We start from the raw sequence: 1,153,433 nt of genomic DNA, 5'->3' as shown, positions 1-1,153,433 counted from the left end.
CGGCTGTTGTAGCCTCGTATGACGACGATGTTCCATACACCTGTCATGCACTGTGCGAATAGAAAGGCCGACGTAAGCTTTCCCACATTGACACGGAATTTTGTACACCCCGGGTTTCCTAAACCCCAAATCATCCTTCACAGAGCCGAGCAGAGCCCTAATCTTAGAAGGTGGACGGAACACACTCTTAATGTTAAAGTTCCTTAAAATTCGCCCAATTTTAAACGATAAGCCTCCAGCATAAGGAAGAAACGCCACAGATCCTCTTCGTACACCTCCGGAGATGGTCGAAACTCCATAGCCCGACGAATCTGCTTCTCGGTGTATCCATTTTCCTTAAAAACAGTCATCAAATGCTCAAGTTCTTGGGTTAAGCTGTCTGCGTCGGAAATGGCATATGTTCTCCGTATCAAAGTCCTAAGGACGCCATTGCGTTGGTGTGGTGGATGACAACTCTTAGGATGCAGATACCAATCTGTATGTGTCGGCTTTCGGTGAACACTGTGTCCCGAAGTTCCATCTGGTTTTTTATAAACCATTACGTCTAAAAATGGAAGCATCCCATCATTTTCAACCTCCATAGTAAATTTGATACGGGGATGAAGACAGTTGAAGTGGTCCAAAAATCTGTTAAGAACATCACGTCCATGCGGCCAGACGAAGAAGGTATCGTCCACGTATCTCCAGAAGCACGTCGGTTGCAAAGCGGGACTCATCAGCAGAAGCAGCATTTTCCTGAAGATGGCGACCAGTTGGATCGCCGAAATATCGAGTCCAGTTGATTTTAGGATCCGGCAGCAAACCCGAAGAGACTTGCAAGACTTATTACGCCGGGAAAGCATACATAATCACAAGGTGGCACTATGCTTCCTCATTTTAATTGTACGAACACCGAAATGACAGATATCGAGATCAATAACAGCAGGTTAATAAATTAACTAAAATCGTTAAACAGAGATCGGAAGGCGTCCGATACAGTTCCACGTTGTAGCTTTATCACCTAAACGTTAGCGTCCAGAATATCATATTAGCTTAGTAACTAGATTGCGGGCAACGACCTTGCCAGTGGATTCACCGGTTCCCGTCAGATCGCCAAAGTTAAGCGCTGTCGGGCGTGGCCAGCACTTGGATGGGTGACCATCCGGGCCGCCATGCGCTGTTGCCATTTTTCGGGGTGCACTCAGCCTCAAGATGCCAGTTGAGGAGCTACTCGACCAAATAGCAGCAGCTCCGGACAAAGAAAACCATCATAACGACCGGGAGAGCGGTGTCCTGGCCACACGCCCCTCCTATCCTCATCTGAGGGTGACCCGGCGATCGGACGGTCCTTGTGGGTCACTTGTGGCCTGAAGACGGTGTGCTTTACTAACTAGATTAAAGAGCTTCTATGAAACAGAACACAGTACATCGTTTTTAACGGAGGAGAATTTTCAGACGATAAGATAATTTCGAACATAATCATATGACGAGTTATAGGACCATTACTGTTCACAATATGTACAACATACTTAGAGAATAACTTCAGAAACTGCATGAGGCTGTTCATGGACAAGATTCTTTTATAAAGAGAAGTCGCAACGCTAGAAAATTATGTCGACATGCAGGAAATCCTGTAGAGGATCGACGTTTGGTGCAGGGATTGGCATTTGACGCTGATAGAAACAAAAAAATGGTGCATCGCTCATAAAATGGAAGCATTCCATCATTTTCAACCTCCATAGTAAATTTGATACGGGGATGAAGACAGTTGAAGTGGTCCAAAAATCTGTTAAGAGCATCACGTCCATGCGGCCAGACGAAGAAGGTATCGTCCACGTATCTCCAGAAGCACGTTGGTTGCAAAGCGGGACTCATCAGCAGAAGTAGCATTTTCCTGAAGATGGCTTATTGTTTGATAGCACTGTTTCAAAACAATCACTGGAAGCAAACACGGCCGTTAAACATCTTAAAGTAACCGTACATAACTATTTAAATTGGAACGACCACATAAAACCAATCGCACGAACGGCATGTGCCAGACAGAGATTCATTAGAGAATCGCCGGGAAACGTGGCCCACCCACGAAGCAGAGTAATGACAGAACCCTGGATCAATCGATACGAGTATTGTTCCTCAGTCCGGAGCCCCTACCGGGTAGGAATACTAGACGAAACAGAGAATATCCGATGAAGAAAAGCGCGTTTCGTCACGAGCTCTTCTAGCAAGGGCAAAAGCATCACAGTAATGGTCGTGCAACTGCAGTGGAAGACGCTACAAACTAGGCATTGTGTTTACCATTTAAATTTTGATAGTGTACATTCCTATAAGAACCGATGACCTACATTTATTTCGCAGAGAGACCACGAAGGTAAAATTAGAGAAATTGGAGCTCATATGGAAGTTTACAAACAGTCGTTCTTTTAGCGTGCTAGTCGCGGCTGGAACAGGGAAGGGGGAAGAAACAGGAGTGAACGAAATACCCTCCGCTCAACACACACCGCAAAGCTTACTGAGTACAGATGCAAATGTAGAAGAAAAAAGTTGACGGAACACTTTGGGTATCGACCAAGTAAGCATAGTGACAGCAACTCGTGATCCGAATTCAGGAGTTCCTCGTCAGACTTTTCAGCTGTGCCGGCTCGTTCTATGCTTTACATCTTTGCCTACTGGCGCGATCCATCTCTATCTAGTCGCCTGTTAGTTGAGTCTTTGGTTGTGGTTCCTAGGAGCGGCGTGTTGACCACATGGGCAGGCAGTCGGTCGCAGTCAGGGAGACAGCGCTAAGAGACAAGTGTGACGTGTGATCTGTTCACGGAGATTACGAACACACGATTGAGAAAGCGGCCGGTGGTCGGTGGAGTTGTGTTAGTCGGCAATACTTGGACCTAATGTCGACACAGCCGATTTACCCTAGATTCAGGAAACATATTGCTGATGTGAGTGTTGGAGTGCTGTTCATTTTCTGGTGCTGTCTGTTCTGCCCTTTGATTGACACATGTGCTTCCGTGTTAAGTTTCTACCGTTACGCAGGATTGTCTGTGGTTCTCCATCATTCTGTCTCAAGTGTTAAAATAACCTTTTGATGCCTGTGTCTGAAATCATCTGAATGCCATAGCTGTGTATCTTAAAATTTCTTTTAATTGCAACTTGTGCATTGTCTGCTTATCTTGTCATTCTGGCCTGAAATTTTGTCATATGCTCTAGGCCGTCACGTGTATTAGTGACCACCGAGGCCAACATTGAGTCTTACTTGTATTGGAAGTTGTCGCTTCCCAAACTAAAACAATAATAAATCTCGTGTGACTAGGGCCTCCCGTCGGGTAGACCGTTCGCCGGGTGCAAGTCTTTCGATTTGACGCCACTTCGGCGACTTGCGCGTCGATGGGGATGAAATGATGATGATTAGGACAACACAACACCCAGTCCCTCAGCGGAGAAAATCTCCGACCCAGTCGGGAATGGAACCCGGGCCCTTAGGATTGACACTCAGCTACCGGAGGCGGATGCTTCCCTAACTGATGCAACGATTATAAAATAGCCTACGGCAGTGGTAAACAAACGCTAGCGGCTCTGTGAATCTTGGCTAATTTGGGTAATTAAGTTCCATAACTCTGGTGAGATTTTGCGCCTCTTAAGAAGTTTAATATTTATTGTTTTAAGCATACTTACTATTGTAGTTTGAGTGTTAGCCCTCAAGATATGTCTGTTTCCTTTTAAGTCACTAATGTGTTGAGTACCCTGTGATTTCTTGATTATTACATTAACTTGATGTTATATTTTATTGTAAGATTAATAGATTAATTGGGGCTTGGGACCACGATCACATTGAGTTCCTTGTCTTGATCCGAGCACTTTCATATGTTCTATGATTTTTATGCATGAATTATATGTTTGCATGTTTGTTCTCGGCTTCCCGAGCTGTTCGTAGTGTTTGCCCCGGGTTGTTGCTTGTTACCCGCCGGTCCACCGGGCGTAGCCTGTCCGCGTCGGCTATGTATGCGCGCGTGGAAAGCGCGCCGCTTCCTGTCTCACCGTAACCTCTGAGACGTTACAGCCTCCTGGCTTGTTACGGCATCCCTCAAAAATTGAGTTTCTATCTCGTAGCAACCGGACGTTAATTTAACCGTACGTATGTTTTTGGATAGGGTCCGCCTTTAGCAAAACAAAATTTTGTTTTCTAATCCAAACATGTTTCACTGCAGTTGCATCATCTTCAGTGGGCTTTTATTTTATGGCTGTTAAAGATAAAGAATGTTCTTTACTGTTTGTATACATGTAACTATTAGTTTTTAAATGGTAGTTACAGATATTTGAAAAGACACATAAAATTATGAATTCATACCTTTTTACCACATGGTGTGGTTTTTCTGATGTGTTGTGTTTCGACATTGACTGTTTTGTTCCACAGTTTGTCACCTGCAACCACTTACACCTTAAAGTAGATGAATTGTTTAAGCCAAAATTACAGTTTGACAATTGTTATTTCTATGCCTGAAATTAATTAATTCTATGTGTGTGTGTGTGTGTGTGTGTGTGTGTGTGTGTGTGTGTGTGTGCGTGTGTGTATTTACATTACGTTTCACTTATGCTTTCTTTTTCCTCATCTTCATCACTGTCAAGCACTATATATTGAGAAATGATAATTAATCGAAACCCTCAGCTACCAACAGGTGTTGTTGGCAGCTGAGGGTTTCTTTCTAGAGAAGCTGCATGTTCATCATTAGTGTCTATTCTTTCGGAACAGTTATTGTCTTCATATACTAATACTGAGTTGCCACTGTCACTGTCATTGTCACTGTTTCACTGTTTGCCAGTCGCAAAAACAAACATGGCGAGCAGAGGAACAGTTGAAGGTGTTGAAACAAGATGGCTGACAATGGAACAGTTGAAGGTGTTCCTGGCGGTTGTTCTGAATCTTTCAGAGGTGTCTGTGAATTTTATTTTATTTTATTTATTTATTTGTTAATTTAACCAGTAGTGTACGTTACTGTAAACCATCTCATTCAGACCTGGCTTGTCGTACCTGCCTGTTTCATGTTTTTCCTGTTTGAAGTTCGTTTTAATGTAATAGTTTTAATATTAGTGGAATGCTCATTTGTTAAATGGTACTGTATTCTTTTTCCATGTCAATATCCTGATCATGTCCAACGGGCTTATCTGATTGATCAAATGGTTCAAATGGGTCTAAGCACTATGGTACTTAACATCTGAAGTCATCAGTCCCCTAGACTTAAACTACTTAAACCTAACTAACCTAAGGACATCACACACATCCATGCTCGAGGCAGGATTCGAACCTGCGACCGTATCAGCCGGGCACTTCCGGACTGAAGCGCCTAGAACCGCTCGACCACAGCGGCCGGCATTGATCAAATATTGGATATATGAGTTGATACCAGGCTTGTGTAATTTTGTGTTACTAAACTTCTGGGAAGTTATATTCATTAATATCTTGCACCGCCTTCGGGCAGCCAAATGTTGGAATTGTAATCTGTGCTGTCATTGTTTTCCCAGCGCTAAGGGCGTGTTTGAGTTATAATTGATTGCACTACTTGCTTTTTAGTCCTTCCCAAATCAGTGCGTTTTATTTGTTTAAATTAACTAATTAATCATCAATTGGTTCAACTGAAGAAATTTTGCAGTAACTGCCGGAATCACATATTTTATTAGTGTTTTTCGTATATGTGCAATTAAGATTGTTGGACTTTTGTGAAGTAACAGATGACATGTTGGCAAATGAGCTGCACCTTTCCCATGCCCATTTAGTTGTTCCTCATCGCTGGGCGTCCAGTGACATTTCAGCTTTCCTGATTTAGGTTTACCACGGTAACCCCAAATTACTTCAGGTGTATAGTGACGTGCCGACTTCCTCTTACATCAACGCCCAACAGAGTAACAGCTCCGTCTCTGAACACCTAGACATTCACTGGAAGTAAACGTCATTTTAAAATAATTGTTAACTGAGACACAGAGAAAGCTAAGAATTACACCTTGCGAATTTTATTTGCAGTCTAAAACCGTATTTTGTTTTCATTCATAGTATACTCTTGGCCGCAGTTTAATAAAGAATTGACAGTTTCATTCGTCTCGCCGTACCTTTGGAATGCTTATTTACAGACTTAACACAGAGATAAAAGTGGTTAGAGATCTAATAGCAGTTGCTGAAAAGGTCTCAGCTGAAATTCCGAAGCAGGACTTGCGTAGCTCCACCTCGATGCGTGCGAGCATTGCTGTTGTGAACAAAGACGGCGTTGGCTAATATATGTGCCCTTTGTCGAGCGACCTATGCAGGAGCCCATTGTAGCGCATGACAGGGTGCCATCGAATTTACTGCCTGTCCTCTTAAGCACGAAATCATCACACAGAAAGCTCATTAATTCTAAATTACAACAATCATCACTCTTCATTAGCTAATGGCTCGTCGACAGTTTTCTAACTCTACCAGAATGATCTTCTGCCAGCTACTAATATTTTGTGACATTACACTTGACGCATTAAACATTTATCCTTGTTTTGATGGCCTTGAATTGGAAATCGAAAGCAGCTCCCGTTATCTTCCTGTTGTGGATGAAGACAGCCGCCATCCTTTTCCTTTGATACTTCTTCAAGGGTGTATTACATTTGTCACTCGACAAAATTTCTGAAGTTTCATTCATCAGTTATTATCATAGACGTCCTTTATTTGTCTAAGGTTAGAACTTCACATTGCACCAGAAGTCAGTGAACGTAAGACAACGTAAGAAGGAAACATGATGAAAATGAACGGAGCCTTGTACTTTGTGACGATTTAAACAATGGAACACCTCTTAGCAAAGAAGTGTCCTTGTAGCTTGGAAGAGTATAAGATAGTATAAACTGTAGTGTGAACGTGTGAATCAGAAACCGTAGTGACTAGTAAAGATTTATTGGCAGGACGTAGGATAGAGAAGCGAGAACCCGACCCAAGTGTGATTATAATCTCTCGCAAAAAATAATTTGGAATCTGTATATTTGTCGGCTTTCTCAATACATTCTGTCTATAGGCTCTTCGGGTTCTTTTTTTTTTTTTTTTTCAATATTAGGTGTTTCCAAGAGCCTGTGTCAAAATTTCATACGTAACATAGAAGCAAAGTAGCAACAAAATAAGGTAACGAATGTAGGTTGGTAAAGGTACCAGTCAAAATTCGTAAGTGCAATTAGCAGCCAGTTATAATTACACTAGCTGACAGGAAAGGTGAAGCACCCTGTAGACATGGTCGCATGTCAATGTGACTTCGTAGACTTACACACTATCTGCTGGTATTAGTGCTTCAATTTTCCATGACAGGTAACACATTAGTGTCTTGTCGGATGTAAGGGGCGTAAACAGTGTCAGACATCGACTGCTCACTGTAAAGGACACGGAGATGGGCGTACTCGTGTGAGACAGCGTTATCATTACTTGACAGAATTAGAAAGGAGCCTCATTGTGGATTTCCATTTGGCTGGCTGGTCGAATCGTTCAGTATCAAAATGCTGAACTGCATGGGGGGGGGGGGGGGGGGGGGGTGGACGTGAGGACAGTCCCCGTGTGCCACCTCTCATGCGACAGTCCCATAGTGCCATACGTCAACAGGACAGTGCCTGACCACACACTGCAAGTGTCTCTATAACTGTCTGCATAATGTTGAGATCCTCCATTGGGCAGCAAGATCCCCAGATATGTCACCTATAGAATATGTATGAGACATCCTCACACGTCTACTATATTTCACTGCAAATTGGAGAATATAAAGGACCATTTACAACAGCTGTGGGCTAAGTCACCTCAAAGGAAAATACAATGGCTTTATGATTCCCTTCCCAACCGAATCATTGCATCCATCCAGACCAGAGGGCGTGCAATGTCATACTGATAAGTGGACTCACACTGGCAAGTTGTTTGTAAATCTACCTCGATTTTGTAAACACTGAAATAATACCACATACCCTCTCAACCCTCGAATATTTATTTCGTATCCTCCTCCCCCTCTGGGTACTTCACTTTTTTGTCAGGCAATTGGTCACTGACATTGCCATCGGTGATTTACGCTATCACTGAGGTATGCTTTTATATGAAATGAAGTAAACTCAGTGAAATGATATGAATGGATCAATGAAGATCTAGATGCAATTATGCGAAATGATGTCAATGCAGACCGTTCCAATATGCGATGTAATCATTACATACTTTATATAATTTTAACATATTAGAAATTGCATTTGAGATGGATAACTGATATGTAGGTATCGATACTCAAGTCCCTATCGATACTCGCGGAAGTTCCTACTTCCGGGGGGGGGGGGGGACTTAGCGCTCGAAAGGCGTTAAGATATGAGCTTAAAGCCTGCGTGGCTCCGGATACCAGGAGATGTAAAAATTATATGTACGTGTCAAGCAGCGCATTTCGAGTAAGCTGAGCATGACGTTGACACCACATTGCCCTGTGGGTGAGTGGTCCTTCGGAAATCGTTGAAACAGCTGAATATTTCACTCGCAGTAATTTGGTCCAATTGGGGACGTAAGAAGGGCGATAAATTTCATGCAGGGTGGGCCACGTAAGACGTAACACTCCTTTTATTTCTCTGGACGGTTACAGTTACCTGACCAAGGCCCTCAGCAATTGTTAGAGGGCACGTAATTTTTTGAATGGATAATGCTCTGAACTCGGACATCAATCGAAACAAGTATGGTTTTTTTTAATGGAATCGTATACTTTTCGTAACTGCATTCAATATTTCTTGGAAAGACAATTACTGTGATTTAGCTCTTGTTGGTACTGAGGTTCAAACATTTCGCAAAGATTCCGATGAATGCACTAAAATGAGAAAGCAGTGTGGCCAGAGTCGGCTGCTACGGTGTAAACACTGTCACGGACAGCTCTCATGCCATGCTTCGTCGTTATATGCAGCAAGACAGGCCTACGCTACTAGAATAAAACCTAATTTCCTATGCGACATAGATACAGGGTCAGCTATGATTTTCGTATATGGAAATACAGCACGTGCTAACTTCTGGAGCATCAGATTGGGCCTAGGAAAACTGTTTCAAATGGGCGTATGTTTCCAGGTTTTTGTAGAAACAACTGTAATTCGTCAGGCAGTTTCCCATTACCATTACGACAGCATATGGTTGACGTTCGCCTTATAAAAGTAGCATGTCTAACTTTTCTTCTAAAGCAGAAATGACCTCCCGATAGACAACACAGTTCCCGCTAGTTCTGCAATTCGACAAGTAAACATTGAACGGTTTGATATAACGAAGTAGTCTGGCATGACTGTGTTTACAACACGACTGCCGATTTCAGCCAACTTGCGTTTCATCTTTTTAATATTTCTCGGATTCTTTTGAAAATTAACATGCATTATAGCACTGCACTCGTCTTTTCAAGCACTTTCGGATGCAGTTCAAAAAGTATATCACTCTATTTAAAAAATTGATTCTTGCTTCAATATCTCGATCGATACAAGACTTAATGTTCTTCATTATATACCAAAGTACGTGCCCCTTAGTTTAGTATAATTTGCCGAAGACTTCGTTTCGATATCTGGAAAAGTTCACGAAGCAAAAGGGGTGTTACATCTTACGTGTCTCACTCTGTATACCAGAGTTTATCAAGTAACGTAAGTGACAAGTCTAACATCTACTTCACTTTTCATTAATTATATTCTTTTAAATTTCCTCCGCAGTTGTAATGAGAAGCCAGCAGAAAGTGCCAACTCATATATGTTTAATGCAAACTCTAACTTCAATTCAACGTACAGTGTACCATCTCCTCCCATTTCGCAATCACATACATTTCCCGACACTTTAGCAGAACAAACCGTACCAAAAACTGACGCGTTCTGAAGAAATCCTTAATGCGGCGTATAATTAAAATTACGTATTTTCGTAATACGTATGTGTAAATACGAAAATCACCAATATGGCACGCTAGCTTCGCACAAAGACGAATGCAATGTCATTCTTGGTCCCAGAATCTGTTAAAAAAATCGGAGATCAAAAAGAAAAAAATTACTGGCATACACCTGGACGCAAACCTGTTTTCCTTAGCACCGTACTACGACGTCTTTATCCACACGGCCAAGCTGCACAGGGCACATAAACAGCATTATTGTTGACCTTACGATGTCCTGGAGGCTTTTATTACCAATGCGTCATTGACATTTCATTACAAGAAATCGTACCAAGAATGACGCGTGTTTTTGATAAATCTTCATTGCCCCATTCCCTTGAAACGGCTTATTGCAAGATATAATACAAGAAAGTAAAACGCCACGAAACCAGTTTGGCGGATGTCGCATCGAGTATCACGTCGGTTTGACGTCATTTCCCAAAGCGGCTGCTGGAAGTGTGGTGGAGTGCGAGGAGCCGCATAGGATTTAACATTTATTGGCGTTAAGTGCGCGCCGTTAGGGCGTTGCTGGGACCGACGAGGGAACGGTTGGGCGGTCGGTCACGAAAGCACTGGCGGAAAGCAGTGGATTGTGATGAAGAGTCGGTCGCCAGTCTGTACACGAGCAACATGTGACAGATGTTCACATGAGGGGCGTCGCATATGGTGGTTCCTCCTCCCTGCCAACAAGCAGTGATAATGAGACTGAACTAAGGAGGGAAACTTCCGAAAGCTCCTCCTCAACACAGTAACATAACCTCCGCAGAAAGGGCTGCACTACGAAATCTCCAAGAAGATCCGGACGTTGTAGTACTGAAGGCCGATAAAGGCAATTTAACTGTACTGTTACCTCGCAGTTTGTATGTGGATAAGATGTATGGTCTACTAAATGATTCTGCCTACAGGAAGATTGATAACGATCCTACAGGACGTGTGCAACGGAAGGCATCTACACTCCTGAATTATTCCTCGTTGCCTCCAGAGACGATCAAGCGCATAAGGAGTCATGGCAGCGTACCTCCAAGACTGTATGGCCTTCCGAAGGTACATAAAGACGGACTACCCTTACGGCCAATAGTGAGCAATATTGGGGCCCCCACTTACGATTTAGCCAAACATCTTGCATCCTTGCTGAGGCCATTTGTGGGCAAATGTCCACATCACATACGTAACTCGGCCTAAGTACTTCTCATCTTTTAGTTAGTTTTGACGTGGTGTCTCTTTTTACAAAGGTACCTCTCGCAGACTCCTTTGCACTGTTTGGCAACAAGTTTCAGGTGGGAATCACTGCTTTGTTTCGCCACGCTCTCTCCTCAATATATTTTGTGTTCAACCAAGAATATTTTGAACATATTGACGGCGTCGCCATGGGTAGCTCCTTTTCTCCCTTGGTGGCCAACGTTTTTATGGAGGATTTTGAGGAGAGAGCACTTGAATCAGCAGCCTCCAAACCAACTGTTTTTTGGAGGTACGTAGATGACACTTTCGTCGTGTGGCCTCATGGAGAAGACAAATTAACTGAGTTTTTAGATCACCTCAACTCCATTCATCAGAACATTCGGTTTACCATGGAATTAGAGAAAAATGGTTGCCTCCCTTTCTTGGATGTGCTAGTTAGACGGAAGTGATGGCTCTCTGGGGCATTCGGTTTATCGAAAGCCCACACATCCTGATTTGTATTTAAATTCGTCCAGCTGCCATCACCCATCGCAAACAATGAGTGTACTTAAAACACTTGTACACAGAGCTCATGTAGTGTCAGATGCAGATAGTTTGCCTGAAGAGCTTGCCCATCTGAAGAGGGTTTCAAAGAGAATGGATATTCTACCCGGTAAATTAGCAAGGCACTTGCAATTAAGCCAAAGAAGCAGGGAGTGGAGAAAGAAGAGAGCATACCTACTAAATCTTTAGCTTTTCTTCCCTTTGTTGCCAACATTTCCTTCAAAACCGCAAATATCGTCCACGGTTTCGAAGTGAAAGTGATTTTCCGTCCACCATCGAAGATTTCCGACCTGCCGGGATCAGTGAAAGACGATCTGGTATTGCGGAAGGCGGGACTTTATAAAATACCTTGTCAGTGTGGCATGTCATATATCTGACAAACATTGCGAACAGTAGAAGAACGTTGCACTGAACATCAACGCTGTACTCGCCTTTTGCAACCTAGCAAGTCTGCAATTGCTGAGCATTGCATTTCCACTGGACACTCAATGGAGTATGACAAGACAACAATTTTGGCCACAGTAACATCCTTTTGGGACTCCGTCATAAAAGAATCAGTGGAAATTCGCATGACAGACAATCTTATCAACCGTGACAATGGCTACCAGCTAGATAATGCGTGGAACCGCGTCATCTCTAAGATCTGCTCCAGACGAAGACGTCAGAGTACTCCGATGGCCGCGGCAATTGATATCACCGAAGACAGCTGGGTTCTGCAGTTCCACCAGCGAGGGCGCTGCTGGCGGGCGGTGTGGTTCGTCTGTCCATATGATTTTGACGCATGCGCGGAATACTCGCTGCACGCTATATATTGCGGAACGGAGGGCGTCTTCGTCAGTCTTCGATGGCTTACCTGAGGATGGCTGGCAGTTGTCCAGTCGAAATATCGTGGATGGAAGATAACGACGACCGGCTGCAAGCCCGAAATGTTTTTGAATATTTAGTTCGCCGGGAAAATTTTAAATTTAACTTGGGCAACATTTTCTGTGGAGTGCAGCGATCTGGTGCTAACTTTGATTAAAGCAACAGACGAGATATCGATTGTTATTTTAATCTAAGTAAATTGTGATTACCTACTTTTGTTTAAAGTTAAAAAGAAGACTGTGTCAGAAATTATTAAATCTAGGTTTACAAAGCAACAGTGCTCGCTCATTCATTTAAAGTGTTTCTTTATCAGATCTACTTATTACTTGCATGTGCATATCGGGTGTTGTGAATATAATAAAGACTGTTAACTGTTTTTGCACGTGTGGGCTCAGTGGCGACCATTCCCATATCCCCATGTCCTGTTATCACATTTCAGTAATCAAAGGTGAAAGAAAGCTAAGCCGATCTTTTCCCGGAAAAATATTTAAACTTTTCGTTAAGGAGAAAAATTTTAATTTTCATAATCCACTAAAATTATATGGTGAAATAATGCAAGAGAGTTTCATAGTCTAGCTCCTCCAAGTTTTTTTCTGCTAATGTATCATGCTATAACTTTTCTAAATTGTTCCGTTCATACCCAGATTTCGGTTTATTATGTAAATACGTAAGAATAAAGAGTACTAAAAAGAACAATCAAAGACTGAGAACTGCAAAAAAATATGACTAGGCGACTGCTATCGGTAAAGGTGAAATCCATTTTCTAGCCCCGGTGTGGCATGGATTTTCAATTTTTACTACATAATCTTTACACTGTAAGTAACCCATCGGTTTCCCGTGCACTTGACAGAGTGCGTTTAGATGGTTGATCGGGAAAAAAAGGAAAGAAGAAAACTCTGAGTTTATCGTCCTGTCGACGGCGAGACAGAATACGTTTCGGGACTTGAGAAAGATGTGGAAGGCAATCGACTGTGTTCTTTTCGTTGCATCCATTCCGGCATTCGTCTTAAACTAGTTGTGGGAAAGACGAGGAAGCTAAATCTTCATGGCCGGACAGGAAACTGGAACTCAGTCATTCAGAATATGGATCCTCTGCCTGAATCACTTCCCCATCTCGCTCGGTATGACTGGTCGACCAGCTGCTCGAACTCTATTAATAAAGCTAGAAATTTCCTCGCTTCGTATCGGAAATACTCGCAACTGCTCAGTTATCAGTAAACGTCGACCAAGTCCCCTAAATGGCACGCTCCGGGCGTCTCGTATGTACGTATATCTTCGCCTTGATACAATTATTATTCTTTTCTGAAGCATCTGTCAGATTGATCTTAAGGAAGTACTTTACTAGCCAGTTCAATGGTGGTACCTTACCGTAGCCATAACTCTTTTAAATTGTGCACACAGACTGCTGACATCTCGTTATTTAACTTGGCAGTGCATCGAAACACGTATAGTCCAATGAAACTAGGTTTATGCCTGAAAAATATTGCTGCAGTTTCGAATATGAGTCCACAGTCTTAATCACTTCTCCATATCGAATTGCACACAGGCTTTTTTTTTACGCAAACAATTTGCGCCTTTCTCATTGTTGTACAGATTTACAACAATGTTACAACAATAATGTACAATAATTAAATCTGAAAAAGGGTGCAACTTGAAAATAAACAAAAATACACTAGACGTAAAAAGAAAACATAAATACAACAAATTGCAAAACATGGTTCAAATGGCTCTGAGCGCTATGGGACTTAGCATCTGAGGTCATCAGTCCCCTAGAACTTAGAACTACTTAAACCTAACTAACCTAAGGACATCACACACATCCATGACCGAGACAGGATTCGAACCTGCGACCGTAGCGGTCGCGCGGTTCCAGACAGAAGCGCCTAGAACCGCTCGGTCACATCAGTCGGCAACATGTTCCAGCTCTTCCAAGTATATATATATATATATATATATATATATATATATATATATATATATATATATATATACACATTGAGAATAAATTTATCTGGGAAAGACTTATTAAAGAACCCAACATGACCACATGACAATAGTCACTGAAGCGGACATATCGGATGCACATACAGCAATACAGAGATTTTCTTTCTTGCTTATTTCTGACAAATTCATCTTTGGAATACCACTTCAACCTATATAACTGAATTAGGTACTATCAGTGCTATACGTTTTGCTATTAGTCAAATGTCGAATAGAAAAAGAAAATAATCGAGGAGAGGAGATTTCGAAAAAATTACGTTTTCGACAAATCTGGATGCATCATTGTAACATATAATAAAAAGCACAGAACTTTTACTTGAAGTCTTTTTTCATGTGTGTTACCGTTTCAACGGTATTCTTTCAGGAATATTAAACTCAGTTTTTTTCTGGATAGTGTTTCACCACCTTAACGGCTGTATGGGCAAGTACAAAAAATTTGTCTCTCGTATTTTGCTCTCCTTACAATATACTCAAAGCCGATCAAACTCAAAGCGCATCCCTTGGATAGGTTTTCTTGTTAGAATAACGGAGATAGTTGAAGTCTGTACTTCATTCCTCATTTGTCTTGGATACACGAACAGTGAACAGCTTCATCATCTTCTTCTAAAGCACAGCACAGCACAGTAACGTACTTATCACCAGGCAGGCACATCGTTAAGTTTAGGTATTCTCTGGTGTTCACAACTCAGTTCCCCTACAATTAAGCCGTCGGCGTACGGGACGAGTTCTTTAACGTTGACGTGGCGTTCGACGAGTTTTGTTACGTCACTCCCTGCTATTTCTCGTTGGCAAACCATTTCGTCACGTGAAACACAATGAAAGTTCTACAATATTTCGGCAATGTGCCACGCAAAGTGAACCAATAGGAAGCAAGAAAACTCCCCACATCACAAGCAGAAAGAAAGACGCCATTCTGTATTTATCGTGTTCAGTTGGATTTTATGTCGTACGTTACACTCTAAGAATATACAGGAGACAGGCAAAATAATGTGAACAGTGGTAGTAACGGGATGGTTGTGTCTGACGTTCAACAACGCTGGTAAAGCAAGTGTCGCTCTGGACTGTGCGCTTTCAGTACGGACTAGGTATCAGTGCAGGTTGTTAACGAGTAGTGCACACTTCGTATCTACTTTCAGAGGACGTGGCTGAAGTGCAATGAAAGACCTAACAGAGTTCCAAAGAGGGCAGATTGTGGGGGCCCGATTAGCTGGAGCATCAGTAACTAAGACAGCCAACTTATTGAATGTTTAAAGAGCAACTGTTTCAACGTCGGCCGGTGTGGTCGTGCGGTTCTAGGCGCTTCAGTGTGGAACCGCGTGACCGCTACGGTCGCAGGTTCGAATCCTGCCTCGGGCATGGATGTGTGTGATGTCCTTAGGTTAGTTAGGTTTGAGTAGTTCTAAGTTCTAGGGGACTGATGACCACAGATGTTAAGTCCCATAGTGCTCAGAGCCATTTGAGCCAACTGTTTCAACAGTTATGACAGCCTACACAAAACATGGAAAGACATCATCGTGTAAACGTAATAGTGGGTGCAAATCAAAAGTAAATGACAGATATCGCCATACGCTAACACGAATTGCGTCAAAACAATACAAAACTACGGCAGCTAAAGTGACTAGAGAGCTCAATAGCCATCTTTGAGACCCGTATCTATCGACACTGTCCATCGAGAACTCCATAAAGCGAATATCCATGGACGAGCTGTTATACTGAAACCATTAGTGTCGACAACCAACGCAAAGAAGCATAAAACATGGTGACAGGAACATAAATCCTGGACGGCTGATCAGTGGAAACATATCATATGGTCCGACGAGTCAAAATTTTCGTCATTTCCAAATTTTTGTTATAGAAGCCCACAGTCCTGACTGCTTGAATCCAACGGTTAAGCATGGAGGTGGAAGTGTTATGGTGTGGACAGCCATATCATAGTATTCTGCTGGTCCCATCATTACTCTCAATGGCTGAGTTACAGCCAACGATAATGGGAACATTTTAGGTGATCAGGTGCACCCCGTGATTCAAATGTTGTTCCCCAACAATGATGCCACGTTTCAGGACGATAATGCATCCATTCACACAGCCAGGACAGTACAGTCGTGGTATGAGGAGCATGCAACTGAACTGCAGCGTCTTCCCTGGCCAGCACAGTCCCCATACTTGAACGTTATCGAACCCTCGTGGGCGGCACTGGAGCACAGACTACAGAGCAGATTTGCGCCTCCCTCATCACTCCATGCGTTAGAAAAGGTTCTGATCGAAGAGTGACATAACATTCCACTGGAGACTATACAATCATTATACGCCAGTATTCTGAGAAGAGCCGCAGCTGTATTATGGGCAAATGGGGGTCCAACCCCTTATTGATAAACCATTCCCAAGTAAGTATAGTTGTTCACATTATCTTGACTGTCCCCAGTATGCTATTTCTAAACACCAGCACATCGAATGTCTCGAAAAAGAATCGTTATTGGTACGATTTTTTTGAATAAAATGACAGGAAACATCATATTGATGGTTGAGGAATTTTCGTATTTAGTTATTTTCGCGTTATAGCTCACGTATTATGAGAGAAAACCGTTTTAAGGTAACAACCCACTGAAGATTCATGAAATGTGTCGTACTTGTTGTTATTTGTTACAATTAAATGTCTATAACATTTCGGCGGTTAATGCCTTTAGAAGACTGTAACATAAAATACGAGGCCGGTAGCAGGTAAATTACAGCATAACGTAGTTGGTTGAGGCGCCATGACCCTGAACCAAGGTTGGATCGGAAGGCGGTTCGCGTTCCACTCTATGCCTTTTTTCCTCTTTCGCGTTTTCTAAAAGGTTGTGGGAGTTCCCTATGAAATTAACAGAAATAATTTCTGTAATGTTTGATGTTATGTCATGAGTGAGTTTGTTTATTTAGGTGACTTTTAAAAGCTGGTGGCCTTCCTAAGTGGATATGTATCTACCATTTTGGTCGTATTACACGTTCACGGGTATTGATGTTTATGTATACAACAGACGCAAAAATATGACTAGCATATGATCAGAGAGCTAACGTAAGAATTCTACACATATGCATTTTCGCGAACAGACTGTATGGTTTGCGAGCCGAATAAAGCCGATAGCTGCCCCTGGAGAGCGCTGAAAGCGCAATATCACGTTAAGCAGCTTGTGTCATGTGCCGACAGTGCTGTGTCTTCTGACGGATTTCCCGTCTGTGTCAGCGTTAGCTGCCTCATCCCGTCTGACAATGGCTTCAGGCGTACAGATCTCAAGAGTTAAGCACGTAGTGATATTCATCGTTGCCAGATTTTATATATGTAGGTTTGGAATATCTTTGGTCTCTAAGATCGACGTTATTGTTTTTTTAGCCAAATGTTGTCCAGCGAAGTGCTTCCGCAATCCATTACTTCATACGTTTTTAATTCACATGAACTGGAATACTGAATTCCCAGGTACCCACCCGTGCCGGTAGGGTCTCTGACAAACCGGTTTATGGTACACTAACTTGCCAGAGCCTGAAAAGTTTGGTGAGACGCAGAAAAAGTGCGAAATACTCGAAACCACTACGCTCATGGCAATCTCTATCCGGGTCTGACTGTATCTAAATCTGAGTGTGAAATCAATGAACATGTCATGTTCATGCACCAGCAGGGAGCTCAAACCACCAGTGTACATTGTATTTAACAGTCAGTCAGTCATTAAGTAAGTCACAATATATTACGTCCTAAGGACAGCAGACTCGACACATCACCCTGTCTACAGTGCATGTTGGTGAGCAGTCTGAGCGATATATCGAGATTTTTACCTGATTGTTACTAAGAGCTGCAATGCATAAAATTCCGGATCGGGCAGTGGAATCTACTCTGACTGGTTTCCTTAATCCTAACTAAGACGCCGGCCGGTGTGGCCGTGCGGTTCTAGGCGCTTCAGTCTGGAACCGCGTGACCGCTACGGTCGCAGGTTCGAATCCTGCCTCGGGCATAGATGTGTGTGATGTCCTTAGGTTAGCTAGGTTTAGGTAGTTCTAAGTTATAGGGGACTGATGACCATAGATGCTAAGTCCCATAGTGCTCAGAGCCATTTGAACCAGCCTAACTAAGATATGAAGAAGGTTCAAACAGCTCTCCTCCCTGTTCTTAGTAGATTCATCTTTTGCAGGCCTTACATGAGAAGTCACGGATAAATCAGAACAAAACTTTCTCAAAATCTAAGAACAGTGTTGTTCCACATCCTCCTATTTCTGCAAACGTATTGTCTCGAAGTCTGGAATCGCCAGTTATTATTATTCTCACTGCACTGTCTTGATGGACTTCCTTGCTCTTTTAAAGTTTTTACGTCTGGAACATCTCCAAACGCTGTTCAGTGCTGGTACAAAACCCACTTTTCCCGTTATTTTGTCGTTGCAATTATTTTGTGTAGCTAAGATGAAACCACTGTTGAATCCTAGGGGGGACTATGATTGACGACACAAGCTTTAAGAGATAACGACGCTCCAGGAGGCAGCGAATTTCGACCTGGTGAGGATGTTAAACGGTAACTGTCGTGTGACTAGGTTCCATTGCGCCATTCTTTGAGTGTCACTTTAGTAACAGATTGCAAAACATCGCAAGTAACTGATATTGTCAGCCATTCTGTAGTAAATAATTCAGTCGCCCAGGTTGGACTTTTTTTAAGTACGTGACCAACTACCATTCAGTATGGTTATATCTCGAAATTCTACTACACACGTCCAGCGTACACCACCTTATTGCGTTAATCTCGAAGCTTCTACATCTTCTTGTAATACTTGAACGCTTCTAATGAATGTTTCGAACTAAACCAGCTGTCTGGATTTCACATTTGTGATAGAGCTTCATGCTCATATATAGCTCTCCCACGAGATTTTTAACTGGAAACTTTGAAGTCTTCTTGAACTTTTTAATAGGCCCATCTCATATCTAACTTTCTGTTATTATTCTCAATCCTATACACAAATGGTTTGCGCTAAGATAGATATCAGAAACAAGGAGCTTGTTTGTAGTGAGCTAATTTTGTGTGCATCCACCTACACCATCACTAAACGCCTGTACATGGGCTCAGTTTTTTGCAAATTACCTTCTACTTATCATCCAGTACATTCCAACACTTCTTCTTCTTTCTTTACATACGAGGTATATTGCTTATTGCAATAGATCTAGTAATGCTGCAGGCAATGTGGTATCATTTGCTCATCTCTCACCTCATTATTGTTGTTCTTTCCTGGCAGCACACCATGTTGACAAAGTTTGCTATGCTCGTTTTTCTTTTATGTGTAAAATCACTCTCACTTAATAGAGGTACACAGGAAACTCATTTATCTGGATGAGGTGGGACTGGATGTAATCTGGACTACCGAAAATCCTGATAATCTGGAAATCCGTTTCATATATAAACCAGAATGTATGAATGTATATCCAGATTCTCCTCCAGAACTACCAGATCTATTTCAACCAAATCTGGCACAGAAACACCAGGCCTCAAACGTATCAGCATTGTGGGATTTGTAACCTCCTAGCCCCAATACGAGCAGAGATACAGTCCACAAAGTGTTTTCCAGCCCCTTGCATGTAGACTGCCCTGTATGACAGGAATTTTGTCTGGGAACAGTACTGGCCTGCAGGGCAACCCCAATGTCAGGGTCAAGAAATGGTTTTCTGGGCCCGAACACGTAAGTTGCCCTGCATGACAGGCTTGTTGTGAGAAAAGTATCAGCCTGCTTTATTGAATTGTGTTGCAGGGACTATGCATGCCAATGAGCATGGCTGGGGACCAGCTGAGATGGATAGAAGAGAGGAGGACAGGGCAAGGGGGGAGGGAAGAAAATGGACAAAAAAAATGTTTCAAATGGCTCTGAGCACTATGGGACTCAACTGCTGTAGTTATCAGTCCCCTAGAACTTAGAACTACTTAAACCTAACTAACCTAAGGACATCACACACATCCATGCCCGAGGCAGGGTTCGAACCTGCGACCGTAGCAGTCGCACGGTTCCGGACTGCGCGCCTAGAACCGCGAGACCACCGCGGCCGGCTAGAAAATGGACAGAGAGAGGGGAAGAGGGGGAGATGCATGACGCAGGTGGAAGATGTAGACAGGTAGTAGGCAGATAGATAAGGAAGAAAGGTGGCAGAGATGGAAAGAGAGAGGAGGGGGAGGAGGATATGGTCAGACAGAACTGTGGATGAAGATATGGTCAGAAGAGGGGATGGAGGAAATGGATAAAGAGAGGGGGAGGAGGACATGAAGAGACGGAGACTGTGGTGAGGAGGAGATTGACTGGTAGAGGTGGAAAGACGAGGTGGATAGACAAAGGGATGAAGAGGTGTACATAGAGAGTAGGAAGAGGAGGAGTTGTGCTCAGTACACATATCGAACGCATATGCATGTGAAGCCATGGGAAAAAGGCTAGTATTCTACTAAATGCAAAAACTCTAATACCTACTACAGTATACAAACCTTTCATTTTGGTAATAACAAGAAACACTATTTTTGGACTTAAACTCTGTAGTTACTATAGTCTACTCACTTCTGTGGCATTTGAGAGTAGCACGATCCAATGTAGACTTTTCACTAATATCAGTTCGGCTGTAGTTGTTTCTGGCTAATGTTCTAGGTAAATGATTAGATTTTCTAGCTGTACCTTTGTCTACGAATGCCGCATTATTTCTTCCCCTGAAATGCCACTTTCGTTGTCCGCTTCACCATCACTGCCGTTCTCTGTACAACAGGCGACAATACAAATTTCGTCATTGGTTATCATCACATAACCAGCATCACTGTCGTTCCGCAACCAACTTTTGTCCATCGAAACACACACTTCTTTCGCTTTGAAGCTGTTTGACTCAAGCACACTCGAAACAGGGGAACATAAGAACAATATTGGTACTACTTCCTAACTCTGTAAGGAACAGTTATACACTGACCGTAGTAACGGTAGCTGGAAAAATAGGACTGACGATCTCAGCTGTATATATACCGTACAGTACCAACTGTACTCCACACATTTTACGTTAAAAAAGAGAAAAGGAAACAAAAAATGAACCCGGATAAATAGGAAATGCGGATTAATGAGGGCCAAATAAACGAGGTTCTTCTGTAAGATGAAGCCAAACAACATTTGGCAGAAAGAGGTTGGAAGAGGTTCTTGGTGTTACGGTAGTGAAGGGTTTCGGTAGATAACACAGAGTAAAGGATTAGAAAAAAACCTGTAACACAGGTATATAATAATAATAAAAACATCCGTCATTTCATATCACACTTTCGCACTATATTTATTTTTCTTTTCTCGAAAACCGAATTCCAAAGCTCTTAAATGGTCAACACTGACATACTTTTCTCTTTCTGAGCTCAGTGCCTCACTCACTATGGCCAGATAGTGGGTCATTTCTTCAGGCAATCAGATGGGAAGTCGCAGTACACAAAACGAAAACCAATTATCGTCACTATGATCCTGATATGAGCCCATAGTGAGTGCAGTGTTACATTATGAAATAATGTGTGTATATTGTGTTTGATGGTAGGTACTGAGAAATGAATTAACAATGTGGCACTAGCTTCCTCCATTACTAAATACCGGTAATTTATTTGCAACAGAGAATTGCACACAAAGGATACACGGAACGAGATTGCGCGGTTACCGACAGAATAGCCCTGTGTTGGGTGGTGGGGAGGGGGGGGGGGGGGGGATGGAGGCTCCAGTCTCCATCCAACCATCCTGATTTAGGTTTTCCGTGGTTTCCTTAAATTACTTCAGCCAGATGCAAGGATGATTCCTACTATACGGCCACAGTCAACATCCTAACACAGTCTTGTAAAACTAGACCTGTAAGTATATAAATAGCTGTATATTTGAATTACGTTTGTTGTTCTTATACTGTAATACCATGACTTGTCCAGAATACTTGTGAGAGTGATTCACAGATGAACAAAACTGCTGTAATTACTATGACTACTACTACTAATACTTTGAACGGTCGTTGCAAACTGGCGTCATAGCCTCGCAGAGTGGATGTGATTCCTTTTAAGCTCAAGAAGAATATGTTTTAAGCCTTATAAATACCATCTAAGAAATGTTCCTGTCGGAGCACAAAAAAGGCGAATATGCTCCTCTTTAAAAGACCGATAGGGAATTGGGGCAATCAGTTGCCTCATTCCGTCTTCCGCACCAAAAATTTTGGCCTCCAGACATATCTCGGTCTTTTAACACAAAACATTCTAAATCCTTATACTCATTCTCTCTCTCTAGTGAAGCCTTCATACTCAGTATCTCTCTCTCACTATCATGACTGTGTATGTCTCTCTCTTAGTGCTTTCTTTTTCTCCCATTGGCACTTTGTCGCGCCTGTCTCTCCCTCTGCCAATGTTTCATCTCTTTATCTCGTTCTTCCTGACCACTGTGTCTTTCTATGCCGCTTTCACTGTGTTTCTGTCCCACTGACATTGTCTTTGTCCCATTTTTTTGTCTCACATATCCACTGACTCTGTCTTTCTCGCTTACAGTCTGCTGTCTTACTTTTCAGTCAGCATTCTCTCTTCTCCCCACATGTCCTTTGGGCTGGTTTTTGTCCTCTATACTGGTATACTTTAACACCTACTTATAGGGGACGGGGCAAAACGGGCAAATTTTTTCGTGTTGAACTTCGCCGTATTAGAGGAAGGAGGCAGGGACGGGGGTGGCCGGGGGCTGCAGATCCCCCAGACCTATGTATGGTCTCCACTCGCGTGATTCATTTCCACTGTCTCCTCTCTCTCTTGTTCCCACTGCCATTATCTTCAGCCCTTCCTCTTTCTTTTCTACTCCCACTATCTCTCACTGACCAACATTATATCCTCTCTCTTTGGCTTGCACTGCTTTTGTCTTCACCCATCTCCTTTTCTCTTTCGCTGCCACTTTTTCTCTCCCACCATCAATATCTCCTCTCTCCCACTGCCACTGTCTCTCCTTTTTTCCACCCCCACTCTCTGTTACTCTCTTTCAGCACAAAAGTGTGAATATGTTCTCATATCAAAATAAGAAAGGCGGAATGAGGACTGAGGCACTTCTCCCACTTTCCTGCCAGTCTTTTACAGCGGAGCGCATTCGCCTGTTTTGTGCTCTGACAGGAAGATTCTTCCACTAGTTCCCTTCCTTCCCTGTTACAGTTGCGTGTGCAGCTTACATAAAACGAATTCTGCAGGCCAGTAAAATTTTGATACGTTATTTACATACTTCGACACATTTACATACTTTGACACTCTTAAACAACAAATAAGTATGTATAATATAAGTTTAATACGAAATCGTCTAAAATCCAACGCAAGTTCACTTTATACTCCTTTACAAAGGAATGTACAACATTTTTAGACTACACTTACAATATACCAAAAAATGCGGTGTTTGATTTTCAGATACAAATATTTTCATATGACAAGATAATTTTTGTAAGGTTCTTACGCCACCAGGTCGCATCATTGAATAATTTCCAGGTCAAGACAGCCTGTGCATGTGTGAAGTACCAATTAGACAGAGGTAGCAGCGACATAAAGTTTTATTGGTGAAAAAAGGCGATTAAAACATAGTTTGGTGTCCTCACACCTCCTGGGATGACCCCAGAACCCTTGCCAATTGTTCACTACGTCAGTTAAAACTGCAGTTACGACTCAGGATGTGACATGTAAATAAGTGCGGTAACTTTTAACCTCCGGATCTCGATAACGGATGCTGATATCGAGTTGTCAGACCCTACTGACCGACCAAAAAATAAACTGTGTCCGTCGGTTACTCAACAAACTTACACACGTAAAGTTTGTTGGTCGGTCCTTCGATAAATCGGAGCGTTTGTAAGGGCCTTTTACAGGTCTATGGAGTAAAGGTTCCGCAAACATTGCTTCGGAATAGTAGTTACACATTATAATCAAATTCCTCGCTGATGTATATAAAGTACATAGAATCAGTTTTTACGTTAGCGGCTCACTAAGTTCTTTTGTTTTTTCTTCTTATTCTTCTTCATATTTCCGCGTTTGTCACGTTATCAGTTACGCCAAGAAAATTAGTATTTGTATACATCTCGTCTAACATTCCCGAAGCTCCTTCTTTAGTGTTGGATCTACAGAAAACAGTGAATGAATATTGATTCGAAGCCACTTACTTTTTGCTTTTTCGGGGGTGTATCGCGGGAATATGTTGTTTTCTTGTTGATCATTGATTTGTTGTAAATTACTTCGACATCTATTACGTAAGTTTTTTACGTTAATATGATTGAATACCATAAAAATTTAATTGGTAAATAGACCATGATCTGGAAACCTGTCTTCGCTGATAATTACTCTCTGTGAAACAAAGAAGCAACGGAATCTAGTAATTCTTGTTTTTCCCCTCACATCCTAGTTTTGGTAGGGCAATGGAGCCGCTAAATTTGCAAGTTACGTGACAGTAGAAATGAAACCAAGTTCGAAAGCCATATTGGATCCCTGAACCTTTAAGAATCGTAAGTTCAACTTTTATTCGCACCTCTGTGTTCTTCTCTCAAGCTGCATCGTAGAGAAATACGGTACAGATGTTTGTTTTTCGTAGTTATAAGACAACTACCGCCACTCCTTTCGTCAATGCCAGTATATGTTACTCTTAATTTAAGAAAGAGTAATTCGAGAATATTGAATGTCATAGTCACCGGTACGTTAAAGTTTAGAATTTTCCGATCAGGTGCACGTGAATTAGCTATTCTGGCACGAGACGAGTATACTTTTGTTGTCAGCTACATGGAAACATTATTTCCCGTCAACATTAACTGGTACTTCTTGCTGTCTCCTAACACAGGGATTTTTTTTTTCCGTCGTTTCCAAGATGACTCCACTTTTATATACATTGTTTGTTCTCTTGGAGTACATGCAATTCTTTTTACATCAAGCGTTTTTCACGATTTGGAGCTTCATGTTTTACATCTAGAATTTGTGTCTGTCGTTCTGTTTCTTAGCGTTTGGGCTTCTTGCGTTGGTTCCGAATCGGTAACAAATTCGGCAGAACGTTTCTACAGGCTGATCAAAAAGTCAGTATAAATTTGACAACTGAATAAATCACGGAATAATGTAGATAGAGAGGTACAAATTGACACACATGCTTGGAATGACATGGGGTTTTATTAGAACCAAAAAAATACAAAAGTTCAAAAAATGTCCGACAGATGGCGCTTCATCTGATCAGAATAGCAATAATTAGCATAATAAAGTAAGACAAAGCGAAGACGATGTTCTTTACAGTAAATGCTCAATATGTCCACCATCATTCCTCAACAATAGCTGTAGTAGAGGAATAATGTTGTGAACAGCACTGTAAAGCATGTCCGGAGTTATGGTGAGGCATTGGCGTCTGATGTCTTTCAGCATCCCTAGAGATGTCAGTCGATCACCATACACTTACGACTTCAGCTAACACCAAAGCCAATAATGGCACGGACTGAGGTCTGGGGACCTGGGAGGCCAAGCATAACGATTGTCATGGGCAGTCACTGACGTTTTGCTGTCCGGCGCCATCTGTCGGACATTTTGTGAACTTTGTTTTTCTTTAGTTCTAATAAAACCCCATGTCATTCCAAGCATGTGTGTCAATTTTTACCTCTCTATCTACATTATTTCGTGGTTTATTAAGTTTTCAAATTTATACTGACTGTTTGATCACCCAGTATATACCGGTACAGATAAAGTATTATAACCGGTCGTTATGAACCTTAACAACAAAACGATGCTGTGCGTGTTCAGTGTCATTGTTTGTGAGGCAAAATGGATAATGATTCAGTTCATAATCTGCCGTGAGTGTTTCATACTATACCCTACTGACTGCCATCCTTTGACAGTCGTATAACACCAAGCAGAAAACGCAAAGCTGGTAGAGTGTGAAAGTTAAATATCAACAAGTCATATATGGTGTGCCTCAAGTGTCAGCATAGTACCCGCTGCTTTTCATTGTTTTTGTTCACATAAATGACAGGAAAACACCAGGGAGCGCAAATGCTGCTATGTATGCTGACAGTACATCTCTTATGGCTAGTGTTAGCACAGAGAATGAACTGGAGAATAGACACGCACTGGATGTAGAAAATACAACCCAATATTGCAGTGGTCCTACTATAAATTTGACCATAAGCGCAAATTTATACACAACAGAAACGATCACGAAACTTCCTGGCAGGTTAAAACGATATGCCAGACCGAGACACAAGCTCGTAATTTTTGCGTTTCGCAGGTAAGTGCTCAACCAGCTGAGCTACTCAACGACTCACAGTTTTACTTCCGCCGGAACCTCGTCTCCTACTTATGTCCTTTCTTCCAGGAGGGTGAGTCCTGCAAATTTCGCAAGAGAACATCTATGAAGTCTGGAAGGTAGGAGACGAGCTACTGGTGGAAGTAAAGCTGTGAGGCAGGTCGTGAGTCGTGCTTGGATAGCTCAGTTAGTAGAGCACTCGCACCGAGAGGCAAAGCTCCCGAATTGCAGTCTCGGTACGGCAAACAGTTTTCATCTGCCACAAGTTTCGTATCAGCGTACACTCCACTGCAAAGTGAAAATTTCATTCTAGAAATATTCACACTGAAAGTATCAGCCTTCAACTTCGGAACACAAACCTGCGTGAGACAAGCAATTAAACGTTCTGGGGCGTAGTGCAGTGCACAAGTACTGGTTTCGGGAAAATCACATAGATAATTTATGTCCACAAATTCGCTCAAACGTATTCCTAATGGGAAAGATGCCTTACACAGTAAATGGAGACACATTACTAAAGTTGTACAATGATGTTGGGATACTTTGCTCCCAAAAGGGGAAACTTCGCTCCAACTTTGAAAAAGCATTTAATCTTGGCTAACACCTAATACATTTCGGAACAGTTCCGACTCCGGCCAATACTAGGCAGTACAAACTACCTCGTACGTGTGAGTTACTCTGCTACTCTTCATCACGATGATTTTATGCTAAGCAAATCAGTACTTCTGTATTTTTGAAGTAATTTTTGTCAAGAAAAAGTGATACTCCGCTACCGGAAAACTACCTACACAAAAATCAGATGGCACTAATTTGTGTGTAGTGTTAACATTGAAAAGAAAAATACGAAGCTTACTGTCGCAACTGTGTAATGTGAGCTTTTATATCTTTTTTATGATAGTGCAATGGAATCTTTGGAATGGTAAAACTGAAACTGTTTGGTGCTCTCTAGAGTTCAAGACAACGAATCAGGGAACTCCCACCGTTCTTCTGTATCTTCGCTACTGCAGTGCCGCCAAGCGACTGACATGCAAGAACACGCCGCGAAATGTATTTCAGAGCTTAGTTGGGTGCTATAAATATGAAAAGTCACTGTATGACGTGGGATCAAATAAAATGTTTTTTTTTTTTCGTTTTTGGAATCGTGTGGTATCGCGAATATCAAAGCGAATTTGAATAGTCTGTGCTGTCAGATTTGTATTAGAAATCAAAACAATGATAGGTCTAAGGCAAGTTAATTGTCACGTGCTGACATTTATTTGTTCATTGGAAAGGGAATTAGGAATTAAAGGCCTGTTGTTCTCTGTCAAGGACAGTAAATTAGCACAATACTATTTATTGATGATGAAGGAGTGGTAGCCGAAAGTGAACAGGATTTAGGTAACTTGGCAAATACAATGCAACACGTGTTTCCTGTGGGTTAATGTATGCTCAGAGATAAGAAGAGGACGTGAAGGAGGACGAAGAGAATGTGGAAGGGATGCGCTATATATAGCCTACACTTTTGACACCTCGGAAGCAGAACAGACCAGCATTATAGGTACATGCAGGGCATAGAAGCAAAGACAAGGCGGAGAGGTCTTCTATAAGAATAAATAGCTGAAAATGTCCAAGAATATAAAAATCATGCCTCGTTTTGAATGTGTTAAAATGAGCCTGAAATCCTGAAAGAAACTCGCGGAACGAACTACAATCAGCGCAAAGCACCAGGTAGTACATGGCAAGCACGCGTACTGTACTGGTAAGCAGTTCACTTTCAACTTAAACACATCAGGTCACAATTCATTTCTCTTGTTAAAACATTTTCGCTGCTACGGTTACTACTCGACTCAACAGTATTAAATTACACTCAGAGTTTATTATTATATCTTAATATTAACAAGAGGTGAGTTATTGGTTTAATTAGCTACATTTTTCTATTCGTATTGAGAAACATCACCTCCCCGTTTAATGACTGGAAAATATGGAGGTAACTGCATTAAAAATAGCAATTTCTCTGTCGATATCAATATCACAGTGTAATACATGCAGTCTCTCAGTTTTGTTAAACACTATGATAGCAGCACACCGAGAGGACAGAAAGCTACACTTCTAAATATATCGGATGAGTGCGGATAGTACAGTTTATATAGATCTGTAACATCGTTTTTATAATAGGGAGCATATGGAGTGGTATAAAAATAAAGGCTAACTAAAAAGCGACAGCACAGAGGTTTTTCCAAAGGATTCTGGGAGATATTACACGGTACATTACAGGACCGCTTATTTGTGATTTTCTTGTAACATATAGATATTTAATCAAGCATATCGTTTTAAGAGTAAAAAGATGGCTAGTAAGCAGTAGCAGACCTGATCGTTTGCAGAAGTGCGCTATATATCTACTTAATAGCGTGAAGTTTTCGTCACTACACTTACAGTCACATCTGTGAATAGGGAACGTAGGAAACTTGTATGGAATGCAATACCCTCGTTATTTAACGTAAAAAATAAGCCACCATAACTGTAACTGAAGGGAAAACCACACTGACGTGATAATAAGACATCTAAAACAATAACACTTCCCCCCCCCCTCACCACACACACACACACACACACAGACACAAGAATCCAGGACGAGAATTGCTGCTATATCTGAGCTAAAAACGCCAAGAATCTTAAAAACGATCGCTTTTGAAGCTAAAGTAATTGCATTTACGAAATATTCGTGTATTAGAAAGTGGAGTGAAGCGTAAGAATCTATGAATCCTTGGACTCCGCACAAAGTTGTTTTACGTATCTCACAAAATGCCTAGTATAATAAGAATAGATAACAACATAAATACTTGGTGATCAAAAAGTCAGTATAAATTTGAAAACTGAATAAATCACGGAATAATGTAGATAGAGAGGTACAAATTGACACACATGCTTGGAATGACATGGGGTTTTATTATAACCAAAAAAATATATAAGTTCAAAAAATGTCCGACGACGCGTGGAAGGTGCTTTCGTTGCAGGTTTACCACATGGGTTCAAACGTCCGACAGGAGAAGGGAAAACGCTAATTATAGTGTATATATAGTAGCAAGTCATTAGTATATGTTGGGAACAATAAGTAACCCTCATTGATCCTTGTGGGGCCCTTTTTTTTAATGTGCACTGAGATTTGAAATAAGAAATAAATGGCGTAAGCACCGCAGTCTAACATAACAGTCGCGACACTTTGCCTCGATTTTGTTGCCTTCAGCGCCAGCAGCGCTCCAAGCGGCCGGTAGGTTGAACTGTGAGTTTAGCGCCATCGTGAAAGCGAATAGTGATTGTTTATTTTGATTTATACAATGGTTTTTACCATCGGGAGCGTTTGTAGCGCAATAAATTGCAGCAGCAATAGGAAGAAGACACCACAGCTGTCTTTTTTCGGTTTCCTAAGGATCCTGACAGCTATATACCAACATGTTACTAAACTGTATCGTCAGGATTCACTTGCAAATGTATGTGTATAAATGATGAATGTTTAGTTTTAGGAGCAAAAAATGGCTAGTTAATAGCAGACGAGAAGACCTTATGAAGAAAGACCCGGTTTACCTGTATAATAATATTAGGTTTTGTTCGCTACATTTCGAACAAAACCAGTTCACGAACGCAGACAATAACAAACTCGTGTGGAATGCAGTACCCACACTGTTTGACATTCCAAATAAGCCATCTCATCTGACGATGAAGAGGAAACTGCCACAAAGATTCGACAGTCAATCTAAAGCTGTAAAACAGTCCAATGACACAGAAGCAACCAGTTCAACTCTCCATGTATTAGTGCCAGATTCGTGAGAATCGTCAACACAGACCTGCTTTGACGATGAAGTGTTTAGATTAGTGATGGGGAGCTCGTGAATGAGTCGTTTAAATGAACGCTTCACTCCAGTGAAGTGTGAACTAACCACTCAATTTTAATGAACTGGTACTTCAAACTCTCCACAGATAGTACACTCCACACTTTTTTTCTCGTTCGTTCACTCACTCTCTTCCCCTCTCCCTCTCCCACTACATTGGCGCTACGTCACTCATTCTCCCTTCACTTCAATCCTCCCTGTACTGCCTGTCGACGAATCGCACGGTGAAATACACTTAGAACAACAGTTGCACTTTGCTTTCACATAACCTAAATCGGCGAAGAAACCCCAAATTTCACTACTTTTACGCGATCGCGTGTTGCTAGCCATTGTATAAGCGTGAACAGACACAAAAACTGCTTTCGAATAAAATAAAGAGTGATTTTACCTGAAATCGTACCAATGACTACAGGTGACAGTTTACGTTTTGAATTTAGAGGGTTATTATTCTCAATAAAAATAAAATCCCGGAAAACTTCTGAATAATTACTTAACGTAGGTATATAGACTTTGTGACAGTGGTAAACATACTCATTCTATTTTGGATTAAATTTTAAAAGGAACATAAACTTGGACTGCATTTCGTTTGTAGCCCAAGTTTTCAGTCCATAAATACAACAAATAAGGTTTCACTTGGCAGATGAAGACTTTTTGGCGCTTCATGAGAAAATGTCGAGCAAGATTAAACGTAATACCTTCTTTATATGTGACAGGCTTCTCTGTTTATCTTTCCTTTGTCCCCTTCGACCATCCTGTATTTAACTCAGACGCTGGAAGACGCAAAACGTTGCGTGCACGTTACCGCATAGTTCGGCCATCTGTTGGTAAAAATATGAAGTATTACGAAGCTTTATTGTACGAGCGAGGCGAAGCGAGCGTAGCCGCGGCTGAACGGCAAACTGGGCAACTTCGCCAGGCTTCCGTACTTCATGAATGAACTACTTCATTTGAACGCTTCACGGCAAAGAGTGAAATGAATGAAGTACTTCGCGGGAATGAACGAGTTCGACCCATCTCTAGTTTAGATTAAGTGCAGCTGTTCGTGTCTTACAAAAAAGTGTGAAGTGTCAGAATGTGCAGATCGCTAGACTTCGAGCGAAACTATTATGAGACAAGGAAAGTGCCTACAGACAGATTCTTTGAAAATTATTCAAATATTTGGTTTTTCGTGAAGTGTAATGTAATCAGCTCCTTATAATGTTTTCAGCATATTTCTCCCACTATTTGTCAGTTGCTTGTCCCACTTAGAACAATATAAAGATGAAGGTCGTACTTGTGGCAACAGGCGACAATGACAAACACAGTAGGCCTACAGCACGATAAACGAGCTAACTGTCCATCGCTTTTGCATGTAGAGGTACATGTCTGTGCTTCTTACATGTGAATCTGTGTGTTTACATTCTTTTGATATCAACCTGGTAAGCTGCAATTCTGTCCAATGTCACAATTGTTTCTTTACGAATGTGTTGTAGCTTGCCACTCTATTAACGGTTTTTGTCCATACTTGCGCTTATTTTAGAATCATTTTTAGAAACATATATGCCTTCTGATACTACACAAACTCTTGGAGGCAAGAAACTAACTCGAATAATTCGGAAATTACGTAGGAAATGGATGCAAAACAAACATTATGCTTACGACGCGTCTGACGTTCACCTTACCTGCCGCTTGGAGCGCCAGTGTCGCTCCAACTGTCAAACGGCAACAACTTTTACAGCAGTGAGTGTCGCGACTGTTAGACTGTGATAAGCACTTATCATACTGATCAAGAAAGCCATTGCTGTCTGTTAATGCCTTAGAACGCGTTAAAGCTGCATTTTTAGCAGTACAACACGAAATATCTAATACACAACTAGGGTCTGTTTCCAGGCAAGAAAACATTGCAACAACGACAGATGCATGTATCAAATCGGAACAAACGAATAGGCCTATCAATAAAGAGCTTATAGTCCATGGAGCGACAGAAGATCGATGTGTTAGCAATACTTCTTTCAACAATTCGAAAATTGGAGCCAGCATAAATGAAACCAGTCCCTACATCTTAGCCAGACCTTCAGATGAGAAACCTTCACCCACTACAGATACAAATTGGCGTGATGTACAGTGTAGGAAAAGAACTTTTCGATCTACAGATCAGCAAGTATCGTTCACAACACGAAAACAACAAACCAACAACATACACAAAACGAAGCAGAATGTATTTGTACAACCAAAAATGCTGTATGCAACTGCACTAAAGAAAAGTGTAGAGGAAGAAAGAGCCTTTAAGCATCTCCCATAACATCAGTCAGAAATTCAAGTACTAGAGAACATCAGATAACAGGCACTGGTGAAGAACAAGGAATGCTATATGGCGAGAAAAGAGCATGGTTTCATTTAGGAAAAGTGAAAAACAGCACAACAGCTGAAAATGTAACCAAATTCCTTGAGAAAATCTTTCCAGGATATAGCAACTTTCATGTAGAAAAACTGGAAACAAATGGTGTGAACACCAGCTTCAAGATTGGTGTGGACTTCCATCTAAAGGGAAAGGTGATGAACACAACACTATGGCCAAAGAATATTGTTGTCAGGCGTTTTTCATTCCGGAGATCGACCAGTGCCCCAGTAAAATAGTGCCTGAAATAAAAACCCAAGGCCCCATAATATCTCACAGAAGTATACAGTGTTTAAGAACCAAGGTGGACCTTCTATCATTCTTTGTAGGACAAGTCAAACCAGATGTTTTATGTATCTGTGAACACTGGTTAGATGTTAGATGAAGCAGAAGGTGACTATTACAGGTAAATTCATGGTATGAAACTACTACAATTCATGGTGGTGTATCTGTATATGCAAGCAAGACTCTTAGTGTAAAGGAAATAGACTTAAAAAAACTTTTCCACAGACCTAGATCTAGAATTAGCTTCACTAGTGTTAACGGATATTGACCTTATTATTGTCTCTGTGTACCACTCACCAGATGGTAATTTTGAAAACTTTATTGCACAAATGGAAACCTGTTTGTCCTAACTAACACGTCTTAAATCTAAAATTGCAGTGTGTGGAGATTTCAACATACATATAGGTGATGGAAGCACTAAAGAGAGAGCCTTCATGACTTTGATAAATAGGTATGGGCTGTTTGTTGCAAACCGACTGCCAACAAGAGCTGATGCCTGCCTAAACACAGTTATCACTAACGTCAATATCTGGGACTATAATATCAGCAATGATTGCTGACCATAGTGCATTAGTAATGGAAATAGGTATGAAATGCTCGAGTCAACTGCAACCAAGCTCATGGCACTCCAGTTACACATTTAGTAAAAGGATCATAAAAGAAGAAAGACTAAATGACCTTAAAATAGCCCTGTCAAGTGTAAATTGGCAACAAAAAATTGCAGGAATGGGGGCCAGTGCCTCATTCGAATGTCTGTTCCAATCATTAAAAGCTAAATTTGATGATTTATTTCCAGAAATCCACAAGAAGTATCCTACAGTCAAAGCTAAAGGAAGGGACAAACCTACTACAGGGAAGATGTGGTATACCTCTGAGCTAAACAAATTAAATTGCCTTGTGCTAATTTTCAGCGACTGTATGAAAGCAGCTAGAGATCTCCCATCTAGAGACCTGCTTCATTGTAACTATGTAAGAGCCAAACGAATTTACAGAAAGCAAGTGGAGGAGGCAAAAAAGAGATACAATGACAGGTTCATTAAAGAGGCTTACAATCCATGCAAAGCAGCTTGGAATCTGGTAAACGAGTGCAGAAAAAAGCCCACCTCAGCCTTAAATTCCGGTAGCCCTGACGCCTTCAATCAGTACTTTGTTAGGATAGTGAAAGATACTATTAATGAAATACCTGACTCAGGCTTAGTCCCCACAAGTCACATGAGAAACATAACCAGTAGCACTTTTGAAAACTGGAAGGAAGTGCACCCTAAGGATATCGTAAAAATAGTTAAGTCACACAAGAACTCAGAGAGTGAAGATATCTATGGTATGTGTTGCACAATGCTGAAGAAAATTATTCTAGAGCTTGCTCAACCATTATCTATAGCAATTAACAAATGCTTATCCTCTAGTGTCTTCCCAAAATTTCTTAAATTTACACGTACAGTACCAATCTACAAAAAAGGTGACCCGTGTGAAGTGTCCAGCTACAGACCAATTTCTATCATTCCTATTCTAGCTAAAGTTATGGAGTTTGTTATGAAACTCGAGTTACAGAATTATTTTGAAGTAAATAAGCTCTTCCAGGACATACAACATGGTTTTCGCAAGGGAAAGTCAACGTTTACGGCAGCACTGGACTTAATCAGAAAAATGAGACAAGAATTCGAAGACAGAGAAAGTGTGGCACTGACATTCTGTGATCTTAGCAAGGCATTTGACTGCATTTCCCACAAGATACTGCACAATAAATTGAAGTGTTACGGTGTCGGAGGTGTTGTTCTGGCAACTTTCCAGTCTTATCTGGAAAACCGGAGACAAGTGGTATCAATTCATGGAGCAACATCACAAGAACAAAAGCTGGAATATGGAGTACCCCAAGGGTCTGTCATAGGGCCTCTCCTGTTACTTATTTATGTCAATGAAATGGGCTATAACAACAATATGTTACAGTTTGCTAATGACACCACCCTTTTTGCCAAAGGAAGAACTGCTGCAGAATCACTTCAAGAAACAGATGTACTCTTCCAAAACATTAAATAATGGTTCATCAAAAATAAAATGAAAATGAATGAAAAAAAACACAACATCTGATATACACCCTCAACAACATCAGATGCCATGATAATATGGAGGCTGTCAAACTGTAGGGCTTCATGATAGAGAGGAAACTAACAATGAACGAACACACAGTGTACGTGTGCTCCAAGCTCTCCCTTGTAATATACCTTCTGAGGAGGTTAAAAGGTGTATTGAGTGACCAATATCTCATAACAGTATATTATGCCCTATTCCATAGCCACATCAATTATGGCCCACTGTTATGGGGACATTCTGCAGGTTGTAAGGTTGTGCTAATTCTACAGAAAAAAGCTCTCACAATAATCACATCAAACAAAAGACAGGAGCACTGCAGGCCTATGTTCAAGCAGTTAGGAATTATGACAGTCTTCAGCCAGTATGTGTTTTTATGTCTCATCAGCGTGAAAGAAAACCAAGGAGTCTTCAGCATGAGGCAAGATATACACAATCACAATACCCGTAACAAGAGGAGCATCGAAATACCCAGGTGTCGACTGACGGGAACGCAAGACAGCTTTCCAGTGGTTGCCGTAAAGATGTTCAACTCACTGCCTCAAGAAGTGCAATCCCTGCCGCTAGGAACATTCAGAAGGAGAGTAGCACAGAACCTGAAAGAACGCCCATTGTACTCCATTGGTGAATTCTTTAATAGTGACCAAAGTGTATGGACAAACAAATATTGTTTCTATTAAGTATAAATGTCTTAATTTTGTGAATTTTTTTTAAATGTATGTATGTAATTAAGCTTGACGCAGTCTACATCTACATCTACATTCATACTCCGCAAGCCACCCAACAGTGTGTGGCGGAGGGCACTTTACGTGCCACTGTCATTACCTCCCTTTCCTGTTCCAGTCGCGTATGGTTCGCGGGAAGAACGACTGTCTGAAAGCCTCCGTGCGCGCTCTAATCTCTCTAATTTTACATTCGTGATCTCCTCGGGAGGTATAAGTAGGGGGAAGCAATATACTCGATACCTCATCCAGAAACGCACCCTCTCGAAACCTGGCGAGCAAGCTACACCGCGATGCAGAGCGCCTCTCTTGCAGAGTCTGCCACTTGAGTTTATTAAACATCTCCGTAACGCTATCACGGTTACCAAATAACCCTGTGACGAAACGCGCCGCTCTTCTTTGGATCTTCTCTATCTCCTCCGTCAACCCGATCTGGTCAAGTCATGATTGGTAAACGACACAGATCTAGTAAGAAAGTAATGGCGTAACAACACCCGTGAACGTGTGGAAAGACTGCTCACCAATCGCTGCGGCACGTGTTTTTCTTTACATGAGGTACACATGATTCTTTATTTCTCCAGGGATAATTTCTTACAACGATATTGGACATGTCACGTTTACATAAGGCTTACGTATAAGTAGCGAAAATACGGTGATATATATCAATTTATTTATGACTGAATTTATAGTCTGACTGTTACATATATTTGCTAGTTACAAAAATATAGTAAACATACGCATATTTTATATTATTTTCACAAAAATGGCATTAAAAGCACATTATAAAAGGCACCAATGATAATACAGTTCATTTTTCTGCTTGTCCTTGGTCTTCACTCAGCACTGCCAAGAAAAACAGAGAAAAAGTAGAGGACAGCAGTCGGTGTTTGGACACGGAACATTATTTCGTACGTCTTATATACTTGAAGTGATTCTGTACACCGTTTTACATTTTTTAGAGTTTCCCTTTGCAGTGTATACTGACACACTACTTTTTATTTCAATATATTCTTGAACACTGTAAGGGCAAACATTGATCAGATCTCTTTTTAATTTTCTTTTAAAAAGAGACGTACTTTCTATCATCTTTATACATTGCCGTAACCCCTGTACAGCATTCGTCCAGCATTTACAGATTCTTTGTCGGTTAATTTTAGCCTACTTCCTTCTATATTATAGTCATTACAATGAACAGAGTTTAGAAGATATTGTTAACGTATGTGCAAGAGTGCTGAATTTGCCGAAGACGCAACCATGGAAAAAAGTAGTGGCACATCGGCAAGGATTGAGAAACAATGCAAAAGCAACAATTTATTAACAAGTGGACCAGGAAAATCTGTGGCCGAGCAGTACGCAACGCCTAAACATGTTGCTTCAAGTTTTTTGTCTGTGTTTAAAGGACGAAGGTAACATTACTGCATTTTGCGAAGTTGCATAATCTTTTCTTGTATTTGAATAATTAAATGCAGAAGCACAAGGAAAATGTTTTGTCTGAAAGAATTTTTAACGTCGAATTTTATCCACGCCAGGCAAAGCACAAGACATTATTAAAGACCTGAGGGACATGATCACAACTAAAAACCATAGTATGAGCCTTTGGTTGAAAAAGTGTGTGCAATGGGACTGTATGATCAAAGTACGGTTAAATCAGCAGCATTTGTTGCACACAGTGGTTATAAGAAGAAAATTCAGTGAAATAAAACTGATTACACTGTTAGTAAAAAAAATTGAAGAATCTTGAATGTGCAAAACGAAACTTTCCTTGTCGTAAATATAGGCATGAGTGTTTGATCAAAAGACATAATAATGATGTTCACATAAAGGAGTCTGGAAAGTATTCTGTATTTCCGTCACATGTTTTCAGTGCCTTAATCGATAATTATCACTAGGAATAAACAATTTGTGTCATACCGGTAGGTTATACAAAACTCGATGTTCCTAAGAAGATTTCAATTGGGAAAAGTGGTGTGAGCGTGTTGTCTCATAAACAGGAAGCTATGAAAATACAAATGCAGTTGAATAATGTCAGAAAAAATGCCGAATTGAAAGATGTGCTTATGTTTGGGTTTCAGTTGTTCTCTGTAAAAGCAGCTGCACGAAAGTTTCTGCCTGAGACCTTGTAACAAAAGTATCAAAATTAAAGACAAACTCAAGAGGGAGAAGATTTGTGTATAGTGCCGAGTTCTGAAGAAAGTCAAACATTAAGTGAAAAATGAAGTAGTAAATGTGAAAAGAAGAAACCAAAATGGATAAACAGTGTAGATCATGAGTACATGGTTGGAACCATTGTCATCAGGGACAAGCATCCAAGTTTATATACTGAAGCTTTGCAGTCTAGCAATAAAATTTAGTGGCTGGTAGTCATTCATGAAGATTTAAAGTCCCTGAAGGGAAATAATAGATCAGTATTATCTGAGTACCCAAGAGGTGGACAGAATTTGCAGATTGGTGGACCTTGCACAAGAAAATTGCAGAAAATGGAAAAGTTTGCTTCAAGGGTTAACTTGTGACCAAAGAACATGTACAAATGCAGGAAGCTAACTATGAAGAAACATTCAACCCTCCTGCACACTGGTAGTGGCTGCTGCAGAGGAAATGAAGCTTTACCAGTTTGACCTCAAAATAGCTTTTCTAAATGGTGTGCTCAAAGGAGACATATACGTGGAACAACCTAAAGGTTTTGAAGATGGTAATGTAGGCTACATGTATGTTTACTGAAGAGAAGTGTGTAATGTCACAAACAAGCACCAGGTTGTTGATATCTACAAAAGCTGTAGATATCTCAAAAATTAGATCGACAGGAAGTGCAAAATGGCTAAGCAGGGATGGCTAGAGGACAAATGTAAGGATGTAGAGGCTTATCTCACCAGAGGTAAGATAGATACTGCCTACAAGAAAATTAAAAGAGACCTTTGGAGAAAAGGAACCACTTGTATGATTATCAAGAGCTCAGATGGAAACCCAGTTCTAAGCAAAGAAGGGAAATAGGAAGGTGGAAGGGGTATATAGAGGGTCTATACAAGGGCGATGTACTTGAGGACAATATTATGAAAACGGAAGGATGTAGATGAAGATGAAATGGGAGATATGATACTATGTGAAGACCTAAGTCGAAACAAGGCCCCGGGAGTAGACAACATTCCATTAGAACTACTGACAGCCTTGGGAGAGCCAGTCCTGACAAAACTCTACCATCAGGTGAGCAAGATTAATGAGACAGGCGAAATACCCTCAGACTTCAAGAATAATATAATAATTCCAATCCCAAAGAAAGCAGGTGTTGACAGATGTGAAAATTACCAAACAATCAGTTTGATAAGCCACAGCCGCAAAATACTAATGCGAATTGTTTACAGACTAATGGAAAAACTAGTAGAAGCCGACCTCGGAGAAGATCAGTTTGGATTCCGTAGAAATATTGGAACACGTGAGGCAATACTGACCCTACGACTTATCTTAGAAGCTAGATTAAGGAAAGGCAAACCTACGTTTCTAGCATTTGAATACTTAGAGAAAGCTTTTGACAATGTTCACTGGAATACTCTCTTTCAAACTCTGAAGGTGGCAGGGGAAAAATACAGGGAGCGAAAGGCTATTTACAATTTGTACAGCAACCAGATGGCAGTTATAAGATTCGAGGGACATGAAAGGGAAGCAGTGGTTGGGAAGGGAGTGAGACAGGGTTGTAGCCTTTCCCCGATGTTATTCAATCTGTATACTGAGCAAGAAGTGAAGGAAACAAAAGAAAAATTCGGAGTAGGTATTAAAATCCATGGAGAAGAAATAAAAAATTTGAGGTTTGCCGATGACATTGTAATTCTGTCAGAGACAGCAAAGGACTTGGAAGAGCAGTTGAACGGAATGGACAGTGTCTTGAAAGGAGGATATAAGATGAACATCAACAAAAGCAAAACGAGGATAATGGAATGTAGTCTAATTAAGTTGGGTGATACTGAGGGAATTAGATTAGGAAATGAGACACTTAAAGTAGTAAAGGAGTTTTGCTATTTGGGGAGCAAAATAACTGATGATGGTCAAAGTAGAGAGGATATAAAATGTAGACTGGCAATGGCAAGGAAAGCGTTTCTGAAGAAGAGAAATTTGTTAACATCGAGTATAGATTTAAGTGTCAGGAAGTCATTTCTGAAAGTATTTGTATGGAGTGTAGCCATGTATGGGAGTGAGACATGGACAATAAATAGTATGGACAAGAACAGAATAGAAGCTTTCGAAATGTGGTGCTACAGAATAATGCTGAAGATTAGATGGGTAGATCACGTAACTAATGAGGAGGTATTGAATAGGATTGGGGAGAAGTTTGTGATACAACTTGACTAGAAGAAGGGATCGGTTGGTAGGACATGTTCTGAGGCATCAAGGGATCACCAATTTAATATTGGAGGGCAGCATGGAGGGTAAAAATCGTAGAGGGAGACCAAGAGATGAATACACTAAGCAGATTCAGAAGGATGTAGGTTGCAGTAGGTACTGGGAGATGAAGAAGCTTGCACAGGATAGAGTAGCATGGAGAGCTGCATCAAACCAGTCTCAGGACAGAAGACCACAACAACAACAATCATGACAGAAACTGGATGTGATGCTGCTCCATTTCTCTTGTGTCATCAGAGCTACAAGAACGGTTTATATGTCACAGTGTGTGTTGGTGGTAGTTTAGTTGTGAGCAGCACAGCAGCAAAAATGGAAGAGTCCATAAAAATGTTGAAGATGGAGTTACATACAACTGAATGTTCTCTCAACAGTTTTTTGGGTATAAAGATATAGCAAAATGATATTGGGTCGATAGCAGTGAGCCAAGAGGACTAGACAAAGGAAGTTCTGGAAGGATTTGGAATGTGTGAATCTAATGCAGTTTTTACTTCAGTTGGTCACAAAGCAAGACTTACATCCATGGAGAAGGATGTAGGTTGCAGTAGGTACTGGGAGATGAAGAAGCTTGCACAGGATAGAGTAGCATGGAGAGCTGCATCAAACCAGTCTCAGGACAGAAGACCACAACAACAACAATCATGACAGAAACTGGATGTGATGCTGCTCCATTTCTCTTGTGTCATCAGAGCTACAAGAACGGTTTATATGTCACAGTGTGTGTTGGTGGTAGTTTAGTTGTGAGCAGCACAGCAGCAAAAATGGAAGAGTCCATAAAAATGTTGAAGATGGAGTTACATACAACTGAATGTTCTCTCAACAGTTTTTTGGGTATAAAGATATAGCAAAATGATATTGGGTCGATAGCAGTGAGCCAAGAGGACTAGACAAAGGAAGTTCTGGAAGGATTTGGAATGTGTGAATCTAATGCAGTTTTTACTTCAGTTGGTCACAAAGCAAGACTTACATCCACACATGCTTTCACAGTGAACAAAGGAGCTAGAGCTATGGAGATTCCACAGTTCAAGATTCGAATCAAGTGAAATTAATTTTTAGATACTTGGAGAATACAATGGATTGTGGAATTATCTGCAAGAAGTAATTAAGGTTTAAAGGTCTACATTGCTACCGATCATGCTGGTGCCAAGGTCATGAGATGTTCAACAGCTGGTGTTGTTGCAACACTGATTCATGTGTCTGCATCGTGGATCAGTAAATTCCAAAAGACAGTGGTAATATCTACTATGGGAACAGAAATAATATCAGCAAGTGAAGGAGCAAAGATGTTTGTCTGGCTGAAAAGGTTGCTCTATGAACTGATTGGAATTTCCAAACAATTGAAAGCTCCTACAGGCTATGTTGGCAATGCAAGTGCAGTGAAGTCTAAAAATGCAATACGTCATTGAAAACTTAAACTCGTTAGAAGTCCTTCACTGCTACACCGGGGAAAAATTCTTGAATGGAGATGTTGGATTAGAACACATTGATGGGGCGAGCCTGATAGTTGATTTACTAATGAAGCCATTAGAGGGCATAACATTAAATCCTTGTGAAGTACAGTAGTCTCCTTTATATGTTTATTTGGAGGAAGTGTTAACACCAAAATGAAAATATGATGTGTTTGTCATATCTGTGTAATGCGCAGACAATATATGTAGTGTAATGCAAGTTTCGATGTCTTTGTTATGCTAGTACTTAACAATATTTGAATTGGTAAAACTGAAATTAGGACACAGAGGAACTACAGACATTAGAAGCTGCCTAGTAAGCGAGAGACCTAGGTTTGAATCCCAGACTGGCACAAATTTACAACTTTCTCCATTGATTTAAATCAATGCCCACTCGCAGCCAATGTCTGTAATTCCTTTGTGTCTTAATTCATAGTGGCTGCTGGATCAAAATGGTGTCTTGTTTCAGATATGCCTAAAAGTACAGATATAACACATATAAAAGTGGAAGTGTTTGGTACTATGTGTTGTGTGCGTATCTTGAGGTGCCAAACTTTGTAAATCTTTTCTAGTTTGTTTTAAGTAAATAATCTGAAAATGTAGGAATTGTCTAGTGTTTAACTCTTTGATGAGCAGGAAACACAACAAAATCATCCCAGAGGGGCATGAACAATAATTTACATGTTTCCCATTTGAACTACTTGCATCACTTTGGTTTTATTGTTGGATGCGTTTTCTACAGTGGATTTGTAAAAATTCACCTTAACAACAACAAAATATTAGCATTAAATGTGGCCACTGCAGTTAACCATCACCTCATTATGGTATACAATATCAATAGTTGATGCAGACTGTTCCTCTTCTAGATGATGAGTGAATGGGCTGATGTTTACTGCTTTCATGGTGAATACTTTCATCTACGTATGGCTTGTGTGCTTTGATCTGAGCTGATAGCTGGTTTACTAATGAAGAATATTAGTGCAGAATATTAAATCCTTGTCAAATTCAGTACTCTCTTTTATATTTTTTTTTTAGGTAGCGTTAACATTGAAAAGAAAATATGATGTGTATGTCATATCTGTGTAATGAATGAACAATGTCTGCGGTGTAATGTCAGTTTTCATATCTTTCTTGTGCTAGTACTATAGAATATATGGATTGGTAAAACTGAAATTAGGACACAAAGGAATTATAGTAAATAGGAGACCAGGTATGAATCCTGGTATGGCACAAATTTTCAACGTGCCCCATTGATTTAAATCTGTGCCCTCTCACAGCCTATGTCTGTAATTCCTTTGTATCTTATTAATAGTAGCTGCTGGATCAAAATGGTGTCTGCTCTTTCAGATATGTCCGAACATACAGACACCACATATATAACAGTGAAAGTATTTGGTACTATGTGTTGTGAGCCACTGAAACTGTTTTTGGAGCCAACAAACTTTTGTATGCCTCTCAACCGAAGTCTTTATTGAAGAACTGCTCCATTTCAATCTCCTTGTGCATAATTAATGGATTTGTTAACACAGTGGTCTATGATATGAAAGAAAAATCTCATCCACCATTTCTTGCTTTTTGTCTGTAGCACAGTCTGACTTCAGTCAGTCAAAATTATCCCAATAGTTTATAACTGAATTGTAATCTTCCAACAAGAGAGGGCAAGTGATATTGATTACTGTTCTGTCTTTCATCCTGTAATTTACTGTGGATGCATCTGATGGTGCATGACATGCAGAAATCATGTTGACAGCCCTGTTATCCTTCCATCTATAAATAACTGCTCCATCATTACTTATTCTGTTATTAAATTCTCCTCTCTCACGTTCCTTTTCCTCTTTGAGTTTTGGAATGTTTTTCCTTCTGCTATTTACTGTTCCACAAGTGTGTAGACTATTGGACTTTAAGTTCTTGTACAGATCATATGATGTAAAATAATTTTCCATAAACATAGTATGATACTTTCCATGAAGGTCAATGGTTAAATTTAGAACCACTTTTGATCCTACCCTACTACTGGAGACTGTGAAACCTTTGCTGTTTAAAGGTCAAATTTCGAGATGTATGACAATTCATCATGTAACATTCACACTTTTATCCTCTCTTTGTAGGTTTTTCTCTCATGTAATATTAGAGAGATGATCAGCCTTTGAATTTAACAATTGCTCCATCAATACCAAAATTCTGATGTGGTGTATAGCAGTCCTGGAATTGCCTGTTCAGATGATCTGGCAATGGATGTATTCATAATTCCTACTGTTTCTGTCAGGAGCCACACAATTATCCCACAGTTTCAGGTCACTCAGTAACTAACTGAACCTTTTTACTGGCATTAGCTTTGATATATATGTTTCAGCAAGGTCTGGATCAGTACTCCAGAAATCTCTGTAGCTAGGTTTTCAAGTAATTCTCTTGTAAAGATTTATTCTGATAAAAGTTTTTATTTCATGGTTGCTGATGGGTGCAAAAGATTTGCTTGTCTGTTTTGCATACAAATTGTTTTGAAACATTATGTGGTTTATGAGTGTTTGATCCAAAAACTCATAAAATAAGTCATTTTGCTTTACGTTTAGTTTGTTCTTTCTTTCTGCAACCACACCATTTTGCCCAGTAAATGATGTCACATGATCAAACATGTTTCTTGGCTCCAATTTATTGTGATTGTTGGTGGAACACTGAGTGGAACCACATTGTTTTCACTTCTCGTCACTTTCACAATTACCCTCAGAATCTATACTGCTCAACACATGGCTGTAAAGAAAGCTGGAACTTGCACAATCTGTAGTGGATGTTGGGTCATTGTCAACACCTTAATCACCATCAACACTGTTGTCACTGGAAGGGATTTCATCAAATAGTACTCGATAACATTCTTCCTCTGTTCATTTTTGATGGGACGTACTGGATGGAGAAGAAAATACACTGGACAGAGAATAAGGGTAGCGATTAGCTCCACTAATCACACATAAATCCATCTGTGAAGAGAAAATTCTGTTACAATAAAAAGTGAAATTACTTGTATATTTATGGAAGTCAACATACAAATATAAACATTATTTACCAAAAATAGCCATATAAAGAAAAGCTACAGAGAGAAATCCATGACACTTCTATGAACAATACATGAAATATCAGCTTGTATTGTAAATACGTGGTAAAAGTACTCCATTGTGATATTCCTGTCATCTAGTGAAACTCAACACTTAATTGGTTAATTGAGAGCTGTAAACTGAGAAAAATGTGTGGTTAGCCACAGCAGCCCTCGACCTTTCAAAGCATCCACACATGTGGTAAGTTAAAAATGATGTCCACCCTTCAAAGATTTAAACCATACCCACAAAATCATAATCAAAATGTAATTCATCACTGCATGATCAAAAGCAACCATAAAATTTATTTTTAGGGAAAATTGGGCAACTTTGTACCACTGACAAGGTAAATCAAAGTAACCCTGCAGCATTTTCATTACTTTGATTTAGTTTGTGATGAATCTCATTACACTGAAAATGAGTATTGCTAAGAGATTAATGTTGTTATATTATGGGAAGAGTGTGAACAGAAGCCAGTAGCTTGGTGATGTCCAGATTACAGGATTTCAAGATAGATAAATCAATTTGCTTTGGTGAAACCACAACATTATGCGTCTTCATGTAATACAACATCATATCTCAAACAATAATCCTTAATGCAAGATCATTACTATCAGCTTCATTATCATAATGATGATAATCAACATTAGATCTATTCATAAATAACCCTAGCACAGCTCCATCATCCCCTCAATACACAAAAATCTTCATTGCTTCCTAACCATAATAAACACCTCTCAATTGACTACAATTACATGAAAGTAGTATGCACATTTCATTATCTCACCATTTCATTGAAAATCTTACAATATTGCATTTCATTATTTAATTAGCTCTCAATGTTTCTGTACTCCACCACTGCATGTTCTTTCTTTACACAAACTTACTGTATTCCCTCATATACACTAACCTTTCCAGAGACAAAGAGGAATAATAGATACAAGATGTTTCCCATAGTTGAAAAGGACATCATGGCCAATAACATATCTGCTTTGGTGAAAGCACATTAAATGTAATGTTGCAGTTAAATACATGACTGCACAAACAATTAAATTCAACCCCTTGTTCACCTTTACATTTTCCATTAACATCACAGCTTTGTTGCTTTTAAGAAAATAAATTCTTAAAGTATCTGAACTGAAAATTCGTTAATTTATTCATTTAACTGACAATAAAATCTGACACAGACACAGACAATGTATAACAGATTCTGGACAATATTTTAGTAATATTAGACAATCATTCTTGTCTGTTACACATATAATCAGACACACTGTAAAAATGTTATTTAACAAATACATGATCTGACAGGTTTTGAATGCATTTATTTGATTAGTAGTCTTTATAATTTCTGGCAACGTATTGTACAGGGTGACACACGGCAGACAGACGGTTTTGAACTGCATAGTACTGAGGGCGCGGTTGTGGGAGGTGGTCCTGGTGGGGATAGTTCTGATCCACACAAAACGCCATTTCATTTACTCAGTCACTATGGAGCAGTGGGACTTGCAACTTTGAGTGTTTGTCTATGACATTTTCGTGAAAAGTAGTGAGTCTATTATTGCTACGCAGCGATTGTTTCGTGCGTGGTTTAATGTCGGTCGACATGGAGCTGTTCTGAGCTGCAATACAATCCTCAGATGGGTGGAAAACTTCAGATCAACTGGAAACATACTGGATAAGAAGCATCCTGGCCCGAGACACAAAGTAACGACACCAGAAAATGTTGAAACGGTAAGGCAAGCAGCAGTCAGAAGCCCAGGACAGTGAGCTAGATGTCATGCTAGTGAGTTACGAATCAATTGTGAATCGATTAGACGAATTTTGCATAAAGAATTAAAATTCCATCCCTACAAAATGTTCATTGTCCAACAACTTTAAGGAAACTGATTTTGCTGTACGAGAAGACTTCGCTTACAGAATGCAACTGATTTTGCGATTGAATGTTACTGGGCTCCAAAGCAACCACACCTTACCCACCAGCATCCTCTACACTCAGAAAAAGTAACAGTTTGGTGTGCTGTTGGCATTATTGGACCTTATTTTTTTTTAAGAGAACGGGCCCACAGTTACTGTTAATTTGGTTCGCTACAGTCGTTTGCTTGAAACATTCTTGAAACCTAAACTAAGAAGACAACAAATCCCTTTGAAACGCATTTGGTTCCAGCAGGATGGGGCTACATCGCACACTGCAAACACTTCAATGGCAGTTCTTAGACGCATGTTTCCTGGCCAGATTATCTCACGTTTTGGCAGTGTTCCTTGGCCTCCAAGGTCTCCCAACTTGTCAGTATGTGATTTTTTTCTGTGGGGCTACCTTAAGAACTGTCTATAACCACAAAATTTGGACGAGTTGAAGAATGCAATCATTCAAGAAATTGCTGCCATCCCTGCAGAGATTTTAGCCCGTGTGATGGAGGATTTTGAGAAGAGACTTGAGTCCTGCATTTGAAATGATGGACATCACCTTGACAACATTATTTTTCACAAATAACTTTGTTAACTAAAATGGTAAATAATGAGCTTTAATTTTGTGTAAATAAACATGCATTAATTTTAAAGCTGACTGAGTATTATTCCATTAAAAACTGTCCATCTCCCGTGTATCACCCTGTATAATGCTAAACCTAAATGATAAGCACTCTTTTGACACAGAATCATGCTGGAACAGTTTGCATGAATGTTTCTCCTTAACCTAGTTTGATGTTCATGCACCATAGTGTTTGCAGTAAAGACATTCTCCTCTTCTGTTTAGTTTGAGTTTTTTCCATAATCTGAATGGTATTATTTAACAGTCCAGTTTTCAAATCACACTTGACTTGTGAAAGCCTCCTGTTAATTTTGACTTTGTTTTCTACAGTTTATTACCTAGTTCAGTTTTTAAATCTTTGATTTTATTACTTAAATGACGTTTCTGATCACTGTTCAAGTTTTTGAGTTTATTATTTGTTTCTGTCACTGCTAGATTATTTATCATTTTCATAATCTGTTCAAGCTGTGCATTTCCCCCTGTAGACAAACTACCAAAACTTTGTTGATAAGATTGTGGGAACCATAATATGGTTCCAAAGAAATACTCTGATCTTTCTAAATGTGGGATGGGAATGGACGGGACAGAACGGGCCAGGACATATACAGTGCACAACTCCTGAAGAAGCATCACAAATAACATTTTTACTCAGTGAAAGAAGAGAAAACAATAAGCGAATTACAATTATCAAACAGGCTTGAGCATCTAACTCTGCACTAAACAAAAAAGAAACAAAAAGTTGACACCATGTAGGAGGAGAACACCACTGCACTGATATGAAATTTTTGAATTTTACAAGTTCTGATTCCATTGCTAGTGTGGTTCAACCAATTCTAATGCTAATAAACACATAAATTGCTAATAATAATCTGGACCACTTGTGTGGGGTCACAGTTTCTAACAATGTGTGGTAACATTAGATGACTTTGATCATGCTACTGATGTAGCTAATTTTACATTAAATTTAAGATAGTCTTGCACAGAATCCTCCTATTGTTGTCACCCCAACTGCTCTACAAATTTTCACATGCAACATCACTGTTCAGTGGATTTTGTCCACAATAACAGCCAACAATTACACTGTGTCTGCATACATACAGATTCATAACATCGACACTAGCAAGCTGAGTTTAGCGAGGGGTTAGACTTCAAATGGTCAGTCTCCATGTGACTGGTAAAAGAATTAGAACATATTAATACCATTGCAGCAGTTTAGTGGTATTCATTAACTGAATTCTCCGTGTGTGCCAATCATCTCGTTCCCAGCAGGCCTCAACAGCTCATTCCAATTACATTGCACCTTTTCTTTGTCTGCCACCCTAACTAAAGTCTCCATGGGAAGTGCCATGTTTCCAGCTGTGTGGCTGTACCGGTAAAACACCAGCTTGGCAAAGAGGTGTGCACGAGACAAAACATTGTTTGTTGCCTCACAAGATCTGCAATGCTGTCCACGCTGGCTGACACTGAGGTGTTTTTCTTGTTTTGGGTTGACTTTAAGTGATCGCTATATTGCGAGATGCCAAGCCTTTACTTGTCCCCATGTAATAATGTAATAACAGTTATCTTCTTTTCCAAATTTACCAGTGGCCATCTTGTTTTCTCTTGGTGCAGTGGTCCTGCAATGAAGTGCCACATATTTAACTCCATGGACTTTCTTTCTGACTGCAGAGGGGTGGGGGCTGTAAGGGAGTGTCAACATTTTAATAGATCACTACAAAATCACAACACTATTTCCATAATTCTTCTATATTCAAATAAGTTATCAACTCACAACAACTGATAATTAACAAAGCTTTTCAAACAACATGTTCATATATGATGCTTCAATGCTTCACCAAAACCAAAGTTCGTGCCTAACTCCAGATAGAACGGTATAGATTCTGTACAAAAACATTCACTTTTCTTTAGTGTTTCACCAATTTCAACAGGTCCCTTTCTTCTTTGGAGTCCAAAGCATGACTGCAAGGTGCAAGCAACCCCTCACTGGCCAGTCCAAATTGCACATTTATTGTCACTTTCTGCACTGTGTCCCATTTTTCTTTCTCATATCCGCACATAAATCCCGACAAACCCAGGCACAGTAGATGCTCTTTCTTTACACTTTTACTGATTACAGACATGTTCTTCACACACACATCTTTCATTGGTCTAGTAAAAGAAAAGTGAGGAATGTTGCTATGCTTTATAGCAACATGTACCACTACAGATTCCCCCGCTAAGATGAAAGATGTCGTGTGGGTAATTTACACAACTAGAGAAAGTGTGTTTATCTTATCTTATTTTTTCATGTTTACCAATCTCAGAATTGTTCTTGTTCAACATGTATTCAAGAAGGAAAAGTCTAAGGAATCAATTCAGTCCTGGTGAGTCCACGTCCTTTAACTTTGGAAAAATCTGACCTCAGATATAGGTTTCCTTTCTCCTAAGTAAACATACTCTCTCATTCTCCTACTCTCTACAAATCTAGATACATCCATCTTCATGCTTACAATCATGTGCCTAGCCTCTGACCACAAAGGTTTTACGCTTTGTAATATTGAAGATTTCTCCTCAGCTCCTTTTAAGTAAAATAGAATTCTATGGTGTCATGGGCAGTGCTGCAAAATGGTTCAAGTCATACCTCATTAACAGGAAACAAAGGGTGTCAGTGCAAGGGACTAGTGAATTAAGTCATCAGTCATCATCAGAATGGGAAGAAATTACATGTGGTGTTCCACAAGGATCCATCTTAGGGCCATTGCTTTTTCTTGTGTACATTAATGATCTCTCATCAGTTACACTGCCAGAAGCAGAGTTCGTTTTGTTTGCAGATGACACAAGTATTGCAATAAATAGTATGTCAAGTGTAGTTCTAGAAAGATCTGCTAATGATATTTTCATGGATATTAATAAATGGTTTAAAGCCAACTCACTGACATTAAACTTCGAAAAGACTCACTATATGCAATTCAGAACCTGTAAGAGGTTTCCACCCAGCATATGCATAAAATACGAAGAAGAGCAGATAGAAGAGGTTGACAGTCTTAAATTCCTGGGATTACAACTTGATAATAAATTCAGTTGGGAAGAGCACACCACAGAACTGTAGAAACGCCTTAACAAATCTGTATTTGCAATTCGAGTGTTAGCAGACATAGGCGACATAAAAATGAAAAAGCTTGCATACTTTGCCTACTTTCATTCCATAATGTCATATGGTATAATATTTTGGGGTAACTCTTCAAGTCAAACAAAAGTTTTCAGAGTCCAAAAGCGTGTAATACGTATTATTTGTGGAGTAAATTCACGGACGTCTTGTAGAAACCTCTTCAAAGAACTGGGTATACTAACTACTGCCTCTCAGTATATTTACTCATTAATGAAATTTGTCTTAAATAATATATCTCTTTTTCCAACAAACAGCTCAGTTCATACATACAATACCAGGAACAAAAATGATCTGCACAAGGACTTAAAAGCACTTACTTTAGTTCAAAAAGGGGTCCACTACTCAGGAACACACATCTTCAATAATTTGCCAGTAAACATAAAAAATTTAGTTACAAATAAAGATCAGTTTAAAAGGAGCCTGAAAGACTTACTAGTGGCCAACTCCTCCTACTCCATTGACGAATTTTTTAATAGAAACAAATGATGTATTGTATATATTCATACTATTAGTATTATTATTTCAGCCTAAAAAAAAATAAATTGACATGTTCCACATCCACGAGGATCTCCTCAGCACGGATCTATGGAACGAAAAACTAATCTAATCTAATCTAATCTTATCCAAAATCTATGTAAAATATTAATTTCTTACTTTTTCCTTTTCTATTATTGCTCCTATTTCTCAACCTGTTATTATTTATGTGTTATGTAAGTGCTTCTGAGCAACTTAGCACATATTAGTACATCACTTAGTAATTTCTTCATCACTTATACCTCCTTCTGTACTATCTACACCCCCCACCCCCCCCCCCCCCCAAAAAAAAAAAAAAAATTTCAGATGACATCACTAATATAAGCTCCAACCATTCAACTTACTGGAGGAAATTGAATGTTTTAATGAAAAAAAAGCTTTAGTCTGTGTCACTATGTCATTTTTGTCATGTTCTCTCAGGTATACCTGTGGAAACAGGGTGTCATTACCACTATATGGTCCTGATAAGAGAAGAGCTGGAAAGATGGAGCATATGAGTGGTACTCTTAGTGGAGAAGGAAGAAAAGACAGCATAAGAATAAGTGCATTGGGATAGAGAAGAAAAAGATGATAGATCCCAAAGACAGAGTACCTTTCACTAAGGTTCTCAACTGTGAAACTGGAGGGAGACGATGGTTGGCATTCTGTACAGAACTGACTTTCATAGCTTCACCATTACAGACCCCAAAAATCGATCCTAACCCACCCCTACGGACAGCCAGTAGAGATCTCGTGGTCATACATTATTCATCAGTTAGTTGTTATATTTGTCCTAACATCTTTGTCAGTCACATTTATGGATCTTAAGAACAATGTGAGCACTTGGTCATACTATATATATACCCACCATGTGATGGGTACTACTGTATTTAGAAAAATACATTACTCATTCCAGTAGTTAACCTCCTGTATAAAACAATGGAAAATCCAGGATGGAATGTAACAATATTATGAAAAGGACAGTTGCTACTCACCATATAGCAGAGATGCTGAGGCACACATAGGGACAACAAAAAGATTATCACAAAATAAGCTTTCTGCCAACACACACACACACACACACACACACACACACACACACACACACATATGCAAACATAACTCACACACACGTGATCACAGTCTCTGGCTGCTGAAGCCAGACTACGAGCAGCAGCAGCAATGTATGATAGAGGCAAATGGCAGGGGGGTAAGGAGGAGGCTGGAGTGGGGAGGGTGAGGGATACTAGGGTAGGGGTGGAGGAGAGTGAAGTGCTGCTGGGGAGCATGTAGGGATGAGGTGGAGAGAGGGTAGGGTAGCTAGGTGCAGTCAGGAAGAGTGAGGGGGGGGGGGGGGGTAGTGGAAAAGGAGAGTAGTAAAAAGACTGGATGCATTTGTGGATGGAAAGAGAGCTGTGTAGTGCTGGAATGGGAACAGGGAAGAGGCTAGGTAGGTGACGACAATGACTAACGAAGGTTGAGGCCAGCAGGGTTATGGGTACATAGGATATATTGCAGGGGGATTCCCACCTGTGCAATTCCAAAGAGCTGGTGTTGTTGGGAAGGATCCATATGGCACAGGCTGCAGAGCAGTCATTGAAATGAAGAAATTCACGTTGAGTGGCACGCTGAGCAACAGGGTGGTCCAGTTGTGTCTGACCACAGTTTGTCAGTGGCCATTCATAAGGACAGACAGCTTGTTGGTTATCATGCCCACATTGAATGCAGCTTAGGTTGTAGATTACATGACTGGTTCAACAGGTAGCCCTGCCTTTGATGAGATAGGTGATGTTTGTGACCAAACTGTAGTAGATGGTGGTGCGAGGGTGTATGGGACAGGTCTTGCATCCAGGTCTATTACAGGAATATGAACCATGAGGTAAGGCATTGTGAGCAGGTGTTGTATAGGGATGGACAAGTGTATTGTGTAGGTTCGGTGGACAGTGGAATACCTCTGTGGGAGTGGTGGGAAGAATAGTGGGCAGGACATTTCTCATTTCAGCGCACTATGATAGGTAGCCAAAACCCTGGTGGAGAATGTAATTCAGTTGCTCCAATCCTGGATAGTACTGAGTTTCAAGGGGACTGCTCCTCTGTGGCTGGTCTGTGGTGGTGGTTGACTGGAAAGATAAGGCACGGGAGATTTGTTTTTGTATGAAGTTGGAAGTTTGTAAAGGTCTCCATGAGATCCTCAGCATATTTCGAGAGGAGCTCTCGTCACTGCAGATGCGATGGCCATGGGTGGCTAGGCTGTACGGAAAGGATTTCTTGCTATGGAGCTGATGGCAGCTGTCAAAGTGGAGGTATTGCTGTTGGTCAGTAGGTTTCTGATATGGACAGAGGTACTGATGTAGCCATCTTTGAGGTTGAGGTCAAGAGCTAGGAAGGTGGCTTGTTGGGTTGAATAGGACCAGGTAAAGCTAGTGGGGGAGAAGCAGTTGAGGTTCTGGTGAAATGTGGATAGGGTGTCCTAACCTCGATCCAGATCACAAAGATATCATCAGTGAATCTGAACCAGGGATCATAGTGTAAAGGGAGGGGCATCAAGAATGATGAGCAGGTCACTGTGTGGTAAAGGGGCAGGAACTGAGGAGAGTCAGTGGAGGAAATGATTAGTATCTTTTATATAGGAGGGTAGGTACCGGGTAATAGGCTGAAGGTGTTAGTCTACGAGAGCAGAGTTCTCTCAGTGGGGGCACAGTAACCAGCCACAATGGGGTGTCCTGGTGGGTTGGGTTTATGGACTTAGAAAGTATATAGAAGGTAGGATTATGGGTAGTGGTAGGGGTGGTGATAGGGATGGACTTCCGGGAGAGGTTCTGGGATAGGCCTAAGGATTTGAGGAGAGAATGGAGATCCTGCTGGATTTCTGGAAGGGGTCATTGTGGCAAGGTTTGTAGATGGATGTATCTGACAGCTGGCAGAGTCCTTCTGTCAGGTAATCATTGCATCCACCTCATGTGCTTCTCCCCCATTTCCTTTACCTGTTCTTATTCAACCCAACAAGCCACCCTGGTAGGTGTTGACCTCAACCTCAAAGATGGCTACATCAGTTTGTCTGTCCATATCAAATCTACTAACCGCCAGCAATACGGTCAATTCAACAGCTGCCTCCTGTTCCATACGAAGAAGTCCCTTCCATACAGCATAGCCACCTGTGCCCGTCTCATCTGCAGTAACAAGCAGCCCCTCTCAAAATATATTGAGAGTCTCACTGAGGCCCTTACGGACCATAATTATCCTCCCAACCTTACACAAAAACAAATATCCTGCGCCTTATCTTTCCAGTCACCCACCACCTCCCAAAGTCTCACTGTCCAGCAACAGAGGAGTATTTCCCTCGAAACTCCTTACCTCATGGCTCATATTCCTGAAGAGACCTAGATGCAAGATGGCCGAGTGGTTCTAGGTGCTACAGTCTGGAACCGCGTGACCGCTACGGTCACAGGTTCAAATCCTGCCTCGGGCATGGATGTGTGTGATGTCCTTAGGTTAGTTAGGTTTAAGTAGTTCTAAGTTCTAGGGGACTGATGACCTCAGCAGTTAAGTCCCATAGTGCTCAGAGCCATTTTTGAACCTAGATGCAAGAGCTGTCCCATACATCCTCCCACTGCCACCTACTCCAGTCCAGTCACAAACATCACCTATCCCAACAAAGGCAAGGCTAACTGTGAAACAAATTATGTGATCTACAAGCTAAGCTGCAACCACTGTGCTGCATTCTGTATGGGCATGGCAACCAACAAGATGTCTGTCCGCATGAATGGCCACCGACAAACTGTGGTCAAGAAACAACTGGACCAACTTGTTGCTAAGCACGCCGCCAACATGAATTTCTTCACTTCAGTGACTGCATCAGAGGTTGTGCCATGTGAATTCTTCCCACCAACATCAGGTTTTCAGAATTGCACAGATGGGAATTCTCCCTGCAGTATATCCTATGTTTCCATAACCCTGATGGCCTCAACCTTCTTTAGTCATTGTCCTCACCTGTCTAGCCTCTTCCCTGTTTCCATTCCAGCCCTCTACAGTGCTCTGTTCCACCAGTACACCCAGTCTTTTTACTTCAGTCCTTTTCCGCTACCTCCTCCCCCTCTCTCCCCCACCCTCCGACTAACTTTCTGACTGCACCTAGCTACCCTACCCTCTCTCCACCTCGCTCCTGCATGCTCCCCAGCAGCACATCAGCGTCTCCCAACCCTACCCTGCTATCCCTCACGCTGCAGCCTCCTCTTGCCTCTCATTTGCCTCTCATCATACACTGCTGCTGCTGCTGCTCATAATCTGGCTTCAGCTGCCAGAGACTGTGGTCACATGTGTGTGAGTTGCATTTGCCTGTGTGTGTGTGTGTGTGTGTGTGTGTGTTTGTGTGTGTTTTGGCAGAAAGCTTATTTTGTGACAGTCTTTTTGTTGTCCCTATCTGCAACTCAGCATCTCCTCTATATGGTGAGTAGCAAGTATCCTTTTCATAATATTGTTACCTCACATATAAGACATACTTAAAACCCAGCCTTTTGTTTATATGGAAGGAAAAAATATATGAAATCCCACATGCAAAATATATAGAAGTATTTGGATCATTTTTGATGAAAATTGTAGAAACAAATACGTAATTGTATTGTACTCTAGCATTCTCTTCAATTTTTATAGTAAGTCTTCACCTCCTTGCAATGAATTATGAAGATTATGCTAAACTTATGTATTTGACATACAGGCATATCTGTATCATTTTAATAGATACCCTTCTTGTTGGCAAAACCTCTCTAAGGTAGTAGAAGAAACTTGAAAGACAATAGAATAGTTCAAGAGGAAGAAATTGCCTCACAGAAAACTAAAGTGATAAAAATAAATCAATTAACTCAAAACCTGGCAGTTGTCACTGCACCTAACCTGCAAAGAGGGCAGATTATCCTGAGGACTCAAACACTGTTATTGTATCAATGTTATAAAGTTTTACATATAGTGGATTACTTAAATACTTAGACCTAGACAGATGCCATTCAGAATACTTCTTATATGTACCTCATGAAATATTATAGTATTTATGATCTAGTAACTCTAGTGTCGATTCTTCTTGCGAACAAGTGGACCAATATTTTCTCTTAAATTTTTCTTGAAAATCCTCTCATTACCTAAATTCCTCTGAATGAGCTGTTTCCCATTCCTCTGCATCAGCTAGTAAATGTCCTACTGCAAAATTTATTTATTTTTGCTATCCAGTTTCTGAGGCATTGATCAAGAAAATAGTCTTAAGAAATACATCAGATGTACTTCTCCTTCCAGCTTAAACTTTGTAAACTGCTTAGCACAACTAATTCTACTTCCTATTTGTGATTCTAATAATTCTGGTGATAATCCTGTGTTAGATGTAACTATTTTGCCTCTAAGTTCTTACCTGATGCCTTGTAATTCCTCCCATAATCTCTGTAATTCACTATTATTATTAATAGTATCATCCACAGAATTAGAGACAACACTGTTGGTATCTACTTTTTGCTTACTTTTTGCTCTACCATTTCGTCTAGATGAAGTATTTGGATCACTAGAAATGTCACTGAATTTTTTATTTAGTTCTAATATTTCTACCCTGTCTTGAGTCTCTGAGATTTTATTGCATATAGTTTTGTAATTGCTTGAAGATGTTTTCTGTAACTGTATCATTTTATCATTTACATCTTTAACCCTTTAACGGGTGCATTTTTTGTGGCGACTCAGCGAAGCAAATTTTTTTTGCATCAAATTGGAATTGTGATCAATTTATTATATTTTATTTTTTGATAATTTTATTTTTGTGATTTAGGTCTGAAAATTATGGTGGTAAATATATCACCACAGCACTTTTTTAAACCTTACATTTTTGGTGGTAAACTGATTTTCCACTTGTGAGCTTTATACTTTGGTGGGAAGAAGATATGTCATTTCCATTTTATAAGCTGTAACATGTTGGCATTACACGTAAAAAATTTTTAAGAAGATGGTGATTTCTTTTTATTTTACTTTATTTCAAAAACATTTACATTACAAATTTACAAGTAATAATTCTTTATCAACAAAATGTTCAAATAATTGTTACATTTTCTTTTTATTTTCCATGAAACTGATGGAAGCATGGTTCGATACACAGGGGTACGTTGCAGTAGCAGCATACATATTTTGTTCTCTTGTCACGATCTTTTGTTGAACACTTTCAGCACCGTCTGTAGGTTGTTTCTAAAACAGGCATATGAGCGCCTACTTTTGCCAGTCAAACATGATCTGGTATGGTGTTCTTCTTGGTTAGAATGGATACTGGACGCCCTTTTTTTTTTTTTTTTTTGGGGATGTAAAGCCATCTAAAGCCATCTATCAATTGTTTTGCGAGTCGTAATCAAAAGTTCAATTGATCATCATATCCCTCTTGTCCTTTATTAGTTTTGTACGATGTAAAGGCATTTACGACTGCCATGTCTAATAGGAAATAGGGAATCTGATGCCACCACTTATGAGAACATCGACCTATTGCATAATATTCTCTAAGTTGATCAAAGTGATCTACACCTCCCATTATGGTATTGTATGTTGCCACAGCTGTGGGACATGTAACCATGCTGGATGTGCCATCCTTATTCTTTCTTGAGGCAAGTGTGGTATCTCTAGGATTGTCTGAAGTTGTCAAAATAGTGATAGGTGTGTTGTCCATCCATTTTATAGCTGCAATGCCACGTTTGCATTGAAACTGAAATTCTCCCCTTTTCAAGGTACATTTATCTTTCATCATTGAAGGAAGCTGTTTCTGATTTGCTCTGACAGTCCCTATAGAGTAGATTCCATTGTTCAAAAGCATTTGCATTAGATTCACTGTGGTGAAGAAGTTGTCAAACACTACTAAACTGTTACTATATTTCAGGTCTTGGGTGACGCTAATGACTACACGCTCTCCCAGATAATTTTCTGTACATCCGTCATTTAATTTTCCTGTGTAAATATCAAATTTTATAACATAGCCAGTCTTTGAATCTGCTAAACACCATACCTTGTATCCTTGTTTTACTGGCTTGAGAGGCATATACTGCTTGAGCGAAGACCGTCCCTTGAAAGGTATCATGCTTTCATCCACAGCCAATACCTTACTAGTTTATGGCTTACGAATTGTGTTGTTCAGAAAGGTTATAAGAGGTCTGACCTTGTGAAGTTTATCTTGGAGGATTCAGCCTGTTGTCATTTATGTGAATAGTTTCACATATCTTTTTGAAACGTTTGCATGTCATAGTTTTCGATATGTAAGGCTGACCTTAGGCAGGTTCTGAACTCCAGTAGTGCACTACACTTGGCAACACAACCACACCCATCAAGATATTCATTCCAATCCAGGCCTGTAACTCCTCTACAGATAAATTTGTCCAGTTATTTGTTGACTCACTTACAGTCTGACCAGATTGCCGTTTTTGTTTCTGTTGCTCTGCATACAGATTTGTCTGCTGAACCACATACTCCAGCATCTCATTGGTAAATAAAGAAAGGAAGTAGTCTCTCTCTGTGTTGTGTTTTGTCAATGGGTGGTAGACAACTGGTTCTCCTTTTGTATCAATGCAAAGAAAGTCGAAAACAGCAGTGTCATCAGACCATTCCTCTTCTGCCAATGGCTCTTCTGCACTTACGGTACTGTCACTAGAAATATCTATGTCCATGGAGCAAGAATCATTTGCACTGTTATTGATATTAGGTTGTGGAACCAAACACAGATCAACGTCTGAAACAAATTCATCTTCTGATGCTTCACCACATTCTATTTCAGAATCCTCAGGATCGCTAGGTAGTGAAAATAGCAACTACAATGCTTCTTCTGGTGTGTATTTCGTAGTATAGGCATGCTACAAAAGGCAAAGAAAGATTGTGAGGCGAACAATAAGTAATAATATGATATTCCAATTATATTTGCCACCAATATTAAAATTTACTTACCACAATGTGAAAACAGTAAAGCTAGGAGCTGATAATAGTGACACAGACGTATACTTCAGAAGTGAAGCAAACTCTTCCGACAACAATAGTACCCCGCGATACACACAAACTGATTGTTGTAGCAGTTTTCATACACCTGGTACAGTGTACTACCACAAAATGTCAGGCAAATACAGCGGTGGTAAGACGTATTCCCAGAAGCATAGCGGTACCTCGACATTTGTGGTAAGTGTGCTTCCCAAGGACCACAAAAGACATTGTGGTAGTATATATATTTCCCGAGCCCCTTTCAGAAACAACTTTTGGTGGTAAGCATACTTCCCAAGAACCCTGGGAACACCGTTATTTGGTGGGATATATACTTCCCACAGCCCTAAAAGCTATGTTTAGCAACAAACAGAAACCAGAGCTAGTGCAGTGGACTACCACTAGGGGCCATGAGCATATGGAAGTGGAAACATGTATTTCCATGAATGCAGTAAAGGAATACCATTAGTGGGAAGTATAACTCCCACAGCCCATGAAAGGGTTAAATTGTGTTTTCACTTCTTGTCTAACTATATCACAATATTTGACGATTTTTGTTTTGAATTCCTTAGGTAAATTAGCTAAGGTTTCCTCTAATTTGGAAATCTTACCTATTTTTGTTGCTAAATTGCCTATTTTTAATTATTTGGAAATATTTTATGTAGTTTATCTGCTTGATTTTTGCTGTTTTAAGGTAGTTCATCTAATTGCTCCATTTTGTTAGACTTATTCTCTAGTTTATCTGCTTGGGTTTTGATGCCAACCTGGCGCCTGCTTTTCCCACTATTTGTTTTATGTGATCATTCCACTTCAGATCGCTCCGGATAGTAACTCCTAAGTATTTTACGGTCGTTACCGCTTCCAATGATTTACCACCTATGGCATAATCGTACTGGAATGGATTTCTGCCCCTATGTATGCGCATTATATTACATTTATCTACATTTAGGGAAAGCTGCCAGCTGTCGCACCATTCATTAATCCTCTGCAGGTCTTCCTGGAGTACGTACGAGTCTTCTGATGTTGCTACTTTCTTGTAGACAACCGTGTCATCTGCAAATAGCCTCACGGAGCTACCGATGTTGTCAACTAAGTCATTTATGTATATTGTAAACAATAAAGGTCCTATCACGCTTCCTTGCGGTACTCCCGAAATTACCTCTACATCTGCAGATTTTGAACCGTTAAGAATGACATGTTGTGTTCTTTCTTCTAGGAAATCCTGAATCCAATCACAAACCTGGTCCGATATTCCGTAAGCACGTATTTTTTTCACTAAACGTAAGTGCGGAACCGTATCAAATGCCTTCCTGAAGTCCAGGAATACGGCATCAATCTGCTCGCCAGTGTCTACGGCACTGTGAATTTCTTGGGCAAATAGGGCGAGCTGGGTTTCACATGATCTCTGTTTGCGGAATCCATGTTGGTTATGATGAAGGAGATTTGTATTATCTAAGAACGTCATAATACGAGAACACAAAACATGTTCCATTATTCTACAACAGATTGACGTAAGTGAAATAGGCCTATAATTATTCGCATCTGATTTATGACCCTTCTTGAAAATGGGAACGACCTGTGCTTTCTTCCAGTCGCTAGGTACTTTACGTTCTTCCAGAGATCTACGATAAATTGCTGATAGAAAGGGGGCAAGTTCTTTAGCATAATCACTGTAGAATCTTAAGGGTATCTCGTCTGGTCCGGATGCTTTTCCGCTACTAAGTGATAGCAGTTGTTTTTCAATTCCGATATCGTTTATTTCAATATTTTCCATTTTGGCGTCCGTGCGACGGCTGAAGTCAGGGACCGTGTTACGATTTTCCGCAGTGAAACAGTTTCGGAACACTGAATTCAGTATTTCTGCCTTTCTTCGGTCGTCCTCTGTTTCGGTGCCATCGTGGTCAACGAGTGACTGAATAGGGGATTTAGATCCGCTTACCGATTTTACATATGACCAAAACTTTTTAGGGTTCTTGTTTAGATTGTTTGCCAATGTTTTATGTTCGAATTCGTTGAATGCTTCTCTCATTGCTCTCTTTACGCTCTTTTTCGCTTCGTTCAGCTTTTCCTTATCAGCTATGATTCGACTACTCTTAAACCTATGGTGAAGCTTTCTTTGTTTCCGTAGTACCTTTCGTACATGATTGTTATACCACGGTGGATCTTTCCCCTCGCTTTGGACCTTAGTCGGTACGAACTTATCTAAGGCGTACTGGACGATGTTTCTGAATTTTTTCCATTTTTGTTCCACATCCTCTTCCTCAGAAATGAACGTTTGATGGTGGTCACTCAGATATTCTGCGATTTGTGCCCTATCACTCTTGTTAAGCAAATAGATTTTCCTTCCTTTCTTGGCATTTCTTATTACACTTGTAGTCATTGATGCAACCACTGACTTATGATCACTGATACCCTCTTCTACATTCACGGAGTCGAAAAGTTCCGGTCTATTTGTTGCTATGAGGTCTAAAACGTTAGCTTCACGAGTTGGTTCTCTAACTATCTGCTCGAAGTAATTCTCGGACAAGGCAGTCAGGATAATGTCACAAGAGTCTCTGTCCCTGGCTCCAGTTCTGATTGTGTGACTATCCCATTCTATACCTGGTAGATTGAAGTCTCCCCCTATTACAATAGTATGATCACGAAACTTCTTCACGACGTTCTGCAGGTTCTCTCTGAGGCGCTCAACTACTACGGTTGCTGATGCAGGTGGCCTATAGAAGCATCCGACTATCATATCTGACCCACCTTTGATACTTAACTTAACCCAGATTATTTCACATTCGCATTCGCTAATAACTTCACTGGATATTATTGAATTCTTTACTGCTATAAATACTCCTCCACCATTGGCGTTTATCCTATCCTTGCGGTATATATTCCATTCTGTGTCTAGGATTTCGTTACTGTTCACTTCCGGTTTTAACCAACTTTCCGTTCCTAATACTATATGCGCACTATTTCCTTCAATAAGAGATACTAATTCAGGAACCTTGCCCTGGATACTCCTGCAGTTTACCAATATTACGTTAACTTTTCCTGTTTTTGGTCTCTGAGGACGGACGTTCTTTATCAACGATGATAATGTTCTCTCTGGTAAGCCGTCAGGTATTTTATCGTTTCGCCCAAGGGGGGGTCCCTCTAACCTAAAAAACCCCCGTGTGCACGCCACACGTACTCTGCTACCCTAGTAGCTGCTTCCGGTGTGTAGTGCACGCCTGACCTGTCTAGGGGGGCCCTACAGTTCTCCACCCAATAACGGAGGTCGATGAATTTGCAACCATTATAGTCGCAGAGTCGTCTGAGCCTCTGGTTTAGACCCTCCACACGGCTCCAAACCAGAGGACCGCGATCGACTCTGGGCACTATGCTGCAGATATTAAGCTCAGCTTGCACTCCGCGTGCGATGCTGGTTGTCTTCACCAAATCAGCCAGCCGCCGGAAGGAACCAAGGATGGCCTCAGAACCCAAGCGGCAGGCGTCATTCGTTCCGACATGTGCTACTATCTGCAGCCGGTCACACCCAGTGCGTTCAATAGCTGCCGGAAGGGCCTCCTCCACATTACGGACGAGACCCCCCGGCAAGCACACCGAGTGCACACTGACATTCTTCCCCGACCTACCCGCTATTTTCCTGAGGGGCTCCATAACCCGCCTAACGTTGGAGCTCCCTATAACTAATAGGCCCGCCCTCTGTGACTGTCGGGACCTTGCCGGAGAATCGGCCACTGGCCCAACAGGCGAGGCATCCTGTGGTGACTCGGAAACGATGTCATCACCACTAGGAAGCACCCCGTACCTGTTGGAAAGGGGTAAGGCAGCCGCCACGCGGCCAGATCCCACCTTCGCCTTTCGGCCAGGCACGCGCGAGCCCACCACTGTCCGCCATTCACCCTGGAGTGATGGCTGACCGGTAAGATGCTCACTGCCGGAAGACGCAGCGACATCAGGGGTTCCATGTGATTCCAAGGCCACCGAAGTAGGCATAGGTCTCACCACAGTTGCCCCAACGCCACTACGAGCCGACGCCTGCGCCTCGAGCTCGATGAGCCTAACAGACAAAGCCTCCACCTGTCCCCGAAGAGTGGCCAATTCTCCTTGCGTCCGCTCACAACAACCACAGTCCCTACACATGACTATGTTTACCCTACTCTATACGGTGACAAATTCCCAAGATAATCTTCTGATGAGCTACTCTGATAATCAAGAAACACTCACTGAAATACGAGACGCGAAAACTACGCTAGGTTTTCCCAGAAAAACTATTTAAAAGCTAAGCGCAGCAAATAAGTACAAAAACACTGTTATTGAAATAAAAGGTTCTACCTAGTAAGCACTCGAACACGCAAGAAATTACAAAAATAAACTAGTAATTACACAGATAACTGAAAATAAGTCGCTGCTGTTTGTAAAATATGTAAGAAGCAAACGGTGTACTCGCCTTAGTAGTAGCAGGAGCTAGCGATGCGCTCTCGCTGACGGTCTAACTGACACTGACTGAGCTGCTCTAACCAAACATACAAGCCTGCACGATACGAGAGTCGATACAACGGTCGATAGCAATGGCGGTACTGTACACTACACTGTTATTGAAATAAAAGGTTCTACCTAGTAAGCACTCGAACACGCAAGAAATTACAAAAATAAACTAGTAATTACACAGATAACTGAAAATAAGGTAGTTTGTCTTGTTATGGGTTGACTTTAAGTGATGATACATTGCAAGATGCCAAGTCCTTACTCATTCCCAGATAAAAACAGTCACCTTCTTCTCCTAGTTTACTGGTCACCATCATGTTTCCTCTTGATGTGGTCCTGCCATGCAGTACCACATATTTATCTGTACAGACTTTGTATCCGATTGCAGAGGGGTGAGGACTATAAGAGAGCTTCTACATTTAAATAACTCACAACAAAATCACAAAACAATGTTTCCAGTATCTTCTATATTCAGATAAGTTATCAACTCACAAAACTGATAATCAACAAAATTTTGCAGACAACATGATCGTACTTGGTGCTTCAATGCTTCACCAAAACAATAAGTTCATACTTAATTCAAGATAGCATGACATATACTCAAGATAGCAACATTCATTTTTATTTAGTTCTTGACCATTGTTGTCAGGTCCCTTTCTTCTTTGGAATCCACAGCACAGCCAAAGCATGACTGCCAAGTGCAAGTGATCCTCTGAATTACACATCCATCATCACTTTCTGCACTGTGCCTGCATTTTTCTTTCTCTTAACCTCATGTAAATTCCAGCAAACCAGGGCACAGTAGATTCTCTTTACATTACTGCTTATTAAAGTGATGTTTTCCATATGCACAGCTTTCATCGGGCTGGTGAAAGGAAAGTGAGATGTGTTGCTATGCTTTGTAGCAACATATACCTCTACAACACATCTGTCATGGTGCTAGTCCACCTGCTACAGCAGCTTCCTGCCAGAAGTGTGAGTCATGCATTGTCATGTGGGCATGGACTGGCATTTTGGTGTCAGTGGCCAACTCCTCAGTGTCAGTTGGCAACACATGACCCACGTGTAAGGATCCTGTGACGAGAGCATGGCAGTAGCAGGCATTGTGGGCAGCTCTGCTGACACAGATGCTGGTGGGAGCAACAGTGCAGCGACTGCAGAAGGCATAATGGGTAGTTCTGCTGAGGTATATGATGATGGGAATGGCAGCATGGCCTCCTGCAGCAGGTGTCATGGGCAGCTCTACCAAGGTAGGTGGTGGTGGTGGGAGTGACAGCATGACTCCCAGCCTTGGGTCCCATGCATACCCTGCTGGATCATCACTGGCAGCAGCAGGAGTTTCACTTAAAGCACCCAATAGCAGCTTGATCTCAGTGTTAGGTGGCAAGCACAGGCTGGGAAGGTCAAGCATGTACACCAGCTTTAGACAGTCGCTGGAGACTGTGGTAGGTTACTGTGGAGGTGCACGGAAAAGCCTTCAATCCTCTCTTGTGCACCAAGTGTGGATTGTAGTGTTGCAGGTGAGGTGGCAGGTGGTTGGTATCAACTCAAAGCATAACATGCAACATATGCAAAGGTCCTTGTGCATGAAGGACCCACACTTGCCATGGCACCATAGGATGCCGGGCATCCAAAGTGAGAGGTCCAAGTGTCCATGAAAGTCTCAGCCATTATATCCATCGTGATGTCGCAGTTGTACAGCCTCCAACCTGTTTATGAAGTGAGTATGTACCTGTGGTCATTTGATGATGGGAGGGGTCCGACGAGGTCAATACATTCATGGAAAAAATGGTGGTCAACTGGAGGGAAAGGAGCAATAGGAGCGCAGGCATGACAACCTACTTTGGCATGCTGGTAAGGCAAACTTAAGTGCACCCAGATGGTGCAGTCATGTTGTATGCTGGACCATGCGAAGCTTTCTTGTACAAGGGCCTTAGATGTCCAAACACTGGGGTGAGACAGGCTTTGGACATCATCAAAAGGCAACCGGTATAAATTGGTAGATAATTAAGGGCATGTGCATTCTCCAGGCAGTCAGAACTCACACAGAAGTTGCACTAAATGTTCGACACCACACCAGAAACTGTATATGGTTGAAAACAGATGTCTGTGTTTCAGTCGCTGTGTGGCCTTTTTTGTTCAGGAGTTGCTGTGTGGGTCAGAAGTACCATCCACAATATGGCAGTTTGCCAGAATGAGGAGGAGGCCATAGTGGGTGAAGAAGTCAGTGTCACGGATGAGGTCAATAATGTCGGCTATGGTAAAGGCCCTTGCTAGTTATCTGCCAAGGCTGAGAACTGGGCATGGGGAACAGTAGGTGGTGATGTGGAGTCATTTGCAGTAGTGAGAAGAAGGCGTGAGGAGGGCTAGAGAAAGGTAGCAGCCAGCTAGGTTTATAGAGGGGTCAGAGCTAGTATCAAGCTGGTAAACTGTTGGAGGAATAGGAGTTGTCATTGTCATGTTCGTACTTGCACTCAGACACATTAGAGTAGGTGGGCATGCATACTGACAGCTGTTGTCAGGGTCTGCATGCTATGCACAAGGTGCCCAGCAGTTGGCGGCCTCATCACCATGCATTCATGGTAGCAGCACAAGCCACTTGTGCCCAGTTCACTCTGGTTCTCCAGTCATTACTATTTGGTCAGGGGAGAAGAGAGCAAGCTGAGTGTTTGCAAGTGTGGGTGTGCTGGTGGTTGCAGGCCTGGAGAGGGGCTGTTTGTGTGTCATGCCAGGCGAGCATGTTCCAGTCACGAGTGTCATCACGTTATGTTAGACATGGTGTGAGGGTGAGTGGGTGTGCACACATGAGGGCGGTGGTGAGTCTGCTCATTTCCACGATCATGCTGTTCATGAATTTCACCAAGTCTGCAGGGGTGCTGAGGGCCATGGGGGGTTGGGGAACCAACATGGTTTGGTCACGATTGTGTGTTGTTGTGACTGTATAATGGATATCAAGTGATTTGAACACCCTATCAGCTATGACAACTAGCACATCAATGTTCATATAGTCATGTGTGGCCAGGGCCATATGGGCTAAGGCAGGTAGGCACAGAAGCCAATTTGTGAGTAATAGATTATTCAGAATTTTTGTGGGTTCAGCCAGAGCGTGGCGATGTTGGAGGAACTGCAAGGGCCACATGCCTTATCTTTCCAGTCACCCACCACCTCCCACAGTCTGACCACAGAGGAGCATTCCCCTCGTAACTCAGTACCACCCAGGACTGTAGCAACTGAACTACATTCTCCAACAGGGTTTCAATTACCTCTCATCATGCCCACTACCCTTACCACCCCTCCCACAACGGTATTCTACCGTCCACCGAACCTACACAATATACTCGTCTATCCTTACACAACCCCTGCTCCCAGTCCCTTACCTCACGGCTCATACCCCTGTAATAGACCTAGATGCAAGACTTGTCCCATATATCCTCCCACCACCACCTACTCCAGTCTGGTCACTAACATCACCTATCCAGTCATAGGCAGGGCTAACTGTGAAACCAGTCATGTGGTCTTCAAACTGAGCTGCAACCATAGTGCTGCATCCTATGTAGGCATGACAACCAATGAACTGTCTGCCCACATGAATGGCCACTGACAAACTGTGGCCAAGAAACAAGTGGACCACCATGTTGCTGAACACGCTTCCAAACATGATATCATTAATGGCCAAAAGCTATAATTGTGAGAGTCTTTTTGTCGTGCCTATCTGCGACTCAAGATCTCTATTATATGGTGAGTAGTTAATTTCTATTTTGATTACATTACAATTATTGATGCTTTTATGTTCAGAGAACCCTCTGTTGATAACTGATATTCTTCAATTGTCGTTTCTGAAATGAATGTGCCATATGGATCCTTCCCAGTAACACCAGCTTTTCTGAATTGTGCAGGTGGGAAATTTCCCTGCAATATATCCTATGTTCCCGTAACCCTGCTGGCCCCAACCTTCGTTAATCACTGCCCTCACCCATCCAGCCCCTTCCCAGTTCCCACTCCAGCACTACACAGCCTTCATTCCACCATCACAACCAATCTTTTTATTTCTCTCCTTTTCCGCTACTTCCCCCCCTCCCCCCCCCACCTCTTCCCTGCCCACAGTCTAACCTGCAGCACTTCACTGTCCGCTACCCCCACCATACTATCCTTCTGCCTCCAAGCTCCAGCCACCTCCTTACCCCTACCCAGTCACCACTCCCACCATGCTCTGGTGCTGCTGCTCACAGCTTGGTTTCAGTTGCCTGAGACTGCAGTCATGTGTGTGAGTTCCATCTGTGTGAGTGTGTGTGTGTGTGTGTGTGTGTGTGTGTGTGTGTGTGTGTGTGTGTGCATATGTCTATTGTTGACGAAAGCATTAATGGCCAAAAGCTATAATTGTGAGAGTCTTTTTGTCGTGCCTATCTGCGACTCAAGATCTCTATTATATGGTGAGTAGTTAATTTCTATTTTGATTACATTACAATTATTGATGCTTTTATGTTCAGAGAACCCTCTGTTGATAACTGATATTCTTCAATTGTCGTTTCTGAAATGAATGATTTGGAGGAGCCATAAAAAGAAACTGATGTTAATACGATTTTCTAGAATATTCTAAGATATTAGTTTTATGTAAAAATAATGATGATCAGATATCCAGCACGAAGCCTTTTTTGGTGTAATGACAATTGTAAACTCATATACAGTGAAATTAAGAATGACAATAGTCGACAGTAATTTATGAAATGTTTGTTCTATTCACAATTTTTATATTGTGATGTGCATCAGTTCCAGCATCAATCACTTCACTATACTGCTTCCTGGTCTGCCTCTTTACAAACTGATGAAATCTCAAATAAGATGCTAAAAAGTTGTGGCCCTAATATTTGTTGTTTCCATTCACAAAGTTAATACACCATTGGTTCCTGGTATTTTCCCAGCCAAATTAAAATATTCATTGTTAGGCCTCTTTGTAAGGAAGGCAGTTTTACATGTGTCGATCTCACTTTCCAAACATTCTGGGAAGATAATACATATGATGGTTGGCACCCACTTGAGTAGTATTGGGAAACTTGCGCTGTCAGAGTTTTGGTTTCAAAAGAGCTGCTCTGCAGAGGAAGCTACTGTTTGTTCATGTTGTTGTTGTTGTGGTCTTCAGTCCTGAGACTGGTTTGATGCAGCTCTCCATGCTACTCTATCCTGTGCAAGCTTCTTCATCTCCCAGTACCTACTGCAACCTACATCCTTCTGAATCTGCTTAGTGTATTCATCTCTTGGTCTCCCTCTATGATTTTTACTCTCCACGCTGCCCTCCAATGCTAAATTTGTGATCCCTTGATGCCTCAAAACATGTCCTACCAAATGATCCCTTCTTCTAGTCAAGTTGTGCCACAAACTTCTCTTCTCCCCAATCCTATTCAATACCTCCTCATTAGTTACGTGATCTATCCACCTTATCTTCAGCATCCTTCTGTAGCACCACATTTCGAAAGCTTCTATTCTCTTCTTGTCCAAACTATTTATCGTCCATGTTTCACTTCCATACATGGCTACACTCCATACAAATACTTTCAGAAACGATTTCCTGACACTTAAATCTATACTCGATGTTAACAAATTTCTCTTCTTCAGAAACGATTTCCTTGCCATTGCCAGTCTACATTTTATATCCTCTCTACTTCGACCATCATCAGTTATTTTACTCCCTAAATAGCAAAACTCCTTTACTACTTTAAGTGTCTCATTTCCTAATCTAATCCCCTCAGCATCACTCAATTTAATTTGACTACATTCCATTATCCTCGTTTTGCTTTTGTTGATGTTCATCTTATATCCTCCTTTCAAGACACTGTCCATTCCGTTCAACTGCTCTTCCAAGTCCTTTGCTGTCTCTGACAGAATTACAATGTCATCGGCGAACCTCAAAGTTTTTACTTCTTCTCCATGAATTTTAATACCTAATCCGAATTTTTCTTTTGTTTCCTTTACTGCTTGCTCAATATACAGATTGAATAACATCGGGGAGAGGCTACAACCCTGTCTCACTCCTTTCCCAACCACTGCTTCCCTTTCATGCCCCTCGACTCTTATAACTGCCATCTGGTTTCTGTACAAATTGTAAATAGCCTTTCGCTCCTTGTATTTTACCCCTGCCACCTTCAGAATTTGAAAGAGAGTATTCCAGTTAACGTTGTCAAAAGCTTTCTCTAAGTCTACAAATGCTAGAAACGTAGGTTTGCCTTTTCTTAATCTTTCTTCTAAGATAAGTCGTAAGGTTAGTATTGCCTCACGTGTTCCAACATTTCTACGGAATCCAAACTGATCTTCCCTGAGGTCCGCTTCTACCAGTTTTTCCATTCGTCTGTAAAGAATTTGCGTTAGTATTTTGCAGCTGTGACTTATTAAACTGATAGTTTGGTAATTTTCACATCTGTCAACACCTGCTTTCTTTGGTATTGGAATTATTATATTCTTCTTGAAGTCTGTGGGTATTTCGCCTGTCTCATACATCTTGCTCACCAGATGATAGAGTTTTGTCATGACTGGCTCTCCCAAGGCCATCAGTAGTTCTAATGGAATGTTGTCTACTCCCAGGGCCTTGTTTCGACTCAGGTCTTTCAGTGCTCTGTCAAACTCTTCACGCAGTATCTTATCTCCCATTTCATCTTCATCTACATCCTCTTCCATTTCCATAATATTGTCCTCAAGTACATCGCCCTTGTATAAACACTCTATATACTCCTTCCACCTTTCTGCCTTCCCTTCTTTGCTTAGAACTGGGTTGCCATCTGAGCTCTTGATATTCATACAAGTGGTTCGTTTCTCTCCATAGGTCTCTTTAATTTTCCTGTAGGCAGTATCTATCTTACCCCTAGTGAGATAAGCCTCTACATCCTTACATTTGTCCTCTAGCCATCCCTGCTTAGCCATTTTGCACTTCCTGTCGATCTCATTTTGGAGACGTTTGTATTCCTTTTTGCCTGCTTCATGTACTGCATTTTTATATTTTCTCCTTTCATCAATTAAATTCAATATTTCTTCTGTTACCCAAGGATTTCTATTAGCCCTCGTCTTTTTACCTACTTGATCGTCTGCTGCCTTCACTACTTCATCCCTCAGAGCTACCCATTCTTCTTCTACTGTATTTCTTTCCCCCATTCCTGTCAATTGTTCCCTTATGCTCTCCCTGAAACTCTCTACAACCTCTCGTTCTTTCAGTTTATCCAGGTCCCATCTCCTTAAATTCCGACCTTTTTGCAGTTTCTTCAGTTCCACATCTGCCCCTGGGAATGTCTTACAATTTAAAACCTGGTTCCTAAATCTCTGTCTTACCATTATATAATCTATCTGATACCTTTTAGTATCTCCAGGATTCTTCCAGGTATACAACCTTCTTTTATGATTCTTGAACCAAGTGTTAGCTATGATTAAGTTATGCTCTGTGCAAAATTCTACAAGGCGGCTTCCTCTTTCATTTCTTCCCCCCAATCCATATTCACCTACTATGTTTCCTTCTCTCCCTTTTCCTACTGACGAACTCCAGTCACCCATGACTATTAAATTTTCGTCTCCCTTCACTACCTGAATAATTTCTTTTATCTCGTCATACATTTCATCAATTTCTTCATCATCTGCAGAGCTAGTTGGCATATAAACTTGTACTACTGTAGTAGGCATGGGCTTTGTGTCTATCTTGGCCACAATAATGCGTTCACTATGCTGTTTGTAGTAGATAACCCGCACTCCTATTTTTTATTCATTATTAAACCTACTCCTGCATTACCCCTATTTGATTTTGTATTTATAAATCTGTAATCACCTGACCAAAAGTCTTGTTCCTCCTGCCACCGAACTTCACTAATTCCCACTATATCTAACTTTAACATTGTTCATAACATTCTGAATCTGAACCAGGCCTCTCTTGCTCTAATCAGCACAAGTCAGTATAAGTTGATCAATTTTAATCTATAAATGTTTTGTGAGCAGCCACAGCCAGCCTTGGCAAACTAACAAAACCTGTGTATAGTGTCAAAGTGACTGTCATGCTGTGTCATGCCAAACCAGTATGGACATTTGTAGCACCAGCATGATGAGATGAAAGTGCAGCTTGTGTCCCCCTCAACACCGCTCCCTTACTTGGCTTGCTGGGAATTGGTGAATGGATCTTCCTTCCTCCACTCCTGGACCCACATTCCCCTCCTTAATAATACCTTCAGTACATTGGGAACAAACTATACTTATACCTTTACTGAGTGTGTAGTTAAACTTTCAAGTGATAAAATATCACCAGTTTGGATATTGCTTGACTTATGAAAGGCATTTGATTGTGCCAATCATAAATTCTCTTAGAGAAATTAAGGTTTTGTAGTTCAGTACATATCTGGTTTAGTTCTTATGTAAAATACAGGAGCCAGGAGTTCGAGTAGGATGTTTGGATCATACCAACAAGGTCACTATATCATCTTCATGGGGAGAAATTACAATGAGTAGGATTTGATCACGGGTCAATTATTATTTGCTCTGTGACAATGATTTACCACTTCATTGCAATCAAAAGGCATTATTGTAAGTCAATCAAAGAAGTACCCATAAGGAAAATAATAAATGATTTCATTATGAATCAACCAGTTTTTTACTTTCAAAATTACCCAACCTACTGGGGTCAGGGTCTTTGGATAGTGACACTGTCACCTCATTGGGCTAGTCAGCTTTGCCCACCTTTGCTCAGGGCCCTCAGGCTCACCTATTTTAATTTAGGATGTGCACCATTATCTGTGTCTTACCCTAGATATTGTTCTCTTAGGGACCATGAAAACAAAATTAGGCCAATTACAATGCACACAAACACATTTAAGTAATCATCCTTCTTGCACCCCATATGTGAACAGAACAGACAGAAGCCCTAATCAATGGGACATGCCTTCTGCTGTGCACTTCACAGTGGTTTGCAGAGTATAAACAGATGTAGATTTAGAATCTACAGATACATACCTACCCCAATAAGATGGAACTTGAAAATAAGACTATAGACAGGATCATATAAATCTTTCGATATTCCATGGTTCTACATAGAAGAGAATGATTAATATATGGTAAAGGAAAGTACGATTAATGTGTCTTTCACTGTAGTTTGCAAAATATGGAAGTAACAACCCACAATACTACACCAGCTCGTTGTTCAGACAAGACTGAGAATGTTACTAACTTTCATTCAAATCCTCCCTGAGAGCTGTAAAGTGTACAGACACCTATCTGCCTACATTGTCACATGTGATGACCCTGTTCCAGCACTGCATCTTTGTTAATAAGGAATGTTGTGTGGAATGGATGGGACGTTTGTCACATTGGTCCACATGGATTGCCTTATATCCAGTGGGATGTCTTCCAGTAACTGCAACAGCATATCTGTAAGGAAATGTATTATTATTGATTTAAGCCCACTAAGGAGTGCTTACAGCTAGTTCTTTTTCGATGCTCTCTTCTGTTCCCAATATCTCTTTGATCCCTGCTGATAATTTCTCCTTCCTCTCCTATGAAAGTAGCTTCTGACATTTAGGAACTCTAGGTGGTGGGGTCCAAAATGTGAAATGATCTTCTACTCCAAGATCAGAGATCCCAGCCAAATCCAAGTCCTTTAGTGCTTCATTAAGCCATAGGCTTACAGTCTTGTAGCTTTTAACCAATGAGAAGATCTTCATGGTAAGCCTATTGTTGTTCACTCATTGTAGGTGCCCATAGAACTTGAGCCCCTCCATCGCATACTGGTGTTGGCTGATTCTAACTGTTGATACAGTTCAGAATTAGACTTCAATCAAATTGATTCCATCAGGGAGCAATCTCGGGCCATTAATTTTTCTGAGAATACGTCTTTCGGCTTTCTCCAGGTCATCCATCATGCCTTTTCTGTTCATCAAGAGTGTCTCTGTCGCATACAGAAATTGTGGTATGACAGCAGTTTTGTAATGACATGCAAGGAAATATATATACTTCTGTAAATAAATAAAGCAGGGGCGATTGATGCAATTCTTGAAAAGCTTGCATCACACATACACAGATCAATATTATTGATTATCCACTTGTTTCTGCGAGTGTGGATTTTCATCAGACCTATGGTGCATATGCAAAGACTCATTTGATTTGTAAATGTTGCTTCATTCATAAAATATTGCGTAGAAACACCACACGGCTCAAAAATTTTCATAGAGATGATTCAGAGAACTGTAACCACTAACGAAAGTCATCACCTTGAAGCTGTTGATGGAGCAAAATGTGAACTAAATGAAATGAACTGGAATGAGGTGTTTGCAGAATATTCTGTTGGCAGATTGTACTTGCACACTCAAGCTGCCTTTTAGTGACATGTATATTGAGTGTTACTGTTACGAAAATTTTTCTTGCATTTCTCTCATCAGTTATCGTTTCCTTTCACTCTATTTTATGCTTCATAATTTCAATTTCTTGATTTTTAAAAATGTTTGCAAGTACGAATTATAAGGGGTTGGCATACAACTACAACATTGCTCCAAAATGGTGGTGAAAATTACAATAAATACATGCATACCATTTTTTTTACTATCATCTATGATATGAAAATTTGAATAGTTTTGTGATCAAACTATGTGATCACTAAAATAGCAAATTTCATTCTGATAAGCTTAAAGTGTACACATAAACACACAAACCATACCTGAGTTACAAGCATGCTTACATTTAGTACAATGGAACAACATTTGTGATACCTCTTCTCCTGACACTAGCGCAATGGTTTGTGATACTGTTATCTTTTTACTGCCTGATCAAGTTACAAGGCTCATATCAGGCTTATATCAGAAAATTCACCACATTGTCTGCTATAGCTTAGTGAAAACCAAAGCTCAATATATTTACTCATTCTGTATACAGTTGTGATGGTAAGTCTTAGTTGTGTTACTCTGTGTGCAATTTCACACATCAGCTACTGAACATTAAGAGTAGAAAATAACATTAAATGTGCTACTTTTGTAAAATAGGAGAAAATAATTTGTTTTTATAAGTATCTAGTACTTTTGTTTGTGGAACCAGTAAAGATTCTTATGTCTTCTCATTAGGATGTCTTCTCATTAGGATTAATAAAAATTAATTAGGATTACTAAAGATATTTGTTTCATTCTTTTGTCATGGCTTCCAGTCACAAACATTTTTAATATATTCCAATATTTTCAGATTACCAGAGTATGGGTATATTACAAATAAAATGACTCTTTGATTGAACAGCAAGATTCTTCATTTAAACTGCAAAAAAATCTGGTTTTCTGTATGGTTTTCTTTGCAAAAAGTAGACTCAAATATGAGTACAAACATAAACTGTTGCCTTTGGCCTAAATTAGCAGGCCAAACAGGAAACATTTCTGGGACCATTTCATTGCCTATAAATTTGGCAGCCACCTTAACACAAGGATGCGTACCAGCAAATTCAGGTAAAAATAAAAATAATTACTGTATGACTCTAGTAGTCGTTACTGAATGTTAGTGAATAATTGAGCTGTCACTCAGTCCAGAGACTGTGGAACAATAACTTGTGATACCAGAATATGAGATACCATGCATCCAGAAAGTCTCTCCACAGTTGAGAGCCTCGCATGTCTTGCCCTGTGGGAGGGAGGGAGGGAGATTAGTGTTTAACGTCCCGTCGACAATGGGGTCATTAGAGACGGAGCGCAAGCTCGGGTGAGGGAAGGATGGGGAAGGAAATCGGCCGTGCCCTTTCAAAGGAACCATCCCGGCATTTGCCTGAAGCGATTTAGGGAAATCACGGAAAACCTAAATCAGGATGGCCGGAGACGGGATTGAACCGTCATCCTCCTGAATGCGAATCCAGTGTGCTAACCACTGCGCCACCTCGCTCGGTTTTGCCCTGTGGGGCACATAGGGTTGGCAGAATGTACAAACCTCATGTTTCCATGTTCCATGGACCTGCAATGGTAGAGTGGGGGTAGTAGTAGTAGTAGTAGTAGTAGTAGTAGTAGTAGTAGCTTTATTCACATGTAGATCTCTTTTTACAAGGCTATAGGACATGTCAAAGTACTTACAAGTTTAGACCAATTTAAAAAAAGCTAATTCGTATACACATATATTTACAGACTTCTAGTTAGAGACAATCATTAGATTTTACTCCTGGTATACAATACTTTTTTTTTTTTACAAATAACTTATTAAATATTGTAATGTCACACTGTTCACTCATATCTCACTATCAGTCACTGCACACACTATACACACATTGTTTCATAACACTTCATTCACTAAACAAACAAACACACACACACACGTACACACACACACACACACACACACACACACACACATACATACACACACACAAACAAACACAAACACACATACTGATGATCTCTGGGCCATTTTCTGTACCGCAACTTCCCATTTGCTATCCTGAAAAACTGAGTCAGAGTGAGATGTAGAGCTCAGAAAGAGGAAGAGGTATTAGTATTGCGCTATGGATAGCTTGAGGGAAGAGTGTTTCTAGAAAGGAAAAGAAAAACATGAAGTGAAGATGTTATGTGGAACGTTGGATATTTTAAAATCATTATTATTATTATTATTATTATTATGTATAACATTTTTTTATCAAACCCCTACTCTGTTTTATCTAACTAATCCTTCAGCGTATAAAATGTATTGCATAACAGGTACTTTTTAGCTGCCTTTTTAAATAAGTGTATTTTTGCAGTTTCTTTAATCTTTTTTGGTAATTTATTGTACAGTTTTATTCCTTGGCATAAAATGCTGTTTTGAGTTTTATGTTTATTTTTTCTTGGTAAATGTGAGTTGAGTCTATCTCTTGTTGCATGGTCATGGACAGAGCCGTTTATGCAGTAGTTACCAACGTTATTTTTGATGTGTACAACTGACTGGTAAATGTATTCACATGGAGCAATTAAAATCACCAGTGTTTTGAACAAATCTTTGCAATGAGCTCGACTAGTATTTTTGGTTATTATTTTTATGGCTCTTTTCTGGAGTTTGAAAATTGTATTCATATTTTGTGCATTTGTTCCCCAAAAAAGAATGCCATAGCTAAGTATTGAGTTTACATATGAATAATATGCAACTAAAAGACACTGCATGTTGCACACTGATGATAAGCATCTAAGGGCGTAATGTGCTGATGACATTCTGTTTGCAAGTACCTTTGTGTGTTCACACCACTTCAACTGGGAATCAATATTCATTCCTAGAAATTTTGCATATGTTACACAGTTTATAGAGGTGCCATCTACAGTTAATTTAACATTGTCATTTTTCCTCTTCAAAATGAAATTCATGGCATTACTTTTCTTTACGTTCAATGTCAATTATTGCTTATTGAATAATCATAAACTTCCTTGAGAGTTTCATTTGCTTTATCAGCAAGGAGTTCTCTTCTTTTCTCAGTGACTATAATATTGCTGTCATCAGTGAAGAGAATTTTTTCACCAAGAGTCACACTACTGGGAAAGTCATTGATGTATCAGGAATAGTATTGGTGCTAATACACTACCTAGCGGAAACCCTGTATTAATGTATTTTGGTTCTGATAAGTGTTTTACTAAATGTTTAGATCTATTTGAAGTATATGTTATTTCTACTCTTTTTACCCTACCTGCTAGGTACGATCGAAACCAGTCTTTATCTACCCCTCTTATTCCTAATTCTTCTAATTTATTTAATAGAATCTTGTGGTAGACTGTATCAAATGCCTTAGAAAGATCCGAAAATATGCCTGTGACACATTCATCTTTATCAAGAGCATCAAGTACAACTTTTGTGAATTCTACTATGGCTAACTCCGTATTTTTACCACTTCGGAAACCAAACTGTGATTCGCTTAAAAGATTGTATTTATTTAGGTAATTCATTAATCTGTCTTTCATAATTGCTTCTATTATTTTTGAGAATGCTAACAGTAGGGAAATGGGCTGGTAATTTTCTATGTCTTCTGCATTATCTTTCTTAAGTAAATCTACAACTCTTGCCTGTTTTAGCTACTCTGGAAGTGTCCCTGATGTGAAGGATTCATTTATTATATTTGTTAAGGGGCCTTGTATGATTCCTATGCATTTTTTCAGTACACACATTGGTACTTCATCTAAGCCTAATGACGTTTTAGTTTTTAGTTTTTGAACAGTTTTATTGACTTCATTCTCTGTGGTTGGAAGTAACATCATTGTATTTAGCGCAACATTATTTACAGGTGTTACATTTGTTTTGGGGAATTTTTGCTGTAACTTATCAGCAATACTTGAAAAATGTTCGTTTACATAGTTTACTAAGTGTTGTGGATCATTTATTACCTTATCCCCCTCCCTTAGCAGTATGTTATTCTGCGTTTGTTTGCCTCTCCCCGTTTCCTTTTTGTAACATCCCAGGCTGCTTTGCTTTTATTCTCTGCATTATATATTATTTTGTCATTAAATGACTTTTTTGCAGCAATCGTCAACTTCCTATAGATCTTTTTGTATCTATGATAGAAATTGAAGAATTCTGGATCATTGCAAATATTTTTCATGGAACTGAGGTGTTTAAGTGTTTGGGAGGACTTCTTAATACCTGCTGTTATCCATCTGTTTTAGTGAGATGTTGATACAGACATGCATACTTTTGGAAATGCCCTTTCAAAGTTCAATTTAAACAATGTGGAGAATTTAGAGAATTTCATAGTCACATTGGTTTCTTTACACACTTCATCCCAACTTTGTTTTTCTAGTTCTTTTGAAAAATCTTTTATTTTTATTTCTGATAGATGTGTTTGTAGGCTTGTAGTTTTGGGAATGATTCAATGCCTGATTTTACTGTTGTTATTTGACAGAGATAGTCTGATAGTCTGAGATCTTTTACAGCTACATCACATTTTTCCCTGTCCATATTTGTGGCCACATGGTCAATTACTGATGCAGTCATTGTAGTAACTCTTGTTGCACTATTTTATTGGCGTATAGGGACATGCCAAAACTCTGAAGGATGTTTATGAAGGTGCTGGTGGATTCATTTATGATATTAGTGTTGATGTTAATGTCCCCTCACAGAATTATGTTGACCTTTATACTTGAGACTTTATCTAGAACTTCTGTCAGTTTATTGAAAAAAGTCTCCACACTACCACTAGGTGACCTGTACACACACAAAATGATTAATTTCTTGGTGATATCAAGCCCTGTTAATTCAATAGCTGATATTTCAAAGTGTTTGTCTTGATCTGAATTGTGTTCTTTTTCTGATATAAATGCATGATCCTCCACCCCTTGAAGTAGTTCTGCAGTAATAGTTTGCCCTTTCATACAATGATAATACTATATGTTTGATTTCTGTGTCTGTACACCAGTGATCAGTAATACAAACTACTGTACTTCTAATAGCTGTATTTTATTTTTTATTGATTGCATGTTTTGATGGAGGATTATTAAGTATGTGAAATGCCCCATGTTACTCTTTCCAATGGTTTGTTTTTCTTTGTGACATCTGGTCTGTGTGATATCTGAAGTGTTAAAATCTGTCTTGTGAGTGATTGTTTCAGTATTTTTTAAACTGCTGGACATACTCTTCAGGCAGGGGAACCTGTTGTCTGGATTTATCCTAAAAAGACCTACTTTTCCTACCTATGACAACAGGTACTTGACCATGTGTGGCCCGAGATCCATCCCTTATACTGTCATGAATCAGCTGTACCAATCTTCCCTTCCCAGTCCTGTTTAGGTGTAGGCCATGTCTAGTGAAACCCCATCTGTTGATAGTCCCAACGGGCACCAGAGAAACATGAGCAAAGTTGGCTGTCCTCAGAGCCATCCCTAAACCCACATTGGTTCGCCTCACAGCTGCACCAAAGTGTGATCGATCATGATGCCAGAACAGTTCAATAATGTGTACATTGGTGCCATGAGTCAGGGAAGCTATCTTGTCCAGATCACCACCTATGTCATATGCCCCATCCCTTTCCAAACTGTTTCCCACCCCACTCACTATTACTACATGGTCCTCTTTTCTAAAGTCCTTACATAAAGACCCTAGGTCCTCTATCACATGACTTAGCCCTGCATTTGGCTTGAAGATACTGGTGGCCTGGTATGCTGCCCCTAAAGTTTCCTGTAACTGAGGGCCTACACCTTGCCTACAGCTACTATCTAGCAGCAGCACTTTCTTCTTCCTAACACTTTGTACATTCCTAGGCTTCTTGGCCTCAGTAGAAGTGTGCTGCACATTTCCTACTCCTCATTCTATCTTAGAATTGTGTGTGCATTGCAGCTGTTAATTGTGTTACTGTCTGGTTCTTGTGTAGTGAGAATGCTCACCATTGCAGAGAAGGCATTTTTAGTGGAAGAGGTGTACCGTGAAGGAGGAAACTTTACAGAGCATCTGAGCTGGCAATTTAGATGGCGTTTTCCTGGCTCAGGGTACTCACATTGTGACACTGTATGTGATTTAATACACAAATTCCAGACAACAGATTCATTCATTTCATGTTGCACGATGAACACATAGAACCACAATTTTTACAGAACAGGAGCCTGACAACATTTTGAACATCATGTTGTGAAGTCTAGCAAAATCAGTGAGGAGATTATTGCAAGAGGCTAAAGTCTCTCATATGACAGCACACAAGGCCATAGCCAAAGAATTTGGGATGTATTAATATAAATTTACTGCTATTTAACAGTTACATTGTACCATGTGAAATGAATAGTGTATTGTGAATGGTTTCAGCAATTTGTTAACCAACAATGAGCTGATGTTTTAGATCAAACCTTTTTCACTGTTGAGGCTTGGTTTCACTTATCTGGCCACACTGATTTCTAAAATTCATTAATTCAGTCATGACAAAATCCAGATGACTTAAGAGAAATGTCATTACATGCAGAGAGAATCGGAGGGTGGGTTGCCTTCACACAACAGCGAATTATAGAGTTGATCTTTTTCGAAACTACTGTCACTTCCAATATCCATTATTCTCAGATAATCTATTCATTTATTGCCCTGTTGAATGAAAATGAGATCAGTCATTCATTTTTCCAACAAGGTAACACTACTGCTCATACAGCTCACCAGTTCCAATGACTTTTAGATTAAATCTTTGGAGACAGAGTAATTATGAAAGGTCTCTGGTTCCTGCACTCACTGGATCTGTCTCCACCCAACTATTTCCTTTGGGGTGCAACTAAAACATTTGTGTGTATCAAAATAACACAAAGACAGTGGGGGAACTGAAGACAGTGATAATTGATTATCTGCATTTGATGACACGTGTAACATTGATAAAGGTGTTCACAAATAAATGTGAACAGGTTGAACTAGGCCTTCAAGAAAGAGGAAAATATTTCCAGCACCTTCTGTGATATTAGTGAGTACAGTGTATTTCATTCTAATAAATGTGCAATAAATTAATTCCATTGTTTTAATTGTAATAATGTTGAATCCCATCTCTCAACATTACTGCAGCCACTAGCAATGAATCCCAGACCCTAACTATATGCTGCCAACCTTACATGCCCCACAAAGTGAGACACGCAGAGTTTTTCACTGTGGAGAGACTTGGCAGATGGACTGTATTTTGCTTAACATTTCGGCATAGTAAACATGCTGATGGTCTTACCATACCTCACAATCACATGTAGTGCAATAGCAAGAAATCAATAACTGTGTATTAATAATTGTAGAAAAACTATACAGGTATAAAACAGATGCATGTTTTCAATAACAATGGCACTTAAATAATCAAAAATAAGTATTGTGTCCCAGCATCAAGTGTACTTCCACAACTCCAGGCTTGCACATTGTGATAGAATGCTCGAGGACTGCAGTTCTTTCTTCATCATATTAAACCTCAAGCAGGTATGCCTGTCTATAAAGTGCATCAGCCATAAATAAAATTGTTTTTCATCAGTCTACTATTGTTTCAAAATTGTAAGCCCATACATATTCCTTCATTATTGCTTCAGCTAACACAGTAAGCCTGCAGGTGATCAGCAGTAATATAAAATAAACAGTGAGCTAGGTGAGAAAAAATTTAGGATTCATGCAAGAAAATTACCCCGATTATGAGCTAATGGGAAAATCACATACTGAGGCAGTTGTCCATGAGATAATTAGTAAGTGAAGAAGCAGTTGGCTGGTATCTGATGCAACTGCTCTGCTTAATGCTTCAAGGGGGTGACACTACCTGTGACAACAGAGTGATAAATGAAAGTTTATTTCATTATTGTGTAACTAAACAATGCCTTAGCTCATATTACATAAGTTTATTTTATCATTGTTTAATTCTACTAAGATTTAACTGCGATTTTGCTCATAAATGTTTACTTTGGTAACGTAAGGACAGCTCTTCTTTACATGTGTGCAAAGTACATTGTGCACCCACTCATGTTATGAAAAATGGCGTGCCCACTCGAAGATTAAGGAAACAAATTTTCTCACTGCAACTGCCAAATATATTTATTTGCATAGTAGTTTCAGAGATTTATAGCTCTGTTTTCAATAAAAACAATTATTTTCATACATTTGTAATTGTAGAAGCTTTGTTGCAATACCATGTCAAATCACTGTCCCATCACCAACCAAAACAGAGTGCATACACACAAGAAAATTGACACGTTTGCCCAAGGACATACTAGAATGAAAATAAAATATGAAATACTGATGGCTGATTGGAAGATGTTTAAGTCTTTACTAAGACAACAGCTAAATAGGAGGTAAAACTACCATTTTATCTATAATGTTTACATCCTGCACCTCAACAAAATTTGAAAGTGTCCAGCCGGCTGCTGTGAGCAAGCGGTTCTAGGCACTTAAGCCCAGAACTGCACTGCTGCTACTGTCGCAGGTTTGAATCCTGCCTTGGGCAAGGATGTATGTGATGTCTTTAGGTTTAAGTTGTTCTAAGTCTAGGGGAATGATGACCTCAGATGTTAAGTCCCATAGTGCTTAGAGCCATTTGAACTTTTTTTTTCATTCTTATATGTACTTGTGTCAACATGTGTCAGTTTGCAAAGGCAAATGTATTTCTTTTTATTTCCACTGTGACAGTTAAAAAAATGTCTGCATTGAAAACTGAGCTATAAATCTCTGAAACCAGTATGCAAATAGACATGTTTGGAAGTGAACAATTGTTACTTTATATGACACTGCTATTGTTATTTAAGTGCAAAGTATGTGAACAGTTTCCTCATCATATGTGTTTTCCAATATCAACTTAGCCCTTTCGTATATAGGCTCTTTTGGGAAGGGAGGTTTAGGGCAAGACATAGCAAGGTGGAATAGCTACATTTACTATGAATGTGATCCTTCAGCAAATAATTTTTTTCTGTTTTCTGTTGTCCAAATAATACATATATCATATGTAACTAAAAGTGCTCCATTCCTCTCTATACTGTATTTCACTATACATTATTATACATAATATTGTTTGAATTCTGCTGATAACAATAGTGTAAACAGTTCATGCAAAACTATTTAGTGTAACGAAATATTCTAAATTTATGATACCTGTAGACCATGTCCACATCAAAATTTGACCCCACTAATAACTGTTTGTTTCAAGATTGACATAGCTTATTTGAAAGCCCTTATTTTCCTCGTTTGAAAAATGTTTTTCTTTTTCCACAAACCAGATATTTCATCTACATCTACGTGATTACTCTGCTATTCACAATAAAGTGACTGGCAGAGGGTTCAATGAACCACCTTCAAGCTGTCTCTCTACCATTCCACTCTCGAACAGCGTGTGGGAAAAACGAGCACATAAATTTTTCTGTTTGAGCTCTGATTTCTCTTATTTTAACATGGTTTTTGCAATTGGGGGAGAAAACTGGTGATTGAAATTTCATGAGAAGACCCTGTCGCAACAAAAAACACCTTTTTTTTAATGATTGCCACTCCAATTCATGTATCATGTCTGTGGCACTATCTCCCCTATTTCACAATAATACAAAGCAAGCTGCCCTTCTTTGTACTTTTTCAATGTCATCCATCAGTCCCACCTGATGCGGATCCTACATCGCACAGCAATACTCCAGAATATGGCAGACAAGTGTGGTGTAAGCAGTCTCTTTAGTAGATCTGTCACACCTTCTGAGTGTTCTGCCAATGAATCACAGTCTTTGGTTTGCTCTACCCACAACATTATCTATGTGATTGTTCCAATTAAAGTTATTTGTAGTTGTAATCCCTAAGTATTTAGTTGAATTTACAGCCTTCAGATTTGTGTGACTTATCACATAATTGAAATTTAGTGGATTTCTTTTAGTACTCAAGTGAATGACTTCACACTTTTCTTTATTCAAGGTCAATTGCCACTTTTTGCACCATACAGATATCTTATCTACATCATTTTGCAAATTAATTTTGGTCATCTGATGACTTTACTAGATGGTAAATGACAGCATCATCTGCAAACAATCTACCCCGGCTGCTATGGTTGTCTCCTATATCGTTAATATAGATCAGGAACAATAGAGGGCCTATAACACTTCATTGGGGAACACCGGATATAACTTCTGTGTTACTCAATGACTTTCCATCTATTACTACAAACTCTGACATTTCTGACAGGAAATCACGAATCCAGTTGCACAATTGAGGCGATATTCCACAGGCACACAGTTTGGTTAGAAAAAGCTTGTGAGGAACAGTGTCGAAAGCCTTCTGGAAATGTAAAAATATGGAGTCAATTTGAAATCCCCTGTCGATAGCACTCATTACCTAATAAGTATAAAGATTTCTTCGAGGTACTTCATAATGTTCAAATACAGTATATGTTCCAAAACCCCATTGCAAATCGACGTTGGTGATATGGCCCTATAATTCAATGGATTACTCCTACTTCCCTTTTTGGGTACTGGTGTGACTTGAGCAATTTTCCAGTCTTTAGATATGTATCTTTCTGTGAGCAAGTGGTTGTATGTAATAGCTAAATATGGAGCTATTGTGTCAGCATACTCTGAAAGAAACCTGACTGGTGTACAATGTGGACCAGAGGTCTCGCCTTTATTAAGTGATTTAAACTGCTTTGCAACACTGATGTTATCTACTTCTATGTTTCTCATTTTGGCAGTTGTTCTCGATTGGAATTCAGGAATATTTACTTCATCTTGGTAAAGGAGTTTTAGGAAACCGTGTTTAATAACCCTTTATTTATTTTTTTATTTGTTTATTTATTTCATGTTCCATAGATCTTGTATTGTGAGCACATCACATGAGATGTGGAATGAGTCAAACATACAAAACAACAAACATATAAAAAGATACAAAACAGTCTTCATTAAATATATAAAAATGTTCTACATAACTGTATATAGTTAATACAAAGTTTAGAGGAAAAACAGATATTGTACATATAACAGCAGATTTCTTTGAGTGTTAATACAAAATTTCATGTTTTAATTTGGAGAAAAATTACAAGCACATTTCTTTGTTAACAAGATGGATAATTCTATCTAAATGCTATTTCCCTTTTTGCATCATAAAACTCTTCTAATGTATAAACAGACATATTTAACAAATATTCCTTTAGTCTTGCTTTAAAAAGGGATTCATTTTCTCCTAAACATTTTATCTGGTCAGGGAGATGGTTAAAAATTTTTGTTCCTGACCATTTGACACCTCTCTGAACAACTGTCAGGTTCTTAAGTTCACAATGCTTTAGTGACAATGTCATCAGTGACTTCACCATTGTTATCACACAGTGAAGGTATTGATTGTGTCTTGTCACTGATGTGCTTTATGTATGACCAGAATCTCTTTGGGTTTTCTGCCAGATTTCGAAGCAGAGTTTCGTTAAGGAAATTATTAAAAGCATCTCACATTGAAGTACGCACTATATTTTGAACTTCTGTAAAACTTTGCCAGTCTTGGGGATTTAGCATTCTTTTAAATTTGACATGCTTTCTTTGCTGCTTCTGCAACAGTGATGTGACCTGTTTTGTGTACCATGGGGGATCAGTACCATCACTTATAAATTTATATGGTATACATCTCTCAATTGCTGTCGATACTATCTCTTTGAAATCATTCCACAACTTTTCTATGCATACATGATCAGATCGGAAGGAGTGAAAACTGTCTCTTAAAATGGCATTAAGAGCATTTTTATCAGCTTTTTTAAATAGACATACTTTGCGTTTCTTTTTGATGGTTGTAGGTGTTACAGCATCATCCTAGCGGCAACTGCCTTGTGGTCGCTAATCCCTGTGTTCATCACAATACTCACTATTTGTCCAGGATTATTTGTTGCTAAGAGGTCAAGTATGCTTTTGCAACCATATATGCTTTGCGTGGGCTCATGAACTAATTGTTCAAAATAATTTTCTGAGAAAGCATTTAGTACAATTTCGGATGATGTTTTATGCCTGCCACCGGCTTTAAACATATAATTTTTCCAGCATATTGAGGGTAGGTTGAAGTCACCACCAGCTATAACTGTATGAGAGGGGTACCTATTTGAAATGAGACTCAAGTTTTCTTTGAACTGTTCAGCAACTATATATTCTGAGTCAGAGGGTCGGTAAAAGGTGCAATTAATAGTTTAGTACAATTGTCAAGTATAACATACCCATACTATTTCTCAGCAATTTCACTACAAGGCAAACTACTTCTGATAGCAGTAAATACTCCACCACAAACTGTATTTAATCTATGCTTTCTGATCACCATTACAGCTTTGAAAAAATTTTGGCTTAACTTATTTCTGGCTTTAGCCAGCTTTCTATTAGGGCTTCAGTGCTTTCTATTAGGGCTTGGAGCTCTGTTCTTTCCCAACACATCTACAACAATTTACAGCTACAATACCAATTGTTTCTACTACTAACTTACTGTGTTTTACCTGTCCCCTTTTAGACGGACACCGTTTCTGTGGTCCCCTGAGACCCTCTATCCTAAAAAACCGCCCAGTCCCTTCCACCCAGTCCCCGCTACCCATGTAGCCACTTCCCGTGTATGGTGGACTCCTGACCTATTAAGCGGAACCTGGAAACCCACCAGCTGATGGCGCAAGTCAAGGAACCTGCTGCCTACATGGTCACAGAACCGCCTGAGCCTCTGATTGAGGCCCTCCACGCAGCTCTGCACCCAAGGACCACAGTTGGTTCTATCGACAATGCTGCAGATGGTGAGGTCCACCTTAATCTTGCAAGCAAGACTGGCAGTTTTTACCATTTGCACTAGCCACCTGAAATCAGAGAGAATCTCCTCCAATCCAAAGTGACACACATCATTGGTACCAACATGAGCCACCACCTGCAGCTGGCTGCACCCTGTACTCTTCATGGCATCTAGAAGTACCCTTTCCACATCCAGAACGACTCCCCCAGTATGCACATAAATTACACAGGCTTCCTTCCCCTCCCTGGCCGCCATATTCCTAAGGGTCCCCATTACACACCTAACGTTGGAGCTTCCAAGTACCAGCAAACCCACCCTCTGTGAATGCCCAGACTTTGCGGGCTGAGAAGCTTCCTCTGGATCAGGGTGGACAACAGCATCCGGCTCAGAGACATCGCCAGCCACAGATAATGCCCAAAACCTGTTTGCCAAATGAACCGGGGAGGCCCTACGATCGGCCTCTCAGAAAGTTTTTCGCTGCCTGCCAGACTTTGGAATGATCTCCCACTCAACCACGGGTGAGCGGTCAACCTCAGTGCAGGCAGTACCTGTGTAGCCACAGCAGTGGACAGATTTCAAAATTTATTTGTATTCAAAGTTTTCACTTACCAGAATATTCAAATTTTAAAATGCAATACTGTCAAAATTCTACTGTTACAGTTTTGTAGCCACAATTTTTCTTTTTCCAGAAATGCATACTTTTACTAAAATAATGTGTTAGTTTACCAAATATCCAGACCATAAAATATTACTTTTGAAAAAAAGTTCTTGGCAGGCTGTTGGATTCCTGGTGTACATCAAAACTTCCAATATAGTTTTGGCAATTTCCAATGATATACCTTATAGGTAATCAGGATACTTCACTCTTACCAATCATTTCCTACGGCCAGCGTGGGCCAAGGGATATTACGTGGCCCCAGTTCTTTTAATTAGCTTCAACTCAGGCAGAAGAGCATGCTCTTCCTATTAATAAATGACTCTGTATTGGTTCCTAAGACACAGTGTAACTCATGTAACTGACAACTGTAGCTGCAGTTTACAAAATTGCTTGCTCTGTAGATGCCATCATACTGAGTTTGATTTTTTCTGTGTTGTGTAGGCAAATAAACCTTTGTTTTATTCTTTTGATAGCGCAGACAGAAAAAAAGGTTGTTGATGGTAATTTCAAGTGGTATACAAACTGAGGGTCATAAGTTAGTGCATCATGAAATATATTTTTGATGAGGTTGCATCGGTATGTATTCTTCCATTAGGTACCAATCTACTGTACTATATACTGAATCTACTTCATTTCTCAAAAATACAGTCTACCTGTATCTGGTCAGAACAATATTAAATTACAACAGAAGGAACAACATCACCATCCCAAACAACAGCAGCACCATCAGTGGCAGCAGCAGAGCCACTGTCACCATTGGCAGCCACACCAGTACTCCCAGAATCAGAACTGTTATCATCAGAAGCACAGGCAATAAGGGAAGAAGCGACAGCAACAATGGAAGGAGCAACAACAACATCTAAAGAAGCAATAGGAGTCACTCATACCTTTAAAGAGAGAATAATTTCACCACTATGCCATCTGAAGGATTTTTTAATGGACACTGGTATGGAGGAAACACTGAGGTAAGGAATTTATGAAAAGCTGTGCTTGGAAAGGCAAATAAAAGTGAAAACAATTACTTAATTACTTATAATATAAATGGTCTGAAGGCAGGTATTACCAAACTTGAAGAACTGCAAATTATTCTCAATGGAAGCAAAAATATCGAAGTTGTCTGCTTAAATAAACATTGGTTAGTTATTGACTTTATAAAAATTTTAAATAAATTGCAAAATTTCAATGTAGAAAGCTGCATTTGCAGAAGAGAGAAATAACATGGAGGCTCATGCATACTTCTAGATGCCTGCTTAACATTTTAAATAAAACCAGATTTTGATTACCTAAATGAGGAGTTGTGTTGAAATAAAAGAGATGAACACAATAGTTACATCAGTTTACAAAAGCCCAGAAAACAGAATAAGTAACTAAAACTTTCTTGTCTAAACTTCAGTGTCTTCTAAATAAACTTGTCTTCTATAAAAACTTATAAAAGAAAGGAAGAAAAGTATTATCGTAACAGCTGATTTTAATGTAATGTGATAAGTCATGAAAACAGCTCAGAAATGTTTATGACTTATTTCAGAACTCCGGTTTTAAACTAAATAGGCAATATCTTAACAAATTACATATTTGACAGTGAAAGCAAGTTCTGTTTAGATTAAGCAATTTCTGGCCAATTTTGCATTGTTTACTCAGCTGCCAGGAATAAATAAGCCAAATGGTAAGAAAGCTTAAATGAAAAGAAACTTTTGTAGTAGTAACTTGAGGTATTCAATGAATTATTCCCACCATGGATTTACCATAGAAAAGTCAAAACCAAACTAAACTGGATTACTCAAGGCTTAAAAATACCTAGTGCAAGAAAGTAAGAGATACATAAAGACCTGAAACCCTATAAAAACCTTGACTTTATTAACTATGTGAGACGTTGCAAAGTTATATTTAATAGTGTTATTAAAACTGCCAAAAAATGTCAGATGGTAAGTTCATTTCAGAACACATGAATAAGTCTAAGACAGTATGAGATGTTATTAAATCCAAGTTAGGTAACGGTTAATAACAGGAAATTTCGAAAATTAAACAAAACAGCAACATTTTGCGAACCCTGTTCAAATATCTCAATGCTTCAATAAATTTCTCAATTATCATAATTATTTCACTGACTGTGAATTCCTTGATATCATCTATATTAGGTATAGATCTACTACCCAACAGTAACATCTGAAAATTTATGCCAGGCAGAGACTCAAACCTGAGTTTCCCAGTTTTCATGAGCAGTCAGTTTAACCACTTCAGCTCTCTGTGCATACTTCCTGGACTGACCCAAACTTCTATATGTCACACTGCCTATATCCTTATATCATAGTCCACTAAATACATCACCTAACCCTCAAAAATTACTTGTATTCCTGCAACAGGGAGAGTGAGACAAGGAGAAATTGAGACCAATGTTGTTATCGCCATGTGTCGACCTATAGTCAAGATGGTATAAGAAGATTCCTGAGAGCTCGCAGCACTGTTGCCAGCTTTCAGCTACAAAGCACTAATGACTGCAAGTGGAAACAGTAGCCATCTGTTGACCTCTGACAACATTGAGGCATTGCCATAGAGATGTTTAGAAAATCGTGTTATGTTATTGGTTGAGGTAGTCTTGTGAAGCTGCCATGCCCAGCCCACTGCAACTGACAAGGCTCAGCTTACACTGACTCAACTACAGGCTTGTAATACTTACAATCAGGTCTGAAAGAAAGACACTGTTGACAATCCACAGCTGTATGAGATACTTCACAATTAATTCACTTGATATCAGCTGCATTAGGTACAAATCTGCTACCTAGTTTCTTTTCAGACATGCATTAAAAACATAGGCAGGTACATGAGGACAAAGACATTGGTCTCAGTTCCTCATTGTCTCATTCTTCCTATTGTGGAAACCAAAGTAATGTTGTGAGCATTAGAGGATGAATTTAGTGATATGATATAATAGTGTAGACAGTGTGGCATATGAAAGTTTGGGTTGGTCCGGGAAGCACGCATGGATAGCCAAATTGCTGAAGGCGATCACTCTTGATAAGTGGGAAATATATGTCACTATCGTGTAGTAGAACTATACCTAATACCACTGATGTCAAGGAATCCACAGTAAGCAAATTAATTTTGAAGTATTTCATACAGCTGTGGATTGTCAACATGTCTGTTCTTTCAGACATCCATGTAAGTAAAAATTTCTCATAAATGTAGTAAAATCTGAAGTAGATATGACTACTAATCAAAACAGTGTGAATTTCTTTGTTTGGGACCAGAATAGTGACTACCTAGTGATATTTAGTAAAGTTTCAAGTTGAGATGTAAAAAGTACTACTTTGTCCTTCTAAAACACAAAATACTGGAGGGTGGAGTCAAGTATCCACCAAAGTAATTAAATTTGTGTATGATTAAATAACACATCTCCTGTGTTTATAATCAACCAGACATTTGAACAAGCCAACTTTCCTAACGCACTTCAGTATGCAGAGGTAAAATCACTGGACAAAAAAAGAATCAAAGGAGGACAATCCTAGCTCTATTCTCCCAAATTTATCCAAAGTTTTTGAAAAAGTAGTTACAGTCCAGATAACAAATTTTATCCCAGAACATGGTGCTATTCTCAAAAACCAATATGGATCCAAAAAAGAGAAAAGCACCGCAAATGCAGTTAATGAATTCATCACTGGACAAAAGCAATAAAGTGGCAGGTAACTTCTGCAACCTTACAAAAGCATTCAGTTCAGTGAACCACTCCATGGTGCTTCATAAACTAGACAGATATGGTAGAAGTGAAAGTGATCTACAGCAGCAGAGGAAGAATAGGTCATTTAATATCATAAATTATGTACCTCACTTCAATATATTTTCACAAGGAGTACCTCAAAGTTGTTCTTAGAGACAGTCTTGTTTCTCTTTTACAAAAATGATTGACTTCTCAATATCAGTGCCCAGCTAGTCACATGTTTTGATGATACTTCAGTACTTATCAAAAGACATAAACCGAGCAAGGTGGCGCAGTGGTTAGCACACTGGACTCGCATTCGGAAGGACGACGGTTCAATCCCGCGTCCGGCCATCCTGATTTAGGTTTTCCATGATTTCCCTAAATTGCTCCAGGCAAATACCGGGATGGTTCCTTTGAAAGGGCACGGCCGACATCCTTCCCTAATCCTATGAGACCGATAACCTTGCTGTTTGGTCTCTTCCCCCCCAAAAAAGACCAACCAAACGACAAAATGTGAGACCAAATGGTATCATAAATACACTATATGGTTTCAGAGAAATTATCTTAAACCTGATATACTCAGTATACTATATGAGGTCTGTCTAAAAAGAATCCGACCTTTGATTTTACCACGCAAAATAGAGACGAAAGCATTGCACCACTGTACACAGTAAAGGAAGAGACCTTCATCCTCATGTGTGAATTTTGTCCCTGTTTTCCAGCATGTCAGTCGCTGCCTGTCAGTCGCTGAGTTAGGAGCTACACAATGTGTTCATCGGATTACCGATTCTCTCAAGATGACTGAACGTGTTGAGCAAAGATATTGCATCAAATTTTTTCAAAAGCTTGGTCATTCTCAAAGCAAAACAATTCATAAGATTCAGTAGGTATTTGGAGAAGATGCAATGGGTGTAACACAAATTAAGGCGTGGTTCAACCAATTCAAAAATGGCTGCATATCAGCAGAGAGTGACCTGCATTCTGGCAGGCCGCAAACTGCTTGGAGTGCAACTGTTGTTGAGAGGGTACAAAATTTGGTGATGGCAGATTGTCGTTTCACCATGCGGGAGATTGCCCAAGAGGTTGGAATGAGTAAAGATTCTTCACATGCAATTTTACATGATGATTTGAACATGCACTGAGTGGCTGCAAAATTCGTTCCCAAGTTGTTGTCGCCAGAACAAAAAGACCTCCATTTTGACATTGCAGAGGACCTTCTGGACACCGCCAACACTGTCCTGGGTTTCTGAACACCGTGAAAACTGGAGATGAGTCATAGGTGTATGGGTACAACCCAGAAACAAAAAGACAGTGGTCGCAATGGAAGCATCCCGAGTCTCCCAGGTCGAAGAAAGTGATGTTGACTGTCTTCTTTAATGTCAACAGAATTGCGCATCACAAATATGCACCAGAAGGACAAACAGTGACAAAGGAGTACTATCAAGATGTTCTCCAGCAACTCCGTGACACAGTTCAGCACAAAAGACCAGAAATGTGGACGGCGAAAAACTGGCAACTGCATCATGACAACGCCCCCACACATTCATACCACTTTACAGCCATTTGCCAACTCCCTACTCTCCAGACATGACTCCTTGCAATTTCTGGGTGTTTCCAAAATTGAAGACACCACTGAAAGGATCCCGTTTTGAGAGTAGAGAAGAGAAAATGCAGAACATGATGACGGAGCTGAACACCATTCCAAAAGAAGACTTCCAGAGGTGTTTCCAGCAGTGGAAGGATCGGTGGGCTAAGTGTGTGCAAGCACAAGGGGCTTACTTTGAAGGCGATTAGGGTCCAAAATCTGTCAGGTATTTGAAATATTTTTTCTGGCCAAAGGTCAGATACTTTTTAAACAGGCCTCATATACACAGTATACTCAATCTGAAATCAAGCAATCAAAACTCAGTGACATCACTATTATATATAAAAATCAAGTTATGGGAGAAACTCTGTCCATCAAATTCATGGGACTAAACTTGGACAAAAATCTAAGCTGGTAAGCACACATAGACTATTTAGCTTTTAAATTAAACAGTCTTGCTTTTATGATGGACAAACTATCTGAAGTAACAAGTATAAAAAGCAGGAAAATGGAGTACTACAGTCACTTTGAATCCTTAACTAGATATGATTCATATTCAATAAGGATAGAAGCTGAAGAAATGAATTAAAATTTTTGCTATGGCTGGGACTTGAATGCAGGTCTCGTGCTTATTAGGCAGATGTACTAACCATTATACCACTGTAGCAATGTGGCCATCACAGTTGTATGGACTACTTAACACAAAATTCAATTCAAACCTTTAGCCCATTTTCCTCTTCTCATGTCATCAGCACAAATTTTTAACTCATTTCTTCAGCATTGAAGATAATGTTGAAACTCATATGTTTCCAGAAAAATGTTATTCCATCAGATCAATAGATATGATTTAATTTTGGGGGGGGATTCAGGCCCCCGATCATAAAAAGGGATCATTAGAAAAATCTCCAAAAACATCTTGTTAACCATTATTCAAGAACCTAAAAAGTTTCTGTCCCTGAATTGTACATATTTGAATTATCATCTTTTTATAAAGTAATCCTGAGCAAACTGAAGAAACCCATTCCGAACATATGTATAGCATCAGACAAAAAGAAATTTTCATTCTTTTAAAACACTGCTTAAAATTCTACCTAGAGGCAGTATAGTATATAGGAAATGAAAATCCACAATAAACTCAAGGATAGAGATGTCAAGCATGAGACAAGTTTACTGAAGAGAAAACTATATGATCTCCTGGTGGAAAAATGTTATTACCCAATGGAGGAATTTATCAATGATGAGATGATAATTTGAACAGTATGGCTATTTAATATCATAGTGTTATAAATAAAATTGTATTAATAAAATAATGTCTGCAAAATTTAGACTCTAAGTACTGGTACAGTATAAGAAAGCAATTTAACAATATTAATGTGTTTAACACAAGACAGTGCTTGTAAAACTAGTGTTGGAGACTTAAGTAACTATGTATGTCATAAGACAAAAATTAACATGTCTCCTGTACAATATGATCAGATAACCTATAGAATAAATGTTATCAGATGAATAAAATTTAATATAATTCATTTTTCCCACCTACCGCACATTCCACAAATCTTACCATGAAGGAGAGTCTTCAAGGATGAAAAAGAAGTCAGTTTGTACATCAACAGGTAGAAGCACCACCACAGGCTATTTCTATAAAGTATACTAACAACAAGTAATGACTATTGTTAACCTGTTCATATTGATCATATTACAATGTGCTAGACACACTTGAGGATGAGTGAATGGTGGTGACAAGCTGTGGGGCCCAGGGCAACCACTGTTAACAATTATAAAGAACTTTATTGAGCTTGGAAGTGGCATAGTGAGACAGGCATGCCTCTCCCCACTGACCTAGGTTGGTGCTGATGAAAGGGCAGCAGCTTCTATCTGGTGCTGCTGGCCTGGCACCTCAAACTATTGAGGCCGGCAGCTTCTGTAGGCCACTGGTGTTGATGTCATTGACATGTCATGTTGTGCTGTCATGGTGCTCCAGTTGGGAAATGGTCTCTCTGCTCTGCATACATCTGCATTGGGAGCCTGTGGAGTCTGCTGTGTGCTATTTCCCTCAGAATCATGTAGGTCCAGAGCTCCTCGCCCCACTCGTGTCACTGCAACAGACTGTGAAGACGGCTGTGCGTGGGGTACAGCTCCCTGCCCTCAGACAGTAGTCAGCTTTCAGCTGATGTTTTGGTGCTGAGTCCCACTAGGAAATCAGCATCAGAAGTGGCAGGTGTGGATGGCAAATTGGCAGGGCTGAGACACCCATGGAAGAGGTGTGGGCCAGATTTTTCAGGAAAAATTAGGTGACAGTTACCTGGTCACAAGTATTTTCAAGCCCAGTGCATGTCTTAGCCAAGTGATAGAAGATGTAGGATCATTGTGCAAATGTTTTACAAAGCAGGATCATGTTATGGTAGTGGGTGGAGCGGGAAAAAGTATTGATAGGGATCAGGGCTACAATATTGAGTGTGACCTGGTAAAACTAGCATCCGCAATGAACCATACAAATGTTGGCTTGGTTCCTGCTTTCATGTGGTATGACCATTTCCAATTGAAGAGCTCTGTCAGGAGGGTCAACATGGAGCTAGATCAGCTGCTTCGGATGGCTACTTTGTCAAGCATTGGTTTGGTCCTTGTTGATGGTATTGGTAGGAGGGACTTCCTTCACAAGACATGGCCTGCATGGGATGATAGCAAAATCTTTAAGGGGGGCACTGAAACTCATGGGAGTACTTTTTTAGGTTAAGATCAGTGTCCAATGATTTAACATTCAATGAAATTAAGCTTAATGTGAAGCTCAGACAGGCAGGTGCTAGAGATGTGAAAATATCACAAGATTCTCATAACAGTACAGTGAAAAATAATGTTAGTATGTCACAAGATTCACATAAAAGTGTATGTCACAAGATTCACATAAAAGCACAGTAAAAAATGATGTTAATATATTGCATCAGAATATCAGGGGATTAAAAAACAAAGTAGATGAGCTTCTTGTTTGTATAGAAGATCTAGAAACTGAGGGTGGAATAGATGTACTATGCCTGTCTGAACATCATCTAGTCACAGGTATGGAAATGGTAAAGGTAGGTACATGTAAGTAGAGACACTATGAAGAGAGGAGGAGTTGCCATATATGTTAAAATCAGTCATAGTGAGAAAAATTTGGAAACTAAAAAATTTTGCATAGAGCAACACATAGAAGCATGTAGATGTGAGCTTAAACTAAATAAAGGCACTTTTATAATTGTAGCCATGTATAGGTCCCCATTGGGAATTTTTCAAGTATTTTTGAAAATCTTGGATTCTTTGTTGTGCTACCTGTCAGACAAAGGAAAGCAAATTATTGTTTGTGGGGATTTCAATGAAGATTTTCTGAAAGAGTCAGATAGAAAGCTTGACCTTGAAGTATTACTTGGTTCTTTCAGTTTGACATCAGTTATTGATTTTCCTACTCAGGTGATACAGGAAAGCAGCACACTGATAGATAACGTTTTCATAGACCAAGATAAATTTAATCAAATAAAAACTTTTCCTGTTAAGAATGGTCTGTCTGATCATGATGCACAGCTAGTTAAAGTATATGATATAGCTCCATACAGTAATGCAAAACAGTCCTCCAAAATAGTGCATTCCATTAATGATTTAAAACTTCAAAATTTTAGGGAAAGCTTGCAACAGTTATACTGGGCTGAGGTGTACAGGGAACATGATGCTAATTTAAAATTTAACCTATTTCACGAGTATATCTGAAAACAGTTTCCCTAAGAAAACAGTGAAATATAATTGTAAGAAACCGATTTCACAAGTATATTTGAAAACAGTTTCCCTAAGAAAACAGTGAAATATAATTGTAAGAAACCATGTGAAAAGCCATGGCTTACTAAAGGGATAAAAATATCTTGTAAATATAAGAGGGAAATGTATCTTATAGCTAGGAGGAGTAATTATCCCAAAACAATGAAACATTATAAAAACTACTGCACTGTATTAAGAAAAGTTATTAAAAAGTCCAGAAGTATGTGCATTATGTCTGAGATTAGTACATCTGATAGTAAAATTAAAACAGTTTGGACTATTGTGAAAAGGTAAACAAGGCAACCGAGAGCACAGGAAGACTGTATTTCTATCAAACACAATGAAAAGTTTGCTAACAAGTAGTTAGAAGTAGAAAACATTTTTAATAATCATTTTTTAAGTGTTGTAGAGAAAATAGGTTCCAGCAATTCATTAGAAAATGCAAGGCAGTATATGGAAGAGGCAGTACCTATGCAATTTGATAAAATTGAAATTCAACCCACCTCTCCTGCTGAAATTAAGAAAATAATAAATTCACTCAAAAGTAAAAGCTCACATGGAATTGATGACATTTCCAACAGAGTACTAAAAGCTTGTTCCCAGCGAAAAAGTAGGATTCTCAGCCACATATGTAGTAGCTCACTGAAACAGGGAATTTTTCCAGATAGACTGAAATATGATATTGTTAAACCATTGCATAAAAAAGGGGATAGATCTGATGCTAACAACTACAACCCAATCTCACTTCTGACAGCTTTATCCAAAATTCTTGAAAAAGTAATGTATTCATGAGTAGCATCACATATTTATAAAATTGAAGTACTAACAAAACGTCAGTTTGGTTTGCAGAAAGGCTTTTCAACAGAAAATGAAAGTTTGTTGCTGAGGTAGAATACTCAAAATTTCTGGGTGAGAAATTGAATTGGAAGAAACACATCGTTCATCTGCTGAAGCACTTAGGTTCGGCTACTTATGCTATTTGGGTTATTGCAAATTTTGGTGATAAACATATCAGTAAATTAGCTTATAATGCCTATTTTCATTCACTGCTTTTATACGGCATCTTATTTTGGGGCAATTCATCATTAAGAGAGAGAGTATTCTTTGCACAAAAGTGTGTAATTAGAATAATAGCAGGAACCCACCCAAGATCACCTTGCAGATATTTATTTAAGGAACTGAGGATATTCACAGTACCTTCACAATACATATATTCACTTATGAAATTTGTCATTAATAACCCATCCCAATTCAAAAATAACAGCAAAGTGCATAGCTATAACACTAGAAGAAAGGATGATACTCACTATTTTGTATTAAATCTCACTTTGGCACAGAAAGGGGTGAACTATGCTGCCACAAAAATCTATGGTCATTTGCCAAATAATATTAAAAGTCTGACAGATAGCCAACCAACATTTAAAAGCAAATTAAAAGAATTTCTGAATTACAACTCCTTCTTCTCAATAGATGAATTCTTAGATGTGAAGTAGTAACTGCAATTTAAAAAAATTAATTAATTATTTTGTGTAAAGAAAACTTATGTTAATGTGACACATTGCACATCATTACGAAATGTCGTATTCATGATCTATGGAACAAGGATTAATGTATGTATGTAGTACCATGGAGGACTTAGTGTGGACAGTAGGTGCATCCCAGTCTCGAACCCATGGCTGGTGGAGTCCAGTTGTCTCACTGTCTGGCATCACTCTAGTATCAGTGGTAAGCTGGCTTCCAGTGATGACAAGTGATGCTTACATTAAAATTCAGAATTATTCGTATACCTCCAGTGCCCATATGTTTCACTAAAGCCCAGTGCCTAGTCACATTGCCAAAACAAGACTTGCCCTGGAACAATGACACTGCTCCACTTGCTACATGGTTACAGCTATGCAGTGCCATTTGCCACTGAGCTTGTCTGTTCTTGTTGTGCAATCTACCAGTGTGTCTCTTATTGTAACCTACATGTCACCATACTTGCAGCTGCCAAACTGCAGCTGTTAACACAGTGCTTTATGGTGCTTCCATGCTGCTTTTCCTTACTTTTGTCAAAAACTAATAATTTTCTGACCAGAGATTTGGTCATGGCACTGCACTGTACTCCCCTATGGAGAAGACATGGTTCCTCATATTTTACACTGGCCCAGAACTCTATTGTAATTACTTCTACCCTTAATCCACTAGGACCTAACACTAAATCAGCTACTCTTAACTACTACACAAATTACTGTGTTCACCCCTGACCCTGTAAATCTGTCTTTCACCTCTCATTCATGGTATCCAGCTTACTGGAACTTGGATTAGCCCAGGGTTGGCCTTCCATACAGTTCATTGTTTAACGTACATGAGAGATAGGCAGGGCGAAATCAGAGTCATCGTGATGCTAGGAATTGCAACACTCAATGATGTGGTTACTTGACTCCTACCATCCTGCAATAATTACTGTGTAGTGATTTGCCCTTCCTGGGCAGCTATCATTCAGCATAGTGAACGCAATGCTCCAGGCTAGATTCTCAGGTGTTGTGAAGGAAGAAAAGGTTTTGCTTGGACAATATCTCTAAAGGTTCTTCTGGCCAGTACAGCTGTGGCTGTGTCACATTTAGTAGGATAACTCCCATCATAGTAGCTGGCAAATGGAACGTGGGTCACAAAATATTACCCATAGTCCCAGTGATCAACACTCCACTGCCTCAAAATTCCAAACACCTTACCCCATAAGTTTCCCCTCTCATAGCAGCCAGCAACTATCTCTACATAATTATACATCAATTATATCTAATGCAAACCTGTCTTCCAAAATTATGATTTCAGTTTGATTCCTTCTTTTCTTCAACAATGTTCCTCTCTTTTGGCTCTGAAGAGTTGCATTGACAAGTTTACTCCTACTTGACACAATTTCATGAGACAGGCACATAGTGACTACCTTGCTCTTGCTTGGCTAGAATTCACCCTTGGTCATCACCAAGTGTTGATTCCCATCTTCCATTGATGGTAGCACCCCTTCCTCTATTATTTGTGCAGATTTTCCAACTTCTGCTAACTTCATTGGATAACTGTGTACTGTGTAACACCTGAACACTCCATGCTTGCTCGCTAACGGTACCTTCATCAATATGTACAGTCACATACTATCCATTGGGACTCTCACCATTGCACTATGGTAGTAGAATGGCAAGTTCTGGCTTCTTGGCTCCACCATTGTCTGTAATTCTGGCAGCAGTTATTCTTGCAACTTCCTCAGTTCTCTCAAATACTGTGCAGGTGACAGAAACATAGGGCTTAACTGCCCATGTAGTGCCGGATGGGTGTCTTCCTACAGACTCATTAACTCCACCTGTCATCACAGATACTAATCCCCAAGGACAGCAACAGCCTTGTTAACATTATTCTTGCATCCAATATGTACATTCAGGCTAGTACTGCTTCCAGATCCTGGTTTATAGTACTAGACAAGGCCATGGCATAATCACAAATCTCTTAGTCAGTTTCTGGAATAAGCATCTGTTGTTCAGCACACTGCTCTCAAAGATCATAATCTGCATGGAATGCCACTCCACAGTTACTTTATTTGCTTCTGCTAACCCCATTGCCATCTCTGCCATTTCATTCAACTTGCTTACAACACTCACATCTGCTTCCAAAAGATGGTCTTTAATATTTTACTCCAATGTCTATCCATTCCCTTTCTGCTCTCCTGGATTCATATGGAAGCACTCTGACCACATCCTGCATCTGCTTCTTTAATCATCTATATGTCTCATGCAAATTCTTGTGCTTCCTTGAGACTTCTCTCAGCCTCCCATTACTAACTGCTAATTCCTGTATACCATTAAGCACTTCTTCCAACATCCTGATTTCATTCTGTAGCTCCTACAAATTAAACACCAAATCTAATGACCATATGTCATGCATAACACCAAGTCTGGTTGTCTGGAAAACACAACTCCTCCATCCAGGTGATAATCCTGCAGCACCCTCAGCACTGCCAAAACTAGCATCCTTCATCATATGGCAGCTTGACATGGACTAACATCATTTCCCCTTCCCCCAGTAGCCTGCTGTCTCTGAACAGCCTGTCTCAATACACCTAACAATAAAAACTGCACCACACAAACATATAACGTGATCAAAAGCAACATTAATACCCTATACCATACAAAAAGAAAAATATTCAGCAAACACTAAAGTCACTTCACATATCAATTAATTCCTTGCCTTAATTCATAATGAGCCTGAGGTTTCTGGACATCTCTCTCTTGTCTCTCATCCTTTCACTTCTTCTTTTTCATCTCTCTCTCCTTACTTTCACCAATACCACTTATGAACTGCCTCCAGTGCTTGTAGATGCTCAACATGCACAATGGTTGTCCTTGTTGTTGGCTGCAGCTTCACATTTACTGGTAATGTAGTTTCAGTTACTCGGTACAGGCCCTGGTAACATGTTACAAATTTCTTCATCTTTCCCTTCATGATATATATGGGCTTGACCTCACCTATTGACCCACTCATTTCGCCACCCCCTCCTGTTTCTCCACCAATGGGTGTGTACAGCTCCAGAGTGCAGGAAGGAATGATACATATTCCAATCCGAATAGTGTCACTTCACATAATAACTAAGCATCTTGTCAATTATTCAATGAACTCATGCCATTCTTCACATTCTTCCATTAGCTCATGGGTGAAGTGGACTAGATGTCAGTTTTTTCACATTTACTACCCGACACAACTCTTTCATCAGGCCTGACATGAAGTTTGTCCCCTAGTCCATAATTATTGTCTCCAGCACCCTGAACTTCAATATCCACCTCTTCACCAGTTCTTGTGTGACCATGACTGCCTGTTGCCCAGCAACCCCCTTGGCCCAATGAAATGGGTTCATGCATCTCATGTAACACATCTAGCTTCAGCTTGGCCAGCACCAGCACTTGTGGTCTCAGTTTCTTGTCTCTACAGAATAACATGTTGTGTACACTAAACTGCTGTTGCTTGCCAGACTGCTTACACTCTTCATTGTTCTCTTCACTGCTTGTCATTGCCCACTGTCATGATCTAGCGCCTATATTACAGATATTTTTCTGTGTAGCACATCTGCATTTCCGTGTTTCTTTCCTGGTTTATGGATCAATTTGTACTTACATTCACTGAGTTTCAATATCCCCTTGCCACCCTACTGGACAGGTCCTTCAAAACAAGTAACCACTTTAAAGCATCATAGTCCATTACTTCCTTGAACTTCCCTCCATACGGAAAACAATGGAAGTACATCACCTTGAATATCAAGTTAAGCATTTCCCTTTTTATTGTAGAGTAGTTCTTCGCTGCTGTGTGCAACTGTCTTCATGAAGAGGCAACAGGATATTCTTGCCTGTTGACCTCCTGGCTTAAAACACCCTCCAGAGTATGATTCTATGCATCACATGATAATATGACCTCCGTCTGAAAGTCTGGAAACACCACAACCAGACTCGATGTTAATACTCTCTTCGACTTGAAATGCTTCCTTGCATTCTTCTGACCAAACAAACTTAATCCCTTTCTTTAGCAACTGCATAAGCAGTTGCATCCTAACTGATGATATACACTACTAAAGACCATTGTTGAGAAGCACTGGCTTTGCCCTAGCTTATCTATTGTCTTTGTGATGGGTAGGCATCTGCCATAGTCTTATTATTCCAATGGTGATAACTGCAACAAAACTGATACTTCTTCAAGGCATCAACAGACTTTTTCAGCATGTTCACAATTCCTGTACTCTCTTCTATACTTCCATCAATCATCTCTTTATTTATAAATTCCTCCAAAACCACTGGCAGTGATTTTGGAATTCTGTACAGCCTCCGAAACACTGGTACTTGATTTCCTGTTGGAATCCTGTGCTGTGTTACTGGCTTAGCAGGCAGTAGTCCTGGTGGAAAAACAAATCCTGAAATTCTAGCAATAGATCCTCCATCTGTGTCATCTCTTTTCCCTTTAAATGCCTCAGTTTTTCATGAAATGCAATCCCAGTGGGATCCTGTGCCTCATCACAGCCAACACTCCCTCTCTGGAATCTCTAGTGCAGCCAGCAATGTTCCCCTTAATGCAGGAAGTCCAAGCCTAGGGTCATGCTGCAGCCCTCATGTACATGAGACACCACTTCTACACCATGCCTAAACCTGGTTGCCTCGAACAAAAAAAATTCATCACCACTAATCCCAATGCTCATATATCACTATCCCCTACCCCCTCCAAATTATAACATTGTTGGTTCTGACACCTGCTTTCCATGAGCTCTCTTGAGGCCACTGACACAATGACTCATGTTTCTAATAAAATTTTATATTTCCTACCATCTACCTCACCCATTATGACTCATTCCACCTCTGCATCCATTCTTACTGCATTTGTTTTTATGGGAAACTCCTGTTGGTGGCCCAGAGGTCCTCTCCTAATTTTAATGGATCATTCCTTCCACCTGGGACATCTCTATTACCACCGTTATACACTTGTTGGTGACCTACAACTCCCCTACTACCATTCCCATTAAATCGCTGCCCATCTCTATTACTCCATCGTTCCTTCATGAGCCGGCCAGAGTGGTCGTGTGGTTCTGGGCGCTACAGTCTGGAGCCGAGTGACCGCTGCGGTTTCAGGTTCGAATCCTGCCTTGGGCATGGATGTGTGTGATGTCCTTAGGTTAGTTAGCTTTAAGTAGTTCTAAGTTCTAGGCAACTGATGAACTCAGAAGTCAAGTCGCATAGTGCTCAGAGCCATTTGAACCATTCCTTCATGACTGGTAGCACTGTCTCTGCATATGACCTGTATGTCCATAACCAAAACACTTTATATTCAATGCAAATACATACAAGGTGTGATTGGAAAGTTTTAAGAATGGGCTTGTAATTGTACAATGGTGGTACTTACATGCTGCTGTGATGCATCTCCTTCAAAATAGTCCCCTTCTGACTTAACACATCAACTCCAATGGTGTTTCCACTTTTGGAAACATACCTGGAAATTTTTTTCCTGGAATGTGTTAAGGACACTCTCCATATTTACCTGCATGTCTTCAATCGAGTCAAATCCCTTCCATTTCTGTGAAAATTTCAGTTTAGGAAATAGGCAGAAGTCTGCAGAGGCCAAACCAGGGGAATATGGTGGTTGTGGAAGCCCAGATATGTTGAATTTGGTCAAAAATCCAACAATGGAGAAGGCACGATGAACCAGAGCATTGTCATGGTGTAGCACCCAACTCTGTCTTTCCACAATGCAGGCCTTTTCTTCTGCACCTTTTCACGAAAACACTTGAGGACACATTTGTAGTATTCCTAGTTAATTGTCTGTCCTCCAGGGGCAAATGCACAATACCGGTAGAATCGAAAAAAATCACCAACATTGTCTTTACCTTCGACTGACTTTGCCATGCTTTTTTCAGTTGGTGTGAACTTTGAGTGTTCCACTGCAAATTCTGCACTCTGTTTTCAGTATCATATCCATATACCCATGATTTGTCACCTGTAATTACGCTATTTAACAAATCTGGGTCATTTTTAGTCCAATTAATCAGTTCTTGGTTTACTTCAAGTTGGTATTTTCTCTGGTCACTTGACAACACTTTTGGGATAAACTTTGCTGACACTCGACACATGTTCAAATCTTCAGTTAAAATTGACTGAACTGCATAGAAACTTAAATGAAGTTCATCAGCCATTGTAAGTCTATGATCAGAGTGCACTAAGTCATGAACTTTCACAACATTTTCATTCATTTTTGATGTGGAAGGATGGCCGGACTGTGGTTCATCTTCAAATGATTTGCGGCCATTTTTAAATCTGTTGAACTAGACAGAAACATTTGGCTGGCTCATACAATTATCTCCAAAAGCTGTTTTTAATAGTTTGTAAGTCTCCAAAGCTGATTTCCCAGTTTTAATACAAAATTTCACACTAATTCATTGCTCCATTTTTATGTCCATTTTCATGCACAATGTGGCAACAAGCCATAGCTGACCCGCACTCAACCAGCTGCCACAATGTACTGAATAAAGGAAACACAGTTTCGTGTCAGAGGGCGTGCTAGGACAAGGCAATGACTCACTCCCTTCCCTCCATGTACCTGCCCACCAAACCAGTAAGCAGTAGTGGATCCATTCTTAAAACTTTCCAATCACAACTCATATCTTTGATCCCTCATCCCTGTCAGTCTATCAGCTTCCTTGTATTCCAGTGTGAACCAAACTCCAGCATGAAGATCCTTAAGTGCCCCAGTATGTACCCTGTTAGACAATCCCCGTGCCAAACCCATGAGGAAAGCATTGAGTGCTTCCTGCTCAGCCTCCTGCAGCACCACTTTGCTGACCTCAGCATTCTGCAATAACTCATAGATGTCAACATTCAACTTCCTAACAATATCCGCAAAGTCCTCCACTGCCCCATTATATCTTCTGGACACAGTACCCAACAGCTCCTAAAAAACTGCTGCACTATTCTGCTTCCTTTACCATTGTTCCAACCCCTGTCTCAGTTGATCTAAAGCCTCTGTATTTCATATAGCTCCTGTGCACCTTATGAACAACTTTTATTCCCCCATCAAATGTAACCTCACAGTGTGTTCAACAACTGCTTATCCAATCAACTCCTTTAATTACCAATGACTTCAGATCTTCCACAAATGAAATCATATCCTCAGATGTCCTGTCAGAGATGGGAGAAACAAGGTTAGCAACAGCCAGATCCACTACTAGAACCTGAGACCACAACAAATCTATTTCATTATCCTTCTTCACCAATATGTTATTTACAATAACATTATCCCCACTCAACTCAGCTACCTAATTCACTAACAGTTGAAACGTCTTCTCACTGGTGACACCTTGTGTCCCTGACTTTGATTTGCCTCTGCCTTGGCCCTACTCATTTTCACAATTCAGACAGACACTGAGAAATAACAAAACTAATATAGATAGAAAAGACAGTCATGGAGTACTCTATTGACCTACTTCTTCTGTCTAACAGTGAGCCACCAGGACTCCCTACACTAGCTGTGCACCCAAAACAATTACATGTAAAGCAATAAACTACTACTGATTCAGCACAAGGGGCAGAGTGCCCAAGCAAATTACAATGAGTGCAATGCACAGGCATCTAACCCTCATTCTAGAATTCCCCTTAAACTGTGATAAATCAACTGGTTCCTATGGTCTTGTAAAGGTAAGCCTTGTATAGTTATATCCCCTAAACTTTTACTCCATTACTATCACCACACGAGAGCAAAGAATAGTCTCACTTGCTCTAATGATGATACTGCAGGCTGTGGCTCAAATTATGTGCTGCAATGGTGGCACCCCTCCGCTATTGATTGCAGTGACATTGGCCCTCCTGACACTATTCTGTAGCATGCTTGGCATGCTGGTGGATGAGTGCGTAGTAGTGGCAGGCCATGGGGCCCAAGGCAAACACTGTTAACAGTTCAAAGAAATGTCATTGATCTTGGTACATGGCATAGTGAGGCATGCACACCTTGCCTTACTGACCCTGGCTAGGGGCGATGAATAGGCGGTAGCTTCTGCCTGGTGCTGCTGGGCTGGTACCATGTGCCGTTATGGCCAGCAACCTCTGTAGGCCACAGTTGTTGATGTCAGTGGTGCGTTGTGCCGTGCCGTGATGGAGCCACACTCAGGAGATGGCCCCTCACCTAAGCATGTGGCTTCAGTGGCAGCATGTGGAGTCTTCTGTGGAGTACTTTCCTCCATGTTGTGCAGGCCCAGTGACCTCTTGTGCTGCTCATGTCACAACAACAGAAGGTGGAGATGATTGTGATGGGGTATGACTCACTCCCTTGGACAGCAATCAGCTGGCAGCTGGTCACTGCCGTTGTGGCACTGAATCTCACAAGATGTAGATGTAGAACTCAGTATTAGAGTCAGGAGGCATGTCCGACAAACTGGCGGGGCTGAGACACTAAGTTCCATGAAGGACTTAATGTGTACAGCAGTTGCAGCCCGTTTTTGAATTTGTGGCTGCATCTGGCATAGCCCAGTCAAACAAATACTGCCCATCATGTATTTAATTGATGTCCAGTGTTCACGGAAAACACCAGTTTGTTTCTCAATACAAACAGAATATTTTTAGAGAGGAATTTTATGTGCCCATTCAGTAAAGTAGTCTCAGCTTAGTCTATTGAAATATTTGGTTTAATGATATGTGTTAACAGGGACAGTGGAATAGGAAAATTAACCAGAACTCCACAATGGTTACTGGCCTTATTATATAAATCAAAATATCTGATAACATCATCAATGAAGGTGGCGGTTTGTATATGAGTACAGCATGGAACTTGGCCACTGTGAGGTTAAAGTGGGGGCAGCAGTTGCAGGACAGAAACATTGCCTTAAATGGTGATTGACTGAGCTAATGTGATGTTACAGCCAGTACCATAGCTATATGATGGTGAGGGTAACAGCTGACAGCAGTCACTGATCTCTTGACAGTGGCCAACAAGCGCTCAACCAAAAGTTCATGGCTGTATAACCACTGACCACAGCTAGAAACCAAAGAAGATTTTATGTCACTAGGTATTCATACAGTGGCGAAAAGATGTTTACCATTTTGAAGAGGGCTACAGCAGACTGTAACTGGCTGTTGTTTAATCCTGAAGTATAGCAAAATACTGTAGATATTATAGTGTTAGGTATGTTGAAAATGAAACACTAGGCTGTTCTCCAAAAACATCTCAAAAGTGACATATTCATAGCTTTATTAGTATTGTGGCTCTGTAGTTCACTCTTCATCTGTTTCTAATGCAGTTTATGACAACAAAACACACTGAAAGTTCAGTAAAGATTTGTTCACCATGCCCTCATTGACTAACTTGCTCTGTCATGCTTTCTGGCCCATGCCATCCTGTCTCTCTGCTGCCTCAGTACTCAGTTACTGCTGGATCACAAATTATTCATTTTGCCTTGTGATCTTTTTAACGTATAACATTAAACTGAGTTTTGCTCTAGACTAATTCACCACTCTGTCAAGTGGGCAAACAAAATTCCACTTAAAAATAATTTCATTGATACTGATCATTGCATTAAACATGTTATAAAAGTTCTACTACTATTTTACAACTGACAATAAATAGCCAATTCTTGTGTTTTGGCCCTGGGCTGATTTCCCAAGCATATTACAGAAAGTTACATCTGATTGTAGTAGAATGTTACTTATCTTAATTTCCCCTCATTGATGTAGGAGTGGCCGGCCGGTGTGGCCGTGCGGTTAAAGGCGCTTCAGTCTGGAACCGCGTGACTGCTACGGTCGCAGGTTCGAATCCTGCCTCGGGCATGGATGTGTGTGATGTCCTTAGGTTAGTTAGGTTTAATTAGTTCTAAGTTCTAGGCGACTGATGACCTCAGAAGTTAAGTCGCATAGTGCTCAGAGCCATTTGAACCATTTGATGTAGGAGTGACTATTGTTGATCTTGAGTTTGCTATAATATGACCTTATAACTGGATTCATTGGTCATGTAGGAATAAATACAGTAGCATTCTAATTATGGAAATGATGCTTACATTACTTTGAAGTTAGTTTCCACTGTAGTAATGGAAATTAGTAAAATACATTCCTTCTACACAGATTAACACTCCGACGAAGCCTGACTCTGTGCCATCTTCAACAAAGACTCAAATCCAAATGCCTCAGTGTGGCCACTAACAGTTCACTTCAAAATGTAACAACAATTACATTTTCTGAACTTGATTATTGTATTACGTTCATTAAATTTAAATCAAGAATTTAAGTTTTATAAAATACTAGAAATTGAAAGAAATCTTCTGCCATAACTACTATTCAGATTAAATTACATCTTTTATATGAAAATGTATGATATAGCATGTTCTTACATAATATTTTAATTATAAATTTATTTAGCTACAGATTTTATTGGGACCACAGTTTCAATCCTGGTGTGTGTTGTAGAATCTGTTGCATATAAACATTTTAAGGTGAATAAATGTTTAAGTCTTGATTACAGAACTGTTGACAAGATGATAATACCAGAATGTACTATGAAGAACAGGTCTGCATAATAAAAATGAAAGTCAAAAGATATGTAAACATGACAAAAAAGATAAAATAAAGTTGAGGAGGAAGTTCGGGTCAGTTACACCAAACAACACTCCCATTTTGCAGTAGTTCATTTATTCACCTGAACACATCAAAGTCTTACACAGAACTGACATGGCGGAATTGCACAAAGATAATGTTTAGCTTAGTTCAAAGACGATACTCAGATCGATTCTGGTGTCAACCTCATCGGCACCACACAGCCCCCCCCCTCCCCTGCAGTACGGAGTACTCTTGCGAGGCCGAGGGGGGGGGGGGGGGGGGGGGAGCCAGACCACGGTCAGCTCGACAGCGTCGTCGGGGGGAGCTGTGTGGGTAGAATTCGTGAAGGAAGGTTAGGCCGCCAAACCTGGAAGTTGTTGAGTTGTTGAAGTGTGCCAGGCGTCGTGCTGGTCGTGTGGTGACAGGGAGGCCAGCGGTTTGCTGGTGGAATGGAGTGACAATGATGATGTCTCTGGTGGGCTTGGCGACAGGCACAAACACCTCGAGCGAGGTAGATGTCGGCGATAATAATTAACCGTCCCCAGAAAGCGCCGCAGCTCTTTGAATGACGAAGGTCTGGGTAGGTTTAGTATTGTTTGTACTTTCTCAGGGGGCGGTGAAATGCTGTTGGCAGATACCTGAAAACCAAGAAAACTGACAGCGGGTTGATGTAGCTGCAATTTGTCCTGGTTGGTCTCGATGCCTGCTGCTGCGAGAGTGTTCATAACAGTTTGCACATGTCGAATGTTATCCTCGAGGGAGAAGCTGAACACAAGAATGTCATCAAGATATGCAAAGCTGAATTTTAGTTAGAATAACACTTCATTGATGAAGTGTTGCCAGGTCTGGGTTGCGTTATTCAGACCGAAGGGCATGAATCGAAACTGAAATAACCTGATCGGGGTGGTGATTGCTGTCTTCTGGATGTCTTCAGGTGCCATGGGGATGTGATGGTAGGCCCGTTTGCAATCAATGACAGAGAACGTGGTCACACCTGCGAGGGAACTGGTAAAGTCGACAATGTTGGGAATGGGGTAGGTGTCCATAATTGTTCGTACATTTAGTTGACGGTAGTCTCCACACATGCGGCACGACCTGTCTTTCTTGAGTGTCATATGTGAGGGCATAGACCAGCTACTGGCAGAGGGTTCAATGACGCCGGAGCTTAGTAGTTCAGAAATCTGTTTTTTAAGGTCGGAGAGGCGCTCGGGACAAAGTTGACATGGTTTACTGGAGATCGGGGGATCTGGTGTGAGGTGAAGCTTGTGAACCGTGCTGTTGGTGACAAAGGAAATGTTGCCGGCGGCATGGGAGGCAGTTTGTTTACAATGTGTGGCGGGCGGGGCAAGAGAGGGGTGGTTGTGGTGTTCGGAGCCACTCGGCAGATCCGACGGGAGCCGAGGTGGCGAAGTTTCCCAGGAGTCAACACGACAAGATGGCTGCCGGCCCGAAGCAGTGGCACCGTGGTCGGGTGGGCTCAGTAGAGCTCGGGAGCCGTCAGTGAGTCCATTGTCCGAGGGTGCGGCCTGTGGCAACACGGTAGCTTGGCGCGAGTGCACTGTTTGTGTTGTCAGTGGCGGTTGCACGGCGGCGCGCATAGCCAAAGTTGCATAGTTTGAGGTGCTGTCCGTGAGGGGTGGGGTAGGAGCTGTCAGTTCGGGAACACGTGACGCTCAGCGCCCATGCGCACGTGTGACCACCCGAGTGTCAAACGCTGCCGTGTTAGGAGGGTGTGGCCCTGCGGAGCTGTCAGTACATGTTATGGTAGTCTTGATAGCACAGTTGTGAGGGGTAGTGGGAGATAAACGCATGGAGGCTCGATTGCTGGGATTGCAAGCAGATTCGGCGCACTTACTGAACTCACTTTGTCCTTGCTGTAGTGTCTGTAATTCCTTTGCTGCATCGGAGAGCTGGAGCTGTGTTTTGTGGAGCCGGAGGGAGAGCTTGAAGTTTTCTTTGCATAGGCGAGCAACGTGTTTGAGCTCAGCAAGGCACTTATGTGTGGTTTCTTGTAACGTCGTCAACAGAGACAAGCATGTATGGATGAGATGAGCCAGGACCGATGTGTCATGGGGGAGGGGGGGGCCTCGACGGAGCACAGGGGAAGTGAGTCTTGGACGGATGGTGAAACACAGTGTTTCACACTAGGTCCAGTGAAATTTTGTGGTGTCGCAAGAAGTCAATGCCTAGTATAGGTTCCTCAATTTCACACACTAAAAAAGTCCGCTTGAGTTTGCAGTTTGTGGAGAGTGAGACGACGTGTGAAGTTGAACCCGAGCATTGTAGTTTAGTTGAATTCACGGCTTGCAGTGAAGTATGATGAGGGCGGATGTTCAACGACACTAAGGACGTGGGCAGCAGTGAAACATCGGCGCCTCTGTCCACTAGGAAAAGGTATCCCTACAAAATGTCTTTAATGTAAAGTCGTCCACAATTATCCGGTCATTCCCAGACAGAATGCAGCACTGGGGGGTGCCTGTCATGTTGTGCGCAGGAGGCGGCACCCAAACCTACCTGCGATTGGCGTTTGCGAAGTAGGAGGGCGGTCTGCAGTTCTGTGCCGCCTCACCAAACCATGTGTGGAAGTAACAGTACGGGTAGTGCAGTTGCATTTCCTGCAGAAAGTTCATTGCCAGTGGCGGTGGTTGAGGTTCGGTGGCTGCAGCAGGTTCGGTTGCAGGAGGGGGTGTGACCGCGGGAAGAGCCGGTGACGTCCCAGTTGCTTGTTTACTGCTTCCCGGAGCAAGTGGAACGGTCGGCACAGTACGGCCCTGGCCACATCTGGCCACAGGGCGATGTGCCTGAACCTGAGACTTGTCAGGTAGGCAGTGGCTGGCGAAGTGGAGCAGTGATGCATCGTGTAGGTTGTCAGCAATCGTCATTCTTTGCTCAACAGGTTCAGGATGAGCAAGAGCAAAGCGGATGTGAGGAGATGGCGAGGAAAGTTGTGTCAGAGAATAGATCGGCGCTGACCAGTGCACGTAGCCGTCTCCAGAGCTGGGAATATTTGTCATTGCCTAGTTGCTTGACGTGAAGCACTCGCTGAATTGCTGCCTCAGTTGAGCGTGCAAGCCAATGTAGAACTGTCTCTTTGGCTAGAGTGTACTGGGTAGATGAGTCCGGGGCGTCGACCAGTTCAGCAATCAAGTCCTCCTGGTCGTGCAGGTGGGTGATGAGGCACAAAAACGTGGTTGACTCGTTGAGTTTGTAATGGTCGAACACTTCGTCCGCAATTTTGAACCAGGTTGTAGCTCTGTTGGGATTAAACAACGGCAGTGGTGGTAAGCATTGTGGAATGTTCGGAAGAACAGGTTGAGTTGAGTTCATCGGGGAACTGCCTGAAACGAGCTGTTGCTGTAGTATTCCAGGAGAGTGTGCCTCCAGGGGATGTGCAATGACGGCTGTTCGGGAGGCAGTGTGAGGGTGACACATTGTGGTTGAGCGCGGTCTGTCACGACTTGGAAGGCCAACGCAGGTGAGACACCATAACGTGTCGATTGCGGTTGCAGAAGCTCAACACGTTGCGGGTGTGTTCGGATTGACGCGTCGCGGAAGACCAACGTGGATGAGGCACCGAGATGTACTGAGAACGGTAGCAGAAGCTCGACTGGAGCCGGCGCATGGGCGACAGGAGAGAAAAAGTTCAAAGTTTGAGAATGCATGTTAGTCCACGGAAAGCTCGACGTATGATCAGAGCCGGGACCACCTGTGTTGCAGGAAGGTGGCAGAGGTGCGGGCTGTCCAGAAGCAGAGTGTGGAAAATGATGTTGAACGTGAGGCGGAATGTGTGAAAGTTCACTGTTCATAGTCACTCCTCTCAAAACAGTGTGAGGATAAGGTGAATGTCGTGGCACAAAACACTGAGGCATAGCAATGGGACGGAAGTGGAGGTCAGGCACAGATAACAAGTTATCGTTCCAGTTGCAGGCCAAGGTATCAAAGTAGGAAGGCAAGTGCTGATGCTGAACTGAGGCAGGCACGGGCGTGGTCGGATGCTGAGTAGGTTGACCTGTGAACGAAGCAGTTCCAGCCACATGGCCAGTATCCGTGTGGTACCAGACGGATTGCGGCATGGCAAATCATTGTCCTGGCGGTAGTAGGTTGTCCAATGAAGCATTTGCAGAAATCGGCATTGGTCCTGCACTGCACGGAGATCCGTAAGAGGCAACTGCACAGTCGATGAGGGAGGGCACATGTGGTGGGAACAAGGGCGTTTGATAGCCGGAGTCATGCACACTCCTAACCTCACTTATCGTTGCAGGCTCGAAAACGTCCGGTGATATCGGTGTAATCGTTGAGTGAGAGGCATCGTGTTGTAGTCCTGGTGGGTGTACATCGCCCGCAACATGATGCATGTTGATCACAAAATCCGGCGTTAGGCGTTGGGCCGAAGTCATTGTTCGAGTGTTGTGTTGGTGTAATACACGCGAGAATAACCAACGCGTAGGTCGCGGACACAGTAAAACGGCGAAAACGGAAGACGTTACAACTCGGGGTCACCATTGAGAAGGAAGTTCGGGTCGGTTACACCAAACAACACTCCCATTTCAGTAGTTCATTTATTGACCTGAACACACCAAAGGCTTACACAGAACTGACATGGCGGAACTGCACAAAGATAATGTTTAGCTTAGTTCAAAGATGATACTCAGATCAATTCTGGTGTCGACCTCATCGGCGCCACAAAGTCCTCAACAAATTGGAAGTAGAATAGAAAGCGTCGCTAATCCTGGTATCAGTCATTTCAATATGTGCTGCCCCTGTCTGCCATGTTACAATGTAATGAGCAATACCTGTAAGGACTGACTCTATTTTCACATAGCAAAAATTAAATTGCAAATGTATGCTAAAACACCAGAGACAATTTGTTTGAGAAGTCTTAGGGGAGCAAAAATTGGTAACCTTGGATAAAAAACATCTCTGCACTTCTTGAACTAATGAGCTACTGTCTCATCTACTATTTCATACTAAGCTCTTATGCGACTTAACTGACTTCAGTGATCACTATCACTAAAAAAGTTAAAAACTTATATAACAAGAACACCAGTAATTAACACTTTCAACACTGCCCTCTTTACACCCAGCACTTGGCTGTGAACTGGCATATTTAATGGATGTTTGAAATTAGATTGCAAAGGACAGAAAAATGATAGGAATATGGTTCTTGCATCATTTAAAAGAAAAAGTAAGAGCTTTACATGAATGTGAGTTTATTTTACAGTTTAAAATACAAATGGGTGTTATAATTAAAAAAACAAATCACAAAAATATCATGAATAAAAAAGTTTTACATGATCTCTCTCTTGAGTACTGCCATTATTACTGTGTCTAAATTTGAAACAAAATATCACTGGACTGTCTAACTGCAGGTACCTGTAAACTAGAGTATTTTAATAGTTCAGATGTAGTTAGCCTTTGTGTGAAAATCCTGGAAAGACTGTGGGACGCAAAGGCCAAAGCCACAGTCCTTGTACCACCATCTACTTTCTTCCTGATGCGCTTACCCGTCTCTTTCTTCCCCCTGTCTGAACATACATTGGAACAACTGGTAGTATTCACCTTGTTTGCAGTGGGTGGTTCCTTCTCTGGAAAGTGCCTTGCAAATGTCCTCTCAATTTTTGAGGATGAAGCAGCTTGTTGCTGAAAAACATTTCCGCCCTTCTCAGCCAATTTCTTCCCCACTCTGTGAATAAAGTCTACTAGGGATACATTCTTGCTAGAGTTCTCTTTATATAAAATAAAACTGTTGACAGTTGACAAGATGAACAAGTGGAAAAACAGCTTTTACCACCACTTCAGAGTTTTTCGGGCAAACGGATAATAGCTGGAGAACAGATCTGCTCTGTCAACCACAGCTTTATTCTTATTGTAATCAATAATAACGTCTGGCTTTACAATTTCTGCTATTCCACCTTTGGCCCTCACTTGGATACTAGTGCTGGTAGATTTATGCCTTGTGGAAAGACAAAAAAATCTCGGTTTGACTTCCTTTGAAAAACTATCTTTTTTTTAGTTTTAGTGTTCTGAATATTCGTCGCAAACCTTTCCTGTTTTTCATTACAGTTCCCTCTCCTAGAGCTTTATTTTCCCACAACATGTCCAAAAGAGATGGACTGGTGTAGTACCTATCCATATAAATGCAATGTCCTTTGCCAAAGTACTGTGAACACAACGTTTTTACAAGGCCCTGGATACTATTGTCAACACTGCCTGCAGAAACTGTATATACATCACAGTTTAGGATATAACCAGTTGATGAATCGCGGAGAGCATACAATTTTATTCCATATTTATTGGGTTTGTTTTTCATGTATACTCTGAAGCTTGTTCTACCATGAAAGAGACACATTGCCTCATCTATTGTCAGATTAATGCCTGGACGAAAACTAATTTTGCTTTTATTCACAAAGAAATCAAACAAACGTCTCACGTTCTCAAGTGGGTCATGCTTTTCTTCGCCTCTGCTAATGAACGTAGCATTGTCATTCAAGTGTAACATCGACAATGTAGCGCGAAATCGATCGTGACTCAACAATTTACTCACAAATCCTGTCTGCGGAAACGGATCTGTTGACCAATAATCACTGATTTTCGGCAATTTGATGATGCACATATGCAAAATAATACTGAGAGACCAGTAAATCTCTTGCAATTTTACTGCAGACCACTTATGCCAAACAGAGTTTATTTTCAGGCTACCTTTGCATTTCATTGTCGTACAGATTTGTTTCACTTTTGATGAGCCGAAAAGGGTCGTCATCAAAGAAATAACTAAAATATCAAAGCTCCTCAGTGGCATCTGAAAAATGCGATGCTACGCCTACTACTTCCTGGAAATCCGGCAGTGCTGGCTGGTCATCTAGTTCCGACCAATCTTGCTCTTTGTGCTCAGTGAGCCACACACGACCAGGTAGCACAGATGATGACTGATGGTCTGTACCACTCTCTGCATAGAAAAAAAATAATGCTAAGATTAGTACTAAGAGGTACTAAATGCAAGTGAAGGAATGAATATTACTCACAGTACAAAATGCGGTAATGAACTCTTTACTTTATGAACAATTGAGACATATACATACCTGAATCACCAGTTGTACTTTCATCTGGAGAGTATGAATCCTATTTGTCAGAATCGTCAATTTCAGATCCTGGATCACCATAAAGAATATCTAAGATCTCTGGCTCCGTCAACTCGCTGCACGCTATTTTCACAATCGTAAACACCTGTGAATGAACTGCAGGTAACTTCATCTTTGCAGTGCTCACAGCCGCTCCCAGGATGAGATATCCGATAAGCGCTTGCCTCTTGCGGAAGAAGAATGAAATACCTCCACATTAGTTAATGAAACTGCTTCGGAGACGCGCTAAATGCGCGTACGGAGCCAAATAAAGGCTCGCCTGTACCGTATACGGGTGCCGTCGCCAATGTCAGGGCGGCCACGCCCGTATGGCGTATGGGTACTGTGCTGTAAGTGTTAAATATGCTCATGTTATCAGCCAAATGGCAGAAGCATTCTAAAGAAATGTTTCAGGAGTTTCCTGTTCAACAGCTTCAGATGAAGTACTTGTTTCTTGTGGGATGTGACTTTTTGTAGTTGTTGGACTGCAGCAGCATCCACTAGCCTTAGTTGATCTCCTCTGGAACTCAGAACAATCACATGCCTCCAGAAGAGAATGTCCCAGCCTGATTAGTGGTGGCCATGGAAAAAAGAGGAGATGGGTTCCTGGGCATCAAGTTTTGGTTCTGACTATCGATTTTGTCTGTTGTCTGAACCACTCTCAGATGGGAGCATTCTTGATGACCCTGAACTGATGTCATGTCCTATGTGGAACTTAGTTAAAATCTCTGACCTAGTTGACAACTTGGTCATTTGCTCATATTTTCACCACCACTTTGAGAACAAAGTCTCCGAAAACATTGGAATGCTGCAGTACCTTTCTCTATCCAAAATTCCTCTGGTGCTATGCTCTGACACTTGTGTTGCTATTTGGCCAAGACAAGCACTTATGTGCACCACATAGTGCTGTGAGATTCAGCATTGCATTTGGCTAATGTACTGATGGCCACACTACCAGCCAAATATTGTAAGCACCAGGCACTTACAGACTTACCTGATTTTTTAGGAGTTCCGCATGTCCTTGTTGTTGTTGTTGTGGTATTCAGTCCTGAGACTGGTTTAATGCAGCTCTCCATGCTACTCTATCCTGTGCAAGCTTCTTCATCTCCCAGTACCTACTGCAACCTACATCCTTCTGAATCTGCTTAGTGTATTCATCTCTTGGTCTCCCTCTACAATTTTTACCCTCCACGCTGCCCTCCAATGCTAAATTTGTGATCCCTTGATGCCTCAAAACATGTCCTACCAACCGATCCCTTCTTCTAGTCAAGTTGTGCCACAAACTTCTCTTCTCCCCAATCCTATTCAATACCTCCTCATTAGTTACGTGATCTACCCACCTTATCTTCAGCATTCTTCTGTAGCACCACATTTCGAAAGCTTCTATTCTCTTCCTGTCCAAACTGGTTATCGTCCATGTTTCACTTCCATACATGGCTACACTCCATACAAATACTTTCAGAAACGACTTCCTGACACTTAAATCTATACTCGATGTTAACAAATTTCTCTTCTTCAGAAACGATTTCCTTGCCGTTGCCAGTCTACATTTTATATCTTCTCTACTTCGACCATCATCAGTTATTTTACTCCCTAAATAGCAAAACTCCTTTACTACTTTAAGTGTCTCATTTCCAAATCTAATTCCCTCAGCATCACTCAATTTAATTTGACTACATTCCATTATCTTCGTTTTGCTTTTGTTGATGTTCATCTTATATCCTCCTTTCAAGACACTGTCCATTCCGTTCAACTGCTCTTCCAAGTCCTTTACTGTCTCTGACAGAATAACAATGTCATCGGCGAACCTCAAAGTTTTTACTTCTTCTCCATGAATTTTAATACCTACTCCGAATTTTTCTTTTGTTTCCTTTACTGCTTGCTCAATATACACATTGAATAACATTGGGGAGAGGCTACAACCCTGTCTCACTCCTTTCCCAACCACTGCTTCCCTTTCATGCCCCTCGACTCTTATAACTGCCATCTGGTTTCCGTACAAATTGTAAATAGCCTTTTGCTCCCTGTATTTTACCCCTGCCACCTTCAGAATTTGAAAGAGAGTATTCCAGTCTACATTGTCAAAAGCTTTCTCTAAGTCTACAAATGCTAGAAACGTAGGTTTGCCTTTTCTTAATCTTTCTTCTAAGATAAGTCGTAAGGTTAGTATTGCCTCACGTGTTCCAACCTTTCTACGGAATACAAATTGATCTTCCCCGAGGTCCGCTTCTACCAGTTTTTCCATTCGTCTGTAAAGAATTCGCGATAGTATTTTGCAGCTGTGACTTATTAAACTGATAGTTCGGTAATTTTCACATCTGTCAACACCTGCTTTCTTTGGGATTGGAATTATTATATTCTTCTTGCAGTCTGAGGGTATTTCGCCTGTCTCATACATCTTGCTCACCAGATGGTAGAGTTTTGTCATGACTGGCTCTCCCAAGGCCATCAGTAGATCTAATGGAATGTTGTCTACTCCCGGGGCCTTGTTTCGACTCAGGTCTTTCAGTGTTCTGTCAAACTCTTCACGCAGTATCTTATCTCCCATTTCGTCTTCATCTACATCCTCTTCCATTTCCATAATATTGTTCTCAAGCACATCACCCTTGTATAAACCCTCTATATACTCCTTCCACCTTTCTGCCTTCCCTTCTTTGCTTAGAACTGGGTTGCCATCTGAGTTCTTGATATTCATACAAGTGGTTCTCTTTTCTCCAAAGGTCTCTTTAATTTTCCTGTAGGCAGTATCTATCTTACCCCTAGTCAGACAAGCCTCTACATCCTTACATTTGTCCTCTAGCCATCCCTGCTTAGCCATTTTGCACTTCCTGTCGATCTCATTTTTGAGACGTTTGTATTCCCTTTTGCCTGCTTCATTTACTGCATTTTTATATTTTCTCCTTTCATCAATTAAATTCAATATTTCTTCTGTTACCCAAGGATTTCTATTAGCCCTCATCTTTTTACCTACTTGATCGTCTGCTGCCTTCACTACTTCATCCCTCAGAGCTACCCATTCTCCTTCTACTGTATTTCTTTCGCCCATTCCTGTCAATTGTTCCCTTATGCTCTCCCTGAAACTCTCTACAACCTCTCGTTCTTTCAGTTTATCCAGGTCCCATCTCCTTAAATTCCCACCTTTTTGCAGTTTCTTCAGTTTCAATCTGCAGTTCATAACCAATAGATTGTGGTCAGAATCCACATCTGCCCCTGGAAATGTCTTACAATTTAAAACCTGGTTCCTAAATCTCTGTCTTACCATTATATAATCTATCTGATACCTCTTAGTATCTCCAGGATTCTTCCAGGTGTACAACCTTCTTTTATGATTCTTGAACCAAATGTTAGCTATGATTAAGTCATGCTTTGTGCAAAATTCTACAAGGCGGCTTCCTCTTTCATTTCTTCCCCCCAATCCATATTCACCTACTACGTTTCCTTCTCTCCCTTTTCCTACTGACGAATTCCAGTCACCCATGACTATTAAATTTTCATCTCCCTTCACTACCAGAATAATTTCTTTTATCTCGTCATACATTTCATCTATTTCTTCATCATCTGCAGAGCTAGTTGGCATATAAACTTGTACTACTGTAGTAGGCATGGGCTTTGTGTCTATCTTGGCCACAATAATGTGTTCACTATGCTGTTTGTAGTAGCTAACGCGCACTCCTATTTTCTTATTCATTATTAAACCTACTCCTGCATTACCCCTATTTGATTTTGTATTTATAACCCTGTAATCATCTGGCCAAAAGTCTTGTTCCTCCTGCCACCGAACTTCACTAATTCCCACTATATCTAACTTTAACCTATCCATTTCCCTTTTTAAATTCTAACCTACCTGCCCGATTAAGGGATCTGACATTCCACACTCCGATCCGTAGAACACCAGTTTTCTTTCTCCTGATAATGACGTCCTCTTGAGTAGTCCCCGCCCGGAGATCCGAATGGGGGACTATTTTACCTCTGGAATATTTTACCCAAGAGGACGCCATTATCATTTAATCATACAGTAAAGCTGCATGTCCTCGGGAAAAATTACGGCTGTAGTTTCCCCTTGCTTTCAGCCGTTCGCAGTACCAGCACAGCAAGGCCGTTTTGGTTAATGTTACAAGGCCAGATCAGTCAATCATCCTGACTGTTGCCCCTGCAACTACTGAAAAGGCTGCTGCCCCTCTTCAGGAACCACATGTTTGTCTGGCCTCTCAACAGATACCCCTCCGTTGTGGTTGCACCTACGGTACAGCCATCTGTATCGCTGAGGCACGCAAGCCTCCCCACCAACGGCAAGGTCCATGGTTCAAGGGGGTGCCGCATGTCCTTGACTTTGCATATTGGATGGAATATGATTCTTATCTTATGTTTCTCCAGTTTTCTGAAAATGCTGAAAGTGATTAGCCTTACATACTCTAGGAACACCAGACCTTATTTCCTTCTTTCAGCTACTTCTTCTTTTTGTTTGGAGGATACATTGAGTAGCCACTCTTGTGAAAGGGTTATTATGGGTGCTATCACCTGCAAGTCAGCTTCACTTGTTACAGATGGCTAGTATTCTGTGTTGTGCTCCAGTGGCTGATGGCAACTCTTAGCATTTAGGTTGTGGCATCGATAGGTCATATCAACCATAGACAACATTAATGTATGGGACTCAGGTTACTCATCCGAGCTGCCATGTTAATTCAGTCTGTTCTTATACCTTGTACTGTGTGCACATGTATGATAATTGTCGAAATATATGTATGTGCAGATATTAGTGGGGACAGTTTATTCTGTATACCGCTATTCGTATCCTGTTCCCTTCAGGTAAATGTCTCAGAGTGTTTTCTTCATGTAGGTACGTAAAATGTATAAAAGGTATGCGTGTTTGTTAGATAACTCATTGTTTTCCCTCTACTATTTGTTGTAGTTGATCTTTTTATTCTTTATCAATCAGAATATATTAAATTATCAAAGCCTGTTATTTATTATTTTCCATACAGATTATATTTTGAGTTAAGAGGTTTATAATTGTGTGTTTTTAGCAATCTTTGATCCTTGTAATTATCCTTCATTTTCTTTTTCAGAGATTGGTGAGGAGGGGGGGGGGGGGAGGGGGGGAGCAGAGGGAATGGGGGTAGTCAGTCTTTCAACTAGTTTGATGCAGCCTGTGCTAACCTCTTCATTTCAGACCAGCACTTGCATCTGATGTCCTCATTTACTTGTTGGATATATTCCAGTGTCTGCCCTCTTATTACAGCTCCCTATAGTGGCATGGAAGTTATTCCCTAATGTCATAACACACTTCATATTCTTCTGTCTCTTCTTCTTGGGAATATTTTCCACATATCTCCACCCTCAATTACTCTCCCAAGAACCTCCTCATTTCTTATCAGTCCACCAAATGTTCAACAGCCTTCTACAGCATTTCTCAAATGCTTCAGTTCGCTTCCAGTATGGTTGTCCCACAGTCCATGATTCACTACTGTACAACGCTGTATTCCAGATGTAAATTTTCAGAAATTTATTCCTCATACTAATGGCTACGTTTGATGCTAGTAGACTTCTTCTGTCCAGGAACACCCTCTTTGTCTGTGCTTGTCTCCTTTTTATGACCTCCTGCTTCATTCATCATGAGTTATTTTGCTTCCAAGGTAGCAGAATACTTTTGTTTTGCCTCCTTCATGGTCTCCAACTTTGATGTTAGGTCCATTGCTAATCTCATTTCTGCTACTCCTCATTACTTTCGTCTTTCTTCAGTTTATCCTTCCTTGATCCATATTAGACTGTTCATTCCTTTTAACAGATCCTGTAATTCTCCTCCACTTTCAATGAGGATAGCAATTGCTAGCAAATCTTATCAGTGATATTCTTTCACCTTGAATTTTAATCCTGCTGCTGAACTGTTCTTTTATTTCCATCATTGCTTTTTCATTGTATAGATTGAACAGGAGGGGGTGAAAGGCTATATCCCTGTCTTACAACCTTTTCTAATCCTAGCAATTTGTTCTTGATATTTTATTTATCTCTCTTATTTCTTGCTCATATTGTTTATTACCCATCTTTCCCTTAACATTAAAACTATTTTTCTGAGAGTTTCTAACATCTTGCACCATTTTACATTCTAGACTGACAAATTCTCTGAACATGTCTTGATTTTCCTTAATTCTTGCTTCCATAATCAAGCACCATATCTGATCTACCTCTGTAGTGTCTTTACCTTTCCTCAGGCCAAATTGATCTCCATCTAAAAATCCTAAACTTTCTTTTCTATTCTTCTGCATTTTAGTTTTGTAAATAACTTGGATGCATGAGCTTTTAAGCCAATTGTTCTTACTAACTTTGGGATTGTGGGGTTGATTTTTTTTCTGTAAGTCTGATGGTAGATCCCCAGTCTCATAGACTCTAGACAACAGTTGTAATTGTCACTCCCAGTGATTTTAAAAATTTTGGAGGCATCTCTATTAAACTCTGACTCTAAAACTAGCTCCCCTTTGCGTTCTTTATCAACTCCCATTTCTTTCTATAAGATGTCATCAGACAGTTCCTGACCCTTGTATAGGTCTTCAGTGTAAACCTTACTTTTCTCTTCTATCTGCTCTTTCCTCTATGTTTGGCAGTGAAACACCTCCTGCACTTTTAGTGTTGATACTCTTGCTTTTAATTTCATTGAAGGTTGTTTTGGTTTTTCTGTATGCTAAATCTGTCTTTCTGATGACTATTTCTCTTTTTATTTCTTCACATTTTTTCCTGTAATTACTTCATATTTATTGTATTAAGTGACTTATGTTAATATATTCTTATATTTTCCTAAACAGTTTTGTACATTTCTTGTGCTACTCACAGTTTCCTCAGTTTCGCCTTCCTTGTGCCTGTGTTTATCCAACTTCTGTACTTACCCTTTATACAGATTTCCATTCCTCTTCAACTGCAACACTTACTGTGGTGTTCTTCCTCATGTTATCTACAGTCTTAGAGAAATCAAACACGTCATCATTCCTCAGTAATTCAGTGTCCTGATTCTCTCCATGAATGATTTTTCCAGAAAATTCTCTTAATTTCCAGCTTGCTCCCCATAATTACTAATTTGTGATCAGAGTTCAAATCTGCTTCTGGGTATGCCTTACAATCCCATACTTTATTTAAGAATCTCTGTTTGCCTATTATGTAATACAGCTGAAATCTCCTCATGTCTCCAGCCCTTTTCCAAGTGCACCACCTCCTCTTGTGATTTTTCAACCGTGTATTTGCTATTAGTAGATGAAATTAATTGCAGAACTTAATTAGTCTTTTGAAGAGGCATGTTTGATAACATATGGAAGTTTGGGTCTGGTCACGAGTTGTGCACGGATAGCCAAATGGTAAAGCGACTGCTTGCAATAAGCAGGAAATCCGTGTTTGAGTCCCAGTCCAGCTCAAATTTTCATTGTCATCATTCCATTCTACAGCTTATGGTAGTCCTTATTCGCAATTGCGAATTCATTTGATAATTAGCTTTCTCCTCTAGCACACTGACTACCAAACCGAAATTCTCTCCAAAGTCTGTCTTCCTTCCTTTCCCTGCTACCATGTTCCAACCTGTTGTGGATTGGCAAGACAGCCAATCCACTAGGAGGAAGCCGAAAGGCAAGCGTTTAAGCTCACGTAGGCTGGCGTGAGGTCTGGAACAAGACAGGGAAATGAAAATAGCCAAAAACGTACGTAGCTGCTGGAATACTTAACTTTAATCCATAATTGGTGAACATCGCTCTTGACGGTACATGTTTTACAGCATCAACAGTGACTGGTAATGGCGCCTTGCTAGGTCGTAGCAAATGACGTAGCTGAAGGCTATGCTAACTATCGTCTCAGCAAATGAGAGTGTAATTTGTCAATGAACCATCGCTAGCAAAGTCGGCTGTACAACTGGGGCGAGTGCTAGGAAATCTCTCTAGACCTGCCGTGTGGTGGCGCTCAGTCTGCAATCACTGATAGTGGCGACACATGGGTCCGACGTATACTAACGGACCGCGGCCGATTTAAAGGCTACCACCTAGCAAGTGTGGTGTCTGGCGGTGACACCACACAACCCTCCATGATTATTAGATATTGATCTGCTTTTACCCTACTGAATGACCTGTTCATTGTCCTCATATGCTTCCTCTATCTCTTCATCTTCTGCTCACAAAGTCAGCATGTATACCTGAAGTATTGTTGTTGGCACTGGTTTGCCATGAATTCTGTGAGAACAATTCTATCACTGAACTGTTTTCAATAGCTCACTCTCTGTCTTACCTTTCTGTTCATAATGAATCCTATTGTTATATCATTTTCTACTGCTGTTGGTACTACCCCACATTTATCTGTCCATAAATCTTTATTTTCCTCCCATTTCACTTCATTGACCCCCAGTTTATCTTGATTGAGCATTTACATTTCCCCTTTCAGATTTCTGGCATCTCTACCATGTTCAGACATCTGACATACCATTTTGTGAATCACAGAATGTTACTCTTCCATTTGTCATTAATATTTTTCTTATGATCACTTCCCCCTTGGCGGCCTCCTCATGGAGATCTGTTGGGGGACTAATCTGGAATCTTTTCCCAATGGAGAGATCATCATGACACTTTATTATTTAAAGGACACATCAGTTGTGGACACACAATGTGTGTCTTTAACACAGTGGCTTTCATTGCCTTGTGCATGCCCATGCTGTTGGTTATTGCTGAGTCTTCCACCTTTTAGGGGTGGTTTCCCATCATAAGGGCAATAAGGTGTCTTGAACCTGTGTTTGCTCCTCTGCCCTTTCTGCAAGGCCGTTGGCAGTATGGCTGCAAGTCATCAGCCACCATTGTTAATGCAAAATTTAAGCAGTGGCTGGGATCAATCCAGGGACTCAGGATGTTTTGATTAGTTGTCACAGTTTCCACCCATAGACCAAAGCACTTTCTTCTTAAATAAAAGATATTACTTAATCCATTTCCCATACTTTAGGTATTTTTACATGTTTTCCAGGACAGATTGATTGTGGGTAGCAACAACAAGTGCAGCATCATTCCTGTACTTCCCTTCTGTCAGAGCAATGCACCAAGATGAGTGACATAGCAAATCTTTGATCCAACTCTGCAGTTTCTTTCAATCATTGTATTAAATTATGTTCCTCTGCTGTGTTTCTCTATATTTCTCCATCCTAGTACAGTCATCTCTTCTATGTCTTCCACTCTTTTTATATGTTTCAGAATTTTACAAGCACAATTCTGGGCAGATGTTGAGATCATTTCCAACCAGACATGAATTAGTACCAAGTTTCTTGTTACATTATTCTAGATAATTTCTTACCATAGTTTTTTTCCTTGTATTATCTTTATTTGCATTTTCCAAATTTTCTGGTAAGTGTTGTATGAATGCACTGAATTTTTACAACCTCTTCAATTTCATCATTCTAGATCCTTTTCCCTTTAATGCATCTTATTTTTCTTTTTTTCCACTCAGGTTTCTACTACTGTTTCTCCTATGTAGTAGTGAACATCATACAACCCAATATCCATAAAATTTTCTGTTGGTATTTCATGATATGTTCTCCTGCAATCTTGTTAATAAAGCTGTTTTATACTTTCTTCTTATTGTAAGTGAACTTTATACATTTCACTTGCATGTCAGTGGTTTTAGGCTTCCACATAGGTCACACTTTGCAGTTAGTATATAGTATATAGTGGTCCAAGCCACTGTCACATCATATAAAGACTTGTGCATCAATGAACTGATCTCTTAGCTTATCATTTGCTTTCAAATAATCTAAAATTATCTGAGTGATAGGTTGTATGAAGTTCATGGATATTTTTGTAACATCTGGTTACAGGTGTAAATTTTGTGTCAAAGTGGGGGAAACATTTACAGAAATATTTGAGCTTCTAGATAAAGGTTGTGGAGATGATACTCTGTGTCAAATACAGTGCTAAAATGGTTCTGTATGTTTAAATGTGATTGATAATCAATAAAGAAGGCCTTCAACCTCACCTGATGGTGCTCATATCCAAAAAGTAAAGGATACGAGTCTCACCAGCAGTTGGGTAACTTCACAGAACTTGCTGAAGAAATTGGAATCTCAATTGGTAGATGTAATGAGATTTTAGCTGAAAGACGGAACATGCCTGAAATTGCACCACAGTATGTTCCTCATTTGAGCAATAGATGATGGTGCAGTTCTCAAGCAAAAGATCATCAAAAGAGCTGAGTCTTAATTTTATATCTACAAAATCAAAATAAAAGGCTAGTAATAACCGTGAAGTGATAAATGATCTGCATGCTTAAATAAAGTGTGACAGTTTCACTTCAGTGTCAAAGATGCAACTGTGTATTTTGAATTTTTACTTCAGTGTCAAACAATGAACCACCACTACAGAGCAAGTTTCTTGAAAAAGCTGCATGAGAAAATTCACGCAGCAACAAAATATGTTGCAACACGACTCATGCCTCACTCACATGACATCGCACCTGCCCACTCTCAACACAGTTGGTTCATGGGTTTGTGCCCAAAATTAGATCACTGTCCTCCTCTAGTCACAATTCTGCCCACAACTTGCTCAATTATTTTTTGAACAGACCTAAAATGTTTGTGTAGGTTATTTTTCTTTATGAAAGTTTATATGATATTTAAGTGAGTTATGGAAACAAAGTGCTTAAGTTCATTGTTCTTATTATTGCAATGATCTACTCCAAATTATCAGACTGGTCCTCATTCTGACACATAATCCATTCTGGCATTAAAATATTCACACAAGATTATATGGCCATTTTTATTAATTTTATCAATCTGCCAGTGGAATCATTTATTAAACTTAACAGTTCCATCTCTATTTGTCTCTTTAAGGCCATTAAACTACTGCAGTCAGGAAATCTTTACTTCCTCTCTCTCTCTCATACATTTAAGCATCTAATTACTGTTGTGTGTAAGTTTCTCTCTCTCTCTCTCTCTCTCTCCTTATCACAATTCTCCATCTGGTTGTACTTTATGAAGAATCTAAGTAACATATCCTCAGAGTTGTCATATGGTAGAGCTGGAGATCTGTGGCATTTAGAATTGTTTGTTTTTGTCAAAGATTGTTTTGAGTGGTTGCCTTCTTTATGGCTCTTGAGAGCCATCCTTTTAAGGGTAACAGAATTATGTTTTGGATCGGTTTAAATTTGGACAGACAATTGCAAGACACAGTCTGGTTCCTCCATCAAGGCCTGTGTGATCTGGGTGCCACTGTTGCTAGTTACAATACCACCAGCATAGCTCCCAACTTCCCTGGAACATCCAAATCCCTCTGCCTGCACAGACAGTGCTTTGCTAAAGTGGTGTTGCTGAAAGTTGTTCCATACTGTAGGATGAAGTCACCTCCTTTTTCATGGCATAATATTTGTCATAACTACACGAGGAGGCTAGACAGTTGTGCTGGTTTTCATTCCTGCTCAGACCAATGGTAACAAATTTATGTTTTGGGTTGGTTTAGGTCTGGACAGTTCATTGCAAGACAGTCTCTGATTTCTCCATCAATGCCTGTGTGGTTGAGTGTCACTGTTGCTATTTACAGTACCACCAACACAGGTCCCAGATTTCTTGGAACATCCATACTCCTCTGCCTGCACAAACAGTGGTGTCACCTGAAATTTGTGCCATATTGTAGGATGAAATCACCTCCTTTCTTGTGACATAATATTTGTCATAATTACACAAGGAGATTAGGCAGTAGAAAGTTAATATCGACGGGAGTGGGGGGGGGTGGCAGGGGGGGGGGGTGTGGCAGGGGGGGGGGGGGTGGCAGAGGAAGCCATCTGGTACAGTTATGCACAGAGTGTTATTTAATCATTGCTGACACTTCTTTTAAGAATCATGAAAGAAGGTTATATATTATTATATATATGGAAGACACATAGAGATACCAGAAGGCTATAGATTGATTATATAATGGTAAGGCAGAGGTTCCAGAACCAGATTTTAAATTGTAAGACATTTTCAGTGGCAGATGTGGACTCTGACAACAATCACAATTTATTGGTTATCAACTGTAGATTAAAACTTCAGAAATCACAAAAAGGTAGGAAATTAAGGACATGTTGAATGAACCAGAGGTTATTGAGAGTTTCAGAGAGTGCATTAGGCAACAGTTGACTAAAACAGGGAAAAGGAATACAGTAGAAGACAAATGAGAGGCTTTAAGAGATAAAATGGTGAAGGAAGCAGAGGATCCAATAGATAAAAGTCAAGGCATAGTAGAAATCCTTGAATAACACAAGAGGTACTGAATATAAATTATGAATGGGGAAAACATAAAAATGCAGCAAATGAAATGCAAACAAGGAAACTGACAGGAAATGCAAAATGGTTAAGGAGGAATGGCTAGAGGACAAAACATATTTCACTAGGGGAAAAGTAGATATCACCTACATGAAAATGAAAGAGACTTGTACAGAAAAGAGAAGTAGTTGTATGAATATCAAGAGTGCAGATGAAAAATCAATACTAAGCAAATAGGGGAAAGCTGAAATGTAGGAGTATATAGAGGTAGAGGGGCTTTAGAAGAGAGATGAACTGGAAGGCAATAATGTAGAACTGGAAGAGGATGTAGATGAAAATGAGATAGGAGATATGATATTGCAAAAAGAATTTGACAGAGCACTGAAAGTCCTAAGATGAAGCAAGGCCCTTGGAGTAAATGTCATTCCATCAGTTCTACAGATAGCCTTGGGGGGGCCAGCCATGACAAAACTCTTCCATTTGGCATATGTGATGTATGAGACAGGCAAAATACCCTCAGACTTCAAGAATAATGTAATAATTCCAAATCCAATGAAATTGTGAAATTTACTGACCTATCAATTTAATAAGTCATTGTTGCAAAATACTAACATAATTCTATACAAAAAAATGGAAAATCTGGCAGAAGTTGACCTCAGGGAAGGTCAATTTGGATTCTGGAGAAATGTATGAACACACGAGGCAATGACACTATGACTTATCTTAGAAGATAGGTTAAGTAAAGGCAAAACTTTGTTTATTCTGGAATACTCTATTTGAAATTCTGAGGATAGCAAGGATAAAATACAGGGAGCAAAATGCTATTCACAACTTGTATAGAAACCAGATGGCAATTATAAGAGTCAAAGGGCATGAACAAGAAGTGGTGGTTGAGAAGAGCAAGGAATTAAGGAAATCAAAGACAAATTTGGAGTACAAATTAAAATTCAGAGAGAAGAAATAAAACCCTTGAGGTTTGTCAATGACATTGTAGTTCTGTCAGAGACAGAAAAAGACTTGGAAGAGCAGTTGAATGAAATGGACAGTGTCTTGAAAGAAGGATAGAAGATGAACATCAACAGAAGAAAGAAGGGATAATGGAATGCAATTGAACTTGTGGCCCGATGAGATCAACACCAGTATTGATCCTAGCATCATCTTTGAACTAAGCAAAACATTATCTTTGTGTAGTTCTGCCATCCAGTTCTCTGTAAACTTTACTTGTGTGAAGAGGTAAACAAATGAACTCCTGATTATAAGGTGTTGTTTGGTGTATCTCACCCGAGCATCCAGCTCACTGGTGACCCCGAGTTGTAACGTTTTACTGTGTCTACAGCCTCTGCGTTGGTTACTTTTGTGTGTATTACATCAACACAACATTCGAACAATGGCTTTGGCCCAACACCTAATGCCGGATTTTGTGATCGACATGCATCGTGTTGCGGGCGATGTACACCCACCAGGACTGCAACACGATGCCTCTCACTCGTCGATTACGCCAATTTTGCCAGATGTTTTCGTGCCTGCAACAATAAGTGAGGTTAGGAGTGTGCATGACTCCAGCTATCAGATGCCTTTGTTCCCGCCACATATGCCCTCCCTCATCAACGGTGCAGTTACCTCTAACGGATCTCCGTGCAGTGTGGGATCAATGCCGATTTCTGAAAATGCTCCCTTGGATATCCTACCACCACCAGGACAATGGTTTGCCATGCCACAATCCATGCAGTACCATGCGGATTCCTGCCATGTGGCCAGAACTGCTTTGTTCACAGGTCAACCTACTCAGCATCCGACCACGCCTGTGCCTGCCTCGGTTCAGCACCAGCACATGCCTTCCTGCTTCAATATCTCGGCCTGCAACAGGAACAATGGCTTGTTATCTATGCCTGACCTCCATCTCCGTCCTACTGCTACGCCTCAGTGTTTTGTGCCATGACATTCATCTTTTCCGCACACCATTTTGAGTGATGTGACTATGAACAGTGAATATTCACACATTCTGCCCAACGTTCGACATCATTTTCCTCACAGTGCTTTTGGACAGCCCACACCTCGGCAGCATCCCTGCAACACAAGCGGCTCTGACTCTGATTGCACGTCAAGTTTTCCGCGGACTGGCACGCGTTTTCAAACTTCGAACTTTTTATCACCTGTCACCCCCAGGCCGGCTCCAGTCGAACTTCCACAACCACAATTGACACATTACAGTGTCTCACTCGCGTCGGCCTTCTGCGTCGTGATGGATCACACTCAGCCACAACGCATCACCTTCACGCTGCCACCTGACCAGGTGTCATCGCCACATACCCTGGAGACACACTCTCCTGGAATACTACAGCAGCAACAGCCCATTTCAGGCAGTGCCTTGACAAATTCAACTCACCCTGTTCTTCCAAACATTCTACAATGCTTACTGATGCTGAGCCGTTCAATCCCGCCAGGGCAACAACCTGGTTCAAAATTGTGGACGAAGTGTTTGACCATTTCAAACTCGACGGATCAACCAGATTTCTGTGCCTCGTCACCCACCTGCATGACCAGGAGGACTTAATTGCTGACCTGATTGGTGCCCCGGACTCAGCTACCTGGTACACGCTACCCAAAAAGACAGTTCTAATTCGGCCTGCGCGCTCAACTGAGACAGAAATACGGCAAGTGCTCCACATCGAGCAACTAGGTAATGACAACCCTTCACAGCTTTGGAGACAGCTACGGGCCCTGGTCAGCGACTATCTACTCTCTGACACAGCTCTCCTCACCATATGGCCAGATAAACTACCTTCCCACATCTGCTTTGCTCTGGCTCAGAGGTCTCCCGAACCCGTCGAGCAACAAATGACAGTTGCTGACAAGCTACATGAGGCATCACTGCTCTATTTCGCTAGCCACTGCCTACCTGACAAGTCTCAGGTTCAGACTCCTCATCCTGCGGCCAGACACAGCCGGGGCCGCACTGTACCGACCATTCCGCTTGCTCCAGGACGCAGTATACAAACAGCTGGGATGTCACCGGCTCCGCCCTCGGTCACACCCCCTCCTGCAACCGAACTAGATGTGGCCTCCAAACCTCAGCCACCACCTCTGGCAACGAACTTTCCACAGGAAATGCAGCCGCACTACCCATATTGTTACTTCCACACACGGTTTTGTGAGGCAGCACGGAACTGCAAACCACCCTGCTGCTTCCCAAACACAGATCGCAGGTAGGTCCAGGTGCCGCATCCTGCACACAACATGACAGGCACCTCCCAGTGCTCCATTCTGTCCGGGAACAATCGGATAATTACGGACGACTTTATATTAAAGACATTTCATTGAGATACTTTTTCCTAGTGGACACAGGCACCAATGTTTCGCTGCTGCCTACGTCCTTAGTGTCGTTGAACATCTGCCCTCATCATACTTCACTGCAAGCTGTGAATTCTACTAAACTACAATGCTCAGGTTCAACCTCCCACGTCATCTCACTCCGCAAACTGCAAACTCGAGTGGACGTTTTTAGTGTGCAATATTGAGGAACCTATACTAGGCATTGACTTCTTGCAACACCACAAACTTTCACTAGACCTAGTGCGAAACACCGTGTTTCATCACCCGTCCAAAACTCACTTTCCCTGTGCTCTGTCGAGCAAACACCACCCTGACACGTTAGTCCAGGCTCATCTCATCCATACATGCTTGGCTCTGTTGATGACGTTACAAGAAACAACGCACAAGTGCCTTGTTGAGCTTGAAAACGTTGCTCGCCTACGCAAGGAAAACATCGAGCTCTCCCTCCGGCCCCATGAAACTCATCTCCACCTATCTGATGCAGCAAAGGAATTACAGACACTGCAGCAAGGACAAAGTAAGGTCAGTAAGTGCACCGAATCTGCTTGTAGTCCCAGCAATCGAGCCTCCGTGTGCTTAACTCCTTCTACCCCTCACAACTGTGCTATCAAGTCTACCATAACGTGTACTGACAGTTCCACAGGATCACACCCCCCTAACACGGCAGCATTTGACACTCGGCCAGACATGAGTGTGTATGCGCGACGACCGTCACGTGTTCCCAAACTGACAGCTCCTACCCCTCCCCTCGTGGACAGCACCTCAAACTATGCAACTTCAGCTCCTGCGCGCCGCTGTGCGACCGCCACTGACAACACAAACAGTGCACTCGTGCCTAGCGCTTCTCCCACGACCGCACTGCCACAGGCCGCGTCCTCGGACAGTGGACTCACTAACACTTCACAAGCTCTACCGAGCTCACCCGACCACGGTGCCACTGCTTAAGACTGACTTTGAGAGATGCCCTTTCTATGTTTTAACAGACCACAAAACCCTGGCTGCAGCCATTCTAAACCTGCCAGCTGACCTGCCTACTCACCGTTTGAGATACATGGACTTCATATCTCAGTTCACCACCGATGTCAGACACATAAAGGGTGCTGACAATATAGTTGCTGATTACCTTCCACTAGTCGATGCCGTTCCTTCGCTGTTAGACCTCTCTGACCTGCCTAACCTCCAACCTGCTGATGAGGACACACAAAACCTCATCTTGTCACTTTGACTCCTGCGGAACTTCGCCGCCTCAGCTCCGGTTGGATCTGCCAACTGGCTCCGAACACCACGACCTCGACTCGCCTGCCCCACCCGCCTCACATTGTAAACAAACGGCCTCCCATGCCGCCAGCAACATTTCCGTCATCACCAACGGCACGGTTCACAAGCTTCGCCTCACGCCAGGCCTCCCGATCTCCAGTAAACCATGTCGACTTTGTCCCGAGCCCCTCTCCGACCTTAAAAAGCAGATTTCTGAACTTCTCAGCTACGGCATCATCGAACCCTCTGCCAGCAGCTGGTCTACGCCCATTCATATGACACCCAAGAAAGACGGGTCCGGGCGCATGTGCGGAGACTACCGTCGACTAAACGCTCGAATGAGTATTGACACCTACCCCATCCCAACATTGCCGACTTTATGAGTTCCCTCGTAGGTGCGTCAACATTCTCTGTCATTGACTGCAAACGGGTCTACCACTAGATTCCCATGGCTCCTGAAGACATAGAGAAGACAGCAATCACCATTCCAATCGGGTTATTTAAGTTTCGGTTCATGCCCTTCAGGTTCAAAAACACAACCCAGATCTGGCAATGCTTCATCAATGAAGTGCTATTTGGCCTAAAATTCTGCTTTGCATATCTTGATGACATCAGCATCGAGACCAACCAGGACAAATTGCAGCTACATCAACCCGCTGTCACTTTTCTTGGTTTTCAGGTCTCTGCCAATGGCAATTCATCACCCCCTGACAATGTACAAACAGTATTAAACCTACCCAGACCTTCGTCATTCAAAGAGCTGTGGCACTTTCTGGGGACAGTTTATTATTATCGCCGTCATCTACCTCGGGCTGTGGAGTTTCAGGCTCCACTGACGGACGCCTTGGCAGGCACCAAGACTTCTGGATCTCGGCCCGTTCCATGGACCCCTGCTATGACTGACTCTTTCACTGCCCTCAAAAATCTTCTTGCTGAGGCCTGCACCATCGCGCATCCTCATCCCAATGCGCAGCTTTTCATCACCACAGACGCGAGCAATACTGCCATTGGCGCTGTCCTTAGCCAGACAGTCGACGGCCAAACTTCGCCTCTGCAGTTCTTCTCGCGCAAGCTCACCAATGCACAATGGAAATATTCCGCATTTGACAGGGAGTTGCTCTCGGTCTACAAAGCGATCAAGCATTTTAAGACTGACTTTGAGAGATGCCCTTTCTATGTTTTAACAGACCACAAAACCCTGGCTGCAGCCATTCTAAACCTGCCAGCTGACCTGCCTACTCACCGTTTGAGATACATGGACTTCATATATCAGTTCACCACCGATGTCAGACACATAAAGGGTGCTGACAATATAGTTGCTGATTACCTTCCACTAGCCAATGCCGTTCCTTCGCTGTTAGACCTCTCTGACCTGCCTAACCTCCAACCTGCTGATGAGGACACACAAAACCTCATTTCAGACTCTTACCTCTTCACTACTTTTCGTCCGCACCACCTCCCCTATTATTTCTGGTGAGATCTGGTGCGACGACAGTATGGGGACATTACCCCCCTCATCCCAACCACGCTCCGTCGAGCTGTCTTCAATGCACTGCATAATTTAGCCCACCCCGCATCCCAACCACGCTCCGTCGAGCTGTCTTCAACACACTGCATAATTTAGCCCACCCCGGTGTTCATGCATCCGCCTGCCTCGTAGCAGAGTGCTTTGTGTGGAGAAATGTCAACAACGACTGCCAGCAATGGGCATGCTCCTGCATCGCGTGCCAACTCTGGAAAGTACACAAGCACACTTCACCCCCCCTTGGTGCCTTTTCGATCCCTCCTGGGCGTTTCCAGCATATTCACATTGACATTGTAGGCCCTCTCGCCCCCTCTAACGGCTTTCGTTATGTTATCTCGTCTATCGACCAAACAACTCGCTGGGTCGAGACTGTCCCCCTCCCCAATATCACAGCAGGAACTGTTGCTCAAGCTTTTGTCGAGTCATGGGTATCATGTTTCGGTTGTCCATCTATCATCATGACTGACTAGGGGAGACAATTTGAGTCCACCCTGTTCAACGAGATTTGTAACATTTGCGGCATCCGGCGCATCCATACCACAGCATATCACCCGCAAAGTAACGGGCTAGTTGAGTGCTGGCATCGCACTTTCAAGGAGGCTCTTTGATGCCATGACTCTGTTTGGATGGAGGCCCTTCCCCTTGTGCTACTCGGCATTCGTGCGATCTATGACAACCTCAAAGGCACAATAGCCGAGTTCGTATATGGCTAGATCATTGTTCTCCCTGGCGAACTTGTGAGCCCTTCTGCTTCTCTCCCTCAATCTAACTTACCTTCCTTCGTGGACTGCGTCAGACGCCACTTCATCAACCTCCGCATCCCTCCACCCGCCAGCCATTCCCGCCCTAAGGTTCACGTCCTGAAATCTCTGAACAATTGAGAGTACGTCATGCTCCAAGATGACACTGTCCGTGCTCCCCTCCAACCCCCATATATACCAGCCCGTACCGAGTTCTCCAGCACTCAGCCAACACCTATGACATCCAGATAAAAGATTCAGCTGTTACAGTCTCTCTCAACAGACTTAAGCCTGCTCATGTCGAGCTCGCTTCTACCCCCTTCAGGCCACGACCACGCCACTCACTGCTGTGGCTCACGACACTCCGACCACTCCCTCCACATCGGACTTACTCTCTCAGTCGAGTGACTTCCAGATCCGATCATCGAGCTCTTCTCCGACCTCGCCTTCTACTCCGGTCTCACGCACTCCTTCGAGTGATCACATGCTCCCCACGTCGAGCTTACCTACGATCAGGCCCTCGCCGCCAGACCCTTCTCCGGTGCCTTTGACCTCTCCCCCATCGCCTGCCTCACCCTGTCGAGGTTTCTCGCACCCCCCTCCCCCATCTTGAACATGCCCTCACTCGAGGTGTTTGTGCCAGTCCCCCCAGACATAATCCTATAATACTATGCGATGACACACTATTCGTCATATGTTTCCCTTCATCTGATGCTCATGACACAACCGCCGCCATTTCCTGCCACCAGGTGAAATGTGTTCCCCTCTCGCCTGACGTCGACCTGGACATGCTTTATATGTTCGCCATGCCCACTGGAGACGTTGTCGTCGCTCCGTTCCTCCCACAAACCGCCGGCCTACCTGTCGCCGCACAACCAGCACGCCCAGTATGACGCCCGGCGCACTTCATCAACTTCCAGGTTCGATGGCCGGACCTTCCTTCACGTCATCTACCAACACAGCTCCCCGACGACGCTGTCAAGCTGACCGTGGTTCGGTTGCCATGGACCACCCCTACTGGGAGGGTGGGGGGGTGGGGGGGGAGGCCCTATGTGGCGCCGATGAGATCAACACTAGTATCGATATGAGCACCATCTTTGAACTAAGCAAAACATTATCTTTGTGTAGTTCTGCCATCCAGTTCTCTGTAAGCTTTACTTGTGTGAATAGGTAAATAAATGAACTCCTGATTATAAGGTGTTGTTTGGTGTATCTCACCCGAGCATCCACCTCAAACTAAATTGGATGATACTAATGGAATTAGATCAGGAAATGAGACACTTGGAATGGTAGATGTGTTTTACTATTTGGGCAGCAAAATAAGTGGTGATGGCTGAAGTAGAGAGGATATAAAATGTAGACTGACAGTGGCAAGAAAAGTATTTCTGAAGAAGAGAAATTTGTTAACATCAAATATAGACTAAAGTGTTCAGAAGTCTTTCCTGAAAGTATCTGTCTGGAGTGTAGCCATGAATGGAACTGAAACATGGACGATAACCAGTTTGGACAAGAAGAGAATAGAAGCTTTTGAAATGTGGTGCTACAGAAGAATGCTGAAGATAAGGTGGGTAGATCACGTAACTAATGAGGAGGTACTGAATAGGATTGGGGAGAAGAGAAGTTTGTGGCACAACTTGACTAGAAGAAGGGATCGGTTGGTAGGACATGTTTTGAGGCATCAACGGATCACAAATTTAGCATTGGAGGGCAGCGTGGAGGGTAAAAATCGTAGAGGGAGACCAAGAGATGAATACACTAAGCAGATTCAGAAGGGTGTAGGCTGCAGTAGGTACTGGGAGATGAAGAAGCTTGCACAGGATAGAGTAACATGGAGAGCTGCATCACACCAGTCTCAGGACTGAAGACCACAACAACAACAACAGTATTTTTTGTTGTCAGAGTAAGTGTCAGTTATTTGGGGTAGTAAGAGTTATTATTTTTTTTCCTGGCATTTAATTACTTTTGTATTGGTTTGAGCATGGTGTTACCAAGTATGATGACACTGAGGTGTAGGGAGTCGGGTTATTCTTGTACTTAAATGTTTTGTTTTGGGACTGACTGGGTACGAAAGCAACACAAAGACAGAGTCAGGGATGCGAGGTGTGTTGGAACCAGAAGCAGTACAATTGACAGCAGACAATATGCAGTTGAGAAATGAATTAACATCTAGAAGTAAGCGGGAAACGACATCTGATCAGTCGTTGTTGCCTAGGTTGCATGAGATTCATCCAGCTGCCGTGAGATTGATTATTCCATTTTCCGGCAAAGCATCTGATGATGTGCGTTCATTTGTGGAGGACTTGGAGACTTCAGCAGTGATGAATGGTTGGTCTGATGACCAGTTGTTACATATAGCTAAGATTAGATTAATGGGTGAAGCAAAAACATATGTAAGGTGTTCTGAGGCCTTAAGGAATGCAGGACAGTTTAAGCAGATAAAGGAAGGGCTTTTACAAAGGTACAAAAAACAGAATAGCGCTCGGTACTTTAGAGAGAGGTTAAGTACAGTGTCAAAGAGACAGGGAGAGATGATGGAGAAATTTTGCGGACAGGATAAGGGAAATTAGTGAGTATACTTACAAGTTGGGTCAGAGCGATGAAGCGAGTAGTCGTCTGTTGCAGGAGGCCGAGCAAAGGACACTTGATGTATTTTTGAGAGGGTTACCGGCCCATATGTCATGGAAAGTGCTTGAAGGGACTCTGAAAGATTTGTATTCAGCCAATCATCTAGCAATTCAATGTGAGGAAATAGATGTGGGAACAGGGGTACATGACAGGCAAACAGTGTTTCAGCAGGTGTGAAATGTTTTAAGTGTGGTCGTACAGGACATGTGCAAAGGCAATGTACCCAGTCGCCAAGGAATAAAGGAAGGGCTGGAAATCGGCTGTGGGGAGGGTGGCGAAGTGGAGATAGAAGAGGTGGACAAGTGTTAAATGGTAGAGGGGGGCCAAGACCCACCTAAGGGAGCTCCCGTTCAATTTCAATGCTACGAATACGTATGTAGAGGTGGAATGTTCAGTGGTAGGATCCATAGGAACTAAAAAGTTTAAGATTTTGTCGGACACAGGGCCACAAGTGTCAGTGGCTACTAAAAATACAATGGGATGAACGAAGCTAGACCCACCATGTTAGAGGTTGCGTGGAGTGGGGGATAAGGAGGACATGCCTTTGAGGTCGGTGACAGCTGGCTTTCGAATGGAGAAAGTCTGATTTAATGCATGCATCGAGGTAGTACCATGGGTAAGCAAGGGCTATGACATGATCCTAGGAGTAGATTTCTTGCATCAACATCATGCCAAATCAACAGGCAGCAATGGTTGCGCAGGCATTAGTAAACAACTGGATTTTGAAGTTTGGTGTACCGGAGACAATAATTACTGACCAAGGGACCAACTTCATGTCAGATTTAATGAATGAACTGTGTGAATTGTCGAACATAAAGAAGTTGAGGATAAGTGCGTTGCATCCACAGGCCAACGGAAGGACAGAGCGGGTACACAGAACAATTGGGAAGATGTGGAGTTTTTATGTAGATTCTCATCACCATCAGTGGGATGAGTATTTGAAAGCATATTGCATGCACATACAATGCAAAAGTCCATACAAATACTGGTTTATCTCCATATGAGGTAGTGTATGGGCGAAAAATGCCGTCACTGTTTGATTTGGTGAGGCTACAAAAAGGAAGGACCGGTGAATCTGTACGTCAATTCGCAAGGACAATTCGGGATGTAAACAGGTACAAAAGGTGAGTACAAAGGCTTTGGAAAGGCAGAAAGACACAGTAAAGCACAAAGGAAGTTTACTGCAGTATAGAGTGGGGCAATGGGTAACGCTGTCTAGCCCCTATACGCAAAAATGGAAAATGAATAAGTTCCTCATGAGGTATCAAGGGCCATACTAAGTTGTTGAAACCACATCTCCCATTAATGTTAAGCTTCATCTGCCAACTAGAACAACAATAGTACACATTGGGTGGTTACAGCCATTTAAGGGTTGCCCAGATGTTATTCCAGGCATGTCACAGGAAGGAAAGAGGAAGAAAGAGAGAGTGAAGAGAGGTGCTATTTCATATGTTGTATGTATTTTCGAATATAGTCTGCTGTGGACAGCAGTCCTTTTGAAGAGGGAGGAAGGGTGATGGTGATCCTTGTTCTCAGGTCACTGAAAAGGGAAGTGTAGCGTCTGACATATGTGGAGTGTTGTTGGAGGAGAAATCGAATGCAGTTCTGAAGAAATAAATGTGTCACAGTAAATTTTGCAGCAAAGCCATGATAAATAGGTGTTGAACTATGTCAGAGTCATACAATTTCCTGTTTAAATTTTTAGTTATCGACAGTGCTGGGTCAGGGAAGTGGTGTTTATTGCACCAGTTCATATAATGTAAATTTAAGGATGAAAGTAGTCACACAATCAGTGTTGAGTTTGGATCAAAAATAGTGGATGTTGGAGGAAAATCTGTGAAGCTACAAATATGGGACACATGCACGGTGCAGTTATGTTTAGCCAGGGGAAAAGGAATAGACTGTCCAAGGGACATCATTGAGCTAAAACTGAGCTTGCAATGGGTCGGGATACATTGGATCTTCTCCACCTATGAGAGTTTGGTAGTAGTAGCAAGTTGTTTTGAGCAGGGAGCATTTGCAGAATCGAAATGTATAGAGCTTGAGGGGGGCAGAATTTTAATCAATGGAACTAAGTGTAACATAATAGGACCAACCTTCCACCTGCCAGTGTCAATTTCAGGAGCCACTCAATTGAATGTTGCACAGCCACAGCCTTACTGGCCAGAAGCCCTATTAGAGTTTTTTCCAAGGCAGAATCTGACCTTGTTAAATCAAACTCTGGAGCCAGATCTGTTGAGATCCGTAAACCAGTTCGTTTTAGAGCAAGAGGTGCGCATATCAGCCGAACAGCTTGTGCAATATGTCGCTCAGTATAGGGAAAGGCAAAAGCAAATAACAATCATTTTGAGCACCTCTGTGCCAAGTGTCATCACAGCCTTAATTTTGTTATGTGTTGTTTTCTTTCTGATCAGGCAGAGAGCTAATTCCAAGAGGGAACCAAGGGTAGTCCAAGTCCCAGTGGATTGGGTACTGAGGGCGTGAGACGAGTAGGCAAGGGGTTGATCAAGCAATGGTCATCCAATATGGAATTTTTATGTTTTGTTTCATGTCATGGTTATAAGTGGCACTAGACCACGTTTAATTTTTCTTATAGTAAAGAAATATGTCACAGGTGCTGACCCAAACAAGTTGAGAGTTAGTTAAATGTCGACCCGGGGACCAGGTGTTTTGGAAGAGGGAAATAATGTAGCGGCAGAACCGTTTAGGATAGGGAAAGTTAGTTTTGTGCAATATTCTGAGCACAAGTTACAGCCAGGTGCGGGCCAGATTGCAGTGAGTTACGCATACCAACAGCTGCGATGTAGAATAGAGGCCACAGGGGCATCAAATTGCTGAAAGAGTATATGTAGCAGTTTTGCATGTCACCAGTCACAGGCAGAAGGGGCCAACTGACCAACCTAGCATGTTATGAGTATGTGACGCAAAGTGGTGTGTATGGCAAAACAGAGGTGCACAGCCACATATAAATAGGTGCAGGTTTCTAAGAAGATTCATTCAAGTGTGGCAGCTCTCCTGGATGGCAGGGCATATCACACCACCAGCTACACGCAGCAGCAGATGGGGCACCAGCATTCCAGTCCATGGCGGGTTGCTAGTTCGACCCTCTAAGGCCGACACGGGGTCCATAGCCAGCCAGCAGTACGCCACTCTATGGCTCACTACCGCGGGCAGTCATCCTGGCTTCCAACACACACCGGAGGCAATCCGAGGTGAGGGCCGCAGATTCGGACTCCGGGTTATGGGCGCTTGTTGTTACCGTGATCTCAGCCACACCAGCTGGCCGCCTGCGGCTTACACTGAGCGGCACTGTGTCGGCAGGGACACGGACCACTGAGCCAACTGCCGTCATTCTGATGACAAAAAAACTCTGCTGGCATGCAAGGTCAACACACAGTGCATGCATGGGTCACTGAGGCAGCCATTCCATGCCAAGCCGTTTTGCAGACAGCAAAGTGGTGTCCTCAGCAATGCAGGACCCAGTGATGCAGATTGAGAGGAATGGGGGCACTGTAGTTGGAAACAATAAATCATTTGGAAAGCTTGGACGAGTCTTAATACAGTGCCTTCTACCTATTCCCACTACATTTGGTCAGACACAGTGATTGGTGCATGTAGCATGCATGTTTTATAATCAGCCTTTGTTACTAAAACTGTTTAAACTTATTTCTCATGTTTGCGTATTGCCATACCTCAAGGACCCACCACTTAAAAATCCTGACAAATATTTTGTCTAATTATGATCCGGGGCAACAACACAAACAACCCTCTTATAGAAGTGGTGTCAGACGCGATGATTATGGAAAATCTACAGTCCTGAAGAGGTGCAGCACAATGTGAACTTCGAGCAGCAGTAGCAGTATGAACATCTTCCGACTACGCGGGGACATCCAGTGCTGGAATTCAGGTTGGTCTACTCCAGTATGGCTAGAATACGAAAGGCAGTGATGGATTTTTATTTTACATTTGAGTGACTCATTGGCATTAAATTAGAGTCAACCCAGTCAGAGTAACGTTGTCGATCTACAAACTGTTATTAATAAACTGCAAGAAGAAATTCAGCAGTTAAAAGCAGAAAGAAGTGAGCTTAACATTCCAAAAGACTTGTCAAATGATAGTTCATGCGGTACAGGTACAACTACAGTAAAGAATTTTTCATTATTGCCATTGGTACCAGTGTTTAGTTGGAAACCCGAAGATGATGTGAAAGTGTTTTTTTGTAAACTTGAAGGTGGTGCCCTGTTAGGATCATGGACAGATTCTGAAAAGCTAGTGGTTGCAAATTAAGAATTCAGGGAGCAACACAAGATTTCAGTAGCGCGGAGGCTACTTGCATGAAAGCAGAAGATTACAATGAGTTTAGAATGGTTGTTGTTCAGAGATTTAAACGTAGCAATGAGATCAGATTTTACAGAGAGCAGCTTTACAGTTTGCGAATGTGACAAGACAAATCTATCAAGTAGTTTGCTGACAGAATTCGAAATAGCAATGCTGAAATGTACGTGTTATTAGAAGATGACAATGAAAATCGCATTCAGTTGTTTGAAGCTGACCAGAGAGCCTTGGACACATTCGTTTATGGGTTGCATGGAGAGGAAGTAAGCAAAGCTGTTAGATTGGCATGATGTAAAATGTTTCAGGAAGCAGTAGAATCAGTTGTTGGTTTTATTGAAGCACTAAGACGACTGAATGAGATGCGGAAACAAGAATGCAGTTTTCAACACAACAGTACAAGGTTACAAATGCAATAAGCTGGGTCACAAGTGTAAGAGAATTGAATCTGCTATCCTTGCGGGATGCAGGGTCATGTTTCAAGAGATTGTTGCAACAAGAAGAAAGATAATGCAAACAACAGATAATCTGCCAGATCTTTAAATGATTATGAGGACATACAGGCCACCACTCCATCCGCCCCTTGCCAGAGACAGTGTTGTTAGTTCCAATGAAAATCAGTCCAAAAATGACTTCATGATAGGTGCTGTATATAGTGGGAGAAACATGAGACTACTTATTGACACATGAGCACAGACCTCATTAATGTGGTGTAGCATAGATAAACGGGATAAATTGAAACTGCCACTATTAAAAGTATGAGGGTTAAATGGAGGAAAGCTACGTAACTATGGAGAAGTTGATGTAGAATTAATTCTCGGCAAAGGCCAAGATGAAGGTGAAAATAAAGATAAAGATAAATACACAGCAAGGGTGCAAGTAGTTTCAAATAACAAAACGCGTTACGACAGTGTACTTGGATTTGATTTCTTGTCCGTTAATGAGGCAGAGATATTTGCCATAGAAAGAAAGATCAGACTAGGCCATAGCAACTACAACCTATGAAATCATTCTTCAGATCATACTCAAAGGAGCAGCAACACTGATGTCGTGGGAATGGACTGCCCAAAGGATGCATCAGTTCAAACCGTCCAAGTAAATGTTCAAATTGATCAGCCTCAGCAGATTCCCAAGGAGCAGGAAAGACAATCTGTGTTGAAGTTAAGTCACCCCAATGCAAAGAAGGAACTTTGTTATTAATTGAGTAATCTGCGAAAAGTGAGTGCAGATGTCGCTACAATGGTGAGACAGAATGTCGCAAAAGTCCCAGTTACAATAACGAATATGTGCAATGAGGATGTTGTTTTGCCATGAGGAACAAAAGTTGCTGAAGTGTTGAGCATAAGTAAAAGTGACATAATACAGATTCCAGATGAGGTAACAAATGCTGCAGTTACACACACAGATTTTTGTAACAGTACCACAAAATTGCAACAAGGAGACAAAGTTAATAATGACCTGAAGTGCAAGATTTGGGAGAAGACAGAACATTTGACAGCTAATGGACAAAAGATTTTAGCGCCTGTTTTGTTGGAGTATGCAGATTTATTCCGAGAATGTGCAAATTTACTTGTCACTCATTTAGTTCAGCATCATATTCATACAAGGAATGCAGCCCTAATCACACAGAAACCTTACCGAATACCATTCAGTCAAAGAGAGTTGGTAGACGACATGGTTAAAGAACAATTAGGTGCTGGAATTATAAAACCAAGAGATCCTTCAGATCAACCGTGATGTTTGTCTGTTGTAATTGTAAAGAAGAAATCAATTTCTGGAGAACCACAGTTCCATTTTTGTGTTGATTACCAATCTCTGGATGCTGTGACCACACCCGAAATTTACCCCTTACCAAATTTAGTGGAAACCTCGGATTACTTTGGCAGATGTCGAATTTTTTCAGTATGTCGTTTAACAAGTGGTTATCATCGGTTAACAGTGCATCCCAATGGTCAAGCAAAAACTTCATTTGTAACTGCAACAGGAGTATACAAGTATCTTCGTATGCTGTTTGGAGTTCGTAATGCTCCAGCTACATTTCAGCACCAGATGGATGCAGTTTTATGAGGGCTCACCCCAAACACCAGCACTTGTTTACCTTGATGATGTAATAAGTTTTGGTGTAAACATGAATCAGCATACTGAGAGACTACAAGCTGTTTTTGAGCGTACAAGAAGCACAAACCTGTCTTTATCAATAGATAAATGTCATTTTGGAAATGCGTACATCTTGGTATAACAACTGGATCACAGCCAAAATGCAGGTAGAGTCTATATTTGCTAATTACGAACAAGAGATTTACTGTTTTTTTAAAGCTTTTGCCACACAAAACTTTAATTAGGCATAAACGTGCCTGGTTTGATTTTGGAGAGAGTATCCTTCATACTGTATTTGGTACTTTAACTAGTCAAGATCTACTGGAAGTTAAAGGCAAAATATTAGCTCTTGAACAACAGTCCACTACAGATTCAACTAACCTCTCTAATGAAATTATCATATTCAAGAATATGCAAAGAACCATTACTAACCACATAGTTTTCATTGAACAGATTGTAAAGCATTTATCTCACATTTCCACGTAATTCATAACGAAACAAAACCAAATTCAAAGAATTATTCTAAGGATTAAATGCTGTGAGTGCACACTTAGATTTAAACACTCTTTTGTTAAGGATTACTGATAGTTTATCAAATGCTAGTATTGATGCCCTTAACTTAAGAACAGCCTTAGAAAGTAGTTCAAATGATTGTTTGAGCAGTGTACCACTACATCCAGAACAATTTTTAGAGATCCTACTATCAATAGACTGAAAGCTAGATGCAACCTATACTATGATTTACTATTAGCTCTTACAATTTGTACAATTACTATAAGTTAACCACCACACACTCTTTAATGATTGAAGATGAATTAACTGTTATTGTTTCTACACCCATTGCTAGATCAAAGTATAATTTTGAAATGTATAAGATTTATTCTTACCCTGTGAAATGGAGACAGGCAGGTATTCATGTAAAGTACATACTGAATGATTATCTACTGATCAGCAAGGATCGAAGATATTTTGTGTCTGTAAATGAAAATGATTTGCATATGTGTAAATGTCTTCCCCCATGAACCATGGACCTTGCCGTTGGTGGGGAGGCTTGCGTGCCTCAGCGATACAGATGGCCGTACCGTAGGTGCTACCACAACGGAGGGGTATCTGTTGAGAGGCCAGACAAACATGTGGTTCCTGAAGAGGGCAGCAGCCTTTTCAGTAGTTGCAGGGGCAACAGTCTGGATGATTGACTGATCTGGCCTTGTAACATTAACCAAAACAGCCTTGCTGTGCTGGTACTGCGAACGGCTGAAAGCAAGGGGAAACTACAGCCGTAATTTTTCCCGAGGACATGCAGCTTTACTGTATGATTAAATGATGATGGCGTCCTCTTGGGTAAAATATTCCGGAGGTAAAATAGTCCCCCATTCGGATCTCCGGGCGGGGACTACTCAGGAGGACGTCGTTATCAGGAGAAAGAAAACTGGCATTCTACGGATCGGAGCGTGGAATGTCAGATCCCTTAATCGGGCATAGTAGGTGAATATGGATTGGGGGGAAGAAATGAAAGAGGAAGCTGCCTTGTAGAATTTTGCACAGAGCATAACTTAATCATAGCTAACACTTTGTTCAAGAATCATAAAAGAAGGTTGTATACCTGGAAGAATCCTGGAGATACTAATAGGTATCAGATAGATTATATAATGGTAAGACAGAGATTTAGGAACCAGGTTTTAAATTGTAAGACATTTCCAGGGGCAGATGTAGATTCTGACCACAATCTATTGGTTATGAACTGCAGATTGAAACTGAAGAAACTTCAAAAAGGTGGGAATTTAAGGAGATGGGACCTGGATAAACTGAAAGAACCAGAGGTTGTAGAGAGTTTCAGGGAGAGCATAAGGGAACAATTCACAGGAATGGGGGAAAGAAATACAGTAGAAGAAGAATGGGTAGCTCTGAGGGATGAAGTAGTGAAGGCAGCAGAGGATCAAGTAGGTAAAAAGACGAGGGCTAATAGAAATCCTTGGGTAACAGAAGAAATATTGAATTTAATTGATGAAAGGAGAAAATATAAAAATGCAGTAAATGAAGCAGGCAAAAGGGAATACAAACGTCTCAAAAATGAGATCGAAAGAAAGTGCAAAATGGCTAAGCAGGGATGGCTAGAGGACAAATGTAAGGATGTAGAGGCTTGTCTCACTAGGGGTAAGATAGATACTGCCTACAGGAAAATTAAAGAGACCTTAGGAGAGAAGAGAACCACTTGTATGAATATCAAGAGCTCAGATGGAAACCCAGTTCTAAGCAAAGAAGGGAAGGCAGAAAGGTGGAAGGAGTATATAGAGGGTTTATACAAGGGCGAAGTACTTGAGGACAATATTATGGAAATGGAAGAGGATGTAGATGAAGATGAAATGGGAGATAAGATACTGCGTGAAGAGTTTGACAGAGCACTGAAAGACCTGAGTCGAAACAAGGCCCCGGGAGTAGACAACATTCCATTAGAACTACTGATGGCCTTGGGAGAGCCAGTCATGACAAAACTCTACAATCTGGTGAGCAAGATGTATGAGACAGGCGAAATACCCACAGACTTCAAGAAGAATATAATAATTCCAATACCAAAGAAAGCAGGTGTTGACAGATGTGAAAACTACCGAACTATCAGTTTAATAAGTCACAGCTGCAAAATACTAACGCGAATTCTTTACAGACGAATGGAAAAACTTGTAAAAGCGGACCTCGGGGAAGATCAGTTTGGATTCCGTAGAAATGTTGGAACACGTGAGGCAATACTAACCTTACGACTTATCTTAGAAGAAAGATTAAGGAAGGGCAAACCTACGTTTCTAGCATTTGTAGACTTAGAGAAAGCTTTTGACAACGTTAACTGGAATACTCTCTTTCAAATTCTGAAGGTGGCAGGGGTAAAATACAGGGAGCGAAAGGCTATTTACAATTTGTACAGAAACCAGATGGCAGTTTTAAGAGTCGAGGGACATGAAAGGGAAGCAGTGGTTGGGAAAGGAGTGAGACAGGGTTGTAGCCTCTCCCCGATGTTATTCAATCTGTATATTGAGCAAGCAGTAAAGGAAACAAAAGAAAAATTCGGAGTAGGTATTAAAATTCATGGAGAAGAAGTAAAAACTTTGAGGTTCGCCGATGACATTGTAATTCTGTCAGAGACAGCAAAGGACTTGGAAGAGCAGTTGAACGGAATGGACAGTGTCTTGAAAGGAGGATATAAGATGAACATCAACAAAAGCAAAACGAGGATAATGGAATATAGTCTAATTAAATCGGGTGACGCTGAGGGGATTAGATTAGGTAGTGAGACACTTAAAGTAGTAAAGGAGTTTTGCTATTTAGGGAGTAAAATAACTGATGATGGTCAAAGTAGAGAGGATATAAAATGTAGACTGGCAATGGCAAGGAAATCGTTTCTGAAGAAGAGAAATTTGTTAACATCGAGTATAGATTTAAGTGTCAGGAAGTCGTTTCTGAAAGTATTTGTATGGAGTGTAGCCATGTATGGAAGTGAAACATGGACGATAACCAGTTTGGACAAGAAGAGAATAGAAGCTTTCGAAATGTGGTGCTACAGAAGAATGCTGAAGATAAGGTGGGTAGATCACGTAACTAATGAGGAGGTATTGAATAGGATTGGGGAGAAGAGAAGTTTGTGGCACAACTTGACTAGAAGAAGGGATCGGTTGGTAGGACATGTTTTGAGGCATCAAGGGATCACAAATTTAGCATTGGAGGGCAGCGTGGAGGGTAAAAATCGTAGAGGGAGACCAAGAGATCAATACACTAAGCAGATTCAGAAGGATGTAGGTTGCAGTAGGTACTGGGAGATGAAGAAGCTTGCACAGGATAGAGTAGCATGGAGAGCTGCATCAAACCAGTCTCAGGACTGAAGACTACAACAACAACATGTGTAAATGTAGTCATAAGTGAATTTGTCCTGAATTGGCAGTATTCTCAGATAGTAGAGTGTACAGCTGTGAGAAAGAACTGTGTGTGACTCAACCCCCAAGTGATGATTGCCCTAGATTTTTAATGCATCTTTATCATCCACTTCTTAAACAATGTTCTGAAGGTATAATTTTCTCATTTAACTCCACCCTTGATGTCACATTTATATGTAAAAATTATGATACACCTGAGCTACCCTTTACACTCAAATTGAATAATAGTGGATTAATCTTGAATGTGAATGAATTGTGATTTATCATGTGAACTGTTTGATATGCCTAGTGTATTGTCAATTACATTTCATGCAATTGGACATTTGCCATTAATGAGAATGTTATCTGTTTATTACAATGATTCATACATATTAACATTTGGAAAGCATTCCTTATCAAGTTTTTCTGAAGACAAAAATTTAATTAAGGATATCCATGAAAATTTGATTTCTTCCAATAATGAGTTAAATTTCATTGAAGCAGCAAATAGAATTAAGTCCTTTGATTCATCCAGTAACGTTAATGCATACTTGAGTGTCAGTATTGTGTTTTTATTGCTTTTATTAATTTGTCTTTTGTCAACAGCATTTGTCATGCATGAAATTGTCATCCTGAAGGCATGCTTCTCTGTACCGAACATTACTGTGTCTGCAAATGAAATACATGTTGCAATGCCTTCTTATGCCAAAAATGGAGAAATATATTCATAATGCCCAGGAGGTCATTTTGAGCCACCTATTGTTGCTCTTTTTCTCTGGGGAGAGTGATGTAAGGGTCTACGGGTTGCATACAGCCGTATGGTACGTAACACGCACTCGCCAGCCAACCTATCTGGAATGCTGACAATTTGCTTGGTCAGTACACATGCGTCCGGCCACAGTGTGATGCAGGGAGTAAGCAATTGGCTGCCGTCCACAGTGCACCATTTTAACTAGGGTGGCCTCGGGCACGAATATGTCTTTTTTCTTAGTTCACCATGGAACCTTTCGATACGACCATAATTAGCCACTGTTAGGATGTCAGACACAGTGATGATGGGTGTGTGTAGCATGTGTGTTTTATAATCAGACTTTGTTAATAAAACTGTTTAAACTTACTTCTTGTGTTCACATATTGCTGTACCTCAAGGACTCACCGCTTACAAATCCTGACAAATATTTTGTCTAATTATCATGCGGGGCAACAACACAAACAACCCCCTTGTATTAAGTTCATTGACATTTTCCCTTTATCTATAATATGTATGTGTGTGTGTGTGTGTGTGTGTGTGTGTGTGTGTGTGTGTGTCTGAACAATTAAATATTCTAGTTCTTGAAGATGTGGGCCGAGAGAAAGAGTAGGCTGCGTTCCGACATTTGGCATGTCGGCATCACAATCAGTGATGTGAAATTGGTGTCCTGGCACAAAGTGTTTCCCTCACACCACTTTTTACCATTTTGCTGTCCATTTGTTTGGGTGATATTGGTCAGCTCAGGGAAAGAGAGGGAGAGTCATCTCTTCCTTCCTGCTCCTGTCATTAAATTACAGTTGTCCGATGTGCTTGGTGGGCAAAATCAAAATGTATTCATTGATGTAAAAAATTCTGTGCTTCCTCATTATTGTACAGGTTTACAATAATTTTACAACAATAATGTATAAACAATTTCAAATATAACATAATTAAATCTGAGAAGGTTACAACTTGAAAGCAAGAACAGTGCACCAAATGTAAAAAGAAAATACACATACAACAGAGGATATTATTTTTATATTTCTTGAAATTGAAGAAATATATGGAATACACAGTATGAATGTATTTATCTGGGAAAGACATATTAAACAGCTCAACATGACAATTGGCATTGAAACAGACGCATATCGGAGGCATGTAAAGTAATATAGAGATATTTCCAGCTTATTCCTGACAAGTACATCTTTGGAATACCACTTCACCTTATATGACTGAATTTAGTATTGACAACACAAAACATTTTGCTATTAGTCAAATGTCAAAATGAAAACTAATAAGGGATATTTCAACAAATTTGGGTGCACTGTTTAATATACACTAAGAACTATAGAACTTTCATTTGAAGTTTTCTTATATCTCTTATCATTTCAGCAGCATTTATTCAGAAATATTTAACACAGTTTTTTCAAGGGTGCAATTTGCCCCCTTAGCAGTTATATGGACACATATAAAAAAATGTGTTTCTTATTTGCTCTACATTTCAATAAATTCAAATCCAGTCAAAATCAAAGTGTATCCTTAGGGTGAGTTTACTTGTTGGTTTTCAAACCATGCCATGTGCCTAGTCAAATATGTAATATTTCCTTTAATTTTTTTCGTTATCTTTTATGTGCAGCGAAATATAACAAGTAGCAAGTGGGTTCTTGTGATGCTGTGCAGGATCAGATCAAAGCTGACCGACAATGAGCTTGAGTGGCTACTCAATGAGGATCCAGGCTTCAACACTATACCAGGCAATGAAAATGACACCAACTCTGAGGAAGAAGAGGAACTTATCACACAAAGTGACCACAATTCAGATTCTGAACAAGAACACGAGTCACATGATGACTCTGAACAGTCACTCCCCCTGACGATATTTTTACTGGGAGGGGTAAAACATGTAAATGGAACAAAATATGTGCTAATATGATCACCAAAACCAAAAGAAAGACTATTGTAAAATATTTCCTGGGCCTAAACATGTTCTCAGAGGGATCACAAGTGAAACAGAGATTTATGGACAATACATAGCTTGGAAATGACTGATGAAATAGTAAGATACATGAACTTATTTATCCAACGTAAGAAAAAAAGTGTACAATATTCCAAAGAAAGGGACGCTAAGGAAACTACAAGGTTTGAAATAATGGCATTATTTGTACAGCTGTATGTCTTCAGGGCCAAGAAAGCAAACCACACTAATGTCACTGAACTGTGGTTAACAAATGGCACATGTCTGGAGAATACAAGAGCTGTGACAAGTTCCAGAAGATTTCTGTCCCTTTTAATAAATTGTATACATTTTGATGACAAGAGCACAAGACAATAAATAAGTACAACAGAAACTTGCTGCAATTACACAAATATTAGATGACTCTGTGGTGAACTGCAAGAACAGTTACAGTGTAGGTAAAAATTTGTGACAGTAGATGAAAAGTTGCAAGCTTTCTGGGGTCACTGTTCTTTCGATCAGTAAGTCCTGAACAAACTGAGAAAATATAGGATGAAGATTTTTGTTTTATCAGATGCTAAAATATTTTTCACAAGTAATATTGATGTGTATTGTGGGAAACAACTTACAAGACCATATGATGCTTCCAGTTCTCCCTGTGATGTTGTAGGAAGGCTTGTTACTCACACTAAAGGCTCCAAGAAATTTTACAATGGATAACTGATACACCAGCTATTTCTCAGTCATCTTCTTGTTGCAGAAGTGGCTAACATGCATAGATACATTGAGAACAAACAAAAGTGAGAACCCACAAGAAATTTGGTTGAGAAAGGTAGGGTTGACCATTTCACTCTACTTTATATCTCTGACATGATGTTAGTTTTGAATTTAAAAAATAATAAATTGCTGTTTTACTACTTTCAACTATATGTACAGGTAAGCCAGAGATAGTTTTGGATTACAATGTAACAAAGGGAGGAGTCATCACAGCCAATCAGCTGGCAGGTGTGTATTCGGTCACATGGGTGATACTAAGATGGCTATTTGTTGTATTCTGTGTTCTAATAGAAACAGCAGGAATCACTGATCAACGCATTTTTCATACAAAGGTAAATTCAAAACAGATGACCATTATTTTTGTGAAAGAATCAGAATTTTCTCTTATGAAGGCTCATCTAGTGCACTGCTGACATAGCGGCTTCCTTCGCGGAATACAAAGAACCATGGATTGAAAGAACTGAGGAGCCTGCCACTGAGAAAAGAACATAGTGTGTAACATATGGTCAAGCAAAACACACATCTAGTAGCATAAGGTGTGACTCATGCCATAGCTTTGTTTGTGGAGGACATGTGAAAACAATGCACATATGGAAGTATCACACAGTCCTTGAAAAAGTGCAAGACAATCAAATATGCAGATCCAAAGAAATCTGTGATAATTTATACTGTGTCAATATAGAAATCACACATCATTTCATATTGCAGTGTTACTCTGCAGTGTGTATGCTTAAGAAAAGTGTTGAGCTAGAGTAATGTAAAGTCAGCTGCAACAACAGATTGATATAATGGAAGTTTACTTTATCATTGTTTGATTAAACAATTATTCAGTTTGTATAATGTAAGTCTATTTTATCATTGTTTAATTAATGTAAAGTTAAATTGCAATTTAGCTCATACATGTTTACTTTGGTAAAATAAAGACAGCTATTTTTTACATGTGTACAAAGTATGCCATGCACCAACTGGTGTTATGAAAAATGGTGTGCCCACTCAAGAGTTAATTTTTTGGCTCCAGGAGACCACTACAGGCATTTCTTACAACTGCATTTATTTGTCATCTAATGAGCTTCTTATGTTAACTGCTATTAGAACAGTGTGAAAATACTTCCCAATGTTGTTGTTGTGGTCTTCAGTCCTGAGACTGGTTTGATGCAGCTCTCCATGCTACTATATCCTGTGCAAGCTTCTTCATCTCCCAGTAACTACTGCAACCTACATCCTTCTGAATCTGCTTAGTGTATTCATCTTTTGGTCTCCCTCTATGATTTTTACCCTCCATGCTCAGAACATGTCCTACCAACCGATTCCTTCTTTAGTCAAGTTGTGCCACAAATTTCTCTTCTCCCCAGTCCTATTCAGTACCTCCTCATTAGTTATGTGATCAACCCATCTAATCTAAATTTCTCTTCTCACCAGTCCTATTCAGTACCTCCTCATTAGTTATGTGATCAACCCATCTAATCTTTAGCATTCTTCTGTAGCACCACATTTCAAAAGCTTCTATTCTCTTCTTGTCCAAACTATTTATCGACCATGTTTCACTTCCATACATGGCTACACTCCATACAAATACTTTCAGAAATGACTTCCTGACACTTAAATCTATACTCGATGTTAACAAATTTCTCTTCTTCAGAAATGCTTTCGTTGCCATTGCCAGTCTACATTTTATATCCTCTCTACTCCGACCATCATCAGCTATTTTGCTCCCCAAATAGCAAAATTCCTTTACTACTTTAAGTGTCTCATTTCCTAATCTAATTCCCTCAGCATCACCCGACTTAATTCGACTAAATTCCATGATCCTCATTTTGCTTTTGTTGATGTTCATCTTATATCCTCCTTTCAAGACTCTATCCATTCCGTTCAACTGCTCTTCGAAGTCCTTTGCTGTCTCTGACAGAATTACAATGTCATCGGCGAACCTTAAAGTTTTTATTTCTTCTCCATGGATTTTAATACCTACTCTGAATTTTTCTTTTGTTTCCTTCACTGCTTGCTCAATATACAGATTGAATAACACCATGGAGAGGCTACAACCCTGTCTCACTCCCTTCCCAACCACTGCTTCTCTTTCATGTCCCTCGACTATTATAACTGCCATCTAGTTTCTGTACAAATTGTAAATAGCCTTTCGCTCCCTGTATTTTACCCCTGCCACCTTCAGAATTTGAAAGAGAGTATTCCAGTCAACATTGTCAATAGCTTTCTCTAAGTCTACAAATGCTAGAAACATAGGTTTGCCCTTCTTTAATCTAGCTTCTAAGATAAGTCGTAGGGTCAGTATTGCCTCACGTGTTCCAATATTTCTACGGAATCCAAACTGATCTTCCCCGAGGTTGGCTTCTACTAGTTTTTCCATTCGTCTGTAAATAATTTGTGTTAGTATTTTGCAGCCGTGACTTATTAAACTGATAGTTCGGTAATTTTCACATCTGTCAACACCTGCTTTCTTTGGGATTGGAATTATTATATTCTTCTTGAAGTCTGAGGGTATTTCGCCTGTCTCATATATCTTTCTCACCAGATGGTAGAGTTTTGTCTGGACTGGCTCTCCCAAGGCTGTCAGTAGTTCTAATGGAATGTTGTCTACTCCCAGGGCCTGGTTTCGACTCAGGTCTTTCAGTGCTCTGTCAAACTCTTTACGCAATATCATATCTCCCATTTCATCTTCATCTACATCCTCTTCCGTTTCCATAATATTGTCCTCAAGTACATTGCCCTTGTATAGACTCTCTATATACTCCTTCCACCTTTCTGCTTTCCCTTCTTTGCTTAGAACTGGGTTTCCATCTGAGCTCTTGATATTCATACAAGTGGTTCTCTTTTCTCCAAAGGTCTCTTTAATTTTCCTGTAGGCAGTATCTATCTTACCCCTCGTGAGATAAGCCTCTACATCCTTACACTTGTCCTCTAGCCATCCCTGCTTAGCCACTGTGCACTTCCTGTCAATCTCATTTTTGAGACGTTTGTATTCTTTTTTGCCTGCTTCATTTACTAAATTTTTGTATTTTCTCCTTTCATCAGTTAAATTCATTATCTCTTCTGTTACCCAAAGATTTCTAGCAGCCCTCGTCTTTTTACCTACTTCATCCTCTGCTGCCTTCACTACTTCATCCCTCAAAGCTACTCATTCTTCTTCTACTGTATTTCTTTCCCCCATTCCTGTCAATTGTTCCCTTATGCTCTCTTTGAAACTCTGTACAACCTCTGGTTTAGTTAGTTTATCCAGGTCCCATCTCCTTAAATTCCCACCTTTTTGCAGTTTTAATCTACAGTTCAAAACCAATAGATTGTGGTCAGAGTCCACATCTGCCCTTGGAAATGTCTTACAATTTAAAACCTAAATCTCTGTCTTACCATTATATAATCTATCTGAAACCTGTCAGTATGTCCAGGCTTCTTCCATGTATACAACCTTCTTTTATGATTCTTGAACCAAGTGTTAGCTATGATTAAGTTGTGCTCTGTGTAAAATTCTACCAGACGGCTTCCTCTATCATTTCTTCCCCCCAATCCATATTCACCTACTACGTTTCCTTCTCTCCCTTTTCCTACTACCGAATTCCAGTCACCCATGACTATTAAATTTTCGTCTCCCTTCACTATCTGAATAATTTCTTTTATTTCAACATACATTTCTTCAATTTCTTTGTCATCTGCAGAGCTAGTTGGCATATAAACTTGTACTACTGTGGTAGGCATGGGCTTCGTGTCTATCTTGGGCACAATAATGCGTTCACTATGCTGTTTGTAGTAGCTTATCCGCACTCCTATTTTTTTATTCATTATTAAACCTACTCCTGCATTACCCCTATTTGATTTTGTATTTATAACCCTGTATTCGCCTGACCAAAAGTGTTGTTCCTCCTGCCACCGAACATCACTAATTCCCACTATATCTAACTTTAACCTATCCATTCCCCTTTTTAAATTTTCTAACCTACCTGCCCGATTAAGGGATCTGACATTCCATGCTCCGATCCGTAGAACGCCAGTTTTCTTTCTCCTGATAACGACGTCCTCCTGAGTAGTCCTCGTCCGGAGACCTGAATGAGGGACTATTTTACCTCCGGAATATTTTACCCAAGAGAACGCCACCATCATTAAACCATACAGTAAAGCTGCATGCCCTCGGGAAAAATTACGGCCGTAGTTTCCCCTTGCTTTCAGCCGTTCGCAGTACCAGCACAGCAAAGCTGTTTTGGTTAGTGTTACAAGGCCAGATCAGTCAATCATCCAGACTGTTGCCCCTGCAACTACTGAAAAGGCTGCTGCCCCTCTTCAGGAACCACACGTTTGTCTGGCCTCTCAACAGATACCCCTCCATTGTGGTTGCACCTATGGTACGGCTATCTGTATCACTAAGACACTTTCCAATAATAATATCTTATTAGCTGCACTCTGGGGAAATGTAGGAAAATTCAAGACAATACTGACCCTTATCTTAAAAAATAGATTAGGGAAAGGCAAAAATATGATTATAGAATTTGTAGAATTAGAGAAAGGTTTTGACAATGTTGAAGAGAATACAGTCTTTGAAGCACTGAAGGTAGCAGGGATAAAATACAGGGAGCATAACGCTATTTACAACTTGTATAGAAACCAGACAGCAGCTATGACAGCTGAGGTGCATGAAAGGGAAACAGTGGTTGATAAGGGAGTGATACAGGGCTGTAATTGATCCCTGCTGTTATTCAATCTGTGCATTAGTAAACAATAAAGGAAAGTTCTGCGGAAAGAAATAAAAGCTTTGACATATGCTGATGACATTGTAATTCTGTCAGAGACAACAAATGACTTGGAAGAGCAGTTGAATGGAATGGAAAGTGTCTTGAAAGGAGGACATAAGATGAACATCAACAAAAGAAAATCAGTGGTGATGGAATGTTGTCAAATTAAATCATGTGACACTGTGGGAATTGTATTAAGAAATGAGACATTTAAAGTAGTAGGTGAATTTTGCTATTTGGGCAATAAAATAACTGATGGTGGCTAAAGTGGAGAGAATATAAAATGTAGACTGTTGCAATGGCAAGAAAAATGCTTCTGAAGAAGAGAATACGGTAACATAAAATATAAATTTAAGTGTTAGAAAATCTTTTCAGGGGGTAATTGTCTGAAGAGGAGCTATGTATGGAAGTGAAACTTGGGGAATAAGCAGTTCAGTAGAGAAGGGAGTAGAAGCTTTTGAGCTATTGAGCTACATATGAATGTTGAAGATTAGATGAGACATCACATAACTAATGAAAATGAGCTAAATAGAATTGGGGAGAACAGTAATTTGCAGCACAACTTGACTAAAAGAAGAGATCAGTTGACGGGACACATTCTGATCCATCAAGGAATCATCAATTTAGTACTGGAGGGAAGTGTGGGCAGTCAAAGTCATTGAGGGAGACACTTAGAAATGTTCAGAATGTAAAAATACAGGGTGATTTTTCCACTGTGTACAAACTAGGAATTGATCGATGGGAGAATATGGAATAAAAAAATCTAATGAACGTATGCCCAGAAATGCATGGTTTCCACATTGGAGACTATTTATTCCATCATGCATTGTTTCAGAGACTGGAGACACTATAACATGCAGCCACAGTTGCAGTATTTGTTGAAAATGGTTTCTATGTGCCTCAGTCCAAGTGTGTACATGCCACAGTATGTTCTGTCTCACATCAGCCAGGTTGCATTTGAACAGTGTCAAACACAGCATGAATACACTGCTCCAGTGTCTCCACATCTGGAATGGTCTTTGCATACACAAAACTTTTGAGATAGCCCCATAACCAGAAATTGCATGGGTTGAGACCTGGTGAATGAGCCATGCAACTGGATCCCTTCATCTTAAACATTGACCAGGGAAGACATGATTGAGATGTGTCCAGATGTTAATGGTGAAGTGAGCTGGAGCACCATCATACAGCAGCCACATAACCCTTCAAATTGTCAATGGCACTTCCAGCAGGAGAAACAAAGTCATCCACAAGAAATGCTGATACTTCCAGCTTATTAGGTGATGTGGAAGAAAGACTGGTCCCAAAATATTGTTGCCAATTATCTTAGCCCACACATTCTGGCTGCACCAATGCTGATGATTCGCTGTCACCATACCATGGGGGTTCTGCATACTATCCCACATACGACTATTATGAAAGTTGAAGATACCACTCCATGTAAAGGTGGCCTCATCTGTGAATAGGATTGATGACATAATTCCTGGAATCATGGTTGGCTGGTGAGGAAACCAGTGACAAAACCATTCCTGATGTAGAAAGTCTGTCACTAGTAAGCCCTGCACAAGCTGTAAGTGATAAGGGTAGTAGTAATTGTCATGGAGAATGTTCCACACAGTCATCTGCCTTACCGTGTACTGACTGACAGCCAACTGCCTGGTACTGACACATTGGTCACCTTCCACAGGGTTAACCATGTTTTCCTCCAAGTCTGGTGTCCAAACATTTTGAGTACATCCTTCATGATTTTCTGCTTCGTAAAATGACCCTGTCTCAGGCAAATGGCAAAGCACTATTGCAAACACTGAATGCTATGGTTGTTGATGGCAGGGATAGGTCTCCTGATGCAACCATGCTGCCCACTGCCCGTTCTGATTTTCCTTTCCATAAGTAAACACCATATCCGCAAGCTCTCAATTCAAATACAGAACCATTGTGTACAATGCTGTGTCACATCCATTGCGAGGTGAGTAAGCAAGAGAAATGACTTGGACATAACGTTACCAATTACTGTGGCAGGAGAGGGCACTGGGACCTAATGTATGAGGAAGAGTATGCCCCTCTAGGAGGAAACTGTGCATATTGTAACTGGCTGCACAGCATAGCATATATTAGATTACAGTCTCCGTAACAATGTATGATTGAATAAATGGTCTCTAGCGTGGAAACCATGTATTTCCAGATATAAGTTCATTAGACCTCTTTTTGTTTGCAATATGAAGGTAAAATTACTTATTCCACATCATTATGATCTGTCATGCAAAATGATCCATGGAACATGTAACCAACTAACTAATGAATGAACTAACTAACAGTAAGCAGATTTGAAAGGATGTAGGTTGCAGTACTTTCCAGAGACTGATGAGGATAGCGCAAGATAGAATAACATGAAGAGCTGCATGAAGCCACTCTTTGGACTGAAGACCACAAAACCAACAACAACAACAACAACAACATTAGCTGAGTGGTTCAGCATTCATCTCCAAAAGCAAAGACTTTTACAATAGTGAGATCACATCTTATTGAAGTAGAATAATATTTAAAGTTAGGTTATTTCTCTTTCTTTAACTGGGCAAAATTAAATTCTGTGATGCAAGAAATAAGAAAACCTCTTGTAACTGCTGTTGCATTGTCTGATTGTTGGCTTTTGGTCATCACCAGCCTTCTGCTTGTCTGTGGCTAAACTCATTTGTTATCATAAAAACAATTATTATTTCTTGCAGATGTCAAGCTGTTCCATGTTGGTAGACTAATAGCAGAAGCTGCTGCCAAAGAATTTGTAGTCTTATCAGATCTGTTTCATGACGCAGCCTCTTTGTCAACTCACTGTCACATCTGGTGTATGAAATTAACTGTACTTTATGATAAGAGAGGAAATTTTTCATGTAGTATGGTGGTAGGGATTTAGACATACTGTTATTGAGCCACAGATATGTGTTTCTTGTAGAAGGGTTATGAATACCACCAATGAACATTTTAAAATTCCGTTGTTGTTGTTGTTGTTGTTGTTTTCTTCATTCCAAAGACTGGTTTGATACAGCTCATCACCCGAATCTGTCCTGTGCAAGTTTCTTCATCTCTGCATAACTACCACAACCTAAATTTATTTGATGCTGCTTACTGTGTTCAAGCCTGGTCTCTTTCTATAATATTTACCCCAACACTTTCTTCCAGTATCCCTGAATACCTCAGAATGTGACCTACTATTTTTTCCAGTACCTCCTCAACAGTTATTCTATCTTTCCAACTAATGTTCTACATTACGCTACAACACCACATTTCAAAAGCTTCTTTTCTCTTCTTGTCTGAATTATCTGTTAGAATTACCTGTTATCCATTTTCATTTCCATGCAAGGCTATGTGTCACACAAATACCTTCAGAAAAAGACTGCCTAACACTTAAATTTATATTACACTAGCCTTTAACTTGCATCTTTGCTGTGTATGTGGTCAACACATATATTGCACATGTCTTCCTCCACCCTTTATATATACATATCTTCCTCCACCCTCCCCCCCCCCCCCCCACCACCACCACCACCACCACTCTGTGCAGGAGATGTGGAGTGTTTATTTAATCCAATCTGTTAAGTGGCTGTCAAGTATTGTGAACAGTCTATGCAGTGCCACATCAAAGACATGTCAGTGCCCCATAAATGAAGCTGCAGCACAGAAATTATGAAGTAATCACAGAGATAATTTTGCAAATAGAAGAGCGCATCTGTAGATAGATCATTCACATCAAGGAAAGTAGTATGAAATATAGATAATTGACTGTAATACTTATTTAACTTAAGATATGATTGTACACAATGTTCCTCATTACACCTCCAGGCATGAGGACATAGAAATTCTGGGGGTGAATCCACCATTGAGCAAGAAACATACAGATGTCAATAGGAGAAACACAGGAATGACAGTTCCACTCCCGATTGCCCCTGTGTCTTATTTCTTGTAACCAAAATGCAAGTCACATGGGAAATGGCAGTAACCAGAAGGTAAAAGGGAGGCCCACTGCAGTTAGTAGTATTCATGGATGAACACTGTTTCATCCTTCCCTTCCCTGTTAAAATGTCAGACTCAGTCACATTGGCCAGCACCTTTGTAACACACTGACATGTTCTGTGCCAAAGTTTCAATGCGGAATGCAGCAGCAGACCAGCAGAATCAAGTGAGTTTAGGCACTCCACTGGGAACTGGATGGACTCATCAGCACCTGTCTCAGTATAAACAGTAGTCAGTAATTGCACCTTGTAACAGGACTAGTACTTTGTGGTTTATTTCATTGATGGTATCATTTATTGATGTAGGAATGCCCCTCTCTCACAACCACTCCACAGTGTGAAAGTTATCTGAAATACCTTTGGAGATGCCATCTATGAGCTTATAATGTAATGACCTTGTTGGGCCATGAATGTTGGTACTTAGCTTTTTTCCTTGATGTTGAAGATTTGGGATGTACCTGTTTGCTGCAGAATGCTCCATCTGAAAATTAGATCCTGGATTTCCAGTACAGTCAGACAGTTTATGCCATAGCTAATCTTTTTTTAAATAATGTAGCCAAAACATGTAAATCTGTTTTATAACACTGTTGTTGCATCCCAAGATTACATCACATACAACTGAGTCTTACAAAATCATGACCAACAGTGCCCTTGTTTGACTGTTGGAGTGGAAGCTCATCTAGGTTCTAACACTTGAAACATGATTATTGAAATTGTTCAACAGTTATTTTGATGAGTTCAACTAATTTGATGTGCAAAACATTACTAAGATTCCAGAATAGTAAACAATAACAAGTTGAAACAATATAGTTTACATTGCCAAAAAACAGAAAATGTAGTTTTACAAGAATAAATGTTTTACAAAACTAAATAAAGTTTTCATTACAGAATAGATTTTATTACTAAGATTTTTCCTGGGTCTTTTCATTAAACTGAATGGTAGTAACAAATAGGTTTTACCACATGAATTTTATAAGTGTGTGTTCAGTATTTGTTTGGTTCATTGACTGAATTTTTGGATAAAAATTATATCTCACAACATTTTAATTACAGGTCATCATAAATATGTTTAAAGTACACAAACAAACTTCAACTGATCTCAAAGCACTGTTAAAATACACTCCTGGAAATTGAAATAAGAACACCGTGAATTCATTGTCCCAGGAAGGGGAAACTTTATTGACACATTCCTGGGGTCAGATACATCACATGATCACACTGACAGAACCACAGGCACATAGACACAGGCTACAGAGCATGCACAATGTCGGCACTAGTACAGTGTATATCCACCTTTCGCAGCAATGCAGGCTGCTATTCTCCCATGGAGACGATCGTAGAGATGCTGGATGTAGTCCTGTGGAACGGCTTGCTATGCCATTTCCACCTGGCGCCTCAGTTGGACCAGCGTTCGTGCTGGACGTGCAGACCGCGTGAGACGACGCTTCATCCAGTCCCAAACATGCTCAATGGGAGACAGATCCGGAGATCTTGCTGGCCAGGGTAGTTGACTTACACCTTCTAGAGCACGTTGGGTGGCACGGGATACATGCGGACGTGCATTGTCCTGTTGGAACAGCAAGTTCCCTTGCCGGTCTAGGAATGGTAGAACGATGGGTTCGATGACGATTTGGATGTACCGTGCACTATTCAGTGTCCCCTCGACGATCACCAGTGGTGTACGGCCAGTGTAGGAGATCGCTCCCCACACCATGATGCCGGGTGTTGGCCCTGTGTGCCTCGGTCGTATGCAGTCCTGATTGTGGCGCTCACCTGCACGGCGCCAAACACGCATACGACCATCATTGGCACCAAGGCAGAAGCGACTCTCATCACTGAAGACGACACGTCTCCATTCGTCCCTCCATTCACACCTGTCGCGACACCACTGGAGGCGGGCTGCACGATGTTGGGGCGTGAGCGGAAGACGGCCTAACGGTGTGCGGGACCGTAGCCCAGCTTCATGGAGACGGTTGCGAATGGTCCTCGCCGATACCCCAGGAGCAACAGTGTCCCTAATTTGCTGGGAAGTGGCGGTGCGGTCCCCTACGGCACTGCGTAGGATCCTACGGTCTTGGCATGCATCCGTGCGTCGCTGCGGTCCGGTCCCAGGTCGACGGGCACGTGCACCTTCCGCCGACCACTGGCGACAACATCGATGTACTGTGGAGACCTCACGCCCCACGTATTGAGCAATTCGGCGGTACGTCCACCCGGCCTCCCGCATGCCCACTCTACGCCCTCGCTCAAAGTCCGTCAACTGCACATACGGTTCACATCCACACTGTCGCGGCATGCTACCAGTGTTAAAGACTGCGATGGAGCTCCATATGCCACGGCAAACTGGCTGACACTGACGGCGGCGGTGCACAAATGCTGCGCAGCTAGCGCCATTCGACGGCCAACACCGCGGTTCCTGGTGTGTCCGCTGTGCCGTGCATGTGATCATTGCTTGTACAGCCCTCTCGCAGTGTCCGGAGCAAGTATGGTGGGTCTGACACACCGGTGTCAATGTGTTCTTTTTTCCATTTCCAGGAGTGTATGTACTCACTACAGTTATCAACTTCATGTACACACTGCACATTAAAATTGGTTATTCTGGACCACACAGGTAGCACACATTTTGTTCAGAGACGGCCTATACTGTTACATTAAATGTTCTGCAATGGAAGATACCAAAGTGGAGAAATTGGATATCAGTTGCATACTGGTGGATGAGCTGATGGGTACTCTTCCTTCTCAAATTGCTAGTAGATTTTTGGAGAAAAACTATTTGGTGTTGTCCCTCAGATGTACTCTCATCTGTTGTTCCACCATTACTTTTCACACTTGTCTCCACAGAAACGAATTTCACACACATGTGTACACTGCATCATCAGGGGCAGACCAACAGAATTCAGTGAAAGTCTCCACATAGGAGTAGCACAGTTCCTGCCATCACGCAGTTGTTACCTCTGGCAGTTACATCCATTGTCTCACTATGGTGCACTCATCCCAAATGAGAACGCAGCATGTCATTCTCAATGGAGAGAAGTCTTCCGAAGTAAGAGTGATTTCAGGTGTGCTGCAGGGGAGTGTCATAGGACCATTGCTATTCACAATATACATAAATGACCTTGTGGATGACATTGGAAGTTCACTGAGGCTTTTTGCAGATGATGCTGTGGTGTATCGAGTGGTTGTAACAATGGAAAATTGTACTGAAATGCAGGAGGATCTGCAGCGAATTGACGCATGGTGCAGGGAATGGCAATTGAATCTCAATGTAGACAAGTGTAATGTGCTGTGAATACATAGAAAGATAGATCCCTTATCATTTAGCTACAAAATAGCAGGTCAGCAACTGGAAGCAGTTAATTCCATAAATTATCTGGGAGTAGGCATTAGGAGTGATTTAAAATGGAATGATCATATAAAGTTGATCGTCGGTAAAGCAGATGCCAGACTGAGATTCATTGGAAGAATCCTAAGGAAATGCAATCCGAAAACAAAGGAAGTAGGTTACAGTACACTTGTTTGCCCACTGCTTGAATACTGCGCAGGAGTGTGGGATCCGTACCAGATAGGGTTGATAGAAGAGATAGAGAAGATCCAACAGAGAGCAGCGCGCTTCGTTGCAGGATCATTTAGTAATCATGAAAGCGTTACGGATATGATAGATAAACTCCAGTGGAAGACTCTGCAGGAGAGATGCTCAGTAGCTTGGTATGGGCTTTTGTTAAAGTTTCGAGAACATAACTTCACATACCTTCTTCTCGCGAAGAGACCATGGGGATAAAATCAGAGAGATTAGAGCCCACACAGAAGCCTACCGACAATCCTTCTTTCCACGAACAATACGAGACTGGAATAGAAGGGAGAACCGATAGAGGTACTCAGGGTACCCTCCGCCACACACCGTCAGGTGGCTTGCGGAGTATGGATGGAGATGTAAATGATTTCACATGACTTGAGCACCAACGCATAATCATTTGTACTACTTATGTTGGAAAATTTATTTTCATGTATCACTATACCAAGTGGCAAGTCAAATGTAGAATAGTCAGGTGCCTCTCCCTTTAGTAATGCAATGATGGAGGTAGAAATGAGGAGAACAATGTCTCTCTGAGCCCTGAGTTTGGTCAGATTTAATGTACTAAATAGATTTCCCCTGTGCCTCTGGCCACATCAAGAAAAATGATTCCTTTCCGTTGTGATATAGAATCCATGATAATTTGATATACTTCTTTCTTGTTTACTACATATGCATGCAATTTGTTGACACTGTAATTCATTTTCTGTGTATAATCAGTGTGAAGTACTTGTTGTGAATCAGGTACTGGTGCAGGCAGGCCAAGACAAGGTAATGTTTTGTTGATCATGCTTCCTTCCACATTTGTCTTCAGTGACAGTCATTGATAATGACAACATCTAGACTGAACGTAATGTCCAATGCTGCATTCTCTCTCCAAAGTGTGGCAAGTGATTTCTCACTCATAGCCTCCTTATATTTCTCCCACAGGAAGTTTGGCTTACATGAACCACATGTCATCAATATTGTAAGGAAAAGGTTCGCTATGAGCTGTGGAAGGGAGGCCAATTTGTCATGTAGTATGTCATCTCAAAACTAGTCTCCTTCCAGGAATTTCAGTATTCGACAGACCTTTCTAAATGTTTGACAAACCTTCCTGTTTACAATTTTAAGCTCCATGAAGATTGGCCCTTGAAGTGCAAAAGAATCCACAGGAAGTAACATTCTGCATTACTGTGGTGAACTGTGTACACTCTACCCAACGCGTCACTCTTGAGAGCATCATGTCCAGGGACAGCATCATGTCCAGGGACAGGTTGGCCAAATTTTCTTCTTCAGAATACATTCCTGGATTTATCCCATATGGAATACTTAGGTATTGCAGGATACAACAAACTTCTTGCAAATGAATGTTGCTGGCTTAGGTGAAAAAATGTTTCAGGGTCATGTGTGGTGGATTATTGGCCACAGTGGGGGTGTTTTCTTTGCTGAAATACACTCTTCGATCATTTTACAAATGGAGGAATGGGCCAAACATAATGTTCAATGTTGCATTTTCCCTCCAGAGGGTGGCAAGTAATATCTCATTCATAGTCTCTTTACATTTCTTCCACAGGAAGTTTGTATTACATAAACCACATGCCATCAATATTGTAATAAAAAGGTTCACTATGTGCTGTGGAAGGGATACCAGTTTGTCATGTGATGTTGCTCATTGCAAACACCAAAAATTACCAAGTCACTACCTTTGCTGACGTATCTGCTTTCATATTTAATTAATTTCATGCTGCTGCAGTACTCCATATTAATGTGTGTGTGACATATTTTTGTCAGTAGTGGTGAATGTGGCACAATCTACCTCTTGTCATTTTCAATTTCTGTGCAGCCATGTATATGTATTTTTAAAGTGAACCCTCCATCATCCTGCCATCAACACTTGTACACTGGGTACTGTCAGTTACAGTTTGTGTGCTCTCGGTCATTGTTTCTTGATATTTCTTTGAACACTTTCTCTCCTTCATACACAGAGATTGTGCTCTGATGTTGCTACATAGACATTGGATCATGTGGTTTATTACCTGCTCAAAAAGTTCAGGATCTTGTGTGGGATCTGGCAACTCAGTGGATATTACAGCATTGATTTGTGTGGACTTTATTTTGTTTACAAACAACAGTAAATTATAAAAGATTGGCCATCCTCACTTCTGTTACTCAGTCATGTACATTCCACAGTGTGGCACTCCACATACATGGCCTTTTGTTATTGTGCTAAATGGTTCCAACTGCTTCTGCCAGAAAACTCTCAGAAGTAATGCTTGCCACTTGGTTGGTAATTGACCAATGGTGAGCATGCTCTTAATCTCTGACCAATTCAGATTGCATGTGAACAAATCCAGTTTCCCATATCTCCTGATGTATACCATCATTTCCTTGGTGTGTTCATGAATTCGCCTTGGACTGCCTATAAATGTAGACGATAGTATCACTTATGCACCAAGGTTTTCTACATACCCATCATTTGTCACAGCATCTCTGAGGTAGATGTACTCTTCAACCCATTGATGTTTATGGAGACAAATGTATATAAGATGCTCACTCTCAATTTCTATGTACATATCAACTTCATACTGATGCAACAGTTATCTGCAGTGTGATATGGGCTTCTAACCACTATCTCAAACCATAAGTCAGAATGCATAAAACAGCATAGCAGACACCATTTGATGGTCTCATATGTATCACTTTGAGGTGGTAGTCATCCTCACCATGAGGGAAAAGCACAGGGCATTATAGATCATTTTGTGATCAATGAGTTTCTGCAATGTGTACCAATGCATTTCTCTGACAGGGTACAATGACATGGTGATTGTAAACGTCTTTTGAGATAAGCACTGGCATCTCAGGTACATGTGGAGCACTGAAGCACCATTCTTGTTTGCATGGTGGCCATCAATCTGCCTGTAAAACTACTTTATACTCATCTTTTGGCATATATTCAAACACACTTGTAAATATCTTGATGATATTGTTGTATTGGTGAAACTTACTTTATTAGGTTAACACAATTTCACATCTTGTTCCTGAAATGTACACACCCCTCTCATCCATTTCCATTTCCTCACCTCCCATGAAGTGCAATTGAAGAAATTTTGGTGGTTGGTCTGGCGATGGCAATAAAGCTGCCTTGCGATAAATCTGTCCTGTACTGTAAATGTAGTTGCACATGTGGGCTGATCAGTAACTGAAGTGGCTCCTAAAGATGGCATTTGTAAACTGGAATTATATGTTCTAATGTTCTGAAGGAAATGCTTCGACTCGGACATATCACCTAATGTGTGGTTGAGAAGCTTTTGTGTTGTAGGTTGCAGTTGACAGATTTGCTTCACAGGTCTTGCAACAAATGCCAGGAGGCTCTGACGTAAATGTAGCAATGCAATGTTTCCATTTCTCCAATGGTTACAGAGACTTTCCTTGAGTAGTCTCTGTAGGGTTGTAGTGGAACCCTTCTAATAATAAGCATAAAAGTGAACTTCGTATCATCTGACTGTGTCTCCCATTGCTTGCAATCATACCTCACACTGTTGTAATGGCTCTGATTCTCTATATGTTGATATGTTCTATTTCACTGCTTGTAGTTGAGGGTCATGCTGTTGTAATATTTCTGACTCTCTAGACTTTGACACTCTCTTTCCCATTGCTTGTAGTTGAGCCTCACACTGCTGTAATATCTCTGAGTCTCTGCATGTTGCTGCTTGCTGTCTCATTGCATTTTTAGTTGAGCCTCATGCTATTGCAATCTTTCTCAGTCTCTACATGTTGATTCTCACTGTCTTAGTGCTTGTAGTTATGCATCATGTTATTGTAATGGCTCTGAGTTTCTAGAGGTTGATGCTCTTTGTTTCATGTCTCGTAATTTTGTCTCATGCTGATCTGCTGTCTCTGAGGCTCTTGATGCAACAGTGTACTGTTTCTTATAACGTAAGTGGGTATCATGCTGTTGGTCCATCTCTAAGACTCCACATGTGGAAGCTGTGGCATGCAATGTTGCTACTCTTGTGTTCATTTCATGGGTGCTCTCTTGTCTGCGTCCATGTTGATTGATTGATTGATTGATTTTATTGCCCAGAAACAAAACATTTACAGGGATGTAAATCTTGTATAAGCAACGTCAATAAATGTTCAAACAACAATGACAATAAATACACAAATAATTAATCTATGTTAGAAATTATGCTCACAGAAATCTTCCATTGTATAAAAACAATTTTGAATTAATAAAGTTCTTACAAATATCTTAAATTTTTTCAGCTCCAGACTCTTAACTGACTCTCGTAGTTTATTAAATAGCTTTACAGATGTGTGTTTGAAGCTGTTCAGAGTTTTGGTATATGAGTAGTAGTCTTTTCTTATATCATTACAGTGTCATGTGTTATAACTATGTACATCAGAATTCAGATCAAAACTAGACAAGTTCTTTTTAATGTACAAGAGACATTGAAATATGTATATACATGGCAAGGTCATAATACTAAGTTTAATAAATAATTCTCTACAGTGAGTTCTAGGTGGTACTTTACATATCAGTCTGACAGCTTTTTTCTGGGCTGTAAATAAGCATTTTGAGTAGCAATTATTTCCCCACAAGATTGTCCCATACGTCAAATGAGAGTGAATATAACTATAATACACAGAAAGCAAAATGTTCTCATCTACTGTTGCTTGTAATTTTCTGAGCATAAATATTCCTTTAGAAATTTTTGGTGTTAAGTAATTCACATGTGCCTGCCAGCCTAAATTATTTTGCAAAACAATGCCAAGAAACTTTGCAGGAACTGTCTCTAAGGTGATTCTATTATTATAAGAAATCTTTAATTCCTGTGTTTTATTTATGTTCATAGACAGGCTATTGGCATTGCACCAGTCAGAAAGTATATCTACCTTGAGTGAGGTAGAGTTACTTAATGTATTGTATGTAATGTTTCTTGGACTTTGGACACACTTGGCCAATTGTTGTAAATTTCTTTTATGCATTTTGGTGGCAGCAGCATCTGTATAGATGGAAGAAATGATAAGTTGCAAAAGTAAGCAGAAGGTTGCCATATGTCATTACCTGGTACATACTCCTGCAGTTGTGTTGCAGAGTAACAGATGTAATGTCAGAGAGGTGGAGTGGGTGTGGTGCAGCTTCTACTCACGCCGTCCTCCTTCAGTTACATGATGCAAAGGTGTGCATGTCCCTGTGTCAACATCTGAGTGTAACTGGAGCTATGTTGATGGCCAATGCTTTGTGTATGTTGTCCTTTGTGCATGGGAGTACAGTCATGTGTACAACGCGCACGGGTGTGAGGAATACACAACATTTGTATTGTTTCAGGAATGCTATGATAGAACACATAAGCAAAAGTTATCCATTTGTTATTACTTTACACATAATACTATTGTTGTGGGAACATGAAATGAGTATGGACCGATACAGTCCACAGGGCACTATTGCTTTGCACGCCTGGCTCGTGAGGTCAAGTAAGGGAAAGTCACAAACATCTCATGTTGCGCTTGGGTGGTATGGAAACATCCCATTGTTGATGGTGCTACATCAATTGATATCATTTTGTTACTGTAGTCATTAGCTGAAAGCTGCCTGAAGTGCACTCAACTATGAGGAGTTTATGCATGCTGTGTCAACTGTTGAGCTGTGTTGTCATTGTGTTATATGTATACATTGTCCACTTAATATGGGTCTGTTCATCTCTTCAATCCCTGTCTCACTGCCCATCTCCCCACCATCTACCTCCTACTGCCCCATCTCTGTCTTTCCATCTCCACCTGCCCCCTCTCTATCTGTTCACCTCCATCTACCCCATACTCCATGTGCATCTCCTACTCCCCTCTCTCTGTCTGTCCATCTCTTCCAATTCCAATTTAATATTATGAATTACGGATGTTGGTAAAGCTTGTTATGTTTTTACAGTAATAACTGGTAGTATTCAACTGTATTTCAGTCCTACATACAGATCAACAGTGCTTCTTTATGTACTAATTATTCACACCATCCACAGGCTTATAAAGAAACTGCCTTCAGTAGTTTAGTTCGTAGGACAGTCATTATTCCAATGATCAGGGAGGATATGGAGATGGAAGATAATGGTTAACAGTGGTTATAATCTAGATACTGTTAATAAATTTCTGCACAAATGTCATATGAATGGAAAGAATAAACTTAATGAAGAAAAAAATGAAAGGCTCACTATGCCATATTATAGGTCAGTCTTGCAAAAAATATTGAACAGTTTTAAACCTTACAGTGTTAAAATAGTATTCCAGACAAATAATCTAGTGAGATATAACCTGAAACATGATGTCGATAAAAAAAATAAACAAACTTGGAAGATCAGGAATTTGTAAAATTCAATGCGTATCTTGTGATTTAAAGTACTGAGTGATTATAATTAAACTTTCACTACTTGAGCCAGTGTAGATGGAGAACTATTTACTATATGCATATACAACTTTATAGGAATGATGTTCAGACTGTGGGCTGCAGGGTTCGTATTGTTAGCAGTTTTAGTGTTATGACTTGCCATTAGGCACCAGTACTGGTATGGCAACATACAGTTGAAACACCAGCATCAGTGTGCATTACAGCTGTAGACAGTTAATACGGGTCTGGACAAGATGAGCAGGGCTTTACTCATAAAGCTGTTTTATCAAAACAACAGCAATAGTGCTGCTACTCTTCATGAGTATCAATGCATTAAAGGAATACCGAGAGCTCCTCTTTCCACAACAGGGTTGAAGAATATGATTTGGAAGTTCCAATTAACTGGTAATTTGGTGATTGTTTCTAAGAGGAGCTGACAGCCAACTGCACTACATATTGCTGAAGGAGTTACTGTTGCCAGGGTTGAGAATGCTGGACTCAGTGTGCAATCATTAAGCAGTAGACAAGTTGTGTCAAAACAGCTGCCTGAATATTTCTGTGAACAGTTGTAAAACTGTCTCTTTAGTATGATTCCAGGCTGTCACAGATGCATCACAGTGGGCAATGTTTGTAACTTGGAACATAAACATTGTATGCAATTAACAAATGTTAACTTCTCATTTGCTCATGTGAAAATTAAATTGTGTTTCATTTCTCTTCTGCATGTCCTTAAAAATGTTTCCACAAAGTGTCATTGACATACAGTCACTCATTTTTCATGTGTCTCTCTTAAGAAGCAAAAGTTTAATTATAACCACATTGTATATTGGATATTCAGGAACAACATTTTTGGTCAGTTATGAGGAATATAAAGATGCATTCAGACTGAGTAACTATGACATATCAGCTGTTGCAAATTATGTATATAAAACAGGCCACACCCTTACACGAACAGAACAGAACTTGGAAATCTTGCTCATGCAAAACAAAGAGAGGAAACTCAACCTACTGGAAGAATTGGAGATCATCATTCACACATCATAATATTCTGAACATGCCTGTGAAAAACAACAGAATAAGATTTCTTAACAGCTTTTTAGAATTATTTTTAAGTAGAAGCATAATTACAAATTTTTAAGACTGAGGAAAAGTAGACAACCAATAAAACAGCATTATGATTGAGCCAATAGCTGAGCTTATAAAATAATATTGCAGTCATGTCAGTACACAATAACTCTCAGACATCTGTAGAATCATCAGACTGATACACTTGGAGCCCACAGTAGATCAGCAGGATGTGGCCTGGTGTTATGTGTGGTGTGAGATGGGAAGGTTACTGACAGAAGTTAGCAATTTTAAATTAGGATGAGGGCCCACAGTCCAATTATGTTTATCTATTTTATTTTATGAATTCTGTAGTTGTGTTGGTAAACTTTTCAGTGTTTTAACCTCACACGCTGTGTCTTTACAACTTGATGGTCAGAGCACCATCTCTCAAAACATGTCGTTCAGCTGTACATATGGCAGGAAAACAGTTGAATGCCACAAATTTTTGCCGTCTTCTAGCCTGGTCTTTCATCCATCTCCTCCTCCCCCTCTCTCACTGTCCACCCCCCACCCCCACCCCCACTCTCTGCACATCACATCTGATACCTCTCTCTGTCTGTCTGTCTCTTCCTCCCCTTTCCTCTGTCCACCTGATACTCCCCCTCTTTTCCACTCTCACCATACAGCTCTCCCCCCTCTCTCTGCTCAGCCATGCCCATCTGCATGTGCAGCTTCTGCAAGATATGTCTATACTAGCCACACAACATGCCTGTTGTACAACACAGCCTATACATCGGGTGATGAAAAAAAACCTTTTCTTGTCCATAAACGAGCTCCTACATGAACTAGGAGGTACTAACACCAATAGTGCTGATTTTCATATAGCAAGCAGTATCTGTACCAAATTTGGCTGAAATCAATCCAGTGATTTAGAAGGAGATGCTAGTTACACACACACACACACACACACACACACACAAATGTAGACACATACATCCTGTTTCATGTACTGGCCTCTTTCCTGTGGCTTCATCCTTGTACATATTCAGGACACATCCTGTACATCTTTCATCTTCTCCCCTAAGTCCACCACTTCCTCCCCCAATCTCTCTGCAATCTCTATGTGCAAGAGATGTGGAGTGTTTATTTACTCCAGTGTGAAATTATTAATGGTTTGTACAGTTGTCACTTGTACCTGGCAGTACAGTGATGTGTATAACATGCATAGCTGTTTTTACAGAAATGCTATCTGGAACAAATAAATGAATGTTATTGTTACTGCCCTGGATATAATCCTATTGTCACTGCCTCAGGAAATCAGGTGAGGTGAACTGTTGAGTGTCTCTGTAGAAATGCCTCAGTGTTGCTGGTGCCACATTGATGGATTTTGTAGTTGATAGTACAGGGTGGCGCAGATGGATCGGGTGGTTTTGAAGTGGACTGTACGTCTGGAGGGGGGGAGCCAGGTGTTCGGCGACTTCGTCCTGTGGTGGGGGGGGACGGGAAGTTTCAGTTGCAGGCTGGCAGTCAGTCGCGATGGCTACGTGGTCCGTTGAGCATCGTGTTTTCGCAGTGGAAGAGTTCATACGCAATAACGAGTCAATTGTTGCTGTGACGCGTGCCTTTCGCCGGCGTTTCAACATCCCACCTCGCGGTAGTGTTCCTAAGCGAGATACGATATTGAGTTGGGTGCATAATTTCCGCACTACTGGTTCATGTGCTCCAAAATGGACGCCTAGACCGCCAACAATAACAACGCCTGAGAACGTGGAGCGTGTGAGACGCGATGTCACTGCGAGCCCACGTCGATCAACGAGACGTCGTGCTCAAGCTCTTGGAATGTCACGTCGGAGCCTTCAAAGGATTCTTAACGAAGAACTGAAATTCCACCCCTATAAAATCCTGTTGGTACAGAAGATTCTCCCAACAGACCATCTTCAAAGGCTTCAGTTTAGCCAACAGATGTTGGAGTTATTGGAAGATGTAAACCTGATTATCATGATGTCTGACGAGGCTCACTTTCACATTAACGGATACGTAAACAAGCAAAATTGCCGTTACTGGGCCGACACTAACCCAAGAGATCTACACCAACGGCCTCTCCATAGTGACAAAGTGACGGTTTGGTGTGGGGTTTCTAAGGTAGGGATAATTGGTCCTTACTTTTTTGAAAATGAAAGGGAGCAGGCGGTTACTGTTAATTCGCAGCGTTATGTGAACATGATTGAAGATTTTCTTCTCGCACAACTTGAAGAGAACAATTATGACATGGGCAATATGTGGTTCCAACAAGACGGGGCAACTGCACATACCGCTAGGATATCAATGCAAGCTGTACGCGCTCTGTTCCCTGGCCGTTTGATTTCCCGTAATGGAGATGTCCATTGGCCCCCTCGCTCGCCGGACCTCACGGTATGTGACTTTTTCTTATGGGGCTATTTAAAAGCAAGGGTCTACATGAACAAACCCCGGACCATTCAGGAGTTGAAGGCAGCAATTCACACCGAAATCACATCAATTCCTGGTGATGTGCTTGAGCGGGCAATGCGGAACGTTAAGGACCGACTCCAAGAATGCGTCGCTCGAGAAGGAGGGCATTTGATGGATGTAATTTTTAAAAACTAACATTACTATTTTTTTGTTAATAAACTTCCATTGTAACTACACGTTTTGCACTTTATTTCAATCCAATACCTTTACAATTGACAGTTTGACAAGTATTTTAAAACCACCCGATCCATCTGCGCCACCCTGTACTTCCCAGTTGAAAGCTGTCTGATGCATTCCCAACTGGAAGGACTTTTCTTATGCAGTATCAACTATTGGGGTGTATTGTCACCATGGTAATAATAATAAGTTTATTGCAGCCAAATAGCCATACAAATTCAATGTACAGTGATAATAATAAGACCGAGCGAGGTGGCGCAGTGGTTAGCACACTGGACTTGCATTCGGGAGGACGATGGTTCAATCCCGTCTCCGGCCATCCTGATTTAGGTTTTCCGTGATTTCCCTAAATCGCTTCAGGCCAATGCCGAGATGGTTCCTTTAAAAGGGCACGGCCGATTTCCTTCCCCATCCTTCCCTCACCCGAGCTTGCGCTCCGTCTCTAATGACCTCGTTGTTGACAGGACGTTAAACACTAATATCCTCCTCCTCCTCCTCCTCCTGATAATAATAAGATAAATTAGAAATTTCATATATTGTGATTTGCATAGTCACTTATTGTTCATGTCCTTTTGCTACAGAGCTCTATATGGTAACGTTTGCAAATTTGGTGACAGTTTACACTCACACATTTCGTTTGGTTCATGATATGACGTGTTGTTGCAAATAAGGTGGTGGAAACCATGGACTGCCAATCTGGTGATCACGTGTCTCATTTCGAAGTTTTCCTTTGTCCATGTTCGGTCAATCATGGCACCTGTGCTGTAAAATTCTGTAGGTATGTCTTCCCTTTTTTTCTTCAATGTTTTAGGTAGACTTTCCAAGGCACAGCTATTAGGTAGCATCAGGATTGTCCGAAGTTCTTCAGCGAGGCAGGGTTCCCTCGCCAGCAGGTATACAAGTCTCAATCTTGTTGTTTTGGACACTCCTATTGCTTTCTTTATATAGGTCACCTTCACTCTTTCTAGTGTTGTTAGGTTGTTCACTGTAAGATGTGGTCCAATAATTTTTATGCCGTACGTCAGTATTGGGAAGATTTTGGCTCTGAATAGTGCCATTGCTGTCTCTAAGCTAAGGGATCTGATGTATTGTATTTCATGTATTGCCATTATTGCTTGCATTGCTTTCTCTGTTACATGTTTTGTGAAACATTTTGCAGTTGTTTGTATTGTGACCCCTAGGTACTTGTAGTTCGGTACAATCTTCAGTTTTCTCTCTCGTATGAAGATCTCAGCTGACGCAGGTGTTCTTCCTCCATTTCTGAGTACCATCATTTCTGTTTTTGCCACATTTATTTCAAAGCCGTGTTCAATAAACCAATCTTCCATATCGTTTATCACTTCTTGTAACTTTGCAATATTCTTTGCACCTATTACAATATCGTCTGCATATGCATATGAGACTACACCCTCCCTTTGGGGTATTGGTTGGTTGGTTGGTTGGTTTGGGGAAGGAGACCAGACAGCGTGGTCATCGGTCTCATCGGAGTAGGGAAGGATGGGGAAGGAAGTCGGCCGTGCCCTTTCAGAGGAACCATCCCGGCATTTGCCTGGAGTGATTTAGGGAAATCACGGAAAACCTAAATCAGGATGGCCGGACGTGGGATTGAACCGTCGTCCTCCCGAATGCGAGTCCAGTGTCTTACCACTGCGCCACCTCGCTCGGTCCCTTTGGGGTATTCTTACAATTTCTTCTGCTGCAAGGATAAATAATAGAGGACTCAGTGGGGCTCCCTGTAGTACTCCGTTTGATTGGAATATCAGCTCTGATAGGGAGAGATTGTCTGATATTCTTACTTCGTTCCATTGCAGCATTGCAGTATTGCGCTTATAATTCATGTCCAGATGTTGTTTTTTCCCAGGGTTTCCTCTAGTTTTTGGTCATTAATACTATATAGAACTTTTCTCTGTCTTGAAGGGCTTGCCGTACGCTCTTTAGCAGGAGTTCTATTGTTGTCAGAGTTGATCTTCTCTTTCTGAATCCCATTTGGCTTTCGGGGAGGTGTTCGTTGGTTATTTGCTTTATTCTTTCTGTTATTATTTTTGTGAACACTTTGAAAAGTAAGTTTTCTAGGGCTATGCCTCTGTAGGGTCCTTGGGGTCTCCTTTCCCTTTATAAAGCACTCTTACGGTTGACTGTCTCCACTGTTCCGGAATGGAGGCTGTTTCTATACACTTATTGTAAAGTTTTGTCCACATTGACGTTAGTATTTGGGCAGGGTCTTTCAGATATTTGCTATGAAGTCTGTCAGGGCCTGCAGCTTTTTTACTCTTGGTGCTGTTAATGGCATCTTTGATCTCTTCCGTGGTCAATGGGATCCAATCCACAGTTGTTTGCAGCATTGTATCCTCTCTCTTAGTCCTTCTTTATTCAGTACGTTGTCAAAGAGCATCTCCCATATTCTCGTGTCTATGTAATGTATATCCACTCGTTTTCTGGGGCGTAGCACAATATATGGGTCTTTTGAGGCTTCCTCCACTAGTTTCTTTCCTTCTTTTGCCCAGAATGATCTCTTCTTTTCCTTTAGAGTTTTCTTATAGGTGCTTCATTTTTCGGCGTAATTCCTGAGGAGTATAGGGTTCTCTACACACTGTTTTAGTTGATGTAGGCTTCCTAGTACATTTTTTCTTAGACTGTAACACTCTGTGTTGAACCATTTTTTTGCTCTTCTTTTGTATCTGGGGTTGGCAGCTTGTCTTAGGAGTTCTCCTATCGCTTCTGTTGCTTCCTATAGTCGCAAATTGTCTATTAACATTTTGATTTGTTTTATATGATCAGATTCTGCTTCCACTTTCCCGACGTCTATTGTTTTTGAGAGTGCTTCTTCCTCCTTTTCTTGCATTTTTTGCCATGCTCCTTGGATATTTATTTCCAGAGGGATATGTTTCCGAAGTGGTGTGTCCTCTGCAGTCCAGAGAGGTGATATATTACCCCTGATTGGTCCCCTTATGAATGCAATGTCTATTCTACTTTTGCCGTTGTGGAAAATATATGTAGGTATGTTGGGATTGTTTAACAGGATAAAGCCTTCTTACTGCAACTTTTCCACTGTTACTTTTGCTTTGTAATTTTGTACATCCATTCTGCAATTTAAGTCTCCAGTAATAATTAGTGGTTTATTATGTTTACTCTGAGTGGTCAGGTGGCCTATTGTAATGGGTTTTGTTTCTGTCAGGAGTGTAGGGTCTTCCTCTGTCACCTTGTTTTGCATGGAGATGAGTACAGTAAAATTCTGGGTGTTGCCAGTCTTTGGTTAAGAATGTTTCTGTCAAGACTGCTCTTCTTCTTTGTATTCTTTTGGGCTGCATTCTTGTGTCTTATGGAAGGGGCACCCCTCCGTTTCCTTGAAAAAAAAAAAAAAAAAAAAAAAAAAAAAAAAAAAAAACGGGGAAAACGAAAACGTCTGACGGTGATTCCTGCTGGCCAGAATTCATGTTTATTAGCCAACTCTAAGTTGTGAAAGGGGATGCCTACTTTAAAAGACTTCATATTATTGTTGTTTGCCAGTTCTTCACATTTCACATTTTCTTTGATTCCTTTCTTATTGAGAAATTGTTTTATTGAGTCTGGTGTTGTCTCAGGTTTAAGCCATCCTACGTAGAGCCAGGCCATCTTTTCTGCAGCTTGTAGACTTGCGTCTCATGGTCCAGCGCCAGTCAGCATCTCCTGTTGCTTAGTTGGTCTTCTCTTTCTTCTATGGGTAACTTCAGTCCAGTGTTCTTCATTCCCATTCCATTGTCACCATGGTAAATGTATCCATGGTCTATTTAACACCTGTACCACATGTCTGTCTATCGCCTCCACCCCTACCTCTCTGTCCATCTCCCCCTCCACCACCTCTCTGTCTATGTCTTCCTTCTCACCTCTCAGTGCCCATCTTCTCTCTCTCTGACCACCTCATCATCACTCTCTTTGCATTCCTTTTGCCCTCGTCTCTCTCTGTCCATTTCCTCCTCCTCCTCCTCCTCCTTCCCCTCCCCCTCTTTCTAGTCAAGTCCTCCTTTCGCCTCTCTCGGACCAGCCCATCCTACCCCCTCTCTCTTATCATCTCCTCCTCCATTTTCTCTCTGTCTCTTCATCTCCTCACCCCTTTGTCTCTCAATGTCATCCTACCCCTCTCTCACTATCCATTTCCCCCTCTCTGCACAGTCATGGCTGTTGCACATGTACCCCTGCACGGCATGCCAATATTACCTGCACAGCATGCCTGTTGTGCAGGGTAGCCTACATATCATAAACATATACATAAGGATGTTAACAAATTCCTATTTTTCAGAAGTGCTTTCCTTCCTATATGTGTGTTATATTTTTCCTACTTTGGGATCCTCCAGTTATACTCATGTTCAGAAAAAGCAGAAACTAGAGATAGGACATTGATATTGCCATGACATGTACATTAGTATGTTCTGCAGAAATGATTAGCAATTCTGTCACTTCGGTTCAGCATGTGTCCTGTTGCCTACTACACACAGGTCCACCAGGGGCCCTGATAACTTGTTCCATGTGTGATGGCATCAATGCATGTAAGGCACAAATTGTGTCCTGTCATGTAGCCATCCATACTGCATTCTACAGGTTCCAAAGTTCATCTGTGATGACTGGCACTCTGTCACAGCACTGCACCCTTTGTTTAACCATGTCCCACACATTTTCAACTGGTGACAAGTCTGGCAATCTGGTGGGCCTGTGCAAAAGGCTGGCATCTATGAAACCAAGAAGGCATGTGTTCATGCAGCAACATGTTGTTGTGCATTATCATGCTGAAAAATGGCATCTGGGGTGCTGTGTAGAAAGGGTATGGCTATGGGTCACAGCATGTCATTCACATAGGTCACACTGGCCATAGTCCCCTCGATGTGCACCAGCTGCGATTTGTTGTTGTACCCAATAGCACTCAACACCATAAGGCCTTAAGTTGGCATTGTAAGTTTTGTGTTAATGCAATGACTGTGATGCCACTTCCCCCATCTCTGGCAAACTAAAATGTGGCCATAATTTTCAAACAAACTGAACCTATATTCATCCAAAAACACTATCTACTGCCATTCCTGTCACCAGTGACATTCCACACACCATTTTCATCTAGCATATTTCTGCACATTTGTCAAAGGTAGGTGGAAAATTGGATGATGCACATGTACCTGTGCATAATAAATTGTGACAGACTGTCACCCCTGATAGAGTATGATGTGTTACACTGTTGTACCATATCCTAGTAGGATGCAGACCTGTCCTACAGTGTCATTCAGATGAGGGGTCTCAATGTGTTCCACAGTCTTCTGTGAACCATTCTGCACACACCCGTTGCACCACTGAAACACTTCATCCCACATGAGCAGCAATTTCCCAGTTGGATACATTGCATTCCTTCATGCCAATATTGTGCCCCCTTTCAAATTCACTGATTTGATGGTATGGTTTGCACATACATCTGCAAAGCATCCTATACATGTGTTTGAGTCACATTGGTCCATCCCCTTTTATTTATAGCAACAATGAAAGTCGCAGGCACATTTTACTGATAGGTGCTGTTGCACCATGATATCAATGTTGACCTCAAACCTGCAGGCCAACATGATTCAAATGCTAGTCAATTCTGCAGAACATACTAACGTACACATCCTGTGAATATGAGCATCCTATCTCTAGTTGTTCAAGGTGTTCTGTTTTTTTCTGAACATGAGTGTGAGTGACGTTTGCCTGCTTTATTTCTTTGTTGATAGTCCTCGGTGTCAACGTACTGCATTGTTATACTGGCTGAAAAATGGAGGGTGGAAGTTCAACACTGACTACTGTAAATGATGTAGCCGACAGTTGCACAGTTGCGTTTCACAGTTCTTTACTTTCACTGTTCGCAACCTCCCAATATTACACAGTTATATGGCCAGTTCAATATTGGTAAATGTTAAGCCTGATTAATAGGTTGCAGACATACATCAGCATACTGCTACAATAGTTTGCTGTTGAACATCTGTGAGCAGTAAATACCTAACCACCTTATATATCCTCACAATACTAGGCACTGAAACTATACATTGTTCAGTGTTTAAGTTACAGAAATTACAATTAAAACATAACTCACTGAATTAACTGAATACGTTGAAAAATTCCTCCTCTTTAACAGTTCCTTTTGTCACAAAGGTTAGGCTGAATTATTTGTTTAAATAATGAAATTAACAGATATAGTTATACAAACAATACTTTTGACAAACCTGGTAATTATTTTGGACTTAATTAAGGGCTGGCTTTGCTAATATGTTTTCAAATGGAGCCAAATAAATACTTTAAGAATCCTTGTAGTTCTTCTTCCAAATGTTTATGGTTAGTACACAATTTATATTTGTTTATAAGTCAACAGTAGAATCTATGTCACGAAAAAATTACTGATTTCACCCTATAACAAAAGTATTAACTAGGAATGGTCAAAATGAATTAGGAAATTAATTACATACACAAAACTAAGCACAAATTTAGATCTGGTGCTATATTTCTTAACACTGAGGGTCAATCTTCTCTCTTTTATGAAAATGCAGATTATACGCATGGATGTTAATGGTAATTAGGCAAAAATCAAAATAAAATGAATTTAAGAAGGCAGATGGCAAAACAAGAGAGGAAATAGAGAGATCCCAGCTTGTTCCATCACGTGTTTTGCTGCCCAAATAGCACAATTCATCTACTACTTTTTGTGTCTCTTTTCCTAGTTTAATTCCCACACCATGGCATGACTTAATTTGACTACATGCCATTGCCCTAGTTGTACTTTTATTGATGTTCATCTTATAATCCCTTTTAAGTTCTGTTCAATTGCTGTTCCAAGTCCTCAGTTACCTCTGACAGAATTATAAAGTCATGAACAAACTACAATGTTTTTGTTTCTACCTCTCTGAACTTTAAAGTCATTTTCTAAATTTTCCATGGTTTCATTTATTTCTTGATCTATGTACAGATTGAATAATGTGGGGAAGAGCCACAACAAAGTCTCATTCCCTTCTCAACTACAGCTTTCATGTCCTTCGCCTCTTTTAATTATGTTCTGGTTTCAATACAAGTAGTAAATAATCATTGGTCCTTAATATTTTATCCCTGCTACTTCTCTAAATCTACAATTGCTACAAATTTAGGATTGTCTTCCTTCAAACTATCATCTACAAAATGTTGTAAGGTTAATATCGCCTTGGGTGTTCCTACATTTATCTGGAACCCAGACGATCTTCCCCAAATTCAGCCTTTATCACATATTCCATTCTTCTGTAAATAAAGTGTGCCAATATTTTGCAACCATGACTAATTAAACTGATGCTTCAGTAGTATTCCCACCTGTCAGTATCTGTCCTCACTGGAAATGCAATTATTACTGTCTTCCTGAAGTCTGAGAGTATTTTGCCCATGTCATACATCCTGCATGCCAGGTGGAATAATTTTTGTCATGGTTTGCCTTCCCAAGGATCTCACTAATCCTGGAGGAGTATTACTTATCCCACGGGCCTCATTACCACTTAGGTCTGCGAGTGCTCTGTCAAATTCATCTCACAGTATCATATTTACTATCTCATTTTCATCTTTGTTCCCCTTATTCAGGATAATTATAAAGTCCATGAAAAATCAGTACAGGTAAATGACCAGGAACAACAACATATGATACAGTATGTAAAATACAAACTCTCAATTTTTTTCCAGTGTTTATAATGATTCAGCGTGTCCTCCCTCTGTTACATGGCACACATCTAATCAGTAAACCAATTCTGTTCACATACCTGACCCAACACATGAGAAGTGATGGTAATAATAGCTCCTGTGATGCAGTGTTACAAGTTTTTGAATTTATGTGATACATGTGGAACATAAATGCTGTCCTTGATTTGGCACCACAAGGAAAAAATTGAGATGTCAAATCTGGTTACTGTGATGACCACTTGAGCAGCACCAGATCAACAGCTGTAACACATGGTAGCATCTCATTTGAGTAATCTCATACATAATTGTGGAAACGTGTGTGTGTGTGTGTGTGTGTGTGTGTGGCAGGGGTGGGGGCTCCGTGTCGAAAGATGAAATGCGTGCTATCAGTTTCGAGATGCAGCATAAGCTACAATTGCAGCATGTCAAGAGGTGTGATATTATTGACAGTTCTCTCAGTAGAGAAGAAGGGTCCATAGACTATCTTGCTGTACACAGCACAGAACACATCAACTTTTTCAGAATCTCACATATATTCAGCGGTCGCATTTAGATCCTCTGTGTTTTTATTTATTTAGCCCTATCAACCTTCCACAAAAGATGAAACATGGCATCACCACTGAAGATTAATTTGCCCACAAGATATCATTTTTAAGGTGGCCCAGTTTGTCATTATGGCTCATGGCTTGCAGGAGCTCCTACTTGTATGATTTCACTCTTTATCACATACAAAATGTTTTCCACACTTTTAGCTGAGGCATATTGAATTCTGCACTAGTTCAATAGCTACACTGTGTGGGACTTTGCAACATCATATCTCTCATAGGGTCAATGCCTGTTGTCACAAACAATCTTCCTCCTCCGATTTCTTGTACCATTTAATTATGCTACATCTACATCTATATTCTGCAAATGACTTTAAGTGCATCCCATTGCACCAATTATTAGGGTTTTTTCCATTCCATTCACATATGGAGTGCGGGAAGAATGATTGTTTAATTGCCTCTATCTGTGCTGAAATTAATCTAATTTTGTCCTCAAAATTCTCACGGTAGTGGAGTGTTGTATATTCTTAGCATCATAATTTAAAGCTGATTGTTGAAACTTTGTAAGTAGGCTTTTCTGGGTAGTTTACATCTAGCTTCATGAGTATGCCAATTCAGTTTCTTCAGCATCTCTGTTACACTTTACTACAGATCAAACAAACCTGTGTCCATTCATGTTAGTCCTATTTGGCATGGGTCCTGCAAACCTGAGCAGTATTGTAGGGTGGGTCATACAAGTGATTTGTAAGCAGTCTTCTTTGTAGACTGATTGCATTTCCCCAGAATTCTACCAATAAACTGAAGTCTACCACCTTCTCCAACCACAACAGTCTATCTGCTCATTACATTTCATAACCCTACAAAGAGTTATACCCAGGTATTTGTGTAAGTTAAACAATTCCAAATGTGACTCATTGATATTATAGTCATAAGCTACTATGTTATTTCATTTTGCAAAGTGGACTGTTTTCCATTTTTGAACACTTAAAACAAATTGCGCCACTTTGAAGTCTTACCAAGATCTGACTGAATACATATGCACCTTCTTTCTGACAGTGCTTCATTATAAATAACTGCTTCATCTGCAAGAGGTCTGAGATTACGATTAATATTGTCCACATGTCATTAATAGATATGAAGAGCAAGGGTCCCAACACAGTTGCCTGGAGCACACTCAAAGTTACTTCTACATGTCTTGATGACCTTCCATCCAAGACAACTTGCTGCATCCTCCCAACCTAAAAATCTTCAATCCTGCCACAAATTTCATTTGATATCCCATACGATCATAGTTTCATTAATAAACATAGATGTGGTACTTACTGAGTCAAATGTTTTTTGGAAATCAAGGAATACTGCACCTACCTGACTATCTTTATTCTTTGGTCTTTAATTATTTGTCCACGGTTCATTTCTTACAGTTTTACTAGACACTCCATATTTACATAAAGCTCACATATACATAGCGAAAAATACTGTGGTATATATCAGTTTATGTATGATTGCATTTATAGTCTGGCTGTTAAATATATTCGCTAGTTACAGAAAGATAGTAAATATACATATATTTTATAGAATTTTCACAAAAAGATGTCATTATAAGTACTTTAAAAGGGCACCAAAGATAATACAGTTCATTTTTCTGTAAGTCATTGGTTTTCACTCAGCCAAGAAAAACAGAGAAAACGTAGAGGACAGTAGCATCGGTGTTTTGACATGAAATATTATTTTGTACATCTGGCATGCTTAAAGTGATTCTATACACTCTTTTACATTTGTTGCAGTTTCCCTTTACAATGTATACTGACACACTATTTAATTTTTTATTTCAAGATATTCTTTAACACTGTAAGGTCGAATATTGATCAGATGTCTTTTTAATTTTCTTTTAAAAAGAGACATACTTTCTATCATCTTTATACATTGTGATAAATTGTTGTACAGTATTTACAGGTTCTTTGTCTCTTAATTTCAGCCTACTTCCTTCTATATGATAGTCTTATTTATTCTTGTATTATGTTTGTGATATTCTCCATTTAGCAATGCAGTGCAGTTAGTTTTTAAGTATATAATTGTTCCACATACATACACTGATGCTACTGTTAAAATTTTTAGCTCACTGAATTTACTTCTGTGGGACTCTCTAGGTGATTCTTTTGTAAAGCATCACACAGCTCTCTTTTCTAATCTTAATACCCTTTGTGTGTGCACATTTTCAGCATTTCCCCAAACCAGGATGCCATATGAGAGGTGCAGATGGAGTAGTCCATAACACATTGTTTGTAGAGTGTGTTTGTTTACTGACTTTGACATTTTTCTCATCAGAAATATGCTTGAACCTATTTTGCTGCAAATGTTATTTATGTGATTAACCCATGCCATATACCTATCCACTGTTACCCTTAGAAATTTATAGCTATCTGTTGCCTTTAGTTGTACGTCTCCAAGGCTGACAGTGACGATGTCCAAACTGTGTTTTTTGTTTGCTGATGTGACTTACCAAATGAAAGTGCTGGCAGGTCGACAGACACACAAACAAACACAAACATACACACAGAATTCAAGCTTTTGCAACAAACTGTTGCCTCATCAGGAAAGAGGGAAGGAGAGGGAAAGACGAAAGGATGTGGGTTTTAAGGGAGAGGACCTGCCAGCACTTTCATTTGGTAAGTCACATCATCTTTGTTTTTAGATATATTTTTCCTACGTGGAATGTTTCCCTCTACTCTTTGTCTTTAAATATGTCTGCTTGTGTCTGTATATGTGTGGATGGATATGTGTGTGTGTGTGTGCGCGAGTGTATACCCGTCCTTTTTTCCCCCTAAGGTAAGTCTTTCCGCTCCCGGGATTGGAATGACTCCTTACCCTCTCCCTTAAAACCCACATCCTTTCGTCTTTCCCTCTCCTTCCCTCTTTCCTGATGAGGCAACAGTTTGTTGCGAAAGCTTGAATTTTGTGTGTATGTTTGTGTTTGTTTGTGTGTCTGTCGACCTGCCAGCACTTTCATTTGGTAAGTCACATCATCTTTGTATATATATATATATATATATATATATATATATATATATATATATATATATATATATATATATATATATATATATATATATATGTCTGCTTGTGTCTGTATGTGTGGATGGATATGTGTGTGTGTGCGAGTGTATACCTGTCCTTTTTTCCCCCTAAGGTAAGTCTTTCCGCTCCCGGGATTGGAATGACTCCTTACCCTCTCCCTTAAAACCCACATCCTTTCGTCTTTCCCTCTCCTTCTCTCTTTCCTGATGAGGCAACAGTTTGTTGCAAAAGCTTGAATTTTGTGTGTATATTTGTGTTTGTTTGTGTGTCTATCGGCCTGCCAGCGCTTTTGTTTGGTAAGTCTCATCATCTTTCTTTTTAGATATAATTTTTCCACGTGGAATGTTTCCCTCTGTTTTATATATATATATATTGTTTGGTTTCTATATATAAAGAAATTGTTTCCCTGAAATAATTGTTTCCACTTTTCATATTTAGCAAAGACTTTTCTTCCAGGTCATCTGTTGTATAACTGGTACCAACAAATGAAGTGTCATCTACATACTATCAGATACTGTTTTGGTCATATGATTGGCATACAGTATGAAAAGTAGTGGACCAAGGGCAGATCCTTGAGAAGCCCCATATTTCACAATTTAAAAATTTGAGAAGAAACTTGTAACATTATTTTTCACTTTTTGCTTTATTTCTACACACTGCTTTCTATGTTCCAAAAATGATTTAATGATGTCTACTGCTTTCTCCCTTACACCATAACAATGAAGCTTTTCTAACAGGATGTCATGACATACACAAACAAATGTTTTAGATAGGTCCAGGAACATACTGCAGACCATCTTCTGTTCATGAAGTGCATCAGTTACAAATGCTACAAATTAAGTTATTGCTGTTTTGGTAGACTTGCCCTTTCTGAATCCATGTTGTTCATCGATGAGAATATTGCATGCTGTCTTTTATTATGATTTCAATTATTTTAGAGAGTACAGATGTAATAGTTATAGATCTGTAATTTCCTGGGTCTTTTTGCTGCCTCCTTCATATACAGGGATTACTTCATTCGTTTTCAGGCACATTGGAAGTATTCCTTTTTCTATAGATCAGTTTATCAGACAGGCTAATGGCTTTACTACCCTCCGTAAACAGCATTTAATTAGTTTAGTGGATATACCATCTAGTCCCCCAGCATTTTTTGTTTTTAGACTATGTATTATTTTTACGATTTCTGATTCATTAGGTGGGGTCAGGAATAAGCACTTTGTCTCGTATGGAATGTTTATTGTGTTTACTTTGGAAGTATTATTTTGAGTTATTAATTTGTCCACAATTTCAATATAATGTTTGTTTAAAGTACTGCTGTGCATCCCCAAGTTCCCTCCCATTTACCGCAAGTGTTATGTTATCAGTGTTGTCCAAAACTACACCTTTCCTCTCTTCATTTACAAGAGACCATATGCTCTTAGTGATATTTGTTGAAGTTGCTATCTTGTTTTCATAATATGTTGATTTAGTTTCTTTTATCAGTTTGGTGTATGTTTTCTTCTTTTCCCTATATTCATCCCTATTTTCTTGGGTTGACCTTAATTGACAATTTTCATACACATGTTTCATCTCTTCCCTCTTCCTTTGTACCTATACTGTGACCCAATTTTTATTATTCTTCTTATTTATTTCTCTATGTACTAATGGACATGCAACATCTATGTAATGACATAATTTACTGCAGAATGATGATTCCCATCCTTTACCTAGGTTTTCTGTTAAGTATACTTCCTTCACTAAAGTCTTCGGTTTCCAATTGCCTTTGTAGCCTATCTATGTTCATTTACTTAGTTTGTCTAAACTCTTGAAATATTTTTTTTCTGGCCTTCCTATGTTGCCTGATAATTCAACTAGTTCCCCATAATTATTTGCAATGGTTATGTGTATGACCTGTACTGTCTGCCTGCTCTGTAGTACATTAGTGATATATTAATGTTCCTGTATTTTTACAGCATCTCTTGGGACTGTCTACTGCTAAATTAAGTCCATAAGTTTTAATCAGATCTTGAAAACTCCTTGTATAACAGTTGCCTTTTTGAGTGTTAATATTTAGGTCACCATCAATAATTATATAAGGGAGTTCCCTGCTAGCCTTATCTAACAGTACTTCAAACTCTTTCAGAAATCCATTTATGTGACTGGTGATCTGTAGAGCCCTATTATCACGTTTTTACCCATAATATGTTGTCTGTATTGCTGCAGCTTCAAAAACAGCATTTCTGTACTGGGGTCTATTGACCATGGTATGATAACCCCTATTTTACTGTGTACATAAATTGCCACCCCTCTGACCTTATGTTCAGATCTGCAGAAATTAGCCAATGTTTTCAGTATGTTGTGTGAGGAAAGTACGAATTGGGTTTCACATGATCAGTGTTTTTACAATTCATGCTGGTCTTTCTGTTTGATATATCTCATTATGTTTAAGCTCAAAATATGCTCTAAGATTCTAAAACAAATTGTTATCAAGGATACTGAATGGTAGTTTTGTGTATCACTTCTACTACTTTCCTCATACATAGATGCAACCTGTGCTTTCTTCCAATTACCGGGCATGCTTTTTTGTCAAGGGATCTACAACATATTATAGTTAAAATTTGGGCTAACTTAGCTGCAAATTCAGTTTAGAATCTGATAGAGACTGCATTGTATCCTGAAATTTTGTTCAATTTTAAGGATTTCAGCTGTTTCCCAATGCCACTAACTAACTCTAATTTCACTCAGTTTTTCAATGGTATGAGGATTAAATGCAGCAGTTCTCCTGGGTTTTCCTTTCTAAAGGAACATTTGAAAATGGAGTTAAGTATTTTTTTTTCCTACTTTCAATTTCAGTTCCAGCTCTCTCACACGAGAGACTGAACACTAACTTTGGTGCCACTAACAGTCTTTACATATGATCAGAATTTCTTTAGGTTTTGTGAAATATTATTTGACAATGTACTGCTAAGGAAGTCATTGAAGGTCTTAGGCATTGCTCTCTTGACAGTCAAAAGTGTTTCATTTAGCATCTGTCTACCTACAGCCCTATGCTTTGATCCACACCTATTATACAGTTGTCTCTGTTTCCTTAGAAGTATCTTACAGTGACTGTATACAATGCAAGGCCCTCCCATTATGAACTGTTCTACTGGGCACACATCTACCCAGGGCATGGTCAACTGTTCTTTGCTGTTGTAAACTGCTGGTGTGTTGTGAAATTTGCCAAGGAAAGCTCGCTGCACACTCTCTACCAATTATCAGTAGGCAATTTCTAACATACAAAATGCTTTCTCTGGCTGGTTCACCACCATTTTAAGCACTTACAGCCAGTTACAACACTGTTAGCAGCTTTCCAAACTAACTTCCTGGAACCACATTCAAGGCAAACTTTGAGAGTTTGCCTTTTTACATACTGTATCATTTGTTACATTAAGTTCAGCCATTTACCTATATTTCATTGGCAATATAGTAACCCTATATATATTCTTTCCACTTTTCTAGCTTTCCTTCTTTGCTTAGTGCTGGCTTGCCATCCGAGTGCTTGGTATTCACACGGTTGTTTTTCTTTTCTACAAAGGTTTCTTTAATTTTCCTATAGGCAACATCTATCTATCCCCTAGTTATCCAAGTTTCTACAGCATTGCATTTCTTCTCTAGCCATAGCCACTTGGCCATTTTATGTTCCCTGCCAGTCTCTTTTTTTTTTCAGATGTCAGCATTCCCTTTTGCTTGGTCCATTTGCAGTATCTTTATATTTTCTCCTTTCACCAATTAAACTCAACATCTTTGTTATCTATCTAATAGACCTTGTCTCTTCACGTATGTGATCATCTGCTGCCTTCCCTATTTCATCTCTCAAAGCTACCCATTCATGCTCTATTTTATTCACTTCCCCTGTTTCATTCCAGCATTGCCTAATGCCCTCTCTGAAACTCTCAGTAACTTCTGGTTCCTTCGATTTATTCTAGCTCCATCACATTAATTCCCTACCTTTTTGCAGTTTTACCAGTTTTAGTCTAAAGTTCATAATCAATAAATTATGGTCACAGTCCACCTCTGCCCCTGAAAATGTCTTACGGTTTAAAATCATATTTCAAAATCTCTGTTTTACAGCTATAGAATCTGAAGCCTTCCAGTTTCCCCTCTTCCATGTATGCAACCTTCTTTCATGTTTCTTAAACAAGGTGTCAGCAATGTTTAAATTTCACCCTGTGCAAAATTGTACCAGGCAGCTTCTCTCTCATCCATCTCTCCCAGATGATGTTCTACTATTTTTCCTTGCCTCTTTTTCCTGTTACCAAATTCCAGTCTCCCAACATAATTAGATTTTCATCTCCATTAATTACATTGCTACAAGGTGTGGTACATGCAGTGTAGCATAGTGATTAGCGTCTGTGGCTGGCATTTTGTAGGCCACCAGTTCAAATCCAGTTGCCAGCAGTTGTTGTTTAGTATCTATCATTTCTGAAAGGTAGTATGAGGGTTGACTGAAAAGTAATGCCTCCACCTTCATAACTACTCAACAGTTGGCAGCATTGGTATGCAACAGGTATTGGCTTGTTCCGTAGCGTCTTCTCTACAGCTCGTTTGCAGGAAGCCTTAGCATTGAATGGTTATGTTGTTACAGTGTAAAGCATGGAATCCTGCACAGACAGTCGGTCAATGTGATTTAAGCAACGTACAGACATTGTATTCTTGACAGCAAAAGGTTTCACCCCAAAGGAGATTCATCAAGGAATGAAAGCAGTTTATTGTGACTGTATTGATGTGACTACTGTGCATTGTTGGGCGAGTAAGTTTAAAGATGTTGAGGCAGGAACATGTGACCTGTGCAACAAACAAAGAGTTGGACATCCTGTGACAGCAATCACCTAGTTTTACAAGCAAAATGTTGACAGATTGATTCAGGGTGACCGTTGTATCACTCAGAGAGAAACTGCAAACACAATCGGCATTTCACAAGAATGTGTGGGTCATATTATTGCTTTGCTTGGCTATCGGAAGATCTGTGCACAATGGGTACCCCGGATGCTGACTCCTGAAATAAAAGTGCACAGACTTGAAATTTGCCAGGAACTCCTCTTGCATTATGAGAATGAAGGTGATGCCTTTCCCCATTCAATTGAGACAGGAGACGAAACGTGGGTACACCATTATGACCTGGAGACAAAACGTCAGTTTATGGAATATTGAGACAAAGACTCGCCCCAGAAAAAGAAATTCAAGATGCAGCCCTCAGCCGGAAAAATCATGGCCACAGTGTTCTGGGATGCAGATGGTGTTATCCATGTTGATTACCTTGATCATGTAACAACAATCAACTCAGAGGGTTACATCACAACACTGCGAACTCTGAAACAATGACTAACAAGGGTCTGAAAGGAAAAGGGAAATATTTTCCTGCAGCATGACAATGCCAAACCACACACTTCACATGCCACCACAGCGGAACTTCAGTGACTGAATCTCACCAACGTTCAGCATCCTCCATACAGTCCAGATTTAGTACCGTTTGACTTCCAACTGTTCCCAATAATGAAATACGATCTGTGGGGGCATCATTATGCTTCAAGGCAATGGAAACCACAGCATTAAAGACATGTAACGTGTATCCAAAGGACATGTGGCCTGTAATTGAAGAAGTGTCATAACGATCTCTATATTGGCAATAGAGTCCAGAATAGTCCCTCATTTGGATCTCCTAGAGGGGACTGCCAAGGGGGAGGTTACCATGAGAAAAAGATTGAATAATTAATGGAAGGATAACGTTCTACGAGTCGGGGTGTGGAATGTCAGAAGCTTGCACGTGGTAGGGAAACTAGAAAAATCTGAAAAGGGAAATGCAAAGGCTCAATCTAGATATGGTAGGGGTCAGTGAAGTGAAATTCAAAGAAGACAAGGATTTCTGGTCAGATGAGTACAGAGTAATATCAGTAGCAGCAGAAAATGGTATAACGTGAGTAGGATTCACTATGAATAGGAAGGTAGGGCAGGGAGTGTGTTACTGTGAACAGTTCAGTGACTGGGTTGTTCTAATCAGAATGGACAGCAGACCAACACCGACAACCCTAGTTCAGGTATACATGCCGACGTTTCAAGCTGAAGATGAAGAGATGGAGAAAGTGAATGAGGATATTGAAAGGGTAATACAGTATGTGAAGGGATATGAAAATCTAATAGTCATGGTAGACTGGAATGTAATTGTAGGGGAAGGAGTAGAAGAAAATGTTACAGAGAACATTGGCTTGGAAAAAGGAATGAGACAGGAGAAAGACTAAGTTAGCTCTGTAACACGTTTCAGCTAGTAATAGCGAATACTCTGTTCAAGAATCATGAGAGGAGGAGGTACACTTGGAAAAGGCCAGGTGATCAGCAAGATTTTAGTTAGATTACATCATGGTCAGACAGAGATTCTGAAATCAGATAAGGGATTGTAAGGTGTACCCAGGAGCAGATGTAGACTCAGATCACAATATAGTAGTGATGAAGAGTAGGCTGAAGTTTAAGACATTAGTCAGGAAGAATCAATACGCAAAGAAGTGGGATACAGAAGTACTAAAGAATGACGAGATATGGTCGAAGTTCTCTAAGGCTAATAGATACAGCAATAAGGAATAGCTCAGTAGGCAGTACAGTTGAATAGGAATGGACATATTTAAAAACGGCCACCACATAAGATGGGAACATAAACATAGGTACAAAGAAGGTAACTGCGAAGAAACAATGGGTAACAGAAGAAACACTTCAATTGATCGATGAAAGGAGGAAGTACAATAATGTTCCAGGAAATTCAGGAATAGAGAAATACAAATCACTGAGGAATGCAATAAATAGGAAGTGCAGGGAAGCTAAGATGTAATAGCTGCAGGAAAAATGTGAAGGAATCGAAAAAGAACTGACTGTCGGTAGGACTGGCTCAGCATACAGAAAAGTGAAAACAACCTTTGGTGACATGTCCCTCGGCATTTAACAGTGGAATTCCTGTTGCACTCTTAATGTTAAGAGTGCAACAGGAATTCCACTGTTAAATGCCGAGGGACAGCAGATAGGTGGAAAGAATACACTGAAAGCCTCTATGAGGGGGAAGATGTGTCTGATGTGATAGAAGAAGAAACAGGAGAGATAGGGGATCCAGTACTAGAATCAGAATTTAACAGAGCTTTGGAGGACTTCAGATCAAAAAAGCAGTAGGGATCAATAACATTCCATCAGAATTTCTAAAATCATTGCGGGAAGTGGCAACAAAATGACTATTCATGTTGGTGTGTAGAATATATGACTCTGGTGACAAATCTCCTGACTTTCGGAAAAGCATCATCCACACAATTCTGAAGACAGCAAGGGCCGACAAGTGCGAGAATTATCGCACAATCAGCTTAACAGCTCATGCATCCAAGTTGCTAACAAGAAAAATACACCAAAGAATGGGAAAGAAAATTGAGGATTCGCTAGATGATGATCAGTTTGGCTTTAGGAAAGGTAAAGGCATGAGAGAGGCAATTCTGACATTGCAGTTAATAATGGAAGCAAGACTAAAGAAAAATCAAGACATATTCGTAGGATTTGTTGACCTGGAAAAAGTGTTCGACAATGTAAAATGGTTCAAGATGTTCGAAATTTTGAGAAAAGTAGGGGAAAGCTATAGGGAGAGACGGGTCATATACAGTATGTACAACAGCCAAGAGGGAATAATAAGAGTGGACGACCAAGAACGGAGTGCTCGTATTAAAAATGGTGTAAGAGAAGGCTGTAGCCTTTTACCCCTACTGTTCAATCTGTACATTTAGGAAGCGATGATTGAAATAAAAGAAAGGTTCAGGAATGGAATTAAAATTCAGGGTGAAAGGATATCAATGATATGATTTGCTGATGACATTGCTATCCTGAGTGAAAGTGAGGAAGAATTACACGATCTGTTAGACTTAATGAGTACAGAGTATGGATTGAGAGTAAATCGAAGAAAGGTGTAGATAATGAGAAGTAGTAGAAATGAGAACAGTGAGAAACTTAACATCAGGATTGATGGTCATGAAGTAGATGAAGTTAAGGATTTCTCAATGACAGACAGAGCAAGGAGGACATCAAAAGCAGACTAGCAATGGCAAAAAGGGCATTCCCAGCCAAGAGAAGTCTACTAATATCAAATATCAGCCTTAATTTGAGGAAGAAATTTCTGAGAATTTATGTCTGGAGTACAGAATTGTATGCTAGTGAAACATGGACTGTGGGAAAACCAGAATAGAAGAGAATTGAAGCATTTGAGATGTGGTGTTACAGACAAATGTTGAAAATTAGGTGGACTGATAAGGTAAGGAATGAGGAGGTTCTGTGTAAAATCAGAGAGGAAAGGAATATGTGGAAAACACTGGTAAGAAGGGACAGGGTGATAGGACATCTGTTAAGACATGAGGGAATGACTTCCATGGTACTAGAGGGAGCTGTAGAGTGCAAAAACTGTAGAGGAAGACAGAGTTGGAATATATCCAGCAAATAGCTGAGGACATAGGTTGCAAGTGCGACTCTGAGATAAAGAGGTTAGCACAGGAGAGGAATTTGTGGCTTACACACACACACACACACACACACACACACACACACACGCGCGCGCGCGCGCGCGCGCGCGCAAACGCATTGAGAGAACTGATAGATTGTGGCGTCTTCCTCCAGGACGGCTTCAGAAAACTTTTTCATGTTGGCAGAAATGTATCCAACTGGCTGGTGATTTTGTGGAAAAGTGAATATTGGTAATTAAAGATCACATTCTAAGGATTATTTCTGCATTTTATTTATTAAAATATTCCCATCCAAACAAAATTAACAAAGGTGGAGGCATTACTTTTCATTCAACCCTCGTACATTATCACTATTGGTATAAAGATCCTTTGTTGGCTCCATATGATCAAAAATTTATTCATACATAAATTTCAAAAATCAATGAAATAAAGCAATTTCTACAACAGACAAATCTTCATTATTAGTCTATTAATCCCAGACAGGCCCCCACACTTGTAATCTACCCCCTCCTTCCTAATTCCAGTTATTGTCCACAATAAGCAAAGTCCTTTAAGAAAAATTTGAGAGGAGCAAAGATTACAATAAACTTTCTTGTTTACTTAGCTTTTCATGTAGTGTTGGCTCTAGATCTTCTTATCTAGGGGTCTGACTCTTGAAGCAGAAATTCTCACATTTCAGGTCCTCATGGTTGAATTGATCTAAATAAATTTGAAGATTGTTGTTGCAGAATTTTAGTTGGTACATTGATATATTTTGTCACATTTTAGTATATCATACAGTCTTCTGAATTTTCACATTAACAAAGCCAAAATTACATCGTTCAACCAAAACGCAAAAATTCGACCAATCACATCAGAGGCATGCTTACTACTACTTTTCTCTGCAGTAGTAACCATATTCCAAAGGGTTTACAATTTTTCTTGATAAATGAATTTCTATTAATTTTAATTATTATTTCATAAATGAATCCAGAAATAAATTTAGTAAATAGAACTAGATTGCGTAATTAATAACAGTAATTTCAAATGTGCCAAATTATTCATAATTTAAATTGTTTCTAAAAAAAAACAAAAAATTAACTGTACACTCAGAGCCAGTAGTTATCAATTGTAACATCAAAAATAAAGTAATTCCTTTCCATAAATTTTATCTTAAAATATAACATATTGTGTATAAAATTATATGAAAGTTTTCGGAAAAGCAGCTGAGATAATATTGACTGTCCAAAATTTGAAAAATAATACTGGTATCAATAACTACTGTTGAGGAAAAGTAATGCTAGAGGAGGATATCCTGTTGCAGCCTGCTAAGCTTGAAGATGGTCTAAGACTGAAACTACTAGCACTGAGCAAAATAAAAGACAGCTGGAGGTTTTCACCATAATTTCAACAATTAATTAACGGATGATTTTCCCTATCCATAGGGATTCACAGTACCTACTTCAATCAGACAGTATCCTGGATGACTATGTGAAACACATCATCATTAGGACTGAAGAAACAAGACAGCTGGCTCGCCAATGGACCCTGGATACTCAGGAAAAGGCTGAGAGCACTATAATGCCAAGCACTGGCCAGCAAAATACAGCCAGAACACTTGGTTTGGATTTTTATGCGTGTGCAGAAAGTGAGCTTATCAGAAATGTTACTAAAAGCAAAAAGTATTACTTTGGGTAGTATCATATCCTATGTCACTTGTTGGGCATTACATATAAAGTCAAAGATTATGGTCCTTCATCTAAAAGACACAAGTGCAAAATGTTGTCTGTGCCCTTAATATCAAGCTCTGCTACAGTCCATTTGCAGTAACAGCCCACTAATGTCATGATGGCTAATGTAACAAGGCCTATTGTCCCTGTAACTACTGAAAAGGCTGCTGCTCCTCTTCAGGAAGCATGGGTTGCACTCATCTCTCTGCAGAAACCCCTCCACTGTGGTTTCACTTACAGTACAGCTGTCTGTATCGTTAAGTCATGCAAGACACCTGACCTCATCAAGGTGCATGATTCATGAGGAGCAGCATTATTGACGACAGCAGCATTTTTTATTTGTGTAGTTTTTGTGCCTTATTGGTGTAAGTCTCAAAAATACTAATAAGGCTTCTACTGAGTGATACTGAAGATAATAATTCCTCTTCTCCAACATAGGTTGAAATTTGACATGTTACATTTAATTTGTAATGTATGAAACTTTAATTCTGGCCAAGATTTCCGCCAGCCAATTATTGTGCTCAATAGGGTCCATTTCACAGTGCATTGGTCATGCCATTAGTATATAATAGAAATTACTCCACCTTGGATATTTAATACTCCTTCTGTATTCTATCAAATGTTACATGTTTCAAGCACTACACCATTTTCAGTCACAAATTGTATTAAGCAGAGTGATGATAGTTTATTGTTAATATAATGTACAACTAAGGTTGGTGTCTTAGGTCTTTACCTATTTGACATGCCTGACGGTTGTTCTTCTTGATGGGCTCTACAGAATATGATGAATGAATTTATTAATTATACCTGTGGCTGTTGCATTTAGTAGTGACTGTTCTAATTGAATGTACAACATTATATATTCTTTAGGCAGTAAAATTATAATACTGTCAAACAGTCTCATGGGCAGTTAAGAAAGCCCAGGTATGGATACATGTTTTAATTTTTTTCATAAGAAGATGACAATGTCAAAAAAATCACATATGTATCATATCACATTCAAAGAAAAGACAAATTTAAAGAATTGTCACTTTATTGTTCACTTACTCTTCTTATTTAACAGGGACTGCTCAGGTCAGCACATTGCTACAGCAGCAGTTACAGCATCTACAACAGCTACACCAGCAAAACTTGCAGAACATGATGAATCTACTGTCAGGTTTGGCAAATAATAATGTGCCATTTCAGGCATTAGCATCTACTAGTGCAGTAAATACAAATCAGCCATCACTGCCCCAGTCCACACCAGCTAGCACTGCCAAAACTTCACCTACAAGTATGCTTGTGGATGGAAATAAATATGAGGTATACAAGTAACTTATCTACAAAACTTACTATATGTTTTATAGAATAGATCAATATACTCTCTTTCAAAAAACAGCAGTTCCACTGCACATCAGATATCATTATCTTATTTGTTTATTCATTTATTAATGTACCAGTCCTCTATCATGGAAGATACTGATGGTGAACTGTTAAAATTTAATTTATGATTGCTCACTAATAATACTGCTTTATAATTCTAACTGTGTCATATTTCTATTCCAGTTTTTATCACACTAACATTACTATGACTACTGCAGTGCTGTTCTGCATGCAATTTTCTGCCAGTACCAATACCTGTTCACAGTCAGGTATCATTTTCTATCATTCTCTGCTGCTGAAAATCAAACAGTTCACACTATTTATAATTAGTTATGTTTCACACTACATTCAACTCACTTCCCTCAACCAATTCCCATCTGCCACTACTACTACCACCACCACCACAACCAGCACCACCAGTAGTAGTAGTAGTAGTAGTAGTAGCAGCATGGTCACTGGTGGTTTGCATGTTTATGAAGTTACACTGACATCCTATCACCTTGATGTTTCACTTTTTTTGTCAGGCAGTGTATATTTCCTTTTATCAAATCTTATGACTACCAATGCCACTGGGATTATTATCAACTATCTTTCATATTCCATTTCTGGTTCCCTCATTTCATCTGTTTGACTTTCCTGCTCTCACAACAATGAGTCTACTGAGCTCAAACATAATAAGGTATCTTGAACAGAATGACCTCCCCAATGCCAACCAGCAAGGATTTTGAAAACACAGATCATATGAAAGCCAACTCGCACTTTTCTCACATGACATACTGAAAGCTTTGGATCAAGGCAACCAGATAGATGCAGTGTTTCTTGATTTCAGAAAAGCACTTAACTCAGTATCACACCTACACTTATTGTGAGAAGTATGATCAAATGGGGTATCAAGTGAAATTTGTGACTGGACTGAGGACTTTTTGGTAGGGAGAACACAGTGTGTTATTTCGGATGGAGAGTCATTGTCAGATGTAGAAGTAACTGCAGGTGTGCCCAGGGAAGTGCGTTGGGAACCTTACTGTTCCTATTGTATATTAATGACCTTGCAGGCAATATTACTAGTAAAATCAGGCTTTTTGCAGAGGCAGTTTTCTATAATTAACTACTGTCTGACAGATGCTGTCTAAATATCAGTCAGATCTTGACAAGATTTCAACATGGTGCAGAGATTGGCAACTTGCTCTAAAAGTTCAGCAATATAAAATTTCACCTTCACAGAACAAAAAAATGTAGTATCCTTTGAATATAATATCAATGAGTCACTGCCAGATTGGCCAGCTCATACAAATAACTGGGCATAACACTTTCTAGGGATATGAATACTCTGCAGAGCATGATGACATATGTTCAGTCATGGATAAAGCTGGTGGTAGACTTCAGTTTATTGGTAGAATACTGAGGAAGTCCCATCAGTCTACAAAAGAGATTGCTGACAAATCACTTGTGTGACCAGTTCTAGAATATTGCTCAAGTGTGTGGGACTCATACCAGATAGGACTAACATGGGATATTGAATATATACAGAGAAGGGCATCATGAATGGTCACAGGTTTGTTTAATCCATGGGAGAGTGCCACAGAGGTACTGAAGGAACTGAACTGGCAGACTCTTGAAGACAGGTGTAAACAACCCCAAGAAAGTCTATTACCAAAGTTTCAAAAACCAGCTTTAAATTATTGCTCATGAGATGTACTACAACCCCTACTTATCACTCACACAGGGATCGTGAGGATAAGATTAGAATAATTACTGCATGCACAGAGGTATTCAAACAATCATTCTTCCTGAGCTCCATACATGAATGGAACAGAAAGAAACCCTAATAACTGGTACAATGGGACATACCCTCTGCCATGCACCTTAGTGTGGCTTGCAGAAATAGATTTAGATGTAGAAAGAGTGTGTTACCACTTATCTGTAGTAAATATACAGGGTGAGGAAGCAAAGACAGGCCACCCGAAATGTTTCCAGAATGAGTAATGAAACTGAGGTGTGGTTTACTCTACGTTAAAGTCGACAATGAGGTGAATTCTTTGATTTATGCAAGTAATTCTTAACATTTATAGCTGGCAAATTATGACACCAACCTTGTTTTCTTCCCTGTGGTATTGTAATGAACCTTTAAAGAGCAGTTCAGTGGTATAGCATGTGTGGAACTTGATCAAATAGCAACAAAATAACAAAAATACAGCTTACTGTCCTAGGCAAGCGAACACATAACTTAGGTATTGTTCATGTGTTTCTTAATACAATTGTCACAACACAGAATGTTAATCTTGAGCATTGATGCTATAAACCACATCTGGACAGAAAATATTGCATGTTGAAGCTCATCTAGACTTTTATCATTTTATTTGTAAAACTGTATTGCACACTAAGGGTAAACTGAATGAGGTAACACTATTTTAAACAGAGTTGCCTGTAATGCCATGGATGACTACCTGCCCCATCCTTGTCATACTAAACCTGTATGTCTGCAAATGTATACATGAATTATTTTATTTTTATTGTTCTTAAATTGTAATACCAAGACATATCTAATATCCTTATAATAGAGACCTATAGACAAATACTACTACTACTGCTACTGCTACTGCTACTGCTACTACTACTACTACTACTACCACCACCACCACCACCACCACCACCACCACGACTACTATCATAGCATAGGGCCATACTATATGGCATTTCATATCTTCAAGAGTCACTGGTGTTTCCTTGTAGTTTCCTTGTTTTAATTTTCCTCACAGACAAAAGGTTCAAGCTGTAAAGTTTGTTGAGTGCACTGATCATTCCTGTTTCCAAAACAAATAGTATTTGTGTTTAGTGATAAGAGAATGTCACCTCAATATACACCTGGGTGGAGGCAATTATTTTATTTGAATAGCAATGTAATCATGTAAATATTACGCAACCAGCATGGGATAAATAGCAGCTCTTTTATATAATGGATAAAACACCAGCTTTTTGTGAAGTAGTGGCTTTCCCTATAATCTGTCAAGTTCACATTTACCTGACATAAGCACAAATAGCATTAAGCAGTATACTTATAGTTTATTATTAATACAGTGTAATATAGTACATTAATACAGATATGCTTCCATGGCATATCTGTATTTTTTAAAGCATATTTTGATTTTTTTCACATCTCTGAACATTCTCCTTCTTGGTGGTATTTACGGATTGAGAGACTGACTGACTGAATGAATGAATGAATGAATGAATGAAAGAATGTATCCATATTTCTTACCATCAAGTATAAGATGCTGTGTGAAACACTGCGACACATTTTACCTGTTCCGTAGTTTCAATATTACACAAGTTGGAAGAAATGCATAAGACGTGATTTTAATTAATAAACAACAATTCAAATACACAATAAACAGTGAAATCAGGTCTTTTCATGCTGTTTCAACAAAGTTTGCATCTTTATAAACAACATGTGCCAGACTTTCATGCACTCTTTGAAATCAGTGGGGCTCACATAATGCCCTACACAAAATGTTGCCTAAAACCATAAACTTATAATTCTGAGATATTTTGGGTTAAACCTGTTTACCAAAACGACAGGCTCTATGGTGTGGGATGTAGCAATATTTGTAGCAGTAAATAAGAATTATAAATCAACTGAAATGGGGAAATTAATTCTGTGTCCAAAATGATTTCTGCAAGATAAACTATCAAGGGCAGATTGAAACTTGGAGTTGAATTTTTCTACCAACAATGAAACATATATTCCCTTGGGACCCATTTCACAAAATTTCTCTTAAGTTAAAAAGGATTGTGCAACACCATTGCTTTTTGTATGGTAATTGTGGGGTAGAGTAATAATGGCTCATGTATCATGAGTGGACAGTGAGACAAGAAGTCATAATATACCAAGTGCAATTGTAAAAATTAGAAAATATTAGATAGTCATACACTGAAGAACTCATTTGTTAAGTGTTCCAAGTCTCCACCTACACTCCTGGAAATTGAAATAAGAACACCGTGAATTCATTGTCCCAGGAAGGGGAAACTTTATTGACACATTCCTGGGGTCAGATACATCACATGATCACACTGACAGAACCACAGGCACATAGACACAGGCAACAGAGCATGCACAATATCGGCACTAGTACAGTGTATATCCACCTTTCGCAGCAATGCAGGCTGCTATTCTCCCATGGAGACGATCGTAGAGATGCTGGATGTAGTCCTGTGGAACGGCTTGCCATGCCATTTGCACCTGGCGCCTCAGTTGGACCAGCGTTCGTGCTGGACGTGCAGACCGCGTGAGACGACGCTTCACCCAGTCCCAAACATGCTCAATGGGGGACAGATCCGGAGATCTTGCTGGCCAGGGTAGTTGACTTACACCTTCTAGAGCACGTTGGGTGGCACGGGATACATGCGGACGTGCATTGTCCTGTTGGAACAGCAAGTTCCCTTGCTGGTAGAACGGTGGGTTCGATGAGGGTTTGGATGTACCGTGCACTATTCAGTGTCCCCTCGACGATCACCAGTGGTGTACGGCCAGTGTAGGAGGTCGCTCCCCACACCATGATGCCGGGTGTTGGCTCTGTGTGCCTCGGTCGTATGCAGTCCTGATTGTGGCGCTCACCTGCACGGCGCCAAACACGCATACGACCATCATTGGCACCAAGGCAGAAGCGACTCTCATCGCTGAAGACGACACGTCTCCATTCGTCCCTCCATTCACGCCTGTCGCGACACCACTGGAGGCGGGCTGCACGATGTTGGGGCGTGAGCGGAAGACGGCCTAACGGTGTGCGGGACCGTAGCCCAGCTTCATGGAGACGGTTGCGAATGGTCCTCGCCGATACCCCAGGAGCAACAGTGTCCCTAATTTGCTGGGAAGTGGCGGTGCGGTCCCCTACGGCACTGCGTAGGATCCTACGGTCTTGGCGTGCATCCGTGCGTCGCTGCGGTCCGGTCCCAGGTCGACGGGCACGTGCACCTTCCGCCGACCACTGGCGACAACATCGATGTACTGTGGAGACCTCACGCCCCACGTGTTGAGCAATTCGGCGGTACGTCCACCCGGCCTCCCGCATGCCCACTCTACGCCCTCGCTCAAAGTCCGTCAACTGCACATACGGTTCACGTCCACGCTGTCGCGGCATGCTACCAGTGTTAAAGACTGCGATGGAGCTTCGTATGCCACGGCAAACTGGCTGACACTGACGGCGGCGGTGCACAAATGCTGCGCAGCTAGCGCCATTCGACGGCCAACACCGCGGTTCCTGGTGTGTCCGCTGTGCCGTGCGTGTGATCATTGCTTGTACAGCCCTCTCGCAGTGTCCGGAGCAAGTATGGTGGGTCTGACACACCGGTGTCAATGTGTTCTTTTTTTCCATTTCCAGGAGTGTATTTGTCTTTGTATCTGATGGTTAAAGTCTTTAGACTTTTTACACTAGTTCTCTGTAGAAAAGTTCTTTATACATCTAGAGGATGACTCCTTTCATTTCATTACTGCCTGTTGCCTACACGCATTGCTATGTAAATTATTTGCTTTTATGGAGCAACGCAACACTCATTGTCGATTAATTCCCTGATGCACAATCTGTGGAATGGAATTTTAATATGTATTTTGAAAGCAGTTTTCCCCTTAGATGTTGAATTTTGGAAAAAACTGTCCCATTAGCTACTACAATATATAATAAATGTGTCTTCCATGCTTCGTGTTTCTAGAGCCATTAGTTTAGGCTGAGTCAGAAAATCAGAAAAATGCCACAGTCATGCACAAAAACTGAAAACCTATTTCACTCCCTTAGGGATTGAATTTTTGGAAATCCTTTCTTAGTGAGTACTTAAGTTACATAATAGATATTTCTTCAAAATTTCATGTTTCTAGAAACAATTATGTAAAATGGACACTGATATGCCAACAAAACTTTAACTCTCATCTGTTCCGCGTAGGGGTTGAACTTTGAAAAATTCTTTCTTAGTAGGTGTCTATACCATACGAAGAATGTTCCACTCAAATTGCATATCTCTAGACTAAATTATTTATGCTAGGCATTGATTCTTGGATTACATCATTTCGCATTCCCCAAAATTACAATAATATCCATTTCAGTCCCTTAGGGTTAATTTTACAAAATTCCATCTCACTGTAATAAATGTTCCACCTAAATATTTTCAGACTATATATAATTATCTTTGAGGTAGCAGTGTGCACCATAATCTTTGCAATACACATGTATACATCAGATCATCAACTACTGTAAGTGAACGTACATTGAGTTGGATGAGGAAATAAAATCTAAAAGGAAAAATAAATAAATAAAATTCAAAAACAGTGAATAACATACAAGAATATAGTAAGTGCCATTGATAATACACAATATGAAAGCTAACAACAGAAGTCGAAAATGTGGAGGAGGGAGGGTGGTAAATGGATGCTGGCTGAAGAGGGATGGGAGAGATACTGTAATGTATATTGTTGAGCCAAGACTTATAAGAAAATTAAGATGGTTAACAGTGCAATTAAGTGAGATATGGATTTGAAATCAAATACTGGGAGGGGTTGGAGGGGGGGGGGGGGAGACTGAATAAAATGACAGTAGGGATATGAGTGCATATTTGATTAAATGTTGAAGTAGGAAAAATCAAAATGAGAGTGAAAAGGTGGGAGTAAGTTGGGCTAGTGTATTGGAGGGGGGAAAGGGGAGGAGGGGGGGGGGGGGCAAGAACCTTCAATGGTTCAATGGGCCTAACCATAGGCGAGTGGTTGAAGGCTCAAAGTGGGGGTAAGGAGGGGTGACAAAAGACTGTGATATCTAATGACAAACAAAGCATTGAAGAATGGGAGAGAGGGGAGAGGGTGGCTGGGTGGGGAAGGATTAGTATTCCATTAGATTAGGCTGGTATAATAATACTAGCAGGGAGGAGAGCAGGGGATGAGACAATGGGAGAGAGACACAAGGGGGGGGGGGGGGGAGAGTGAGATGAGTGGGGGGTCAAAGATGGATGGAAAACATGAGAATTCAGGCACAGTGCAATATTTATGAAACATAGTAAAAAGCAGGAAAATATAGCAGGAAGTCAGCTATCAGTCACTACTCCATCTGTACATAATTGCTGACGTAGATCTCAGCTGTAGAATAGCTATCATTAGGGCTAAAAATATAATAAATACAATGGACTCAAGACAGTGATTAGCATAAAATGAGATCAATACCACAGTTATACAAAACTGGAGATGTTATAATTTTCTTGCCAATTTTGGTTGAAAAAATGCAGAATTTGTTGTGAGACAATATGTAATATTCCCACTTGACCCCTATAGTTTCATTAAGTTCCAATGTATGACAGCACTATAGCCTTCAAAAAGGTTGTAACAAAGGTGTGTTCCAAGTAAAGAACTGTCACTGAGTTTCTTTTGGCAGAAAACCACGGCATCACAGATATTCATAGTTGCAGAATGTCTATGGAGGTGTGGCAGTGAACAAAAGCAACTAACAACATGTGTGATTATAAGCCTTTTGCGTCTACATGACTCACTTCAAATGATATGTTACAAACAAGGGACATTCAGTAAGTAGTGAACACTTTTTACTGGAAGCAGGTTGGTTTTATTCAAGATTGCTGAATCCCTGTTGTATGTAACATACCATCTGAAGTGATTCATGTAGACTCAAAGGCTTATAATTACACATTTTGTTAGATGACCTTAGCATGTACACAGCTTAATTCAGACTGAGGTTGCTGTTTACAGACCTATACAGCCAAACACACTGAATGTCACCGAGGATGAACAGTATCCTCCATCCACTGATATATGTATATAACCAGTAGTTCAAACAAATTTTGTATTGTAAAATTAAAGAAGATAAATAACAATCACAGCAAAATAACAGTTTTGCATTAGATAAATTACAAGGTAATGTAACTAGCTGTAATGACTTAATGGAATAATGCACTAATCCTGATGTGAAAAATGTGAATTTAAATTAATGTTAAAACTTTTTCAGAAAATTCTTTAACATCTACATCCACATGCATACTCTGCAAATCATGCTTAATGCCTGGCAGAGGGTTCATTGAACCACCTTCACAATAAATCTCTATTATTCCACTCTCCAACAGTGCGCCAAAAAAAGAAAGAAACTTATATATTTCCATGCAAGCTCTGATTTCCCTTATTTTATTCTGATGATCATTTTTACCTAAGTAGATCAGCTTCAATAAAATATTTCCACATTCAGAGGAGATAGTTGATGATTGAATTTTCGTGAGGAGATCTTGCCGCAACAAACACCATTGTTTTAATTATGTCCACCCCAAATCCTGTATCGTGTCCATGACACTCTGCCCTCCATTTCTCACTGAAGCAAAACATGCTGCTCTTCTTTGAACATTCTCAATGTACTCTGTTAATCCCATCCGGTAAGGATCCCACACCATGCAGCAGTACTCCAAATGAGGATGGACATGCATAGTGTAGGCAGTCTCTTTAGTAGATCTGTTCTGCCAATTAATCGCAGTCTGTAGTTCGCCTTCCCTACAACATTTTCTGTGTGTTGATTGATTTATCGTGTAACCGAAGTTTAACATATTTCTTTTAGCACTCATCTGTATGAACTCACACTTTTCATTGTTTGAGCCTAATAGGCAATTTTCGCACCATACAGGTATGGTATCTAAATCATTTTGCAGTTCTGATGACTTAACTAGACCATAAACAACAGCATCCTCTGCAGACAACCTAAGATGGCTGCTCGGATTGTCTCCTGAATTGTTTATATAGATAAAGAACAGAACAGCAGAGGGCCTATAACACTACCTTGGGAAACACCAGAAATCAGTTTTGTTTTACTCGATGACTCCATCAATTACTACAAACTGTGACCTCTCTGCCAGGAAAACACAAATCCAGTTGCATAGCTGAGACGATAATCCATAAGCAAGCAATTTGATTACAAGCCACTTACGAGGTAGGGTATCAAAAGCCTTCCAGAAATCTAGAAATACCAAATCAATTTGAAATCCCTTGTCAATAGCACTCAACAGTTCATGTGAGTAAAGAGCTAGCCATGTTTCACAAGAACAATGATTTCCAAATTTGTATTGACTGTGCGCCAATACGCCATTCTCTTGGAGGTAAATCATAATGTTTAAACACAATACATGTTCCAAAACCCTGCCTGCAAATCAATGTTAATGGTATGACCCTATAATTTAGTGGATTACCCCTGTTGCCTTTCTTGAATATTGGTGCACCTGTTCAACTTCCCAGATTTTTGGGTACAGATCCTTCATCAAACAAGTGGTTTTATATAATTGTTAAGTATGGAGCTACTGAATCAGCATGCTCTGAAATGAACCTAATTGGTATACCGTCTGGACCAGAAGAGTTACTTTCATTAAGCAATTTAAGTTGTTTCACTACTTCGAGGATATCTGTTTATAAGTTACTCATGTTGACAGCTGTTCTTGACTCAAATTCTGTAATATGTACTTCATCTTCTTTCTATTGCTATTGTGGAGAGAAGGCATTGATTGTGTCTTGCCACTAGCACACTGTACGTAAGACCAGAACCTCTTTGGATTTTCTGCCAAGTTTCAAGACAAAGTTTCACTGTAGAAACTATTACAAGCACCTAACATTGAAGTCTGCGCTAAATTTTTAAGCTTCTGTAAAAGATAGCCAGTCTAGAAGGTTTTACATTCATTAAGATTTTGCATGCCTTTCTCGTTGTTCCTGCAACTGTGTTCTGACCTGTTTTGGGTACCATGGGGGATCAGTTGCGTTGTCTGTTAATTTATTTAGTATAAATCCCTCAACTGTTCTCAGTACTATTTCTTTGATTTCAAGCCACACCCGATCTGCACTTACACTGTTAATTTGTAAGGAGTGGAGATTGTCTCTCAGGAAGGGCTCAAGAGAATTTTTGTATGGTTTTTTTGAACAGATATATTTTTCATTTATTTTTGGAGGTTTTGGGAGTTATGGTATTCAGTCTCACTACAACAGCCCTATGTCCATTGATCCCTGTATTTATTTTGATGCTCATTATTACCTCAGGATTAGTTGTTGCTAAGAGGTCGAGTTTTTTTCACAATTATTTACTATTCGAGTGGGCTCATGAACTAATTGCTCAAAATAATTTTCAGAAAATGTATTTAGCACGATTTTGGATGATGTTTTACGCATACCTCCGGATTTAAACTTTTATTTTCTTCAACATATCGAAGGTAAATTGAAGTCACCACCAACTACAATTATACGAGTTGTGTAGGTGTTTGAAATTAGACTCATGTTATCCTTGAACAATTGTATCATCTGAGATGGGAGGTTTCGTGAAAGGATCCAATTATTATTTTATCTTGGTTGCAAGGAATGATCTCTATCCATACTCACTCACAGGCACTGTCTACTTCAGTTTCACTACAAGATAAACTACTACTAACAGCAACAAACACGCCAACTCCAACTGTATTTAGCCTATCCTTTCTGAATGCTATTAGGTCTTTCGTAAAAATTTTGGCTTAACTTATCTCCAGTTTTAGCCAGCTTGCAGTGCCTATAACGATTTGGGCATCAGTGCTTTCTATTAGCGCTTGGAATGAAGGAAGAAAGATTGGGTGTAACGAACCTTCGGCATTTGAGGTCATTGGGGACGGAGCACAGGCTCAGATTGTGTCAAGGATGCACAAGGAAACCGGCTGTCCCCTTTCCAAGAAACCATCCCAGCATCTGCCCGGAGCAATGTAGGGAAATCATACTGGCACTTGGAGCTCTAGTACTTTCCCAACAAAGCTACGGCAATTCACAATTGTTATACCAATGGTTCCGAGATCTACAGTTTTCCTGTGTCTGACCTGCACCCTTTGAAACTGAAGCTCTTTTCGTGTTTCCCAGAGACCCACCAACCTAAAAATGATTATTGAAAACTTGGTGTAATCAGATTGCAATTATCTTTATTTTATTTTACAGTGTTTTGTACTAAATATCAAAATCTACATACTAGTGCTCCACGTAATAAGATCATAAGAAGTTCAGAGTCACAGCTGCCGAGTGAAAGTAACATGTAAAATATAAATGTTTATTGACAATTCTATAAAACACATAATATCCTGAATTGATGTTAATATCATTATTGTCCACGATACTGTCATTCGTTACATGAAAAATTTTGCAATCACGAATTTTGTTCTCATTTGATAAGCTACTGAGAATTACTACATACAGAGAACATATTATGCAAGATGTGTTCCTCCTGGGTCTTAACTGGACGTGCCACTAAGAAGGCAGCTTTCGGAGAGCTCCCAAAAAGTCCACTTTCAATTAGATTTTTGTACTCGTCATTCCTTTCCAATGCTACATGTTCACTAAATCTAACTTTGAGTCATCTTCCCGTTTGCCTCACATAAAAGGCATCGCAGTGCAAGGATTCTAATTTACACACATCCAATTCATGCTAAACGCTTCTTTTGTCAACACTATTAGTTGACCTACAACCAAAGTTATTCATGGTTGAAAATGTTAACCTACAACCAAAGTTATTCATGGTTGAAAATGATACTATAATTTTATGCTTTTTTTAAAAATTCATGTCACTTTTGTACTAATTGTACTGTAAAATTGTAAACTCTCATACGAGTGTAGCTTCTTGTTGACTTAACTTCAATTTTATTATAAATATTAGCTAAGCACCCACTGCCTTGCTCATGTTTGTGTAGTAATTACATCAAAAATAATTTTATAAAGATATATTAGGACTTCTGAAAAATTAATGAGCCGTTTCTTTTCCTATACAATTCAGTCAAAGTCAGTTCATCCTGGTGAGTGTTAAATAGCTTTCTTTCATTTAGTTCGCAAATTGCAACAACTTCTAAACTTTTCACACTAATTAAAGCTTCTAAGGTATGGTCTTTTCTAATTGTAGTTATGATCAAAAAGCAATTCTGGTAGCTGGAGTCCATGGTTTTTATTAAGCAGGCCTTTTGCGTTCTTGTGATGACACTTCCACAGGAACTTGCATCCCCTAATGCATATTTCTTTCTATCTAATCAAGAAGTGAGATATCAGTTTTACAGATTTATCTTTTTTTCAATATAATGAAAAATATTCATAAAAATTTTCATCCCCTGATTTCACTCCCTTGGGAGTTGAACTTCCGAAATCAATGAAACACGCGTTTATTTTGTTTCTACCAGCTATGCCAAATAGAAATTTTCACAGATTTAGCTCAGAAAAGGCTTTCATAATGAATAATTTCACAAAACTTTGCGTTCACCCTCTAGTTCATTCCGTCAGGGGGTTGAATTTGCAAAAATATTGAACAACGTATTTTTTTATTCCTAACAGAGAAGTTAAATACCAATTTTCAATGAGGTAGCTTTAAATACACTTTAGTAGTTTTCTAATCACGATTTATTTTACAAAAAATGTTCACACATCATTTTACACATTTAACGGTTGAATTTCCAAAAATGCTGAAACATTTTCTTTTTTAATTCTAACAGATACCAAGTATCAACTTTTGTAGTCCTAGATTGAAAATTGCCTTAATGGCAACATATTTTCAAGATTTTCATCCCCTTTCACCCCCTTATGAGTGGAATTTCGAGCAATACCTTCTTAAATAATGCTTACTTTGTAAAATACCCTCTCCAAATTTCAAGTTTCTATTCTTAGCAGTTAGGGCTAGCCAATAACAAGCCAGTGAATGTCTGGCCCTATCCACCTCCCCCCCCCCCCCCTTTCACTTTAAGGGTTGAAATTCCAAAAACAGTGAAATGCGTAATTTTTATTTCTAAAAGAAAAGGCAAGTACAAATTTTCATCAATGTAGCTTCAAAAATGCTTAATGAAATATTTCCCTAAATACTTTCATCCCTTATTTCACTCCCAGAGGTGCTGAATTTCCAAAACAAACCCTTTTTTTAATTTCTAACCAAATTCAAATTTTAATAGATTTAGCTTTAAAACACACTTTCATAATGAAATATTTTCATAAAACATTTCATCCCTTATTTCACCCTCTTAGAGATAGAAGTTCTAAAAACACTTAAACACATATCTTTTTTATTTCTGACTAAGAAGTCCAATACCAAAATACTTTAGTACGGGGGTTGTATGTTAATTGGGTTTGGATGGGAATATTTTAATAAATCAAATGCAGACATAATCCTTAGAATGTGATCTTTAATTACCAACATTTACTTTTCCATATAATCACCAGCAAATTGGATACAATTCTGCTAACGATGAACAAGTTTTCAGTAGCCGTCACAGAAGTCGACACAGCTTCCGCAACCACAGTCTCTCAATTCTCTCAGCATTTTCATCAGAAGCACAATGATGTCCCCGCTGATCGTCTTTCATTATCGGGAACAAGTGGAAGTCAGATGGTGCTAAATGTGGACTGTATGGAAGATGCCGTACAGTGGTGGGATTCAGTCTCTGAAGTTCTGCTGTGGTGGGCGGTTTGGCATTGTCATGCTGCGGGAAAATATTTCCCTCTTCCTTTCGGACCCTTGTTAGCCGTCGTTTCAGAGTTTGCAGCTTTGTGATTTAACCCTCTGAATTTATTGTTGTTCCACAATCAAGGAAATCAACATGGATAACACCATCTGCATCCCAGAACACTGTGGCCATGATTTTTCCAGCTGAGGGCTGCATCTTGAATTTCTTTTTCTGGGGCAAGTCTTTGTGTCAATATTCCACAGACTGACGTTTCATCTCCGCGTCGTAATGGTGTACCCACGTTTCATCTCCTGTCACGATTGAATGGGGAAAGGCATCACCTTCATTCTCATAATGCAAGAGGAGTTCCTGGCAAATTTCAAGTCTGTGCACTTTTATTTCAGGAGTCAGCATCCGGGGTACCCATTGTGCACAGATCTTCCGATAGCCAACCAAAGCAATAATATGACCCATACATTCTTGTGAAATGCCGATTGTTTGCAGTTTCTCTCTGAGTGATACAACGGTCGGCCTGAATCAATCTGTCAACATTTTGCTTGTGAAACTAGGTGGTTGCTGTCACAGGAAGTCCAACACTTTGTTGCGCAGGTCACATGTTCCTGCCTCAACATCTTTAAACTTACTCGCCCAACAATGCACAGTAGTCACATCAACACACACAATAAACTGCTTTCATTCTCTGATGAATATCCTTTGAGGTGACACCTTCTGCTGCAAGAATTCAATGACTGCACGTTGCTTAAATCACAGTGACTGACTGACTGCACAGGGTTCTATACTTTACACTGTAACAACACAACCGATCAATGCTAAGGTTTTCTGTCAACTGGAACTGCCAGTACCTGCTGCATACCAATGCTGCCAACTGTTGAAGAGTTACAAAGGTGGAAGCATTACTTTTCAGTCAAACCTCATAGTTATTTAAAAATGTTTTCTTTCTTTAATTTTCACCCATTATTTCAGCCAATAGGGGTTAAATTTCCAAAAATGCTTCAAACATGGATTTGTTTATTTCTGACCGAGAAACCACAAAACTGCTTTTTTATGCTGACTTGTGTGGTTTAAATGAATCCCACAAGCATGTTTCCAGTTGTCATTAAAACCTGAAAAGTTCACAGAGCTGTACGTTTCCAACTCACACATAAATTGATACCACCACCACTGCTTTTTTATTAACTTAAGTGAGTGATCAACATATCTAAAATAATAAAACTTTTTTCTCCCAATCTTGGATTTTCAAGAAAAAATTTTTCACTTAATTAATGAAAGTATCGGCTAGCTGATCACAAACGGAAAGTTCTCATACTCAGTCCGTCATTTTTGTGGTACATACCATTACCAAAGTTAAAGTAATTGTATTTCAAGATTAAACAGCAAATCAATAAACTCATTAATCTCAGTCCTAGACAGCCTGTCCTACTTGGTTATACTTCTCATAATAAATTCAACACTACTGTCCATCGGCATATTGGTGTAGAAGTTTACAACATCCAGTAACACAAATTTCATGACTGCAGTTACAGGTACATCATCACAAATCTTACTGGCTAACTATTCATAGCTGTTCTTGACTGGATATTGGTGTCTGTACTGGAAGTGTTTCCTTAAAAAATTAAAGTATTTTCTAGCAGCTTTGCTGACCAGCATTTCTTTCTTATAAACTTTAAGCTGTGCCCTAAGTGTAGGTGTATGTAGATTTGTAGTGAAATTGCTGTGCCACCCTTGGTGAAAATATTTCACTACATATTTTTCGGCTTTTCATTCATTTTTCTCTGTGTTCAAGGAGTCAGATCTCTATTGATGTGATGTTATGTTATGTTATTTTCTTCAAAAAAACTTGTTACCGGTACATGTTCAGCTTTCCCTCAACCACAAATGTATTGCTTTTGTCCTCCTTAGTGATTATGGCAACTATATCAGTAAGCTTGCTGTCAGTACTATCCACAATCATTGCTTCATTTGTACTAACATTAGAAGATGTATTGGATTCATTACTAGTGATTCTGTGAACTGCTATAGTAATCTTACTTTTTTTTAAGAATCTGTTGCATACTTCACATGAACGATACTATCTTCCTACTAACGTATTTTAGACCTTTGTTTAACATTCATTTTTTCTGCTCACTTAAGTTGATGTTTGTCAAAATTAGCACCCTATGATAAAAATCAAACTTCATTTCACTTTCTGCAGTAACATAAGAAGGCTGACCTACTTATCTCAAAACTTTGTTATGCCTTAGCCTTGTTTCATTAGATACTTTTTTCCACAGTGTCCCTTACAACAACAAATAAAACACAAACACTAAAGGACTTGCAAGGCTTCCCAACTCAATATACAACCTATAAAAATCATCACTAACCATTTGCTCCTTAACAAACAACTCCCTAATTTCAGTTCTCATAATGGGCACTTTAAATTTTCATCTGCAATTCAACACTTTGTTCCTGATAATGAACTGTGTTTGTACATTACTTTGGCATTACATGGGAAGGGCAGATTTTTAGATATTTGGGAGAAGTAAATTTTGTCATCCGAGGTCTTCTGGTACTGCTCTGCACAATGAGCAGGTGGCAATGAAAAGCACCTACTTTTGGGAGCTTTATGAAAGCCACCCTCTTGGCAGCAGGTCCAGTTAAGACCTAGGAGGGATGCATCTTGCCTAATATGCTCTATTTAGTAACACTCAATAGCTTTGCTGTTACAAAATTAGATCATTTTCCCTGTAGCTGCTGACGGTATGGTGGATAATAATGTTATTAACATAAGTTCATGCCATATATTTCATTGAATTCTCAAACATTTCATACGGAGTTTTATTGTACGTCAATGGCCATGACTCTAAAGTTATTACATGATGTGCAGGATGTAGGCTTTAGTATTTAGCACAAGACATTGTAAAATAAGATGAAATGAGAAATGTCGTGCCCAATACCTTGCCCACCGCTACCACAATGGTATTCCACCGAACCTACACAATATACTCTTCCATCCCTAAACAACCTCATGACTCATACCCCTGTAGTAGTAGACACAGATACAAGACCTGTCCCGTGAAACCAACCATGTGATCTACAAGCTAAGCTGCAACGACTGTGCTGCATTCTATGTGGGCATGACAACCAACAACCTGTCTGTCCAGAAGAATGGACACCAATGAACTGTGGACAATAAACAAGTGGACCACCCAGTTGCTGAGAATGTTGCCAAACATGACATCCTTCATTTCAATAAATGCTTCATACCCTTTGCAATATGGGTCCTCCCCACCAACACCAGCTTTTCTGAATTGTGCAGGTGTGAACTTTCCCTGCAATATATCCTACCTTCCCAGAACCCTCCTGCCCTCTACCTTCATTGGTCATTGTCCTCGCCCATCCAGCCTCCCTGTTCCCATTCCATCGTGTATACAGCCCACATTCCACCATTGCACTCGGTCATTTTACTTCTCTTCTTTCCCACTACCCCCTCTCCCCTGCCCACAATCTAGCCTCCTGACTGCACATACCTGCCCTACACTCTCCACCTCCTCCCTGCACACTACCCTACTATCCAGCCTCCTCCCTGTCCCAGCATGTGCACGTGCATTTTGACGAAGACCTTACAGGCCAAAAGTTTTATTTGTGAGTCTTTTGTTGTGCCTATGTGCGACTCAGCACCTCTGCTATATGATATGGTAATTGCAGTCTCATTACATGAAGTTTTCAAATATGGTTAATGACTTCTTTAAAAACAGTTTTAACAAATTTTAATTCATTGTTACATTCCATCCCGGATTTTCCATTGTTACACAGGTCAGTGGATAGAGGGCTTGTTCATCCTCTGACATGCACTGTGGCTGGTTGTATAGGTGTGGGAAAAGCAGCCTCCGAGTTAAGCTGTGTACATGCTATTCATAAAACAAGTGACGTTATAAGCCTTTTGATTCTGTGAGACTGACTTCAAGTGGTGTGTTACGTACTATGAAGTCTGCAGTTGTGATACATGTTTTAAGCAATTCAATGTCTAATTCCCTAGTATTTCTTATATTTTTAGCCATATTGATAGCTATTCTGTAACTGGAATCTATACCTGCAGTAAAGTTGCGACTCAATGCTGGCTTGCTTCCTTTTCTGGATATCATCCTGTATGCCGCAGAAATAACGCACGCTGCCAGAAAATTCATTACTTTGAGCAGTTTATCATCGGGAATTTAACAAATTTTGTTAAGATGTGTAAGTGGTCCTCCATTTTCAACAGTTAAGAAATGAATTCAAACATTTCAGTACTTCCCTTGAACAAAGTCCACTAGAAGGATGTATCAAAACTTTAATCACAAATACAAATAATTTGAAGTCCAGCATACTGTATTTGTTGATACACAGTTCAAAATGAATCAAATAGTTGATATTGTTATATCAGAAGGAAAATTATAACAAATTTTGCATGAAGAATTAACTATCCAAATGGTTCGTGTAAGACAAATGCCGTAAGTGTTCAGTTGGCCAAATACATATTTGCTTGAAATGTTTGAACTCTTCTAAAGCACCCAAATGAATGTGTGCTACTTTCTTATTGAGAAGTAGCTTTTTGCCCATGGCTTCGTTTGCATATGCATATCACACACACACACACACACACACACACACACACACACACACACACACACACTACTTTCACTCATTTGTACAGACATTTCATCCACCTCTCTAGCAGCTTTTGCCGTAGTGTCACCCGATTCTGTGGAAACCTGTAATTCTGCCAGTAACTGTCATTCCAAGAAAAAGGGCTGTAACTGGCAACTGTTTTATACCATGAGGCTTTAAGAGCAGATATTAAATGTATCTGCGATCTGGAGCTATGTGGCATGATCTTTGGCCCAGAAACACGAGGTGCATCAACTACCGACCCACACAAATCAGACGTATTGTGTTTCATACTTGTAATCTTTTCGAAGTCTACTTACATGGAATAAATATCAACAGGTCATTCTCTGACATTTCTACATGAAGCCCCCTCACATCGTCACCACACCACTAATGGTGGTAGGAGTATCTTTAAACAGAAAATGAATCACATATATTCCAAATAGGGTTGAAAATGTTCCAGGCATTCCTGTGATACACTTTTATGTGCCTCCAGAGAAATATTATGTAAGTTTAGATTTCATTCAGAGAAATGTGAGGTTTCAACTTGCCTACAAATAGCAGGTCTAGCCAATATTCTAAAGTATTTTTTCCGCCACACTTATGGTAAATGATGTTTTGCATGGAATTTGCAAGGAAATTAATGCATGGAATCATAAATCTTTGATTAAAAAGTATGAATTTTACTTAACCTAGTTTTTAAGTCCTTCAACTGTTAGCAAGTGTTAAAACATTCAAAATATAAAAATTTTCATCAATTCCCAATTTTTGGGAATCTTCACGAGCCAAACAAATATTCCTGGCAATATTCCCATTTTATAAGTTGCCTCCCACTGGGAATATATCCAGCCCACACCACTAAACATGAGAATTTTGGTTAAATATGATGTATAATGATCCACTCTCCTGTTAAGTACTTAAGTGGTCGCCCGTGCAGTTTCGTTACATTAGTTTCTCTCTTTATTATGTCTTCAGGCTAAGTATATTGTTTTGCCTTCTCGACAAAAATTCTGCCATTTTTACAAAAAAAAATTTAAAACTTGACCTCTGTAGACCACACTCAGCTTTAACTATCTTATACCGCTCACTTCAAGAAATTCCCACAGTTTTATTTCAGAGAATATTCCTCACATTGACCACCCTTTTAATCACGCTAAAAATATTCTCAGATGAAGTATATTCTCCAAAGTTTTACTCGTGGAAACGAGAATGTTCTCTGTAATTCTGGGAATTTAGTACATTCTCAGTTTCATTCATATGTCTCTCCTCTATACAAGATCAAACTGGTGTGCTCAAAATGTGTTGGGTGAAGCTGAGAGGTCAACAGATGAAACTTACTGGCAGATTAAAACTGTGTGCCAAACCGAGACTCAAACTCGGGACCTTTGCTTTTCGTGGGAAAGTGCTCTACCACTGAGCTACCCAAGCACACCTCGTGACCCGTGCTCACAGCTTAATTCCACCAGTATGCTGTGAGGACGGGTCGCGAGGTGTGCTTGGGCGCTCAGTGGTAGAGCACTTGCCCGCGAAAGGCAAAGGTCCAGAGTTCGAGTCTCGTCCGGCACACAGTTTTAATCTGCCAGTAAGTTTCATATCAGCGCACACTCCACTGCAGAGTGAAAATCTCTTTGAGGTTAACAGATATTCAAAAGGCAGTTTCCAAAATCTTATGTCAATAAAGACTGACAGCTCTATCTTTCACATATTGCTTAATGCTAATTAACCATAAACTCCACAATGGGAGTGAAATTTGATTTCTGGGAGTATTACAAATGGGCAGACATTTTTCAAACCCTGCAAACAGCAAACTTTAAAATATTCATAGTACTTACACACCTAGGTGTGAACAAATACTGACAGCTAACTTTGCATTGGTCATCACTCCTATCATTACTTATAATATTTTTTAATTACTTAATGTATTTTTCTTTATATGAATGGGGTATCCTGTCAGTGTGATGATCTAAATCATGTAAGAGGAGAGGGTGTGTCAGTCTGCACTTTACAGGCAGTTGCCACACCAACAGCCTGCCACCTTAGGTAGCTGGCCAATGAGAATACACCGCCTGAAATGACCTACATTTCCCAGTGTTTAATGTGTCACTAAGTTAACAAACACAGAAGATGCTAGTAAGTGGTTGGAAAGTAAGATCCAAATTCTGGTGTAACCTTTCTATCCTTAATTTTCGAAATTTGTCCAGTAAATTATTACCACCATGTTCAGTTGATAAATTCAGCAAGTGTTATTCAACCATGGTAGAGAGGCACCAAATGCAAATCACTAATCAAATTCAGTATATGACCACTGTTTTTACCTCATCCTGCAGACGTGTGATGTAAATAGACTCCTAAATTGTATGTGCTCCCTAAGCTACATTCTTACTTACTATAATACAATGTTCACACAGATTCACACTTCTGGAGCTCCTCAATGACACCTTACAAAATTTTAGGGTTGCAGAATTAAATTTCTGTCCATCTCTACACAGGAAGTTCTAGATGGTAGCTCAAAAAATTAATCCTTCACAGTATCCCTTAATCCAATTGATATCAGAGGGTGTAGAATTTTGTTTCATTCCTTCTCCTTGTTTTAATGTAGTATAATGCAAATAGCCAACACTCAGTCACCATAAATTTGTAAGAAAGCAATTTCAATCAAACCTAGCTTTTACAAGGGACTTTGATGGAAGATTTAAGCCAGTTCAGTTAAAATTCCAGTACCAAAGCAATATTATTCTGTTCCATCAGCAGCAGAAATAGAAAATAATTCAACAAGGTACAAGAAAATAATTCAACAATGTACAAAGAAAATATTTTAACATTAGGTATTGGTTTTCCAGAAAAATCACTGGAAGCTATTATATCTATTTTAATGTAAGTACAAACTGCTTGTTTTCAAAATACTTTTCTTACAGGCAACTATTAATTTGAAGGACTTCAAGCCTGAAAATATAAACGTAACGCTTGCCTGTGACCACATACAAGTAGAAGCTGAAAATCAAGAATACACTCCAACATCTGCATCAAAGACGAAAGTTTGTAAGAATTTTATGTTACCGCAAAACGTAATTCCCGACACTATTGAATGTCTTTTAGCACCTGATGGTACCTTGACAATTACTGCAAAACTGAATCCTTAATTTCGAATTAATTGTTAATTCAATGTGGATCTACATAATGAAAAAGTTATACAGTTGTGCATTTTTTCTTTCTTTTATTTCTTCAGCAGAGAAAAAAACTACAATTATTTCTTTGCTGGAGCGGCAGCTTTGGGTTTAACAGCCTTAGGTTTGGCAGCTACCTTGCCTACTGCCTTTTTTGCCACAGGTTTGGTATCTGCAGAACTTTTGGCCTTCTTTTCCTTCTTTGGGCGAGCCGCTTTTGCCTTTGCAATTTGTGCACGTCTCAACTCCAGCATTTTAGCACGCCTAGTTTCAGCAGGTGTTGGTGTCAATGTTATCTGTAACAAATGTGTGTCATATGTCATAAATACTAAACTTTTGTTCATAAAAACCTATTAGTAAATTTTATTTAAAACAATTGTTTCACTTTATGCAGCATTCCCTTTAGTTATCTTTTCTTAATATAGTGGGTATCTGTGCAACAGAATGTTTAACAACAAATCCGATAGTGTCAATATTGCAAATGATAGTTCATTAGAATTGTACCAGATCTTAAACATGCAATGCTGTCCACAATGCAAATGGGAATTTTATTTCTCACTTGCCTCTTGTTATGTTGCAAGCCTTTCTACACTACGCCATTCTGCCAGTTTATGCTCAAATGTAAGTATAAATATTTCAAGTACCTAATTTAACTTTTTACTGATATACAGATGAGAGGGCTGAAAACACACACACACACACACACCAGTGGCTGATGGGGAGATGGGGTGGGGTGTTATACTTCAGTTAATAGAAACTGAATATATCTGGCCAGCATGAGAGCCACCCTTCACTGCCAACATACCATAACACCTTAGTAGACATCAAGTTTAGCATGTTACTGGAAGCAGACAACATGCAGTCAATGACATGAAATAGGATGTCACTAAACTTTAATGTACTTCCAGTTTACACAAATTTTGTCTGCTACAAATGCCTCACAAAAGTGTTACAAACTGATCAGACATTTGTATTTCGTCCATTCAGACCCAGACCTTATCAACCATGACTGCTAACAAACACGCTCTCTGCATTCCCTGCTAAGCACAGCTTTCTTGTGTCTTCTGCTTGCCCAATGCTGCTAACTGTGTTGAGAGAGAGCTTCCTTGACACTTTGTAAAACTTACTGGATTTTGAGGAAACTATTCAGTGAAAAAATTGATCATTGCACACCTTACAGTATCTAGCGGACAGTTGCGCCCCTGTACATTCGGATGCATAATCAAAACAATCTTCATATTTCATGAACAGTTCAAGATATCAAAACTAGGTTTTAGCAAACTGAAACACACAGAGGCACATATGCTGTATTATCAAAACACTAAACTTTTTTATTCACCAACGTAAAGAACTATGCAGTAGCAAGAAGGTCAGCAGAAGGGACCATAAATATATCAGAAGGGATCATGGGAAATCCTGAGGCCCACTTCAAAACATCCTCAGCACCTGGCAAGCAGTATGGCACCGCACTTTAGCTTGTCCACAGCAGTCTGAAGATTAACTCACTAAGAAACAAAAAGAAAAAAATGACACCCCCCCCCCCCCAAACTTGATATCCAAAGCACACCAACAAAAAATACACTAAGTCAACAGCAGCATTTCTCCAGTTCAGCAATGTGAATAAAACCTATCTGATACTAATCGATAACATACAACGAATCTGTTGCTATACCCAGAACCCATGTCACGCAAAAAGAGCAAGAACATGTTTATGCAATCACAATTAAGCTATGCAGTATACTTTTACCTGTTTTTCTTAATATCTCTCAAAAATTTGAATTTTTGGACAAGCAAGGAGACCTAGACTGGCCCAGTTCTATTTCCAAGGTCAGTGCCCCAAAAGCAAGTACAATTCCCAACAACCTAAAAGAAAATCACCTTTGAAGAAGATATCTTAGAGTGTTTTAACAAAGCCACTGATAGCTGGCATTAAATCACTATCTTGAGATCACTTATTTTTCACATCATGCAAGAAGGCAGCCCAATTTTCAGCCATTCTGCACACCCCCCTCCACTAGCGGCCAATAATAATCGTTCTCTTTCTGAGCGGCTAGCAGTGTTACAGCTATAGAGAGAGAATCTCGCTGCTACATGCTGCACTGTTTCCACACTTCACGACAATCTAATTATTCATTCAACTATCAATTTTTTGTTACTTTTTTCTTGCAGCAGTATAGCTGTGAATGTGTATATTGTAAATGTTTTAAGTGTTATTTTAAAAAAGTCAAGTGGCAGCAATAAACGTGAAGTGCTTCACAAGCAGGCAAGGCAGATTATTTACCGCATATACAACTTTTTCAAACGTGAATTTGAAAGCAGGTCTCACTGTCTACATTGGAAAACAAGAACGGACTGCAGAACCACGTGGTGTCGGCAAGAGAACCGTAAAGAGAGTTGTAAAGGAAAGAGAGCTGTAGGAACCGTGGAAAGCATCGTATCACCTGGAAAGCATTGAAATCGCAAGGGAGCAGTAACACAAATGGATGTTTTTAACAACGTTTTACCAAGTGCTCCATGTGCGTGATGAACGCCAGACATAACAAAAACATGTCAGTTATGCAGGCTTGAAGGTAAGCACTTCGTCAAGGTAAAGCATTTTAAAAGATGACTGTTGCAGATGTTAGGAAGAGAGTTTAGTTCAGAGAAGTGACATGCGTGCAGTATGAACTATATCCTATATAAAGATTCACGATACAAGAGGAAGAGGTAGTTCAACGGTGTATTACCTTGACGAAACATGGGTCAACTAGAATCATTCCAAGAAGATCTGCAGGAAAAAGAGATGGTACTGGCAGTTTTCAAGTTCTCATAGGGACGAGTTCTTGGATAATCATTCTTCATGCTGACTCCTCTTCTGGTTTTATTTCTGAGAAACTTTTATTTACGTGCAAGAAAAACAGCAGTGATTACCATTCAGCAATGAACGCTGTCAGTTTCGTAACATGATGCACAATTCTTGTCATACCTTGCTTCGAAATATGTCACTGTCATTTATAATTCAACTTTTGAACAAAAAACATCAAGTACAGACACCAGATAATTGTGACGGTGGTTTGATAAACTCTCTGCCAAGCACTTAAATGTGATTTGAAGAGTATCCATGTAGATGTAGAATTAGAACTTCCTAGCCTTTTTCATTAGGACTTTGTAACTTTAATTATGCAAACTATTATGTTGAACATATTACCGACCATATTTTAAACCTCTCATTTTCAAGGCATGAGCTAGATAAGGCCCTAAAATGATGGTAATTGTTAACTGTTGAGATATCGGTGGTTTTCTATGTTCTTGGTCAGATTCCCTGGAGTTATTTGTAGATGATAGTTAATTGTTTGCTTGTTCAATGGAACAGATGGATATTACGGTTAAAATTAAGCAGGGAAGAATAAGACAGGTAGGACATGTACAGAGAATGCCAGAAACTGAGTGTCAAGAACATTTTCATAGGAAAACCGGACAGGAGAAGGAGAAGAGGTACATCCATGAAATGGTGGCTGGACGATATGGAAGAAGATCCAAAGGTGGTGGGAATAAGAAATTGGAGAAGGAAGGGGATGGACGAGAAGAATGGAGGTAGGTGATACAGGAGGCTAAGGTTCTTCAAGGACTGCAGAGCCAACCAAGAAAAATTGAGCAGAAGCAGTTTAAGAAAATTTAATGATTTCAGTTTGTGCTTTAAGTTTAATTTTATTGTGTGTTAAATTTTTACTTATAATGCAATTCAAATAGCAATAAATGGTGATTATAGCAAGCAGTTTCAATGTCGTGTTGTGAAAAATTGTACTTTACATCTTCACATAGCTGTCAGCTGTTCTCATCTCCCGACGTCACACACAGTAACTCTGTGGAGCAGTGGACGTGAATTAATATTTCTCATGATGATCGATCGGAATTGGTTTTAATATCTGTTATTCCTTCATAGATTTGAACATATAATACAATGCACCATAGGTAAACTAGCCTGGCTTATCCGCAGCAATGCAGTTCGGCAACATTGGCTTTTATATGGCCGCTCAAGCGCAGTGCTCATCCCCCACGCTTCCTTTCCACTCTGCCTCTATGCACGGAAGTGCCGCCCTAGGTGACTCAGACGTAAGTAGAATTTTTTTAAAACAATAAAATTCTGTGGTACTTGGAAATATTAGTTAAATATTTGATGATATTTTGACCAAACTCCTTTACTTTGCTTTTTGTTTCCAGAAATTTAATAGATTTTTACTTTCACATGACTTAATTTTCACAAATTTTCCATTTGTATAAAGAATTTTTATTTGATAATATAAAATTTTAGTAAAAGTACTACTAACAGGAATCCAACCAAGTTATTTCCAATATATGCTATGCATTCTGCTACCAGTGAGTATTAAAATGATAAAAATGTTTTCCACTTAACAGTGCTATTAACTCTTCAGATTCGAGGTTTTTAGAATTGCGTCTTACTGTTGTAAGACAGACGTTCAGAGACTCAACATCAAATCTTAGCAAATCAAGTAAGGGCAGTCCATATGGTCCTCTCTGAAAGTTCCTCAAATGTAGCTACTACCATATTCAGTTGAATACCGCAATACTGTTAAAAGATTTTCAAGATCTTAAAATTTTCACACTCCCATTTTAACATGCGCCAATAATAGATTTAAGAAAGAATGTTACATATATTTTTCCAGCACTATCAAATGTGGGAGTACAGAACATTATGCACCTGAATGACAAGGCTCTAATCACGTTTCCAAAAATATCAAAGCAAAAATTACTACCTTAGAAACCGGTAACAAAATGGTTATAGACAGAGGACTACATCATGATCCTCCCGATACCCAACTGCTTTTGACATTTCAAAGATAGAATTATCAAAAAGTAAATAGTTATATGTCATTTTGCAATGGCAACACTATTTCATGTAACAACATAACAAACAGAAGTTCTGTTTAACTTAGCAGTTACTTTTACTGAAAGTACAAACAGCATCCCCATGCAATTCCCATGTTAACACAACAAAAAGCTCACATCGCTCGGCACACAAGGACATGCTGAATGAGTTTTAAATTTTATTATTAACTAAAAACCCACATATTGTACAATTAAATCAGCAGCGTACTACCAAAGCCCACCCAACACTTAACAATCCTGACAATTCTGTTACAAACAGTAAATGCTTTCGAATGAATTTCATCTCATTTATAAATATGATGCCACGGAGAATCAGTTTCCCTCTATATAACAACACTGACTGACTTCTAGCAAGATTTAAGTAACAAATTTGTCCAAATTTAGAGGAGCTATCCATCCTCGCACACAAGAAGTTATTCAAAGTGGGAGTAGTTTAGTGTTGCCAATGCAAAAGTCAAGCATTCTTTGAGTGAAAAAACTGTCGAATTTCATCAACTTACTGTTAAACTAACCAATATTGTGTACACTCATTTTGTATGTCACGACTAACCAAGTTGATATATTTGACTATACAGCTTACAATTCAAATTTCCTTTACTTCATGGTTCTCTTATCTGAAGCTGCGAACTATAAAGATGTTTCAAAATATTACCACATCGTAACTACATTCAACCCCATCAATTTTGGTTAATTACTTTTAATAAATTGTAATGAAACTGGCAACGGCCTTGCCAACAGTGGATACACCGGTTCCCGTGAGATCACTGAAGTTAAGCGCTGTTGGGCGTGGTAGGCACTTGGATGGGTGACCATCCAGGCCGCCATGTGCTGTTGCCATTTTTCGGGGTGCACTCAGCCTCATGATGCCAACGAGGAGCTACTCGACCGAATAGGAGCGGCTTTGGTCAAGAATACCATCTTATGACCGGGAGAGCAGTGTGCTGACCCCACGCCCCTCCTATCTGCATTCGAGCCCCTCCTATCTGCATTCTCCATAGAGGATGACACGGCGGTCAGATGGTCCCGGTAGGCCACTCGTGGCCTGAAGACTGAGTGTAATGAAACTATGTCTATGGTGTGAAGTGCTATAGGAGGGAAAATAAACTAACCTATATGTTTTACTCACTGTATAAGTATCTCCACTTATGGATAAATGGAAACAACGAGATGAACTATAGAAGTATGGAGGCAAGAAAGGTTAAGACGACGAACTTAGAAGGCAGTTACATTTATATCGAATATCCATAACATAACGCTTGCTCAATCAGGGGAGCTACACTTAACTTATACACAATTTTAGGTATTTAGTCTGATTAAAATTACACGATTGTTTAAGTGTTGTGGCACTGGCTGTCAGCTACTGCGCAATTGCAGGTGTGACAATAACAGTTGTTGCCATGAATTTAAACTCGTGTACTAAGCTAACCACAACCTTTTAGTGTGCAATATATTTCAGGAAACAGTGGTGAACATCCTGCGGCCAACTAAAATCATGATTGCTTTGTTCACAGTGATTAGAGCTAACCACTACGAGCAACTCTAGACAAAATTCAGTTTCAGCACTAAAAGTTAACTAATTTCACTTTGTCAATGGTTACTTGAAACTTATCATTTTCACTCGCTAAATGTGGTGCTACAGAAGAATGCTGAAGATTAGATGGGTAGATCACGTAACTAATGAGGAGGTATTGAATAGCATAGGGGAGAAGAGGAGTTTGTGGCACAACTTGACAAGAAGTAGTGACCGGTTGGCAGGGCATGTTCTGAGGCATCAAGGGATCACAAATTTAGCATTGGAGGGCAGCGTGGAGGGTAAAAATCGTAGAGGGAGACCAAGAGATGAATACACTAAGCAGATTCAGAAGGATATAGGTTGCAGTAAGTACTGGGAGATGAGGACGCTTACACAGGGTATAGTAGCATGGAGAGCTGCATCAAACCATCCTCAGGACTGAAGACAACAACAGCTGTCACGTTAAATGATGTAAAGTCCTCATTAGCACTTGGTCACAGATTATAGGCAAAATAGGCAGATTTAGACACAAAAAAGAACGATAGGAAGACAAATAAGAGCAAATAAAAATGTCAGTAGAATGACAAACGATGTGCCAAAGTATTAGAAATAAACACATTAAACCAATTAACTGAATACAAATAGCAATCAAACTTTTATGATTAGATATAGACGAGACTAACTTATGGCTGAACTGCATCTTGTGCAGAAGTGTCCATCACTGTCTCTGTGTGTGTGTGTGTGTGTGTGTGTGTGTGTGTGTGTTTTTATCATGCACAATTGAATACTAAATAAAAGTGCCAGATCCATGATTTGGTATCCAGAAACATCAAGAAAGCCAGACATGGAACTGAATATGAACTGACAATTTGCTAACAGCCAATGAGTCACGTGATGCTGAGTGCTGTGATTGGAGGAGACTAGATCGAACGTGAAGTGTTACCTATAATGTAATTTTAATGTAAGCACTGCAGCTCAATAGTTCATGTTGCCCACTTCTGATTGGTGAGAGACCTTTAAGCAGTCACAAAACGCAAGCTGAACAAGTTGCAACCTGGATCATTCTCTAGTTTGTCGATTATTCTTTTACAGCGCTGTTACCCTAAAGATATACAGTAAAAACTGGAGAAAACATCCTAGGGAAATGGATATTTGTGTTACCAGTATTTGGCAGAATAGGCGGCCAATTTGATTGAATTCAGATGCATTGCACAAGGAAATACATTCAATACTTCTGAGAAAATATTTCTTCACAAATGCCACATCAAGGGTCGTTAATGGAGTAGCTTTTATTTTCACCGTTGCATATGAATTTATTATAGCTGTTATTTCACAAGGAGGAGGTGGCAAAAGGAGAGAATCATACATTTGCAGAAAAATAGTTCCCTAATCTGCCATTCCCAAACCCCCCCCCTTCCCCAAACACGAGGAAAAGCTAACTTCCTTTTAATTTTTCATACTTCACGAACAGTCTATGGATTTACTTAACTACAATTCTGTCTATTCAGTTGGCAGCAAAAGAATTCAAATCAAGAGCACACCAGTTCTGTTCATGCTGCACTCTTCACCTAAGAAGTCAGGTGAGACAGAAAGCAACAGCATGAATTCATATTGCACTTGCTAGAGACACCTGAACAAATTAAAATGTTCAAGTTGGGGCTCTAAGTGCATAAAATTCTTACACAAAATACCCTAAATTGAAAAATAACCAGTCAAAATGACCTCCAAAGTTTGGTATCCAAATTTTCAAAAATCCACTTTTAAGGCCCAAAAATAACAAACAAGGAGTGATTTATGAGAGTATTTTTTCCTATAGTTATATACCACACACTACTAGCCTCATATAGAGCAAGAAAACTTACATTTTTTCCATAATTTTTTGTGAATCTTTGAAATTTGAAAATTTTAATTTCAACATTAATAACTGACTGAACAAAGATATGCATTTTTGAAAATGAGGAAATAATTCACATTACTCTACAACTGACCTTATAGTTGCTGCTTATTTAAATGGTTTATTGTTTCATTGTAATAAAATTTAACTGACATATGTAGTTAACACTATCACCCAATAGTCATTTAGTTTATTTACCTTTAATAATACAATATTAAACAACAGGAGCTTTCGCTTTTGTTCTATGATAATAAAAATGCCCATTTACTTTTAGATTTACTGTCAGTAAAGAAGTACATTACAGCTGGGTGTGGCATTGTAGACCAGAATGCGCCAGACAACAGGATGTACTGCGCATGCGCAGCTACGATGACGTAGGCAGCCTGTGCTTGGTGCTTGCTCTGCTCATACGTTTTTCGTCGTATTTCTGGTGGGGCATCACGTGACCATGTGTAGCCTTGCCGCCCGTGCGGCATGTTGTTGAGAGGACATACTGAATTGTACTTAGAGCAATTGTTTTATCATATCCCACACAGATAAAGGATGCAAATAAGGAAGCAGTTCTTGGCTTTTGAGTCATTTCAAAATTAGACTCCACAGCTCGAAGTACCATAAAATTTGACAGATTTTTTTTTTAATTCGTGCTCTGCAATGTTGTTATGTAGCATTTCCAACACGTTTACATCTACACATCACTGCAAAAAGCTACTAGGATGAAATACAAATTACTTGCAACAAAAAGAGTTTCTTGTGTAGCTTACACCGGAATAAAGGACAATAAATTTCATGACTATTTCAAAATGTGAAAAAATTAACATGGTTGTCTATGAGGCAAAGAAACTGTACAACTGACAGTTTATATTCTACTCCAGGAATAAATATGAAGCCATGTGGGGAGTTAAAACGATAAAACATGGTATGCTGCCAGTCTAAAATTTAGCATAGAATGGTATTCTATAAATTTAAGACGTAAACACAAATTAAGAAATAACTTCAGGCCCAGAGGAAGTACGAGACAAGCGCCTTGTGATCGAAAAACACTTTCACAGAAGGCAGATCTATAAAATTCTGCTACAGCTGTCATATTTGAAACAAAATATTTAGTTCAAAACCACTGACCAAATTTGCCTACTTAGCTTCAAGTCAATGTTTACGTATGTTCGTACGTATATAGCATTAAGAGATCTTACAGTGTCATACAAGGAACAGGACATCAGAGACTACTCCAGCAGCATCGGAATTCTGTAAACCATACTAAATGCTTCATTCCGCTCTAATTGCACATTTTTATGTCCAGATGGACTCTGAAGTTCCTGATATTCAGCTTTTCATGTGGTTCTCGTGATACAAATTTTCTTGGAGGTCCAGTACTGTATTCTCATATTTGGTTCTTTATTATGGTATAACGTCATTCGTCCCAGAAAATGAAAATTTGCACTTTAAATTGAACGAGGTTGAAAGTAGCCAATAGCGCGGAATGAAACACTTCGTTTCGTTTCAAATAAACGAACTGCCTCAGCGGAAAAAAAAAGTTAACTCAAGCAAATTTCTCTATAAAACAGACAGAAATAGCTTCACTAAGACATTAATGGTTGATTACTAATATCCTGGAAATATAAAATCAGAAAATTGAAACTACTAACTTATTTTGGTCTTTCATGGTTATGAGAATGTATATTAATTCACTTGGTGGCTCCCAGCCACAGAAATCTGTTTTGTTTTCATTTGACGTGGGAGCTGTAAACGAAGACACGGCCACAGGTCACGTGAGGAAGGACCCCCACTATAACTCAGCTTGCTCTGCACATGCGCGAATCTGGCAGCTTGGGCGCGCCAGGAAAATTTTTCCAGGTAGCTTCTGGCTACTTGCTGCTACTGCTCGTACACCAAACAGCCACGCTCCAAGTAGCCAGAAGCGGGAGGAAGGCACTGCTCATACGCGAATTCAGCTCTGCGTATGCACACGAGCCCGCTGGCAACTGCTCATACGAACCTTATTACTTGGCAATCACATAAAAAAATTTAAAAATGGTCCAGCAACCATCACTGGACCACTTTGTATGGACTGACCCCTGTGTTATGTCATTTTAGAAGTAAGAGATTTTTCTTTTGAGAAATATATGAGTACAAAGTCTACAAACTGCCAGTGTTTGCCACAATTTTCTTCTTTTTATCATCCATACTTTCTAATATATAAACTACTTAAAATTGCCAAAATGCACTACAATAAATAAAATGTCTATAAAACACCACACAGTACAATGTACTTGTGGTAACCGTGCCAGTGATTTTGGTCCCGTCACAGAAATCCACTAGTGTGGCCAGCTATTCACATGGCACAGGCATCATGTTGACAAAATGAGACCTCGAGAATAAATCCATGCGATTTAACTTGCGCGAATACTCAGAATCAATACTAATGAGAATAGGTAGCAAGTCACTGTAAAGATGATCGCTCAGACACACTCTCAGAACTATATTTTCGGCCATAGCTTGTCAGAAAATGAGCACATACACATTCACACAATCACTCAGATAACATTGGTACACGACAGCTGTCTCTGACCACTGTGTCTACAGCCTCTAAGAATATTAGCACAAACAAATCATTCCTCACACTTCTCTGCCTCTCATCAGCAGCTGCTACACTAGTGGCAAGAAGTGGTGGCAGTGCTGATTGCAAGCTGAGGGAAATGGTAGGAAGGGGAGGGAGTAGGGAAGCAGCACACATACTAAGCCATGTCCAGCCAGCGGCCATGCACGACATCTCAGTAAAAGAACCATTTCACCTATTGAGGTGAAACGAAAAAAAGAGGTTTTCCATTTTTCAAATTTCCCTGACATTTTCCGAATTTTCCTGACACGTTTGAAATTCCCTGAACTTGTAGCAACCATGGTTGTTCTAACAATTACGCATGAGGAACATACAACTTCGTCAGAGAGCTCTGTCAGGACTGCCAGTGCAGTCCATTTCACACTCACTGGGTAATGGTAGCACATTATTAATTGAAATCATCCAACATAATTTTCCAATACTGATGAAAGGAACAAAGAAAGCTCAAGAAAACGGTTTTCAGAGCAAAATAGCAGTTTGACATTTTTGGAGGACTATGAAGAACATCACCGATTTGTTAAGTGTTATGAAGACACCACTGTAACGATTTTACATTTATTCGTAATTCATGTAACTTACCATGTTTTGAACTGCATAGCAATAACACACAAGAATCAGAAGCGATGTGGATAATATTAATGACAGACATCGTAACAGCAAGTTATAAAATATTTTTATAATTTAATTACAGAGCACCTACAGCAGTAACTAAGGGTTGGAAAGGATTAAGTGGACAGCAAGAATGTCAGAACACACAAAAAATGCACTAAACAAAGGCCACTCCCTTGACATGCAAACTGTCCATTGATTGTATGGCAACAAGGGGACACTTAGCCAATAGCACCCCAGAGAGAAAGGGAAAACTTGCACAACTAAGACATTAATGAAGCAATGGCAACCTGCAAACTCATCAATGAAGAGAGTGCATAAACTGTGTGTACCACCTTCACATGATGTGGCAATGTAACATGACCAACGAATGCAGACAATGCCAATGCTAATGTAAAAGGTAAGTGCCAAAGGTGGATAGAATGTAGTGCATAACCTAGATAAACACACAGTTTAGCACTGGAATTACAAAGAAACAACATTTCTTTTTTTTTTTCTTCAAAACTATAGAGCGCGTGTGTCCCACGAGAGTGAAGCATACTATAACAGAACGGAAAGCTGCTATTCATGTTGCACTCTTTCAGAACACTTTATTAAACCAAGTTCATTCAATTGTGGACACTTAGATGCATGGGTCTACAAATTTTATGGCAAAGCACTTGCTGAATGATTAGTTAGCTGCACTTACCCCCCTTTTCTTTGCAAGAAGTTGGTCCCTATCTTCTTTACGCTTTAGTGCAGTAAGAATTGCCTTCCTCTTCAACACAGCGGCATAAGGATTCAACTTCAACATAGCACGAGTATTTCTAAGCGGATTCAGTTTCCTCACACGACGGACCACTTTCTTCCTGCAAATAAGTTAGTACATCAGCAAAAACAACATAATTAACCAGTAAATATTTATCATAATGAAGATCAGATGTCAACAATAATCACTGCGAGTTCATAACCCAGTGCTCAAGGGTTTATCATCATTTTACCTTCTCTTGTTAATTAACTCAATTAGTAAGACTAAATCTAATTATTGGAAAGAAATGTTAGTGTTCATTACAAATAATATGAGCAGAACACATGACAACTGCCAGTTTTGAAAACATGGCAAAAATTTATGGTATTCTCAGAACCAATAACCACTTACTGTGGCGGCCTCAGAACTTTCTTGATTTCATCAGCTTTCAGAAGACGTGACAAATCAGTATTAGCCATTTTTGGCATGGGCAAGTTGTACCCCTTTTTCAGAGATGCAGCCTTACGCCATGAGCCATATAATTCATCCAGTTGATTAAATGCAGACTGAGTCCAAATAACAAACCGTCCTACATGTCCACCAGGTGCAAGCTTCAGTAGGTTCAATTTTGTAACATCAATAAGATCAACACCAGGAATGTTGCGGAAGGCTTTTGTCAGGCCCTACAAGAAACAAAATTAAGTACGAAAAACTTCCTTTGTGTGACAAGTACGAGTCAGCAAGATGAATATACTTAACAAGCACATCTTATTAGAATGACAACAACAGCAATAATAATAATAATAATAATAATAATAATAATCAGATGTCAACAATAATCACTGAGACTTCATAACCCAGTGCTCAAGGGTTTCATCATTTCATCAACACAAAATCAAAAACCATAAAAGCGTTACACATGTTAGCAAACCTGATCTTTTCCGTAGATTATCAATGGGCCTCGTCTCTGAATTCGGCGGCGGTTCCTCATTTTCCCTTTCCCTGCTCTAAATCTGCGGGATTTGTACACCTGTTTGAGAGAGGGGAAAAAATGCCGATTCATTTACATTGTAGTTGTTCTAGTACTCGAGAGGAAAAATATCAAGTGAAATATTACCTTCTGAATGTCAGTCCACGCTTTGATACGACGCAGAAAAATGACTGCCTGCTTCGTTTTGTTGTATTCCTGAATTTTATCTTCAACCACCAATGGGATTTCAGGAACTTCCTGTATCATGTGACCTAACAATAAATGGACAATTTAACACTAGGATTATATGGAAATCAAACATAATTCACAAAAACAACAAAACAGACGTTTTTTAACTGTTGAGCACCTATGCCCCGATCACAGCATGCTTACTCTGAAGGGAACGCCAAGTTGCTCATTTATATTGCACTTTTTCGGAACACTTGACTAAATTGAGTTTACTCAAGTGTGGACATTCAAGTGCACATGAAATTTCTTGTAAAGCACCTACCCTTAGACATGACTAAAGCAGGAACACCAGTAGCTGCAATGGCAGACACTACCGCGTATCTCTTTTGATTGACATTTATCTTGCGATGCCAGCGGCGCCATGGTTTAGTGGGAGCAAACATCCTCCCACCACGGCACATGTTACCAAAAGCTCCTTGTCCTGAACGGTGAGTACCACCACCACGGACACGGGGAATACGAGCAACAGCACGACCAGTTCCCCATGATTCTGCACTTGTCTGATGGCCTACAATAAAGCCCAAAATTAAGAAACATGCAAAAGTAAACACTCTTATTAGAACTGTTATACCAAATCAGATAAGTAAATTTTATCATTGATAATCAAAAACACGGACCTTGAATTTATCATCACAATGGTCATAATAACTATGTATGATGGAATAAGTAGCCACTTGCCAGTCATTCCAAACAGTAAATAGAAATATAAATGTTAGCCTCTTACAAACTCATAACCTTAGAAATGCAAGAAGTAGAACATACCTGCATCCTTGTTAACACAGTATGGTTGTCTGTGATTCTTGCTCATGCTATCATGGATAAAATTCACGACATCTGGTCTTATAGGTGCCTTGAACACCGATGGTAAGGCAACTGTTGTACCAGTGGGTTCATTTTTATCGCTGTGTATATTGATCAGAGGGCGAGCTGTCGAGAGAGACTGGAATGGAAAATCACACAAAGATCAATGAACTTGCAGCATTTCAAACTGTTTCCGTTTTAATAATTATGATCACCTTAAAATCAATTTGGAAACGTTTAACCAGGGGCACATAACTTACAAAAATAAAACTACATACATTGCCAACCTCCGTAAGAAAAACGCAATTTCCAACAGAAGGCGGTTAGACCTAAACCCGAGGAAATTTTAATAGGCTACAGTTTCTTCGGTGTTGCACTTGCGCATGAAACATAACATCCACTGACAACTTACGGCTGGATAACTGGTAGGCACATCATGCCACACATTAAAGCTAAAGTTCCAAGTGTTACACATTTCAAGATATGACTCTAAATATCAAAATTCCGCAACTCTTGCACACGTTTTCTTCACCACAGCATATAATTTAAAACAAATAAAACAGCATACGAAGAATCAGGCCCCTCTACCCACGCGTGCACACAATTTTAGCCGAACACGTGTTACAAAACTAAAACATTCTATTCCCACGGCAAGATTATCTAAAATGATTGTGAAATAATTAATAACTTAACACTTGCTAGACTTATTTCCTAATATCGTATTACCATTTTAATTCCTTCTTCTGACCATCCACCAAATACTTTCACCACTACTTCAGATCCGCCATAAAAAGAACGAACGAACACGTTGGTGGAAGTCCGGAGAGCACTGCTGCCAACGCTTGCTGTCAGAGACGGAAATTGACCAGCGATAATTTACTGCAAGCAAATTCCTAATTGTTCTCTCATTTCAGTTGTTCAGTGAAGGACGATTAATTTAAGAATCTTTTCAGGTATTGAACCATATAGCGAGACACGTGGAAATGCTCCATTTTAGTCAGAAAGTTACCCATGAAATATTTCCTTCGGAAACTCGATCCCAAGGAGATTATTCAACATCTTCACACGACGAAATAGAACGTGACACTGTGACAGAATAGGACAACTGACTGAAATGCATCAACTGCAACCGGTATTCGGCATTCGTCATTTTGGATTCGAAAATTGTTTGGCCTTAGGTTCATGTGACGTCCCTCACTTGCTGTATGGTTCAATACTTTATGCCGACGGCGAATTTACGGAAGATTTGTTAAAGATTCGATTACGGCTAAATAACTGTGACAAGCAAGAATGTATACATCATCACAGCTCGTGAAACTTTGCTCTGGTTCCTGCCTAACCAAACAATCCAAAATTGTGACATATTCGGAGAAAACAGCAAAACATTCGTAACAAGTGAAAGTATAAATGTCATTGATGCTGATTTCCCATGCAGCATTTTAAGCTGTGCCCTTTGAAATCCCTGCCCAACAACACCTTTGGCAAACGCGACTAATTCGGGGGTAAACAGTTATCAGTATAAACATCACTGCTGGTCGTTTCACTTGTAGAAGTTCCATCTTTAGTTTTTTTGTCATGTTGAAGTTACTAAATCGGAAAAACTCCTTCCCGAGAGAGCAAGATCTTTTGCATAAATAACATCGAATATTGCAGAACATACTTCTGTTATGTGAATAGGAAAGAACCATAGTCTGTTTCAAATGCAAATATGGAAAAAAATTATTAGCGTGTTGCAAGACACGAAAAAGACGAAAGACTTCGACTTCACGACCACACATCTCCAACCACAAGAGCATGCCGATCATATTCAATTCTGAGCATTATTAGAGTTTATCATAGGTTGACTTAAAGGCAATTTACCGTCCATGTGTCGTTAACCGATATTTCATTGTAACAAATCCTAATGAAAGTGACATTTGTGGTAAATTTTCAGTGGGGCATTGCCTTGAGACAGCATACTATCATAACACGGAAGTTGTAACATGGAAATACAAAATACAGTGCAATCCAATATGGTATCTGAAAAGCAGCGAGCTAGGAACGTCACATCACCCGACCCGAATGCCAATTGTAGCTTCCGAATTTTAGTGACTCGTCTTTAAAAATCCCATTGTGCCTTCCAAATGGTGGCATTCAAAAAGGCCTCCAAAAGACTGGACTACGATGAATATGTCAAGTCCTTTCCAGTAAAAAGTTATGATATTGGTGAGGAGAATGATGTCACAAAGTAAACTTCGAAATGCATTGTGGTTTGCTGACAGAAAAGGTTAATGGCACATAAATTCTGTATTTTTGTTTGTATTTTAAGCAAATATTCACAACCTCAAAAACGAGTCCACTATGGATGAGAATACTTTTTAAAAAACTATGTATTACAAGTAATTAAATAATAATAATGACTTACAAGAATTTTTATTGTCTTATTGCCACTTCATTATTACAATGTTTTCATTGGTCTTTCATTTTAACAATGTTTTTATTGATACTCAATTTTTGCACATTATTGATGCCTCATTAATACCATTGTTTTGCAAACTGTTGAAACCTCACTTCCTGAGTACTGCCCGTAAGATTTTATCTTTCGTCTGTAAATATATTGGAAAAGTAAATAAACTTGGTATTGCCTTGTAGAAAAGGCGCCTCTGATCACTCACTTGATACGAATTTTTATTTTCAAAACGTGTTTCATAGAGTTAACAGGCTGTGGTCGAAACATAGTTGACTCATTTCATATCTACAGCCCATCTTTTCGCTTCCTCGTGTCTTTTATGTATTTCTATTTTATTCATCCCATAATACACATTTCACAGATCATTGGGTTTCATTGTACAGGAGACATGTTAATTTTTGTCTTACGAATTTCAAACACTATTTTTACCAGTATAGGTTTATGCTCAAATCAAAAATATCACTAAACTGTTTTACCACTCTGCAGCCAACAGACACCAAGCCACTGAACAACACCCGTTTTTCATTTCCTGTCTCACGGAGATACAGCTCTTCCACTGCGATCTTGGGTCTGTGGAGCTGTAGCTACAAGTCAGGATATAGACACTAGTTGGTGGCACGTTATTCCCCAAACGTCTAGTCGAACAGAAATGGGATGCCCGACTACCACAGACACCAGCTAGGTTTCTCTGTTCTCATGGTATCATGACCCAAACATGCATTACTCATTCTAGCAGATAAATAAAGTAGCAGCTGATTACAAAAGGGGTGGTAAAATAGTTTCCATTTGAGGACTGCACAGTTCAGAATCTGTATGCTAATCAGCAAAAATCGCTGTGAGCATTAACGCCATCATCCCACCAGTGCACCAGACTGAGGATAAATAAATGTAAATGTCGTGTGACTAGGGCCTCCTGTCGGGTAGACCGTAAGCCAGGTGCAAATCTTTCGATTTGACACGACTTCGGCGATGGGATGAAATGATGATGATTAGGACAACACAACACCCTGTCCCTGAGAAGAGAAAATCTCTGACCCAACCAGGAATCGAACCCGGGCCCTTAGGATTGACAGTCTGTTGCGCTGACCACTCAGCTACTGGTGGCGGACAGGCTGAGGATACCCACTTGGTAAAACACCATGTCCTGCTGTGTGAAGAAATTTGTAACAGCCTGTTGCACATCCTCGTCTGACAGTCAGCCCTTCAAGGCCTTTTTCAAGGGAACAGAGGTGTGATAATGCCATGGGGAGAGACCATTTGCGATGTGGAGACATGTGTTATCATGAACTTGGCACTCTCAGCAGTGGGTTTCGACAGTCATGTTGCCCCATACACATTCTTCAATGTCCAATGGATTTCTACTGGTGTTTGTCCTTAAGCAGGAAAGAAAATAATACCAGCATGTTGGCACCGCTTCGGTGCATTTCCATAATAACATCGCCATAGTTCACGTCTCTACATTTACCACACGCACATGGGAAAGACACAAACGCCACACCAATCCCTTGCCTACAGTTCGGTACTTACACAAAAACATGGGACTCACACTACATTGCACATACACTGCAGCAGTGCCATCAAATCAAAACTTTTTGATCGTTCCTTATATTTTCAATTTGTACATTCATTAAAATTTTGGAAGCTATTGTTCAACTTTCTTTCTTGGGAAGTGGGAACCTGCCACAATCATATTTATTATTTACATATGTATTACAACTGGTGATTGTGTTACACTTTTAATCCACTGTGTTCTGTCATTGAGCAGAGGCTCTGCCACTTAAGTGCTACTTCTATCCATGTAAATATCTTGTATTTAAATATAGCATAATATTTCAATTTTCTTTTCTTTGTGCGAAAAATGCCAAGTTGCACTGTGCACAATGTTATATTCGATTAGCTAGTTCTAATACTGGAAGAATGCAAGACATTGTAATCAGTGCCAGGGTAAATTCACACTGGATGTCATGCCACATGACATCAATTCGCTAACCCCTGTACCAAACCGTGAAAGTAATTTTATGGGATACTATTTGTGATACAAATATATTATTGATTATAGTATCAGAAGATGGATTATAATATTGGAATGGTGAAGTCAGTGAATAGCCACAGCAAACTTAATAATGGGTATTCTTGATGAATTTGGAATGGTAAATTGCTGGGAATGAAAAACATTTCAAAACATCAACATTTCTTTACTAGTAAAAATACATACATAAAAATTCATGATACAATATCTATAAGAGCATACATAGACCGTATTTACATTTTTTTGCCTTTTGTTGTTGTCATCTCCAGTCTGAAAATTGGTTTGATGCTGCTCTGCATGCTACTCTATCTTATTCATATCTGAGTAAGTACTGCAACCTCCATCCTTTTGAATCTGATTACTTTATTGGTCTCCCTCTATGACTTTTATCTCCCATACATACCTCCAACACTAAATTGGTTATCCCTTGAGTCTCAGAATGTGTCCTATCAACCGATCCCTCCTTTTAGTCAAATTGTTACACAAATTTCTAGTCTCCCTAGTTGTATTCTGTACTTCCTCATTAATTACATGATCTCCTCATCTAATCTTCATCATTTAAAAAAATTATTTTCTTCTGGTATAAACAGTTTATCATCCATGCTTTACTTCCACACATGGTTACACTCCAAAGAAATATTTTCAGAAAATAATTTCTAACACATAAGTCTATATACAATGTTAACAAAACTCTCCTCTACAGAAATGCTTTCCTTGTAATTGCCAGTCTATATCTTATATCCTTTCTACTGTCCAAACAGCAAAACTCATTTAGTACTTTAAGTGTCTTATTTCCTAATCTAATTCCCTCAGCATCAACTGATTTAATTCGACTACATTCCATTTTCATCGTTTTGCTTTTATTGATGGTCATCTTAAAATCTTCTTTCAAGACACTGCCCACTTCGTTCAGTTGCTCTTCCAAGTCCTTAGTTGTCTATGATAGAATTACAATGTCATCAGCAAACCTCAGGGTTTTTGTTTCTTCTCCCTGGATTATAATCCCTACTCCAGAGTTTTCTTTTGTTTTCTTTACTGTTTGCTAAATGAACAGATTGAATAACATCATGGATAGGCTACAACCCCGTCTCACTCCCTTCCCAATCACTGATTCCCTTTCATGTCTCTCGACTTTTATAACTGTGATCTGGTTTCTGTACAAATTGTAAATAGCCTTTCGCTCCCTTTTTTTACCCCTGTCACCTTCAAAATTTAAAAGAGAGTATTCCAATCAACATTATCAAAAGATTCCTCTGAGTCCACAAATGCTATAACCTTGGGTTTGCCTTTCCTTAACCCATCTTCTAAGATAAGTCATAGGGTCAGTATTGCCTCATGTGTTCCTACTTTTCTACGGAATCCAAACTGATCTTCCCCGAGGTTGGCTTTACCAGTTTCTTCATTCATCTGTAAAGAATTCGTGTTACTATATTCCCACCATGACTTACTAAACTGATAGTTCAGTAATTTTTTATATCTGTCAATAGATGCTTTCTTGAAACTGGAATTATTACACTCTTCTTGAAATTTGAGGGTATTTCGACTTTCTCATGCGTCCTGCACCACAGAAGGAAGAATTTTGTTCGGGTAGGCTCTCCCAAGGCTATCAGAAATTCTGACAGAATGTCGTCTACTCTTTGGACCATGTATCATCTTAGGTCATTCAGTACTCTGTCAAATTCTTCTTGCAGCATCATATCTCCCATCTTATCTTCATCTACATCCTCTTCCAGTTTTATAATGTTGCCTTGAAGTTCATCTCCCTTGTATAGACCCTCTATGTACACCCTCTACCTTTCAGCATTCCTTCTTTGCTTAGTGCTGGTTTTTCATCTGAACTCTTGATATTTATATAGCTACTTCTTTTATCTCCAAGAGAATCTTTAATTTTCCTGTAGGCAGTATCTGACTTTCCCATAATGAAATATGCTTCTAAATCCTTACACTTGTCCTCTAGGCATTCCTGCTTAACCATTTTGCCCTTCCCATCAATCGCATTTGTTAGAAGTTTGTATTTCCTTTCACCTGCTTCATTTACTACATTCTTGTATTTACTCCTTCCAGCAGTTAAATTCAATATTTCCTGTGTTATCCAATGATTTCTACTAGGTTTGTCTTTTAACCCATTTGATCCTCTGCTACCTTCACTATTTCATCTCTTAAAATTACCCAATCATCTGCTACTGGATTCCTTTCCCCTGTTCTAGTCAATCATTACCAAATTCTTACTCTCAAACTCTCAACAACTTCTGGTTCTTTAAACTTATTGATGTCCCATCTAATTAATGCCTCATCTTTTTACAATTAATCCAGTTTTAATCTATATTTCATAAAGAATAAATTGTTGTCAGAGTCCATCGATGCTCTAGGAAATGTCTTACAATTTAAAACCTGGTTCTGAAATCTCTGTCTTACCATTATGTAATCAATCTGAAACCTTCTTATGTCTCCAGGTCTCTTCAATGTATATTAGCTTCTTTCTTGATTCTTAAACCAAATGCTAAGGATGTTTAATGTATGCTCTGTGCAAAATTATACTATGTAGCTTCCTACTTCGTTACTTTTCCCCAGTCCATATTCAGCTAAAATTTTTCCTTATCTTCCATTTCCTACTGTCGAAATCCATCCCGCATCACTATTAAATTTTCGTCTCCGTTAACTATACGATAAAGTTCTTTTATCTCATCATACATTTCATCAGTTTCTTCACCCTCTGTGGAGCTAATTGTATATAAACTTGTACTACTGTGGTAGGTGTGGGCTTTGTGTCTCTCTTGCTTATGATAATGTGCTCACTATTCTGTTTATCGAAGCTTACCTGCATTCTTATTTTCTTATTCATTATTAATGACACTCCTCCAGTACTCCTAACCGATTTTGTATCTACAGCCCTGTATTCGCCAGACCAGGAGTCCTGTTCCTTCTGTCACCAATCTTTACTACTGCCCACAATATCTAATTCAACCTATCCATTGCCATTTTTAAATTTTCTAACCTACCTGCCTAATAAATGGATATAACGTTGTATGCTCCTATCCCTAAAATGCCAGTTTTCGTTTATCCTGATGGCGACTGTCTCATGAGCAGCCCTCAACCAATGATCCGAATGGGAGATTATTTTACCACTAGAACATTTGACCCAAGAGGTGCAAATAATGTCAAAACAACTGGTATTTTCTATCTCAGTAGAGCTTTCTTTTTCATTCAGTACAAGGTTATCTGATGAAAATTGTTTCATCAGTTTATGATTTTATTTGCACAAATTGCAGGCACTAGACCTGTTCTGTTGTTGTCAGATCTAAATCATTTTTCAATTTCAGATATCTGGTCTTACTTATGGAAGAGCGCCCAATGGAAAAATATTCAACATTTGCAATTTGTCAAGAAGACAAGCATTATAATATAATAAGGATTAAGAAGACACAAAAGCACTACTAAACTGAGATGATAAAAATCACGAGATGTCTCTTATTACTATGTCCTAGCTCCTTTTGCCTGGAATACTGCCGTAACTCGTCTTGGTATGGGCCTCAACAAGTCGTTGGACGTTCCGTGCAGAAATATTGAGCCATGCTGACACATAGCTGTCCATAACTGCGAAAATGTTACTGGTGCAGGATTTCGTGTAGAAACTGATCTCTCGATTATGATCCATAAATGTATGGAGGGGTTCATGTCAGGCAATCTGACTGGACTTATCAGTATCTCGTATCCTCTAGAATATTCTCCAAACCAATTGTGAACAGTTGTGAGCTGGTGACATGGTACATTGTCACCCATAAAAACTCCATCGTTGTTAGGAGACATGAAGTCCATGCATGGCTGCAAATGGTCTCCAAGTAGCTGATCACAACCATTTCTAGTCAATTAATAGTTCAGTTGGACCAGAGGACCCACTCCATTCCATGTAAACACAGCCCACACCATTATGGAGCCACCACCAGCTTGCTCAGTGCCTCTTTGATAACTTGCGTTCATAATTCGTGGGGTATGCTCCACACTCGAACCCTACCACCAGCTATTACCAATTGAAATTGTCAATTATTGGTTCAATTGGACCAGAGGACTCAGTCCATTCCATGTAAGAACAGCCTACACCATTATGGAGCCACCGCCAGCTCGCTCAGTACCTCTTTGATAACTTGCGTCCGTACTTCATGGGGTCTGCTGCACACTCGAACCCTACCACCAGCTCTTACCAATTGAAATTGGGACTCATCTGACCAGGCCACAATTTTCCAGTCACCTAGGGTTACACCAATGTGTCCTAGGACAGGCGCTACACATAATTTTGTGCTGTTAACAAAGGTACTCGCGTCGGTCGTCTGCTGCCATAACACATTAAAGCCAAATTTCGCCACAGTGTCCTGATGGATATGTGTGTAGTGCGTCCTACATTGATTTTTATGTTTATTTCAAGCAGTGTTGCTTGACTGTTAACACTGACAACTCTACACAATCACTGCTGCCCTCGGTCATCAAGTGGAGGCTGTCAAGCACTGCACTGTCTGTGCTGACAGGTAATGCCTGTATTTGGATTTCTAGGCATAACCTAGACACTGTGGCTCTCTGAACATTCAATTCTCTTATGATTTCTGAAATGGTATGTCCCATACATTTAGCTCCTACCATCATTCCAGGCTCAAAGTCTGTTAATTCCAGTTGTGTGGCCATAATCATATCAGAAACCTTTTCACATAAATCACCTGAATACAAATTATAGCTCTGCCAATGCACTGCCCTTTTACACTTTGTGTAAGAGATACTGCCGCCATCTATAAATGTGCACATCGCTGTCCCATTACTTCCATCACCTCAGTGTATAACAAGAGTGAGCACATTGATAATAATAATAATAACAATAATAACTCATAATTTTAGCAGGTGATGACATGGCTCCTCCCTCCAATGTCACCGTCGAAAATTTCTTATCAAGGAACCTTGATGGTGTCATGTTGTGACATGATGCTCCAGGCCACTGACAGCCTGTGTGAATGCCACCCTCTGAAGTGAATTGCCGAATGTTTGTACGTAATGTGACATCATGCTATCTTATGTCAAGTGTAATCAGCCTTTAGTTCTCAGGAACCGATTTCTTAGGTAACTGTGAGAAACATTAAAAGTTTTTCACTTGTTTTCAGTTATGCATGTATTGAACTATCAAAGTTTTTCATTTCATAAGCAGCCATAACCTACGAACAAATTCATGACCCTAATCTGAAATACAAATAGGGTAGCAAAAATACCTTAGAACATTTCATGTAATACTTGACTGCTGTGGGCACATCACTGTGGAACATAACAATTTATAAAACAAGTAACTTTCAAGTTAACATATGCTGCTATAAAGAAAGAACTAACCTCCTGTTCATTCTATCTGAGGCGAATGACACTGTTTTAGCGTCATATTTGTCTCATGCATTGTGAACTGAAAGATCACAAAAAACAATAGACAGCTCTTGCCATCTTCAGTAGAATTTGTCGCCTCAGCCATTTGGAATTGAATGTTACTTGCTTCAGATGTGCTGAAGTCAAGATGGTGATTTCTTGACTTGCATCTGTCTGCCAAACAGAGCACAGGACATGTGATCTAGTCTACCAATCGAAATGTGATGCTATCATTTTCTGCAAAATGTCCCATAACTAATGTAAAATCCGAAATAAAAATATAAATCAAATTACAATAAATTAATCGCCACTTTTAAATTAAATAGTATTAGTATCAGCGAATGCCAGAAGTCAAGTAGCCCACTATTTCCTATAATGAGTAGTGTGTACGCTTAAATAAGAAGCACATCCAAAAACAAGCTGTTCTTAGCTGTAAGCGAGAGGATGCGCTGGACAAACTGCAGGCAATCAGGCTGGCTTGTGCTTTGAACAAACCTGCCCTGGGTGCTGGACGCACTGAAATCACAATATAGATTGCATTTCTAGGTTGTGTCACGACAGCAGAGTCCATTTTTAACGACCACAGTGCCATTTTTGGAAGCGCCCTGGAAGAGCTCTTTTGTGGACAGAATTGTAGAAAGACCACTAAGATAACATCTGAGAGTGGAATGGGGAATGGCAAATCAAAGTTTAGGATGCCTTTGAAACGTATGAGACACTGCCACTGAGCTCAGGCCCTGAAAGGCAAAATGTTTAATGAAATATGAAAACAGCTACTACTGGGTAATATAAATAATTTAGAAATGGGAGTCAGAAACACGGCTATGATTACAGAGGTCTGCCCTCATTGGTCATTGCATGAATGTAGATGGAGAGAGGAAGACAGTAGGATACAATTTTGCAGTGAGAGATGTTATGAACTTGTTTTTACTGTTTAACCACCATAAATGAAAGTAAAGGAAGGAGACTAGTGTCTTTTAACATAGGTTCTTACTGGTCAGCACTTGTAATAACTGTCATTCAGCCAATTGGAGATACATGACGCCAGGAAAGTTTAGAGACCCGAGTCTTCCTTGTCACAAGTAGATGGTAGAAAATTACTTTTCAGCCAGGAACCATCTAGAGCATCTCTACAGACAGGAGCCACCATGGGCAGACTTGATCGGCAGGCATCTTTCCTTTCAGACTTCACTTATGCTCTAATCTGGCTGAACTGAACTTAGACACAGACGAAAGCTGTTGGTACAGAGCCAGTGACCAATTTTGTAGCCTCTTCCGCTGTCACCCACAGATAAAACATCAAGTTAAGAATTTTTAACAAGATTCAGTAGTATCAGTCTTCATTCTAAAGACTTGTTTGCAGTTAAAAGTTCAATGTGTTATCAACTCCAAACACAGATGCAAACACATCCCCTTTTGTAGCACTTTCTGCCTCTAAACAACAACCTTTCAGAAATCACAGTACAACTTACGTTAATGTAATTGTTTCATTCAAATACACATCCATTTGAATCATATTCCAGATCCCCTACCAGGCTTGCCAAAGGATTAGCTTATTATTTGTCAATGATTGTTGAACCATTTCACTTTCGTTTTATGTAATACACTCCATTAATTGAGATCCTTGTTTAATTTGATAAATAATGAATTTGTTGATCTTTATTTAGGAGGGTAATTATGTCAGATATACAGGACCATTTTTACATATCCAATTAACATTGCAATTCATTACCAAGCACCTCCACTGTGCCCCCTTAGAATTTGGTGACTCTGCTCAGGATTCGTTTATGTGGGAACTTCTGATACTACGCCTAGCTCTGCGAAATTTTCCAATCTACACTTCAATTTTGAAGAAGAATTTGCGTTTGCCACCTCAAAAATGATTAAATTCATGCATTTGATCAGCAAAGCTTTCTGACTGAACAGTTAAACAAAACTACTAGCAATTCAAGAAAAGTGAAAGTTTAGTCAAGAAAAATAAGGAGATATTACAGAAAAGTGAGGAGAAGAGTGATGCACAATTCCAGCAATTAGATGAACAGTTCAAGAAAATTGGGGCAATTTTAAGGAAAAGTAAAGAGAAAAATGATGTACATTTCACAAAAGAGAGGAAAAGAGGGACACAGATTTTTGAAAAGTTCAAAGATCGACTCAAGAATAAAGAAAATGTACACAAAAATATAAGAGGACAGATTACTGCAGTACACATGTGGAAGAACATGTAAAGAAATAGGAGGAGCAGGTTAATACATTAGACAAGAAGAGTGATAGCCAAGTTACTGATATGACGAAACCGATCATTAAGAAAACAGATCATCACTTCCAATTCAATACGAAAGTAGATATGTTAATGGAGAATACAAAGGGGAGGATAGCTGGTTTAAAGAAAGATATTAATACCAACATGAAGAACATTAATAGATATGTGCAAAACACTAATATCAATGCAGAGAATTTTGATGCAGATAAAGGAAATGCCGGAACCATCAGAATGCAGATGGAGAAGTATGGAAACTCAAAGAATAACACTTTAGGAAAAGTAATAGATGAAGTCAAGGTATTAACCGCCGTCAGCGTGCAGTTGTCGATAGATAACGAAACAGCATCTGATAGATTAGTACCAGTAAGTCATGAAGAGATCAGAGATTTGGTACAGTTGAAGGATATGCAGGTCAGCATTAATCAAAGGATCAGAGAAACTCTGGAGTCACTAATGAAAAAGAAGGAGAGCAGTAGAAATTCGAGTTGTAATGGAAGAGAGACGTAATGAGCCAAAGTGAAGAAGAAAGGAATTAAGAGGAAGAAGAACTTGGAAATCTTAAAGAGAGATAATTTCGCATTGGGGACATACTATCACATTCGACTCCGCCAGTAATCACAACTGCAACAATTCAAACCTTAGTTCTGAGAGGCTTTACCTATATCATGGCCACAATTTCTGAAAATTAAATTTGTAATTACGAACTTACCAGAAGAGGCAGCAATGAGAATGGGAGTGATTGCAGGAAATGCAACACATATAAAGAATTCGTAGATGCTTGAATTCATGTGTACTGATCGAAAGCAAAACAACATCAGGATCAGGTGAAGCTGGGAATACTGAGGGTAGAAAATTATGCAAATTCTAGATGGCCGACTGGTGACCCAGCAAAACTCTTATGCATTTGTTTGACAAAGCTTTCATGTCAAATCCAGGGGCAATTATAATCATCAATAGGAACATGGACTTTGCATGTGTATTCCAGCATCTACTGCAATAGTTAGGCTATAATCGAAGAACTTACGTGATGGAAGCTGTGCACTTTACTCAGATGAACTTTCCACCTGAATAGCAGTAAGCAAATAACCAAAACTGGAGAGAGAGACACCCACTGAGAAGCAATGAAAACGTATGGGACAGAGGGAATGAAAACATGATGGGCATGTCAGTATCAGCCAGATGAGAGGAGAAAAGACTGGAGACATGACGAGTGGCAAGATAACTGTAGATGTGATGACAGACAAGATGGAAAAGGTGAAATTGCAGAAGTTTGCGGTCCAGACCAATGGCACAACCAGAGGAATGAAGAATGAGGGAACACACCAAGGAATTGACTATAGTTCAATTCTTTTATCTTGGCGACTCGCGCATGCCTGCCCATACGCGGGAGATTGCTGCGTTGCCAGTTGCACGCGCCAAGAGAAGCAGCGTCATAGTATAGTATAGTTTGCAAACTTATGTTTAGGGTGGAGTGCGCAGTTTATGAAGTGAAGCCACCACAGCCGCATTAACGCTTTCGCTGCTTCAGAGACGTGCTCCCCGAATTTGTCATCACTGCACTGCTCGCCTGTGCAGACACATGGTGTTGCGACTGCTTTGACACACTTATCATTCGATTTCACAAAAACTATTTGGCCCAAAAATTTGATTTTTACACATCTTCTTGACTTATACCTTCCCCCCATAAATGACATAATTTTGTTTCGATGTTCAACGCACTTATTGTGCAGCATTAAATGCAGTAAACCATTGCACGAAATTTTGAAGAGTTTGCAGAGGTAAAAGTCCACAGCGTATACTTTCCGTATGGTCGATTTTAGTTGCCACTAGAAATTTCAAAAAATTACAGTCAAATAAATAAAATTCATAAAGTAAGTCACTTCGATATTGTTTTTAACTAAAGAAAATATTAAGCACCGAATAAGATTTGGACTCAGAATCTTTTGCTTAGCAGCCAAACACCTTAACCGTAATGCTAACACAGCTGGTCGCTGAAAAAATTCCTGGAGTACTTTAAAGAATAAAGCAAAATACCGACAAACACTGTTGGTATGACTATGAATTACTCACGTTTCGTCGAAGTACAACAGGAAATAAACAATTACCGCCGTTCTTTATTGCGAAAAAGCGGTTAGTGAGAATGAATTTCCTTGCTATCGCCTGAATTAGGAGGCTTATTGCTTGTTTGATTTAATTAATTAATAGAATATGAAATAGTTGGTATAAAGAATGCTTTTTCCAAACTTTCTTTTATGGAAAGTCTGCTATCAATACATTGCTTTTGTTCAATTACATTATTTATGACTGAACGTTTCTAAGACACTCGTCCGTGCTCTGTACTGCAGTCGAACTTTGGCAACGTCGTTCTCTGTTCATTGGCTGACTGTGTTTTTTGACGTCAGATGCGCAGAGCGAACCTAAACTCGGCCGCCGTCGGAAATGACGCGCACTTTAGCAACGGATGCTTTGTCATCACAGTTAGTTACAGCCAGATTACCAGCAGTACTATTTATAAATTGTAATCAATTGAAGGATATGTTATCCGAAGGAATCAAGAGACTTGGGAATAGAACTGGGGATGTCTCATATCCGATCATAAGTGCGAATATGAGAGAAAATAGGTGCAAGACATATTTGATTCAGGTAGCCTAGTGTCGGTGTTGGATAAGAAACTCTATGAATTATGTGCAAAGGAGAAGAAGTGGTCTTTGTATAAGATACAGGGCATGAGAATACGAGGCACAATGAATGTAAATGTGCAGATGTTAATGAGCAAGTGAGCGCAGATTTTGAGTGGCAGTTACAGGTATTTAGTGCAAAGTTTTTGATTGTAAATAATTTTACAGTGAAAGCCATACTAGAACTCAATTTTCTAAAACATTATTTCATATCACTACTTTTTAAGACGGGATTTGCATTTGTGATCTTGAATGATGAGATGATTTAATTAAAATTCGTAGACAACACAAAAACAGAAGGAATTTATTTTCTAGGCCTAATGGTCATAGAAAAAGAAGAGGGAATGAGTGTCGAGAATGAAGAGAAAGGAGTGGAGAGAGCTGTAGGTGAAATTAGCTATGAACCAAGAAGAGACTGTGAAGAGATTCAAACAGGTGATTTGAGGGAAGATCTTACCACAGTTTTGATCACAGAAAGTAATGATTTGATGAAAGATGTGACTCATGGCTTCGATCGCAGAAGTTTTGAAGAAGACAAATGATTCAGAAAATACTGGGGATGACGAAGAGTAACATGTGGATGAAGAGACATGTGGACCAGTGGTTTAGAAAACGAAGAGGACGAGTACATAGGATGCAACATAATAGAAAAGTATTATCCAATTCTTAACATTAGAAGATTGGTTAACACTTTGTCAGATGCATCAGATTAGGAAGAGGACATGAGAGAGGATGAAGATATTTCAGACAATAGAAAATGTTCGGATGTTCTAAAGGTTGGAGGAGAGAAGAAAGGGAAGAAAAACAAAGAAATGCATGATAACAATTTTGAACATAATCTGTGGTGCAATCTGTTTGAGTGGAATAACCAGACAGAAAATATGCATTGCGAATTTCAGCAAGGTGAACAAACTTGGTGATGTGGCTGTAAACGAAAATTGTGCAATGTGATGTAAGAAAGAAAAACTGTGTACTATCAGTATCTTACGATAAGAGAGAGGGAGCTTACTGTGGACGATAAATTTCAATTAAGATCTTGGAAGCGATCATAGAAGTGTCAATATTTAAGCAGCGAATTCTTTTGCATGTTTTATGGAATTTCCCAGCTGTGGAAAATTGAACACCGCAGTATTAGAAACTCTATTAAGCCGAATCTCCACATTTCACACATCAAAGTATTTAGAGAGAAAAGTTTTGTAGAAATATGCAGAGACACGACATCCAGTCTCTGGTCTGTTGTAAGGAGATATGGTAATAACGTAAAATATTAACTCAAGAAAAAGCAGAAGAGTCACTAGGTCCTAAAAGAGATTTTATGCATGGAACAAGTGCAGGTATCATTAGAAGAAGTCAGGAGATACTGAGAAGGAAAGGGTTAAATAGATAAAAGTCTATAGTTGTCCCAATGAAGATGTGCATATTGGTTGAGGGTTATTCTTTGTATGTTCACCAGATATGATAGAATGCTAAAAAAGAAGCCATGGAACTCGATAATTTGATCTGAAGGAACACTGCACTGTGAGGATTTACAAGATGTGAGGGATAGATTAACTGTAAGGATTTAGTAGATCTGAAGGAACACTGTACTGTGAGGATTTAGCAGACATGAAGGGATGCTATAAATGTCAATAACTGATGACAATGCAATTCACAATTTATATGAGTATTTGTTAGGAGATGAGAGTATGTATCTTCCCATACTGTTGACACGACATTGATTCTGCAGCAGCTATTGGCAATGGAGACTTCAACAGTACACAAGTAGCAGTGATGGCAATGGCAGCTTGTGCCAACGGTGGTGACTTCAAGTTCATCAGCATCACCACTTCGGGCAGCAGCAGTATAGCAGAAGCAGCCAGCATAATCAATAAGTTAAGTATTTGCATTGATAACGTTAATATGTGTGAACCAGCAGAGTAATCGTCAGTGATGGAGGAGTTTCCAGTGATTAAACAACCACCGAGTGTGTGTCAGCCAGTTAGTCCAAAATCTTAATCTGGTATTGTTGTTACAGATGATATTAGTGAGGCAGATAGTCCAAAATCTGAGAAGGGACATGTAATTGTGGATGATTCAATGACATGACTAAGGCAAATGCTGACAAATTTGAACTCTAATACAGGGGTATTGGATATAGGGACAGAGACAGAGTGAGCACAGACAGGTGCAGCAGAAAATTTAAAAGCTGAGATGAAGAAATTTAATTCTGATATGGAAGGTATGATAGATCCAAAAGTAGAAGTTATAAGGGCAGGTGTAGGAAAATTTTCTGAGGAGGTTGGCCTAAATTAACACCAGTCTATACACAATGGAAAAAGATTTTGGGGACAAGCTGAAAAAGATATAGGAAAAATTGGGTGGCGAGGTGAAGAATGGTGTGCTGAGGCCAATGCATTTGAGGAAAACAGCACTAAGTCTGTTAACAATTTATCTGGTAGAACCACAGACTGTGAAAAAGAAGTGGTAACAGTTGAAGCATCGATTAAAAATGAAATGTTGTAGCAGGAACAGCAGATTAAAGATTCACAGGCAGAATTGAATTCTTTGGCAGCAACCAGGCTGCTACTGTGATAGGTGTTTGTGGGTTAATTCAGAAACAACAAAGCGTTTTGCAGGTAATAGAAAATACCCTACAGTTGATTTTCTTATTATATATTTTGTGTGAGAAATACTGGAAGGGGCAAAAAATTAATTGCCGAAAAGACATCTTAAGGGGAATGCACAGTCACAGGAAAATATCATGAGTCCTCCATTTACAACCTATTTTTAAAGACCACTGATAAACTTGAACAGGCATTGAAATTCTGGCGACATAATGCAAACAGTAGACAGGGAAATGGGTACCAGAACGATAACAGTAGTAATATTTACAACAATTATAATGATTATAACAAAAATAATTATCAATGTAATAATAATTTTTAAAGGGGAAATGAAAACTGGAATTCATAAAATCGGAAATCAAAACTGGGAATGAAGATCTGAGAGCAGGAGCTTCACCAAATGCAACACCAGCATGCGAGATCAGAAATTAGAGAGCCCTGTAGCTCTGGCCTAGAGGTATTAAAATAAACCAGTGTTGAAAAGTACATGTTATTTTAAAAATCCTGAACATTTCGAAAATTTGGTAAAGAAGCCACAAATGTCAGAGATGGAGGTTATAACAGGTAAGAATAAAATGAGGAATAATTTTAAGCAGCACATCTATGAAAAGGGCGTCAGAAATATGGTAAAATGTGTCGAGATATTTGATTATGAGGATATGGGGCTGAAAAATTTATTTTGTGAAAGGGAAGTGAATGGTGAAATGTACGTATTTTCCTTGAAAGATACTGTGATCAAAAGGAGGCAGATGTGGATCTGAATTTGATGGAGGTGGAGTGTATGACAAATAAATGATGCAGTACCAACAATTACAGTAATGTAGGTGAAAGTAATGTAAATGATTTTGTATTGGAGGAAGTAGATGAAGCTATCAGTGAACCTGGCACAGCTGTAGTCTCGCCAGCTGGAGATAAATTTTTTAGTTTATCAACGGAAATATGTGGTGATATTTTTGAAGGTGACATAGCAATAGTCTTGTCAGCTGGTAGTTCTGTTTGATTAACATGTTGTGTGGATGATTTTCCATGTTTATACAAATTTTCATTTCTTCCAGTATGTTCATGGTGAGTCCTTTTGATAGTATGTGTAAGATATGAAGTGCAATTTCGATTCTGTTGACTTTATGGTTTTGATTTATTAAATGCACGAGGAGACTCGAGTAGTTGCTATTACTATCTTTAGTGTGTTATGTAAATCTGATGTTAAAATTCCGTCCTGTTTGTCCAATGCAAAACTGTCACATGTAATTCTGTATATTCCTGGAATAGCGTATTCTGGTATTTTGGTTCTTCCAGAGTGGAGGTACATGATTAGGTTGCAGGTAGCTCTGCATGCTAGTTTTGTGGGTGTGTTTTTTAGCATATTTTTCATTTTGTTTGACTATTTTCCCATGTAGACTACTGGTACAACTGATTAGGATTTATCTTTTTATCATTGTATTACTGTCTATTGGTTAGTCTGTAGGTTCTGTTATTTCTTTATATATATATATATATATATATATATATATATATATATATATATATTATTTTCTTTATGTATATATACACTCCTGGAAATTGAAATAAGAACACCGTGAATTCATTGTCCCAGGAAGGGGAAACTTTATTGACACATTCCTGGGGTCAGATACATCACATGATCACACTGACAGAACCACAGGCACATAGACACAGGCAACAGAGCATGCACAATATCGGCACTAGTACAGTGTATATCCACCTTTCGCAGCAATGCAGGCTGCTATTCTCCCATGGAGACGATCGTAGAGATGCTGGATGTAGTCCTGTGGAACGGCTTGCCATGCCATTTGCACCTGGCGCCTCAGTTGGACCAGCGTTCGTGCTGGACGTGCAGACCGCGTGAGACGACGCTTCACCCAGTCCCAAACATGCTCAATGGGGGACAGATCCGGAGATCTTGCTGGCCAGGGTAGTTGACTTACACCTTCTAGAGCACGTTGGGTGGCACGGGATACATGCGGACGTGCATTGTCCTGTTGGAACAGCAAGTTCCCTTGCTGGTAGAACGGTGGGTTCGATGACGGTTTGGATGTACCGTGCACTATTCAGTGTCCCCTCGACGATCACCAGTGGTGTACGGCCAGTGTAGGAGATCGCTCCCCACACCATGATGCCGGGTGTTGGCCCTGTGTTCCTCGGTCGTATGCAGTCCTGATTGTGGCGCTCACCTGCACGGCGCCAAACACGCATACGACCATCATTGGCACCAAGGCAGAAGCGACTCTCATCGCTGAAGACGACACGTCTCCATTCGTCCCTCCATTCACGCCTGTCGCGACACCACTGGAGGCGGGCTGCACGATGTTGGGGCGTGAGCGGAAGACGGCCTAACGGTGTGCGGGACCGTAGCCCAGCTTCATGGAGACGGTTGCGAATGGTCCTCGCCGATACCCCAGGAGCAACAGTGTCCCTAATTTGCTGGGAAGTGGCGGTGCGGTCCCCTACGGCACTGCGTAGGATCCTACGGTCTTGGCGTGCATCCGTGCGTCGCTGCGGTCCGGTCCCAGGTCGACGGGCACGTGCACCTTCCGCCGACCACTGGCGACAACATCGATGTACTGTGGAGACCTCACGCCCCACGTGTTGAGCAATTCGGCGGTACGTCCACCCGGCCTCCCGCATGCCCACTATACGCCCTCGCTCAAAGTCCGTCAACTGCACATACGGTTCACGTCCGCGCTGTCGCGGCATGCTACCAGTGTTAAAGACTGCGATGGAGCTCCGTATGCCACGGCAAACTGGCTGACACTGACGGCGGCGGTGCACAAATGCTGCGCAGCTAGCGCCATTCGACGGCCAACACCGCGGTTCCTGGTGTGTCCGCTGTGCCGTGCGTGTGATCATTGCTTGTACAGCCCTCTCGCAGTGTCCGGAGCAAGTATGGTGGGTCTGACACACCGGTGTCAATGTGTTCTTTTTTCCAATTCCAGGAGTGTATATATATATATATATGTTGTTGTTGTTGTTGTTGTGGTCTTCAGTCCTGAGACTGGTTTGATGCAGCTCTACATGCTACTCAATCCTGTACAAGCTTCTTCATCTCCCAGTACCTATTGCAACCTACATCCTTCTGAATCTGCTTAGTTTATTCATCTCTTGGTCTCCCTCTACGATTTTTACCCTCCACGCTGCCCTACAATACTAAATTGGTGATCCCTTGATGCCTCAGAACATGTCCTACCAACCGATCCCATCTTCTAGTCAAGTTGTGCCACAAAATTTTCTTCTCCCCAATCCTATTCAATACATCCTAATTAGTTATGAAATCTACCCATCTAATCTTCAGCATTCTTCTGTAGCACCACATTTCAAAAGCTTCTATTCTCTTCTTGTCCAAACTATTTATCATCCATGTTTCACTTTCATACATAGCTACACTCCATACAAATACTTTCAGAAATGACTTCCTGACACTTAAATCTATACTCGATGTTAACAAATTTCTCTTCTTCAGAAACGCTTTCCTTGCCATTGCCAGTCTACATTTTATATCCTCTCTACTTCGACCATCATCAGTTAGTTTGCTCCCCAAATAGCAAAATTCCTTTACTACTTTAAGTGTCTCATTCCCTAATCTAATTCCCTCAGCATCACCCAACTTAATTCGACTAAATTCCATGATCCTCATTTTGCTTTTGTTGATGTTCATCTTATATCCTCCTTTCAAGACTCTATCCATTCCGTTCAACTGCTCTTCCAAATCCTTTACTGTCTCCGACAGAATTACAATGTCATCGGCGAACCTTAAAGTTTTTATTTCTTCTCCATGGATTTTAATACCTACTCCGAATTTTTCTTTTGTTTCCTTCACTGCTTGCTCAATATACAGATTGAATAACACCATGGAGAGGCTACAAACCTGTCTCACTCCCTTCCCAACCACTGCTTTCCTTTCATGTCCCACGTCTCTTATAACTGCCATCTGTTTTCTGTACAAATTGTAAATAGCCTTTCGCTTCCTGTATTTTACCCCTGCCACCTTCAGAATTTGAAAGAGAGTATTCCAGTCAACATTTTCAAAAGCTTTCTCTAAGTCTACAAATGCTAGATACGTAGTTTTGCCCTTCCTTAATCTAGCTTCTAAGATAAGTCGTAGGGTCAGTATTGCCTCACGTGTTCCAACATTTCTACGGAATCCAAACTGATCTTCCCCGAGGTCGGCTTCTACTAGTTTTTCCATTCGTCTGTAAATAATTCGCGTTAGTAATTTGCAGCTGTGACTTATTAAACTGATAGTTTGGTAATTTTCACATCTGTCAACACCTGCTTTCTTTGGGATTGGAATTATTATATTCTTCTTGCAGTCTGAGGGTATTTCACCAGTTTCATACATCTTGCTCACCAGATGGTAGTGTTTTGTCAGGACTGGCTGTCCCAAGGCTCTCAGTAGTTCTAATGGAATGTTGTCTACTCCGGGGGGCCTTGTTTCGACTCAGGTCTTTCAGTGCTCTGTCAAACTCTTCACGCAGTATCGTATCTCCCATTTCATCTTCATCTACATTCTCTTCCATTTCCATAATATTGTCCTCAAGTACATCGCCCTTATATAGACCCTCTATATACTCCTTCCACCTTTCTGCTTTCCCTTCTTTGCTTAGAACTGGGTTTCCATCTGAGCTCTTGATATTCATACAAGTGGCTCTCTTTTCTCCAAAGGTCTCTTTAATTTTCCTGTAGGCAGTATCTATCTTACCCCTAGTGAGATAAGCCTCTACATCCTTACCTTTGTCCTCTAGCCATCCCTGCTTAGCCATTTTGCACTTACTGTCGATCTCATTTTTGAGAAGTTTCTATTCCTTTTTGCCTGCTTCATTTACTGAATTTTTATATTTTCTCCTTTCATCAATTAAATTCAAAATTTCTTCTGTTACCCAAGGATTTCTACTAGCCCTCGTCTTTTTACCTACTTGATCCTCTGCTGCCTTCACTACTTCATCCCTCAAAGCTACCCATCCTTCTTCTACTGTATTTCTTTCCCCCATTCCTGTCAATTGTTCCCTTATGCTCTGCCTGAAACTCTGTACAACCTCTGGTTCTTTCAGTTTATCCACGTCCCATCTCCTTAAATTCCCACCTTTTTGCAGTTGCTTCAGTTTTAATCTACAGGTCATAACCAATAGATTGTGGTCAGAGTCCACATCTGCCCCTGGAAATGTCTTACAATTTAAAACCTGGTTCCTAAATCTCTGTCTTACCATTATATAATCTATCTGATACCTTTTAGTATCTCCTGGCTTCTTCCATGTATACAGCCTTCTTTTATGATTCTTGAACCAAGTATTAGCTATGATTAAGTTGTGCTCTGTGCAAAATTCAACCAGACGGATTCCTCTTTCATTTCTTATCCCCAATCCATATTCACCTACTAAATTTCCTTCTCTCCCTTTTCCTACTACCGAATTCCAGTCACCCATGACTATTAAATTTTCGTCACCTTTCACTATCTGAATAATTTCTTTTATTCCATCATACACACACACACACACACACACACACACACACACACACATATATATATATATATATATATATATATATATATATATATATATATATATTACTATGTATGGGTTGACATTGCTAAGGAGATGGTGACTGACATCTGAAAAATTTTTCTTCCAGTGCATTAAAGATGATTAGTGTTATTTTGCTGGCTGTGTTGTTGCCCACTGAAATTCCATAAGCCTATTATAGATTTTTTGATTAAATTCGAAATAGTTTTGGATTAGAGTTAGTTTGAACTGATCTATTATTTTATATATTTCTGTGATAGGTATTTTTTATATTTTAACTGTTGTTTTCAATTTCTTGCATAAAAATGTTAATGTATAAGTTTCTGATATCAAAACCAACGAATATGGCGTTGTGTTGAATTAGTATATCTTTTATGGTGCTTGCCAATGTTCTAAAATTTTTTATTGTAAATATTGTCTTGTAGGTATACCATGAAGGACATACCAATTTCATTTCACGCCAAATTCATTTCGTTTGATATCACAAATTTATACACTAACAAGCCCATGCAAGAAACACATTTACAAGCAACATTCCAAAATGAAACTTCCTGGCAGATTAAAACATTGTGCCAGACCAAGACTCGAACTCGGGACCTTGCATTTTGCAGGCAAGTGCTCTACCAAATGAGCTACCATCGAATGACTCACGACTGGTCCTCACAGCTTCAATGCTGCCAGTACCTCGTCTCCTACCTTCCAAACTTCACAGAAGCTCTTCTGCAAACCTTGCAGAACTAGCACTCCTGGAAGAAACGATATTGTGCAGACATGGCTCAGCCAAGCCCAGGGGATGTATCCAGAATGAGATTTTCGCTCTGCAGCGGCGTGTGCGCTGATATGAATCTTCATAGCAGATTAAAACTGTGTGCCGGACTGAGACTCAAGCTTGGGACCTTCACTTTTCGCGGGAAAGTGCTCTACCAACTGAGCAATCCAAGCACGACTCACGACCCGTCCTCTCAGCTTCAATTCTGCCAGTACGTCGTCTTCTACCTTCCAAGCTTCACAGAAGCTCTTCTGTGTACCTCGTGGTCGTGCGGTAGCGTTCTTGCTTCCTGCGCCCGGGATCCCGGGTTCGATTCCCTGCGGGTTCGAGGATTTTCTCTGCCTCGTGATGACTGGGTGTTGTGTGATGTCCTTAGGTTAGTTAGGTTTAAGTAGTTCTAAGTTCTAGGGTACTGATGACCATAGATGTTAAGTCCCATAGTGCTCAGAGCCATTTGAACCATTTTCCTTCTGCGTAACTTGCAGAACTAGCACTCACAGAAGAAAGGTAGAGCACTTGCGCACGAGAGGCAAAGGTCCCGAGTTCGAGTCTCGGTGTGGCACACAGTTTTAATCTGCGAGCAAGTTTCATATCAGCGCACACTACACTGCAGAGTGAAACTCTCATTCTGGAAACATTCCAAAATATACAAAAATACTTATTACAGGAATATATGAGATAACATATCTTTTTTATGGTATTCTTAATGTTCTACAATTTTAATTGTGTTTTTTTATTGGAGGTATGCCACAAAAGACATACCAATTTCATATAAAGCCAGGTCCGTTTCTTGTGACATTTCAAATTTTTACACTAAGTAAATGAGTTAAAAAATATTTCTGTATACATATGTAAGTCATCTTGCCAACCCATGCAATACATAAGAAAATTTGATCATAAACAACGTGAAGCTGTAGCTGTTAGAACCTGTGTTATACAGATAAAAATAACACTATCAATGTTACAATGTTCGTGGCTGGTGTCTGTGTAGAGCCTTTAGGAATTTTTGTGAAAATGCTATGTGATAAACATGTTGTATATATTGTGTATATTTTTTGTATTAACTTTACCACGTAATATGTATTTTTCTACTGATTTATCCTATTCAATTGTACACTATAATGATTTGATCTACTGTACACATAATAATAAAAAGGATGAAGAAATAACCAACCAAACAAAGACCCACATATCTACCAATGATCTACATGGGAAAACTGTCAAATAAAATGAAAACTATTCTAAAATATACAACCATTAAACTAGCATTCAGAACGACAACAACCTAAATATAAAACTCCACTCTGCAAGAGCCAAAATACCAGCATACGCCAATCCAGAGACATACATAACTGCATGTGAGAATTGTAACAAATTTTACATAAGACAAATAGGACGAAATATTAACATCATATTTAGAGAAAATAGTAGAGATGGTAACAGCATCCAATCAAGACTGAACCATGAAGTCGACAAAATCGAAACTGTACTTCAAATCTCACATATAACGTCAAAAGGCTCACCATTAACATACTAGATGAATTGTAAGTTTATGTAAACATGAATGATTATCCACACAACATATTAAACAGAAATATCACTAGAAAATTTTACTGACATTCTGGGCTGTGACAACAGATAAACAATAAACAAACAAAGATTGCACAAACAACTAAATTATCTGTAACTCAAACAATACCACTGGGTATCTATAACCACTTTGTATTTATACAGCATTATTGAGAACTTCAACTACCTGTCAAATTTCTATATGACATTATTTTAACATAAAAAACAGCAATTGTTGACAAAAGGACTCATCAACAATTCAATATGCACTCCTCGCCCAGTTAGATGTAAGTATAGGTATAGGACGAAGTCTGTATAAAATATTGCAAAAGTAAATGAAATTTACCAAATGAAATTTTCTCAGTTGTACTAAGGCCTATTGTACGAAGTATAGTAAAACTGTTAGCAGCTAGCTTGGAACATTCAATTTTAAATATAATGTAGAACTCTTCACACTGTAATGGTTATGCACACAATAGTTATGTTTTACTTTTCCTTTACAAACTAGGAATGATACGAAAAATTCTTCCTCTTTTACGAAATTATCCTTAGCTAATCACCTTTAACTGTACATTGTCTGACCCCATCAAACTCCTATTTCAGCAACCCTTTTGTCTATCTGGTGGTTGTTTAACCCATTATTTCGGTCATCATTTGGACGTTTCCTCCCATGACAGTACTTCTCCTTATGCTTTCATAGAAAATGTATTTACAAACACATCCTCACATATGAATCATGCATAGTACAACCAATTCTGAAATGTTGAGAGGTAGTCCCACTTATCTCTCGCACTGTAGTGCTAATTCCAAACTGCATTACTCTCAAAATGTCAGCTCTCTGGTATCCTTGCTCCCCTCCCGCCTCACCTCCAAAGCAACTCTACGTCGCCTAATGGCATTTTACCATATAAATTAAGAATTAGTGGTTTTGTTCGCAGTTTAGCAGATTTGTCCCTTACGGTAGACGAATCTTATGTCAGTATACCATTGGCAACATCTCCCCTTAGCGTAAATTTTGTACCCGTACGTTTTGCCATGCCCTCCTGAGGGCATAATGTTCAGACAGAAACTTCTCTCACAGGTTTGTCTTGTGCCCTTGACCTACTTTAAACATGTCACAAACATCAGACTGCAGCTGCTTCGTAATCAACTCAAAGCATGTGTCAGCAGCTTGCTCTGCACATATGTGACCTAGGGCTTGTTTTTATTACTGCCAAACCTCATGTATACTCTCCTAAAAAGATTCCGTCTTATCAGCCTGATCACTAACTTTAGGAACATGCTGCTCTTCCTTTTCCTACCCTCATCCTGCTTCTGGTGAGGCCACGCCAGTGTGGGTGGTCCCCAGTCCACAGCCCTTGGAACTATGTTCGTCTGTACCATTTCTTCCACAACATATGCAACACAACTACCACCATCAATGCCTTCCAGCACTTTCCCTGTAGTATCGAGAGTGAGATCATCATCTGCAGTTCTACTCTTCTTGACACAAAAATCGATGGCACTTGAATTTCCCTGTACGTCTGGTTCAAGTTCATGAGCCCTAAACAACATCCATTATCAGCCATTAGGTTAGATAGCACTGCACTTAAATCACAAGTGTTATATACACATGTTTATACACTCCCCTACAGCATACACTTAATTCTCATTTAAAAATGATGTTGTAGCAGATACTTCTAGGCTAATCCCCTTATTGTCAACTATTTTAATATCCCCACACAGAGTAAATTCTCGGGAATTGGTGTTGAGAATGTTATGGGGGAGTGGTAAAACTTTTGATATTTTTACCACAGCTTGTTTTGCGACTTCGTTATCCTATTATCAAACAAGGAAAGAAACCAATACACCGCAATATTACGCATACTCACAACCATGTAAATATTTATATCATCCTGCAGTATAACATGCGTTAAAACTTCTATGTCATTAGATACTGTCGAAAGTAAAATCTAGCAGCAAACATGCATTATTCCTAGAACGTCTCATACATGTGTGCTATACTCTAAGGCTCAGTTGTAAACTATAGGCAGCTGCAAATATAGTACTTTCTCGCAATGCATATGTCATAACCCCCAACGATGCTAGAGTATATCATAAAATCATTGTGAGTCAAGTTTTAGTAAATTCTAACTTTAGCTTCATTCCATTAATTCTGTGAATTCATCCAATGCAGTCTTCAAAGCAGTCATCAGTCAGAAGTGCAGACAAGAAGCTACAATTTCATTGAGCACGATCAACAGTTAGTCAGAGCCGTTGGTCTATGAGCTGTCACTAACCCTTTATGGTTTCAGGCTTTTTAGATGCCTTTTAGATGGCGACTTTCACACACGCTATCAACAGAATGAGACAGGACAGAATGAAATGGTAATGAAAGTCAAGATTACTGGGGAAGGAAGAGTCAACCTGGATTTTCGTGAGAGGGGGGGGCGATGCCGTCGTGTGCTAATATAGGATCACCACGATCCCTCAGGTTATAGCAGTGGATTTTGTTCTTTTATTTCTTCTAACCTTTTATTTTATTATTTTGCTTTGCTGTTCGAGAGACAACGCAAATTCTCCCTAACGACTTGGACATTTTCCCACCTAATTGTATGAACATTGCTGACTGGAGTTAAATTTTGACGTTGGTTCAAAAACTGAACTATGTTCAGGCCTCCACATGATTGTATAACACTACACCACCAAAGGAATTTCAGCATCGGTCTAAGTTAGCACAAATCTTGCATAGCAACATCGCTAAACACGGCTGTCGACACAGTTTTGCACTTTCAACCCAGATAATAATTGTGCATTGTATACACAATATTTATGATCAAAGGCGTCATATTATAGAGATGGAGGAAAGCAAAGCAGTAAAAGAATCGACCTTCAAACTTCTTCCCATACAAAAAGGATCTGTTACTGGAACTCATACTGGCCCAATGTAAAGACACAACACAGTGTGAAGAAACTGGTAACTTATCATGTAAATTCATTTTTAATAAATTCCGAACTCATTGTATTGTGACTCCTGTTACCTTCATTTTCTGTTGATACTTAAATTTTCCTCCTAAATTTATATATGTTAACTTGTACCTGTTATCATACACTCTGATTAAATGTAGAATCATTTCTTGGTTGAAAGTTTAATGAAAACAATCCACGACGATTTCTAAATATCTCTGCACTTTCGAAACCAAGAGATTTAATGGGAATAAGGATACAGTCGATAGCGCCTAAATCATCAGGTAAATATGCTACCTGTATCTGATAAAAATCACTTTAGGTTTTCTCACGTTATTTTCTCCCACTGACATTTTGATAGATTCCCCCTTCAGTGAAACTAAGAAGGCCGATTGTCCACATCTCTGCAACTTGTTGTTACATCTATTTCAAAGAAATCAGCAACACTATCTGAAAGATTCCTGTGGAATACGATGTTAATGTTAAAAGTACCACACACATTGAAGTCAGTGGCCGATTTGTTTTGCTTGGTTTCAATAGATACTCTCTCAATGTTCTGTGCTCTTAATCTTAGTGATAATTGCTGCAAAGTATTTTTGCCCAAGCGAAATCTCGGCTTAAATGATTTATCACTTAATTCCGAAGAAGGGTTTCTTCTTTGTCTTCATCAGTAGCTACATTGTAATACTCAGATTTGTGTAAAATAAATGAAAGTAAACGATATAATTCGCATTGCATAAGCACTTGGAATGCTGCTGCCCGACACAGTAGCCCAGAACGTTCAGAAAACGGAAAGTTTTTACAGTTTCAAAACAGAGCGTTGTTATAATTACCTTTATGACCAGTACATAGAGAAAGTAGCATCAATCGAAAAAAAACCAGGTTCGAACTTGTTTGTCCTCTGCACTATAAGCTAGACTATAACTAGTTTTTTTCTGGGGGAGGGGGGGGGGGGGTTTCGCGGGTTCATTATTGATCGTTGCTTTTGGTCTGGGCAGATGTTATATGACACTTATTCAAGTTGAGTGTTAATTCCTTTACTTAGTTTTTTAATTAGAGGAGGTTGCCATCCCTCTGAACACGCTAAGCTACAGTGCCGGCGTTGAGCTACTGAAACAATAACAGATTTAAGCTTTGAAACACATTGCTATAGATAGTACATGTACTGCCTTAAGGTCACTTGTTAGTGAATCTGCTTCAAAAATTCGAATTTTTTCCGTCTTAAATCAACATTTAGTGTTTTGTGAACAAAATGGTGGTTAAATGAATCGATTCGGACATCGGGAACATCTTTAAAAACAAAGTTAAATATATGTCGGTATGCGGCAACGACCGTGTTTCCACTGCGGTCGGATGTCAAATGCTGTCATTATTATTTTGCCACTTCGAAAAAATACACTGCGTAATCGTTTCTTGAATTGGCAGCCCTGTTAGCACCCACATTTTCCAATTCTCCTTTGTTTTCCTTTGTATATCTATGGTTTTCGAGAGTTGTTTGTGTTCAGACTTGAGTTGCTGGTGCTGTGTCTTTCTCGGAAGTAGTTATGCCTCCAAAAATGTGTTTTGGAAAGGGAAAACGTAAATTTAAGGTAATCGGTTTATTTCGTCAGAAAGGAGAGAATGTAATTGCATCCACAAACAAACTGGATGTAATGTCGACTCTACCAAGTGCCTCAAGACAAAAGCTAAAATATTTGTGTACCCAGAGTGACATTTCTATAAAACATGATCAAAACACTAAAATGGAATGTGTTTCCATAATTGCTGAATTGAGTGCTTTATGTTCGCTTCTAAAGAATGCTGCTGCATGTGCGCTTTGTGGAGAAGGTGGTAGTAAAATGATTTGGAAGACAGTAAAGGTGGCTACTGAGTTACAAGTGTTTTGTGATTTCTGTGAGGTAACTAAAACTGGGTATTCTTCAGGATTGTGCAAAGGAAGAGTTTATAACACAAATATCAGACTGTCATATGGAATGAGATGTATTGGGAAGGGTAGAAAGGCAGCCCAAACATTTAGTGGTATCATGAATTTGCCCCCACAAGATTTGAGAAGTACACACAGTTACTTCTTGAAAGTCTTGGTGAAGTGAGTGCTGTGTCAATGATGAAAACAGTAGAAGAAACTGTGTTATGCAATGAAGGTGACACTGATATAGCTGCAGCATTTGATGAGACGTGGCAGTAGTGTGGTCACATATCATTGAATGGTGTTGTCACCGCTCCATCCCTAGAAAATGGATAGGTGATTGACAAGGAATGTATGACAAAGTACTGCCATGGTTGCAAAGGAAATAACCAGGATCATGCATGTGTTTAGTATTTTTCTGGGTACAGTGGTGGAATGGAATCAGAGGGCATTCTCAGAATATTTCAAAGATCAGAAGAGAATTATGGTGTACGGTATGTGAAGTACCTTGGAGACGGAGACTCCAAATGGGTTTGCAAATGTGTTGGAAAATATGCCTTATGGAAGAACTGTAAAAATTGGAAAGTTAGAGTGCATTGGTCATGTCCAAAAGAGGGTGGGCACACGTTTACGTAAGCTAATAAAAGATATGAAGGGGAAAAAACTCTTACTAAGCAAGAGGTGGACAAACTCCAGCTCTATTATGGTCTAGCCATAAGAAGGAATCGAGACAATAATGAGCCCATGAAGAAAGCAGTATGGGCTACCTTTTTCCATAAAGCTTCTACGGTAGCCATCCGCGGCATACTCTCTGCGACAGTGGTGTAGACACATGGTATGGATACAAAAGCAATACAAAATGGTGAGACTTATGCACGCTCCCTGCCATTTGAGGTATTGGAAGCAATTAAGTCCATATTCAGGGACCTAAGAGACGCTAAACTATTGTCATGGTGCTTATATGGAAAGACACTAAATATTAATGAATGTTTCAACCATGTGATATGGGAACGCCTGCCTAAAACTGTTTGTTTGTTACAGTAGCATGAGATTAGGTGTATTAGATGCAATTATTTGCTTTAATGATGGGGCAGTTAGCATATGTCATGTTTTAGAGTTGTTGGGACTAACTCCTGGTTTCAATCTGAGACAAGCACTGATGGCAATTGATTCCTTGAGAGTGGCCGAAGGTGAAAAATGGGTTCTTGATGCAACTAAAGAGGCCAGAATAGCAAAGAGGAGCAAGAAAAGGAAGAGAGAAGATGAGGAACACGCAAACCAAGAACATTATGCAACTGGAGGGTTTTAAGAACAACAGAGGTGACTGACAGATTATAAGCTCCCTTCTCCTTTGACATTATATGGGTTAATTAACGATTATTATGTTACAATCCTCTTAATGTAGTTGACCGTGTATATCGAGACTTCGTTCATTGTTAAATGCAATGGTGTGGTACTAACTGATGGACACGCATTAAGAACTGGTAAAATTTAATTTGTTTCCTTTATCACACTGCACAAACATAAACACACTATTATTCAGTCTGTGTGCCACTACTATTAAATATAGAGATAAATCCTTTGCTACACAACCGCCTTTGGCTCACACAGCCTACACCTTCCACAGTCTCTCAACAACCGCCTCTGCTTGCGACTCCCTGCGCCACTGGACATTGTCGGCCTCGAAAGAACAACCACTTACAGATACTACACACCAGTACCCTCACATCCCCACCGAAACAAAACTAGAGATAGGTTACCTTTTGAGGGGATTCAGAAGTCCTAGCGAAAGTTATACAATAAAAAATCAAAATATGAAAATTACACTAATTAGTATTTCATGTCAAAGTAGTTGCAATAAGTATCTGACCCTGAGAATAAAGGACTTTCAAAATATAACTAATGTTCAAAAATGGTTCTGAGCTCTATGGGACTTAACATGTGTGGTCATCAGTCCCCTAGAACTTAGAACTACTTAAACCTAACTAACCGAAGGACATCACACACATCCATGCCCGAGGCAGGATTCGAACCTGCGACTGTAGCGGTCACGCGGTTCCAGACTGAAGCGCCCAGAACCGCATGGCCACACTGGCCGGCCTAAATAATGTTGATTAACCTTATCTCCACGCACGTAAAACATGATCAATGAATGTAGCAAATTGAAAATTATTTAATGACAGCAAGAACTTTACACATAATTTACTAACTGTCTGTTAATCAGCAAGAAAAATGTAAAAAAGATAAGATAATGTGACTGACAGCTTCCGTTTTGTTGGAGATATCAAGCATATTAGTAAAGGTTACTCTTAATTAGACACATGAATCACAGTAAAGAACATAATTGGCACTAAGGAATGGAATCTGAATAAATGATCTTAATTTTAAATAACCTAACACAAATGTAAAACCTATATACACAAAAGCATTGACACTATGCATCTGTCAAAACTACGGTTACAGGCATAAAACATTTTATCAATTAACTATTGAAATTTGTAAATTCACATACAGCACACAGACTACTTATACCAAAATCAGTACATACCTTTAAAGAAATATTTTCCATTTACAACCAAGTTACATTGAGTGAATCATTTATTAACAAAAGACATTTTGTTGGCTTGAGCACTTTTCACGCCATGAGGAAATATTAGGTACTCTGCTTTGGGGCCCTACCTATAAGCTGAGCAGAACTTCACACGATTTCACTAGGGGGAGTGGCCGCTGGGGGCTCACAAACACTATACGTAACACAGCACTTGTTACTCTGCTTTTATCACTGTCCTATGTGTTGAGCTGGTCGTCACACGCAGTTACGACATTTGATGCAAGGGAAGAGTGACATCGACGCAGCCGGAGACAGGAAGATCCAGGAACTGTTGTTACGCCCACGGAGAATCGCCGCATTCCGCTGTAAGGTTCGTCGGCGGCACGTTCCCGTTATGTTGACAAGTGCTGGATGCCAGTCAGCTGTTCATGACGTCAGCCACCTCCTCCTCCCCCAAACCGTAGCGCGTCGGGTGTCGAAATTCATTGGCAGGCAGGCATGAAAACAATAAAATAACATTACGGCAGCGTGAGGTAACAAAAGACTAATGCTATGCACGCTTAGTTGTGCACTGTTGCCTGCTTCCTGAAAACCAAAACACACGCTACAAGCGTCACTCCGTTGTCCACTGCTGAGCCTGTTATAGGACATAAGAGAAAGTCACACGATATCAAACACAGAGAATAAAATGCACTCACTGCAGCTACCGACTACAGTCTTCAACATCTCACAATAGCTACCGACTATTGTCTAAAGATTTGTCCAACAGTAACATAGCATATTTATAACTGAACACGGTTCACTAATTTACACTTCTTTGTGATAGTTCAGGACACTTATACAACTTAATGTTCTCAACATGTTGTAGGCTATGATATTTGCCAGATTTAATCACTTCTACCTCCACTGAATTTGGGTGAACCATCTTTCTAATCTTGAATGGTCGTTTGTAATAATGATTGAACTTTTTTATTTCCTCATTCACACTAGATGACTTCATGTGTGTCTGAATTAGGATCAGATCTCCAACCTCGTACATGATAGGTTTCACTATTTTATCGTGGACTTGCTTCCTTTCTTCTGCTACTCTCTTCACTAAAGGTATTGCATAAGATTTCTGCGAAATGGTTAATGTTCCTTGACTTTAATTTTGCCAACGCAGCCTTTAACTAATCCAGGTAATTTTGAAAACAGGTCAACTTCGCGTCTCAGCACTTCCATTAATTCCTCCCTTTTTGCTTCTGTCAAGTTCACTGACGTCTGAATCTTGATTCGAATACCAGTCAGAGCATCTTCATCACTATTCTTCTCTCTCAGATCAGGGTCTTCCTCAGGATCATCATAAGTCACCAGTTCCTCTTCTCCTTGGAAACGCATAAGCCTCATCTTCATGCAAGCACTGCCCTTATTTTCTTCATTAATAAATCCTTTAAACATTATCTTCTTCTCGACATTATTTATTCTTGTCCGCAGACAACCCTTGTCAAATTCAATACTGCACCTCATTTCAGTCAACCACTCGATTCCAAGAACTAATCCGACATTAAGAGATCCAACAACTAATACACTCTGCTCATACTCGTCTTCATTGATTCTAAACTTCAATAGAGCTTGACCTTTAATGGGTTTGCTTCTATTACCTACAGCACTGACAATACGTACGCCGTTCATGGGGAATGTTGGAAATGCCACCAGATTATTTAATTATGAAAACAGATTTTCTGAAATTGCATTCGCTTCGCTCAATGATTCTAGTAGTGCATCCCCAATAATTCCGCATACCTCCACCTCTACAAAAGGCATTAAGATTTCTTGATCATTATTTTCATACTCTCGATTCAAATCGTCTTTAATATCATCTACTCATTCACACTTTATTGCGTTAATCGCTACATCTGACCCATTTCTTATAACTTGAGTTTCGGAGCGGGTCGTCTTCGAAACTTGACTTAGTTTACCGGTTCATGTTCCTGTGGATTACGCTCTGGGCTCCTTTCTTGCTCCGGCGATCGTTGTTGTCTTCTGTTTTCTTCACACTGTGATCAATCTGAGTACTGATTGTAATTAAATCTGTTCTGTGCGTCATACTCACTTCTTCTTTGTTTCCCGTCCCCTCTTCTATCAAATCTGCTAGGTCTTCCATTAGTCATAAATACTTGTCGCAGTGGGACGTTACCACGAGAATGACGATCGTCATTATTTCTTCCGCGCTGTTCGTGTTCATGGTTAAGTACATCAATTCTATCGATCATTAGGCAGGTCTGCTCCATGTTCAATTTTGGAGTGAGTGCTAAATTTTCACGTACCGCGAAAGGTAGCTTCTGTATCAAAATTAACATCAATTCCTCTTCCTTGACTGGATCATCAAGATAGGCATTGTCGTTCCAAAATTTCTGCATATATTCACACATTGTTCCATTATGTCTTGAGTAGTTCAGTGGTGTAAAATCTTTGATTTTACATCCCATTGTTTTTCTCATGACCACAATTTACTAAAGAATGCAGATTCAAATTCTTTGTGCTGTGAATAATTTTCTGAAACACTGATGCCCCAGATATGTGCTTCGCCTTTCGTGTGGCTAATTCAAGTATCAATTTTTACGTTCCGTATAATGTCTTGAAAACGCGTGTTTAAATTGCTTAATAAAGACAACTGCATGGATAACTTGTTTCGGATCGTAATCTTGAAAGTTGCATACACTCAATCCATTATCTACAATATCTTGAGGTACGTTAACTACACTGTTATCAACTTCGAATAATGCTGCATTGATTTCCTGATGTATAATGTTTTATTGACATTGTTCAATCCATTTTCGGGTAACATTAACTTTTGGCGAATTTCGCCTTATCGGTACTCAGTTCAGTACATTGTGTCTGTACACCTTGAACTAGCTTAACAATTGTTTCTTTGTTGCCTTTACATGAACTTTTAATTTTAAATATTTCATCGTTTTGAGCCTTAACTCTTTCTTGAACTATGTTAACTAACGTGCTCGATTGTTTACCTTGTTAATTAACTTTTGTGTTAAGATCTTGCATAATATTTTCAAGTTCTTCATGTTTGGTATCACATTCCTTTTGGAGCTCCTTATGTTTCTGATTAAGCTAAGTTCACAAGTAAACCATTGCATTTGATAAATTCTTTATTTCTTCATTGGCGTTCCTATTTTCTTGTTTGGTTTTCTCAACATCTGCACTATCAAATCGTTAGTGCTAACACTCGTTCCCGTTCGTTGACTACTCATTGGTGTTGAACTAGGCGTCGTTGAATCGAAACTAACTACACCACTATCTTCCATTACGTTAAGTGTCCTATTCTCAAGTCCAAACTCGCATTCTTCATTGACTGAAGCATTAACTTGTCCCTCCTCATTAATAACTACACTGTTGTTTTGAGTTGTGTCCGACATGTTAACAATGTTCACAAAAATCACTGTCCACTAATAATTAGTTCTAACACTTAATTTAAAAGATCATATTATAAATATTACAGTTTCTAACATAGTTCAGAGGTCCTTTCCTAATTTCTCCTGTGCAACGTGGAAAACAATTAGAAACGAAGCGCCGCGGTCGCAATTAGCTGCTTCACTCACCGTTTGTTGTGCCGTCTTCTCCGACGATCCGAAGATTGCGAATGAATCGACGTCTGACACACTTGTCGCCAAATATAAGGTCCCTACTCCTTGGAGATTATATGGGTTAATTAACGATTATTATGTTACAATCCTCTTGTTGTAGTTGACCGTGTATATCGAGACTTCATCCACTGTTAAATGCAATGGTGTGGTACTAACTGATGGAGATGCATTAAGAACTGGTAAAATTTAATTTGTTTCCTTTATCACACTGCACAAACATAAACACACTATTATTGAAACTGTGTGCCACTACTATTAATCATAGAGATATATCCTTTGCGACGCAACCGCCTTTGGCTCACGCAGCCTACACCATCCACAGCCTCTCAACAACTGCCTATGCTTGCGACTCCCTGCGCCACTGGGCATTGTCGCCCTCCAAAGAACAACCACTTAAAGGTACTACACACCAGCACCCTCACAAGATGAAATGTACCTTTCAACTGAATCTCTCGAGAATCAAATTTTCTGACATGTTTATTTTATGTAAAAAAAACTATTTGAGGTAGAGGTCAGAATTTTTTGTGATATTTCAGGCTAGCATTTGGAGAAAAGTATACCACAGACACCAGCTCAATGTCACCAGGAGGAAAACTATACCCTTAAAATTATAAAAAATTACATTAATATTTGATTGTCTAATTTGTGTATTCATAGTATAAAAATTATTGATTCAAATCGTTTTATTGTAATCTACATTTTTGATAACAATGTCATAAAAAGAAAAGTAGTTAATAAGTCTATAGACTTCAAACTTAGACTGGCAAGAAAAATTTTAAATTACTGACTGACATAAATGTTTGTATAATAAAGTTTATATCAAAGCTGTTCTGATTATTCTTATACCAAAATCTTCAATCTCAAAACATTTTCATTCTGATAAAATTTCTTTGTATTCAGAGGTCACATTATTAGTTATACCCTCATAAACTTTATGAAAATTCTTACTGTTTTTCCAGCCATTCACTGACAAGTTATCTTAATATGCTTCATTCAACAATGTGCGTGTAGTTGTCATAACAGTTTATGCATATGTTTGGTAGTAATTAATACACATTGTATAATTACTGCAACTCAAGCTGAGAGAGCACATTTAAGAGACGTTTAATCATTGTAATGTGCTGTCGAAATCACCATACTTAACAAAAACTTAACACAAATATTTCGAATTTTACTTTCTTACAAGCGTAGCGCTCAGTTCACAACAATTCCCACAAACGTGATGTTGTTTTCACGTAACACAATAACGACGACACCATGAGCGGCTATCGACTTTTGTTAGTATTCGATACAGGCCTTTCAGAAGATTTTATGCTCGTGTACTGGAGATTTATAAAAACACGTCTTTCTTGGAATGATTTATTACAGTTATTGCTATAATAAAATGTCACATATTGATTTACTGACGGTTAATGCCTTCATATAAGAGTGAGTTATTGTCGTCAATGAAATACAAATTAAGACTGAAACACACTTGTTTGATAGTTTGCAGTATACTGTTTCAATATAACAGAAAACTGACAATTTTTCACAAACACATCTTAATTATCTTTAAATGTCACTTATGGGCGCATCAGCAAGCCTTCAAGGTAGAATATGATAACCAAGACGGCATTTAAACATAACATGGTTAAGTGACAGTGTAATGAGTAACGTCATGGTTTCTGGAGTCGAAAGTTGTTGGCTCGTATCCTGTTGCATACATTTTTCATGTTAGCGTTATTAACATGTTCTGTTACTTTCTTAAGAATGTTATACAATGCCACTTGGATGGCATTTAAATTCAATCTGATATGAGGACGAAAGATGAAATAAATGTTTCCGAGCACAAGGTTAGGCAAGAAACTGGACAGAGGACAGCTTAAATTGCTGGAACTGAAACGAGCAACAGTAAAATTTATATTCTTACCTGTCCAAATATTTGACTTTATTTCCGAATATGTGCCGTGTTTTGAATGTGTAGTTAGGCAGGAACAAAAGATGAGAGTTTAAATGGCTGCGAGCGAACAGAGGAGCATTAACAGTCACATTTTTCCTTGTCACAAGTATTTTGCTGTTTATTTACGAATGTTTGGCGTTTTCCGAGGGTGTGGTTACGCAGGAACCTAAGATACTGCTTTGATTGCTGCGACAGAAACGAATAGCAATAAAATTTCACCAATATTTGGCTCATTACTTCTAAACATATGGCGATTTCCGAGTGTGTGGTTAGGCTAGAACCTAAGGGTACAGTGTTAAATGCTGCTACTAAAACGAGCTGCAATGAAATTTGTATTTTTTTCTCACAAATACTTCTCTTTTTATTTCCGTATATAGAGCGACTTCCGAGTAAGTGATTAGGCAGGTACCTGTGAGGAGACCTTAAATTGCTGCGGTTGAATCTAAGATAAATAATATTCATATTCTTCCTTGTCACAAAGTTGACAGCCGATCACGCGGTCGTCGATACTGCTCGTGACGTCAGAATGAGGTCACTTTTGCGGGAATTGTTGTGGATCGAGCATTACTCTTCTTACAATGCCACTGGGTGTCTATAAAGTTACTTCAGGTTTCTAAAGGCCCCCACACACGTTACTGCATGCATGACAATCAAGCTTGCCCTAGCGTGCTTGCCCTAGCGTGCACAAATTCCTCGCGCCTCCACACGACTCAAGCATGCACGTGCAAGCATCAGTTTGTTTACATTGGAAAATGTCGAGCACAGACGACGATGCACTTGCTGTTGCAGCTTTTTGCTTTTTTACGGATAAAAAAAAGAGGAAACGCGATATGTAGAGTAAAGAGTGGCTTTAAAAACGAAACTCGTATTCTCATACAAATTTACAGAGCGAATTGAAGATATATCCTCGTGATTGACATAATTACCTCAGGATGAATGAGGAAACGTATTTGAATCTTTTGTCCCTCGTGACGTCTTATGGTTTAACAACAGAGGATTCTAATATGCTACCATTGCAAAGGTCTACTGCAGGAAACATTCCACTTGATGCTAAACATGTGAGAGAGGAATTTGTGAATGAAGGACAATTCCTTGGAAACATAATTTTGTACGTTAGCACTAAAGAAAAATGTGAAAGAAAACAATGTGTTTTGCCTAATAGTATAAACAAATAAAAGCATAGGCATGTATCTTAATTGTAACATTGCTACTGTAACTAAATACCAACACCAACCTATCTCACTTACTGTATTCCTTGTAAATTACTCGAAAGCATCTTGGTGTCTCCTGTTCATTTAAAAAGCTGAAAAGATCAAAGTACCACAGAACAGGTCTGCAAACTTCGCCTGCTGCAGCCCCTGATTTGTAAGTGCTGTAACGTTTCCTTTTTTCTCGTCTGTAATTCGTTTGTAATGTATTAATTTTCTTAATAACAGCATCTTTAGTTGCTGATGGCTCTATTTCTTTGTACTTTGTGAGAAGCACCTCATATGCCGCGTCTCTTTTCATTTTATCGTGATATTCTTTACTTTTAATATTCCATGAACATGGGTGTCTTTCGTAGCACCTAATAAATTCCTCCAGCAATTCCCAGTCCGACATCAGAATGAAACGACACAAAACCTAAATAAACGAGTCCTCTCCACAGTCTGTGACCGAATGACAGATGTGTGCTTGTTCAAACCTCACTATTTTAGGCACACACGAACACGCATGGATACGCTTGGAGACTTGCACAAGCACGCGTAATCGAAATTCGGTCAAGTGTCAAGTTGTTTGTGCAAGCCTGTTGCTTGCGCTAATTTACCCTACACACGGTTAAGCAATCATGCACAAGCACTCATGCACAAGCGTGGCTGTCAAGCATGCAGCAGCGTGTATGGGTGCCTTAGGTATTGTTAGAGGAGATCAGTTATTACCTGCATTCATTACGTACAAAGCGGATAATTTGCTTAACCTAATCTTACAGATTGAGAATATATTTCGATCTTCAGCACTGTAGGAGTGGCGTAGTCACATAATTACTTGTTAGTAAAAACTTTTTTTATTATTTTGCTTTGTATTTGCACAAAACAGAAGCAGTGTTTTGTAATGTCACTACATTGTAAACTAAGATTACATTTGATCATGATTTCGATCTGCGAATTTTCGCCAGAGTTGATGCTACTTCATGGCGATATAATCTAGGATGAACGTTTATACAACGCAGATTTCCGAATTAAGGTTGATCTGAGGTCATTTTCAGTGTTAAATTTAGATCAAATACTTTATACAATCTGCCCTTGGATAAGATGAAAACAGAAACTGTGTACTATTACCTTATAAATTTTGTCTGATATGTCAAAAATGGTTCAAATGGCTCTGAGCACTATGGGACTCAACTGCTGAGGTCATTAGTCCCCTAGAACTAGTTAAACCTAACTAACCTAAGGACATCACACACATCCATGCCCGAGGCAGGATTCGAACCTGCGACCGTAGCGGTCTCGCGGCTCCAGACTGCAGCGCCAGAACCGCACGGCCACTTCGGCCGGCCTGTTAGTGTGATATGTCCCTATGGATTGTATTTTCGCTAGCAAATAAAATGTTGATATTTTTGGAAGACAAATGTTCTGTTGTTCCTCTTCTTTGCAGTTGACAATACAATCTTTTCAGAATCAGGAACATCTGCTACGTTGCCCATTAATAAATTTTATCATTGCAGATACTTTAATTATGATGCTATATTTCGACGTTTTGTACCGCGAAAGGGATCTCAAAACCTCTCTTTCACAGTGTCTAGTTGACGTTCAATCTCGCGTCAAAACTCTACCAATATTTGACGTTGACAACACCTTTAGTTCCACTGACGTCTAGTGTGAGTCAGCCTAAGGGAGGATCAGGCCCCCACAACCGCACGAGTGGTCGACTGTGAAGAACGGACAAATTGAATAGCTGGGCGGCGGCCATTAGAGTGGTAAACTGACGCGCGGAGTTCGAATGTTTATACATCGCTTTTGGTTATAAAATGCCTTCCCTTAAGTTAGCTCACAAACATAATGCCTCATTTAAATACGTTACTACAATATACTTTTTAATTTATGAACAAACAGCAACTAGTCACTGTTTATGAATTTATCTTACATAGTACATGGAATCTGCCGTTGCTCAAAGTTATGTACTGGACCCCTAGCATTTTTCGTAGTTCATTTACGATAGATGTACGCAAAATGCATCAAAATACTCGAAGACTTGTCCACTATATTAATAGATATTTTCTGACTCTACCTTGCTTTAGATTTTATGACGAGAAGTGCGTTATATATGGCATAGTGCTTTGGCAACTCACGACCAAATTATCAAGTTTCAACCTAACCTAGACCATGAAAACACTACCGATCAGCCAACTTTCTTCAAAATGATCAGAACAAAAAAAAACTTATTCTGTCGGTCGGAAATCTTGCCTCCTGACAGCGTGTAACCACTTTTGTAACAGCTGTGGTTTTGAGAAAGGAAACCTGCAAATAGTTGCACAGACATTATGCTAATACCGTATTACAAAAACATTTATTAAGCAAGTGCACTGACATACAAAACAACTTAAAATATCCACGTACCTGTGAAATGTAATATTCGTTCCTTTCTCGAATTTATTTGTACAATTAATCGCTGCACAACTGTTCACCATTGTACTTCTTTTGATTGGAACGTACACACAGAAGAATTACGAGTAACAAATACTGTATGTACGCCTCAACAAATATACAACGTTGAATAAGGGTCTTCATAAACAACAATACTACACAACACATCAGAGATCAGACTACAACCACTATAATGGCGGCCAGCCGAAGTTTCAAATTATCCCGCGACTGCAGCGCCATAAGTGAGTCTAGTTATTTTTTACAAGGTCTTTGGGGAGGATCAACAACAAGAAATCCGCTACAAAACGTGACTGTGCGTGACGTAAAGGGTTGGATTTCCACGTTAGTGGGTGACGACCCTGTACTCCTTCTCCATCCCTCTCAAAACATTGACCATCGTCAAAGTCGAAACTCCCTCTCCTCCTAACAGACTCCCCCCCCCCCCCCTCCCACCACCACACGACCAACGAGACAATTTACGTTACCGTCCGGTTGTGTTCCGTAGGCGGCCTATATGAAAATCGCCACTTGAAATCTGGAGGCAACTCTCCATGCTTGAAATGCATTTGTAGAACGTTTTGACCTTCCGTTCCGTGAATCGACCTGTATAAAGCCTGAGCATAGTGTAGTAACTTCGTGCTTTGTTTTTTGTCTTTGCTGAGTTGCTAAAGAACAAATGGGATTGTGGGGATCTAGGGAAGTTCAATCAATGGTTTGTAAGTGAAACGAAGTATTTGCGTCTCTGAGTGGTTTTCGATATTGCACTGTGTATGACGTTGCGAATTGAAAACGATGGCTGGTGAAGTTGTTGTGGATGCATTACCATACATTGACCAAGGTTACGATGAACCTGGGGTGCGAGAAGCTGTAAGTGTATTTTGAATATCAGGTTAATGTGTAATTAGGCTATAGTATTTTAGTTTCAGTAGTAATGCCCTGCGATTTCGTTTTCTAAACAGGCTCTGGCCATGGTTGAAGAAGAAACAAGGCGTTATAGGCCTACGAAAAATTATTTAGAACATCTACCGCCGTTGAATTTGACAGCTTTTGAGGTAAGCGGTAGATGATATGTTTTCTTCGTTGGTTTAACAGGCTGGTGGAAAGATTCTTAAGTAATTATAAACTGTGATGTGCATGTTACCTTCTGATGACATTTCGGTCGTAGAAAGCCTTTCATCCATATAAATCACTCGTCATTTGACGTTGTTAGTAATTAATATCGAAAACTACTGGACTGATGTACTTCAAATTTTTAAACGATACTCAGTCATTCAGGTCGACTATATATTTTTCTAAACAGTAGTTTATAAGTTTTCTGTTACTACCGGCTGTGTTGTAAAAATGCGCGGTTACGTTCTCGCAGACAGTTTTAACTGCGATAGCAGTGTATGTAAATAATTAGACAATTGTTTCTCCCATATATATACATTTTTTCCTCTTGTGTAACGTTAAACAAACACTGCATACTCATCACTGTGCTGTTTTGTTTTCTTACTCGCCGTTGGATTACCAGAAAACAGGAAAGTTGTATTTATGGGTTATTGACATAGAAGTAGAATACTGCTTCAGAACCTAAATGGTGTAAAAGTTAATGACGACTCATTCTCAGATTAAAACTATGTGATATACTATCATGGAACTTACTATCTTCACAAATGTAGCAGCAGGAGGGGTCGTCTGGACAGTGTGGGTGATTTTGGGGAGGGGGGGGGGGGGGAGATGAACAGAGGGATGTGGGAGAAAGTGAAAATTGTTGCATAGTATGGGATGGAGGAGGATTTTATGATGTATATCCAGTTTCCATACATATTTATCAATTACAAAGGATTGCCATGTTTGCTAGTTCATATAAAATTGCAAGACAGTGGCGGATTCCGCCCAGTCAGGGTCCTGCACACAACAAAAACTAGGCCCCCTTGATAAATAAGGAATACAGAAGTATATGCCCAACTGCCCTGATTTAGAGCCGTTTGCACATTACTTTTATGTTGTGCGAGCTTGGCATGTGAATCTTGAGTAGAATCTGCCACTGTGGATTGTCATTCTGTATTGTTTCAAGCCAGTGCTTCCTTAATTTATGTATTAATGATTGTATAGTAATGATCAGAGGCTCCTGGTTGCACTGCTTTCAAAAATCCATTAAATGCATTTTACGCAAAATGTGATTTCTTAACATTTATATACCATACAGTTCACGTGGTATAGCATGATTTTTACCAAAAATGTATTTCAAACCCATTTATCTCTGTGCAGAAACATCACAAAATGAAATGAAGTTTCAAAGGCCTTCCTGTTTCTGAAGTACAGGGTCAGCCTGAATGATCGGGATTCAAAGCACTGTTTATTGACAAATATGATGTACAAAGATGGATGATGCATGAAAATATACTCACAAAAAAAAAAAAAAAAAAAAAAAAAAAAACCTGCCTCATGGTTTGCATGAGCACTAGAAGACAGATCTGTGATGGAGCTCTGTGAGACGGTAGAAATGCAGGAAGAAGAATTTTTATGATTAGACTATGTTTGTCGGTTAAGTGTGTTCATTGTTCATTGTGCATTTGTAAACAAATATGACAAAGCTGCATCTAGTCACCAGTGCATTTTACGTTGGGTTTCCCAGCTTCATGATACAGGTTGTGTATGTAAAGGCAAAAGCATAAGGTGGCTGCATGTCTTGGAGGAAATTGTGGAATGCGTGAGATGGAGCTTATGTGAAGCCCATTAAAAATCAACCATTTTAGCAAGCCAGGGACTGGGCAGTCTGCAGAAAACAGTGTGAAATGTTTTGCAGTGACATTTACATTTCAAACACTACTGCTTGCAACTGTCACACCTGATCCCAGATGATTATGCCAGCCAATTGTAGTTTTGTACCTGGATGCAGCAAGCTATGGAAAATGATAGTGACTTTGTAGGGACATTGATATTCAGTGATGAGTTGACTTTCCAACATTCAGGAAATGTGAATTGTCACAATATGAAAGTGTGGGGTACCAAATTGAGTCTGTGTGGGTCAGAAAGGGATTCGCCAAAAGTGAACACCTCTGTGCCACTATGGTGATAGTTTCTGTGTATCTGGATATGTTGCGGTTGTAATTGTTGCCACGACCGACTGCTGACTCCTCGACTTTCACATTTCATTAAGAGCTGGCTCCAGCTCACTGGAGCACACTCATCTGCACCTATGTCAACAGAAAACTGACAGATCGCTGGAAAGGATGTGTTGGCCTGAGTGATGTTCCTCTCTTGCCACAGCTCTCCCCCCCCCCCCTTCCAAATGTCATCGGATATCACACCATATGATTTTTCCTGTGGGGTTATGTTAAGAACAAAATTTGTTTGCAATGTCCACAACACTGCAGCAATGAATCACTGCTGCTGTGATGGAAACTGACAAAAATGTGTCAGTGAATGTTACGGATGGGACTGTATTACCCTTTGGATGTGCTCAGGGTCACCAGGGACGCACATATTGAACATTTGTAGAATACAATCATATTGAGTGTTTGAGTGTCCGCACCTTTTTCATGTATCACTCATCTTTGTACATCTACGTGACCATTTCCGTTATCTATTGTTGCAAATCTTCATCCTTTCAATGGGGTTTTCAACTTTGGAAATGAAAAAAATCTGCAGAGGCCAAGTCTGGAGAGTACAGGGAACGAGGCATCACAGGTATTCCTCTTTTAGTGCAATAATTGTGCAGCAACAGGGAGAAATGTGTAGGTGCGTTATCGCGATGCAAGAGCCTTAAATTTTCTCACTACATTTCAGTCTGTTTCCTTCTCACATTATCTCGCAGGCATTGCAATGCATCCTGATAGTAGCATCGATTAACAGTTTATCCCTGTGGCACGAATTCATGATCAACTAAGCCTTCAAAGTCAAAGAAAACTATCAGCCTGGCTATGACATTTGACCTGACGAGGTTTTGTCTGTCTTGGAGAACCACTCCTGACCCATTGTGAAGAATGAACCTTGGTCTCGACATCATAACCATAGACCCACATCTCACCACCAGTTATGATTCTCTTAAGGAACATCTTGTTCTCATTTGTGTGATAAAAAAGATGTTCACACATTGTGAGGCAGAGGTCTTTGTGGTCTTGGCTCATGAGCTGTGGGATGGACTTGACAGCAACACAATGCATTCTGAGGTGGTGTATCAGCATTTCATGACCTGATCCAACTGAAATGTTATATTCTTCTGCAATCTTTCAGCAGACAGTGTTTGATTGGTACCGCAATTTTGTTGACATTCCTGACATGAGCATCCTTGGTAGATGTCCGAAGGGCATCCTGGTGGAGATTCATCTTTAACTTCTGTCCAGCTATTTTTAAATCATGTGATGCATTTGTAACATCAAGTACGGCTTAAGCACTCATCACTCTGGGCTTCCTGCATCATTTGGTTTGTCTCTCTCAAGGTTTTCGTGACTTTCGTCCAAAATTTAATGCAGACGTGTTGCTCCTGTAACTCTTGCTATCTCGAAATTCGCGAACTGTAAAAACACAGTGTTCTATTCTATACAGCACTGAACAATAACTAATGGACATATAATGATGAAACTTCCGGCAGTTACACATGAAATACAGGCATGTGCAGGGATGCAAGCCGAGTTTCACTCCAACACACCATTGGTGCAAAATTATGAATGTTTTGGAATTTTTTGAATAGACCTCATAAATAAACAGTTTTTTGAAATCCAGTGACTCATTTAGGCTGACCCTGTATAGTTTCCAAGCTCAGATTTATCCAAGCTGTTTTGTACATTTGTATTAAGTTATTAATGCATGTATTCTTTTCTCCTAAACACAATTTAATCGTGTAAAAAGAACTTCAAAATGTTTTTTTGAGATCAGTGGCTTGTTACCTTCCTGCCACCATCAGTCTCTCTGTGCACCCATTGAGGATGACAGGAGGACTCGTAGCTGTGGTCAGTTGTGGTATTAAGTATCTAATGGCGCATCTTAGGGAAACAAATCAAATGTGAACACTGAGTATCATGTAGTAACTGAAGAATGTTTTAGTTAAAAGTCTGAGTACATGTGGAACAGTTTCCTCCAAAACTTCTTGGCGAGTGTGTGTGTGTGTGTGTGTGTGTGTGTGTGTGTGTGTGTGTGTGTGTGTGGGAGGGAGGGAGGGAGGGGGGGGCGGCGAGCGAGAGAGAGAGAGAGAGAGAGAGAGAGAGAGAGAGAGAGAGAGGAGCCACCCAAACAGCCAGGATGTTTACAACAGATAACACTCTGGACAAAGCTGGAAGCAGGTTGGCAGTGGTGCAGGCATGTGACTACCACTTGTCAAAACACAAAGTAAGGCAAAGATTGAGGCCATGCTCATGATAGGAAGCATCGAACTGAGATTCTTGCCTATTAGATGGAAATTAAGGCATTCACATGTCACTGGACTCGCATTCGGGAGGACGACGGTTCAATCCCGTCTCCGGCCATCCTGATTTAGGTTTTCCGTGATTTCCCTAAATCGCTTCAGGCAAATGCCGGGATGGTTCCTTTGAAAGGGCACGGCCGATTTCCTTCCCTCACCCGAGCTTGCGCTCCATCTCCAATGACATCGTTGTTGACGGGACGTTAAACACTAATCTCCTCCTCATTCACATGTAGGTGGAACATTCCAGAGAGATAATGAAGCAAGTCGTGTGCAACCAGATCTGAGGTGAAAAAGGCTCTTAACACTACTATAAAGAGGCAGCGAGTAATTAATAGAGTTTTGAGCAATGGAATGACAGAGTATGATAGAAGTATCCAGGAGGAACCGGCAACATCGGTTGACAGCAGCTACTTCATCCATGAGAAAACAGTATCACTCTGGTGACATAACTACTGCTGAGATATGAGTAGCAATTTTACAGGTGTATTTTATTTGTTTCATTGACTGAATAGTTGAGGCAGCCTGTCTTTGTCTCACTTAGTGGATTTCACTTGCTTTCTAGCAACAAGTAGCTCCATTGAGTTAGATGAAGGAGCCATTGATTCAGTACAGGGCAAAACAAGTGGCAGTAATTATTTTTTTTCATTTTTTCTTAGATCTAGGCACCCAAATTAGTCCATTTAATAGTGACTAGAACAAGAGGCTAGGTGGCTCTTGTCTCTTGATAGCGGGAAGCCTATTTGGAATAGGTGAAAGCGGTTTCGACACTAAAAATTTAGTATCAAGTGTGGCTCCTGTATATATGTTAAGGGACTCCTGGGTAAGATACCTTGCATGTAAATATGTGTAATGGTAAATAAACTGATTTAAAAAATTCTTATCATTTTGTAGTTACAGCAGATTACAATTCCTGTCAAAGACCTGTCTGTTCCAACCCAGTGTTAAGCAACCAAGGTTCTATACCCACTCAACTCCTTTATAAAGGTTAATTAGGGGAAATGCAACTAACCAGTGTTCTTGTTGACATAAGCCTCACCAACCATATGCTGGTAGTTTGGACCTGTGCCACGGTGTGACAGTTCTGGGAAGAGGTGTCCTCCAGGTGGAAGAAGTCATGCAAAGAGCAATTAAGACCACATATTCCAGTCGTCAGCTGATTGTTTCTCCCATTGTCACCTAAGTGTGGTTCCTGGGTTCTGATTGTATTCCCAATTCTTTCAAGAGACTGGCAGGAGTGGTGATGAAAACTTAAGGAAGGAAGTCCACCCATATCATCATACGAACTGTGAGTAAGTTGAAGTCTGAAGTAGAAATTAGGGGAAGTTTGACAACACCATGGAACATGTGCCTGAAACATAGGCTCCCCAGGAGGATTTTGTATCATGACACGCATAAACATTAGGACTAGTAGTTTCCAAAATCACTAAGGCTACAAAGTACTGAGAGAAATCTTTTCATTTTGGTGAAATCGACCAATAAAAACAAATTTGAATCTTTATTTAAATTTTTTAAGTTGGTCATTTTATTCTACCTATCAGAATAAGGTAAAATACAGAATTAAATTTTTGGGACATTTGTTTTTGAGTTATTAATTTTTAGGGTTTACAAAATTGTGCAATTTTTGTCATATTTTGAAACCTTAAAATGGCTGTATCTCAAAGTATTTGATGTACAGGCCTGAAATTTATAGTATTTCATTCAGTTTCTGAAAACTTGAAAAATATGTGCTGCTTCACCTTATTCATAAAAATACTGAATTTTCCTCATACCAAAACATTTTTGGGTTCCGAAAATTACAAAATCAGACTTTGAAATAAATTTTATTTTACTGCCATTTGCATTGCAAATTCAATCCCAACTGCATGTGATACGGAGGCAGAGTCATAAAACTGTAGTTAAAATTAAATTGTTGTTGTTGCGGTCTTCAGTCCAGAGACTCGTTTGACGCAGCTCTCCATGCTACTCTATCCTGTGCAAGCTTCACCATCTCCCAGTACCTACTGCAACCTACATCCTTCTGAATCTGTTTAGTGTATTAATCTCTTGGCCTCCCTCTACGATTTTTACCCTCCACGCTGCCCTCCAGTACTGAATTGGTGAGCCCTTGATGCCTCTGAACATGTCCTACCAACCGATCCCTTCTTCTAGTCAAGTTGAGCCACAAATTTATCTTCTCCCCAATTCTATTCAATACCTCCTCATTAGTTATGTGATCTACCCACCTAATCTTCAACATTCTTAGCACCACATTTCGAAAGCTTCTATTCTCTTCTTGTCCAAACTATTTATCGTCCATGTTTCACTTCCATACGTAGCTAGACTCCATACAAATACTTTCAGAAATGACTTCCTGACACTTAAATCTATACTCGCCTGACACTTCAATCTATACTCGATATTAACAAATTTCTCTTCTTTAGAAACTCTTTTCTTGCCATTGCCAGTCTACATTTAATATTCTCTCTACTTCGACCATCATCAGTTATTTTGCTCCCCAAATAGCAAAACTCATTTACTACTTCAAGCGTCTCATTTCCTAATCTAATTCCCACAGCATTACCCGTTTTAATTCGACTACATTCCATTATCCTCGTTTTGCTTTTGTTGATGTTCATCTTATATCCTCCTTTCAGGACACTATCCATTCCGTTCAACTGCTCTTCCAGGTCCTCTGCTGTGTCTGACAGAATTACAATGTCATCAACGAACCTCGAAGTTTCCATTTCTTCTCCATGGATTTTAATTCCTACTCCAAATTTTTCTTTTGATTCTTTTACTGCTTGTTCCATATACAGATTGAATAACATCGGGGAGAGGCTACAACCCTGTCTCACTCCCTTCCCAACCACTGTTTCACTTTCATGCTCCTCGACTCTTATAACTGCCATCTGCTTTCTGTACAAATTGTAAATAGCCTTTCGCTCCCTGTATTTTACCCCTGCCACCTTTAGAATTTGAAAGAGAGTATTCCAGTCAACATTGTCAAAAGCTTTCTGTAAGTCTACAAATGCTAGAAACGTAGGTTTGCTTTTCCTTAATCTATTTTCTAAGATAAGTCGTAGGGTCAGTATTGCCTCACGTGTTCAAACATTTCTACGGAATCCAAACTGATCTTCCCCGAGGTCGGCTTCTACCAGTTTTTCCATTCGTCTGTAAAGAATTCGTGTTAGTATTTTGCAGCCGTGGCTTATTAAACTGATAGTTCGGTAATTTTCACATCTGTCAACACCTGCTTTCTTTGGGATTGGAATTATTATATTCTTCTTGAAGTCTGAGGATATTTCGCCTGTCTCGTACGTCTTGCTCACTAGATAGTAGAGTTTTGTTAGGCCTGGCTCTCCCAAGGCTATCAGTAGTTCTAATGGAATGTTGTCTACTCCGGGGCCTTGTTTCGACTTGGGTCTTTCAGTGCTCTGCCATTCTCTTCACGCAATATCATATCTCCCATTTCATCTTCATCTACATTCTCTTCCATTTCCATAATATTGTCCTCAAGAACATCGCCCTTGTATAGACCCTGTCGATCTCATTTTTGAGACGTTTGTATTCCATTGATTTTTAATTCAGCACACATAAGTTTGTTTTAAAACTGCACTAAATCATGCCATATAACAATTAACATAATTAATGTGCTGTAAGGAGCATCGTGTCTTTTTTTGTTTAACTTTTTGTTTATTCGTGTTTATAGAACAATAGAACATATGTATTGTTTATATATAGTAAAACCATTCGTTTCTGTTGATAGTATTTCGCTTCAGTAGAGATGAATTGTTGAGATAAAATTAGCAAAGTGCTGGAATGGCAGAGAGAGTGGGTTACTGCATAGACTATCTGATTAAGCACATGTACTCAGGTGATAGGAGCAGAGAAGTGCCAGTGTCATGATTTAAAATGCTTAATATCAGGTCATAGAAGTGTAAACCTCTTCATACTCAGAGATCCTAACATCAACACTCTACACGATTGCCAGGAAAGCAATTTTTTTACAGATTGGATTCTGTCTTACAAGGCTGAAGATCTACATGGACTAGTGCCCACTAGAATAGGTTATTCACACAACAGTTAAATAGAGCGTGTTATAACAAATTATAACCATATTGTCACGGCAGACATCGTGAACGGTCACCTCTACCTCCATTTAGGTCACACACTAGTGCTGAAATGTAACTCCAAATTCAAACCAAGGAAAACATATGAAAACAAGACAATACTGTCTGCAAACAACATTGCTAAGCTAAGACATAGTTTAAGTCATGAATCTTGGAATCAAACGATGGAAAATCCAGGATGGAATGTAACAATATTAGAGAAGGAAACTTGCCACTCACCATATAGTGCAGTGTGGTTTCAGATGTCTGAGACTGCAGACGCGTGCGTGCATGCGCTCTTTTCTTTTTGTGTTTGATTCCACAACCCCCCCCCCTCCCTCCCCCCCGAAGAAGGCTTTGGCTTAAAACTCTGTGTGTAACCGTCTTTTTGTTGTGTTTGTCTGCATCTCAATGTGTCATCTTTATGGTGAGTAGCAACCTATCCTTTCATGACATTGTTGATATTCCAACCTGGATTTCCTTTCCAGTTAGGAATGGTTTTTAATTATCACTTTTAGATGCTATTGAAAAGATATGGCATACATATGAGTCTGCTAATGAACGGAACTGCAGTAAACTACCTGCAGTAAGCACGGATGATGTTCTGCAGCTTCTTGACAACCATGAAACAAAAAATCCACAGGATTACATGAAAATTTTCCATATCCATTGAAGAAATGCAAACATGAGCTAGTGGAACCATTAGTTCACCTAATAAACTTTGCTCTCAAAGACAATGTATTATCTGACAAGTTGAAACTGGCGGTAGTCAAATCCTACACAAAACGGGGAAAGAAAGCATATTCAAAACTACAAACCCAAAGCCTTAATCTGAAAATTTAGTAAACTGTTTGAATAAAGTTAAAACTCTTGGAACATATTATTAGATGTTTTCCAGCATTGTTTCAGAAGAGGTAAAAGCACCTTGTCAGAATCAGTAAAACATTTTGTTCTGCAGTATGCTCAAGCCATAGCGTCTGAGAATCATCAACCTGCGTTGTGTGTTCTAAAATGGGGTGGAGCGAAAGAAATTATCTTTTACCATACACCACTGAGCCATATAATGCTCCATTCAGTGAGTGGAAATTTGTCATTGTCCTAGCCCATTGCCCTGATACAACCACAGAGGCAGACCTTATCTACAACAAAATGATAAAGCACCTACCATTAGATTGTCAGTGTCATACCCTTGCCATCTTTAACCGCATCTGGAGCGAGGGCGAATTCACATCACAGTTGTAGTGGACTGACAAGGCAGCCAGTCCACAGTGAAGTAGCCGAAAGGGCACGCGTCCACTCACGCCGTCTGGCGTTAAGTCTGGAACAGGATTCGTAATGAATGTGATAAAGAAAAGAACGTAGCTACTAGAACACTTAACTTTTATATCGTCCTTTGGTATACAGCATTCTTGATGATACAAGTGAGACTATCTTGAGATACATGCAATGGTACAAATGGCGCCTTGCTAGGTCGTAGCCATGGACTTAGCTGAAGGCTATTCTAACTGTCTCTCGGCAAATGAGAGAAAGGCTTCGTCAGTGTAGTCGCTAGCAACGTCATCGTACAACTGGGGCGAGTGCTAGTACGTCTCTCGAGACCTGCCGGGTGGTGGCGCTCGATCTGCGATCCTGACAGTGGCGACACGCGGGTCCGACATGTACTAATGGACCGCGGCCGATTTAAGCTACCACCTAGCAAGTGTGGTGTCTGGCGGTGACACCACAACAGTGATGAGAAAACATCATTGTCCCAGTACTGAAACCAAGTAAGAATCCGCTAGAGGTGGACACTTATCAGCCAGTGAGCCTCACAAATTTTCTTTGTAAGTCGGTTCAACGTATGGTGAGACGGCAGCTGTGTTGGCTTGGGGTGGTATCATACATTCTGGGTTTGAGTTGGTGCTTCCCAGAGAACGAGGTCTCTCAAGACTCTGTACTGAGTGTCTCTCTTTCTAGCAGCCACCAGTGGTCTAGCAGCAGCTGTGGGGCATTGGTATCCTCCTCCTTGTATGTTGATGATGTGCCTCTACTATTGCTCCTATGGTGTAGGTGTCACTGAACCTAGACTGCAAGGTGTCATAGGAATGGTGCAGTCATGGGCCCTCACCCATGGCTTTCGATTTTCAGCTACCAAGACTCGCGTCGTGCACTTCTATCGACGTTGTACCATTTACCCACAACTGGAACTTATCAATGACCAACTACTCAATGTGGTAAAGACTTACCATATTTTAGGTCTGATCTTCGATTCCCCATCTTTGCCAGCTTAAGCAAAACTGCTAGCGGCACATTAATAACCTTCACTGCCTGAGTAACACCAGCTGGGGTGCAGATTACACTACCCTCTTTCCTGACACAATCCAGTCTTCATTATGGGAGTCTGGAATACGGTTTGGCATCACCCTCAGCATTGTGGATACTGGATGTGATACACCACTGCGGTTTGACTTGCGACAGGAACCTTAGAAACTAGGTTCCTGGTCATGTAGGCTTTGCTTATACTCACATGGGACGTACTGAACTGCACTCGTTATCAGATAGCTATAGTATTTTCACTGTGGAATTGATGGCCATCTCGTGGGCATATCCATTCCTGCGCTGGTGGGTCCTTTCTCATCTGCAATGACTGCTTGAGCAGTTTGCAAGCTCTTGACCAGTGCTACCCTCGCCATCCCATGGTCATTGCTGTACAGGATTCCATGTATGCCCTTGAACAGTGTGTACACTCGGTGACCTTCGTCTGGACCTCAGGCCACGTTTAGATCACAGGGAATGAACTTGCTGATAGCCTGGCCAAACTACCAGTAAACAGACTCTAGAGATCAGCATTCCGGAAAGAGACCTCTGATCGGTATTGTGCCTCAAGTTTTAGGTACCTGGAATATAGAATTGCTTACTCTGCCTTCACCAAACTGGCTACGGGTGATAAAGGAGACTATGAATCTGTAGGGGTTCTCCATGCAGGTGTGTCATAAGGACTTCACCATTCTTTGCTGGCTCCGTGTTGGCCGTATTTGGCTGACTTCTGGTCATCTCCTCTGTAGTGAGGACGCACCCTATTGCCATTGTGGCTCCAGTTTGACGCTGGTCCACATTCTGTTAGTGTGACCCTGCCTAGCCACTCTGTGGCGGACTCTTAGTCTCGTGACTCACTACTCCTACTGTTAAAGAGATGATACCTCAGGGGCTGATTCAGTTTTACATTTTGTTCATGAAGTGGGGTTTTACCACTCTTTAAGGGAGGACCACTTAAACTTATTGGCCCATTGAGGAATTGGCAGAACGCTATGTTTCTTCCTATGCCCAGACCAGGATGCAGCTGTCTGGTTTTTGTAGTCCACCCCACTTCTCATTGTAATATATTAAAAAATAAAAGGAATTAATAAGTAACTGATTGAACATTAGTAACTGAAAATGAATCGAATTTGTTTAAAAATGTCTGCTTGTGCATCGGGCGTCCTTACAATTTTGGTGAAGATGCAGGCAGCTAAAGGACTCGGTGGGCACTGGCACTTCTCATAATTACAAAACAATTCACTTCACATACTTCAATAAATAAAAATCCTTTATATTGGTCTTCTATATTGTATCATTCATGCACATTTAAATACACTTCGATTGCAGTACTTTTGTTCTACAAATGCACATGCTTCTCTTATGAGGAAAAAACCTTGACTATGTTCTGCTACTAAAAACAAAAAACAGTATATCAAAAGATGAATGTGAAAAAATTAATTCGTTGGTTTTCGCATAATGTCTCTTCCAACTTTTTACTTTGTCAGTATTTTATCCTTGCTTGTTCTTAAAATACTAACTTAGCGGCATCCTGGGCGTCTACATTATGTTCCTGTACATCACCCTGCCTGCTCTCTTACTTTCCTTCCCCCCTTTCGCATAGTCTGTTGTGCTTGTTCTTCATCTTTTGTCTCTGTGCGCTTCTCTTGCCCTGTCTGTGTTTTGACCTCCAAGGCAATCTCCGAGTGGAGTACCCCTCTTAGTGGTGGGGCCTGGGCTGTGTGTGTGTGTGTGTGTGTGTCTCCTTATTTCACTCTGCTGCTTTCAGGGGCTTCCGGTTGCTCCCTAGATGGGGTGCCTTGCCTGCATTTTTCTCTTTCTCCCTTTCTTATTTTTGTCCCTTAACTCAGCTTCGCTAACCTTTGGTAGGCCTTGGGGTTTTCTTCCCCTGGGTTTTGTGCAGTAGGCTCTCTCTGATCTACAGTCATATAGACCTGTCTGTTTTAGGAAAAAGGTGCTGGTGAGCTAGTAGTCAGGCCCAGCCAACCAACCAACACCTGTGGTTACATTACAACCTCTACATGAAGGATGATATTACTGGATAATGGGCTAAGGTTGGGTGGCTGTTTCCGTTAGTGACATATACTGTATCTCTCCAGTCTCACTTGCCATTGACATTCACGCAGTTGCAGTGGAACTTCTCACAACTGTTAATATCATGATGTGTCCTTACCTTCCACCATACTGCTTGCTGGATGAAGATTCACCAAAAGAGATTTCCAAGGAACAATGGTCAAGTCACCAAGACCCTCAATCTTAGAGGATGTATGCCTGTTGAATTTTGGTCAGATGATGAATTTTTCTACAGCTACAGGCCGTCTTCAGCAATTGTCCTTTCCTTTTGCTGCTCTCCACTTATCACAGACTGTTCAGTGGTTACAGATATGTATTCTAGTGACAACTTTGTAGTATGGATCCACCCGATTAGTAGGTAGCAGTGATAGGAAGGGAACCACAAGAGTGGATGCTTAAAATGGCAAACTGGACACTATACAGCCAGAAGGCTTACTTGAATAAAAGGAAAGTGTCCAGGATCTGATGGACCATATTACCTCAAATGGCCAAAGGCTCTGTAGCAAAATCTATCAACTGTTTCAGAAGACTACCTTCCCTGGGTAGAATGGAGAATGCCACTAGGCAGTTTGTGCAAATGCAGAGCTCTACAGAAATTGAAATATTATCTAATAAGAGAAAAGCTCAGCACTTTCAAGATTTTGAAAGCAAAAGCACAGCAAATGATTAAAGAAAGGGAGAGAAACTTATGGAAGGAAATTGTGAATTTCATTAACCAGTCCTCACTGACTACACAAATTTGGGAGTCAATAAGGAGAATGTAGGATAAGGGCATTACACCTCCCTTTACACTTACATTGAGGAATGAGATCTTGGTGTACTTGCCTAGAGATGTGGCTCATATAATGGCTGTTCTCCATATGGGAGGTGGAATTGACTCTGTCCATAGCAAGAGAAACTGCCAAAGACCAGATAAGATTCCTTATGCCGTGCTTCATCATCTGTGCCCAGGAACTGAAGAGACATTCCTATCTTCTAGCAATAAAATCTGGTATGATAGGCAGTACCTAAACACATGGAGGAAGATAATATTAATACATTTGTGGAAACCATGCAACGATTGTACTAGCCCTAACAGTTACTGGGGTATAGTTATTAACAGATCTAAGGAAAAGATTCTTGAGCAAATGGTGAACAGCCACCCAGTGTGGCTCCTCAAATTCCAAAATCTCATGTGGAACTCCCAGTACCACCTTGATAATTTAATTCAACTGGATAAGGTGATAAAAGGGTATTTGTTACATCAAAATCATTGATTTGGTGTGTTTTTTGACCTTAAAAAAGTGGATGACACCATATGGAGGTATAAAATCCTTCACCATATTTATGAATTGGGACAACAGGGACATCTGCCAATTTTTATTTAGTCCTTCCTTAGCAAACAGTGCTTCTACTATCACGTTGATGATGTCCTGCCAGGTTGCATTATTCAAGAGAATGGAGTGTGCTTTCTGTGCCTTATATTTGACATGGTATTAATGTGGCTACCATACCTAAAAGACCTACAAACATCGACCATTAAATCAGTCAAGATTTTTATACATCTCAGCAGAAGGGCATGAGGTGAGGTGCTGACAGGTTCCATCTCCCGCAGTTTTGTAGAGCATTTGTTAGAGCCTAAATAGGCTAGGGCCACATGGTTTATGGATGAGCTTGTGCCTCCTGCTTGAAGGTGTTAGAACTATCCATCATGAAAGTGTTAAACTATCAGCTGGAGCCTATTGGACCAGCCTAGTTTAGAATCTGTGTGCAGAGATTGGTGAACTACCACTCCAAAGTTAGTGATGCCACTTTATGGCAAGACAGGTTCTGAAAATGTTAGCTTTGCACCATGGTTATTGGGTCATGAGTGTTTTTTACTGTTGTTCACAATACCTCTGAGCTGTGGTTGTCCTCCCCAGAAAGCTTTCTGTACCATTGCATCAGTCGTTTGCATTTACTGCAGTGCAACATATGAACTTTGAGCAGATGTTCAAGATTTGGCCACATGTGACAAAGCCATTCGGAATACATGCTAAACAATGTCTGCTGGATCTGAACGTGTCCAACATCAGAATAAGCAGCCAAGGATTGAAAAACTGCTCTGGCTCACTTACTGCCGTACAAGCAGCTCAACAAGTGACTTACAGAAAAAATGATTCAGACCATCCACAATGTTTTACAGCAGATCCAAGCCAAGGCAAGGTGGCGATCTTCTGTTGGGCACCAGGACATGTTGGGATATGGGAAAGTGACTGAGCAGTCTAAGAAGGGTTTAGAGGTGGTGGTGTAATCTGGTGTGCCATCCCCCAGCACACTATCACCTCATTGTCTGACAGAAGAATCATGTGTCAGTGGGAAAACGAATGGTTGGACGTGGCAAACAAACTGTTGCCAATCAAATTGACTACTGAGGCATGGCAGACTTTAAGCCATCCACACCAGTGGAAGTACGTGATGCACACCCCGCTAAGAAAAGTCACTGTCCATTAACACACAGTTTCTACATCCAGCAGGAAAATCGACAAATATGTGAAGTTCTTAGTACACCACTTTCAGCACAGGTTGTTTAACTAGATGTGTTTTATATGCTGACATACAGGCAACTCTGTTTGTCTGGCAACCTGTCCTCCTCATTCACCACCACCAACAACAACAACAACGCTAGTGTAACACGTGTTTACAATTCTGTGAAAAGTTGGTCATCATCTCTAAAGTGTTGGGCAGAGGAGGTCAGTGAGCTCTGAGTGGATATTTCGACCAGGTAATCTAATACTTTTTATTAATTGATTTTAACTGTCATAATTCAGTATATTGTAAGAGTAGCTTTTGCAATTGATAGGTGGATTAATACATTATGAGTAACTTAGTTTGTGAAGACAGACATCCTAACACCTCCACTACCACCACTAGAGTCATGTGCTAACGCCAAGTAAGTGTGCTGGTGACTGTGCTATTGAGCACCTCAAATCCATTATAATCATCAATAGGGAACTGTTCTTTGACACTCGGGGGGACCTTCTCCAGCGGGATGACAGACCAGTCCACAGTGCTTGTGGCATACCATTGTCAGTAACTACACGTTACAGGAGCACAGCAGTTTTTCTTATAATTAGTTGTCGTTGTTTTAAATGACAATGAGGTGAGTTTAGGAATGGTTTTAAATTTTTGTGTAGTGCCTGGACTCCTGCCAAAATTACTCAATAGATAATTTTAATCCATTTGAGTTGCTTGCTCGTTCCTTCTCAGTTGGTGATCAAATCAGCCACAACTATCTGAATCATAGTTTTACAGCTCGCTCTCTCTCTCTCTCTCTCTCTCTCTCTCTCTCTCTCTCTCTCTCTCTCTCTCTCTCTGTCTCTTTCCTGCATGTCCATTTAATTTTTGATAAGATGCACTGTGAAGGAATTATCCAAGTGGTACGGAAATCCATGGATGTGATGTGCACGTACAGATAAACAAATTATTACCATTTCAGAAAAATCGGATGATCTATTTAAGAAAGATATTCACAAATTGAGCAAGCCAGTAATGTGTTAGTCCACCAACAGCCTTTATTCAGGCGTTGACTGATGATAGTTGATGGATGTCCACCTGATGGACATCGTGCCACGTTAGATTGGCACGTTAGATCGTCAAAATCCCAAGATGGTTGGAGGACCCTGCTCATAATGCTCCAGACTTTCTCTATCGGGCAGAGATCTGGCAACCTTGCTGGACAAAGTAGGCTTTGGCAACATCTGCGTCTACATGGTTACTCTGCAATTCACACTTAAGTGCCTGGCAGAGGGTTCATCAAACCATTTTCGTACTACTTCTCTACCGTTCCACTCTCGAATGGCGCATGGGGAAAAGGAACAACTAAATCTTTCCGTTCGAGCTCTGATTTCTCTTATTTTATTATTATGATCATTTCTCCCTTCATAGGTGGGTGTCAACAAAATATTTACGCATTCAGAAGAGAAAGTTGGTGATTGAAATTTCGTAAACAGATCTCGCCGCAAAGAAAACCGCCTTTGTTTCAGTGACTGCTAGCCCAGCTCGTGTATCATATCAGTGACACTCTCACCCCTATTGCGTGATAACATGAAACAAGATGCCCTTCTTTGCACTTTTTTTGATGTCCTCTGTCAATCCTCCCTGGTAAGGATCCCATACTGCACAGCAATATTCAAGCAGAGGACAAACAAGTGTAATGCAGGCTGTCTCTTTAGTGGGTTTGTCGCATCTTCAAAGTGTTCTGCCAAAAAAGCGCAGTCTTTGTTTTGCCTTCCCCACAATATTATCTATGTGGTCTTCCCAATCTAAGTTGCTCGTAATTGTAATTCCTAGGTATTTAGTCGAACTGACAGCCCTTAGATTTGTGCGATTTATCGTATACCCAAAATTTATCGCATTTCTTTTAGTACCCATGTGGATGACCTCACACTTTCCTTTGTTTAGTGCTAATTCCAACTTTTTGCACCATACAGAAATTCTCTCTAGATCATTTTGTAATTGGAATTGATCGTCTGATTTTACTAGACGGTAAATTACAAAGTCATCTGCAAACATTCTAAGGGGGCTGCTCAGATTATCACCTAGATCATTTTATGTAAATCAGGAACAGCAGAGGGCCTATGACACTACCTTGCGAAACGCCAGATATCACTTCTGTTCTACTCGATGATTTACCGTCTGTCACTACAAACTGTGACCCCTCTGAGAGGAAATCACAAATCCAGTCACACAACTAAGATGATACTCCATATGCACGGAATTTGATTAATAGTCTCTTATGAGGAATGGTATCAAAAGCCTTCTGGAAATCTAGGAATATGGAATTGATCCGAGATCCGTTGTCGACAGCACTCATTACTTCATGGGAATAAAGAGCTAGCTGTATTACACAAGAACGATATTTTCTGAACCCGTGTTGGTTATGTATCAATAAGTCACTTTCTTCAAGGTGATTTATAATGTTAGAGTACAGTATATGCTCCAAAATCCTACTGCAAATTGAGGTCACTGATATGGGTGTGTAATTCAATGGGTTACTCCTATTTCCTTTTTTGAATATTGGTGTGACCTGTGCTACTTTCCAGTCTTTAGGAACAGACCTTTCATCAAATGAGCGGTTGCTAAGAAAGGCGCTATTTTTTCTGCATACTCTGAAAGGAACCTGATAGGTATACCATCTGGACCGGAGGACTTGCCTTTCTTAAGTGATTTGAGTTGTATCGCAACCCCTACTTTAATGTCACTCATGCTAATAGCTGTTCTGATTTTGAATTCTGGAATATTTTCTTCGTCTTCTTTCGTGAAGGAATTACAGAAAACTGTATTTAGCAACTGCACTTTAGTGGCACTATCATCGGTAACATTTCCATTGCTGTGACGCAGTGATGGTATTGACTGTTTTTTGCCACTGGTGTGCTTTACAGATGACAAGAATCTCTTTGGGTTTTCTACTATATTTTGAGACAATATTTCATTGTGGAAACTATTAAAAGCATCTCGCATTGGCGTCCGCACTAAATTTCAAGCTTCCGTGAAACTTAGCCAGTCTTGGGGAGTTTGCGTTCTTCTGAATTTGGCATTCTTTTTTTCGTTGCTTCGAGAAGACAAGGAATAGAAACTCTCGCTTTGTGTGGGCGGGCTTTATCTTGCTGAAATGTAAACCCAAGATGGTTCACAATGAAGGGTAACGAAATGGGGCTTGGAATATCGTTGATGAACCACTGTGCTGTAAGGCTGCTGCAGGTGACAACTAGAGTGCGGAATAAAATGGCATCCAGACCATTGCGCCTGGTTGTCAAGCTGAATGCTGGGCGATAGTCAGGTTGTTACCCCACTCCAGTTTGGAGTCTCCAGACACGCCTTCAATCTGGAATCTCATTGACTGGAGTTTAATGGTCTTCAGTGCTTAGCCCAGCTTCCATTTGAGCCCTGATGACCAGTGACGATCTGTCAGTCAATGCCAAGCCGAATAACTGCTTGCATAAGGGCAAGAGGTGCATTTTTGACTTGCACATGTTATGCTCTTTCTCATGCATAAATCATCAGACTTTTTCTGAAATTGTGAACATTTATTTATCTGTACATGTACATCACATCTACTAATTCATGTCCCATTTCAGTAATTCTTTCGTTTTTCATCTTAGTGTATTTTTTGCAACTGATACTAGTATTTTATTTAATCAGTTATAGCTGCAAACCAACTTCAACTTGTTCTTGTTCTCTCAGTAACTAACTTCATTGTTGTTTAAATTAGGGGTCAGCCAGGTATGAAGCATTAACACTTTTATTCAGTTTTCTCATTTCATTTCATTTCTTACTTTGTCATGATTATATTAAAATGCGATGGAAGTACATGAAATTGTATGTGTATACACACACACACACACACACACACACACACACACACACACACACACACACACACGCACGCGCGCGCGCGCGCAACTTGCACACACACCTGCAGTTTCAGAGAGCTGAAACTACACTGCGAGCAGCAGCACCAGTGCATGATGGGAGTGGCGACTGGGTGGGGGGATGGGGAAGGATAGTATGGTGGGAGTGGAGGACAGTGAAGTGTTGAACTTTAGATGGAGGGTAGGAGAGAAGGTGGGGAGGGGGTAAGTAGTGGAAAGGAGAGAAATAAAAATAAAAGAAATTAAAAGACTGGGTGTGGCGGTGAAATGATGGCTGTTTAGTGCTGGAATGGGAACAGGGAGGGGCTGGATGGCTGAGGACAGCGACTAACGAAGGTTGAGGCCAGGAGGATTACGGGAACGTAGGATGTATTGCAGGGAAAGTTCCCACCTGTGCAATTCAGAAAAGTTGGTGTTGGTGGGAAGGATCCATATGGCACAGGCTGTGAAGCAGCCATTGAGATGAGGGGTATCATGTTTGGCAGCGTGTTCAATTACAGGGTGGTCCACTTGTTGTTTGGCCACAGTTTGTCGGTGGCTGTTCATGCAGACAGACAGCTTGTTGGTTATCATACCTACATAGAATGCAGTACAGTGGTTGCAGCTTAGCTTATAAATCACATGACTGGTTTCACAGGTAGCCTTGCCTTTGATGGGATAGGTGATGTTAGTGACTGGACTGGAGTAGGTGGTAGTAAGAGGATGTATGGGACAGGTCTTGCATCTAGGTCTATTACAGGGGTATGAGCCATGAGGTAAGGGATTGAGAGCAGGGGTTGTGTAAGAGTGGATGAGTATATTGTGTAGGATTGGTGGACCGCAGAATACCATGGTAGGAGGGGTGGGAAGGATAGTGGGTAAGACATTTCTCATTTCAGAGCACGACGAGAGGTAATCTAAACCCTGGCGGAGAACGTAATTCAGTTGCTCCAGTCCTGGATGGTACTGAGTTAAGAGAGGAATGCTCCTCTGTGGCCGGACTTTGGGAGGTGGTGGGAGACTGGAAAGATAAGGCACGGGACATTTTTTTTTTGTACAAGGATGGGAGGATAATTACGGTCAATGAAGGCTTCAGTGAGACCCTCGATATATTTAGAGGGGGACTGCTTGTCACTGCAGATGTGACGACCGCGGGTGTGTGGGTGTGTGGGCGTGTACTGCTGACAAAGGCCTTAGTGGCCGAAAGCTATGATTGTGTGAATCTTTTTATTGTGCCTATCGCAGCTCAGCATCTCCGCTATATGGTGAGTAGCAACCTCTCGTGTTGTTACATTCCATCCTGAATTTTCCATTGTTTGACGTTATTGTCCATAATCACACAATGTGCTCAGGACTGCCATACTGTGCCCTGGCCTCTCTACTTTTGTAACAGTGATGTCACATTGTGAGGCACAGGTGATGAATAAGAGTTGCTGGACTCAGAGTGAGGTGGTTCAGTTATCCATTATTGTTGTTGAATTGTGTACTATCATTGGCTATTATAGAACAAATAGTGAAGTTCCTTGCATACTGTCAGTTGGAACATCGAACAGCACAATAAAAAAAAATTTATTTGCTTTAGTCAATAGCCAAGCATTCATTTTGTCTAATGACTACCAAATTCAGTACTAAGTGCCACCATCAGGCCATCTCATCTCCAAAAAGTCACAGTATATGGTTAAAATATTCTTTAGGAAACATTTATGAAATATTTTTCTTTGTTGTGGCTAATTTATGGTATATGAAGATAAATAATGAAACAAATGAATGAAACAATGCCCTAAAGGCAGAATAAGACATCTTAGTTGCTAAGTTTTCATCTGCCTTTTGTACAGGGTGCATTCCACTATAAAACATCGATCTAACTCTGAATGTATTCCTATTCAAGTATATATTGTGCATCCTATTCAAGTGTATATTGTGCATAATAACAGCATTATTTACTGGAAACCAAAATTATTGATATTGAAAGGACATCCAGCATACAGGGTGTTGCTGTGTATGACTCTTCAACTGTCAGTTGATTATTTGGCCACATTTCCAGTTTTCTGTTTATGCTAGCAGCTGTAGTTTTCAGCAGCCCCACAGCACACTTCCTCCTCACTGTGTTGCAGGTCATCAAGCTGCCACAGCTGTGATAATAGTGAGCATGAAGGCATAACTTAAGTGACTTCTGTAGACTCTGTGTGTGTGTGTGTGTGTGTGTGTGTGTGTGTGTGTGTGTGTGTGTGTGAGTGTTGATATTGCAAATCTGGAGACATTGGGAGCTTACTTTCTTAAGAGTGTAATTCTTCAACTGCTATTAGTGCTGTCCGTTCTCAAAGTTTATCTGCACTAGAAGCAAACATCAAAATATTGGTTGTCAACATTTGTCCTATTAAACTGCATTCCTATTTAATTTTCCTAGTTTAAAATTCTGAAAATTTCCATAGGGTTGCTGACAATATTTTTGGTGTTGTGGGATCTCCATGCATTATTTCTCTTAGAGTTCTCAATCTGTCACTATCTTGATGAAGTATGATGGAGTCTGTGATGTTAATGTCGGTTCTTCACTATAATAAGTAGACTGAATTGCTGCCTTGTGTCTGTATTAGCATAGACATCTCAAAAATTTTGAAACCTATACAAAATGGTAATTCATAGTCAATGTTCAGATTTATAATTTCATTATGACTTGCAAATCCTGTCTGTTATGCTGTATGAAAGTTTAAAGCCAGTTGTACATGTGCCTGATTACTTATGTCATATTCTTTCCATGCAGTAAGTGATAATTTTAGTGTGTATGTAGAACATTACTGGGAGTGCAGTATAGGGCTCTATTGAAACTAGATGACGCGTTTGTGACGTGTCAACGGAATAAAATTTTCTTGGGTTATTACTGCATCAATTTACCCTGTGTCATTGACATTTTGAAAGCTGTACTCTCCTCCATCGTCTGACAAAGTGCCACTGTCTTGCAGTCTCTCTCTGTATATAGTCACCAATGACAACAGACATATAAATCCCTGCAATGCCTACTCCATAAGCACTTAACGGCAATCTGGTCTCACGTTTACATGGCTGGCAGTTTGCCCTTGCTGTCCAGTACTGAGGTAGCAGTGGACAGAGCACACGCACATGGCAGCCATGTAAACACAGGGCTGGGCTGCAGTTAAATGGGTACGGAGTGACTGTTACAAGGATTTACATGTTTTATGCCACTCACTACTATATTATTATAAGAAGTTTCACTGCAAGACACTGGAGCTTTGCCAGAACAAGGCCTTCCATTTGTTTGTAATTTATTTTGAGTTTTAGGTCATAAATCAAATTTTTTAAAGTTGTGTAAATCGTGTTTCATGAAGTAAAATATAATTATTTTTAAATTTATTTTTTAAGTGTTACACTGCCCAGTCACTTTGATGTGACTACTTGCCAAAGCCTGTATAACCACCTTTTGCAGTGCAAACTACTGAGAGGTGTGCAGGAAGAAAGTCACTGAGATTCTGGAATATACAGACAGGAAAGTGGAGTCGTGCTGACTCTAGTGCCATGGCCAGCTGTGGTAGGTTTCTCGATTGAGGATCCATGGCATGAAGAGCCTGATTTAGGTGGTCCCACAGATTCTCGATTGGATTTAAATCTGGGGAGTACAGTAATTTCACCCTGGTGCTCTTCGAACCATGCACATACACTGCGATCTGTGTGACACAATGCATTATCCTGTGATAGATGCTGTTGTGCTGAGGGTGAACATGGATCCCAAGGATAGATGCATGCTTCTGTTGTTTCACTGTGCCTTCCAGAATGACACCATGCAGGGAATGCCATGAAAACGTTCCCTGGATCATAACGCTCCTTCCTCTGCCTGGACCTATCCAACACCCAGGGTGTTTAGTTCCAGATGTTAGATGCCAATGACCATCTGTCCAGTGGAGTATAAAATGTGATTCATCTGAAACGATTACATGTTGCTACTCAATGGACATGTAGTTGTAGTATTGGTGTGCAAATTCCAGCCTTCGTTGCCAATGAACAGCAGTCAGCATGGTGCATGAACCAAGCACCTGCTCAGAAGGCCCATAGGTAGCAACGTTCACTGAGCACTCGGTGAGGAGACACTGTTGGTTGCCCCTTGGGTTATCTGGGCAGTCAGTGGTTCAGTAGATTCACATCTATTTGTCCGTTCACATCTCTGTAGCCATTGTTCACCCACATCATCCGTGACCCATGGTGCACCACAGTGTGTCACTTTGCCGTGCACAGCATACCTCGACCATAGCGACACGCAGACAGTTTACAAACTTAGCCGTTCTGGAAATTCTTCCATCCTTGGTATGGAAGACTTTGATCATGTGCATGGAACCTCAGATAAATTGCTCCATTTCTGCATTATGACAGACCCCTCCAGGCATACTTTATGTGCCCTCCACTGTTAATGCTGCCACGCGAGTGGGTATTGCATATTGACGTTGAACATAGGTGGTGGTCACGTCAGTGATACTGGACTGTGTATTTGGCTGATATTTTGAAATAGTGTGCTAATTAAAATATATTTTTGTCACCCATTGCCTGAAACTCCTTTGGAGGCAATTCATTGCTATTACAGTGAGGTTCTTTTAAAAATTATTGAAGTTATGTATGGTAGGTGTTACTTGGAAAGTAGCAACTGGTATTTTAAATAATTTGCCAGTGTACTGTTTCTGTTCAGGCCACACAATGTTTACATTTAGGAGCAATCGTGATAAAATTGACAATCATGATAAAATTGAATTACATATGAGAGAATTGTTATTTCTGACTTACTGTGTGCAGATGCATGATGTGGAATGAATTTTACCACCCAGTTTTATTTTGTCACTCGTGCTTTCAGACAGAAATAATGCGAAATGAATTTGAGAGGATGCAGCAACGCCTTCCAATGGATGTTTTGAGTATGAAGCGTTACGAACTTCCACCACCTCCTGCTGGTAAGATGACTGATATAGCTGCATGGACAGAGTGTGTTGAAAATTCCATGGCACAGTTAGAGCACCAAGCAACAAGGTATGCTGGTGAATATGTGAATCACCTTGTGGGGGGTAACTTAAGTTAGTTGATTGTGTTGCTCCATTGCCAGGAGACCACTATCCAACTGGTACTGATTGGTGCAAACTAAATGTTGGAAATTATAATCATTTCATAATTTATGGCTTGCAGTACACTATAACTGTAATACTAGTTTGCTCAGTATTACAATATTCCACACAGAAAAATTTAATTTTTTTGTTTCAGAATTTGTAATTTGGAACTGATGGTGGAATATGGTTGTGAAGCTTGGAAGGCGTATTTGGAGACATTGGTTCAGTTAGTTACACAGGCGCAGAAACAATTGCAGAGCATGAGGTAATGTAAAGGCTGTTGTGTGTTTGTGTGTGTTTTACAACCATATGATTTTCTTGTGAAGGGAAGAGAGGAGGTAGCAGTTGTTTCATGAAGAAAGCAAATTGTGCAAACTAGGCCGAAATATAGCTACAAAAAGTAAACTTTATTCCATTATCTGTGCAATTTGTCAAAGCAACTCGGACAAATTGTTGGGAAAAGAGGAAAAGGGAAGGAAAAATACAGAATTTTAATATTAAAAAAATTATTGTCTCGGGGCAATTACAGACAGAATATATTAAATGATATACAGGTGTGAGATAGTGGATAAAATGTGTTCGATTCTGTACTCTTAAGAAAAGTGCTGCATACAAAGAATTCAACATGATAGTATAATGTAACTGCTGAAATTCAAATTTCTGTGGTTGCTGAAGGACACAGGGTGAAGATTAGAATGACAAGTAAAGACACAGGAAGAGGAAATTGGGTAGGGGACGAAAGGGGAAGGTGTTTCAATAAAGGGAAACATAAGAATAGCAAAGAGACACAGAAGGACATAGAATAGTTTGAGGAAATGAAAGCTTGGCTTAAGATGATTTGGGAGAATTGGAGGCTGAAAGACAAGTATGTGTTAGATGGGTACTTGCCATTGTAGTAAGTTAGAAGCACTCAGTTGGAAAGAGAAGAGTGTATACTGAATGTCCCAGAAGGAATGGTCAATATTCAGAGATAAACCAAGAATGATCATTTGAAGAAAAAAGTGAGTAAACATGGGCTCTGAAATACCTACTGTAAGAACTAAGGGTGCATCATCTTCGATACTGTGAAACAAATCCTTTCTACTGCAATGTCTTTGCTTTCCATATTTTGGGAGGAGATAGTATTGACCAAAACAAGAAAAACTTTTCTCGTAAACATGGGCAGTAAAATGCATACGCTAATAGCTGTGAGCACTTCTTCGCTAGAAGATATGTTTCATAGTATTGAAAGTGAACAGCTGCTCATAAGGTATGCTTTTTAGAGTTCACGTTAACTAGAACATTTGGTTTGAATGATTGTACCCTGTCATGTTCCTGAGTATTGACATGTACAGCTACATATATACTCCTAAAAACAAAGATGATGTGACTTACCAAACGAAAGTGCTGGCAGGTCGATACACACACACAAACATACACACGAAATTCTAGCTTTCGCAACCAACGGTTGCTTCGTCAGGAAAGAGGGGGAAGGAGAGGGAAAGATGAAAGGATGTGGGTTTTAAGGGAGAGGGTAAGGAGTCATCCGAATCCCGGGAGCGGAAAGACTTACCTTGGGGGGAAAAAAGGACAGGTATACACTCGCGCGCGCGCGCACACACACATATCCATCCGCACATACACAGACACAAGCAGCAAAACCCACATCCTTTCATCTTTCCCTCTCCTTCACTCTTTCCTGACGAAGCAACCGTTGGTTGCGAAAGCTAGAATTTCGTGTGTATGTTTGTGTGTGTATCGACCTGCCAGCACTTTTGTTTGGTAAGTCACATCATCTTTGTTTTTAGATATATTTTTCCCACGTGGAATGTTTCCCTCTATTATATACATATATACTCCGCTAGCCACCAAGCGATGTGTGGCAGAGGGCACAATTTGCACCAGAGTCATATCGCCCCCCCCCCCTCCCCCTGTAACACTCATGGATCACGCGAGGGGAAAAAAGACTGTCTGAACGCCTCAGTACAAGCTCTAATTTCCCTTATCTTTGAATGGTGATCATTGCGCGATCTGAAAGTTGGTGGTAATAATATATGCTCTACATCCTCGGCGAAGATCGGATTTCAGAATTTAATGAGGAGCCCCTTCTGATTAGCGCGCCTTCTTTCTGCAAGTGTGTCCCACTTCAAACTTTCTATGAGATTTGTAATGCTCTCGCGATGGCTAAATGTACCAGTCACGAATCTTGCCGCTCTTCTTTGGACCTTCTCAATCTCTTGAATCAGACCCAACTGGTAAGGGTCCCATACAGACGAACAGTACTCTAAGATGGACAATCTAACATATTGTAAGCTATTTCCTTTGTTAAAGGACTGCATCGCTTCAGGATTCTACCAATAAACCGCAATCTACAGTTTGCCTTTTCATTCCATTTGAGATCATTTCGAATAGTCACACCCAGATACTTGACGGATGTTACTGCTTCCAAAGACTGGGAATTTATTTTGTACTTGTACATTAATGGGGATTTTCACCTCGTTATATGCAGTAGGTTATACTTACTAATGTTGAGAGATAACTGCCAGTCATTACACCAAGCATATATTTTCTGCAAATCCTCATTGATTTGTTCACAACTTTCATGTGATACTACTTTCCTGTAGACTACAGAATCATTGGCAAACAGTCTAATGCCGCTGTCAATACCATCAACCAGATCGTTTATGTAAATCGTAAAAAGCAGCGGACCTATTACACTGCCCTGGGGCACACCTGAAGTTACGCTTGTTTCTGTTGAAGTCACCCTGTCCAGGACGACATACTGCTCCCTGTCTGTTAGAAAACTATCTATCCAACCGCATATGTCATCTGATAGGCCGTAAGCGTGGACTTTTTGGAGCAAGTGACAGTGCGGAACTTAGTTGAACGCCTTTCAAAAGTCGAGAAATATGGCATCAAGTCGAGAAATATGGCATCAACCTGGGAGCCAGTATCTAGAGCCTGTTGTATATATCATGCACAAAGAGGGACAGCTGTGTCTTGCTTGACTACTACTTCCTAAAACCGTGCTGGTTTCTGCAGATGAGCTTCTCAGAGTCTAGAAAGGTCATTATGTCTGAATACACAATATGTTCCACGATTCTACATCAAATCAGTGTCAGTGAAATTGGCCGGTAATTATGTGCATCTGATTCTCTACCCTTTTTATATATTGCTATGATCTGGGTCTTCTTCCAGTCCCATGGAACTTTCCACTGTAGCACAGTCAACATAAAATCTTATGGGGATACTGTCTGGGCCAGATGCCTTCCTGGCGTCTAACAGTCTTAACTGTTTAACAATCCCAGATACACTAAACACTATGTCAGCCATCCTTGCCTTTGTTCAATAATTGAAAGGTGGAATGGTGCTGCAGTCCTCTACCATGAACGAATTTTTGACAGCAAAGTTTATAATTTCGGTCTTCTGTTTATCACCACCTGTTACATTATCTATACTGTCAGCAAGAGAAGGTATTGAATTATTCGGAGCGTTCATATATTTTACGTACAACCAAAATTTTGACAATTCATCCTGGGACACCCTGTATGATATAAAAGTTCCAGAAGCTCTGTACTCATCTTTTCATACATCAGTTGTTTCCAATTTTGTTACTGTTTCAGCTATTAGCAGGCAGATACTTCTAATAATTTTTTAACTAAGAATTAAACATGGCATGGAAAAAATTGTTTTTGTACTATAAAACAAATTATAAAGTAACTAACCATCTTTGTCATTACCTCTTCTTCCTTTTATTGACAGATGGAGGGTAATATGTCAAGTCAACCAATGAATTTGCTTCAAATTGTATTTTCTGATTTGTAATTTTGTTGCTTTATTAAAATATTCAATTTTTCCCTTGAACAGCTCAGTATACAGCAAGAATTGAATGGGCTCATTACCTGTGTGTACACGTGCAGTCTCTAAAGTGTTTTGTATCTATCAGCTGTTTGCTGAATATTAGCAACAAGCTGTAAAGCTTAGTTTTCCTTGACTTTACTTTAATATAAAAATTGTCATATTGAAAGTGTTCTGTGTTGTTTCTGCAGTTAAGAGTGAAGTGTCCAACCAGGATCCTTATAAGGATTGCTTATTGCAAATACTCAGTTCAAATTCTTGCTGCATATTAGTGCAGTATTGGGTAGTTAAACATGTGATACCCTAGTTTGGAGTAATTATTGTGTTCATGAAGTAACTGTTCCCCCTTTCCTCCCTTCTTATTAAAATTATATTATGAGTTACGTTAAACATCTTGATAGGTAAGAAGCTTATTAATGTTGCAGCCCCTAAATTTAACAACATTAATAAGCAGTTCTTGATTCGCAACGTAAGTGTACAATAGAATAAGTTAGGAAATGTGCATTGATACATTGTCATGCATGCATCAGTTATTATTTAGTGTTTATACCTTTATTAATTTTCCCTAATTATCTCTGGAAATGCAAATAAATATATATGTGGTTTTGTACCAGGTAATTCTTTTTTATGCTGGTGGTTCTCATATTCTTCTGTTGGCAGTCATAAATTAACCTTCAATGTAAATTTGCTTACCAGCCTGAGAGCTAGTAGTAAATTTGTAGTACAGTGACTGAGGAATCTGTAACAATCAGTACAAGTAATACTCTTAACCTTTAACTAGTACAGGACCTTGCTTATTGTTCCTCCCCATTCTTCTCTTAGAGTCAGAGAAAATGTTACGCCAATTAAAAAAAATCTTTATCTTTTGCTATGGAAACAGCATGCTAATCAGTTAGAAATTTAGTACGAGGGTCACTTCCAAAGAAATGCACACTGTATTTTTATAAAAATAGTTTTCATTCTGCATGTGTGAAAGTTTTATAGTGTATAGATACAGCCTTCCCACTTGTTTTCAAACTTAGTTCAACCTGTTCCCGTGAGTGGCGCTGTCACAGCATGTCATAAAGATGGCTGCTACTCTTAAAGTTCGTCAGAAGCAACGTGCTGTGAAAATGAGACAGTGGGGAAACATACACAAGAGGCTGAAAAAGGTGTATGGAGATGCTGCTGTCGATCGCAGTAAAGTTAGTTGGTGGGCAAGCAGGTTACGTGATGAAAGCGGGCATGGCAATATTGAGGATTGTCATCACAGTGGCAGGCCTTGTACTGCACACACTCCAGACAATGTGCAGAGAGTTAACGAATTGGTGACTGCTAACAGACGCATCACAGTGAACGAATTGTCACACTACGTTGGGATAGGGGAAGGAAGTGTTTGCAGAATACTGAAAGTGTTGGCATTAAAAAAGGTTTGTGCCAGGTGGGTTCCCAGGATGTTGACAGTGGCTCATAAGGAAACAAGAAAAACAGTACGCAGCGAACTTTTAGAACAGTACGAGAATGGTGGAGAGGAATTTCTTGGAAGAATTGTGACAGGTGATGAAACATGGCTCCATCCTTTTTCACCAGAGATGAAGAGGCAATCAATGGAGTGCCATCATGCAAATTCACCAAGGAAAAAAAAAAAAAAAAGCAAAGCCACACCTTCTGCTGGAAAATTTATGGCTACGGTGATTTTAGATTCCGAAGGACTCTTGCTTGTGGACATCATGCCAAGTGGAACCACCATAAATTCTGATGAATATGTGACGACACTGAAGAAACTTCAAGCTCGACTGAGTCGTGTTAGACCACATCGGCAAAAGCAGGATGTTTTGCTGTTGCATGTCAATGCACCGGCCACCTGTCAATCAAAAAACCATGGAAGTGTTCACAAAACACGGATGGACAACACTGAAACACCCTCCTTACAGTCCTGACCTGGCTCCATGTGACTATCATCTTTTTGGGAAACTGAAAGACACTCTTCGTGGAACAAGGTTTGAAGATGATGACTCCCTTGTGCACAGTGGCTCCAACAGGGTGGTCCAGAATTTCACCATGCGAGTATACAGGTGCTGGTTCCAAGATATGGCGTAAAGCAGTTGAGAGGGATGGAAATTATGTGGAGAAATGAAAATATTGTTCCTAAAGGGTGTATACACACACTGTAAAACTTTCAAACATATGGAATAAAAGATGTATTAAAAAAAAATAGTGTGCATTTTGAGTGACCTTGTATAAGCACTATTTTTCTTTTTCATTTAGTAGTTTCACATTTTCACACTTCTGTTTAAATTTCTCATCTTGCCTGTAGTTAATCAAGTGTCATCTCTGGTGCTGCAATTTATCTTCTGATCTCTCTTTACTCGAGGAAGTTGTTTTCAGTTTTGTGCCACACCTCTTTGTGGATGACCTCCCTTGGTCTTTTTATGATTGAAAATAAAGTTATCATGCCTTTCTCTTTCTCCTCTTTCATTCTCTGGACACACAGTTCCCTGGTCTTAAGGGTTACATTAATTTATGCTTGTGTGATTGGATCTATTTTGTCTTTCACACTAGCAATATAATTATCTTCCTTATTTGGTTGAAACAGTATGAATGGCTGACAGGCAATGAGTCAAGGTTTTGAGTTTGAGAGTTAATTGCTAAAATGAATGGTGCCAACCTGCTAACCTCATTTTGTTTAGTAATATGTACATTTTCTTCTTTATATTCATTGAATAATCGTTTATTGTGATTTGAATGAAATGTTAACTTTTGTTTTTGCTTCTCACTTTGTTAAATATCAGTAATGTGGTATGTATGTCATAACTGATAGAATTGGTGTTAATGTTTGCTTCTTAAAAATGTTTGTTTTGACTGTGTATTCAGAATATCTTTGATGAAACATACTGACTGGTGCCAAAATTTGATTTTCTAATTTCAGAACTTATCACCATTTCCTAAAATTAACTAGTAATTTATGTACTTTGAGGGATGTCACTTGAGCTTACTATCAGTAAACTCAAGTGCTGATGCAGGAACCTTTAAATAAGTAAATAGTGATTAATATTTTTGTCCTTCTTCAGGAAGCAAATTCAAGAGATTAACTGGCAGCGAAAAAACATGCAAACTCAAGGTGGTGACAAACTGAGGCAGCTTGAAGCACAGTGGGTAGGCCTTGTGAGTAAAAACTATGAAATAGAACAAGCGTGTGCACAATTAGAAAAGGAAGTGGAAAAAGTGAGGCCAAAGAAAACAGAAACTAACAATGAATGAATGAAGTTTTGCTACAACTTTGTATTAAAAAGAATCTGATTTACTGTAACAATATATTTATTGCATACATGGTATGTTCTGTATATTACATATGTACAGCAGTAAAATCATGTGAAACATATTTAGTCTTGTCTTTCATTTCTCCTTTATACATATGTACTAAATTATCTATTAAAGCAGACTAAAAAGGCAAGACTGGCCACTAAAAATAAATTTTGCCATCAATATTTCTCTCAATAAATAGTCAGTCACATACATTGTCCTACAAATAATTACAAGTAAATTAACCGTCTTTATTAGTAGACAATCAAGTGAATTATTTCCCTGATGAACGTCTTCAGCAAAATTCAGGCACTCATTTCTCTTCTTTCGGGGGCCTGTCACAATGAAGTCTCGCTAGCTCCAGAACTCTGAGAATGGCTTCCCGAAGGTGGTATCTGTGGAACTTGGTAATTGTTTACTTTGTGGGCACAAGTCTCCTCTTCTAAAATACATATTCTTTGCTTCAGTGTCCTGACCTGTAAAAAGATTTAAGAATTTTATAAATGTGCTGTATGATCAAAATATAAGGGACAGTCCTATGAAAAGAAGAAACTAAGTTTCCCCATTCATCAAAAAACCAAATTCAATGTATATGTTTATTAGTTTCAGAAATATGTGTGCCAAATCGGATGATTCTTTTTGTTACACACTGTACTAAGGTGTTCAAACAGATGCTGCTGCTTTCTTCACTATCATGCAGCTTAATGTAAATTCAGTTGTAACATGTACTCTGCACATTAGCCTACCTTAATATTGAACATATGGTCCCCAATTCACATTTTGCTGTTGCAATTTTTTACTATTCCGGTTGCTTTTATGATGTGTTACTACCACAGTAATTAAGTTCTTAACTTTCAAGTGCAAAGTAAAATATTTTCTATTTGTAACTACCCAACACTGTTCATTCACTATTCTTTATTCTGTCTGGTCATGCTGATAATTGCATGTCTGTCTCCTGTACACATGTTTATTTCCTACTGCATACTACAAATATCTCACGGTGCCAGTAAATCGTATTTTCCTTAATGAATGATACATTCGATATACTGTAATTTCTAAGTATACAAGAGGGGGAAAAAGAAAACCAAGAGAGCAGTAACAGAAAAGTAAACCTGTAGTGCAAAAAGGCCATGTACTATATTAAAAGTACAATTCTTTAATGCAACTGGATGTGGTACAACAAAACAAAGTAAGGCCTAATGGTGCCTTTCAAACAATCCACTTTTGTAGTGAAGTTATAGTAATAAAGCAATATTTTAGTTCTCTGTGGTCCATCAAACCACATATTGTTTTTTACCATATGATTCCCTCCCCCTTTTCGTCATACACTGTCACACGAGTAAGTCTTTGCTTGAGAACCCCCTGGTACACCTCTCGCCTTGGCACCACAAGTGTCGGTTTGTGTCACTTGAGCCATAAACTGGCCCTGATATTAGTGTGACTACCTAATGATAAAATTAAGCAACCAAGCCTCAGCTCACTGTAACTTAAATGTTCCTCATTCCACATACTTTAACTCATTAGGTTATAGCATTTTTTAATGATTGCTATAAATAGGGACAAAAAAAATCCGTGTTATTTTATGGCCAAAATCAGTGTTATTTTTTGCACTTTTCGGTGTTATTTTCTGGCAAGCTTTTTATATCATCAGTTATCTGATCCGTTTTTCTCATATTTGACCATTTTTCAATGCTATATTGAAAATGGAACTATTTCTAAGATAGGGTGGGCCAAACGTGAAACAAGTGTAGAGAAAAATTATTTTATCAAAAATTTGACACAAATAATTATTTAAAAAACAAACACCAAAGGTAAAAATAAAAATAACAGTATGATGCAGATATTTTATTGATGACGTTTCCTGCTTCTTCATATCATTCTTGAGCCGTGGAGACCACAGAAGCCGGTCTCCGCTGCTCAAGAATGATCTGAAGATACACTAGGAGCATGAAAATGTGTCATCAGTAAGGTATCTGCAACAGACTATTATTTACATTTTTAACATTTGTATACTGTTGCTGCACTTGGCCAGAATGGTGTGGTGTGATACATATATTTTAAATACTGGGAAAAAACTATTTATCAATAACGTATCCAGCAGATAAAAAAATATACATTACTTCCCTTTTTTTCAGGTCCACAATCAATTTTTGACACTCGACAATTTTTCTCATAGACTTAAAATATTTATACTAAATGGCTGAAATTTCTTATGGAATAAGAATAATGAAACTTAGAAGAAAATCTTTTAATGTAAAGAAAAATGTCTGCTTTTGCAATGCTATTCTTAATAAATAAAATGTCTTGGCTGCATCACCAAGAAGGCTTAAGGTTATTTTTTAAGTATTCCTAAGTTACAAAATACTTATAAACATTTACAAAAGGTATTTAACTTGGGTTAAAAATAAGAAAATTTAATTTTCTTAATCTTTTTTTTTTATGGTCGCTCAGACATATACAACTGGTAGTAAGACTCATTTATGTACTGCATTTTCAGCTGTTTTTACCAAGATCTGCACAAAGAGGGTGAAAACAGTATGCTTACCTTACTATTAACAATGAAGTGTAAACGTGAAATATCCAAACGCGGGAACTGCAATAGCTTCGAAACAATTGAAAAATGCGCCACAAACAAAACATGAGTCAAGTGAAGTGTATCCCCACTCTAACTCAGACAGCTGTGCGCATCTGCGAATCTGGCAGCTTGGCAGTGTCAGAAAATTTTTTCCGGGTAGATGCTGGCTGCTTCCTCTCATTGTTTATACACCAAACAGCCACACTCCAAGTAGCCAGAAGTAGGAGTAGGTGCTGCTTATACGCGATTTCAACTCTGTGAATGGGCGGCAAGCTGTCTGGTAACTGCTTAAACGAACCTTATTTCAATGAAATCGATAACACATGCAGAAAAATACGCACTCATCCACAAGGGTTGGCAACGAGCATACGCAAAACAGTTGTCCTGCCAATGAATGGTCTCTGTAAAATTGACTAATGGCTTAAACACAATCGTGTACAATATTAACGTGGTTTGCGTACTATTACAGAGTACACCTTTTTCTTTGTTTGGATGATTTGAGAAAGGGTTCTGATATATGAAACTGATTATCAATTAAACAAAAGTAACTGAATTTTGCAACTTTGGCTGTTTTCTACATAGAACTGATTAACTCAAGTTGCTGTCCTGTTATTAATCCAGCGTGCTGGAAATCCAAAAAGGTTACTTTTATAGCTGTTCGTTTCCGTCATAGAAATTAACGCTGTCCTGTAAAACACCTGCCTCACCAACCATTCGGAACTCATCACATATTAGGAAATAAACACCCAAATATTTATTTCATTCTTCAATCTCTAATCAGACGGAAATGCGCCATTTATTGCAGAACATACTTGTATTACACTTTCGGATTTTTTCCTTTACTTTTACTTTGAAAAGTGGAAGAGTTGTAAGCTCAATGATTGACGACGGTGTTAGCAGTGTTTGCGCTCACCCTCCTTCCAAATACTTGCATTACATTCATAACAAAAGACTGAGACAGTGTTAACTATGATACGATGGGAAAAAAAAAATATATATTAGCACGCAGTGGAACACAAACTTCCATTCGTATCGTAAACCACGGAACTATCCATTACGTCATGGCTTACTCATTCGGCTACTGTCTCGTCTCAATGATCATATTTCTTCAAGCCTTCTATCATTTCTGTGTTATTAACTGCATTTAATAAACATTGGTGCTGTGTTTGTGATAGATTTTCATTACGGCATTGCTTCAAAATGGCATACTGCGGCACATACACTGCAAAAGAAATAAATAATCTAAATTCACACAGTGGTTGTTTGTACGCGCTCGCAAAAGTTGATAGTCCACTAGTTACATCGTGACTGCATATCGTAGTGCGACAGTTGAACATAGAACATTTCAACATTAAATGTCATTAGATTTACGACACTTCTTATGTTGAAAAACTCCGATTTTACGTTACTTCCTTAAAAACCACCAAATTCGCATTATTCCGCATTATCATTTAAACAAATTTTTCCTGTCCCTAGCTATAAAGCATTAGTTACCAAACTTACAAAGCTTCTGAGTTGCCGCACTGAGCTGTAAAACTCTGAATAGCCAATGAACTTCTATATGAAGCAGTAGATCACAATACAGCCAATTCAGTTCATCAGTCAGTGCTGTGAACAAACCTCTCAGAGTTTCTTGTATTCTAACTTAGTTTATTGTTCATGCTCGAAAATTTTTCCATGCAGTGACTGCTTTCAGTGGTAATGCAGAAATTTTGGAAAGCTTCTGTGATTATAACACAAGGTTATGAATACCTTCTCTCCACCTACTGTCACAGTAGCTGCATCAGTTGCTAAGCCCATGAACTACTTTACAGGAATAGTTTCAGAATTGGTAAGATCTATGTCGTGTAGTGCGCCCTGTCAGTGGTACAATCTTAAACAATTCCTCTCTTATTTTAAAATTATCAAATGCAATTGATGCAAAAATGGCCAACTGAGCTGTGCTCAACTATATCAGTTATTTCAGCAAGCTGCAGGAAAAAATAGCTGCAGCAATCAAAGTCGGTTGTAAATTGTGTAGTAATGTCAAATCTCTTAAACCCCCCCCCCCCCCCCATTACTGTACTTGCAGAAAGCCATACAGACTTAATAGCAGGCATTATCTTAATTTTATTTTTGAAACGTCAAATAATGATTTCAGAGTGTAACTGGATAGATAAAAAGTCTTGCGCCAGCAAGATGACACGTATACAAAAAAAAAAAAAAAACTTGTATGCAAGCCTTCAGAGTCGGTGGCTCCTTCTTTCTGCAGAATGGTCGAAGAGAAAGGAAGAGGAGTGAAGGAAAAAGACTTGGAGAGGTTCAGGAGAAGAGGTAGAGCTTCGGAGAGTCACCCAGAACCCTGGGTCACAGACTTACTGGACCAGACAAGGGTTTTTTTTTTTTTGTGCGTGTTCTCCTGCCACTGCTTGGTGAGTGAATTTTTTATCCATCCAATTACATTATATTGTCAAATAATGAATCTGCTGCCTCTAAAATGCAGTTGTTAGACTGTGCAATAATTTTTTAAACTTGGAATGTCACCTCATTTGCTGCTTTATTCATGTCTAATGGTTTCTTAAAAAAAAAAAAAAATGATTGCTGAGCATTAAGTTTGATTTTGGATGCCTTATCTTTTCTTTCCTTAGAATGGAATCCAGTGAGAGAGCCTTTTCAACCCTTGAGTGAATGGTTCTGAAGTGATATTTGATGTTCAATTTCATTCCAGCTGATACACTTGCACAGCATGGTAAACTCGTTAGCAGTTGTCAGACACACACACACACACACACACACACACACACACACACACACACACACACACACACAATGCCAATATTTGAATGCTAAAGCCTGTTCATCCTGATCATGAAAGTAGTAGTAGTAGTAGTAGTAGTAGTAAATCAGTCACTTTACCTGTGAAGCGTGTCTGTCAACCATTGCCAGCATTTGCTGTTCAAGCTTTTTCAGTCGAGTTTGATATTTCTTTTTTGAGCGTTCCAGTGTTTGGACAAGTGCACTGAAACAAAATAGTATGATATATTCAGTTCACTGCGAAGTCTATGACAGCAAACTTATTATCATAGTAACTACCTGTTGGCTTTTTTGAGGTCATTAACGAGATCAGCAGACTGTTGATGCCTCATTTCAGAGTTCTTGCTGACTTTTTCCAGTGTAGAAACTAGTTCCTGTAACCTCTCCTTCAATCGAGCTTCCCTCCTTAATGCTTCTGACAGTTCAGATGTCATTTCCTCCACACATTCATTATCATCCATAGTGATTACTTTTCTCTTCTCCTGTAAAATAATAAATGCACTGGCAGTGTGTCCTTTTATGAGTGACATAAAGAATGAATAATGCTGTTTATTCTACCGTGAGTCCCAATAATAATAATAATATTTTTTATTTATTTATTTATTTTTTTTTTTTTGCAAAATTGACCTTTATCATCATAGTAAGCAATGAATACAAGAAATAGGGAAAAAAGGTAAACAATTAATTATTTTATAGAGGTGATTTCACTTTGGAAGCACTGGGACATATAGAATGAATTTTTCACTCTGCAGCGGAGTGTGCGCTGATTTCCTGCAGACTAAAACTGTGTGCAACCGATAGTTGAACTCAGGACCTTTGCCTTTTGTGGGCAGGTGCTGTACCACACAAGTTTTAATCTGCCAGGAAGTTTCAGATCTGCTGCAAAGTGAAAATTTCATTCTGGAAACATCCCCCAGGCTGTGGCAAAGCCATGTCTCTGCAATATTCTTTCTTCCAGGAGTGCTAGTTCTGAAAGTTTTGCAGGAGAGCTTCTGTGAAGTTTGGAAGGTAGGAGACTAGCTACTGGCAGAATTAAAGTTGTGAGGGCAGGTCATGAATCGTACTTGGGCAGCTCAGATGGTATACTTGCCCGTGAAAGTCAAAGGTCCCAAGTTCGAGTCTCGGTCTTGCACACAATTTTAATCTACAAGGAAGTTGCACTGAGACATATAATTTTTGACCACTCATCATTTCATGAGTTATATATGAAAGAAATTTCACAATTTTTTTTTCTAGGCACACTCACACATCTCTAAACTTTCATGACGTCATAATGCCTCAAACAAAATATAGTCCTCAAAATGGGCATAAAATTTAATAAATTTATATTGAAAGTACATACTGCTCCAGTGGCATTATTTTAAAACCAGTCATAGAAGCAGTAGTTCAAAATCAAATTTGTCACAGAGAACCTTAAGCAACATTAAGAAAAGGATAGATTGATACTCACCATAAGGATGATACGTAGAGATGTTGCCGTAGCCAGGCACAACCAAAAGACTTTACACACAGACAGACAGACAGACAGAGAGAGAGAGAGAGAGAGAGAGAGAGAGAGAGAGCTCGCATGATGTACATGTGACTGCTACCAACAGCAGCCCCAACCAGAATGTGACAGTCATGTGAATAGCACTCTGGAGTTGGATGGGATGGGATGGGATGGGATGGTGGGGTACAGGTTGGAGGAGAGAAGAGTGCTGTCTGGCATGGCATGTGGGTACTATAGTTCAATTCTTTTATCTTGGCGGCTCGCGCATGCCCACCCAGACGCGGGAGATTGCTGCCTTGCCAAGTTGCAAACAATGCACGCGCCAAGAGAAACAGCGCCATAGTATAGTACAGTTCGCAAACTCACATTTAGGGGGGAGCGTGCAGTTTATGAAGTAAAGCCACCACAGCCCCATTAACCCTTTCGCTGCTACAGAGACGTACTCCCCGCATTCCACGCTGCGCGCTATTTTGTCATCACTGCACTGCTCGCCTGTGCTGACACATGGTGTTCCGACTGCTTTGACACTTATCATTCGATTTTTCAAAAACTATTTGGCCCAAAAATTTGATTTTTACACATCTTCTTGACTGATACCTTCCCCCCATAAATGACTTAATTTTGTTTCAATGTTTAACGCAGTTATTGTGCAACATTAAATGTAGTAAACCATTGCACGAAATTTTGAAGAGTTTGCAGAAGTAAAAGTCCATAGCGTATATTTTCCGTATGGTCGATTTTAGTTGCCACAATATTGACAATGAAATGTGGACAAGATACCTAAATTTCATATAAAATTTACTGTATAACAATATCTCATTTAATTTAAGTACCAGATAGGTGTCGTATCTAATATTGAGAAATATTCCGTCTTTCACGACTGTAATAAAAGTTTTATTTATGCCAGAGTCATTTCGATTTTTTCTAAAAAGTTATAATTAAAACAAAGTTGGCGAAGTACACAAAACTGAATTGTGGACGTAATAAAACATAGAAAAAACTAAAATATATTGTCAGTGAGGCACAGTGCGCAAACAACTTGTGTTTGTCACAACGGACAGCAAATACTTGCCAAAACATAGGTCAGTCAACGAAAACATTGAATATGATGATGTTGCTGAAGCAGCAAAGCAAAGAATTGTGTCCGACAATCAAGTAGCTCGGCAAACGTATGAGCCGAAATTCTGCTCTAAATAATACTTTTAATACTGTCGCAAAAGAATATATCTCAGTATGAATAGTAAAACAGCGGCTGAGGAAGAGAAGATATACAAACAAAACAGATAACATGAATATTGTATGTGTGCCTTTTCATTGTTTTCAATTGCTGTAAAAAGAAATATTGGAGGACAAAATTAGAAAAATCAAAAACTTATTATGATTATAATGAAGAGACAAAGTACTAGAAATTTCAAAAAATTACATTCAAATGAATAAAAATCATGAAGTAAGACACTTCGATATTGTTTTTAAATAAAGAAAATATTAAGCACCAAATGAGGTTTGAACTCAGATCCTCTCACTTAGCAGCTAAACACCTTAACCATTACGCTAGCGCAGGTCGTCATTCAAGAGAGCTCCTAGAGGCCTTTAAAATATCACGCAAAATACCGACAAACACTGTTGGTATGACTATGAATTACTCACATTTCGTTGAAGTACAATAGGAAATAAACAATTACCACTGTCCTTTATTGCGAAAAAGTTTGTGAGAATGATACAAACACCTTTCCTTTCTATCACCTGAATTAGGAGGCTTATTGCTTGTTCGGTTTAATTAATTAATAGAATATGAAGCAATTGGTATAAAGCATGCTTTTTCCAAACTCTCTATAAAAGAAAGTCTGCTATCAAGACATTGCTTTTGTTCAGTTACTTTATTTATGACTGAACATTTCTAAAACTGAAGACGCTTGTCTGTGCTCTGCACGGCAGTCGAGCTCTGGCAACGTCATTCTCTGTTCATTGGCTGACTGCATTTTGTGACATCAGATGCGCAGAACTAACCTAAACTCGGCCGCCGTCGTAAATGACACGCACTTTAGATGATAGCCTGGTGAGATTGCCAGGCGTAGCATCGGAAAGTGGGGTGTGGGGAACAAATGGGGAGCAGGGGAGCACAGAAGTGGTTAGGTTGGGTGGGTGGATGGGTGGTTGCATTGGCAGAGTGCAGCATGCAATGAGAGTGAGGGGACAGCTGGTTGAAGCCAGGATAATTTTGGGAGTTGAGAATTTTTTGTAGGGATAACTCCATCTGTGCATTTCAGAAAAGCTGATGGTGGAGAGGAGGATCCAGGTAGCCTGGGTTGTGAAGCAGTTACTGATATCAAGAATGTTGTGGTACAGAGTGGTCTGCTTTGCTCTTTGCCAGTCTGGCAGTGGCTGTGAGATCATTGCAACACAGCTGGTATATAACACAGCTGCTTTCTCAGGTTGCCCAGCCTTTGATAGGGTAAGATAAGCCTGTGCCAGGACTGAAGTAGCCTCCCCCTTCTCTAAAGTAGTGTTCTGGCATCCACACAACATTCTATGCCCCAGGAATCATCCCCGTGGAAGACCCAGGTGCAAGAGCTGCCCAATCGACCCACCCAGCACTTCCCATTCCCTTCTACAATCACATAGCACCATCTTCACACCAACTGTTGCTCTGAGTGCTGTAAGGGACTGCTATAATACATTACATTCATGATGTACCTCAGTGACCAGTAGATGTCTCTGTCTTGCAATAGCATTGATGGTTTCAGGTGGAAACCACTGATACTCAAAGGGTTAACTCTTTTTATTACCACAAAACACAATTTTTTTTAAACCATCACCAAATTGTATGATGTGATTTTGAGAAACCATAGTCAAATGGAACAGGAAGGGATTCATTATAGTTTTACAAGATGTACTGTCTGCCACAAAACACCTGTTGGCTTGGGAGAAGTAGGTGTAAATTTGCCTGTAGTAAATGTAAGTTTGCTTGTTTAAAAGGTAATGGAATGTTCTTCCAAGATGTTTAAAACATAAGACCATGCAGTATAAAATATGTAATATGATACTGTGTGGGTGGATGTATGCGCTAATTAAATTCACTCTTAATGGGGAAAAAAGGAAATCTGAGAGAAAGAGCATCTCAAATTGAGCAAGTCAGTAATGTGTTGGCCCACCTCTAGCCCTTGTGCAAGTAGATATTCGGCTTAGTATTGCCTGATAGAATTGTTGGATGTCGTCCCAAGCTGGTTGGATGGCTGTTCCATAATACTCCAAATGTTCACTGTCTGGGAGAGATCCGATGACCCTGCTGTTGAAAGTGGGATTTGAAAAGCAACAGAAACTCCCACAGTGTGCATTCAGGCAACATCATCCTGAAATGTATTCCCAAGATGGCTTGCCATGAAGTGCAACAAAATGTGCCATAGAATCTGGTTGATGTATTGCTGTGTTGTAAGGGTACCGTGGATTATAAAAATGGCACCCAGACCATAATACCTGGTTGTCGGGCGGTATGGCGGGTGCTGGTCAGGTGAGTATCCCATCACTGTCCTGGGGCATCTTCAGACGCATCTTCACTGGTCCTTAGGGCTCAATTCGAAGCAGGACTCATCAGTGAAGACCATTCCACTTAAGTCAGTGAGATTCAACATTGAAGATGTGTAGACGCCTCGGAAGCATTGGGATACCAACCTGACTATCAACTACCACACGGCCCTACGACCAGGAGTGAATGTTTGGGGTGCCATTTCTTTTCATAGCAGAACCCCTTTGGTTGTCATTCGCAGCATCCTTACAGTGCAGCAGTATGTCGATATTCTACATCCCATTTTGTTGCTCTTCATGGCAAGCCATTCTGGGCTTACATTCCAGCAAGATAATGCCTGCCTGCACATGGTGAGAGTTTCTGCTGCTTATCTTCCTGCTTGCCAAACTATACATCGGCCAGTAAGGTCAACAGGTCTCTCCCCAGTTGGCAACATTTGGACTATTGTGGCCAGGGCCTTCCAACCAGCTCAGGATTTTTACGATTTAATGTGCCAATTGGACACAATTTGGCACGATATCCCTCAGAAGAACATCCAACAGCTCTGTCAATCAATGCCAAGCTGAATAACTGCTAAGGACCAGAGGTGGACCAGTACATTTTGGACTTGCTCAACTTGTGAAGCTTCTTTCCTTGAGTAAATCATTCAGTTTTTTCTGAAATTTACATCGCAACTACCAGTTTCAGTCCCATTCGGGTAATTCCTTTGTGGTGCACCCTTTTCTTTTCTGTAGTTTCTGCTGCGTGTATTTGTACTTTAAGGCTAGAAAAGTGATATTTTCATTGTTAATTAATCCACCGTCAAATCGACAATTCTTTAGCAGTGCTGAGGAAACATCTGAGGGGACAACTATTGTCAATACATCAGTTAAAAACAGTTATGCACAAAATTTATCTATAAAGCAAATGATACATACCTTACTGTGAGAATTTAGAAGTTGCTCAGTTTCTTGCAGTTGGCTTTGCAAATGTTGGATAGTTGCCAGCTGAGCTGCATGATGAGCATCCATAGAACTGAGTTTGAGTTCCAAGGATGCTCTTTCCTTCTCTAGCAAATACACTCTTGCCCTGAGTTCAGCTTTGTCTTCTCTCATTGCCATCAATTCCTAATTAAAAAAAAAAGTCAGTAGATACTTAGTAACTATACTGTGCCAACCGTGTGAAAGGCAGCTGCTATGAATCCTCAGTGTTTATTTATTAATACACATTACAACAGTCTTACTGAAGTGTCTAAATCATACTTTGTATGTATTTTTAAGAAAATATGCTCATCATTTAGTGATTGTGATTTAATATCACTTAGCTAACTTTATCTCAGTTATAAAACAATGGAATGTAACAGTATTACGAGAAGGAAAGTTGCTACTCACCATACAGTGGAGATGATGAGTCATAGACACGCAAATGCAACTCTCACACAACTGCAGTCTCAGGCAGTTGCCTGTGTGTCTATTGGTGACAAAGGCCTTAATGGCCAAAAGTTTTAATTGTGAGAGTCTTTTTGTTGTGTCTATCTGTGGCTAAGCATCTCTCCTATATAGTGAGTAGCAACTTTCTTTTTAATATTTTTCTCAGTTATACTCCTTTGCCATGGTTATGCCACTTGAAAGCAATGTTTATTCATACAGATGATTATTTAATAGCAAATTGAAAAGTAAAATACAGTACTTTGTCAGTATGTCCCACTTAGATAATGTGCAGTCACTGACTGTTCTTCAAAAAATTATAGTAAATGAAAAAGATACAGACACATGCAGGGGTCATGTGGGTAACATTGAGTGTAGTGAACACTAGAGCTGTGTCTTACTTATTCCAGAAGAGGGACTGAAAGTAAATAAAATAAATTTGCTTGTACTTACTAAGTCTGTACTGAGTATAGGAAATAGGTATAGGTACTATGTGCCATCTGAGATTAAGATAAACATAATTACTGCATTTTGGTTATGATATCAACACAAGGTGAAAGCAACATTTCATATGAAACTACACAAGTACATTTGCATCTACAACAGTTAATGTGTTGTGCATACTTCTGACTGTTTTAGAAACTTGACCTAAATGAGATGAAACACATAAAGAAAAAGTATTTGTTTTTTTCACCTTCTTCTTCTTCTTCTTCTTCTTCTTCTTCTTCTTCACTGAATTAAGATCTTGTATGATATATTTTAGACACTTTGCTTTGTTTTGTGAGTGTGAATGGTAATCTCTGCTATGATTTTTAAAACTGTTTAACAATACTCATGACTGTGTTTTCGTAGATTTTCCCGGTGTCTTATGTGTTTATGCTCTTCACGGGTATGCTGCCGCGTAGTCAAGACTATCATGTCTGGCAGCATACCCTTGAAGAGCATAAACATGTAAGATGCCAGGAAAATCTATGGAATCACATCAGAAACCTCTACAGGGAGAAGATGGTTATTCTTGTAAAGAAGTTTGATAAATTTTGCAAGAAAGGGAAGTTGCTGAGTTTGCTTGTATTTTTAGTGTGTATTCAGCGAATGCACCTGAAGATGGTGGCTAGAAGGATCACTGAAATATTGTGTAGTGAAGACGATCATATTCGGCAGCGTACCCGTGAAGAGCAAAAACAATATTCATGACTCTTTACAAATTATTTAATTAACTATACTGCAATTTTAGTAGAATAAGCAAGTACTGAAAAACTACTCCAAAAATTAAATTTTAGATGTAAGACACGTAGCTTAACCTCCATAAGTGTTTTTTAGCACAAGTGAGCATATTTATTTGTGTCAACAATGGTAACTAGGGCTGCATGCCAGTGACACTTATATTCAAGCTCTTTTGAATGAACTTTCACTGACTGTTGTCTTGGCCTATAACTGGTTTAATGTTATCATCACTATCAGTAGCATTTTCTTTAAAATATTCATAGGAATGTTGATTTGCTACTAAGCAGGTGTTTAGTGGCACAATATGGAATTTTGTGATGAAAATAATAAGTCTAGTTTTATCACAGTGTCTCTCATTAATCAACTCATGAGTTTTCAAAATTCAAGTGAAAGACACTACAAATCATCTTGCTGTGGCACCCTCCAAATGTGGCCTACATATCTGGAAGGCCACCACGTTGCAACACCCTGTTCTTCAAAATACGTAGACCGAGTTCAGAGGGCGTTACAGCAAGCTGATTTGTACTTATCACTTGAATTTTGAGGACTTGTCAATTAATTAAGAACAGAAGCATCGCAACTGTCTAAGATGAAAGCAACAATCCTATGAATATTTATACTGGATATGCTACAGGGACTGATTCAGACATAAACACTTTGAAGACGAGCAATGTAGCTAAGTAGACTAAAAAAAGACAAGTGAAGTAAAACCTATGTCGGCCATTTCTCGTGTTTGTAAATATATTACAGAGTTTGCCTTATATCTGTCATCTGAGTGAAGGTACTCTATGATGCTAGTGCAACAATGAAATAATAAAGATAGCAGCACCTGTCACTTCTTTTGGTGGGAAAGACATACAGACAACAATATGTGTTACTTGCTTCACAGTGTTTATGTTTCCCTTGTTTCACACACAGTGCATAGGGCATCGACTGTCGTCTGTGACTTGCTTCATATTTATTTTCAAGGTGGCCCTATAGCACAGTACTGACAAATAGAAAAGGGCTAGCTAACAATCTCATTGCCCAGAAACTAATCATTCATTTTGCAGATGTGGATTATAGTAAAAACACGGCTGGTATAGAGAACAGCGACCAGCTAATGGGCTCCTAACCTTTTGGGAGGCAGCAAATAAAGTGATTGAAAAAAGCTTTGTATGCTTTATGTAAAAAGTAGAGACCTCCTAGCAAATGTCTTGTTGAATTGGTTATTGAATTGCCAACAGCTTTGATAAACAAATGAGCCCTGGCTGAATCAACTTCCACTCAAACTACTTAACCCGTAAACAGACTCAGTGGAAGACGTTTTCCTAAATTGACTTTGGCTACACAAATATAAAAATAGCCTCAGACTAAGTGCAGACTGAAGCAAGGCAAGGCCCGGGAAACCATGTCCTTAAACAACTGCTTAACAGCAAAGCAACTTTCCTATGGATATTTGCAAGGAGCATGCTACAGAATTGCAATTAGAGTAAAACTGAAAGTATTTTCATACTAAGTGACCTATACAGAAATGTATTTGCAGTTTTTGTTTGTGTAGGTGGAGTCATCCTGAATAGATACTGCTCATCACGTCTTTCATATGATGCCCAGTGTTGAAGGGAAGCATCAATTTGTTTCCCATAACAAATAAATTGAAATTTTACATGCCCCTTTGATAGAGTGGTCCAAAATGAGTCTAGTGCGATATTTGTTTTATCGATCTGTGTTAGCAGGGACATTAAAACAAGGAGAATAACCAGTACTGTGTGCCAGGATAGTGCTGTCACCTGGAGTACTGGTTATTCTTCATGTTTTCATAACCCGTTAATAAATATTGATAAAAGCAATATTGCACTAGATTAATTTGGGACTACTCTGTCTGAGGGGGCACATAAAATTCTGCTTTAAAAATCATTTTGTTTGTAAAGGAAAATGAACTCACTTTCTGTTGACACTTGGCATTGCATGAAAGACATTAAGAGCAGTATTTGTTTGCGGTGACCCCAGAAACAGAAACTGCAAATATCCACTACAATGTCAGAGAAAATGCAACTGACAACTCTTAGAAGAGAAACAATGTATAATACTGCATTTTCCCCCTTCAATCACTTCATTACCTGCATAAGAACAGCTGTCTCAAGATCAAGCTTTCTGGCCTCTGCAATAGACACTGGTGGACGAGGAGATGGAGGTTCTGCATGGCAGCTCTCCAGTTCAACTACTGTGGCTCTCACTGCACTGCGTTCTGCCTTCAGTTTTCCTATGTGATCACGTAGTCTTCTTTCCTCATTTTGGCCCCATTCACTGCATTCCCCTGAGCTGCTTGTACTGCATAAATAACATTACTTGTCAATCCAGACTGTAAATGTACAGCTGGCTTGCATTCACAACAAACAAAAACTTGATAGTAACTTCACAGCTTAATTTTAAATGAACAAAAATTACATTTTTTTTGTAAAGTTTTGTTAAATATTCTGATTATCACTAAACACTGACCATTGGAAAAACACTAAGTTATCTTCTTCTGACTGGAGTCTGCTCTCACTGGCAGTCAATATAGCTCTGTTAGCAGTTCAACGCCATTATCTGAATTTGGCAATTTGCTCACTAGACTTGTATACCACCTGTATATTCATTCTATAACTATCTCCCATACCCTGCATATGATCTCAGATTCCCATCATTCTCTTAATGCATTGAGGTGTGTTTGAAGTTGTTTAAGGCTGTAGATACTCTACTGAATACCACAATCAGATGAGGAGGAAGGGAAAGGGCACTCGTGGAATTTGGACGAATAATATTCTTGCACAAGGAATGGAACTGTGAAGAAACTCTGGGTAACAGAAGAAACTCTGCAGCTGATCTACAAAAGAAGAAAGTACAAAAATATGCAGGAATGAAATATAAAGAAAGTGCAGGGAAGCCAGGGTGAGAAAAAGTACAAAGAAATTGACAATACATCTATATAGTTGTGAAAAGTGACCCTAAACAAACATGTTCTGAGGCAGTGAACTAAAGACTATGCTTTATTGGCAGAACACTCAAAAGATGCAACAAATCTACTAAACCAACTGCCTACACCATGCTTATCAATTCTCTTCTGGAGTATTGCTGCACATTATGGCGGACATCAAAAAAGTTCAAAGAAGGGCAACTCATTCTGTGTTATCCTGAAATAGGGAAGAAAGTATCACAGATACAATACACAAGTTGGGGTGCCAGTCATTATAACAAAGGCATTTTTCATTGGTATTACATGAAAAAATCTCTCCACAATCACCAACTCTTCCAAATGCAAAAATAATTTGTTAACTCTCACTTACATGTTAGAAATGACCACGGTAGAAAATAAGAGAAATCAGAGCTTGTGTGTGTGTGTGTGTGTGTGTGTGTGTGTGTGTGTGTGTGTGTGTGTGCGCGCGCGCGCGCGCGCGCTTATGAGCTCACTGCGAGCACTTAATGCCGAAACAACCTTTGATGCAATTAAAAGTGAAGGTGTCAACAGTAAGAGTTCAAGGTGAATTCCACTGTTAAAAGCAGAGGAGAAAGGGGTGGATGGAAAGAGTACATTGAAGGCATTGTGAAAAAGAAAACTGTCTGGTAACATGGTAGAAGAAGAATAAAAAGAAGAAGAAATGGAAGTTGATATGGAGGATCCAGCATTAAAGAGCCAAAGTGTTAAAGATCTTTGGAAGACTTAGGAGCAAATAATGCAGATGGCACAGACATCAGTCCTTCAGCATTTCAAAAGTCATTGGAGGAAGGGGGCAACCAAATGACTACTGAAGTTCGCCTTTAGACTCTGAGCCTGGAAGGATAAGACTTTTGGAGAAATTTCTTCCATGCAATCTGTGATAGCAAGAGCAGATAAGTGGAAGAACTACCACACAATCAGCTTAACATCTCATGCTTCCAACTTGCTAATGTGATAAATGCCCAGAAGGATGGAAAACAAAATTAAGGATATGTTGGTTGGCGACCAGGCGGACTTTAGGGAAGGTAAAGGTGCTAGTGAGGCAATTATAATATTGCACTTTGCAATGAAAGCAAAGCATAATAAAAACCAAGACATGTTCATGAGATTTGTCATAAATATAAAAGGTGTAAGATGTTTGAAATTCTGAGCAAAATAGGTGTACACTATTGGGAAAAATTTATGACACAGTGTGCACAATGTGTACAAGAACCAAAAGGAAAAAATAAGTATAGAAGACAAAGAATGAGTTATTTGGATTAAAAAAGGTGCAAGATAAGGACCTACTGTTCAGTCTACATAATGACAAACCAATGACAAAAAATGAAAGAAAGGTTCAGGAGTGGGATTAAAATTCAGTGTAAAAGGATATCAAGATTTGCTGGAGACATTGCTTTCCTCAGTGCAAGTAAGGAATAACTGCAGGACCCATAGAATGGAATGAGCACACGCAACCTCAATGGACAGAGTAAACAGAAGAAAAACAAAAGTAATGAGGATTAGCAGATATGATATTAGCAATAACTGAAAATCAATAAAAGTACAGGAATGCTGCTACCTTGGAAGCAAAATAACAGATCGTGGACACAGCAAAGAGGACTCAATAAGCAGACTAGTGCAGACAAATAGAGCATTTCTGGCTAAAAGAAGACTACTACTAGCAAACATCGACCATAATTTGAAGAACAAATTTTTGAGTATATATGTCTGGAGCACAGCATTGTTTTGTAGGAAAACCAGAAAAGGAGAGAATTGAAGTATTTAACATGCAGTGCTACAGAAAGATGTTGAAAATTAGATAGACTGGATAAGAAGTGAGGAGGTTCTGTGCTCAATCAGTGAGGAGAGGAATATTAAACACTGACAAGATGGAACTGGATGATACCACATTTATCAAGACATCAAGGAATAATTTCCATGGTACGACAGGGACTGGAGGTGAGAATGTTGCATGCAAAGGCAGGGGTGGCGTTTATAAGCAGTTGAGATAATGTAAAGAATGTTATAAAATACCATGATTGTCGACTTTTGACCAGAAATCAACAGAGAAAATGAAACTTACTGGCAGATTAAAACTGTGTGCCAGACTGAGGCTTGAACTCGGGACCTTTGCCTTTCATGGGCAAGTGTTTTGCCAACTGAGTTACTCAAGCAAGACTCATGATCTCTCCTCACAGCTTTACATCCTCCACTGCTTCGTCTCTTACTTTCCAAAGTTCACGGGAGTTCTCCTGTGAAACTTGTGTGATCAACACTTCTGGAAGAAAGGATACTGTAGAGATATGGCTTAGTTACAGACTGGGAGATGTTTCCAGAATGAAATTTTCACTCTGCAGCAGAGTGTGTGCTGATATGAAACTTTCTGGTGGATTAAAACTATGTGCTGGACCAAGACTTGAACTTGGGGCCTTTGCCTGTTGTGGACAAGTGCTCTGCCATAACATAATTTATGCTGTGAGGATGGGTTGTGAGGTCCACTGAATCCTCCCATACACTCGAGTAATCTTCTGCAAATAGTTATTTTCAAATGTCATGAACTACTGACCAAAATAACTGAGATATCAACACAGAGTCTAGTTTGAATGCCACAGCACTTTTCTAAATATAATAACATTAGTGTTTGTATTCTGTACTCGTCTGCAAATTTGATAACTGACTTCTCTGGGAAAGTTTGGGGGGTTCCTAAAGTTTAATGTGAGATCTGAGCTATGGAACAACTTGTCATTGTTCGCATACATAAAGCATTGCAATTTGTTAAAAATCATATTAACAGCTTGAAAAGTACTGGAATGAAACTGAAATAATTCTGAATTTCAAATCTGACATATAGCTCCTGAGCCATTAACTTGCATTTCAGAGTTATATTTTTATTCTTTACTTTTTGAAACATTAGGAGACTTAATTGATAAATGTGAAAACTTCTGGATAATCAATCATGTATCACTTTTAGTTTGCTGACTGTAATAATGTACAGGCACCTGTGAAGAAAAATTTAAGGGGAACTGGACAAAGACAAGTATTGCAGCAAAGAAACCGTATGTTTACTGATGGAAGAAGAACAATGAAAGATCATGACACCATCTTAGTATTCATGAACTTATACAACAGTCTTCAATAATACACGGTGAAATGAAAGTAACTAAAGAGAAATATTAAGCAATGTTATATGCTTCTTAACCAATGATTAGAATGAAAGGAAATGTCTGAAAATGAGAGAGGAATAGATGTCCTTGCGGTTCAAAGTAAGAAAAGTTATAGGAACTGTGGCACGGAATGGGCAGTTAACTCAGCAAACAATACTGATTACAGATAAACAAATCAGAGATTAAATTAATGAAGAGTAATTCAGAGGGAAGTTTCTGGGGGGGGGGGGGGGTGGAAAGGAATCAAAGATGTACATTTTATTTAATTGCAATATAATAAAGAGACATACTCTTATGAAGTAATAGTGTTATACAGCTATTATTAATAATATTAAAATATAATACAATAATTTTGAGAGACATTATGTAGATAGTCTTCAATGGAATAGGATGTAATTATTGTGAAGTTATTTACTTCAATGACACTCAATTAGATAATCCAAAAGACATTGAAAACTTTCCACAAGTTGTCAAATATATGAATTTACCCAAGTAAGAATTCCTTTCTGTACTAATGTTAAGTTTCTGAAATTGTTTAGATTACGACATTAATAGACAGTTTTATGAACTTGCAGGGCAAAAACATTAATACCTTGTTGTATGGCTGTATTCTTCCCAAGGGGATGTGCTGATGTTAATAGCATTGCTGGCCAGAGTAGCTTCCAGTCTGGCTAAAAGATGTCTTGCAACTGTTTCTGTTGCTCTTCTGTTCTCACTGGCACGGCGCAACAGACTACCAATTTCTACAGCATCATTTTCACCATCTTTGGATTCATCTGGAAAAATATGTTCGTGTTAAACAAAGCTGCAGCAGAAGTTCAATAACCAGTTTCACAGCACTAAAGTTACTCATCAGGTTCATATTCAAATAATTTACAGCGGACATAGAATTTATTAGACACCCCCATGACTCTCAGTTATCTGCAAATGTAAGGAAACAGCAAATGATGAAGACTACGCGTTTGGGGAAAACTATTCTTATTATGAGGGTGTGCTGAAAAGAAATGCCTCCAAATTTTTTATGTCAAAATTCATATAGCCTTAAAATAAAACAAATACAAGTAACATTCTGCATCTTTCTTCCTCACATCTGCATTTTTATATCTCAACATAGTCATCCTAGCAATGAACACATTTCTACCAATCAGAGACCAGTTTGTTGATACCGTCACTGTAGAATAATTTTCTTGACGGAGCCTCAATCAAAGCAAAGTTCTCAAAGGTGTTTTTTAAATTCTGGAAACAACTGAGAAACAGATGGGGCCAAGTCACAACTATATGGATGATGATCGATGATAGTGCGCCATTGACAGTGAATGTGTCAAATTGCTGCAGATGTCGCAGCCTTCATGTGTGGTCTGGCATAGTCATGCTGTAGGAGGGAGTGCTCAAAGTGTGGGCAAAATCTTTGAATTTTGAAACTCGGTTACACCACACACTGAAAATTTGGAAATTTGTGGTAAGGTCTTATGGGACCAAACTGCTGAGGTCATCGGTCCCTAAGCTTACACCCACTATTTAATCTTACTTAAACTAACTTACACTAAGGATTACACACACACACACACACACACACACACACACACACACACAGGCGCGCGCGCGCGCCTGAGGGAGCACTCAAACCCCTGACGGGGGGGGGGGGGGGGGAGCCGCGCGGACCATGACAGGATGCCTCAGACCTCGCGGCTACCCTGCACAGCCCACATACTGACATAGTTATGTTAACATCACCATGTTACACGCTACAAATTGGATCCCCCTAGCAGCAGAGGGATGCAACTGTGTAGACATGGAGAATAAAGATGTAGAATGTTAATAACATTTGTTTTATTAAAAAAGAAAAAGCTTTAAGAATACTCACATAAAAGATTCACAGGCATTACTTTTCAGGACACCCTTGTAAACGTAGTAAGTTCAAGAATGTCATAATGTTTATATTCTATCAGTCAGCTGAATATGTTCTGTTTTCAATCCCCCCCCCCCCCCCCCCCCCCCAATATAAAGTTCATAATTAGCAAGTTTTACCTGGTATTACTGATAAAAGATACTTTCAGGTGTTCATGCATTTACTTCATCTGCCAAGATTATGATCTTCAGGTCCTCTTTTTACATATAACTACACATTCTTATCAAGTTAATATTACTATATGTGTAGTACATGAGCAATTAATAGAAATGATGATGATATTAGATACATTAATCAATTCTGTAATGTGATTAAGGACATCTAACAAAAGTATGGTAGCAACGGAAGCAATCAAATCTGAGGAAAAAGTTTACTGGTCCAGAGAAGAGCAAGAAATAAAAGGATAACATTAGCAGATGACAGAGAGGAAAGAAAACAGTAGTACACAGACATAAGGAGAGAGTGGATAGTGTTGAAATGTTGCCAAAATATTGGTTCAATGCTGGACAGAAGGAAGACAGCTGGGATGTGCCAAGAGGGAAGATAAATCAATGGAACAGGTAAAGCTGTGATCTACTCTTGAATGCAGAGTGGTTTTTGAATTAGATACAGGTTACTAGGTGTTTGTTCCATATCCATATGACTAAAATGAAGATGGAGATGGGGAAAGATTTAAAGTTATCCATAGGTACAGGCAAGATGCTGGATGTATAACATCATGAAATGCAGCTATAGAATGATGATAAGTGTTTGACATGCGAGGAGAGATATTCAGGACATCAGTGACTCTGGAAACAATGAAGAAAATAGTGTGAACTTCCTTGTCACCTGTCTGGTCACATTCAGCACAGGAAAGACTGATGTGATCAAACAATCAAATGTTACAAACACATATATTAGAAGCATTTATGGATATTTTAAGACATCTGGAGTTTCCATTATTTGTGCCAAGCTGAACTAAACCACAGTAGTAAGCATTCAGCTGGACTAATGACTGTTTATTTTATTTCTTCAAATTTTTGGCTTGTATTTAGGCAAGAGAAAGATTACCTGCATATTCTATAAGTTTGTTCTTACCAGTTTTAAAGGTCACCAAAATTGATTCCAAAATATTTTACTGCTTTTAGATAGTGTAATTACATACAATCAAGGAGAAATGTTTGTTGATCAACATTCAGTGTGATACAGGGGCGACCTGTCAGTTCTAAGTAATTAAAGTCCACATTTTGTGCCCATCATGCTACTGAATAGAGATTGACATTCAAGCCTGATACAGAAGCAGAAATGATGTTCTGTCTGGAATTTAGATAATAGATGTCATCAACAGGTAAGATACCACAACGCAGCACAGATGAATATCACTGAGGTGCAGTGAGGAAAGCAATAGAGCAATGAATGAATCCTGTGGGACACTCATGAGCGTATGTTTCCATGATGACTTTTCAGATGTACAAACAGCTTACTGATATCTGTTTTTAACGTAGTTGTCAGCCACAGTGTTGCCCTGTTTGAGAAATTCAGCTGCTTTGTTTTCATAAGTAGTATACCAAAATAAAACGTCTTGCTGAAATGAAACAGTGTTACAATGTTCACTTCACATCTATTCAAGGCATGTTTGACATTGTCAGTGACTTTTATTAACATATTTGCTGTGCTGTGGTGTTTACAGAAGCCTGTCCTTCAACTTATCATAAACATCATTGTCCAATGCTTTAGATATTATGGGTAATAAGCTGATCAGTCTAAAGCTGCCATGAGATTTTGGGTATCATCATTGGATATCGGCTGAATTAAGTTTTGTTTTCATTCAGTACAATATGTGTTGGTAATCAGAGAGAAATTGAAAATGTTTGTGAGACCTACAGCTGAAGGTATTGGCCAGCAAGTTTTTATCGTAATTTTGTAGTGTCCTGATAAGAATTTTCCTTTTTATAATCACGACACTTTGTGTTTGATGATGATGTTGTGTGTATCTCTGAACTATTTTGCCATTAAATATAGCTGTTCATATTCAGAGTACATGTAATCTCTACCAAAGACCCAATTTCTGTGTAACTGAAATGTAGAACATCGTAATTTCCTGCAGCATGCATCATTCCTTCTACACTGTGTTTCCAGAAGCTTTCTATGGTCTACAACATAAGTGACACAGTATATTCACATACAAGCGGAAACTTGATTCATCTGATCAGATAACACTTTTCCAGTCTACTACAATTCACGTTTGTTCTTTGTTGCATCACTGTATTTGGGCAACTTTGTTGGCAAGAATGTAACTCTTCACTTCATGTCCATTCCATGTGATTTCCTTGAAAGTGCTAGTTTTGGAATGTATTTGAAAGGATTCACATTGACATCTTCCACCAACTTCTACAGGTCACTGAAGCAAGTTTCAGTGTCAAGTTGGGCCATACAGACTGTTCCAGTCCACTGTATTTGTCTTCTGCCTCCAATCCTGATGTGACTTCTACCTGGACAGGGACATTTACCACAGCTTGTGTGTGTGTGTGTGTGTGTGTGTGTGTGTGTGTGTATATATATATATATATATATATATATATATATATATATATAACAGAGGGAAACATTCCACGTGGAAAAAATATATCTAAAAAGAAAGATGATGAGACTTACCAAACAAAAGCACTGGCAGGTCGATAGACACACAAACAAACACAAATATACACACAAAATTCAAGCTTTTGCAACAAACTGTTGCCTCATCAGGAAAGAGGGAAGGAGAGGGAAAGACGAAAGGATGTGGGTTTTAAGGGAGAGGGTAAGGAGTCATTCCAATCCCGGGAGCGGAAAGACTTACCTTAGGGGGAAAAAAGGACAGGTATACACTCGCACACACACACATATCCATCCACACATACAGACACAAGCAGACATCATCTTTCTTTTTAGATATATTTTTTCCACGTGGAATGTTTCCCTCTGTTATATTCATATATACACACAAGCTGTGGTAAATGTCCCTGTCCAGGTAGAAGTCACATCAGGATTGGAGGCAGAATATGTCTGCTTGTGTCTGTATGTGTGGATGGATATGTGTGTGTGTGCGAGTGTATACCTGTCCTTTTTTCCCCCTAAGGTAAGTCTTTCCGCTCCCGGGATTGGAATGACTCCTTACCCTCTCCCTTAAAACCCACATCCTTTCGTCTTTCCTTCTCCTTCCCTCTTTCCTGATGAGGCAACAGTTTGTTGCGAAAGCTTGAATTTTGTGTGTATATTTTGTGTGTATATTTGTGTTTGTTTGTGTGTCTATCGACCTGCCAGCGCTTTTGTTTGGTAAGTCTCATCATCTTTCTTTTTATATATATATATATATATATATATATATATATATATATATATTGATTCCAAAATATTTTACTGCTTTTAGATAGTGTAATTATATACAATCCGAAACCTCTGTCCTATCCAAAGGCCTCACCTTCAGCCCCACTCCCAGATTCAACCAAACAGCCCTCGTCAAAGATTTACTGTCCTACACTCGTACTCTCTGCTGGAAGTATCACTTTGCCACGAAGAAAAATTATCCTAATCCTACCCCTAATGATCCAACTCCCCAAGACACTATCCAAATTGAACCCTGCCTGGAACAGTTCCGTCCTCCGTCACAGCCGGACCCACCTCCTCTTCCTCAAAATCACCCTCTCCAAACATTCCGGGAATTTCTGACTTCCAGCCTTGCCTCTCAATCCTTCTTAAAAAACCTTAATCCTACTCCCAACATCACCACTGCTGAAGCCCAGGCTATCCGTGATCTGAAGGCTGACCGGTCCATCGTCATTCTTCCGGCGGACAAGGGTTCCACGACCGTGGTACTTGATCGTCGGGAGTATGTGGCTGAGGGACTGCGTCAGCTTTCAGACAACACCACATACAAAGTTTGCCAAGGTAATCCCATTCCTGATGTCCAGGCGGAGCTTCAAGGAATCCTCAGAACCTTAGGCCCCCTACAAAACCTTTCACTGACAAGCAACAGTACCTCCATTACGACAGCTGCCACCCATTCCACATCAAATGGTCCCTTCCCTACAGCCTATGTCTTCGTGGCAAACGAATCTGCTCCAGACCGGAATCCCTGAAGCATTACAACCTGACAACAGCTTTCGCATCCCGCAACTACCCTCCCGACCTGGTACAGAAGCAAATAACCAGAGCCACTTCCTCATCCTCTCAAACCCAGAACCTCCCACAGAAGAACCACAAAACTGCCCCACTTGTGACAGGATACTTTCCGGGACTGGATGAGATTCTGAATGTGGCTCTCCAGCAGGGATATGACTTCCTCAAATCCTGCCCTGAAATGAGATCCATCCTTCATGAAATCCTCCCCACTCCACCAAGAGTGTCTTTCCGCCGTCCACCTAACCTACGTAACCTCTTAGTTCATCCCTATGAAATCCCCAAACCACCTTCCCTACCCTCTGGCTCCTACCCTTGTAACCGCCCCCGGTGTAAAACCTGTCCCATGCACCCTCCCACCACCACCTACTCCAGTCCTGTAACCCGGAAGGTGTACACGATCAAAGGCAGAGCCACGTGTGAAAGCACCCACGTGATCTACCAACTGACCTGCCTACACTGTGACGCATTCTATGTGGGAATGACCAGCAACAAACTGTCCATTCGCATGAATGGACACAGGCAGACAGTGTTTGTTGGTAATGAGGATCACCCTGTGGCTAAACATGCCTTGGTGCACGGCCAGCACATCTTGGCACAGTGTTATACCGTCCGGGTTATCTGGATACTTCCCACTAACACCAACCTATCTGATCTCCGGAGATGGGAACTTGCTCTTCAATATATCCTCTCTTCCCGTTATCCACCAGGCCTCAATCTCCGCTAATTTCAAGTTGCCGCCACTCATACCTCACCTGTCACTCAACAACATCTTTGCCTCGACTGACATCTCTGCCCAAACTCTTGGTCTTTAAATATGTCTGCTTGTGTCTGTATATGTGTGGATGGATATGTGTGTGTGTGTGCGAGTGTATACCCGTCCTTTTTTCCCCCTAAGGTAAGTCTTTCCGCTACCGGGATTGGAATGACTCCTTACCCTCTCCCTTAAAACCCTCATCCTTTCGTCTTTCCCTCTCCTTCCCTCTTTCCTGATGAGGCAACAGTTTGTTGCGAAAGCTTGAATTTTGTGTGTATGTTTGTGTTTGTTTGTGTGTCTGTCGACCTGCCAGCACTTTCATTTGGTAAGTCACATCATCTTTGTTTTTAGATATATTTTTTTCCTACGTGGAATGTTTCCCTCTATTAATAGAGGGAAACATTCCACATAGGAAAAATATATCTAAAAACAAAGATGATGTGACTTACCAAATGAAAGTGCTGGCAGGTCGACAGACACACAAACAAACACAAACATACGCACAAAATCAGTCGAGGCAGAAGTGCAGAGGCAAAGATGTTGTTGAATGACAGGTGAGGTATGAGTGGCGGCAACTTGAAATTAGCGGAGATTGAGGCCTGGTGGATAACGGGAAGAGAGGATATATTGAAGAGCAAGTTCCCATCTCCGGAGTTCGGATAGGTTGGTGTTAGTGGGAAGTATCCAGATAACCCGGACGGTGTAACACTGTGCCAAGATGTGCTGGCCGTGCACCAAGGCATGTTTAGCCACTGGGTGATCCTCATTACCAACAAACACTGTCTGCCTGTGTCCATTCATGCGAATGGACAGTTTGTTGCTGGTCATTCCCACATAGAATGCGTCACAGTGTAGGCTGGTCAGTTGGTAGATCACGTGGGTGCTTTCACACGTGGCTCTGCCTTTGATCGTGTACACCTTCCGGGTTACAGGACTGGAGTAGGTGGTGGTGGGAGGGTGCATGGGACAGGTTTTACACCGGGGGCGGTTACAAGGGTAGGAGCCAGAGGGTAGGGAAGGTGGTTTGGGGATTTCATAGGGATGAACTAAGAGGTTACGAAGGTTAGCTGGACGGCGGAAAGACACTCTTGGTGGAGTGGGGAGGATTTCATGAAGGATGGATCTCATTTCAGGACAGGATTTGAGGAAGTCGTATCCCTGCTGGAGAGCCACATTCAGAATCTGATCCAGTCCCGGAAAGTATCCTGTCACAAGTGGGGCACTTTTGTGGTTCTTCTGTGGGAGGTTCTGGGTTTGAGAGGATGAGGAAGTGGCTCTGGTTATTTGCTTCTGTACCAGGTCGGAAGGGTAGTTGCGGGATGCGAAAGCTGTTGTCAGGTTGTTGGTGTAATGCTTCAGGGATTCCGGACTGGAGCAGATTCGTTTGCCACGAAGACCTAGGCTGTAGGGAAGGGACCGTTTGATGTGGAATGGGTGGCAGCTGTCGTAATGGAGGTACTGTTGCTTGTTGGTGGGTTTGATGTGGACGGACGTGTGAAGCTGGCCATTGGACAGGTGGAGGTCAACATCAAGGAAAGTGGCATGGGATTTGGAGTAGGACCAGGTGAATCTGATGGAACCAAAGGAGTTGAGGTTGGAGAGGAAATTCTGGAGTTCTTCTTCACTGTGAGTCCAGATCATGAAGATGTCATCAATAAATCTGTACCAAACTTTGGGTTGGCAGGCCTGGGTAACCAAGAAGGCTTCCTCTAAGCGACCCATGAATAGGTTGGCGTACGAAGGGGCCATCCTGGTACCCATGGCTGTTCCCTTTAATTGTTGGTATGTCTGGTCTTCAAAAGTGAAGAAGTTGTGGGTCAGGATGAAGCTTGCTAAGGTGATGAGGAAAGAGGTTTTAGGTAGGGTGGCAGGTGATCGGCGTGAAAGGAAGTGCTCCATCGCAGCGAGGCCCTCGACGTGCAGGATATTTGTGTATAAGGAAGTGGCATCAATGGTTACAAGGATGGTTTCTGGGGGTAACGGATTGGGTAAGGATTCCAGGCGTTCGAGAAAGTGGTTGGTGTCTTTGATGAAGGACGGGAGACTGCATGTAATGGGTTGAAGGTGTTGATCTACGTAGGCAGAGATACGTTCTGTGGGGGCTTGGTAACCAGCTACAATGGGGCGGCCGGGATGATTGGGCTTGTGAATTTTAGGAAGAAGGTAGAAGGTAGGGGTGCGGGGTGTCGGTGGGGTCAGGAGGTTGATGGTGTCAGGTGAAAGGTTTTGTAGGGGGCCTAAGTTTCTGAGGATTCCTTGAAGCTCCACCTGGACATCAGGAATGGAATTACCTTGGCAAACTTTGTATGTGGTGTTGTCTGAAAGCTGACGCAGTCCCTCAGCCACATACTCCCGACGATCAAGTACCACGGTCGTGGAACCCTTGTCCGCCGGTAGAATGACGATGGACCGGTCAGCCTTCAGATCACGGATAGCCTGGGCTTCAGCAGTGGTGATGTTGGGAGTAGGATTAAGGTTTTTTAAGAAGGATTGAGAGGCAAGGCTGGAAGTCAGAAATTCCTGGAAGGTTTGGAGAGGGTGATTTTGAGGAAGAAGAGGTGGGTCCCGCTGTGACGGAGGACGGAACTGTTCCAGGCAGGGTTCAATTTGGATAGTGTCTTGGGGAGTTGGATCATTAGGGGTAGGATTAGGATAATTTTTCTTCGTGGCAAAGTGATACTTCCAGCAGAGAGTACGAGTGTAGGACAGTAAATCTTTGACGAGGGCTGTTTGGTTGAATCTGGGAGTGGGGCTGAAGGTGAGGCCTTTGGATAGGACAGAGGTTTCGGATTGGGAGAGAGGTTTGGAGGAAAGGTTAACTACTGAACTAGGGTGTTGTGGTTCCAAATTGTGTTGATTGGAATTTTGAGGTTTTGGAGGGAGTGGAGCTGGAAGTGGGAGATTGAGTAGATGGGAGAGACTGGGTTTGTGTGCAATGAGAGGAGGTTGAGGTTTGCTGGAAAGGTTGTGAAGGGTGAGTGAGTTGCCTTTCCGGAGGTGGGAAACGAGGAGATTGGATAGTTTTTTGAGGTGGAGGGTGGCATGCTGTTCTAATTTACGGTTAGCCTGTAGGAGGATGCTCTGAACAGCCAGTGTGGATGTGGGAGAGGAAAGACTGAGGACTTTTATTAAGGATAGGAGTTGACGGGTGTGTTCATTGGCTGAGTTGGTGTGTAGGTGAAGGATTAGGTGGGTGCGGGCAATGGATTGTTCAGTTTGGAACTGGTATAGGGACTGATGGAAAGAACGGTTGCAGCCAGAGATGGGAACTTTAAGTGTGAGGCCTTTGGGGGTTATGCGAAATGTCAGACAAGCCTGAGAAAATAAAATATGGGAGCGTAATCTGGCTAGGGCAAAGGCATGTTTGTGGAGGGAATGTAAATAAAACTTAATGGGGTTGTTGTGGGGGTGTTGTGAGGGTGACATGGTATTAGAAGGTGGAAAGTGTAACATGAGGCTGAAATGAAAATGAAAATAAAAATATATGGGGAGAGATAAAGGTGAGCTGGAAAGTAACTGGAGATCTGGTGTGAAAAAAGGCAAAAAGGTGTTGGTTATAGCTGGGCTATGTTGGACTTGGGTTGGTAGACAACGATGTGCACAAAGGTTGGGTGGTTGTGTTGCCGCCAAAAAGCGTTAAAGGACGCAGAAATTCGGGAAAATTTCGAAAAAACTGCGTGTAATATATTAAAAGGAGTGATTTGTGGTGGCAGATTATGAAAATGAGGTTAACAATTGTCTGACGAAGAAATAATGACGTTAAAACCTGTGGGAAGCGGCTAAAAATTATCAGTGATGTGGGAAAAACGGAAATGGAAATAAAGCGAAAGTTATTAGAACTAGCCGAAATGGTTGTTTAAAAGGTGAAAGGAACTGTTTGTGAACTAGAAATGGTGGATTTTATAGCGGCAGTAGTGTTGAGAGCGGCAATTTTTTTTTTTTGTTTGTTATGGTTTGGAAGTGGGTTACGTATTATTCAGTATATATAGGTGGGCTAAAATTGTATAGCTGATTACGGTAAAGAGGAGAAGGTGAATACAAAGTGAAACTACTGGCAAAAACAGAAAGAGAAAATAAGACGACAGAAAAGATTTCGAAATGCAACAGTGACAATAACAAACGTAATTGTTGGGTTTCCCCCTAAGGTAAGTCTTTCCGCTCCCGGGATTGGAATGACTCCTTATCCTCTCCCTTAAAACCCACATCCTTTCGTCTTTCCCTCTCCTTCCCCTCTTTCCTGATGAGGCAACAGTTTGTTGCGAAAGCTTGATTTTTGTGTGTATGTTTGTGTTTGTTTGTGTGTCTATCGACGTGCCAGCGCTTTTGTTTGGTAAGTCACATCATCTTTGTTTTATATATATATATATGTCTGCTTGTGTCTGTGTATATGCGGATGGATATGTGTGTGTGTGCGAGTGTAACCCGTCCTTTTTTCCCCCTAAGGTAAGTCTTTCCGCTCCCGGGATTGGAATGACTCCTTACCCTCTCCCTTAAAACCCACTTCCTTTCATCTTTCCCTCTCCTTCCCTCTTTCCTGACGAAGCAACTGTTTGTTGCGAAAGCTAGAATTTTGTGTGTATGTTTGTGTTTGTTTGTGTGTCTATCGACCTGCCAGGACTTTTGTTTGGTAAGTCTCATCACTTTCTTTCTTTTTATATATATATATATATATATATATATATATATATATATATATATATATATATATATATATATATATATATATATATATATATATACTGAAGCCCAGGCTATCCGTGATCTGAAGGCTGACCAATCCATCGTCATTCTTCCGGCTGACAAGGGTTCCATGACTGTGGTACTTGATCGTCGGGAGTATGTGGCTGAGGGACTGCGTCAGCTTTCAGACAACACTACTTACAAAGTTTGCCAAGGTAATCCCATTCCTGATGTCCAGGCGGAGCTTCAAGGAATCCTCAGAACCTTAGGCCCCCTACAAAACCTTTCACCTGACTCCATCAACCTCCTGGCCCCACCAACACCCCGCACCCCTACCTTCTACCTTCTTCCTAAAATTCACAAACCCAATCATCCCGGCCGTCCCATTGTAGCTGGTTACCAAGCCCCCACAGAACGCATCTCTGCCTACGTAGATCAACACCTTCAACCCATCACATGCAGTCTCCCATCCTTCATCAAAGACACCAACCACTTTCTCGAACACCTGGAATCCCTACCCAGTCTGTTACCCCCGGAAACTATCCTTGTAACCATTGATGCCACTTCCTTATACACAAATATTCCGCATGTCCAGGGCCTCGCTGCGATGGAGCACTTCCTTTCACGCCGATCACCTGCCACCCTACCTAAAACCTCTTTCCTCATCACCTTAGCAAGCTTCATCCTGACCCACAACTTCTTCACTTTTGAAGGCCAGACATACCAACAATTAAAGGGAACAGCCATGGGTACCAGGATGGCCCCCTCGTACGCCAACCTATTCATGGGTCGCTTAGAGGAAGCCTTCTTGGTTACCCAGGCCTGCAAACCCAAAGTTTGGTACAGATTTATTGATGACATTTTCATGATCTGGACTCACAGTGAAGAAGAACTCCAGAATTTCCTCTTCAACCTCAACTCCTTTGGTTCCATCAGATTCACCTGGTCCTACTCTAAATCCCATGCCACTTTCCTTGACGTTGATCTCCACCTGTCCAATGGCCAGCTTCACACGTCCGTCCACATCAAACCCACCAACAAGCAACAGTACCTCCATTATGACAGCTGCCACCCATTCCACATCAAACGGTCCCTTCCCTACAGCCTAGGTCTTCGTGGCAAACGAATCTGCTCCAGTCCGGAATCCTTGAACCATTACACCAACAACCTGAAAACAGCTTTCGCATCCCGTAACTACCCTCCCGACCTGGTACAGAAGCAAATAACCAGAGCCACTTCCTCATCTCCTCAAACCCGGAACCTTCCACAGAAGAACCCCAGAAGTGCCCCACTTGTGACAGGATACTTTCCGGGACTGGATCAGATTCTGAATGTGGCTCTCCAGCAGGGATACGACTTCCTCAAATCCTGCCCTGAAATGAGATCCATCCTTCATGAAATCCTCCCCACTCCACCTAGAGTGTCTTTCCGCCGTCCACCTAACCTTCGTAACCTCTTAGTTCATCCCTATGAAATCCCCAAACCACCTTCCCTACCCTCTGGCTCCTACCCTTGTAACCACCCCCGGTGTAAAACCTGTCCCATGCACCCTCCCACCACCACCTACTCCAGTCCTGTAACCCGGAAGGTGTACACGATCAAAGGCAGAGCCACGTGTGAAAGCACCCACGTGATTTACCAACTGACCTGCCTACACTGTGAAGCCTTCTATGTGGGAATGACCAGCAACAAACTGTCCATTCGCATGAATGGACACAGGCAGACAGTGTTTGTTGGTAATGAGGATCACCCTGTGGCTAAACATGCCTTGGTGCACGGCCAGCACATCTTGGCACAGTGTTACACCGTCCGGGTTATCTGGATACTTCCCACTAACACCAACCTGTCAGAACTCCGGAGGTGGGAACTTGCCCTTCAGCATATCCTCTCTTCTCGCTATCCGCCAGGCCTCAATCTCCGCTAATCTCCAATTTCTATTTGCCGCCGCTCGTACCTCACCTGTCTTTCAACATCACCTTTGCCTCTGTACTTCCGCCTCGACTGACATCTCTGCCCAAACTCTTTGCCTTTACAAATGTCTGCTTGTGTCTGTGTATATGCAGATGGATATGTGTGTGTGTGCGAGTGTATACCCGTCCTTTTTGCCCCCTAAGGTAAGTCTTTCCGCTCCCGGGATTGGAATGACTCCTTACCCTCTCCCTTAAAACCCACTTCCTTTCATCTTTCCCTCTCCTTCCCTCTTTCCTGACGAAGCAACCGTTTGTTGCGAAAGCTAGAATTTTGTGTGTATGTTTGTGTGTCTATCGACCTGCCAGCGCTTTTGTTTGGTAAGTCTCATCACTTTCTTTCTTTTATATATATATATATATATATATATATATATATATATATATATATATATATATATGTGCTTGTGTCTGTATATGTGTGGATGGATATGTGTGTGTGCGCGCGCGCGAGTGTATACCCGTCCTTTTTTCCCCCTAAGGTAAGTCTTTCCGCTCCCGGGATTGGAATGACTCCTTACCCTCTCCCTTAAAACCCACATCCTTTCGTCTTTCCCTCTCCTTCCCTCTTTCCTGATATATATATATATATATATATATATATATATATATATATATATATATATATAGTGATAATTATTCAAAATTTGTCACTTACTATGCAGGGCAACCTTTTACACCCTCAAAAACAACTATCCACTTTTGTCCCTTTGTCACAACAGCCTTGCCTCCACCTCCAGGTTACTCATAGTTAAAGAGGCAGTCACTGCACCATACCCTCATCATAGACACTGTTAGTGATAAATGTTGCTGCTGCATATAATCAAAATAAGATCTGAAATAAAATACAGTATTTCTTGTCTCCCTGAGAAATGTGTGAAACAAACCATCAATTTTCTGCAGCAAACAGGTTATGTACATTGTTGATGTAAATAAACACACTATTTTGGATGGAGTTTTCTTCCTTCTTGCAACATGGCAAAGTTGTCATGAAGAAACTCTTGTGCCATTATTGCTATGTATGAAATTGTGCTATAACATTTGTGCAAGAGCCAGTTACCAAAAGAAAATATCTGAAGTGACCATCCAGCACAAACATAGATTCTAATTTTTACATTATTTTACACTTTAAAGGCAATCTGTATAATTACTGTATTATAGAGGTCTCCTTTGTAAGTTGGTACCAAATTGTTGCAACTACTCATAACTATGGATTAATATGCAAATTGACTGTTTCAATTAAAACAGCATGAGAATTAAAAGAATATTCAATTTACTTTGAAGAAAAAAAAATAAAAGTGACTTTTCTGTAATTCAATCAGAAGTTGGAATTTCTTACAAAAGTCTAGCACTGTAACTCAATCCAAGTGCAGCACTCAAGAGTCAATCACCATTTCTAGTTCTACAGAAAGAGAACTTGCAGAATAAAACTAAATTTATGAAAAATTTACAAATCTAGAAATTGTGCCAATGCACTTCATTGACGACAAAATTTTACTTTCAAAACAGGCAGAAATTCTGGACTTCAGCTGTGGGAACCTGACTGAAATATATGACAAGAATTTAAGTTTAGAAACAATGCTATAAGAATTGCTTCAGAACATACACCCACAATTTGCTTCCTTTATTAATGATATAAGATTATAATGCCATTTAATGCAAAACTAAATGAATAAAATCATCATTACACAATGCCATGCAGTGGAACAAAAGTAACGAAATATCTGGGCAAATAATTTGTCACATGAGGTTGTACCATTACATATATTGAGCAGAGACAAGAAATAAAGAAGAATAGGTGAAAATAACTGCACCAGGTTAAGTTAGTGAAAATTTGATATTCTGTAAAGAAGGTGATGTACTGAACCAGCTACAAGTACCTAGAATAGTAAATGATGAACATTGTAGAAGTAGCATACTAAGATAGCTAAAAGTAACTAGAACATAAATCACATAAATATGGGATTGAAACAAATGAAGTGTATGTACAGATTGGAAATCAGTATGATAATGTCCACAACATAGCAGTTGAACAAAGTCTATGAAAATATGGTGGGCAGATGATGACTTGTCTCAGTAAAAGTAGCTGATAGTCGTGCAGAAGACAGCTTAGTAGAATATATCTGGTTGACCATACAGCTGTTCCCAGTTGCTGGAGTTTCAGATAGCATCTTACAAAAAATATTTAAGTTTTTCCAGATAAAATTTGATCATGGCTAGGTGAATTTACACGTAGAGAACTGCACAGCTGATGGTGTTGCATATTAGCTAGTATGCACTGACCATCAGAGCTGCTACACAAAATGGGCACAGCAGATCAGAGAAGGGCAAATGGCTAACTGTTGCTACTGCCTTATCTGTAGTTGCAACCACCAGCACTGAGCAGTTAATGCATGCCGTTATATTATCATTGGATCTGTCTTGATCTGTGTTTGGCAAATTTTTGTGAATTTGATTGAAAGTACTTTGGCCAAAGAGTCATTACATTGTCTCAACATTAATCTACAGGCTCAGCCTATTTCCAAGCCTTCATTAATTAATTATTTTGTAGTTTCAAAAATGTTGGATAGCCGATTCTTTTGTGAAGTATCCTTATTAATAAGATTTATTGATAATTAGTGCAATTATGATCCTTTAATAATTTTCCCCTATTGTCTCATGCAATTATGAAAGTTTTAACCATTATTTTCCTTTTGTTACAACTAAGTATAACTATTTACTGGAGATATGATATTATAATATAAATCATTTTACCTTTTCCTGCAAATTTTCCAATACCAGCTGCTCTACAATTTGCAAGGAGCAACCCAAGTTCACTTTCCAACAGTGCAACCAAAACATCGTAAGCTTCAATTGCTCGGTCACTATATCCTAATGCTAACCTGAAATTAAAAAAAATAATTGTTCACAAATACAACATGAATGCCATGAATAATCATGAGAGCTGTTCTGACTGAATACAAAAACCTAGACATCATTTTAGTGAATTACAGATCTGTACCACAATTCTAGAGTTATATTTGATCTGTGATCTAAATATAAAAATTAAATGGAAAAACATCTGTGGGCTATGATAGCATTAAAAAAGCATTTAAACAAATATGAGTAAGTATAGACAAGAAGCTGCTACGTAGAGATGAGAACTGAATAAAGTGAGTGTAATTTTATACCACAATGTAAGAAATACTTTGATCATAATACTTCAACATCAAGAAGAGAAAAATAAAGATATTTTTTTAAAGTCAGAATCTTGTATTCCTTTTATAGTTCCTATCAACATATTTGCTTCCTACTTCCTTAATTCTTTTAACAGTTGCAGATATGCTCGCTAACGTTGTCTTGAGTGGTGAGTTGTTACTGGCTACCTGTATTTAATGCACTGTGTTTGCGCTGCCACCAGGTATTGAAGTACAGGAGTGACCTGCCCCAGTCTGTGCTGAATACATAAATGTGTAACATTGGCAGTGATAACTCATAGTGACCAAGTTTTGTCACTGCCAAGACTAACTAAACATGTTGTTGTTGTTGTCTTCAGTCCTGAGACTGGTTTGATGCAGCTCTCCATGCTACTCTATCCTGTGCAAGCTTCTTCATCTCCCAGTACTTACTGCAACCTACATCCTTCTGAATCTGTTTAGTGTATTCATCTCTTGGTCTCCCTCTATGATTTTTACCCTCCACACTGCCCTCCAGTAATAAATTGGTGATCCCTTGATGCCTCAGAACATGTCCTACCAACCGGTCCCTTCTTCATGTCAAGTTGTGCCACAAACTCCTCTTCTCCCCAATTCTGTTCAATACCTCCTCATTAGTTATGTGATCTACCCATCTAATCTTCAGCATTCTTCTGTAGCACCACATTTCGAAAGCTTCTATTCTCTTCTTGTCCGAACTATTTATCATCCATGTTTCACTTCCATACATGGCTACACTCCATACAAATACTTTCAGAAACGACTTCCTGATACTTAAATCTATACTTGATGTTAACAAATTTCTCTTCTTCAGAAATGCTTTCCTTGCCATTGCCAGTCTACATTTTATATCCTCTATACTTCGACCATCATCAGTTATTTTGCTCCCCAAATAGCAAAACTCCTTTACTACTTTAAGTGTGTCATTTGCTAATCTAATTCCCTCAACATCACCTGACTTAATTCGACTACATTCCATTATCCTCATTTTGCTTTTGTTGATGTTCATCTTATATCCTCCTTTCAAGACACTGTCTCTGACAGAATTACAATGTCATTGGTGAACCTCAACGTTTTTATTTCTTCTCCATGGATTTTAATACATACTCCGAATTTTTCTTTTGTTTCCTTCACTGCTTGCTCAATATACAGATTGAATAACATCGGGGATAGGCTACAGCCCTGTCTCACTCCCTTCCCAACCACTGCTTCCCTTTCATGCCCCTCGATTCTTATAACTGCCATCTGGTTTCTGTACAAATTGTAAATAGCCTTTCGCTCCCTGTATTTTACCCCTGCCAACTTCAGAATTTAAAAGAGTCAACATTGTGAAAAGCTTTCTCTAAGTCTACAAATGCTAGAAATGTAGGTTTGCCTTTCCTTAATTTATTTTCTAAGATAAATCGTAGGGTCAGTATTGCCTCACGTGTTCCAACATTTCTGCGGAATCCAAACTGATCTTCCCCGAGATCGGCTTCTACCAGTTTTTCCATTCGCCTGTAAAGAATTCGCGTTAGTATTTTGCAGCTGTGACTTATTAAACTGATAGTTCGGTAATTTTCACATCTGTCAACACCTGCTTTCTTTGGGATTGTAATTATTATATTCTTCTTGAAGTCTGAGGGTATTTTGCCTGTCTCATACATCTTGCTCACCAGATGGTAGAGTTTTGTCAGGACTGGCTCTCCCAAGGCCATCAGTAGTTCCAATGGAATGTTGTCTACTCCCGGAGCCTTGTTTTGACTCAGGTCTTTCAGTGCTCTGTCAAACTCTTCACGCAGTATCGTATCTCCCATTTCATCTTCATCTACATCCTCTTCCATTTCCATAATATTGTCCTCAAGTACATCGCCCTTGTATAGACCCTCTATATACTCCTTCCACCTTTCTGCTTTCCCTTCTTTGCTTTGAACTGGGTTTCCATCTGAGTTCTTGATATTCATGCAAATGGTTCTCTTTTCCCCAAAGGTCTCTTTAATTTTCCTGTAGGTAGTATCTATCTTACCCCTAGTGAGATAAGCCTCTACATCCTTACATTTGTCCTCTAGCCATCCCTGCTTAGTCATTTTGCACTTCCTGTCGATCTCATTTTTGAGACGTTTGTATTCCTTTTTGCCTGCTTCATTTACTGCGTTTTTATATTTTCTCCTTTCATCAATTAAATTCAATATTTCTTCTGTTACCCAAGGATTTCTACTAGCCCTCGTCTTTTTACCTACTTGATCTTCTGCTGCCTTCACTACTTCATCCCTCAGAGCTACCCATTCTTCTTCTACTGTATTTCTTTCCCCCATTCATGTCAATTGTTCCCTTATGTTCTCCCTGAAACTCTGTACAACCTCTGGTTTAGTCAGTTTATCCAACTAAACATAGTGACTGTAAATATTTATTTGTTTAATTCATTCATGTTCTGTTGATTCGTAATACAAGAGAATTGCTTGGATATGGAATGAGTCATAATTATACATGAGAACAGCCGTTACAGATGTTAAAAAGATACAAATTGTATAGGAACAAAATATGCTAATAATTACAGGCTTAAGTATTTCATGCAATGAAACAAAGGTATAAAATAATCAAATAATAAAATTATAATTATTCTACATTTCAGGCTACAAATCTGATAGAGCTAAGTACATCATTAGCCTGAGCAAAAATTTCCATGCTGACTTAGGTTATCACATTCAGTTACAAAGTGGTAATAGCAAATATTACAAGTACAATGTATCATATCTAAATCACAATGTAGAAATGTTTACATTAAATAATTCATCAAGAGACTAAAAAGAGTTTTTCAGAAGATATTCCTTCAATTTACTCTTGAACTGTGGCATTGCACTAGTAAGATTTTCTATGTCTGGGGGGAGTGCATTAAACACCTTTGTGTTTGAGCGGTGCACCCCTTTTGTACTAGATTAAAGTTTTTTCTATCAACATGCAAGTCATGTTTTGATCTTGTGTCGCCATCATGGTAGGTAATATTGGTTTTGTGCATGGGGAGGTCCTTAATTAAAAAGAATATAAGGGATAGGATATGTTGTGAGGTCACTGTAAATATTTTATGTATTTTAAAAGATTTCTGCATGAATGATTTCCGTTAACTCCTCTTACAATTTGGATTGCTCTTTTTTGAGTGACAAATACTTTATATGCCATTTGTTGCTTACTCCAAAATATTAAGCCATAGGACCACAATAAAAGAAAATAACCAAAATATGGAGGGTTAACAGCATCAGTATTAGCAGTTGCTGCTATAATACATAGAGCATAAGCTGCTGAACTAAGTCTTTTTCTCAAGTCCAGAATATGGCACGACCTTTTGTGAAGGCCTAAAATTTTTGAAGAATGAACTTTATGTATATCTGGAACATTACAGCTTAGATTTACTCGTACATCCTCCTGAACTTTCTGAGACCCACATAAATGAAAAGCCAGGCCATTGCAGCTGAACCAATTTTGGAGATCATGGAACACAAAGTTGGCAGATGCTGCAATGTCATTGTCATGTGTTTTTTCAACTAAAAGAGATGTATTGTCTGCAAAGAGAGTAAATTTGCTAGTAGCTTTTGTAAAAAGTGAAAGGTCACTAACAAAAATAAGAAAGAGCATAGAGCCACACACATAACTTTGCGGCTCTCCTGTACTCACTGTTCCCCAACCAGATGAAGGTATTGTGCCATCTTCATGATTCAGTGATACAAACATTACTCAGTTTGTTAATTTCTGACTTTGAAGCTATGACACAAACTGAATACCATAAAGGTAAGACCATAAAGATATTAAACTGTTTCTCTTTCAAGTACGAATTATGTGTTTGATGAATTTCATTACGATTTTAGAAAGCCATCGTGAAAGGGATGTGTCACTTGTGATTCATTTCAGTTCTTTGTAGTTCCTTCCTTGCTACCTTATCTGCTACCTTGCTATCTTACCTGTGCTGTTGCATAAGCATTTCTCATTGCACTAACTCAAGAAATCCTATAATACTTATGCGGTTAGATTTTGGAATGCTCCTCACACATTGCCCTTTGTTGGGCAACATTATCTAGCTCATGTGGTATGTGGACTACCCTTCCAGTAATAACACTTTTGTGGAGAGGTGAAAGAGTGAAAGGCATGGATAGTTCCAAAAACAAGTTCTGGTATCCCAGCCCAATGAACCTGAAAGCCCACCAGAACACAGGGGCATACATGACAGCTGCTAGGTGGCACTCCTAATATTTGCAAGCATTGCTGTTGCCGCCTCAGCATTTTGCATGGGCCATGTTCCCCTCCCCCATGCCAGCCTGTCAGCCCCTGCACTTTAAAGCTAGAAGCACAGGGATCTGGACCTCAGTCATGTACTAACTGCACTCTTGTATTGTTCGTTGTACTCATTGTTGTTTGGTTCCTGATACTACTACGTCTGGGCTCTTGATTTGGTTCACTCTCTGGACTTGTCATTATGCCACATTGTCTTCATCTGTCATCTTTCTGTGTTTTTCAGTGACTCACCATTGACATCCTCGGCCAGTCGTCCAGTGTCTCCTGGTTTGTCCACTTCTGAATACTAAAACAGGTGATGAGGAAAAAGGTTAACAATGTCTTATGGATGTGAGCCTTGTGCAGTTGTGGAACAGCAAAAGCTACAGCTACTCCTGCAGCAGCAATTGCTAGACCACTTCAGACAGTAGCTGCAGCAGCAAACAGACTTGTTGCATCAGGAAATTCAGCTTTTGTCATGTTTGCAGGTTCTGGGCTCACAACCTGTCTAGGCTGTGGTTGCTGCCCAGGAGGAGCCCTGCCCACCCACATTTTCAACTTTTAATGATGCCAAAGAAGACTGGGGCACTTATTTGCAGCAGCTGAAACAGCACTTCGCCACTTTTCTGGTTTCTGATGACACTCTCCAATGGCTGCTCTTCCTTTCTTGAGCTTCCCCGTAGACTCTCAGTAAAGAAGCTGGCACCATTCCCACATCTGGTTGCACTCACATCTGAGGAGATGTGTTTGTTGTTGTCAGACTATTATTTGTATCGTTTCCATGTGGTCACATCATGCCTTGAGTTCCATAAATACTACAAGCAATTGGGTCACTCATATCGCTGGTGGTTGACAGATTTGCAAGGACTGAGTCAACGTTGTGATTTCAGTTGCACAAACCCGTCTTGCAGAACCTCATATGCAGATTCCTTGATTTGAGGTGTGGTGGTACAACTGGCCTCTGATCTGAAAGTATGTACTGCAGCCCTCAAGCTGTACAATCCTTTGTTTGACAATATTTTGAAAGTCGTGCACTCTTTTGAGACTACACAGGCAGCAAATGAACTCCTTTGGCTCATTCCGGATATCGGCAGTTCAACTGCCACCAAGGGGACGGAATTCTCTTTAAGTTCTTTTCCTGCCCACAGCATTGTGATTTGTCTCTTTTGGGCATGTCAATGGCCTTTGAGCAGCTGGTCACAACACTTTGGTGTAAGCACAGGGCTGACATCCTGGCCTGACTGTTCCACAATGAACCAATAATGTGTACTGTCTACATTTATGGACACACTTCACCCATTGCAGAAAGCATGGGCATCTATGAACTGTCTGCAGTTGAGCATCACAAGAGCCAAACTCCACTCCACAATTGCATCAAGGGATGATGCATTAACTCCAGGCCTTCATTCTCCAGGGCAATCCTCCCACCACTAAGTTGTTTATTTATTTCATGAATACAAATCAGGATGTTCCTCTCCAAGTAGACATGGGAGCAACTGTCTCCCTGGTGAGCCTCCCAACAAATGATCACATGAGTTACCCAGCACTGGCCCCACCCAACCACAAATTGGTTGCATGCGATGACAGCTTAGTTCCCCTCAGAGATCAATTCACAACTACGGGAGATTGCAACAGGGTTACACAGCTGATAAAACAGTTTGTTGTCAACAGTCACTTGACTGGTAACATTTTCGGCTTGGATGGCTTCTCACTATTTGGTTTCTACATCACGGACAAAGTTCATGTTGTCTCGAACATGGTTACCTTCCAGAAACTTGACAACTTTGTGCCTCTTTTGCATCTCTGTTCAAACTTGGCACGGATTGCGCCACCAATTTTGAGAAACATATTTCTCTACATCCAGATGCAGTCGTGACTGATTTCTGTTCATCAATTCTGATTCTGGCCTTCCTATGTATGTTGTTAAGCTTGAACTAGATCACCTTCATGAAACTGAGACAATTGAACCTGTCAAAGCAAGTGCTTGGGCCACACCCCTGGTGGTGGTTAAGAACCCAAATGGCTCTGTGGAGATTTTGGGCTCACAAGCAATGCTCAACATACTTGGAAACCTACCCCATACTATGTCTGGAGGACGTCTTCACTCAAAGTATGTTGGCGGCTAGGTAAACCTCACAGATGCTAATTTTATAGGTACCACTAGATGAGGAATCACAACATGTTATGGTCATCAATAAATGCTTTGGCTAGTACAAATACAAATGTTTGTCCTTAGAGATCTCTTCCACTTCGGCAATCTTCCAAAGATGCACGGAGCAGTTAATTATGTGCATCCCAGATTGTACCAATTATCTGGCTGACTTAACTGTTACAGGTCCTATGTGCCAGAGCCACCTGTGCAACCTCTTTGCTACATTACATGATGCAGGGCTCAAGTGCTGCTTACACAAATGCCAGTTTTTTCAGGAGAAAGTGGAATACCTCAGACATCTACTAAACAAAGATGGGATTCAGGCCACTGACTGCAACATTTCAGCTGTAGACACTCTCCCACATCCACAAAACCTACAGGAAGCTGCAGGTCTGTTTTGGTAAAGTGAATTATTATTGCAAGTTCTTCCTGCAAGTAGCACACACTATGTACCTCCTAAACTAGTGGCAGAAGAAGGGCATCCAGTTCCGATGGTCAGGTTGCCTGCGAGCATGGTTTCATGCAGTTATGCTTAGCATCCTGCCTTTTGACTTGTGCTACATCACGCCCCCATGTTTTGGCTGCTGACACTTACCCCTGTGGCACTGGTGCAGTGCTGGCACTCCGCAACTATGATGGCATTGAGTAACCGATTGCCATGATGGCATTGAGTAACCGATTGCCTGTGTATCCCAGACACTGACTTAACTCAAAGAAACTGTCCATGTACCAAGAAAGAGGCTTTGGAGATCTTCTTTTCTATTAAGAAATTCCATGTGTACCTCTTTGGGACCAAGTTTACGCTCGTTACTGACCATAATGCGTTGATTGCTCTCTTTGGGCTACATGCACAGCTTCCAGGATGGACAGCTGGTAGGCTCCAATATTGGGCTCTTTACCTTAGTTCTTATAGTGACAACATTAACTACAAGCCTACTGTACAACATGCAAACATGGATGCGCTCTGATCTGCCCTCAGGACTAGACCCGGCATTTGACTAACATGAGATCTCCTGTTTCCACATTGACATAGAATGACAACATACCACGGAACGGTTTCCCTTTACTGCTACTCGCATCACAGCAGACACGTGCCTCAATCCTACCTTACAGCATATCAAACACTATGTGCTACATGGGTGGCCTATTTATTTTTCAGAATCTGTTGGTCCAGAACTCTGGGCTTGGGCCCATCTCTCTCATAATTTACTTGTTGTCTCTGATGTTCTCCTTGTTGTCTCTGATGTTCTCCTTCTGAATGCAAAGGCGGATACCCTCTGTGTTGTCATCCTGACTACCTTGCGCCTTCATGTCTTGGACTCCTCCATTGATTGTGGGCATTGGGGTATGTCATGGATGAAAGCCATTACCAGGCAACATGCTTACTGAAAGAAGACTTGAAGGCTATGGAGCAAAGATGTTCTGCATGTGCCCAACATCAGGCTGCTCCGCCTCAGTCTTTTTCCCCTCCCCATCTCCTACCCACCTATGTCATCCTGGGACAGCATTCATCTGGACTTTGTTGGTCCCTTTCTGGGCTCTATGTAGCTCACTGTTGTGGACACTTATTCCAACTAACCGTATGTGGTTAGCATGGTGTTCACCACTACAGCAGTCACACTCAATACACTTATTCAGATTCTAACCATCAAAGAGCTTCCCTGCACCCTCATGTCAGACAGTGGGCTCCAATTAATGGCAACAGCCTTTGAACAGTTCTGCACCACCAATTGCTTCAAATACCCACTTAGTCTAACTTTTCACCCCTACTCCAATGAAGAAGCAGAGAATGGTGCGAACATTCAAACAACGAATTTTGAAAGTATTGGGTGCATCCATGTCTGCAGTGGCATTCACAATGTTCCTGAACACTTACAGGACCACTCCTGTCCATGACTTCACCCCAGCAGAGCTTCTTCATGAGCGACAGCCACATACTCTCCTCCATCTCCTGGCACCTCGGAATCCCAGACCTGACCCACTGGATGACACCTGTCAGATTCAGTAGTCTTGGCACATTCATATGGAGCAAACCCTTCATGGATGCAGGCCATCCATGGGCAGTACCTTATGATGGTTGACACTCCACGGAGTTTGGAGTGTTGGACCACCAACAATAGGTCACTTGGAGTTGGTGCATCCACCCTTACAAATCTGTCAACCAAAAGGGTACAGTTTGTGCTGCGGAACATTCTTGGTGGTTCCCGTGGATGCGAGTGTTGAGGTAGGGCCCTACAGCATCCCTTGGCTCAACAACCATCTCCCACACTGCTGTTTCCCAGTGCATTGCCCGACATTCTGCATTCCTTCTCCCAGCTGGCGGGACACCAACCACACCACTGGTTCATCTTCCAAACCATTGTCCAGGATGCTTCAGGCCCTAGTGCCTCTTTCAGAGGGGGGCGGTGGGAGGGGGGGAGGGGGGGGGGATCTCGTATCCTGGCCTGATGAGCTTGAAAGCCTGCCAGAACACATGGACCTGAACAGCCACTAGGCGGCACTTCTAAATTTTTCAAGTGCTGCTATCACTACCTCAGTACTATGCATAGGTCATGCCCCATGTGCCAGGCTATCGACACCCATGGCTGGACTATACAGCTAGTGGTGCAGTGCTCAGTCCTCAATCATCTTCTGACTGTGCTCTCATATTGCTTGTAGTATTCATCGTTGTTTGGTTTCCCGTACTGCTGCGACTAGGTTCTTGATTTGGTTCCCTCTCGGGATTTGTCACTCTGCCATGTTGTCTTTGTTCTCTGTCCATCACTGTTGTTTTTTTTTGTGTGTTTTTCAGTGATTCACTGTCGATGTCCTTGGTTGGTCAGCCAGTGTCTCCTCGTTGTGTCTTATTCTGGTTACTATACAAGCTTTGCACATTCATGTATTTCGAAATCATGGGTGAAGGAGAAAATTTTACTGGTGGTAGTCCATGGGCATTAGCCTATTTTACTGTACATCATATAATAAACATGTATCCATACAACACTTGGGCAATAGAGGTTTGAAGCAAGCTACTTTTGCTGAGGGTGTACTCAACCAATGAGCTTGTATCGTGTCTGTCAAGACTGCTCCAGTAATTTTTATTTTGGTCATTGACAAGTTTCTTTTCAAAGAATATTAAAGTTTTAATAATCACTTTCTGGAATATGGGAAGTTGCAAGTTGATGTTAACTGCACCATCAGTGAGAACATGACAGTAACAGGTGAATTATTTGTTGAGAAACTGTAATGTTTCATTTCCCTTTCATCCTTATCTCTGTTGGCTCAGCAAAAATGAAAATAGTATGAAAGAATATTCAATTCATCTACTTATTTTCATCTTAAAATGCAAAATATTCATTTTTTGTGTGTTACCAATTTCAGCCCTATAATAAGACAGCATTTCTATTTCAAAATAAATATACTAACCTGAGTGCTGTGGCATTTGACTCATATTTTCCAAGCAGCAAGCTAAGGCGGTCACACTGTGACTTGCTGTCTTCCAGGGTGAGGGCTAGGACAGTATTTTGAGCTCTAAGATGTTCTACACGACTATTCAGTCTCTCCGTTTCCACTTCAAATTGCCGCCTTACAGCTGCTTCACCATGGGTCAATTCTTGCAGATCTGCCTCTTGTAATTCACTAACTAATGTTTCTGCCACCTTGGTGCTGCATACCTGTTTACAGAAGATAAAGCTATACATGCCAAATTTTTATAGAAGAGCTTTTCTGCTATATTGAAGCACTCTGAGGAGAATAAGATATACATTAATTAAATATGCTAAAAGACCATTATGAAGCCATAACATAAGAACCAATTATGAACTTTGTTAGATTAAATGTGAAATGCTTTTTCTTATTTCCATAGGTGGTTCCAGCAGAACAGCATACCTCCTTTTTCTCTCACTAACTACGGCAGTTGTGCACATTTGTGTTGACGTATTGTTTCCTGGCCTGAGCAAATATGTCTTCCATATTAGTAAATTTCTGTTTGAGCAACTTTGAGCTGTTTCAGGAGAAAGCATCAAGCTTTTGTTGTACATTTAGCAGAGTACATATTTCCTACAGTGAAGTATAGATGGCGTTATCAAAAGTTTCCAGTATACAGTGAATGCTTTTAAAGAAGTTTAGTGTTTGTCTACAGTATCAAAGGGTTCGTGATAACTTAAGAAAAATTTCTTCTACAGACTGATGATGTCAATAATTTTGTGTTGAGATATGCTGCCTGTGATAGCACGAAGTGGAGAAGTGTAATTAGTGTAAGAGGGTCCAGTGCCAACGTGAAAGTTTGTCACAGTAGTAAAAGATAATTACTCTGGAAATGGAGCATGGATTGACACAATATTCTGGAGCTTTTGTGGAGAAATGAAAAAGTAAGATATTACCCAGTTTTTTTTTTTTTGGGACTATGGAGGTGAAAAAGCTACCAAAGGTATTACACAATTGTAGATGCAATCTCTCCCTCTAACTAAAGGATAATTTTGTGAATCACACGAGAGGTGATTTCATAGAGCAAATCAACAAGCAATCTTTATTGGAGTGCAATTAATGATCCATAAAGTTACTGTAGCCATTAAAACGAATTTAATAAAGTTAGGGTTTTGTGTGCTTGTACATACAGAAAAATTCTCATATGAAAATGGCATCAGCTCCCACCAGATGTGACAAATGATATGCATCTACATGTAAACACATTGACAGTGTACAGTACTTAAATTCATTAAAAAAAAACAAAAAACATACCACCTGAATCAAAGACCAATCATTTACAGTCAATCTTCTAAGGCGTGTTCCACGATCATTTGCTTTCCAATAAGAATACAAGTAATGTTTAAAGCTTTCCCGGCGTACTGATTGTTCCATAAAAACACGGGAGAACTGCCGGATATCAGTAACTTCCTGCCACGATATTTCGGCGCAGAGTCTTCTGGCCATCTTCAGGTGAATGCCACTGTAGTAGTACTGGCGAGTATGTGCTGAGCTCCGCTATTTAAAGCCTTCTGAGGTGACATTGCGCATGCGCAGCTCAGCTTGCGCATTCATAACGGCTCCGTGCGCTGTGCCCCGCGCCCTCCACTGTGAAAGCCTGGCGTATCGGTGTCAGGTCGATTTCCATCTTTATGCAGATAACTACGTCGACTATGAAGTTTCTCTATAACAGGATTCCAAGCAGAGTTCGGCTGATAACCGCTATCTCGATTGATGAGAGTCTCGTTGTCAGACAATCTTATTTCCACAGCTTCATTGATAATCGAGCTCCAAAAGTTTGATGTATGGGCCAAAATTTTTGTGTCGTTGTAATTCATGGAATGGTCTGTGGAAATACAATGTTCGGCGATTGCGGACTTGGTGGGTTGGAGAAGGCGAGTATGCCGTTGGTGTTCCACAATGCGTTCCTGCACAGTTCGTGTTGTTTGCCCTATATATGATTTGCCGCATTCACACGGAATTTTGTAAACACCTGGTTTACGCAGGCCCAGGTCGTCTTTAACGGATCCCACCAGTGATGAAATTTTGGAAGGAGGGCGAAAGATGACTCTCACTTGATACTTTCTCAATATTCTGCCTATCTGTGAAGAAATATTCCCAATAAATGGTAGATAAACAGTCGACCTGAAGGCCTCTTCCTCTTCCTTGTTCCGTCGTTTGTAGGTCTTCATCACTCTGTTCACTTGCCTAGGTGAAAAGCCATTCTTCAAAAATACTTTTTGCAGGTGTTCCAGTTCCGCTTGAAGACTGTCGGCATCAGAGATAGTATGGGCATGGTGGACCAAGGTTTTGAGAACGCCCATTGTTTGTGCTGGATGGTGGCAACTAGTAGCTTGTAGATACAGGTCTGTATGAGTGGGCTTTCTGTACACCGAGTGACCAAGTGTGCCATCACTCTTCCGTCACACCAAGACGTCTAAAAATGGCAGAAAACCATCTCTCTCTATCTCCATGGTAAACTTCATGTTTTCATGTATGGAGTTCATGTGACGTAAAAATTCTTGGAGACAGTCCAGACCATGAGGCCACACTATAAAAGTGTCGTCAACGTACCGCCAAAATACTGTCGGTTTAAAAGTGGCAGAGTCGAGTGCTCTCTCCTCAAAATCCTCCATAAAAAGATTGGCTACCAGGGGAGACAAAGGACTCCCCATGGCGACACCATCAGATTGTTCGTAAAATTCGTTGTTAAATATAAAATATGTAGAGGAGAGAGTGTGCTCAAACAACGCTGTAATGTCTGCACCAAACATATTGCCAATGATGTGTAGTGAGTCCACCAGAGGCACCTTTGTGAACAGTGAAACCACATCAAAACTGACCAATAAATCACTACTTTGCAGTTGTAGTGACTGAAGTCGACTGATAAAATCACCAGAATTCTTTATGTGATGTGCACACTTGCCTATCATTGGTTTGAGTAAAGATGCCAAGAATTTTGCTAGGTCGTAGGTGGCTGCTCCAATGTTACTCACAATTGGACGTAATGGCACATTTTCCTTGTGGATCTTAGGCAGTCCATATAGCCTAGGTGGAACTGAACTGTTTGGTTTCAGTCTCTTGATGACCTCCTTCGGTAGAGAACTATTTGATAAAAGTTCTGCTGTTTTTCGCACTACTCGACTCGTGGGATCCTTATCGATTTTGCGATACGTTGAATCACATAATAAAACATTGATTTTATTAATATAGTCATCCCTTGGTATGAGGACAGTAGCGTTTCCTTTGTCAGATTTTAAGACTACTGTATCCACATCTGCTCGTAAGTTACGGAGGGCTATCCTCTCCGTGGGCGAGATGTTATTCTTCATTGGTGCACCCCTGGTCAATACACGGCAAGACTCTCGACGAACATCCTCCGCTTCATCTGTATCAAGACGGTGTACAGCTTCTTCCATGGCACTGATGAAATCCACTAGTGGCGGTGAAACAGGTGTGGGAGCAAAATTCAGTCCTTTTGCTAGCACAGACACAGTCGCGTCATCTAAAGTTTTCTCTGTCAAATTAACAACAGATCGTCGAGTTGGAACTTCCTGCTGCATCTGTTTAGAAAGTCTGTCAATCTTGGCAGTTTGCCTCGTCACAGCTTTATCATGGCTCCAGTTTGCTTTAGCCCATGTCACACCATCCACCCAGACCCACGACAGAGAAGATAGTCTTGCTGCCAATTCCAAATGTATGTGGAACATGTCCTTTGACACAGAATCCAATTCACGCCGAGTAAAACGAATCCTTTCTCTCACCAAAGCCATGCTTGCTTTACGTTTGATGTTGTTTGCAGCAGTGGTATTTATGAAATGCACACTTTTGGTAAACGTTGGAATAATGCCCTTGTCTCTGCAACTTAATAAGAATATCAACGAGCTCAGCAGCCTCGCTCTTCTTTCACGTAACTTGTCGACTCTTCGAATACATTCCATCACTTCCTCCCCCATTTGTCTATTACCTCTGTTACCAGGAGTATTTCTCCTCAACTATATCTCAAACAGATCTAAACCACTAAATCTATTTCTCAGAAACCATTTGGTTGTGGACATAATATATATCAACAAAATTCACTAATTTCTGAGTGTTCTAACGACCTTGTCTGAAACTGATCCCGAGTCATGGCTTCGACCTTAACTTTTTGAAACACAAGTCCAGTGAGCTGAATCCTTTAACAAAATTCGATTCTGACTGGCAGACAACTTGTATGCCATTCATCAAAGTATACTGATTGTAGCGTCATTCTCTCCTCATGGGAGCACTGTGCGATAGTGTCATGTACTTGGAGAAACTATCAGCATCATCTGTCATAATTTAAATGAGTGGTATTTTTCTAAAGTACAGAATTCTGACTAGTGAACTTCTCATCCTCAGGCACAGTTCCAAACAATAACATGGTTCTTTTTCCTTGTGAGGTGTTCAGCAGAAAATTAAAAAAAAAAAGGGCAGTACATGGATAATGCCCAAGTTGTCTGGGATGCCTTATGAAATGGAAATAAGTGAAATACAGAAAAAAAAAACAATATGTCTGTAATGAGTATCAAAGCCGAAGCCTACTTTATCTCGTACGATCAGTGACCAATAAAGATTCTTGATTATCTTTGATTTTCCATATTGTCAATTGCACTTGTTATACCATGGGAAAAGCATCCCACAATTATAAAGAAACGAAACAAATCATACCAAAACGTTTACATCTTTACTTCTGAAACCACTGTTAAGAGTGTCATAGAAAGTAATCATTACAGTAGCACCATTACTGGATTCCATTTGTGAAGAGTCAGAGACTGATTATACATGTTCATTCTGTTTGATAATATTTTATCTGCATTATCACTACACAAATGTAATGCACATCTTCAAATTATTTTCAGATATTACTTAGTAGACTGACTCAGATTTTCACAGAAAGTAAATAATGATTTCTGCATCACAAACAGGTAACTATTTGCAACAGAAAATCTATATCATAACTGAATAACTTGTCAGGGTTGGGGTTCATAGTCATGTAAAATTCTGTAAATGGCGCCTCAGTCACCTTCACCTGTAAAAGTTATTTAATCGTACTATTCTAAGTTTGGCCATGTGCCAACTATCGGCAACTATCGAGTAGTATGGATGTGCTTTTGCATATTATAAAAACACTTTTCACATGTTTCTCCTTGATAAGGAGGAATTTTAAATGTCTTGTTATGACACTGTGTTTGTTGTTTCTCAACTTTCCAATATTGGTGCTATCAAAGAGTCAGTGATGGTAAGCACTATTGGATGACATTTAGCTTGGCCTTAAGGTCAGCTCTTCTCTTGGTCAGGACAAGTTCTGCAACATAAGGAACTATTGTCATGTATGTGACTGCCGGTGTACACAGCTGATTAAAGCTCTCGAGTTTCCAGCCAGGTGGCAGTATTATACAACTGCAATGTTTCAACGAGTGGCATACTCATCATCTTCTAGCGAACTATCGTTTTGTCTGTCACAACTTAAACCCTTATTGGATTAAGATGGTAAATATAAAGCAATACACATGGATGAAGTTAGATATGAATGTAAGCCAAAAGAAACAAAAGAGAAACAAAGTGGACTCTATACCAAATGGTTAAAAAAGCCCCTATTCTTCTGCATAAATACTATGTTTTCAGTGAAAGTACACATTTAACACAGCATTATGCAACATAAATGACAAAGCACTGCTAAAGTTAGTATAAAATGTGTAGTCACAAATTAACATACCCCAAGTGAAGCCAACTGAGAACCAGTGATGTGATGGTCCATCTTGCGAAGAACCACACGCTCAGCTACCTTGCAGACAGGGGTATCATCTTGTGGGACAACTGACAGGTTATTTGGTGTACATGCTGTTGGGGAGGATGATAAACACCTGTGCTCAGGTGATCCTTTGGATTCCATCTCTCGCACCTGCAGGATTTCATGTAAATAAAAATAATAATAATGATCACTGATAAAGCTTGCAATCAATAACGAACATTCTCTCTCTCCCTCTCTCGCTCTCTCTCGGCCAGCTTAATATTTAAGAATGGAAAATGTCAAAGTACCTTTACTACTAAAAATAATGTAATTTTCCAAGCTTAAAAGATTTCATTTGCTAATGGGATGTGGTGCTATCACTCTAAAATCTCAAAATTATGGAACCTAAAATATTATTTCTTAAATTGATTTTGCAGCAACTATTTAAAGATGAAGAGGCTTGCATAGGATACAGCACCATGGAGATTTGCATGAAACCAGTCTTTGAGCTGAAGACAACAAAAACAACTACAACAACATCAACAAAAACAAATGGACTTCACGAGAAGAGGAGCTCATTATACACTATTTGCTCTAAAAACATTTGATTATGTTCTTTTAATGATTGTGTATGCTTAATGCCTATCAACAGGTACTGTACACTCTAATTCCATTTTTATTAATTTATAACAGCTTGCATGTAATAGGCACCTACAAAGCGACGGTTATTATGAAGAGCAACAGGTACAACTGCTTTTCTAGAAAACAGTTATTATAAAAGATATTTCTTTGCGTCAAACAATGGAAAATCCAGGATGGAATGTAACAATATTATGACGAAAAAAGACTCTCACAATTATAGCTTTCGACCATTAAGGCCTCCATCAATAGACACACACACAGATATATATATATATATATATATATATATATATATATATATATATATATATAGGTGTACTTCCTCATTCCCTCAAACCCAGAACCTCCCACAGAAGAACCACAAAAGTGCTCCACTTGTGACAGGATACTTTCCGGGACTGGACCAGACTCTGAATGTGGCTCCCCAGCAGGGATACAACTTCCTCAAATCCTGCCCTGCAATGAGATCCATCCTTCATGAAATCCTCCCCACTTCACCAAGAGTGTCTTTCGGCCGTCCACCTAACCTTTGTAACCTCTTAGTTCATCCCTATGAAATCCCCAAACCACCTTCCCTACCCTCTGGCTCCTACCCTTGTAACCGCCCCCGGTGTAAAACCTGTCCCATGCACCCTCCCACCACCACCTACTCCAGTCCTGCAACCCGGAAGGTGTACACGATCCAAGGCAGAGCCATGTGTGAAAGCACCCACGTGATTTACCAACTGACCTGCCTACACTGTGATCCATTCTATGTGGGAATGACCAGCAACAAACTGTCCATTTGCATGAATGGACACAGGCAGATAGTGTTTGTTGGTAATGAGGATCACCCTGTGGCTAAACATGCCTTGGTGCACGGCCAGCACATATTGGCATACACCGTCCGGGTTATCTGGATACTTCCCACTAACACCAACCTATCCGAACTCCGGAGATGGGAACTTGCTCTTCAATATATCCTCTCTTCCCGTTACCCACCAGGCCTCAATCTCCGCTAATTTCAAGTTGCCGCCACTCATACCTCACCTGTCATTCAACAACATCTTTGCCTCTGCACTTCCACCTCGACTGACATCACTGCCCAAACTCTTTGTCTTTGAATATGTCTGCTTGTGTCTGTATATGTGTGGATGAATATGTGTGTGTGTGCGAGTGTATACCCGTCCTTTTTTCCCCCTAAGGTAAGTCTTCCCGCTCCCGGGATTGGAATGACTCCTTACCCTCTCCCTTAAAACCCACATCCTATTGTCTTTCCCTCTCCTTCCCTCTTTCCTGACGAAGCAACCGTTGGTTGCGAAAGCTAGAATTTTGTGTGTATGTTTGTGTTTGTTTGTGTGTCTGTCGGCCTGCCAGCGCTTTCGTTTGGTGAGTTGCATCATCTTTGTTTAAATATATGGTCTTTAAATATGTCTGCTTGTGTCTGTATGTGTGGATGGATATGTGTGTGTGTGTGTGTGTGTGTGTGCGAGTGTATACCTGTCCTTTTTTCCCCCTAAGGTAAGTCTTTCCACTCCCGGGATTGGAATGACTCCTTACCCTCTCCCTTAAAACCCACATCCTTTCGTCTTTCCCTCTCCTTCCCCTCTTTGCTGATGAGGCAACAGTTTGTTGCGAAAGCTTGAATTTTGTGTGTATGTTTGTGTGTCTGTCAACCTGCCAGCACTTTCATTTGGTAAGTCACATCATCTTTGTTTTTATATATATATATATATATATATATATATATATATATATATAACACAGGGAAACATTCCACGTGGAAAAAATATATCTAAAAAGAAAGAAAGTGATGAGACTTACCAAACAAAAGCGCTGGCAGGTCGATAGACACACAAACAAACACAAACATACACACAAAATTCTAGCTTTCGCAACTAACGGTTGCTTCGTCAGGAAAGACGTCCGTCCACATCAAACCCACCAACAAGCAACAGTACCTCCATTATGACAGCTGCCACCCATTCCACATCAAACGGTCCCTTCCCTACAGCCTAGGTCTTCGTGGCAAACGAATCTGCTCCAGTCCGGAATCCTTGAACCATTACACCAACAACCTGAAAACAGCTTTCGCATCCCGTAACTACCCTCCCGACCTGGTACAGAAGCAAATAACCAGAGCCACTTCCTCATCTCCTCAAACCCGGAACCTTCCACAGAAGAACCCCAGAAGTGCCCCACTTGTGACAGGATACTTTCCGGGACTGGATCAGATTCTGAATGTGGCTCTCCAGCAGGGATACGACTTCCTCAAATCCTGCCCTGAAATGAGATCCATCCTTCATGAAATCCTCCCCACTCCACCTAGAGTGTCTTTCCGCCGTCCACCTAACCTTCGTAACCTCTTAGTTCATCCCTATGAAATCCCCAAACCACCTTCCCTACCCTCTGGCTCCTACCCTTGTAACCGCCCCCGGTGTAAAACCTGTCCCATGCACCCTCCCACCACCACCTACTCCAGTCCTGTAACCCGGAAGGTGTACACGATCAAAGGCAGAGCCACGTGTGAAAGCACCCACGTGATTTACCAACTGACCTGCCTACACTGTGAAGCCTTCTATGTGGGAATGACCAGCAACAAACTGTCCATTCGCATGAATGGACACAGGCAGACAGTGTTTGTTGGTAATGAGGATCACCCTGTGGCTAAACATGCCTTGGTGCACGGCCAGCACATCTTGGCACAGTGTTACACCGTCCGGGTTATCTGGATACTTCCCACTAACACCAACCTGTCAGAACTCCGGAGGTGGGAACTTGCCCTTCAGCATATCCTCTCTTCTCGCTATCTGCCAGGCCTCAATCTCCGCTAATCTCCAATTTCTATTTGCCGCCGCTCGTACCTCACCTGTCTTTCAACATCACCTTTGCCTCTGTACTTCCGCCTCGACTGACATCTCTGCCCAAACTCTTTGCCTTTACAAATGTCTGCTTGTGTCTGTGTATATGCGGATGGATATGTGTGTGTGTGCGAGTGTATACTCGTCCTTTTTTTCCCCCTAAGGTAAGTCTTTCCGCTCCCAGGATTGGAATGACTCCTTACCCTCTCCCTTAAAACCCTCTTTCCTGACGAAGCAACCGTTTGTTGTGAAAGCTAGAATTTTGTGTGTATGTTTGTGTGTCTATTGACCTGCCAGCGCTTTTGTTTGGTAAGTCTCATCACTTTCTTTCTTTATATATATATATATATATATATATATATATATATAAAGATGATGCAACTCACCAAACGAAAGCGCTGGCAGGCCGACAGACACACAAACAAACACAAACATACACACAAAATTCCAGCCCTCGCAACCAACGGTCGCCTCGTCAGGAAAGAGGGAAGGAGAGGGAAAGATCAAAGGATGTGGGCTCCAAGGGAGAGGGCAAGGAGTCACTCCAATCCCGGGAGCGGAAAGACCCACCTTGGGGGAAAAAAGGACAGGTATACACTCGCACGCACGCGCGCACACACACACACACACACACACACACACACACACACACACACACACACACACACACACACACACACACATCCATCCGCATTGGTGAGTCGCATCATCTTTGTTTTTATATATATATTTTTTTATCCTCACACACGACTGCAGTCTCAGGCAACTGAAACCACACTGCCGAAAGCTATAATTGTGAGGGTCTTTTTGTTGTGCCTATCTGCGACTCAGCTTCTCCGCTATATGCTCATTAGCAACTTTCCTTCTCATAATATTGTTACATTTATTTGTGTAAATTTTACACTGGCAGAAATATTCAAAGAATGTATCATTCACAAAAATAAGCTGCTGATTCATCTTACTTGTTTTCCTACCAGCTTCATTTCCAAAGAAAGCATGTCAGTTCTATAAATTAAAAGAGAATCAGCAAACTTGTCTAACATCCTCTTTTTACTGTTCTGTAAGATACTGCACCAGCCCCAATGTGCATTCTGTTCTTAGGCATGCAATGAGTTAATTGACATTCATAAGCAGCTGAAAATTGCCCTGACTACTGTCAAGCAATTGGAAGCATCTGTGAAAGATGTTGGGAGGGCTGCCAAAGAGTCATGTGCCAGTGATACCAAAGGTACCTCAAGTGCTATCCTCTACTGTGGATACTGTATCTCCTGCAGGAAATACAGGATCTATCACTACTCGCTAATTTGACTGTGTGTGGCATGTCAATGGCAGGTCCATGCACCCTGTGTGTGGGAGACATGAACCACGGAAAACTCTAGGTGTTCCACCCATCCCCCTAACCAGCAAGAATCAGGGACTGTCTTCCAATGAAACCAAAACCGAGCAATGAGACTCACTTCACCTTTGTGAAATGTGCTGTGTCCTTTGTCAAGAGGAGGCAAAATGCAAAAGGGTCAGGGGTTTATAATCATCAGTAATTCAAACAGATGGTGGACAATAGTACCCCTTATGAGGGCCTCATTCAACATGTTGAAGAGGCAATTCCAGCAGCCATTAAGGGAACAGGGTGTAACAAATTGCAGTATGTGATGTGTATTAGGACAAACAATGTTATCTGAGCTCCAATTTGGATCACTCCAGTGACTGTCAGAGAACGTTGATAATACTGGTGTCCCTCAAGTAGTTTTAATGAAGCTCACAATCTGTAGCTTTGCTCCAAGAACAGATTGTTGGCCCTCATTCAGAGTCAAGTGAAAGGCTTGATTCAGAGAACGTGAAGAGTATGTGACAAACTAGGCTGTGGCTTCCTAGACTTGTGCCATAGAGTTGTGAACTGGGAGGTCCCTCTAAATGGGTCAGGTGTGCACTACACATTAGAGGTGGCTACCGAGGTAGCTGACTGTGTATGGTGCGCACACAAGGATTTTCTAGCTTAGTCAAGTCTCCATCCAGTCCAGATAATGATAGAAGTAGGAGACCTGGAAGTACCAGTATAAGACCCAAAGAAATGCCACTCCCCTCCCTCTCCTACAGGTGTGAGTGCTAAAATCCTGATGGTTAACTGTTGAAGCATTTGCAACAAAGTATTAGAGTTTAAAGTATTCCTAAAAAACAGTGAAGCTAACAGCAATGAGATTGTTGGGGAAAACTTAAGCATATATTAGAAGAGTAGGAGAATGGGAAATTGACATGGCGTATTTGTTGCGGCAGGCAAAAACTCAGATCCAGTCAGATAGAAACTGAATCTGCATGCAAAATGCAAGACTCAGTATCAGAGTGGGCATAGAACTGTAACTGAATCTTCTCCTGACCATCAGACTCAGCTTATGATGTAATCAGAAACTTTAGAGAAAAGCTCAGTTTACTTGTCCATCACCTGGCAAACAACAGGGATAGCAACAGTTTGTTAGAGGTGGATGTGGCAAGATATTACTAAATGCCTTCTCCGAACACAACCTAGAACAGACAATAAATATGTTAGATCCAATTGCAACTAACAGACAAGACCTCTTAGAGGATGTTCACATTGAAATTGGTATTAACAGTTGTATGGCATTTGTAGCAACAATGATTACAAAATTTCCAAGGGCAATCAAAACACATAGAAAGATTTATATAGTCAGTAAACTACATAAAGATGCAATAGTGTCGTATCTCAATGAGAAATCTGAAACTTTTATCTCAGGATAGGAGCTTGTAGAGGAACTTCAAGTCAAGTTTAAAAGAACAGTTGACCATGCACTGGATACATATGCAACCAGTAGAACAATACATAATAAGAACTCTACATGGTATATGCTCACTGTAAAGAAACTTCTAAGGAAACAGAGATCACTGCATAACAGATGTAAGACACAACCATTGGGTTAAAGTCAGAGAGATGCTGAATGAAATGTGTTTGACAGTAAAGAGAGCAATGCATGAAGCCTTCAGTGATTACATAGCAAATATTACTGTATGATCTTTTCACAAACTTAAAAAAATTCTAGTCAGTGTAAAGGCTGTTAGTGGTACCGAAGTTAGTGTCCATTCACTGACGGATGAAACAGGGACTGAAATTGAGGTTAGCAGAGCAAAAGGAGAAATGCTTAACTCCATTTTCAAATGTTCATTGTGCCTTTACAAAGGATAACCCAGGACAAATGGTCCAATTTAATCCTTGTACCACTGAAAAGATGAATGAAACAGGTAAGTGGTATTGAGAAACAGTTGGAAACTACACGGTCCAATGGAATCCCTGTTAAAAAAAAAAAAAAAAAAAAAAATCCAGTCGTTGGAAGAAGCCGTAAGTCATATCCATCTACAAGTAGGGTAGCAGATTATCCCTGCCATTGATTTGCTGTAGAATCTTAGAACACATACTGAGCTCAAGCTTAATGAGGTACCTCAAACAGAATAGTCTCTTCCATGCCAATCAACATGGATTCTGAAAACATCGCTCACGTGAAACCCAAATTGCACTTTTCACACATGACATGGTGAAAGCATCAGATCACAGCAGTCAGGTAGATAAAGTATTTTTTGTTTGCAAACACCTTCTATTTTTCATGTTCATAACATAACATGAAAAAAGTTATGAACATCAAATAAATAAACACCACCTTTATATCGATTTTAAACAAGCCTATGATAGCATCTCAAGAGTGGCACTGTAGAATCTAGTGGACGAGGCTGGAATACCTTATAAGCTCATTAAACTTACTATGATGTAAGTGAGACCAACTGTAAAGTAAAAATACAGGGCAAAATCATCAGAGAAGTGGAAGGGAAGGAAGGACTGAGACAGGGTGACAATATCTCCTCACTTGCTATTCAAAAAGTCATAGGCAGGCAATGTGGCATTCCTTGCACAAAACACTGCTGTGCTGGCCGATGCCTATCAACAACTGGAGAGAGGTACAAGGGAACATGGCCTGGTAGTCATTGCCAAAAAGACCAAATATATGGCAATGACCAACCAATGAAACCCACCAAACCTCAGGATAGTCGACAAGGAGTTTGAGAGGGTGAGAGATTTCAAGTACCTCAGATAGACTATCACAGAGAGGAATGACATCAGCAGCAAGGTGAAAGCTAGAATAGCAGCAAGCAACAGATGCGGCTTTGCCACACTGCCCATGCTTAGGAACTCGCTTCTATCAATAAAATCTAAAATCCTCATTTACAAAACAATTATAAGACTGGTTATTATGTATGGTGCTGAGACACAGACCACGACTGCAAATGAGGAAAGAATCCTTAGTATTTGGGAGAGAAAGGTTCTGCATAAAATATATGGCCCCATATATGGTCAAGAAGGTTGGCGCATCCTTGCGAATGCACAACCAAAACAACTTTTTGAACAACCTGACATTGTCACTACCATTACAATAAGTAAACTGTGGTGGGTCCAACACATGGTCAGAATGGAAGAAGACAGAACCTGTAAGAAGATTTTTGATGGCAAGGCTGAAGACACATGATGGAAGGGCATCCCAGAAAGAAATGGGTGCACAGAACTGAAGAAGACACGAAAAAGCTGGGTATCAGAGGTTGGACACAGAAAGCAGAATGGCAGGATATTGTGATGCAGGCCAAGGCCCTTCAAGGGCTGTAGAGCTGAGGAGTAAGTAAATAAGTAAATGACATCTATGATTTTTATCAAAACTACAGTCGTATGGGGTACCAAGAGAAATTTGTAATGGAATTGAAGATTTAAAAAAAAATTTTTTTTGTTTTATTTTAATTTTTTATTTTATTTATTTATTTATTTTTTTTAAAGGGAAGACACAGCAAATTATCTTGGATGAAGTGTCATCAACAGATGTAGAAGTACCTTCAGATGTGCCACAGGGATGTGTGTTGCGACCTTTGCTATTCATGTTGTATATTAATGACCTTGAAGAGAATATTAATAGTAACCTCAAACTTTTGACAGATGACAGTTGTCTATAATGAAGTACTGTCTGAAAAAAGATGCACAAATATTCAGTCAGACCTTAATAAGATTTCAAAGTGGTGCAAAGATTGGCTACTTGCTTTAAATGCTCAAAAATGTAAAATTGTGCACTTCACAAAATGAAAAGAGGTAGTATGCTGTGACTACAAAATCAATGAGTCACACATGGAATTGATCAACTCATACAAATACCAGGGTGTAAGACGAATCTGAAGGGACCGAAAAATCAGGAGTTCGTGTTAAAAAAATTTGTGTTAAGTGAAAAACAGATTTTAATAAGTATGCATGTACAGCAGTACAGGAATGTGTAATGCACTACACTATCAATCACATTATTGTAGACTTATAACACTATAAAGTGATTGTAAAATTACAAGTACTCACAAATTATGTACATTACTTTCTTGGAAAAAATTCGATCATGGTTCGCTGATGTTCATGGGAACGATAATATTTTGTAATTTCACAACCAATTGTAATGATAGCGTCCGTAAACCCAGCAGTGACGTTGGATGTTGAAGTGAACCATTCTAAACAGTCCAAGGCTGTAAACATCTCCTGATGAGTAGGAGGAATGGTATCTGTATTCTCTTCCTCTTCTCTTTCTTCTGATGGCCCTTCTTGCACCTCGTTCACAGCTTTTGGCATCTCCGATTCACAGAAGCACATATGGCAACATCATCGTCTACACTAATGAATTCTTCGAAACTAATCCTGGGGTTTGCAACGTCCTGCAGAACTGTCCATTCATCAGGTGAAGTGGCATCTTCTAACTTGTGGACATCTTCAGTGTTGCTATGTCTCCAAGCTCTGTTAAAGCACTTCCCTATATGATGTGGCAATACTGAGTTCCAGGCTGCTGCGATGGCTTTTATTGTGTCAAGCAGATTCCAATTTGGGGTTGCACTGTTGTTTTCAGCAGCATGAATTGCAGCTCTTACGAGTCGCTTATGATAAGCTCTCTTTATGAGAGAGATTATGCCTTGGTCCAAAGGGTGAAGGCGGCTTGTGGCGTTGGGTGGAAAAAACTGAACCTTTATGTTGGATAGGTTCAGATCATGAACGTTATGGGCAGTACATCTGTCCAATGTAAGAAGAACATCTCTATTTTGAGCAACCATTTGACTGTTGAAACGAAGAAGCCACTTTCGAAATGATGTGCCATCGATCCAAGCTTTCTTGTTATGAGAGTAGATGCAAGGTAAAGTGTCCATATTTATGTTTTTAAAACAATGTGGTTTCTCGGATTTACCGATAACCCAGGGACGAAACTTCTCACTGCCATCAGCATTACAGCACAGTACAACAGTCACACGTTGTTTGCTTCGTGCTCCACCATGTCACTTATCACCTTTTATCCCCAGGGTGTGATTTGGAAAAAGATTGTAGAAAAATCCAGTTTCATCCATGTTAAACACATCACATGAGGCATACTTTTCCCTCACTCAGTTGAATTCATGCAACCAGTTGTTCGCACTTTCTTCATCAACTTTATTTGCTTCACCGCAAATTTGTACAGATGAAACTGAATGTCTCTTTTGGAACCAATACAACCAACCAAGCAATATCATTTGCTTTTGACTGAATAACAGGGCCAGTTAAAGGTATGTTAGATGCACGAATATGATTGAACCATTCTAGCAGTAAGGTCTCGATGTCTTCTTACTTGGCAGTACGAAGTCGTTTAGATTTGTTTCCAGAAACAGATGCCTCAGCATTAATAATTTTTTCTTGATTCTTAATAATTGTAGATAAAGTTGATTTAGGTATTCCAAACTGCTCTGCAATTGCTGTTTTCCTGGTACCACGGTCCACTTCATCTAGAACTTAAGCTTTAACTGTACATTTAGAGCTGTCTGTTTCCTCTTTGCCATTTTCGCGTGCTGCGGTACCGGTTGTAACTGTAGTTTTTATTCAGTATTCCAACTCGATATTGCTACGACTAACAGAACACCTGTCAAATCTGGCACTGAGTACGTTCCTAAATGCTGCTGCACACATTATTGAATGTCTTACAATGTACAGCATACACTGATTGTTGAGGTGATAATCGCGGCTACCGATCTACAATACGTTAAAATCTGGCCAACAATAAGTATAATTAGCTTTGTAGCTGCATTTTCTACATTCATTTTGGAAAAAAAATTACGCTTTAGAATACTCTAAGGTCGGAAGTTTGTGTTACAGTGAAATTTAATTACGCTAGGAGCTGAAACAGAGTTCGTAATTCGCCTTAACCGAAATTCGTGTTGACTGATAAAACATATCATAAGAACCAATGTATTCCTGGTGCGACCAATATTTTTTTCGCGTTAATCGCGAGTTCATCGTATGCGAGTTTGCTCTAACGAGGTTATACTGTATATGAAATGGAATGATTACATAGGCTCAGTCATAGGTAAAGCAGGTGGTAGACTTCAGTTTATTGGTAAAATATTAGGGAAATACAATCAGAAGGGGATTACTTACATTCATGTAACCCATCCAAAGAATATTACTGCTCAAGTGATTGGATTCCGTGTCAAATATGACTAACAAGGGATGTGGACATTCACAGAGAAGGGCTGCACAAATGGTCACAGATTTGTTGACCAATGGGGAAGCTTCACACAGATGCTGAAGAAACTGAATTGGCAGACTCTTTAAGACAGACATATACTATCCTGCATTCATTCTGATGCTCACCCATCCTGCTCCATGTCCTGTACAGAACTGTCACATTAGCAATATGCAACACCACACATTTTCATCCTGTACAGCAACTAAAATTTCATTTTTTTCATCTGCCTCAAAATAAAATGGTTTAAGTATTTACTAATACTGGTTTTTAGTGACTCATACCTCTAAAAGAAAACCTTTTTTGTGTCTGCATAGGGAGGGATGCTTTCATTTCATGGTAGAATACACTTTCATGTTATTTACATGATATGCAATAACTGGGGACCACAGCTGCAATAATAATGTAATGTGATCAAATGTGCGCCATTTTGCCTTTTTACCTCAGGAGGAGAAGGACTTACTACTGCCACTCGACACATACGGAAGTACCGGTACATGACCTGTCCTAGATTTCAGAATTGATGGTTCCTTTCTTAAGGAGGAGAGAGCTTAAATTCATGTGATTAACTGCAAAGGATTGACTTGAAAACATGAGCTGGAATTTCACGAAAATTATGGCAGTGGGCTAAAACCAGCTTATGGGTCACACCAATTTGCTTATGCTGCACAGTCAAATGTAAAACATGAAATAATTGCACACATTTTTATGTTAAGCTGGGACCGACATTTGGACCCACACCTCTCACAAGAACACTATGGCAGTGAGCTATTTATGTATGCCTCAACTTACAGTTTCAGTCTGTGAGTACCTCTCTCCTGAAACTTCCAAGTCACTCTGTGAGGATCATATCAGCAAGGTTCTGGATAAAGTACCAGTCTGACAGAGGAAGCTTCATCACAGTATACAATCTGTTAAATAGCAAGAACCATTTGTGAATGGAAAAGTACACTTATTTCTGCAAATCAAAGACAAATAATAAAAATGACAATTCTGAAGAGCTCCTGTGTCAAATGTAATCCAATAGCTTAAAATGGATGTTTCAGTTTGGTATATCAAATTTAATACCAATAGAAAGTGATGAAGATTAGATGGGTAGATCACGTAACTAATGAGGAGGTATTGAATAGGATTGGGGAGAGGAGAAGTTTGTGACACAACTTGACTAGAAGAAGGGATCATTTGGTAGGACATGTTCTGAGGCATCAAGGGATCACCAATTTAGCATTGGAGGGCAGCGTGGAGGGTAAAAATTGTAGAGGGAGACCAAGAGATGAATACACCAACCAGATTCAGAAGGATGTAGGTTGCAATAGGTACTGGGAGATGAAGAAGCTTGCACAGGATAGAGTAGCATGGAGAGCTGCATCAAACCAGTCTCAGGACCGAAGACCACAACAACAACAGAAAGTATGTTTATCTCAAGCAGCATCACATAGATTACAGGGTATATGCTGCTGTTAATGATGAGAGTATATGAACTCCACAAGAAGGAAATAAAACTATCACCTGCAGTCTGCACAGTCAGATGCAATGAGTACTCATCTATGGAAGTGGGTGATGATCAGGAGTTTGAGACAATAAAAGAACTTGCAAATGCCAGAAAACTGCATATCACTATAAATTTCACACCCATGTGTTGGTATATGGTGGCAGTACATGTGAGGTCACAAGAAAGCTGATACCCAGTATTCCCATGGTCAGTGATTACTGGACATAGGGAGTGGAAGGCTGCATGTGTGCTACAAAAGAGTGCCGAACTAGACAAGTGCACAGCTTTGTGGTTTTTGGGAATAAAGAATGTGTCCAAAGATGATATTCATCACAAAATATGCACTGTATAAGCTGCGGACTATATTTCATAGAAAGGTGTGTTCAACTAGATACTGAAGTCCAACAAATGACGAGAATGAACCACAAACAAGATGGGCCCTGGTCACCCTGTGGAGTTTTTCCACTGATGCCACAGTGCAGTGTGTGGAGGAAATGATCCATGGACATCCTTGTGTACAACTGTCAACATGGAACATGCCTACGTTGGTTGTCATGAGACTATACACAACCTTCTTAATAAGCACTTGAATTTTCATAAAATTGTGCATGTTGGGTGCCCCACTGTTGACTGCAGAGCACAAATGGAACAGAATAGCTTATCTATTCAGAATGTCATGTGTGGGTGTCATACTGCTGGAATTGAAGCCTCATGGTGAGACTGCTCATGCAGCATCCTACTGTACCATTCTGTTGGAACTGTGTAAGGCCTTACACCGCAAATGATCTGACTCCTGACAGCCGACGTTATTTTTCTAGATGTCAATTTACACCCTAACACAGCATGACAAGTGCAGGAACTATTGCAAATATTTCATTGGGAACACATAGAACATCCCTCATACATCTCCGACTTAGCCCCCCATAATTTTCATCTTTTGGGTCCCTTATACTATCAATGTGGGCAGCACTTTGAAGAAAATGAGGCACTTGTGTGTTGGATGTGACAGCTGCCACAAGAATGTTTTGCTGCAGGCTTTCAGGCTACCATCAGTGACTGAGTGAGTGAGTGTTAAAATTAAAAGGGAGAATAAGTTGAAAAGTGAAATAAATTTCTGGTCCTTCCTCACAGACTCCTGTCACTACCCATTTTTGGGACTCATTTATTGGTTTACAACTTCATAGTCCTAAAACAATTTGCTCTTTTACATAAACTGCAGACTGGCAATAGCAAGAATAGTGGTCCCAAATTAGCATACTGCACTATTTTGTTTAGGGACATTTTTAACAGTGACAGTAAAACACAAAGATTAACCAGTACAGCAGTTACTGAGTAGACTGCTGCATGGTGGTAGCAGACAGCATGTGCAGTTGCGGCACATGAGATGGTGTAAATCAAGCAACAAATACGTGGCAAACATAGGCTCTAGTAAAATATTTGTTGGGGGGAGAGGGGGGGGGAGGTAGGGGCATGGCCCCTTATTGGACCGACACCTGCCTCAAATAGACCCTACATGCTAGAAGAGGCTGCTGTGCAGGGCACACCCACTCACCTTCTTGCGCAGGCGGTCGCGGTCAGCGCGTAGCGTGGCAATGCTGGCACGTGCCTGTTGCAGCTCGTGACCTTGCTGTTCGAGACGCTCCCGAAGCGCAGCAGCTTCTGCACGCTGCTGCGCCAGCTCCTCAGCCAGCCCGGCCAGCTGCAGGCTGCGACATGACGTGCCCGCCTCACGGCTCAGCAGGCATTCCCCCTCCATCTCTGTTTGCTGCTGCTGCTGCTGTTGCTGCTGCAGCTGCTGGACTGCTGAATGCTCAGGCTCTGCCAGAGGTGTTGTGTCTGGTTCACCAGAGGTACAGTCCTCTTCATCCGGTGGATCTGGTACGATGCACGCTTCTTCGTCGGGCTCCTCTTCCTGCACAAAATACATTAAAACCATTTGCAGAAGGACTCACTGACAACAATCTGAATTAGAAGAAACATCAGCTCACAGACCACACTGGTCACTCTGTAGTGCTGTAGATGAAGTAAGATTGGTACCAGGCAGTCATGTGATCTTCCACTCCTGATATAAATCAATGTAGTGAAGTGGTGTATGTGTGTCAGTCAGTTGTAAGGAATCAGTGCAGTAAGATGATTTGATATTGAGAAGTGACAATGGCAGGAAGGAGCTATCACACCCATGGCCTTAGCATGAATGAAGTTGACTGATTTGATGGTGTACCAGCATGAACTGTCCAATAAATATACAAGGAATGGTACAGCACTTGCAGCTATTTTACATGGCATAAGAACAATGGTTGTAAAGGTATTCTAACTAACAGGGAATCTAACCCCAACAGGAATTTCTGTCAGTTAATGCAGATCCATGTCAACTAGTTTCTGAGTGAAAACTGCAAAGGGAGCTACATGCAATGGAGATATGGAATTGTGTACCCTGCAAAAGGCCACTGCTCATTGGGGGCGCATAGTGCTGCACATCTTCAATGGGCCAAAAAATACAGAAATTAGAGAGTAGGTAAATGGAGATGTGTAGTGTGGTCCAAGTCACAATTGTCTTTTCCAAATAATGTGAGGTATTTAGTGAACTGATGGCACAATGAGATGTTTGATCTGTAGTGTGTGAAGGGTGCAGTTCAGGCTGGAGGTTATTCAGTTACGTCTTTCTTACCATGATTTTGTGCACAGTGACTCACATTATGGTGAACATGAAATAGGATGTTTATTTCAGCATTATCATTTTTTATGATCTTTTTATCATTCTTTATGATGAGTACACAGTGAACACTCCCAGGATGACTACACAGCCATGTAGACAAGGCCTGCATGCATATGTTTGTAGTTTCAAGAGAATTCATGCACCTTTAGCCCCTCAACTTGGCTGCTAGACCGCCCTGTCTTAATCCCAAAGAAAATGTCTGGGACTATTTGGGACAGAGGGTAAAATGTAACAATCAACATCAATGCATAAAATGTCTGAGGGTAGAAACCGCTATTTTTTTCCAAAATAACTCTCAGTTTAATTTCTTACAGCTCTTTACAGAAATTCTCTAAAATGTAAGTGACATGAACAAGAAATAAATCTGAAGTATAATGAACATGAGATTATTAACTTTACTACTGGTCTCAGATGCCAAAAATTCACAATAAGCTTCATCATAAAATACAATCTCCACGTGAAGCAATTTATTTTTCTTCCAATGACACATTTTACTGCTGGACAAGAAGGAGCAGTGGGTTATTTGAGATTGTGGCCCAATGTAGTACTCTTTCTTTCAACCTAATCTCAAGGAGATGGAAACATAATAATCTGTTTCCAATTGGGAATATCTGGGAAAGTATTTTCAGTATCAGCTTTGCATCCAAGGAAAACATTCCAAAAATATTTATGTGCAAAATTCAGATCATGTTTGTTTGCCACTGTGCAGCAAATCTGCCTTGGAGCAAAAGTGGAAAATACACAAATGTAGCGATGTTCAGTCCAATATTCCAATGTAAGTTTCTGAATGTATGTAGATTGAGGCTATAGCTGAAATCACAACCAATGGTAGTCAAGTTTAGGTTTGTTCTGTGCATCTATGACATGCATTCTCCTAGCCAATGAGAGTTCAGTAGTGTTCTCAGTGCTCTGACATGAGTGTCACAGACAATGCTAGCATTAAATATGATCACAGCAAGTCATTTAGTAAAGTTTTCTTCCATTTGTTGCCAGTTGTTATTAGAGGTAAATGGCAAATTTTACGTTTTTCCCTCCTCTGCTCCTCTCCTTTCCACCCCCCCCCCCCCCACCTGTCTCCCCAAAAGTCTCCTGATCAGTGCCTGGCAACCTCATCCTGATGCCATCTAGGCCCTGCACGCACCGCCAGACTGCGCTCCTGTCTCCCCACACCCGTATCCTGCTATTCCTCCCCCTCCCTGCCCCATTCAGGATTCCTGCTTTCGTTCATTGTGACAGATGCATTCCGGCTGCAGCTTCCAGAGATAGTGCTCATGTGTTTGTGAGGTGCATATATATATATATGTGTGTGTTCATTCTGAAGAAGGCTTTGCCAAAACTCAGTGTGTAATAATCTTTTCAATGTGGTGAGCAGCAATCTATCCTTTTCATAATATAGTTGATTTCCAATCAGGAACTTCTATAGTTACATTGAAATGTGTATTACTTACAGCACATGGAAACATGGCAAAAGCATTAACACATTTTACGATGAAGGGCATGACCTACTGAAAGCTATAATTTCTGTAGCACTGGATGTAATAAGGGCATTAGCTCTACATCAAATTGCTTTCTATGGCCATAGGAAATTTGAAAAAGGGGAACACATGCACAGTTTCTTAAATATAATAGACCTCCTCACCAGATATTATCCTCTTATATGGGAACATCTTTCAAATGAAATGATTAAAACACAATAAACACAATATTTGAGCACACAAATTTAAAATAAGATGATGCAACTATTAAATAGTAGGCATTTAGTTTCAAGCAAACCAGATAGAAATGACTTTGAAATAAAGGAATCGTCTGTAGGATTTTTAGGAGCCATGATGCTGAGAGTATTGAAAAAGGAATATTAACTGATTTAGAGAAGATGAACACACAACTGGGTAGGTGCAGAGGTCAAGGATACACTGATGCTACATACGGTATGTATATGAATGGCAAACACTTAGGTCTGCAATCAAGAATTAAGTCACCAGCCCCAAATGCTGAGTTTATACATCATTCAACACATAGTTTAAATTTGGTACTAAATGATTTTGTCATGAAAACAGTTTTCTGAGAAACAGTTTTATGAGAAAATGGTGGTTCAGCGGTAACAAATAAATGAAACTGTTGCAGCTGACAGATGTGTTACAATGACTCTGAAGAAACTGTGCCCAATTAGATGGCCTTTCAGATTTTATTCGTTGTTATTAATCAAACTGTATTTCTTTGGAAAATATTAACCTAGTTTCCAAACTACTGCAGCCCATAATGCTGATACTGCAAGAAAAATCTACACTCCTGGAAATTGAAATAAGAACACCGTGAATTCATTGTCCCAGGAAGGGGAAACTTTATTGACACATTCCTGGGGTCAGATACATCACATGAGCACACTGACAGAACCACAGGCACATAGACACAGGCAACAGAGCATGCACAATGTCGGCACTAGTACAGTGTATATCCACCTTTCGCAGCAATGCAGGCTGCTATTCTCCCATGGAGACGATCGTAGAGATGCTGGATGTAGTCCTGTGGAACGGCTTGCCATGCCATTTCCACCTGGCGCCTCAGTTGGACCAGCGTTCGTACTGGACGTGCAGACCGCGTGAGACGACACTTCATCCAGTCCCAAACATGCTCAATGGGGGACAGATCCGGAGATCTTGCTGGCCAGGGTAGTGGACTTACACCTTCTAGAGCACGTTGGGTGGCACGGGATACATGCGGACGTGCATTGTCCTGTTGGAACAGCAAGTTCCCTTGCCGGTCTAGGAATGGTAGAACGATGGGTTCGATGACGGTTTGGGTGTACCGTGCACTATTCAGTGTCCCCTCGATGATCACCAGTGGTGTACGGCCAGTGTAGGAGATCGCTCCACACACCATGATGCCGGGTGTTGGCCCTGTGTGCATCGGTCGTATGCAGTCCTGATTGTGGCGCTCACCTGCACGGCGCCAAACACGCATACGACCATCACTGGCACCAAGGCAGAAGCGACTCTCATCGCTGAAGACGACACGTCTCCATTCGTCCCTCCATTCACGCCTGTCGCGACACCACTGGAGGCGGGCTGCACGATGTTGGGGCGTGAGCGGAAGACGGCCTAACGGTGTGCGGGACCGTAGCCCAGCTTCATGGAGACGGTTGCGAATGGTCCTCGCCGATACCCCAGGAGCAACAGTGTCCCTAATTTGCTGGGAAGTGGCGGTGCGGTCCCCTACGGCACTGCGTAGGATCCTACGGTCTTGGCGTGCATCCGTGCGTCGCTGCGGTCCGGTCCCAGGTCGACGGGCACGTGCACCTTCCGCCGACCACTGGCGACAACATCGATGTACTGTGTAGACCTCACGCCCCACGTGTTGAGCAATTCGGCGGTACGTCCACCCGGCCTCCCGCATGACCACTATACGCCCTCGCTCAAAGTCCGTCAACTGCACATACGGTTCACGTCCACGCTGTCGCGGCATGCTACCAGTGTTAAAGACTGCGATGGAGCTCCTTATGCCACGGCAAACTGGCTGACACTGACGGCGGCGGTGCACAAATGCTGCGCAGCTAGCGCCATTCGACGGCCAACACCGAGGTTCCTGGTGTGTCCGCTGTGCCGTGCGTGTGATCATTGCTTGTACAGCCCTCTGGCAGTGTCCGGAGCAAGTATGGTGGGTCTGACACACCGGTGTCAATGTGTTCTTTTTTCCATTTCCAGGAGTGTAGTTATCTTTACAAACAATTTCGAGGTTGTTGTTAAGAAGTGGAAGTACTAGTGAAAGTTTGGAGCATTGATCCTAAGTTGACCAAAAAAAGTACCCATAAAGAGGAGAAATATTTTTATGAACTTTCTGAAGATCATAGAACTGTGGATAAAGTAAAGTATTTACAAGTCACAGATTTCAGTGCTTCCATTGATATTATAATTCATCATTTTACCAGCCTACAGAATGTTAATGATTGAACGTCTTTCTTACATCCAGTTCATCTTTTTAAGGTAGGAAATAAAGATATTCAGAAAATAGCAGAAAACCTAGTTAGAAAGTATGAATCATATTTTACCACAAATCTTTCACATGAAAATATTGGTCTAATAACACATATGTTGAAAGAATTTGGAAAGGAAGGGAACTTTTTGTCAATTAAAAATTTTACATAATTTTTTTTTGTTGAAAATACATTTCTTGTGAGTAGTCTCCCTGATCTGTGCACAGCTCTTCAGCTATATTTGACTCAACCATTTAACTTCTGCTAGAGCAGAAACAACATTTTTCTAAATTGAAATTAATCAAAACGTATCTTAGAAAATCAGTCTCTGAGTCCAGATTACATCTTTAGCAGTTCTAAGCACTAAACATGAAATGTCATTCTCTTAACATGGAAGTCAATGTCTAAAAATTTTTGAGTGCTAACTGTACGAGAACTGGAAAGTTGTCTTTGCTTTAGCATATAGATACACTTCACAAAACTGTGGGTAGTGCAGCAGTAGGTTAGGTTAGTTTACTTTACTTTTGACATGTTTTGTGGTGTGTGAATGTCTAATATCTTTACACTTATTCTTTGAGATCTATCAGTAAATATGATTCCAAAAATTTATTTGCAGTGGGGGGTCTCAAAACTTTAGTTACACCACTGGGTCATGCATGCTTAAAAACCGCAGCAGCAGCCACCATTGTTGTATTGTCACTATTGTTGTTACTATTAGTACTGAAGTAAAATCATGACAAAAACCAAAAGCATTAAGGAAAACAGAAATGTTAGGGTGAAGAAATAGATAAAAAGGCTTACATATTTAATCTATAAAAGGACTATTTAGTAAACTAAAATCATAGAACTTTGCTCAGAGTAAAAATTTTCTGAAAATGTCTATTGCACAAATATTCAAAAACAGGATACAGAAATGTGGAAAGCTGTATCACAAAGAGATCAACTTTTAATTATTACTCAAATTTTGCAAACCGTACATATTACTTTTATTACAAATTAGCTGAGTATCTGATGTTGTCCAGGTATGTATTTATTCCAGCCTTCTATCAGTTCATCTTCTCCTTCCCCCTCTTTCTATCAATTTCCTCCTCCTCCTCTCCCCTCTCCCTGTTCATCTGCTCATCCCTCTCCTGTCCGTGTCCTCGTCACCTATCTTTGTCCAACTCCCCTTCCCACCTCTTTATCCGTCTCCTCCTCCTCCTCTCTCTTTCATCTCACCCGCCTCTCTATCTATCTCTTCTTGCCCCCCCCCCCCCTTCCCTCTGTCCATTTCCTTCTCTTTCCTTTCTCTGTCCATGTCTTTCCCTCTGCTCTCTCTGCCTATCTCCTCATCTTCCTTTCTGTCGATTTACTCCTTCTCTCTCTCTCTCTGTCCAGTTCCTCCCCTCCTAAAGCTGACATTGCACACAGAGATGTATAAATGTAACCGCATGACAGACTGACAATAAGGGGCAGACAGGTTTCGCCATGCCCATGGACATATGGTTTGTGAAGTTTCTGGTTTTGTTGGTGTTTTGTGACAGACTATTCGACATGTCTATAAGCAGTGGTGTAACACACGTAACAATGAAACATGATGTCAGAATTGTGACCAGGAAAAGATCCTGCCTGACAGGGACTGGATAGGCATTTCATGGCTTGTGAATCAAACTCACTTCCACCCCAAAAGGAATTGCTATAGGCAATATATGAAGGTTATCCAGACCTATTAGCAAGAGAATATTGTGGCAGTAACTGCATGTAATGATCATCTAGGGTTGGTCACCTTGCAAGAAGCCACTACTCACACAGGCAAATAAAAGTGACAACAGCAATGTTGACTGGGCTGGAAGAATGCATGACTGGTTTTCTGAACACTCCCCCAACCCTACTGCAACTCATTTTTTTTATTTCTTTGCAACATGATCAACTACATGTGTGGTGTGTGTGTGTGTGTGTGTGTGTGTGTGTGTGTGTGTGTGTGTGAGAGTGAGTGAGAGAGAGAGAGAGAGAGAGAGAGAGAGAGAGAGAGAGAGAGAGAGAGAGATTTAGTGTAATGTTTGTGTTGTTTGATGATGACAAGTGAAAGGAGAGGATGAAACTCTATGCCAGCACATAGCACCAAGGGTGGGCTGCCACACTTTATATCCCCATCCAATGGATGGATCAACATCAACGGTGTCACATGCCCTCACTTCATGAGATACTACAGAGGGGTTAAGTACTGAAACCAGGACACTGGCGTAAAGTCTGGTGATCAGGAACTTAACGCTACCACCTCTCCTCTCCTATCCTTGCCGGCCAAATACGGGCAGTGAATTTTTATTTATTTATTTTTTTCCCCACCACTTGGATTCAAACCAGGTTACTTCAGCATCGAGTGCAACTGCACTAGTGTGTGTCAGCAACCTCGTCCATGGAGGCAGGTATTACATTTCAACTGGCATGACTTGAGCCCCCACAAAAAATCTGAGGGTCATTTGAAACAGCATGAAAAATGCTGAAATCAGAAACCCACATTTTGGTGGAATTATACAAGCAGATTCTCAGTGAGTGGCTTAACCTGGATGTGATGTATCTGTACAACCTTGTGGACTCACTTCCTAACTGAATCCAGACAGTTATCAGGCCCAGGAGCGAAATTACATGGCATTAAACAATGCTTGTAATGATTTCACTAGGGATGAGGAATTTTTTGTCCGGTGAGCTATGACATCATTTCTTCTGAACAATGAGCCATAAAATGATATAATTTTGCAAATACATCCAGTGTTATATAAGTGAATACTCTCTAAAAAATGTGTTGCAAATAGAGTTAGTAGTAAAGACATAATAAATGCAGTTTTACTGCATGAACAGTGAAAATGTAAAAAATTATATATATATTTTTTTCTTTCATTATTATTATGTGCTCGGTGCTCCCGAGAAAAACTCTCGCAAATGTCTTAAATGCATAAAGTTTGGTGCAAGTCACTAGTGTCCTCATTCTCAAACACTGGATGAATATACTCTGGCTATTTGCACATCGTGAGCTACACTTATTTTTCAAGCTCACCCCCATGCCTTTGAGAGGTAGGTGGTTTTCATACCCACAGTGGTTCTTTCCAGATAGGTTAGTGCAACATTTCCCAAGTTTGGTTGAATTTGATATAGTGTTTTAGGCAGAAATATGGAAACGACATACCACTTTTATGATACTATGTATCACTTTTATGATATGGATATGGATGTATGGGTCTAGTGCATTTATATTTGCGTTAACATTACAAATGTAGCTCAAATTTAAAGTCGTCTGTACTGCCATTCCACTTCCTGTTCTGGTGAAACAAAGTAACCGGTAAATTCATTTTGCATTTCCTTGATTGGCAGTGGTCAATTATATACGTTTAAGGGGTTCCAATGGTACATTTGTTTTGGCTTACCTGTCTTTGCATCATTCTGTTTTTTGTTACTGACATTTTTGGCAGATATTTGCAGCTAGAATGCAACAAACTGTTCCCACTAACTTGCGAAACCTACTCCTGCAAGTCGACAAAACTTGCGGAGGTCGACTGGCTGGGGGTGTCTCCATGTCATAGAATTTGGAAAAATAGCTTCTAAGCAACTTGCGGAAGATTACTGTCCAGTGGACACACGCTATAAGACAAGAAGCAGGCCTGCGGGAGACAACTCACATTATCTGCTTGGTGCTCGTTGTCCGAGTTGCTGGAGTCAGGGTCTCCAATCGTGCGGTCAGGATCTTGCAGCTCCGAGTCGTCCACCAGGTTCGTGGTCGAGCCCTCCGCGTCGCGAGACAGGTCTTGGTCCTCATTCTCGTTTTCTGTTCCAATGGAAATATCATTAGATACAAGACAGAAACCTACGACCTGTTCTAATACGATCACTCTTGTCCTTACCCGAGATGACATCTTCTTCTTCCCGTATCACTAGTGATCTCTGCCTCTCGATCTTCCGCGTCAGCTCTGCGATGACCGAATGGAGCTCTGTCAGCCTTTCTTCGTACCTCTGGGCCTGCAGTTCAGCTCTCTCCTCTGTCTCTGCTACCAAACGCAGCTTCTCCAGCTGTCAAAAGAAACAAACAAAACCATTATCAGAAAAGTCTACACCCTTTAACGGGCGCATTTTTTGTGGAACTCAGCGAAGCAAATTTTTTTGCATTGAATTAGATTTGTGATCAATTTATTATATTTTATTTTTTGATAATTTTATTTTTGTGATTTACGTCTAAAAATTATGGTGGTAAATATATCACCACAGCACTTTTTTAAACCTTACATTTTCGGTGGTAAACCGATTTCCCACTTGTGAGCTTTACACTTGGGTGGGAAGAAGATATCGCATTTCCATTTTATAAGCTGTAACATGTTGGCATTGCATGTAAAAAATTTTTAAGAAGACGGTGATTTCTTTTTATTTTACTTTATTTCAAAAACATTTACATTACAAATTTACAAGTAATAATTCTTTTTCAACAAAACATTCAAATGATTTATTTACAAGTAATAATTCTTTTTCAACAAAATGTTCAAATGATTGTTACATTTTCTTTTTATTTTCCTTGAAACTGATGGAAGCATGGTTCGATACACAGGGGTACGTTGCAGGAGCAGCATACATATTTTGCTCTATTGTCACGAGCTTTTGTTGAACACTTTCGGCACCGTCTGTAGGTTGTTTCTAAAACAGGCATATGATCGCCTACTTTTGCCAGTCGAACATGATCTGGTACGGTATTCTTCTTGGTTAGAATGGTTACTGGACGTCCTTTTTTTTTTTGCGGGATGTAAAGCCATCTATCAATTGTTTTGCGAGTCGTAATCGAAAGTTCAATTGATCATCATATCATATCCCTCTTGTCCTTTATTAGTCTTGTACAATATAAAGGCATTTACAACTGCCATGTCTAATAGGAAATAGAGAATCCAATGCCACCACTTACGAGAACGTCGACCTATTGCATAACGTTCTCTAAGTTGATCAAAGTGATCTACACCTTCCATTATGGTATTGTATGTTGCCACAGCTGTGGGACACATAACCATGCTAGTTGTGCCATCCTTATTCTTTCTTGAGCCAAGTGTGGTATCTCTAGGATTGTCTGAAGTTGTCAAAATAGTGACAGGTTTGTTGTCCATCCATTTTATAGCTGCAATGCCACGTTTGCACTGAAACTGAAATTCTCCTCTTTTCAAGGTAAATTTATCTTTCATCATTGAAGGAAGCCATTTCCGGTTTGCTCTGACAGTCCCTATAGAGTAGATTCCATTGTTCAAAAGCATTTGCATTAGATTCACTGTGGTGAAGAAGTTGTCAAACGCTACTAAACTGTTATTATATTTCAGGTCTTGGGTGAGGCTAATGACTACACGCTCTCCCAGAGCATTTTCTGTACATCCGTCATTTGATTTTCCTGTGTAAATATCAAATTTTATGACATAGCCAGTCTTTGAATCTGCTAAACACCATACCTTGTATCCTCGTTTTACTGGCTTGAGAGGCATATACTTGAAAGGTATCATGCTTTCATCCACAGCCAATACCTTATTCGCAGTGTATGGCTTACGAATTGTGTTGTTCAGAAAAGTTATAAGAGGTCTGACATTGTGATGTTTATCGTGGTTTGGATGCCCTCTTGGAGGATTCAGCCTGTTGTCTTTTATGTGAATAGTTTCACATATCTTTTTGAAACGTTTGCATGTCATAGGTTTCGATATGTAAGGCTGACCTAAGGCAGGTTCTGAACTCCAGTAGTGCACTACACTTGGCAACACAACCACACCCATCAAGATATTCATTCCAATCCAGGCCTGTAACTCCTCTACATATAAATTTGTCCAGTTATTTGTTGACTCACTTACAGTCTGACCAGATTGCCGTTTTTGTTTCTGTTGCTGTTGCTATGCATACAGATTTGTCTGCTGAACCACATACTCCAGCTTCTCATTGGTAAATAAAGAAAGGAAGTAGTCTCTCTCTGTGCTGTGTTTTGTCAATGGGTGGTTGATAACTGGTTCCCTTTTGTATAAACGCGAAGAAAGTCGAAAACAGCAGTGTCATCAGACCATTCCTCTTCTGCCAATGGCTCTTCTGCACTTACGGTACTGTCACTAGAAATATCTATGTCCATGGAGCAAGAATCGTTTGCACTGTTCAACAGTTCTGTCTGTAACAAAATTAGAATATATTCTTCTCCCACAATTTTAATTCCCTTTTCAAATTTTTCATTGGTTTTGCGTTACTATTCACTATACATATATAATTTACATAGAGGATATCGTCTGAAGCTATTGCCTATTCGCCAATGATGCTATTGCATACAGAGAGACGCCATCGCTATAAAATTTGAGCGAAATGCAAGAAGACTTTCAGGTCTACGTTTGGTGCAGGGACTGTCAGTTGATCCTCAGCATAAACAAATGTAACATACTGCGCATAAGTAAGCGGAAAGACCCATTACTGTATGTTTACACAAGTACCAAACGCTCACTCGAAGCAGTCACATCTCGAGAGTGCGTATGGAGTGATACAAGGTGGAACTATCACTTAAAACTGATCTCAAGGAAGGTAGATATCAGATTGAGATTCATTGGAAGAACCCTCACAGAGTGGATGTAACTTTCTGTACCATCTTTCAACCGATACATGAAGATTGCTAGTATGCCTGGAACCCGTGCCAGACATACACTGCCGGAAAAAAGTAAGAGAGAGAGATGGAATGCAACTCCCTGAAGAACTGTGTTTGAAGGCAACAATGTATGATGTGTATCTTTTTTTGTTACGGTCATCGGCAATCAGAGGACACTCAGTAGGGCTGTCTGTCCGCCCTCTGTTTTGACTCTGCAGGCAGTAACTGTGCTAAATTTACAGGTGAACAGTGTTTGCAGATTCATTTAAAGATACAACCGTGTTCCACGGATGAGTACGTACGTACACCTGTTAAATAACCTTAGCCATTTGAACGGGTTCGTACTGTGGGCCCCAGGGAAGCTGGATGGACCTGTGGACTGGTTGCTACACGTGTGGGCACAGTGTGTCAGTGGTGTGTCGCTGCTTTCATCAGTGATCTGTGGGACATTCCCACACCCATAGATCAGGTTCTGGACGTCCGCGTAATTCTGGTTAAAATTGATAACATTGTGCGAGCAGTGGTTTCCGACCGAACATCATGCAGGGAAGAAATCCCAGCATGTGTTGCAGCTTCTGTATCACCTAGGACCATTGGGAATCGTCTGCTTGCATCAAGACTAAGACCACGTGTGTCTCTGGCCAGGCTGCCACTGACACTACGAAAGCAGCCCAGCGCGGCTACTCTGATATCGAGAAATAGTCGACTGTAGGTTGGGATGGCGCTCTGTCATCTTCAGTGGGGAGAGGAGGTTCTGTCTGTGTGTGAGTGATGGGCGTACACGTGTACGGTGTAGAACTGGGGAGCGGCCTACGATGGAGTGCTTTCGGCCACAACACATAGCTCGCACCGTGGTGTGGGGCGTCATTAGTTACAACTCAGGGTCACACTTGGTGTTTCTGCAGGGCTAAGTAACCAGCGTCGGCTACATTTCACAGGTTGTTATCCCCAGGCTACTGCCATTTCTTCGACAGGAAAGTAATGTGATTCTTCAGTGAAGAATGCACGTCCACATACGGCTGCAGCGTCGCGAAGTGCTCTTCGTGGCTTGCAACAACTGGCCTGGCCAGCAAGATCAGCAGATCTCTCGCCAATCCGACATGTATGGGACATGGTGAAGCAGGAACTTCTCCAGAACCTGCAAGAACCACTGCCGAATCGCAACAAAATGTGCAAGATTCTTGGGACAGTGTATCGCAGCTTGTCATTCGGCACATTTGTGATAGTTTGCATGCGAGAATAAACACCTGCTTTGCCAACAGAGAGCGATACACTGTGTGTTTATGTGAATGTTTGGGGTACTCTTTACAGTGACACGTGTTTCTCATTTGGTCTGAATTTATTATCGTATACTGACATGCAGCGATGACCTACCTGTCAATAAAATTACATTGTCCTTGAGAATTGAGCCCCGACGACCAGTTTAGACGTGTCTGGAGACGCCATAGACGGCGGTGGGATACCAACCTCTCGTCCGCCATATGCCCGAAAACCAGGAGTGATGGTCTGGGGTGCCATTTCTTTTCATAGCATGACGCCTTTGTTGTCATCTGCAGCACCCTTGCAGCACAGCGATACTTCGACTATATTCTACGCCCCGTTTTCTTTCCAGTCATGGCAAACCATCCTGGGCTTACATTTCAGCAAGGTAATGCCCCTACGCACTAGGCGAGAGGTCGAACTGCTTGTCTTTATGCTTGCCGAACCCTACCTTGGCCAGTAAGTTTGCCAGATCTCCCCCCAATCGAGAACGTTTGGAGCATTACCGGTAGGACCCTCCAACCATCTCGGGATTTTGACGATCTGGCGCCCCAATTGGAAATCAACAACTCTCTCAATCCATGTTAAGCCGAATAACTGCTTGCATCAGGGTCAGAAGTGGACAGATCATGTAACTAATGAGGAGATACTGAATAGAATTGAGAAAGAAAGAAATTTATGACACACATTGACTAAAAGAAGGGATCGGTTGATATGACATACTCCGAGGTATCAAGGAAACGTGAATTTGGTAACAAAAAAATGTTCAAATGTGTGTGAAATCTTATGGGACTTAACTGCAAAGGTCATCAGTCCCTAAGCTTACACACTACTTAACCTAAATTATCCTAAGGACAAACACACACACCCATGACCGAGGGAGGACTCGAACCTCCGCCGGGACCAGCCGCACAGTCCCCGACTGTAGCGCCTAGATAGCTCGGCTAATCCCGCGCGGCGAATTTGGTAACAGATCACATCATGAGACATCAAGGAATCGTCAATTTGATAATGGAGAGAAGTGTGAGAGGGTAAAAATTATAGAGAGAGACCAAGGCATGAATATACTACGCAGGTTCAAGTGAATGTAGGTTGTAGTAGTAATCCAGAGATGAAGCGGCCTGTACAGGTTAGAGTAAGGTGGTGAACTGCATCAAACGGGTCTTCGAAATGAAGCCCACCACCACAACGACGACAATAGTCCTGCAGCACTCCCTGGGGGTACGGTCGAAGTTATTTTTTTGTCTGAGGATTTTTTTTCCGTTGAGAGTGGCATCGGTGCTCTATTTGCTATAGCAAATCTTCAATCATAAATTTGGTCTGATATTCTGTACACTTATATTTTATTAGGCGATAGTATGGAACTGTAACGATTATCTTCCGGAAGTCAAAAACACGGAATCAACGTGAGAGCCGTTGTTCACTGCCTTCTGGGTCTCGAGGGCGAGAGTCAACGATTACATAACTTCCTACATCGGAATAGGACAGATAGCAAAATTCAAACGCTAATCGCAAACTCATTAGCCTTATGAAACTGATTCTATAGAACATATTAAAACTGTTTGCCGAAGCCGACCTGTGTGGCCGAGCGGTTCTAGGCGCTTCAGTCTGGAACCGCGCGACCGCTACGGTCGCAGGTTCGAATCCTGCTTCGGGCATGGATGTATGCGATGTCCTTAGGTTAGTTAGGTTTAAGTAGTTCTACGTTCTAGGGGACCGATGACCTCAGATGTTAGGTCCCATAGTGCTCAGAGCCATTTGAATCATTTTTGAATTTGTTTGCCGAACGGGAACTCGAATCCAGGTGCACGCCTTTCGAGGAAGTTCGTTACCAGCTACGCTTTCCTGTAGCCGTCCCCACGGTCGGAGTCGTAGCATCAACTTGCCACAGCCTTTCATACGCTGCACTGTATTCCACGAGCTCTCGAACCATATACTCGTAGTTGAAGGTGGATATTACTATTCTCTCCTTCAGTACTGGCGCTGTATTACGACGCTATCTCATTAAACATGTATTGGTGGACATTAATGAGGGATGTGTCCAACCTCCGCCTTTATGAAGGCCAGAACTCTTCTAGGGACACTTTCAATTACGTGTCTGACTGTCCCTGGAAGAATGGCAGCCCATTCTTCCTCAAGAACCGAAACCAGAGAAGGTAGTGATGTTGGACGCTCGGGTCTGGAGCGAAGTCGACATTCTGACTCATCCCAAAGGTGTTCTATTGGGTTCAAGTCGTGGCTTTGGGGAAGACAGCCTATTTTAGGAATACTGTTGCCTATAAACCATTGCCTCATAGACGCTGCTTTAAGACAGGATACATAGTCACGCTGATGCAAACAGTCATGGTCTCCGAACTACTCCTCTACCTTACGCAGTACACACTGCTGTAAAATTTGCTCTCGCTCTTCCGCATTTAGCGTTTTCTTACGTGCAACACGGGGACCACACCCAAACCACGAATAACAACACCATACCGTAAAACAACATCCTCTGTGTTTCACTGTTCACACTACACATGATGGCAGGTAACGTTCTTCAGTATTAGCCAAACCAAAATCCTTCCATGGGATTGTCGTAGGGTACAGCGTAATTCATCACACCAAATCACTTGTTTCCGGTCATCCACTGCACAGTGGCGTCGCTCTTTGCACCATCTCAAGCGTCACTAAGCACCGACTACAGAAATGTGTGGCTCTGCTCGATGATCGACCATTGTACGCCGTTCTTTTCACTCCCTACGCACCTTTCCTTTATTGTATGATTATGTGATAGCGGAACAAACACTGGTAGCAGTTACTTCTGTAAAATATCTGGGAGTATGCGTGCGGAACGATTTGAAGTGGAATGATCATATAAAATTAATTGTTGGTAAGGCGGGTGCCAGGTTGAGATTCATTGGGAGAGTCCTTAGAAAATGTAGGTGGTGGCTTACAAAACACTCGTTCGACCTATACTTGAGTATTGCTCATCAGTGTGGGCACCGTACCAGGTCGGGTTGACAGAGGAGATAGAGAAGATCCAAAGAAGAGCGGCGCGTTTCGTCACAGAGTTATTTGGTAAGCGTGATAGCGTTACGGAGATGTCAGGGACATTTCAATCCTTCTAACTCTTCCAAGTGACTGTTTGTGATGGTATCATGAAGCGGAAACACGAAGGAACAACCATAGCTAAACGGAGACCATGCAAATCTCATTTTCTCACGGACAGGGACCGCCGAGTATGGCCGAGGGTGGTTGTAAAAAATCGCATGAAATCAGCGGAAGGAATCCCTGTTGAGGTCCAAAATGCTACCAGGAGTCCAGCTAGCACCAAGTGACTGTCTACATCTACATTTATACTCCGCAAGCCACCCAACGGTATGTGGCGGGGGGGGGGGCACTTGACGTGCCACTGTCATTACCTCCCTTTCCTGTTCCAGTCGCGTATGGTTCGCAGGAACAACGACTGCCGGAAAGCCTCCGTGCGCGCTCGAATCTCTCTAATTTTACATTCGTGATCTCCTCGGGAGGTATAAGTAGGGAAAGCAATATATTCGATACCTCTCGAAACCTGGGCAACAAGCTACACCGCGATGCAGAGCGCCTCTCTTGCAGAGTCTGCCACTTGAGTTTGCTAAACATCTCCGTAACGCTATCACGCTTAGCAAATAACCCTGTGACGAAACGCGCCGCTCTTCTTTGGATCTTCTCTATTTCCTCCGTCAACCCGATCTGGTACGGATCCCACACTGATGAGTAATACTCAAGTATAGGTCGAACGAGTGTTTTGTAAGCCACCTCCTTTGTTGATGGACTACATCCTCTAAGGACTCTCCCAATGAATCTCAACCTGGCACACGCCTACCAACAATTAATTTTATATGATCATTCCACTTCAAATCTTTCCGTACGCATACTCCCAGATATTTTACAGAAGTAACTGCTAGCAGTGTTTGTTCCGCTATCACATAATCATACAATAAAGGATCCTTCTTTCTATGTATTCGCAATACTTTACATTTGTCTATGTTAAGGGTCAGTTGCCACTCCCTGCACCTGCCTATACGCGGCAGATCTTCCTGCATTTCGCTGCAATTTTCTAATGCTGCAACTTCTCTGTATACTACAGCATCATCCGCGAAAAGCCGCATGGAACTTCCGACACTATCTACTAGGTCATTTATATATATTGTGAAAAGCAATGGTCCCATAACACTCCCCTGTGGCACGCCAGAGGTTACTTTAACGTCTGTAGACGTCTCTCCATTGAGAACAACATGCTGTGTACTGTTTGCTAAAAACTCTTCAGTCCAGCCACACAGCTGGTCGATGTTAAGAAGAGTCGTTAAAACATATCGTTGTCCCCTGCAGTGACTTCTGGCGGCGGCGGTTTCCACTTAATCGAGCTACTCGTAATACGTGGAAAATCCCGTCGCCGCACGACCTCGGAGATTGAATTAATCCATGCATCGAACACCCTCGATCTGACCAAGATCAAATGCGATATCGCGCGTTTTGTACGGCGACGAGCCGTAAAATGTCTGACGACATTAATCTCTCGCTGTTTCTTTCTCTCTGTCTCTCAATAGTAACTACCTCTAATTTAATTCCCTCTTTAGTGTGGCACTGTCATACTCGACAACACACTAATAACAGAACAGCTTAACAGCTTGAGACATCATCTCTTAAATGAACCTGAGCAAGTGTCTTGCGCTTTCGTCAGCGTATTCTGTTTCCTTTATCTAGTGAACGCTGCAACGGGAGATTCTGCAGTTAAAAACAAATCATCGCAGACCATGTGGCAAAACATATATAAACTAATCAAGAAGCGCTCAGTTGGGCGTGTTTTGCTCTTACATGAATTTCTCACTGCGTTGATCTGAAGACAAGTGTTGATTTATTTTGCATATTTTCGGTCTTCGTTGTGTTGCGGGACTATCTTCGCAGGTAATGTACCTTAAATAAATGAAGTGTTTATTCAGTAGAAGCGAGCAGTAGGAATATTGTATAAAGCAGATAGTTGGACATCTTATACAAGTCTTTTTAAGAACATTTGTTCCTTAATGGTTTTTGTTGCTTACTATAAAATCACTTTCATCTGAACTGTGTATACCAAAACCGCAATGCAAGACACAAAAATAATTTTCAAGCAGACTTTGTTTCCTTGTATACGGTTGGGAATGGACTTATACGTACTCTAGAGGGAAGACTTTCAACTAGCCTCCATCTAATATAAAGAAGGAAATCGGGAATCCGCACTAACTCGAAAGAAATTATCTGAATATCTGGATTCAGAAAGCATAGCGAGTAGCAGCTGTAGGACAAGTAGTTATCATCGGTAAACAGGACTCATTAGTTACAGAAGTTGGTAAATATTTTCTCAGAGCAATGACACTCCAATGAAGTAAAAATTGCGCTACCAGTAGCAGATAAACAACAGCTATATACAGTAACCGAGGAGATAGCAACTATTTTCAAAACGGCACCTCCCTTTCTAATTTACTAAATTGGTTCAAATGACTGTGAGCACTATGGGGCTTAACATCTGTGGTCATCAGTCCCCTAGAACTTAGAACTACTTAAACCTAACTAACGTAAGGACATCACACACATCCGAGGCAGGATTCGAACCTGCGACCGTAGCGGTCACGTGGTTCCAGACTGAAGCGCCTAGAACCGCACGGCCACACCGGCCGGCTACTAAATTAAATGTAGGTGCCATAAGCACGAATAACCTTACGTAGTATAGTTATAGTTTATCGTTAATGTATCTTTTCACTCGTTCCTAACCACGGAAGGTTCTAGTTCTTGTTCGAGTTTACGGAACACTATGAATGAATGTATAAATGAATGAATGAAAAGTAAGTTTTTCCAATATTTTACATGTCAAGGAAGAGAATGACGACGGGTTCCCACTCCATCTCGTCAGCAAACTTTTGCATTTTATCAAGGGGTAACAGTACGATAATACTACCTATAGGCATCATATACAAAGCCGCGCGGTGTGGCCGTGCGGTTAGAGGCGCCATGTCACGGACTGCGCGGCCCCTCCCACCGGAGGTTCGAGTCCTCCCTCGGGCATGGGTCTGTGTGCTGTTCTTAGCATAAGTTAGTTTCTATAGTTTGTAAGTCTAGGGACCGGTGACTTCAGCAGAGTTGGGTCCCTTAGGAATATTCTCTCTCTCTCTCTCTCTCTCTCTCTCTCTCTCTCTCTCTCCAAGGTTTTGTTACCTCGGGATAATATCACGTAGCAATTTAATTCAAGGCACTAATTGATGAAAACTCTGGTTGCAGTTTCCTCTGACGTAACAACGATGTACATTGTTTAAATGTGTCCAATATGTGCTAATCTTTTTAAAAGAGTCCAGATAGTCGTGCATGTGAAAGTGTCGCTTCCGAGATGGGGAGGCGCGCCTGCCCCGGATCGAATCTGCCCGGCGTATTAACAACGAGGGTCGATGTGCCGACCGGTTTGGGTGTGGTTGCTAGGCGGTTTCCGGCATCCCATTACGTGAATATCACGCTGGTACCGAGATTCCGCTTCAGATACACGATTCGCAAACATTTGGAAAACTTTGGCTCACTTTATATAAAAAATATTACAAGCGGACATTTGTGGTAGATATATTCCACCCCGCGGGAGAGGGGGGGCGACAGCAGAAACTCGCTACCCCACAAATTAACCATATGGAATGCGTTAATAACCATGCCAACTCTGAGCCAATGCGGGATAAAGGCACAAGAAAAAGAAAAAAAGGCGTCCTTGAAAAAAAAAAGTCGCACATTATCCATCTACATCTGACAATTACGCTCACCGAAGGTATGGCCACATACGACTCGTGGAGTATCTCATCCTCAAAATGAGGAGGCTATCTGATTCTACGTATAATTTAAGATGGTTAAAATTGTCAATGGTATCAAGATAGTTCGTAACGACCTTCCATAAAAGCACGTTTTCACTACGGTTACAAGGGGTTTTTTCTCCTAACAATTATTTGTAACTAATACACGACATTGTAACAATGACGAATTAAATACGAAAACAATTATGCGGCTGAAGCTTCTGACGCAGTGACGGTTGCCTGGCGACGTCAATGTTTCAGGAGTTCAGTTGTTTTGTGTCTTAGGTGTGGACGATCGCAGTATCCACGCAGTAACCTGTTGTAGTATTGCAACGTAACGGCTGACAGCAAAAAGACGGAAGATCATGGACAGAATCGAGAAGAATCTCAAGAGGTATTTTAACAAAAAACATCCTGGATAGCGGAGTGAATTTTCCGAAAATGCACGGATGCAAAAGTCATGCTAATTGATACTTTTGCAGAAGCGACAAAATGATTTTACCAAACACAGAAAAAACGAACGAGTGACGACAAAACTAGATTTGTTGAGGCACGTAAAATGGCAAAACAGCGCTAGGCATTTCCGGATAGTGAGTTCTTCAAGAAATGTAAGCTTGAAATCCTCTATCCAGATTTTTAAAGCATCACCTTATCCAGGAGAACAATGACACGCCAAATACGGAGCGTAGACTATTCTTTGTTTGAACAGTTGGCGTCCAAGTGTTGGAGTTTGACTGGTTTAAAGTTGCACTGGTTTAAGATACTGCGCAGATGTTTATTTTTATCCGAAGTGTTAATAATGACGTTGGTGTAACTAAAGAACATCTTCCGGTGGAGTCAATGAAAGACGCCACAATAAGAGCGGAGTTGTTTATAAATGTTAAACAGTGCATCGAGAAGCGTAGCCTACCAAAGGAAAACTGAGTAACAGTCAGTCATTCAACTGCAGCTCTTCAAACCATCGCACCGATAATGCACTCAGATTTTGATGAGCTTGTGAGAGAACTCAAACAGCTCCACCTTCCGCATAAAAATCGGTAAGTTATTATTTTTACTCGGACTTGCTATTAATTTTATTTTCCTCCCCTCAAAGGGAAAATTTTGTGCTTTTCTCAACTTTATTTGCAAGAAACATGTAGTCAACCCCAGCTTCACCCCCCCACCCCTTTCTTATACTCCACTTTTTCCCCTTTCTGGCATGAGCTTCCCTCCGTAGTTCTCATCCTGGGTATCTTTCGGCTGCTGGCCAACCACGGAGCCAAGAACTTTTAAATCAGCTCAAAATTAAAAAAACTTGCCTTCTCTTTTACTAATCCTCATCGACCACATACCTGTCTGAAGAATGTTTCTTCCCTCTCGTTGTTTGAAGAAAACATCGTCGTGAATAAATCTCAAAAATGAAAACTAATACTTATGTCGTATACCTGATGTCCTGTGTTCATGTACAGGGGTGTTTTCTCGGGTGAAAATGCTATTTGTTTATTTTTTAAGTCTAATTTTTGTGTAGCATACTCACTTTTTGTAACAAAGCGTAGAAGGTTCTACGTTTAACACAGAGATTAGCATATCGACCCTCATCCTATTTATAATTTTAGAATTCTCATGAAACATTTCAGGTAAAGGCTCGTACTTTCTTTGTACCAGAAAAGGCAACAACGCCTAATCAGCGATGGACGATCATGTACAACAATATTATAGGGTTGAAAACGATGGTTACTAATCTTAATGGTTGCTTAAATTAATTTGAAAGTGAAGAACTAGATGTTGCTCTTTCCCACTCTTCTCATGTGAATGCTGTAATGAAAAGTTTGGTCATTTTTTAAATTATTAAATTGTTTTGTTGCTTGATAGAGTTCACAGATTCATGCTACATGATACTTTAGTACCTCTCTATAATCCGCGTTTTCTTTGATACTCTTGTACCATTTTTAACAATTTTCATTGGGAAATGTTTGTTAGATTTTTGAGAGAGATGTATTCAGAAATGAATGAAATGTAGGGTTCGCATCACCTGCTTTATGTACTTCGGTTGATAATCGGTAAGTCCCTTCTGAAGCTTTCTATAGTGGAATCATTAACTCTTGTGTTTCTGAAGCTAACAGTGGATGTAACTGTAGACTTTGAATTTCACTGTTCTCTGATGCTGTTCGTTGACCATCGTGGTCCGAGAGTCTATTTAAAACTGTATTGAAAGTAACTTAGGTGACTATGTCTTCACACACAAAAATGTTATAGATCTTTAGTGCGTAACACGTATGGAAAAGTAAGTGTTAAGCAATATTTCTGGGCCTTTCTGTTAATATCGGAAGATTGACACAACAGTGATTTAACTAAAAAAATTCAAAATATTTGCCTGCAGAAACTTTGAAGTGTATTTATTACAACTGTACACGTGGGAGTATCACTTCAGATCACATGCTTTCGTATGTTGTTGTGTGCAAAAAGTATTTGATTTGGTGTTAAGAAATTAAATTTATTTTCACATGACAACCTGTGCTTTTTGGTAGCATTGTTCATACAACTGATACCAATTAAATTAAAATTAAAATAGAAAAAAACCTCATTTGCCGGTATTGTTTGTAAGATAGAAATATCCTAACCTCTAGTCTTTTACCTTTCCCTGCTATGAATGTATTCCGAGTGGGAATGAGCAGCAGCTAGTTTCTCACTTTCAAATTAATTTAAGCAACCATTAATATGAGTAACTATCGTTTTCAACCCTATAATATTGTTGTACATAATGATGATGGTGATTGTCCATCGGAGCACTTTCTAAAAGTAACAGTGAAACTTATTACAATCAGCTCAAAAGAAAAATTATTGCAGTATTTGCGATGATATACACCACAAGTATTGAGTCAATATGAAGTCACTTCAATGGCTTCCAGGAAATCTGGAAAGTAATTAGTCCTGACAAAAGTAAAATTTCCCACACGTTTGGTAATATTTCATGCAAAATGTTCTAGGTCATACATGTAAACCATCAATATGGCACTGTTAGACCGCTATTTAAGAAAGGTCTTAGGACAGATATTATAGCTGCAGACTCGTTTCATTATTCATGTTTTCCTGAGAAGTTTAGAAAGTTCGGTTTTCTTAGAAGTGGTTTAGCTAATCTACGAACAAAAGATTTTGACACAGTCCGTTTCCAAGAGTGCCTCTCTGCTGGGAATCTCTTTCTTTGTGACCTGTCTAAGGCACTAGACTGAAAAATCACAATATCCTGTCAGGCAAACTTAAAGTTAACGATTTTCAACGCGAAACGAGTAATTGGTTCATTTCATATTTCAGCAATGGAAAGCAGAGAATGATGTTAGACAGCGCAGATTATTTTCTGACGGAACAAAAAGAAATCACTAATATTGTTTCACAGAATAGATATTGGCTCCACTCCTACTCTTGTTATTTACAAATCACTTCCCTTCTTACTATGATGTAGCAGAAACAATTGTCTTTGGTGATGATGCAAGCATCTTAATCAAGCCCAATAGAGGAGCTTCAACGGAAATAGTGGTCAACAAAATTTTCACAAATACTTTTTCTTGTTGTAAATCATATATCACTTAACTTACGGGATAAGAGCGCACAAGGAAGATAGCAACATAATTTTGAACAGAATCCATATACGTAGTTACTAAATGTTAATATGAATAGTAAATTAAATATTATAGATATACGAGTACTCTAATGTTTTAATTCAGCAGCATTTTATTTGTGTGTGGTTGCTGATTTTGGCGAAGACAGCAAAAAAAAAAAAAAAAAAAAAAAAAAAAAAAAAAAAAAAAAGTTGCTAACGTTGCATGCTTCCACTCGTTGTCAACTATGAACAATGTACAGTAAGACTATCGCTAGTCTGCAGCAATTTGAAAACAATAGTAGTATTGATAAATATAAAACTACAAATAAAAGTGACCTCCACTGTTTGAAACTTTATCTTATCCCCTTCCACGGTGGGAGTAAAGCGTGCACACGTGTTTGCCAACCAACCATCCTTGTGAATTAAGGGTACTGACTGAAAATGAAAATACTTACAGTAACAACCTGAAATCATTTTTACTGCACAGGAAAGACTCAGTTAATTTAAAGGTAGGTTGCGATTAATGTAAAAAGAGAATAGCATGTTGCGATATTTTTACTGAGAATATATAAAGCCACTGACACGTTCCGATACACAAGGAGCTACTGCAAATGTGACCCTTGAAACTCTAATATATCTTACCTAAATCAAACTGAAGAGCTGTGTTTACAAGTTGATCACAACTGATCACTGCGTATGATTCTTACTTCACACTTTTGTGTAGTGAAAATGTTCTATCTTGCATATGCATTATGCCAGAATCCGGTAGCAAGAAGATGGATCTAATTGCAGATTTTTCCGATGTGAAGCTTCCTGTTCACCTAAGAGCAAAATACCGCAATAAAAAACATCGAAATTTCTTTACAGGTGCTAGGTCTCTCAAACGAATGCCATACACAGAGCTGAGACTATGTTGGGAATATATACGACTGTTCATAATGCCGTGATGTATCGAAACGAAACGACTAAAATGTAAGCGTCTACGTTTTAGAAACGTAATGATTTAAAAAAAAACCTTTTTCATAACACCTTAAGAACGTAGTATACCAATCACAGCGGTTTTGGTAGGGTAAAACACAAATATACGTTTTTCGAGAACGACATGAATCATAAATTCGTGCATGGAAAGTATCGCCTCCTCCCCCTCCCACATTTACTTGCGATGACAAAGTTCTTCTCAAAAAGAAAAATCCTCTGATTTTGTCGCGAAATACATTTGTGCAAACTAGACCGGACAGCATTTTGTATAACACACTTAATACTCAAAGTACACCCTAAGACAAGAAAAGGGCACCGCGAAGGTATTATCAAGATGGGGGGGGGGGGGGGGATCGATAGATGAGATGTACACGTATGAACAAACAAATAGTTACAATTAAAGAAAAAACGGACGATTTATTCAAGAGAAAGAGCTTCACAAATTGAGCAAGTCAGTACCACCTCTGGCTCTTGTGCAAGCAGTTATTCGGCTTGGCATTGACTAACAAGAGTTGTTGCATGTCCTTCTGAGGGATATTGTGCCAAATTTGCTCCAAACTTTTTCTCAACTGAGGAGAGGTAAGGCGAGCCAGCAGGCCAATACAGGGTTTTAAAAGCATAAAAAAAACAAGCAGTAGAGACTCTCGTCTATCTTGCTGAAATGTAAGCCCAGGACTGCTTGAAATGAAGGGAAACAAAATGGGGCGTAGATAACCGTTCACGTCCCGCTGAGCTGTAAGGATGTTGAGTATGACAACCAAAGGGGACCTGCTATGAAAAGATACGGTATCGCAGACCATCACTCCTGAGTTTCAGGCCGCTTGGTGAGTGACAGGTTGCTATTCCACCGCTGTCCGGGGCGTCTCCATACATGTCTTCGGCCTGGAGACTCATTGACTGGAGTAGAACTGTCTCCAATGACGAGTCCCGCTACGGACTGAGCCTCGATGAACAGCGAAGACAGAAGTGTGATACCAACGTGACTATCGCGGCCATACAGTTGGACAATCAGGAGTGATGGTCTGGGGTACCAATTCTTTTCATACCAGGACCTCTTTAGTTGTCATCCGCGGTGCTCTTACAGCACAGCGGTACGTCGAAGATATTCTAAGCCTTGTCTTATGAGCCTTCACGGCTGGCCATCGTGGGCTTCCATTTCAGCAAGATAACACCTCGTCCGCACAAGGCGAGAGTTTCTACCGCTTGTATTCGTGCTTGCCAGACCTTACCTTGGCCAGCAAGGTCGTTGGATCCCTCCCGAGCCGGCCGGAGTGGCCGAGCGGTTCTAGGTGCTACAGTCTGGAACCGCGCGACCGCTACGATCGCAGGTTCTAATCCTGCAACGGGCATGGATGTGTGTGATGTCCTTAGGTTAGTTAGGTTTAAGTAGTTCTAAGTTCTAGGGGACTGATGACCTCCGCAGTTAAGTCCCATAGTGCTCAGAGCCATTTGAACCATTTTTTTTATCTCTCCCGAATAGAAAACTTTTGGAGCACTGGGGGCACGGCCCTCCAACCAGCTGGGGGTCCTGACCATCTAACGCGCCAGTTGGACAGAATTTAGCACGATATCGCTCAGGAGGACATCCCATAACTATATCAATTAATGGGAAGCCGAATAACTGGTTGCATAAAGGACAGCGGTGGACCGACGTGTTAATGACTTGCTCAATTTGTGAAGTTCTTTCCATTGAATAAATCATCCAATTTTTCTGAAACTGTAATCGTTTGTTTGTACAAGTGTATCACATCTACCTACTTCCGTTCCCTTTCGGATAATTCCATCGTGGTGTGTGTGTGTGTGTGTGTGTGTGTGTGTGTACATATTTCTGTGTTTGTGTGGTCTTTTTTCTTTTTTTTGTCTTTGAGTGTATCATAATACGCAAATGAAGAAAGACTGAATACACTTCAAATTGCTCAAAATGACTTAACTGTATATGTTGGCTTTATTTGCTATATGTGATAAATGTTTGTGTAAAATAAAAAAAGTTCTGTGCTCCTTGTTAAATAAATAGCGAAACATTCTTCTTCTATTATATTGCTTACTCTGAAATGTGTGCCGGTCGCTGTGGCGAGCGGTTCTAGGCGCTTCAGTCCGGAACCGCGCTGCTGCTGCGGTCGCAGGTTCGAATCCTGCATCGGGCATGGATGTGTGTGATGTCTGTAGGTTAGTTAGGTTTAAGTAGTTCTAAGTCTAGGGGACTGATGACCTCAGATGTTAAGTCCCATAGTGCTTGCAGCCATCTGAATTTTTAGAAATATGTGGTCCTGAAAGAGTAATTTGGGACCAAGACGTAGCTGTCCTTCGCCCTTCTCTGTTTATTTTCTTTTTACAACTAATATTTTTAACATGCTGATGTCACAAAGTAAAGTCAAACTCTGATATGTGCTTAGTTGGACAGCTTTGAAGTAGCTGCAGACTGGCACGTTTTTATCTCCGATGCAGAGGATCAATCAGGCAATGAAGAATCAGTTGATTTCCCTTCCTGCTACAACATTTCGGCGCTGCTATTACTTCCTTACTGATGGATGTGGAAAGTGATACCGGGCGTGTGGCTTGTGACGGAAGTGACGAAAATTGATATTCAGCATCTCCGAAAAAAACATGTGTTTTGTCACTCGGGAGTGAGCGGCCATTTTAATACAGATAATAAACACTTGAAAATAAATACAAAAACAAAAATAATTGCGGTAATGAAGAAGATTCATTGCTGCTATAGTCTAACCAAACCCACAGTATTCTCTAAACCTAACAAACTTCGCGTAATACAGAAAACACACTGATTTCAGGATACGCAGAGGGGATACAGATAGCATTTACTATCAGATTCTGAATAATATCAAAAAGATAATGCCTGGCCATAATGGGTTACGTCAACATCGCAGCGGTTAGAAAAAACAAATGTCTTGTAAAAGTGTGGCTTTGGAGACATAACTATCACGGGATTAGGCTAAGAAGTTTGTTTCAGAACATGAGTATCGCTACAATATACAGGGTGTATACAAAGTCCGAGAACACTTTCAATTATTTATTGCACAAGAATCAAACATTTTACAGATATCATACATACGTCATTTTGAAAAGAAACCCTGAAAGTTTGGTAATTTGCCGATCGTCAGCGCTAGTCGCAAACATGGCGAGTTCAGGTGCGGAGCGAGCTTTCTGTGCGCTGGAGTTCGACAAAAACAAGTGTGCTACAGTTGTTCAAAGAATGTTTAGGCCTAAGTACGGTAAGAAGCCACCAACAAGGAAGGCCATTTACCATTGGCACAACAAATTCCTTACGACGTCTCAGTGTGAGTGAAGTGAATGTGGAGCGCGTGCAAGAGACATTCATGAGTCCAAAGAAATCGCTGCGTGGTGCATCCTGTGAACTCGAAATGGCTCCAATGACAGTGTAGTAAGTCCTGCGGCAGAAGCTGTCTATGAAACCATTCAAATTGGAGCTAGTGCAGAAGCTCAATGACGACGACAAAGACGAGCGTTTTAAGTTTTGTTCGCAGTTGCAACAACTAAACGAGCATGGGGATGTATTGTTGGTAGCTTAATTTATAGCGACGAAGCCACTTTTCACACTAATGGGAAAGTGAACAGGCATAATTGTCGAACCTGGGGTACAAAGGTGACTTGTCACGTCCAGAACTATACGGACCATTCTTCTTCGCCGAGAGCACTGTCACTGGATATTCCTACTTGGACATGTTGCAGCAATGTCTGATGCCTCAAATGCAATCGGACTACTCGTTCATCTTTCAGCAGGATGGGGCTCCACCCCTTTTTCATCATGAAGTTCGTGGGTACCTGAACACGGAGCTGACTCTTACAGAAGATCCAGATGAATCAAGGAACAAAATAAAGTAGTCGATAACAGGTGGAATGAAACTACTCATGGTCAAAACAAGCAACAGAAGAAGAAACGCTGCACAACATACAACTGATTCCGATAAATGAATAAAGAAAAAGTCACCATCCGCAACTAAGGCCAGAGAGAATTTGAAGTGACAGTTAAATAGACAGCTACAAAGCAGCAGGCAGGACAGACAAAACTGACCACATCAGCTAGATTTGTAGCGAGACATAACATTATACAAAGACTGATCAACCTCGTGAATTCAAAAATATAATTAATTAGCTGACCAGAGAATTCAAAGTGCACACAGATGCGAATGCACGCGCGAGTGCACTCATGCATACGCACACGCGCACGCACACACGTTATAGTGAACGTAAGAAACAAAGTAACACTGTGGCTTACGACGACTGACGTTCTTAAAACACATATGTCTTTAATTGATCTCTGATGTTTTCATCTGTTTATCGCTATCATATCCCAATCTTTTAGTCTGTGCTTAACTAGTAACATCACTGTCTTAAATCATGATAGCACGATAATCTTTGTCTGCATCTAAAATGTGTTAATTTAGTTGTCGCTTCAGCGTCAATACAAGATGACCTGCGTTATGCCAGGCAAACACTTTTTTGTTCGTCTGTTCCTCCAATGCCTCTTCGATCTGTACTTCATCTGTCCACTTAAACTTTAACAGCTTTCTGTGGCACCATATTTCAAATACTTAAAATTTTTGTTTCATTAGACACACCCGTAGATGACTGCACTCTAAACGTACTGTTTCAGAGATCTTTTTATTTCATTTTTGGGTCAGTGTTCAATAGCAGTAGATCTCCACTGTAAATATAACTGCTTTGGACTGCACGAATCTGATGTTGATTCTTTGGCCATCGTGTCACTACTCGATACTGCCTCCCGAACGTCACACTGTTCCGCTTCCTCCACTGCGTCTTTGTAGGCACTCTCTCCTGACACTACTCGTCAATTTTGTCCTTATTTTACTCTTAGGTACAAATCTGCTGTAACCTGCTTCTAAGCTCTGTTTCACTCTTGCAGTTTTCATTACTGTCAGCCGCACGGGCTACCACAACGGTTTTAACTTCGCCATCTGCTTCTATTACATTTTAATATCTGTTCTAACTTTATCTTCTAGTCTCTTCTTACTGTGTTCAGTATTAAATTTAAGTAAGAACTGGCCAAGTGCGAGAAGCACTCACGCAATGAGGGTTCCGCACGAATTTAATTATGTATGTAGACAGTTCATCCATTGCGAGAACCGAGGATCTCGACGATTTCTGCCGCGCGGGATTGGCCGAGCGGTCTTAGGCGCTGCAGTCATGGACTGTGCGGCTGGTCCCGGCAGAGGTTCGAGTCCTCCCTCGGGCATGGGTGTGTGTGTGTTTGTCTTTAGGATAATTTAGGTTAAGTAGTGTGTAAGCTTAGGGACTGATGACCTCAGCAGTTAAGTCCCATAAGATTTCACACATTTCGACGATTTCTGCCTGTTTTCGACATTGATACTGGCAAGATATCGGTCCAAAGGATCTCAAGACTTTCGAGAATGTTTTAATTTCAAGCATGAGGTCAGATAATAAACGACAAAATAAATTTACAATTTTCTAATTTTTTTTCCTTTACTTGTACCGTGAAACATTTTTTCCAGCCAAATCTCATAATTCTACATCAAGGAGAAGTACTAAGTTTCAAAGAGTGACTTTGCGAGTATCAGAATATGTGACGTAAATGGCCGTAACTCTTCATTGCCTTGACTTAGAATCTTAAATTTTTTCACACCGCCAAGGGACCGTAGAGCTTAGCATAATGATCAGCCAAAGCATTACGACTGCACGATTGGATGCCTACTGGTGGCGTCGCGGACACGTGGCGCAGAACGAGAAGTATGTAAGCCGTGCAGAGACTGATGGGGGATTACGCTTGCGAAGATACGCACTGCAAATGGAGACATCCACTAAGATAACGACTTTGACAAAGGACAGATTATTATCACCCAGTGCCTGGGAAAGATTATCTTGAAGACGGTGAAGCTGGTCGAATGTGCACGTGCTACTGTCGAGAGCATCTATGGAAAAGTGCTGGAAGGGCAGTGAAGCTACCACTAGGCGGTAAGTGGCTGGACGTCCACGACTCTTCACAGAACGTGGGGTTTAGGCTTGTCTGCTGTGTAAAGTGGGATAACTGGCGATCTGTGGCACCTGTGGCGAAAGAGCACAATGCCGGTGGTCACACATGTGTTTCGGAGCACACCGTTCAGTGCACATTGTTGAACAAGGGGCTCTGCAGTAGGCGACCCCTGCGTGTTCACACGTTGTCCCTACGTCGTCGTCAATTACGGAATCATTGAGATTAGACCGTGTATCACTGGAAACGTGTCGGTTCGTCAGATGAATCACGCTTTTGCTACATCACGTCGACGGTCGTCGCCTCAAACGCTGTCATCTAGGCGAAGGGCTGCTCGAAACGCGCACCGCGCCATGGACGCAGTCTTATTCTATGGGGGACGTTCTCCTACGCTTGCATCGAACCTGTGGCAGTAATCGAAGACACCATGTCAGCTGCGGACCATCTGCAACCCTTCATGCTTCATGTCTTCTCTGACGACGATGTCATCTTTCAGCAGCGTAACTGTCAGTGTCTACAAGCTACGAGGGTCACTCCAAACGAAATGCACACTATTTTTGTTAAAATACAGTTTTCATTCTGCATGTGTGGAAGTTTTACAGTGTGTAGATACATCCTTCCCCCTTGCTTTCAAACTTAGTTCAACCTGTTCCCGTGAGTGGCGCGTCATAGCATGTCTTCAAGATGGCTGCTACACTTGACGTTCTTCAGAAGCAACGTGCCGTCATAGAATTCTTGAGACAGTGGGAAACATCCACATAAAGGTGTATGGAGATGCTGCTGTCGATCGCAGTACAGTTAGTCGGTGGGCAAGCAGGTTACGCGATGAAAGCGGGCACGACAATATTGAGGATTGTCCTCGCAGCAGCAGGCCTCGTACTACATACACTCCAGACAATGTGCAGAGAACTAACGAATTGGTGAGTGCTGACAGACACATCACAGTGAACAAATTGTCACGCTACGTTGGGATAGGGGAAGGAAGTGTTTGCAGAATACTGGAAGTGTTGGCGTTAAAAAAGGTTTGTGCCAGGTGGGTTCCCAGGATGTTGACAGTGGCTCACAAAGAAACAAGAAAAACGGTATGTAGCGAACATTTGGAACAGTACGAGAATGGTGGAGATGAATTTCTTGGAAGAATTGTGACAGGTGATGAAACATGACTCCATCATTTTTCACCAGAGACGAAGAGGCAATCAATGGAGTGGCGCATCATGCAAATTCACCCAAGAAAAAAAAAAATTCAAAACCACACCATCTGCTGGAAAAGTTATGGCTACGGTGTTTTTCGATTCCGAACGACTCTTGCCTGTAGACATCATGCCAAGTGGAACCACCATAAATTGTGATGCATATGTGACGACACTGAAGAAACTTCAAGCTCGACTGAGTCGTGTTCGACCGCATCGGCAAAAGCAGGATGTTTTGCTGTCTCACGACAATGCACGGCCACATGTCAGTCAAAAAACCATGAAAGCGATCACAAAACTCGGATGGACAACAATGAAACACCCGCCTTACAGTCCTGACCTGGCTCCATGTGATTATCATCTCTTTGGGAAACTGAAAGACTCTCTTCGTGGAACAAGGTTTGAAGATGATGACTCCCTTGTGCACGCTGCCAAACAGTGGCTCCAACAGGTTGGTCCAGAATGTTTACCGTGCGGGAATACAGGCGCTGGTTCCAAGATGGCGTAAGGCAGTTGAGAGGGATGAAAACTATGTGGAGAAACGAAAATATTGTTCCTAAAGGATGTATCCACACACTGTAAAACTTTCAAACATGTAGAATGAAAGATGGATTAAAAAAAAAAAATGTGCATGTCTTTTGGAGTGACCCTTGTAGAAAATGGCTCTGAGCACTATGGGACTTATTATCTATGGTCATCAGTCCCCTAGAACTTAGAGCTACTTACACCTAACTAACCTAAGGACATCACACACATCCATGCCCGAGGCAGGATTCGAACCTGCGACCGTAGCAGTCACGCGGTTCCGGACTGAGCGCCTAGAACCGCGAGACCACCGCGGCCGGCTGACCCTCGTAGAATCGTGCTACAGTGGCTCGAGCAGCATGATAGCGAAATCACGTTAATGTGTTGGCCACCAAGTTCGCCTGATGTGAATTCGCTGCTTTCCATCTACGTCGCCACCGAGCGCCACTACCGCGAACACATATCAGTGGCCAGTTATTTACGGGGATTACATGACTTGTGCGTAGACACCTAATGCCACACAGCTCCACAAATCTACTGACGAACTGTAGAATCTATGATACGCAAAATCGCCGATATATTACGTTACAAAGATGGTTCAACAAGCTATTAAGCAAGTGGTCACAGTGTTTTGGCTCGCCAGTGAATTTGATAGAAATATCAACTTGCTACGTCTACACGTCCCCGAAAACAAGTGTTTTGAATGGTCGGACAGGCAGGCAAAAAAATTAAATGATCGTGTTCCACTGATGGCCGCGAAGCCACAACCGGGGCCGGGTGCAAGTCTTACTTCGGCTGACGCCGCATTGGGCGACTTGCGCGTCGGTGATGGTGAAATGATGATGACAGGACAACACCCAGTCCACGAGCGGAGAAAATCTCCAACCCGGCCGGTAAAAGCACCCGAGCCCCCATGCATGGTAGGCAAACACGTTACCAGTAAGCTAAGCATGCGGACACAGACAGACAGACAACAATGTTAACCTATAAGCGTTTCGTTTACACGGACTGAGGTGCAGAACCCTAAAAACGGTGGTGCTACATAGCTACCATAAACATTAATAAACTTGGGGTAGTCTTTTCTAATTTTTGTTCTCTTATTGTCCCCAACGTATTTCTTCCAATACCATAAAACACTCGCCTCTTCCCACAGTACACTGACCTGACGATGATCATGGGATAGCGAATGCTCATATACAAATGACGGAAGAATAATCGGAGTACACAAGGTATAAAAGAGCTGTGCACTGGCAGAACTGTCATTCGCACTCAGGTGATTCATTTCAAAATTCGCCGACGAGACTATGGTTTCATTTGAAAAGGTTTCCGACGAGATTATGGCCTAACGATGGACAGACTTTGTACGTGGAATGGTAATTGGAGCTAGACGCGTGGGGCATTCCGTTTGGGAAATCGTTAGGGAATTCAATATTCCGAGATTCACAATTCCAAGAGTGTGTCGAGAACCAAATTTCAGGCATCACCTCTCACCACGGGCAACGCATTGTCCGACGGCCTTCACTTAACGACAGAGGACAGCGGCGTTTGCGTAGAGTTGCCAGTGGTAACAGACAAGCAACAGTGCGTGAAATGTGGGACGTACGACGACCGTATCCGTTAGGACAGGGCGTCGAAGTTTGGCGTTAATGGGCAGGAGACGACCGATGCTAGTGCCTTTGTTAACAGCACGAGATCGCCTGCAGTGCTCTCATGGGATCGTGACCCTATCGGTTGGACCCTAGACGTCTGGAACATCATGGCATGATCAGATGAGTTCCGATTTCAGTTGGTGAGAATTGATGGTAGGGTCGGAATCTGGCACAGGCTCCATGGAGCATGAACCCATAATGGTATACGCTATATTTACATGGAACGAATTGGGCTCTCTAGTCCAACGGAACAGATCATTTACTGGAAATGCTTATGTTCAGCTACTTGAGGACAATTTGCAACCAAACAACAACCAGATTTCGTTGGATGATAATGCGTCGAGTCACGGGGCCACAATTGTTCACGATTGGTTTGAGGAAGATTCTGGACAGTTCTAGAAAATGATTTGGCCACCCATATCGCCCAGCATGAATCCCATAGAACATTTATGCGACATAATCGAGATGTCCCCCCATGAACTATGGACCTTGCGTTGGTAGGGGGGGTTTGCGTGCCTCGGTGATACAGATAGCCGTACCGTAGGTACAACCACAACGGAGGGTGTCTGTTGAGAGGCCAGACAAACCTGTGGTTCCTCAAGAGGGGCACCAGCCTGTAGATTAAAAGTGAAGAAACTGCAAAAAGGTAGGAATATGAGAAGATGGGACCTGCATAAACTGTAAGATCCAGAGGTTGTAGAGAGTTTCAGAGCGAGCATTAAGGAACGATTGACAAGAACAGGGAGAAATACAGTACAATAGAAGAACAATGGGCAGCTTTGAGACATGAAATCGTGAAGGCAGCAGAGGGTCAATTAGGTAAAAAGACGAGGACTAGTAGAAATCCTTAGGTAACACAGGACATACTGAATTTAATTGATGAAAGGAGAAAATATAAAAATGCAATAAATGAAGCAGGCGAAAAGGAATACAAACGTCTCACAAATGAGACCGACAGGAAGTGCAAAATGGCTAAGCAGGGATGGCTAGATGACAACTGTAGGGTGTACAAGCATATATCACTAGGAGTGAGATAGATACTACCTACAGAAAAATTAAAGAGGCCTTTGGAGAAAAGAGAACCACCCATATGAATGTCAAGAGCTCAGACGGAAAAGCAGTCTTAAGCAAAGAAGGGAAAGCAGAAAGGTAGAAGGAGTATATAGAGAGTCTATGCAAGGGCGATGTACTTGAGGGTAATATTATGGAAATGGAGGAGGATGGTTCAAATGGCTCTGAGCACATGGGACGTAACATCTGAGGTCATCAGTCCCCTACAACTTAGAACTACTTAAGCCTAACTAACCTAAGGACATCACACACATCCATGCCCGAGACAGGATTCGAACCTGCGACCGTAGCGGTCGCGCAGTTCCAGACTGAAGCGCCTAGAACCGCTCGGTCACACAGGCCGGCGATGAGGATGAAACTGGAGAAATGATACTGCGTGAAGAATTTGACAGAGCACTGAAAGACCTGAGTCGAAACAAGGCCCCGGGAGTAGACAACATTCCATTAGAACTACTGATAGCTTTGGGTGAGCCAGCTATAACAAAACTCTTCCATTTGGTGAGCACGATGTATGAGATGGAGGAAATATCCTCATACTTCAAAAAGAATACAATAATTCCAATACAAAATAAAGCAGGTGTTGACAGGTGTGAAAACTACCGAACTTTCAGTTTAATAAGTCACGGCTGTAAAATACTATAACGAATTCTTTACAGACGAATGGAAAAACTGGTAGAAGCCGACCTCGGGGAAGATCAGTTTGGATTCCTTGGAAATGTCGGAACACGCGAGGCAATACTGACCCTACGACTCATCTTACAAGACAGGTTAAGGAAAGGCAAAGCTACGTTTATAGCACTTGTAGACTTAGAGAAAGCTTTTGACAATGTTCACTGGAATACTCTCTTTCTAATTCTAAAGGTGGTAGGGGTAAAATACAGGGAGCGAAACGCTATTTACAATTTGTACAGAAACCAGATGGCAGTTATAAGTGTCGAGGGACATGAAAGGGAAGTAGTGGTTGGGAAGGGAGTGAGACAGGGTTGTAGCCAATCCCCGATGTGATTCAATGTATACATTGAGCAAACAGTAAAGGAAACAAAAGAAAAATTTGGAGTAGGAATTAAAATCCATGGAGAAGAAACGAAAACTTCGAGCTTTGCCGACGACACTGTATTTCTGGCAGAGACAGCAAAGGACCTGGAAGAGCAGGTGATCGGAACGGACAGTGTCTTGAAAGGAAGATTAACATCAACGAAAACGAGGATAGTGGAATGCAGTCGAATTAAATCAGGTGATGTGAGGAAATTAGATTAGGAAATGAGACACACAAACTAACAGATGGGTTTTGCTATCTCGGAAGCAAGATAACTGATGATGGTCGAAATAGAGAGGATATAAAATGTAAACTGGCTATGGCAATGAAAGCCTTTCTGAATTAGAGAAAGCGAGTATAGATTTGAGTCTCAGGAAGTCCTTTCTGAAAGTATTTGTATGGAGTGTAGCCATATATGGAAGTGAAACATGGACGATAACTAGTTTAGACAAGAGAATAGAAGCATTTGAAACGTGGTGCTACAAAAGAATGCTGAAGATTAGATGGGCAGATCACGTAACTAATGAGGAGGTACTGAAAAGAACTGGGGAGAAGAAGGGGACTCTGCGGCACAACTTGACAAGAGGAAGGGATCGGTTGTTAGAACATGTTCTGAGGCATCAAGGGATCACCAATTTAGTACTGGAGGGAAACGTGGAGGGTAAAAATGGTATAGGGAGACCAAGAGATGAATACACTAAGCAGAATCAGAAGGATGTAGGTTGCAGTAGGTACTGGGAGATTAAGAGGCTTGCACAGGATAGAGCAGCATAGAGAGCTACATGAAACCAGTCTCTGGACTGAAGACCACAACAACAACAACAACAATCGAGAGATCAGTTCCTTGCCTACAGTGCGGCAATAATTAGCAGAAGGGCTTACCTGCGTCTTGTTTAGGGTCTTCTCGAGCAAGTCTCGCTCCTGGGTGACGGTGTGCAGGCGATTAGACAGGTCCAGGATCTCGCCTTTCAGAGAGGCCAACGCCGCCAGGTGCAGCTGAAACAAAGGCAGGCCGCATTTTAGCAGGCTGCAGGTGGCAGGTGGACAAATCTATTAAAACATAAAGTCTCTATGAAAATTAGGATCACTCACATTGTTAGTGTACTGGTATTCACATATGAAGTATGACAGCTTTTAAAGAAACACACAGTTCCACTTCTTTGTTCACAGCCATTTAGGAGCTGGCTAAGATAATCTTCGCAACTGGAAATCAAATCCTTACTCTCTCTGTGATGTACGACTACTCATTGCCAGTTCACGGACTGGTCTGTTTGTATATACTTGAGTGCTGCGTCTTGTATATTCTCACAGTTTTTCACGGTTGGTTCTCTTAGAGTCCGTTGTCCCTTAGAGTCTCAGACTTAGACACTGCGCCTCAAGAATTCCTCTCTTCAGCTCGTTTATCCTGAGTCAAAAGTTGTAACTTTGGAATTTAGAATACGAATTTTGTCTGAGGCAGACATACACGAATCCCAACGCAATTAATATTCCACAGCTACTGTCAAGAAGCTGTTGGAGACAGGGAGGAGTGGAAGAGGGAGAAGAAGAAGAAAACAGAAAACAATACGGGAAGATATATGGTAGTGCCTTTACTGCACCTTTGAAAAATTGATACTGCGTGCGATATGTATATAAAAAGAGGAGGATCTTACAAAGTTATTTTTCCCTTGCAAATGTGATGTAAAGACGATCCAGAACCTGGATAACGAATAATTCATTTCTTGATTGCAATTAGGGAAGTTTTATCATCTCAAGACTGTCGCTGGATTAATAAACACTCTTCAGACCAAATAATTTTTGTTACTATATGGTCTGCAGGCTATTTCCGTCAATTCGGTTACTGTACAACGTACGCTGCAGTGTCCTGAAGCTCCGGAATATAAACACTCAAGTAAATAATCGGAATGAACAAATAAATTATATATCTATTTAATTTCTAAATACGCAATTATATTACAAAATTATAACATTAACTAAAAAGGGGAAACCGTGATAGGAAGTACCGATAAATTCTTCCCTGGAGTTATTTGATTTCAGCAAGTTATGGAAATGTCCGTCGTCAACCAACATACTCGTTTTCAGACCCTATTACCAGGGCCTCATCTGAAGTCGTGTTGTTGCCACACACTGGTACTTCATCTAGCAGAGACGGTAGCATTGTATCTGACAGGGTTTCTCTATGCAGCTAGGGCCTATGACACCATAACAAACGTTTACGCATCATTTCTTAATCGCTGCTGATTATCAGTAGTCGAATAAAAACGTTTCTTGGATTGACGTGTCTGATTGGCGAACGTTGATTCGCTGATAAAAAGAACTTTGAAGGAAAAACTGCAAATTTTCAGACGTGTTGTGTAACAGGTCGAGCTGCTACTAGCATAGCGGGTGATAGGAAGAGAATTCATTTGTGTAATAATTGCGAGTAACGATGGTCTTGTTGGAGAGGCCCCAATATGTGGATTTTGAAAAACGGCAACCAAAACAGAAACTTCCCTCGCTCCACTCCTTGCAGATATACCCCTTACCCTCTGCATAGCATTCCACTGGCATTGTAACTACGGTGCTTTTGTTCATTCTGAAAATTAACAAACCGACGGACGCTATCAGTCAGCATATCTTTATGTGTATGACCCAACTGTTCTCCTCCCCCTGTGTTCTCCGTAAAGAAATGACCCGCTACAGACATTTGATCACATGGAAAAGCATTCGAAGAATTAGCGCTGTCTAGAGAGAATAAGTAAGTCTCTTCGACACTGGTATTTGCGTCGCGCACTACTCTGTTTTCACATAATATAATGCGACATACATCCTTACTTTGTACACTGTCATGAGCTAGCTCATAAGATGACTGATGTACGGAATTCAATTTCAACAAAACTACTCGGTTAACGATACGGCGTTGAATTCATATCAACGATGCTACCATAATTTAAGGAGAGCCTACTAACACTAGAAAAACAAAGTTGATATCCTTGTCTCTACTGGCACAGCTTAAACCGACATTTAAAAAATTATAAGCGTTTAGTGAGGACTCTCTTAGAAGCAATTTGAATGATAACATAATACCGATGTCTTCAACGGCCGCCGGCCGCGGTGGTCTCGCGGTTCTAGGCGCGCAGTCCGGAACCGTGCGACTGCTACGGTCGCAGGTTCGAATCCTGCCTCGGGCATGGATGTGTGTGATGTCCTTAGGTTAGTTAGGTTTAAGTAGTTCTAAGTTCTAGGGGACTGATGACCACAGCAGTTGAGTCCCATAGTGCTCAGAGCCATTTGAACCATTTTCTTCAACGGCCCCGGAAATATTTGAGATCAGCGGGTTAGGTGATACATCCCGTATGAAGCAAAGCTCCAATTACCTCTTTACTTTTCTCTCATTGCAAAATTTTTTCACTCTATCTTATTTTGATGTTACGTCTTAGTAACTCACAGACAATGACATTGTATTGGGGGTGGTCACGGGAAATTTTGTTGGATCGGATATTTGCTTTGTGACAGTGTGTATTGGTAAATGAAGATGGTTCAGATGGGTCTGAGCACTATGGGACTTAACTTCTAAGGTCATCAGTCCCCTAGAACTTAGAACTACTTAAACCTAACTACCCTAAGAACATCACACACATCCATGCCCGAGGCAGGATTCGAACCTGCGACCGTAGCGGTCGCGCGGTTCCAGACTGTAGTGCCTAGAACCGCTCGGCCACCCCGGCCGGCGGTAAATGAAGAGAAACCATTAGTAAATATAGGGGAATACTAAACTACAAAAAACGACTGAGAGGCTCCTACTTCGGGCTTGTCTGTCACGAAACATTAGGTGAGAACGATTCTCTTTCTTCATGGTAAAAAGCTTGTCTCTTATACTTACCCAACAGACTACGGACTAACATAAGAAATAGGAAAAACACGTATAAGAACTCTTTCGATGGAATATTGCTGCTGACCTGCGATCCTCGGCATAGTTCTTTGCTGCACGACCGACAATGTATTATAGTAATTTAAACTTGTACGGATAGTATAACAGGAGCTAGTAAACAATGAAGCTTCTGACGTTTATCAGAATACTGAATTTGATCCGTGTCCTTCGTGAATATATGCGATGATAGGCCCACACAACGAACAAAAGGTTTCTGTAAAAGCGAGGGGATCGCCCGAGTGTCAGTAAATGAAGCACGGCGCCGATGCGTATCTCGGAAGCACGCGTACGTCACGGCCCGTCAAGGCGGCGTTATGGGTGCTCGGCACGAACTCTCGGCGGGCGGCAACGCGTGCTCATTCCCGCACACAGCATGCCCGAGACAGAGCAGCTGGCAGTGTGTGATGTCCCTCAGTAAAGCCACAGCACGAGAACTTGGCGGTAGCGCAGGGCAGAGCCAATAAAATGTCCCGCATTTAACAAAAAATGGTTCAAATGGCTCTGAGCACTATGGGACTCAACTTCTGAGGTCATTAGTCCCCTAGAACTTAGAACTAGTTAAACCTAACTAACCTAAGGACATCACAAACATCCATGCCCGAGGCAGGATTCGAACCTGCGACCGTAGCGGTCCTGCGGTTCCAGACTGCAGCGCCTTTAACCGCACGGCCACTTCGGCCGACGCATTTAACAAGCAGTGTGGTGACAGACGATGGTATAAACGGATAGCGGCAGCTACTGTTGACATTGCACCCAGCGCACTGTCGAATAACATGGCACGGTTCAGCCCAGTGAAGGTCTGCACACGATATCCCACGATAACGAGGACTCTGAAATGGATCTCACGTACAGACACATTAATTGTACAGAATATGACACAAAACCATACGAAGGTTGCTTCCTTGACTAATTTGCTTTAAGCTACTAACTACCGGTGCTACTGCTAGTAACAGAGTTTGCCCTCGGCACACTCTGACTTGACGCCACTTACCCTTCAGCTTTAAGTCAACTATGAAACTGTAGAAAAGCCGCGATCAAATACCATCATGAAAAATCAAGAATTACGTTTCATGAGCGCATATTGCACCTTCCTGGGGCGTAAAATGCAGGGCAGCGTACCAAGATACAGCTCCCGAAGAATTATGACAAATAAATAAAAACAAAAAATGAAAAAAATATCAATACACGTATCCGACAGTGATCATTTGAAGCGGGGTGCGGAAGCCCGACACGTTAATCATTCCATATTTCCATACACTATTTTGGATTACAGACTATATACGTAGATTGTAATTTTCTGCGATGTAATTAGCCAGCGACAAGATCTTTCTAGATCCTTGCTGTGTTTTTACCAGTAGCTACATCGAAATATTCAGATCTACAACAAATAATCCGTTCTTAGTCAGTTAATCATATACAGGGTGTTCAACCAGGAATGGTCAATATTCAGGCATATAACAGGAATGATGATCATTCGAAACAAAAAAAGTCAAGTAAACATGGGCTCTGAGCTATGAGCACTTCTCGATCATCGACACTGTGAAACAAAACTCTTCTACTTGAAGCTCTGTGCTTTCAATATTTTGAGAAATGCTAGTATGGATCAAAACAAGAAAAAAATGTCCAGTAAAGAAGGACTCTAAAATGCATACCTCAAATGTTATGAGCGCTTGTTCATTAGAAGAGTAGTGTTTCAAAGTAGCGAAGATGAACAAGTGCTCATAGCTCTTAAGGTACGCATTTTAGAGCCTTTGTTTACTGGACACTTAGTTTCTTGTTTTAGTCCATACAGCCACATCTCAAAATATGGAAAGCAAATCGCTCCCAGGAGACGAGTTTTGTTTCACAATATCGAAGATCAAGAATTGCTCACAGCTCTTAAAATACCCGTTTTAGAGCCCATGTTTACTTCACGTTTTTGTTTCGAATGATCATTCCTGTCATGTCTCCGAATATTGACCGTTCTTCCTGCAACACACTGTATAGTTTAATTCTTCGGTATTAATTTCAGGGCAATTTCTGACCATTGCTAGGTATATTTCTTAGGTATTTACTACTTAAGACTAACGCAAATTCAGTGCAAAACTGTATGTCACCTAATGTGTTGCTGAGCCACGCTTCCTGTGGCATGTTGTTGTTGTTGTTGTGGTCTTCAGTCCTGACACTGGTTTGATGCAGCTCTCCATGCTACTCTATCCTGTGCAAGCTTCTTCATCTATCAGTACCTACTGCAACCTACATCCTTCTGAATCTGCTTGGTGTATTGATCTCTTGGTCTCCCTCTACGATTTTTACCCTCCATGCTGCCCTCCAATACTAAATTGGTGATCCCTTGATGCCTCAGAACATGTCCTACCAATCGATCCCTTCTTCTAGTCAAGTAGTGTCACAAACTTCTCTTCTCCCCAATCCTATTCAGCACCTCCTCATTAGTTATGTGATCTACCCATCTAATCTTCAGCATTCTTCTGTAGCACCGCATTTCGAAAGCTTCTATTCTCTTCTTGTCCAAACTATTTATCGTCCACGTTTCACTTCCATACATATCTACACTCCATACAAATACTTTCAGAAACGACTTCCTGACACTTAAATCTATACTTGATGTTAACAAATTTGTCTTCTTCAGAAACGCTTTCCTTCCCATTGCCAGTCTACATTTTATATCCTCTCTACTTCGACCATCATCAGTTATTTTGCTCCCCAAATAGCAATACTCCTTTACTACTTTAAGTATCTCATTTCCTAATCTAATACCCTCAACATCACCCGACTTAATTCGACTACATTACATTATCCTCGTTTTGCTTTTGTTGATGTTCAACTTATATCCTCCCTGTGGCATCATCAAAGTAAAGACTATTTTTTGCTACATAGTTTAAACATACCGGTACTGGGGAAAAAATCAGTTAGGAAAACCAATAACCTGCCTGATGATTACTACTTTTATTTGTTTAGGAAGCAGCTTATCGCTTTCCAAAAACGAATTTCTTTCAACTGACAGGCGTATACTATATTTATTATTTAACAAATTCTTACGACAAATCAGCCAATTCTTGTATTCGTTATTCTATTCACATATTAATTATTAATTCTTAGAACCTGCGACTGACACAAGCATCTAGTGAGCTACATTGAAATAAAATTTACAAACAACATTAGCTTCTACAGAAAGCGCAGTACTAATAACATCGTCAGACACAATACAACTTTTGATAGAAAGATTTTAGCTTAAAGTACGGATGTCTTTAGTTAGTCTCAAGTTGTCGTGTAGTAAGAACTGTACATAATGACAGGTGCAAATATGTAACGCATAATTAGTTACTTTTATTACAAAATGGCATGTAGCAGTTAATTTATTTGGTAATTAGATCAAGAAGATCTACGAGGATCGCTGACTATATTAAGAAAATTTTCAGTGCTCTGTATAAGGTTTCATGAAATGGGAGCGTCACCTATCAACTGAACACAAGACTCGCTGCATGGGATATTGCCAATCACTTTCTTTCAGGACTCACACAACAGACATAAAGCTACAATTGAAAGCATTATCTACGCATTTTTAGTTCTCTTTTATTAAAGACACGAATAAAATCATCATTTAACATGATGCTGTAGTTCAAGCGATGTGTTTTGACATCTTTCCTAGATATCGTAAGCGATAACATTTTGCACAAAAGATTATTTTTGCCCAAAAACGTGCCATTTGGGTTGTGCGTGTTGCTGATTCAGGTAACTCAAGCAGAGAACTTGTAAAAAAGATACGAACGTCTCAGTGAATCAGTCCTCACTATAGATGCTGTTGGCACCTGCACTTGTTGACACGAACAAATGCAACCATCCAGTGAACACACAGGACAGGGATGGAACTTACCTGCATATGAGAAGCAGGTGCTTATCATCTGCTTAGAAAACTGTGCATCATTCGGCGTCATGTATTTTCACCTAACTTTCACAATGACTGAAGGTGATCAGTGAGAAAGCATACACTGACCCTAGCTGAATGCTATTCTCTTGATGAAAATCTACGATTCTTTGCAAGAATACCCAACTTTCAACTGTTATAGCAATTAAAATGTGAAGAAAGTTGGACATGTTGCTTTGTAATAAGGATTCCGGATCCAAATGAACTGATTTATCGCAATGGTAAGACGCTACACTTGCATTTAGAAGGAGAGAAGTTCAAATTCCTCCCCCCCCCCCCCCCCAACCATCCAGATTAAGGTCTCCCGTGTTTCTCCTAAGTCACTCAAGACAAATGCCGCGATGGTTCCTTTTGAAGGGACACGGCTGATTTTCTTTACCATCGTTACTTGACCTGCCCTCGTGCTGCGTCTCCAATGGCCTCGTTGTCGACGGAACATCAAATCCCTAACGTTCCTTCAGTCTGCATCGACTATTCTACGGCTTCACACTGACAGCAGCGTGTAAGTTTTACGGTATACAATGATTAAAGGCTGTAACTACAGACCTCATTATTTAATATTTAACTATGACGAATTGTGTTAAATCATCATATAACTGAAACTTTATACTTTCATAACACGCAAGTTACAACACAAAAAGCATTAAATACGTAAAGTCTTTAATTACCGATGTGTAGTTTGCTGTCATTATGGTTATAACAAATCCTACCTTAAACGATACGTTTTAGAGAAATTCTTCATGTGCTGGTGCTTTGAAACAGCTTATACCACTTAGTTCATAACATAAAAACCGCCAAATATTAAGTTCAGCAATGTATTACTTTGTACAATATGGCGCTCCTAAGTTCAGTCTGTGACGTAAAACCGATGCTCCATCTCATTGGCCACGTTCTTCTCCACGATTCAAGGAACCTGACATCGCATATTTTTTTCTTTGACGCTTCGGAATTGTGGCAGACCTGAGACCAGACCTTACTGACAGTGGCTAATCAGGGAAAAGGTTCCAACAAGCTGTTTTTAGAAAACGGTGAAATTTCCATTTGTTCTTTTGAAATACCATTATCCCTGCAACATAGAAAGACACTATTACAAATTTACCAGAACTTACTTTTTTAAAAAGATAAAAAACTTTCTTGAAATTTCACTAATGAGATCTTTCCAGTCAACAGTTTGCCAGAATTTTCCTTTTTTATGGGACAAAGCAAGTCAGCCATATATAAGATTCCGGGTGGGATAGACACCACGCATATATTTGTGTGTATATCTTCTTAAATACTTCGAGGGCGATTCAAATGATTGGTCTACAGACGTCCACAACACAGTTTCGCTGCCAGTACTCCAGTACAACTGCTCGCCACTGTGAGAAAAAAAGCCAGAAAGATAGTCCTGAAACAATTGCATGTAACTAGTAATTATTCCAGTTTTTGCACATAAATAGGTGGTGCAAACTACTTTGAATAATTCATATACAATTGAGCTTCATACATAAGATTATTGGGTCATGATTGCTGCCCTATTAAAAAAAGAAAATTAACACAATGAATCACTCAATTTCATTAACATGTTATTCAGGTTCTGCGTTGTAGAAACGTAGGTATAAAGTTATAATTATCACATAAAAATAAAGGTACGTAATTAATATATTAAGGTAAATGTCTGCAGTCCTGGTACACACTGAAATCCGCGTTCCATGATACCATAGCACACCAGTAGAGGAGCCAGGACAATATGGTGGAGCCCATTCATAAAGACTCGAATTCGGGCGTACAGAGGTTCAAAGCCCCGTCGACCACCCTTACTTATGTTTTCCGTGGTTTCCTGGCGTCACTTTTGGCACAGGCCGGTATGATTCCTTTGAAAAGGACTATAGGAAACATATCAGCCTGAAAAGGACATGGCTGATTTCCTCCCACAATGGGAGCTTGTTTTCCATCTCGAACGGTGTCGCTGTTGACGGAACGTCAAACCCTAATCGTCCTCCCTTTTTTCTGTCTACATCCTATGTGGATGTCGCCTTGTTGGGACTAGATACAGTTAGTGTCCGCTGTTCTCATGGCGTAGATGATAGCGCACGACACTGCTCAGCCTTTTGCTCAGGTTCGGTCCTTGCTATCGTTCCATGTCCAATTTTAGTATCGCTCGCTTGTTCGGTTTTAGAAAACCAAGCGAAGAACACGTTTGGCGACACCGTCTCTGGCGGGCGGTTTGAATCTGCGCTGGCAATGGCTGGACTGGCTAACTTCATTGCTAATTAACTCGGAAACGGCGAAACTTATCGATTTTTTTCCCTTAAGAATATTTCCCAGCACTATCTGCCCTGCAACACCTTTACTAGCCTTTCAGACTTCTTCTGACGATGCTGTATAAAGAAAGGTAGCAGGTTCTGGTCTAGTTATTTCCAGTTCCTTCTTCATTTTCGTTTTCTAAAAGATTCTAAAGCTTGCTTGTTAATTTAATAGAAGTTTTACCTGCATTAGTAGATGTTATTTATTGTTATAAATAATGTATGTGCTGCAATTCTTGTTGCATAGGCCAATGACTGGAATGTTTCCTCAGTGGCCATAAATCTTAACGTGACTGCCAATCTATGTCAGAAAGCAAATGCAAGTTACACACTGCAAGTTTTCGCTATAATGAAACTTTGTGTTAAACATATACACCTATATCATGGTTTTGTAGATCGTCTCATGTTTGTATCCTATCGGAAAAATTTCTCTCTCGATCTTGAAACGTATGCGATGAAGTATGTTACTACAACACCAAGTATATGAATTACCCTTGCACAAACTGACATTGAACAACTATATTCAATTTAAAACTGAAAATATGATGGAGATTCAGTTGAGTTAACGAGTAACGTCAGCTAGTATGTATCTCAGATCGTTGTGTTCCTCCACCCGGAATTCGATGTTCCAGCCATCGACGAGTCCACAATCTTCTCCGTGATTTTCTCCGCCCTTCTTCGACAACCGCTAACAGACAGAGTTGACACAAATATTTCACGAGCGTCTCTTTCCGTGAACACGCTGTGTGATTGGAACGCCAGATGCAGCCGACAACTGCCGCGGAGAGCGCCGCGGTCGCAAATCACGATGAGGAACACGTTCCGTGAGATTCAGCAGGCCGTTTCAGAACATACAGCAGCCACGACGGATACAACGTCTGGCTTACTACGCGATGTTAAACACGTCTCATAAAAGCACAGCTTTAAGACATCGGCACACGGACCGTGCATTCGAACGTTGAGCGTGCGGAGTTTCTGATGTCATTGCGTGGAAAAAGCACGTTGGGAAGTCTTTCCGAACGTGCAGAGCAATATTTACCACAACAGATATTCTGAACGTGCCTTTGGACGTTGAGCAATGAGATGGAAGAACGCCACCTACGTCACAAGCATGCCATCTCTCTTCAGCACAGAGCCGCGGGACGCAGTATTGACTTTCAGTTGAAGCTCATATGTATATATTCCGTTTCTAAGCATCAGAAAATTGAGGATCTCTCGAAAACCCGTCGTTGTACTATTTCTTGTAATAAAATGAGGGGAAATGTCATGTTGAGGCTAAATAATTATGAAAGTATGCCGTTTCAAGGCGACGTCACACTGAGGATTCATAAGAAATGGAATGTTCTTGGTACAACTTGTTATAATTAAAATTCAGTTAATAACATATCGCCGACTAAATCGTTAAGGATACAGGAGGATGCAAAGCATGGTCATACGTCGCTCATGGTCAGTGTAGTTCAATGAATAGCGTCGCAGAAATGTAATATGTGAGGTGATGTGATGCTGGTTTGCGACTCACTAAAAAAAATAAGCCTTCACGTTTAGTAAAAGTTCTGATACTTTCTTATTAGTTAAATAAAAACATATTTTATAATAATCGATGTTATGTACGTACAAATGCAGTCTTTCTGAGGACTGTGTTTGTTCGTTTGGCTTGGTGTACAAGACAGCTTGCAGCTTGCACTACTTGCAGTGACATATTTTGCACTTGTTTTATGTTTTTATATTTCACATGTTACAAAGATTCTGCTGCTAAATGGGAACGGTGATCAAGTAATAATGACGTTACCGTTTTACCAAAAAATGAGATAGACGAAATAATTTTTATCTCATGAGAAGAGTTATTGTGAAGTTGCATAGCACTATTTGTAACGGAAATATTATAGGGCTATGTTTTCATGGACTGGACATGGTACTTTCAATTTTGCTTTACACGATGTTCATGGATTTTGAAGTTTTTCTTTAACCATACTACAGACATAACACGACTAGTACATGGACACTGGAGGCAATGTGCGTTTTAGGAGGTAGGAATTTTACGTCCGCCTATTTCGTAAACAGTGTGATTTGTGGGCCAGGCATAGCTGAGAATTGCCGCAACAGAGCGCTGCGATCGTGTATACCACGCCAAGGCACACGTACCATACGCACAAATCGCATCGTTTCTGAGCGTTCACCAGAACGTTGAACTCGGCACGCTCGACGTCGGCATTCGACAGCACTGTCCGTGTGCCGATGGGTAGTGAGGCTGGGGCACGATCCGCGGGCCTGCCGCGGGGTCAGCAGTGGCGGCCGAGACAAAGGCGGAGGAGCGGTGACACCTGACTGGCGCCATTACGTTCGGCAACGCAGCTGATCGATGCCCGCCTTGGACTGCCGCACTCAAAATACTGCCTGCCGCCCCGCCCCGCTAGGCCACGCTCCTATCTGGTTCGCTCTGTCGTCTCGTCGTCCGAGCCGCGACTCCTACCACATCTCCATCTCCACTGAACGTGGTCCATACGTTATCATACTGAGCAATACGCTGTACTACCCATGAGATCGCGTCGTTAACTCTTACGTCCTAACGGTACTCTTTCAATTTATCTGTCTCCACAAAACCGAGGAAACTATAAACATAGCAATAACGCGAAAATGTGTGGCTTCAGTGAGGTGGATCCTGGTGAGTTTATATTCTAATTTGTTTCAGTTTGGTATGGAGTTCGCACAGTATGTCGTGTTATCTTAGCAGCATCAGTAGAGGACATTGATGAGGGATGAGGTTCTCTACTGTGACGACTGCCGTGTGAAGCTCATGCCACTCTTCTTCCGAAACTGAACCGAAAACAGCAAGGATCTGGGTGACAGGACTGCGACCAGCGACACGCTTCCCGAAAGCATTTCAATCGCGGTTTATATCGCGAGATCGAACTGTATAACCTGCGATCTGTACTGTTTGCTGTTGGAAGTACACCGTCAGTCCAAAAAGTTGTGAAAGTGGTTTAACTAAAAAAACTGAAAAGTTAAGGTGGAAAAAACTGTCAGAAAAGTCCTTCTTTGAGACGTTGTTCAAGTCGCGCGTCACATTCGCACTTTCCTCAGTCTTGGAATCGTCAGAGACGCATTCTGCACTTTATCGTTAAGTGTATGTTGTTACTGATAACACGAACTTTCGCCACCCGTGATGGGTTTTTCATGAAAATAACCGTCCATGTTCACGCCGTGATGGACGTCCACGAGTCGTCGTTTCATTCAAATGGTTCAAATGGCTCTGAGCACTATGGGACGTAACTGCTGAGGTCATCAGTCCCCTAGAACTTAGAACTACTTAAACCTAACTAACCTAAGGACATCACACACATCCATTCCCGAGGCAGGATTCGAACCTGCGGCCATAGCGGTCGCGCGGTTCCAGACTGTAGCGCCTAGAACCTCTCGGTCACATCGGCCGGCGTCGTTTCATTCTCAAGAATGTCTCGAATAGTTGATTTAGAGATTTTGTTCCATTGCGATTTTTGACACAACAATTTTTACTAATTAGGCGACACGTACACTACATAACTTTGTCTGCTCCCAACTGACCAATCAAGCGCACGTCTGTTGTTAGCTTAAGCTGCCACCGTAGTTGGTGCGCTGGCGGCGTTCGCGCATCAGGAGCAGAACCAGTCTCGGCACTTTTTGGACGGACGATGTATTCATCCACGAACAAGAGGCATGTGTCGTTGAGAGTTGTCTTGTAGGATAAAATCATCACTGGAATGAAGACAAGCTCTAAAGGCTTCAGTAACTTCAATTCTGAAACTTCCCAACAGGTTAAAACTTTGTGCCGAATTAAGACCTTGCTTCTCTCAGGCAGTGCTGCTATCGAATAAGCTATGGACGCACGACTTGTATGGCTCCCCTCCCAAAGCTTAGCCTCTAGCTTAACCAATTTAATTATGATCAAGCTACGAGTAGAAATTAAGAATACTAAGTTGCAGAGATTACAACGTTGTAAATAAGAGTTATAGACAGACCCAAATAAACAAATGTACTGGGTATAGGCCGCAGTCAAAGATACAGAAAACTAACTTAATCAGTTAGTGTGACGGCACTGAAATGAGTGATAAAGCGTGCTTAAACTGTTGAACTTCTACAGGTTTTGGTCCAGCAGTCACTACTCGGTCAAATTATCGAAATACACGAGAAAATGAAGGCCAGCGAGACAGACATTCTGTCGAATGATGATACGATGGCAGTAAAACATATTGCATTACCTGAGCGGCACCATATAATGTGAACACTTGTCAAAAGTCTGAATAACTACATTTTGAACCGCGGAGGGCTCCGAAACATGCAGCAAGTGTGTCAATGAGGTTTTGGAAGGTAACGACAGGGATGTAGAGCCATGCCGACTGTAGAACCTAGGCCAGCTGCCGTAGGTTTCTCGGTTGAGACTCCACGGCGCGAAAATCCCGATTGAGGCAGTCCCAAAGAATCTCGATTTGGTTAAATCCGGGGAGTTCATTGACGAGGGGAGTACGACAAACTCATCCTTGTGCTCTTCGACCCACGCACGTACAGTGTGAGCTGTGACACATTGCATTGTCCTGCTGGTAGATGCCATCATGGCGAGGAATAAAAAACTTTATGTACGGGTGGAGACGAATAGGTGCATTCTTGTGTTGATCTTTTATGCTTCCCAAAATGACGAGATCATCCAGGGAATGGCACGAAAACATTTCTCAGACCATAACACTCCCTCCTTCGGCCCGGGCCCTTCCGACGACTGTTGCAGGAAGTTTGCTTTCAGTCCGATGGGGCACGAAAGGCGATTCATCCGGAAAGCCCATTGGTCGCCACTCAGTGGATGTCCAGCTGCGGTACTTGGGTGCTAACTCCAGCCTTCGTCGACGATGAACAGCACTCAGCGTTTGTGGATGAACCAGGCGCCTGCTACGGACGCTTATATGCAGCAACGTTCCCAGAACGGTCGTTGAAGAGACACTGGTGGTAGCTACTTGGTCCATCTGGGCGGTCAGTTGCTCAACAGTTGCACATCCATTCGCCCGCACACGTCTCCACAGCCATCGTTCCCCCTCTGTCATCTATGGCCTGTGGTACACCACTGTTGCCTCGGTGCCCTTAGCCGTTCGGAGGTACCTCCATCCTTGGCCCGAAAGCCAATGATCATGCCCTTTTGGACGTCAGATAAATCACTTCGTTTCTGCATTACGAGACGACTGCACTGTTTGCCGCCTCCCCTTGACACTCTTCTGGTACCTTAATGTGACTAGACGGTGTAACATCTATAAATCGAGTTGCAGCGACTAGCAAGCAACAAGATGCTCAAATTACCTGCTCGGCGAAAAACTGACAGCATTCCCTAAACTTCTGAAACTGTAGCACTCAGGAAAACTGCTAGAACATGGCACGCAAGCCGCTGACCAATGTGGCCTGGAGATTGACTTTACCTATCGCGGAAGCGTTGTTGACTTGTGCAAGGTGGTCCAAAAAGTGATGGACATTGCTCGCCTTGAGTGGTATTTAAAATCTCTGCACCCAACTAAAACAGTCGAGAGGCCAAAGTGGCACTGCTGTTTAAGGCCAAGCTAATTGTGTCTTCTGTTGCAGTTCTAGAAGCATCATTCTGGAACGTTACGTTGCCACGGAGTGTTGCTTTCTAGCGGGCGTGGAGGCGTTCAAGCTCATACACAGACTTGGTTTTAACGGAAATAGCCATCTTGGCGACAGTTTGTGACCTTTTTAATCCAACTGTGTATCGACTCGCAGAAATCACGGAAAAATACCTTTATAATTATGTATCGACATTATCTGTTTATTCTGTCTCGACCGTCCTCGCATCACACGTGAAACTGATCTGCGAATTTACACATTCATTAGTGACGGATGTTCCTAGATTATATTTTAGCGTCTAGCGCTTCATTTCCTTTAATCTAAGTACTTACAAATTTTTATAGTTTTATTGCCATCCTTTGAGTGTGTGGTATCACAGACTCAACGACTCGTCTTTACAATTTCACTTCTGGCAGCACCTCCGTCCTGTTTTCCAAACTTTACATGAGCTTCCTGCTTTGGGATGAGGAGTGGCACTCCTACAAGATTGGCCGAGTGGCTTCTGTCGAAGAGGTAGTGACGGAAGTGAGTCACTGTGTCGTATTTGGAAGGCTTGACCAGTAACAGCACGCTTCTGGATTCTACTCCCTATCCGGCACACAGTTTTAATACACCAGGAAGTTTCAAACCAGTGCACACTACGGAGTAGTGTGAAATATTTACTCTGTAATTCCAGTTTTGTATGGAAAGATATGGACATCCGCACGTCCATCTAAAGTTGTAAAACCACCGTACACAAAAACAATGACTGCCACATAAGACAATGACTGCCTCGCCGAAAAGCTCCCCTCCGGGATGTTAAGAGGATGGTAGCGCGAACCGCTTCTTCACAGTCAACATACGTTTGTTGTCCCTTTTCGAGGTAAGCTGGAACTCGCATATGAGAACTCTCTTATACACGGGGCTTCTGTTGAGTCTAACGAGAACGTTATTGGATTATATGAAACCATTGTCTACATACATCACATAAATAAATAAAATATAATAAATATTTTCACAAAGTTTCACTGTCCCACGATCAATCGATTTTCACGAGGGCCCTCGCAAGTAGCGATAGTTTAATTAGGACCATCCTGTAAGAAAAAGGGAAAAATCAGTTCGCAGGAATGGTGCCATTTACTGAAACGGCTATGATACTTTGAGGGAGAAAATACGAAAGAATGTTTTCACTCCAGCTGGCGAATTTCCACACTGTCATGGAGCATCCCACCTGGGTAACGAATGGAAACACCGCCATTAGCAAGAGTAACTCCTGCCAACTGGCACAACGTGTCAAACGTGTGACAAATGACAGCTGCCACCCCCCCCTCCCCCCTCCGTGGTTTGATCTGCTGTTCGGCACACCACGGACACATCTATCCGCGTGTTAAAGGGACGGGGGCCGACTGGAGAAAATCTTCATCCCCTTAGGTGTCTCGGCAGCTCCCCTAGACAGTGACAAATGACATACGCCGGCAGGGGCCCGGAATCACGTCATATCCTACGAGCGGAAAGCCACAGACACAGAGAGAAGACTCTCATGAACCTCCTACAGACTTACTTTCTGTACGAACACAACGTATACAGTACAGTATAATGACACCGAAGTGCAAATGAAATTAAAAGAAATAATACATAATTTTGATGAATGCCCCCCAATGTTTCTAACACTCGCGAATGTTCCGTTTCATTACTTATTAAGTTCATTCAGAATTACTTTAGATTTTATAGTAACGAATTCATTTCATCTGGTTCAAAACACAGATTTATTTTTTCAGTGTTTTGATAGGAACTGTGTTTCAAACCTGGGACTTTATTTTTCTTTGGTGACTTGCGGATTATGACACTCATGCAGAGTCTGTAACGCTCAAAACGCCTTTGTATTTTGCTAGCGGCTGACGAAGATGTACAGTTATGCAGTTTTGGTGGTACACCAGACAAAGTGAATATTTGTCTCTTCAGGTATGATAAGTCACTCTCTCAACATTTCTTTACTTATTTTCCATCATATGTAACATCTGTCGTGTAATACCAATCACAAACCGCGCTAATACAACATAAAAAGAAAGGTATACCATAATTTCATAATATAGTCTCTGTTGTTACCTAAATTTCAGAATTATATATTACTGATCTACTTCAAGACAGACATTATAAATTATCATGACAGAAGAAAACAGCAGATATACATAATCGGGAGTGACCGTACATCCTCATCGCGACGAAAAACCGCCACCGTAAGTGAGGTCCCTCATGTTAGAGTGGTTGCTCACGAGACCTGGTAGCGGAATTATTTTCATTCCCTGTATTTGTGCGAAAAAAGAGGTAAGGGTAAAGGTTGCGCGTAGAGTTGCTGATCGTTAGACCGTGTCTTTCATTTTCGAGTTAAATTCAAACTACCCGCTATCAGATGTTGGAATACCCTCGCCCAATTACGACGTTAGGGTAGGACCTTCTCTTCGAGTGAATTAGGCCGTGGATCGGCACCACACTTTATCTTTTTTCCCGTTCTTACATCGTCAACAACAACAACAACAACAAAAATGCAGAAAAACTGATACACCTGCCTAATATCGTGTAGGGCCCCGCGCGAGCACGCAGAACTGCCGCAACGCGGCGTGGCATGGACTCGACTAACGTCTGAAGCAGTGCTGGAGGGAAATGACACCATGAATCCTGTAGGGCTGTCCATAAATACGTAAGAGTACGAGGGGGTTGAGATCTCTTCTGAACAGCACATTGCAAGGCATCTCAGATATGCTTAATAATGTTCATGTCTGTGGAGTTTGGTGGGCAACGGAAGTTTTTAAACTGAGAAGTGTGTTCCTGAAGCCACTCTGTAGCAATTCTGGACGTGTGCAGTGTCGCATTGTCCTGCTGGAATTGTCCAAGTCCGTCGGAATGCACAATGGACATGAATGGATGCAGATGATTAGACAGGATGCGTGTCACCTGTCAGAGTAGTATCTGACGTATCAGGCTCTGAAAGCCCATATCGATGATGTTTCATTGGACGGTTCGCACGCCTACATTTGTTGATGGCCCAGCATTGAAATCCGCAGCAATCTGCGGAAGGGTTGAACGTTTGCCACATTGAAAGATTGTTTTCAGTCGTCGTTGGTCCCGTGCTTGTAGAAGAATCTTTTTCCGGTCGCAGCGATGTCGGAGATTTGATGTTTTATTGGATTGCTGGTAATGACGGTACTCTCGTGAAATGGTCGTACGGGAAAAAAACCCAGTTCATCGCTACCTCGGAGATGCTGTGTCCCATCGCTCGTGCGTAGACTATAACACCATGTTCAAAATCACTTAAATCTTGATAATCTGCCATTGCAGCAGCAGTAAACGATCTAACAACTGCGCCAGGCACTTGTTGTCTTATGCAGGCGTTGCCGTCCGCAGCGCTGTATTTTGCATGTTGAAATATCTCTGCATTTGAATATCCGTGCCTATACCAGTTTCTTTGCCGCTTCAGTGTACAATGACCTACATTAAAACAGTTACACTTACGATAACCCTCTTACCCTTCGTGAACAATGAGAATATGTGCAAAGCTTTCCTGTTAGGCAGGCAAGCCAACAATAACAAATTCTGTCGTGGCACGGAACAGAACCAAGGTGCTGGAAAAATACAATAAGGACGATTAGGGTTTAATGTTCGTAGACGACGTGGTCATTAGAGACGCAGCACCAGCAAAGATAAGGGAAGGATGGGGAAGGGAAGGGCAACGAAAACCCTTAATCTGGATGGACGGTCGGGATTTGAAACGCTGTCCTTAGGCAAATGTGTCCACTGTCTTACCACAGGGAATTGTTTCCAGCTTTAATTATCACTCTGCAGCCAAGCGCGCGCATTTCTTGGCAAATTAAAATTGCGTGGCGCGCCGGGACTCGAAACTGGGATATTAAACTGCCAGCAACTAACATACCGGCGCACATTCCGCTGAAGAGTGACAGTTCATTCTAAAAACAATCCCCTAAGGTGTGGCTAAGCTACTTTTCCGCTATATGCTTTCTTCCAGGAGTGCTAGCCCCGCACGGTATGTATGGGAACTTCTGTGAAGTTTGGTAGATAGGACATGAGGTACTGGTGGCAGTAAAACTGTGACGGCGGGCCGTGAGTCATGTTAGGATAGCTCAATCGGTAGAGCACTTGGCTGCAAACGGCAAAGGTCCCAGATTCGAGTTCCGATCCGGCACGCCGTTGTAATCTGCCAGGAAGTTTCAGTCTTGTGTTGTCACACGGTATTCGCTGGCGCTGGTGATAGGTGCAAAAAACACGACAGGCCGTGTCTTTTTTCCTTCGATGTAAATGAGTTCATTACGCAGCAACCTCAATTTATTACATGTATAATTTGTTTTATTTTATTTAATCGTATCGCTAGGGCCCCCCGTCGGGCAGACCGTTTCCAATTTGACGCCACTTCGGCGACCTGCAGTCGATGAGGATGATAGGATGATAGGATGATGATGATGATGATGATGATGACAGCACAACACCCAATCCCTGGGCTGAGAAAATTCCCCGACCCAGCTGCGTATCGAACACGGGCCCGGAGGATTGACAATCCGTCGCGCTGACCATTTTTTTAAATCTCATTTTGTTGGTTTTCGTTCGTTTCATCAGCTCGGTGCGGACGTCGCAATACACCCGTTTCAGTTCGTCGTTGATCCATTAACTCAGTTTTTTTTTTATTACAGAGGGCAGCTAACCCTCTGACTGAACACGCTGAGCTACCGTGCCGGCACCATTCAGCTACCGGGGGCGGACACATGTATAATGAAACATAGGAAGAGCAATGTGTTTCGGCTTTGACTCTGTTGGAGGATGACAGAAAAAGATTCACTGCGTGTAAACAGTAAGCAGGAATTCAAGGACGTGCACCTTACGTTGACGGCGGGTTAAGGCAGTAACAGCTGCCGTCACCTGACACCGACCGCTGACCAGTTAGCCTCGTTCGCTCCCAGCACGCACCGACGTCGTGACTTTCGGCGAAAGCTGACACGCTCGATACGCAGCAGAAGAGCCGTGGCTTTATTACACTGAAGTGTCGTCTACATAAAGCTCGAGTTCCGTCCTAGGAATAGCTGACTTTATCAGCCATCTCGAAGCCGGTCAAGACGTAAAAAGTTTACGAGTACCGTGCAGAGGAGAGACGTTCCGTCTCGTGGGCGGCGACACTTCCGTGATAGCGGTGGTCCAGACTAGCGCCTGCATACTATAACAGCGGAGCCTATGAGGGGCTCATCTGAAGCCAACGGCGGGGAAAATGGTGCCTCATCCGGTGGCGGTCGTAGCGTCGCAGATATACGAGCCTCGGCCTGACGGAATACGGAAAACCGTGATCGTCCATTCCCTCGAAGCGGGCGAGGAGGCGGGCGAAAGACAGCCGTCTTGCACAGGGAACCAGAGAAGGCGTCTACATAAAGCCGGCACAATTTTGCCTCAGAACCGGCGGCTCTTGTATTGTGTGCTTTATCAACATGTGACGATTCATACTTTTTCCGTATTGGAACACTTCGTTTCCTTAATGAAAGGGATTTTAACGGAGTCACGCCTGTGCCAGATCAAACTGACGAACCTCTGCTCCTAGTCAGCTGAGGCAACATGCCTCTGTAAATTTCGCAGCAGAGGCTTAAGAATGCAACTCTGCGATGAAAACTATTCTTCTGCAAGCTATCTCTGTTCAACCGGCCGACCAGCGAACGTTTCGACGCGAGATACAAACACAGACCCCACACTGGGACAAGCGTCAAGGGCATATCGAGGCGTGAGTTACATAACTAAACGATTCACACACACACACACACACACACACACACACACACACACACACACTTGCGCCAACACACAAGATAACCGAGACCAGAAATTATCGATAGCGAAAATTACTAAACAACGGGTGAGGTAGTGAGGTAGCATTAACTCTGTCCCTGAGTGACAAGGGAGAGACCATGATTCCACGTAACAGAATACAAGCAAAAACCTTGGTCTAGCAAATCGGCTATCTAAGAACATTATCTTGGCACCGGTCACCCTATGGAATATAACAACGGAGATTCTGGCATGCAATTCCAGATGATGGCATAGCGTTATTAAGGAAGCAGTTGACATTACATTATTAAGTAACCTCGTAAACAGAGGTGGAGATTCTTGCTTGAGTTAAGGGAGGAATCCTGCGCTTTCCCTTGTCAAAAAAACAGTTAATACTGCCTAATCCGTTGTTTGGTAATTTTCACTATCGATAACTTTTGGCGTCGGTCATATTCGGTTGTGTGGCGGCGGTAACAGTCTGGAGTGTGTGTGTGTGTGTGTGTGTGTGTGTGTGTGTGTGTGTGTGAGATCAGCCCTTCTGAACTGCTCAGCAGATTAAATTATCTTACACAGAGTTGGCTTTCTGCATTTTTGGCTTGAAAAAATGACAAGGTAGTCCCCTCTGAAAACTTTGGCTACCTGCCCCACAGTATATGGAAAAATATTTACCTTATGCGTATCCAGCTTTACAGGAATTATGTTCAGACTGTGCGCTGCAAGATCGGTGTTGTTAGTAGTCTTAGTGTAGTGACTTACAGTTCGGTGCCGGTACTGGTACGGCGACGTAGGATTGAAACACAATCATTAGTGTGCAATACAGCTGCAAACACTCAATGTACGTCTGGACAAGGTGAGCAGTGCTTTACAAGTAAAACTGTTTTTATCAAAACAACGGCAATAGTGCTGCTATTCTTCGCGAGTATCGCCGTTTTAAAGAATGCGAAGAGGTCCTCTTCCCGCATCGGGTTTGAAGAACACGATTCGGAAGCTCGAATTAAATGGCGATTTGGGAATTGCTGCTGGGACTGGACGATGGCCAATTGCGTCACAATTTGTTAAAGAAGTTGCTGCTGCCATGGCTGAGAACGCTGGACACGATGTGCGAGCATCGAGCAGTGCACAAGCTGTGTCACGACAGCTGAACATTTCATGGTCGACCCTTGTTTCGGGCAGGAGTAGAGCAGTCTCTAGTGTGGTTCCAGGCTGTCGCGGATGCAGATGGTCGTTACACAGACACGTTTGTATCCTGGAACGTACACATGGTACGCGATAAAAAAAAAATGTTGCCCTCCGATGTAGAAATTAAATACGTTTATTTCAATGCTTGAATTATATTTTGATTAACATTCAGTCTTGATCACGTTATGTCTGTTTTAATGAGTAACCTGTTTCGGTTTTTTCTATAAAACCATCATCAGACCCATTGGCTCCCTTGGGTTGGTAGGTGGAGCTCTCCTTGCTGCTGTGCAGTCAACTGTTGACTGCACAGCAGCAAGGAGAGCTCCACCTACCAACCCAAGGGAGCCAATGGGTCTGATGATGGTTTTATAGAAAAAACCGAAACCGGTTACTCATTAAAACAGACATAACGTGATCAAGACTGAATTTTAATCAAAATATAACAATTAATTGATCACTGCATTCCAAAAATGTTTACCAAAATAATGCTTGAATTGGTTATTTCTCTGCCGAATTTTCTTACAAATGTGTCCAGAAAGTTTCATTGTCTTACGGCCACTTCGTTTGTCATAGGGGCCCTCTCAACTAGCGAGAGTTTAATTATAATCGCCGGCCGCGGTGGTCTAGCGGTTCTAGGCGCTCAGTCCGGAACCGCGCGACTGCTACGGTCGCAGGTTCGAATCCTGCCTCGGGCATGGATGTATGTGATGTCCTTAGGTTAGTTAGGTTTAACTAGTTCTAAGTTCTAGGGGACTAATGACCTCAGAAGTTGAGTCCCATAGTGCTCAGAGCCATTTGAACCATTTTTTGAATTATAATCATCTTGTACCAACATGGAAAAACTACGCTTTATTTCTGTGTGCTAGGCAGAGAAAATTATATGCAGATGACCTAGCCCTTGCTACGCAGAGCTCATGCTTTGAAAGAGTGGAAAGAAACCTGACAACAGCACTTAGAACACTGTCAAGCTACTACAATCGGAACCAACTCAGACCAAACCCTTCGAAGACACAAGTGTGTGCCTTTCATTTAAGGAACAGGGAAGGTAATCGTGAGCTACATATTGCATGGTCAGGCATCCAACTCCAGCATCATCACGCACCTCAATACTTGGGAGTCACTCTCGATAGAACTCTGACATTCAAAACTCACTGCAAGAGCACCAAAATGAAAATCTCCGCTCGAAACAACCTAATTCGCAAACTAGCGGGGACACAGTGGGGATCACATCCACAAACTATTCGCTGTTCTGCAATGGCACTGTGCTTTTCTACTGCTGAATATGCTTCTCCAGTCTGGTACAGGTCATCTCATGCCAGACAAGTAGACATTGCTCTCAACGAAACCTGCAGGTTGATCACAGGCTGCTTAAGACCTACCCCAATTGATAAGCTTTACTGCCTGGCTGGAATAGCGCCAGAACAGTGGCTGCCAACAAGGAGAGAATGAATGTGGAACAGGACAGTGCCCATCCGCTGCACGGACATAATCCACCACAGCAACGGCTGATATCGCGAAAGAACTTCCTGAGAACACCAGAGAAGGCAAGGCTGGAGTTATGGAAGAAGTCGACGCCTCACCTGCAGACGCCAGAAGCTGAAGAACTACCTCCTGTACACAACGAGAGCTGGCTGGTGTGGAAATCTTTAAACAGATTACGATCAGGAGTTGGACGATCCACAGACAACCTGAAGAGATGGGGCTTCATAACAGAAGATACGTCCTGTGATTGTGGACAAGAACAAACCACAAGCCACATGCTCCAGTGCCTTTTGTGCCCTACATCCTGCACGAAGACTGATCTTCTGCAAGCCACTCCAAGCGCTTTGGAGGTTGCAAAGTACTGGGCACATGTAATATATATATATATATATATATATATATATATATATATATATATATATATATTGATGTGTATGGCTACTGTAAATTTGTATGTTTCTGATCGAGAATAAATTCGAGAGAAAATTCTCCCTCTGCCCTCGTAATACAGCTTCTATACGGCTTTGTCATCATCCTGAAAACGTAGTAAATGTTGTCAAAGATATTGAATTCCTGTGGGGATGCAACTGTTCCAGCGTGTACCGCATTTTAGACAAATGCTTATCGTTCGAAGACAGAATTGCTCATTGCCTCACTAGCACATAAGTTACTGTTTATAGCAATGTAAACGTGTGTGTAGTGCTGAAATAACTGTAGACTAGTTCGCAAACTGCTGTGTATCGATCCTCAGAAATGTGGTTCCGGCGGCGGAGCCATCAGATAACGAATGAGATGAACTGGAATGCGAGCCACTAAACGCAGAGCAATGTCCGGTTTGGGAGAGGGGTTCCTCGTACACGGCGCGTCCGCCTCGAGCGCTAGCTCCCCTCGCTGACGAGGATTTTATGCACACTTCTGGAGGGGACCAAGGCGCTATCCGCTTCGGATCTGCGTGGGGTCCACAGCGATCCAGCTGCTGCTCAAGGGGACATAAAGTACGCTACTAGCCCGACACCCCACGCAGAGCCGGCGACAAGCTCAGCTCTCGCAGAAGCTCTGCCCGCGTTGCGACTCGGCTACCATATGAAGCTGCCACAAGGATTTAAAGATGACAGATAGTCATTTTGAAGTATCGTGTGTCTCTGAAAGAGAGAGAAAGTGACTGTATCCGTAACAAGACTGCACTGCGTAAATCGTTCATACAGTGTGACAATAATGCCTTCGAAACGTTGGATGACAGAGAGAAAGTTGAAGTACTAAATTATTTTTTCCAGATTTGTTTCACTGCGGAAGATAGCACAGCGGTTCCTCCTCTAAGTCGTCAGACGAACGTCAATGTGACAGATAGCGACATAACAGACAACGGATAGAAAAGTAACTGAAATATCGCAACAGATGAAAGGCCTCTGGAATTCATCGGATAACAATATGATTCTAAACAGACTATTCGAATGAGCTTGCATCTCTTCTAACAGCAGTGGACCGTAGAACTCTGAAGGTGCGAAGCGTTCCTGAAGATTGCAAAAAAAGCACAGGTGCCGGCCGTTGTGGCCGAGCGGTTCTAGGCGCTTCAGTTCGGAACCGCGCTGCTGCTACGGTCGCAGGTTCGAATCCTGCCTCGGGCATGGATGTGTGTGATGTCCTTAGGTTAGTTAGGTTTAAGTAGTTCGAAGTCTAGGGGACTGATGACCTCAGATGTTAAGTCCCATAGTCCTCAGAACCATTTGAACCATTTTTTTTTTTTTTTTTTGGAAAAGCACAGGTCATTCCCGTTTTCAGGAAGGGTCGCCGAACAGACGCACAATACGATAGGCATAATTCTCTGACGTTGGTCAGTTGCAGAATTTCAGAATACGTTTTATTCTCATCTATTACAACATTTCTAGAGCCCGAAAATCAACATGGATTCCGAGCACAACCTTAGGTCAAAGAAGCCAGCTTAAGGAGATAATAGGAGAGAAATCACATTCCTTTGTACTTTTTTTTACATTAGTTACAGTTAGCTGAAAATACCATCATCAATGACACAATGAATGTACTATTTGTACTGTATCTTACAAAATGTGCTGAAACTGACGACCATCTACCCCAATGCGATCATGACATCGGCGAACAAGGCTCTGACAAATACCCCTGGTGTGTTTCGAATCACATCACAGACAGCAAGAATTCTGGCAACTAATTCCATCTCCTTATCCACTGGGGTCTGATAAACAAGTGACTTTAGATATTTCCACAGGAAATAATTAAGGGGATTCAGGTTAGGTGACCTCGCAGGCCATGAAATAGGACCTCCCCTTCCAATCCAGAGACCAGGAAATACTGTATTAAGCTGGTTGCGGCCATCCACATTGAAGTGAGGCGGTGCACCGTTATGTTGGATCCACATACTCTCACGAACAGCCAAGAGTACTTTCTGCATCAAGCTCAGGTAGAACTCTTTACACGTACCTCAAGTAAGGAAAGCCTGCATCATGACTCCTTAGCAATCAGCCTCGCTTTCGTTTTATCCTTGTAGGAAATAAAGAATGTATATGTGAATAAACAGCACAGTACGTGTCAACTTGTACGCACGTTAGTTTTATGTAAGCTGGAAAACAGTAATGCTAGACAAAGCGGCAGACAAGTTTACTTCCATATCTCCTTAAGCTGGCTTTTCCGACCCCAGGTTCCCTACCTCAAATTGTTCAGGGGAGCATTCAATGTGCCCTGGAATGCAAACTCCCCGTATGTATAAATGATATAGTACATAACGTCAGAAGTTCCATGAGGCTTTTTGCGGATGATGCGGTTGTACACAAAGAGGTCGCAACGCTGGAAAATTGTAGCGAAATGCAGTAGAACCTGCAAAGGATCGCCGCTTGGCACAGGGAGTGGAAATTGACACTCAACATGAAGAAATGGAACGCACTGCGCATAAACAGGTACTAAGACCCATTATTTTATGATCACACGATTGTAGTACAATCACTTCACGCAATTACATCCATAAAATATCTAGGAGTATTCGCTGGAAGAATCCTCAGGGAGTGTAGCTTACAAAACCCTCGTTCGACCAATACTGAATAATGCCCGTCAGTCTGTGGTCTACTGCAGACCGGGTTCGTACAGGAAACACAGAAGATCCAAAGAAGGGCAGCACGTTTCGTTACAAGTTTACACAGAAAACCCAAAAGAGGCGTTGTGCGTCACTGTGTGTTTTACTGTTAAAATTCCGATAGCATACGTTTCTAGAATACTCAACCATCACATTGCTTCCTCCCACGTACATCTCGCGTAAAGACCGTGAAGGTAAAATTGAAGAGAATCGAGCTCACACCCGAGGCTTACCAACGATCGTTCTTCCGGGGAAATAAGCGCGAATGGAACAGAAAGGGGATGTAACAGTGGTGCACAAAGTACCCTCCTCCACGCGACGAGAAGCAGCTTGCAGTGTATATATGTAGATGGAGGTTAAGGTCCTAACAAGCAGCCACGGAGCTGCTTCATACGAAAGATGGAATGAAGGAGGAAGTTTGACGTCCCATCGGCAACGAAGTCATTAAAGATGGAAGCTAAGTTCTGACTGGAAATAATGGTGTCCTTTTCAAAAGGACTATTCCCGGATTTGCCTTAAGTGATTTAGGGAAATCACAGATCTGACTACACGGCTGGGGATCTAATCTCGGTCCTCCCCAATGTGATTCCATTATCCAAACCACTGTGCCACGGTGCTCTGTCCTTTATCTGAGGACAAAGCAAAAATATCTCAACCTTCCACAGCTATGACAGAAAATTTTGAAATTTGTGTTTGATAAAAGTTGCACAATAATGTATATTTAAGTTAAGGGTGGTGTTAACCTGCGGAACAGTTTTGTTTACACTAATTTATTATTAAGTTGTCGTCTTGTGTGTGTTTCGTAGAGACAGATATACTGGAATGCAATGCCGTCACGGATGGTTTCATCGCTAATGGAAATTTACGCAAATTTGGCGAAGATTTTCAAAGGGTCTGCTCCCTCTTTTTCCACAGATGAGACATACGAAGCTCAATGTGACCGCTGTTCCCTTCAAGGCAATTTATGTAAAGAACGTTCCAAAACTGCAACAGGAGGTGAAAATATTAAATGGTACAAATGGCTCTCAACACTATGGGACTTAACTTCTGAGGTCATCAGTCCCCTAGAACTTAGAACTACTTAAACCTAACTAACCTAATGACATCACACACATCCATGCCCGAGGCAGGATTCGAACCTGCGACCGTAGCGGACGCGCAGTTCCAGACTCAAGCGCCTAGAGCCGCTTGGCCACTCTGGCGGAGTGAAAATATTAAGAACGAGCACAATATAATTGGAAAATCGGTGATTAATCTGGTATGAATTATTGAATTTGTCCGTGTTACATGGAATTGGTACAAGTGTCCGACTGTTTAAGGTTGTGCCTGGTAAGAAAATATTCTCATAACACGGTAAGAATATTTCCGAAGATACCCTCAATAGCACATGCAGAAATCTGTAATTAAAAGTTGACTCACGAGCAACAGTCAAGATCCTGCTGACGGTTGCTCGCTGACAAAATGTGTCGTCCAAAATATATTAAAAATAAACGTGACTGAATCTCAGAAGGTTAATAAATTCTGTATCAGACAGTTGACAGTATATCACAAAAATGAGTAATGTATACTTGTACATGAAAAATTGCCTTGAGAGAGGTTGTGTAAGATGTATGCTGTAGTTGTTGAGTTCCGACCGAAAATAAATACAAAATCAAATTTCTCAGAAACGTTTGAAGCGCTTTAAAGAGAATCCTTGTTTACTTTGTGCATCGATTTGATCATGTACATGAGACGACAGAAACGAGACAGCAATTAAAACAATGGATACATGGTGGCGATCTTGTCCCAAAAGAGGCAAACTGCATTTCATTTACTGGAAAGGCTTGGGCTAATGTTTCCTGAGATGAAAACGGGAAAACTCTTATTGATTAGCTCGCTTAGGGTAAATGTGAATATTTAGCAAATCTTGTGGACCAACTGTAAGGAAATAAGTTTTCATCAGGACCTGCCCACATAAATGCTTTGGTAGGGAACACTGAAGGATTTGAGGTACAAATTATTGGAACATTCGTATGCTATACATCAGGTCTAGCATCTTCATACTACGACACATTTCCCCACGTAAGAAATCTGTGCCTGGGAAAAGATTTGAGATCGATGAAAGGTAACTGCGGGCTAGTTGCATACAGATTTTCGATAACCGCACTTCAGTGGCTGAATCTACAGGCGAAAAGACGGTGGACAAGGTATGTTTGTTCAAAAGTGGGCTACGTTAAAAAATACGCGCAGTTTTCACATGGAGTACACCATTCTCCTCTACCAGGCAGAGAGATTTTCACGTCGTCCTCGTACTACTGAGGCGGAGAACACGGCAAGTCCCATCACTTGATTTTCCAAGAACTACGCTAAGCGAAAGAGGGGCAAAATACCTGAAAGCTGAAACGTGTCTCAATTTCTTCGTAGATAATTTACCGTTTCTGAGAAAACGACGGTCAGAGTTTTCATGGTAGTTTATATGCTTTTTAGCGCGTAATAAGCTTAGCCGAAGCGGTCGCACAATGGATAGTGTCGCGGCTTCACATATTTTTGCCCCGTGTTCGAAAACCGACCATTGTTTTATTTTTGTTTTTCTTTTTCATTTATGTGTCCATGTCTGCAGACGATTACTACACGAATGTTTTCCAGTATATGTTGAAATAACGTTGTCATTATTCCTCTACTAACAATGTCTGGTGAATGAATTTAAAAAAGAATAGATGAATGAGAAAATTATTTGCTATTGTTTTACGTGAAATTCCTGTAGTGTATTTTGATTCATAATCAACTAGAAGCGCCAGTTTTCGGAGAACTGAACCTTTATGCGCGGTTTATCGCGAATTTATGGCCAACGCCTGAAATCTTCAGCAAAGAGATTCATACGAAAAAACGTCACAGTGGCATATCTGCCTTCGCGCGATGCCCACGGTGTTCGGAATTCCTACATTTCCAAAGTTTCTACGATCAGTATCCTCCAAGGGAATGCACCAAATCTTCCTGAAGAATAAACAAAAGAATAAAATGTAAGAATTATTATAGGAATTGATGTAAGAATGAAGTATAAGAACGAGAGTTTAAAAAAAAATTGTAACTCCGAAAACAGCATTTACACACACACTATGTGATCAAAAGTATCCGGACACCCCCAAAAACATACGTTTTTCACATTAGGTGGATTGTGCTGCCACCTACTGCCAGGTACTCCACATCAGCGACCTCAGTAGTCATTAGACATCGTGAGAGCAGAATGGGGTGCTCCGCGGAACACACGGACTTCGAACTGGGTGTCACTTGTGTCATACGTCTGTACGCGAGATTTCGACACTCCAAAACATTCCTAGGTTCACTGTTTCCGATGTGATAGTGAAGTGAAAACGTGAAAGGACACGTACAGCACAAAAGCGTACAGGCCGACCTCTCGTCTGTTGACTGACAGAGACCGCCGACAGTTGAAGAGGGTCTTAATGTGTAATAGCCAGACATCTATCCATACCATCACACAGGAATTCCAAACTGCATCAGGATCCAGTGCAAATAGTATGACAGTTAGGCGGGTGGTGATAAAACTTGGATTTCTTGGTCGAGCGGCTGCTCATAAGCCACCATCACGCCGGTAAATGCCAAACGACGCCTCGCTTAGTGAAAGACGCGTAAACATTGGACGATTGACCAGTGGAAAAACGTGGTATGGAGTGACGGTACACAAGGTGGAGATCCGATAGCAGAGTGTGGGTATGGCGAATGCCCGGTGAACGTCATCTGCCAATGTGTGTAGTGCCAACAGTAAAATGCGAAGCGCTGTCGTTATTATGTGGTCATGTTTTTCATGGAGGGGGCTTGCACCTCCTGTTGTTTTGCGTGGCACTATCACAGCACAGGCCTACACTGATGTTTTAAGCACCTTCTTGCTTCCCACTGTTGAAGAGCAACTCGGGGATGGCTATTGCATCTTCAACACAGTCGAGCACATGTTCGTTTTGCACGACCTCTGACGGAGTGGTTACACGACAATAACATCCCTGTAATGGACTGGCCTGCACAGAGTCCTGACCTGAATCCTACAGAATACCTTTGGGATGTTTTGGAACGCTGACTTCGTGTCAGGCCTCACCGACCGACATCGATACCTCTCCACAGTGCAGCACTCCGTGAAGAATGTGCTGCCACTCCCCAAGAAACCTTCCAGCACCTGATTGAACGTATGCCTGCGAAAGTGGAAGCTGTCATGAAGGCTAAGTGTGAGCCAACACCATACTGAATTCCAGTTTTATCGATGGAGGGCGCCACGTACTTGTAAGTCATTTTCAGCCAGGTATCCGGATACTTTTGATCACATATATATTTCACAATTGTGAAACCCAGCTGTAATTTTACAATTAATCTAATTCCCTTGTATACCATAATTTGATAAGAAGCATCCGTATAGTAATATCCTACGCACATAGGTACATAAATGAAAATGAAAAGAAATAAAATAAAAACCGTAATGGGGCTTCTAACACGGGGCGCTAAAGTGTGTGAGATGCTGCAACCGCTTCGGTTGAACATATCGCGTGCTAAAAGGCATATAAATTAAGGCTGAAACTTTGACCGTCGTTTTCTCATAAACGGTCAAACCGAGACATGTGATCGCTTATTCTGACCCCTCTTCCACTGAGCGACGTTTCTGGGAAATCGGGTGATGGCAGTTGCCGTGTTCTCCTCTTAGGTGGGTGACGATGTTTGAATCGTAGCATCCACCGGCGCCTTTTGGATGTGATTTGGAGCGGCGATTAATGAGAAACTATTAGCGAGGTGGAAGTGTCCGCTGGTGGTGAGGGGCCGAGGCCAGGGACGATCATTAGCGGAGCCGCCCGGCGTGGGTGGACCGATAATCGGCGAGCGCACGTGTCGCAGACAGCGCTAAGTAATTCCCGGGTGGCGGGGGTGGGTGGGGGGTGGGGGTGGGCTGTTCCGGCAGTTAGCAGCAGGCAGCAGCACGGCTGTGACCAGCATTGCCAGCGAGTCGCGTCTTCTGTGCGGGGGGCGCGACACCAGTCGGCCTTCCAGAGGATCTTCTAGCAGGGTGGCAGAAAGGCTCTGAAGCGCCACACTCACATTTTATCTATTTTGCCTCACCACGTATATTTTAATAACTCATCAAAAACGGAAACACTTTTTTATGTACTGCAACTGTAACTTAGTTATTGACAAACCAGATATCGCTTCTTAAGACTGACATAATGTGACAACTGGTTGTCGCAATCACGGACAAAATGACGCGCGACTTACAGAGATATCCGTACACAGTTCTTACAAACAAAAAACTAGTACTTAGCAAATGTAGTAATAACGACTTGGATGAGGTTCCTTGGCATATGAATCCCATCAGCATAATCTCGACGGACAAAGCCTTAAAAGTGCATATTGAATATTGCGGTTGTCGATATTGCGCCTGAAGTCATGTTTGCAGAACGTCTTCTGAAATGAGTGTTACGCAAATGAGGCCGCCGCCAAATTCGACATAATCTCGCCAGCTGCAGACTGAGATGTTTTAAAATGTTGAAATAAAGTTCTCTTCGGATTTGTACTTGGTCCGGTAATGATCTGTATCGCGCCAAGCAGGATACTGTAGTTATTCTTGAAAGTGACGACGGACTTGGAAGGCTAATTAGAGTCTATGTGGCGCGTGGCTGCTTGTATTACGAGAAAACACTGTCGCGTTGATTTTAATTTCTACTGGAGGTGTTTCGTAGTTTGACTCTTCATGTTTTACTCTGTCGAACTGTAGTGACGTCCGAAGACTCGATTGGAGAGTTGCCTTAATTAAAGTCAGTCTGGGTAGAGAATTTAAAGCATTTCTTTTCTTTTCTTGCAAAAGACAGTTCATTTATTTTGTGTACATGAGTTATTCTTAGAGTGTGGCGATTTTTTTTCCCTTCAAGAATCGTAATACACACGTTCGCCCTCAGCAGTTTCTGAGCAGTCCGGTACAGTTATTACTTCAGTGCAGAATTACTATCGTGAGATAGCAAATATTCAGGTACCAAATTCGTGGGGCAACTTCCTAGGACGGTAACTTGTACTCGGTGCGCCTCGATTCCTACGGGCCATTTGGTCGACAAACCACATCCCCTCAAGAATATAAACCGCCTGAAAGATATAAGTGGTCCGCTCCACGTCGGTTGTGTGGAATCTGCACAGTAAGATGGGTCGACGTGGAGACGTAACAAAAAGACAGAAAGGAACTGTCGTGTTCGGACGTGCCCATGACCACACTGTGAACGAAGCTGCACGATTAGTTGGCGTGTCAAAGGGGACTGTGCAAAGTGTCTATATGGCACGGTGTACCACTCACAACCGCGCGACACGGCGTAAGAACAGTGGTCGTACACAAAAGGTAACCGACAGTGACCGGAGACGACTATCAGGCTATGTCAACGACATTCAAGTTCTAAAATCTACCAGAATTACTGTCAGTGAATGCGGGTACTACTCAACCAGGTTACAAGAGAACATTGCCAGGGGAACTAAATACAATGCATATCTTGAGCCCGACTGATGCTCAGAGCGGCACTTAATGCTGGACGTTTTCCATCGGCAAAACTAACCACAAAATGGACAATAGCTGACTAGAAGCCCAATGTTTCCCGAGAAGTCTCACTTTTAGTTTTTTCATGCGGTGCAAGTTGTCGCCGGCCGATGTGACCGAGCGGTTTAGGCGCTTCAGTCTGGAACCGCGCGACCGCTACGGTCGCAGGTTCGAATCCGGCCTCGGGCATGGATGTGCGTGATGTCCTTAGGTTAGTTAGGTTTAAGCAGTTCTAGGGGACTGATGACCTCAGATGTTAAGTCCCATAGTGCTAAGAGCCATTTGAACCATTTTTGCAAGTTGTCGAGTGCACCGACGGCACAATGATGTGTTTAACTGGCAGCGTCTGCAGGGACTAGTCCAGGCTGGAGGAGGTTCTCTGATGATGTAAACGTGTTTTTCGTACCACGACTTGGGCTCGCTCATTCAGGTTGCCAGGATGTTTAGTTGAACGTTATCGGTAATCAAGTATTGCCCTTTCTTTTGCATCATCATGATGAATATGCTGTGGATTGTCTTTTCTTCCAAAATGACAACAGCTGTTTTCAGACGGCTGCAAACATACGTTGCTGGTTAGATGAAAAGTCAGTCATCCTTTCGGTCCTTGTCTGGCGCTATAAATCACCCTAACTGAATTCCAAAGAAAATGCTTGGAACTGCATGGAACATCGGATGACACGTAGCGATTAACATACCCACAGTTTCGTAGCTTTCTGGGATCTGATCATCCCTCCCCTATTCATCTTATTTAAGGCCTATTAACTTTTTTCGTTTCCTGAAATTAAAAAGAAGTCTTAAAAGGACGTCATATTGGAACTGTGGAGAACATTCAAAAAATAGGCAGTTGAAGCCTTCCAGCGCTGCTAGAAAGACTTGGAACGACGACTTTGCCAGTGTATATTGCCGAAGGAACAATATTGCTGTGTGAAAAAAATAAAAGCTTTGATAAATATAAAATCAGTCTCACTACTTTTAACACACAGCTCGTAAGACACAATTATTAGATCCGCAATGAATTGTCGATATTATGAAAGGACAAAGTAAACAGATGAAAGTTAGAAGCTACTAGCATCAACGATCGATATCCCAGCAGGAAAAGCTGAATCGCCTCGGAGCCTCTCAGTTGTAACAAATGATACTTTTTTATGGTCAATTCCCATTATTTTCAAAACGCCAACGAAATGATTAATGGCAAGTATTTCAATATTTTGGTATGTGGCAGACGTACACACTGCTTCATAGCAGACTGTTTAGTTTACTCCGCAACAATCCCAGAACACTAAAGAGATGAAAATGTTACTAGACCGTAATACATTTTCCTACTCCATATTTTGTTGAAAGGAAGTCATAATTCATAGTTTATGCACTTGTTAATTAAGAGGTCTCCACTGGTATGTCATACACAAAACAGGTACAAAATATCCTACTTTACACCTTATACTGACAATACAAGATTAGTGGGAACGGTGAATTGGTCTAATTGCAATCGTAAATTTTATGAGGGTTTAGTAATCTAGGGTTAAATGTGTAGCCATCTAGGGATAAGAAGAAGGTGGTTGGGTTGGGTTGTTTGGGGGAGGAGAGCGGACAGCGAGGTCATCGGTCTCATCGGATTAGGGAAGGACGGGGAAGGAAGTCAGCCGCGCCCTTTCAAAGTAACCATCCCGGCATGCCTGGAGCGATTTAGGGAAATCACGGAAAACCTAAATCAGGATGGCCGGACGCGGGATTGAACCGTCGTCCTCCCGAATGCGAGTCCAGTGTTCTAGCCACTGCGCCACCTCGCTCGGTTAAGAAGCTGGAAGCACTGGCTTGGTGTCATTTGTCAAACCCATGTCTTGTTGCAGTCGATACGTGACTGCATGTCAGTTACGGCGCTACCTAATTTCACATCCAGTGTGCTTCTGGAAAAAAATATGGCGGCCGCGAGAGGATAGCGGACACTCAGCTCTCGACACGAACGCTGCTAGCAGTGCGAACAAGGCGCCGTCTGTATCGGGAAGCCCCCAGACCTCCGCATCCGTTGCGTGGGGGCTGCACGCAGGAAGCCGCTCCAGTGTGGGGATCAGCCGATGCGATGCGGACGCACTTTCGCTCAGGTATCAAGTTCTCTGCTGCGTAGTCTAGCTAGCCCATGGGACTAATACATTGCTCAACTCTTAAATAAGCGAAGCCTTGATTGCGCAATACATCTATTTTACATGATATGACATTAATTAAATGCGCTGATACGAACTGAATGGATCGATGGGGATGGAATCACTGAAGATGCAGTGACATGAAATGATATCAGTGCGAATCGTTCAGATATGCTGAACTCTTAACGTCATGAATAATTCGTAACAACTGAAAGTTTGTGCCAGACAGCAAGTTTATTCGTCTGGTGCACAGCCCTAATGGCTACCAGTCTTGCTTGCGAGATGAAAGCGGAGCTGACCATTTGCAGCTCAGTTGACAGAACCGATTGTTGACCTCTGGTACAGAGCCGGGTGGAGGGTCTCAATCAGAGGCACAGAGGGTTCTGCGACAGTGTAGGCTGCAGATTCCTCGACTTGAGCCATAGAGTGGTTGAATTTCGGGTTCTGCTGAATACGTCAGGAGTCCACAACACGCAGGAGGCGGCTACACGGGTAGCAGGGGCTGTGTGGTGTGGACTGGGCGGTTTTTTAGTTTAGTGGGTCTTGGGGATATACAAAAAAGGCTTCAGTCTCAAAGGGTGCAGGTCGAACATAGGAAGGACGTAGATACAGCAACCATCGGTATAACAGATGTAAATTGTCGTAGCTTTATTGGGAAAGCACCAGAGCTCCAAGCCCTAATAGAAAGCACTGATGCTCAAATCGTAATAGGCACCGAAAGCTTGCTAAAGCCGGAGATAAGCTCAGTAGAAATATTTGCGAAGAACGAACGGTGTTCCGAAAGGATGAGCTAAACCCGACTGGTGGCGGCGTGTTTATTGCTGTTAGAAGTTGTTTACCTTGTCACGAAATTGAAGTACATAACTGCTTTGAGTTAGTATGGGCGGAGGTCATTGTAGGCAACCGGAATAAAATAATCACTGGATCCTTTTACCGGTATCCCAATTCACATAATACAATTACTGAAAGGTTCAAAGAAAACTTGAGTTTGATTTCAAACACGTATCTGACTCATACGATTACAGTACTGTAACCCCCAAATCCACCAAAAATAAACGAAAAATATACCTATTAAAAAAAAAACAGATAACAATTCACTTGACGCCTTCCTGAGAGACAATCTCCACTCCTTCCAAATTAACAATATAAGTAGAGACCAGGTGTGGCTTGAATTCAGAGAAATAGTATCGGCGGCAACTGAGAGACTTATACCAAATAAATTAACAAACGACGGAGCTAACCCCTCGTGGTATGCAAAACGGGTCAGAAAACTGTTGCAGAAACAACAAAACAAACATGCTAAATTTAAACAGACGCAAAATCTCCAAGATTTTCGACCTTTTACAGAAGCTAGAAATTTAGCGCGGACTTCAATGCGAGATGCTTATAATAGTTTCCACAACGAGACTTTGTTTCGAAATGTAGCAGAAAATCCAAAGAGATTCTGGTCGTATGTGAAGTATGCTAGCCGCAAGACACAATCAATGCCTGCTCTGCGCGATAGAAAATTCAGATGGCTCTGAGCACTATGGGACTTAACATCTGAGGTCATCAGTCCCCTAGACTTAGAACTACTTAAGTCTGACTAACCTAAGGACATCACACACATCCATGCCCGAGGAAGGATTCGAACCTGCGACCGTAGCAGCAGCGCGGCTCCGGACTCAAGCGCCTAGAACAGCTCGTCCACTGGGCCGGCTTTGCGATAGCAATGGATTTACTATCGAAGACAGTGCTGCCAAAGCACAGTTACTAAACACACCCTTCCGAAATTCCTTCACAAAAGACGACGAAGTAAATATTACAGAATTCGAATCAAGAACAGCTGCCAACATGAAGCAACTTAAATCACTTAATAAAAGCAAGTCTTCTGGTCCAGACTGTACATCAATTAGATTCCTTTCTGAGTATGCTGAAGCAATAGCTCCATACTTAACAATCATATAGAACCGTTCGCTCGTCGAAAGATCCGTACCCAAAGACTGGCAAGTTGTACGGGTCACACCAATATTCAAGAAAGGTAGTAGGAGTAATCCACTAAATTACAGACCCATATAATTAACGTCGATATGCAGCAGGATTTTGGAACATATGTTGTGTTCGAACATTATGAATTACCTAGAATAAAACGATCTATTAACACAGAGACAACACGGATTTAGAAAACATCTCTTGTGAAAACTGATTCCGTATTTCTGGATTCCCGGAAGGCTTTTGACACCGTACCACACAAGTGGCTTGCAGTGAAATTACGTGCTTATGAATATCGTCTCAGTTACGTGACTGGATTCGTCATTTCCTGTCAGAGAGGTCACAGTTCGTAGTAATTGACGGAAAGTCGTCGAGTCATATTGCTCCCTCCTACGTGTATCTCGCGAAGAGACCAGGAGGATAAAATCAGAGAGATAGAGCCCACACAGAGGCATACCGACAATCCTTCTTTCCACGAACAATACGAGACTGTAATAGAAGGGAGAACCGATAGAGCTACTCAAGGTACCCTCCGCCACACACCGTCAGGTGGCTTGCGGAGTATGGATGTAGATGTAGAGAAAACAGATGTTATTTCTGGCGTTCCCCACGTAAGTTTTATAGGCCCTTCGTTGTTCCTTATCTATATTAACGATTTGGGAGACAATCTGAGCAGCCTTCTAGTTTGTTTGCAGATGACGCTGTCGTTTATCGACTAGCAAAGTCATCATAAGATCAAAACAAATTGCAAAACGATTTACAAAAGATATCTGTATAGTGTGAAAATTGGCAATTGACCCTAAATAACGAGAAGTGTGAGGTCCACGTGAGAGCTAAAAGAAACCGACAAATTTCGGTCCAATCTAAAGACCGTAAATTCAGTTAAATACCTAGGAATTACAATTACGAACAACTTAAATTGGAAGGAACACACAGAAAATGTTGAGGGAAAGGCTAACCACAGACTGCGTTTTATTGGCAGGACACTTGGAAAATGTAACAGATCTACTAAGGAGACTGCCTACACTACACTTGTCCGTCCTCTTTTAGTATACTGCTGCGCGGTGTGGGATCCTTATGAGACAGGATTGACGGAGTACAGCGAAAAAGTTCAAAGAAGGGCAGCACGTTTTGTATTACCGCTAAACAGGGGAGAGAGTGTCACTGACATGATACGGGATTTGGGATGGACATCATTAACACAAAGGCGTTTTTCGTTGCGGGACAGTCTTCTCACGAAATTCCAAACACCAACTTTCTCCTCTGAATGCAAAAACATTTTGTAGGCGCCGACCTATATACGAGAAACGATCATCACGATAAAATAAGGAAAATCAGAGGTCGTCCGGAAAGATATAGGTGTTCGTTCTTTCCGCGCGCTATACGAGATTGAAGTAATAGGGAATAGTGAAGGTGGTTCGATGAACCCTCTTAAATGCGATTTGCAGAGTATCCATGTAGACGTAGATGTAGAGGGTACGTAACGACCCTCCAGCGACTCCGGTGACCGTGTGATGCTACTCCAAACGTATCATCCAAATATATAATGTGGGAGAACCTGTGATAGTACTGAGAATGAGTTTTTCACTCTGCGGTGGAGTGTACTCTGTTTTGGAACTTCCTTTGCAGATTTGGGGTGCTAGTCCCGGGCCGGTACATAGTTTTATCTTCCAAAAATCTTAGAAACAGCGCACACTCCGCTGTAGAGCGAAACTTCTTTCTGATAACAATTCCATATGATGCAGTTAAGCCTTTTCTCTCAATTGATCGAACATTCGGAAATCTGTAAGTCCACGCTTATAATTTCAATGTCCTTTCAATCTCACCGGAAGAGTCTGACAGTAAAGAATGATGCGAACAATTCCCGCTAGCATGTCGCCGAACTTAGCGCTGTCCACTGGAGGCGAAAGCGGCGTGCGGTCGGAAGCGGTGCTGGATCCATACCAGCTGACTAGCTGCGACGGAACAGCCTGGATCGGAGACGGCGTGGTTCCGAATACTCTCATCGCGGAGGCATTCTTGCACTCGTTTGCCCGCACGTGACACGGCGGAAGCAACAGAGCGCCCGCAGCATGAGTGATCCCTGTCGCGGTTGTGCGTGCCACCTGTTGTCGTGTCCAATGTGCACGAAAGCTCTCTGCTGGCCGAGCTCTTCTTGGCTCACTGGAATATGCAGTCGTTGATCGCTGGGACTGTGATTGCTGCAGCCCGCCTAGCGGAGATGTGTTGCAGGGTGGCGTCAGCGCCTGCTGGCTCGCACGACAAGCCAAAAATTGTTTTTCTTACGAAGGTTCAAATGGCTCTGAGCACTATGGAACTCAACTTCTGAGGTCATTAGTCCCCTAGAACTTAGAACTAGTTAAACCTAGCTAACCTAAGGACATCACAAACATCCATGCCCGAAGCAGGATTCGAACCTGCGACCGTAGCGGCCTTGCGGTTCCAGACTGCAGCGCCTTTAACCGCACGGCCACTTCGGCCGGCTCTTACGAAGGCTTTTGTTGCACAACCATTCCAAGGAACTTTCACCACAATCAGCGAACGTCTCATACAAACAGTCGTCTGAGAATGATACTGTGGGTACCAAACCAGTAATGGCGCGATTCATCCCTAATAAATTGCGTTATTAACAGTGGCTGATTGATGTTTTTGCTTTATTGTAACCTGTGTATTTTGCTTCTTACACCAGCAGAGCAGGCATAGAGACCAACTCACACAGGAAAACATTGAGATCGTCTCATAACTCGATAACTTATGACGGGTAGGGCAAAGCAGGCATGTCATGACGTCAAATGAATAAATTGTCGTCCATAATATCAAACAGACGAGTGAAAGAATGTTTTTAGCAGCGCTGGTATACGAATTGCGGAAGGAGGGCTGATGGGGGAGGATCCGCCGGTAGCAGTGTGCGTAATCACATTACGAAGGCGGGAGAGCGGCCTCTGCGTGTGCGAAGGGCAGGCGGGGGAGGGGGCGGGGGGTGGGGGGGTTGCTGAATGCCGGCAACTGCGACGCGCGCGCACGCACGCACCTCGTGCTGCGATCTGCGGCAGCGGGTGCTGCTGTTTTGACTGCGGAACGACGCCGGCAGAGCCGCCGCGCATGTGTACCGAAGTGCATAGAGCGCATCACACCGTGCCGTGCGGTGCGGTCGCTCTCTCTCAGAGGCATTTGCATCTCTATAAGGCGAATCCCTAGCGGGGTATTCGTCGTATTTCATGAAGGCGTTTCCTTTGCAAACGCTGAACGCCACCTATAATTCAAAAGAAACTGTACGCTTCACTAGCAGATCGCAAGAAAACCACATACTCGCACAAAACTGGGAAAAAGTTAGCTCAACTGAAGCGTAATAATCTCATGTTTCTTGAAATCGCAAACGAGGGATATTTGGTCACTCTCCTCCGCACTGATGACAGAGGTACGGAATCGACAATGTACAGTAGCCACATTCTTACTCTCGTGGCCCCACAACAGGGATGGGAAACACCGACCTGTTAAAACCGATACCGGTATTTTAGTTCTGAATAACCGGTGTTGTTGGGGTCTTCAGCCCTGACACTGGTTTGATGCAGCTCTCCATGCTACTGTATCCTGTGCAAGCTTCTTCATCTCCCAGTACCTACTGCAACCTACATCCTTCTGAATCTGCTTAGTGTATTCATCTCTTGGTCTCCCTCTACGATTTTTACCCCCCACGTTGCCCTCCAATACTAAACTGGTGATCCCTTGATGCCTCAGAACATGTCCTACCAACCGATCCCTTCTACTAGTCAAGTTGTGCCACAAACTCCCCTTCACCCAAATTCTATTCAGTACCTCATCATTAGTTATGTGATCTACCCATCTAATCTTCAGCATTCTTCTGTAGCACCACATATCGAAAGCTTCTATTCTCTTCTTGTCCAAACTATTTATCGTCCACTTCCATACATGGCTACACTCCATACAAATACTTCCAGAAACGACTTCCTAACACTTAAAACTATACTAAATGCTAACAAATTTATCTTCTTCAGAAACGCTTTCCTTGCCATTGCCAGTCTACATTTTATATCCTCTCTACTTCGACCATCATCAGTTATTTTGCTCCCCAAATAGCACAACTCCTTTACTATTTTAAGTGTCTCATTTCGTAATTTAATTCCCTCAGTATCACCCGATTTAATTCGACTACATTCCATTATCCTCGTTTTGCTTTTGTTGATGTTCATCTTATATCTTCCTTTCAAGACACTGTCCATTCCGTTCAACAACTCTTCCAAGTCCTTTGCTGTCTCTGACAGAATTACAATGTCATCGGCGAACCTCAAAGTTTTTATTTCTTCTCCATGGATTTTAATACCTACTCCGAACTTTTCTTATGTTTCCTCTACTGCTTGCTCAGTATACAGATTGAATAGCATCGGGGACAGGCTACAACCCTGTCTCACTCCCTTCCCAACCACTGCTTCCCTTTCATTCCCCTCGACTCTTATAACTGCCATCTGGTTTCTGTGCAAATTGTAGATAGCCTTTCGCTCCCTGTATTTTAACCCTGCCACCTTTAGAATTTGAAAGAGTGTATTCCAGTCAAAGTTGTCAAAAGCTTTCTCTAAGTCTACAAATGCTAGAAACGTAGGTTTGCCTTTCCTTAATCTAGCTTCTAAGATAGTTCGGTAATTTTCACATCTGTCAACACCTGCTTTCTTTGGGATTGTAATTATTATATTCTTCTTGAAGTCTGAGGGTATTTCACCTGTCTCATACATCTTGCTCACCAGATGGTAGAGTTTTGTCAGGACTGGCTCTACCGAGGCCGTCAGTAGTTCTAATGGAATGTTGTCTACTCCCGGGGCCTTGTTTCGACTCAGGTCTTTCAGTGCTCTGTCAAACTCTTCATGCAGTATCGTATCTCCCATTTCATCTTCATCTACATCCTCTTCCATGTCCATAATATTGTCCTCATGTACATTGCCCTTGTATAAACCCTCTATATACTCCTTCCACCTTTCTGCCTTCCCTTCTTTGCTTAGAACTGGGTTTCCATCTGAGCTCTTGATATTCATACAAGTGGTTCTCTTCTCTCCAAAGGTCTCTTCATTTTCCTGTAGGCAGTATCTATCTTACCCTTAGTGAGACAAGCCTCTACATCCTTACATTTGTCCTCAAGCCATCCCTGCTTAGCCATTTTGCACTTCCTGTCGATCTCGTTTTTGAGACGTTTGTATTCCTTTTTGCCTGCTTCATTTACTGCATTTTTATATTTTCTCCTTTCATCAATTAAATTCAATATTTCTTCTGTTACCCAAGGATTTCTACTAGCCCTCGTCTTTTTACCTACTTGATCCTCTGCTGCCTTCACTACTTCATCCCTCAGAGCTACCCATTCTTCTTCTACTGTATTTCTTTCCCCCATTTGTGACAATTGTTCCCTTATGCTCTCCCTGAAACTCTTTACAACCTCTGGTTTAATCAGTTTGTCCAGATCCCATCTCCTTAAATTCCCACCTTTTTGCAGTTTCTTCAGTTTTAATCTACAGCTCATAACCAATAGATTGTGGTCAGAGTCCACATCTGCCCCTGGAAATGTCTTACAATTTAATACCTGGTTCCTAAATCTCTGTCTTACCATTATATAATCTATCTGATACCTTCTAGTATTTCCAGGATTTTTCCATGTGTACAACCTTCTTTTATGATTCTTGAACCAAGTGTTAGCTATGATTAAGTTATGCTCTGTGCGAAATTCTACCAGACGGCTTCCTCTTTCATTTCTTTCTCCCAATCCATATTCACCTACTATGTTTCCTTCTCTCCCTTTTCCTACTCTCGAATTGCAATCACCCATGACTATTAAATTTTCGTCTCCCTTCACTACCTGAATAATTTCTTTTATCTCATAATCCATTTCATCAATTTCTTCGTCATCTGCAGAGCTAGTCTGCATATAAACCTGTACTATTGTAGTAGGTGTGGGATTCGCGTCTATCTTGGCCACAATAATGCGTTCACTATGCTGTTTGTAGTAGCTTACCCCCCCCCCCCCCCCCCCCATGAACCATGGACCTTGCCGTTGGTGGGGAGGCTTGCGTGCCTCAGCGATACAGATGGCCGTACCGTAGGTGCAACCACAACGGAGGGGTATCTGTTGAGAGGCCAGACAAACATGTGGTTCCTGAAGAGGGGCAGCAGCCTTTTGAGTAGTTGCAAGGGCAACAGTCTGGATGATTGACTGATCTGGCCTTGTAACATTAACCAAAACGGCCTTGCTGTGCTGGTACTGCGAACGGCTGAAAGCAAGGGGAAACTACAGCCGTAATTTTTCCCGAGGACATGCAGCTTTACTGTATGATTAAATGATGATGGCGTCCTCTTGGGTAAAATATTCCGGAGGTAAAATAGTCCCCCATTTAGATCTCCGGGAGGGGACTACTAAAGAGGACGTCGTTATCAGGAGAAAGAAAACTGGCGTTCTACGGATCGGAGCGTGGAATGTCAGATCCCTTAATCGGGCAGGTAGGTTAGAAAATTTAAAAAGGGAAATGGATAGGTTAAAGTTAGGTATAGTGGGAATTAGTGAAGTTCGGTGGCAGGAGGAACAAGACTTTTGGTCAGGTGATTACAGGGTTATAAATACAAAATCAAATAGAGGTAATGCAGGAGTAGGTTTAACAATGAATAAAAAAATAGGAGTGCGGGTTAGCTACTACAAACAGCATAGTGAACGCATTATTGTGGTCAAGATAGACACAAAGCCCATGCCTACTACAGTAGTACAAGTTTATATGCCAACTAGCTCTGCAGATGAAGAAATTGATGAAATGTATGACGAGATAAAAGAAATTATTCAGGTAGTGAAGGGAGACGAAAATTTAATAGTCATGGATGACTGGAATTCGTCAGTAGGAAAATAGAGAGAAGGAAACATAGTAGGTGAATATGGATTGGGGGGAAGAAATGAAAGAGGAAGCCGCCTTGTAGAATTTTGCACAGAGCATAACTTAATCGTAGCTAACACTTGGTTCAAGAATCATAAAAGAAGGTTGTATACCTGGAAGAATCCTGGAGATACTAAAAGGTATCAGATAGATTATATAATGGTAAGACAGAGATTTAGGAACCAGGTTTTAAATTGTAAGACATTTCCAGGGGCAGATATGGATTCTGACCACAATCTCTTGGTTATGAACTGCAGATTGAAAATGAAGAAACTGCAAAAAGGTGGGAATTTAAGGAGATGGGACCTGGATAAACTGAAAGAACGAGAGGTTGTAGAGAGTTTCAGGGAGAGCATAGGGAACAATTGACAGGAATGGGGGAAAGAAATACAGTAGAAGAAGAATGGGTAGCTCTGGGGGATGAAGTAGTGAAGGCAGCAGACGATCAAGTAGGTAAAAAGACGAGGGTTAATAGAAATCCTTGGGTAACAGAAGAAATATTGAATTTAATTGATGAAAGGAGAAAATATAAAAATGCAGTAAATGAAGCAGGCAAAAAGGAATACAAACGTCTCAAAAACGAGATCGACAGGAAGTGCAAAATGGCTAAGCAGGGATGGCTTGAGGACAAATGTAAGGATGTAGAGGCTTGTCTCACTAAGGGTAAGATAGATACTGCCTACAGGGAAATGAAGAGACCTTTGGAGAGAAGAGAACCACTTGTATGAATATCAAGAGCTCAGATGGAAACCCAGTTCTAAGCAAAGAAGGGAAGGCAGAAAGGTGGAAGGAGTATATAGAGGGTTTATACAAGGGCGATGTACATGAGGACAATATTATGGACATGGAAGAGGATGTAGATGAAGATGAAATGGGAGATACGATACTGCATGAAGAGTTTGACAGAGCACTGAAAGACCTGAGTCGAAACAAGGCCCCGGGAGTAGACAACATTCCATTAGAACTACTGACGGCCTTGGGAGAGCCAGTCCTGACTAAACTCTACCATCTGGTGAGCAAGATGTATGAGACAGGTGAAATACCCTCAGACTTCAAGAAGAATATAGTAATTCCAATCCCAAAGAAAGCAGGTGTTGACAGATGTGAAAATTACCGAACTATCAGTTTAATAAGTCACAGCTGCAAAATACTAACGCGAATTCTTTACAGACGAATGGAAAAACTGGTAGAAGCGGACCTCGGGGAAGATCAGTTTGGATTCCGTAGAAATGTTGGAACACGTGAGGCAATACTAACCTTACGACTTATCTTAGAAGAAAGATTAAGAAAAGGCAAACCTACGTTTCTAGCATTTGTAGACTAAGAGAAAGCTTTTGACAATGTTGACAGGAATACTCTCTTTCACATTCTAAAGGTGGCAGGGGTAAAATACAGGGAGCGAAAGGCTATTTACAATTTGTACAGAAACCAGATGGCAGTTATAAGAGTCGAGGGGCATGAAAGGGAAGCAGTGGTTGGGAAAGGAGTGAGACAGGGTTGTAGCCTGTTCCCGATGTTATTCAATCTGTATATTGAGCAAGCAGTAAAGGAAACAAAAGAAAAGTTCGGAGTAGGTATTAAAATTCATGGAGAAGAAGTAAAAACTTTGAGGTTCGCCGATGATATTGTAATTCTGTCAGAGACAGCAAAGGACTTGGAAGAGCAGTTGGACGGAATGGACAGTGTCTTGAAAGGAGGATATAAGATGAACATCAACAAAAGCAAAACGAGGATAATGGAATGTAGTCGAATTAAGTCGGGTGATGTTGAGGGAATTAGATTAGCAAATGAGACACTTAAAGTAGTAAAGGAGTTTTGCTATTTAGGGAGTAAAATAACTGATGATGGTCGAAGTAGAGAGGATATAAAATGTAGATTGGCAATGGCAAGGAAATCGTTTCTGAAGAAGAGAAATTTGTTAACATCGAGTATAGATTTAAGTGTCAGGAAGTCGTTTCTGAAAGTATTTGTATGGAGTGTAGCCATGTATGGAAGTGAAACATGGACGATAACTAGTATGGACAAGAAGAGAATAGAAGCTTTCGAAATGTGGTGCTACAGAAGAATGCTGAAGATAAGGTGGGTAGATCATGTAACTAATAAGGGTTATCGAATAGGATTGGGGAGAAGAGAAGTTTGTGGCACAACTTGACTAGAAGAAGGGATCGATTGGTAGGACATGTTCTGAGGCATCAAGGGATCACAAATTTAGCATTGGAGGGCAACGTGGTGGGTAAAAATCGTAAAGGGAGACCAAGAGATGAATACACTAAGCAGATTCAGAAGGATGTAGGTTGCAGTAGGTACTGGTAGATGAAGAAGCTTGCACAGGATAGAGTAGCATGGAGAGCTGCATCAAACCAGTCTCAGGACTGAAGAGCACAACAACAACAACAGTAGCTTACCCGCACTCCTATTTTTTATTCATTATTACACCTACTCCTGCATTACCCATATTTGATTTTGTGTTTATAACCCTGTATTCACCTGACCAAAAGTCTTGTTCCTCCTGACACCGAACTTCACTAATTCCCACTATATCTAACTTTAACCTATACATTTCCCTTTTTAAATTTTCTAACCTACCTGCCCGATTAAGGGACCTGATATTCCACGCTCCGATCCGTAGAACACCAGTTTTCTTTCTCCTGATAACGACGTCCTCTTGAGTAGTCCCCGCCCGGAGATCCGAATGGGGGACTATTTTACCTCCGGAATATTTTACCCAAGAGGACGCCATCATCATTTGACCCCTTGCTTTCAGCCGTTCGCAGTACCAGCACAGCAAGGCCGTTTTGGTTAATGTTACAAGGCCAGATCAGTCAATCATCCAGACTGTTGCCCCTGCAATTACTGAAAAGGCTGCTGCCCCTCTTCAGGAACCACATGTTTGTCTGGCCTCTCAACAGATACCCCTCCGTTGTGGTTGCACCTACGGTACGGCCATCTGTATCGCTGAGGCACGCAAGCCTCCCCACCAACGGCAAGGTCCATGGTTCATGGGGGGGGGGGGGGGGGGGGCTATGCCACATCGTAAAAATATCTCCGGACTAGTGTTGGTGCCATTCTGTAATACAAAGGATGCCCGGCGAGAAACTGCCGTGTAGACTAGGTGGAGGCGGGTATTGCACACTGCTAGTTAAGGTGTACTTTAAGCCACGACACACAGCAACGGGGACGTTATTGTCTTAGCAGTGTTGGACCAATTTTTATGTGACGTGTTTATTCCTCGTTTCTGTCGACATTGTTATTGAAACAGCACTGATCACTTTTCTCATTTTGTAAAATAACGCAAAATTTCAAAGCAATGTACATTTTACGAATGAAGATTACTGCTTTTAAGAAAAGGTTTATTTAAAAACGAAAAACTTTAGCGCTGTTACTATAGCTAATTGATATTTCGTTTTATTACTCCGTTATTAGTAAAAAAATGAAAAATGTATTATATAACAGACCAAACAAATACTGAAAAATACCGGGGACTAGACAACATTCCATTAGAACTACTGACAGCCATGGGAAAGCCAGTCCTGACAAAAATCTACCATCTGGTGAGCAAGATGTATGAGACAGGCGAAATTCCCTCAGACTTCAAGAACAATATAATAATTCCAATCCCAAAGAAAGCAGGTGTTGACAGATGTGAAAATTACCGAACTATCAGTTTAATAAGTCACAGCTGCAAAATACCAACGCGAATTCTTTACAGACGAATGGAAAAACTGGTAGAAGCCGACCTCGGGGAAGATCAGTTTGGATTCCGTAGAAATGTTGGAACACGTGAGGCAATACTGACCCTACGACTTATCTTAGAAGCTACAGGGCTGTAGCCTCTCCCCGATGTTATTCAATCTGTATATTGAGCAAGCAGTAAAGAAAACAAAAGAAAAATTCGGAGTAGGTATTAAAATCCATGGAGAAGAAATAAAAACTTTGAGGTTCGCCGATGACATTGTAATTCTGTCGGAGACAGCAAAGGACTTGGAAGAGCAGTTGAACGGAATGGATGGTGTCTTGAAAGGAGGATATAAGATGAACATCAACAAAAGCAAAACGAGGATAATAGAATGTAGTCGAATTAAGTCGGGTGATGCTGAGGGAATTAGATTAGGAAATGAGACACTTAAAGTAGTAAAGGAGTTTTGCTATTTAGGGAGTAAAATAACCGATGATGGTCGAAGTAGAGAGGATATAAAATGTAGACTGGCAATGGCAAGGACAGCGTTTCTGAAGAAGAGAAATTTGTTAACATCGAGTATAGATTTACGTGTCACGAAGTCGGTTCTGAAAGTATTTGTGTAGCCATGTATGGAAGTGAAACATGGACAATAAATAGTTTGGACAGGAAGAGAATAAAAGCTTTCGAAATGTGGTGTTACAGAAGAATGCTGAAGATTAGATGGGTAGATCACTTAACTAATGAGGAGGTATTGAACAGAATATGGGAGAAGAGGAGTTTGTGGCACAACTTGACAAGAAGAAGGGACCGGTTGGTAGGACATGTTATGAGGCATCAAGGGATAACAAATTTAGCATTGGAGGGCGGTGTGGAGGGTAAAAATCATAGAGGGAGACCAAGAGATGAATACACTAAGCAGATTCAGAAGCACGTAGGTTGCAGTAGGTATTGGGAGATGAAGAAGCTTGCAAAGGATAGAGTAGCATGGAGAGCTGCATCAAACCAGTCTCAGGACTGAAGACCTCAACAACAACAACAACAACAACAACATAGCAATGAAGTACAATGCCTCATTTGCTTCAAAAGATTGATGATTTGTCTGCCATTTCTATTAAATAATAAAACAGGAAGGAAACCACGGTAAGAGTAATAAATTAAAAAGATAACAGTTCATTCAAGTATAAAACAAAAATATACACTAGCTGATCTGCTGCCTGTGTCTACATAATACGGCTTTATCAGTTTGTAGCCCTTGAAAACGGACAAATTAACATGACAAACAGGGTTTTTCAACCTCAGTTTTTACCCTTTAGTTCTGACTATTCGTAAAGCCCAAACAGTGATATGATCCCGGAGTGAACACGATTTTTCAGCGTTGTTTCAAAAAATTAGAATCCATAGGAGAATACAGGTGATTTTTCTTAATATTCAATCACTTATTACTTTTCGAGAAAAGCTGCTAACCGTGGATGGACTAAATTTTGTTTTATTTGCATTTTAATATTTTGATTCTGTGTACCTTGAAATTGAGAAATAATGGGAATAAAAAACTAAAAATAGATTATTTCAGAAACCGGTTATTTTGAGCGATTTTACCAGTCAGATCAAACTGGCTTTAAGAAAACAATGATTTAACCGAAAATCTGTTGTTTCAGCGATAACCGCCATCCCTATCGCACAAACAGCAGTCGGTACTTGGCCTCGTCAAGCAGCGTCCTCCACAGCATTCCATTGTCGCCTTCTTGCCTTGCTCTAATTATCTGAAGATACTTGGTCACCTGGTCTCTCCATCTTATTTTCAGTCTGTCTAAGGATCTTCGCCCTTTCGGTTCCTTCTCCAACACTTCTCTCTGCCTTGATATCCCCTCTCTCCTACAGACGTGCCCGGCCCATCGCAGCCTACTTGTCTCGGCTTCCGCAACAGTATCTGGTTCATTATACACTTCCCTGAGTTCTCCGTTTTTTTCTTCTCCGCCATTCTCCTTCCTAATAAATTGGTCCAAATATCTTGTTTTCGAAAAAACCTTTATATTTATCTGTTCTCCAAAATCTGACCCACGCAGTAATACTGGTCTGATTATGGTTTTATACATACTTATTGCGGCTCTTCTTGATAAAATTTTGGGCGGTAGAATTTTTTTGAGTGAATATGATGCTCTGGATGCTGCTTTTATCCTCGCTTTTATTTCTTGATTCTCATCATTTCCGTTATTTACTCCGACCCCCACATATTTAAACTCTTCTGCGTCTTCAAACACATAGCCATCAATCTGTATAGTTCCCAAACCTTTTGTCTTGTAGGCTAATTTACTTCTAACTTTTTCGTAAGAATCAAAAAATTGCGAGATTAAAAACTAAAGTAATGTTGTTCCTGGGAGACGATACATTTCGAACAAAGATAAACATTGACGTAACTGTTACATTTTCTGTAACTGTTACATTTTCTGATAACTACGCACTAAACTAGACGAATGCGATGCGACTTCACGAACTTAAATGGAACTCGCGTCGGCAAGATACGCAGAACATTGCCAGTAACAGGTAACTTCGAAATCCATGGCTTTATTAACATAGTTTAACATCAACAAAAGCAAAACGAGGATAATGGAATGTAGTCAAATTAAGTCGGGTGATGCTGAGGGAATTAGATTAGGAAATGAGACACTTAAAGTAGTAAAGGAGTTTTGCTATTTAGGGAGTAAAATAACCGATGATGGTCGAAGTAGAGAGGATATAAAATGTAGACTGGCAATGGCAAGGACAGCGTTTCTGAAGAAGAGAAATTTGTTAACATCGAGTATAGATTTAAGTGTCAGGAAGTCGTTTCTGAAAGTATTTGTATGGAGTGTAGCCATGTATGGAAGTGAAACATGGACGATAACTAGTTTGGACAAGAAGAGAATAGAAGCTTTCGAAATGTGGTGCTACAGAAGAATGCTGAAGATAAGGTGGGTAGATCACGTAACTAATGAGGAGGTATTGAATAGGATTGGGGAGAAGAGAAGTTTGTGGCACAACTTGACTAGAAGAAGGGATCGGTTGGTAGGACATGTTTTGAGGCATCGAGGGATCACAAATTTAGCATTGGAGGGCACCGTGGAGGGTAAAAATCGTAGAGGGAGACCAAGAGATGAATACACTAAGCAGATTCAGAAGGATGTAGGTTGCAGTAGGTACTGGTAGATGAAGAAGCTTGCACAGGATAGAGTAGCATGGAGAGCTGCATCAAACCAGTCTCAGGACTGAAGACCACAACAACAACTTAAATCAACAAAATTTGTACTAGTAGCGGTCTCTGAAAAATGTTTCATACTTTTGAAACAGTCAAGGTTGATTATCAGTCAATATAGCTTCGAAGAATCTAGCAGTTTCAAACATAAAGAATCTCAGGAACCCCAAATGGTAATATGTATCCACGGTAGGCCTACTGATGCAGTGACTGCCAACTCCTCTCCAATATAAGCTCCACAACGCGTGTCCGCGAACCGACCGTTGCCTGAATACCCACAAAAAATCCTGTTTACTTAGCTTGTTCTGAATCTTTGTAGCCTCTGATGTCCCCAGCTCTAGAAAACGAAACGTTCGGCAGAAAAATATGCAACTTGGACCACGGCGTAATGCCCATAAAAAAATATCACCAAAAATCGAAATAAAGTTTATCAGGTCGGTTCAAAGTTGCAGTAGGGAAGATAATACCAGAAACGTCTGTATATGGGGGGGGGGGGGGGGTAAGTAGGCCTGCTAAGTTATAAGAGTCGTGGGACATGAGGGGGAAGCATTAGTTGAAAAGTGAGTGAGATGTGAGATACGGTTGTAATCTGTCCTCAATCTGTTCATTCAGCAAGCATAAAGCAGAGCAAGGAGAAATTTGGAGATGGAAGTAAAGCTTAGGAAGGAGAAATAAAAATTTACAGGGTATCGATGAGATTGTAATTCTGTGAGGGAAGGCAAAGGACATGGAAGACCAGTTAAACGGAATCAATAGTCGTGAGAAGTGGGTTTAAGATAAACCGTCAACAAAAGTAAAACAAGGGTAGCTGAATGTATTGAATCAAATCAAGCAATAGTGAAGAAATTATATCATGAAACGAGGCAATGAAAATAGCAAATGAGTTTCGCTGTTTAAGAAACAAAATATCTGACGACGAATGAAGTAGAGAAGTGTTTCCGGAAAAGAGAAGTTTATTAACGTTGATGAAGATTAGATAGGTAGCCTGACAACTAATGAAGAAGTAATGAATCTAAATGGTACAACTTAAATTAAAAGAAGGGATGGATTGATATGTCGGAGTATGGGGTATCAGGGAATAGTGAATTTGGTAACAGCGGGGCAGTGTGTGTGTGTGGCGGGGGGGGGGGGGGCGGGGGAGGCCAATACATTACTATACTAAGCACGTTCTAATGTATGTAGGTTGCAGTGGCCATGCAGGAAGGAAGACGCTTGCCTAGAACAAACTGTTGTGGAGAATTGGATCAAACCAGTTTTCGGAGTAAAGATCACGACAGGAGCAGCAACAACCGATGGAGAGGGAGAAAAACAGTGCGGAGAAAAATTAAATGGGAAAAGCAATTCTACATTACAACCTGCTGTGTGGATAGAAGGAGGACACGCTGGGTGAAATTGCTGTCCCACTCTAAAACCTGCAAGTTGTCATACGGAGACAGATACGTCGACTGGAAGATTAGACTACTCCTCTATTTCATAAGTGAAAAAGAAGTTCTATGTCGTTATGTCCTAAATGGAGTGAGGCCTTTAAAATACTGCCATTCTGTCTCACGAAGTTCGGAGATTCGATGTGCGACTGTTAAGATGTACGGGGTAACCGGAGGCTGCAGACCTCTTTTGGGTGGAGAGTACTTGAGTCACGCTGTCCTGTTGACAGTCCACGATCAAAAGCGCCACCGGAGCAGACGTGATCACCACACAGCCTGGTCGTCTTCATCGTGTTCGTCAAGGCCCGCGAGTCACGCAGTTCATGCCAAGTAACAGTAATGTCGAAAATCTAAACTTGTTCCATACGAATAGTAAATTCTGAATGCGTCAACGTTATCAGACATCACTCTCCGTACAAGAATGAGCCCACTAATGTTGCAATTAATGCTCCTCCAGCTATCAAATTAACTTTTCTGTCCTAACACGGAAACAGATTTATGCCTGTAGGAATGTAATGAATTCTGACAGTCTGTTAACTTCATGGGAGCTCTGTGGTATTAAAATTACCTTTTTGTATGTAAAATAAAAGGAGAAAACAGACAAGGCGTATAAGCAAACGTTTTCAAGCAAAATTCTTTATTTACATCAGGAATTATTTTGCGTAATCTTCGAATAATTAACTTGGGCAAAATACATATTATGCCAACAAATAGTGAACAGCGTGACACGTATGTATTGTACCTGAGATGGATGAAAGAAAATACGACTGGAAAAACAAACTGTTAATTAACACGTTCAGTAATCGTAAGTTTAAAGATACCAATTTATAAGTATTTTTCTTCCTTTCGAGATGTACAGTGGTCTTCATTAAACACATACTTAAGGAATTTTTTAATGAAGAATAACGGTAGGACGAAGGAGTCATAGCAACATAGAATACAGAGTGAACGCATCGGCAACTCGCTAAGTTTTACAGTGTATGGTCTCTTTTACGCATGAAAAACATGTGAAAATTGATCTCGTAAAATATACTGCAGTTCCCAGAAACGCCATGGCTTGTAGACATTAGCTAAATGTGTAAGTGTTGTCCATAACTAGATTTTAACGGAAAATGATTTTCTTGTAGCTGAAGCGTACAGTCTATTGGATATGTGATGAAATTACTTCTGCAATTGTGCTTCAAACATGGTTTTATAGCACATGTAAGTACATATTTTGTGCTGTCTTAGGTCACTCGAAACACCTTCTTGTACTGGGTACTCCGCATTAAAATGTCGATGTGCTTCTTAATTCGACGGTCGTTGTAAACTTACGATTTTATTATCTTCTTTATCTCCCTTTTCGGTTGCGGTAGATAACCTATGTCACAGGAAGCTTTTATTATTTCATGACTCAGGTTTTGTGTTATTATGACTTTTGTATTACGACTAAAACAGAAACAACGTAACTGAAACTTCCAATATGTATACAAGCAATGGGACAGTAATAGAAACAGACATTAATCACAAGGTCTACATTACACATGTTTCAGCACGACAAGTAACACTGCGAATACAATAAACAAAATTAGCATTGAGACTAGAATCTGTGACAAACCAATAGAGTAATCAAGGGGACTTGAATCACATGTTACGGTCGGTGTTACGTGGTCTACGTACAATAAGCATGCTTGAAAGAATTCAACATACGTTTCTCATATTGTGTGCGTCGCTCCGTTTGAGGACTGGATGTTCCAAGCCCACTCAACACAGACACCAAGTGCAGTATGCGCCAAGCACATATCGAGCTGGTTGGGGAACGACACCGGGGAAATACACACGAAAAAGCAGCGCGTCTCACCAAAGGGAAAGGCAGAGACAAAATTTTCTAATTTCCACGCCGCCGCAGTTGGACATTTCCCTTCCTGGAGGGCGTCTCTTAGAAGTTGGGAGGGAAGTGGTACGTGTAAGGAACATGGTCTTTGGTTCCCGATCGCCACGGAAGAGTCTCATCAGCGACATCTGTTGCGAGTTGCCACAAAACCGGCTACTGAACTGTGCCTCGCCTCAGCTCAACAGTCACACATGCGCCACAGTAATGTACTTAAACTACATAGTAGTTTCGCGAAGTATGCTCCAGGCTGTCGTTGGCGGGAGGAACTGTACTTGTACACTGGATCTTAAATTTCATACCACTCTTGTGACAGCACTGTGGAAATCTCAAATACAATCGGTCGAATCAACCTTTGCGTCCTTTAAAACGTGTGATTATCGTTTGCTAGTTGTAGTTTTTGTCAACATTTGGCTCTATATTCCGACTTAATAAATTACTGCATCCACTTCTATTAACACTTGAGTTTTACGTTTCTGATAAATTACTTTATAATTAATTATAATAAAATATGCAGCGATCAATAATTCTAGTTTACTACAAATCGAAAATTATATTGATTTGAATCATGTGTTTCTGTGGAATTGAATAACGGAGAGTAACTGAAGTGGATTTGGTCGTTTGGAATCAGTCCAGTTTACATAGTTTACAACTTGCACATCAACATTTCGCCAACCATCTTACGGCGTGTGACGGAGGATACTCCCTGTACCACTGTGACTTTCCTCGTTTACTGTTCCAGCGGGAAGAACGTCTGTTGGACAGTCTGCATCAGAGCTCGATCCTCTCTAATTTCACCTTCGCGGCCTTTCAAGGGATATACGTAGGAGCAAATAATACGTTGATTTACTCTCCTAAAAACGCATACTCTCGGAATTTTTGAAATAAACGACACCGTGATGCACAACGCCTCTCCTGTAGCGTATTACGACTAGAACTAGATGACCACCTCTGCGGCGCTTTCATGTTCATTAAACGAGATCGTGAGTAAACATGCTACTCTTGTTTGGATCGTCTCTGTTTGCTCTGTAAATCGTACCTTATAAGAGGATCAACACTCAAGTATACGCTGTACTGCAAGCTGCCTCCTTTGTGGGTGGCCTAAACTTCAAGAGAACTCTTCCAATGAAGTTTAGTCTGGCATCCTCCTTTCCCGCGATTGATTTTATGCGGTTATTCCATTTTATATCACTCCGTACGCGTAACCCAGATAATTTATGTATGTTACTATTTCCAGCGATTCTTCACCAGTCGTGTAATCAAACAGTAACTGATCTTTTCCGTATATTCATGTCCACTATCTTACATTTGTAACATGGTTATTCCCAGGTAGGCAGACTAACTTATCAGTATGTAAAAAGTTATTATAAAATTATGGTTCCGCTACTTTTTTACAACTAAATCATTGACTTCTTCAAGTTGACTTGACAGTTTTTTGTTTAGGAGATAAAGCAATGGATATTAAGTTTTTATAATTGAATGCGAAGATTATTTAGACAGCATGCGTTTATATACTTTAGAGATTTTGGTGTACACATGCATTCATACGTAGAGACTACTGCTGAATGAAAATTTGGATATTATTGAACACTTTTGTTCATAAAAACGGGGTTTCGTAAATAGTTTAGTTCGTAGCTGCCGTGCTCTTGGTAAGATTGGCCGTAAGTTCTTGGAACAGTGACTTAGTTGGCGGACTTGCACCCTCGGGTGTGCAGCGGACATGGCTCTGGATGGCCGCCAGGAAGCCGTGAACTGAAGGGGGCGTGGCAGGCACAGAGAACGATGGGGGTGGAGGAAGACGGGGGGGGGGGGGTAGGAGGTGGGGGAGGGCCAAAGGTCGGTGCTGCGCGACCCCGGCCGCATCAAATATGCACGTGGGCGCTGTCAGGGATGGCAGAGACGGGGGGGGGGGGGGGGCGGTTGCTGCTACATACTTCACCAGCCGGGCCCGCTGAGCCACCTTTATCTTACGCTTATCTTACGGAACCTCAGCCCCAGCCGTCGGTAAATGATTAACAGCGCGTGCAGTTGAAAAAAGTCGAACGCACTCTCACCTCGGCTGCGGATAACAAAAGCAAGTGCCAACATTAATAGCGCTTTGTAAAAGGTTGCCAAAGCTGCCGAAACAGCTAAAAAGCGCCATCTGTGTAAAAATGGAGATCCCTGATAAAATGACATCTAAACTTTTCAATCCGTTTCCTGGTATCGAGTTCGATAGACATTATGATTGTGTGGCCAACACGATGAAAAGCCGAGTTTCTCAGCTTAGAAACTTCTAGCAGGGAAAAGAGGCGATGGAACGACAGCTACTAGAGACGGGTTGCTATTAGCATCTCGTTACGCCTTATGCGCCGTACACGGTCTTTACGGAGCCTTTAGAGAGAGACGCTGGTAAATGACTGGCGATGGGTGTAAACTCGTAAACATATGGAAACCTCTCAATTTGTTGCAGTCTATTAGGTTTCTGCACAAGTTATGTCGGACTTGTGACTGAAGATTCAAACAATGGTAAACTTTTGTTAATTAAAACATGAATCACTGAACCGTAATTCCTCTCCCTGTGCTGGATCATCAACTGCGTAGGATTGACAGCTGCACTGAAAGTCGACGTTTTCAGTTCGCTACCGCTATCCATTTACTTTACTTTCTCTGCGGAATAACATTTGAAACAGCTCACTCGGTGCCTGTTCCCCCTGTGTGTGTATGATGAGATTTGCCAATATAAAGGACGTCCAATACATGCCGTCCGCTAAACCCGCAAACGTATCAGACTAAAGTCTAAAATTGGGACATGGGTAATAGTGAACTGTATAAGAAATGCAGCATGAAGAAGATATGTAATTGAAATGAACTTTATACCAAATAGGATGTACCTAGAAATCAGAGGCTCACCCACGTAACATGGATGTGGCAATATGTTGGTTTGGACGCGTAGCAGGCAAATCTTCAGAGCCAATACCAAAATCTTGAGACGCGTGTGGTCAAATTTAGTAAAAAAGTAAAAATGCAACTAAACTACAGCAGTTACCCAAAAAAGCTTGAGAGTGCACACATCCACACACACACACACACACACACACACACACACACACACACACACACACACAAACAAGGTGCTAAAATAATGTTTATAGTCAGTTCTAAAAGAAATGATAAAAAATGTAAATTCCACGAAAGATCTCAAATACTTCAACAGATAAGTGAGGCTGGTTAATTGTATTGGATGTATTGGCTGTTAACCGGGGACCTAGAAACGACGGAGAGGCTCCGTTCCCGCCGCAGCCGCAATGGTCCACAACCCCACGAGGACTACCGCAGTCCACTTCACCCCTCCGCCGCCCCTCACCGAACCCAGGGTTATTGTGCGGTTCAGCCCCCGGTGGACCCCCCAGGGAACCAGACGAGTGTAACCCCTATGTTTGCGTGGTAGAGTAATGGCGGTGCACGCGTACGTGGAGAACTTGTTTGCGCAGCAATCGCCGACATAGTGTAGCTGAGGCGGAATAAGGGGAACAAGCCCGCATTCGCCGAGGCAGATGGAAAACCGCCTAAAAACCATCCACAGACTGGTCGGTTCACCGGACCTCGACACAAATCCGCCGGGCGGATTCGTGCCGGGGACCAGGCGCTCATTGCCGCCCGGAAAGCCGTGCGTTAGACCGCTCGGCCAACCGGGCGGGCTTAGGCTGGTTGATTACTTGGCGAGCCAGCCACTCTGAAAAAAATCTGCAGCCTAAAAGCCTGGGCTGGAGGATATTACACCAAATTTAAAAGTTTATCACTATCACGTCGCCGCGTGCTATAAAGGAGGGCAGGGCCCACTTTCATTTGCGTCTGCCCTTCCGTCAAAATGCAACGCGTATGACGAGCAACAGCAGTACCGACACGGGTGAAAGTAAACGTTAACATAAGCAAACACGTCCGAGTAAACAACACGGGTCTGCAAAGAAGCCATTTGCAAGATACCTGCGAATGTGTGGTTGCGAACCGCTACTGGCTACAGGTATTTGAAACAAGCTTTTTCATTAAGACATCATCTAATTGCCGTACCATTCGAGGCGCCATGTCACGGATTGCGCGGCTCCTCAAGCCGGAGGTACGAGTCCTCCCTCGGGCATGTGTGTGTGTGTGTGTGTGTGTGTGTGTGTGTGTGTGTGTGTCTACGTTAGTTCAAATAGTGTGTAAGTCTAGGGACCAATGACCTCAGCAGTTTGGTCCCTTAGGAATTCACACATATTTGAACGATCTAATTGCGGTCAAGTCTCACTCATCGTACGTGGTTGGAGAATCTGGTACATGATGAGCCACCGGCACCGGGATGTTTTGTTACTAATGTAAGACGACGTCCAATGCACCCCTCAATTTCACCCAACTGAGAATAATCACAGCTGACTGATGGTCAACATCGTAGGCTGCCAGATGGCGGTCGAAAGCGGCTAACGCGTATGCGGTTATCAATGAACATCGACTTCAATGAAAACATTACATTTTATCCCTCTGACTTCGGTGACAATGTGCCCACTGCAATCTGCTGCATTGTCTGTTTCTGGGCTCTGAAAGGCGCCGCAGCGGTACGCGTGTCACGCACTGCAGCAGAGTCTGTCGTGTCGTTGGCACAGATACATACACACCACTCGGAATGCTCCACTGTCGAGCCAACACTATGGCCGAAGCTGTGCGGTTCATTAGAACCACACGGACACCGTTTACGTCGTTCCGTGCTGGTGTCGTCTGGCGTGTACAGTACTCACAAGTCTCAGCGTGCGGCCCTCTTCTACCAACTGGCCTGACACGGTATTAGGTATTCATTTCCCAGAGACCGACCGAGCTCCCTCACGTAGTGGTACTTCACCGTCCGCAGCGTGAACTGCCCTCTGTCAGCGCCCCTTGGGTAGTAGAGTTCCTACGCCACGTCTTTAGGATTAGTCATGTCTTACCTTCCGATGGATTTAGGATGCAGTTGTCTCAGAGTGATTCAGAGGACTTTCCACGGGTATTAGGGCACTTGTCTGGCCTTCGAGTTCAACCGATGCCAATGTTATGGATGAGCTGTAAAATTTTGTGGAGAGGAATATACACACCCAGTAGATCTCCGTGATTGTCGGGTGGTTGTTGTAAATTTGTGGGGTTAAGTTGTGGAGTTCGTAGCACCACAACTAACTGTCCTCGTTATGGTGTCAGAGTGCTACATGGGACTAGGACTCTGTCTCTAATTCAGCTGTTAATAATTGTGTGTGAAATCTTATGGTACTTAACTGCTAAGGTCATCAGTCTCTAAGCTGACACACTACTTAACCTAAATTATCCTAAGGACAAACACACACACCCAAGCCCGAGAGACGACTCGAACCTCTGCCGGGACCAGCCGCAAAGTCCATGACTGCAGCGCCTACACCGCTCGGCTAATCCCGCGCGGCTTGTTAATAATTACAGAGCACTGTACACAAAATATGATTCTCTTCCGGTAATAACAAGGTCATAAAAATGTTTTCATCAGCCTCACATCAGTTGCAAGTTTTTTTCTCAAAACTCTTTCGTCCAAACTAAATCACTCAGCTGTCTAATGGCGATAAAAACAAACCCCACATTCTCCAATTCACTAGTGCGCGCTGTGAATGGGTTAATGTGGCTGTGAATGGGTACCCAGTTTAGTGTTCAGCGTATCTTGAAGGGTCACTTCAGGCTCATACAATACGCTCAATGTCAGTTTACGTGCAGAACGCTGCCATAACATCAAGTTTTCCGCCGAATTCCCGTACACCACAGCGACTTCATTCGGACATTCAACCGCTACCATGATGTACAAAAAAATGAAGTTCTAAAATACGTTCAAACGCCTCAACGTCAGTCATTTTGAATGAAATCGTTCTGTACGACCGCGTCACTAAAAACACCTAAAATACCGACATTTCGACTGTCTTTCCACCGGTCTTTTCAGGCCAAACTACCTGCTGGAATCTGCTGATGTCTTCCCGTACACAGAGTAATCAGAAAAAGTCTGATAAGATTGTAAGGCTGTTGCAGAGTACGTCGTGCTCAGAAATAACAGTTAAGAACAAAAATGCTATGCATTTCGCCGTTTCCTAGTTAATTAACATTGAAGTTGGCCAATCAGGCCGTTGCACGAACAAATTCAGGCGGACCACCAGAAACAGTGTCGCCAAACGTGTTCTTCGTTTGGTTTCCAAAACCAAACAAGAAAACGATACAAAAGTTCGACATGGTATATTAGTAAGGATCTAAACATAGCCAAAGGTTGAGTAGTTTCGTGCGTTATCATCTATGAGAACAGCTGACACTAACTGTATCTGCCGGGCCGCTTGAATTTGCATGCAACGGCCTGATTTGCTAACTTCAGCGCTAATAAACTCGGAAACGATGCAACTTACCGCAGTTTTTCTTAACAATTCATGCACAACACAACCTATTCAGCAACACCCTTGAAAGCTTTTCAGACTGTTTCTGACTAGCCTGTATAGAGGACCGCTGCGAAGACGGTCGAAACGTCGGTATTTTAGTTGTTTTATGTGTTTCATACAGACAAGTCCTGATACACAAAATAATTGGATTCACACTGAAGATCTGAAGTATAGTAGTCGCTAACGGTCAATACCACCAGCTGGTAATAACGTCTTTCAAATTATGGCTCACAGGTATCTCAATAATAGTGCGACAGAACTGCACCCTGCCTTTTTGGAGGCAACTGTGAGGGCTGTCTCGACACAGAAGGTATGCAGCTGTCTCTATATGTCTCTTGGCGCTCACAAGGAACAAAAGAACAAACTGCCCACCATAGTGGAGCGCGAAGACGGTGGGCAAAGGGATGTCTGGAAAGAGACCTGCATCAGTGGTGTCGGATTCTCTTCGCTGACGAGTGCATAATCGCCGTAGAAGAATATGGAGACAGGCAGGTATCAACGCATGTCTCAGGCATGTAGGCTTAAAGAGTCCTGTAGGTAGTTATCTGGGTCAGTCAGGTTTTGGAAAAGTATACCCTACGAGTGTCGGATGCCTCTCTTCGGTATCGAGGATAGTTTTAAAGTTATATGTGATTGGAGAAGATCCTCCAACCTGTTGTCAAGTCCTACAGTCAACATTTCAACTAGGAGACGTATTTCCAGATGATCCCCGAAGCACGTTCTTCCAAGAGGCAAGAATGAATGTATGGGATGACGTCAGGTATCCAAAGGTTTGAAGTCAACTGAGCTTGCTTAGGTCAGTTTAAACTTGCAGCGCGTCGTCGCATGAAAGCTCCCCGCACGTGAGATACACCAGGAGAGTCGCCGTTGAAGAACTGGGCACGACCATATTTTCGACTAAATGCCAAAGAGGATCAACCGTGTCACTACATATAGGTATTGGATCCATAAGGCTTATTTTATTCATTCCCTCCTAAACCATAGGATGTTCGAAGATATGACTGTGTTATGAATGGCAGCTTGCTCTAAACGTAGAAAAACATAAGCCAGTATAGATGGGTCAGAAAAACTATCCTGTAATGTTTGAATGTGGAATTAGTGGTGCGCTGCTTCACACAGTCACGTCAGTTAAATATCTACAGATAACTTAGCAGAGCGATATGAAATGGAACGAGCATGTAAGGTCAATATAGGGAAGCTAAATGACTGATCTCTGTTTACTGAGGAAGGTGAATGGTGGAACTCGGTTTACTGAGAGACTTCTAGGAAAGTGAATCTCATCTAAAAAAGAGTCCACCTATAACACACTAGTGTGATCCACTCTTGAGTATTGCTCGAGTGCCTGGGACTCCCTCCAGGTCGGATTAAAAGAAGACATCGGAGCAATTCAGAAGCGTGCTGCCAGATTTGTCAAAATGGCTCTGAGCACTATGGGACTTAACTTCTGAGGTCATCAGTCCCCTAGAACTTAGAACTATTTAAACCTAACTAACCTAAGGACATCACACACTTCCATGCCCGAGGCAGGATTCGAACTTGCGACCCTAGCGATCGCGCGGTTCCCGACTGAAGCAAATAGAACCGCTCGGCCACACCAGCCGGCAGATTTGTCACCAGTAGGGTGAATCAACATGCGAATATTACATGGATGCACCGTGTACTTAAACGCGAATCACTTTTTCGTGAAACACTACTGAGAAAATTTAGAGAACCGGTATTTGAGGCTGATTGCACAATGGTTCTACACCCGCCAAGGGCTACATTTCGCCAGAGGACCGAGACGACAAGAGAAGTCATTTCTCGTACAGATACACATGTACGAGGGTGATTCAAATGAAAACCTTAAAAGTGCTACAGTAATTTTAATTTAACAATTAACAAAAACCTTACACGTTATTTTTCGATGTAATCTCCTTCACGGTGAATGCACATATTGCACCGCTTTGGAAGTGCATCGATACCACAATCAAAGATTTTTTTGGTCGTGTGCCTAGCCAGTCGTGCACAGCGGTTTTCAACTCTTGGTCACTTCTGAAACGCCTGCCTCCCCTTTGCTTCTTTGAGTGCACCAAACAGACGAAAGTCACCAGGAGCGAGGTCTGGTGAATAGAGAGCATGTACCATACGTTCAAATTTAATGTCCCGAATAGTCTCAACTGTCTCAGGGCTGTATTCGGTTGGGCGTCTCATGTTGTAGCAATACTCCTGAAGTCAGGAAGTCAGAAGTCCTCGTTGTTTATTCCTGACTGTATGGCCAAGTTAATTTTTCAGCATGTCTGAATAAGAAGTACTGGTTACCGTCACATCTCTATCCATGTAATGCTTCAAAATTACTCCATTTGCAGCCCAAAAGAGACTGAGCATGCCTTTACCAGGAGACGGTTGAGGCGGATTTTTTTTTGGTTTCGGTGATGAGATGTTGCGCCATTCCTTACTCGAGCTCTCCTTTTCTGCTTGGTTATAGTGGGTACAAGTCTCATCGCCTGTAACAATTTTTCCCAAAAATGCAACACCTTCAATATGAAAATGACGCAAAAGTTCTTCATAGGCATCGAATCGACAGTCTTTTAATTCGGCAGTCAAGTGAAGGGGCACCCATGTTGCAGACACCTTACTGAAGTGCAGTACACTGTGAACGATATTCTGCGCTGAACCACTGCTAAACTTCTAATTTGTGGCTATATCGTTCAGAATTAAGCGTCTGTTCTTCTTTACGAGCTCCTCCACTAACGCAATGTCGTCGTCCGTTACTACGCGGTTTGCCGGCCGCTGTGGCCGAGCAGTTCTAGGCGCTTCAGCCCGGAACGGCGCGACCGCTGCGGTCGCAGGTTCGAACCCTGCCTCGGGGATAGATGAGTGTGATGTCCTTAGGTTAGTTAGATTTGAGTAGTTCTAAGTCTAGAGGACTGATGATCTCAGATGTTAAGTCCCATAGTGCTCAGGGCCGTTTGAACCATTTTACTACGTGGTTGGCCTACCATGGTCTTGGGACAGCCTCCCCAGAGGTTACTGCGCTTTTAAACTTCCTGTACCACAGACACACTTGCTGCAACGACAAAAACGAATCACTGTACTGAGCTATCATTCTGCGATGATTTTCGACTGGTTTGAGAGTTTCACTACACAAAAAACGCATCACGGATCGCCGCTCAATCGCGGTGCATGTTGACAGTGGGACGGCCGTCTTGTTGTGGATTTTGCTGCCTTTTCCTGCGTTGTAGCATCACTCTGCCACCTGTCGGTCACTTTCTGAACCTACGCTACTGCCACCTACCAACTCCGTCACACAACTTTTCGAAATTTTATAGAAGTTTCAAGGTTTTCATTTGAATCATCATCCTCGTACACAGTCGTTTTCTCCTAGCTCAGTGTGCTAGAGGAATACGGAAGGGAATGATCAACAGTGGTAAAAGGTATCTTCCGCCATGCACAGTAACGTGGCTTGAGAAGAATGTATGTAGATGGTAGACACGCAGGTGCTTCAAAACTTCTTTCGATCAGTTTAGTCAAGCTTCGACACACAGTTTTAATCTTATCTGCACCAAAGGGTAAAGTGTAAGCAGTTTGTTTACTCCGTTCCAGGGTAACGCGGGCGCCACAGCGCGACAGGATGTGAGCGCTCGCGGACACGTATTTTCAATAGAGCGCCCTGCGAGCGGGGCGACCAATTAGCCAGCAGGCAGCAGGGAGCAGCCGCTGTTGCCGGCTCCAATTACAGCGCCCATTCAGCCCGGCGAGCCCCCCACCCACGCTTCCGTTTCGCGAGTTGCGTTGCTGTCGCTAAGCACCGCGCGCCTCACCTCTCGTCGCGAACCCACGCTCAACCGTGAAGCGAATGACTCTCACACTCACCAACGCTTCGCAATTGCAAAATGTGTGTCCCGTTGTTAATCTGACCCTATTTCGGCCAGCGGTCGCTATACAGTTCCATCGTACCATCTTCGCATGTTTTCAAACCCCACTCTTTAGTTGCCTGTCATCTGACAGGTCAAAAATCCGATACTCTTCAATTCACTGTCTTTCCAGGGATTTTTTTTTCTGGGAATATGATTCGCAACTCCACAATGCGTACCACTACCTTCTACATCTACATGATTACTCCTCAATTCACATTTAAGTACTTGGCAGAGGGTTCACCGAACCACAATCATACTCTCTCTACCATTCCACTCCCGAACAGCGCGCGGGAAAAACACCTAAACCTTTCTGTTCGAGCTCTGATTTCTCTTATTTTATTTTGATGATCATTCCTACCTATGTAGGTTGGGCTCAACAAAATATTTTCGCTTTCGGAAGAGAAAGTTGGTGACTGAAATTTCGTAAATAGATCTCGCCGCGACGAAAAACGTCTTTGCTTTAATGACTTCCATCCCAACTCGCGTATCATATCTTGCCACACTCTCTCCCCTATTACGTGATAACACAAAACGAGCTGCCCTTTTTTGCACCCTTTCGATGTCCTCCTTCAATCCCACCTGGCAAGGATCCCACACCGCGCAGCAATATTCTAACAGAGGTTAACGAGTGTAGTGTAAGCTGTCTCTTTAGTGGACTTGTTGCATCTTCTAAGTGTCCTGCCAATGAAGCGCAACCTTTGGTTCGCCTTCCCCACAATATTGTCTATGTGGTCTTTCCAACTGAAGTTGTTCATAATTTTTACACCCAGGTACTTAGTTGAATTGACAGCTTTGAGAATTGTACTATTTATCGAGTAATCGAATTCCAACGGATTTCTTTTGGAACTCATGTGGATCACCTCACACTTTTCGTTATTTAGCGTCAACTGCCACCTGCCACCTGCCACACCATACAGCAATCTTCTCTAAATCGCTTTGCAACTGATACTGGTCTTCGGATGACCTTACTAGACGGTAAATTACAGCATCATCTGCGAACAACCTAAGAGAACTGCTCAGATTGTCACCCAGGTCATTTATATAGATCAGGAACTGCAGAGGTCCCAGGACGCTTCCCTGGGGAACACCTGATATCACTTCAGTTTTACTCGATGATTTGCCGTCTATTACTACGAACTGCGACCTTCCTGACGGGAAATCAGGAATCCAGTCGCACAACTGAGACGATACCCCATAGGCCCGCAGCTTGATTAGAAGTCTGTTGTGAGGAACGGTGTCAAAAGCTTTCCGGAAATCTAGAAATACGGAATCAACTTGAGATCCCCTGTCGATAGCGGCCATTACTTCGTGCGAATAAAGAGCTAGCTGTGTTGCACAAGAACGATGTTTTCTGAAACCATGCTGATTACATATCAATAGATCGTTCCCTTCGAGGTGATTCATAATGTTTGAATACAGTATATGCTCCAAAACCGTACTGCAAACCGACGTCAATGATATAGGTCTGTAGTTCGATGGATTACTCCTACTACCATTCATAAACACTGGTGCGACCTGCGCAATTTTCCAGTCTGTAGGTACAGATCTATCCGTGAGCGAGCGGTTGTATATGATTGCTAACGTGGACGATACGCCTGTAGTCTTTCTGCTGCTCAACTCTTAGCAGTAGCAGTTTTAAATAACGGACTATATACATTCTACTAGCGTACAGTCGCAAAAGACATCAATTGTGATTAACACACAGAGTGTGTCAGGAGGAAAATCCCGCCCCACGAAGCGTGGTAGCTCGGAGAATGGCAGGTGGCCGACGATCGCCTATTGTGTTCTATCGGCGCAGTCTAGCCCTTGTTTTGTTTAGTGTGCGGGCAGGATTTGCCTCAGTTCTTGCCCGGACACTCTGCAGTGAACGTCGGACGTTTTCGGTCGAGCCGGTAGAATGACACGGTCCTGATAAATCACAAGAAGAAATTTCATCCTCGCATAGAACTGAAAAAAATGTTAATTGTCAGAGATGAGGTGGAGAAGACAGAATGCTGAGAACATTGCATACATTCCTTGTCACATAGTCTCATAATATTTCACTGAGAAAAAAATAATAATTTATTGAACATATAGTGAAAATTCTATAATAAATTTATGATACCGAATATTACATATTTATGCAAAGTATGCATTGAACAAAGATAATGAAAGACAAAACAAAATACGAAGGGTACGTGGTTTAATTTATGGTTATTACAAAGTTACCTTCAACAGGAAATAATTTCCTCTTTCCTCCACATGTTTTGAGACATGTCTATAAAAATAAAATTTGTGTGTAATTACGCTGAAAGTAATTATTTTATAGATACAGAACCATAAACTGAAAACAAATGCACTTAGCTGCACGAATTTCACCACAGAATAGTAGAAAGATAAATCAATAGTTGAATCGCAACCGACGTTCACTGCAGAGTACCCGAGCACGGACTGAGGCAAAGCATACGCTATACGGCGTCGATAGTCAGGACACGCTAGAAGTGGCGTCGGCCACCCGCCATTCCCCGACCTACCACGCCTGACGGGGCGGGGCACCGAAAACGTGTTATGGGGTGGCAGTATTAGTGAGTCTGTTAAAAACTGGACATACGTTGATACGACGTTTTTTGTTCAGTTTCCAAGTAAACTACTGAAAACAATGGGGAACTGGACAAATTCAAGTGACATTAAATGAAATATTGTGGTCTAATGTTTTGTTTAATTCTGTAAATTTTCTCACAAAAGATGCTCGAAAAGTCTACCGTCAACTGCACTGCATTTTGCAGCTCTTGTAGACAGCTACTGTGCTCCTGACCTGAGCTCAACCGTACGGTCCTTTACCCGAGCACACGCATGTAGAATACGAGCAAGGAGTTCATCCTCTGTGACCACACTGCGTTTGTAGATGGTTCAAATGGCTCTGAGCACTATGGGACTTAACATCTGTGGTCATCAGTCCCCTAGAACTTAGAACTACTTAAACCTAACTAACCTAAGGACATCACACACATCCATGCCCGAGGCAGGATTCGAACCTGCGACCGTAGTGGTCACGCGGTTCCAGACTGGAGCGCCTAGAACCGCACGGCCACACCGGCCGGTTGCGTTTGTAGACTTCGCTCTTACGCCAACACCACAGACAGAAACATAATGGACTGTACATGTAACAACACTGGTGCAACCACTGTAGTACAGAGACGGGAGGTAAAAATAACGCGTACACCTGTAGGATACGTCGCCCCCATCAGGCGCTAGTGAAGTGCGCATTGATATGGTCAGTAAAGACAACACTACGTAGCCCAATATCACTTTGGTTTATTCGCTTGCGAGTGCTGGTGAAGAACAACATGCGACTGAAGCCCGTGTTTTTCAAACAGTTCTATGTCGTATACGATTAAGAAAACGGAATATGTTCATTTGAAGTTTCTTATTCAGACCCGGCAACGCATGTACCTTTCATCCAGACTCAGCCTGTATTTCGACCACAAAAAAATTCCCGTAATGCAATCCTGGTGAAAAGATAAGAAGCATCATTCGCCTCTTCTGTTACCGCGAAAGTATAAGGCTCCTACACGTTTTATTCACGTAATGCTCTGAAATTGACCAGAAAACAAGAATCTTTTAAAGGAAACGTCACTCATTTCCTCCTTCGGCATATTCATTAGTTGAGAGGTTTTACTGTCAGACGTATTCAACTAGCTAGTTAAGCTACTAGCACTTCTCATCCTTAGAAAACCTCTAGGTATACACTACAGTTACACACGACTTTTGGCAAGACCGTGTCTGAGTATATGTATCAAGTAACGTCAAGCGTTCTCCGAAGACCGTTGGATACCGCTGCTCCGACGGTCTGTGCAATGGCCATTAACAAAATTTTTAATGGCGATTACGGAAGTTTCTACAATGTGACGAAGTAACACTTACGAATTTCAATTTTCAGGAAGTTTCTGGTCCTAGAATTTGAACCTCAAATGTTACTTCATTACACTATTACAAATATCATAAATAAAAATACTCCCAAACAAATAGAAAATAGTTACTGTGTTATTCGAAAAATTATCATGGTGCCAATATGGAACGAGAATGAATTGAAAGAACATTCACTGTAACTACAGATTATCAAATTTTAGTCAGCCTGATGCGGCAGTACTATTCCGCACATGCGTTAGCTGTTATGTACACTGGTGTCCAAAACTAAAGCAACAAACGGAAATTTTGCATGGCTGCTTTCTTTTGCCACAAAACAGTATAAACAGGTGATGGTAAAGTAGAAACAATGTAAAGAATACAGAACGCAAACAACTGCTATATGCATAACGGTTGACAAAAATGTTCGTTTCTCCCAACTTAACAGATTTGCACACACATTCAGACAACTTGTAAGGGGTTCGTTAGGGGTTCATTACTATTCGCTAGGGCACTTGAGCAGATGTAATGTCGATGGATTGCTCACGCGCTGCCAGCGATATGGAATATCTATGCTACAATAGAATCTCAGATCAGAGCAGTGTTGGCAGTAAGTCGACTTTAGTAGCTCGCAGAGAGCACTCGTGTTTTGTAGCTCGCAGAGAGAACTTGAGTTATGGAGTTCGGACAGGGCAGTGCAGCGATTGACTTGCGTTGGGCCGGTCGTTCAGAACGATGGCAGTGCCTGAGCGATATAGTATAAGGTAATAAAAAAAATTATTGTTCTTTGTTGCCGCGCGCTTATGTTAATTGCCACAACTGATTTAACCACAATTGTAATGTTAAAGTCCCATGTAATTCCTTGCAAAAATGTTGCAATAATAACTTTTGTTCGGAAGAAAACTTTTGCCAGTCATTTATCTGAGTTTAAAGATTTTACGATTTTTTTGTGTGCCTACTCATGTTGATTAAGCAAAAGAAAATCAGTTGTTTTCCTACAAATGAAAATCTAGTGGCCACCATTGTACTGAGCTGTGCCAAAAAGTTTCTTATAGGAGCAGATATATAGATAGCGTTATCCGGCGACATCATTGTGAGGTAAGAATTTTTCAGTTTATTCTGGATGATTGCACAGGGCCATGACGCAGCGCTCCTGACGTCAAAACTTATTAATATCGATATGCTGTCAGTCTTTAATGGAAGGTCACATTAAAACTTGAAATTTTATTATTGGAAAGAAATTTTTCTATTGGGAATTTAAACGAGATTTTTCTGTTGGGAGGTTACACTAAATGTGAATATTATAATTATATTTCTGTTGGGAGGTTACAAACTGGTTAATGTGCTCAGTACGGGGTGTGACCAACTCTGGCAGCAGTAGAGGCCTGACAATGACGGGGCATGCTGTGAATGATGTCATCAGTCTCGTGTTAAGTTGATAACGCTCACTCTTCCTGCAGAGCTGCCGCGTATTTTGGAGAGTGGACGGTGGATACTGACGTTATGCAAGCCGTCTCCCTAGTGCATCCCAAACATGCTCTATGGCAGGGGTCTCCAAACTTTTTAGTCCGCGGGCCACCTTGACTCCTCCACGAAGTCATAAGGTCCAAGCTCTACCTACTGGGATTAAAACACCCCAGCACTCCATGATCACCGTAATGTAAGGCTAAATATTTTATACGATTTACTTGCTATATGTATTTTACAACGTAATCAAAAGAAAGTGAAACCTCGCTTAAGAAGCATCTTCCATAATGATTGATTACAAAGGCTAATCGCCGAAGTGGCGTCCATTTGAAAGACTTGCACCAGACTCGTGAGTAGTATAAAATGCAAAGAACTTTTTTACTTAAAATGTTTTCGCCAAACTAGTCTGATAACCGTTTTTTTTTTCTTTTTTCACTATCGCACGGAGAATGTGGATAGCCACAAGTTTAACCATGACATTCCGCTTTGTAAAGATAGAGCTCCGACAATGTCGCAGTGTATAGGTCGCTATAGGCCTCGAAACTCAATTGTTGGCAGTATAGGTACCACCTCAAATATTTGGCGGGCCGGATACCGGGGATGTCCGGCCAGCTAACGCGAGCCGGTTTGCCGGCCCTCGCGTAGTTTGGAGACCCCTGCTCTATGGGATTCAAATCGGGAGAGCGAACAGCCCAAGCCATGCGTGCAATATCTTCCGTTTCCAAGAAGACATCACCGGTGCTCTGTGAGGTCGAGCATTATCGTCCATCAGTACGAAGTCTGAGTCTCCAAACACCTGGCAAAAACCACACATGCGGTCTCAAAATTTCGTCACGACACGTGACAGCAGTTAAACCTTGCTGATTCACCCGTGCAATTTGATGAGGAGGTGTTCGAGTGGTCAACATAATGCCTGCCCACACCATTATCCATCCTCCTCTATGTCGGTCTCTTTCCACAATGTTTGGGTCCCAAAACTGCGTTCCATGATCCCTCCGCATGTGAATCCGTCGAGAATCACTCTGGAGACCAAATTGGGACTCATCTGTGAAAAGATGACCCAGTCCTGCCATCCAGGTGGCATGTTGACAACTCCACTCTATACGTTCCCTTCTGTGAAGATGCCTCAGTGGTACACATACAACAGTCTCCGACAGTAAAGGCCGCTCTGCCGAAGCCTTGTGTACACCGTTTGCTTCGATACAACACGTCCAGTGGGTGCTGCGAGGTCAGATGCCAGTTGCTGTGCGGTACAGAGGGTGTACCGTCGTGCCCTTACAGCCAAATAACGGTCCTTTCTCTCTCTCTGATGTCACACTTGGTCAGCCTTGCAATGGTCTTCGGGATACAGTTTTGGTCTCTATAAACTGTCGCCACATCCGTGAAACAAGAGAGCGATTCACATTAAACCATCGGGCCACATCAGTCTGCGACTGCTCCCATTCTTCCTGCGGTCCTCCACCGGACAGTCTAGTAGGCGTCTTCTCTGCGTCATATTGCATCGTTTGTGACTGTGTACACAGCGATTGTGGATGTGGGACTACCGGGGCCGGCCGCGGTGGTCGAGCGGTTCTAGGCGCTTCAGTCCGGAACCGCGTGACTGCTACGGTCGCAGGTTCGAATGCCGCCTTGGGCATGGATGTGTGTGTTGTCCTTAGGTTAGTTAGGTTTAAGTAGTTCTAAGTTATAGGGGACTGATGACCTCAGATGTTAAGTCCCATAGTGCTCAGAGCCATTTGATTTGACTACCCGGAAAACATTATCCCGTTTGATAGATGCATTGACGTCATCACTGGCGGGTTGTCCGTTGACTGGAATGCCGTCTTTCGTGCAGAACACGATCGCACGGACATCTGTTGACATTTTGTATGATTACATCGTTAGTTAGCCATAGAACGGGGAAATAGCGGTTTGTTGCTTTGATTTTGGACACCAGTGTATATTTCATTATATCGCCGTCCAGTCATATTATTTTACATAGTCAGTAATATGTAATTAAATTACTCGTTGCAAATGTGAATGCCTTAGTACACAATTCATAGATTGTAAATTATTCCATAATAATGGTTATTTATACCGTGGCTGTGCATTTTACCTCTAGTATTATTCACATATTCCTAGACTGTCGTTGCTGAAACTTGAAGCAGTATGTAAGGGGAGCTGTCACTCCACTCAACAAATTATTTTAGAACAAACAAAAAATGGCTCCCTAAAAATGTACAAATTATCATTATTTGACAATAAATCAAGTAGAATGTTCGTATGTATTAGACAAATTAATTTTAGGATTTATACAACGAAACGGAGAAACTGAGAGAGAAAAATAAATAGAGAATTTGAGATAAATATTAGCAACAGAACAACATAAAATATGTAACATCAGGGAAAAAATCCAGAGAAATTCACTAAATGTGCCTGAAGCTCTACACGATATTGCCATACAAATTAAGAAACTAAAACCAAAACAAAAGACAAGAGAAAAAAAGCAGCTGTAGAAAATTTTGAAACATAAAAAGTTCCAAGAATTCAAAGAGAAAAATGAACAGTACGACGAAGGAATGACATTGTAGATAAGAGGAACTACTGGAGAAAATACAAAGTTCCTTAGTGGTTTTATGTAAACACGATGTGGCAAAACGGAAATAAAAAAAGAACAAGTAGGAACACAATACAAATAGTTACTCCAAATTATTCTCCAAAGCTATTTTTGGAAACTTAGAATGCATTATTTATATGCAGAACAGTGTCTGATAAACAACAATCAGCACATGACGCTCAATCCAGTGTCAGGTTATGCCATGTTTCGGCAGATACGCTCTGTACAGAAATAGCCTACGGAAATCACTGCAAGAACTTCTGAAATAATGAGCTGGAATATAAAACTCCACACAGTGAGCTACCCTTTAATACTGATTGTTCAGTGTAGCTCTAACGATAATCTGCGGTGCAGCACCTAAAATGCAGCTTCGAAAAGAATACTGTTCGCGATTAAACCGTTTACCGCACGAGGAGGAGGCATGGGAAATAAAAACACGTACAATTCCGGGGATCGTTCTGCGACAAATCTCATGACCACGACGATGCATTAATAAAATTACAGAACCACTGGAATGTCAGGAATCATAATCACTTACAGTAAAATCCCAACACAAGACGTTTTGTAGTGCCGCGATTGCAACTGAGAGAAAGGGAAATGGAAGAAATTATGACACGAGTGTCCCCTCTGAAACGAACCTGGTGCCAAGGCAAAGCTGTCCGCTGAATGCATTCGTCTCCCCTCGTGCTTTCCCAACGCCTCTTTGAAGGGTCCGTGGATTTTAATCACAAAGCTGAGAGTGCCGACTGCGCAGGAAAGCAGTCCTCGTGTTACGTATTCCATCAGGTCTGCGAGGCGGAAGTCTCAGCCTGCACTGGGCTCCAGACGGAGTTTCGTGGGCGCGAAGTTGTGTGTGTGTGTGTGTGTGTGTGTGTGTGTGTGTGTGTGTGTGTGTGTGTGTGTGTAGAGTTATCACCTGTTAACAGCTGCGACGCGACAGCCAACAGAATACGAACGCGGTTGTTACAGGAGCGGCAGGCATAAGCGGAAGTCGTGTTTACATATCGCTTACCTGTACGCTTTACATGAAGACGAGGCGCGTTTTTCGGCAAATCCGAGAATCAAGGGCGCGTCATCACACATCTGGGTACCACCGTTTGGACTTGTTTGTGCCTGCAATGGGGGAGGAAGGGGAGAGAGAGAGAGATGCTGAGGCAGCGCTGTAACGCATCGGGAATAAAGCTGTGTACACCCGATGAGAAATGGACGGAGCACTCGCCTGAGTCGGAAGATCGACGAAAAATGCATTTTTCTGTATGTTTAACAAAGGGATTCAAGTTTTCTTATCAGGGAAGCACCGAACACTTCATTCTCACAAACTCATGACAAATCATAAATTACAATGTAGCAACATGCTATGGAAAAAAAGGAGGAGGAAACAGATGAATGAAAATTTCTTGTCACCGAACTATTATCTTGCTATATCATTCAAAAGTTTGTACTCGTTCGACACTATCCACAGTATGACTTTACAGATCTACTTGATGATTCCGTCTGTTTATTTGTTTTTACGTTTACCTCACCTGGCAACATTAGAAACCTAACGCCCTGTCTTACATCTACCCAGACAAACTTAGTGAGTCTACCTTACAGCCGGCCGGTATGGCCGAGCGGTTCTAGGCGCTTCAGTCTGGAACCGCGCGACCGCTACGGTCGCAGGTTCGAATCCTGACTCGGGCTTGGATGTGTGTGATGTCCTTAGGTTAGTTAGGTTTAAGTAGTCCTAAGTTCTACGGGACTGATGACCTCAGAAGTCCCATAGTGCTCAGAGTCATTTTTTTTTTTCTTCGCATCATCCAAATTCGCATGTCGAGTAAAGCTGTTCTTAGAAATACAAAATCTTTATTCGTCTTATAAAGATCATTGGCCATTTTGTGTTTTTCGCATCGAACAATATCAAAGGTTACAAAAGCTAACGTGGCCGACTTTAACGATATAAACTCAAGAACGTACTGACTATTAGAAATCTGATGCTAGTCTGACACTGTCGAATGTGCGTCACGTGGAGAACTTAGTCGGCCGAAAGCGGATGTGTCTGAGGAGGGCTCAAGGAAATTTGTAGTCTGTCTTTCATCTAACATTTCCTCTCAAGTACTACTACTACAACTACATGCCGCCCGGTTAGCAGTGCGGTCTAACGCACAGCTTTCCGGGCGGGAAGACGTGCCGGTCCCCGTGTCGAGGTCCGGTGTGCCAGCCAGCCTGTGGATGGTTTTTAAGGCTGTTTTCCATCTGCCCTGCTTTGCTACCTATCAGACATTTTACGTTATTGGGCAAATTATCAGAATTTTTGGTTGCTGTATATTCAATTCCTTTCTGGGCCACTGCCAGATTTAATAACAGCTAATGAAGGTATTTTCTCCCTCCACTGCTGTCAGAGTGGAGATCACTATTCTTCTCAATTGGTAATGGATTATTTATGAGGAATTCTACAAGCAAATATATGTACAATGATGGTACCTCTAAAATGTCTAACTCTTTGAAGAGGTACCTATATGATCGCGGGTGAACATCACATATTATTCTCACTGACCACTTTTGTAAAGCAATCAACAATTTCTTCCTGAGCCGGCCGCGGTGGTCTAGCGGTTCTGGCGCTGCAGTCCGGAACCGCGGGACTGCTACGGTCGCAGGTTCGAATCCTGCCTCGGGCATGGGTGTGTGTGTGATGTCCTTAGGTTAGTTAGGTTTAAGTAGTTCTAAGTTCTAGGGGACTTATGACCTAAGATGTTGAGTCCCATAGTGCTCAGAGCCATTTGAGCCATTTTTTTCTTCCTGAGTAATGAGTTACCGCAGAAAATTATTTAAGACATTTATGAGTGGAAATATGCAAAATATGTCAAGAGGATCATTCGTTTGTTTCCAAGACTAACAGTTAGCCAAAGATCAAAACTTCGTGAACTTAACTGTCAAGAAGCTCAGTAATGTGCTTCTTCCAGTTTTATCAACATATACGCTTAAAAATTTGGAGCATTCTGTCGTGTTTACTGAGTCCTGTACATGTACAATACCAATTGTTGGTATTATTATTTGTTCTACAGAATCAAATTAGTGTGTCTTCTCAAAATTTAGGGTGAGTTGACTTTCAGAGGACAACTTAATAATTCTTTGAAAAAAATCGGTAACAAGCCCTCCTGTTGCCTTCTCTGTGACGGGATTTATTATAACATTAGTATCGACTGCAAAAAGTACCAATCCTGGTTGTTGGATGTTAAGTGGATGGTCATTCACAGATATAAGGAATAGCAGTCGACCAGAAATTGAAGCCTGTGGGACTCCCTTCGTGAGTTTTCTTCCCCAATCACTAAGATTTTCTCTCCTTCCAACACTGTCTGAATTATTCAACTGAATTTTTTGCGTTCTATTTGTTACATATGATTCAAACCAATTATGTGCAAAGGCATCATTTTCATAATATTTAAGTTTCCTAAGAGAGTAATACGATCTACCCAATCAAACGCTCTGGAAATATTATAAAAAATAGCAACTGGCGACACTGTATATATTTGTAATATTTGTATAATATTGTATATTTGTAATATTTGATGAGCATTCTTCTGTAATCCTCCCGGAATCCAAACAGCGATAGTTATACTAATCGGATGTTCCCACACGTCAGGTATCGAAGCGCTCCGATGCGTCAGAAAATGTTCGTGAAATACCTCTTACAAATTACCCGATCATGCCATTGTAATAGAAGGAATTTGGTTCTACCAGTTACAGACTGTGCGTCACACACATTCAGCATTAGAGACAGGCAGGAAAGTTCTTGTGAAACTGTACTAAACGTACACGAGTAGTACGAAAATTATTCTGAGCAGCTGCTTAGATAAACCAGTCGCAAGAGAAACACATCAGATAGGTTAACGACTAATAGTTTGTAGGTGGTGGATTACAATCTCTCCGTATTACAATGTTACAATCGGAGAATTAGTACGAGATATTTTCCGACCATTTTCTGACGCCCTAGCGTACTTCGATACTTGAAACATCGATTAGCATAATTATCAGAGTTTGAGCTCCCGAAGGGTTTCTCGATTGAGAATGGTTTTTATACGTTCATTCACCAAATACCACATGCCTATAATACAATACTAAATATGCGATGACATAGATGACCGAACTTTAAAATTCAGTGAATTGGGAGGAAAAGAATCAGCAAGCACGATCACTGACCTCTGGCGTATTATATTCAGTTTCTGAAAGCTGTTTCACTGAAGAACATGTATCATAGGTTCTCTTTTCCATTTGCGCGCGAATATAAAAATGACAATTTCGAGTTAAGTGACAACAGGATAGAAAATCAACCACAGTCGCTCTACAGAGGAAAACCGCACGATTCGCGACTGAAGCATGCAAGGGGGAGAAGTGATAGTGCCCTTCGCTACACACATTAAGATGAGTACGATATTGCACTGCCTGTGTTATTCTGATTACAATGCGAAGTCCCTTTAAAGCAGGGGCGGGCAGGAATTCTGCACGTGTGTGGTGCTCATGCACGAGTCGTGTGAAGTTAGCACCCCTTTTTCGAGAAATATACATTTTTTTCACAGTTCTTGATAGATGTAGCATAGTTCTAGAGTTCTTTGTACAAAATTTCAATAGTTCTGCAGAATTTAGCGACCAAAACAACAATACTCGAAAAAATTTGCGTATCGAAAATGTTCTTTCGCAGTTTCCGCAAAATGTAAATAAGTACAAGAGTTCAGAGCACAGTTCTGAACAGAGCTCCAAGAGTTCTTTCGAAAATCCAAGTAACATTTTTTTGTGCAGCTAATAGTTTACGAGATAATTGCATTTTAATGAGAAAATCGTTTCACTTACTGTGAAGTTGGCACCCTTTTTTTCAGAAATATATATTTTTTTCAGAGTTCTTGATAGATATGGCATAGTTCTAGAGTTCTTTGTACAAAATTACAATAGTTCTGCAGAATTTAGCGAAGAAAACAACAATATTCGAAAAATTTTTCGTATCGAAAACATTTTTTGTCAATTTTCGCAACAATTAAACTTGTACAACAGTTCTGAGGACAGTTCTGAACAGAACCCCAAGAGCTCTATCGATAATCCCAAACAACATTTTTCTATGGCGATAATGGTTTGAGATAAATTGATTTAATATGGGACACACTTTCTTTACGGAAAATATAAATATATTCGTACAACAGATCTGATGACAGTTCTGGACACCACGTGAAGAGTTCTATCGAAAATCCTAGTGAAATTTTTTTGTGCAGGTAACAGTTTAAGAGGTAATTGCGACTTAATTAAGAATTCCATAAGAGCTCCTAATGTGAAGCTGGCACCCTTTTTTTCAGAAATATATATTTTTTTCAGAGTTCTTGATAGATATGCCATAGTTCTAGAGTTCTTTGTACAAAATTTGAATAGTTCTGCAGAATTTAGCGACGAAAACAATATTCCAAAAAATTTTCGTATCGAAAACATTCATCGTCAATTTTCGCAAATTGTAAATAAGTACAACAGTTCTGAGCACAGTTCTGAACAGAACTCCAAGAGTTCTATCGAAAACCCAAGTAACATTTTTTTGTGCAGCTAATAGTTTACGAGATAATTGCAATTTAAGGAGAAAATCTTTTCACTTACTGTGAAGTTGGCACCCTTTTTTTCATAAATGTATATTATTTTCAGAGTTCTTGATAGATATGCCATAGTTCTAGAGTTCTTTGTGCAAAATTTGAATAGTTCTGCAGAATTTAGCGACGAAAACAATATTCGAAAAAATTTTCGTATCGAAAACATTCTTCGTCAATTTTCGCAAAAATTAAACTTGTACAACAGTTCTGAGCACAGTTCTGAACAGAACTCCAAGAGTTCTATCGAAAACCCGAGTAACATTTTTTTGTGCAGCTTTTTCTTACGAGATAACTGCAATTTAAGGAGAAAATCTTTTCACTTACTGTGAAGTTGGCACCCTTTTTTTCACAAATATGTTTTTTTTCAGAGTTCTTGATAGATATGGCATAGTTCTAGAGTTCTTTGTACAAAATTTGAATAGTTCTGCAGAATTTAACGAAGAAAACAACAATACTCAAAAAAATTCGAATATCAAACATTCGTTATTAATTTTCGCAAAAAGTAAATTCGGACAACAGTTCTGAGGGCAGTTCTGAACAGAACCCCAATAGTTCTATCGAATATCCTAATTACAATTTTTTGTGCAGCTAACACGTTACGAGATAATTGCAATTTAAGGAGGGAACCTCTTCACTTACTGTGAAGTTGGAATCCTTTTCTTCAGAAATATATATTTTTTCAGAGTTCTTGATAGAAATGTCATAGTTCTAGAGTTATTTGTACAAAATTGGAATAGTCCTGCAGAATTTAGCGAGAAAAACAACAATACTCGAAAATTTTTTTTTATCGAATACTTTCTTTGTCAATTTTCGCAAAAAGTAAATTCGTACAACAGTTCTGAACAGAACACCAAGAGCTCTATCGAAAATCCTAATAATATCTTTTTGTGGCGATGATAGTTTATACGGTAACTGCTTTGATGTTAGACCCACTTTCTCCACAGAAAAAGTAAATTCGTTCAACAGTTTTGATGAACAGTTCTGGTTAACACCTCAAGACTTCTATCGATAATCATAATAACAGTTTTTGTGGTTATAATAGTTTGTTTGGTAATTGATTAATTGTGGGGCACTCTTACTAAAAAAAAAAAAATATGTCTGTTCGTATGCTCTGATGCCAGCTCTGGATAGCATTGTAAGAATTCTATCGAAAATACTAGTAACATATTCTGTGCAGGTAATTGTTTACGTAGTAACTGCCTTTATTAAGGAATGCTTATGAGCATTTCCCGTGAAGTTTGAACCCCTTTTACGATAAATATAAATTTTTTTCACAGTTCTTGATTTATATGCAATAGTTCTAGATTTCCCTGCTCAAAACACGAATAGTTCTACAGAATTTCGGGAAGAAAACATTAACTCGGCAAAATTTTGGTATGGTAAAAAATTATTTGTCAGTTTGGAAAAAATAAATTTGTATAACAGTTCTGTTGGCAGTTCTGGATAGCACCGTAAGAGTTGCATTGAAAATGATAAGAACATTTTTGTGGCGATAATAGTTTATACAATAATTGTTTTAATCTGATACTCACTTTATCTAATATAACAAAATTCGTAGAATAGTTCTGATGACAGTTCTGAATATCACCCACAGAGTTCTACCAAAAACTATAATAACATTATTTTTGACGATGACATTATATGAGATAATTAATGTGGGACTCACTTTTGTCACGTAAAAGTAATAAATTCGTACAAAAGATCTGATGGCATTTCTTAATACGACCCTAAGAGTTCTACCGACAACTGTAATAACATTTTTGTGGGGATAACAGTTAATGAGATAATAGCATTTTCGAGAGACCCAATTGGTCTACATTATAATAAATTGGCACAACCCTTTTGCTGACAGTTCTGGATAGCACCGAAAGAGTTCTTTTAAAAACCCTCATAACATTTTTATGGTGCCAGTAGATTATGAAATAGATTGTGTGTTCACTCTGCAGTGGGTGTGCGCCGATGTGAAACTTACTGACAGATAAAAACTGTGTGCCGGACCGGGTCTCTAACCCCAGGCTGTGACGAAAGAATATCGTCACAATATCCTTTTGTCCAGGAGTACTTCTTCTGCAATTTTCGTAGGACAACTTCTACGAAATTGGGAACGCAGGAGATAAAGTACTGCTGGAAGTATAGCTATGAGTACGATCGTAAATTCTCACTTTTATTTTGGAAAACCGAAAATCGAAAACCCGGATGTATATTCTACTAAATACAAAAAGTCTAAATGTTCAGCACTATACAAATGCCAGTACACCTTCTTAAGGCTGACTGTAGTAACTGTAGGTGGAAGCGTGGGATGTGCACGCTTAGATGATTCAAGTAGAGAAGGCTCGTCAGTGAATAACAAACATATGGCTGAGAGAGCAGATACATTCACACGCGCCACTAACCATATGGTGTCACACCTGTCGAGAATCGCACCAGAGGTACAATGAGCTGTGGTGGAGTGCTGTTGGCGTGGTTACTATGCAACTTACTTGATGGGCATCAATACACCGTTATATTAATGTACAATACTTGAGAAATAATGTCATTCACACACTGCGAGTTCCTTATCACTCAGTACTAGACTAAATTACCGGCCTAGTGATAAGCAGCCTATGTACCTCACCGACTACACATCTTCGTGTTACAAGAAAAAAAGAGAAAAATACCAAGGGCCACAAAATATGAATCCGGATAAACCGGAAATCCGGATTACTGAGGACCAAATAAACGAGGTTCTTATTTACAAATTTCGAACTTCTTATTAACTTTAATACTGTATCCCCTCAACATTATAACACCTCTATCAGTCATGTATTGAATTAGGATTTAAACATACTACTTAGTTCGTTTGTACGATATATTCAGTAAATATACTTACATTTCTATACATTGTAAAGACTTTTAACTCTCGCTGTAGTGTAACTCATCAAACTTCCACACTTCCTTTCTAACTAGAACAAATGTTTGCAACAATATTAACGACAGCAATTTCAAATTTATTCGTTACACACAGCACATGTTTTTATGTATCCTAGCGGCTGGTGATGTTGCCACACAACTGTCATCCATGAGGGTCCTGGGCATATTTTTAGCTGTTAGTGGGTCCTGGATGTCATGAGAGCTCAAAACAATTACTGTTTTACGTAATAAAATTCATCTGGTTCTTCCTGATTCTAAAGGTATACACTTCATGTGTGCCTTTCATTGTTGTATGATTCAGTATCGACGCTAATGCTCTCTTGATGACATATGAGCCGATTGCTCGTTTTTATCCACTGTGCCCTTTCGTATTTCATTTCAGCGATTAATTTATTTGTTTATCAATGTAGTAAGTAGTACAAAGCTAATCCAGAATGTAAACTGCACTTAAATTCTGTTTGAACTGTTTAATAGTCAGTGTCCGCTGTCTGAACGTCAAATTTCAGATTAATACACTGCGCGTGGTTGCGTTATTTTATAGGAATTTTATTATTGTAAGTAGGAAGTACTAGATAGTGTTGAAGAAATACAAAGCATATTGTTCGAAGAGCATCTACATCTACATCTACATCTATACTCCGCGAGCCACCTTACGGTGTTTGGCGGAGGGTACTTATTGTACCACTATCTGATCCCCCCTTCCCTGTTCCATTCACGAATTGTGCGTGGGAAGAACGACTGCTTGTAAGTCTCCGTATTTGCTCTAATTTCTCGGAGCTTTTCGTTGTGATCATTACGCGAGATATATGTGGGCGGTAGTAATATGTTGCCCATCTCTTCCCGGAATGTGCTCTCTCGTAATTTCGATAATAAACCTCTCCGTATTGCGTAACGCCTTTCTTGAAGTGTCTGCCACTGGAGCTTGTTCAGCATCTCCGTAACGCTCTCGCGCTGACTAAATGTCCCCATGACGAATCGCGCTGCTTTTCGCTGGATCATGTCTATCTCTTCTATTAATCCAACCTGGTAAGGGTCCCATACTGATGAGCAATACTCAAGAATCGGACGAACAAGCGTTTTGTAAGCTATTTCTTTCGTCGATGAGTCACATTTTCTTAGAATTCTTCCTATGAATCTCAACCTGGCGCCTGCTTTTCCCACTATTTGTTTTATGTGATCATTCCACTTCAGATCGCTCCGGATAGTAACTCCTAAGTATTTTACGGTCGTTACAGCTTCCAATGATATACCACCTATGGCATAATCGTACTGGAATGGATTTCTGCCCCTATGTATGCGCATTATATTACATTTATCTACGTTTAGGGAAAGCTGCCAGCTGTCGCACCATTCATTAATCCTTTGCAGGTCTTCCTGGAGTACGTACGAGTCTTCTGATGTTGCTACTTTCTTGTAGACAACCGTGTCATCTGCAAATAGCCTCACGGAGCTACCGATGTTGTCAACTAAGTCATTTATGTATATTGTAAACAATAAAGGTCCTATCACGCTTCCTTGCGGTACTCCCGAAATTACCTCTACATCTGCAGATTTTGAACCGTTAAGAATGACATGTTGTGTTCTTTCTTCTAGGAAATCCTGAATCCAATCACAAACCTGGTCCGATATTCCGTAAGCTCGTATTTTTTTCACTAAACGTAAGTGCGGAACCGTATCAAATGCCTTCCTGAAGTCCAGGAATACGGCATCAATCTGCTCGCCAGTGTCTACGGCACTGTGAATTTCTTGGACAAATAGGGTGAGCTGAGTTTCACATGATCTCTGTTTGCGGAATCCATGTTGGTTATGATGAAGGAGATTTGTATTATCTAAGAACGTCATAATACGAGAACATAAAACATGTTCCATTATTCTACAACAGATTGACGTAAGCGAAATAGGCCTATAATTATTCGCATCTGATTTATGACCCTTCTTGAAAATGGGAACGACCTGCGCTTTCTTCCAGTCGCTAGGTACTTGACGTTCTTCCAGAGATCTACGATAAATTGCTGATAGAAAGGGGGCAAGTTCTTTAGCATAATCACTGTAGAATCTTACGGATATCTCGTCTGGTCCGGATGCTTTTCCGCTACTAAGTGATAGCAGTTGTTTTTCAATTCCGATATCGTTTATTTCAATATTTTCCATTTTGGCGTCCGTGCGACGGCTGAAGTCAGGGACCGTGTTACGATTTTCCGCAGTGAAACAGTTTCGGAACACTGAATTCAGTATTTCTGCCTTTCTTCGGTCGTCCTCTGTTTCGGTGCCATCGTGGTCAACGAGTGACTGAATAGGGGATTTAGATCCGCTTACCGATTTTACATATGACCAAAACTTTTTAGGGTTCTTGTTTAGATTGTTTGCCAATGTTTTATGTTCGAATTCGTTGAATGCTTCTCTCATTGCTCTCTTTACGCTCTTTTTCGCTTCGTTCAGCTTTTCCTTATCAGCTATGATTCGACTACTCTTAAACCTATGATGAAGCTTTCTTTGTTTCCGTAGTACCTTTCGTACATGATTGTTATACCACGGTGGATCTTTCCCCTCGCTTTGGACCTTAGTCGGTACGAACTTATCTGAGGTGTACTGGACGATGTTTCTGAATTTTTTCCATTTTTGTTCCACATCCTTTTCCTCAGAAATGAACGTTTGATGGTGGTCACTCAGATATTCTGCGATTTGTGCCCTATCACTCTTGTTAAGTAAATATATTTTCCTTCCTTTCTTGGCATTTCTTATTACACTTGTAGTCATTGATGCAACCACTGACTTATGATCACTGATACCCTCTTCTACATTCACGGAGTCGAAAAGTTCCGGTCTATTTGTTGCTATGAGGTCTAAAACGTTAGCTTCACGAGTTGGTTCTCTAACTATCTGCTCGAAGTAATTCTCGGACAAGGCAGTCAGGATAATGTCACAAGAGTCTCTGTCCCTGGCTCCAGTTCTGATTGTGTGACTATCCCATTCTATACCTGGTAGATTGAAGTCTCCCCCTATTACAATAGTATGATCACGAAACTTCTTCACGACGTTCTGCAGGTTCTCTCTGAGGCGCTCAACTACTACGGTTGCTGATGCAGATGGTCTATAGAAGCATCCGACTATCATATCTGACCCACCTTTGATACTTAACCCAGATTATTTCACATTCGCATTCGCTAATAACTTCACTGGATATTATTGAATTCTTTACTGCTATAAATACTCCTCCACCATTGGCGTTTATCCTATCCTTGCGGTATATATTCCATTCTGTGTCTAGGATTTCGTTACTGTTCACTTCCGGTTTTAACCAACTTTCCGTTCCCAATGCTATATGCGCACTATTTCCTTCAATAAGCGATACTAATTCAGGAACCTTGCCCTGGATACTCCTGCAGTTTACCAATATTACGTTAACTTTTCCTGTTTTTGGTCTCTGAGGACGGACGTTCTTTATCAACGATGCTGATGTTCTTTCTGGTAAGCCGTCAGGTATTTTATCGTTTCGCCCAAGGGGGGGGGTCCCTCTAACCTAAAAAAACCCCGTGTGCACGCCACACGTACTCTGCTACCCTAGTAGCTGCTTCCGGTGTGTAGTGCACGCCTGACCTGTCTAGGGGGGCCCTAATATATTCGAAATTTACCTGTACCAATAGGTGCAGCCAAAGCAGCATTTGTGATGCTATAATTACCTCATAGATAACGATATTTGTCTATTGTAGTTTTGTATTCCAATCAGAATTTTGAGAGCATCAAATCCTCATTTCAGCTTGAGAGAGGGGTAAAATCAATAGATGATATTGAACTGAAAGCCTTCATGAGTCTCTTGTTTTTAACTGTTGTTAACAAAAGTAACAGATAAAGCCTGGAAGATCTGTGTGGAACTGATGGTGATGGCATTGAAAAATTTCACCTCGCAAATGAACATAAAACGTTTCAAATTTATTCTGGAGAGCCTTAGATTTTACAGTCGCGCTATTCGTGCTGAAAGGAGACAATTAGACAAGCTAACAGCTATTCGGGAAATATTTACTGTGTTTGTACGCAACTACCACAAATCTTACACCCTTGGAGAAAATGTTACAGTAGACAAGAAGCTGGAAGGATTCTGTGGAAGGTACAGTTTTCAGCAATATGTATCAATCAAACCAAACGAGTATGGATTCTTAAATGTGGATTCTTAAGTATTTTACCTGTACAATTTGGAAATATACGCTGTGTTGCAACCAGAAGGATTTACCAACTGAGCAATAAACATTTTGATGTTTTTCTGTGACTGTGTAAACCTATATATCAGTCAGGTCGAAATGTGAAAGCGGACAACTGGTTTACTAGTACTGGAATGATAATAGAGCTATGAAGGGAGAATTTTTCTTTTGTTGGCATGATGAAGAAAAACAAGCGTGGAGATTTCTCTAGAGTTTGCTATCAGTAAAAGAAGGGATGCCCACATTTCCTTTTTTGGCTTCCACAAGACTGAATTCTAGTTTCCTCCGTACCTAAAAAGGGGACGTGTGTGATCCAGGCACCAAGTTTGCATGAAGATAATTCGATAGATGCTGACATTGTAGATAAACGGAAGCCATCCACCGTAAATTTTAAAATAGCGTTAAGTGTGGTATTTTCACAGCGGAAAAGCCGAATGCTTTGCACAACGCTGCAAGAAATGTGCGCCGCTGGTCAATGGTTGTATTTTTGTAATGATCAGTACCGTTGGAATCTATGCACAAGTGATTTATTGTGGCAACGTTAAGAATTGTATCAGAAGGAAAGGGTTCCTGAATCAGCTATGTTATACAATGTTGTTTTCTTCGCTAAATTCCGCATAACTATTGAAATTTTGTACAGAGAACTCTATAACTATGACTTATCTATCAAGGACTCTGAAAAAAAAATATATTTCTGAAAAAAAGGGTGCCAACTTCACAGTAGGAGCTCTTATGGGGTTCTTAATTAAGTTGCAATTACCTCTTAAACTATTACCTGCACTAAAAAATTCTACTAGGAATTTCGATAGAACTCTTCACGTGGTGTCCAGAACTGTCATCAGAACTGTTGTACGAATATATTTATATTTTCTGTAGAGAAAGTGTGTCCCACATTAAATCAATTTTTCACAAACTATTATCTCCATAGAAAAATGTTATTAGGATTTTCGATAGAGCTCTTGGGGTTCTGTTCAGAACTGTCCTCAGAACTGTTGTACAAGTTTAATTTTTGCGAAAATTGACAAAAAATGTTTTCGATAGAAACATTTTTTCGAGTATTGTTGTTTTCTTCGCTAAATTCTGCAGAACTATTGAAATTTTGTACAAAGAACTCTAGAACTATGGCATATCTACCAAGAAATCTGAAAAAAGTATACATTTCTGAAAAAAAGGGTGCCAACTTCACAGTAAGTGAAAAGTTTTCTCTTTAAATTGCAATTATCTCGTAAACTATTAGCTGCACAAAAAAATGTTACTTGGGTTTTCGATAGAACTCTTGGAGTTCTGTTCAGAACTGTGCTCAGAACTGTTGTACTTATTTACAATTTGCGAAAATTGACGAAGAATGTTTTCGATACGAAAATTTTTTCGAATATTGTTTTCGTCGCTAAATTCTGCAGAACTATTCAAATTTTGTACAAAGAACTCTAGAACTATGGCATATCTATCAAGAACTCTGAAAATAATATACATTTATGAAAAAAAGGGTGCCAACTTCACAGTAAGTGAAAAGATTTTCTCCTTAAATTGCAATTATCTCGTAAACTATTAGCTGCACAAAAAAATGTTACTTGGGTTTTCGATAGAACTCTTGGAGTTCTGTTCAGAACTGTGCTCAGAACTGTTGTACAAGTTTAATTTTTGCGAAAATTGACGAAGAATGTTTTCGATACGAAAATTTTTTCGAATATTGTTTTCGTCGCTAAATTCTGCAGAACTATTCAAATTTTGTACAAAGAACTCTAGAACTATGGCATATCTATCAAGAACTCTGAAAATAATATACATTTCTGAAAAAAAGGGTGCCAACTTCACAGTAAGTGAAAAGATTTTCTCTTAAATTGCAATTATCTCGTAAACTATTAGCTGCACAAAAAAATGTTACTGGGATTTTCGAAAGAACTCTTGGAGCTCTGTTCAGAACTGTGCTGAGAACTGTTGTACTTATTTACATTTTGCGGAAATTGTCAGAGAATGTTTTCGATACGAAAATTTTTTCGAGTATTGTTGTTTTCTTCGTTACATTTTGCAGAACTATTGAAATTTTGTGGAAAGAACTCTAGAACTATGGCACATCTAACAAGAACTGTGAAAAAAATGTATATTTCTCGAAAAAGGGGTGCTAACTTCACACGACTTCATGCACGTGTGCAGTTAACAGGTGTTCTGCGTCCACACAGGGGCAAGCTGGCCACCCGCTTCTCTCCCCTCCCCACCATACCGTCTCTCCGCTTCTTCCTCTGTAATGCGTTTTGTTTCCTGGCCTGCTTTATTGAATGAAGGAATAAGGGTAGTAGGAGTGCTTGAAAGTAATCATCGTTTGAAAGAGTACCTATTACCTACGATACGTTTTATTTAATTATCACAGGTGGAGTTTACAATACGTTTAATGTCTGGAACAAAATTTCTACATACAGACAAACGCAAACAGTAACGCAAATTTCCATTACTGATGTTTGCTCTTAACCGAGACTTATTAATTTTCATAACAGAAAAAATCTCTCACAAACTTATGTCAAGCCAAACATTGACATTATCTTCGCGGCTTCACGATGGAGACGAGGAAACTTGCTGTGGAAAGTCGTGATAAAAATCTATCACACGTCTTGCCAAAAGGAACCTGTCTCTCAGACGAGAATTACGCTGTAGACTTATTAATTCCATTTGCAAACTGGGATGAATATCATCTACAGAAACAGCAGATTGTCTCGAGAACTATTCAAAACCTTGGGGTAAGTAAGATATATCCCCAAATCGCTTGAGAAATTCCTCTTTTATTGCACTAAGAACGGCAACATACTGAAATTTATTATAATGGCGTTCAATATCAAACTTCCGCTGACCAGCGAGAATACTGTCAGATATTATACATTTCCAATTTTCACGTTTTTGCACAGAGAAAAAATGATTCTCCCATTCCTTTTTAAAAGATAGCAAATCTCCAATTCTCCGTTTCCTTGATTCACTCTGCATTTTCCGGTTACTGAAATTCACTACGTAGTGGTCGCTTCGCTTCAACGTCCGCAGCTTAGCCTGGAACTACACTGCGGCAATCTGCCGGCTGTCGCCACTGCTCCGTTCGACGATTGCACGCGAGCAGCACACGTGCAGCGCTGTGTGCTCATGAGCCGCGTGCAACGCTTGCCCGCCCCTGCTTTAAAGGAACAGGCACTGCGGCGACTATAGCCGTTATGAAAATCATTAAATGAATTCGCAATTGCGAATAAGAACAACCATCAGTTGTAAAATGGAATGACGACGATGAAAATTTGTGATGGACCGGGACTCGAACCCGGATTTCTCGCTTATCGCGAGCGGTCGCCTTGCCGTTTGGCTATCAGTGCACGACTCACGGCCACACCCAAATTTCCATACGTCGTCAGCCATGCGCCTGCGACCTTTACTCTTACATCCATTATGTACATTCCCGTACAGGTTAGACGTACTTGAAAGTCGCTTGTCCGGTGTCGGCAGATAAATACGATATTGCAGTGCCTATGTTATTCTGATAACGATGTGAAATTCCTTTGGACAAGCATGCATGCCAATACCGGCCAAAGAGACTTTCAAGTACAACGTCTAACTTGTACGGGAGTATACATAATGGATGTACGACTACAGGTTGTAGACGCATGGTTGACGACATATGGAAATTTGGGTGTGGCAGGGATAGCCTAATGGTAAGGCGACCGCTCGCGATAAGCGGGAAATCCGGGTTCGAGTTCCTGTCCGGCACAAATTTTCATTGTCTTCATCCCATTCTACGGCTGAAGGTTGTCGCTATTCGCAATTGCAAATTCATTTAAGTCATACATACGAGGTTCGCAAAGTGTAGAGGTAGATGCATTGTTGAAGGACGATATTTAGGGGTTTCAAGAAAATGGTTATATCCGCGTTTTATACAAGGATTACAATTCACCGCTCTAACATGCGGAATATTGTATAACATCATACAGGATGGCACAAAAGATCAAAAGCACCTCTACGTTTTCTACAGTGAAACTGATATTAAAAAGATAATGCGAAATGGACAGAAAGAGTCATTTTATGAAGAAGCAAACACTTTAATGTACGTAATCAAAGGCAAAAAGAGAAATTTCTTAAATATGCGCACGAGAAATTCGCATACGAGTGGAATTTCGGCGAGCTCTGGCGTCGGCAGTATGATTTATCGATTCCTGCCGGTAATCCTTAATGATGGCGCGACAGAATCGTGATCGGCCCTCATTATTCCAAACGTTAACGACCGAGCGTAGAGGCGGTATTGTCAGCAGGACTTTGCAAAATCAAAAGTCCTCACAACTTCACCCGATAGCAGTCACAGCCGCTAGAGTTCACCAATGTCCGTACAATATAAATGCCAGCATGGCAGCGTGGCTAGATAGATGTTTGTTGGAGACCTCAATACTCCTTAAGGACCTACGAGACTCACTATGTCGCGACAGTACTGAAGGGTCTTCGATCACTTCTATCAAGCATATGTATGGTGAAGAGAAAAGTAATTTCGAGGTTAGTTCAGTAAAAATGAGGCCTATAACTGTGAAAATTAGAGCCATAGAATATTCGGATTCATAAGTATAAAGGGAGATCAGGTATGTCGTCCGCGACGGACTCTTTGTTATGGGCTGCGACTCTAGATATGAACAATTATTGGTACACTGTTACTGTCACTCTGATTTTTTTTTAAACACCACTATACGTGTCGATGGTCATACCATCATCTTCAGGTGGATTACATACAATAAGCTTAAAATACAAGAAAGTGACTGAAGTAACACAGAGTAGAGTGTGGTAAGTCTGCGGGTAAGACCGCGCAACATTTGTATCTCAGTTTTGATAACCCAACAGTTACCTACAGTGCAAGGCACGAAATAGACTCTGCGGCTGACACTTTGTTCCGTAATTTGGTTGTTGTTGTGGTTGTGTTAAAGTTGCGGAATGCGACAAGAACTGTTCTACGTTATTTTCATATAAAATGTTATGTTGCGGAAATAAGCTATATCTCAGGCAATAACGGGATTATGAATTTTAACTTTATTCCATTGTGTACTAGAATGTATTGTCAATCTTATGATATATTACCAAATCGACATTGCATCAAAGCGTTTCCACGTGCGGACTAAAACTGCAGTCTCGTAGTACAGGGCAAGTTTACGCGTCGCAGGTGGGGTAAAACTGCGTAGTGCGTAATCTTACGCCATACGTTATAATTATCAGGTTTTTCGTTGATATTGAGCTAGAAACATTTATGAACGTTACAGGTGGATATTTTTCTCTGACAATAGTATTCAAAGATTTTTTTTTCTATTTTAGCGTCTACAAAAGGAAAACCGAATGGAAGCCACGCACTCCAGAAATACTGGAAGCTACAAAAGAGGGCTTGAAAAATGTGACGTCCAAACGACAAGCAGCGAATGAGTTCGGAAAAATCGTAGCTGCCCTCAGAAATCCCCTTAAAGATGTACGTGGCCCTTTCAAGTGTACTTTTATCTCTATACCTTTTATTTTGAAGATTGCAGCTTTAGGTTTTTGGGTAAACAAACTGAGAAAAATTCAGAAGCATTTTTAATGATCAGCAGGAGCTGGAACTCACCGAACCCTGCAAATCTTTCGGCATATGTTATTGTGGTATGACACTGAAATATTTCAGAAGATTAGTTCATGACTACACTGACAGGAATAATATAAAAACAAAGTTTGATAAAAACATTAAAATGGCCGGAAAAGATTGGGCCCATGATTTCATTCAGAGACGAAACCTTAGCCTTCCGGATCCAACAGAAAATTAGTTTCGGATGCGAGATGGAGTTGAAAAGCAAACGAGCATATTCTTTGATAATCTTTCAACGCCAATGGAAAAACATAAATCTGAATCTCACGTATATTTGACGTGGATGAATTGGGGATTACAACCGTTCCTAACAAAGTTCTGAAAGTGATTGTAGCATGCGGCAAGAAGTATATAGGCAAAATTGCATCCAGACTAAGAGGTCAGTTGGTAACCGTTGTACGTTGATAGGAGCTGGGCGGGGCGGGAGGAAGGGGGGTGAATTATATCCTACAGGAATAATATTTTCTCAGGTAAAGGATGAACCAGAGTGTGAAGAATGGTGCCCCTCCTCAGACACTAATGATGTTTTCGAACACGGGGTACATCAACTCTGATCTATATCTCACGTGGCCACAACGCTTTGAGAAACATACACATACCGCAGAAGAAAATCCAGCCTTGTTAATTCTGGACAGTCAATTATCACATTTGGGTCTGAATGACGTCGTTAATTGTAGAGTCCATAACATCCACGTGCTTACCATTCCTACGCACAGCAGCCATAAACTGCAGCCACTGTATCGCTGCTTTTTCAAGCCGCTGAAGGACTTTTATTCGCAAGAAAGCGACCGGTGGCTCATTACAACTCTGGATATGTAATTATGCACCAATTTATTGCTGAATTGTTTGGAAACGCATATCAAAGAACGGCCACAATTTATCTAATCGATCGTCACATATTAGCCGAGGAAGATGGTCGACCGTTACAGACCAAAGTGAGAGATTTAATGACGCACCCACAGATGTAGCTACATCTCTCCAGAACCAAAGTTCACACCCATCTACAAATGAACCACAATCAGGATCCATTCAAGAAGCAATTGGAACCTCAATCAACAGAACAAGAAATAAAGAAAACAAAGAGAAAACCACTTGATTTCAGATCAAGTAAACAAAATGACATCAAAGCAAAACTTAAATACGTCGACGAAAAATCCACAAACTTTTCGCTGTTCAGGCTGTACTGAAAAATATAATAATCTGCTAACAGAAGACTGGATTCAATGTCTAAAGTGCGAGGAGTTGTGGCATTAGTCCTGCTGTTGTTATGAAGGTTCTGTACACTTCATTTGTGATCTCTGTTATTAAGCAGCTTTTCCTTAGATTGAAATATTTTTGCCGATTTTTGTACACGGGCCCCAGAGCTGTTGATTCAATCAAATCTTTTATCAACAGTATCTATAATGCGCTGAGGAGCAAGACCTATTATGTGTATGTATGCTATAAATTAAATAAAGAAGAAGAACTGAACGGCACATACGTTTTTCTTATTTAATAATAATGCGCTAATTTACTCCCACTAGAAACGCACTCTTAACCCGCGGTCGGGTAAGACTGTGCATCTGCATTACTTTTTTACGAAGTGCGAATTACGCTTAAATCGTACATATGACTTTCGGACTCTGCTATATAAAAGGCAAAAGTCACATGAAATGCCATTAAAACACAATTGTAATTTGTGAAGTTTCCTTCACTATAGCCTAGCGTTAAATAAACCTGAAGTGCGCAATCGTGCCCCACTTTACCAATAATTCTTAGTAGAACGTTATTCGTAACGTATCTCCTAGGTTTCAGAAAACAACTGCGCAAAAATTGCAGGATATAAAGAAAACAGACACATATTAGTGGACAGAACATCACTCCGTTTTTAATTCACAGGACAGGTGATCAATAAAGGCACAGTGCTTAACAGGGGTACCGCTTATGACGCGGAGAACGTCAATACTTACGTGCAACGTGTGTGCATTTTTTGGAAATCTGTTCATCAGGGCCGACCGCGATGGTCTAGCGGTTCTGGCGCTGCAGTCCGGAACCGCGGGACTGCTACGGTCGCAGGTTCGAATCCTGCCTCGGGCATGGATGTGTGTGATGTCCTTAGGTTAGTTAGGTTTAAGTAGTTCTAAGTTCTAGGGGACTTATGACCTAAGATGTTGAGTCCCATAGTGCTCAGAGCCATTTGAACCATTTTTGTTCATCAGGTTGTCTATCTGCAGGAGCGAATTAATTTGATGAGACAATAAGGAGCACATGATATATCTACATGATCTGACACGCCTGCCCCTAGCGTTGCACTATGCAACTGTGCCATGGCGCAAACTACGAACTGAAACTTGGAAAGATGCTCTGTCCAGCAGTATGTGTAATTTTTCTGCAGGTCGTGTAGTTCTTGTGATGTCGTCTCCTGTAATCCCACATGTACTTACGAGTGACCCTTACAGAGGGGAACCAACATGAAAACGCACTTTTTATACAACTTACAATGCGAGTAGTTCCTAATTATTTGGGAGAAGTAAGTGATGTGTCAGTAGTGGCGGTGGCCAATAAAGACGATCAGATATACATTTTTAAGTTTATCAACAATACGTACACATAATAATGGATATATACATAACTTATATTGTTGTAGGCTGTTCTTTGGTGCTGAGTTCCACACAGTGAGAGCGATGTTCTTGGTAGAATCAAATAGTCTTGAAGGCTGGTACAATCATGAAATGCCTTATCGCACTGTTATGTCGATAATTCCTCACTGCAGTCTTCCACAGTAAAATTAAGAAGAATCCAAAGATTCGCTGAGTCCGAGGCGAAGCTCTGAACGTGGCTGCTTAAAAAGAGGTATCGGCCGATCAGAGTCGTAGGCAATGAGGTGACGTGAATTCAGCGGTCCACTGGTGGCGTGTCTGCACGGCGTCCCTCGACGGAGACAGCGAGCGATGGGAGAGAGAGCTCCGCGGCGGCACCCTACCGGGAGATAGAAAAGCGCCGTCTCCCACGTAGCTGTGAGCTGGGTGCCGTCCACGAAGGACGCCGTCTACACCGCACTACGCTCGCACAACATCTACACCGCACTCAGCTCGCATAACATCACAATACAGGGAAGAGGCGATATGTTTCGCAGTTTTGACATAGTCGCTTGCCGGCCGATTGTACCTATTGCTATAGCAAACACCTCTTTTTAGGGCTAGTCATTCACAGTACCTGGTCTTCATCGATCAGACCGCTGTGTTCTTACTATGCAGTGGGAGACGGAACAACTACTTCGTGCCTGACAAGAATGGCGGCACGGAACTGGCCGCGTTCATAGTGAGCTGATGCTCCCGGTCGCTGTCAGTCGCCGTTTACAGACAACAACAAAAATGCAATCGTGACACTTATACTGGGGTGTAACACCCAAACCTCTCATAATAATTCCAGCATTGAAACCGGTTTCCGCATCCATCGAGAGATCGATCAGTGAGATACATCAACAGTTTCACACAGCTAATCAATTCTGTCGCGCCCCTCAGAATTACTGCACGTGTATGAAGGACTATTGACAATACAATGGAAACCTTTTCGGACGTATGGCGCGCGGCACTTTTTATGTAGTTCTTTTTGACAAGGAACCTTTAAGTACCAGGTAAAATATTTATTATTGAAACGATGTTGCCCGCATCTCGTGGAGGTGCGGTAGCGTTCTCGCTTCCCACGCCCGGGTTCCCGGGTTCGATTCCCGGCGGGGTCAGGGATTTTCTCTGCCTCGTGATGGCTGGGTGTTGTGTGCTGTCCTTAGGTTAGTTAGGTTTAAGTAGTTCTAAGTTCTAGGGGACTTATGACCACAGCAGTTGAGTCCCATAGTGCTCAGAGCCATTTGAACCATTTTTGAAACGATGTTTGGGAACGTGCCCATCAGAAAGCTGTCACAGGATATGATACACAAAAATCAGGTGCTCATCAAATCTCAGACATTAGATCCGTTAATAAAGTTATAAAAGGAAACGCACCTTACCATGGCGTTAATCAATGAGTCAATCGAGGCAACGGAACGCATTGGAACATTGACTGATTTTTGGGTGACTCAAGTTCGGCCATTCTGTCAGAGGCACTTTACAAGAATTACAGATGTATTGCACCACAGCTAACGATATCACCGTGAAGTGGAGCACACCGGGAAAGCACGAAGCCCAGGTATTGCTACAGTGGTCATCTCAATTAGAGCACAAATTGTGTGTGGGGATTCTTGTGTAACTTAACTGTTTTTTATTCAGTCGCCTTTTTGAGCAATACTGACTGACATTCTTTGCGTAAGTGGTGCAGAGTCGAGTTTCAATACTATATGAGGCAAAAAGTTATAGTTAGAGTCATAATTTACGTAAAAATAATTAATTACTAACGAAGATGTGGAAAATGTAAGAACTTTATTCAAAATTTGTATCATGAATCACACAGGATGGTTAAACTGAAAGAACGAACAAAAGCCTGTGAAGCACGGCGGATAGTTCAGTCTACTAGGAAGCAAGTGGAGACGATGAGGATGCGGCAGTACACAGTAGTGGTGATAGGCGAATGGAACGAACAATGTCTATGTATGCAGCGATGTATGATGCGAACTTTACACATTAAGGCACAAACTGAGGCGCAGTTCGCTGTTATACTCTACGTTACTGAAGATTTTTCAAGACTGTATCTGACTTTCTGAACCTGGGAAGGGACTTACAGTATTTCAGTAGCTGTACGCAACTTCTATCACTGAGGTAAACTCGCCGCCATTTTCCCGCCACTCCTTCACGAGAGGTAACTGAAGGAAGGAAATGAGAACAAAAACATGCAACTAAATGACGAATACTCAACTTAGTTTTCTAATTCTGGTTACTTCAAAACAGCCAGTCAGGAGCTGGCCGTGTTAGGAAACCACAGGTGAGCAAACTCGATGAGTAACGTTATTGGCGACCCTAAAAAAAGTCAGTGCTTTCGTAAGTGAAGAAATTTTGTATGCTGCCCGGTTGATTTTATAAATCAAGCAGTTATTTCACATGAGATCTTAATTACAGTGACGTGTAAAGAAGGCAAGGTCAGCCGGCCGCTGGTGGCCGAGTGGTTCTGGCGCTACAGTCTGGAACCGCGCGACCGCTACGGTCGCAGGTTCTAATCCTGCCTCGGGCATGGATGTGTATGTTGTCTTTAGGTTAGTTAGGTTTAAGTAGTTCTAAGTTCTAGGGGACTTATGACCTCAGCAGTTGAGTCCCATAGTGCTCAGAGCCATTTGAACCATTCTTTTTTTTTTTTTTTTTTTTTTTTTTTTTTGAAGGCAGGGTCAGTTAAATTCCATTACGAAAGACTTTGTTTTGACTCACTTTACTACAAGTGAATCTTTCTAAGTATAACGTTACAATGTTGCCTTGAAAGAATGTTAACTCACACTATAGATTCACTGAAAAAGAAACCACTTAGCCACTCTCATCAGTACTTTCCGTAGCGCTGACGCTGACTGCGTTGTTGTTCGACGTATTTGTTTCATTAACCTAAGCAAGTAGGAGCAGATTCTGTTGAATTCTTACAAATTAATCGTTTAGTGCCACGATGAATCTCCGGTAAACGCCTTGATAAATTATCGCAAAAAGAAGTAATCTCCTGCCAGACTATCTGGAGTGGTGTGAAAGCTGTTTTTACGAATAAATCCAAACCCTCAGAGTAGGCACTATAAGAATTTTGGGGAACCATTAACGTACAGTTGAGATTGTACTAATAATTGGAACAATCACTGCAAAGCTTCAGTTGCATGGTCTTATATAAATACAGAATAATTGGGATACGTAACTACAGACAGTTACAAACGGAGTCCAAAACGAAATCCGATTCAACGGTCAAAAAGTTACCGTTACACGCAGAATTCCACACCGTACAGTGCGTAACAACTATCAAAAGTCATTTCCATTTACTGCTAAAGCAAACAAAGGAAAATTAGAGTTTAATGTCCCGTCGACGAAGAGGTCATTAGCAACAGATCACAAGCCGTCCTCCAGAATGCGAGTCCGCTGCGCCAGCTAGCCCCGTTTTACGGCTAATGACTTCCACTGAAGCTCCTTACAGAGGCCAGAGAAAGGGAGATTCGTGGAGTAGCGAAATACAGAAGGCACTTAGAAGAACAGGAGGCGATGTCCGGAGTGGTGCAGACAATGTTATCATTAGTAAGTGGAGTAGCGGAAGAGAGGCTTTTAGGTGCTGGTGAGAGAGGGATCATGTTGTGGACCCGGGTGGGCTCCATAGGGTACCCGACGACTGTATTTAGTCGTGAGAGCGAAATTCGGGGGAGGAGGTGGGATGGTCTACGGCTGTCTCTCCTGCTCCAGGTTCAGACCAACAGTGTTCGTAGCTGGCAAAATGAAAGCTGGTATTAATGAAAAGTTATAGACAATTACATGCTTTCCACGCAAAGATAAGTGTCTGGAGCCAGACCTTTCCTGTATCAGCAGTGTAATACACGTGTTAACCAGGCAAAAACCGATGCATTATGGAGAAAATCAGGCGGAAATGCGTGACAGATCTGCTCAAAACACAGACCTGTCACCCTCAGCCTGCTTACCGACACGCTATCCTACCAAATTATGCCTCAAAATACGCGATTTTGGGAGTACATTCATTTATGTTCACACCGTCTTCAGATATTTACTTTTATTTACGTGTCCTGGGCTGTGTTTCTTTACTTACGACGTTTTACATAACCTGTCTTAAATACTTCGGTTGCAAACTTCTGCAGCGCCTCGCGCTCCCTCTCTCTCTCTCGTACGAGTTTCTTCCGCGGGCCGATTTGAAACGAACAGCGGGCCACATCCGGCCCGCGGGCCGCCGGTTGTCCACCCGTGGCGTACACCAGTAGGATGAAGCAGGACGTCCGTTGCGTGCGAGATTGATTCTCCAATTTTCCCATCAACTAATCACAAAAATTCAGGAAGTATGGAAACAGATTTCTCATTCATAGAGTCAGAAATTAGTGGAAAGCCCTCCACAAAGATTAAGCGGTAAAACAGCAGCGAGGGGCGATCCACCTTAACAGCTGTTGGACGGCGGGTGTGCCTGAAAGGAACAGTGATGGTGCAGTATTACCGCTCCGTCGGTCTGCGCCGGAGATTAATTAGTAGTCTATGGTTCACTGGATGCTTCGACCGACCGTGCCTGTAAGGTTAGTCGAAGTGAATGAAAAGTCGCCAGACTAGTGTTACTCGACGATTTCTCTGAAAGAGTAATCATTCCCATCATTCGTAGTAACATACACAGAAACGAGCCGGATCAAAGGGCATCTTCTGATCCTGCTTGCAGCGTGCACAGAAATATTGCTACCATCGATCGGTTCTGGAGTTGAAAGATGGGTTCAGGGATAGCAATACACGATGTATTATTTGAGATGGTGATGGGAAAAAGGACACACGAAAACATGGAAATAACTGCGTTTATTCTGAATGAATATGAATGCACAAGGTGCGATAATAAAAACGCATAGAATTCTGTTGAGCGTGGCGGAAATCAAAGTAATAATTGCTCAACGGTTTTGCTACACACAGAGAGTTTCTTGCGTAATCTAGTGCGACTTGCTGCGGCGACAGTGACCTCTGCTGTGTGAGGGCTGGCCGGCCGGAGTGGCCGTGCGGTTCTAGGCGCTACAGTCTGGAGCCGAGCGACCGCTCCGGTCGCAGGTTCGAATCCTGCCTCGGGCATGGATGTGTGTGATGTCCTTAGGTTAGTTAGGTTTAAGTAGTTCTAAGTTCTAGGGGACTGATGACCACAGCAGTTAAGTCCCATAGTGCTCAGAGCCATTTGAGCCATTTTTTTTTTGTGTGAGGGCTCGAGCATCGGAAGTAGAGGCTTTTATCTCTTTCGGAGACGCTGTTTGACACTTCTGCTCCCAAACACCACCCATCTAGAAGCGACCTCCCGTTCGACTGCGAAAACCTTTGGCCTCCTTTTCTACAGCTGGCTTAAGAGAATCTACTGCAACGGCTCCTCCCCCGTTGTCAACGCAATTGGCCTTGAAGGCACACCTGTCCGTCAAGAACACAGAAGAATTTGTGTCTACCTTCTGCTCAAGTCGCTTTTGCGCGAGGCCTGTGACTGTCATCTTTATTTCCTCCGCTGAGTTTGCGTATAACGGTCTCGGTCAAACTACCCGTCTGAAGAAATGGTCATTGTCCACATTCATCCCGACGCGCAACCAAGGGACATGTGTCTCCAAATGTGCGTAATGTTGCTGTTCCTCTGTTATCAACCTCATACACTTCATTCGCTGTCGGGAAGCGATATCTGCATATACATAATTTTGAACCTTTAGCACATGTCCATCAGCATGGTAACGAATCAAGCTGTTCGCGTCACTACCATAGTTCTCAAGAGAACCCTCGGTGAAAAGCTCTTTGGATATTTTAAATCCTTCATGAGTTTTTCACTACGTCCATACTACGTGCACCCTAAAAAGGATGAGGCAGAATGTCGATTTAGTTTAAAGGCATCATACTTCATTCGACAGGGAGGTAAAATACGACATACACAAGTTGAAGGTCAAGACACAAAGGAATTAATAACATTAGCTGCTACTGAGCATTGATTTTAGTCAACGGGGAAAGTTGAAAATTTGTGCCGGATCTGGATTCGAGCCCAGGTCTTTTGCTTACTATGTAGATGCGCTGACCTCTATGCCATCCGGACACAGTGGTCATCGCAACGGCACGGACTACCCTAGCAAACTTCCCGTTAGTCCCAAATTCTCATCTTATCCATACACCACTAGTGTATCGCCTCTTGCTCATTATCCTCATTACTCGCGACATTTCTTAGTTTTCCGTGTATCAGCCTGGTGTGCATCAGCACTAAAGTGATAAATTGCTCGTCCCCACCTTAATTATACAGGGTGGACATTAATAAAACCGACAAACTGCTGGGACGGATTCCTGACTGGAAAGGGAAGGAAAAACGTGCTGGAAATACATCGTTACCGTAGCAGGTGGAGCTGAGGAACGAAAATTCCTCTGACCACGTGCCTAGTGTTCCTCGTGTGTTGCAGGCGGTATTCATGACGGGAACAAGCCGAGAAGGTGTATGTGTACGCCCAAGCACATGGAAACAGTCGAGAGGCAGAATCCGGTCCTCCAAATCTGGTGTACGCCGGCAGTACGCCGCCTCGCTGCACGTTCGTCTGTCTGGAAGGACCCACGATCACACGAACGCCCAAAAATGGCTTGAGATGTTGTGTGATGTGGTTTGTGTCTGTGGGGGTTCTTGTTTTGGTACAGCCGTGCTGCCTCATCACATATACAAACCGAGCGAGGTAGCGCAGTTGTTAGCACACTGGACTCGCATTCGGAAGGACGACGGTTCAATCCCGCGTCCGGCCATCCTGATTTAGGTTTTCCGTGATTTCCCTAAATCGCTCCAGGCAAATGCCGGGATGGTTCCTTTGAAAGGGCACGGCCGACTTCCTTCCCCATCCTTCCCTAACCCTATGAGACCGATAACCTCGCTGTTTGGTCTCTTCCCCCAAACAACCAACCAACCAACCAACTACCGAGTGAACAATGACGAACATGGCGCACGCACGCCATGGTTGGCTGATGGAAACAAGTGGTTGGGCCTACAGCTTGCCGGGCGCAAACTGCCGCACCACCGATGGAAGCCACTGACCGGACAACACAAGCTGATCTGTCGAAGCTGTCGCTGAAGGAAGTACAGTGGCGATACCAAGTAAGACGAAGGCAGCTAGTCTGCCTTTTGTAACGTGATTTTGAAAGTTTCTTGTTTAGGTTTTATCTCTTGACGGAAAAACTATCGCTCGAAACGCGTCATGAGTATAATAACGTGATTTCCATTACTTAATGCTGCGGCTGAAGCTGACAAATATCTTTCAGAGAGATCATACAAATAAAACTCCGATCCTATAAAAATGAATAAAATTAAACTTAATATCTGATTATTTCAATTTATTGTGAATAAACAGCAGTAGATAAAGTCCATCAGAAGAAAAGTCGCTAGACTGATGATAACAACAAACATTGTAAGAATATCCCTTGGGTCCAAGTCTTCCGAGACTCGCGGTGAAGTAGACTTTCCGCAACTAAATATTTAGGGAACTTCGATCAGCGCAACTAATAATGACAACTCCGTCTATCGTCGAAATAGTGAGCGTGACTGCCAAAACGGTCCTATCACCTGCCGATGAACTCTTTGAAAACAACATAGAAGCTGTCATGTACCCGATGGTTGGTTGGAACACCACAATGTTTTACCAGGCACGGTCATGTTGGAGGTGGTACGCCCTTGCCTTCTTCTGACCTTTGAACCGACGTTTATCAAGCCAGTTACGAGACGACCAACAGTTCATAGCCGACTCCGAATAACGGCGCAACTGAGCATTTTTCACGTTGTCAGTTCAGTTCCGGAGGTGAAATAAATGAGGAGAGAGAAATAAAGAGATTGTGACTGACTGTGGATCGAAAGCCAGACTTTTGGATCTGTTATTTAACAACTGAACCACGAGCCACAGACGATTTGAAGTTCTGAAGAATCGCAATCGAGTTTAGAGCATCAATCCACTTCCTCTCTTCAACGCTTGTCCACAAACATAGGTGAGTGAACGATTCACGACAACATGACGTTATTAAAAACATAACACAAAATTCACTTCGTCTCTCCTCTACTAGTGCACTGTGCAAGTACAAGGGGTTAATGTAACTCGTTTAGTTGCTGGAGGTCGCACTATCCAAATAAAGCACAAGGAAAATGCACTCCTGTCTTTCAGTCAACCGTCTTCAGTTTAAGTTATGTGCGAGTACAATGTACACCAAAGAAGAGGAAGTACCCATGATACTCATCAGTGAATAATGTAAGTTAGTAGAACAGCAATTGCAAATAATGTTTTGTTATTTACGATACGGGAAGCTGTGGTACAGTAGAGTAGTACTTTTAAACGATATGTTGTGTACAGTAAAGGTAGTCGTTGTTTAGAAACTGCATCATCATTACTTTTTTTTATTGTGGTTGAAGGCAGGTGTAATACTACTCAGGCACAGGAACTCTAGAGATACCGTTTTCAAGAACCCACCTTCCCGATGAAAGTTTTCTCGTCTTGCTGTGACGTTTCAGTAAACAGGAATTTTCAAACCAAGGCAACGCAATAGTCGTAGAGTCGCACACAAGAAACCACCGAAGTTACTGTTCTTGCTTCTATTGCAATGAATCCTTAAGAGAGTACACCGCAGCTTGAATAGGACATTGCCGTTCCTAAAACCAATGTACACCGCATCCTAACACGTCACCTGTCACACCCATATTTTGCTCTGCATAGATCAGTAGCATCTTTACCTTCTATTACAAGGGATGGCCACGATGTTCGGATCGCGGATTTACTGCAGACTTCGCACACTTTTAATAGTCAATTAGGACAACATAATATGCAATTAATAAGGCCTAATACTTATGTGATTTCGAGAAAATCGCAAGAGAAGTTGTACCCGTCTATGGATGTACCGGGGCATTGTTGCCCTGAGCACCAGCTAGCGGCGGTCACGTGGTTATCGTTCAAGCTCCATAATTTGCGGATCGCTGGATCGAGTCCCGCTAATGTATTTTTTAATTTATATTTTTTTCAACGTTAGTCACATCATGTCGTACAAATTACATTTGAAAGGTAATATGATGAAAAGACACGTGTGCTTGCATGAACGTTTATTGAATTTCGAATATTATTTCGCTATTTACTAATTTTTATGTTTACAGCAAATATTAAGCGACTTTTATTTCCATAGGCAAGTTAAAACTTTATCTAGCGCCTTCAGACTTGCTCATATTTGATTGACAACAAACGAGGAATCGCTTCTCGTGAAGATGCTATTAAAATAACATCATTCGTACATCGCCAATTTTCGGCATTGATATTTGCGGAAATGTTGCGTTACGTTTGGTTTGCATCCAAATTGTTGGCGGAAAGAGAAATTTTTCAATATGTCAACGAGCTTTGTTTTTCCGTGGAAACTCTGAAGATTCCTTGTACATGCGGGAAAATTGCAGTTATTCGATGTAGTGGATGCCATTTTAATTTATGTTTCCAGTTCTTTATGAAAAATACCGTCCTGAAATTTGTAATATCGAAAGCACATCCGACGATTAATCCTAAATTACTCTCATTTTGTGGCGTATTGCAACTCACTGAATTATTGAATAAAGTTATTTACACCTTCATTTATCGATGTTTGAGTCGGGCTTTCCAAACCTGTCCCTCGTCTTTGAAACCTTTGCTGCAGATCGAAGCGTCCAGGTGCAAAGCAGTACACGGTACCTTAAACGATTTCAGGTATAAGGAATTTCGGAAACCACGACAGGCACACATTTCCAGGAAAACTTTATGCGTTTGGTTGTTTAGTTGTCGACCATTATTAATATAACATTTGTTCTGATAATAAAAATTAGTAAAAAATCAAATACCACTGGAAATTGAATAAAAGTTAATGCAATTACACGTGTCTTTTCATCATATTACCTTTCAAATGTAATATTATGAAATAATATGACTACTGCTGAAAAAAAACAGAAATTAAAGAAAACATGAGCGGGACTCGATTAACTGACCCACTAATTACGGAGATTGAATGCTAACCACATGACTGCCGCTAGTTCTTGCTCAGGATCGCAAAGCACCGGTACATCACTAACGCGCATAACTTCTCTTGCGATGTTCTCGTAAATGCCTACATAGTACGCCTTACCACTTGCGCATTATGTTTTCCTAATGGACTACTAAAAGTGTACAAAGTTTGAAGTAAATCCGTGATCCGAATGTCGTGGCCTCCCCTTGTTAGTTGGTGTACGTTACACTCACATGTAACTTCAATTGAAGACGGTTAACTGAATGACCGGTGGGTATTTTCCTTGTGTTTCCATTTGTTTATTGTCAACACCAGCAAGTGGACGAGATACGTGTTTTCCGCATATCTGCACTGTGTGCTAGTACAGAAGAGTCAGTCAGTTTTATGTTTCGTTCTTAATAACAACGTCATGTCCGCGTGAATGTTACACGGTGACACGTTCTTCCACATGTCTTGAGGAGAGAAGGTGTACTACGGAATAAAAAAGACGTACTGTCTCACGCCTAGGTAAAGAACAAAGTTACAGGAAAGGCCATCTTACCAGCTCACGACTAGCCTCCGTGGCAGAGGTCGCTAACGCAAGCCTGTGCGGCGGCGCTCGGCTCTGAGGTAAGCCGGTTCGAATCCTTGTCGTGGATGAACTTTTCACTGCCAGTATTTCGCCCACGAGGGCAGGAGGGATGGTGGCGCAAAGTTCCTGATCATCAATCTTTGTGCCACTATCGTAGATTAAACTCCATATCTCTTCACAGACTCTCATCACGTGAGGGCATATGGCACTGTTGTTGACGATCTGTCCGTCGTATGGGAGGTGCTATTCAAGAAGAGTAGCCTATATGCTGGCACTGGTTTTCACCCTCTCTCATCATTATCTCATACAACACAAAAACACTACAATCTACACGCATCCGTTATACTCAATTACACCTGCAAATACACATACGACCCAACTCTCACGTATACGCAGGGAAGATGACGAATGTGTGCGGAGGAAGAACACCCTTCCAAACACGCAGCTAACAATGCTATACGACATTAACATACTAATTTATATCCCCAAAGTAGATACACAACATTTGCTCGATACATATTACAGCAGTCGATTATAATTAAAGTGCAACTGGTCACGGAGGTCCAGATACGGCAGTAACTATAGTATGGCACCGAAACTCGGCAGATATGCTAATGCATTAATGTGCAACCGATTTACACTGGAAAAAAATTAGTTCCAATGTTGTCCACTAGGTGCAAATATGGCGCTGTACAGCATCTCGTCGACGTTACCGGTGCTCATACTGAACAAACTGTGTAAGTTGCAATTAATAATAAAATCAAGATTATGCCTTTCGCACTTCTTTGACCTACCCCGCCCGCGTCCCGTGTTTAGACTATTACATAATATGGAAACATTACTATACGTGTCTCTTGCCTTCACAGAGCCAGATTTGCATCTCGTGACCTAAATGGAAATTAATTTTGTCTCCGCCCTAAATCGTTTAACGTGTTAGAATATCGACCCAGTTTTGCTGCCGTACCAGCCCACAGATGATCTCTGTAAGTAGCTGCACCTTAATTATAACCACCCTGTGTTTTGATTATGGACAAAAAGTTATTTGGGGTGGTCTAGATAAATGGGACATCCTGCATACGGAAAAACATAATTAAAGAGTACTCTCGCGATATACTGTGCTGGCCGTTTCCTATACGCGAAAACAGTATTCAAAAGTTGTTCGTTCACTGTGAGTATCGGTACGCTGGAATTAGCAAAGTTAGCTCCAGTGCGTCTCCGTCAGTAGCAGTTAAGGAGGTTACGGCAGAGAGCAGCAGAGACATTAACATCACAAGGGAGAGCACACACTGGGTCGCGCACACACGGGCAGAGAAGGGTGGGAGACAGCCTGCCGTTGTCTCTGGAAGGCGCTCGCACAGCGCAGAGCTGGGCTGAATATTTGAAAAGGCCACGGCGCGGAGACAGCTCGAGGCGAGGGCACATCAAACGCCGCGCGTTTAGACGGCTCGCTGCCGGCGGGACGTTTAAAAGGGCTGCCGGTGCAACGGAGCGAGGCGAACCTGCCGATGACACGGCGGCAAGTGGCTCTGGAACGCCGTGCGTTTAGCCGTCAAGTATGATGTGGGCAAAACGGGGCACGTAATCACTTCACTCACAACTGTGTGGCACATCCAAATTAAATTTTTCTCAGCCACAAAGGCTTGCCCGCGTAGGGAGCTGGTAAGTTATCGACATATCGAAGCCCGACTGGCTTGCGTTACTCTGAAACAACGGCCCGCAGCGAAAATAAGTGTTAATTTCGTCTCCGCTCTCTTGGTGGGATTCCGATTTCCGCTTGCGCGACCGCCGTTTCAGTCACAGCGAAGGGCAACAAGAGTTGAAGTGACACAGGAAATCAAACAGCGCGAAATTTCCGCACCTTCGTGATATTTAAAGGCCTGTCTGTGTACACCAACAATTAATGAAAAAAATATTTGCGAAAGTAAAGGCACGGTATGACGTGGAAAAGCTGAACTCAGGTGATCAGTGCTCTATCTGTCAGTGGTTATCTTACATGACGTTATGGATCTTAGCGAATGGCATGCCTATTTCAGAAATTGAATTATACAGCAATTTTTAAATATCTCTAAGGGACTTTTCAAGAAACGCTAGGCTTGCATTGAAAGCGAGAAAAATCACAGCGTGACAAAAATGAAACTTCAAGTTCTTCGTCTGGAAAGAAGTGGTACCCTTTTTAAATCTTCTTCGATCATCTAGGCAAGTTTTTCCCTGGATCTCCTGAATCACTTAAGGCGTATGTGGCACTGCCTGTCCAATCCTTTTCCAGCCCAAGTTTGTCAATCGTCTCTAATAACTTCGTCGCTGAAGGTAGTTGATTCGATCTTACTTCCCTTTCTTTTTAAGGTGACAAGCAATGGATGAAACTTAGAAAGGCCGCCACAGTTACCAGAGTTGAACGCTATACATTGCGTTTTGGTATTTTCCAAGAACAGGTTGCTAAAACACTCATTTTTAGCAAGGAAAACTGCAAGGTAGCAGCATTACAAGTATCTCACACGAGAAAACTGCTCGGTCAGCCAGAGCGATAATGTCGAGCAGTCGTCACGACGAAAGCCTGAATGCTCTATCGTCATTTATATCTTTGGAGCACTATGATTAAATGCACGATTGCCAGAGTGGTACTAACCTTGCTTAATTTGTTGCTCTTTAGTTTGTATTACCTTGACTATGTATCGCATGTGAGAGAGGTATATCCTTTCGTACGTCTCAAACACTGTAATTATCATGTCGCAAAGTACACACTTCTCCATTTTTCTTAACTCTGATACGAACCATGCAGAAGATCTTTGTAAAAGCGAGTTCAGCACAGTAGGATGAACAGGAGGAAATAGAAGAAAAGTCCATTGGTGACTAATGTTTACTCAATGCCAAACATTTCCAAAACAAATCATATCCGACTTCTTGCTTACTTTTGATATCCAACTGATGCATCACATTTGCGCTTCTGTTTGCTTTAGCACTAGCTCGAGGTCTCGTCGTATACAAACATGCGAAGTCATCAGAAATTTGTTTAGTGACCTGACACCAAGTGATAAATAAATACAGCATGGTTTTAAGAGGATTTCTTGACTCATTTCGTGAAACAATGAAACACGGTGAATATGAGTCTGTTTTTGTTTTAAGGATTATGTAGCAGGTACACAAAGGAAGCACAATCCAGATTAGGCATGTTAAAATGTGCCAAGGCAGACCTAGGAAAGGAAGGGAGGGGTAACATGCGCACCATCAAGTCCACAAATTATCATAAAACCACAGACACTCTGAAAAGTTCCTTCTTCGATCTGTGGAGAAGCACAGTTATATCTAAATTGATGGTGGAGGGAAGCAGAAAGGAAAGGCAATGGAAGGGATTACTGGTGTCAGCTGCTAAGGGACATTACACGGACGTTACACATCAGCGATGACGAGTGAAAATGTGCAACGGACCATCATTCGAACCAGGAATCTCCTATTTACTGGGCAGTTGTGTTAACCATTGCGCCGTCCGGGACACAGTGTTATCGCAACTGCGCGCACCATGTCGGCATGCCTCACGGCCGACGCACACTCCCACCGAGCTCCACGTATCCGCAGGTCTTGTCCAAATCCTCCATGCTCGATACTCTGACATTCCCGCAGGAGGTCGGGCATACTTTTGCATCCGCACTGAAGAAGGTGGGTCCATTGCCCATGTAGGCAAATCAGATATATGCGTTGTGTCTTTTTTTTCGGACAAGTCCGACAGAACAGACACAACGCCTTCATGTAAGCACAATTATATTTACAACTACACTTTGCACGACAGGCAGTACTTTTTATTGTACCATATATTAAAATTTTTCTTGCGCCTTTAACGAATGTGACGTGAGATGAATAACAGCTTATTTGCCTGTCTATGTGCTCTTATATGCCTAATACCCAAAGAATGTGATAGGTAGGTGAGTTCTTGGATTCTTATACGAGTAAGTAAGTTTATACAAGCCCGCCCAGTTAGCCGTGCGGTCTAACGCACTGCTTTCCGGGCGGGAAGGCATGCCACTCCCCAGCACGATTCCGCCCGGCGGATTAGTGTCAAGGTCCGGTGTGCCGGCCAGCCTCTCGATGGTTTTAGGCGGTTTTCCATCTGCCTCGGCGAATGCAGGCTGGTTTCCCCTATTGCGCCTCAGTTACACTATGTCGACGATTGCTGCGCAAACACTTTCTCCACGTACGCGTACACCATAATTATTCCACCACGCAAAGATTGGGGTTACACTCGTCTGGTGTGAGACGTTCCCGGTGGGGTGGGGGAACGAGGTGGGGGGGGGGGGGGGGGCGGTGCGGGCTCCACTGGGGGCCGACCCGCACAATAACCCTGGGTTCGGTGTGGGGTGGGCGGACTGCTGTAGCCTGTTGTGAACCACTGGGGGCTACGGCGGGACGAAGCCTCTCCGTCGTTTCTAGGTCCACAGTTCCATACAGTACAATACAAGTTTATGCAAGTTCTATTGATCAGGTATTTGCCAATTCAGATTTGATAACATTTCTCTAATATCACTCTCCGTACATCTCCTTTGTATGTGTTCCATGTATACTGTTATCTAACCTCATATAGGTTACACGCATTTGTGGTGTATTTCGGCACAGGCCGTACAAATACTTCACAAGCAATCCCTTTCATAGATGAAGTACAGGTTTCCAATATCCTACCAAAGAAGCGAAGTGTGGCATCTATCTTGAGCTTGTGTGATCGCCCCACTTCGTATCCTCACCGATTGCTGCTTTCAGCTACTTGTATGATGCGAAGGAATGAAGGTTATAAATTGTTTTCATCGACGACAAGACTAATAAAGAAATAGCGTTATCTCAAATGGAGCAGCTATCCTGACCTTATATGGCAAATAATTCGAAACATAGACCGGAATAACTCGTCTAGGCCGAATGCATACACGTCCAGTATCTTAACTACAGCACTACCTCGTTTTCTGTGTATGACAGGAGTCTAGACAGGTGTGACTTATTAACCGGTAATAAAACGTTTGTCTGTCTTTAAGATGTCGGCATATATTACGAACTAGTTGCCAAACTCTGATACAGTCTAGTATTTTGTCAAGATCTGTCTCAATATTAACACAATGTTTTACGCATAATATGCGAGAGTGCGTTCAATAAGTAATGGAAAACTTTTTTCCTCGGCAAATATCGGTTAAAAATGTGGAATTTGTTATGGGAAATCCTGAAATTTTCTCGCTTCAGCCCCCTATACTTCCATGAAGTTCCGATAGGTGCTAGCGCTATACAAAACCATCAAAATTGCGTCTGTAACAGAAAGGCGTTCCAAGCAGAGAGCTGTCATCGAGTTTCTTTTGACGGAAAACCAGAGCATCGTAGATATTGATAGGTGCTTGCACAATGTCTACGGAGACGCAGCAGTGAACAGAAGCACCACGAGTCTTTGGGAGAGGCGTCTGTCATCGTCGCAAGGTCGCGCACGCATATCCGATCTCCCGACACGCACGGCTGTGACTCCTGCAACGCTGTAACGTGCGGACACTCTCATTTGAGTGATCGATGGATCGCAATTAACATCTTGCTGCGCAAGTGGACGTCTCTGCTGGTAATGCTGACAAACTCGCCCACAGCTGGGGTACTCAAAGGTGTGTGCACGCTGGGTTCCCCCCCCCCCCCCCCCAAACAGAAGGCAACGAGTTTGGCCCAATAAAAGATGTACTCCGCTGGAAGTAGTACGTGGACGACGGCTAGGGTATCAATGCAGTACGACGTTGGCTCTGACGTCGATCAGTTACCATGTGGGAGTACAGGTGGCGTTCAGGCCGTCCCACACTGAACGAAGGCTATGTTGAAAAATAGGGTTTCGAAGCCAAAAGAGTGTGGAATAATATAGTGTATTGGGATACTTAATAAAATGAGTATGCTGAGGAGAGCGACAACAACCGTGTTCAATGATCTGCACGCATACGCTCCATGTTTGACGAAGAATCAAGTACCATTTTACAACTCTACTGGCCCGCTAAATCATCCAATCTTGATCAAGTAGGAAAAAAATAAAAAATAAACTGGGACCATTTGGAACATCGGATGAAACGTAGCAACTAAAATGGCTGCAGTTTGGTAGATTTATGTGATCTAATCATGAATGCGTGGTTTCAACTGGATATGGCATGTCCAACGAAACTTGTGGACTACCTTCCTTTCCGAATGGGGGCCAAAATGGTTCAAATGGCTCTGAGCACTATGGGACTTAACATCTGAGGTCATCAGTCCCCTAGAACTTAGAACTACTTAAACATAACTAACCTAAGCACATCACACACATCCATGCCCGAGGCAGGATTCGAACCTGAGACCGAATGGAGGCCACAGTCAAGGCTAGCGGCGGTGTTGCCACGGTATTAACGTTATGCCTCCTGGTGGCGACCAGCTGCTTGTCGAGTGTGCTTAGCTGTCCCATTACTCTTGCCCGGGAAGCATCAAAAATAGTTTTTGCCTCTGTGGGTGTCTCTCCGATCAGGTAAAAGAGCTGCAACCTTCCTTGCAAAGCTGACAGCACTAAATATCGATAGCCGTATGGCATGTTTAGCGATTATACGTTACAGTTTCACAGAGGAGAGTTACGCTATACTCACTTACGATGTTGGATCTGTTCCGTTCGACCGTACCCGTGGCAAAGTTCCATGGCAGTGTAACGTCCAAGAAACGCGCGAAACAAATGAGGATTATGTGCGCAGGTGCCTCGAGGGTTAATGAGATTTTGCGCCGTAGGCGGGCAGGCGGCGGCACAAGCGTCAGGTAATAGCCACACGGGAGCCGGGCCTGGGCGGTGCCGGAGTAAGTGATCCGAGTAACGAGGGCCCAGCACGGAGCCCTGGAGGACGCCCTCGCGACCAGCCGCTAACGAGCGGCCCCTCCAAATGAGGCCACGCCGGTCGGCCAGCCACGGCCCGCCCAGCTAAACGCCGCCTCAACACATTCCCCGCTATATTATAACGGCTACCCCATTGAATTTCCCTTACGCGTTCCCAAAATGCCACGTACGAATGCGTTCATACTTATCGATTTCACAATGCGCGGCAGCTGGTCAACTACGACTACAAACTGCGCGCCAGCAACTCGACTCGTTCCCCAAAAACCGCCTCGGATGACGCTTCCGTTAACGACAGTGATGTGGCATTCGAGCGGGAAAATGGTATTTCGAATAGTGACAGGAATCTTTCGCCGGCACTGTAAGAAGAGGTGGAGCGTGCAATTACCGAACGCCATAAAGCGCCGATAACCTGCTTTAGCCCAATTAGCCATTAATACAAATATTAATGGTAACACTGCTTTCTTCCCCCCCCCCCCCCTTGAGCTACGTCAGGTAAACGTTTTTAAATAAATATTTCGGTGTATTCACATTAGTTTTATTTAAATATATGCACACAATATTTTCTTTTCTTCTTCGTTGCGCAGTTCACAGATCGTGACAATGCAAAAAGCGTATTTCTCCGCTGAAACTGAGTTTTCCATTCCCGGTCGCCGCGATGTTTTAGCTGACGGGCAGCGACGGCAGAAGATGGGATCCGCATTGTCAAAATCGGAAGTCCAAAGTACTATAATTGACTCGAGAACGAATTTTCACTCTGCAGCTGAGTGTTCGTTGATTTGTTCCACACCGGATCTCGAACCTGGGACGTTTGCCTTTTAGTGGAAAAGTGCGCTACCGACCGAAGTACCCGAAAACCACTCGCACCTCGCCAGTATCGCTTCTGCCACCTTCCCGATTTCACAGAAGTGAACCTGCGTACCTCAAGGGACTGCCACTCGTGGACAAAAGCATTATGCCTTCCACCGATCCTTGGACTGGATTACTCAGTCAATCACAGAACGCCTACGGTTCAACGTAGACAACTGAGGAGGCGTATCGCCTCATATGGCTCCCGTATATAGCCTGTGTATCGGGAGAATGGCTCATGCGTGCACAGTGACTGATGGACTGAAGCGGGTTCAGTCGAGTACGTAGTTCTAATTTTCATCTGCTAGAGGACATTAGTGCACAGAGACATTCAGGAAACAGGTCAAGAGAATGTTTTTGTAAATTGTTCTGTTTATTTCTTGAAGGGGTTTTTTGTTTATTTATGTTTGTATAGTTTTGTATATAATTTTAGTAATGTGAATGATGCGTGAAAGTGGTCTAAAGTAAATATGTAGATTATTGTTATACTGATGAACGATGTACGACGGGGAATTTTATATGGTAATATGTTAATTAATTTTATGGTAAAAGGAAAGCTAATTCGAGTGCAAATGAAAATACTAAATAACGTAAAGTACAAAAAAAAAAATATCAGAATGTTAAATATTTATTTCGGGAAAAAGTACAGTTCGAAAGTGTGTTTCTGTTGATTGGTTGGACATGAAAAGTGCGGACTAACGCGGGAGAATAATGTTGTTCTACTGGCCATAAAGAAAACTGACCAATCACAACGGAGTATTTTTCGCGCGTCTTTTCTCTTGGAGACACAGAATGCTTACAGCAGTCTAAGTAGTCGGAGACCAGCCTTTCAATGGTACGGTCGTGCGTTGTATGAGCTCCGAAGGAAGTTATAATTTGCGGATTTTAGTTGTGCTACATCTTTCAAAAGTGTTTCAAAGTGATGGCATATTTATTCTGGAGTGTTTTTTAGAAAATACGGATTTTTAAAGTAGTTTTGCATTTGAGAAAAGACTATAATTTCGTGTGGCATATTGAGCAGATCGGTGACTAAAAATCTGAGTACATTAGACACGGACAAACTTAATAGTATGGCGACCATTTCAATTTAAGTACAATCTATGCTCAGTAGCTGTTAGGATTCCGGGAAATACGTTACCATAAACTTGCTAACGCGAATGAAATGGTTTGTTTATGACTGGGTTAAGATTAGCATGGGCTTGGCAGTGAAAGTGTACATTATCAAGGTTCAGAATACACCGAAGTTTTGCCAGTATTTCCACCTTTTATTCAAAATTAAGACCTTTTCCCCATTCTTGGAATAGTTACGTTGTGGCCGAGCGGTTCTAGGTGCTACAGTCTGGAACCGCGCGACCGCTACGGACGCAGGTTCGAATCCTGCCTCGGGCAGCCGGCCGAAGTGGCCGAGCGGTTCTAGGCGCTACAGTCTGGAACTGAGCGACCGCTACGGTCGCAGGTTCGAATCCTGCCTCGCGCACAGGTGTATGTGATGTCCTTAGGTTAGTTAGGTTTAAGTAGTTCTAAGTTCTAGGGGACTGATGACCTCAGAAGTTAAGTCCCATACTACTCAGAGCCATTTGAACCATTTGAAGTTACGTTGCATGCAGCCTGGTGCGAGTTGCAGTACGGTAGCTTTCTGCTCGGCTTTCCTACCGGCGATTTGCTACAACGAGTTCACAGGTAGGTGCAAGTAATAGACGAAAGGAATCGGCCGCCGTACTCTGAACCACGGCGGAACTCGCTATTTCTCACATTAATAGGTATTTTCAACGGTAAACATTAGCTGCCACGGGGGAATGTACGAGGGATATTCAATAAGTAAAGCACCTTGGTTTTATTCAGGATTCCAGTACCCGCATGGTGGCACTAGACTGGTCGACGTAGGAGCCAATATCGTGCTGCATCAATAACCTCCCTATCGTCCACGTATTGTTCCCGCGGAGAGCATCCTTCATTGGGACAAACAGATGGAAGTTGGAAGGTGCGAGATCCGGGCTGTAAGGTGGACGAGGAAGATCAGTTCAATGAAGTTTTGTGTTGTCTCGGGTGCGACTACTTGTATGAAGCCTTGCGTTGTCATGCAGAAGGACAAGTTAGTTTGCAGTTTGGTGGTGACGGACACGCTCAAATCGTTTCTTCACTTTCCTGATGGCAGTACAATACACTTCAGAGTTGATCGTGCACCATGAGGGAGATATCAAACAGAATACACCGTTGAGAGTCCCAGATGACCGTCGCCCTGACTTTACTTGCTGAGGGTGCGGCTTTGAACTCTTTTTCGGAGACGTGGTGTGGCACCATTCAGTGGATTGCCATTTTTTTCCCGGTTCGAAGTAATGAACCCATGTTTCATCGACTGTGACGATATTCAACCACAAACTGTCACGATGAGCCTCAAAAACCGCGCAAGCAATTCCGCACAGATGATCCTTCGTTGCTCTTTATGGTCTTCCGTTAAGCGGCGAGGAACCCAGCGGGTACACACCTTTTCAGTACCCCGACTCGTGGACGACTGTGTCAGCATTACCAACAGAGACGTTCAACTGAGCGGCGAGGTGTTTGACTGCGATCCGTCAATCGCTCAAATGAGAGTGTCCGCACGTTCCAACGCTGCAAGAGTCACATCTGTGTGCGGCCGGCAGGCACGCGGGAGATCGGACAGGTTTGCGAGACCTTTCTGCGACGATGACAGTCCGCTCCCCAATGCCTCACTCTGCTTCTGTTACCGTCAGGTCGCTGTAGACATTCTGCAAGACAATATGAATATCTGCGAAATTCAGTGACAGCTTCCTGCTTGGAATGCAATTCCGTTACATACACCATTTTTAAGGCTACGTATAGCGCCGCCACCAATCGGATCTTGATGAAACTATGGGGGTTGCAATGGGTATATTCCACGATGTCACACAACAAATTCCGCATTTTTTTAACTGAAATTGGCAGAGAAAAAAAAATGCGTTGCATTACTATGGGACGCCTCTCGCACAACTGCGTGTATAACGTCCTTATGCTTCCTTGTCCCGTTTTAATAACTGCAATCAAACTGACCATAAAGAAGAGTGGTTATCTGAAAACGCACCGGATCTAAAAAACATAGCTGTTTACGATCGATGAGAGAAATACAGCTAGACGTAACAGTGGTCACCATCCGGCACAAGAGATAACTGAAGTGCGCGGTACAGCTACGTATCTTCCAGGCGACATCACAGGTCGCCAACCAATGGCAGCGCATCACCCGGGAATGACCTGGCTGTTAAATTTCTCTGCATATTGGAAAAAGTTGTTGTGGGTGTTTTGTCTCGTCGATCCGCCTGGAGTGGGTATTTTCTTTTAGGCTTTTCTCTGGCGATAGAATCCCATCATATGTAAAGAGTGGATACGTGGAACATTCGATTTGAGAATGGCAGAGCTGAACAACATAGAAAACGAACACTCATCACGAAATGTACTCTTTCTGCCGGTGCTGCTGTTGTTTTTGTTGTTGTACGCGTACAGTGTGTGAATATTAAAGTGGAAAGTGTGTGGCCACGGTTAGCTGATACTACAAAGGTTATTTTCCGCTACAAAAACCCAGTGGCGCGGTGAAAAGGGCTGCAGGTTGTGATTTTGGAGAGAGGAGGCAGGGCGGGCTCCGCCACAAAGGGCTGGGGTTTAATTCGCTGTGGCGGCGGCGGCGGCGGCCTTTAAGCGACCTCGCAGCTACCTGCCGTCGCGGGCCATTGTGCTGCTCGCCTAACGATTGCTGCCCGCAGCGCCGCAACGCCCACACACACCGCCCGCGGCTGCGTACCTCAAGTTCCAACTGCAATTTACGGCTTCGTCCGACGAATAGAGACGCATACTGCCAGCAACGGCACTTTCTCGATTTTGTACACAAACGTGAAACAGACTTATGACAAGTTCGAATTAGTCAGACATTCCTATACCTTGTCGCGGGAAAATTTTTCACTTCCACATATATATATATATATATATATATATATATATATATATATATATAAAAAAGTGGCTTCAACGAGTTATCATCCTCTTTAAGTATTAATAAACTGCAAATCAGCAATGTCGTTACTACACTAGGTCTTCCTTAATTAGTTCAAAGAGCATGTGTACACTCTAAGATAAAAAACGACGCACCGCGAAGGCATTACCCAAATGGGACGGAAATCTGTGTATATGCACAGACAAACAACTGATTACAATTTCAGAAAAAAATTGGATGATTTATTCAAGGAGAAGAGCCTCACAAAGTGAGCAAGTTAGTAACACAATGGTCCACATCCGCCCCTTATGCAAGTAGATATTCGGCTCGGCAATGATTGACAGAGTTGTTCGATGTCCTCCTGATGGGTATTGTGCAAAACTCTGTCCAACTTGCGCGTCAGATCATCAAAATCCCGAGATGGTTGGAGGGCGCTGCCCATAATCCTCCAAATGTTCTCAATTGGGGAGAGATCCGGCGACACTGGCTAAGGCTGGGTTTGCCAAGCACGAAGTCGAGCAGTGAAAACTGTCGCCGTGTTTGGGCGGGCATTATACGTATTGCTGAAATGTAAGCCCAGGATGGCTTGCCACGAAGGGCAACAATACGGAACGTAGAATATCGTCGACGTACCGCAGTGCTGTAAGATGCTGCGGATAACAACCAAAGGGTGTGATTCTTCAATTTCTCCAGGCGTATTTTATGACGAAATAAATCTCGGGTGAACAGCCTGGTATGAGTGTGCACAGGACACAATATTTCGGCAATAGACCGAGGCTTTCTTCGTACATGTGAATTTTACAGTAGATAGGTAGGCATTAAGCAACAGCTACGAAAGCTGCTGAAAAATAATTCGACTGGGGATATGAATGATCTGAGCTGGTCAATCAGATATAAGGAAATAGCAGAGATATAAGGAAATAGCAGATTTTCAAGAACACTAAGAATCTCTCCTTGTGTAGCACACATTGATGCGAGGCTTCGTGGGAGACACTTAGCTGCCAGTTCTGATGTAAGTCACGTGAATTTCTGCTTGGCAAAACCAAGTGCAGTGACTGTCAGTGGGAGTCTCAAGGAACAGTACCAGTCAAATCAAAACCACTGTCAGTGGACCAGCATACAGAGTTACCCAATTCTTCGGCGATATAATTATGTTTACCTTTGCCCACATTTTCTAGTTATTCTTAAAAATAAAAAAAGACAACTGTAATTATGTTGCAGCTTAAGCATCTCGCCTTGAATAAATTGTTATTGACGTGTGTTATCCATGGCTATTCCTTTTCTAATTTTTATACAAATATATCAAAACTTACAGAATATGACACACAGGTGTTGCAACATATTTCGGTAAACAGAATAAAGAAATACATTGTGTTTCGGAGAATGTGGAGTTCAAAAATCCAAATTTAATTCGCAAATACGAAAAAAAAACGTCAACAGGGTTTCCAACCCCAGGAAGATGATTATAGTCCGATTAAAATAACCTTTTGATTGATGTTTCAACGAGTGGAGTGGTAGGAGCCAGCCGCCACGTACTCTTTATCGAGCACCAGGTGTTCCCAGGTGTAGCTACGTTCTGAGCGTTGTCTCGCGTGGCTGCCTGCACGCCGTCAACACCGTCCTCCGTCACTGCAATATGTCAGTCACAAACCTATTTTAATCGGAGTATATAAACACACCAGCCCTTCCCCGTGGCTTCCGTCGCTTACGCGTTCGACACATGTATTACATACATCTCTTCCTCCCTTCTCTCAGTGTTGACCTCTTCCTCCCCCTATATCTCTACCCATCTCACCCTCCTACCTCTATCTGTCCATGTCACCACCCCATTCTCTCTATCTCTCAATCTCCTTCTCCCCACTCTCTCTGTCCATCCCCTCCGCTCCTTCCCTCCCCCGCCCACTGTACATATCCTCCTTCATCTCTGATGCTGAACATATATAAATACATCCTTGATTTGTAAAAAAAAAAAAGAGATTCTGGTATTGTGACCTTCCAGGGGCTGTTTTTGAAATTTAGATTTCTTAAAACTTTATTTTGAAGCTTTACTGAGCATTTTCAAAGTACGTATACAAGATTACAAGCTTCATTTTTGATGGTATGCACTCTTGTATAATTACCTCATGTCACAGGCTTTTTGTCAACTAACGTTGTTAGCAATTATGAGCATATTTCACCAATGTCTTCCTGTTGGCCACAACTATGCTGCAGTTCGATCTGTGCATTTGACTAGTTATACCACAGGTTTCAACTCACTCCACCTGAACCGATGGTAAGCATTATGGTTTTTTCCTGGTTTTCGAAGTACTGTTCGTTCGTTCATTTAGGGCGGGGGGGGGGGGGAGGGGGAGAGGACCAAACACCGAGGTCACCGGTTCCATCGGGTTAGGGAAGGAAGCCGGCCGTGCCTTTCAAAGGAACCATCCTGGCATTTGCCTGAAGTTGTTTCCATATTTCTAAATTGCCAGAAGGCTTTTGACACCGTTCTATACAAGCAGCTTCTAATTAAATTGCGTAGCTATGGAGTATAATCTCAGTTGTGCCATTAGATTCGTGATTTCCTGTCAGAAATAACACAGTTTTGGCAGTAGCTGACGGGAAGTCACCGAATGAAACAAACATACCTGGCGTGTTATAGGCCCTCTGCTGTTTCTCATCTAACTAAACGGTTTGGGAGGCAATGTGAGCAGCTATCTTAGATTGTTTGCTTATGGTGCTGTCGTTTACTTTCATAGAAAGTCAACAGAAGATCAATGCGAATTACAAAATGATAAAATACTTGTTCGGTGCGAAAAGTGGCAGTTGACCCTGAACAATAAAAAGTATCAAGAAGAATTCGCTAAATTATGGTAACACTATAGAAATTTAAAGGTTATCGATTAAACTAGATACCTAGGGATTACAATTATGAACAACTTAATCTGGAACAATCACATAGATAATGTTGTGGGGGAAGCGAACAGATAACTGCCTTTAATCAGCACAATGCTTTGAAGATGCAACAGGTCTATTAAGGAGATTGCCTACACAACGGTTGTCCGTCCTCTGCTAGAGTTCTGCTGCGCGGCATGGGTTCCTTACCAGACAGGATTGACGGAAGACATTAAAAAGTTCAAAGAAGGGCAGTAAATCTGTAAAGAAAATTTCAAAAGCCAACTTTTTCCTCCGAATGCGAAAAAATACATAGGGAGAAATGACCATCGAATACGAGCAATAAGAGCTCGCACGGAAAGATTTAGCTGTTCATTTTTCCCGCGTACTGTTCGATATCGACACGGTCGAGAAATAGCCTTAAAGTGTTTCTGTGAACCCTCTGGGAAGCACTTGAACGTGAACTGTAGAGTAGATTAGGTGGCCGCCTTGTATCAACAGCGCACATGCAGGATCAACGTTCTCGCCTACCAAAATTAGTGAGTGCCTTTGGAAGAAAGTTCTAATGTAAAGGATAAAGCGAATTTGGGCAAGTGGTACAGAGGTATTCCGTACAACAGTGTAGGCACGTTTCGTGGCGTTCGGAATGCCACGTGCACGCGGCTTTTCCCCACATGTGGACGCGCGCAGTCCACACAGTGGCTGCCCCGTCGCCGGCGAGAAGCACTTACCGGAGGTTGGCTGCCGTGAGAGCGGCTCAGATCGATGGCCGGCCGCGCTGCTCGGCGCTGTGGCGGGGGCGCTGCGTCCCGAACGCCTTCATCTTGCCCATCCCGACGCTACCAGTCCGGCGCTCGTCGCCACTAACGCGGTGGAGTTATAGGCGCGACAGTGAGATTCTGCTACGCTTGGCAGGTGTTGTGCTGTTGTTTTTGTGGTGTTGTTTGTTGGCGCTTTAGGGTGCAAAACAGCTCAGGTCACAATCGGGCAAATCGTGACTTACAACGAGAGGTCCCCAGCAGTGGGATCGACCTTTATAAACCATTTATACTTTGATATAGATTACATTCCCAGGTATCACACTCTGCAGCCATTCACCCTGGTGGGTCCTCGTTTGCGAGTAATCAACGAAAAAAAAAAAATTCTGACTTTCGCCTGATTCTCTACAGCTTTAAACAATGAATGTTATAAATACCGGTTGTGTAGCGTAATGGTTAAGGTACAGTGTTCGCATGCAAAAGGTTGTGGGTTCGAATCTATCAGGCGCTTTGAATTTTTTTTATTTTTAAATGTTTTTCGAAATGATTTTCGCCATTGTTTTCGTCATCCGTAAACAGCATTAACGGTTCAAATGGCTCTAAGCACTATGAGACTTAACATCTGAGGTCATCAGTCCTATTGACTTAGAACTGCTTAAACATAACTAAGCTGAGGACATCACATACATCCATGGCCGAGGCAGGATTCGAACCTGAGACCGTAGCAGCAGCACGGTTCCGGACTGAAGCGCCTACAAACGCTCGGTCACAGCGGCCGGTCCAGCATTAGCGGTCCCTGTATTCACCGTCCAAGTGCACGCGTGGAACTCCACTGCAAAAGCTAATAACCGCCACCTGTACTTACGTTTGCGTACCCGGCCGGCTAACCGCACGGTCTAACGCGCTGCTTCCCGAACGAGAAGGCGTGCCAGTCTCCGGCACGAATCCACTCGGCGGGTTAGTGGAGAGGTCCTGTGTGCCGGCCAGCCTGTGGATGGTTTTTAAGGGGCTCCGGAAAGGCTCAAAATCATGAAAAGTTCAATTTTTACTTTTTTGCGTTTTCTGAATCTGCAGACTATTACCTTTTAATAGATATATAATTTATTCAATTCCGAAGACTACAACTATTTTTAATTTTTTTTTGAAATGTGTTCTACATGGGCGTGACCCACTGTGGCGCTGTGAAACTGCTGTCAAATGGTGTTATTATTAACGTCCGTGTTCATCAGGTACATTTTAGTGATGTGAGATAAAGTATGTGTTGTGGCTAACCTGTGATGGTTCAATATATATCGCTGGTGTGATTGTCGATTGTTTCATGTTTATTTACTCTGTCGTTATCTCGAAAATATTCGTAATTAATTCTGTTTCTTGAGTCTCTGTTTTGTTGAAGTATAATAATGAGTAAAAGTAAAGTTATTAGAAATCCTCTGAAGGCTTTTAAGAAAAGGAGAAATGTTGGAAAGCCAAAGGTATGTGTTATTACTGTAAACAATAAAGACGATGAAAATCCCCAACATAGCATGTGTCCCAAAGAAGAAGACAGTTGGTGTAAATATAACAAAGGATTGCTAACTGGTGAAGTGTACACTCATAAGCATAGTCTGCCTCATGCAATAATGGAGGTGATAAAACCTATTTTCAGAGACTTAGCAGCACCTGAACTGTTGAAAAAGTGTATTCACGGAAAAACTCAAAACCCCAATGAAAGTGTAAATAGTGTTATATGGTCGAGAATCCCCAAGACTGTATTTGTTGGAATAGAAACATTCACTTTGGTGTGTATGATGCTGTTGCGACTTTCAATGATGGCAACATTGTAAGGTGCAAGGTATTTAGAAATATGGGAATGAAGATAGGTTCTAACATGGTACGAGCGATGCTTGCTTTAGACAAGGAACGACTTCGGGCTGCAGACAGGGCTGTAAAGAGTCTAGAAATACAAGCAAGAGTAAACAGGAAGAGGAACAAGAGGAAGCTGGAGGAGGAGTTTGCAGAGGATGAAGATAATCCATCCTATGGACCTGGAATGCACTAAAAAGTTAATCCAATCTTTGTCGCTCGATTCCCAAAACTTTTATTTTCTCATACTAATTACATGTTTTCTAAGGATCTTCCAAACATATTTGTTTCAAACTTTCAGTAAATGTTACACAGTACCTTCTGCATAATTTAACACAGCCTTTTTCTAAAAAACTGTATATTTTTGAATATATAAATAAAAAAATGCAAAAAAATGTTGTGAATTTTCATTACAATTGAAAAAAGTCATCTTTAATAACTGAACTAAAATTTTGTAAAATCCCTGTGTTAAGTTGTAGCCCATATTCCAATAAATAATCTGTAAAAAGTTCAACTTCCTACCTCAAATACTTTGTGGGGAAAGATGTAATTTATAAGCGTTATTTTAACATTGCAAGTATAGGGCGTTCCGGAGCCCCTTAAGGCGGTTTTCCACGTGCCTCGGCGAATGCGGGCTGGTTCCCCTTATTCCGCCTCAGACACACTATGTCGGCGATTGCTGCGCAAATACTGTCTCCACGTACGCGTACACCATAGTTACTCTACCACGCAAACATTGGGTTACAGTCGTCTGAAATGAGACGTTCCTGGGAGGGTCCACTGGGGGCCGACCCGCACAATAACTCTGGGTTCGGTGTGGGGCGGCGGTGAGGTGGGTGGACTGCCGTGAGCTGTTGTGGGGTTGTGAACCACTGAGGGCTTACGGCGGGACGAAGCCTCTCCGTCGTTTCTAGGTCCCCGGTTCCATACACAATAAACAATACGTTTGCGTGCTTGCATTCAGCATTCTGGCGGTTACGTCGGTTATTAACGTACCAGCATTTCACACTTGCGTGGCTTTTTCTCGCACTTGTATTAACCTGTAATATTGAAACGTTAATCACTTTAATATGTCGCTTACACAAATGTATTCCTGAAATTTCATTACTATAAATTAATTATTTCTTCATGTTAGGATTTTTTCCACTACTGTAATTAAATAAAATTTGCCAGTTCCTGGAAAAGTGGGCCCCTACTAGACAGAATAAACGCTACAGAAATGAAGAAGAAAAATCTCTAGGTGTCAGCATCATTGAAGGACAGCTTCAAGTAGATGCTGAGGGGAGGAATACTTCATGCGACCTATATTACGTAAAGAACTAACTGTTTAACGTCTCATCGACTGCGAGGTAATAAGTGACGAAGCACATGCTTCGATTGCGGAAGAATAGGGAAAGAATTCGGTTGTGTCCTTTTCAAAGGAACCAATCTTGTAGTAGCCTTAAGCGATTTCGGGGAATGTTGGAAACAATTACGGATGTCTCCATAGGAACTTGAACCTCTGTCCTTCTGAGTGCAAAACGTTCATGTGGTACCGGTATGTAATGTATCAAAAGTAATGAAATTAAAATACAAAGTTATCAGAAGTCTGCAGGAGGTTCAACTGCACCCATGAATGATTGCAAAAGCGAAAAGAATAGAACGTGGCTATTTTCACGAATAAATGCCGGGTAATGTTTAAGTACATCAATTATAAAAAACCTCTACAATCAGTGGCAACTGTTAAACAGATATTAGTATCTATACAAAGCGGTTTGCAATGGAAACGGCAAATTAAGCAACTTGTAAGAAACGCACACCGATACTGATTGGAATAACCCCGAAGAAGCACGGAGGAGGTCATTTAAAAACTCCTGTCCGACTGCTCCTTGCATATTATTCAGTGCTTTGTGGCACTTACAGAGTTGTACTGATCGAGACGATACTGAACATTTAAAGACAATGCCATGGATTTGAAGAGCTTAGTACCGACATTTGGTGACGCTACAATAAAGACGAGCATTGGGATGGCTCTGAGCACTATGGGACTCAACATCTTAGGTCATAAGGAGCATTGGGAAAAACTTACTTTTGAGCGGGAGGAGATTAGCGCTTAACGTCCCGTTGATAACGAGGTCATTAGAGACAGAGCACAAGCTCAGTTCAGGGAAGGATGGAGAAGGAAAGCGGCCGTGCCCTTTCGAAGGAACCATCCCGGCATTTACCTTACGCGATTTGCGGAAATCAAGGAAAACCTAAATCAGGATGGCTAGACGCAGGTTTGAACCGTCGTCCTCCCAGATGCGAGTCCAGTGTGCTATCAACTAACTTACTTTGGAAAATGGGACGTTAGAGACGATTTAAGACACAGATCAGGTCCTGCTTCATGGATCTTGTGTAGTGGCTACCGCAGTAAGATTAGAGATACTGCGACATGTACAGAGATTTACAGACAGCTGTTCTTCCGCGCAGGGAGCGAATGCAATATAAACGAGGATACCACCACACACTTCACAGTGACTTGCAGAGCACAGGTACAGCTGTAATAGTCTCTTGCTTACATTCTGCGTTCGAGCTACGTCTTTACTCGTGTTGTGAGTTTCGTGTGGAAGAATAATTTTAGTTAGCAGAATCAAACTTCTTGTCACAGAAGAACAGTTTCACATTTACGGATGGAAGCAGGAAATCTGACCATCTAATTTCTACGTATTTTCTTTACTAGTCCCTTTTCCACTTTGCTCATCATCCTCGGGAAGCAAATGGCCATCGTCGTTAAAGGAACAGTGTATTCAGCAAATTACCTGTTTTTCCCTTCAGTGTAAAAGGTAGTTGGATGCGAGTTGGCGCGACTTCCCCTCCTCAGGCAACCTCTTCATCTCACAATAGCACTTACTCCTAACGTACTTTGTTTTTCGCTGGATATATTCCAATTTCTGCTTTCCTCTATAATTTTTTCCCTCTACGGCTCTCTTGTACATTGTATATTATTCCGTGATGATTTAACCCATGTCCTGTCACTGTGTCCTTCTTCCAGTAGGTGCTTCCAACAATCTTTCTTTCTTTCTTTCTGGCCGATTCTACCGAGTGCACAAACAACCACAGAGTGCGTCAGGAAAGTTCAATGAATGTTGTCAGAAAATAAAGGAAGCAAAAGTTACAAACGAAAAAAATCCTTAGTAATCGCCGTTAGGTTCAACACACTTCTGACATCAGTTGTAAAGCTGTTGGAAACTGTAGGCAAACGCTTCTTGTGGAATCACTCGAAGCACCGTGGACATGCGTTGCTGGGTATCCGCATCATTACAGGAGATGAGACGTGGTGCTGACAATACGATCCGGAAAACAAGCGACAGTTATGGTGATCGTCGCCTTCCCCGCCTCCCTCGGTTATACATTACCGCCATCGCAAAAGGCGATCAACACCGCCTTAATCTTGGATTTTGTCAGCCGACCTTTTTTAGGAGGCGGGGAAGACGACGAACACCCTGCCACTGACTGTCGCTTGGTCTCCTGATCGCACTAGTAGCACCATGTCTCATCTCCTGTAACGCTGTAGATATTCAACAACGCGTGGCCACGCCGTTTGGAGCGATTCCACAAGAAGCGTTTGGTGACAGTTGCAAACTGCTTTACCACCGATGTCAAAAGTGTATTGTAGGTAATACTGATTACTTTGAAGGTCCTAAACATATTTTGTTTGTATCTCTTGTTTCCTTTATTTTTTAAGACCATTCAGAAAACTTTTCAGACCTACCTTGAATTTATTGTTTCAAAGGATTGTATGCTACTCGCTTACTATCACTTCGATAACCTAAAGATCTAAGGCAGTATTTTCATTCACAGACGCGGTTTACTGCAAAATTTCGTAATAAAGACACATTAATACTTTTTTGCTCAGTCCGAGTTTGTTCAAGGATGTTCTCTCACGATGGGTGGTCTGTGTGAAGCTGCAATAAGCTTATTATCTAAGGTGATAAAAACAAGGGTAAAAGACCCCTAAAGAGAACCACTGTAACAGCTGCAGGCTGGAGGCACTGCACTCTAAAAAGACCCGAGAACCTCAAATACTGGTTCGGCTGACGTTGGTTGGTTGATTTGGGGAGAGAGACCAAACAGCGAGGTCAACAGTCCCATCGGATTAGACAAGGAAAGGGAAGGAAGTAGGCCGTGCCCTTTCACTGCAACCATCCCGGCATTTGTCTGAAGCGATTTAGGGAAATCACGAAAAACCCAAATGAGGATGGCCGGACGCGTGTTTGAACTGTTGTCCTCCCGAATGTGAGTCCAGTTTGCTAATCCCTGCGCTACCTCGCTCCGTTTCGGCTGTAAAATATCCTCGAATGGAATAAGGATGTGACAGAAATGGGTCTTGCCTTTTTGTAAGAACCCGTCTCGTAGCCCGCATTGAGTGATTTAGGGAGAAGAATGTAAAACTGTAACGCTGGAGGGGATATGAACCCTGTTCCTCATAAATGCGCGTCTAATGTCTTAATTGCAGCACCCATCAGTTCAGTCACTAGCAGTAGGACTACTTTTTTTCAGCCGAAAGAAAGGCAGCGGTATCTCGGGTATAGTGGGCTAGGATTAATGACAGGGGAATCTCGGCGTCGCCAGTGGCCCTGTAAGGTAAATGGAAGTAAAAGATACTCTACCCTCAGATTAGCAGATGAGGGCCGCCGCTTTTAGGGGGGAGGGGTGAGAATGCTTTCAGCAGGGAAACGCGAGCGCCCCTCAGGCTGCGGCCGTAATGGCTGGGAGGGACGCGACCCGCCGCTGTGGCCTGCCACCTGTCAGCGCCTGCCGAACGCCTTGATGGATGGCAGCCCGCACAACGGCGCAGAGCAACCAGCGACGCCTGTCGATCCTGCCTGCACCTGTCCCCTTTCCCTTTTTTCTGACCGTGTCTGTTACCGTATAATATCACACACACAGAAATGGGACGTGCTACCCCATGACCACCTTCACCAGACGCTACCAGTACACCAATTCACGTGGGATGCATTTATTATTTTCAGTCCAGAAACAAGACTTTGCTGCATATGATATACGGTGGAAGTACGTGAGGGGTTTTTGGTGTATCTACCATCGTCGAAACTTTTCAAGTATATATAGTGGTTCATTGATCGTGACCGGGCCAAATGTCTCACGAAATAAGTGTCGAACGAAAAAACTACAAAGAACGAAACTTGAAGGGGGAAACCAGATGGCGCTATGGTTGGCCCGCTAGATGGCGCTGCCATAGGTCAAACGGATATCAACTACGTTTTTTTAAAAATAGGAACCCCCATTTTTTTATTACATTCGTGTAGTACGTAAAGAAATATGAATGTCTCAGTTGGACCACTTTTTTCGCTTCGTGAGAGATGGCGCTGAAATAGGCACAAACATATGGCTCACAATTTTAAACAAACCGTTGGTAACAGGTAGGTTTTTTAAATTAAATTACGGAACGTAGGTACGTTTGAACATTTTAATTCGGTTGTTCCAATGTGATACATGTACCTTTGTGAACTTATCATTTCTGACAACGCATGCTGTTACAGCGTGATTACCTGAAAATACCACATTAATGCAATAAATGCTCAAAATGATGTCCGTCAACCTCAATGCGTTTGGCAATACGTGTAACGACATTCCTCTCAACAGCGAGTAGTTCTCCTTCCGTAAGGTTTGCACAAACATTGACAATGCGCTGACGCATGTTGTCAGGCGTTGTCGGTGGATCACGATAGCAAATATCCTTCAACTTTCTCCACAGACAGAAATCCGAGGACGTCGGATCCGGTGAACGTGCGGGCCAATCCACCTGTCATGAAATATGCTATTCAATACCGCTTCAACAGCACGCGAGCTATGTGCCGGACATCCATCATGTTGGAAGTACATCGTCATTCCGTCATGCTGTGAAACATCTTGTAGTAACTTCGGTAGAAAATTACGTACGAAATCAGCATACATTGCACCATTTAGATTGCCATCGATAAAATGGGGGCCAATTATCCTTCCTCCCATAATTCCGCACCATACATTAACCCGCCAAGGTCCCTGATGTTCCACTTGTCGCAGCCATCGTGGATTTTCCGTTGCCCAATAGTGCATATTATGCCGGTTTACGTTATCTCTGTTGGTGAATGACGCTTCGCCGCTAAATAGAACGCGTGCAAAAAATCTGTCATCATCCCGTAATTTCTCTTGTGCCCAGTGGCAGAACTGTACACGACGTTCAAAGTCGTCGCCATGCAGCTCCTGGTGCACAGAAATATGGTACGGGTGCAATCGATGTTGATGTAGTATTCTCAACACCGACGTTTTTGAGATACCCGATTCTCGTGCAATTTGTCTGCTACTGATGTGCCGATTAGCTGCGACAGCGCTTAAAACACCTACTTGGGCATCATCATTTGTTGCAGGTCGTGGTTGACGTTTCACATGTGGCTGAACACTTCCTGTTTCCTTAAATAACGTAACTATCCGGCAAACGGTCCGGACACTTGGATGATGTCGTCCAGGATACCAAGCAGCACACGCCCGTTGGGCATTTTGATCACAATAGCCATACATCAACACGATATCGACCTTTTCCGCAATTGGTAAACGGTCCATTTTAACACGGGTAATGTATCACGAAGCAAATACCGTCCGCACTGGCGGAATGTTACGTGGTACCAGTTACCTATACGTTTGTGATTATTACAGCGCCATCTATCACAAAGCGAAAAAAGTGGTCCAACTGAAACATTCATAATTCTTTACGTACTACACGAATATGTAATAAAAATGGGGATTCCTATTTTTAAAAAACGCAGTTGATAGCCGTTTGACCTATGGCAGCGCCATCTTGCGGGCCAACCATAGCGCCATCTGGTTTCCCCCTTCAAGCTAGACGAGTTTTGTTCTTTGTAGTTTTTTCGTTTGATGCTTATTTCGTGAGATATTTCGCCCGGTCACAATCAATGGACCACCATATCAGTGTAGCAACAAGTCTAGGCACAGAGCCTGAAAGGTCTCTGTTGGATTCCTTTCATGTTAATTTCTTAAATCTGTTGTCATTTACGGCATAAATTCCTCTTCTAAATTTACTGTGGCGTTTCTGACTATCTGGGAGGAGACTGAGTAGTGGAACGTGTTACTTTTACACATAAACAAGAACGATCTGTCACGCTACTACACTTTAAAACACAGTTTATATGTAATTCATGTCACACAGTCTCATACGAAACCTACATCCGCTTTCTTTTATATACCGTATATGATAAGATACTGTCATCCCCCTTCCCTTCTGTGTGAGAGGATGAACGAGCAAATGTATTTCTAGTTGCATGCTTGAGGGTAGCAGACAAGCCTGTCTGCTAGGGAACAGTTGGACCAACGTCGGAACAGGTAGCTACGCTTTCTAAAAGCAAAGAGGTTTCTATCCTTAGTATGGTCTTGTCCGTCCCTTGTCATGTTGGTATAGGAAGCTGCCCCTCTGGCCAGTTCCGTTTGTATTTGTGAGCTACCCTCAGGGAGGAGCGCAGGGCAGTCTGTCCGTGGCGAGCGTCTGAAGTGGTAAGATCTCCGGCTAAGCGCGTGTCTGCTAAGTCCGTAGGACAATGGATTTCTTAAGTTCAGCCTAACTGAAAATTTAATCACCTTTATTTCAGGTTTAGCTCTAAAATATCTAATGTTATCTTAAATTGCAACGCAGTGTATTTCGAGTGTGAAGTTCAGAATATCTTCCAGTAGTTGCTTTGTCACTACTTTATGAGTAAAGTGGAACCACGTGTTGATCAGTAACTCTAACTAGCATCATCAATCTTCAATGCGAATGTGCGTGAGATTATAACGTCTTGTCTTGACAATATTTTTCAATATAGCAATTTTTCTTTATGTTCAACCCACGTGGGGTGTACTTTGTGAGACCAGTACCACGTGCTTATACAATTGTTTGACCCATCAGGTTAATAGTAAGACGATAGTAACCAGTTCTAGGTTTTTCTTTTGTAAACTGCTTTTCGATCTAATTTATTTTAATTATCAAAATTACTGTGGAGTTACACTCTTTGTGTAAACCAAGTTGACGACGTGAAGCATGTGGTGTAATCATCAAAGTAGCCCTCAGTTTTTCTTTTCGGGAAGATTTCACAGAGAGTTAGTATGAATTTAGTATACCAGTGTGTGGTAATTACATGACGGACAGGATTGTGCTACGAACGTAACTTCTTTGGGTGAAAATTGAATTGGTTGGTTGTGGTTAATTTCCTCTTGCATTTGTTTCAACGTTCTTCGTGTGTTATTTTATGAATACAGTGTTGTATGCAGTCTCCCAATCTTGGCTCCATATTTGATGTGTTCCGTAAGATTACAATCTCACATTTTCACAATCCTAAATACGGCACCAGCTTAGTTGTGAATCGAGTTTAATATGCTGAAATTTCAATGATCAATGTTAAAATAAATTTCCAAATATAAACTGATTTATTTCTTTTTATTTAAATTCTCTTTTTTATATACATATCACCGGTTGTCGTATGGCTATTAAAAGATTATAATTAATGTTAGTCTGGTTGGGAATTTGGTAAGCTAGACTGGATACCTGGTGAAACAATTGCTCAGTAATGCAAGGTTAACTTCCCCAGACAGCTCACAGCTTTTAACCCGCTTTTATTGGCTATCAGCACCGCTTACACCACAAATTAAAGTAACAACATTACAAGCCTTCCAGAAGGACAGACAGACAGGTCACACGGTCGAACGATTATTCAACTAGCTCTGACGAATAGATGGAAGACAACAGCAAAAATGCCAAAGGTTACAGCAGAGTGTCACCACAGACAGTCGGGAACAACAGATAGATATAGGTGCGTTAAGGTATCGAGTTGTCACGCGTTGTTTAGCGCTAACACCATTCCAAATACAACATAGATTTGCATTTTGTAGAGCCAGTGTTAACTGGGCCACGGAGTGGCATTCTTCGAGTTCAGTGATGAGTCTCGCTTCTGTTCGTGGTGCTCGGATTGACGTCAACGTGTTCATAGACGACCTCGTGGGTCACTGGAAGCAGCGTTTCTCCAGATCTATACTTCTCCAACCCCATGAATCTCGATGTGGGGGGCTATTGGATATGGCGACATCAAAAAATGGCTCTGAGCACTATGGAACTCAACATCTGAGGTCATCAGTCCCCTGGAACTTAGAACTACTTAAACCTAATTAACCTAAGGACACCAGACACATCCATGCCCGAGGCAGGATTCGAAACTGCGACCGTAGCAGTCACGCGGTTTCGGACTGAAGCGCCTAGAACCGCACGGCCACCGCGGCCGGCTATGGCGACATTAATCATTTGGTAGTTGTTGAACGGAGGCTAAATGCTCAGCAGTATGTGACAAGAACGGGAAACCCTATCGCCATTAGCCATTATGACCAAATGGGATATTCCAGCAGGATAACACAAGGCTGCACACTGCAATTCACACTATAAATGTCTTGAAGAATGTATGGATAACTCACTGGCCTACTCTGTCCCTGATTTCTTCCCTACTGATCTTGTCTGGGATGCATCCGAAAGACATATACTTTCACACCTGCCTCCACCCTGATATTTATGGACTGGCACAGCAGGTGTTTCAAGCATGGCAGGATATTCCTCAAGATGGCATTAGGAGGCTGTTTGCTTCCACAGCACAACGAAGACAAGTGTATATTCGTGCCCTTGAGGGACATGCACCGCACTGATGATGATGATCAACGTGAGTTTCCGTAAGCGTATTTAGAAGCTATGTTACTACTCGTTTTTCAATATGGACTGTTGCATGAAGTCATACACTAATTAATTATAAATTTCTAAAAAAGTTTTGTACTAGCTTCTTACCTGTGAACACGTGTGGGCATATATTCAGTGACAGCAGGAAATAGAAGAGCATGCCGGTATGCTGACAGCAGAAGCCTTATAAAAGAAAGCTTAACTGTGAAATAAAAATAAAGCAATAGCCAAAATAAAGGTAGTATGTTCAAAAGTTAACACATAGGCACACCTGAAAACTCAAAATCTGCTGCTGTGTAACATTCAGTATGTTGCTAAACCACACCGCGCAGTGTTAACATGTTGGACGCTCCTTGGCACACTTCACAAGGTGGGCGAGTCGTTGCTTCTCAGGCCCGTTCCACTCGTTTCGGTTGATACCTGCCTTACTGGAGGAAGGTGTCCAGGAGATGGGCACGATGTACTTGTGCATTATCGCCTGGAAAGACGAGCCCACTGCCGGTATGCTGACTGCGGGACTGGAAGATTGCCCCACGAAACTGTTTAGCCCTCAAATTACGCTCCACAGCAAAGAGATGCGTCCGGCATCCTTAGATGATACAGATGGAAAACATCACCATGTCCCTAAAAAATGGTTCAAATGGTTCTGAGCACTATGGGACTTAACATCTGTGGTCATCAGTCCCCTAGAACTTAGAACTACTTAAACCTAACTAACCTAAGGACATCACACACATCCATGCCCGAGGCAGGATTCGAACCTGCGACCGTAGCAGTCGCGCGGTTCCGGACTGCGCGCCTAGAACCGGTAGACCACCGTGGCCGGCACCATGTCCCTGACGAATCCGTCCGACTGCTTGCTTGAGACGTGTAATGGCACCTACCCACCCCCTCACTCTTCTACGACGACCATTCTTGCCCCATTCTAGATGTTCCTCTGGCAACTTTCTTCGCGCACCATTATGCCGTGGGCTTCGTACTATTGTTCGTAACGGACACTTAGAGACCAAATTGATCTTACGAAGACGGTTGTCTGGGTCGACACAGCCCTCCAAGGTACCGCCATAAAGGCACACTGCAGTTCTGTTGCCATCTCCTTGGTGTGTTGTTCATCGATGTGCCGTCCCCTTTCACGCCGTCATCACATTATCTGATAGAAGGATCATGCGTCACTGGGAAACTGAATGGTTGGAGATGGCGGACAACAAACTATGGTCACTCAAACCACCACACAAACATGGCGGACTTCATGCCAGCCACACTGATGAAAGGAGGTGCTGTTCACCAGATTGTGCATAGGACATAGATCTTTAAAACACTGGCAGGAAGGTCCACCAGTCTGTGAAGTCTGTGGTATGCTACTTTCGGTTCAGCATATTCTGGCTTCTTTTGCCATGTACACTGACATCAGGGCAGTCCTCAAAGAGACTGGAGACCAACTGATCATCCTCGCCTCCACTGACACCAATATGACAAAGTTTTTTTTAAATTTTGAGAACTGTGGGGTCTCATCCATAGTGTGTTGAGGAGGGGAGGTGGACTTAACGCATTATGAACAACAGTTAAGTGTTACGAGCACTGGTTAAACAGCAGACTACAAGCCCATCTGAGATCTAGAGCTTGTCAGAACCTCATATCGTTATTTTACACCGTTTATTATTATTAGTTTCCTTTTCACGTGCGATACACTGTTACGTTGTATGGAGGATCACTGTGATTTGTTGACGCCAAGGGCGCCATGTCACCAAGTTACGAAGTCTGAATGCGGGCGAATAGCCGGTTTTCGATAGTCTTGTTTGTCATGTTACGAAATTTCATGGGGGGTTTAATCTCAAAAATTAAGAAATGGCATCACATCTTCTGTTTCTTGTACCCGCCGAACTGTTAGACGGTCAATAAAGTCAGAAAAAGTAGTAAAAAATGCAGCTGTAGCACAGCTTTGGGGTCTTTTTCCGCTCGCGTGTAGCGTTCTCGTTCTCAGCAAATAAAACGAGCGTGAGTAAGTTGGGAGGCGCACTCTAGCTGCACCATGTTCGTAAGCGAGTTCGTGAAGTTTAGTCAGGAGTAAGTAAACCGAGGTCTCCTCAGCCAAAACGGACAAGAATTATGATCAACTTTCAACGAGAGTTCGGTGCTGTAGCGACACTTTTATCTTAGTTTTTACTCTATGTTCTAGGCAGAGCAATGTTACGGTATGTGACCAAAAGTTTATAAAACGATTTTGTAACTTCCAAAAACCCAGCTACGTGGCTAATAGTATCTACAATCTCATTTCAGAACTTAAATCTTTCGGTAAAACTTCGCATTAAGTTCCGACGTACTAAAAATTTATTTATCTATTTATTTTTTGCATTCTTTCAGAAGCATGGTGAGTAGTTGTTGCTAGGGTCTCGTATGAAGTGGTATGACACATGACGTAAATACAGGAAGATTGCTGACATGAGATCAAAAATATAAAACTGCGAGGGCATTAAAAAGAAAACCAAGAATAATTTTCACAAAGAGAGAACAGCAGTTATTTGGCGTTCTGCATACAGCAGTGAAAACAGACAAAAAAATAGACAACTGTGGTTTAAAGATCGACCAGCGTGTAAAAGACAGCGATAATTGTTAAATTTTAAAATTATTCGTCCTCAAAGTGTGCAGGACTGGTAAAGGACTGTATCGAAGAGGGACTAACATGAAGCCCACCCTCCCACCGCATTTCAACTCAAAATATTTTATATTCCAGTGATTCCACAAAAATCTTATAGGCAGGTACTGCGTCATCTACACATGGCGCGAAAATCACACTGGGTAATTAAATGCCGTTGAACGTGATCTGATCGGATTATAGCTATACAACTGTGCTAGTATCACCTAGTTGCTTGCTAAATGAGATTAATTAATAGTGCATGGCTCACACTTTGACTGACTGTGCCCGCTTGGCTCACTGAGATGAATGAATGGTAGATGGTCGCCAGGTTAATGTCACTCGGCGAGTCCTCAGCAAGAGTAACCGTTCACATTAATCAGAGCATTACCTACTTGCTTGGCATCAAGGGCATCGGTTCGGTCCTATTTGTAGTGTTTAACAGCGGTACCGTAGGCGTTTATCATTTCCAAAGCTCCAATATGAACCGAGCTACAATACAAAATCTGCTTCTTAGGCAGCTCATGGTAAATAATTTATGAAAACAGAAAGACTGGTATATTTTATACCAGAATTTTATAATGTTTCGACTCTCCGTCGGCTATGCTGGTACCAGGGGCTGGATATTAATCCAAACGCGAAGAAATGGTGGAAGGATTGGCAGTTACATTACTGATGGGAGTATCCAGATTTCACCAATCTGAATCCGCGGAAATACAGAAAACATACGTCATAAAAGCCGAACAAGCATGTAAACATTACTGTTTCCATGCAAGTGACCAAACTCATACCACTGCGTTACTTTGATTGGTATAGTGATTTTGTTCACGACATAACGCGCAGTCAAACTGTAACTGATTACAAAAGAAAGCATGGAAATGAAAGTGAAATACTTGAAATGTCTGCGGAGCACGTTGCCCATCAGTACAGAAAGAGAAGGACAGCACGTACACGAGGAAGAAGATAAAAAGCGACGTAAAAGCGGTTCGCAGTGGGACGATGCAGGACAAGGAAAACGGACCAAAAGCAAAGCTTAAATACCCCTATACCGACGTAACGCCAGAAACAGCGCGATGAAAATCAGCGATACATATAGAACAAACAATAAGGAAATGATGACTAGTGTGAAAAAGATCATACGAACAGAAAAGAAAGAACAACGGACAAAAGAGAATACTCGTGGGTTCAGAGTAACTGGCTGGTGAAAGGAGACAATTACGACCTGACATTTTACATTACTGCACGATTAAGGCGAGTATAATGTTGGTTCCTTGTTCTGTTGTGTCTGTTGACGGAGACAATGGAATTCACAGTGCCGGGACAGTAGACAAGCGATGCTTTTTTTCGCCTTTCATAGGTAAGACGTAGCAGTGTGCCTCAGGGAGCATACTAAATGTTTTCTGACGATGTAATTTGTAGGGTGGCGGCTGAAAAACGCTCATTCAAAAGCCTGCACATTTTTATGCTTATTTCAAGACGATTCTGTCAGACTACTCGACGCATAAAACTATGCAACATTTATGCAAGTTGAAAAAAATTGAATTTTATTGCTGGCTGGCATCAAGTCGAGTATGCATCTGTCTGCAAAACATTAGCCCATACAGACAGTTTGAAAAAAAAAAAAAAAAGTTGCCTGACTCGTTATTTAAATGATATCGGTGGCTTCAAGGGAAACACTGGAAACTCCGTTACTGATGCCACTGCTTTGTTAGCAACTACAGCTCTTCTGACATTGTACCTATGTTATTCTTTACACAAAAAACACAGGTGTTCGTGAAGCATATACGCGATTTGTCTTTCGTACATACTTCCTTTTAATATATTTACAAGGGGACCGTACGAAATTCCTCTCGCCAATTTAGTTCATAGTAACAATGCGTGTAGGGCACGACTAGGACTTCAGCACATGTGAACAGCAAGACACATCTCTCAACCATTTCCGAGAAAATCGAGTTTGAAAACTTTAGGCGTGCTCATACACTTCGTAGGGCCGGTGGTATCCAAGGAGAGCGCAGGGGAGCGAGTAAGCGCTTAGTTTCGCAAGCGCGAGGTCTCTGGATCCAATATCGTTGCCGGTGCACATTTTTTATTTTTTAATTGGTTGAGCTATCTCGACCAATTGTCGGTGGGAAGCTTGGACATGCGTGGTGCACTGCGAAATTGTTTCACGACCGAGAAAGGTTGATCAATGTAACGGCCGCTGTGGACGAGCGGTTCTAGGTGCTTCAGTCCGGAACCGCGCTGCTGCTACGGTCGCAGGTTCGAATCCTGCCTCAGGCATGGATGTGTGTGATGTCCTTAGGTTGGTTAGGTTAAGTAGTTCTCCTAGGGGTCTGATGACCTCAGATGTTAAGTCACATAGTGCTTAGAGCCATCTGAACCATTTGATCAATGTAAACCAATGTATTTTACAAATACACATGAAACAATCCATGCACATGCAAAAATTCGGCGTATATCACAAAAATTATTGTTTGCGATGTTCCTACGATTAGCATCATTCGCATTCATGCAGTGTTTCCCAACTCCTCCCGCACAGGCCATGAAGGCACAAAGGTAGCGACTGCCCGCCGTGTCATCCTCAGCCCACAGGCGTCACTGAATGCGGATATGAAGGGGCATGTGGTCAGCACACCGCTCTCCCGGCCGTTGTCAGTTTCCGAGACCGGAGCCGCTACTTCTCAATCAAGAAACTTGTCAGTTTGCCTCACAAGGGCTGAATGCACCCCGCTTGCCAACAGCGCTCGGTAAACCGGATGGTCACCCATCCAAGTGCTAGCCTAGCGCGAGAGTGCTTAACTTCGGTGATATGACGGGAATCTGTGTTACCACTGCGGCAAGACCGTTGGCCAATGCTTCATAGGTTACGTATTATACTTGTCACAAAGTTTCTCGTGTATCTTTTTTTAATTTCCAACCTCTTTAAGAACAAAATTCTCCTTTTTCTCGGGATAAGCATCAGGAAAATAATAAACGAAATATTAATTATCGATATCTAGCATGCTCGTAATACATCTGCTGTTAATCTTAGATGGAAATGAAAAAAAAGTAATGGCGGTGGGATACGATCCAGCGACCTCGCTTGGTCGCACGGCTATGGACTCCTCGGATATTATATACCCCTCAAAGTATATAAGCACGCCTAAAATTTTCAGACTTTATTTTGTCCAAAACGGTTGCGAGTTGCGTTTTCCCATTTACACATGCTGAAATTCAAGTCGTGCCCTACACACCCAGTCAATGTGAATCAAATCGCGAGGGTAACTACGTACGGTCTCCTTGTTAGCTCTTCAGCATAGTGACTGATGAAGTAAAACAGAAGTAGATGAGTGCACGTTGCTACCGCTGAAGAAACACTGTTCACGTACTGTTTCATTTTGCTGATGTTTCTATTGACGACAGTATTTGTGATACAGGAAAAGATGAAGGACTTTGTGACAAAGAGTACGTCCTCCTCCACCATATACTCGACCTGCCCGTGTAAATTTTGAACAATTTCTACTGCGCTAGTATAACTAGGCGTGTGTTTCTACTGTTACAGCATGGACGGACCGCAACGCCAAGGAAACTAAGGACACGTGTTCCATGTACGATTCCGAAGGCAGACGGCTGACGACTCGCCCCAGATGTTAGTGAGGGGAGAAAACCGACCGGTTGAAATCGATACCGGGATTTTAATTACGAATAACCGGTACTTCGGTATTTTTCGGTATTTGTTTGGTCTCGATTATAAGAAATGTTTTTCATTTTCACTAATCACCGAGCAGGAGGAAAAAAATAAAAATAAAAAACAGCTATCTATTAATTAGTCATAGCAGCGGTGCTAAAATTTTACGTTTTTCAAAAAACGTTTTTTAAGAAAGGGATTTTTAATTTGTAAAATTTGCATTGGTTGAAATATTGAGTTGTTATAGAAATGGGAAAAGTGATTAGTGCTGTTTTATTAACAGTGCCGACAGAAAGGAGCAACAAAGACATAACATAAGAGATGGTACAGCACTGCTGGGAAATAATGTACCGGTTGCCGTGTGTCGTGTCTTAAGGTAAACGTGTATGTGCAACGTGAGAGAGCTGCCCCACCTGGTCTAGACGGTAATTTCTCGCTGTCGTCGCCAGCCATCCGCTGTATTGCAGAATGGCACAAACAATAGCCCCGAAATATTTGTACAAAGTTACGTGGCAATGAAATGCAATGCTTCAGTTGCTTTAAAATATTAAGGATTTGTTTGCCATTTCTATGAAGTAGTAAAATAGGAAGCAAATCATGGTAAGAGTAACAAATTAAAAAGTTAGCAATTCATTCACAGTATACAATAAAATCAGAAAGTGCCTAATCTGCTGTCTGAGTCTACATAATATGCATTCATCTGCTTGTAGCTCTTGAAAAATGACGAATTAACGCGAAAAACAATGTTTCTCAATCTCAGTTTTCATCCTTTAGCACCGACTACTCATAATGCCCAAACACTGCTATGATCCCCGATCACATGATTTTTAAGCACGGGTTCATAAAATTAGAATCAGTAGGAGAATATTAGTGATTTTTAGTATTACCACCTAACACTTTTCGAGAAAAGCAGCGCATGGTGGATGGACTAAGTTATCTTTTATTTGTCTATTTAATTTAATATTTTGAATCTATTTATGTTGGAAATGATAGTGTCAGAGCTTTACATTGTTTGTTCGATTACAGGAAATAATAGGCATCAAAAACAGATATTGGTTATTTCAGAAACCAGTTATTTTGAGCGATTTTAACAGCCAGGAGAAACTGGCATGGAAAAATCGATATAACCGAAAACCAGTTGTTTCAGCGATAACCGCTATCGCTATCACACGTTACGTCAACGAGTGGCTGGACCCTCGTAACGACTCGTCGACGCAGTATTGCACCAATCGGCGGTGCATGCCTTCACTGCCAGACAGCCAGTGAGGCGGGCCGTTATTAACATGCAGCGGTCGGGCCACCACACAGGTTCGTGGCCGTAACCACGCGGCCGTCGTGGCGCTGGACCCCCCCGAGCACCGCTGGACAGCCGCCGTCGTCATTAGCCCGCCATTCGTACGTACGGAGGGGTCTGGAGTAGGGGGCCGCCACGTCGCCCCGCCCACACGCTGCTGCCCAGCGCTGCGGACGACACCGGTGGACGCCAGCAGAGCCGTGGGGGCCTTCACCGTCAGTCGCCGTCTCGGCCCTTCTACATCTACATGTTCACCATACTCCACAGGCCACCTAATGGTGTGCGGCGGAGCGTACTTTTGGTACCACTAACTGATCCCCCTTCTCCATTCGCGGGGGAAGAACGGCTGCCAAGCACTTAAATGTGAATTGCAGAGTAATCATGTAGATGTAGATGGCTTTGCAGTAGCTCTAATTTCTCAGATTTTCTCGTCGTGGTCATTTCGTGAGATGTATATGACAGGAAGTACTATGTTGACCGACACTTCCGGGGAGTGCTCTTTCGAAACTTCAATAGCAAACCTTTTCGTGATGCACAACGCTTCTGTTTTAACAACTACCAATAGAGTTTGTTGAACATCTCTGTAACGCTCTCGCGCCGACTACACGATCACGCGACGAACATGCTATCACCTCTATCTCTTTTATCGGTTAAGCCAATTCCTTCGTGGGTTATTCTTCCTATGAGTCTCAGTGTGCCATCTCATTTTCCTAGTATTTTTCTTACGTGATCATTCCACTTAAGGTCGCTTTGGATAGTTGCTCCTACATATATTACATTAGATACTGTTTCCGGCTACACTTCTTTACAGTCGCTAGCTACCCATCACTGCTCCAGTGGTCTACGATAAACTGTTGCTAGAATGGGAGCAAGTTCTTTCGCACAATATTTGTAGCATCTTATAGGTGTCTCATCTCCTCCTGATGCTTCCTAGTTGGTTTTCTATTCGTGTGAGTCAGCACCGTCAGACAACCACGCTGTCCCGCAGCATTATGCGTGGCCTTAGGGCACGTCCGCCGCCGCTACACTGATGTCAGAATACGTGGGTCAACGCCAGGCTGCGCACCTGCATCTCATCTAGCTGATGAACAATAAAGAGTTCCTCTGACCACCTTCTATCTTGCGGCAGTCAGTTTCACCTCCAACGGATTCGTGTAGTCCCTCGCCAACCCATTGAAACCGCAACGCCGAAGTGTCAGGGCCGAACGCCATTCTGCCACATCGAAAGAATGGATCTTCTACGACGCACTTAGAAGTCACCATATCGCGACACCACTACAATATGATACCTTTTGTTTGAAAAAATTCACGTAATAAGAATACCACACTATTTACCACTTATCACGTATAACATTCCAACGGAATGTATGATACCATTTTAAGGGAAACTCCCTCACTGAAACAGAGTAAAAAGACAGAAGAAGTGGTTCACTTCAAAATTAGCTTACACCTTTTGTTGTATGGAATACTTCACGAAATAACTTGACGAGTCATAATTCTGTGTCACTTCGCCGGCCGCTGTGGCCGAGCGGTTCTAGGCGCTTCAGTCTGGAACCGCGCGACCGCTACGGTCGCAGGTTCGAGTCCTGCCTCGGGCATGGAAGTGTGTTATGTCCTTAGGTTAGTTAGGTTTAAGTAGTTGTAAGTTCTAGGGGACTGATGACCACAGAAGTTAAGTCCCATAGTGCTCAGAGGCATCTGAACCACGCCTGGATACGATCATGCTTCCGTAGGCAACCGCAAACATTTTTCTATGGAGGCACTGACTATCTAGTCTGACATTAGGGTAAATATATTACCAGTTATGGCTATTATTTTCGAAAAAATAAACGATTTACTTACTTGTTTCCGTACGGTTAGTTTTTATTTGAATGTCCCATATATACGAATTACATAAGTCATAGCAACTGAAACATTTCATAACCGTTCAAATTACTTAAATGAGGTTTTCGACAAATAGTGATAAGCAAAGGGTTAATTACTTAATGCAGTTTATATTCGAAAGTTTTTGATCTGCCGGATACTGAAGCATTCATATTTTTATCTGTGTGCAATCGCGTAGTGTTCTTAACATCATTTAACAAGTCATCAACGGAGGGGGTCCAGTGACAAACAGATTCAAAAAATTTTATTTTTGTTCCTTCCGCAAATGTGCGATCGCATGTGGTCTTTTATTCAAGGAAGCAAGGAATGAAATAAGAATGGAGAAACTAGAATATAACTGCAATATAATAACTAAAATAAATACACTCTGTTTGAAAGTGTACATCTGTGTAATAAATTTCTGCTGCTGGGTAATATTCAATACCACGCTGTTGCGCCCCACGTGTTGTTAACACGCTTGGATCCTCATTGGCATCTTGTCCCAAGGTGATGGAGACGCTACCAATAAACCGTTCTTTACGGGAGACCTCCTGAGGTATTTCGCACGCGTGCTCGCGCGCGCGCGCGCGCGCGTGTGTGTGTGTGTGTGTGTGTGTGTGTGTGTGTGTGTGTGTGTGTGTGTGTGTGTGTGTGTGTGTGTGTGTGCTCGCGTTTGTGTTCATACGTGTGTGTGTGTGTGTGTGTGTGTGTGTGTGTGTGTGTGTGTGTGAAAGATCTGTACGGCAATGTGCTGCAAGTTTCAACTGCTCTCAAGCATGCTCAGTCCGGTCCGTATCAGAAGATACCGCAGAACATTACATTCGGCTGATTTTTGCCCTCTGGAGAAAACTCACGAGGTGGGGCGAGATGCGCTCGTGCACTGTCGTCTTGAAAGACAGTCCATCGAATACAACAGGTTGCAGAGTTCCATCCCAATGCTGCACAGCTCTCAAGATCGACAGTGACGAGATGTGTCAGACATCCGTAGTTGACACCGGCTCGCAACACGCTAAAACCGCGGGACTGCACGCCTAAGACGTGCCACAACACTCTTCTACAACGCGCACACTTCTCTGACGATCCTAAGGGTTGAGACGCATCCTGCACTCGCCAGTGGAGAGAACACAACGGCACTGATAGAGGTTATATTCCAGGTAATACTTTTCACATCTTCTCCGCGCACCACAGCGACGGGAGTTTCTACTTTTGTTCGTAATGGACACTTAGACGGGGAAATTGATCGTGTGTAGACACTTTGCGTACAGTTTCGATCCACATAGTCTTCAGAGTCCAAAATGGCGGCACAGACTTGGGTTGCGTTCTCGTCGGGGAACCTACGACTCATAATGTATAAGTAGCGATCACGGCTGACAACTACGAGGCAGATATTCAGTGTTTCGTAGACACGATATCGGCAGAGCATTGGCATCACGTCGCCGTGGTACACGTCAATTCGGCTTGAAACGCCCCTTCGTCGCATATTTGCATTCGGAACAGTATACACCACCCGCATTGTCCCGTTCACGATTGCAGCCACATTGCGCTCTACTGAACTCTACGGATAATGCAGGTTTACTTTTGCCTCCATTGCGCGGGTCGCTGTATTGCCTGTGGTCAAAAGAGTATTGACAAAGATGTTTCCGAACAAAAGGCAACATAGGGCGCAGCTCATGGCGGTGTGCTGAAATTTTTGAGCAGTTAATATCACGTCCTAATACATACGGACATTGTGCTAGCGTATGCCTTCGCCAGCACACCGTTCGGCACTAGGAAACATTGTATAGCAGGCGCTGAACTAGGCGCGTCTATGACAAGAGAAGACCAAGGCACGCCCCCGGGTTACGCGCCGATAACGCCCCGTGGGCAGGGTGCATAAAGGCCGCCGCCACCGACCGAGCTGTCTCAGTCTGTGCCTCAGTAGCTTAGTGCGTCGCATTGCACCTAAATACGCTGGACAGTGCTCTAGTCTGCCACAGTAATAATCGTCACTTCGCACCTTGGCTACAATATGTGATCAAAAGTATCCGAACACTGCCAAAAACATACGTTATTCATATTAGGTGCATTGTGTTGCCACCTACTGCCAGGTACTCCATATCAGCGACCTCAGTAGTCATTAGACATCGTGAGAAAGCAGAATTGGGCGCTCCACGGAACTCACGGACTTCGTACGTGGTCAGGGACACGTACAGCACAAAAGTGTACAGGCCAACCTCGTCTGCTGACTGAGACCGCCGACAGTTGGAGAGAGTTGTAATGTGTAATAGGCAGACATCTATCCAGACCATCACACAGGAATTCCAAACTGCATCAGGATCCACTGCAAGTACTATGACAGTTGGGCGGGAGGTGAGAAAACTTGGATTTCACGGTCGAGCGGCTGCTCATAAGCCACACATCACGCCGGTAAATGCAAAACGACGCCTCGCTTGGTGTAAGGAGCGTAAACATTAGACAATTGGACAGTGCAAAAACATTGTGTGGAGTGACGAATCACGGTACACAATGTGGCGATCCAATGACAGGTTGTGGGTATGGCCAATGCCCGGTGAACGTCATCTGCCAGCGTGTGTAGTGCCAACAGTAAAATTCGGAGGCCGTTGTGTTATGGTGTGGTCGTGTTTTTCATGGTGGGGGCTTCCACCCCTTGTTGTTTTGCATGGCACTATCACAGTACAGGGCTACATAGATGTTTTAAGCACCTTCTTGCTTCCCATTGTTGAAGATCAATTCGAGGATGGCGATTGCATTTTTCAACACGCTCGATCACATGTTCATAAAGCAATGTCTGTGGCGGAGTGGTTACACGACATTAACATCCCTGTATGGACTGGTCTTGACAGAGTCCTGACCTGAATCCTATAGAACACCTTTGGGATGTTTTGGAACGCCGACTTCGTGCTAGGCCTCACCGACCGACATCGATGCCTCTCTTCAGTGCAGCACTCCGTGAAGAATGGGCTGCCATTCCCCAAGAAACCTTCCAGCACCTGATAGAACGTATGCCTGCAAGAATGGAAGCTGTCATCAAGGCTACGGGCGGGCCGACACCACACTGAATTCCAGAATTACCGATGGAGGGCGCCACGAACTTGTAAGTCATTTTAAGTCATGTGTCCGGATAGTTTTGATCACATGGTGTAGCTGTGAGGGAACGTAAGTCGTTGTACATAGTTGTGATATGGACACGGGCTATATTAAAGAATTAGTACGTGTTGTTTTGCTGTTAACCACAGAACTTCAGACTGAACATCAATGATGTTAAGTACTCAATTGGTTCCTGTAATAAAGTGTATTTTAACCACGTCTGCTTTTTGTGTTGTAGTGAGAGGAAACTGGCCACCCACCTATCATATCGCCCTCTCCTCATCCAGCCAGGAACAGCAAAACATTACAGTAGCGCACAGCCACAACAGACACAACCTTCACGAAATGGATAGGAAAAACAAAACAAAAAATCACAGAGAGCGTGCTACGTGTGAAGCTGGAGATTACCACAGAATGCAGTTTAACCCGTTTTACGCTACACTAACGAAGGATTGGAGCTGAAACAGAAGCCGTATGGTAAAAGACTTTAGAATCAAAGTGATCGGGATTGCCGGTTATTTTAGCGGTAAGTGTCACTGTACACACGGAATGCGCTATATCATTGCACCCGTTTTCATTGTCTATCAAGTGCAGTAGAGACACATACCTCTAAAGAGAAAATAATTGCAGTTGTTCCATAAAATTAAACGCATAGAACAATACTTAAATCTTTACTTATTACCAGTTACTAAAAGCATTAATTTGGTATTCTGAATCGATTACCATATGTGAGATTTGGTACGATTTGCAGTATTTACTCTGTATAAGGGACAAGCCCTAACTCCACCAATAAAATTCCGGAGATTGTTAGAGGATATTTTCAAAGTATTTCGGTATGGCTTCCGTGATGTGGTTCTTCGTCACAGAGTAATTGCATATTGCTTCATTTTTTACCCACGTTTATCTTTGTTTCTGTATCGTACTGAAAATATCTGCGCAACAGAGCAAATGTGGACGGCAAGCGCTGAGTGTCCTCTTTGGAAACAAACTTGTTCTGTTGATTCATGGTACTTGCTGTTGGCAACAGTAAAGCCCACTTTACTCTTTCCCCTCAAGCTTTCGTTTTTTTTTTTTTTTTTTATTTATTGGCTGTCGGAACGTGCCCATACAGCCATCTCAGCAAAGGAAATATTATATTATAACTTGCTTTGACAATTCTTGGTAGTCATTAGGCTTAACGAATGACTGATTCGAAATAAAACAAGATTTACAGCCATAGTATAAAGAAAAAGAGCAAACAAGAAGAAAATCGAACACGGATCCGCAGTGGTAGTGCACTATAAAAATCCTACTGGTAACATAATAAGAAATGATAAATCACCGTTGGTACACGTTTGGGCTATTGCCAATTCAGTCCATATTAGTGGCTAAATATCTAAATTAACAATGAAATGTTCTTTGTATGTCCTTTAAGAATTATTTGAAAAGCTGCAGCTTTAGAGTTGAACACTTGTGTACTATCTGGACAGAACAGTTGAACAGTTTACAAGAAATTGAGTTGTGTATTGCAGCCACACATATAGATGCACCAGTATTCAGCATACACATATAGGAGGTACACAGTGACGTACTCGAACGTGACAAAAGTGATGGGGCAAACATACAGTGTACAGATGGCGGTAGTGTCGTGTACACAAGGTATAAAAGGATAGTGCAACAGCGGAGCTGTCGTTTGCACTCAGGTGTCTCATTTAAAAACGTCTCCGACATCATTATGGCCGCACGACGGGAATTAACAGACTTTACCTGGGAACGACACAATCGAATTACTTAAATTTTAACCATCACACAAGCAATGTTATGGGGAAAGGAAACCACTTAGAAAGCGCAACAGGTCTACTAAACAGACCGTTTACACCATGCTTGTCCGCCCTGTTGTGGAGTACTGCTGCGCAGTGTGGGATCCGAATTATATGGGACTGACGGAGGACATAGAAAAAGTTCGAAGATGGGCAGCAAGTTTTGTATTATCGCGAAGTAGATGAGAGAGTGCTACGGATATGATACGCGAATTGCGGTGGCAATCATTAAACAAAGGAGTTTATCGATGCGGCAGGATCTTTTCGTGAAATTTCAGTCACCAAGTTTCTCCTCCGATTTCGAAAATATTATGTTGGCGCCCACCTACATATGGAAAATGATCATGATAAAATAAATCAGAGCTCGCACGGGAAGATTTAAGTGTTCGTTTCCCCCGCGAGCCGTTCGAGAGTGGAAGGGCGGAGAAAGAGCCTGAAGGTGGTTCGATGAACCTTCTGCCAGGCACTTAATTGTGAATTGCAGAGTAATCACGTAGATGCAGTTGTGTAGATGTACAACACTGCCGAGAAAACATATCCAAGACAGGAACCAGCAGTACTAAATGCAAGCTTAAGAGCGACGAGGAAAGTGTTCCTAAATACGGTCGACATTTGCACTAATCTGCAGATATTTTGAGTGCAATATGGATACAAAGATAAATGAAGGTGAGAAGCAAACAAAATGTAATTACCTCGCAATGAGTTACCGAAGACCGCGGATCCCTTGCAAAAATGCGCTGAGAATATCCATGTATGGCCTCCAATATTTTGTCGGATGAGTTCAGGTTCAAACTGACATGAGAGTTACACGTACCGTAAACCGGCTATACTTTGATCAATATTCAGATTCAAATGCGATTGTCAAGACTGTTTTTTAACTTATGTGTTATTTATTTTAGAGAACATAGTGGCTTGTATGAAAAGATTACATACTAATTAGTACAATACGTTTTCTAAAATCATGAGGAAGTAATAGGGAAAAGTGTACGTGGTGAAACTTAGCATGGATTTGGGGACACATTTATCCGTCTATCAGTTTCACCACAGCTAGCAGCTACCATTCCAATTGTCGTCAATGCTTCAAAAACACAATGAAACTTTGACCACTGAGAAAGAAATACGAGGATGAGTCAAATGAAAACCTTAAATATTTTTAAATATTATTTATTGTGCAGAAGTAGCACAAAGCTCTATCACTTTTCAACATAATCTCCCCCACGCTCAATGCAAGCCCTCCAGCGCTTACAAAGTGCATAAATTCCTTTGGAAAAAAATTCTTTTCGTAGTCCGCGCAACCACTCATGCACCGCGTGGCGTACCTCTTCATCAGAACGGAACTTCTTTCCTCCCATTGCGTCTTTGAGTGGTCCAAACATATGAAAGTCACATGGGGCAAGGTCTGGTGAGTATGGTGGATGAGGAAGACACTCAAAATGCAGGTCTGTGACGGTTGCAACTGTTGTACGGGCAGTGTCGGGCCTTGCATTGTCATACTGCAAAAGGACACCTGCTGACAGCAATCCACGTCGCTTTGATTTGATTGCAGGCCGCAGATGATTTTTTAGGGGATCTGTGTATGATGCACTGGTGACAGTGGTGCCTCTAGGCATGTAATGCTCCAAAATGACGCCTTTTTCGTCCCAAAAGAGAGTCAGCATAACCTTCCCTGCTGATGGTTCTGTTCGAAACTTCTTTGGTTTTGGTGATAAGGAATGGCGCCAACCCTTGCTCGCTCTCTTCGTTTCCGATTGGTGGAAGTGAACCCAGGTTTCATCCCCAGCACCGATTCTTGCAAGAAAGCCATCACCTTCTCGTTGAAAGCGCCGAAGAAGTTCTTCACAAGCTTCAACACGTCGTTCTCTCATTTCAGGAATCAGCTGCCGTGGCACCCATCTTGCAGACACTTTGTGAAACTGGAACACATCATGCACACTGTGGTGTGCTGACCCATGACTAATCTGTAAACATGCTGCATTGTCATTCAGTGTCACTCGGCGGTTTTCCTTCACTGGGGCTTGAACTGCTGCAATGTTCTGTGGAGTCACAACTCGTTGTGCCTGACCTGGACGAGGATCTTCTTCCACTCATGTCACACCATTTGCGGACTTCCTACTCCATTCGTAGACTTGCTGCTGTGGCAAACATGCATCATATTACCGAACCTTCATTCGTCGATGAATTTCAATAGGTTTCACACCTTCACTACGCAAACGAATAACAGAACGCTGTTCTTCCCTGGTGCAAGTCTCAAGTGGGGCGGCCATCTTTATACCGATACTGGTGACGCTATGTGTGCATCTGCACTATGCTGCCACCTACAGGCCATTCTGCACGCTGTTTATAGCACGCTTACCAACTTACAGGATAACGGCGCGAAATTTTGATTTGTTATTACAAATTTAAGGTTTTCATTTGACTCATCCTCGTACACCGGTCTAAAGTTTTCTTAAGTGCTTTATTAAGCCACATAAAAGAAAAAACATAGTATGGTACATGACTCAAATAGTGTGATCAGTCATCAAAATTATAAATATAATGGTACGAAGACGGGGTACAACACAAACAGCTCCAGATTTAGCTGATTATAATACTTTGAATTTCGTCCATCTTAGACCTAGATTCTCGTTTCAAAACGTCCAATGCAGTTGGAATTACTGGTATCTGTTCTTCACTTATCGAGATAATATCTGCCACTTGTAGCCAAACAAACCTCTTATCTCATTTCCAGAGATATTTGACGTTACATGTTGCATCTGTCTCACAATTTGAAAACTATACGACTGACATTTATTTTCTTAGTTGGAGGTACATTAACAATTACAAATGATCCTTCGTCTGTATACCGATGGTTAATGTATGTACTCCTTAGTTCCACACTGACACTGGCGTCGAACACAGTTTAATAAATTGTGTATCTGTAATCCTGGGGTTTCAATGAGCAGTGGTCAAAGTAACCCAGAAACAGAGAAATCACGCACATGACCTCAGTAATCAAACCAATCAGTCATCTGTTTTGAGAATTAATCGAGTAACATTGGTTCAAATGGCTCTAAGCACTATGGTACTTAACATCTAAGGTCATCAGTCCCGTAGACTTAGAACTACTTAAACCTAACTATCGTAAGGACATCACACACATCCATGCCCGAGGCAGGACTCGAACCTGCGACCGTAGCAGAAGCGCCGTTCCGGACTGAAGCGCCTAGAACCGCTCGGCCACAGCTGCCGGCAGTAACATGCGCAACACAGTTGAAAACATCGATCACTTTGCGGTTAAATGATGTCGGTGGACTTTGATTTTATCCATACTGGATGAGAGGTCGTGGTTGTGAATGTCAATGTTAAAAAATATATCGGCTACTACAAACAAGTGGTTGAGCCGATATATTTTTTTAACATTGATGTCGGTGGATTTTGCACAATCCGTTTTCAACGTAATTTTAACAATTATACGTCGAAACAGATTCGCCAACCGTTGGACATGAAAATCGGCACTACAGGGCGGCATTTAGCATATACTGATGCAACTGTAGCACAGAACAGTTACTGGATTGGTGCATCAGCTCGTAGGGTTTTTTGATAAGTTTAACAGAGACTTCAATCATCAATAATGTATCCTCTTTCATTGTTTACAAGAGTCTTCCAAGGCTGATGTAACTTTTCGATTGCGGAACTGTAGATATCATGTGCTTTGAAGCGAAGAACTCGTCGAGCCATGTTCGGAACGCATTTTCTCCTAGTAAAGAAGTTCATTGAAGGCTGTTCCATAGAGAGCGGAAAAGGTGCAAATTTGAGGGCGCAAGGACAGGTAAGTAAAGTGTATGCGGAATGACTTCCCACTCCTTCTCCTGTATAGAGTTTTCTATCTGTCTTGCAGAATGCGGGACGGCGTCATCCTGCAATAACATCAATTTGCGCAGTCTTTCGGGCCATTGTTGTCAGACTGCGTATGTAAGACGTCTCAGCTGTTAACAATAAACGTGAGCAGTGATGGTTACCCCTCGAGGAAGCTATTCTTAGTAGACCACACAGTCACTTTTCGATGAGATGAACAACATTCTCTTTGTGGGTGTGCGCAGGTCTATGTGCGGGGAGTTGCTGCTTCGTTTCGGCTCAATCATTCCTTTCTTATCCTTATGTTAGCACCATTTCACGTCACCAGAGGCGACACAGGATAGGAATAGTCTGTGTTGTTCACAAGCCAGTTGATGACGAGCAAGCAGAGATGCGCATATGGCCACCGGCGGTTTTTGTGATTTTGGCTTAGAGATGCGGTACTCATTCACCCGATTTTCCCCATTGTATGGAAATGTCGCACGATAGTAGAATGATCACATTTTATCTCATATGCCTATTCTCGAGTACACTGACGGGGATCATTGTCGATTAATGCGTTTAAACTATCTTCGTCACGCCCTGGAGATCTTCCTGAACGTGCAGAGTCACTAGTGGCAAAACGATTCTCCTTAAAACGAGAAAACCATTTTCTTGTTGTGCTCAGTCCAGTACCACTGTCACCATACACGGCGCAAATGTTTGTGGCTGCCTCCGTTGCTGAAATGTTCAAATGTGTGTGAAATCTTATGGGACTTAACTGCTAAGGTCATCAGTCCCTAAGCTTACACACTACTTAACCTAAATTATCCTAAGGACAAACACACACCCATGCCCGAGGGGGGACTCTAACCTCCGCTGGGAACAGCCGCACACTTCATGACTACAGCGCCTGAGACCGCTCGGCTAATCCCGCGCGGCCCTCCGTTGCTGCCACCCCTCTACTGAACTAAAACAGAAAAATATGTCGGAAAAGTTCCTATTTCTCCACTAGGCACTCCATTTTCTAGCGTACACAGCTCCACTCATCATCTCCAGATCACAAAAAAATGGTTCTGACCACTATGGGACTTAACTTCTGAGGTCGTCAGTCCCCTTGAACTTAGAACTACTTAAACCTAACTAAGCTAAGGACATGACACACATCCATGCCCGAGGCGGGATTCGAACCTGCGATCGTAGCGGTCTCGCGGTTCCGGACCGTAGAGCCTAGAATCGCTCGGCCACTCCTCCAGATGACAAAATGACAGCATATAAACCAAATATCAACAGTGAACTACAAATAAAACGATAATCGATAAATAAACCCTTAGCAACCGGAACACGTACCTGCAAAACAAAAACGCTACGAACTTATGCGTCAAGCTAATACTAAACGTCCAACTGGGAGCCATCAGAGAGCTGTAAAACTTTTGGTGTTTAATGGGTCGAAGTAACCAGGGCGATCAAAGTATACCCGATTTACGATAGCCGATAACAGAGAGCGCCACTATTTCAAAACTCGACCAGGAGCCACTTTGACGGTCAGAACAAATGCGTCCTGCCTTTTGAGTACCTACGGGCGTCGGGTATTAGGAGACTGTGCGTAGCCTCGAGTGCATTACGATCGGCGGTGGAAAGGAAACGGAGCTTGCCGTCCGGGCAAGGCGGGCGGGACCAGGCGAGGCGCGTGCGCAGTATTGATTGCCGCTGCGGCGCCACACCACGCCGCGCCTGATGACGACCGCCCAGCCAAACAACAACAAACAGCGCGGCGCGCCACAGCTGTGGTGTGTCCCGTCCCGTCCCGTCCCGTCCCGTCCCGTCCGGTCAGGACGCCACACAGGCAGCGGCCGTCTGGAGCCTCCACTAGCAAAGAGCCACGCAGAAGACTCGCTAAATCTCCTCACGTTGCAAAACTCTCGTAAGGCAACTCGTCTGTGAATCCGCTTCAAAAAAACGATTTTTCGTTTTACCATAAATCGATGTTCAGAGTTTAAAAAAAAGAATGGTGGTGAAAGAGATCAACTGGACATCAAACAGTTTTTTGAAAATCAACTTAAAAGATCTTTCGGTGTGCGCCAACATCCATGTTTCCGCTGCTTTCACACGTCAGTGTTGTAATTACACTCCTGCTCGAGAAATTTAGACTACACATCTGTTTTCCAAGTTGGCAGCCCTGTTATGAGATACGCTAGACGATGCTCTTTCGCGTCTTTGATTTTCGACATAAAGCACAAATATCGATGGAGTGAGCATTCGGATGCGCAGAACGACAATTCTATCCGCAACATCTGCTGCAGCTCAAGTTACCTGATTTTGGGACGGCGCATATTAGCCGTGTAGCGCTTACCGTATTTTTTGAGTGTTATACTTTGCTGTTACAGGCAGATCACCTTCGTGAGTACACTAAACTTTGTACATAAGTTTTACAGACATCTTAACAACATGATCCCAGGAGCTGAAGTTGGCTTAAAGGTGTGAAGTGCAATGGTATTGTGCTTTTTTGCCACAATATCGTAGCTCAGATTCCACTTTCAAATGGTTCAAATGACTCTGAGCACTATGGGACTTAACATCTGAGGTCATCAGTCCCCTAGAACTTAGGTTAGTTAGGTTTAAGTAGTTCTAAGGACATCACACACACCCATGCCCGAGGCAGGATTCGAACCTGGGACCGTAGCAGTCGCACGGTTCCGGACTGAAGCGCCTAGAATCTCTCGGCCACCACGGCCGGCGATTCCACTTTATTGACGGTTTTTCGGTAGCGGGATAAGAAGTGACAGCCAACAATATTTTCTACTGCACGTATTCATACTGTCGAAACTTTGTTCTAATTAATTACGTTACAATGATACTGCAGACCGCGCCGAAATGTCACGAAAAAACAACTATGAGCTTCCAGAATGAGATTTTCACTCTGCAGCGGAGTGTGCGCTGATATGAAACTTTCTGGCAGATTAAAACTGTGTGCAGGACCGAGTTCGAGTCTCGGTCCGGCACACAGTTTTAATCTGCCAGAAAGTTTCTACTATGACCTTGCTACAGTACACACGGTTAACGATTTGCACCACCTGTTTGTCTATTATTATTTACCCTTCTGCTTTTTATAGATAAGTAGCATGTCTCGTCGGAAAAATAAAACCATACACTACCCACAAAAAAAAAAAATAAATAAATAAAAAATCTACACAATCACTGCTCGAATTTTGAGGTAATAAAATCAATGACAGCCAACAAGCATGAATACGTGCAGTATGAATACGCGCAGTAGAAAATATTTTTGCCTATCACTTCTTATCCCGCTGCCGAAAAACGTGATTTTTTACCATTTTCTATTGCACTGATTCATATTCTCCAATCTATCCTAGTTATTTACGTTACGGTGACACAGTACAGGAATCTGTCTCATGCAGAAACACTTAGATCCACACAACGGTAGGGGAACGTGCATAAATTAAAGAAAATTAATCAGACTGTCCTGAAAAATTTTATCTGCATTTGAACATAGCACCGATATGTATACACTGACTGGCAGTTTACTCGCCATAAAATCGGAGAAATTATCTCTGCAATACACGACTATAATACCGTGTTTCGATACTTTTCAACACATAAAGTACCTCATATCAATATGACATTTACCACTACACTTTTTTTTAGTACACGCCCCCACACTTCTCATTACATACGTAGCAACGACAGAAGCTGCTACTAAAACTCAAAAGTGCAGAAGCGTATATAAAACAAGGCGAATACGTGTAATATTCAAGTTTCGCTATTGCCACACGTTATAGACAAGCAGCCTCACCCTAAAATCATGTGACTGGCTCGGTTCGATGATGAGAACATGCGCAGTACGCTATGCTTCAGATACACACGTACACCCTATGGTTTTCGAGCGTTGTTTTCTTTTAAACTTTCTCTAGTTTCATTTGATATTTTGTCATTCTCGAAAGTTATTATGCCTGTAACTTGTTTTAGCGTGGGGCGGTTAGCAGGTGAGAAATTATAGAGTTGCTAGGAACATATTCTGGGTTTAATGTGAGAAAATCATGGTTGACAATTGGTTCCATGAGAATGGCGGACGCTGAAAAGTGGGTCCTTGAGGCAACTAAAGACGCCAGAATAACCAGGAGAAACAATAAAAGAAAGAGAGAAGATGAGGAACATGTAAATCAAGAAAATTATGCAACTGGTATGTATTAGGAATAGCAGACGTGAATCGTAGATAAAATCTAACTTTTAATCGAACTTCCCCGAGAGTTAACTTTTCTTACATGTTTATTTTATTATGTTTCATCTTCTCGCAATTCCGGTCTACCCGGAGCCAGTCGAATCTCACAGTGAAATGGTGCGGAAGATCCAACTCCGGAACATGTGCACCGCGATTAGTTCACACCTACATAATACTCGAGCGCTGAGACAACGTTACACGCATCTGTATGGTATTGGCGACCACGGGGACATTTTGTGTTCACCCTGCGCTGTGCTTACTTTGAGTAGTTTAGCAGCTACTCATAGCTGCTGGCAACCTCCTCCTATCCATCGGTTCCACGAACGCATCAGTGTCATAGCAGTGTGGCCTGTAAGAACCGAAATGTCGCGCAGTACGTAACCCAGTTTCCCCAGGGCGTGCCCTCTGTCCTGTTCGAACTCACTCACAAGCTGCTATTGCACCTGCTGAATTGGTGAGGCACAGTTCAAAATGGTTCAAATGGCTCTGAGCACTATGGGACTTTACATCTGAGGTCATCAGTCCCCTAGAACTTAGAACTACTTAAACCTAACTAACCTAAGGACATCACACACATCCATGCCCGAGGCAGGATTCGAACCTGCGACCGTAGCGGTCGCGCGTTTCCAGACTGTAGCGCCTAGAACCGCTCGGCCACCCCGGCCGGCGGTGAGGCACAGTGAAACTTGCTTTTACATTTTCACTTCCTCTGGTAACCTCCCTCAGCCTCAGCTTGCCATAACACTGACGTCTTCGGTCACGCTGGAAGGGTCGGCGCTGGACCTTATTGTACACCACATCTCCACTGTCGTAACCAACTACTGCTGGTACGCTCTCCTACACATCCTCCAAGCTGCATTCATCGGGCCATTCTTTACAAGTACCGTTAAGTTTCACAAACATTTATGTGCATTGGTCTCCTCGTGTTATTGTTTTAATGGAATGGGAAAGTTAACATTTTAAGTCTCTTCGACACTGAGTTACCAGAAACGGAGAACTACCATAACTGTACTATCAGTACAACTGTACCACTACACAACTGCATAACAAACGATCCAAAAAACTTGGGAGCAGACGAGAAAGGAGGCGAGGACACACCTGTCCCCGAGTGTAGGCGGCCGGGATGCATAGTCTTTGATGTATAAGGGAATAGCATGGAGCAGCTTTGACGATCCACTTATATCGGCCGTCCGGGAGCCTTTTATATTTCTCTTAAAGAATAAGGCTAGAGCGACGTGGAAAAATGTTGCTGAGCGACAGAATTAAGCTACAAGTGAGGCATAAAACTTCTGTCAATCTTTTTGATAAATACACGTCTCTTTTGATAGGATATCCACAACTCTCATACGTACTATTCAACATTGATAGCATTCACTAGAATTGCAACAAATTATTTTCCAATACAAGGAAAGCACAACCACGACTCCTTTTATTGGGAAATAATTTATTACGACTGTAGCACATGTCATCAATCATGAATATTTTTGACAAATGCAGTAAAACAGAGCGCCACAAGGCAGTAATTCGATTTGCATGCATAAACAAGTACCCAGCGTGCTCGGCGACAGCGGCTTAACAAGTGGCCTTCGGCCTTTTAATGAAGATTTGAGTTAAGCTCTGTGGAATGCCAGTCTTTGAATTACATGCGTATGAGACAGATGTAACGATATCTTGAAGACAGCTACGGAATTCCTAGACACAGTGTGTAACTTGTAAATTAAGAACATCTGTTGAAGCTGCCACCTCTGTTGAAGTTTGTTCCACCTTTCCTTATCCCTCCCCTGCGTCGCTAAGCCACAGTCGCACCCACCGTCACTGTTGTTTGCAACTGAAGTACTTTCCCGTATACCATCGCGTCCAATATCACTGATTTCTTTTTAAAACCTAATCATTTCATTTCAGATATTTTCCTGGTCAGTGGAAGCCTCGACTTATTTCCTCCTAACTATCCCAGGGATACCAAGCGGCGGTGCTTAGCGCTCCAAAACCACGTGGAACTACTCAAATATAGGAGTTCGTGGTCTTCCTGAGTCAATACCGGTAATCGGCGAGATACGTACTTTAAGCAGACCACGGTTGATATCATTCTTCTTGATTTTTCCAGTATGTCTCCAATGACCTCGGTGTTTAAGGGACCTTAAATTTTAACCTTCATTTACCTTCATTGTTTCAGAAATATTAGACGCTGAGCATCCTTAACTGCCACAACAATAAGGAGAGGTGGACAGCTAGACAGAAGCATAAATGATTAGCGAACAAGTTAACACAACAAACAGAACATTTACTTAAGGGGGGGAGGACGTCAAACGGGCCGACTTCGAGAAGGAGAGGCACCACAGGACATTTTAATTTGCACTGTCTATACTTTTACAAATAAATTTATAAAACTTTGTCAGCATGACCAGGAAGGATTCAGGATTCACACTCATAGCAGTGGAAGTTCAAAAACACGAAAAAATAATATTTTTTAGATGTGAAATTTCATGATTTTTTCACTTACTGTTGGCTGCATTTGTTGCTATAGGTACACTTTTCTTCATAAGTAAGAGAGATTCTCCGATGAATTTTGCACAGCTTACAAACCATACTTACAGGTGTATGAAACTCTAGAATTTATTTAATCTATAGAAAAATGAATGGGCTGTTACGTTTTAAACTTCGTGTTTAGAGAAAATTCGAATTTTATAGTTAATTATCTCAATTTTTACCACAGTTTTTAACAGATTTGGGAAATTCTAGAGTTTCAAACACCTGTAAGTATGGTTTGTATGCTGTGCAAAATTCATCGAAGAATCTCTCTAACTTATGAAGAAAAGTGTACCTACAGTAACAAATGCAGCCAATACCAAGTGAAAAAATGATAAAATTTCACATGTAAAAAAAATTTGTTTTGTTATGTTTTTGAACATCCTCTGCTATGAGTGTGAATCCTGAATCCTTCCCGGTCATGCTGACAAAGTTTTATGAATTTATTTGTAAAAGTATAGACAGTGCAAATTAAAATGTCCTGTGGTGCCTCTCCTGCTCCAAGTCGGCCCGTTTCACGTCCTACCCCCCTTAACTTGTATTTCTCGAAGTGTACGAATACTCATTACAAACAATCATGCAGCAAGAAATAGAGTCCAGTTATCACAATGTCAACTACGACGAGGTCCACTGTACTAAGCATGAACTACGGTGTTGGAGCGTTGAACCTCCAACCACAAGTGGGCTGAGTGGCTGCGAGGGACCGTGCTATATCGCGGCGGCGGAGGGCGTTCGTGGTACGGAGCTGCTAGGGGGCACGGTTTAGCGGGCGCACACCACAGGGTCCGTCAGACCCAGCGCGACCGCTATCGGTGTTGGACGGAAAAGTGCAACTCCGTTACCAACTTTCTGACGCCCGTGTTGTGATATTGGTAAGTGATACCACAGAAATCCTCATCGTCATTGTCCTTCAGAAATGTTATGCCTTAAAACTGAAATGAAATTAGTATGACTGAATACGGTTTTATCCAGTTGCCCGCTACACAACAGCTTCAGTTATCTGTTCTTTACTTACTTTTGTTTTGCCAGCAAGCGTGATGTCTGAGAAAATGTATCACGCAACGACCGGGACAGATGCTCTTCATCCTCAGGTGTGTGGCGTTTCAGTTATTTGGTAGCGTTAGCTGGAAAGTTGCGTCTACTGCTATCAGTTTCAGACTCCTGTTCCTGAGCGCTTGAATAACTAGAGAGTTCTGATGAAGGTGAAATGTCCATCAAACAGGAGCCCAACACTGAAAATCTCCAAATATACGTCATAGATAGGTGACTAAACTGTCTACTTGCGGCCCTAAATGTGCATCTGACTGCCCGTTAAATGTAGCTCTTCCCTACTAAAACCTATATCAGTTCCAAGGAGTAGTTGTATTGCACAAATTTCATGTAATAATCTTCGAGTTAATAAATACCTTGCACTGCCTGAGGGTATCATATTAATCATCACTCTGTAACATTACTTCTCAAATACATTCATGAAATAAAACTCTTATCTTCGAACAAACTTCAACAGATATTCTTAATTTACAAGTTACACATACTGCGCCTAGGAATTCCGTAGCTATCTTCTAAATATTTGCTTGCTCGCAGTTGCGTCATCAACCGCAACAGCCGCGGTTACACGATGAGAACATGCGCTCGCCATCTACAGACCTGTAGGTCAAATTAATATACACGAAGCGTTGAGTTGTCAGTATAAATTCGACAGCCGCATCCCAAAATGGGGGTACTTTTGCTTTCAGTGACGCAGTTTGCCCGCTGGAAGCGAGGACGGTTCCGCAGAGGCGGTCTGACGTCACAGCGAGGGATGCGCCGGCCGTCGCCATGGCAACGTTTCCGAGGAAGCCTAGGCGGGGGCTGGAGCGGCCACTGCCCGAAATAGCGAGCTGCGCCGCGAGCGCCAAATATTGGCGTAGCCGGGAAATAGCAGGCTCTGACCCCAATCCCGCCGCGCTCACCACCTAGCCGGGGGCAGCGGAACGTAATCAACCACCTCGACCTCTCGAACGCGTTTCCGACTTCCAAGACGACACACTAAACTGGTGGTAAGGTCCAGTAGTCTGTAGCTACGAGAGCTTCCGATGATAGGATGACGCTAGAGAGCCAAATACAGTCAGACAGAGAGAGAGAGAGAGAGAGAGAGAGAGAGAGAGAGAGAGAGAGACTGGCCAATGCACGTTAGACCACAGAAAACAAGGACAAGCTGCCACCATTTTTTTTGCTAGAATTCACGCGGGAAATACCGTTGCTTGTTGACTATAACAAGTCATGGAGTTGAGCCTCACATTACAGCAGTAATTCTAGTTTGTTATTTAGTATATGACTGCTACACATTTCATGTAGTGTAAATTAAAGTATGAAAGTATGGCATGATACAGTGGGTTAGGCATTTATTACGACGTTCTGGAAAAAAAAAAAAACCGGAAATCGATTAGGGGGGAAAAAAATCTGTATCATTTTCGACGCGCTGATGCGATTTCAATGTTTCCACCTTGGACATTCATTGTTAAAGTTATAGCTGGAGTCACGAACGATGGCGGTCGGGCTTAGGCTTGTTCTGCGCACCTACGTCACGCTTTCTCCGGCAGACAATGAGCGTTCACAGTGTTCTGAGCCCTCTGCTCTGAATGCCGTAGCTAATGCGAACATTACACGTGATCATACAGAGTTATTTAGTGAATTTCCATTTCATTTGTTGCGAGTTGTCATCGCTGATGGTGGTGATAAGTGATAAATTCTATATAAGCACGCGGGAGACACAATTTGCACGATATACGCTTTCATCGAGCGGAAAGCATACGTATGTGCATACCGCAAGTGTCGCTTGGACTCGTCAACAATTTCATTCTCATGAGCCGTGTATCTCCTTCCTGGTGGAATGACTGGAAATGATCGACTGTCGGACCCCCTCCGTCGAACAGGAACTGCTCATTCATGGTTGTTTACATCTTTGGGCGGGTTTAGCGACATCTCTGAACAGTGTAAAGGACTGTCTCTGTGACACAATATTCACAGTCAACGTCTGTCTTCAGGAGTTCTGAGAACCCGGGTGATGTAAAACTGTTTTTGATGCGTGTATTAGTGTATTATGTAAAGATAAGATGTTAATTTATGATGTGATTCCGTAAACAAGGGAAATATTTTCATACACATTATAATATATTGGATGATACTGATATAAATCGTTGAGGACTAACAAGGCAACTTCTGCATCAGTGCAATATATCACAAGCTCAATTACAAAGCATAATTAATGTCTATACTACAGTCTATGAGCTCTCGCGGCAGCCGCAAATATGTGACATTAACTGACATTATTGACGAATTCCTGAGGACACTCTGTCACTTCTCCAAAAGAAGATCTCAAGTTGTGTAACGGACGTCGGAGATGATTGCCTCTCAACAACGGCGTCTTTCAAGTGAATACCATACGATTTTCATTGTTTTCAATCCTGGCATGTTGTCCTCTATCTTGGACGACATACCTAACCAATTCAGGTCTGTGTGCATCGCAAACTGTAAATAACATATCACCACTGGCACTAATACATACTGATCAGGCAGAACATTATGACTTCCCACCTAACAATCGGTACGTCCACCTTCGGCACGGATAACAGCGACGACACATCGTGGCATGGAAGCAATGAGGCCTCGATAGGTCGCTGGAGGGAGGCTGCACCACATTTGCACAAACAAGTCACCAAATCTTGTAAATGCTGGGGAGGGGGCGAAAAGCTCTGACGCCATGTTCAATCAGTTCCCAGATGTGTTCCATCTGGTTCAGATCTGGCGAGTTGGGGGCCCAGCACATCAACTGGAACTCGCCGCTGTGTTCCAGGAAACACTGCTTTACGTTCCTCGCTTTGTGACATGGCGCATTAACTTGTTAAAAAACGCCACTGCCATCGGGAAACATGACTGTCATGAAGGGGTGTAGTGGTCTGCAACCAGCGTACGACACTCCTTGGCCGTCATGGTGCCTTGCACGAGCTCCACTGCACCCATGGATGCCCACATCAATGTTCCCCAGAGTATAATGGCCAGCTTGTCTCCATTCTGCAGTACAGTTGTCAAGGATTTGTTGCTCCACTGGAAGACGACGTATTAGCGCCCTTCCATCGGCATAATGAAGAAACTGGATTCATCACACCATGCAACGCTCTGCCACTGCGCCAACGTCCTGAGCCGATGGTCACGTGCCCATTTCAGTCGTAGCTGCCGATGTCGTGGTGCTAATACTGGCACAAGCATGGGCCGTCGGCTGCGGAGACCCAGCGTTAGGAGTGTTCGGTACATTGTGTGTCTGGACACTCTTCTCCTCTGCCCGGTATTAAATAATGATATTAGTTCCGCCATAGTTCGCTGCCTGTACTGTTTTACCAGTCTGCCCAGCCCACGACGTCGGAAATCTGTAATGAGTGTGGCCGCCCAACCCCACGACGCCTGGACGTGGTTTCACCTTGGTTTCGCTACGTGTTGAAGACACTCTCCACAGCACTCCTCGAATACCCGACAAGTCCTGCCGTTCCCGAAATGATCGTGTCGAGCCTCCTCTCCTGCCCATCACAATCTGCCCTCGGTCAGATTCAGATCGATCGCACGCCTTTTTCCATTCCACACACGGGCAGCACGCTCACTGACACTACATTAGTGGTTACCAACATGGAGGTAATTACCTCCTTTGGGGTAAAATGAAATTTTTCTGTTTCAATCAAGAAACTAAAATATTTTCAAAAGATCACTACTATTATCGTAATTTCGTAACATTCTAATCTTGATAACTTTATCAATAATTACTTTTTCTCAGTTAGTAACATTAATGCATTGGAGGTTACAGGTTCCTCACATAGTCCACCCACTACACACATATACTGTGCTTTGTACTGTACACAGATGATGATAAAAATAAGACACATACGCAACAAATGCAAAATGTCTCATGAAAATATCTTCTCCAAGTTGTAGATAGTACCTACAGTAGTCCACAAATTGCTTCATTACTTGCTTTGAAGAAGATAACTGACATAATTGACAGCATGGTACAGCCGGCCGCGGTGGTCTAGCGGTTCTGGCGCTGCAGTCCGGAACCGCGGGACTGCTACGGTCGCAGGTTCGAATCCTGCCTCGGGCATGGGTGTGTGTGATGTCCTTAGGTTAGTTAGGTTTAAGTAGTTCTAAGTTCTAGGGGTCTTATGACCTAAGATGTTGAGTCCCATAGTGCTCAGAGCCATTTGAACCATTTGACAGCATGGTACAACCAGATAAGGGTTGCTATATTATTATTACTATTACTATTAGTGGCTGTGGTCATGCACAAAGCATTAACAGTTGGAATTCTTCCAATTTCTGCCAGTTCAGAAGTAAGGAGTGCAGCAATCAAGTGATTTACGAACAGTAAGTATAGTGCACACATTGAAATCTGGTTGATTTTTAACGGTGTAACAATGTGCAGGTCAAGCAAGTGCCGCAATGGCGCGCGCACACACACACACACACACACACACACACACACACACACACACACACACACACACACAAAAATCCGTCAGAATAGGGCTTGGAAAGCCCATCGGTAGCGACCGGCTGCCGTGTCATTCCCAGCACACAGGCGTCACTGGATGCACACACACAAAAAGTATAGAAACAAAAAAGTTTTGTGTAGAGAAACATATAGAAGCATGTGCCTGTGAGCTTAAATTAAATAAAGGCACATTTATAACTGTAACTGTATATAGGTCCCCATCAGGAAATTTTCATCTATTTCTGAAAAATTTGGACTCCTTGTTGTGCTATCTGTCAGACAGGGGGAAGCAAATTATTATTTGTGGGGACTTCAATGTAGATTCTCTGAAAGAGGGTAATAGGAAAAATGACTTTGAAGTATTACTCGGTTCTTTCAATTAGACACCCGTTATTGATTTTCCTACTCGGGTGGTAAAGGATAGCAGCTCACTGATAGATAACTTCTTTATAGACCAAGATAAGTTTAACCAGATAAATGCTCAGCCTGTTGAGAATGGTCTTTCTGATCATGGTGCACAGCTAATTACAATATACGACATAGCTCCATTCAGCAATACTAAACAGTCCTCCAAAGTAGTACGTTCAGTCAACGATTTAACAATTGCAAATTTCAGGGAAAGCCTACAGCAGTTAGACTGGGATGAGGTGTACCGTGAACCTGATGCCAATTTAAAATATAATTTATTTCATGACATTTTTGTAAATGCATTTGAAAACTGCTTCCCCAAGAAAATAGTTAAATATACTCGTAAGAAACCTTGTAACAAACCATGGCTTACTAAGGGAATAAAAATATCTTGTAACCGGAAAAGGAAAATGTATCTGACAGCAAGAAAGAGTAGTGACCCAGAAACTATCAAACATTATAAAAACTACTGTGTTATATTAAGAAAAGTTATTAAAAAATCCAGAAGTATGTGTATCATGTCTGAAATCAGCAACTCTGATAATAAAATTAAAACAATTTGGAATATTATTAAAAGACAAATGGCTCTGAGCACTATGGGACTTAACATCTATGGTCATCAGTCCCCTAGAACTTAGAACTACTTAAACCTAACTAACTTAAGGACATCACACAACACCCAGCCATCACGAGGCAGAGAAAATCCCTGACCCCGCCGGGAATCGAACCCGGGAACCCGGGCGTGGGAAGCGAGAACGCTGCCGCACGACCACGAGCTGCGGGCGGAATATTATTAAAAGAGAAACAGGTCAACCAAGAGCATAGGAAGATAGTATTACCATCAAATTGAATAAAAACTTTACGAATAAAAAGTCAGAAGTTGAAAATATTTTTAATAATCATTTTCTAAATGTTGTGGATATAGTAGGATCCAGGTGTTCATTAGAAGATGCTAGGCTGTTAATGGAAGAGGCCATACCTATGCAATTTGATACAATTGAAATCTCACCCACTTCTCCCTCTGAAATTAGGAAAATAATAAACTTGCTTAAGAGCAAAAACTCACATGGAATTGATGGCATTTCCAGCAAAATACTAAAAGCTTTTTCTCAACAGATAAGTAAGATTCTCAGCCAACTGTGTAACAGCTCTCTGGAACAGGGCATTTTCCCTGATAGACTGAAATATGCTATTGTTATACCTTTGCATAAAAAGGGGGATAGATCTGATGTCAACAATTACCGTCCAATCTCCCTTCTAACAGCTTTATCCAAAATTTTTGAGATAGTAATGTATTCAAGAGTAGCTTCACATATCTGTAAAAATGAAGTACTAACAAAATGTCAGTTTGGTTTCCAGAAAGGTTTTTCAACAGAAAATGCCATATATGCTTTCACCAATCAAATTTTGAATGATCTGAATAACCGGACACCACCCATTGGGATTTTTAGTGATCTCTCAAAGGCTTTTGATTGTGTAAATCATGAAATTCTGCTAGACAAGCTCAAATATTGTGGCATGAGTGGGACAGTGCACAAATGGTTCAATTCGTACCTAACTGGACGAGTGTAGAAAGTTGAAATGGGGTTCCACAAGGGTCAGTCTTGGGTCCTTTGTTGTTCTTAATATATATTAATGACTTGCCATTCTATATTCATGAAGAGGCAAAGTTAGTTCTCTTCGCTGATGATACAAGTATGGTAATCACACCTGACAAACAAGAATTAACTTATGAAATTGTCAATACTGTCTTTCAGAAAATTACTAAGTGGTTCCTTGTAAACAGACTCTCACTGAATTTTGATAAGACACAGTACATACAGTTCTGTACAGTGAATGGTATGACGCCATTAATAAATATAGACCTTAATCAGAAGCATATAGCTAAGGCAGAATATTCAAAATTTTTAGGTGTGTCCACTGATGAGAGATTAAATTGGAAGAAACACATTGATGATCTGCTGAAACGTTTGAGTTCAGCTACTTATGCAATAAGGGTCATTGCAAATTTTGGTGATAAACATCTTAGTAAATTAGCTTACTACGCCTATTTTCACTCATTGCTTTCATATGGCATCATATTTTGGGGTAATTCATCACTGAGGAATAAAGTATTTATTGCACAAAAGCGTGTAATCAGAATAATAGCTGGAGTCCACCCAAGATCATCCGGCAGACATTTATTTAAGGATCTAGGGATATTCACAGTAGCTTCTCAGTATATATACTCTCTTATGAAATTTATTATTAACAACCAAACCCAATTCAAAAGTAATAGCAGTGTACATAACTACAATACTAGGAGAAAGGATGATCTTCACTATTTAAGATTAAATCTAACTTTGGCACAGAAAGGAGTGAATTATACTGCCACTAAAGTCTTTGGTCACTTACCAAATAGTATCAAAAGTCTGGCAGATAACCAACAAGTATTTAAGAAGAAATTAAAAGAATTTCTGAATGACAACTCCTCCTACTCCATAGAGGAATTTTTAGATATAAATTAAGGAAAAAAAGAAAAAAACAAACAAAAAATTGTTAAAAAAATAAAAAATAAAAAACACAAAAAATAAAAAAGTTGTTATATTAACTTAAGTATGTTGTAAATTAACTTAATTGTGTCATGTATTGGAAAATTTGACTCGTTCCACATCATTACGAAATATCGTATTCATGATCCATGGAACTAGTATTAATCTAATCTAAATATCATTCATCTTCCATTGTTTTAAAAATAAAAGTTGTTCAAGAAAAGTCCTTCATTCTAAAGTTTAGTTAGGTGCTAAAGTTGGCAGTAATGTGCGAGAGAGTGGATGGGGGGGGGGGGGGGGAGAGTGAGAGCGGGGGTACTAGCTAATTTCATTCAGGGGTAATAGCCTAAGAAGGGTTGGGAATCACTGTACGAAATGCACTGTGCGTGTATATGACTAGCAGTTGTTCCTCTCCAGGTGACGCTGCTATCGACTGGACGGATTTATATCGATAGTAGGTCGGTGGTCATAATGTTCTGTCTGAACAGCGTATGTTAAAAACAACAGATAGGCGAATCTTGACCTTGTACCTTCGAGAGGTCCACGAACCATTTTGACTTATGTATAGGTCTGCTCCTCCACCAATACTGATCTCTGCTCTCACTACAATACCACCATCACGATATTGATATGTTTCGCATACAGTGAGGGATGTTCGTATTCCACACACTCTCCAGATCAGCGTCGGTTGCGAGTTAGAACAGTGAATCGCGAAGGGTAGAAGAATAGAAAACGCTTGCTTTCGCTGTGCCTCACCGATGATGGTCCTCCGTCCAATGTTTTCGACGACTATGATATCAGTCTAAAAAAGGACACAGTCCAAGTGTCCACGTACACAAAGAGCACCTTCGCAAAGACGGTCGTATCCCGGCGACAGTGCGATGACGAGACTAATATTGTTCCTTGTCCTTGGAACGACAGGAGGCACAATTTATTACAGACTTCAAATGTTCCTAAGCTCTACTATAGATCAGTTCGAGGGATAAATATACACATACAAAAATCACAGCTACTCTTTTTTCCTGTAAGAGAGTTACAAAATGGTTCAAATGGCTCTGAGTACTATGGGAGTCAACTGCTGTGGTCATCAGTCCCCTAGAACTTAGAACTAATTAAACCTAACTAACCTAAGGACATCACACACATCCATGCCCGAGGCAGGATTCGAACCTGCGACCGTAGCAGCAGCGCGGCTCCGGACTGGAGCGCCTAGAACCGCACGACCACCGCGGCCGGCTAAGAGAGTTACAGAGGGAGTTGTTCTTCCCACAGCTTAACGTTCTCAGGTGTGAGAGGAAACTCATTTTGGTTATGCACAGGTAAAATTTACGATTGGGAAACAGTGCTACTGTGGATATAGGAGTGCAAGTGAAGATATAAGATGCCATGTAACGGCATAACAAATTCACTATTTATATAAATAATAATGACACCATTTATTATATAGTCTATACTGACACAATACAGTACAGAATGTAAGTGAAAGAAGAAAGCAATGAGACGAACAATAATGAGATGTTTATTCAAAGACAATAATACAATGAACTGACAGCGAATTTTGATGGTCCCCTAGACATTGCAAAAGACGGTAGTTGGTTCTTATAGGGTGTATGATCATCTCGACCATGTACGGCCAGCAGTGTCGAACATGATCGTTTTGGCGGGCCATGTGTAAACTGAGTGTGAAAACCGTACTAACCTCCAAATCTTTGAACACGATACACTCATCGGTCAGCGTTATTGTGACACTGTACTCCTTATCCATGTACGTCTTTTCAGGGGTGCATTCGACCCTGATTTCATTTTTATGTATGAAATGCGCGACAGCATCGAACTGTACAAGTGGAGGAGCCCTAGGAACGAGAGAATATTCGGCGAAAGGAGAGGCCTGCCCGTTCCCATGTGGGATGCGGTGAGGAGACGTACACATGCTCGAACCAGTATCCGGCAGTGGTCAACAGCGCTGGTGGAGGAATGGAGCGCCCTACCACAAGTACTCCTTAGCAACCTTGTGACCAGCGTGGCAGCTTGCTGGACAGCAAGCACTGCCGTCTGTAGTGATCACGTATCCCCACGAAAAACCATGTCCCGCCTTTTGTGACTTAAGCGTAATTACTGTCTTTGAATGAAAACGTAATTTCTATTCGTCTCATTGCGTGTTTCTTTCAGTTACCTTCTGCAATATAGCAAATCTTTCTATGTATGGCCCAAGTTTCATCGAGCTACGTTACTTGGCAGTGGCGCATTATGTGAAAATTTTGCATACCAGTGTATATATAATCAACTGTCTGATCGATTATCGCTCCCTGACCATTCAGCTACTCACTTCTCCAGATTGTCCGCCTCTATGAAAATCCCTGACAACCACTGCACTGTCCTTTGCCCTTCTCAGGACGTCTTGTTTATTATCAGAACGAACATTCGATAGCTGCCTATTATGACAGGTTGTTGCTAACAGGGAGCAACATCTGGCCAACTACGCTTCTTCAAAATTTCCTGGGCGACTAAAACTGCCTGCTAGATCGGGATTCGAACCCGGAAGCTATGCCTTCCGCGAGCGTGCTCTCGCCAAGTCTGCTGTGCATGCACAAGTCATGATCCGTCCTGACAGCCTTACTTCTGGCTCCGCCACTACCTGTCTCCTACTCTCCAAGCTTTTGAAACACCGTACACACTGTTGCAGAGTGAAAGATTCATTCTGGAAACTTTGCTTCTTCTTTGAATAACGCCAATTATCAAAAGCTCGTCGAGTCACTGACACAACTTCTGCCAAAGCTGCTAAATAATGTTTTCACTTATCTCCTTAAGCATTTTGACCAAAGTATTTTCTGAGACTGTGTCGGATATTACAGTACCGTACGACACGTCGCCCTGTGAACAGAATTATTTTTTGTATCTGACAACAGAGTCGAATATGCAGACAGCTGAAGTCCTCTGCTACGTTTAAGCAGGCAAGCACCAAAAGGTGTTTGTAGTTGCTGATTGAAATGGGCCTGGAATTAATTATCTGGCGTCCAGAAAGAATTTCTCAACTGAAATACATCATGTTTGCAAGATGCTGAAGATAACTAGGTAAGAGCTAAAGTTTATTATTCAACTTTTTCAAATCTCGCGTCGAAATAAACACTGCCGCCATTGCTCGGAACAGAGTATTAACTTACATGTAACGACCAGTTTAATGGACGCCTGACTTCCTACGCACGAGAAGACAAGCGAATGATTTCTATGTACCACGTTACATACACTGCAGCGTCTCAGCCGAGCTCTTCTCAATATCAGGCGGGTGGTCGCAATGTTCTTGCACTTTTAAAGCACAAAAATTTCGTACCTCAAACACTTTCATCATAAACAGCAGGCATACATATTAATTACTCAAATTAATCCATAAGGGTATCAGTCAGTTGGTTTTGCAGCTTTGGCAGGAAATGTTGACGTAAAACGTGCAGAGAAATTTTTCAGACAGTTCTCTACAGAAATGGGCCGTATCGCTTACTCTACATCTCCAGCAACAATTCCACGTGGGAGACGCAAACCTTCCGCCAGGAGTCACCTCCTCAGCCTCCCAGCACGACCACCCGTTGCGCAGTCCGCTATCCCTGTACCCACGGTCGTACTGGCCATTGTGCTCCTACTGCAACTGTCTTCCGTGCCTGGCGACACAGTACTTTGACTTTCCACCATGGCAATTACCAGTTTTAATTCCAAATACTTCTAGTGCATGGAAGCACCAGCCATAATATTCCACTCTTCCTTGTCCCACAGATCAAAAATCGGTTTGAAGCCCTACACATTACTTACCTCGTATTCGCTGTCACCTGTTATTTTAAACTACGCCTAGGTCATCATTCGCTTTACTAAACTGAATTAAAAACCGTTGCCTATTTCAAAGTGGAGGGTCATAGTTTCGTACAGTTATCCACTGATTATCCTTTTACAGACACCAAAAGCTTTGTCAGTTAACGTCCCACTGACGACTCCGTTACGTTATATATAATTCAGTTTATGACAAATTATATATATATAGGGATTGATACACGGAAAGAGAGATGAAAGTGGCATACAGGGACAGAAATGATAATCCTTTGCACAAAGTATACTTCGTTTGAAATAAGGATTGGTATTTGAAGGAAATCTGCTTTCGCTTCCATTGTTATGTTTCAAATTACCTTGAACAGTGAGACGATTACAGAAAAGAGCGCCGATTGCGTTAGGGTAGGTGGTACACCATCATGGGAGAAGAAAGTACTAACGGGAATAAGAACTTAATGAAACAGGTGTCGAAGGTTTCACTTTCAGTGCGCACGAAACTTCTGCAGCAGATCACACAGTTCGAACGCTCAAGACAAAAATGCAAAAGAAAATGACTTGTATCCATCTTCATTCTAAACACAAGGTACCATTAAATTATAACGTTTCAAAATTCGCGCCAGTCTCTGCTTTATTGGATTATATCGGAAATGCAAATAGTGTCACGCGAATCTAACAATACGGGAAGACTAAAAGTACAGTAAAATAAAATGTGGAGTATACAGTGTACAAGGGGTAATCGCACACTGTAAGTTCCAAACTACACTGTGCATCCGAAATGACTATCTCAGGCTGAAACGCATTGAAAGTGAAAGGAAACCACATACATTTTTAGAAAGGATAACTCGTATGTCCTTTGATTTTAAATAATGAAATCGCTCCACTATGTGACATTATTGATGACGCCTCCAAAGGGAACTACCGTCAACGAAATGAAGACACCTTGGGGTAAGTTCCACCAATAAACACTGAGATATGAACTAGTCTACTAGAAGAACATCTGTGACTACCAAAAGTTACAACGTAAGAGAGAGGAAAGATTAATGTGAGCACAAAATCATGAGCTCCGAGAAATAGAACTCTTCACACGCTCACATAAAGTTTGTTTGCGACGAACATGTAAATAATGAAATTTTAAGATGTTTGCATGTAATGGTTGAAATGTTTTACAAGCTGTAGATAAGCATTTAGTTTAGAAAGGTTTCGTCCCAACAAATACACAAAAGAAGTAATATTCGACAATAAAGGCGTAATGCGTTTCAGTTGAAACGGTAAAGAAGACTGCTGAACTTAAGAGAATCCGTCATTCATTAAAGGTGATAAGTGCTCAGGGTGTCCATAAACCATGTAAGGACGACGAGACTGTGGCAAAAATGCACAATGTTGTACCCAATTGTAGTCGATTAGAAGCATATGAGCTCGCTGAGATAGGTATTATGTACACATTTCCTAACCCCTACATTTTACACGAATTTTTTGATGTGGCAAATCGGTACAAAATCTGTTAACTATCGATCAAAAACAGAATCGAATAACACGAATGCAGAGTGTTCAGGCCTGTATAAACGTTGCCAGAGCAAATTTACACGACATTTCATCATAGCAGATAAAACGTGGATTCATAATCACACGCCACAGGTTAAAGATCAGGCAAAACAGTATGTGACGAAAGGTCAATATTTCGAAAGAAAGCAAAAACGGGTATATGTGCATGGTATTTTCACTGTGCGATGTTAAAAAAGGTAGAACTAAAGCTTTAGAGTTTATGCTCCAGTACAGGACAAGTTGGACTATGCTACTCACATTAGACAGCCGCAGTGGTAACACCGGATCCTGTCAGATCACCGAAGTTAAGCCTGTCGGGCTGGCCTTGCACGTGAATGGGCGACCGTCCGGTCTGTCGAGCGCTGTTGGCAAGCGGGGTGCACTCAGCCCTTGTGCGGCGCGGAGTGGCCGCGCGGTTAGAGCCGCCGTGTCACGGATTGCGCGGCCCTGCCGCCGGTGGTTCGAGTCCTCCCTCGGGCATGGGTGCGTGTGTTATTCTTAGCATAAGTTAGTTTAAAGTAGTGTGTAAGTCTAGGGACCGATGACCTCAGCAGTTTGGTCCCTTAGAAATTCACACACATCTGAACATTTCAGCCCCGTGTGAGACAGAAACTGAGGAGCTACTTGATTGAGAAGTAGCGGCTCCGGAAACTGACATACAGGGAGAGCGGTGTGCTGAGCACATGCCCCTCCATATCCGCATCAGTGATGCCTGTGGGCTGAGGATGAAGTGGCGGCCGGTCGGTACCGTTTGGGCGTTCATGACCTGTTCGGGAGGAGTTCAGTTCAGTACTCACAATAGACATCCGTATCTTCCGAAAAAGAAAGTTATCTAGTATCACGATAAAGTGTCTCTGATCGTTGCTATAAAACTACATGACCTCCACTTCGAAATTATTACATAACCATTGTATTTGTACACCGGTTATTAATTTTTGTTCGTTAACCCTACTAATGGCTGGGCGTACGAAGATTCAAATCGCGTTTTGCAATAGAAGCTGAGGTACACGCTTGTTTTGGACACCTCGGCTTATTTTAGTTAGTTTATTTATTGGAATAAATACACAATTTCATAAGATGATACCGCTTGTTTTGTTTTTAGTAGACAACTTACTGGACGTCCTATGCACGTTTTACGTCTGGTTCTGAACAAACCTATGGAAGGTGAGGCGAGTCAGTGGCACAGATACCTTGGCCTATCGTTTCTCCCGTTCAGACTCCTGATCAACTAGACGCCGGATTTCTTGCCGTTGCAGGCACTGTCCGGCTGAAACTAACAAGCTGAGCTGCGGCGAAATCCGTTGCCGGAAACTGGAAGGAACAAACGGAGTAAAGGCCTACGCATGGAGCCTGCACTCCCGTGGGGCTACCTGGGACCGAGCTTTCCGAAGTTCCGACAGGTGCCCGCCTGGCAACAAAGTCGCGTCGACGTGGGCGGCGCGGTCCCCAGGAGCCCGGGACCACAACAAGTAGATAGCGAGCGAGCACCGCGCGGCGCGGCGCAGCGCAGCGCTGTCCGGGCAGCGGGGGCGGCTGGGTCGGCGGCGGAGGCGGAGGCGGCGTGGGCGGGGGCAGCGACCGGCGCGCCGCAGCCGCATTGCGGACCCTGGCGGGGACCGGACGGACACCACGGCCGCCGGCCACCAGCCACCAGCCAGCCGCCAGACACCGGCCTCCGGCGCCGCTGCATAATTGCGGCGCGCCTGTGCCCGAAAAGCCGGATAAGTGGCTAGCCCGGCATTATACTGTATTATAAACACTCGGCCCCTTCCGCTTCTGGACACAATTATCTCCTGCTTCCGCACTCGGTGCTGGCGGCACTGCGGATCCCCCAGTGGTCTTTCTCTTTTACTGACCGCTTCTGCATGTGTTCTTTAGATAATAGTTAATGTCACTGCAGAAGCGTCATACACCCCATATCGGTGAAGGGAACAAACCACTGTACCATGTTACTCCTTCGTGGACAATCTCCTGCACAACTTCTCAAACTTATTCGTTGCCAAACCCCCCCCCCCACTCACCCGCCCACCCCAAAATCTGTACAGATCAGACGCGTTTCTTCGCGACGCCCACTCATTTCCACATCCTTTATATGTGTAATTAGTACCGACAGCGTTTTCAAACAGCAAACGTATTAGTTTCCATCCGTATTTTTCAGCACGGACACTGTCCCATCGACGCTATTGGTTGAAATTCTGGTCGAGTAAACTCTTATGCTTGAACAAAATATTAGAACAAAAATACAGCAGTTGTTGGTGGAAAATTAACATGACTTTCCTTAAACGTATTTTTAATTGTGTAGTTTCCACACTTTCATTCGCCGAGTGTTCATTACAATTTAGTAGCACACGTCTGCCTGCGGTTGCGTAAATAAAGATCAATCCATACTGCAGGAACGTTTCACCATGTTTTCGTTTTTATGAATGCGAAGGCACAAAGCAATACTTGCACGTCCTTGTTACAGCTGGATGGTCTCGATGCTGCATAGTTATTGCTTCAAATGGTTCAAATGGCTCTGAGCACTATGCGACTAAACTTCTGAGGTCATCAGTCCCGGAGAACTTAGACCTACTTAAACCTAACTAACCTAAGAACATCACATACATCCATGCCCGAGGCAGGATTCGAACCTGCGACCGTAGCGGACGCGTGGCTCCAGACTGTAGTACCTAGAACCGATCGGCCACTTAGGCCGGCCGGCAGTTATTGCTTCAGTATTACCTGTTGTTTTGGCCCTCGACAGATGTATGCACTATCCACTGCAAATAAATGTTTCGATTAGTTTTGGCTCTGAAACAATGCCAGCTAGTAGTTCGACACAATTTACTCGATCGTTTCCTACTTTGTATGCCGAAGTACGCCAGAAACGCTGAACTGTTACATACAATGACATATATCGTGTTCTCAGTTACTACACATATAAACAATGTGACTGAACCAGAGATGCTTGGTAGATTATTGAACACAACAGGTCACAAACAGCCATCAAGCGTAAACTCGAAAACAGTTAGTCCGCGTGCGCGATTGTTGGGTCTTACTGAGAATTCCCCATACGCCAGCATTTAAACTCTGTCAAAGTGGAGGCAACAGAGAGACCAAACGGCAGAACTAACGAATCTGAACGTCTATGGATACTGACGACTGCGAATATTTGCGATAAACTGTATTTAATGGCTTTAATCAGCTAGAGATTACAGTGCATTTTCTGCCGCAGAGCAAACAATGTTAACACTGTTGTCGAAACCTAGTCATATGTTTAAAAATTACGTAAATCAGTTTTTACCAATATTATTACCTGATGCCCAAAACTGTTCATGCGACCCCCACTTTGGGATGACGTGTTCTAGAGAAAAGGTGTCATTCTCATGGAGTGAGTTTCAGTTACGTTATTAGCAAGGGAATAACGAAATTTTAACGAATTTGTTAGACTTAACCGAGCAGTAACGGTGTCTGCCGGACTTCAAATGGAGGGCCCCGCAAGCGGTATATGATGACGTTCTACGCAATGACACCGCCAGTTCCGGCAATGGGCCAAGCCGCAACGAATTTACGTTAGCACACCACCGTGGACGTCTATAAAATCGGATGCTGTTGTTCACTGTTTTTTTCCTTTTTCACGATAACTTTTCTTAATTTAAAATAACAATATGAGAATTTCGGGACAGCTTTCATTTTATGTATTGCTGAAGAGTAAAAATCCGCACTTGATAGACATAAATCAAATTTCTTTTTATTTTCGAGTTTTCTATCAATTACAGCTGGTCGGAAGCGGATCCTGCGTTGTAGAGTTTGATTTCGATTTCTTTGAAACCAGAAGCATAATGACCTAAGCCCTTTACAGGAGTTACTTTCAAATTGGCCCAAGACTAGTACGTCGAAAGTTCACACCAATACCTGCAGTAGAATAGCTTCATCCTGTCTTCTCAAATCGTATCACAGGTAAATCCAGACTAATATCATGAAAGCCAAAGTAACTTTGTCTGTTACGCTTTCACGACTAAACCACTGAACCCGATTTTCATAATATGTTTATTGATTTGAAGAATATAACACGAAATATGGAACAATAATGACTCTATCGGAAAGTTATTTCCTTTTTGACTTTCGAACTTTATCGTATTTGTGAAAATTCTTTCATTGTTTGATATGTTCTACATAATAAGATTCAACGTAATGATTACAATGTTTGTGCAATCCTCTGCGGAGGAGGAGATTAGTGTTTAACGTCCTGTCGCCCAACGAGGTCATTAGAGACGGAGCGCAAGCTCGGGTGAGGAAAGGATGGGGAAGGAAATCGGCCGTGCCCTTTTAAAGGAACCATCCCGGCATTTGCCTGTAGCGATTTAGGGAAATCACGGAAAACCTAAATCAGGATGGCCGGAGACGGGATTGAACCGTCGTCCTCCCGAATGCGAGTCCAGTGTGCTAACCACTGCGCTACCTCGCTCGGTTCTGCGTATTTAATCGATACTTCCATACTAACATCAGTCACAAACCCGCTACGCTTTAATCGCTGAGCGTCAAGCGTTTCTTATAATTTCTTTGATTTCTTCAAATTTGCGTGAACGGCTCGTGGTCGTGTGGTTAGTGTTGCTGTTCCATGATCATCGGTTCCAGGGTGCAATACCCTCCCCAGTTGGTTTTTTTTCCTGCTCGCGTCTGGATGTCTGCGTTGTCTTCCTCATCATTTGATCATCATTGACATGCAAATCACCGAAGTGGCATGAAGTAAAAAGATTAGCACCAAGCTCCCGAACTTTCCAACGGGGGTCTCCCGATCAATAAAGCCATACTCACATTTCATTTCATTTCATTTCACTTTAACGATACGCGACCCCAGTCGATGGTAACAGCGAGAATACAGTGCTTGTACAATCAACGTGCTTAATCCATGCCAATCCATGGTTCCATACTAACATTATAAATGCGAAAGTAATTCTGTCTTTCGCGTTTCCATAACTAAACCGCTAAACCGACCGTGGAATCTGGCGTGAGACAGCTTGAACCCTAATGAAGAAGATGGGCTACTTTACAAAGTGAGTAGTACAAGATGTTTATTGATTTGAAGAATACTACGCAAACTAAGGAAGAATATTTACTCTTTGAAAAAAGCTAATTACTCTTTCACTTTTGCAATTTATCATATTTGTGAAAATGCTTTAATAGTTGATATGCTCTAAGTAATATGGTTCAGTGTAATCAATAAAATGCTTATTCAATGCTCAACGTGTTTAATTAATGCTTCGATACCAATACCAGTATTATTAATTGGGAAAGTAACTGGCTCTGCTACGTTTTCACGACTCTACCGCTGAACCGATTCCGGTGGTATTTCAAAATGGTTCAAATGGCTCTGAGCACTATGGGACTTAACATCTATGGTCATCAGTCCCCTAGAACTTAGAACTACTTAAACCTAACTAACCTAAGGACATCACACAACACCCAGCCATCACGAGGCAGAGAAAATCCCTGACCCCGCCGGGAATCGAACCCGGGAACCCGGGCGTGGAAAGCGAGAACGCTACCGCACGACCACGAGATGCGGGCTCCGGTGGTATTTGGAATGGAGGTAGCTTGAATGCTGAGGAAGATCATAGGCTAGTTTAGAAAGATGTATCTTTCTGAGTATTATTAACGTTTTTAAATATGGTAAAGGTGAGTGGCAAGCAGACGCCACTGGCGAGATGGATGGTGACTTTAGTGTCTGTTATTCAGTGACAGTGCAAATACAATGTTACGGTGCGCGTGGTTTATGGTACTGAAGTCCTACACCACCTGGCATAGCTGGAGCAGTTTGATGGAAATACGGCAATAACCATACGTCTGAGAACCATATTTAAAACTACTACTATATGCATCGCAAACGAAAGTCTGGTTTAGCGCATATTTTAAAGAGGGCTCGAGCTGCGAAAGTTACTCGTTTCCAACAAATCTCATAGCAATCTCATATCCGCCGTAATTTGGATGCAGACTGTTAGGCGGTCTTCGCAGCTACAGAGACACCAGAACAGTCACAAGCCAGTCGCATTTTAGATGCTGAGCGTCAAGCGTCTCTTACTGTTTCCAAGACGCTACAAGACTCACAACGGAGGTGGTTATTTAAAGGCTATACGACAGAGTCGTACCTTTACATGTGGAACCTGGGAGGCTTTTCGTGATGCTGCATTTAAATGGTTCTGAGCACTATGGGACTTAACTTCTGAGGTCATCAGTGCCCTAGAACTTAGAACTACTTAAACCTAACTAATCTAAGGACATCACACGCATCCATGCCCGAGGCAGGATTGGAACCTGCAACCGTAGCGGTCGCGCGGTTCCAGACTGTAGCGCCTAGAACCGCTCGGCTACTACTGCCGGTGATGCTGCATTTAATTAAGATCTACTAACTGACTACGTTAATCATAAATTAGTCATCAAAGGAAAATGGATCACAAATGCTGCATCATAAAGGATTAAAATGGAAGGGATGAACGGTTGGTCTGTTTTGCTTTGGTCACAAAATCTCACATCCAGTACTAGATGAGCCATGAAATCCCTAAAAACTTTGCTTCTGCACGAATGAAATGAATACAAGCATTTTTAAATATAATTAGAAAATATAGTGCATGCTTTCAGAGTCTACGTACAGCAAATTAATAGAAACACATGTGCCTACATACCGGCACTGCATAAATTTTTATACATACTTCTCTAAGCCAGTATATACACAGACATCTCGTGAAATTACTAACTTACTTACTCACCATCACTAATCGCAACAAAACTACAGACACGCGAACGAAGCAGCGCGTACAGCTAGTGTGGTAACAACCCCTGTCCATATACTATATTTTCTTCTTTTACGTCTGTGGAATGTTTGCTGAAAGTGTGGCCATACCTTTTTGTTACATCCTGAATTCCACACTATAAGCCGCATTCCACGACGGCTTACACCGGTTCAAATAGCGCGCCGAGCCGCGAAACTGTTCAGCTGTGTTAGGCAAACCCAGATGAGCTCCTTGCCGCCTACTGACCACGGTCGAGTGCTTTGTGCATGAGTAGGAACCCCAAGACAAATAAGCAGAGCAAGTAATGCAAACATATGGATTCACTACAGCTAAAAAAGGCGGATACCCATCCATCGTTGGGCAAGATGAAGTTGAGTGGTCTTTGAGACTGCCATGGTATGGTGTTTACAATTCACTCTCGTAAGGGGCAAATCGTCACATAGGCCACACTACGAAATAGCCTGACGCGATTAGAAAGTCTGCCAAGACGAAGCGTCGCGGGAGGCTGTGCGAGATGATGTTTTTGCTCGACGACTGCGTCGCAGTTCATTCTCCGCAGGACACAATCACACAAGCCGTCTCTCTGGGATGACAAATATTGCCTCACCTACGCATTCTTGTGACATGGTACACAGTGACTCCATATTTCCTGGCATAAATAAACTATTGCTTGGCAGGTATTTCCAGCACGACGACAAGATTACTATGAAGATGGAACATTTCCTGAACAGCGAAAATGCCGACTTCTACGACCAAGTTCTCCGCAAAGTCTTCCGACGTTGGGCAAAAGGTCTCCCACTGAATTGTAAGTATGAAGAGAAGGAGTGATGGTGTCACCAACTTTCATAGAGGCAGTTTGATTTTTTCGATGTGAGAATTAAAATCGTATGACTCTCCCTTTCAGGAGCGAGACGTAGCTCCCTCTGTCGACATCCCACCTGGCCGCCTCTGTGATGCCGAGTAGTCTGCAGTGAGCGGCCACGGCCGCAGCTTCCGGCTAGTCGGCACTAACTTCGTTAGGCGCCGCCCCAGGCAGGACGTGGCGTCGCAGTAACCAGTTTGGGCAACGCCAAGCGACGCGACGGCAGCTTCTGGTGCGCACTCCCAATGAATCTGTGTTAACTAGCGGCCAGCCGCGGTAAGCGCATTACACACTCGCCGCGTAGCGGAGGTTGGCGAGGCCACTCTAAATTATGAACTTGAAAAACCAGCACCACACGCCCCGGCGGTGTTTAAGTGCAGCGTTCTGCGGAACAGTATGAAAATTTATCGAGCGCTGTGATAACCGACTGCAGAACAGCAAATGCGGTGCTGTTTACACCAATTACTTTACGGCCGTATTGCGACTCGGGAGCAATATCACAATGAAATATTCATTTCTGCTTAATAAACGGGACAATATCCAGGAAAAAATAATTAAACGTCCTTTGGTTACTTCCAGAACGAATTTCCATTCTGCAGCGGAATGCACACTGTTTTTTAAACTTCCTCGCCGATTAAAACTGTGTACCACATTGGAACTCCAACGCATAATCTTGCCTTCGCGGGCGAATGCTCCACCGACAGAGTAGATTTCAAAAACAATGTACACTCCGATTAACCTGCCTGGAAGTTTCGTCTTCTGGTTACATTAAACCTGGGGAATAGACAAGCGCCGGCCGTGGTGGCCAAGCGGTTAAAGGCGCTACAGTCTGGAACCGCGCGGCCGCTACGGTCGCAGGTTCGAATCCTGCCTCGGGCATGGATGTGAGTGGTGTCCTTAGGTTAGTTAGGTTTAAGTAGTTCTAAGTTCTAGGGGACTGATGACCTTAGAAGTTAAGTCCCATAGTGCTCAGAGCCATTTGAATTTGAATAGACAAGCGTCAAAGGCACTACAACCAACATGGTATAGAATACCGCCACGACATTTCGCAAACCCAAAATACTTGGCTGTCACATTATACAGAGCATTCACTAGCAGGAAATAATGAATGACCACGAAGCATAAAGCAGCTACTACAAACAACATGGTGCGCAAACCAGCAGCACTATGTGGGATGCGCAACTTCCACTCAGCTGCAGGGTACGCACGTCCCGTGTGGTCTACGTCTACCTCTAGCCATGCCACGCAAGTAGACGTAACACCCAATGAATCATGTTGCGGCAACATGCGCTGTTTGAAACCAGCACCGGCCGGCAAGGTAAAGTGCCTAGCGCCTTAGCTAGTACGCCCCTCCCCCGCAGCATCAGTCGTGAAGCGGCAGCCACGAAGGAAGAAACTAAAACGTTTACATCTATGGACCACCCCATTTCTGGATATTAACCAACCCACCGCCGACTTTAATCGAGGGGGGAGCTTCCTGCTCACAACATAAAATCTCACTAACACACCGCAGCAAACCACAATAGAAATCCTGCAAGAAGAAACTGTCCATACCATTGGTCTATGTCAGGTGAGGAACTCCCCACAAGAAAATTAAAGAAGTGGGACATGTCGATATCTTTGAATATACTACGTCCCGAAATAAAGTATGCAATATGGAATGTGCGACTGCGGACTAGAGCAGACTATTACCCATGTTACTCAGTGCGCGCTATGTCGAAACACTTGCAGTGTTGAGAAGCTCAAGAATGCGATCCCAAATGCGGTAGATGTGGGCAGCTATTGGTATAAAATTTCCCAGCTCTACAGTATTACATGTTAACTGTATACTTACACACAGTTTTTAGTTTTAGAAACTTCATCCACAATTTTTTGTAACACACAGTGTTGGATGTTTCTGACAGGATTAAATAAAATTAAAGCAACATTGGAGTTTTTACTGTTTCCGGTGACTTTGGAAAAAAAAACAAAAAAAAACAACAAATTCATTTTTCTTTTACTCCTCTGACAGTGTGGTACACTTCTTACAGTTTGCTAAAGCAATCGTCTTGGTAGTTGGTTTTGGTAAGGGCATCGACAGTTCGTAAGACCTGTATGCAGGAAACAGCGAACAAGAAGTATGGGATTACAGGTAGGGGCATCCGCAGAAATTTTACTACAGCCGATTTCCCAGGGCGAGTCCCTTTGTTACACACTTACAGGGACTACCAACACGCACTGTAACCACAGTTTTCGTTTTGTAGCGCTTTCGTGAGAGACTGTTGCAATCTGAGTCTAATATTGGAAACTTTTCGAACGAATTTTGATGAAGGATATAAAAAAAATATGTTATGTATTTGGTTGGTGTGAATGTCTGGCTTTGTGATGCCTCACATTTCATATACATGTCTATTAGAAAGTAGCGCTTTCGTGAGAGACTGTTGCAATCTGAGTCTAATATTGGAAACTTTTCGAACGAATTTTGATGAAGGATATAAAAAAAATATGTTATGTATTTGGTTGGTGTGAATATCTGGCTTTGTGATGCCTCACATTTCATATACAGGTCTATTAGAAAGTAGATAACCTACAGGCTTTCAGAAGACAATTGCGCGAAAACCACAAGACACACAGAAATAGACACCAGTGGACAGAGAGTCTCTCCCAGTGTTTACCTCACACTACAAATGCTCGATGTGGGCACAGTTTCTAACGCAGCAAACCTCAGTCTTGCGTGTGGACGCGCGTGCGTGCCAACGACAGCAGCCGACTTTGGAAATCTCTTCCCTGGGTCGCCTACTTCCAGGCGCGAACCAATTCGATGTGACAACATGGCGCAGCCCATTTTGTCTACATTTTATGACACGTCTGCCCTAGCGTACTACCGTCACGGCATGCTCCAACCACTGATATGAGTCATTTTTCTCTATATCTTGTAGCTTTCGCTCAGTCGTCTTCGAAATTCCCGACATACTAGGTGTTTTATGAAGTGTGATAAGGGGACACTGTAGATGGTTATCATCTGTCATATCCTTCCACTTCTACTTATCACCCACAACAATGCTGCACACTTATTCATCAAAGTCAAAGATTGGGGTGTCAATTCCAGCAATGTCCTGAAGAGGTTCGTTTCCACCTTGACTGCAGGAATGCGTCGAAACTACCGGCATACTTTCACGCGAAGAGCCTGACAACCAAAAAATCCCTTTTGTGTATTCTAAAACATATAAAATAATATTTTAAATTATTTTGTTCGCAAAAATACATCAGCTACATAATCGTCTTCAGATCTATTTTGCTGAAGATTCTGTGTTTACATACAACGTAGACTACAAAGCCATCATCTGGAAGTGTTTCTCGAAACATGCTCATTAATGAGCCAAGCTGCTGGTTATAAGAACGAAGTTACAAATGAATTTTGAACCGTGCTTATTAAGAGGTGCAGCTGAGTACAAAGTTGACATATCCTCATTATGAAATCTAACACATCAACAGTAAAAATATAAAAGTTAAAAGTTGCACAAAGCATGCCTGTCACCGTTTGAAATCACCGGGACCCTAACAATTGTGTGTAAATGGCATTTTAAACATTAAGAAAGGCTCTACTGTCTTTCATAATACTCTGAAAAGAAAAATAGACAGTGCAGCTGTTCTGTTTCGAGGCAGCGAAAAGAAATCCACTAAAATGGTGAAGCCCAGCATTCCACAGTTAAGACACCAAATTAAAATACACAAGGACGAAAAATCAATCAGACCGATTGTTAGCAACACTACGCTCCTAGGTATGAACTGAGTAAAGCGGTGAATAGAAAATTCAAAGTGATTCACAATGGCTAAGGTTCTGATGGTTTCAAAAAGGGCTCTGAGCACTATGGGACTCAACTGCTGAGGTTATTAGTCCCCTAGAACTTAGAACTAGTTAAACCTAACTAACGTAAGGACATCACAAACATCCATGCCCAAGGCAGGATTCGAACCTGCGACCGTAGCTGTCTTGCGGTTCCAGACTGCAGCGCCTTTAACCGCACGGCCACTTCGGCCGGCTCTGATGGTTTCAAACGGCGACAGACGTGCTCTGAGCAACTTTTAACTTTCATATTTTTACTACTGACATGGTACATTTCGTCACAAGGATACGTCAACTTTTTTCTCAGATGTTCATTTTAATACGCATGGTTCAGAACTGCACTTTGTAACTTCGATGGGGCAGCAAACAGTTCTTGAAAGCTTGGCCTGTACGGCTGGTCTCGGCGGAGGTTCGAGTCCTCCCTCGGGCATGGGTGTGTGTTTGTCCTTAGGATAATTTAGGTTAAGTAGTGTGTAAGCTTAGGGACTGATGACCTTAGCAGTTAAGTCCCATAAGATTTCACACACATTTGAACATTTTTTTGAAAGCTTGGCTCGGTAAAGAGCGTGTTCCGAGTAACACTTTCAGACGATGGTGTTGTAATCCACAGTGTACGTTAAAACAGGTTCTCTTGCACGAAGGCTCTGAAGATGGTTATGTATCAATCAAAACTAGTAATGAATTGTAAAGTTATGTATTATTGTGATTTCCGGCCGCTGAGGCCGAGCGGTTCTAGGCGCTTCAATCCGGAACTGCGCTGCTGCTATGGCCGCAGGTTCGAATCCTGCCTCGGGCATGGATGTGTGTAATGTCCTTAGGTTAGTTAGGTTCAAGTAGTTCTAAGTCTAGGGGACTGATGACCTCATATGTGAAGACCCGCAGTGCTTAGAGCCATTTGAACCATTATTATTGTGATCAAAACAATTCAAAAATTTTATAAAATTTTGTTAAAAGTTTTAGAAATACATCAGACCACTAATCTCCGTAATCTGACCATTAAACTATTTCTGTATTTATTCATGAAGCTATTGTGTTTCGCATCGCCCTCGATAATGTTAAAGTCAAGATTTAATTGAATCACAAATAATCATTTCCAGAAATGCATGAAAATTCAGTAGTTGTTGTTGTGGTCTTCAGTCCTGAGACTGGTTTGATGCAGCTCTCCATGCTACTCTATCCTGTGCAAGCTTCTTCATCTCCCAGTAACTACTGGAACCTACATCCTTCTGAAACTGCTTAGTGTATTCATCTCCTGCTCTCCCTCTATGATTTTTACCCTCCACGCTGCCCTTCAAAACTAAATTGGTGATCCATTGATGCCTCAGAACATGTTCTACCAACCGATCCCTTCTTCTAGTCAAGTTGTGCCACAAACTCCTCTTCTCCCCAATTCTATTCAACACCTCCACATTAGTTATGTGATCTAACCATCTAATCTTCAAGCATTCTTCTGTAGTATCACATTTCGAAAGCTTTTATTCCCTTCTTGTCCAAACTATTTATCGTCCATGTTTCACTTCCATCTATTCTATGAACCCAGAGACGAGCAAGAGACGAAGGCTCGCCCCTGCTACCTTGTCGATGTCTACGTACAAGACAGACAAGGATCGAGAGTTGCATCAGGCCGGTCTTCGGAGTAATGAATACAATAACAAGCTACCTCGGACAATAGGTACTTCTTCTAGCTGGTTTATCACGCGCCGCTCAAAGAAGCATCACTTCCTTTATTGTTTAGTAGGTGCTTTAAGGAAAGTAAGCAGATATATGTTTAAAGGGTTTAAAAGCGCGCGGCGGACTCAAATATTTGTGTTGCGTGAGTGACGGAGAGTGAGAGGCCAGCTGTGGTGGAAGCGCTCACCGGGGCGGCAGTAACAGCTAGCACGTGCAGGACACGCGTGCGTGACGTGACGCGGCGGGTCGGCTCCGGAATGTGGGACAAGTGCTGCGCCCGCTCGCGTGCGCCACGCACCACCGCAGCTCCGCTCGGAAGGGGCTAATTCTGAACGGCCCTACTCACGGCGCAGTCAAATAACTTTGCGGCTTCAAACTTCGCCGGCGTAAGCGGCGCGTCGGAGGTCTCTCTTGCCAAGCAACATTTACTTGTTCAAGCTCCACGACATTTCTCTGGCGCGTCATCCGGGGCGCATTTGAAAAGGACCGCTTGCTTGTACATGGTGGCGCAAAAAGAACGCATGAATTTCGAATTACTATGACTACTATTCTGATAACATAGAAAATGTATTTACACCAATAAAACCTATAAGCTACCGATTTTAAAAATTAAATTATTTTTAAAAGATAACTTCGGAGAATGGCGTCCTCCTTCGTGTACACACATTAAGTTTTTCTTCGTAATGTATATATGCAGACTGAAGCGAAGAATGAAAATTTGTGCCAAGATCGGGATTGGAACCCAGGTATCCTGCTCACCAGGCTGGTGCACTAACCAATACGATACCCTTGCACAGTGGCTTTGCACAACGGCGCGGGCTATACCAACACGCCTCCCTCCTCAATCTACATTCCTGTTCACCCTGAACTACAACAGCATTGCAGAGGTTGTCCAGCCATATTGGAATAGCACAGCAGCGCCGGACGAAACGGTACCCTGCCTAAAACCCAGGTGAAGGTGCTTTAATAAAATGGAACTATCTGGTTTTAGAGACCCTTTCGAGTCCCAAACTTCTGTAATGTATTTATGGTGAATCACCTGAACTTGCACCGCAAATATTGCGGAAATGATAAGTGCTACTGAGTTGCGGTTTTCATAGAATGCGTTGGTAGCCAGGAGCTCGTGTTGTTAGTCAGTCAACGCATTGCAATAACACTTAGAAAGTGTTTAAATGGAAATATTACAACTGACATTAACAAACTAAAAGTAGGCTAAATTATATAATATCACTGGTGTTTGTTGCAGGAGTCCAGTGCGAGTCGTTTACGAGATACCGTATTTTGAAGAGTTCCCGCAATTGATTGAACGAGGTTAGCGGCAAGGAACTTTGCATTTCATATGACTTCATAAGCAAAAACTTACCAAAATAACATATCAGGCGAGAGAGCAACTTAGTGGAGATCGCCGAAACGTGAGATTAAGTGTTTAGGAAACATTTCTCGAACCGTATGGGCTGTGGCTCCACCTTGTTGAAACCACGTATCTGACACGTTGCTCTCCAAAGCCTCATGTGACGGCCGCTAAAAATTTCATAGCATTGCAAGATCATAACTTACTGTTACAATAGCGCCGCCTTCTTAAAAAAGACGATCTCCACTTGGAAATTCCACACCGGGCGCTCACTTTAGCACTGTACAGTGGTTTATGATGCAACACTTTTGAGTAATCTGCTGTGCAATAGCGACAGCTTTGCTTGCCTATAAAGTCGTCCACGTGAAAATGAGCTTCGTCGTTTATCGTCAACAAAACGACATCAGAAGCAATAACGTCAAGCATTCTCTCACAGGACAGTCTCCACTTGTCAAAAGCACGTTGTTGAAGTTTCTGGACAATTGTAATTTTATAAGGATCGAATTGTACCTCACAGTTCCGGAAACGCTGCAGAGAGCGACGAGACGTGCCCACTCTCGGAGCACGCCACCTTGTGGAGCAACGAGGACTTTGAAGAACAGACGCTCATACTCTATCGATATTTTCTGGGGTTCGCGCCGTACGAGGACGAGCAGTCGACTTTTTCTTCGTAACTGATCCAATTTTACGAAAAGAGTTAACCCAATGATGTATTGTGTTGCGATGAGGCATCGAAGCAATACGTTCAACATTGAACTGTGTAAGAAAAAGCCGTTGAACACCGATAACAGATTTACTACTTTCTGAATAATGTTCAGCAGTGAAAATACGAAGCTGAACGGTTCACTGCGCCGTTGTTACTGAAACTGGACGCTCTAAACCAAAAGAATAACAGTGCTCGGGGGTGACTGACCGTTCCCCTCCACTTTCACTACGCAACTCAAATCCGTGAGTTCATTTTTCCACCCTGTATATAAATGTTTGCAGGTCAAAAAAATTTGAACGCAAGCAGCGCCATCTATGATGGCTGGTCATGAAGTCTTAATCATTACATCGAATGAATAAAATTACGTAATTAAACTTTTATTTGTTTTGAAGGTACATGCCTGCAGTTCAGGTATACGTTGAAATTCCCACGGTGCAGTACCGTGGCACGCCATCAGAACAACCAAAAAGGAATTGGCGCAGCCCCTTGGTTAAGCTGAATATCGTGCAGTAATTCGTTCTCTGCAGGTGAAGGTTTAAAACTGTGCAACAATTTATGGTAAACTTACGGAACTGCATGGCACCTGTAGGCCTAATGACCGAATCTACATCTACATTTATATTCCGCAAGCCACCCAACAGTGTGTGGCGGAGGGCACTTTACGTGCCACTGTCATTACCTTCCTTTCCTGTTCCAGTCGCGTTTTTTCGCGGGAAGAACGACTGCCGGAAAGCCTCCGTGCGCGCTCGAATCTAATTTTACATTTGTGATCTCCTCGAGAGGTATAAGTAGGGGGAAGCAATATATTCGATACCTCATCCAGAAACGCACCCTCTCGAAACCTGGACAGCAAGCTACACCGCGATGCAGAGCGCCTCTCTCGCAGAGTCTGCCACTTGAGTTTGCTAAACATCTCCGTAACGCTATCACACTTACCAAATAACCCTGTGACGAAACGCGCCGCTCTTCTTTGGATCTTCTCTATCTCCTCTGTCAACCCCACCTGGTACGGATCCCACACTGATGAGCAATACTCAAGTATAGGTCGAACGAGTGTTTTGTAAGCCACCTCCTTTGTTGACGAACTACATTTTCTAAGGACTCTCCCAATGAATCTCAACCTGGCACCCGCCTTACCAACAATTAATTTTATATGATCATTCCACTTCAAATCTTTCCGTACGCATACTCCCAGATATTTTACAGAAGTAACTGCTACCAGTGTTTGTTCCGCTATCATATAATAATACAATGAAGGATTCTTCCTTCTATGTATTCGCAATACATTACATTTGTCTATATTAAGGGTCAGTTGCCACTCCCTGCACCAAGTGCCTATTCGCTGCAGATCTTCCTGCAGTTCGTTGCAATTTTCTAATGCTGCAACTTCTCTGTATACTACAGCATCATCCGCGAAAAGCCGCATGGAAATTCCGATACTATCTACTAGGGTCATCATGAAGGGTTGCCAGAAAAAAAGGAAAAACATGTAAGTATGAATATTAGCTGTAAGAATTGTTCAACTTACGTAGAGGAGTACAGTGCAAGCCGCTTTTGTCAGTCCAAGAAGAGAGGTCATAAGCATTGAGAAACCGCTAATTTACATCCACTGACTTCGAACTGAAGGAAAAAACAATGCAGTCACGTCCGTTCTGTAGGCAAATAGCCCCAAACGCCAAGCAGGGCAGAGTTCGGAAGTTCAGGAATCCCAGCGAATAGCTGAGTCCAGCTACTAGGTTCTATTATTTAAGAAGTCTTCGAGCCACTCACAAATCTGTGAGCTTATTGCATATGCTCGTACCTTAGTTAACAGCCTCGGATGATCGACAGCATACAGCAAATCATATATAAGTGAGCATTATCTTCAGTTAAGCTTGTACACTGAGAACGACTTACAAAACTTATCTGCACCTACCTCTGGACTAATGTTATTGGTTTTCATTGTACATTTGTCTATATGTACCTCTGCCTGTACGTCACTTTCATTGTGACGAGTAATGGGATCTAAGTGTTCGATTAGAACAACAGAATCTGAAACTTCCATGGTTCGTGGTCTGTAGTACCGTAAGTTACAGTGTATAGCCGAATCTTAATAAAGTTATATGTCATGGTGGCTAATTGTTCCGACAGAAGATTCTAGTAAGACTCATCGATGTTTTTACAAACCAGTCTGCGCTCGTCTGCATATTCATTGCAAACACGTGAAGAAGTAATAAAAGTAGACCAGCAAGCCATCCCACAGTCTCTTTTCCCTGCCATCAACATATCCACCTCCTTAGCCTAACATCCGAGCCACTCTGAATTGTATGCAACCAATGACCTGAAATATTTCAGCTTGACCCCGTCGCCGTTTCACTTCTGTACGCAGCCGCTCGCGTACCACGAAACGGATGACCAAACATCCCGCATCACCTCTGATCTGAGCGTGAGAGTCTAATTCAGTATGTTGCGACCCACGTCGGTTTACGACATAACAATACACTACAACATGAAACTGTGGTTAGATGGAACGGGCGCTTCCACTGTGGTGAAACAAATCTGAGAGACGAAAAATGAAGTGGCAGCCAGTCTCTCTCAGAAGAACAGAAATTTTGTGAGAATTGCTTCTGCTCGGTACTCGAAAACTCAGTGGAAGTGAAGTGAAAACCTGCCATGGATTAGTTTTCAATATCTTGCGCGGCATTTTGAACATGACGAAGAACGCCGCCCTTTGGATTGCACGATTGCTCACAATCACTCAGAAATCCTTCCGAGTCGCGTGGTCGTAGGCGGATTGTCACGGTTCGCGCGGATCCCCCCGGTCGGAGTTTCGAGTCCTCCTTCGGATATGGGTGTGTGTGTTGTCCTTGGCGTAAGTTAGTTTAAGTTAGATTAAGTAGTGTGTAAGCTTAGGGACCGATGACCTCAGCAGTTTGGTCCCATAAGATCTTACCACAAATTTCCAAATTTCCAAATCCTGCCGAACATAGACGGCAATGGAAATGTTGCAGCAATGTCAGCCCGACCCAGATGATTTTCTCAGCTGTTTAATTACGATGAATTTGTGGCGGTTGTAGTACTATGATGCTGCAACATAGAAGCAAAGTAAGAATCGAAAACATGTGGATTCGTCACCGCCGAAAAGTGGAGTGACAACATTATGGGGCAAGGTGATACTGAGCGTTGTTTTGTACTGTCATGGTTCGGTGTTAAATGGTTACGCTCGTAAGGCAACTGGGAGTATTCTACACTAACACACTCTCCTGACGAGGTTACCGGAGGTTGTCAAGACGAAGCGTTGCGGAAAGTTGTCGAAGGGGATTTTTTCGTCCACGACAACGTCCCAGTTAATTCCGTACAGGACGTAACCAGATATGCAGCTTCTTCAGTCAATCAAATTTTGCCTCACCCCCCTTATTGTTTTGACGTGGAACCCAGGGACCGCATCATTTTTTCTCGAATAAAGGAACTATTGCGTGGCAGGCATTTCCAGAATGACAAGTTGAGTTTCGAGACGAACAGCGAAAACGCAGACTTCTCCACTTAAGATATTTACCAAGTGATCAGTTGTTGGGAAAAATGTTTCACACTGAAAGGTGAATATGGAAATGAAGCCTAACACCATCAGCAACTTTCATGGTCGCAGCTTGATTTGATGATAAACGATTTGGTGATAAATAAAACTTTATTACTACCACTCGTATTGATTGTTAACAAAGCCACAGGTCACTTTGTGTTGATTCAGTAGTAGCCTGACTGTGGGCGAAAGTAAACAACAATGACTTCCAAAAGCGTTGTTTCCGCTACTTGTTTAAAATGGTTCAAATGGCTCTAAGCACTATGGGACTCAACATCTGAGGTCATCAGTCCCCTAGAACTTAGAACTACTTAAACCTAACTAACCTAAGGACATTACACACATCCATGCCTGAGGCAGGATTCGAACCTGCGGCCGTAGCAGCTGCGCGTTTCCGGACTGAAGCGCCTAGAACCGCTCGGCCACAACGGCCGTTCCGTCACTTGTTACGTGCATCCAGTGATTCAATTTTTGTCTGGGCAAGGCTCTACAGCAAGTCAAACTCATCAGGTGAGCCGAACAATAATAAGTAAAGAAAAGGTTAGACAGTGGTAGCGAGAACAGTGCGTAAGTGACTTGTTTGTTTACATTTGGTACAGCGGGGCAGGCGATTGTGCGCCGGTTTGCTGCATAATCCTTGAACATATTCTCAATTGGAATATAATAAATTTTCTTCAGTCTGAGAAGCTTGTGTCCACGAATCAGCATGATTTTAAAAAGCATAGCTCACATGATATACTGTGGACTATGGATGAAGGGCAATAGGCAAATTCCATATTTCTACATTTCCGGAAAGCATTTGACACGGTGTCCCGTTGCAAGCTGTTAACTAAGGTACGAGCATATGGAATAAGCTCACAGATATGTCAGTGGCTCGAAGACTTCTTAAATAATAGAACCTAGTATGTTGTCCTCGACGGTGAGTGTTCATCAGAGACAAGTTTATTGTCAGGAGTGCTCCAGGGGAGTGTTATAGGACCGTTATCCTCTATATACATAAGTGAATTGGCGGATAGTGTGGGCAGCAATCTTGCGGTTGTTTGCTGATGATGCCGTGGTGTACGTAAGGTGCTGAAGTTGAGTGAATGCAGGAAGATACCAGACGGCTTAGACAAAATTTCCAGTTAGTGTGATGAATGGCAGTTAGCCCTCAAACTGGAAAAAATGTAAGTTAATGCGGATCAAACCCGTAATGTTCGGATACAGTGTTAGTAGTGTTCTGCTTGACACAGTCATGTCGTTTAAACATCTGGGCGTAACGCTGCGAAGCGATATGAGATGGGACGGGCATGTGAGAACTGTGGAAGGGAAGGCGACTCATCGACTTCGGTTTATTGTGAGAATTTTAGGGAAGTGTGGTTCACCTGTAAAGGAGACCGCATATATACTGAAGCGCCAAAGAAAAGTGTCTAGCGCAGTTGTTAGATCGGTTACTGCTGCTGCAATGGCAGACAGCATCTCCGAGATAGCGATGATGTGGGATTTTCCCGTACGACCATTTCACGAGTGTACCGTGCGTTATCAGGAATCCGGTAAAACGTCCAGTCCTGCAAGAATGGGACCAACGACGACTGAAGTGCAACCCTTCCGCAACTTGCTGCAGATTTCAGTGCTGGGTCACCAACAAGTGATAGTGTGCGAACCATTCAACGAAACATGATCGATATGGGCTTTCGGAGCCGAAGGCCCACTCGTGTACCCTCGATAACTGCACGACACAAAGCTTTACCCATCGCCTGGGCCCGTCAACACCGACACTGGACTACTGATGACAGGAAACATGTTGCCTAGTCGGACACGTCTCGTTTCAAATTGTATCGAAAGGATGGACGTGTACGAGACAACCTCATGAACGCATGGACCCAGCATGTCAGAGGGGACTGTTGAAGCTGGTGGAGGCTCTGTAATGGCGTGCGGCGAATGGAGTTAGAGCGATACGGGACCCCTGATACATCTAGATACGACTCTGACAGGTGACACGTACTTAAGCATCCTGTCTGATTACCATCATCCAGTCATGTCCATTGTGCATTCCGACGGACTTGTGCAATTCCAGCAGAACAATGCGACACCCCAGACGTCCAGAATTGCTACGGAGTGGCTCCAGGAACACTCTTCTGAGTTTAAACACTGCCGCTGGCCACCAAACTCCCCAGACATGAACATTGTTGAGCATATCTGGGATGCCTTGCAACGTGCTGTTCAGAAGAGATCTCCACTCCCTCGTACTATTACGAATTTGTGGACAGCCCTGCAGGATTCATGGCGTCAGTTACCTCCACCACTACTTCAGACATTAGTCGAGTCCATGCCACGTCGTGTTGCGGCACTTCTGCGTTCCAGTGTTTGGGATCCGTACCACGTCGGTTTGAAGTAAGCAGTTCAGAGGCGTGCTGCTGGATTTGTTACCGGTATCTTCGAACAGTATGTATGTGTTACGAAGATGCTTCAGGAACTCAAATGGAATCCCTGGAGGTAAGGCGACGTTCTTTTCGAGAAACACTATTGAGAAAATTTAGAGAACAGGCATTTGAAGCTGACTGCAGAACGATTCTACTGCCGCCAACATACACTGCGCGGTAAGGACCACGAATATAAGATACGAGAAATCAGGCCTCATACTCAGGCATATAGAAAATCGTTTTTCTCTCGCTCTATTTGCGAGTGGATCAGGAAAGGAAATGACTAGTAGTGGTACAGGTTACCCTCCGCCACGCACTGCACGGTGGCTTGCAGAGTCTCTATGTAGATGTATTATTAAAAAAAACTAGTTTACCCTCTAATCATTTCATTTCCTTTTTCTATCAAAGTTTGGTCTCTGAACTTTCAGTCACATTTTCCTTAGTAGCCGAAAATAACCAATCCTATGTTTGTTTCTGACAGATACCAAAGATGTGTCTTATCGAATGTGAGAGCACATTTTTTTTTTACGCCTGCATCTGGGTAGGTGCTCAGAAACTGTTGCATATCCTAGTCATTCTTTGGAGTACGTCGACTTAACAATGGCCTCGTGCCACAGGCAAACATACGTATATGAGGTTAACAAAATGTGCAACCCGTTTCATTCCTTTAAGTTCTTGTTGAGGAATATTCAACTGTACAGTGAAGAGGAAAATTTTAAGTACATATACTGCCGTGCCATCCACCTTGCTTGACGCAAACGGAAGTCGGTTTTAGACCAACCTCCTAGATACAGGAGTAAGACTCTGTAGTCTTCATTTCGATGAATGTCGTCTTTTACGACAATCTTGGATGTAGTTACCCATATCCACTCGTTGTTCTTCTACAAAGCCTTGACGGAACTATGCTCATCCAGCACTGTCGTATTTGACTTCCTATCAAGTGTACACGCTTAACAAAGAATATTTATCACAAATAGTGCACTGAAACTTTAGATTGCTCAGTGAGACACAAAAATTCTATGAACTACTATATAAAGGAAAGACTCGACGTTATCTTTGTCTAATAACTTGTGTTTTTGATCTTATTGCTTAGCTCTTGTCTTGCGCTCGTGTGCAGTTCCATGTATAGAGGCTTGCTGCATATTCATGTACATTGAATTACCGTTAAATAATAATTATCAGAGTTGAATTCTAAAAATTTCTTCTTGCTGTGAAATGGAAAGCTTTTTCTCTCTTTAACATTTTCCATGTGCCCAATGCTTTGTACGAGTGGCAGCTCGCGCGGTATTTTAATGTAATTCCCAAACGTAGTTTCAAATTAAATTTCCTTCGTTTTTCGCGCTCTACATTCCGAATAATTTGTATTTAAAGTTATTTACGAAATGTGATTTTCAGTTAACACAGTACGGTTATCTTTGATTGTTTAAAATTTATCTTTGCGTAAAATAACATTAGCACAAGCTTGCATTAACTCTGGCTTGAGCCTGACGAAGTAACATTTCAGAATTACAAGAATTTTCAATTTATTTCGAGTCAGAAAGAAAAATACTTAATATCCAAACCAGAGATAATTTTTTGCTGCAGTAAATATATCTATGATCTCAGAATAATAATTCCTAACATCAAGATATTTCCACTTTACGTAAAGTACATATGTTTGATGTGCAATTTCCATTCTGAATGTAGGAAGAGAAGTTCATAATAATAAAGGGTATTTATTCTTGCTCCCCAATTAATTGTTTAGAGACGTCTTCTCAATTTACCGTAATACAATCAGGCGGCGTTTAGTTTAGGCACAACATTACAAATACTTCTTTCATTATTGTTTCACTGTGTGATGATGGCAAACCAACTACAACAGTTTTCGTCTGCATTCCCTTTCAATTCTGGTACATGCCCCTTAGATCAATCTTGTATCAAATGCTGTAGTATCAAAAGAGATACCGACGATATTGTCACATAGCCCAAATCGATCCACTTACCAAATAACTACTGCAGCCATCTGCTCACCAGTGCCTTTCAAAGTAAGAGGTACGCCAAGTAAATGCTTGAAATCTTTGCCTGTCACTAGAACAGCAACTCTATCTTCGAACGTTTTGATAGTCCCTTGGGCAACTGAGGGCAACTGTTTAATATCCCAAGACAAGACCACATGAGGAGAATTTTGAAAGAATGACTCTTCGATTTTCTTCGTTATTTTACTTTTATTGATCGCCAGGGCTCGGTAAAGGTTAGCTGGAGTTACGGAAGTTATTGAAATATCGTGGCCAAGGCTCTTTGCAGATGCAATAAATGAAGTACTTGCTTCTCGAATAGAGAGAGAGCTGTTCTCGATACCAAGCAGAGACGAGTGTCTGATCAACAGGTTATAATCTAGGGGTTGAACGTAATTTTTTATTTTTTGGAAGCGAAAACTCTCCCTCTTTGTCACTAGGTGCTGCCGATAATTATGGAGATAAGTCTTCCATTATAACTGTCTTATTGATATTAGCGACACCTTCGTAAAGTTTCTTCTTATATGAATATTTTTTTTTCTTATTTTATACACTTAGTTCTTATTTTCGTGGTTGAAACTTTGTCTACTCCACTCACTGATACCGAGCGAGGTGGCGCAGTGGTTAGCACACTGGACTCGCATTCGGTAGGACGACTGTTCAAACCCGCCTCCGGCCATCCAGCTTTAGGTTTTTAGTGATTTCCCTAAATCGCTCCAGGCAAATGCCGGGACGGTTCCTTTGAAAGGGCACGGTCGATTTCCTTCCCCATCCTTGACACAATCCGAGCTTGTGCCCGTCTCTAATGACCTCGATGTCGACGGGACGTTAAACCCAACCTTCCTTCCACTCACTGATGAACTCATACGATCTCCTCTACGTGGCTCAAGAAATTCTTTATCTTCTTGTGATATGCTGGTCATGTCAATCACATTTTGCCGGGAAATGCCAAATAATTCGAGGGATCACCTTTCCAAATCTGCAGTTTCGTATTTGCTTTAACCGTGTTTCCCGATTTCTCTTTAACGCAGATTTTGGTATTCTTTGTACAGCTTCTGTATAACAGCACGGTTGTTCTTCTCCGTTTTAAGACGGATATTGGTTTCGTTCCATACTTCCTACAGTTTAACACTGGTAGATTTAGCAGCATCCGAAATTGCTTCTTTCATTTCCCTGCTATGGAAAATAAAAACTAAAAGTACTTGCTCCTTTGAAAGGAGCCGAGCTCCAAAACACTCACCATTAGACACCTTTTCTAGCACCCAAATTCCTCTTTTGGTCCCCATTTTAAAGTTCAGTTACCTGCAAAAGATGAAAGAAAACACATGAGAAACACATTAGTGCAAAGCATTTCAGTATTAGAAATTTCACTAGTATGAGATAAAAATGAACAATGTGCATAACCCCTACGCATCATCCAATCTTCTTGAAATTTGGCATGCATATCTTTTATTCATTACTCCGGGAGTAAGCAAAATCATATAAAAATCACATCTCTACAAACATGAAACGTGCTAATATGCTGGTTCTGGATATATGGGGGTAGCCTGTGTCGTCTGTCTTGCCTTTTACAGTTTCTTACTTCCTTCTCATCATGTTTCAGAACCACATTCACTAAATACCTTCTCACTTTTAAACCACCGTTCCGAATCCAACTATACCCGTCCGGACAAAATATGAAAGAGAAACAGCAGATTAATAAAGGAATGGAAAGCATCGCGGTTATGGCCAGAGACAGGCGAATCGGGCACCACCAACCGCCGCCTCAGCGACGGCGTCAACGGAGCTGCGGTGTGGAGGAGATGGGGACGTCAGATCTGTCTGCCGGCCACTGTCTGGTTAGCAGACGCGTTGCCGCTACTTCTCATTCAGGCAGCTCGTCAACTAACATCGAGAGACTGAGTGCACTCCGTTCCAGTCCTCCCGGAAAAAAAAAAAACCTCTGGCAGTACTGGGAAACGAACCCTGGTCCCCTGCATTGTAGTCAGCCCTGCTGATAACTCAGCTACAAAGACGGACGAAGGGTAACGTAAACTACATTATTTCCTTTGGGCGTTATCGCAACCGTCAACTTGTGAAATGTTTTCCAATCTGATAATACAAAGTTTAACATGACTGTCACCCAACTGGCTACTGAATCTTTATGGTGCAAACTATATAGGCGGTGCTGCATCAAAACTGAGTATCTGAGATAGGGAACTAATGATCTCGTATGAATATTTAGAACTTCACTGACATACATTATTTACAGCTTACAGCGAGTATTTAGACTCATAGCAAGTGTTCAAAATGATGACCACCAGTCTCAATGTACGCGTTGCTACACAATCCACAGAAAGATCTATACCCTGAGTTCAAAATCATTTGACATCAATACCTACACACGTTCTTTATGATAGGGATAAAAGTGCTTATCAACAAATGCTCTTCACAGAAGTGTGAATTTCACGGGTAAATTGATAAGAGCTGGGCTATGAGTTCATATCCCCTAGATTCTAGACCATCTCCTCAAATTCTACAATTCTTTCTCAGAAACCTTGAGTAGCTCTCATGCTTGAGCTACCGATTTTCTCGCAGTCTCTATACAAGGCGATAAATTTATTCCTATTACGACGAAAACTGCTGTGAAACTCCTCTCTAAACATCCGTTAGGCTTCTTGGCACAACTTCCAACTGCACCTTATATTTCATGCAACTCTGCAATACCTCTATCGGCAACCAGTCATGAAGTGTGAGCACTGGCAAACTCCACTGTGTGCGCTTCACCCAATGTCGAGTCGCAAGCAGTTTTTTGTTACTAAACATTAGCAGTTTGCAAACACCTGCTCCCCACGCATTGCTCATTCAAGACCCCGTACCACTTGAAATATTCAATAGTTCTTTATCTCAAAATACCCTGTGGTCTTCTGTCGTCTGTGGCACAGTGGTTAAGTGCCACATAACATATCCAAAGGTCACGCGTCCGCCTACCTGGTCAACGTAAACAATGTGGATCTGCATCGTGGTGCTGAGTTCACGCTAAACTGTAGGTCCCCCTATAACTAACTGGCCAAGTCAGTGCAAAGGTTGGAGGAAAGCTACAGCATACCATTAGCAATAATACCTTGCCTAGAGAACTAATTTGGTATTCAAACCAACCTGTGAGTTGTTGACAGCTTCACTTACCGGCTGTACAATTTTCCCCCTATGAATGAATTCTGACACGCGTCGGAGTTGTCAGAAATCCGTCAAACATACACAAGAAAAACCAAGCTAATGCAGCAACGGAAGCTAAGAGTCTCTACAAATTAGCGACCAGAAAAGTTCTAAAGTTTTAGGAGAATAAAGTTATTAGGAGAAAACAACGGTCTGGACATTTCAAACATTTTTCTTCCCCATTGGCACTTTGTGACCGCTATACAGTCACCAATACAGTCCATCACTATTAATACAGACCAGTCGTGGTTAGATCGTCTCTTATGTCTAAATTTCTCCCTGGGAATATAGTAATGGAACCATAGACAGTAACAATGTTCACTACCGCCTCAATTTTGTTAAAATATTTCAAAAAATTGATGATGAGGAAGGGTGGCCGTAACGCCCTAAGCCTTGTGTATATCAACAAGAGTGCAATCAGGTTGTATGGGAGGTTGTGTAAGATGGAATTAGTAGTAACAGGGTCGGTAGTACGTAGCGAAAGATCTGTAGAGACCACTATCGTGTGCAGAATCGTCCCCGGACGTTGGAATACCCGCGGGAGACTTGTTACACAAGCGCTCTCTGGAGCACTGCAAACACGCAGCCAGCTCAGCTATTCTCTCTCTATCTCTCTCTCTCTCTCTATCCATCTATCTATCATGCCTTTGAATTTCTGCATATATTCCCAATGGTCCATCATTAAAGTCAGTTCATGTTACACGCTACCGAAATGTGGCGCAATGAACACATACATGTTAACGGCGATGAGCACTCAACAGAAACTTCAGTACGTTGGCAGAAAAGTAATCTCTACGACTCGAACAAGAAGGCTATATAAACAAGGATGCAGGTTAGGGTTCAACATGTATTTGACGTCGAGATTTTTAAAGATACTCCTCTAATTTTAATTAATTACGAAGTAATTTAACGAATAGAATGCAAGGTACAAAAACGGAATATTTTATCATCGAAATGTTCATTTCAAATCTGGATTTTTCATTTTATTTGTTAAACTACTTCCTAATTTACAAATCTGAAATTAACTTTTTGACGCTACAATATTCTGTTTTTGTAGTTTATTGTATTTGTTAAATTATTTCGTAATTTACTAAGAAGCACCGTCCATTATTAATTAATAGCCTGTTCCTTAGAATTAATGTTGTATCTTCTCATGTACTCTCACAACATTTTATTATTTTCAGTTGAACTCTTTTACCGTCTTCAATAGCAGCATCACGAAACGTAAAGTAATGTTAATGACTCAATACTTGATTCTACAAAATCCGACGTGTTACACCATGTAACGATATTTTATGGTACTTCTCTGCCGCTTCCTTTCCTTTTTCTGTTGTACATATTGTAAGTAGATGGTACTATTTATGTCTATTTTACATCTGAATACGGTCGGTTGGTAGCACAATCGAACTCGGTCATATCATTTTATAATCTCGCAATCTAGACAGATAAAGGTTAAATTGCAGCCTAGATTGTTGAAAGGGTTCAAGGACAATGGAATACATCTATAATGGAAATCGCATACAGGAGGCTAGTGCGAGAATAGGTCCAGTGTTTGAGAGTCCATATGAAGCAGGCATGAGAAGAGTCGTCGAACTAATTCAGAGATGCGCTGCTAAGACTGATCAATAGAGCCCACACAAATGTATAACAGCAATAAGCTGGGAACTTAAACGGGAGCCCTTGGAAGAAAGATGACTTAGTTCTCGCGAAACGTATTTGGGCAAATTTAGAGAACGTGTATTCGAAGACTACTGTGCGGCCATAACACTAGCACCACCCAGTATCTCGTGTAGGCACCACGAGAGTAATATAAAGAGAAATTATGACACGTACAGAGACATACAGACAGTCAGTCCTTTTTCTCGCTCAATACGCGACTGTAGAAAGAACATCGATAACATTGGTACGATGTACTCTCCGCCATTCTCTGTACAGTGGCTTGCGGAGAATATGTATATATCTAAATGAGATGTAAAGATTTGTTTCCGAAGTGACAGCTTGCACGGAACTCTTATCACACAACACATTCACATTCAATTACACCTATCTTTTCAATCCTAAGTCCCGTCTGTATTTTATCTGCAGAAGATATGCAACACCTGTTGCCCAAATTGTTGGAACGTGTTGACTGTAAATTTACTCGTATTATGCTAAGTCAATGTATTTATTGTAAAAGCAGGAGGGCGGATGTCAAAATTATTTCCGCTTCCTGTCAGCGCTGCAGCAGCGTCGGATTCCGTGCGCCAGTTGAACTCTATTGGCTGGACAGTGTTTTGCTCTCTTAACGTTATGTGGTGGTCCGCAGACTTTTCTCTCGATGTTCCTAGGGTTTTGAGTCCCCGTGCACTATCCTGCTTTCTCGGGTTAGGTCAGAATCTTCTTACGTTTCTATAGCAGCGTCCTGTGAACTAAATCCCTCACACCCTCGGTTTACTGTCCAAGACCAATAGGACTAAAGCATATACGCCTCTCTAAGGTTTCTGCCACCCGCGTAATCCCACTTGTGCAACCCGATACTCAGCATCGGCTTTAAGGATTAACTTGAACACATCTGAATACCTTCTCGCAAAAAAAAAAATGTCGTCGTTCTTTGTAATACAACACTGAGAAAACCGTGATACTTATTCTTATGCATGAAATGTGATTTTCCCGTTGCATTTTAGTACGAAGAGGGTTTTTATTCATTTATAGTTCCCATTCAGATAATAATGTACATTTAGTTTAACTCGGGCTATGGTTTCTTTATAACACAACGGCATCTTCGTCCAAGCGTACCTCCTTTTCATTGCACTACGCCCCAATTATTTCTTTGTTTATACCTTTATTGCTGCTCTTCTAATACAAAATGTCCCTCTGCCCCCACCCACAGCACGCACACACACCAACAAGAAACCAGGTCGGACAATAACAACATTCAAAAATCAGTTGGTACGATTAGGGAAACATGTGGCAAGTTTCGGCGTTGTGCGTCATTTACATAATTATTACTGGTGTATGCTAGGCAAAATAAAAATAAAACAGACAAGTAACTAAACAATAAAACTTGCAGTATTATCGGCACAGTCAAATTAATACATGCCCTATTACTCCAATGCATCCGCGAAATAATAAAGCTGCCCATTCATGAAAACAGAATCCAAATCAACGGGAATAATTTGCTCCTCGAGTCCATCGGGCCAAACGGCCAGTCAGCTAAGACATTCAAGCACACATACAGGAAGACTATTCACAGTACCAGCAATGTTATCAGTTGACGTATCCTTCCATGGACGTAATGAAGACTCCTGGGTACGACTAATCTCGTAACCTGTGGTCAAATACAAATAATCCTTTCAACACAGAAACTATACTGACTTCTTCCCTACAGCTTCAACGTTAACTGAATATATAAAACGAACTTATATTACTATAGCGACAGAAAGTACTACTAAAAACGAAACAAAAATGAAGTCGGAATAGAAAGACAGAAAAAATGTACCATTTAGTATACTTGGCGTACAAAAAGAAAGGCATAAGCGCTGCAATCTGAAAAATGATACATAAGGTGTAATAAGCATGCAGATTCTGAGGATAGTGCCGGTTTGTCATTAGTCGCCGATACTGAATAGGCCTGCGAGCCCGTGCTTTTACGATCTCCAGAGTGACCACCTACACTAACTTCAATCCCGCCTCCGGCCATCCAGCTTTAGTTTCATAGGTAATTTATAGTTTGCTACAGGCAATGTATTACGTATATTAATTTTTGACCGTAAATTCACCACAAAAGTGTCAGACCTATTATCTTTATACAGCGTGTTAAAAAGAAGGTACGGCCAAACTTTCAGGAAACATTCCTCACACACAAATAAAGAAAAGATGTTATGTGGACATGTGTCCGGAAACGCTTAATTTCCATGTTAGAGCTCATTTTAGTTTCGTCAGTATGTACGGTACTTCCTCGATTCACTGCCAGTTGGCCCAATTGAAGGAAGGTAATGTTGACTTCAGTGCTCTTGTTGACATGCGACTCACTGCCCTACAGTACTAGCATCAAGCACATCAGTAGGTAGCATCAACAGGTTAGCGTTCATCACGAACGTGGTTTTGCAGTCAGTGCAATGTTTACAAATGCCGAGTTGGCAGATGCCCATTTGATGTATGGATTAGCACGGGGCGATAGCCGTGGCGCGGTACGTTTGTATCGGGACAGATTGCCAGAAACGAAGGTGTCCCGACAGGAAGACGTTCGAAGCAATTGATCGGCGTCTTAGGGAGCACGGAACATTCCAGCCTATGACTCGCGACTGGGGAAGACCTAGAACGACGAGGACACCTGCAATTGACGAGGCAATTCTTCGCGCAGTTGACGATAACCCTAATGTCAGCGTAAGAGAAGTTGCTGCTGTACAAGGTAACGTTGACAACGTCACTGTATGGAGAGTGCTACAGGAGAACCAGTTTTTTCCGTACCATGTATAGCGTGTGCAGGCACTATCAGCAGCTGATTGGCCTCCACAGGTACACTTCTGCGAATGGTTCATCCAACAATGTGTCAATCCTCATTTCAGTGCAAATGTTCTCTTTACGGACGAGGCTTCATTCCAACGTGATCAAATTGTAAATTTTCACAATCAACATGTGTGGGCTGACGAGAATCCGCACACAATTGTGCAATCACGTCATCAACACAGATTTTCTCTGAACGTTTGGGCAGGCATTGTTGGTGACGTCTTGATTGGGCCCCATGTTCTTCCACCTACGCTCAATGGAGCACGTTATCATGATTTCATACGGGATACTCTACCTGTACTGCTAGAACATGTGCCTTTACAAGTACGACACAACATGTGGTTCATGCACGATGGAGCTCCTGCACATTTCAGTCGAAGTGTTCGTACACTTCGCAACAACAGATTCGGTGACCGATGGATTGGTAGAGGCGGACCAATTCCATGGCCTCTACGCTCTCCTGACCTCAACCCTCTTGACTTTCATTTATGGGGGCATTTGAAAGCTCTTGTCTACGCAACCCCGGTACCAAATGTAGAGACTCTTCGTGCTCGTATTGTGGACGGCTGTGATACAATACGCCATTCTCCAAGGCTGCATCAGTGCATCAGGGATGCCATGCGACGGAGGGTGGATGCATGTACCCTCGCTAACGGAGGACATTTTGAACATTTCCTGTAACAAAGTGTCTGAAGTCACGCTGGTACGTTCTGTTGCTGTGTGTTTCCATTCCATGATTAATGTGATTTGAAGAGAAGTAATAAAATGAGCTCTAACATGGAAAGTAAGCGTTTCCGGACACATGTCCACATAACATATTTTCTTTTTTTGTGTGTGAGGAATGTTTCCTGAAAGTTTGGCCGCACCTTTTTGTAACACCCTGTATATTTCCTTTTAATACTTTTATATGGTAACTGTATTCGTCTTTTACTGTATCACAATTGGTTTCTACAATAGTTATCAATATTTAAAAGTCTGCTACATGTATTCTACCTAATGTGTTTTATCAAATTATGTTTATTAGGTAAATGATGACTACATTTAAGCCCACATTAGCGACATCTATGTAGAATGTAGGCAAACATATTCCTGGTAGCTACTGTACTTTTACACCCCCCCCCCCCCCCCCCCCCCTATGAACCATGGACCTTGCCGTTGGTGGGAAAGCTTGCGTGCCTCAACGATACAGATAGCCATACCGTAGGTGCAACCACAATGGAGGGGTATCTGTTGAGAGGCCAGACACACATGTGGTTCCTGAAGAGGGGCAGCAGCCTTTTCAGTAGTTGCTGGGGCAACAGTCTGGATGATTGACAGATATGGCCTTGTAACACTAACCAAAACGGCCTTACTGTGCTGGTACTGCGAACGGCTGAAAGCAAGGGGAAACTACAGCCGTAATTTTTCCCGAGGGCATGCAGCTTTAGTGTATGATTAAATGACGATGGCGTAAAATATTCCGGAGGTAAAACAGTCCCCCATTCGGATCTCCGGGCGGGGACTACTCAGGAGGACGTCGTCATCAGGAGAAAGAAAACTGGCGTTCTACGGATCGGAGCGTGGAATGTCAGATCCCTTAATCGGGCAGGTATGTTAGAAAATTTAAAAAGGGAAATGGATAAGTTAAAGTTAGAAATAATGGGAATTAGTGAAGTTCGGTGGCAGGAGGAACAAGACTTTTGGTCAGGTGAATACAGGATTATAAATACAAAATCAAATAGGGGTAATGCACGAGTAGGTTTAATAACGAATAAAAAAATAGGAGTGCGGGTAAACTACTACAAACAGCATAGTGAACGCATTATTGTGGCCAAGATAGACACGAAGCACACGTCTACTACAGTAGTACAAGTTTATATGCCAACTAGCTCTGCAGATGATGAAGAAATTGATGAAATGTATGATGAGATAAAAGAAATTATTCAGGTAGTGAAGGGAGACGAAAATTTAATAGTCGTGGGTGACTGGAATTCGACAGTAGGAAAAGGAAGAGAAGGAAACGTAGTATGTGAATATCGATTAGGGCTAAGAAATGCAAGAGGAAGCCGCCTGGTAGGATTTTGCACAGAGCATAACTTAATCATAGCTAACACTTGGTTCAAGAATCATGATAGAAGGTTGTATACATGGAAGAACCCTGGAGATACTAGGAAGTTTCAGATAGATTATATAATGGTAAGACAGTGACTTAAGAACCAGGTATTAAATTGTAAGACATTTCCAGGGCCAGATGTGGACTCTGACCACAATCTCTTGGTTATGAACTGTAGATTAAAATTGAAGAAACTGCAAAAAGGTGGGAATTTAAGGAGATGGGATCTGGATAAACTGAAAGAACCAGAGGTTGTACAGAGTTTCAGGGAGAGCATTAGGGAACAATTGACAGGAATGGGGGAAAGAAATACAGCAGAAGAAGAATGGGTAGCTTTGAGGAATGAAATAGTGAAGGCAGTAGAGGATCAAATAGGTAAAAAGACGAGGGCTAGTACAAATCCTTGGGTAACAGAAGAGATACTGAATTTAATTGATGCAAGGAGAAAATACAAAAATGCAGCAAGTGAAGCAGGGAAAAAGGGATACAACCGTCTAAAAAATGAGATTGACAGGAAGTGCAAAATGGCTAAGCAGGGATGGCTAAAGGGAAACTGTAAGGATGTAGAGGCTTATGTCACGAGGGGTAAGATAGATACAGCCTACAGGAAAATTAAAGAGACCTTTGGAGAAAAGAGAACCACTTGCATGAATATCAAGAGCTCAGATGGAAACCCAGTTCTAAGCAAAGAAGGGAAAGCAGAAAGGTGGAAAGAGTATATAGATGGTCTATACAGGGGCGATGTTCTTGAGGACAATATTATGGAAATAGAAGAGGATGTAGATGAAGAGGAAATGGGAGATATAATACTGCGTGAAGAGTTTGACAGAGCACTGAAAGACCTAAGTCGAAACAAGGCCCCGGGAGTAGACAACATTCCATTAGAACTTCTGACAGCCTTGGGAGAGCCAGTCCTGACAAAACTCTACCATCTGGTGAGCAAGGTGTATGAGACAGGCGAAATTCCCTCAGACTTCAAGAAGAATATAATAATTCCAATCCCAAAGAAAGCAAGTGTTGACAGATGTGAAAATTACCAATCTATCAGTTTAATAAGTCACAGCTGCAAAATACTAACGCGAATTCTTTACAGACGAATGGAAAAACTGGTAGAAGACGACCTCGGGGAAGATCAGTTTGGATTCCGTAGAAATGTTGGAACACGTGAGGCAATACTGACCCTACGACGTATCTTAGAAGAAAGATTAAGCAAAGACAAACCTACGTTTCTAGCATCTGTAGACTTAGAGAAAGCTTTTGACAATGTTGACTGGAATACTCTCTTTCAAATTCTGAAGGTAGCACGGGTAAAATACAGGGAGCGAAAGGCTATTTACAATTTGTACAGAAACCAGATGGCAGTTATAACAGTCGAGGGACATGAAAGGAAAGCAGTGGTTGGGAAGGGAGTGAGACAGGGTTGTAGCCTATCCCCAATGTTATTCAATCTGTATATTGAGCAAGCAGTAAAGGAAACAAAAGAAGAATTCGGAGTAGGCATTAAAATCCATGGCGAAGAAATAAAAACTCTGAGGTTCGCCGATGACATTGTAATTCTGTCAGAGACCGGAAAGGACTTGGAAGACCAGTTGAACGGAATGGACAGTGTCTTGAAAGGAGGGTATAAGATGAACATCAACAAAAGCAAAACGAGGATAATGGAATGTAGTCGAATTAAGTCGGGTGATGCTGAGGGAATTAGATTAGGAAATGAGACCCTTAAAGTAGTAAAGGAGTTTTGCTATTTGGGGAGCAAAATAACTGATGATAGTCGAAGTAGAGACGATATTAAATGTAGACTGGCAATGGCAAGAAAAGCGTTTCTGAAGAAGAGAAATTTGTTAACATCGAGTATAGATTTAAGTGTCAGGAAGTCGTTTCTGAAAGTATTTGTATGGAGTGTATGGAAGTGAAACATGGACGATAAATAATTTAGACAAGAAGAGAATAGAAGCTTTCAAAATGTGGTGCTACAGAAGAATGCTGAAGATTAGATGGGTAGATCACATAACTAATGAGGTATTGAGATTAGATGGGTAGATCACTAACTAATGAGGAGGTATTGAATAGAATTGGGGAGAAGAGGAGTTTGTGGCACGTCTTGACTAGAAGAAGGGATCGGTTGGTAGGACATGTTCTGAGGCATCAAGGGATCACCAATTTAGTACTGGAAGGCAGCGTGGAGGGTAAAAATCGTAGAGGGAGACCAAGAGATGAATACACTAAGCAGATTCAGAAGGATGTATGCTGCAGTAGGTACTGGGAGATGAAGAAAGTTGCACAGGATAGAGTAGCATGGAGAGCTGCATCAAACCAGTCTGAGGACTGAAGACCACAACAACAACTGTACTTTAGTAGCCAGTTGCAAAAATGACGGTGTGGACGAAGTGGCCTATTCTACACTTTATTTTAGATCTACGTAACGATGCTGTGCTGACTATATTTATATGTTTTGGCTTTATCACTTTAGGATGTGGTGTACAAAAGGTACGTTTTACCGTATTTTATCTGTGAATTTCCCTGGTTGTATGATAGTATATTGTGATACGTAATGATGTATTGTGTTGAAAGAAACACTGCTCACTATGTGTATATATTTTTATATTTTAGATCTGAGGATGGTCATTAGTGACTGAAACCGGTCATCGTCAAAAGAATTGATATTGTGATCAAAGACTGAAATAAAAAATATTTGACAGTATTGGATCACTGTTCATATACGCGACTATGTCGCAGCAGGTGCAACTTACGTTTATTTCCCAGCTCCTATGAACGCTGATTTCTCAGACTCAACTTACGACAAGGAGTATGTCAACTTGCACAACGTCTGGAGTGCGTTTGCATAGTTGTAACATTTCCGTACATATACTTTTACGAATTTATCTCACAATTTCAAACGATCTTTTCATCATTTATTAATAATAAAAAAGTTAAGTGTTAACAGCGTCGGTTCCACAACTGGTCAGTATCACCCGGGTGAAATGAAAATCTAAAACCAAAAGCTATTCCAACTGGCCCAAGTCTCCCTTCATAATAATAACTTTAACATTGGTTATAGCAATGAACATATAGTATTTTAATAATGTCAGTGTCATTAAAAATATGACAAACATTTTCCTCATTACGCTCCGGTCGAGTGTAACGAAATACTGACATAATGCATGGTAGCAGTACAAAAGGAATCACATCAAGACAAGAGGAGGATCGAGTCACAGAAATGCTGAAAAACCAGAACTGAAAGACGCTTGAAGACAACCGCCAATTATTCCGTGAAATCCTGCATACAAACTGGACAAACGTCCGGGTTATATGGTCGTATCCGACGAAACTTGAACTTATTATTACTGACGTTTCGTGAAAAGCTGCGTTTTTTGTCTTCAGAAGTACTCCTAGGCCCGCTGACAGGTCGGATGTTGAAGAGAAATAAATGCCATAAAAAGGGGGCGTGGTAGATGTTTAAACTGATTGGCAAAGAGAACGCGTATCAAAGATAAAACTTAACTATTCAATTGTCATATGTCAAAGATAAAACTTAACCATCGATTCCATAATACTACTGTTCACATATCACTAACCTTCACTACCTTTTCTTTTCTATTACAAACGTCCCATGTTTACATACCACGCATGAATATACGTCTGAAGGAATGCAGAAAGTCTTTACTGTCTAGAGAAAGTAGAAAAATTAGCTTTAGTAGAGAATGATCTTCATTCAGGAAACCATGAGATGAACGTTTCCGAAACCAAAGTTTTATTTTCAATGACAAAGTTTTATCAACGGCTATATAGACCAAAGAAACAAACATTGGGACAATGTTAACAGAAAAGAAGCAGCCATGAAACTCAAGGCTATATGAACAGTTGCTCTACAGAATCGATGGACCTTTTATATTTGACAGACGAGTGTTCGACAATTAAGTTTCATCTTAGCCAAGGATTCTCTCTGCAGACCATATGTGGGCTTCTACTACGCCCCCTTTTTACGGTATTTATGTCCTTCTCCGACGTACGAGTGTAACTCGTTCCTTGAGTCGGCATGTCTCAGCGGAACCAGGAGTACCTCTGAAGATGTCCAACGCAGCTCGGGACAAAACGTCAGGAACAATAACATTTCATCGCTACGCCCATACAACACGGAAGTTTCAACAGCCAGTATAAAGCGATGAATGCGAAAATATACTTTAGCTCCCTACGTATCGCTTCAGCAGAGACCGCGAAGAAAATTAGACTAATTAGAGGAAGCGCGCAGCGTCTTAAGCAGTCATTCTTCCCACGCTCCACAGGCGATTGGAACGGGGAGATATGCTAATATGTGGTAGAATACTAAGTGCCCTTTCCCATCCTCTACAGAGTGGTTTGCCGAATATGTACGTAGATGGAGAATAGTGTTGACAGTGTTATAGCAACTTAGGCAATATAAATCTTCCAAAGCCGAAAACGCTTGGATTCTCCCGGCTAGAGCCGTTGAAATGAAATGATCGTATGGCATTTATTGTGTTCGACTAGTGTCTGTTGGATATAACAAACCTTACGGCTACTTCGTGAGTTAACCGAAGTGTGATACCACTTTCTCTTTAGTAATATTTATTTCGATTTTCGGCTGCACTCATGTTTCTCACATAATTACGCAATACACTGGTGCATATACTAAATTTTATATTTTTCCAAATTTGGCCATAACATAATAATAATAATATTGATAATTTTCATGCTTCAGTGAGAGAATGCTGTGCGCCGAAAATCAGCTGAGGTTTCTCCTGTTGAGAAAATGGAAGGAGCGATTTCTTCCTTAACTTGAAATAAATTTTTTTACCCAAAATCGCTTTAATAAATATTTATTATTGACGACCGGTTCCGACAGCTGAAACTGTCATATTCCGATATGTAACACAAAGCATTTATATAGAGTACATCTACCAACATGTAATTTGGAAAAAAATTGTAGTTTGACAGTACAAGTATGGGAATGAAAATTGAACATTTTCATACCTTAAAAACATTTTTGTTCATAAATCGTGTTCCATTATAAGTTTATCACAGACACCATGTCGTCATTATGATGGAAGATATGCAGCACATTGTACATAGGTTTTGTCAGAACTATACCATATGCAGATACATTGCACTTCGTCCAAATGGATATGTTCACACACGTAGCACTCCACTGAGGCTTGTTACTTCTCAAAGTGCACGATATGTAGTAAGAATGCACATTTGTACATATATTTACGTTTACATGACGCTTATATATATCATGGATACATCTCAGTCAAAGTAAACGGTGCAAATGGAATGACAGTGAGGACGGCGTGCACATTGTTGCAGCCTCCAGCTCGTTCTTACGTAGCTATCTTAAAAGAAGAACGTGAATTATTTTCTTTCTTTTGTTAATAGTCCTTTAACCTGTATTTGTAATTTTAAATTTAAAGAGAAAATAATCTACGTTTTGTTTTTAAGATACCCAAGCAAGAGCCATCTAGTGGCTGCAACTATGTACAAGCCTTGCCTGTCACCCAACTGCACAGTGTACTTCGACTGAGATGTATGCATGATGTACACAACATTGCCACGTAAATGTAAACATTTTTAGAAATGCGCATTTTTACTATATAGTGCACTGTACGAATTAACAAGCCTCAGTGGAGTGCTATGTGTGTGAACATGCCCATTTGCACAAAGTGCTTTTTATCTGTATATGGTTTTAGTTTTGACAAGACCAATATATAATGTGATGCACGTTCTGCACCATAATGTCGACATGGCATAAGTGATAAACTCATAATGGAACATAATTTAAAACCAAAAATTTTCTGACGGTATGAAATAGTACAATTTCCCTTACCTTACTTGTACTGTCAAACAAAAAAATTTTCACAAATAATGATGGTTGATGAAGTCAATGTAAACGCATTACGCTACAGATCAGATAGTGACAGTTTCAACTGTGGAAACGAGTCGTCAATAATAAATATCATATTAGTCGTCTTGTCTGTAAAGTTTCTACACAAATTTCACTTTACAACAGTTAAACCCGTTCTACTTCATGCCCCAACAATACCTTAATGTAAGTAGCGCCTAATAATAATAATAATAATAAAAACATAGCTCTTATGTACGTCACATTATTTATGAAATTTTTTTGAACCTTCGTAAGTCTCTTGTAAAATTTAGTTATTTTTGAGTTCCCATTATCTAGTTTCAGGAGTCTCAAATATGTGCTGAAATAGCAGTGACGAATGCTTGAAGAGTACATTATTACGATACTAAATTCCAAGAATGATTTTTAGGTAGTACTGTAAAAACTACTATCGCCACGACAGGTGACACACGCCGTGTTCGCGCGCCCGGCGCCTTTAGTTGGCAGGGCTATCGCTCGCCGTGTTCGTTGACCTAAAAGCATGGGCAGCACGCACGCGGCCGCTCCACCCACTGACCTTAACTCACCCCCGACACCTACCTCCGCGATGCGCGTGACTTACCCTTTCCACTTTACACCGCGCGCCAGGACGGCGAAGCATCTCTGGACCACTCCGGGCTTACAAAATTGCACAAATCTTATAATGGAACTGAGGAAAACGCAGTAGCAGAGATGACTCACGCCACATCGAGTGTTTCACACAAATATGTATACATCAGGTCATAGCCAGAGCTAATTTCTGTGGTACATACGCCGCGGACTGTTATTTTCGGCGCTACCAGAGCCAAATTGGGATTTCGCGCAATGTTACGACATTCTGCAGCGCCTGGGTAACAGTGCTTGCTAACGATGCCTTGTTAGCTGAGAAGTGATTATATGGGCGAAATTCTAGACTCCGTCTTCTTAAGCGACGACGGTGGCAGATAATGAGATTTATGCCTCCCCTTCAGGGATGGAGTTTCACGCAATATCACATTATTCCACAAACTTCAGAGCGAGATCGGTTACAGTAGCGCTGATAGTACCTCTCACTGCTCCACAGGCAACTTGCTGCCAATCGCTTACGTTCTCGCTTCCCACGCCCGGGTTCCCGGGTTCGATTCCCGGCGGGGTCAGGGATTTTCTCTGCCTCGTGATGGCTGGGTGTTGTGTGCTGTCCTTAGGTTAGTTAGGTTTAAGTAGTTCTAAGTTCTAGGGGACTGATGACCATAGATGTTAAGTCCCATAGTGCTCAGAGCCATTTGAACCATTTGAGCCAATCGCTTATCTTTCCCTCCTGCTTTGTTCGCCCTCAGAACACATTCTCGTTGTCATAATGATTCATTATTCGTCTTGTTCATTACTGTCGCCGTCGTCGTCATCGTCGCTGTTGTTGTTGTAGTGGTTGCGGTTCAGAGTCCGAAGACTGGTGTAATTCTGCCATCCACACTATCCCGTGCAAGTTTCTTCATCTCTGTGTAATTACAAAAACGTATAGCTATTTGGACCTACTATGTCCTCACAATAGTCGAGTCCTGATGTTTCTGGATGTGTCCTCTCAACCGACCCCTACTTTCAATCAAATTGTTTCATAAAGAAGCTTACTCCTCGACTCGATTCAGTTTCTTTCCAGTGGTTATCTTCTCTACCCAACTTAACTTCATCTTTCTTCTGTAAAACTACATTTCAAAAGTTTCTATTCCCTTCTTGTCTGAAGCGTTTCTTCTTCAAGTTTCCTTCCCATACAAAACTACGCTCCATACAAATACCTTCAGGAAAGACTTCCCAATATTTACATTCGATGTAACACATGTGTCTTTTTCAGAAATGATTTTCTGACTTTTGCCACTCTGAATTGGGCTGTTGGGGCACTCTACGTTTTGTATAATTTGAAAAGAGGCAAAAATCGCGATTCGCGAATCATGCTACAGGACTTCAGTCACTCACTGTCCAGTTTCTGTATTATTTGGCCTAATGAAGAAGTACAGCATTATATGGCGCTGAAAGGAAGAGCCTTTTGGGAGGAACAGTCTCCTATGTCTACTACACGCAGTTCTCTTCGCAATGTTAGTTCGGAAACTGGTGGAGATGGACCTGCCGTCACTGACGGAAGTAATTCGATTGTCACTGACAAGGCGCTCCCTGTCTTTCGGCCCCTGTCCCTACGCCGTGCTACGTCGCTGTCAGTGGTACGCTATTCGTCGTGGACACCTTAGACAGTCTTCATCGATGCAGCAACAAACCGAGCAACTTCATTCATACCGTGGTCATGGTCAAGTCCCAACACGATAGCGCTTTTCTGTAACTGTGTCATATCTCCACGTCGATCCATACTGCTAAGCTGTTCACTAAAACTGACTAGTGCAAACACGCCATTTCACTGCCACTATTAACGTGAGTGTAATGGGTCACGTGACCAGTTGGTACCAGTTCTACACCGTCTACAGCGCTACGAACTACCAGTGACATCTTATAAAGGGATGACAGGTGTGCCGGCCGCGGTGGTCTCGCGGTTCTAGGCGCGCAATCCGGAACCGTGCGACTGCTACGGTCGCAGGTTCGAATCCTGCCTCGGGCATGGATGTTTGTGATGTCCTTAGGTTGGTTAGGTTTAAGTAGTTCTAAGTTCTAGGGGACTAATGACCACAGCAGTTGAGTCCCATAGTGCTCAGAGCCATTTGAACCATTTTTGATGACAGGTGTTTCGTATGGTGAGCTGTTCTTCTGATAAATACCAAAAGAACAGGTCACGGATGTACAGGGCGGCACTTTTCTACCTGCCTACACATCGCCTCGCTCCTAACTGGCTACTGTTCCTCCATATGGGCGGCGGCTTTCCAGAAGTTCACCGCCGTGAGACTTTACGAACACAGGAAGGCGCTGTCTTCTGTCTTGTGGCCTCAGTACGGTATTGTGATTTCCTATTCTACTGGAAATAATTAATGAATCGCTGGGAAGTCGATAAGGCATCTGTAAATATTGCATTACAGTACTATGTGTTAAGGCACTGTGTATCTGGTATTTTCATGAAGTAACCTGATTATCCCGTCTACTGTAAACTGGGGTTGGTATCGTCTTTAGCGAGGCATTTAGGATACACTACTGGCTCCACATGAATTCTGACATAGAAAATACTCCAATACTTTCATTAACTGTTACTTTTGGACGTAGACTCATGCTCTTCCACGTGGTCCAATAATGTAGTCAACGTAAGGATGACTTTTCCCACGCTTATTTCTAACGCTCTGACTGAATATTCAGGGGCTGGTGCACAGCACCGTCGGACTGGTCATCGGCCGCCGCCATACGGATTAAGAGTAAGATGACATTAAGTGCTATGTGTGGAATCGTAGCCAGTCGATACCACGCAGGGGGCAACCGTTCCGTGTGCAGAGGTTGGCACTAGAGATTTCACTGTTGTCCGACAGCGGCAACGGCAGCGAACGGCGCCGCCCTAACTCTGCTAGCACGTATACCACGCCTCCTGAGCTGGGGCGCCAACTGCGTCATGGATCACGTGGATGAAGTGACTGCCCGACTGGACACTAACCCAGTTCTAGCCGAGTTCTTGCCTAGTTGTCGGGTACTTGCAGTTAGCAGCAGTCAAGGATCGTTAGAGAGCGGTCGGAACTCACTCTGCGAAATTAGTACATCAGAACTGGCCTCAAGTCTTACGTTTAGTTCAATATTGTTGACTGCTGAAGTGTTTAATGTCTCCCGGCTTTGCCAAGGGGTTCTATATGGATTTCGACAAGGGTGCTCTGTACTAAACTTGAGTGTAATACAATATTTCTCTCAGTGATTGTGATTTCTAACTCTTTTGATTTCTGCGTCATGCACCGCACCACTGGGACATTGCACTTCTGGCAACGAGACGCACTTTATCACTTCACAATCAGCAATACTTTGGCCATTCGTCAAACGAAAAAATAAAAGGTGATATTTTATAGGACGACTGAGCTGTTGAAGACATCATTTGGAAATATTCAAGAAGGGAGATAGGCTACTCACTGTAATAAACTAGTTGCCACAAACGCTGTTTGTCCTCAAGTTTGCAATGGTGTAAGGTATGGTGAGAACACTGGGAAGTCATGCCCATGTTGCTGTCGATGAGAGCACCGGTCTGCTCCCGTGAAAAGGGATCTCACGACAATGGTCGCTTTATTGACAGTCCGTAGTGATCCAGAGGTCATTGCGCAGTCCGTATGGATGACTATCTTGTTGCTTAAATATTCGTTTCCTTAGTCACGGTACGTGGCGTGGCTACACGTTCATGCGTGACCAAATGAAGAATATGTCCGTTCGTCCTCTCGGGCGCTGGTCGAGCAGAGCCGCTTATTTTCTGCATGGCGTTGAGTGTGGTCCTATAGAATCCGTCCAAGGGAAGCAGCAGCATCACTGAATGAAAACCTGCAGTCTCGATACGTCACGGAGCTGCAGCTGCTTGAGGGGAGGGGGGGGGGGGGGGGGGTAGGGCGTCAAACGGGCCGACTTCGAGAAGGAGAGGCACCACAGGACATTTTAATTTGCACTGTCTATACTTTTACAAATAAATTTATAAAACTTTGTCAGCATGACCAGGAAGGATTCAGGATTCACAGTCATAGCAGTGGAAGTTGAAAAACACAAAAATAATATTTTTAAATGTGAAATTTCATGATTTTTTTCACTTACTGTCGGCTGCATTTGCTGCTATAGGTACACTTTTCTTCATAAGTAAGAGAGATTCTTCGATGAATTTTGCACAGCTTACAAACCATACTTACAGGTGTATGAAACTCTAGAATTTATTTCATCTATGGAAAAATGAATGGGCTGTTACGTTTTAAACTTCGTGTTTAGAGAAAACTCGAATTTTATAGTTAATTATCTCAATTTTTACCACAGTTTTTAACAGATTTGGGAAATTCTAGAGTTTCATACACCTGTAAGTATGGTTTGTATGCTGTGCAAAATTCATCGAAGAATCTCTTACTTATGAAGAAAAGTGTACCTACAGCAACAAATGCAGCCAATACCAAATGAAAAAATGATGAAATTTCACATGTAAAAAAAATTGTTTTGTTATGTTTTTGAACTTCCTCTGCTATGAGTGTGAATCCTGAATCCTTCCTGGTCATGCTAACAAAGTTCTATGAATTTATTTGTAAAAGTATAGACAGTGTAAATTAAAATGTCCTGTGGTGCCTCTCCTGCTCCAAGTCGGCCCGTTTCACGTCCTACCCCCCTTAACTTCAACACCTGCTGTTAGTGGCTTCTCCTTCTCAACCGAGACTGAACACCATTTTCTCACAAACAAACATCATTCAAATGCGATTTCTGAATTAAAAACGCGTTTTGCAATCTTTCCTTCCACGCAGACTATAGACTTTGTGAGGGTGCAACGAAATACTCATCACTTGCATATCCAAGCATGCAGTAGACTTAATACCAATCTGACGCAAGCTGTATGTTCCTGGTAAAACAAAATCCCATTTGACGTCAAGTTTCGTGGCACACGCGGACAATCAACAAAGGCCGCAGCCAACTGAGTGGCGCTGCGCGCAGCTGCAGACACTTGACAGGGAGTGGAGCACAGCGCAGCCCGGGCCTAGGGCAGCAGCAGCTGCGGCGGCGCCATCACTCACCGCTGCCGCCGGCGCTGCAGACCAACATTTACGGCCGGTTCGCCAGAAATATGAGCCCTACACTGGAAAAACTTCGTGCGACGACTTTTTGCGAGCCATGCACCGAGCCCGTGGAGCCCATTACAGGGATGAAAACTGACGGTTGGGCAAAGGCTGTCCATCATCAGGCCATCTCAAACACTCGCTATAATGTAGCGGGTCCATAAACCTTCAGCTGTGTTGCACACAAGAGCGACCAGCAAAACTAAAATGTTAAGCGGCATATATTTATTCTGGAAACCACACAATAAAGCACTGACAATACACAGCTAAGCGTTTAGAGAGTACGGTATCGTCGTGTGGTAGTCTGCGTTTGAGAGTAAATTCGAATGAGAGGGAGTTCATAAATACAATTTACGGTACAGTACTTGGCTATTCCTGCTGTGGTCTTCAGTCCAAAGACTGGTTTAATGCAGCTCTCCATCCTGCTTCATCCTGTGGAACCCTCTTCATCTCCGACTAACTACTGCAACCACAGCCTTCTGAACTGCCTGCTGTATTCATCTCTTGAGCCCGCATCTCGTGGTCGTGCGGTAGCGTTCTCGCTTCCCACGCCCGGGTTCCCGGGTTCGATTCCCGGCGGGGTCAGGGATTTTCTCTGCCTCGTGATGGCTGGGTGTTGTGTGCTGTCCTTAGGTTAGTTAGGTTTAAGTAGTTCTAAGTTCTAGGGGACTTATGACCACAGCAGTTGAGTCCCATAGTGCTCAGAGCCATTTGAACCATTTTTCATCTCTTGGTTTCCCTCTACGATTTTTACCCCCCTCAAATCCCTCCCGTGCTAAAATGGTGATCCCTTGAAGCCTCAAATGTGTCCTACCAACCGATCCCTTCTTCTAGTCAGGTTGCGCCACATATTTCTCTTCTCCCAAATTCTACTCACCACCTCATTAGTTACGTGATCTACCAAACTAATCTTCAGTAGCATTTCACTGCAAAAAATTCTATTCTCTTCTTCTCTAAATTGTTTATCGTCCGTATTTCACTTCCATACATGGCTACACTCCATAAAATTACTTTCAAAAAAGACTTCCTGACACATCAATCTATACTCAATGTAAACATATTTCTTTTCTTCAGAAACGCTTTTCTTGCCATTGCCGGTCTACATTTTATATCCCCTCTACTTCGAGCGTCATCAGTTATTTTGCTGCCCAAATACCAAAATTTATCTACTGCTTTAAGTGTGTCCTTTCCTAATATAATTCCCTCACCATCACCTGATTTAATTCGACTGCATTCCATTACCCTCCTTTCAAGATACTGTCCATTCCGTTCAACTGCTCTTCCAAGTCCTTTGCTGTCTCTGACAGAATTACAATGTCATCGGCGAACCTCAAAGTTTTTAATTCTTCTTCCTGGATTTTAATTCCTACTCCGAATTTTTCTTTTGTTTCATTTACTGTTTGCTCAATATTCAGATTGAATAACATCGGGGATAGGCTACAACCCTGTCTCACTCCCTTCACAACCACTGCTTCCCTTTCGTGACTCTCGACTCTTATAACTGCCATCTGATTTCTGTACAATTTGTAAATAGGCTTCAGCTCCCTGTATTTCACCTCAGTTACCCTCAGGACTTCGAAGAGTGTATTCCAGACAACATTGTCAAAAGCTTTCTCTAAGAGTACAAATGCTATAAACGTAGGTTTGCCTTTCCTTAACCCATCTTCTATGAGAAGTCGTACAGTCAGTACTGCCTTGCGATCTCCTACATTTCTCTGGAATCCAAACTGATATTCCCCGAGATCGGCTTCTATCCGTATTCCCATTCTTTTGTAAAGGATTCGTGTTAGTATTTTGCAGCCATGGCTTATTAAACCGGTAGATAGTTCGCTAATTTTCACATCTGCCAGCACCTGCTTTCTTTGGAATTGAAATTATTATATTCTTCTTGAAGTCTGAGGGTACTTCGCCTGTCTCATACATCTTGCTCACCAGATGGCAGAGTTTTGTCATGGCTGGCTCTCCCAACGCTATCGGCACCTCTGACGGAATGTTGTCTATTCTCGGGGCCTTTTTAGATTTTGATCTTTCAGTGTTCTGTCACATTCTTCATGCAGTAGCACATCTCCCATCTCATCTTCATCTACGTCCTCTTCCATTTCCATAATATTGCCTACATGTCCATCTTCCTTGCATAGACCCTCTATACACTTCTACCTTTCTGCTTTCCCTTCTTTGCTTAGGAGTGGTTTTCCATCTAAGCCCTTGATATTCATACAGGCGGTTCCTTTTTCTCCAAAGGTTTCTTTGATTTTCCTGTATGCGGCATCTATCTTACCCTTACCGATATATGCTCCTGCATCCTTACTTTTGTCCTCTAGCCATTGCTGCTTAGCCATTTTGCACTTCCAATCGATCTCATTTTTTAGACGTTTGTGTTCCCTTTCGCCTGCTTCATTTACTGCATTTTTATATTTTCTCCTTTCATCAATTAATTCCAATATCTCTTCTGTTCCGAGAATTTTCACTAGCCCTTGTCTTTTCACCTACTTGATCCTCCGCTGGCTTCACTATTTAATCTCTGAAAGCTACCCATGCTTTTTCTACTGTATTCGTTTCCCCTGCTCTTTTCAATGTTCCGTAATGCTCCCTCTGAAACTCTCTACAACTTCTGTTTTTGTTTTCAGTTTATCCAGGTCCCATCTCCTTAAATTTCTACGTTTTTGCAGTTTCTTCAGTTTTAATCTACATTTCATAACCAATGAATTGTGGTCAGTGTCCGCATCTTCTTACAATTTAAAACCTGGTTCCGAAATCTCTGCCTTACCATTATATAATCAATCTGAAACCTTGCAGTGTCTCCAGGTCTCTTCCACGTATACAACCTACTTTCATGATTGTTGAACCAACTGTTAGCTAAGATTATACTCTGTGCAAAATTCTACCAGGCGGGTTCCTCTTTCATTTCCCTCTTTCACTCCCTTTTCCCCAGTCCATATTCACCTACTATTTTTCTTTCTCTTCCTTTTCCTACTATCGAGTTCCAGTCCCCCATGACCATTATATTTTCGTCTTGTTTAACTATCTGAATAATTTCTTTTATCTCATCATACATTTCTTCTATTTCTTCCTCATTTGCGGAGCTAGTTGGCATATAAACTTAAACTACTACGGTGGGTGTGAGTTTCTTGTCTATCTTGGCTACAATAATGCGTTCACTATGATGTTCATAGCAGCTTATCCACGTTCTTATTTTCTTATACATTATTAAACCAACACCTGCATTACCGCTATGTGACTTTGCAATTATAACCGGTATTCACCTGATCGGAAGCCCTGTTATTCGAGAGATGGAACACTAATTCCCACTATAACTAACTTTAACCTATCAATTTCCCTTTTCAAATTTTTTAAACTATCAGTCGGATTACGGGATCTGACATTCCACGCTCCGATCCCTAGAACACCAGTTCCGTTTCTCCTAGTAACAACGCCCTCCTGAGTAGTCCCCGTCCGGAGATCCGAATGGGGGACTATTTTAACACCGGAATAGTTTATCGAAGAGGATGCCATCATCATTTAACAACACAGTAGAGCTGCATACCCTCGGGAAAAATTAGACTGTAGTCTCCTCTTGCTTTCAGCCGTTCGCAGTACCACCACAGCAAGGCCGTTTTGGTTTATGTTAAAACGCCAAATCAGTCAATCATCCCTGCAACTACTGAGAAGGCTGCTGCCCCTATTCAGAAATCACACGTTTCTGTGGGCTCTTAACAGATACTCCTCTGTTGCGGTTGCACATATGGTAAGGCTATCTGTATCGCTGAGGCAAGCAAGCCTCCCCAACAACGGAAAAGTCCACGGTTCATGGGGAAGTTATAGAAAATCAACTGTACCCAAGTGCATACAGCGTGTTTGAGGTAATGCGTTTTCTCTGTAACTTATCAATAAGTGAGCGGAATACTTATTTACGTAGGTAAACGTAAGAAGGTTACTTTTTCTGCAGACTTACGAGCATACTATATTTAGTCAATTTTCAGCAAAGAATTCTAATTTTTTAAACAGAACAGTATTTTTTGTCCATCATGTAGCTGATGTTCTCGTATATAAAACAACTGTGTACAAACCAATTTAAAGAAAAATATAACCATATTAGTTTCTGGGGTGGAAGCAACATGCTGTACATACATGGTCGAGTTACATTCATGTGACCACCGCTCATGTTCCACGTTAACATGCAGAACTACTCACAGACGGCAGGTGGTAGCAACAGCAGTGGAGGGTATATATAAAGCGTGTCGGGGCGATGCCGAAAACAGCGCCGTTGTTGTCGTATTGCAGAAACGAAGTGATTTATCTGCGCCCAAAAGGGCATGGTCATTGCAATTTGGGCCGAGGGTGAAAGCATATCCGAAACGGTGACGTCTATAAACTGTTCGCGTGTAGCCATGGTTAAAGTATACTGTGCATGGCTAAATGGCTTTGTCTAAAACCAGCACCGATGTAACTGTGCTGCACCACGGGCCACAGATGACAGGGGTGAACGACGGCTGTGGAGATGTGTACGGGCGAACAGACGTACAGTTGTTGAGGAACTGACAGACTAGATGAACCAAGGGTCAACCAAGAGAGCCTCCTCAAGGACCGTTCGGCGAACGTTGCTGTGCACGGGGTTCCACAGCAGGCGCCTGGTTCATGCATCCATGCTGACGGCTATAATTTGCACCAAATAACTGCAACCGGACGTCAACTGAGTGGCGAGAGCTGGCCTCTTTGCGCGATTCACGTACTATGCTACATCAGATAGATGACTGACTGCATATACCGCACGAATCATCCGAAAGCAAACACACTGCAACAAACATCGGGACGATCCAGGCCCGATAAGGGAGAGTTTTGGTCTGGGGACTGTTTTCGTGGCATTGCCTCGGAGATGTAGTCATTCTGGAACGCCCAATAGATCAATACAATTATGCATTTATCCCTGGAGACCATGTCCAGCCCTACATGCAGTTTTCATTTCTTCGGCACGATGGCATCTACCAGCACGACAATGCAATGTGTCACGCAACTCGCAGTGAACATGCGTGGTTCGAAGAGCACCAGGAATAGTTTACCGTACTCCCCTGGCCACCAGAGTCTCCGGATTTAGACCCAATCGAGAATCTGTGGGACCACCTCGATCGGGCTGTTCGCTCCATGGATCCTCAACAGCGAAACGTAGCGCAGCTGGCCAAGACACTGGAGTCGGCATGGCTGTACATTCCTGTCGGTACCTTCCAGAGTCGCACTCATTCCCTTCCTGACGCCTCGCAGCGGTCTGCGCTGCAAAAGGTGGTTATTCAGGGTTTTGGCAGGTCACATTAATATCACTGGACAGTGTAATCGGCTGTGTTCGCTCACAGCGGAATATCAGTTTGAGTGAGTTGTTCAAATGAGTGCACACTTTTCCGAATGCAGAATTCAATGTGGTATCTAAAAGAGCTGTGGATGAGACAAAGTTGTTGATACCATGGTGCGACAGCCTTCCACGATGCACCGTTTGGATCCATATTCGATTAGAGTGTAGAATGTGTACTTCCACTGCTGTATACAACGCAGGTCAGAATGTACAGACAAACGTGGTTCCATCTGCCACGGATATTGCTGCGGAATACAGATGGAGTACACATCCAGCCAGTGCACTGACATGCTATAAGTGTTCGGCGAATACCGACACGATGTCAATGATGGCCAAAGAGCTCTACTAGCCTTTACGCTCTTACGCGCTGAACTAGGACTTCGAGAAAAAGGTAGATCGAGAAGGCGCGATGATAACCAACGAAGAGCAGCGAGAAGTGAGGATACGGAACGGTTTGTTTCACCTGCACTATACCGCCATCCTCATGTCAGCTTACAAGAAGTTCCCAGGGTCAATGGCCTTATAGCTCTGTAGTGAATAACACACCATAACAAGGTTTTCTAGCCGGCCGCTGTGGCCTAGCGGTTCTAGGCGCTTCAGCCCGGAACCGCGCTGCTGCTACAGTCGCAGGTTCGAATCCTGCCTCGGGCATGGATGTGTGTGATGTCCTTAGGTTAGTTAGGTTTAAGTAGTTCTAATTCCAGGGGACTGATGACCACAAATGTTAAGTCCCATAGAGCTTGGAGCCATTTGAACCAAGTTTTACTGGTACCACCAGCCACTGAAGCAAGAACTGCACGGGAACGATTTCAATCGGAGAATTACTTCCTGAGTATTCAATCTGGATGCCTTAAAAACTGTTACGTACTCTGACGAATCCACGTTCACAAACTGTGGTGACAGAGCAAGTTAGTGCAGTGATTAGCACACTAGACTGGCATTAGGGAGTACGACGACTCGAAACGGCGTCCGGCCATCCAGATTTAGGTTTCCCGTCATTTTCCTAATTCTCTTACGGCAAGTGCCGGGATGGTTCTTTCGAAAAGGTCGGCCGATTTCTTTCTCCATCCCTCCATAATCCGAGCTTCGGCTACGTCCCTAATGACCTCCCTATGGACGAGACGTTAAACACTAATCTCCTTTTCCTCCTCCTCCAAATTGTGTTGCAACGAACCGTCCTAATGTGTATTACGGGGTCAAAGAAAGTGAACAACTGATTTCCTGGAATATAGTTAGGACGCCGCGGTCCTCAGGAATGGTCCGGACGATCGTCAGAATTAACACGAGGACATATCTTTTTATGGGGATATCTAAGGTGTCATGTTTATGTCATCGAACTCACAAACCCAGATAACTTAAGCTTGTCTCCAGCAACATTACATATTGTCCGCAGGCCATTTAGAAGGCGAACTGAGTTTTGCGTTCAGGACAATGGGCAAACATTTGAACATCTCACATACACATCCGACACCGGAGCATCTCTCTCAACACACCCAATTATGTACAGCAAGTTGTATTCACCCGGAAACCCTGAATATTTCTAGCTCCCTTACGAAAATGGATAGAAATTTGACTTAAACTGATTTGTGCGTATTTGGTAAATACACCAGCAACATGACATAGGAAATAATATTTTATTTAAAAAATTATAACTTGTTTCTGTAACTCTCTGGAAAATAACTAATAAACTACGTTCGTAACTCCGCAGAGATTATAACGTTCATTACGTTCACCTATCTAAATAAATATTCCTCTCACTTATTAATTTGTAACTCAGGGGGATAGACCACAGCCCTGTCTCACTCACTTCCAATTATTGTCTCCCTTGCAAGACAATCATCTTCTGAAACTGCAGTCTGCTATATTCACAAGTTGTAGATGCGCTTTCACTCCCTCTGTTTTATCTGTGCTTCTTTCAAAAGTTCAAAGACTGTATTCCAGTCAACACTTTCAAAACCTTTCTCTAAATCTACAAATGCTAAAACTTAGGTTTACCTTTCTTCCGCCTATCTCCTAAGATAAGCCGTCGAGTCAGTGTTGCCTCGCCTACTCCATTTCTCAGAAACTCAAACTGGTCTTCGCCGAGGTCGGTTTCTATACGTTTTTCCATTCTTTTGTAAATAAATCGCGTCAGTATTTTGCAATCAGGGCTTATTGCACTTATGCTTCGCCGATACAAACACCCTGAATAATTGGTAGAATATTTTTATCATGGTATTCACAATAATTCTGAGGGTCATGTCGTCTCCTCTAGATGCCTTCTTTCGATTGAGGCCTTTCAGTGTTATTTCAAATTAATAGCACAGTATCTTATCTCTTAGCTCATCTTCATCTACTTTTTCTTCCATTTCCATAATACTGCCTCCAAGCTCGTTTCGTTACTACAGCCATGCTATATATTCCTTCCGTCTTGACTTAGTGCTGACTTGCCATCTGAGCTCTTGAGATATATATATATATATATATATATATATATATATATATATATATATATATATATATATATATATATATACAGCTACTTCTCTTTCCTCCAAAGGCCCCTTTAATTTTCCTATAGGTGGTATCTGTCTTTCTCACAGTTATGCGTGCTTCTACAACTTTGCATTTCTCCTCTAACCAGTCCCTATTTTCCACTACGCACTTTAAGTCAGTATCACTTTTAGACGTCTGTGCTCCACTTTGCGTGCTTTATTTGTTATATTTTGATGTTTTACTTAATTAAATTCAGTACTTCGTATGTTACTCAAATATTTCTACTAGATCTTTCCTTTTTGCCTATTTGATACTTTGCTGCCTTCACTATTTCATCTCTCAAAGGTACCCCCTTCGTCTTCTATTGTTTGCATTTCCCCGTTTCATAATCGTTACCTAACGCTTCCTTTGAAACTCCCGAAATCCATCGGTTCTTTCAATGTACTCAGGTCCCATTTCTTCAATTTCCTACTTTTCTACAGTATTAATCTGCAGTTAAGAACAAACAAATTAAGGTCAGACTCCACGTCTGGCCCTGGAATATGTTTACAATTTAAAATCTGGTTTCGAAACCTCTGAGTTGCCAATATAGAATCTCTCTGAAACCTTTCGGTGTTTCCAGGTCCCTTCAACGTACATAACATTGTTTTTGATGCTTAAATCAAGTGTTATCAGCGATTAAAACGATCTCTGTGCAAAATTCTACCGGACGGCATTCTCTTTGATTCCTTGCCGACAGTCCATGTTCTACCATTTTTCCTTCTCTTCCTTTCGCTACTATCGACTCCCAGACTCCCATCAAAATCGATTTTTTGTCTCACTTAATGATCTGATAATATCTTTTATCTTACAAATTCTTTCAATCTCTTCACCATCTGCGGAGTTAGTAGGCGCATAAACACGTTTTATTTCATAGAACGTGTAACAAAGTCGTAAAATTTATATCGGAGGCCGCAGACTGGATGGCTTTTTCAGATGCTCACGGCCTGCTTCATAACCCACTAAACAGCCGCAGGCGGCGTAATTACGTGATGGCGCCGCACCCATTCTCGCGGATCAATGTTGCACGACTCGACACGCTTTTCGAATAGAGGCGCAACGAATCGGACAACTCAGTTAATACCGGTAATTCCCGAAACCTGTGAACGAATAAGTTACTGTTAACTAACATGAGCCAAACAAGAGTAGTAACGTAGATAAACACGAGTCTTCAACTTGGAACACTGCCGATAGTTATAGTTTATCTTCTTCGCTTTTCCTAGTTTCTCTTTAATTCCTCTTCGCTGGAAACTCTTTTAACGTAAAATTAAGAGGACACAAGAGAGTCTAAAAGACAACAAATGTTAATATGCGTCATACGTGCTACACGGCGCAGAATAACATTTAGCATAATCTATGAGTATGAAAACGAGCAGGGTGGGACAAGGTTGAGGGACTGACTATCATTTAGATCCCTTACTGACCAACCAGATGTAGTGTTGCCGTGGCGTCCACAAGTCGAAGGAGACGAATGAAAGACACAGCCTGTTTCCTTAAACCCCTTACGCCATCTGAGATTGTCGTTCATCCCTAATACCTTCGTCGCCGACCTGACATTACAACCTGATCCCCCTTCGACATCTTCGTGTAGTGTTTGCAGTTTAAGTATTTCAAATACATAAAGACGAGATGCATGTGCGTCCAATATATATATAAAAGATCACAGAAATTAAGACGACCACCAGATTTTTTTCTGAGCAGCGTTGAGGATGATCGGGTACCGGTTCCACTAGAAGTACACATTAAACCTGTGTTTGGCGAGTTCATGTCGATCAGACAAAACTGTCCACCCAGTCACATTCGTCTTACTTAACGAGGTGCGCTCCGTTTTTGAGGTAACGCATTTAGTGGTTCGGCTGATTCAGTTTTACACCGACCAAGGCGATGACACGAAATGCGTTTGAAATACTGCAGACAACAATTCAGTAACGATACTCGCATTTTCCCCTATGAACGAAGATTTAAACTCGTTATTTTCGTCGTAAATGTCTCGTCTGATGAAAGTTAAAGACTCGGTAGGTACACTACTTTTTCTAACCACGATTTGAACGCATTTACAGTAGTACAGCAGTCATGTGAGATCTACAGATTGTTCACTTAACCTAGAAAGCCAAAGTTCATCGAGAGTAAGAGGAACGGCGCACTAGACGGGCGAGTGCTTTTCTAAGCAGCTGTCCCAACAACTGGCCGGAACGACTGAGGCATACGATGTCACCGTCTTGATCTTCGTCTGTCTACTTCCAACATACGTTTATCGACCAATTCGTACGCATTATTAATGTTATCATAAACTGCACTTTCAGTCTATGTGTTTACGTTTGTCCACTAGGAGACAATAGCGTATACATTTTAAAAGCATCGCCGGCCGGAGTGGCCGTGCGGTTCTAGGCGCTACAGTCTGGAGCTGAGCGACCGCTACGGTCGCAGGTTCGAATCCTGCCTCGGGCATGGATATGTGTGATGTCCGTAGGTTAGTTAGGTTTTATTAGTTCTAAGTTCTAGGCGACTGATGACCTCAGAAGTCGAGTCGCAAAGTGCTCAGAGCCATTTGAACCATTTAAAAGCATCACTATGCAGATGTCAGTTCACCAACAGTTACCAGAACGAAATCATTCTGTGGTAAATTCTGCACTGCCGCCATTCCAACTCCGACTGAAACTGGCTGGAGTCAGTCGCACATTAGCGCATGACTTAAGCCAGCTTCGTTTCTGATGATAGTGCCGTCAGGGAGATTTTAAACGACTGAATACGTTCACACAAATAAGCACAAATTCGGCATGTGAGGTGAACCGTCTAGCAAGTCATCAAAAAGGATCTATTTCCAAATGACAGTTGCCTCAGATTTGAACAGAACGGCAAAAACATTCTGCGAACCGATGCATCTCGGATAAGAAATGCTTGTGAGGGAATGAAAAGTGAACACCTTTTGTGTTCTACGAATTAAGTTTCTGAGCAAATGCTGCCACAACAAATGAAGAGTAGTCATCTCCGAAAACAGCCAAATGAAACTCAAAAAATGGTTCAAATGGTTCAAATGGTTCTGAGCACTGTGGGACTCAACTTCTGAGGTCATGAGTCCCCTAGAACTTAGAACTACTTAAACCTAACTAACCTAAGGACATCACACACATCCATGCCAGAGGTTGGATTCGAACCTACGACCGCAGCGGTCGCGCGGTTCCAGACTGTAGCGTCTAGAACCGTTCGGCCACCCCGGCCGGCCATGAAACTCACTGGCAACAATGACTACAGCAGTGCTGTCTACAAACAGAGGACAGAACGAGCAGTACAGCTGAAATTAGCAATGCTAATACGAAAGAGAGATCCCAGAAAAACCGTGTTGAAAAAGAGTTCCAATTTAGAAACTCTCATCTACAATTGCGATGATTCCTCATTTACTGACGTACAATCATTCGCTAGAGAAAATCAATCTGATATTTGTAGCGTGTAACACCTCACACATTATTTCTAGACATAAAATTGAACTAGCTGGATCAGAAGGCAATGGATACTCCCAACTGGAACGCGTACCGAATCACAAATGACTGCATGAGGATTGAATGAAGGCAGACTGTTTCACGTTGTTGATGAAATCTTCTCGTTTTATCAACCGAGTCAAGACGTCCTTCGGCGGCATTGCTTCGACAATGTTCTACTCGTGTTTTCAGGCTAAAATGACGAGTAGGAAACTGTCGAAACGTCGCCGCAGAAAGACGCCTTGACTCCGCTGATGAAACGAGCAGACTTCACCACCGAAACACGCCGAGAAAGCCTGCATTCCCATACATGTTCCACTTCATTTACGTTTACACAGAAAACTTGCACTTCATCACCTCAACAGCAGCACAATATTCCCGGGAGTTTACCTTATCACAGCATTTTTTGGATCAGTGTACGCGCTAACATTTTCTCTATTTTAAATAAAACCTGTCAGTGTGAGAAATGACCAAGATTCAATATCTTTCTTATCTTAATATTTTCCCAAAGATAATGTCAACTTCCCTTCTGCTCACGCATCTTATTTCAACGTCCATAGCCGAAATCGCAAAATATTAGCAATTATACGTCGATGCATGCAACACTAGTAGACTTCAATTTGTATGGTAAAGTTATTAAAACGAAATTTACTGGTAAAATGTGAGAAATACCAATTTACGATGCCTACCACCGGTATACACATCACAGTGTTTTAGTGCAGGGCAGCTGTAATAAAAGCCCTTAAGTCTTCACAGTAAAAGAGAAGTCGTCATGATTTTTCATTCTTTTCTCACCTTATTTCCACACTTCCCCTAAGAACAAACAATGCAGGTCTGACTAAAATACTACCAGTGACAGTGTGAGCCCGTCACACCATAAAACGAAACACTGGACTTCGGACTAAACAATTCTAAAGTATGTGCATTCCTGAGGCAGCATAACTCAGGGCGCGCAAAGCACCCAGTACTTGACACTGACAATGAGAGCACTTAGCGACTTCCAATAAACTTTGCACATTTTTTCAAGCCTCTACGAAAATCTTTCTCGCTGATACCCCCAAAAATGACGAAGGGAAGAAACTTTATGATTTGCTACATTCTCGCTGACGTTTTAATTTATTACTTCTATCCTACGATACCCCCAAAAATGACGAAGGGAAGAAACTTTATGATTTGCTACATTCTCGCTGACGTTTTAACTTATTACTTCTATCCTACGAAGTCTATTCGTAACACATTTTCCAAATAATTTACACGTACACCACTGTGCGTACCTAGAAAATTATATCATTGAACCATACATAGTTCTGAAGATATGACGTGATGAACATTGAAATTAATGAAAAACTACGCTTTGCTTAAAACGAAGCGCAAATTACCCAAACAACATGGACTCAGCGATTTGCAACAAACTTTAAACATAATTCCAAACTTTTTAAAGTTTTCCCTGCTTATACGCTTAGCGTCAGATATTTAACACACTAACTCCTTTGTAAAGTAATCAGACGTTTGAAGTTGTTTGACATTTGGGAGTTACATTCTTTAAAGAATCGGGCGTGTGCGATTTACTCGTGTAATTCTAACACTCGAAGACATACACTCCTGGAAATGGAAAAAAGAACACATTGACACCGGTGTGTCAGACCCACCATACTTGCTCCGGACACTGCCAGAGGGCTGTACAAGCAATGATCACACGCACGGCACAGCGGACACACCAGGAACCGCGGTGTTGGCCGTGGAATGGCGCTAGCTGCGCAGCATTTGTGCACCGCCGCCGTCAGTGTCAGCCAGTTTGCCGTGGCATACGGAGCTCCATCGCAGTCTTTAACACTGGTAGCATGCCGCGACAGCGTGGACGTGAACCGTATGTGCAGTTGACGGACTTTGAGCGAGGGCGTATAGTGGGCATGCGGGAGGCCGGGTTGACGTACCGCCGAATTGCTCAACACGTGGGGCGTGAGGTCTCCACAGTACATCGATGTTGTCGCCAGTGGTCGGCGGAAGGTGCACGTGCCCGTCGACCTGGGACCGGACCGCAGCGACGCACGGATGCACGCCAAGACCGTAGGATCCTACGCAGTGCCGTAGGGGACCGCACCGCCACTTCCCAGCAAATTAGGGACACTGTTGCTCCTGGGGTATCGGCGAGGACCATTCGCAACCGTCTCCATGAAGCTGGGCTACGGTCCCGCACACCGTTAGGCCGTCTTCCGCTCACGCCCCAACATCGTGCAGCCCGCCTCCAGTGGTGTCGCGACAGGCGTGAATGGAGGGACAAATGGAGACGTGTCGTCTTCAGCGATGAGAGTCGCTTCTGCCTTGGTGCCTATGATGGTCGTATGCGTGTTTGGCGCCGTGCAGGTGAGCGCCACAATCAGGACTGCATACGACTGAGGCACACAGGGCCAACACCCGGCATCATGGTGTGGGGAGCGATCTCCTACACTGGCCGTACACCACTGGTGATCGTCGAGGGGACACTGAATAGTGCACGGTACATCCAAACCGTCATCGAACCCATCGTTCTACCATTCCTAGACCGGCAAGGGAACTTGCTGTTCCAACAGGACAATGCACGTCCGCATGTATCCCGTGCCACCCAACGTGCTCTAGAAGGTGTAAGTCAACTACCCTGGCCAGCAAGATCTCCGGATCTGTCCCCAATTGAGCATGTTTGGGACTGGATGAAGCGTCGTCTCACGCGGTCTGCACGTCCAGCAAGAACGCTGGTCTAACTGAGGCGCCAGGTGGAAATGGCATGGCAAGCCGTTCCACAGGACTACATCCAGCATCTCTACGATCGTCTCCATGGGAGAATAGCAGCCTGCGTTGCTGCGAAAGGTGGATATACACTGTACTAGTGCCGACATTGTGCATGCTCTGTTGCCTGTGTCTATGTGCCTGTGGTTCTGTCAGTGTGATCATGTGATGTATCTGACCCCAGGAATGTGTCAATAAAGTTTCCCCTTCCTGGGACAATGAATTCACGGTGTTCTTATTTCAATTTCCAGGAGTGTATATCGGTGAATTGTATAGTTCACTTACGCAATGTTTGTGGAGCAACAATTCTTGATGTTTTATTGTACTAAATAGCATCTGATAAAGACACCAAAGAGTTCCGATACTTTGCAGTTTCGAAACATTCTGCTTGCAATCTTCAGTTCCTCATCAATTGTTGGACCTCACCATGCGACAAATATTACTGAAAGATCTTTATTTACATCGCTACAAGTTAACTACTACCTAATCCAGTATTAAATATTGTCCTAGATAGTACAGATGCACTTGAAATCTAAAATTTTTTTCGATTACATCCCCATCTAATTACCATTAAGTTCCACGTTCGCTTACCCGTCCCTTACAGATTTCGTTGTAGCTCTACACATTTCTTCATTTAAAAAAACGACAAAATATTCCTCCTCTAATATTTATACATGTTCTCCTGCTGTAAATAAACATATTTGATGTTTTGCTTTACATCAAGAAATGTGTACAGCTGCAAGAGAACGTGAAATTGGCCAAAAATACCAGCATCAAACGCAGGAAGGCCTGGAAAACGTGCATGCAGAAAATACTTGCAGAGGTAAGCGATATTAGACGAGAACTCAACCAATGTCGATATTTTCAAATGGCTCTGAGCACTATGGGACTCAACTGCTGTGGTCATAAGTCCCCTAGAACTTAGAACTACTTAAACCTAACTAACCTAAGGGCAGCACACAACACCCAGCCATCACGAGGCAGAGAAAATCCCTGACCCCGCCGGGAATCGAACCCGGGAACCCGGGCGTGGGAAGCGAGAACGCTACCGCACGACCACGAGATGCGGGCTGTCGATATTTTCAATCAACCAATGAAACCGAACGTGTATGGTAAAAATAAATTTGCATTTTTTAGTAGTTGCAACGCCAGATCTCAATTGTGTGAAGGAATGATGACTATGATTAATGCAAAGTTCCAGGTCGCAAATATAACAATGTGACACGAATATTTCTTTGAGTCTCAGATTGTGCACACTGTCTATCTTAAAATGAATACGGTTTTGTTTACAGGTAGCTAGAATTCCTCTTAAACAGAGCGAGCGCCTAACCGACTAAAGAAATCACAGCCACGCGTACACTATGTGATCAAAAGTATTCGGACACCCCCAAAACATACTTTTTTAATATTAGGTGCATTGTGCTGCCACCTACTGCCAGGTACTCCATATCAGCGACCTTAGTAGTCATTTGATATCGTGAGAGAGAGAATGGGGCGGTCCGCAGAGTTCAAGGACTTCGAACGTGGTCAGGTGATTGGGTGTCACTTGTGTCATACATCTGACGCGAGATTTCCATACTCATAAACATTCCTAGGTCCGCTGTTTCCGATGTGATAGTGAAGTGGAAACGTGAGGGGACACGTACAGCGCAGAAGCATGCAGGCCGACCTCGTCTGTTGACTGACAGAGACCACCGCCGACAGTTGAAGAGGTCCGTAATTTGTAATAGGCAAACATCTATCCAGACCATCACACAGAAATTCCAAACTGAATCAGGACCCACTGCAAGTACTATGACAATTACGTGGGAGGTGAGAAAACGGATTTCATGGTCGAGCGGCTGCTCGTAAGCCAAACATCACGCCGGCAAATGCCAAACGACGCCTCGGTTGGTGTAAGGAGCGTAAACATTGGACGATTGAACAGTCGAAAAATGTTGTGTGGTGTGACGAATGTACGGTACACAATGTGGTGATCCGATGGCAGGTAGTGGGTATGGTGAATGCCCGTTGAACGTCCTCTGCCAGCGTGTGTAGTGCCAACAGTAAAATTCGGAGGCGGTGGTGTTACGGTGTAGTCGCGTTTTTCATGGAGGGGGCTTGCACCTCTTGTTGTTTTGCGTGGCACTCTCACAGCACAGACCTACATCGATGTTTTAAGCACCTTATTGCTTCCCACTGCTCAAGACCAATTCGGGGATGATGACTGCATCTTTTAACACGATCGAGCATCTGTTCATAATGCACGGCCTGTGGCGTAATGGTTACACGTCAATAACATCCCTATAATGGACTGGCCTGCACACAGTCCTCACCTGAATCCTATGGAACACCTTTGGGATGTTTTGGAACGCCGACTTCGTGCCAGGCCTCAACGACAGACATCGATACCTCCCCTCAGTGCAACACTCCGTGAAGAATGGGCTGCCATTGCTAAAGAAACCTTCCACGACCTGATTGAACGTATGGCTGCGAGAGTGGAAGCTGTCATCAAGACTAAGGGTGGGCCAACACCATATTGAATTCCCGCATTTCCGACGGTGGTCGTCACGAACTTCTAAGTCATTTTCAGCCAGATGTCCGGATACTTTTGATCACATGGTGTATCATCAAACGTTACGGCGAGACTTCCCAGCACGGTTGAGGAGTTACTAATAGATATGTTTTTAAAGTCTTTGCTTTCTTAGGCATTAGACCTCGCTGGTACTTCTTATGCACTTCTCACTGTCATTGAGTAGATATACAGGTGCATCGGAACATACGGAACAGGCAAAGAAGGGACTTCAAACAGTAAGCTACACATTATCATCCCAACCCTAGTGACTTTAACTGAATGCTCCACTACCCTTCAATGTGACACCGATACACGACACTACTTTTCAACATAGTCACGAAGTCTCTGTAAATAGCGGCGGAACGTTCTACCAATCGTTCAATTTCTCGATGACAGAAATCCGCTCCTTGGTCACGGGAGTTATTCGACAATACCAGTGTGAACGTCCTCATCGTTCGAAAATCCGTGACTGCTGCGAACCAATTCCTCAGTTACTTGGACATTCTCGTCTGCGGTCGACGTCAACAGCCTTCCTTCCCAATCTGCATCATCCACGTCTGTGTTCCCTGCTCAAATTGCTGTCACCATTTCACTACGGCTGGACGCGACATTGCATTTGGTCCGTATACGGCCAGAATTTCACGGTGAATTTAGAAGTTTTGCTCACAAGAAATGTACCGTCTCGCGTACTTTTCACTCTCAGACTGCGACGCACCTGCTATCTGCAACGCAACAGAACTGTGTCTGCAGTAAATCGGGAAGATGTGCTCTTTTCTTATAATGCAACACTCTTCTTGCGCAGCAATAGTTCGAATGGCTCTGAGGACTATAGGACTTAACATCTGAGGTCATCAGTCCCCTAGACTTAGAAATACTTAAATCTAAGTAACCCAAGGATATCACACACATCCATGCCCGAGGCAGGATTCGAACCTGCGACCGTAGCAACAGAGCGGTTCCGGACTGAAGCGCCTAGAACCGCTCGGCCACGGCGCCCGATGCAGTAATATTCTTAGCGTGGGACGACATTTGTAATTTAACGGGTGGTTCAAAAAGAGTGCCGGTTTTGATATATCAAAGTAAGAAGTTTATTTTTACAAAAACACGTTCATCTAACCTTCCCATTCCATTTATGAAAAATGTGAGGCATATGACCTCTACTGCGCTGGCATGCAAGAACTCTGTCCATGAAATTCACTATGACAGCACGTCCATTTCGCTGATAACTCGTTGAATTTTCTCCTTCAAGTCATGGATGTTTCGGCGTTTATTGGCGTACACCACTGACTTAAGATGACCCCAAATAAAAAAATCACAAGGCGTTAAGTCACATGACCTTTGTGGCCACTGATAATCAGCACTGGGCAAAATGATGCGATTCGGGAGCCGCCCATGGAGCGGGAAGTATGGCACAGCCCTGCTGAAACCACAACTCCTCAATGACCATTGCATCCAAATGAGGCCACAAAAACTCCCTTATAATCGTAAGGTATAGGTCTCCATAGACTGTCACAGCTTGTCCTGCATCAACTTAAAAAAATTAGGGCCTATGACGCCGCCCGACCAAAAGCCGCAGCAAACTGTCACTCGTTGCGGGCGCCTTTCCCTTTCTTTGATCATGCAAGGATTTTCTGAGCCCCAGATACGGCAGATCTGCTTTTTCACAAAACCATTTAAAAGGCAGTGTGCTTCATCACTGAACACGACTTTGTTTGCGAAGCTATTGTCCTCCAGTCATTCTCTCAGAACCCAGTCAACAAACTGTCGTCTCTTCTTGAATTTTATGGGGGTGATAATGAAAATCATGCTGGAGAAGTCTTCGTGCTGAAGAACAGCTTAAGCAAATTGCTGGGAACTATGACAAACTGATTTCATCGGGATAACAGCCACAATGTCACGAACCACCGCAGTGTTCTGCTCACTTCGGCAAGAACGACGACGCCAAGGACTTTTAAGGTTTACTGTTGAACACGTCTCAAAGAACTTTTTCATAGGTCTAGGAAGTGTTGATTCATTCGGTGCCTCGTTACGCCCTAGAATCGCGCGAAATCGCATGACAATTGCTGCATAACGTTCTCCATTCTGATTAAACGTTTTCACGATTAGCACGCGTTGTGCACAAGTGAACTGCTTCATGGTTAGACACCGAATGCGAGAAATTCAAACTGGATCAACAATCGGAATGTTCCTGGAAATAGAAACGATTCAAAACAATGTCACCAACCGAGAAACAAAAATTTATCGGCAGTTTCAAATCCGGCGCTCTTTTTGAACCACACTTCACATTTCGAAGTCTCCTTGTATCAATAACAACCAGTAGTCTGACGAAAGAAGTACAACGTTCCGATTTATCATCCCACGACGTGCGCTTCACATGCATGCTCACTGAAACCAACTACAGAAGCTTCAAGGGTCTCATCGTTAGTACTCGCACATACAGATCCCAAATTACATCCCAGATTACAAATTATTGCGGTCTTTATCGGTGGCAGCTCGAATTGTAGGATTATTAGCGAAAGTGTTCGGCACAGCCGCACTGGGGAGACGCCCACTAAGTGCGCTCCTTGTTAGTCGTTTACGACACGTATATGTCACCATCTTTAACGGCCCTTAATGGGTGGAATGTCTGCCGCACAAGTAGCGCGGGTGCCTCGCGTCGCCTCCAGGCACAGCCAGTCACGTTGTTCAGAAATCTGCTGTAGTGCACCAGAAATTGCTTAAAACTGTGCGTGCACAAGTTGTCTCATTGCTGAAAGACGGTAACACTCCAACTGTTTTGTTCGTAGGTGTTTGGAATAACTGTTTTCACTTTAGGTATTGTAGGCATATTGCAGAGTCATTTGAAGACCTTACAGACGTATTAAAGATAATAACTGAATTTGGCGAATGTTATGGATTACACATCAACACAACAAAAACCATTTTTTTCCCACTGAGGCCACATTACTGATTCTGAACGGTGATGAAAGAGTTGACAAAGTAAAACACCAGACATATTTCAAACGAAATTAAATGGCGTACATAACGGACACGTGGAGTGACCATAAAACGCAAAGCACCGCTAAACACAAAACTATGGCTATTTAAATCTTTTGCTTTCAGACTTGTTCTGTATAAGGCATAAGCTGCAGCAGCGATTACAAAGAAATTTAAGAAAACAAAATTAGAAGATACATTCACAAGGTGCTAATCTAATCTCGTTACGAATGGCGAAATACGAACGAGAACTGGAAAGAAGCTGATTTCGAGAAACTAGAGACTGTGTTACTATCACATCAGAGATGAAAATTAATACAGTTTGAACAAAACTGCTAATAAATGCAGTGCACTCTATTGATCACTTTTCTTTACATGTTGTTGTTGTTGTTGTTGTTGATGTTGTTATCGTCGTGTCAAAACTGGGTTTATTTACATACAAATTTCGTAATCGTAGTGATTTCCTGATGTCGACTGTTCTTTTATTTTTAGGTAAACATTTGAATTCATTACTTAGTAATTGGTTTGGACATACGGATTTACAAATTGTTATGTTTACGGCCCGCTATACACATCAGCGTAGGAGGAAGAAGGCTGCGACCGTGTCTTGAAGAAGAGTTTCGCACAGTCATAGTAGATACCGGCACATGTATCGCAAATGTAAAGTCCATACCGTCTCCAGACAACAAAAGTGACATACGTCGATAAACGGCATCTTTATCTTTAGTTTATTTTACTGAATAATACGTGCGGAGTGCACCAACGTGAACTAATAATATAACGGAATTTACTGCCACCAATACTTACTTGAAAGTTAATGGAAGCATATACTAGTTCAATGTAAGTTTTATATGATTAATTTCCTGCAATTTTGAGTTGTGTCACGGTTCTTGCCGGGGTGCGATATGTGAAATGGAAAAAGTGCAACCCCTGCACAGGTTTTGTCACTGTGTCATCGTAGATGACACATTAAAATACGTTGGCGTAGCTACTGAAGCTGAAATACGCAAGGCGTGCTCTGGCTCTTAAAACCAAACCTGGGATGATTGTGCCCGTACGTACCACAGTAACGCAAAACTCTTATTATGTACACAGCCACACGTTGCTTAGTCCCCACACTGACATGTGAAATATACCACTCAGTAACATTTATAGATTTCGTTTTGGAAAGGGTACACCTTCAACAAAAAGCAATTTTTATTCTGCAGATATGTTTCGCTGAAGTTCAGCATCATTAGTGGGTTTTTTAGTACCTTCTATAAAACAGGAAAAACGCTTTTTACAACTTTTGCAGCTATAAATTTGAGTTTTTAAGACAATATTTACATATTTGAAAAACAGACAATATATACACCTTGATATCACATGCTGTAGATTTCCTGGGTTTTATGTTATGCTGAATATTAGATGGGTAGATCACATAACTAATGAGGAAGTATTGAACAGGACTGGGGAGAAGAGAAATTTGTGGCACAACTTGACTAGAAGAAGGGATCGGTTGGTAGGACATGTTCTGAGGCATCAAGGGATCACCAGTTTAGTATTGGAGGGCAGCGCGGAGGGTAAGAATCGTAGAGGAAGAGATGAATACACTAGGCAGATTCAGAAGGATGTAGGTTGCAGTAGGTACTGGGAGATGAAGGAGCTTGCACAGGATAGAGTAGCATGGAGAGCTGCATCAAACCAGTCTCAGGACTGAAGACCACAACAACAACATGTTATTTAGCGCAGTTGTTTTATTCCACAGTCTGTCGGCTCCAAAAACAATCTATTTGTAAGCAAACACGGGCAAAAGAGCTTCAACATCAAGATCATTATAACATTTTTATTGCGATGTAGCTTGATAATGCCAAAGGGGGGCGGATTAGGTAACAGCCGAAATAATAAAATATAAAGTGTTTACTTGAGAATAACAAAAAAACCGCCTACTCAGGGACTGACTTCCTTTAAGACATTTACAGCGACCAGTAGATACAAAAGAGCACAGAAATTTAGCCGTTTCGGCCGATGCCATCGCCAAAATGTGCGAGACGATACTAAAGAAAACAAGTGAGAAATAATTTTACGCGTTTCGGTGTATGCAGCCAGGAGAATAAATGAGGTGAGAATACACGAGCAGCAGTGATAGGTAACTATCGCTACTAGGATGGGGCAGCGGCGGCCGGCGCGGAGTACCTGGTGCGCCTTGTCGGCGTCGCGGTCGCGCTCCCCGGCGTCTGCCGGCGCGCCGCCGCCGCCGCCGCCACTGTGCGCCCTGGCGGGGCAGCAGAGCCAGGAGCGGCTGCGCGGCAGCGAGCGCTCGCGCGGGCTGCCCAGCTCGGCCGGGCCCGCCACCGTGCCGTGCTCCGCTCGCACTCACTCTCCTCGCAGCCGGCGGCACTGCCGGCGCGGCCGCCGAGCGCGGCCTCCGGCGACGCGCCGCGCCCCGCGCACGCGCAACACGGGCCGCGCGCCGGGCCCTCGCCGTCTGCCCCGCCCTCCCCACCCAAAATATACAACACTCACGCTGACTGCCTCTACGATGCTGGCCACGAAAAATCGCAACATCTACATCTACATCCATACTCCGCAAGCCACCTGACGGTGTGTGGCGGAGGGTACCCTGAGTACCTCTATCGGTTCTCCCTTCTATTCCAGTCTCGTATTGTTCGTGGAAAGAAGGATTGTCTGTATGCTTCTGTGTGGGCTCTAATCTCTCTGATTTTATCCTCATGGTCTCTTCGCGAGATATACGTAGGAGGGAGAAATATACTGCTTGACTCCTCGGTGAAGGTATGTTCTCGAAACTTCAACAAAAGCCCGTACCGAGCTACTGAGCGTCTCTCCTGCAAAGCCTTCCACTGGAGTTTATCTATCACCTCCGCGATTACTAAATGATTCTGTAACGAAGCGCGCTGCTCTCCGTTGGATCTTCTCTATCTCTTCTATCAACCCTATCTGGTACGGATCCCACACTGCTGAGCACTATTCAAGCAGTGGGCGAACAAGCGTACTGTAACCTACTTCCTTTGTTTTCGGATTGCATTTCCTTAGGATTCTTCCAATGAATCTCAGTCTGGCATCTGCTTTACCGACGATCAACTTTATATAATCATTCCATTTTAAATCACTACTAATGCCTACTCCCAGATAATTTATGGAATTAACTGCTTCCAGTTGCTCACCGGCTATTTTGCAGCTAAATGATAAAGGAACTATCTTTCTGTGTATTCGCAGCACATTACACTTGTCTACATTGAGATTCAATTGCCATTCCCTGCACCATGCGTCAATTCGCTGCAGATCCTCCTGCATTTCAGTACAATTTTCCATTGTTACAACCTCCCGATACACCACAGCATCATCTGCAAAAAGCCTCAGTGAACATCCGATGTCATCCACAAGGTCATTTATGTATATTGTGAATAGGAACGGTCCCATGACACTCCCCTGCGGCACACCTGAAATCACTCTTACTTCGGAAGACTTCTCTCCATTGAGAAGGACATGATGCTTTCTGTTATCTAGGAACTCTTCAATCCAATCACACAATTGGTCTGATAGTCCATATGCTCTTACTTTGTCCATTAAACGACTGTGGGGAACTGTGCCGAACGCCTTGCGGAAGTGAAGAAACACGGCATCTACCTGTGAACCTGTGTCTATGGCTCTCTGAGTCCTGTGGACGAATAGCGCGGAGCTGGGTTTCACACGGCCATCTTTTTCGAAACCCATGCTGATTCCTACAGAGTAGATTTCTAGTCTCCAGAAAAGTCATTATACTCGAACATAATACGTGTTCCAAAATTCTACAACTGATCGACGTTAGAGATATAGCTCTATAGTTCTACACATCTGTTCGACGTCCCTTCTTGAAAACGGGGATGACCTGTGGCCTTTTCCAATCCTTTGGAACGCTACGCTCTTCTAGAGACCTACGGTACACCGCTGCAAGAAGGGGGGCAAGTTCCTTCGCGTACTCTGTGTAAAATCGAACTGGTATCCCATCAGGTCCAGTAGCCTTTCCTCTTTTGAGCGACATTAAATAACGAGTATTTACTTACTGTGCGTATACAGTGAGACGTGGCATGAGCCCCCTCTCATATTTCTATCTTACTCTGAGGAATCCGATTTTCCTCTCTAATTGCATGCGGTTGAAAGTTGCTATTCCTTCACACGCGGACTTCCCACGCAGCGTCTCTCGTCACCCAGGTGGTGCGGTGACAGGCGGGTTCTGCTGAACTTGAAAGGGTTAAGCCGACGGGTGTGAGGGAGTCGAGTGGATGCTTTCCAAACGCCGACATTGTCATAAGAGCGGGAGTGACACACCCACAGGGGCCTGAAGGAGCAGCTAGGCTCGAGATTCTGTTACTTCGCAGAAACTTAGTGAAAACACTTTCTGGCGGGCTACCAGCGAGGCGTGGGAATAACTTGTGTTCCCAAGCAGTCCTGGCGGGCAAATTCCCGCGTTTTCTGCAAAATCGTAACTGTGATTGGCTTGCTCAGGGCATAGCTCCATGACTGTTGTGTACATAGTTCCGCGTAGTCAGCGCGTACACAACTTTCCCACTAGAGCGCGCCCCGCTAAGTACAACAGCGCAGGCGCAGTGCTCGTCCGCCTCCGCACTACGAGATGGCGCTGCCTAAGAGACGGACCAAATTCTGCTTCCGCCGATCCGCGTATTAATATGTCACGCAGCCAATGAGATTGCTGCTAACGTAGAACCTTTCCTCCTCGCAGATCACACTCGCGCAGTGATACCTGAACGCTCGAGGTATTATAATGAGTGTACAGACCTCTGATTAGTCAGTCTGCATTAGTCTGTAGTCAAGTTGCAGTCTGCGGCTAATAAGATTACCGTATTCCTGTACCTAGCCATGAAGAGAAATGTATAGACACTTTGTCAAGTATCAGAGATATGTGAGAATAAGATTAACGTACCAAGACCAATGGAACTTCAGATTGTCAATTGTAAATAGCATCCAGAATCAAGTTAAGTAATGTTTATTCTTATTATTATTTTAGTAAATGTGTGTGAAAATTAATCAAGTTCTGTTTAAAGTTGGTCACCGTCAATCTGCTACTCTAAGCGTGCAAGTGGCATTTCTATCGTCTGACCTAACGGCAGAAGATAAACAGGCCACGATAAGACCACGAGACATATTGCTGACACTCTCCTACTTCGTTAGAGCGACAAGTCAAATAATCTGATGGTGTGTGTACCGTAGGTCTTACAGTACGCACACCACAGTGACGTAGCAAAATCGGCGCAGAAATTGGCGCCAAGAATCTCCATTGGTGGAATGGTAGTGCTCCGGCAATAGAGTGGAATTTTCCGCCGGTTTTCGAGTTGCTGATTGCAACGTTTACCACGGCCACTGTCGTTAGGGCGGGAGATGTTCTGTGTTCGGCTTGTACAGGTGCTCCTGAGGGGTCGGCTCTCGCCTTTCGGTCGGAGTAGGTTACAAGACTGAGCTCTCGCTGCTCTGGACAGCCTGCCTTCCGTTGGCTGTCTAATATATAATTGTAACTGTTTGACGAAGTTGCTGAAGTTTCGACGGCTTCAATGTAACTTTCCGAGTACAGTTGGCAATTGAGCGTTCTGCGTACAAGCGGCCTACGTTGTACGTCTTGAGCAGTTTTGGCTAAAGTTGACTGTATCAGGGTTACTGTGTGACTTCGCTTCTTAAAATCAATCACTGTACCGTCAATGACGGTGTGGCGGGCCTTCTTCGTCTCCCTCAGAGGCGCATTTGTATTGCTTGGAAGTCTTTAGTCTGGAACAACCAGACCAGGATAATTTGTTTCGGGCTATACTCGCGACATTATCATGACCACGACGGGATGTCGAAGCAACCAGCGATCGCCTCCGGTACGCCAGATCGTATTCTTGCAGTTAAGAAGACAGCTTGGTAATGTATGTCCGCAGCACCGGCAGATTAGGGAATTTTGCTAGGTGATAATCAGAGCTCAGCAGAGTGCGCCTGTTCGTCTTTTCTAACTTTGTTCTGTCTTGGGTGTTCATTGTCTGAGTTCTCACTACTGTAGCAGCAATTAATGTTGGTTGGCTGGGTGTTTCTCTTAAGATTTGAGTTGCAAGGAATTGGCTCCACATACCACTTCGTCATAAATGTCACAGTCTATTTTATGGACAACTTCACCTTCACAGGATTTATTTGAGTATCCAATTTGATGTACTGTAAATGTTTCATGTGTGTTGTTTATTATTGAGAGTTTAGTCATAATAAATCAAATTGTTATTTTGGACAGAACTTTCATTCTGTTAAGCGGTAGAGCAACCCTTTCATTTCTCACTACATTAATGAAACTTTCCTTTATTTAATTAATTTCTATCAAATTAAATTATTGCAGGTGCCAAACTCTTTTCTACTCCACTTGCAGGGTCGATTACAGTCAGTTCGCGTTTCTTGTTAATCCATGTGCAACAGCAAAAGTCAGAGTTAGAAAAGGGGGGGGGGGCATAGAGCATCATTTACATATGAAAATTCTAGAAGAATTTAGTGTTAAATACACTGCTGGCCCCGGCACCTCGCAACAGTACAAGCGTTTATATCACCTTTGGGAATGGCGCTGCACCAGCGAGTAATATGTACCTCGGTATCTCACTGACATGCGGTAAACTGACTTGAACCGCCCTGAACATGACTGCAGCAAGTCGGTCGAAACGTCGGAAAATTGAAAACGAAATCTTTCGTGACGGCACTTATATGTAAAACATTCTCTACCGAATATCAAGGCAAAATGACATCACTGTTGGAAGACAGTAGGCCTACATACAAATGTCTTAAACGGTCACTGGTCATGCGCCCTACCAGACATATCTATGCCGGTTTGGGAAAAGTGCTACACCTGAGTGTGACTGTGGCGCATCGAAGGGTACTACCGACCATGTGGTTTACGAGTGCCCCCTTTTCGATTATGTAGCAGTTACATTAAGACAACAACTACCAAACAATAACACAAAAAAATGTGTGTGAAATCTTATGGGACTTAACTGGTAAGGCCATCAGTCCCTAAGCTTACACACAACCTAAATTATCCTAACGACACACACACACACACACACACACACACACACACACACACATGCCCGAGGGAGGACTCTATGGTGTCACCGCCAGAAACCACTCTTGCTAGGTGGTAGCCTTTAAATAGGCCGCGGTCCGTTCGTATACGTCGGACCTGCGTGTCGTCACTATCAGAGATTGCAGACCGAGCGCCGCCACACGGCAGGTCTAGTCTAGAGAGACTCCCTAGCACTCGCCTCAGTTGTACAGACTTTGCTAGCGATGGTTCACTGTCTACATACGCTCTCATTTGCAGAGTCGACAGTTTAGCCTTCAGCTACATCATCTGCTACGACCTAGCAAGGCGCCATATTCAGTTACTATAATTACTTCAAGAGTGTATTCTGAACAGATAATGCTGTGAATCATGTACCGTCAAGAGCGACGTTCATCATTAATGGATTAAAGTTAAGTATCAAACTAATTACGTCCGCATTCTGAATTCTCATTCCTTGTCATGTTCCAGACCTCACGTCAGTATAGTTCTTCCCTCCTCACGCTCGCCTGCGTGAGCTAAAACGCGTGCATTTCGGCCTCCACTCGTAACACCGTGTTGGCTCTTCTGTTAACACAAAAGACTCGAACCTCCACCGGGACCAGCCGCACAGTCCATGACTGCAGCGCCTTGCACCGCGCGGCCACAATAACACATACGACCTACTAAGACACGACGAGACTTTTGAAACCTTGAAAAATCTGGCAAATGAGGTATCACGAAAAGTTCTGACTGCATACCTGAGGGACTTTCGCGATTAAAACCAACTACTGAACGTTTCCTAGTACCCTAATCATGTACCGTCTGTGCGTGGACAGGTCGACTTGTTAGTTGGAATCCGCCACGTGCAGGGCTAGGGGGACTGGGGTACACCGGATTTGACGTAGGTTAGTTAGTGGTTAGTAGGATTAGAAGTAGATACTAAAATAGGAACCTGCAGCGTCTAGTAGTTTTGGCCTGCCCAGTGTCAGGGGCACGCTCATCGGGATTAGCTCAATGAGCAAGGCCTTGAAGTAGGTTTATATCTATACTAACACATCTTTAACGCTTCAGGCAGTTAGGAATACTAACAAGTAGGTAGTAGTGTATAGTTTAACAAATCGTAATTTGCCCATTAACCTGCACTGTTCACACTGTCTGTAGTTTACAAATTAACTGTAATAACTGTAATAGCCCCCCATGAACCATGGACCTTGCCGTTGGTGGGGAGGCTTGCGTGCCTCAGCAATACAGATGGCCATACCGTAGGTGCAACCACAACGGAGGGGCATCTGTTGAGAGGCCAGACAAACATATGGTTCCTGAAGAGGGGCAGCAGCCTTTTCAGTAGTTGCAGGGGCAACAGTCTGGATGATTGACTGATCTGGCCTTGTAACATTAACCAAAACGGCCTTGCTGTGCTGGTACTGCGAACGGCTGAAAGCAAGGGGAAACTACAGCCGTAATTTTTCCCGAGGACATGCAGCTCTACTGTATGATTAAATGATGATGGCGTCCTCTTGGGTAAAATATTCCGGAGGTAAAATAGTCCCCCATTCGGATCTCCGGGCGGGGACTACTCAAGAGGACGTCGTTATCAGGAGAAAGAAAACTGGCGTTCTACGGATCGGAGCGTGGAATGTCAGATCGCTTAATCGGGCAGGTAGATTAGAAAATTTAAAAAGGGAAATGGATAGGTTAAAGTTAGATATAGTGGGAATTAGTGAAGTTCGGTGGCAGGAGGAACAAGACTTTTGGTCAGGTGATTACAGGGTTATAAATACAAAATCAAATAGGGGTAATGCAGGAGTAGGTTTAATAATGAATAAAAAAATAGGAGTGCGGGTTAGCTACTACAAACAGCATAGTGAACGCATTATTGTGGCCAAGATAGACACAAAGCCCATGCCTACTACAGTAGTACAAGTTTATATGCCAACTAGCTCTGCAGATGATGAAGAAATTGATGAAATGTATGACGAGATAAAATAAATTATTCAGGTAGTGAAGGGAGACGAAAATTTAATAGTCATGGGTGACTGGAATTCGTCAGTAGGAAAAGGGAGAGAAGGAAACGTAGTAGGTGAATATGGATTGGGGGGAAGAAATGAAAGAGGAAGCCGCCTTGTAGAATTTTGCACAGAGCATGACTTAATCATAGCTAACACTTGGTTCAAGAATCATGAAAGGAGGCTGTATACATGGAAGAAGCCTGGAGATACTGACAGGTTTCAGATAGATTATATAATGGTAAGACTGAGATTTAGGAACCAGGTTTTAAATTGTAAGACATTTCCAGGGGCAGATGTGGATTCTGACCACAATCTATTGGTTATGAACTGCAGATTGAAACTGAAGAAACTGCAGAAAGGTGGGAATTTAAGGAGATGGGATCTGGATAAACTGAAAGAACCAGAGGTTGTAGAGAGTTTCAGGGAGAGCATAAGGGAACAATTGACAGGAATGGGGGAAAGAAATACAGTAGAAGAAGAATGGGTAGCTCTGAGGGGTGAAGTGGTGAAGGCAGCAGACGATCAAGTAGGTAAAAAGACGAGGGCTAATAGAAATCCTTGGGTAACAGAAGAAATATTGAATTTAATTGATGAAAGGAGAAAATATAAAAATGCAGTAAATGAAGCAGGCAAAAAGGAATACAAACGTCTCAAAAATGAAATCGACAGGAAGTGCAAAATGGCTAAGCAGGGATGGCTAGAGGACAAATGTAAGGATGTAGAGGCTTGTGTCACGAGGGGTAAGATAGATACTGCCTACAGGAAAATTAAAGAGACCCTTGGAGAGAAGAGAACCACTTGTATGAATATCAAGAGCTCAGATGGAAACCCAGTTCTAAGCAAAGAAGCGAAGGCAGAAAGGTGGAAGGAGTATATAGAGGGTTTATACAAGGGAGATGTACTTGAGGAAAATATTATGGAAATGGAAGAGGATGTAGATGAAGATGAAATGGGAGATACGATACTGCGTGAAGAGTTTGACAGAGCACTGAAAGACCTGAGTCGAAACAAGGCCCCGGGAGTAGACAACATTCCATTAGAACTACTGATGGCCTCGGGAGAGCCAGTCCTGACAAAACTCTACCATCTGGTGAGCAAGATGTATGAGACAGGCGAAATACCCTCAGACTTCAAGAAGAATATAATAATTCCAATCCCAAAGAAAGCAGGTGTTGACAGATGTGAAAATTACCGAACTATCAGTTTAATAAGTCACAGCTGCAAAATACTAACGCGAATTCTTTACAGACGAATGGAAAAACTGGTAGAAGCCGACCTCGGGGATGATCAGTTTGGATTCCGTAGAAATGTTGGAACACGTGAGGCAATACTGACCTTACGACTTATCTTGGAAGAAAGATTAAGAAAAGGCAAACCTACGTTTCTAGCATTTGTAGACTTAGAGAAAGCTTTTGACAATGTTGACTGGAATACTCTCTTTCAAATTCTGAAGGTGGCAGGGGTAAAATACAGGGAGCGAAAGGCTATTTACAATTTGTACAGAAAGCAGATGGCAGTTATAAGAGTCGAGGGGCATGAAAGGGAAGCAGTGATTGGGAAGGGAGTGAGACAGGGTTGTAGCCTCTCCCCGATGTTATTCAATCTGTATATTGAGCAAGCAGTAAAGGAAACAAAAGAAAAATTCGGAGTAGGTATTAAAATTCATGGAGAAGAAGTAAAAACTTTGAGGTTCGCCGATGACATTGTAATTCTGTCAGAGACAGCAAAGGACTTGGAAGAGCAGTTGAACGGAATGGACAGTGTCTTGAAAGGAGGATATAAGATGAACATCAACAAAAGCAAAACGAGGATAATGGAATGTAGTCAAATTAAGTCGGGTGATGCTGAGGGAATTAGATTAGGAAATGAGACACTTAAAGTAGTAAAGGAGTTTTGCTATTTAGGGAGTAAAATAACCGATGATGGTCGAAGTAGAGAGGATATAAAATGTAGACTGGCAATGGCAAGGAAATCGTTTCTGAAGAAGAGAAATTTGTTAACATCGAGTATAGATTTAAGTGTCAGGAAGTCGTTTCTGAAAGTATTTGTATGGAGTGTAGCCATGTATGGAAGTGAAACATGGACGATAACCAGTTTGGACAAGAATCGAATAGAAGCTTTCGAAATGTGGTGCTACAGAAGAATGCTGAAGATAAGGTGGGTAGATCACGTAACTAATGAGGAGGTATTGAATAGGATTGGGGAGAAGAGAAGTTTGTGGCACAACTTGACTAGAAGAAGGGATCGGTTGGTAGGACATGTTTTGAGGCATCAAGGGATCACAAATTTAGCATTGGAGGGCAGCGTGGAGGGTAAAAATCGTAGAGGGAGACCAAGAGATCAATACACTAAGCAGATTCAGAAGGATGTAGGTTGCAGTAGGTACTGGGAGATGAAGAAGCTTGCACAGGATAGAGTAGCATGGAGAGCTGCATCAAACCAGTCTCAGGACTGAAGACCACAACAACAACAACTGTAATAGCTGCAAATAACATCGTATTAACATTGGGACCCACTAATCTCTAAGGTGGTGGGTTAATTTGCATAATTATTATTATGTATTGCAATAAAGATTAAAAAACGGGACCCAACTTTGACGTACAGCAGAAAAACCAAGGAGCTACTGAAGAATTCCGGTCTGCCAGATGATGCTACGAAAAAATCTCAGAATCCGAGCTCCTAGACCTCCCAGCTTGTACGGACTACCGAAGACACAAGGATAATGTGCCCTTGAGACCTATTGTCAGTGCAATTGGTTCTCCTACCTACAAGCTGGCCAATACCTGACAAAGTTTATGACTCCTATAGTCAGCTCGTGTGAACATCACATCAAAAACTCCCAGATCTTCATTGTGAAAATCAAACAGATTAGAGTTGGTCCAAATGACATTTTAGTCAGCCTGGGTGTGGTATCGCTGTTCACAAAAATATCCGTGGAGGACGCTTTGAAAATGCTGGCGGATCTTTTTCCTCCTGAATCTATAAAGTTATTCCGACTTGTGATGACCACTGACTTCTCGTATGTTGATAAATTTTATGAAGTGACGGTATGGTGATAGGCTCTCCGTTGTCTACATCATTGGCTAACTTTTTTATGGAGAATTTTGAGGAACATGCAATAAATACAGGTCCCCTCCGTCCATCCTTATTATATCGATACGTTGACGATACATTTATGGTCTGGCCACACGCAGCAGAAGCTCTCGAACAATTCATGAAACACATGAACAGTATACATCCGAATATCCGGTTCACTGTCGAGGTGGAGAAGGAAGGAAGGAAGGAAGGAAGGAAGGAAGGAAGGCTGCCATTCTTAAGCGTTTTAGTACAACGACAGGTGGACGGCGTCTCGGCCACTCTGTGTACCTTAAGCCGACGCATAAGGATTTATACGTTAATGCACAGAGTTTCTATCACCCTGTTCAGAAGAGAGCCGTTTTGAACACATTGGTATACAGAGCAAAAACTGTATCTGATGAGGACCACTTGAAGTCCGAAATTAACCATCTGAAGTACGTGGTTCAAATGGGTCCAAGCACTATGAGACTTAACATCTGAGGTCATCAGTCCCCTAGAATTTCTAACCTAACTAACCTAAGGTCATCACACACATCCATGCCCGAGGCAGAATTTGAACCTGCGACCGTAGCAGCCGCGTGGTTCCGAACTAAAACGCCTAGAACCGCTCCACCACAACAGGCGACTGAAGAATGGCTATGGTGCACTCGATATAAAGGCATCGTTCTCCAAGAAAAAGAAAGGGGAAAATGCCGCACACTCACAGGATGAAACACCGATTGTGGTTCTTCCTTTTTGTGGCGCTATACCCAGTAAAATAGGAAGAGTCCTGGATAGACGGGGTATAAGACCGAATATTCGTCCTCCCGATAAAATTAATGAGATCATGCGCCCTGTTAGGGACAATCTCGGCCTCAGGGTCCCTTGAATTTAAAATATCCCCTGTGAGTGTGGAAGCAACTGTATAGCCGGCCGCGGTGGCCGAGCGGTTCTAGGCGCTTCAGTCCGGAACCGCACGACTCCTACGGTCGCATGTTCGAATCCTGCCTCGGGCATGGATGTGTGTGATGTCCTTAGGTTAGTTAGGTTTAAGTAGTTCTAAGTTACAGGGACTGATGACCTCAGATGTTAAGTCCCATAGTGCTCAGTCATTTGAACCAGTAATTGTATAGGTCAGACCATTCGTACCATTTCCGACCGCTGCGCTGAGCACCAACGGCATATTAAAAATAGAGAACTGGAGAAATCGGCAATTGTGAAACTCTTGGCAACTGTGAAATTCTTGGCAGGCGGTGCTTTCCAACTTACCACGTAATAAGGTTTCCTCCCATTCAATTTGCATACGGCACCCAGGAAGACAGATTGCTTACATGTCTTTGTGCGAGCTGTAATTGATATATTATGGTCGGGCACCCATAGGGCATAGGGCTTGTCGTGTATTTCTTGACTGTTCACTTAATCCTGCTGTCTGAAACTTTGCCAGTATGCTTTCGCAGTATAGTAGTTGTCTACCTCTGCGTGTCTGCCAGCTCTCTCGTGAATCAAGCAAACTTGTGATTATACCATTTCCTTGTAAACTTTCGACACCCTTTGTCCGTTTTATTTGGTATGGATCCCACCCACGACAGCAATATTCATTCTAAGGGGGTGCATGTTATTTTAAATTGCGGGCAACTGCAGCCAAACTTCCACATTTTGAAAGAAATAATCCGCACTGGCTGCAGAATACTTTTTATTAAAAGTCTCGACCGATTTCGCTCCACTAGAAGAGGCATCCTCAGGTGATAAAGATTCTTTCTAAAAGGCACCGCCTTGCCTGCTAGCGCTCAACCATCTTCCGTTTGTGGCGCGGTTCTGCTATCCCCTTTGTTTTAAATAAGGACTACAGCTTTTAGCACGTTATTAGTTTACAACATGAGGTGAATGACGAGGAGTGGTTCTAAGACAGTTACTTCTTGGCGATGACCTGTTGAAAAGAATCTTTTGAGGATCCATTTCCTAGTGGCGCGAAACCGTTCGTGACCTTTTATTAAAAGTATTCTACAGCCAGTGCAGATAATTTCTTTAAAAAAAAAATTCTACGATGGTTTGCACGAGTAGTTTGTAAGCCAGGCATGGGCAACCTTAGGTGCCGCCCAGGGGCTGATTCATACACGTACTTAAATCTCGCGGGGCGCCTCGTCTAATGACGCGACAGCAGCGCTCCTAGCGTATAGAGTCAAAGCTATAGCGTCCGTGTCGTCACATTCATGGGGTTACAACCAACATCAATGGCATCCCTTTACCCTTACGTCACGTCCACAAATTATGCCTCAAAACAAGCGTTTCTGAGAGTACATTTATTTTATGTTCACCCCATCTTCCGAAGTCCACGTTTATTTACCGTCAAAGCGATGTTTATTTACTTACAAAATTCTACAATTTCACAACCTTCCACTGCAAAATTCTGCAACGCAGTAAAGAAACAGTGTTAACGATACGTAAATAAATGTAAACTTCTACAGGATGGGATGCAAGGCATTTTGAAATGGCGTCGTGGAAGAATAAACACCTACAAAAGCAACCAGTTGGATTTAATTCATTATAAATTACCTCCCGTTTCGACATTTGCAGTGTTCTAACACGACAACAACGGACAAGAATTATTTATTAATGTTAATACGAGGAACAATAGAAACACAAATTACGGCAATGAGATGGATGAACAATCCCAGTCGAACAAGCAATTATAAATTAGTTTCTGATTCTGGCGACATGGAGATCATTCAAGTACTTGAAATTTAGTGTATAGATAATAATATTGAACATATGTGGGTCCCTTAACTTCCGTGTGGCATTTCTATCACTGCAGATGATAGACACGAATCATAAGTCGTTAGCACTGCATTAAATGGCCAAAATGGCTCAAACCCATGACAGCAGAGCAGAAAATGCGTCGCGAGCAGGTTACAATGCGAGCGTCTCTGTCTCTGTCTCTGTCTCTCTCTCTCTCTCTCTCTCTCTCTCTATCTCTCTCTCTCTCGCTCTCTCTCCCACGAATTTCTTCTGCGCGCCGGGTTGAATGCAATCGCGGGCCGGTCTGAAAGCAACTGCGGCTCGGATCCAGCCCGCGGGCTACCCACCCCTGCTGTAAGCAGTCACTTTTGTAGGCTCATTGTAGGACATTTCCTTTGTAGACTAATTCTATTAGAAGTTGCTCAATAAAGAGCGCGGAGAAGATCAAACTATTACTGAAATAAAATCTGGAGGTGCAGCAGACAGAAGAAAGCAAATATAAACGTAAAAAAGCGAACGTAGGGAGAAGAAAAGCTTTAAAATGATTGAAAAATGACCATGGTCCGTACATTATTTATAACGAAAATAAGATTGATGCTAACAGGACTCGCGGTCTGCGGGTTCTGTAAAAAGTTAATCACGTATATAGACAGTTCATCCATTCTGGAAATCGAGAACCTCGACCATTTTTGCCTGTTATTGAAATTGATACTGGTAAGATATCGGTTCCAAATATTCCAAAATTTTCTAGAACGTTTTTAATCTGAGTAATTTTAATGTAAATGAGACAAAGTCAGGCAGGAGACCATTATTACAATAATCTGCAGCACCATTCATACTGACAGCGTAGCAGTGATAAAAGTTAAACATCAGGCAAGGAACGACTTTATTGCTCATATAACGCGTTTCAGAATTTATCCATCATCAGATATCCAGGAGCGATTACTGCCTGCAAATGTTTGTTTCACATACAACTTGAAACGTCCTATTTATGTGCGGTACTCGCTCCTGGATATCTGATGATGGATAAATTCCGAAATGCGTCATATGAGTAGAGAAGTCATTCTTAGTCTGATTTTTGACTTTTAGCATTCCGACCCTGTCAGTCAATGAAGAACTGTTGACCGTTTTAACTTCAAGTTTGACATAGAATGACAAATGACAAAAGAAATCTTATTTCTTGTGATAAAATTAAAAATAAACAATTTTCAGATTTTTACCTTTAATTTTACTGTGGAAACTTTCTTTCTGCCAGATTTCATGATTCTAGACCAACAGTAAATACCGTATAGGTTTCAATGAGTGAGTTTGCGAGTGTCAAAATATGTGACATAAATGGCCGTAGCTTTTGGTTACACTGACTTAGGTTACACTCATTACGTCGTCAAGGATCTAGAGTTGCGACATAACATAAACCTCATACGTCTACATGTTCCTGAGAAAAAAGATTTTTAACAATCGGACAGACACAAGACAGACGGATGGACAACAAAGCAATCCTATAATAATTCTGTTTTTATCGATCGCGGTACGGAATCATAAAAACAATCATCAATTCTTTTGTGACCGCTACAGGAGTATTACCGTGCTGAATATCAGCTGTAAAATTATATTATTAGGTTTATTAAAACTGGTTACTGCCAGCAACTGAAACATTGTAGAGGAGTACCATTGTGGTTTTAAGAGAAATAGATCCACAGTTGATAAAAGCTTTACCCTGAGATAAGTTACTGCGTGAATCTGGGAATTTAATACGTCACAGATTTGACAAGCAATACGACATTTTACATACGCCAACCGTACAATACTTATTACGAAAATTCCAGTTTCCCACTAACGGTCTGACTAGTCGTAATATGCTGTAAACGAACACTGTGTAAGGTTAGATTTAGTGGAAGAAAATGTAAATAGTTGAAGTTCGAAATCTGAGAGGACATTAAGAGGCGCATTGTTCGAACTATTCAATCTAGTACTAGAAAAGATTGACAGAAAATTCCAAAAATGGCAATCAATAAGAATAAAAGTAGGTGGAGTAAATCACTTTGTCTGTGCAGACGGCATTCTCCCAGTACGTAAAATCAGAACAAATCTTCTTGACAAGGCGAGTACTCATAGAAACGTGGCACTAAAGCAGAGAAGAAAATTAGTCAGGAGAAAACTGAGAACATAATCAACAGTAAGACAGATAACGGGGAGGGACCTGTAGTAGTCAATGATGTGATATAGTAGTCAATTATGTGACATTCACAAGAGAAGACAATTTAAAAACGTGGGAAGCATTTTTAATGAACGCGACAGCCGTGAAATTGAAATTTAGACAAGGCACTCAGCAACCGACAGAACATAATATTTTAGAGTAGCACATACATTAAGAAACAGTTCACTAGCATCAGTCTTCAAAATTAGACTACACTAATGCTCTATTCAATCCGTCATCCTCTATTCATAAGAAACATTAATCTTCAGGTAGGAATCTGAACAGGAATTTGCAGCTATTGACGGGAAGGAGGAGGATATTGGTGTTTAACGTCCCGTCGACAACGAGGTCATTAGAGACGGAGCACAAGCTCGGATTAGGGAAGGATGGGGAAGGAAGTCGGCCGTGGCCTTTCAAAGGAACCATCCCGGCATTTGCCTGGAGTGATCTAGGGAAATCACGGAAAACCTAAATCAGGGACCGAGCGAGGTGGCGCAGTGGTTAGCACACTGGACTCGCATTCGGGAGGACGACGGTTCAATCCCGTCTCCAGCCATCCTGATTTAGGTTTTCCGTGATTTCCCTAAATCGTTTCAGGCAAATGCCGGGATGGTTCCTTTGAAAGGGCACGGCCGATTTCCTTCCCAATCCTTCCCTAAACCGAGCTTGCGCTCCGTCTCTAATGACCTCGTTGTCGACGGGACGTTAAACACTAACCACCACCACCACCTAAATCAGGATGGCCGGACGCGGGATTGAACCATCGTCCTCCCGAATGCGAGTACAGTGTGCTAACCACTGCGCCACCTCGCTCGGTATTGACGGGAAGCTTCTAAGAAAAAGTTTTGGCCCTGTGAGAGGTCCCGAAACGGGTTATTGGATAAAACCAAATTGAAGAGACGAAGAAATGAAGGACCAATACATCCCAACATAGTAAATCAACTGAAAAGCAGAAGTCTTTATTGGGCTGGGCCTCTAGTGAGGATACCAAAGGGCAGAATGCCGTATGGCACATCCAGAGGAGCAGCGGACGGCAGCAGAAGGTGGAGAAGGCCTCGAACGAAATGGAAAGACAACACCGTTGACGATGCAGAAGAGATGGGACTGGCAAAAAGTGAGTGGATTCGAACCTCCACGAACTGGAAAACAAGAAGACGAAATGAAAAGCAAGCATACAGCAAACTAGACTCAACGCAGGAACACGTAAGACGTTACACAATCGCGTGGTCTTACGTCTTACCTTCTGCGCATCTGAGGGTAGCTAAGCTCCCGGCGAGGGAAAAACTCCTGCTTTCCCCGTCTCTGTTGTTTGCCTAACGGCGAGAGGCGTAGAACCGCGCAGTTCTTGGCTTGAGGAAATCCCTGAACTCGCACCTGTGTTTCAGTGGCAGCTGTGCGAACCTAATACATGCCACCTGGCGTAAACGTCACGACCCGTATATAATCTTTATTTCCTTTAACTTGATTTTCTTCTTCCTGAGAAAAGCAGCTCGCACAGAACTCTCTCTGCTGAACTAAATGGATGTGAAACGACAACAGTCGTTCCAAAATTCAGATTTGGAAGTTCCTAACGCGTCAAAGAGACGGAAACGTTTCACCTTTCACAAATGTGTTTATTAATAATAAACGACCTCGTTTCGGGCATTAATACGTTTTCAGGCTTTTTCGCTATACATAACATCAGTTTGGAAAATACTACTGCCATGAATGAAAATTACGCAATTTATATAATGAATATCAACAAAAGTAAAACAAGGGTAAATGAGGTGACATGAAGGAATTAGATAAGTAAATGACACACTAACAGTAGCGTCTGAGTTTCTCTATTTGCACTGCAAAATAATTGAAGGTGCCCGAAGCACAGAGGAAATAAAAATGCAGAGTGGCAATATGATGAACACCGTTTCTGATAAGATAAATTTGTTAGTATCGAATATAAATTCAAATGTTAGGAAAACTTTTCTGAAGTATTTTTTCCCCTAAATTGTAGCTTTCTACGGCAGTGGAGTGTGGACCATAAACGGTTGCAACAAGAAGAGAATAGAAGATTTGAAATGTTGTGCTACAAAACAATGCTGAAGATCAGATGAATAGACCAAATAATGGGAAGGAAAGAAACTTGTGGCAGAACATGATTAAACGAAGGGGTCGGTTGATAGGACACAGCCTTAGGTCTCTAGAAGTCGTCAGTTTGGTTACGGGCGGTTTAGCGCGTTGAATCACGATTACCTCTGGTTCGCGTAGCTAGTTGCTTGAACAGTAACCGTTACATTTTGACGCGTGAAGGCCGGTGGCTGCGTCCTGTTGCTGCAATCATGTTGAATTACGCAAAAAAAGAAAAAAGGAAAAAAAATCCATACGCACGCTGCATTAGCTTCCCAAATGTTCCAACATAATTCAACACGTGAATATTTCGCAGTATAATTAATACTTGCAGCTTCTCTAATTGCCGAGATGTCTAACCAAGTACACCTCTGTGCCGTTAACAGTGGGCTTCATATTTACTACGGTCCTTGCCACTTTTCGGAAGAAGAGTCACTGCAAATCACTGTCGTATGGCTAGATTCCGTTTTCAGAATATTTTATCTGTTATTAAAAATTACACGTTTTATTTGCCTCAATCTATCATCATTATCACCACCATCGCCACCACCATCGCCACCACCATCATCATCGCAGGCTGCTTCCAGACTTCTCCAAATATTGCGATCGTTAGTCTTTCGCATTCAAGTTTGCCCTACTTGTTTCTTTACGCCGTTAATCCATCTTGCATTAGGCTGTACAATATGTCGTTTTCAGGAGCAATCCAACGCAGCATTTCCTTAGATCTACCTGTTTCGTGTCGCAACTTGCCAGTTCACTTCCATTTCAGTTACGTAAGTCACCAAAACTTCACCAAATCCTGTCTTTTCCCTTATCCTTTTGTTCGATTGTTGTCTGTTCTTGTTACGCCCAGCAGTCTTCTTTCTAATTTTCTTTGAGCAATACTCTGTTTCTGGTCTGCTTGCGAGCATTTAACGCCTATATGTTACTTACACAAAGTACTATTGGCAGTACACACTCGTTGGCACACACACACACGTTTTCTTCTTTCATTGTCCATCCGTTGATTTCTTTTCAACTGTCCTGACTACAAATTCGTCTAGAGCTGTTTCTAGAACTTCATTACTAACGTTTACTCTGTGTTGGGGAATCAAAAAATGTTACGAATATTACTTTCCAAGTGAAATATTCACGCTTTCCAAGAAATATTCACCCAATGAATCCTATGGTCTGTGGAAATTCTTGCGACTGTGTCTTGAACTGTTAATAAAATATAGTACATAAAACGCAAGAGATATCTACATTACATGAGATATTGTGAGAGAGGTTTGTAGATATCTTTCTCTCTTTAAGTTGTGAAATTTATTTTGTTTTCTTCACATCTAGATGCTTCGCAGCCACCTAAAGAATGTGCACATATTTTCAAAACAAATATCTATTACATTCATACTCCGCAAGCCACCTTGCAGTGTGTGGCGGAGACTACCTCATGTACCACTGTCTGTTCTCCTTTTCCTGTTCCAGTCGCGAGTGATTCGCAGGAAGAACGACTGCTTGTAATCTTCCGCGTGAGGTCGAGATATTTGTACGAGGAATCATATAGTGACTCAGTCTTCTGGCAACATACGCTCTCGCAACTTTAAGAGCAAATCGCACCGTGATGCAGTACTCCTCTCCTGTAGCGTCTGCCATTGGAGTTGGAATCATCCGTGAAAAGTCTCTTAGAACTTCCGACGCTATCAGCTATGTCATTTATATGTACTGTTAACACTCTCCTGGGGCACGCCTCAAGTTACTTCTAGGTTTGAAGACTAATCGTCGTTTAAAACGACGTGCCATGTTATGTTAGCTAGAAACTCTTCAATCCAATCACACAGTTGCTCTAATATTCTGTTCGGTCGTATTTCGTTCATTAGGCGACAGTGCGAAACTGTGTCAAATGTCTTCCGAAAGCCAAGGCACACGGCTCTACCTGGGTGCCAGTATCCGCTGCTTTCTCGGTCTCGTGGAGTAACTGAGCGAGCTGGCTCCCACACGATCGTTGTTTTCGGTACCAGTGTTGACCCACACAGAGGAGACTTTTGGTCTCCGAAAATGTCTCCATACGTAAGTATAAAATATGTTGCAAAATTCACCAACGGATCGACAGCAGCGATCGGCCTATAGGCCTATAATCTTCCGCTTTTTTCTACGGCCCTTCTTGAAAACGAGAAAAACTTGCGCTCTTTTCCAGTCATTAGGAGCACTTCGCCGTTCCACTCTAAGATCAAAAAAGTTGGACACAGAGAATGACTGTGGCAATATGTCGTGCAAGAAACTGACGAGGGGAGGCCATGACGTTGGGATCAAGGATTTACTTCAAACTCTGTACACCTGTAGTAGGCCATTAAAACAACGTGAGTAGTACGTTGCACTGCTCAGGAAATTCCGAGAAAATCGCAAGAGAAGTTTTACGCGTCTATTATGTAACTGATGTACCTATGCGAAGGGGCCGGACGTTAAGATTTCATGGTAGTCAAGTGGTCAGCGTTCGAGCTACGTAAGACAAACGTGGAGGAGGCGACGGTTCGACTCCCGCCCAAATCTTCATTTTTGTAGTAAAAGTGTAAATTCTTTCAAGGCAATTGCACCTACACTATTCGTTCTTGCTACATTACCAACGTCTCACCGCTAAGCAGCCTGACTGCCTAAAGGGGCCTGCCTCTGCGTCTGCAACTCGAAGCGTCGAGGTGCAAAGCAGTTCGGGGTTCCTTGCCAGACTGCATGTATATGGGATTTCCCAAATCACGACAGGCACACATTTCCAGGAAGACTCCATGCGTGTCATATAAATGAAATATTATGACCAGTGATGAACAAAATATCGATTAAAACTTAAGTTTGAGCAGCCTCATACACGTTCGTCTTACGTGGCTCGAATTGTAACCAATATTATTCTTTTTTAATCTCATTTTGTTCGTTATTGCTTGTTGTATTTGTTCGGGGCGGACATCCCATGACATTCATTCAAGTTCATAGTTGATCCGTTCACTCACTTTTTTATTACAGAGGGCAGATAACCCTCTGACTGAACATACCGTGCCGGCGGTCCACTCGACCACGATGAATTGTAACGTCCGGCCCCCACGCACAGATGCATCAGTTACTTTGTACATAATAATCGCGTAAAACTTCTCTTGCAAATTTTCTAGGAGTTGCCACGGTAGTGCACCTTACTACGTGCACATTATGTTGTCTTAATGGCCGGTGCACAAAGTTTGAAGTAAATCTGTGATCCCAACGTCGTGACCTCCGCTTATGAGTGTCTCTTTGGTTATAACACTCATCCGCACAATTTCCCGCCACGACTGTATGTTCGTCCCGTAGCTATTGTGAAGGCGAGAGCAGGTCTCCGGTATTTCGGGAACGGACATTTTCTCCGGCCTCGATATGATGCGCCAGTCTTTCTCTAAGTCCCTTTAACGGGTGGTGGTGGAGGTCTAGAGGTTTGGCGTCCGCCCCACTAGCTGCACGGTCAGCGCGTTGAATTCCACGCACGGGGACCCGGGTTCGATTCCCGGCTGGGTGGGAGATTTTCTCCCCTTAGGGACTGGTTGTTGTGCTGTCATCATCATCATTTCACCCCCTTGCCGACGCGCAAGACGCCCAATGTGGCGTCGCACCCAATAAGACTTGCACTTGGCGGCCAAACTTCCCGTCTGGGAACTACCAGCCACTGACGCCATTTCCATTTTTTTATAGGTTTGGCGCAAGGATGAGTGGCTTTCCGAGAGAGGTGAGTGTTCTCGAGTAACTTTTGGAAACAATAGCGCAACCACAAAACAGGCGACGAAATTTACTGCTTGTGGCTACCGGGATTGGCTGGGCGAAAGACCTGAACGTGGAAATAATTTACGCGGAGCGGTTCAGAGTTCACGAAATCGTGTGTTTACTGGAGCACAGATGCTGATTAGAGAGTATAACTGATTTCCGGTTGGTAGATTTACTGAACCAACGTGATCCGTGAAGCATTCTCTTCTAGTAGGGGAGTGTACAAAATAGCGTTTTCCAGTACAGTTGTCAGATTTTGGAATATGGGAAGTTTAACCCTGTGGTACAGCTGTCAACTGATGTGGACTCCGCTTCACTGGAGTTTTTAATCAGTCCTGAGACTGCAAATACACGAAGAGGGTAGCAACCGTAGGGAATATCCAGTGGAGTGGACTGCCTGCATCTGCAGCCTCAGGACTGACTAAAAACGCCAAGGAAACTACATTAATAGCTCTGTCCACCGCAACGGAAAACTGCATCCGAGGGTTATTTGTCTCACAAGTCCAATAGAGTCTGGTGACCCTTATTTAGACTGATTTTTCAAAATGCAGAAGTGCAGACTATTGATGCGGGGCCGCCAGTGAACGTTTCCGAGAAAATCTGAGGAAGAATACGACGCGCAATTTGTCTAGCGCGCCGCACGTCGCAAAAGGAGAATGGATACCGTGTGCGCCCGGCACTGAGGCTTCGCGGTACACCGCGGAGGGTCAGACGACGGACAAAAGGAACTGATGTAGCAAGTAAAACGACAGAACAATTTTAACTTAATGATACACTGTACGAAAATAGGAAACCCCTGTACGCTGTGTTAACCGTATGGCGTGTGGGGTCTTTTGTAAACACCAATGCTCGTTTAGCTATAAAGAAACACTTTAAATGTGGATGTAGACTTCTCATCTCCAGATACGCTTTTTATGGGCTTTATATTATAACTGGGTAAAATATGCATGGTTATGTCACGGTTCGTAATAAAATAATTTGAAATATTTGCAACGGGGTCACAAAATACCCCATGTGTACAACATTTGATTTTCAATGTTATATTTCAACTTTATTAAGAAAATAAAAATTTGGCAACAATGTGCCTTCTAAACTGACGTTTATATGTCCAGTATTGCAAAAAATTCGTGAAAAATGCATACACATGCATTGTTGTGATAAATTCACAGTAAGGAATTGCGTTTTGTTGAAGTAAGACGTGGTGTTATATTTTATTCGTCATGGAAGATGATATATGTTTTGAAAAGGGCTACAGTGTCGAGCAGGCTTCAGCAGATTTACAGAAGAGTGATAGCAATAATTGAACAGTTCTTGGAAATGAGGATGAGAGTGATACTGAAATAGGTATGGTTCAAATGGCTGTGAGCACTATGGGACTTAACATCTGAGGTCATCAGTCCCCTAGAACTTAGAACTACTTAAACCTAACTAACCTAAGGACATCACACACATCGATGCCCGAGGCAGGTTTCAACCTGCGACCGTAGCGGTCGCGCGGTTCCAGACTGAAGCGCCTAGAAAAATGGTTCAAATGGCTCTGAGCACTATGGGACTCAACATCTTAGGTCATAAGTCCCCTAGAACTTAGAACTACTTAAACCTAACTAACCTAAGGACATCACACACACCCATGCCCGAGGCAGGATTCGAACCTGCGACCGCAGCAGTCCCGCGGTTCCAGACTGCAGCGCCAGAACCGCTAGACCACCGCGGCCGGCTAAGCGCCTAGAAGTAGGTATGGTAGAGGAAGATATACAGGTCGCAGATGAAGTGGATCTACGTGAACGTCAAGAAGATGATAATGATATTTAGGGAACGATGGTGCCTACTCTTGCATCTAGAAATGGACAGATAACATATGGCCTAGACTAGTACTAGCTGATGTGCGCCAGTGGGTGCAAGGAATGTAAATAAATGGAACTGTACGTATCCCACGTCACGTCAGACCACAATTACGGAAAAGGGCAGATTGGCTCAGATTTTTTTATCACCAATCACACGAAGTACGTAACAGTAATGCATACCAAGAATCGAGCAGATGACTAAAATTCTACACCCACATCTTGAACGCTGGATTGACTCCACAGAACTGCAGGCGTTTTTGGTCCACTGGCTTACACAAGATATACGGGAGACCTTTGAGTGAATTTTTAACTTTCCTCTTTTTCGAGCCCCAATGGGCTTTTCGAGATTAATTAATTACAGTATTATTACATAATGTGTGGTATATCAATATTTTATGTTAAAATAATTTCTGGAACTAATCAAACAAACAAAAATTTAAACCTTTTCATATTTTAAACATAGCTAGTACATAATGACAACTTATACGTAAGGTAATTGCAAAAAGCAATTATGAAGTTTTAACTTCAACACCGTAAAAAAATTTGTGGAAATATTTTAAATTATATCGTCATAAAGTTGCTAGACATTCTTTGGGGTCAAAAAAGGCCCCAGACATACAATATGTTTTTACGGAGCTGATACCATTGCGAGGGTTAAGGTTATTTTGAGGTATATTTCATGCAAAGCTGAAGGCTTTGATGCTACAGAGAAACGCAACTGAACTGAAAGGGAAAGCGAGCGTACGTGGGTGGCAATAGTTGGGGAGGTCGGAACCAGAAGGCAGGGGACACACCTGCCGGCTAGGCCGCCCTGGCCAGGCCTTTTGTGGAGCGCCCCTTGACCCGCGGGCCGCGGCGCCATCGACCGCCTCTTCGCGCCGTGCCGCCACAGCTGTGGGCTTGCTGCGTGTCTGCTGCGATCAATGGCGCACCTCACTGCACCACATTATGCGTACTGCCGTTATTTTGCATCCAGCACTGTATCGCATTAGCAGCTTCACCGCTGCGAAAATGGATGAACCACATGAACTCCTCCAGTTTGCGGATCGTTCCAAGGGAATGTGCAGTCGATAATCTCACTACTACTCACTTGTTGGTGATGTGACACATTATTATAGAAATTCAAGTAAAGTTCCATTCCTTTTACCTACATCTCACAACTACGTCAAACGAAACGAAGGCAGTAGTTGCCAGTGGGCACTTGAACAAGTCAGTGCGGAAAGATGAAAATTTGTCCCGGACTGGGATCGATTGCGGATTTACCGTCTCTCATGTGCGGTTGCCTTAACCGCTTCAGCACTACGTCAATGATATGCGCATAAGTTGAAAATTTGAGGCGGGACCGTGTACGGATGGCCGAAGCGGTGCCGGCACGGTAGGTCAGCGTGTTCGGTCAGAGGGTTATCTGCCCTCTACAACTGAAAAAAAAGTGGAGTGCATGGATCAACGACGAACTTGAACAGGTGCCGAGGGACGTCCGCCACGAAACAACGAACAATAACTAAGAAAATTAGATAAAAAGGTGGTTAAGGCAACCGCTCATGAGAAGCGGTAAATCCGAGTTCGATTCCCGGTCCGGCGCTAATTTTCAGCTTTCACACTGACTTGTTTCAAAGCCCACTGGAGGCTACTGTCTTTGTTTCGTTTGATTAATTTCGTGTAATGGCTGCAGGTTATATTAGGAGGGCCCTGTGAGAAAACTTAGTCCTGCCACTTAAGACTGTGGCGTTTTGAGTGTGACAAAAATGGAATTATTTTGAACGGCTTCCCCCTTTTAGACCAACACTTTGTCCAACGTTCTTTCAGTGAAGACGTTTCATCTCTAAATTGTGCTTCTCGAAAGTATCCAACATACTGAACTACACCAGCCATAATCTCAGCTTAATGCACAAGATGTTTCCATCATAAAAGCACACTTGGCAAAAATAAGTCACTCTTCAAGACATCACGATAATACCAGCGAAGAACACAGTCCATAAGTTACTTCAGGTATGCCATATACAAACGAAAGTATTTACAGATAATTAGACTCCAAGAGCTACTAGATTGTGGAGATGCTGACTGCTACGTTTTTCACCAGATGCCCTAAACAGTTCCAGACATTTTCTATGGTATCAACATCGGATCATTTAGCGGCCCCATCGAAGTTCGACAGGTGGCTGAGTGTTCATCAAACATATGCGTGGATCTTGTCTACGCGGTTGTTACCATCTTGGAAGATGGGATGCCACGCAGCATATTCATCATGAAGATGTAGAAGTAAAGACAGTCTTGGTCCCCAAAAATGTTGAGATGACATCATTGTTCGTTTTTACGCAAAATGGTTAAAATGGCTCTGAGCACTACGGGACTTAACATCTGAGGTCATCAGTCCGCTACAACTTACAACTACTTAAACCTAACTAACCTAAGGACGTCACACACATCCATGCTCGAGGCAGGATTCGAACCTGCGACCGTAGCGGTTGCGCGGTTCCAGACTGAAGCGCCTAGAACCGCTCGGCCACAGCGGCCGGCTGTTTTTACGTAACCTGGATAAGTGGACCCAAATAATGGTACGAAAAACACCCACAGAACGTCACGGGACCACCTCCGGCTTGTAGTGCATCCTCTACACACTGCAAGTTAAAAGGTTCATTGGACCTTCGACGCAGTCGACGCCTTGTGCCATTTGAAAAGAAGTGAAATCGCGACTCGTCGAACCGAACTACACACCCCCAGTCGGTTACTGTCGAATCTCTGCGTTGTTTGGGCCACTGAAGAACTGCGGCTCTATATGCCGTTGTGAGGGATGGATCTTTGGCGAGGTATTTGACTCAAAATGCGCCCTGCAAACAGTTCCTTCGCATGTTAGGTCGGAAAAAGGTCAGTGCGAACGTGCATCGGCAGCAATAATTCTTGTGGAGTTTTAAATCGACTGTCACTGGCAAAGCAGACCTGTTTTGGGGCCTGTCAGTAAACATCCTTTTACCACCACTGTCATAACGCCGATTTTTATGGCTGTGAGTTATACACACACCATTCCTTGTAGACATGTCACCCAGTCTGCGTTTTACAACAAAGTCAATTTCATTCGCGGTCAGGGATACGTCAAAACGTCGACAGTTCCTTTCTGCCATTCTGTCACGTTAACCCTTACTTAGGCTAATTCCATACAACCAACTGGCTCATAGAATGAAATTTTCATTCTGCAGCGGAGTGTGCGCTGGTATGAAACTTTCTGGCAGATTAAAACTGTGTGCCGGACCGAGACTCGAACTCGGAAATTCGAGTCTCGGTCTGGTACAGTTTTAATTGGCTCATACGTACCATTTCATTGGCACAGCTCGCGTCAGCGGTGGAAAGACACATGGCAGTCTGCTGTGAGTTCTGCACAGTCTACAGCGCTCCAAAGCGAACAGTGAACGGCTTTAACGGTATCACTGGACTAATCGATAAACTGATACTTTCTGTGGTCTACATGGTGCTGGGTGCCATTAACAAGAATGAAAGACGATCGCAGTTTACGGTCACGTCGACGCCGAAATCACTAGAGAAAGGGTACATGCTCAGATAGGAGAAATATGGGGAAGCAGCCCGCCATTAGTTTTAATCGATTTAAGAAACCCACAGAAAATCTAAATCTGGAATATCCGGATAGAGATTTGTACCCCTTCATGCCAATTTCGTATCTATCTCTCCCAAACTTGTCAAAACCTATGTCCACTAAGCCTCGTAAAACCAAAAAAGAAGTTGCTTGAATAAATAAAGAAGGATAGTGACATGCAGCTGCATAAGTAATGTCGATCTGAAATAGGCCGAGAGATACGCGATATTTACTTATTTTACGACTAAAATGTTTTACAAGCTTACCGGAAATAATATTAGCTACTCCTTTAAAACAGCCTACCGGTCGCTTTGAAGCGCTGAGGGTGTAGAACCAGTACCAAGCGACCACGTAATCCTACACAGCTGACGTAACTAGTAGCTGTGAAGTGATGTCTGTATGCCAGTCGGTTGTATGGAATCAGTGCAGTAAGATGGGTCGACGTGGAGACTTGGCCTGTTAGGACGTGCCCATGGCCACACCGTGAATGTAGCTGCCCGATTTGTTGGCGTACCAATGTCGACTGTTCGTTGGAGTCTACAAGGAATGGTGTATTACTCGACCACAATACTACTGCATGTGGGAGTGAGGGCGCTTCGGTACGCTTATCGTGAATTTTTATCATGATATTTCACGAGGACGCACTGAACCACCTGATAGTAGATGCACAACTCTCCTGAAGGGGTTCAAAGTGCGATGCGGCTTCCTTAGCCAACATGGTATTTGTTTACCATAACATCACCGCATGTTTCCGACAACGGCCACGGGAGGCCAAGTGCAATAATATTGTGGTCGGCTACAATCACTAGCAGACATGTAACATAGCGTAACAATAGTGGTCGTGGATAGATCCTAGTCAACCGGGATACGAGTCGAGTGTCACGCCTTGTCAACGACAGTCGGCTTCAGGCCCGGCAGGATTGATACTGGCAGTGAATGCAGATTCATTTCTGAATCAGTTTCCGAGCGAAGCGACCATGTCGAAAAAGGGCTTTGCTGACAACGAAACATAAAGCTGAAAGTCTTCAGGAAGCCGAACAACACAGAAAATTAGCTGCTGTAGACCTTCAGGGTTGTATAGTAATGGTGCACGAAACTTTTTCATTCCTTCAGAGGTGCTCGTGGTGCCGCATAGTCTTTCCAGTGCAACTCTGGACGAAACGTTAGGAACGATATATTTAATGGACCACGACCGTACAACTCGCAAGATTTGCCAGCAGCTACGACTTCCGGTCGTGAAACCCTTCACTGTACGAACACAGAAAACTGACGGTAGCTGACTGGAGCCGTGTAGTGTGGTCCGACGAGTTGCAAATTTTGCCTCTTTTCAAATTATACTGGGCAATGAACCTTTTAATCCGTACTGTGTGGAAGTTGTAGCTCAGACCAATCCAGAAGTGTGAGGACGAAAGGGGGGGGGGGGGGGGGCGTTTTCCGTACCGTGGTTAGGGCTCACTCTTTCCGGTTAACGTGAACATGAACTAGTATGTTTATTTCATCTTTCAGCCGTAATCAAAGTATAGCACGGGTAAGTTCCTGGTTTGAAAAACCTCTCGGCACTCTACCGCACCAAGAATGGCTTGCTAGATCATCCAATCTTAAGGTAATTTGCCTGTGAACGCCTGGCTGGAAAAATACTAACAATTTTCATAAAGTTTACGTAGCTCTAACTAAAAATCGTGTACGATGAAAACTGTAGGACAATTGGAGTGTTTCTTGCCCAACATTCTGGTATACAATTAATCACATTACTTCTCTTACAGACTTTATTACAATTTTTTGTGGAGATCAGTAAATTACGTATTCTATTTGCCGAACAATACTTGGAGTCATTGCACTGACTATCTTACTTAGATGCTTGAAACTTTATGTACACATTAACAATATGCCGACCTAAAAATCAGACTACAATCACGTCATTTCAGTCAAAGTTCTTATTGTAGATGTGTAAGCACTCCTTCTTCAGGCCACGAGTGGCCTACCGGTACCATCCGACCGCCGTGTCATCCTCGGTGGAGGATGCGGATAGGAGGGGCGTGGGGTCAGCACACTGCTCTCCCGGTCGTAAGATGGTAATCTTGACCGAAGCCGCTACTATTCGGTCGAGTAGCTCCTCAATTGGCATCAAGAGGCTGAGTGCACCTCTAAAAATGGCAACTGTGCATGGCGGCCTGGATGGTCACCCACCCAAATCTAGAGATGTGTAGATCTGATAATCAAAATTAAGGTCACTTTACTGTAACTTATAACTACGTATTTTCGTTTCCGTTGGTCGTATATTAGTGTCTGTAGTTTATTTTACTCCAATTAGTATTCCGAAACTTCCCAAAAAATTTCAGACTTCTAGTTCAAATGGATTTTTTGTGCTAAAATAAATAAGCCGGAAAATGTAATTCTCATAAAATTCAGTTCAAAATTATATTTTATTTATGGCTCACCTCTGTTGTTCCTAATACATTCCAGCTGCAAATTTTCTTGGTTTTCTTCTCCCTTCCTTCCCTTGTTTCTCCACGTTATTCTGGCCTCTTTAATTGCCTCAGGGACCCACCTTTCATCTTTGGCCGCCCTCATGGAATCAATTGCCACCAGTGATTGTCCCATACTGAACCCAGAACACATTCCTAGAGATTCTAGAGCCTCACACCGGTACCAAAACACTTTTTTCGAGACATAACAATATTCGACAAAGACAAAACAGCAAAAACTCAAATTCAGAAATGTTTATATGCAAAACAACCCTCGATAAGCGAAGGTGTACTAGAGGAAAAATAAGACCATCGCAAAGCGTATATGCTAATACGGCTGCCACCTCCAGAAACAGTTGTGAGTATATCTTTTTCGGATGGGAGTCCAGTGACAACATTTGACACGTGACGGCGGTGGAAATAAGAATGTGGCAGACCACCGAGAGATATCTAAGTTGATTTTTAAATACATCCCGATGTCCAATTCACTTATTTTAGGTATAATTTTGTTTAAAAAAACTCTAAGCATCGTTTTAAGATCGAATTTTTGAAGCGGATTCAGAGTCAAGTGACCTTAATCCTACAGAAATGGGACTATTTCGAAGAGCGAGTGAAAGGTAGAGGTAAACATCCCTTCAGTGTGGTAGCTACATGGCTTATAAGCATCAATGAGTGGCTTCGGTAGGATACGGCATACCTGAAGAAACTTCCTCTCCAAAACGAAGCCATAAGCAGGGCTACAGGCGGTGTTACACTCCTACGTCTGCTGGAGGTGACTAATTTTTTGCCCTGTGTGCGTATAAGCTAAGTGCGTATAGCTGCCACGCTGACCATAAAGCCCGCGAGTCGCAGCTCGGAGGACTGGTTTACGACGCTACTGCTGCAGCGTTTCCAACGGCGTGCAAAACACGGAGAGCGAGGAGCTGGCGGCCAGAGGCAGCCGGCGAGCGAGCGCATTTAGCTGCGGCCGACTAGCGAACGGCAGCCGTTAACGAGCCCCGGCTCACCCCCAACAGCTTCTACGGACTGTAATTGTCGCATAAATGGCTATCCAAACAGCTGCAGACGCAGTTGCCGACCAGCACGCAGCTGAATTACGGGCGCGCAGGCGCGGGTGGGACGTAACTAACCGGTACTAGCTACGGCTCAGTACAAACCTCCCGAAGGATACGCTCCAAAACAGCATATCGGCTGCCTCTGTTCGGACTACAATACTCCGGAGTTGTAGTTTCGCAAGAATGCCTTATAGAAACCTAACAATATACACTATCTTATCAACAGTATCCGGACACCGCTTTGTAAAGTGGAATCGCCACAAGACGTCACAAGAGGCATCCAACATTACTATCCTTATGGTTTCTGCTCTTGAGGAAGGATGGACTCCCACTTCCCTACAGACATACGGACACCTCACTGAACGTGTCCCCCCAGTAGTGTACAAGCTGTCATGAATACGGAGGGTGGAGACAGCGCACATTAATGTCCGCTAACAGGTGTCCACGAGGACTATTGCGACTTGACGGGCATCCGCCTACAAAGTTAAAATGAAAATAAATTGCTAAATGATGAAAAACAGCGGATTCTTACAGTGAGATAAACGCTAAGAAAGAGAGAAGGTGGAAACGGTTGCCATTTTTCCCAAAGCCTGGTCAATTACTTGCTGCTGGGAGATCTCATGGCTTGCAACTGACCCTTTAATTCGCCCCAAGATGTTCGATGGGGTTCTGTTTGCTGTTTCACTAGGCTCGTACACTGCATGTTTCTTCTGTTTAACCACCATACGGTGATTCGGCGCGTCTGTCCCGTTGGCCGCTGGTAACGTTAGGACGATGATGCTTCGATGGTAGTGTCAGTTATGCACTTTCTCGCTTCCTTGAAATTTTAAGCTAAATTTGTCATATTTATGTATATATCTATATCCATATGGTCGTTTGCTATGTAATTTCATCCATAAGCAACGTCTGATAGAGTCGTATACTTTAAGTACTCACATCCCAATGAAATAAAGAACGTCCTTCTCCCTTTCTCCAATTTCACGTAACTGTGCAGACACGATTGATACTTTAAAGCCGCGAGAGATTAGCCGAGCGGTCTAAGGCGCTGCGGTCATGGACTGTGCGGCTGGTCCCGGCGGAGGTTCGAGTCCTCCCTCGGGCATGGGTGTGTGTGTTTGTCCTTAGGATAATTTAGGTTAAGTAGTCTGTAAGCTTAGGGACTGATGACCTTCGCAGTTGAGTCCCATTTCACACACATTTGAACATTTTTGATATTTTAAACATACTATTCCCCCTCAACCTATTCGTTGAATTTGAGCTTCCAATATGCCAACAAATATACAGTTATGAAATTAGAATTATATTAATACCTTCAGCTGCTGACGGGCGTTGATATATATCAACGGGGACAAGCGAAAATGTATGCCCTGACCGGGACTCGAACCCGGGATCTCCTGCTTACATGGCAGACGCTCTATCCGTCTGGGCCACCGAGGGCACAGAGGAGAGTGCGACTGCAGGGACTATCTCGCGCACGCCTCCCGCAAGACCCACATTCTCACCTTGTATGTCCACACATTACATTCGTAGTGTCCCACCCCAACACACTCATTACTCGTGGAAGACATCCTTACCAAGTCTCGTAAGAGTTCGGAGAATATGTGTGCATCCACACAGAAGAAGGTAGTCACGGCCGGTATTGGCACAACTATATACTGATATGGATGTGACATGCAACACGTTTCTGATATATACATCGATGTGTCAACCCACTGACGTACAATATTGAATCTTTGATCTGTTTGCTTCCTGCGCGGACAAATGGTTCAATGGCTCTGAGCACTATGGGACTTAACTTCTGAGGTCATCAGTCCCCTAGAACTTAGAACTACTTAAACCTAGCTAACCTAAGGACATCACGCACATCTATGCCCGAGGCAGCGGTCGCGCGGTTCCAGACTGTAGCGCCTAGAACCGCTCGGCCACCCCGGCCAGCCCTGCGCGGACAGCATTGCCACTTAAGCAACCCATACACAGCCGGACCGGTCCGCCGACCGACCCGTTGAGAGGGTTGGCACGGCCGGCTCGCCTGTGTGTGAGCGATGGGCTCGCGCTCGTGTCCGAAGTTCGGGTGCGTCGCCTACACCGGCGAGCCGCTACCTGCTTCCCCGACCGCCACCTGCTGAGCCGGGGCCACAGCCCAGGCCGGCCGCTTCCTCCTAGCCCACATTCCGTCAGTACGGTGTCCGACTCTGTTATTCACTACTTCTTTCGTTGTCACTGCTTTTCGCTGCTTTTATGATAACGTCGTTCGAGTAAAACAAAGACTTTTGGGCGTGTTTCATTAATAATGTACACAGAATGGCCATGTTTGTGGGAGATAAAAATCGAAGGATTACTCCAATAGGAATATGAGGAACAAAGCCTACAAAGTTCTTATAGCTAAGTGCAAAGAGATATAGCAGACAAGGCGTTTGTTATTAAAAAAATTAGTTCTCTACGAGCGTCTTTCCGGCGACAGTTTAGAAAAATACAGGACGCTAAATCAGCAACTAGAAGTTCTGCTGAAAACGTGCCAGAACCGGCGCTTTGGTACTACGATCTCCTGCAGTTCACCCTGGATCGTGAAGAGATGTGATGTGATGTGGGATATCTTCACTAACACAGGGGAGGACTGGAGGATGACCAGACTGAGGAAGTAAATGATGAGTCAGATATTGATGTTGTAAGTATACAAACGCTTTTATTTATTAAGTATACAAAGTATAAATAAATGTTGCTCTGCACATAAACTCTACATGATCAAAGTTTCTTGAAATTCTAATTCATTCACGTCACTGAAAAATTGCTTGTATTTTCCTCGCACTTCCTCTGCAGTAACTGTGCTGGTTTGTCGTGTCGTATCGAGTCTTAACATTTGTTGACTACCTGACTGCAAGTTTTTATCAGTAAGGTTTAAAGTTTGTGAGTTATTGCAATCACCGGCAGTAGGAATGTAATTAGGGCTTTTCTTCCTTAAAAAGTTGTGCAAAACTGTACATGCAAGAACGATTCCATCAACAGTTTTTAAGTCAACCGCTATTGGCGTTAATAACACTCTGAATCTGTTTGCCATTATTCCAAAAGCATTCTCAACTACCCGCCGAGCTCTGCTAAGCCTGTAATTGAAGATCTTTTTCTCCCTTGTTAAGTTCCTTTGAGGATACGGTTTCATTAAATTCGGCATCAAAGGGAAAGCTTCATCCCCTACAAACACAAATGGCACTGTAGAATCCACTCCCTCCAGATAAACGGGATCTGGTAAATTTAGAGTTCTAGATACTAGTGAAGTGTAGTAATCTGTAAGCTTTAGAATACCACCATCTTACACTCGACCACTCGTACCGGTGTGAACATATATAAACTCATAGTTTGCAATTACAACAGCGAAAAGGACAACTGAAAGTACCTTTGTAATTATGGTAATAGGAGCCACTACCCGCAGGTTTTTTTAATCAGGACATGCTTGTTACTAGTCGCTCCTCAGCAGTGATGGTAGCTCTTATATGCATTTCTTTCTTCTCGATTTTACGCCGTATGAGATCCAGTAATTCACAAAACGTATTGTCATCCATACGTAAGAAGTTTTTATATGTAGACTCTTGAACTTGGAGGGTACGTAACAGATTTGTGTGAGAAAACTTGAATTTATCTCTCAACCATTCTTTCATCCATAAACGTTTCTTTTTCTTGTCTTTATCTACACATGACTGCTGCAGCCACAGCAAGTTTTCCTTTTTGTTTTGGCATGGCGAACGCTGCCACACGACTGTGCGCTCGCAGCTAGAGGCCGCCCAGCGGTCGGGGGTGCCCACACACAGCCCGACTTGTCGGGGCTAGCGTTAGCGAGCGGTTTGTCGGACCGGTCGGGGTTTGAATGGGCAGCTTTAGTTTGTCACTACGAAAGCGAGCGCATACTGTGTCTAGGAACGTGTCAATATATACAACGATGGCCATTACTGTATTCAGTAAATATTATATTTTAAACTTAACGCTTGCACATGTATGTCCTCGTTTTCGGTGCTCCTATATGCGCAGCTTATAATCGGATATATATAGTATGTTGGAGCTATCTGTAAGTTCGAATTTTTACGTTGTCCCACTTACGCAAGATGTTACTGTCTGTTACTAACCGTAAGCCAGACATAAACTCTCTGTATTTATAATCTGTTATTTTGGATACAACACATGAGAGTGGCCTATAAGGCCGAAATTGATTAGTCGGTCGAAACGCAATAACGTAAAAACTTGTTAACTGAGCAAAAGCCGGGACGGAAACATGAGTGCGTCCTTTAACGATGCAAAGTAGTGTGACAGCATCGCTACTGGCTACTGTTCCCGATTTACGATACATTAATGATGTGCCAAGTAACGTAAAAATAGCTGTTGAGGCCGTTCATAGACGGCGCACTTGTGAACTGGGAATTTGCACCGTCAGAAAATTTCTAAGAATCGCAGAGAAATTTGAAGATGGTCAGTGCCTGCTGTAAATCCGCCAGCTGGATCTGCAACACAAAATAAATGTTATGTATCGGGCTCAAAAAGGAGAAAAGACCACATACTTTTTGACTGCGTGTTCGGTGATCAGTCACAATCGTCACATATCAGTCCTGAGTGACTGAAGGTGGAATAATAACATAAAGGTAGTCAAAGGAAACGGGGAATTCGCCAATGGAAGCATTTAGTTATAACGTCGACATAGTTCACGCACGAATTTACCGCACGGAAGTCGAAAAGGTCCGAATGCTACACTAATTTCTTGCCTACATATAGAAGCTTATATACCCGCATTGGAATCGCGCTATGTTGCATATACGCTGCAGCAACGCCCTCAAACGGAAACTTTTTGATCCTCCCCTTACGTTATTTGATTAATAAACCAAAAACGAAAGATTTTCGAACGTGAATTTGTACAACAAATTTCTTTGTCTAGCGGTGGGAAATCCGTCTTCAAAGTTTACAGAAGTATTACGGCCACACTCCAGTCCACATACATACAAACCTACCTCAACAAAAAAAGTTATTTCAACATGTTACTAATTACTGTTCATTGGTATCTGCTAACAGAGCCATTCCACGTATCGACCTCACATCTGGATGGAATACTGCATTTGCTTCTGCAGTAAGCTACGAATTCTTTCTAACACCCCGGATTATCTCGTAAGGCTTGACAAATTTTAACCATTCGTAATATAGTCCTTCAACCACATTATTGGAAGTGCGATATACTTCAGTTTAGAGATGACCGCAGACAGAAAAATTCAGTCACTGAGGTCAGGTGACCTCGGAGGTCGCCCGCTGCTCCTCCTCCTCCTCATCCTTTAACATACGCTAAAGTTAGACGTCTCACATCAGCAGAAAAATGGGCCAGTGCTCCATCACGCATGTGCCGCATTCCCAAAAGTTGTGCAAGCCTAACATCCTCCCGTAATCCGGGAAGATTCCGCTGCAGAAACCATCTTGTTTTCCTGGAAGAATGTGTGGCCCACTGAGATGGTCACCTAGTACCCCTAACTAACCTTTCAATGACAGAAGTTGCGATGGGGTGAATTACAAACATCATGTGTTTACGTCGGATATGAGCGTAATTAGAACGACGGTTTATTTTTCAAATACATGCTAAGGAAGACATTCTCCTGGGCTGGCATGGGCCTATAGTAGTAATCGAAGACTGCATCTCAGCTGCGGACCGCCGGTATCCCTTCATGCTTGATGTCTTCCCTCACGACGATGTCATCTTCCAGCTGTATAACTGTCAGTGTCTAAAAGCTAGAATCGTGCTAAAAATGGTTCAGCGAGAATCGTTGATGTATGAGCCACCAAATTCGCCTGATGTGAATCGAATGGTTCCCATTTGGGTCGCTATCGAGCGCCATCACCGCGTACACAAATCAGCGAACATACATCTACATATATACTCCGCTAGCCACCAACCGGTGTGTGGCGGAGGACACAATTCGCGCCAAAGTCATATTTTCCCCCCTCTGTTCACTCGCGGATCGCGCAAGGGAAAAACGACTGTCTGAACGCCTCAGTACGAGCTCTAATTTCCCTTATCTTTGAATGGTGATCATTGCGCATCTGAAAGTTGGTGGTAATAATATATGCTCTACATCCTCGGCGAAGATAGGATTTCCGAATTTAGTGAGCAGCCCCTTCCGTTTAGCGCGCCGTCTATCTGCAAGTGTGTCCCACTTCATACTTTCTATGAGATTTCTAACGCTCTCGCGATGGCTAAATGTACCAGTCACGAATCTTGCCGCTCTTCTTTGGACCTTCTCAATCTATTGAATCAGACCCAAGAACTGGTAAGGGTCCCATACAGACGAACAATACTCTAAGACTGGACGAACTAACGTATTGTAAGCTATTTCCTTTGTTGAAGGACTGCATCGCTTCAGGATTCTACCAATAAACCGCAATCTAGAGTTCGCCTTACCCGTTACTTGTGTAATCTGATCATTCCATTTGAGATCATTTCGAATTGTCACACCAAGACACTTGACGGACGTTACCGCTTCCAAAGAGTGGGCATTTATTTTGTAATCGTACATTAATGGGGATTTTCGCCTTGTTACACGCAGTAGGTTACACTTACTAATATTGAGGGATAACTGCCAGTCATTACACCAAGCATTTATTTTCTGCAAATACTCATTGATTTGTTCACAACTTTCGTGTGATGCTACTTTCCTGTAGACTACAGAATCATCGGCAAACAGTCTAATGCCGCTGTCAATACAATCAACCAGATCGTTTATGTAAATCGTAAAAAGCAGAGGACCTATTACGATGCCCTGGGGCACACCTGAAGTTACGCTTGTTTCTGTTGAAGTCACCCCGTTCAGGACGACATACTGCTCCCTGTCTGTTAGAAAACTTTCTATCCAACCGCATATGTCATCGGATAGACAGTAAGGGCGCACTTTTTGTAGCAAGCGACAGTGGGGAACTGAAAAAAATGATTCAAATGGCTCTGAGCACTATGCGACTTAACTTCTGAGGTCATCAGTCGCCTAGAACTTAGAAATACTTAAACCTAACTAACCTAAGGACATCACACACATCCATGCCCGAGGCAGGATTCGAACCTGCGACCGTAGCGGTTGCTCGGCTCCAGACTGTAGTGTCTAGAACCGCACGGCCACTCCGGCCGGCTGGGGGACTGAGTCGAACGCCTTTCGAAAGTCGAGAAATATGGCATCAGCCTGGGTGCGGGTATCTAGAGGCTGTTGTATATCATGCACAAAGATGACCAGCTGTGTCTCGCACGACCGCTGATTCCTAAAACCGTGCTGGTTTCTGCAGATGAGCTTCTCAGAGGCTAGAAAGGTCATTATGTCTGAACGCAAAATATGTTCCATGATTCTACAACAAATCGATGTTAGTGAAATTGGCCGGTAATTACGTGCATCCGATTTTCTACCCTTTTTATAGATTGCTATGACCTGGGCCTTCTTCCAGTCCCGTGTAACTTTCCGCTGTTCCAATGATCTCTGATGGATGATGGATAACAATGGTGGGATTACATGACTTGTGCGGAGACACCTGCTGCCACGTAACTCCACAAATCTGCCAGCGAAATGTAGAATCGACGATACGCAGAATTGATGGTATATTACGTTACAAAGATGGCTCAACAAGTTATTAAGCAGCTAGCCATAAAGTTTTGGCTCGTCAGTGTATATTGTTCAGTTATTTCTCGAGAATGGGCCGAGTACTGACTTCCTTTGCCCAGGTTCACAAATCGAGGTCAGAGCTCCGAAGCCGTCTAGCCGGTTGAGGACAGATGCGATGGCACACAGCACACTCACAGACACAACACTAAATTATACAATTCCGGTCTCAAACCAATTACATCGTCTAGCTTCGACTAAATTTACTTGCGTTAATTCCATTGCCGTACAGTTACGTGGAAACAGAACACTAACGCCATTATGTCCTTACCCGCCAACAGGAGCACAATTAAAGGCACAGAACACGGAGCGAGCTCGGACGGTGCATGCAGAAACGTTAATTACGGACACGGAGGCGAACACTCGGCAAAGCAAACGAGAACAACAGAATACTGCCGCGTAATACACAATGGGCAAACCGCAGGCGCATGCGAAAGAGCCCGACATGAAAGCTATACGTAACACAGTCATTTCCGTCCAATGCTGAGTTGACAAACGAAGTACAACCACTAGTTCCATGCCTCACACGGCAAGCAAGAAGAAACTCTGTTACGCCGTGACGAACTCACCAACGCCGTGACAAAACGACTCAAAACCGTTAGGGAGAAAAAATAATGGAGTCATTTCACTAGCGAAAATCTTTGATCACGTCGTTACAGAGCTATTTCTATATAGTACCATAGTTACACACACACATTCTATACAGTAACTACAAAGCCAGACAAAGTATATTAATCTCGGGACTGGACACAACATAAAAGATATTTCTAAGACCAAAACAGGAGAGACATAGGTATACGATGTCTACAAACGACACGTTACTAACTACCAAATCGCTGGGACTAAATTCTTTACTTGACCGTTACAATATTGGAGACGTTTCTATGGAATGAGTTGTTTCGGATTATTATATGAAGTGGTAAGATTGACGGAATTTTAAATCCATAAGAAAATAGTATCGCTACTAAGAATGCATCCACAACAAATATTCGTTTAGAAATTAGATGTCACGTAACGATAGCTGGAAATCAAACGGGAACCGCTAACTCCAAACAACGACGAGACTACAGCTCAAAAAATACACGGCACAGATGAAAGGCTTACACGTGTTAGAATAAAACAGAAATATTCTTCGAAACACTGGAAAAGTAGTGGAATTTTTCCTTTCTTCGGAACCTCGAGAACTTAAGATTTGCGCACGCGCACTATGCACTTATTTCCCATGCGAGATGGGATTAAATTTCTAGAAACATTTGAAAAGGCATGTGACAGTATCGGAGATACACTAGCAAACGGAAGTCTACGTATATCTCAGTCTGAATGGAGACATATCGTCAGAATCGAGAGCACCGTCCCACCGCCCACCGTACTGCAATAATAGGTGATAGGACAATTAAATGGTGTGACAAGACGACGTTTATAGGCCTCCGAGACTTTTCTCGAAGGACACGTTTGCGTACAGGATGGTTACATTGTTGGAAGGTTATTACTGAATGTACAAGAACTTGGTGCTTGGTGCCAAGAATGGCAACTGATCCTTAATATAATAAAATGTAGTGTAATGAATATGCATGGAAAAATAAGCAATAACTTTGGCAAACACGATAAGGATCAATCATTGGAATCAGTCACAACCGCTAAGTGCCAAAATATATCTTTCGGAAGTTGTTTACGCAGGAACGATCACATCAATCTTCCTTATGGAGAGAAACCGACAAACTGAGATTTATACGAAAACCCCCAAAAAAACTGTAATTCACCCAAGACACAGATCACTTACAAATGGTCGTTTGGCCGATTCTTGAGGATCGTCCGACCATCAATAAACCGTGTTAACGGAAGCGATAAAGTACGAAAAGTTGTGCGCTTCTTCAATGGCGAGTTTAGTATGCGCGGAGGTATCAAGAAGGCACAAGAAATTGCAGTGGAGACACCAAACCAGTTGCGCTATCGCAGTCACAAAATTAAGAGCCTTCATTCCAAAGCGAGGTAAGAAAAATGTTTAAAAATATAAATGTAAAAGTCTGTGGCACAATTCCGTGACGGGGCTACTGGCATGACTGTAGGTAGAGCGCAGCCGTTCTTCGCCGCGGTGTTGGGGGGGGGGGGGGGGGGGGGGGAGGATGGCGGGCTCACAAAAAGAAGCACCACGAAGGAACTATCAGAATAGCACAGAAATCGGTAGAAGTGATACATATGTACAGACACAGACACGATTACAGCAACAAAACGGGGCGTAGAATATCGTCGACGTACCGTTGTGCTGTTAGTGTGCTGCTGATGACAACCAAAGTGGTCCTGCTATGAAATAAAATGGTTCCCCAGACCATCACTCCTGGTTGTCTGGCAGTATTGCACGTGAGTCAGGCTGGTATCCCACTGCTGCCCGGGGCGTCTCCAGACACGTCTTTACTGGTCATCGCGACTCAATTCGAAGCAGGCTCAGACAATTGTACTACAGTACATAAGATTCCAGGCTCTGTAGACGCCATGGATAGCGACCTGAGTGTTGCCCATCTTACGGTCGTTTCATTTCATACCTTTGGTTGTCATCTGCAGCACGCTAACAGCACAGCGGTACGCAGACGATATTCTACTCCCCGTATTGATGACCTTCATGGAAAGCCATCCTGGGCTTACAATTCAGCTAGATAATGCCCTTCCGCACATTGCGAAAGTTTCTACTGCTTGTTGTGCTTTTGCAAACCCCACCTTGGCCAACAAGGTCGGCGGATCTCTCTCCAACTGAGAACATCTGGAGCATTATGAGCAGGGTCCTCGAACCAGCTCGAGACTTTGAGGATCTAACGCGCCACTTTCCCTCTGGATGACATCCAACAACTATCACTTCCAAGCCGGAAAACTGCTTGCATAATGACCAGATGTGGACCAACACGTCACTGACTTACTGTTTTGTGAAGCTCTTTCTCGTCAATACATCACCCAGTTTTCCGGAAATTGTAACCAGTTTTTTGTCTGTACATGCACATTACATCTGTCCCATTTGGATAACTCTTTCGAGGGGCGTCGTTTTTGCGTGTAGTTGAGATCGGAACACTTGAACGTTATTGGTAAACAGTTTGCATGTTCCACTAACTGTCTGAGAAAAGGAATGTCTGGGAGGAGAAGAGAGCCAAAGTCACATAAATGTCTATGGCCATGACTACATTTTACATGTGGGTGAGTCCATCGTAACTGCAACTGTTCGACACTACTGGGACAAGACATGTGTAAATACCACTGCTCACTTTGTAGTGCAGATGATCACTTTCCAAACACCCAAGCAAAGGAAAATGTAAAACTCTCATCAAGAAACAAACTCAGGAGCTCGAGGTTTGCTGGTCCGCGAGACTGAAAAGGAGACTGCGGATGGTCTTGTGTAGCCACCTCGCGGTACAATCAATGCCGACAACGTCTGCGAGCCACAGCGATTAGGATTGATGCACGTACCGCGTGGCTACGTTAGCGACGCTCTCTGCTAGTGACCAGGGTCTAAAGCGCGGCCCACTAACAGACAGCATGGTATTACGAAGATGCTCGCTACCCACCACATCAGACCTGTTACATCGACTCGGCTATTCTCTTGTTTCTTCTTGCTGGAAGTCTGTGTCTAGCGCCTTTGGCTTCGCTCACTGGTTCTGCGTACTGTTGACTGTCTGACGAGGTCCGCCCGCGAGGCACGTGTTTACGTTGGCAGGGTTCGCAGTTCCGCTCGAATCCGCACTTTGTGCGTTCTAGTGCGTTAATAAAGATGTGTTTCAAAACATCCGAGACGCCCGGTCACAGAGCGAGCCACGTGGCCAGAGGGAAGGCGTCCTCGCCGGCGGCAGAGGGCGGGACCGCTCGGCGCAGCGAGTAGGCGTGGGTCGTGTAGGCGTGGGCGGCGGCCGCTCAATACACGGGCGCCGTGCCATGAGCCTGCCGCCTGTATAACCTGTACCTGTTGCTGCTGCTGCTCAGCTGGTGCACCCATTGTGGAGGGCCGGTCAGCGGCGCACGAGATAACCGCGCCCTCTGGCGTCTTGGCCACGGCCGTGCTTGGAATCGATACAACCGCTCGGTGGCTCCGTGGTGAAGATAAGAGTACAGACCGAAAAGCCTCGGATTTAATCTCTGGTCAACTCTAGGACTTTACCTGTCACTTTTCTGAAAAATGGATAGCTGTGATATGGTTCGGAATCAACGTTAACCAGCAGATCCTCCAATAACCGAGAAAGTTAGCTCAAAGATCGGAGGTATGCAATAGTGTACCACTTCCAATAGGGCCACTGCTAGCAAAGCAGTGAGAATAACTTTCGAGTTCATGACAACTTCACATTTTACATTCCTAGGCTGACCCTGTTATGCGCACACTGCCATGCAAAAATAGAAATTTCGGGGCAATTTTCAAATTAAAATCCTATAACGCTGTATTTAACGTTTATTATGTAACTGTGTAAAGTTCGAAAACACAATCTGTAATTTAAAAAGGAAAAGAATTGGAATCAATACGGCATCCCACAAGATTTATTCATTGTTTCGAACAACTATTGTTTTTGTTGTTGTTGTTGTTGTTGTTCTTCTTCTTCTTCTTTGCTTCACTCCGAATACTGGTTTGATGCGCTCTCCAATGTTCTGGGCAATCCTCTTCGTCTCTGCATAAATATTGCAGCCTTTTCTTATCTGTTCAAAAATGGTTCAAATGGCTCTGAGCACTATGGGACTTAACTTCTGAGGTCATCAGTCCCCTAGAACTTAGAACTACTTAAACCTAACTAACCTAAGCACATCACACACATCTATGCCCGAGGCAGTATTCGAACCTGCGACCGTAGCGGTCGCGCGGTTCCAGACTGAAGCGCCTGGAACCGCTCGGCCACTCCGGCCGGCTCTTCTTATCTGTAATACGTTTCTTCCAAGTTTTCCTTTCGCACAAGACTACACTCCAGTGGACAAATACCTCCAGAAAAGCTTCTCTAATACTTAAATTGAAATTGGATTAGTGTGTATGGGTTACTAACTAGTAATAACAAATTTTGGCTGACGTTGCTCGAATAACTTGTAAGGATAATACAGATATAAAGATAGTGACAGAGACACTTCACAAAATCGGGTCTAAAATTAGATTACAAATATCATTTGAGAAAACGGTATACATCGAACATAAACACAAGTGAAAAATATATAAAAATGCAACACGGAAACATCGAAAGAGTTCATAATTTCACATATTTGGGAGAAAGGATACTATCGTAAGAACTGAATAGGACCACAAGTATAGGAAGGTTAAAGAAAAGAGAATTAGCATCGAGACTCACGCATATAATAAAAGATAAACATAGTTCCAGGCAACAATTAGACATTACGTAACAGCAATTAAACCAGCAACACTGTATGGATCTGAATGCCTTACAATGAATAAAACAGGTGAATAAGAAGAACTGAAAAAGTGAGAAAGGAAAATACTCGGCCGGCCGTTGTGGCCGATCGGTTCTAGGCGCTTCAGTCTGGAACCGCGCGACCGCTACGGTCGCAGGTTCGAATCCTGCCTCGGGCATGGATGTGTGTGATGTCCTTAGGTTAGTTAGGCTTAAGTAGTTCTAAGTTCTAGGGGACTGATGACCTCAGATGTTAAGTCCCATAGTGCTCAGAGCCATTTGAACCATTTGAAGGCAGCGTGAACACCAACTGCTACATCAGGGAGATTTTAGAAACCTAAGTAACGCCAGATTTTAGACACTTGGTAACACCTCTGTTTCTGACTACATACTGTGAAAAGTGTGTTTGGTAACTGTAGCAACCGTGGATTTGTCAAAGGACAGCAAAGAAACCTAGAGGTGCTGGGAAAAGAAATCTGCTGCTCGATAACATTACAGTTTTTCATATCTTGCGTGATAAAATTCCAGCAGTAAAAAGTGATAAGAAGGAAACCTTACATAACATGTCACATTATACCACAGCTGAAAAACAGATATTCTATGAGCAAGTACCAAGTAAGTAGTGGATTTACACGGCTATCTGGTAAAACCCACTGATTGAGGACAGAAAATGTACTGCAGAGTGTAAATGTTTAATGTAATTGCAACAGGAGTAGTGTTAAAACTTTCTGTATCTTCTGCTGGTGCTTGTGCAGATATGTATTGCAGTAAACAATACGTGCTTCATCTGTGTTACTATACTATTTCAAAATAAGGTTTCTATTTCTGCACCAAGTAAGACAGAAAAACCACAGTGTTTCAGCAGAACAACGTTCTAACTGCACACATTCAACGTTGTTCGTCCCGGAAAATAAAGAGGATGGTGCTATTTTTTCAAAGATAATAAGAGTAATTGTATAATAACTGTCACAAAAAATATGCAAAATGACGTTTTACTTCAGCACACCGCCCGCATCGCATAAAATAGGTAAGCAAGCAAAAAGGTAGGCATAAAACATCCAAAACACAGAATATTTTAGTTACATCAATAGCAAAATCCCATTTCTCATTCATTAATCGCTGGCACACACCCATGTTTTCAGTAATGTATGAACTGAAATACTTATTGAATGTTTCGTGAATGAAATTGTTGGTGCAGGTACGAAAAAATTATGTATACAATATGTAGCTAACTCTGCCGCTGGATCTGTGATTGCCGGCCGCTGGTGGCCGAGCGGTTCTGGCGCTACAGTCTGGAACCGCGCGACCGCTACGGTCGCAGGTTCGAATCCTGCCTCGGGCATGGATGTGTGTGTTGTCCTTAGGTTAGTTAGGTTTAAGTAGTTCTAAGTTCTAGGGGACTTATGACCTCAGCAGTTGAGTCCCATAGTGCTCAGAGCCATTTGAACCATTTGGATCTGTGATTGTATTTGTTTTGTTTTAAAACGAAAATAACTTTTAATAAATATGTAATTGCAACTGGCATCATAAACAACTTATAAAAGAGAAACATGAGCCACAAATCATCATAGCGTGCGGCCATGACGTCGAGTGTTGCACGTAGTAGCTCGTCGCGGCCAAACGACAAAATATATCACTTATTTACTCTGGACTCCTTTCACCGTTAAAAGCAATTTCGATATGTTAGCTATATTTCGTACGAAGCAAGGTATGTCGTAGGTCCTAAAGCTCACCAAATGTAAATATGCCCGGTGGTTTACTTATTTTGGAAGTATCACAACAACTAAGGGCAACAACGAAAATAGTCTCTATCAAGCTGTAGTGCAGGCTATAAGGTGTCCAAAAATCAATTTTTTGCCGAATAGTTTCCTCCAGAATCTAATGAGAAAGACTGCAACGCGAATCCCAAAACCGGAATTTTTAATTTTTTACGCGAAAAGTAAAAATGTTACTGAGACTCAGCCTGCTGAGAGGGATGTAGCTTTGCTTCATCTACATAAAACACTTAGTTCTGAGCCATATCGGAAGACTTCAAATTAATGACAACAGCAGGGTGCCACTTGGACGTCTGCGCCACTCGTGGCCACAAACGGACATGGCGCGGACCCCGAAGCGACGTCTACCATCCACGCCATTTGAGTGTGAACTGGGAGTTAGAATGCGGTCATCACGATAAGGCTTAATACGTTTGCGGTCGTCAGTGTCCGAAAATACTACATGTCCCCACTCTACGTGTAAGAGACGTCTACCACCGGCGGGTACAATATGAGGTATTGGTGACTAATGGACAATGCAAGCTGAGTAGACGTAAGTATGCGACCAGTCGATCCAGCAGCAGGTGGCGTAGTACTACCTACGCAGACTATCACTTCGGTTACAGTGGTCCTGCGTTGAGTCAACACTGTGAAGGACTCTCAAGAATAGATTACAGCCAGTCAGACATGAGAACAGAAATCCCAAGCTGTGGTGATAAGCGCAAGCTCCAGAACAATCGGTCGTCACTAGTGTGCGTGGGAGTAGCACCACTGTGAGAGAGGGAGTCAGTGGAGGCACGTTGCTTATCCAGCCACCAGGGCTATATATGAACTGAATTAGATTCGCTGAAACGATATTACGATATGATGTACGTTTCCAGTAACATAATTTCATGTCATCACGTAAGTATTAATTCGAACTTAACACCCATACATTTCGCTTTAAAAAGTTAGTGTCCTTACATTTAAAATATTGATGGACGAAATGGGAGAGCATGCTCTTATTTCTCCAGATTCTCATACGTAAAGGTGTTGGGAAACTAAGTTACAAGTGACGTCCCCACGCGTAGACCTTACCGCAAGTTCAGGCTTTTCTGCAGACAGAGTTCTGCTGCAGTAAGGATGCATCGCAGAGTGCGAGCGAAATGGCATGGCAACTGGAAACGTACCCAACGTTGAAACACGAGAGATAGTATCATTGCACACCGGTTACTCGCGAACTTCTGGTGGTATATGGGCCAGATGCAATGAAATTGTGGCAACAAATTGACCAAGCGGTACAGACATGGCAAATGCTGATCGGGAAATACAGATCTTGCACCACGCGATTTCCACCTCTCCGGCACGCTGAAAGCACATGACTGCGAGGATGTTCACACAGCGGTTCTGGAATAGCTCCGTGACCAAGGAACGGATTTCTGTCGCCGAGGAACTGAACAATTGGTAGAACGTCCCGACCGTTGTTTAACTGGGAGACTTGGGGACTATGTTGAAAAATAGTGTCGTGTCCGTGTCACTTTGAAGTGTAGTGCCGCATTCAATAAAAGTTACCTGGCTTGCTACACTAATGTGTAACTCACTGTCTGAAATCCATTCGAACTTACTCGTTTGAAGCTGACTACGGAACAGCAACAAAGAAGTACCTGTGGAGCGTTCATGGGCCGGAGGTGGGCGCGCTCACTGTCCCACGGCTGGCTTCCCGGAACCGGCGCTGCGTTATCAGCCGGTGCTGCTCGTGCGGCCACCACAAAGGGACAATGAGAGTGTCTGAGGCACGGCTCGCAGCGGAGCGGCACGAGGCAGGTCGCTGCGAGGCGGGGCGCGGCCGCCGCCCCCGCAGTGATCGAACCGCCTAATATAGAGCACGCGTGGGTGCTGTGCGGGCATGCGACCCGCACTCCTCCGGTCATATCGTCGGACGGGCAGGCCCGCGCACGTACGCACCGGCACGGGAGCGCGCCGCGAGGTCTCGCGGCAACCTGTCACTGGGGGGCGTGTACCGTGCACGGCCGGTCGATACCGCCCCCTTCGTCTGCTGCTTGACTCATTTTTAACGGTGCAGAACACAATACCAAGACACAAACAACCTTACCCAGGTGACAGAGAACTTAGAGGCCTTGTGTAGAGATTCTGAGGAACAAGATCAGGTACTTACAGTAGGAGGGCAGGAAACAGCTTGGCTAGCAACTTGAGTATATATTATTAAAGGTGACCTGGGGGAAATAGGAGTAACAACAACTCACACTCGTGTGTGGTTTGTGAAGGTTTTGCAGCGCCATGACCAGCCCTGGGTTAACACAGCAGTCAACGGCGTAAAGAAAGCCGAATGGGTTGCTTTTGACTGAAATAAACTGTCAAATCATGGCCTGCAGCTGAATATGACGGTGAGGGCCAGATCTTTCCAAGGCGTTTGATTTTGCAGATCACGTTACTTCCATACAAGTTTTATGGAACTGATGTCTTAACACACAACTGGTTTGAACTGCAAAAATTTGTGATCAACAGTTCCAACCATGTTCACAGGAGAGAAAATTTTAGTGACTGGGGAGAAATCACGAATGAAGTCCCACAAGGTTCAGTTTTGGGTCCATTCCTCTTCTACATGTGAATGATCTTCCACTTCACATCAGTCAAGCAGAACTGGTACTTTTTCCAGACGATACTAGAGTTGTAATAAATATCGAGAGAGAGAGAGAGATGTCTGCACCAACAACACTAGAGGAAAAAATGACATTTTTAACCCATTATTAAAACTGCCAGAGGCTCAGGAAAGAAGTTAAATATGCAGCAACACTTTTTTTAATTTGCCAAAGAAAGAAAAATCTCTGACAGGCAGCAAAGCAAGTTCGCTTGTGTATGGGTTGTCTGTCTGCATCTTAGGATTAGATAACTTTAAGCAAACTCCATCTTTAATCTAGTTAAAGTCTTTTCTATTTGGTACTAACATTTGGCATTGACGGATAAAGAGATCCTTGCACGGCTTTTTCTGTTTATTAAGGACTGTTAAATCTGAGATTTTGTCGTTTTGTATCTCTTAAAACAAATATGTGTTCCTAAAAAATGAAACTGGTAAGTTTTTAATATTTTACCTTATGCAGCTGTTAAACTTGTCTGTTTTGCCGAAAGGCGAATCGTTAACGATACTTCTCCAGCAACTTATATTTATGATTGTAAAAAACTTTCTTTTTGGTTTAAGTGGAAGTTAATAAACCAGCGCGCTCCACTCCCCAAAAACGTACTACCTATCGTAGAACCATTATCTCAGTAATACTTCAGAAAATGACTGGACATTAACGTGCCGTGGACTACGAGCTAATTACATACGGAATACTAGTTCGAACCTGACAAGTATTGGTACAGAAAGTGCCAGTGTCCTCCCAAAAGAACCAGACAAACAATCACATTAAGCTACATACGGCAACTAAGGTTGGAAGGACATACGAAACCCATCCCCTTCGAACGCGACTCCACTGTCTCAACACTGAGGCTCTTCGCTGTTCATTCTACACTGAATACACTAAGAATCGGTCCCTTTCCTAGCTCGCATTTATCAAGAATCTCGTGCGCAGTGAATGAAGGGAAAACAGCGCACGTCAACCCTGTTTACGAAAATATGTGAAAGATGGGAAGCGCCGAATTACAGACCAATATCGCTGACGTCCGTCCATCTGCAGGACAGTAGAAAATATTGTATGCTCAAACACTACTAAATTCATGGACAAAAGGAAGTGTTTCTCAAAGAACCAGAATGAGTTCAGGAAAAACGGCTGGCTTAATTCACACAGTACCTGAGAAACAATACATACACTATGTGATCAAAAGTATCCGGACGCCTCGCTGAAAATGACAAGTTCGTGGCGCCCTCCATTGGTAATGCTGGAATTCAATATGGTGTTGGCCCACCATTAGCCTTGATGGCAGCTTCCACTCCCGCTGGCATAGTTCAATCAGGTGGGCAAGATTTCTTGAGGAATGGCAGCCCATTCTTCACGGAGTGTTGCACTGAGGAGAGGTATCGATGTCAGTCGGTGAGGCCTGGAACGAAGTCGGCGTTCCAAAACATCCTAAAGGTGTTCTATAGGATTCACGTCAGAACTCTGTGCAGGCCAGTCCACTACAGGGATGTTATTGTCGTGTAACCACTCCGCCACAGGCCACAGGCCGTGCATTATGCACAGGTGCTCGATCGTGTTGATAGGTGGAATCGCAATCCCCAAATAGCTCTTCAACATTGGAAAGCAAGAAGGTGCTTAAAACATCAATGTAGGCCTGTGCTGTGATAGTGCCACGCAAAACAGCAAGGGGTGCAAGTCCCCTCCATGAAAAACACGACCACACCCCATAACACCACCGCTTCCGAATTTCACTGGTGGCACTATACACGCTGGCAGATGACGTGCAATGGGCATTCGCCATACCCACACCGTGCCATCGGATCACTACTTTGTGTACCATAGTTCGTCACTCCACACAACGTTCTCCACTGTTCCACTGTCCAATGTTTACGCTCATTACACCAAGCGGCGTCGTTTGGCGTTCACCGGCGTGGTGTGTGGCTTATGAGCAGCCGCTCGACCATGAAATTCAAGTTCTCTCACCTCCCGCCTAACTGTCTCAGTACTTGCAGTGGATCCTGATGCAGTCTGGAATTCCTGTGTGATGGTCTGGATAGATGTCTGCCTACTACACACTACGACCCTCTTCAACTGTTGGCGGTCTCTTGTCAGTCAACAGACGAAGTCGGCCTGAACGCTTTTGTGCTGTGCGTGTCCCTTCACGTTTCTACTTCACTGTCACATCGGAAAATTTACCTAGGGATGTTTAGGAGCGTGGAAATTTCGCGTACAGACGTTTGACACAAGGGACACCCTATCACCTGACAACGTTCGAAGTCCGTGAGTTCCGCGGAGCGTCCCATTCTGCTCTCTCACGATGTCTAATGACTACTGAGGTCACTTATATGGAATACCTGGCAGAACGTGGCAGCACATTGCACCTAATATGAAAAATGTATGTTTTTGTGTGTCCGGATACTTTTGATCACATAGTGTACAAATGAATAAGTAGATTCCGTCTTTCTAAATTTTTGAAAGGCGTTCGATAAAAATCCACGTCATCAAATAGTACCTAATATGCAACAATACGGAATATCTTCGCAAATAAATCATTTGCCCGGTAAATATTTGACTGTTGGAATCCAGTACGTTTTTCTGATCGTTGAACATGACGAAAGTAGCACTGAATGTGCCCCAAGAAAGTTTAGTAGTATCTCCAATGTTCTTAGTATAAGAGTGCGTAAACGAGTTACCAGATAGTGTAAGCAGCAGTATAAAATTGGTCAGTTCAAATGGCTCTGAGCACTATGCGACTTAACGTCTGAGGTCATCAGTCGCCTAGAACTTAGAACTCATTAAACCTAACTTACCTAAGGAGATCAACAAATCCATGCCCGAGGCAGGATTCGAACCTGCGACCGTAGCGGTCACGTGGTTCCAGACTGAAGCGCCTAGAACCGCACGGCCATACCGGCCGGCGCGGGAAGAACGATTGTCGGTAAGACTCTGTGCGGGCTCGATCCTCTCTAATTTTATCTTCATGGTCTTTTGCAAGATGTATGTAGGAGGAAGCAATATCTTTGCTGAATCTTCTAGGAACGTCCGTTCTCGGAACTTTGACAATTAAGACACCGCGACGCAGAACTTCTCTCTTGCAGCGGCTGCCACAGGAGATGGCTGAGGATCTCCGTGACGCTTTCGCGCTTACTTAATCAACCTGTTACTTCGAATGTTCTCGATGTCCTGTATCAGCGTTGCGACTTCTCTGTATACAACAACATCACCTGCGAGAAGCCTCATGAAACTTACGTCGTTCTCTACTCGGTCATTTATATACACAGTGAGAAGTATTTGTTGTACAACAGTCCCCTGGGGCATGCCCGGAGCTACTTCTGTGTCTAAAGACTTCTCTTCGTTCAAAATGACGTGCTGTGTTCTATTTGCTAGACACTTCTATTCAGTCATACACTTGGTCTGATATTCCGTACGCACGTATTTTGTGCGGAACTGTATGGAACAACTTTCGGAAGTCAACGAATACGGCATGGCGTACGCCTGCTTTCTCGGTCTTGTTTCACACAATCGCTGCTTTCGGAATCGGTGTTTCCAACCTTCTGAAATGTTATATATATATACCTAGCTCCGTCGAGGAGGTTGGTTGTGTTCTGTTGCCAGTAACAAACGTGGTTTCAATTCCATTGACGACGCCGCCTTCGCACTTGGATAGAAAATGGAGACCAAGTGCAGAAATCGGAACATTTCTGACACAGTCTTCTGTTTGAGTTGAACAGTCGGATGATAGCAACGTTGGCTGCCAGAAACATTTGCGCCGTGTATGGGGATATTCCTAATGGACAAAGCACGGCAAGAAAATAATTTTCTCGTTTTAAGGAGGATTGTTTTGACATTAGTGACTACTCAAGTTCAGCAAGACGTTCGAGGTTTGACGAAGATCGTTAGTTTAAACGCATTAATCCACAATGATCGACGCCAGTGTTCTCGAGAAGTCGCAAATGTGATGAACTGTGCTCAATCCACCAACGTGGGACATTTGCATGCAATGGGGTGGATTCAAAAATCGGGCGGCTTTATGGGTACCGCGTGCTCTAAGCCAAAATATAAAAATCAGCTGGTGGCTATATGTGCATCCTTGCTTGCTCACTGTCACTTGGTTCGAGAACAGCACCAAGAATTTCTATCCTGTATCGTTCCTGGTGGCGAGAAATGGCGTATTTATGCTAACACAAGGAAAAGAAAGGAACGGTTGCGCCCGAAAAAAGCAGTTCAAAAATGTTCAAATGTGTGTGAAATCTTATGGGACTTAACTGCTAAGGCCATCAGTCCCTAAGCTTACACACTACTTAACCTAAACTATCCTAAGGACAAACACACACACCCATGCCCGAGGGACAACTCGAACCTCCGCCAGGACCAGCCGCACAGTCCATGACTGCAGCGCCCAAGACCGCTTGGCTAGTCCCGCGCGGCAACAAAGCAGTAATTCCACTTACAAAGATCTGCGCGCATCCACAAAACGTAAGGATGTGCTACTGGTGGAACTTTGACGGTGGGTGTTCTAAGAATTGCTACCCCGAGGCGTAACCATCACTACGGACGTTTATTGGCAACTACTGGGGCGTCTTGCAGACTCAGTCCAAGAACAACGACCAAAAAGACTGCGTGATGTGAAGCTACTCCATCAAAACGGCAGCCCGCATTTCGCTAGACCGACAACAACACTAGACAGGAATTGCGTTGGGAAGTCATTCCGTACCCACCTTATTCACATGATCTTGCGCCCTCAGATTTTCACTATTTTCGCACTCTATCGAACAACCTTCAAAGACCTTCAAAATGGTTCAAATGGCTCTGAGCACTATGAGACTTAACATCTGAGGTCATCAGTCCCCTAGAAATTAGAACTACTTAAACCTAACTAACCTAAGGACAAGACACACATCCATGCCCGAGGCAGGATTCGAACCTGCGACCGGAGCGGTCGTTCGGCTCCAGACTGTAGCGCTAGAACCAGACGGCCATTCCGGCCGGCTTGTAAGGTGAAGGAGAACATATTACTGACGAGTAAAGTCTGTTACGTGTATCTGTCGTGTTTATTAAACTTACGGAAAAACGGAACGAATTTATGCACCAACCTGATAGAAGGTAACTATTTTTTATTTGTCTCTATTTTTTCAAAAATTTAGCTCAATATACGTAAGTAGTTTAGGTAACTAAAGTGCGCGTCATTTACGACGGCGGCCGAGTTTAGGTTCGTTCTGAGCATCTGACGTCACAAAACACAGTCAGCCAATGAACAGAGAACAACGTTGCCAGAGCTCGACTGCAGTGCAGAGCACAGACGAGTGTCTTCAGTTTTAGGAACTGTTCAGTCATAAATAAAGTAACTGAACAAAAGATGTCTTGATAGCAGACTTTCTTTTATCGAAAGTTTGGAAAAAGCATTCTTTATACCAATTGCTTCATATTCTATTAATTAATTAAACCAAACAAGCAATAAGCCTCCTAATTCAGACGATAGGAAGGAAAGGTGTTTGTACCATTCTCACTAACCGCTTTTTCGCCATAAAGAACAGCGGTAATTGTACTTTCCTATTGTAGTTCGACGAAACGTGAGTAATTCATAGTCATACAAACAGTGTTTGTCGGTATTGTGCGTGTTATTTTAAAGTCCTTTGGAAGGTCTACTGAATGACGAGCTGCGTTAGCGTAATGGCTAAAGTGTTTGGGCTGCTAAGCGAAAGGTTCTGAGTTCAAACCTTGTTCGGTGCTTAATATTTTCTTTATTTAAGAACAATATCGAAGTGTCTTACTTCATGAATTTTATTCGTTTGAATGTAATTTTTTGAAATTTCTAGTGGCAAGTAAAATTGACCATACGGAAAGTATACGCTATGGACTTTAACCTCTGCAAACTCTTCAAAATTTTGTGCAATGGTTTACTACATCTAATGCTGCACAATAACTGCGTTGAACATCGAAACAAAATTAAGTCATTTATGGGGGGAAGGTATGAGACAAGAAGATGTGTAAAAATCAAATTATTGGACCAAATAGTTTTTGTGGAATCGAGTGATAAGAGTGTCAAAGCAGTCGGAACACCATGTGTCTGCACAGGCGAGCAGTGCAGTGACAAAATCGCGGGGAGCACGTCTCTGTAGCAGCGAAAGGGTTAATGCGGCCGTGGTGGCTTTACTTCATAAACTGCGCGCTCCCCCCAAAACGTAAGTTTGCGAATTATACTATGGCGCTGCTTCTCTTGGCGCGTGCAACTGGCAACGCAGCAATCTCCCACGTCTGGGCGGGCATGCGCGAACCGCCAAGATAAAAGAATTGAACTATAGCAGGCTGCATAGGTAGTAAGGATCAAAAATCTGTCGTGAGCTATTTGCGAGCTCTTGATAACGGCGTCAGTACCAAAAGACGTAAATTCAGAGCAGTACGTGTTGACTGGGAGAGCAGCTACGTGGCTGGGTGGTTTCTCGCCTATCAGGCGGCACGTGCCACGGCGGCAGCCGCCGTCACGGAGCCCCGGGCTCCCAGAGCGTCCCACTGCCGCGGGGGCGTCCAGTCCGGCGCGCGCCGCGCTAATTGGTCCAATTACTGGCCCTGGAGCCTTCCTGCAGCCTGCCCACGGCTCGCCTACTGCCCGACACCTCCGCGGCCGCTCCGCCGGCTAACAACCGACTGCCCGCCCAAGTTGCTCGGAGCGCACTTGCGACCAAGTTATAGCGGCAGAGTGCTTTCACAGCCACTGCGGAAACATTTTGTAATAATAGACGTGGCTAATATTGATTACTGAAACAACATGCAGCAATAGCACACAGCCGGCCGGAGTGGCCGAGCGGTTCTAGACGCTACAGTCTGGAACCGCGCGACCGCAACGGTCGCAGGTTCGAATCCTGCCTCGGGCATGGATGTGTGTAATGTCCTTAGGTTAGTTCGGTTTAAGTAGTTCTAAGTTCTAGGGGACTGATGACCTCAGATGTTAAGTCCCATAGTGCTCAGAGCCATTTGAACCACACGAGGGTATTCCGTGCAGCTGTGGTAGCCTCAGTGCCAGTGCGGCATAACGGCTAGTGCATCTGCCTCGTGAGGAAGAAACTTGTGTACGAATCCCGCCGCTGGTTTAAATTTTAATTTATTGCTTCGGCCTACATCATTAGCGTAAATAGGCAGCAACTTCAACTGTGCATCGAGCCAGTTTGCAAGCTGTCACGCCCATTTTTCTTTCATGGAAACCGTTGTCTCCGTTACACCAAGCGGTGCACTAACTGAAATCTTCACGATGACTGCTTTTATGCTGCCCAAGTTCACATCATTGGTTTCGGTTGCACTTTTAATCGTATCGGAAGTGTTCAGCTATCGTCACTGCTGCTCTATAAGGTTTCTTACTGCGATAGTACCGTTTAACATACATATTACGAAATATTAGAAAATTCGTGTTTCCTCTGGTGTTGGTCAGAGATTACGTAACGATGCAGAGAAGTCGATAGCGCGGAGTATGAATTCTTGCCAATACTGGCATAACTCGCTAGTCTCTAAAGAATAATATAAAAGCATTTACATCAACTGTGAAACCACCCTCATTCTTCATTTCTGGAGGAGTATAATATTCTTGATGGAAGGGTGACTGTATGCTTCTCAATAATAAAAATCATTATGTTTTAAAGAAAGAAATCGTTTACCGCTTTCTTATCGCATTCCTTCCACTTCAGAGAACACGAATAATTATGTAAAGTGACGGTCATTAATAAGAAGTCAGGATAAATTCGTAAATAATATTATATAGTATAATTAGAGCTTATCTAGAACGCCAGTTACGTGAGACGAGAATCCACTGCTCATATTAAATGCGGTACACGAAGAATCTGATGACTTATCCTTTAGTTTAAAGATGACCTTTTATTGTAATAATACTTAAAAGAAATGCCTGATTATCTGTGTGTCATCATATAGGGTAGGCGAATTCGTCAGAATAGAAATTCTGTTATAATCGCTTCTTGGAAATGTTCTCACCACGGCTCAGCAAAATAATTGTGGCCGCATTGGGGAGCATCTTCGCGTCACACTTTTTAAACGTACATCTCGGTACGTTCACGGGACGATATGACAGGAGTGTGCTTCAGTACGTGCGAAGAGACAGTTATTTCGCGTCGGCAGGCACTTATGATACAGTTACGATGTCATGCTACTCCTGCAACGTCAGCACCAATGTGTTTACAACCATTTCGCCACACACGATGGATTTGTCATAATGGAAAAGGAAGTGACGCAATAATAATTGCAATACACAATATACACGACAAAACGCGTTCCTTACTGGGCTCATTGTAATCAGATATTCCCATTAACAGTTAGAAAGGTAATAAGGACACCACTGGTTTGTATCAATCTCAAGCTGCAATGGAAACACAAAATGCAACGATGAAAAGAAACAGCAATTTGTCGAAATTTCATTGCGACTGCCACAATGAGTGAGAATTTTCTACTTATTAATTACTCATATAATGATATACGGAATTGTAAATTAGCTCAGTCCGGATTTGCGTATCGGCGAAATCCTACATACACTCCTGGAAATTGAAATAAGAACACCGTGAATTCATTGTCCCAGGAAGGGGAAACTTTATTGACACATTCCTGGGGTCAGATACATCACATGATCACACTGACAGAACCACAGGCACATAGACACAGGCAACAGAGCATGCACAATGTCGGCACTAGTACAGTGTATATTCACCTTTCGCAGCAATGCAGGCTGCTATTCTCCCATGGAGACGATCGTAGAGATGCTGGATGTAGTCCTGTGGAACGGCTTGCCATGCCATTTCCACCTGGCGCCTCAGTTGGACCAGCGTTCGTGCTGGACGTGCAGACCGCGTGAGACGACGCTTCATCCAGTCCCAAACATGCTCAATGGGGGACAGATCCGGAGATCTTGCTGGCCAGGGTAGTTGACTTACACCTTCTAGAGCACGTTGGGTGGCACGGGATACATGCGGACGTGCATTGTCCTGTTGGAACAGCAAGTTCCCTTGCCGGTCTAGGAATGGTAGAACGATGGGTTCGATGACGGTTTGGATGTACCGTGCACTATTCAGTGTCCCCTCGACGATCACCAGTGGTGTACGGCCAGTGTAGGAGATCGCTCCCCACACCATGATGCCGGGTGTTGGCCCTGTGTGCCTCGGTCGTATGCAGTCCTGATTGTGGCGCTCACCTGCACGGCGCCAAACACGCATACGACCATCATTGGCACCAAGGCAGAAGCGACTCTCATCGCTGAAGACGACACGTCTCCATTCGTCCCTCCATTCACGCCTGTCGCGACACCACTGGAGGCGGGCTGCACGATGTTGGGGCGTGAGCGGAAGACGGCCTAACGGTGTGCGGGACCGTAGCCCAGCTTCATGGAGACGGTTGCGAATGGTCCTCGCCGACACCCCAGGAGCAACAGTGTCCCTGATTTGCTGGGAAGTGGCGGTGCGGTCCCCTACGGCACTGCGTAGGATCCTACGGTCTTGGCGCGCATCCGTGCGTCGCTGCGGTCCGGTCCCAAGTCGACGGGCACGTGCACCTTCCGCCGACCACTGGCGACAACATCGATGTACTGTGGAGACCTCACGCCCCACGTGTTGAGCAATTCGGCGGTACGTCCACCCGGCCTCCCGCATGCCCACTATACGCCCACGCTCAAAGTCCGTCAACTGCGCATACGGTTCACGTCCACGCTGTCGCGGCATGCTACCAGTGTTAAAGACTGCGATGGAGCTCCGTATGCCACGGCAAACTGGCTGACACTGACGGCGGCGGTGCACAAATGCTGCGCAGCTAGCGCCATTCGACGGCCAACTCCGCGGTTCCTGGTGTGTCCGCTGTGCCGTGCGTGTGATCACTGCTTGTACAGCCCTCTCGCAGTGTCCGGAGCAAGTATGGTGGGTCTGACACACCGGTGTCAATGTGTTCTTTTTTCCATTTCCAGGAGTGTACATACAGATCGAATGAGGCGGCCCCGAAGCAAATGTATTTCTTACTGTTTCTTACGTGTCATCCACATAACGGAGAAAACAAGTAGGTTTCCATTTGGATGACACCGTTATGTGGATGATACATTCGTGATCTGGCCCCATGGAAGGGACGAGCTCCTAGACTTCCTTACACATCTGAACTCCATACATTCGAACATCAGATTCACTATGGAGACCGAAGTGGAAGGAAGATTACCATTCCTGAAGTCATGATCCAAAGAAGAGAGAATCGCACCCTGGGCCACGGGGTATACAGGAAGAAAGAGCACACCGACCTCTGTTTGCAGGTGGATAGCTGCCACCACCCTTCGCAGAGGAATGGGGTGCTAAAAACACTGGTGCACAGGGCGTGCACCATCTCTGATGCAGAGAGTCTGCCCCACGAGCTGGAACACCTCAAAACTGTATTCCGGAAAAATGGGTACTCGGAATGGCAGATCAGACGCGCTCTCCGCCCCACGTCTACAGTACAGCGTGTGGAGACGAAAGAAGTCACGGAGGAGGAGATAGCCACTGCCTGTATACCGTATACTGGCGCGCTATCGGGGAAAATAGGACGAATATTGAGGTAACACCAAGTAGGAACTGTCTTTTAAACACCCAATAAAACACGGGCATTATAGAGAAGTGTCAAAGACGATCTCGGTTTGCGGAAGGCCGGCATATACCAGATTCCGTGTTAGTGTGGGAAGACCTATATTGGACAGACAGTGTGTACCATCGAAGATCGTTGTCGAGAACATTAGAGACACATTCGACTTAGGTACCCCAACAAGCCGGCGGTCGCAGAGCAGTGTTTGTCCGAAAATCACGAAACGGACTACTAACATACCAGGGCCTTGGTACAGACATCTAAAAACTGGGACAGCGTCATTAGAAAGGCTATCGAAATTCGTACCAGGGACGGACTCATCAACTGAGATTATGGCTATAACCTCATCAAGGCATGGGAACCAGCATTGAGTCTAATGAACCACGTGTTTCTTACTGTTCTTGATCCAGCTCCTTCAATCGAGACAACCAACAAATTACGTACATTCTGAAACTGATGCCTCGTTCCATGATTTAGGAGAGATCTGTTGTCTCACAACAGATGTCCCAGCACAATGCCTCATGGAAGTACAGGTGTTCCTAAAATTAACAACTGCCACGTTGCTAGATGTGAAAGTACCGCCAGCAGACAACATATTCAGCAAATCGGCATCCCCCTCACCAAACGTCTCAGTGCGATATCTCTTCCTTTGTGACCTCGTTAGAGGCAAAGTTCATTTTCTTAGACTTTCAACACTCTTGACAGAACTGAAAACGCGCACTACCACAGGCATCGAGAATACACCAGGCCTGCCTGAGAGGTGTTGACAATAGGGTCACATATATGTAGTGTCCAGCCGATCGTACAGTATGTGGTAGAGGGCGCAGAGAGGAACAGAAACATTTCCCCCTTCATCCTACTCCATTCGCGATCAGTAAAATTGTAAAGCGCTTGCCATACGAACCCGTATAACGCCAAATTTTACCGTCATGATGATTACACGAAATGTAAGTCGGAGAAATATCATTTTTTACTTACCTTGGAACGTGCACACTAAGTGCTTAAACACTAACTCATTGCGTAATGCACGGTATTTGCTGACAGGGTTTCCTGACAAGTTCTCCGAGGCTATTGCGCCGAGTAAACATCGCGCACACTGAGACAGGTCCTTTTAAAGTTCACTTCAAAAATGGTTCAAATGGCTCTGAGCACTATGGGACTTAACTTCTATGGTCATCAGTCCCCTAGAACTTAGAACTACTTAAACCTAACTAACCTAAGGACATCATACAACACCCAGCCATCACGAGGCAGAGAAAATCCCTGACCCCGCCGGGAATCGAACCCGGGAACCCGGGCGTGGGAAGCGAGAACGCTACCGCACGACCACGAGATGCGGGCAAAGTTCACTTCAATCCCGCGTCCGGTCATCCTGATTTAGGTTTTCCGTGATTTCCCTAAATCACTCCAGGCAAATGCCGGGATGGTTCCTCTGAAAGGGCACGGCCGACTTCCTTCCCAATCCTTCCCTAATCCGATGAGACCGATGACCACGCTGTCTGGTCTCCTTCCCCAAACCAACCAACCTTTTAAAGTTCACATTTACCATGCTAAATTTTCACCATCTCAGTCAGAATATGTTCTGGCTGCACTGTTTTGATCTGAGCCACGAACGTTGGGCTACGCTGCCACCTACTTCAGTCCGGAGAGGTTTTCCTTACGCTTGGTGCGTCAGGTGGTGTGGCGGCTGTGTAACAACTGCCTCTATTCGGCAGGGTTGGGGCGAAAGGTTGCATACGGTAGTCTCCAAGCTATGTGAACAGTACGTGTGTGTGTGTGTGTGTGTGTGTGTGTGTGTGTGTGTGTGTGTGAGAGAGAGAGAGAGAGAGAGAGAGAGAGAGGGGCAAACACTTATGATACTGAAACTTCCTGGCAGATTAAAATTGTGTGCCGAAACTCGAGCTCGGGACCTTTGCATTTCGCTGGCAAGTGCTCTACCAACTGAGCTACCCAAGCACGACTCCCGACCCGTCCTCACAGCTTTACTTCCGCCAGTACCTCGTCTTCAACCTCCCAAACTTCACAGAAACTCTCCTGCGAACCTTGCAGAACTAGCACTCCTGGAGGAAAGGATATTGCGGAGACATGGCTTCGACACAGCCTACGGGATGTTGTCGTAGTACACACTGAAAACCCTGCGCTATCGATAACACGCCGCTGGAGAACCCAGAACGAAAGGCGCAGCCTGAGCTGCTGCGCTATCGATAGGAAAGGATCTGAGGCCGCACTCGGGGCTGTGCTAGCCTGGCGCCTCGCTAGCGGGATACACGCGGCTCGACTGAGAGGGGAGGCGCTGGTGGTGTCCCGTCCGCCTGTGTCGTTTGTACGAGGGGTTGGCTACTGAGTTGAACTTCGTTTGTGGCAAGAGCTAGTGTGGGGTGTGGGGTGTGCGGCTTGGCTCTAGCTCATAAGACACGTAATTGTCGTTTGGTAGTTGATACAGTGCACCCTGGCGGTGACCGGCCGTGGTAGCCGTAGTGTACGGATGGGGAATGCAGTCCGTTGGCCGAACAAGTTTGATGTTTTTAACAGTTTTCTGGTTCTAAATTGCTTCGTTTGTTGGTGCTATGTGCGTACTTATTTCAAATTTGTGTTTTAGATTTCCCCCGAGTCCTGTATTGACAACGTATTTGTGAAGACAGCCAGGAACACCGCAAGACGCCATTTGGTTGTGAAAGTTACGTCGTCCATTGTATCTACAACACCGGTGTAACTTAGATTTGTTAACTGTGCAAAACAGCGCATAATGTACGTTGTTGTAATTTATAGATTAATGATAATTAACTGCTAAATAAATGTGTTCAATTTATTTTGTTGTCTCTAGGTGTGTGTCCACAATCCCTCCATGTCCAAACTGAGAGTAGGTTCCAATTTAATTTGATGTTATTAAAGTAGATCAGCTCACAGTCCACTGATAAAGTTGAAAGTCGTGCAGAAATTCATCGCCTGCATCTGAAGGGCGAGAACACTGCAAATATCCCTGCTGAGTTGGTTCAAAAAATGGTTCAAATGGTTCAAAATGGTTCAAATGGCTCTGAGCACTATGGGACTTAACATCTGTGGTCATCAGTCCCCTAGAACTTAGAACTACTTAAACCTAACTAACCTAAGGACATCACACACATCCACGCCCGAGGCAGGATTCGAACCTGCGACTGTAGCGGTCGCGCGGTTCGGGACTGAGCGCCTAGAACCGCTAAACCACCGCGACTGGCCCTGCTGAGTTGGTGGAAGTGTACGGGAACAGCGCACCTTCATAATTATGCCTCAGTGGTTAATCACTGCAGACGGATCCAGTGTGGTCAAAAAAGACTGAATGGCGAAGAACGAAGTCGCAGATCGTTTCTGTCAATATGCGGGAATCGCTAGAGAAGTGGTGACCTGGTACACAGAGATTCAAGTATCACAATCGAGCCGATACTGGAAAATGTGAGAATCATTCATGGATCAGTTTTCAACATGTTGCACGACCTTTTGAATGTAACAAAGGTTTACATGCACTGAGTATGCCCGTCGAGCAGAGACACCAGTAGAAATGTTAACGCTATCTCAGGCCAAACCAGATCACTTCTTTACCCGCATAATTTCCATGGACGAATGCTGGAAGTATGACCGAGACTCCAATACAAAGCAGCAAAGCAAGTAGTGCAAACACGTGGATTCACAACCGCTGTTAACGGTGAAGAGCAAACTACCTTCGGGCAAGGCGATGCTGAATGTTTCTTCGGACTGCAATACTGTGAGACTTACAGATTATGCTCGTAAAGTGCAAAACGTCACTGGGGCACATTACCGAAAACTCCTGTCGAGGTTGCGGGAGGCTCTCAAGGCGGGAAGCTGTCCGAGTAAGTGTTTTTGCTCCACTCCTAAGCCCCAGATGTTTCTCCACACGACACACACACTCACACATGCTTTTACTTTGAGACATCAAATGTCGCCTCTCCCTTCGTATTCTCTTGACAGGTCTCCTAGTGCATTCTTACTCTGTCGTAGGATGAAGAAACCATTGCGTTTCAGGCATTTCGAGAATACGACGAAGAGATTTTCCAGGTGGCACGTTTCCTGTGCAGCCAAAATAGAGACTTGTAACAAGTAAGGTCTGTCAAGTCATCCGTCACCACAGAAAAAAATTCTGTGTGCACAGTTCAGGTCTGCACCGAAGATTTATCTTGAAAACGTCGAGATAAAATCATAACTGGTGTTTCGTATTAACATGTAATTTAACTATCAAACCCTTCAATACAATCGTTAGACAATAGATAAATCACAAGTTTTGACTGCCGCTGGACATATGTCCGATGGACGAGCTACGTAATCAATTTGCGCAGTTTCTTCATTTCCATTCCGATGTTGCCGTAGCTCGGCACCGTACTTTTTAGGATTCCTTTCGACGCGAGCTTTCCTCCGGCTTGTGCTTTCAATAATTCCGAGCATATTTACGAGTCTTACGACACATCTTTCTTTATTTTGTAATTTTCAGTTTAATACCGATTTTCACTTGTATTCCGGGGAATATCTTTTATTATCTCACTTTGGGTCCGAGTAGTGCTTCGCAAGCTCTTCACAATGACACCCGAATGAATATTCTAGCTAAAGCCGTCACTACGCTACACCAATTTAAAATCTGACATAAAACTAATACGGAAGCGCCTCCACAGTTACGGACAAAAGAAATACTACGCGACAAACACGCACAGATAGGATCTACCCATTGTGTGATCAACCACTGTTTACACACTACTATAGTCTGTTCTAAAGTATTTTAGGACTGACAGCCACGACGAACGTGGTAGGGGGGGGGGGGGGGGGGGGGGGAGCCCACACGGCGTCACGGACCGCATTTCGCCAATCTCACGATCCTGTAGCCGCAGCAGACACCCCAAGTTGCCAAACTTTCACCCCACCGCCACAACACTTCCACTTCAGTCTGCTTGCTGTCCTGTGTGATCTTTATACCCTGTGATTTTGTTTGACGTCGTTTTTACTGCCGCAGTCGTTGTTTTGTTTGTTGTTGCTGATATTTGCTATGTGATACTGAATAATGACAGAAAGAGTTCGCGGAAAGTTATGACTGGAAAAGTTCCACGTCCTTCTCTTGGTCAGGTTTGCGCACTACGAGCCTACTTTGAGAATGAGAAACTTAATGGCGGCCCGCTGTTCTCCGTTAAAAATGTAATCCATCGAACTGCTGCAGCTCTGAAAATAAAAGATCGCTATGAAATGTTCGAGAAATAATACTAAGCTGAAATAACATAGAAACTTGAAACTCTATGAGGAAAAAGTTGTATGGGTAAGCGGATTACAAATATCGATTCATTTGCTCAGGATACGATTCGTCGTCATGTTTATGATTATTACCGCGGAAAGGAACATCCGAAACTCGGCATATTACTGGTGACTGTTTAGAAATCATGTCTTTTTCAAGTTAATCGCACACACTTTTTTCATTTCATTAAATACCAACAGTTACAATTACATTGACACTTGAAGCATCTGTCATAGCGACGAGAGTGATATCAGGATGGTTTATGCATTGTCACGACAGAAATAAAGAACAGGAGGATTCAGCTGAATGTTTCAAGTGCGCAATCAACAATGGTAGACAGCACATAACAGAATTATATTTTCGTAAGTTTCGATATCTTAACACTGACGAAAATAATGCCAGAAACGCGTGAAGCTATTTATAAAGCACTGAAGGAGGACTATCTGAAGGCAAATAACTGATACTCGCACACTATAGCCACTAAGAAATATTTTTATTTCGTACTTCTCGGTTAATGGTCTCCGCAATTTTTTCTAGTTCTCGCTTCTTTTTATTTTATTTTTGTATTCAGGATGCCACAAGTTAACACAGTGCTTCATCTGTCTCGTACATTTCTATCAATTTCGATGTAGATGCGATGCAACATGTAAATGTAAAAGCCATGTTGATGAACATTCGATGTGAGATAACTTCAGCGATGCTAGCACTTCAGGCGGTTACGTTTCTCATTGCAGCAAAGAGAAGACGAACGATTTCTCAGATCAAATCTTAGGCGAGGCGTTACACCTCATCAAATAAATTGGACGAACGGCGATATCTGCCAAACGTTCTGTATTATACTACGCCCAATATAATAGACAAATCAATTTTGTCCAATAAATTTGATAGAGTAATACTGGCTTAACTGTCACTATTTTGTGTTAGAAAACTCTAACAGAGTTCCAATTTGGAGTAGCTCCAAAAAGCCGTGTTTCTTAAGATTTCATTCGGTTGATGGGTTCACCTAACCTCAATAACAAAAATGTTTCCCGCAGATCGAAAATTCGAGTCTTCAGAAAAGGCATTCTCGTAAACTGTCCGTAAATTGTCTTAATAATTTGTTGCCAGAAATAAAAGGAAAATTAACACAAGGTGCAGCTCTTCCAGATCACAGTAATCCAAGTTACGTATTTTTAAAGTGAGTTGTTTGCAAGTTTGATCGAGTTGAACGAAACTTAAGATTCCGCGGGTTCGGCAACTCTGCTCCGCGCTTCCCCGAACTGTCAATCCTAAAGTAATTCTGAGCAGACTATATGGTTTCGTAGTTGTTAGCGATTTAAATCTGACAGTACTTGTTGATACAAGGAAGTTCGAGCGAAGAGCAAATAAATGATTTCACATCAATAATGTGTGGCACTTGTAATGGTTCTTTATTTACGTGACCATTACGGCACTCCAAACCCAGTTATCGATACCAGTAACATCGTACTACTTTTCTGCGAAGTAAGAGGCATATTTTTCTGACAATATTCACATTTGGTTTTATTAATGTATAGGTCGTGATGACTGGGTGTTGTGTGATGTCCTTAGGTTAGTTAAGTTTAGGTAGTTCGCCGGCCGCTGGTGGCCGAGCGGTTCTGGCGCTACAGTCTGGAACCGCGCGACCGCTACGGTCGCAGGTTCGAATCCTGCCTCGGGCATGGATGTGTGTGTTGTCCTTAGGTTAGTTAGGTTTAAGTAGTTCTAAGTTCTAGGGGACTTATGACCTCAGCAGTTGAGTCCCATAGTGCTCAGAGCCATTTGAACCATTTTTTTAAGTAGTTCTAAGTTCTGGGGGACTGATGACCATAGATGTTAAGTCCCATAGTTCTCAGAGCTATTAATGTATAGGTACTCCGATGTATCGATATATTACAGTGATATGGTTCTTGGGTGTATTCATTTCTGGGAGACTATCATAATCTTTGACTTACTTGTAACCGTTTTGGCGCGAATGCGCACAGAGCAGTCTTTGTTTCACTTTGCAAAAGTTAAGTTGTTATTTCGCTTTGTAAAAGAACAGTCAAGTCTTGTGTTTGGTTAAAGTGGAAATTATATGTATGAAGATTGATACAAAACTGTTTTCTTGATGATGTGACAAGAAGAAGTATATGTGAATTTACAAGAAGTTTACTAAAAATGTGGATCGCGAACACCAAGTCAAAAATTATTTCTACCATACCATTGTTCTGATCTGGGATTTTTTGATCATTAAGAATTTCCTGAAAAACGCATTTGTTAGGTCTTCGAATATTGCTAAAATACAGATCTAGACCTTCTAGCAGTCAAAGTGGAATCATCCTAGAATCAACAAAATGGGGCATAACAACTTCGACGAAATCTACGTGGTAATCCATTCAAGATAAGTGCCACAATTAATGACTTTTTTACAGTGACTTTATTATTTCCACTCTGACGATACCATCCACAGTCAATAACTTTGTTGTTGCCCGATAAAGCGAAGATATGCTGCGTGAGCAACAGTATTAATCTGATTTCTAACCTACTTTGCAAGTGGTGGTATTGTTAGACACTGAAGGGTGAATCCGTAGAAGAAGGACTGATAGCACAACCAAGTTTCTTGGTCGCAGCCTCTTTTATTTCGTGGCGATAATTAAAACTTTCTATCTGTAGTATCGTTGCGACGTCGTCAAAACTTTTGGCTGCTTTGCACTTCAGCACATTCATTTGCGACGCGTTTCTATAATGGCGGTTGGAAAATAACAGCTGGAGGCGCCCTCGCGTGCCAAACTGAGGATCTCGTCAGTGTGGGGCTGTTAGTGGAATGAGGCGCTTAAAGCAGAAAGCGGTGGCGCGCGTATCGATTGCAGCCGCGGCCGGCCTCGCCGTGTTTTTCTTGGGCCGCGCGGCGCCTGCGGCAGCGGTAGCGGCACCGCGAGGAGGCGCCGGCCGCCACTTGGCGCATTACGCCGGCGGCAGAGAGGTGCTCGCCGGTCAAAGGAAGGCCGCTCCGCCCCCGCAGGGCTGTGCCGCCCCCACCGCCCACCTGCTGCCGCCGGCTGGCAGGTACTCGGCGAGAGCGCGAGCCGCGCGCGTCGCCCTCTGTAGAGCGCGCCCACCTCCCGCGGCGATGAATGGCCGACGTCTCACCGCTTTCGAGTGTGTCTCCACGTCCTCTTTCACGCCGTGAATAACTTCACAAATTGCATAATCATATTCCCAGGCTCGCAAAGACGCACGGCGAATGAACTAAAGGGTGCCCCGTAACTACGGATCTATAGCTATTTTTGTAACTTCGTTATGTTCCGTGTAAATTACGGCACCGACTGCGCAAGATATAATACTACTTAGTTTGCTGGTAGTGATCCCACTATAACCGATAGAAGAGTTCGAAGCATACTATAGGTTTCATCTATGTCGCAGACTACCAATTACGAAAATTAGTGCATTAGGGGAACTGAACAACGCGAAGATGCAAAGAAAATGCGACGCCCACGACCCCACAATCAGGTAGTGTTATCTCTACATACAAAAAGAAATGTCCTGATTTATTCACTGACTCATCATTGCCCACCCTAAACTACTAAGGACAGAAACCTGAAATTAGGAAAGGGTGTTGAGCTTATGCTTTAGGCGTCATTTAAAAAGGAGTTCTTCAGAATTCCCCCCCCCCCCCCCCCCCCCTCCCAGAGGGTGAAGTAGAGCACGAAAGGTTTTTCTGAAACTAAGTCACTATTAAGGCAATTCTGAAGATAGAACTACGAAAATTGGTATTTTATTTCTCCATCAGAAATAAAAAACCAAGCGTTTCAGCATCGAAGGGGGCGAAGTAGTGGGCGAAGGTTTTTTAAATTTTTTTATAAGTTATTTAACAACTACTAAAGCGAGAGCAGCGTAGCTTTTCTCACCTGATGATGGCGGTCAGGTGGACCTCTGAAATATTGTGTTCAGATGACAGTTTAATCCGACTGGAAACCCGAGAAGAATTTGATGAACTACTAAAGCATTTTTAAAGCTACATCTATGAGAACTGGTATTTGTCTTCTCGGTTGGAAACAAAAATGCGTGTTTCAGTGTTTGTGAAAATTCAAACCATAAGGGTTCAAACAGAGGATCAAAAGCTTAATGAAAATACTTCATTATGAAAACATTTTTAAAGCTAAATCTATCAAAATTTGTATTTGCCATTTCTGTTAGAAATTAAAAAATACGTGTTTCATTGTTTTGGAAACTCAACCCCAAGGAGGTGAAACAGCTGACGAAAATTTTTAAGAAAATATTTCGTTATATTAAAATATTTTAAAGCAAAATCTACGAAAACTGGTGTCGGACTTCTCTGTCGAAATATGTGTTACGAGATGAGAGTTTTTATGGAAATATCACCACAAGAACTCAAAACCCCCACCTCCAGCTACCAGAATGGCTTTTTGGTAAGAAATGCATTAGGAAAAAGCCGTGCTTCTATGGCCTGAATTATCACGAAAAATTTGCAAGGTATTGCAATTTGTGAACTAAATCAATGAAAGCTATTTAACAGTTACCACGACAGAAATGCACAGAAAAAGAAACGGCTTTTTATTAATTTACTTCTCAATAGACCTAATATATGTTTATAAAATTATTTTTGCTGTAATTACTACGCAAACGTGAGCGAAGCAGCGGACGCTAAGGTAGCTAATAATACAGTTATGCTGTCTGCCGTAGCGCTTGATGAATGAGAAGACCTGGAAGACCTATCGCATGTAAATTGCGTTGATAACAAATAACAGATTACGCGCGTTAGCATATCCTCCGTGCACTGCGACACTAGGTGCCGATGTATACTGAGGTGCCATGAACCGAGGGAGAGGCCAGTAATTTATCACTATTACCGCAGTATGCACGCCGTTACCGTCCAGTGTTATCCGAATGGGACGGAAACCGGTAGATGTGATGTAGGCCTATGAGACCGACAAACAAATGATTAAAATTTTACAAAAGTTGGACGATTTATTCAAGAGAAAAAGCATCACAAATTGAGCAGGTCAATAATTTGTTGGTCCACCTCTGACCCTTATGCAAGCATTTATTCAGCTTGGCAATCATTGACAGTTTTTAGATGTCCTCCTAAGGTATGTCGCGCCAAATGTTGTCCAACTGGAGTATTAGATCGTCAAAATGCCGAGATGTTTACAGGGCACTGCCCGTAGTGGTTCGAACGTTCTCAATTGGAAAGAGATCCGGCGACCTTGCTGGCCAAGGAAGGGTTTGCCATGCACGAAGACAAGCAGTAGAAACTCTCGCCGCGTGCGGGCGGACATTATCTTGCTGAAATGTCAAAGGGATCGTGCTATGAAATGAAATGATTCCCCAGACCCTCACTCCTGGCTGCCGCACCGTATGGCGGGCGAGAGTCATGTTAGTATCCCAGTACTGTCAGGTGCGTCACCAGATACGGCACATTCGGACTGCAATCTCAAGGGCTGCAGTAGAATTGCCTTCAGTGATGAGTCCTGCTTCGAACTGAATCCCAGTGATCAGCGAAGATGTGTCTGAGACGCACCAGACAGTGGTGGGGTACCAACATGACTGTCGCCCGCCATATGGCCCCAAATCCAAGAGTAATGGTCTGGGCTGTCATTTATTTTCATAGCAGTCCTCTTTGGTTGTCAACCGCGGCACCCTTACAACACAGCGGCAAGTAGCGATATTCTACTACCCGTTTTGTTGCCCCTCATGGCCCATCTTGGGCTTACATTTCAGCAATATAACGCCCGTCTACAAACGACGACAGTTTTTACTGCTTGTCTCTGGCTTGTCAAACTCTACTTTGGCCGGCAAGGTCACCGGATCTCTTTCCAATTGAGAACGTTTGGAGCATTATGGAAAGGATTCGCCAACCAGCTAGTCAGTTGAACGCAATCTGTGTCGCTACCCCTGACGAAGATGTCCAACAAGTCTGTTAATTTTCAAATAACTTACGGGTTTGCTGCCGGGTGACGTCGTCGAACACCGCCGATATTTCGACAGGAGCACACCCTGCCATTCTCAAGGCACAAATGCAAGGAAGAGGAAATGTGCAAGCAAATTTAATACCTCGGTTCACAGAGGAAAAACAATGAAGACACCACACACAGAACAAGTGTAAACACAAACAAAGATAACCAACATCAGAAATATCGATAGTTACTATTAATCAACAGGTGAGGTAGCACTAATTCTGTCCCTCTGTTTTTTGATGAGAGACAGAGCCGGATTCCAAGCAGCATTTAAACAAAATCCACCATCTCTGTTAATAAGGTTGCTTGATAGTCTGATTTCAACAGCTTCCTTAATAACACTATCCCAATAGCTGGACGTGCAAGCCAGAATCTCCGTGTGGTTGTATTCCATAGGATGACAGGTGTCAAGGCAATGTTCTGCAATAGCGGATTTGCTCGGCTGTTGTAAGCGTGTGTGACGCTTATGTCAATACACCGGTCTTCCACAGTCATGATTGTCTGACCAATATATGACATGCCACAACTGCAAGGAATACGATAGATCCCAGCCTTACGCAAACCAAGATCATCTTTTACGGACGCCAACAGGGCCTTAATCTTAGAAGGTGGTCGAGAAACTCATTTCACATCATATTTCCGCAAAATACGGCCAATCCTGTTCGAAATGCTTCCTGCGTAAGGCAAAAAGGCCGTAGACTTAGGTGCCACTTCGTTGCTATCGTCACTCACCCGTTGCACGGAAGGCTGATGGCGCAACGCACGTTTGCTCTGCCCCTCACTATAACCATTTCGACGAAAGGTGACTTCGAGATGTGATAGCTCAGCTCCCAAACTTTCAGGGTCTGAGATAACTTGGGCCCAGTGAACCAAGGTGCGAAGTACTCCTTCACGCTGAGCTGGATGGTGACAACTATCAGCTCGCAGATACAAGTCAGTGTGGGTAGGCTTCCTATAAACAGAATGAAATGGCTCTGAGCACTATGGGACTCAACATCTGTGGTCATAAGTCCCCTAGAACTTAGAACTACTTAAACCTAACTAACCTAAGGACATCACACACATCCATGCCCGAGGCAGGATTCGAACCTGCGACCGTAGCAGTCGCGCGGCTACTGACTGAGCGCCTAGAACCGCTAGACCACCGCGGCCGGCTATAAACAGAATGTCCAATGTGCCATCAGTCTTCCTTTTGACCAACACATCAAGGAAGGGAAGGATCCATTCTTTTCCACCTCCATAGTGAACTGAATATTCAGGTGGATTGAATTCAGATGTTTCAAAAACCGGTTTAAATTCTCACTACCATGAGGCCAAACAACAAAAGTATCGTCTACATATCTGAAAAAACACGCAGGTTTCAAGGTCACTGACTCCAATGCACGATCCTCAGTCCTCCATAAACAAATTGGCCACAATAGGTGACAACGGGCTTCCCATTGCAACTCCATCAGTCTGTTCGTAGTACTGACCATTGAATAAAAAGTAAGTGGAAGTCAGCACATGTCGAAACAAATTTTTTAACTCGACACCAAACTTAACCTCAATTGGCTGCAACGAATCAGAGAGAGGAACGCGAGTGAAAAGAGAAACCACATCAAAACTGACTAAAATATCAGAGTCATTCAAACGCAGTCCCTGCAATCGACGTAAGAAATCTACAGAGCTCTTAATGTGATGTTCACACCTACCTACTAGTGGGCTCAACAAACTAGCAAGATGTTTAGCTACACGATATGTCGGAGCACCAATATTAGAAACAATACGCCTCAACGGGACAGCCTCTTTATGGACCTTAGGGAGACTAAATAATCTAGGTGGTACAGCACAGTAAGAATTAAGACTCTTGATAGTCTCCTGTGACAAGGAACTTTTCTTCAGGAGGTTATTTGTCTTTCTCTCAACACTCGTAGTAGGGTCAGCACCGATTTTGCGATACGCCGAATCAGAAAGTAGACACTGCATCTTTTGAATGTAATCGTGCTTGTTCAACAAAACGGTGGCGTTTCCCTTGTCCGCAGCTTTATCTGTGCTGGGGAAAGGTTTGAACTTCGCACCGACGCCTAAGAGTTTGCCAGTCGTTGATTTTATTAGTTCTATCGAACAGGCTGTTTATAAACTACCTTCCGAGGCTGCGGGAGAGGTTAGGAGGAAAGCTTGTTGACTGGGGCCCGTCCACCCAAGTGTAATATTACAGCAGCTGAGGCGGCTGTTTTACGTTCACTTAGAATGGATCCTGATATTGTTATTTTACCTGCGTGACATGGGAAACGCCACCTTTTTGCTGAACAAGCACGATTACATTCAAAAGATGCAGTGTCTACTTTTTGATTCGCCGTATCGCAAAATCGGTGCTGACCCTACTAAGAGTGTTGAGAGAAAGACAAATAACCTCCTGAAGAAAAGTTCCTTGTCACAGGAGACTATCAAGAGTCTTAATTCTTACTGTGCTGTACCACCTAGATTATTTAGTCTCCCTAAGGTCCATAAAGAGGATGTCCCGTTGAGGCGTATTGTTTCTAATATTGGTGCTCCGACATATCGTGTAGCTAATCATCTTGCTAGTTTGTTGAGCCCACTAGTAGGTAGGTGTGAACACCACATTAAGAACCCTGCAGATTTCTTACGTTGATTGCAGGGATTCCGTCTGAATGACTCCGAGATAGCATTGTAGTTTGGAATTTCACATAAGCAGTCCTAAGGGAGCTAGGGTATACTGTGTACATTATCTGAGTAAAAGTATCGGGACACCTATTAGTGGACATTACTATTAGGTTTATCCAACCCTTTATCTTTATGACGGCTTGAACTCTGCTGGGAACACTTTAGTGGGTAGTCTAAATGTCTGTGGAGAAATGGGAACCCATTCTCGATCAAGAGCCAAAACCAGAAAAGGTAGCCACGTTGGACGCCGGATTCTGGAGCGAAGTCGACATTCCAACTCATCCCAAAGGTATTCCACGGAGTTCAGGTAGCAGCTCTAGGCAGGCCAGTCTACTTGAAGAACAACTCTTTCGCAGATGCTGCTTTACGAATTCGTGCGTTATTATGCTGATACAAGCAATGATCGTCTCCGAACTGTCCCTTTATTGTGCGCAAGACAAAATGTTGTAAAATGTGTTAAGAGCTATAAGGGGACCACATGCTAACCAGGATAAAGAGCCCCATACCGTACACACCACCTCTTCGGTACCTCAATCTTACCACTACACGTGATGGAAGCTTACGTTCTCCAGGCATTAGTCAAACCTAAACCCTTCCATCGGATTACCAAAGGGTGGAGCGTGATTCATGACTACAAAACACTCGTGTCCAGTTATCCACCGTCCTGTGGCGTTGCTCTTTACACCACCTCAAGCTTCGCTTAGGACTGACCAGAGGAATGTGTAGCTTATGAGGAGCTGCTCGACCACTGTACCCCATTCTTTTTAACTCACTAGGCACAGCCATTGTGCTAGCTGGACTCCTGGTAATTTCATACGATTTTTTACAACCACCCTCCGCAATGTTGAACGGTCCCTGTCCGTCAGTACTTGGGGTCTGCCTGGTCTTGATTTGGCTGTGGTAGCTCCCTTGCATTTCCACTTCCCATATACACCACCAACACTGCAACTCAACACTCCCCGCCTCTTTTTATACAGGATGCGGCAGCGTTAATAGCGTAACTTGACTTGCGTAGTACAATGACGTAGTGCAGGAATGCGCGTCAGCTCGTACCGCATTCGTGTACTAATGAGCTGCCATTGCGAGTGCGACAGTGGTATGGAGCGGTGGAGTGCACAGCATCGTGCCTTTGCTGTTGAAAGTTATTTCAAGAATAACGACTCTGTTATTGCTACCCAGCGTCTATTTCGGCAACGTTTCAACTTGGGACGTCATGGGAAAGTTCCAGATGGACGGACCATTGTGAGGTGAGTACGTGCATTACGAACAGCTGGTTTTGTTTGTAACGGCAAACCGGGAAGAAGTGAAAGAACGGACTCCAGAAGCTGTGGAAAATGTTCGTGCTACACTATTGCGTAGCCCAAAAAGATCTGCTCGTCGTCATGCGCAAACTGTGCATACGCCCGATTGCTCATTCAGGAGAATATTGCACGAAGATCTCCATTCTCACCCATATAAGCTGCAGATTTTTCAGGAAACTAGGCCTCGCGATTGGGTTTTACACGAAACATTCTGCTTAACCATGCTGATCTCCTTCGCCAAAATCCACAAATGTTGCATACCATCCTGATGTCAGATGACGCTGATTACGAGGTACCTTATTACATTGTCATTGCTGGCAATTCATGGGAGATGCCATACTACACTCCTGGAAATGGAAAAAAGAACACATTGACACCGGTGTGTCAGACCCACCATACTTGCTCCGGACACTGCGAGAGGGCTGTACAAGCAATGATCACACGCACGGCACAGCGGACACACCAGGAACCGCGGTGTTGGCCGTCGAATGGCGCTAGCTGCGCAGCATTTGTGCACCGCCGCCGTCAGTGTCAGCCAGTTTGCCGTGGCATACGGAGCTCCATCGCAGTCTTTAACACTGGTAGCATGCCGCGACACCGTGGACGTGAACCGTATGTGCAGTTGACGGACTTTGAGCGAGGGCGTATAGTGGGCATGCGGGAGGCCGGGTGGACGTACCGCCGAATTGCTCAACACGTGGGGCGTGAGGTCTCCACAGTACATCGATGTTGTCGCCAGTGGTCGGCGGAAGGTGCACGTGCCCGTCGACCTGGGACCGGACCGCAGCGACGCACGGATGCACGCCAAGACCGTAGGATCCTACGCAGTGCCGTAGGGGACCGCACCGCCACTTCCCAGCAAATTAGGGACACTGTTGCTCCTGGGGTATCGGCGAGGATCATTCGCAACCGTCTCCATGAAGCTGGGCTACGGTCCCGCACACCGTTAGGCCGTCTTCCGCTCACGCCCCAACATCGTGCAGCCCGCCTCCAGTGGTGTCGCGACAGGCGTGAATGGAGGGACGAATGGAGACGTGTCGTCTTCAGCGATGAGAGTCGCTTCTGCCTTGGTGCCAATGATGGTCGTATGCGTGTTTGGCGCCGTGCAGGTGAGCGCCACAATCAGGACTGCATACGACCGAGGCACACAGGGCCAACACCCGGCATCATGGTGTGGGGAGCGATCTCCTACACTGGCCGTACACCACTGGTGATCGTCGAGGGGACACTGAATAGTGCACGGTACATCCAAACCGTCATCGAACCCATCGTTCTACCATTCCTAGACCGGCAAGGGAACTTGCTGTTCCAACAGGACAATGCACGTCCGCATGTATCCCGTGCCACCCAACGTGCTCTAGAAGGTGTAAGTCAACTACCCTGGCCAGCAAGATCTCCGGATCTGTCCCCCATTGAGCATGTTTGGGACTGGATGAAGCGTCGTCTCACGCGGTCTGCACGTCCAGCACGAACGCTGGTCCAACTGAGGCGCCAGGTGGAAATGGCATGGCAAGCCGTTCCACAGGACTACATCCAGAATCTCTACGATCGTCTCCATGGGAGAATAGCAGCCTGCATTGCTGCGAAAGGTGGATATACACTGTACTAGTGCCGACATTGTGCATGCTCTGTTGCCTGTGCCTATGTGCCTGTGGTTCTGTCAGTGTGATCATGTGATGTATCTGACCCCAGGAATGTGTCCCCTTCCTGGGACAATGAATTCACGGTGTTCTTATTTCAATTTCCAGGAGTGTATTTAGAATGCAAACGATAATGACTAAGCCGGCCATTGTGCCCGAGCGGTTCTAGGCGCTTCAGTCCGGAACCGCGCTGCTGCTACGGTCGCAGGTTCGAATCCTGCCTCGGGCATGGATGTGTGTGAGGTCCTTAGGTTAGTTAGGTTTAAGTAGTTCTAAGTTCTTGGGGAGTGATGACCTCAGATATTAAGTCCCATAGTAGTTAGAGCCATTTTGATAATGGCTATGACAGTTTCAGGGCGCTCAATAACATGATTATAATCGTCCAGGCAGAATAAACTATATACTTTATTCTCAATATTTTCTTCATACACGCAAGCAATCGTCTTGGGACAGTTGCGCATAGAAACATATTAGAGACTTGAAAGACTGTCTGGTAACCACAACACAGACTGTGGTTGCTTACCAATATATTAAAATTGATCATAAAAATCACACTTGGGATCCTGCATATGTATATGCAGGTTCATCCTCTTTCTACGCCCTTTAATAAGCCTATAACATAGTTATGAGATAAAATATTAACGAAAACGTGACTTACTTGTAAAGAGTGGATAAGGTCATTCCCAGGTACATGTTGTTGGCGAACTGCCAATAAAAACGGGGAACTGTCACAACGAGGAGAAGTTAGTTAGCAGTTACGTACACGGGTTTTAAAACTGCTTCAGTATAATTTCAGTTAAAAAATAAGCATTAAAAGAAAAATGCACAATCAGCTAAAATTGAGATTCACATAATGGTGGCTGCTTTGATAACTGACCAAAAAAGATGGAATCAACAACTCTGAGAGGGGTTAAAATAACCTATCCAATAATTTTGGTAGGAGTCGAGAACACACACAAAACCTTAAAACCTTTTCCAGACTCGTATCATTGTTATTTAAAACAGTTATAAAGAAAAACTTCTGACCTCTATACAATACTATCAGGTAAAATGTGGCGTACCAACACTGGTACGCCTCAGGCATCGCACACTCGTATGTGTGTTTCAGAGAACAGTGCCCCGTTCTCAGTCGTGTGAAAGCCACGTATTTCCATTTGTCTGACTGGAACGTTGATTTCCACGGCAAAACTGTGGGCTTCATCAGCCTGAAATTTTTATTTTGTACTTCCAGCCACTCATTCTCTCACTGACAAAAAGCGCTCCCCTTCAATACCGTGGTAATAGCACCCATGGAGACAGCACGGGTAGTACATTATTTATATTACAAGCCTCCCTTGCTACCATGTCAGTTTTTCATTTCCGAAGATTCCCACGAGATGCAGCCAAACACAGATGAGCGCCGAGCCGCTTGCAACTCACAAGCGGACCATCAGACCCGTTAATCATGAATTTTGATGTCTCTGAGGTATGTTGTAGAGGGGGGTGTCCTGAGTACCTGGCTAGCGGCTTCTCATGTGACAGCCCCTAGCTTCCGGGAATATCGATGTTGAAATTTTATGCGTAAAATAATTATTAAAAAATAGTCATTTTTGCCTTAGTAATCTCATTAATAAATCAATAATTACAGCACGCTTTCTACACATGTTATTTCGTTTGTGGTTCGCAGTTAAAATTCTAAATATTTAGACTGCTCCAAACAGTTCGCAACGATCGGCGAAGTATTAGCAGCTGCGGAAGGATTCCTGATATAGACGATAGTATTCGTCCCTAATATTGATCTCTGTTATGTAATTAATACCGATAAAACCGGCTGCCAGTACCGATCGAGGTCCAACAGAGTTTGAACAAGATTAGCCATTCCTTCACAGCACAGTATAGTATAACTGTAACAGTAAAGATATTGATGTACGTTTCCTTACGTATTCAAGAACTATCTGGGAAATTTGGTCGGACTGTTTATAAAAGAATTGATGAGTTGACTCGCAAATTACCGGCACGAAATCAAAGATGTTCACGAAAGTGCTGTACGAAGAGTTTTTGCAGACAGATTAAAATTTTCAAGTAAAAACTTTAAAATGCCTCCGACTTGTTAAAGACTAATAGAGAAACCACCTCGAGGGAAGATTCGAAAAAAATACGTTCTTCAGTTCTGCACCTGCTTCCACAGGAATGATCAAACACGCGAGGTTCGCATTGAAGTTGTTCGAGAAGAGAACAACCTTCCTGAATTTAAACGAAATGTGTTTTCCAGTGTCGTTTCTGAAGAATCCGTGTGCCTGCAAGACAGGAGTTTTCATTAAACGTACGTGGTGCTCTACGAAACTGTGTTTAGGTTGCTTCTATGACGAATACCATCCGTAATTCTGTTCTAGCACAGCAGGCGATGCAATCGATCGCGAGTAACACGATTCTTTACTCTACTCTGTAACAAATGGAATAAACATTGGAAGAAAGTTTGCTGTAATGATTAATTTATTACAGAAATTATTATGGCGAAAACGAGTACCGTATTTTTAGTAGTTTTGTACGACATATACTATTAAATGATTTTCTGTACGCTGAAAGAAAAATTAAGATCATGGGTGGGATCTGTACTCCTACCACCTGCATGTTGGCCATCAAATTTAGCCCCTGCGCTATGATTACTTGGCCGAACCATGTTTAAAGTTACACGTACAGGAGTTATGCATAAGACCTAAACATCGATTTTCTCGGAAACTAAGTGCCGTCGCACGAAAAGCCACTAGCCAGGTACTCAGTGTAAGTCCCTCCACAACGTATCTAAGACTCACCAGAATCCGTGATTAACAGGGCTGATTGACCCCATGTCAGACAGAGTGGGCGTCAACTACTCAAGCGGTCATCCTTCCGCCAAACACGGGTACAAGCGGACAAACGGCTCCACTAGCAGTTACTATTCCAACAGTAGCTCAACACAATATCAAGACCGTGTTTGCAGTCACCGCCATGAAGAGCCCAACTGGACATTCTACATGTGATCGCAGTTATCGTTCATTGGTTTCAGGACTAGACCAGAGTAAAAGACAGATTAGTGCATGAGAACGAAGTCTTTCGCATCGGCACTGTTGTGTAAAACATTCTCATTCACCTTGACGCGTCAGTTCATGGTAAGACCTCGAGCTTTCGACGATTATCTCCGTCGTCTTCGTCAAGAACAATTAACTTCGCTCCTGACAAAGTGGATGGAGGCAACCGTCGAAAGGTCAAGGTTTTACCCTGAACTGAAGAACTCGAAGAATGTTTTATACAAGAGATCGGTGCAACTGAACATTTAATTCTGACACGCACCATCTTCATACTTAAGTAGTATAATTTTTCTGTTAATAAATTACTACTAACCTGTGTTGTGTATATTTTTCCATAACTGTCTCCTAGCCCTACTTGGCCCTGTGACGAGGCAGTATAGTTCCTGCGTGCGAGCAACGTAACTCATAACAACTAGTTTCAGTAATAACGGGGTCTCTTCCTGCCACCCGTTTATGTTTGACACAAAATGCATTTGCTGAATTCCACACCCACAAGGATCGGCACCTTGCTGAGTGATATTTGCTTCCCTTTCCATTGTAGCACGTAAAGAGTGTTATATGCTGTGGACCACTTTGTCTGTTGGGTACATTTGCCGAATGGTCTATTGGGCACTTGACCAGTCGTAGCAGAGGAGAAAGTTATTGCATCAATTGCGTCTCATCTCCTCCAGTGCCTTCAGGACTGCATATAAACCGAGGTGACAAACATAAGATAGCGGTATACACATACTCAGATGGCGGTGGTACCGTGTACATAAGGTATTAAAAGGCAGTGCATTGGCGAAGCTGTCATTTGTGCTCAGGTGATTCGTGCGAAAAGATTTCCGACGTGATTGTGGCCGCACGATGGGAATTAACATGCTTTGAACGCGGAATGGTATTTAGCGCTATACACATGGGACATTCCATTTCGGAAATCGTTAGAGAATTCAATATTACTAGATCCACAGCATTAAGAATGTGCCGAGAATACTAAACTTCAGGCATTACCTCTCACCACGGACAACGCAGTGGCTGAAGGCCTTTACTTAACGACCGACAGCAGTGGCGTTTACGTAGAGTTGTCAGTGCTAATAGACAAGCACCACCGCGTGAAATAACCGCATAAATCAATATGGAAGACACGACTAAAATATCCGTTAGGAGATAGCGGCGAAATCTGGCTTTAATGGGCTGCGGTAGCAGACGATCGACGCGAGTGATTTTGCTGACAGCACCACATGGCCTGCAGCGCCTCTCCTGGGCTCGTCGCCCCATCAGTTGGACCCTAGGCGACTACAAAAGTGCGGTCTGGTCACATGAGTCCCGATTACAGTTGGTAAGAGCTGACGGTAGAGTTAGAGTGTGGCGCATATCCCAAAGTTGTCAGCAAGGCACTGTGCAAGATGGCGATTGCTCCATAACAGTGTGGAATGTGTATATGTGGAATTAACTGCGTCTTCTGGTCCAACTAAACCGATCATTGACTGGAAATGTTTATGTTCGGCTACTTGGAGACTCTTTGCAGCCATTCGCGATAGGTTTGAAGAACGATCTGGACAGTTTCAGCGAATGTTTTGGTCACCCAGATCGGCCGACATGGATTCCATCAAACATTTATAGGCAGAGTCGAGAGGTCAGTTCGTGCACAAAATCCTGCACCGGCAACACTTTCGCAATTATGTGCGGCTAAAAAGCATCGTGATTCAATATTTCTGCAGGGGACTTCCGAAGTCTTGTTGAGTCCATGCCACAGCGAGTTGCTGCACTGCGCCGGGCAAAAGGAGGTGCGACACGATATTAGGAAGTATTCCACGACATTTGTGATCTCAATGTACGACAGCATCAAAGACAAAAAATCGTACGAAAGTCGAATCCCAAAGACACTGTCACGGGAATCTATTGAGCAGTCGAAAATTTGGCCACACTTGCATCCATCATTGTAAAAGAGGACGTTCTAGTCTGTTTTCGCATATATCAGAGGAAGACCAAGTGCAGAACAGTCAGTCACAACACACTGCGAATGCACGACTGAAGCTTATTCTGCGCCACGACGTGGGGTTTGCAATAACAGCCGCTGCTCATCCGAATACCTGAGCAGGCTTGCGTTACTTCCACGTTGGCCACTACCGCCAGTGAAAGGTGACTTAATGAAAAGCGAGTGCGCGGCCGCTTTTAATATAAAGGCAAGTCAGCGAGCGGCCTGCGTTCCCCGTGGAAATGTTTAGTGTGGGCGGGCTGCTTTTTTTATGAGCGACGAGCCTCGCGGGAGCCGTAAAGCGGCGCTGTAATTGCCAAAACAAACACGAGGCGCTGTAATCGGCAGGCATTCGAGGCTTCCACCGCCCTGCCACGTGTCCGCGGCCCGCCGGCCCCTGCCCTGCCCTGCAATCACAGGCTTAATGTGTCGCGCACTTCACCCCTCAATTGCGCGCCGAGCGGCTCACATTTTCCACCGTAATCTGCCACAGCTTTCAGATAGCATCTACACGCTTCTGGACCAGGTTTGCCGTTACAAACGAGCTGGAAACTGCTTTGCAATCTCATTACCTGCCCATCGTTTCCCCTTCTACTGTTGTCGCGCAGGTATGAACGCTGACTGGTTGTCGCGATTCTATCTCCGGTCAGATTCTATGCTATACTACTCGGCGTAGGTGAGAAAAGTTGAATATAACTCGGCGCACGACGACGCGGTCACCGGTAGAACAAACTGCAGTTCAGAGTCGTCGGTAACGAGTACGTCCACGTAATGAGCTGGTAGCTAGAAACAGGGTCCCAAACACAGCAAGATCGTCGTAAGCGTGCAAGATCAGTCCAGAGTGAGTACATAAACACAAAAAACCGTAGCACAAGGAAAGGCCGAACACTGTATCTGATGCGCGCGGTCTGAAGTCTTCACGTTGAGTACAGGCAAGTGGCAGCGCGTGAGCGCGCGCTCTCAAGTCTGTCCCGTCGCAAACTCGGCTTGAGCCTTCCGCGGAGCCGCAGTACCTCAGACTCCATAGCGACACGGCAGCTTAGAGGGAAATCTAAATTACTGCTGAACGCAAGAAATTCAGTGTTTCAAACAGACGTACATTTCTGACGTCAGTTTTTACAGTCTCTATATCTACATCTATGCCCAGCTGATATCTCTCAATAGGTGGCGGCGAGTGCTTCGAGTGCCACTGTCGTTTCTCTCTTTCCTACTCCATTAACGAATGGGGTGAGGAATTAATTACTGCGGTTAAGCTTCAGTATAGACTAGAATTTCTCGCATTTTACCGTTATGGCTCTTTTGTGTGACGTACGTACGAGGAAGTAACATGTTGCCTCATTCTTTTACCAATAGCCGCTCTTGGAATTTTAACAGCAGACTTCTCTGTCATGCACAATGTCTGTCTCGTAGCTTCTCCCATTCAAGTTGGATGAACATTTCCGTCATGCACCTGCGCATACTAAACGTGTCCGTGACCATACGTGCAACTCTTCTCTATCACCTCTATTAACCGTACCAGGTAAAGGGTCCCAGAATGAAGACAGGTATTCACGAATCGGTCGCACGAGTGTTTTCCAAGCTACCTCGCTTCTGGCTGAACGACAGTCTCTTACGATTCTTCCAACGAACCAGTCTGGAATCTGCTTTTCCTATTAGTTCTATGTGGTCGTTATACTTCACGCGTTTACGTACGCATACTCCCTCATTTTTACAGTTGTTGCTGTTTCCAAGGCTTGATCGCCATTGTTTAATCGACCAGTAATGGGTATTGTCGCCCCCTGCCATCCCCATCCCGCCAATTTATACGCAGCACGTTACCCCTGTTTATGTTAATGGTCAACTGGCACTGGCTTTCAGGTGTCGGTATTCAGCAGTTGTTCTGTTTTTAGCTTCAGTTTTCTGGCGCTGGGACTTTCTAAACAAAATTATACAGATCGGCCTCGCGTAACTTCCAACGTTGAACTAATCGTGAACACACATACAACCGAGAGTGTGAGAACACGTATTCAACTTTCTCAATCATCAACGGCAAAGAAAACATCGCGACTTCTTTATACTCTCATCGCTCCCCACCCTTCCTTCACAACCTGCCCGCGCGTGGCGTCAGGTGGATTGGCATGGCGATGGTGCGGGTGGGGGAGATGGGGTTGGTACGCGACATGATCGCCGACTGCCGGGCGCGAATTACGGTGCCTCAGTGCTTCTGCCTCCCCCGCCGCGTGCAAAGTAGCTCTCGACCGACGTTGTGACTACAGCACTGGGTCCCACGCCTTTCTGAGAGCGATGCCACTGTCTCTATTGCTCACACCGCCGGCCACTCTTATTTCAACACCTCTCTCTGGAACAGAATTCCAAAATGCCGTTTTCTGTCTTAGCACCACCGTTTGTCCAATTTCACTGAATCCCCTGTAACTATGCAGTGTTCCACAACCGCAGATTTTGTTGGTTGCTTGAGCTCGGCGTGACTTTTGTGCTCCTCTCTGATTCCCTCTCAGGCTGAGCAGCTAGAAATTCACCCCCTTAATGACTAATCTCTTCGATTTCGTCCTCACATCTACAGTCTTTCTCTTCAATGGAGATTATTATGAATATACGGATGGCGTCGCTATGGGATGCCCTCTGTCAGTGGTTGTGACAGACTTATTCACGGAGGGAGAAAGCTCTGGAGAAAGCTGCAGTGAAGCCCACACGTTTTTCCAGATATTTTGATGACACATCTGAGGCGTGGCCACACGGAGTGAGAGAATTCAGGAATTTGTCCAACATCTGAACACTCTGCAGCCCAGCATCAAATTCACTTTGCAGGTGGAAGATAATGGCAAGCAGACCTCTATGGACGTCCAAGTTAAGCGAAAAGCGGACAGCATTATGGGACACAGCGTGTACAAGAAAGTCACCCACATTGATAAATATCTCCCCGCCTCCAGCTGCTTTCATCCTTCAGTGTGACTGTGTGCTACCAACACTGGTCCACAGGGCCCGTGCAATATCGGACAAAGAAAGTCTAACGAGGGAACTCAACCACTTTAAGGACATATTAGACAAACGGTGATGCTAAGGCAGACCTCATCGTTTTGGGATTGTTTTCTAAAGAAGGTTGTTGAAATACGAGTGGCCGACGGCCTGATCAACAGAGACAGTGGCTTCACACTAAGCAAAGCGCGGCACCCAGCGGTCAGTCAACTGTTGTCACAACGTCGGCCAACGACTTTCGCGCCCGACGGAGGAGGTGGAAGCACTGAAGCACCCGATTTCGCGCCCAGCATACTGCCTGCGATAGCGTGCACTCCCCCCCCCCCCCCCCTCACACTCAGCATTCCTTCCTACCAGGCAGCGATCGGGTAGAGAGGGAGACGTGTGGAGCGGTAAGAGTATGTGGGATTTAACAAAGACACTCGTTGAACAGGTTATCACATTAAGATGACGGTACGATACAATGTCGAAATATCGCGTTTCGTAAACGACTGCACGTGGGTGGACACCCGAGAGGAATACAAACAGTTGATTCGCCGGAAAAGCTTAAGCTAATGATAATTTTGTAGCTAGGACGTAATCCCACTACGTTCTTCTAAACTTTTAACTCTCCATTGGTGGTAGTAGTTAGACCAACAAGACATTTAAAATCTACTTTTGCAATCGTTTGTTTAATTGTGAGCAAGAATAGTATGTGTCAGTAAAGTAACCATTCCGTTCCTGTACCGTTAAAGTTTGAAGTTTGCATATTTCTTGTGCCGACTACCTGCAGAGTTCGATATTGACACAAGTTTGAACTCACAAGTGTCGTAACTGCTCAGAAGTTTCAGCAATGAAGCACTCTATTGAAGAAAAAACCCAGCTTGTCTACAACCATGGTAGTGATGGCGCTGTTTCTTGCGCCTTGGTGTTCGGTGCATCGATTTCTTGTGAGGAGAACCGCCTTTCAATATGAGAAATTACTATGACCCTGATGAGTCTCGATAATGAACATAAAAAGCGTAATTGCTAAGCCGTCCAGGCATTCCATAAAGTAAGGCTACGAGACACGGGCAGCGTTAATATGATCCGAACCGAAAGGTCTATAGAACAGATCGAAACTATCGCTCACACTTGTCCCCTCTTTCTGCCACAGCCACATACTTGAAATCTGTCACCTTGAGACCACAAGCTATACCTCGGATGAGTTTTGCAGTGATGCAAAAATGTGCGACTGATAGGGAAGAGCCGGCCGGTGTGCCCGAGCGGTTCTAGGCGCTTCAGTCTGGAACAGCGCGACCGCTACGGTCGCAGGTTGGAATCCTGCCTCGGGCATGGATGTGTATGATGCCCTTAAGTTATTTAGGTTTAAGTAGTTCTAAGTTCTAGGGGACTGATGACCTCAGATGTTGAGTCCCATAGTGTTCAGAGCCACTTTTTGATACGGAAGTAATGTGTTTCTAAACCTGTTTGTTTACAGTTTTTATTCACGTTGACTTAATAAGGTTCAAATGGCTCTGAGCACTATGGGACTTAACTTCTGTGGTCATCAGTCCCCTAGAACATAGAACTACTTAAACCCAACTAACCTAAGGACATCACACACATCCATGCCCGTGGCAGGATTCGAACCTGCGACCGTAGCGGTCGCGACTTAATAAGGAAATATGACTCACTTATCGCTGTTGTCGAGTCTAATATTTCATGATCCATTACTATCAATAAAATGGAGTACAAGAAAAAAGGGCAAGTTAGCCACAAAGACAAACGTACAGCAATATACTAATGAAGCACTAACACAGCAGTCTGCGTTTGGGCAATGGGCAGTGCTTTAAAGCTGCTTACGTGGGTTTAATATGCTCGTCCCGATGAGGCCACCAGCAGATTCTATTGATACAAGTTAAATTATATACTTCCATAGGTTTCGAATATTTGCGCTTCTAACCCCAGTCCCGCTACTGGCAGTTAGGACTGATAACACAAATTCAATTGCCATTACAGCAGCAACTACAGGCAAATACAACTAATGTCGATGTTCAGCATAACAGAATTAAATAGCGAACCACATAAATGTACATTCAATTACGTTCACCCTTTACGTTCCACTGTTTGCAAACAGAAAATCGTTTTTGCAATATACGACACTGATTCTCATTAACTCCTTGTGTGACTCCTGTTCATAGCCTCCGAGTAAACGGGGAGGAACGAGTGACGTGGGAAACTGGTGTATTTCACAAACGGTTAAAGTCCGATCGTCGTAGAAAGGCTTTTGACACATGGCAGTATACAAAGAGACAAGTATATTTCTGTAGATAGTAAGTTAGCAACGTAAGGAACTGCTTCTTAAATGGAAACGAACAGTTTTAAAAGAAATGGGACTCTTTTAATTCTTGAAATTACAAATACGGCAATACGACATTCTTTAGTTTGTACGGTGTGGTCGAGCGGTTCTACGCGCTACAGCCTGGAACCGCGCGACCGCTACGGTCGCAGGTCCGAATCCTGCCTCGGTCATGGATGTGTGTGATGTCCTTCCTTAGGTTACTTAGGTTTAAGTAGTTCTAAGTTCTAGGTGACTGATGACCTCAGATGTTAAGTCCCATAGTGCTCAGAGCCATTTTAAAGTTTGTAATGGAACGTAAAAAGAACGTAAAAAGAGGCGCAAATATATTATAAACTAAATCCCAAACTGACGGTTTAGCACATTTTGTCCTAGGTTACCAAGTACGTATCGGCTAACAAGTCGAAACTGAGCTGCGCCGGTAGCCTTCACATTTAAAATGTTTCTATTTCATCGCTGAATAAAAGATTCGTTCAGTCACAAAATCCTTTGAAAGTGCAGTGTGAGAACCCATCTGGTTATATGATATCGGTCAGGGTCAGTGGCTAGAACACGACAGGAAGGTAGGTAGCCCTCTCTGAAACTACTGAGTGGTGACCTGAGGGCGCCCTAAAAACAACTGAGGCCCTCACGAATAATAACTCTGTTAATGGCGAAGGCGATACAGCAGCTACCTTAGCAAAAAGAACCCTTTTTCCTTAAAAGTTAATGTAAATTTTCCATTCACGTTTCTTATCAACAACTATGTGTTAAAAGTCTTTTATGATCTCATCACTCGTAAATTATACCAAATCTTACGTCAGTTAACAAATGCAAAATCTTAGGTCACTTAAGAAATGTTTTTCATATTTCCCTCCTACCGTACTAAAACTCCGGCTGTAACAAATAATCACTTCAAAGTGGTAAAAATCACGTAAGAGTTCAGATAGCAGTTTGTTTCTTCTTTTTTCAAAAAACCTCCATTTCCATTTCACAAACATATTACTCATTCATACAATTTTCTAGGTATAAGGAGCGATCAAAAAGTTTCTGTCTGGGGACGTTGCCGCAGCTTATATGCAATGTAGAATGACTTGTATGCGTGTATATAAGCACCAACTTATAGGCAACGGATTAGTAGTATGGCATTAGTGTCTTTCCCACATGCGTGCGGCAAATGCTAAAACGTGAACTATGGCGACGTTATTACGAAATGCGTCCAAACAGGGACAACGTGCTGCTGTTCTTTTCTTGGGTGCTGAAGGGCAAACATCGTAGACATCCACCGGAGAATCAAGAATGGTTAAGGGGCAGTTTGTCTGTCGAAAACAACTGTTGTGGTGTGGTACGCCAAGTTCACGATATCGCAAATGTCCTAACGCAGAAGTTACGCCAACGCAAGTGGGAGACACACGAGCAACCGCCTTATAGGCCTAATGTCTCGCCACGCGATTGTCACGCCTTCAGTTCGTTATAAAATGCCTGTCGGACGAGGATGTGCAGCAGGCAGTTACGGACTTCTTCACGCAGCAAGTCATGGTGTTTTGTTCCCCCCGCCCTCAGATGGTTCTCTTCAACCTGGTGCGTCCGTGAAATGACTGCCTTAATGCTCACCAGAACTTTTTGGTCACCTCTTATACTTTACGTATAGCATCGTCCAGCTGGTTGTTCATTTAGCTGAAGATTACGAAGCAGTGTGGGCAGTGCATCACTGCGTTACGTTGGAGGCAGCCAAAGGCAGCATAATGTTGTGTAGCTGATGAGGGACTCAAAGGTCGATGACTCTCTTTATTGCAGAAGGTACGAATAGCTCAAACTGAATGGACGGCCCTACTTTAAGTTTTAATTACTGTTGACCACATTACGTCAAACTGGCAGGAAATAACTACTGCTAATAATCTGCTCACTTTTCTTCTAACATACGCCACAAAATACGAATTGCTTGCAAGAAATTTCTGCGTTTCCCTCATGTGGTAGTTTTTGTGGTTCGGAATTAATTAGGTCTTAAATTTATCCATGTTATATGGGTATTATTTGAGGGCTGCAAATGTATTACATGATTGTTGTGAAATAATATATAGTGCAACAGTCACTTGTTACTAACAGTTTTAACGTAAATGCATCTGATGATGGCAACATGCTGCCGTCATTCGTGATAATGAAATATTAGTGACAATTGAATGTTCCAGTACAAATTATTTCGTAAAAATTAATTAAATGGTCTGAAGTGAAAATCCACAGAGTGTTTCAGAAGTGAAGATCAACATTCAGGGATGTGAGAGGAGTGACCATTCGAAACAAAAAAGTCAAGTAAACATGGGCTCTAAAATGCATACCTTAAGAGCTATGAGCAATTATTGGTCTTCAATACTGTGAAACAAATCTCTTCTATTGCACGCTCTTTGCTTTCCATATTTTGGGAAATGGTAGAAAAGAAATGTCCCGTAAACATATACTCTAAAATGCATACCTTAAGAGCTACGAGCACTTTTTCATCTTCGCTACTCTTCTAATGAAGAAGTGCTCATAACTTTTAAGGTATGCATTTTGGAGCAAATGTTTACTGGACTGTTTTTCTCGTTTTGGTCCATAATATCACATCCCAAAATATGGAAAGCAAAGAGCTTGCAGTAGAAGAGATCTGTTTCACATAATGGAAGATCAAGAATTGCTCATATCTCTTAACGTATGCGATTTAGAGCCAATGTTTACTTGACTTTTTTGTTTCGAATGACCATTCCTGTCACACCCCTGAATATTGACAATCACTTCTGAAACACCCGGTATAGCGTAGCCCGGGTTCTAATTTGAAAATTAGACATCTTTTTACGACCGAAATGAAATCATCTCGTCGTAACGTCACGAGTACTGAAAATAAACGGGTGCTCATGCCGTCTTAATTCCCACGGTTGCTCGCGCAAGACGCCTGGCCGTTCCTTTCTGGACTCTAAAGTGTAGTACTTGGTGATTGGATGCTGGCGCTGGGTGGCTGCGAAGTTGACGCACCTTGTTGGCGAGGTCCAGCATGGAGGCAGGCGACCCCGCGGTGAGCGAACCGCCGGCGGCCTCGACCAGCTTCTGCAGCGTGTGCGGCTCCGGGCTGAGGTCGCGCGCGCCGGAGTCGAACTCCCAGCTCTCGTGTTTGCCCGCCGACGCCGCCCCTGCAACACAGCCGCCAGCGTCACACGTCGCTCTGCGCCGCGCCGCGCGAGCGCGATTTCGTGCTAGCGCCGTTCCGCGCGTTACCACTCTACTGTGCATCGAAAGTGGGTCACTTTAAACAAATACACGATGAGTGCACAGTATTTTGCTCAATACAAAACATCCTTCTTATTATTAGTATGGCTTATATACATTTCTTATATTCTCATTTTAAGATTTTAGATATACACTAAAGAGCCAAACAAACTGGTACATCTGCCTAATATCGTGTAGGGCCGGCGCGAGAAGGCATAAGTGCACCTAACTAACGTCTGAAGTAGTGCTGGAGGAAACTGACACCATGAATCCTGCAGCGATTACGAGTACGAGGGAGTGGAGATGTCTTCTGAACAGCACGTTGCAAGACGTCGCAGATATGCTCAATAATGTTCATCTCCGCGGAGTCTGGTGGCCAGCGGAAGTGTTTAAACTTAGAAGAGTGTTCGTGGAGCCACTCTGCAGCAATTCTGGACGTGTGTTGTGTCGGATTGTCCTACTGGAACTGCCCAAGTCCGTCGGCATGCAGGTTACAAGACAGGATGCTTACGTACGTGTCACCTGACAGAGTCGTACCTAGACACATCAGGAGTCCCATATCACTCCAGCTGCACACGCCCCACACTATTACAAAGCTTCCACCAGCTTGAATAGTCTCTTTCTGACATGTAGGGTCCATGGATTCATGAGGTTTTCTCCATACCCGTACACGTCCATCCGTTCGACAGAATTTGAATTGAGACTTGTCCGACCAGCCAACATGTTTCCAGTCATCAACAGTCCAAAGTCGGTGTTCACGGGCCCAGGCGAGGAGAAAAGCTTTGTGTCGTGCAGTGATCAAGGGTACACGAGTGGGCCTTCAACTCCGAAAGCCCATATCAATGATGCTTCGTTGAATGGTTCGCACGCTGACAATTGTTGATGGTCCAGCCTAGAAATTGATAGCCGGAGTGGCCGAGCGGTTCTAGGCGCTACACTCTGGAACCGCGCGACCGCTACGATCGCAGGTTCGAATCCTGCCTCGGCCATAGATGTGTGTGATGTCCTTAGGTTAGTTAGGTTTAAGTAGTTCTGGGGACTGATGACCTCAGCAGTTAAGTCCCATAGTGCTCAGAGCCATTTGAACTATTTTGTTCGCTCCTCCCTACTGGAAATAAGGAAGGATGAAAGAAAGAAGAGGAAGTGACGTTCTTTCTTGATCGCCGTTGGTCAATGCGAAGATAAAAAGAAATACACTTTCTGGAGGAGGTGCCGCACAGCTTGTACTTATTTATTGACAGCCATATTATGCCACCACTAGCTTCTATGGAAAACATTTATTATTACTACCAATTTTGATTCACAGACAACAAGAAATTTTATACGAAATATCAAATGTGAGAAACAAACGCGGAATGTACCTGCCGGATTTGTTGAACGCGGACCAAATATAGAAACGAAACTGCAGTCAGGGCGGTGGTTGGAAGCCGCTGGGCCTGTACCGACAAACGCAACGTCGAATTCTAGACGCTACAGTCTGGAACCGCGCGACGGCTACGGTCGCAGGTTCGAATCCTGCCTCGGGCATGTTACACAGCACGTGTTTTATAGAACACAAAAAGAATTTTAAAGTACCTCTTTGCTGTCATTCTTTCTCAGTTGCTACGTCACCACTGTTTCTGTTTCAGATAAGGTTCACTATAAATTTTTATCATTGTTTTCAACCAAACCTTTTTCACCTAATTCTTTTACACATATTAAGTGACCTGCATGAAAATAATAGTTTGCTTAACTATAAACATAACGTTTTCGGAAACGTGACAACTTCTAGGTTGCCTTAATATTCATGTTGTCATGAATCTTGCCTCCTCAGAATTTTCTCACTACAATTGAAATGTTCGATTCCGTATAAATTTCGGTCTGACTTGATTTAAGTTTTATTCTTAAATTATATATTTCGCATCTAAATATAATTTTATCACGAAAACACTGTTTTTCTGATAATATAATTTTATTTTTCATATTGATTCATTTAGCAACATCTATCCAGAACCATGAAAATTAGTATGGCACTTGTTAACTTACAGGTGTCAGAAATCACGTTACTGCGAAAATAATATTACTATGCTTTAGTTTTCACTTAAACAAAATTTCTATCTTCATTTTTAATTTTTCTCATTTTACAATCGATAATTCAATCGGTAATTACACAAAGACAGGAAGCTGATAATTTTTATGCTGTCAACAGCTGCAACCTTTGTTATTAATTATTAGGCGTATAAATCTTTATATAAATAATTATTTCCAGAAACATTATGCAAATTATACCTGAAAAGTAACTTTAATTAAGAAAGTCATAATAAAATTCATTTGATCTCTATCCTGTTCTAGTATCTGGAAGTTATGTACGTAGTCCTTATAGAAATATCAGGCGCCACACGTGCCACAATAGTTTCAGTTGTCATGAATGGTCAATGTAACTACCAAGTTCATGTTGTGTTGAAATTTTGCACAATGTATTTACTTAACGACTGCAGAAAGTGTCAAGAGTTAATGAATAAATACTGATGACGTCAGAAAGCAACAATATTCGAGAGACATTTACTGAAACAAAAAATCATGGGCCTATTAAAAGCATAAAGAGGAAGCGGCGCCCTACATAATGAGACAGCTATAGCAAAATATATATATATATATATATATATATATATATATATCTGCTAATATAATGTTTCTATCATCCTTCCCTAGCCCGGGTGGGGGGGGGGGGACTAGGAGGACCGATGACCTCAGTGTTTGGTCCCCCCTCCCCCCTCCACCAAAACCAACAAACCACCCAATAATTGGTTCAACGTAGGATAGATACTTTCTGTACATCTACAATCATTTTGATAGTAAGGGATATTTAACATTATAACATACACATGTGATTATAGACAATCTGTTTCCCTTACTATATACCATTCAATCTCCTTCCCTCCCCAAGTTCGGACTCAGCTGCTACCCTCAAAGAGTTCCCATGATCCCTCAGACAACTTAGCAGCAAGGTCCTGCGCAGTAAACAGCAACGATGTAGCAGTACGATTAAGTAAAGTGTATTGTAAAGTTGAGACAGATAGCTGAGTGTAAACTTGTCAATAATGTTTGCGTCCAGGAGTTTACACAAGGGACAATGAATTTACACTTGCGAGCCAAATACTGCGACCATCTCGTTAGTGGTGTGCAGCCACACTTTTGGAACCCAATAAGGCAGCCATTCGTGCAGTATAGATTCTGAAAGTTGTTGGAAGGTTTTCGAAGGTATATGGCACCACATGTCTAAGGACAGGTCTACCAATTCCCGAAAATTACGGCCTGGTGGACTGCGGGCGCGATCTGTCGCAAGATAGCGTCCCTGGCGTATTACATAGGGTACCAATTAGGCGGCTTTGGTGGACAAGGCATCAACGCGAGTTCCTTATCATGATCTTCAAACCACTGTAACACGATTGTGGGCTTGTCAGACGCGCAGTTACGCTATCCTGCTGGAAGAAGTCATCGTCGTCAAGGAAGTTACCACGAAAGCAAAGAGAGCTTCGCTGCAGATTTAAACGTAGCCAAAGCCTCACAGACGAACAAAAACCAAATTAGCGTAAGGAGGGCTATGCACGAAGCGTTCAACAGATTTGAAAGTGAAATCCTATCTATCAATTTCACAGAAAATCCTATTAAGTTTTGGTCTTACTTTAAATCAGTAAACGGGTAGAAGCCATCTGGCCAGGTACTCTGTGACCGTAATGGCATTGGAAGAGAGGATGAGACACAAACGACCGAAATATCAAACGTCTTTTATCCAAAACTATTTCGCAGAGAAAGAGCGCACTGCAGTTCCTCGCCGGTCGTTGTGGCCGAGCGGTTCTAGGCGCTTCAGTCCGGAACCGCGCTGCTGCTACGGTCGCAGGTTCGAATCCTGCCTCGGGCATGGGTGTGTGTGCTGTCCTTGGGTTAGTTAGGTTTAAGTAGTTCTAAGTCTAGGGGACTGATGACCTCAGATGTTAAGTCCCATAGCGCTTACAGCCATTTGAGCGGCAGTTCCTCCTTCAAATCGTCGCACGAACGACAAAATTACAGATGTTTAAATAACTGACAAAGGGATGAAAAGCTACTGAAATCTCTCAACAGAGGAAAGGCCACTGGACCTGAAAGGATACCAATACGATTCTGCATAGAATATGCGAAAGAACTTGCCCGTCCTCTAGCAGCAATGTGCCATAAGTCTCTAAAGGAGCGAAGCATTCCTAATTATTGAAAAATCATAGGTCATTCCAGTTTTCAAAATGGGTTGTCGAACAGACGCACAAAACTGTAGGACTATATCTCTGACGACGGTCTGCTGTAGAATTTTGGAACATGGGTTCCGAAAGCGACGATCGTGTGAAACCCATCTCGCTCTGTCCGTCACTGTGCCATTATGCTTCGATTGCTACCATGGACTCAACGGAAGGCCAGGAGAACATTCCCCAAAACAATAACTGTCCTAACTGGCCTGCATTGTGGCGCGGTGCAGCCGTTCGCCTGCAAAACGAAGTATGCGGCTCTCAACCACTGACCTAGTGAAAAAATCAATGTGACTCATCCAACTTGGCGATATGTTCCCGGTGATCCACGGTCCAAGCTACATGATCCCCTACCCAGTGCAGTCGTAACTGACGACGTCGTCGTGCCTACGTGGGAACGCAACGTTCAGTAACAGCTGAACGGTGTGCTCCGAAACACTGACGCCTGCTCCACTATTGTACTATGCCTTCAGATAGGCCGCAGATCGCTGCCTATGAACATTGAAATGACAATGAAGTGCTGCTATTAAATAATTTGTATCTGACAAGAAATTATTTATCGTTGAACGAAAAATTATTTCTTTGCAGATGGCCGAAAGTGGCTGAAAGAAGTACGTGAAACACGTCTGGTTAAAAACAAAAGTATTCTGATGTGACAAAAGTCATTGGATACCACCTAATATCGTGTCGGACGTAGTGCAGCAGCTTGACGTGGATTGGACTCAACAAGTCGTTAGAAGTTCCCTGCAGAAAGATTGCGCCAAGATGCCTCTATAGCTGTCCATAATTGCTAAAGAGTTGCCGGCACAGGTTTTTACGAACTGACCTCTCGATTACGTTCCATAAATGTTCGATGAGGTTCATGTCGGGCTACCTGGGTGGCCAAATCATTCGCTCTATTTGTCAAGAATGTTCTTCAAACCAGTCGCGAACAATTGTGATCCAGTGGCATGGAGCATTGTCATTCTATCGTTGTTTGGCAACATGATGGCTGCAAATGGTCTTCAAGTAGCCGACTCTGCTGGTTAGAGGACCCAGTCCATTCCCTGTGAACACAGCCTAACAATACCTTGTTCAAAACTTGGCTCCATGGCCTCATAGGGTCTGCGCCAAACTGTAACCCTGCCGTCAGCTCTTTCCAACAGAAATCAGGATTCGTCTGACCAGGCCACTGTTTTCCGCTCGTCTAGCGTTCAACCAATATGGTCACGAGCCCAGGAGGGGCAATGCAGGCGATGTCGGCTGTTAAAGGAACACGCGTCGGTCGTTTGCCACTATAGCCCACTAAACGCCAAATTTCGCTGCACTGTGCTAACGGATACGTTAGTTCTACGTCCCACATTGATATCTGATGTTACTTCACGCAGTGTTGCTTGTCTGCCAGCGCTGATAACTGTACGCCAGGGCTTCACAACATACGTGCTCGCGGAGCAAGCTGTGAGCAGCAAGGCGCGAGCACGGAGCAGCGCGAGCACGCTACCCCCACTATCGGACCAGAGCGGAGAGTGGGGAGAGTCACGTGGGGTACACAACAGCTGCCGCCAGTCGATGTAAATCCGCGGCCACCTGCAGGGATATCACTCACGAATTATTACTGCGACAGATGAAACAAATAAAGGAGAATGTACACGTGCCTCATAATTTTATTAGCTTAGTGTATGTCTCTACCATCTGTAGACACTGAAACTAAAGAATTCCACGACAATCCTATATTTTCAACACTTTCATCAACACTACTTAAAATATCACCTACGGTTGTAGTGTTCTTCATGGCTACTACATCGAGGAGCTCCTCCCTCACCTGAAGATCTCTATTAACACCTCTAATAAATATGGCAAGCTGCGCTGTTCCAGTGATATCAACACTTTCGTCTAGAGCTAGAGAATACGCCATAAAATCTTTACAGATATTTGCAAACTGGCTCTGGACGTCGTCTGCCATGTCCTGTATGCGACGCATAATGGTCATGTCAGATAATGGCACAATCCGAAACTGTTCAGCTTGAGATAGACACAAATGTTTCGCTGCAACTATAAAACCATCTTTTATTAAATCGCCATCAGTGAAGGGGCGCAGGGATTTTGCTAAAAGCAAAGCAATTTTGTAACCCACTCTGAGAGCTGCCTCAGTTGATTTTTCTTCGTCGTCCAGATCTTCGGATAGCTTCCTTTTAAGTTTAATAACTTCCTGTGCACGATCTGGTCAATCACATTTTCCACGTCCGTAGTCTTTCGCGTGGTACGACATATAATGTCGCTGCAAATTAAATTTCGTAAAAGAATTCAGCGTTTTGTGACATACTAATCATTTTGCAACACCATCTTTTCCAGTAAACAGATACAATTCCTCCCAATGGGGGTTGAACTGCGAAAGCATGGTTGGGGTTACACAACGGCGACTTCACATGATTCTTAACCAGCGAAGTGACTGTTACGAGCTGATCGTAGTACTTTAAACGTTACACAGTCGGCGCGAATTCAATAGGCACGCTGCGGCCCTATTCAAACGTGCGCGCGCATTTCCCCTCCCTCCCCTCCCACCCCACTCCGCGACCTTGCAGCTGCTCGCGAGCAGGTGCCTGAGCAGACGCGAGTACTCGTGCTCAAAACCGGCCAGTTGTTAAGCCCTGCTGTACGCAAACGCCAATGGTCTCGGTCGTTAAGTGAAGGCTGTCAGCAACTGTGTTGACCGTGGTGAGAGGTAATGCCTGAAAATTTGATATTCTCAGCACACTCTTGACTATGAGTCTCTGAATACTGAATTCTCTAATGATTTCTGTAATCGAATGTTCCATGCGTCTAGCTCCAACTGCTGTTCCGCATTCAAGGTCTGTTAGTTCCCATCATGCGGCCATAATCACGTCGGAAACCTTTTCACATGAATCCTCTGAGTACAAGTCAGAGAACCGCCAATGCACTGTCCGTTTATATGATACTAACGCCATTTGTTAATGTGCATAAGACTATCCCATGACTCTTTCACCTTAGTGTAAAGTTTCAGTTGTAGAAGTGGAGTAAAATCTGTTCTTGTTGTATTCCTGGCCTTTCTCCTAGGATGGTAGTCGCACGTAATATATCCATGAAGGACAGACTGTGGAATTAGCAGGCGCCTACCGTCGGCTACACAACACCGCCAGGCATGCACAGCTTATCAATCATAACACAGGCCGGTGTACGCCGCACGTCAACAAACACACATCGACCCGCCGAACTGTTAGGCATACAGGCAGGCATGCTTCTTCTGGTCGGGACAGTAAGTCCACACCGAGCTTATCATAGTATTAACTCTAGCGCTCAGCATAATGTAGTCATCAGACAAGATACATGGTTCAGCCACTCCGGTGTTTGGGTCATCTTAGGAGCATATCTGATCTGAGTTTCATTCAACGTCAGAGAGCGCAGCCTACCGATAGAGCGACTGGCCGCTTGTAGCGGACATGGTTGTCATTCCTTCTCCCGAGCTGGCGCATGAGGGCGGGACTTTCGCTGCACGCCCAAGTGTTCACAAGTTAGCCTGCGGGTGGCTGTTTGGTCAGGTACATAAGTGGATTTCTGGGAGATTATAAACAGGTTATCTGACAAGAGAGAGAGAGAGAGAGAGAGAGAGAGAGAGAGAGAGAGAGAGAGAGACCCAAATTGCATTCGGATTGCATTTGATCAACAGTGAAACAGTGAGCGTGGGATACCGTCTAGCAATTACGAGTCGGAAGGAAGACTGTTATGGGGATCTGAGTGCTGAATGGTGTGATTAATTGATTAAGAACTTAGACAACCGCACTAAGTGTTCCCTAACAAGCAATATTCAGCATTTAGAGAACGTCCGGTAGACCATCTCAGACAAGCTCGTAGGAAGCCATATATCCGCATCTACAGCATGGACAGACCCTCCAGCACTGCTTTCGTACTGCTGACAGAAGGTGAGACCATTCCACAGCATTACCAGCCACTGTAAGGAACCTAATGGAGCTACTGCTGAGGAAAGAATAATGTTACGCATCTTGAACAGTTGAACGAATGAAGTCAGCAAGGCCGGCCGAAGTGGCTGAGCGGTTCTAGGCGCTTCAGTCTGGAACCGCGTGACCGCTACGGTCGCAGGTTCGAATCCTGCCCTGGGCATGGATGTGTGTGATGCCCTTAGGTTAGGTTTAAGTAGTTCTAAGTTCTAGGGGACTGATGACCTCAGATGTTAAGTCCCACAGTGCTTAGAGCCATTTGAACCATTTTTTCCCTCAGGTTGGAGAGAGGGATAGGTTTTGGAAGCTTGGAAACGAAGAATAAATTACTCTCAGTCTCTGTGAAGAGGTAACAAGTTGTGAGAACGTTTTTTAAGAGTTTCATTCTGGCACATACTTGGAATTTCATCTTCTGACCAGCCTTCCTGTCTACTTGTATGACGGACTATCAAAACCGATACGCCATTCTGGCAAAACCGTCGTGAGCATTAAGGCAAATCATTTCACCGACACACGGGGTTGAAGATACCTGTTTGGTAAAACACCGTCTCCTGCTGCGTGACAGCGTCCGTAACTGCCTGCAGCACATCCTCGCTCGACAGGCATCGTCGACCCCTTAAAGTCTTTTTTAATGGACGGAAGGCGTGGTAATCGCATGGGGACAGAGCTGAACTACAGGGCGGGTGCTCTAGTGTCTCCTACTTGAGTTAGCGTAACTTCTGCGTCACGACACCTGCGATATGGAAACGAGCGTAATCATGAAGCAGCAGCAGCAGCCCTTGTTGAGCACCATTTCACAACGGTGGTTTTCGACAGACATTCTGCCCGATACACATTCTTCACTATCCGATGGATGTCTACCGGTTTTTGTCTTCGGCAACCAAGAAAAGCACAACAGCACGTTGGTCCTATTTGGACACATTTCGTAATAACGACACCACACTTCACCTTTCCGCATTTACCGCACTCACGTCGGAAAGACACGAATGCCTCACTAATCCCCTGCCTCCATGTCGGTGCTTACGTACTGGCATGGGAGTCACGCTACGTTAATTATAGGCTGCAGCAACGCCCACAAACGGAAACTTTTTGATCGCCCCGTTATGACTTCGTAGGTTTCTCAGTTACATTTTTCTCTTGATATGCTATATGAGACAGCACTTAAAATATTGTTACAAAAATGATTGAATCGTTGGTTTTGGTATCAGTGCAGCTACAAAATTAGTATCCATAAATTTTGAGGGTGGGGAGGGGGAGGGTGACGAAGAACCTAAAACTTATAAAATATTACTCATCAACATATACAATGGGGAAAATACACATGGGGGTGAGTGTGTGAATCTACAGGCACACTCAACACTCATGAGACCGCATTTAGTACAACGATAACGGTCGCGATATAAAACACTTCTAAATGAAACGACAAGCGGCAGAACAGCAGCACTACAACTTTTCTCCACAGATGTACAGCACGCGGCTGCGCTGGGCCGTTTTGTCTGCCAGTAACATCGACCCCGCTCTCGCGCTGCAGTTTTCTGGGCACGCACCACGGAGCCGCCTCCCTAGAGGGACAACACCAGTCCATCGCCCCTTTCCCAACCACCGAACTGACCTCTGCTGATCCTCTTCTATCACCATCTACGACAAGCACATCTACAGCTACGCACGTCATTGTATGCTACATGGAGGAACTTCTCCCTCACACCACGAGTAATACTATCGACACCACTACAGTATGGAGCGACGGGGAAAACCGCAAATGTTTCCTTTCGTTTAAGCGGCGGACAATACTCGAGGCAGTAGGCTTCTTGATAACATTAAAGTGCATATGAATACAACTGATGTCATAAGCGGCATCTTGCAAAAACCTATTCAAGGCGGCAAGCGAAGGTCCCGTACCACGAAAGTGCTCGTACCACAAAAAAAGTTACTGATGAATAATCGCTTAAGATGCTAAAAAGTTCTTTATTTTATTCACCGAACTCTTTCAGCTTTCATATTAAAGCAATATAGCTGAATATGAAACTGACTTATACATGCAACCTAATGTTATACACAATGACATAATATATACTCAAGTGTCGGCAGAAGTGCCAACACCGTGTTGTTTGAGGAAGCCGAAATGCACGCTATAAACTCACGCAGGCTGGCGTGAGGTCTGAAACAGGATACGTAATGAATGCTATAAAGAAAAGTACGTAGCTTCTGGAATACTTAACTTTAATCCATAATTGGTGAACATTGGTCTTGTTACTGTACATGCTTCATTAGATACATAGCAAAGGAGAAATGGCGCCTTGCTAGGTCGTAGCAATTGACTTAGCTGAAGGCTATGCTAACTATCGTCTCGGCAAATGAGAGCGTAATTCTCAGTGAACATTTCCTAGCAACGTCGGCTGTACAACTGGGGCGAGTGCTAGTAAGTCTCTCTAGACCTGCCGTGTGGCGGCACTCGGTTTGCAATTACTGACAGTGGCGACACGCGGGTCCGTCGTATACTAGCGGACCGCGGCCGATTTAAAAGGCTACCACCTAGCAAGTGTGGTGTCTGGCGGTGACACCACACATACCTAAATATTTTGAATCACAGGAATGAGGGACTTTCGACATGAAATATCATTAAGTTTACCTTACACAATAAGTACTGAAAAAAGAAGGATATAACTAATACTGTGCTGCAGTGAAGCAAAGTCAAATGACTACGAAAGTAAAAAGAAGGGCAGTTTTAAGAGAAAGAACGGTCGTGTTATGATTATAAAAACTATACATTTTGGTTCTTTAAAAGTTTTGGTACGTTTTATCAATAAAAGGAATTATTTTTTGAAATGTTCAAGATTTTGAATTGCATGCTTTAGCATTGAGAAGCTTAAGTACAAGTTTAGTTTTACTGAAATTCTACGATACACTGACAAAAAAAAAAATCACAAGAAGCACTTGTGCCGGCCGGGGTGGCCGAGCGGTTCTAGGCGCTAGTCTGGAATCGCACGACTGCTATGGTCGCAGGTTCGAATCCTGCCTCGGACATGGATGTGTGTGATGTCCTTAGTTAGGCTGAAGTAGTTCTAAGTTCTAGGCGACTGATGACCTCAGAAGTTAAGTCCCATAGTGCTCAGAGCCATTTGAACCTTTTTTTAATTTTTTTTATTTTTAAGAACTTGTGCGGCAGAAACGAAACTCGGTAGGCGCGTTTATACATCTGAAAGACGATGTCTATTTCAACTTTGCGCCAGCTGCATAAGAGTGGCCTCGTAGCACCATTATGAGCACGCAAATCAGCTTTGCTTTAAACATACGTTCTAACGGTCGTGAGCGTCAGTTACTTTTGAGATTAGACGTTTTCAACTGATGTTCGTCAAGAATGCCTTTAAGCCGACAAAGACGCCATTATCAATACCACACTGAGTTTGAAAGAGGTCGTGTAATAGGGCTACGAGAAGCTGGGTTCCTTCTGCGATACTGCAGGAAGACTTGGCCACTGGACATGATTGTTGGCAGCGGTGGTCACGGGAAGGAAAGGTCGTACGAAGACCGGGCTCCGGACTGACACGTGTTACTATCGAGAGGGAAGACTATCGTGTTCGGCGTATGGATCTGACAGAATGGCGAAACCCTATCGTGGTATATACAGACAGCCAGTATTGGCAATAGACCGCAACACCTCTGCTGCCTCCATCGTTCCGCGCAACGAAAATGCGATCGAGATACGAGACAAAAGGGCGCCTACCAGACTGTCATCATCTGCTCGGAATAGGACAGGGAGTAGCAAATGCTGCTATGAAGCGTCCTTCTCCGTGCTCTCTGTAGTGTTTGGCAGAGCGTACACTGATTAGCCAAAACATTATGATCACTGACCTCCGCGAGATTGAGGTCGCCTGGTGACGCAGCGGACACGTATTGCAGTACAGCAAGTACGGGGTGGTTATAATTACAACTCAGCTTCTCATAGAAGTCCTTTCACAGATATTCTAATGCGTTAATCCAGAACCGATTTACGCTCGAAATAATTAGTTCCAATTTTGGCCACCGGAAGCAAATTTGTCGCTATACAGCATCTAGTCGACGTCTCTTGTGCTCATATTGAACAAACTGTGTAAGCGCGGTTTAACAATGAAATAACCTTTATGCCTTTCTCATTTGTTTGACCTCTTCTGCTCACATACATTTACTAATCCATTACATAGGGCAAGATTTCTATGTATCTTTGCTGCATTCACTGAGCAAGATCTGCACTTTGTGGCCAAAATGGGAACTAATTTTTTTCAGCGTGCATTGTTTCGGCATTACCGTATTAGAATATCTACCAAGGTTTGCCGAAATACTATAATTACAGTTCACACTGGACCTCTGTGAGTAGTTGCACTTTAACTGAGGCGTTCTCTGGAACAACTGCAATCCACATCAGTCAGTAACTCTTACATTATGCTATCACATCATATATTCTGAGGGCTGAATATTTCTTTTACATATGACTGCACTTTAGTCCATGTACGACACTTCTGAAATGAATAAAAAATTATTTAAAACGTTCGATGCTCCGTATCTCAATATACACTCCTGGAAATTGAAATAAGAACACCGTGAATTCATTGTCCCAGGAAGGGGAAACTTCATTGACACATTCCTGGGGTCAGATACATCACATGATCACACTGACAGAACCACAGGCACATAGACACAGGCAACAGAGCATGCACAATGTCGGCACTAGTACAGTGTATATCCACCTTTCGCAGCAATGCAGGCTGCTATTCTCCCATGGAGACGATCGTAGAGATGCTGGATGTAGTCCTGTGGAACGGCTTGCCATGCCATTTCCACCTGGCGCCTCAGTTGGACCAGCGTTCGTGCCGGACGTGCAGACCGCGTGAGACGACGCTTCAATCAGTCCCAAACATGCTCAATGGGGGACAGATCCGGAGATCTTGCTGGCCAGGGTAATTGACTTACACCTCCTAGAGCACGTTGGGTGGCACGGGATACATGCGGACGTGCATTGTCCTGTTGGAACAGCAAGTTCCCTTGCCGGTCTAGGAATGGTAGAACGATGGGTTCGATGACGGTTTGGATGTACTGTGCACTATTCAGTGTCCCATCGACGACCACCAGTGGTGTACGGCCAGTGTAGGAGATCGCTCCCCACACCATGATGCCGGGTGTTGGCCCTGTGTGCCTCAGTCGTATGCAGTCCTGATTGTGGCGCTCACCTGCACGGCGCCAAACACGCATACGACCATCATTGGCACCAAGGCAGAAGCGACTCTCATCGCTGAAGACGACACGTCTCCATTCGTCCCTCCATTCACGCCTGTCGCGACACCACTGGAGGCGGGCTGCACGATGTTGGGGCGTGAGCGGAAGACGGCCTAACGGTGTGCGGGACCGTAGCCCAGCTTCATGGAGACGGTTGCGAATGGTCCTCGCCGATACCCCAGGAGCAACAGTGTCCCTAATTTGCTGGGAAGTGGCGGTGCGGTCCCCTACGGCACTGCGTAGGATCCTACGGTCTTGGCGTGCATCCGTGCGTCGCTGCGGTCCGGTCCCAGGTCGACAGGCACGTGCACCTTCCGCCGACCACTGGCGACAACATCGATGTACTGTGGAGACCTCACGCCCCACGTGTTGAGCAATTCGGCGGTACGTCCACCCGGCCTCCCGCATGCCCACTATACGCCCTCGCTCAAAGTCCGTCAACTGCACATACGGTTCACGTCCACGCTGTCGCGGCATGCTACCAGTGTTAAAGACTGCGATGGAGCTCCGTATGCCACGGCAAACTGGCTGACACTGACGGCGGCGGTGCACAAATGCTGCGCAGCTAGCGCCATTCGACGGCCAACACCGCGGTTCCTGGTGTGTCCGCTGTGCCGTGCGTGTGATCATTGCTTGTACAGCCCTCTCGCAGTGTCCGGAGCAAGTATGGTGCGTCTGACACACCGGTGTCAATGTGTTCTTTTTTCCATTTCCAGGAGTGTATTTCAGTTAAGTCGTTGTTCCAGAGAGAATCTCAGTTATAACCAACCGGTACGATACCGAACAGAGACGAACGGGAAATCTTTGTAGCGACGATTCAGGTTGCAAACGGGGAAACTCACCGACATCATGCTAGTGTCGTGGCATCTATGTGGAGTTTTGGCGAACGGCGAAACCATGATCGTGCGATAAGACGTTGGATGTCCACGCCTCATTGTAGACCATGGAAGTCGAAGGCTTCCCCGCTCTTTAAAGCAGGACAGCGGCTGTATATGTCGGAGCACATCGTTCAGTGCACATTCTAGAACATGATGTTCCCAAGTCGATGCAATGACACCAATTAAGACGCAGTGGATACCGGATCACAAAGACTGAATCGCGAACCAATGGAAATGTGTCGCCTCGTGCCACGAATACACCATGTCGATGGTATTGTCCAGATACTTTATCATCCAGGTGAACGACTCGTGGGAACACGTACCGCGCAATGGACGCAGGCCGGTGGGGGTAGCGTTTTGTTACGGGGGACGTTCACTTTGAATTCCACGAAATATGCAGTAGTGAGGCATCACGATGCTTGATATCTCTCTCTCTCTCTCTCTCTCTCTCTCTCTCTCTCTCTCACACACACACACACACACACACACACACACACACACACTCCAGCAGGATAATCGTCCATATCACAAGGCCAGGATCGTGCTTCAGTGGTTTGAGCAGTACGATAGCCAACTCACGTTGATGTGTCGGCCACCAAATTTGTCTGACCTGATCACGATGAAAAAACATCTGGAACACGTTCCGCACCCACAAACCACCAGCCTGTACTTTACGGAAATTGCGTAACCTGTGTGCAGACATCTGGTGTCACTTACCACAGGAAAACTACGAAGAACACGTCGCATCCATCCCACGAGGAATCTCGTTTCAAAGCACGCTATTAAGAAGGCGGTCGTAATATTTTGGTTCATCAGTGTACAGGGGGTTTGTTTTAACGTCAGACAACTAAACACCTCGAAAAAGACTCATCGAACGAAAAAAAAGGTTCTAGGTAAAAATTTAATGTTAGCAGGGGGGGGGGGGGGGGGGCATCTGTCTGCGCTACAACGAGCGACCTCCAAACGGCATGGCCGGGGTCAGCATTTTATTTTCAAATTGGAACCCCTCAACTTTATTGCTTATTCGGATTCTACGCTGAAAAGATACGTACGGTTTACTCAAACCATTGTTTTCCATTCGTGGTAGGTGGCACAGTAATCGACAAGTATCAAGTGTGCCTGTTTCTGCGGATAAGAGCGGACGTATTTGAATCTGCATTTCATTCACGAGGTGAATGTAAACCTTTGCGTTCTAACGGTTGATATTTCTGTTCGAAATTTACTTTAGTGTTGCAAATTAGACTGTATAGTACAATATGATTAGCATGTTCAACGTATGGTTAGAAGCTACGTTTAGCGTGATCCAGGAACAAACGACGTCGATGTAATAGTTTCCTGTTTCCATCGGAATGCTGTCCGCCCCGGGTAGCTGAGTGGTCAGCGTGACAGACTGTCAATCCTAAGGGCTCGGGTTCGATTCCCGGCTGGGTCGGAGATTTTCTCCGCTCAGGGACTGGGTGTTGTGTTGTCCAAATCATCATCATTTCATCCTCATCGACGCGCAGGTCGCCGAAGTGGCGTCAACTCGAAAGACCTGCACCAGGCGAACGGTCTACCCGACGGGAGGCCCTAGCCACACGACATTTCATTTCATTTCATCGGTATGCTTGATTTCGGTGTCCCCCCCTGTTCCTCACCACTGCGGTGCTTGCTTTCGGTGAGTATCAATGGCAGGTGCGACTGTCACTATCACTTCATGTACATTTCACCTTATTGCATTGGTTGTGGTTTGCATACCGCTGGAGCCGCGTAGCGACCAGCACGAGAGTTACGGCGGCTGGGTGGAAACACACGCCGAAATCCAGTCATTCTGATGGCGGGGTTCGAGGGGGCCACCGAAATCAAACATTCTGGTGGTTTGGGGACTCACCACTATCAACCCCGTAGGAACAGAAGGCTACGTTACCATACAAGTAGCGTACTTGCCAGAAATGTCAAAGTCTAACCATATTATTTGTACTGTACGTTTGTAACTTCGTGCAGACCCTAACGTTTGAAGAACAGTATCAAGCGTCAGAGCACAAAGGTTTATATTTACATCGAAAATGAAAACACAATCAAATGCGTCCATTCTCAATTGCAAAAAACACACATTTGATATCGTCGATTACAGAGCAGTATACCACGAGTGAGAAATAATGGTTCGAGTATGCAATAAAAATGGAACGGGAACAGAGGGGGCCCCTTTTTAAAATGCAAAGTTGATGCCACCTATGCAACAGGAGTGTTCAGGAGCTGAGCAGTTGTACCACAGATACACGACCCCGTAATTAATATCAGCTTTTCATCTAGAACATTTTTTTCCTACGGTGCGTTGCGTTCGAGATATTTAATTGTCTCAAGTTAAAACAAACTCTTTGTATATGTGTAATAGGTGAGGCCCTGCACAATCCTTCATAGCGGCGCCTTCGTCCACTGTGATTTCGGAGAAGCAGCGACCGATAGCTATGGAATCTTTTAAATAATTTGATACAACTATGGGTGCGAATATTTTAATTAACGAAGGTATGCACCTATGCATTCCACAATTTTCCAGTTTGCTTTTTAACGCCGCATTTTAAATTTCCGTTTGGAAGAATTTATCGGATTCTCGCACGCTTTTATCGATACCCGATGCCCACTGACGTCACAATGAAGCTCACCCACGAGAATATTAACAGTGGACGTGACGAAGATGTACAGCGTGAATTAAATACAACAGTAGAGCTGGTCGTTAAAATTAAAGCAATAGTTACGTAAAATTCCTGGCTCATGTATGTAAGGAAACACATTGCAAAACTCTGTCTAGTACTCTGTAAAACGAACCCACAGCCGGTTCCCTATATCACTACTGGTTGTGCTTTTAATCACATCGATGGTTACAAATGTTCTTGCCTATTTCCTAACCAGCAATCACTGAGTAATGAATGACTCCATCAAAAAAATGTTCAAATGTGTGTTAAATCTTATGGGACTTAACTACTAATGTCATCAGTCCCTAAGCTTACACACCACTTAACCTAAATTATCCTAAGGACAAACACACACACACACACACACACACACACACACACACACACACACACACACAAGCATGAGGGAGGACTCGAACCTCCGCCAGGACCAGCCGAATGACTCCATCACGCGGCGCTCTGGCACTGATTACTACTACTAGAAACTGACGATGCGAGAGCGGTCGGAATTTCTACCGTCACCAACTACCGCCAATCAGCACACTGTTTAGCAGCATTAATAAACATACTCTAAAGTTAATCCAAACTTCATTGTACGGGTCGCGTGCTGTGGTGATGCGCTAATTCGGCAAGCAGTATTGTCCTGCATTCCGTCAGGGGGGCAGTGCCACAGGAACAGTTTTCTTTCAGCAACGGCTTCACAGTAACCACCACATAGACGAATATATAAACTTCTCATTATGTACGGGAGTAATTACCCCCAGTCTGCACTGGACACGGGAAAGTAAGCAGGAAAGTCTACTTGTTCAGTAAAATGGATGAGGAGAAGGTCACCTTGCCAACCGACCCGACAAAAAATGTTAACAACTTTTGGTCTATTGTAAAGTCGGTAAGCGGATCGAAATAATCTGACCAGCCGCTCAATGAGCATAATGCTTACAAAAATCTACGATGACAGAAGGCCGGCACACTGAAGGGGGCTTCCCGAGCAGTTTCACCGCAGAAGATCGTGATTACAATGTTCGATGTCAACGTGCAATAACAACTCACAGACGACGGGTGGCAGCACTAACAGTGGAGGGTATATAAAGCTTCCCGGAGAGACGCGGAAAACAGTCTAGTCGTTGTCGTAATGGGGAGACGGAGATTCGTCTGACACAAAAAACATAATGGTCATTGGCTTTCGGGCCATGGACTGAAGCATTTCCGAAACGGCTAACTGTTTGCGTGTCGCCGTGGTTAAAGTACACCCTGCATGGCCAAATGGCATTATCTAAAACCGGCGCCGAGGCCATTTTGGTGCACCATGGGCCATGGGCGACAGAAGTGAACGACGGCTGCGGAGATGTGTACGGGCGAATAAACATGTTCTGTTCAGCAACTGAAGGCCCATGTAAACCAATGGGCGGGCTACCAACAGTGTGTCCTCAACGACCGTTCACCGCACGTTGCTGCGTATGGGCCTTCGCAGCTGCCGCCTGGTTCATGCACCCATGCTGACTGCTGTTCATCGGCGACAAAGGACGGAGATTCGACGACAATACCGCAACTAGACGACCAGTGAGTGGCGGCTGGTGAACTTTACAGCAAAATCACGTTTGTTCGCTCCATAGGACAGACTGCCGTTGGTGTGTACAGCATGAAACATGATAAATCAAACACCGTGCAACCAGTAGCGAGCGTTATGGTCTGGGGAATGTTTTCGTGGCATTTCCTGCGTGATCTCGTTATTCTGGAAGCACAATGGATCAACGCAAGTGTGCATTTATCCGTGGGATTTGTTTGCCTCGCCACGATCACATCTACCAGCAGGGCAATGCAACGTGTGACATGGCTTTCAGTGCACGTCCGTTGTTCGACGATACCAAGATGAGTTTACCATACTCCCCTGGCCGGCCGGAGTGGCCGTGCGGTTCTAGGTGCTACAGTCTGGAGCCGAGCGACCGCTGCGGTCACAGGTTCGAATCCTGCCTCGGGCATGGATGTGTGTGATGTCCTTACGTTAGTTACGTTTAATTAGTTCTAAGTTCTAGGCGACTGATGACCTCAAAAGTTAAGTCGCATAGTGCCCAGAGCCATACTCCCCTGATCACCAAACTCCCAGGACCTAAACCAAATCGAGAGCCTGTGAGACCACCTCGATTGGGCTGTTCCGCCACGGATAACCGAGAAAGCTAGCGCAGCTGTTGGCATGGTTCTAAATCCCTGTCGCTACCTTCCAGAACCTCACTGACTGTCTTTGACCACTTCTCGCGCTGCAAGAGGTGGTTATTCAAGTACCCATACTAATGTGTCTGGATCGTGTATTACTTCCCCCCATAAATGTATCGCAACGTGACTGCGACGATAAAATCGGAGGAATCAGAGCTCATACGGAGGTTTATCGACAGTCGTTCATCCCACGCATCATCCGCACATGGTACAGGAACTGCGAATGGAACAGGAAAAAGGGGGAAAATGACAGTGGCTACCGCACGGTGGCTTATGGAGTACAGATGTGGATACAGATCTTGTTTCTCAGAGTGGAATCAGAATCATTTGGTTTTGATAGTGAAGGTTAGACGAAGTATGAATCAAGTTCAAACGAATAGTCGACCACGCTCTACAAAGATGTGCAGCTAGCAGAAAAGTTAAGAAGCTTCCTAAGTATACAATGGGACCTGTACCATCTTTAAGACAACTTCTGTTGCACGGTAGGTACAAACGAAAGCATAAATTCGTATACATGCCAGTGTTGATCCCAACTCACTCGGCTAGCAGAGAGGCAATACGTGACGCCATAAATAATTACATCAGCAAAATATAATCACAAGGTCTGTCCCAAACCGCCAAGAAATTTTGGTCATATATCAGGGCTACCATAGGCATCAAAACCAGTGTCCAGTCACTTGTAGACGGGATAGGAACGAAAACAAAAAAAAGCGAAACAAAAGACGAAATGTTGAGTAATGTCTTCAAATGCCCCTGCATAAAAGAAACTCAAGCAAAGTTATCATCATTCAATAGTCATACATCTGCTACCATGGTTGACTTATATTCGGTATAACCACTGTTGTAAATGTCAAAAAGTTCAGGTTCGTGAACAGCACAAAAGTTATGGAAGGGGGAACACAGTTTAACGTACAGTGTAAAGAGGCGCCATGAGACAGACACCACAGCTCAGTTTGTCGAGAACTGGAAAATATTAAGCGTGGCGTTTTTGAAGGAACCGTCGCAGCATCATACGAAATGACTAACGAAAATCAAGGACGACCTTCATCTGTATGGCCGGACGAGAGCTGAAACCGGCTTATTCATTTTATGAGCAGACTAATGAAAAAAGTCTCATTCCTCCTGATGCACGAAATACTCACAGCATTCGCCAGCGTCGCACTTCGCGACGAAAGTATCGCCGTTGAAAGCGACTAAACCTGAATCCAAAGGGATAGCTATGTTCATACAACAAGCACGCAAAAAATATTAACGTATTTCGAACAATACCATTTTTTTTCTTGTGTAAATTGTGGAAGACAGGCGGGAAGGGGGGGGGGGGGGGGGGGAGATCAAAATCTGTTCAAGACGAGTGCTAACTCGTATGTTTGCACAATCCCCGTTCAGTAACTACTTGATAAAAGTGAATTTTTTTATTCCAGTATTCTAGACGAAATGGAAGACGCAAATGTTAGTACAGTATTTCAGTACTGCCTCTGTAACTAGTAGTCGGTTTTAATGTTAAGAGTTTCATTGTAATTTTACGATGCCGTCCAACTGTGTGAAGAGCGCTAAAACTTCTCGTGCAAGCGTATGAATGTAATTGCATTGTTAGTCCAACAATCGCTTAACCTTTTCTCTCCGTATTTCGTGAGAACAGCTTAATCGCAGAGAAAGCGGTTCGCGAAAATGCGGGCAGGTCTTACGCTGGAAACGCCGTTAGGCCGTCCCCTTAAAAGTGGATCGATGGCCAAAGTGGAACTTAAAGCCGTCGCGGGGCGGGAATAATGTAAGGAGCGCACCATTGTCCTCGCTGGCGGGCAGCGGGCGGGCGGGCGCCCCGTGCTGTGCTCTGCTCCGCTCTGCTCTGCTCTGCTCTGCTGTACCGCCCCGCCGCGTGGCCGCGGCAGCTCCTCGCTTTGAGCTTTCCTTCACAATTACGTCCTTTACCTCCAACTCTTTCTTCTGCGCGCGCTCGCTTTCCACATAAAGTACAATTCAAGTTTAATTAGAGGTAGAAAGAAAATCTCACTCGTCACATTTCTATTTCTTCTGACGCAAACTCAGCTTTACCCGACGAAATGGTTACCATCACGTCTTTCTGAAACCGGAAGCTTTGCTTAAATGTGTTTCTCATTGTACGCCGTCCAATTGTAGAGTGGATTGGATAAAAGACACTTGTAACCTGCTCCTTTTGAAATTGCTTTCTCTAACAAAATCAGGCCTCGTCTTTCGCATTCAAATGGAGCGAAAGAACCGAAGCTATCTCCTGTAGTCTGCCGATCATAGGACCGTTCTACTAGCAATAGACGTAAAGAAGTTGAAGCACTAAACTCTTCTTACGCCAGATCAAAAAAAAAAAAAAAATGGTTCAAATGGCTCTGAGCACTATGGGACTCAACTGCTGTGGTCATAAGTCCCCTAGAACTTAGAACTACTTAAACCTAACTAACCTAAGGACATCACACACATCCATGCCCGAGGCAGGATTCGAACCTGCGACCGTAGCAGTCGCACGGTTCCGGACTGCGCGCCTAGAACCGCGAGACCACCGCGGCCGGCACGCCAGATCCCTTATGATTTAGTTACAATATAGCAGGTCAGCAACTGGAAGTAGTTAATTCCATAAATTATCTGGGAGTACGCATTAGGAGTGATTTAAAATGGAATGATCATATAAAGTTGATCGTCGGTAAAGCAGATGCCAGACTGAGATTCATTGGAAGAATCCTAAGGAAATGCAATCCGAAAACAAAGGAAGTAGGTTACAGTACGCTTGTTCGCCCACTGCTTGAATACTGCTCAGCAGTGTGGGATCCGTACCAGATAGGGTTGATAGAACAGAGAAGATCCAACGGAGAGCAGCGCGCTTCGTTACAGGATCATTTAGTAATCGCGAAAGCGTTACGGAGATAGATAAACTCCAGTGGAAGACTCTGCAGGAGAGACGCTCAGTAGCTCGGTACGGGCTTTTGTTGAAGTTTCGAGAACATACCTTCACCGAGGAGTCAAGCAGTATATTGCTCACTCCTACGTATATCTCGCGAAGAGACCATGAGGATAAAATCAGAGAAATTAGAGCCCACCCAGAGGCATACCGACAATCCTTCTTCCCACGAACAATACGAGACTAGAAAAGAAGGGAGAACCGATAGAGGTACTCAGTGTACCCTCCGCCACACACCGTCAGGTGGCTTGCGGAGTATGGATGTAGATGTAGAGACTCTGATACGATACAGCAACTTGACGAAGTGGGTCACTACACTTGGGTCATATATGGTAAGAATGAAGCAGAATCTGATCGTGTAGGTCTGTACTTTCCGCACTATATCTAAATCTACAGATGGCAGAACGACTGCGTCAACAGTGAAACGGACTGATGAGTATACCAACCTTCCCCGTGCGTTCGAGAACGACTAGCTCTAGGCCATGTGAATTGCAGTCAGGGAATGGTACATAGCCTAACAGACATGGTCCATGTATGGTTTACCCATACAGGTTCAACAGGAGAAACAATGACATATGTCAGTGTGGTCATACGGAAGCAGACGACCACATTATCTTTAACTGTGACGCCAACAATGGAGTTAGGGAACCAACGACTTCATGCAACTTTTGAGAAATTACCAATCGTGGACAAGGATAGACAAAATGAGAATTATATTAATGCCTTGAGCTGCTCACGGGCGTTGATATATATATTAACGGGGACATGTGAAAATGTGTGCCCCGAGTGGGACCCGAACCCGGGATCTCCTGCTTCCATGGTAGACGTTCTGTCCATCTGAACCACCGAGGGCACAGAGGATAGTGCGACTGCAGAGACTATCTCGCGCACGCCTCCCACTGTGAATGTCCACACGCTACATTCGTAGTGTCCCACCCCAACACATTCATTACTCGTGGAGGACATTCTTACCATGTCCCGTAAGAGCTGGAGAATATGTATGCATCCGCAAAGAAGGAGGAGGTCATGGCCGGTATTGCCAGAACTATATACTTATATGGATATGGTGTCTGTTCTTTCAATGGCCGGTATTGCCAGAACTATATACTTATATGGATATGGTGTCTGTTCTTTCGGACATGTCCGAAAGAACAGCCGCCATTGATGACCTGCAGCTGCCTAGAACGAAATGAGAATTATATTAATACCTTCACCTGCTGACGGGCGTTGATATATATCAACGGGGGCAGGTGAAAATGTGCTGGGATTTACTCGAATTAAATCAGGTGATGCTGAAGGAATTAGATTCGGAAATGAAACACTAAAAGTTGTAGATGCGTTCTGCTATGCTGGCGGCAAAATACCTTCTAAGAGCCGAAGAAGAGAGGATACAAAATGGAGACTGGTTGTAGCACAATAGCATAAGAGGAACTTAACATTTATAATAAATTTTGGTGTTGGAAAACAGACAGTCACTAATAAGATGGCACTGAATCTAAGCGTTGAATAAAGAAATTTGTGGCACAACTTGACTAAAAGAAAGGATCGGTTGGATCCTGAGACATCAACAAATCTTGTTTGGTACTGGAGGGAGGTGTGCGGGGTAAAAATTAGAGAGATTACCCAAGGTTCGAATACAAAACGTACGTTCAAAGGGACGCAGTTTCAGTATTTATTCCGAGACGAAGAGGCTTGTACAGGATAAAGTAGCATAGATAGCCGCATCAGCTCAGTCTTCGGACTGATGACGATGACATTAATAATAAAAACAACGCTACATCGAACTTGTTTCCTTTTAAAATATGAAAAACCTATTTCTATATATGGGTTTCCGAGCTGGCAATGTTTAATAGCTGAAAATTCTCGTGGGGAAAAGAATAGTAGAACAAAATTTTACCGAGTCGTACTTTTGGAGCTATGTACTCTATCATCTGTGAAAATTTCAAGAGCAATGGTCGGTGTGAATCGTAACCAAACGGATTTAAAAAAAAAAGTTTACCGGCACTGAATGAACGAAACTACAGAATAAAAACGTCTACCCAGGCTCAGCAGTACTCTTTTTTATGCTGTTATTACACCGAGCCCAGTCACTGAAGAGCTGACGAAAATAGTGTAAACTAGAGTCCTGCATGACCGAGTAAGCGAGCACAAAGTACGAGATGGGGCGAGCACACCCTAACTGGATAGGCTGCCCGCACTAGTTCTAGTGACCGAGTATAGATGCCGTGACCGAATACGTAGCACGTAACTTCAAACGCATTACACGTGTCATTATCCGTGTGAGACTGCAGCCAGTACGTGCTTCTCATTTGTGGTGTGTGTGTCTCTCTGTAATCATGCAGCGCGAGGAAGCCAGTGCAGTAACACGTAAGATTGAAACCAATGTTTACACATTGAAGAAAGGGAAGGTCTAAAAAGCCAAGTATGGAATACATTTCTGTCAGTTGTAGACGAAAACAGTGCGTCTACTGGGTACGAATCGTGCATAAACTGCTCCACATTAGTGTGTTTCCAGTCGGAAACCACTCATTTAAAGAAACATAGTTGCAAGAAACCTCACAAAGATGCAGCTCCTTCAGGGATAACGGCAGTAATAAAAAATAGTATTACAGCAAAGTGTGTTGCAATGTGTGCTAACGATATGAGACCTTTTAATGGTGATTCCGGTGAAGGTTTCAGAGAACTAGGCAAAGAATTAATACATCTAGGTGCGCATTCTGGAGAAGATAACGTGGCAGATGTCAGCCAGTTAAATCCGGAACGCGTTAGTGATTTACAGATCAACAACAACTATAAACTTGTTTCTGTTGCAAACAAGTGAAAAGTGTGACACGTTACGTCTGTAAATATGAATGTTCTTTGTATGCTTTCTTTGTGAAGATGGTTGTCTTCTAGATTACAGGGACAGCACTTGTTCAGTGTTTCCTGTTAATGAAAGGAAAAATAAATCTTCTGTTTGGAAATGACACTCGTCTTCTATCCGCGATTGTGTATCATTTTACTTTCCAAGTGCTTTATGAATGCAGCTGTGTCACGTACCCGTTCTAGTAGACGTTGCTTTTGTGTTAAACGAGAGAGAGACAGAGATAAATACATTGTGTGTGTGTGTGTGTGTGTGAGAGAGAGAGAGAGAGGCGTTGGATTTGCACAGTACAGTGCAGCGAGCCGAGCCGAGGTGAGGTGAGACGTCAGCGGTGACCGGTCATGCTCGGTTAACCGCGTGTCCGGAATCCGGACATCAGACATGGGGCGAGTACGTGACGGAGCCGAGTCGTGTGGGGCCGGACACGAGCGGCTCGGTCCCCCCGTCAACAGGCGAGCCGTCACCGGTCAAACATTGGGCGTTGCAGCACTAGTGTAAACGTTAAACCGAGTCCCCAAATGACAATGCCCTACGACGACGTTACCGGACGCATGTCTTTGCATTGGTTTCCTTCAAATAGGAACCATTGCAGTTGCCTCGTGAACGCGGCAGAATGCAGCTTCTTTGCACGAGTGTCCTTTCAGTTTCTCCTACAATGGCGGACTCATACGTAACATACGCTATGGAGGTGTCCACATTCTATCAGCGTGTTGTCTTATGTGGCAAGGCCGACAGACGCCAAAGACGATGGAGACGGGAGTCATGGCATAAGACATGAGATTCGACTCCTACGTGTTGAAGGCAATCTCAACAATAACTCCTATGCAAGAGACGGTTTACGCCCCGTTCCTTCTGAATCTTTTTCTGAGAACTCTCCATACCATATTTCAACAGGTGAATGTTCGGCTACATGTCGTGGGACAAATTCCAGCCAACTTCTGAAAAGGATCTGTGCCACGTCTTTTGCGGCTTGTACTTACCATATCACGTTGCTCATCGAACAAAAAAATGGTTCGAATCGCTCTGAGCACTTTGGGACTTAACATCTGAGGTCATCAGTCCCCTAGGACTTAGAACTACTTAAACCTAACTAACCTAAGGTCATCACACACATCCATGGCCGAGGCAGGATTCGAACCTGCGACCGCAGCAGTCGCGCGATTCGGGACTGAAGCGCCTAGAACCGCTCGGCCACCGTGGCCGGCTCCATCGAACATATACGGGATATGATTGATTAGCAACTTGCTTCTCATGTTCCTCTAGCAAGCGTTCATGATTTGTTGAGATGTATACACACAGCGTACAAGAAGACTCCCTAAGTATACATTCAAACCTTCTTTGATTCTATACTTCGACATTTATAAGATTATTACTACCTCCTTAGTGAATAAGGTTCGTTTTTGTCACTAAACAAATGGCTGTCTGTCTGATCGCCATATATTTTGGGTTTTTTTGTTTTCGATGAATTCTCAGCCGCCTGGCATGCGTATTTTGCGCCTTGCTACATGCGTATAACAGATACGTGATATAATAGTTCTGAACTTCTGTGTACATTACAGTTTATTTGTGCTAGTCTCCCACTGTTAGGTTAAAAACAACTCATGTACTCACAAGTTACTGTATATTTTAACATTATTTCAATCCATTTTTTCGCATACGTGACTCGATGGAACTGTATTCGCATGTCCAAGTCTCAACATTGCGTGCACATTTCACTACACTCAATTCGTATTAATTTTTAGATAGTAAATAGAGCCATACAATTAATAAAACCTAGAGTGACTCTGGCGATAAGAATTTTTTATATTACCAGTGGAAGACTAACGCCAGTAAAATGTAAAACAGAAAGATGTTGAGAGCTATTTTATCATATATCTATCACACGCATGTAATAAGAAGCAAACAATGTATTACAGGCAACAAGGGATGCTCTGAAAATAAAAAAGCGAATCGCGTATAGCAATAAATCAAACAGCCATTTATTTAGTGACAGAGACGGGCCTTGTACACCTGTTCGCATACTCTAGCTGATCAAAAGTCTCCAGACACCTATTCGTGGACATTAATATAAGGTGTGCCTACCCTTCTCCTTTATCACGGCTTGAACTCTGCTAGGGACAATTTTAATTAGGTTTCTGAGCTGAAACCAGGGTAGGCAGTGACGTTGGAGGCGGCGCTCTGGAACGAAGTCTATTATCTAACTCATCCCACTGGGTTCAGGTCGGAATTCCCGGCAGGCTACTCTCTTTGAGGAATGTTACTGTCCACAAAGCAATGTCTCACAGAGGCTCCTTTACGACAGGCTGCACTCTCATGCCGATACAATCATCGCCTCCGAACTGCTTCTTTACTGTACGCAGTAGATAATGCTGTAAAATGTGTTCATATCCTTCTGCATTTAGTATTTTCGCATATGCAATAAGGGGACCGCACCCTAGCAACGAAAAACATCATCATACAGTAACATCATCTCCACCGTACTTCACTGCTGTTCAAATGGCTCTAAGCACTATGGGACTTAACAACGGAGATCATCGGTCCCCTAGACGTAGAACAACTTAAACCTAACTAACCTAAGGACATCACACACATCCATGCCCGAGGCAGGATTCGAACCTGCGACCGTAGTAGCAGCGCGGTTCCGGACTGAAGCGCCTAGAACCGCTCGGCTACAGCGGCCGCCACTTCGATGCTGTCATTACACATAATGGCAGGTAACGTTCTCTAAACATTCGCTAAACCCAAACACTTCGGTTGGATTGCCACAGGGTACAGCGTTATTCATTACTGTGAATCACTCGTTTCCAGTCGTCCACTATCCAATGGAGTCCCTCTTTACAGTATCTCAGGCGTCGCTTAATAATGACTACAGAAATGTGGACTTGGGAGCTGCTCGCCCATTGTACTTCGTCATTGTGCTAGCTGGATTGCTAGCACTCCTTACATACTCACGATTTATCCCCTCTGCTTATTACGTGCGATTTTTTAGGACTACCATCCGCAATGCTCGACGTGCCCTGAAGGTCAGAACATGTGGTCTGCCTGGTATTGGTTTAGTTGTGGTTGTTCCTTCGTGTTTCCAGTTCACAATCACAGCACCAATAGTGGACTTGGGCGGCTTTGAAACAGTCCAAGTATCCCTGATGGATTTGTTAATCTGGTGGCATTGAGCTCTCCTGATCGACCCATTCTGTTGTTACTGCTTCTCTACTGACAACATAGTATTTTTTAAGCCCCATCGTTTCTAGGCCAATCTATGCTTCTTGGTGACAGGGTAAAGTTTAATTGTCGCCACTTTGTTGCAATTGGGGGGTCACTTTTAAGGGAAACAGATTTGTAAGTCGCTCCTCAGAGGGTTTGCTCCCTTATTTTTAGTGTCTCATTTCTAATTTCCTATTCAACTAATGCCTCGATGACTCTGTACCGAGCCGCGCGGGATTAGGCAAGCGGTTTAAGGCGCTGCAATCATGGACTGTGCGGCTGGTTCCGGCGGAGGTTCGAGTCCTCCCTCGGGCATGGGTGTGTGTGTGTGTGTGTTTGTCGTTAGGATAATTTAGGTTAAGTAGTGTGTAAGCATAGGGACTGATGACCTTAGCAGTTAAGTCCCATAAGATTTCACACACACTCTGTACCGATGCCAGAGTTCTGCTCATCTGGTGCCTACCCTTCGGATGTGGACAACACAATACTGCCCGCCTCCTTTTATACTTGTGGTGTCACCTATCATGAGGTCTGGTGCTGAACTGGGCATTACATAAGGGTGTACGGATGCTTTTGATCAAACAGTGTAGCTTAACATGCGGCGCGCTTGTCTGCAGGACAGAGTTGTGAGCTTGACCCGGATAGAGACCATGCGGCGGATCAGCAACCATCGGCCTGGTACACCGGCCAGCCTGAGTATGTTCGGTAAGCGATTTTCGACGCACTTTTAGGCAAATTCTTGGGTAGCTCCCAATATACGCGTCAAACAATACGACATACAGCCAGGTGGAGCACACGACTTCCGTCCCTTAGGATAACTGGCGACAGTAAGAACAATTCGCCCACGTAGTTAAAATAAGTATCGAAATCACGAAACAACCGATCCCGTATGAGAGAGAGAGAGAGAGAGAAAGGAGGGGGGTAGGAGAGACCTTATACATTAAGAAGACGTCAATAATCAACTGAGTGACTAAGAGACGAGAGAAGACGTACCGGGTGATTTATGCAACTCATAACGCCTTCAAAAGCCACGTCCGAGACTGTCGTGTTCTGTCAGCTGATAAGCGCGAACTATGAGTTGTACAGATAAAAACAGGAACTTTTTGTAGGAAATTTAATGCAGGTAAATTTTGTAGCGGGATAAGTTTTCACTGGAGGCCACGGTTTTCGAGTTATTTAAAAAAAAATAACACGTTTGGAGGTCACTTTTGAACGTTTATCTTGAATAATTCGAGAATTATGGCATCCAGTGAAAACGTATCACAATACAAAATTTAACTGCATTAAATTTCCTACAAAAAGGTCCTGCTCATTTTTTCTGTAGGGCTAACAGTTTGTGCGGAGGGAGAGAGAGAGAGAGAGAGAGAGAGAGAGAGAGAGAGAGAGAGAGAACGTTAATCTAGCACATCTTCCGGGCGGGAAGGAGCACCTGGTCCCCGGCACGAATCCGCCCGGCGGATTTGTATCGAGATCCGGTGAACCGGCCAGTCTGTGGATGGTTTTTAGGCGGTTTTCCATCTGCCTCGGCGAATGCGGGCTGGTTCCCCTTATTCCGCCTCAGTTACACTATGTCGGCGATTGCTGCGCAATCAAGTTCTCCACGTACGCGTACACCACCATTACTCTACCACGCAAACATAGGGGTTACACTCGTCTGGTGTGAGACGTTCCCTCGGGGGTCCACCGGCGGCCGAACCGCACAATAACCCTGGGTTCGGTGTGGGGCGGCGGAGGGGTGAAGTGGAGTGCGGTAGTCGTCGTGGGGTTGTGGACCACTGCGGCTACGGCGGGCGCGGAGTCTCTCCGTCATTTCTAGGTCCCCGGTTAACATACAATACAATACAATACAATACAATACACTCTAGCACAGGGGCGGGCAGGAATTCTGCACGTGTGCGGTGCACATGCACGTGTGCAGTTAACAGGTGTTCTGCGTGCACACAGGGGCAAGCTGGCCACCCGCTTCTATCCCCTCCCCACCATACCGTCTCTCCGCTTCTTCCTCTGTAATGCGTTTTGTTTCCTGGCCTGCCTTATTGAATGAAGGAATAAGGGTAGTAGGAGTGCTTGAAAGTAATCATCGTTTGAAAGAGTACCTATTACCTACGATACGTTTTATTTAATTATCACAGGTGGAGTTTACAATACGTTTAATGTCTGGAACAAAATTTCTACATACAGACAAACGCAAACAGTTACGCAAATTTTCATTACTGATGTGTGCTCTTAACCGAGACTTATTAATTTTCATAACAGAAAAAAATCTCTCACAAACGTATGTCGAACCAAACATTGACATTATCTTCGCGGCTTCACGATGGAGACGAGGAAACTTGCTGTGGAAAGTCGTGATAAAAATCTATCACACGTCTTGCCAAAAGGAACCTGTCTCTCAGACGAGAATTACGCTGTAGACTTATTAATTCCATTTGCAAACTGGGATGAATATCATCTACAGAAACAGCAGATTGTCTCGAGAACTATTCAAAACCTTGGGATAAGTAAGATATATCCCCAAATCGCTTGAGAAATTCCTCTTTTATTGCACTAAGAACGGCAACATACTGAAATTTATTATAATGGCGTTCAATATCACACTTCCGCTGACCAGCGAGAATACTGTCACATATTGTTGTTGTTGTGGTCTTCAGTCCTGAGACTGGTTTGATGCAGCTCTCCATGCTACTCTATCCTGTGCAAGCTTCTTCATCTCCCAGTACCTACTGCAACCTACATCCTTCTGAATCTGCTTAGTGTATGCATCTCTTGGTCTCCCCCTACGATTTTTACCCTCCACGCTGCCCTCCAATACTAAATTGGTGATCCCTTGATGCCTCATAACATGTCCTACCAACCGATCCCTTCTTCTGGTCAAGTTGTGCCACAAACTCCTCTTCTCCCCAATCCTGTTCAGTACCTCCTCATTAGTTATGTGATCTACCCATCTAATCTTCAGCATTCTTCTGTAGCACCACATTTCGAAAGCTTCTATTCTCTTCTTGTCCAAACTATTTATCGTCCATGTTTCACTTCCATACATGGCTACACTCCATACAAATACTTTCAGAAAAGACTTCCTGACACTTAAATCTATACTCGATGTTAACAAATTTCTCTTCTTCAGAAACGCTTTCCTTGCCATTGCGTCTACATTTTATATCCTCTCTACTTCGACCATCATCAGTTATTTTGCTCCCCAAATAGCAAAACTCCTTTACTACTTTAAGTGTCTCATTTCCTAATCTAATACCCTCAACATCACCCGACTTAATTCGACTACATTCCATTATCCTCGTTTTGCTTTTGTTGATGTTCATCTTATATCCTCCCTTCAAGACACCATCCATTCCATTCAACTGCTCTTCCAAATCCTTTGCTGTCTCTGACAGAATTACAATGTCATCGGCGAACCTCAAAGTTTTTATTTCTTCTCCATGGATTTTAATACCTACTCCGAATTTTTCTTTTGTTTCCTTTACTGCTTGCTCAATATACAGATTGAATAACATCGGGGAGAGGCTACATCCCTGTCTTACTCCCTTCCCAACCACTGCTTCCCTTTCATGTCCCTCGACTCTTATAACTGCCATCTGGTTTCTGTACAAATTGTAAATAGCCTCTCGCTCCCTGTATTTTACCCCTGCCACCTTTAGAATTTGAAAGAGAGTATTCCAGTCAACATTGTCAAAAGCTTTCTCTAAGTCTACAAATGCTAGAAACGTAGGTTTGCCTTTCCTTAATCTTTCTTCTAAGATAAGTCGTAAGGTCAGTATTGCCTCACGTGTCCCAGTATTTCTATGGAATCCAAACTGATCTTCCCCGAGGTCGGCTTCTACTAGTTTTTCCATTCGTCTGTAAAGAATTCGTGTTAGTATTTTGCAGCTGTGACTTATTAAACTGATTGTTCGGTAATTCTCACATCTGTCAACACCTGCTTTCTTTGGGATTGGAATTATTATATTCTTCTTGAAGTCTGAGGGTATTTCGCCTGTTTCATACATCTTGCTTACCAGATGGTAGAGTTTTGTCAGGACTGGCTCTCCCAAGGCCGTCAGTAGTTCCAATGGAATGTTGTCTACTCCGGGGGCCTTGTTTCGACTCAGGTCTTTCAGTGCTCTGTCAAACTCTTCACGCAGTATCGTATCTCCCATTTCATCTTCATCTACATCCTCTTCCATTTCCATAATATTGTCCTCAAGTACATCGCCCTTGTATAGACCCTCTATATACTCCTTCCACCTTTCTGCTTTCCCTTCTTTGCTTAGAACTGGGTTTCCATCTGAGCTCTTGATGTTCATACAAGTGGTTCTCTTATCTCCAAAGGTCTCTTTAATTTTCCTGTAGGCAGTATCTATCTTACCCCTAGTAAGATAAGCCTCTACATCCTTACATTTGTCCTCTAGCCATCCCTGCTTAGCCATTTTGCACTTCCTGTCGATCTCATTTTTGAGACGTTCGTATTCCTTTTTGCCTGCTTCATTTACTGCATTTTTATATTTTCTCCTTTCATCAATTAAATTCAATATTTCTTCTGTTACCCAAGGATTTCTACTAGCCCTCGTCTTTTTACCTACTCGATCCTCTGCTGCCTTCACTACTTCATCCCTCAAAGCTACCCATTCTTCTTCTACTGTATTTCTTTCCCCCATTCCTGTCAATTGTTCCCTTATGCTCTCCCTGAAACTCTGTACAACCTCTGGTTCTTTCAGTTTATCCAGGTCCCATCTCCTTAAATTCCCACCTTTTTGCAGTTTCTTCAGTTTTAATCTACAGGTCATAACCAATAGATTGTGGTCAGAGTGCACATCTGCCCCTGGAAATGTCTTACAATTTAAAACCTGGTTCCTAAATCTCTGTCTTACCATTATATAATCTATCTGATACCTTTTAGTATCTCCAGGGTTCTTCCATGTATACAACCTTCTATCATGATTCTTAAACCAAGTGTTAGCTATGATTAAATTGTGCTCTGTGCAAAATTCTACCAGGCGGCTTCCTCTTTCATTTCTTAGCCCCAATCCATATTCACCTACTACGTTTCCTTCTCTCCCTTTTCCTACACTCGAATTCCAGTCACCCATAACTATTAAATTTTCGTCTCCCTTCACAATCTGAACAATTTCTTTTATTTCATCATACATTTCTTCAATTTCTTCGTCATCTGCAGAGCTAGTTGGCATATAAACTTGTACTACTGTAGTAGGTGTGGGCTTCGTATCTATCTTGGCCACAATAATGCGTTCACTTGTCACATATTATACATTTCCAATTTTCATTGGAATTTTCATGGGGGAATCATTTTTTTTCTGTGCAAAAAACGTGAAAAAAATTACATATTATACATTTCCAATTTTCACGTTTTTGCACAGAGAAAAAATGATTCCCCCATTCCTTTTTAAAAGATAGCAAATCTCCAATTCTCCGTTTCCTTGATTCACTCTGCATTTTCCGGTTACTGAAATTCACTACGTAGTGGTCGCTTCGCTTCAACGTCCGCAGCTTAGCCTGGAACTACACTGCGGCAACCTGCCGGCTGTCGCCACTGCTCCGTTCGACGATTGCACGCGAGCAGCACACGTGCAGCGCTGTGTGCTCATGAGCCGCGTGCAACGTTTGCCCGCCCCTGCTTGTCTAGCACATGACGTGTTACGCGTTGCGGGTTGCACAAAACCGATACGCAGGGGCAGCTGAATCATGCTGTGTAAGACGCTGACATTTGGAGGCTATTCTGCAACACCATGGAGAATTTTCATTTTCAGAGATCGTGAACAAAGGTGTACTCGTGATTATTAGTATAGACTTTGGGAGGAGACTACGTACCGAGGCTGTTGTCGCTGCTGGCGGGCAGGTAGTCGCGCGCGCCGGCGGCCGTGTGCCCGCGCAGGGCGTCGATCTCCGGGCGGAGCGCGAGGCGGCGGCGCAGGAACTCCTGGTAGGAGATGCGGCCCTGGTCGTCGGCGCCCAGCTCGCGCATCAGCTCCTCCAGCGAGTCCTCCAGGTTCAGCTCGCGGCACACCGTCAGCAGGTCCTGGCTGCGGGCACACACAACATGCACAAGCTGGTAACTGACGAGGGAAGCGTGATCCGTCGGGACTACCGATTTTGCTAGTCTCTCTCACAATTCTGTTACGTTGTTAAATGTAACTAATGCTGTTTCACTACGATGCGCTTCTCTAGCGTATTCGAGAAATCGAAGTACAAAGTTTTCCGAGCCTGCTGAATACCATACGACAGTGGCAGCAGTCAAGCAGCGAAGCTAGCGCAGCTGGCAAAGCAAAGCTCCGCGTTCTGGCCATGATAGGTCAATAGGGACCAATGGACCGCCGTGTCATCCTCTGTCGATGACGTCATTTTCATGCGGTACGAAGGGGCATGGGGTCAGCAAACCGCTCTTCCGGTCGTTGTCGGCTTTGAAGATCTCAACTGGCCTCACGAGTGCGGCCTGTTACAATGAAAAATCCCTGGCAATATCAGCAATAGAATCCGGGTGCTCCGCAAAGCAGTGAGACACGTTGACCACGAAGCTATGCAAGAGGACGACCGGTGAGGCAGTAGACCAGAAATCTGCCTGAGCTGTGTCCCACAACCGACGCCTTTTTCAAATTGTTTTGCTAATCTTGTATCGCTACAATGACTCGGCTTTCTTCCTAAAGTAACAATAACAATGACAACCGATAAGATACAGTCATAGTGAGGCATCGTGATGACACCCACATTTATCTAACGACAAATTTATGTGCGTGTTGAAGATACAATGTACATTACTCAAAGCCAGTCCTCCCCGCTACGACTCGAATGTGTCAATAAATACACGCAATTTCGTTATAATTCCGTAATATACCTCAAGTGTAATTCCGCACGTATGTACCACTAAAATTACTATTATTATTGATTTTCAGTTTCAAAGAAATATGATTCGTTGTAACGATACAAGTGCACGATGTACGATAAGAAAAAGAATGACGTGACTCGAAACCAGTTCGGGCAGACTTCCCTGACAGCCGCCTTAGCAGGATGCGCTAAAGCCGCTGCACGATGGCTGGAGCTCTCGTATCGTGTTCAACCGGTGAGAAAAACTGTGAACCTCAAGTTCTCGAAAATATTCCATAAACAACTGTTCTAGAACAGCATCTGCGTCATCTAAGTGTGCACTAGGATCTTGTGAAAGTTCGGCAAAATCGGTGTCCCGCTGGGTGGACGTTTTCCTAGCGAGATCCATCAAGAACTGTAATAAACATTTCTTACTAATTTTATTTTGCTTTTTTATGGTATGGAACGGTTTTAGATGTTTTGACAAACAGTGCATTTTAATTTTAAACATAATACACAAGGACTATCCCGGAGGTAACACTTATTAGGTTAAAAATAAAATACCAGCATAGTTAAAACAAATTTCTTACAACGATCTTAAGCCTATTCCTTTGTATTATTTCTCTACATAATCAGCATTTAGACTTAACCACTTATTACATTCTCTGAACGAGATGTCAAGTTCTCTCCGGTTAAAATTCTGCCGAAAGAGATTGCCGCCGGCCCGTGACAGCCTCCTGAGGTTCTCCATCACAGTCAAAGCGTTGCGAGCCAAGTGTCCATGAAATCTGCGGAATGTCGTGCTACAGACGAAAAATTGTGAAATTTTTGCTCATGTTTTCTCTACACCATTTCCTGGCTGATTACAGACAGACGGACAACCACTTCTTTCATCACCATGAGCATTCTCCCTCTGCCTTGTAAACAAACGACACCATTATTACCAAACACTATCAATAATCACATATACAGACAGCGGTAGTATCGCGTACAAAACGGCATAAATGGGCAGTGCACTTTGTACTCAGGTGATTGATGTGAGGTTTCTGACGTGATTATGGCCGCACGACGGGAATTAACTGACTCTGAATGCGGAGTGGTAGTTGAAGCTAGACATACGGTCATTCCGTTTCGGAAATGGTTAGAGAATTCAGTGTTCCGAGATCAACAGTACTAAGAGGCATGGCGAGAATACGAAATTTCAGGCATTACCTCTTACCACGGAGAGTGCAGTGGCCGACGGCATTCACTTAACGATCGAGAGCAGTGGCGTTTGCGTAGATTTGTCAGTGCTAACAGACAAGCAACACGGCGTGAAATAACCGCACACTGATTTCTGTGGGAAGCACGAGGAACTTATCTTTGGGACAGTTCGGCAAAATCTGGCGTTCATCGGCTATGGCAGCAGACGACCAAAGCGAGTGCCTGTGCTAACAGCATGACTTCACCTAGAAGAGCCTGTCCTGGGCTCGTGGCCATATCGGTTAGACCCTAAACGACTGGCCGGGTCAGATGAGGCTCGATTTCGGTTGGTAAGCGCCGATGGTAGAGTTCGAGTGTGGCTTAGACCCCAAGAAGCTAGTTGTCAACAAAGCACTGTGCAAGATGGTGGTGGCTCCATAATGATGTGGGCTGTGTTTACATGGAAAGGAGTGGGTCCTCTGGTCCAATTTAACCAATCATTGACTGCAAATGTTTACGTTCAGCTACTTGGAGACCAGCTGCAGTCATTAATGGACTTCATGATCCCAAACAATGATGTCGTGTCACCAGGCCACAATTGTTCGCGACTGGTTTGAAGGAAATTCTAAACAATTCGAACAACTGATTTAGCCACCCATATAGTTCGACATGAATCCCACCGAATATTTGTGCGACATAAACGAGAGGTCAGTTTGTATACAACTTCCAGCACCGGCAAAACTTTCGCAATTATGGACGGATATAGAGACTGCGTGGCTTAATATTGTTCCAGGGGATTTCCAACGCCTTGTTGAGTCCATGCCACATCTAGCTGCTACATTACGCAGGGCAAAAGGAGGCCTGACACGATATTAGGAGGTATCTCATGACTTTTGTCACCTCAGCGTATGTCTACTCGAATCCAGAATGTTTTTCTTTACTGGAATGCGTCTCCCACTTGCAGCAATGATCTCGAGATCTGTATCCTACTTTCTGCTTCGTGAAATTCTGTGTAGTCTCCTCAGTAATAATGCTGCGACTAATGTCATGAAGGTAATAAATTTAGTTTCAAAAAATGGTTCAAATGGCACTGAGCACTATGGGACTTAACTTCTAAGGTCATCGGTCCCCTAGAACTTAGAACTACTTAAACCTAACTAACCTAAGGACATCACACACATCCATGCCCGAGGCAGGATTCGAGCCTGCGACCGTAGCGGTCAAGTGGTTCCAGACTGTAGCGCCTAGAACCGCTTGGCCAAAATTTAGTTTCCGTGACAAAGTAATATCAGTAGTTTATAAAATAACAGGACACTCAAATTTGGATAAATGGAATAATGAAAAAGAAAAACACTACTCATTGTTCTACAAATGCGTCATTCCTTACTTATAAATGAGCTACACCTAGTAAATCTATAAAGACATAGTACAGTGGGCAGTAAATGTCTGATGAACATTGCAGGAATGACTTTAGTATCACTTACAATTCATTATTGATCGATAAAGCATAAAACTTTTTTGTATCAGCTGTGACGTAAAACGTGGTTTTAAAATCAGAACTAATAAAACTGCTTGTTTTTGTACTGGTTCGGAAGAACGGACAGCTCATGACAAATTTGTTTTCTGAAGAAACAAAGAAATAACTAAAGAAGGGTGCTGCTTAGGCTTCACGCCGGTATCGTCTCTGATGCTACCCGCACGACACACGTGGTTGGCAGGCTGCTTCGAAATGGAGATCCGGTCGTATGTCCAACATCCCTCAACAAAAGGCCTCCTCCTACAAACAGCAGAGCGTTGTAAGGCGATATAAACTTTCTCACGTTCTAAACTTACTTTGTGACTGGCATTTTCCTACGGTAGATTTAACCAATTGGTGTGTAGTATGCTGCATTGAACCACCTGGGTACAGTAAGCAGATTCCAATGGATGTAGACTGCAGTACTCGCAGTTATGCAGAGACAAAGAGGCTTCCACAGAACAGATTGCGTAGAGCGCTGCATCAAGTCAGTCTTAGGAGTTAAGACCTACACAACAACAACGAATCTACAGGGATAAAAGAGAAAGTGGTGTTCAAATAAACGCCCAAAGCTTCCCAAAATTGCAAAGCAAGCAAGACATGAATAGTTCATAATTTGCACGTTGTATCCTACACTCATGAAGACTGTCATACGTTATGGCAGAAACATTAGCCATCGACGTTCTGCAGTCTGCGGAAAACATCCAAGACAGATCTCCATTCTTTCACTGTACGAGAGTAACAATAAAATATTGAGACTTCGCACGAAGACGACGTTAATATATCAACGAATTTCTGTGCCTTGTGTTTTGATATATGTTAAGCAATAGCGCAAGTCAAATACAGGGTGACTCAGGAGGAAAGGTAGATGCTTTGAGGGGTGATAGTATTGTTCAATCTGAACAAAAAATTTCAGGTTAACATATGCCCCTTTCTTAACCTATCGGACATACAGCTGTTTGAAAAACAAGGGCCGTCATTAGCGTGTCCTTCACCAGCACTGTCATGCGAATACAACCAAAGCAACAGTAAACTTTGTAGTGTTGTCTTCATTGACCATTTCAATGCAGTATTATTGATGACCAGCTCATCGGTCCAGTTGTTTTGGATAAACGCCTTCACGGAGATAATTATCTTGATTTCCTTCAAAATTGTTACCATATCCTTGGAGGGCGCATCTTTGGCAACACGACGACGTATGTACTTTCAGCACGACGGAGCTCCTGCAAATTCTGTACGGCCAGTGACACAGCACCTCACTGAAACACAACCTGGATGTCGGATCGGTCGCTGTGGAGTCTTTCTCCATAACATTACTATTTATGGGGTTGGCTTAAGAGCGAAGTCTACAAGCACAGAGCAGGTAAAAAGAAGGATCTTCTCGCTCACATTTTACAAGCGTATGCTCAAGTAAATGAGATCAGCAACACAGAAGCTGTCTACAAGAGCTGCAAAATTCGTTGCGGTTGGTGGTGAACTTTTTGAACATCTTTTGTGAAGAAATAAACACAATTTAAAAAAATTAGAACATAATGTTTCATTCGTCATGTGCATTTTCCCTGTTCCACACGGTTTTCATTAGTTTCCTCGCAAACTATTAAGAACAGGACATGTGTTCATATGACGTTTTTTGTTCAAAAATACTACTACTATTACCTCTCGAAACACGTACATTTTCTACTGACTCAACCTGTATAAACTTGATCCACTTATTTTTCCCGCTGATGAATACAGATTTTGCAAGTTGTCAGCTTTCGTAGTTTCGTTTAAATGGATAAACTCGGATACCTTGTCCACATAAAATTATTTGCTTAGAACGTCTAAACTGTCAACGAAGCCGGCCGTTGTGGCCGAGCGGTTCAAGGCGCTTCAGTCTGGAGCCGCGCGACCGCTACGGGGCAGGTTCGAATCCTGCCTCGGACATGAATGTGTGTGATGTCCTTAGGTTAGTTAGGTTTAAGTAGTTCTAAGTTCTGGGGGAATGATGACCTCAGATGTTAAGTCCCATAGTGCTCAGAGCCATTTGAACCTTTTTTTTTTTTTTTTTTTTTTTCAACGAAAATTCTTCCTAAGTTAACGAAGGTTTGTGATGAATCTGCTCCTTCATTTTCAACAGTTACGAAACGGTTGGTTGTTGCTCTTCTAAGGAAGATAATGCCTGTGCGTTCTAAAACTACAACCGTAGGTGAAACAATACAGAAAGCGCACAACATGATCTTTTACGATCCATGATTAAAAGCGGTGTAAATTCGTGACGTCATAGATAGTACAATACGTTTTGTATGAAGAGTTAAAAATGAGACAACAATGTGTCACATGGGTGCCGCATCTGTTGAATACTAACAAATACAGAAATGTGTCAAGAAGAATCCAACTCATTATGAGTACAAAGTGTTACCATGCATGAGACGTGGGTCCACCATTTCATGCCGGAAACGAAACACTAGTAGTGGATGGAAGCCAATGTTCCGGTATCGTTATAATAGACGTCGATTCCATACGTCGTAAAGGTTATGAGCCCCGACTTCCGGAAGGTAAAACTAATTACATTTAAAAATATAACACAATAATTATCACTATCACACAAGACTTCTGAACAGACTGGGTGGAAAACTACTGGAGGCGAGGTCTGGAATGCAAAAGAAATATTCATTTTTCATCATAACAAGTGTTTGTCCAGAACGATTGTTTGGCAATCGGAAAACTAAGGGATACGAAGCACAAACTGTTAGAACATCCATGTTATTTGCCACATTTGGTACCATCTGACTTCCATCTATTTCCATATGTGAAGTAGCTTGTGCCTGGGGAAAACGTTGTCCAGTGAACAACTACGGCAGTCATAGATTGATTTTTTCACATTTCCCAGGATATAGCATCACGTAAAAACTGTATCTCGTAGAAAAATAAGTACATTTGTTTCCCTCAATAATACAGCCTTTCACTGAGAGCCAACAATTATTCATCTAAATGTACGTGAAACCTATCGCTACCTCACTTTGATTTTGACCCGTCACGTAATTACGTTGTGACGTGCTACGCCACACTTGCGTGTGTAGATAGATGTAGGTCTCTGACAATATTTAGTTTGCTTCTAAATTATTTTCTGGATGGTCGGTTGTGCTGAAAGCCTGATCTGTAGCGTAGCAGGACGTCTAGGTTAGTTGGGAAGATGACAATGTGGTCGGATTTGACGGACAATGAATGTGATGAGAATGACTATAATTTTGTAATTACTCGTATTTCACTCGAAATGCATTTCGAGGAGTGGTTTATGTCCACCATTTTCATGATGTAATTTGGTCAAAGCAAACGGCCAGTATCGGTAGCTTCAGTATTTCCTGACCTATTCTTTTTAGCGCACCTGCTGGTATTTGCATACAGACGGAGCATTCATTTACCACGGACATCAGTAAAAAGAAGCGCACCGTAGCTCCCGCAATGTTACTCACAGCGTTGTCGTTATTCTCCTTACGATACCAGAGGACCGCCAACAGTTCATAAACTTTGTTGAGCATATTAATCGCAGCATTGACATATAATGGGATGGTCATATCTTTTTGAACTCGGATAAATAGCATATTTCATCAATGACGGCATGGAATACAATGTTGAGTCCATGCCACATCTAGCTGCTACATTACGCAGGGCAAAAGGAGGCCTGACACGATATTAGGAGGTATCTCATGACTTTTGTCACCTCAGCGTATGTCTACTCGAATCCAGAATGTTTTTCTTTACTGGAATGCGTCTCCCACTTGCAGCAATGATCTCGAGATCTGTATCCTACTTTCTGCTTCGTGAAATTCTGTGTAGTCTCCTCAGTAATAATGCTGCGACTAATGTCATGAAGGTAATAAATTTAGTTTCAAAAAATGGTTCAAATGGCACTGAGCACTATGGGACTTAACTTCTAAGGTCATCGGTCCCCTAGAACTTAGAACTACTTAAACCTAACTAACCTAAGGACATCACACACATCCACGCCCGACGCAGGATTCGAACCTGCGACCGTAGCAGTCGCGCGGTTCCGGACTGAAGCGCTTAGAACGACTAATTAGGTTCTATAATAAATTTCAGCTAGTAATAGCTAATACACTGTCGAAGAATCACAAGAGGAGGAGGTATACGTGGAAAAGGCCGGATGGTACGGGAAGATTTTAGTTAGATTACATCAGTCAGATAGAGATTCCGAAATCAGATACTGGATTGTAAGGCGTACCCAGGAGCAGATGTAGACTCAGATCGCAACATAGTAGTGATGAAGAGCAAACTGCAGTTTTAGAGATTAGTCAGGAAGAATCAACACGCAAAGAAGTGGGATACGGAAGTACTAATGAATGACGAGATACGCTAGAAGATCTCTAAGTCTATAGACACAGCAATAAGGAATAGCCCAGGAGGCAGTACAGTTGAAGATGAATTGACATCTCTAAAAAGTACAATCAAAGAAGTTCGAAAGAAAAACATAGGTACAAAGAAGGTAAAGATGAAGAAGCCGTGGGTAACAGACTAAATGCTACAGTAGATCGATGAAGCAATGAAGCACAAAAACGTCCAGGGAAATTCGGGAATACAGAGATACAAGTCGCTGAGGAATGAAATAAATAGGAACCGAAGGGAAGCTAAGACGAAATGGCTGCATGAAAAATGTGAAGAAATCGAAAAAGAAATCATTGTCGAAAGGTCTGACTCACCATAAAGGAAATTCAAAGGATGGTAACATTAAGACTGCAACGGGAATTCCACTGTTAAATGCTGAGGAGAGAGCGGATAGGCGGAAATAGAACATTGAAGACCTCTATGAGGGGGAATATTTTCTGATGTGATAGAAGATGAACCACGAGTCCTTTTAGAAGAGATAGGGAATCCAATATTAGTATCAGAATTTAAGAGAGCTTTGGAGAACTGAAGAGCAAGTAAGGCAGAAGGGATACATAGCATTCCATCAGAATTTCTAAAATCATTGGGGGAGGTCGTAACAAAATGACTATACACGTTGGTGTGTAGAATGTATGAATCTGGGGACGTACCATCTAACTTTCAGACACATATCATCCACACAATTCCAAAGACTGCAAGAGCTGACAAGTGCGAGAATTACCGCACAATCAGCTTAACAGTTCATGCATCCAAGTTGCTTGCAAGAATAATATACACAAGAATGGAAAAAGAAATTGAGCATGCTGTAGATGACGATCAGTTTGGCTTTAGGAAAAGTAAAGGCACGGGAGAGGCAATTCTGACGTTGCGGTTAATAATGGAAGCAACACTAAAGAAAAATCAAGACACGTTCATAGGTTTTGTCGACCTGTAAAAAGCGATAGGCAATATAAAATGGTGCAAGATGTTCGCAATCCTGCGAAAAATAGGTGTAAGCTATAGGGAGAGACGAGTAATATGCAGTATGTGAAGAGCCAAGAGTGAATAACAAGAGTGGACGGCCAAGGACGAAGCGTTCGCATTAAAAAGGGTGTAAGACTGGGATGTAGTCTTTCGCCCCTACCGTTCAATCTCTACATCGAAGAAGCAACGACGGAAATAAAAGAAAGGATCAGGAGTGGAATTAAAATTCAAGGTGAAAGGATATCGATGATACGATTCGCTGATGACATTGCTATCCTAAGTGAAAGTGAAGAATTAAATGATCTGCTGAACGGAATGAACAGTCTAATGAGTACACAGTATGGTTTGAGAGTAAATCGAAGAGAGAGGAAAGTAATGAGAAGCAGCAGAAATGAGAACAGCGAGAAACTTAACAACAGGATCGATGGTCCCGAAGTAGATGAAGTTAAGGAATTCTACTATCTAGGCAGCAAAATAACCAATGAGGACGGAGCGAGGACGACATCAAAAGCAGACTAGCACTGGCAAAAAGGGCATTCCTGGTCAAGAGGGGTCTACTAATGTCAAACATAGGCCTTAATTTGAGGAAGATATTTCTGGTAACGTATGTCTGGAGCACAGCATTGTATGGTAGTGAAACACGGACTGTGGGAAAACCAGAAGAGAAGAAAATCGAAGCATTTGAGATGTGCTACAGACGAATGTTGAAAATTACGTGAACTGATAAGGTAAGGAATGAGGAGGTTCTGCGAAGAATCGGAGAGAAAAGGAAAACACTGAGGAGGAGAAAGGACAGGACAATAGGACATCTATAAAGACATCAAGGAATGACTTCAGTGGTATTATAAGGAGCTGTAGAGGGCAAAAACTGTAGAGCAAGACAGAGATTGGAATACATCCAGCAGATAACTGAGGACATAGGTTGCAAATGCTACTCCGAGATAAAGAGGTTGGCACATGAGAGGAATTCGTGGCGGGCCACATCCAACTAGTCAGAAGACAGATGGCTCAAGCGAATAAAAGTGTTGATTAATTCTAATACAACAATCCATGTAACATGTGTCCTATTCTTATCGGTTACAATGTAACCCAAACACATACTCAAAGAAAGAGTTAAGCAGAGGCACATAATTAAGTTTAAAGCTTTTGCCGATCCGTCTTCCGGGGAATGTTAGGTTCATATCACGTTCCATTCGACAACGGCAGTGCGCAAGGGCACCGTCAATCTGGAAGAACGTATCCACTCTTGCATCCAAAGGAATGTCTTCCAATATCGATGGAACCTCGTTTTCAAGAAAGCATAGAAAACCGACGCCTGTAAGATGACACGGTAACACATCAGGCTTCATCAAGTGACTTGTTATCATACCACGCCACATATTTAGAGAGAATCGTTATTGGTAACGTGCCTCTATAAAATCAATATTGATGGGATTAATCGGCGATCTGCAATCAGCCAACGATAAAATTCCACTCATCTAGCATCATCTCCTACTAGGAAGACGTTGAATCCGCTTTTAACGATAACGATAGAAGCCATGTACACATAATATCCGCCATATTCTTTTATGGGGAACACCAATTGTTGTGGCGTAACAAGACAGTTAGAATAGCCTTCAGCTAAGTCCATGGCTACGACCTAGCAAGGCGCCATTAGTTACTTCATGAATCTAAAGAGTCTCACTTGTATCATCAAGAATGCTGTATACAAATGATGGATTAAAGTTAAGTATTATAGCAGCTACGTACTTTTCTTTATAGCATTCATTACGTCTCCTGTTTCAGACCTATCTCTAGCCTGCGTCAGTAACAAGTGTCAGGAAGTCATTTCTGAAAGTATTTGTATGGAGCGTAGCCATGTATGGAAGTGAAACATGGACGGTTAATAGTTTGGACAGGAAGAGAATAGAAGCTTTCGAAATGTGGTGCTACAGAAGAATGCTGAAGATTAGATGGGTAGATCACATAACTAATGAGGAAGTATTGAATAGGATTGGGGAGAAGAGAAGTTTGTGGCACAACTTGACCAGAAGAAGGAATCGGTTGGTAGGACATGTTCTGAGGCATCAAGGGATCACCAATTTAGTATTGGAGGGCAGCGTGGAGGGTAAAAATCGTAGGGGGAGACCAAGAGATGAATACACTAAGCAGATTCAGAAGGATGTAGGTTGCAGTAGGTACTGGGAGATGAAGAAGCTCGCACAGGATAGAGTATCATGGAGAGCTGCATCAAACCAGTCTCGGGACTGAAGACCACAACAACAACAACAACAAGACAGCTACGCCACACTGAAGTAGCCGAAAGGCACGCGTTACTGACGCAGGCTAGAGATAGGTCTGAAACAGGAGACGTAATGAATGCTATAAAGAAAAGTACGTAGCTGCTATAATACTTAACTTTAATCCATCATTTGTATACAGCATTCTTGATGATACAAGTGAGACTCTTTAGATTCATGGAGTACGAGTAACTAATGGCGCCTTGCTAGGTCGTAGCCATGGACTTAGCTGAAGTCTATTCTAACTGTCTCTCGGCAAATGAGAGAAAGGCTTCGTCAGTGTAGTCGCTAGCAAAGTCGTCGTACAACTGGGGCGAGTGCAAGTAAGTCTCTCGAGACCTGCCGTGTGGTGGCGCTCGGTCTGCGATCACTGCCAGTGGCGACACGCGGGGTCCGACATGTACTAATGGACCGCGGCCGATTTAAAGCTACCACCTAGCAAGTGTGGTGTCTGACGGTGACACCACACCAATACTGGACAATATTCTGCGTCCGCTTTTTGAATGACTACGTTATGCCAGCAGAATAATGTCTTCTGCATCATCCACACTCTGTTCATTTGCACATTCAGATCAAACATGGCTCTTGGTCGTAGCACCAGTCTCACGCAGTTTAGAGAAAATAAGAATTAACACGCTTGAATCTGGTACTCGGCGGTTAGGAAATCGTCTATTGTATTCTCTAGAAGCAACAGCAGCTTTTCCGTTACAAAATACGTACATACATGCCATAGTGGCATACTCAGCAGTTCTGAATACGTGCGGCATGGTTAACCGGGACTGTAGAATTGGTCAGTGTTTCCCAATCACAATCATATTTGAAAAATTTAGTTATGTAAACTCACAACTTGAACTTTAAAACAAAAATGATAATCGATAAGTAAACACACTGCATCTAGAGCATCAACACGCGAAATGAAAACTTATCTCTGTAACCAATAAAAACTGGGCACTGTTGATGTTGAATGTTTTACTCGAATTAGTCTTTAAGTCTGTACTAAACCCGTCCGAATAGTGGTGAGTATTAAGGCGCCGCTTCCAGGACGAGGAGATACGCCGGTCCCGGATTGAATCCGCCAGGCAGGTTAACGATGTGCCCAGCCCGAGAGCCGAATGCACCGACGTCGATAAAAATTACCCACGGTTAAATCGGCATTTAATTCCAGTAAACGCAAAATTCGACTGCATCAACCTCGGTTAGATTTAAACGAGGGAGTTGATCACGATTAAAGTTGACCACGGTCGGAAGCTTGTTTATTTTGAACTGATCGCGTTTAGAATAAAGTAAACATGTACCGTAGTAAGATGGCGACGCGTTTTGATGTTTTAGATAGCATAGAAGATGAAACATTTTATATCTTGAACAAGTAAATCGTCGCCGTAGCTGTATTGGTGTATTTGTGAAAAGAGGAAACCCTTTCCAAAATTACTGGACAGACATTTGAAGAGAGATTTCGTGGTTCAAAAGAAACAGTGTGGTGGGTATGTGGTCAAATCAACGAGAGGTAGGAATTTCTAAACACGTGCGGCATGCTTAACCGGTACACTGTAAAATAACCCTGTCTCGCCCATAAACAGACTTCTAATGGACATTAAGGGCATACGCAAAACTGGCGCACTTAATATAGTTTAGCTACATTTCGTCATCTTTAAAAAATGGTTCAAATGGCTCTGAGCACTATGGGACTCAACTGCTGTGGTCATAAGTCCCCTAGAACTTAGAACTACTTAAACCTAACTAACCTAAGGACAACACACAACACCCAGCCATCACGAGGCAGAGAAAATCCCTGACCCCGCCGGGAATCGAACCCGGGAACCCGGGCGTGGGAAGCGAGAACGCTACCGCACGACCACGAGATGCGGGCCATCTTTAAATATCGAATAATGACACTTGTAGATTCGGTTTTACACAGTGTATACCGAGACGGAGACGCAGCAACTCTGTTTAAGCCGTACCGTAATTGACAGTGTCGAGAGCTGTGAAAAAAAAAAGGTAGCAGGTTCGTGTCCATCTCCTTCCAATTTTTTTTTAAATCTTTAGTTTTATAAGTGATACTCTTTCTTCTTAATTTCATAGAAGTATTACGTCCAATAGTCGATGTCATTATTATAAATAAAGTATTTGCTCCAATTCTTGTTGCAAAGGCCCCGTGGACCGAAATCTTAATGTAACTGTTAATCTATAGAAAGTAAACACAAGCTTCACAGAGAAAGTTTTTATTATTAAAAAACTTCATGTAAAATATGTATCCCCGTCTCTCGGTTTTATGGACTGCCTCACGTTTGTATCTTGTAAGTAAATATCTTTTTCAATGATGAGCAATTTTAAAAAAAAAATCTCTTCTTCCATTCAAATAAAATTACGAAATGAATCTCGATCTCGTAATCTATCTGATGAAGTACGTTATTTCTGAGTGATGGCAGTCAAAATGGGGAATATGAATATGAGGCATGTGCAGATTGACATTGGACAATGTATTTCAACTGTATTTAGTTTAAATCCGAAAGAGCGGTGAAGATTCAATAGAGTTAATGAATAAGTTCTACCAGTATGTATGTCAGATCGGTGCACAGTATTATTCGCTGTTGAAGCCATCGCCACTGCTGCAGGGATTCTGTACCTACTTCTCCACGGCATTGCTGCTGGCTTTCTACAGATTTCCCTCCGTAACACTGCTACAGACATTCTGCAGGACGAGTCCAGAGTCTTCTTAACTCTACAGCCGTCAGTTTTTTTTAATCATAACCACGTTACGATTACTAACTGATAAGCTCTACCACTGACAGCGATTATTATTAACTTTGTATGTATAATGGACGCTTTCCTTTACATTTGACGGAGTTAACGGCGTCAAATTCCCAGTTAGTCTAACGCGTTTTGCTAACTGGAGTTTACCGTTGCTGCACCCCAGAGACAATCGCAATTAAGCTTTAACCGTGATTACGAGACCGTCGTTATCTTGCTTTTTAATGGACGTTGGTGCAATCAGCCATGGACGTGGTTTTCAGGCAGTTTGCCACATCCCACTTGGTCAATACTGGGCGGCTTCCCAAGCTCCTCTTCAGTTACATGATTCGCAAATATTCACAAAGGTTTCGCCCACATTCACTAGAATAACATCACACGCACACAGTAGGGGTACACATGTTCCGTCCTGGAGGGTAACGGAGTGGCGACAAGAAGGGCATCCAGCAACCCCAACCCCTTAAACACCATATCACATACGTTAATAACGATGCCGACGCTGCGCCGACGCGGGCAAAGGCACAAGGAAAAAGAAGTACGTAAGTCTGTACCACCACCTTCTAAAATATTCACATTATTTCTTGCGAAACACCCTGTACATGTAGATCCAGATGCAAAATGTGCGACTACTCTTCTTGTGGAGAGGTTTGGTACTTTTGTGCGAATGATTTAAATAACAAGATCTCTTCAAAATATTACGTTAATAAGTGTCCCCCTTCCAACTCTTATAACAGAGTACTATGGTGGACAAATGACGCCCGACGTCATGTTCCGTTGCTTTAATCTCGGCGGACTACCTCCATACGGAAGAGACCCACGTTCCGGGGCTGCCACAGAAGCAGGACGTGGGTCAGGAGACTGAAGCGAGGTCCTGCGGCGACGTAGCGCCGCATCAAGACACGCGCGTATCCGTTATTTACGAGCGCGTGATTACGATGCACCCTCAAAGCACTGCCGGGTGCGCCCCCCCCCCCCCCCCCTCAACCCCAGCCCTGACAAATCACAGCCTGACGAGCAGCCCCCACTGGCGCACTCGTCTGGGAGCGTCCCGAATCAATCTCTCTCTGCCCGCTCTGCGCTCATCGGCAACCGCCTGCCTCCTGCGTTTACGATTCGTAAATGACGCGCCAAGCCGCTGTATCTTTACGCCTCCTTAAAAATAACCGTCATTTTCTGCTAATGGCGACGTTGAGCAAATACAGTCGAAACGCTTTATTACGAGAAGGGAAGTATACGACCAACGTTCAGAGACTTCTCGGCCTACCAGAGGCGTACCTTCTTCACCTAAAGTCTTCTTTAACCAATCACCATACTCTAGGCGTATAGGGTCAACCCTATCATCAGATCTGTGGCAAAACAACTGCAACGAGTGGAAATATACCACAATACAAGCCAGAAATACCACACTGAGCTCGCATTCGGGAGGACGACGGTTCAATCCGGGTCCGGCACTCCTGATTTAGGTTTTCCATGATTTCCCTAAATCACTCCAGGCAAATGCCGGGATGGTTCCTCCGAAAGGGCACAGCCGACTTCCTCCCCCGTCCTTCCCTAATCCGATGAGACCCATGACCTCGCTGTTTGGTCTCTTCCCCCAAACAACCCCAACCCCACACTGAACAACAAATCAAAATGTGACGACATAAAGTATGACGTCACACAGTACGTGTCGAGGTCCACGAGAAAAAGTTCAAGGCAATCGTAAAATGCGTTTTAGACAGGTACGTGCCGAGTAAAACTGTGAGGGACGGGAAAAACCCACCGTGGTTCAACAACAAAGTTAGGAAACTACTGCGAAAGCAAAGAGAGCTTCACTGCAAGTTAAAATGCAGCCCAAACCTCTCAGAGAAACATAAGCTAAACGATGTCAAAGTTAGCGTAAGGAGGGCTGTGCGTGAAGCGTTCAGTGAATTCGAAAGTAAAATTCTATGTACCGACTTGGCAGAAAATCCTACGAAGTTCTGGTCTTACGTTAAATCAGTAAGTGGATCGAAACAGCATATCCAGACACTCTGGGATGATGATGGCATTGAAACAAGAGGATGACACGCGTAAAGCTGAAATACTAAACACTTTTTTCCAAGGCTGTTTCACAGAGGAAGACAGCACTGCAGTTCCTTGTCTACATCCTCGCACGGACGAAAAAATGGCTGACATCGAAGTAAGTGTCCAAGGAATAGAAAAGCAACTGAACTCACTCAACAGAGGAAAGTCCACTGAACCTGACGGGATACCAATTTGATTCTACACAGAGTACGCGAAAGAACTTGCCCCCCTTCTAACAGCCGTGTACCGCAAGTCTCTAGAGGAACGGAAGGTTCCAAATGATTGGGAAAGAGCACAGGTAGTCCCAGTCTTCAAGAAGGGTCGTCGAGCAGATGCGCAAAACTATAGGCCTATATCTCTGACATCGATCTGTTGTAGAATTTTAGAACATGTTTTTTGCTCGCGTATCATGTCATTTCTGGAAACCCAGAATCAATTCTGTAGGAATCAACATGGATTCCGGAAACAGCGATCGTGTGAGACCCAACTCGCTTTATTTGTTCATGAGACCCAGAAAATATTAGATACAGGCTCCCAGAGAGATGCCATTTTCCTTAACTTCCGGAAAGCGTTCGATACAGTTCCGCACTGTCGCCTGATAAACAAAGTAAGAGCCTACGGAATATCAGACCAGCTGTGTGGCTGGATTGAAGAGTTTTTAGCAAACAGAACATAGCATGTTGTTTTCAATGGAGAGACGTCTACAGACGTTAAAGTAACCTCTGGCGTGCCACAGGGGAGTGTTATGGGACCATTGCTTTTCAAAATATATATAAATGACCTAGTAGATAGTGTCGGAAGTTCCATGCGGCCTTTCGCGGATGATGCTGTAGTATACAGAGAAGTTGCAGGAAGATCTGCAGTGGATAGGCACGTGGTGCAGGGAGTGGCAACTGACCCTTAACATAGACAAATGTAATGTATTGCGAATACATAGAAAGAAGGATCCTTTATTGTATGATTATATGGTAGCGGAAGAAAAACTGGTAGCAGTTACTTCTGTAAAATATCTGGGAGTATGTGTACAGAACGATTTGAAGTGGAATGATCATATAAAATTAACTGTTGGTATGGCGAGTACCAGGCTGAGATTCATTGGGAGAGTGCTTAGAAAATGTAGTCCATCAACAAAGGAGGTGGCTTACAAAACACTCGTTCGACCTATACTTGAGTATTGCTCATCAGTGTGGGATCCGTAGCAGGTGTCGTTGACAGAGGAGATAGAGAAGATCCAAAGAAGAGCGGCGCGTTTCGTCACAGGGTTATTTGGTAAGCGTGATAGCGTTACGGAGATGTTTAGCAAACGCAAGTGGCAGACTCTGGAAGAGAGGCGCTCTGCATCGCGGTGTAGCTTGCTGTCCAGGTTTCGAGAGGTTGCGTTTATGGATGAGGTATCGAATATATTGCTTCCCCTCTACTCATACCTCCCGAGATCACGAATGTAAAATTAGAGAGATTCGAGCGCGCACGGAGGCTTTCCGGCAGTCGTTCTTCCCGCGAACCATACGCGAGTGGAACAGGAAAGGAAGGTAATGACAGTGGCACGTAAAGTGCCCTCCGCCACATACCGTTGGGTAGCTTGCGGAGTATAAATGTAGATGTAGATGAAAGATAGACCACGGCACGTACTTCACAGCAGCCGTCTCTGTCGGAGAGCGAGTAATTATTTCCGAAGAGTTTAATAATTTTTAAACTCGCATTGAAATGCATGCAAGTTCTTGACACCAAACGACGAAGTCAAGGCCTTTAGTGGGTTCCTTTTCATTGACAAACGAATTTCCCGTGGCCCCTGCACCAAGCCAACGTTCGCGAAGTATGGTGGGCAAGGCAACTAGTGTGACGTCACAAGTTCGTTGCATCAGGAGCAGTATTGAGTTTGCTTTTGCATTTCGTTTTCATTGGTAGAACTGTTGAAAACGCCCTTTCACACAAACAAGTGCTTGAAAATGGTAAGCGTAGTTGCAGTGCTTGCTTTGCTACCTTGTATTCCAGCGTAACCACAAACACCGGAACGAAGAGGCGGCACGCAAGAACAGAGAAGGCTGTCAAGAATCGGCGGCCAATGGTGAGCGGAATCCGACAGCGCTGCGCTAGGCGCGCCCCTTACAACAGCTGCATATAAACGCAGCTCCCTGCTAGCTTCGGCCGCACAAGATCGGCCCGAGTCGGCAACGTGATTAGTGCTACGCTGTCAGCATCAACTGTTTCCTTGGACTCTGTGCATACCAAGAACTGTACTGTTTTCACGTCGCCTCTCACTAGCGACATTTGCCGTAGTAACGTTAAGTATTGTAAATTTGCTTTTCTGGAAATAAAACTATTAATGTTGTTTGTCTAAAATTTCATGTAGCATTCCGATTCAAGTGGCTCTGAGCACTATGGGACTTAACATCTGAGGTCATCAGTCCCCTAGAACTTAGAACTACGTAAACCTAACTAACCTAAGAACGTCATACACATCCATGCCCGGGGCAGGATTCGAACCTCCGACCGTAACAGTCGCGCGGTTCCGGAATGAAGCACGTAGAACCGCTCGGCCACCCCGGCCGGCTGTATCATTCCGAGAACGCTGCTTCCCGTAGGCACCCTACTAGCGACGAGCGGGCAAGACCCCTCACCCTGGGAGAAACTCTCTGATATTTTACCCTCGAAGTCATATTTGCCTCCAGAATCGATTTTAATTTCCAAAGTTTGTTCTTGCAGTTTTCCGACAGTACAGCTATGTCAACGTGAAAAGGATATGTTACCAATCTGTAAATGTTATCATAAGAGCTAGAGAAGTAGCGTTTGATCAGTTAGATGCTGCAAATGATTTGATATTTTATTCGTAATAACAGTTTGCTTGAAGACCTTCATAAAGAGTGTTTCTTCCAGGATTCCAAATAACCTAAGAAAATAAGAATAATTGAAGGCTACAATTTTACTTTTCCAAAGTTTAAACTTATCAGTAAACGCTGTGCTGGCATGCCGATGATAAATTATGTTCGTATCTCCACTTTGCAATTTCAAGTTTCGTGAGTTAAATGAGTCGAAAATATCTGACAGGTATGCCAACACAACTTGAACACTTGGCTTTCGCAGTTTCACTCACAATTCAGTTTGGTGTGTGTGCGTGTTTAAGGACAACACACACACCCAGGCCCGAGGGAGGACTCGAACCTCCGGCGGGAGGGGCCGCGCAGTCAGTGGCATGGCGCCTCTAACCGCGCGGCATTCAGTTTGGTTTTGAATATCCAAAACCTGAATCACTTCATCTCATCAGTTTAAATAATCTAGCTAACATATTTCCTTTCGAGAGCCAACGTACTTCCGTATGAAATAGCAATTTTTTGTGTTCTATTCCCAAATCTTCACAAAGGGCCGTAAAAAGACGAGTATTTAACGCACTCATAATTCATAAATTTGATGCATAATTTTAAGACGTCGTTGAGTTCGTTTGGCAGTGTCTTCAGCACGAATCCTGAGCGGGATCCTTTTGAGGTAGTCGTTAGCTCTGTAGAAACTAGCATCTCCTTTTTAATTGCTTCACTCTGTATGTATCGAACTAAAACTAACAGTTGACAACAATTTGGAACAGCTGTATTCTCGCCTAATCGTATTACAAAAATTCTGATTCTTTCACGGCCGTACTAACAGATTTGTTATGTTTTCGGCCATATCATCACAGTGTTGTCAGAAAACGGTATTTGTGAAAGTTTTTGTTTACTTTCTGGTCCAAGAACAATATCACCTGCTTTCAACAAACAGGGTTCCGCAAGTGCTTCTCCGACAATATGACTTTTATTAGCCTCTACGATGAGTAGCAGTGACTCCTTGGGAGCTAAGATCGCTTTTTCAGAACACTGAGCAATAGATACAGTACTATCAAACTTCATACGTTTCAAACACGCACATTTTGCAGCAAAAGCTCCATCGGCTTACCTTTTAAAGTACTATGTTTAGTACGCAAATGCCGTTCGAGACGACAAAGTATCATGGCATCATTGCTCAGTATTTCATAGCAAATAACACATTACGGCTGGTAGACACATTTGCTTTGTACAGCTTCAAATCATGACTGTATTTGCGTTTCTTCGACAAACTCACGACGGAAAAAAAAAAAAAAGAAACAGCTTTACAAGTCGACAGTTCCCTATCACATAAAAAGTACACACGACTATGCTGGCTGTTTGGTCAATACTGACAGAACAACTTAGTCCAACAAAGACTCGAGCGCCAACGCTGCTTAGAAATAAAGCCACTGGTGGCAATAATTACTATATCGTTGAAGTTGTGACAAGTTCTATACAGAAGACAATTAGCACGAAGTATTCCGAATGGGGTCGACGTGCGACGATCGGACACGTTATCGCACGTCTACTGTCCTCGTACACTACAAATTCCAGCGGTCGGATTGGCTACGGTTAGTTACTGCGCTTACATTCAGGCTGATGATCCAAGAAAAAAGTTAATCTCAAACTATACAGGAAAAACTGGGTACAAAGTAGACACTTCATCTTAAGTACTGAGACATTTGTCTTGATTACATAGCTACGTTTTTAATAACGTAAGGCGTTGGTACCACTCGCCCTAGCTGCGCCCCCTTTTATACGTCCCCATGCTCCTCTTTGGGGGGAGGGGGGCAAAGTTGATAACCAATTACCTAGACGGACTTGTCTGTTTTTTCTGTGGCCTGAGAGCAATGGCTGTTTACACAATGTTCTCCTTCGGAAAAAAAAAATTCAACGTCTGTGAAAATTATATCACGGCAGTGAAAAAAGGGAATATATTTAACAATATTTTTGCACAATCTTTTCAATCCAGGCTGAGTCCAGGACATTTCTGACGAGAATAAATGAAATTCTAAAATGTGTCAATGTACTTAACAAGGAACGTAAACGCGTTAGAAATTTAACCACCAGAACATAGCGATGTAAGTAACTGTCCCTCTGTACGCTAGTCAACACTCCACGAACCTAGTAACTTTGGTCTCAAAGGCCACCCTAGTCCGCGAAGTTTTGACAAGTCTCTGCAAAACAGGCAGAGCCACTGTGCCTTGGAACCGAGTTATCAAGATACAGACATAAGGAACTGTTTTCCTAAAATCCCAAAAATCAGTACATTACTCATGTGTAATATGTATACAGGGTGTTCATTTTAACTGGCATTGAAATAATTCGAAAGCAACACATCGGTCTAACTTATAATTCCAATTTGTTTGTCTCGGAGGAGGGCATCCGATGATATCACACTCGAACTCCCACCCCCTGCGTGCGGGGGGTGGGGTCAACTTTGAAATCTTCAATGGGAACCCCCGTTTTTTTATCGAAGATTGCAATTCTACGGCAAAATCTACATACGTTTAGTGTGAGCATTTTCTTCGTTTCGCCACAGGTGGCGCTGTAATAGGAGGAATAGAAATGGACACACAATCGTAATTTACGACATGCTGCTCAATGACCATTGAATATCCAATGGCACGTGGAACCCCACCTCCATGCTGCGAAGGTAATACAGGTCGGTATTACGAGGGTAATCCCAAAAATAACGTCTCCTATTTTTTTATAAGTACATAGACCTGTTTATTTCTACAATGGTTTACATCAGTTTACAGCTTGAACAGGTAGCTATTTTTCGACATAATCACCATTTCTGTCGATGCATTTTTATAGACGCTGTGGCAGTTTTTGAATGCCCATGTCATACCAGCTCGCCGTCATGCTGTTCAGAAAGTTATGAACCTCTTCTTTCACCTCGTCGTCGGAGGTGAATCGCTCTCCGGGTAAATGTTCTTTTAACCTAGCGAACAGGTGATAGTCACTGGGCGCCAAATCAGGACTATAGGGTGGGTGGGTGATTATGTTCCACTGAAACTGTTGCATGAGAGCAACGATTTGCCGAGTGATTTGTGGGCGAGCGTTGTCATGGAGAAAGTGTACTCCCTTGCTCAACATTCCTCTTTTCCGACTCTGAATTGCCCGTTTGAGTTTTTTCAGAGTCTCACAGTACCTGTCAGCGTTAATTGTAGTCCAAGCGATTCAGCTCCGACGACGAGGTGAAAGAAGAACAGCATGGCGGCGAGTTGGTATGACATGGGCATACAAAAGCTACCACAGCGTCTACAAAAATGAATCTTCGGAAATGGTTATTATGTCGAAAAATAGCTACATGTTCAAGCTGTAAACTGATGTAAACCATTGTAGAGATAAACAGGTCTATGTACTTATGAAAGATAGGAGACCTTACTTTTGGGATTACCCTCATACATAGCGTCTAATTGGAAACCCCGTTCGCAACGTGGTGTTCCTCCGACGTATCGAATAGGGGACTACTCGGCACGCCACCGTGGTCGTGTAGCGAATCGACGACGTATCATAACAGGCAGTACACTGCGACCGGAGCTCACGTATTGTGCAGACGTAATAAAAGATAGCGGCTGTAAACATTACAATGCTTACGCAGTGTTTATTGCCGGCACACCTACCTGTCACTTGGAGAACAGACATGCATGTGGATGATGAATGTTGCAACCACGGAAGAAACAATTGAAAGAATCCTGATTTACGGAGAATGTAGGAGAAATGTTGAGGTTGCTGTTGCCTTGTATGTCGAGCGTTTTCCAGAGAGGCTCACTTTGGTTCATTCTTTAACAGAGTTGTGAATGCCCGCATGTGTGATGGCAGCGTACAGAACGGCAAAAGGAAACGAAGCAAACGTGTTACAAGAGAAGCTAGTGAAATAACTGCACTAGCGGCATTGCACCACAAGCCACGGATAAGCGCCTGGCAATTAGAAGGCGATTCGGTATCTCCCAAGGTAATATTGTCGCAATCCTGCATCGTCGTATCATCCATACCATGTGTCACTGCATCAACAACTTCATGACACCAATTTCCATGAACGGGTATTTTTTTGTGAATGGGCACGTCAGCAAATGCAAACGACCCTCACGTTCTTTCCCGGGGTACTATTTTCCGATGAGTCTACATTCACAAACGATGATAGCGTTAACCGGCATAACATGCGTTACTGGAGTATAGGCAATCCCAACTGGTAACGGCAAGCTTATGATCCACTTTCTTGGTCGGTTAACGTATGGTGTAGCATCATGCGGAATAAACTCACTGGTTAGAATTTTATTGACGACATGTCGAAAGGACACAAATATCAAATACCGAACGTTTTTGGAACAAGAACTACCGGTACTACTGCAGGATGTTGCCCTGGATGTTCGACAACGTATGTGGTTTCAGCATGATGGCTGCCTAGCGCATTACGCAATTAAGGCACTGTTTACAATGCTCGGTGAATCCGCAGGGTGGCCCTGTTAACTGGCCCGCTAGGTCACAAGATTTGACGTCGCCGGATTTCTTTCTGTGGGGTTATTTAAAAGGTAAGCTGTACCAGCAAGTGCCAACAGGCCGTGAAGACATGGTCGTCCGCATCAGAAACACCTGTGCTGACATTCCTGCAGATATACTTCTGTCCTGTGTACGGTCATTTGAATAGCGATCAATGTGTGTACTGAAGCTGTGGTTTTACGTTTGAACAGTTACTCTAATTAGCAAAGAAGAGTAACTTTCGCCTCGAGCCACGGCCACTTTGGCGCGTTGAGTGATCCATTTTTCAATTTTGACATCCACAAAGCATTAACACAAAATAACCAGCTGCTCAATGACAAAATAAATATTGGAAATCAGACTCTATATAAAACAATTGATGAAGGTACATGAAAAAGAAAAGAGCCTTTTCCATCCTTCGCCCTCTCCCACCCAATTCCCCTCCCCTCCCAATTTCATTTCAGTTCTTGCTCCTCAACTTCTCCTCCCACCCACACTCCATCATTCTACTATACACTTATTTCCACTTACCAATGCTTCACCCTCCCCCACACAAGAAAACCTACATCACTATTCCTTCCCTACTCTTACACAGTATATAAATACACAGCAACATAATTAAATAGAATTAAACACATACAAGAAACTAAAATTTAAAAAAAAGAGTGAAGGTCAAAGACAAACTAGTGGCAAGGTTATGTTGGCAACACTACGAAACACAAATCACAATACACACTTAGAAGTGTAAAAACAAACAGAAAACAGTGCCGTGTGCGAACTGCATAGTGCTGCAGGGCAACTAAACATTAGACCACAACTATCAGTGTCTAAAGAAGAAAAGCATCAACGATGTGCTAGCAGATAGCATTTCCCAATGTAGGCGAGAAATCAAGCGGAAATTTGCGTAAGTAAAAACCAACACATTGTTAACGAACTGTTTTTCGATCTTAATGCAAATCAAAATGTAAATAACGTAATTACAAATCACTGATGATGCTTTACCTCAACAAAGCGAAACGCGTCTGGTGAAGAAGAAGAAGAAGAAGAAGAAGAAGAAGAAGGAAGAAGAAGAAGAAGGAAAAAAACGCATTTTTTGTAGTTGCAACGACAGAACGAAAATCGATAATATGGCCATACAAATGAAGGTACCACAAAACTTTCATATTCAGTTTAAATACAGCATTTAAACTAAATGTATGAATGGTAAGAACTTTTTGCTTTTCCAGTCATTGTGGAGGATTTCTTGTTTTTCGTTCTTCAAGTATTATTTCAGATTATATAGCCTATAGACTCTCCTCCCTCGTTGAAGATTTAGTTTATAAAACGATATATGAACCATGTGAGCCTTCTTGTCTTGGATGCTGGAAACGCTTTTACGTCCATATACATTATTTTCCTGCTGTTTATTTCGTTGAGAGTGGTTGTCAGCAAACTTGTTGAAGTAAACTTTTCCCGTTTTCATTCACCTGCAATACTGGAGCAATGTACTGTTCGGTGTGTGGCAGTGTCAATCATTCCACGGTATTGGCAGTGTAGAGTTAGTTTCATTCTCTCGCGTCGCGCAGGTATCGGAACCAAATCACTTATAAACATGTTAACTGCTAAGAGTATCATTGAACTTAATTATTTGTCTGTAAAATTTGACCAGACCGTCCAATTTGCTGGCGGACATGGAGTTTTCTCACCAATGATTTCGATTATTTTCTTTGTCGTATTGAATTTTGCTTTGGAGCCTTTTCTAAAATATAAGTTGCAGTTTGCAAAACACGAATTATAATTTCTTGTATCCTTCTGTCACCTCTATTTTTTGTAACGATACCCCACTCCGCCTTTAGTAAGTCAGACTTACTAACTAGCAGTTTTTCATTATTCGGGCTGAACATTTTGCCTGTTAAGGTTAGGCCGCCTTCGTGAAGTGGTTTCGTCAGTTGATCGCTGGTTACCCTAAACAACATACTTTCCAAATAAACCAGTCCATGTAATTTTCCATTTGTGTGATACATTTTCTATCGATGAATATGATTTGTGCAACATACTACATTTTGGATAGGGCCAGTATGTTTACACATTTAGTCCTCTGAACGATGTTTAATTTTCTTGACTATTTGACATCAGGGCACCGCTTACTTTTTCTACCTCTCATTTGGAATTGGCGCCAATTAAATTGCACTTCCATTTCAGCACTTTCGGTGAAGACGTGTGCATGGGATGAGCACTTTCATTTAGCCACAGTAGCTGTTTTTTATGGTTGTTTATCGTTGCCTATACTGCTTCTTTATAACCATCCATCATTTCTTATTCTTTTGCGATGTCTTGGGGCTCTGTAATTACAATGGTAACATCATGAGCGTAGGCGCTTACGTTGAATCGTTGAGCACGAATATGTAATCCTTGTACTGAGGTATTGACTGTACGGATTAATGGTTCTAAAGAGATGACAAACAATATCATAAGGGACAACCCTATCAAACAGAACGCTGGCTTGGGAATGCTTCCGTGAAATCTCCGTTGATCAGCACCATGGAAAGCATTTGGTACTGGTTTGGTAATAGTAAATCTATTGTTGCTTGTGGAAATCTGAAATGCGCCAGCGCACCCCTTAGGTACTGAAAGGCAGACTCCATCTAACGCTTTTCTCTAAATTGATGTTCAATAACCCTAGTGTTAGCTCCTGATGCTTCCACGAGTAGAACGTCGTATCTCTTAAGGAGCAGATTAGATACGCTACACGTCTGTTCTGGCCCGAGGAGTTCTGGAACGGTTTGCTTTAATCTTGCCGCTATGGCACGATAAATTGTTTTCGAGTCTGCGCACAACAACGTTAATAGCTCGAAATCCGTTGTTCGAGGCATCGGCTTCTTGGGAACGAGTACGATAATGGTGGGTTCTTTTCTTTGGATTACACGCGAACACATTGCTGTTTCTCTGTCGCTACTTCCTTGAATTCTTTTTTAATAACTGACCAGATGCATTTCTGAAATTAATTGGGGATACCATCTCCTTCTTGACTCCTGCGTTTCGGGAACTTTTGACATCTTCAATTTCTTCCTCAGATACCAGATCTGACAACACAGTGATACTTTCGTTTGTTAAATGTGACGTACAATTTTGTAATAACTCTGCTATTTTTGGAGTATCAACTGGTTGTACTCTGTACAGTCCAAAAAATGGTTCAAATGGCTCTGAGCACTATGGGACTTAACATCTATGGTCATCAGTCCCCTAGAACTTAGAACTACTTAAACCTAACTAACCTAAGGACATCACATAACACCCAGTCATCACGAGGCAGAGAAAATCTCTGACCCCGCCGGGAATCGAACCCGGGAACCCGGGCGTGGGAAGCGAGAACGCTACCGCACGACCACGAGCTGCGGACCTGTACAGTCCTTGGAAATGTTCTTCGATCCCTTCCTGACTGACATATTCGTTCCCAGTTCCCACCTCTAGAGAGTGTGTTGCTTATACATCTCTATTTGCACCTTTTTTGTTCTCTTGTAAGGTGATAAACACTCCACTTCTCGTCTGGTATACGATCATAATCCTTGCAGCTGATAATTTCCGCTCCTACTTCATTTTCCTATACTTCTAAAATTTTCTTTTTGAATTTTTTTTAAAAGTCACTTGCTCGGTCTTCCCCGTTGTCTACTTTTGCTTGCAGTTCACGAGCGATATGGTAGTACTACTCGTTTCACTAAACCCGTAGGCGACATTTGTAAATAATTTCCGATTACCGGGTTTTAGAAAGTCCTCCCATCAGTTAATCTCGTTAGGGAAGAAGCGTTTACGGTTAACCCATGATTCGTAACGAGCAGTGAACTCCGTATATACCCATGCTATGTGGAGCAGGTTACATTTTAATTTCCAGTATCCTCTGCCAATTATTTTGGGACGAGGCAGACCTTTCGTTTTAACAATTACAGCGTAATGGTCGGAAAAGCTGATATAGATTCTGTCAGGCCTTGATGCTGCTACTGCCGAGACATACGTGTAGTGAGTGCCTGTAATGGCAAGCCGCTCAACTACATCTTTCACGTTCAGATCTCCAATCATATTTTGGAGGATACCACAGAAGGGCGTTGTACCTTTTGAACCTCCCACATTTAGAATGCAATTAAAATCTCCTGCGGTGACTATTTAGCATTTTGCCTGTCTCATAAAATACGGGACTCCATCGCTGAAAACTTTTTCACTTGCATCTCTGTTATCTGATCCGGAGGGAGCGTAGAGATTTAAAAAGGTTACCCCCGTTCAGAACGCCTTTGGCAATGCGAACTCCCGGCTCTTTCCCTATATCCTGCAATTCTATGTCATTTCTGGTTAAAGTACAGCAACTTCTTCTACCATAGCCATCACAGTTATACACACTATGCGTCTGAAAGAAATCTGTCTTTTCGCAGATGATTTCTTGCTAGAAGGTGATATCAATATTATTTGTTCTAAGAAATTTCCTCCTAATGTTAATCTTTCTTGTGTTTCTAATCCCATTAATATTTAACGTAACAAACGTGATTACTCTTCTATTTTTCCATGCAGCTAATAGTCACTATTTTCTAATTTCGTCAAGCGTTTTATTTGTTTGTTCGGATTCACGTTCAGTTTGTTCACTTTCCAGCTCAATATTTCCTGTGTCTTTGTGTTGTGCTTTCTCCTCTTCATTCTTCATTATATGGTGTACCAAGATTAAGTTTCATTTGGCCTTTGCCTTCAACGCATTTTCACCACGTTGATGTTTGAGTGACTTCTCACTGCCGGCTATTTATTTCTCAGTGTCCCTAGCAGTGCATCAACTGGTCCGTCATTGACAGTAAGAGTATTTTTCGAAGCGTGTCTTTGCTTTCTTTCTTGTTGTTTTCATTTTCATTTACAACCGTTGAAGTCTCAATTAGCTGTTGTTGCGTGGTATCCTGTTGTGTTCCTTCGTCTATTCATTGTTGGTTACTTTCTAGTGGGGTGAGGCTCCAGTCGCCTGTTATATGTGGTTGACGTGACTGATATTCCACAGTTTGCACTTGCACTGCTTCCATCTGAAGTTCGGTCAGTAAATTCATTACTTTACTAGACTTCTTCTTTCTTGGTGTTTGTGACGGTTTCCCGCTATCTTCTTCTTGCTGCTCCTCGGCACTCTCTTTTCCCAGTGGAAGCTTTTTGTTCTTCTGAAGTTCGTTTGCAGTGAGATGATCCCCAACTCTCGTTTCGGGGGCACTAACTTTTCGATAAATCTTTGCATCAACCGCTTTTTTTTGCTCTTACTTTGGGTAGTAATCTCAGGTTGGAAATGAGTACTCCTTCCGCTAGTGGTCATCTAGTGATGCTTTTCTCGTTTTTTTAATAAAAGGGAAGTAGTCATCGAATAAGGTCAGTTGTTGTTCTGTAGAGATCAGTTGTTCTGTACATTCCATTGGGACGGCTTCACTATTATTTGTACATTAACGGCAGGTGTCATATCTTTTAGTTGTCTGCTAACCTATAGTAGATTATTCCTCAAAATAAACACCCATCGCGGACAATTTTCGCGAAGGTGCTCTGGCTAGTTACACAAGTGAGATGCAGTGTTCTGCCCTGAGCCAATACGTGAACTGCTCGAAAATCTCTCATACTCTACGCGTAAACCTTTAGAGAGCGTTTTACTTTTTCCTCCAGATGACTCCGGTGAAATATTCTAGGAACTTGAAAGAGGTAACTACCTGCTTCCTCTCACAGAGTTTGAGCGAAATCAGTGAAATTTGTCCCACACTCTCCTTTTGCCAGATTTACATTTGTTGTAGATCTACCTAACTCTTTTAAATCTCACGTTCTCCTTTTACTGGAAAAGGGCCTCTTCAGCAGATCATCTACAGAAAACACTTTCATACTACATTACATCATATACTTCCTTTTTTACCACCGTCAAAAACCTTTTGACTTACAAGGGTAGTAATCTTATGTAACTGAATATATTAATTTTATTTGCATAAACTAATTAATCGTTTAATATTTCGAGGAATAAAGTAAAATTGAAATAAATCGTGGTAGCAGTGGGAATCGAGCCCGAGCTGGCGAATTGCCGGTCAGTGCCCATGACCACCTGGCCACAGTGTCGTTACGTCACCTGCTCCACAAGAACTTCTCGTACTCTAGGCTTGCACAATACGTCACACGGACTTTGAAACGAAAATGCTGACCTGGTGATGTGGGCAACGTAGCACTCTTAATGCCAGAACGGATAACGTTACATCATACCATGAACAGTAGAAAACAAACAGTTCCATCGCTTCTCTGACTTGATCACAGCGTAGCTGGCCGTCATTTCATCACTTGACACTGGTTTCTAATTATCAGGCAGAGAGCGCAACAAAACATGTTTCGTCCATTTATTTGCATACCAGCAAGCGTTATAAGAGAAGTGGTGTAATTTTAGTGCGATTTCCAGATCGCATTCGAAGAGAAATTGCATAATTTTGCTGCAATATTTACAGTGTGCTGAAGCATCTTAGCACATGGCAACTGACTCCCACGATTCTTACTGTTAACACTGTCTATACATAATAAGTAAACTTTCGTTGTTTGCTTTGCTTCCTGGCTTTGCAATTTTAATAGCTAGCTGCGTATATCCGAAAGCACGAAAGAAATCTCATTACAAAATGAAATACCAACGCTTTGGTGTTTACTTTTTGTCTTCCCGGTTTCCGCCATTTTGCATAAAGACTTTTTCCAAAGGGGTAAGAAATTTGAAATTTCCATGATGTACCTCGGGTAATGCTCGAATTATCTCGCGACGTGGAGATGACTGACGACCTCTGCCGTTCCCTCCCCGTTCCTCCGTATCTAGAGAGCTAGAGAGCACGTGCGGCTCCAGTGTGGCCGCAGAGTTTAATAATCTGGGGACTTGTCAGACGTCGCTTGAGGACGGCTCTCCACAAATGTTTGCCTCTCCGCTCCTCTCCTCTCGTTTCGCCTCCCCTCTCCTCCCCCTGCCCACTGTTACGTCCCTCCTCGGAGCCCCTTCACCACCAAGGCTTCGCCGACATCCACCGCCAGGCACTGCGCTGTTTTTCATCTTTCCCTCGGCGCTCCAGCTGTCAGACCGCCCAGGCATCCGAAGCGTTCGCCTTTTGGCAGATGACGTGCTCGCCGGCTTTCATGTATAAATGCATATCTTGCTCCATCTCCGGCCCCGTCGACGATGGAACGCTACGCCACGACCGAGTCTCCCAGCGGTAAAAATTCTTGTGGTTAAGACACGGCACAATATTGTATTCCAAAGTCGCCTTGAAAATGCTCCGAAACAGTTTCTCGAACTTCAAACGGCTCTATAATAACCTGAAGAAAATCACTCTAAATAATAACGGAAGTACGACGACCAGTAGCCTATTCAGTAGCTGTAGGGCAGCTCGCTTTCCAGCAGAAGACATGAAAATACTATAACCAGCCACAAACTGCTGTAACTATGTGGCAGAAAGGAAATCACGAACCCTAAAAATGCATTATGCGCTGTTTAATGCTTAATGATACTGTTTTCCGACTGTAAAGAGGCTGTGAATAACTCGTATGTAGAACGATAATCAAAATATTTTAATTGGTCGATTTTCCTTTATTTTTCGTCGCAATTCTATCGTTTGCGCAGTCATACAGCTTTACAACGACACTCGTTACGCTGTGTAGTGTCAAATACTACTAATATTTAGATCTACACGTTCCTGCAATTTATTTCGTTTTCTTTTCTTCCTGACACTATTACGCTTCGAAGGGTCCGCCATTGGCAGCCCTTTGGTCTTTTGTATCTGGCAGTCATTTCTGCAGCATGTTGCGCTTCTTGATGCCACTATATTACCTTCATGAAACGGAAAGAATGTAATGCAGCCCATCTGTTTGCAAATCACCACACCCTTTTTTTAGTGTTACCGCGTACCAAGTGTTTGTGTGTTCCTGAGACAGAGAACTGAAGCCCGCGTAAACCGTTTTTATGTAGTATTGCATCAGTGCATGGATTCGGCCCGTCTGTTCTAACTTCCTTATATCCTGACGTTATACTGCAAAAGCCCGTGAATGCCGCAGTAGAGGGTTGCAAGTTGACTGTAGTCCGACATAAAAATAATTATTAGAAATATAGTCGTAAATAAGAATATTTATGAGTTACCTAAAAAAGTTTCTAGATAAACCCCGCCCGGGTAGCCGTGCGATCTGACGCACGTCTTTCCGGACGGGAAAAAGCGCCTGGTCCCAGGTACGAATCCGCCCGGGGGATTTGTGTCGACGTCCGGTGAACCGGCCAGTCTGTGGATGGTTTTTAGGCGGTTTTCCATCTGCCTCGGCGAATGCGGGCTGGTTCACCTTATTCGCCTCAGTTACACTATGTCGGCGATTGCTGCACGTACGCGTACACCACCATTACTCTACCACGCAAACATTGGGGTTACAGTCGTTTGGTGTGAGACTTTCCCTGTAGGGTCCACCGGGGGCCGAACCGCACAATAACCGTGGGTTCGGTGTGGGACGGCGGAGGGGTGAAGTGGACTGCGGTAGTCGTCGTGGGGTTGTGGACCACTGCGGCTGCGGCGGGGACGGAACCTCTCCGTCGTTTCTAGGTTCCCGGTTAACATACAGTACAATACTAGATAAAAAACAGTATGGTTGCTAATGCATACATACTCTTCACTTTTGGACACAGAAGCAGGCTACTGCACATCGCAGTGCTTCTCAAACAAACGTTTACCAAGACACTTACATCTAATGCGACGTTTACATATCAGACAAATGACCCACAGAAAATAACTGTAACAAGAAAACGCAATGTGACCTGTATGGAAAACCCCTTCATATTTACGCTTTCAGTCCAAAATTATATTGCGTTCTACCACGAATATTAGAATACACGCTAGGGATCACAAGATGTATGTGCAGAAAAAAAGCAGTGTCCTTCGAGATGACGTTGACGTCATTCGGAAACTTAACACTAGCATTTCACCAATCATACGAAAATACAGTCTGCGATAATGCTTAACAATATCAATACACTAAAACATGGGAAATCTCGTTATGTGCAAGCTGTGACGTCACCGCGAACCCCCCTCGCCACGACGCACTGCGTTAAAGTTTATAGGCACAGGGCGCGTATGAGCTCGCCCTATGCCTATAAGCTTTAACGCAGTGCGTCGTGGCGAGGGGGGTTCGCGGTGACGTCACAGCTTGCAGACGACCTGCAAATCTTCTGCCCTGTTACTGAATGTAACAGTGTGCCTAATAATAGTATACACTTGACTAATACATAGGGAGTCCCAAGAGGAATGGTCCTTTTTGAGAGATATGACAGGAATCAGCAATCGAAGTAAAAAAATTCTAGTAAACATGGGCACTAAAATGCATACCTTAAGATCATCTTCGCTACTAGGAAACCCATGTCTTCTATTGAAAAAAGTGCTCGCGGTGCTTAAGGTATGCATTTTAGAGCCCATGTCTACTAGGCTGTTTTCTTCTTTAGGTCCATACTAGCCCCTCCCCAAATATTGACAGGAAAGAGCTTGCAGTACACGAGATCTGTTACACAGTATCGAAGACGCCTCCCCCAATGAACCATAGACCTTGCCGTTGGTGGGGAGGCTTGCGTGCCTCAGCGATACAGATAGCCGTACCGTAGGTGCAACCACAACGGAGGGGTATCTGTTGAGAGGCCAGACAAACGTATGGTTCCTGAAGAGGGCAGCAGACTTTTCAGTAGTTGCAGGGGCAACAGTCTGGATGATTGACTGATCTGGCCTTGTAACACTAACCAAAACGGCCTTGCTGTGCTGGTACTGCGAACGGCTGAAAGCAAGGGGAAACTACGGCCGTAATTTTTCCCGAGGGCATGCAGCTTTACTGTATGGATAAATATGATGGCGTCCTCTTGGGTAAAATAATCCGGAGGTAAAATAGTCCCCCATTCGGATCTCCGGGCGGGGACTACTCAGGAGGACGTCGTTATCAGGAGAAAGAAAACTGGCGTTCTACGGATCGGAGCGTGGAATGTCAGATCCCTTAATCGGGCAGGTAGGTTAGAAAATTTAAAAAGGAAAATGGATAGGTTAAAGTTAGATATAGTGGGAATTAGTGAAGTTCGGTGGCAGGAGGAACAAGACTTTTGGCCAGGTGAATATAGGGTTATAAATACAAAATCAAATAGGGGTAATGCAGGAGTAGGTTTAATAATGAATAAAACAATAGGAATGCGGGTAAGCTACTACAAACAGCACAGCGAACGCATTGTTGTGGCCAAGATAGACACGGAGCCCACGCCTACGACAGTACTACAAGTCTGTATGCCAACTAGCTCTGCAGATGACGAAGAAATTGAAGAAATGTATGATGAGATAAAAGAAATTATTCAGGTAATGAAGGGAGACGAAAATTTAATAGTCATGGGTGACTGAAAATCGGTAGTAGGAAAAGGGAGAGAAGGAAACGTAGTAGGTGAATATGGATTGGGGCTACGAAATGAAAGAGGAAGCTGTCTGATAGAATTTTGCACAGAGCACAACTGAATCATAGCTAACACTTGGTTCAAGAATCATAAAAGAAGGTTGTACACATGGAAGAATCCTGGAAATACTAAAAGGTATCAGATAGATTATACAATGCTAAGACAGAGATTTAGGAACCAGGTTTAAATTGTAAGACATTTCCAGGGGGCAGATGTCGACTCTGACCACAATCTATTGGTTATGAACTGTAGATTAAAACTGCAAAAAGGTGGGAATTTAAGGAGATGGGACCTGGATAAGCTGACTAAACCAGAGGTTGTACAGAGTCTCAGGGAGAGCATAAGGGAACAATTGACAAGAATGGGGGAAAGTAATACAGTAGAAGAAGAATGGGTAGCTTTGAGGGATGAAGTAGTGAAGGCAGCAGATGATCAAGTAGGTAAAAAGACGAGGGCTAGTAGAAATCATTGGGTGACAGAAGAAATATTGAATTTAATTGACGAAAGGAGAAAATATAAAAATGCAGTAAATGAAGCAGACAAAAGGGAATACAAACGTCTCAAAAATGAGATCGACAGGAAGTGCAAAATGGCTAAGCAGGCACGGCTAGAGGACAAGTTCAAATGGCTCTAAGCACTATGGGACTTAAGTTCTGAGGTCATCAGTCCCCTAGAACTTAGAACTACTTAAACCTAACTAACTTAAGTACATCACACACATCCATGCCCGAGGCAGGATTCGAACCTGCTAGAGGACAAATGTAAGGATGTAGATGCTTATCGCACTAGGGGTAAGATAGATACTGCCTACAGGAAAATTAAAGAGACCTTTGGAGAAAAGAGAACGACTTGTATGATTATCAAGAGCTCAGATGGGAACCCAGTTCTAAGCAAAGAAGGGAAAGCAGAAAGGTGGAAGAAGTATATAGAGGGTCTATACAAGAGCGATGTACTTGAGGGCAATGTAATAAAAATGGTAGAGGATGTAGATAAAGATGAAATGGGAGATATGATACTGCGTGAAGAGTTTGATAGAGCACTGAAAGACCTAAGTCGAAACAAGGCCCCGGGAGTAGTCAACATTCCATCAGAACTACTGACAGCCTCTGGAGAGGCAGTCCTGACAAAACTCTACCATCTGGTGAGAAAAATGTATGAGACAGGAGAAGCCGACCTCGGGGAAGATCAGTTTGGATTCCGTAGAAATATGGAACACGTGAGGCAATACTGACCCTACGACTTATCTTAGAAGCTAGATTAAGAAAAGGCAAACCTACGTTTCTAGCATTTGTAGACTTAGAGAAAGCTTTTGACAATGTTGACTGGAATACTCTCTTTCAAATTCTGAAGGTGGCAGGGGTAAAACACAGGGAGCGAAAGGCTATTTACAATTTGTACAGAAACCAGATGGCAGTTATAAGAGTCGAGGGACATGAAAGGGAAGCAGTGGTTGGGAAGGGAGTGAGACAGGGTTGTAGCCTCTCCCCGATGTTGTTCAATCTGTATATTGAGTAAGCAGTAAAGGAAACAAAAGAAAAATTCGGAGTAGGTTTTAAAATCCATGAACAAGAAAAAAACTTTACGGTTCGCCGATGACATTGTAATTCTGTCAGAGACAGCAAAGGACTTGGAACAGCAGTTGAACGGAATGGACAGTGTCTTGAAAGGAGGATATAAGATGAACATCAACAAAAGCAAAACGAGGATAATGGAATCTAGTCGAATTAAGTCGGGGATGCTGAGGGAGTTAGATTAGGAAATGGGACACTTAAAGTAGTAAAGGAGTTTTGCTATTTGGAGAGCAAAATACCTGATGATGGTCGAAGTAGAGCGGATATAAAATGTAGACTGGCAATGGGAAGGAAAGCGTTTCTGAAGAAGAGAAATTTGTTAACATCGAGTATTGATTTAAGTATCAGGAAGTCGTTTCTGAAAGTATATGTATGAAGTGTAGCCATGTATGGAAATGAAACATGGACGATAACTAGTTTGGACAAGAAGAGAATAGAAGCTTTCGAAATGTGGTGCTACAGAAGAATGCTGAAGATTAGATGGGTAGATCACATAACTAATGAGGAGGTAATGAATAGGATTGGGGAGAAGAGGAGTTTGTGGCAGAACTTGACTAGAAGAAGGGATCGGTTGGTAGGACATGTTCTGAGGCATCAAGGGATCACAAATTTAGTATTGGAGGGCAGCGTGGAGGGTAAAAATCGTACAGGGAGACCAAGAGATGAATACACTAAGCAGATTCAGAGGGATGTAGGTTGCAGTAGGTACTGGGAGATGAAGAAGCTTGCACAGGATAGAGTAGCATGGAGAGCTGCATCAAACCAGTCTCAGGACTGAAGACCACAACAACAACATCGAAGACGAAGAAGTGCTCATAACATTTAAGGTATGCCTTTTAGAGCCAATGTTTACTAAACTTTTTTGCTTCGAATAACCGTTCCTGCCATACCACTGAATATTGACCATTCCTCCTGGGACACCATGTTCACTTCGAGGGGCAAAGAGATAGGTACATCATTTTTCGCATTAACGTTGTCTAAAATAACGACACAACTCACTTAGTACTTCTAACATTTCTATGAGCGGCATTACTGTCGTTTCTTTCATCACAAGTGACCTTCCACAGGGCTGAGTTTCGCATTCCTCAGCCCCAGCGCCTAGTAGGAGCTGGTCAGTTTACACGGTCTCGTCGAACTTTAGGCGCAATAGATTCATTTTGGGAGACGGATACTCCGCTGTGTAATCGTTCAGTGCGGTAACAGCGGACATGTAGCAAATAAATAAACAAAATAAGCTAGTAACGTCACCTCGTTTTCAGAGGACTGTTCCAAACTTATCTGCAGCGGTCGGCATTGACTTTTGTTTCTCTTCCGCCATGGACATCCGCGGGAATTTTCAGAGAAGATGGAATGGGGTGGGGATACGATTCTCTAAAATTTCCATATTTCATGTACATGAGTTAATCAGTTTCGAGCTCTGTTATGCCACAAGAACTAAATTTTTTTTATGATAAAAAAAACCAACTACAACTCAGAGAAGTGATGATTGTCCACTCATTCAAATTCTGTAAAGAATAAAAACTATGTGCCTCATACGGCAGGAGAGGGGGGGGCGGGAGGGGCGCAAGCGCCTCATCTTGTGCGCCCATCCCCCCCCCCCCCTTCTCCTGCACTACAAGACATATGAGGGAACACCGCAGGTGTATACGCCTGATGTATCTAGTTTCCGTGAGACAGTTTCGTCTGTTAAAAACAACAGTGAAACTACACGTACTGACAGAGAAGGGCGGCATTAATCAGTATGTTTACCGCTATTAAGAGGACCTCTGCCATGAAAGTGGTGAGCTTAGTACGTATTTATGACGGTAAGCAAATGGTTCAAATGGCTCTGAGCACTATGGGACTCAACTGCTGTGGTCATCAGCCCCTAGAACTTAGAACTACTTAAACCTAACTAACCTAAGGACATCACACACATCCATGCCCGAGGCAGGATTCGAACCTGCGACCGTAGCAGTCGCACGGTTCCGGACTGCGCGCCTAGAACCGCGAGACCACCGCGGCCGGCTTATGACGGTAAGCCAAAAATACTCTGCACATCATTTTTTTCTTAAATATACACTCCTGGAAATTGAAATAAGAACACCGTGAATTCATTGTCCCAGGAAGGGGAAACTTTATTGACACATTCCTGGGGTCAGATACATCACATGATCACACTGACAGAACCACAGGCACATAGACACAGGCAACAGAGCATGCACAATGTCGGCACTAGTACAGTGTATATCCACCTTTCGCAGCAATGCAGGCTGCTATTCTCCCATGGAGACGATCGTAGAGATGCTGGATGTAGTCCTGTGGAACGGCTTGCCATGCCATTTTCACCTGGCGCCTCAGTTGGACCAGCGTTCGTGCTGGACGTGCAGACCGCGTGAGACGACGCTTCATCCAGTCCCAAACATGCTCAATGGGGGACAGATCCGGAGATCTTGCTGGCCAGGGTAGTTGACGTACACCTTCTAGAGCACGTTGGGTGGCACGGGATACATGCGGACGTGCATTGTCCTGTTGGAACAGCAAGTTCCCTTGCCGGTCTAGGAATGGTACAACGATGGGTTCGATGACGGTTTGGATGTACCGTGCACTATTCAGTGTCCCCTCGACGATCACCAGTGGTGTACGGCCAGTGTAGGAGATCGCTCCCCACACCATGATGCCGGGTGTTGGCCCTGTGTGCCTCGGTCGTATGCAGTCCTGATTGTGGCGCTCACCTGCACGGCGCCAAACACGCATACGACCATCATTGGCACCAAGGCAGAAGCGACTCTCATCGCTGAAGACGACACGTCTCCATTCGTCCCTCCATTCACGCCTGTCGCGACACCACTGGAGGCGGGCTGCACGATGTTGGGGCGTCAGCGGAAGACGGCCTAACGGTGTGCGGGACCGTAGCCCAGCTTCATGGAGACAGTTGCGAATGGTCCTCGCCGATGCCCCAGGAGCAACAGTGTCCCTAATTTGCTGGGAAGTGGCGGTGCGGTCCCCTACGGCACTGCGTAGAATCCTACGGTCTTGGCGTTCATCCGTGCGTCGCTGCGGTCCGGTCCCAGGTCGACGGGCACGTGCACCTTCCGCCGACCACTGGCGACAACATCGATGTACTGTGGAGACCTCACGCCCCACGTGTTGAGCAATTCGGCGGTACGTCCACCCGGCCTCCCGCATGCCCACTATACGCCCTCGCTCAAAGTCCGTCAACTGCACATACGGTTCACGTCCACGCTGTCGCGGCATGCTACCAGTGTTAAAGACTGCGATGGAGCCCCGTATGCCACGGCAAACTGGCTGACACTGACGGCGGCGGTGCACAAATGCTGCGCAGCTAGCGCCATTCGACGGCCAACACCACGGTTCCTGGTGTGTCCGCTGTGCCGTGCGTGTGATCATTGCTTGTACAGCCCTCTCGCAGTGTCCGGAGCAAGTATGGTGGGTCTGACACACCGGTGTCAATGTGTTCTTTTTTCCATTTCCAGGAGTGTATAACAGTGCGAAATTACAATGACATCATTATTTCAACATAGCCTGCTTTTTAATGTACCTGATCAATCGTTGCACAAGCTTTCGTGTCCGCAGAAAAAATATTTTAGTTGAGCAGCAAGCCACGCATACACTGCTTCCTTGCCCTCGTAAACCACCTCCAAGCGGACCAAAAAAACGGAAATCCGACGGTGCAAGATCGGAACTGTACGCAGGATACTCCATCGAAATGTATAACCTGCAGACTTTGAACGGAATGGGGAATGCGACCTGGAGATCCAACTTGTTTACTTTCTATGCTTTGGTGTTTGCTCTCTGTTTCATAGTAATGAAGCCATCCATGTTCGTCTCGAGCTAAAGTCGTTTCAAAAACATTTCACCTCTATCAGTACGAGAGTTCAGTAGCTACTGGCAGATTGTCACACGATTACGCTTTTGCTCTTCATTGTGTTGTTTTGGGAATCATCCTGTACAGACTTAAACAAACGTCTGCCTATTACAGACGATGTCATATGCAGAACCATAGTTAACGTGCATTTGGTCTACCACTGCATCAACAGTCACTCCCTGGTTACTCAAAATCAGATCACGGTCTTGCTCAACTTTGGCATCGGCGTGACTGGACATCCTGCTCTTCGCCTTGTCCTTGAACCGTGCATCCACTGGTATACACTTCGTTGTAGTAAAACTTTGTTCCCGTATAGTGCTGAAGTCTTCTGTGGATTTAAACTCCCGGTTCTCCTTCCTTCCACTAATACGTATTACACAAAGCCGTTATTCATTGATGCAAACGCAGATTGGCTCAGCTATGTTTACTTAGCAAGAACGCAAAGCGATCTGGTGTGTCAAAGCTGAAACCAGACACATGCAAAGGCAACGGTGCCACACAGCTATCGGCTAGCGAGCGCATTTAGCTGTACACGACAAAAGGAGCCAAGTGCAGATACTTATTGACTTATCCTTGTATAACTCGAAGAAACATGTGTACTTGGTAGGGCAGTGGCTTATTTCGTAACTAACAGACTTACAGTATGTGCCATGTCGCCACTTCTCGATAGTCGCACTACGGGGCAATAGCCTCTCCTCACTCTGTGAAGCACCGAAGGTTCTTTGACACGATGGTAGACTGGGGAGGGAGGAGGTTGTTGACTGGCCGCAAACTTGGTGGGCGAGGCGTGGCTGGTGGGCCGAGAGAATTGGCCGAGAACAAGTGATGTCCTCGGCGCCCTCCAAGTGTTATTGCGTTTAAGTACCACGGCTTGCCTGGAAAATGTGATAACATTTTGCGGCGATGTAAGCACACACGAAGCCGACGTTTCCATTAAGATGTCACAGTACTCTACCTCTGCTGAGAGTTTACTGGCGAAGCCTCTTGGAACCTTCCTCACCGTTTGTCACGGCCTGTCTATTGTGAAACATCCATTACTATTAGTGGTTCGGAGTCAAGGCACTCAATTTAATAATGGATAGTCCTTTGCAATGTATCCACGGAATTTTAAAAGGAATACTAAAGGCACCCTTATATGGCGCCAGTGTATTAGACTGATGTTTCTCTATTTGTTTTCGTGGCAGTCTGACGCTACTGACTTCGCCATGGATTCTTGTTAAGCTGATGAAATGTTATCGTTTCCAGTGTGTAATATTTGCCTGTTGTAAATTAATGAAACCTGTGTCTAGGTGATATGTATGTGAGGGCACGATCTGTTGTGTCGACAGAGGTGCCGACACAGTGTGTTTGAGGGGGCCGAAATGCACGCTATAAGCGCACGAAGGATGGCGTGAGGTCTGAAACAAGATACGTAATGAATGCTATAAAGAAAAGTACGTAGCTGCGGAAATACTTAACTTTATTCCATCCTTTTGGTACATCGCTCTTGACGATACAAGTGAGACTCTTTAGATACAAGCTATGTAAGGCTAATGGCGCCTTGCTAGGTCGTAGCCATTGACTTAGCTGAAGGCTATTCTAACTATCGGCTCTGCAAATGAGCGAGGCTTCGTCAGTGTGCATCGCTAGCTACGTCGTCCGTACAACTGGGGCGAGTGCAAGTACGTCTCTCTAGACCTGCCGTGTGGTGGCGCTCGGTCTGCAATTACTGACAGTGGCGACATGCGGGTCCGACATGTACTAATGGACCGCGGCCGATTTAAGCTACCACCTAGCAAGTGTGGTGTCTGGCGGTGACACCACACGATCAATGCAGATAAACTCCATGTAATGTCGCTTTTGTAGGAAAAAGGGGGGGGGGGGCGTACAGGCTCTATGCTGCAGAATTAACGTGCTGCAGCAAAACGGATGCATTATTTCGTATTCATTGTAGACTTGTGTATTTCTGTAAATGACGCTGTGCTAGGGTGTATATCTACTGGGTTCTAGCCTGGATCGAAAGGCCAGTGGGTTCCATTATTATGGTTTATTCTATAATGGAGATAAATCAAGACGATTGTATTATAGTTTTATAAAAGTTATAATTTTGGATTTTGTAACTGTTGTTTTTAGAGATTCTTGTATCAGAAACTATCTTACGGAAGTTAAGGGAAGGATTTTTTATTTATTTATTTATTTCAACAAAATGCTTTAGATAACATTTTACTGCAACAAGTTTATGTCCGTAAATGGCCTCGATGGTAATTCAAATTTTAGTAGCTTTATCCTGCTAGTCATTCTTATATATTAACTTGCAGTCATTACGCTGTACTAGTTATGCTATTCACACATTGGGTCGCTATTGTGTAATCTGAAGATCAACAAATTTTACTTCGTATTGTACGCTCAGTCAATCGACTCGACGAGTAATTATTTTGGGCCCAACTTCCTGCTTCAATAACAGATATTTTCAAATCGTGAGTGTTCCTAATTTTTTCACATTCTTTCTTCAGAGAGCAAGCTTTAAAAGCCATTCTTTCTTCAGAGAGCAAGCTTTAAAAGCTTTGGTGTCTAGTTTTCTTTAATAGGCTGAATCCATCAACACATTTATCCTCTCAGTCACAGAGAGTACAATGGCTGCCATCTTCCCTAGCCATACACATTTCCTGGTAAAAGATAGACTTTGCGAAACCGACAGGACGGTAACTGGTGCAACAAAACATTCATAGTACAGCTCCTGTTTATTTGTTGTTGTTGTTGTTGCTGCTGCTGCTGCTGCTGCTGCTGTTGTGGTGCTGGTGTTGCTGTTGTGGTCTGCAGTCCAAAGACTGATTTGGTGCAGCTCTGTTTGGTACTTAGACATATCACAACTATATTCGAGAAATCCACACATACACAAATCCGCCTTTGACAGTCACGTAACAAATACTGACATGACTTGCATCTGAGTCAACGCTTTATGATCAATCCACAGCCAGAGCCACAACCGAAATGCACTACTAATCCAAGCACCACCCACGGTGGAGCCCTAAGAGAGAAACCAAGCCGTTGTCGACAATCCATGCCTTGGTTGCTTAGCCGCGCTAGCATCTGTGTAGCGAGCTGACCGCCTGGCCATGGTAGGGTGCGCTATTTACACTCATTTCGGACCGCGGGGAGCGTGACAGCTGACGTGTCGCAGAGGTTATAGCAGTGTTTCCTTATGGAGCCTCCCGTGGTAGAACAATGATGAGTTTCGGTCGATCGATCGCTAAATATTTTGCGAATTGTGCTAGTCTAACACGGGGAAGCCTCTTCATCTCAACTGCAACCTACATCCACTTGAACCTGCTAATTAAACTCAAACCTTGGTCTTCCTCAACAATTTTTACCCCCACAATCCCACTATCACCAAATCAACCATTTGTTTATGACTCAGTGTATGTTTTATCAGCCTACCCTTTCTTTTCGTCAAACTGTACCGTAGCCCCTCAGACTCGCTTCAATTTTTTTTTTTTTTTTGAATCAGTCACCCAACTACCCTTCTAAACTTCTGAATTCTTCTGCAGCACCATATTCCATAGAGGCTATTCTCTTCTCGTCCATAGTTTTTATCATCCACGTTTAAGTTCCATATAAGGTTGCACTCGGGACACATACTTTCAGAAAAGACATTACACACACACACACACACACACACACACACACACACACACACACGCACACACACTCACTCACACTTACTCACTGGTCATACCGGACTCGAGAGTCCATTACCGCAGCAACGTATTTTCGCCATCTGTCCCTGTCTTGGGCTATTTCCTTCCATTCTCCTTCAATACGTAGGCTCCTCCAATCAGTCCTTCACTTTGTCCTCCCATCTACGCCTCGGTCTCCCCACAGGACGTTTTCCCTCTAAGTGCTCTACCAGTACTCTGCGCGCTGCCCTGCCCTCATCCATTCGAGCTACGTGACCCGCCCATCGCAGCCTACGTGATTTAATAATACTGATAATGTCAGAGCTTGAATAGAGTTCGTGAGCCTCTTCGTTAAGCAGTTTTCGCCACTCTCCGCTAATGTCATCCCTTTTTGCTCAGAAAATTTTCCTCAAAATTTTGATTTCAAATACTCGAAACGGCTTTTTATTTTGCACAGTGAGAGACCAAGTCTCACACCCATACAGCGTAACTGGTAGAATAATAGTTTTGTATATTCTAATCTTTAAATTCCTAGACAATATCCGTGATGAAAGTAATCTATTCAGTGAGAAATAGCACGCATTTCCCGCCCGTAATCTCTTCTTCAGTTCGGATTCAATTTCATTTCTCGAAGTGATGTCCACGCCTAGATACTTAAATGTGTTCACTTTTTCAAACTGCGTGCCTCCCCTGCTCTTAACATTTCCTAATCTACTGCTGTTGACATTCTAGTAGTAACCAGGTATTTAGTTTTGTCTTCACTTGTCCTTAGACCTACATCTTCACTAGCCTTGATTAATGCATTCGCATTTGCTTCTACAGATTCTTTCCTATCGCTAATGATGTTTAGATCATCTGCATACCTTAATATCTTAATATTTCCATTTAACTCCACACCCTCTGAATTATCTGCTGCCATTCGTACAATGCTAACATACTTGTTTGGTATTCCAAGTTCCAAAAGAATTCTGTACAATTTTGATTGCAATACTGAACCATATGCTTTTGTAAAATCTATGAAAAGATTATGAACTGGTTTATTGCATTCCCATTTCTTTTCCAAAATTTGACGCAGGGTGAATATTTGGTCTATAGTTGATCTGTTCCTCCGAAAGCCAGCCCGGTAATCCCCCACAATTTCATCTGCATATGGTGTAAGCCTGCTTAGCAGAATATTCGAGAAAATTTTGGAACATACTGGTAATAGCGATATCCCTCTATAATTACTACAATCCATTTTGTCATCCTTCTTAAAAATTGGGATCAGAATTGAATCCTGCCACTCTTCAGGTATCATTTCTGAGTTCCATACTTTAGTTATCACTTTGTGAACTACTTCCACCAATTTCTGTCCCCCATTTTTAACTAATTCTGCAGTTACGCAATGTGATCCTGGTGCTTTATGGTTTTTCAATTTGTTGATTGCATCTCTTACTTCCTTTAACGTTGGCTCCGGTATCTGCGGTTCTGCTGTACGTATATCGTACGCCTGCTCATTTCCTGCTTCCTGGTGTACATTTAATAGATGCTCAAAATACGCCCTCCATTTACTTAATATAGCACTGGGGTCTGTCAGTACTAGATAAAGTTCCCTAATTATAAAACTGAAATTTCTATCAAATGTTAACTTATTTCTCTGTTTCAGAAACTTTTCTTGTTATTGCCAGTCTGCATTTTATTTCCGTCTACTTCAGTAAGAGTCAGTTGTTTTATTACCCGAATGACAAAACTCATTGACCGTTTACAGTATCTCATTTGCTTATCTAATTCCCTCAGCATCAGCCAACAAAATTCGATTACATTCCATTATCATTGTTTTACTGCTGTTGGCGTTCAAGACACTATCCTTACCCCCTGAGTTATAATTACAATGCCATCAGAAAACCTTAACACTTTCATTTTTCGCCTGAACATCAGTTAGATTTGCCGTTTTTCCTTGTTTTACTACACTTTTTGCACTACGCATCGGCTGAATAACATGGTGGTCAAGTTACAACCATGTCCCACTGCCTTCTTTATTGACGCCCTTTCCCGTCATACGAAAATTCCATACAAATTCTTTCACAAAGTTTCACTATCTATATTTCATCCAATTCCAAAGAGCGCATTCCTGTCAACACTATCAAAACTTATTTTCTAAATCCACAAATGCCATAAATGTTGGTTTCTCTGTCTTTTTTTTTTTTTTTTTTTTTTTTTTTATAATGCACGCTCGCTTCAACGGGGCACATTCACGCACAGCACTTTCCTCGGGAACCATTCGTGCTCTGACAATCTTCACGGCACCAGTTGAGTGAATGCCTTAGCGCGAGGAATGTATCTGTGTTTTTGTGGAAGGGCCGGCCGCGGTGACCGTGCGGTTCTGGTTCAAATGGCTCTGAGCACTATGGGACTCAACTGCTGAGGTCATTAGTCCCCTAGAACTTAGAACTAGTTAAACCTAACTAACCTAAGGACATCACAAACATCCATGCCCGATGCAGGATTCGAACCTGCGACCGTAGCGGCCTTGCGGTTCCAGACTGCAGCGCCTTTAACCGCACGGCCACTTCGGCCGGCGGGAATCCAATATTCCGAGATCCACAATGTCAAGAGCTACCACGGACAATGCAGTGGCCTGTGGCTTTCACTTAACGACCGACAACAGCGGCGTTTGCGTAGAGTTGTCCGTGCTAACACACAAGCAACACTGCGTGGAATAACCGCAGAAGCCAATGTGGGAGTACGACAAACGTATCCGGTAGGACAGTGCGGTGAAATTGGCGTTAACGGTCTATGGCAGCACACCACCAACACGAGTGCCTTTGCTAACAGCACGACATCGCCTGTAGCGCCTCTCCTGGGCTCGTGACTATGCCGATTCGACCCTAGATGACTGGAAAACCGTGGCCTTGTCAGATGAGTCCCGATTTCAGTTAGTAAGAGATGATGGTAGGGTTCGAGTGTGGTTTAGACCCCACGAAGCTATGGACCCAAGTTGTCAACAAGGCACTGTGCAAGCTGCTGGTGGCTCCCTAGTGCTGTGGGCTGTGTTTACATGGAATGGACTGGGTCCTCTGGTCATCTAGGGACATCATGTTTCAATGACAATGCGCCATTTCTCTAGGCCACAATTTTTCGCAATTAATTTGAACAATATTCTGTATAATTCGAGTGAATGATATAGACACACAGAGGGCCAGTCATGAATCCCATAGAACATTTAAGGGACATAATTGAGAGGTCAGTTCGTGCACAAAAACCTGCACCGGCAACACGTTCTCACATATGTACGGCTATAGAAGCAGCATATTTCTGGAGGTGATTTTCAATGATCAAATGGCTCTGAGCATTATGGGACTTAACATCTGAGGTCATCAGTCCCCTAGAACTCAGAACTACTTAAGCCTAACTAACCTAAGGACATCAAACACATCCATGTTCGAGGCAGGATTCGAACCTGCGACCGTAGCAGTTGCGTGGTTCCGGACTGAAGTGCCTAGAACCGCTCGGCCACAGCGGCCAGCTTTCAATGATCTGTTGAGTCATGCCACGTCGAGTTGCTGCACTAAGTCGGGCAAAAGGAGGTCCGACATGACATTAGACGGCGTCTCAAGACTTCTGTCACCTTAGAGTATAGCCTGCAGCATTTCGTTTGTCTTTAATGACTGAAAAGACACATCTAGTCAAAACTACATCAACAATGGACCCCGTGCCTTAGATGTTAAACGTAAGCTTACGACTTGTGACATGCAAACACTCTATATCAAGCAAATGTTGAGCATTTCCCAAATTTGTAACTCTTTTGAATTGACTGTCTTCAGATTGCTTCACCTGCAGACATCGGTTCCTAACAAATACAGAGTTTCGCAAACAGGTCGCCTTGACAGATCGGCAGTACACACACATTTCCGTATATTCAAATCACTTTATTCGGTTTTCGCCCTTATAGTTTCGAAAATTCTCTCGTAAAATAAGCTGCATGGTCAGTATTGCTCCGCATGTGCGTGCAATTGTATGGAACCTTAGGTAAATTTCCATCACCCGTTCCATTCTTCCACAGATAATTCGTGTTAGAAGTAGCTATGACTGTTAAAAGTGTTGCTTTGGTTATATCTGCAACTGTCAGCACCGTCTTTTTTGGTGCTGGGCTTAATACATTCTTTTTAAAACCTAAGGTTCTTTCGCGTGTGTTATATATCCTGCAAACCAGCTGGCTCTTGTAAACCAAGTAAAAAAACACAGGTTGGGCGAAATAAGACTGGCCTGGAAAATACTATCAGACTGACTCGGGAGTGACCGTTGTTAGTGATCATCACAGGAAATGCTGGAAATGCCCATCGCTGTTGAAGTCGATGAAGCGCTGTGCCCGATTCACCAAACTGCGAGACACGTAGTAGCTCTGATGGATAGCAGTGATAGCGTTTTTAATTTTCTGTTGTAGCCTTTCCAGTCAGTGAGGGTTATTTGAGTACACTTGACGCTTCAACCCATATGCAAAAATCACAGCTTAAGAGATCAGGCGATCGACGTGGCCAGGAAATTGCACTGCCTCTGCCGATTGTCCTCTCCTCAGCGAACACCTCACGCACTCATGACAAGGTTGTCCCGGCGGTCTGCGCTGTTACTCCATTGCTTAGCACATAAATGAACGACAAAATAGGCCTGAAATAGACGCAGGACGCAGCAAGCAATGAACGTGACAGATATACCTCAGTGGAAGTTGGCGAAACTGACTCAACAAATAACACGACGACGATGACAACAATTGAACTACGTTGGCGGGTATCTAAAACTCATGTCTAACCTTTCCTATCATCTTTAAACTTCTTTCAGTTTCAACGATTTGCTAACAATATTATCTGACACCCTCCGTTTCAGTTAATTAATTAAAATTTTTTCTTTGGAACTCATTATTACTTCGACTTTTATTACTGAATACAATATTTGCTTGGAATAACGAATCAATTTACTTTATCACATAAAAAAGTGTAAAATGTACGACTAGTTTTAAAACCCTAGTAACAGGGCTCTAAATAACCAATAAATGAAGTGAGAATGAAAAAAAAGTTGCTCTGTCTTTCTGAAAATACCAATACAGTCGTTCATCTTGTGTGAGACGATCCACGTATGGTTCAACCGTTTCTGAACATACCACTTAGCATTAACAGTTTGGTGAAAAATCCTGTTACGATAGAGACACTACGCATTGCGCACCAAACACCAGTCTTGAGATTATGCAATGGCTTTTCAAAGTGCTGATGCTGATTTTCTTATGCATAATAGCGCATGCTCTGAGTGTTCCCATTCCCTTATAGCTTATAGGCATCATATGAAGAATAAAAACTGAGGATCCAGAAGTCCTTATTCCACTACAATCAGAAACCGTCGCCAGGACTCAACACGTGAATTCGTGTGGGAGTTTTAACTCATGCACAGCAGCATTTTCTGAGATGGGTACTTCTCCCGCTCATTAACAAGTTCCAGTTCCGTGCCATTTTACGAGGGCTATTCGGAAAGTGAGGAACGATCGGTCGCGAAATGAAAACCACTGTGAAAACCCGACGAGGCTTTTGACAGACGTTTTGGGCAGTGTCTCTAGTAAGACTGTTGATCGCATCAAGACGCTCTTTTCAGTTGTGAGCGCACTGTGAGCGAGTAAAGGTGCCTAGAACAACGATGTCTCCCGCCAAGTAGGAGGGCGCGCTGAGAGAATTAGAATGCAGCCCACCGAACACAACTGCCACGCACTTTCTTCCTCATGGCAATTCTCAGCCGCACTCTGCAGGGGCAGTGAAGATGCTCCTACTGTCTTTTCGATGGGAAGTGTTTGATCACCCACAACACATCCCTAATTGGTTCGTCCTGAATATCATCTCTGTTCACATGAAACGTTGGATACGAAGACAACACTTGGGCGCAGGCTATGCGCTATAGACCAGCGTACAGAATTATCGGAAAGCACAGGCGGCTGCCTTCTATGACGATGGTGTTGCAAATTTGGTATAACGCTCAGACAAATGTCGGAGTCGGAGCGGCGACTATGTAGAGAAGTATCTGGAAAGTGTAGCTAACTCCCGCAAATAAAACAGTTTTGATTTTCATTGTGGTTTCCATTTCGCGACCGATCGTTCCTTACTTTCCGAACAACCTCGTACTTAACCCACGCTGTGTGAAAGGCTTCAGGAGCGCAGGGAATATAAAATCCACACAACAGACTAACGGAATGTCTAAAGAGGCCCAGAAAGTTTACTTTCACAGTGTTGCACATGATGGAACATGTTCAGACAAGAACACCACGGAAAGCGTGCAACGCAGACTCTCTTCTTCCAGCTGTGATAAGCTACCTACGGTATGTGGCGGAGGGTACGTCTACCACTATCTGCCTCCTCCCCCTTTTCTGTTCCATTCGCGAATGACGGGTAGGACAAATGATTGACAGTAAAACTTACGTATGGGTTCTAATTTCTCTAATTTTCTCGTTGTGGTCTTTCCGCGAGACGTATTCTGGAGGAATTTATACAATAACAGGAAAAATCGCAACACCACGGAGGAGTCGTGCGACATAAAAGAAAGTTGGTAGGCGTGCCTCTACATCTGAAACATGATGTCTATTCAAATTTCAAGCCAGTCACATAAGATCAGGATTGCTTTAAATATACGGTGTAACGGTCGTGAGACTTAGTTATCTTTGATACTGGACGTGGTGCGTTGATGTCAGTCAAGAATGCCTTTCAAGGCGACAAAGACGCCATTATCAACACCTCAATGAATTTGAATGAGTCGTGTAATAGGGCTGCGAAAAGCTGGATGTTCCTTCTGCGATACTGCAAAAAGACTTTGCAGGAATGTAGCCGCTATACATAAAAGCTGGCAGCGGTGCTCACGAGAAAGTGCGGTCGCAAAAATACCGGGTTTCGGACGAAAACGCAGCACTGCCGAGAGAGAAAACCATCGTGTTCGGCGTACACCTCTGGCGCATCGTTATGTGACTGCAGCAGCAAGTTGAGCAGCAGCTAGCACATCAGTGACACAACAAACTGTTACACATCGGTTACCTCAAGGACATTTCCGAGACAGACGCCTTGTAGCGATAATTCCACTGACCCCAAATCAGCGCCATTTGCAACATCAGTGGTGTCAAGCTAGAGCTCATTGGAAGGCACGGTACAGGTCTCCAGTGGAACACATATGGGACATCCTCAGACTACAATGTCATCCACAAACAGTATTAACCGTCCCTGTACTGACCGACCAAGTGCAACAGGCATGAAACTCCGTCCCACGAACCGACATCTGGCACCTGTACAACATAATGCATGCACGTCTTTATGCTTCGCGTCAATATTCCTGTAGTTGCAACGGCTATTTATGTACCAGCATTTCACATTTTCAATGGTTTATCTCGTGCTTACATTAACCTGTCATCTTGCAGTGTTAATACTTAAATATGTTACCTAGACAAATATATTCCAGAAATTGGTGTTGCGATTTGTTTCCGTCAGTATATGTTCCGTGATTCTTCCCAAGAAGTAAGCTCTCGGAGTTTCAACAGTAAAGCTCTCCAAGATGGACAACGTCTCTTTTATAGCGTCTGCCACTGAAGTTTGTTGAGCATCTATGTGGAGCTCTCACGCCGACTAAACGATCCCGTGGCGAAACGTGCCGCTCTTCATTGGGTCTTGTGTATCTCTTCTACTAATAAGACGTGGTAATGTTTCCAGATTGACGAGCAATACTCACGAATGGGTGGAAACAGTGTTGTCTGGTGCGCGACAGGTGGCTCTACGCATTACATTACGTAGGTCTCACACTATTTAGCCCACGCGCTTGTATCTGCTACTTACACGGACAACAGCAATCGAGGATTTGCTAATAGTTCGAAGGAAAATCACAAACAAGGACGATAGCGCTGGCGATGTTGGTGCGTCACCGAGCGTACGGCACTGCTCGCCGTCGACCAATTGGAACGGCGCGCTGCACAAAAGTGGGCGGCATGGGATGGGCCGCCAGCCCTTAAGGGCTCAGCTCAGCCTAGGAGGAGAGTCGCTGACGCCGAAATGCGTCGAGGGTGTCGCCATTGTCACCGCCACAAAGCCTCCAGGCCCTCGAAGACTGCGGCCTGAGCCGTGTAGAGACAGGTCGCAAATTCTGGGACGTGTTTTCTCCATATAAACGTCTCTACTGTACTACAATAAATGCGACCAAGCGATCATGCAGTGTGAGAGTACACTCTCAAGTAACCTCATCATACTGAATGAATAATTTTGCAAATGAAGATTCTAGCCAAGTCCAAGTAAAACGGAGGTTACGGGATTGCATGTCCGTAATAAAGAGGCACACAGGAAGCTACTCATGTTTTTAATGGGGACGAAGTTTGCCGTAACTAGTTCCCTAAATATCTACACACAGCCTCCAACTGGACACTATCATTTAAACAACACTGCACAGAAGCGTCAAGGCAGCTTGGCTCAAGCGTAAATCTACTCCACAAACAACCTGAAAATAGCCAGGAAGCAAAGGCAGATACTGTAGTGACGCGTAGTGCGATATGGGAAAACAATATCAAGGAGATAACAAGTTTATTGAACAAAACGTTTGCTTCGATAGTACGGAAAAAGGCAAAGAATGTAATAACAAGAGTAACACAATAGGTACAAAGGTACTGGCACAGATACCGAAAACGGGTCACAATAAGGCCAGACTGACACTAACCGCCGATGTCACTTATCGGAGACTGAGGTCAGAAAGAAAACACTGGCGGGATGCTCCGTTCGAAACCACATATTACCTCGAGAAACGTCGGGAATCAGCACTTTCTGGGCGCTAAGTTCGAGGCCTGCAATTCTGAGTCCGAAGATGACGACTGTTCTGGGTTAGTTTCAAACAGATAGCACTAAGAGTTGCGGCCGAAAGCGAAACGTCGAATTCAGAATAACGTCACTAATGATGAACACAATGTTGTGCTCCAAAACCTGTCGTTCTTGGTATTAGCTGGCGTTAGTCTGGAAGAAGAAACGGAAATGACTTCTGACAGCGGTGTTTGTCCCTAACGTTGAAATTCGAGAGCAATTCTGTTTGATATGGTGTGTGGCATCCGTCGCTTGGACCAGGAGAGGCTCTCGAAGCTTGGCTGACTCGTGCTGTCCCAGCGTCGGCTTACATAGCTGCCTGCGGCAGAATACTGTGGGAACTATTTCCCAGTCAAGTGGAGCCCAGACGCCAGTAGGTTCCTTGTTGGTGGCGCCCTCTGCAGGACGCCGGCTTCGCCTCCTGGTTGCTGGTCTTTTATGGGTCATGTCGTACTTCTGATGTTGAGGCGTTCAGGGGCAGTGGTGGCTGCAGGGATGTTGGAGTTGCCCGAAGGGTTGCCGATCTATTAGGCGAGAGCCTCCGACACGGCAGATACACTACGCAATGCTGCAAGTTTACTTCTTTATACTCAGCTGTTGAATATTATATCCTGCATGGGAGAACAGCGCACATACTACTAAGGCACATGTACACATTAGTGAGGCCATGAGGACCACTTCTGGAAATGTCAAATACACTGCCACTCAGTGGTTGCCTGTACTATTCAATATTACTCCTCTAGTTTCCAGAAGAAACGCTATCAAAGTGCAAATATTTTAAGACGACTGGGTTCCACAGGGATTCACATTGACGTGGCGCTTCTCGGAATCTGCCAACTATGTGCGTGAAGTCACGCAAGCCACGTTGGGTTGATCTTCGGGTCACAGGCGTTTACGATGGCACCGAAAAGACGAAAGAATGCTTCAATGCCGCGTGGGATTAGCCGAGCGGTCTGATGCGCTGCAGTCATGGACTGTGCGGCTGGTCCCGGCGGAGGTTCGAGTCCTCCCTCGGGCATGGGTGTGTGTGTGTGTGTTTGTCCTTAGGATAATTTAGGTTAAGTAGTGTGTAAGCTTAGGGACTTTTGACCTTAGCAGTTAAGTCCCATAAGATTTCACACACATTTGAACATTTTTTTTTTTTAATGCTTCAATGATCATCCGCCGAGAAGGCCGACCACTTCAAAAACCAATCATCAAAAACCAATCATCAAAAACCAATCATGAAGATCATTGATCTTCCCTGCCGCGAATTCGAGAGAGACAAAGGGGAGGTAGCCAGATTTTGAAGAAGTGAGGACATTGCTAAAGTGCTGCGTGTGACTGGGTTGCAGAGTAGCAGACAATAAGACTTACTGCAGAGAACCACTCCATGCTTATATGGGAGATCTAAAAGACTTGCAAGAGATGACGCCGAGTGCTGGGATCTGGTTGTCAAACATAAATATTAACCTGTAAATTCATTATGTATGTCTACGTGTACTTTCTCTAATGTCATACAACAATAACGGTGATAATAACAATAATAATAATAATAATTATTATTATTATTACTGTCGACTATATAGGGCTAAAAAATTTTTCCAGATGATGGACGTGGAGGTGTCATTTTCTTTGCCTTAACCACTACAGCACTTCAACAGCATTTAAGCAGCCCCACAGTTACTGAGTACGTCAGCTTCAGAACATTAACAAAACCAAAACATCAGCCACAAGTCAGTGGTACAGTGTTTCAGAAGTCAAATGGATTGCATTGTGTCTGAAACTGCCCTCGCTTGGAACAGCAAGAATTCAAATACATTCTCCACTATCAGTCCCAAATAGACACACTCTCCAAAATCGAGCTCATCATATTAGTGCTAACTGAAGCTAGTTCTTGACTTTTCTTTATGTTCTTTTCCTTCAACATGCAGCAAACTGCTCCCGATATCTCCAATTCAACCATTGGTAGCATCATCTTCGCCATTACCATGCTACACCCATTCCACAGACACAGTTTCTCCGTACAAACATTATCTACAGCAATAATTCTTCTCAAGATTCAACCACTTCACTGCCCTTGTTCATTCTCGCTTTACTCTGTTGTGCAGAGGTGACTCACAACGACTATCTACCAGATGTCCCTAGCAAACGGTTCCCATTTCCAGAACGAAATGAATGTGTAGTATTAATACACAAGTCTGCATTTCGTTTCGTTAGACACGAATCAATATGAAAACCGTTTACAGGACTACGACAGGCGGAATCTACAAATAATAAAATATGTAATTATGCTTTTATTTCCTTTTAAAGCTGTTTACGATGGACCGCCATTTCAAATAATAATAAACGACCTTTTGCAACCCTTTTCCGTGACTGAAAGAGTTACAGACCACATAAATTACTAAGCAGATGGAAAAATTATCGACATGTGAACACGTCTCTACATAACACCAGAAGTGTAAAACACACAACATATGACGTTAGACCCGAGTAGCCATTTAAATGATTGCAACTAACTTTACCGTATACTAGATTCAACATACTGGAAACAGCGAAGTCAGCAAGCTTCTAAGAATAATGTGAATGCTGCAGAGCTAGACAAGACTAAGGTGAAAAGCAAATTTCAATAGTAAAGATTCAGTGTTTGGCCTACACAGTTACTGTATTCGGACAACGTTTCTGTTAAACTACGTCTTACGATAACGTCGATAGCGGAATCATCAGGAACACACTACTAGCTTAGCTATACTACGGACATGAAGCAGTTAGGGTCGTCTCAAAGAGCTTGTCATATTATGGACGTACATCTGTGACACGAAGGTCTTTTCAGCTTTTGGAGATAGATTTTCAAAAAAACTTTGTGGTTTTTGTACAATTGCAATGGGTCTGTGGTTAGCCTGTACCAGGTTGGTTTCACTTTTACCGTTAGGTTCTTACATCACGTATAAACCATGATGAAGTCTTTAAACATTAATGAACACTTTTAGTTGGATCATGTCCGATATTTGGGACCCTATGTTAATTTTACACCGTGGTACATTGTGTTGCTTTTATGATTTGAAACGAAAGTTGCTTTTTTAGATGCTTATTGTTTTTACATATGATGACAATCATGTGTGCTGCGACTGTAAATCAGGTTTATTCTGTGTTTATGTTTTATACGCTTATAAATTTCTGGACTAGAGCAGAAAAAAATTGAGGTATTGACATACGTATGTGCTCTCTTGGTACTTCGTAGAATATTACCTTCAGTTACTTCAACTTATATATTTGAGTACCATAATTGCATGAGTTAGTTATTTTGTAGTTGTTCAATTTTCAAATACTGGCATTATGTTACTGTTCTTTAGTAAACAGGGCCTGAGGATAGCGGTAATGTGCCGCCAAAACTAGTCGTTTGTTAGAATAAGACATTCTGAAGTTGTAACTGTGGTGGTACTTTTTCGCATATTACTTGTCATATACTTTAAGGACTTGGTCTCACGCACAGTCGACCAGCATTGTTATAACACTAGCTATAATTCTGTCTAAGCATGTATCACCTTCACTGGCTTTGGGAGTCCCCGCAGTCGATGGACGGTATGAAACCGTGCCCCCACACCACTAACATGACGATCGAGACTGAAATACATAACACCTCCATTCATTTCCAATTAAAGGAACTGCGAGTCCAGCACGCTTTGGTGCTGCTACTCAACTACGCCAAGTTGCTAGTTGTGTTGCCACATAGCGTTCAGTCCTTGGGTATGCAAACCGTTGTACGGAAGATAGCTGAATGTATGAGTGTATGCCTCATCTCCACATGAATGACCACAGAAAAAGCAAGAGAGAGAAGTGTTCCCAGACACTAACTCTAGGGGCAGCAACTACTATACTATTTGCCGTATTGCTCCTAAAAAACCAACGTGCGTTCACCATAAGAATGGAATTGTACCTGGAAGCAGGGAACGAAAGTTACCCAAGAAGGCAATCCTCCAATCTGAGAAGAATCAATTCCGAAACTTGTGCACGAAGTGGAGCCTTTTCCGAGGGTGTACCGTCGTTATTTGAGTGATAGCCTCATTGATTCACAGAGCTCGGCGACGCATTTTTCGTGAAACTGTTGCTTTACTCGTGCCTTTTGTTTCCCCTGACTGATTTCGACCCCCAGCTGATAAAATGTAGCACGTTGAGAATTTTTAAGCAGCTTTTATAGTAGATGCTCATATCTTACATCAACATCCCGTCGAGCTAGGGTTCTCGATGATTTACTCACGACATTTCTGCCACCACAGCATCCCATAAACAGTTGACGAAGGCGCCGTTTCAAAGATACCGCAGTGAAACGAGAAATCCCCCCCCCCCCCCTTTTGCATAAGTGATATACCGCATCTTTTAACCATGACAGGAACGAATGACGTATGCAAATGGCCTACATAGAAGCAGATACAGTCACTCAATGCGGCAGCCAACGACATGGCACATATTTCACTGGCAATACGATGACGATCTCTGATACAGAAGATAGTAATGGTGATGTAATGCACAAGGCACTTCATAGTAAGTGTCTTTTTGACAAATTCAAAGAAACTTAGCTTGTGTAACAGGACAAAATGTGGCGCGTAATGATGGACTTACTGCCTTCCAAGCAACGCACGTACTATAGCAAACTGATAATGCGGTAATTCCGTCGAGAAGGACGAACAACGTACTACACAATCAATGGAGAGCTCATCCAAGCCATATTAGGATAACCCACATTCAGCAGACGAGATGTGCGAGACGCTGCGGCATGAGTCACACTTTGGAAATCTATTATCTGCTGACCTCTTTCATTTTTCTGTTACACAAGAACGCTACAAGCAAAAAGACGACAAAGAGCAAATTACAATATTGTAAAACACTTATCATGCGAGAGAGCAGTTAGGACAGCAGTCTATATAAGGAGGGGGTCAATACTCGTCGCCGTTAACTAAAGACAACAGAGTGATAGAGGATGGCCGTACGTAGTCAGCACCGGATGGAGAGGTACACTGACGCACACTAGGTCTTCACAGTTTTGTCTGGAACACACTGTCCCCCGCCCCTCTTCGCCACTCATATATCCCCAAAGGAACTCTGTCTGCCCGACTCGTCTGGTATTTGGCCGAAAAGGACTCAGTTCTACAATGAACAAGGTCTCAAACAGCCAGCCCTTTGTTTCAGGTTAGGGAATGAAAAATATTGGAGAAGGTAGTAATCATTCATATATGAAATACGTATAACTGGAAACTGGCGAATGTAGTTTTTTTTTCCAAAATGTTTAAAAGGAGCGGTATGGCCCTTGATCCATAAAATACATATTAAAGCTTATAAGAAAATCAATAACTCGTGAGTGGTGATCCCTAATATTTTCTCGGCGGGAGCGATACTTTACAGGTAGAGTTGTCATTAGTGAGTCAGTCACAAGTTGATCAAGTGGGACTTGACGTTTCCTACTATCCGTATGGAAATTAACCAACTCACATGAACAACACGGTACCTCCAAGCCCTTCAACCTTTCCCACGATTCGATTATACTGACTGTCTACTCTGTGAACATATGCCAACCATCATCTGGATCGGAAATGCCAATGATTGATATAAATTAAGAGAGGATAGGATGCTTGATTATTGTCCTGTACAACCTAAATGTAAGTGAGCTGTATACATCGTACATTTGCGTACGTAATAATGGTAGCTGGTAAGCGTAGAACTATGTCACTCAAAACGTAACGATAAAATGCATTTATATGACAAAGGTGACTGATAGTTTGTTGGGAACGGTGGTAGTACATCAAGGAAACAAGATTGGTTCAAATGGCTCTGAGCACTATGCGACTTAACTTCTGAGGTCATCAGTCGCCTAGAACTTAGAACTAATTAAACCTAACTAACCTAAGGACATCACACATATCCATGCCCGAGGCAGGATTCGAACCTGCGACCGTAGCGGTTGCTCGGCTCCAGACTGTAGCGCCTAGAACCGCACAGCCACTCAGGCCGGCCTCAAGGAAACAAGAATTCCTTTGTCAAGTTTCCCGTCAGCGTGCTGCTCGAATTCTTTGACTGGCGTTTTTTAAATGCTTTTGTAATATTTCGCTTTCACAAGTGGACGCTGTTTACAAAGAGCTGTCTTCCTCCGTCGCCACAGCGGAAATTTTCCAACATCCCACTCACATTTCTTCGGGTTTTACCTCTTAGGTCTACGGGTGACAAGGCCAATCCGGAATGAAGAAAAGCGCGACCATCGATTTTACTGGTAAAAGGAATGGAACGAAGCTATATCTGAGCACATTACCTTTCACTTAACGAGTTAATATGCAAATGTTCCTGCTCGTCTTTGTTTCAGACTGTAACATTAAGTTGCTGTAAAGTTGTTTCTCCGCAAAGTACTATAACCGACGCAAATAAAGTTATGGCTCATAAATTACTGGTTACCGTCAGACACCTACTGCGAATAATTTAACACACCATGGAATAGACTGCGCAAGAAAATTAAACGGTCATATTTTTGAAAAACCGTCATCTTCTACCACTGTAATGCAGAAGTTCGAAATTTGACTTGGAGGTGCCTATAAACTCCCTCTATAATGATGTAAAAGCCTGGCGCCTCGCGAAGTCACACTCGGGTCGGCGACGCTCCTAACAGTAAGGTATCGACACGTACAAGGAAAGGTCAGAGCTCAGAAGTTCATGTGAGTTGTAACGTGGGTTAACGATATCACATTGGCACCAAATTCTGCTCAACGGCACCGTGAACGCGACACACATGAGAAGGCAGTCACACCTCTCCTTACCCACGCGCAGCATTGAAATCGAGCGGTTTTCTTACGGGCTGCCGAGGAAAACATTTCGGGCACACCGTTACTAAGAAACGACACAAGGACTCAGGTGTCAATGGGTGAGAATAAAACCACTCCTGCCCTTGCGATGTTCATTTTCACACACTTCGCAGTCGGAAACGACAGTTTGCAGCGCGATGTGAAACAGGGTTACGTTTTTCATAATCTTTGATACTAATTACACACTCTGCACGATTCAGTCCATCTATACGGACATCACGCGGCTGTAACAACTTCGAACGCCATCTCACGTCTTTGGGTTGTCGTATAATGGTAATCTTTGCTCTGATGCACAGAGTGGACCCACTAGGGGCCGTCCAAAACCATTAGACGAAATCCCAGTGTGATCTAAAGCACAAAGGGGTGTTCCTGGTTTCTCAGCCCTCCTTTTTCCCGCTCTCCTGTGGCATGTTCACAGGAAGGGAGAGTGGGCGGGCGGTATTGCCATGTGCGCGAATAAAACGGCAAAGGGCACCTCTAAGACCCCATATCGGCAACACCCTCGCCCAGCGGCGCACCTTTGGCAGGCACTGTAAAAATGTCTCTGTGCAGACACACAAATCCACCGATCCCCATCCGCCGGCACGACAGGCAACCCTCTCGACAGTGACGCCTGCTGCCCGCATACGAAATCAGAGGAGTCCCGACGAATAACGACTTCTGATCACCGGACTGCGACCCAGTGCCCTGTGTTAAATGCTAAACATCTCTGCAGTCTCGTGGAATCAGGGTATTTCGGCACTAGTGGTGCTAATCCGTCTCTGTAAATCCCCGTTTACACTGAATCGAATACAAGTGAATGTGCAACAGCGAACGAGAATTCTCACTCGTGTCAACACTAGCCGTCAATGCACGAAGGGCGTGCGGTCGTGTGCAGTTCGCGTTCGCAGTTTTTCGCTAGTGTTCCGCTTGTTATCGGTTTTTCAGCGAACATTGAAAGAAAGTTGGCGCCCTCTCCGCTTCGGCGCTAGCAGTGCAGAAAAATTTCGTCTGCTGTCTTGTCTACTTTTGTTGTTGTTGACCAGAGTTGTGTGCTATGGAGGGGTCCGAAGGGAAAGCAATGATGCTGATGGCTATAAAACGTGCTCCTGGGATCCAAGAGGTTCACATAACCAATTCCGAAGAAAAAGAAATTGATTGGTAGAAAATTGCCAAAGGCCTCAAAGATCCTACAGGGGACTTGAGAAGGATGATAAATTGATTAGATGCCTGCATCAGGCGGAAAGGGAGTGAATAGTAACAAGCTTTGTAATATCTTTTCATTAAAAAACGAAAAGTAAATTAAGCTTCTTTGTAGGTAAAGAAGTGCGAATATGTATGTATTACGTCGATAAAAATTAATAATATATGAAAGGCCTGATCATTTTCATTGCTTACGTTCATGGCACCTGTTATTACGAGACTGATGTATCATTGGTATGTTGGAGATTTCTTTTAAGATAAATAATCGTGCTTTACTCGGAATCACGCTGTTGTCTAACAAACTGTATACAGCGTGATTAGAAACAGCGTGAAAAGTCTGGAAGGTTGTGCTGAGAAATAATTGCTAAGAAAAAAAAAATAGATACGATGCGCCATTTCCGAGTTACTTGGCACTGAAGTTAGCCAATCAGGTCGTTGCACGCGCAAATTCAAGCAGCCTGCCAGAAATAGTGTTCTTCGTTTCGCTTCATCAAATCGGACAAACGTACCTTTTGCTCAGCTACCTTTATATATACCTAAAAAGCCATATTTTAACTGGTGACGAACGTTTGAACAAGTGGTAACTAAAGTGCCCAAAGATGCCTGTGCATTGCTGCTTTTTACAGCGTGCAAGCGCTTGAGTTAATGTGCACAACGACCTGATTGATTAACTTCAATGCTAAATAATTCGAAAGCGGTGGAACGTAAAGAATTAACCGTTATTTCTCAGCATAACATCTCCTGCAACGCCCTTACAAGATTTTCAGACTGTCACTCTGAGGAGTGACATTATCTTCCTTACATGTTCTTTAGTAAAATCCTTGAAGTGTGTCGCATATGCCACTGCGTACATTATAAACAACCAGATATACAGTGACTACTGAAATGCGAAATAATGTCTAACGTAAATGTTTCTGGTTGAAAATAAACCGAATGTAACTGATAGCGTTTATTGAGGTTATGTTGGTCGCCGATAATTAGTTTCTGCTTTAAAATTTGCTCCTCAGTAGTAATGAGAAGCCACAAAAAAGTGTTACCCGGCATATGTGAAAAATTTTAGACTGACACTAAGGACAGCTGGAGCTTCAATTCTGTGTTAATTGTACAACGTCCACACATTTCACGTTTACGTACAAAGCAATACACCCAAATTCTTCCCTTCCTGAGCCAAGTCGCACGATTCTGTTTTCCATCGTGAATGTAATCCCCTGTACGACTTGTAACTTACGCAACTTCACCGCGACGGCGTTAATGCCAAAAAGCAATACACAGCATAAGCTTCGATCTTAGTTCCCTCGCGGTCTCTCCCGTTCGCTCCAGTGTAAACGCTTATTGCCAAGCACAAGTCAATAACAGAGCGCACTAGGAAGCGCCTGCGCATTTTTTTTTGCGAATGTGCATTCTCTTATGTTTGTTTCTGTGTAGAGGAATCTTAACAGGAACGTTAAGCTACTTAGCCTCCTTCCTATCTTCCTGCTATTCCAGTATAGTTGGATATACGTCTGTATTAAGTTTCGCGCCCTGCTTTCCATTCATCTCCATACTACGTGGTTAGAATACATACCGCACTGCTCTTGAATGTTTTAGTTCAACATATGACTGCCGTATTATAATGAACAGCTTCTGAATCACTACAAAATAGAATTTATAGATATGACGATAATATTTAAAGCCTCCAGATACTCTAAATCTGGAAGTACCAACCCAATAAAACTCACTGCATTTGAAACGTCACCTGCCTACTTGATATTAATTAATATCGTAAATGCTAGTTTTCTTAGGGACCGGTGAGTGGCGTGTCATTTTATCTTCTAATTTTAAATGCGCTTTAAGTCATGATAAATCTCCGGAGATTTTGGTCAGATTCACTCCAGCAGTTTTTCTAGTTGTTTGCCTTATTAAATACACTACTGGCCATTAAAATTGCTACACCAAGAAGAAAGAAGAAGATGATAAACGGGGATTCATTGGACAAATATATTATACTAGAACTGACATGTGATTACATTCTCACGCAATTTGGGTTCTTAGATCCTGAGAAATCAGTACCCAGAACAACCACCTCTGGCCGTAATAACGGCCTTGATACGCCTGCGCATTGAGTCAAACAGAGCTTGGATGGCGTGTACAGGTACAACTGCCCATGCAGCTTCAACACGATACCACAGTTCATCAAGAGTAGTGACTGGCGTATTGTGACGAGCCAGTTGCTCGGTCACCATTAACCAGACGTTTTCAATTGGTGAGAGATCTGGAGAATGTGCTGGCCAGGGCAGCAGTCGAACATTTTCTGTATCCGGAAAGGCCCGTACAGGACCTGCAACATGCGGTTTCGCAGGGATCGAATGAAGGGTAGAGCCACGGGTCGTAACACATCTGAAATGTAACGTCCACTGTTCAAAGTGCTGTCAATGCCAACAAGAGGTGACCGAGACGTGTAACCAATGGCACCCCATACCATCACGCCGGGTGATACGCCAGTATGGCGATGACGAATACACGCTTCCAATGTGCGTTCACCGGATGAGACCATCATGATGCTGGATTCATCCGAAAAAAAATGACGTTTTGCCATTCGTGCACCCAGGTTCGTCGTTGAGTACACCATCGCAGGCGCTCCTGTCTGTGATGCAGCGTCAAGGGTAACCGCAGCCATGATCTCCGAGCTGATAGTCCATGATCCTGCAAACGTCGTCGAACTGTTCGTGCAGATGGTTGTTGTCTTGCAAACGTCCGCATCTGTTGACTCAGGGATCGAGACGTGGCTGCACGATCCGTTACAGCCATGCGGATAAGATCCCTGTCATCTCGACTGCTGGTGATACGAGGCCGTTGGGACCCAGCACGGCGTTCCGTATTACCTCCTTGAACCCACCGATTCCATATTCTGCTAACAGTCATTGGATCTCGACCAACGCGAGCAGCAATGTCGCGATACGATAAACCGCAATCGCGATAGGCTACAATCCGACCTTTATCAAAGTCGGAAACGTGATGGTACGTATTTCTCCTCCTTACACGAGGCCTCACAACGTTTCACCAGGCAACGCCGGTCAACTGTTGTTTGTGTATGAGAAATCGGTTGGAAACTTTCCTCATGTCAGAACGTTGTAGGTGTCGTCACCGGTGCCAACCTTGTGTGAATGCTCTGAAAAGCTAATCATTTGCATATCAAAGCATCTTCTTCCTGTCGGTTAAATTTCGCGTCTGTAGCACGTCATCTTCGTGGTGTAGCAATTTTAATGGCCAGTAGTGCATATACGACATTCTCTTAAACACGGTACGCCTTAGACTTCACATGGGGTATATTGCTATCCACATGCAAAATGTAAACCATGAGTTATTCTGGTGCTATTTGTTGTCACAGGCTCCCACCCTGCAAGGATTCTTATCTAACAAGAACTAGTCATACGCATGGCATAAGTACCCACCTACACTGACAGTACCTTGAGCTCTGAATCGTATTCACAACCAGAAAAAAGTTAATAGCATAAACGAAGTCTAACAATCGTAAACATAGTATTTTCCAACATGGAACAAATAGTACCTCTGACACGTCCAGTACTGTCTGCGGCTGTTTGGTGGCCGCCTCAACAGCTGGTGATTTCCTCCTCTCGTCGAACATTCGCTACGGGTGCTCATTTTGTCGGTATTGTCAGCAAAGACCAACTGTTCGATGGGGTTCCATTAAGAGCCTGATATCTCTGACCGTACCTGCCATTATCTTGCAAGACGGGCAGTCGTTATTCTCCGACTAGAGATCTTTCTCTTGAGGAAATATTTCTGATCAGTGGCAGACAACACAACAAATCTACCTGAAAACGGAGAGAACTAATACTTCCCTGGGTCCCTTTTTCTCTGCGATGACTTTTTAAATTAGTCATGAGCATAGCAATCACAACGATTTAATCTCAGAGGAGAGACAATAAAATCACAGTTCAATTTTTTTACTTTGCTGAATCTGAAGTGTCTGTCAACAACCAGCGCAGTGATATTCTTTCCTTTAAACACTGCGCCCAGCAGTCGACGTAGTTTGCTAATCAGTTACTACTGGAGAGCAGCCAGCGCTCCGGCATATGAACACTAAACCCTCTGTCTCTGCCCATATCTCTGCTAACAAAACGGAAAAGTACGCACTGATAACTGCTCAAATACAACACCATTAAAATCAACGAACTTAAACAGTTGTGATTTGGATTAGACATAATTTCTACCACACAAGGCGATGCAATGTCAAAGAGCACAAGGCCATCGAAAACCTAAGTGCATTAATGAATATCAGCAGCACATATCACCAGGCTTTATATTTTTTCTTCTATTTAGTTAAACAGCTGTTCTTTCGTTACCATCTGAGTATCACACTGATATGTATTACTATCAACAAATAACTGCCACACATCTACAATGGTAAAGTGAAATATTTCTCGGCCTAGCAGGAAATGAAATTATATAGTGTGTTGTGTTGTGTGTGTGTGTGTGTGTGTGTGTGTGTGTGTGTGTGTGTGTGTGTAAAAATTTATTCGTTTTGAAAGATTTATTGCGGAACAAAATTCATCCGAGTCAGTGGATGCTTACAAAGGATCAGTCTTGTATTCATACGTTTGTCTTGAGTCTGATCCGCATGAGTGACGCCCGAAAAATCCATTAACAGGTGAAAACGTCAAAAACTGCAGATAACACAGCTGAATGAACGACGATTAAAGGCGTATAAACAGTAGAGGCCGCAGGTGTGTCAACAAAAAGAGAATGGTACATTTTACGTGAAGAATTAACAATTAGTAAGCTTGTTACAAGTTAGGTGCCGAATTTACTAGATGCTAACCGAAAGCAAATGTGAAAACGACTGTCTTAGTATTGTTTGGGCCGTTAAAAAGATCATGTGGATCCAGGCCAACTGGGTGTAAAAATACGCGAGAAGAGGCTTGGAATACGGACTAAAATAATCCGACAAATGCACCACCCCACGAAATTCCCCAGCAAAGTGAAAAAACGGGGAAATTCGAGGTCCGAATTGTTGGAATATCTACCAGATTTACAGTCACTCTAGACTTCCAACTTTCCCTGCACCTAAAAAAGTTCTTGGTTGGACAACGTTTTCTGTCTAATGTAGAAAACTTTTGGCCATGGTGGACGACAGTTTTGTATACAGTAACTACTCAGTGGACAAACAGTGGGCACTGGGAACTGAGTTCAAATGGAATCAGATCAAAAACGAGCTTCTTTGCACTAAAAAGGCAAGATATTTCGTGTGCAGAACGAGAAATTTTAATACTGTACAGTAATAATTGCTGAGTCCATGGTTCACTAGGAAAAGTTTGTTGTATCAGAAACCTTGTCATAAATGTAACAGGCCTAATGCTTACCAACTAGGCTGCAAGACAGTGGGTCGATTCATACAAACAATCCCTCCCTCTTAAAGACGAACATTAAGGGAGAGATTACATCATAAAGGCAGAATCTTCTCATTACGTAACATAAATTAGCAAACTCGTTTAAAGGAAAAGCAATGCCTCAGAATCAACGCTGGGGAGATTTCTGCGCTACGATGTGCATCAGATGTGGTATACGGGCGCAAGATGAGGACGAAGGAAAACAGGGCATCAGTGTACATGTAAAACCTGTACCTATCAACACGAATCCGTCTGGAAACGAAAGCTGAAGATCGTTCGCATATATAGGCAACTCACGCCCCTGCCTTATACACGACAGGACTCGTTTTGTGAATGAAAATCTCCAATAGCGACAAAATTAGGCTCATGTAGTGGATTGGTGGTTAGACTTCCTGTTCTGAAACCCACACAGCGTGGTCGGAACGGACTCGGAAGTTGTGTTTTCCTGTCACATAAGTCCCCACCTTTATGTCTATCCAAACTCAGAAAGAATGTAAAGCGACGAATGCGTTTCTCGGCAAATTTTGCTAATGAGTGACCTGTGTCAAATCTGATAAACACGCCAAAGTTTCCCACTGAAGCATCATTCTTAGTTTCATTCTGCTTTTGAATGTTGTGGTGCGATTAGCTATCGTGTATCGGTTTCTATAGCTCTCTCTCTCCTCATTATGTTTGAAGTTTCTTCAGTATCTGTAATACCGATTTTAATTTGCTTGTTTATAATAAACCCTCCATCTAAATTTACTTCCTACTCTATTTCTCCGTAATAAAACATGTGATCAGGGTTTAGTTCTACTTAGTCTTAATTTGCTGGCACGCTTCTGATAATTCTGCTGAAATCGATTTCATATAATTTAATTTTTCCTACAATTCAGTTACACTGTCTATGCATCGTAGAGTTCTGCAACTTATTCCTCTGGATAAAAAGTAGAAGTAGTATAGAAGTACACTGTCCAATCACATTAATGTGACCACCTGTCAAAAGCCTGAATAACCACCATTTGTAGTGCAGGCCACTGCGAGAGGTGCAGAAAGAATGTCAGTGAGGTTCTGAAAGGTACCGTCAGAGATGTGGAGCCGTGCTAACTCCAGCGCTAGGTTTCTAGGTTGAGGATCCATGTCGCTCATAGCCCGGTCGAGGTAGAAGTCCCACAGGTTCTCATTTCCGTTTAAATCCGGGTAATCTGATGGCCAGGGGCATGCGGCAAAATCATCCTGGTGCTCCTCGAGCCACATACGTACATTGCAAGCTGTATGACACGCTCCACTGTTCTCTTGGTAGATGCCATCGTACCGAGGGAAAACAAACTACATATAGGGGTGGACATGGTCTCCAAGAGTCCCCAAGAATAGATGCACTATGACTTCCAGAATGACAAGATACCCGGGGAATGCCACAAAAACGTTCCCCAGACCATAATGCTCTCTCCTGATTGTTGGATGTTAGTATTCACACGTTTCAGGCCGTACATGCCCACGGCTATCTGTCCGACGGAGCATAAAACGTGATCATCTAAAAACGTCAGCTATTGCCACTCAGTGGACATCTAGTTGCGGTATTGGCGTGCCAATTCCAGCCTTCGTCGCCGATGAAAGTCACCATGGGTGCACGAAGCAGGTGCCTACTGCAGAGACATAAACGTGGCAACGGTCGTTGAAGAGTCACTGTTGACAGTCCCTTGGTTCATCTGGGCGATCAGTTGCTCAACAGCTGCACGTCTATTCGCCAGTACCCATCTTCGCAGCCGTCATTTATCCCTGTCATCTATAGCCCGTTATGTACCACAGTTGCCTAGTCGTCGGTTTTGGATAGTGCCATTTTGCCATATATGATATACTTTAACCAAGGCGACACGCGAACAGTTTACCAACTAAGCCATTTCCAAAATGTTTCCACCATTGGCCTGAGACCCAATTATCATGCCATTTTGAACGACAGATAAATCGTTGAGTTTCCGCTTACGACAACGACTGCACTGTTTTACACGTCCGCCACGATACACTTTATATATTCTCGCCTACTAGTGCTGCCATTTGCCTTCCGTGAGTGGTTATTGCAGTCTGACGTCGAACATACGACTTTGACAAAGGGCAGACTGTTATGGCTCTGCTGTTTCGAGTGCTACGTTGTGACCATCGGTGGAAAGTGGTTGAAGGACGGTGAAACCCCAAGTAGGCGACAATCTGTTGGAAGTCATGCCTCACAACAGAAACTGGGCGTCCGAAGCTTGCAAACTTTGTACAGCAGGATACACGACGATCTGTGGCACATCTGACGACACAGTATAATGATGGTGGAGGAACTAGTGTTTCGGAGCACACCGTTTAGCGCAAACTGTTGAACATGTAGTTCCGCAGCATAGGACTCCTACGTTTTCTCATGCTGACCCAACGACACTGTCAACTACGATTGCAGTGAGCACGTGATCATCAATGATGGACCGGGTTTCAATGGAAACGTGTTGCCTCGTCGGATGATTACGTTTCTTCTTTTCACTAGGTCAATATGCTGTTACCCACGCGAACGGCTGACGAAACATGTGCCGCGCAGCGGACGCAGGCCGACGGGGGTGGTGGTGGTTAGTGTTTAACGTCCCGTCGACAACGAGGTCATTAGAGACGGAGCGCAAGCTCGGGTTAGGGAAGGATTGGGAAGGAAATCGGCCGTGCCCTTTCAAAGGAACCATCCCGGCATTTGCCTGAAACGATTTAGGGAAATCACGGAAAACCTAAATCAGGATGGCTGGAGACGGGATTGAACCGTCGTCCTCCCGAAGCCGACGGGGGCCGTGTTATGCTTTCTGGGGACATTCATCTGGTCTTCCATCGGATCTGTCGTAGTAAACGAAGCAACCATTGTTGACCATTTGCATCCCCTCATGCTTGGTGTCTTCTCCGACGTGCTACGGTCGCAGGTTCGAATCCTGCCTCGAGCATGGATGTGTGTGATGTCCTTAGGTTAGTTAGGTTTAAGTAGTTCTAAGTTCTAGGGGACTGATGACCACAGATGTTAAGTCCCATAGTGCTCAGAGCCATTCTCCGACGGCCTGCCATCTTCTACCAGGATAACTGACCGTGTCACACGCCATAATCGTTCTACAGTGGCTTGAAGATCATCATAATGAACTCACCTTTGTGTCTTGGTCACCAGATTCACCTGATGGAACATATCTGGGACGCCATCAGGCGCTAACCCTTCGCCCACAAGCCATAAAAGGCGCTGATGCCCCTAATGTTTAGCGCAAACAATTTTAAATCCATCCATCCACAACCATCAAGCCCCAATTTACGTGAATTACGTAGCATGCGCGTAGAGATCTGGTGCCACATACCTCTCGATATCTACCAAGGATCTGTTGAAAATGCTACGCACGATCATCGGTGTATTGCGTTCCACAGGTGGATCAACACTACTAAGCACATGGTCAGCTATATTGTTTGACCTCAGGCCACTCAAATGGTTGGTATCTTTACCGGTTTTTACTTATTGCCAAATCATCATCAGGCAACACGGAAGTGATCTGGGGCTGAAACACAATTTAAAAAATTCCAAGACGGACACTGTGTTTCACTACGGCAGTGTGCCTAATCTGTAGAAGTAGTTGGGTTTACAAGGTTTTCACTATTGTTTATTTAGACAAACACCGTCCAGCAACGTGCATATGAGAGCAGGTAAGTATTAGGCAACAGTAGGATCTTCAAAGCCCTACTTTTGGTGCACTTGCCTGCCAGGGCCAGAAAATGTTGGCGGGACACATGGAATAGAGGCAAACATCGTCAGATCTATGATTACTGTAGTATCAGCCAAGGTCTGTGTGCGTCTCAGTTTCAGAGCTGGAATCAACTCGACCAGCACGCGTGCTCATCGTGCGCCAGCAAAGCCCTCACCAGCTATGTATTGTGAACACTGATTCATCACACTTTCGGCAACATGGGTTGGTCAGTATCTGCACCCTACAAAAAGATTCATCAAAATGAGTTCCTTATGGGTACCTTCAGCTCCACAGAGTAAACTTTTGGATTGGACAATGGTGTCTGCCCCATAATCCACGTTTAAGAAGTTATCAATGTCTCCTTCAGCCCCCCCCCCCTCTTTCCCTCACCCATCCACGCCTACCTCCCACCCCCCCTCCATTTCTCAGAAATCATGTTTTTGGCCGTACTACATAACTCGTTAGAATATACATTGAGGTGACAAAAGTCATCGGCTAGCAATATGCACATATACGAGGTGCATTCAACTTCTAAGGCCTCCGATTTTTTTTCTCCGGACTAGAAAGAGATAGAAACATGCACATTGTTTTAAAATGAGGCCGCGTTCATTGTCAATACGTCCCAGAGATGGCAGCACCGTACGGCAGATAGAATTTTACCGCCAGCGGCGAGAATGAGAACTGTTTTAAATACTTAAAATGGCGACATTTTCCTTACTTGAATAGCGTGCAATCATTCGTTTTCTGAATTTGCGTGGTGTGAAACCAATTGAAATTCATCGACAGTTGAAGGAGACATGTGGTGATAGAGTTATGGTTGTGTCGAAAGTGCATTCGTGGGTGCGACAGTTTAATGAAGGCAGAACATCATGTGACAACAAACCGAAACAACCTCGGGCTCGCACAAGCCGGTCTGATGACATGATCGAGAAATTGGAGAGAATTGTTTTGGGGGATCGCTGAATGACTGTTGAAAGATCGCCTCCAGAGTTGGCATTTCTGTGGGTTCTGTGCACACAATCCTGCATGACGACCTGAAAATACGAAAAGTGTCATCCAGGTGGGTGCCACGAATGCTAGCGGACGACCACATGGCTGCCCATGTGGCATGTTGCCAAGTAATGTTGACGCACAACGACAGCATGAATGGGACTTTCTTTTCGTCGGTTGTGACAATGGATGAGACGTGGATGCCATTTTTCAATCCAGAAACAAAGCGCCAGTCAGCTCAATGGAAGCACACAGATTCACCACCACCAAAAAAATTTCGATAAAACCGCCAGTGCTGAAAAAATGATGGTGTCCATGTTCTGGGACAGCGAGGGCGTAATCCTTACCCATTGCGTTCCAAAAGGCACTACGGTAACAGGTGAATCTTACGAAAATGTTTTGAAGAACAAATTCCTTCCTGCACTGCAACAAAAACGTCCGGGAAGGGCTGCACGTGTGCTGTTTCACCAAGACAACGCACACGCACATCGAGCTAACGTTACGCAACAGTTTCTTCGTGATAACAACATTGAAGTGATTCCTCATGCTCCCTACTTACCTGACCTGGCTCCTAGTGACTTTTGGCTTTTTCCAACAATGAAAGACACTCTCCGTGGCCGCACATTCACCAGCCGTGCTGTTATTGCCTCAGCGATTTTCCAGTGGGCAAAACAGACTCCTAAAGAAGCCTTCGCCGCTGCCATGGAATTATGGCGTCAGCATTGTGAAAAATGTGTACGTCTGCAGGGCGATTACGTCGAGAAGTAACGCCAGTTTCATCGATTTTGGGTGAGTAGTTAATTAGAAAAAAAATCGGAGGCCTTAGAACTTGAATGCACCTCGTACAGATAGCGACATTATCGCGTACATAAGGTATAAAAGGGCAGTGCATTGGCAGAGCTGCATTTGTACTGAGGTGATATATGTGAAAAGGTTTCCGAGGTGATTATGGCGGCAAGAACGGGAATTAACAGGCTTTGAACGCGGAACGGCAGCTGGAGCTAGACGCATTGATCATTACATTTAGGAAATCGTTAGGGAATTCAGTGTTCCTAGATCTACAGTTACAAGAGTGTGCCGAGAATACCAGATTTCGGGCATTACCTCTCACCATGGACAATGCAGTGACCAACGGCATCCATATAACGAGCAAGAGCAGTGGCGTCTGCGTAGAGTTTTCACTGCTAACCGGCAAGTAACACTGCGGGAAATAATCGCAGAAATCAATGTGGGACATACGATGAATGTAGCTGTTAGGACAGTTTGGCGAAACTTTGCATCAATGGGCCTTGGCAGCAGACGACGACGCTTTCGCCTTTGTTAACGGCCGACATCGCCTGCAGCGCCCCTCCTGGGCTCTTGAGCACATTGGTTGAACCCTAGATGACTGAAAAACCGTGGCATGGTCGATGAGTCCCTATTTCAGATGTCAACAAGGCACTGTGCAAGCTGCTGGTGGCTCCATAAGGGCGTGGAGTAGACTGGATCGTCTGGTCCAACGTAACCGATCGTTGATTGAAGACTGCTATGTTCGGCTACCTAGAGACCATTGCAACCATTCATGGACTTCATGTTCCCACACAACGATGGAATTTTTATGGATGACAGTGCGCCATGTCAGTGGACCACAATTGTTCGCGATTGGTCTGAAGAACATTCTGGACAATTCGAGAGAATGATTTGACCACGCTGATCGCCCGACATGAATCCCTTCGAATATTTATGGGACATAAGACCCTGCACCGGCAAGATTTTCGCAGTTATGAACAGCTATACAGGCATCATGGCTCAATATTTCTGCATGGCACTTCAACATCTTGTTGATGTCTGTGCCACGTCGAGTTGCTGCACTACACTGGCCAAATAGAGGTCCGATACGGTATTAGGAGGAATCCCATGACTTTTTTCACCTCAGTGTATCATAGACCAGAATGTTGTCAACATACTTTGCAGCAACTTTTAGTTTTGCTTTTGGTATTACCCTCTTTCTACAGGTTATTAAGAAGTTTTGGCTCTCATTCTTCTCGAACTATTTAATCATTAGTTGTACCTACGACAGTATCGTTATCTTTTTTTCACTATGACACGACGGACTGTTATATTTTTATACACTCCAGTCGGCAGTCCTTGCAATACTTAAACGCACATATCAACTCTTTGACATTTCACGTGCCACCTGCACATCTTCGAAGATGATTTTCTACGATTTTGCCAATAGCGGTGGCAGGTAGCACAGAGCGCCCAAGTCTGTTCGTTGTGTTGTCAATGTGCTGTTCAGTTTACGTTCGTTTGTGGCGCGCCTAAGTGTACGAAGGTAAATGCTGCCACTGTAGAGTGTAAATGCAGTAAATACAGGGTGACAGCTTCTGAAATATATGAAAAACACGTAAATTAGTTACAAACTACGGCGTGCACACACTTTATTCAACATGTAAACGTCACTACAGATATTCGGATTTAGGTTACGACATGTTCGATATGCCTGCCACCCTTGGCGATGATGTGGCGCAGACATTTAGTGAAATTCTGCATGACCCGCTGAAGTGTCGGAACACAGATTCTGTCGATGATCCATTGAACGGCTGTTTTCAGCTCAGCAATGGTTTTGGGGTTATTGCTGTACACCTTGTCTTTAATATAGCCCCCACAAAAAGGAGTCGCACGAGTTCAGATCCGGAGAATATGGTGGCCAATCGAGGCACATGGAAGTGGCCACTGGGATATCCAGTGCTAGAATGCGGTCCCATAAGTGCTCCTCCATGACATCAAACGCTCTCCTACTTCGACGGGGTCGAGCTCCGTCTTGCATGAACCACATCTAGTCGAAATCATGGTCACTTTGGATAATGGGGATGAAATCATTTTCCAAAACCTCCACGTACCGTTCGGCAGTCACCGTTGCATCGCAGAATATCACACCTGATATTCCTTGACTGGACATTGCACACCACACAGTTGCCCGTTGAATGCGAAATGCGGATTCTCAGTCCCCGAAAATGCGCCAATTTTGCTTACTGCCGAACCCATCCAAATGAATGTGGGCTTCGTCGCTAAACCAAACCATACAATTCCCATATTGCGCCGCGGCAAACCGTGGAGTTTGAACTCAAACCGTTCAGAAGTCATCACGACTTTATTTTATATTCTTCAATAACTGTTACCCTGCATATTCAGTCAAATAGTAATGACAGAATGTGAAAAGAAGCGTTCGTCAGCAACAAAAATACGATGATTTTCGTGCATGCATGTTAGGAAAATTTAGAGCACACTTAGAAGAGGGAGTAAGAAAAGTAGTTCAATCTATTTACAATTTACAAATCAAATTTAAATGGGACACTTTCAGTTAAACGTATATATTGTGTTTTGAGTCACTTTACCCTCACTGATGGAGATCAGTCACTGCCAATACGAGGTCTCTTACAATGAGAAGTCGTCGTCCGCTGGAGATTACACGTATCTCTTAGGTATATTTACGAGGGCATGCTTAAAAGTAATGCTTCCGAATTTTTTACATGACAATTCTTTAAGCTTCTTAAATAAAACACATTTCATTAAGATGCTACCTCTTTATTCTTCATGCTTACGTATTTATTTCTCATCATAGTCACCTCGGCGGCGAACACGTTTCCCCCAACGAGAGACCAGTTTGTTGGTACAGTCAGTTTAGAATGTTTGACGTCGTTGACGGATCTATAACCTCACTAATGTTTCCACCGCTCCATCACTAACAATGTGAGATTCTCCAAGGTGTTCTTTAACTTTTAGGAACAGATGAAACTCGGATGGGGAGGATGCTCGACGACTGTGAACCCAAGGCGTCGGAGTGTTTCAGCATTCATGTGTGGTCTGGAACTGTCTTGCTGAAGGAGAGTGTACTCCATGTGTGGACGATATGTTCGAATTCGTGCTTTACTTTTCTAACAGTTTTCTCACCCACCGAAATACTTACATTACACATCGCCATGTTTACATGGTACGATTCGGAGCCCTCTAGCGGCAGAGGGTTGCAGCCTGCGTAAGCGAAGCAGGAAACCCGACCGAGTAATGTGCGTGACATTTAACACCTCAAACGATATCAGTAGTATTGCTTTTCAGCACGCCCTCGTATTTGTGCGCTCTCTGGTACAGCGGTGGTTATAATTACAGTGCAGCTGCTGATAGAGGTCCAGTGTGAGCTGTAATTATCGTATGACATTGAAAGTTGCTAAATATGCTAACGTGTTAATGCAGAACCAATTTACACTAAAAAAATTAGTTCTAATTTTGGCCAACAAGTGCAAATCTGGCGGAATACAACGAGGTTAGTAAAATCAACATTATGCCTACCTCACTTGTTTAACCTTTTCTGTGCACGTCACTTTCCTGACCCACTACATAGGGAAACATTTCCATACATCTTTCTTCAGAGCGCCAGATTTGCACCTGGTGGCCAAAATAGGAACTAAGTTTTTGAAGCGTAAATGGCTTCCGCGTTAACGCATTATGAACAAGTTTCGCTGGCATAAGATAATTACAGCCCACACCGGACCTCTGTGAGTAACTGCACTTTAATTATAACAACACAGTTTGAGAAGAATGAAAGGAACCCACTTGTGTTAACATCAGCTTAATGAAGTTGAAGACGGTTCAAAATATTACCACAGCAAGGCGATGTTCGAAATGCAAATGACTGTGAAAATCCTGACAATGATTTGCAACGCTCGTACGCTTGTATGCCGTAACGCGAAAAGATGTACAGTATAAAATTTCCGATATTTCATGAAATCAAATAGGAAAACGGACGCGAGTGGATGACGAGAAAGGAGAAGCCGAAGCGTTGGAAACAGCATTCGATCCCACTAATCAAATCAGACGCGATCTCTGACCTATTCCCGCTGACCCTTCACATAAATTTGGCGTCCGACATGTTTACACGCATTAAGGAATATTAGTGGCATCCATCGAATGTGTCTCGCACCAAACAGTCGTGCTGTTTCGGTCACTGTACCGAATTTCACAACCCGGAATGACGACCACAGAGGACAGATAACAGACACAATGGCTGTGCGTGCTCGTAGACATTTCATCACAGTAGCAGGGAGAGTGAGAGGTGTGCTGTAGCCGCTAAGTAAACCATTTTTCCTGAACTGACGATAAATACTCATATTAATACAAGGCCCTTGTGAAACTACAAACGACGGAAAAGTATTATATATTAGGATCACCAAGAATCCATGCTACATCAGTTTATTTCTCTGTCTTCGTAATCACCATAAAAGTGAAGCTCTAGGGGGTTAAAAGTGCCCAGTGCTTGTGTTGTAATGAGAATACCAGTCCAGGCGTCTCGGTCACTAACGCTCGTCCGGTTAAGTGACGATGAAAAAAATTACAGCGCTCTTCAGCAATCTTCAAAAATAGTCGCCGATAAGTTTCTTTTACTGAATGTTATAATCGAGTTCCAAACAATGTACAAAGATTTTGCGTATTTCCCAGAAAATAATAGCAACGATTAAATAAAATTGAGAACACAGTAGAGAAATTAACATTCTAAGAGAAAATGTTTAAAACAACGTCATATAGCTCAACTCAAAGTTAAATATCAGCAAACAGATCATTGTACGTAAATCCCAATATCTGATCGGTACACTTGTTGCAACCTTTGCAAAAATTCCAACTTGGTTATTCGAAAACAGTGGAGATAACGAGGGCCTGCGATGAGTCAGCTATGCAGAAGAACCCGCAACAAAGTTCTACGTTATCCAAACGTCAACTGAAATAAAAGTACAGACACCGAAAGATTTTTGACACTGACAAACTTTGCACTGTCGCCAGCCATAGGAAAATTCTTAACAACAGGTGACTCTAGATGATAAACACAGTGAGAGGAAACCTTCATACTGCTTGCCTGTTAAACAGTAAATATCGCAATCAAGCGGTTAACCAGAACTCGTAGTGAATGATGATGTGTCCGTTTCATGGGGTGACTCTTACACAATTTTGGTAAACAGTTTTCCCATATTTCAGTCCCCATTGCCGCTGTAAATCTACCGGTAAGTTCAAAAATGGCTCTGAGCACTATGGGACTTAACATCTTAGGTCAACAGTCCCCTGGGACTTAGAACTACTTAAACCTAACTAACCTAAGGACATCACACACATCCATGCCCGAGGCAGGATTCGAACCTGCGACAGGAGCAGTCCCGCGGCTCCGGACTGAAGCGCCTAGAACCGCACGGCCACCGCGGCCGGCCACCGGTAAGTTGGCATAATGTTCTTGAGGGCACGAGAGTAGAGGCATCTGACCATATTCATTACTCGCGAAAATAATCATCAATGTCACTTCTTTCATATCTGAGTCTGAATGTACATTGTCTGTTGAACACGACGGCACGCAACATAAAACGTAAGCTTCTCTTAAATTGTATTACCATCCAGATATATCAATTACGCTTAAATATGTTAAAAATAAAAGTAGACGCGACAACCTTCAGCTGTAGAATCGGATGAAGATAATGAAAATTTGTGCAGGACCGGGACTCGAACCCGGATTTCCCGCTTATCGCGAGAGGTCGACACTGCATCGTAATTCGACACTGCAATATCGCACTTATCCGCCGACACCGGCCAAATGACTTTCAAATGGCTCTGAGCACTATGGGACTTACCATCTAAGGTCATCAGTCCCCTAGAACTTAGAACTACTTAAACCTAAGTAACCTAAGAACATCAAACACGTCCATGTCCGAGGCAGGATTCGAACCTGCGACCGTAGCAGCAGCGCGGTTCCAGACTGAAGCACCTAGAACCCCTCGGCCACTCCGGCCGGCTGACTTTCAAGTAATATGTCTTGCCTATACGGGAATATACGCAATGGATGCAGATGATGAACGGGTATTCATTGGACAAATGTATCACACTAGAACTGACATGTGATTACATTTTCACGCAATTTGGGTGCATAGATCCTGAGAAATCAGTACCCAGAACAACCACGTCTGGCCGTAATAACGGCCTTGATACGCCTGGGCATTGAGTCAAACAGAGCTTGGATGTCGTGTACAGGTACAGCTGCCCATGCAGCTTCGACACGATACCACAGTTCATCAAGAGTAGAGACTGGCGTATTGTGACGAGCCAGTTGCGCGGGCACCATTGACCAGACGTTTTCAGTTGGTGAGGGATCTGGAGAATGTGCTGGCCAGGGCAGCAGTCGAACATTTTCTCTATCCACGAAGGCCCGTATAGGACCTGCAACATGCGGTCGTGCATTATCCTGCTGAAATGTAGGGTTTCCCAGGGATCGCATGAAGGGTAGAGCCACGGGTCGTAACACATCTGAAATGTAACGTCCACTGTTGAAAGTGCTGTCAATGTGAACAAGAGATGACCGAGACGTGTAACCAATGGCACCCCATACCATCACGCCGGGTGATACGCCAGTATGGCGATGACGAATACACGCTTCCAATGTGCGTTCACCGCGATGTCGCCAAACACGGATGCGACCATCATGATGCTGTAGACAGAACCTGGATTCATCCGAAAAAATGACGTTTTGCCATTCGTGCATCCAGGTTCGTCGTTGAGAACACCATTGCAGGCGCTCCAGTCTGTGAAGCAGCGTCAAGGGTAACCGCAGCCATGGTCTCCGAACTGATAGTCCATGCTACTGCAAATGACGTCGAATTGTTCGTGCAGATGGTTGTTGTCTTGCAAACGTTGACTCAGGGATCGAGACTTGGCTGCACGATCCGCTACAGCCATGCAGATAAGATGCCTGTCATCTCGACTGCTAGAGATACGAGGCCGTTGGGATCCAGCATGGCGTTCCGTATTACCCTCCTGAACCCACCGATTCCATATTCTGCTAACAGTCATCGGATCTCGACCAACGCGAGCAGCAGTGTCGCGATAAGATAAACCGCAATCCGACCTTTATCAAAATCGGAAACGTGATGGTACGCATTTCTCCTCCTTACACGAGGCATCGCGACAACGTTTCACCAGGTAACGCCGGTCAAGTGCCGTTTGTGTATGAGAAATCGGATGGAAACTTTCCTCATAACAGCACGTTGTAGGTGTCGCCACCGGCCCCAACCTTGTGTGAATGCTCTGAAAAGCTAGTCATTTGCATATCACAGCATCATCTTCCTCTCTGTTAAATTTCGCATCTGTAGCACGTCATCTCCGTGGTGTAGCAATATTTGTGGCCAGTAATGTAATAGGGAGTTATTTGTGACTGCGGAAGCACACTGTGCTTGTGCTATGTGGGGCGTGACAGTATTTGGGGGACACTGTGCAGCGTGTGACATCACGCGGGCGGAAAAAAGTGTCCCTGTAAGGAGAAGAGCAGCAGAAGCGGCGGCGGCGGCGGCGGCGCGTCATCCGCAGCGACGGCGACCTCTGCCCGCGGTCACGGCCGCACCGCAACGCTTGCAGCGCGCTCTCAGTAAAGAAAGCATCCCAGCGTTCTCATGAAATGATTCAGGCCACGTACGGAATGCTGCACTCGAGTGTCGGAACGGGGATCTCAACGAGACTTATCGTACTAGTTTGGAAGTTTATCCTGTTTACTCTATGAATATAAGTATTGACAAATACACTCCTGGAAATTGAAATAAGAACACCGTGAATTCATTGTCCCAGGAAGGGGAAACTTTATTGACACACTCCTGGGGTCAGATACATCACATGATCACACTGACAGAACCACAGGCACATAGACACAGGCAACAGAGCATGCACAATGTCGGCACTAGTACAGTGTATATCCACCTTTCGCAGCAATGCAGGCTGCTATTCTCCCATGGAGACGATCGTAGAAATGCTGGATGTAGTCCTGTGGAACGGCTTGCCATGCCATTTCCACCTGGCGCCTCAGTTGGACCAGCGTTCGTGCTGGACGTGCAGACCGCGTGAGACGACGCTTCATCCAGTCCCAAACATGCTCAATGGGGCACAGATCCGGAGATCTTGCTGGCCAGGGTAGTTGACTTACACCTTCTAGAGCACGTTGGGTGGCATGGGATACATGCGGACGTGCATTGTCCTGTTGGAACAGCAAGTTCCCTTGCCGGTCTAGGAATGGTAGAACGATGAGTTCGATGACGGTTTGAATGTACCGTGCACTATTCAGTGTCCCCTCGATGATCACCAGTGGTGTACGGCCAGTGTAGGAGATCGCTCCCCACACCATGATGCCGGGTGTTGGCCCTGTGTGCCTCGGTCGTATGCAGTCCTGATTGTGGCGCTCACCTGCACGGCGCCAAACACGCATACGACCATCATTGGCACCAAGGCAGAAGCGACTCTCATCGCTGAAGACGACACGTCTCCATTCGTCCCTCCATTCACGCCTGTCGCGACACCACTGGAGGCGGGCTGCACGATGTTGGGGCGTGAGCGGAAGATGGCCTAACGGTGTGCAGGACCGTAGCCCAGCTTCATGGAGACGGTTGCAAATGGTCCTCGCCGATACCCCAGGAGCAACAGTGTCCCTAATTTGCTGGGAAGTGGCGGTGCGGTCCCCTACGGCACTGCGTAGGATCCTACGGTCTTGGCGTGCATCCGTGCGTCGCTGCGGTCCGGTCCCAGGTCGACGGGCACGTGCACCTTCCGCCGACCACTGGCGACAACATCGATGTACTGTGGAGACCTCACGCCCCACGTGTTGAGCAATTTGGCGGTATGTCCACCCGGCCTCCCGCATGCCCACTATACGCCCTCGCTCAAAGTCCGTCAACTGCACATACGGTTCACGTCCACGCTGTCGCGTCATGCTACCAGTGTTAAAGACTGCGATGGAGCTCCGTATGCCACGGCAAACTGGCTGACACTGACGGCAGCGGTGCACAAATGCTGCGCAGCTAGCGCCATTCGACGGCCAACACCGCGGTTCCTGGTGTGTCCGCTGTGCCGTGCGTGTGATCATTGCTTGTACAGCCCTCTCGCAGTGTCCGGAGCAAGTATGGTGGGTCTGACACACCGGTGTCAATGTGTTCTTTTTTCCATTTCCAGGAGTGTATATAGGGTGTTAGGGGTATAAATGTAGATATTTTTATTGGTGACTACGTACAGCGTACTCGATAACAATAAATCGGTATTTATTTGCAGACTAATAATTATAGCTATCCGGTGTACCATGTTTTTAGATTGGTTAGTACTTCCAAGAAAGTGTGGCAAGAGCAAGCCATTAAAACTTATTTTTACAAGGGTAACAGGTCAGGTGGTGAAGTGTGGATCGCGTGAACGCAAAACGGTTAATCTATACTTATAGGCGTAGTCCACTTAGTGGCGCAGTTACGACCGTGCAGAAAACATCATCAGGTAGTTAATTATCTGACGTGTTTGCGGGAAAATTGTTAGATTCAGAGAAAAAAAACTAACACGTTGAAGTGGGCACATATAAAAGTACCAGTGATCAAAATTTCGCAACTTATACCCATAAAACCCTGTGTGTAATACATATGAAAGGAATAACTCTGTACCACACGAACAGCCTGCCTTCCAAATGAGGTGCGCCGGTACGAGACTCGCCACAGCAATCCTTTTCATCACAACTTCCGCCAAATGTGAAAAAAAAATTCATATTGTTTTCTAGCGCTTCTCTAGTTACCTTTTACGTAAGTACAACCAAAAGTAGCATGATAATAGTGAAATTTCGGATGACTCTTCATACAGAAGATTTTCAGTGTTGACCTGCAATCATGTATCGTCTACAGCTCTTGAAAGAAAAGAAATCTTCGTGGTACAGAGGCTCATAACTGTCACGTGTACAGTGCCGAAACAGTGGCTCCCATTGTAATGTGACACCATGTAACTTGACAGGCTTTCTTTCTGTTTAGTTTCTTTATCTCTCTCTGCTCAAAGTCCAATCCACATCACTAAGGAGGCTTGTGATCTGTCCTCCTTTTTCAGCGGGGGAAAGGGGGGAGAGGAAGCGAATGCCTAGTTTCTCCAATGCACCTTCGTTCGTTAACCACTGAAGTACCAGTGGTTTCTGCGTGAGATCACCAGTTTATTACTTTTTTCAAAAAATTACCCTTGTCTTTAACACGAAACCATCAATGATACTGCAAGATTGAGACATCTTGTGGTACACGGATGTACTTCTACGAATGTAGTGCATAACGTTTAAAGCTGGAGATGGTGCTACGTGATGGCAGAAGATTGCGACATGCGTTTTTTTCAATGATGTCCATATTGGGGAGAGAGGGTATATATAATGTTATTGTCATGGAAATCTGAATTTGGACTACGGTTTTTATGAATGGTTCCGAAATGAAATCACAGGAGCAGTATGTTGTTTTGATAGAAAATTTATTTTTTGCATGTTATTTAGAATTTACTTTAGGCTTTATGAGTTCATGGAAGTTTCGAGACGTGAGATAGTGTCTACACAAAAAACGGCTTTGCTTTCAAATATAATACATGAAATGAGATGTGGATGAAAACTGTATGTCCTAGTGGTTCTGAAGTGAAGCGACCTTCTTAAAACAATCGACTGTTTACTTATTGCCAGGTTCTTCTTGCATTCGTTGCTTACTATGATAATAAAAATTAATTTTATGAAAAATTTTATAAATATATATTTTTTTCATAGTATCGGGACTCAAAAAAGTTAAACCTAGGATCCAGGCACGATTGTGAACATAGATTTACGGTGCATATGTTTCTCCAACAGGTTCTTCGTGGTGGCCTGATTGTATTAAAGACTGCACTAAAATGTCTATCTTATGACACACCTAAATATTTCACAGCGTACTGATCTCCCTTACAAAGATGATTTGACGCGCGACGAATGTCCAAGGTAGTTCCTTTGCTCTAGAACACTACTGCAACTACTAGCGCTCTCGGTTCCACTACTGTGATTAGTATAACAATCTGGACACACAATGATGGTGGTGCAACGGTAGTGGTTATTTGTATCCCTTTCGGCAGCCAACAGCTTACGTACGTAAACATTTCTTATCCTCCTCCTCCTCCTCCTCATCATCATCATCATCAATCACCATCATCATCAATCACCATCATCATCATCACTATTATGATGAACAATTATTTACGTCATGACAAACAGCGTCACCCTACTTGTATGAGCGGTCCCAATCTGAACACAGCCCAATCTCGCCACTTTTCATGAATGATGATGGAATGATAAGGAAAACATAAATACCCAGTCCCTGGGCAGAGAAAATCCCCAACCCGGCCGGGAATCGAACCCGGGACCCCGTGATCCAGAGGTAGCAACACTAGCCACTAGACCACGAGCTGCGGCCGCGCACCTTAAGGTCGCTGTGAAATTGTTCTTTTTTTTCTATAAGGCTTAACCTATTTGCTTGTAATTTCCATCCGACCAGAGTGGCCGAGCGGTTCTAGGCGCTACAGTCTGGAACCGCGCGACCGCTACGGTCGCAGGTTCCAATCCTGCCTCGAGCATGGATGTGTTCAAAAATGGTTCAAATGGCTCTGAGCACTATGGGACTCAACTGCTGAGGTCATTAGTCCCCTAGAACTTAGAACTAGTTAAACCTAACTAACCTAAGGACATCACAAACATCCATGCCCGAGGCAGGATTCGAACCTGCGACCGTAGCGGTCTTGCGGTTCCAGACTGCAGCGCCTTTAACCGCACGGCCACTTCGGCCGGCGCATGGATGTGTGTGATGACCTTAGGTTAGTTAGGTTTAAGTAGTTCTAAGTTCTAGGGGACTGATGATCTCAGATGTCAAGTCCCATAGTGCTCAGAGCCATTTGAACCGTTTTTTGTAATTTCCAGTTTTCTTTTTAACACAGTATTTGCCCTCTCAAGATGCCGAAGTACCTGCATCTTTTCTGAACCCTACAATGTAACTGGCACTGCAGAATTTATCTTATTCATCTTGGCGTTGTTTCGTATACTGCACTTAAAGAGTCAGATTCTTACAGCTAAAACTAAGCAGTGGTCAGAATCCTATTTTAGGGAGAATATGCAACGCGGATCTGTGATGGAAAAATGCTAATGCGAAAACTGTTTGCTTAACACAACCTTCTGGAGTGGGAATTGCCTATAGTGGTAATAGCAGGAGCGGGGGATTTAAACTGCAGTTTTATTTTTGAAGTCAGAGCTTGATACCGCAACGCACTAATGTAAAAGCAGAGGTATACAACGAGACTATGACAGCTTATCTACCTCAGATTTACAGTTTGGAAGTGAAGATTCCATGTTAAAAGCAACTTCTGACACTGCTACGTTTGAAGAGATGTGAGGTGGTGTTGATTTCGCGGCAAGTACCGTAGCTGTCATGAAATAGCATGCTAAAGGTCACTGAATATAAATTATGTCATGTATCGGAATAATCATTTCGACCACAAATTCCCATATTCTATGTACAGGCTCGTGGAAGCACAGAGCTCATCCTTACTAAGATAACAGTATCCACTAATCGTGAATTCAATGCACTCTGCTTGACAGCAAATGTTGTTCTGATGTACATAATACTAAACAGCAAAACTATTCAGTCAGAATTTTACATCCTGTACGAATATTACATCAGTTATCAGGATGATATTCAATCGTGTTATATTGGCCTCATCTTAATCAGCTGAAAGTAAAGGAGTCCATTGTCAGTGATTGTGACAGTAGCTCATCAGAAGATTCAAACCGTATCTTATTTCTTGCGTTAAGAATCGGCCAGGCGCAGAAAAATTATATGTCAACTTTAATATTGTATTTTAGCAGGTTCACGATACGAGATGTAAAACCTGTTTTGATACTCACAATGGTGTAACACTGCATGTACAATAAAGCTCAAAGTAGATTGTACCTGATCTTGTAGGTAGATAGGCGAGTTTATCTGTACGCGGAATCAAAGCTAAGCGGCTGTTGAGACCGAAGACCGCCTGACCTCTCCGCGGTTGTGTGTATTGACTGCTAAGTGCAGGTAAGCAAGGACTTTAGCATTAAATAGTGTTTCCAGGGAATTCGTAAGTATTTAGAATGTGAAGACTTTAACAAACCTAACCAAAGATTATTCAGTAGGTTTCAAACAAGCTGTTTTAATAGCACTGACTCAAGGCGCAACTCAGTCCTTCACTGCGAAGGTGTTTGGAATCTCACACCACCTCGTGAGAGTGGCCCCAGTTTCAGAAACGAAGGGGAACGATACAAGAACGCGTGAGAAAAATGAACCTTAATTCTTTCTATACGACCTCTGATTTGTCTTATTTCATTATGACTATCATTTCTCCCTATGTAGTTTGGTGACAGATGTTTTCACTTTCAGAGGAGGAAGTTGGTGATTGAAATTTCGTGAAAAGATTTTGGCACCCCAACTCGCTAATCATATCCGTGACACACTCTAACCTATTTGTCAGAAATACAAAACGAGCATCCTTCCATGAACTTTTTCGATATCTTTCGTCAATCCTATGTGGTAAGGATCCCACACCTCCCAGCAATACTCTACCAGAGGACAAACAAGCGTACCGTAGGCAGTCTTCTTAGCAGACCTGTTGCATCTTCTAAGTATTTTGCCAATAAAACGCGGTCTTTGGTTCGTCTTCCTCGCAACTTATTCATGTGATAGTTCCAATTTAAGTTGTTTGTAATTGTAATTCCTACGTATTTACTTCCACTGACTACTTTTAAATTTGTGTGATTCATCGTGTAATCGAAATTTAACGGATTTCTTTTTGTACTCATAAGGATTACCTCGCACTTCCTGTTTTCAGCGATAATTGCCACTTTTCGCACCATGTACAATAGTCTGTCATTTTGAAATTGGTTTTGGTTGGTTGGTTGGTTGACTGTGTGGGGGAAGGAAGGGTGGGGGGTGGGGGTGGGGGGGGGGGGGAGTGTAAAGGACCAAACAATAAGGTAACCAGTCCCTCGAGCCAAGAGGGGTGCATCCGGAAGTAGAGACGACCACCGAAAAGGTTTTCTGATCTAGTCGGAAGATTCCTAGCAGTAAAAGCGAGAAGGCTATAAATGTGATAGACATCTTTTGTGCAATTGGTTTTGATTTTCTGATACCAATACTAGACGGTAAATGACAGCATCATCTGCAAACAATCTAAGAGGACTGCAGAGATTGTCTCCTAAATCGTTTATATAGATTAGAAACAGCTGAGGGGCAATAACACTTCCTTGGGAAACGTCAGATATCACTTCTGTTTTACTCGAAGATTTTCCATCGATTAGTATGTACTGTGGACTTTCTGAAAGGAAATCACGAATCCAACCACACAACTGGACCGATACTCCACAGGCACAACTTTGATTAGAAGTGCCTTGCGATCAACGCTGTCTTCAGCCTCCTGGAAATCTTAGACATATGGAAACAGTTTGAGATCCTCTGTCGATAGCAATTACTATTATCATCTTACTATAATTATAATAGAACATTTGTACACCAAATCTTTTTCACAGCACTGTTAGTCTGAAATACGTATGTTTTGGAGCTATGTTGTTATGCGGCTTGTATTCGTTTCCGATTATAATTTGACTGGTACGACATATTATACTTTACATTTTCCTTACAAAAAAATTACGTCTTGCGTTCCACAATTAGTTCACTGCAATACTGTAAGTGGCTAAAAGCTAAATAAATAAATGCGAAATGCATTCTGCAGTTGTCTACCTCAGAGGTAGATACCAGTTTGTTGCTGATTAGGTTAGCGACCACTGCTTCGTTCGCACAGACTCTAAAGTCTACACCGAATTTTCGTTTTTCTATAGCCGAATTTTTATGTTGTTCACAAATTGCAACACTTTCTAAAATTTTCACGTCAATTAAAGCCATGGGAGCATCGTCATTTCCTACTGTACGTCTCACCAAAAAGCGATTCTGGTAGCTGGCTCTGAGCACTATGGGACTCAGCTGCTGACGTCATTAGTCCCCTAGAACTTAGAACTAGTTAAACCTAACTAACCTAAGGACATCACAAACATCCATGCCCGAGGCAGGATTCGAACCTGCGACCGTAGCGGTCTTGCGGTTCCAGACTGCAGCGCCTTTAACCGCACGGCCACTTCGGCCGGCTCTGGAGCTGGAGTCAAGGTTTTTGTTGATTACGCCTTTTGCGTTCTTGTGGAGACATTTCTACGAAAACTTTCACCCACTAACACACATTTCTTTACATCTAACCGAGAAATGGAATACCAGTCTTCATAGATTTAGCTTCAAAAATGCTTGCGTAAAGAAAGATTTCGGTAAAAACTTTCATCCCCACAGTGCTCGAATTTCCAAAAACAGTGACGAAAGTATTTTTTTTATTTCTAACTGAGAAGCCAAATTCAAATTTTCATAGGTTTAGCTTTAAAAATACTTTCAAAAAACATTTTATCCCCCATTTCGACCCCTAAGGGGTTGGGTTTCCAAAAAACAATGAAACACGTATTCTTTTATTTGTAACTGGGATATCAAATACCAAATTTCATAAATGTAGCTTTAAAAATGCTTTAGTAGTTCCTTAATAACGATTTATTTTCACCCAATATTTTAGCCCCATAGCGGTTACATTTCCAAAAATGATAAAACACGTATTTCTTTATCTTTGACCGAGGAATCAAAGACCAATTTCCGTAGGTCTAGCTTCAAAATTGCTTTCATAGCGATATTTTTCAAAATAACTTCCATCTCTTATTTCACTCCCTTAGGGGTGGAATTTCGAAAAATCGGTTCATAAAGAACACCTACAGTATAAGATCGGCACCCTCTCAGAATTTCAAGTTTCTATCTTAAGCAGTTTGCGCTGGGCGATGATAAGTCAATCAGGTAGGACATTATATATATATGCTGTACAACGCTAAAAAACAACTGGGTGAAAAATAACGGTAGGACGCTGGTGGCGTCTGATAATCGTTGAACTGTAAAGGACATAACTAAGCGTGCCTTACTGCACGGTTCCCCGCAGCTCTGAGAAGACGAGAAACTGGGTAAGCGGACTCGTGAGCTCACTCTGTAGCACATGACGCATTGCCTGGGTGTGCGCGCATCTCCCTGCTTTCCAGCAGCGGAAGTGTACCGTGTGTTGCTTGCCACAAATGACGAAATGTTAACTTCATACGATAATGACTGGTGCACTGTACGTTTTATACCCAGAAAAATAGTGGACGCTGAAAAGTTGAGTGTTGCCTTTTTCATTATTCGTTCCGAATTTTTTCTGTGGTATTAAATATTACTGGTGAAGCAGTATTTTTACGGGTCGTTAAAGCTGAATATGTTCGAAAGCGCCGTTCGTCTCCTACTGTACTCTTTGGACAACGGTACAACGTTGCACCTGTCTAGACTGAGGAACGCAAATTTCTTCTATGACGTTACTGTTGCCGGAAATTTTACAACCAAATACCATATTTGAAATGTGTGAATTCGGTGTACGATAAATTCGTACTTGGGACGAAAACATCCACACAAATTAGCACGAGGAGAGTGAGGAACATAAATTCGCTTTTATGACCGAATGGATCTACGGCTACGAAATGATCATTGACTTAGTGCCACTTTTAGATGAAAGGCCGGAGAAAGTTAGCTTCCAGAAAACTGTTGCCTGGGCACGCACAAATAAAACATAAATCGGGCGGACAAGAGTAATGACTGTTCTCATTTACGTAAAAAAAGAGCTCCTCGTCCAGATCTTGAAGGTCCAAGGAATGTCGACCGGCCGCTATGTTATCCACTGCCTTGCAGTGCTATGCGGATGCAGTATGGAGGAGTATGTGGTCAGCACACCGCTCTCCCGTCCGTGATGGAGACTTCCCAAACCTTGGACCCATACTTCTCATTCAAGCAGCTCCTCAGTTGACATCACGAGGCTGAGTGCACCCCGTACCAATCTTCCCACAGAGGAAAGGTCCTTGGCAGTACCGCTAACCGAACCCAGGACCTCTGCAAGACAGCCATCTACGCTCATCACTCAGCTACGGAGACGGACCTCTTATTTGCATAAGCTACCTGATAATGTTCAACTGGCTTTGTTCTTAATGCGACCTGCTTGGGGATCAAATTGTATGATGTCCAGTCCCTGTGTGGTTGTTGTTGTTGTGGTCTTCAGTCCTGAGACTGGTTTGATGCAGCTCTCCATGTTACTCTATCCTGTGCAAGCTTCTTCATCTCCCAGTACCTACTGCAACCTACATCCTTCTGAATCTGCTTAGTGTATTGATCTCTTGGTCTCCCTCTACGATTTTTACCCTCCACGCTGCCCTCCAATGCTAAATTTGTGATCCCTTGATGCCTCAAAACATGTCCTACCAACCGATCCCTTCTTCTAGTCAAGTTGTGCCACAAACTTCTCTTCTCCACAATCCTATTCAATACCTCCTCATTAGTTACGTGATCTACCCACCTTATCTTCAGCATTCTTCTGTAGCACCACATTTCGAGAGCTTCTGTTCTCTTCTTGTCCAAACTAGTTATCGTCCATGTTTCACTTCCATACATGGCTACACTCCATACATATACTTTCAGAAACGACTCCCTGACACTTAAATCTATACTCGATGTTAACAAATTTCTCTTCTTCAGAAACGCTTTCCTTGCCATTGCCAGTCTACATTTTATATCCGCTCTACTTCGACCATCATCAGGTATTTTGCTCTCCAAATAGCAAAACTCCTTTACTACTTTAAGTGTCCCATTTCCTAATCTAACTCCCTCAGCATCCCCGACTTAATTCGACTAGATTCCATTATCCTCGTTTTGCTTTTGTTGATGTTCATCTTATATCCTCATTTCAAGACACTGTCCATTCCGTTCAACTGCTCTTCCAAGTCCTTTGCTGTCTTTGACAGAATTACAATGTCATCGGCGAACCTCAAAGTTTTTACTTCTTCTCCATGAATTTTAATACCTACTCCGAATTTTTCTTTTGTTTCCTTTACTGCTTGCTCAATATACAGATTGAATAACATCGGGGAGAGGCTACAACCCTGTCTCACTCCTTTCCCAACCACTGCTTCCCTTTCATGCCCCTCGACTCTTATAACTGCCATCTGGTTTCTGTACAAATTGTAAATAGCCTTTCGCTCCCTGTATTTTACCCCTGCCACCTTCAGAATTTGAAAGAGAGTATTCCAGTTAACGTTGTCAAAAGCTTTCTCTAAGCCTACAAATGCTAGAAACGTAGGTTTGCCTTTTCTTAATCTTTCTTCTAAGATAAGTCGTAAGGTTAGTATTGCCTCACGTGTTCCAACATTTCTACGGAATCCAAACTGATCTTCCCCGAGGTCCGCTTCTACTAGTTTTTCCATTCGTCTGTAAAGAATTCGCGTTAGTATTTTGCAGCTGTGACTTATTAAACTGATAGTTCGGTAATTTTCACATCTGTCAACACCTGCTTTCTTTGGGATTGGAATTATTATATTCTTCTTGAAGTCTGTGGGTATTTCGCCTGTCTCATACATCTTGCTCACCATATGGTAGAGTTTTGTCATGACTGGCTCTCCCAAGGCCATCAGTAGTTCTAATGGAATGTTGTCTACTCCCGGGGCCTTGTTTCGACTCAGGTCTTTCAGTGCTCTGTCAAACTCTTCACGCAGTATCTTATCTCCCATTTCATCTTCATCTACATCCTCTTCCATTTCCATAATATTGTCCTCAAGTACATCGTCCTTGTATAAATCCTCTATATACTCCTTCCACCTTTCTGCCTTCCCTTCTTTGCTTAGAACTGGGTTGCCATCTGAGCTCTTGATATTCATACAAGTGGTTCTCTTCTCTCCAAAGGTCTCTTTAATTTTCCTATAGGCAGTATCTATCTTACCCCTAGTGAGACAAGCCTCTACATCCTTACATTTGTCCTCTAGCCATCCCTGCTTAGCCGTTTTGTACTTCCTGTCGATCTCATTTTTGAGACGTTTGTATTCCTTTTTACCTGCTTCATTTACTGCATTTTTATATTTTCTCCTTTCCCTGTGTGGTATCTGCAGCCAATACTGGAGTTACTTTAATTGTTGCCTCTACTGCATGTAAACGAATGTTACGTGGATCAAAGTCCGTGGAGAGTAAGCGCTATTCTCATTAAAAATGTCAGCAACAGAACGGAATGCTTTCCTCATACCAGCCTGCACTTTGAAAAATTAAGTTCCTTCAGACGTTATAAAGAATCCAGTCATTCAAATACAACTTGTGCTTCGGTTGCTAGATACATGGTACCAAAGAGACCCGCAATTTGATAAGGGAATAATTAGTTTGAATTGCGTATACCGAAGAATATGTACAGAAAACATACGACATATTTCACACTGCATCTTGGTAAAGTCCGGTAGTGCAACATACCGCATAAAACCCATTTCAAAACAATTTCTACGTACTATCACCGACTGACACCCTTACTCTGTCAATCAATCAATGTGTCTGACTAGCTAGGAATAGCTTGTGAGTTGTTCATTTTCATGTCATGTATCCTAAAGCCATGATATGCAAAATGAAGTCGATTCTTTCTGCGTACAATTCCCTTTTTCCGTCTCTCGCCGTATAACATTTTCCTCGTTTCGAAGCGGTACCGAAATGAGGGAAAAAGTCATAGAATCTACAAAAATATTCCGTTTACAACGCTGATGAGGATTCTGTTTTATTCATGCGGTGTGTATATGATCAGTTATTTCCTCTCTTCTTCGGAGACTTTATAGGTGGATACAATAACATATCAAAATATCAAAGTAATCAGGATCGAAACATCGACAGAATGGTTCTTTCGTTCTGACAAGCGAAGACATTCATAACACTGATTGAGGCACGCACTCTTGAAGGTTATGTCTACGTCAGCAAGTACATTATATAGTCTTAAATTTCCGATTAGTTTGGTTTTGAAATGATTTTTCTGAATGACGACCTGGGAAGCCTTTCTGTGTTTCCTTCACATACTGCATCCTGGTCTCCGAGTCTCACGATTAGAAATCTCATTTACCGCCTTTCTTCTGTCTGTTCATTTCTAGCAACAGAGATTAAGATAGCATTAGGATCTTAAATCTTGTGGTTTTTCATTTGCTACCACATTTACCCCAATTGATCTACTTCGATATTCAACCACCTACGTGGTCGACTTCTCAGCCTCAATACAAGAAATTTTCAAAGGTTCCCCATTCTGGCCATAAGGAAGATGACAAGTGATACTGACAATCGTTCGGTTACGATGAATGCATAAAAAGTGTTCACCCCCTTACCAGAATGTGATGCAAGTAGGAAGTATCGCTTTATGACAATAGAATCTAGAAGTATACCCTCTCTCTTCTGCTCATTAAGGAGCAATAAAGAAGATATACGAAAATAAAGGAAAATTGAGTTTCATTAACAACACAATGAAACGGAAACCAGATTATTATGGCACCTACTTTGACATAAGGGCATCATAGAGATCTTTAGTGTAAGATGTATACTGGGAGGCATGTCACTCATACCTGAACGAGGAATGAACTACAGCCGCTGGAATTCAATAGTAAAGATGTCAAGGGTCGGAGAAGAGCGGCTACTTCAGCAAGGTTCTAACTTAGATGACGACGAAAACAATGACAATGATAATGATAATGGTGGTGGCAGTGGTGATGGTGATGCCAGTGTTGGTGGTAAAGGTAGGATGAATCTATAGGTCTATATCCACGACGCCGGGCTGCTGTACAACTTTGGAACATGTTTTATGCTCGCTTATTATGCCATTTCTGCAGACCAAAGATCTTTGTAGGAACCAACATACAGTAGGTTTCGAAAACGACGATCGTGTGAAACCCAGCTCGTTCTGTTCGTCCACGAGACACAGATAGCTGCACTGTTCTCTGACTTCCGAAACGCTTCCGATACAGTTCCGCACACGTTCGCCTAATGAACAAAATTCTAGCATGTGGAATATCAGACCGACTGTGTGACTGGACTGAAGAGTTCCTAGCAAACAGAACACAGTATGTCATTCTGAACAGAGTGAAGTCTTCGGAGTCAGTAGTAACTTCGTGGGTGCTCCAGGTGACTGTTACAGGATCGTTACTTTTCACAATACATGACCTAGTGGATAACGTCGGAAGTTCCATGAGGCTTTTCGCGCATGATGCGATTGTATACGGGGAAGTTGCAACGCTAGAAAACTGTAGCGAAAAGCTGGGAGACCCGCAGAGGATCAACTCCTGTACAGGAAGTGACAACTGACGCTCAGCATAAAAAAAAAATGTTACGTTTAGCGAATACATTGACAGAAAGATCCTTTATTGTACGATTTCACGACTGCAAAACGATCATTCGAAGCAGTTACTTCCATAAAATACATTATACGTGGACAGCGATTTGAGATTGAACGATCACATAAAACTTATCGCAAGTAAGTAGGTTCCGGACTGAGATTCAATGTGAAAGAATCCTCACGAAATGAAGGGCATCAACAAAGGAAGTAGCTTACAATACTAAATTTCTACAAATACCATAATATTGCTCGTCAGTATGGGATCGGTACCAGATGGAGGAAATAGAGCAGATCCAAAGGAGAGCAGCACGTCTCGTTGCAGGTTCAGTTAGTAAGCGCAAAAGTATCACAGAGGTGTTCAGTCAGATCTAGTGGCAGACGCTGCAAGAGAAGCGTTCTGCATCACGTTCTAGTCTATGTTAAAGTTAGGATAGCGCACATTCCTAGAAAAGTCGACCAACATATTGCTTCATCCTATGTATATCTGGCAAAAATACCATGTAGATAAAATCAGAGAGATTCGAGCCCACACGGGGCTCACCTGCAAATGTTCTTCCCCCCCAAACCATGCGCGTCTTGAACAGGAAAATGGAGAAGTGATGCTGGTACATAAAGTAACCTCCGCCACACATCGTAAAGTGGCTTGAGGAGTGCAGATATAGATGCAGATGTAAAACCGATGATGATGCCGATTATGATCATGGAAATTATGATAAATGGAAATGTCGTGTGGCTAGGGCCTCACGTCGGTTAGGCCGTTCGCCGGGTGCAAGTCTTTCGAGTTGACGCCACTTCGGCGACTTGCGTGTCGATGGGGATGAAATGATGATGATAAGGACAACACAACACCCAGTCCCTGAGCGGAAAAAATCTCCGACCCAGCCGGGAATCGAACCCGGGCCGTTACGTATGACATTCCGTCGCGCTGACCACTCAGCTACCAGGGGCGGACGAAATTATGATTATGATGGTAAAGTTGACGAATCTTTCGTCTTTATAGTGTTTGCCAAAGATTTCGTAGCCACACATTCGTATTTAGCTCAGTGCGAGAAGACGCAAAGATAGTTACAACAGAAAGTTAGTTAAAAGGCACTTATGTCCGTGTATTTGTGCGCCACAGATTGCCCATCTCCTTATTGAGCAGTCTCAGTATCTGACTACAAAATACAGGTATAGTGAAGGAACTAGCACAGAGTACGGTGACGCTCGTGAAGAAATCCGAATAACCCGGTCGAATAAAAGAAGCGTTTCAGCTTCCACAGAAGGAAAGGAAAATTAGGGTTTAATGCCGAGTCGATGATGGTGTTATTAGAGACGAAGTGCAAACTATGGACGGACAAGGAAAAAAAATTGGCTGCGCGCTTTTAAAGGAATCGTCATTTGTCTCAAGAGATCACGGGAAACGGTGAAACATCTAAATCAAAGAAGAGTTCGGTGCCTTACCACTGCGTCACCTCGCGCGATGCCGGGCGTGGTGGTCTAGAAGCAGCTTGGCTGGGAGCCTCGTAGAGAGCGGACGTATTGATGCTGTGCTAAAATGAAATGATCGTATTGCATTGATGACCGGGAGTGACCATCTGGGGAAGTTCGGCCGCCGAGTTGCAAGTCTTTTCAATTACACCACATTCGACTTGCGTGTCGATGGTGATGAGAACAACACAGCACCCAGTCCCCAAGCGGAGAGAATCTCCGACCCGTCTGGGAATCGAAACCGGATCCGCTGCACGACAGTTGAACATTCTGACCACTCAGTTAAGGAGACTGACAACGCTGAGCCATGCACTGCAGAAACCACGGCAAGCCTGCCGTATTGGTCGCTGAATACTTGGCTATCGCACAGCTATTTTCTTTAATGTGCATTATTTGAAGTTTATCTTTGATCGTGATTGTGTGAAGCTCAGTGCACTTGAATTCCATATTTTTATTGCCGAGAAGGTTAGAACTTATTTAGATGAGATTATGGGTATGCACGTTTCGCAATTCGCTGTTATCGTTTACATGAAATGTAAAAGTTCGCTAATTTGCAGGCAAATAACTTAAGAGACAGGAGGCACAAAGGATTTTACACATGCTAACAGCGTATACACTAGAATGAGATTTTCACTCTGCAGCGGAATGTGCGCTGATATGAAACTTCCTGGAAGATTAAAACTATGTGCCGGACCGAGACTCGAACTCGGGACCTTTGCCTTTAGCGGGCAAGTGCTCTACCAACTGAGCTACCCAAGCACGACTCACGCCCCGTCCTCACAGCTTTAATTCCGCCAGTACCTCATCTCCTACCTTCCAAACTTCGCAGAAGTTCTCCTGCTATCCTGCGAGGTTCGCAGCAGAGCTTCTGCGAAGTTTGGAAGGTAGGAGATGGGGTACTGGCGGAATTGAAGCTGTGAGGACGGGGCGTGACTCGTGCTTGGGTAGCTCAGTTTGTAGAGCACTTGCCCGCGCAAGGCAAAGGTCCGGAGTTCGAGTCTCGGTCCGACACAGAGTTTTAATCTGCCAGGAAGTTTCAGCGTATACACTGATCAGCCAGAACATAATGAACATCTACATAATAACCGGTATGTCCACCTTAGGCACGGGTAACAGCGGCGACGCATCGTGTCACGGAAGCAATGCGACCTTGGTAGGTCGCTGGAGAGAGTTGGCACCACATATGTACACACAAGTCACCCAATTCCCGTAAATTCCAGGGAAGGGGCAATGAGCTGTGACGCCACGTTCAATCACATCCCCACAACGTCCGATCGGTTTCAGATCTGGCGACCTGAGTGACCAAAACATAAACTGGAACTCGCCGCTGTGTTCCAGGAACCACTGCTTTACATTCCCGGCGCCTTGTGAGATGGTGCATTATCTTGTTAAAAAATACCATTGACGTCGGGAAACATGACCGTCAAGAAGGGGTGTAAGTGGGCTACAACCAATGTACGACACTCCTTGGCCGTCGTGGTGCATTTGCACGAGATCCACTGGACCCATGGATGCCCACGTGAATCTTCCCCAGAGCATAACTGAGCCGCCGTCAGCTTGTCCCCGTCTCGCAGTACATGACGGATTAGCGCACTCGTATCGGTGTGATTAAGAAGTTATCGGGATTCATCACCATGAAAACTCTGTCACTTCGCCAACATCCTGTGTTCGATGGTCAAGTGCGCATTTCAGTTGTAGTTCCCCATGTCGTTGTGCTAACGTTGGCACATGAATATGTCGTCGGCTGCGGAGGCCCATCGTTAGGAGTGTTCGGTGCACTATGTTTAAAGACACACTTGTACTCTGCCCAGCATTAAAGTCTGATGTTAGTTCCGCCACAGTTCGCCGCCTGTGCTGTTTTACGAGTCTGCCCAGAAGGGGTGGTCGCCCAACCCCACCACGTCTGCACGTGCTTTCACCTTGGTTTCGCCAAGTGTTGAAGACACTCACCACAGCACTCCTCGAACGCCCGACAAGTCATACAGTTTCTGAAATGCTCGTGCCGAGCACAATTTTCCCTCGGTCAAATTCAGGTAGATCGCGCCCCTTCCCCATTCTGCATGCACACAGTACGCTTACTGATACTACATACACCGTGCGTGTTTCTTGGCTACAGTCATTGCTCGCCAGGTGACGCTACTATCGGCCGGACGGTTTTATATCGATATTAGATCGGTTGTCATAGTGTTCTGGCTGATCAATGTAAGTGAGGTTCAACAACACATGCTGGTCTAGAGTTGCGCACCATAGAAGTATTAAGATTCCCGTTTGAATCCCATGAGTTCACGTACGTCAGGATTTAAGTGAACATGGACGAGAAATTTCTGTTTATGGTGGGAGATGAAGATAACAGATTTTCCTTGCCGGATCTCAACGGAGTAGAGAAGTTAGGTTTGATTTACTGCAACACGTTACGTCATTGGTGCATCAGACTACCGGGTATCTGTTATCTACGACGAACAGCCGAGGACGTGCGCGATACGCAACTCGACTGAGCGCGTGCATGCTGACAAGGGAACCTCCCCATCGCACCCCCCTCAGATTTAGTTATAAGTTGGCACAGTGGATAGGCCTTGAGAAACTGAACACAGATCAACCGAGAAAAGAGGAAGAAGTTGTGTGGAATTATGAAAAAAATAAGCAAAATATACAAACTGAGTAGTCTATGTGGAAGATATGCAACATCCAGTAGAATGTGAGCACAGGAGCGCCGTGGTCCCGTGGTTAGCGTGTGCAGCTGCGGAAGGGGAGGTCCTGCGTTCAAGTCTTCCCTCGAGTGAAAAGTTTAATTATTTATTTTCAGACAATTATCAAAGTTCAGGCACTCACACATAATCAACTTCGCTCTCCAAAATTCCAGGACATGTTCAGATTTGCTTGGACATATGCAGGGATTGACGGTCTACACTTGAAAACGTTAAAAACATATGTTTTGACAGAGCACAGGGAAAACTGTGCGACTGTGAAACTGTTGCATTCATTTGTTGCAGTTTATCTGACAAACTCTTATGTTTTCATCACTTTTTGGGAGTGATTATCACATCCACAAGAAAACCTAAATCGGGCAAGGTAGAAGAATCTTTTTTCCCATTCGCCAAGGGCAAAAGTTAGGTGGGTCGACAACATATTCCTGTGATGTGACGCACATGCCGTCACCAGTGTCGTATAGAATATATCAGACGTGTTTTCCTCTGGAGGAATCGGTTGACCTATGACCTTGCGATCAAATGTTCTCGGTTCCCATTGGAGAGGGACGTCCTTTCGTCTAGTAATCGCACGGTTTTGCGGTGCGGTCGCAAAACACAGACACTAAACTTATTACAGTGAACACAGACGTCAATGAACGAACGGACAGATCATAACTTTACGAAAATAAAGAAAGTAAACTTTTCACTCGAGTGAAGACTTGAACCATGGACCTCTCGTTCCGTAGCTGCTCACGCTAACCACAAGACCACGGCGTTGCTAGGCTCACACAGTACTTAATGCTGCCTGTCTTGCACAAGGACTAATCAGTTTGTATATTTTGCTTATTTTTTCATAGTTCCACACAACTTCTTCCTGTTTTCTCGATTGATCTGTGTTCAGTTTTTCAAGGCCTATCCACTGTGCCAACTTATAACTAAATCTGAGGGGGGTGCGATGGGGAGGTTCCCTTGTGAGTGCTCGAGGGCGCGCGCGGCCCAGCTACCTTGCAGAGGTGCGGCCGAGCGCACGGCAGGCCCAAGCGCTGTCAGCGCGCCGCTGAGGTATCCCCCGCCCGTGTCGACAGACAGACACCAACCCGCAAACGGAGATCGTAAATGTCTTACACACCGAAAACTTAGAAATGAACGCTGAGACAATGCTGCCAAAGAATTCCTAAAGACAGCCTTCTAAAATTTGTTCACCAAAGAAGACGAACAAAATATTCCCGAATTCGAATCAAGAACAGCTGCCGACATGAGTAACGTAGAAGTAGATATTCTCTGAGAAGTGAAGCAACTTAAATCACTTAACAAAAGCAAGTCTCCTGGTCCACACTATACACCAGTTAAGTTCGTTTCAGAGTATGCTGATAAAATAGTTCCATACTTAACAATCATATACAACCTTTCGCTCGACGAAAGATGCGTACCCAAAGACTGGAAAGTTGCACAGGTCGCACCAATATTCAAGAAGATAGTAATCTACTAAATTACAGGCCCATATCATTAACGTCCATATGAAGCTGGATTTTGGAAAATGTATTGTGTTCGAACATTATGAATCACCTCGAAGAAAACGGTCTACTCACACACAGTCAACACGGATTTAAAAAACATCGTTCTTGTGAAACACAACTAGCTCTTTACTCACACGGTGGTATCGGCAAGGGATTTCAGATTGATTCCGTATTTCTCGATTTCCAGAAAGCTTTTGACACTGTACCACACAAGCGACTTAAAGTGAAATTGCGTGCCTGTGGCATATCGTCTCAGTTATGTGACTGTATTCGTGTTTTCCTATCAGAGAGGTCACAGTTCGTAGTAACTGACGGAAAGTCATCGAGTAAAATGGAAATTATTTCTGGCGTTCCTCAGGATAGAGTTATAGGCCCTTTGCTGTTTGGGAGACAATGTGAGCAGCCTTCTTAGGTTGTTTGCAGATGACGCTGTCGTTTATCGATTAGTAACGTCATCAGAAGATCAAGACGAATTGCAAAAAGATTTAGAAAAGATGTCTGTATGGTGCGAAAATTGGCAATTGACACTGAATAACGAAAAGTGTGAGGTCATCACCATGAGTGCTAAAAGAAATCTGTTAAACTTCGGTTACACGATAAATCAGTTAAGTCTAAGGGCCGTAAATTCAACTAAATACCTACGAATTACAATTACGAACGATTTAAATTGGAAGGAACACGTAAAAAATGTTGTGGGAATGGCTAACCAAAGACTGCATTTTATTGACAGGACACTTCGAAAATGTAACAGATCTACTAAGGAGATTGCCTCCTCTTTTAGAATACTGCTGCGCGGTGTGGGATTCTTACCAGATATGATAGACGGAGTACATCGAGGAAGTTCAAAGAACGACAGCACGTTTTGTATTATCGCGAAATAGAGGAGAGACTGTCACTAATATGATACAGGATTTAGGGTGGACATCATTAAAACAAAGGCGTTTTTCGTTGCGGCTGAATCTTCTCACGAAATTTCAATCGCCAACTTTCTCCCTCCGAATGCGATAACATTTTGTTGACACTGACCTACGTAGGGAGAAACGATCAATCAGAGCTCGCACCGAAAGATATAGGTGTTCGTTTTTTTCCGAGCGCTGTACGAGACTGGAATAATAGAGATTATTATGAAGGTAGTTCGATGAAACCTCTGCCAGCCACTAAAATATGATTTGCAGAGTATCCATGTAGATGTAGATGAGTCAGGACATACCTATTACAGTCAACGGATAATGGAAGCTACTGAAAACTGTGAGGCTGTCCTACCGAAATCCATACCATACAACAAAATCCAAAGGGAAACGGGCAGCAATGCAGCTGAAGATCGTGCTGCAACACTCCGTAAGCATAATAAAAGATCATGTCAACCGCCAGCTGAAACTGAGACCCACAAAACGCAAGACAAATCAACTTGAAGCACAAATTCGCGACACGCCAGAAGGAAATAATAATAATAATAATAATAATAATAATAAAGACATCGTCGATATTTCCAACAACAGTCAGGATGAGGAAGACAATGGAAGCAGTGCCTCTCTCAGCTCCGGTAAAAGTACAAATATCTTGGAAGTTCCGCCAACCAATGGTTACACTGCAGGCAGAAGAAAACATGAAGCAAGAAATGAGGACAAAACCTTAAGTACACTCGTTCCGGCGACTGAAATGGAAGCCGTGGAGGATTGTGAGGCATCGATAACCAACTGATCACTTCTTTTGACTGATACTGGCGACAATCTTCACAGAATCTATCCTGAGTCGTTGATGGAAACAGAGGAAATCAATAGTATTACTGTATCACTGGAGGAAATGACCCCAGTCAGTTTTACATACAATGCCTTAAAGAAATTTTAAATGTGGCTTTAGATAAATTTGTCAACAGTGTGATCAACAGAAGAGAATTCAACTCAATTGACTAGCGACGAGTTCTCACATCACGTTGATGAGCATGTTCCGCATGATGGACCGGCTCTTTTCTGAGCATCCACAAGCCACGTCGAGAAAAACGCTTGGTGTGCATCGCGTTGAAAAATACACTGCTGGCCACCGTAAATGCAACACCCTGAAGGAAGCATCCGAATCGAGTGAAATTTGCAGCGATGAGATATGCAACTGATTAGAATTTCAGCGCAGACGCACATCACGCGCGCCTGTGGCGCCACCTCATAGCGCCATTTAAGGCTTGGCGATTTCGACGAGTGTACGTTCGGCACGTGTGTTTACCTTGTGGTTGTTTCACAAGACGATCAGTTATGCCTCGTAGACAACAGCGAACATCTTTTGATCAAGTATCCGAGTTCGACAGAGGAAGGATAGTGGCTTACCGAGAATGTGGATTATCATACAGAGAAATCGCTAGTCGTGTTGGACGAAACCAAACAACTGTAATGCGGATATGTGACCGTTGGATGCAGGAGGGTACGACGGACCGACGTGGTCGATCGCATTCACCTCGGTGCACCACTGCACGTGCTGATAGCAAATTGTGCGCATGGCAGTGACGGATCGCTCAGTGACATCCCGAACCATAGCACAGCACATTGCGTCAGTAACGCATCATCCAGTGTCTGCGCGTACCATTCGACGCCGTTTACAGCAGAGTGGTCTGTCCGCAAGACGTCCATTGCTTCGTCTACCATTGACGCAGAACCACAGACGTCTCCGTCGGCAATGGTGTGATGACAGACGGATGTGGACGGCAGAATGGAATGACGTTGTCTTTACTGACGAGGCACGCTTCTGTCTGCAGCACCACGATGGTCGGATTCGAGTGTGGAGACACCGTGGAGAGAGGATGCTGGACAGCTGCATTATGCACCGCCACACTGGTCTTGCACCGGGTATTATGGTATGGGGCGGTATTGGATATTACTCTCGCACGCCTCTAGTACGCATTGCCGGTACTTTACATCCCCAGCTGCCACACCAGATGATCTTTGGCAATGTGTGGAAGCTGCTTGAGCTGCTGTACCCCAGGAACACATCCAACGTCTCTTTGACTCAATGCCGAGACGTGTGGCAGCGGTGATCTCCAACAATGGCGGCTACTCTGGCTACTGATTCTGGCAGGAACCACATGTCACAGACGTCTGTAAACGTAATCATTTGATACTTGGTCAACATGTTATCTACAAAATAAATTTTGTTGTGCTACCTCTTGTCTTTCTTGGTGTTGCATTTACGGTGGCCAGCAGTGTACGCACCATGTGGGAGCAATAGGGAAAGCAAAAAGTAGCGTCATGGCGCCGCAGTGATGTTTGCTGAACCTGAGCGCGGAGTTGGTTCAGTGTTCACTCAACTACAGCTCGTTTTACACGAGCGGCTTTCTGGTCAACATCGACTCCTCGTGGTTGGTACGCGTCTCGTCCTGCATGTAAACAAGCCGTCAACTTTGTCGCGTGTGTCGAGTTTAGAGTTCTAAAATCCTGAATATGACGGGGAGGATGTGCATGCGTAGAAACAGGGCACTGTGACGGTCTCTGATAACATCGGAAGTTAACCTATTCTCCCTAAACTCACTCACGTTACAATAATGGATTTTGTGCTTTCCTCTCTTCTTAATTTGTATTTTATTTTTCGCTACGTTTTAGTGACACACTGAAAAAGTTGCACGAGCACTTGATATTTTTCCTATTAGGGTTACCCTACAAGAAACCAAACATCTGAAAGCAATAATTTTTTAAGTTTCTGAGTACCTAGACACATAAAAAGTCTACGGATAAATTAGCTAAACGTTTTTAACGAAAATTCTTGCAACAGTGAAAAAGTAAGATACACTGAACGAGAAAATTTTCGGCGATGTATCTGGCACTTAGAAACACACACTGTACACAGGGTTAAGCAAAAAGGTACTACATGTTTACCTCTAAACATTGTTTCTTATCATGTGTGTGTATATTTTCTCGAGCCCAAAAATGTTCATATTCTGAAACTTTTGGACGGTACTTCATTTCTTTCAGTTCTCAACAGTGTGGAAAATGTACTATGCATCTTTTGCCAAGAACTTCCACCATGAATTTTGCTTTGGACATTAATAAACTTCTGTTACAATTTGTAGTTTCTTCATTCTGTTACTATATTTCGAATTTTTGAAACACGAACTGTCCCTAATTACTTGACTTTCACGGTTCTGGCTCCTAACTGCACAGCAGACAGCACTCACAAAATCAAATTTTGGCTCCGTCCTGTATCAACTCGACTTCTCGTTATAGGCGAATCACTGTGCAGGAATAATGAGGTAGTGGCACTGCAGTACATTCACTCGTCACTAGGGCTGCTACATGTCGTTACTGACAAGGGAACCTCCCCATCGCACCCCCCCCCCCCCAGATTTAGTTATAAGTTGGCATGGCATAGTGGATAGGTTCAAAAATGGTTCAAATGGCTCTGAGCACTATGGGACTCAACTGCTGTGGTCGTAAGTCCCCTAGAACTTAGAACTACTTAAACCTAACTAACCTAAGGACAGCACACAACACCCAGCCATCACGAGGCAGAGAAAATCCCTGACCCCGCCGGGAATCGAACCCGGGAACCCAGGCGTGGGAAGCGAGAACGCTACCGCACGACCACGAGATGCGGGCTAGTGGATAGGCCTTGAAAAACTGATCACAGATCAATCGAGAAAACAGGAAGAAGTTGTGTGGAATTATGAAAAAAATAAGCAAAATATAAAAACTGAGTAGTCCATGTGCAGGATATGCAACATCAAGGATAGAATTACCTCAGGAACGCCGTGGTCTGGTGGTTAGCGTGAGTCGCTGAGGAACGAGAGGTCCTTTGTTCAAGTCTTCCCTCGAGTGAAAAATTTATTTTTTTATTTTCAGACAATTATCAAAGTTCAGGCACTCACACATAATCAACTTCGCTCTCCAAAATTCCAGGACATGTTCAGATTTGCTTGGACATATGCAGGATTTGACGGTCTACACACGGAAAAATTTGAAAACGTTAAAAACATATGTTTTGACAGAGCACAGGGAAAACTGTGCGACTGTGAAATTGTTGCATTCATTTGTTGCAGTTTATGTCACAAACTCTTATGTTTTCATCACTTTTTTGGGAGTGATTATCACATCCACAAGAAAACCTAAATCGGGCAAGGTAGAAGAATCTTTTTACCCATTCGCCAAGTGCACAAGTTAGGTGGGTCACAATATATTCCTGTCATGTGACGCACATGCCGTCAACAATGTCGTATAGAATACATCAGACATGTTTTCCTGTGGAGGAATCGGTTGACCTATGACCTTGCGATCAAATGTTTTCGGTTCCCATTGGAGAGGCACGTCCTTTCGTCTACTAATCGCACCCTTTTGCGGTGCGGTCGCAAAACACAGACAGTAAACTTATTACAGTGAACACAGACGTCAATGAACGAACGGACAGATCATAATTTTGAGAAAATAAGAAAAGTAAACTTTTCACTCGAGGGAAGACTTGAACCAAGGACCTCTCGTTCCGTAGCTGCTCACGCTAACCACGGGACCACAGCGCTCCTATGCTCATGCTATCCTTAATGTTGCCTATCTTGCACATGGACTATTCAGTTTTTATATTTTGCTTATTTTTTTCATAGTTCCACACAACTTCTTCCTGTTTTTCTCGATTGATCTGTGTTCAGTTTTTCAAGGCCAACTTATAACTAAATCTGAGGGGGGTGCGATGGGGAGGTTCCCTTGTGAGTAACAAGTATTCCACTAGGCTCGAAGTGCCGTTTCGTTAGTGCCTCAAGCGTTTCACTTCTCGCATGTGTTCTTCCCTGTACGCAATTCGTGTCAGACTCGGGCCAAATCAGTAGTTTTCGTATTGCTATAATTCGCTGCCCTCAGCGGACTCTGAGTAGGAGAAGCATTTCATCATTCGCCTTTCCGCACGTTCGTGCCCACTTGGTAACTTTCGTGTTCCTCCAATTTCTTATTCTCAACGAAGCAAGTCGACAGTGACAGGAAACACCGAACACATTTTGTAACTCACTCTGTTTTCGTTCTCCGTGTATAATTCATGCTCGACTCGTATGGAGTCGGCTGTATTCGTAACCCTTTAATTTCCTCGCTTGACAGGCTACAGTTTCCGTCATCTGCCGTATGGCAAATCGCCCACAGGAATAACCGAGTTTTCATTCGCTCCGCCAAGTGGCCGGAACACGCCTGCTGCCGTGCCTTACCACGAGTGCCGTAAGGACGCTTTTACACCCGGCCTATGCTGTAAACATGCACCACGTTGTGTTAAGAGCGAGAGCGCGTAAACACAGGAAACGAGTGACTCCTGTACGATTTTATTCCTTAATCACATAAAAATGGTTCAAATGGCTCTGAGCATTATGGGACTTAACATCTGAGGTCATCAGTCCCCTAGAACTTAACTACTTGAACCTAACTAACGTAACGACATCACACACATCCATGCCCGAGGTAGGATTCGAACCTCCGACCGTAGTAGTCACGCGGTTCCAGATTGAAGCGCCTAGAACCGCTCGGCCACAACGGCCGGCACATATTAGTCACATACTCTGTGGCCCAAGGTCTCTTAGCCTTCAATATTTGTTCCTTTCTCTCCTCCCTTACGTACGTGATTTCTTACTTTTATTCCGTTTACCGCACTTCGCCTTGAAACATATTCTTATTTATTTCCGTAGCTGGAAGTGTCCTGTATATTTTATTGGACAACGTGCCATTTTTGGTGATTGCGGGACGTTCTGTACTCTTGCCAGCGGTCCTCTAGTGTTTTTACCCGGTGGACATGTCCTGTAAATTTTATTGGGTGACGTGCCTTTGCCGGCCGAAGTGGCCGTGCGGTTAAAGGCGCTGCAGTCTGGAACCGCAAGACCCGCTACGGTCGCAGGTTCGAATCCTGCCTCGGGCATGGATGTTTGTGATGTCCTGAGGTTAGTTAGGTTTAATTAGTTCTAAGTTCTAGGGGACTAATGACCTCAGCAGTTGAGTCCCATAGTGCTCAGAGCCATTTTGACGTGCCTTTTTTGGTGATTCCGGGACTTTTTGTACGCTAGACAATGGTCCTGAGTGTTCTCAATCGGAGAGTGTGCCTTTGGTTGCGCTCTTTTCACAACTCAGATCGTGGTTTCAAAGTAGCTTTATTTACTGACAATGTAGCTTTATAGCGGATTCCTGGCTCATAAATTTGTACTCAGGAAACCTGTTTTTCCTCCAGATGTCTGATAATGAACCTGTGACAGTAAAACTCGTCACAAATTAAATAAATAAAAAACGATTTTGCAACCGAGGCTACTTATTCTTTCTTGTTTAAAACATATCTCCTGCCGATTCTGACTTTCAGCCTGGAGTGCTGTGTAATTAACGAAGGAGATTCGAGCAAGTCACACGCACGCGAAATGAAATTTTTGTGATCAGCTTTGCAGAAGACTTGAAGAGCTAACATTAAGAATGAAGACATTGGAAGAGAGATGCAAGTGCATCTGTCAGTGGCTGAGAGACTGAGTGACGCACGGCTCAAGTGCTTTCGACACTTGAGGAAGTTGGATAACCGCCTACCAGAACAATACTTAGACATAAATATACAGGGGAAAAGGCCAATAGAATGACCCAAAAAAAAAAGATGGCTGGATCAAATTAATCGTTTATTCAGCGACGTTGCTCTCAAGCAATATCAAAATTGCACACTGTTTTCTACGGTACCTTTAAAGTTTCGTCCACTGATGGCCGATGGTACTTGCAAGCAAAGTTTAAGAACTCATATAAAGCGATACTCTGTTGCCTTTGGTGAAAAATTTCTGAATAGTACGCATATTTAGCAGACACTGAGCAAGGCAGCGTGAGCGTCAGTTACAGGTGTAGTAGTTTCTTTCAATTTTGTGGTGCTGTTATTTCTTGTACAACGAAAATTACTTATGAACGGAAAGCGGATGTCTTGAAGGTGAGTTGATACACAAATTGGTCGGCAAGTTCTTATATGGAGCATTGCAAATGGACTGATCTCTTTTAGGGAGGGGAACTATGGATTTGGCTATTGGATGGAGAAACAAATCCAGAAGAAGAAGAAACAAGCAGCTGTTATGCCAGTGAATAATGTGTGATATGATAGATTTGTCACGGGCCAGAGGATGAGGCAAAATGGAACATGAAGGCTTTGCCCTCAGGAGTATTCGACTGTGGATCTGTTCTGTGCTTTGTACCGAAAAGTTATCGTTTCACTACATTTCACATTAAATAATGCAAGATGCAACATTCTTTTTTGCCACAGGAATAACATTGTAGTGTTGATGTTGTAGCGCCCATGGGCCTTCTGCGACAATATGCAGGGTAAGTCAAAAATGATTTTACAATTTTGAAATGATATACAAATTTATTGAGACAACTTGCAGATTCGGTAGATGTGTCATTTTGTAGCAAACAACAAGTTTGATTCACGTAGAGCATCAGTACCCCATTCCGCCACCAGGGGCGCTAGCGTACTGTAGTGTTAAAATAGCTACTTTCACTGGTGCGGTGCGTGCTCGCTGCCTGTTTTGGTTTCATGAAACGAACTCTGCAACAACTGTTCGGCGTAAATTTCGCATCGAATAGGCTAAAGAAACTCCAAGCAGGCCTGCAATTTACTCTTGGCACAAGAACTCTGTTGGGACAAGGTGTTCACTGTGACATGATCCCTTAGCAGGTCCCCCGCGTGTTGATGACTATGTCGAACAGGTTAGGGAGAGCTTTGCCCACAGACCACAGAACTCAACGCGACGTGCCTCTCGCGACACTGGAATTCCAAAAAATACTGTTTGGCAAGTACTGCTTAAACGTTTACACTCGAAACCATGCAGCTTCACATTGGCACAGCACATTAGGGATGCAGATAAGGTTGCTCGTGTGAAAATCTGTGCGGAAATGTTGCATCGGTTGGAGGACGACGAGACATTCCTTACGGGGCTCCGGAAAGGCTCAAAATCATGAAAAGTTCAATTTTTACTTTTTTGCGTTTTCTGAATCTGCAGACTATTACCTTTTAATAGATATATAATTTATTCAATTCCGAAGACTACAACTATTTTTAAATTTTTTTTGAAATGTGTTCTACATGGGCGTGACCCACTGTGGCGCTGTTAAACTGCTGTCAAATGGTGTTATTATTAATGTCCGTGTTCATCAGGTACATTTTAGTGATGTGAGATAAAGTATGTGTTGTGGCTAACCTGTGATGGTTCAATATATATCGCTGGTGTGATTGTCGATTGTTTCATGTTTATTTACTCTGTCGTTATCTCGAAAATATTCGTAATTAATTCTGTTTCTTGAGTCTCTGTTTTGTTGAAGTATAATAATGAGTAAAAGTAAAGTTATTAGAAATCCTCTGAAGGCTTTTAAGAAAAGGAGAAATGTTGGAAAGCCAAAGGTATTTAGAAATATGGAAATGAAGATAGGTTCTAACATGGTACGAGCGATGCTTGCTTTAGACAAGGAACGCCTTCGGGCTGCAGACAGGGCTGTAAAGAGTCTAGAAATACAAGCAAGAGTAAACAGGAGTAGGAACAAGAGGAAGCTGGAGGAGGAGTTTGCAGAGGATGAAGATAATCCATCCTATGGACCTGGAATGCACTAAAAAGTTAATCCAATCTTTGTCGCTCGATTCCCAAAACTTTTATTTTCTCATACTAATTACATGTTTTCTAAGGATCTTCCAAACATATTTGTTTCAAACTTTCAGTAAATGTTACACAGTACCTTCTGCATAATTTAACACAGCCTCTTTTCCAAAAAAAACTGTATATTTTTGAATATATAAATAAAAAATTGCAAAAAATGTTGTGAATTTTCATTACAATTGAAAAAAAATCAACTTTAATAACTGATCTAAAATTTTGTAAAATCCCTGTGTTAAGTTGTAGCCCATATTCCAATAAATAATCTGTAAAAAGTTCAACTTCCTACCTCAAATACTTTGTGAGGAAAGATGTAATTTATAAGCGTTATTTTAACATTGCAAGTATAGGGCGTTCCGGAGCCCCTTAACAGTATTGGTTGAAAAGAGTCTTGGTAGCAATTTTATTTTTTAACTACGCGTTTCACCTTATTTAGGCATCTTCACGTTGATCTTAATTTGGTATTTCTTAGAACGACCCTTTAGACAGTGTGGCCAAAGGGCATGTCGAATACATCAGGCCAACGCCGCCTTCGTTAAACTCAGTAAAAACTCCCTATGGACGTGAGTGACACCAAGACCTGCATAACGCGTTCCCGTTCACAGGAGCGAGTAATAGAATAAGATGGGGCTCAAGTAGTAAGCCACAGATGGAGTGTAAGCATTCGTTAACACAATAATCTTTAACGATGAGTCACCATTTCTATCAGTGACATGGTGAACACCCACAACTGCAGAATTTGGGGTAGCAAAAATTCACATGCAACCCAGGAACTCATTCAAGAAACCCCCAAAGTTTATGTGTTTTGTGCCCTTAGCAAACTGAAAGTGTATGGCTCTTTCCTCTTCATGGAGAAAACTGTCACTGGTATTGTGTATGTAGAAATGCTTGCATACTTTTTAATCCCATTGATCGATGGAGATGACCGGTTTATTACCAGCAAGACGGTGCACCATCTCATTTCCTCACGGAACTTCAAGGTTTCCTCGATAATCGCTTCCCAGGTCGGTGGATTGGCCGCGAAGGGGAAATCGCGTGGCCACCTCGCTATCAAGACTTGACATCACAGGATTTGTTCCTCTGGGGTTTCATTAAAGACCTTGTGTATGTTCCTCCCCTACAAAACAACTTAGCCAACCTGAAAAATCGAATCTACGCGCTGCCGTTCCACAATTTACGCCGGATTTGTTGCAACGACTGTGGGGAGAAACTGATTACCGTTTGGATGTTTGCCGCATCACAGATGGTAGACAAAGGAAAGCAAAATTACGCTTACCACTTTTACGTGAAATTTGAGGTTGTTTGCTTAAAAAATGATAGGTCTACTGATTCTGTAAGGCATCTCAATAAATTTCTGTATCAATCGAAAGTTGTAAAGTCCTTTTGGCCCACCCTGTGCTTACAGAGAACTTATTGTGATTTGAAAAAAAAAAAAAAACTATCTAAAACTTCACATGGCTACATCTAATTTAAATATTAATACATGTTCTCCAGAATACTTCTGTGTGTGCCAAATAATGGGTTAAGGACGATCTGATGGCTAGTGAAGACTGGGAAGCCGTATCGAGACAAGAACTAAAAAAATGTTCAAATGTGTGTGAAATCTTATGGGACATAACTGCTAAGGTCATCAGTCCCTAAGCTTACACATTACTTAAGCTAAATTATCCTAAGGACAAACACACAAACGCATGCCTGAGGGAGGAGTCGAACCTCCGCAAGGACGAGCCGCACAGTCCATGAACGCAGCGCCTCAGACCGCTCGGCTAATCCCGCGCGGCGACAAGAACTATATGAAGGTAGAGCAAAATGGAAGAAAATAGTTTATAAACACCCTATCCGCCTTGCTAGACGAACAGAAAGATAGTGACCGACTACATACGGTACACAATTGGATCGTTACTTTTACAATCCTAGTTTCTACGAAAGGGATAAGAAAGTCGCTCGTGTGACACAGCGACTGAACAGCTAGCAGCAGGTGCGAGACGAGGGGTGAGACTGCGTCTGCCTACTGACCGTGGGTGGTGGCGGCGCAGGCGTCGCAGCGACCTCCTGTGCAGCGAGCGCGCCTCCCACTGCTTGGGCGTCCTCTTCCTGCCGGAGTCCGCCATCGGCGTCGCTCGCCTGCCAACTGCCCGCAGGCGGCCGCTCTAGCCCGCCAGCCCTCTCGCCGCCTTATCGCACTCGCAGCGGCGGCCCACTTCCAACCGACTCAGATTATCTCCGCAGAGCGCCGAGGCGTCGACCGGCGGCCCTCAACACATCTTCCGGACCTCTGCGTCACACTCGCCACACACGGTTTCCTCCTCGACGATCCGCACTGGCGGCATTTGACCGCACAGGACGCTGTGTGCACACGCGGAGAACCGAAACAACTACGAGCGGGCGCGAAGCCGCGTGCGACGAGGAGGCGCAGTGGCGACGCCGGCGGCGGTGGGGCACTGCTGGAGGCGGGCAGAAGCAGCGAGATAAAACAAGTGGGGCCGCCGCCGCTGCCGCCGCACGTGTGCGCTCCTACACACATTACGCGCTCTCACACGCGCACGCACAAGCTCTGGCTCGCTCCAATTGCTTGTGCGCGACGACAGCTGACGTGGCATCTCTCTCAGCGAACCCCCTCCCCTCCCAGCCTACCCAAATGTCAGTAAGCAAGCCTGCACCACATACCAGATCTCATTCACTTATGCTACACACGACATAGCGTCAGTTCTGCTATCTTTTTTACTAAACGGCTAATCCTGTTCATGGTTCATTATCCAGGTTGTAGGTTGCCTATCCAACGGCTAGGCATTTTAACTGTGCCGTCACAATCCATATTTTCGATAATGTAATTCGTCATAAATAATCAATCACAATTTGAGAACAACAGTCATGGTTCAAAATGGTTCAAATGGCTCTGAGCACTATGGGACTTAACATCTATGGTCATCAGTCTCTAGAACTTAGAACTACTTAAACCTAACTAACCTAAGGACAGCACACAACACCCAGCCATTACGAGGCAGAGAAAATCCCTGACCCCGCCGGGAATCGAACCCGGGAACCCGGGCTTGGGGAAGCGAGAACGCTACCGCACGACCACGAGCTGTGGACCAACAGTCATGAACACACCTACTACACTAGAGGTAATGATAACCTTTATTTTTAACTAATAACATAAAGCATCCGACAGAGAAGCAAGTTTTAAATCCAATTTAAAATAATTTCTCCTTTTTAAGTGTAGTTGCATGAGTGGGAATAAAGTTATGTTATTAATAATGTTAACAGTAATTATATATATATATATCCTGCAAACTGACCCATTCCACATCATTTCGATAAAATCATCGTTGAAATGATATACTGAACATATAACTATCTGACGAACTAACAGCTTCCAAGGATACCAAAAATTTTATTTTCGATACTTCAGAAAATTATAGAACACATTTAAAAATTTAGCATTCTGCCATAAACTACACACTACGAGATACATTCTTATGACAAGTATTACTCTTATAAACAGTGTGTACGAGTGTAATTTCATGCCGCGTAACTGACGGCGCAACGATTACCCAGCCTATATTCATCCAGTATTTGAAAATCCGAGCACTCAGCTACTGCCAACAAACTTTATTCATAATTTCAAACATTTATGAAACCTAGTCTCGCTGACACTCATACAATGATAAGAAAAAAATATATCGCTTACTACGCTTTCGCCGTTCATGCAGTAAAGCTTAAGCACATGACATGTTTTAATTCATTACTTCTTTACTACTGACTCTACTGGCAACTCACTTTGCAAACAGGATCTACATATATCGCTGACTATAGCCGCAAAATTATATCTTTGCACGGGACACAGCTAAGAAGACACATTAAAAACTATCCTTTACTGAAAAGAGAGCGCAAATTACACAGACTATCATCATCCAGTGTTTGATAACGGGAGCACATAGTGACTTTCGACAAACTTGAAACTTAATTTCAAATATTTTCTAAACCTCTTGTCCCTTAAATCCTTAACGCCGGACATATAACACATTAACTCACTCGTAAGGTGGTCAAACCTTCGAAGCCATTTCATACGCAGCATTTCGATTCTTGTCAGAATAGGGTGTTTATTGGTCTTATGTTACAGCCACAAAGATACATTTATCTCTGTATACACACTTTACGGCCACTGTAAACGTTCCTCAAATTATTTGGCAGTGTGCGGCTTTTTTGGCGAATTTGTCGAAGACAGACGCGTTTTATTTATTTGAGAGCAATTTTGATTCACGGCCGATTTGACAAGATGTCGGATGATGCATGCGTTGATATTTCGTCGCGCTGTTTAGTGAGAAATAGTTTTTATTACAGTTTATCTCACTGTATTGTGAGTTTCCACATTTCTCGAAACTGCGATCACGGAAATCAAGAGAGAACTGGCAGTTACCAAATTGGTAGATGTGTTGCATCTTTCCCAGCCATATATTACGCAGGAAGACGTTACGAAGAAAATTAAAATTCTACGCACAACATACAAACTGAAATTTAATAAAATAAAAGACAAATAAAAGCCGATAAACAAAAGTTGATATCATCTGGTTTTGAGAGTAATATTTCTTTTAGTAGATTTTCATGGGTATTTATCTCTCTCAATTTCAACCATTCCGTGGATCAGTGTCTTTTTTTTTCTTTAAACACAGCGCTTAAATCAATGTAAGAAATGCTTTTTCTGGCCTCAGAATTTCAAAGAGCGTATTCCAGTCAACACTCTCAAAAGCCTTCTCTAAATCTACAAATGCTGTAAACGTAGGATTGACTTTTTTAAATTCATCTTCTAAGGTAAATCGTAGGGTCAGTGTTGGCTCTTGTAAACTGGGGGTAAAAGTCTTCTTGTATTGGCTCGGCGATAGTAGGAAATATTGTACCATACATTTTTTTTATCAACAGAAAAATCCTAAATCCCACCGCAGTATCTCATGGGAAGAGAGAGCATGTGGCACAGCTGACTGTGATCGGTTGGATGGGTGGGACATTAAGTTCAGCGATTCCATTGGTGCTATCCAGTGTAATACTCTGTATGACGACATCGCCTGATCATACGTAAATACAAAACCATTACTTAGAAAAATTAAAATCACCACATACATTAAATACTGCCAGCTTGACCTGGACGAACACAAAAAATGGTTCAAATGGCTCTGAGCACTATGGGACTTAACTTCTGAGGTCATCGGTCCCCTAGAACTTAGAACTAATTAAACCTAACTAACCTAAGGACATCACACGCGTCCATGCCCGAGGCAGGACTCGAGCCTGCGACCGTAACGGTCGCGCGGTTCCAGTCTGTAGCGCCTAGAACCGATCGGCCATCCTGGCCGGCGGACGAACACACGAGAGGTATATATTCTGCAGACGGTTTATTTATTTGATACTCGTTGTTGTGGAACACAAAATTATTATACGAGTAGACCGCTTTGCTGACATCTGATCATGGATAAACGTTTGCCACGCTAATTGACAGCAGGTACTAAAACAGCTGGATAAAAGTTCAGCATTTCCTCGTGTTGCTCACTCAAAACGAATAAACAACGTATTATCTAGAGGCTCCTACTCCTCTTGTTTCGTCCTGCACCGTCCCTGGACCGTACTGTGTAAAAATATCCGCTCGCCATTTGAACGCCACCGAGCGGTCGCTGCAAATGCCACTGCAATAGCGTCAACCGTTCATCAGGTGGTTCTCATTCAATGGAAAACGGCCATTCCGCCTGAAAATTATTTTTAAAACATACGTGGAACACATATAGTGGCGAATAGTGTGGCGTTACGGCGCTGTTTATCTGCCTACCAGCTAGCAGTTCCGGTACGAGAGTCAAACACGGTATTGCATTTAAGTGAAACACGATAAAACTCCGGCCTTGGGCTCGACCGGGCCACTGCTCTCGCTCACTGTGCTTTCTTACGTGATGGGGTTCTCACTTCTAACGTCCCCACACCAAACACAACTCCACTTTGTAACCGCTCGGCGTCCTCGGGAATACCGTGGTAACAACAAAAGTATTCCACTTTCCTCGCACCGATCGCGGCATAAATAGCAGAAAAATGTCTAATTTGTATTTGTATCACTAAAATGGATTCATCGAGTAACAGTGCAATCGGTATATAAGACACAAAGGTGAACATCCAGGCTTATCACCGATGCTGAATCATAAGTGTGGTCCTCAAACTATTCCACCAATGAATGTAGTGATTTCAGATGTTTAGTAACTCAAAATATCAAAAATTGCAGAAATAATGACGCATAGTTAGCAACGAACGAACGTTATACATTGAGGTGACAAAAGTCGTGGGATACATCCTGATACCGTGTCGGAACTCCTTTTGTCCGGTGCAGTACAGCAACTCGACGTGGCATGAGCTCAACAAGTCGTTGGAAGACACCTGCAGAAATATTGAGCCTTGCTGTCCCTACAGTGTCCACAATCGCGACAGTGTTGCCGATGCAGGATTTTGTGCTCGAACTGACCTATCGATCACGTCCCATAAATGTTGGATGGGATTCATGCTGGGCGATCTGAGTGGCCAAATCATTCGCTCGAATTTTCCGGAATGTTCTTCACACCAATCGCGAACAACTGTGATCTGGTGCAATGGCGCGTGGTCATTCATAAAAATTCCACAATTGTTTGGGAACATCATGAATGGCTGAAAATGACCTCCAAGTAGCCGTACATTCCAGAGGACCCAGTTCATTCCATGCAAACACAGCCCACACCACTATGGTGCCTTGTTGACAACTTGGGTCCGTGGCTTCGTGGAGTCTGCGCCACACTCGAACCCTACCATCAGCTCTTACTAACTGAAACCGGGACTCATATGACCACGTCACGGTTTTCGAGCCCTCTAGTGTCCAACCGATATGGTCACGAGCACAGGACAGGCGGCCGGGCGCTGTGGCCGAGCAGTTCTAGGCGCTTCAGTCCGGAACCGCGCGTCTGCTACGGTCGCAGGTTCGAATCCTGCCTCGGGCATGGATGCGTGTGATGTCCTTAGGTTAGTTAGGTTTAAGTAGTTCTAAGTTCTAGGGGACTGATCACCTGAGATGTTAAGTCCCATAGTGCTTAGAGCTTGTTTGAACCACAGGACGGGCGCTGCAGGCGATGTCGTGCTGTTAACAAAGGCACTCGTGTCGGTCGTCCGCTGCCATAGCCCATTAACACCAGATTTCGCCGCACTGTACTAACGGATGCATTCGTCGTACGTCCCACATTAATTTCTGCGGTTATTCCACGCAGTACTGCTTGTTTGTTAGCACTGACAACTCTATAGCTCACGCAGGATGGTGTGAGGTCTGGAACAGGACAAGGAAATGAGAATTTAGAAAAACGGACGTAGCTGGTGGAATACTTAACTTTAATCCATTAATGGTGAACGTCGGTCTTGACGGTACATAATTCAATATCAATAGTAACTGATAATGGCGCCTTGCTAGGTCGTAGCAAATGACGTACCTGAAAGCTACGTTAAACTATCGTCTCGGCAAATGAGAGCGTATTTTGTCAGTGAACCATTGCTAGCAAAGTCGGTTGTACAACTGGGGCGAGTGCTAGGAAGCCTCTCTAGGCCTGCCGTGTGGCGGCGCTCGGTCCGCAATCACTGATAGTGGCGACACGCGGGTCCGACGCATACTACCGGACCGCGGCCGATTTAAAGGCTACCACCTAGCAATGGTGTCTGGCGGTGACACCACAAGAGGTAATGCCTGAATTTGGTATTCTCGTCCCACTCTATGACACTGTGGATCTCGGAAGATTGAATTCCATTAATGATTTCCGAAATGGTATGTAACACGAGACTAGCTCCAACTACTACTCCGCGTTCAAAGTCTGTTAAGGGGCTCCGGAAAGGTTCAAAATCATAAAGTGTTCAATTTTTACTTTCTTGCATTTTAAAAATCTACAGACTTCCCCCTTTTAATTGATATATAATTTATTCAGTTCAGAAATTACAACTATTTTTAAAATATTTTTGGAAATATGTTGTGCACGGGCGTGACCCACTGTGGCGCTGTTAAACTGCTATCAAATGTTGTACTCAAGCATCTACATGCTCATCACGCCCTTTTAAGTGATGTGAGAAAAAATAAGTGTTAAAAGATAAGTGTTGTTGCTAAACTGTCATATTTCGCTCGATTGTCGTGTGTTTCATGTTTATTTACTCTTTTGTAATCCTGAAAATATTCGTAGTGAATTCTGTTCATCGAAGTCCCTGTCTTATTGAAGGACAATCATGGTTAAACGTAAAGTGATTAGAAATCCTCTGAAGACTTTTAAGAACAGGAGAAATGTTGTAAAGCCAAAAGGTAGGTGTTATTACTGTAAAAAATAAAGACGATAACCATGTGTGTCAACCTAACCTTGCTGGTACACCTGCCCATTGCAATGAAGGTGAGAAAGACAGTACTTAGCAGAAGAATCTTGGTTCAGTTTGTGAAAAGTATGAATGTTTTATGGGCGAAGGGAATATCTGATATGGCAGTTCTCAACGGAATTTTTGCAAACTGTGTAAGATGTATTCAGTGTAGTGAAGTCGGTCTGGAACACACTACAAAAAATCATATAGGACTTACCAGTGAAATGGAACTGAAGTGTAGTAAGTGTTCGTACATGACCACCTTTTGGAACAGTGTTGCAGTAACTACAAATGGTGAAAATGGTAGAAAAATCTATTAACACATCAGATTTATGCCTTGCGTACAAATAGTAAGGGGGCTACAGCGCGTGCAGTTTTCTATGGCATGATGAATCTTCCAAATTCCCCAACCAAGTTCACGAACCACAACAGATTTATAGGGTCTAAAGTATATGTCTGTACAGAATCTAAGAAGAAAGCTGTGAAAGAGGCAGTAATAGAAAACAGAGGTAGCAGAGACTTGACTGCAGGATTCGATGGTGCCTGGCATAAATGGGGACACATATCTCTCCATGGTGTAGTATCCGCCACCTGTACGTATGCTTGGAAAGTTTCAGATGTAGCAGTAATATCTAAATATTATAGGTGTCCACAAAAGAAGGGTACACAGCTAACTATAATGGCAGTAGTGGAGGAATAGAAGTGGCTGGTGTTGCTAGTATATATACTGTATTTCAACATTATGTTGCGTGTGATAAAGTGTGATATGTGAATTACCTTGGTGACGGTGATTCTAAAAGTTTCGAACATATGCAAGAAACGAAAGTGATGGCAAAAGGTTGGACAGGACGGGAAAGTTAACTGACAGTGTAAGTGACAAAATACAGAACTATTATGGAATGGCTATGAGGCGAAACACAGTGTTTCGGCTCTTTTTTTTTTTCATACTTTTTCAACCGATGAAAGTCCCCAACATTACTTGTAACCCAAAAGAGAAAACAGTTGTTGTAAGTACAACGAGGGATTGCTAACTGGTAGAATATACACTCATTCACATAGTCTACCTGATGCGGTAATGGAAGTGATAAAACCTATTTTCAGAGACTTAGTAGCACTTGAACTGTTGAAAAAGTGTGTTCATGGAAAAACTCAAAACTCCCTATGAAAGTGTAAATAGTGTTATATGGTCAACAACCCCGAAGACTGCGTTTGTTGGAAGAGAAATACTTCACTTTGGTGTGTATGATGCTGTTGCTACCTACAATGATGTCAACGTTGTAAGGCGCAAACTACTTCGAAATATGGGAATAAAGATAGGTCTCAACACGGTACGAACAATGCTTGCTTTACACAAGGAATGTCTTCGGGCTGCTGACAGGGCTGTAAATAGCCTATAAACACAAGCCAGAGTAAACAGGAGGAGGACAAAGAGGACGCCGGGGGAGGAGTTTGCAGAAGATGACGATAATCCATCCTATGGACCTGGAATGCACTAAAAGGTTAATCCAAACTTTGTCACTAGATTCCTAAAAGTTTTATTTTTTCATGCAAATTACATATTTTCTCAGGATCTACCACACCAATTTGCTTCAGATTTCCAGGAAATGTTACACAGTCCCTTCTGCGTAACAGCCTTTTTCCAAAAACCTGTATATTGTGAATTTATAAACAAAAAATGGCACAAAAGGTAGTGAATTTTCTTTACAATAGAAAAAATTAATCTCTAAAAAACTGAATTCAGATTTTTAAAACTCCCTTTGTTAAGTTGTAGCCAATATTCCAATAAATAACATGTAAAAATTTCGCCTTTCTAGCTCAAATGCTTTCTGAGAAAACATGTAATTTATAAGCGCTATTTTCACATTGGAAAGATAGGGCTTTCCGGAGCCCCTTAATTCCTGTCGTGCGGCCACATTCGAGTCGGAAATCTTTCCACATAAACCATCTGAGTACAAATGACATCTCCGCCAATTCACTGTCCTTTTATACCTTGTGTACGCTATACTATCGCCATATGTATACTTGTATATGCATTTCGATATCCCATGACTTTTACCACCTCAGTGTATAGTGAATCGTCTTCAATAAACCAGCAATATCAAATGGTTTTCTCATGCAGTTGATTTCCTACGCCCAATATTTCTCTCGCTCCATTACTCGATAAAAAGCACTCACTAATGGAAAGTTTTCATTCCTAATGTTACGACTAAATACTCATACATTGTACTGATAAATGTCTCCGACATTATCGCACTGTCTCACAAATTATTGATATGTCATAGGCAAAGCACTTTTCCGAACCATGAATCGCTTTTAAAAAGAGCAAAAAATTATTGTGTTTAAACTCGGAGGCAGACCATATGAACACACAATAAACAATGAAGGCGCCTGTCAAATATGTATAAACAGCTAACGACCACTGTCGAATTTTGGATGTATCAAGTCATTCGTAATATAGTCAAATAAGATTTGCTATATTGATCTGATGTAAAAACAGATGTGTTATGTGCTGTAAAACATTACCAATGCAGGTATGTCATAAAAGATTTATTGCACTGCTGTAACCTGTGCACACATTATTTCATGTTTTGTTAGTAACATTGTACCTTCTAATGTAGGAAATTGCTTGACAATGAACAAAATATGTTCGCAACTAGTCACTAATAAAAAAAGTTACCTGCAACTCTGACGGAAACCTCGATTAATAAATTACAAAAAAATATACTGAGTTGCTGATCCTGATAGCAACAAAATGTTGGATTTACGTATATACAGTTTGCTTGTCTGATTGCTGCAATGACGATCCTTTTAGTGCAATGGTAGTCGTAAGAGTGCGAATTCAGAAAGCATACCAGAATTCTCCAGCGGGTAAATCTCATTCGAATGCTCCGTAAATCTTGTCTATCTCCTGTCCGCTGAAAAAGCGGCTCTCACTGTCACGGAATACGCTATAAATCACAAGTGGTTGCAGAGCCTGTAAGCGTACACAGTGTGACGCAAGGGAGGGAAACCTTTTAAAGTGTGCCATGCAGTCATTTGCGCTTATTGGCACCACGGAACATTATCCCTGAACTTTTGGCAAAGTGGAACGAAATCCCCAGACTTCCACCATGAAAAGGTATTACAAAAAAATATAATTTGGAATGTGCGCATAGAGTTACTGTGCCAATGCCGGCTGCCTTTGAAACACAGACAAAAATGTAGATTACAAACATTTTCTTATCAGCACGAAAGCGCACCCAATGTAAAAGATACTTGTTTCACAGCTCAGCTGCCGGTCATCGCCTCAAGATGATTTTCTTTTCTGCACGTTATACTCGCGTTTCTTAGGAGAGTTCACTGTTGTGAAACTTGCTCCCAGACTGAAGCTCCAACAAGGACCTTTGTTCAAACGACTGGCCTTTTCAGCCTTTACGGCTTCACCTTCACCAGTGTCATAACTCCTCTCCTGCTTTCTTGCAAATGACAGGGACTATGTTCAAGCCTTGCGCCGGCATTAAACGTCAATAAGTTTCAAAACGGCGCACATTCCGCTGCAAAATTAAGGACCCATTCTGGAAACAGTAAATGTTATTTGTGATTAACTATCCGCTACATCGTCGACAAATCGACCCTTTGGAATAACAAGGTTCGAACTGACAAAATCGAGTAAAATGGCTTGTTGGTGTGACAAGGTTCTGTCTGATTTCTGCTACAAGTAGAACGTAGACATGCTGCAGTCTCTGGAGGTCGAGCTAGAAGAACGCGAAAGCTCCAACTGATATCACTTTGCTGATTCGTTTGGATGACAAGGTTGTGTTTGACAGGAGGAACTTACTTTTATATTGTTATTGGATTACTTTTCTTGTTAGCAATTCTAACCAAAGTTAAATTTTTGTACAATTACTAATTTTCATTGATCAAATCTTATTATCCTAACAGGTAAGTCACACGTGAAAATGCATGAGATGCTTGAATAGCATGATCAGATACCAATTTCTTGTCGTTTTTAGTGATTGTTTGCAGCAATAGTTTTACACAGAATGTGGTAGGGGGAAGCTTAAAACAGCTATGTTGGACTAATATCGTAATGTTTTCGTAACTGTTCTTTACAGTTCACTGTGACAAGCACTGAGAAGTACCATAACAAAAAATAACCACTGTATGTGGAGAGACAGCTGAATAATGAGTTAATCAAACTTTGGCATCAAGTTACACGAAACGAACGAAGTATTATTTGACACTTGGTCATTCCGGAGGTTTGAAATATTGAAACAGCATCGACGAGTACCCGTTGCCCGAAAACGCCATGGTCTTACATACCAAATGTCGAGCTTCTATACGACTGAAAAAAGCGGCCTAGTATTACATCGTTCAAGAAGTATCGAAAATGAATTAAGTAATTTTGGAATACGCTACTCGTGCACATGGTATTCATAGATCATTTCTGTTCATCTGGAGAGACTAAAGGAGATCTAGATTCGTAGCGCTCCTTCATGGTTATCTTTCAAGTATTTCAAAAGGAATGTCAGATTAATTCTTCGCCACAGAAGCACGCGCTCGAGACACTTGTGAGAATTCGTCTTCTCCGCGGCGCACATTAGGCTGATTCATCGCTGCGCCCGCGCGTTGACATCTGGACTCTCGTCTTCTGAGTCACGTCACGCATCCGAATGTTCTAGCTTCACGGTGACTGGTGTGAAGAAACGTACGAGCTCAAATTATGGTCGAGATCCCCTAACTCCTATGTTGTTAAATACCGATGGAAAACAATGTAACATTACAACCCGACATGTATTTCTCTTAACTTTACCACTATAGCTATTACGACTCACACCGTAACATCCAATGTGAATTACTTAACCTTTTCACGATTTATCTCATGGAGGGCGTGTAATAGTTGTCTTGGCCGATCTTTCCCTCCACTCTGAGGCACGTCTGTGATTATTTCCCGAATGTTTTTCTTGGGAACAGGACAGCTGTAAAGACGACAGGAATTAAACAGACCCTTGAGAACAGCACCCCTAAAACATCACAGAACCATATCCTGCCTGAACTATACACCACATTCACCGCACGTTGAACGCCTCGTTGGCCTTTGGTGCACTTGACGTCTGGTATAATCGGAAAAGGAGAAAAATCGCAACTCGTCGGACCACACTAGATACCTCAAGTTTGTGTGTTGTCCGGCCCATTGTAGACCTGTAGCTCTATGTGCCACAGTGAGCAATGGCCTTTCGCGACGTACGCGACCACAAATGTCCAATACACGTTATTTACGCAAGGAAACAGGTTGAGCAGTTCCTGCATTTACTAACAGCACCGACGTCGGGTTTGAAACCAACTGTCACTCATAAGGCGTAACATTCGTCTCCGGCCCTTGTTGGTTAGTAACTAGTTACGATCATTGTTCTTATATCGTGATTCGTTGTTGCCAGTGGTTCACCATTCTTTGAAGACACGCTCGACAGTCCGCGATGATACATCAACAAAGCAGCCATACTTATTCAAGCTGTGGTCATACATACAACCAAACACGATAGCTGCTCTGTGCCATTCTGTAACGTCTCGAAGTCGACCCATCCTGCTGAGCAGGTTCTTGACAACCGATTAGTTCATGTATACCACTACACTATGAGGCCTTGCCAGTGGTGAAGGTACATATGACCGCCTTGTACAAATTACACCAACTATAGAGCGGCAAGCGACCAGTGTGTTCTTTTAAAGGTGTTACTCGTATTTTGCCCAGCTATATTAGTTCCTCTCGAGAAAGAAGAATCGGAGATAGCGACAGTGAGCGTTTCAGTATTCTTACATTGCGATGCGCTGCCACGCGGTGAAACATCTAGCAAGTCAAACGCTGATCACCAGTTTTCTTCGGCAGCACTCATCGTACACTGTCACTGTCACAGCATTTATTCACAGCGTAAATTATATGAAAATACATCTCAAAATTGTCTAATTTTTTTCAGTCTCCAATCACAGCGATCTGCAGCCTGAAGAAATTACGCACTTTTGCGTGAGTAAAGATCTCAGATAACTCCCTTGTGTAGTTTGAAAATACTTCTCGTCTATTTTAAACACAGGTCGTTTTCATTCCATTTTCTGCTGTTTTTTTTAAATATAATGTAATATGCCATCCTGGCAACAGTGTTTTGTGGTTATCACAGGAAAATGACACATGTGTAATACCAACTTTCAAAAGGAAATCACACCGACGAAATAATTTTTCTAAGAGCTTGTTTGTTGACTATGAACTCCTGTGCTTGCCAAAAGCTGGGAGGTTTTCATTAATTGGTGGTTCTTCATCGTACCTAGAGCATCAGAGAATTTTCCGCATTACTGCAAACCAATGTTTATCTTCAGTGGAAGACTTTTTCTGCGTATTTTGCTTCTTGCTCTTTGCGGCAGAACCTCAAACCCCATTTCCTATAGCACAGTACCCTCTTCCACAATCTGCAACTCATTGAAGAACTCAGCTTTAATACTTTTCAATCACGTTCCGTTGCCTTTCTGCGTCAACACTCTGCACCTTTCTTTAACAAATTTAACGGCATTTATACAAAACTGTCGCTTCAGTATCCGAAGTCATTTTCGGTGATCTCTTTCCAGGCCTGCGCCAGGGAGGATCAACGCCGCACTACTTTGAATAGGAACCTGGCTGTATCCCGTCACGCGACCAAATTAGTTTTCACGTCGGCAGGAGCCACACTAATGGTGGAAGGTAAACCCGTAATTTCACATAAAAAGAAATAACGAATTTAACGACTCCCGGGCATCCAGGTCATCACATAGTGAGCACTAATTCGTGAACAGGAGAAATGGTAGTAGGAATAGGTCGTTGAAGGGGTACCATGTATATTATTCCTCAAGTTAACATATCTTTTTCTCAACACTTTCTAGTCGTACATGGATGACTGAGGTATCGTTAGAAAGGTCTTTTAACCGACTTCTGACAGCGCATACGGATTTTGCGCTAAACTTTTGTGGAAAATTTTAACATAAAAGGAACCTTTAACTACCACAGGTAAAAGGGCATCATAGATGTCGAACTTCATACCTATATTTTAGGCCGTTAACTTACTAATCATGAATAAGTGACTTCCTTTCCATATTATCTTATTACAAATACAATTTTATTTGTTTTAAGGAACTTATTAATTGGATAATTTGTAAACAGCGTTGTCATACATAATAGCCGTGACCACTGTGGCAGTCCATTCTCTCTGCCCGTCTTATAAGTTGACTTTTCTAAACGAATATCATTTCCGAAGCAACAAAGACATTTGCATTTTCGCCATGGATTGTGATTTACCTACTGCTACAACGGTCTAACGTGCTTACTGTAACTCAACATGTTTGTCCAGTTAAAGTTATAGGTTATGTGCCAGCGCCCGATCTTTGCCCGTCGTACAATCCGGGACAAAAATTCCGGATGCAAAACTCATTTCTGGAGACACTGAAATGTTTCGGCCTATACACTGAGGTGACAAAAGTCATAGTATACCTCCCTATATCGTGTAGAACTTCGTTTTGCTAGGTGCAATGCAGCAACTCGACGTGGCATGGACTCTACAGGTCGTTGGGAGCCCTGCAGAAATATATAGCCATTGAACCATGACGCCTCCAAAAGCGTTCATAATTGCGAAACTGTTGCCGATGCTGGATTTTGTGTACGAACTAACCTCTTGATTACTTTACATAGATGTTTGATATGATTCATGTGGAGCGAGCTAAGTGGCCAAATCAACCGCTCGAACAGAATTTTCTTCAAACTAATCTCGAACAATTGTGGCTCAGTCACATGGATCATTGTCATCCATAAAAATGCAATCATTATTTGGGAACACGAGGCCCATGAATGGTTGCAAACGATCTCCAAGTAGTCGAAAATAACCATTTCCAGTCAATGATAGATTCCCCTGCAGAAATATGTGCCGTATTGCCTCTATAGCTACCCATAATTTCGAAAGTGTTGCCGGTGCAGAATTTTGGGAGCGAGCGAACCTCTCGATTATGCCCCACCTTGATGGCCAAATCATTCTCTCGAATTGTCCAGAATGTTCTTCAAACCAATCGTGAACGATTGCGGCCCAGTGACATGGCGCATTGTGACCCATAAAAATCCCATCGTTGTTTGGGAACATGAAATCCATGAACGGCTACAAATGGTCTCCAGGTACCTGAACATAACAATTTCTAGTTAGACCAGAGGATCCAATTCATTCCATGTAAACACAGACCACACCATTGTGGAGCCACTACCAGCTTGCTTAGTGCATTGTTGACATCTTTGGTCCACGGCTTCGCGGGGTTTGTGCCACACTCGAACCCTACGATCACCTCTTACCAACTGCAATCGGGACTCATCTGACCAGGCTACGGTTTTCCAGTCGTCTGTGGTACAGCCGTTATGGTCACGAGCCGAGGAGAGGCGCTGCTGCAGGTGATGCCGTGACGTCTGCTACCGCAGCCCATTAATGCCAAATTTCGTCGCACTGTCCTAAGGATACGTCCGTCGCACGTTCCGCGTTAATTTCTGCGGTTAGTTCACGTGTTGTCGCTTGTCTGTTATCACAACTCTACGCAAACGCCTTTATTCTCGGTCCTTACATGAAGGCCGTCGGCAAATGCGCTGTCCGTAGTGAGAGGTGATGTCCGAAATTTGGTATTCGCGGCACGCTCTTGACAGTGTAGACATCGGAATAGTGGATTCGCTGATGATTTGAGAAATGCAATGACCCACGCGTCAAGTACTAACTACCATGCCACGTTCAAAGTCTTCTTATTCCCGTCGTGCGGTCATAATCAGGAACGTTTTCACATGAATCACCAGAGTACAATTAAAAGCTCCGCCAATGCACCGCCCATTTACACCTTACGTACGCCGTACTACCGCCATCTGTATATGTGTATATCGCTATCCCATGACTTTGACATCCCAGTGCAATTTCACTTGTGTTGTCGGTTAGTTCTTTTACCGTTTCGAAGTGCATAGTAAGGAATTTCTTGTCTATTCAGGGAACTGCCAACAACTCTATATGATGTTTCTGTATGTGTGATGTATAGTACAAGGAACAATGTATGTGTTTAGTGGGTGGACTTTGTGACGAAATTCATGTGATAAGGTATAACCTCAAGCACACTGTGTACCATACTTTAAAAAAATTGTAATTATTGGTAACTTCTGTAATCAGTGTTCCAGCCTTACGAAATAATGTTAATAGTAGTGGTCTCTAAAGATTATTTAGCTTTGCGACCGAAACGGAACAGCACCGTTATGTTTTTCACCCTCAGCTTCGACAATGCACAGCCCTTTTATAATTTGCGCACACGATGCTACCGCCATCTGTGTACGTGCATATCGCTCCATGACTTTATTCATCTCAATGTACAAGGATGTACCATAAATTCATGATTTCGCGTCGTTCGGTTCATTTTTAAAGATGTTTTCTCTTCATTCCCACAACTATCCTTATCGTAACGGCTACGAAATACTGTCGTTATTTAAAACAACAAAAGTGCGAAAGTTTCGCATGGGTTTCCCGGTATGAATATATTTTTGAACTGATTCTGGGAAACCACACGAAAAATCTCTTAACAGAATGGCTGCGGTGAACAAATCGACGTCCATACAGACGAAAGCTCCTTTCCAGTTGCAGATCTAGGTAGGGTCAAACGTTTTAGTAGATGGGATCATATTTTTACACATCAACCTACGAATATCAGATAATATGGTAGCATGAAAACTAATGGTGGCGAAAATGGGAAGGAATTTTATAAAGTGCCAGTTAACGTAACACAGCATACTATCAGTTGCATCTTGGAGACATTCCCAATTACGTCGTGCCCGATAACATTGTAGCCAAATATAGACGCACATTTCCGCTATCAACAAAAATAGGACACGGTTCGGAAGCCCCTAGGTACAACCAGCAAACGGCAGGAAGGAAGAGAAAACAGAAATGAAAAAAACCTTCCACAAGAAAAGGACTCACTTCCTGAACGCAGGTGAAAACGAGTGGAAGAAAGAGCATTCGCCTCGTTTTAACGCTCACATTGACCACAGTCTTCAGACCTTGTGACGGGTAGCCTACAGCGTCCGTCAGACTTGATTTTTTATTCGCGAGTGCATGGCTAAATAACTAGGACCTCGGCTGGCTGGTTGGTTGGTTTAAAGGAGGGGAGAAGGGACCAAACTGATAGGTCATCGGTCCCTTGTTCCGAATAAAACAATGCCACAAGGGTGAGAATAAAACAAGCGAGACTGACAACACAAAACGGAGAGAAAGGAAAAACCACAAGAACGAAGGAAGGGCAACAAACACTTCAATGGAGAAAAGGGGAGAAGAAAACCACAGAAACGCAAGAAACGAGTAGAAGAAAATAAAACGACAAAACAAATTGCCATGGCTGGCTGACCATGAGAATAAAAAGGAGAAGCCAGCCATTCTGCAACATATTAAAACCTCCACCCTAAAAGCACTACGGTGGAGGACACAGAGGGACGAAGCACATGCGCTAAAACTTAGATCAAATGATAAAAACCACCCTCAAGAATAAAAAACGTAAAATTAAATCTGCCGATGAGGCGTTGTCAGATAAAATTAGCGGCAACGAGTCCGGTAACCGAAGATATCGACACAGGGCAGTCAAAGTGGGACAGTAAACCAGAATATGGGCCACTGTCAACCGGGCGCTTCATCGACACTGAGGAGGGCCTTCACGGCACAGGAGGTAGCCGTGGGTCGCCCAAGCGTGGCCAATGCGGAGCCGGCAGAGAACCACAGAGTCCCTGCGAGAGGTCCGCATGGAGGATGGAAGACGCCACACATTCGTAGTCTCAATGGCACGCAGTTTGTTGTGCGTACTGAGACTATGCCATTCCGTCTCCCAAAGCCGAAAAACTTGGCGGCGTAAAAACGCAAGCAGGTCAGTTATTGGAATGACGATCTCCATAAGCGATTTCCGTGTGGCCTCTTTGACCAGCCTGTCGGCAAGTTTGTTGCCTGGTATTCCGACGTGTCGTGGGGTCCACACAAACACCACTGAACTACAGGACCGTTCCAGGGCATAGATAGACCCTGGATGGTCGCTACCAAAGGATAACGAGAGTAGCACTGGTCGATAGCTTGTAGGCTGCTCAAGGAGTCAGTACACAAGAAAAGACTCCTCAGGGTGCGAACAGATGTGCTCAAGAGCACGAGATATAGCCACCAGCTCTGCAGTGAAAACACTGCAGCCAACGGGCAAGGAATGCTGTCCAATATGTCCTCCATGGACATACGCAAAGCCGACGTGACCATCAGCCATAGAGCCGCCGGTGTAAACCACTTCATGGCCTCAGTACATCTCAAGAATCGAGAGGAAGTGACAGCGGAGAGCCGCAGGGTGAACTGAGTCCTTTGGGCCATGTGAAAGGTCAAGGCGAAGCCGCGGCCTAGGTGTACACCATGGAGGCGTACACGAATGGACCTCGAGTATAGGTGGTAAAGGCAAGGACTCCAGTTCAGATAGAAGGGATCGAACGCGAACAGCAGGAGACAGGCTGCCGCAGGTGGGAAAAGGAGACGGTAATTCGGATGTGCAGGAGAACTACGAACTTGTGCAACGTAACTGGCGAGCAGTTGTGCACGCCTGACCGCAATGGAGGGACTCCAGGCTCCGCCAGGACGCTGGTCAATGGACTCGCCCTAGAAGCTCCCGACGCTAGTTGAACGCCACAGTGGTGCTCTGGTCGAGTAAACGCAACGTTGAGGGTGCCACTGAACCATAAACCAGACTCCCATAGTCAAGGCGGGATTGAACAAGGGCTCTGTAGAGCTGCAGCAGCTTAGAGCGATCTGCACCCCAATTGGTGTTGCTCAGGCAGCGGAGGGCATTGAGGTGCTGCCAGCATTTCCCCTTAAGCTGACGAAGGTGAGGAAGCCAAGTCAATCGGGCGTCGAAAACCACTCCTAAAAATCGATATGTCTCCTCTACAGTGAGGGAATCGTCAGTAAGGTAAAGTTCTGATTCCGGATGAACAGTGCGACGCCGACAGAAGTGCATAACACACGACTTTGCAGCCGAAAACTGGAAGCCGTGGGCTAGAGCCCATGACTGCGCCTTGTGGATGGCTCCCTGTAGGCGCCGCTCAGCAACACCGGTACTGGTGGAGCATTACGAAATCAGAAGTCTGCATACAGAGAGGGTAAGACGGACGGCCCTAAGGCTGCTGCTAGACCATTAATGGCCACTAAAAATAGAGATACAAAATACAGAGCCCTGTGGGACCCAATTCACCTGGATATGGGGGGGGGGGGGAGGGGAACTATGGGAGGCACCATCTTGGACACGAAAAATACGAAGCGACAGGAAATTCTGGATAAAAATCGGGAGCAGGCCCCGGAGACCCCACTCGTATAATGTGGCAAGGATATGATGTTGCCAGGTGGTGTAATATGCTTTTCGTCTGGAAAAGGCTGTTCGGATGGCAGACGTGAGGGACACAAGGTTATCAATGGTAGAGCGACCCAGGAAGAAACCGCCCCGGCATGGAGCCAGTAGGCCATGTGACTCCAGGACCCAAACCAACCGCCAACATACCATACGTTCCAGCAGCTTACAAAGAACGTTGGTGAGGCTGATGGGCCGACAGCTATCCTCATCAAGCGGGTTTCAGCACTGTAATGATGGTGCTCTCCCGCCACTGCGATGGAAAGACGCCATCGCACCAGAACAGGTTGAAGATCACGAGGAGATGTTGCTTGTAGTACGAGAGATGTTTAATCATCTGGCTGTAGATCCGATCTGGCCCAGGAGCTGTGTCGGGGCAATGTGTAAGTGCGCTAAGGAGCTCCCACTCTGTAAATGGGGCGTTGTAGGGTTCACTGTGGCATGTAGCAAATGGGAGGACTTTCCCTTCCATCCGCCATTTGAAAGTGCGAAAGGCTGGGGGGTTAATTTTCCGACGCAGAGGCGCGAGCGAAGTGCCCAGCAACGAGCTCGGCAATCACGTTTGCGTCGGTAGATAAGACACCGGAAACACCTGGTGGGGTCTGGTACCCAAAAACTCGTTTGATCTTTGTTCAGACTTGGGAAGGTGACGTATGGCACCCAATGGTCGAGACTTATCTCTCCCAACACTCCTATTAACGTCGTTTGATAAGCTGGCGAACGCGGGCATGGAGCCGTTTAAAGGCTATGAGGTGCTCCCGGGAAGGACGCTGCTCATGTCGCTGTAGAGCTCGCCGACGCTTCTTAATTGCCTCAGCGACTTCCGGCGACCACCAAGGGATTGTCTTACGCTAGGGGCACCCTAATGAACGAGGGATTGGGTTTTCCGCCGCAGAAACTATCGTTGTAGTTACCTGCTCAACCACGACATCGATGCTACCATGTGGGGGAGATTCAACGGTGACAGCAGAGGTGAAGGCTTCTCAGTCTGCCTTGTTTAAAGCCCATCTGGGCAGGCGTCCGTGTGCATAACGCCGGGGCAGTGACAGGAAGATGAGGAAGTGGTCACTACCACACAGCTCGTCATGTGCTCTCCAGTGGATAGATTGGAGAAGTCCTGGGCTGCAAATGGATAAATCAATGGCCGAGTAACTACCAAGAGCCACACTTAAATGTGTGGGGGCACCTGGATTTAAGAGGCAGAGGTCGAATTGCGACAGTAAATTTTCGACATCTCTGCCTCGGCCAGTAATCACAGTGCCATCCCACAAGGGGTTATGAGCGTTAAAATCTCCCAAAAGTAGGATAGGTTTAGGGAGTTGATCAATCAGTGCAGCCAATGCGTTTAGGGATACTGCACCATATGGAGGAAGATACACATTGCAGAAGTTATTTCCTGCTTCGTCCTTATCCTGACAGACACAGCTTCAAGAGGGGTCTGAAGAGGCACAGGTTCACTGCATACTGAGTTCAGGACATAGACACAAACTCCACCTGACACTCTATTATGGTCACTACGGTTCTTCTACCCATGGAGGGCAGGGGTCCACATTTCCAGGAACCTCGTTTCCTGAAGGGCAATGCAGAAAGCACGTGAAAAGCTTAAGAGTTGCCGTAGCTCAGCCAGGTGGTGGAAAAAAGCGCCGCAATTCCACTGGAGGATAACGTTATCGTGAGGCTGCGAAGGGGTGAAGCGTGCAAGGAGGCAGGTTATGCCTCAGGGTCACCTGCTGCCACCGACTGAATATTTGAAGTCATTTCTATGGTGGATGAGGCATCAGTGAGATTTAGGTCCGCAGGGGATACTAAGATCTCCAGCGCATCCTCAGATGCAGAATTGATAGGAAGTGGTGGTGTTCAGACCACCAGAGGGTCCTGTTTCTTAGCAGACTTCTTCTTAGTTTGCTTGCTCTCTCGCTTCTCTTTAGGCGCTTACCGGGAAGATTTCTCCAAAGCTTCACGCACGGAGGAAGACTATGAAGCTCTTCGTCCAGCAGCTTTAGGCTCCTTGAGCCACTGGTGAGTGTCCGCCATGGCATTAGTGGAGATCTTGGGAGAGAGGCCCCCAAGGGATCCCTTCCACATGAGAGGAGCTGGAGGAGGCTGTTGCTTCTCCAGCAGGGGGGAGGGAACCGATGTCGCCTGTGTTTGGTGGGGGGCCTTACTCGCTACAGTCTGGAACCGCGCGACCGCTACGGTCGCAGGTTCGAACCCTGCCTCGGGCATGGATGTGTGTGATGTCCTTAGGTTAGTTAGGTTTACTTATTTATAAGTCCTAGGGGACTGATGACCTCAGAAGTTAAGTCCTATAGTGCTCAGAGCCATTTGAACCTTTTTTTTTTTTGGGGGGGGGGGAGGGCTTGCTCCCGAAGTAGGTGCTTTGGGAGCAACGGAGGAAGATTTGCCCCCTACCACCATTGGGGCGGATGTATTCTGGTGGTCCAGAGGGCCCACTGTTCGTGGCACAGAGTGAGAAACCACTGGCACTTGGGACAGCGATGGTGACGTAGCTGCAGAATATGTCAATGTCAACCGAATGGGGTGTAATCTTTCAAATTTACGTTTAGCCTCTGTGTAAGTCAACCAGTAAACTGTCTTGTACTCCATGATTTTCCGCTCCTTTTGGAGTACTGGGCAGTCTGACGACCAGGGGGAGTGGTGCTCTCCACAGATGACCCAAGTGGGAGGTGGCGCACATGGAATAACTGGGTGCAGTGGACGTCCTTAGTCTCGACATATGGCACTGGAAGTTCAACGGGAAGACATGTGCCCCAACTTCCAGCACTTAAAGCACCACGTATGGGGAGGGACGTATGGTTTAACGTCACAGTGGTAAACTATCACCTTGACCTTTTCAGGCAATGAATCACCCTCAAAGCCCAAGATCAAGGCACCGCTAGCAACCCTGTTGCCTTTAGGTCCCCTCTAAAGGCGCCGGATGAAATGAACATCACGCCGTTCTAAATTGGCGCAGAGCTCGTCGTCAGACTGGAAGAGGAGATCGCGATGGAAAATTATCATCTGGACCATGTTGAGGCTTTTATGGGGAGTAACGGAAACATGAATGTCACCCAGCTGGTCACAAGCGAGTAACGCCCAGGATGCTGTCTGAATCAAGACTGCGCTGTTTCGCATCTTGGACAGCGCTGTCACTTCTTCTAATTTATCCTCAAGGTGTTCAACGAAAAATTGAGGCTTCGTAGGTAGAAAGGAGTCCCCATCAGTTCTGCTACAGACTAAAAACCGAGGCGAATATGGCTCTCTCCGTTCTGTAGCCCAACGTTCCTGTAGCGAGGTAGGGAAACGATTTAGGGTCATACCTATCAACATTATATTCGATCTTGCCCTTCTCAGAGACTGTTGGCGCAGTACGGTCACCAGCAAGAGATGACGAGTCTGCTTCATTGTGGATCATCTGCTCTGAAACCACCGATCAGTGGGCTCTGGCGCCACCCAGCCACAGCAAAGGCCAACTGGCATGATCGCCGTTGCCAGGAGTCCTGATGCCTTAGGAAGACGGGCCTCTACTCCTTGGCATATGTGGAGAGTTTACAGCTCAGGCATCAACAGTGTGATCCCTGTGTTGTCAGAGGACTACCACCAAATGGGTACATGACTGCTCCACCTCAACGGACTGGCTACCATGCTGGATACTGGGCGCAGAGAAATCCAATATTGTCTTGGGGGCGAAAGAGGACAGGAGACAATGGAAGAAGATGACATACCCTGGAAAGTGTCCTCGCCCAAATAATTGAATCGCAGGTGGAGATACAAAGCCATGACAAGAGATTCAGGAGATCGAATCTAATGGCACTATGGATAACTTGTGCACCACATAAGGTGTCCTTCCCCATATGGCCCGCACTTCTGTAGAATTTTGAAAGGGGCAGGTCAAACCATAGAATTGGACCTGAACTCATATGGCCGAAAAGTGCGAGACTCCTTTTAGTCGCCTCTTACGACAGGCAGGAATACCTCGGGCCTATACTAACCCCCAGACCCGCAGGGGGTAAACTAGGACTTAAGTACGAAATACTGCTCAAGAGATTAACGAGCTACCGGCATCGGGGAGTTACTTAGATGCTCACATGTATGAAAAATGTTTCAGAATATTGTCAACTGTTCGAGCTACGCTGCCCTTGGCCTGATTGGTGGACTGAAAACAGACGCCGTTAGTAGCGACCACTGCAACAGTGATGCGACAATGGGACGGCCATCGAGGAGCCCCAACTGCGATAGCTGATAATATTTTAGTTACACTCTTGTCCTGTACTACGTCTTGCAAAATGCCTTGTATTGTGCAGCGCATATGCGCTTGACCAGATTTGCTTGACACGAATTTGATTTGAAATAATACTGATGAACGAGTGCAATATCTGTATGAGAAAAGACATATTATGCATGATTTACAGCGTTACTGACTAGTGATTGGTAGTTGGACTCTACCAAAGTTAATTTACTGTTAAGTTGGTTGGACTAAATTTAATATTGATCAGTTACATTCTTTATCGTGTGTGAAAATATTTTCGTGGAAGTGAAAATCCATTTACTTGTTGAAAGAGGTATAGGTTCCACGGAAGTCGCAGTTATTAGCAGTCACGGTAGTGGTGATTTCTGCCTACCTGATGGTTCATAGTAAGGTAATTAAAAGAGTTCACGGCTTGATACCGACTGCAAGGGAATTTACGATTGGTCCCGAAGTTAAAACCTGTCTGCCGCGTGACGTCGCACATTTCAGTTCTGAGCGCACAGTGGCACATAGGGATGCCTCGAAAACTGTGTTTCTCGCCAAATCTCAAGGCCTGCTCAGACGTTCCGCCTGATTTTATGCAGCCGACATAATGTAACAGTCGTGCAATTCCTTCTTCATGACCATATTCTCGGCGGAGCACTGCAGGTGCAACGAAGACGCTTCTGCAGCGGTTTTGATGGGTATTGGAAAGTTGCTACCACAAATGTCTACGTCAGCCCGGCAGCTACGTACAAAAGTAGCTGAAAGGTGTAGCTAAATGTCGCAAATAAAACATTTTTGATTTTCACCGTGATTTCCATTTCGCGACCGATCCGATGTTGGAAAAGAAGGCCGATGTAATAATATAAAGCCCCTATTGTATCTGACATGGGTCGATGACGAGAACACGTTACATCCAGGTTGGTGTAGGCTGCTGATGGGCTGTAGACCTAACACCTAGAATAAGACTAGTTTAGCGCCAGCTGCCTCGCTCTGTGCGGTCTGCACACTGTTTTTGTTTTTCTTTAATCCAATTTTTATGATGATCAGAAAATGCAGCATCTTCTACGATTTTCGTGCTAATTAAGGCCATAGAAGAATGGTCTTTTTCGAATGTTCATCTGAACAAAAAGCGATTCTGGCAGCCGGAGACGGAGGTCTTTTTTAATCCTGCCTTTTCAATTCTTATGGTGATATTTCCTTAGAAATTTTCATTCCCTAACGCACATTTCTTTAGAAGTCACATACCAATCCCCTATTTCACCCCCGCAAGGGACGAATTAAAAAAAACCACTGAAATATACATTTTTTAATATTTCTAATCGAGAAGCCAAATACAAATTTTCATCGATTTTGCTTTAAAAACGCTTTCGTTTTTCATAAAACATTTTAACCCGCATGTCACCCCTTTAGGGGTTGAACTTCTAAAAGCACTAACCGAGAAGTGAAATAGTGATTTTACAGATGTAGCTTTAAAAATGCTTCAATAGTTTTTAATAAAGATTTAACTGCAAAGGATTTTCACCCACAATTTCACGTCCATAGGTGTTAAACTTCCAAAAATGCTGAAATACTGATTTTTATTTTTGACAGACAAGCCAAATACCTATTACGGTAGTTCCAGCTTGAAAATTGCCTTAATAGCGACATATTTTCAAGGAACCTTTGATCCCCTATTTCACCCTAGGTGGTGGTAAGTTCCTATGGGACCAAACTGCTGAGGTCGACGGTTCCTAGACTTACACACTACTTAATCCAACGTAAACTAACTTACGCTAAGGACAACACACACCCATGCCAGAGGGAGGACTCGAACCTCCGACGGGGGGAGACGCGCGAACTGTGGCAAGACGAAAAATCTCTTGTTAAACGGTGCCTACAGTATAAAATAAAGTATTGGTCTGTGGGGTGATGAGTCTGTCAGTCAGGCAGTCATGACATTTTCTTTTAGCTATAGAGATAGTGCCACATGAAATCAGATTCGCCACAACCTGTGTTCACAGTTCTAATGGTAAGCGAAATTCTAATAATGGTGAGCGCACACTTCAACTTTACAATGTGTAAATTAAGACTTTGTCAAAGTAGTGATAAGTTATTACTACTAAAGTTATTGCATTAACTGCGTGGACGAACGTGTTTGTGGTCGAGCGGTTCTAGGCGCTACAGCCTGGAACCGCGCGACCGCTACGGTTTCAGGTTCGAATCCTTCCTCGGGCATGGACGTGTGTGATGTCCTTAGGTTAGTTAGGTTTAAGTAGTACTTAGTTCTAGCGGACTGTTGACCTCAGACGTTAAGTCCCATAGTGCTCAGAGCCATTTGAACCATTTTTGACGAACGTGTTTCAAATGCAATACGCCTTTTAACTGCAACTTCTTGAATGTCATGCTAAGACGATGAACTAAGTGCTAATGTAAATTTATTATTATTGTTGTATTAAAATAGATATATTTTATTGCGTTTTATTATTAGAATCGAAAGCACCCATGGCAGATTAAAAGCCTGAGTGACGGGAAGTAATATTTGCAAGTGGGATGGGGTGTCAGTAACGAGCTCCGCCCCCACCCCCTCCCCCTTCCCCCAAAACTGAACCCTGCTGGCGCTCTTGTCCTGTGTCACTGTCACGTCTCCACGACGACTCATCTTACTGTGCTGATTCCGAACAATCGGCTGGCACACAGACAGCGCTTCACTTGACACACAAGACAGCACTTCACTTCTACGACGTACGTCACCGGCAGAGGGTCGCACGATCGCCTGCCACCAGTTCTACGCCATCTACAGCGTTCCGAAGCGACCGACGTACTGTTTTGAGGGGTAGACTAGAACTTCGCCCGGTGAACTACGTTCAGGAAAGACTGGCGTAATTCAGCTATCACTAGTGTGGTACAGGAGAGATGGGTCGAACTCACCTAGCACAGCGCAAGGGCCGCGCAGAGCTAAAAGGCGGGAGATCAGCGGCCAGCAGCCACTGTTGCGAGGCGACGGGTACGTGGAATTTGTGGCGCGTTTGGGTGCCCCAGCGCGGAGCGAGTGCTCTGAGGCCGGTGCACGCACGGCCGGCTGGTCGGTGGTTGGCCGGCGCCGCCCTCTCCCAATATTTGGCCACCGGCGACCTACGCACGTCCGCACGGGCCGCCGCGCCGCGCCGCGCTCCACAAACACCGGGTTATACAGTGACGCGCCGCGCTGCATGTTACCCCACTGGCCGCACGACCGCGCTGGAGCAAAGGCGGCCGAGAGCCATACAAACAGCTCTCGCTGCGCCTCTGCTCACAGCTTACTATATGCGTCGGTCATGCACACTAACCGTCAGGGAGGGAACCGGTACGCACGCGGAAGCACGCGCTACCCAATACCTTTCAAAACGCCACGCATGACAACGGGATTTTTCCGGGCTTCATACTTCAGGTTCTATTGATAATAGAAAGGTATGATCAAGTGGTTTAGTTAGCCCGTGGACTAGGGACCATTTGTACACACAACATACTATCCAGCAGTACAGGGTCGAACTTTGAATATCATGCTCTTCTTCCAGCTTAGGCAAATGGACCAAATCGGGTGGTCCTTTTTGCATTAGATGTGGTCTACGGTGCACCTTAAGGGGCTTATGGAGGCATCATTCAGTTCATAGCGGTTTCTGAGAAAACCAGAAAAAAGGTTTTTTCACCATTTTTATCCGTCAGCAGCGGATATCTGAATTGCTAACTGCAGCGAATTGCTCAGATTTTAACAGTATATTCTCTAGGTATTTATCTGGAAAATCTTTATTATTATCGTGAAACATTCCCAAAACATGGTTTTTGGGTACCAGCCGGAGATCGTAATGGCTATGCAAAGCAAATGACTGTAACTTTTACGAGATATTCCTAAGGTCCAGATCTCGAAAAACGTTCAAAATTTTGCTGGTATCTTTATCCGTTTCCGAGATCCATGGATTCAAATTTATCCTACCTATACACGTGAAATACGCATGTAAAAACCACTGTAAGGTGAAAACGTAGTGTATAATGTGACGGAGCAGGAATAAATATGCTGAAAGGTGTCCCCGTTATCATCAGAACGATTCTGGGAAACCTATGTTGTAGTACTGAAGCACATGCAAAACTTTTGTGCACTTAATATCTGGTCTGAGGTGTAAAATTAGTTCTCCGTTACTTCAATTTCACGTACACTATCAAAATTTTACTTATCCGTTAGGTTCTTTTCGTATTAGTGACAATTCCAGCTGCAGCAGTGCAGCGAAGAGAAGGAAACTAAAGGAAAACTGCTCCTATCGGAGCACAAAAATGGCGATTATGCTTCATCAGGACCTTTAAAAATTTCTCCAAAATTTTTGGCAAGCGAACAAAAGGCGCTTTTCTATGTTCAGACAGAAGGATACAGTGGCAATGGGAAAGAGAGGGAAAAGTAATAAATACTGGAAGATAATATACAGTGATTGCGGTATCGAAAGAGCGAAGGAAACAATTCCAGTGTTAGAGAAAAAGAGGGGGCACAGTAGCAGTGGAACGTAATTGACAATGTCAGAATAGCGTTAGGAAAAGAGTGAAGGAGACAGTGCCCGGTTCAGAGGAATAAAGAGAAGCGAAAGTGGAAGAGGGTGAGAGCCAGTGATAATGACAGTTTATGACAAGGAGAACGAGGAGAAGAGGCAGTGACCGTAAGAAAAGAAAGCAGTAGTTAGAAGGGATGAATAAGATAACAGCTATAAGAGAGAGCAAGAAGGACACAGTGACAATGAGAGCAAACAGTAGTAGTAGTAGGACAAAACGAAGGAGACTGTGGCTATGAGCAGGAGACAGTGACAGAGAGGCACAAAGAGATAATGACAATGAGATGGGCTGAATCAGTGGGGAAAAGTCAACGGTGCTGAGGAAAGTAGAATGAAGCAATTTGCACCACACTTTTCAGCCAGTCTTTTAAATTTAAACAAGAGCATATTCGCCTTTTTTGTGCTACCACAAGAGCATTTTCCGCTGTTCAACGATCTTTCGCTGTGTTTACCTATTCATGTCAGTCAGAAGCAGACTCAGAACAGACGTCGGAATGGAAATACGGTACTCGCATTTCTGCACTTGTTAGGCAATGAGCAGCAGCATTCAAACTCATGGTCTCTAGCGCTAGGTACATAGAAATGGAACATCTATGACGTACTGCTCTTGTCGCCGCATCAAACTGAGAATGTTATCCTACTTTCGTATAACGCTTACTTTGCAAACATGTTGCGACAATTCTGCAATTTAAACATTACATAAATTTGCCAGGTTTTTAAACAATTATTACTAATAGCAATACTGAATAACTATTACAGAAACGAGTTCAAATTGAAATACGTCAAAAGAGGAAAAGTTACTTTTCATAACTAAGTGCCTCAAGCTCTAATTATATTTACCATATCAGTAACAAGCGTTTCGTTTCTTGAACAACAGCAAGACTTTTTTTTTGGGGTCATCAGTCTTCCGACTGGTTTGATGCAGTCCGCCACGACTTCCTCCCCTCTGCCAACCTCTTCATCTCAAAGTAGCACTTGCAACCTACGACCTCAATTATTTGCTGGATGTTCCAATCTCTGTCTTCTTATACAGTTTTTGCCCTCTACAGCTCCCTCTCGTAACGTGGAAATCATTACCTGATGTCTCAACAGATGTCCTATCATCCTGTCCTCCTTGTCAGTGTTTTCCACATATTCCTTTCTTCTCCGATTCCGCACAGAACCTTCTCATTCATTACCTTATCAGTCTACCTAATTCTCAATATTCGACGGTGGCACCACATCTCAAATGCTTCGATTCTCTTCTGTTCAGGTTTTCCCACAGTCCATATTTCACTACCATACAATGCTGTGCTCCAAAAGTACATTCTCAGAAATTTCTTCCTCAAATGAAAGCCTATGTTTGACACTAGTAGACTTCTCTTGGTCAGGAATGATCTTTTGCCAGTGTTAGTCTGCTTTTGATGTTCTCCTTGGTCCGTCCGTCATTGGTTATTTTGCTGCCTAGGTAGCAGAATTCCTTAACTTCATCCAATTTGTGACCATCAAACTTGACGTTAAGTTTCTCGCTGTTCTCATTTCTGCTACTTCTCATTACTTTCGTCTTTCTTCGATTTACTCTCAATCCATATTCTGAACTCTCAACCGCAACGTCAGAATCGCCCCTCTGGTGCCTTTACCTTTCCTGAAGCCAAACTGATCGTCATCCAACACACTCTCAATTTTATTTTCTGTTCTTCTGTATATTATTCTTGTAAGCAACTTGGATGCATGACCTGTTAAGCTGATTGTGCGATCATTCTCGCATTTGTCAGCTCTTGCAGTCTTCGGAATTGTGTGGATATTTTTCCGAAAGTCAGATGGTATGTCTCCAGACTCATACCTTCTACACACCAATGTGAATAGTAGTTTTGTTGCCACTTTCCCCAATGATTTTAAGAAATTCTGATGGAATGTCATCTATTCCTTCTGCCATATTTGATCTTGAGTCCTCCAAAGCTCTCTTGAATGCTGATTCTAATACTGGATCCCCTATCTGTTCTAAGTCGACACCTGTTCCTTCTTCTGTCACATCAAATATTCGCCTCATAGAGGCCATTCATGTACTCTTTCCACTTATTCGCTCTCTTCTGCATTTAACAGTGGTATTTCCATGACGCACTCTTTAACGTTACCACCCTTGCTTTTCATGTCACCGAAAGATGTTTTGACTTTCCTTTATGTTGAATAACTCCTCCCGACAATCATTTCTTTTTCGATTTCCTCAAATTTTTCCTGCAGCCATTTCGTCTTAGCTTCCCTGCTCTTCCTGTTTATTTTTTCCTCAGCGACTTGTACTTCTGTATTCCCGAATTCCCCTGAAGATTTTTTGTACTTCCTTCTTTCATCTTCTGTTACCCATGGTTTCCTCGCAGTTACCTTCTTTGTACCCATGTTTTTGTTTCAACTTCTGTGATGGCCCTTTTTAGAGATGTCCATTCCTCTTCAACTGTATTGCCTACTGAGCTGTTCCTTATTCCTGTGTCTACAGCCTTAGAGAACTTCAAGCATATCTCGCCATTCTTTAGTACTTCCGTATCCCACTTCTTTGGATACTGATTCTTCCTGACTGATCTCTTAAACTGCAGCCTACTCCTCATCACTACTGATTTGGGATCTGAGTCTATATCTGCTCCTGGATACACCTTACAATCCAGTATCTTATTTCGGAATCTCTGCCTGACCATGATGTAAACTAACTGAAATCTCCCCGTATCACCCGGTCTTTTCCGATTATACCTCCTCCTCTTGTGATTCGCTATTGCTAGCACAAATTTATTACAGAACTCAATTAGTCTTTTTCCTCTCTCTTTCCTAACGCAAAGGACATATTCTCCTGTAACCTTGTCTTCTGCTGATTCCCTATAACTGCATTCCAGTCCCCCATGACAAATAGATTTTCATCTCCCTTTATGTACTATATTGGCCTTTCAACATCCTCATACACTTTCTCTATCTCTTCACCCTCAGTTTGTGACGTCGACATGTATACCTGAACTATCGTTGTCGGTATTGGTTTGCTGTCGATTCTGACAAGAGCAACTCTTCACTGAACTGTTCACTGTAATACACTCTTTGCCCTACCTTTCTATTCATAACGAATCCTACTCCTGTTATACCATTTTTTGCTGCTGTTGATATTACCCTATACTCATCGACCAGAAATCCTTGTCTTCTTTCCATTTCATTTTACTGACCCCTACTTTGTCTAGATTGATATTTTGCATTCTCCTTTTAAGTTTTTCCACTTCCCTACCACATTCAAGCTTCTGACATTCCATGATTTCTCAAGACCACCTGCCCCTTGGCAGCCCCACCCGGAGATCCGAATGGGGGACTATTCCGGAATCTTTAGCCAATGGAGAGATCATCACGACATTTTTTTCAATTCAGACCACATGTCCTGTGGATACACGTTATGAGTCTTTAATGCGGTGGTTTCCATTGCCTTGTGCATCTTCATGCCGTTGATCATTGCTGATTCTTCCGTTTTAGGGGCCGTTTCCCAACCCAAGGACAAGAGAGTGTCCTGACCCTCTGTCCGTTCCTCCGTCATGTTTGACAAGGCTGTTGGCAGAATGAGGCTGACTTCTTATGCCGGAAGTCTTCGGCTGCCAGTGCTGATAACTAAACAAAACTTAAGCGGTGGCGGGTTTAGAATCCAGGACCGAGGACGCTAATCAAAGACACTATCCCTAGACCAGGGGCGCACCAGCTATAGCATAATAAAAAATACGGTTGATTTATATACAGGCCTTGAGGATAAATTCCCTGGTATGTGAGTGTGCATCCAGTCAATTCGATGAATGTATACATATCTGCAGCAATGTTCACAAGTAGATAAGATTTGCAAGGCGTGGTCATAAACAGTCTGAAAAGCTTGCAAGGGTGTTGCAGGGTAGGTTGCGCTGAGAGAGAACTGTTCAGAAAGAAACTCTGTAAGTAGCGACCGTTTCGAGTTAATTATGAGTCAAGTTTGCCAATCAGGCCGTCGCGCGCGCAAATTCAAGCGGCCCGCCATAGGCGGTGTTGCCAACCGCACTCTTCCTTTGGTTTCTTGAAACGGAACAACAGAGCGAAATAAAATTGGACATGGGACAGTACTAAGGATCGAACCCCAGCCAAAGGCTGAGCAGTCTCGTGCGCTAGCATCTGCGCTATAAGAACAACTGACACTAATTTTATCTGGCGGGTCGATCGAATTTGTGCGCGCAATGGCCTGGTTGGCCAATTTCAATGCTAATTAACGCGGAAACGGCGCAACGTGTCGAATTTTTTTCTTAACAATTATCTCTCATCCAAACTCACCCTGCAACAGTTTACAAGCTTTTCAGGTCGTTTCTGAAGACCCTGTGTTTGACAGTTTAGATCATTACCTCCGGAGTAAACGGATTTCCAAGACATTAGGCTTATTTTAAACCACTCGCAACTTGAAAGTATAGTACTAGTGTCTATTACGCAAAGAATGGTTCTTCTTTTCTTCCTTAACGTTTGTCCTGCAATTAGATGGGTTCCCCCCATTTGGCTCTGTGTCTCTATTTGGCGCGGTCTTCTGCTTCATCAGGATGGAGCCCCGCTATCTTGAAGATAACATGGAGGGTATCTAGACAACCTCGCCTCGGTCTGCTAATATGTCGTTTACGATCGACTTTCAACGAAAATGCGAGTTTCGCTTTTGCTTCTTGATTTTCTCGAAATACATATCCGTATTACCGTAGACGACTTTCCTTCATCTTCTCAACGACATATACCATTCCGTACCTCCTACAAATATTACTATTGGTCACCCTATCATAAAGAGCCCAGCCAGATGTCCATCGAGGCAATATGGCTGCCATTACGGCAACTTATTGCTTTTTTTCCGGGACAAAGAGTTTGCAACGTACAAGGCTGGGTGGATTGAAGAGCGGTATATTATCAATATAAGTGTGGGATCTTACCGCAAATCACACCAGTCACTGCCCGTCATTTAAGACACGCACTGCTACAGCGGTTTGTGATTTCGGGACCAGAGAGCCGTCGGCAGCGATCTTTGAGCCAACGTATTTGAAGATACGAGGGATGTTTAATAAGTAGTGCAACACATTTTTATTCTGAAAGCAGGTTGTTTTTATTCAAGATTCCTACAAAGCATATTACCCCCTCTCTTTTAGCTATAAAACCATATTTATCAACATAATCTCCGTTGCGACGGCCGTACGCCACCTTACTGGGAGGGCCTGTATGCGCGTGTGCTAGCACTCTACGGGTCGGCGTCGCAGCCTATAGTCTTGCTGCATCAATAACCTGCCCAATGTCTCCATACAGCTTCCCGCAGACTGCATACTTCACTGGGCCCAACAGATGGAAGTCAAAAGGTGTGGGGTGGATGAGGAAGAACAGTCCAATGACGTTTTGTGAGCTCCTCTCGAGTGCGCAGACGTGTGTGAAGCCTTGCGTTGTTATGGAGAAGAAGTAGTTTGTTTGCAGTTTTGGGGCGACGAACACGCTGAAGCAGTCTTTTCTATTTCGTGAGGATAGTACAATACACTTCCGAGTTGATCTTTGCACCATGAAGGTCGACATGAAACAGAATAACTCTTTCAGAATCCCCAGAATAATCCTTTGAGTTTACCGAATGAGGACGCTGCTTTGAGCGTTTTCTTCGGAGGAAAGGTGGTGTGGGCTTCACTCCATGGATTGCCGTGCTGTTTCCGGTTCGAAGTGATGAACCCATGTTTCATGGTCAGTGGCGATGTTCGACAAAAGATTGTCACGATCAGAATCGTAACGCGCAAGCAGTTCCGTACAGACGGTCCTTCGTTGCTCTTTATGGTCTTGTGTTAGGTGGCAAGGGAACCAGCGGGCACACACCTTTTGTTCACTGCTAGGTTTCCGCAGACATTCTGCAAGCGCCTATGAATATCTGCCACGCTCTTGTTTTCCGCCTAAAGAAACTCAAATGACAGCTTTCTGCTTGGAACGCACCTCTGTTACAGACGCCATTTGAAGGCTACGTATTGCGCCGCCACCTACTGGAGCTTCATGAAACTATAGGGGTTGAAGTAGGATTCCACGACGCCCCAGAACAATTTCCTCATTTTTTCAATCGAAATTGGCCGAGGAGGAAAGTGTGCTGCATTACTTATTGAACACCCCTCGTATTAGTCTTCGCGAGATCTACACAGTCGATCTTAATGGTGTCCGTGCTATGTACACTTGTTGATAGGTATTCATTCTTCTTTATATTGAGTCGTAGTCCAAACCGTTCAAGGTAATCGTCCGTCCTTGTCTTCAACGATCAACAGTACACCATCAACATACAGTTGTGTCCAAAGGTGCTAATTTGCGGAAATCGCTGGTACCCGATCCGTTATGATGATGAAATTTAGGACGGAAAGAGTAGATGATAGATGCACACCCACAGAAAGAGGAAAGTAGCCAGGCTTCGCAGCTTTAGGTTTGTGGTATAGCAGCCGGACCCATTAAATTAGTTCTTCAGTTATAGGATGTAGAAAAATTTCCGCTACCAGTCACAATAAAAGGTTATTTATTCGTCACACGACCGGTTTCGGGCTTGTGCCCATCTTCAGGTGTTTATACATTCATGTACATGTTTATATGCTGTAGATCGCTGTATAAATACAAAAAAAAATTTGATGGTGACTAACAGATACAAGTCGGACAATTGTAAGTGTACATTCATGTACATGTTTATATGCTGGAGATCGCTGTATAAATACAAAAAAAAAAAAAAAAAATATTTGCTGGTGACTAAACAGATACAAGTGGGACAATTGTAAGTGGCAAGGCAGCATTTGTCGAAAATATATCTGTACTTACATAAAGCTGAAGCATCATTATTATAGTTACGGTGTGGTGACCGTTTTCCTATAAAGGAACAGTCACGGAGTTCAACAGCATCCACTATGGATAAAGTTCAGTTCTTAAGTTACTTTAGGATCTCTGAGGCCAAGCCGTATTAGATCACGTGATACTTGGTCAAAAACCATTTACAGGTCCACGAAAGCGAAGATCTTCTGTTTCGAACACCGGACTGGAGGGAACTTTCAATCGTCACCACATATTCAGAACCTACATTATTTATTTCTTGCCGCTTCCCGTGTCTAAATATTGCACCGTATCATTCCACAGAGTACAATGACGCGCATGAACGCGTCTGGTGTCTCTATCACTGCAGACATGGGGTGCGCGCTGTCTCGGAGTGATGAAGACAAAGGAGCCCGGGGCAGTAATGCGCGCCGAGCGGCGGCCTCTTTGAGGGGTGATTCGCTTTTATGTGATACCGCCCCGCTCTCTCTACCCCCACTGTTTCCACTAAGTTGCACGTCATTTCTGAGGACCGCCAAGAGCACTACGGCGGATGACTGGCGTAGCGTTTGTGAACACGATAAGCACGGCTGTCTGCCATCTAACGCAAACAGCACGCGGTAGTCACGCATCTGCTACAATTATACAAATAGGAAAAGAGCACAGATCAAACGTTACTCCACCCGAATGAGCGACGTAAGCTGTTCCTCGATTATTCTGCTTACAGGTAATATTTTCTTTAATCATATTTATACGCGAGAGGACAAAAATCACAAGCAGTGTGAAACACTTGCCTTCACGTTAGGCGTGTATCACATTATAGTTTGATAATTTTTCGTCAACACCGCATGTACAAACCAGTGACTTTATTCCATCTTTTTAAGGGGGGTAGGACGTCAAACGGGCCGACTTGGAGCAGGAGAGGCACCACAAGACATTTTATTTTCTACAGTCTACACTTTTACAAATAAATTCATAATACTTTGTCAGCGTGACCAGGAAGGATTCAGAATTCACACTCATAGCAGTGGAAGTGCAAAAATATAACAAAATAAATTTTTTTTAGATATCAAATTTCATCATTTTTTCACTTACTGTTGGCTGCAATTGTTCTTATAGGTACATTTTTCTTCACAAGTAAGAGAGATTCTTTGATGAATTTTGCACAGCATACAAACCATACTTACAGGTGTATGAAACTCTAGAATATTCCAAATCTACTAAAAACTGTGGTAAAAATTTAGATAATTAACTACAAAATTTGATTTTTTTCTAAACATAAAGTTTAAAACGTAACAGCTCATTCATTTTTTCATAAATTAAATAGATTCTAGAGTTTCAGAGACCTGTAGGTATGGTTTGTATGCTGTGCAAAATTCATGGAACAGTCTCTCTTACTTATGAAGAAAAGTGTACCTATAGCAGCAAATGCAGCCAATACTAAGTGGAAAAATGATGAAATTTTACATGTAAAAAAAGTTTTTTTTTTAACTTCCGCTGCTACGAGTGTGAATCCTGAATATTTCCTGGTCATGCTGACAAAGTTTTATGAATTTGTAAAAGTACAGACAGTGGAAATTAAAATGTCCTGTGGTGCATCTCCTGCTCCAAGTCGGTCCGTTTGACGTCCTACCCCCCCCCCCCCTTAAGGTAATACATTCTAATATTCCTCATAAAATTCACAAAAGTCTAAGACACAATATAATGGTTGTAATGTTTTTGGTCAGTTTTTGTAAAATGTATGATTGACAAATTTTACATCTCAAAACACTTTCTGGATTTCGATATAAAGTGTGCACAAGCTACTTAATTAATGTTATGAAATAACACACATCTTTTAAAGAATATACATTAAAACTGTAATATAATATGGAGTGAATGTATTGAACATAGTTAGTTACTTGTTCCATGGATCATACAGATTGTATTGCTACTTATCATATACAATACCGGTTCGAGATGCCCTATTTGGCCTATAAATACACTGTCGGTCCAGAAAGTTCCGAGACTGATATTAATCCTAGCGTATAAGCAGTGTCAGAGCACTAACTTCGGTGGTAACTAACCAAAAACTATAAACAACAGATGTGCAGTCCACCGGTCACTTTTGAGCAGGGAATGTTAAGTGGACGTTAGATTGTAGTGTGTCCACACTGTTGTCACCAATCGCAGTGGACACTGTTGTGCCACAGATCGCAATGGACAACATCTCTAAACCAAGTGTTCTAGATATCGTCCAGAATGTTTTGAAGAACCGAAAAGTGTGTGCAAAGTCTGTCCTGTACACATTGACTCCCGCACAAAACCAACCTCGCGTGGACGCCTGTTGCGACTTGACTGAAATGCAAGACGCGGAAAAACTCTCTTCCAGAAAAAAATCAACACGGATGAGGAGACTAAAAAAAAATGGTTCAAATGGCTCTGAGCACTATGGGACTCAACTGCTGAGGTCATTAGTCCCCTAGAACTTAGAACTAGTTAAACCTAACTAACCTAAGGACATCACAAACATCCATGCCCGAGGCAGGATTCGAACCTGCGACCGTAGCGGTCTTGCGGTTCCAGACTGCAGCGCCTTTAACCGCACGGCCACTTCAAAAATGGTTCAAATGGCTCTGAGCACTATGGGACTCAACTGCTGAGGTCATTAGTCCCCTAGAACTTAGAACCAGTTAAACCTAACTAACCTAAGGACATCACAAACATCCATGCCCGAGGCAGGATTCGAACCTGCGACCGTAGCGGTCTTGCGGTTCCAGACTGCAGCGCCTTTAACCGCACGGCCACTTCGGCCGGCTACGGCCACTTCGGCCGGCGATGAGGAGACTAGATGCTATCAATGCTAACCTATCACTAAACGACAAAGTGGATAAAATTACATGAAGCTTCAACTCTGCGATGACATAACTGACATTCAAGCCACAGTGGCGCGCGAGTTGAACAAAAAAATGGCTCTGAGCACTATGGGACTTACCGTCTGAGGTCATCACTCCCCTAGAACTTAGAACCACTTAAACCTAACTAACCTAAGGACATCACACACATCCATGCCCGAGGCAGGATTCGAACCTGCGACCGTAGCGGTCGCGCGGTTCCAGACTGTAGCGCTCGGACACCCCAGCCGGCCGAGTTCAACAACATCCAAAGACTTTTCTGTTAGTTTCGCATGGTTGTATGAACGTTCTGTTTGTTGTACTCAAGTGGGGGAAGAGTAGAGGTGGGGAGGGGGGTTATGAAGCACGCCTCTAGCATTAAAACACCCATCTCAATGTTTTCTGTTTTTTATTAATCTAGTCTCGAAACAATTTTGACTTACGTGGCAGACTGCATGTAAAGCTCTAATTCAGTTGTGTTCCAGAAACTGATGATGTCGTGCGCAACCCATTTACGGGCAACCATTGAAAAAGTAAATCTGCACTGTCAGAAGCGGATCTTAGATACCGGATGCGAAGTGTGGCGCCATTCCGCTCCATAGCTCGCGATGGAGAACGTAAATCTATATGTGTCACCACAACGCTTTGTTTGACGCAAGGTATAAAAAAGGAATATCCAGACTTGCGCTTACTGTCGAAAGAAAGATCACACGGGCTATCAAATAAAATTTGTAACTGGACTGAGGATTTCTTGGTGGAGAAGACACAGCTTGTGGTTTTGGATGGACAGAAATAATTACAGGCTCGTCCCAGGAAACAGTTTCGGGCACTTGCTGTTCAAAAGCACTTTGTAACGACTTGCAATGTTAATAGTAACCTCAGACTTTTCGCAGATCTGTAATGAAATACTGCCACAAAAAAGCGCGCAAATACTCAGACAGATGGCGATAATACACTCCTGGAAATGGAAAAAAGAACACATTGACACCGGTGTGTCAGACCCACCATACTTGCTCCGGACACTGCGAGAGGGCTGTACAAGCAATGATCACACGCACGGCACAGCGGACACACCAGGAACCGCGGTGTTGGCCGTCGAATGGCGCTAGCTGCGCAGCATTTGTGCACCGCCGCCGTCAGTGTCAGCCAGTTTGCCGTGGCATACGGAGCTCCATCGCAGTCTTTAACACTCGTAGCATGCCGCGACAGCGTGGACGTGAACCGTATGTGCAGTTGACGGACTTTGAGCGAGGGCGTATAGTGGGCATGCGGGAGGCCGGGTGGACGTACCGCCGAATTGCTCAACACGTGGGGCGTGAGGTCTCCACAGTACATCGATGTTGTCGCCAGTGGTCGGCGGAAGGTGCACGTGCCCGTCGACCTGGGACCGGACCGCAGCGACGCACGGATGCACGCCAAGACCGTAGGATCCTACGCAGTGCCGTAGGGGACCGCACCGCCACTTCCCAGCAAATTAGGGACACTGTTGCTCCTGGGGTATCGGCGAGGACCATTCGCAACCGTCTCCATGAAGCTGGGCTACGGTCCCGCACACCGTTAGGCCGTCTTCCGCTCACGCCCCAACATCGTGCAGCCCGCCTCCAGTGGTGTCGCGACAGGCGTGAATGGAGGGACGAATGGAGACGTGTCGTCTTCAGCGATGAGAGTCGCTTCTGCCTTGGTGCCAATGATGGTCGTATGCGTGTTTGGCGCCGTGCAGGTGAGCGCCACAATCAGGACTGCATACGGCCGAGGCACACAGGGCCAACACCCGGCATCATGGTGTGGGGAGCGATCTCCTACACTGGCCGTACACCACTGGTGATCGTCGAGGTGACACTGAATAGTGCACGGTACATCCAAACCGTCATCGAACCCATCGTTCTACCATTCCTAGACCGGCAAGGGAACTTGCTGTTCCAACAGGACAATGTACGTCCGCATTTATCGCGTGCCACCCAACGTGCTCTAGAAAGTGTAAGTCAACTACCCTGGCCAGTAAGATCTCCGGATCTGTCCCCCATTGAGCATGTTTGGGACTGGATGAAGCGTCGTCTCACGCGGTCTGCACGTCCAGCACGAACGCTGGTCCAACTGAGGCGCCAGGTGGAAATGGCATGGCAAGCCGTTCCACAGGACTACATCCAGCATCTCTACGATCGTCTCCATGGGAGAATAGCAGCCTGCATTGCTGCGAAAGGTGGATATACACTGTACTAGTGCCGACATTGTGCATGCTCTGTTGCCTGTGTCTATGTGCCTGTGGTTCTGTCAGTGTGATCATGTGATGTATCTGACCCCAGGAATGTGTCAATAAAGTTTCCCCTTCCTGGGACAATGAATTCACGGTGTTCTTATTTCAATTTCCAGGAGTGTATTTCATACTGGTGCAAAGATTGGCAACTTGCTTCAAATGTTCAGAAAGTTAAGACTGTTCATTTCACAAAACGAATAAACGTAGTATCGTATGATTACAACATCAATGAGACATAGCTAGAATCTTCGCACATCCATAGTTGAAATGGACAGTGGGACGTCAGCTGGTATACATTTATATTAAAAATGAAGAAATTCCTCCAGCTGTATTTAAGGTGACGATTTTATTTTGGCATCTAGTTTCAACGTTGTAACGACGTCGTCGTCGTCTTCAGGCCCACACACTTGTTGACGTCAACTGCGTGCGGCTGATACTAGAAGACAGTTCTGAGATACGGACGTGCACACGGAGCACGTCCGTATCTCACCACTGACTTCTAGTATCAGCCGCACGCAGTTGACGTCAACGAGTGTATGGGCCTGAAGATGACGTTGTTACAACGATGAAACTAGTTGCCAAAATAAAATCGTCACCTTAAATACAGCTGGAGGAATTTCTTCATTTTTAATATAACTAGAATCTGTCAACTTGTACATATAGCTGGGTATAACGAAATGGATTGATCAAATGTGATGTTACGTAAAGCGTTGCAGACTCCAGTTCATTGGTAGGACACTAGGAAAATGTAATCAGTCTTCAAAGGGGGGAAAAAGTTGTCTGGCACATCCTAGAACATTACTCTAGTGTGTACGGCCTATACCAGATAGGACCAACAGAGTATACACAGAAGGACAACCGAAAATGGTCACATATTTGTATGACTCATGTGAGAGAAAACAGAACTGGAAGACACTTGAAGACAGACGTAAACTACCCCGCCAAAGAGTATTTACAAACCAGCTTTAAGCGAGGAATCCAAGAATATGCCATAAAACCCGTACGTGTCGCTACCGTAGGGATCACGCAGACATGATTACACAAAATATAGAGCGCACAGAGACATTTAGACCGTTATTCTGGCTCAAATGGCTCTGAGCTCTATGGGACTCAACATCTGTGGTCATCAGTCCCCTAGAACTTAGAACTACTTGAACCTAACTAACCTAAGGACATCACACACATCCATGACCGAGGCAGGATTCGAACCTGCGACCGTAGCGGTCACGCGGTTCCAGACTGACGCCCCTAGAACCGCACGGCCACACCGGCCGGCAGACCGTCATTCTCCCTGCACTACTTACGTAAACGGAACGGGAAGGATACCAAATAAGAAGTACAATGAGCAGTATCCTTCGCCAAGCATTTCACAGTTGTTTGCAAAGTTTGGATGTAGATTACACAGCATGGTGCCTGCAATACCAGTGCTAAGATTTGCTGTTCAGCTTGTTAGAGAATCTGGGGCTGGCCAAATTCTGTTACGTCCTGTTCATTATTTCTTCTTTTTTTCCTTTTTTTACAAAAAAAAAGGGGCGGAGGTGTGGAAGTTCGTAATCACGTTGATTTCTTGAGCTGTGACCTATGAATCGGAGACATTTACAAACTACTAACTGATTATTTTACAACCTGAACCAACGAATTACACTTTTCTGAAATTAGACTTTGCTCTTCTACTGATTTTTCATTATTTCGAACTAGTTTTCGGCTTATTAGACTATCTTCAAGAATCAACTGACTAGCGTCTGGAAGGGACACTGGCTCTTTGATAACCAAACATTATAGGCGAAGATATAATCACTTGCACAGAGTGTTGTGCAGTGCATCAAACTTGTTTCTTAACGTGAAATTACACATAACGCAATGGACAATGTTAAACTCGATAAATAATTATACTGCACTATATTAGTGGATAACTGGTTCTGAAGCCTTTTCTATGGTCTTGACAGTGGCTGGGGAACTGAGTACTTTTCATTTACGTTGTGCAAAAAACATGTTTTTTAACGCTGAAATGCATACTCCGGCAGTAACTCGCATTTACGCAATCGCATGACCAGCAACTGTGTCTAGTATGCTGGAAAGTCATCACACTTGTGCTCCTGAAAAAAGCAACAAAATACAGTTCGTTTACAAGACTGTCACTGTGTTCTCATGCGGCAGAATACCCTGTCTCTGTAAGTCGTAATATTTCTTTTAATTACGACCTCAATTTCACAAGGCTTTGTAGTAAACGGTTTTGATGAGCATGCTTGTCCTTTTTTGTTCTGGTATTCACAGGAAGCGTTATTCTTCACACCTAACCCATGTAGGTGGGAAGGAGTAGAACAACGCTTGGTATGCATTCGTACCACGGTATTTATCTTTGCCTTGCTCGCCTGGAATTTACGAAACCAAAGAGTACTTCTAATTACTAGTTGGATAGCAGCGTAGCACTGACCTTCGTGGCAGTCTGAAAGTTGCCAATCTTCTGCCCATTCGTTCTCGCCCAGTTTCCGTATCCATAACTTGGTGTTCAGTGCAGGGCCAGAATCACTGGCCTTCTTCGGCAGCTGATCGACCTTGTCATTGTAAACATACGAGTAGAAGAAATTTTCGATGCCATCACTTGGCCTGAAAAGAGGAGGGAAGGGCCAAACCTCCTCAACACCAGACTTAGCATCAATACTACACTAAACTCCGTCCGAACAGGCCTTGGAAGGCCCAGCGGTACCGACCGGCCGCCGTGTCACCCTCAGACCACAGGCGTCAATGGGTGCGGATATGGAGGGGCATGTAGTCAGCACACCGCTCTACCGGCCATATCTCAGTTTACGAGCCGGACTTTGCATCAGTGTCGTCGATTAAATTCCATACATCTGCGCAGTGTTTGATGAGGTGACGACGCGACATTGTTGATGGTGATCTGTGAGGACGTTTAAGACCGGCAGTCCCTTTACGCCCTACTCGAGATGAGCGTGCTATGTGTCGTCACCGGGTTCCATCCTCTCCCTTCTCTCGTTATCATACAACACAAATATGACACCACACTATACACGCACCCATTGCAGTCACCTACGTGCAACCAATGCAACGAAGAAACAGCTCATACACCTTGTGGATAGAGGCCATTGTGCGCGTAGGAAGAAAACCCTTTTCGATCGGGCGGCTGAACACCCCACAAGAGGTCTCCCACCCAAGAATTCCATATGACTCTTTCTTCCTTTTTTAATTATAAGTCTTCGTCATAACAGTCTGCATTACGTAAAATTACGTAAGTCCTGGACGTCAAGAACTCTGACGGGCCATTCAAGCGATTCAGTGTCCCAAAGGTGAACTGAACAAAAAGCTGGTAGTTCAGATAAAGCAGTCACCAGCATTTTTAACGAAATGCAGTAAATTAAGAAACCTGAGTAGTGTGGTTCTGCCAAACAGAAGCAATGGACCATCTGTCTGAAAAACATAATTATCGGACGGAGATTAGGACACCACAGCAGAAAATCTTTAGTTTTTTTTTTTTTTTTTCCTGTAGAACCTGATTCCAATAAATTTAGAGGTAGTATGCACTGTTAAGCCAAACACATATTCTTAGATTGAATGCTTCTCAAGAACAGCAAATGGTACACACTTACACTCATGGGCCAGAAGATTATGACCACCAGCCTACTACCGATATAAACCCGTCCAGGCGACAGAGAGGAAACATTGCTAGTCAGACGCACGCACGATGCATGCAGTATCAGTGAGGGTGCTGTCCGTGTGTAGAATGAGAACAACGCGCGATCTATCTGCGTCTGACCGAGGGCAGATTGTGATGGCCCGGAGGCTCGGCACGAGCATTTCGGACAGTGGACGGTTTATCGGGTGTTCGGAAGTGCTGTGATGAGTTCTTCAACACGTGACGAGACCACGGTGCAATCACGTCCAGACGTCATATGGTTGGGCGGACAACCCTCATTACAGATGTCGGACATCGTAAGCTGGGTAGACTGGTAAAACAGGACAGACGGAGAACTGTGGTAGAACCAACAACAGACTTTAATGCTGGACAGGGTACAAGTTTTTCTGTACACGCAGTGCATCGACCACTCCTAACGATGGGCCTCCGCAGCCGGCGACCCATGCATTTGCCAATGTTTACCACCACAGCATCGGCAACTATGACGTGACCATCGACACTGGATGTTGGTCCAGAGGCAAGTTTTGCATAGTCTGATGAATCCCGATACCTTCTTCGTCATGCTAATGGGAGGGCGCGAATCCATCTTCTTCTCGGCACCTGTACGGCAGGACGGAGACAAGATGGCGGCGGCTCCATTATGCTCTGGGGGGAACATTCACGTGGGTATTCACGAGTCCAGAGGAGCTCGTGCAAGGCAATATGACGGCCAAGGAGTATGATACACTGCTTGCAGACCACTTACAACCCTTCATGACGATCATGTTTCCCGACAGCAACAGCATTTTTCAACAAGATAATGCGCCGTGTCAAAGGGCCAAGAGTGTGATGGAATGGTTCGAGGAACACAGTGGCGAGTTCCAGTTGATGTGCTGGCATCCCAACTCGCCAGATCCGAACCCGATCGAACATATCTGGGACGTGATTGAACGTGGCGTCAGAGCGTATCGTCCCTTCCACGGAATTACGTGATTATGTGTGTAGATGTGGTGTCAGCTACCTCCAGCGACCTACCAACGCCTCATCACTTCCATTCCACGACGTGTCGCCGCTGTTACCCTTGCCTGAGGTGGACATACCGACTATTAGGTAGGTGATCTTAATATTCTGGCTCATCAGTGTATATTCCCAATTCTAATTTTGACATACTCGTGTGATATTTTACCTGCTACAATGTCATGCAGTTTTTACCAGCCGATGAAATGCAGCAATATTTAATTTCGCTGCAACTTTGCTTTCCACAAGGACGTCATCCTAGACGTTACAATGAGTTCTTCACGAGGCTTTCAATAAATGCACCATACTATACATGGTCACATATCGCTTGCAAAGGGCTTGCTGCACAGCAGGAGTTGGCAGTAGGTGCATCAGCCCCGTTACATTCTACACTTGGCACCTTGGTACTTCCATCTAGTCAGAAACAGTACGCAATATCCACGAGACAAATGACATCTCCATTGATAATGAAGTGAGGGTCGATTTGGTTCAACGAGGAGATGCAGAAAGTGTCACTCATTGGGCATAGTACAAAATTTTATCATTATTCAAAAAAAAAAAAAAAATGCTGCAAGAAAATATTGTCGCTCTTTCTCTTCACCTGTCTTAAGTCGTTCACCGACTTTGTCGTGACGTAAGTATGTAACAGCTTCTTGTTCGAATTATCTCGCGGTTCTACGCGCTCAGTCTGGAACCGCGTGACTGCTACAGTCGCAGGTTCGAATCCTGCCTCGGGCATGGATGTGTGTGATGTCCTTAGGTTAGTTAGGTTTAAGTAGTTCTAAGTTCTAGGGGACTGATGACCACAGATGTTAAGTCCCATAGTGCTCAGAGCCATTTTTGAATTGTCTCGTTGTCAAAATGAAGTTATTTGATCGTCATTCGGTATCACAGTAGTATCGAGTACACAAGCGACATTATTGGATGAATGACACACACCGCAGTCGCTGACAACACCCAAGGACTCCCGAAGGCAGCTGTCACTTGCATTTCCATACGGACCGATGGGCCACAAATACAGTCTTGTCTGCCATCGATAAGGAAAGAGTAATTCTCATGAAAGAAACACGCGGGCCAATGTGGCCGAGCGTTCTCGGCGCTTCAGTCTGGAACCGCGTGAGTGCTACGGTCGTAGGTTCGAACCCTGCCTCGGGCATGGATGTGTGTGATGTCCTTAGGTTAGTTAGGTTTAAGTAGTTCTAAGTTCTAGGGGACTGATGACCTCAGACGTTAAGTCCCATAGTGCTCAGAGCCATTTGTACCATGAAAGAAACACAATGGCGTACGCCGTAGCTGTTTGTGACAGTGCAAGGATTAATAAAATATTCACGCTAATATGAGACGCCAAAAATTGAACAATGTAGTTCCGGAATGGCTAGTATTTTTTATGTATTCTCTCTAGACTTTGCCACGACCTCACTTCCAGAGCAATATACAGCAGCTACAAATCCAGTTATTACGTCCGCTGCTGAACGCATTGTACACTCCTGGAAATTGAAATAAGAACACCGTGAATTCATTGTCCCAGGAAGGGGAAACTTTATTGACACATTCCTGGGGTCAGATACATCACATGATCACACTGACAGAACCACAGGCACATAGACACAGGCAACAGAGCGTGCACAATGTCGGCACTAGTACAGTGTATATCCACCTTTCGCAGCAATGCAGGCTGCTATTCTCCCATGGAGACGATCGTAGAGATGCTGGATGTAGTCCTGTGGAACGGCTTGCCATGCCATTTCCACCTGGCGCCTCAGTTGGACCAGCGTTCGTGCTGGACGTGCAGACCGCGTGAGACGACGCTTCATCCAGTCCCAAACATGCTCAATGGGGGACAGATCCGGAGATCTTGCTGGTCAGGGTAGTTGACGTACACCTTCTAGAGCACGTTGGGTGGCACGGGATACATGCGGACGTGCATTGTCCTGTTGGAACAGCAAGTTCCCTTGCCGGTCTAGGAATGGTAGAACGATGGGTTCGATGACGGTTTGGATGTACCGTGCACTATTCAGTGTCCCCTCGACGATCACCAGTGGTGTACGGCCAGTGTAGGAGATCGCTCCCCACACCATGATGCCGGGTGTTGGCCCTGTGTGCCTCGGTCGTATGCAGTCCTGATTGTGGCGCTCACCTGCACGGCGCCAAACACGCATACGACCATCATTGGCACCAAAGCAGAAGCGACTCTCATCGCTGAAGACGACACGTCTCCATTCGTCCCTCCATTCACGCCTGTCGCGACACCACTGGAGGCGGGCTGCACGATGTTGGGGCGTGAGCGGAAGACGGCCTAACGGTGTGCGGGACCGTAGCCCAGCTTCGTGGAGACGGTTGCGAATGGTCCTCGCCGATACCCCAGGAGCAACAGTGTCCCTAATTTGCTGGGAAGTGGCGGTGCGGTCCCCTACGGCACTGCGTAGGATCCTACGGTCTTGGCGTGCATCCGTGCGTCGCTGCGGTCCGGTCCCAGGTCGACGGGCACGTGCACCTTCCGCCGACCACTGGCGACAACATCGATGTACTGTGGAGACCTCACGCCCCACGTGTTGAGCAATTCGGCGGTACGTCCACCCGGCCTCCCGCATGCCCACTATACGCCCTCGCTCAAAGTCCGTCAACTGCACATACGGTTCACGTCCACGCTGTCGCGGCATGCTACCAGTGTTAAAGACTGCGATGGAGCTCCGTATGCCACGACAAACTGGCTGACACTGACGGCGGCGGTGCACAAATGCTGCGCAGCTAGCGCCATTCGACGGCCAACACCGCGGTTCCTGGTGTGTCCGCTGTGCCGTGCGTGTGATCATTGCTTGTACAGCCCTCTCGCAGTGTCCGGAGCAAGTATGGTGGGTCTGACACACCGGTGTCAATGTGTTCTTTTTTCCATTTCCAGGAGTGTATAAACCCCCAGAGTACTATCTGTAGACTTCCTATGCTACGAAAACTTTTGTCACAATGCAGGCACAGGCATTTCGCAGCACTGGTAGGCAAAAAGCGTGAGGAGCAGACCAGGCGAAATAATATAATTATATAATTAGTCCGTCTACTTCTCCCCCTCTCTTTGTCGATCTCCTTCTTCCTCCTCGCTGTATGTACATCTCCCCCCCCCCCCCCAACCACTTCTCCCTCCAAGTTATCACGCTCACCTCAATAGCACGCCTGTGGGATCTTATCCTCACAGTATTTCTTTCCGCATAGTACGTAATGTGTGTACCATATTTGGTTGAAATCGTCCCAGGGGTTTAGGTTCGGCTTTTTACCCGTAGGCTTGCCCGCGAATGGGCTCATCAAAAATATTTCACATTTATTTAATATATTTCAGACAAATTTGTACACATATTTCATCCGCATTTCTAGCTAATTTCGCCCTGCAGTTTCTTTTTCACGCAACTCATTGTTTATGATGTTGTATGTCCTGCATTAAGTCCTGCTGTACAATGATATCATTTTGTAGGTACATTCAGCGGTACATGTGGCGACTGCATACAAAATGCGTTGTGACAAGAGTTACTAGTGAAGAAGTCACAAATTAAAACGCCATACATGATGCTGCAGTTTTTCGCACATCTCCGTATTTGACGGCATACCACCTAAACTGTGTGTTGGCACATACAGCGACGGATGTGGATACTGTGCGTCTTCCATGATGCGGCAGTTTTTCACATATCTCAGTGTTTATGATGTCATAGTTCCTGAACTAGGCGTCGTACTGCGTTATAACTTTTGCGGTACATTCAGTGCTATGTGCGGCTACTGTCTGCAAAATGTGTCGCGAAAATATTGAGTGCTACTGAAGTAATTAAAACGTCGTGCTTCATGAGGCAATTTTGCTGCATGAACTGCGAAAATGTAGTAAGCGATAAACTTTTTATCGTTTCATCATTTTTGAGGGGTTCGTACGCGGGAAAACGGTTCGTAAGGATTTCAATTATGTGTGAAGTTAGCTGCAAGTTTCTAAGTGCTCTCACTCTCAAATACTGGACAACTAAAGTATGTGTATTCCCACGTCTAAGGCTACACTGCCTTTTCTCCCACAGCTTCACCCCCTTTTTTTATTTTTTATTTTTTTTATTGTTCTCATTTTGTTCGATTTTGTTCGTTGCATTTGTTCGGTGCGGATGTCCCAGGACACCCGTTCAAGGTCAGTGTTGAGCCGTTGACTCAGTATTTTTTTATTACAGAGGGTAGCTAACCCTCTGACCGAGCACGCTGAGCTACCGTGCCGGCAATTGACAGGTAGGTGGTTCTCAGCCACCACAGCGACGATTTTCAAACAGAAAGAGATATGTGTACCAAGTGTTGATCGAAATGGGTTCCGTGGATTAGGAGGAAATGTGGAACAATATATACTGATTTTACATTCAGCAGTGTCGTCTGTGGGTAGTGCAAGAGACGTTACGGTCTATCTACACTGCTTGACAACCGCTGATATGAAGAGGTCATATGAACATACAGAGAATATGCCGACTTTAGTCACAGGATATGGCTGGGAAATCCGTTAGGAACGAACACAGCACACCAAAAATCAGACCGTTGTACTCGGGGCAGCAGTCTATGATGACAAGAATTTTCATTGCCTTATGCCTGAAAACATATCACGGGAAGTGCACTGATGAGCCAAAACGTTACGTCCACACGCTTAATAGCGCGTTGGTCCACCTTTGAAACGCAATACAGCAGCGATTGTCTGTGGCATGGATTCGACACGTCCGTGGAAGGTTACTATGTACGTCGCCCCATATGTCTGCGCGCAGGTGGTACCTGATAGTGTTGCAGACATCGGATTCAGATCACATGAGCGCGGTGGACAATACAAAATGTTTCATTTCCACAAACAACTGTAACACGCATCTGGCTTTAAGGCACTGACAGTCACTCTCTTGGAAGGCGTCCGCGGCTCGTGGTCTTGCGGTAGCGTTCTCGCTTCCCGCGCACGGGGTCCCGGGTTCGATTCCCGGCGGGGTCAGGGATTTTCTCTGTCTCGAGATGACTGGGTGTTGTGTGTCTTTCATCATCATTCCATCCTCACCACGTAGTGGCGTTAAAGAACTTGTGGAGCGCCGGCCGGACCGCCCCGCGAATGGTCTCCCGGCCACCAATGCCATACGCTCATTATTCATTATTCTTGGAAGGCAGCATCGCAGCTGGGGTCCGACAAAAAGCATCCAATGATGGATGTGGTCTGTAATAATATTATGGCGCTTCCATTACTAGCAGAGACCCCATGGACGTACAGGTGAATGTCGCCAGTAACATAATACTGTCCGTGGCGATGTGCATGTTTCGAGCGGCCGTTCTCCTGAATATCGACTTATCTGGACACGAGTGGAACAAGAAACGTGATTTAATCGACACGTTTTTACCGTTCCACAGTCCAGTCTCGATAATTCTGTGCTCACAACAATTGCAACTCAGGTTGTCGTTGAGTCAACGTGGGAACATGTAGAAGCGGTGTTCCGGACCCCCATACGCTGAATGGTGTGCTCCCAAACAAGTGTGCCTGCAGCAGCCAGATCTGCCACAGATCGCCGGCTTTCCTGCTTTACAGACAGTGCAAGCCTCCTGTGATGAGGCGTGGACGCCCACGTTGTCGCCTACTCGTGATTTTACCGTGCCGCTACCACTTTCCACATATGCTCAACGCACACATTCATTTTTAAATTTTTATTTGCCTTGATCGGGCATTTATAGCGAAGTGTAGCGCGTTTAAGGACTCTTATTTAGCCTTTCTGAATTTTCTCCGTAGAATATGCATCGCACACGCAGAAGAGCTGTCACACAAGAAAATCTGGAACAAATGAGAAGCAAAGCAAAGCCGGTAGTGTTCACATCATCATTGTTGTTCGTAATCGTTATTCAGAGTCTGACATTAAAGACCGATCCTGAGAACAAATCTCTACATATAAAAGGAAATGTCCTGACTCATCATGACCCAGCCCAAACCCCTACGGATAGAAACTCGAAATTTGGAGAGGGTGTTGATCTTATACTGTAAGCGTCGTTTAACAAGCAATTTTTGAAATTCGGCCCATGAGGGAGTGAAATACGCAATGAAAAATTGTTTGAAAATATCCTGCTATTACGGCAAATTTGTAGCCAGAACTACAAAAATTGGCATTTGGTTTCTCGGTCGGAAACAAAGAAACAAGTGTTTTAGCATTTTTGGAAATTTTACGGCCGCGGGGGTAAAATAGTGGGTCAACTTTTTAAAAATAAATCATTATTAAGGAACTACTAAATCATATTTAACGCCATATCCATGAAAACTGGTATTTTGACATTAAATCTCTGAAAATTTGTACCTGGCTTTTCGGCTAGAAATAAAAAATATGTGCTTTGTATTTTTGTTAATTCAGCCCCTAAGGGGGTGACATAGGGGACGAACATTTTTATGAAAATATTTGGTTATGATGAAACATACTGAAAATTGGTATTCGAGTTCTAAAGATATATGTGTTAGGAGATGAAAATTTTTATGGAAATGTCACCACAAGAACACAAAAGGCAGGGATTAACAAAGGTCTCCAGCTAAAGCTACCAGAATCACTTTTTGGCCAGAAGTAGACCCGTTAAAGCTCACGCTCCTACGGCCTTAATTAGCGCGAAAAGTTTAGATGGTGTTGCAATTTGCGAACAACATAAAAATTCAGGTAAAGAAAACAAACAAGCAAAACCGCGCAGGCATGCTATGAGGTTGCAACTCCCGTCCCCAAAGAGCTACATCTAATTCTTCTTAATTTGCAGCACAGCTTTCAGACCGAAAATGTTCTGGCTGCTATCGTTGGTATTATAATAGATTAAGAAAACACTTTCGTTTGCTCTAGAGTAATTTGGAGACGGCACGATGATACTAAATTTCTGTGAGCTCAGAACCCCCCCCCCCCCCCCGCAAAAAAAAAAAAAAAAAAAAAAAAAAAAAAAAAAAAAAAAAAACTCCCGGGTTCAATTCATCTTCTGACGCCTGAATAACAGGTAACGTGGTAAGGACTTTGAAAAGGACGGACAAAATACTCCAGCGCTGTCCAGGTAATAAGGCGCAGTTCCTGACTACCAGACGTTACGCCTTATGTTTTTAGGTTAAAACTCGAGCCTTTCGCAGTATCTCATTAGGTTAGGATATCTTGGAGGTAGGGGAAGATCGTGTACTGTAGGCAGTGTTCACCTTCTCCTCTCTCCATCACAAATAACAGAAATTCAATGCTACACTTCAATATAAAATATACCTCAGGCTGTTTCAGCCAATAATGTTATTTTTTACGACTGCCATCTACTGTCTAGACAGCGTATTCATTTTAACATTGGTAACTTTGATGGAAATCTACTCTGTGCTTCGCGGCGCATAAGTGCTCAGTTTCATTGCAGCCGAACACACAACAGTAAAGGTACAATTTTTAAAAAATCATACTCCTTATTTGCTATACAATTACCTAAAAGTTAAGCATCACTTTGCAGTAAAAAATTAAATCAAAAGAACACCATTTACAGACAAAGGATGGTCTTGTCGAATTTTATTAAATTTTGCTACATATAATGTAAAATTTATTCACTGTGACTGACGAACATTTAGAGAAGGAACGACTACTTTACTGCACAAGGATGGAGAAAGTGATCAACCGTGGCCTTGTTCCAGCGACCATCCAGACATTCTACAGAAATAATTTGGGGAAATCACACAATCAGAAAAGCTAGTCTCAAAGAAATGGAATTAGACTAAGTTTTTGTAGATCTTGTCTAATTGCGCATTCTACTTCTACATTGTCAAGAAGCCACAAAAAAAAAACCTCTCACGAAGACGCTTTTCTGAAAATCTTCCATCGCCGCCTGTGAACACAGTAAAAATATATGTAGCGCAACTTAGGTAACAATGTGTCTTACGAGATTTCAGTGATCTGAATGTAGAAGTAAGTATCACTTTCGGATCAGGCCTTAGGCCTGTTCCGACTGACAAGGCACTACGGTTGTGAGGTGTGTAATCAGCATGTTGCCCATCCCTTCAGCAGTTATTGCCAAGAGATCAATCTTGATGATGCCGTTACTTCTTTTTTTATTCAAGCAGTTCAATATTTGGCTTTGAAAGGAAGGAGTGGACGCCTAAAAAAAATAAAAAAAAAAGCTATAGAGACTGTCTAAATTTCATAACCGTACTCTTCGATTACTGCGAGCCAACAACACCTTACTACACTTAAAAGCCTAACGTCAAGTAAAAGATAAACTTTCTGCATTGGAAATTCCTGTGCACGGATCTAAACGTTGGATTTTCGTAAAAAGACACCACGCCACGACCATAGAGCGAGATTCCATCAGATCATAAATTTTATTCCCCTTACGCATGCCCACAATCTGCGAGTTTGTGCGTTGGTCCACAAAATCGTTACTATGTCCAGCAACCCTCCTCGCGAGGGACGAATGTGGTATTTACAGCAAAAGATAAATAGATTCTTCGGGGGATCGTGGATGAATGTATTCGAGAGGTATGAGTGCATACTGGAGAGCATGCTGAGTAGATTTCTGCAGTTAATATCGCGTCGTGTTGCGGGACTCTGATGTAGTTTAATACACATCAGACGTCGGCAGCTGAGGGCATCTTCTCCATGCAGTAATTATAATTAACATTGCTGCCTGCTGCCTCAAAGGGATCTAGTATGAGAAGTACATATTTTAACATTCTCAGGTAATGGTCCGGGGTTGTTCGATACCGTACTGTATGTCCTGGCCTGGTACTGCATATTACTGCTCTCCCTTTAATCGAAGTCTTTAAATGATTTCCTTTCCTCATTTCATGGACAGACTATTTCTTTCCGACTGTTGAAAAGACTCTTGCATGCAGGGAATACTCAAAACGACTATTGTTGATATCAGTGAATTGATAAAAGACACTATTCACGTCCTGCAGCTACTGAACGAATTCGTCATATTTATTTCTTAACCGTATTGGTACCTTCGTTTTTTTAGGGTCTGATCTGGGAACAAATCAGACAACGTCAGATACTTCTTCGAAGAAATCGATGGTTATAAAAAGTAAAAAAGAAAGATACGGTTTTAGCGCCCTGTCAACAACGAGGTTTTAGAAACGGAGCATAATGCCGCTACCTTTTAAAAAGACCATCTCGGCATTCACCTTAAACGATTTAGGAAAATCACGGAATACCGAAATATGGATGGCCAGACTGGTATTTGAACCGACGTTCACTCAAATGCGAATCCAGTCTTACTCGATGGTTTTAGTTTCTGTGTGTGGTCAAGATCAGTACCGAGAGCAGCTTTCGCGGCGTCAGCGAATCTACACAGTCGAATCCAATGACAACAGATCCGAATGCACTGACCCGCTCACGCCGCTAGAGCTGATGTCAGCAGTGATTAAATTCTTTGAAAAACAAGGAAACCCCCAGGCTGCGACAATCTTAGCACAGAGCTCATTAAATATGCCCCGCACGCAGTAAAAACTAGATTTTTAAATATCGTTAATATGCGCTAGAGTCCGATGGAGATTCCCGAAGAGAGAGTGAGAGCAGCTGTGATACCCACTGACATGTGGCAATTACAGGTGCTTGTCTATCAACAGCATAACATAATGTTAATTCCCACATTATCACAAGGCGCCTAAACGCAATTATCGAACCCCTTTAGCAGAAAATCAGCATTGTTCCAGGAAATGACGTTTTCTGGTGACTGCAGTCACATCAAAACAACTGAACTAGAAGAGACTAGAGCTCAAATTAGAAACTCATGTTTCATTCACTAACTAGACAAAAAGCAGCTGACAGAATTTCAAGACACAAGCTTTGGGAAACAGTGAAAGTTTAAAAGAGCTTATAGACAGATACTGCCATCTGCGTGGATAATAAGGAGAAAAGATATCCGGATGCAATCATAAATCCGGGGACAGGGTGCCCCTTTATCAGCGAACCGTTTTAATTACTTTATTGACGCAGTTCTAGATGACTGGCAATGCAATACATAACATTTTAAAATTACGAACACAGTTTTAAACTCAGTTTTATTGGCTGATGTTGCAGTCTTACTTGCAAGCAACGAGACTGGCAGACTCTTGGTTACTGATTACCTCTGTTTTAAATTATAGCCTAAAGGGATCACTCCACAAATTTAGGTTAAAGGTATTTAAAGGGAAATATCTGGATATTTCAAAGTTTGTAACTAACAATGAAATATTTGAACACGTTATCAAATTTAGTTATTTAAGATGTTTGACTTCCAATGATCAAGATCTAAGATCCGATAAATAATCTGAATAAATTCCATTTGATTCGTGGCAGTACAAACAGAATGCTTATCTAGAAAACAAGAGGGGACACGCACATATCAAATTTTATAAAGTGATGGTACTGGCTCTATTGCTGTATAGTTTTAAGAAATAAACTTTGAAGAGAAAGGAGAAGACAGCTATGAAACAGTGGAACTCAAATTCCTAAGACGAACGACTCGATAATCCCGCGGCGACAGAATGAGAAACAAAACCGACATAAATTAAAAATATTTAATATAAATGAAATGGTGGAAGAACAAAAACGCGGCTGGTACAATCACTTCTTACGAAAGGAAGACAAAATATATCCACAAAAGGTTTGCTCTACGCTTATGTCGGAGTGTGGCTTGAAAACTACGACCGTTTATGGTTCAAATGGCTCTAAGCACTAAGAGACTCAACATAAGAGGTCATCAGTCCCCTAGACTTAGAACTACTTAAACCTAACCAACCTAAGGACATCACACACATCCATGCCCGAGGCAGGATTCGAACCTGCGACCATTGCAGCAGCACGGTTCCAGAATTAAGTGCCGGCCGGAGTGGCCGAGCGGTTCTAGGCGCTGCAGTCTGGAACCGCGCGACCGCTACGGTCGCAGGTTCGAATCCTGCCTCGGGCATGGATGTGTGTGTGGTCCTTAGGTTAGTTAGGTTTAAGTAGTTCCAAGTTCTAGGGGACTGATGACCTCAGCTGTTAAGTCCCATAGTGCTCAGAACCGTAACCAGAATGAAGTGCCTAGAACCGCTCGGCCACACCGGCCGGCTGACCGTTTATGACACAAAAAATAAATTAAAACAATAAAGTGACAAACAGATAATTTATCCTTTAGACTTTCCTCTACAAATCGAACTGTCAGAAGGATTTTGGATGTCCATGGAAAAGAAATGACTTTGAATTCCTATTTGAATGGAGTCGACTGCATGGTTCACCATGAATATGGAGGTGATGACGATGGTTACGTGTTGGTGAAGTAAAATCGTAGGAGTGGTACAGTACTGATTGACGTCCTCAAGTGGGACGATAGGTTCTGCTGTAGATATTGGTTTGCCTGTCATCCCCAGAGCACGCAGATATTTTCTCGGGACAGACTGTCTGAGTGACTGTCGACATAACTTAATTCTTATAAGCAAATCCGCAAAACCTAACTTTGTTCATCAATAATAGACAAAAATCTAGTTAGAATAATCTTGACACATTTAACTTACACGGAATTACCTCACTCTCTGGAATGAATGAGTGAATGAATGAATGAATGAATGTTTCAAAATTATTTTGTAATTTAATAAGTTTGAGTACAGAAACATCAAGGCTTATTACTTCCTTTCCTTTGTTCAGTTTCTGAACTGGGTTGTCAACACAAGTACGATTTAATGACGTTTTGTCTGTTTGCTACGCAGCCAAAGGACATTATAAAAGAACCGTTTACGATTCTTGGTTTCATTTCTCCTAACAACCGAAGCAAAAGTTTTTCGCTTGAGCTGATGGAGCAGCAAAGAGATGTCTACTTGAGAGGCAATCAATTATTACCCCTCTGAATAAGAGTATTACTTAGGACAATTGAGAAAACAATGCAGGATCTTAGTTAAAAAAAAAAAAAAAAAAAAAGTTCATACATACCTCCTCTGCTTCAAGCTTAGGTGCGCGGGTACTATTAACTATTTACTGAAGATCTAAAATATATACATTTATTTGGAAATGCCCATGAGCGCCTCTTAAGCAGACATGAACGCTTCTGACGCCTTTAGCGATCCCCACGGCTACTTACAGCGTTTGTGGGAAGAGAAAGACATGGCATGTGGCCAGAACTTAGCTGTGATGTGTATGTGGAAATGTCTAACTTTATTTTGTCCTACCTGAGAGTAGCTGCGTCGTTGTGGTGAGACAAGCTACCACACCATTGGCCGTTGCTTCTGCACCTTCGAAAAGCTGAGAAAGGATTCTGCCTTATAACAACTGTAGTTACTGTCCTACTACTTTCAAGCGGATACCAGTAATGTATTCACTTGTAGCACACTCGTGATGAATCTACAACGAGGAAGGGTCCCACCCGTGACTCCTTCCTTCATTAGTTAGGATTTCTGTTACTGATTCTGACCTGCAGGATGTGCCAGTCTTATCAACCATCAGGCAGCAGAACTTAAGCGCTGGGCTTCATTACCCTGGGCTAGACAAAATAATGTCCAACGACAGAGGAACTATATTACAGCTCTTTCAAATGGTTCAAAAATGGCTCTGAGCACTATGGGATTTAACATCTGAGGTCATCAGTCCCCTAGAACTTAGAACTACTTAAACCTAACTAACCTAAGGACATCACACACATCCATGCCCGAGGCAGGATTCGAACCTGCGACCGTAGCAGTCACGCGGTTCCGGACTGAAGCGCCCTAACCGCACGGCCACCGCGGCCGGCTTCAAATGGTTCAAATGGCTCTGAGCACTATGGGACTTAACATCTGAGGTCATCAGTCCCCTATAACTTAGAACTAGTTAAACATTACTAACCTAAGGACGTCACACACATCCATGCCCGAGGCAGGATTCGAACCTGCGACCGTAGCGGTCGCGCGGTTCCAGACTGAAGCGCCTAGAACCGCTCGGCCACCAACGCCCGGCACAGCTCTTACAGACGCCAACTGGACGAATCACTAAAGTGCGTCCCATGTGCTGATAGATACAAGAGGCGCCCTCTTCAATCATTCTGAAGTGCATCTCATGTGCTGACAGATACAGGAAGTGTCCTCTTCAATCACTTTCCGAGCACGAAACTGTTTTTTGCTGTGTCTGTTACAAAAAGTCCAGAAACAATTTTACCTTCGAGATGATTTATTTTCAGGTTTGACTTCGTTGAACGAACGAAAGACGATAGCCATCACGGAGAATAACCCCCAAATGCAATCGCTGAAGGGAGTAACGAACCCTGAAACCCAACTTGAAATTACAAAACCATTTCGATTGAACGCTTTCCGGTTTCACATTCACTGCTGACTGACTAAAAGCTCTGACAACTACACGTTCGCGTCCTAAGTCAAAGGTATGTAACCAGCCTGGAATGCGGCACGTTGTGGCAAGACCTTCACAGTTGATGAATAGATAGTCTACAGGAGCGTACGTCCCGAAAGCAGAGTTCCTACATTCCAAACTCGTGCCTCAGCACAGGGTAACTGGTAAGCGAAACCTGTCCCGATTATGTAGAAGGCGTTCGAGTGAGTGTGTGTGTGTGTGTGTGTGTGTGTGTGTGTGTGTGTGTGTGTTATACAAAATAACTCTCACTCTCTCCTCTCTCCCAACCTTACTCTCCGTCACCCGCACAACCACACAATCTCCCAGTCACAACCTGTGACAGCGTAAGTATGATCAGATTTTATTAAACTGCCAGTAAGTAACACACGAGGAAAGCTAAAACAAATACTGTACACAAAAATATGTTCAAAAATGGTTCAAATGGCTCTGAGCACTATGGGACTTAACATCTATGGTCATCAGTCCCCTAGGACTTAGAACTACTTAAACCTAACTAATCTAAGGACAGCACACAACACCCAGCCATCACGAGGCAGAGAAAATCCCTGACCCCGCCGGGAATCGAACCCGGGAACCCGGGCGTGGGAAGCGAGAACGCTACCGCACGACCACGAGATGCGGGCACAAAAATATGTGACTGGGCCCAGTCACGCTGATAACAAATTAAACATTTCTTCGAAAAATATTAGGGAACAAGTCGGACTTTTCACATAACCTTAAAAGTCGTATCACATGCGTTTGATTTTCTGTTAAAACAGACGCTAAAACTGTCGGTAAATTAGTTGCCGCCCTCTTGTCTGAATATAAAACACCGTCTACTAAAATGTGGCGTACTGTAATCCGTGCGCCACAGACACCGAACACTGGACGGTCCTCTCGCCGGAGCAAGAAGCTACGCGTTATACGGTTGTGTTCTATGCGAATACGAGCGAGAAGGCCTCCTGTGTGGCCGGAAGGAGGCACGCCATGGCTAAAATGTTGACTTTACTAGGGGCAACTTAATGGCTGTCGCTGCCATCCATTCTTCTTGCCATCTACGTATGGCTCTGTCCCTCGACAGTGAGGTGATAAAATGTAGGGGGAAGGCATACTGAACTATGTGATTATCGCGACAAGCCACCTTGTCTGCTACATCAGCATTTTTATTCTGCATCAAACACAGTCAATTCTCAAGATAACTGGATCTTGAGAGCGCGTTTAGGGAACACAACACAGCAGCCAATGGACTCCCGCTGTTCAGACCCATCCGTGAATAGAGTTATATAGTTGTGGTGCTCAGTTATAAGGTCGCAAAATATTGTATTAAAAAACAGATGCTGAAATGCAGTTTCCCCTGTACGACACTAAATTTAAAATTTCTCTGGGCTGCTGCAGGCGGCAACAATCGGTTCCAACTCTGCGTTTGGCTTTGTACTTTTCCCACACCAAGTGATTCCAAGGCATAATTCACACGGCTCCCAAACGGCCCTGTTGCTCGTGGACGATTCGATAAAAGGTATTCCATAGCTGGACGAGGAACAGTACGAAATGTTGGTGAACTGAGGACAGCGAGGATCTTAGACGCACCAGGAGAAGTTGCCGCCGGATGGTAAGTGGCAGTTCGCCAGCCTTAGCGCAGAGCCTGCCTGATACGCACAGGGTGGATAGCTCAATGATCTCGTTGACCCGTACACTGTGCACCTACAGTCCTACCGCGATCTCATGAAAGGCCTTTAAAACTGGAGCAGACGCGTCCTGTCCGCTCCCCAATACCTGTGGCTAACGCACTGTACGATATTACGTGCTTTCTGTTTCCTTGCCTTCAGGTCCTTTACGTGTGGTAACCACGGCAGTTACAAATCAGAAATGAGGCCAAGAGAAGGCAATCGAATCTAACGGGCTAGCAGGCTAGTAAAGGACATCAAAGCAGCAACCTTTTTAGTGTAACAATTCATATACCATCCTATTAAAGCGACAACGCTGACATTACGAAATAATGTCTGCATCTACGCATTATATACTTTGTAGCCCACTGCGAATACGGCAAAGAATGCTCCACACTATTATTAGTCGTTATATGTTCTAACATTCTGTTTGAAAATAAGTTTCTCGAGGCGATTATATCCTTCAATAAATCACTTTCGTTTTTTAATATAAAAATTCTCTGCATATAGCGCCGCGTTATATTGTAAAATAGCTGACAGAGAATAAAACCGACGTTTAGGTCACAGTCGCCGGCGCCTTCCTCTGGATCTATTGCCGCGTAAAATCTGAGAAAAAACTCAAAATTTCGAGAGCCATCTATTTCTCTCATCGACATGAGAAAAAAATGTCTGAATGACAATTAGTGGGGGGGGGGGTCATTAGAGATGACGCTCTGGCTTAGTTGGACAGTGGCAGGGAAGAAATTGATCGCGATCTCACTGGAAGATCCGTATTGGCATTCCAGTGCGGTGATTTAAAGGAACCACGGTAAACCTGAATCTGGTTGCTTCATGCAACTCGCTCGGTCATCACTATGGGGGCTGTCGACCATCCAGTAAAATTAGACCGCTATTCACCCGCTACCGTAATTTCATGCCTTTCTGGGCATCGATTAGGTATTACTGTTCACCTCTTCCAACTAGCTTTCAATCCACTATAACTGCATTGCGTGTTCATTTATGCTTACTGAAAGGAACTCTCTCGTGTGCCATCCTTGTGATGACTTAATGTACATACCAGGGATATCTGGTTTCTTTACGTGGGGGGGGGGGGGCACACACTGCGCGGTCCTGGTGTTAAAGCTGTAGGTTCGGTTTTCTTACGACGGAAGATGGCAGGCCTGCCTTTGGGAAAAGAAGTGCAAAAGCTTCTGGATGCGTGTTTTTGGGAGCTACACGTTTTCCTATGCAAGATATTCATCTAGCTGAAGAGTAAAAGTGAAATATCAACATGATCTGAAAACAAAAGTAGAAAACTTCAGCCACGATCGCGTTTGTAGAGCATTTAATTAGATTACCGGCGTCATCAAACTGTATTGCCGTTTTCGGATCTGTAAAGCATAGACCAAGAAGTAAGCACACTGTGTTGCGGACTTGGGTCGAGGTCCGGTGAGCTGGCCAGTCTGTGGATGGTTTTTAGGCGGTATACCATCAGCCTCGGCGAATGCGGGCTGGTTCCCCTAATTCCACCTCAGCTACACTATGTCGACGATTGCTGCGCAAACAAGTTCTCCACGTACGCGTACACCACCATCACTCTACCACACAGAAATAGGGATTACACTCGTCTGGTGTGCGTGTGAAGTTCCCGGTGGGGGGGGGGGGGGGGGGCGAACCGCCCATAACCCTGGATTCGGTCTGGGGCGGTGAAGGGGTGAAGTGGACTGCGGTAGTCGTCGTGGGATTGTGGACCACTGCGGCTGAGGCGGGGACGAAGCCTCTTCGTCGTTTCTAGGCCCCCGGTTAACATACAATATCATACAAGCACACTGTGTTTATATAACTTACGCACTATACGTCAAAATATCATGCATTCTGCACAGAGCACACATGCTCATGTTCGCTCAACAGTTGAATGAAGACTGAGATTCGACAGTAAACATTACAAATATCATGATCAAACACCAGGTGGCGCTGAAGTAGTAACGAACAGGAATACATCGTATCGTCTAAAGCAAAGCACAAATACAGATCCATAAAATTGTTTATAATACAATTATACAATTTAACGATACAAGATGAAGATGCAATGGGAGATATGATACTGCGTGATGAGTTTGACAGAGCACTGAGAGACCTGAGTCGAAATAAGGCCCCGGGAGTAGACACCATTCCATTAGAACTATTGACAGCCTTGGGAGAGCCAGTCGTGATAAAACTCTACCATCTGGTGAGCAAGATATATGAGACAGGCGAAATACCCTCAGACTTCAAGAAGAATATAATAATTCCAATCCCAAAGAAAGCAGGTGTTGACAGATGTGAAAATTACCGAACTATCAGTTTAATAAGTCACGGCTGCAAAATACTAACACGAATTCTTTACAGACGAATGGAATAACTAGTACAAGCCGACCTCGGGGAAGATCAGTTTGGATTCCGTAGAAATATAGGAACACGTGAGGCAATATTGACCCTACGACTTATCTTAGAAGCTAGATTAAGGAAAGGCAAACCTACGTTTCTAGCATTTGTAGACTTAGAGAAAGCTTTTGACAATGTTGACTGGAATACTCTCTTTCAAATTCTGAAGGTGGCAGGGGTAAAATACAGGGAGCGAAAGGCTATTTACAACTTGTAAAGAAACCAGATGGCAGTTATAAGAGTCGAGGGGCATGAAAGGGAAGCAGTGGTTGGGAAGGGAGTGAGACAGGGTTGTAGGCTCTCCCCGATGTTATTCAATCTGTATATTGAGCAAGCAGTGAAGGAAACAAAAGAAAAACTTCGGAGAAGGTATTTAAATCCATGGAGAAGAAATAAAAACTTTAAGGTTCGCCGATGACATTGTAATTCTGTCAGAGACAGCAAAGGACTTGGAAGAGCAGTTGAAAGGAATGGATAGTGTCTTGAAAGGAGGATATAAGATGAACATCAACAGAAGTAAAACGAGGATAATGGAATGTAGTCGAATTAAGTCGGGTGACGCTGAGGGAATTAGATTAGGAAATGAGACACTTAAAGTAGTAAAGGAGTTTTGCTATTTGGGGAGCAATATAACTGATGATGGTCGAAGTAGAGAGGATATAAAATGTAGACTGGCAATGGGAAGGAAAGCGTTTCTGAGAAGAGAAATTTGTTAACATCAAGTATAGATTTAAATTCAGGAAGTCTTTTCTGAAAGTATTTGTATGGAGTGTAGCCATGTATGGAAGTGAAACATGGACGATAAATAGTTTGGACAAGAAGAGAATAGAAGCTTTTGAAATGTGGTGCTACAGAAGAATGCTGATGATTAGATGGGTAGATCACATAACTAATGAGGAGGTATGGAATAGGATTGGGGAGAAGAGAAATTTGTGGCACAACTTGGCTAGTAGAAGGGATCGGTTGGTAGGACATGTTCTGAGGCATCACGGGATCACCAATTTAGTATTGGAGGGCAGCGTGGAGGGTAAAAATCGTAGAGGGAGACCAAGAGATGAATACACTAAGCAGATTCAGAAGGATTTAGGTTGCAGTAGTTACTGGGAGATGAAGCAGCTTGCACAGGATAGAGTAGCATGGAGAGCTGCATCAAACCAGTCTCAGGACTGATGACCACAACAACAACGATACAAGAAGTACTACGCCTTTTATGTTCTTGCCGGACGTTGTGGCCGAGCGGTTCTAGGCGCTTCAATCTGGAACCGCACGACCGCTACGGTCGCAGGTTCGAATTCTGCCTCGGGCATGGATGTGTGTGATGCCCTTAGGTTAGTTAGGTGGAGGAGATTCTTTGAAGTGTAGTGCATAAGTTACGCCATACAGGTGAGTAAAAAAAAAGTTTACAAACTGACACGACACATCGGGTATACAACAAGGATCAGTAATCACATAGTAACCGGGGGTCGCAAATGCCACCCGGGGCTACTAAATGGCGTTGTAATTATTTAGTCACACGCTACAAATGGACGCCCACTACAGGAGATGCTCAAAAGTTTTGTTCAGATGCATCGAGACACGCCTGACCGACGCTGCATTGAACCGCGCACACTCTCAAAGCCGATTATATAAAGGATTTATCCTTAGGTTAAGACAGAAAATTGCCTTAGATCAAACTTAACCTGGAGACCTACGTTGTATAAACGTTAATCCTAGATCATATCGCCGTGAGGTCGGATAATATTTGACTGGCGAAAATTCGCGGTTCAACGTCAGGTTCCGCTCTAATCGTCAGTTTATAAGTGTAGTGGCACAAAAATTCATCACTTTTGTTTTCAGCAGATACCAACTGAAATAATAAAAAAAGTTGTTGTTAACAAAATAAATGGCAAGTAAATACACTCCTGGAAATGGAAAAAAGAACACATTGACACCGGTGTGTCAGACCCACCATACTTGCTCCGGACACTGCGAGAGGGCTGTACAAGCAATGATCACACGCACGGCACAGCGGACACACCAGGAACCGCAGTGTTGGCCGTCGAATGGCGCTAGCTGCGCAGCATTTGTGCACCGCCGCCGTCAGTGTCAGCCAGTTTGCCGTGGCATACGGAGCTCCATCGCAGTCTTTAACACTGGTAGCATGCCGCGACAGCGTGGACGTGAACCGTATGTGCAGTTGACGGACTTTGAGCGAGGGCGTATAGTGGGCATGCGGGAGGCCGGGTGGACGTACCGCCGAATTGCTCAACACGTGGGGCGTGAGGTCTCCACAGTACATCGATGTTGTCGCCAGTGGTCGGCGGAAGGTGCACGTGCCCGTCGACCTGGGACCGGACCGCAGCGACGCACGGATGCACGCCAAGACCGTAGGATCCTACGCAGTGCCGTAGGGGAACGCACCGCCACTTCCCAGCAAATTAGGGACACTGTTGCTCCTGGGGTATCGGCGAGGACCATTCGCAACCGTCTCCATGAAGCTGGGCTACGGTCCCGCACACCGTTAGGCCGTCTTCCGCTCACGCCCCAACATAGTGCAGCCCGCCTCCAGTGGTGTCGCGACAGGCGTGAATGGAGGGACGAATGGAGACGTGTCGTCTTCAGCGATGAGAGTCGCTTCTGCCTTGGTGCCAATGATGGTCGTATGCGTGTTTGGCGCCGTGCAGGTGAGCGCCACAATCAGGACTGCATACGACCGAGGCACACAGGGCCAACACCCGGCATCATGGTGTGGGGAGCGATCTCCTACACTGGCCGTACACCACTGGTCATCGTCGAGGGGACACTGAATAGTGCACGGTACATCCAAACCGTCATCGAACCCATCGTTCTACCATTCCTAGACCGGCAAGGGAACTTGCTGTTCCAACAGGACAATGCACGTCCGCATGTATCCCGTGCCACCCAACGTGCTCTAGAAGGTGTAAGTCAACTACCCTGGCCAGCAAGATCTCCGGATCTGTCCCCCATTGAGCATGTTTGGGACTGGATGAAGCGTCGTCTCACGCGGTCTGCACGTCCAGCACGAACGCTGGTCCAACTGAGGCGCCAGGTCGAAATGGCATGGCAAGCCGTTCCACAGGACTACATCCAGCATCTCTACGATCGTCTCCATGGGAGAATAGCAGCCTGCATTGCTGCGAAAGGTGGATATACACTGTACTAATGCCGACATTGTGCATGCTCTGTTGCCTGTGTCTATGTGCCTGTGGTTCTGTCAGTGTGATCATGTGATGTATCTGACCACAGGAATGTGTCAATAAAGTTTCCCCTTCCTGGGACAATGAATTCACGGTGTTCTTATTTCAATTTCCAGGAGTGTATGTGACTATGCCATTCCCACACCGCTGATGCTCAAAATACTTTTTTCGCTCTGGAAAGTTAGGTTAAGGGTGGATGCAAAGGAACATGTAAATATTTATTTTAAAAATCATTACAGCCGTATTTATTAATGTACAACTCTAAAATTTCGCATGTGTTAAGCAAAACGGAAAAATATAATAAAATATGCAGGATTAATATTCCGCCAAATTTGTATTTTTATTGTCTTTTTATAAAAAGCCATAACTCAAATTTTTATCATGCAATTAATCTGAAAATTTTATTGTGGTGTCCTGAGAACGTTATAAGACCACTGAACTACAGTTATTAATTTATGGTACAAACTGTATCATTAACAGAGTTTTTAATTTTGGACATCCAAAATTAAGTTTTTCCACATACGATCATCTAAAAATCAGACAGCAACACGTTGCGAACAGTTCCTGAAAATTTCATAGTATTAGCGCATATGCTTTTTGAGAAAAGGCTTATAATAACATAAAAAATGTAAAACAGATAAAATGGGATTCAAAGATATTCTTCTCATACTTCTACATGTAATAAACTTACCTCAATTTTAAAATCCTCCATACTGATATCCCTCATCCTCCAGGTTTCTTTTATCTCTTCTCCCTGTCCTGTATTTGCAGGTAAAACACTGATCTGTTAGATTTCTTGACCCTGCTCTCGTCGACGGTGTAAAATGCTTTTGTTGTAAACACATCAGCATCAATACCAACTCTCATCAGCACTTCAATTCTTCCATTATTTCCGTTATTATAACATAAAACTGCATCATAGACACCTATTTTGAGTACTTCAAGTTCACAGAATGTCCTTTTTGAGCATCTAATCCCAATGAAATTACTGTGGCTTTCATTTGCATTTTGTCTCTTTGCTTGAAGACACTTCCTCAATTAATCAGGGTTTGCAAGAAACCAGAATACGGGCGTAACTGCATGCATAACAGGTTCTGGTAATGAGAGTTTATGTGAATACGTCTCATTTCTGTTGCTGAACTTACACCAATCGTCTTTCTGATACAGATTGTGCATTGGTGTTTGGTCATTGGATAGTTTATGGGAAAAAAAAACTGCCCACACAGCACGCATCATTCCCTCTAAATTGTGTTTTTCCTTATAGCTCTCCCATAAAATAACTGAACAGAATAACTTTCTTTCAGAGTAAGCCTGCCTTTTCCTCCTAGTGGTTTTCCACTCTCAAGTACTTCATCGTTCTTCTTTTTCAGCACGTGACGAAGCCTACCACCAAGCATCTTTTGGATGTATCCAACACATTCCAACTTTCTATTGTTGTATTGTACGGATTTTTATCTGTTACAACTTTGAACAAAGAGGAGTCCCCATTACTAAGGTATTTAGTGTATTTAATACCATACTGGCCCTCAGATCTGGATAACATCCTCACAACTACAGCAGCCTCCATGCCCCCACTTCAGCCACTATAATTTTTACAGCATGCTACTGCATGCTTCTCTTGACACAGTTTCTCACTATCTTTATTGTTGGACATATTCCTTGTTGCACCCTGGTGGCAGTATTTAGACATCATTTCTACATCTAAAACTTTAGCTGAGTCAATACCAATAACAAATGTAACTCCATATAGAGATGTGTGACCCCTTTCCATTCAGGTCCCATCTGCAAACACACACAGGCCAGTAACATTTGAAGGAGATTCACTGTCATGAATACCTACCCCAGGATCTATTCCTTTTTGGTTTATGTCCAACAATTCCTCCACTGCTTTCTTCACAGAAACTTTGGCAGTATCACATACAGCATCACACATTCCACTATTCATTTTTTCAAACCTTGCACAAGGTGGAGGCATGCTCACAAACCCACACAATAAATTGCCTCCTTACCTGCCCTGTCCAAGAGATCTCAGGGCATATGCTAACCTAAAATTGCTTTCATAGGTACCAGTGTTAGTTTTTTTGGAGAAGCAAACCGAAAATTCATAGCAACACGAATTACAAATTAATTTAAAATTACAAGCTATTTCCACTTTTCTTTCTTCAACAACAATCATGCATTCCGTATTTTTACAGCTAACACATGAACATGGAAACTTTCTCGCCTGGCAGAGAACCTCTTAATCAATAAGTCTGAATCCAGTGGCATCCATATCAACATCGTTCACGCACCCGTACAGTTCTCCTGTTCAAAGTTTCGATGCCTAAGCTGATAGCTTGTGTTCTTCATTTCGAGCTGCTTCCTCTTTTTTGTTGGTAAACCGATTTCCATGAAACCTCCGTTTCCCAAACACAGTTTTTCCACCACCCATTATGCATAAATCTTGACTTCCACGTAAAGGTTTGTGAATTCAACCTTCCACCTACTAATGTGTGTTAGTGTTGTCAAACGCAAATAAACCACATGCAAGAAAGTTTTCAAGCAAATATATATTAACCATTTAAAGGCATTTCTAAAGCTGCTATCAAGATAAAATTCGCACACAACGTAGTTTAAACAGTGTAGAACAACAAAATAATATTTTTGTAAAATCGATTTTTTGGACCAAAATCCATTACATCCAGGCTTAATTTCGGCCGGAACGCGCTCCGGCACCTCCCAGCACCGTAGATTTGAAATAGTACACGTGTATTAAATCACAACGTAAGTATAATTTGCCGCTGCAGCACATGTGAACGTGACAATGGTTCGCCAACGTGATGTGACGGGCAGGAAGTGTTTTGTGTGTGTGTACGCAGGTACAGTATACCCAAGATAAGTTGAGTATCATTCCAAAGTTTTATTAAGCTGAACGATGGAGCAAAGTGACAATGGTACCGCGGCAGGCGGTGGCAGCTGATGCTTATATTGGAACCTTGTGGTGTTATGTTTTCTATTATAAGATATTATGGTTTAAAAACCTGAATTTCAGAACAGTATTTTCTCAAAAATGATTTCTCATTGTAAGTCTTATCACAAGTCTCTCTCGGTGGCCGGGGGGGAGGGGGGTGGGGAGTGGCAGAAGGGGGCGCGTTCCGGCACCTAAAAGTTTAGAAATTAAGCACTGATTACATCCCCCCTTGAGGAAAGTATCGGCTACAGTGTGCAATTAACGATCAGTCTCGTAACAGCTCTTGGGAGACAACTCGTAATTTATGTGAATAGTTCAAAGGTATTTTATAAACACTTAGCAGTAGGGTATGAACGGAAAATTCGAAATATTTGCAGTGAACAGTCAAGTATGTGAATTTTGACAGAGCCAACAACGATTCAACATCACGTACATACGTCCTCTTTCGGCTCGAGTAGCAGTAGCTATGCAATTCGTATTAAATTGTTGACTACCGAACACGTCCTTAAGCTCCTATGACAATTCCACATGTGTTGATAAAGAGTACATAAGCAAGTGTGCTGAAATACACTAACCAAATATATGTTTCACACATTTTGATAGCTCAGAGGTCGAGTTGTGTACTGCCGTGCAGAAGACCGCATGTTCGAGTCCATGTCAATTCTTGATTTTCTTTCCATTTGTTATTACTTTCTCTACATTATCGGTCGTAAAGATAACTATAACAGCTTCACAATGCCATTCCATACCACTAAAGCCATACCATATTCTCTATTTTCCGAGCGTTCTGGACCACTGTTGGGGAAAATTCTGTGTGCAGTAACCCTACGTGATGTGAATTACATTGTTTCCTTTCGTTTACTTTACAAATATATGAGCATTCAGATGTGTCCACAGAGGACGACGATGACGAGATCCAATGAGCTGCCCGCACGTTCCATGATAGGGTGAATCCACACTTGGATTTAAATAACAAGTGATTTAAGCTGAGGTTTCGTTTGGAGGAAAGTACCGTAGAGTAGTTGGATTTAAGGCTCAAAGACTATCTGATGAACCAATCAGAGAAACCAACCACTGACTGCATTGTGCATGTTGCTGTTAACTTTAAGATTACGCCACAGGAATCTTTCAAATAGTGGATGGTAATCTGTTTAAATCAGACAGAGCAACAGCTTGCAGAGTTGTCCGTAAGGTATCGGACTAACGAAAGAATTAGTCAACAGCAACTTCTCTCCATGACTTAACGTTATTCATCACAGTAACTTTATTTCACTCAGTTATATCTTTATTCTGGTCCAACACAATTTCTAGCAGCAAATCTTTCTCGTATTGAGAAACGCTTGACGATCGCTCCTCTTTTCATTGCGTATCTACGATGTACGATAAATATCTGCGGTCGAAGCGCAATAATCGAATCGATAGCCGACTTTAGCCATGTTGCCAAGCATGTTATGTGCTACCTAAAATCAAACCTAAACCTACTTCGGGGAATCGAAGTTTAGCGTTATGCAATAGAGCCGACTCCAGAACATCGTTCACTTTCTGATCTAATGCCAAATTTGATCTGCAGTCAGCGATGTTTATACAACCGACCCTCAAAGATACTGATGTAACTCCTAGAAGATATCCTGCTGCAGGAACAATACTACCCACTAAGTCCTTAGGCGAAGCAGCAGGTGTTTACTACACAAGGCCCTCGCATGAAAAAATCCACTGTGGTGGTCATGCGACTGGCCCACTGTGGCTGGCGAGGAACTTCGACTGCAGGTGTGCTGCTGAAATACGCGGGGGCTCCGTCGTGCTGAAATCGAATGCCGCGACGAATAGACAAGGGAACATCATTCAACATGTCCTCCCAGAATCCTCTCGCAAGAATACGAGACACGTGCGGCCATCAAGTCGGTCCGGGAGAATATACGTCCAATTAAAAAGGCTCTGACGATGCCAGGCCACACTCTTGAGGGTAAATTTGCGTTGTGAGGCGTGCGTACGCGTATCATGTGTGTTCACACACGCCCACGTATGCAGGTTGTGAACGTTCATCACAGTCTCGGGTGAGAACGCAGTCTCATCAGTGAATAGGATACTCGCTGTATGGCTTCGGTCTTGTGACCGTAGCCCCTCTCGTGTTGTTTGCGACTCCCGGTTCCTATGTGATTACTGATACTTATTGTATGGCCGATGTACCATCAGCTTGTAAACTTTGTTTTTAATCACCCTGTATATCCATACTTAGAAAAAAAGAGTTATGAAGATGTGTGTCCCACCTGATTTGTATAACCATATTGTGCTCACAATTCGGTCTATGCTTTACAGATCAGAACATGGCAACATAGTTTGCCGAAACAAGTAATGATCTACAAAAGCGATTGTAGCAGTTTGAAGTTTTTTACTTCTGTTTTCATATTAATCTAGATTGTCCCCGCAATTGAGAAAATGTCAAGCATAATCAAGAGGACCACTGGTTGCCTAGAAACACAATTGTGGGGATAAACTGATCACTGCTGTGAATTCGCTCACAACACTTGCTTCGTTTTGACACAGACGTTAGTAGTAATTAGTAACGCCTCACTGAAAGAACCATCTTCGATTCACCTACAACGTTTGGAGAAAGAATCGCAAAATGTAAATGCGACAGGAGGAGCTATAATTTGAGCCTGATATAAAATTATGCAGGACACAAGCCTGATATCTAATGCTGTACTGTCTCGCTCGTTGAGAAGAATAGGACGTTCGTGAAGGTCGCATGGAAACGATCACTGGCGGCCTCGTTCCCGAAAGCTAAGAAGTGGTTATCCACTTTCTCTTCACCCTGCCTCTCATGCTCTCAGGATACGCAATCGTCGGCCAGACTACGAGATACTGATTTTCAACAATTTGGGGAGTCCTGCGTTAAACATTTGTTTTGGTGTGTATCTGCCTCGTAGGTCAGTGTACACCATTTCTTGTGAAAAACAACTATACATTTTGTAAAATGGTACTCTGCGAAAAACGTATCTGCCTAATCCTTACAGAAACGATGCATAAATCGTCACACAGCAGAACTGGTGCTTCACATTGAACGTCCATACACCTGAGACAGCACCTGTAGTTTCGAAACTTTCTTGGGTCACAACATTTATAATTAAGCTCCCATTTCTTTTGAAACTATACCTGCTGCCAACACTTCTAGCAACGACTGTCGTAAACCCAAGAAAAGTCATTTACTTAATTAGTGAAGGCCTTTATCACTTCCACGAATTATATATTTCATCATTGACATTTTCACAAAGTTCCTATGGAGATATCGAGGCGGGAGGTTTGAAGAATTTCATTTTCATTTCTTAAATTATGGTACAATGTCCCTCCGACGACAAGGTCATTAATGATGGAGTCAAAGGTCAGACTAGACAAAGGCCTTTTCCTTTAACCTATACTTTTGATTCGCTGAAGGTAATTTTAGGCCAACTACAAAAACCAAACTCTGGGCACCCGCACCATAAATCTACGTCCGGCCATTGCAATTAAAGCTTTCTGTTACTACCCCAAATCACATGAAGAAAACGTCATGATATTTTCCTTGAAATGGACATACTTTCCTATTTCCGTAGCGATTCTTGGCCATTCCGAGACTGTCGTCCATGTTAGACGACTATAATAAGTCACTATGTCCGCCAACCTTAAACTAAAAAACGAATGCAGAAAATATTAAACACGAAATCTAAATAAACAGTCCCCTTAACGATGTTCTGAGTGGTGCGTACACACAGAAAACATCACGAAATTTTGAATTTGTCTGTCGCCGTTACCGTTGGGAAAAACAACCCGAAGAGTTGATAATAGCACATTCTTTTACACGTGTGTGTTCACATTGATAACGTCATCATATAGTGTGTTTTCCTATATACTTTTTACACCTGTTACATGTGCCACTGCACAATTCCACACAACGAAGCTAGATTTAACAATTCGCAGAAACACATCACAATGGTGCAGTTCAGTCGTTGACTGGGTTACGTGCAGGACTACAAACCCAAAGGTCTGGGGAACAATTCTGTCGGTCCCTCAGATTTGTTTCTGTCACTTTTGTTCTATTCATTTCTGGCAATAATTTGTTACTGAAAAAAAAAAAAAAGATTGCGAAATTGGGTATCTGGCTTGGTCAGTCAGTCCAATGACAAGAGGATAGGAATGCAATACTGCTTCCAATAGTATTTTGGTGTTCAAGTACATCTTCAGGTTGATGAGGGCTTTTTTTTTTTGATAACTTGAAAGAAAATTAAAATTTTCTTTCATTTTACCATTTATGAGTTAGCACACCTGTTAGCCTTTAAGTAGCACACATGCAAGCAGAAATCTCATGAGCTCCCGGCAGAATATAGCTATTGTTTATGTATCACCATTATCATTCATTTATTGCTGCAGCACACAAAGGACAATAGTGTATGAGCCTCTTGCATACTATGTTATCCAATCAGTATATTATTAACATGGCTGCAACATCTTCCAGTGCCTTCAAAATTGTTTATCTCTAAAATCACAAGCAGTTCTTCCACTTCTGCAGTTGTTTCAAAACACAGCATTAGGATCCGTCATTAATGCTGGACACATTAACATACCTAAATGTATATAACAGAGAAACTTAGAATTAACTGACAATGTTTATGTCAAGTTTCTTTTTACCACTACATAGTACAATCTGCAAATTATTTTCTCAGCACAACTATTAATTTGGAATTTAGCAGAGGTAAAACTTTAGATCTTTATTGAAATTGTATTGAGTGGTACATGGCAAATATCCATTTTATGTACATGTTATGTGGACATTATAGGGAAATGAATATATGTCAACAGATTTACCCAAAAAATAAGAAAATACATCAAACAGAATATAAATTAAATAAATATAGGTTTTTCACTGAATGTGCTATTAACACTTTTGAAGACTGCTATCAAAGATCATAATTATGTCAACAGACTTGCTTCAAGCCGTAAGACTGCTAGTACAACCTGTCAAAAGAATGTACCCACATTAAATTACTGTGCTCAAAAAGCTCCAAAATAATATAAAATTTTATTATAAATGGCAGCGTCAGATGATAGTATTGCAGAAGATCATCTTCACTGCTTTTTTTGTGGTGTTATGGTGTGGTTTCCAACAGAACATTGCACAACACATTTATAAACATATGGGGTCTAATCAAGGTAGGTTATATGATTTTCTCTATCATCAACCATTTTTATGTATTACATGTGTGGAATTGGGTCCCCTGCCCCTTGCCAGGTACACCCTTGAATATGACCTTATCTAGGAAAGCACTGCAGTGTTCAAACTAATGTTCAGGTTGAGGACAGATTTACTGAAGATTTAAAAATCAATCCAATTATTTTGATGGCTGTAGGAAAGATACACAGAATTATATGTTTTTTGTTTGTAATTGGATTTTAGCACTGTTGTTCTGCATTCATACATACCTGTTTTTTTTTTTTTTTTTTTGTTATAAAGAAATATTATCAGATATTTCAATTTCCATTGCATTATTATTTATGTATCAGGTTCCATGGGATCATATAGCCCCAAGCCAAAGCTACTTTGTCATGGAACATATCAGGACATAGTTCCAAAATGCTGATTACAGGATTTATAAAGAAAAGAATTAATGTACAAAATGTGGTAGATTATACAAATAGGTAACACAGAGAGACGAGTTCTGAAATGCTACAAAGGCACTCCTGTACAAACCAGGTGCATGCTACAAGAAAAACTTTGAACTTGGATTTGAATACTTGGGGTTTATCAAACTGTTTTTCATTTCTGCTGGAAGTATACTGAAAATGAAACATGCTGAACAACACTGTCAGATTCTATGTACTAATCATTAATAGTATTTCCAATTGGAATAAAATTGCACATAACTACTGGCAATGACCACCAAATGATTCTGGCAACAGTGGCAGTGCAAAGTTTAGCTTTGGCATTGAGATACCAGACTCATATTCTGCAACCTTTATTTTCTACATGTCAGCATAACTTCAGCACAAATAAATTATATAGCCTACGTCCAATTTTAACAGAATTGTGTAAAATAGTGCTGATGAGTAATGGAACATTGAATGCTTAAGTATGGCTAAAACACATTCTTCTGATATATAATACTCCAACCAATCTAGCACTATTAATATTTTCTAAAACGAACAGATTATCAGCAGACATTTAAATACAAGACAAAACTCCTGCAAATGTTGCTAGAGGTGACTGCAAAACCAATTTTGCACTCATGCATTTTACAGCTTCATATTTCCGAGAAGCTAAAGCATCTGACAGTTGGACACAGGTACTTGATTCAGACAAGAAGAAACTGAACATCCTTTTAGTGCAAATGTAGAAGGGACCGCATTAATAACAGAATGTTTCTTGCTGGCACTACTGCTTATGTACCAACAAGCCCTACCATCAGTATTATTGAACCATTTACAGCGGTGCTAAATCTAGATTCTCTACTAACAGAAGTAAACATGAAAAAACCACAACTGCAAAAACCATGCCCTTATAGGACCAGCTATGTTTCACTGCGTGCTGCGAAGTTAGAAATTATTTTTTTGCAATATGGCACTCACCTGTCAATGTAGCCGTCTCCATCACCATCGCAAGCCTGAAACAGTTTCCTCACACGATCTTCATCACACAGTGAGCTTGCATCTTCACTCGCAGCGTATAACTCCGAATTCTGTTCCGTATTATCTGCCATTTTCACTAATGTGGAAGCAAAATATAATCTATTGTAGAGAAACGAGAACACGTAAAGTACGTTTCTTTTCGGAAAATGACTTGGAATATTCTGCACACCGCTGTTATGTTTGCGAAATCGAGTATTTTTATACTGTACAGCTGCTCTTTACACACTGTTTTCATTTAGGAAAATGTATGTCACACATGCTAACAAATTGTACACTTAACTACACATTATTAATTAAGAAGTCAACCGTCTAGTTTCGCACTGAGTTTATATGAACCACTCTTAACGTCAGGACAGATATGAAATCCTATTATCAAGGTGAGGAACAGCTAATTTTCACAAACATAAACAACGTGATCAATGTAAATATTGTGAAGCTGTCAACATAATTCACTATCGATTACTTATGTCATTCGATATATATCGATACATTCCGTAACCTGTCCGATACTGTGTTTTTATATATTTATTTAACAATTAACACAGCTAAATACCTTACAGTTGCGTTAAAAGGAAGTCTATAAACTAAATAGAAATATAGTTTCAATCTTTATGCAAAACACGATAGATGGACCGTCTTCCACTTGCTCTCCTTGGCATGTGCTTGAAAGTATTGCTGAAAATTGAAAACTCAGCTTCATTCCTAATAAACAATGCTCTTTCAAAAGTCTTCAAAACTGTCAGTTGTGCTTTAGGTAAATAAGGTGATGCACTAATCACATATCCGGCCTAGATACTTCATTTAATTCGGAATAAATGGCAAATCAGAGTTATCTTGGAGACGGAGCGATTCCATTGCTTAGCTGATTAATAACTGTAAATTCGTGATGATCCTATCCCAACCCGAGCCTAACTTCAGTTTAGATCACGAATGTAGGACCTATGCCTACAGGGTGTTTCCATGATGATGATAAAAATTTCAGGGAAGGTGAAGAAGAGAAAATGTATCGGTCTGAATTTTATTCAGTCACTTATGGTGAACTGTAAATCCTATCGCAAAGGAACGCTGCTCCAGAACCCACACCGAGTCTGATTAGGAAAAGGAAGGAGATGATGGATACATACCCACTCTCTGGTGCAGACTGTGTTCGAAATGCCAGGGTGGAGGAAGGGGAGTAAGAGATATAAGCCCTCGCAGATGATCAATTCGTCAATGCGCCTGATGATGGCAACATAGTCACTTGCTGAAATATCGTGTCCATTGGACACTCACATCCAGCTGTTCACCCATGAACTATTTATAATGAACTGCACTGGGAGACGCTGAAGAATCACATTGCGTAGCTCTACAGAAAGGAGATTTACCACAGCATGAAAATACTTAACAAGCTGTGCCACTGGAGGAGCTGTTTACTAAGTTCCTCTGTATTCCTTTACAAGATGGCATGAGGAATGAGTGGTGGCAAAATTTGTCAAGATAATGCACCACATTGACCCAGTGGAAGCAAGAAGAATCAGCCTAGCCATAGTATGGGAGAGAGCATGCTTTGCTCGCTTGTGCCTGTACTCGACTAACAAAGAACTATTCGAATTACATCTACAGTTGGCCATCCAGTTCAGTTCCTAAACATGGAAACTGATTGATGGTGCCAATTGCACCACAGCGTATTCTACATAAAGGAAGGGCACTGCAAGTCAAACAATGAAATTTGAGACCACATCAGCCGGCCGAAGTGGCCGTGCAGTTCTAGGCGCTGCAGTCTGGAACCGCGAGACCGCTGCGGTCGCAGGTTCGAATCCTGCCTCGGGCATGGATGTGTGTGCTGTCCTTAGGTTAGTTAGGTTTAACTAGTTCTAGGTTCTAGGGGACTAATGACCTCAGAAGTTGAGTCCCATAGTGCTCAGAGCCATTTTTTTGAGACCACATCAGAGAGAATACCTTCTGATGCTCCTTGTAAGACTATCAACAATCTCTTGGCTGAATAACTGAATGTGGACATGGTTTTAGTTCTTAAGAGAGGACCAACTCCTAAATCCACATCTATCACAGACGTTGTCATTGCAATAGTACATGCAGCTGCACGACTTCCACTTCCAGCTGAAGCAGCTGAAGAAGTATGTCACAGTATCTTCCATGCTCCCAAGTGAACTAAAACTATGAAACAAACATCTCCGACAGGGAGACTCTGGCCATATGTGATCCAGTTATCACAGTCTTACCACCCAGCAAAGGTAATGCAACTGTGATCTTATGTCATCATGATTACAGTGAGAAGATTCAGGCTTGGTGAAAGACTACATATCAGAAGATCAACACTGATCCCACCAAGTGAGTGTAAAGGAAGACTTCCTTCAAAGAATCTAGCTTACCAGATGAAGCTGGCAAGAAGCTATGACAGAGAGCACCTGTTCCAGCAAGACTTTATGGACTTCCAGACATTCTCCAAGATGGGAGCATCTATGCCCCTTTGTCAGCAGCATTGTTGCCCCAACATACACGCTTGCTAAATACCTGAAGAATATGTTGTACTTATGTTGGAAAATATCTGCATCACACTCACAACTCTGTGGATTTTGCTGGATGACTTAACAACTTTGAGCTTAGTGATTCTGATATCCTTTGTAAGCTTCGACATTGTCTCTCTTTTCACCAGAGTGCCTTTACAAGAATTTGAACCTCTGGAATTTATTGGCTGGAAATTTGACTTAGAAATGACCAATCTTTTTAGGCATGTCTTGATGTCAACAGACTTTCATTATGAAGGTCATTATTATGAGCTGAAGGAAGGAGTAGCCATGGGGAGTCCAGTTTCACCAGCTGTCACCAACACATATATGAAACATTTTCAGGAAGAAACCCTGAAATCAGTCCAATGTAAACATACCTGTTTCTTCCAGTATTTCGATGACACCTTCATCATATGGCCACACAGAAGATACAAGCTAAATGATTTCTTCTGACATTTCAATTCTGTACATCAAAACATTAATTTTACCACGAAAGTTGATGTGGATAGAGAGCTCCCCTTTCTGGATGTCATGGTAAAAAGAAGAGTGATAGCACATTGGGCCACAGCATGTACATAAGAAGACACAACCTGATTTATAACTACTGTATATGGTCAGCTGCCACTACCTGGTGCAGGAAGTGACATGCTCAAAACTTTGGTACATAGGGCTCACACCCTCTCTGAAAATGAGAACATCAACAAAGAAATTGAACATCTGAAGGCAGTGTCCCATAAAAATGACTACACAAAGAGGCAAATCTGAGGGCTCTACATCCTACATTGGCTGTACAAGTGGCAGAAACGGAAACGGAACCTCAGGAGGATGTGACTACTGCATTATTCCATTTTATGTTGCATTATCTGGAAGGATAGGATAAATTCTTCAGAAACATCAACTGACATCTGTTATCCAACCACCAGTTAAAACACAGGCACCACTGGGTTGTGTCAAGGACAATCTTGGACTTCAGATATCCAGAGTCTATCGAATTGCCTGCCACTGCAGCAGGACTTATTAGGTCAAATGGTGAGTACTCTCAAAGATCATTGCTGAGAATACCAATAGCACACCAGACTGCAGCAGCCCAACAAGTCAAAAGTTGTGGAAATTCAGCGATCACAATTAAATGGAATGTATTATGACCCTACCAAAAGCCTGACACTGATGTCTAACTTCTGGGAATGTTTCATTAAAGAATCTGTCATTATGATAGTGACTACATCTTCAGTAAGAAGAGGAAGGATACATCCCACAGTGAACTGACTTCAGGGGCAGGCGGAGAAACAACAGAGATGCCACCAGCAGTCATCTGTGGGTGGGAATTTCAGACAGAGTGGCTTTGTGACAGGGGGAAGGGATGCTGGATTTGTATCCTACTTGGAAGTGTACCACATTCAGAATGCCAAGTCAGATGGAGGAGTGGGGAAGAGATGCAAACCTCACACCAGCTCCCAGACATTCATTTCTCCAGCATACCTGATGATGGCAGTGTAGTCACTTGCCGGAACGGTGTGCCCCTTGGACACTGGCATCTGGTTGTTCACTAATGAACTATTTCATCACAATGAATGTAGTTTACAAACAAAAAATAATAAACAGCATAGAAAGTTCTAAGTTCCTGGGTGTGCATAATAATGAAAACTTAAGTTGGAAAAACCATATCATAGATTTTATAAAACATTTATGTTCAGCTATTTCTGTCATAAGAATAACTGTCAACTTTAGGGACAGTTAAGTTAATGCATTTTCCATATTTTAAGTTACTGATGTCTTATAAGACAACGTTCCAGTATAGCTCCTCACTTATGAAAAAAGTGTTCATTACACAAAAAAGTAATTAGAATCATATATTGGAGTCCACAAACTTACATCCTGTAGGAGTTTGATTAAATAATTGGGAATATTAACCACAGTCACACATTTATTCTCTCATTAAATGCACTGTCAATTATCCATAGCAGTTTGAGAATAACTGAGATATGTATCAGTACAATGCTAGAAGCAAAAATGACCTTCAGTTTCCTGTAGTGAATCTAACTTTGTCACTGGAAGGCATGCAATGTTCAACTATAAAACTCTTTGATAATCTTTCCATGGAAGTAAAATATCTGACAGATAGCAGAAGTGTTTTCAAAGGAAATTAAAGTTTTTCCTCCTTAACAACTCATTTTATACCATAGAGGAATTCTTGAATAGAAATAATTAGTCTATTACAAGTAATTGTCTCTGCAGTCTTTTGTACAACTGTACTGTTCCACATTACAATATTTATTGTGAATATGACTGACCACTGTATGCTGATGAATAACACTGATAACCACAGGTAAAAAATTACAACAGAGAAATAACTGAGGTGATGAATCACTGGTGTTTGGCCAACCAGGTGTCCATTAACAAAACAAAAACTGAATAACTTTATTTTAATTTCAGAACAACTAAGTCTGAGAATAACAATGTAAACTTACTTAGACTTACAACTGGTAAAAATTTGTCATGGGACAGATAAATAAGCTACTTAAGCAGCAAACTTCCAAAAGTCAAACAATGGAAAATCCACAATGGAAACTAACAATATTATGAAAAGGATAGTTGCTACTCACCATATAGTGGAGATGCTGAGTTGCAGATAGGCATGAGAAAAAGATTGTCACAATAAAAAGACTCACAAAATGAGCTTTCGACCAACAAGTACTTTGTCAAAAATAGAAAATAAACATGCAATCTGATGTCTATTTTTGACAAAGACCTCGTTTGCTGAAAGCTCATTTTGTGACAGTATTTTTGTTGTGCCTTTCTGCGACTCAGCATCTCCACTATATGGTGAGTAGTAGCTATCCTTTTCAAAATATTGAAACTTCCAAAAGTACTATATTTGTTACATAAACTAAGGTAAAATTTCAGTAAGATTATGTTACTATACTCTTATTATGCATTCACCTCAGTGTGGAACACTGTTTCTCTCTTTAGTGTTCAATCCTGAGGTTGATTTGCAGAAATCTGCCATACACCATTCCCTCCTTCTGTCTGCCATCCTCTTCATTTCCCTATATATGGGCAACCCACATAATACATAATCTGTTGCATGTATGACATCCTTGGTCATCCTTGGCAACACTTTCCTGTAATAGCTCCTTTTGCTATTGCTCCAGTGATGTTGTTGTGTCTTAAAATGTGTCCTACAAGTTTGTCTCTTCTTTTCTGGACATGCCTCCACTCAGATCCGGTTTCCTCCACACTTCTCAGCATCTCTTCACTGGTAATTCTGTCACTCCAGCTGATCGTCACCATCCTTCTGTAACACCAAATTTCCATGGCTTCTATTGTGAAGAAATGCATCTGAGTTGGCTTACATTCTGCAATGGCATAAGAAAGTTATTAAATGTAGCCTAGATTTGTCTCCCAGAGAGACTTGCAAATGTTTGTTCAGATCACTTAACATGATAATATCCCGTAGCCTTTACATTTTTCTTACTTTATCTTATGCCAAAGAATATATACATAAACTTAAACTAAGAAATAATGTTCACTTACACAATACAAGAAATAGCCACAAGATAGATTTACCATACTCAAGACTTCATCACACATACAATAGCCATAAAGACATGAGCCTGAAATTCTTCAACAAATTACCAAAAACAGCGCACTTGACTCCCTTACATAAATTTAAAAATGTTTTAGAAACATACCGAAGAGAGCATGAATTCTACCCAGTGGACAAGCTAATGGAAAGTTATGTACAAGAATTGTGCTTTGAGTATTTGTAACTGTGGTAACAAAACCAACCAAGGGAATGCCTTGGGCTGCGGATCAGAGCCACCAGGCGGGGAAGCCGGTGGCGGTGGAGCACGCACCACCGGGTAAACACAAGGACGAGTTGGACGACAGACAAACAACAACTGACAACAACCGACAACGACTGACTATGACCGACACAACAAGGAAGAGATAAACAACAGAGGCTTGTAGAAACCACAACACCAAACACCAACAGTAAATCCACTCAGAACCAGAGCCAGGCAAATGTCAACAACGAGCAATGACCAGAATGCAGTACCGCCGAGATAGAGATGCAATCCAGAGCGAGTACCAGACTGGCTGGACTAGGACAGAGCAGGTCCCTATATACGAAACCGGAGGGAGCGGCTATTGGCTGGGGTCTGCACGTGGTGTAGCGTTGGCGCCCTCGCTGCGCGAGAGCCGCTGCGTGAGAGCCGCTGCGTGGAAGAGCCGCCGCGGACGTGGAGCCCTCTATGGGCTGGCCACGTCCATTTGTTCTGGCGCGTGTTCGACTTCCACGGCGGGAGGTACTAGAGTAACTGTATTTGTATTTGTAAGTGTGTGTACAAATACATTGTATATAATTAATGTTCTATTATATTTAAGCATTCATATACCAGTATATGCAAAGCTGTTCTATCAAATATATTTTTTGACAAGGTCAATTGTTTGTAAACATATGGAATTGGTGGCCGTGCGGTTCTAGGCACTACAGTCTGGAGCCGTGAGACCGCTATGGTCGCAGGGTCGAATCCTGCCTCGGGCATGGATGTATGTGATGTCCCTAGGTTAGTTAGGTTTAAGTAGTTCTAAGTTCTAGGGGACTGATTACCTCAGAAGTTGAGTCCCATAGTGCTCAGAGCCATTTGAACCATATGGAATTGATGATGATAAACACTCTAAACAGAACATGGATCTAACTAACTGGTACCTGAGTATAACTGAAGAGATCAACAAACTGTATGCATACCCAACTTTGCAAAAGTTCGCAAGTGAATGATGAGTCTTCAATCATAGTCAGTCAATTGTACATTGAATAAGTAAAATAGGTGAAGTACACTGTACTGTGTGTAAAATAATACAAGAATAGCTCCTAAGCTCAACCATTCATAGAAATTGCTAATTTTAACTTCTGCTGACTTTGTACCATGTATTGCATTGTGTTAACAGGTGCTGTAATTAATATCATTTTATTTAATGTTTCCCCACTCAGTATTAATTTTACTCCTATAATATCATTTGTTAGTAAGACACCTTGATTTGTATTGTGAAGACACAACCCCATCCACGGAAGGGTGGTGCCTTTCATGCCTTTGCATTTTAGTCTTGTTAGTAGAATTTTATGATCAACATAACTGAGGTATGTAAGAGTAGGCATATAACCTTTCACGTTGGAGTGCATTATAAGAAACTTCTAATGGGTGTGTGACCATGTTATATGTGGTAAAACTACCAATGTTTCCACTGCTATTGCAGGGAGCCTTCATTTTGGTAACTATCTGAGAAGCTGAAATGATGGTAGATTCATTACATGTGATGTAGTCACCACACCAGAACAGTTTATTTGGAACAAAAGTATAACTGAAGGCCATGGCAAGGTCATAGAATATAGCAAGAGGATAATTTTTTTCTTACCACCAGACACACATGAAACATTACCATGGGAAGAAAATCAAAGGTGGATTCTAGTAACCCTCAGTGGTGCAATCTATACCACACGAGAAGAAGTCAGTCTCTGAAATCTCCATGTCTTCTCAACGGATTTCTCCAGTACCTGATGGAGCAAAAAATACTTCCTATTGGGTGCCTGTAGAGTGTTGGAACAACTGTTTCATATGTTTCCAAGTCTATTACTGAAACACAGCAGTCAAAAATATGTTCACTGGCTTGACATTACTTTCCACTTTTGTGTTTATAGCCATTCCATTATTCCTTATATTATACCAATAGAAGCTTATACCGGTATTTGCAAAGATACATCTGTTTAATTTGTGACTTTCAAATGATATTCTGATATGCTTAACTCATCTGTAGAAATAACTTTTGATTTTTCATTTGTCTGTGTAGGCATAAGAAGTTCATCTTCATTATTTAACAGATTTCTTACATTTCGATGGAAAAGTTTAGATATGTTTTATTCTTAACATTTTTATTGTCCAAGATGCCATTTTTTTCTCTCCACTAATTGCTGCTACTGTGTTTATAGCCATGCTGAGTGTAGCTTCAGGAAATGTTAATCCTACATTTACATTTACACCTAAATTCATACTCTAAAATCCACCATGAAGAAAAAATTAGACTAATCAGTGTGGAAATTGAGGCACTTAGGCAATCATTCTTCCTGTGCTCCATATGAAAGTGGAATGAGAAGAAATCCTAATACTTGATACAACAAGACATTCCCTGTCCCAAGCACTTAACAGTGATTTGCAAAGTGATCTCATCTCCTCTTACTTGGACTTAATGTTGCATTAAATTTGGCTCTAAAGTTCATCAGTTTCCCTAAGGGGCCCACAGAAGAGGTGCTCATTTTTAGTCTACACCCAGAGGAAAAATAACAAATGCATGAAATCTCAGAGCAGCAAAGCATCTCAGTAAGATAAAGTGAGAGCGACTGTTTCTCTAGTAAACAATTTGTTAATATTAATTTAAGTTATTGTATTCCCAAAACACAACAGCACATTGTGAGTTGCATGTAGAATGGCGGCTGTTAACCAATGCTCGAATGATCAATCCACTATTGTATTTCTGCTACAAATAAAGTAACTCAGGTCCAAAAGTTCAACACTGTCTGCATAAAATCAAAGACCCATGACCTCAAATGATTCTGTCTGGTGACTGTCAGAACTTTTCTAACTCCAGTGACTGTTCGAAATTTTCTAAATCCAATGACTGTCAGTAATTTCCGACCACGTAATAAAACTTGCACAGAAACTTAATTCAGCCTGTTTTGCTCTCAGAATTATTGCAAATGTTTGTACTTCAGAGGGTGCCAGAATGGCATATTTCGGCTATTTTCAATCTCTTGCCACATATGGAATAATATTTTGGGGTTCCACAACAGGGCGCCTAAAACAAATTTTTTTGTTGCAGAAGAGGGCCATCCGAATAATAACTCACAGTCATCCACAGACACACTGCAAACCCATATTCAAAAAGCTTAGAATACTTACTATACCATCATTATACATATACAAATGTGTATTTTACGTCAGGACCCACATTGCAGATTTTCAGACAAATGCCGACTTTCATAACTACAATACCCATAATAGCGCAGCTCTCCATACTCAGCGAACAAAAAGAACAAATACACAAAGGTATGTGAGCCATATCAGTGTAAAACTGTACAATGCACTGCCAGTCAACATCAGGCAGTTAGAAGATGATAACAAATTTAAAACAGAATTTAAAAAATTTGTATTAGAACAATGGTTTTATTGTGTAAATGACTATGTAGGTCAATAAATTTTTTCTGATGATATTTATAATGGCAAAATGGAAAATACTCTATATGTACCTAATATTTCATTACCTGATCATTCATTACATTTACATACTTAAAGGACAGCTGTTGCGTGACGTAAATATGTACTTAAGCAGTGTTGTGTATATAAGGACTTGCCGTTTAGGGAGGACAAAACTAAAGCCTTATGAAAAACAGACTATGCATTTAAATAACAAGCAGGGATGTATATAGGCTATATTACTTTCATTGTCTTGTTATTAACCTCATTGTATTATTTTGTTTTGTACTTTTTTACGTATATATTGTTTGTGTCCATTTCTTTGAAATGGCTTACATGTACCCAAGACAACATCCATACAATATTTATTGTCAACGGATGGATAAATAAAATAAAATAATAAATAAATAAATAAATAGTCCAGCATTAACCAGAATATTTCTAAGTCCCACACCCTTGCAGATTTTCTCCACATACGACTGCATGGCAGTTACACTGCTCATCTCCAAACATACACCATACTGTTGCTACTAACAAGAGACTGATCACAACACTTTCTGGCAGAAGACTGACAATGAAATTTTCTAGCAAAAAACTGACCACAACAAAAGCTGGCAAAAAAACTCACCTTCAGCACTCTTTTGTTCGATTATTTATACTTGCGCCAACCATTTTCCAGGCCAATGGAGCCACAATTTGCATCACCATTTCAAGGCTTTTCATTTTACTTATAAGTTATACATGTCAGATGACACATCTTAGCACACACTATGTGTTTGTAAATTTTCTACAATAATTACTTATGCCACAATTTATAAATTACTAGAATTATTCTTAGCAGAATAAATGTCGATGCAAAGACAACTTGCTTAAAATTAGTACAAAGCTATAACATTCTCATATAATAAGAAAGGATCGATCACATGCCTTTTATTTTTATTTTTTTTTTTTCAGAAGAGTTATGCCATAGGTTGCAGCACCTCTGTTGACTCATCTTAAGACTTTCTTTCTCAGGCTGCATTGAATTCCTCACTTGTAATTTGCATTTACACTACTTTTACTAAAATTATGTACAAAATATAGAAAAGTTCTAAAACATGTAAGTAAACATTAATTATCAGTTTTTGATATTAGAGTAGTATTCTACATTTAATAGCTCTGTGGAGTTAGTACAATAAAAATTAAAATTTCTCTAGATTTATGACATGTGATACATTTTTATCACTCATTATCTGCTCAACTAATTGTGTTACAAGGTTCAGCATGTTTATTTTGTCTTGAAGATAGCTTTACTTTATATGCCTATCTCTTTCTAGCTGTAGCGAATCACATATTTGTTGGTATGGCTGGGGTTTCAAAGTGTCCAATAGGTGGCAGCACAAAAAAGTCTGATCATGTGTTTCCAGTGGAACTTAGCCACCTCCTGACCTGCTACTTTGATGGGCATGTCTGTTGGGAAATCACTATGGCCAGACACATGACATTTACAGTTGTCTTCAGCCAAAGCAGAGGACTACCCATGTACAGCAGCCATGCTCTCTCCTCTCAGACTGGCAGGTGTGCTTGTGTACATGATTTTTCACTTTGTGCTCAGAGGGCTGTCCTCTGTTATGCCAGTGTTGCCTGGATCTCCGCATCCACCCACTTTTACAAGGCCCTCCAAATCCTCAAACGCTATGCGCTTCGCCTTGCCTTCCGTATCTGCCTTCCTTTCCCCACACAGCTCCTGTATGAACTCAACCCCTTCCCCCACCTCCTCCTTTCCCTCCAACATCTCCACATCCTTTACAGTGTCCGCAACTTATAATATGAAAACAATGAAATGCAAATATCCTTTAACCACTAATGTGATATTTCCTGTATTTTCTTACAGCAAAAATGTTACCAATAACAAGATATTTTTGAGAGATCCTCAGTGTGCTGGTGCTTTGAAACAACATATATTCATGTCCCACCGAATATGGACTTCAACTGATTCCGCAGAATCCAATATGGCGTCTCTCAGGTTCTGTTTGTGATGCTGACATGACGTAAACAGGATGTACGTCAGCTAGGCTGAAGGGTCAGAGCCTTTGGGACATCCAAAAGAGCTGTATGCTGTTGAAGTGATGCCTCCAAACCTCTACTATGTAGAGGATGCAGCCCCAACTACTACCTGTTCAAAAAACATCAGTCCACATCAACAGTTCCAAAAACATGGCCTATCACTATGTAAATTCATGTGGGAAATATTTAAAATGCATCCTGATCATTTAAATTCTGTAATATATTACTGGAAAATGTATTGTAATGTATATTCTGGGGTGATTGTCCCTCAGAGCCTTTAACTATGAACCACACCTGGGGATTCATTCGGCACTGGTGTACAAAACTTAAAGCTGAAAGTGACAATATTATGAGAAGGGAAGTTGCTACTCACCATACAGTGGAGATGCTGAGTCACAGATAAGCACATAAGCACAACAAAAAGACTTACAATTATAGTTTTTGGCCGTTAAGGCCTTCATTAACAATAGACACACATGCAGACACACTTACACAAACACAACTCACACACTCGACTGCAGTTTCAGGCAATTGAAAACACACTGAATGTAACAATAATATTGTTACATTCCATCCTGGATTTTTCATTGTTTGAAATATGAAAGTGACTTTAACATAATGTGTCACTGCCTAGTAACATAGCCCAATGAAACTTGGTCCATACATATAAATAGCTGCTACAGTACAAAACAGAAGGTAACTGAAAGAAATGTGCCATGAGACAACCCAAAATGACACTTACATTCATAGACCACAATTATGTGGAAGTCACTGTGATTTAAAATGGTCTCCTGGACCTTATGAAACGTAGGACATGGTTCATAATAAGATGTGTGACCACTATGAATCCAATGCATGGCCGGCTGGAATGGCCGAGTGGTTCTAGGCGCTACAGTCTGGAACCGCGCGACTGCCACAGTGGCAGGTTCGAGTCCTGCCTCAGGCATGGATGTGTGTGATGTCCTTAGGTTAGTTAGGTTTAAGTAGTTCTAAGTTCTAGGGGACTGATGACCTCAGAAGTTAAGTCCCATAGTGCTCAGAGCCATTTGAACCATTTTGAATCCGATGCATGCTCTGCAACATGCTCTGCTGCTGTCCACAAATCAAGTTTACTAAGGAATTCTTGAGGCAGATCATTCCATTTCTTCACTAGCATGAGTGACAGCTGCTAGATGGTTGTTGGTGTCAAAACATCACACATGTGCTCAATGTGATGTAATACAGAGGAAAGGGCACGGCAGTTCATTCACTGAATATCCTCTCATTCCATGAGTTTCTCCAGCTGCACAGATCGATGCAGTCACCATTTGTCATACATAAAAATTAATTCAAAATCAAATGCACTCATGGAAAGACACTCATGGGGAAGGAATACAGTGTCACACTAATAATGGCGAGCACGTGTATGTGTTCAAAGATTTGCAGTTCAGTACGCCCCTGCAACATTATGCTTCCTCATACCATAAAATCTGGATCACCAAAACAATCATGTTCAACATTGTTCCTAGGTGAATTATGACTTAAAGCCCATCCATCAAGCACATGTAGGATGTGTCAGGGAGATGTATTTCAGCACATCTACAGGCATGAACAACTGTCAGCTGCTATCAGCTGCACTGGGGGGAGGGATGGTACAGCCTGCCACAAGAACTCCTTAGCAACATTGTTACCACCATGGGAGCAAATTGCAGAGCATGCATTGGCATGCATGGTGATCATGCGCTCTATTGAGAACCATGTTCCTCCTTTTGTAACATCCAGAGTACAGTCATGAGTCATGGTGATTTTAGTGTAATTATTGTCTATTAGTTGTTTTCCACAGCTGTGCTTGCTTTATAGTAGTTTTGTTATAATGAATGATGTTGAGTATGTAAGCTATTGAATGTGCAATAATGTCATCTGCTCTGACATATCTGTCTATTTGAGAAGGCATAGCTCATGATGTGGCCCTTCCCCAACTACCCAACCCATGATTATATGGTGTATGCAGCGTCACTGCCAAGCGGTGCATGTGGAAGGGTTGTCAGTATCTATACATTATGCAACAAATTTAATAATCTTTTAACATGGTTTATGTTTAATGATGTAAAGAAAGCTGTTCCACTCCTTACTTCACCTTCTTATGGATCAACTGTTTTTCTTTCCGAAGTAGCCTAAGTTATTCCTCAGGGTTCAGGCTATCTCCATACCAAACTTCATCAAAATTGGTTTAGTAATTTAGTCATGAAAATGTAACCAACCAAATTGCTTTCACATTTAATAATATTAGCGTAGAATTATGGATTAAACACATTGATGATCTACATCCACATATCAGTAAAAGCAAATTAAATATGCATATGACTTTTTTTGTCTGGGAGATCTCTTTCAGGATGTTCATCGGTCTGGTACAAGTCTTTTTATTTGATGCCACTTCAGCACTTTGCACACTGATGAAGAGAAAATGATGATGAGGGCAACAAACACACACCAAGTCCCGAGTGGAGAAATTCTGACCCAGCTAGGAATAATCAAGGGTCAGCAATGCTAACTACAATATGCATACCAGTAGTTTTGTTATGATGAGTGATAGTGACAGTACTAAAATAAGATGTGGACTTTCTAAAGTTATTAAAGACAAAGAAATAAAATAAATAATCTGTAGATCAGTGCAGTGCAAATTCTATAATATTTATATGTGCAATAATGTCAGTTGCCCTCACAGGACTGCCTGTCAACTGCGACAGAGTTCACATATCAATCAAATGCAGCCTCATTAAAAGCTTCCCATATTCTATATGTAAGGGCATGATGTCTCTCTTTTTGTCATACAGCACTTAAATGATCCATCATTGTAAGTCTTCAACTGTTGCAGAAGCTATAAGAGACATATATCGCTTAGAGACTAAAACGTGATGAACTCGTGACTGATATGGAAGTATGGATTAAACATGTTAAGAATTGTGTAAGCATTGTATTCATTGAGTTCAATCATATTATGCAGACCACTTGAAACAATAAAACCGTTCTCACAAATGTGATAAAGTTCAAAAGTCAAAGAATAAACAGCTTTTTCAAGGAGTAATTATTGTTCTACATTTCATGTTATATTCCGAATCAATAAATATTGTATACTACACATTTTCTAAAGTAGCCTGTTTTCTTCCTCAGTATCCAAGATACCTCCATACCAAATTTAATCAAAATTGGTTCTGCTGTTTAGTCAAGAAAGTGTAACAGACAGAGTTATTTTTGCATTTACAATATTAATATATTCTGTTTACATCATTGTGAGTTTCTTTCAGTTACCTTCTGCACTATGCTGTAGCAGCTCTTTCTATGTATGGTATAATTTCATCAAGCTGTGTTACGTGACACATGATGTGAAAGTTACTTTTGTCCTTAATATTTTGCACAGCGTAATTATGATACAAGCAACAAATGGAGAAATCCATTGACATAAGCGTCTTTGACTAAAGATACATTATAATGACCTGACATCTGGGAGCAAGCATCTCATAAATGGTGAAGCTGTCCAGATATTTGCATGCTACTGCCATGACCATACATGGAAAGTGTTTGAGAGCAGTGAAACCACAAGTAGGTAACAAGGTGTGGAGCATCCAAGCCTTGTCACAGAATGTGGAGGTTTGCCTGTTCCATAAAGCAAGATAGATAGAGATCTATGGCAGATCTGACAACAGAGTACAGTACTGGTGCAGGCACAAGTGTGTTGATCCAACAACACCATTAGTTATGGCTGCAGTGCATACTGGATCATCTAGATTGGACCATGGATCAATGGAAACATGTTGTTTGGTCAGATGAATAATGTTTATTGTTACACCAAGTCAGTGGTATGTATGGATAGCCCATGATCCATGTGAATAATTTCTCCAAACATGTATAGTACCGTGGATGCAGGCCAGTCAGGGTGGGCAGTAATACGCTATAGAGGACATTCAGCTGGGCCTACCATGGGACCTGTGATAAAAATCAAAGGCACCATGACAGCTGTGGACTATGTGAACATTGATGTGGACCATCCCTTCAGTTTTAGTGTCTTCTGAAAAAGTGAGATCATCTTCCAGCAGGTTAACTGCTGATTTTGCAAGGCCAGAAACATGCTGTGATTTGAGGAGTGTGACATCTTGGCAAACAGTCATTCATCTGAATCTGATGGAATGTATGTGGGACACTATCATGCACCATCTTTGTGTCCGCAATTAACTGGGCTGTAATTTATAGGAACAACATACTTGTGCATAGATATGTGGTACCATACACCTCTGGAAACATACCAAGGACTTGTTGAACCCAGAATCTCTGCTGTACTGCATTCTGTAGGTGGGACAACATGCTATTAAGCAGGTGGTAATACTGTCTGACTCATCATTGTAGACTAGGACTCAAACATGGACCATTTCCTGTCTTGAAAAATAACGATGCTAGTTTGAGTTTGTAGAGAACTGAAATTTAGACCTGTTTGACAAAATAAACTGTTTAATACCACATTTGTATTTGTGTTTCAGATACCATTTTAGTTTTGAAATTCATGATACATATTTTCTGGTGAAGCATATGATACAGTGGAGCTTTTACAGCAATAGTAATTATATTTGCTGTTTGTGTTGATAAGAACATTCCTGCGAGTCCCAACACATAGCCATAGTAGTCAAAAAAGTTAGTCATCATATTAACTTCACTTTAAAAAAGAAGAGAATAGGTGGGAACATAATTTTGAAGATAAATGTAAATTGAAAACACTGTTCAGTTTCAGTATTTAATTTGTTCAAGTATCAGGAAATGTCACCAAAACTTGTGAAATCATGAAATTTTAATTAAGCTGCTCCTGACTGCAATTTATTGTTTGTTAGGTGTTTTCATTGTGGGAATGTAGTTGGTTGTGCAAAAAAAAAAAAAAAAAAAAAAAAAAAAAACATTTTATGTACAATCATGCAAATGCAATATGTAAAAATTGTTTCATAGGCATCCCATTCTAAAACATTTGGTTTTTATATCATGATTATCTAAAATGTCTATTATCACTATTTCAATTCCTTGATTTCTCTGGACAAGAAATCATTTATTTTGTTTAGATTTATACTTTGAAAACTAGATGCAAGTTAGATAACTGAGATGTCACTAAAGGTATCCATAATGTTCTGCAAGGATCCATTACTTATCTATACTAGTAAAATGTCCACCAGAACAACATTGTATTTAGTTTGCATTTGACAAGGAAAGGTCCTTAGCTTTTTGCATAGAAGTCAGTTCTTTGTTTATACAATTTCTTTGTGCTAGTTGTGCTACAAAATGACAGTAGGCCTACTGTTTGGCGTATAACTATGAAGCTTTTTGTGAATCTGATCTCCTGTTATGTTGAAAAATGTGACTTTTTTGGTTGAGATTAATTTTTAGCAAATATGTGCCTAAAAGTCAACCAAGGTATGAAGAAAAATAAATGTCTATTACAAACTAATGGAATGTCTCTATTCATATAAATTTCAACCCCAGCTCCACTGGACACTGAGGCCTTTTTCAGAGAGAACATTGGGAAAAATGAGTATGAAATTTAACTCAAGATTATGTTTTGAACTTTGTCATTACCCATGACTGTAAAATACTCCATAATAGTGTTTCGTTTACTAGAAGGCATTATGAACTATTAAGACTTTCTTCAGCATTTGTGACCAGTGATGAACTACTTTGCAAAGTTATTTTGAAATCCAAAGATGTAATGCTTAATTAGGAAGAGACTGGTTTCAAGATGCAATATTACAAAGAATTATAATCTATAAATAGGTCTGATTATATTTCTATTGACATGTACACTAAGACAATAGCTCCATAAGTAGAAATCATATACAACCATTCACTCTTTGAAAGATCTGTACCTAGAGACTTGAAGTTGCACAGGTCACACCAATACCCAAGAAAGGAAATATGAGTAATTTTCTGAATTACAGACCCACAACACTAATTTTTTATTTGACAATGAAATCGCCAACAGCTGTACAATTGGGATGTTATTTTATTTTATTTTGACTACCAGTTTTGGCATTCCATTATGCCATCTTCAGGCCCCATACACATCTTTAAAAAATAAATGATATTGGCATACTGGGTCCATATGTTCCAGGATGTTGTGAATTCTGAACTGGATCCCAAGTGCTTCCTTTGATGACTTGATTGCAACAAAGTTGCAGTCAAGTCTTTGAAGGAAGCACTTCGGATCTGGTTTAGAATTCACAATATCCAAGAACATATGGCCCCAGTATGCCAATATCTACTGTACATGGGGCCTGAACGTGGCATAAAGGAATGTTGAAACTAGTAGTCAAAATCAAGTAAAATAACATCTCAATTGCATGGTTGTTGGTGAATTTCATTGTTAAATACTTGACCAGCCACTGTCACATGTCCACAATGGATTAACAGAGACCACATCTCTAATGTCTATTTGCAGTAGGATTTTGGAACATATACTGTGTTCAAACATTATGAATTACCTCAAAGAAAATCATTTATTGGCAAATAGCCAATACAGATTCAGAAAATATTGTTGTCATGGAATATAACTAGCTCTCTATTCTCATGAAGAAATGCTGGTATTGACTGGGGATGACAAACTGATTTCATATTTTTAGTTTTCTAGAAGGTTTTTGATACTGTTTCTCACAAGTGTCTTCTAATCAAAGTGTGTCTACTGAGTTTCATTTGTGCAACTGGTTTCATAATTTCCTTTCAGAAAGGTCACAGTTTGCATCAATTGATGGAAAGTAATTGAGTAAAACAGGAGTAATACCTCGTACTCCTCAGGAAAGTGTTGTTGGACTTCTACTGCTCCTAGCCCACATAAATGATTTAGGAGACAATCTAAGGAGCCCTCTTAGATTATTTTCAGATGATGCTGTCATTTACCATTTTGTAAAGTCATCAGATGATTAAAATCAATTGCAAAATTATACAGACAAGGTATCTATATGATGCGAAAAGTGGAAATTGCCTCTAAATAATGCAAAGTGTAAAGTCATCTACATGAGTATTAAAAGAAATCTGCTAAATTATGATTACACAGTGAATCACACAAATCTAAAGGCTGTAACTTCAACTAAAAACTTAGGGATTACAATTACAAATACACATATGCTAAATTGGAATGATCACATAGATAATGTTGTGAGGTAAATGAACTGAAGACTGTGATTTATTGACAGAACACATAGAAAACACAACAGGCCTACTGAAGAGACTGCCTGGACTATGCTTGTCCATGCTCTTCTGGAGTACTGCTGTGCTGTAACTCATTGTGAAAAAAGTGAAGATTACTGCAAAAGAAAAATATGTGGATTCCCAGGTCTACACTAGTGAATATTTGTCTTGTCATTAAAAGTAAATTGAAACAGAAATGTCATATTCTCACAGGCAGAAAAGTATTTTCTGTCTATTGTTCTCCATGTCAGTGTCATTTCTGCCACACAACAGGAAATCAAAGTAGTTACTGCTTCTAAAATAACTGTGCTGCTCTCAGATTTCCACAAGCATGAACCAGTAAAATATGGTAACCTTTTGATCTATAATGTCAGATCATATAAAATCAGCAACCATCAGCTACTTGCACCAAATGGTCTTGTATACATTGTACCAACATTAAAAATCAGTTCTTCCTTTACTTCAGAGATGGCCTGTATGTTTCAGCAGTTATAATTGACTTTGCTACTTGCACCAAATAGTCTTGTATGCATTGTACCAACATTATAAATCAGTTCTTCATTTACTTCAGAGATGGCCTGTATGTTTCAGCAGCTATAATTGACTTTAATATTAAATTTCTATCAGATAGTAGGCAGAGAACATCTAGTGTTGTCAATATCAAACTCAAGATTACTTTCCACAGCAAAGTTCCCAGTGATGTTAGAAGAATGTTCTGCAGCAACCAATGAACATTTGGTTCTAGACACAACCATCATCAGTGAGTTAGAGGTAAAACTGTGGTCAATGGTTTGTATCATCATGATGGTCAAATGCTGAACATTTAGGTAGCGATCACCAATTAAACATATTGTGTTACAGGATCATAAACAGTGACACAACCTATTTACAGAAAAACTGCATGAAGGGTCTGGAAAGATGTTTACAATGTACACTATATAGATAAAACAATGCAAATATATCTTAAACATACTCCTACAGCACAGATTCTTGTTATCACCTACAAAAATGAGTTTTATCGTAATCAGAAGTAGGAGCAAGGGAATGTATAACTCCTGGAATTAAAGCACCACAAGCTCCTGATTACTCAGATTAATGTGGACTCTATAGTAAAACCATGGATAATCAAAATTACAGAAGTTTTTACTGGAAACTGCTATTTACTGGTACTGAACTTACAAAACATGTTACATGTCATATTTGGAAGCCCACTGACAACTTATTTACAAAATTACACTTCAGACACATGGTCTTCTATAGCACTTGCTTTGAGTTCACTTTTGGAAAATAATCATACAGCTTTTTTGGTTTCTGTTTAACATCCACGTTTTTCTGATTGCCATTTTTTAGAAAGTCAAAACATTGGTATAATCAAATGACACTGTACTAAAAGATTAGCGCATTTCAATACCTTTGCTCTCTTCCTCTGCCAAACACCTTTTGCCCACCATATCATTCAGCCACCCAAATCCCATTTCATGAGCATTGCTGTTTAACCATATGCAGATTTTTTAAAATCTGTGTCTTCAAGTCAGAAATTTGTATTCTAAATTAAATTCATCATAATCATCCTACACACTTTCCCACCACTACCAAGTTCTGTTTGGAACATATGCCTCTCCATCTTCCCTGGTTTTTCCACACCTCTCCTTCACTACCCAGGATCAGCCTTCTCCTCTCATCCATAACTTTTCTTCCACTTCATTTAGCCACTTCCTTTCCATCCTTCCCCATGGTCTGCTATGTCCACCTTTGTCATGTGCATCTCCCTAGGCATCGTGATCTCCTCTACCCATACCATTTTAATTTCTTTTCCTCAAATTTCTCTTTTTAGGTGTTCCTCATATATTATCTGTATAACTCTTTCATTTCTGAACTTTCCCATGTTTGTTATGCATATCCAGCTTCACAAAAACTTCATCTCACTTGCTCCTACTTGACTTTAGTGCATTTCCTTTTTGAAGACTTTTGTTTAATGGATATTGGGAAAATGCAGTCAGTCTACAAAGCAGACCGCTTACAAATCATTTTTGCAGCCCATCTTAGAATATTGTTCAAGTTTTTGGGACCATACCAGATAGTACTAAGAGGCAATCTTGAATGTACAGAAAGAAGTACAGCATAAATGGTCATAGATTTATTTTATTCATGGGAGACTGTTATGAAACAACTGTAAAACTTGACTCAGTAGGTGCTTGAAGACAAATGTCAGCTATACAATGAAAGTCTACATCCAAAGTTTCAAGAACTAGCATTAAGGGAAGAATCTAAGAATATACATAGATTGGAACTCAAATAGTGGCAACACTGCTGTGGAGACACTTTGCAATGGAATCTACTATTGTTGCTGATAGCACACATTGTTGACATACCTACCTTACCTCCAAGCAAAGGGACTCGCCCGTCTCGTGTCACCAGCATGCGCACAATTGAGGGAAACACAGTCACTTGTGAGTGAGCGGTCTAACGTAACGGGGTCACTATGTTTTCAAACAGGAACAATGGAGTTGGATCAAGATTGAATGTATCAGAGGCCATACGGCACAACAGTGTCATCAAAGTCTTCAACAGGCCTGCGGGGAATTGGCATTGCCATACAGAACAGTGGCACATTGGGTAAAAGCCTTCAACAAAAGTCGGCAAACTGCGGCAGACGTGCATCGAGCAGGTCGTCCTAGTGTCTCTGAAGAAGAAGTGCATGCTGTTGCTGCGTTAGTGGACAGTGATTGCTGCCATATGATTCATGAGCTCACCCACAAAACTGGATTAGTGCATACGACTGTGCTTCACTCATGAAGGAATGCCTGGGCATGCGAAAAATTACATCATGATGGGTTCTGCATGACTTGACGGAAATGCAGAAATGGATGCGTTATGACACTGCCCAGACTCACTTGGAGCACTATGAGCGCAAAGGAGAGGCTTTCTTATGCTGTACCATAACATTGGATGAGATGTAGGCCATATTAAATAAGCCAAGACTGAAATGCCAATCTAACAAATGGCATCATTATGGGTAGCCACGAAAGTCGAAAGTACGTCAGAGCCCCGGTATGGTGAAAGTTATGGTGATACTGTGATGGTGTTATCCTAACGCATTACATTCCTCCACAGCAGACCGTCAATGCACAGTATTACTGTTCATTGCGACCAGCTTTGTGAAAGAAGTAGTGACACTTCCTGTGCAACCAACCCATTATTTTGCACGACAGTGTGCGGGCACATACAGCACAAGCTGTGGCTGTTCTGTTTGGTCGATGGGACTGGGAAATACTTACCATCCACCATACTCCCCGGACTTAAGTCCTTGTGACTTTGATTTGATTCCAAAGATGAAGGAACCACTTCGTGGCATTCGCTTCAGAACTGTTCCACAGATTCGACAGGCAGTAGACCGCTCCTTTTGCACCATCAGCAGAACAGGCCCTGCTAACGGTATACTACACCTTCCACATCACTGGCTATGGGTTCTACACGATGCTGGTGACTGCTCTGAAGGACAGTAACAGGTGCAAACATGTAACTCTTTTGTATCAGTTGTTGTTATATATCATTCCTATAAGGACTACACAGACAAGATTAGACTAATTACAGTGGACACAAAGGAATTTATATGACCATTTCCTTTTTGCAGAGCTTGCAATATTGGAGAACATCTATTTTGTGCACCTATAAACTCTTTCATATCTACCACTATCATTATTTACTGCCATTATTATTATTATTATTATTATTATTATTATTATTATTATTACTGTAAACACCATTAGCAACAACAGCTGCAGTAGTACAAGAGTTGCCAGTGCCAATTTTATTAGTTCATAGTCAGTATTATTTATTCACACTTCCAGTTCAGACACTCAAAACCTTTTAACATTATTTCTCATATTAAAATTGTTATTTCTTACGTAACTATGATGTAAAAAAAGTACTGTATGTGTGAAACTCTGGTCTGATGTAAAAAAGGACCTGATGGTCCTAATCAGATTGGGTTGTATAAATAAATAAAATAAAATAAAATTCTTCCAACATTGCACACGCGAATGGAATGGGAAGAGATCCTATTACAATCAGAAGAACCCTCTGCCTTGTACTTCAGACTGTTTGCTGTGTATGGATGTAGCTGGAGACATAAAGATATGTTATGTTATGTAACAATTCCTGCAAGCATCCTTGGCTGCTCACTCTGCTTGTGCATCTTCTCAAGTTCCCACATCCTCTGGTAATCACCAGAATGATATCTGCTTCCCATGCTGCTCAAGGAGTATCATTTGTTCTGCGTTATTTTGATCATTTTCAGTGCTGGATACATTGAGAGCAGGTGAAAATTTGTTTTATTTTGATAACACCTAATTTCCTCCAGTGCCTTTAGGAATATATACAGCTCACCACCGGAAATTATAAACTGGTTGGCAAGCCAAAACCTAAGACATGATCAAAAAAAGCAACTGAGTTGGAAAAGTTATATCTTCTTTTTGAGCCATCCCTATATACTACAGTAAATTGCAGTACCCATTTACAACACTAAAAGAGCAGGCTTAAAAATTACATGCGGAAAGCATGCTTTCTTGAAAGCAGTCAACTCATAAACATTTATAGTCATCTTCATAGGTGAAGGTAATTTCTCACACAAAAACTGACATAATATAACTGTATCTGTAGATCCATTTCTGAAAAAAATCCTTTGTCCATATTGTGAAAGGCCTGAGTGTTCTGACATATGCTCTCATCTACAGCAAAACATATAGCTGAATAGTGCTGTTAATTAGAAAAACTTATTTAACACATCATGTTATAACTAGAGGAGTATTTGTTAAATATGTCTTTGATATAATTGACACATTGTCATATTTTGGCAACAGGGTACAGTTAATTACACAAACTATGGAACAAAAAATGAGTGTTGTGTCACTTTTTCACATGTTTTCAACATTAACTGGTATCCACTGTGGGTCAAAACCATCACAGGCAAACTGCTTTTCTAGTGGACTGGCACTACACCTCAAATAAAATACACAAAAAAGTTATTGTGTACATTATTGTCATTAATACATTTACAGATTTACTGTGAAGAATGAAATACTCACAGTGTTTTATGTGAGACAAAATATTTTTTATATACAAAGAAAATATTTGAAACAATAATTTATGTTGGACACTAACTTCTTCTAAAAAAAGTGACATTTTGTATCTTTTAAAATATTCAAATTACAAACAAAATATTTAATAATCCAGTTGCCTTTATTTACAGACAAGGCATGACTAAAGTACAACTAATTCATGAGAAGCAATTTAAAAAAATCATGTTTAAACTCATAATTAAGTGATATGTTTCCATCCTCGATAAGTAGCCATCTAATTTTACATTATTTTCTAGAGAGTTCAATGATGTGAATGATAATCAAAGTAGTGTATTAAACTATCAGATTGACTAATTAGGCTGAATTGAATGATGTGTACATGATGTTTTGATTTCTACATATTCATAATTTAGTATATCAAATGAGATAATGAACTTTGCTGCCTACTAGTCATTAAATTACTTTAAATAATCTTAAACAACTATTAATATGTGTGACAATGAGAAACATAATCAAAAATGTAGGTTAACATAATATAAGTACAGAATATAAAAAAGATTAATCATAGGTGTGGCTTGGCTTAATTGAAAAGTGTATCACCTATTTCTATGTGAATTTGGCATCAAGTATTTCATTATGTACATCTCATGACTTGGCACTTACACCTCACTGCTTGCCAATGTATGTTAAAGACCTATGTGAAAAGTAAGGTAATAGTGTGGTACATATGTGAGAGGGGATAGGAATAAGGGATGTGTGATGTTGGCAAGTCATCAATGCCGATTTCAATATCATCATCAGTCACTGAACATCAAAGGCTGATAATAATGAATCCCAAAACATCAATATTTATAACATTTAAATGATGCATCTAAAGAGTAACATACAAATGCATCTAGCATTTTATTTGTTAATCAATAATTACAACTATAAATACCTTTACACTTGCCGCACCTTTTTGTCTACAGACTATAATGCTTTTTTATCGTCTGCTAGTAGTTCCAGTAATGATCCAGATATAAACCGATTCTTAGCGCTTACTCCACTTTTAAAGCAACATGAGATTCTCCTCAAATTTTGTAATGCCTTTTCTTAGAAAATAAATGTCAAAAAATGAAGTATCAACAACTTGCTGACATCACTTGTTGACAAATACGAAGTTCTTACACTGCTGTGTCATCTTGTAATCATCGTTAATGATAACACAAAGAGCTCAGAGATGAAAGTTTTTACTTTCATAATAATTACCTTTCAAAGTAACAAATGAAAAGGCTAAAATTATTCAAGAACCAACAGAACACAAACATCTGAAATACCTTAAATGTGGGTATGTTTGTTTCTTTTATATAAGTAATTGTATGTACATGGATCAGATCTAATCTTAAGTATCACAAATGGAAAATATACTTACATAGTAGGAAGTATCACGTTTTGGAAACAGAAAAAAGAAATCCAAACAGCATGGGTAGACACATCTTGACACCATGAAAGCATTAACCAAATGAATGCTCAGCTACAACAATAGCAATGTTACCACCTTAGTACATTCTAAAATATTGCTTTGCACCCTCTCCCACGACCACATTTGACAAGTTGTAAAATATGTTGCACTGGTGTCATTAAGTGACACATTCAGAAAAATACTTATGTAAATGGTGAAAAAATGATTGACAATGGTAACAGGTAGCTGGTTGCCAATACCAAAAGTGGATATTTCATCTTTTACATTGATGTTTCAAAGACTTCATTATGGATACTGAAACATCAGTTTTTAACCTCCCAGCATCAATATTTTGTAAATATTGATGATCTTCATTATTCCTAATAGGAATACAATTGGTTTGTTTGTTGCCTGATGTCAAGTGTCAGCCCACTAGCATTGATACAGAAACTGGGAATGGGGCTCATACCACAATGCTGGACAATTTTTAATATTTTTAAATATGTTTTTCTGACCAAAGCCTGCACTGTACATCCATATTCAAGCTGGGATCATGCAAAAGTGTGACAAAATTTTTGTGAGCCTTGTACCTATCACTCCAAGTTGAGGAGAAATAGCAGTTGACCTCACAATAGTACAGGTAGGGTTAGAGAAGTTGAGAGTTACAGTTGGGAGCAATTATGAATAGGATAGATAACTCGATTGTGGCAAAACTTGCCAGATCAGGCAAGAGATGCTGTAAGTCTGCTAGCTTTAGACCAGACACTTTTAACAGCTTCATTCCTCTGGAGACTGTAAGCAAAATTGTGCAGGCAGCCCAAGGAGTTCAGCAACAGAATTACAAGACAATGAAAAAAGTGCAAGCCCAGGTTAGCAGAAGACAGACAGTTAGAAAAAGCAAGAAAGTCCTTCTGCTGGTGAATAGTCATGGAAGGGGAATGTCTGAACTAGTATAGAACTTCTAGGGAAGATAACTAGTATTTTTAAGCAAGGGTGGTATGCAGCAATGTCACCTGTGATTTTAACTCTGTGGTGAGGTATCATGGTGAAGAAAATCATGTACTGCCAGAGAAAAGGTTAGGCCATAGTTGACCTCAGCTATGCAAACTAGGATGATATCAGGCATATTGTTAAGAATGTTCCTCACACAAATGTGGAGACTATATCACTGAGCAGTTTGACAAATTCTAGATTAAGTGTTCTGTTGAATGTTGTAATGACAATGTTTGCTATAGTTCAAAGGGCAAGTAGAAATGAACTAGATAAATAGGAAGTAACATCATATTTCAATGGGCAACTTGAAACATTTTGCCTTGAACATAAGCATTTGAGGACCTGTGGCTGTTGTTGACACCAAATATTGGATACAAATGTACTTAGTAGAACAGTCATGATACAAGGCTGACTTAACAAATGTATTTTTAGAAAAACGGGACCTGCTGTTACATGTACTTACAGATACTAGATGGATACATTATGATATTGTGATAGGTGGAGATGTGAATGCTGAATTCGATGTTACAACACAAAAACGTACTGTCACTGAACTCCAAAACCTACTAAGACAGTGCAACTTACATTCAGTCAATAACAAGCCTTCAAGAGAACATGCATGTCTTGACAATATTTTTGTAAATTTTAAAACAACAGAAGGATCATGTTTTGTGACAGTATTTCCATATTCTGATCATGATTCAGTATCTTTAAATGATACAAGCAGGTTCCCTCTTGATAAGAGTAATGTAAATAAGCCTGTCCCAGAAGTTGTGGTCACTTGACCAGTCACAGATGAGAAAATTGACAGGTTTCATACGTCCCTTCCTAACAGAGATTGGTTTGGCCTGTGTTATGATGAGACACATTATACTCTAAGCAATTATCTGCCACCAAAGGTACTATTTGATAGGTTTCTTAAAGCATTTTTGGGACACTTTAATGACTGCATTCCAATAAAGAAATGCAAAGTAACTGACAGAATCCTAAAAGCAAAAGTTCCAAATAGACAAAATACATGGTATACAAAACAGCTGTCTACTATGAAAAATCAAGTTACGCTGTTGTACAATATTTATAAAAATCTGAAAACCAACCATGCTAAATTAGCCTATGTTAGATCTAGGAATGAGTACAAAAAAGCAATTGTGGAAGCCAAACAAGCACATAATCTCAGAAGCATTGAGAAATCCACCAATAAGTGCAAAGCAGCATGGACACTAATAAATAGTGTCTCCAAAGATAAAAGAAGTGACAAAATTCGTATCTCTCCCCAGGAATTTAATGACTTTTTTTATTAAATCAGTTGAGGAAGTAGGAAGTGCTATAATTAAACCTGAAATCAGCTCATCACAGTTACTGACAAAAAATATTGCTAGGTCATCAACAAACACAAGTACCTTCAATTTTTCTGAGGTCTCACCTGGTTTTGTGTTAAGAATAGTGAAGCAGTTAAAATCATCAGACAGTGTAGACATATATGACCTGTTTTGTAACATGCTGAAGAAAGTAATAGACTGTATAGTGTACCCCCTAACATATTGTATAAACAAGTGTATACTGGAGGGTTTTTTCCCTGATGAGCTTAAACTGTCTAGGGTAGTTCCAGTACATAAAAAAGGAGATAAAAATTCTGTGTCAAGTTACAGGCCAATATCCATAGTCACAGTTTTTTCAAAAGTTCTAGAATTCACAATTTACCAACAATTATCTGTTTACTTTGATAACATAGGATTAATAAATGATCACAGTATGGCTTTAGGAAAAACCTGTCAACCATTGATGCCATAGACAATGTTGTTAAATACACCCATCAAGTATTTGAAGATAAATACTTTGCTCAAGTGACTTTTTGTGACCTAAGCAAAGCCTTTGACTGTGAAGAACATACACTACTACTCGAAAAAATGGACTTTTATGGTGTTAAAGGTAACAGCCTTAAGCTATTATGATCATATTTACAAAACCGTAAGCAAGCCGTCTGTGTTGGGAAAGAAATGTCCAGTATAGAACAAGTTGAGGTAGGTGTTCTGCAGGGATCCATGCTGGGCCCTTTCCTTTTCCTGATAATGATAAATGACCTGCCATCATTTATTAAATCCAGAACAGTACTCCATGCTGATGATACAAAGTTTCTGAACAGCAGTAATAATCGTAATAGCCTTAAAACATGTGTTACAGAGACAACTGAGCAAGCTTCACTCTCGTTTAAAGCAAATGGGTTCTTGCTTACTGAAAGCAAAACCCAGCAGATGGTATTTAGTCTAAAAGACAAGTTTCCATCAGATGATCCTAGTTGTGTTACATTTTTGGGGGTATATTATTATTATTATTATTATTATTTATTATTATTATTATTTAACTTTCTTGGAATCCACATATTAAGTATATTAGTGGTAAAATGTCTAGTGTAATCTATTTGTTAAGGCGATTAATGCACTGTGTACCTAAAAATTATGTTAGAGTATCTTACTACTCATTTTTCCAAAGCATCATATCCTATGGTATTATTTTATGGGGAAACTCCACTTGTGTGCATGATATACTATTGCTGCAAAAGAAAGCTATTAGGATAATTACAGGCTCACCATACAAGGCTCATTGTAAACCTTTGTTTACTCAACAAAAAATCATGACAGTAATGAACGTATATATTTATTATATTTTAGTCTACACAAAAAAGAACTTACCTAAAGTAAAATACAGGGCAAATACACATTGTTACAACACTAGGGCAAACAGCTGTATCTATATGCCCTACCACAGACTGTCAAAATTAGGTAACAGTTATGAACTTATGGGCCACAAATTATTTAACAAACTTCCACAAGCTATACAAAATTTACCAGAGCAACAATACAAACAAACACCTTATGACTGGTTAGCTGTAAACCCATTCTACAATATAAAGGATTTCATGACCTGTGATATTAAACTGTAATGTTATTAACAATTCTGTTCTTTTATAGCATGTACTGTATTGTATTATGTGTATGACTTTGTCTATTGCTGTAATGGCTTAAAGACAATAAAATTATTATTATTATTATTTCTTTCATTTCTCAGACTTTATGTCTGGTTAAAAATGGAAAGTGACACGGACCGTGATCAAGCATAACTTCCTTTTAACAGTACGGTATGTGTTACATTGCATTTAGGAACTTTCGGGTAATTGAACATGTATCAATAATTACAGATTACTTTAGTTGTATATATACATTTGGATGTAGCTGTATTGTGTTGATGTACTAGTGGATATTGTGTGGTACGACACCTGTAGTTGATAGTACAATTGGTATAATGTCAACTTTATCCTGATGCCACATGTCCTTGACTTCCTCAGCCAGTTGGGTGTATTTTTCAATTTTTTTCTCCTGTTTTCTTCTGTATATTTGTTGTATTGGGTATGGATATTTCGATTAGTTGTGTTAATTTCTTCTTTTTATTGGTGAGTATGATGTCAGGTTTGTTATGTGGTGTTGTTCTATCTGTTATAATGGTTCTGTTCCAGTATAATTTGTATTCATCATTCTCCAGTACATTTTTTGGTGCATACTTGTATGTGTATGGCAAGTTGTTGATGTATTATTTTTGCTACATTGTCATGTCTTCTGGGGTATTCTGTATTTGCTAGTATTGTACATCCACTTGTGATGTGATCTACTGTTTCTATTTGTTGTTTGGAAAGTCTGCATTTATCTGTTGTGGTATTGGGATCTTTAATAATATGCTTGCTGTAATATCTGGTGTTTATTGTTTGATCCTGCATTGCAATCATGAATCCTTCCGTCTCACTGTATATATTGCTTTTTCTTAGCCATGTGTTGGATGCATCTTGATCGATGTGTGGCTGTGTTAAATGATACAGGTGCCTTCCATGTAGTGTTTTCTTTTTCAAATTTACTTTCTTTGTATCTGTTGATGTTATGTGATCTAAAGGGTTGTAGAAGCGGCAATGAAATTGCAGTGGTGTGGCCAATGTACACTCCTGGAAATGGAGAAAAGAACACATTGACACCGGTGTGTCAGACCCACCATACTTGCTCCCGACACTGCGAGAGGGCTGTACAAGCAATGATCACACGCACGGCACAGCGGACACACCAGGAACCGCGGTGTTGGCCGTCGAATGGCGCTAGCTGCGCAGCATTTGTGCACCGCCGCCATCAGTGTCAGCCAGTTTGCCGTGGCATACGGAGCTCCATCACAGTCTTTAACACTGGTAGCATGCCGCGACAGCGTGGACGTGAACCGTATGTGCAGTTGACAGACTTTGAGCGAGGGCATATAGTGGGCATGCGGGAGGCCGGGTGGACGTACCGCCGAATTGCTCAACACGTGGGGCGTGAGGTCCCCACGGTACATCGATGTTGTCGCCAGTGGTCGGCGGAAGGTGCACGTGCCCGTCGACCTGGGACCGGACCGCAGCGACGCACGGATGCACGCCAAGACCGTAGGATCCTACGCAGTGCCGTAGGGGACCGCACCCCCACTTCCCTGCAAATTAGGGACACTGTTGCTCCTGGGGTATCGGCGAGGACCATTCGCAACCATCTCCATGAAGCTGGGCTACGGTCCTGCACACCGTTAGGCCGTCTTCCGCTCACGCCCCAACATCGTGCAGCCCGCCTCCAGTGGTGTCGCGACAGGCGTGAATGGAGGGACGAATGGAGACGTGTCGTCTTCAGTGATGAGAGTCGCTTCTGCCTTGGTGCCAATGATGGTCGTATGCGTGTTTGGTGCCGTGCAGGTGAGCGCCACAATCAGGACTGCATACGACCAAGGCACACAGGGCCAACACCCGGCATCATGGTGTGGGGAGCGATCTCCTACACTGGCCATACACCACTGGTGATCGTCGAGAGGACACTGAATAGTGCACGGTACATCCAAACCGTCATCGAACCCATCGTTCTACCATTCCTAGACCGGCAAGGGAACTTAATGTTCCAACAGGACAATGCACGTCCGCATGTATCCCGTGCCACCCAACGTGCTCTAGAAGGTGTAAGTCAACTACCCTGGCCAGCAAGATCTCCGGATCTGTCCCCCATTGAGCATGTTTGGGACTGGATGAAGCGTCGTCTCACGCGGTCTGCACGTCCAGCACGAACGCTGGTCCAACTGAGGCGCCAGGTGCAAATGACATGGCAAGCCGTTCCACAGGACTACATCCAGCATCTCTACGATCGTCTCCATGGGAGAATAGCAGCCTGCATTGCTGCGAAAGGTGGATATACACTGTACTAGTGCCGACATTGTGCATGCTCTGTTGCCTGTGTCTATGTGCCTGTGGTTCTGTCAGTGTGATCATGTGATGTATCTGACCCCAGGAATGTGTCAATAAAGTTTCCCCTTCCTGGGACAATGAATTCACGGTGTTCTTATTTCAATTTCCAGGAGTGTATTTACATGAGTAATTGCTTTGTGTATTTTGCTAGTTTCTGCTCGTTCTATAAAGAATTTTCTTAAATTGTCTACCTGTCCATAATGTAGGTTTTTTATGTCGATAAATCCCCTTCCTCCTTCCTTTCTGCTTAATGTGAATCTTTCTGTTACTGAATGTATGTGATGTATTCTATATTTGTGGCATTGTGATCGTTTAAGTGTATTGAGTGCTTCTAGGTCTGTGTTACTCCATTTCACTACTCCAAATGAATAGGTCAGTATTGGTATAGCATAAGTATTTATAGCTTTTGTCTTGTTTCTTGCTGTCAGTTCTGTTTTCAGTATTTTTGTTAGTCTTTGTCTATATTTTTCTTTTAGTTCTTCTTTAATATTTGTATTATCTATTCCTATTTTTTTATCTGTATCCTAGATATTTATAGGCATCTGTTTTTTCCATCGCTTCTATGCAGTCGCTGTGGTTATCCAATATATAATCTTCTTGTTTAGTGTGTTTTCCCTTGACTATGATATTTTTCTTACATTTGTCTGTTCCAAAAGCTATATTTATATCATTGCTGAATGCTTCTGTTATCTTTAGTAATTGGTTGAGTTGTTGATTTGTTGCTGACAGCAGTTTTAGATCATCCATGTATAGCAAATGTGTGATTTTGTGTTGTTATGTTCCAGTAATATTGTATCCATAATTTGTATTATTTAGCATATTGGATAGTGGGTTCAGAGCAAGGCAGAACCAGAAAGGACTTAATGAGTCTCCTTGGTATATTCCACACTTAATCTGTATTGGCTGTGATGTGACATTATTTGAATTTGTTTGGATATTAAGTGTGGTTTTTCAATTTTTCATTATATGTTTAGGAACTGTATCAATTTAGGATCTACTTTGTATATTTCCAATATTTGTAGTAACCATGAGTTGGGTACACTATCAAAAGCTTTTTGGTAATCAATGACTCTTTGTCTTTAAATATGTCTTCTTGTGTCTGTATATGTGTGGATGGATATGTGTGTGTGTGCGAGCATATACCCGTCCTTTTTTCCCCCTAAGGTAAGTCTTTCTGCTCCCGGGATTGGAATGACTCCTTACCCTCTCCCTTAAAACCCACATCCTTTCGTCTTTCCCTCTCCTTCCCTCTTTCCTGACGAGGCATCAGTTTGTTGCGAAAGCTTGAATTTTGTGTGTATGTTTGTGTTTGTTTGTGTGTCTATCGACCTGTCAGCGCTTTCGTTTGGTAAGTCACATCATCTTTGTTTTTAGATATATTTTTCCCACGTGGAATGTTTCCCTCTATTATGTTAAATAATTTAGTTAGATGTGAATCTGTTGAGAAGAACTTCTTTAGTTAGAAATTCGCTATTTTATCTTTTCCAGGGGCTTTTCAATTGTGCGTGGAATTAATTGCTTGGGTGACTTCATGTTGCAAAATTATCACTCCAGGCATTTGTGGTATCATCTTGTATGTGTCTGTTTCTGCTTGTATCCACCGTGGATGCCTGTTATGTTGTACCGGGTTTGACCATATGTTGCTCCAGAAGTGTTCCATGTCTGTTATGTTTGGTGGATTGTCTATTCTAATGTGTGTGTTATCTATTGTCTGGTAAAATTTCTTTTGGTTTGTGTTGAATGTTTGGTTTTGTTTCCTTCTATTTTCACTTTTTTTGTATCTTCTAAGTCGTTTGGGCAATGCTTGTAATTTCTGCTTCTTTTCATCTAATTGCTCTATCGCTTCTTGTTGTGAGATTTTACCTAACCTTTTCCTTTTTTTGTTTGATATTTCATTTCTTATAAATTGTGTTAGCTGTCCAATGTCTTTTCTCAGTTTTTCTATTCTGATCTGTAGCCTGTGTTGCCATGCTAGGTTTGTGGGTTTCTTCTGTGTGTTGGTTGGTTCTGATCTCTGCCTAGTGTGTATATTTAGTGTAGTGAGTGCTCCTATATAAACTACAAAATAAATGAAAATACAACTATGGAAGAGTTACAACTGTAACTCTTCCATAGTTGTATTTTCATTTATTTTGTTGTGTACGATTTCGTTGATAGTTGTTATTGTTGTTTCGACTTGTGGGTTATTTGGTGGTCTATGCAAGAATGGTCTAATGTCTGTATTTGTGTCTTTGTATTCTATATATGTCAGCTGAAATTTTTCTTCTATATCTAACATGTGTGTCACTTCATGTTCTATTTGTGCTTGTTCTGGAGACTGTCTTAAGATTTCGTTTTCCTCTGATTGTTTAATTGATGCGTGTTGTTCTTTGTTTGTTTGCTCTGGGATGTTTGAGTCCATTACTGTATTTTCTTCTTCTTCTGATTGCACATTATTTTGTTCCACTATTTGTTATACTTGTTGTTTGATGTTTTCTAATTCTGACTGGGGTATCCTGTTATTTTTTATTATTGCACAGATCTGATCAGCTAGTCGTTGTTCTGTTAAAAATTTTAATTCTGGGAATCTGGTAATAAATGTTGTGTATACTTGTGATCTGTATCCAGTTGTGTTGGTTGCTAAGTTTATTGCTTGGTAAGAACAGAACATGAGGTGTCGGTTAACTTCATCTGACCACTTCATCCTCTGTCTTTGTTTTCCTTCTAGAGTGGTTGCAGGAAGCATATCCTGCAAAACACCTCTGTTTGGATTTAAATCATTTTCCGTGTGGCTAGCAGTTTCATTACCATTGTGGATGGGCATAGGGTTCAAGAATCGTCCCCGACCATGACAGCACTTGTCCGAGGCTTCATTAGTTCTGTCCTGAACCAACTAATCACACTAAAAGGGGGGTTAGCCCTATTAGTGGTCTGTTCTTTTCATCACCTTTTATGACTGGCAGAACATACCAGAGGCCTGTTTTTTCCTGGGCCTCCACGGGTTTTATTATTATTATTAAGAAGCTAATTCAAAATCTGTCACTAAGGTAATAATTATTTTTTTTCTCAAAATAACTATTTATTTTATTTTATTACTACTTCTATTTTACCAATATACATGGGCAACATATTTGTTTAATATGAGTGATAGGCTTTTAAACAATTGTGACCCTTATGTTTGATTGGGTCCTCATTTAAGACAATTTGAAATGAGACACGTTGTATGATTTCTGAAAATCCTAAAGCTCAGAAAGCAGATTTTCTGTAATTATTTTTGTAATTTTTACAAGTTAATGACTGGTTGTATGATGTAGTGTTGTATGTATAATAAAAATGTAGATATAGATAAAAGTGTAGATAAAGATCCTACAAAATGTGTATTTGTGTACATTCTAAAGCAGAATCGCTATTGTAATAAATTTTTGTATACTAAGGTTGGATTAGCTAGTTAACCTAACTTCGTCATTACCTGGGTGTGCCTGGGTGTGCTATGGCCATCTCTAATGGGATGGACCCTCCATGGTGTACAGTCTCTGTACAGAAACTTCTAAATTAACAGAAATTGCTGCACAACAGGAGTGAAACAAAAGCATAGAATTGCAGATAGAAATGTTCTAAATGAAACATGTTTGGCTATGATAATGACAATTTATGAAGCCTTCAGTGACTACCATAGCAGAATCTTATCAAAAGACTTCTCACAAAACTCAGATAAATTCTGGCCATATATTAAGTCTATCAGTGATACCATACAAATGGATGAACACAAGGACCAAAACTGAGGGCAGCAAAGCAAAATCATAAGTGCTGAAATCCACTTTCAATTTTTCCTTTACAAAGGAAGTTACAGGAGCATTACCCCAGTTTAATTCTCACTTTACTGCATAGATGAAAGGTACAGATACTAGTGTCTGTTGAAGTGTAATAGAATGGGATGACACAAAATGCAGAGAGTTATACCTAACCAATCCGGAGAACCCAATACTAAGTCGCAGTGTATACCCAAAGTAGGTGAACTCAATGAGCACATATTGTAACTGAGCTAAGTGGCTGATACAACTTTGTTTGCATACTTCGAACATAATAATGATGATTTGTAATTGAAATGAAAAGAAATATAGTTTTTATCCAAAAGTACATTCAACAAACATAAACAAATACGAATCACCTATTTACAAAATTCTTTGAGTGAAACCTAATTGTTATTTCCATTCAGTTTAATGAAAAGAGTCAGAATACATTTTAGTAATAAAATCCATTTGGTAATTAAAAATATATTCTATATTATAAATTACATACCATTGTAAAACTATGTTTTCTGCATTTTGGCAGTGTAAATGATACTCCTTCCATCTGTTTGTTATTGTAGAATGTTAGAGGTGATTCATACATCCAAATTCTGTAATTTATTCTCAAGGACTGTCTAACTTTCAAATGAAATCATTGAAATTAAAATTTCAAACAATATAAGCAAATGAATTCTAGTTGTTAAAATCCAATAAAGAGATGCTGAAACAGCCAGAGAAGGTTTTAGTGTTATTTAGTTATTGTTGTGTTCATGTGAAGTCATTTGTGGTGCGTTATTAAATGTATTATAAAGCAAATTATTTTGTTTTGCTTAGGTTATTTCAGTAGAAGTTGATTAGCTATCAAGTAAATTGCCTGACAAACAGCAAATCCAGGAACTATTTTCAGGTGTAGTTTACTACAGTGAACAAATACACTCAGTTTTCAAATACCAAGACATTGAAGCTAATTATCAACTTTTGTAACCCAACAGAGTAGTTATGTTTTACAGAGGTGTTGAGAAACACCGAAATTACTAGAACGAAACAAACCTCCAGCTGCGCCCTACATACTCAACTATTTGTTGGATGTATTCCAATCTTTGTCTTCCCCCAGTGTTTGTACTCTCTACATCTCCCTTTAGCATCATGGAATTTATTCCTTGTTGTCTTGACACATGTCCTGTCATCGTGTCTGTTCTTGTCAGTGTTTTCCTAATTAATTTTCAATACCCTTGTATAACAACACATCACAAATGCTTCAGTTCTCTTCTTTTCCATTTTTTTCCACAGTGCATGAATCACAAGGATGAATTGCTTTATTTTGATGTTACAGTTGATTGCTACTCTCAATTATGCTACTCCTCATTACGTTTGTTTTTCTTCTATTAATACTCAATCCCTATTCTGAGCTTATTAGACTATTCATTCCCTTCAATAGATTCTTTAATTCTTCTCAACTTTCACTGAGTATACTAATATCATAAGTGAATCTTTTCACTGGTATCCTTTCACCATGTTTTTTAATTCCACTTTTGAACTCGTCCATTATTTCTGTCATTGTTTCTTCTATGTGAAGATTGAACATTGGGTGCAAAAGATTGCATCCATTCCTATACCCTCTTTAATATAAGAACGTCATTCTTGGTCATCCATTCCTATTTTTCCCAATTGGTTCATGTACATTATCCACTTTGCACTATATCTTACTCCCCATTTTTCTCAATATTTCGAAAATCTGGCACCATTTTACACTGTTGGACACATTTTCCAGGTCTACAATCTCATGTCTTCATTTTTCTTAGGGCTTTCTTCTATTGCCAAGCACACTGGTGCCCTTACCTTTCCTAAACCCAAACTGATCATCATCTAACACATCCTCAATTTTCTTTTCCACTCTTCTGTATGTTATTCTTGTCAGCGACTTGGATGCATGAGATGTTAAGATGACTGTGTGATTGTTCTCATACTTATCTGACCTTGCTATCTTTGGCATTGTATGGATGATATTTTTCTGAATGTCCAATGGTATGTCTCTAGTCTTGTAGATTTTACATACAAACTGTAATAACCTTTAGTTGCCACTTCCCCTAAACATTTTATAAATTCTGAAGAAATGTTATCTGTCCCTTCTGTTTTATTTGACTTCATGTCTTCCAAAGGTTGGTTAAACTGTGACTCCAATACTGGATTTCTACATGGGTTGGACAAAAATATGAAAATACCAAGAGAAATGTATGCTTGAACAGGAATGCAGATACTAGTTAAGCCTGCAGGTTGCACTGTTGTATTACACCATGGATGGCACCTGTTCAATGCTCCCCATATGCTGCAAGTGTCAATCATGGGCAGAACAGTGTTCTATGTAATTGTGAGTTCATTATGTTGGAGCTAAGAGAATCTGAATGTGGGTAAATTGTTGGTACTTGTGTGTTGAGTACTTTTGTATCTAAGATAGCAAAAGTGTTTGGTGTTTCATGAGGCATTGTATCTGAGATTTATACTATATACAGGGAAAGTGTAAAACATTATTCCCTAAGTAACAATGTGAACAAAAGTTTGTTTTGAGTGATTATGACAGATTATCATTGAAGATGATTTTGATGAAAAATAAAAGGATGACAGCTGCAAAAGACACTGAAAAACTGAATGTCGCAATTGCAAACCCAATCAGCACCAAACTAACGTGATGGGAGCTCCATGAGTTGGGAATTGCAGAGTGAGCTGGAATTCCCAAACCACACATCAGCCATGTAAATGCCTGCTACAGGACAATGTGATGCTGAAGTCATAAAACCTGGACTTTGGAGCAATGGAAGGGTCATTTCGTCAGATGAGTCTCGTTTCACACTCTTTACAACTTCTGGCTGAGTTTAAGTTTCAAGAATGAAGTATGGTAAAGGTTCAATGATGATTTGGGCACCCATATCATGGTAGTCCATGGGCTCTATGAGTACTCTGCAAGATTGCATTGCTGCGAAGGATTATGTGACTATTTTGGCTGATCAAGTCTATTCCACAAAACAATATTTGTACGCCAGCAGTGATGTGCGACCTAAGATGGCAAAGCCCATGTTTACCCAGCTTGTATAATCTTGGACTGGTATTGTGAGGACGATGATGAATTTTTGTCTCTCCCCTAGCCACCACAGTTGCAAGATTTCAGTATTATTGACTGTTTGTGGTCTAGTTTGGAGACAAGGGTGCAACTACTGTACGTTTCCATCATCTTTACCTGAAACTGCCACAGTCTTGCAGGAAGAATGGTATACAGTTCCATTCAAAACTATACAGGACCCGTATTTATGTATTCTGGGACAATTGGAGGCTGTTTTGAACTACAGCAGTTTTCCTAGGTACTATTATGCATGGCAGTGGGCTTTGTTTTCATATTCTTGTGGAATATGACATATGATGGAAGTAAAAGAAAGGTTCAGGAGTAGAATTAAAATTCAAGGTGAAAGGATATCAATGATATGATTCGCTGATGAAATTGCTATCCTGAGTGAAAGTGAAGAAGAATTACATGATCTGCTGAATGAAATGACGTCAGTAACAGCATTGTGTGATAGTTTCTCTCAAGAAAACAGTAATTCTGAAGTAATCATGTGTGTAATCTGTAATTCAAATGTGCAAAATGGTTTCAGACTTTGCTTAGAATCACAAGTATGGATACATTCTGCGTGTGTGAGATTCATTAATGCAAAAACTGTGTTTTCATGTGAATGTGATCAGGGAAGTTGTAACGGATTTAACGCCATGTTATTCGCTTACGCTACCGGACGTGAAATTAATGTGTTACAAAGTGTGTTGTATGAATTGCAAAGTGCTAAAAAACAATAAAAGTCCTAAAAGCAAAGCTTCGTGAATGTGAATTGAATGGAGTATCATCACTTAACACAAACTCCGAAATCTACAGCACATCTATTCTTCCAAAAACGAGTGTAAATTTTAAAAAATACGAACTAAAAGCAACTAAAAAGATCGCTGTACAAAACAGATACAATGCTCGGGAAATGTGTGACGAAATAAAATCTTGCGAAGAGAGAGTGGAAGCAGTAAGTGTCGTGAGAACTGAAAGTAAACAAGCCTCCGAAAAGTTCGTTACACCTAACATACAAGCAACTGTTTACAGAAACATCGAGCGAAAACTTAACAACTCAGCCCATAATGTGCTCAAAACGCTAAAATCTGTTAATAATATAATACATAGAGACTGTGAAAAGAAAGAAGATCGTATAATAGACTGCAAAACTTCGGATGACTTGAGCACAACAAATAATGCTTTTACTGTACATATACTTGCCGACAGTCTCGGAAAAAGACTGGCAGAAACCCTATATAACTCAGGATGCAGTGTTACTAGCGTAATAAAACCTGATGCTCCACTGAAAGAGATCGTCAACAACTGCGAAAATCTGAGTATCAAGATAAAAAAAAATGATTGTGTTCTACTCCTAGGGGGCGGAGTAGACGTCCGCTGCAATGATGTATTATCAGCAAGACGAGCGCTAAGAGAGACGCTCGAAAAGCTCAAAAGTGTACATGTGATTGTAACCAGCATTCCATACGATTTTTTTAAGAAATCTCATGTTAACGAAGAAATAAAAAAAAATAACAGACTGCTTCACAAAATAACAAAGTGCTACCCAAACTCAACATTTGTCCAGATAGATTTCAGAAAACAACATTTCATAAACAGTGGAGATCTCCTAAATAGAGCAGGACAACTGTATGCCTGTGCTCAAATTATGAAAACAATAAATAATTTCAATGATCAACACAAACTGCCTGGTATCCTCACCATAGCAGTAACCGAGCAAATGGAAATTTGCAAGGAAACGTCTAAGATGAGAGAGATACCTAACATACCGGTACCAGTATCTGAAGGAGTGGTAGAATATGGGGTACCAGCAGAAATGTCAGGAACATCCAGCAGAGTTGTAGAGGAAAAAATTTCTTCAGATGAGAAAGCCTACAAACCTAGTGTAAACTCATGTGCACCTGAAACCTCCAAGGATGAAGCTGTCAGCACATTCGACACACTCAATGCTTCATGCTCACTTGTAACTAGGACTGCAACCACACCAACAGCCTAGAACCATTCGATTAGATCCAGAAACTCATCAGCTGCTCTGCAGACATCTCAAAGGAAGAGCCTCAGGATAAGAAGAGCTGCTGTGCGTAGTGACCATTTTTTATGGGACCTTCGCAATTTGAAGAAAAAGAAAAGGCAGAATCTTTACAGTGTCAGCAACAAGAAAGTACAAAGGTAAATAGTGCAGCAAATCCACTACATGAAACTTTAACAGTTGTTTACCAAAATGTGCAAGGACTAGAAAGTAAATTAGCTGAAATAGAAGTTCTATTAACTGACTATCTAAAAGACATTAACATACTATGCATAAGTGAGCACTGGGTAAAAGAAATGCAAGCGTCTAGCATAATTATTCCAAATTTTGAAATGATTAGCAAATTTTGTAGAATCAACCATAAAGGGGGTGGGACATGTATTTATGTTAGGACAGGGGTAGAATCAAAAGAAATTAAATGTAAACTAAAATGCATAGAAAAAGATTTTGAATACAGTACATGTGAGCTAACCAAATTAAAAATTACTATTGTGTGTTTGTACCGATCACCACTGGGCAACTTTGCCATTTTTATGGAAAACCTTGAGGGACTGCTGATGAACTTAAACATAATGTAATTGTTCTTGGTGATTTTAATGTTAACTTTAAGAATGATTGTAGTAAACAACAGCAACTGTGCAATCTGTTTTTGTGTCATAATATGATGGCAACTGTAAATGAAGTTACCAGATGCAGAAATATGTCTGAAACTATAATAGATCAAGTATTTATAAACAAGGACAAGTGTGAATATAACACTGAAGTAATTGACACTGGTTTCTCGGATCACAAGGGTATCAAATTGAGTTTAAATGTCACATCTTACAAGGACCCTGTTATCAATAACAATTACAGAGAAAGGAGATTTATAAATGATGACAGCATAAGAATTTTTAATTACATTCTGGAAAATAACAACTGGGGTAGTGAATCAAGTGGTGATGTCAACAGAAAGTTTGACTCATTCCTTGAAAGCTACAAACACTGCTTTGATGTTGCCTTTCCTATAAAAAGAGTCAAAACTAAACATAAAACCAAAACATGGGTTACACAGGGGATTAGAAAGTCATCAGACACTCTCAGAAAGTTAAATAAATCAGCCAGGAAGAATGTAGTACTGAAAGCACATGTGAAATGTTATAGAAGCCTGTACAAGAAAGTAATAATTGCAGCTAAGAAGCTTGATAATGATACCTATATTGAGAAAGGTAACAACAAAATGAAGTCAACTTGGGAGGTAATAAATAAAAATATAGGTAGACACAAAAGAAAAGATAACAGCTCTGTCATTAAAAGTAGGGGTAAAACTGTTAAGGACCCACTTCAGATTGCCAACATATTTAATGAACATTTCACAAATATAGCCATAAATTTAATTAAAACTAAATGCAATTCCAATAGCAAGGTAAAAATCCCCATGAATGACATGACAATGTTCCTTTATCCAGTAAGTGATTCAGAGGTACTAAATGCTATAAATAAGTTAAAAAATAAAATGTCATGTGGGTGTGATGGGATTCCTGACAAAGTCATTAAGCAAAGTGCAAGAAACATAGCCTCGCATCTCACTGAAATTATAAATGAATCTTTTAAGACAGGGGTGTTTCCATCAAAACTTAAAATGTCTACTATAAAGCCACTTTACAAGAATGGTGATAAATATGATGTTAGTAACTTTAGGCCTTTATCAATGTTGTCAGGTTTCTCAAAAATAATAGAAAGGGTAATGTATCAGAGACTATACAAATTTCTTATTAAGAATAGAATATTGGTTAATGCGCAAAATGGTTTCCGTAAAAATAAATCAACTGAAACAGCTATCTTCAATTTTTTGCAACTTGTTCTAAATTCCATAAACAGAAAGGAATTAAATTGTGGATTGTTTTTAGACTTATCAAAGGCCTTTGATGTCATCGACCATAAGTTACTGCTTAGGAAGTTATATGCCTATGGGATACGTGGAGTTGCCCACAAATGGTTTGAATCATATCTGTCAGACAGGTATCAGAAGGTGGAGATAAGCCAGGCAGGTAGGACATATTCATCAAGATTCGAGAGAGTCTTGTATGGAGTACCCCAGGGATCTGTATTAGGGCCATTACTGTTTTTAATATTTATCAATGACCTACCAAGTCAACTATCTGAAGCAGAGGCAGTACTGTTTGCTGATGATACAAGTTTGTTTGTTAAAGCAAATAGTGAAGCTGACTTACAGGAAAAAGTCACATTAGCAACAGACGAAGCAGACAGACGGTTTAATGAAAATAGACTCATTGTGAATGACAAAAAAACAACGTGCATCAACTTCAGACATATTACAAATAAAATAAAAACTAACCTTACAGTAGAACTGGGTAAGTGTAAGATTGAACAAGCATCATACACTAAATTCTTGGGAGTATGGTTTGATGAACACTTAAGATGGGAAAAGCATGTTATATCATTGAACAAAAAATTAAGTCAAACATGTTATATACTTAGAATGCTTAAAAGCTCATGCAATATTAAAACAGTGTTATGTGTTTATTTCTCACTCATGCACAGTTTATTAAGATACGGCGTACAGTTTTGGGGGAACATCAGTCTAACAAAACACTCATTTAGACTACAAAAGAAGGCAGTCAGAATAATAAAAGGTATAGGATATAGAGACTCTTGTAGGCAAGCTTTCCAAGAATTAAAAATCATGACACTACCATCTTTATACATATATGAAAGCATATGTTTCTTAAAAGAACACGAGGAATTTTCTACATTAAACAGAGAATTTCACAACTACGAAACAAGGAATAGGAATGATTTCCACAGAGAAATTCATAAAACAGCTATGTATCACAAAAGTGTACTATACCAACCCAAAATCCTCTACAGTGCTCTCCCCAAAGAACTAAAAATAATACCAAAACAGTACATATTTAAAAGAGAATTAAAAAACATGTTATTAAGCAATAGTTTTTACAGTATTGAAGAGTTTGTGAATTGTTGACAATAAAAGCGCAGTTAATATTTCCCTGACATAATAAATACGTGTAATTGCTCACATTTAAACACTTGCTGTTTCTATGAAAGTGTGAAACTGTTAATGTAAGAATGTAAATAATCTTTGATGTGAGAATCACTAACTTTTTTTTTTTTTTTTTTGTACGTTGTTATCCTACTTGTATATTTTTATGTTAATGTTCTAAAAGTTCTATTAAAATTGTAATGTCTAAGTGACACGTAAATTCAATTACAAATTTTCATGTATATGTATTTTAAATTGTAATGTTTATTGACAAGTCCTATATCATTTCGATGATGTACTACAAGGACGCTAATAAATTGAATTGAATTGAACAATGTACCAAGTAGAGGTTATGGATTGAGAGTAAACCAAAGAAAGATGAAAGTAATGAGAAGTAGCAGAAATGAGAACAGCAAGAAACTTAACATCAGGATTGATGGTCAGGAAGTAGAAGAAGTTAAGGAGTTCTGCTACCTAGGCAGCAAAATAACCAATGACAGACGGAGCAAGGTGGAAATCAAAAGCAGACAAGCACTGGCAAGATGGGCATTCCTGGCCAAGAGAAGTCTATTAGCATCAAACATAGATCTTAATTTGAGGAAGAAATTTCTGAGAATGTACGTCTAGACCACAGCATTGTATGGTAGTGAAACATGGACTGTGGGGAAACTGGAACAGAAGAGAATTGAAGTATTTGAGATGTGGTGCTACAGATGTGTGTTGAAAATTAGGTAGACGGATAAGGTAAGGAATGAAGAGGTTCTGCCCAGAATTGGAGGAGAGGAAAGGAATATATGGAAAACACTGACAAGGAGAAGGGACAGGATGATAGAACATCTGTTACGACATGAGCTAGAAGGAGGTGCAGAGGGCGAAAACTGTAGAGGAAGACACAGATTGGAATACATCTGGCAAATAATTGAGGAAGTAGGATGCAAGTTCTCCTCCAGCCATTTCATCTTAGCTTTCCTGGGCGTCTTATTGATTTCATTTCTACATGATTTAAATTAGTTTATTCCTGTCTTTCCACGAACATTTTTATATTTCTTCTTTCATCTATCAGTTGAAGCATTTCTTCTGTTACCCTAGGTTGCTTCACAGTTACCTTTATTGTACATATGTATGTCTACCTAACATCTTTGATTACCTTTTTTAAAGATGTCCATTCCTCTTCAGCTGAACTGATGATTGAGGAATTCAATATCACAGTATCTACAGCCTTTGAGAACATCAAATGCATCCCATTGTTCCTCATTATTTCAATTTCCAATTCTTTCCACATCCATTCTTCGGGACAGTTCTCTTAATCTTCATTCTATTTTTCTTCATTACTAAATTGTTATCGAAGTCTATGTCTCCTTGTGTCTATGCCTTACAATCCAATATCTGATTGCAAATCTTTGTCTGATCACAGTGTGATACAGCTGAAATCTTCCCATGTTTCTGGACATTTTCCAAATATACTTTGGAATGAGCCTTGCCTGTGGTTTCTCCATTACCCATGGTAGCAAGCCACTGAATGTCTGTCATCCTGCTGTATTCTTGTTTTATGATACATTATTAAAAATGTATGCAATGAAGTATTGAATTAATTTGACTGCTTTTCATATTTATTATCATATGACCAGCTAGTCTATAAGACATCCTACAGAACTTTGATCATAGGTGGACACTTCCAATAAACTACTAAACTCATGGACAGTGGCAAGATTTTTACAGAGCACTTTACAAGCGAGCTTTGGTGGATGAATATCATCAAGTTGGTTTTGATAACACAGTCATAGAATGCAACAGGTTTTCTGATAATTGATATCAATACACAGATGTTCATGTTGTTGACATGGAGAAATTAATAAAATAATTAAGTCAGATTGTAACATTGAGGTGATGACTGGTTGACAGGTAGATTCAGACTGCTTAGTTTGAAAGAGGTCTACAAAGGTATTAAAATAGGTGACTACAGGTTGTTACCAAATTGAATGCTGATCTCCAATTCATTTTATTAAAAAAGTTCAAAAAGTGACTAAAGAAAGTGAAATATTCTCAACATATACACGTTTGCATGTTCATAGCTACTCCCAAATTTTCAGTGAAAGTCAACTATATGATGGCAATGAGACAGGTAACATGGAGAAGTTACTTGAAAGAATTACAACCACAGACTGAGGATTCATTGTCTGGGGGGGGGGTATATGAAATGAGTGTATGTATATTTTGTGAAACAGATAATTATATTTTAGTTAATAACCATGGTCAGATGTAGCTGTAGAGTCAACCTATTTAGCTCAACAATAGCTTTTTTTAAAATTGTGTGTTACTTGATTAGGAAAATATTAATGTCAGCTGTACAATTTGACTGATACACTATATACCTACACGGTGAATTACTGGGAATCACCTGGTTCATAATTTCTCTAATTTATGCAGTTTGTTAATTAGTTGCTTATGTAGATAATCAGTGGTACTATCTGATTCAGAAAAATTAGGCATCAAAAGTATAATGTCAAATATGGGAAATAAAGAAGCTCGCAAGTCCAAATAACTAAATTGTTTTTGGGTGTTTCCAAAACTTAATTATCAATAATTTCTAAATCAATGAATTTTCAGTGAAAATAAACTGGTTAATGGAAAGAGCAAAATTAGGGCTTTCTAATGAGCCAGATATTTTTGTGAGTAAACTGTTATTAGCTCACACTATTTTGACAATAACCAGTTAGTGGAACAACTTCAATCAATCTTTTATACTAAAGGAAAAAGTTTTGCAGAAAACCAATAAAACCATAGGAATGAGCAGATAATAAATTATAACGTGAATAACAAAATTCTCTAAACTACTACATCTATAATAATGAGGTAATTTTGGGTATTCATGATATATGCATTACTTGTATAATAGAGAGCACATTAAAGACAAGAAAAATTAGTCAGTTAAGGAGTAGTAGTGTAGCAAATAGAATAAATCCACTTTTCTACATTACAACCTCCTCCTCTTCTGACTTTTGAACACAGCATTTGTTATTACTAGCTGAAATTTATTGCAGAACTGATTCCCATATTCTCTTGTAACTTTATCTTCTGTTCCTTTTCACACTACCACATTCTAAGCCCCATGATCATTAGATTATCATCTCCCTTTAGATGCTCACTTACTTATTCAATGTGTCCATATACTTTGTCTACCTCTTGACCTTCTGTTTGTGACATCAGCATGTTCACCTGAACAGTTGTTATTGGTGTTGATTTGCTACCAATTTTGATAAGAGCAACATTATCACTAAAGTGTTCACAGTAACTTCCTCTGTACCCCACCTTCCTATTAATAATGAATCCTTCTGCTGTTATGTTTCTTCCTGCTGCCTTTGATATTGCCCTATAATCTTCTGACCAGAAAACCTTAGTTTCTCTCCATATCACTTCATTGGTCCTCACAATATCCAGATCAACCCTTTTCATTTTTGTTTTCTATTATACCTACCATATTCTGACTACTGACATTCCATGCTCCAACCCTTCCCTTGGCTACTCAATTTTTTCTCTTAGTCACCTGTTCCTGGGTACTTCCCTTCCAGAGAGCCAAATAGATGAGTAATCCAGAATCTTTTGTCAAAGAAGAGATCATCAAGACACCTCTTGCTGCCTTTGATATTGCCCTATAATCTTCTGACCAGAAAACCTTAGTTTCTCTCCATATCACTTCATTGGTCCTCACAATATCCAGATCAACCCTTTTCATTTTTGTTTTCTATTATACCTACCATATTCTGACTACTGACATTCCATGCTCCAACCCTTCCCTTGGCTACTCAATTTTTTCTCTTAGTCACCTGTTCCTGGGTACTTCCCTTCCAGAGAGCCAAATAGATGAGTAATCCAGAATCTTTTGTCAAAGAAGAGATCATCAAGACACCTCTTTCAACTACAGGTTACATGTCCTATGGATACACATTGTGTGTCTTTAATGCAGTGGTTTCCATTGCCTTCCACAGCCTCATGCAGCTGACCATTACTGATTCTTCCACCTTTTAAGAACAATTTCTGACTCCTAGGACAAGACAGTACCCCAAACCTCTGCTTGCTCTTCCATTTTCTGAGTGAGCTAACCCCTCTGTTAACCATAAAATACTGCAGCACTAAATTATGCCCAGCAGATGAAAGAAACCACAGGTCACATCCATCTACAAGTAGGATAGCAGAAGTGAAGAATTGAGCCACACAAAATAAATGATTAATATGTTCATTAATAACAAAGAAAGAGAAATGCTCATTATTTTACTGAGTAGAGATTAAATTTCTATGCTATACATTTGTTTTCAGAATCATTCCCACATTTTTCATCATATATGTTTGTCGTATACTAGTGAACAATAGTGGTTTTAATGATATACTGAAACAGACTCTCAAACTCTCTACATATTTCGTCATGTAAATGTCGTACTAACACATCATAATATGCTTAAGCAATAATAATCCTAAAAATGGTGATAGTCGGTAAATATACATAAAATACAAAGGCAATTTGCAACAAAAACAGAAACAAGAGCCTACAATACATGTTGTAAAAGACTGTTGGTTAGCAAAGGTGTAATTACATTGTCTAAATTATTACATAACAGTCACATTTATCCACCTCATTTCAGTGATTCTGACTCTCCAAAACCTTTCGTATCTTCTTCATTAATTGTAATGTTTCAGCACTTGTTTCTACTTTACTTTTAGGTGGTACATGTTAAAGATAGCAATGTAGATATCATCATTAATTAGTCATGTACTCATCAGTAATTCTTTGTCTCACCACTTAACAGTTTAAAGTATAGATTATTACTCACCATCGTCATCATCACTGCACTAACAGATTCACAAATATCAAATTACGTTTCATCTTGTCAATAACCGAACTTGCAATTATTCTCATAAATTATTTCCTCAGCTTGAAACATTCTACATGACTCGATGAACATAAGCCAGTATATTTCATGACAATTTATCCCAACTCTAACTTTAATATCACTTTTCTTATAATACACCAATAACATTCTTAATACCTCATAATCTTCCCTAACATATAACCATAATAATAATAATAATAATAACAACAGTTATCCATCAAGATCCCTGACACATAATCATAACAGTATAACATTATAATAAAACCTCATTACTTTATAATAAACCTGGATACTTTGACTCACAGTTACATCTTGCCTAACCACAACATCATAAAAACAGTGTATCAATATCCATCCCACTGAAACATCACTATATATGGCATGTTAATAATAACATTAATAGTGCATATTCAACATTATGTTTTCCTGATCATGACAAGAGCATTATTTCTCTCTTGAGGTTTTCATTACTTGATGTAGTGCAACATTAAACAAAATTTTCTCCTCTTCCAATGATTAACCTGAGACAATCAGTAAAAGTTGTTCTACATAAAACTATTGTGTTATTAAACAATGGAAACTCCAGGTTGGAGTTCAGTTAGTTGTTTAGATTGTTTCATGTTCCATGGAACATATGTGTGACTAATTGTAGTGACATGGAGTGAGTGGTTTCCGATTCACATTATGTGTATGTAAATATGACTACACACTGCCCATTTACATTTTTTTTAAACACAGTTGTGACTTAGTAATTCCTAACTACCACCTATTACACATTACAAAAGTAGAAATTCTTCTATTGAATGGAAGGAATTGTCAAGGAGAAACTTTTTCAGTTTATTTTATATTTTAACTTTGCTGTCTGTCACACATTTTATACCATTGAGCAAGTGATTCAAAATTTTAGTGGCTCCATTCTGCACCCCTTCTTCTGCAGAAGGCAACCTTAATGTGGCGTAATGAATGTATTTTTTCTTCTGGTATTGTAATATTCACACCATACTTATTTCTCTTTCCAATATAAAGCTCAATAATACATTTGCTCTGCCAAAAGCATGAGCATTATTTACTGATTTTACTACTGTTATAACATAACAATAAAAGCAACAAGTCTAACCCCCATTGCCTTTCCAATAAATGATTTTATCATAACTCCAATTTTATAAAAGCAGCGTAACAACTGTTTAAATGTAACCAAAATAAGCATCAAAATTAACTGACAATCTGCACGTAACATCACCATAGTGCAAAATATATATAATTCCAGCTAAAAATACATTGAATAAGGAAGCATGGATGTGATATTAATTTTAAAAACTACAGATAAATCTTGATTAGAGAAGCATATGTTTCAGCTGATCTGTTCATGTGTGGTCACATGTCCAAATAAAACATAATTAACACACAACCCAAAACTAACAGAGAGTGGATAGCTATGACAGGAAGACAAATCTTTGCCAGGCTGACAGAACAGTAGAGGAAAGATGCAGCACAAAAAAGTGAAAATGAAAAATAGCTCTGGACCCTGTGCTCACCAAGCATGTAACATACAAAGAGTGTGTCTCCCCAAGGTCATGTACAAGAATATCCTTTAACATTATAGCAGTAATAAAATATCATGTAACCATAAAGCATAGTTCACTTCAGAACACACCAAGACATGAAAAGTAGCATAGTTATCAGATCATCAAGTCACCATACTGCAACACAAGACCTTGCACTAACCACTACACAGTAAAGTAAGTGTGCCAGAGAGTAAAAAATGGTATACCATACACAAAAGCATTGTGCAGTCACAGTATGAATCAACTCTAGCACAACATGCTCTGTAGCATCAAATAATCTTCGGAAAAATTATCAGTGACCAGTATACAGAGTACAGCACAAATCTTAGTATAAACCACAACATGGCAAAACTGAAGTTTCATTAAGCAAATAAAATTTAAAGAGGTCTGTTAATTCTCCAACAGAGACAAATCTGTGTACATTGCTGTTGTTTCTGTGTCACACATTAATCTGTCTGGCAGGCTTTTGGCTCTCCTAATTAACATACCTAGTGATACCTTTTCCATCACAATTTCATAACTACTATTTCGAGAGATTGTTTGGAGCTAAATCTTGTGGCTGGCTTGTAGCACATTGGATGCTAGGACAAACCTTGCCTCCTTCTTCGTGAGCAGTCAGCTTATAACTTGAACTTGTAATGGATTAATACATCACAAACATTGATGGCGAGCCACCATGGTGAAGTACTGTCTCTTCGTTCATTTTTCTGAATAATTATAATAACTACTATGCATAACAATGCAATGAAAAAATGCATAACATTGCAATGAAAAAATGCTATTTTCACAATGACTGATTTATTGGGACAGTATACTACATTAATATTAATATTAAAATGTGCAATTAGTATACTCAGTACTACTTTTACATCAACTGTCAAATCAAACTGTGTAACTTTTCTACATCTACATCTACATCCATACTCCGCAAGCCACCTGACGGTGTGGCGGAGGGTACCTTGAGTACCTCTATAGGTTCTCCCTTCTATTCCAGTTTTGTATTGTTCGTGGAAAGAAGGATTGTCGGTATGCCTCTGTGTGGGCTCTAAGCTCTCTGATTTTATCCTCATGGTCTCTTCATGAGATGTACGTTGGAGGGAGCAATATACTGCTTGACTCCTCGGTGAAGGTATGTTCTCAAAACTTCAACAAAAGCCTGTACCGAGCTACTGAGTGTCTCTCCTGCAGAGTCTTCCGCTGGAGTTTATCTGTCATCTCCGTAATGCTTTCGCAATTACTAAATGATCCTGTAACGAAGCGCACTGCTCTCCGTTGGATCTTCTCTATCTCTTCCTATCTGGTATGGATTCCACACTGCTGGGCAGTATTCAAGCAGTGGGCGAACAAGCTTACTGTAACCTACTTCCTTTGTTTTCAGATTGTATTTCCTTAGGGTTCTTCCAATGAATCTCAGTCTGGCACCTGCTTTATCAACGATCAACTTTGTATGATCATTCCATTTTAAATCACTCCCAATGCATACTCCCTGATAATTTATGGAATTAACTGCTTCCAGTTGCTGACCTGCTATATTGTAGCTAAATGATAAGGGATCTTTCTTTCTATGTATTCGCAGCACATTACACTTGTCTACATTGAGATTCAATTGCCATTCCCTGCACCATGCGTCAATTCGCTGCAGATCCTCCTGCATTTCAGTACAATTTTCCATTGTTACAACCTCTCAATACAACACAGCATCATCCGCAACAAGCCACAGTGAACTTCCGATGTCATCCACAAGGTCATTTATGTATATTGTGAATAGCAATGGTCCTACGACATTCCCCTGCGCCACACCTGAAATCACTCTTACTTTGGAAGACTTCTCTCCATTGAGAATGACATGCTGTGTTCTGTTATCTAGGAACTCTTCAATCCAATCACACAATTGGTCTGATAGTCCATATGCTCATACTTTGTCCATTAAACGACTGTCAGGAACTGTATCAAATGCCTTGAGGAAGTCAAGAAATGGCATCCACCTGGGAACCCGTGTCTATGGCCCTCTGAGTCTCGTGGACAAATAGTGAGAGCTGGGTTTCACACGATCGTCTTTTTTGAAACCCATGCTGATTCCTACAGAGTAGAATCCTAGTCTCCAGAAAAGTCATTATACTCGAACATAATACATGTTCCAAAACTCTACAACTGATCGACATTAGAGATATAGGTCTATAGTTCTGCACATCTGTTCGACATACCTTCTTGAAAACGGGGATTACCTGTGCCCCCTTCCAATCCTTTGGAACGCTATGCTCTTCTAGAGACCTACGGTACACCGCTGCAAGAAGGGGGGCAAGTTCCTTTGCGTGCTCTGTGTAAAATCGAACTAGTATCCCATCAGGTCCAGCGGCCTTTCCTCTTTTGAGCGATTTTAATTGTTTCTCTATCCCTCTGGTGTCTATTTTGATATCTACCATTTTGTCATCTGTGCGACAATCTATAGAAGGAACTACAGTGCAGTCTTCCTCTGTGAAACAGCTTTGGAAAAAGACATTTATTCATTGAACGCCTCTCGCATAGCCCTCCTCACACTACATTTCACTTCACATAATTTTTGTTTGTCTGCAAGGCTTTGGCTATGTTTATGTTTGCTGTGAAGTTCCTTTTGCTTCTGCAGCAGTTTTCTAACTCGGTTGTTGTATCATGGTGGCTCTTTTCCATCTCTTACGATCTTGCTTGGCACATACTCATCTAACACATATTGTACGATGGTTTTGAACTTTGTCCACTGATCCTCAACACTATCTGTAATTGAGACAAAACTTTTATGTTGAGCCATCAGGTACTCTGAAATCTGCTTTTTGTCACTTTTGTCAATTTTGCTTTTGAGGAGAAACAAAAATTAACTCACTTTCAATACTTCCCTTTATGTAAATGACATGTCAAATTTGTGAACTTCTCATCAGTATTAAACATTTCACACAAATCAGTATGATTGACTACTTTATCACTAATTTGTTTCCAGTTACTTTTCAACTGTTTACAAGATTTAGTTGGTTTTCCTGAAACAATATCTTTACAGACAGTAGATTCTGAATAGTCTTCTGCATTTAATGCTGAAAATTTTTCTATGTTTGACAACTCATATGCAACACTTTCACTTTCTTCTGACAAATGTTCATCTTTGAGAACATGGAAACATTTTCTCTCTTCATTAGTGCCATCTGCTTCACTCAAAACATAGACTTCTACATAATCATTCCAAGACTTAATTACATTGTCACCAGTCTTAACTATATCAGGTACATCAAGGCTTTCAGCATTAACTGCAGTAATTTTCTCACTTTCCAAACTATATTCCACCTGAGCATTAAATCTTTTTCTGTCCTGATTTGAAATAACTTTTAATGCACAGGTTTCTGCAAGCTGGATATTCCTGCTCTGAATTCACTTCTAGTTTGGGGTGTACCTGTGAAATTTTGTCAGTTGTTTCCATTATCTGACTACTGAGTTTACTTTTTGACTCATCAATTTTGTTACTTGTTTCCACTACCTGATACACTAAACGCTGTGATTAGGCCCTGAAGAAATGGGATGTCAACCAGCTGCTGTGTCATCCTCCAATATGTGGGTGCTGAGAAGTTTCCAAATAAAAAGAGAGCTGTTCTTTGGCTAGGATTAAATACTTTACCTGTGCTGTCAGCTGTGAAGAGCTAATATTGCTGCAGTTGCTACAGAAACAATAATAAATCGACATGTGTTGTAATGCCCACATTAATTCATGCCAAACAATGTTTTGAGCTTCAGTTTTTGTTTATTTCATAGTGTAACTGTACAAAGTTGGCACAAGGTGTGTTGTTTAGAACGAATTACATGTTAACTGATCAGTTCAAGTGCTGCGCCAATACTTCAAGCAAAACTAGGCATACAACACTGGCACCACATGTGTTTTATATAGGTTCTGTTATAATGACATAATTGTAAAAACAGAAATTCAAAGAATTACAAAGAATTCTGACATATAACAGTACGACCCTGAATAAAGCATAAAATAAAATTACATTACATAATACATGAAATTCATTATAAAGCAATCTCATTCAAAAAGAAAATAGTCATATAAATAATTCTGACAATACATGTTACATTTTAGTGGATTAGTCATAAAATACACAATATAAATTCTTTCTAGCATGAAACTTCCTGGCAGATTAAAACTGTGTGCCCGACCGAGACTCGAACTCGGGACCTTGCCTTTCGCGGGCAAGTGCTCTACCATCTGAGCTACCAAAGCACGACTCATGCCCGGTACTCACAGCTTTACTTCTGCCAGTATCTCGTCTCCTACCTTCCAAACTTTACGGAAGCTCTTCTGCGAAAAGTTTTGCAAGGTTCGCAGAAGAGCTTCTGTAAAGTTTGGAAGGTAGAAGACGAGATACTGGCAGAAGTAAAGCTGTGAGTACTGGGCGTGGGTCGTGCTTCGGTAGCTCAGATGGTAGAGCACTTGCCCGCGAAAGGCAAAGGTCCCGAGTTCGAGTCTCGGTCGGTCACACAGTTTTAATCTGCCAGGAAGTTTCTTATCAGCGCACACTCCGCTGCAGAGTGAAAATCTCATTCTTCCTAGCATGTTTCCTAGCTCTAATAAAACTGCATTTTATTTTAATAAAACAATCTTTTCAAAACTGAATGAGACAATGGTTTCTGTTCTTTGCTTTTTTTAATTACATTGTTGTTGTTGTTGTGGTATTCAGTCCTGAGACTGGTTTGATGCAGCTCTCCATGCTACTCTATCCTGTGCAAGCTTCTTCATCTCCCAGTACCTACTGCAGCCTACATCCTTCTGAACCTGCTTAGTGTATTCATCTCTTGGTCTCCCCCTATGATTTTTACCCTCCACGCTGCCCTCCAGTACCAAACTAGTGATTCCTTGATGCCTCAGAACATGTCCTACCAACCGATCCCTTCTTCTAGTCAAGTTGTGCCACAAACTACTCTTCTCCCCAATTCTATTCAATACCTCCTCATTAGTTATGTGATCTACCCATATAATCTTCAGCGTTCTTCTGTAGCACCACATTTCAAAAGCTTCTATTCTCTTCTTGTCTAAACTATTTATCATCCATGTTTCACTTCCATACATGGCTACACTCCATACAAATAGTTTCAGAAACGACTTCCTGACACTTAAATCAATACTCGATGTTAACAAATTTCTCTTCTTCAGAAACGCTTTCCTTGCCATTGCCAGTCTACATTTTATATCCTCTCTACTTCGACCATCATCAGTTATTTTGCTCCCCAAATAGCAAAACTCCTTTACTACTTTAAGTGTCTCATTTCCTAATCTAATTCCCTCGGCATCACCCGATTTAATTCGACTACATTCCATTATCCTGATTTTGCTTTTGTTGCTGTTCATCTTATACCCTCCTTTCAAGACACTGTCCATTCCGTTCAATTGCTCTTCCAAGTCCTTTGCTGTCTCTGACAGAATTAGAATGTCATCAGCAAACCTCAAAGTTTTTATTTCTTCTCCATGGATTTTTATATCTACTACGAACTTTTCTTTTGTTTCCTTCACTGCTTGCTCAATATACAGATTGAATAGCATTGCGGAGACATTACAACCCTGTTGTGGGGCGGCGGCTTGAATTTTAGGAAAAATAATGGTTGCTGTATAAATGTTTGAATGTTGAATCAGTTTCTGGCTTTTAGAATGTTGTTAATGCTGTCTTTCGCCGTTCTCAACACTGGCTCTCTATTTACTTTTTAGCACCCAGAAAGTGATTTAACAAAACGTGAAGCCTGTAATTAGAGTTACTAGTGCCCACTTCATCTGAGAATACAATTATAGCTGCAGCTTATAGCTCTGAGGAATTAGGAGATTGTCAGGGATTTATAATCAAAAACGATTTTCCAAAATAATTCTCAAAGTCACAGATAAAAAAAAAAACACAAGTATCCCTACAACCTAACTATCAGAGCAGTTCAGAGTCTAATGCGCTGATGCAACTATAAATGTCCGAATTAAATGTTGAAATGAATGCTCGCCATAATTTGATGAGAATATTTCATCAAACGCCACGCTAATTAATTGGAAGAATGTCTGTCCCGCGATGGCACGTGAAAATACGACAATACGCAAACTGAAGCTAGATAATGAAAATCATCCCAGAATTAACACTTCACTTGAAATGATTTCATGGTTACGCGTATCTCTAGTAACTTAATACGGCACCCGAGGCTGTTTGTCGCAGTGATACCGACGCGACGCGACTCCCGACACAGATGGCGTGTTATTCAGCGTCTGGAGAGAACTGGGGCCTTGCTTCCTTGTGCAGCGTTCTTATATATAAAGCCGCGGTGCGGACGGCTAAGGGAACGCCTGATCAAATCGGCTCTCCCGACTAGCCGCTGGGCTCGTAACGCACCACTTCAAGTTATATAATAAATTATAGCTTCTTTTGCTGATGGCCGATGAAGCTCTTAATTTAAATGTGCATTCAGCACGCCGGTAAGTATTGATAATTAATTTTTGACGTGGCTAAGTTAAATATTTTGGGCGAGAGAATTAATTAAATTACACTGCACGCAGTAGATGAGCTCTGAACTGGCCCTTTTGAGATCCGCTATCGCTATAATTTTATAGGTATTCAAAAGAAACTTTTCACATCTTCATAGTCATAGCGGACCTCCAACCTATTTAAATCTAAACATCCTAGCCTTATTTACTAGCCTACTTAATCTATCTTGCTTCCTTAAGATTTGAAACGAAAACCAGAAAATCATGAATTTCCACTAAAATCTTAATTTGTGAAATCCAAAGTACTGTTTTTATTAAATTATTATGAAAGATGAATCTAAATATAAATTTTGAAGTCTATAGCTCTTTTCTGTTGCGCCAATGATTTTTACAGAAAAACGTCCAAATTTCGAAAATAGCTAAAGTTATCGAACTGATATTCAACACACATTAATTTAGTAATACTTCTGACATGCTAGAAAAGTTTTAGGTTATTTGCTTGATTTTTAAAGTATTGCGCAACATTTATGACGTCAGAGCTAGTTACAGCAGACTGGCTGGTACACAATGGAAAGACTGATATGAATTTACTACAGCGTGAGTAGGCTGCTTCCCTACACTGTCTCACTCCCTTCCCAACCACTGCTTCCCTTTCATATCCCTCGACTCTTATAACTGCCATCTGGTTTCTGTACAAATTGTAAATAGCCTTTCGCTCCCTGTATTTTACCCCTGCCACATTCAGAATTTGAAAGAGAGTATTCCAGTCAACATTGTCAAAAGCTTTCTCTAAGTCTACAAATGCTAGAAATGTAGGCTTGCCTTTCCTTAATCTTTCTTCTAAGGTAAGTCGTAAGGTCAGTATTGCCTCACGTGTTCCAGTATTTCTACAGAATCCAAACTGATCTTCCCCGAGGTCGGCTTCTACCAGTTTTTCAATTCGTCTGTAAATAATTCGTGTTAGTATTTTGCAGCTGTGGCTTATTACACTGATTGTTCGGTAATTCTCACATCTGTCAACACCTGCTTTCTTTGGGATTGGAATTATTATATTCTTCTTGAAGTCTGAGGGTATTTCGCATGTTTCATACATCTTGCTCACCAGATGGTAGAGTTTTGTCAGGACTGGCTCTCCCAAGGCTGTCAGTAGTTCCAATGGAATGTTGTCTACTCCTGGGGCCTTATTTCGATTTAGGTCTTTCAGTGTTCTGTCAAACTCTTCACGCAGTATCACATCTCTGATTTCATCATCATCTACCTCCTCTTCCATTTCCATAATATTGTCCTCAACAACATTGCCCCTGTATAGACCCTCTATATACTCCTTCCACCTTTCTGCTTTCCCTTCTTTGCTTAGAACTGGGTTTCCATCTGAGCTCTTGATATTCATGCAAGTGGTTCTCTTTTCTCCAAAGGTCTCTTTAATTTTCCGGTAGGCAGTATCTATCTTACCCCTTGTGAGATAAGCCTCTACATCCTTACATTTGTCCTCTAGCCATACCTGCTTAGCCATTTTGCACTTCCTGTCGATCTCATTTTTGAGACGTTTGTATTCCTTTTTGCCTGCTTCATTTACTGCATTTTTGTATTTTCTCCTTTCATCAATTAAATTCAGTATCTCTTAGTTTTAAACAAAATATATCATGAATACCTATTATGATTGAATTATTTCTGATTTTAATTATTTTCAAATTGTTTCTGTTTTAAATGTGTTATCAACAACGATGGTGTTGTGTTGTTGTTGTGGTCTTCAGTCCTGAGACTGGTTTGATGCAGCTCTCCATGCTACTCTATCCTGTGCAAGCTTCTTCATCTCCCAGTACCTACTGCAACCTACATCCTTCTGAATCTGCTTAGTGTATGCATCTCTTGGTCTCCCCCTACGATTTTTACCCTCCACGCTGCCCTCCAATACTAAATTGGTGATCCCTTGATGCCTCAGAACATGTCCTACCAACCGATCCCTTCTTCTGGTCAAGTTGTGCCACAAACTACTCTTCTCCCCAATCCTATTCAGTACCTCCTCATTAGTTATGTGATCTACCCATCTAATCTTCAGCATTCTTCTGTAGCACCACATTTCGAAAGCTTCTATTCTCTTCTTGTCCAAACTATTTATCGTCCATGTTTCACTTCCATACATGGCTACACTCCATACAAATACTTTCAGAAAAGACTTCCTGACACTTAAATCTATACTCGATGTTAACAAATTTCTCTTCTTCAGAAACACTTTCCTTGCCATTGCCAGTCTACATTTTATATCCTCTCTACTTCGACCATCATCAGTTATTTTGCTCCCCAAATAGCAAAACTCCTTTACTACTTTAAGTGTCTCATTTCCTAATCTAATACCCTCAACATCACCCAACTTAATTCGACTACATTCCATTATCCTCGTTTTGCTTTTGTTGCTGTTCATCTTATATCCTCCCTTCAAGACACCATCCATTCCGTTCAACTGCTCTTCCAAGTCCTTTGCTGTCTCTGACAGAATTACAATGTCATTGGCGAACCTCAAAGTTTTTATTTCTTCTCCATGGATTTTAATACCTACTCCGAATTTTTCTTTTGTTTCCTTTACTGCTTGCTCAATATACAGATTGAATAACATCGGGGAGAGGCTACAACCCTGTCTGACTCCCTTCCCAACCACTGCTTTCCTTTCATGTCCCTCGACTCTTATAACTGCCATCTGGTTTCTGTACAAATTGTAAATAGCCTTTCGCTCCCTGTATTTTACCCCTGCCACCTTTAGAATTTGAAAGAGAGTATTCCAGTCAACATTGTCAAAAGCTTTCTCTAAGTCTACAAATGCTAGAAACGTAGGTTTGCCTTTCCTTAATCTTTCTTCTAAGATAAGTCGTAAGGTCAGTATTGCCTCACGTGTTCCAGTATTTCTACGGAATCCAAACTGATCTTCCCCGAGGTCAGCTTCTACCAGTTTTTCAATTCGTCTGTAAATAATTCGTGTTAGTATTTTGCAGCTGTGGCTTATTAAACTGATTGTTCGGTAATTCTCACATCTGTCAACACCTGCTTTCTTTGGGATTGGAATTATTATATTCTTCTTGACGTCTGAGGGTATTTCGCATGTTTCATACATCTTGCTCACCAGATGGTAGAGTTTTGTCAGGACTGGCTCTCCCAAGGCTGTCAGTAGTTCCAATGGAATGTTGTCTACTCTGGGGGCCTTGTTTCGACTCAGGTCTTTCAGTGCTCTGTCAAACTCTTCACGCAGTATCGTATCTCCCATTTCATCTTCATCTACATCCTCTTCCATTTCCATAATATTTTCCTCAAGTACATCGCCCTTGTATAGACCCTCTATATACTCCTTCCACCTTTCTGCTTTCCCTTCTTTGCTTAGAACTGGGTTTCCATCTGAGCTCTTGATGTTCATACAAGTGGTTCTCTTATCTCCAAAGGTCTCTTTAATTTTCCTGTAGGCAATATCTAGCTTACCCCTAGTGAGATAAGCCTCTACATCCTTACATTTGTCCTCTAGCCATCCCTGCTTAGCCATTTTGCACTTCCTGTCGATCTCATTTTTGAGACGTTTGTATTCCTTTTTGCCTGCTTCATTTACTGCATTTTTATATTTTCTCCTTTCATCAATTAAATTCAATATTTCTTCTGTTACCCAAGGATTTCTACTAGCCCTCGTCTTTTTACCTACTTGATCCTCTGCTGCCTTCACTACTTCATCCCTCAAAGCTACCCATTCTTCTTCTACTGTATTTCTTTCCCCCATTCCTGTCAATTGTTCCCTTATGCTCTCCCTGAAACTCTCTACAACCTCTGGTTCTTTCAGTTTATCCAGGTCCCATCTCCTTAAATTCCCACCTTTTTGCAGTTTCTTCAGTTTTAATCTACAGGTCATAACCAATAGATTGTGGTCAGAGTCCACATCTGCCCCTGGAAATGTCTTACAATTTAAAACCTGGTTCCTAAATCTCTGTCTTACCATTATATAATCTATCTGATACCTTTTAGTATCTCCAGGGTTCTTCCATGTATACAACCTTCTATCATGATTCTTAAACCAAGTGTTAGCTATGATTAAGTTGTGCTCTGTGCAAAATTCTACCAGGCGGCTTCCTCTTTCATTTCTTAGCCCCAATCCATATTCACCTACTACGTTTCCTTCTCTCTCTTTTCCTACACTCGAATTCCAGTCACCCATGACTATTAAATTTTCGTCTCTGTTCACTATCTGAATAATTTCTTTTATTTCATCATACATTTCTTCAATTTCTTCATCATCTGCAGAGCTAGTTGGCATATAAACTTGTACTACTGTAGTAGGTGTGGGCTTTGTATCTATCTTGGCCACAATAATGCGTTCACTAAGCTGTTTGTAGTAGCTTACCCGCGTTCCTATTTTCCTATTCATTATTAAACCTACTCCTGCATTACCCCTATTTGACTTTGTGTTTATAAGGATGGTAGCAAAAATATATTATTTTTAAGGGAATAGCATAGTTTTAAACATTTCTACCAATTACAGTGTCTGCTTGAGGCATAAGGAAGACAATGTGCAGGTTTATTTCAAGATAACAGCTCTCAAAGAATGGTATTACTAACACTGCCCATGCATGGCTGTGCTTAGGATTGCTGTTGACATGTTATTACACTACTGGCAATTAAAATTGCTACACCATGAAGATGACGTGCTACAGACACGAAATTTAACTGATAGGAAGAAGATGCTGTGATATGCAAATGATTAGCTTTTCAGAGCATTCACACAAGGTGGTGGCGACACCTATAATGTGCTGACATGAGAAACATTTCCTACCATTTTCTCATACACAAACAGCAGTTGACCAGCATTGCCTGGTGAAATGTTGTTGTGATGCCTCGTCTAAGGAGGAGGAATGCGTACCATCACGTTTCCGACATTGATAAATCTCGGATTGTAGCCTATCGCAATTGCAGTTTATCATATCGCAACATTGCTGCTTGCGTTGGTTGAGATCCAATGATTGTTAGCAGAATATGGAATTAGTGGGTTCTGGAGGGTAATATGGAACACCGTGCTGGATCCCAATAGCCTCGTATCACTAGCAGTCGAGGTGACAGGCATCGTATCCGCATGGCTGTAATGGATCGTGCAGCCACGTCTTGATCCCTGAGTCAACAGATGGAGACCTTTGCAAGACAACAACCATCTGCATGAACAGTTTGATGACATTTGCTGCAGCATGGACCATCAGCTCGGAGACCATGGCTGCGGTTACCCTTGACGCTGCATCACAGACAGGAGTGCCTGTGATGGTGTACTCAACGATGAACCTGGGTGCACGAATGGCAAAACGTCATTTTTTCTGATGAAACCAGGTTCTGTTTACAGCATCATGATGGTCGCATCCGTTTTTGGTGACATCACGGTGAACGCACATTGGAAGCGTGTATTCGTCTTTGCCATACTGGCATATCACCCACCGTGATGGTATGGGGTGCCATTGGTTACACGTCTCGGTCACCTCTTGTTCACATTGACAGTACTTTGAACAGTGGACGTTATATTTCAGATGTGTTACGACCCGTGGCTCTACCCATCATTCGATCCCTGTGAAACCCTACATTTCCGCAGCATAATGCACAACCGCATGTTGCAGGTCCTGTACGGGCCTTTGTGGATACAGAAAATGTTCGACTGCTGCCCTGGCCAGCACATTCTCCAGATCTCCCACCAATTGAAAATGTCTGGTCAATGGTGGCCGAGCAACTGGCTCGTCACAATATGCCAGTCACTACTCTTGATGAACTGTGGTATCGTGTTGAAGCTGCATGGGCGGCTGTACCTGTACACACCATCCAAGCTCGGTTTGACTCAATGCCCAGGCGTATCAAGGCCCTTACTACGGCCAGAGGTGGTTGTTCTGGGTACTGATTTCTCAGGACCTATGCACCCAAATTGCGTGAAAATGTAATTACATGTCAGTTCTAGTATAATGTATTTGTCCAATGAATACCTGTTTATCATCTGCATTTCTTCTTGGTGTAGCAATTTTAATGGCCAGTAGTGTAGCTTTTCAATTGATTAATGTGAGAGTTAAATTGCTGGTAACAAACTTTAAATGAATGGGAAAGGTCCTAGCTGCTATGTTTCAGTGTGATGAGGTTGTGGTATGGAGTGACAAGGATCAGCACACCGTCTCATGCCTCTATTGTTGGCTTTTCAGAGCTTGTAGTCACTATTTCTCATTCAAGTAGCTCCTCATTTGGCATCATGTGACTGAGTACACACTGTTCCAGTCTTCCCACAAAAGAAAAATCCCTGTCAGAGATAGGAATTGAACTCAGGTTCTCTGCATGAGGGTCAGATGCACTGACCCCATACCTATGGAGGTGCACTTCCTGATAACATAGTTCACTTTTTGTTTCCCTATTTGACTACTGAGTGCACATTTTGATTCAGCACTACTGAAACACTTAACTATTCATTTAGTTTATTGATTTTATCATAGCATTTCCTCCTAAAAACGAACTTCCAAAACTTTGATGAAAACCCAAATTATCTCCCTCTATTGTTTCCACTTCATATTTAATTTCTTTATTCATCAGTGTTGCACATCTTTAGTTTCTACCAGAAAATAATGATATTTCGAAACAATTTTTCCTCAAAAGTTTCCACTTCACTTACCAGTATCACCGAATATTAAAAAAATATATATATTAAGTTTGAGTAGTAGTACTTATTTATCTACAGATGTAATATTTGTGCTCTCATACATGCATTTTAGTCCACACATTGCACTGTATACAATACTGAAAAAAGTTACAAGGAAAGAAGCTATTCTTTAATGAATTTATACTCAACTTCTTAATGTGGATGAATCCATGACTGTCGATCAAGTCTGCACATTATTCTTATTCACTGTAGATGTCTTGGGCTTGTTTCTTTTTGGATTGCACTGCATTCTTACATTTCATGGTTTTTGCTTTTTGAAATAAAAGTTCAACATAGATACTCACATATACACTACTGGCCATTAAAATTGCTACACCAAGAAGAAATGCAGATGAAAACGGATATTCATTGGACAAATATATTATAATAGAACTGACATGTGATTACATTTTCACGTAGTTTTGGTACATGGATCCTGAGAAATCAGTACCCAGAACAACCACCTCTGGCCGTAATAACTGCCTTGATACACCTGGGCATTGAGTCAAACAGATCTTGGATGGCGTGTACAGGTACAGCTACCCATGCAGCTTCAACACGATACCACAGTTCATCAGGAGTAGTAACTGGCGTATTGTAACGAGCCAGTTGCCCAGCCACCATTGACCAGACATTTTCAATTGGTGAGAGATCTGGAGAATGTGCTGGCCAGGGCAGCAGTTGAACATTTTCTGTATCCACAAAGGCCCGTACAGGACCTGCAACATGCAGTCATGCATTATCCTGCTGAAACATAGGGTTTTGTAGGGACCGAATGGAGGGTAGAGCCACGGGTCGTAACACATCTGAAATATAACATCCACTGTTCAAAGTGCCGTCAGTGCGAACAAGAGGTGACCGAGATGTGTAACCTATGGCACCCCATAACATCACGCCGGGTGATATGCCAGTATGGAGATGATGAATACACGCTTCCAACGTGCGTTCACCGCAATGTCATGAAACATGGATGCGACCATCATGATGCTGTAAACAGAACCTGGTTTCATCCGAAAAAATGACGTTTTGCCCTTCGTGAACCCAGGTTCATTGTTGAGTACACCATCGCAGGTGCTCCTGTCTGTGATGCAGAGTCAAGGGTAACAGCAGCCATGGTCTCCAAGGTGTTAGTCCATGCTGCTGCAAACGTTGTCGAACTGTTCATGCAGATGGTTGTTGTCTTGCAAACATCCCCCTCTGTTGACTCAGGGATCGAGCTGTGGCTGCAAGATCCGTTACAGCCATGCGGATAAGATGCCTGTCATCTCGACTACTAGTGATAAGAGGCCATTGGGATCCAGCACGGCATTCCGTATTACACTCCTGAACCCACTAATTCCATATTCTGCTAACAGTCATTGGATCTCGACCAACGCGAGCAGCAATGTCGCGATACGTTAAACTGCAATCACAATAGGCTACAATCTGACCTTTATCAATGTCAGAAACATGATGATACTCATTTCTCCTGCTTACACGAGGCATCACAACAACATTTCACCAAGCAACGCCGGTCAACTGCTGTTTGTATATGAGAAATCGGTTGGATACTTTCCTCATGTCAGCACGTAGGTGTCGCCACCGGCGCCATCCTGGTGTGAATGCTCTGAAAAGCTAATCATTTGCATATCACAGTATCTTCTTCCTGTCGGTTAAATGTCGCATCTGTAGCACGTCATCTTGGTGGTGTAGGAATTTTAATGGCCAATAGTGTAGCTTTCAGCCATAGTCTTCGTCAGTAAAGGAGAGAGACATACACACAACATTAACACACACACACACACACACACACACACACACACACACACACACACACACACACACACACACACACACACACACACACACACACACACACAAAACTGCCAACTCCAGCATCTTGGGCCGGAATCTCCCTTTGTCTGCAGGTCGGATGATTAGGTCAGGATTTTTTTGAGGTTCTGTATGGCCGTTCTTTTATCTGCTTAAAGATTGGTGTTCTGAGGAAGAGACCTGGGGAAGGATAGTGAGGCTAAATTGGAGGTGAGGAATTCCTGGAAGGTGCCCAGTGGGTGTTTAGGTGGGAGGGGTAGGAGGGGGGGGATAGATGCTTGGATGATGGTACAAACTGGAAGAGGCAGTGCTGGTTTTGGTTGGAGGGATTGGTAGCAAACAAGTGTTTCCATTGCAGGGATCAGTAGAAGGAGAGTGGTCTTTGACAAGTCCAGCATAGTTAAATTTGGGTATAAGGCTAAAGGGCGAGGTCTTTGGATAGGACTGAAACTTCTGTGGGGCTCAGGCTTTTGTTGGAAATGTTAACAACAGTGATACATGGATGTGCTCTGTATTGAGTGGAGTTTTGGGGGATGTGGGAAGTTGAAAAGGTCAGATAGACAGGGTTTAGATTCGACCTTTTTTTTTTTTTTTTTTTTTTTTTTAATTCGCACTGGTTGCCCAGTTGGTGACATGGGTTTCTTGCAACAATGGTAAACATATGGCATATTCCTCTGGAGTAGATTTTGCGTTTTCACAATTGACAGGCTTCGCTCTGTTATACCGAACTCCCGATAAATTGATGCACTATCTGATGTGACTTCACATTCTCAAGTGCTGTCGAACCATTTTAAAATAGTACTCTTCAAGTCTGTACCAGGTTAGGCAAACAGCAGGTTAACGGCTGGACACTGAAATCACTAGGTAGAGCCCAGGTCTGGTGCCTGAGGCAGGCAGCACTGTAAAGTGGCTACTGGTGAAGGAAATGAACATTTTTTTGGGAAGCAAAAACCAGACAACGCTCTAATCCCCTACCCCTCCACTAAGCATTAGCAGCAGACTAGCACTAAACCTTATTTAGTAACCTTGGCATGAAACGCTAGTTGGCCGTGAGACGGCAACAGTTTTTTGGAAGTACAGAGCTGCAGACAGATGTACAGCCACACAACATGGATATCAGAAAATTTTTTGGTGAGTGATTGCTTCCTGTTTTTATATACATCTTTTTATGATTACTTATTAGTGTTGATATAATCATCAGCTTTTGCATACTGTTAATTTGAGAAAATAGTCATTAATATTTTGACACTACATTTATAATCCTGTTCGAAATTGAGCTTTGATTAAGCCCTTTAAGACGCTCACAAGCAGCAGATCAGCGTTAAATGATCTGTAAGGAGCAGGTATAGAAAATAGGTGTGACCCCTGTTGACTTTATATACCGGTTGGTCTAATTCATTTTTGTGCTCTAAACAATACTGCCATACGAATTAGCAGCTAACTAGACTGGCTATAAAAGCAGAGAATAAAAGAACAAATGCACGAGGAGTGAGAGTATCTCGCAGCTCACAAACATGTCAGATGTTTCCAGAATGAGATTTTCACTCTGCAGTGGAGTGTGCGCTGATATGAAACTTCCTGGCAGATTAAAACTGTGTGCCCGACCGAGACTCGAACTCGGGACCTTTGCCTTTCGCGGGCAAGTGCTCTACCATCTGAGCTACCGAAGCATGACGCACGCCCGGTCCTCACAGCTTTACTTCTGCCAGTATCTCATCTCCTACCTCGCAAACTTTACAGAAGCTCTCCTGCGAACCTTGCAGAACTAGCACTCCTGAAAGAAAGCATACTGCGGAGACATGGCTTGGCCAAAGCCTGGGGGATGTTTCCAGAATGAGATTTTCACTCTGCAGCGGAGTGTGCACTGGTATGAAACTTCCTGGCACATTAAAACTGTGTGCCCGACCGAGACTCGAACTCGGGACCTTTGCCTTTCGTGGGCAAGTGCTCTACCATCTGAGCCACCGAAGCACAACTCACGCCCGGTCCTCACAGCTTTACTTCTGCCAGAATCTCGTCTCCTACCTTCCAAACTTTACAAAAGTGTCCTGCGAACCTTGCAGAACTAGCACTCCTGAAAGAAAGGATACTGCGGAGACATGGCTTGGTCACAGCCTGGGGGATGTTTCCAGAATGAGATTTTCACTCTGCAGCAGAGTGTGCACTGATATGAAACTTCCTGGCACATTAAAACTGTGTGGCCGACCGAGACTCGAACTCGGGACCTTTGCCTTTCGTGGGCAAGTGCTCTACCATCTGAGCTACCGAAGCACGACTCACACCCGGTCCTCACAGCTTTACTTCTGCCAGAATCTCGTCTCCTACCTTCCAAACTTTACAAAAGTGTCCTGCGAACCTTGCAGAACTAGCACTCCTGAAAGAAAGGATACTGCGGAGACATGGCTTGGTCACAGCCTGGGGGATGTTTCCAGAATGAGATTTTCACTCTGCAGCAGAGTGTGCGCTGATATGAAACTTCCTGGCAGATTAAAACTGTGTGCCCGACCGAGACTCGAACTCGGGACCTTTGCCTTTCGCAGGCAGGTGCTCTACCATCTCCGGTCCTCACAGCTTAAAGCTGTGAGTACCGGGCGTGAGTCGTGCTTTGGTAGCTCAGATGGTAGAGCACTTGCCCGCGAAAGGCGAAGGTCCTGAGTTCGAGTCTCAGTTGGGCACACAGTTTTAATCTGCCAGGAAGTTTCATATCAGCGCACACTCTGCTGCAGAGTGAAAATCTCATTCTGGAAACATCCCCCAGGCTGTGGTCAAGCCATGTCTCCACAGTATCCTTTCTTTCAGGAGTGCTAGTTCTGCAAGGTTCGCAGGAGAGCTTCTGTAAAGTTTGGAAGGTAGGAGACGAGATACTGGCAGAAGTAAAGCTGTGAGGACCGGGTGTGAGTTGTGCTTCAGTAGCTCAGATGGTAGAGCACTTGCCCGCGAAAGGCAAAGGTCCCGAGTTCGAGTCTCGGTCGGGCACACAGTTTTAATCTGCCAGGAAGTTTCATGTCAGATGTGTTTGAAGTAAACCTCTTATTATTGTGGTTAAAGCCAAAATCCAAATCCATGCTACAGAATGTGCGGAAACAGAGGAAACCTCTTGATTTGAAAGGAATTTGTCCATTGTGCATCTACACAGACTTAATTTTTCTGCTGGATTGGAATTCTATATTCCATAAACACATGAGACTGCAATAAAAACATGAGATTCGCAGTGACAACCATATGGATAATAGGGCACTGGAACCCAAATTGAAGGTAATGTATTGTGAGACGGAACCAACATACTTTCTGTTGAAATTACAATCAATAAAATCAAATTCTTTGTTCGAAAGTCAGCCTCTATAGTGTAGTGGCAGCATTACCGCCTACCATGCAGAGGGGGCGGGTTCGATTCCCGTCAGGGGACTGGGTGTTGTGTGTCCTTTGTTATAATTGACTTGCAAGTCGCCGATGTGGTGTGACCTAAAAAGAACTTGCTATAAGGCGACGGAACTCACCTGAATGGAGCCACCCGGCCAACAATGCCAAACGATCATCTCATATTTTGTTCGAAAAATAAGTACTGTTTCTAAGACATTCGAACCAGTTTCTTGAGTTAGACCCGCAGCAAAACATATTTGCGAAGGCTGTTCTAACCGTTATTAAAATTAAAGTGGAGCAAAGTCGTACCTCACTGCTCCTTAGTCGGTTCAAATGGCTCTGAGCACTCTGGGACTCAACATCTCAGGTCATCAGTCCCCTAGAACTTAGAACTACTTAAACCTAACTAACCTAAGGACATCACATACATCCATACCCAAGGCAGCATTCGAACCTACGACATAGCGGTCGTGCAGTTCCAGACTGAAGCGCCTAGAACCGCTCGGCCACCAGCAGCTGGCAGTCCTTAGTAGGCCTACGTGATTGTTTTTATGCGATTGTTTCTAATGCAAACTTTTTTCTGTCAAACAGTGTGCTATAAATAGTCTTACTGATATTGTCGATGGAAGGTTTTATTCAAGCATCTTGCAATTTATTATAAACTAGCTTTTTCTTGTGATCTTCCGCGTATAGAAAGCGCCGGCATGGCCTAGAAGCCTTCAAAGCTTTGCCAAACGGGCATATTTCATCATTCACATCAGGCGGTAGTGGCCTGCTGTGTGCAACAGCGCACGCTTTTATGACAAAAATGCGATAACTTGGCTTCGTAGGCTGTGTACGAAGATGGAATATGTACCAGATTTTTTTAGTTTTTGTGTCATGCAACTACTAACATTCCGACTGATAGACAAAAAATAAGTGGTGAAATAATAAGTGCAGTGAGCAAATTCTATGAAAGGGATGACATTAGCAGACAGGCCCCTGAACACAAAGACGTTGTGACTGTAAAAGATGAGAAAGGTAAGAGTAATTTGCAAGTACGATACTTGATGTTTTCTTTGAAAGAAACCCATGCAATGTTTTGTGAAGAAAATGGCAAAGTGATAGGTAAAAGTAAATTCACAGAATTAAGACCCAAACATGTAATGCTTGCCACTAAACTTCCACACAACGTGTGTCTCTGTAGATATCACAAGAATTTCATCTGTGCTATTAACTCTCTCCATAGCATAATACCTCAAATACCTAAGTAGACCAGTAACTGGCCAGAATTTTTTGTGTGTGCAGAGCCTACAGCCGATTGTTGGTTGGGAAAGTGCATGAAATGTAAAGATTTATTGGCAGCTAAACCTCTTGATTTATGTACTGGTGTACAAGAGTACGGCACGAGGTGGTATGTGTGGCAGGAGAGTGTTGGCAGAATTTTGAAAGTAGAGGAAGAAGATACATTATAGAATCTTATTGTTCATATTCTTACCATGGGACCTAAATTTTTAGAGCCCTGGTACTTTAAGAGAGAGCAATCAAAGAACTATCAGAGTGATAAGGAATCTCTGCCTTCTGTGATGCTAACTGCCATGATGCAAATTGATTTTTCTGAAAATTTTACAAATGTAAGTCAAGATGAAATTTAAAGTGCACATTGGCAGCAGAATCAAATTAGTATTTTTACTGCCATGATTTGGCATTCAGGTACTTCCCACCCCTATGTGTTGGTAGCTTATAATCTGGATCACACAAAAAACACTGTCACTCCCTATGTTTTATTGATTTCTTGAAGAACTACCAAAACGTATTAGGTAAGTTACAATCAGATGGTCCTGCTTCCCAGTTTAAATACAAATATATTGCAGAGACTATAAAAGTGCTAAGTAAGAGTCATGCCAAAATAATTACATGGAAGTACTTTGCAGTGGATGGAATCGGGAGGGGGGGGGAGGGGGGAGAGGGGGGGGGGTGTCAAACGCCAAGTTTGGCCTCGTGTGAAAAGCAGGAAATGTATTGTAAACAATGCAACAGATTTTGTAAAAGCATTGTTGATTCTTCTTCTAATGCGACATCAGTTCTTATGGGTGAAGAAGACTTTAGCCAAAGAAGCAAAAACTACATCTCTCGGCCTTAATCAAGAACTGAAAGCCTTTCTTGAACATTTCTAAAATTCATCACTTGGAATTCTATAATCATGAAGTTGTAGGACACCACTTTATCAGCTGTAGAGGAAAACACTAACAGAACAGAAAAATCACTAAATATACAAGTAGATGACTGGGTTGTGGCAAAATATGACAATTCATATTTTCCTGGTAATGCTTCTAAAACTGAAAATGGTGAGTTTAAAGTTGATGTTAGGATGAAAGATGGGAAGTTTTAGAAGTGGCCTGAAATTAGAGATACACTACACTAAAGACAAGATTGTCAGAAAAATGAACCCTCCAAGTGTTGTAAATTCCCGTGGTTTTTTCAAGTTTGACTGTGATCTGTGACAATGTAATGTAAGTTACCGTATGTTGTAATGTAGTTCTTATAAGATCTTCTGGTATTGTGTGTAAATCTTACAAGAAATGTTCACATATAACAGAGCAGACTTTTGTATTTTCTTTATCATATGCAAAAGCCATTTCTTGGAAATGTAATGTGAGTTACCAAGAATAATTATAAGATTTGGTTTTATAAATATAGTAATGTAACAATTATTGTGATATAGGTTTATAGAGCATTCTGTATAAAGCATATTTTGAGGTATAAAAAATATTTAATAGAAACATTTCCTTCTGTTAATTGTCCAAAACTTATAATATAGACATCACTTCGTAACGTGAGTTACCATGGAATGACCCAGTTATGTTTTTATTTAATGACAGTCTATTTTCATGGAACCACTGAGCTGCCTTTTCCATAATTGTGTTGTTCGTTTGTTTGACAACATTCGCATCACTATGTGACATGATAAATGTTGTGTCGTCAGCATATATTATAGATTGATGGTGAAAAGTTGGGCAGCAACTCTCCAGCAGAAAATCCATTGTAATTTTGGAGGGGGTCATTTATAATACCTTGTTTGGATTCCATTATTACCCCTCTCAAAGTCTGTTTTGCTAATGAAAACACTCTAGCATTCGCTTTATTTAAATTATATCCAGTGCAAATGAAAACCATGTCAGTTGATCAACTGACAGGAGCTTGTGAAACCTTTGCCCGTTTTACAGTTTGTCAAGCATTAAAAGTGAAACTGAATTTTGGAATAAATTATGGCAGAATACACAGAACCAAGAGAAGCTAACTATTTCTGGTGAAATTTATGCTAAATATAATCTGACTTTTCATACATTGTTGATATTTATTCCTGGAGTTTTCGTTGTTTGAATCCAAGAGAGATGATTTTTTAAATTTTCTTCACATATTCATAAAAAAAACTGTGGTTGTGCTTCCATAACAACTCAAATTTATCAACTTACTGCAACTGACTCTCAAGAGAAAATTGTTTTGGCATAATGTTTACCCTTCTATAGATTATTGGCAATACTTTCTTTTTAGTTATCATGCATTTATTTGTAAATTACACTGCAGAAAAATTTGTACAAATAAATTTACATGTCAGCATGCTCTGCAGAAAATAAAAATGTATTTTAAATAATTATTTTGTGACATGCAAAGCTTTGCTGTGCTAAATTTCATAGAATGAATTTCTTTAAAAAAATATTATTGTTATTATTATTATTATTATTTATAAGTGTTCACTGAAAATAAATTCATATTTTAATTGCCTACAGTAATATTAACTCTTAACACCAAATGTTTATCATGTGCTCCAGGGTGACCCGAACACAAGAAATGTTGAGTTTGTTTTCTCATTGATCAAACCGTTTTGTCATCTTATAAGATTCTGTTAACATACCTTATTTTGTAGGTCAGTTAGATCCCAAGTACCATCATAAAAGGATTAGTGTATGTTGGAAATCAAGACATGACCCTACATAAATGCTTACATAACAAATTTACAGTTTATTGGGATGTTTATGTATCAGATGTATCGTGTAGTACAATTGATGAGTCTTGGTCCATTACATTAAATGGTCAATATGCAAATGGGATGGGAAGAAACCCCAATATGTGGTACAGTGCAAAAAATTCTCCAACATGAATTTCACAGTGGTTTTCAGAGTGTAGATAGAGATGTAGATAACAGACCATAAATAATGTATCATGTGAACTGGCAACTTTTACAGTCATTTTAGATTACGAGCATAAGAAAAGTAAAGAATTGTACAAATAGACTAACTTGTTCCAAATTAAACTGCTAGATAATCTTCTGGTTGTATAATTTTAGTAACTAAAAAGTGGGCAATATGCAGATATGGCACTAATCACTTGACAGACAGTCCATAGGATGCTATAGAATCTCACCATGTGAATAGACAATTTTGTACACAAAAGTCAACAGTTGTTCTGCAAGTTACTGTATATTCTGACGCTCACAAAGTAGTGATGCTAATGATAAATTTATATTTCAGCTTGCACAAAATGGATTGACAGCCATGGTAATATTTACACAAAAGAATATGTGATTTCATTTATCTTATTATGTTGATTCACACAAACAAGCTGGGGAATCCTGATGGCTGCCTGGTGGAGGTGAATGAAAAAGTTATGAGTTATGATGGTGGAAGTGTAGTTTTATTGTGGCTATAAGGTGCTATTTATTGTGTGGTTCATTCCATTAACCACAGTTTTCATGGAGGGGATGAGCAATTTGTAGCAGTGTGCGATTTGCAGGGGGGGAGGGGGGGGGGGATTTCCCCCCTCTGCATCAGACCATCCCCTCCTCTGGTTTTAGTTTATGCATCCCAACCTGGAATGTTTATTTCCCACGCACTGGAGTAAAACTTTACATATCATGTAAATTCGTAGAGCCGAACACTGAAAGTTTTTAATAAGTCTTACTATTAACACTATTAATATGTTTCAGTTTCCTATCATCAGAATAAGTACAACTTTTCACAAATGGTGCCTCAACGTTTTGAATTCCTCTCGTATATCTGTATCCGTATGTAGATGGTTTTGTAAATAAGCTTTACCTGTAATATACTTTTATAGTTATAACAAGGGATGGCTTTTCTGATAGTGCATACGCGTCAATAGTGAGTTTCGGCATTAACATCTATTTATAAATAGCTGTTTAACCATGCGTAATGCGACGGTCCAAGATAGTAACATATATAATTCTACTAACCCCCTAAGACGTCCCCCCCACTGGTAGAAGCACAAATCGCACCCTGGTTTGTAGATTACAGTACTGTCAGCCTCTGTGCCATGTGACATATGTCATACCATTCTTCTTTCCACCTGTTATATGCTACTGCTTTTGACTTTCGGTTGTGTGCAAAGTTTGATACCTACTTTGGGGGGGGGGGGGGGATTAAGACAGCGACATGGGCACCATAGAGCAAAGCAGACTGAAGTGTACTTTTTGTATCCACTTATCATCATGCATCCCAGTGACAAGGGATATTACTCATGATTCACATCGTAAGTGATCAATAGTATTTATTTTGGGGACCAAAAAGCTTTGCTGTTAGATTGGGATTGTATAAATTGATTTTTGTAAGATTAAGTGTTTAGCTTTTCTGGTTGTGAATCAATCATAAATATGTTTAAATACTGCCATGACTGTCTCTGCTCTGACTGATTTATTAAAATGCTTGTTTCATCAATGAACATTGCATTTTGGGAAGTCATTTAAAGAATTTAGTAGGTGACAAGTAGGACATAGCACTCCCATATTTGTTTTTACTCCACTCTGAGTTTAACATGATTTCTATGATTCAGTCTGTTAATGAAACACAATGTTTTCTAAAGACATGACTTTATGTGTAATTGGTGTGCCACTGCTATCATAATTGTTTCATTTTCATAGTAAAACTTTATAATCTGCTTTATTAGACTTTGCAAGGTCACACAGAATGGCAGCAGGGTATTTCAGTTATTTTATATCTCCTTTCCTTATTTATTTCTAACCAAACTTGATTTACAAAATCAAAAATTTCTTTCCATCTAGATGAATTTAACTTGGAGTTTATTTACAACTTATTGTATTTGCAACTTATTGCCAAAAAAGTAGGCACGTGTTCTATCATCGGCTACTTTCTTAAAAATGAAAATTAAATACTTGAGCCGCGTGGGATTAGCCGAGCGGTCTAAGGCACTGCAGTCATGGACTGTGCGGCTGGTCCCGGCGGAGGTTCGAGTCCTCCCTCAGGCATGGTTGTGTGTGTGTTTGTCCTTAGGATAATTTAGATTAAGTAGTGTGTAAGCTTAGGGACTGATGACCTTAGTAGTTAAGTCCCATAAGATTTCACACACATTTGAACATTTTAAATACTTGAAGGATGATGTATTTTGCAATCAGAGGTTTCCTACTTACCTTAACGTGTATTAACGGCATTGCTTGCTCTCCATAACAGGAATAATAGAACATTTCATCACTGAAGATGCAATGCCATATCATTGACTTTGTTTATTTTCCATGTAATATAGAATCATAATTTTTGTAGTCCCATAATATACAAAGTCACATAATAGATTTAATGTACTGGGGCTCATCAACACTGCAATTACAGTTCAGATGTATTACAAAAGCAATATCGAACATCATTAATATAAGAAACATAGCTATTACAGTCAATTATTTGACATAAAATTGGTAAATTTAGTTAACAACCATTTGCTTTCTTGCTCAGATTTTCACATTATCATTCAGAAATTCTTCTAAGGAATAATTCTGTACTAACAACTTCCATAGCTTTTGTTTCATTTCCTCTAGCTTCATGCTGTGGATTTTTCTTTTTTAGAATATTGTACATTCTCACGCAGATGTATTCTGGGGTTTGTGCATATAGCTTTGATCTATGAGCGGAAAGCATGAAATTCCCCATGCTCCTAGTGCTTTATTGACGTTTAACGTTATTGTCTATTATTGGCTTAGTGTACACAAAAATGAACAGTCTGTAAATGTATGAACAGGGGGCACTTAATATTTTTAAATTTCATAACAGTGGATGGAAGGATAGTTTTGGTTTTGCATTACACATATTTCCAACTAGTTTTTGTAATTTTAATATTCTCATCATTTTCATGCTTTACCTGAAAATAATGCCATGTCTTACAACTGACTCAAAATGACTGTGGTAAACTACTTTTCTCATCTCCATGCTAATTGAATATGACAGAATCTTCATTGAAAAGGTCGGGCTGTTTAATTTATTTGATAAGTACTTTATATGTGAAGACCAGGATTAATTTTGATCCAGATGAATTTCTAAAAACACAGCCTGCTTCTTCCAGTTCTTGTTTTCTATGATTGATGTGGGTTTCATTTACCTAGAGTTTTTAGTATAAGCTGCAGTAAATGTGTCTTTCCAACATTCAATTTAAACCCATTTAGTTGGAACCAGTTTTCTAAACTGTTTAGTAGATCTGTGACAGTTGAGGGAACTTGTTCTGATTCATTGAAACTTCCTGGCAGATTAAAACTGTGTGCCCGACGGAGACTCGAACTCGGGACCTTTGCCTTTCGCGGGCAAGTGCTCTACCATCTGAACTACCGAAGCACGACTCACGCACGGTACTCACAGCTTTACTTCTGCCAGTATCTCATCTCCTACCTTCCAAACTTTACAGAAGCTCTTCTGCGAACCTTGCAGAAATAGCACTCCTGAAAGAAAGGATATAGCGGAGACATGGCTTAGCCACAGCCTGGGGGATGTTTCCAGAATGAGATTTTCACTCTGCAGCGGAGTGTGGGCTGATATGAAACTTCCTGGCAAATTAAAACTGTGTGCCCGACCGAGACTCGAACTCGGTACCTTTGCCTTTCGTGGGCAAGTGCTCTACCATCTGAGCTACCGAAGCACGACTCACGCCCGGTACTCACAGCTTTACTTCTGCCAGTATCTCGTCTCCTACGAAATACTGGCAGAAGTAAAGCTGTGAGTACCGGGCGTGAGTCATGCTTCGGTAGCTCAGATGGTAGAGCACTTGCCCGCGAAAGGCAAAGGTACCGAGTTCGAGTCTCGGTCGGGCACACAGTTTTAATCTACCAGGAAGTTTCATATCTGCGCACACTCTGCTGCAGAGTGAAAATCTCATTCTGGAAACATCCCCCAGGCTGTGGCTAAGCCATGTCTCCGCTATATCCTTTCTTTCAGGAGTGCTATTTCTGCAAGGTTCGCAGAAGAGCTTCTGTAAAGTTTGGAAGGTAGGAGACGAGATACTGGCAGAAGTAAAGCTGTGAGTACCGGGCGTGAGTCGTGCTTCGGTAGCTCAGATGGTAGAGCACTTGCCCGCGAAAGGCAAAGGTCCCGAGTTCGAGTCTCGGTCAGGCACACAGTTTTAATCTGCCAGGAAGTTTCATATCAGCGCACACTCCGCTGCAGAGTGAAAATCTCATTTTGTTCTGATTCATTGTTTTTGACAATGGCAGAAGTATCACTGGTGAACAAAACTGAGTGTGAATTTATGTTGAGGGGCAAGTCATTTATATAGAACAGAAATAAAAATTGGACCCAGAATTAAAACTTGTAGGACAACTTGTGAAATAGTCATCCATTCAAAGAAGGAATTTTCCTTGCTTGATGACATAACTTTCTTTTGTTTTTTGTTTGTGAGATATGACCTAAACCATTCTGCAGCACAGCCCCCAATTCCTTATCTTTCCATTTTATACAGGAACAAGTGATGGTTTACAGACTCAAATAGTTTTGTGAGGTCAAAGAATAATTCGCAACTTTTCTCGATTTGTCTAAGGTGGAGTTGACTTTTTTCACAAACTCATTAACGGCCTCTATTGTGCTTTTACCATTCTGAAAGCCATATTGATTATCTGAAATATTGTTTGCTTTTTTATAAATGTTTTAATTTGAATTACCACCACTTTTGCAAATATTTTTGAAAATATTCGAGGAATAGAGATTGGGCAGTAGTTCTCCATATCTTCTCTTGAGCCTTCTTTAAAAACAAGTTGTACCTCTGCATACTCTAGAGAACTGGGAACTGATCTTCTTCAAGTGATTTATTAATTATTGAGCAAAGGGGGTAAGCTATTATCCTGGCAGCTGCTTTAACTACTTTCGTAGGTATGGCATCTGACCCTGCAGAACATATAGTTTTCTGTACATCTTTGAATGAAAATTTCTCATATTTGTTTAATTACTCTTCTGCCTTCTTATCTAAATGTACCTTTTCTGTATAAGTATCTACATTCACATCTGATTTTGCTAAATTTATAAAAAAGCTATTGAATGATTCTGACGGCTGAGCAGGATTTGTTACAATTTCATTTCCCACCTTAATTTTGGAAATATCTTTGCTGTCAGTTCTAATTACCAGTTCCGATTCTGCAACAGAACATGCTGCCTCTGATTTGTGTCTATGGGTCTACATGTAATTATTATTAACCATTTCTTTTGCCGTTTTCACTAACCTTTTAAATATGCTTTTATTCTATTTGACTTATTTATTGAAAGTAGGGTCCCTGTTGTATTTCAGTTCCTTGTGCAGTTGTCTTCTTCTCTTACTGCATGTTTCTATTCCAGATTTGATCCAGTTTAGTTTATTTGACAGTTTTGTATGGCATACTCAGTCTAAGTGGAAATATTTCATTAAAGACATGTAAACTTTTTTCTAAAAATGTGTTAAAATGCACAGAGACTGGAATATCATCTTGAACTGACCATTCCATATCTTCTAATGTAGAGCAGGACAATTATAGATTTCCAACAATAAAATGTGTTTGTGATAAGTTTTTATAGTGCTTGGTTCATTTGGATTAGTTATTTCAATAATTAGAGCAGAGTGGTCTGAAAGTCCTAAGTCTACATGTAGCTTCCTTGCATCATCAAATTTATATTTAGTTAAAATATTATCAACCCAGGTTCCTGTATTTTTATTCTCTCTTGTGACTTACATGAAGTTTGCCTAGAAGCCAAATTTTTGGATTACAGAAACATGCACAGCCACAGCATATTATTATTGCTCGTTACATTTCTTTCAATCTGTTCTTGATGAAGGCTTCAGTTGTACCTGAAATGTACAGCATTTCATTTCACAAGATGATTTTTTCACCAAGAATGAAACTGTTTATCTCTTGAAAAATAGTATATGAGAGTGGAGATTTCTTTTTGAGTGTGACCGACAGCTGCTAACAACTACACAAATCATCAATCCTCTGCAGGTATTCCTGCATTTTATTCTCATTTGGCATACAAAAACCCTACAAATAACAGCATTATCAATGAATAGTTTCACGGAGCTTCCAACTCCCTAGTTACATGGTACTTCATTCTTTTACAGTAATACAGAATTTACCCCTTTTTTACCTTGTTTAAAACGAGTGCTATTTTTACAGCTATATTTTCATTGTAATATGATGGCTATTCATCAGTCCAGTGGTAACAGTATGTGCACTGGGTCGAGTATGTTTCTGCTGATTATGGAAGCTCTAAATAAGAGCCGGCCGGAGTGGCCGAGCGGTTCTAGGCACTACAGTCTGGAACCACGCGACCGCTACGTTCACATGTTCGAATCCTGCCTCGGGCACGGCTGTGTGTGATGTCCTTAGGTTAGTTAGGTTTAAGTAGTTCTAAGTTCTAGGGGACTGATGACCTCAGAAGTTAAGTCCCATAGTGCTCAGAGCCATTTGAGCCATCTAAATAAGAATACTAGTTTGACAATAAAGCAAACATGTTCATTTTTCTATGTACATTTTCATTTCTCAGTGCTTAAACTTTGCGAAGAGTTAGTGAGAGTAGGTTTCACAATTCATGTTTATTAGTACTCTAGTGATAAAAGTAACCACTTTGAAAAGTCTAATTGCTTCACTGGTATCCTTTTGGTGTCTGCTTGTCAAGTAGTATTGGCTCTTTTCACAATCCAGTAAGTAAGTACATTAAAATCAAAATAAAGTAGTTACTTTTATACTGCGTTACTTGCCTAAGGATAACCATGCCAGTAGTTAGAGCAGATAGAACTAAGGAGGTGTACAAGAATAAACAAGGAGGAGCAAAATCATAAATTAGTAACAGAAAAGAAAGAGAAGAGTGGAGAAAAATAACCTGGAAGAGGCAAACAGAGAAAAAAATATAATAGAGTCAGGGAACAAACGTTTGTGGTAATATAGTAGAGGTATGTTATCCACCTATTCAGTCCAAAGGAACTGGTGCTTGGTGGAGAATCCAGCTAGTGTTATTAGTGAATTATTAGTTATTAAAGTTACCTTTGTTTTTCTAAGCAACATATTTGGATTCTAGTTGGGTGAGTTCCACTGAAACAAATTGCTGCTACCACGGCTGCCCTATCCTCATACAGCATGTTACGTATGCTGTATGTTTTATATTTTGACATAGTAATTTGATTTGCATTGTATTACCTTGACAAATCCTATATCAAGAAAAGGAAAGAACTTTAGGGTCTAATATTCCAATAATGTCCATAAGAGTGGGAGCACAAGATCTGAAGTAACAAAGTAAAGTCTTACCATCACAATTATGATGTGTCCTCTCTGGACAGTGTGTGGGTTTCTGAGGCAGACATCAAAGGAATGAGAGAACACAATCACTGTTAGAAATATTGTAATATACTCCATTTGTACAAAGAATTGTCAAGAAAAGCTTTAGACAAGTCTTCATGCAATGCCTGGACAAGATAAACACCTGAAAATATCACAGTTGATGTCTGGCTTGCAATCCACAGAATTAAACATAAGGCCAGTTCTATTGTAGTACACTCCTAGAAAAGGTGCTACTGCTATTACAATGCTACTTGGCTGTTGCTACACTGGAGCTACTCAACTGGGCTCAGCTGCAGTTGGGCAGTCTCTTAAACACTTGAATCACCCATAGTGCTTCTGCTCAGGCGGTGCGACACTATCGGACAACAGCAAAAGCTCTAGGGCCATCCTCTGTACCGCAGACTATCGCCCCTTGTGGTATTGACAGGCTACGATACCACAAGATCACATAAGACAAGGACAGAGAAGGGGATGAGCCATGTCCTTTTCCAAGATCTCGTAACCCTAAAAGACTTATTGATGGAAGGTGTGGACTATCAACTAGTGTCTGGTAAGTACACTGTAAACAAGCAAAGCACAGCATCTCCAACCAACAAATCACATGAAACTAGTTTGCCAGCTGATTTAAACGTTAGCAACCATGAGCTTGATTTCATTCTCTGTGAGTCAGTTGACACGGTCTTCTGATGTAACCAATGTTTCCCTAGTTTATGATGCTATATTTATGAACTCTGCCGGACAAAGAAGTGGACTACACTTACTGTTGTGCAAGTCAAATCTATGTGTGTGTGAGGTTTATTGTGTTGAGTTGTCCATCAGCACCTACGTACTGTTATATTTAGCTTCATGAACTAACAATCAGTGATCTCTCTCCCCCCCCCCCCCCCCACTGTTTATCAATTATGACTGTTATACTACACTGCAGTTTTCTTGTGGCTCAGAACAATTATTTTAGTGTATTGTGAACTTAGAGGTCAGTTTCATGTTTTGGTGTACTTATACAAGTGTAATAAATACTTTACCACAGAAGAGTCGCAGACAGGCCCCACAGAAATATCAGGCCTCACCTTTTGCCCCACTTCCAAGTTCAGTCATGCAGGACTTGTTAAAGATCTTCACTTCTTCTCCCGGTCCCTACAGTGGAAACACTTTTTTGCCATCAACCACCAGACTAAATCAAAGACCAATTTGAACCCTGCTCAACTCAGTTCACTTCACCATCCAACCGTGATCCACCACCACTGACTCCAAATCACCCCCTGTCAATTTTCTAGAATTTCTTAACCTCAAACCTTGCCTCAACATCATTCCCCAAATCCCTCTACATACAAACTAACCTTACATCCACAGAAAGAACTGCCATCCACCATCTAAAAACTGATCCCAACCTTATAATCCTGCCTGCGGACAAAGGCTCCACCACTTGTTTTGAACCACAAGGATTACCCGGCACAAGGACTCCACCAGCTATCAGATACTTGCACCTACAAAACTTGCCACAGTGACTCCATTCCAGAAATCCAGCATGATCTCCATTCACTACTCAAATCCTCAGGCCCATCCTAGAACCTCTGCTTGGAGTTCATCTCTCTACTCACCCTTACCACTCCCCGCACTCCTACCTTCTACATGCTTTCTGAAGTCCATAATCATAACCACCCAGGAAGCCCCATTCTGGTCGGTTGCTGTGCCCCCACTGAGAGAATCTCTGCTCTCGTAGACCAACACCTACAACCTATTACCCGGAACCTACACTCGTATATAAAAGATACCAAACATTTCATACTCCAACTCTCCACAGTTCCTGACCCTTTACCACACAGTGTGCTGTTCGTCACTACTGATGCCACCTCCCTTTGCACTAACATTCCTAATGCCCATGGCCTTACTGCTATTGAACACTACCTTTCCCAATGCCTGACGGATTCCAAACCAACAACCTCCTTGCTAGCCACCACAACCAACTATATCTTCACCCCCAATTACTTCTCCTTTGAAGGCATTACCTACAAACAAATCCAGGGTAAGGCTTTGGGACCCCACATGGCACTATCTTATGCCAACCTATTCATGGGCCGTCTAGAGGAATCCTTCCTAAAAACCCAGAATCCTAAACCCCTCACCCGGTTTAGATTCACTGATGACATTTTTCCGATCTGGATTGAGGGGGAGGACACCCATCCACATTCCTCCAGAACCTCAACAACTCTCCCCCAATTGCTTCGCCTGGTCCTACTTAGCCCAAGAAGCCACCTTCATAAATGTTGACCTCCACCTCAAAGATGGCTACATCAGTACCTCCATCCATATCAATCCTACTGACCGCCAGTAATAACCACACTTCAACAGCTGACACCCGTTCAATACCAAGAAGTCCCTTCCGTACAACCTAGCCACCTGTGGTAGTCGCATCTGCAGTGATGAGCAGTCCCTCTTGAAATATAGTGAGGGTCTCACTGAAGCCTTCACAAAATGTAATTATCCTCCCAACCTTGTACAAAAACAAATCTCCCGTGCCATATCTTTCCAGTCTCCCACTACCTCACAGAGGAGCATTCCCCTCGTAACTCAGTACCACCCAGAATTGGAGCAGCTGAATTACATTCCCCACCAGGGTTTTGACTATCTCTTGTCGTGCCCTGAAATGAGAAATGTCCTGCCGACTATCCTTCCCACCCCTCCCACAGTAGTATTCTGCTGTCCACCGAACCTACACAATATACTCGTCCATCCTTACACAATCCCTACTCCCAACCCCTTACCTCATGCATTATACCCCGTAGTAAACCTAGATGCAAGCCCTGCCCATATCCTCCCATCACCGCCTACTCCAGTCTGGTCACTAACATCACCTATCCCATCAAAAGCAGGGCTGACTGTGAAACCAGTGACGTAATCTACAAGCTGAGCTGCAGCCACTGTGCTGCATTCTGTGTGGGCATGACTACCAACAAGCTGTCTCTCCGCATGACTGGCCACCAACAAATTGTGACCAAGAAACAAGTGGACTACACTGTTGCTGAATACGCTGCCAAACATGACATCCCTCATTTCAATGACTGCTTCACAACCTGTGGCATATGGATCATCTCCACAAACACCAGCTTTTCTGAATTGCGCAGGTGGGAACTTTCCCTGCAATACATCCTATGTTCCCATAAGCCTCCTGGCCTCAGCCTTCGTTAGTCACTGTTTTCACCCATTCAGCATCCAGCCCCTTTTCCCATTCCAGCACTACACAGCCATCATTCCACCAGCACACCCAATCTTTTTACTTCTCTCCTTTTCCGATACTTACCCTCACCCCCCCCTCTCCACCTTTCCCATCCCTCCGTTTAAACTGCAGCGCTTCACTTCACTGTCTGCAACCCCCCACCATACTAACCCTCCCCCTCCCCACCCCAGCCTCCTCCTTACCCCACCCAGTCGCCACTCCCATCACACACTGGTGCTGCTGCTCGCTCTGTGTGTGTGTGTGTGTGTGTGTGTGTGTGTGTGTGTGTGTGTCACATTTTTGGAAATTTTTGTGTTAAGTTCTTATGGGACCAAACTACTGCTGAGGTCATCAGTCCCTAGGCTTACACACTACTTAATCTAACGTAACACTAAGAACAACACACACACCCATGCCCGAAGGAGGGCTCTAACCTCCGAAAACCGGGGAGCCGGGCAAACTGTGGCAAGGCACCTGAGACCACGTGGTAAAGTTGTTTTAAATATATATGCTCATGAACTATTTTGTTAGTGGCAGTAATAACTAGAATTCACATTAACAGAAACTAGTATCATTATGGTTTACAGTGTCTATGTTCACGATTATAACCTGCAAGTCCTAATGTCATTGCACACGGAAGTAATCTCTGTAGATATTTATTTAGCATAGTTATCAATGTATGTATCTAAATGTTAAGCAGTCTGTCATAGGTAAACAGTAACTAAACAGTATTTCATCAGTGTTATGTCTTCTCCTAGATCTCTAGTTACAACTTTTGTGCTCAAAGTGAACCAGATAATTTTTAATGTTGATTAACTGATAACAAGAAATTTAGCATAACTCTTTTACTTTGGATCATTTTACCTCCTTGGGTATTTCCTGTAGTTTCAGAAATTTTTTAGAACAAGTGCTGATACAGTTACAAGAACATGGCTAACAAACATTTCTATTTTTCCCTGTAAACAAGTTCGGACACCATTCATTCATTCACCATGATCCACAAATACCATCACAGAAGAGAAACTTCAGGAATGAGGAATAAATCAAGGTATACTTTGGCAAAAGATAATGAAATAAAACACAATCTGTACACTATATCAACAATAAACAATCACTGTACAGATTAGGTCAACTCATGACTATATCAGCTTAATTAAAATCAAGTAAGCTAGAGAGAAAGTTGTTCTTTCGAAAAGTTACTGCCTTTTCAGTTACACTCGACAGCTGTTGACACTGATAGTTGTTACGTTGTTAGTTTCCAAAGGAAACAGCTATTTTCATAAATAGTGAGCGCTGTTTGCAGTCTATTACTACTTGTGCAGCTTTACAGTGAACAGTACAATCTAAAACAGATAATTTTTCAACCCTTGCATATACATATTCAGATTATTTGTTGAAAGAATGACTAATGAAAAAGAGTTTTTAAATCTCCTCTTGAACTAGTTGGGATTCCCAATTCCTTGCTTTATGTAACATGGGAGCTTGGTGAACATTTTTGCATCAGAGTACACAATTCCCCTCTGGACCCTAGGAACAGAGGCAAAGTTAATATGCAAATTATTTTTGTCTGATTTTGACATTACATAAATTATAATTACCCTAAAGCTGATTTATATTGTTAGCAGCAAAAACCATTAATGAGAATCAACTGGAAAGTGTGAATAACAATTCCAAGACCTACAAAAACATTTCTGAATGACAAAATAATCTACTTAAGTGCTCACTTCTGCTGACACTTTATTTGCTGCCTCAGAAGATGATTTCAAAAGACATAAGGAGCAAAAACAAGGAGAATAAGCCAATATTATTGTCTTTAGATCAACAAAATGACGTATGCTTCTAATGGCAAAACATGTTGAACTCAGCTACTTGTTCAGTTTATCAGTGTGTTGACTATTTTAAACTTTTATCCAACTGTATCTCAAGGAATTTTACACAGGATGTCTCATTTAGTGAGAGACCATTAATGTCTACTTCTGCTAGCTAACTGGGCATATTTGCTCCATTTGTAATGCAAATGATATGTAAAAACACTTTTGAATATGTGGCATAATGCAGACCCTTTCTTCAAATAGTATCTTGTTAACAACTGCTCAGTTTCCTTTTTTGTAAAGATAACATTATAGGGAACCATTCAAAACACACAAAAGAAAGTTCCTGGTGGATTAAAACTGCTTGGTGAGCTGGGACTCAACCTGCAGTAACTCTTGCCATACTTGGACAAAGTTTTTACTACCTGCACCATGCACAGCTTGCAATCAGTCCAGAATTCACTAAGCTGGAGTTTATATAAGCAAGAAAAAAAAATTAACTGATTGGAGTTAGGATCAGCTTGCAAGGCATGCTTTAACAGCTCAATTGGTAGTGTCTTCAACATCTATGAAGGACAAGTACCCATTTTGATTCCTGGTCCAGCACTCTAAGTTTAACATCTTAGGGAGCTTTATTGCACTGTATATTATGCTGGTAGGTAAAATATTTATTCTAACTGCAGATAAACCAACAAAAACTAAACAAGAGAAGTTGCTCCATTTGTGTTTTATGTGGTCATATGAAGGTCTTTGTCTATGATCATAACAAAATGTCATTACAGACCATCAGAAAACAGCTACAGTAATATTAATAAGCCTATCAACATTAATAAATGAAATTAAAATGATGAAATTAAGAATGACAGGCCTTTAAGTTTAATACTTTGCATATTTTGTTCAAAGTGTTTATAAGTTACCTACAGAAGACATCACGTGACAACAGACTGAGTGAAGATAAACACTCAGAATATAACAAAGCCATTGAGTGATAAATGATACTGTGTTCAAGTTCTTGTTTATGTTCACAATCTGGTTTATTTATCTACATGCCATGCAACACTCCAGTGGTGATGGTTATCTTTACTTATTCCATTTCTCTACATTACACTTGGAATTTTATAGTATCATTTTACAAATATTAAAACTATTTCAAATAATTATAAAGTTTGCTGACGACTAGTGTAATCAAACATACAATATACCAAGTTCAAATGGCTCTGAGCACTATGGGACTTAACATCTGAGGTCATCAGTCCCCTAGAACTTAGAACTACTTAAACCAACTAACCTAAGGACATCACACACATCCACGCCCAAGGCAGGATTCGAACCTGCGACCATAGCGGTCGCATGGTTCCAGACTGAAGCACCTAGAACCGCTCGGCCATCAAATATACCAGGTGCTAGGATGAAAAACACCCTCTAAATTTTCCAAAGACCAATGCTATGAAATTCAAAATAAGTAATACTGTCTGACAACTCCAAAAAATGTATATTAATTGTACAAATGTATTAAAAGAAACTGTAAAGTCCCATCATTTCAAAATTGGTAAAGGCTAACTTACTTTAAGTAGTTTTTAATGCTAAACTTATATCTTTATCTTTGTTGTGCCCTGGAGACAAAAATGTGAGTGAATTATGCATATTGCTATTTTGTTCCCTTATAGAACAATTGCAAGAGATGAAAGTAATGTTTGTGCAAAAGCAGCTGGTACGAATATTTTGTAATGATGAACCAAAGTTTAGAGGCCTCAATGACAGCTCTGTAATTCGTTTCCATCAGCATACGTTTAATAGTGCTTATAACTAACTGTGATACACATAGCACACAAAAATAATTTTCATATAGGCTGTGTGTCCTTGTCTAAAATGTACAGCAGGAGTCCCTATATTTATGACAATATATGCTAACTAGTAAACTGCCCACTAAAAATAGAACAAATATGAGATCCTCATAAATTACAAAGCAGAATTGAAGAAAATTTAGTAGCCATTAGCCCTAAACATTTTTTTTTTTTTTTTTTTTTAAATTTAGGAACTCTGGGACAAAAAATTAATATGAGCACTATATTAAAGTAGGCTTCATTCTTGGAATGTGTAGATAAAAATTTTCCATTTGCAAATGTCTTTCTGTTTACTTGAGGTAGCAGTGGCAAATTAAGACCAGCTATATAATATAACTGGTAACACAGTCTCTCTTCTCTCTACAGGAAATTTATAAAAGCTACTTTTTCTGTTAACTTCTCACACACTCCACCCCTACACCAACATCTGTGATAGTATCACCATGAATAAACATTTTAAATACATTTCATCTATTTAACAATAGCGTACATCCAGCGAAAAAATTTTCCTTTTTTGTTTCATAATTGTGTATTTATGGGACTAATGGCCCAGTAGTTTTCTGGATCACTGTGATAAATTATAAGTAGTTATTTTTCTCTGTTATCTATCTAAGCCCAGAGAATATATATGTCAAACACTGATTTGCTCCATAATAAGGTACTTTAAACTAATAAAGCCTCACATTAAAAATAACCTCTCAGTACGTACCTCAGAGTAACCTCAATGCTTTCAATTAGCATTCATATTTGTCTGAGTGAAACAGATTACGTTTTTGAATGATATATTTTAGGAAGTGGGGAATAAAGACTAACAGAAGATGTAACACAGCTAGTTGACAAAGCTCATGAAAAGCTCACAGTTCACTTTCACCAGGTTTGGCATATTTGTATTATGTTCTGTGCATTCATCTCCAGATCTCATACCAAAAGGCAAGTAAAAGTTATCCATGGCCAAAACAATCTGGACTTTTATGAATACATTAAAAGATTTGGCAATAATTTTCAAAAGGCTGTATTCTGCAGGATAATGAGTTAACATCAAGGCTTACAAAGAGCAAGTACTAATTACTTCGAAGTATATATTTGTTATCAGGACTCAATATTTCATATATAGTTATTAAATTATTTATTGACTATGTATGTGGTTTAACAATGCCATAATTTTTCTCAAAACCGAGCTATATATAAGTACATTTCAAAATATATAAAGAAAATCTACAAAATTTTAAAATAATATCCACAGTGTTGACTTTTCATATGTTCATATACACTTTTAATTACTGTGTTATATACATTGAGAAACTAATATAACATGACAATGTTTCTAAATATTACACTAACTTCAGTATTCTAAATGGGCAATGATATTTTCTAACAGTATATACAAAAAATAGCTAACACCATTGCATTTGTTGTATGTACAAAATTTTGAAGAAATGTGCAAGATACAAACACACAACTGCTACTTAAATAAATATTAATATATTCTAATACACACACATTCTTTCCACTGGCACAAATTTTTCTTCAACAGTTCACATTCATGATATTTGATATCAGTTGATGGGTGAGTGAACAACTTAAAAATATACAAAAATTAAATTCATACCATGTAACATATTGATATGAAATAAGGCAAAAGTAGACTTTACATTTCCTCTGACTTCCATACTGAATCAGAATCTGTATTTTGTTGTTATGCTTCTGCAGCAACTTCACCATTTGTACTTACTTCCTCTTTTGGTTTCTCAGCACTTTTACAACTGTCTTCATTGACACTACTGCCATTGCTGCTGTTGCTGTTACTGTCACCATTACTATCAATAACCATGTTTTCTTTTGTTGCTCCATTCAGCTTCTCTGCTATTTGTGGTATCAGCTTTTTAATTTTGGTGACCTCTGGACTATAACCCCATTGAATCATTTCAACATGTTCTTTGCTTGGCAGTCCTCTGTACTCTATATCAGTCTCAAATAAAGGAAGATGTTCAGTCTTTATGCGTGTTGAAATTTCCTTCAGATTCTTGTTGCGGTGTATGTCCCAGGTAATGCTATTTTCATCATCTTTGTCAACCTACCAGGGAAAAATTCATTAGTCTATTGCACGTTATCATCAACATAAAAATTAAAGCTTATGCACAAATATTTAAAGCTTAAACAGTTATTTCATTTCATTAGGCTGATTTCTACCTTTCTTTCATAGAAACAAAGCAAGCAGAAGTGCCTGACTAATGTATTCTGATGTCTGGCTGAATACTCAATATTCAAACTTTATTTTACTTTGTGAGCCACAAGATGACAAATACAAAACTGTTTCTTCAGCCTTTAGCACTAAAGTTGCCTTCATTGATGGTGTTTACTGCACTAAAAATGATGAAAGTGACTACTAATGACATAGTTCTGAATGTCTGTCTGTAGAAATGAACTAAAACAGCTATGTAGCTTGAAAGGAAGGTGTCTAACATCTGAATCATACACAGAAACTAAATGAACAAATATTGCATCACAGTGTTTTCAGTGCAGAACCTAAACTCAGATACCTGTTGACATAACAAGTGATTTAACAGTCCATTCCCCACTCTGTTAGCACAATATTTTGAAGCAAATAAATGCTTTTCAAGGTGCAAGTCGAGCAAATTTGGATCTATGGATTTTCAACTGCCAAAAAAATTTCTCTCAATGTTTACTAATGACATGTGGTTTTATTTACCTGTCAGGTATTTAAAACAAATACAGTGGCTTAATTTAATTTAGTATATATTTCTTAAAGTCCTTTACAGTCAAGCTATCAGCAGCTACTTATGCTTTTAGTGTCTGATGTTATGTATTATATGACTTCAATGATTATGAAAAGCAGAATACCTTCAGTTGTCTTAGTTTTTTGTGATCGCCTTCTGCTTCTTTGTACACGTGAAGGAATGACTTTTCACCTTCCACAAAAACACCGTAACGTTGTGCTAGTGGTTTATAGGCGTCAACGGTTTCCAGTGGAAGGTAGCTGAAGTTCTCTCTGGATCTATTGTGTGCTTTGTAATCATTAATCCAATTCTCAAAAACTTCAGTTGCTTCTGTAAGATTGTGAACTTTTTCCTCATCTTTTGTACGTTTTAGAATAACCTGTGAGAGAAGAAAAATATGCAGTAAGCTGAAGTTACACATTGAGTTATGTTATGGTCTAAATAATGGTTTTGAGAATAACTTTAAAGTGTATTGACATGAAAATTTAAAATGTATCTTTGCTTAAAGAAGTGAATGAATGTGTAAAATAACTTCACAGCAAGATAATACATCCAAACTTGTGCATGAGAAGAGAGGATAACAGGACTAATATACCAGTTTTTGGTAGTGATGTACTAGAATGGCGGACTTTTTTTGAGGGGAAATAACATACAAGACATTAAGAATTGTGCAAAACAGATTTTGATAAGAGCAGAGAGAGAAATATAAATGCAAATAGGAACAGCAAGTTACACAGACAATTTCTGTTTTGACAATGTTCAATAATTTGTAAGTTCAAAAAATGTTCAAATCTGTGTGAAATCTTATGGGACTTAACTGCTAAGGTCATCAGTCCCTAAGTTTACACACTACTTAACCTAAATTATCCTAAGGACAAACACACACACCCATGTCCGAGGGAGGACTCGAACCTCCGCCGGGACCAGCCACACAGTCCATGACTGCAGCGCCTTAGACCGCTCGGCTAAACCCGCGCGGCAATTTGTAAGTCTAAAAGATCATAAAAAGTTAAGAAAGTTTGGTATATTCTATTTTTAATTTACCTTTGCTCGATGATACATGGAATTTATTATCTGGAACTGATACGAGATGTCACGACCATCAAGTAGCTTTAATGTCTCCAGTGCCTTGTCTTTGTCCTTAAAGCCTGCTCCTTGAAATGTGTTTTCATTTGTCTCTGAGCCAAATAGTTGACCACCACTGCCCCATCCTGATTTCTTTTCCCCTTCCAGTGGGCTCTTTGAGGGGCTGTTTCTTTTGTCAGATTTTACTTTAGGCATAGCTGTAAGAAATAAAAAAAATTAGCTTCCCTCTAGAAACAATAGCAGCTACAACTGATAACCAGTGAGTCCAAAGGTCATGTGCAAGGCACTTTTTTCTCACTACAAAAATTTGAAACTTACTAACTATTATACGGAGACAAGATTTAAAGTCACACAGAACTGCAATAGCACATACAAGAAAAACAAAGTTTGCTAAATCCTAAATTCTTTAATTTATCCATCAGTATTCATGACAGTCTAACTGTATGATAACCTTATTCTGGTCCATGCCAGGACCAACTTTTCCACACTTTAAATCAAGTGCACATCTAATGTCCAAATGGGTCACACAATTAACTAAACTACTCTGAAAATTTGGCGGACAGTAAAGTTCAATATCTGATCTAACACAACAATATAATCTGAGACTTTGTATAGCAATGTAACAGACTGACACTATGTAAACAATCAATCAAAGCACACACTACTAATTTGGGGTATCAATGCAATACTGTGAATCTAGAAGGTGACAGAACACGATGCAATGTACCATGATATCCCACTAACAAGCCTGTTTCGCCAAGTTGCCGGTGAATTGCTAAAAACGCTTGCGGGTGTGGGTGGCTTCTTGCTGGGTAGCATTCCTCATACAACCGTCAAGCTTCATGCGCATTACTATCAGCTAGGCCATACACAAAAACCATATGTCTTTGTTCTTCAAAGGATAAATCCCAAGGCCAAGTGGAGCATGTGGTGCCAAGTTTCCATAGCTTAAAAATGGTGCACTGTCAACCTACACAACATTAGTAATTTTGGTTCTTACTGGCATCAGCTATCCAGGGTTAAAATTTTGTGACAATTTTTCTCCACCCTATTTAATCTAATTCTGCAATCAGTTGCGATAAGGCTAGGAGCCTATATAGGAAGGGAAGCCATGTGTGCTATCTGTGAAATGGATAATCTGTTTTGGCTATTCATATTTTGGTAGTTTGCATATGTGTTTTGTATGTCCGAGATAAAAATGGGATACAACTCTTAACTTACTTGTGCAAAACACTGAAAATAGTTAATGTACCTTGTCAATGCTAATTAATGTTTTGCACAATTACTGTATCGTGCACAGCTGATCCTTGCCTGGATTCTTTCTCCTGCATTACAGACCAGCGCACTGCACGTCAAGCTGTTACATGGGCATCAGTCAAGTCTACATTTACAGTCAGTAACATTACAGCACAATTTACATACAAAAATAGTGTTTACCAATTCTGTCAGCCTGCTTTCTCTTCAGTTCACCAACAGTTTTGAAAGCTTACATGTTCCAGAAAATTATTCAGATTTTACTATCATAGCCTTCCTCTGGGTTTTGTCTGGCTTCCTTATTATGCAGACCATATCTTAGTAAGCTGCACCTATTATGTATCTTTTTCACTCAAAACATGTTACAGAGAGAAGCAGTATCTAAAAAATGATAAAGTAAAAGACTTCTTCACTTGGTATACCGAGTCTACTTAGAACCCTATCAAGAAACACCAACATGACACCTGCCTCCAGAATGAGACTTTCAATGCACTACCATGGCTTAAAACATTTCAGTAGACCATGTTAACACTTCTGACTGTAGCAACCATAAATTTATTGCAATGAGAAAACTTTGTTAGCTAGATGTCTGCACAATCAGTTACTTTGTGGATATCCTCATTAATGATTACTTTGTAAGTGTTAAAGAATAGTGTCAACATAATAATATTTTCGTCAAATAGTGCTAACTGAAACCAATGAATGGAATTAAATGAAACAATGCCTGTTACAATAAGAAGTGTAGCATATTGAGATGATTTAACACTGTGATTAACGTACATATCATGATCTATGTGATTAACATTTAACAATATTCAACATGTGATAACTTGTACAATGTCTTCATGTAACTTTGAAATGTTGAAGAAATGGTGTGTAGAAAATTTCACAAAATTTGTTTCAGTCATTGCAACTGAATGATTTAATTAGCTAAGATTTCTAATCACTTGCAGGCTATATTATAAATGTGGCTATGATGTAAATTACAAGCTCCATTAGTTCCTTATTAAAAACTGGGTATGAAGATGTGCCTGGGCACCAAAATACATACAGCCATTATTTCACGGCAAAATTGCCACAACTCAGAACTTAGAACATTCACAGATTTGGATCAAAGATTTGTGGATGAAGATAGCATTTCTCACATCTGCACACATATGTATTACACAACATTTGTTTGTGCTTAGGGGATAATCATTAGTGAATGTTGCAATCTTTGATTTTCTAGATGATTTTGGATTTCACAGCAGTGCCCAGAATAGAACCACATATCTCCACAAGTGGAGGGGGTGGGGTGGCAACAGGAGGCCTTGTCCACTCTTGAAATCTTTATCCATGATTTGTATTCATTACAGAAGTCTCACTAATATCTAGCAATGACTGACTGAGACTCTAGAAACAGTATATTGAACACTGCCAAGGCCAGTGTAAAATACTGCTTCTTTAGCAGCCAATCTTGCATTTTTTTCTCTCTTTTGTGTGTAAAGCTGTTTATGAGAAATCATGTTGATTCCTTGGTGTGGTAGTTTTGGCACTGTTCCACAGTCAAGGTGCATGCGAATCTTTACAGAAAAATAGTGCCCTCAGTCTCTTTTCTGACACTTCATTTTAACACTCTTATCGAGCTCCAAAAAGGGACTGATACAACACCCTGATATGTAGATTCCTGACATAACTTAAACATGGTAGCAGTATTTGTGCCTGTCACCCTTCTGCAATATCCTTAAACAAAAAAATAGGACACGAAGAAATTACAATAAACCTAGTCAGGTGCTCACATATGAAGTTCTGTAAGCAAGCAAAGGACTGTAGAGGGCTTTAAAGTTGGATAAGACTTAAAGTTTATTCTCTGTTTCTCTACTTCGATGTGTATCTGCTGTTAGTCATTTTTGTTGGTATCCAAAAGCATTTGAGCAGTTGGCCTGATTTGTTTTTCTATCTCACATTAAGGAGGTATGAATAAATATTTTTGTAATTATTTTCTAGCCGCATTTTGTACCTGATTGGATTCTTTAGGTTAAAGCATATGAGGATCTAATTTCAAATTGATGAATCATTAAGACGACATCCCTATACATGTTAATAACATTAAAAAATATACTTTGTACTTATTGATGGCGTACCGATATTGTTTATCTATCACAAATGCACATCAGCCTTTTGAGATACAAAAAGTTTTCGTGCACTTATTATCAAATGTAGCTCTTGGGCTCATGACAAACTGGTAATCTTGCTAAATCAATTAATGGCAATTTTGGGCTCTTGCTCCCGCTCGGCAAACTATCGGCAGCCGCCCATGAATACAATTTGCTACAGCGGCATCCACTATAGGTCAGTGAATTGAGCCTACAGCGTTCTCTCTCTTTTTGCCTTTCAAAGAATCTTCGATGGACTTCATGTTAATGGCAGGACACGCTGTAATAGGCTAATTTACGAACTCTCAGTTCGTGAAGAAGTAGTAGTTGTTTACACAGTGACCCCTGGGTAGGCTGAATTATAGCCTTCGCGTCAGTTTTCGGCCGAAAGTCGAGGAACATGCCCCAGTGACGCAATGCAGCGGTGGACTCCCGAGGGAGCCCCAGCGGTACTCGTTTGCGTGACAGACAGTCATTTGGTGTTTGGCCATGGCCTATTCCTGTTTCACTGGACACACACACACCCAGAGCGGCCGTGACGTGATGCATGAATGTCTCGCTACCGGTTCGCCATCACGAATCGCATAATAAAAACACTATGCCCCTCGATTTATATATCAACACAGGGCAACCACAAGCGTTGAATTAAAGTTACGATGCAAAATGAGACCGCAGGGATGGCAGTTCGGGGTAAATAGATAAATAAATACACATCTTGCAGGTTTAAATTAAAGTTGGAAGACTGATAGGATGGCTTATAGACAGGTTGGCCAGCTATTTCTGTAGTATATGGCAATTCATTTCTGAAAGTGACGATGTTTCACAAGTGCAGATAGCCAAACGGCACGATATTATTAAATCGAAACATTTATACATCTTCGTTATTGAGAACTGTAATATGCCTACCTTTTCTATATCCATGGTCGTACATCAGCATTACGGTGCAATAACCACAAATACATTTGTGATGAAGGCAAATATACAGATTTGTTGGAAGAGTCCAAATAGATTATATTGTTTCGAGGAAGAAAAGTGCTATAAAAAAAATCTCGTCCGAGCAACTCTTCAGTTTTGTTAGTCTGGGAACCTAATCAATCTGAATTTATTCACAATCCGTCGCCGTCGTACCTCACAAATATTCATCTACTTTCTCGATACATACTTTGCATATACGCAATAGGTTACACCGAGCTGGACAAGAGGAGGAGAGAAAATCTGCCATGGTCTCTTAAGAATGAGTAACGGTATTCAAATAGGAATTTAGGGAAGACACCAAAATTTAAATTTGGATGGGCAATTCGGGATTTGAAATTTCGTGAATGTGAATTCACTGCGTTAAGTATTGAGCTACTTCAACACAAAATTGAATGCAGAAAAATGAATGAAGTGCGAGTCGTCACAGTACTGTTTTGAACACGAGGTGTTAAGTATAACGAACCCCAATACGAGATTCTACACGAAAAGATACGGGTAATCTTAAAGTTCCAAGAACAATCGAAAAAGATTAAATAAATAAATTCCCCCTCCAACATGTATTTTCCGTTATGACCATATCTATAAAATAGGAGAAAAATTAACTAATAATAACGCGTACACAGTTCTTTCTGAAGAGTAGAATATGGGTGCTAAACTCCGCCACAGCTATATCGGAGCTTACGGAGATCAGATCTAGAAGTAAAACTTTTTTGCTTTCCGATATGCGGTGTAAATATACAGTTCAACTTGTTTATGTTTACGTTGAGAAGATGGACGAGGTCATTCGTGACACGGAGCTGTTTGTGTGAGGGCGGGCAAGTGATTTACAGATTTTCGAGTCCGACTATAGATACCATGTCTCATATTTGTGCACTTCACTTGGTTTGGTCAACAATTCGAAATACTGTTTCGCGAAGACTACGCCGTCCTGCGCCTTGTCCCTAGTGTTACGATTGACAGGGAACCGATGGAGCAACAATGTAGATCACACACGTCTTTCCTCTTACAGGAAACACGAGCCAAGAACATAAATTAGTTCTTTGGAGAACGGGACTGTTTTGCACACTAATGTACGTAGGAAAAGCGACTGGGTCACTCTAATAGTAATACAAAGTGCAACTAACAACATCCTCACAAATGCGTAAATTCATCCTTCCAAAATATTTAAAAACACGCTTCAGAAACGAGTGTGCTACCGCATCCAGACATCAGTTTTGTTTGCTACACCTCGTGTTTAAGTTCAATGTCTTATTTCGTTGCCACCTACACCTTTCGCGTTTAAATTTTTTATACAAGTTAACAATGAGCGTACTCATATTCTAACTCAAAAGACAGAAAAGTGATGCTGTCTGGCGTAGTCGAAACAGTTGTCCGTGCGACTAAGTAATACATGCCAATAGACAAAATAAATGTTTTTACAGTAATAAGTACATTAACACCCGCAGTTAATTTATTGCATGATGTTGCACACTGTATGCGAGATAATTTACAAAATTTACGCGAAGTTTCTTATAGGAGTTTCTTCATTGGTCCCAACTACGGCGTTAAGTGCCTGCACTATGAAGTATCAGCGTATACACAGTGCTCACATGTCAACGTTAAGAAAGTAAACAATACGTATTGTTACACACTCGGGGCACTTCGTTGTGTCAAACAACTGGACTCACCTGGTGTTGTGTTGGTAAAGTTCCCTGGTTGGATAAACGCTAACAAGACGCAGTGTTTCTTGCCGAAGCGTCCGCCTGCGGTTGACCGACTGAAGCGTCGCACACGCAGTTAAGTGCAGGCCTCGGGACGGCGGTAGTGGTGGCGGGATGGGGCGCCAAGGCCGGTCCGGTCTCAGGGGGGGACGTAGACAGGGACAGAGCGATGCAAGCCGCGTGGGGTAGAGCAAGACGGCGCCAATAACAAACACCGCACTGGCTGCAGTCAGCACGCCAAAATAGAGGGTGACGTAAGCGCTCCGCGTCACGGCACGCAACTGTTGCTGATGTCATGGATACCGGCGCGCGCAGCCGCTTGTTGGCCCTCTGTTCGAATTTCGCGCTAGCCGCAGTCTTGCCAACATCGAGCTTCTTAGGCGTGTCACTCCCGGGGCATGACAGAATTTAAAATACTGCTTTTTATTGTTATATAGTGTTTTCAATGACAAAGAAATATTCCTGCATTAAACTGTCACTTCTGTTTTAACACTTCACTCAGTTCTCTTTGCAACCGAGAGAAAAGCATGAGCACCTAATGTTAGCCAACATTTTCTTTCGCTGAATGATGTAGTGCAGGAACTGTAGGTGTGCGTGGAGAGGGAGAAGTCGTAGTGCTGTGGTAACTTGATTCAGCTATTAGCGTGGTCACTCTGAATGCTGTCATTGATATAAATGGTTCTTAACCGACTTCAGAATAGCAACTGCTGTCTTCGTACCTTTGAAATCAGTTTTAACGCTGTTGGGAACTGCTCGTCTTATTGTTAACAAACAATAAAGTATTGGCATCAACGTGAACATGTATGAAATTTTAGACGTAATTTATAAGCTATTAGTAAGTATCAAGGGCATAATTACAATTATCATCAGTCATTCGATAACTGATTCTGAATACAGGCCTCCTCTGCACTTTCCCATGTGTTACGGTCATAACCGATACAATCAATTATGTTCTCCGTATATTTTCTACTTGATCTGTACCCACCTTCCATTAGGTTGTCGCTTCACTTCTTTATTCTCTCTTGGGACAAAGAGCTTCCGTGGTCTACCCGCAAACATTTCGCCTGGTTACGTTTTACTCATCCTTAATTTTCAATGCAATCATAAGTAAGCATTCCACTTAAGTTGCTTCCCCGATCCATTTGTTGTTTTTTTGTCTCCCTACAATTCCCAACATACAACATTCTATTGCTCGCAGAGTTTTCAAACGGTTTTAGCATTTTAAGTCCACGTCTTAACGCGATAAGTCAAAATTCGTTATACACACTAGTTGTTCAGGCACATTAAAAAGCAGCGTGTTGAGGATAACTCTATTTAACTTACAAAAAACATTCGAGAATATTTTACTCTTTTGTTTATTTCTCTTCCTATATTTTCAGTCGTTGTTTTCAACTGCCCTAAATACAACTGGTTCTGTGACTTCATTGCTAATTTGTACTACTTTCTTCTCCATGGTCGTAGTCTTATTATAACGGATTTTCAGGTTTATTGGAAAAGTTTATTTGCGCTAGAGGTAGACAGTACACTGACATCAGCAAAACGGAGGCGGCTGAGATACGTCGCCGCTGACGCGACGGTGGCGGAGAACCAGGTTTCTACCCGCGGGGGCTCAAACCTATTACGTCCCGGACATCACCCAAGGAGTCTACTCAACACGTTTATTGAACGTTTTTGTAAAAAATGTGAATGTAAGAAAGGAGATTTTAATATATAGAGGTTTGAATTTATAGTGCAGGTATCCTTGGTTCCCTTCAGGTTAATGAGCTCCCTTCTCTACCGCGGAACAAAGGTAGTAGCCAGAAGAAATGCAGTGGCCGTTACCGACTTCCTTTACTGACTTCTCGAACACTGTTGACAAGCTGACATCGTCGTAGTCTTCTTACGTAATCGACAACAGCTAAGAGTAGCACTTTCTGGAGCGTTGTGCGATTTATCCGATGTAGGAGTACATGCTGTGGAACCAACTTTGGCTAGTCAATTGAAGTTGCGTGATCTGCCTGGCAGTTGTTAACAAACAAGCAAGGAAAGCTATTTTATGAGCTTAACTATCTATTATGTATGTAGCTTTGTTACATTCGTGAATAACATTGAAGTGTGTTAGACGAGATCTACTCTCAAGGCCCATTCTGGCTCTTGACGGGCTTGGGTATATCCCATTGACACGCATTCCTCTTCAGCTTTGTCAATATAAAGATCTAGAACTGCCTCTAGGTTTGCTGAAAAGTGCTTAGGTACTAATTTTTATTGTTATAAACGACATTAATAAATTATTAAAACTTTTATCGGATTTTGGGTGGGATCCTGAAATGGATTTTTGCCACTATGGTCGGATCAAACTCTTGTTTTGCCCTTTGACAATCCAGGGTGTTTCAATTAATGCGGGCATTTCCGGGGTAATATGCTTTGCTTTGCACCGAATACCCCAATAATTGTGACAGTATGTTGTTGGCCTCACCTACATAGGGAGAAATGATCATAATAAAATATGAGAAATCAGAGCGCGCACAGAAAGATTAAGTGTTCGTTTTTCCCGCACGCTGTTCGAGAGCGAAACGATAGAGGTGGTTCGATGAACCCTCTGCCAGGTACTTAACTGTGAGTAGCAGAGAAATCATGTAGATCCGGTCGTATCGCTCACGTAGGGATCGTGAGAATAAGATTAGAATAATTCCTGCACGCACAGAGGATTTCCTAATAAATTTCGTTACACTGGTAATATGAGAATACCGCGCGGTAACTTCCCTTTTAACAATTCCTCTAGGTACATATATGTTTGTAGAGCTGTATGCGGACTTGAAACCATAGCTCCTCTACTTCAGTTTTGCCGGAATTAAATCTGTTTGAATTCTGTGTTAGACGTGACATGATGTTTGTGTCTTACTGAATATGCTACGTTTTCTGCATGTTTTTGTAGCCTCTCGTATGTTGGTTTTGTGAAATTTTGTCATGACTACGTCATCCAGACTGAACGTAAATATTCTCAATACGATCACCTTTTCGTCACGAATAAATATAAATTTTTCCTCATCAGATTTTTTTAAAATTATCTTTTCTAGATGGTTTTCGTCCGACACTTAAGAGCTGCAAATTTTCTAATCTGTTGATGAATAGTTGTAATCAACTTCAATTATAATGACACTTCTGAGGTACAAAGTGCTAGTTCACGGCGAATTTCTTAAAAATTTTTTTGATTAAATATTCAGCTACGTGCGTCTGCACATGAGTTAGTCAACGGTAAAACGTCCAGCTGCACCTTTTAGCCTGTCCCGACAGTAAATCTTGGACAAACGATTTCGCACGCAAACTCAGTCCTATGCCTCTTTTTTCTGCCTATATGTGCGTGAAATCTTCTGGGACTTAACTGCTAAGATCATCAGTCCCTAAGCTTACACACTACTTAACCTCCTAAGGACAGCCGGCCGGAGTGGCCGAGCGGTTCTAGGCTTTACAGTCTGGAATTGCACGTCCGCTACGGTCGCAGGTTCGAATCCTGCCTCGGGCATGGATGTGTGTGATGTCCTTAGGTTAGTTAGGTTTAAGTAGTTCTAGGGGACTGATGACCTCAGAAGTTAAGTCCCATATTGCTCAGAGCCATTTATCATAAGGACAAACAGACACACACCCATGCCCGAGGGAGAACTCGAACCTCCGCCGGGACCAGCCGCACAGTCCATGACTGCAGCGCCCTAGACCGCTCGGCTAATCCCGCGCGGCTTTCTGCCCATAGTAACAAAAACTCCTCTTACTCAGTTTTCTTCTTCTTTTGTTAAACATTTAGTTTTGTCCAATGAATATCACTGTTATCATTTTCGAGCATTAGTTACATTTTTCAGAGGAAGACTCCGTTTTTATCTCGGTGTATTTAGGCTTATAATCTACTACAGTTAATACATATTTCTACATTCCACTATCCTATCCTTTCATTAAACATTTTTAACGAATATGCATTGCCTTCACTTGGCAAAGAGTGGCGGGAAATGTATTATTAATAAAGGGCTGTCAGCTTGTTGTACGTATGAATTTTATTAATATAAACATTTCAGAGCGAAATGTGAACTCAGTAACTCCAGCTTTCGTCGCGAAATACATACAGGTCAAAATTAAATCCCATCACAGAAAGTTGACACATTCACTAACAGAATATACACGATGTCTCAGAAAGATTCATCCGATGTTTTGACACACCGTGTTTATTTAGTTATGTTTCAAAGATCACACTGCTATTACTTTCCCGTTCCAATCAATTTCGATACAGAGTATTATAGCCCTTCTTTTCGGATAATGTGCGTACGACCAAACAAATCAGAAAAAAGAAAGAACGATAGTTTTCACAGTTATCACTCAGTCATCATACACATGTTATGCATCAGTTCGTTTCCGTAAGTGTAGTCTCTTTTGCAGCTCATAAGAACACATCGTGGTAATACTGTCAACAATGTAGGGCGAAGGGGGAATAATTTGCCAAACGCGTCGTAAGTGAATTAGAATTCGGTTCATGAACAATCGCCAAATGATGCAACTTTCGAACTGAGAACGACCGACAGAAAGGGAAGAGAAATAGAAGCCCAAGTAAAGAGGAGGGATAACAATAATTTCATGTGGCTCGCTGGCCTGGTGCAAGTCTTTCAATTGGACGCCATTTCGGCCACTTGCGTGTCCCTAACCCAGTTATACTACCGGGGGAAAGGAATCAAAGTTTTACGTGGAATCGGGACCACGTGTTGCATTTGGCGATGCCTCACATCGTTGAGACAGTTGAAGAAGAGGAATGAGGAGCCCGGTCATCGATTATAAATTCCTCGGGTAACCAGGAAGCTACGAGAAGCTCACGGAATATGAATGTTCTTTAGCGGTACGTTGCCCTGGCAGTTCGGCAGCAACGATTGGTATGCCGCAAAGGATTATATGGCGTCAGGGCGTCGGCTTTACAGTCCACTGAGAATGTCTGCGACAATACCAATTGGCGTGAAACATCATTCTGTTACCCTGCTGAAAGCAGAGGCCTTTCGTGGCACGCATTCCGCGTGACACTGGAATGTTGGGGAACATTCCCGAGCCATCATTTAGAAGCTACACTTAGTTGACGGACACTGGTTGAAGAAAGTCCAAGGTGCGCACCGACATCTCCACAACGCCCTACAGAAACTCAACAGGAGTCTTTCGATGATCGTGTACTGTGCAATAGTGAATTATGTAGCTCAGTGATTCCCACCCTTTCAGAAACCATTAACCCTGAATCCAATCAGATATTAGCTACTGCCTGGGCCTCCTCCCTCCACCATCATCATTAGAGTGAAACCGAATTTTCTTAGAACATTTTCATTTTTTGAACGGTAGAAGATAAATGTTTAGTTTTTGCAGGTGTTTTATCAAACTATGAACTAATGATTCAGTGAAACAATTGGAACTGCTTATTTACAACAACATTTTTTACAGAACGACGATGTAATTTTTCACTGTATTGTGAGTGCTACCTACAACTACACCTCAGAAAAGAAAGCTAACCATCCACAATGATGGTACACTTTTGCTAGAAAGCATGTTTCGTCTGCATCACTTCTCTTCGTAGCGACACCCAAACCCTATACCCCGTTTAAAATCAACCAAATTAACATGTATGAACAATACTTATGTTTGTAAATCGCTTGATTGCTGGACTCCTTACTTCTGAAATGGCAGAAATAGGCAAACTTCAGGTTGCCAATGCTATTGCCTCTGACCAGTGATACTACTAGAATAATAATACTGCGTAGCCTCTACAGCAATGCAATAGCCAATACACGGTTACTATTGTATCGTGATGTCAATTAGTTCGTTTATGGTTTATTCGTTGCGAAGTGAATTATGAAGCAATTTCTGGTCCCTCGCGGTAACTGTCTACAACTCTAAGAGGCATTTTCACGGAATATTCAAGCATAATTACGTGTTGTATAAGTCTCAGTTTTACCGTTATAGGTGCACGATACGAAGTTAAAAAATATGTTTATAGTTGGTGGACTGCTCAAATGTGTATGAAATCTTATGGGACTTAACTGATAAGGTCATCAGTCCCTAAGCTTACACACTACTTAACCTAAATTATCCTAAGGACAAACACACATACACACCCATGCCCGAGGAAGAACTCGAACCCCCGCCGGGACCAGCCGTACAGTCCTTGACTGCAGCGCCTGAGACCGCTCGGCGGTTGGTGGACTATGTAAGGAAGATGTTCATAAACCAGTTTCACAAGATGGAACCACCATATTTTATCACACATTAATGCTACTCGTATTTGAGGAAAGAAACATTTATTTGTTCCATTTGACTGATGAAGTCTTCCATTTGACCATCCAGACTTGGCACGTAGTAATTCCATGGAAATTATTTATGACGCGTTTCGAGTCATCATCATCAGATAACTGGCAAAATTTACACAACAGACAAATAATATCCCATGTGATATCGGGAATGGAAGTACATGCTAAGTTCAAATGGCTCTGAGCACTATGGGACTTAACATCAATGGTCATCAGTCCCCTAGAACTTAGAACTACTTAAACCTAACTAACCTAAGGACATCACACAACACCCAGTCATCACGAGGCAGAGAAAATCCCTGACCCCGCCGGGAATCGAACCCGGGGTACATGCTAAGTACAAGTACTTACAATATGCTTAGGAAAGCTCATACAAGGGAGCAGTACAAGAAAAACGTACAATCTCTTGATGTGCAGTTGCCGTTGGGCGTATTTGTGAAAGATGTTATTTGGAGATTTCGAATGTCAGACTGAAGACAGCAGACTCGAGGACCGTATTATATCAGCTTGGTCTTGGGATGGTTGGTTGTTTTGGAGAAGGAGACCAGACAGCGTAGTCATTGGTCTAATCGGATTAGGGAAGGATGTCGGCCGTGCCCTTTCAGAGGAACCATCCCGGCATTTGCCTGGGGTGATTTAGGGAAATCACGGAAAACCTAAATCAGGATGGCCGGACGCGGGATTGAACCGTCGTCCTCCCGAATGCGAGTCCAGTGTCTAACCACTGCGCCACCTCGCTCGGTGTCTTGGGATGGCGTGGACGTCAAAGATAGAGACAAACCAAGACATAACTTTTATAATATAAAAAACGACGGAAATGTTCCTACCACATTACATCCTTTTTTTCTATAAACGTCATATCGGCAATGGACAAATAGAACATAAAATACATTACGAAGCGAGTCAAAACCTGTCATGGGACATTAAGATCGTACAGCACATTATGCAAATAGGTACAATGTCCAAATATTCCATTTCAAAAACAAAACCTATCAAAAAATAGTAATTTTTTCAATGGTGTCAGGGTGAGCTGGGGATGGATGGGAACACGGGAGAATAGCTGGGGTGGAGGGGGGGGGGGAGCACCAAGGGCAGGGTAGGTATCGCTCACTTGTATGAAGTTTCCTAAGCGTATTGTAAGTAGTTGTATCTAGTATGTACTTCCGTTCCTGATGTTACATTGGCCTTTTAATTATTATGGCAAGTTCTCGTTTTTTTCGAATCTGTCTTTTGTATAAATTTTGCCACAATTATATGATGATGATGACTCTAAACGCGTCATAAATAAAGTTTCCATGGAATTACTACATGTAATTATTGGTAACTAATGTAATCAATATTACAGTCTCACGAAATATTGGGTTGGTGCATAAGTTCGTAGTGTTTTTCCATAAGTACAATAAACACAACAGATACGTATAGCAGAGACTTTACTCTTTAATAAGATGTTCTCTTTCACTATTTGCAACAGTCTGCCAATGCTGGGGTAACTTTTCGATTCCGCGGCTGTAGGAATCATATGGTTTTGAGGGAAAGAACTCGTCAAGCCATGTGCGGAGTGCATTTTCGTCTGGAAAGGAAGTTCTTGGAGGTTGTTCGATTGAGAGTGGAAAAGATGAAAATCAGAGGGCGCAAGATCAGGTGAATAAGGTGGAGCGGGATGACTTCCCAACACAACTCCTGTTCAGCGTTTTTTCGTCTGCCTAGCAGAATACAGGCGAGCGTTATCGTGGAGTACCGTCACTTCACGTAGTCTTCCTGGTCGTTGTTCTTGGACTGCGTCTGCGAGACGTCTCACTTGTTGGCAGTAAATGTCAGCATTGATGGTTACACCTCGGGGAAGCAGTTCGTACTGCACCACACCGTCGCTGTTTCACCAGATGTGTAGCATTATTTTTTGCGGATGTGCGCAGCTCTTTGTACGGCGAAGTGCTGTTTTGTTTGGGCTCAACCATTCCTTTAGTTCCCTGGTATTGCCGTAAAGATACCTTTTCTCGCCACCAATATCGATACCGGATAGGAACGGTCGGTAATGTTCACGCGCAAGCAGAGATGCACACATGGTCACCCTCCGATTTGTGTAATTTGGCCTTAGCGCATGCGGTACTCAATTTTTGAACTTTCCCCAACGCATGCAATGAAGCACGATGGTGAAATGACAAAAGTTCATCACATTTTCCAGTTCTGGAATACACCAACATGGATCATCGTGGATTAACGCGTTTAGACGATCTTCATCAAACCACGAAGGGTCTACCTGAACGTGGGGACTCACTAATTTCAAAACAATCCTCATTAAAAAGAGAAAACCATTTTCTTGTCGTGCTATATCCAATGGCATTATCCCCACACGCAGCACAAATATTTCAGGCTACCTCCGCTGCTGTCATCCCTTTACTGAACAGAAGAATATGTCCATTTGGCACTCCAATTTCCAGGACCACAGCTCCACTCACTATCTCCAGATAACAATATGTAAACTCAAATAGCAACAGTGAATTACAAATAAAAAATGACATCGGTAAGTAAACCCCTAGCATTCGGAATACCAGCATGCAAAACGAAAACGCCACGAACTTATGTACTAATTTAACAGCTATAATAGTAATTAAGTTTTAAAAATACACTGAAGCGACAAGGAAACTGGTATAGGCATGCGTATTCAAAAACAGAGATACGTAAATAGGGAGAACACGACTCTGCGGTCGGCAACGCCTATATAAGACGACAAGTGTCTGGCGCAGTTGCGAGATAGTTTACTGCTGCTACAATGGCGGGTTATCAAGATTTAAGTGAGTTTGAACGTGGTGTTATAGTCGGCGCACGAGCGATGGGACAAAGCATCTCCGAGGCAGCGATGAAGTGGAGATTTTACCGTACTACCATTTCACGAGTGTACCGTAAATATCAGGAATCCGGTAAAACATCAAATCTCCGATATAGCTGCGGCCGGAAAAAGATCCTGCAAGAACGGGACTAACGACGACTGAAGAGAGCCGTTCAACGTGGCAGTAGTGCAACCCTTCCCCAAACTGCTGCAGATTTCAATGCTGGGCCATCAACAAGTGTCAGCGAGCGAACCATTCAGCGAAACATCATCGATGTGGGCTTTCGGAGCCGAAGGCCCACTCGTGTACCATTGATGACTGCACGACACAAAGCTCTACGCCTCGCCTGGGCCCGTCAGCAGCAACATTGGACTGTTGATGGCTGGAAACATGTTGCCTGGTGCCGGTCGCTGTGACCGAGCGGTTCAAGGCGCTTCAGTCCGGAACCGCGCTGCTGCTACGGCGCAGGTTCGAATCCTGCCTCGGGCATGGATGTGTGTGATGTCCTTAGGTTATTTAGGTTTAGGTAGTTCTAAGTCTAGGGGACTGATGACCTCAGATGTTAAGTCCCATAGTGCTTAGAGCCATTTTTGTTGCCTGGTCGGACGAGTCTCGTTTCAAATTTTATCGAGCGGATGGACGTGTACGTGTAGGGAAACAACCTGATGAATCCATGGACCCTGCATGTCAGCAGGGGACTATTCAAGCTGGTGAAGGCTCTGTGGGCTTGCGCAGTTGGAGTGATATGGGACCCCTGATACGTCTAGATACGACTCTGACAGGTGACACGTACGTAAGAATCCTGTCTGATCACCTGCATCCATTCATGTCCATTGTGCATTACGACGGACTTTGGCAGTTACAGCTACACAATGCGACACCCCACACGTCCAGAATTGCTGCAGAGTGGCTCCAGGAACACTCTTCTGAGTGCAAATACTTCCGCTGGTCAACAAACTCCCCAGACATAAACACTATTAGGCCTACCTGGGATGCCTTGCAACGTGCTGTTCAGAAGAGATCTTCACCCCCTCGTACTCTTGCGGATTTATGGACAGCCCTGCAGGATTCATGGTGTCAATTCCGTCGAGCACTACTTCAGACATTAGTCGAGTCTGTGCCACATCGTGTTGCAGCAGTTCTGCGTGCTCGTGGGGACCCTACACGATATTAAGAGGTACGAGTTTCTTTGGCTCTTCAGCGTGATTGATTTCAGTGACCGAAACACAGTCGTATCCTTTTGTTTTCACCCCTTAGTAAATTTCTTTTTACCCCTATGGGCCAGTTTTTCCCAGGATGGGAACCAATGGTCTAGTTGAAGTACAGATCTCCGGCGCTATGCTAGGTGCAAATACGTAAGCGGCCACACGTTAATTGCAAGCATGTCCACGTGACGCGCTACCTGCCTGTGAGCGACAGACGCAGACATGCGGTGGGGCCACTTCATCCGGAACAGGCATTCTCCTTAAGATAGCCCCATCGCCGGTCGGTGCTGCCCACCATTCTCAGATACTTGCTGAAGGATTCACACAATACCGGTGGATGTGCTAATGTGTTCTGCAACACATCCTCCGTGGCTTCTAACATTCAGTAGCAGTGTTTCTGCACCGATGCTAGCTTTTTTCCCTCGTGAACTGTAATGAGCAGAGCTAGCTTCTCTTGTGGGCTGACGGCTTGTCTATCTGATAGTCAGGAAGCGCCCTCAGCAATACTTACAGCCTAGGCATTACCTAGGACACTACATGAAGATTGAGTCAGCTACCTCCGCGGGACTGATGACCTCACCGTTTAGTCCCATAGCCCACCTCAATCTATCAATCAATCAGCTGCCCCTGGCGATGTCTTTTTCATGCAAAACCACGCGTGAGATTTTCTTATTCTCTAGCTTACTACACGCGAGGAAAAAATGAGTAGGACTTTTTTGTAGGAAACTTAATTTAGATAAATTTTGTACTAGAATACCTTTTCGCTAGAGGTTGTAGGTTTCGAGTTATTCAGGAAATATGTACATAAGTGATCTTTAAACGCATCCCCACTCCCACACTCAGCTCCCAACGGTCAAGACTTCTAGTACGTTGTTCATGGCACTCTCTCCTACCACTGTGCAAAAAATTGCGACTGCATGAATTATTTCGCACATTCGACTATTTTTGGTATTCATTGGTGGCTACGAAACCACTGTACTTGTAAGGGCTGGATGGAACTGTCAACGTAAATAGTCCTAGCGTAAGGTTTACAAAATTCGTTTATGTTTTATTGTTCTCACGGGCAAGTTTAAATTGATAATGTGAACGAAACAGCCGAATATTTTGGTCGCGTAACAGACCAATCAATAGAGACCAAGGAAGCTCGAATATCGGGAATAGTTCATGTAGACGGTGATTTTTGTGCAGTGGTAGGAGGGAGTGTCACGAACAACATACTAGAAATCCTGACTGGTGAGGGATGAGTGTGGGGATTGAGGTGCGTTTGAAGGTCACTTGAATAATTCGAAAACCGTGGGCTCTAGCGAAAACGTATCCCAGTGCAAAACTTAACTACATTAAAGTTCCTACAAAAAGGCACTGTTCATTTTCCTTTAGGATTAATAGTTTCCAGATAGTGAGCGAGTGAATATGAAAATCTCGTGCGTGATTTTTGATGGCAAAATAACACATTGTGGGTTGCGTAAAACGACATCCCTAGAGGCAGCCGAATCACCCTGCTTACTGTATTATGCTGAATCGGGGACTTAGGTAGCCACTCTAGACGCGTCATGTCTTCGTGTTTCAGGTACTCGTCCTGTGGTATCAAAGATTATGATTGTCACATGGATCCAAATCCCATATGCACCACCAAACATCTATATAGACCCTACTGTCACTGTACCCCCAGGTCGTCGTGCTCCTAAAATTATGCTGCTGCACACAACGGCGACACCAGCGTCGCCATATCGGCACATTTCCACAATGTCGGCACAGTTATACTGAGGCGCCCCAGACGCACAGTCGACGGAAATCACTCTCTAGACAACAGAAAACTCATGTCTGAGCAAGGATACAATCTCACTGTCATTGGGGCCACTCGTAAATAACGTAAAATATTCGTTTGAGTTAACACGGTGCGTTTGAGTTAACACGGCGGGTATGCATCCTCACCGAACAAACAGAAGAACTTCCTGAAATGACATCTTTCTGGAAGAGGATCAGCCAGATGCCTCTACGGGGTCCGTAGCCAGGGCAGGCACTGCGCTGGTTGGCCGCTCCTGCAGGACGCTCTTGAATTCATACCACAAACAATTTGGATTATTTGTTATTGTACTAGGAAAACTTTAGTTTCACTCAAAAGGGTTAATTAAAAATGGGTCCTTATGCCATTACTGAATGAACCTGAGCAGTCTGCCACCTATGTTAAGCATTTATATTTTTCACAACGCTAAAGCAGATAGATCAAATAATGTGCATTGTTTACAGAACATATGCTTACGAACTGCGCTTACTGCAGCATCGTACAACGGTTCGCCACTGAACCTACTAAAACTATAAATTCTTTATTATTTCACTGTGGATGCTGAATCTCTTGATTTTACTGGTGATATCATGACAGTAGCAAGAGTAATTGTTGTACCCGCCCAAACATGATTAATTACGGTCGCATTATTTGCTGTTAATCGAGGCAGAGAATTACGAAATAACTCTGTACAGCATTTCCGATGCAGGCTTAATGGAAGTTTCTACAATGGATGACGTGTGTGGTTAGTTTACAATGATAAGGCAAAATTTTCTGCAAGTAGTTTACGTTATTGCTTATTTTCAATTTTTAGATTTTTCACGTAGCATATTTTACAGTTCTTGTTCGCATCGCTCACTGACAGAAGAGTTAATCTCTGTTCCGCCATAAATATGCTGTTTCCATTAAAAATATTCCTTTTGCATCGAAGATACATGCACGTTGTACTGTCACTACAAACGGAAGCATGATTTTGTAGGGGGGGGGGGGGTATACATATGATTTCTCACGGATACGCATATACGCATGTAAGCGCCTAAACTTCAGGAGTGGCCTTCGTGCTAAAAGTGAATGTGTTTTGGGGCAGAAACTTTGGCACATGTATTACCTCACGATGATCAAATAGCCTCCAGTTCCTACCAGGTATTTTACTACAACTCACCGATCAACACAGCACGCGAGGTCTTGACGTAAGTCACACAGCCGGCAGGGACAAACGAGAAGTGAATTACGTCACGGTTATAAACGGTGCGACAGCTGAAGCGTTCGCAGCATATATTTTGTGCTCTTGGCGATAACCCGCGCTTAAACGAGGCAGACGCTGAGCGCGCAAAACAGTGTACGATAAACCGTTGTCGACAATTCGAGTATAAAAGCAAGAAGGAGGACGCTGTCAGCTATGTTCCCTTTTTTTGTTTGATAGTGAAAATACATCTGTTTTGCGTTCGATCGTTTGGCAGAGCCATTTGATCGAGGTATATGTCTATGTTATGGGGAGGAGGGGAAGGTGGAGGGGCGATGTGGGAGCAGGGCCAGCACCGGAAACTGGGCCTGAGGTGACCCACATATTGCGAACAAAGCCTGGCGCCAGGCAACAGCTGCCCGACCCGCACCTGCCATGGCTTAGCAGCCGCGTGTGCTATAATGAACACTACGACACTCTTGCGACTTCATTACGATACCTTTATTGCTTTTTCTGCCTCCCTCTCCTCTTAAAAACTCGAACACAGCAACCCACAGCTCTAAAATGTTGCATTCATTCAAATCTGAGTCCTTGTCGAACTATCGTATCTCATTTTTCTCTTAGTGATCAACATCTAAGTACCGTTACGAACATGTTTTGCCTGTGAGTGTTTATCTCAGTGCTATTCCAATTTTCCCAAGATTATCCTGTTGCACTATTCACGTTACTCCATTTAGCCCGTTCAAAATACAGAAATTGGCGCCGGGCAGCGATGGAACACCAAAATGAGGTAACGCGAGAGTAATTCGGACAGGGCTTGGAAAGCTGTTTCATTGTAGCCGTACTGGCTATTCAGACCGACACAATGAAATAAGTGGAAAAGTCACTAGTAAAATCAGTCTACTGTCTTTTCATAGCTTCTTACTACGCCAACGTACATTTAGAAGGCCCTCTATTCTCATGTATGGACCTTCTTTGCGATGGCAACACGCAATTTTTGTTGATTTCTTTCGTATATGACATCACAAGAATTAATTCCCACTTACACAGATACGCTTTTCTGGCGTGTTAACATCTAAGTGAAAATTTCTACCAACAACTGAATCCCTGATGATGAAACTGTGACTTCAAAATATACGTTGGCATAGTAAGAACACTACGAAAGGAAAGTAAATGAAATTCAATTATTAAGTTTTCCATTTTTTTTTTTCATACTAGCATGACAGAATAACTAGCAAAGGAAATAGTATCTCAGCAGTTGTGTTACACCTAGTCTGCTTTTGCACCCCGTGAAAAAATTTAATTATATCAACTTATTTAAGGAAGATATAATTAAATGTTAAATTAAGTGTTATTGGTAATAAATGTAATTTATGGGTAGGCATCTCTTTAACCACGTGTTTCTTGCAGGCACATCTATTACAACAATGCAAGTTATTCTGCGAGGAGAAATTTCGGGCCTGCTGAAGAAAGGAATACGACCCGTCGGCTTTGACCAATGACGTCAGAATTTGCCAAAGATCATTTATTACACAGACGTAACAGCTGAGAGGAGTGTTCAGAAACAAAGGAATACAGGAGAGAAAAAAAATGGTAGACATATTTCAATGCCAGTAGTATTTTGATCTTAATGTTAAGGATATCGCTTGTTTGTGTCCTAGTAGAAGTAGCGGTAGTATAGAATACGTCACGTCAGATATATATGAGTTGTACCTCGAACCTCAGTCGAGCTGCATAGGTTAACTTCAGTACGGGATACAAATTTAATATAGATCGATTTCTATGTTTTCGTTAGCATTAGTATGCTGTTGTTCAGTTGAACTATATATGTCAAATGAAGTTCGAGATACAAATTTTACATGTGTTTTTTCTTTTGCCTCCGCTACCACTAATAGTCTGTTCTTACGTAGTTAGTAGTACTACCGACGGCGGAAAGATCTACGTACGTAATATTTGTATCCCATACTTCAGTTGAAGCCCCAGTGAATTCAATATTGTGATTAACAACAAGATGCTGATAACCCCTATTACCCAAATCCCAATATGAAAAAAGAAGTCTGAAATAACTACGGAACTCTCTGCAACATGATCTTCAATTAATGTGACCAAAACTTCCTTCGCTCGATCGGGAACTACTTTAAAAACTACATCGTGACATTCTTGACCTGAAACTACAGTCCCCAAAACCGTAATCCTACCGGAGGTTCCCCCCCCCCCCCCGCCCGTTGTACTTCCTTCTGCCAAAACGCGACTCGTCGATTTCGACTATAACACCCGCCCCCCTCCCCCCCCCCCCCAACGGCCCCCTATACTTTATGGTTCAAATGGCTCTGAGCACTATGGGACTCAACATCTGTGGTCATAAGTCCCCTAGAACTTAGAACTACTTAAACCTAACTAACCTAAGGACATCACACACATCCATGCCCGAGGCAGGACTCGAACCTGCGACCGTAGCAGTCGTGCGGTTCCTGACGGAGCGCCTAGAACCGCTAGACCACCGCGGCCGGCTATACTTTATGTATTCTCCACAAACTTCCCTAAAAAAGAGTACCAATCTACAACTGTACACTCACTCACACGACATTCATGCACACACAGCCACACAGGATACCTCAAACACCAACAGTATGTAATTTTTATGATATACCTCAAGGCGAGCTTGGATTTCTCGAACCGACGGCGGAAAGATCTAACGGACCGCCACAAACGATCTTTGCTGCAGCGCCTTACGAATAAGTCGTGAGTACGACGAGCAGACACACTTGTCAGGCGCATATGTTCGCCGCACTCACATCTAACATAATCGGCAACAGGACCACACATTTGTAAAAATCGAATCGTGGCCAACATGTCTACGCCCGCAGCCTCCTTTAAATCATCCAGATTCATTGGAAAAGATAAATCCATACCTATAAACGAAAATGAAAAACTAAAAATTCTCCTAAAATAAACTATAAGTCCAAATTATCTCAAACTCACTAAGAATGAAATTAAGTGCCGAATGAATTGCAAACAACCAGTTATTTAAATGAATGCACACGAAAAAAATTTTACTCAGTATCTAGAGCTCTCGTTTAAAACCACATTAAATTTTTTAATGTACAATGATGGCGCTTATCGGCAGCAGACAACCGATTTATTATCTATTGCTGGAAAGTAAAGACATTAATACCTATGAGCAACCTATGACGTCATTGGTCAAAGCCGATGGATTGTATCCCGTGCTTCAGTAGATTCAAAATTTCATGCACATTGCCTACCTACGCCCTCGCTTGTTACTCGTTAAGAAAATGTCACGATACCGCTACCTTAGGGTCAACAGAAAGGTCCGATCTTACTCGTCGGCTTTGACCCGTGACGTAAGCGTGTTGTGGTGTGTGACGTCATTACGGCGCGGAAAACCTAATACATGGTTTGATGTACTCTTGTTTAAAGAACATGTATACGTAATATGAAGCAATTTGATGAACATATTGATCTGTAGCGTAGCCCACTTGAGGTTAGGTTGGGAGTTTTTTTTTTGGAATGCGGCCGCGGCCGCGGCAGCGGCCGCCTATGATTCGAAAATATTGATTTGACACTAATGAAGCCTGTGGGGGGATGGGGGGGCACTGCAGACTCCCCCCACCGCATAACGACATATTTAGTTTCTCCCCACCCAAAAACCCCCAATTTCCCACGCTTGTCCCGTTACAGTCATTGGGCTTTTTGTGAAACTTGTGTATTTCAGTGTTTACAATACGTATTCGATGTTTTTATATCCGCCATATTGGAATTGTTGTTTATGGTCGTTTCCGCGGTATTTGTGACGTCATGGGTCAAAGCCGACGGGTAAGATCGGACGCTTCTGTATTTCCCTACCTTAAACTTTTTTCCCTGTGCTAAGCATCATCTCAAACATGTGGTATATACTAATAATTGCATGAACGAAAGTTAACTACAAATAAGTAGCTGACAGTTTACCTTATTTGATTATCTTCTTGAAGGAACATCAGAATTACAGGAATGAGTCGCCTCCCAGTCAGTTCATAGCATCCTTTTTATCTTCAAGTTCGTTTGTACGTGGTATTATGGGAGCAGTAGAAATGTCCGTTCTGCTCCTGTGAATGCTCAGATCAAACAAGATCAACAGGCTTACTCGGTGCGAAAAAATCGCTTATCGGAAAAGACAAACGCTAGGCGATGGGTTAGCATCAGCGATATAATATGTACAATATTATAAGCATGAGGGTAAAAAAAGAAGAGAGGTGTCATTACGTCACAAACTTGAATCCTACGTCCGACATCTTAAGTAGCCCAAAACATTAGGTTCACCGCATTCATACCTCTGTGATTCACCGCCGTGATACTTCCCCGTGACATCGCTCTGACATGCCCGTGCCCAGTTTTGAACTATGTTGGGTACTCCCATTGTGTGGACTCGTAGTTGTTTCATCAAAAATGCCAGTTTGCGTTGTTTACGGATGTACTAATCAATCCGATCGTAGTCTAAAGTTTAATAATATCACATTTCATTTGTAAATGGGACCGTACGAGCAATATTTCCTTTTGAGTACATGAATTATGGTTGCATTATTTACTTTTATCGTAGTGGTTTTATTTCTGACATTTGACTTTAGATTCCTCCCTCCGCCGGCCGCGGTGGTCTCGCGGTTCTAGGCGCGCGGTCCGGAACCGTGCGACTGCTACGGTCGCAGGTTCGAATCCTGCCTCGGGCATGGATGTGTGTGATGTCCTTAGGTTAGTTAGGTTTAAGTAGTTCTAAGTTCTAGGGGACTGATAACCACAGCAGTTGAGTCCCATAGTGCTCAGAGTCATTTGAACCAATGCCTCCCTCCGATAATTATTCATTGTTAACATTTTCTCCCCCATCAAAAAAGATTCTGTTTAGAACAGCCAGAGACATCGATCATGTGTGTGCGAGTTTTGTGTATATGATTGTATTGTTATCGATACAAATATAGTAAAAATGGACTAAATGGCATTACGAAAGCATCCTTTTCATGTAACATCCTTCTTTTCTTCGTTATTTGAAATGCATCAACAAAAACAAGTTGCATTGGCGAGGCCAAATGTGTCATATTACTAAAGCAAACACGCATTCAAGAACAAAAAGACGTTCGAAATTGCCTTACTGACACTATGTTATTCAAGCAAGCACTGTAATTTTTAGTATTAAAAACAGGTGTTACATGTACACAACAGTAACTACGAGCAAGAAGCAATCGTAAACAGTAGTCTGCTAATGTTTCAGACTACTTGAAATGGCGGCACGCCCCGTCCGCTCTGGCTTCAAAACAACGTACAGCTGAAGTCTAGAGCGCTATCTCCCTTCTTTTCTTACCTCGAATGATCAAAAAGTTTCCGTTTGAGGGCGTTGCTGCGGCGTATATGCAACGTTGCAACGTAGCGCGACTCCCATGCGGGTATACTCGTATGTGCACCGACAGGTAGGCAAGGAATTAGCTTGGCATTCGTGTCTTTCCGACGCGCGTGCGGTAAATGTCGTATTGATCCGAAAATGAATTTATTCTTCCATAAATTTTTAATATTTAAATGATATTGCTCTATACTTGAGGACTTTGTTTTTCTAAACAGTCTAAATACCTTCAAGCTCAGTTAAATAGAAGTACTTTTCTCCCATTTGCTAAAACTTAATTTATTACACTTGTGTTCCTCGGGTTAGTATGACCACAGGGGCTTAAAAATTCACAGAATGTACAAGTATAATAGTCAAGTTTTATTTCTACATGGGTGGGGTATATGCATAACAGTTTTTTATGACAAAGTAAATATCTGATTCCCTTTTGTTGAAATGTGCGAAGGTTACGCGACAATGTAAGTCGATAATTGCATTCAAATTATTATAGTACATTATCGGTAATAGTTACATTTTATCATCTGTGCAGTTACAGTTCACGCGTATATCGTAGTAATTTCTGTATGGCTGTCGTTACAAAACGAGTTCTTTCAGCTGAGCTGTGTATTAGTAAATGCATCTGATAACGAGGAGAATATTTCTTAAGAAGAAAATCACACCAGTGATGGCAATATTCATCCTTCATCTGGTTCAGAAGACGTTTCAGATATTGATACTTCAAATGACAATATGCAAACTGTTCGAATGGTTTAATGTAAAGACAAAAAAAAAAAGGTCATGTGGAGCTCGCTTAGAACCTTTTCCATAAACTGGAAGAGCATCTAGTGCAAACATTATAAAATTGACGTCTGCGTTCGAGAACACACGTTATCGCCAGACTAAGTGATATAAAATCATCTTTTCAAGTTATGATGAGCGATAACATTTAGAGTATTGCGGCGGTAATGACTAATATTGATGGTCAAAGAGTTCATGGAGGTCGCTGGCAAGCATTAGATGAAAATCCACTGGAAGCCTATTACTGTCTGGTGTGTGTAAATCATAGGATGAATCAACAAACAGTCTGTGGGATCCAGAAACAGGTAAAGCCATCATGACTGCCGTAAAGTTGCTGGAACGGTTCTGTTGCAGATCACGTGTGTTACGTTTCGATGACAAGTCAGATCGTAGAGCACGAAATCAGCTAATTCCAACAGAGTAAGCTTACAAAGAGAGCTATTTATGAGTCGGCCAGATATAGTCCTGTTATGTGAATCATGGTTCAAGTCTCAGCAGACTGTTCGCTTTAAAAATTATTTTGTGATAAGCGAGGACCCTCTCGATGAGAAAGCTGGCGCGGCTGCATTAATAAAAAATGCGCTGCCGCGTAAAAGATACCCACCCAATGCAGCAAACATTGAAAACGAATTAGGTGCTGTGAAAATACAAGCTGCTCACAAAATCTTGTAGCAGTCTCTGTGTATGGAGCTCCCCAATATAGAATCGTGGAAGATGACCTGAGACTCCTAATAAACCAGCTTCGGCTTCCATTTATGATAGATGGTAACCTGAATTCCCATGTTGCATGGCGCGGAGACACGACTGACAGGAATGGCAGGGCTTTGATGGTTGTCGTCGAAGACAATAACCTAGTGACAGTCAACGATGGAGATCTCCATATGGTGTCTACTGCCTTCCGCAGAAGCTCAACAATAGATATAACGCTTTGTACCCTTTGTTTCATTGAACTTTCTAACTGACACCTTAAAACTGACTCAGTCTTCATTAACATAAACGTTGATAGTAAACAAATATTTTATACAAATAATGAGTGGAAAACTGCGGAAGCCAACTGGAACGAATATAGGGACACCGTTCGAAGAATCCTCGAAACTGTACAGAGCAACTTACAGGAAAAAGAACCATGCAAAATTTTAATAAATGCTATAGAATCTGCAGTGGATATCAGCATTCCTAAGGAAAAGCGTTTACTGTTATGAAGCGACATTTCTCTCCTTGGTGGAATCCCAAATGCTTTAGAGAAGTTGCAAAACGCCATCTCACTCTGAAAACCTATCGCCAGAATCCTAACTGGAATAATTACTTGGAAATGGGAAAAGTAAATGTGCTTGTATACAAATTCCTGAAAAAAGGTCATCTGGAACAATTTTGTTCTTCGCTCAATAAAGCAGCCAGTATATTCAAGATTTGGTATAAAATAAAGGCTTTTGGTTCAAATGGCTCTGAGCACTACGGTACTTAACTTCTGAGGTCATCAGTACCCTAGAACTTAGAACTACTTAAACCTAACTAACCTAAGAACATCACACATATCCATGCCCCAGGCAGGATTCGAACCTGCGACCATAGCGGTCACGCGGTTCCAGACTGTAGCGCCTAGAATCGCTCGGCCACTCAGGCCGGCAAAAGGCTTTTGGATACAGCTGTGTGCCATCCACTCTTCCTACTACAACTTCTTGGATAAAGGTATTTATTGATACGATCGCTCCTCCAACGGTCCCATTCCAACATTATGCACCTCCAGTTGCATTTCATAGTCGAGTGGCTGCTCATAAGCCGCACATAACACCGGTAAATGCCAAACGACGCCTCGCTTGGTGTAAGGAGCGTAAACATTAGACGATTGAACAGTGGAAAAACATTGTGTGGAGTGACGAATCACGGTACACAATGGGGCGATCCGATGGCAGGTTGTGGGCCGATGTGGCCGAGCGGTTCTAGGTGCTTCAGTCCAGGACCGCGCTGCTGCTACGGTCGCAGGTTCGAATCCTGCCTCGGGCATTGATGCGTCTGATGTCCTTAAGTTATTAGGTTTAAGTAGTTCTAAGTCTAGGGGACTGATGACCTCAGATTTAAGTCCCATAGTGCTTGGAGCCATTTTTGAATCCAATCACCTGACCACGTTCGAAGTCCCTGAGTTCCGCGCGGCGCCCCATTCTTCTCTCTCACTGTGTCTAATGACTGCTGAGGTCGCTGATATGGTGTACCTGGCAGTAGGTCGCAGCACAATGCACCTGATAAGAAAAACGTATGTTTTGGGGGGTATCCGGATGCATTTGATCACATAGTGTAGTAAATAGTTATGAATAACTCATCAAAAAAATGTATCCACTTATGCAGAAGAACTACACAAAGAACAGTACTGTGAGCGAACTGTTTCAGCTACAAAAGATGCCATAATTCAACAAATCATTGAATAGAGAATACGCTACTAGGGGAAGATGAAATATTTGAATCCACTGATATAATGATGAATCAAGACGAAAGTGTAAACTTCCTAACAGTATTCCTAAATTCGTTCAATATTCGTGGTATGCCCTCGTAAAAAGCTTCTAAACAGCCTCAAAGAGATGGAAATAATAACCGGAAAATCAGTGCTCATATCACGAATTCCATTTATTTCAACTAATTTACCATTAAAGTTTAAAAGCCTCCAATTTTCAATAAGACCGCCTTCTTCAGTTAGTAAAAATTATCAGCTAGCAGACGGAATTTCTACCAGTACAGGAGAGTATGCTCGCACATCAACTATGAACTGTGCTGGACCTCCATCGTGATGAGACTAGAGGCAGACAGTCTTAGAATACGTTTTCCAACCATTCCAGCCAAAATATCCTCCAAATAAATTTGTTGATGAGATCTAGTAGCAGTTGGACATAGGGTACCAAAAGTCCCATTGTAACTGCCCTGAAGCGTAAGATCAGCCTCATTTCTGAATAACGTGTGTATGAGGAGGACAATGTCACAAGCATACTGATGAAGCAACTAGCGCACAAATTCAATGTTGTTGTTGTTGTTGTGGTCTTCAGTCCTGAGACTGGTTTGATGCAGCTCCCCATGCTACTCTATCCTGTGCAAGCCTCTTCATCTCCCAGTACCTACTGCAACCTACATCCTTCTGAATTTGCTTAGTGTATTCATCTCTTGGTCTCCCTCTACGATTTTTACCCTCCACTCTGCCCTCCAGTACTAAATTGGTGATCACTTGATGCCTCAGAACATGTCCTACCAACCGATCCCTTCTTCTAGTCAAGTTGTGCCACAAACTACTTTTCTCCCCAATTATATTCAACACCTCCTCATTAGTTATGTGATCTACCCATCTAATCTTCAGCATTCTTCTGTAGCACCACATTTCGAAATCGTCTATTCTCTTCTTGTCCAAACTGGTTATCGTCCATGTTTCACTTCCATACATGGCTACACTCCATACAAATACTTTCAGAAACGACTTCCTGACACTTAAATCTATAATCGATGTTAACAAATTTCTCTTCTTCAGAAACGCTTTCCTTGGCATTGACTGTCTACATTTTATATCCTCTCTATTTCGACCATCATCAGTTATTTTGCTCTCCAAATAGCAAAACTCCTTTACTACTTTAAGTGTCTCATTTCCTAATCTATATGAGGTGCAAAATTGGGTGGCCCTAATGCAACAGCCGGCCGGAGTGGCCGAGCGGTTCTTGGCGCTACAGTCTGGAGCCGCGCGACCGCTACGGTCGCAGGTTCGAATCCTGCTTCGGGCATGGATGCGTGTGATGTCCTTAGGTTAGTTATGTTTAAGTAGATCTAAGTTCTAGGGGACTGATGACCTCAGAAGTTAAGTCTCAAAGTGCTCAGAGCCATTTGAACCTAATGCAACACCTTCCTGGTTAGTAACATTCGCCGATAACACGTGCTACAAAACCAGTAGTGATTGAAAGTGTATTACGAAACCTCTCCATCGCCACACCTTCAAAATACTGTCTTTTCATATCACATCTTTTCCCATGCACATTCTAAAGATGAAGGACCGCAGTTGCCCGAAGGCATAGATCAAGTGCAGCAAAGGTTCTGCTGCACGAGTGTCCCTGTTAGGCAGCACATCCTCCTAAATATGAGTGTCTCTTCTACCACACCTCACACAATCGTGTCGTGATGTCATTAATTCGTAGTCATTCTGGGCTGCAGAACGAAACATGTAAATAACAACAGCGAAGGCTCACTGAAGTCATAGAAGCAGAACAACAAGCAACTCGTAACTGACACGCTAAAAGAATATATAATCCTTCAGAAAAATTGTCTTTATGTGACTTATCACCTCTCAAGTTTGCCAGTGAGGTCCTGAGATATTCTGAATGTAACATGTAAAGACAATATTCAAACAAGACGACTCTGGAATGTCGATGTAATTTCTATAAAGCTTTAGGAGCTAACAGTAAAGTAAAACAAAAGAGAGGGAGAGAGACGTTGATGGCCGTATGAGAAGCTGCTTTAAGAACACTACCAGCAATCAATGCAACTGGCGAACTTTAAAATCCTTATCCTAAGATCTTTCCATTTTGTGAATAAAGTTTGCGACTAGTAAGTGTCCCACTGAGAACGTTCGAGGCTTGGTGGAGATACCTTTCATCCACCAGTACTAGAGACCTTTAACCAGCTGCTAAAGTTACGTGCTTTACTACGTCTCTTGAGGTCGTTCACGCACTTCCAGAGTTGACGTCACACAGAGCTGTTCACCTTGCCCAGCAACGGGATACAGAGAGGTGGGGAGCAACAGATGCACACGTACAACTCTTAATGGTACAGCACAGTAACCATTGCAGAATTACGATGTGCTCATCTAGGAAAATTCGTAGGGAATTAAGCTACACATTAATATAAGGAAAACGTGCCTCCCGATTTTCTCTGTGTTCCCGAGGTGAGAGAGAGATGGAAGTGACTTAAAATTACTCACTCTCTACAGGAGTAATTCTGATTTCAAGGCAACGCCATTCAAATTGTAATTATTGGTGATCTCCAAGATAGCGGTGGCGTTACAGAACCTCCTCGGATGGAAGACAGATGGAAGAATATCTCCAGGAGCGCTGGGTTACATTCCTGAGGAATAGTTGGTGGTTGGGACCACCAAGGTAATGGCAGCCTAACAGATCTGGAGAGTTTCCTCAAAACCCAAAGTTAAACAGACATAGTTTTTCTAGGAATGGCCGTTTAGGATGGAAATATAAAATAGTGCCTATCCTGACAGTATACTGTTTTTTGTTTTGTTTTTGTTTTTGTTTTTTTTGTTTTTTTGTTTCCTGAGACCGAGTTTTGAAAAAGGGCACAGCATGGTCACTCAGCCTCACTGTTGTGGGTGTCCCGAAGTAGGCAACACATAGCGTCCGTAGGTTCGAATCCTGCCTCGGGTATGGATGTTTGTGATGTCCTTAAGTTAGTTAGGTTTAAGTAGCTCTAAGCTCTAGGGAACTGATGACCTCAGATGTTAAGTCCCATAGTGCTCAGAGCCATTTGAATCATTTTACAACCGCCAGTCACCGTCGGCACAACATGGCGATATGCTCCTCATTGCTAGCATTTCTCTTATATGCTCGTCTCAGCCATATGGGGGCTTTATCGATTACATTTTTGTAACTTTGATTTCAGTTGATATTTCATAACATGTGACCTTGATATTGGTTCAAATGGCTCTGAGCACTATGGGACTCAACTGCTGAGGTCATTAGTCCCCTAGAACTTAGAACTAGTTAAACCTAACTAACCTAAGGACACCACAAACATCCATGCCCGAGGCAGGATCCGAACCTGCGACCGTAGCGGTCTTGCGGTTCCAGACTGCAGCGCCTTTAACCGCACGGCCACTTCGGCCGGCCCCTTGATATTGTCCACTACACTTTTTCCTCGCCGGTTTCAGCTTTCCGTTTGTTAGAGGCAGCCGCCGTGAGCATTGTGGCAATCTCCCCACAGACGCACCAGGTTGGTGACAGCCATCGTTAAAACACTGTGTCCCGCTGCGCGAGTAAATCCGTAACTGGTAACTGCCTGCTGCACATTGTCGTCCGACAGGAATCGTCGACCCTTCAACACCTTTTTTAACCCCGCTACCTTCCTTAAAAAAGATATGCACAGATGCTCTTTCCAGTCATAGTGACCTGATATGGTGTTTAAGGGTAGATTTGTTTGTTGCAATATAATCAATTTTTACAGTACTGCCGGCCGGAGTGGCCGAGCGGTTCTAGGCGGTACAGTCTGGAACCGCGCGACCGCTACGGTCGCAGGTTCGAATCCTGCCTCGGGCATGGATGTTTGTGATGTCCTTAGGTTAGTTAGGTTTAAGTAGCTCTAAGCTCTAGGGAACTGATGACCTAAGATGTTAAGTCCCATAGTGCTCAGAGCCATTTTAATCATTTTACAGAACTACATGACAACAATCTTAGCAATGATGTAAGCTCTGACCCTCAGTGAATTGTAGGGCAGTAAAGTATTACTTAGCATATAAACTGTAAATCATCGGAAAAATTAGAATAGAGATTTACTTAGAATTCCACAGTTTGGGCAGTGGTATCCAACGCGAGTTTTACGAACTTGTTTATTACAATTTGAATACTTCATCGGTACCTTATTGTCACAACTTGATGTACAGAATTTACATCTGCCATGTTTTGCCACCACTGGAGCTTGGTGTTGATGGACTTCCTGTTTGTATTCCTCTACCAATAGCTGCAGACATGTTTATTCCGTGGCGACATTTTTCTATAGTCCGATTAAAATTACCTGATAGTTGACACTTTACACATTGGTGCTGGTTTCCTGGATTAAGCGCTCAACGTCACGCCCGAACCATTCTCCATTGCCAAACTGCCACAACAATTGGTCAGTTTACTTCCCGTTCCTTGTACAGCATTCTCTCTTGATGTGTTTGGATCCCCAATCATGGGTCTGGCAGTTTTATTTCTTATTTCATCACACATGATAACAACACGAACCCCCCCCCCCCCCCCCACACACACACACAAAGATGCTAATGAAATACACACATTTCATACCGAGCACTATAATGTAAACCGATATCTGTGATTATGGTAACATTATATGTGACACTGAATCGCGCCTATGCAGAAGTAACCAGTAGTGATTAGTTAGTGTTCTGTATGAAATGTGTGTATTTCATTAGCATCGTTGTGTGTGTGTGGGGGGGGGGGGGGGGCAGTCTTCCCAATTGATTGAGAAATATTCTTCTCTTTATAAAGAACATTTTTCCCACCCTGGATTTATTTTTCTCCGCTGCACAAAAGCATTGTAGACAGGAGTGTCAATAATATTGTAGCAGATGATCGTCGGCCAGCGGTTGTTTTCCTTTTGCATGTGTTGTTGCCAATATCTGATCCAATGTGTCATTTGCTCCCTTACTTGCATTGTAGGCAAATGTCATTTTCGGTTTCTTATCTTCTCTGTTGCTTATTTACTCACTGTTGTGCATTGTGCTCATCGGGTCAAATTGTTAGTTATTCCTTGGAACGTAAGATACGACAGAGGTATCCCTAGTAATTCCGCATAATACTTACCGTTCGTGTTTTGGGACACATTCCACATTTCTTGCCATTGCTGTTTTCCGTGGCTCTTGACTTCACGTAAGTAGTCTGTATCCGGTAATTTCACATTGGGAACAGTTGCTGTAGGTGCAGCTTGCTTCGCTAATACGTCAACTTCCTCATTATAGCCGATGCACCCAGAGCAGAATGATTGTCTGCCCTCTCTGTTTACAGCTAATACACTATGTGATCAAAATTATCCAGTCACCTGGCTGATATTGACTTACAAGTTCGTGGCGGCCTCCATCTGTAATGCTGGAATTCAGTATGGTGTTGGCCCACACTTATCCTTGGTGACAGGTTCCACTCTTGCAGGCATACGTTCAATCAGGTGCTGGAAGGTTCTCGGGGAATGGCAACCCATTCTTCACGCAGTGCTGCACTGAGGAGAGGTATCGATGTCGGTCGGTGAGGCCTGGCATGAAGTCGGCGTTCCAAAACATCCCTAAGGTGTTCTATAGGATTCAGGTCAGGACTCTGTGCAGGCCAGTCCATTACAGGGATGTTGTTGTCGTGTAACCACTCCGCCACAGGCCGTGCATTATGAACAGGTGCTCGATCGTGTTGAAAGATGCAATCGCCATGCCCGAATTGCTCTTCAACAGTGGGAAGCAAGAAGATGCTTAAAACATTAATGTAAACCTGTGCTATGATAATGCCACGCGAAACAACAAGGGGTGCAAGCTCCTTCCATGAGAAACACGACCACACCATAACACCACCGCCTCCGAGTTTTACTGTTGGCACTACACACGTTAGCAGATGACGTTCACTGGGCATTCACCATACCCACAACCTGCCATCGGATCACCGCATTGTGTATCGTAGTTCGTCACTCCCAACAACGTTTTTCCACTGTTCAATCGTTAAATGTTTACGCTTCTTACACCAAGCGAGGCGTCGTTTGGCATTTACCGGCGTGATATGTGGCTTAAGAGCAGCCGCTCGACCATGAAATCCAAGTTTTCTCACCTCCCACCTAACTGTCAGAGTACTTGCAATGGATCCTGGTGCAGTCTGAAATTCCGGTGTGATGGTCTGGAAAGATGTCTGCCTATTACAAATTACGACACTCTTCTACTGCCGGCGGTCTCTGTCAGCCAACATACGTGATCGGCGTGTACGCTTTTGTGCTGTACGTGTCCCTTCACGTTTCCACTTCACTGTCACATAGGACACAGTGGACCTAGGGACATTTAGGAGTTTGGAAATCTCGCGTACAGACGTATCACAGCATTACCGATGGAGGGCGCCACAAACTTGGAAGTCATTTTCAGCCACATGTCCGAATAAATGGTTCAAATGGCTCTGAGCACTATGGGACTTAACTGCTGAGGTCATTAGTCCCCTAGAACTTAGAACTAGTTAAACCTAACTAACCTAAGGACAGCACAAACATCCATGCCCGAGGCAGGATTCGAACCTGCGACCGTAGCGGTCTTGCGGTTCCAGACTGCAGCGCCTTTAACCGCATGGCCACTTCGGCCGGCCACATGTCCGAATACTTTTGATCATATAGTGTCTGTTGCACTACACATCACTTAAGAAGATTTTGCCAGAGATTGAATCAGTACAATAAGTGCTATTTCCAAGTTTTATTGTAGAACGTTGTAGAACATTCGATAACATTCGAGAATGTTCATAAAGCTCTAGAACATGATAGAACGATATCGAATTTCTATCCTCGCAAAATACATTCATGAGACAGAAAATGCCTTGGTGATCACCCAAATGTGTTGCCGATCATTTCAGGTGCTCATATCTCCATAACAATAACAAATGAAACGAAATGATCATATGGCATTTATCGGCCGGGATATCCCCTTCGGGTTTCGACCGCCGTATTGACAAGTCTTTTCAGCTGACGTCACTTCGGCGACTTGCGTGTCAGTGATGATGAAAATGATGATGTGAACATACAATATCCATGTCCCCTTGGGTGGTAGGCGGTAACGCTGCCGCTGCGCTACGGAGGAGGACATAACCGTAACACATATCACCACACAACCACTATAGTGCACAACTGGGGAACCAGTTACTGGTGGTGTGTAGTATATACTGTATAATAATATGATAACAAGGCTGTAACCATACATTGCACTGGAAATCCATGTTAATTATTTATTCGTAAACATTGGCTTCATGTTAAAATGAGAACCACTCTGGTAGGTTGTCATGGAGTAAGGCATAACAGTCACAAGTGTAAACCATGTGGGCCCGCATCTCGTGGTCGTGCGGTAGCGTTCTCGCTTCCCACGCCCGGGTTCCCGGGTTCGATTCCCGGCGGGGTCAGGGATTTTCTCTGCCTCGTGATGGCTGGGTGTTGTGTGCTGTCCTTAGGTTAGTTAGGTTTAAGTAGTTCTAAGTTCTAGGGGACTGATGACCATAGCTGTTAAGTCCCATAGTGCTCAGAGCCATTTGAGCCCATTTGTAAACCATGTGGTCCCGTAGAAGGACAGAAAACAGAACAGCTTAATGAGAACACAAAATAACATGGTAAAATAATGTAAACCAATGTATTTACAGCCACAGGTCACTTGTGGAGGTATTTGTAACAACCTAAGATAACGCAAGCGTAAAATTGTCCTTCCCTAGGACAGAGTTTGAACTCATACCAATTTCTGTAGGTAGATGCAAGTAATACTCTGCTATGTAGAGTTGTGCGTACACAGGTTTGACCCAACGTTTTTTCTATGTTTTGCCTACAATATCAAAGACGTGGAGTATATATTATTTATGTCAACTAAGCTGCAACAAGGCTGCTTCTTGACGTAAGCTTGTGCGTAGTAAAAATATTCTTAAAAATAAAGTTCTCAGCAAAGTGACAGCTTGGGATGCAAAACATTTTCGCAATAAGTAACTGTAGGGATAAAGCTAAAGGTAACAAAACACATACACACACACACGATTAGCCTGCGGCAGGTGAGAAGGTCTTGCATCTGTATCAGGGCCAGCGAGTGTAACATTTTGAGGAAAGAAAATATTTAATGTGTCAGGAATTTTGTAAACTGGTGGTTACTAGCGGCTTCTTGTCAGCACATGTTTTGTTTTTTGTTGAACCAATGTTTTGCCACAACGGAATCAACTGCTTTCTCACTCATGGACAGTATTTTTAGCGACGTCTTGCGGCGACACGGGTTAAAAGTCGCGTTGCGTTACGTAATTGTTTGACCACTGTCTTTCGTCGTACTGTGCACTACAAAAGTTCCACCTACCTCAGTACGGCGTCTGGTCACCAGCCCGATTCTCTGCATACGTAGATGCTGTTCAGACGATGTTAAAAGCAGCGTTGAAGAAAAACATCGTCAATACTTACGTTTGCAAAGCCCGCCTAAACTCTGGTAGCAAGCTATCCTGTAATATCTTATAACTATTTTCGGGAGGAGGGCGATTGCTTCATTCTTTTAGAAAAAATGTCAAAATTCCACAACACGTTCTTTATTTCTTTAGATTCAAAATTAAAAATATTAGCCATCAGCCCGTATTTATTTAAACGACTAATATCAATCTCCTCAGCTCACAGTTCATACAACCCAGGCACAGTACTGACGAGACAGCCAGAAATGTACTTAAGCCCGGCCAGAATTATTACGTGATCTACAGTCGATGCTCTGCTACAATTTCACATTCGGTCTTTTTTTCAGTGGATTTCTAATAAAGAAACTGCTCGCCAACTATTCCATAGATGAATATGAAACATGACACGTGCAATTCTACAAAGGCCAAAAGTTCACAAGCGTTTATATTTCCAACTAAACACTTCTCCAATCTCAAATTCCCAGAAGTCTTGTCCGTAAATGCATCTCCTTTCGCGGCAATACCATCCGGACGCGAAATACCATTAACTTCTTCATTTTACTCATAACGTAGACAAGTCCAACATAACCTGTACTCCCGATAGCTAGCCAATGACTGACCCGCTGCCGTTCCTTCCAGGGCCTATAACTACGTGATAGAGCGCGGGAAATGCTTAACTCTGATTGTTAAATCAAAATAACCAGACAATCAAAACAATCCTTCGATTTCTATCTCGCGCCAAAACTGTCCTACGCCTATCAATATTCACAGATGCATTTACGTCACTTCATCGTGCAAGTCTTAAAAAAATGTTTAACAAAACCAAACGAAAAGAAAACTAATCTTGAAATGACTTTAGAAAATCATTACTCTGCAAATGGCTGTTCTGGCTGCCTTCTTACAAAAGCAAGTACCCTTGGACATACGTCATCAGCAAGGTTGGGAAATTGCAGCTTTCATTGCAACTGCTTGCTTCACACTATCCCATGATATAGTTACGTAATGTTTAACATCAGATAATATTGAATCTTTACGTATGTCCCACATATACACTCTCACTCATTCTCATTTATTCACACAACAAAACAAATAGTTATTAAATAAATATTAATCCTTTCTGAATTCTGTGTTACGAAAATGAAAAATAATGAACGTTTTTAATCATAAAAAATCTAAATAAATTTTTCTGCCATTTAGTGAACTTCAGTAATAATTCCTAATGATACTAAAAGACAGACTGCTATGAATCCTAAATGAATTTAATCTTATACGTGTCGGTTTTTGGTGTTTTAGGTGATTGTCTCTAAATCTGAAAGTTTTATTTATTTATTTAATCGTGTCTGAGCTACATCTGTAATTAATTAATACGCTATATATACTAGATTACAGATACAAGTAAATGATAGTTATACATTCATATATACATTCATGATCTTCACATATTGTAAGTCGTCATTATTGTCTAAAGCGAGGCTCATATCTCTCTCCAGTGTTCGGCACACTTCACTGCAGCGTCGTTGGCCAACCACAGGTCTTGGAAAGTGCATGGGGTCAGCAAAGATGGACAGGTCAGCAGGTGTGTCACGGTTTGTTTTCCTCCACATTGGCAGGGCTCTTCTTCGGCGTATCCCCACTTGATCAGGTTGGCAGCCCTGCAGCCAGGCGACTAGCGCGAGTTTTGGTGTTCTCGTAAAGATAAGTCATTTTAGATTATAAAACATATAGATTAGTACTGAATACGTGGTAAATAAGTGTATTAGTGTGCCGTTTAAGTCTACCATTAAAGGTTTCATTTTTCTTTACATAATATAGCAGAAAACACGAAAAGACCGTACAGTCGTATTTTCTGTTTACGTTCTGCTGAAGCAAATCTATAGAATTTCGTTTAGTTGTTCCTTGCTCTCTCCAGCAATTTAACTTAGCGTACCTCTTCATTATTTAACTAGCATTTCCGGAAAGTAGCGTAAAGTTTAAGTTGTTGTTTCAGAAACTTTGCACTTTTGTTTTTGTTTACACACAGTCGCGTAAACAGTTGCGTATAGGCCAAATTTGTGTAACCATATTTTCGTGTTTATCTGTAATTTAACTGACTTATTCTTAATAAAATATTACGTTTATCATGAGTGAAAAGTGCTTGACTTGCCGTAGAATTGTTAGGTCGGGGCTTTGGTGTGATGGGTGCTGTAGTTTTTTCCATGTGGGTGACTGTAGTGGCGTGGGAATAGGGGAAGTAAATGAGACTCATCAGTGGTTTTGTAGGATTTGTAGTAGAGATAGGAAGATACTAGAACAGGAGGGGAAAATTGCCGCCCTTCAGGCTGAGTTAGACAAGGCCAGGGGAGATCTTGACAGGTTAAGGAGGGAGAAGGGTAAAGAGAGGTGGGAAGTGGCAACAGGCAACAGGAGGAACAGGCCTAGAACTTTGTCTGACAGCTTTATGGTGAATGTGGAAAATAGATTTGACCTGTTGCTTCAGTTAGAAGCTGGTGAGCCTCAAGCAGTTGCAGGTGTAGACAGGGCACAACAAACTTTCAGCAGCAAATTGAAAAGTAAGAATGTAGGGAAATCAGTAAAGAGAAAGAAAGTGTTGTTGTTAGGTAGTTCCCATGGAAGAGGTGTTGGCCAACTTTTGCAGGATGAACTAGGATCAGAATACCAGGTCACCAATTTTTTTAAACCTAGTGCTGGTCTGGAGCAGGTGACAGAGGATTTAGGATCACTTTGCAAAGATTTCACTAAGGAAGACACCGTGGTTATAGTGGGTGGGGCAGGTAACAGTATTGACAGAGATCCTGGGTACAGTATAGAGTGTGACCTGGCGAAGATTGCGTCAGCATCGAAGCATACTAGTGTTGAGTTTGTATCTGTTCTTGGGCGCCATGACCGACCTCATTTGAACTCTTCTGTCAAGAGAGTTAATTTGGAGCTGGAACGGCTGCTCATGTCGGGTGCGGGGTCACAAATTGGTGTGGTTCCTGTTGATTCTCTCAGTAGGTGGGATTATACTAGGCATGGCCTTCACCTCAACAGGAAGGGGAAGGGTAAATTGGCTGGGGAAATAGCAGGAAAGTTAAAGGGGGGAGGCACTATCATGAGTGGTAAAATACCAGTGGTTATAGGTTTCAGAAAAGACCCTTTTTTAGGGTAGGGAGGACAGAAAGAAAGCAAATTTTAAGAGAGGTTAGAACTGAGACAAATCTTCAGTTTGAGAAAGAAATCAAAAAACATAATTCCAGCTTATTACATCAGCATAAACAGCCATTGGTTAAGAATTTTCAACTGTCAGCAGATATTTTAACTCCACCCAATCTTCACTCAGTCAATGAGAAATGTCAGCTATCTTTATTGCATCAAAATATTCGAGGACTGAGAAATAAAATTAATGAATTAACTATCTGCATAGATGAATTAGAGTCTTCAAACCCAGCTGACATAATCTGCCTCTCTGAACATCATGTGACCACTGGTATAGAACTTTTAAGTGTTACAGGGTTTAGGTTAGCATCTCACTTTTGTAGATCAGAAATGGAGAAAGGAGGAGTTGCCACATTCATCAGGAACTGTCATAAATTTAAGAACATAGACATTCATAAATTTTGCCTAGAACAGCATATGGAAGCATGTGCAACAGAATTAGAATTTCACAAAAAATCCTTCATAATATTAAGTGTATATCGAGCACCTGCAGGTAACTTTAATCTGTTTGTCAACCACCTTGAAGCTGTACTGGCCCATTTAACAACCAAAAACAAAGAAATAGTGGTTGCTGGTGATTTCAATGTAGATTTCCTTAAAGACTCTCCCTATAAGAACTTGTTTGAGTTAGTAACACTATCATTCAACTTAATTCCCACAGTAAAGTTCCCCACTAGGATAGCCACTTGCTCACAAACAGCCATTGATAATATCTTTATAGAAAAGTCCAATGAACAAAATTATATTACAAAACCAATAGTCAATGGCCTCTCAGACCATGACATGCAGTTCCTTCTGTTAAATGTTAATACTGAACAGGATATAAAATCTGTTAAATCTGAGCTCAAAAGGGTAATCAGTAAGCCAAAAATTGATTATTTTAGGACACTCCTCAGAGACATTCACTGGACTGATGTTTACAGCGTTCATGGCATGAATGAAAAATATAACATTTTTGCTAATAAAGTGCTTACCTTATTCGAACACTGCTTTCCCCCAAAACTTACCAAGGTTAGAGCAAAGTCTACAAAGAAGCCATGGATTACTCGAGGAATAGGGGTATCTTGTAAAACAAAAAGAAAACTGTATCTGTCACTCCGAAACATTTCCAATGTTGATGCTATAGCACATTATAAGAAATACTGCAAAATATTAAAGACTGTAATACGGATGTCAAAGCAAATATATTACAAGGAAAAGATAGTCATATCAGATAACAAAATAAAGACAATATGGGATATAGTGAAGGAGGAGACCGGTAGAACCAGGCATGAAGAGGAACAAATAGCATTAAGAGTAAATGATACATTGGTGACAGATGTGTATAGTGTTGCAGAACTTTTTAACAAACATTTTATAACTGTTACTGACAAGATGGGGTTGTCAGGTTCGGTAGATGCTGCTATGGATTACCTTAGACCAGACATTTCAAGTAACTTCCTTAATATGAATTTGACCCTCACTACCCCAACAGAAATAATGTCCATCATAAAATCTTTAAAATCAAAAACATCTAGTGGGTATGATGAAATATCAACAAAGTTAATTAAAGAATGTGATTCTGAGCTAAGTAACATATTAAGCTATCTGTGTAACCAGTCGTTTATTAGTGGAATATTTCCTGAATGGCTGAAATATGCTGAAGTTAAGCCACTGTTTAAGAAGGGAGATAAAGAAATAGCATCAAATTTCCGTCCAATTTCACTGTTGCCAGCATTCTCAAAAATTTTCGAAAAAGTAATGTACAGTCGTCTTTATAACCATCTTATCTCAAATAACATACTGTCAAAGTCACAGTTTGGATTTCTAAAAGGTTCTGATATTGAGAAGGCTATCTACACTTACAGTGAAAATGTGCTTAATTCATTAGACAAAAAATTGCAGGCAACTGGTATATTTTGTGATCTGTCAAAGGCATTTGACTGTGTAAATCACAATATCCTTTTAAGTAAACTAGAATATTATAGTATAACAGGAAATGCTGCAAAATGGTTCAAATCTTATATCTCTGGCAGGAAACAAAGGGTGTTATTAGGAAAGAGACATGTATCAAGCTATCAGGCCTCATCCAACTGGGAACTAATTACATGTGGGGTCCCACAAGGTTCCATTTTGGGGCCCTTACTATTTCTTGTGTATATCAATGACCTTTCATCAGTAACATTACCAGATGCCAATTTTGTTTTGTTTGCCGATGACACAAACATTGCAATAAATAGCAAGTCAAATGTAGTCTTAGAAAGATCAGCCAATAAAATATTTGTGGACATTAATCACTGGTTCCTAGCCAATTCTTTGTCACTAAACTTTGAAAAAACACACTACATGCAGTTCAGAACTTGTAAGGGGTGTCCCAAGAATATATGTCTAACATACGATGACAAGAAGATAGAAGAAGTGGACAGTGTTAAATTCTTGGGATTACAGCTTGATAATAAATTCAACTGGGAGGAGCACACCACAGAACTGCTGAAGCGTCTTAACAAATCTCTGTTTGCAATGCGAATTTTGTCAGACATAGGGGATATAAAAATGAAAAAGCTGGCATACTATGCTTACTTTCATTCCATAATGTCATATGGGATTATTTTTTGGGGTAATTCATCAAGCCAAGCTAAAGTTTTCCGGGCACAAAAACGTGCAGTGAGAGTTATCTGTGGTGTGAACTCAAGAACATCCTGCAGAAGCCTGTTTAGGGAACTAGGGATACTAACTACTGCTTCCCAATATATTTATTCCTTAATGAAATTTGTCATTAAAAATATATCACTTTTTCAAACCAACAGCTCAATTCATGGAATCAATACTAGAAATAAGAATAATCTTCACAAGGATTTAAAGTCACTTAGTCTTGTACAAAAAGGTGTGCATTATTCAGGAACACACATTTTCAATAACTTGCCAGTAGCCATAAAAATCTTAACAACCAACGAAATTCAGTTTAAGAGAAGCCTAAAGGATTTATTGGTGGCCAACTCCTTCTACTCCATTGATGAATTTCTTAGTAAAACCAACTGATTTGTATATAAGTACAACATAACTTCTGCACAATTTCAGTGCAGTAATGTGTTCATTGAAAATTTGTGTGTGTGTGTGTGTGTGTGTGTGTTAGTATAATCTAACTTCTGCACCATTTCAGTGTAGTAATGTGTTCATTGTAAATAAGTATTACAGTAGTTGTATTACCTTATAAATAAATAAAAAACTTTTTTATTTTAAATTCAGTGCATTAGTATTTGTAAAATTATTCTTAGTGTTCATTAAAAAATGACGATCATTCCACTTGGGACCTGTGGAATGGTACATTAGCTTATTTGTTTTAATTGTAAATATTTGTCATGTATTGTTGTTTTTCTGAAATGTTCCACATCCTGGAGGACCTCCTCACTACGGATCAATTGGAATGAAAGTAAATCTAATCTAATCTAATCTAATCTAATCCTGTGATCTTCCCATTTGACATCTAAGTCTATTTAGGCTCTTCCAGACTCTCCATTCCAATTGTGATCCAGCAGGAAGTTTTTCTTTAATGTTCCAACTTTTCAGACTGCCTTTATCCAATTTCTGTTTCCACATTGATTCTCTAGTTGTAGACTGACTTTCGGTTAGTGGACGTTCAACTTTTATGAAGTCTTTCCTAGATTTAAGTCTTGCCTCCGCTGGCTGATGTGCGTACAGGGGATGTCTTTTATCTTCGCACTGCCTGCTTCGTTCGGCCATCGCCAACGTTTGCCGTCTGATCTGTGGGGGGGCTATTCCAGAACACATATAAAGGAGATCACGGTTTGTAGGCTTCAGGCATCCCGTGATTAATCGACATGAGGCATTCAGTGCGGCGTCTCGCTTCTGAGCATGTGTCGATCTTCTCCAGGCGGGGCATGCATATTCAGCTGGAGCAAAGCACAATGCCAGGGATGATACACGTAGAATTTCAGGGTTTGCTCCCCAGTGTGAGTTGGTAAGTTTACGGATTATGCCGTTCCGTGTGTTGACTTTCGCTGTAGTTTTCTCTACGTGTTTCTTGTAAGACAATGTTCGATCTAACGTGACTCCAAGATAAACTGGGTTTGGGCAAAGTTGAAGTTTAACTGAGTTCCATTCCAATTGTAATTCCCTGTTTGCTTCCTTGTTGTTTAGATGAAATAAACAAGTCTACGTCTTTGCTGGATTAGGTCGAAGCTGGTTCCCGTTGTAATATTCAGTTAGTACTTCTAAGGCATCTGTTAGGTTTCTCTCAATCTGTTTGATTAATCTAGATTGGCATGCAATGGCTACATCATCAGCATAGATAAAGCTTCTTGTCGTCGGTCCAACTGGTTGGTCATTTGTATACAGATTAAAAAGTAGGGGGGACAAAACACTACCTTGTGGGATCCCGTTCTTCTGGTTCCTCCAGCGACTTCTTTGTTCTTGAAATTCCACATAGTATCTTCTGTTGGAGATCAGTGATCTCACAACTTCAGTAAGGTAGTAGTTTCCAGTCATTTTGAAAATTTTTCCCAGGAGGATTTTGTGGTTTATCGTGTCGTAAGCTGCTGATAAGTCGACAAACACCACGCCAGTTTTTTCTCCCTTCTCAAAACCGTCCTCTATGTATTGTGTTAGGCAGAGGACCTGGCCAGTGCAAGATTTACCTGGTCTAAATCCTGCTTGTTGTGGAATGATTTGCCTTTCTAGTTGTGGTGCTATTTTATTCAAGATAAGACGTTCATATAGCTTGAAAGGGCAGCACAGCAGCGATATTGGACGATAGTTCTTAGCATCATCTCTTGGTTTACCTGGCTTTGGGATAGCTACTACCTTGGCCTTCAACCATAGCTTAGGTATCGTCTTGTTTGACCAGCAGAGATTATAGAGTTCTAAAAGCCATTCCTTAGCTATGGGCCCTAGGTTCTGTATAAATTCATTAATGACGTCATCGGGACCCGCGGCCTTCCTGGGTTTCAAGGAACTGATAGCAGCTTCCAGTTCTGTTGAAGTGAATCATGGCTCAGGTGGTATTTCAGTCACTTGTGGCCTCTTATATGAGGTGGCAGTCTTACTGTTCCTGGTTGGTTTACCATTCAAAAGGAGCTGATGTGCGATTTGGTTAGCTGTTACGGAAACCTGATCCTTGGGGGCTGCCGGGTCGCTGGACAATCGCTTTATGAGGTTCCAAGCTGTTCTGCTACTGTGCTTCATGTCAATACTCTCCAACGTATGTTTCCAGGACTCTTGTCTGTCTTTGCTTATAGTTTCAATTAGCTGATCCCCAAGTTTTATGGTTTCTTCACTGAAAGGGTCCATGCTGTACTGCTCCAGGTATTCGTTATATATTTGTTTCATGTCGTTGGAAACTCCAGGAATGTAGAGTGTTCTGCAGCCTCTAGGTATGCTGAGTCTTGCTGATCTTTTAACAGCTTGGACGAACTTTCCGTAGTTTTCAGTGTTTGATGGTAAATTTACGATTTCCATGTCTAAGGTGTCCGCAATTTTTTTCCAGTTGGCCCTTTTGAAGTTAAAACGTCTTTTAAAGGGTACTTTTTGTGGCAGTATTACTGGTCTAAACTTTAGCATGATTGGTCTGTGTTGGGTCTTTGGGACAGGGTTGAGAACGAATTTGTTGCATGACCCGGACAAGGTTTTGGAAACAAATATGAGGTCTGGGTTATATCCTCTCTTCCATCTTGCACTGTTGAATGACGCAGGCTGTTTCTGATCATGGATGAGATTCAACTCGTGTTCTTCTGCCCAGCTTTCCAGTAGTTCTCCATCCTCATTTGTGTCTTGATAGCCCCACACTCTATTGTGACAGTTAAAGTCTCCCATTATTAGCTGTGGGTGACAGACATGTTGGCTGAAAGCAAACCTTTCCCCTGGTGGTTTATATATTGATGACACCGTAATGCTTCCGATAGTAACAGAAATGATTTCCGTGTTGTTAACGGTGTAAACTTGAGTGTTGGATACTTTGATTCCAGGCCGAATAAACAGAGCACTTCCATATTGGTCGTGAGGGCACTCCTTCACCAAGGTCATCCCAGGAATATTTGGACGGCGTTGTGATGGCCCTCTATGTGTCTCCTGGAGGCACAGGACGTCGCAGGAATGACGTTTACATGTGTTGGATATAAGTTCTTCTTTTTCAGATGATATGCCCTCGATGTTGAGAGATATGACTGTCAAACATGGCTCTGAAAAGGGCCTTTTCTTCGTTTCAGATTCTGAATACATGTCGTTTTAGACGTAGCTCAGTGTGTGGAAGGATCTGCCGGTATTTACTGTTGCCCAGGGGACGCCCTACTGTGCATGTACAATCTTCTGGGAGGCTCCTTCCTTGTCCCCCAATCTGAAAGTATCTCAGCTATCTAGCTGAGATCTGAAAGTATCTCAGCTAGATAGCTGAGATTTTAATACAACCTTTCTTTTTGATAACAAAGGGCTGCTGTATATTGACTTTTAACAAAACTGAATAATATTTAATATTGTTTATTTAGATTCTTAGGGGCTTGAATATTTTGTCGCTTGAACTAACACGGGTTGCGTTTCCCACGGCTAGGCTAGAGACAGTCACGCTAACATATCAGCGGCTGTACATTGCCACCACCAACGGCTCCAAAGCTAAGGACCCGTACTTCAAAGTAGCGTGTCGTTCTTGTTGTGGTCTTTAGTCCAGAGAGTGGTTTGATGCAGCTCTCCATGCTACTCTATCCTGTGCAAGCTACTTACTGCAATAAAATGCTATTGCGTGTTGACTCACGGCGTTACAGTCTCTCAGTTAATGTGTAGTGTAGTAACTACAATAACGAACTCACTGGTGCAGTATTTTAAACAATGGTCATGCAGAGAACGATATGCAATCGGTTGCTGGAGTAAACACAGTGGCAAGTTCCTGGCAGATTAAAACTGTGTGCCGAACCGAGACTCGAACTCGGGACCTTTGGCTTTCGCGGGCAAGTGCTCTCATTCTGGCACAGTGGCAATGTTTCTTCAGCAACAAGAATTGGAACGTACCAGCATCAGGATGGAGCCCCTGTGCATATTCCGATCAAAGGCGCAGTGCCACAATGAAATCTTTCCTAGGAGGAAAGAAAACTTCCGTGATGGTGAGATATATAGTCACGCGTAACGGAAAAGCGAAAATACGACTTACATATTCGGAAAAGCAAATAGGAATTGTGGGTATATTGCCAGGTGGTATCGGGCCAGACGTCCGACGCAAATGGCTCTGAGCACTATGGGACTTAACTGCTGAGGTCATCAGTCCCCTAGAACTTAGAACTACTTAAACCTAACTAACCTAAGGACATCACACACATCCATGCCCGAGGCAGGATTCGAATCTGCGACCGTAGCGCTCGCGCGGTTCCAGACTGTAGCGCCTAGAACCGCTCGGTCACACAGGCCGGCACGTCCGACGCACCCTCTTCCGCATGCGTAACTCCACATTGACGAGATCAGTTTGCTGACGATGGTGTTTCATTTATCTCACTTGTTCTAAGTGGCGTCGGCCAGTTTCTATGCAGACATGATGTCGCTGCACAAAGTTCGTTAGTACTCGATCGGACAACAATGGTATCATTCTAATTGTGTTACAGGCGGTACAAGAATTAACACATGGCATATGAAGCAGAAGCAGATTAATGAACGAGCTGGTCACAAAACAGGGCTTTCTTTTCCTCCTGCGTTTCAAAAATGTTTCGCTCGGGTGTTAAAGAGAAATATATGCAAAGTGAGCTGGGACTCCATCATATTGCAACACGTGTATGGATGACGAACAATCTTTCAATTGTATGGGCAGTATGTCTCTTAGAAGCATAGTGGACACGGGTGCAATTAGCCGGAGAGAGATCAGATGCGGGCATATTATGTCAAATTTTTCACACGGGACTGTAGCCGAAACACACATTTCGCGTAAAGCTCATCGGGTGCTGAGTGAAGGCTCCTCACGCACACGAAAAAGCACTGTTTCATCTAAATCGAGGGTGCGTACAGTTTGCTGCCGCTTCCTGTCGTAACACATGTCTGTCTCTGTCAGCCTTGGGAGTCTTGGAACGGTCGCGCCGCGCCACGGCCTCGTATAGAAGGAGCACTCGGTCGTTCCTAGGTCGGACCTGGATGTGGGATTTAAGCGTGCCGTTACTGTGTGTGATCTCAGTAGATTTAGAACGTGGTATGACAACAAGAAAATGGGAGGTAATAAGCGAAATACGCAGGGTATTTCTCTCTCTCTCTGTAATAGACTTTGTGGGATGATGGCTATCACACAAAGAATTTCTTTTCTTTTTTCTGATAATCATGTTTCTAACCCGTCGTTTATGAGTTATGTTCGTGACACGTAAAGTTCTGTGAATGAATAACAACTTTTCACATTTTATTATATAAGTGTTCGAATGAAGGGTATTGAAATAGCTTGCCCTGAGGTCCGTGATACGTTTAATACTATAGTGAACTGGCTGTAACTTTGATACAGATCCACACAAAACAGCATCATTCCCCCAGCAATGCTCTTCATACTGCCTTTGCGTGCTAGTTCCATCACCAAACCTTGCTGTAGTTGAGCAACAGTTATAGATCACTATGAAAACGGAGGGAATGCGGAATTACGCATACGGAAGTGGATGCGTCGGACGTCCGGCCCGATACAACCTTGCAGTATACCTACAATTCCCATTTTCTTTTCCGAACATGAAGGTTATACCGTACAACGCCATTCCACTAGCGTCGATCGACTGCGCACTTCAACTTGTAAACGCAGTCAGCAGTCTTCCGGACCTTCGCATCAGGACTGGCAATACCCGTTTATAGATCGCGCCATCTGCAGCGCATTAGTGGACTTTCCCGTCCCCTCCCTCCATGGTGCATTCCGGCATGTTGGTCGAGTTTTCCGGCCCTGCAGTGACGGCTTCCACGCACATCATAAATCAGTTTGTTACGTCCTGTTAATAACAAGCACTAGGGTCTCGTATTATACTCACGGAGTTATACGACAACGAAACTACTCTATGACTCAGTCGGTTGAAAACCGGGATTCCTCATTCCAAATTGAAACATTTCCCATCAAGCACGAAAGTCTGCAACGTCATGACAAAAACGTACTGTACAATTGCTCGAGCGGCTGTTCTTCCGTGGCTAAGAAGATCATTCGACCTTCCTCTGCTACATTATTGTTTGTGCGGTTGTGCAAAGACTCGGGTCTACAGGCAATAAGTACAGCTAGCTCACTTTTTCAGTTCGTGCGTGGACGTTAAAGAAGATTGTAGACACATATTGTGATTAGCAATATACTATATACTCGTGCACAAGCTGCACACTGCACTGAAGTTAGGTGTGGAAACGATTCGAAACAATTTGTAAAGATAAAATGACAATAAAACAAAGCAACGATATGTCAAATTACCGACACCAGGATGACTGACAGTTACATATTTTTACTAGCAGCCGTATCTCGGAAACCATTTAGAATAGAGCGTGTGATGTATTCCCTAGAAAATGTCGATACTGACATCTCTTAATGTGCACATACCAAAAAAAGTTTTGCGTCACGCCAGTTCCCAGAACTCCTGAAGATAGACGTTGACTGTGGATATCGTATCACAGATACAGTCCCTTTGACTCTTCAGAGAGGTCACTAAACCCGCCCAAAGATGTAAACAACCATGCATGAGCAACGCCTATTAGACGAAGGAAGTCCGACAGCCGATCAGTTCCAGTCATTCCACCAGGGAGGAGGTACACGGTTCGTGATGTCTGTAGTTAAACCATGCCTAGACGGTCAATACCGCGGTTCGATCGCGTCCGCACTGTTACTTTGTGCCAGGAAGGGGTGTCAACAAGAGAAGTGTCCCGGCGTCTCGGAGTGAACCAAACAGATGTTCTTCGGACATGGAGGAGATACAGAGAGACAGGAAATGTTGATGACATGCCTTGCTCAGGCCGCCCAAGGACTACTACGGCAGTAGATGACCGCTAGCTACGGATTATGGCTCAGAGGAACTCTGACAGCAACGCAACCATGTTGAATAATGCTTTTCGTGCAGCCATAGGACGTCGTGTTACGACTCAAACTGTGCGCAATAGGCTGCATGTTGCGCAAGTTCACTCACAACGTGCATGGCGAGATCCATCTTAGCAACCACGACACCATGCAGCGCGCCACAGATGGACCCAACAACATGCCGAATGGACCGCTCAGGATTGGCATACGTTCTCTTTACCGATGAGTGTCGCATATTCCTTCAACCAGACAATCGTCGGAGATCTGTTTGGAGGTAACCCGGTCAGGCTGAACGCCTTAGACACACTGTCCAGCGAGGGCAGCAAGGTGGAGGTTCCCTGCTGGTTAGGGGTGACATTATGTGGGGGCAACGTACGCCGCTGGTGGTCATGGAAGGCGCCGTAACGGCTGAATGATACGTGAATGCCATCCTCCGACTGATAGTGCAACCATATCGGCAGCAAATTGGCGAGGCATTCGTCTTCATGGCCGACAATTCGCACCCCCATCGTGCACATCTTGTGAATGACTTCCTTCAGGATAACGACACTGCTCGATTAGAGTGGCCAGCATGTTCTCCAGACATGAACCCTATCGAACATGCCTGGGATAGACTGAAAAAAGCTGTTTATGGACGACGTGACCTCCCAACAACTCTGAGGGATGTAAGCGGAATCGCCGTTGAGGAGTGGGACAATCTGGACCAGCAGTGCCTTGATGAACTTGTGGATAGTATGCTACGACGAATACAGGCAGGCATCAATGCAAGACGACATGCTACTGGGTATTAGAGGCACCGGTGTGTACAGTAATCTGGACCACCATCTCTGAAGGTCTCGCTGTATGGTGGTACAACATGCAATGTGTGGTTTTTATGAGCAATAAAAAGAGCGGAAATGATGTTTATGTTGATTTCTGTTCCAAATTTCTGTACAGGTTCCGGAACTACCGGAACCGAGGTGATGCAAAACTTTTTGCATGTGTGTACGTACATTTCCTCGTGAAATGTCCTTTTTAAACCGACGAGAAATATTTCATGGAATATCCTCGGTGACAAGGTGTCATGATGTCAGCATATGTGTACACAGCGTAGTTTTCGGTAGTGAGCAACAAACCACAGTGGCTAACAAGACGTGTGAATCAGCTAAAACTTGCACGGCAGATATTGCGAAATTGGGAGGTGCTATTAAAGAGTGGTTTTCACAGAGTGAATCGGTAGTCGGGGTCTGTATTTGTAACCATAAACAGATTGTAATAATACTTAGAAAGTGTATTTTTGTGAAAACATACACTTATTAAATAATCAGTGCCTCTTGACGTTAACAAACTAAAAGTTCGTTAAATTAGAGTGTTAGTGGTGTTGCAGGATTCTAGCGCGAGTCGTTTATGAGATACCGTACATTGAAACGTTTCCACACAGACTCTTATTTGTGCCATTCAAACTGCGTACTTGCTTGTGCGTTCCTTGAGTGCAGTGCGACTTGCTAGTCAGTTAATGTATACAGTCCAAGCTGTAGGTCGTGAGTGGCCGATGGGATTTAGCAGTGCAGAAGAAGTCGACATGCTCATGGTTTATGGAGAGAGTAGGAACAATGCAGTTCGGTTTTGTACGGTGTATACGGCAATACGTATCCCAATAGACGTCAACGATCTCGGCAATTATTTATCAACCTCTTCAACTAGTTATGCGAAAGTGGTAGTGTAACACCTAGACAACGTAACAGAAGGAAACATATTACGATAGAAGAGGGGGAAATTAATGTTCTTGCTGCTCTTGCACTTGATCCGCACGTTAACTCCCTCGCAATCGCACAAGAAAATGGCGTGGGTCAGGTAAGTGTCCTACTCATCTTCCACCGACATAGGTTCCATCTCTATCACATCTCTCTCTATCAAGAGCTGCATGGAAACGATTGTGTTAAGTTTTGTACATGGGAATTAAGACAGAATACTCCAGATGTATCATATACACTCCTGGAAATTGAAATAAGAACACCGTGAATTCATTGTCCCAGGAAGGGGAAACTTTATTGACACATTCCTGGGGTCAGATACATCACATGATCACACTGACAGAACCACAGGCACATAGACACAGGCAACAGAGCATGCACAATGTCGGCACTAGTACAGTGTATATCCACCTTCCGCAGCAATGCAGGCTGCTATTCTCCCATGGAGACGATCGTAGACATGCTGGATGTAGTCCTGTGGAACGGCTTGCCATGCCATTTCCACCTGGCGCCTCAGTTGGACCAGCGTTCGTGCTGGACGTGCAGACCGCGTGAGACGACGCTTCATCCAGTCCCAAACATGCTCAATGGGGGACAGATCCGGAGATCTTGCTGGCCGGGGTAGTTGACTTACACCTTCTAGAGCACGTTGGGTGGCACGGGATACATGCGGACGTGCATTGTCCTGTTGGAACAGCAAGTTCCCTTGCCGGTCTAGGAATGGTAGAACGATGGGTTCGATGACGGTTTGGATGTACCGTGCACTATTCAGTGTCCCCTCGACGATCACCAGTGGTGTACGGCCAGTGTAGGAGATCGCTCCCCACACCATGATGCCGGGTGTTGGCCCTGTGTGCCTCGGTCGTATGCAGTCCTGATTGTGGCGCTCACCTGCACGGCGCCAAACACGCATACGACCATCATTGGCACCAAGGCAGAAGCGACTCTCATCGCTGAAGACGACACGTCTCCATTCGTCCCTCCATTCACGCCTGTCGCGACACCACTGGAGGCGGGCTGCACGATGTTGGGGCGTGAGCGGAAGACAGCCTAACGGTGTGCGGGACCGTAGCCCAGCTTCATGGAGACGGTTGCGAATGGTCCTCGCCGATACCCCAGGAGCAAGAGTGTCCCTAATTTGCTGGGAAGTGGCGGTGCGGTCCCCTACGGCACTGCGTAGGATCCTACGGTCTTGGCGTGCATCCGTGCGTCGCTGCGGTCCGGTCCCAGGTCGACGGGCACGTGCACCTTCCGCCGACCACTGGCGACAACATCGATGTACTGTGGAGACCTCACGCCCCACGTGTTGAGCAATTCGGCGGTACGTCCACCCGGCCTCCCGCATGCCCACTATACGCCCTCGCTCAAAGTCCGTCAACTGCACATACGGTTCACGTCCACGCTGTCGCGGCATGCTACCAGTGTTAAAGACTGCGATGGAGCTCCGTATGCCACGGCAAACTGGCTGACACTGACGGCGGCGGTGCACAAATGCTGCGCAGCTAGCGCCATTCGACGGCCAACACCGCGGTTCCTGGTGTGTCCGCTGTGCCGTGCGTGTGATCATTGCTTGTACAGCCCTCTCGCAGTGTCCGGAGCAAGTATGGTGGGTCTGACACACCGGTGTCAATGTGTTCTTTTTTCCATTTCCAGGAGTGTATATTGTTTATCGATGGAGCCATATTTACTAACCATGGCCAGGTAAACCGACGAAATATGCACTGTTGACTTCGTCAGGTGGAACATCAGTGCCCACTTGTGGTGTGGGCTAGTGAACCATCAGCTCATAGGCCCGTTTTTCATAGACGGAACACTGAACGTGCAAAAGTATCAGCCTCCTAACAGATCATCTTCCACGTATGTTAGAAGACGTTCCTCTGCGGGTTAGGAGGAACCTGTGGACAACCATGATGGCTGTCCAGTCCATAGTGCATGATGTATTACAGCGTGTCTCCACGAATCATTTCCAAGTCACAAGATTGGACGTGTACCTTGGCCTATATACTTCTTTCTGTGGGGAGCGCTGAAAGACGCTGTCTGTAAAGACATACAAACTACGTCCGATGATATGCAACGACGTATTACTGCAGCCTGCTCTGACATCTCCGGTGACATGCTAGCACGTGTGCAGCAGTCGTTTCGTACCAGACTGTAAACGATTATTGCTGCCGGTGGTCGTTTTGAACACAAACTGTGATGTTCAGTTCTCTCGTTACTGGTCAAAATCCACGTAACTAGCATATTGTACTTGCGTTGTTCTTTAGTGTGTGCTATCACGGGTATAATACAAGTTTCGGTGTGGGAGCTTTTCAAAAAACGATATCTCGTAAACGAAGCACACTAGAATCCAGCAACAAACATCATTGACATTCTGATTTACCATACTTTTAATCTGCTGACATCAAGAGGCATTGATCCATTAAAAAAAGTGTATGTTTGCACAAAAAATACACTTTGTAAGCATTATTATAATCTGTTGACTGGCTCTTAGTGCGAGCCCCTGACTACCAATCCATTCTGTGAAAATCGCATATCAGTAGCATTTCCCGTTTTCGCAACATTTGCGGTGCAAGTTTTAGGTGATTCACCATGTATGCAGGGTGGTCCATTGATCGTGACCGGGCCAAATATCTCACGAAATAAGTCAAACGAAAAAACTACAAAGAACGAAACTTGTCTAGCTTGAAGGGGGAAACCAGATGGCGCTATGGTTGGCCCGCTAGATGACGCTGCCATAGGTCAAACGGATATCAACTGCGTTTTTTTTTAATAGGAACCACCATTTTTTATTACATATTCGTGTAGTACGTAAAGAAATATGAATGTTTTAGTTGACCACTTTTTTCGCTTTGTGATAGCTGGTGCTGTAATAGTCACAAACATATGGCTCACAATTTTAGACGAACAGTTGGTAACAGGTAGATTTTTAAAATTAAAATACAGAACGTAGGTACGTTTGAACATTTTATTTCGGTTGTTCCAATGTGATACATGTACCTTTGTGAACTTATCGTTTCTGTGAACGCATGCTGTTCCAGCGTGATTACCTGTAAATACCACATTAATGCAATAAATGCTCAAAGTGATGTCCGTCAACCTCAATGCATTTGGCAATACGTGTAACGACATTCCTCTCAACAGCGAGTAGTTTGCCTTCCGTAATGTTCGCACATGCATTGACAATGCGCTGACGCATGTTGTCAGGCGTTGTCCGTGGATCACGATAGCAAATATCCTTCAACTTTCCCCACAGAAAGAAATAGGGGAACGTCAGATCCGGTGAACGTGCGGGCCATGGTACGGTGCTTCGACGATCAATCCATGTTGTTGTTGTTGTGGTCTTCAGTCCTGAGACTTGTTTGATGCAGCTCTCCATGCTACTCTATCCTGTGCAAGCTTCTTCATCTCCCAGTACCTACTGCAACCTACATCCTTCTGAATCTGCTTAGTGTATGCATCTCTTGGTCTCCCCCTACGATTTTTACCCTCCACGCTGCCCTCCAATACTAAATTGGTGATCCCTTGATGCCTCAGAACATGTCCTACCAACCGATCCCTTCTTCTGGTCAAGTTGTGCCACAAACTCCTCTTCTCCCCAATCCTATTCAGTACCTCCTCATTAGTTATGTGATCTACCCATCTAATCTTCAGCATTCTTCTGTAGCACCACATTTCGAAATCTTCTATTCTCTTCTTGTCCAAACTATTTATCGTCCATGTTTCACTTCCATACATGGCTACACTCCATACAAATACTTTCAGAAACGACTTCCTGACACTTAAATCTATACTCGATGTTAACAAATTTCTCTTCTTCAGAAACGCTTTCCTTCCCATTGCCAGTCTACATTTTATATCCTCTCTACTTCGACCATCATCAGTTATTTTGCTCCCCAAATAGCAAAATTTCTTTACTGCTTTAAGTGTCTCATTTCCTAATGTAATACCCTCAACATCACCCGAATTAATTCGACTACATTCCATTATCCTCGTTTTGCTTTTGTTGATGTTCATCTTATATCCTCCCTTCAAGACACCATCCATTCCGTTCAACTGCTCTCCCAAGTCTTTTGCTGTCTCTGACAGAATTACAATGTCATCGGCGAACCTCAAAGTTTTTATTTCTTCTCCATGGATTTTAATACCTACTCCGAATTTTTCTTTTGTTTCCTTTACTGCTTGCTCAATATACAGATTGAATAACATCGGGGAGAGGCTACATCCCTGTCTCACTCCCTTCCCAATCACTGCTTCCCTTTCATGTCCCTCGACTCTTATAATTGCCATCTGCTTTCTATACAAATTGTAAATAGCCTTTCGCTCCCTGTATTTTACCCCTGCCACCTTTAGAATTTGAAAGAGAGTATTCCAGTCAACATTGTCAAAAGCTTTCTCTAGGTCTACAAATGCTAGAAACGTAGGTTTGCCTTTCCTTAATCTTTCTTCTAAGATAAGTCGTAAGGTCAGTATTGCCTCACGTGTTCCAGTATTTCTACGGAATCCAAACTGATCTTCCCCGAGGTCGGCTTCTACTAGTTTTTCCATTCGTCTGTAAAGAATTCGTGTTAGTATTTTGCAGCCGTGGCTTATTAACTGATTGTTCAGTAATTCTCACATCTGTCAACACCTGCTTTCTTTGGGATTGGAATTATTATATTCTTCTTGAAGTCTGAGGGTATTTCGCCTGTTTCATACATCTTGCTCACCAGATGGTAGAGTTTTGTCAGGACTGGCTCTCCCAAGGCCGTCAGTAGTTCCAATGGAATGTTGTCTACTCCGGGGGCCTTGTTTCGACTCAGGTCTTTCAGTGCTCTGTCAAACTCTTCACGCAGTATCGTATCTCCCATTTCATCTTCATCTACATCCTCTTCCATTTCCATAATATTGTCCTCAAGTACATCGCCCTTGTATAGACCCTCTATATACTCCTTCCACCTTTCTGCTTTCCCTTCTTTGCTTAGAACTGGGTTTCCATCTGAGCTCTTGATGTTCATACAAGTGGTTCTCTTATCTCCAAAGGTCTCTTTAATTTTCCTGTAGACAGTATCTTTCTTACCCCTAGTGAGACAAGCCTCTACATCCTTACATTTGTCCTCTAGCCATCCCTGCTTAGCCATTTTGCACTTCCTGTCGATCTCATTTTTGAGACGTTTGTATTCTTTTTTGCCTGCTTCACTTACTGCATTTTTATATTTTCTCCTTTCATCAATTAAATTCAATATTTCTTCTGTTACCCAAGGATTTCTACTAGCCCTCGTCTTTTTACCTACTTGATCCTCTGCTGCCTTCACTACTTCATTCCTCAAAGCTACCCATTCTTCTTCTACTGTATTTCTTTCCCCCATTCCTGTCAATTGTTCCCTTATGCTCTCCCTGAAACTCTGTACAACCTCTGGTTCTTTCAGTTTATCCAGTCCCGTCTCCTTAAATTCCCACCTTTTTGCAGTTTCTTCAGTTTTAATCTACAGGTCATAACCAATAGATTGTGGTCAGAGTCCACATCTGCCCCTGGAAATGTCTTACAATTTAAAACCTGGTTCCTAAATCTCTTTCTTACCATTATATAATCTATCTGATACCTTTTAGCATCTCCAGGGTTCTTCCATGTATACAACCTTCTATCATGATTCTTAAACCTAGTGTTAGCTATGATTAGGTTGTGCTCTGTGCAAAATTCTACCAGGCGGCTTCCTCTTTCATTTCTTAGCCCCAATCCATATTCACCTACTACGTTTCCTTCTCTCCCTTTTCCTACACTCGAATTCTAGTCACCCATGACTATTAAATTTTCGTCTCCCTTCACTATCTGAATAATTTCTTTTATTTCATCATACATTTCTTCAATTTCTTCGTCATCTGCAGAGCTAGTTGGCATATAAACTTGTACTACTGTAGTAGGTGTGGGCTTCGTATCTATCTTGGCCACAATAATGCGTTCACTAAGCTGTTTGTAGTAGCTTACCCGCGTTCCTATTTTCCTATTCATTATTAAACCTACTCCTGCATTACCCCTATTTGACTTTGTGTTTATAACCCTGTAGTCACCTGACCAGAAGTCTTGTTCCTCCTGCCACCGAACTTCACTAATTCCCACTATATCTAACTTTAACCTATCCATTTCCCTTTTCAAATTTTCTAACCTACCTGCCAGATTAAGGGACCTGACATTCCACGCTCCGATCCGTAGAACGCCAGTTTTCTTTCTCCTGATAACGACATCCTCTTGAGTAGTCCCCGCCCGGAGATCCGAATGGGGGACTATTTTACCTCCGGAATATTTTACCCAAGAGGACGCCATCATCTTTTAATCATACAGTAAAGCTGCATGCCCTCGGGAAAAATTACGGCCGTAGTATCCCCTTGCTTTCAGCCGTTCGCAGTATCAGCACAGCAAGGCCGTTTTGGTTATTGTTACAAGGCCAGATCAGTCAATCATCCAGACTGTTGCCCTTGCAACTACTGAAAAGGCTGCTGCCCCTCTTCAGGAACCACACGTTTGTCTGGCCTCTCAACAGATACCCCTCCGTTGTGGTTGTACTTACGGTACGGCTATCTGTATCGCTGAGGCACGCAAGCCTCCCCACCAACGGCAAGGTCCATGGTTCATGGGGGGGTGGGGGGAAATCCATCTGTCATGAAATATGCTACACAATACCGCTTCAACCGCACGCGAGCTATGTGCCGCCCATCCATCATGCTGGAAGTACATCGCCATTCTGTCATGCAGCGAAACATCTTGTAGTAACATCGGTAGAACATTACATAGGAAATCAGCATACATTGCACCATTTAGATTGCCATCGATAAAATGGGGGCCAGTTATCCTTCCTCCCATAATGCTGCACCATACATTAACCCGCCAAGTTCGCTGATGTTCCACTTGTCGCAACCATCGTGGTTTTTCCGTTGCCCAATAGTCCATATTATGCCGGTTTACGTTACCGTTGTTGGTGAATGTCGATTCATCGCTAAATAGAACGCGTGCAAAAAATCTTCCCGTAATTTCTCTTCTGCCCAGTGGCAGAGCTGTACACGACGTTCAAAGTCGTCGCCAAGCAATTCCTGGTGCATAGAAATATGGTAAGGGTGCAATAGATGTTGATGTAGCATTCTCAACACCGACGTTTTTGAGATTCCCGATTCTCGCGCAATTTGTCTGCTACTGATGTGCGGATTAGCCGCGACAGCAGCTAAAACACGTACTTGGGCATCATCATTTGTTGCAAGTCGTGGTTGACTTTTCACGTGTGGATGAACACTTCCTGTTTCTTTAAATAACGTAACTATCCGGTGAACGGTCCGGACACTTGGATGATGTCCAGGATACCGAGCAGCATACATAGCACACACCCGTTGGGTATTTTGATCACAATAGCCATACATCAACACGATATCGACCTTTTCCGCAATTGGTAAAAGGTCCATTTTAACACGGGTAATGTATCACAAAGCAAATACCGTCCGCGCTGGTGGAATCTTACGTGATACGACGGACTTATACGTTTGTGACTATTACAGCGCCATCTGTCACAAAGCGAAAAAAGTGGTCCAACCAAAACATTCATATTTCTTTACGTACTACACGAATATGTAATAATAATGGGGGTTACTGTTTAAAAAAAACGGAGTTGATATCCGTTGACCTGTGGCAGCGCCATCTAGCGGGCCAACCATAGCGCCATCTGGTTTCCCCCTTCAAGCTTAGACGAGTTTCGTTCTTTGTAGTTTTTTCGTTTGATGCTTATTTCGTGATATATTTGGCCCGGTCACTATCAATGGACCACTCTGTATACATGCTCGAATGAAATAAGGTCATGAAACAGCATGCCCTGAGCTTCGAGACACGCTTGATGTTACAGTGAACTGTGTGTGCCACTGACGCAGAATCATACAGAACCCCATCATCGCCGCAACAATGCTCCTCGTACTTCGTTTGCGTTCTACTGTAATCACCAAATGTTGCTGCAGTCGTTTTATCGACATCTATTACCGTGGAAGTAAAACACGAAGGATAACCAGTACTGCAGCAGGGACAGCACCGCCCTGGCCCGCGCTGACTGCTACCACCACCATACAGCAGCGCTGCTCAGTCGCTGCTGGAGTACTGGTTATTCTTTTTGTTTTACTGCTCCTCTTAATACCACGAAAATGGAGTGCGGAATTGATGTACGTGCCTCATTTCGGCTGTGGCAGTTAGCAGTATGGAGATGTACAATGAAACATGGTGTGTAGCAGGAAACAGGATATCCAATGAGGCAAGCATGACGTAGAAGTGTGAGAACCGGTGTCGTACACAGCGCCGAATGACGGCGGCAGCGACGACGACGACAGAGACGGCGCCGCGTCTATTCGCGCAGATGACGCGCCGCTGTCGGCACGCGGAGAGCCGCAGCGCTCCGCGCATGCGCACATGCGCCGCCAAGCAGCGGCAGGAACCGACACGCAGAGTCGCTATTTCTGCTTGTGATGGGCGGCGTGAGGTGTGCGGGTTGCCGCGTAGCAACTTACAGGGGCAGCAGCTGGCTCTCACCGGCACGTAGCTCTCCCGCTACACTGCTGGCCGCTAAAATTGCAACGTGAGAAAGGACAGCATACCACGAAATTTTTTTGTATTTTACGTATACAGCATTCGAGGAAGGATACATGATCAAATCTACAACAGATTCGAAGGTATCAGTGAGTTCATCATTTGAAGTGGCTGGCGAGAGTCGATGTGTCAGTTAATCGACAAACGATGATCAGATGTTTTAAGTGTGTGAGACATCCGGAGAAACTGCTGGTCAAGGCAGCAGTTTAAAACCCTCGATGTAGGTCAGTACAGCACTGGCAACATGTGGACTTGTGTTACCTTGCGGAAAGATAACGTCATACAGGCCTCTAAGACAAGGCACAGCCATTGTCCTTAACACGTCAGAAATACAACGCCTGCTATGTAAATTACCGACTCTGCGAGCCAGAAATAATTGGCTCCCGATACCATCACACCAGGTTCTGAGTCCGCATGACGACGACAAGTGAAATGTGGCAACATTCTATATCCTCGGAGCCTCCACACACGGATTCACCCACTGTGATCCTGTACAAGGAACTGCGACGAGTCTGAAAATGCGATAAGATGCCGCTGCTATAGAGTTTACCGAAAATCGTACTTCTCACTAACCATTTGTAAACAGGAATAGGAGGAAAAGATAGGAAGAACCTTTCGTCACACTCTGTAACGTGACTGGGGAATATAGATGAACACTGTCTAGTCACATTAATGAGACCAACTGTCAAAAACCGAAAATCACCATTTGCAGCGCGGACCGCTGCGAGATGTGCAGAATGAGAGTCAATGAGGTTCTGGAAGGCACCGACATGGATGTGGAGCTACGCCGACTCCACTGCGGTGGCCAGCTGCGCGAGGTTTCTCTGTTGAGGATCCAAGTACAGATTCTCGCTCGAATTTTAATCTGGGTAGTTTGGTGACCAGTGAAGCACGGTAAACTCATCGTGGTGCTCTTTAAACCACGCACGCCCACTGCAAGCCGTGTGACACGTTGGTCTGTCCTCCTGGTACATACCATCTTGCCGAGGGAAAACAAACTCCATGTAGAGGTAGACATGGTCCCCAAGGAAGGATGCATACGTGTGTTGATTCATTGTGCCTTATAAAATGACGATATCACCCTGGAAATTCCGCGGAATCATTCCCCAGACCACGACGCAACCTCTTCCGGCCTGGACGCTTCCGACGGTTGTTGCAGGGTGTTTGTTTCACGCCGTACGCGACAACGGCCGTCTGTTCGATTGAGAATAAAACGTGATTCATATGAAAAGGCCATCTTTCGTCTTTTGTGCACGTCTAGTTGCGGAACTGGCGTGCAACTTGCAGCCTTCGTTGCCGACGAACAGCAGTCAGCATGGGTACACGAACCAATGCCTGATGCGAAAGCCCAAAGGCAGCAACGTTCGCTTAACGGTCGTTGGGGAGGCACTGTTGGTAACCCCTTGTTTTACGTGGCGGTCAATTGCTCAACAGTTACACATCTGTGCGCGCATACACAGCTCCGCAGCCGTCGTTGACCCCTGTTATCTATGGCCCGTGGTTCACCACAGTTGCCTCGGCGGCCGTTTTGAATAGCGCCATTTTGCTATGCACCCTACTTTATCCATGGCGGCAGGCGAACCGCTTGCAAACGTAGCCGTTTCCGAAATGCTTCCACCACTCTCCCGAAAGCCATCGATCATGCCATTTTGGACCTCAGAGAAATCGATCCCTTCTGCAGTCTGCCCGAAGCAACCTTGGCAACATGTAGGTTTGCTCAGAAGCCCTTACACATCCTCCACACAGTCCCAATCTCTCGCCATGCGATTTACATATTTTTGTAGCCGTGAAGAAAGACATTCGTGACTGTCGAATTCGGGTTCGATTCCCGGCGGGGTCAGGGATTTTCTCTGCCTCGTGATGGCTGGGTGTTGTGTGGTGTCCTTAGGTTAGTTAGGTTTAAGTAGTTCTAAGTTCTAGGGGACTTATGACCACAGCAGTTGAGTCCCATAGTGCTCAGAGCCATTTTTTGACTGTCGAATTGCTTCGCACGAAGAGGCGCAGGCCTGGGTACAATCATGCTTCCGTAGGCAATAAATATATAAAATAGGCGATAAATATACAGAGGGGTCCAAAAACAGTATCCACTGTTTAAAAGTCCATAACTTGCAAACAAATTGACGGAGTTGTCTCATTTTTGGTGAAAGTGTAGCTTAAAGTCCAACTTAAAGCTATCACGGTAGGTGTTCGAAATGGTCACCATCAACATCCACACACAAACGATTCCGACGAACTGCAGCACGCACTACTGACTGCAAAGTGTTCAGTTGGATATTTGCACATGAATGTACGATGGATTCTCGAAGTTCATCCAATGTGCGTGGCTTTTGTCGATAAACGAGGTTCTTTGGTGTTCCCCACAGGTAAAAGTCCAGAGGAGTTAGGTCTGGGGAACGTGGTGGATACTCCACAGCACCTCTACGGCCTATCCATCTTCCTGGTAGATTTTCGTCGAGATACACCCTAACACGATTTTGGTAGTGGGCTGGGGCACCATCTTGTTGAAGGTAAACTCTTCCGTCTCCATACAAGTCTCGGATGGCAGGTAAAATGGATGTCTGAAGCTTCTGAAGCTTATCGAATGTAAGCCTTGCGCCAGCCATGTTTACTCCAGTAACTGGGTGCAACTAAGAACAAAACACTGACTATCTGGCGACTGTCATCTGACAAAACAAAACAACGCAATGCAAGGCTTGCGTGGCGATTGCCGGAACTACAAATTATTACACTACCAAAGATGAGACAACTCCGTCAATTAGTTTGCCAGTTATGGACTTTTAAACTATGGATACATTTTTTGGACCCCTCTGTATTAACAATATGGTGATTACCTTTGAAATAACAAACAATTCACTTACTTTTTTCCACCTGTCTCGTTTTAATTTGATTGCCTCTTATACATCTATACTCTGTAAACCAGTATGAAGTTTATGGCAGAGGGTACGTCCAATTATACTAGTTATTAGGGTATTTTCTCGTTCCATTAACGTACAGAGCGCGGGAAAAATGCTAGCTTAAATGCCTCTGTGCGCTCTGTAATTAGTCTAGCAACTGGCCAGTCTTTGCGGTCCCTGTGTGACCGATACGTAGGGGGTTGTGATACATTCCTAGATTCATCTCTTAAAGTTGGTATCTGAAACTTTCTAAGGTTTCCACGGAATAGTTTGCGTCTGCGTTCAAGCGTCTGCCAGTTTACTTTCTTCTGCATCCATGTGACCCTCTGCCATGGGTCGAACAAACCTTGTGACCATTCGTGCTGCCCTTTATGTGCACGGTCGATATCCCCATTAGTCTTGTTTGGTACGGGTCCCACACTTTTGTGCAATATTCTAGGTTGGGTCACACGCATATTTTACGTGCAGTCTCCTTTGCAAACTGACTGCATTTCTCTAGTTTTCTGCTGGTGAGTCGCAGTCTGCCCCTGCTATACCTACGACAGAGCCTATGTGATGGTTCCATTTCATATCCCTAACAATTTACTACACCAAGGTATTTGTATGAGTTGACCGATTACAACTGTGACTCACTGGTATTATAGTCATACGAAACAACGCTTTTCTGTTTTGAGACGTGCACAGTTTTACATTTCTGAACATTAAACACAAGTTGTCAGTCACTGCACCCCTTTGAAATCTTATCAAGATCTGACTGAATACTTGTGCAACTTCTCTCAGACAGTACTTCATTGCAGATAACTGTATTATCTGCACAAAGTCTGAGGTAACTATTAAAATTATCCGCCGAAGGTGTTAAGGGCAGAAACAAGTTTTACTGGACAACGATAGGCATGGGAATCACATCGGAGATCAGTAAAGAACTGATAGGGCAGTACCCCAGTTCGAATGGCTTCAAGAATAAAACTGATTTTAAGAAAAGGAGATGCGTCTGTAGTACTACCCATCGAGGTCAGTTATCCATAAACTCAGCATTTGTGCGCAATGTATGTTTCATGGTTAATAAGTCGAAATGTTAGAAGTCACTGAAGAAACAACACCGCGTAACGGACACCAGATTGTAACGTGTCATGAATGATGTGTTGTTTGGGAAAAAGCTAAACGTTTGCTTAACACATGCCATCATTTCAGAGTCACTTTTCACAAAACAGAAGGTATCGTGCTGTCGTACGTTGTTCCCTTATTCGCTATCTGAACGTGTAAGTCGAGTTTGAATGAAGAATTTCAAAGCGCAGTGGAGCAGTATGGGCACCAGACAAGAGCAGCATGTAGACGTGCTACGTCACTTCCTGTCTATGCGCACCGTAGCAGTCCAGTATGAACAGCCACAGTGATCACATTAGCCGGATGTTTGCCGCGAGCTGTTCCATTCTGCTGTGCTTTATTCACTACGTTGAAAATATGTATTTGCGCTTCGATAACCGATAAGGGAAGAAAGTAAAGGGTCTTTCATTAAGAGTAATACGTCTTGAAATTTGAAAAAAAAAAAAAGAATTCAACATATAAATGGGCTTTATTTTGAAGCTTAGACATTGCAGTTATGTTCTGAACAAAATGTCGTTCAAATGTTCAGCACAGCTTTGAACACAATGATGCACACGATGGCTCCAATCGTTGCTGACTGTGTCCATTATCGGTGACGTTATGTCTGCGATAGCCTGCCGAATGTTCGCCTCCAAATGTTTCAAAGATTGTGGCTTGTCAGCATAGACTTGGGCTTTGGTGAAGCCTCAAAGAAAAAAATCCATGGGTGTTAAATCACACGACCGTAGCGGTCGATTCACAGATCCACGTCTTGACATGATGCGGTCGTCAAACTTCTCCCTTACCAAAATGAACGTAGCATCGGCTATGTGGCACGTAGCGCAATCTTGCTGGAACGACATGTTTTCCGTATCTATGGTCCCTAGTTCACGCCACAGTAATTCGCGTAACATGGATCTGTAGCGGTTGCCATTGACGGTAGCGGTTCTTCTCTCATAATCTCGAAAGAGATAAGGTCCAATGACGCCGCCACACGATGAATCGCACCACAAAGTGCATTTTTATGAATGCAATGGCTCCTCGCGGACTACTTGTGTGTTCTTCTTCGCTCCAATAACGACAATTTTGCTTACTGACGAAACCGCTAAGACAAAAATGCGCCTTGTCTGAGATCATTATTTTTCCATTGACGTCAGGATTAGCTTCCACCTGCTGTACGGCCCAGTCAGCGAACTCGCGACCCAACTCCTGAGTCAGTATATCACTGTATAGATGCAGGCCCAAATCCTTTCGCAACATTCGACAAACTGATGTCTAAGACAGCCTCAACCGTTGAGATGGTCTTGAAACTGACACATTCGGCTCTGCCTCAATACTGGTCGCTACTTCCGCGATATTGTCCTCACTTCGCGCTTTACATTGCATTCTCGGTGGCTTCTGGTCGTTTAGAGTGAAATCCGACTCAAAATTGGCCATAGTGTGGCCTATTACTTGAACACGTGATCCAATTTTCTGGTGCACAAACAATGAGCACCTACAACTGAGTTGCCAATTTGTTAAAATCTTTTAATGATTTCTAAACGCTCAATAAGCGTAAGCCACTGCATGATTCAACTGCAAAATGCACGGATGTTTTCACACCGTGAATCACACCAAGTAGTGTATTAGAAAACGGAAATTTCAATTTCGTAAAGCATGACTCTTAATGAAAAACCCTTTTTACAACACAACTTCTATTTTGGAAAATATTACTGTAAGTACTACATGTGTCAACATGTATTGTTTCGCCGGCCGCTGTGGCCGAGCGGTTCTAGTTGCTTCAGTCCGGAACCGCGTGACCGCTACGGTAGCAGGTTCGAATCCTGCCTCGGGCATGGATGTGTGTGATGTCCTTAGGTTAGTTAGGTTTAACTAGTTATAATTTCTAGGGGACTAATGACCTCAGAAGTTGAGTCCCATAGTGCTCAGAGCCATTTGAACCATTTTTGTATTGTTTCAAGCAAACATTTTAAAAAAAAGTAATACCTCATTGATGACTCTTGTGAATCTGCTCTCTGTTACACGACTCTGTTTTGTCCGCGACTTTCCGTTGCCTTTACATTCTTTAACTTTCAAACATCTATTACAAAGAAATGCAGAGTTTTACAGATAAATGATCTGGTGGGTGGTAGAATAGAAATTTCTCCATATTTTAAAACCCTTTTTATTGGCTTTTAACCATTCTAGTCGGGATTTTCCCTTCTGAGTGGAGTGATTAAGAGACTTGCCTAGTACGCAGGTATAATGGTGTTCGAATTTCTGTCAGGTCATTCTAAGCTATCGTTCCGCGTCCTGCATAAACAACTGAAACCGAGCGAGGTGGCGCAGTGGTCAATACGTTGGACTCACGTTCGGGAGGACGACGATTCAAGTCCCAGTCCGGCATTCCAGATTTACGTTTTCCGTAATTTCCCTAAATCGCTTAAGGCAAATGTCGGGATGTTTTCTCCAAAGTGCACATTGGATTTCTTTCCTCATCTTTCCCTGATCCTAGCTTGTGCTTCGTCTCTAATGATCTCGCTCTCGAGCGTACCTTAAACTAATCTTCCTTCCTTCCTCAAATAACAGAAGCTGAATTCCGGGACGATTCTTTCATACAAAGTAGGTCGATTTCCCTTCTCAACCTTTTCTAACCTCTTCGTCTCTAACGACCTTGATTTCGACGCTACGTTTAATTGTAATTGCTCTTTTACAAGAGAGGCATTACAGAAAACTTAAATCTGCATTGCTCGCGCAGGAATTTGAACACCTTTTCTTTACAGTACGATTCCAGGCTCCTTAATTAGTCTCTCGTTAACATTCTTCATTCTCAGACATAATTTAAAACTACACGAAGCATTATGTATTTCGAGATGGTGTTGCATTAGCTCATTCATGGACTTGATTTGACAACAGTATCTAAGTGTGTGTTCAAACACGGCCCTGTACAACAGTACCGTGAATAGGGAGAGTCCTGAGTTGAAGGAATTCTTGCCGAGATACCAGCGTTTTAAAGGTCGTGATATCAAATTTGCATCGCAAAGCGATGGCGATGATCCTGAATGGTGCATTGTCTGTACCCACAGACGAGGCTTTTGTTTCGGCTCCGCTGTGGAAACTAAGGAAGTGAAAGTGAGATATTCAAGTTGGCCATAATATTGCTACGTGTTGAATGAAGCTGTCTCCCGCAATGATTACATCAAAACAATGTCCGCTTATACGAAAATATGCTTGTAACCAAGTAATCTTGAAGAAATGGTGTCTGATGATTTTCAGAATTGAATAGGCACTGAAAATGTCAATGTAAAAAAAATTTTCATTTGATCATATTGATAACTGCTAATTATCTTCTTGATTTCATAATGAAATCACAAGCTGCTAGTTGCTCGGTAAACAACAAGATGATTGTCTATTGGGATAAATATTGGGTCGAAATTGAGAAGAAATGAAATTAAAGTAGTTATATTTGTACTCTGATATATAAAACACGCAAGCCAATTTGGACGTTCGTTACTACTCAGGAGGGCTATCAGGGTAGTAATGGGTGTAATGGAACAGCCGCTAACACTGAATCCAGCAGTACGTCAGTGTGCTTTGAGGTACGGTAGAGAGCAAGTCCCATTGCATCACGTGCACTTACAGTAACCGTTTAAAGTGAGCGTTCCAATTGAAAATTTCCGGCAGATCTGAAATTCGTTCTGTAATACGGTTATTAGTGTCAAAAAATCTCTAGGCTGTTGATATTCATTTCGAAGTTTGTGTTGCATATGGTCCGAATGAGATGAGTGAAGGTAAAGTGCAAAATGGTGTTTGTTTAAGAGTGGAAGGATGAATGTTTAAGGCAGTTTCAGACGTGACCGTCCATCTATAACCAGAAAAAAACTTGTACAGAAAACTGGCGAAAAGAATTTGATAACCGCCCCACAGCCCCGACTTCGCTGTAAGAAAATTCCACCTCTTCTTGCACATGTAAAATTATGGGTTTGGTTTTCAGTGCTTTCATTCAGACATAAAACTTTCCAGATACTGTTACGAGCTGGTGCAATCTCATGCGACAGAATTTTATGGAACGAGATGATAAATGCTTAAATCCGCATGAAGATTCTGAACAAAATTAATAGACAAGTGTAGTCTTAAAATTTATGTAATAAAATTGCTTTAACTACTCCATAATTTTATTTAGAGTATAATGGAGCATACTTAGGTTAGATCTCGTTTGGCCACTGCACGAGAATTAAAATCATTAGGACAGCATCATTAAACGGAAACCTGATTTTAGTGTTGTGTTATAGGACAGTGGCCACCGCTATCTGCTCTGCCTCGGGGTTCGTGGAATGGTGGTGTTGTGGGGTCACATAATTATGATCACATTGGTCTCCTACCCGACAAGTGACCTCAACATTCTGTAGAATAGAAAGAATCCATAATGGAAAAAAAAAAAGCTGTTGATCGAAAAGGTTATCGAATGCAAAGGGCAAGACGCCGAGGATACCTAAGGGAGACCCACAGGGGTGTCACTGTAAATACTACTTCGTAAAACCATGAAGCTAATAGCCAAAGCTCAGACCGTTTATGTAGGCAATGGTGTAGACACAGTATATTTCTCTGTCTTGAAAGTGCAATGATTTTCTTGAAACAAAGAAAATTGTTTTAAATGGTCTATAAAGCAAGTAGGAACTAAGGAAGACAATTATAAAGCTTGTTGGATCGATACGATGAGGAAATGTGTAGTCTTTAAAATCAAATGGTATCTGAATAGACGACGGAAACCTAAGCTGATTGACAAGACTCTCTGTGTATAGGCTACTGTATAAGGTTCTCAAACAAGACAAGGGAAATGCGTTTTAGATTGCCGGTCATGAAAAATAATATATGAATGGAAAGGGGTTGTAACATCTATAATTAATTGCACTAGTAAAGTAATTGTAATGAGGCTTCGGAGCGTAGTTGATCTACCTAGTTGATGAGTAACTTACAACAGTGCTACAGTGCTAGTGTTGTTGATAGAAATAAGAGCAATGGCAACGATAAACAAAGCAAACATTCCATTATATCTACAACAACAGTTACCGAAGTTGATATTCCATCAGAAAAGAACCGAAGAAATTCCACAGAGTGATAAAGAATTGGCGGATGATCGTTGTCCAAGGAACAGGTCCTAAACATAATTACGTACGTGGGAAACCATCCGCAGAATAGTAAAAAAGAAAATTATGGACAGATTTCGAATAAGTCCGTAGCAATATGATCGTGTAGTGCATAAGAAAAACTACGGGTATTCAAGGGAGGACAAGGCTAACTCGTTACAAAAGCTGGTGTTTGCGAGTTTCGAGGATGCTCTTTACAATTTACAGGCTGTGAATGATAGTGACCTACTACGTTATGCACATCAAATTGCGCGCTATGTAGATTACAGTGATATCAAGGGAGGCAGTGACTGGTTGCACAACCTCAAAGAGTGCGACAGAATTATAAGACGTGAGATAACCAAATTTCAGATAAAGCGCCTACTTGACGATGCACAACAAACTGCGGAATCGGCCCGAAAATTTGTAGATGAGATAAACAAACTTACTCCATCGTTCAGTAAGGAATTTGTTTTCAACTCCGACCAATCGATTTCAAGAAAAATGCCTATGAAAGAAATGGTTCAAATGGCTCTGAGCACTATGGGACTTAACATCTGAGGTCACAGTCCCCTAGAATTTAGAACTAATTAAACCTAACTAACCTAACATCCATGCCCGAGGCAGGATTCGAACCTGCGACCGTAGCGGTCGCGTGGTTCCAGACTGGAGCGCCTAGAACCGCGTGGCCACTGCGGCCGGCCTATGAAAGAAACCCTAGAAATTAGAGTTACTAAGAGAGTTCTGTCAAGATCAACTAACGTCAATGCCTTAATGTATTCGTATACAATTATGCCCACTATTAATCTGGATGTGAAAATCGCGGGAATGTTATTTGTTGTGCTGCGATAAGTTGGAGGTGCTCTGCCCCATACGATTCTTTCATGTGTGCGCGATCTTGCAAGGACAGGAGGGGAGGAGGGGATATTTACTTCACAGCAAGCAAGAGTGGGAAAATGGGCCTAAGAGAACGACAGCTATGTTATGAGCACTGCTTTTGGTCAGCAGCTGGTCAAAATAACATGCATTTGCTTGATTCCTGGTGCGCGTGTCAAAACAATACTCCTTTAGTGTAAACTATCCCTCCTGAAATGTGTGTGACATTGCAATTCACACCACCTGGTACCGCTGGACAAATTCAGCCTCTGGATGTACGTTTTTTATGCCCTTAAAACGTATTATCGCTCTATCTGCAGTACACCTTAAACGATAGCCAGTTTCACGATAAGCTCCACGACACACTGTTTCGCATTTGGTTGCATGCCATCACATTATATCAGCTCTCATCACCACGATACACTAATAAGATTCTATATGCATACTTTAAGAGTGGATAACTATCTGAACGTCCTGCACGGTTTATAACTCCCGAGGAGTTCGCCTTCCAACTTGATGGCGCAAATGTCGTGTGACTAGGGCCTCCCGTTCGGTAGAACCTTCGCAGGGTGCAAGCAAGTCTTTCGATTTGACGCCACTTCGGCGATGATGAAGATTAGGACAACACAACACCCAGTCCCTGAGCGGAGAAAATCTCCGAACCCGGGCCCTTAGGATTGACATTCTGTCGCGCTGACCACTCAGCTACCGGGGGCGGACACTTGATGGTGCGAATCTTTGCGAACACCCTGGCACGCCATTTTTCATTCGATGTTCATGGTGCAAGTTTCTTGAATGTCGACGATGTCCATTTTGTGAAGTGTAACACACACATGCCATAGAAGGTTGATATCTGTAGCTCCCGAACACTCTTTTTCTGCCGGCCTCCTGATGAACATGGTGATTTATTTGCAGTTAATATTTTTACTGTCATAATTGTTATCACAGCACTTTCAGATGAGTCTCACTAAAAATTGAACTTGCGACCTCTCACTCAATGGGTTCCATCTCAGACACAGCCTCATGTTTGATATTGAGATGCCGTAATTATACTCTTTAGATGAACATCTGTATATCGTCATATTGAGCAACCAGTCTGTATATTGAGCAAGCATGTTTCACTTTCATAAATGGCTACACTCCATACAAATACTTTCAGAATCGACTTCCTGAGCAAGCAGTGAAGGAAACAAAAGAAAAATTCGGAGTAGGTATTAAAATCCATGGAGAAGAAATAAAAACTTTGAGGTTCGCCGAGCCGGCCGCGGTGGTCTAGCGGTTCTGGCGCTGCAGTCCGGAACCGCGGGACTGCTACGGTCACAGGTTCGAATCCTGCCTCGGGCATGGGTGTGTGTGATGTCCTTAGGTTAGTTAGGTTTAAGTAGTTCTAAGTTCTAGGGGACTTATGACCTAAGATGTTGAGTCCCATAGTGCTCAGAGCCATTTGAGGTTCGCCGATGACATTGAAATTCTGTTAGAGACAGCAAAGGACTTGGAGGAGCAGTTGAACGGAATGAATAGTGTCTTGAAAGGAGGTTATAAGATGAACATCAACAAAAGCAAAACGAGGATAATGGAATGTAGTCGAATTAACTCGGGTGATGCTAAGGGAATTAGATTAGGAAATGAGACACTTAAAGTAGTACAGGAGTTTTGCTATTTGGGGAGCAAAATAACGGATGATGGTCGAAGTAGAGAGGATATAAAATGTAGACTGTCAATGCCAAGGAAAGCGTTTCTGAAGAAGAGAAATTTGTTAACATCGAGTATAGATTTAAGTGTCAGGAAGTCGATTCTGAAAGTATTTGTATGGAGTGTAGCCATGTATGAAAGTGAAACATGGACTATAAATAGTTTGGACAAGAAGAGAATAGAAGATTTCGAAATATGGTGCTACAGAAGAATGGTGAAGATTAGATGGGTAGATCGCATAACTAATGAGGAAGTATTGAATAGGATTGGGGAGAAGAGAAGTTTGTGGCACAAGTTGACTAGAAGAAGGGATCGTTTGGTAGGACATGTTCTTAGGCATCAAGCGATCACCAATTTAGAATTGGAGGGCAGCGTGGAGGGTAAAAATCGTAGAGGGAGACCAAGAGATGAATACACTAAACAGATTCAGAAGGATGTAGGTTGCAGTAGATACTGGGAGATGAAGAAGCTTGCACAGGATAGAGTAGCATGGAGAGCTGCATCAAACCAGTCTCAGGACTGAAGACCACAACAACAACAGATGAACATACGAAATGATGAGCATGACGAACGAATAAAAATACGTCATCTCGGTAACATCCTTGAGACCGTGTTTAAATTGATATCTGGGCTGTTTCCTTGATAGTCCCGCCGCATGACGAGAGAGCCACTACGGTGTTTGTAAGTTACGGTGGGGAACTGGTGACAAGCTGGAGTCTGGAATCGCTTCAGACGCGTGCTCGTATAGCGCACTGTCCACGAAATATGGAGTTTTAAGTTCGAATCCCCATTCTAAACACAGTCTTTACTTGTCATAAAAATGTTTTTTACAATTTACATTATGTCACAGATATCACTTCTACTCTTTAAAGATATCGTTGCAACTTCGATCCGACGCTGGAAGAAACTTGGTTTAATAAATTTACTGATTTCTTTGTGTTATTTATTAAGTACTCTTGTCCTTGATCTGTATGGATTAGATTTTTATTTATGTTTTCCTGTGTATTTTTGGTTTCCCTTTTACACATTACATTCAGTTTTAGTGCCATTTACTGCCTTGAATCTGATTTCCAGTCCCTTTTATTTCAGGAAACAGTAATGTTGTGTACAAGTTTTATTATTTTAGTAGAGGTATAGGAACCCTACTCGATTCTAAGCATTTAAACATAGCAAAAATATTGTGGGTTTGGGAGGAATCTCTAACACGATTATCGGTTTCATACTAAGAATATAGCATTTCAGAAGTGGATGCAAACATCTAGAATGCTCTTCTCAAAATTTAATTTAAGTAATATAATGTTTAAGTAATATTTTGCGAGTAATATTGTGTCTGCCAGAACTTCCTCCCAACATCATACAAATACGGTCCATAACGCGAAGAAGAGAACACCTGCAGCTATTTATGTATTCTTCAACCCACCATGTGGCGTTCCAGAATTCTTATCCCCTTGTCGTTCTCTTAAGTGATAGTGCATGCGAAGAAACATTCTCTGCACCTCTTTGTATGCAGCGGAAGTTATTATTTGTCTCTGGATTTTCTATGGTATGGAATATTTTCACGGGGGATGATTCTTCTGCTATCGTCACCAGCGAACGATAGACGAACCTATTGTCTGATCGTGGGCTTCCGATCGCCTGCACAGTTAACAAGACAATACACATCCCATCTGTGTCCCATCGTTCTAAAACTGTGTCGAAATCCTACACGAACGTGAAGGTGTTTGTGTGTTTCCCACGGCCACCTGACCTCAATTCTTTTTAGCACAGCCGGGGGACAATCGAATGAGATGAGCACGCTTTGTGTTCAGTTACTCGTATGACCATTCGCTGGAGTTGTGGGCTACGGTTGAATGGTCGAAGGACAAGCTCTATTTCCAATGATTTCTGTGAGTTGTGGAGCCCAAAACACGGCTCGACGGTGTCGTCATCATTGCAGATGTCTCTAAATCGATTGCTGATGACTGTAAAATTTTACCGGAACCTCATCAGATCCAGCAACCTTTCCTTTATCGGGCGCCATCAGCTATTTTATTTTTCAGTTCCACGCTCGCTTATTTCTTTATGTCATTTCCTTTTTTTCACGTAGTCGTGATTAGGTTTCTTTTAACTTCATTTAGTTTTTCTAACTGAATTACTGAGTGTTTGAATTTATCCTGAGATACAGAGAGCTCTCCCCCTCTCTCTCTCTCTCTCTCTCTCTCTCTCTCTCTCTACTTTCGTACTGATTTTACAATACCGCTATTCAAACGTGGTAGGTTGTTCCCATTTCTACTATCTCCTACGGTGCAAAGTATCTAGGGCGTGACCCACAATACGAGCGCTTTGTAACACAGCTCGTACACCACAGCACCAGACGGAATGCAAACTATTCTTCTACTGTCACTGAGTCGACGAAAAATACTACACCAAAAGGACACAGCTCAAAGTCAAAAACTAGTCGCGAAGTAATGCTCGTATGTCACGAAAAGCATTTCCTTAGTCATGCGTATAGTTTCATTTCTTTTTTTATCAGTATACATACTCCTGATCTTGTGCTATTGCTTATCCACTTTCTTCTCCCGAGCGGTGAATATTTGCTTCCAAACAATAAGGCAATCTCAAGTCATGTATATACTTTTCGAAGGAGTATCTTTCTGCCTTTTTTAACTTTTCATTCACCATCAGTGTTCAAAATGGTCTTGTGGTCGATGGTTTTCATATTATTATTTACTGAATCTAACATTTATGGCTTGCTTCTTTGCAATAGATTAAAAGAGCAAAGAGGCCGTTCTAGAAAGTGCAGGTGGTAAAAGCAGTCTGTGGTAAACCCTTACCAGCATTGCAGATTGATGGAGCACGTGTTAAAGCATCCAGAGAAGAGTTGAACTATTTGCCACAATAGTCAGCCTAAGTTGTTTTACGGGGGATTTGATAGTGCCTGATATAGACATTCTTGCTGACCTTACGCAACTCTCAACAGCGAAGAAATATGATCATTTATTCCATGAACCATGGACCTTGCCGTTGGTGGGGAGGCTTGCGTGCCTCAGCGATACAGATGGCCATACCGTAGGTGCAACCACAACGGAGGGGCATCTGTTGAGAGGCCAGACAAACATGTGGTTCCTGAAGAGGGGCAGCAGCCTTTTCAGTAGTTGCAGGGGCAACAGTCTGGATGATTGACTGATCTGGCCTTGTAACATTAACCAAAACGGCCTTGCTGTGCTGGTACTGCGAACGGCTGAAAGCAAGGGGAAACTACAGCCGTAATTTTTCCCGAGGACATGCAGCTCTACTGTATGATTAAATGATGATGGCGTCCTCTTGGGTAAAATATTCCGGAGGTAAAATAGTCCCCCATTCGGATCTCCGGGCGGGGACTACTCAAGAGGACGTCGTTATCAGGAGAAAGAAAACTGGCGTTCTACGGATCGGAGCGTGGAATGTCAGATCACTTAATCGGGCAGGTAGGTTACAAAATTTAAAAAGGGAAATGGATATGTTAAAGTTAGATATAGTGGGAATTAGTGAAGTTCGGTGGCAGGAGGAACAAGACTTTTGGTCAGGTGATTACAGGGTTATAAATACAAAATCAAATTGGGGTAATGCAGGAGTAGGTTTAATAATGAATAAAAAAATAGGAGTGCGGGTTAGCTACTACAAACAGCATAGTGAACGCATTATTGTGGCCAAGATAGACACAAAGCCCATGCCTACTACAGTAGTACAAGTTTATATGCCAACTAGCTCTGCAGATGATGAAGAAAGAGATGAAATGTATGACGAGATAAAAGAAATTATTCAGGTAGTGAAGGGAGACGAAAATTTAATAGTCATGGGTGACTGGAATTCGTCAGTAGGAAAAGGGAGAGAAGGAAACATAGTAGGTGAATATGGATTGGGGGGAAGGAATGAAAGAGGAAGCCGCCTTGTAGAATTTTGCACTGAGCATAACTTAATCATAGCTAACACTTGGTTCAAGAATCATGAAAGGAGGCTGTATACATGGAAGAAGCCTGGAGATACTGACAGGTTTCAGATAGATTATATAATGGTAAGACAGAGATTTAGGAACCAGGTTTTAAATTGTAAGACATTTCCTGAGGCAGATGTGGAGTCTGACCACAATCTATTGGTTATGAACTGCAGATTGAAACTGAAGAAACTGCAAAAAGGTGGGAATTCAAGGAGATGGGACCTGGATAAACTGAAAGAACCAGAGGTTGTAGAGAGTTTCAGGGAGAGCATAAGGGAACAATTGACAGGAATGGGGGAAAGAAATACAGTAGAAGAAGAATGGGTAGCTCTGAGGAATGAAGTAGTGAAGGCAGCAGAGGATCAAGTAGGTAAAAAGACGAGGGCTAATAGAAATCCTTGGGTAACAGAAGAAATATTGAATTTAATTGATGAAAGGAGAAAATATAAAAATGCAGTAAATGAAGCAGGCAAAAAGGAATACAAACGTCTCAAAAATGAAATCGACAGGAAGTGCAAAATGGCTAAGCAGGGATGGCTAGAGGACAAATGTAAGGATGTAGAGGCTTGTCTCACTAGGGGTAAGATAGATACTGCCTACAGGAAAATTAAAGAGACCTTTGGAGAGAAGAGAACCACTTGTATGAATATCAAGAGCTCAGATGGCAACCCAGTTCTAAGCAAAGAAGGGAAGGCAGAAAGGTGGAAGGAGTATATAGAGGGTTTATACAAGGGAGATGTACTTGAGGACAATATTATGGAAATGGAAGAGGATGTAGATGAAGATGAAATGGGAGATAAGATACTGCGTGAAGAGTTTGACAGAGCACTGAAAGACCTGAGTCGAAACAAGGCCCCGGGAGTAGACAACATTCCATTAGAACTACTGATGGCCTTGGGAGAGCCAGTCCTGACAAAACTCTACCATCTGGTGAGCAAGATGAATGAGACAGGCGAAATACCCTCAGACTTCAAGAAGAATATAATAATTCCAATCCCAAAGAAAGCAGGTGTTGACAGATGTGAAAATTACCGAACTATCAGTTTAATAAGTCACAGCTGCAAAATACTAACGCGAATTCTTTACAGACGAATGGAAAAACTGGTAGAAGCCGACCTCGGGGATGATCAGTTTGGATTCCGTAGAAATGTTGGAACACGCGAGGCAATACTGACCTTACGACTTATCTTGGAAGAAAGATTAAGAAAAGGCAAACCTACGTTTCTAGCATTTGTAGACTTAGAGAAAGCTTTTGACAATGTTTACTGGAATACTCTCTTTCAAATTCTGAAGGTGGCAGGGGTAAAATACAGGGAGCGAAAGGCTATTTACAATTTGTACAGAAACCAGATGGCAGTTATAAGAGTCGAGGGGCATGAAAGGGAAGCAGTGGTTGGGAAGGGAGTGAGACAGGGTTGTAGCCTCTCCCCGATGTTATTCAATCTGTATATTGAGCAAGCAGTAAAGGAAACAAAAGAAAAATTCGGAGTAGGTATTAAAATTCATGGAGAAGAAGTAAAAACTTTGAGGTTCGCCGATGACATTGTAATTCTGTCAGAGACAGCAAAGGACTTGGAAGAGCAGTTGAACGGAATGGACAGTGTCTTGAAAGGAGGATATAAGATGAACATCAACAAAAGCAAAACGAGGATAACGGAATGTAGTCAAATTAAGTGGGGTGATGCTGAGGGAATTAGATTAGGAAATGAGACACTTAAAGTAGTAAAGGAGTTTTGCTATTTAGGGAGTAAAATAACCGATGATGGTCGAAGTAGAGAGGATATAAAATGTAGACTGGCAATGGCAAGGAAAGCGTTTCTCAAGAAGAGAATTTGTTAACATCGAGTATAGATTTAGGTGTCAGGAAGTCGTTTCTGAAAGTATTTGTATGGAGTGTAGCCATGTATGGAAGTGAGACATGGACGATAACTAGTTTGGACAAGAAGAGAATAGAAGCTTTCGAAATGTGGTGCTACAGAAGAATGCTGAAGATAAGGTGGGTAGATCACATAACTAATGAGGAGGTATTGAATAGGATTGGGGAGAAGAGAAGTTTGTGGCACAAGTTGACTAGAAGAAGGGATCGGTTGGTAGGACATGTTTTGAGGCATCAAGGGATCACAAATTTAGCATTGGAGGGCAGCGTGGAGGGTAAAAATCGTAGAGGGAGACCAAGAGATCAATACACTAAGCAGATTCAGAAGGATGTAGGTTGCAGTAGGTACTGGGAGATGAAGAAGCTTGCACAGGATAGAGTAGCATGGAGAGCTGCATCAAACCAGTCTCAGGACTGAAGACCACAACAACAACAACATTCGTGACCAGTGAGTTACTATCAGTTAGTGCATCTGAAAATGTACTTTGATTTTTACGTAGACAGAGGGCAATCAGCGTTTCTTTTTAGTCATCATATATTTCTTACAGCGGCAGCAGCAGGAAATGAGTAATGCCTGTTTGCCCTTGTTATCTTCTCGGATGTATCAAAAACGAAGTAAGCAGCACGTGGAAACACTCGTAAATTTTTCAAGGCAAATGTATAGAGTTTACATTGTTCGCGTTTAGTCCGTAATCTTGCGAACGTTATAGTAGCCTATCGAATACTACTGCGTATTTCATGACCTTATATTCCACTGTACATTTGCTCATGGGAAGAGATTTCTGTTGTAATTCTTGAAGTTTTCCCGGTGTGATGAGTATTCCATGGGGTTTTATTGTTGCAGCCGGATAACGACAACTTGCCATGATATTTCAGCCGACAACCATCTTTAGGTACGTGTAATAAAAATAATTGGAGTATGTGCTTCTTATTTTTTACCTAACTTTCAGTAGGAGAATTTTGGTTTTGGCGAAGTGATATTGCATTTTACTGAACTGACAACAGCAGAAACTTTCAATATTTCACGTAAAGCTGCTGGAGTTGCAAAACGTACCACCTCAGTCAGTTCTCGAAGTTCGCAGTTACTAGAGTCGTAACCTCTCAATGCATATAAATTTTATCCTGACCGCGTTTCATTGTAGCATAGCAACGTGCGTGTACAGGAAATCCAGGAAACGGTGGTTACAGCCTGGGGTTAAGCATTACGAAACAGGAACTGCAGCGGTGCTGTTTTAGATTTTGCAACAGATTTTCTTCTGGCACTTCACTTCCTGATAAGCTTGACAAATAATACAGTAGAAGAATTTATTTGCTTTTGTTTGCGCGTTTATTGTTTCCTCATTAGTACTTAATCTGCTCCCCCGCAGTGTAGACTTAGTTATTAGCCGACGCAATATTATTGCACCTAGGAGTGAGGACGCTTCAGTCGGCTTGTCGTGAGTCAGCACGTTATCGGGTTTGATACTATATGCGCTAGTGACCCGAAAGCATTGCTAGTGCGATGCGTTTCCCTCAGTACTTGTTTACTCTAACGTCACCGCAGGTTTCCAACAACGGCCAAGTGTGGTTGAGTAGTAAAAGTCTGAGGTTAAGAGTGAAGAGTGATTGGTGTATTTGTCACCGTGCCATTATCTTTTCGTTCAAGTTATTAAGGGAACGCTGAAGTCTGCAACTCAAGAACTTTCCATATAGCTCCCAAATCAGTTAACATAAAAAGACCCATGTAGCTGAGTGGCGACGGCACGGTGGTTCAGCGTGTTCGGTAGGGAGGGCTAGCTGCCCTCTGTAATAAAAAAAACCTGAGTGAACGATGAGCTTGAACGGATGTGAATAGACGTCCGCCCCCAACAAATGCAACGAACAGTAACGACCAAAATTAGATCAATAAAAAAAATGTAGTAAGCACGACAGACTGTCAATCCCATGGGCCCGCATTCGATTCCCGGCTGGGTCAAAGATTTTCTCCACTCAGGGACAGGGTGTTGTGTTGTCCTAATCATCATCATTTCATCCCCATCGACGCGCAAGTCGCCGAAGTGGCGTCAAATCGAAAGACTTGCACAAGGCGAACGGTCTATCCGACGGGAGGCCCTAGTGACACGACATTTACATTTTTTAATTATCACTCTACAGCGGAATGTATGCTGGTTTGAAACTTACTGGCAGGTTATAACTGCGTGCTGGATTGGTAGTCGAAGCTGACACCTTTGAGGCACGACTCACGCCTCTCCCCCCGCCCCCCCCCCCCCCCCCCTCACAGTCTTACGTCCGCCATCTGCCTCGAAGTTTCAACATGAAAAGTCATCATTTTCGCGACCACTGAAAATTCTGAAGCAGTATGTAGACTGTGAACCATACAATCGATTAGCTCGTTTTCTATACATCACTAAGTCCTGTATCACCAGTCTGCACTCTTTATGTTACTTAATGTAAGGTAAGGTACTTTCCCAGTAGGAACAAGGCGTCTCCGAGCTTAATATAGTCACTGTAAGGATAATCATAAACAGTGTCACATGCCTTCACTCCGCAAGACACAGCGTCGAGGTTTTGGTCTGAACTGGGATACGAGCGTCCAGTCTTGGTGATCAGGAGCTGTACGCAGCTGCCTCCCCTCCACTTGCCTTTCGAATCCTGATCATGCAAATTTTTTGCACCACAATGATCTACGATTAGGTCGAACGCGATTTTACTAATATGCGTCAGTGACATCGGTCACCAAGACAGGTTTTAGATGGTCCAGTTGCAATATTGTAGTTATGACGTTCTAACGAGAACGTCAGACATGTCAATTATATTTCAGGCAGGAACTTAAAAACAAAATAAACTTATCGCGTGATCCCGTGCAGTACAACCAAGTGGACATTCCTGTACGGAGATCATGGTTCAGTCTGAACGCCGCGTAAGTTTCCTTGTCCCGATCCGGCCATCCTGATTTAGGTTTTCCGTGATTTTCCTAAATCGCTCCAGGTAAATGCCGGTATGGTTCCTCTGAAAGGACACGGCCGACTTCCTTCCCCGTCCTTCCCTAATCCGATGAGACCGATGACCTCGCTGTCTGGCCTCCTTCCCCAAACAACCCAACCTTGTCCCGAGGAGCCTGTGGGAGACCGTGTTTACCTCCGTGTTTTACGCAAACACCCAGAAGAGGCAGCGGCGCAGCGATAAGGAACAGTACGGTTGTAGGCCTACCTGTGAGGCCTGAGCGGTTCGCTACCAGCGCCTCTGGAATGCGGTGGCTTTGTGCGCAATGTGTTGTTAGTCAGGTAGTTAGTTACATATATCATAGATAATTTGAGAGATTATTTTATGGAAATGATGTGGAACGAGTCAGTTTACAGGATACGTACACATAGTTAATATCAACAAAAAAATGGTTCAAATGGCTCTGAGCACTATGGGACTTAACATCTGAGATCATCATTCCCCTAGAACTTAGAACTACTTAAACCTAACTAACCTAAGGACATCACACACTTCCATGCCCGAGGCAGGATTCGAACCTGCGACCGCAGCAGTCGCGTGGTTCCGGACTGCAGCGCCTAGAACCGCATGGCCACCATGTCCGGCTTAATATTAACATTAATGAAAACAATATTATTTTTAGTCTTACTTATCCAACTACACTTACTGTTTTTCACCGTCTACAGTTTTTAATTAGTACAGGGTGATTCAAAAAGAATACCACAACTTTAAAAATGTGTATTTAATGAAAGAAACATAATATAACCTTCTGTTATACATCATTACAAAGAGTATTTAAAAAGGTTTTTTTTCACTCAAAAACAAGTTCAGAGATGTTCAATATGGCCCCCTCCAGACATTCGAGCAATATCAACCCGATACTCCAACTCGTTCCGCACTCTCTGTAGCATATCAGGCGTAACAGTTTGGATAGCTGCTGTTATTTCTCGTTTCAAATAATCAATGGTGGCTGGGAGAGGTGGCCGAAACACCATATCCTTAACATACCCCCTTAAGAAAAAATCGCAGGGGGTAAGATCAGGGCTTCTTGGAGGCCATTGATGAATTGCTCTGTCACGGGCTGCCTGGCGGCCGATCCATCGCCTCGGGTAGTTGACGTTCAGGTAGTTACGGACAGATAAGTGCCAATGTGGTGGCGCTCCATCCTGCTGAAATATGAATTGTTGTGCTTCTTGTTCGAGATGAGGGAACAGCCAACAAATGCTTGCTGGATGTGTGCTACATTTTCATCACTCGTTCTCGGCCGTCCAGAACTTTTCGCTTTGCACAAACACTCATCCTCTATAAACTGTTTATACCAACGTTTAATACACCACCTATCAGGAGGTTTAACATCATACTTCGTTCGAAATGCACGCTGAACAACTGTCGTCGATTCACTTCTGCCGTACTCAATAACACAAAAAGCTTTCTGTTGAGCGGTCGCCATCTTAGCATCAACTGACGCTGACGCCTAGTCAACAGCGCCTCAAGCGAACAAATGTACAACTAAATGAAACTTTATAGCTCCCTTAATTCGCCGACAGATAGTGCTTAGCTCTGCCTTTTGTCGTTGCAGACTTTTAAATTCCTAAAGTTGTGGTATTCTTTTTGAATCACCCTGTATTTCGTCAATCGAATAGAAGGCGTTGCCCAGGAGAAATGTTTTAAAATTAGATTTAAAATTAGCTTCGCTACCTGTCAGTCAGCAGGCGAGATCTAAACTGCCCGGAAATGTGTAGAGAGGACAAAATTGAATGAAACTGGAACATCTAAAGATAAAGTGCTAGTACAAAGTAACAATAGGGAAAAGTGAAATGACAACCCTGAAGGTCGTTATCCCGAAGCGAGTTCAGCGACAGTTTTTCAGGTGTTATTATATTTAATGTTAGACTCCGCAGAACCTTCTTTACATGGCTATATAGCTTGCCACAGTTATTTTCGTGTTTTTCTCCTTATCGGCATGTTCATCTGTTGTACAAATAGAGAAGAACAGGCTACATGTACGAATTATCTTCAGTACTTGGCTTCCGAGAAACCTATAAACATATCTGATGAAAATTGCTGTTAGAGACCTCTATGGAATAATACTCAACCATTTTGAAGAATTCGAGCTGAGAAAATTGAAAATGTATTGAAGTGCAGAGAGCAGCAGCAATTGTAGTAACATTAACTTGATAGTACGATTCGTTACTTCCGTATCGCACAGAAATGTAGCTTCGAAATTTACAACCTAACTCTAAGGTGGGAGTAACACCAGATTTCACATAAGGTGGAACTGAAGTCTGATTAGTATTTGTTACATTATGGGAACTCAAGGCCAACTATCGTATCAAACAACTAGTATTTTTAATGCTCAAACGTATTTCGGCGGAGCTGTGGCAACATCGATACCCACTTTCATTCATGTATTATCCTGTAGCTTGTTAGGTTCAGGAGCGACATAAACGTGGTATTGCGTAAAGTTAGGGGTTTTAACCTGTGAGTGTCGTTCAGACAAACATGTAACCTGTTCCTCTCGGTCTATTTGTACAACAGATGAACATGCAGAAGACAGCAGCACGAAAAAACTGTGACAAACTATGTAACCATGTAAAGAAGGTTCTGCGGACTCTAACATAATCTACAATAAGACCTGAAAAAACTTCACTGGACTCGCATTCGGGAGAACGACCTTCAACTATCCGTCTGCCCATCCAGATTTAGGTTTTCGTGACTCATCGAAGCCACTTAAGGCAAATGCTGGGATGGTTGCTTTGAAAAGGGCACAACCGATTTCCTTCTCCATCCTTTCGTAATGCGAGCTCTTGCCCCGTCCATAATGACCGTGCTGTCGATGGGACGTTAAACTATATCTTCCTTCTTAAAACGTTCTAAAGCCAAGAGCGCATCAATATTTCTTTACTTAAAACAACCGGTTTCGACAGACTTTGATGTCGTCTTCAGGACTGTAACGAAGTGTCATATACATGGAATATGTCTCATAACACGAGGAGGCGTAATGTTTGAGATAAAAGCTTCAAATTTACATATCTTAAAACATTTTTTGGTTACAATACGTGTTCATTTTAAGGTGAACCTCACGACAAGGTGTCTTGTGGATAAAAAACAGCACGTCCATTTATACAGGGTGTTACAAAAAGGTACGGCCAAACTTTCAGGAAACATTCCTCACACACAAATAAAGAAAATATGTTATGTGGACATGTGTCCGGAAACGCTTACTTTCCATGTTAGAGCTCATTTTATTACTTCTCTTCAAATCACATTAATCATGGAATGGAAACACACAGCAACAGAACGTACCAGCGTGACTTCAAACACTTTGTTACAGGAAACGTTCAAAATGTCCTCCGTTAGCGAGGATACATGCATCTACCCTCCGTCACATGGAATCCCTGATGCGCTGATGCAGCCCTGGAGAATGGCGTATTGTATCACAGCCGTCCACAATACGAGCACGAAGAGTCTCTACATTTGGTACCGGGGTTGCGTAGACAAGAGCTTTCAAATGCCCCCATAAATGAAAGTCAAGAGGGTTGAAGTCAGGAGAGCGTGGAGGCCACGGAATTGGTCCACCTCTACCAATCCATCGGTCACCGAATCTGTTGTTGAGAAGTGTACGAACACTTCGACTGAAATGTGCAGGAGCTTCATCGTGCATGAACCACATGTTGTGTCGTACTTGTAAAGGCACATGTTCTAGCAGCACAGGTAGAGTATCCCGTATGAAATCACGGCGGTGAATCGAGGATGTACAGTACATACTGACGAAACTAAAATGAGCTCTAACATGGAAATTAAGCGTTTCCGGACACATGTCCACATAACATCTTTTCTGTATTTGTGTGTGAGGAATGTTTCCTGAAAGTTTGGCCGTACCTTTTTGTAACAACCTGTATATGCTGCTCACAGACGATTGTTACAAAAACACAGTACACAGGAGACATCTGTTTGGATAAGCTGGACATTTTCTAAATATTGAAACTTCTCTTTGAACGGCTTGTAAGGTACAACTGAAAGGTATTATTGAAAAGAGAACACTTGTATACCGTATTACAGCCACTAGATGGCTCTTACATCGGTACTATGCTATCAGAGCATAAATTACTTTCTCACATTTAAATGTGAGTGGCCTTTAAGAATAGTAATGATTACAAAACTGTACTTTTGTATTGTATTGTATGGAACTGGGGACCTAGAAACGACGGAGAGGCTTCGCCCCACCGTAGCCCTCAGTGGTTCACAACCCCACAACAGGCCGCAGCAGTCCACTCACCCCATCCCGGCCCCACACACCGAACCCAGAGTTATTGTTCGGCCCCCAGCGGAACCCCCGCCCCCCCCCCCCCTTTCGGGAACGTCTCACACCAGACGAGCGTTACCCCAAATGTCCCCCCCCCCTTCGGGAACGTCTCACACCAGACGAGCGTTACCCCAAGTGTTTGCGTGGTAGAGTAATGATGGTGTACAACAGTGTTTGCGCAGCAATCGTCGACATAGTGTAACTGGGGCGGAGTAACGGGAACCAGTCCGCATTCGCCCAGGCATGTGGAAAACCGCCTTAAAAACCATCAGCAGCCTGGCCGGCACACCGGACCTCGACACTAATCCGCCTTCCCGCCCAGAAAGCAATGCGTTAGACCGCATGGCTAACCAGCCAGGCTAACTGTACTTTACTTACAACTGGAACATTATAGAATTAAAAATATTTCAGTTGTAAATAAAGTAGAGTTTTGTAATTGTTACTGTTCTTAAAGGCTAATCGCTATTGTAGTTAACATTAAATGTGAGAAGTAATATTAACACCATCACCATCACCATGCCCACCATCTTCACTCCCCCCTTGCTCACCACCACCATGTCCCACCCTACCACCTCCATCATTTTCACCTCCCCCTCAGCTGCTCCAACCACCATCACATGGAGCTCATCCGCAGACCCCATCCCTATTCTCCCTTCCTCCCTTCCCTCCCTGTCTGCCCCACTCCTGCGCCATTTTCAGCAGTCACTTCACCCGACTCTCCCTCACCCTTAGCTGTCACCCCATCGCTATCTTCAGACTTCCCACCACTCAATGCACCACCTACGACAGGCTCATACCTGGCATGGATCTCAGCCTGCCGTGCCACAGTCTCTGCTACACCCCCAACCCCACTCCCTGCATCACCCACCCCTCAGGGAGGTCCTGCCCCCTGATACGTCCCCCTCCAACACATGCCCCAGCCCCCTTCCCAATCTGTCCTGTCCAAGAAACCTACTAAACACCCTAATGTTGAACCTGCCCCCACCCTCTCCACAAAGAAAACCCCTGATCCCTGCAACCTGCCCACCCCCATGGACACAACCCTAGCCCCCACCCCTACAACTCCTTCCACCTGAACCTTTGTCCTCTCCAATCCTGACCCTCAATTCCTCAATGCCCACACGCTCATCCTGGCCATTCGTAAATACATCCCCAATGCCCCCACCTCCCTTCTCATTCCTCATTCCTCAGTCCTGAGTACACATGAAATCCCCCAATGCTTCCTTCCACACTGATCTCCTCTCCAGAATCCCATGTATCCAATTTGGCCCACGAGCCACCCTTACACCCCATCCTCTCCCCAAGAGCCTCAACCTCCCTGACGTCTGCCGACCTTCACTGCCATGATCACGAAGCTTAGCCTCGTGATCACAGAGGCTTAGGTGTTGGCGGAACTAAATTACCATCCTGACATTGAAATCTGCTCGGCCTGTCGCATCTTTAATGATGCCAGGCTGACTTACCTTATACGACTATTCACAGAATCCTCCTCCTCCATCGACTGCCTCCTTACAGAGGGAGCCCTCATCTACAGTAGGTGTCACAAAGTTGACCCCTCCCATTCCCCCGTCCAATCCTACCACTGCCAATGTTGTCTTAAGTGTAATGACAATGTCACGGCCGCCTTTAAGAGCCCGCTACTTGTCCCCATTGCAAAGATTCCTACTTCCTGAAGAACTGCCCAAACCTTGCCTCTCTCTCCTCCTGTAATACCTGTAACAAACCCCATCCTACCTACTCCTCTAAATGTAAAGCAGAACCTCCTCCCATCACCCCAGAGCTTACTGTGCCTGTCAATGATCCCATCCACCCCAACAACTCGCTCTGTCCTCCTTCTACTGCAGAGGACATCATCCACTTTGTGACTATTCTCCTCCAAAACATCCATCCCTTTCCCAAATCGCCCTCACTGCCCATTCCATCTTCCACATCACCACCTATGCCACCTACTCCCACAACCATGCCCACTTCACCTTCACCTTCCTGACCACCCTCATCTAAATCTCCCCTACCATGGTGCAACAATATTACATAATATCCGTTCGCTGCCCACCCACAAACTCCTCTTCCTCTACACCCTCAATCGACAGCACGTGGATGCCTTCATCCTAAATGAAACCTTACTCCAACTCCATCTCTCTGTCTCCACAGCCCCTTACATCCTTCACCGCACCGATAACCCATACCCCCTAGCGCGTGGTGGGGCTGCTATTGGCCACCTTAAACACCTCCCTGCTCAGCCCCAACCTTTCCATAACAATCCCACTGAGCATCCCACCGTCAGCCTCTTCTTCCCCGCAGTTACCATCAGATGTACCAACATCTACATCTGTCCTTGTACCCCCCCCCCCTCCCATATGATTTACTGGCCCACATTGACTGCACGATCTGCACTTATGTGAACGCTGCAAACCTCAATATCCACAGCTATGCTCCTGCCAATCTCCAGCTGTGGCATTAGTTTATCACCACCCTAGAGGGAGACCTGGTTCCCCTTCCCCAACACACGTGAGCTGAATCCAACACCACTCCTGACATGATCCTAGCCTCTGCCAACCTCCTTGGGTGCATCACTGTGGAAGTCCTTGACCTAATTGGCAGTGGCCATGCCCTTGTCCTCCTCACTATCTCTGATGGTCGCCATTCCTGCCCCATTCCTTGCCCTGACATTCCTCCTAAACTTGTCCACAATTGCTCCTGCACCAGCTGGGATGCCTACCGGGACTCCATACATACCAACGTCGAACGCCATGAATCTACCCACCAATCTCCCGATGACATCTCCTGAGCCACTACCTTCCTCCACCAGACCTTGACAGACACTGTAGCCACCCATATCCCTACCAAAGCCATCCACCCTCACCACCCAGCCCTGCCCCCACACGCTGTCCTTCCCCTTTGTGAATCCCGTTACCTTTGCCAATTCTTTGTCCACACTCACCAGCCACTGGCAATTACGACCTTAAACATTATAAGGTATGTAAATGTACAGTTCCATTTCCGTTTTTTGTAAAGCCAAACCAAAACTTTTATCTCAAATATTACGTCTTAACTCATGTCATGAGACATATTCCTTGTATTATTTGTGTTCCAAATAGTTACAGACGTGAAGATAACAGCAAAGTCCGTCGAAACCGATTGTTTTGAACAGAGAAATATTTATGCAATCTTGTGTTTAGAACGTTTTTAGCAACTAAAATAGATCACTCCTTCTGTCTTCCCAAAATGAGAAAATTCAGTAATCTTCCTTCGGAATAAGAGTATGCACCGATGGTAGCACAAATGTGCCGGAATATGTGTGGATATTACAAAGAATAGTTGTTTGCACTATAGACGCTCCTATTTCTTACACTTTAATCTGAAAGCATGAGTGCTGTGGTCGGATCGACCATTATGTAATTGTTAGACTTTGTCATATTCATCTGCAAGTCAAAGTGTATTTAACAAGGTCTACTGTTCTCCGTCTAGGAAAGAAGAGCATTTCGCCTTCTGTCTGCCCTATGCGAAATAATAATTGCTTTGTACTACTGACATCACAGTTAAATATTTTTTTCTTTGTGGATTAAAAGAGCATTTCGCCTTCTGTCTGCCCTATGCGAAATAATAATTGCTTTGTACTACTGACATCACAGTTAAATATTTTTTTCTTTGTGGATTAAAACCGCACGAATTTCATTGTATGTTACGCAGTTAAATATAGATAAAAACAGAGAAGAGATATTTTCCACAAGGTAATGTATGTTGCTATGTTACAGAAAGTACTAAGTGCCATGGCTATACCACATGATATTTGAATAATGAGAACTTTTTTAACGTTGACAAGCCAGCCTAATAAGCAACTCTAGGAACTTGGTTCTATGTTAGCTGTATGCTCCCCTTAAGCAGCGTGTAGTGATGTGTGAATTTCCGATACAGAGGCGATGGGGGGCTTATTATTCCTAACCCGAGAATGCAATACACCTTGAACACTGTGGTGGCAAAAGTTATGGAATACTTCCTAATATCGTGTAAGGCTCCTTTTGCCCCAGATAGTGCAACAGCACGACATGGCATGAACTCAATAAGTCGTTGGAAGTTCCTCCAGAAATACTGAGCTATGCTATGTCTACACCCGTCCCTAATTGCGAAAGTGTGCCGGTGTAGGATTTGGTGCACGAACTGACCTCTCGATTACGTCCCGTAACTGTTCGATGGGACTCATGTCAGGCGACCTGGGTGCCCAGAATGTTCTTTAAATTAATAATTGTGGCCCGGTGACATGGCGCATTGTCACCCATAAAAATTCCATCATTGTTTAGAAACATGAAGTCCAAGTATGACTGCAAATGATCTCGAAGTAGCTGAACATAACTATTTACAATCAATGATCGGTTCATTTGGGCCAGAGGTTACAGTTCAGTCCATGTAAATACAGCCACACCATTATGGAGTGACCACCAGCTTGCACAGTGCCTTGTTGACAACTTCACTCCATGGCTACGTGGGCTCTGCCACACACTCGAATCCTACCATCAGCTCTTACTAACTGAAATCGGGACTCATCTGACCACGCCACGGTTTTGATGTCATCTAGTGTCCAACAGATATGGTCATGAGCCGAGAAGATGTGCTGCAGTCTACGTCTTGCTGTTAATGAAGGCACTCGAGTCGGTTGTCTGCTGCCATAGCAATTAACGTCATATTCACCGCACTGTCCAAACGGATACGTTTGTCGTATGTCACACATTGATCTCTGCGGCTATTTCAAGCAGTGTTTCTTGTCTGTTAGCAACGACACCTCTACGCAAACGCCACTGCTCTTGGTCGTTATGTGAAGGCAGTGGCCACTGTGTTGTCCACAGTGAGAGGTAATGCCTGAAATATGGTATTCTCGCCACACTCTTGACACTGTGTATCTCAGAATATTAAATTCCATAACTATTTCCGAAATGAAATGTCCTATGTGTTTAGCTCGGTCTATCATTCTGCGTCCAGAGTCTGTTCCCGTCGTGCCGCCATAATCACGAAGGAAACCTTTTCACACGAATCATCTGAGTACTAACGACAGCATCACCAATGCACTACCCTTTTATAACTTGTAGACGCGGTACTATCGCCATCTGTACATGTACTTATTGCTATCCCACGACTTTTGTTACTTGAGTGTATAATAAATTTATAGTTAGCCACAGGAAGAGAATGAGAAAAGGAAACAAAACTAGAAAGATAGCTAGTCGCAAAGAAAAATATTAAAAGAGACACAGTGAAAGCAGTGTTCTCAGTCAAAATGCAATGGTACCCTTACACAGTATTAAATATTGGTTTTTGTCTCCTATCAGCCCATAGATCGCAAAGCATATCTCACTAGTGAGGTCAGCCACAGTTGCATTGAATCTGCGAACTACAGTAAAGGGACATTGTATTTCCTATGCCGCCATTATCTTTTAAGACACCAGCTTACAATTTTCCATAATTATTGAATGCACCTTTCTAGATACACTAAACTAGAATTATTACTAAAACTGTATTGTGGGGCATGTTATCTTTTTTTTAAACACTCAATTTTTTGACAGAATTTTGTAAATAAATGAACATAAAAACAAAACAACTTAGGATATTTTAATTATTCTAGTTCCATATGTGTTGAATCTCACACTTGGCATGCTGTGAAAATTTTATGTCTCTACCATCAGTAGTTTTTTTAGAAAACAGGCCATTTTTTGCAAAAAATGTAGTTCAGAGATATTGAGGTTTAAAACTTTTTTATTACAAATTCTTATACAGACTTACATTTCTGCGTCTTTTATGCACTACAATTGCCCTGGCCTATAGTCTGTGTCTTCTTCAGTGTCACAACAGCCCAGTGCTTGCCTCCTCCATTTCTTTCTCCCTTCTTTTGTCGTTTACTGAGCAGCTAAATCTGCTTCATGCACACGATGGTCATCCAGTTCCTGCAGTCCTTTAGCTGTGTTCTGTCCAAATATTACCCCTAACTTCTCTAGAACCTTAAGTCTTTCATAGTTCCCACCATTAAAAGTTATTATAGCAGCAGACACTGATAACCTTAGAGTCATAAGGTCAACAAATACATTTTTAGGCACATGGCACCACACAACATTACTGAAGGACTCATTCACATTTTGGGTCTTCCCATGTAAACACTCTTTTACTAGCACAGGATTTGCTAAATCTCTGTAAGTATGTTTGATTGCAATAATATCATTACTTTTACCACTGTCACCCATTTCTAAAGTTACTTTCCTTTTCGATGCACTAGGTGACGTGGTCACTTCAGAAACATTATCGTGGCTTCCTTCACTACTAACACCCGTGTTTTCATGTACTTCAGAAGAAAATGCAGGTCTCACATATCTGTTACCCGCAAATTTGCGTTTCTTGAAGTCACTTTTACGCTTAGTCATTTTATTTACGTATAAAAAGCAATATAATTAGCTTACTACAAAAATAGCCGATAATCACACTACTTTCAACGAAAACTAGTATCAGAAACAAAGGACTGATTTGTTTATTCGTAATGCCAACTTCTGAGACGTAGCAGTAGGCACAAAACAATGCAATTAACCGCCTTCTAGACTGTGTAATTCCCAAGATATGACTGCTCAACTGTGGCAGTATATGCGAGGTTGCGAAATTTGATAGTCACACATCAGCATTCAAAATATTATTTGAAGGTCTCACAATTGTCAGATTTCAATGTATTATATACCAAAATGTTCAGGAATTTCCAAAGTACATTATGGAGTAGAAAACAGAAAATGTCAAATGTCAACGAATTTCACATGCAATGTCCCCTTAACAAACCTCGCTCTCGTACACCACCTAACCTGATCGTGTTTTTTTGGACGGTTTCCCAGTTAAGCGCTGGCCTCGTTCTCCATCTGTACGTCCCTGTATTCGCCTTGATCTCTAGTCTAATTTAACAGCCTGGGAAAATATAGTTGCATTTTTTCTTCAAGCATTCTCCTATAATGTCCCACAGCATCTCTTCAATATTATGATACTGACGTATTCAAATGAGAGCAAAGCTAGCGGCATGTCACTGGGTTACTTCGAATTTTGTCTTGAAACTCGCGTGGTAAATATATTACTGGCGCTTGAGATGTACTGAAGAATAGGTCATTGTAGATGTTACGTGCAGCTATTTTTGCAGCCTCAATGCACTTCTTCAGAATTTTACTAAAAATGTCTCTTTGTCAATACTTACGATTAATTTCTTGTGTTCGTATCACTTCACGTCGCTAAGCTACGTTACGCCACCTATTTAATACATGTGTCTGAGTCTAGCGACACTTTGCTAATCCTGTACTCGAAAAGAAACTGCACGGAAACTGATAGAGAGAAGTTAACCGCAACTCACGCGTTATGAGACGGCTCATGCGTGAAGCGTGTAATAATTTTCACAATCAGACCATTGCGAAAGGTTTATGAGAAAATCTTAACATAAAGCCAATGATCGGGTGCAAAGCATCCATTCACTCTCTTGTGGTTTCGTCTGGCGTTCAAAGTGAAGACAACAGTCAGAAAGAAGAAATTCCACATTTAAGTATTCACGCAAACGAATACTACCACACTAACATTTGATCACCGCACAGACTCACAAACGAACGAAATCGATATAGTGCCTCCGGTATTCCTGGCGGAATTCCAGTTAGGCTTCACACTGAATATAGAAGGGAAACTCATATTTGACATGCACAGCGAATAATCTTCTGTGACTGTAAAAGAGTACAGATCAGCCCTGTTTACAAAAAGAGTAAAAGATCCACGGAAATGCAAGCCAATACCGCTGACGTCCGTCTGTTGCAGGATCTTGGAGCATATTCTAAACTCAAACCCTTTGGCAGTCCTGAAGGAAAAAAATCTCCTCTCAAAATGTCTGAAAGGATACAGCAAAAACTCTTTCGTGTGGCACACATCTTGCTTCATTCAAACACGATATCTTGCAAATAGCATTTCAAAAGGCGTTCCACACTATAACATATCGTCGACTACCAATAAAGATACCGTGACACAGAGCAAATATGTGACTGGCTCAGCCGACCGGAGTGGCCGAGCGGTTCTAGGCCCTACAGCCTGGAACCGTACGACTACTACGGTCGCAGGTTCGAATCCTGCCTCGGGCATGGACGTGTGTGATGTCTTTAGGTTAGTTAGGTTTAAGTAGTTCTAAGTTCTAGGGAACTGATGACCTCATAGTGCTCTGAGCCATTTTTTTTGTGACTGGCTCATTTATCAGATTGGATCAGAATCTCTGTAACATTGTTTGCTGACGACTCTGTTGTGAACAAGACAGTGTCGGCGTTGGACGACCGTAAGGAATTGCAGAAAGACTTGGAAATTTCCGCTGGGTGTACTGAATGTGACATTGGCTCTAAGCACTATGGGACTTAAACATCTGAGGTCATCATTCCCCTAGACTTAGAACTACTTAAACGTAAGGACATCACACACATCCATGCTCGAGGCCGGATTCGAACCTGCGACCGTAGCAGCAGCGCGGTTCCGGACTGAAGCGCCTAGACCTGCTCGGCCACAGCCGTCGGCTAAATGTGACATTAGTGACGAACGTCACATCTTGTAAGTATTTAGGATAACACTAAGGAGCAGTATGAATGGGGTGATCACGTAAAGTCAGTGTTAGGAAGGGCGAATGGAAGATTTACTTTTCTTGCAAGAGTTCTGGGAAAATGTAACGCACATGTAATGGAAATCTCTACACGAGGTTAATAGGATCAACTATAGCTTATTGTTCCAGTGCTTGGAATCCTTGTCAAAGAGGCATGACAAAAGACAGCGAGTGAATTCAGAAGCGTAATAATGGGATTGCAAATGTCAGTGTATGCCATAGGACGTGTATCAGAAATGCTATGGAACTTAAATGGGCATCCTTGGAAGAAAGACGACACAGTTCTCGCAAAACAATGATACGTAAATCTAGGAAACCTATGCTGTAAGATGACTGTGCTACAAATATTGTGTCACCATCATCTATGTCGCGCAGGGATAGTGAGGATGGGAGAGATTTTGGCAAGAGTAGAGGAATATATTCATTTCTTCCTCGCTCCATACACGAATCAAATAGCAAAGAAAATCGATAATACTGGAAAGATGTACCCTCATGCTCTGCGCAGCAGCTGGTGGAATATACGTGTGGATATAAAAGTTGCTAGACTTTTTTTCCTCCGTTTGCTAAGGAAGAACGCAAAGAGAAAGCGAGTTCGAGTGAAACCAGGACTGCCAGTACGCCTCCTCCTATGCATGTGTGATTCAGATGTGGGGAGCAGGACCTGCAGCCATCCCACACTGTTCCAGCGCGACACGTTTCTCCACCTCTGGCGATCTGAGTACACAGCTGCGCGTGGGATGGCGATCTGTCAGGGGCTCCAAATGCGTGAATTATTCACCGGGGGAGGAAGTGTCTTGAAGCACACATTTGTCAGAGAACACCTGCGCAGCACCTGCAGCGCAGACACACATCCTTCAAACTTGTTGTTGATTGCACCTCCATGTAACACTGAAACCTGGTAGCCAGACCTCGCTAGACACTCTAGAATGTATTTTGCTCAACTTTTATGCAACACGATTACATCGAGTGACTGACAGCACGTCAAAAGAGTTGCAGCGATCGTCGCGGTAGACTCGCGAGTTTTCGCTGTGTCTTGCAGCTTCCCGGAACTGCGGCGCACACGCTGTTTACAAATGCCTTCCTGTTTGCGGCTCTCCGCCGGGTCTGCCAGATAGTTTGTTCAGCTTCCTACAGTGACTGGCATTTTGTAGAAGTTGTAAATCTTCGTTGTTAACCGGTTGATAACCGTTTCGAAAATAGCAGTAAGGGGAACGTGCACGCAGCTGTCAGATAACTCGCGAAGTCCCACAGTCACAGTGAGTCTTAGCAGACGCGAAGGTATCAGTCATTTCACGCGCAAGACAGTTAAAACGCTTGCTTCCTTTGTGTCATCTGATTTTCCGTCACAAAGTAAGCCAGAGATTTACAAATTCCGCTGCTCACTAAGGTGGCGTTGTGATTGACACTACATTCATATTCGAAAGCGACGGCGTTCACATACCTTCTGCTCATCCGATTTACATTCCACTTACGTATTTCAGCGAAAGGCTGGTATGGTTCACTGAACACGGCCAGCGTCCACTCCCTCACACACAGTTGTCAACCGAACAGATTCCTTGTTTCTAGTAGCATCGATAAAGACACGACTTTAAACTATAGCATTACTTCCGCCTTACATCCTTCGCCATCCGAAATCTAAAACTCATTCGTAAGTTACAATACACCCTATACCTTAAGTAATCTAGGGACATGCCGCACGTTAAATGATAGCGTAGTACTCGCTTTCCTTTGAAAAGGGCTCAGCCGATTTCTTCCCGTCACTTCGTAATCCTAGTTTGTGCTCCGTCTTTAATGGCCTCGTCGTCGACGGGACGTTAAAGTGTGACCATCCTTTCCCTTTTGTATCACCAGTATCATCACAAACAAACGCAAAGACGATTTCCAAATATGGACTCCAGTCTTCTTCTTTCCCTTCATGGTCTGTCCCACCCATCGTGACAATGTTTCCACAAATGTCAGTTATCCTAAAAGGGATGGGCAGGGAGAAGGGGAGACAATTCTTGTACTCCATTTGTCTGTATACCTTATAAACTTTATTCTGTTTGTGAAGAGAACATGAATTAGTGAGACAAAAATAGATGCAAATGTCATCCAGCATCCAATCCACGGCGCTCTGCGGAGTGGTCACTGGAAATGTACAAAGAGATGCGTGTCGATTTCCATGTATATGTTTCCTGATACTGGTGCAATTACGTCTGATCTGTAGAACGTGGCAGCATTTGGGAGGCTCTACTTCTATCTTCACACTTGGGAGAGCACAGCTTTACCTTCGGAAGAAAGTTCTTGGAGATAATGTAAAGCCGTATGCGCAAAATGAGTTTTGTGCAAGCAGAACATTGGTCAGGCCTCCTCCGTTATAATGTGACTTGCAATGTGTGTACAAGCTGGAACTACTGACATCATTGAAACTTCAATATATCATTGAACAACATTAATTTTGAGTTTATTAAAAGAAACATTAACATTATCAGATTGAAAGAAGTATTATTACATTCATATCTTAGGTTCCGTTAGATCATCCGAGCCATAGCCACTTGGTCTTGAGTCAGTTCATAGTTTACAGCATGATGATAATAAAATTTATAAACAAAACAATAAAACGGGAAAAACTTGTAAGAGAGTCTACAAATAAATACCGCATTGCAGAGGAAAGTTCTCAACTAATGCGATGAATTCCTGTATAGGACAGAAGTGTGTTACAAGGAAACCTTTTAACTTGGATTTGAATACTCGGGTTTTACTACTTTATTTTTTCAGTTCTGCTGGAAGCCTATTCAAAACTAAATCTGATGAATAGCGCAGATCCATCTGTACAACGATCACCTATTCAGTTAATGCCGCATTAACATGTGCCCGTGGGACTAACTGCAAAGCACCAGAGAAGGTAGAAGGTGCCAATGTGGAATTGTCCACGAGAGCGAAAGACACTGATACGTTTACTTCCTGACAATAAAGACATATGTTTTACTTATACAGGGCGATTCTGTGACGATGTTAAAAACTTTCAGGATGATGGAGAAGGGTAAACGTGTCATCAAGAGGTAAGGGAGAAGAAACGCCCGAGCCAAAAGTTATAAGCGAAAACCGTTCTGATAACTGTGACAGTAGAATTCAGGCACGGGTTCCGTTTTGCTAAACTAGTGGGATAGGCAATCCCGACGTGAATTTAGGTTCCAACATAATGGAGCCCCACTTCACTATCGACTGAGGGTTCATGAACACCTGGACCAGGCATTCTCTGAAAAGCGGATAGGCAGAAGAGGCCCTGTTCCGTGGCCAGCACCTTCACCTGATATCATTGTTGTTGTTGTGGTCTTCAGTCCTGAGACTGGTTTGATGCAGCTCTCCATGCTACTCTATCCTGTGCAAGCTTCTTCATCTCCCAGTACTTACTGCAACCTACATACTTCTGAATCTGCTTAGTGTATTCATCTCTTGGTCTCCCTCTACGATTTTTACCCTCCACGCTGCCCTACAATACTAAATTGGTGATCCCTTGATGCCTCAGAACATGTCCTACCAACGGATCCCTTCTTCCTGCCAAGTTGTGCCACAAACTCCTCTTCTCCCCAATCCTATTCAATACTTCCTCATTAGTTACGTGAACTACCCATCTAATCTTCAGCATTCTTCTGTAGCACCACATTTCAAAGGCTTCTATTCTCTTCTTGTCCAAATATTTATCGTCCATGTTTCACTTCCATACATGGCTACACTCCATACAAATACTTTCAGAATCGACTTCCTGGCATTTAAATCTATACTCGACGTTAACAAATTTCTCTTCTTCAGAAACGCTTTCCTTGCCATTGCCAGTCTACATTTTATATCCTCTCTGCTTCGACTATCATAAGTTAACATCTTCAACTTTTATAGTCCTGTCTTCCTCAGTTGCGCGTAATATTACGGTATATTGATAATTTTTACTTATGGACCGTCTGACAGCAACTGAATAAAACACAATTTTAGTGCCAAACACGTTTCGCCTTTATTTTCTGCACGGCATCATCAGTGGCACGTTGCGTGGACAATTTCTTACATATTACGCTCCTGTTGCATTTCTGTGTTGTTCTTCTTCTTATGAACGCCAATTTGCGGTTTTTTCCACATTCCACAGCACTATGCACTGAACGCTTGTTTTAATGCCTTGTTGACTGGAATAATCTCTTTCAAATTCTGAAGGTGGCAGGGGTAAAATCCATTGCATTAAAACAAGCGTTCAGTGCATAGTGCTGTGGAATGTGGGAAAAAACCGCAAATTGGCGTTCATAAGAAGAAGAACAACGCAGAAATGCAACAGGAGCGTAATATGTAAGAAATTGTCCACGCAACCTGCCACTGATGATGCCATGCAGAAAATAAAGGCGAAACGCGTATGGCACTAGAATTGTGTTTTATTCAGTTGCTGTCAGACGGTCCATAAGTAAAAATTATCACTACACCGTAATATCATAAGTTATTTTGCTCCCCAAATAGCAAAACTCCTTTGCTACTTTAAGTGTCTCATTTCCTAATCCAATTCCCTCAGCATCACCTGACTTAATTCGACTAAATTCCATGATCCTCATTTTGCTTTTGTTGATGTTCATCTTATATCCTCCTTTCAAGACTCTATCCATTCCGTTCAACTGCTCTTCCAAGTCCTTTGCTGTCTCTGACAGAATTACAATGTCATCGGCGAACCTTAAAGTTTTTATTTCTTCTCCATGGATTTTAATACCTACTCCGAATTTTTCTTTTGTTTCCTTTACAACTTGCTCAATATACAGATTTAATAACATCGGGGAGAGGCTACAACCCTGACTCACTCCCTTCCCAACCACTGCTTCCCTTTCATGTCCCTCGACTCTTATAACTGCCATCTGGTTTCTGTACAAATTGTAAATAGCCTTTCGCTCCCTGTGTTTTACCCCTGCCACCTTCAGAATTTGAAAGAGATTATTCCAGTCAACATTGTCAAAAGCTTTCTCCAAGTGTACAAATGCTAGAAACGTAGGTTTGCCTTTCCTTAATCTAGCTTCTAAGATAAGTCGTAGGGTCAGTATTGCCTCACGTGTTCCAGCATTTCTACGGAATCCAAACTGATATTCCCCGAGGTCGGCTTCTACCAGTTTTTCAATTCGTCTGTACAGAATTCGCGTTAGTATTTTGCAGCCGTGACTTATTAAACTGATAGTTCGGTAATTTTCACATCTGTCAACATCTGCTTTCTTTGGGATTGGAATTATTATATTTTTCTTGAAGTCTGAGGGTATTTCGCCTGTCTCATACATTTTGCTCACCAAATGGTAGAGTTTTGTCAGGACTGGCTCTCCCAAGGCTGTCAGTAGTTCTAATGGAATTTTGTCTACTCCCGGGGCCTTGTTTCGACTCAGGTCATTCAGTGCTCTGTCAAACTCTCCACGCAGTACATATCTCCCATTTCATCTTCATCTACATCCTCTTCCATTTCCATAATATTGTCCTCAAGAACATCGCCCTTGTATAGTCCCTCTATATACTCCTTTCACCTTTCTGCTTTCCCTTCTTTGCTTAGAACTGGGTTTCCATCTGAGCCCTTGATATTCATACAAGTGGTTCTCTTTTCTCCAAAGGTCTCTTTAACTTTCCTGTAGGCATTTTCTGTCTTACCCCTAGTGAGATAAGTCTCTACAGCCTTACATTTGTCCTCTAGCCATCCCTGCCTAGCCATTTTGCACATCCTGTCGATCTCATTTTTGAAACGTTTGTATTCCTTTTTGCCTGCTTCATTTACTGCATTTTTATATTTTCTCCTTTCATCTAGTAAATTCAGTATTTCTTCTGTCACCCAAGGATTTCTACTAGCCCTCGTCTTTTTACCTACTTGATCCTCTGCTGCCTTCACCACCTTATACCTCAAAGCTATCCATTCTTCTTCTACTGTATTTCTTTCCCCCATTCTTGTCAATTGTTCCTTTATGCTCTTCCTGAATCTCTCTACAATCTCTGGTTCTTTCAGTTTATCCAGGTCCCACCTCCTCACATTCCCACCTTTTTGCAGTTTATTCAGTTTTAATCTACAGTTCATAACCAATAGATTGTGGTCAGAGTCCAAATCTGCGCCTGGAAATGTCCTACAATTCAAAACCTGGTTCCTAAATCTCTGTCTTACCATTATATAATCTATCTGATACCTTCCAGTATCTCCAGGCTTCTTCCATGTATACAACCTCCTTTTATGATTCTTGAACCAAGTGTTTGCTATGATTAAGTTGTGCTCTGTGCAAAATTCTACCAGGCGGCTTCCTCTCTCATTTCTTACCCCCAGTCCATATTCACCTACTACGTTTCCTTCTCTTCCTCCTCCTACTTTCGAATTCCAGTCACCCATGACTATTAAATTTTCGTCTCCCTTCACTATGTGAATAATTTCTTTTATGTCATCATTCATTTCTTCAATTTCTTCGTCATCTGCAGAGCTAGTTGGCATATAGACTTGGACTACTGTTGTAGGCGTGGGCCTCGTGTCTATCTTGGCCACAATAATGCGTTCACTATGTTGTTTGTAGTAGCTTACCCGAACTCCTATTTTTTATTCATTATTAAACCTACTCCTGCATTACCCCAATTTGATTTTGTATTTATAACCCTGTATTCACCTGACCAAAAGTCTTGTTCCTCCTGCCACCGAACTTCGCTAATTCCCACTATATCTAACCTTAAACTATCCATTTCCCTTTTTAAATTTTCTAATCTACCTGCCCGATTAAGGGATCTGACATTCCACGCTCCGATCCGTAGAACCCAATTTTCTTTCTCCTGATAACGACGTCCTCCTGAGTAGTCCCCACCCGGAGATCCGAATGGGGGACTATTTTACCTCCGGAATATTTTACCCAAGAGGACGCCATCATCATTTATCCATACAGTAAAGCTGCATGCCCTCGGGAAAAATTACGGCCGTAGTTTCCCCTTGCTTTCAGCCGTTCGCAGTACCAGCACAGCAAGGCCGTTTTAGTTAATGTTACAAGGCCAGATCAGTCAATCATCCAGACTGTTGCCCCTGCAACTACTGAAAAGGCTGCTGCCCCCCTTCAGGAACCATACGTTTGTCTGGCCTCTCAACAGATACCCGTCCGTTGTGGTTGCACCTACGGTACGGCTATCTGTGTCGCTGAGGCACGCAAGCCTCCCCACCAATGGCAAGGTCTATGGTTCATGGGTGGCCATATTCCACTTGATTTCTTCTTGGGGGGGGGGGGGGCATTTGGAAGTCTTGTGTATGAGAGTGAATAGGATCTCATGGTAAAAATTGTCGCTACCTGCGGCACTGTTCAAATGAAGCTCGGGTTATTAAGACGGATACGACAGAACTTTTTGCGTCGATGCCGTGCTTGTATTTTTGAAAAACTGTTGTAAACGTATCAGATTGTGAAACTTGTGCAGGTAAATGGAATTCATTATTGCTACACCGTACACGTTGTATTTTTGGGCTCTCTAATGCCAAGTTATCCGCGCCGTTACTGTTGCATCAGCAAGGAAATTATCTGAGGATATTTGGCGAGTATTCATAGGCAATTCTGTGCGCCAGGATCGGGGCTGCACGAGGCTAAGACGGAACTCGACCAGATTTTGGCTTATACTTTTTGACTCGATCGCTTCCGGACCAGTGTCTCTTACGGTACCTCAAGTTGATAGATTTACTATTCTCCATCATCCCTGCAAGTCTGTAACATCAGAGAATCAGCCTATATAGTCTGAAAATAATGGTAGCCTTAGATCCAACGAATAATGAAGATCACAGAATGACATTGATATTGGAAATGATGATGAATAAACAGAATATTCAGCAGAAACAGAGCGTAGATTAAAATTTAGTTGGTGTGTGTTTACTAAGATTTACAAATCTGATAGAGTTATGAGAAGTACTATAGCAACAAAATAAAGAGTTCATGTAAGTACATTACTGGCCATTAAAATTGCTGCACCAAGAAGAAATGCAGATGATAAACGGGTATTCATTGGACAAATATGTTATACTAGAACAGACATGTGATTACATTTTCATGCAGTTTGGGTGCATAGATCCTGAGAAATCAGTACCAAGAACAACCACCTCCGGCCGTAACAACGGCCTTGACCTCTGGCCATAATAACGGCCTTGATACGCCTCGGCATTGAGTTAAACAGAGCTTGGATGGCGTGTACAGGTACAGCTGCCCATGCAGCTTCAACACGATACCACAGTTCACCAAGAGTAGTTACTGGCTTATTGTGACTAGCCAGTTGCTCGGCCACCATTGACCAGACGTTTTCAGTTGGTGAGAGATCTGGAGAATGTGCTGGCCAGGGCAGCAGTCGAACATTTTCTGTATCCAGAAAGGCCTGTACAGGACCTGCAACATGCGGTCGTGCATTATCCTACTGAAATGTAGGGTTTCGCAGGGATCGAATGAAGGGTAGAACCACGGGTCGTAACAAATCTGAAATGTAACGTCCACTGTCCAAAGCGCCGTCAATGCGAATAAGAGATGACCGAGACGTGTAACCAATGGCACCCCATACTATCACGCCGGGTGACACGCCGGTATGGCGATGACGAATACACACTTCGAGTGTGCGTTCTCCGCAATGTCGACAAACACGGATGCGACCATCATGATGCTGTAAACAGAACCTGCATTCATCCGAAAAAATGACGTTTTGCCATTCGTGCACCCATGTTCGTCGTTGAATACACCATCGCAGGAGCTCGTGTCTGTTATGCAGCGTCAAGGGTAACCGCAGCCATGGTCTCCGAGCTGATAGTCCATGCTGCTGCAAACATCGTCGAACTGTTCGTGCAGATGGTTGTTGTCTTGCAAAAGTCACCAACTGTTGACTCAGGGATCGAGACGTGGCTGCACGATCCGTTACAGCCATGCGGATAAGATGCCCGTCATCTCGACTGCTAGTGATACGGGGCCGTTGGGATCCAGCACGGCGTTCCGTATTACCCTCCTGAACCCACCGATTCCATATTCTGCTAACAGTCAATGGATTTCGACCAACGCGAGCAGCGATGTCGTGATACGATAAACCGCAATCGCGATAGGCTACAATTCGACCTTTATCGAAGTCGGAAACGTGATGGTACGCATTTCTCCTTCTTACACGAGGCACCACAACAACGGTTCACCAGGCAACGCCGGTCAACTGCCGTTTGTGTATGAGAAATCGGTTGGAAACTTTCCTCATGTCAGCACGTTGTAGATGTCGCCACAGGCGCCAATCTTGTGTGAATATTCTGAAAAGATGTCGGTTAAATTTCGCGTCTGTAGCACGTCATATTCGTGGTGTAGCAATTTTAATGGCCAGTAGTGTATTTGAACGCAGGGAAAATATAATGTGGTTTCCAACGTACATAGTGGGAGCTCTTTGACAGTTGCATGTACTGAATATGCATTTTCTTCATATAGACTATTCCTGTACTCACGTGTCAGTCCTTGAATGAAGAATTAACTGGAAGAATCAACCAACGCCTGTTTAGAAACGTTAAGTTTCCATCTAAAGATCGGTAAGCGGCTTGACTTGTACAAAAATGGTTAACACTACTGCAGAATCTTCCAAAAATCGTTTTTTTATTGGCTTAAAAGATGCTTTGAACCTTTCAAAATATGAGGCAAAAAGTCTAACCCCCGAGAAAAAAATTGTTGTATTGAAGTTCGAGTTCGTCCTCTAGTGTCTCGGACCAGTAATATGTTAGCTTGACGTCAGCAAGCGTCAGTACGTGTGCAAGACAATTCTCTCGCTTCGAATCTTGATTTTTGTGTGCATTATTGACTTTTGATAGTTTTTTTGTGATCTTATAGTATACCGTTTTGTCTTTCAAGTAAAAATGGGTGGAAGAAAATGTATTCGGGTAGAAAAGGTACGAAAACGTAGTATCCAACGCGGCGCAAAGGAGTGTCATCAAAGCGTCCAAAGAATAGGTGTGAGGCTGAGAGGAGTTCGAAGGGAGTCAGTGCCTCTGCTAAGAAACTGAAAGACAGTGACAAGGTTTTGATGTGAATTACGAACTGAGCTACAGGATTATAAATTTTTTTTGCACTTTCTCTGTTATTCCACAACAAGCGAAAATTAAAATGTGCAAAGCAGACGTCACTTTGCAACAACGAAGTTCTCGAAGCTTAGACTTCATAATAGTTGCTGCTCGTCCAAACTACCCGGAAGTTGTTATACCAAGCGGTAAGTGTATACGAAACGCATGTGAGATTAACTGTCGAATGGTCCTAGCAATACTCCTGCCTGGAACAGGGCTAAACGGAATTTTAAAGTTTTGTGCGTTCACGCAATTGTCGCGACCGATACATCAGTCGTTCTGTGAGGAACTAGTGGATATGTCTTCGATCGCAACGGCAACAGTACGACATGGCAGTCCTGCTATAGGAGATAAATAGTATGAGTTTTCTAGAAGTAGATTTTTTTATTAGTTCATGTCTGTAGCACATTTCGGAACTTCAAACGCGTTTTCTCGGTGTATGATTTTCCGAAAGGGCACGCAGCGTTACTCCAGCAATTTTAAATATTTTTATTTGAAAATCTAACTACAATTTTGAAATAACATTTCAAAGTGAACCACGTAGGGGATTTTTGGTTAGTTATTTTAAACATTATTATTAACAAATGACTGTTTTCCCTCGGGCATGGGTGTGTGTGTCGTCCTTAGCGTAAGGTAGTTTAAGTTTCATTAAGTAGTGTGTAAGTTTAGGGGCCCATGACCTCAGCAGTTTGGTCCCATAAGATCTTACTCCAATATCCAAATTTCCATTTCTTGGTGAAAATTGGACGACTTTGTTGAAACACTAGCTAATTACACAAAAATCAGTAGTTCTAAATCCCCTACGTCGCTCAATAGCTACACTCATGAAGACTACATAGAATGTTTTTCTTTTTCTCAGCTTCAAATTCGCACCAGTTACAGTGCGTGTCCGCAGATCGCCTCAAATTCAACGTGCCCCGGGAGAATTGCTGCATTGTCTCCATTTTGTAACATTTTTCGACAAAACTTTTTTTTGTAATATACTTAAATATATATTCAATAACTACCCGAGGTATTATTTTCTAGTCACCTTTCCTTCCACCAAAAAAGTCAAACGCTTTTTCAAGGCCGGTATGCTGGTGATACCCCATAACGTCTTCTCAGGAAGTAAAAAATGGCTAAAAGCAAGTAATAAGATTCAGTGGAACGTTTGACCTTAATAGATAGTTTTCGATAGGATATTATGTTTTTGAGAAACTGTTCGTACAAATGAAAGTCTCCACTATATCATGAAAAAAACAGCTGCCTTTATGCAAGATTTTACTGCAAAATTTCTGCTAAATGCCATAGGCTGGTGGTTTCAGGAGGAACAAAAACGATGAAACGTGGTACTAATGACCTTACTGAATGCTAAACATCAATCAAAAATATACGAGTTTTTGTCAATTGTTTCCAACGCCAGTGTATTTCAAACTGTCATGAGTGGGACAGGTGCATCAAATAGGAAATTAATGGATCGTTTCTTAAGAGATGGTATGGTTGGTTGGTTGGTTTGGGGAAGGAGACCAGACAGCGTGGTCATCGGTCTCATCGAATTAGGGAAGGATTGGGAAGGAAGTCGGCCGTGCCCTTTCAGAGGAACCATCCCGGCATTTGCCTGGAGTGATTTAGGGAAATCACGGAAAACCTAAATCAGGTTGGCCGGACGCGGGATTGAACCGTCGTCCTCCCGAAGAGATGGTATGCACCATAGAATATATCAGATAAACGTATGGCCTGTTCGTTAAAGTCTTTCGAGACTTCAGAAAGTAATTTACACGTGTGGTTCCATGCACAACGAGAATGGCGCATTATCATAAGAGAACATATGCTCGCGTTTGTCCTTTGGTACGGATAACAGATGAATCACAGTGTGCATGTGAAATGGCACACCAGCTTGAAACGTACACCAAAGCTGAAACACGCGGGACGGTACGATACTTGTGGGCAAAAAGGTGGATTCACCGCTGGCTGTATATGGACGAAATGCAATACCACTTCCAGCCGAATGGTGTCAGCAGTATGACCAAAGCTGCACAGACGATGATGCTGATCGGGAAGTTCAGACCTTACACCCTGCAATTTCCATCTTTTCGGCAAACTGAAGGAATATATGAGGACGAATGATTTTCCAACGACGAGGAAGTTCAGACAGCGGTTCTCGCACGGCTCTATGACCGAGGAGCGGATTTCTACCGTCGAGGAACTGAACGACTAGTACCAAATTTCGACTTTTGTATACAGAGAGTTAGTGAATTTGCTGAGAAACAGTGTCACGTATTTATGTAACTGAAGTGCAGCGCAGAATTCAATAAAAGTTACTTGGTCTGACATAATAATGTACTTTTGAAGTCCCCTAAATAGCTTTTGGAACTGTCAATATTGCGAACGCCATAAGAAAGTGAAAAAAACAGGTCGTTGTATAGACGCCAGTTGCGATTAGTATTACCGTATCTGTCAACAGGAGCTGATATGCTTTGAAGTTCCCTAAGGTAATGACTAGAATTTATCGCAAAGCCAAAGTCTGGCTCCTCTCAAGGGTCACGAGGCGGAACTGGTCAGCTGATATTTCTCTAACGAATAAAATGCTTTCCCTGTTTATGATATGTGAGAAAAGGCTACATTCCAAAGCCTTCAGCTGATACCAGGCCTGTAACTCCATTTTGATCGGGGCAACGTTAAAGGCCTGATTAGACTGTAGATTTGTCACAAATCTAGATACTGTAGTTGCACTCTGAGTGGGTGTTTTCAAATAGTCTGCACGCGTCAGCTGAAGTGCCACTTAGCCTTGAATGCTCTTCGCGGACGAGTGGGAACTGTCTGTGTCAACGCACGGACAGCGCGTTCCTTCCTTTTTGGCGTTACGTGACATCTTGCGAGGAACATAACACTGGTCTCTTAGGGATGATACACATAGGACTGTGAGCTACTCACCCGTCAGACACCTGCTGGACACTGGCGTCTGACTAAATGGAATGATTGTATGGCATTATTGGTGAGGAAACCCCGTCTGGAGTTTTTTCGGCTACATGGTGCAAATTTTTCTGTTTGATATCACTTCAGTGATTTGTGCGTCTTTTGACAACCATCTTCTCGATTAACTCTCTTTAAACGAAAACGTGAACTTACTATTATGACAGCCACTTCCTCGAATGTCCAAAACATATCTACCGGTATTTATACCTCTGGCTGTAATAGAGGTGTAATGCGTGACTCGTGATCTCTATATTGTCTGGATGTATAACTCTGGTCTTTGAATGTGCCTACAGATCTCTGTAGCCTGCTTCACCCGCCATACTTTAGTTATGCAAAACGATCTGCAGGAAATTAGATATTATACTCTAATAAAAAAAAACGTCGTGTCACGAAGGAGTTATCCAAACAGGAATGAAATCGGTAGATGTAGATGGAATGTACATACACAGACGAACAAATGATTACAATTTCAGAAGAAACTGATGATTTATTCAAGAGAAAGAGCTTCACAAATGGAGAAGGTCAGTAAGGCGTTGGTCCACTTCACAAGTATTTATTCGGCTTGGCATTAATTGATAAGAGTTGTTGGATGTCCTCCTAATGGATAGCGTGTCAAACTCTGTCCAATTGGCCGGCCGCGGTGGTCTCGCGGTTCTAGGCGCGCAGTCCGGAACCGTGCGACTGCTACGGTCGCAGGTTCGAATCCTGCCTCGGGCATGGATGTGTGTGATGTCCTTAGGTTAGTTAGGTTTAAGTAGTTCTAAGTTCTAGGGGACTGATGACCACAGCAGTTGAGTCCCATAGTGCTCAGAGCCATTTGAACCATCTGTCCAATTGGCACCTCCCCCCGGCGGACGTTGGAGTCCTCCCTCGGGCATGGGTGTGTGTGTTGTCCTTAGAGTAAGTGTAAGCCTAGGGACCGATGACCTCAGCAGTTTGGTCCCATAGGAACTTCCCACAAATTTCCAAATACTTCCAATTGGAGCGTTAGATTGTCAAAATCCAGTCAGGTTGGTATCCCACCGTTGTCCGGGGCGTCTCCAGACACGTCTTCAATCTGAAATCTCATTGACTGGAGTAGAGTTGTCTTCAGTGACGAATCCCGCTTCGAACTGACCACCGATGACCGGCGAAGACATGTCTCGAGACGCATTGGACAGGGGTGGTATATCAACCTGATTGTCGTCCGCCATATGGCCCGACAAACAGGACTGATGTCTGGCGTGCATTCCATTTCATAGCAGAACTCCTTTGGATGTCATTCGCTGCATCCACACAGCGCAGCGACACGTCGAAGATATTCTATGCCCCGTTTTGTTCCCCTTCATGGCAAGTCATCCTGTGCTTACATTTCAGCAAGATGACGTCCGTCTGCACACGGCTGGAGTTTCTGTTGCTTGTCTTCGCACTTGCCATAGCCCACCTTGGCCAACAAGGTCGCCGAATCTCTGGCCAACTAAGAACATTTGGAGCATTATGGGCAGGGCCCTCCAACCATCTCGGGATTTTGGCGTTCTGAAGGGGCAACTGGACAGAATTTGGCACAATATCCCTCAGAAGGACAACTATATCAATCAATGCCAAACTGAATAACTTCTTGCATGAGGGCCGAGGCGGACCAACAAGTTACTGACTTGCTCAGTTTATGAGCTCTTTCTCTTGAATAAATTATCCAATTTTTCTGAAATTGTAATCACTTGTTTGTCTGTTCACATACATCATATCTACCGATTTCCGTCCCATTCGGGTAATTCCTTCATTTATCTTCTTTTTGTCGTAGAGTGTATTTAGTTATTTCTCAGTGTCAGCAACGATCAAAATCTGAAGTTGCAGAATTACCTAATGAGCACAATAATGCAATAATTCCTTGCCGAATTCTGAAGTGGTAGTTTGCTGGCTTATCTAAGAATGCGAAGCCGTAGGAGCACCTAAGGTCTCAATCTCCCATTTGAGCTGAGTTAGGGACTTATACAGCATGGACGTAAACAACAGCACCACTTTTTTGTTTTCCTTGCAACGTGAGAAAACTCCTATTATATCCACAGTGTCCGTCCAGTCTAGTGTATTATCCTTCCTACTAGACACTGTGTATGCCATGGCCACCAACAGTTGTTCTGATTTATAAACAATTTATAGTTAATGTATCATAATTATTATTAAATTATTTATAGAAACGAGATGTTAATCGTTTCCTAAGATATCTAGTTTCTTAAGAAAAACATTTTTTTTAAAAGTTGGTTGTTTTCATTTAATTTTTAAGTATAAATATTGACTTATTTATTCTTTAAGGGATAAGCATTAAAGTTATTAACCTATAATTTGCTTTTTAAAATATAATAGTAGGCTTTAAACCATCTATCTTTAAGATTACGTTTTAATTATTTATTTTATATTTTGATTTTACAATTATTTTAGGTTTTGTATTAAGATTATTGATTTAATTTATTAATTTCAGACACGGTACCAACATAATGATAGTTATATACACATCTGTACGTGATGACTGAGAAATTTTAGCAGCTTTCCCCTCAATTTTAAGCTTCTAGGCACATTCACGTTCCATCATTGGGCTAGATGTTCAGATGAGGGTTATGACCACGGAATTTTTCAGGCATTCGCTTCTTGGCTTTCGACCTGTACTGACTGCGGAGTTTGCCCGCATCTCGTGGTCGTGCGGTAGCGTTCTCGCTTCCCACGCCCGGGTTCCCGGGTTCGATTCCCGGCGGAGTCAGGGATTTTCTCTGCCTCGTGATGGCTGGGTGTTGTGTGCTGTCCTTAGGTTAGTTAGGTTTAAGTAGTTCTAAGTTCTAGGGGACTTATGACCACAGCAGTTGAGTCCCATAGTGCTCAGAGCCATTTGAACCATTTTTGACTGCGGAGTTTGAAGATGAAGTGTCGCTTTTGCAGAAATCATGAGGTGTTACTGATGTTTCAGAGTTTGTATTCTGAGTAGCTCACCTTGAACGCAATAACATCGTACATCTTTGTATTATTTCTCTTGTTAATTGGAAAATACGAGTTGGTCGAAGGAGGAAAGCCTATTTTTTCTTCTTTCAGTCCTCCTAATGGTTTCTGTCGAAGTCACGCCTTCACTTTTTTATGTTAATTTTCTGTGCGGATAAAGAACAAATTGCAGTAGGATTTGATGGTGGTGTTTTAAGTTAAATAAAAGTGTGGTAATTGTGAAATCGACTTCCATTTGTGAGCCCTGTTTCCTACAAATACTCCCATAGTTAGGAGACCATTACTAACAAATATAACCCGGTGTACTCTAATAGTAAGTTGTAACTGTCTGGGCAAACGATATCTACTTTGTTCAAGGTGCGTCTGTATTGTTCGGAGAACTTCGCTTTACGAATTACAGATACTTAAAGGCAAATACAGAGACTAATTTATCGATTCCTACTGCGTATCATGGCGTTTTTTGCACAACAATGGAGAATGAGTAAATCATGAGTGAAATTAAAGCAGAATCAATTTTTTAATTAGCTTGGCAATGTACACCCTCCAATATCGAAATGATACAGCAGAATGATCATGGTTGTCGCACCAATCTTGAAACAGTTAATGTTTTCTCTCTAGGAATCTGGAACTTTCGTCATAATAAATTTACGTGTGTGCAGAACCTGAAAGTATTTTCTTTTACGTTTTAGTGACACTTTGTGGCGCCCATGTAGTAATTGGGTGTGGATCGAAATACGACGATATGTGGCCGGCACGCCGTGATAGGTGCTGACCGAGATCCGCTCCAGGTAGAGATCAATGTGTCGTGAACCTGCTCCTCTCAACGTTTAAAGATCAGTAGCTTGTACTTGGTTGATATCTGATCGACTTGTTCTGTCTGAAAGTTCTCTCTGGTTTTCTAACCTCAATTTTCACACATTAAATGTCGTTTCTGTTATAACACGACGTACACTTTGGTTACAGCGTATGATCACTGCAAATATCTTGTTTCTTTTTGTAGTAATAATTTCACATATATTTACTCAAATATATATTAACACATGGTCTAAATTTGGCACTGTTACTTCCAGTTTTAGAAATGATGTTTAGCATTGTTGACAATTATTGTCAATTTAAGCCTCCTTGTAATTCATAGTGAGACATGTATTGCGGGGATAGATTTCATGAGCTGATCACACTAAACATGATTAGAAAACACTGCACCTCTATTTGATATTCATTCTAGAAACAGTTTTTTATGCATGTTATCCAAGTACACTATTATTCCAGGCTGATATTTTCTAGTTCAAATATCGTCGGTTGATATGATTGATGATGCATGATAAAAGTTATAAAAATCAGACTGTCTGCCGAGTGAAACATAATTTTCGAAAAGAGAAAACGGAATACTAGGGCTTAACCTCATATCATGTTCATTAGAGACAGCCTGTCACGGACTGGGGAAGGAAGGAGAAGGAAATCGGCAGTATCCTTTTTCCACATCTATGTTTACTTGTATACTCCCCAAGCGGAGTATTTTCTAGCTACAGTATCATTATACCTCTCTGCTGTTGCAGTCACGAATGGTGCACGGCAGGAATTCCCGTCGGTAAGACTCTGTATGGTCTCATCTTTCTCTGATATTTCCTTATGGGGTTATCTTGCGAGATGTGTATGCGGGGCAGTAATGTGTCGCCTGACGTTTTTGGATTGTACGCTCTCGAAATTTTGAAAGTAAACCTCTCTGTTGTGCGAAATACCTTTCTCATAGCGTCTGCCATTGGAATTTGATAAGCACCTTAGTAACGCTCTCACGCCTGCTAAAAGAATCTATGCCGACACGTGCCGCTCTTCCGTGTTGCTTCTCTACCTTATCTTTTTAATACTAAATTGTAAGGTCCGAGACTAATGACCAAAACCCAAGAACTGTTCGAACAATTATTTTGTAGCTCACTTCTTTTGTGGAAATCGCCTTAAGCGATTTGAGGTTCAAAATGGTTCAAATGGCTCTGAGCACTATGGGACTTAACATCTGAGGTCATCAGTCCCTTAGAACTTAGAACTACTTAAACCTAACTAACCTAAGGACATCACACACACCCATGCCCTAGGCAGGATTCGAACCTGCGACCGTAGCAGTCGCGCGGTTTCGGACTGAAGCGCCTAGAACCGCTTGGCCACCGCGGCCGGCGCGATTTAAGGGAACCATACCAAACCTAAATATAAATTGCGAACAGCGTATTCAACTTCAGTTTTCCCCAATAACACAATTTTCACGTAAAACCAAATAGTACAAATAATGCCATTTGTTAACTTACACAGTTGGCATATATGATCTTATAGTCCTGCATGGCCTAATGTTCAGTGCCAATCTGATGCAAGTAGCAAACGAGACATCCATGTTCCAAGGACAGTGATTGATAATCTAAATCAAAATATAGCAATTTCTGAGACTCTTCAATGTTTCACTCTACCTCATTAATCTGGACATAAAATCCTTCAATGGGTCTGCGATTATATTTGGCTCAAATAATTTACTCTTGTCTAACTCCCCAAAATTATTTTATATTTACTCCTGACGCTTTCGTTATAATCTACAGATGTGTCGTACAAGAAATAACGTAACATACCGAACATACTCGTATTTTCACGACTATACAGTAACAAGATGTACCGTTCAGCGTTGAGTTCCAAAGATCCTCACACTCATTGCCGCTCACCTAAATAAAAATAATAATGAGATTGTCATTTTTAATGTTATATTTCAGGAAGGTTTGTAAATTCTAATATACTCAATGAAGGTTTATAAATTGGCCACAATTAAAAGTGTACACGAGATATCGTTATTCTGTGTATGACGTTGCCTACAACGCCAACTGATGTCTTAATAAGTTTGTTTGTAACACGCCATGCGGCGTGATCCAGTTTGGCCTGTGATGTTAATAAAGGAAGTTCAATGCTGACTACGTATTGTGTATCCATTAAGGTACGTAATTCACCTTAACGCGTCACCAAGACTTATGCTACATCCTATTACTGTTTAAATAAAAATCTGATTCCATCTCTTATGTTGTTTCTTGTACCACAGATGTTAAGATGCTGTATAGCGAAACGCGTCAGGAGTAAAAATGAATTAACAGAGTAAGACCAGAGTAAATTATGTGATTTATTTTCACTCTATCTTGCAATATTTTTTGTATTAGGATAATGACAAAATAAATACAGTTACAAACATGATGTGATTCCTGAGAAGCACTCTGAAATCGGTTAAAATTTTTGTTATTTATGTAACAATAGTTACTTTCAGGATTGGTGATCATATAAATACTGCGACATAAAAGTGTAAGTTATTCAAGGAATAAAATGTATTGTCAACTGTATGCGTTTACGCCATTAATTATGATACGCCCTGTATAGAAAAGTCAAAACAACCTTCGAAGACATTAAAAGAAAGGGTGGTAATGTCGTGTGACTAGGGCCTCCCGTCGGATAGACCGTTCGCCTGGTGCAAGTCTTTCGATTTGACGCCACTTCGGCTATTTGTGCGTCGATGGGGATGAAATAATGATGATTAGGACAACACAACACCCAGTCCCTGAGGGGAGGAAAATCTCCGACCCAGCCGGGAATCGAACCCGACCTCTTAGGATTGACATTCTGTCGCGATGACCACTTTTTTTTCATATGTGTTCGTTGCATCTGCTCGGGGCGGACGTCGTAAGACATCCGTTTAAGTTCGTTATTGATCGATTAACTCAGTTTCTTTATTAAAGAGCGCAGCTAACCCTCTGACCGAACACGCTGAGCT

The 1,153,433-nt window shown here is 42.1% G+C and overlaps 4 protein-coding genes and 1 pseudogene across 5 annotated transcripts; 2 read left to right on the top strand and 3 right to left on the bottom strand.

Moving 5' to 3' along the window:
• Positions 1–217,638: 217,638 nt before the first annotated feature.
• Positions 217,639–232,752, bottom strand: LOC126252925 (60S ribosomal protein L4-like). Its single transcript, XM_049953920.1, has 8 exons — positions 232,599–232,752; positions 231,834–232,011; positions 231,334–231,579; positions 230,970–231,094; positions 230,784–230,882; positions 230,264–230,535; positions 229,814–229,973; positions 217,639–217,904 (listed from the first exon to the last, which is right to left on the bottom strand). The coding sequence occupies exons 1-8, from the start codon at positions 232,599–232,601 to the stop codon at positions 217,689–217,691; spliced, it is 1,299 nt and encodes a 432-aa protein (XP_049809877.1). The 5' UTR covers positions 232,602–232,752; the 3' UTR covers positions 217,639–217,688.
• Positions 223,214–223,332, top strand: LOC126212906 (5S ribosomal RNA; annotated as a pseudogene).
• Positions 232,753–274,204: 41,452 nt separating the features above from the next.
• On the top strand, positions 274,205–306,273 carry LOC126252917 (pre-mRNA-splicing factor SPF27-like). The gene is made up of 5 exons (XM_049953906.1): positions 274,205–274,627; positions 274,720–274,812; positions 298,829–299,001; positions 299,230–299,340; positions 305,963–306,273. The coding sequence occupies exons 1-5, from the start codon at positions 274,553–274,555 to the stop codon at positions 306,150–306,152; spliced, it is 642 nt and encodes a 213-aa protein (XP_049809863.1). The 5' UTR covers positions 274,205–274,552; the 3' UTR covers positions 306,153–306,273.
• Positions 306,192–950,106, bottom strand: LOC126252905 (colorectal mutant cancer protein). 2 transcript variants are annotated; one of them, XM_049953885.1, is made up of 16 exons: positions 949,636–950,106; positions 766,118–766,329; positions 731,857–732,011; positions 408,333–408,446; positions 380,629–380,794; positions 380,407–380,552; positions 371,620–371,979; positions 357,523–357,708; positions 351,747–351,994; positions 341,508–341,635; positions 325,896–326,079; positions 321,304–321,514; positions 317,492–317,680; positions 311,842–312,044; positions 311,665–311,767; positions 306,192–306,670 (listed from the first exon to the last, which is right to left on the bottom strand). In XM_049953885.1, the coding sequence occupies exons 1-16, from the start codon at positions 949,764–949,766 to the stop codon at positions 306,533–306,535; spliced, it is 2,874 nt and encodes a 957-aa protein (XP_049809842.1). In that variant the 5' UTR covers positions 949,767–950,106; the 3' UTR covers positions 306,192–306,532. The 2 variants fall into 2 exon arrangements, with proteins under 2 accessions (XP_049809842.1, XP_049809852.1); XM_049953895.1 differs by lacking the exon at positions 949,636–950,106 and adding an exon at positions 875,420–875,752.
• Positions 950,107–1,037,596: 87,490 nt separating this feature from the next.
• LOC126252898 (uncharacterized) lies at positions 1,037,597–1,046,614 on the bottom strand. The gene is made up of 4 exons (XM_049953872.1): positions 1,046,456–1,046,614; positions 1,040,383–1,040,621; positions 1,039,463–1,039,717; positions 1,037,597–1,038,674 (listed from the first exon to the last, which is right to left on the bottom strand). Exons 2-4 carry the CDS (start codon positions 1,040,617–1,040,619, stop codon positions 1,038,297–1,038,299), a joined length of 870 nt encoding a protein of 289 aa, XP_049809829.1. The 5' UTR covers positions 1,040,620–1,040,621; positions 1,046,456–1,046,614; the 3' UTR covers positions 1,037,597–1,038,296.
• Positions 1,046,615–1,153,433: the final 106,819 nt, after the last annotated feature.

Source organism: Schistocerca nitens, chromosome 1, assembly GCF_023898315.1.
Source record: "Schistocerca nitens isolate TAMUIC-IGC-003100 chromosome 1, iqSchNite1.1, whole genome shotgun sequence".
Taxonomy (NCBI): domain Eukaryota; kingdom Metazoa; phylum Arthropoda; class Insecta; order Orthoptera; family Acrididae; genus Schistocerca; species Schistocerca nitens.
This window is presented reverse-complemented; position numbering and strand designations above follow the sequence as displayed.

Bases quoted from the DNA above. Each gene is read 5' to 3' on its own strand.
- LOC126252905 (XM_049953885.1), bottom strand. From the start codon at position 949,766: ATGGCAGATAATACGGAACAGAATTCGGAGTTATACGCTGCGAGTGAA. The intron at 317,681-321,303 runs GTAATGAAGTGA...TTTTTTAATTAG, and splicing joins AGACAGCTGTTCTTATGCAG to GAATTGATGGCAATGAGAGA. The intron at 312,045-317,491 runs GTATGTATCATT...ATTATTTTACAG, and splicing joins TTCTAAATTCTCACAGTAAG to GAGAAGAGAAAAGTAATCAC.
- LOC126252925 (XM_049953920.1), bottom strand. The intron at 231,095-231,333 runs GTAGGTGCTTTA...ATTTATTGTTAG, and splicing joins TGCTTTAGTCATGTCTAAGG to GTCACATGATACAGGAAGTT. The intron at 230,883-230,969 runs GTAATATTTCAC...TCTCTCAAACAG, and splicing joins CGTGGACTGACATTCAGAAG to GTGTACAAATCCCGCAGATT.
- LOC126252917 (XM_049953906.1), top strand. From the start codon at position 274,553: ATGGCTGGTGAAGTTGTTGTGGATGCATTACCATACATTGACCAAGGT. The intron at 274,628-274,719 runs GTAAGTGTATTT...TTTTCTAAACAG, and splicing joins AACCTGGGGTGCGAGAAGCT to GCTCTGGCCATGGTTGAAGA. The intron at 299,002-299,229 runs GTATGCTGGTGA...TTTTTGTTTCAG, and splicing joins TTAGAGCACCAAGCAACAAG to AATTTGTAATTTGGAACTGA.
- LOC126252898 (XM_049953872.1), bottom strand. From the start codon at position 1,040,619: ATGCCTAAAGTAAAATCTGACAAAAGAAACAGCCCCTCAAAGAGCCCA. The intron at 1,039,718-1,040,382 runs GTAAATTAAAAA...CTTCTCTCACAG, and splicing joins CCATGTATCATCGAGCAAAG to GTTATTCTAAAACGTACAAA. The intron at 1,038,675-1,039,462 runs GTATTCTGCTTT...TTTCCCTGGTAG, and splicing joins AAAAACTAAGACAACTGAAG to GTTGACAAAGATGATGAAAA.